At 33.5% G+C, this 1,153,433-nt stretch overlaps 4 pseudogenes; 2 read left to right on the top strand and 2 right to left on the bottom strand.

Annotated features, from left to right (window-relative positions):
- Positions 1-631,414: 631,414 nt before the first annotated feature.
- LOC100720188 (N-acylneuraminate-9-phosphatase-like) lies at positions 631,415-632,162 on the bottom strand (annotated as a pseudogene).
- Positions 632,163-763,246: 131,084 nt separating this feature from the next.
- On the top strand, positions 763,247-764,355 carry LOC111753810 (RAD51-associated protein 1-like; annotated as a pseudogene).
- Positions 764,356-868,016: 103,661 nt separating this feature from the next.
- Positions 868,017-870,139, top strand: LOC100720744 (BCL2/adenovirus E1B 19 kDa protein-interacting protein 3-like; annotated as a pseudogene).
- Positions 870,140-928,869: 58,730 nt separating this feature from the next.
- On the bottom strand, positions 928,870-933,026 carry LOC106025198 (elongation factor 1-alpha 1-like; annotated as a pseudogene).
- Positions 933,027-1,153,433: the final 220,407 nt, after the last annotated feature.

Genomic DNA, 1,153,433 nt, shown 5'->3' with positions numbered 1-1,153,433 from the left:
GCAACTCTTTCCTTGTACACAAAAACATGGGATATTTTTCGGCCACCAAACTGTAACACATCCAGCCCTTCTTTTTATGCTTCCTGTGATGGTCTCAAGACTGTACTTAGACCTCTAAAGACGGATGAATCAAAATTAACTCTTCTCCTTGAGTTGTGGATGTTGAGTGTTGTGGCTTGATGACAGAAAAGCAGCCATGACAGGTTTTGGTACTAGAAAAGTGGGTCATTTTGCTGTGACTAGTTGACCATGTGATTTAGAAACTTTTGGAACTGGTTCACTTTTGGAACCAGTGGAGCTTGTTTGGAGATAATGAGTAGAAAAACCCTAGAATGAGGGAAGCTGAGATTGATGGGAGAGTCAGAATCCCACAAAGCTTACAGAAATACAGATAGTAAATGCCAGACTCAGGAGGTATCAGTAAGGAACAAGGACTTCATTAGCTGTAGTACAGATTCCATGTGTATTATGCTGATGCAGAAAAAAATTTGTCTACATTTTGCTCTGATCCTAAGACTTTGCAGGAGAGAGAGAGTAGATGACTAATTAATCTGGTGGAGTAAATTTCAAGGCAGGTCAAAATTTATGATGCAATGTGGGTACACTGATGAATTTTAACCAGACTTAGAATGAGTATCAGGAGTAAAAAAAAAAAAAAAAAAGTTGAAAAGTTTTCATGTTTGTCAGGAAATAGAACCATCAAAGTTAGAGTACAGAAGAGCATGGTTGAAAAAGAAACTAAGTAGTTTGCATCAGGATAATAGGAAAGATGTGTTGAAGTCATTTCAATATTAAATAAGAACCTATCCTTCATTGACTTCTAGGAGTAACCAGGGTAGGAGTAAACTCCTTTTTTCCAGAGTTTGCCTTGAAAAAGTGTGCCTGAACACTCAGGTGCAGGAGATCCACCTAGAGAATTGATTCCTTTGGGTTCAGTTGTGTTCCAGTACTTAGTCATCCAGGTACTCAGAGGCCTCTTTATCTATGGTCTAAGAAGGCCTAGCTTTTGCTCAAACTGGTAGCAGACTTTAATGTCATCCTCATGATGCTGGTTTTAAGAAAATATAGAGTTTTAAGAACATACAGGATGCAAAAGTTATGGGGGTCTTCTACCAAGATTTCAGAAGGGCTGGGAGGAGATCAGGCAGGTGTCCCTGAAAGGGCAGTGAGTGAAGTTATGAGAGTTAAGCCAAAAATGCAGTGGAGACCCCAGGAAGTTAGAGAAACAAAGATAGAGAAATGTCTAAGAAAAGCGTCAGGCAGTGAGCAAAGCCAGTCCCAGAGAGACACCAAAAGTGTGTCAGGCCCAACCTGAGAGTGGCCCGAGAGAGACCTGAGAGACCCCATCTCTCCCCCTGTAAACAATGGGAAACAATATGTCACCCTGGTAAACAAGAAGTTAACACAATAAAGACATTTAGGACTAGAACTAAAATCTTCTTAGTGCTGAATTCTGTCCACTCCATAAACAGTGTGGCTTTGACTTCAAACTTATCATCTGGACTCTTTGAAATTCCTATTCCAATCTGAAATTCCTATATATACTCAGTTTCCCTTCCAGATAGCTGCTGGTATCACTCCCATCTAAGCTTGCATAAAGGTAGAGAAATAAAATCTGATTTTTCCTTAGCCTTGGTCCCCAGGTACTCCCTCAAGCCTCCATTTACCTAGCAGCTAGCAGTGCCATAGGTGGAGGACCACACAAGCTCACTGGAGTTTACGTTTCACCACCACCGTGTGCTCCAGGTGTTGCACATGGAGCTGCATGATTCAATGTTTGCTCTGCTGAGTTTCAGTCTTGGTTTGGGCCCATCACATTTATCCTTTTATATTTCCCTTTTGGAATGGGAATGTTTATACTGGGCCATTGTATATTATCATGTTTAACTTTCCAATATTTACACGGTCGTATAGCTAAGAACTTGCCTTGAACGTCTGAGAGGAGACTTTGGACTTGTTCTTTATAGCAATGCTTGAATTTTAAAACTATAGTGGCTCTCACAGAGGGATTATATGCATTTGCATGAAGAGATGCACATGAATATTTTGAATGCCTGGGGTAGAATGTTATGCTTTAAACCTAGAATGATTCCCCAAACGTGCATGAGCTCAGAGTGGGGCTTTTGGAGGGTGATTGGTTGTTGGGGAGGTTGTGCTTGTTGAATTTAACCACTGATGAGTTCATTGGCTCTGTATGCCTTTGGGAAGGGAGGCCTGGTCAGAAGAGATTGGTCACAGTGTGGGTGAAGGATTTAAAAGAGTGTATCTGTCTCCCTAGTTCCTCCTTTGTCATCTGCTTCCTTTTCGCTATAATGTGAGTATCCTTCTTTTACCTAGATCATTTGAACACATCTTTCTGCCTTTAGTACAGAAAAATATGGACTAAAAAGTCTAAAAGCCATAAAGCAAAACTCCCCTCCTCCTTTTACTTCTGGGTGTTGGCTACTCCTTTTACAGAGATGCAAAAGGAAAGTGCTTAGCACAATAATCTGATAAGAATTTCTATGAGACTAAATGTTGTGGTAAAGATGCAAATGTAGTTCAGAGGAAAGATTCTTTTGTCATTAGGGTCTTCAGTCATTATTTTTTAAGCCTGCAATTGACTGGGTGAGATTCCCTACTGTAAAAAGACTAATTTGCTTTACTGAAATTCTGATTTAAAGATCAATAATATCTAAAAATGCTTTCATAACTGAAAGGGTTTTGGTCCAGACAGGACACTGTAGCCAGGAAAGCCTCAACTGGAAGCAGGAGCCCTTATCTCCCCCGCCCTAGAAATTTACCTGTAACGCCATCTTCCCGCCCCTGGGAACTTAGCTATGGCGCCAAACCTAGGACTAATGGCCTACCTATGCATCCCTAATGCCCCCCTTAGGTTCCACCCCAAACCAAGGCTACTTACATACCCCCACGCCACGTGTCCACGGGCGAGATTGCCGGACACCAGCAGTGGGAGGTGCCGGCCATCTCTCACCATGTTCTCAGAATAAAAGCCACTTTTTGTTTTATACTTCTCATCTTTTGGAAATATTTTTCATCTTTTAGAAATAATCCTATCAATAACAACAAAATCTAGAGTTTTGTTTGATTAAGAGAAACTGGACACCATAACTAAGCCATGTTTTTGGGGTATTACATAAAATTAAACATAACATGTGCTAGGTCGTGTATGTGGTGTGTGTGCACATGTGTGTGTGTATTTCTGTATCTTAGTGAATATAGTGTTTTGACTTGAGAATCTAATGCAATTTCACAAATTTAATCTTATCCTCATTTAATCTTATTTCTTTCAAATAAAAATAATAATATTTTATATATATATATATATATATATATATATCACAAATGATTGTTAATGTTATATATTGATTTTGCTGGACCATGTTGCCCTGATACGCAACCAAATACCTTTCAGGTGTTGATGTGCATGATTTTCAATAGCAGTAACTTTTATATGAGTAAACGTTTTGGGGACTCATAGAGCTGAGGATCTGAATAGAACCAAAGACTGACTTTCCATATGCAAGAGGGAGCTACATATATGCCCCCAGTCCACATGTTCCACAGAGAGATCGCTGACCCCGGGGGAGATGCCATCCCAGGGTGTCGGGGCGCTCTCTCCGTATTCTTAAAATAAAGGTCATTTATATTTCATACTTCTTATCTTTTCAGCCTCCCGCCCTCCCACAGTTTTATCACATAACACATTTCAATTCCTGTTTTACACCTTTTCTCCACTGTTTTTTATTTCTTCCAGAATCAGATTCACTTGTCTTATAATTTTAATTAAAGTTTCACTTTATTATCGTCTCTTTCTCTCTCTCTCTCTCTCTCTCTCTCTCTCTCTCTCTCTCTCTCTGCATGTGTCTTTTTAGACAGTATCTCACTATCTAATTCAGCCTGGCTTTGAACTATCAAGTCCAGGCTGGACTTGTTACTCACACTCAACAGTGATCCACGGGCTTCAACTTCCTGGGATTACAGACCTTTACCATTGTTTCTTCAATTTTAGTTAGTTTTATTTTTACATTACTTATGCTTTCCTAAACAGAAAAAAAAAATTTAGTACATAATTTGTTTTTCTCAAACTCATTCTCTTTCTTCGATTGCAAAAATAGACTAGACACTGTCTAGGATGCTAATACGTGTTTGTACAATGAAAATTCAACAGACATGATATATTAAGTTGAAAAATTTTATCTTCATATAACAAGACTGTGACAAATTTTTGTGTGATTTCACAGTTTTACTAATCATTCATTTTATTGCTTCTCTTTGTGTTTCAGAAGATGGTTTTTAACCAAGTTCTAATACTGAGAACACTATTCAAAATAGTTTCAAATCTTTAAGAGACAATTGATGAATCTAATAGAGACATATAAGGTCATTGTACTAATCATCTATGTATATATACTTTTAGAATTAGAGAAAAAGACTGCACCAAACATTTCATGTGCTTTTTCTGTTGAACATAAGTAAATTGGGGGCTGGCGATTTAGCTTAGCAGCGTAAGCGTCTGCCTTGAAAGCGCGCAGTCGTGAGTTTGATCCCTGGTACCAAAAAAAAAGAAGAAGAAGTAAATTAAGACTGTATCTTTTTGTTTATTTCATAACATGATGCTGTGAAGTCGAGTAAAGTTTTTATTCTTTGTTTAGAGTGGTTTTAGTCTGTATTGTATATTTAATTTCAATATGTATTAAGGTATGAACAGCTATTTTGAAGAGAACAAGTGGCATTACAGTAGCCATTGTTGATTTTCCTATTGTCTGCTTTTGAAGGTCTGAAATGCTTTCATTCTTCTGGTTTGATCAGCTTTATACTATCTGGTTTTGTTTGAATTCATTGTGTGTGAATGTATAGATATCTATTTAGAAGAAAACGACTTATTATAGTATCCCATGATGATCTCCTGTTGCTTTCCTTTGAAATCCTGTGTCACTTGCACTGTTTTCTTCAATCTTCTTTGTTCTGTTTTGTTTTACCCTCTTTAAAACAAAAAAGATAATAATAACTTAAAAAAAACTATATATTTAGCTTTAGTTTGTTGTGATGGTGCATGCCTGTAATCCCAGCACTCAAGAGGTTGAGGCAATAGGATTGCTATAAGTTTGAGGCCAACGTGGGCTACAAAGTGAGTTCAAGGCCAACCTGAACTGGATAGTGGAACCCTATCTCAAAGAAACAAATATATATATTTCTATTTATATACACATATATATTTCCAAATTTGTATTTCCTGAAATAGTATACAATTTAGAAGGGTATATGAGAATCAAGTTAAATATAATATTGATGGGGATGTGAAAAATAGGTTGCATAGGATCAAATAAGATAAATATTTTCCCCAAATTTTTGAATATTAATTTCAAAGACATAAAAATGTATATTCTATACTTATTACATATGAAAAACCCCCACATTTTCAAATGCATCATCTACCTAAAACAAGCTTAGAAAACTTTGATGGCTAAAAGCAAAAGAAAAAAAAAAAGAAATAGTTTGTATGAAGTAGGGCTAATCCATCATTGATGTAACCCACAATATTGTATATTAAATCAAACTTATTCAAAGTCACATCTCTAACTTCCTTTGCCTTTTTAATTTTTTATATTTTTGTATTTTTGATGGAGGTCTCACTGTATAGTCCAGCCTGGCCTTGAACTCACCACAGTGCTCCTGAGTTGTGGACTACAGGTGTCACAGGTATAGCCTCATCTGGCTCCTGTTACTGATTTTAAACAAAGCTTACACCATCAGGATGGGTGACTTAAATTTAACTATTTCACTTCACTGAAACTTAATGTCTCAGTTACAAATAGTGAAATAATGAACTCATCAGATACTTAAGAAAAAAAGTGATAAAAATATTTAGGTTTTTTATGTTTGATGTACTATCTGCCAAATCATACCTTACATGATTGTTATAATTTTTTTAGTAGTTAAAGTGAATGTACTGAGATTTTCCAAAGACTTTTGAGAAAAACTATTTTAATCTTAACTTTTAATATGCTGACTCTGTAACTCATTAGGTATATACTGCACATTTTGTTCCACATACAGACATACAGATATATATATACATGTTTATATACATACCAATGGATTCTTTTCAGGAGATTACAGCATTTTTCTAGGTGGATTAAGCTGAGAATTACCTAATACACACACAGGAATCAACAAGCAGACAACCTATCTCTATTTAAAATAATATATGCAATTCAATGTCAGTATTTAGAGAATGGAGAAAGATAATGTAAAACCTTCAAATTGAATATGAGAAGATATAACTAAAGTAATAAAAAGTGTGAAGTAAGAAAGAGTGCTCTATAATTTTTATTGTCCGCATGTCCAAATAAATTATGACTATGTTTGGATATAACATTATCTTCCTATTGTTTCTATAACAAATTATCCAGCGTGATGGTTTGAAATAATGCAAACTGGCACTTTCCAAGTTTGGTTGCTATAAGTCCTACAGAGATCTGACTGTGGTAAAGTAAGTCTCCTCAGGGTTATATTGCTTTTATACCTCCTGGACCATGATCTATTTCCCCACTTTTCCCTCTGGTTAGAGTCTACAAACATTTATCTCCCATGAGATTCAATGTTGAAATTTGAGATTTTCTTTTAGGCCGATTTCTAGGACACTGGTACTTTCTAGTTTTTTATTTAACCACTAAAACCCCACATGATTATTTTGACGCTTAATTTATAAACTTATTTTAAGTTTAACTGATTAGAAACCTTAATCCCATCTTCAACCTGAACGCCTTCTTCCATGTAACATGTGTATTCACAGATTCCAGTGTCAGATTATGAGTATGTTTAGGAGACCGTTATTCTGCTAAAAACAGACATTTTACAAATAATCATAGCTAATTAATAAAATTCTCATGGTAAAAAGGAAATCTATAGTGAAAAGAGGGAAAATATATAATGCTGAATGAAGACTGAAAAATGCTAAGAACTAGAGAAAGCAAACCTCCCTTATAAGCTCCTTTCTTCAAACATGTATGACGTCTATATATCTGAGAGATAGCTCAGAGACAGATACATTTGATCATTTCTATAAAATTAGAATATAAATCTTTGTGGGGTTCTAAAAAACAGTGTAATATATGAGCATGGCACTCCAACATTTGAAAATATACCTGATTGGCTATAATAAAAGGAATAATTCTTAAATAAAAATCACTCTTTTTAAATTGATCTGATTTATAAACTTTTTATAAGCTCTGTAAAATGATTCTATAGAATAAGTTCCAAAATTTGCATGCTTTATATACTTTTAAGATATCCAAAGAATTATAAATGATAGGAAATATAAGACTGTTTTTGCATTCCTTAACAATCTCTTTAAATTTCTAGTACTACATAAAACATAATTCTATATTCCAAGCTCAGAACTCTGAGATTAGAAGTGTATATGTTTCCTTTCTGTAGTATTGTTTTAAGTACATCATTTAAGCTTCAATTATGCATGAAATTATATTGAATTTCTTACTACATGCAAAGGAGAAATGCTTTCATGATTCATTCTTTCCTTAGGAAACATTTTTAAAGCTGTATTGCTCATATGGATCATCAACTAAAGTGCATGAGAAGTTAAATTGATGGAAAGAAAGCACTAATTAGGGAGATTTTCCCCAAAAATGTACTTGTGAAATGCCCCTTATTGTCAATCACAAGGAGATAACTTTCTACCAAATATTCTTAGGTAAGAATACACAACTTGTTTTGCTTTTCCAATTAGAAAATCAAATTTTTTCCTCCATCTTGTTAATAAGATGCACTATATCCTATATTCAAAACTCTCATGTGTATAACGAGTTTGTCTGTTGAGCTGCTCAGATGATATTTATACAATAAAGTTTACTTTTGAAAAGGATATCTTGAAATACCTTGTTTCATGCCAGTTTTATATTCTCCAAGCTGCATCTTTTCTCTTATTGTATTTCTATTGGATTTTAGCCAAGACTTGAGATTATTGTTGTAAATGTAGCTTGTTTGAGTCTTTGTATGTATATTTAAGTCACTGTGATTGAAGTCATGCTGCAATATAGACCCCACAGGTATTCTTACTGATCAACACTGCAGCATGCTAATTTAGGTTATGACTTACTAAATATTTAAGGAGTTCACCATTCTGCGGTGGCAAAATGTAAAATCATTCTGAATATTATAAAATAAATCAATGAGTATCATTATTCTTGCTTTCTGGAAGAAAAGAGAACAACAATGTACACTAAAAATGCATAATTTAAATATACTTAACAAGTAACTCAAAATTTATGTAAAAAGAAAATATAAAATTTACATCAACAAAAATAAATTTCTCTTTGCAACAGACAGCAAAACTACTACCTGTAATCTATATGAACTGCTTTGCGTGTTGCATAATGACTCAAAAACATTGCGGACTCGAAAATAGCGTGGCATTCACTTTTGCTTTGGTATTATTTAGTTTATATGAAATACATTATAGATGGAAAAATTTACTTGGAATGGGAATTGACCACCATTACAGAAAACTTATTTTCTGTAAGTCTATTTTCTAAAGTCAAATTTACTTTATTTATTACAAATTTGTTCCATGCACAAGCAATGTTATATCATTTTACCTGGTGTCAGGTACCAGTTTGGTAGGTAACATGACACCAAAAAGTTGTAGAGATATTTTACCTTAGTTTCCCCTAACTCAACAACATATGGTTAACAAACTGAATGTCTTTACAGTAGATTTTTAAAAAGAAAAGAGCTTTTAAAATTGACAGTGTGGTCTTTTCAGCTCCAACATATAATAAATTTAAAAATTATAACTCCCATACTTACTACAACTAAAAGCCTGAAAACTTGAAAGCCAATAATTTTTAAAAATTATGCTCTAAGAAAGATAACTGAATTTGCAAGGAAGAATATCATACCAAAATCTAGAGAAGAATTCAGATATTTAAATCATGATCTGCTTCCTTTGTGCACAACTGTCAGAACTGTGAACAGGATTACACAAACATACAAAAAGCAATTTTTGCAAATTCTTGGAGAAAGTTTGGACTACTCTGAGAATAAGAAACTCTACAGTCTGCAATCATAGGATGCCTCACAGTTTCATCATTTGCTTTTTCTGCAGGAATCTGACCATGATCTTAAGCTTAGCAGATCAAGCCTCTGGCAACAGAGGAGAGAAATAAGTGAATAAATCTAGCCACCACATTTTTTGCAGAAATGTTTGTTTGAAGAAAATATTATTTTCATCCCAATTCTTTATAAGCTGTCTGTCATAATTAAAGGTTGTGGAAACTACAGCAGAAAAAACATTGTTAGTCACAAAGCAGTGGCACTGGCCCACTAGCTGGTATTAATTGGAAGATTGCAAACACTTGTCTTCTCATGTACGCCAATACCAACAGGGCTCCCAAATAATGACATGGACTGTAGCTAAAAGTACTGTAAAACTGAGGCTTTCTTTGTGTAAAAACAATTTGTGAACTTGGACTCAAGAGACGACACAAAACAAGGCCACTGAAGGAATCTGAAGCCACTGGGACTCAGAACATTATAATACATGAAATAAAACTAAATTCTTATGAATTCTCATAACAGATGAATAGTCTACTCTATTTTTGTCATCCCTACCAGATCTAACTTTGTAAAAAAACAAAACAAAACAAAACAAGGTCCAAAAGAGAGTCCAAAACAAAAGCAAAGTAGAAGTCCAAAGAGGCAGAACACACAACAAAACTGGTCTCAGGCAGGACACAGATTTGGTAGGGTGACCAGAGAGAATTTTAAGTATGTTAGACCTCCCAAGAAGAAAGCACGACATGCAGGAACAGATGTATAGTTTAAGGAGAGAAATGACAATTTAAGAAAGAATCAAAGGAAAATACTAGAAAACAAGCACTGAAGAGAGAGAAAACTTGTCTTTGATGGCTGTCTGGGTAACTTCAGAGAGCTAAGGATAGCGTCAGTGAGCCTTAAGATAGTGCCGTACAAACTTGTGAAGCTGAAATGAAAAGTAAATAGGTACAAAGAAAGAGCAACATGACAGAATGACCACCAACCCTGGGAAAATTGCAAAAGATGTGATGTATGGGTTCTTTTAATACCAGCAGTTCATGAGAGAGGAAGTGGAGGTAAGAAATAGTTTAATTTTCTTTTCCTCTCTTTTGTACCATGACTGTTACACATTTTGGGTTTCATTGCTCCCACGGTTCTTATTACTTTTTTGGAAGAGAGTAAAACCAAATGTGACATAACAGAACAGAATCGGTCAAGTCAAAAGGGTGGACATAATAGATAATGTAAAAACATAATACAAGGTGATCAACAGCTCCAAACTATATAACTGCATGTATATTTAAGTGTATAAGATAGAAAATGATATCACAGAGTTTTATTGGATCAATGAACAGAACTGTTTGCAGTATCATTGATGGAATGTCCACTTTACAAGCTTTAATTTTGTGACTTGAACAATTATTTCTAAGATGACAATATGTACTCCATTAACTAGTGATTTCCTACTGTTCACTTTTTTTCTGTAAATCTGTATAACTTGTACCCTTTCCCTGATTTTTTTTTCTTTTCTCCTTAAATAAAATTAAAAAAAAAACAATAAAAAAAAAGAAATAGTTTAATTTACAATGGCCAAAAGCCACTGATGTCAAGGTTGACACCAAACCACTGATGGAATTTCAGAGGAAACCAAGAATACTTAAAAGAAAAACATCACTGCTAGTTGAAATCATATTTAAACTATGAATAACCAAAAAAAAAAAAAGAGAAAATAGTTGGATAATGAATATATTTACATTAACACAGATCCAAACAATACCAGAAAAGGTGTACTTTAAAAGAAAGTCATTGAAATAAATAGTGACATTCTATAATGCAAATATTGTAAATTCTCCAGGAAGTTATACCAATTCATAATCAGCATCTATGTACCAAAACAACGTCAAAATACTTGAGGCAAAAATTGAGAAAACTACAAGGATAACAGAATATTATAGAGCTATATAATCACTACTTCAGCACTTCCTATATTTCAGATCTCACATGCACAAAATCAACCAGACAGTTAATAGTAATCCCCCTAACATTACGGAGATCTACACAATATATTATTTCACAGCAACATTCTTCTCAAATATGCATGAACATCCACCAAGATGTAACTTATTTGGAGAATAACATCTTAACAAATTTGAAAGAGTAAAATTTGTGTAAAGCATGCTCATAGCAATATTATTATCTGAAAGTCAAAAAAAGAAACATTGCTGAAAAGTTTCCAATATTTTGGAATTTAAGAAAAAGAACTCAAAATAAATCATTATTTTAAAGAAAGGTCTAAAATATTATTTTAAACCATGTTTAGATAAAATAGTAACCTAAAAGACTGTGTGTTTCAGTGACGACAGTACTTAATGGGAAATTTATAGTATTTAATGCATGCATTAAAATTTTTTAAAAATCTAAAATCATTAGTCTAGGCTTCCAAGCTAAGTTACTAGAGAAAAACAGAAATTTAAGGCAAAAACAAATGTACTACAACAAAATAATAGAAATACAATGTAAGTCAGAATTCAAAAAATTGTAAGCAGAAAAATAATGTCAAATATTGACAAAATCTAAAATTATTGGTTTTGAATCATCATAAAATCATTAATCACACAAACCAAGCATCCTAACAAAATAAGAAATAAAACAAAAAGTGCAGTATTAGAAAATAATGAACAGAAATTGCAAATAATACCTTAAACAGTAAAGTGATTAATAAAGTGATATAAAATAATGTTACAAAAATGTTATCCTAAAATTGATAAATAGAATGGAACAACTCTCGAAGGACACAAACCACAAAAACACAAACAAAGATAGTTCTGTATTTAATAAAGAAATAGAACCTATCATTAATAGACTTCCAAAAATGTGATAAAAAGTTCCCATAGTTTCTCTGATAAATTCATTTAAAGAAAACAAAAAGCAATTCTCCATGATCTCCTCTACAAAATAAAAGAAGAAAGCACTCTTTCCAATTATTTTTATAGGAACAGCATTTTTCAAATATCATAACTTCAACAAGATTGTACAAATATGGAAAATTATAAAGCAATCTTTCTGGTAAACATAGACTTCAAATCTCCTGAAAAATATAAACTGAATGAATTAAAAGTACATAAAATAATGATATTACAAACATGAGATACTCTAGATATGCAAGGTGGATTTAACACTCAGTATCTATCAGTCCAATCAAACATATGTCCAAATTAAAGAAAAATCTACTGATCATAGTAGTAGATAAGTAAAAAGCCATTTGAAAAATTGAACACCCATTTGTGATCAATATTTTTTACAAGCTAAAAAATAAGGAACTTAATCAGCATACTGAAGGACAATCATAAAAACTGCTATAGCTACTTCATAGGTAATTGTGAGAAAATACACTTTCTTGATACCAGGAATAAGCCAAGGCTGTTAAATCTCATCATTTTTATTTAGTATTTTAATGAAATTCTTAGAAAGCTCACTGGAAAATAAAATAAAAATCAATTGATTTAATAAATAAGAAGCAAAACTGAAGATTATGGTTGCCTACATAAAGAATAAAAATATAATAAAATTTTTTATAAAAATTAAGACACCTCAAAACACAAAAGTAGTACCCAAAACAGTTACTTTGCTACATGGTAGCAATAAACAAATTAGAAATTGTAGAAAATATTTCACCTAAAATATCATTACATACTTAGATGTTAATTTTAAAAATTGTGTGTCAGATATATATATGTGAAATGCTATGAAACACTGATGATTTTTTAAGATACAAATCATAACATTCTATTTAAAGACTCAAAACTGTTAAAATGCCAATCATATCCAATTGGTGCCAATGTCTTGACATAGATTTTGCAGTTTTTACAAATAATAACATACAATGCTGAAATAAATGGCAAATGAGAAAATATGAATTTTTCTACGTGAGAAAAAGATTTATTTTTCTTGTTTGGTCAAAATTTTGTAAATGCCATACCAAGAGTGAAATTCATGAAGAAAAAATCAACAGAGTGAATTTTATTAAGATTAAATACCCTGCTGTGTAAAAGGAATCACTAAGAAAATAGAAAAAAAAAAGCTGTAACGTGAAAGAAAACATTACAAAATATATGTCAAATAAAGAGATTATATTATGACATTCAAATATTATACAGAAAATCCCCAAATAATAAAACAATCAGCCTAATCAAATGCATTGTAAAATATGTTAGTAATAGAGGTTACAGAGTATTTGGTCAGTGATGACACCTTATCGTATTTTCACAATAAAACTGTAAACCTAAAACTTCTCTAAAATTTTTGAAATTTAATTAATAATATGAACCATTAACTATTGAACTCTTACCTTATTTGTGGCTAAGTTGGAGGTGTTTCAACAGCAAAGGTGGATTAGGCACTTCAAGTCACCAATGCTTAATTATGCCAAGATGATTGAACAGCATCTTCATCATCTTTAAGCCATAGTTTCACTTCCGACAGACGTGGGTTATGCAATAACAGCTAGTCAGTAAAATACACTCAACTGTCACTGTACATATCACTAAACATTCTGAAGAATGGAGTGAGTTGACCAGTAAGAGATCAAATTCCAAACATATATTACTCAATAAAACATGTTTAATTTTAAGAATCCCAGCTGCTGACTATAATGTACAAATACAAGAGTATTCCAAGAATTAAAATTCTGAAGAAAATTAGTCAGAAAATGCACTTAATAAAATTTCTAAAATGAATAAATAAGTATCTTTCACGTGATGTAATAATTTGGCAATACTACTCACAAATTATTTGGATAACTTTAATGAAAAAAAGACAAAAATTATGTTTCAAATTATTTTCTCTTTATTAGCACATTTTTTAATTGGATAGGGAAAGACTATACAAGAAAAATTGGGAGGCTCTTTGGACTCCTCTAGAAAAGCTATTGGTACAGTGATGATATCACTATCAGGAAAGGGAAAGACAGAAGAGGAGAGAAGAAGGTCCATCATTTGGCATTCTAATTAATACAAAGAAGCATAACCAGATGATGAGATTAAGGAATCAGTTTCCTTGTCTGTTTCTTGACAGACAGAAAGTTACACTACTGGGTCATAACTTGTTCTACTGAAGTGAAGTTTTGCTTTGGACTTAACGAGATTGTTCCAGAGGGAAATTTAAGGGAATCTTTACATTGTGACCAAATGTTTATTAGCCATGATAATAGCTGATATTTGAGATCATTTGTTTTCTATGAAGAGGAAAAAAATATACAGTGCATTTAACTGGTTGCCTGATGTTCCTTTTTGGCAATAATTACTACACAATTGTGAAGGGAAATTGGTCATTCACAAACTATAATGACGTATCTTAATCTAGTAATAACTAACAAATGTTCTCTATTAGATGTGTAATTGGCAGTAATCTATATCAAAGCACAGGCTCAGAAGCAACACTGAAGGACAAAATTCTCATTTCCTAAATATATAATGTTATATAGCCAGATAATTCTAATTATGGAACTATGCATTCTTCCATAACAACATTAACATGCACTTCTTTATAACGTTCACATTTGTATTCAACTACATGGAAACATTAAAGTTTTGGTGCGATGAAATTCTTGTCATTTACAAGGTTAAAGATATGTATTGCTTCATATCTCAAAAAGATGTGAAGTTTAATGGTATTTTTTGTTTTCAATGTTGTATCTTTAAATCAATGGAACATAATTAGGAGTTCCTGAATATTAAGCCCATCACCTACTAAAAATCTGGTGTAATTAACAGAGATGCTGTTACAAATCAGCATTATAACTAGCTCCGTGGACATGTTAGGAAACTGTTACATCAATGAGAAATGTATTTAGGAACAGGAAAGTCAGTAGGGAAGATCTCTTTTGGTCACCATTGTACTCATCACTAGTCAATTTGTTCAAATCAGTGAATCTAATATGCAATTGGTGACCATAGCACTAGATGTTTTGTTACAAGTAGTTTTTATTTTCACTAAATTTAAAAATAGCAGAAGGAAAATTTGTTTTTATTTTTGTGTTTTAAACTCTCTATGTAAATAAGAAATTATTATATAGGCCTGTAAATATATTTCAGATAAGGCTAAAATTTCTTCTGACCACCATCTCTGGTAAGATGCTCCCCCGAACTTTTCACAAAACAATTACTATTACCAGTTTGATGTCTGTTTTCAGACTTCTTGCTAAACTGTATTCATACAAACACTCAGACACACAAACACACACACACACACACACACACACACACACACACACACACACATGCAAGTCCAAAACACTTTAAACACTTTCTAGAGTGTCTTGTGTCCTTATTTGTATGTATAACTTTAGAAAGTGATTGTAAAGTGTGTGTGTGTAACATGATATGCAAATTTTTTTCTGATTATACATCCTGTACAAAGAAAGATCCATGAACAAAATTCTTTTGTGAAAATGTGATAACTATATAATTTACAGTAGTTATGACAGCAGAAATTTAGAAATAGTGTACAATTAGAAGAATGTCTCACATATTCAGCTACTTATGATTATATCCATATTCTAAAATACTGTATAGGGATTAATAATACTTGGTAATTATTCAACTAAACAGTTTTTTGCATATAGAGTGACATAAAGATATTCAAGTTATATTTTTGAAGACAGCAATTCTTGTATTCTATACTTTTCTTTATAGATGTAAATTTTATTAAGGGATTTCTATGTGTGATATGCAGTGACTATGGAATAGGACATGAGACTAGATAAGCACATGCTTAATAATTTTCTTCAGGGGTTTTAGACCGTGTCTGTTGTTTATTCTTCAAATGATTATTCTGTAGAAGTTTTAATCATACCAGGGGTATGGTTTTGTATTTCTTTAAAAATAATAAATGTAATGTGTATTTGTTAAAAATTAAAAATTAAAATTATGTGAAAATGAATCATATAACAGAAATATTTTACTATCAAAACAAGACAAAAATTCTATATGATCAAACAATTGAAGCCCCACACCACATTCTGATGCTAGTACTAGAAAAATATATAGTGATAAAATGAAATATAGACAATAGGTATTCAGACACAAGGCTCATGAGATTTTACAAATCAAATTGAAAGCTTTCAAAGGTATGACATAAATTGTATGCATATTAAATACGCTGAGATTGGAATCATATATATAGTTAATAAAATGTTAATATCTATATACACTTGAAATTTAACATATGACTTCTGGATCTCAAAATTATTTTTTAATTTTAGCTAAAATGTATTCAATTCTCTTCACTGAAATAGAAGATTCAGCACTGAGTCAAAGAAGCCTTCGTATGATAGTTCAATCACTACAGTGAGATACTATTAACCAGAAATAGAGTTGGATTTGTAAAATTACCTGCCAATGTAAGTGCAAATTTTGGTTTCAACTTGTCAAGTTTTTGTTGCTTAATATTTGGATTGATTTTAGAATAAGAGCAACCTGTGAATCTAGGTGATATTTCAATAAATTCTCTTAAGAAGTATTCAGAATACATGTGAGGATCCTGTGTACCTCACATAAGGTGTCTTAGTATAGTAATCACCTGAACAATTACAAAGCTTAAAGGGTAATTTTGAACAATAACAATTCATGATAATGCTCATTCATATATTTCTACCTAAAATCTTAGAAAAACTATTAAGGGGTTGAAATAATGCTTAAAACTCCCAAATAGGTCATTGTTTTCATTATAATGCACTAATATACTTTAAATATGTTTAACAGTCATAAATATTTTCCTTTTAACTCATTTTGTAATACATTATAGAATAGAAGCTATTTCTGTTTCTACTTTTCCTTTTAATGTTATATAGCAACATTTTCCTTACTATTATTTTTACATAAGTGACTTCAATTTAGTTAATAGGTTCATTTAGTAATGTATTTATATGTAATTTATGCATACTATTTTATATCTCTAGTTGTCTAGGACAAGCATTAAAATTCCATATTAGTAGATAAATATGTAATATATTTAATTTTTAATAATAAAATTAATATTCTAGGCCATTGTTTAAAATAAACCAGATACTTAATAAGAAATCTCCAGTCATATGAAGACAATCTGGAAACAAACAAAAAAAAATAAGCCTTAGAAAAACACGAATATATAACAGCATGATAAAGAGCTTCTGTAAAATCTATAATTACCATGATAATTATGGCAAAAGATTAAATGTGACTTCCAGAGAATTGGAATTTTGCAAGATTTATTACTCGTGTTTGAACCTTTTGCTAGTGGTTCTAGCTCAATTCAATAAATAATATACAGTTATTCAGTTTGGGAAGAAATTAGCAACTTCATTTGCAGATATTTTAGATTTTAGAAAAATTTAAAAGTAATTGACATATGTAAATGTACACATTTCAAAATTTTTACACTCATCTCAAACTAATCATTGAAAATGGAAAGGTTTCAGAAGGCATTCATATTTTGGAATAGGAAAACATTATTTTCAAGATGATACTTCTCAAATTTCTCTGCAAATCAGTACATTCTCTGTAAAGCGTCTAATCATATTTCTGCATAAGTTGTCAAACTCATTCAGAAAGACATATGTCAAATCAAATGCCATAGTGTACCCCAATTTTTTTAAATGAATGTCAAAAGTTAGGGTTCTACCATGGTTCAATTTCAAAATCTAAAAAGAAGCTACTTCAATAAGACACACATTGATGCCACATGATAGGTGCATAGGTCAGTAGTACAAAATTAAAGATTCAGAACTTCCTCAACACAGCTGGTGATAGTTGCTGATGGTTCCAAGATAATCTGATAGAAAAACTATGATTTTTCCCCCCAAATTTCCCAGGATCATTCTATACTCAAATGTAAAGAAGTGAACTTAGACCTCTATTTTCACTGACCATATATGACAATTAATTAAAATGGATCATAAAATTAGGTGCAAAATTCAAAAGTATACAGAAGTTAAGAATAAAAATATTTGTTCCAACAGTTTTGAATACATTGCCAAAGTCCAGTCTAGAAAATAAAAATAAGATATACTGTCCTACCCAATATTAAAAGATTTTGAACTTCAAGAGACACTAACAAGAAAAAGAAACTACAATTCAGATTCTGTGAACAAATATTTTGAATATTATCTGTTTGATAAAAAGCTTGTATTGACAATCTATGAAGAATTCTTGCAACTGGATAGGGAGCCAGTCCAATTATTGGCAAAACAACTATCTAGACATTGAAGAAGATAAACACATGAGGACATATCATGAGTCATTTGGTAAACTCAAATTAAAACCACAATGAGATGTAATTTCTTACCCCATGGACTCATTATAACCAAAAAGATAGACAACAGCAAATATTGATAATGATGTAAGGAAGTAGAACGCCTCATACATTACTGCTATGAATATTAAACAATGCAGGACTTTGAACAAATTTGCCAGTTCCTATAAAAGTTATTCATGAATTTAAAAAGAATTTCATTCCTTGATATCTTCCGAAAAGGAAGAAAAAATACACAAATGAATAAGAATATATGAATGCTTGCAAAATAATAATTAATTTAGCTCTACTCAGCCAAAAGCTGGAGAAGACCCAAATGTTCCTTTATTAGTTAATAGACTATAATTGGTTGATTACTATAACCAATAAAGGACTACTATTCAGCAATAAAAATGAAAGTATACTGAAATATACTTCATGAATGAATCTCGAAGAAAATATGCCAAGTACGGAGATAACTTTTGAATACACCCCTAACACATACACTGAATTTATTAGAGTCACTCTGCAAGCATCTACTATTCCCAAGAAGACCAGATGTCAAGTTAGTAAGTTTCTGTGATGATTTTTCTGTTCCTCAAATCTTTTTCAGTCCCCTTTGCAATCCAGGGACAAAAAAAGACTAATGAAAAGGACTGGAGGAGTAGGAGATCTGAATGATTAAAATGTAGAAGAGAGGACCTTCGCCCCTGCTAAGACCATTTGGAGGAATTGGTGTATCATTTTACAGGGAGATTTAACTGTAAATGAGTTAAACTATGTGGAACTGGCCTGACCAACTACTTAGCTGAAGTTTTGTAAACATTTGATTCCTGACATGAGAGAGATCATCAGTATGAATGATAGACTCTAGACCTCCTGGTATGTACTGAAATGCATGTCCTCATATGTGGACTCTCACACCCATAATTGATTGTATCTAGAGATGAGGCCTTTAAGGAGTTAACTGCAGTTAAATGAACTTATAAAGATGAGGCAGGCCATTATCCTGTAGGACTACGGACATGATAAGAGGAAGAGGCTGAGTGGCAGTCAGGCACAGTGGGATTTCCTTGGGGAACACAAGGAGAAGGTGGCTCCCTGCAGTCCTGAGTGCAGGTCTTCAGTAGCAAGTGAATCTGCCCATACCAGGATTTTGGACTTCCTGCTTCCATAACAATGAGCTAATAAATTTTTGTCATTTCAGCTCTCCAATCTGTGGGATTTGGGTATTACAGCTTGAAAAAATTATACACTCTCTAACACTGAACAAAATTTTTTTTTTTTTAGTTTATTAGTACAATGCATAAGGCTTAAGTTCTTCGTGGGATTTGTTACATGTATCACACCTGCTCGTTCCTTTTTCCATCCCATTCCTTTCCCTCATCCCCTGCCCAACTCCACAGGAGGAATGTAAGCATGTAATATCTGAGATAATTCTAAATAACCCATGTGGTCCCTTTTCATTGATTTTTCTAAATGCAAATAAGAATTGCCTTCCTTTAAAATGTTTCCATACTTATTTTGCCTACTTTATTGTTACTTTGTTGTTTTGAATTTTGCCTGTCTCTTTACTATCAGCTATATTCCCATGCCAGTTCCTTCTTACCTTTCTCCTGCTTTCCTCCACCATCTAATCTGGTTTGCTACATTATCAAGATATGTCACACTGATATTTTCACTGCATTTTCATACTGTGTCATGGCTTGATTTGAAAAACTGGAGAGGTTTTATCAGAATTGGATACTAGGCACTATTTTATGTTATTCTTTGCTGAGGAACAAACTAATGTTTTAATATTTCATTTCCTTCTTTAATTTACCTAGAGGGAAGCTCTGATCTTTCAGTGGCAGCCCTCACTTAGGGTCTGAATCACATAGATGTATTTGATCATTGCTCACATTGTATCCCCAAATAATTTGATTTATATTTAAAACAGTTAATATTGTAGAAAATTCCCACCCTTCCAAGGCTTGAAGTATTTATTCTTTTCCTTATCAATAAAAGATGGTGATTCTATTATTTATGACCACAGCAGTGGCACTGATAGCACCAGTCTGTGCTCCTTCCCCAGGGCATGCCTTAGCTGTCTGCTCTCTAGATCTTACTGAAGGCCCTCCTGTTCACCTGTGCTCCGTATTTAGAATCTTTGCCTTCTGACCTCGTGGATTCCACGTTCTTAGATTTAGCTTAAACCTATCTTGTTTTACCACAGGTTTCTCTTAACTGCTTTTCATGACAAAGTTTATGAGAAGAAGCATATCTTACAATTGAATATTTTGAGAGTTTATGTACTTTGCTTTCATTTATAGAAAATTATGAATATGCAGTTTTAAAATGCTCCCTTAATTATTTGAAGCACTGATCCAACTCTTTTTGAGCTTCAGAATACCAATTAGAAAGTTCATTCCCATTTTCAGTTTTTTGCCGGTGATTTGTTTTTTTTTTTTTTCCTCTGTCTCTGTCTCTCTGTCTCTCTGTCTGTATCTCTGTGTCTCTGCTTCTCTCTCTCTCTCTCTCTCTCTCTCTCTCTCTCTCTCTCTCTCTCTCTGAACAATGACTTACTATGTAGTTTATGCTAGTCTTGAAATTACTATCTAGACCAGTTTGACCTCAAACTTTTGGCGATGCTCCTGCCTCAGCCTCCTGAGTGCTAGGATTGCAAGTATGTGCTACCATGCCTGGTCATACTTTTATGATGTTCTGATTCTTCAGAAACTAATTCCACAAGTACTTACCCAGAGGGAGTTTCTTCCCCTAATTTATTATTTCTATAATTCATCGATTTTCTCAGTATGAAAACACACATATTTATTAATGCCAGCTGAGCTTCTTAGTTTCTTGATTTGTTTTATTCCCCCTTCCAATACAATGTTCTTCCTTCTCAGTGTATCTCACCTCAGGTTTTATACATTCTGACAGTAATAGATTGCAAGATTGATCTGCATCCATCATGTCTCATAATTTCTTAGTGCTGTTCACACTTATGCTCCAAATTCAACTCACTACCCTGTAAGCTAATTACCTTTCTTGTTATTTCACTCAATATATTAAAGAAATTAGAAAAACAAAATGAGTTTCTCCTACAAAACACTTCCTCTGGTTTTACTCATCTCCTGGCCTGTGCTATTGTCATCTCACCTGTGACAGTGGTGAACACTTTGTACTCATCCCAAGGTCATGACTTCAGGCCTGAAGTCACCTCACCATCGCTCTTTCGGACCACAGTGAACGTGTCACTGAATGCTCCCTCCCAGGCTGAAGGTATCTTTGTGCAGTGGCTGGACGTCTTAATGGCTGCTATTCCTTATCTGTGTCTCTGTCTGGGGTTTCCCCCTGCTAAAAAGTGCAGTCATGCCCAAAAGTGTGTTGCCTTTCCAGTGTGATACTAAAGGGGGGTTCAAACAATTGTGAAACATCATAAATTCAGAGATCTCCCTCACTGGACTAGCTTTGGTTCAAAATCATCTCACTCCCTGTGCCACTGAAAAGATACACTACAAAGTTTTCAAGATTCACTTGAAAATTGAGGACCCAATCTAATTAAGTTTTAAACTGATTAAAAATTGCAACATAAGAACAATATAAATTTAAAATGTCACCATTTTAAAATCTCAGTTCTCTGTAGTCCTACAGTTTGAAACCTGTCCATAGACTTAATCCAAACAAAACAAAACAAAACACTTCTCAATAAATTCCCGGGATTAAATCTATGATTTAGTGTTTATTTTTCAGAAAAACAGATATATTCAAGAACATCGGGCCAATATTCCTTTGTGTTCGCTTCTGTGTATTGTTTCTTCTTTTTATTGCTTTGTTCTCTCCAGTAAATAAAGAAGTTATTTTTCTGTTCCTAAAAACTGAACAATCCAAATTTATCAAAACAGATTATGATACACATGTCCTCTCTCATACTTTCTAAAATTATGTTTTTTCCTGTCAATGAAAAAAGGTATTTTCAAGGTAACCAATATTTTCAAAGATGGAAAATCCAATAGCAATTGTATTTTGGTTTTCCTTGACTTAGCAGTGACATTCGTTGTGCCTGATCAGCCTCTTTTCACTGAAATGCTATTTTTTTTTCTTATTTTCAAGACCACTTTCAAATTGTTTCTCTTAAAATTCTGAGCACTTATTTGTTAGATTCCTTTCATGGCTCTTTGTATGGTTCTCGCCTCAGTGTTGAATGCCTTAAGCTTCTGTCTTAGATTTCTTTTATATTTAATTCTTTCTTTCAGTGAACACTCAATTCTACAAATGAAGTAACATTCATAATATAAAAAGTCTCTAACTGAAATCTATAGCAAAAACAACTCCTTTGATTCTTATTGCTGTTATTGTTTAGATTATGCTGTCTTCCTAATTGGTTGATAAATATTTATACAAATAACAATAAATTTTCTTTCCTTTCAAAATTTATGACTATTGTCACTACTGTTATGTAATTTTATACTCAGATACAATGCCATTAAATATGAAACTTGATAATCTACAGATCATATGATGAGCTCTCTCTAGAAACACTCTCCTTTAAATCCCTAGAAATTATTGACTGAATTTTTTATGTTTTTACAAGGAGACTCTCACACAACAAGAGAAGAGACATCAGTTAGATGGGAAAGTGGAGACGATGGAGTATCTATCAGTAAGGAGGGTGTAGAAAAACCACTATACCTAAAAATTCTGTTGGGCTTTTTCATCCGTGTTGGTGTAGTGACAGAGCTAACCTGCAGCCTTATCAGAATATCTTCAGGATTCCCCAGATCATGGAGAGATAAATAATGGTGTAAGAATTTGCTAAACCCATTTCTGATTCACTTCTTTATCTTGTTAGAGATTTTCACTATTTTGCAAGAGACACAATACTCATTTTCCTAGTTCTCCAAACTATACAGATATCTAATTGTAGTTTAGAAATAGCTTCTGTGTGGTGAACCAATCTAAGTGTGTTTTCTATTACAGTGACATCTGTGGGTCACAAGCAAATGGCAGCAAATGACAGTAGGGTGACTTTATGGTGTGTGTGTGGTGTGTGTGTGTGTGTGTGTGTGTGTGTGTGTGTGTGTAAGAAGTGCTATTAATTCTTTTTACCTTGTTGTTTATGTACTCCTGGCAAAATTTTTGGCAGACTAGGAGTTTCATCATCTGACTGCTTTGTTCATTGCTTAGGGGATGTTTGATTTCATGAAAGTTGGTTTACATATGAAAAAATGTGCATATATACACTACAGAATATTTTAAACTAATGCAATCTCATTTGTTGGGGCCGTGTTGAATCTGTATAACCATTTTGGGAGTATTTTAACAACATTGGTTCTGCCTATGCAGGAGCACAGAGAGTCTCCATTCTCTGATGTCCTCTTCAATCTCCTTTTCAGCGTACTGTAGATTGCTTTGTAGAGGTCCTTACCTTACTTGATTCCTGAGTGGTGCTTTCATTGTTTTTTTTTTTTTTTCTTCTTCATTTTCATTTAATATATTTTTAATTTACATAGATTCAAAAATAATATATTCCTACTCACCTGGTATTCCAATAGATCAATGAAAATTAAAACATCTATGGTATAAAAAATATCTAAAATTAAGTAACAGGACAAATGAACAAAACCAAATGAAAAAGAAGTTTGCATGGGGTAGTATGTTTGCATCTACTTAAACTAAGTGTGCAAAATACATTACATTTTTTTCAGCTTTTATATGAACTATTTGAGAAACCCCTGGCATATTTCTAAGATCAGAAATGCCGGGGCTGGGGATTTAGCTCAGCGGCATAAGCGCCTGCCTTGCAAGCAGGCAGTTGTGAGTTGGATCCCTGGTACCGATAAAAACGAAAAAGACAAAAAAAAAAAAAAAAAAAAAAAAAAAAAGAAATGCCCAAAATGTATGTAAGAAGCTTCTGCAAAGAAAAATAATTTATTAGGAGAAAGAATAAAATCCCAAAAGAGAAATAGTAAAATCGTCAGCAAAATCTACTGAGAGCCACCACAAGAAAAATGGTTTTAAAGTACACTGGATAAAAGAAGGCCTTGCAGTTTGAGGACGCTGGAATAGGAATTTGAGATCAGACTATTCAGAACTGAAGTATATATATCCAAACAATTTGAAACATATGTTTTCTTTACATTTGGCTTTTCTCTTTATTTTTATGTTTTTCGATCACAAATTTTAGCATAACAGATACCATAAATAAAGAAATACATCACTTAAAGCTTGACTTGGCTTTTGTGAATAGAAATATTCCATGTCAAGGGTGCTACGATTCAAAGGGATAAGGAGAGCAAACTGACTTCTACACGCACTTGTGCTTTTTCATTACTGGCTCAGTAAGAGGGTGTAAAGACAGAATCTGAAGGAATATGAGTTAAGTGGAGTTTCCAGGAACTGAACTGAAAGGAATCTCCCTAGGAGACGCTGGAGCCACAGGGAAGATGCTCTTTCTGCCTCTCTGCAGGACCTCTGCCTGGTTTCTAACACTCAATTGTGGGGATGTCACAATGCCGCAAAGGATTGCATGAGAAGCGAATCTTCTCTCCATATTGTTATCTGCCATTGTGTGAAAGGCGGGATCTGTGTAGAGAGCCTGGCTTAGAAGAGTATGTGAGCACCCTGGGAGCCTACCTGTTTCATTTGTGTGGTAAAGGGGCTGATGTTCAAATGCGGGTGAGCTCTGTAATCCAGTGGGATTGATGTGTTAGCTGTGTTCCCAGTTTCTCACCTAAAAACAATACGTTCCTCATTTCATGTGCTTATAAGTGTTAAATTGGTACACTTTTATTACAGTAAACCATATTGTTCCTTCTCTAAGTATAACATTTATACTATTAGAACAGTGTATAGCAAAAGAACAAAACAATTTATACTTAATAAAAGGTAGAAAATTGTTAACCTGGAGAAAATACTACTTCTCTTTAGACAAAGTATTGCTCCTAAATTATTGTTTCATTCAAAATGATGTTTCCTTATTTGATATCTGTCACTTTTCACTCTCTTCAAACGCCATAATTCACTTTATTGCCAAAATATTGCATTTTAATAGTAGTTTGCCACAGCTATTTACATACTCAATTGCGAGAAAAGTTCAGGTAAAATTATAATACAGCTCTGGCATGGACTTAAATGCAGAGTTAGCTGGGATGCTGTCCATTCTGTATGAGATGGAATTTGCATTTTACTATTTAACTCTGATGGTAGACTCAAGGAGAACATTGTTTATTTCTGTATCCCACGCACGTGCACATTTGATGAGTCATTTTCTTTGGTCATCATGTACTGTCCATGTACTCCTGGAGCATGTTTTGCTCCAATCACAGGAATTGGGCCTGTGAATTATTCTGCAGAATGAAAAGTTTTCCTTCACATTTATGTTTGTTCGAGGTTCATACAACTTATTCTTACTTCTTACAGTGTCTCCACAATGACATCATGTTCTTCCAAATTTTCCAACTAATCGATTTTCTTCAAATCTACTTTTATTCTATCTGCACCCCTCGCGGGTAGTGAAGTGAATATTGTATTTCTTTTTGCAACACTACAACTATTCAGGGCCAGTCATTCACTGAACATAAAAGAGACTACCTCCTCCAGGCAATACACATTATCTTTAAAAGAGCTTTGCATTAAAAGAATGAAGAGAATCAAAATCTGAAATTGTGGCATGTTGGAGTAGATGGTCTCATAACACTTCACAGATATAAAATGTCTGTGTGCTAACAATCATGGTGAACACGGATTTTAAGGGGGAGCCATTTTCAAACTTAGCTAGAGAATCATCACTCTCTGTCCCATCTGGGTCTATCAACCCATCCCTTCAGGAGGAAAATAAAATGAAAGCATTTGCCTCTTATCGCTTTGTGCCTTAGCAGACTGATGATTCCCCTGAATGACCAGTGGGGCATTCTGTGTTCTCCTCAGAGAACTGTCTGTAATACTGTAAAATTCTTTTTCTGCCTTAATCTGTTTCTGTCTCACCATATCTTACCCTGAGTTTCAAACACTTTACCACACACAGATCTAAATATCATTTGAACATATATGTATTTAGATGGGCATCTGTAGAATATGATATTAAATAATAAATATAATTATAATATTTTTTTATAAGACAGTGGAAATTGGTTGCCTTTTCTTCGAGATAAATCAGGAAAATCTGGTAGAATCAAGGGGGTAGAATGAGTTTTTCTAATGTCACTGACTACTGTATTACTTTTTCTGGTGTGTATGAGGTACAATGAATGGTAAGACATTTGTAATGATCCATGCAATTGTATTCTTCACAATAACAGATTAAATTTCATTGTCTAAATTTGCAAAAGAAATACTTACAGATACAGAGTAATTATTGTTTGTATCTAGATATCCCCCAAAGCCTTATGCACTCTATTTGAGATTTTGAGAGGTGGCTGGGTCATGACTGTATGGTGCTGGATGAGAGTGTGTGGCACTGGGATTAAGGGAATGTGATAACTACAGTAGCTTAGCACAAATCTAGGTGTGGATAATGGGGAGTTCCACTCTGGATGTGGGTGGAACCAACCCCAAAGGTATGAAATAAAAGGGAAAGGGAGGTTTGCAGCTTGCTGCTGGTGGCTTTCTGCCTGTCCATGAGTTGTTTCTCCTCTGCTTTGCCACCCTGCTTTGGAACAGCTAATTTTGCACTCAAAAGAGCTGAAATAAACCTTCCTTCATTCAACATTATGTGTCAGATATTTTGCCCCAACCTTAAGAAAAGTAATGAAAACAGAAGTATAATGAAAAAAGTCACAAGCAAAACTTGATAACCAGTAAGCTTCCATTGATTTCATCAAATTGACTCTGCAGGTCCCATCTGACTCTACTAGTGATGTATAACTGTCTATGTGTTTCCTCATTCTCAAATATGTCTTTTATTATTAAGAAATTACTAACAATAAAAACAAATGTCATTATGAAACTACATCTGTTCTTCTAATGCAGCTTAAATTATAGTGAAAATCTGCTGTATTAAATTGGATAACAGTGATAATGCCAATTATACATTTTTAAGGAACAAGATATGATTAGTTGATACTAATATTCTGTAATTACTAATTCATTGACAGCTTTGCACTAAAATTTAAGAAAAGTAATATCTATGCAGTAATTCCCTAAGCTTCTTGTGTCTTAAAATGGTGAGCCACTAGGCAGCAGTTAAATGCTAAGAGCTGTAATACTCTAAAAAATCACTTTCATCCGTGTTGATGAAGAAGACAGACATATATTACCAAAAAGAGAATCCTGATATGTCAGGCATATTTTTATAAAGCCACGTTTGTTTTACTTGTATCTTGTTTGCTTTAGAATACATCTATTTAAAAATACATTTACTTTACTTCCATATGTAATGCTAAATTTTGTATGAGATGCTAATTATCTGGGCTTCCCTGTTATGCCTTTGCTTTATTTTTAAACTATTTCAGTTCACAGCTGTGAATAATTTAATATGCATTTCCATAATCAGGATATGAAGCAGTTCTATCAACAGCAAAAATTCCCGTTTCACCGTTATTTAATTTCTCTACCAGTTTCCAATCCCTAGAAATGTTTCACCTGCTCAGTTCCTCTAGTTCAGGGATGGTGAACCTTTTAGAACTTACAGTGTTAAACACAGCTGGTTGCAGCAAATGTACTATCAGCTCACCACCACTGTTCTGGTTTATTCCATCCAAAATTCCATGTAAACAAACCAAACTATACTGCAGCCTGTTGACTCTCACTTTTAAGATTCAGTATCATGCAATGTATTTTATTAGGCCATATATTGGCACTCCACGGTGTCTATGTCCCTGGAAACTATGGGTATGTTACATGGTAAAAGCAATTCTATATTCAGAGTTAATATTGCCTGTCACCTATTTTAAAATAGTGAAACTATCCTAAGTTATTGAAGTGATCTGAATGTCAAAGTGGCCCTTTAAAAACTGAAGAAGAAGCAGAACCATTGGAAAGTTCTGGTTGAAGAGACAGGTGAGAGTCAAATCATAAGAAGAATTGTTTGAATTTTCTGTCCCCTGCACAAAGCTGATGACGGATCACAGGCTGCAGGCATACTAGACAAGTGCCATTCTATTGAGCTACATCCCCAGCACAGTTTGGTGGATTTGATTGTGGGAGTCTCAGACTGAAGGGTTTTTTTCAAAGCTGAGAAAAGCTTTTAACTGAGAAACAACAAGGTAAAGGGAACCTTGGTCCTATAATGGGAAATTAATTTTACCAACACTCTAAATCAGGGCAATAAATTAACTAAGGCCTTCAGAAAAAAAAAATCAGCTCTACTAACATGTTGATTTATACTCATCGTGAAATATATGACAACACACATGAAACCATATTTTCTTGTAGATATATAAAAACATATTATCATAAATATTTTAAGGGACTGTATTAGTCACTTTTCATCACTGGACCCAAATACCTGATGGCTTCAATTTCAAAGACAGCAGATTTAATTGGGCTGACAGTTTTAGAGGTTTTAGTATGTGTTTGTATGGCTCCAAGGCAGGAAAAGGGTGGGATAGCTTAAAGACACTCACCTCATGGCTTCTGGGAAGCAGGGAATTAGGAAAGAGCCGGAGTGGAAGGGTGCAGATATCAGATAAAATCACTAAGATCACCTCCACCTTTTACCCAGATACATCTGGAAGTATGTCTAATTAATGATGGTTAGGTTTACCTGACAAAGATGAATTTCAACCCAATTTGCTATAAACATGAGAAAACAGATGCAAGATTATTTCATGTTTGTCATTAGTTCTTTTTTTATTGCTGAGTAATATTATATTATATTCATGTTATAAATTTTGCTTATATCTTCACAATTTGAAAGGAATATTTTAATTCCTTTCCTGTTGGAGATTGTTAACAATGTTATAATAAAAATTTTTGTGGGTTTCATGTGAGTTAAGCATATTTAAGTTAATTTAATAATATAATTGTGGGGGTTTATGACAAGTTATAACTTGATATTATATGAACCTGAAAAATTTATATGATTCCAAAATTGCTCCAAAATAATTTATCATTGCCTGCTCTTATTAGAAACACATGAAAGTTCTAGTTATATATTATTCCAGGTTTTACTTAACAGTTTTTTTTTAATCTTTTAACTGTTCTAACAGAAGTGCTATGGTATTTCATAATGATTTGTATTTGTATTTCTCTGATGAACAATGGTTTTGGATATATTGGCATGTATTTAATTGTTATATCTCCCTTAATGAACTATTTCTTATTGTTTCTTTTGTTTTTCCATTTTAGAAATTTGGGGAACTGTTTTAAACATTGCCATTTAAAACTCCAGGTCTGGGATTTGGTTCCAGCATAAGAGAGCTTGCCTCATATGTGTGAGACCCTTGGTTTGATCCTCAGTGCTGAGAAACAAAAGTAAATGAGAAAAGAATAAATATTTATATATTCTGGATGGAAACAAGATATAAGAAAAACAGAAAGACAGACAAATAGAGACATATGGACATATATGTATTTCAACCTACTATGTGGTTTCAAATATTTTCCTAAGTATTTAGCTCTTTTTGTTTTTTTCATTCTCTTGACAATGAATTTTAAAGAAGAGTTTTAGGTCTTGATAGAGTAAAATGTAATTATTTCCATTCTGTAAAGTTCTTTACTTTTGGTGCGATATCTAAGATTTTACCCAATCAACCTGATGTGTATGTATCAGTGTGTTTTCTTCAAAAAGTCTTACAGTGTTACGTAGCTGCTACTGAGCACCACTCATCAGGAAGGCAGGCTTGCAGCATGTCATAATGTGCCCTCCTGCATACAGACACCAGATTTATACTTTGTGGCCAAGTTAGTGCAACAAAAGACAAAAAAGAAGACTTTTCCTGGACTCCTTCCAAAAGTGGCAAGAAGAATGGTATAAATGTTTTTCAAGTGAGGAGAGTAATTTATTTAAGAGTTAAGTAGTCACCAAATTTTTTCAATCACACTTCATAAGCCTACGGTCAATTTTTAGTTAAGTTTTAATATGAGTCAGGATATGGATAAATATTTTTAATGTAGAATTACAATTATACCACAAGAATTTGCTGTCACACTGCCTTTTTGTTGTTGTTGATTTGACTACATTTCAGAAGTTAATTGCTCTTCTATGTATGGGGGAGGTCTATTTAAATCTGAATTGAGTTTTATTGATTAATGTCTGTCTTTTTACTAATACCAGGCTGTCTTGATTACTATGGATTTCTTCTTCCACTTTAAAATTATTTTGAATTGTGTAGCTTTTTTGATATTTCATGTAAATTATATAATTACTATAACTGATTAATTTCTATCAAAATTGTCCTGTGATAGTATTTTGTGTTTCATCGATATCATATGCCTTATTAGGACTCTATATTTTTGTTTATCCTGTTTTTCAGTCTATAAAGGTGGTAAACAGTTTGTCTCTTGATTTCTTAAAGTCTCTGCTTTCTTGTATCAGTATTTTGAAAATTTCAGTATAATATTCTTGCAAATATTAATTCATTATATGCTCTGTGCTATTTCAAATACTCTTTGTTACTAATGGTTTGTGTGTATATATGAATACAATTGATTTTTGCTTATTGACTTCACAATTTTAGTAATGTGTTCCCATTTGGCAGATTTCTAGGCTTTCTGTGCATAAGCAAACAAATCTTCTTTACTGTTAGTTGCATTTCTTTATTTGAAAAAAAGTTTCATGTATGAACCATTATCATAGTTCATTCTGATGTTTCACATGCATGCTCAAAGAATGACTGCTAAAAGTGACCACATTCAGACCCGTGGCTCTGTCTATTCCAATCTCTTCTCTTTGTTATTCTTTCTTGTGAGTCATAGTTATGTTTCTATCTTCAATTCCTGCCTCATTTTTTCCCTCAGAGAAACCACCGGTCCCTCTCCATGACAGCCCTCTCACCAAACATTCAGTTGGAATCAATCATGAGGTTTTTCAGGGTTTTCTTATCTAATTACCAAATGCCTAAAACTTTCATCTATATGGTGTTTAATGGTATTTTTGGTGATTTAAAGATGATTGGTAAATATAACTTCTATTTTGTCCCAAAGTAGCTGTAGTATTTCCCACCTTTTATATTTTTACTACGAAATATTATCAGATACAGTGGAAAATGAATGATAAAGCAAATGCATGTTTACTGCTGTCACACCTCAGAACTTCAACACATTTCTCAGGGTAGCGCACACTCGGGATACATGGAAGGACATGGTGAAGCAGGAGACAAAGCTCCGTCCTCAACACTGCAATATGGTATTGCAGGGATCAAAATAGAAGGCTGAAAGGGTGTGGCTTTAATTAGGTTCTCTTACAAAATGTGCCTGGGATTTAAACCAGAGAGCTAGTTCTTTATTTGGGAGTCTGATGGGGAAGGGAAAGAATCATGTACGTGAAACACAGGAGGAAGAAAATCCATATTGAGACTCTATATAATTCTTAGAGTCACTATGGCAAGGGATTGGAAGCTGGAGAATTAGTAAACCAAGTCATTTTTCTACTCACAGCCAACTTTCCTCCTAGAGCACTATTTTTCTATTTCAAAATTTCAGCGTTGTTCTTTAGATGTTAAAGAAAAAATGAGCCAGAAAGTAGAGAGACACTGCAAAAGGCCCTGAAACTGGAATGTGGGGCAGAGAGTTCAGAGGTCTATACAACACCTGCGCTGAAATCATAGTGACTTGAGCAGTATGACACAGGACAGAGAAAGTATGTCCTAGAAGCCTGAATGTCATTCAGGGCTACAAAAACTCAGGGTAGATAAAAGGTCAGGTGGGACAATTAAAACTGCTTTGGGCACTGTGGGTTAGTTCCAACTTCCTGACAGTGTGCTGGGAGACTTGAAGACAAAGGTGGGGAGCCAGCAGAAAAGCAGGTTAATGGACTTTCCCCTATGCTCTTCAGTGACACGGAAAGCTGGAACACAAGGGAGAGGACCACACACACTGCACTTTGCTTCTGTAGAACTGAGGTCAGACTCAAAGTAAGAAATAGAATGCTCCCCTGGGTGCTCAGCCACTTCAACAAAGAGACAGCGAAATATCAAATAACCTACATAACTGGACAAAAGTCAGGTTTTCTTTCAACTGAACTTTTATATCAACAAACGACAAAAGGCAGTGGTTCCAGGATAGAAAATTTTAAGGAGTAGGGGGTTTTATTTTCCCCCCAAACTCTGTCATTTAGCTTTCTTGTACCAGGAGCACACAAACACTGAGTTTGTGTTAAAGACCCACTGGCAAATGAATGATACAAGTAGTACATATTCAAATGGCTATTTTATTTTACAAAAATAACACAAACATTTAGAGTATAATAGGCAATATAATTAATATGAGTCAGCTTCTAGATTATAGGGGCAAATCAAAATTAAGAGAAGTGTTAAGAGGTTTGATGGTGAAGTAAAAGTAGATCATAGAAATGAAAAATGAATACAGATGTGAGACACACAAATAATGGAAATTAATATACAAAGATAGACATTCTATGGTTGAAAAGGGGATGATGAAATATAGAACATGAAATTTAGACATTAAACCCAATGTAAGAGTTATAAGGTTGGCATATACATTACAGAGGTGGAAGTAAATTACTGAAAATCATACGAGCATTCAATCATTTTTTTTATTAATATGATGAGATTCAGCATGGGTTTTTGATAATCATGACACTTCCTTATCCAAGAATTAGTAATCAAAGTCTACAAATAATAATTTTCAGAAGTACAGGAAAAAAATGAGAGAAGAGCATGTAATCGTAGATTTTTAGTATACTGGTATAAGACTTCAAGATATTAAAGAGTTTAAAAATTACTTATATTCATAAATAAAATGATTAATACTTATTAGAAAATAATATTAAGGGCTGGGGATTTAGCTCAGCCACATAAGAACCTGCCTTTCAAGCAGGCAGTCATGAGTTCAATCCCCCGTACCAATAAAAAAAAAATGAAAATAATATTAAGTAACCAAAGTAATTTTTAGATATCAAAGTTTTGAGACAAAAGCTCATCTATAGTTTTACTAGAAATTATATTTTTATCAACCAAAAACTCATGTCTTCTTTTGAATTCTACATGATGAGATCAACTTTCTCAGGGAAACATAAATAAACAAAATATAAGTAGAATAAAGTAAAATAAAAGTGACTGTGCAAAGCAAAAGATATTTATTTGAAGCATAGAAAGCAGTAACGTTTATCTATTATAAGAAAAATCAATGTTTTGTTCTTAAGAATTTTCTCAGGTTAAACGATAAGTCAATGTCAGTTTTTAAAGAACCAATATTTTGATTTTTTTTGTGGCAGACACTTAGCTTGCTTTTAAGATGTGTTATATATTTATATAATTAAACAACCACGAAATATCATTCCTGTTCTGTTGTACTCAAGAGAAGAGGACAGGTACAAACACTCTTGGATTTTGAAATAGAATTTAGATCCAAAATAAAATGATGAATAAAATGCTCTTCTGAAGAAGAAACGGATGCACAAGAAATGAATCACAACTTTATTTAGTTAAAAATAGGCTGCATTAGCCAGGGAAGCCAGGCTTGGGACCCTGGACATCTACCCACAATAAATCTGCTGAAATGATGTGAAAAGCACCATGCAATGTAAGAAAAATTAATAGGTAGTGATAGTAAATATGTGTCCAACATATATTAGCTAATTCAAGTTCAGAATATTAATTGGTGCTCCATATTTTTGAAGGATGTTATTGATTTTGCCTTGCAATTTAAGAGGTTTCCTTGAATGCAAGATAATTTTCATCATGGCATACATAATAAAATATGTTGAAATATTTCTGCTTTCAAAACAATATCTGTGCTTAGTAGCGACTGATGTTTCAATGAACCAAAATGAGACAACTCGAGTCCAATCTCTTTTTTTGATTGCTGGTAATACTCTGATTTTCCAAATATCTCTTTCTCTTTAGGAATGGAGGTATATTTAAATCATTAACCATCTGTGGCCATGCCGACTCCTGCATACTAAGTAGTAGTGGCCCTGATTTAACGTTCTCTTATCTCTCTTTGTGTGATAATTTAGTTATAAATTCTTTCAACATAAGAGACCATGAAAATTCTGAAAGAATTATATTTTTTAAAAACCAGGTGATAGACAAATGTTTAAGTCCAATAAACTTCTTCCAAATGATGTTAACTCTGTCTCCTCTGCTTCTTTCCATCTGGATAATAAGAGCATTTTGAGGGTCATTTAAAATAATACAATGCGTTGGAAAGAGGGCAAGTTCTTTTCCTTTTGGTGATCGAAACACTTTTGTCTCCTTGTGTAAAAATCCACTTAGACAGGCAAGAGGTTTCTTTTTTCCTTTTTGTTTTTATTCTGAGATTTCTGTTGTCCCTCACAGAACAGAATGGTGTCTAGGATTCAAACTTTCAGTAGTTCACAAATTATCTGATGTTAGGCCATGATAATTGTGTCAATTGTATGATGGGTTCTACAAAACACCCTAACTGATAATGTTAAAATATTCTAAACAATTCTGTCTTCATTTTTAAAAGCTGGGTCTACTCCATTTCCGATTAATTTCCACATGATGGCTGTACCCTTACACTCTGCCAATAAATTTAAAGTTGGGTGGGTTCTCTTTCATACTTAACTGTGCCCCCACAGTAATGATCCTGGGATCCTGGTTCTGACCAGGTCTTGAAAATCAACGAACTGCTCTTCTGTATTAGCAGCCTGAATTGATGGAGAAATATTTAGAGCTTTCAGCAATACAAGCAGCCTACTGCAGCATGCATGCCATGGATTCCTCACCGCTGTTCTGTACTGTTGCTTGCCATTATCTGCTTCAAGCAACTTTTGTAAATGTTGCAACTTATAAGAAGCTCAGGATCCTTGTGCAAGCAAGCAGGTGAAACTAATCTGTCTAAAATTTTTATAATATTATATATTTAGATTAGATTGATACTTGAATTGTGGTTTCTAATAAGGAAGACTCTAATCTTCTAACATCAAGGATGCCAGGGTTAGAATTTCTGTCATTTTTAAATGTGTTTTGGCATTATACATTATACATTAGCATGGAACCACAATGAACATTTCCTCATGTTTAAGGCTCTCAAAGTTTGCTCTGTTGAGCAAACACTTTAAATTTCTTTTGATATACAGTACTGAGAGTTTTCAAGCCCCACTAGACTACTGTCCTCTAGCTCCTCCATCAAAACACTTCTAAATATAGGAATATAGGAATTTTGACTCAAGCAGGAAATTTAAATCATGCAAGTCATGGCATGGTAGAGAAAATGCTTATCTGGATCTATGCTAAAAAAAAAAAACATCGATATTGTTCACCTGTTTATTTTCTCTCAAACCATTTTTACACTGACTCATGAGCCTTTCCAGCCTGCTCTGGATAATCTTGTTACATGATTAATAAAACTTTTTGTGTTCTCTCATAATACATGTGTGGATCCACCAGTCCTGGTGTTCCAAACTTTCTCTCTCATTTTTTAAATATGGATAAGAGTTCTTTATCATTATGTTAGGAACAGGTGCTTGCTTTTTATTTTCTCAAGTAAGTCTATTTATGGGCTTTGAGTATTCCTGGGGAATTGGGGCTGTGATGGGTCTGTTTTGGAGGGCCTAAATTTAACCAAGGAAATACTGGTATTTATCACCTTGGATAATTTCAACTGAGACCCAGAGTTGCAATCTTCTTAAAAGTGTGGGTTTTAGAACTGATTTCTTGGTCTTTTTCTGTCAATCTTTCATTTCTTGTACCCTATCTCACTCCAAAACTGATGGAGCACACTTGTAGGTATTTCTGAGTAGTTGTGGAGGCTGTTCCCTTACTCCTTCCTCTATGGTGCTATTTCCTTTCTATTTCTGAAATACCAGGAAGTAAGAAACTCTGTACCTCCTGGTCTTCAGCATGATGTCTCTGCAATGTAGTCAGTTAGTCATGAACTGAAATTGTGACCAAATTAAACCACTCCTCACTTAAATTGTGAATGTTGAGAATTGTGTCTTGGGGATGAGAAAGCTAATATAGAAAATTGATACCAGCAATGGGATTGTTTCTGTGACTGTACCTTACTACCTAGTTTGGCACTATTTGGAAGTGGTTTGGTGTTGAAGTTTGGAAAGCCGTGGATAAGCAGGCTAATAAGAGGCTTCGGAATGCTGTAAACAGAACTGGGTGAGGAGTTCGGTGGACATGGTTCTGATGGGATTGTGGATAAGAAAGGCCTAGTTCATAAATTCTGGTTGAGAATGAGAAATCCTTTGGAAACTGAAGTAGAGGACACATGTGTTACCTACCTACAAGGAATTTGTCAAGAGTTCCTTATCTTTATGTTAGGAATAGGTATTTGCTCTTTATTTCCTCAAGTAAGAATGTGCATAAACCTATTGTCTGATATATTGTTTTTCAAATGTTCTTATAATATGTAGGTTCTCATTGTAAAATTTTTCCTTTGTTGTATAGAATCTAATTAGATTAATAAAGTCTCATATGTCTTTCTTTTTAATGTCATTTTTGATTTTGGTGCTGTATTCAAGGAATCATTACCAACACAATGCCAAGGAACCAAGATCAATTGACTTTTGAAAGGCAACCTTTATGTAAGTTTCCAGTATAGAAACCTGTTTATTTGGACAATATGAATAACTAGGTCAGATTTTTATGATGTTTATGATGATTTTTTAAATTTAATTTTTAACTAAAATTTATTCCAAATATATTAAGTACATTATTGGAAAGCAACTAGTCAAGTCAGAGCAATAACTTTAAAGTATATTTAATTTTATTTGTCTGCCTTCTGAATGAATACAACAATCTAATGACTGTAGGACAGGAAGATAAAAAACCTAAATTAAATGCTAAATGAAATACTAAAAGAAACACACACAAAAACATATGTAATAAATGATAAGGAAAATTAGTACTAAATATATCTGATATCTTAATATATGTTAGTACTAAATATATATAGTTTATTATTATAAACTAGTTTTATAATAGAACTTATCAGAGATAATTGAAGAAGTTATATGTTTGAAAAAGCCTAAAGCATGGAAATCAAAGGAAATAAAATTACTTCAAATTTAAAAATATTAGATGTCAAGACCAATACAGAGTGATGAATTCAGCCTATATTTTTCTAAATAACTGAATGCTGAGTATTTGAGGCATTGTCTCTTTTTATTTCTTCAAAGCAGATGCATCAATTAAACCATTCACAAAAACTGCTCTTTGGTATGCTTGATTTACAAATTTGGAATTCTTAAAGAAAGAAAAGATGAATAAAAATACTTAGGGTTGCAAATTTACATACTGTACTTTCTAAAGATATCTAATTACTTAACTAGTAATGTTCCACTTTAGAACATTTAAATAAAAAATGTCAGTTCCAATAATAGGACAATGAACATGGATAGAAGCAGCAAGCAGCAAAGCACCAGGAGGAAACTTGGAAGTGCGTTGACTTACTGAATCAGTCTGCCTTCTACTCCCTTGACAGATAATACAATATTAGTAGAAAGAAGAAGTTCTGAGGCATCTTGCAATATGGGTCACTAAGATGCCTATGATTATCAAGCTCTTATGAAGAAACAAGCATTCCATACGTATATTTTTATTGCTTGTGGAAGCTGCTCCATTAACTGTCCCAGCTGTTTATATGATTTTTCAAATAAAGGCTATTACCATCCACAGAGACGTGCCATATAGTATAGAAAAAACTATGACTGTCTTTTAAGAATTGATTACTCTTAGATTTTGACTGCAATAGGATAATATGCTTCTTTGTTAGCTAATTACCCAAGCCAAACATTCACCTTCTTTGTAGTACATCAAAATGTGTTTCAAGCAACACTGCTTAAGAAAATATTCTACATTAAAGAAAGCAAGCAAGACCTTCCTACATACAGGCAAGTCAAAGTAAGTGAAAATCTCCTGAAGAATACAAAAAAGCAAGCAATTTTCAAAAAAAAAAAAATAGAAGTTACACAAAATTATACAGGCAAGGACCACTGTACTCAAGACTATTGTAACAGGGGAGAGAGGCAGAAACTGACTCCCAGAGACACAGGACTGTGAAGATTTTACTAACTGGACTGTATGTGGTTGCATAATAACCCTGTTTTACAAAATGCCTTTGCCCAGCATAAAAAGTAAACTTTCTCCTATTTTTGTGATGGAAATAAATTTAGCACTGTGGGAAAAGTCATTCATTGCAGTTTGCCTTCTACTCTCTCAGTGAGGCAGAAAGACAGGAACACTACCTCTTTTAATGTTTATATTTTAAAGAAATGGTTATCAAGTCTTTGAGAAATAGATCTCTTGGGTCTTAAATCTAGCAAGTAGGTTTTAGGAGATGCACGTACATTTGAAAGATGCAGAAAATTTACAGCTACAAATTTTCTTGAATTTTCCTATTTTCTTGAATTTCTGATGTTCATTTTTAAATAGCAAAATTTAGATAATAGAGGCACAGTAAAAAGAAAAACTCAAAACACAAAAAACAATATTCTCACAAATATTCTGAAACAGAGAAAAGTCATCCACATCTGTAGGACCTTGTAGTGGCATGAACCCTCCACTAATGGGGCCAAATTAAAATGTTTAAAAGTCCAATGTCTTTTGTACTGAAGTTTATTATGTAAGATATGAATAATGTCATTTTTTCATCTCAAAGCTATCAAACTAGTTCTCTATCTCTTAGAAGCTTCATTATGCCTGAGCTTAAAATTCTATACATGAAGGATTTTACCCTTTACTTGATCTTTGATAAAACATTTCCAATTGCAAAAATTCATTAAGATCAACAATTTTCACAAAAATTTAATGCACAAATGGGTCACATTTTGCCCAACAGAATATCAGTTCATTTTAAAAATTGTAAATCTAAATCTGAAAACTGTCCTGGAAGCTGACTTGTGATTCAGAGGACTTTGATGTTGCTGAAACTCAGTTGCTCAATCTAGAAACAAAATTAATTATAAGGAGAAAAAGCCACACAAAGTGAAAAATATGTATTCTCTATACAGATTCACTTTGTGGAATTATTTCTCTCTGTATCTTATCAAATCTTGACCTCAAATAAGCCAAGCAATGTCTGACTGAATATTCAAGTCCCAAGAAGTTGAGACACAGGAGTCCTTGTTTGCATACTGGTGAGATATCCAGATCAGAGCCATATCAGACACCCAAATCCCAAATGACCATAGACCATTTCCTTTCACCCATAAAGCACTTATAGGTGCCTTGAACAGGAAATGAAGTTTAAACTCAGAGACGAAAAGGATTCTCAGTAAGGGATAGAGTCACACAGAGGAGATGAGGACTTAAAATCATCCAGAGAGGTTCTGGATTTCAGTGAGAGAAAAAGAGATTTATTAGGCAGAGGTAGAAAGTGAGAGAAAATAGGTAAAAGATTTCAACTGGAACTATAAGAAAATACAGCTATAATTAAAGAGACTCAGACTGGCCCTTGAGCAGATTTTAAAAATAGTTTTGTTCTGTTTTTTCTGATGTGTTGGGTTGAGCTAAGGACTGGTTGATGTTATCTCTGTTCTGGTTTTGCAAGATGATTCTGGAGAAGTCTTTATTGCTTAAACTAAATTTCATGAGACTTGTTTCTGTTTGGGGCAGTCTCATTTTTTTGGAGGCTTCCTTCAAATCCAAGGTGACTGTAAATTTACGAAAGTTAACTAGACACTTTTGGAAACTAACTGGTAGTTGGTCATCCATAAAAATGTCATCTCTTGGCATTCTCAATTTTGAAGGAAGAGGAGATAGGCTGTGTAAACTTAGGACTAATCAACCTGGTATTTCCAGCCTTTACACATATTCCCTAAATGATAAACATGCTGATGTGCAGACCTAAGAGGGATCTGACCCAGAATTGTAAGGTAATAAAGAGATATAAAATGAGGGTCAAACTTTGATCTATTTTTGGTTACCTTTTGGGTACGTACAGGCCCTATCAAATAGTTTATGTGTTTTTAGTGCAATTTTAAGTCCCTGATTGCTTCAAAATAAAACACAAGTAATTTTTTAATAAATAACAGGTCAAGGCCTCAGGAGATTGTCCTTTTTCTCTGTGGTGGTCTCTGACTCTATCAGGCCCAACAGAAGAAGGCAAGTCACCTCCTCCCATAAATCATTGCTTCTCCTGGATGCAACAAAAAGGTTCATGTTTCCTGGGGGAATCTCTGTTCTCCCAGCTGGTTTGTCAAAACTGTTACCTGAATCCAATGTCTGTGCTTGTAGTGATCAAAATTATGGAGTAAGAAGTAGATGAGAATGAATCAGGTTTATTCAAAGCAGATCTTGGAGGAGTCTGAGTTAGAGTTTTTCCCTTCTTCATGCCCCACTAAGACGTGGCTGGCGAGGGAAATCTGACACCCACGTCTCCTTCTCTCCACTGTTGGAACTCAAGCCCAGAGAATTTCAGGGTCCTACACAATAGGGCCCTACAGTAAAGGCACACACAATGGACAGGTGGCACTAGAGGTGCAGAAATATCCCATGCAACATTAGTAGTATGAGCCAACAGGTGTTTTTTAAACTTTTGTTTTGTTTTATTCTACTCATCCTCTTCTCCTCCTTTGTTAACTATCTCACTTTATTTTGTAATACTTTTGTTTGAGTTAACATTGTCTCTTCTCTTTCTGATTCACTTTATAACTTTCAGGCCTTCTCTTCTAATCGTTTTCTCTTGTGTTCTACAATTGCCTCAAAGCTGGATGATTGTGCTGTGCCATCCAACCTTGCTCATTATATTAAATCTCATTCATCTCTCCATCCTACCTCTATTCTCTTGAACCTCTTGGCCCTTACACACAACATAAAGTGACTCTTCTAAGTGGACAGTCAGTACATAAAAGTTCCTGTTATAAATGGATTATATTTTATTTCTGTGGACCTGCATAGTTATCACAGTTTGTCAGCAGCCAGGCTATCTTTGAGTCTATTGTTATTGCCAAGTGAACTACTTTAACAGGATGTCATAATTCTATAACCAGTTTTCCCCTTTGTATGTGAACACTGCAATTGTAAGAGTCATAACCATCATCATAATCCAGTACCAAAGAAATGGGGCCCAAGTCAAATAGATCACAACTCTTCAGTCTTAATGTGCTAGGAAGCTGGGTTCTTGGGGTAAACACGCAGACCAAGAGCTACCTAAATCTATAAGACTTCTGGAGGAACAGATACCTCCTAGGATAGCCTCAATATCAGTAATAAACCTATCTATAATAAGAAATCCACAACCATCAACACAGAAAACAAAATAAAATAGCAAACAATATTTCAAAAAAGCAAAATGCAATCCCAACACCCAACCACCCAGAAGAAGTGCAGAATACAAAGAGATAGAGACCAGAAAAAGGAACTCTCTGAAATGATAGCAGAAATGAAAAAAAAAAAAAAAAAGAAGAGGTCAAAGAAAAATAATAACTAAGGTGCAAAAAGAGATGACTATTAAAGAAAAGACATTAAAGCTGACACAGATAACAAATGGAGGAGCTCAAAATCATAAATGCTAAACTTAGACAAGAAATGGAATCAGTGAAATAGATCCAAACAGAAATGCAGGATAATAGAAACTCCATTGAAAGTATGTGCAGCAGATAACCTGAAGGTGAGTATAGAATAGCAGATTTGGAAGACAGGATTCTGACAGGAAAAGAAAAGTATCTTTATATTCACAAGAGCCCACAAAAAATCAATCCAATATCTACAGAATGAAGTAATGAAGAACAACATGAGACTGATTGGAATCAATGAAACAATGCAAAAACCAATAAGAACTTCTTCACAGAAATAATGGCACAAAAGTTCCTGAACATGGATAAAGAATTTGACATACAAATAAATGGAACATATAGAAATTCAAACAATCACTACCAAAAATAAATCTATGTCAAGACATATAACAATCAAGAGTCCAGAAATTCAGCACAGGAACAAAATATTAAAAGCAGTTAGAGAAAAAAATATCATCTATAAATGAAATCCAATCAGAATCATAGATTTCTCAACAAAAACCACTGAATTTCAGAAAACTTGGAATGAGTTCATTTAAGCCCTAAGGAAAATAATCTTCTACCCAGGTTGGTATATCTTACAAAACTATCTTTGAAAATTAATGGAGAAATTAAATATTTCCATAATAAAGACCAGTTGAAGAAATTTATGATCACTGAACCAGCTTTACAGAATTCTGTGAAGCACTTATTAGAAAAAGATAGCAAGACCACAAAGAGACGAATACCAATAGAAAGAAGGGACCATTTAGAGCAAGTGGTTAAACAGAGGAGAAAGACAAGAAAAAACTAGACTGGTAGAGTGGATCAAGAAGCAAGATCCAACAACATGCTGCATTCAAGAAACACATTTTACCTAGAAAGAAATTCAAAGATGGGAAAAAATTCTCCATGTCACAGGAACTCAGAATAAAAACAGTGGTAGATATTACATTTTCAGACAAATCAAACTTCAATCCAATGGATCAAAAGTGGTAAAGAAGATCACTACATACGTGTTATGGGAAAACTCCAAGAAGCCATAATAGTTATAAATATTTGTGTACCAAACACAGGTTCACTCCAACTCAATAATACAAATATTGACAGACATTTAAAACAAATTAAAAGCTTACAAAATTGTAGTGGAGGACCTTAATACCTTACTCTTACAAATAGATAGACCCACTAGATAAAAAAAAAATCAACAAATATTAGAATTATCAGAATTAAAACAAGCCTATGAACAAATTGTTTTAGTACATGCCTACAGAATATTTCACCCAAAACATCAGGATACACATAAGTATCAAGTGAACACAGGTGTGCTCCAAAATAGACCATCTATTAGCTGACAAAATAGGTTTAAGTAACGGTAGAAAAAACAAAATCATTCCATGCATATGATCTGAGAATAGTGCAATAAACTGGAAATGAATGACAAAGGAAACTACAAAAACTACATAAAGACATGGAAATGAAACAACATTCTTTTGAAAATTAATGGGTCACAGAGAAAATTAAAGATGAAAATAAGTTTATACTTCTTATTAATGTTATTAAATGTAATTACATGTAATTAAATGTAATTAAATGATGATGATACAGCATACTAAAACTTAGGATATGCAATGAAAGCAGTCCTACGAAGGAAATTTACAATGATGAACTCACATATCAGAAAAAAAAAGAACAAGCTCAAATAAACAAACTAATATTTCATCTCAAACTTGCAGAAAAAGATGAATTAAACACAAAACTCATAAAAGAGAGGAAATTATGAAAAGAAGAGCAGAAATTAATGTGATACAGATTAGGGAAATAACACAGAAGCAAAATAATGGAAAAGTTGGTTTTTTGAAAGAATAAATAAAATTGATAATTATTAACCAACTTCATCCAAAAGAAGAAAGATAAAACACAACTACAAGCAACTAGGAATGAAAAGGGGGAAATCAGATTGATTCCCACCGAAATCCAGGAGCTGTTCAATACTACTATAAGGACTTATCTTACAGTAAGATGGAAAACACAGAATAAAGGGCCACATTTCTCAAATACAATCAACTTGCCAAAACTAAATCAAGAAGATATAAAAATTCTAGACAACTTGAAATCAGTCAGTGAAATTGAAAATGCATTAAAAATTTAACCAACAAATAAAAGTGCAGGCTCTCATGAATTCACCGTTGAATTGCACAAGTAATTCAGAGAAGAACAAGTGTCTCTAATGTTGAAACTCTTTAAAGAAACAGAAAGGGAAGCAGTACTTCCAAAATCATTCCTGAAAGGAAGTATTAACCTGACTCCAAAGAAAGCAACCAAAAAAGAAACCTTCAGACCAGTCTCCCTAATGAACATAGATTAAAAAATCATTAATAAGATACAGGCTAACATAATGCACAAATCATCATGAAGATTATGCATCATGAGGAAGTAACATTCATTTGGGGGATCCAGGGATGATTCAACAATATGCAAATCAATAAAGATAATACAGCATATTAATAGAACTAAAGACAAAAATTACATAACCATCTCAATAGATGTGTATGAAAGCATTTGACAAAGTTGAGCACCCATTAGTATTGATAAAAACCTTACAGAAAATTAGAATGTATACCCTTTAACTTGATCTTATAAAAACCATCTGTGAAACCATCAACATTATACCCAATGACCAAAATCTGAACACTTTCACACTAGAATCAATAACAGGACAAGGATGTCTACTATCACCACTTCTATTTGTTATAGTTCTGAAAACACTAGCCAGAGCATTAGACAGAGAAAAAAATAAATAAAAATCACAATGATAGGAAAGGAAGAAGTTAAATTGTCATTATTTGCACACGACATGGTATTCTCCTTAGAAGACCCCAAAAGCTCAACCAAAAGACTTGCAGATTTCATATACAAATTCAATAGTGTAGCAGCAAATTTAATGCAGTCCAAATCAAAATATCATGTGCACATCTCAGAACTAGTAAAAAGATTCCTAAAATTCATTTGGAACCAGAAGGGACCTAGAATAGCAAAAACGATTCCGAGCAACAAAGACAAGTCAGAGGGAATCACAATTCCAGACCTGAAATTATACTATAAAGCTACTGTGATAAAGTCAGCATGGCATTTGAAAAAAAAAAAATGCCTGAGTATCAGCGGAACGGAATAAGGATTCAGACCCAGCCTTAAACACAGTCAACTTATCTTTGACAAAGGCTCCAAGCCTATTCACTGGAAAATGATAGGCTCGTTAATAAATGGTGCTGAAGAAACTGGCTTTCCACATGCCAAAGATTAAAATAGACACATATGTATCCCCATGCACTAAACTGAAGTCAAAATGGATAAAAGATCTAAATGCTAAATTTGAAACACTACATTTACTGGAAGAGAAAATAGGTAGAAACCTCTGAAACTTCATGAACAAAACCCAGACTGTGAGAATCAAGAAATAGAATCTTACCTTATTGAAAAGATTTTGCACAACAAAGGAAATCACCAGCAGAGTGAAAAACAACCCACAGAATGGATAAACATCATGGCCAGTTGTCCCTCAGACAAAAGATTTATATCTTATAAACTTATAAAGAATTAAAGAAAATCAGACCCTCTCCTAATTCAATAAAAAAATGTGCATCTGAGATTAATACACACTTCTTAGATAAAGAAATATAAATGGCAAATAAATATATAAGAAAATGTTTAACATCACTGGTAATTCAAGAGATGCAAATTAAATACAACACTAAAACTACATCTCAGGAATTAAAAGACTGAAATTACCAGAAAGCATGACTGTCGTCAAAAAAATCAAATGACAACAAATGCCAGTGGGGCTCTGGGGAAAAGGAACCCTTCTCCAGTGTTGGTAGGAGTGTAGGCTGGTACAAACACTGGAAATACATGTGGAGATTTTTTAAAGAACAACAACAATAACAACTAAAATTCAAGGTCCCATTCTACCCAGCTATGCCCCTTCTAGGTATCTTGCCAGAAGAATTGAAAACATTGTAGCATAGTAATACATGTGCACCCATATTTATAGCAGCACAATTTGTAACAGCTAAATCTTGGAATCAGTCCAAATGCTCATCAATCAAGGAATGAAAAAAAAAAAAAAAAGACTTTTTTTTTTTTTTTTTTTTTTAATTTAAGGGAGTACTACTCAAGCACGAATTATAACCTGGAGCCTTTCATAAGTAAATGGATACAACTTGAGACCATACTCATAAGTGAAATAAATCAGACCAATACGTATAAATTTTGCATTGCTGAACCAATGTGAAAAACTGAATGAGTAAATAAGATCCAAAGGGAACAATATATATTATGAATTGTGAAGAAACTGTTCAAAAGAAAACATAAACTGTGATGGGAGAAAGGGAAAAGGAAGAAAGAGAAAAAGAAAAAACTATAATTATACACAGATCATTAAGATAGTTAAACAGCTAGTTTCTCTTAATTCTCTCAGTTGAAAAGAAAGATTTGTGCTAAGGTTGTTTGGACAGTATCTCATGCCTCTGTGTTGCATTTTGAGTAACTACGATAAATGCAACAATACACAATGTATTATTTATTGTAACTCTCCTATTAATCTGTTTTAAAATTCTTTTTCATTATTTTTATTTTTTTCTCTTTAAAATTAAAACAAATAAGTAATGAACTTTAAAAAACATTAATAGGAGCCCACATAAAATTAGAATTAAAACTATAAAATTTTCTATAACTGTAACATAGATTGTGCAGTAAAAGATCATTCACTCAAAAAAAAAAAAAAAAAAAACAAAATAAAGCAGACCTTGAAAAACAGAGCAGACTAACTCTTCCAAGTTTACCTGAGGGGATTAAGAGGCAACATGGGGTTTTACTGAGAGTTTTGAAGGTAGGGTAAGGTATACAGGCGGCTGTCTTTTCCTAGTTAGGATGTGCTTCATCAAGACATTGAACTCCTCTTTTCAATCAAATAGTCCCCCGCAAGGCAACTCTATGTCATGTGAGTTGATGACAAAATAAATATTCACCACTGGCCCCTCTAGATGGGACTTCACATTAGTCAAAGGATTAGAGAGAGGCAGTAGGAGAGGGAAGGATCTGAGGGACAATTTGAAGAAAATCCTGTTCCCATCTCAATGTAAATGTTCCCATTGCTGTAGTTCAGTCAGTGATTCTGGTTTCACTAGTGTAATATGAAGACCTTCAGCTCACAAGTGGGCTAGAAAGAAAATTCTGAAAACTTGTGGATGCAGCTGAGAAAACTGCTTAATTAAATACAATTTAGAAGTTGGCAAGACAAACTGGTGTTGTGCTATTTTAACTACATAGAGGGAACTCAGAGCTTAGGTCTCATAACATAACAAGAAGCATACTGATTTCAAGAACAAGATATACAGTTTTGAGGATGCATTAAGTATTTTGTATCACTGCAGAAATATTTTACTCAAACACTGGTTGGCTTGAAATTGATTTGTTATTTGAAGAAAGTATATAAGTTTTGTGTTGCAATTATTTTCTCTCACTGTGGTTTTTCATTTATTATTTCATCCTAAATTCCATTTATTTTTTCTTTTGTGTTTAGTAATTTTGTTTTATCTTTGACTTCCTATTTTACCCAAAGATCATCAAAATATTTTTACTGTTATCTACTAGAAGATTTGTTTCTGATCCATTTTGATTTAATAAATTTGTATTCTTGGTAATTTTCAAAAATCTTCCTTAAATATAGATATGTGATTACTAAAGTATCATTTAATGAAGAAAAGAAATGTATTATCAAGCCAGTATGGTTTTGAAATGTAATTAGAAACAAACACAAACTAGTTAGAATAGAATCCAGAAAGACAATTTCATGTATATAATTTTTTTTCATTTCAGCTACCACTTAAAGATAGTGGATTAGAGAAATGATACTCTTTAATAAACTATTGATATAATAATTATGAAATAACTTGTTAATGTTCTGTTGATATAATAATCAAGTACAAAAATAGAAATAAAAAAAGAAATAAAGAAAAGGAAGGAAGGAAGGAAGGAAGGAAGGAAGGAAGAAAGGAAGGAAGAAAGAAAAAAAGAAAGAAAGAAAGAAAGAGGGAGGGAAAGTTCAAACATGTTATTGAACCAGATATAAAAGTCATTTTGACCTTGTTCATGGACCAACATGCATATTTGGTACACAACTTGAAAGCACAAATATTAAGAAAGGATTCCATGCTCTCGTTCAGTGAAATGTATTTGGACGAGACTTGAAAGCACAGGTTTTAAAAGTTCAATCTGGCATCCCTGAAACAGAAAACTCTGCTTTTTATCAGAGCATTAATAAAATGAAAAAAAAAAAAAAGAGTCAAGACTGGGAAAAGTAATATGTATCTGATAAAGTGCTGGTATCTATGTACAGAATTCCTCACTAGTAAGACAACCATCCAGAAGATATTGAATGAGAGATTTGAATGGTCACTAAAGAAGATGCAAAGATTCAAGTACAGTAAACACACACATACATGGCCTGGATCATTGTGTCACATATTTCCTAAAACTTCCTAAACCTTCCTAAAACAAATCCTGAAAATTCACATTCAATTTTTTTATTATTTATTATTATTATTATTCAATTAAAAATCCATTCCTTTTATTTTTGTCTTTTACTTACTTTTTACTTATGGCATATTTAGAAGTGTGATTGTTAATTTCAAATATTTGGTTATTTTATATAGGGTGCCCTTTAAAAATTTCTAATTTTATACAAGTTTGATCAGAGAGTATGCATAAATGATTTCAGTATTTTGAAACCTAATAACACCTCCTTTGAGATTGAGCATCTAGATAAACCATGCATACACTGGAAAGAATATGTATTTCACACTTCTAATAAATAACTAAACAAATATAAAGTACATAACAAATATAAAATTAGTACACTATGAATTTGAAGGTGACTGAAATTTGATTGTATTTGTTAATCGATTACTATTTTACTAGTTTACCAGCTCTTGGTTTGGGATTGATCAAGTAACATAACCATCACAGTCCATGTATCGATTTCTTCATCTGATGCCACAATGTTTATTTTCAAGTATTCTCAGTCATTGAAATTGAATAGCATTATCTTATTTGATTTTTATCAAGATGAAGTGTCCTTATTTTATTATTTATGTACTCATTGATTCATTCATTTAGCCCTGATGTCTGTATTTTTATAGATACAACTGTTTCTACTTTGTTATTTTTACTAATTGAATTTTCTTTTTATCTCATCAGATATATTCTAAATATTTGTATTTGTTTCATTTGCATTTTACTTTCCACAATATACGTGTGTGACTTCCTTTCTCTTTTAATGTCTCTCACTTAATTGGGGAGTTTGTCCATTTACATTAATTATCATTTAGAAAATTGAGTTTCATCTGTATTCTAGCTTTTGAGTCCTATTTATATTATCACTTTTATATTTTCTTATTTACTGTGCTTTAATAAAAATCATTGACTGCTTTTTCACTATTGATAGTATTGACTTGATGGGATTTTTAATGGCATATCTTTGTATTATATTTTCAGTTACTACTTTTGCTTTACATTTATCATTTGTCTCATTCTTTGTTACTTTATATAGGGTAGTGTTTTCCCTTCAACATCATCTTTTCAATTTGAAATGTCATTCACGCTTATTCTTTGAGGTTTGTTTATTTTTGTCCATTTTTAAATGATGCATTTACATACTCCAGGGTTATGTGTGTTAATTTTTATGTTTATTTCACCTCACTGAACATGTTTCATCTCCTTCCTCTTCCTCCTCTTCTCTTCCTTCTCCTCTCCCTCCTCCTTCTCCTTCATCATGTTTCTTAATATGTTCACAAATTTGCGAAACTTTCAGTCATTATTATTTATACTAATTTTTCTTTGACCCTCCCTTAATATTCTCTACTTCTGTATTTTAAATGCATGTATGTTGGAATGCTTATATATTTTTAACAATTTATGAAGGATTTTGTGTATATTTTTCAGTATTTTACCTAGCCAAATATCATTTTAGATAGTTTCTGTTCAAGTTTATGTGTTCACTGATTTTTGTTTACAGTATTAATAAAGTTTTCAGGATGTTTTGTGAACTATTTTCCTCCTCATGATCTGTTACGTATTCCTTGTATTTTAATTGGTTTTCTTCTTAAAAATACACTTTAATAATTGCATAGATTTTGCTTCATATAAAAGTTAAAAGGGTAGGATGGGATCCCACCCACTCCGTATATGCATTTGCCATTAGGCTGGGGGTCCACAGGGATTAGTAAAACATATTTCTGGCTGTTGGCTACAAACTAAACCCTCTGAAACGGTGAGGTAAGTAAACCTCTCTCTAAGTAGTATCAGTTTCATTTTCTAGTTACAGGAAACATGGACAACACAGGAAATTAGTATTAGAGTAACATAGTCATTTCTATTAGGTCAGAAGTAATGAATTACCAAGTAATTCAGAAGTGTTTGGAATTGTTTTACAGGAACACTTTGGAAATGTTTGTAAATGTGGGCTAGAGAAGTCCTAGACTGTTTTAAACAGAGATTAACTGGAAGTTGTGACTGGATCTCAGAAGACCAGAATGTGTCTCATAGGAATGTGAACCTTAGAGGTCAAAATCATGACCTTTTAGTTATGAAACCGGATTACTGGGAACTGGACTAGAGACCATGAATGTTATATTCTGTCAAAAAATGTGTATAATTTGCCCTGTTCTGAAACTTAATAAAAGGCTGAGATTAAGGGCAGTGGATCAGTTGTTTTGGCTGGAGAAAGGTTGCTTAACATTCATGCTGATGAATGGGTACTGCTAGCTCTTTGTAGAAAGAATTGGAAGCAATAAACAGGACAGGAAAATGTTTAGAACTTTTATTTTGTCCCAAAGCATGTCCCATATTAAGTTCTGACCAAGAGAGTTGTGGTTTCTGAAAAGATTAACATCATTAAAATAATTATGTACTGAATGGATACAAGAAAGATGTTTTGAAAGAATCTTAGGAAATAACAATTCTTCTCTCATCCAGTTTAAAGGGGGGAAAATTGATATTTGAGAGGACAGACCCTGGACCACCTGCTCCAGAAGGGCTATGTAGGAAATTATTTACCCAAGGTTCATGTCATTGTGCCCAACCACATATGAACTCAAAGTTCTCTCTCAATCTATGTTTCAAGGGTATCTTGTTACTGTTTACACTGGAGGCAGACTTTAGCATTCTTCATGTGATTTTACTTGGTAACATTAAACAGTTACGGGGCCATGGAGGTTTCCACCCAGATTTTAAAGTAAAGCCCTGAAAGTGAGGCAAAGTATTTGGAAGCAGGGATATGTAAATCAGTGGGAATGAAGCCATAGGTGCAGTGGAGACCCCAGAAAGTGGGAGATGTCAGGAAAGTGAAATATCTACTGATGAAAGCCACAAGAACAATCCTGTGAAAGAGACTGTCTGGACTTCAACCTTCAAAACCAAGGGGGTTAGCCACTCAAGCCCTTTGAAATTTCTATCTTGACATCATGTGTCCTTTATGTCAGACTTGGAGTTACAGGACTTAAAATTGCCTGGGCTGTGCTTCAGTTTTGCATTTGTTCATTCTTTTCTATCTCATTTTTCTCTTTTGGAATAGGAAAACTTTCTGTGTACCATTTTATCTTGGGAACAAACTACTTGCTTTTCAGTTCTTATAGCTGTTCCTAGCTAATAGTTTGCTTTCAGTACCAGAAGATTTTTTATCTGAACTTTAGGCAAATACTGAAATTATTTAGACATTGGAGAAAGGATTAGTGGATTTTTTGTTGTACACAGTATGGTTGTGTCATGCTAGCTGGAATTAAGAGTGTGTTACAGTGTTTATTTAGAGATTAATTATAACTTAAGGAGATATGTTTGAGTGTCAAGTTGACAAGCGGAATAATGTAACAAGTTCCATCACCTAGTTTTTTTTTGTTTGTTTGTTTTTTTGTTTTTGTTTTTTTGTTTTTTTATTTGGGGGTTACTTAGAAATTACTAAAGGACTCTCTGGCCATGTCTGTTTGGTCCATGCATGCATGACCTTGATGTCCTGTGTCCCCTTCTCCCTGGCATGTAATCCATCTTCTCTGCTTCCTGATCACTGTGAAGTCAGCAGAATTCCTCCCCAACAACTTTGACAAAGTATTTTGGTTTTGTGGTCAATTTACTAAAGTTTGATCTTCAAGATTGTGAGCCAAATAAGCCTTTCCTGTGATAAGCTGGATAGTCAGGTATTGTGTAGAGTAGCTGGGTGATATGTAAAGAAAGCTGACCAACACAGATTCAAACAGCAGAGAACATTTTCATATAGACTTGCACTTAATAAGATGTGTTTTACATAAAATCATGTCTTTTCATGACTTCATAGCTAATTATTTTTTCCTGCTGAACAATATTTTATTGTCTGAATAAATAGTTCTTTTATCCAGTCACTTTTAGAAGGATATTATGGTTGAGTTAAAAATTGAAAATTATGAATAAATCTGTTATAAACATCATATGCATGTACGTATTTGCATTGTAACAGTTTATATCTGAATGTGTTTCCCAAATCTTCAAGTGCTCATAAGGTGAGGCATTCTGGAGGTGACTGGATTAGTCCAATGGTGAATTTATAGCCATATTCATATATACACACTATCTATGCTTTATCGTATGGCCTTTGCTTCTTTGTTATATCACTATATTTATGTGTGTCTTCTTCAGGGTTATTAACTTATTTTGAGGAATTTTATTATTTTGCCTCTAACTTGTACTTATTAATGATTCATTCATTTCTCTCCCATTTTCTGCTGAAATCATTCCATATTTTCTTTGATGTCCATCATTTCCTTGAATTTTGATTATACTCATAACTACTGTTTATAGTCCTGTGTAGCTTACTTGTGGGCCTTTTTGGTTGTTCTAGATTTCTTCATGCTCTTTCACATTAATTTTCCACATTACTAAATTTTTAAATGGGCAGTAACGTGAATACAATTTTGATGAGTTTTCTTACTATTGTCTTTCTTTACAGAGTGTTTAACTTTTTATAGGAAGCAGTTAATCTATTGATAAAAATGGTTGGTTTAGTTGAGGTCTATTCTTAAGCTTTGTTAGCCCATCTCATATATAGTTATTTCTGTGCAGGTTGATAAATGATGGGTTTCTGCAGTGTCACTTATAAATAACCAAGGTGATAAGTAAATTTTCTGATGTTATCCTCTATAATATCCTCTGTCACTGAGCCTTTTACATGGTCTTTTTTTCCTGTCAAAGTACCTAATAGTACTTTAATTTCAGCCCACACAGTTTTGTGAGAGTACTTACAAATGCAAGACAATATCTTTCAGGGTTATGAGACTCTTATTTATAGAGTTTTCTTCTGTCAAGAAACTACTTAACCTGTGGCAGTAAGCAGGTTACACTCTGATTTCAAATTTCAATTCAATAAGAACTTTTATTTTAGTTTGTTCTCAATATCCTTATATCTTATAATACAGAAAATGCCCACACTTAGAATATTGGAGTGAATAGTTTATCTCACTTGCTTTTTACCAAATAAATTGTCACATCCTTGAACAACCAAAGCTTTAAAATATGAGTTGGGTTTTTTATTGGTTATTTAATCTTTTATGATAGGAAGATAAGTACATATAAATCATAACTGAAAGTCAGTATGTTCTATTTTATTTAGTTTTTGCAGTGTACCACAATTTAGGGCAGCCTCTGAAGGAGATGATGAAATAAAATTTATGTGGTAGGGTACATGAAAAAGAGCAAGGTCTCTCTGTTTCCATAGCACACAAAAGCATTGCATTTTGTGAAGCTGTGTTACATTTTTACTGTGACTATGATCTGAAAACTCTTTCTCATTTTTCATATATCACTCTAAGAATAAATGTGTTCAGTGTTCAAATTCACCCTAAAAAGGAGCTACATATAGTGTAATCTGTCATTATGATAACTATTTTCATAAGCGCTATAACATTTTTCTATAAAGCAAAAACTAAAAAAAGGTTCCCCATAAATACGGGTTTGTGTTGTGTTTATATTCTTATGTGCCTGGTCTTGCTGTGGGATTATCCCTTAATTACAAGTTTAGCCTTGGCAGCCACGATGAATAGGAAATCATGTTAAAACTCTAATCTGCAATTTCTCTTGTTCTTCTGCCAGTTGGGGCTGTTCTAATTGGAAAATAAATTTAAAATGCCTTTATGCCAATATCTTGGAATAATTTCTATAAATGCAAAATTTACAAAAAAGATAAGTGATGCCAAACACCCAAAAGAAAATTAAGCAATTCATGTTATGGGAATTTAGAATTCAAATGAGATGATTTGTTTAAGCATTAATTATCTTTTGGTCAAAATGGTATACAGATGGCAGGGGAAATTTGACAAATACCAATAATTTGTGTAGCAATCAAAGAATAACACAATATGAACTCATTTTTTCATATATAACATTTATTTTAATTTTATAACTTTTAGTGTAATATCTGCTATTCACAGTCTACACTTTTTTCAGAGATACATTTGCTGTTGATTCAATTATATGTGCAATTAGATATATCTTAACATGACATTGAAGGTACTGTGGCTGCTGTTTCCTATTCTGGTAATTAAACAGTTTACTTTGGTTACTTGAAATGCATATTGTACATAAGACCAAAACCATGAAAATACAAGTATTCATACAATTATACATAATTTTATTATTTTGGAAAAATTAAAGAACTTTACCCATATTCTTAAACTAAAAATATTTGCTTCCACATTGACCTTGTATTAATGTTACTTCAAAATGACCGTATTTTAAATTTGATGCTCATGAGTCTAAACTGATAAATTCATGTATTTAAAGATGCTTTATGAATCACCACTGCAATAAGAACCAATAAATTGACCACAAGACATTATACATGGATATAGATGATATTACTTTGGCAGAAAATGAAATGTTGCATCTTAAGAAAATTTGAGGAGACAGACAGATTGAGGAGTGTGATTGTATATGTATTCATGTATTGATAGGATTGTATGAAAGTAAAATTTTGATTAGCTTCTTTTGTTGTTTGATAATATCACAAACATTTCATATAAGTTCTTCAAGATAATATTCAAGTCCAATTATTGTTCCAGTAAGTGCAATACTCTCCCAGTTGTTACTGTTTGTCTCTATGTCCCTCCAAAAACCTCATTGTCAAGGGGGCAGGCTTCTAGAATTTGTGATGGGTTCATGATCTAAAGTGGGATTATGGGTATAAGTGCTACACTCACCTTACAGTTGATGGCTTACATACAGTGTAAGTGATAGAAAGTGTCTTCTCTATGCTCTCTTCTCTTTTTCTGTTGTTGTTTTCCCTATCTGCTACAGCATGAACTGTTGCTATCTGCCATGAGCCACTGTATTTTGATGCCAACTGATTGTGAACAGAAACATCCGCAACCTGCGAGCTAAATAAACTTTTTCTTCCTTCATTTGAGGTGTCAGGTATTTTGTTTCTATAATAAAAAGAGTAACGAAAATACAATTTTGTACCAGAGAAGTGGGGTTATTGCTGTGACTGTGTCTGACCATGTGGTTCAAGACTCTTGTGCTTGTGGGAAGAGTTTGGAAAGGCTTGGAGATGTCACCTGAAGAAGTAAAATTGGAGTGCTTCAGGTTGTTATGTATGGGAGATATTTGGAAATAGGATCTTGCTATTCAATTCAGGCTGGCCTTGAACTCACTCTGTAGTCCAGGTTGGCCTTGAAACTGCAGCAATCCTCCTGCCTCTGCCATCTAAGTGCAGGGACTACAGGTGTGTGCCACCATGCCTAGCTAGACTTTATATTAATTAAAATATTATGTAAAAGTAAGGTTTCAAGAATTCAGAACACTGAGTTAGATTTATGAATGTCTCACATTTGTCTTAAACAAACTCCGGCATGTTTTCTTAGTATTTATTATAAGGAAGGTGATGGAAAATTCACTGAAAGTTTGCATGATAAATATGTTATTATTCTGTACACCTAAGGAAACTTTATTGTCTATTTTTCTTTCCAAACTAGCTGGTATTTATTTTTTACATATTAATTTTCCACTAAAATTTTATATCCCTACCTAATACTTACAGAATGATTATTCTAAGAAATATTAAGGCACTTTTTACTTTAGAGATTTTAAATTTATCAAAGCATTCTTTCAATGTTTCTATTAATGGGGACATAATATGAATCTGAATGTAATTCAGTGATTCCATACTTGTTTGTATCACACCTTCTTGCTGTTTTCATCTTTATTGGGTTATCATCAATACTGTATCATAACATTGATACAGAATTGGATACAAAAGTAACCAGTTCAATATGATGAAGTGAATTGTTAATGTCCCAGATTAGACTAGAATAGACTTTTAAATTTTAGTAGTTGATCTGGGAGAAACCAGTGGTCATTTCACAAGAATAATCCAGCAGCTTGTGAAGAGTCTACATGGAAAGGAAATAAAGTCTTCAGCCAACATCAAAAGAGGAACTGAGAACTTCCAACAACAGTGTAAGTGAGTTTTCCCTGTAATTGAATTTTCCAATGCTACTCAAGGCCAATTTTTTTTTTCCACCTGGGAGACAGATGGTTGACAGGAACTTTATGATTCCTCTCATGTTGGTGCACCCAGAGAATGTTCTTCTTGATTTATGACCCTTAGAAATTATATTATATAAAATATTTTATAATGGTAAACTTTAGAAATGTTTGTCATGAGGAATTGTGCAAATTATTCAGGATGACAACATAGTAGTGCTAAATACTTATTTAGCTACTAACTGAATAATATAAAGTTGCTAAAAGAAACATCATGATTAAATGTTTGGATTTTTGTTGGCAAATTCATTCAGCAAAAAGTTGAAACATACGATAATGAAATTCTTTATATTATTTTATTTTTATTTTGGTACCAGGGATCGAACTCCTGTCCTCAAACTTGCCAGGTAAGTACTTATGCTCCCAAGCTAAATCCCCAGCACAAGATAATGAAATTCTAACTAATTGAATTAATCACAAGAGTTTAATCCCAGAAGAAAAGTTCTGAACATATTTTACATAAAATCAATTTATGTTGGATTAGGAAAACACTAACAGAAAAATTCCTACTTTACCAATTTAACTGTTTTGAATTGACAAACTCTGAAAAGTTTTCATAAACGACATTAGTTTATTTTGTCAGGGGAAGTTACCAGATAATTCCTGAATTTTTGGAACAATTATCTTATTAATGATAAATCTGAAAGTCACAATTATTAAAGTGAAAGTTAGAACAAAATTGGCATAATAGCACATTGAAATACATGCTGTTTATTGAGAATACAAAGCAACAACAAACATAAATACCTTAAAAATCTTATAAAAACATGTTTTTATATTTAATTTTCTATTATATTTCATTAGTATTAAACAAAAATAAATTATTTTTTAAATCAGAACAAGGTAGACCTTATGTATACTCTAAGCAAGTTTTTTTGCCTAGTGTATTTTGCTAAATAGTCGCATGATGAAAATAAAAAAACAAGTTAATTAGATATATTTGAAGATAAAAAAGTGATCTTATTCAATAAATAATGATTTGGAAAGTTGTATAGTTTATCTCTTTAAGTTTTATAGTAGCTTTTACTAGAAACAAATTTTAAAACGACTTGTGTTATTAAGTTTATTAAAAGGCTCAAGCCAGGGGATGGGACTTAGCTCAGTGGCATAAGCACCTGCCTTGCAAGCAGGCGGTTATGAGTTCAATCCCCGGTACCGATAAAAGAAAAAAAAAAAAAAAAAAAAAAAAAGCTCAAGCAAAATTAAGATGAGCCAAAATAAAATGCAGGCTTAATTACAACAATTCATGTTGGTTATTAACCAAAGTAGACACACAGTTATACAATTGTCTCTTCTTTTACATTATGAACAGAATGAGAAATGTCAATATACTGCATATGGTTGTGGGGTATTTTGATATATGGATTTAAAATACAGGTGCAATTTTAGAAAATTTATATTCATGCTTAATTTTAAAAACCTGATGATTAAATAGGAAGTTTGTTATATCACTATTATGTTCCTCATTTTGAGTTTTAAAAATCAGCTAACATAATTTTTTAAAGCTGTTTTTGATTTGCACTAAAACTGAGTGGAAAATACAGAGAGTTATCATAATCTGTTCATGTAGAAACATAACCTCTCCCAGTATTAATGTCTTATACTACAGTGATGCATTTGTTACAATTGGTGATTTTTCAGCAACCATATTTTCACTCTAAGTTTAATTTAGTCTATAGTATACATGAGTTTAATTTTGATGTTTAAATTCTCTGAGTTTGACAAACACACTGATATGTATGCAGCACTGACTTGTGTATATTTTCCTATATTTATCCTAGAAAATTTATTTGAGGGGTACCAAAGTAAATGGTCACGTAATTTCTATTTAAGATTATAAAATATACTATTTACATTTCAAATTCAGTTTGTTCATTGCTTGTGTGTAGGGAAGTGATTGATTTTGATGTATTAACCTTTAATCTTTCAACTTAGCTATAACTCAATCAATGATCATGCAATATGAATGGAAATTCATCTTTGATCTGATCTACTGTTTAGCTAACATGGATTACATTTCAAAGAGGAAATCAGCATATCGAGAAAAACTATTATTATGAGAAAGTTGTTTTAGTTTACTAAAGAGTAAAAAATTAGCCAAGAACACTTAATCATTAAGAATGAGATGTTTGCAATAGTTAATGTTTGCATTTTTTCTGATACCTTCCAAAGTTAAACTGCAGTCAAAGATTTGTAAAACTGTGTCAATCTTGCTAACTAAGCACATTTATTGGAATAAAATTTAAAAAGTATTTTAAAATCAGATAAATGGACCGAAACACTGAGTCATATAAAACTGAAAATCTGTTTAACTGGTATTAAATAACAAATGTCCAAAACACAATAATCTAGAAATGATAATTGCCAACCAACTTCTTTTGAAAAATTTTGTTTTTATCCATTGATTTTCATTTGCCTTCTTCTTTTGGGAAATACAAATGATATCTTAGAGAAAATTAGATGTGTTTGAGTATGCACCTTTAAAAACAAATAATAGCAGCAATGGTTTTAGTCTACTAGATTTCTGTTCAAGTTACAGTAAAACACATTTAAATATTATTCATATTATACTTCGCTGATTTATAAATTTATATATTCAAAAAGCCATTTAAGCAAAGCTTTAAAATATTTATTTCATATAAACATTTGGATATTTTTGCTATATTTAAAAATCATCATGCTAGATAAAGTGAACAGTCAAAAGCCTATTGAATCTGTTTTAAAGTAAGCTGTCTTATTCTAAAATTATGTATTTTTGTAAATAATTTTAAATCAAATCTTCAAAATAGATTTAAGCCAAAAATGAGAGTTCTTCTTCCCAAATATACCTGTTTAGTCTTTCAATGTGACACTTGGTTTTATTTTTGCATATATAATAGTTAAGTGGAAGTAGAAATATAGTCACATAAATAAGCAGATAATAAAAAAAGAGAAAGGTAGATCAAATCTTTTCGAATGATCATGTATTACATCTATAGAGATTGTAACATTAGAAGTAAATCCAATTTTTACCTTACTGAATATTACTATTTTATTGAAGGAATGATCATTATTGGAGCCAGTTTCTAAAACCATTATTAAAATACCTATAGGGAATAATTTGAATGATCTAAACCAATCTCCTCAACTGTCCCGTATTTAACATTTAAACAATGTAAAAATAATCCTACTATGAAAAACGCATTATCTTTAGAATACTGTTTTAACATGTTTATCTCAGTTTGTATATTCTTTCAAAACAGAAAACATATATAAGTCAAGGAATTACATTTCCATATTAAATAAAATAGAACTAAAATTTTGATTGCTGTAACACACATGAAATGAAATATATGAAACTGTAATAAATTGAATTGCTATGCCGACCAAGACTAAGCTTACAAACTGCAGGCCTGATAATAGAACACTTCTACCTTTGTGTAAATCTTTCTTTATTGTCTTTGTGTAACTGATGACTTTACAATGTAACTTAGAATATAACAGGACATTTCTTCCTTTGTATATCTCTTGCTTTGTATAACTGATAGCCTTGTGATGTAAGCTGAAATGTTTAAACTCCATCAGTGTACCGTGATGTCACCTAGCCCTCCAATCATATGTGCCAAATCTGCCTTTGTAACTCTCCACTTAAGTTCCCTTTAAAAAACCCAAAACCTCTCCAGATGGGGGACTGTTCTTTGGGAGAGACCAGAGTCAGAAGCCCATGTATGTAATAAACTGCCTCCTTAAACCCTTTGGTGCTATTTCTTCCCATGTTTGGCCTGTTTTCATAGCATTATGATATTTCAGTATAATGAAAATAGAGGTTGACTTTGTTCATGCTAGTGTTATAAGTAAAGGTTTATCAGATTACATTAACTGTTGGATATCTTGTTATATTATCTGACCACAGAATCATAAACACTTTCAGTGAGTGCCTGGTCAATTAATACTTTTGGTGATTTTTATTAGAAAAAGTTTGCTTTAGAAAAAAACTCACCCTTTTAAAAAATGGGCTATTCCTATTTTTGTTTACTGGTGTACAGATACCTATATATATGAATTAAGATAACATAGAAAACACAAAAAATTTTTAGTTAATAAATTTCATGTTTCTAAGCTTTTGTCTTATATTTTCAAATGCAATGCTGTTGAGAGTAGATCTTTATGCTTGGTGTTTCAGAAACGGAATGATATGTACACATAATTAAATTTAACTTGCTTCCATAATTATTACACATGAATCACAAAAACAAAAATTCTGTAAGATCTCAGAAATGAGATCTGGCTCTCACTAGGTAAAAATAAGTGTTTTTTTAAAATTTGCTTTTACAGGGGAGTGTGATCATATTGTATTCATTATTATGTGCCGCACTTATTGCACTCACCATGAATTGTATTCATCTCTGTTGTTACAAATGAGAGAATTTTCATTCCTAAGACTGAATAAAATTTGGATAGACTATACACTACATTTCCTTTTCTTACCTTTGAATTTCTTTTTTAAAGAGGAAAAAAAACCAAAATTTCAAATCATAATTAGAGAGTAACAATGTCTAATACACTGCATCCTGCTGTCTTTAAATTATTTTCTCAGAGTACAAGATACCTGCATTTAATTATCCAACAATATTAGCACAAGTCTTTCTTTTCAATGACCTAAGAGACATTAGTAGTATAACTAGCTTAACATATATGTAGCATCTCACACTAGGAAGAGAGTATGATGTTTACATATTCAATTCTGATTTATTTCATATATGTGTATGGTCTCAAGTTGCTTCCATTTACCTATAAATGACACAATCTATCCTTCTTTACATCTCAGTCATATTCCATTGTATAAAAATACCACATTTGTCATTTGATGGGCATTTAGTTTATTTCCAAGATCTAGTTATTAAAAATTGTGCTGCTATAAATGTGGATGCACATATATTGCTGTGGTGTGATATTTTGAATTCTTCATGAGAGATATCCAGAAGGAAAGAGTTGAATCAAATGGGACCTCTAATTCTAATTTTCTGAGGAATCTTCACACCAATTGCACCAGTATACACTCTCACCAACAGGGAAGAAGGCTTCCTTTTTCCCCACAGTCCTTCCAGCATTTTTATTGGTTGACTTCTTGATAATAGCTATCCTTTTGGGGGTGAGGAGAAATATCAGGGTTGTTTTTATTTGCATCTCCTGAATGACTAGTTATATTGAACATTTTTTTTTCATATTTTGTATTGCTGCTTGTATTCCTTCACCTGAGAAGTATATATTTATCTCAGAATCCCATTCCTGATTGGGTCTTTAAATTTGGCAGTTTTGATTTTTTTGAATTGCTTATATGTTCTCAGTAGTAATCCTTTATCCAAGGAAGAGCTGGCAAGCATTTTTCCCTTACATTGTAGGTTGTCTCTTCATTATGTTGATGGTTTCTATCTTTAGCCAGAGTAGTTAGACAAGAGAAGGAAATAAAAAGAATAAAGATAGAAAAAGAAGTTAAATTATCATTATTTGCAGATAACATGATACTCTACATAGAATACACCAAAAACTCTACTAAAAGATGGTAGGTTTAATTATCAAAATTCAGTAGTGTAGTTGGATATAAAGCCAACACTCAAATATCAATAGCCTTCCTGTACATGAATAACAAACTCACTGAGAAAGAAATCAGAGAAATAACACTTTTCACAATAAAGTGCAAAAAATTAAATACCTAGAAATCAATCTAATGAAAGGTATAAACAGACTTCTACATTGAAAACTATGTACTCTGAAAAAAGAGATTAAAGAGGATATTAGAAAACGCAAAGATATTCCTTGTGCTTGGGTAGGAAAATTCAATATCATGAAAATGACCATATTTCCAAAACTGTTATACAGATTTAATGCAATTCTGATCAAAATTCCAATAGCAGATCTGACAAATCAGAGAAAAATATCTTAAAATTCATCTGGGATCAGAAGAGACCTGGAATAGCAAGGACAATTCTGGGAAACAAAAACAAGACCAAGGGCATTATAATACCCCTATAAAGCTACCATGATTAAAACAGTGTGGTACTAGAAAACAGATTTGAAGATCAATGGAACAGATTAGAGATGCAGAAACAACTATTGACATACTGGACCAAAATATCTTTGACAAGGTGACAAACTTATTCACTGGAATTACGATAGCTTCTTTAATAAATGGTGCTGGAAAAATTGGCTCTGCACATTCTAAAGATTAAAATAGGACCCATATCTTTCACCATACACTGAACTAAATTCTGAATGAATCAAAGATCTAAATATTAAAACAGAAACATTAAATCTATTGGAAGACAGAATAGGTTAAATTCTTGAAGACATTTGTGTAAACAAAGACTTTATCAATAAAACATTGATGGCACAGGAACTGTCACAAAGAATCAACAACTAGGATTGCATCTTATTAAAAAGTTTTTCCTTTTTTTAAACAGACTGACAGACCCTTATCTTGTTTCCATATTTCAGCTCTTGTGAATAGTGTTACAGTAAATCCTGATGCATAGATAACTTTTTGGTGTACTAATTTCAGTTGCTTTGTGCATACAACCAGAAGTAGGGTTGCTGGAATTTTAAAATGTTGAAATCATAGCAATACACAGTAGACTGGTGGTTGTGAGAGACCAGGAAGGGGAGCAGAGGTAAGGAAAATGCAGATGTTGAGAAAAGTATACAAAACTGCAGTTGGGATGAGTAAGTTTCACCAATCTATTGTAGAATGGGCATTAATATCATAAAGCACTCTATTTTTGAGTGATATTCTACATAGTGCCTATTAAAAATATATTTAAGATATGTTCACCAAAATAATACATATGTGTTAGTAATAATTAGTTGTTGATTGGTTTGGTTTGATCATTCTATGACAAATTCATATTGAAATAAAACATTATATCCCATAAATAGATAAAATTATTATTGTCATATGAAAAAGCAAAATGTCTCCAAGACAGCAACCTTTGCCAGGTCTGAAGGTGAAAGCACACTCCTGTTCACTCAAGTAGCTGGCAAATTTTATCTCTTTGTAGTTTTACAAGGTTTACATTTCCTTCTCGGCTAACTGTAGGGGTCTCATCTCAGCTTTAATGGCTCCAATATTACTTCATTCATTGGTCCTTTCCCTTCACTTTGCAAGCCAGTAATTGACTTCCAAGTGGTTTCCAAATCCCTGACTTTTCTGCCTTCCTTTCATACCTTTAAATACTCTTATGTTTATATTTGGCCGACTGGGATAATACAAAATAATCTCTTTACTCTTGGCCCATACTCTTATTTCTATCTTGAAACTACATTTTTACTATTTACTGTAATATATTCATAGGTGTCAGTAATTAGGATGCAGGCATTTTGGAGAACTGTTCTTCCTATCAGAGTAACTGCAATTATTTTGTTTTATTTGTAGACATAATGAACAGTGGCATGACTCTCAATATTCTTGTAATTTGTACTCTAAGGCAAGTTATAATTTCCTTAAAGTAATATCTTTTGACTCCACACAAAATTAGTCTTTATATGATCAAATTACTTTAAGTAACAAAATTTAGTACCCTTTTAGGATGGTCCTCTAGAAAATCTAGAATATTTCTCTTTCATTGTCCATGCCCTTTTTCAGTGTTCGGGAACTCTACTGACTGCTCCTTTTCTGCAGGGCTCCAACAGAGGAGATTTATTTTCTTGCTTTGGTATATAAACTTGTATTCATGGCCTATGGCATGGAAATATTCCATAATTCTGGTCATGACTTTGTTTTTTAAAAATAAAATGGATTCCATCAATGGCATTGATAGAACTTAATTTTTGATTAGAGCATAACATATAGTTATGATACTAACATATTTTAATTTAATTCTTAAGTTCTACAAAATCCACATCTAAATATTTGAAGAAACTATGGAAAATTGATTTTCTCTCTCTATCACATGATTTATCATCTGGCTTCAGTTTTTTTTTTTTTTTATCTACTAAAGAATAGAATTTCCTTAACTCTAGGAGACATGATTCAAGTTGCCCAATGAATGCTGGAAAATATACATAGTACTGATGCTTGTCTACACATAAAACCTGTAATAAACTTCAGCATATAAAGTGTTTATTAAGATATTAACAGCAATAATAATAAAATATGGAACTTAAGAAAGTGTACTGCAACAAAACATTTAACTTTCTTGCTCATATATTGGGGCCATTATTAAATAAAATAAAGAGACTATTTGCATAGCAGGACAGTTGAAATGAAAACCTAGATGACTACTTTCCAAGTTAAGTGGAAACTGGTCATGATGTTGCATGATTGTATTACCAGTGTTTTAGGAGGAACTAGGATTGCAAATTCAAGCCCAGCCTGAAAAATTTAGGTAATTTAAACAATTCAGGGATGCCTTCAATCAAAATAAAAAATTAAATAAACTGGAAATATGAAGGTTCTGGTTTCAATCTCCAATACCTCAAAAATTATCTTCCTGCTTACTTACGTACATTTGCATGCATACATATATTGGAAAAAAAAACATTATTAAGAGGAACTGGTGTTGTTTGATTTTATTGTCTGTGATGGTATGAACAGTTATTTTGAAGAAAATAAGACAATATAATAGCTAGTGCTGATTTAATATCATCTTGTTTTGAAGTCCCATAAAGCTTTCGTTCTTCTGTCTCTATCAGTTTATCATGTTGTATCTTGTTGGATTTTATTATATGTGATAGTATAAACAAATTTTTATAGATGAAGGAGGTAATATAGAAACCATTGTTCGTTTTCTGCTAGTCAGTTCTAAATATTCTGTAATACTTTCATTCACTTGAATGGCTTTACACTGTCATGTTATGTCTGATACTTTGAAGTTATATTCAAATATTTCAAGAAAGAGACACTATGATAGCTACTGTTACGTCGGGTTATCTTGTGGTGAAACACTATGTTGCTTAAATTGTTCTATTCTGATCTGTGTTATGTCCTCTTTTATCTTAATCTTTTAAAAATTTTTTTTAAATAAAAAAGAGTAACTGGTGATAAAAAATATGTTTATGTGCAATCTTTTGGTGCTTTTATGCATAGATTCAAAGGTGATTTTAAGGTATTTGAAAGCATATAGCATGATCTTAAGATTTCTAAAAAAAATTTTGATTAACTGGGCAAAAAGACTAGCAAGACAAAATTAAAACTGTCACAGACCTGATGTTTTAATTTTCTTACATTTAGATCATGATATCTAATTGGAACATTTTTCAAATTTTCTCTCTCAAGACAATAGATATTTCATGGAGTAATTAGAATTGTAATGAATCAGTTTATACCAACACATTTGTTTCCAGACAATGTTTCACGGTGCATAAAACTTCTGTTATCATTTCTGAAGAGTATTTCTTAAGGAACTAGAGGGATGGGAGTACACAATGACTGCAGGTTTTATTCAGTGCATCTCTCATTCATCCTGAATTAGAGCCTAGACACTGGACCTCTTTTGTGAAAGATAGATTGTAGAGTAGTGTCCAGTGCTTAAAACACCAGAGTAAAAGTAATCTGCTGCATGTTAAAATTTTTCTTTATTTCAAATAGGAACAACTAAGTTCAGAAAGGTAAAATCCTTCCTCCAAACTCACATTTTGTGTCTATGGAAGCAATGCTTAAAGCAGATCTCTTGACTACTAATTTGGCATGCTTTGCACACAAACACAGTACTTCATTTTCACCCGCAACTCTCAGGAGTATTTCTTTTGTTTTCATAAGTGATTCCATTAATCCCAGATGATTGACTGTGTGTTCTTAGGGATTTCTAGATTGACTTTCTACCTTTGAAGCACATTAGTTCAGAGAAGCAATATGGTTGATTGATTTCCCCCCTACTAATATTTCAGAATCATTCTTTCATTTTTATACTGACTTTTGTTTTTAAATAATTTGGGAAAAACTAAAATGTCAAATTCATACCTTGACACCATACTTTCTAGAATTTAAATACCTTACAGACAATTATGAAATCTTTCCTCATATTTGATAATAACAAGATGATTACTTCACTAAAAGTTTTTTGGAATTTCACAAAAATATCTCATTCATCTAATGATTGTGAGGTATAGAAAGGAACATAAAGAGATGCAATTTATATGGATATGCTTGCATAGTTTATTGTTGACATTCAGTTATTTCCACTCCATTTACATGATCAAAACACATAATATCATAACAATGGTCCTAAAAGTACCAAAATAAAAAATTCTGCTTAGAAAATAATTATCCTATTATGTTCGTGTTTGTAAAGTCAGAATATTTAACAGGCCTTGGTAATAACATGTAGTCCCATATAGCTTTTCTAGGTAGATGTGGCTCTTTGGAATATTTGGAAATACTGCCTGCTTCTCACCTGCTCTACTCACTTTGCAATGGTTTGATCATTGTATTTCTTTATGCCGTATTGTAATTTCTGCAAGGTGGGGAATTTGTAACATCCATTATTTTCTGGGTTTCTTTTCTGGCTTGTGAAAGTAGGAACATGTTCTATTTTCTAGTCGATAAAAAATTACAAATTTATAGTGCAACAAGAAACTGATAACTCCCTTGAGTTGTGACTTTTCTGTATTATTTGCAGACACAGAAAGGTCACTAGGCTTCCCTCATTTTAGCATTAACTCTTTTCAATGATTTTGCTAGAATTTCTTCTTTGATTGAAGGGAAGATGTCTGTTAAATTTTTTTTAATTTCTAAGATGAATAAAAGAGAGGTTAGTTTCTTTTAAAACATATATGGCATGTCCTTCAGAAAGGGTGTAAATACCGTGGCTAGATGGAATAATTGAACCTGTTGGTTTGGTTAAAATGGTGCTCTCACAAGTATACAGAGAAGTTTGTCTTCTACTTGCGGTGATCCTGTGAATGTGGCATATATATTGTTTGTTTTTAGGGGAGGTCTTTGACTATTAGTATGGAAAAATAACAAAACAAAACTGAACTATTTTCCTTAGCACCTAAGGCCATGTGATTCGTATCTGTGTTTTGCTGATATTTAGTTGTCATTTTGGCAATTTGTATGTATCACCACATCCACCGACTTTACTCATAGATCTCAAACATTCTGCTTTTGTAAACGTACCCATTCACGATTTTTAATTTTCAATATTCTCTTGGAATTTAGAATAATAATGTGATTGATATACATTTATTAAGTGTAAAACCAGTATACAACTATGAAATGTATGGTAATTTAATAATATTTATGTAGGTTAAATATATATCCATATATGTTGAACTCAAACTTAAATCATGTCACATATGTCAACTGCATATGCTTTTATGTAGTTGATGAACAATTGATTTAATACCTCTTTGAACCAATAGTATAGAAAAAATTTAAAATACTCATATATGATATAAATTTAAAACTTTAAAACTCAGTACAATCAATAGCTCCACAAATCAATATATACTATAAATATGATTCAGGTTTACCTTAAGCTATCATTTAAGGATTTTTTTGTACATAAAGAATGTTTGCATTTTGAAATGCACATAGAGCAGAGAATTTTCTTTAGAGGAAAAAGCCAGACATATTTCATTTCTGTTCCATTAGTTAATGCATATTTAAAAATTTTATTATACAGACTTAACTAAAAATAAAAATTATTTTAAATGATGTTTGAAAATTATTAAAATTTCAAAATTGGTATTAGTGCATTTTTATTAATTCACTTCGTGGTTTGGCTTTCATATCCTTGGTTTGTGAATTTGCACTTAGAATTTGTCGTAGGAAGTTCATGCAGACCATGTTAATGGAGACACAGGAAAACCAAGATTTTCAGAATGCAGCTGATCCTTTTGGGATTTTCTAAGTATATATTGGCCTTAAACATTCATTGCTTATTGTTTATGGCTAGTGTCATGCTATAATATCACAGCTGAGTAGATGTGACCAACACCACATGGTCAAAGCCTAAAATACTACTTTGCATTTCTTTGTGAGAAAAGTGTGCTGATCCTTTCTTTATGAGAATATTGTAATTATCCTCATTTTCCACAAGATGAATTAATCTCTGAACATATATATATGTTCTAGGACACAAAGTTTATAAGTTAAAAACTTTATTATGTAAATGTATTTGATTTGAAAATACGCGTAGAGTTTACTACAAAGGGAGAAAGGAAGACAATAGCAAAAATATTTGGTGGACTCAAAGAACACAGAATATTAAAAGTCTGTACAGTTCATTTTGGATGGTCTATGATGCAGATGCAAAAGGCCCAGGAAATGGCAATAAAATAGAAGTTGAGAACAGGCTTCAGATTTAGATCTCTCTTACTAGCTTAATGCATTTGATCTACATGTGTTTTATCAATCTAGTAATATTACAGGAGATAAAGTTGAATCAAACTTCTCTAGATGGTTAATGAAGAGATATTAGCAAGAAAACATTAAAGGACTAGTAGTGTTTGTGGTAAGAAACAGCAAGGGATTTTCCGCAAGAATGAAATATAATAAAAATAAGTATAGAGTGCAGGTTTCTGGCTTAAATGACAGACTGAATATCTTTGCTTCACGCTAAGGTAAATACTGCAATATAAAAAGGAACACAAAAGGAATTCCAGCTTAAAGGCTTTGTGAAAGAAGATCAATTTTCTTTTTGAAAAGTTAGATTTAATTGTCCAATGGTGTTAAAGGAAGTTCTTTTTAGATAACTCAGTAGGAAATTAGAAATACAGAACAGTCATTTCAAAGACTGTGGTTAACTGTGTGTAGAGATATTAAATGTTTATCCATATGGTAGTCATTAGAAGGTCGAAAAATTACCAGGTCACTTTGGTAAGGCATATGAGGTTGCATTTGTTTTGATAGATTAGATGATGGAGTTGCTTCCATTTTTACAGATTAGGCAAATGCTCTGATTGCTAATCTTTTTGATTCTTATTTTATATGTAGATAATTGACATAATATTTTATTTGCAGTTTTTTTCTTGCTTTTATAAAACTATGTAGAGAAGTTACAGTGGTTGAAGGAGTCATGACAGTCTCACATCATTATGAGAACGTCAGAGTGTATTCAAGTGTCAGAGCATTCAAGTGAATGGGAAAGCATAAATAAAAATGTCCATGATGTTCATCAACGAAGAGACTCTAGAAGACTATGAAGAAAGTCAGGATATAGAAGAAGTGTAAAGACCATTGGGAGAAAGCAATACAAAGATGACTTATTAAAAATATAAAGCATGTAAGTCATATCTTACTAATGTTTACTTATAAGTCTTTCTCCAAATTGTGAGATCAAATTTCTCAAATACTTGAGAAATAATTTAGACTTTTGTTTTTATCTCGAGAGTCTGAATCAACAGGTATTTTATAAGTCTTTTAGCCTTACTAAATCCTAACAGATGTGACTGAAATCTGTTGCATGATTTTAACATTAGTTTTCTTTTCTCTACTTCACCAACATGATGTATTAGCTGCTTCAGAACAAAGACAATGCCTTTGGCATTCATATTCTGTTACCATAAACAGTCATTGTGATCACACCAGATGTTTCACTTGATGTACCGAGTGAAAAGATTAACCTCAGAAATTTTACTGTCTTTTTCCAGTAGTTTTGCCTCTGAAGTGTAAATGCATAGAAAAGAGAGAACGATAACATGAAGAGAATTTTTGAATCCCTTATACAAATAATGTTTGTAAAATCTATTTTTCTGTATGTAAAGACTGTATATGAATTGTGAATGAAAAGCAACATGACTAACATTGACAAGCATAGTTTATAAATTCATCAAAATTATTCAGCACACTGAAACACAAACGAGTGATCATATTTATGAAATGGCCCTATTGTATCTCCCCTGTCTTGTTACATTTATGTAGGAAGAGTGATAGTCTGCCTCCTCGGATGCCATTTTGGTTTTTTCAAGTATGTAAGATGACCACTAAGAAAACACTTGTCTACAAACCCTGGCTTTACTTTTCATGATAACTATTTTCTTTTTTCCCAGCCCCAGTCAGTAACTGACTACACCAGGACTACGAGTCTCTATGTCTTTGTCTTCCCTTGGGTCTTTGGTTGCCAGTGGGGAGAGAAAGACAGGCTAATTTGGTTTGAGCAAAGGTGAGGAAGAATAATTGACAAGGGACAGAAAAATTCATATAGAATTTCTTCACTGTTGTGTCAGTGACTACAGGAAGTGGTTTAGTAGAATTTTTTCTTTTGCTTCTGAATTATGTCATGATGTCTTCAAGTTTGACTCACCACAAACTATCAAAGCATCAAACTCCTTCCACAAGGCAAATGCAACTGGTAAGCACTGTTCTTCACTCAGAATTCAGTAAAATCTTGATTTTTCTCCCATCAGACTCCTGAGTGTCTTAAGATCACAGCACAGAAGAAAATAACACTGCTGCTACTTTGCAGGTGGTTCACATCAATCAACAGAAAACATCCTTGCCCAAGGAAGTAATTTTTTTTTCCCCCTCAGCAGTGAACCAGCCCAACCTTTTTATCTTATCCTCTAGTTTCTCTGCTTGGAGTTAAAAGTATTTTTTAAGGGTGGTATTGTGAGGATCATTAGAAAGCTAGTAATCAGCAGGGAATTGTGGCATGTGCCTGCCATGCCAGCCCTGTGGAAGGCAGAGACAGGAGGATCACAGGCCTGAACAACTTAATGACTTAGCAAAACCCTGTCTCAAAATAAAAAGTACTTCAAATATTCCTCAGTGCAAAGGCTCTGGGCTCAAAGCCCAGGGCTAAAATATCAAACCAAGAAACCAAGCATTCACTAATTTGGCAAGTTAAAAAGAATCACGCTGTGTATCAACTCACTTGTGGAGATGATTTATGTTACTCTTTGATATATTAGTGAAACTAAGAATTTTATAGTTTGTCATGATAAGTTTAATTGATAAAAATACATACTTACTAAAGACAAGATGAGTGTCAATATATTTGCTGTATCTTTCATAAGGACCAGTACTAATTATTAAGTTAATCTGACAAAAAGTAGCTAATTCTTATATCTACCCTTTAAAGATTTAAATTTACTTCACATATTTGATAAAGAAGGAAGAACATAAAAATAGGAAATAATAATTATTTCTCTGTAAAACCAAGAAGAACTCCTGGTAAGTCCAATTAAATATATAGTCTGTTCACTTTAAAAAATATTTAGGTTTCTTCCAGTACTCAAGTGTCTGTATTTAATGTTCTCGATTAAACCAATGCGAAGTAAGTAGAATATGTACACATATTTTTTGAAAATTATGCTGTGTTGACAACCTTCTATTTATCAACTTCAGAAAACAGAAACCAATCTTTTCTTAGGATTAAGAGGACATTACTAATGTTTGCAAAGAACCTATGTTGTGAGTCATCTTATACACTTCTGTATTTGAAATATGATTGGAAATTGTTTTCCTTTTAGGGCATTGTTATTTTAAAGCAAAGAAGAGGTAGAAAGCAACATATGACATGCAGTTCTTAAAATGATTCTCAATGTTACTATAATGTCCCTTAGTAGCCTAGAGGAAATGATATTATATAAATCCCATTTGGGAAGATTCATAATACATTTTGGTGCAAGAAGGGCAATCTGACTGCAGTAATACATAATTTGAATGCTCATTTCTAATGCATGAAATTTTAACACCCTTTCCCAATTTTCTTATTTTGCCATATTTTGACACCAAAAGATGTCTGACTATAAATGTAAAGACACATTTGGCATTGCTAGTTTCATTGCTTTTGTTGCCAATTTTCACTAATGTTTTTGGAAATTTAATTGCTAATATTCATTTAAAATCATACTTAAATAAAAATAGAATATATATATATATGTGTGTGTGTATATATATATTGTGTGTGTGCAGAAAAGATGTAAAATTGTTTCAGAATTTGCAAGGTTGTCTATTTTGCAAAAAGCTTACCTCTAATTCTACAGATATTTACATCTGATATAATTCTGATTCAAGCTCTGATGTGGAGAGAATCTGACTCAGTTTGTAACACAGTTTCCTTACCTTCAAATACATGATGAATTTTTCCCACGTATAGTTGCACTTAGACACAGCATTAGAAACAAGACAGTAAAAAAAAAAAAAAAAAAAATTCATGACCAGAATGTATGTAGTTGTATTCAACAGTTTTTGTTCCTTTTCTTTTTCTTCCTTTTTTATCCTAATCTTCTTCCTCCTACTAATTCTCATGGTCATTTTCCCCCTCTTTGTTCACTCTCTTTTTCTTGTGGTCGTGAATCTCCTTAATTTTTATCTTCTTCCTTTTCCAGTAGAAGGAACAAAGAACTGAAGTCTACATAATTTAAAGGCAATGATTAAGGATTTAAGTTTTAAATGACACAAAGCTTAAATGACAGTGACTACATTTTCTAGTAGATCATGGAAGCTCTATTAAGCTTCTAAATCTCTTAACTCCACTCTCTATTCTCAGAGACTGAAGAATTTTAGAGTGCCCTAGATTTCATAGTGACCCTGTTCAGGCCATGTCTTTCAGAACTGGAAAGTAACTTTTAAATTGGAAAGGTTCTTTTCTGCATGTCACCATTCTTATGCAAGCGCTAAACCCTGATTTATTGATCACATGTAGTCACAGACCTTGAAGAAACATAACTATGTTATTTATAATTCTTTAAATGTATTATAAATTTCTTTTGATCATTTATGGTTATCTAATTTACTTACAAAAGTAAAGATCTACTATGACTGATTCTTCATGCAGATGTAGTGAATGCTAAAAAACCATGACAATGGATTTCTGGTTATTTTAATATTTAAATATTCTTAATGAAATTTTTTTGTAATAGTACTCTAGAAAATATTTTTAAAAACCTAGATGGAATTTAAATATTGTAATTATATTTATAGATTTGCATTTGTGAATACACATAAAAATACAAATGCTTATATAATTTCATGGAATTTCACTAATATTATGGATACTACAGGGTTGAGTGTTTCATATAAAACAATATATTAGTGTGATTAGAAATACTGGACCATGCTCAAACTAATTATTTCATATTATAGAGTTTGATCAAGAATATTTATTATCATGCCCATTTTATTAATAATGATTCAGTATTTATTACACATGGTAATTTGTCAAATAATAAAACAAACTTTGTGTTTTATTGTGTTTTAATAAAAATTAAATGTATATAAATATCTTTCCTAAACTGAGCAGGCTGGTAAACTCCTATAATCCCAGCAACTTGGCAGGTTAAGGCATCAGGACTACAAATTTGAAGCCATTCTGGACAAATTAGGAAGACTCTGTCTCAAAATTAAAAAATATATAAAAATATGTATATTAAAATAAGTTTGAAGATGAGGTTCAGCAGTAAAAAAATGGACTTTGTACATCTCCCCATATCATTCATTCATTCATTCATTCATTCATCTTTCTAAGTATTCCAAGTAAACTCACAATACACTATTTTCCCTAAGCACCTTGTTTCAAAACTGTCTTAGGTGTCTATCATACAACAAAAGAAAAGCTATCATGCAACAATTCCATTATGGTGAATTTCTGCCTACTGGCGTGATATGCTAGGAGCTCAATGTTTGAGTAAAGATTAAAACAAACAAGAAAAAATACTTACTTCCTTTTTTGAGTTTGTATTGATATACTGTTTACATTTGCTAGGTTTTATTTTCCATTCCTCAAGACACTGTCTCAAGATTTAATACATTGTTCAGTTTTATGTCTCCAAGAAAGAAATGTTGCTACCACTGTGTCCCTCCATATATATTTGACACTCACATTTGCTCAAATATAAAGTACAGTGAGATTTGCAATGCAATAGCATAAATAACATTAAAGACCTGTTGCTTGAAATTTTTCCACTAACATTTAAATACACTCATTTTTATATATCTGCTCATACTTCCAAATAAATAATGAGTAAGAAATCCACGCTAAAACCTGATTTAGAAAAAAATACTGAGTTACATCATTTCCCAATAGAATTCTTCAGCCAATTACTCCCTGAATCTGATTTTACATAGGAAACAAAATATTTGCCTTTAGTTTAATACAAACATTTCTACCTTTAAAATGTAGTTATAAAGACCTTTTAATTATAGGAAGTATACATAAAAAATAAAGAAGACAAAATATGTTAACTGCATTTAGTGAGTGCTATCAATCTTAATACATTCAATGTTTCTGTAGAATTGTTTTGTCACATTCAAAAGTAGATCACATGTCTCATATTTTTAAATGTGCAGAATCTAAATAAAAAGATAAATGCAATTTCAGAATTACTTCAATAAGTAAACTACAGGAAATGTGCTGCACAGTTTCTAAAGCACAGTTCATTGAGTTAAAACTAGTGAAATTCAATTCTAGGATATATAAATATATAGAGCCAAAGCCAATCAGATGTGTTATATATTATTATTGGTTTTTCCAAATATAGTTAGCTTCAATTATGAATACTTGCTGCATCTATGAAAGTCTGCCAGCAGGGCTCTCCCTTGCATTATAATTTAGAAACAAATGATCTCCTTTTTTATTTTCTTTAAAATAAAATCTTAATCCTGAAATCTCTAACGCAACTAAATATATTGAATTTCCAAAGCAAAATACTAAAACCTACAATCTTTTTCTGGCTCGTGCCATTTCTTTGTGACTAATTCATTTAGCCCTATTCTGGTTTAAAGATTTATATGATTTAGTACTGAAACATATCATTTTGTCTCATTTTAAAAAGAATAAAATTCAAATACGGAATACAAAGCACAAAAAATATCAGTTTTATTAAATGAATGTTGTTGAGAATTATCCCATTATATATTTATCTGTCAGGCAAAATCTTATTTTCATCCTATATTTTACAACTTTGCCTTAAATTTTTGTTTTTGTATTTGACTGTTTTACTTGAAAATCAAGTAATATACTCAATAGTTTATTCATAGCAAAACGATTAGTCACAGTATAGGTTTTTCTGCAATACATAATAATATATAACAGACCAACTGAATTACATAGAATTTTAAAATGGAAATTTTATTTTTATTTATTTAATTTATTGTTATTAGCACATATTTATAGTAAATAATGATTATAGTTATTGCAAAAAGTTGTTGCATGCACATAACACATCTTAATTCTTTTTCCCCTTCCTCTCCATTTTGCTTCTTTCAACTCTTTTTACCCTCCTCATTTGAACAAAAAGTATCTATTTTTAAAGATAGGAATTTAAAATAAGACTGCATAAACTAGCATTTATTTATAGATTTTAAAAAGTGTTTCAAAACACAGCTATGTAGAAAGAAAAAGTTAAATGTTAGAGAAGGAAATACGATCCTAATGAGAGGTTGGAGTTGATTTTTAATTATAAAGCTTAATGTCAGATGGACTTCTTTCAAGATTTTCCAATCATCACTTAATGTCTGAGCATTCACCTAAGTGAATAAATATATGTCCATTAAAATGAGTGCAAAGAGATCACATCCAACTTAGAATTAGAATGATTAAGTAGACCTAATTCATGTGTCCATATTCCTCCAGTCCTGTACAATCAGGAATCAATTTGCTTTCATTCCTCTGTTCTTGTAGATTAGTCAATTTAGCTTTGATATACTTTAATGAAATGCGTACTGTGTGCCGTTAAGATCAATGGGAATCTTGAGGGTTTTTTTTTTTTAATTTACAGAACAGCTGCGATATTGTTTTGCAAAATTTTAAATCTGAACTTTGCCTTCCTTTTCATGTATCAGTTGGTGAATGAGAAAAGAAAGTTTTTTCCTAAAAGACTTTTTTTTGAGGCATTTTGTAGAAATTAGCTCAAAAAGAAGAGATTAGAAGACCTAAAAATTATATTCTAACAGTCTTGAACTTGAGGGATAGGTAAAAAGAGAAAGGAAGAATGATGCATTAAGAAAATGATTTGGAATTAAAGATTTACTTTTAATTTACACCAGAGTGACACCATTTTATACATAAGAGAGCTCAGTTTAGTTACTGGAAGTTACCATAAGGAAGCAGCCCAGTGTTATATCGACATGGTTTATCATATTGCTTATTATGTTATCATAGATTTAGTTTTGAGTTATTATCACATATTACTGATTGAATTATCACATACATCAACTAAAGATACGATTTAAAAATTCAATAAGCTGAATAGTTAGGCAAATTAGAAACCATAAGGCACAGGTAGTTTTATATGGGTATCTAAAGAACTAAGAAAGCATTCTTCAGTGTTTTCAATTCGTAATCATAATTCATTTTAAAAAAAGAGACACATTTGTTTAGTGTAGACCACTCCGTTGAGACAGAAAAATAATGTCATAAGGAAACCAAATAATGGTATATTTAATAGGCACAATTTTGTGCGGCTTGTGTGCCACAGTGAGCTGTTTGTATCTGTAAACGCTCTAAAAGAGTCGCGGTCTGAGGAATTTACAGTTATACGAAATAGCAAATACGCAAAATTTATCCAGTGGAATGCCCAAATTTGCAGGGTTTACATTCCTAGTGCTCCCATGAATTGTGAAAAAACATGAATTTCAGATATGGTCAGAAAAAATGTCCTCAGTTGTCTATTTTTATAATTTAAACCCTAATTATGCTGTATCTCTTGCAGTTATGCAATTTAATTTAATAAAATACTGTCATAATAAAGCTTTAGAAGATGTAAGGCTTTTGATGTTATCTTACTGCTCTGAGGGGTTCAAGAAGAACTAAGCAGAAAGCACTGGAGATGGAAGCAACCTGTGAGGATGCTGAGAAGCTGCTGAATTTGCAAATAGGTAGCAGAGCACTAGCCAATCAGCAGCAAGGAGAAGTGAATAACGATCTAGGATTGGCTACTTGAAGTCTCTAGTAAACCACCTGACAAACAGAAATTGTGGATGATATTTTGTAGTTTCTTTGAAATTGTGGGGCTTTCTACCAACATTTATTAGATTGCAAGGAAAAATCCACAAGCGACTGTAGCCCTGAACTCTGAGCTGCACCTTTGCAAGGACATATTGTAATACTAAAGCAGGTTTCTACAGGAAGAACTATGGTGTTTTGAGGAAGTGTCCTTTAAGTTTTAGGTTATGATCAGGGACCGCAATGTTTTAATAGCCTAAAATAATATTTTATAGGGGCTCGGGATACAGATCAAGGCCTGCCTGACAAGCATGAGGTCGTGACATTCATTCCGGGTTCCAACAATAAATAAATAAATAAATAAATAAATAAATAAATGAATAAATATAATCTGTGGTTAATGTGAGATTTTCTTTTACTATTAGCAGAATGTATTCTGTGATTGGTTCAATTTTGTGAGTTTTACTTTCTTATGAATATTTAAAATTTGGATAAAAGAACTAAAAAGCAAGTGATTTAAGAAAGGGAACTACATAGAAATAGAAACATGGTATTTTAAATACACTCGAGATATCTGTTTTGACAAAAATGATAAAACTATATTTGTTGCAATGCTGTGTTGATGAATAGGTGAAATGCACTTATTGTATTTAAGTGTTACCTGAGAAACAAGTAAGTACCATAAATAATCAACAACTAAATTTTGTTAAATTTATATTTACTGCAATTTCTAGTTAGAGGAATAGCATATGGCAGAGTTATCTTGCTAAATCTGCTATATTTCTCTATTTCTTAAACTTGAAAGATAATTATTTAACTAACTTCATAGCAACACATTATAGTAAGTATTAGTATTAATAAAGGTAGATAATACAGTTACAGGCTTTGTATTTTAAAATATAGAACAATAGAAAAACCCAAAAAATGTACATTAAAATGTAGTTCATCAGAAGTATAGAAGTAAACTAATATCAAACAAAATTTTCAAATATTAAATTCTGATTCCTTTAAAACTTAGCAGGTGGGGATGATTATGCGATAGTGAATCCTTTTTATGTTCTGTTAAATTCAGTTACTACTATTATATATACAATGCTTACATATTTATTATATTTTACTATTATTTAACTTATCAAATTTTATATTAGTTTTAGGTGCATGTAATAACTGGAAATGCTTAATATTTTTCTAATATCTGTAATATTATGACAAAAGAAATTATCTTCAATTTAGGGTTATCATTCACTTTGTGTTTAGAGCTTGAAAACCTTGCAAATGATAAATTTACCATCATCTCTTTTTCATTGATGATTACTTATCACTTTATTTTTTATAACTTTTTAAAAGTTACTTTTAGATGTGATAAATTGTTCTAGAAAATTGTTTGTTGCCTGTATATTTGGCAAGGAATGAAATATTGTAATTAATTTATAACTCATTTGATTAGAAATTTAATTTACCATAGTTAACATGAAATTTTCTTTTACCAGAAATATTCTATTTTTCATATTTCAGTCCTTTTTGTAGAATTTATCTATATTGTTAATCATTTCCAAATATCTGATTTAGCTTTCTTCCTCTTTATTGATATGTTTTTCACTTTCATTAATTTCAAATTATTGATGTCTATAATCTATTGTCTTTAGATTCATTTTCTTTTTCCATTTTAAGATTTTTCTGTTATAGAAAATGTTCTACTTTCAATTACTATTAGATAGCTGATAATACACTCTTTTGTGGCATTGTATACAAATAAAATTGTATTTTCTTTTTTTTTTTTTTTTTTTTTTTTTTTTTGTCTTTTTCGTTTTTATCGGTACCAGGGATTGAACTCGACCGCACACTTGCAAGCCAGGTGCTTATGCCGCTGAGCTAAATACCCAGCCCCAAAATTGTATTTTCTTAAAGTGTATAGTGTTATGCGTTGGTATCACTTCTATATATGAAATGGTAACCAACATCAAAGGTAATGAATATGTCCTTCATATCATATTGTTTTCTTGGGAAGCATTTGGAGGAAATATTTAATATCTATTATCTTGACAAATTTTAAGTATAGAATATATTAACTACAGGTACCATAGTGTATTGTAGATCTCCACAATAATTGTAACTGAAGTTTTATACTTTGATTAACATCTCCCCACTTTTTTCTATTTTCGGAAAGCTTGAAAATATACTTCTATGTGTCTATGAGTTAGACATTTTTAGATCTAACAGAGAAATAGAGTCCAACAGCATGTATATTTTATACTTAAAGCTTGTTTTTTGTTTGACTACAACCATTGTACATGTTACAGACACCTCACATATTATTTTTATATTCAATTTGCATTTTGTATGTTAACTTTATTTAAAAATAGTTATTTACACAACTGTAAAATCATATTACAGTAGAAGTTACTTATATTAAATTAATTACCTTTTCTAGTGAGTTACGTATTTTCATATGTTTTCATATTACTTAATAGGGTTCTTCAACTTCATCTTGAAAAATTCTTTAATATGGTCTTGAGTGCTGATAAACTTTTTCATCTTTTCTTTGGCTATGAAAGTGTATTTTCCATTTATTTCTCAGGAATGTCTTTGGCAAATACTCTTAGTGTCTCTTAGTTCATTAAAAAGAAAAGTTTATGCTAACATTGATTGAAGAAATTTTTATGCCCGTATCTCATACCCTGAGCAACTGATATAAAAATAAAATGTAATGTATTAACTATTATTACCCTCCTATTACTTCATAAAGAAATTTTGTTTTACCTTCTTTCCACAAAATAAAAAATATAGTTTTTTATTGCTATTCTTTTGTAGTTTCATTTATATCATCCTGCTGTCTCTTGGCCTGAAAGGTTTCTGTTAAAAAATCTGCTAATGCCCTTCAGAACTTCTGCATATATAGTGAAACTCTTTTTTCTTGATGAATTGAAATTTTTCAAGTTTTGAGAGTTTGATTGTTTTACTTGGTGAATTTTTGTTTTTACTTAACACTTCATGGAGAAATTTGTTCTTCATGTATCTTGATCTACACTCTCTCTCTTCACTTAGCAAGTATTTTATTATTATTTTTATTAAGTATTTTTCTTGTCTCCTTTTGGATTTTATGAAAGACCTCTCTTTTGATGAGGTCTTGTAAATCTTGTAAGCTTTTTTTACACCTCCAACCTCCTTTAGAAATTTTATGTGATAAATTTTCATTTTCAAAGATCCATTCTTTTGTCAAATGATAATCACTACAGCACTTTTTGTTACATGCATTGTGCCTTTAATCTCAAGTATTTCTTCGTGATTCTGTTTAAAATTTTAATGATTTGCATTACTGCATTGAACCTGTTTTGATTATATACTAGTTTTTAATATCGTTGACTTGTGTCTTGTACCTTCCTGAAATTTCACTTTTATATTTAAATTTTAATTGACTAATAATAATCATGAATTTTTATAAAGGACATTGTGATGCATTAATTTATGTATACACTATAATATATAATGAGTTAATGAAACTAATTAGCACACCTATTATCTTGTGAATTTATTTTCTTGTGTGAGGACACTAATAATATATTTTAACAGTTTAAAATGATTCAGTACATTATCATTAACAGTAGCATCCATGCGGTTTAAAGATTGTTAAAATTTATTCCTCTGTCAGTGGATAAGTGAATAAAGGAATATGTAATACTAGACGGTCTTAAAAAGACTTTGTCATTCCAACAACATGCATAGAAATTTAAAAAAAATATTCTACATGAAATAAGTCAGTATGAGAAAGACAGATGTGATGTCATTCACATGTGGGATTCAAAACAGAGTATCTCATAGTAACATAGAATAGATGGTTTATCAAAAACTCTAAAGGTGAAAAAAATGAATAGGAAGGTACTGAACTTTCTTAACACATTTTTTCTGAATACCTTGTCATGCAATTCATAGACTCTAGTTATTTCACGATGAATTTCTCATGTCTTCTTGTGGAGTGATATGTTTTATTTAACTTTCATTTCTTAAAGTCTTTAATTAATGTTTTGTCTTTGGAACACATCACCTCCTCTAGTCTTTGCTGACCACCTTGCCAATAATCTTAGCTAAATATTCTTAAATGATAGCAAATTTTTTAAATGTCATACATGCTTTACAACTCTTGCTCCTTCTTGGAAAGAATTAATCAGGGATTTTGTTTTTATCTGTCAAACTTGTAAACCCAGACTATATGTTGATAGCTTCTTATTTGTTTTCCTTAAGGTTATGCCCTAAGATAATTTCATGTGCCCTAGGTCAATCACTTTTCCCCACCTTTGCTGCATATGTATTATATTTTTATTAGTATATCCTTATAACGTGAGCTATACAACAATTAGTAGAGCTCACAATCTGTTTTTCCAGCTCTCAGCCTTTTCCAAATACATGATCATGTAGATCATCTCAGAATTCTCTGCAAGGGAAGAGACAGCTAGGTATCTTGGGTAGTATCTCACAGAGCACTTAAAACAATCACACTAACTCTTTTGGAGAAGTTGCCCATGGGATCTCTTTCGTTGCCAAATTATACTGCCCCTATAAGATTTGTGCCAATTCAGATAATCCCATGAGGGCTGCCATGCTACAGTGTTATAAGAACTGCAAAACACGAAATAGTTCTGAGGAGTCAATCACAAAAATGCTAGATATTGAGGTGTGGACATAGAGGAAAAGTAAATTTTAAAAATCTATGACCTAAGTAAAAAGAAAATTACACCAATAATAACAAAATCATACACTTAAAATGAAGACATATTAATTTTCAAATGGATATTTGAAACACTAAAATAATAAATTACCTTCAGATTCATATATAATATTTAATTGCATAGAAACACATTTTAAAAAACAGTGTAAGTAAGTTTAGCCTAAGGATAAAGTACATAAGCTACTTAAAGATCAATAAAAAATTTAAAAATCTAACACTAAACTTAAAAAGAGGCAGCCATAAAATAAAGTAGAAATGAGAAATAATTATGAAAATAAAGATGGGAGAAATTAAATGACACTACTTATCACTCAATATGTACATGCACCTGTAGAAAAGTCACATTTATTCAAAGTAAAATCTCTAAAACAATGAAATTAATTCAACAAGTTCAAAGAAACATTGATTAAAAGAGAAAAGAAGAAACATTTGAGCATAGAGATTACTGGGTTCTTCTGCTGTACATGAGAGTGGTCCTCTCACCACTAACCATGAAAACAAGGAGAAATTAAAATATCTGCCAAATAAGGAGGGAATATCTATTAATCTAAAATTTATATCACTCAAGATAGTTCAAGGGCAATAATATCTTCTACTTTTATACAGAGAAATATTAGGAGGTTACATCTGAGAACAGGAGACAGGGAACTCCTCCCACAGTAAGTGTGATATAAAAAAGTTTCTTTTTAAAGATTAAATATATACTTTGGCTTAATTTATTGATAGAAAAACAAAATTAGTATATTCTGGTTTAAAAGTAGAAAATAAAAAGTTATATCCAATAGAAATATAATAATAGGATTTGGGGATTTACCTCAGTGTCTTAAATGTTTGCCAGGCAAGCAAAAGGTCATGAGTTCAATCCTCGGTACCAGAAAAAGAAAGAAATATGATAATAATTTAATTTACTTTTAAGATTATGTAAGTTCCATTTTAGGCCTGTCAACATGGTGGAAAGTATTATATGTAAGTGGAATATTTAACTTAAGACAAGATTAATTTTAAAAAGTGAAAAGAATAATTTTAATTGAATTAATATAATGTAAATAAGTTGGATTAAACAACAAACACTCCAGTGTAAAAACAATTTCTTTGAAAATATTGAAATAGCAGTAAAGGCCAAGAAACTGTGCTCTAAAAATTTTTAACGTTAAAACAATGTGCATGAGTAGCATTTCAAATAAAGCAAGTGAGGCAAATGGAATGGAAGTGAGGAGAAAGATTGAGATTTTTGATGTCTTCTGCATGGCTTTGAGTCTCATCTAAGCATCAGAATGACTAACAATATGTTGCTTTGCCACAATACATTTTGTGCTGTTCAAGAAGATTTGCTAGTATTACCTTACTCTTGAAATTGATGTATCTCCTTGTTTATATGCTCAATGCTTTCTGCATACATATAAACCTAATGTGATTTCTTAATATTAAATTAAAAGTGAAAATGGCATAAATATAGGTACAAATTTAAAATCATGAAGAAATCAGCAGTAATTTTAAAATCAGAGATTAAATGTTTTCTCATAAAATATAAATTATTAGTGTTAAAGCAACTTTATTATATAGCCATAGATATTAAAATAATTGAATATTTGATTTAGGAATAAAGCTAAAGGATTTAATTTGAATTTTTCAGTAGGTTATTCCAAAATTTAAAATATTCTTATTTCCTATATTGATTTTCTGAGATTAACATTATCTTGACATTATAATATCGTTTTTTCTTTTTTTTTATTTTGAAGAGGGTAAAGTTATACACAACAAAACAGAACAAAGCAGAACATAAGAAAGCAATGTAAGAAACAAATTTCAAAGCAAGACAATCAGAGATCTTCACTATTTATCTTACTGTCTCTTGTTTTCTTCCAAATAGTTGTCCAAATCTTCACATACAGGGAATTCACATGAAACAAAATAGTAGAGAACTGATCTGAACAAGATGAGGAATGTTTTATGTCTTCAAGATCAGACAATAGGGAAGTCAACAATGGCTGTCATAGTGTCTCTCATTCTCTTCAAAATAGCTGTCCATACCTTCATGCATGTTGAAATTAAACAAAACCAAATGGGCTAAAATCACTCTGAACAAAGAATAATAGCATTAAAAAAAGAATAATAGTATTGCTGTATTTAACATCATGGCATTACAGAATCAGCACTGGGTACTGTAGTGTCTCTTTTCCTTTAAAGTAGTTGTTCATTTCATCATGCATTATATGATCAGTTCTCATAAATTGTTTATAAGTTCTATGCATGCATGAGTCTCTACATGTATTTCTATCCTTTCTGTATTGGAGGGGAAAATAAGACAAAGTAAGACAAAACAAAACAAATTCCTATAAAAGCATGAAATGAAAAAGTCATATAAAACCACAGTACAAGGTGATATACAATGGTTACTGTGTTGTTATCTTCAAAAGAATTGTCTATATCATCAGGCATAGTACAATTGAATATAGCAGCATATAACAATATTAATAAAAACAAAACATTGCAGACAGTGTAAATCTTCAAAAACAGATAATAAACCAGAATGGGCATCCTAGTGAATCTTGTCATCTTCAGTGTAGTTGCCTATACACTCAGAATTGATACTATCAATCATAACAGATTTGAATAAAAGCTTTCAATGCAAAACAGCAATCAAACAACTCAGATTCAACTAAGATCAGTCATTATAAAACAGTGTAAGTTATACAGGGCTTTGTTTTAAGTTAATAAGAAATTAAGGATGATTACCATACTATAATCTGCTATTTTCAGGATAGCTGACTGTGCCTTCAAATCTAGTATAAGTAGACAACTTGGAACAGAATATAATCCATCTAAACAGAGAAGTGTGATTAATGTGGGTTTTTAGTCCTAATATACTATTAACAATATCCTCTGCCTTCTTTTTTTAGACTATTCCTACCTTTCACTATCACAGGGTGTATTGATATTTTAGGGTCCTACCAACTCCCTCAGTTTTTACATTATGGGGGGAAATCTGCTATTTACCTGAGTGTTTCCAAACCTTCTCACTCCTGGTGATAAGGAGATCACAACTTGATCTCAAGTTGTATTTCTTTACCTACAAAAGCTTCAAGGTTTTCCTTCATTATAGCAAAGTAGTTCTCTATTGCATGTAAGTATCCTGTCTTTCCAACCAATCTGAAGGTGATGGTTGAGTCGCCCTCTATTTATCTCTGGTTCCCTGTCACATATAGCATTGTTTTTCTCATATTTGATTTTTGGTCCATAAACCTTTTTCAGGTTGATTATATTTCCTATACAGAACATCTCATTGGACCCTACCTCTTGATCTACTCTGTCTGTGTTTCTTTTTTCTTTTCTTTTCTTTCTTTTTTTTTTTTTTTTTTTTTTTTTTTTTAGTGTATCAAGGTCACCTATGTTAAAGATTATAGCCAACCTTCTCTGCCTCATTTCTGCTATGCTATTTTTCTGCCACTGGTTGTCTACTTTTCTCCTTTATTCCACTGTCTGCTCCATTCATTGAGGCCTCTCTGCCATTGTTCCTGATATCCTGGTATTTTTTTCTCTCTCTTAGAACATCCTTCAGTATTCTCTGTAGGGCTGGATTGGTAGTCACAAATTCTCCCAGTTCCTCTTTGTCTTTGAAGCATATTTTTTTCTCCACTAATTTCTAAGGACAGTTTTTCAGGGTACATCAATCTGGGTTGGAGGTTATTTTCATTCAGGGCTTGGAATACTTCACTCCAAGCTCTTCTTGATTTGATGGTCTGTTTTGAGAAGTCTGTTGTGATGTTGATAGGTTTTCCTTTATAGGTGATGTGTTTCCTTTCTCTGATGGCTTTTAGTATTCTGTTCTTATATTGAATTTCTGGGATCTTGATTATTATATATCTGGCTGTAGCTCTGTTTTGGTTGTAGATGGCTGGAGTTTTGTATGCCTCATACATCTGAATACCATTTCCTTTTCCTATGCTTGGGCAGCTTTCCTTAATTGTTTCTGTGAATAGCCTTTGTATTTCCTGTTTTTCCTCCTGATTCTTCATTCAAATTTTTTATTCATAAGTTATAGATCCTCTTGTCATCTTCTAACCTTTGTATTGTTACTGCCTGTTTCCTTGTTATTTTAAAGAGATTTTTCCTTTCATGATCACACACTGCTAATCTGTCTTCAAGGTTTGATAGTCTATCCTTAGTTTCTTTCAAGCAGTTTTGCACCTTTCAATAGAGTTTTAATTTTCTGGTAATGTCTTTGAATCTGCTTCTTGTATTCTAGGTTTTCTTTATATTCTTCATCGAATGTTTCTCTCATTTTTTTTGTGTTCCTCCATTCTCTCATCTGTGTCTTCCAGAGATGTGCTTAGCATTTCTTTTATTAATCTATTTATATCTTGCTTTATTTGATTAAATATTTCACTTTTGAGCTTGACTATGCTTTCCCAGAGATATCTCTTTATGTCCAATGATGCCTTGTTTGATATTGCATCTTTGCTGCCATTAGTCTCTTTTGTATTTACCTATCCTGGATCAATATTCTCAGGGTTGAAGGCTGGGGGCTTTTTCTTATTACAATCTCTTGTTGTGTTTTTGGTTTCTTTCATACAGGTATATAGTGGAGGTCCTAGTCCCTTTTCTTGTTGGTTATGGTTCTTTTGAAGCATGCTGGCTAGGGATTTCTGCCCTCTCCAGTTTGCTGTTGGTCATTGAGGTGCAAGGAGGGGTGGCATATGCTGGCACCTCCCCTCCAGGCCAGTCAACCTGCAAGGGCCTTCACTGTGTTAGTGTGTGCTGCATGTACAGAACTGGTTTGGGATGACTTATTGGTTCCCAGCTGGGGCACGACTCAGGCCAAGCAGATCCCACCAATCTGTTCTTGGAAGGGGGCAACTGACTGAAGTCACTGTAGTTCCTTGTTCCTGCCCGTCTTGCCTAATTCCAACATGTTGCCCAGTTGCTTGCCCTTTTCCCATGATAGAGTCTTATTTTTGCACTCACCATAGATTAACACATGTCTCCATACTGGCTCTGTTTTCTGTTGGGCTTGCCGACCTCTGACTTCAGCACAACTGTGGATTCAGTGGGTCACAGAGGCACAAGTTCAAGTGGCTCTGGCAAGTCGCAGTGGCATGGGTTTATTCAGCTCCAGGGAGAGCGCTGTGGCTGCTAATCTCAGCTGCTCCAATGGTAGCCCTGGGATTGCATGTTTGACCAGCCGTTTTCCCTTTGTTTCTCCTTGACTCAAGAGAATCCATCTCCTCTGTCTGGACCTCTCCAAGATGTTTTATTCTGGCATCTGAGTTGTCTCTCTCAGGGAGCCTCTGTATGCTGCTGTTTTACCAATCTGCCATCTTTGTGAGACTCCTCTTGACATTATAATATTAACAATTAATTTATCTTTGAAAGAGAGATAAGACTATACCTTTTTCAAATAATCACATTACCATTTTTTACTTCAAAACTTTTAATTAGACTTGACACCAGTGATATTAAGACTAATTTGTACTCATAATGAAAATGTATTTGGAGTAAAGATAGAATATAATATTAGAATCATCAAGAACAAGTATTTTTAAGTGAATGAAGAAACTTTCTTTGACAAATAGGATTCTGGTTACTCACATGGGGAATTTGGATTAATCTCATTCTTACCTTATGATTCTCTGGAGGGTACTTACCTATGTGGCTCTTAATGAGTATTTCACATTTATGCTTTGCCTTTTCTCAATTAGACCATCAACTCAAAAAAAGATAAATCACATCAATAATAATTTGATTTTATGAGAAATACAAAATAGAAAATTTCCTGCTCTATAGACAATGCAATTTAAAGAATGGAATTTTGAATTTAAAATATATTTTTCAGATGAACAATATCTATGAATTTACTTGCAAATGGTCAAATTTCCCATATAACTCTGAAGTTTCACCTTTGAAATTTTTTGTGCTCTAAACTATGTTTTTGTGCTCAAATATAACAACTATGAAACTTTTTTCAGTTGATGTTTTTTGTTTTTGTAATTTTAAGCAATTTTGTTTTACTTCACAACCCATAGCCAGTTTCAAACAATTTCATTTAGATTGCTCCTTACTTTCATTGTTACATGCCTTCCAGTTTAACTCAGATGATAAACTTAATGATTATTTCATTAGTGTTTCTTTCCAACCATTAGCACAATGATTAGCAATGAAAACCTTTGAAATTGAATAAAGAGACAGAAAAATCCATATGAGCCCTGGATTTGAAAATCAAACTTTATTATTATGTTTATACTAATTCTACAAATTTCTTTCTCAAGAAACTATTTTTTTCTAAGTAGACAAAAACACTTGATTTCATATTTACATGGTCCAGGGGTCTGAGAGACATGTCAATCAAAGTGTATTGCCTGACTTATCATACACATTTCATTCTCACAAAAGTAAAAATTACAATACGAAGAGATTTCATATCACTCCTTATTAGTCTATGCAAAATTATTGTATTTTGTTTCCCATTTATCCATTCTTAATTATATCAAATTCATGTATTTTTTATCTTGTTTCAAATTTGCTAAAAAAGATTTCAAGTTTGCAGGATCCATGGTTTTCAACTGAGTAAAACAAAACTCCTTGATCCTGTATTAACTTACTATAATAGACCTCTCAATTTGCTCTAATGAAATTGTGTCATTTTTTTCAGTGAAAATATATCCCTTGATAATCTGGCTAGTCTTTGTTCCACAAACATGCTACCATTTTTAAACTTTCATTTTAATTTTTAGAAAAAAGAATGAAATATATGATCAAATTGTTCAACAATTCTAAGGACATAAAAATGACTTCAAAGTTTTATTTAAAGCTTCTTTCATGTCTAAAAAATCATTTTATCTGCAAGCATTGTAATATTGCTCAAATAAAAGTTATTTCTATACCTTAAAAGCAACTTTGAAAATCATAAAAAATATAAAAAGAAAGGAATAGGAAAGAATCATATATTTTGTTAGAGTTAAATATATGCAAACCAGAGTACCCTTGTTTAAAAGTTATATCATAATTATCAATAAGTGTAACAAATAATCAGACTGAATATAAACTCATAGAAGTTTCTAAGTGGTAAACATACATGGGGGAAAAACATGGGGGAAAATAAATCAATATATTTAGAGTAATTTTATTTCTTTGATGGAATAATATATTTTCATGTTTGGTAATTCAGGTTAAGTTTTATTTCTTAAGAAGTAGAAACAATGTTCTAGTTCTTCAGGGGACAGGATGAGCTTCTCTGGTAAGCAGTCCTTCACTTTCATTCCTTCAGGATTATCACAACTCTCCTGCGCTGCACACAGACCATCCTCTTCATGTATTTGTGTGTGTGTGTGTGTGTGTGTGTGTGTGCCCATTAATTGATGACACAATGTTCCTGCAGGCTAACAGTTGTATTTGGATGATGTTGCCAAGGCTGTACAGTAGTATTTGTGTGGCTTAGAATTATCTCATTCTTCTCATCTGTCTCTAAAACTGTGCAAAATAAAACAAATATGAACCTCTTATAATAGTTCGAAAAGCAAGATTGATCCTTGACACAAACAGAGCAAAATAGAAATTCATTGGGTATGTCTAAACTTTTTAGCCTCAATCGAACAATTTTTGAACTTAAACTAGTTACATATTGATTCAAATGTGAAGAAAAGTAATGAAATTTAAAATATAATATTGTTCTGTGAAGACAGCTTTAAACTATTTTCTAAAGAAGCTATTGCAATTATTACAATATTGTAATAATTACAAAGCTTATTACCTGTTTTTATGTTGAAAGCTCTTTAAAAATACAGCAGCATTTAGAACAACACTTTAACATCCTTATTTGAACATCTTTTTGCTGGAATTTATAGTGAAACAAAACAGGAAACTTCAGAGGTCTTGTGTAGAAGCCTTTCCTGTCTTGAGTTCATGTAGCTCATTAACCATCAGTCACTTTCTTAACACCAAAGTTGACAAAGATCGCCTGCAGACATCAGTGTTCACTGTGGGTTCACGCTTACACCAAGTAGAACTGCCTGAGTCCATTCCAACCATCCTTGCCCTAGATCAGAACTGGTCATGGCTTTTGGTGACTATGGCACGTGAACCTCAGGGCAGCTGTTTTTAAACACTTCAGTGTAGCAAAAGAAACAACAAGGAATTATATTCTAATCACTCCCGCTTAAAAACATTTAACAACAAGAATTTAAATTTAAAGTATATATATATATATATATATATATATATATATATATATATATGAATATTAAACATGAAAAAGCAATAATCAACACAAAATCTGTACTTCAGAATACATGTGACACAGGCATAAAAATGGACGAGAAAATAAAGTATGTATTATTAAAGGGACTAAATGTTTTCTATAGCATTTCATCAAGAATCAAACTAACTGAGATCTCTCCAGCATGTAGATAATATTACTTTTTTCTTCCATGTCTACCTGGAAATATTAGAACAGTTTCCTGTGGTCTATGCGTATAATACAGAATAATTTATATTTACAATTGGAGACTTAGGGTTATTTAAAAGTTTAAAATATCCGTTGTCTTTCAGAGTTATGGAAAGAAAATAACATGAAGTTACAATGCAATAGTTAGAAAAACAATTTTCAAGACATTATAGAAAATTTCCAGAGTAGTGCTTAATTTCTGATTATTTACATTGATTCACATGATTGTTCATATTTTGCTTAGTCCACAATATCATATTAATTTAAAAGTCTCAAATATTTCAGACTTGAAGAAATTGACTTCTTTTTATAATATAAGCATGACTTTGACATTTGGGGGAGTCTAAAAGCAATTTCATTTCTAAATATTTCTCTTACATTCATTTCTTTTATCTGTTACTTTTGTTCTTTCCTTGAATTTTTAAATACAGCTTACTTATCTTTTTACTGAAGTATTTTCTAACTGACTAGACATCAATACAGCTAAACTGTCAGTTATGATATGTTTAATATTTTCAAAGTTCTTTGTATAACTTACTCAGTCATCTGAATATTTTCTTAATATGTAGTCAAGGGCATTTTCATATTGCTGAGCCCCACAACTGTATATTTGCAAATAGTGAAAGCTCCTTATGACCTTTGTGAAAATTGTAAAAATGATTACAAATGTCTGAACAGCTAGACAAAACAAACAGCACCAGGTATTCCAAGAGTGTGATAAATAAGCCACGAATATCTGTGCTATGAATGTTTAAATCCACACGAAATTTGTCTTTCTTACAAACAACTAATAATACTAAATAAATAATGATGCTTTTGTGAAACACAGGGATCAAAATTCAAAGAAGTTGCCTCAATAGAATATGATTCATAAAAATGTACAAAGTTTTGATTTGTTTATGATTTCATTCTGGACAGAGTAGTGTAGTATACATTGTTAAGAAGCTTTCAAAGAGATTGTTTTTAAACCACAAAAAATGTGATTTATATATTTTGCACTATTATTCAATTATTTTATGTTTACTTGATTTTGAAAAGTCTCATCTATAGATACAATTTTATGAGCAATGAAGTCTCATTGTATCAGCTAGGATTTTTGATTTCTTGTATTTTTTGCCTTTTATTTTTTCTGTTCTGTGTACACCACTGATTTATAAGCCTTAGTATGTTTGTAAATTAATGAGTAATCTAATATTATTAAATTTTTCTATGCCAGTTTTTAAAATAATTAAGCATAAGTTAATATTTCTTATAGATTATATAATTCATGAAAATAGAAATCAACCTTGAAATTAAGAAATATTTTTTATGTATAATTATTGTTAATGCAGAGGAATTACTTGAATTAAAATTTCAGTATTTTGCAATTGTTGTGTAAAACATGTGTTATATTTCCCACAGGTTCTTATTTTTGGAATGACAGTTGTAGTGCTACTAAACTGCTAAATAGAAAAAAAAATATGTTGTAAGAATAATTGGATATATAGCTTCTTAAACATTGCTTAAAGATATTTTTTAGAAAAACTTATAAAAGCAGTCATAGACTGAGCATTTTAGATCAAACATAAAGATATTATATCTTTTAATTTTATGATATTGTCAAAATAATTATTAATGTTTGCTAATGTATTATGTAACATTTCTTCAACAAATTGCTAAGAAGTAATCATTTATACTTTTATACACATCATAAAACTCAGCCTTAAAGTATGACTCTTAAGTAGAAATAAAATTAAGTAAATGCTGAAATTCAGGTCATCAGATTGCAAACTTTATGCTCTTGACCATACAAGCAGCTGTACATTTGGCAAGTAATATCAGTTCTCACAGACTACATGTCCTTTTTGGCTTTCAACCCATTTTTATGCATAGAGAATGACTTTTCATTGTTCTCTGGTCTTGAAATGTAAATAACATGGAAAAAAATGTTCACACAATTTCCAGTTGTACTTCTCACATAGGGATTGACCTAAGGAAGCCTTTCTATCACATTATGATCAGTCACAGTTGCAAATGCTATTTGGAGTGTCAAAGTGAAAAAGTCTGCTCTTTCTGCTGGTTTCTTTGATAAATTAGCTCTGTATTTTAATTTTTGAAAAGTAAACATGATGGCCTATACTGTCATTCCTATTTAAATATCACCAAAAATATCATGAATGGATATGTTTTCTCATATGATTTAAATCACATTACTTAAAATTAAAATTTATTTTCTGTGTGTTTTATTAGCATATGATTACAATACATGAAATTCAATTTATCTTGAGCAGTCCTAACCATCTTCACTTCTCGTTTTCTTCTGTCCCATTTACTGCCATGCCCAAACTGCCTCACATAGAGAATTTAAAGAATTTCAGCTTTTTAGTTAACTTGACGTGTAAATTTCTTTTATCTATATGAAGGATGGAAGACCTAAAGTTTGAGCAACAGAGAATAAATGAAAAGAAAACATATATGCCTATATTTACTTTTCTTAAAAAACTATTTTCATTTTTTTCATGGAATAAATTTAAAATCTCTACACTGAAAATGCTATTATTATAATGGAACTGGAATTTATGATAAAAAGAACTATTTTAAAGTATTCCAAGTACATGAATTTCAACATTAGTCACCATGAAGGTGTAGGTGATAAATGCGCATGTAGGCAAAAGCACCCCTATGCTGGTTTGCACTGACTGCGATTTGTACATGTGGGTGTTTTCCCACTGAACATACAGCATATTCAGTGAACTTAAATTCTTCTGCTTTATTTAAAGTAAGGCAAAAATTCATTTGAACTTCTAAATAGTGTTGTAAAATATTCTGATAGTGAATGTAAGCTTACATTTAGTTTGTTGCCTTTTCATTTCTTAAGGAGGAAAATAATAGTTGACATTAGTTAACCTATGAAGTGAACCACATGATTTTATTGGTAAATGAAACTGCCTCCCAAATATTTTCATTCCTGTGAAATTGATTCTTCTTTCTGCTTAAAATATTCAATTCTTTGCTATAACTCAGTTGACCCTCTCTCCTGTATACTTCCTGTGCATGGAGTGTGTGGCTATACACTGTGATTTTTTTTCTTTTTCCAGCAGAAAACAGTATACTGTAACAAATATCATATTCGCATCATGATATTTATGCACACTATACTGGATTAAGGATGTTTCAGAATAAAAACATGCCCATTTGGGTTGTAATTCTGTGCTTTTTTTCTAGAACAGTGTTCATTTCCTCCAAATTCTCAATTCTATTAACTTTCTTAACTCTATTAAATTTCTTGGCATATTTTAGTGATGTTTACACACTTACCAAGAGAAGAAACACAAAATTGCTTTTGGACTAAATCAGATTTTCCAACTTCCCAGCATCATTCCACTTTCAGATACATGTTTGTTTACTTCCTCATAAGAGATAGCTGTAGACTTGAGAAAGAGGCAGCTATCTGTTTTGCATGATTTGAGAGGTATCTTGAAAATATCTCATCATTTAATCCACTTTAAACCCACTATACATACACATATCTGAGTTTTTCTATTCTTGTTTTTGTTTTTCGATGTTGGGAATTGAATACGTGGCCTTATTCCTATTAGGAAAGCACTTTGATGTTGAATTATTTCCCCATTCCTTTGCCCCCTTTCCCTTATTTTTGTCTTGAGTTAGAGTCTCTCTGGTTTTCCCAGGCTGGTATAGAGCATTAATCCTCATGCTTCCATCTCCTAAGTAACTGTGATTAAAGGTATGTCTCACCACACATGACCTACTTCTAAGTATTTCTATCTCAAATCTAAAGGAGTATCCTCATCTGACATTTTTTCTTTGCATTAAGATATATAAGGTAACTGTTTTTCTATCAATTATCAGTGCAAAATTTATCAAGAATTTATCAGAAACTTACTAAAACTTGGTAGAGAAGTTTTCTTTCATATCTGCCATATTACTAGCTGACCTAGTCTACAAAAAGTAAGAGTGATCAAAGACAAAAAAAGTTACTGGAAAGATTCATGAGGACACAACACACACACACACACACACACACACACACACACACACACACCTTATACCCCTGCGCTCAGGAGAGCAGAACAAATTGGTAAGAAATATTTCTATAGTAGTTCCAACCCTGGATATCTTTTTTTTAGTTAAAGAGAAAAAAAAAAAAACAGTAAAAGGGTGCAAGTAATACAGAATTTCAAGAAAACAAATATACAGTAACAAATCACTAGTTAATAGATTACATATTGTCATCTTAGAAATAGTTGTTCAAATTACAAAATTAAAGCGTACAAAGTGGACATTCACACAGTGAGATTGCAGACAGTTCTGTTCAATGATCCATCAAAAACTTAGTAATATGGTTTTCTATCTTACACACTTAAATATACATGCTGTTATAAACTTTAGATAACTTTCTTTTCCTCACCTTTTTACAATAACAATTACACATTTTGGGTTTTATATTACCACAGCTCTTATTACTTTTTTTTTTTTGAAGAGAATAAAACCAAATGTGACAAAGCTATGCAGAGTCAGAACAGAAGGATCGACATAGTACATGATGTAAATACAGAATACCAGGTTATCAACAATGGTTACCATTATGTCTCTTGCTATCTTAAAAAGAGTCACATATATCATCAGGTAAAATAGAATTGAACAAAACAGTACAGGACAAAACCAATAAGACCTAAACATTGGAGACCTTACAGGACTTCAAAAGAAGATAATAGTCAAGCCATAATGGGTATCATAGTGAATCTTATTGCCTTCAAAGTAGTTGCCTATGCCCTCAAACTTGATACTGTCAAACAAAACAGAATAGAGTAAAATCAGTCAAAACAAGAGGGAGAGAGCAATACAGGGGTTCAAATCAGGTTAATAAGAAAACAAAAAAGTTACTATAATATATCCCGCTATTTTTAAATTTATTTTCCTTTAATTAGAAAATGATGAAAAAGTAAATTTTTTAAAAAAGGGAAAAAAAAAAGGGGAGATTGAGATAAAAGAGGACATAACAAAAAAACAAAACAGGTCAGAAGAGAACAATTTAAGCCTCATAGTGTTTCACTACCAGATAACCTGACATAATAGTAGTTACCATAGTGTCTCTTTCCTTGAAACCTTTGAGTATAACTTCATATACTATAGCATCAAACATATCAAGACAGTGTGAAACCATTCAACAGAATGAAAGTATTACAGGGTATTTAGAACCAGCTAACAGAAAATGAACAATGGTTTCTATATTATCTTTTTGCCTATAAAAATTTTGTTTATACTATCACATATATTAAAATACAATGAGAAACAACATATTAAAACCAATGGAAACAGACGAACAACAGCTTGATGGGACTTCAAAACAAGATGATATTAAACGGCACTAGCTATTATGATGTCTTGTTTTCTTCAAAATAGCTATTCATACTATCACAGACAATAAAATCAACAACTCAGAATAAAACCATTCCAATTAATGAGCGAAAATATTATATGGCTTCAAACCAATATAATTGGGAATCATGATTACCACATACTTTTATGTATTTTATCATTTCTTACACTAAGGAAACTATTCGGTATTTATACATGTGAGTTTGATTTATTTCACTTATGAGTATGGTCTCAAGCTGTGCCCACTTATTTATAAACATCTCAATGTGATTCTTCTTTATAGCTAAGTAGTACTCCATTGTATAAAAATACTACAACTTTTTTATTCATTCCTCAGTTCATGGACACTTAGGTTTTTTCCAAGATTGATGGTTACAAATTGTGCTGCTATTAAAACTGGGTGCACATATATCACTGTGGTATGATGTTTTCAGATCTCCTGGGAATATGCCTAGAAGTGGAATAGCTGGAATAAATGGGAATTCCAATTCCAGCTTTCTAAGAAATCTCCAGACTGACCACCACAATGGTAGCACCAGTCTACACTCCCACCAACAGTGCAGGAGAGTTCCTTTTTCCCCACAGCCTCTCCAGAATTTGTTGTTGGTTTTCTCGGTCTTGGCCATTCTTTCAGGAGTGAGATGAAATCTCAGTGTGGTTTTAATTTGCATTTCTCTAATGACTAATGATGATAAAAATTTTTTCATGTATTTATTTGCCATTTGTATTTCTTCATCTGAGAATTGTGTATTCATCTCAGATGCCCATTTTTGGTTTGGGTCTTTGAATTTTGGCGGTCTGATTTTTTAAAAAAAAATCTTTATATGTTTTAGACAGAGGTCGTTTGTCTGAGGGGGACAGCTCACTAAGATTTTTTCCCAGTCTGTGAGTTTTCTTTTCACTATGCTGGAGATTTCTTTTGACATGCAGAATCTTTTTAATAAGAGGTGGTCCCAGTTATTGATTCTGGGAAGTATTTCCTGTGCGGTTTGAGTCCTGTTCATCAATTCTCTACCTACTCCTATGTCTTCAAGGCTTTTACCAAACCTTGGATTTCAAAGCTATCAGTTTGTGCAATTTATGAAGTCTTCCATAGACAATTAAACAGAGTTTTTATATATATGAAGTTGAATATTTTCCTAGTTTAGTAATTCACGCTAACACTTTATTTCAAACACTGTCTTTGCTCATATCATAATTGAAGAAATATTAGTGAAGTAGGAAGAGAATGGAGAAATTATCCATTTTTGATCCTGATTATACTGTGATAACCACTACTGAATTTTTTGAAGAGAGGAAATCACAGCCTACATGTGGTAGAAATAAAAGAAAAAAAATAAGAGTTTTCTAACATTTAACTATAAACTTATTGCTTTACTTTAAGGCACTACCAATAGCATCTTCCTTTTAAGTGTCATCATGGGGAGACTCTCATATGTTTCTACTTTTCCACACAGCTGGGGATTATAGAGAAAAGATTTATTTGGACAAAGTTAATTTGACACATGTGATACCACCTGCTGTTTTCACTGTATATTTCTTTGCTCCTTCTGAAATGGCTCTGATGTTATCATCTTGTTTTCAGGTATAGAAGAAAATAACTCCTCCCCTGCTCCACTGTCCTGCATTTGCTCTCCTCTTTGAAAAACACAGAGCTGTAAAAAGATAATTTGCAAAACTGGAATGAAAATCAGAATGTTACATTATTACAATGTTAACAACAGGCCTGCAAGGCAGTCCCTGCTTTTATAGGTTTCTGAGATACAGTGCCCAGGGCATGGCAATGGGCCTCTAGTCCTCACTGAAATCATCATTCCTTGTTTCTCCTTCTTGAAACCTATCTGCATGTCTTCATTAGTCAGTTTATTAAGAAGCTCACTTGTGGAGACCACCTCCAGCTCTGCTTTCCTATGTTGAAACAAATGATCTATTCTCTGGGAGGGTACTGCCAGCTACAACAATGAACTCAACAGCACTTTGTTATAACATCATGTTCTCATAGCTACTGTAATTCTGGAGCAATTAGGAGCTTGCTTTCTAGCAAGCTCCAAAATGCATCTGTTATTGTGAGAGTAATGCACTCCCTTCTATTTGTACTAATTCTATGGCTTAAATATTTGAGGGGATCACATCTGAGGAGTAAACAATGATGCCAAAATATAACCTCTGGAACCTCCGTGAAAGGCTGTCAGCTGTCTAGGTAATGCATAGAGGTGTGTGGTGAGACTCCTCCAAACGAGAGCATGAATGATCACTTTTGACATACGCTTTCTTGGAAACCTGGATGGCCTTGGAAACAGTTCGTTGCTGTGGAGTCTGGAATATTCCTGAATTTGTGGCAAGGGTTTGTTCTCTAGGCTGATGATAGTGTGAGGCAGTAAAATTTAGGAGGTGATCCTAGTGGCAATTCTTGGTCTTTGATGGTTCTTCATGTGTATGGGGAATCCTGGGCTCTTCTTCACATTCTTTTTCTTCCTAGAAATTTGTTTCACCGTTTGTGTCACATGCCACGTGCTTTCGCTTTTTGCCATCTAGCACACCCACCAGAAGCACAAATCTGTGGATCTACCCAATCAGAACCTAAAATTTCTAAACATATGAGCCCCTGAAAACCTTTTATTTTTACAAGTTATCCCAGGTGTTTTGTTTTAGAAGCATTGTGACTAAAGCAAAGTCCAAACAGCTGCGGATTTAAATCATGTACTATGTCCATCCTTTTCTTGTAAATGAACCCGTCTTGTTTGTTTTTTTTTTTTTTTTCTCATTTGGTTTTATTCTTTTCAAAATAAAAAAAAGATATGTGAACTTATTTTCTTAAACACTTATTTACATATTGGCACTGCAGGATGGTCTGGGATCACCTCATGTGTTTTGTGGTCTGATTTTAAAATTACTTATTTCTTTTCTCTGTGGAACCTGGGCTGTAATATAAAGAACTAAGATTTGGGTGCTAGGGTACACTTTTTATTCCATTTATGCTTTCAAATGTAAAGTTCATAAATGAATACTCATGTAGATAGGGAGCTAAACATACTAATAGTTAGATATGTACATGTGTGCATCCAATAACTGGGAACTAATGAAACAGTATAACTTATTATAAGCAAGGATATTCACTTTTCAATATCACAACTATCTGCTCCTCAGTTAGGTTGCTTTCATTATTCAGTTATCTGTTTTGTACACATTTTTCATTTTTGTCTACATTCTTTTCTTTTTTTTATTTAAAGAGAAAAAATGAAAATAAAATTTAAGAAACAAAGCAGTAAAAGGGTTCAAATAATACAGAATTTCAAGAAAAAAAATACAGTAAGATATCACTAGTTAATAGGTTACATATTGTCATCTTTAAAACAGTTGTCCAAATTATAAAATTAAAGCATGTAAAGTGAACATTCATACAATGAGATTACAGACAGTGCCGATCAATGATCCAACAAAAGTTCAGTAATATGGATTTCCATCCTACTCACTCAAACATACATGCAGTTATATCACTTAGACCACTTTCCTTTCCTCTCTTTTTAATAACAATTATGCTTTTTGGGTTTTTTTTTACTCCCACAATTCTTACTATTTTTTTTTTTTTTTTTGGAGAGAATAAAACCTAACGTGGCTAAACAAAACAGAGTCGCTTAGAACAAAACGATGGGCATAGTACATGATGTAAAAATAGAATGTCAGGTGATCTAAAGTGGTTACCATTGTGCCTCTTGCTATTTTTTTTTAAAGTTGCCTATATCATCAGATATAATAGAATTGATCAAAACAACACAGAACAAGACCAATAAAACCCACACTGGAGACCTTACAGGATTTCAAAAGAAGATAATAGTCAAACCATAATGGGCATCATAGTGAATCTCATTGCCTTCAAAGTGGTTGCATATACCCTCAAACTTGATACTATCAAACAAAACAGAATATAGTAAAATCTGACAGAACAAGATGGGGAGAGTAATACCAGGGATCATATCAGGTTAATAGGAAAATGAAAAAGTTACTATAATACATCCCACTATTTTTTAATTTAGTTTTCCCTTAATTGAAAAACAATGTAAGAAAAAAATAGATTAATTTAAAAAAGAGTGGAATTGAGGTAAAAGAGGACATTGTATTAGAACAACACAGGTCAGAACCGAACAATTTAAGCATCATTGTGTTCACTCCCAGATAATTTAACATAATAGTAGTCACCATAGTGCCTCCTTCCTTGAATTATTTGAGTATAACTTCATATACTATAGCATCAAGCATATCAAGACAGTCTGAAGCTATTCAAGAGAATGAAGAAATTACAGGGTATTTAGAACCAGTTAACAAAAAAACGAACAATAGTTTCTATATTATCTCTTTGCCTATAAAAACTTTTGTTTATACTATCGCGTATAGTAGAATATAGTAAGATACCACATTTTTTTCCATATTCTGGGATGCTTGATATTATTGCCTGTGATGAAATGAACAGCTATTTTGAACAAAATAAGTCATCATAATAGCTAGTGCTGATTTCTATCATCTTGTTTTGAAGCCCCACCAAACTATGGCTCTTCTGTCTCCATTGGTTTTATCATGATGTAGCTTGCTGGATTTTATTATATGTGATAGTATAAACAAAAATTGTTATAGGCAAAGAGATAATATAGAAAGCATTGTTCATTTTCTGTTAGCTGGTTCTAAATACGCTACAATGCTTTCATCCACTTGAATGGTTTTACACTGACTGGATATATTTGAAGTTATAGTATATGAAGTTATATTCAAATATTTCAAGGAAAAAGACACTATGGTAACTACTATTAAGTCATGTTATTTGGTGATGAAGCACTAGGTTGCTGAAACTGTCATGCTTGGACCTGTATTGTTATGTTGTTATGTCCTCTTTTATCTCAATCTCTCCTTTATTCATTAAAAAATATTTAGTTATTTTTTATGATTTTTTTAATTAAGGGGAAAAATTAAAAAAATTAGCAGGATATATTATAGTAACATTTTTGATTTTCTATTAACTTGATTTGAAGTCCTGTAATACTCTCACTATCTTGTTTTGACTCATTAGACTCTATTCCGTTCGGTATAATAGTATCAAGTTTGAGGGTATCGGCAACTACTTTAAAGGCAATAAGATTCACTATGATGCCCATTCTGGTTTGACTATTATCTCCTTTGGAAGTCCTGTAATGCTTACAAGTTTTAAGTTTTATTGGTCTTGTTCTCTACTGTTTTGTTCAACTTTATAATACCTAATGAGATAGACAATTCTTTTTAAGGAAGCAAGAGGCATTATGGTAACGATTGTTGATAATCTTGTACTCTGTTTTTACATCATGTGCTATGCCTATCCTTGGTTTTGACTGACAGCTTTGTTATGCCATATTTGACTTTATTCTCTTCTAAAAAAAATAATAAAGAACTAAGGAGTAATAAAACCCAAAATGTGTAAATTTTGTTGTAAAAAAGAGAGGGAAAAAAGTGCTCTACAGGATACAACTGCAAGTGTGTTTAGGGATGTTAAATAAATGACCATATTAATGTTTTTGGTTGGATCATTGAACACCACTGTTTTCAGTCCCACTGTTTGAATGTCCACTTTGTATGCTTTGATACTGTGACTTTGAGCAGCTATCTCTAAGGTGATAATGTGTAATCTGTTAACTGGTGATTTCTTACTGTTTTTTTTTTTTTTTTTTTTTTTTTAGTTCTGTATTACTTGTACCCTTACATCGCTTTTTTTTTTCTCTTCTTCCTTTTAAATAAAATTTAAAAAAACATTGGAAACAGGTGTACAACAGCTTGATGGGACTTCAAATCAAGATGATATTAAATCAGCACTAGCTTTTATGATGTGTTGTTTTCTTCAGAATAGCTATTCGTACTATCCCCGATACTAAAATCGAATAACCCAGGTTAAAACCATTGCAATTAATGAGTGATAACATTATATGGATTCAAACCAATATGATTGGGAATCATGATTACCACATACTTTTATGTATTCTTATCGTTTCTTACACTAGGGAAACTATTTGGTATTTATACACGTGAGTTTGATTCATGTCACTTATGAGTATGGTCTCAAGCTGCATCATTTATTTATAAATATCTCAATGTGATCATTCTTTATATCTGAGTAGTACTCCATTGTATAAAAATACCACAACATTTTTTATCCATTCCTCAGTTGATGGACACTTAGGTTGTTTCCAAAATCTAGCTATTACAAATTGTGCTGCTATAAACATGGGTGCACATATATTCCTGTGGTATGATACATTCTTTTCAATCAATAACTTTTGTTCCTCTTTTAGTTCCTAGTGATGCACTAGAATAATTTTTAAAATATATGTTCTAGAAGTGAGACTGGTTCTGTTTATGTTCAGGAGCCTTTTGTACTTTTGTAGAATTTAATGTGAATTATATTGAACCAGAGGAATCATTGTAGTAATTCATTGTGTTCAGAGAGTCTTTTTTTTAACGTTTTCCCTCTGTTGTCATGACTTTTGTGACTTAGTTTTTGCCATTTTTGTACTGGAGTATGAGTCATTCATTTCCCGACACAGTTGTATTTGGCAGTATATATTTTTAGATAAGTTTGATGTTACTATGTGGTTAAAGTGACTATAAAATAAAACTCACAGAACCTACTCATTCTCTTTTAAAACATTACTGTAAGATACAGTAGCAGCTCTAGATCTGAGATCTTTCTGTTCTAAGGATCCATGACTGATTACTGTATAAACAGGTTATTTAATGATCAACCATGAAGAAAACACATTCTATGCAACTTTAACTTTACCCTACTCTCGAAGGATAACTGCATTGTGACAAGATACTAGAAATCTTAGTCTTAATACTTATATGAAAAAAAGAGTTTACCTAATTCTGCACATTTACTATTGTGTTGCTAAACTCCCTTTCTATGTCTTTCCAGTGTATTTTTGACCAATTGTATCTTGATCAGACTTTTTAGAATGCCTATTGTATATCCTCTACATCTCATCTCATTTCCTGTGAGTTAATTTTAGTATATTCAGTTTTGTTATTGCTTGCATCTAGATATATCTCCAAAATCTCATGTGGTCATATGTGTGGCTTTTCAGATGTGGTTAGATCTAGAGTGTGTGATGATGGGATTAAAGGTGTCTGGTTATGAAACTGCTCTACTGATTGATGGATAATGGAAAGTCCCACCCTGCATGTGAGCACCCACCAGAAGGGCACATACTCTGGATGGAATATAGGGGACAGAAAGAGGCATGCTGCTATTACTTGTCACTTGCTATTTGCTATTACTCCTTTGCTGCTGGCTGCCTCCTGACTTCCCTTTTTTGTCATGATTGTTTCTCCTCTGTGATGTCCCTGTGCCATGCTACCCTGCCTTAGAGCCAGCAGATTATAGACTGAAATCTCTACAAACTGGGATCCAAATAAATCTGTCCTATTTTAACTTTGGGGTGTTGTGTATTTTGTCTCGGTAGTGATAGGCATAACTAAGACTAACTTTATACAGTTTGCATATAAACTTTCATTAATATTCCTTGACATGATTTATATGTTGTTTGTTCTTTCCTGACTCAGATGTCAAAACTAATTTTGAGCTAATTCCATTAGGTGCTGCTTACTTAGAGCAGATTAAAGGGTCTCTACTGACAATTGTTATACAAAGGAGTTTAATAAGGAGGTTTGACAAGCTAACAATCCACTGCCTGAAAACTGCCTTCTTTTTCAATCTGTATGTAGATTTCTGGTCCCTATGAGCCTCCTACTATTAGGTATGTATGTTGATTCATTCTTACAGATTGTATCCTTGCCTCCCATAGTCTTACGAATTGTATGTTAATAAGAATGCATGGATATGTTACATATGATTCAGAAAGCAACAAACAAATATGAAGCCCAGTGAAAGAAAAATCATTTATCTTCAGCTATTTCATTCCAGATACATAAATATTATGAGAATTCAAAGATGGAACTGCTTCTTATTCTAATAGGAACAGAACATCTATCTTGGTTACTTTTCTCATTTCTGAGACAGAGTACCTGCCAACCACAAGTTAAGGGAGAAAAGGGTTGTTTAGCTTGTAGAGTTTTCAGTCCCTGGTCACCTGGCTCCAAGGCAGTGTTCATGGCATAGGAGAATCACAGAGGAGCAGCAATCCTTGGCAATTCAGGGCAGGCAGAAGGCAACCAGAAAGTGAAGCAGAAAAGCAGCTTCTCCCTGTTCCTTTACATTCCATCCAGGCTACCTACATTTTTGGTAGTGCCACCCACAACCAGGTGCATAACTTTAATCTCAGCATCATACGTTTAATTCCAGCATCATATACTCAATCTCAGCATCACTCATCCTAATCCAGCCTCCACCCATGATTTATGACCTAAGAAACTCCCCACTTAGGACTACTTGAGGCTTTGGGTTGTCTAGATTCAAGCCATATAAATGTCTGATTTCTCAGAAATTTTATCTTTCATTTGTTGAATTTGTTCAAAACAGGAAAAGGTAAATATAGCAGAAAATTTTAGGATTCTTTATTATTGTACTATTAATAAAATTACATTTACCATTTATTCTCTCCTCTATCCTTTGAGAAATTTAAATTTCAAACATACTTCAGGATACATTCATCACAAATGAGGGAGAACCTACATCTCATTGAGATAATTGTTTTGTTTGTATTGTTTTATGCACCAGTGTTCTCAAAACATATTTTACGAGTAAAAATGGTAGTGGTATTCTGTCATTTTCATTAGTATCTTCTGATTCAAACTTTTTCCTCCTATTTTAGTCAAACCAATTCATGATCAAGTTTTGCCTTGACTTTCCAGATCCATGTCTCTATGTAAGAATTGCATCCATTATGATTGATTTTTTTTCTATATTCACTTTAAATATTATAACCTGCATTGGTTTTCTCCTAGCTAAATTCCATAACTTAAATTGAATTTTCAGTTATTTCTAGAAGAATTGAAATTTCACAGGAATCATCACTGCTGAGAATGAAATAAAAATTGAAAAAGTTCCTAAAGAAGTATTACAATAGAATACCTTCAAAGAATCTTGAAGTACTGAAAATAATATTACCTTTATCTTTTCAGCATTATGGCTTACAGACCAACATTAGTGTTTAATAAAGTATATCCATAACTCAATATATATCAGTTATATATGGCAGTTAACCTTAGATGAAGTGAATAACTAATAATCTGCTCATATCAGTGTTGAGACACTAACTAAAAGAGAAGTAAAATTTCTAGAGAAACTATCTGGATTCAGGTAACAAAGGTAATGTATATTGAAGAAGCAGAGTACAATATAACATAGGGCAACTGTTTGGTAGTTACAGTTTATGAAAATGTTAAAAGAGTCAGAAAATCTTAATGCAATGGTGTCTCATTAGTAAAGTAGATGATAAATTCATACAAATGCATATAAATGTTGTCATTTGTCACAGTGTTTGTCTTCCTACAGATATTTACCAGTTAGTATTTAGAAATGAACTTCAATATCCCAGGCAGTGATCTAGGAAGAGCAAAATAGGAATATACTAATGTCCTGCACAGGTGCAGGAATCAACATTCAGAAACAGACAAGAACATGTGCAGACTTCTTTATTATAAGTTTGTTGCAAGTACTTGGCCATTGTAATGCTTGTGACATACCAGTAGAAAAACCCAGTGATTATAGTTGGTCTTTCTTGGGCTAGTTCAATGTTCCCATGTAGGTATGATTCACTTCAACTATAAGATGCTATAATCAGCTGAAGAGTGAATTTGTCAATGAGTTGAATTAGGAATTTCCTCCAAGGGCAAATCCTATTCATTGCACTAAAATTCAATAGTCATTGTAAAGTGGAATATCTGCTTTATTTTGATGCACAATACTAATAAAGAAGTCTTTGAGTTTTAACATTTCAGAATGGAGCAGTAATAATCTACTGAAATAAATTGAGATCTGTTTTGCTAAACAAATACAAGATATTAGAATATTTATAAAGTGTTTATGATTAAAGCACTAGCAAGCAAGCATAGTATATAATCTGGAACATTTAAAAGCATTTTTATTAGTACATCATTACAGCGCTTTATAATTGATTTATCATGTAGAGTTAATATATGTACAAAAATCAATACTTTTTCACCTCTGTCCTCCCCTTCCACCTTTCTCCAATTTCTAAATCTTCTTTTCTTTTCCTTTTGCATAAGTTCCCTTGTTTCCTTTTGCCCATTTATTATTTATCTCTTTAATGTATTTGTACTTTCAGTTTCTCATATACAATGTATGTGACATTTAAATCGTGTGCTGCTTGTGATAGCTAACAGGATGACTTGTGTAGAGGGACACTGGAGGCCAGAACACCTGGCCACATGGGCACTCTGGTTTATTCTTGCCTTTTTTCTTTTCTTGTTTTTCTTTTCTTTTTTTTTTTCACTATCTCAATTTATTGGCTGTTATTGGACTTTTTAGGTAATTGATATCTTCTTGGTTCAATTTTGATAATTTTCATCTGTCTAGAAATCTGACATTTTTTCTAAACTTTCTAATTTGCTGAAGCTCAAGTTCATAGGGTAGTTACTAATAGACTTTTAAATTTCATTGCATCCATTGTGCTTTCTTTTCATTTTTAATTTCTAATTGCATTGATATAGATTTTTTATTTCCTTCTTTTGGCAAATTTGGCTAAGGGTTTGCCAATTTTGTTTATTCATTTGAAAAACCAACTTTTCAATTTATTGAGTTTTTGTACATTTTATTTAAATATTATGAAGTTCCATTCTGATTTTTACAGTTTCCTTTCTTTTGCTACCTTTATATTTAGAATGCTCTTGTCTTTGAAGAACCGAAGGTGCATCATGTTATTTATTTCGGTTATTTCTAATTTTCTAATGTGAACATTTAGAGCAATTAATATCTACCAAGATTTCTTTAATTGTGCCCTGTAGACTCAGGTATGTTCTAAAGAATCATCTTCCAGTTTGGAAAGTGTTTATTTTCTTTGTTTTGTTCTTCTGCAATCCACTGATTTTCAGACGTGTGTAATTTAATGAAAAATTATTTGCAAAATCTCTGTGATTTCTTTTGCTATTGATTACTAGTTTCAGTGAATTGTGATTTTGTAATAGGTATGGAACAATTTTATTATTTTGTACTTATTTAAACAGTCAATAGATGATTGTATGTTGTATATTTTGGAGAAAGTTCTTTGTGCTGTCAAAAATGTGTTCAAAGTGGTTCAACTCTCATTTGACTTTGCCGGTATTTGTCTAGTTGCTCTACTTATGAAACTGAAGTGCTGAGGTCCTTCACTATGATTTTGTTGATTTAGATGTGATATTTTGTGTTTGTTTTATGAAGCTGCATACACCAGTACCCAGAGTGTTCATATTTACAATACTTACCACTTCCTGCTGAATTGTGCTAATAATTAATATATGGTTACTTTACCTCTTCAGATCAATTTTACCCTGAAGTCCATTTTGTCTGAGATTAAATTTGCTCTTCCTGCTTGCTCTTGAAGGTTCTAATATATCCAATATTTTTTGCCTTCTTTTGATTTTTTTAGTCTATGGATTTCTTTTCAGATTAGATGTGTAGATTTTTGTTTGATTATTTTCTGATCCAGTCTGCCAGTCTTTCTTCTGTTTGTGGTCTTTGTCAGTCTGTCTTTTGACTGGGGATTTGAAGCTATCTACATTGTTAAGTTCTTACTGAAAATTAAATTTTGTGTAACTTTTTGAGGGAAATATTTTTTACTCAGAAAAAGACATTCCTAAAATATACAAATACTTATCCATGAGAAACAATTTATATATTCTCAGGTACTTTTGTATTTTGAATGCAACTACTACTTTCTTTTCAAAATTTATAATGATCAACTATTCCCACTTACCTTTTATTGGCAAAATTTAAGGTGCTGACAAAAACTTCATAAAGTGATAATTTTAAAACAAGAAGGTTCCTGAGACAAACAGTTTTCTCATTTGTTCTATGTTGTACACTCAATTATAAGAAATTACAATTGAATTGCGGAAAGTATTTAAATGTTTTATCCCTAAAGAATATTCTCAAGGTTTAGAGATTTCTTCCTAGTGGAGAAAGGTCATGACTAGACTTTTCCTTGGAACACAGTTCTGCTATATCAGAGTAAGTTATTGGGATGTGACCTTACATGCTGTATTTGATCCCTGGTTCTTTTCTCTCAGGTGCTGTATTCCTTTCTATTCTCCTCTCAGACATCATGAAATGAGCATCTTTGCTCCTGAATCCCCCTCTATCATGTTATTTCAGCCTTTGTTACAGGTAACCATTGACTCTCCTGACTATCATGTGGCAAATTGAATCACACATTTTTAAGTTTTTTGTGCTAGGTATTTGGCCCAGCAACAGACCAGTTGACATAGACAACTGACATATATACATTTCCATGTAAGAATTTACCAGTTGGAATTTTGCACTGTGTTTCAGCTTTTCAGTCCTCACTGTAAATTGTAGTTCAATAATTGATGCAATTGTTGTTTTTAGTAAAACCCCCCCAGGGATGGAACTATATTATTGTGATCATTTTCTAGCTGACAGCACAATGGCTCACTTATTATAGAGTTTGAATCATTACAGTATCTGTTAGTGCTAATATTTGTTGAAAGAATAAACATATATTAGATATTAAAGGGTAGGAAAAATGGTAAACCCCAATTAAGGACTTACAAAGGAAGTACTTAGGTGTATAAACCAAGTGTCAATTGTAACAGCAAACAATTACAGGGTCTTTCAAGATTAGCAGGCACAGAAGAAAAACGCAGATTCAGTGGAATTGATTGTAGACATAATAAAATTTCAAACTTATAAAATTGTCTCCTTACATATTATAATCATAATTGGAGTGTTATTGTTATCAGATCAGAAGCACAAATGTCAACAGGCAACAGGTGTCTCAGCACCAAAAACAAACTTCGTGGTGGTGGAACTGGGATTCTGAATGTCACGTATTAGGATTTGCAATAAGGGGTAATGGAAGGTGGCTGTGAGACTAGAGAGTCAAAAGGGAATCTGTTCTTTTTCTGGTGGTTACTGGGGTTCTCTCCTCACACTACAGGACCAGTGAGGACCTCTACACTGTAGGCTGTTCACACCTGCAGCAGCTATTGCATTTCTGTAGAAACAGCTGAGTGCAGTAACAAGCTTTTCCAAAATATTCCACATCTGTTTCATGGTGGCCACTTCTGAGAAAGAATCTACCAGTGGCTATCTCCCACCAGACTGTTCCACACATATCGGTTGCAATGGCACTGACTGAAGTGCTACTTCCTCCTCAAGTGTCTGTCTTTAGGCTCTGCAGAGATTCAAGTAAGTTTAGGGCATTCTAAGGGTTATTAATTCCAGCATCCCTAGGTATGATTCCTGTTTCCTCATTCCATTCTGCATTAGTTTCCTGTTTATGTTTTAGGAAATTATGTGTACTTCCAGGAAACATTGTGTACATCAAAAATCTTCTTGTCACAATTCTTGGAGCCTGATTTGACTCTAATTGGTGAAGAAAGAAACATAGATCAAGAAAATAAGTACAGACTGAATATAATTTGATAGAAGCACCTTGGCAACAAAAATAAGAAAGACACACATGGGTGAAAAGAATTGATGCAAGACATAAAGAATAGCTGAGAGTATTGTAGAATGGAAGGGAATTGCTTGTGTAAAGAGAAGGCTTGGGAACAGATGAGAGAAGGAATGAAACTAGTGGCCCCAGAGGCAATAGAAGTTATTTATTCTAGTGGATAAAGAAGATGTGATTAGTGTGAAATAAGATAGTGTTCCTCAGAACATCAGAATCTTCCTTAGAAACAGAGGGAATAAATAGGAGACTTAAGGCAGCTTAATGTGTTACAGAGATTTCAAAAGAGAGGAAAACCCCCCACAGGCACAAAAAGGAGAAAAATTAAGAAGCTTAATTCTCATTAAAGAAGGGTTTGAAGATCTTTCAAGAAGAATACAAAAATTTGAAGAATTAGCAAACAGGTTCTTGGCTATGTAGGTTTTGGTCTTTGTCATTAATAGGATAATTTATAATATTTGGTTTGAATTATAGATCACTTTTGGTCATAAATAGCAAGGGCCCAATTTGATCAAGAAAAATGCTAATAACAATTGTAACATATGTTTTGCATATGTGTGTGTCATAAATGGCTTACACAATTATTATCTAGATACAAAATTAAGTAAGATTACCATCAGCTCTTGAGAACTTAAGATCTAGGGACACTCAATTGCCAGCACAGTTAGAGCAGCAACACGGATATCATCATCCTTAAAGCATAGATGGCTCTTTGCTTATTCTTTTCTCTGACTCTGTCTCCTCCTACTCATTTTCTATAATTTTTTTCTTCACCCATCAGAAATTATGATAAGAACCTGCTAGTTTATATGGCTTGTTTCCACATAGAAGCAACGACTACTTTGATGAAAATACCTATGAAACCTTACTAAAGGGCACCAGTTAGTCTGGAGCTGGACTTCACCAGTCACAAGAGGAGGTTCAGGGACGACCCAGTTTGGGTCAGCATCGCACTAATGGAAATTTAGGAAACTGTCAAATCCTTTTCTTGGGAGCAGTACTAAATTGTAATTGTGTGTAGTAAATAACTACAAGCTTATTATTTAAAAGAACAAATTCATTATTGCATAGTCTCTGTAGGTTAGAAATTTAGCTTTGACATACTTAATCCTACTGGGCTTCAATAATTCATATATATATAAATAAAAATATATACATATATTTATGTGTCACAAGCAATTTCATTCTCCCAATGTTCCAAAGTCTTATCTCATTATATTATAACTTCACATTGTGAATATAAAATTATAAATTCAGTGTGGATTTGGAAAAAATTCATTAAATATATTTTTTATTTACTAAGCATAAATGCTCCCCATCTCTGGATATGTGAAACTCAAGTCCTTAATAGTCTGCCTCTGATAGTCTCAATATTCAGCACACAATAATGGGATGGGCATAATCAAACGCGTTCTAGGAATAAAGAAAATAAATAAGAATAAAGAAAATAAAGAAATAAAAATGATGATTGGTCAGTGTTGGTTTTAAAATCCAGTCAGGTAAAAATAGAATTCATAATTAGGATTCTAGGCCTAAGAGTCATTATGCAACATTTAATTATTACTGTATAACTTTATTTGCCATCTTTTTATTAGCATTTTTGAGTCCAACACTTTAATTTCATCTCAGTTTTTTCTGTCTAAACTAGGATTATTTCTCCCAAAGGAAGATCTTAAGAGCTTTGTGTGCCTTATATAGTTTTCCCTGCGTTTAGTTTCACTAGACAAAGACATATCTATAAAACTTTGATAGATCATTTTTTCTCCCTTTGACTTATTTACTGAGAGAACTGATGGATCTATGTGTATTTAAGCTTCCTCGAAGCCCCTCTCATTCCATTGAGAAGATCTGTGAAGCTTACACTAATTTCTCTAAAAAAGAACATTTTATTATTGAACACTTTGACTTTCTGTCTGTCTGATATTTTAGCAAAAACGCTCTAATGAAACATCATCTATTTTTCTATGCATACTTTCCTACATGTACATCTAAATTTTAGAATCTTTTGCCATTCAGAGACATTGAATATTTTCAAAGTCATTCATCTTTTTCAGTCATCCATTCTTTGTTTTTTTGTTTAACAATTTTTCTTAATTCTTCCCTTCATAATGAAAGTATCAAGAAGAAGATGTAAATGTTAAACACTTTGTTTTGAAAACTGTCCTTAAGTTCATCACTTCAAAGTCTTCCTTGCAACATAAATATACAGCTGTTATGGGTTCTTTCACCAAATGGAAAGAATCTCCCTAACTGTGTATTTCAATACCCCATTCCATACTGCATTTTTAGTCACAGTCCATAGCATCCAAAAAGCCCGATTTCTACTAACAGTATGTTGAAGGCAATTTAAATTTTCTCTAGTAAACTACTAAAAATTATTTTAGCTTCTACTCAATGTCTTATTTCAAAGAGGCTCCCAAATTTTTATATGTGTCAGAAGCACTCCACTTTTAAGTAACAATATACACAGATGTTTTCTTTTGACACTAAAACACACTGCAAAAGTTTTAGAAAATAAACTGGGATTTACAACCAATATTACAAATGTTGATGCTGTAAGAAAATGTATAAGTCTAGCATAAAAATTATTATATCAAAGCTATAAATCAGAAATTAGAGGGATGACATTGGATTATTTTTAAGGCCTCATGAAACCATTAGTAAAATGGTAGCTGGAATTTCTTCTTTTGGTCCTTGAGATCTTCACATAATCTCACTCAAATGAACCTCAGGATTTAGGCCTATGATGTAAGTGATGGTTTGATAATGATCGTACAAAATTCAGGAAAAATTAGGTGATAAGCATAAATGCAACATTTTGTTTAAAATGCTAATTAAGCCTTTTATCCATGCACATGGAGATTGTTTGACTCTCTGTTATTTTTATAATTTTTTGACTTAGAATTAGTTGTAATTTATTACTGGTTGTCAAACTTCAGTTGGTTTTGAGTCTTAATTTATGTTGCATATAATTAAGTGCACGTGTCATTTTGACATTGTAAAAATTACGTTGAATAAGAATAACTTTTAACATTTATTTAGAAAGGGTGGGGGATTTAGCTCAGCGGTATAAACGTCTGCCTTGCAAACTCTCAGTCATGAGTTTGGTCCCGATACAAAAAAAAAAAAAAAAAAAAAATTATCTAGCAAACTCTTAACCAATAGCCGGGTATTTAAAAAAAAAAAAATGTATTCAAAGGAATTAGATAAATTCCTTTATTTATTTAAATGCTTATTACTAGATATATTTTTATTCAAATGGATAATAAAACAGTTGATCCATATACCATAATGCATTATGCTATCAACGTAGAAAGCTTTTTTTTTTTAAATGTTATTTTGAAGATAGAAAAATACAGCAGAACATGACAGAACAAACCCAATTGAGACAATGCAGTTAAATTGGTACAGAATTTCATAGAAGGATATTGGGATGGTAGTAATAGGTACTATGGTATATCTCGTTATCTTCATAATAGTTGTCCAGTTAATTAGGTCCTGCGAGATCAAACCAAAACCAGAACATCATAAAACCAATTGAAAGACAGTACTGAACAGAGCAAAACAAACATAACAAAACAAAACAATGGAAACAACCTTTGCCTTCAAATAGAAGATAGAAGCAAATCCCATGTATTGACTCCATAGGGTCAATCCTCCCAAGAGACGCTGAGACCTCTATTCCCAGTAGTTACGGGGGTAAGCGGGGAGGAAGGTATTTGATTCTCACCCTGCATGCCTGTAGGCTCACTGGAGCCACTGGTTCTCCTCCTGGCCCACACCTGTGTTGCTTACCAAGAGGGCGGGTGAATAAGCTGCCTAAGTTCCACCATGGCCAGATCTCGAGAGTGCTGGTTCTCCACTTAGAAGTTTTTTAAAATGTATTTCTGGATGTAGCAGGTATAAGTGGAAATGTGCATATACAAATATACAAATATAGGTCATAGTGCTTTAAAATATCTGATTTTAATTCTTATTTTTGACTATCTGTAACAGAGTTTACCAGCTGTGCTGCTTTTAGAAGGTTAAGTTTTTCCCTATATTTCAGCTTTTTCTTCTGCAAAAGGAGAATAATAACATCTACAACAGATTTTCATAAATATTACCTTTATCTAGAAGTCATTTGCTAATACCACTCCCATAATAGGCTCATGGGAAGCATTTAAGCAGCTATATAATTATCATAGGTTCATGATTTGAAAGCTGTTCGATTCTATTGACAGTATGGTAAGTTTACCACCTTACAATAACTCAGCTTTAGTCTTTTATAGCTCTGTATTTGAGAAGCCCAATTTAGGTTTCACTGGACTAAGATACAGATGCCAGCAAAATTGTTCCCTTCTACATGCTTGAGAGGAAAATACACTTTTATACTCATTTAAATTGTTGGCAGCTCTGTGTCAAGATGAAGTGCCCATTCTCTCCTGGTGGTCTGCTGGCAGCTTCATGGGTGCCCATGTTTCTTGGTTTGTGGTCTTTTCCTCCATCTTCAATGCCAGCTGCAGCGGGTGGGTATCCTGCAAATTTTGACTTGCTCCTGTCTCTTCTCCACACTTCTCCATGGACTCTCTGCCTTCAGCATCCAGCTTCGGGCTAGTGGGAAACACACTGCATGTTTTAAAGTCTATTAATTTTATGCGCAATGTCCCTTCTGTTGCATGCTCATGAGTTTGTTGGGACTGGATTTTTAGTTATCTTTAAGGATTATTGCAGGGTCTGCTTTAGACATTATTCTGAAAGAGTTCTTGTAGGCCTCTGATCTATGGAATCTGACTTAAAATATCAGTTAAAATAATTTGTCAATTTTTATGTTTTTAAACATACATATTTCACTTACGTTTGCTCATTTTTGCAGAATCAAGCACACAGAATCACCACTTGACAGTGAAAGACAAACACCAAGCAGTGAGCAGTATGTGCAGTAATTAGTATTAGAATACACAAGTATGAACTACATAAGCAGACTCACATATACAGAAATACACACACCTTTCCACATCCACTCTTCTATACTGAAATTAAGCACAGGCTTAACTACAATGTGAAGTGTATGTAACTTTTCAGGCCTCATCCGTGAACTAATATTGTTCTTCCTGAAGAAGGCATGAATTAGGGACTTCTCCTTTTTCTGTGCATCTAATGTTTACCTCTATCTTTTGTTTCCTGGTTCTAAACTTTGAAGCATTTGTCTTAAAGTCTCTACTAAAAATAACCTCCTTTCTATTGCTAATTTCTACCATATTTTTCAATCCGTTTGCTATAGTTTTAAAAATGACAGGTGCTAGGATAAACTCTGCATTACCTGAATTTCTAGGGCTCTTTTAAGATTTCTTTTCTTTTATCTGATCCACAATTCCATTCCATCTTGAAACATAAAGGTGAATATTTCTCTTTCACAATTTTGATAAAACTGCCTGTCACAACTGCCTTGGACCACAAAAGAAAAATTTCATCTTTGTGCTACAATGCCAGGGGTAGCGTTAGAAAGATTGACCTACTTTTGTCAGAAAGAAAACAACATTTGGGCTGAGTCATACCTGGAAAATATTTCCCCAGGTACAGGAAACATGTATTTTTGTCTAATTATTTCATTGCAGAATCAAGCACTCCTGCTTATGGTAACTTTCAGGGTGGGTGTTGCTGTTTAAATTTCCTTGCAGTGTGATACAGTCTGTCGTTCATCACCGTTGTTTGAAAAGTACAATCCCAGAGAAGCATGTGACTTCACTTATAGGCCTAAAATAGCTTCTAATAGTTACAAGGATAAAAAATATGAGATAAATGATTTTTAAAAAAATTAGTATTCGGGGCTGGGGATTTAGCTCAGTGGCATAAGCGCCTACCTTGCAAGCAGGCAGTCGTGAGTTCGATCCCTGGTACCGATAAAAACAAAAAAGACCAAAAAAAAAAAAAAAATTAGTATTCATTCTTTACTAAACACATTTTACTGCTTGAGGAAAGGAATGTGTAAATTCAAGTAAAATCATTTCATTATTGCCTCTTAGCTCTTTGTATGAATATCTGTGTTATTGCCCAATCTCATCATGATAATTTTTATATAGTTCTTTCTACTTACCTATAGCATTGCTATGTTTTTACTGTCTACTACAAGAGATGAGATAGGTGTTGATTTACAGTCTTCTGATTTTCTATCCCATTAAGTTTTGGATAGACTTTTTTATTTTGGGTTTTCCTTTTTACCACTCTTGTTCTTCACTTCCCATTGGGACCAGTGGGATCTTCTAAAGAGAAAATCTGAAAGACCACCACACAACTATTAGGACTATAGATAAATTCAGAAACCTTGTAGGATATAAAGTCAATACCAAAAATTCAGTAAGTTTTTTGTACACTAAGAGTGAATTATATGAAATAAAACTGAACAAAACCACTTCATTTACCATATTTTAAAAATGTACTTAGGAATAAATTTAACTGAGCAAATTTTCCCACAATTAAATTTATTAGAAGTTGAAAGAAATTCAAGAGAATTTAAAGATAGAAATGTGTTAATGAACTCAAATAATCAATGCTGTTAGAATGTTCATTTTACATTTGGATACAATTTGGATTACAGCAGCTACAAAAGACTCATGTTGAAGGCTTGATCATCAAACTGTGGCTCTGTTGGGGAGTGGTTGGGACTTTAGCAGGTGGAACCTTAAGGAAGAAAGTAGGTCTTTGAAGATGTTTCCTTGAAGGTAGTGTTGTAGTTAGGGTTGCAGAGAACAATTAGAATCAGGACATCGAGTTTATAATATTATTTTTATAATGGTCAACGGGAGTTAACACAATAAAATGCAGGAAATCTATCCTCAACACCAAAGACATAGAATATTTAGCCAAGGGCCTAAATCCCACAGCAATGTCCCACATGAGTCCAGATAAAAACCCAGAGCTCATGACAACGCCTCCCATGAGTACAACTGGAGGTCCAGAGCCCACAAGTACTCACACCAGTCTTTTTTACAGATCCGTGCCAGGAAGGCCCAAAGGTCAGCGGTGGAAGCCAGAAAGTCCATGCCAGCGGGGTGAAGGAGCTGTGCTGGTGGGATGAGGGTTCTACGCTGGAACCAAGAAATCACACAACAAAGACCAGGGCTGTCCTGAAAGGCACCACACCCATCCTCAGCAACATGGAGGCCCCGAGCTCCTCCTATGACAAGCACAGTTGGGTACATACCAGGAAGCCAACGTGACGAGTTCATCCTGAAGACCAAGTGGCACACATCTTCCCCTCTGGAGCCAGTAATCAGTGCTCAATGTGAGGACCAGAGCCTCTCTAGGAGCACCAGTGGCCCAAACAGCAACTCATGGGAGAACCCACAATGCCTCAATGCAAAAATGCATTAATGCCTCAATGCCCTCAAAACCTCTCTTCTTTTCTACCTATTTATTCTGATAGCTTTCCTCAGCTGGAGCATCTTCGCTCAATGCCATGCTGACATAATCTAGTTGGCCTTTAGTTGACCACCAGTTCTTAATGCATAACAGGTAGTTTTGGGTTGCTGGGTTACAGTACACTCTCTCTCTCTCTCTCTCTCTCTCTCTCTCTCTCTCTCTCTCTCTCTTTAACTGGCATCACGAGGGGAGCAGACTTCCTTCATCATGCTATGCTGCCACAGCAAAAGGACCAAATCACAAGAGACTGAGTCCTCTGAAAACACACGCTAAAATTCTTCCCTCCTTAAACATTGATTACCTTAGGCATTTTGCCATAGTGATAGAATGCCAACACATAACCCAAAACAATCTACAGTTTCAATGGCATTACCATAAAATACCTGTATAACACTTAATAAAACTAAAAAAAAAATGACTTGAAAGTGTATTACCAAAAAAAAAAAACCAAAGAAACAAAGTATATTACTAAGCTTTAGTAATCAAAACAAGAGAGTATTTACATAAAAATAGACACAGACATCAATAGAATAGACTAGAATGTTTAAAGCCAAACCCACATGTCTAAAGCCAATTGATTTTTGATAGATTCTACAAATATACATTGGAATAAAAACAGTTTTTTCAATAATGACCCTAGGAGGAACAAAAAAAAATAGAAACAAAATGAAAAAAAAAATTTCAAATTATAAATATGAGAGAGTTGAGATCTATATTACATTAGATTTCAGGTTAATAATAATAATAATGATAACCTGATTAAAATGGGCAATAGACCTAGATAGGCAATATTTACAGAAGGCATACAAATGACTAATAGGCATGTTAGAAATTACTCAGTGTTACTAATCATTGTGGAAATGCAAATAAAAACCTGCCTATCATATTGCTTTTTTCAATATACTCACTTGTTAAAAAGAACATCCATTCATCCACTTTGAAATTTCACAACTTCAGATATATTTCTGTGTCTGTAAAGGGCAAGTCTTCCATTTCTTTGTTGTAGCTGTATCTTATTTTTGCTTATAATTGGAGTTGGATACATCTAAGAGTTTGTGATTTTTTCCTTGTCTAGTGCTGGGATTAGGTGGTGAGTGCTACACCTAGAATGGGTAGCCTGCATACAATAAAAGGGAGGAAAAGAGGCTTGTTCTTCCCTTTTGTTCTTGTTACTTTCACTGTCTTCCATGTGGATTGTTTGGCCCTCTGATATTTAGCACCCTACCTTGAAGCTACTGAATAAACCCTTCCCTGTTTGAACTTTATGTGTCAGGTATTTTACCCCAGCAACAAAAGAAAAGCAACTAGGACAGAATTTGGTACTGGATAAGTGGAGTCATTTCTGTGACTGTACCTGATCTTGTGGTTCAAGAGCCTTTGAGAATGTTTTCCGGGAAGAGTTTGTAAAATGTGGGAGATTCCAGCTAAAAGAATAAAACTATGGGGCGGGGTATTTGGCTCAGTGGTCGAACGCTTGCCTAGCAAGCTGGAAGCCCTGGGTTCGGTCCTCAGCACCAAACCTGAAAAACAAAAAATCCATTAAAAAAAAGATAAAAGAATAGAACTAGAACATATTAGGCTGTTCTGCATGGGAGATTCTGTTCAGAGCTCAGAAGACCAGAAGCCTGGGCTGGGGATTTAGCTCAGTGGCATAATGAGCAGGCTCTGGAGCTTTCTGCTAGTAAAAAGAACTGCATTGGCACACATGGCAGTACAGACAGTGTGTGCTATGATTTGGCAAGATCAATGGAAATGTGTATATTGTGCCACTGAATATTGTCTTTAACCTTTTCATTTGTACAGGGACTCATGGCTAACAGCTTGCCTTACATCATAGAGGGTATTTAGGACTTGCAGTTTTTAATCAATACTGAAACTGTTAGGATTTTGGCAGCTCTTAGAGATGGACAAATGCTTTTTGCATAAAGGAATGTATGTGAGTCTTTTGAGGACCAGCGGTGGAATGTTATGGTTTGTGTCTGGATGTTCCCCAAAGCTTAATGCAGTCATGAGAAGAAAGGTTTTCTGGAGATGGCTGAATCTAGAGTTTGTGACTGATTCGTAGTGTAACACTGGCATTAAAAGTGCTGGGATTAAGGGTGAATAATTGTGGGATCTGTCTACTAATTGGATTGGCACGATCCTAATCCCAGTAGATTAGCTGCAATATAAGGACAGCAAAAATCTGTGTTTCCCCATTTTGCTCTTTTTGATTTTGCTGTCTTCTGCTGCCATGAACCATTGTCACATCACCCTGCCTTAGAGTCAGCTGCATAAGGACTGAAAACTCCACAAACTGAGCTAGATAAACCTTTCCCCTTTAACTTTGGGTGCCAAGAATTTTGTCTTAGCAACAAGATAAAAGTAAATAAGACACCAGGCATAGTGGCACACAGCTGGAACTCCAGCACTTGGGATTCTGAGGCAGAAGGATTGCAGTGAGTTTAATACTAGCATTAGCTGTATAGTGAGAATCTGTCTCAAACAAACAAACAAATAAAAAATATCAAAGAAAAGTTATCTAAGGAAAACTAGGGAGTGAGAAGTGCACAAGCCAACTTGAATACAAAACATGCTTTCAATTCATGATCACTAATTTAATTTCTAGAGTGGCGTAGAATCTAAGCCTTTTTTGTGATTCTTTTTGCTTGGGTATAAAATGAGAAATCTTTCAAATGACAAAATTTAGTAAGCTGATACTTGCAATTTTGAGAAAATTTCTAGCCACTTCTGATTATATCTCAGAAAACTCAGACTCTGACAACAGCATATTATTGATCTGACAATTTAATATGTTTTATAAGCTAGTTTTTTCTCTGTGATCTTATAGGCAAATTATTACTAAACATTTAGGGGAAATGAATAGAGTTGCAGTCCAAAATGCTTTATTTATTTACTCATTCGTTCATTCATTATGATACTGAAATCTGTACTCAAGGCCTTTGCACTGACCTGTCTTGAGCATCTTCATTTCTTTTTTTAACTTGATACATTCTATTTGAATCACTAAATTGCCCAGCCTTGCAATACTCTTGACTCTACCTCCATGATGCTGGGATTATATGTTTGCAGTACCAAGCTAAACTATCTCTTTTAATTTTTCCCATTTTTATATTTTAATTTTTAAAAACTGCTTTTTGACTATAACAAAATGTGATATGTATCTTCAAATTTTAGATATTTTCTTGTCTGGTATGAAATATGTATCTGCTGACGACATCCTTTATAATACAACTGGAAGGCCAATCATAGCTCATTCCTAAAACAATAATACATAATCTAGATGAAGCAGCAAAGTTGTATCAACAAAAGAAAATTCTATGATTTTATATTTCTTCTTAAAATAAAAGTAGAAAATACACTCAAGGCTATGGTATATTATTCAAAGAGATTGAACACAAACACAAAGCAAAAATATTAAATTGTTTCCTTTGTACAAAATGAAATACGAAGTTTACTACAAATCTTATATTATTGAGGTTACTTGATTTGGGAGGTTTTATATTTTCCTTTTCTATTGCATTTAAAATGTTCTAATTCAAATACATTACAATGTGTTTATAGTGTATTTTTTTATTAATTTGTAATGCAAAGTATTCATTTTTTGCAATCTTTAGATATTTTGAAAATATGTAAGTATCCTCCAAAAGATTCCACTAGACAAAAATCTAGAAAATATAAAGTAAATGTGAAGTAAAAGAACTTCCCATTAGCTGCTTTATATTAAAAAATTAAATAAACATACAATACTTATTAATAATTTATTATCTTATTAAAACAGATTGAGATGATATAAAAATGCCTAGCAAAGGAACTAGGAAAGAGTTGATGCTTAATTAATGTCCAGTTTTAAATCACATGATAGTACAATAAAATACAGAAACAACTTTAATCACAGTGAAACAGTTTTATATTGAGAAAATGATTGTTTCACCCTGTTCCAGTTTTTACCTCAAGCAAAATAAACTAACCAATAAATCTTTAGTACAATTTAACCGCAAAAGGCCAAAACAAAACAAAACAAAAACAAAAATCAGTTTGTATAATTTGCACCTCCTCAAAGGAAATCCTGCTGATTTAACATATCGATTTGTAGTATATTTCCATGGGTGAATGCTTAAGTAATAAATTATAGAAATGTTTAAAGCTTAAAATGACATTTTAAAGTTTTCTGGAGGTGAGTATGTTGAATAGAACATGGATAAGCCATCATTTATATTCTTCTAATTACAATTTAAATATTCTATGCTACATTGGTAGTTATACATTTTTTCCATTGAAATTCTTTCACTAATTATTAATGGTTCTCCAAAACTGAATTCTGATAGCATTTGTTATCTATACCTTACAGTTCAATAGTTACAGGATCAAAATAGGGACTTGTTTGCATAATGTAGATTTTAAATATTTACATCAATTTATTTTTGTAAAGTTTAAGAAAAATTGCTTGGATAAAAGCATAACATAAAAGTAAATTTTTTGAGTTAAATGATCAGAATTTTTTCAACTATGTAAAGAAATCCCATCTTCCATTTTATGATCAATATCTAAGTTACTTTTTAAATATTTAAGCTAACTTTACATTCACTTATTTATGAACTAAAGTCTTTTTCAGTCAAGAATACATTCCAAGTAACACAATTAAATTATTAAGAAAATTGAAGTTAGAAATTGTGGAAGAAGGGCCTGAGGACAAAGTTCAGTGGTTCAGCATCTGCCTGGCAAATGTGAAGTCCTGAGTGCAGCTCTCCATATCCAATGAAAAAAAAAAAAAATAAAACAAACACACAAGCAAACAAAAAAGAAATTGTGAAAGAAAACTCATTAGAATTCAATGAAAAATAATCATTATTTTATAAGACAGATTATACTCTTCAGTAGTATTGTGACGAAATAAGAGAAAAAACAAATGATATTTTGAAACAAAATGCATTTGTTAAACTAAGAAGTTTATCAAAAAGTTTAGTCAAGATTCATGGACTGGACCGGGGAGAACAAGAAGCCAATAACAAGTCGAGCCCTTCCTGTGAGTTGGTGCCATGTGCAGGCTGCTGAGAGGAGAACCAGGTGCCAGGCCCTAATGGTGCATGGGCAGGGAGACAAGAAGAGCCAAGGCCAACCCTCCCCTCCCCACCACCTGATCTAAAGAAACTCAGGCTGTGATGATAGCTATTTGAGGTAAGATATAACTGAATGCTTGTAGTATTTCGCTCACTTTCCAAGACTGAAGCTGGTGATCTGATCATCTATTCAGAGAATAACAATATGTAATGTGGCACATATGGGGAATATCCTTCTGAAGTTGGTAGCTATTGTTATTTCCTATCATCTTGTTTTTAAGTCCTGTATCATTTTCATTGTTTTGTTTGATTGGGTTTTATTCTGTTTTTGTCTTGTTTTATATTACTATATCTGTTGGCCTGGGCAGCTATTTCAAAGATAACAACATACATTGTGGAAGCCATTTTGGATTTAGCATTATCTTGTTTTGAAGTCCTGGATTGTGTTTACTTTTCATTATTGTTCTGTTCTGTTCTGTGTTGTTTGAATTTTACTGTGTCTGAAAGTATAAGCAGCTATTTTGAAGACAACAGGAGGCATTATGGTAACCATTTTTGATTTTTACTATCTTGTTTGGAAGTCCTGTGTCACTTACACTATTTTGTTTTGTAGTTTCATTCTTTTATTTTGCTTGCTTTATTCTCTTTAAAATAAAAATTACAAACAAAAAGTTTGATAAATTAGCATTTGTAACCACAGATGTACTGAAAATGTGAGAATGTTAACTGTAAATGTAATTGTTTCCTTTAAAATTGATAAAAATATTACAGACTAAAATTATACAAAATTGTTATGATTGGTAAAATTACAAGCACATAACTTTATAAAAAGTATGCTCTGAAATATTTACAGTATTATTTCAAAATTTCCTAAGATATCACAGTCAAAAATATATAGAAAATGGAGCAATAGAAGTGGATTCTTCAGAAAAAAAAGATGAGGGCATTGTTTCCCTTATATCCTCTTCTGAAGAGTAACTAAGGCCTGCCAAAGCAAATAAACAGCTTAACTGTATTTGTTTCTTGTAAGTATTACATAAGCATAATATTTTTTCAATAATACATTTGGTTTTATGAAGTTGATTCTTATTGCTTTTAAAATTAACTTTAACTCATTTATATAGTCCATTCCAACATTATATATAAAGAACAAAAAGAAATAGATTTTATAAGAGCTACAATCATGTGTGATATGTGCTTTTAGTTCACTATATTTATTTATGAGAATGATATCATCTATGAGAATGTTCAAGTTTCGTTTCCACTCTAGGTAAATTTATGAAATTAGTTTATAATTTTTAGAATATCAAAATGTTCTGAATCCAAAATCATAGGCTTTATAATTACTGAGACATGTATTTCTTAATTACAATAAAGTTAAGTAAAAGTTATATTGTTATGGAATCTTATATACTCTATACTTAACTGTATTCTTATAGTTATGTGAATGATACTTTTGATAGTAAAATTTGATTATTAACTTTTTATCAGTTTATATATTACTTTTTAATATACAAATTCCTCTATTAAATTTACTATTACTTTAATAGTAGCATTTTCAAAAATGTTTACATATTATAGGCATTGATATGAAAGTATAAACTGTTTTGTAACTCTAGTAAAATTGTTTTAAATTTTAAAAGTGTTCTATCAAAATATCAGTATAATGTACAGGCATTTCAATAGCATTAAACTTTTCAATTTTGAGATGCATTTAGATTGATCAAAAATGTCAGATGATGTAATGAATTTGAAATGAATAAGAAACTGAGTAATAGAAGATGAATATATTAATGAATATCTGTTTACCAACGCTGAAATAGAAATACACCTAGCTTATTACTATAATTTAATAGATATTAGTAGCAAAATGATGAACATGCAATTCAACCAAGTAAAATTATACTCTTGATTTCTTAAATTGTAGTAATTACTTCTTATCTTGGATCAATAACTGATGAACTAAACATCATAGTATGGTAACAGTGTTAAAAAGTAAAGAAAATGTAAGCAAAGAAAGAATAGTCTAGTAGCATGGCACATACCACTCTAATGTCTTTATTTACATCTCCTTATCCCTAGAAGAATGTAAGGAACAGGTATTTTTCATTTGGCCGATAAGCAGGTGTATCTGCTGGAATCATGCACCATAAAAACCTATAAATTCAATAATACACACTTTTAAGAAAATATAATACAATCATTGTTGATTTAACAAAATACCTAAAAAATTGGAAGTGTTAAAAAAAATCCAGTGTTTAGTTACAGAAGAGGCTACAGAAAAACTATAACTGATTATTACCTCTAGGTGATGGACTCACAAATATTTCCATTTTTCTCTTTTTGACATTGTCTCACTGTTATCTCTACTTCTGTGGTGACTGTGACAAAATTTATGAAAAATATGTGCTTGTTTTTGAGTTAAAAGTCTTTCCTGAGAGGTTACTGAGTATTAGCGAACTGCACAACACAGGAACCATAGAGTTCACATCCTTAGCTAAGTATGGTTGTAGAAAAGAAGTCTTTACCAAACAATGAAATGCAATTAACCTTGTGAAAGAATAATTTAATACTTTTTGAAAGCTAATTAGGAAAATAATTTGCAACTGGAAAATTAATAAACACATATGTCCAAATAAGAGTACAAATGATCTGTCTTTTTGTCTATAAAGCAAATGCTATAAAGTCAGAATTTGAGGAATTTTATTCACTGAAATCAGCAAAATCAAATTAAAATTATATTCATCCACCTGGGTAATTTTATACTGAATATTAATTGTTTCATTTTTCTGAAAAGGATTCTTTCAATGAAATCCATATAACAATGATTATTTTAAAGGTATCTTAGCTATTAGAAGGATAAATTAAAATTATATATGCAAAACATTAGTTAGAAGTACATATGTTAAAGCAGTTTTATTTACCTTTATAAAACAAAAATTAAAAGTTAATACTATTTATTGTAGAATATCTCTTCCTTCTCTGCTTACTGTTATTTTATTGATTTTTTCAATGTAAATAATTCTAGTGTTTTGAATTTCTATTTTAAATCTATATTTTTACCTGTCTTCTTATGATTATTTTAGTGGAATTAAAATGGTTCCTGTGAAGTACAAAGGAACTAAGAGCTACAATCTTAGTTGACTAAAATTGTGGAAGAAAAATTATTCGTAATGTGCTTGTGACTTTTTTGAGATTGTTTCAAAATAAAGTATAGAAAAGGCAATAAAATGCTACAAAGAGTGTGAAAGTGAATTATTGGCAGATTTATTGCACAGAACTAAGCTTGTGTAGCTTTACTGTGATAATAAAAATTAGACCAAAATATTGCCTTGATAACAACATGGAACTGGGTAATGTAAGGTTAAAAAAAAAAAAAAAAGAACAATCAAATAGAAAAAAACACCATAGTCTTCTTTCATAAGGAAGGGAACTTTAGAAAGGTAAGGTTTTTTTTTTTGTTTGTTTGTTTGTTTTTATAAAATGAAGCACTATTTTTTTAAGTGAACAAAATTGTATGGTGTACAACTCTAGCCAGAGGCATGAAACTAAAAGCTTGGCATCAAATTTCATCAGCTATAGAATCATCTCCTTCCAGTTAATAATGTACCTGCTGGGCTCTACAAGTAAACAAGTAAGCTCAGATTTTATTAAGAAATTCTTATTTCTTCTTCTGTGAAACAACAGAAACATTGACTAAACATTGACCTGACATGAATCACTGTGTTTTTTAAAATAAAATAAAAACAACTTAAAAATCTACACTATAAGTTTTGTAAGTTGTATCTGTAAAGGCTACTTCATCTGATGTGATTCTATATCTGTAGAAAACCAGCAAATAAAATCTTTCTGAATCAGATTGAAATGGGGAGCACATTCTATAACATATGAACACTTGGCTTATTTCCTGATTGCAGTAATCAAAATGGTAATTCTTTCATTCTATTCATTCCCATTAGTGATCAAATATTTGAAAATGGAATATATTATCAGACTATAGCATTTTGATTGCATATTATAAAGCGTGTATTTATTTTATGGATACACAACATCATTTCTTTCCTGTTCCAAATACATGAAAACTTGTCAAATTTTTAGTTCCTATCTTAAATATTTGAAAAGAAAATGATTCTGGATTTTAAGGCTAAGGCCCAATTATGACATAATCTCAGTTCACTTTTAGAAATGTTTAAAAAATCAACAGCTTCAGTGTTTTCAATTTGTCTTTCACTTTGATATCTAGGAAGTGGCTGTGAGGGATATATTCAGACAAGTTCCAGATTTCCTTATCATCAGTAGCAACTTTATCATTGAAGATTGTGTCTACCTTTATGCGTAATCCTTGAGTTTATCTTTGGTTTGTGAATCTAGTGCCTTTTCATGCATCTCTACCACCCCACATCCAAGATCATTGCCTAGGCAAATAGCTGGGCTTGGAGAAGAGAAATAATATCAGACTTTGTGACTGCGAGCAACGTTACCTTCCAACTGTGGCTGCTGAGTGCACCTCTGAACAGCTCCCTCATGAACTTCTCCATCTGGCTTTCTATCAGTTCTCAGCTCCATCAGCCTCCATCCGTTCTCAGCTGCTGGGAACTCTATCTTTGATACAGTGTTGGCCTTCTCAGAGTTAGTCTGCTTTATTTAATGAAATACCTTCAGGTAACAAATAGAAATTTCTCAAATGACAGTTTCCAGTAACCTAAGATTGTAGCTGTATTCCCTGTATACTGCAAAACCGGAAAGCCTGACCCTGATTTTATGAATTGTTTTGTGCTCCTCTCTGCTCTTATTCTATCCTCTCACAGTTCCTACTGTCATCTATTTCTGTTTATGTACACTGAGCTTTCACCTAGGGCTACTTTGTATCTCTGACATGTTTTCATCATAATCCTCTAAGGAAACACAAGTTATATTTAAAAACAGTATTTCTTTTAAAATTTTTTGCCCTTGTATGTTTGCAGTACATGATGATTGCTGTCGTCCTGTGGAACTGGTCCATGAACGTAGCACATCTCAATACTCCTCAGCCTCCTGTGTTAGCAGCATCAAATTTAGTTATTTATGTATTCTTATAAAATTAATTATTATACACATAGGGCAGTCACCAGTTTAATAGGCCAAAAAACATGTAAAACACATATGACAGTTATACTAAATCAAGATACACTTTTAGATACATTATCTTTGCTGGGTTAAAATAATTGCTATAGGTAATCTATAAGAGGAAAAACAAGAATCAATCTCTTTTTTTGTAATACAAGGGATATGTAGAATGTCTTTAATCAAAAGGTTGTGTTAAGTAGCCTTATCAAAAATTTCCACATATCTCTACCCTTGATACTATTCTTGAATAACATATCATAAGAATATTCCTGGCTTGCTGCACAGAGGTATCCTGTATGCAAAGCTAGTTGGACTCCCAGTATTTATGTGCTGCTGCTGGCATCCTATTCGGTTGCATGTATCATTCCTTGTTTTGACAGTGTGCCGATGCAGAGTGCAGCCAGCCTGAGGACTGCACTGCATGTGCTGCTCTAGCCCCTGGAGGAGCTGGGTCACTCTATGCTATTGTGCTTGTGCCTCACAGAAGAAGAAATAAAGCAGTAGAGCAGATTGTATAAATTGTAAGCTTTATCCAGGAATTCTTCACAGCAGATTGGAGACTCTATTATATGGGGTCTCCATTTTGAATGGCTTGAGGTCAAGTCCAACTTCAATTCCTGGTGAGACTGAGCTCTGGAAAAGTGTGGCATGTCTTTCATTTCACTCTCCTCTTCTCCTTGGCTGCTTTATCCTGACTGCTATCCCCACTTCAGCAACAGACAAATGGGATGTTATTTCCTCCAAGCAATTCACCTTTAATGAGCAGTTACTAATCCAGGATTAATAACAAGATCTAATATTTAAAATTTTAAATGTGACAAAATTGCCAGTCTAACAACAGAGATACTAACTTCATTGAAAGAAACTAATTGCATATAGATAGGCATAATCAAAGTTAACTTTTTAAAGATAATTTTAAATATGTACCAAAATAAGAATATGAATAATAAGTATCAATCTGGAACATCATGCTAAATTCAATCATTTTATTCAATACTTTTTTTTTTTTTTGAGAGAGGGTTTAACTTTGCAGTTCAGGCTGGCCTTGAATTTACTTTACAGACCAGTCTGGCCCTGAACTATCAGTGATCCTCCTGGCTCAGCCTCCTCAGTCTTGGGATTTCAGGCATTTGCCACCATATCTGGCTTTATTGAATACTTTTTAAATTAATTATTTTGACAAACGCTTAACCTTATCAAAATGATTACCTCATCTCCCAAACTAAATTCCATTTTATAACATGGTTTAAAAATTCATCAAAGTGGCTATCGTTGAAATCAAAGATTTAGAATGTATTAATCTTCTAGAATGTATAGGAATATAAACTCTATGTTGCAGTGACGTGAATTCTGATAAGTTCTGTTTTTGAAAACAGCATGATAACTGAAGGATGAAGAGATCTGACCTCATGTCACTAACTACTTGATGGATATCCACATTAGGCTTACTGACTTTGGACAAGTTATTTTTGCAAAACAAAATTTGAGTTCTAAGAATATAATTATAAAGAGTGTGGATTAAATTAATTGTGACAAGCCACCTTCTAATTTATGACAACTCTAGATTTCCTTCAACCATTTGAGCATTTTGATTAGAAATTATTAAATCTATACAAATGGCTGTAGAATTGATTTCTCAGTCTATTATTTTGTGTCAGATAGCTTTTTGGGGGGAACAATCTCTTAGGCATAGTTGGATGTTTTCAACATTTCTTTTTCCTACCTCCTAGATACCAGCAGTGGTGGAAATCAAAATGTATCAATCAAAAATATACTCAAACGTTACCAAATGTTCCCTAGAAGTTGAATTCCCCTCACTTGAGCCACTTCTGTGGACAGAGAGGGGCATTGTTGATATTAAGGGAGACAATCTCCCTTCAAGCGCTTGCCTCACAAAATATAAGGTTGCCAAAGAAGTTACTGTTTATTTCAGCCAACACAGGAAGAGAAGGCCCTTATCCCTCTCTGAAAAAGGATAGGAGCCTGCCTTTGAAAAGCACCAGCTGCAAAATCAGGTGAGTTCCACATACCAGTGGCACCTGGATATTTGGTAATGACTCCTTGAATCTGCTGAGCCCAGACTCACTTCCCACCCTCTTTCTTCATTTTTCCTTAGAAGAATCAATGGTCTTTGTAAACCTAAAATCAGATTCAGTTTACTCTGGCTCCTTCCAGATCGCAACACTCTATTATAATTACAGTCTGTCTTTACTGTTAACTAGGGTCAGGCTTGGTTTATCTTTCACAGTCAGTATCAAAAGCAAAAAATTGACAATAGCATAATATACAGAGCTTATTTAGAGTTCAACAATTTTACCTGCTCTTGTGTGTGAATAGTTTTTTTTATCTAATTTCATTGTATTTTTGGATCCATGTAATCATTGTAGTCAAGATTTAGAACTCCATTGCCCTATGATCCTCTTGTGGTGGATTGAAAACTGATGGTCAATTTAAACACCAGCTGAACTGAATCAGTGTGGTGCTCAGACGGCCTGCCTGAGGATTGTTGATAGTATAAAAAGAACCAGAGAGGAGGAATTAAGCATTGTGGATTCTCCTAAGTGTTGTTATTGCTTGGTGCTGTTGGTTCTCCTGTTGCCATGGGTCTCCTGGAGGTGCTTGCTGAGCTTTCTTTCCTGATATGACCTTGGCAGTTCTTGTTGTCAAAGGAGCTCTGGATCTTGTTGAGAATGGCTGTGGTTCACTTTGGGGCTGCTCTGTTCCTTATTATACCTCTTCTTGGCTCCAGAGGGGAATATGGTGTGCTGCCCAATCTCCAGGAGAAGCTTGTCATGCTGGCTTCCTGATATGAACTTGGCTGTTCTCATTGCTGAAGGAGCTGGAGACTTTGTTGCTGATGATGGTGTGGTATTTTGTGGGGGAGTCGTGACTCTTACTTTGAGTGTCACTTCCTGGCCCCAGTGCAGAACACTCAGCCTACTGGTACAGATCCTTCATCCTGCTGGCACAGAGTTTCTAGCTGACCTTGGGCCCTTTCCAGTGCAGATCCATGAAACAGACTTGCATAAATCATGGACATGAGCTCTGGGCCTCCAGTTGGACTCGTGGGAGGAACTGTCATGGGCTCTGTGCCTCCAGTGGGCCTTAGGTGCCATGCCCTTGGCCGGATTCTCTAGTTCTTTTGTACATAAACAGATTTCCTGCACTCTTTCTTTTGCATTTGACTCTGAGTGACTATCTTAAAATAATACTATAAATTGTGTGTCCTGCATTGTCTTGTTCTTCGTGCAGTCCATGACTTTAGCTCTTTATAGTTACACTGTGATCCCACATGTCTTCCTGATACATTTCTATAGATCTGTCATTTCAGGAATATCAAATAAATGTGACACACATACACACACAATGGTTTGTCAGCTCACAAACTTAATTTATTCCACGATTTTGGACAAGGTAACTACCTTTGTCTTTTGTGAGAGAAAATAGGCATGGTTATGATTGTCACCCAATATACAGTTTGCAAACAATAGCACAATTTTGAGGCTTCCAGGTGCATTGAAGGAGAGAGGTGGGTTTGAGGCTTCCACATCAGCCTCCCCATTCCCGGCTTCATTTGGAGACCTGCTGAGCTCCCGATAGGTGGGCTGGCCCACACTACCAGCCTAGCCCAGCCTGTTTAGCTGCTGCGCCTGGCCATAGGTCTGCAGAGGAGGAGCTGGGCAGATCTGGGGTGCCCTCACTGGCCTCTCTGCGTGTCTGGAGGACTCTGGATATCTGCGCCCAGACTGCTGGAGTTCCCTTAGGCTTCCAGGTGCAGTGAAGGGGAGAGGTGGGTTTGAGGCTTCCACATCAGCCTCCCCATTCCCAGCTTCACTTGGAGACCTGCTGAGCTCCCCATAGGTGGGCTGGCCCACACTACCAGCCTAGCCCAGCCTGTTTAGCTGCCGCGCCTGGCCATTGGTCTGCAGAGGAGGAGCTGGGCAGATTTGGGGTGCCTGCATCGGCCTCTCCATGTGTCTGGAGGACTGTGGATATCTCTGCAACCAGGGAGGGTCCACAGGTTCCTGAAGCACTGCAGCCTGTGGTGAGTACCCTAACCCGGCTGCGAGTGAAGAACTGTGGAGCTTCCAAGGGGCAGGTGGGTGCACAGTGTCCCTGAGGCCCAGCTGTCTGGAACTGTGGAGTTCTGCGCAGGCAGAGGAGGGCCACTGGTTCTGTAGGCCTAATGGCGCCAGAGTCTCAGTAGCTCCAAACATAGAAGGGGATTTTCAACAGATCCTGAGGAAGCTTTCAAATAACACTTGAAACACAGAAATATAGGAAAATGACAAAACGAAAGACCAAATTACAACCTCAAACCTCCAGCCCATCTCAAGAAAACCTAGGAGCGATGTATATAGAAGAAAATATATCCCATCCACCTCATATATCGGACACAATAGCCACTGAAATTGACAAGCAACTCCAGGAAGCTTTAAAGAAATTCAAACTCGAAATAATCTCCCAGATAAAAGAAGAAATGATAAAAGAAATGAAAGAGATTCTAAATATATCTAAAGAAAACACAGATAAAAAATTGGAGGAACTAAACAAAAAGATAGAATCCCTAGACGAGCAATATAAGAAACAAACACAATACATAATGCAGATGCACAGAGATATACAGGAAATAAAAAACTCCACTGAAAGTTGTAAAAACCGCCTTAATGAAAGTGAAGATAGAATTTCAGACCTTGAAGACAGGATTGCAGCTAGTGAACAGGAAAGGAAAGATCTTTTGAAAATAACAAGGAACCAGGAAACAACATTTCAACAACTGCAAGACGAGGCAAAGAAGAATAACATAAGAATGATAGGGATTAATGAAAGAGAGGGAGACAACATGAAGGATGTCAGGAGGATATTTAGAGAAGTAATAGCTGAAAATTTCCCAAGCATGAGATCAGAAACTGACATCAGGATCAGTGAAGCATATAGAACTCCAAACAGTCATAACCAAAATAAAACTACACCCAGACATATAATAGTCACCATCCCAGAAATCCAACACAAGAATAGATTATTAAAAGCTGTCAGAGAGAAAAGACAAATCACTTATAAAGGAAAACCTATCAGAATCACAGCAGACTTCTCAGCACAAACGATAAAGTCAAGAAGAGCATGGAGTGAAGTATTCCAGATCCTAAAGCAAAATGATTTCCAAACAAGACTGATATATCCTGCAAAACTATCATTCAAAATAGATGGTGAAATACGATACTTCCATGACAAAGAACAGCTGAAGAACTTCATGAACACCAAACCAACCCTGCAAAAAATATTGAAAGACAGTTTAGATACACAAAGGAAAAAACCACTAAGCAAAGCAAATAATTAAACAGAACTGAAAGATAAAGATGCAACAGCAGAGAGATAACATTCCTACAATTAACCAGCATTTAACAGTAATAACCATTAATGTAAATGGTCTCAATGCACCAATCAAAAGAAACAGACTAGCAGAATGGATCAAGAAACAAAATCCAACCATATGCTGTTTACAGGAAACCCATCTAACCCAGAAAGATACTCACAGACTGAAAGTCAAAGGATGGAAAACAATTCTTCATGCAGCAGGAATCCAAAATAAGGCAGGAGTAGCCATTCTGTTTGCAGACAACGTGAACTTTAAACCAACAATGACCATAAAGGACAAAGAAAGTCACTACATACTCGTAAGGGGAAAACTCCAAGAGGAAGAGATAACTATCTTAAATATATACGCACCAAACTCCAGAGCGCCCAGTTATATAAAACAAGTATTAACAGAAATGAAAACTCAAATTATCAGTAACACAATTGTAACAGGAGACCTTAATACACCACTGACACCAAGGGACAGATCAACCAGACAGAAAATGAGCAAAGAAATAACAGAACTGAATCACACCTATGAACAAATGGGTTTGATAGACATATACAGAATGTTCCACCCAACAACATCAGAATACACATTCTTCTCAGCAGTACATGGATCATTTTCTAAAATAGACCATATATTAGCTCACAGAACATATTTAAGCAAATGCAAAAGAGTTGAAATCATCCCTTGCATATTATCGGATCATAGCGCTCTGAAATTAGAAATTAATGACAAAGGATAATGCAAAAATTCCACAAACACATGGAAACTAAATAACACACTCTTGAGTAATCAGTGGGTCACAGAAGAAATTAAAGAAGAAATTAAACAATACCTAAAAGAAAATGAAAATGCAGATACAACTTACCGGAATCTGTGGGATGCAATGAAAGCCGTTCTGAGAGGAAAATTTATTGCACTGAGTTCCCACATCAGGAAAACAGAACGAATACAAATAAATAACTTGATGTTACACCTCAAACAGCTAGAAAAAGAAGAGCAAGTCAAGCCCAAAGCCAAAAGAAGAGAGGAAATTATAAAAATCAGAGCAGAAATCAATGCAATAGAGACTAAGAAAACAATCCAAAGAATCAACGAATCAAAGAGTTGGTTCTTTGAAAGAATAAATAAAATCGATAAGCCCCTAGCCAACCTTATTAAAAAAAGGAAAGAAAAAGCTCAAATTCATGCAATAAGAAATGAAAAAGGAGAAATCACTACAGACCCAATAGAAATACAGAGGATCATCAACACCTATTTCGAAAACCTCTACTCTCAAAAGTTTGATAACACAGAAGAAATAGACAGATTCTTAGAAGCATATGAAGTACCAAAGCTAGATCAAGAGGATATAAAACTGTTGAATAACCCAATCTCTGCTAATGAAATTGAGAATGTAATTGGGTCCTTGCCCACCAAGAAGAGCCCAGGCCCAGATGGATTCACTGCAGAATTCTACAAGAAATATAAAGAAGACCTAATGCCGACACTCCTCAAACTATTCAATGAAATTGAAAGGGAAGCAATCCTTCCTAAGTTATTCCTGGAAGCAAATATTACTCTAGTATCAAAACCTGAGAAAGACCCAACTATAAAAGAGAACTATAGACCGATCTCCCTAATGAACACAGATGCAAAAATCCTCAATAAAATATTGGCAAATAGGATCTAGCAAATCATCAAGAAGATTATACACCATGACCAAGGGGGATTCAACCCAGGAATGCAAGGATGGTTCAACATACGCAAATCAATAAATGTAATCCACCATATCAATAAAGCCAAAAATAAGAATCACATGATCATCTCTATAGATGCAGAAAAAGCCTTCGATAAGGTCCAACACTTATTCATGATAAGAACTTTACAGAAAATTGGAATAAATGGTCTTTACCTCAATATAATAAAGGCCATTTATGACAAAACAACAGCCAGCATCATACTAAATGGCCAAAAATTGAAAGCCTTTACTTTAAAATCGGGTACAAGACAAGGATGTCCTTTATCACCACTCCTATTTAATATAGTACTGGAAGTACTAGCCAGAGCAATTAGGCAAGAAAGAGAAATAAAAGGGGTAAAGATAGGAAAAGAAGAAGTTAAATTATCATTGTTTGCAGATGACATGATACTCTACATAGAAGACCCCCTAAAGTCCATTGAAATACTCTTAGATACAATAAATAAATTCAGTAATTTGGCTGGATACAAAATCAATACTCAGAAATCAATAGCATTCCTATACACGAACAACAAAATTACAGAGAGGGAAATAAGAGAAACTGGACTATTCACGTTAGCAAGCAAAAAAATGAAATATTTAGGAATTACTCTTACAAAAGAAGTGAAAGACTTATACAGTGAAAATTATAATACACTGAAAAAGGAAATTGAAGATGATCTCAGAAAATGGAAAGACATCCCTTGCTCATGGATAGGAAGAACAAACATTGTGAAAATGGCCATTCTCCCAAACCTGTTATACAGATTCAATGCAATCCCAATAGAAATACCATCAACATACCTTATAGATCTAGAGAAATCACTCCTAAATTTCATCTGGAACCAGAAGAGACCTAGAATCGCAAAGGCAATTCTAAGCAGCAAAGACAAAGCAGGAGGCATCACAATCCCTGACTTGAAGTTATACTACAAAGCAACAGTAGTAAAATCAACATGGTATTGGAATCAAAACAGAGCTGAAGATCAGTGGAATAGATTAGAAGATACAACCACAACTACGAACACACTCAACCACCTTATTTTTGATAAAGGAGCCAAGCAGGTTCACTGGAAGAACGACAGTCTCTTTAATAAATGGTGCTGGAAAAATTGGCTCTCCATTTGCCGAAAACTAAAGCTAGACCCATGTCTATCACCATGTACTAAATTAAAATCTAAATGGGTCAAAGATCTGAATATTAAAACAGAAACACTAAATCTATTGGAAGACAAAATAGGTAGAAACCTTGGGGACATAGGAGTAGGTAAAGAATTCATGAACAGGACTCAAACCGCACGGGAAATACTTCCCAGAATCAATAACTGGGACCACTTCTTATTAAAAAGTTTCTGCATGTCAAAAGAAATCTCCAGCATAGTGAAAAGAAAACCCACAAACTGGGAAAAGATTTTAGTGAACTCTCTCTCAGCAAGGGCCTCTTGTCTAAAACATATAAAGAATTAAAGAAACTCAGACCTCCGAAATTCAAAGATCCAATCCAAAAATGGGCATCTGAGATGAATATGCAATTCTCAGATGAAGAAATGCAAATGGCAAATAAATACATGAAAAAATGCTCATCATCATTGGTCATTAGAGAAATGCAAATTAAAACCACACTGAGATACCATCTCACTCCTGAAAGAATGGCCAGGATCAAGAAAACCGACAACAAATGCTGGAGAGGCTGTGGGGAAAAAGGAACTCTCCTGCACTGCTGGTGGGAATGTAGACTGGTACAGCCTTTGTGGAGATCTGTCTGGAGATTTCTCAAAAAGTTGGGACTGGAAATCCCATTTATTCCAGCTATTCCACTTCTAGGCATATTCCCAGAAGAACTGAAAGCATCATACCACAGTGATATATGTGCACCTATGTTTATAGCAGCACAATTTGTAATCGCCAGATCTTGGAAACAACCCAAGTGCCCATCAACTGAGGAATGGATAAAAAAGTTGTGGTATTTCTATACAATGGAGTATTATTCAGCTATAAAGAAGGATCACATTGAGATATTTATCAATAAATGGGCACAGCTTGAGACCATACGCATTAGTGAAATAAATCAATCTCGCATGTGTGAATACCGAATAGTTTCCCTAATGTAAATAATGATTCAAATATATAAAAATATGTTGTAATCATGATTCCCCATTAGGTGGCCTTGAAGCCTTATAAAGTTTTCACTCATTAATTAGAAAGGCTTTATTCTGGGCTTCTTGATATGAAAATATTTGAAGCTAGAGTATATGAAGTTTTATCCAAATATTTCAAGGAAAAAGACACTATGGTAACTACTATTAAGTCAGGTTATAAGGTGGTGAAGTACTAGGTTGTTGAAACAGTCATACTGTGACCTCTATTGTTATATTGTTATGTCCTGTTTTATCTCAATCTCCCCCTTATTGTTTCAAAAAAAATATTTAGTCATTTCTTATGTTTGTCTTAATTAAAGAAAAAATTCAAAAAAATTAGGATATATAAATAGTAACTCTTTTCGATTTCCTATTAACTTGTTTTGAAGTCCTGTAGTACTCCCACGATCTTGTTTTGACTGATTAGACTCTGTTCCATTCTATATGATAGTATCAAGTTTGAAGACATAGGCAACTACTTTGAAGACAATAAGATTCACTAAGATACCCATTCTGGTTTGACTATTGTCTTCTTTGGAAGTCCTGTAATGTTTACAATGCCTAAGTTTTATTGGTCTTGTTCTCTACTGTTTTGTCCAACTTTATAATATCTAATAAGATAGACAATTCTTTTTAAGGAAACAAGGGACAACGTTGATAACCATTGTTGATAAACTTGTACTCTGTTCTACACCATGTGCTATGTCTATCCTTGGTATTGACTGACAGCTTTGTTTTGCCATATTTGACTGTATTCTTCCCCCCCCAAAAAGAAAGTAATAAGCACTAAGGAGTAATAAAATCCAAGATGTGTAAATTTTGTTGTAAAAAAGAGAGGGAAAAAAAAAAAGAAAAAGAGCTCTAACGGATATAACAGCAAGTGTGTTTGGGGGTGTTAAATAGCTGACTTTATCAATGTTTTTGGAACATTGAACACAGCTGTTTGCAGTCTCCCTGTTTGAATGTCCACCTTGTGTTCTTTGATACTGTGATTTGAGGAACTATTTTCAAGAAGATAGTGTGTAATCTACTAGCAGGTGATTTCTTACTGTTATGTTTTTTTGTTTTGTTTTGTTTTGTTTTGTAGTTCTGTATTGCGTGTACCCTTACGCCGCTTTGGTTTGTTTTGTGTTTTTCTCTTTTTCCTCTTAAATTAAAAAAAAAAATAGCACAATTTTGCCAAACACTTTGTTTGCCAACCAAATTCTTCACAAAAACAAGTATTTGTGGACCACAGTACCACTGTATGTGTATATGTATATGTGTGTGTATATATTACATATATTCATGTATATATGTTTTTTGAGATTAATTTTCTTTTTGTTCTATAAAATTCTTTGAGTTTTAACCAAAGATTTTGCTTGTAGAAATAGTTTCACCCTATTTATCACTGAGTTGTGTTCTCCAGTCTGGATAAATCACAGTTTAATCATTAACAGACTGGAAAACTCCTGAATTCTTTTCAGTTTGGGTATGTAATAAAGTAGTCATATGTATTTTTTATGTTGACATAAATATCCTTATCTCTAGGAAAAATGGCCACGAGTATAACTCATGTATGTTGTTTGCATTTTGCTCACTTTTTTGTTGTTTCTTTTGTTTTCTTAATAAACTGTCCAAGATTTTTGCAGAGGTGACTATATTTATTATACTGCCACCATCAATGTAGGAAAAACCTCCAGTTTGTCTGTATCTCTTCTTTTTTTTCTTTTTGATTTTATTTTATTTAAAAGGAAAAAAGAGAAAAAACAAAACAAAACAAAGCAGTGTAAGGATACAAGTAATACAGAACTACAAAAAAACAAAACAAAACAAAACAAAACAAAAAACAGTAAGAAATCACCAGTTAATAGATTACATATTATCATATTAGAGATAGTTGCTCAAGTCACAGTATCAAAGCATACAAAGTGGACATTCAAACAGTGATACTGCAAACAGTTGTGTTCAATGATCCAACCAAAAACATTAATATGGTCAGCTATTTAACAGCCCTAAACACACTTGCTGTTGTATCCTTTAGAGCTCTATTTTCCCTCTCTTTTTTACAACTAAATTTACACATTTTGGGTTTTATTACTCCTTAGTTCTTATTACTTTTTGGGGGGGAGAGAATAAAGTCAAATATGGCAAAACAAAGCTGTCAGTCAAACCCAAGGATAGACATAGTACATGATGTACAAGGTTATCAACAATGGTTAACAATGTCTCTTGTTTCCTTAAAAAGAATTGTCTATCTCATTAGATATTATAAAGTTGAACAAAACAGTAGAGAACAAGACCAATAAAAGTTAAGCATTGTAAACATTATAGGACTTCCAAAGGAGACAATAGTCAAACGAGAATGGGCATCTTAATGAATCTTATTGCCTTCAAAGTAGTTGCCTATACCCTCAAACTTGATACTATCATACAGAATGGAACAGAGTCTAATCAGTCAAAACAAAATAGTGGGAGTATTACAGGACTGCAAAACAAGTTAATAGGAAATCAAAAAAAAGTTACTATTATATATCCTGCTAGTTTTTTAAAATTTTCCCCTTAATTAAAAAAAATAAATAACTAAATAATTTTTTTAATGAATAAGGGAGAGATTGAGATAAAACAGGACATAGCAATATAACAATACAGGTCGAAGCATGACTGTTTCAGCAACCTAGTGCTTCACCACCAAATAACCCGACTTAATAGTAGTTACCATAGTGTCTGTCTTTTTCCTTGAAATATTTGAATAAAACTTCGTATACTATAGTTTCAAATATTTCCATATCAATAAGCCCAGAAGAAAGCCTTTCCAATTAATGAGTGAAAACTTTATAAGGCTTCAAGGCCACATAATGGGGAATCATGATTACCACATATTTTTATATATTTGAATCATTACTAACATTAGGGAAACTATTCAGTATTCACACATGCGAGATTGATTTATTTCACTTATGAGTATGGTCTCAAGCTGCACCCATTTATTGATAAATATCTCAATGTGTTCCTTCTTTATAGCTGAATAATACTCCATTGTATAGAAATACCACTACTTTTTATCCATTCCTCAGTTGATGGACACTTGGGTTGTTTCCAAGATCTGGTGATTACAAAATTTGCTGCTATAAACATAGGTGCACATATATCACTGTGGTATGATGCTTTCAGTTCTTCTGGGAATATGCCTAGAAGTGGAATAGCTGGAATAAATGGGATTTCCAATCCCAGCATTTTGAGAAATCTCCAGACTGACCTCCACAAAGGCTGCACCAGTCTACACTCCCACCAGCAGTGCAGGAGAGTTCCTTTTTCCCCACAGCCTCTCCAGCATTTGTTGTTGGTTTTCTTGATCCTGGCTATTCTTTCAGGAGTGAGATGGTTTCTCAGTGTGGTTTTAATTTGCATTTCTCTAATGACCAATGATGATGAACATTTTTTCATGTATTTATTTGCCATTTGCATTTCTTCATCTGAGAACTGCGTATTCATCTCAGATGCCCATTTTTGGATTGGATCTTTGAATTTTGGGGGTCTGAGTTTTTTTTTTTTTAATTCTTTATATGTTTTACACAAGAGTTCCTTGTATGAGAGAGAGTTCACTAAAATCTTTTCCCAGTTTGTGGGTTTTCTTTTCACTATGCTGGAGATTTCTTTTGACATCCAGAATCTTTTTAAAAAGAGGTGGTCCCAGTTATTGATTCTGGGAAATATTTCCCGTGCAGTTTGAGTCCTGTTCATGAATTCTCTACCTACTCCTATGTCTTCAAAGTTTCTACCCAATTTGTCTTCCAATAGATTTAGTGTTTCTGTTTTACTATTCAGATCTTTGACCCATTTAGATTTTAATTTAGTACATGGTGATAGACATGGGTCTAGCTTTAGTTTTCGGCAAATGGAGAGCCAGTTTTTCTAGCACCATTTATTAAAGAGACTGTCGTTCTTCCAGTGAACCTGCTTGGCTCCTTTATCAAATATAAGGTGGTTGAGTGTGTTTGTAGTTGTGGTTGTATCTTCTAATCTCTTCCATTGATCTTCGGCTCTGTTTTGATTTCAATACCATGTTGATTTTACTACTGTTGCTTTGTAGTATAACTTCAAGTCAGGGATTGTGATGCCTCCTGCTTTGTCTTTGCTGCTTTCTAGGTCTCTTCTGGTTCCAGATGAAATTTAGGAGTGATTTTTCTAGATGTATAAGGTATGTTGATGGTATTTTTATTGGGATTGCATTGAATCTGTATAACAGGTTTGGGAGAATGGCCATTTTCACAATGTTTGTTCTTCCTATCCATGAGCAAGGGATGTCTTTCCATTTTCTGAGATCATCTTCAATTTCCTTTTTCAGTGTATTATAATTTTCACTGTATAAGTCTTTCACTTCTTTCGTAAGAGTAATTCCTAAATATTTCATTTTTTTGCTTGCTAATGTGAATAGTCCAGTTTCTCTTATTTCCCTCTCTGTGATTTTGTTGTTCTTGTATAGGAATGCTATTGATTTCTGAGTATTGATTTTGTATCCAGCCACATTACTGAATTTATTTATTGTATCTAAGAGTCTTTCAATGGAATTTAGGGGGTCTTCTATGTAGAGTATCATGTCATCTGCAAACAATGATAATTTAACTTCTTCTTTTCCTAACTTTACCCCTTTTATTTCTCTCTCTTGCCTAATTGCTCTGGCTAGTACTTCCAGTACTCTATTAAATAGGAGTGGTGATAAAGGACATCCTTGTCTTGTGCCTGATTTTAAAGTAAAGGCTTTCAATTTTTGGCCATTTAGTATGATGCTGGCTGTTGGTTTGTCATAAATGGCCTTTATTATATTGAGGTAAAGACCATTTATTCCAATTTTCTGTAAAGTTCTTATCATGAATAAATGTTGGACCTTATCGAAGGCTTTTTCTGCATCTATAGAAATGATCATGTGTTTCTTATTTTTGGTTTTATTGACATGGTGGATTACATTTATTGATTTACATATGTTGAACCATCCTTGCATTCCTGGGATGAATCCCACTTGGTCATGGTGTATAATCTTCTTGATGATTTGCTACATCCTATTTGCCAATATTTTATTGAGGATTTTTGCATCTGTGTTCATTAGGGAGATCGGTCTATAGTTCTCTTTTTTAGTTGGGTCTTTCTCAGGTTTTGGTACTACAGTAATATTTGCTTCCAGGAATGACTTAGGAAGGATTGCTTCCCTTTCAATTTCATTGAATAGTTTGAGAGGTGTTGGCATTAGGTCTTCTTTGTATTTCTTGTAGAAATCTGCAGTGAATCCATCTGGGCCTGGGGTCTTCGTGGTGGTTAAGGACTTAATTATATTTTCAATTTCATTAGCAGAGATTGGGTTATTCAGCAGTTTTATATCCTCTTGATCTAGCTTTGGTACTTCATATGTTTCTAAGAATCTGTCTATTTCTTCTGTGTTATCAAGCTTTTGAGAGTAGAGGGTTTTCAAAATAGGTGTTGATCATCTTCTGTATTTCTATTGGGTCTGTAGTGATTTCACCTTTTTCATTTCTTATTGCATGAATTTGAGCTTTTTCTTCCCCCTTTTTTTAAATAAGGTTGGCTAGGGGCTTATCAATTTTATTTATTCTTTCAAAGAACCAACTCTTTGATTCATTGATTCTTTGGATTGTTGTCTTAGTCTCTATTGCATTGATTTCTGCTCTGATTTTTATAATTCCCTCTCTTCTTTTGGCTTTGGGCTTGACTTGCTCTTCTTTTTCTACCTGTTTGAGGAGTAGCATCAATTTATTTATTTGTATTCGTTCTGTGTTCCTGATGTGGGAACTCAGTGCCATAAATTTTCCTCTGAGGATGGCTTTTATTGCATCCTACAAATTCCGGTAAGTTGTATCTGCATTTTCATCTTTGTTTAGATATTGTTTAATTTCTTCCTTAATTTATTCTGTGACCCACTGATTACGCAAGAGTGTGTTATTCAGTTTCCATGTGTTTGTGGGATTTTTGCAGTATCTTTTATCATTAATTTCTAATTTTACAGTGCTCTGATCCGATAACATGCAAGGGATGATTTCAACACTTTTGCATTTGTTTAAATATGTTCTGTGAGCTAATATATGTTCTATTTCAGAGAATGATACATGTACTGCTGAGAAGAATGTGTATTTTGATGTTGTTGGGTGGAGCATTCTGTATATGTCTATCAAATCCATTTGTTTGCAGGTGTGATTCAGTTCTGTTATTTCTTTACTCATTTTCTGTCTGGTTGATCTGTCCCTTGGTGTCAATGGCATATTAAGGTCTCCTGTTACAATTGTGTTACTAATAATTTCAGTTTTCATTTCTGTTAATATTTGTTTTATGTAACTGGGTGCTCCAGAGTTTTGTGCATATATATTTAAGATAGTTATCTCTTCCTCTTGGAGTTTTCCCCTTATGAGTATGTAGTGACCTTCTTTATCCTTTATGGTCATTGTTGGTTTAAAGTTCACGTTGTCTGCAAACAGAATGGCTACTCCTGCCTTATTTTGGATTCCTGCTGCATGAAGTATTGTTTTCCATCCTTTGACTTTCAGTCTGTGAGTATCCTTCTGGTTAGATGGCTTTCTTGTAAACAGCATATGGTTGGATTTTGTTTCTTGATCCATTCTGCTAGTCTGTTTCTTTTGATTGGTGCATTGAGACCATTTATATTAATGGTTATTACTGTTAAAGGCTGGTTTATTGTTGACAAGTTATCTCTCTGCTGTTCCATCTTTATCTTTCTGTTCTGTTTAATTATCTGCTTTGCTTAGTGGTTTTTTCCTTTGTGTATCTAAACTGTCTTTCAATATTTTTTGCAGTGTTTGTTTGGTGTTCATGAAGTTCTTCAGCAGTTCTTTGTCATGGAAGTTACGTATTTCACAATCAAATTTGAATGTTAGTTTTGCAGGATACATCAGTCTAGGTTGGAAATCATTTTGCTTTAGGATCTGGAATACTTCACTCCATGCTCTTCTTGACTTTACTGTTTGTGCTGAGAAGTCTGCTGTGATTCTGATGGGATGGTGATTATTATATGTCGGGGTGTAGTTTTATTTTGGTTATAACTATTTGGAGTTCTATATGCTTCACTGAACCTGATGTCAGTTTCTGATCTCATGCTTGGGAAATTTTCAGCTATTACTTCTCTAAATATCCTCTTGACATCCTTTATGTTGTCTCCTTCTTTTTCATTAATCCCTATCATTCTTATGTTATTTTTCTTTGCATTGTCTTGCAGTTGTTGAATTGTTGTTTCCTGATTCCTTGTTATTTTTAAAAGATCTTTCCTTTCCTGTTCACTAGCTGCAATCCTGTCTTCAAGGTCTGAAATTCTATCTTCACTTTCATTAAGGCAGTTTTTACAACTTTCAGTGGAGTTTTTTATTTCCTGTATATCTCTGTGCATCTGCATTATGTATTGTGTTTGTTTCTTATATTGCTCGTCTAGGGATTCTATCTTTTTGTTTAGTTCCTCCAATTTTTTAGCTGTGTTTTCTTTATATATATTCAGATTCTCTTTCATTTGTTTTATCATTTCTTCTTTTACCAGGGTGCTTATTTCGAGTTTGAATTTCTTTAAAGCTTCCTGGAGTTGCTTGTTAATTTCAGTAGCTATTGTGTCCGATATTTGAAGTGAATGGCATATATTTTCTTCTATATACATTGCTCCTAGGGTTTTTTGAGATGGGCTGGAGGTTTGAGGTTGTAATTTGGTCTTTCGTTTTGTCATTGTCCTATATTTCTGTGTTTCAAGTGTTATTTGAAAGCTTCCTCAGGGTCTGTTGGAAATCCCCTTCTATGTTTGCAGCTCCTGAGACTCTGGCACCCCATTACCCCAAGCCACTGGGCCTGCAGAACCAATGGCCCTCCTCTGCCTGTTCAGAACTTGCAGTTCCAGATAAGTTGGGCCTCAGGGACACTGTGCGCCCACTTGCCCATTGGAAGCTCCACAGCTCTCCAAGCGCAGCCAGGATGTGGAGGCGGATGTAGACACCTCAAACCCACCTCTCCACTTCACTGCACCTGCAAGCGTGGAGGGACCCGAACAGTCTGGGCTTTGGGCAGAGTGCACTGAGCACTCACCACAGGCTGCAGGGCCTCTGGAACCTGGGATGCTTCCGCTGAGACATCCTCAGGCCTCCAGACACATGGGGAGTCTGATGCAGGTGCCCCAGATCCACCCAGCCCCTCCTCTGCACACCGATGTCTATGTGTGGAAATCCCAAACAGGCTGAGCTCCAGGGATAGCGTGGGCCTGCCCACTCATTGGAAGCTCCACAGTTCTCCAAGTGCAGCAGGGATGTGGAGGCGGATGTAGACACCTCAAACCCCCCTCTCCACTTCACTGCACCTGGAAGCCTGGAGGGTCCCGAACAGTCTGGGTTTTGGGCAGAGTGCGCTGAGCACTCACTACAGGCCGCGGTGCCTCTGGAATCCTGCGATTCTCCCCTGCTTGCTGAGATATCCACAGTCCTCCAGACACACGGGGAGGCTGATGCAGGTGCCCCATATCCGCCCAGCCCCTCCTCTGCATACTGATGGCAAGGTGCGGTAGTCCCCTGTCTGTATCTTTTCAATGTGTGATGATTTCCACTTTATCACAGATTAATTAGATTCCTCATCCTGAGAGAGGTCACATTAATGGCATATTTGCGAAATATTTTAACCAGAGCTGTTTAAAAGGAAATATTTAATCTTAAAATCTACTTAGTGTATTAAAGCAAAAATGTATTATTCTTCATATTATGTGTATGTACACAAGCAATACACTGACAATATTTGCAGAGCTGCACTAGAAGGAATTAGCCATCATTTGGAAAATTTATAGTAAACATTTTTAGAAACTTTGAATTTGAGATTACCAAGATTAAAACGAATGCTAATGTTGAGTCATGAATTTGATTGGATAGGGGAGCTGCTGTACAACAGCATAGCAAAACATGAATTTGATAATTAGCTGTCTTCATCAATTTTATACTTATTTTGTTAATACTCAAAGTAGATGGTAACTTGTGGAAGCTTTCCAGTCCTACCATTGCTTAAATAATTGAGGTCATCATGTCATAATAAGTAACTGTGTGATATTAATATATAAGTCTATAGTAGCCTGCAATTTTGTTAACTTTTCAGTCCATAGCTGGAGTATGTGGCACGATGTGTAATATTATGTTTGATAACATTATATACATACACTTAATCTATATGCATAGTATTTATATATTTGCATATCCATATGAGTGTTAAGGCATTTTAACTATTTTTTAATTTTTAAGAAAATTTTCATTGGTGTAATTGATATTTTAATGCATGCATCTGTGCAATAGTCAGATCTTTGTAACGTATACACATTATCTCACATCTTTCTCATTTCTTTGCTTTGAGAACATTCAAAGTTCTACTAGCTATTTTAGCTTTCTTTTCTCTCAACAAAAATTGACAAGAAATAGCAAGAACTTGCTAGATGATAGGTATTTTCATAGATACAACAGGTATAGTTTCTCTTTAATTACTGACGCTATAGTATATTTTTAAATGGAGAGTCAGAATGGATGAGTTTGAAATTGGAGGCTTTATTATTTATCCACTGTACTATACTTTCTTTCAGCAGAAAGATAAGGAAAAAGAGAGTTGAAGAATTTAGGCACTAAGCTCTAAGGAGTATTATGCTGAGAAATTTGAGCAACTTTGCACCTCTGTAGGTTGGTTGATGTTTGTTTACTACTCAAATTCATGCACACATAGCATCTTTCCTATGTGTTCTGAAAGTACATCACTTATAGATTTTGTATTTTGTTATTATTTTAGATTTTGGTTATTCATCAGAACTTGCAGTGATAAAATCTATTACTAGAAATTTCTACTTTGAAGCCTTCTGAATCTTAATGCACAAATACAGACTGAATATTTATTCAGTAATTCTTTATTTCTAAATAAATCTATAGTATAGCTTCAGTTCCTATTTGACTTCAGTCTTTCTGATTAAAAATTATATGTTTACATGTACTCTTCTGTGTGAAAATACTGATAGGAATTTCACCATATTTGGTGACTAAGTCAGTTATTATTTTTAATATCGTCAACTTTAGTATTCATCCAAATTAATGTTGGTGTATGATATGTATAAAATAGTTTTTCATGGAATTTACATAAGGGACCATATTTTTCCTTCCTAAATTGGTCTCACTGGTTTTTTTTTTTTGTATATAAAAAAATGAGGGGTCAGAGAAATGTCATAGTCCAAGAAAATGAGATTATTTTAAGAATTATTCTGTCTTTAATACTGTTGGAAACCAATGTAACTAATGTAATACCAGTTAACTTCAATGATGAGATCAAGAAGCCAATTGTATAATGACAGTGTAAAGGATTTTTCAAATTCTTGGAGTCTGCTCCCTGTGCAGCCCTTTCCCTTTGTTGCAAATCAAGGGACTTCCTTTTCTCCTATAAAATACTGCAAAAAGAACGATTATCGTTACTGTGATGTGTTTTATTATATGGGACTGAGCCTGGTCAGAAGATTTTGCCTACTTATTGAAGCTTTCTACTAAAAAAGGAAAGCCCATGTGGCCAGGAACTATGGGCAGGTTTAGAGAATCATAAGTAGCATCTGGGAGCTGAAATAATCTCTAGCAAGTGAAGACAGCTTTCGGTCAACAGACACCAAGAAGCTGCAGTCATCAGTTCACTACAGCCAAGAAATTAATTTATGAGCAATTTCCATGAATGTGGGCTAAGAATCTGCTAGCTAAAACTATGGTCACTGTTTTGTGTGACTCTCATCAGAATGCAGAAGCCAGCCAGAGTCAGGCTAGTGACCTACAGAAATGGTAAAGCAGTAAATATAAGTTTATTAGAACACAACAGAAAACTAATATAGACTCATACTAGTGGCCTGTAGAAATCAAAATACAGTAAATATAAAGTTGTTATTACACAACAAAAAATTTTAGTTATATTATATATACATATATATATATATATATATATATATATATTCAGGTTAAAAGTGAAAAGATAACTTTATAAAATATTGTATATTATATATTTTTCATAACAGGCTTCAATGAAAGAACCAGTGCTTCAAAGAAGAAACCACATGTTTGTTTTTATCAATTTGCTCTCAAATTAGAATCAGGAGTAAGAAGTTTGGGAAAGATAATACATTCCCAGACCCCAGAGAAGTACGTGAATTGGCAAAATGATTCATTAGCTAGTTGACAAATCATTTCTTATTGTTAAAGGTTTTAGTTTCAGAGGCAAGGAAGTTTTAAAATTTCATTTTAAGAAGGGAAATTAAAGTAGGCATTTTTAGGCTGCTGGAATTTTATTAGGAGTTCCCAATTCCAGTGTTCATGATGGCCTGTGAGGTAATATAAACAGATGAAACCCTGTTTTTTTGGAGGCAGTGTTTTATCAGTCTCTATGTAAACAGAGAGTGCTGCTATATGATGTGGGTTGGGGCTCCTCCACTGCAAAAGGCAGCTGCCACTTAATACATGGGTAGAGGTTGCTGTGTAAAATTGTGTCTCATTTTGCTTGGGAATTTCATTTTTTCAGAATAATTCATAAACACGCATTTTGTAAAAGTATACATGATTTGAAAGCACGTTTTAAAAGCAGGAATGAAGGCCAGTTATTTGTAGCTCATTTGTCAGAATTCATTACAGAATAGTAGATGAGACGGAACTAAGGAAAGAGCTAGAGGAAATAAGCCACAAGGTAAACTTCCAATTAGAAAAGAAATGAATCATTTCCTTTTGTTGAGCATAGCAGGTCACATATATTGGTTTGGAGAAGGCAATAGACTGAGAAAATTTATTACTACTATATACAGAAGGATGATATTGAAGCACTAGCAAGCAGTAGAACTCAGCTATTTAGAGGTTGCAGTATATACATTAGGGAAGAAGAAAAGAAAATAAAAACCAATTGTAATAAGGTAGCAGCACCTTTAAAAATATGTTTTTATTTAATAATATATTTAGTACTTTTTCTGCTATGTCATATTAAAAAATGGTTAAATATGGAGAATATAAAGCCAATAAGTTTAGAATCAAATATTTTCCCTAACTCTTATTAACATTGTAATGATAGTGTGGTAGATGTTCAGGTAAAACTGGCCCCAAGAGGTAAATAAAATCTATCAACTCAAATTATCAAATAATTGCTAATGTGAGGAGAGGGATTTACAAGTAAAATCAATGGAGATAGAAATATGAGGCTTATTTTTCAATAGGGAATTTAGGTGTGATTAAGTGTAAATAAATTCACTCAAACATTGCCAAGAAGATTTTGTAGTTATATCCTTTCTTTTAGGTTATCTTTGCCAGCATCTCTTTGAACATATTTTGTTTCCTTTAATTTATCCCTATTATAGAATCATATTTGAAACTATCAAGCATGTACTACAGGTGTAAGATTTTGGACTTTGATCAAAACATTGATTTTGTTGGAAATAATTTGATATTATCTCTGGTCAGGTTGTACACCAATTTGAGTGTGTGTGATAGACAAAGAAAGCTTGTATTTTATCATTGCTCACTGTAAGCCACTATTTTGAAGAATTTGATATGAACTTTTAGGAATACACTAGTAGAAATAGATTTTTGTATTTCAGCCAGCTGGATCTTATTCAGGAATAAATTTCAGATAAGCAGACAATAATCTGGAATATAGTAGTGCAAGGTTCCACAGAAGATATAAGGTTGAGTGTTTTGCAAGTAGGAGAGGTGTTATATGCCAGATGCCTGGTGATTCAGGTTTTAATATAAAATCAGAGAATAATAATATTCCATTAAACCTGAAAATTTCTTTATATTCAAGTGTGGAGAAAATATCCCAATCAGGTCAAATAACCCTAATTTTTTTAAAATCAGAATACAAAATATACTGACAATATAATATGGAGTTTGGTTTCTCAAAGTGAAAAGATACATTCAGTCAACTCAGTGATCAAAAAATAGTTCATATCCCAGGATTCTCACAGCAGTTACAAAGCTCTACCCCAGTTCTAATCCTACTCATCTAATTTATAGTGCCATGATCATTTTGCCTTTTTTAATATTCTTTCTGTCTAAATGGTTTCAGATAACAGTATTTCTGTGTGCAGCAGACAACTACTTTACTGTATGTAGCATTTTCTCTCTATGTTGTTACAATATATTGTACTGTAACTTATACTAAAAATATGTACTATGCCACTATGATCATCACACAGTTCTAATTGTGAACAATGCAATATGTCCTTTGATGAATTACCGCAAGTAATTTTGTTAAGATTTTTGGAACTCATGAAATATCCTAAGGTCATTAACTTTAAGTATCAATTTGGCTGAATTAACTAATACGTGCAGAACTTGGAAAACATTACTCCTGTCTGTGCTTCTAAAGGTTAGTGTGTGGATTAGTGAACTGAGTAGAGAAGACCATTCCTTGTGGACAGCTACCATCCAATTGCTTTGGTATGTATAGAACACTAACAGCAAACAGATAAAAGAGTTTCTACTCTCTCCTGAAGATGGTACCCTCATTTTCAGTTGCCCTTAAGCATCAGACCTCAGAAGCTCTTGGGCTTTGAGAATCCTGGACTTCACCAGTGGATGCCTAGGTTCTCAAGCTTTCCATTTCAGATTCAGTATTACACAAGTGTCTTCGCTGATGACTAACTGGTAAACTTTGAACCCTACTAAAGCATCCCAGGTCTCTTGCTTTCAGGTATTCTGCCATGGGCTCTCAGTATCTCCATAACTGTGTCAGCCAACTCCTATGACAAATTCTGGATGGATAGATAGATACATGTACAATAGTCATTGCCACAGAATTTTTACTATATACATGTTTATTATAAAATAATTTGTATCTTTTTCTTTATAGAACTGTTTTAGAGCTATGTAAGACTCTTGTCATTCTTGGAGTTATTATTTGCCATTTTAACTTTTAAACTGTAGATGTTCTTTTTTATTGTGTTGTGTATTTGTATCATCAGCTGTTACATGTGCCATGTGAGATCACATTTCTCAACCAGAGAGTATAGAGTTCAGAGGCCAGACTCTACATTTTCACTTAGCATTTCCTTTAAGCTGAATTGCATCTGTAATACCGATAAAAATGTGGAGTGCATGATTTTTAAATTTAGTAACAACTTATTTTCTCTTATGGGAGCAATTGTTTACCGGAAAATAAGAGAATTGCAAACTTATGGAAAATTTTCTCCTATAAATCAAATGTTTAAAAATTATTTAACTAAAAAGATACAACTTTTCCTTCAAGAACATAACATCTCTATTCCACAAATTTAGTGTTTGTTTTCAATAAAACTTGATGTACCTTAAGGAATTAAAAACAGCTTTGCAGTGGATGCCATTTACCTGGATGACTTGGATCTCCCTTCAAGAAGAATTTGCCATTCAACCACAAGCAGTAAAGAAAGCTGATGGTTATTTCATGCACCACTGCCGCTATTAAGCCAAAGACACACTTTTTCTAGTCAGTTTCTGACCTGATCACATACATATGCCCAAGTTTAAGTACCTCGAAAAAAATCTTTGCTGCAAAGTTTCATGTGGGATCCCTCAATACTTTTAATCTGCATCATCATTTAGGACTCACCCTGTTCAGTCATGCTTTCCACCTAATCATGCTTCATTCCATTTTTTTCTTCCTTTTTTGTAGTATTAGTCCACCTTTTTCTTTTGTTATTTTATTGAACTATTTTTTCTATCAGCATCAGATGCCCAAAAGATCCATCTGATATTCACATTTGATTTCCCATAAACTTGTGTAAATTGTTGAAAAGATTTAATACTTGTCACTTGAAAAATAACTTAGATCTAACATAAACATGAGCTATGTGGGGAAAGCTAAAAACCAAATAAAGATGGGCAACATTTCTTCTCAATTCCTACTGCTCACTTAATTCTTCTCAATGACGATTAATGGGATAATGTTATACAATGATTAGGAAATCAGTTTAGCTAAATCTGGGTAGTAAATATATTTCACTGTTGATGTTTGAACAAGGAATTAGTATTAGAAAAAGAAAAGGTATCTGGATTTTTAGAAATGACCCCCAATCCTCCCCGCTAGTCTAAGTATCACATGTGACTATGAGAACACCGTAATTATTGGTTCCAGCCTCTTGGAACAAGGGCTTGCAGGTGCTTATTTTCAATATTTCAATTTCCACAATGACTTAGAGATACCAGAGTTCAAGCACTATGTCCTCAAAATCTCTTTTCTTAATTTGGAAATTCTGTTAGTTAAGAGCTAAATCATTATTTATTGTCATGTATTCTCCTATTTAAAAACTGCAGAGTTGAAGTTTGAAATTTAAATTACTAAATATCAAATCCTAAAGACTGAATATGAGTCTAGCTTCTCTGCTACATATGGTAAAAGCACTATATCAATGTTCTGTAGGGAATACTTACTGATAGCTTAGTAATTGGCTAATTCCTTTATAAATTTATAGTTTAAATAGCAATAAAGAAAATGCTAAGATACTTGCAACCCAATGAAAAATGATAATTCTACCTTATATTAAAGAGTACATTCATCCTACAGAGTTATTCAATCACAATATGAAGTTTCTCTGTGTTTCTTCCCCAGGCTCATTTTAGCTTTAGTCTATCTTAACTGCTGTTAAATATGGTATAGTAATTTTTTATCTTTCACCTACTCTCACTTTGTTTGTTAATCTTGGAAAGAAACTCATGAATATATCACACATGGGTAAATCTATTGTATATGCAGCTAACTCCTGACTCAAATATTTGTTCACTTGTAAGATCTTTGTTCTCATAGTGAATTGTCACAGTTTACTTCTAGAATATCTGCCAAAATTTGGGTATGTTCACTTTGGAACTTTTGGAAAAGATACGTCCCTGGGAGTATACCTTAGGGGATGTATTTTGCTCATCATTTGCTTCCTTTTCTGTTTCCTTTTTGCTGCAGTGAGCAGCTTGCTTTCTCCCCAGCCTTCTGCTTTGATGTTTTTGCCTTGGAACCAGAAGACCATAGACCAAATCACTCAAACACTGAGCCAAAGTATAGTTCTCCTCCTCTGTGCTCCACAAAGAGGAAGCTGAGTAATTCAGAAAATTGCTATCAGGAATGGGGTCATTGTTTTAAGCATACTTGACCATACAGTTCAGGAGCTATTGAAATGGCTTGTGGGATAAGTTTGGAAAAGCTTCAAGATGTAAGCTAGAGAAGACATAGAATGCATTATGAAGGAACTCATAACTGGTTTGTCAAATCTGTGTATGAGTCTGCTGACAGAAATGTACAAAATTAAGGGCAGAGCAAGGAAATTTCAGTGATTGCAGTGGCATTTGGACTAGATGGCTTTTGTAGAGTTCTAGGGCAGAAAATTTGTGTGTTAGAGTAAAGCTAAACATATAACGCAGTCACCAAGAAGTTGAACATGCCACAAATTGAAGGTTCCTAACCAAACTTCAAGCACTGAATAGAGTCAGACCAAGAGAGACAACAGAGAGACTGTGTGTGCTGAAACCAGCAAGCCATGCAGGGCTGATCAAGCCCTTTAGCATTTACAACTGGCCCCAGCCTACCCTGGATGCTAGATATGGAGCTACAGAATTTAATGTGTGTCTTGCTGGGTTTTCTGTCATTTTTTGATCTGATTGCTTTGTATTTCCTTATTCTTGTATTTTAAAATAGAAATGTTTACTCTGCCATTATAGTTATTAGAAGTTTTTAACTTTCTTTTTTTATTTCCACAGACATTTAAAATTAAATTTTATTTGAGTCTCATAAGCTATTTTGTACTTGAACTTTCCAATAGTACTAAAAATTGTTAATACTTTGTTGACTATTAGAGTTGAATTAAGTACAACATATATAAGGAGATGGGAATGGGTCATTTGGGTACCAAGACAGAGTGTTATAGTTTATATTTCGAATGTCCTTGTAAAGTCTCATGTATTAAAAGATGGGGTTTTAGGAAGGCAGTTGTATCCCACAGTCTATTCATCAGTGGCTTAATCTACAGTGAGTTCAATGGTTGAGTGTGTTGTTGGGAAGTGGGACCTGTTCAGAAGAGTTGCATCATGGCTGGTATGCCTTTGAAGATATATATATATATATATATATATATATATATATATATATACTCTCTACTTCTGTTATCCCAGGGTGAGCAGTTTTCCTCCACCATCCCCTTCCACCATGATGTTTTTGGAACAGTCAACCATTGGCTAAATCCCTCTGCAACAAATTGAGCCTCTTCTAAGTAGGAACTATCAAATAGTGTGAGCCAGCATAAAAAAGCTCATTAATACAGGATGGAAAAAATAAATCCAACTGTGTGTAAGTATAAAATTTGGTCATATAATGATGAGTGAATAATCCTCTAGCATGGATAGATGTCAAGAATGCAGTATTAGATGGGCATGCTTTATCAGTGCCTTGGAACAGAACATCCAAATTTAGACAAAATTCCTGAGAAGAATTAGACTAAATTTACTGATGAACCTTCAAATACGTTGGAAACTGAATGTCTACCAGTTGACATTATAGTGATTAAAGTCAGTTGGTGACCAGATTTTGAGTTACATATCATGAATATTTAGATTTGAAGTAGGGATATCTGTTCACATTAAACACACACACACACACACACACACACACACACACACACACAATTCTTATAAGTAATAGTGAATAGAGGATTTATATTATTTTAAAATAATTTAATATGCAACAGTTTTATTATGTTAGATAACTTCATTCTTTAGAAATGCTCAAGGAATTTTATAACATGGATATTGTAGACAGTATGAAACCATTTCCTTGGTGATGAATACTAGGAAATTTTACCATTTTTATTATTACAAATAGTATTAGAGATGCTTAGCAACTACTCTTTTTGTTTCTGTAGAAGTAGGTTTACTAGTCAATGAAAATGCACATTTATAATTGTAAGTCATTGGTAGACAGCAGAGAACTGCTTACTTTTCAGGACTTTTTAAAGGATATCAATTTTTAATTCTTTCTAAGTAAAAATCATTGGCATGTAATCTAAGACAAGGTGTACGTGCAAATAATTATTTATAATTTTATTTCAGCTAGTGTGAAAAATAAGGGATTTTTTTATGTGCTAACCCTTCTTTGAAATACTTTTTTTTTTTTGGTCTTTATTCTTGATGTTTAAAACACTAAGATTATAATTTTTGCAATACAAAAATGACAGACACTGTATTCCCAAGAACTATTGCCTTCTTTCCTCTTCTAAGTTTTCATCTTCAAGTGTTTTGTTTCTACGATGTGATTTATCATGCAACTAAACAATATGAAAATTCCGTGCTTGGGGAGAGTTTAAGATCATCACTCCTGGGAGAAAAGATGGCAGATAGATAACAGCAGGCTACAGAGGCTCGCTGAGATAGACAATGTAGATTCCAAAAATAGTACAGTGTGGAGGGTCCCAAACAGAGGGAGATAGATGCTCCCGACCCAGGAACAAACTAAGCAGAGAGAAACCAATTAAATATACAGTCCTGGTGCTACAATTGGAACAGCTAAAGTCTCAGTGCTCCCGCTACAACACTTTAACTCGCCCAGCTGAGACTTACTGAGCTACCTGAAAGCCCGCCTCCACTTCAACTCACGGGAGATGCACTCACACTGAGAACAGGAGTCGGCAAACCAAACAGAGAGCTGAGATGGTGGGGAACCTGCATCAACCTGTGGTGAGTTATGGAAATAAAACCCTTCCATAGAAAAAGGGGCTCCAAAAGATGACACTCTGGGACTGGGCAGACTGGTGAGAACAAGGAGCTGCAGTGACTTTAGTCAGCTGCTCCCTTCTCAAGCAGGATTGGTAGGGAGTGCTTGATCTGGGTCATACCCTGGCCTGAGACCCAATAGGCTAGCCCAAACCAAGTCCCTATGCCTGGCAGCACACCCTAATGCAGTGAAGCCCTCAGCAGGTTGACTGACCTGGAGGAGAGGGCCCAGCATAGGCTGCCCCAGTCTGTACCTCCATAGTACACTGCAGTGGGTGGGAGCACCTAGCCAGCATGCTTCAGACAAACTGTAACCAACAAAGAAAGAAACTGGGGCCTCCTATATACACACATATGGAAGGAACAAAAAAATATAAGAGGAAGCAACAAGAAAGGGTCCCTAGCCCCCAGTCCTGAGAACATTGATCTAGGAAAAGTAAATGCAAAGGAGATTGAGGACGGCAAATATACAATATCAGACATGGCACCAGTGGACATAAAGCGCTATCTTCAGGACCTCATGACGAGTTCAAAAGTGAAGTTTTTAATCCAGTAAAGCAAGATTTAAATAGAATAATAAAAGAAATGCTAAGCATCTCTCAAGGAAAAAGCAGATGGAAGATTGGAGGAACATTAAAAAAGGGGAGAATTGTTTGATGAAGAAAATAGAGAAAACATAGAATACATGAAGCAGGTTCAAAGAGATTAATAGGAAATTTAAAACTCTATTGAAAACTGGCAAAACTGCTTAAAAAGAAACTAAGGATAGGGCTGGGGATTTAGCTCGGTGCCTTAAGCGCCGGTCTGGCAAGCACAAGGTCATGAGTTCAGTCCCCAGCACCAAAAACAAACAAACAAACAAACAAACAAACAAACAAAAAACAGACTATGGATAGAATCCAAACTGGAGGACAGGTTTGCAATGTGAAATTATGAAAGGAAAAATTTCTTTAAAATAACAAGGGAACAAGCAGTAACAATACAAAAGCTAGATGACAAGAGGATCTATAACCTAAGAATAAAGAATGTGAATGAAGAAGCAGGGGTACACACAAAGGCTATTCACAGAAATAATTAAGGAAAACTTTCCAAATATAGGAAATGGAAATGATATTCAGATGTATGAGGCAAAGAGAACTCCAGCCACCTACAACCAAAACAGAACTACACCCAGGCATATAATTATCAAGATCCCAGAAATCCAATACAAGAACAGAATATTAAAAGCTATCAGAGACAAGAAACAGATTACTTACAAGGGAAGCCCATCAGAATCACGGCAAACTTCTCGGCACAAGCCATCAAATAGAGAAGAGTATGGAGTGAAGTAATCAGAGAATATGAAGAACACACTGCAAATGACAATGATTCACTATGATACTCATTTGATTACTACCTGTTTGTGTAGTTCTAGACTACCTACAAAGCTGTATTTCTATTAATACTGTTATGTACTAATATATTCAATTATACTGCATCTAATAATATAGCCAATTATATTGATGATAACAAGAGACAACACAGTAACCATGGTAGAATTCCTGGTACAGCAGTTTTAAGTCTTTTTAGTTTTATGTGTCTATAAGAATATTTTTTGTTCTCTCCTGCTTTGTTCTGTTTCTCCTTCTAATATAGAAAGGATAGAAATACATGTTAAGACTCCCACTTGTGTAAAACCTATAAACAGTTTACGAGAACTAATCTTATGATACATGATGAAATGAACAAATACTTTGAAGGAAAAAAAAGCACTACAGTACCCAATGCTGATTCCAGAGTGTCATGAGGTGAGATGGAGGTTTCTTTACCATAACTATAGGTAATACTACAGCCAAAGAGTAACTTGGTGTTAAGATGAAACCAAGGGCTTGACTCCTCTGACTTCAGTAAATGCAATCAAAAAGTTTTATCAAAAGTAAATCTATGATGCTATCAGATACTTAATTCACTTTTTTGAAAGAAAGTTTTAAATGTGGGTCCCAAAATAATTTCTCTAACAGTAAAAGCTTGCATGTTGTACACTGATGTCATTGTATTCACTTTCAACTATGGCTGCTATATAGAACTTTGTGAGTAGTAGCCAAATATTTGGGATTTGTACTGGAGACTAGCTGCGGAGACAGTGTGGAAGGTACTCTGGATTAACTGAGAGATTCTGACAAGCTGCTGGAGCAGACAACTAGTTATAATTGCAAGGCTGACGTATTGCTCTTTTGAGTAGCTGTGTTTTTAAAAATAGCACCATTTAGAATCAGATCAGAAGGAAAACAAAGTAAAAATAATAATCATTGGCAGTTTCTTGGGGAAGAAATGTATTTAGATATAGAAAGTGGGCAACGGAATAAAGGAGAGAATTCAAGTATGAAAACTATACTTAAACAAAATGTTTCACCTCTTACATTTATAAATCAAAGGCATAATGTCTTTATTCATATTTCATTATATCAAAAAGGAGACAAAGAGTAAACCAGACTCTGCAAAAGAACTGTGGTTCTACAGAAGAACTTACTTCTGTAGAAGCAGATACCATTAACCTTTATCTTTGAGAAGGCAGATTAGGAAAAAAAGCAAGTCAAACTAAAGGCCTGGAGGAAATGACAACCTTGAGGTTATCATTTTACTACTTTTTCAGTCTTTAGTGTCTCCTAGTTAGTCCTTCTTTTGTAGTGGGAATTATTTTATATTCTATCTGATTGAACAATAAGGTTGTATAGATTAAGAATTCGGGTTTGAGGAATACTTAAAACCTTGAAGACTCACAAAATATACAGATAAAAGTAACCTTTTGAAAACTAATAAGAATTGGCTGTCTGATTTTCTGTTTAGACTTTGTTAATGGGAAAAAACAATGAGCCCATGATCAGGGTCCTAATTCTGATACTGAGGAAAGTCAAAGAAAATGAAGAAATTCTGGGGTTTTATAGAAAAAGGTGAACAAGAGCATAATTTCTGAGTCTTATTGTGTTTCTGGAAAAAGAAGGCAGAACAGATCACGTGACAAAACATGGATATTTTGCAATGTTTTGTTTCTGAAACTAAATACAAAACAAACAAAAACAGTTGAGGAAGCACATAGTGCTGGATTATTTTTAGTGTTCATTACTTTAGATGACAACAAATTCTTCATTCAACTGCAAAAGTACCCTTAGCTGTAGTATCTACTGTTTTGTTCAGTATCTAATAAATAAAAACCAAAGAGATAAATGAAAGGTTCTTGCCTTAGTAGAAATTCCAGCGATGGTCTATTATGGCAGAAGGCCAAAGCAGGACTGCCTGCCACTTCCTGCTTCTTCCTCAGCCTTAATTGCAACTCCCCTTCCTGTTTGCACATGAAGAAAACTCCAGTCAGCTCCTCGAGACTCAATACCTGCCCTAAGTGCCACCCCTGATCAGAGGTTATATATAGATCCCATACCCCATATTTCAGTGGAGAAAGCCAGGCCACCAGCAGTCATGGAGTTCTCTCCACTTCCTTGGAGTAAAGAATATTTTTAATTTATATTTTCTCTTTTATTGTTCTGAAAACTGTCGAGAAATTCCTTTTAAAATGCATTTCTGCTGAATATGGTAGCTCATACCTGCAATCCCAGCATTAGGAGGCTGCAACAGGAAGATGGTCATGAATTTAAGGCCAATCTAGGCTACACAGTGAGTTGAAGGCCAGCCTGAACTACATAGTGAGACTCTGTCTCAAAAGATAAATAAATAAATAAATAAACAAAATGCATTCTGAAGAATAATTATGAATAATTCATTTTTATAATTAATTTAATTCTTATAGAATAATTCAATTCTTAAATAAATCTGAGAATTATTTTTTCTTTATCATACAATAACAACTATATAAAACCATTATTACAAATTTACTATACTTACATTTAAATGCACAATTATAGAAGTTATATAGGCTTATATAATGTATAAGTTTATTATTTTCATGGTGTAAAATTGAAATTCTAAATATTAACAGTTGTTTTATTTCAAGACAAGTTTTAGCACAGTCCAAATCTTTTTGTAAGGAAGCATCATATAAGTAGCACATTTGAGTACAAACATGAAAACAAAAACAAGTTATCTTCTTTTGTTTTCTCCTTAGAAACACAGCTCATATTTGTTGAAAATGGCTATTTTCTATAAAGGTCTTTCTTAACATTGTGTCTGTTCATGTAGTAGGAAAAAAGCTATGTGGTTATTGACAAGAATTAGAATATATCAATTACCATGTTAAAGAGTTATGTGGTAAGGAATCAGACAATAAACATCTGAATGATCAAAAGAGAATAATTCCAAAGCCTTATCATATCAATGATACAGCAAATCAATGCTCTAATAAAAATTCCTCACAAATATCAGAGAAATCTTTCTTTTAAATTCTCATCTCTTCAGTAAGACCGAAAATATTGAGTGGAAAAACTTTAGATGACCACAAAGCAACTAACATAGATAATTAGAATTCTTCTCTCAATCCTGCCATTTCAAATCCTTGTACTTTTCTACCTCACTTGCTCAGAGAAAGGCAACAAGTAAATATTTATTCAGAGGAGCTAAGAAACTGATATTTGATTGTCTACTGTACACCAAGTACTGCTGACATGTATTATCCCATTAAATATGGTTTCTATGAAAACATATTGCCCATGGACAGGCTACAAACTGTGGCCTTATGGTGAACACACCAGCTAGGCAATTCTTACAGTGCCAAACTTTGAGAAGCACTGGTTTACAGCATTCTACTTCTAAGGCAAAGTGTCAGAAATATGAAGCAGCCAGCCATGTAACTTGTGAGTTACAGAATGGTCATGGGGACAGATAGGAATAATCATCCATTTTTATCAGCTACTCTTGTATCTTTAATTAGTAAATTGATGTCATTTCTGTTACCAGCTTGCTTCTTATAAACGTCCATTTTACCTGTTCTTGACTCAACAGGCCCATCAGTAATTTGGTCTTTCCACTTACTTCATATTGGGCAATACTTTTAATTCCAGTTTTCACTCTGTGAAATTTATATCCATGACAAGTCATTTCAAACATTTTCTTATTATATTTTAAACACACTTACTTTAGAGTTTTTATTGTACTACATTTTGTTGGGAATCATTGAAGCTGGAAATTGAACATACATTCAGGGTTGTTCCATGAGGACAAAGAAAGCCTCAAAGAGCAAGATAAGGCCACTGCTGAGGATGCCTGGCTACAACTCCAATGAACAAGACAGAGATTGTAGCTGCAGGCATTTCACTCTTATATTGAAAGTCAACCTGGAAACTTCCTCCTAAGATAGTTCTCTTAAGTTAACATCAGCTATTTCTAATTTAACATAGCCTGTTTCTTGGAAAAGTCCTTGAACCACTCCCAAGGTTCTGCTGAGTTTCCTGTAGTTTCTATACTCTAACCCAATCCTTGTTTGAAAACTAAATAAATATGGGCCACCCAGAGACATTCCTTGTCTCAGCCCCCAGAATCTTGAATTCTGCTAAAGGGTTTTGATCCTCCTGGAGCCCTAAAATCATCCTACTTATCTCATTTATTTAAGCCTTCACTGCACACTTGTTTGGGAGATTGGGGATATTGGCCAGGTTTCCAATAACCTTTCATTGGTTAAACTGTTAGATCAGATGTACCAGGATAGCATCTAATGTTGTAAGGGTGTCAGGACAACTTGGCAGTATTGAGAGGGATAGCATAGCTTGTAGAATAAAACACATAGTACTCATCAATGTCAGCTGGACCCAAACTATGTCAGAAGTTACCACTGTTTTTCCTTATTGGATTTCTATTATATGATACACATGACTCTTATATTTTCTAAACTTGCCTCAAACTGTGGTAAATATTGTACCTGTACCTCTCCTGTACTCTTATAGTGCCACTGTTTGGTTGATCATATACATTATAGGCAGTCATTAAGTGATTACCTATCTTATTCTTATGTAAATATACCAATTTAAATAAACTTGTACCCTATACTTTCTCCTCTCATCAAGGTAGAGGGAAAGATTCTCTTTGTCCTTTTCTTCCTAATCTCAAGAGATTGATAGTATTAATTATTTGTGGTTGCCTTCAACTTTTTGTTATTATAGGTCATTAATATTTAGATTTATTTAATGTTGTCTGCTATGAAATTTATCTCAGTAAAGAGTGCTACATGCTACCAAATTGCATAATCCATAGTTACAGCAGTCATTTTGGATATTTGTCCCACGTTCATTCATTTAACAAATATATGATGAGCCCTATGTTTATTTATTCATATAAATATCTATAAAATGTTAGTTCTTTATTTCTAGTTTGTCATCATTCATCCAGTTTTCTGCCCTATCCCTAAATTTAATTTTCTGTCAGCACCTAGAATATGTATTTGTCTTTCCATATACATATGCACATGCTTTATGCATGTGTGTGTGTGTGTGTGTGTGTGTATGTACACAGAGACTTAAATTCAGTACTATCAAACCCAGAATCATGTTTTCATGAAACAAACTATTTCTATAATATTCCATGTCAGCTAATATTTCTGTATTCCAAATGAGTTAATGCTTCGAAACTATCTCAGATCAAAGATTTAATTAGACCTGTTTATCAATCTGGAACTATTCACCTAGTATTTCTATCTCATAAGGTAGCTCATATCTCTATTTAATTTATAATTTATTTTCAATTTATAAGCTCATGATTTCTGGTATCAAAGTTCCAAGTGTTTATATTGTATTAACTGTGAAATTTATGTTACACATGATTACTGTGCTTATCTGCCTTTCACAACTTATAACATTAGAAATTCTATTCACCTGTTAAACTCCAGTAATTCCTTCTGTGAATTTAGTTTCAGATCAAATTTATTCCTTTTCACTTTATATCTTTTCCCTCAATAAAGTACAACGCATTTTAGCCTCTGTATTATCACAATATTTTACAAAGTGTGCTTCATTTAATTATGTTCCTTCCTATGCTAGATTGGAATAGTTTCATTTGAAAGTCTGTTTCTTCTAGTAACACTTTCAAAAGACAGAAACTTATATTTCTTATGTTTTAAGCTCATTTGACTAATACTAAATAAATCATAAAAGAATGAGCAATATAAGACCACAAATAAATCAATTCCTCTTATTTTCTAAAATAGAACTGTCTCTATTCACTCCTTTTTTGAAGAGAGTAAAACAGTTTCCTTTAACAAGATACTGTAGTGGAAAAAATAAAAGTTCAACTAAGTTCCTTGAGGTTTTAAAAGCATTTTCAATCCTAAAACTCATAAAACCCACAAAGATGAAAAAAAAAATAAATCTATGGTATTCGAGACTATAATTGGTACCAAACATTGACCAACAGTGTTTTGCTTAAAATGTATATTGTAAATGTTTCAATCACCCTGGAATAGAAGAAATCAAAGGAGATTATGTCTGGAAATGCTGCTTGTTAAAAAGCACAGTTATACAATTTATTTTTCTTTTTCAACAAAGCAGTGTCAAACTGACGTGTAATAGCACAGCATGGAGACATCTTTGGTGATCAGTTGCACTGAGGGTTACCGGGTCAGAGTTATAAGAGCTTGCGGAGGGCTTTTGCTTCTCCTCAATCTGTTCTGTTAGTGGGAAAGGGTGGAAAGATTACACAGTATAAACAAATTTTATAGAAAAAAGAAACACTTTGTGAGGCAGAATGGCGGAGTACATTTTATTTTATATGTATGAAAAACCACACTGGACCTTTCCATTTAGTTTGTTTTTCCCAGTAGCTCTGACCACTGACCTGTACAAAGCACAGTTTGACAGATGTTATTTCGTGTGCCTTTTCCTCCATTACCTTGTCAATTGCAGTCCGTTCCTACTTCAACCATGCAAATTTTCAGCAGAGGCACAGATTTTTGCATATTTAGAAATGTATTAAAGTGGTCACAGATGGAATAAAAAGTACTACTTCAAACCACTCCAACATTTTATTGAGAGCATTGGTATTGCGGTATTCGTTCTATAGATGAAAATTTTAGATTAATCCTGTTCACACTTTGAAGGCTTTTCCAGATTATTTGATGTAATGTTTTCCAAATCTTTGTGACAGTAAAGGACGCAGCATATTTTCACAAGCATTTAATGATGTAACCCTTTTTTAAGAAACAATTCAAGTCGATGTTCTGCATATTCTAATAGGAAGTGATGTTCTTACAACATACATTACGTTTTGAAAAAATTACAAGCTAAAAACATTCTTTCCATTTTTTTTTTTTTTTTTTGTCTTTTTCATTTTTATCGGTACCAGGGATTGAACTCATGACTACATGCTTGCAAGGCAGGCGCTTATGTTGCTGAGCTAAATCCCCAGCCCCCAGTCTTTCAATTTTTAATACTGCTTACTTACTCCCATTAGTACTTCTAAATTTTCATTTTTATGAAAATAACAAAGGACAAATTTACATGTACAGATATATACAGATATTTTTGTTTGTATCAGTCTTTGTTACTGTTCTTGAACAAACATGTCTTTCTGCACATTTGCCCCCAAAATTCTTGGGATTGATTTTCACACAAATTTCAGGCCAAATATAAACTATGCTTTGCTAAATATTATCAGAAAAATGTGTATGACCTTGTGTCTAATATCATTAGAATATATAAAAAAATAAAATGAGTGCAGGAAATATTAGTACATTTTAAGTTTAACTTAGCACCATTAAGCTAAATGCATCTTTTGTATGATGTCATTTCCTTTCCACAAGAATTCTAAGGTAAGGATATCATTACCTTCATGTCACAGATGAAAAGCCTTAAGAGTGCCTTCGGTTAAGTAATTTGACATTGAGTTCCTAGCAAGCATCAAAACAGGAAGAAAACTGAGTCTAAATTGACCTAAAGCCCACATTCCTTCATAATCAGGGTTTTGTCTCTCATCAGCTATCTCTGTGCAATGTTGTGAGTGAAAAATGTTTTATTTACTGGACCTCGTGGTAAATAAGGTGTCTTAGATATAAAAATGTATGGGAAAAATTCTTAGGAAAAAAATAAAGGAAATCTGCTGCTTGATCCACCATTTTTAGTTTAAGCAAAGTGTTTTCCTTTTGCCTCCATCCTTTGCCTGAGGAGAATTTTCAGTGTATGAGTTGGAGCTAGGATGGAGAAGATATGAACATTGAGTCATCATTCTATGAGATATGGAGCATCCTTTTTACAAAATTAGATGTCAGCCACGGATCATTGCCAAAACCTTGGCAGGTCTCATTCCCCACCCTATCTACTGTGACAGCTGCTGTAGGATACTCACAGAGACTTAAATTTCCCCCGAAGCTTAGAACAGAAGTGACAGATGAGTGGAAGAGACTCACCCCAGGAGTTTAATTGTGATGTTGGTCAATGAACAAGTCCTTCCAAAAAATCAGACCAGCATGAAGAATATACTCTGTACATATTCCCAGTAAAGAGAAGGCAGTGCTTTATCCATGCCATGAGGCTAATTGACTCCCATGCAAATTACTTTCATTGATAATATTTTTTACAGGTTAATGGTATTTTTAAACATAAAAATATAATTTCTCATTGGCCAAGTATGCTAAGCATTCTTAATTATGATATCTTAAAATGAAAAGTTTTCCAACTAGTATTTCCCAAATCTCCATTTTACCTTTCTTTCACTAACAAAACCCTCAAAATACTCCTAAGTCCACTGAGTTTTTCTTCCAGTCTCAATACTTTTTGTTATTTTTCCTCCTACCACTTTTCCAAAACTAGAGCTTTTAAAATCTCAATTCACCAGAGACCCACTAATTAACAAATTCAGTGGCCTCTTCTAAGTCCTTATCCTACTGGTCCTCTCCACAGCAATCAAAATCACAGACCACTTGTTCTGCCTTGAAAAGCTCTTATAACTGGGAGAAGAAAATGAAAGTCTCTTCCCCATAGAGAGATTGGGGAGAAGAATGACTCTTGGCTGAGAATTTAATCAAGTACTTACAAGAAGTAATTTCAAAGCTTCCACCTGGTCTTCGTGTACCAAGGGTAGCAGGTTGTAAGAGATGTATGGTTCAACATTAGCCCATTTTTTATTCCAGGTAGACCTGAAATAGCACATCTGAAATGTGAATGGGGGCGTGAGAAACTGCAGCACTGCATAATAATGAGACCATGCTAGTAGCTTCATTACACTTATGTGAACTCGTGAATTATGAGACAGTTAGGGAAGTGTCAGCTTTTTGTTTAAAGTTGGCACTCTCCTGAAAGCGTTATGCATCTATATGAGTGCATATAAGAAAGACAAACAGAGGCTGACTTAGAAACAGAGATAAACGTACTCAACAGTTAACTGAAAAAAGTGGAATAACCAAGGGTTTGTAATCACATCTGACTTTTGAGAAATAACAGAACATTCAAAATTAGAGTGACCAGAGCAACTCCCTGATTGCATGAAGAATTTCTGCAATAAACAGGCACTCCTACATGTTCTATGCAGGTCTAATGTTATTCTAGTCTGAATTTGACTAGAGTAGTGATATTAAATCTGAGGAATTGACTTCCATAAATTAGATGTAGAAGCAGAAAATGCTGTGCAAAACAGTGTAAAAAACAATGGGAACATCATCAAGTGTTTTCAGTATGTTTTATTTATAGACCTATTTCTCCTTCATCAATTTTTCAACTCTGAATATTAGCATTCTTTCTATTTTCCTTTAACATCACTGAATCTCACAGAGGGACTGTTGCATAATTAGTAAGTGCTTAGTAAATATTTTTTAATAATTGAACTATACATACAGATATGTATGAAAAGTTAATCATGCATTAGATAATATATCAACTAATGAAGTTAATATATAACAAAGCATTAAGTGACAAATTCAGACATAGAAAATTGAGTACACATTGTGTCATTTCTCTAACATCAATAAATAGTAAACTAATGGAAAGATGTTAGAAAAAGAAAAACCATCATGTTGGAGATGAGGAAGATTAAAGAAAGGGAAAAGGAGGATGGGGAGGTAAAAGAGGGTTGAAGGTAAATAAAATTAGCAAGATATCATATTTATAAGTGCCAATTCCCCACAACTGTTATATGTAACTATTCTAGTATGCACAATTGAGATAAAAGTAAAATGCAGTTTGGAAATAATTATTACTACACATACAAAGAATCATTTCATAACCTACTGTAAGTGTTGTAATTCTTTTTGATAACATTGACAGTACAAGGAGAAATAGAGCTAAATTAAGACCTATAAATAACAATAACAAAGAGCCCAAAATTTGTTTTTCCTGTGTTTTGTTTTGTTTTGTTATTCTGTCTAACAGAAAGGACAGATATACATATATAGGCTTATACATGCCCAGATTTCTAAAGAGTTTACAAGACTGGATTTTATTATGTGTGATGGTATCAACAGTTACTTAGAAGAAAATGAGACATTATGGTAGCCACTGCTGATTTCCTATCTTGTTTTGAAGTCCAATAATGCTTTTATTCTTTGTTTTGACTCGTATTGTTCTGTTTTCTACTATTTGATTTCAATATGTGTAAAGATATGGACAGCTATTTTGAAGAGAACAAGAGACATTATGGTAGCCATTGTTGATTTCCCTGCTGTCTGGTTTTGAAGGCCTGTAAGGCTTTCATTCTTTTGTTGTGATCAGTTTTACGCTATTTTTTAAAAATTCATTTTGTGTGAAGATATTGACAACTATTTCCAAGAAAACAAGAGACATTATGGTAGCCACTGTTGATTCCTTGTTGTCTTGTTTTGAAATCCTGCGTCGCGTGCATTGTTTTGTTCTGATCTGAAAGTAAAAAAAGTAAAAAATAAAAATAAACTAACACGTATTAAATGCCTATAAAATTTTACATATGTTTCATGCATTATTTCATGAATTGTGAATAAATACCTCAGGCTTAGGTATTTTAATTCCAGTGAGCGTTTAAAGATTCAATCTAATTGCCAGGGATTTAGCTCAGTGGCATAAGTGCCTGCCTGGCAAGTGAGAGGTCATGAGTTTGATCCTTGGTACCAATAAATAAATAAATAAATAAATAAATAAATAAAGATTCAATCCAAAATTGAATTATGAGTAGCTATTCTCAGGAAACTAAACCACATTTCAATTTCCTTGAAATCACCAGTTCGTTCTAGCTACAGAGCAATGCTGGACAGGTCCCTGACAGCAGTCCTCTTCAAGAAGCAAAGCATTCTCATGCATCATCAGTATTTCTTTAATCTCAGAATGGAAGAGAACTGTTCAGTAACAAGTTTTACTGTTATTGCACAGCCCCAAATCACAAAACTGGAATATCTGTAGGTGTAGTAGAAGACTTATAAGGGGAAGATGCCTAGGATTTGAGCTCAACTATGTGCTACTTTCAAATAAAATTCAGTATTATCAACTTAATACTAAAATTTGCAAAAAGTGCTATACATCTTTAACTAATGTCAGATGTTACCAAAAGATGAAACTCAGGAAACATTAAATAAAATTCAAAATATTCCGAAAGATAATACTACATGAAAAATGATTCCTGTACTTTCATTCCAGGCTTGCCAAGACAAGATTTGCCAGTTTCCTATTTGGTCGTCATTGTGAACTTGAAGATATACATATTCATAAGCGTTATTTTTCATCATAGCACTATAGAACAAAAAATAAAGTATGTACTTTCAGGGACAAAATCAAAGTATATTTTAGTTCTAAAAGGTAATATTAATATTCTTTAAAATTTGTATTGATAACTATTTTACAAAAAAAAAAAACCCTACCAAGTTAAATAGAGCCTTAAAATGATTGCATTAAGTAAAATAAATAAAAAAAAAATGAAATTCAGTATAAATAATGGTGAAGAAAATAAAGCAGTGCAAATTTGCCAAACTATACAGCAGTTGTTTTATACCAAGAATGCCATTGATGCTGTAATTTTGTCTGTCAAGTCCTTGATTGTTTGCCACAAAGAGCTGGTGATTGCCAAATTAGATATGGCCATTTCAGACTTCTTATACTTACATTAAATGAGTAAATAAAAGTATAACCACATAGGAGTAATTAGACTGCTATGATAGACTGTAAAAATATACATGCTGGATGAATAATATGGGTGTTCCTTTCTGCTTATATATCCCATCTGCCTTTGATCTTGCCCATATTCTACATGTACTCAGTCCTCAGCCTTAGGGATAGTAGCAGCAGAGGCCCTAGGCTGAGTTGCTTCTGACTTGGGTTAAACAACTGTGAGCACCTACATGAGACTGGAGGGGAGAAGAGGGTGATCTTTCTGTTCTCCTTTACTTTTGGGTTGTAGTTTTAGGTGGAGCTGTTCCAGCCCCACATCAAGTGCTAGAGAGTTCCTTTGCTACTGGTTCAAGTGTTCCAGGAAAGCTGTAACAATAAAAAAATTTTCTGTTTTTTTTTTTTTTTTCCCCACTTCAGTTCTACAAATAATGGCTTGTTGTAGTCAGAGGTTGTGAAGGGAACAATTTGAATCAGGACACAGAATTTATAACATTACTTATGATAGCCACTCAGAGTTTAACACAAGAAAGTGCAGGAAATCTATTCACAAAACTAACAACCCGGAATATTCAGCCAAGGGTCTGGATCCCACAGCAATGTCCTGCATGAATCCAGATGAAGACCTAAACCCATTACAATACTTCCCATGAGTTCAACTGGAAGTCTAGTGCCTACCAGAAGCACTTATGCCGGTCTGTTTTACAGATCTGCACTAGGAAAGCCCAAATGTCAGCGGTGGAAGCTAGAAAGTCTTTGCCAGCAAGGTGAATAAGCTGTTCTGGTAGGTTGAGGGTTCTATATTGGAGCTGAGAAGTCACACTAATAATAAAGTCCAGGGCTGTCCTGAAAAGCATCACAGTCATCCTTAGCCATGGAGGCCCCGAGCTCCTCTGACAATAAACACAGGCAAGTACATGCCAGAAAGCCAGTGTGTCCTGGAGATTAAGTGGCACATCTTCCCCTCCAGAGCCAGTGAGTGATGCTCATTGTAAGGACTAGAGCTCCTCTAGGAGAACCAATGTCTCAAACAACAACAGGTAGGAGAACCCGCAACGCCTAGCTTCTCCTTCTCCGTATCTTTATTTATGCTGGCAACTTTCCTCAGGTGTACATCTATGCTCAGCACCATACTGATTTAATTCAGCTGGTGTTAAGTTGACCACCAATTTTTAATCCATACCAAACGCTGTCTAACATTGTCAGTACCTGAATGTTTCATTACATATTTTTATTCCTTTAACCCTAACTACGTGAACAACCCTGGCACACTGGATATGCTTTATTTTTATTTATTTTTTTCTGGGACTGTGACAAATCCAAATGTTGCCCTTGTTTTGATGGTATAAGCTTCCTTTTCTAATGCTTATAAATGTATTTTTAGGCTCTGGGTCTCACATCCTTAGCCTGCAGTGGGTGTGTGGTTTTCAAGGACATCCTGTTCAGTTTGTCCTCCTCTTTCCTTTCTGCATCCTCCACTTTAACTGCAGTTTCCTCTAGAGCATATTGCAAGCTTATCTGTTATATTAATCTGTTACTAGATTCGAATGGGTGCAAGTAACTGATAATAGATCTGAGAACTCCCTTTCAGGTAGTATCCTAATATTTTCATTGGGCAGTAAGGTCACTTTGAGAAGAATCCTGCAATTTAAGGAAAAGATCATCTGCAGAGCCAGGTTTAGCATTGATTATTTCATAGTGCAAGGAACTATTGAACACCTATTCTTTTGTGGCAAGGACAGATATGGAAAACTTAAAAACAATTAGTCACCTTAAAGTTTTCTTTAAAGGATATTACATGAAAAATGCAATTGTGATTATAATTCAAGTTAAGTTCTAACCCTAAGTTCCACTTAACTTTTTTTTCTTATTTTTCTCCATCTGCATTAGGTTTTATTTCCCTTGTAGTTTCTTTAATTATGTTGCAACAATTTTTTTTAAGCAGGAAATCGAGATTGATAATGTACACAATAATGAATGCTACTTGATCTTTACTTGATCACCCAAAAATTTAAATTTAATTGTTTGTCACTTGTTTTAAGTTGGTTAGCATATGTTCTAAATCCCTCCTAACATGAAATTTTCAGTTTAGTTTATTTTCAGAACTACTACGTAAATGGAAAAATTTCATAGGCCTGAAATGTATTTGCTTTAGATAAAACTATTAACTTGGTTAATATATCCAGAAATACTAAGGAAATTTAGGGAGTATTGAAATGCTCATTCATTTCAGATGTATCATTAACACAATCTGATGTTTAATTAAGTTTTCAATATTTATGCAATACTGGCATCATGCAGATGCAATAAAAACAAATCTGGGTTTGGAGGGATGAATATATTTTTAAAAGAAAAAAAGAATAGCTATGCAATGCTTTCTTCAGACTTTTAATAGATATTTCATCTTTTAAATTCACATTATTCAATTCCTACAAGGACTTAATATTTTTATGTATGTAATAGCATTTTTCACTATTTCAAAATTAACTCTGAAAGAAAAGAAATATTTATACAAATTGCAAGCTCATATAAAATACTGTTCGTACTAAAATTAATATTTCATGTGCTACCTCAAACATAATTATAAAATATTTTAGCACTTCAACAATATGCCACATTTGTAATTTATTAATATTTGTTTAAATATTAATGTATAATTTTGTATTAATGTATAATTTTTCTCTGTAGAGATAGCATTTTTATATATCACAAGATTTCATTGTTCTTGAAGCATTAGGCTCTTTTTCATTATATAAAATAAACTCAATCATATTTTCACTATCTTTCTTGTATTTCTTTGTTACTCTATTGATCAAGCTGATAATGAAACAGTTAAACAAACACAAGGTTTCTAAGAAGAAGCACTGAAGTGCATGTGATCTAACATAATGTGCTTCACAGAAAGTAGAAATTGGATTAATATTGCTTGCTCATGCTTGAAGCACAGAAAATTGCTCAAAGGCAGATGGATGGAGAGTGAAATTCTAAAAATAAAATTCCCAGTGGAAATGAGGATTTTCACAGTTTAGATTGGTTTCTTCTAGGTTATAAGACTCAGGACTCAGATGAAAATCACACAAGCAGGGCATTTAATAATATTATTAATCATTAGTCTGTCTCTCTGTATAGACATAGATAGACTGATAGAAAGAAGAAAGAAAGAAAGAAAGAAAGAAAGAAAGAAAGAAAGAAAGAAAGAAAGAGAAACGGGGGAAGAGAGAGAAAGGTAAAAGAAATATGTGGATTTGTATGGCAAGTCTGTGTTTCACAGAAGAAGTGAAGAGGGACAGAATTTTGGGAGCCCAAATGTCATAAATACAGTGAAAATGGTGAAGTTAATCAAAGTTAATACTGCCTTTGCTGCAAGGTATAGTTATTTATTCACTTTAACTATAATTTTAATAAACATGCAGCAGACTTTCAAAATTTAATCTACTATTATTTTAATAAAATAGCAATGAGTCCTGGCAAACTTATTTTATTTTAATAAAATCTATTTGGGGAATATATCCTTAACATTTTCTGCTTTATTCTTATTAATTTATGAAATGGTCAGATGTTCAACTTCTACAGTTCTATAAATACCTGCAAATGAATTGACTCAGCTGTACGTAATGTGATATGTTATCACAATTATGAAAACTAGATGAATTCTGTGCAAAAATTTGTTCTAAAAGTTGCCTTGTATGAAGGATTGGAATAAATATAGTAAGTAATCTGATTTAATTTGTTTGTTTTAGTAAAATCATAATTATGTAAAACTAAGATTTGTTGTTAAGCACATGGTATTTGATAATTTAGTTTACATTTAATTTAGCCTACATTTGTAGGCTGTGAAACGTCTAATTATTAAAATATATTTCATATAGATCTTAGTTTAGAAGTGTCTCTTGATAATAATTGCTACTTTTTTAGTAATGACTTACATTAATTGATTTATTTTCTTTATTTAAAAAATGGAAATTGCTTAAAAAATAATATGTCCATTTTTACTAGTCCTGGTTACATTAAGTATGAAATAATTCAACTATTTCTGGATATGTGTTTTATTTTTTAAACTCATTTTGTTATGTTTTTATTTTAAAAAGAAAAAAGTAAAAATAACAATACAACAGTTTTAAAACAGGTTGGTACCAGCCAGTCTTCCTGATAAACTGTGTAAGCCTCATGTGTATCTCCAGAGAATCCACTATCCTGGGGCTTGGGGGAACAATCAGGAAATCAACATCCAGCCTTCCTGGTAGGCTTCCCCAGCCATGAGCATTCCAGGGAAAGGAAAAACAGCACCTCCTGTGAGCACCTCCTACTGGCACCTGGGCTGAGAATCAAACACCCACCATCCATTCTCCAACCTCCTCCTTTCCCCTCCAGTCAGTCCCCCATTAGCAACTGCATGGTTCCTAGGACAGCCTGAGTTGGCAACAACTAAGGTACATAAAACAATGAATGCTTGTATTGTTGGGTTGATTATGCTGATCTGGGGCCAGCATCCCTTGGGAGGATGACAGTATGCAATATGGCAAATATGGGGGATTTTCTTCTATCTTGTCTTTGAAGGCCAATATTTTTTTTCACTGTTTTTCTTTGGTCTGATGAATTGCTTTGCTTTATTCGATATCTCTTTTGATTGGTTTTATACTGTTTTATTTTTGGTTTGATTTTGCTATACCTGATGGAATAGACAACTATTGTGAAAATAACGATATATTGTGCTCGGTGGTGTTTTCCTGGTCCTGCCCTGAAGTTTTGTACCAGTTTTGCTGTATTGTCTTGACTGGCTTTGTTCTGTCTTATTTTAAGAAAAAAAAATATAAAAGGTAAATGGATACAACTTGAGACCATACTTATAAAATAAATCATACTCACACATATTTTAAAAAATCAGGTTGATAGCAGAGTTACAATAATTAACACACTGCATATTGCTGCCTTCATATAGTTACTCAGAGTACAAGATATAATCATTTTAACTTGTCAAAATCGTATTAGCACAAACCTTTCTTTTCAATGAACTAAGAGAAACTAGCTGTATAATTTATCTTAACTACCTTGTGTAGAATGATTTTCCTTCCTCCCTTCTTTCCTTTCCCCTTCCTCCTCAACACATTTTGTTTTTTCTTTTAAACAGTTTCTTCTCACTTCATAATATCTATTGTATATCTGGGACTTGATTTACTCATTCAGTTTCTCACACTAGAGTGACAACATAATGTTTAGATGTATGGGACCAATGTATTTCACTTACAATTATGGTCTTGAATTGCATCCATTTATGTATAAAAGTCTCCAGGTTATCTTTCTTTGTGACTGAGAAGTATTCCATTTTATATATTTAAGAAACGAAAATCATCTTTTTATCAGTTCCTTGGTTGATGAGCATTTTGGTTATTTCCAAGATACTGTTACAAACATGAGTGTACACAAATCACTGTGGTATGATGTTTTTAATTCTTTCAGGAAGATACCCAGAAAGGGAATAGCTGAGTAGAATTGGGCTTGTAACTATATATAGTTTTTTTTTTGATTTTTTGGGGTTTTTTTTTGGTCTTTTTCATTTTTATCGGTACCAGGGATCAAATTCATGACTGCCTGCTTGCAAGGCAGGTGCTTATGCCGCTGAGCTAAATCCCCAGTCCCGTAATTATAGTTTTTAAAGAAATCTTCACACTGAATTCCACAGTAGTTGCACAAGTCTACACTTGCACCAACAGCTGAGAAGGGCTATAATTTATTTTATAATGATTTCATTTCAGTAGACTTTAAATATATGATAAGAACTTTTTCATTCTGCTAGAGATTCTTCTACTATATATGTGAGTCCCTTCAATTTACATGAAGGAGATTACAAAACTGTAAAGGTTGCGTTTTCTTTCACAGTATAAACTTAACTGAATTGAACTATTTGGTTTGTATGAAATCATAAATTTATGGTTTCATAAAGTTAATATAAATCACAAAATGTTGAGATTTTTTTCTTTAGCTCAAAATAAAATGCTCTGGGAGGGCCAAACTCTGATCATCAGTGTGAGAGCTAGGTGAAGACAGGGACTCCTCAATCAGTGCTCCTTCAGTTCTGGATGCACGCAGGACTCCAGTGTTGATGTTTATTTTGCATAATGTTATAACTCGTGCCCCGGTATAAAATCCAAGGAAACAAGAGATGGAAAATTTAGATCGCAAAGGCTTTATTTCCAGGCCTGGTGACAAGTCTCCGGGAGCCAATTTGGAGACTGTGTCCCAGAGACTGAAGGGAGGACTTTACAAAGAGGCTGGAGAAAAAGGGTGGGGGGAGAAACAAAGAAACCTGCAGAGCCATCAAACTTGTTGACCTGCGTCTGGAAACTGTATTGCTGTCCACTTAGCTCTGACAATCTAGGGAGTTCCTGGTGTTTTTCAAATTACTCCCATCCTACAGACTGACATTAGCTTGGAGTGGCACATCTGCAGCAATATTTGGAGAAGAAAGTGGACAGTTAATTATCCCAGGACAGCTCATTTTCGCTAGTGGGTGCAAAGGGGTCAAGAGTTACAAGAAGCTGAAACTTAAGTTTTACAAAGATCTGATATCTAACTCATTTGATGTATACAGAACAAAAGGAAAGCACCGATTGGGGTTTGTGCCATAGTATTTCCCGGTAATTTCTTTGAAGCTAAACAGTTCTTAAAATTGGGGTAGGCTCATTTTATGACAGATCATCACCGGGTTGGGAAGAGGTCACCAGAAACCCAAATTCTTTATGGCCTAGATAGATAGGTGAGGGGAGAGGGAGGCAATAAGGCGCCATACAGAATAGAAAACGGCGGTTATGTGTCAAGGTCAGGGTAAAGGGTTAAACTCATACGCAAATCTTTCTGCACACAAGCAGGTTACTTTAAACAAGTGTAAATTAATGGGCCATTCTAGTTTTCTTTAGCTCTTTAGCGGAGAATAGAGGCGCCTAACAGTGATTAACAACCCTTGTTAGCTTGTTTTAGCACAACGTCTATAGTTTGTAGAGGGCAACAATGGTTAACATATCAATTAGGTGAGATTCTTGCAATTCTTTACAGAGGAGAGTATTGCTCAACATATCAGTTAGGTCACTTAACATATCAGTTAGGGAAAAAGGATAAAAAAAAAACACACACACACACATTTAGTAAGCCATGTTGCAGGTTTGCTAAAATACACTTACAACGAAGCTATTTTCTTAGAGTACAACACATGACAGCTCAGCCACAAATGGGAGAATATCCACCATCCCCCAAGAGCCTTCTCAGGACCTATACATATGCTTACAGAGAAAGTATTTAAAAAGTTATTCTTCATTTTCACAAGTCACAGGGCGGAATACTAATACGGAAAAATGTAAAAGAAAATTGAATGACATTGTGCCATAAATTAGTACATCATAAAACAAACTAAGAAGAATGAATTGTAAAGATTCATGGCCCAATTTTATAGGTAAGAGCACAAAGGAAAGTTATTTGGGTGAAATAGAAATCTCTTAAAACATTTGCCTATCAAAATAAAAGTTTAAACAAATTACTTTCTTCATAGATTAACAAAAATGTAAGTTTTATGATACTAATTTAAGCAGACATAAGGTTAAATAACATGATGTACAGATGGGCTGTTATGAGAGTTAAGGTTTTTTTTTCTAAACTTCAGGTAGAAAATTTTTAATTTATGCTCAACTCTTGCCATTGATCTCTATATGCCAATAAAGCTTCTTGGATCACACTTCTTAAACTACAGTTAAAATATTTGCATGATTTCCTTATTAATTCTAGCATTGGTTGAGCTTGCTAAATCTCCTGAAGAAAGTACTAACAATAAATTAGATCATAGAACCACACTTTTCCTACTGCACATCTCACAGAGAAAGGATAAAAAACTTTTTTACTGAGAATTTTTACTTCTGTTTTTTATGGCAATATCATTTTGCCTTGATTACTATACAGTAGTTTGTAATAAAGTTGTGTAATTTCCATCCTTTGAAATTTATGAAGGCTCTCTTTCCTGAGCTAGCCTATGATCTATCCTGGAGAAAATTTACATGCACACTAGAAGTATGTGTACACTGCTCTTGTTGTGTTCCATGTATGCCTGTAAGGTTTTGTGGGGGTCTGTGATATCTAATCTTCCTGATATTGTTGGGTTTTTGTACAGTTATGCCATCTAGTATTGAAAAGGTATTTTGTAATATCCAACTATCATTCTTGAATGATTTGTTTTCATCTCCTACCCCACATCTAAATTCAGCACTTTGAGTTAAATAAAAGAAAAAAAAAACCAGACAAACAAACAACAACAACAAAAAAACAAAACAAAACAAACAAAACAAAGCCACCAGACTCTGAGAACAGAGGTTTTTGTGAGAAAATACATGTCCAGACGAAATGTTCATTGTTGGGTGCAGAGTCTGCAAGTGATCTCTAAAATAAACGAGATTGCCTTGTGTCAGCAACATTGCTGACTTCTTGCTACTGGGTTGCTGATGTGAGTGAGAAGTGGCTGAGAGAAAACGGCTACAGTTAAACCCCACAGTCCCTGCTATGTCTCTGATGCTGAGTAGCTTTTCTGACAGCTTGTATCCTATAGCACTATCTACTAGGGACTGAAATCAAACACTGTGTTTGTTTACTGAGCACCTTACTCTGAATATTGAAAATTACTATTATGTGTGAGAGGAAAGTTCCTTAATTCTTCAGTGGATTAATGAATCTTACTTCCCTATTTTCTGAGGTCTATGTAAGATATTATTGAAAATTTTTATTCTTAGTAAAAAATGGACATGTCTTTTGAAAATTCTTTTAGTTATTTTACAGAACCAAACACTGAGAATGATAACACTATATTGAGTCACCTTAGTCCATATTAGCTTCAACCTTATATTCCTAAAGCCTCAACATTATCAGACTATATAGTGATAGTTTAATAAAAATTGATTCAAACTAACATGTTTGAAGAAATGTATAAACCAAAATGCAGTTATTACTGTGATGTATGTTGATAACCATACTCTACCGAGAAACTCAAATATTCAAATCATCAATAAATGAAGCTCTTAGTTTTTGGAAAACAGGTCTGTATAGTGATAATGCTGTGGGTTAATAATAGAAATGAAAAGCTGTATCAATTTGAAAAGAATAGCTATATCACTTGCATATGTCAGACATCACGATGATTTTCTTTCCTGTATTATCTCAATCACCCCAGTCTTCACACAATGATTACTGTATCATAATTAGGTGCTCATAATCTACTTGCTGAGGCTTGATCCATCTGTCTTTGTGTCATACACTTCAGTTACTTCCAACTGGCTGCATTGAGCAAGCGCAGACCTATCATGTCATGGAGACATTTCTTTTGAAAAGAGTCGAGTAAGCACCCTGCTCACAATTTTCTCCTCTGTAAAATCCTCATTTTCTATGTTTCTAGACTGTAGTCAAAGCCATCATGATCAAGCAAAGCAAACAATACAGCCCTCCTTGGAAGTTTTGTTTCCCTAGCATGCCATACCCTGCAAAACAGCAGTTCTTCAATCTGTTTACGTATGCAAGCCACTGTCAGGCTGTATTGCTACCACCTAAGGCTAGGTCTTCAGTATTCTTTGAAAAGGTGACTTATCAATCCTTTGATTGACTTCTCGAGCACCTTTGATGCATGAATATGATCTTAATACTATACCAATAATCATCTTTCTCAGTTGCAGATCTTATGATTAAGACCATACTTTAATACTTTAATGTACCTTTCTCCATCCCCACTTTAATTGTGAACACATGACCTGGGATGAAGAACACAAGATTGTCAGAGAATGTGTGTGAAAATATTAGGATAGGAAAGACACCTAAATCTTAATAATAAGTTGAAAAATATTTTGTTGAATGTTTTGATGAATGAATGATTGAAAACACCAAAAAAAAAAAAAAAGAAAAAAAAGAAAAAAAAATAGGTGAATTAGATGGAGAAAGTAACAAATTCAGCCTTCTCCTTGTTTTATGCTATGGCCAAGAGAAAGAATTATGACACAAGCACAATAGTGACTATTGAGATTATTTTTTTTCTTCCTCTTTCTTTTTCTTTTTCTTCTCTTTCATCTTCTTCTCCCTCCTCTTCTTCTTCTTTTCTTCCTTCCCTGTATTTCCAATTTTCTTCAAGAATATAGTGTAAGAAAAAGAAACATAAATTTGATATGAACAACTGTTCCACTTCTGAACCAGAAAGAGTAATAGGGGTAAGATCTTTACTATATGAACCAATGAGGCAAAAAAGAAAATAGGAAGGAAGGAAAGAAGGAAGGAAGGAAGGAAGGAAGGAAGGAAGGAAGGAAGGAAGGAAGAGAGAGAGAGAAGGAGAGAAAGACAAGGGGAAAGAAAGAAGGAAATAAAGAAGAAAAATAAATAAGTAACCGCAGTTTTAAGAAACAAACATCAAACCTCAAAACAAGGTGAGCCCAGGAAATGTGTTTTACAATTTGTCCTGGGCTGAGCCTTGAGAGTTTCCAAGCCACAATATGAAGAAGAGGCAGAAAGCAGACAAAGCCTGCCGGACCCTGAACTGAGTAGGCACAGTTAACCAGAGGTACTGCGGCAGCCAGAATTCATAAAACAGGAATAGAAGAAATCTGCTTAGAGAGAACTCCAGAGTTTCATGGAGATCTGTTCAGTTGTTCAGCAGTTATGATCAGCAAATGCAAGTGAGGAAACTCAACAAAGACTTAGCTATACAGAAAATTAAAGCTGAAACTTTACCAATAACTTAGTTGGTACCACGATGGAGGTGCAGTTTGGTATAAGAAATTTGGTCAAAGGTTCCTCTGTATTGACTATGTATTCTTAATCTATACTCCTTTTCTTCTGGAATTAAGTAAAGATTTTAACAATTGGTTGATAAAACCAGGTAGTGTCATAAAAAAATAGTTTCAAATTTCACTGCTCTAAAAAGCTCATGCTACTACTATCACATGCTTATAAATATCGTAAAATGCATATTCAGTTACTTTCTTGAACAAAAGAAAAGCTTGCTAACTTCCAAATAGTGTAAAGATGAAATATATACCCTTTTCATGGAATTTCCAAACTTTTATAGTATTTCCCATGCTACTCTCTATGTAATACACCAACTTACACAAAATGAACACAATTTAATATAAAATGCTTTTTTATTGATGGTATATTACATGCTCTAAGGAAACAACTGTTCCATGTTTATTTATATTGTCATTTTAGACATATATTCTATGACTCCATAAACATAAAATAATTCATAATGCACCTTTTTTGCCATATAGTTTTTTTTTCATTGTTTGTTCCTGGTTTTCTTTTATCTTCTGTTTTGTGGCACTAGAATGGAGATTGAACCCAGGGCTTCATACTGAGCCAGATTTCCAGCCATTTTTATTTATTTATTTGTAATTTTTTGACAGAATTTTTCTAACTTGCTGAATTGCTGAGGCTTTTAGATCTCTTACCTCAGCTTCCCATCGTGCTGGGGTTTCAAGGAACTCACCATTGCCTAATAATACTGTACAACAGTATTATTAGCAATTAGAAAAAGTGTCATCTTTCTTTTGTTTTCTGTTAAATTAAATACATGTTATAACAAAGAATTCTGTGAATTATTTTAGAAAATTATGAATAAATATTAAACATATAGAAAAAGATAAAGTATTATACTCAAGTTTCAAATTAGACTTTTCTGAAAATTGTAAAGTGCTGTGAACCATGACAAAGTATTAATTTTTTGACAAATATATGCTTTTATGTCAAAATATATATGTGTATTTTAATTCATATATTAAATATGGAATATAAATGTGCATTCTCATTAGGCAGGATAACTCTAAAACCCAAAATATATTTTAAAGAAACTTTCCATTGTGAACAATACTTATGCACATATATGACACACACACATATATGTATATAATCCATGTATATTCATATGCAAAGAAATGTGGTAGAGAAAAATCCTTAATCTCTTTTTTACTATATTTAATATAAAGGTAAATGAGCCCAAGTATTAACATGCATATGACCATTCATTCAGCCCTTTAATAGACACAAGCAAAATATCCTATGTATGCTGGCACACACAGTAAATACTTTAATTGGTACACATAAGTATAACTTAATTCCAAAGAGAAAAATAAGAATAAATTTTAGGCATTAAGTCTACCATTTGAGTGACAAATGATAGCATTAAAAGTTCAAAATTATAATTTCAATAAATATTCATTAAATTTAATATAGGCACTGAAAAATAATGTTCTAGAAATCAGGAAATTTTCTAAGACATAAGACAGCAGTAATCAAAATGAGGACATGGGGGAGAGAGTGAGAGCAAGACAAAAAGCAGGAGGAAGAGGGACGGAGGGAGACGGATGTAGACAGAGAGGGAGAAATAGACAGAGACAGAGGGAAAGAGAGACAGAGATGCAGACAGAGATAGAGCCAGAAACTTGAAAAAGGATTAAATGTAAAGCACTAGAACAGTTGGAAAACTGCATTTCAGTCCATTCACTGTCTTCAGAGAAAAATTATTAGGTGTACTGTTTGTCAACTACTGAAAAGGAGCTAATAAAGGATCTGAAATTATATAGGAGAATTGGATAATATTGATTCTCAACAAATGTATATTAATTTATTTCTTTAATTTTAACATCATATATATTTATGGGGAAAGGATGGTCTTTTTATTCTTAACATATTGCTTAATGTTTAAATTAGTGTAAAGATATCTCCTCAAGTGTTACTTCTGTAAAATTCCTTCCTATAGATTTTAAACATATATAGTACTATAACCATGGGCGCACATGTATAGCTGTGGTATTATGTTTTAACTCTTCTGGGAAAAGAGCTGGAAGAGAAATGGCTGAGTTTAATGAGACTTCTATTTCTAGTGTTTTGAGGAATCTCTATGCTACAGTGGTTGCACTACTCTATACTCATATCAACAGTGGAAAACGTTCATTTTCCCCATAGCACCTCCAGATTTTGTTATTGGTTGATTTCTTGATGGTAGCCATTCTTATTAGAGTGAGATGGAATCTCAGTGTTGTTTTAATTTGCATTCCTTGAGGGACTGGTGATGTGGAACATTTTTTATATATTCATTCATTGTTTGTATGTCTTCATTTGAGAAGTGTGTATTAATCTCAAATGCTCATTTTTGGATTGGGTCTTTGAATATGGGGAGTTTGACTTTTTTCAGTTTTTTTTTTTTTTTTTTTTTTTGGTCTTTTTCCTTTTTATCAGTACCGGGGATCGAACTCACGACTGCCTGCTTTACAAGGCAAGTGCTTATGCCGTTGAGCTAAATCCCCAGCCCCTACTTTTCTTTATATGTTCTACATAGAACTCCTTTGAGAGAAAACTGTCTATATTTTTCTCACTCCGTTGGTTGTCTTTTCACTCTGTTGGTGATTTCTTTCCTTGTGCAAACACAAGAAGATCTTTTAATAAGATTAGATTCTAGTTGTTGATTCCTTGTAGTGTTCCCCAGGCAGTCTAAGTTTTTTCAGGAAGTTTCTGCCTAAAGCTATGTCTTCAAGATTTCTACCTATTTTCTCTTCCAGTATATTCAGTGTTTCTGTTTTCATATTTAGACCTTTGATTCATATTGCCTTTAGTCTAGTTCATGGTGATGAACATGGGTCTAGTTTTAGTTTTCAGCTTGTAGAAAGTCAGTTTTTCCAGAACCATTTATCAAAGATACTATCTTTCTTCCAGTGAACATGTTTAACCCTTTTGTTAAAGATAAGGTGACTGAATGCATTTTGAGTTGTGTCTGCTTCTTCTATTCTGTTCCACCGGGCCTCAGACTTTTTTTTCCAGTACCATGCTGATTTTACCACAGTAGCTTTGTAGAGTAATTTCAAATCAGGAATTGTGATGCCCCTGACTTGCCTTTGTTACCCAGGCTTATTTTTTATATTGTAGGTCTCTTCTTGTTTCAAAGAATTTTAGCAATGTTTTCTTTAGTTCTGTGAGGTATGCTAATGGTATTCTCATTGGAATTGTATTGAATCTGCATAAAAGTTTTGAGAGTATGGCCATTTTCACAATGCTAGTTCTTCCTTTCATGAGGATACTTCTTCATTTTCTGATATCCTCCTGGATCTCCTTTAACAAACAACTGTAATTTTCAAAGTATAGATATTTTACTTCTTCTGTTAAATTGGTTTTTAAATATTTCTCTTTTTGGATGCTGTTGTGAAGGATGTGCTTTCCTTAATTTTTCCCTGCCTGAGTTTATTGTTTGTGTACAGGAATGCTATTGATTTTTTGAATTTTCTTTCTTTTTTGTACCAGGGATCAAACTCATGACCTTATGCTTACCAGGCAGACGCTTATACCACCAAATCCCTGGCCTGCTATTAATTTTCGAGTGTTGAATTTGTATCCAGCCACACTATTGAATTTAGTTATTAAATCCAGACATCTTTTGGTGGAATTTTTGGGATCTTCTATGTGGAATATTATGTCATTTACATATAGGGATAATTTAAATTCTTCCTTTTCTATCCTTATTCATTTTATTTCTTTCTCTTGTCTAATTGTTCTGACTAATGTTTTCAAAATTATATTGAATGTGCTTGGTAATAGTGCATATTCTTGTAGTATTCTTTGTTTTAGAATGAAAGCTTTCAGTTTTTGCACATTTATTATGATATTAGCTGTTGGTTTTTCATAGATAGCTTTGATCTGATTGTGGTAAACCCCATCTATTCTAATTTTCTTTAGGGTGTATTATTATGAATGGGTGTTGGACTTTGTCAAAAACTTTTTCTGCATATAGTGAAATGATAGTGTGTTTTTATCTTTGGCTCTGTTAATATTGTATGTTAACGTTTATTGATTTGCATATGTTGGACCATCCCTGCATCACTGGAATGAATCTTAGTCGATAATGTTATATAATCTTGATGATTTTCTACATTCTATTTGTTAGTATTATATTGAGGATTTTTGCATGGATGTTCATTATGGATATTGATCCATAGTTTTCTTTTTTGGTTGTTTCCTTCTCTGATTTTGGAATCAGGGTAATACTTGACTCCAGGAATGATTTTGGAAGTACTGCTTCCCTTTCACTTTCCTTAAAGAGTTTCAGCATTAGTGGCATTAGTTCTCTAAATTTCTCATAGAATTCAACAATGAATCTGTCAAGACCTGCTTTTTTCTTTGTTGGTAAGTTTGTGGTAACAATAAAATAAAATTTTAATTTCATTGACCTACATCCAGTTACATATATATATATATATATTCATTTTTAATAATTCATATGTGTCTGGAATCTTTCCATAATAGCGAAATTTTGGAAACAACTTAAATATTTGTCAATCAAGAAATTCATAAAGAAGGTATTTTTTTTTTTTTTTTTTTATACAATGCAATACTACTCAGCCATAAAGGAAGATAAACTTGAGACATTTACAGGTAAATGGATGTAATTTGAGACCATACCCATAGGAGAAATAAATGAGACCCACACGTGTAAGTATTGCATTGTCTTCCTGGTGTGAGAAACCAAAGCAGTAAATAAGATCCAAAATGTACAATAGATATTGTGAAATAGGAAGAAACTGTTCAACAGAAAAGAGAAACTGGGGTGGGAGAAAGAAGGAAGGAAAGGAGGGAAAGGGAAAAAAAGCAAGATACCTAATATAGTTATATTACTATTTTCTCTTAGTTCATTGAAAAGAACGGTTTGTGTTAATACAGTGGGTGATTTTTCTTGCCCGTGTCTTAAACTCTAACTCTTTGAAGATAATAATATTCAATACATTAATTATTGTTACTGATTATTTTATTTGGAAATCTTGGGGCTTTTTTCTTTAAAAATGGAAGAAAACTACAGTTACATGCAATACATAGGGTATTGTTTGAAAAAATACTAAATGAAACAAGAGGTAAAGAAATGTACAACTTTAATCTAAATAAATTCACATACAAATTTTAAAACCCATTCTGTGTGAAAAAATTAACATATATAGTGGCTTTAAATCATTGCTTTAAAAGTCACTCCCAGATAAAACCATGGTTAGGGATCCAAACTTCTGAAAATATTGTTATATATGAGCATAAAAAGAACTAAAGCTCATATAGAGAACCCAACTTACAGGAAAAACAAATTCTGAAGAAAGGAAAACAATGAACAAAGGAAGAAATCACACAGCTAATGGAGGAGGAAACCTGAGAAGGGCAACTTAATAACAAGAAATTGCCCCTTTATTTAAAGGCCTAATTTGAAGATATTCCACCTGGAAATTATTCTCGGCCCTCACAAGGGTCAGAAAAAAGAGGAGAATGGGAAACCGCGTTGAATATACAAAACACTAAAACAGAGCACCGTAGGTGATGGTTCAAAGTAAAAAATTGGATCGTTTTCTTGAAGGACCACATTTGTTCTTACTCAGTATTCAAATTTCGTTGTTCTTTTTTTGTTCCTTTCTGTTTTCCTTCTCATTTTCATTTTGTTAAAATTTATTTTTATTGCCACATTGTCGCAGTACACTGATGGTTACGTTGGTCACGGGGAGCCATGGTAGAACGCAGCTTAGGTGGTTTCCCCTCGAGTCCCCTGTGCTCCACCATCTCCTGGTCTCCTCCTCATGCTCTTACCATGCGAGATGCATGGAAGTCTCTAATGACGATTGACTAGCATCACAAGGGTCAGGTGTCACACTGAATTTTAAGGCATAGAAAGAATTATTTTTATGAGCTGCAAACAACTGCCTAGAAAATTGTTTGGGCAGCAGTCCAGTTAGTCTCGAGTTGACAGAAATAGTGTATTTTTCTTTGCTTGGCTTCCTAGCTAACAATACTGTTGAGGTTTCTCTAGAGGGAGGTTTGAGAGAACTGAATCCATTATTAATTGATATATCTCCTTCTTAAAATCGTGAAAGCTGTTGTATAATTATTTTTACCTTTTAACCTTCTAATAATATCAGAAGTTGGATATTGATTCTTTATCTGTTCTTCAGCCTTAGCATATAAACCCCAGCATTTTCAGATTTCATAATTCACTTAAGTAGAAACAAAAAAGGGTAGAGTACCAAAAAACTTATTTCTCAAAGATACATTTCTTACTGGGATCACACTCTGGTTAGCAGTGAGTAAATTCATTCATGTGACTGAATACCAGAAAATTCTGAAAATAATTCTAATTTGTGGTGTAATGGAGTTTGCTTTTCTAAAACCACTATCTGGACAGAGGATTCATAGGAAAAGAAGATGCTAAAGTATTGGCTATCCTCATGGAAGCCAGTGTTTTTGAACAAAACAAAAACATAGTGTAAAAATGTGAATGGTAAACTTTTTCATTTGGCCTACTTTGTATTTAATTTGTTTAGGTGTTGAGAAGGTCTTTCAAATACTAACCACGTGCTTTACCACTGAGCCACATCTCTCAAACTCTTGATTTCGTTCTTTAACCCATAAAGATAGCACCATAATCAGGTCAAGTATAGTACAAAGATGAAGATTTTTATATGTTATCAAGTGTTCTCCATCTCTTCCAGTACTGAAAGATACTGTAATGTCTCGTCCTGTCCAAACTTGAAAGAACTATGTTTCTATATGTGAAATCATCATATCTCAGCTACATTATGAGGAAGGAGGTATAGCTGCTGCTGAAAGATTGATCAGATTCAATTTTTGGATAAAAAGTTAGTACCTTGCATCCTGAACTGAAAGAGAACATATGTGTGATGAATATCTGCAGTATGTTTGTTGTCAGTGATAGAATAAAATGTATCATGTAGTATGCATCATTTTTCAAAAATTTAAAAGCACTTAAAAATAAACTTGAACTGACATTCCTTTTCTTGATAAATAACTGAAGCCAAATAATAAACCTAATAACTTGGCAATGTGTTGAAAATTATGTTTTAAGAATGTGAAAATTAACATGTGCCTGATTTGATTTCAAAAGTTTTTTTTTTTTTTTTTCGTATGAGCTACTTTACTGTGTTAATTATAACTCATAAATTGCCTGGAGATTAAGCATGTTGATAATTCAATAAATACTAAATAGTGCTACTTGCAAAGTCCACATGAAGCTGTGTGGTGACATTGTGTGTTGTATTTAGCTTTGCTTAAGAATTTCTTCCACATAACACTATTTTGACAGAATGCTACCTTCATCAGTCATTTCTAAACCATCTTTGGAAAGGAAAGTCAGGAGAGTTGAAAGATTTTTTTAACTGTTTGTTGAAAACTTCATCACCTTTCCTTTGATGTGTAACATTCTTTTGAGAGGCAAGGGCAACTGTGATGGAGATTGGTGAAGGAGGGTGAAGGAGGGTTTTGAGTGTTGACGCTCTGCAATTTTTTCTTGTATTTTTTGTCAGTAAATACTTGATAAGACCTTCAGAAGCAAAGCTTTTCAATTCATGAATTTTAACAATTATCTCTGTTTAATCAAATTTCATTATTACCTTGTTTAAGAAGAAAATGATAGTAAGCATTTTGCAATTATTGGAATCAATAAACTCACTATGACTCATTTTTATACAGCTAAGAATATGCCTCTATCAGAAAATTTTATTATATTGTCTTCTGGATGATAGTTTATTTCAATGATTAATAATAATAGTAATAGTAATAATAATCTTTTTGATATTTGATCAGATTAAATATTTTAATTAAATATATGAACTTTTCATGAATGAAAATCACACATAACTGAAAAGGGCATTTGTCAATAATCACCTAAAAATATTGAATGTCTTATACATCGATTATAAGACATATTGTTGGGCTATGGAAAGGTTGAAGTAGCATGTTCTGTAAGAAAGTAGATCTATAAAGTCTTTGAATCAATGAAAAAATTATATAGACCTTTATCCCTGGCTCCTGTTAAACAAATATTGCTTTAAACTCTAAAATAACAAACCAAGAGTCAGGTTTGTAGTTAGTAATCAATGGCAATAAAAAAGATATAGGGAAAATAATTCAGGGTGAGTGCCTTAATGCAGAATTTTGAAAGTCAGCTGTTTCCAGTTATTTTATAGACATTACTGTTAATAATGTGTCCTGGATACAGAAAAAAAGTACAAAGTGAAAACTAATCAACTTAATCTAACTTTGAGGCAGGCTATTGCTTCTTGGAAGATGTATTAAAGAACTCCACAACATAGCAACTGAGGAAAACTTGTTTTAGCTAACTTGCAATGGCTTCTAATTAATTTATCTCTCTTTCTTCTTTATGTTTGTATGGATGCATATGAAATGGGTTCAGTTTTTAATTTCCTTGTTGAAAACATGTGATCATTAATACAAGCACTAGAGACAATTTTGGATTATTAAAGGCTGAAGTTGCTTTTGTCACCTCCACTGCAAATTGTTTAACGGAGCACCCACCACCCCTCTTTCTCTTTTTCAACTCCAAGACATTTAATTCCTTGTCCCTGGTCCCACATATCACTGATGGTGCATTTCTGTTTCAGTGCTTTCCGCACTGCACTGTAAGCTGTAACAGTTCCTGTGAGCCTGGGATAAAACATGCAAGTCTGAAATAGATTGCTTATTACAGTTGACATTTCATCTATTGTCCTTCCATAACTTTTGCTTAACATAATGCTGGGCCATTACTATTTTGCAGTATATACTTTTGAAAGAATAAACAGCATAAGTAATGTGGATTTCTAAAAGTACCTTATTGTTGGGAATGTCAGTCCTTTTCCTTTACTTAGATTATCTACTGAAAAAGAACATACAAATCCCTAGTCTAGAATAATTAATTTAAATGCATTTAAGTAAAATTGGTTACAAACCAGTCAAAAAGTACATAAGTTGAAAAACGTTAATGGTCTTACCTGAGAAAAAAGTCAAAATTTGCTGCTTTCCAACTTTTTATTTTGTCTTCTATAAAAATTGTTTTCATGTTTGAAATAATCTTTGCCTACTAAAAGAGTGCAAAGATAATTATTGTTTTAGAAGATTGAAAATTTAAACTTTCATTATTACATCTATTAAAATTCTGTATCACATGATGCCTTAAACTATGTACAATTTTTATGCCAGTTGAAAAGAAATGCAGATGGAAATATTGCAGGTAAATAACTTTTTGGTTGTCAGTAAGGATAAAATATTTTATGGTGCTTTTCTTCAGTTTTCACCTACTTACTTGAATATAATGAAAAAAAAAACCTTACCTTTCTCTATTAAATTGCCTTGTTAACTATATGTAATTAATTGAGATATTTGTGAAATAAATTTTTGTCAATAATATTCCATTCCATCATTAGATTCATGTGTATCAATCATCCATTACCCTGATCACTGTACCCATATGGAAAGTCAGATAAACCTTCCGTTTTGCTTTTATTTTCAAGATATCTTCAGATTTTTAAGGTCCTTCAAATTTTGCATGAATTTAATAGTTTGTCAGCTTCTCCAAAGTTAAGCAGTTATTTTGGTTAGATTTGCATAAAATACACAGCTTATATTTTGAGGAATGAACACTTTAGTAATATTATACCTTCCAATATGAATATTATACATCATTATTTACTTGTCTTCTTTTTCTAGAGTGAGTAATGTCTTGATCTTGCATATTTAAATTTTTTTCCTGGGTAATTATATTATGATACTTATGTTTATTAAACTTTACATTCTACTTATTTTTCACAAATATATAGAAATAGAACATCATTCAGATGCCCAATTTTTCTAAATTTCTCACTTTAACTATTTATTACAGTATTTAAACTTGCAATCCTCTTGCCCAATATTCCCTCAGAGCTTTGTAGTCTTTTTTTTTTTTTTTTCAATCTTAAAACTCTTAAAAAGAAGACTAAATATATGGGTCCCTGGAATGTTAACATTTTGAAGCTCTAGGACCAAATCCAGGAGCCACAAAATCCTAAATAAACACAGCAAAACAATTTTAATAAATGGTTTTGTATTACCATATAAATGGTTTGGTATCACCATTATTATTCCAAGTCTTTCAAATTACTTTTTGTCAGCTAATGTGAAAATTATGTAGTGTAATAGTGAGTTAGAGAACTAGAGGATGTGAACCCCATGAAAGGATCAAAATGTCCTCCATGTCTTTGCTTTGCTTTGCTTTTGTTTGCTTTATTGTGCTTTTGCTGCACTGGGGGTTTAATCTGGAACCTTTGCACTAAAGTACATCTTCAGCTGCTTTTATTTTTTTATTCTGAGACAAAAATCTGCCTTAGTCAATAAATTGCCCAAACTGGAATTGCAGTTTTAAACAGTCTGTTCTGGGCTCCCAGACTGCTGTGATTACAGGTATGTGCCAATCAAACCAAACCATTAGAGATTCTTTTTAGCTAAGAAAGTAATATTGGAAAAAAAAAAAAGCACAATAAATGACTCCTGGGGACCCTATGTCTATTGTGTACATTTCTAATCATAAGTAATAAGGACTTGTTTAAAAAGAGATGCAATGAAAATATCAGTATTGTCTTAGTAACTTTTTACTCACTGCTGAGACAAAATACCTGAAGCCCAAAGTTGGGAAAGGAAAGGTTGATTTCTTACAGTTTTTGGAGGTTTCAGTCCACACTCAATTGGCTCTAAGGCAGGCAGGCATGGCTGGGTCACAGTTCATGGTGGCTGCAAACAGCAAGCAAGAACCAGCAAAGAGCAAGATACACCTTCTTCCTGCCATTATATCACATACTGGCCCCACCCCTATGTGGGTGGAGTACTGACACCATCAATTCAAGCACTAGACAATGAACCAATCACAAATACACAATGCAAACTCATGAGGCCTGGGAGACACAGACATAAACCATGACATTGCACCCCTGGCCCCAGGACTCATGTACATCCTTTATACAATAGACATTTAGTCCACCTCCAAGAATTGCCAAAGTCGTAAGTTTCAGCACTGCTGAACAGTCCAAGTCCCAAGTCTCCTCCAAGATCTATGGCAAACTCTTTAACTGTAACCCCTGCACAAACGAAACAAGGTTAAACATTTTTCAAATGCAAAGGCACAAAATAAACATTACTATTCCAAAAGTTACAAGCAGGGGAATATAAAGCATTGGAAACAAAGTAAATCCAACATCCAGCAGGGCAAACATTAAGTCCCAGAGTTCCATGCTCAGCATCTGAAGTAATCTGGTTGCAAACTCCAAAAGGCTTGGGTGATTCCACCCTAACGGCACTTCCAGTGATTTCAACTCCCACAGCTTTTCTCTTAAATCCTGTTTGCTTTTTGCAGCTTTCCTTGGATCATCCACATTCCTGGTTTTTCCAAACTTCTGGGGTCTCCATTGCATCTTAGGCTTCACCTTTACATCTTCACAAATTGCCCTCCCAGGGGTACATTGCTTGTCCCCCCAGGCCCTTTGCAATCGAGGTGGAAGCCTTCGTACCTTCAGAATTCATGCATTTTCCTTGCACCTAAAATCAGCACTTTGTGGATGCCGCCAAGGTCTGCTGCCAGCTGAAGCAGTAGCCAGGCTTTTCTCTCTCTTGGCTGTAGGGGTCAGGTGCTTGGATCGAAGGACTCTATTTGCATGATTGTGAGAAAAAGCTTCTCTATGTTGCCGCCATTCTGGAACCTCATGTGGCCACTGTCACCATTCTGGAACATGGCGCTCTGAGGCTTCTCCTCTGAGCAAATTCTTTCTCCTTTGCAATGAGGCTGCAAAGGGTGGGGACCCACTTCCTGGGATGCCCCAGGGCCATCTTTCTTATCTCTCTGTTTCCCATCAACAATCAAAATCTCAATTCTTTACAATCCACAGCCTTCCTGGAAATTTCCTTCTGGCCAAACTCACAGCATTGTAACTTATCCTGCTGGGCTCTTTGCTCTTGATTTGAAACATATAGCTGGCTGAAAGCCCCCAACAATAGCCATGCCACAGCCTCAATGTTGGATTGTTTTTTAATTTCCTTTTCAAGACTAATCAGTCCATTGCCCTTTGTCTTAGTCTCAGGCAAAGTCTCTGGGCATGAGCAAAATGCAGACAAACTTTCTGCCAAGCCATAACACACATCATGTGGAGTCCAACAACCAATGCAGTCCTTCTTCACAACAGAAACCTCCCAAGCCTGGTCTTTACCATGAGGCTTTCTATCAGCCTTCTGGTCTCCTGAGCTCTGACCAGTATCTCCTCTACAGAATAGCCTAAGCTGCTCCAGCTCTATGCATCCAGGCAACATGTCCAAACCTTTCCAAATTCTGTCCACAAGCCATTTCCAAAGCCTCTCAAGAAACATGGTCAGGTATAGTCACAACAAATGACCCCACTCCTAGGTACCAAATTTGAGGGAGATTCATTTTTCTTGCTGTGAACTATGCTTGGGTATTTCTCAAGGATAACATTATGTAGTAACTTAGAGCTCAATTTTGCTGCCTTTTCTAGTCTTTATTTGCAGGAAATAAACATACATTTGAAACAGAAGTCTAATTTACAGAAACATATTCCAGTGCCCCTCTCCCATGTGATTAACATATAAGCTCACATTAGTAGTCTTCTTTGGAGATAACTGTACGTGTTAAATGATGAATTTGCTCCAGGTGATTGTAGGTCTTTTTGTTTCAAACAGATACAGACAATGAAACAAGACACATTGTTCTAAAAAAGAAATAACCTAAACTATCCTCTTACCAAAGCCACAGATTGACTGTTCTGATCTATTTCCATTCTTTACCCACTTAAGGCAATTCACTTTCATTTCCCACAAGAGGAGATTTAGAAGTACATCAAAGACAAACTTGAAATTGGGTTAACCCCTTTGTTCTCAGTGTCTGCCACATGACATGAGCCAGCTCTGAAAAGAATGGCTGAGCATGGAACTCTATGTATGACCTGATTTCAGCAAACCCAATTGAAATGCTTGAAGAAATGCATGGTCGTATTTATTCGTTCATTTTATGTGATTTCTTTATGTTTTCTAATTAATCAGTGGAAACTGATTCAATTCTGTACACTAGTTAAGCTCTTAATATACCGACTTATCAGAATTAGAATTTACATACTTTTAACTTCAAAAGAAGCGTTTTTACTTCACTTAATTTGCCTTGCCATCTATATTCAATTTCATTTCAGATTCAGTTAACATGATTGTTCAGAATAAGAAAATTTATTTTTAAGGATTCATTTTTAGTAAAAAAAAAATAGAATAATTCTGTGTAAAATTTTAAATATAAACTAGCCAATTCAACTAAGTAAATAACTTTGAATAAATACGACAAAGAGATAATTGTGAATGATCACATTACCTGTGGTAACAGAGATTCATTCATCCAACAAGTCTCCTTTTACATTTTTTAGTTCCAAACTCAATCCAATTTCACCAATTTGCCTTCTACATGAGACAGATGTTCTATACTACAGATTTAAAAAAAAAATAAGTTTGAAGGTAAATGTGAAAATTTCTGCATTTTCTAGGCGTGGAAAGGTACACAGAATAGCTCAGTGTCACTGGCAGAAGTGGATGCGGAGGAAATGCCTTTCTTACAGCCTTTAATTCTCCCCATTAGAGCTGTGCTCTCCAGTCTCCATATTCCTATAATCAAGAAACTACTACTGTGGCAACAAAAGAAACAAAAAAGTAATTTCATTTTGGCTCACAGCTGACGCCTGTCTGACAAAACACTGATTAATAAAAGAATGTGTAGAAGATTTAACTCGGGTTTTGTGTCACACTGGAAGTTTCAGAAAAGAAGACCCAAAGACTCAGTGAATAGGTACGTTATGCTTAGAGTCAGTGGAGAGTGGACAATCTTGTTGAAGTGTGACTTCAAGTATGGACTTCAAATTCGCATGACTTTTGTAAGCCCTGAGTTCCTTATGATAAGCCTTCGGTGTGTCAGTAACTGGTATTCATTTATGAAATGAATCCTCTTGGATCCAGGTTCTGGAACAAGGCTAGAATTGACATACACATGTTCAGACACATATTTATTACCAGTTGCAGTTTATTGTCCTCTTTATTTGACGATTTTTTTTTTTTTTCAGAGCAGGAAGGGTTATTGTGTCTAGACAAATTCTAACTTACACTGTTTCTATTATAGGAGCAGTGATGCTGTGCTCTTTCTGTGTTTTTTCCTGCTTGAAAGTTCTTGTAAAAATGAAATATCAAACAACATAATCAAGTCAGAAAGAAGAACATTTTTACTAGACTCGTTCTTATTCAAACCCCTCTCCCTCCGTGCCTGCTTCAGGAAATTGGAATTAGTTTTCTTGTTAATTGTATTATAATGGCACTTCATGGCCTACAGAGAGCTTTATGACCACTCTGCAAAATGCCGTAAAATAAAGTCACCAGAGAGGACTCACAAAAGAAGGACTTCACTCACCACTTCCGGGAAGATCATTGTGAAAGATTCCCTTTTGCCTCTGGCCAGGAGCAAAGATTTCCCACGTCTCAAGAAAGCACCCTGATCAGGAATGCAAGGCATAAGGGCCAAGGCTATGATACGGCATGTAAAACTGTTTCCTAAAGTAACTGGCCTCAGAATGAGACTGAGATTCAACTTAACAGGCCAAACTGACTATTTAAACAAATTTAATTTCATTTAATACTTTGAGCTGGGGCAGGTTATTATGAACACTTGAAAAATACCTTAGTATTTATAAACTGAATTAATTTATTGCTGTGCTCTGGGTATTTCAAAAGATGCATGTTTGCCCAAGTTGAGACCATGTATACTTAAGATTGGGACATCCATTTGTATATAAAAGGAAAGAGAATTAAGTAGTGAAATTTAATGCCATGTATAATACTTTTGGAAAAGTAAACTGATATCAAAATATACTTTGTAAAACAAAAATAAGATAAAATGCTAAATCGATGGAATGATGCATAGATAGGTAATAAATTAGATGCACTGCGATGTCGATGGTAGAGTCTTGATGGATATATAGAATGCACCTATGGATACTCTTTCAGCTCTGTTATACATTTTTGAACTTTTCCATAGAATATTTGCAAATAGTACATTCATTTTTTTTTTTTTTTTCCTTTACCGGTACCAGGGATCGAACTCTCGACCGCCTGCTTGCAAGGCAAGTGCTTATGCTGCTGAGCTAAATCCCCAGCCCCAGTACAATCATTTTTAAAAAGAAACTCGAAGCTCAACAAATGCTTTATGGATATTATAAAGTTAGAATTAAGAGCAGAAATAAATAATTCTATTTTCCTAAGTAGCAGTAAGATGAACAGCACAGGAAGGTATTATCAAAAAAGGTAGCATCAAAAGAGAAAAAAGTAGCATCAAAAAAAACTGCCTGTTTCTCTAGTATCCTTTAAAATAACCTTGTTGAAATCGAATATATGATAATACACAGATAAAGATACATCTCATGTCTTCACACAATTGTATCATGAAGATTAATGTTCAAGTTACTATGCAAATACAAATTTGTATTATTCAAATTAAGAACTCCATTTAATAACACTTCAGGAACACACAAATTCAAAGCTTGCATTTTAACACAGATTGGAAGGTCAGAAAGTGAAGTTTTCTCTAATCCCTGGAGTTTCTTTTTTTTTTTTTTTCTTCTATTTTAGGCTGGCATTAATTGCTGATAAGTGGTGGCAATTTATTAGAATCAGACAGTATTGTATCTAACCAGTGGAGCAGAGTAAAGTATTGTTAAGCAAAAACTCTTTGAAATGGTGAACAGTACAAAACAGTACACAGGCAGCACTCAAGTTAATATCCATAAGAAAAAAGGAAGAGACCGGTATGAGGTCTCCAAAATATGTTCCTATAAAAAAAAACAAACAAACAAACAAAAAAAAACATATTGAAGTTAGTTAGCATATCAGAAATTCACCGATGCCTACTGACAGAAGTAAGAACGAGTGCATTTTTGTACTGAGGCATAGCAAGATAACAATACTACACTAAACAGGAACCTAAAATGCATAATTCCTAGGAATGCAATTATGACATTTAGAGTAGCATAGTTTTCCTGGTGCAGGAATAACCATCCAAGTAAAGTTACATCTCCTCTGCAGGATGTTTCCAGTTGAATTTAGTCTTGGAAGAGATTACATTCTTATCTGAAGTTCAGAGTTCACTTTCAAGTTTTCATCGGTTTTGACAGAATTCAATTTCTTTTGACTGTCAGAGAGGTTCATGTAACTGGAAGCTGTTGTTAAGGAGCTGTTCTCATGTAATAAGAGCGAGTCTCAGGTCCTGGCCAGAGCACTTCTTACAACAGGAAGCCACATTTCTCTAAAAGCTGCTGTAGAATATCTCAGTAAGTCTTTATGATGTATGCAGTCTTATAAAATGTAGCATAATCACTGAAATGACAATTTCACTATATTTAGAGATTCTATCAACACTAACAGAGAGTAGTGCACACAGTGAGTATATTGCATCTCAGAAATCTTATGAATCATCATGGATTTCTGCTGAACACAGACAAGGATGTTTTCAACAACACTGATGTTGTATTGATTAGGGAAATCTCACTAAATCACATTCATTCAATTTATCAAAGAAGATGAGTAGTACATGCATAGAATGAAGACATAACACTTAAATGCTGGGTTATCATTGACTCTGATAAAGCAGAGAGGTTGTAAAGTAAATAAGAGAATTAAACTCCAAAGATAAAAATAACATGGTTAAACTGTAGCTCTAGAGTTTTACTATTTCTTCAATATCTGTAGCAGTGTAACAAGGGGTTGGTAAGGAGAAACATATAGTCCAGACACATTCTTCTGATCATAGGAATTGATATATTAAAAACATAATAGGTTCAACAGCCAGAGAAAGGCATGTAATAATCCATTTTTTCCATTCACTTACTAAACATGTTTTCATTGTGTCCATTGCCTGACATCATTTGTGGTCATTCTGTTGCTGTGTGAAAGTAAGAGACAGTTTTCACTTTCCAGGAGATCACTCCCTACTATGAAAATATTGAAGAAGAGAAAAAGATAATGGAGACAGACCCTGGATTTTCTACGAGCATAAAAGAGACATCTAACATAGGAATACTTTTCAGTGAAGGTTTTCTAATAATGGAGACACATGTTCACAGTAAGCACAAAATCACATCAGTACCTTGAGTTAGCAGTAAATTGAACAAATTAAGTTCTGACACAATTAATATTTAATTAGTAATCTATGAAAGAACTTAATGAAAACACAGAAAAATATAATATCTGAAGTTTAATACTTATCAAATATACCTAACAGTAGATTGCAGATGAGAAAAAAAATAAATCAATAAACTTGAAAGAGATTGGCAGGAAATGTCTGATTTGAAGGAAAAAGAAAATCTAATGAAAACAGCAAAAAATGAATGAAGGGTTCAGGAGTTGTCTCAGAGAAGAGGGAGAAATTTACAAACATTCCCAACATTTAAATTTGAAGCTTCAAGATACCTGTTGAAGGAAACTGATTATCAATAAGCATTATAAAAAACAACAAACATTGTACCTAGACAGGTCTTAGCCAGAGGCTGAACATAAAATTTAAAATAAATACATCATGAAAGTCCTGGAAAGGAGATATTTTTAAAAGCCTATGACATATAGAAAAACTATGAAATACATTGTAGTTGACTTCTCATTAGAAATAGGATTAGAAAAAGGTAAGTAGAAAAATCATATTTCAAAAAATTGAAAAAAGCCAAGAAACTTAGAATCCTATATTTAATGAAAACACCTTCCAAATGCAAGCAAATTAAGAGATTTGCAGATAATCAGATGTGGGAAGAGGTGAGGCCGGGAGACATGCTCTGAAATCAATGTTCTGTGACCTGTTCGCCACAAAAGGAAGTAGCCGCAGAGGGAAATGTGAATACACAGTAAATGTGGAGAACACTATTGCCTGAATGTGTCCAGCTGTAAAAGGCTAGTTCTTTTCCTAATTTGTGTAAAAGGTATCTGCGTGGTTAGGATAAAAACTTCATTAAGGATTTTCAACAAGTGGGATGAAACTCCAGAAATGTGTAACAAAATGAATGAATACTGTTTCAAGGTTTCATATATCTTATGTAGGTGTCACAATTTTAACTTTAACTAAAATGTGGTACAATTAAGGGTATAAACTGTACTCTCTAGAAGTGTATTTCTGAACCAGTGGCAAGAAGGGCCGCAATTCCTACAAAAACATATAGCTGTGATCATCTTCTACATTCTTACAGGGTTGGTACATAGTTAATTCTACTATAACTACATGAAACAAATTAATTCATTGTATTCAGTTACTGCTTTAGGTCTTAAGTTATTTTTTCATAAAACATGGTTGAGAAAATCTACATTAAGTCAAAAGCAAAGAATATATCCTACCCTCACCCCATAAAACTTTCCTAAGTAATATCATCCATGTTTACTATTTCACCCAGTATGCATATCTCCCAAATATTTAATACCGATATGTATCTATTTGTAGAAAGTACATTCTATCATGTGTATTTAACTATTTTATACTATTAAATATTCACCTGTATGCATTTCACCTCCAAGTCTACATATTGAAGACATGCATGTGATTTCCTTCTGCAAAGGTCCAAAGATGAGCTTCTTGTCTCAGGCAGTGACAATGTTTCCTGTGTGTTACACAAGCCAGACACCGAGGCAGCACCCTTCTTTCAGCCCTCACCTGTGCTTTATCAGGAATCTCATCCTACCCACACGAGAAAGGCCTAAATCACTTCTGAGTTGCTGAGGAGTTATGTTCCTATCATCTTATGAAGCCATTAGGGCTGCACTGCAGATGCATAAAAATGATAATATAAAAACTCAGTCTATTTGGCACTGGCTTACTAGAAATATGTTCATAACATGTGATATAATTTGGCATACTGCACATATTAAAGTTATCAGGAAAATTCTGCCTGAAACATTTAGATATATTCCTTACTACATGCTGTTTGCAACCCCAAGAAAAGTGGCCTTGTCTTCCTTGAAAAGATGCCAGAAAGAGCATTTTAACGAGGACATACAGTCAGGTTGTTATGTTGTCTTCAATGTACTGTTTTATTGTTGTGTCAGTAAACCTACTTCATCAAGACATTTGAGATCATTTTAATTCCTTGTAAATTTACTTCATCAAACAGCTACAAATTAGTCTTACCTTGGATGAAAAACAATAAACAGCACAGAATGAGGAAATATGCATCTTAAGTCAATGTGTACCATGAGGGGGATATTTCAGTGACATGAAAAAGGACATTTTACATTGAATCAGAAATATTTTAACTTTGTGTATTGTTCAGTTATGTATATTAATGCATAAGAAAGTATAAGTGAGTAATTAATAATTTAGGATTTATGTATAACTAAATATAACTTGATTTTACTCACTACCTACTAATTCCATGAGTTGTAAACCTCTCTACTCTCTTCCCAGTCAGAAAATATTATGGTCCATGTAAAAACTAATTAACAAGAACAAAATGTAAATGGTTATAGGATTGAAAAGACATTAATTATAACAAGTAATACAAGTCCTAGTGGTCACAGATACATCAATTTGTTCATTTCCTATGTTAAAGAGAACAATGTAAGTTTCAGTGTTACATTGTAAATATAAAAGGTCAGTGGCACCTTTTCTTCTCTCTAAGGATAAATTTCTTCTTACAGTAAATTATGGGATTGATCAGAAAATTTTAATCAGATTGGACAAGGAAGACTTATTGATGCCTGAGTGAAGGGTTAAAGAAATTATAACCTGTTGGCAAAATCTTGTGATGCAAAATAAGTGATAAATCTCTAGCTTTTTGAGGAAAATTAAAGTTTGAGAAAGGTTAATCTTCTTGCCAATAAAAAACCTGTTCTCTCATTGTTCTTGTAAGGGATTGGAATGCTGTTGTATGTGGGTTGATAAAGGTGACATCACCACTGAAGTGACTTTGTAGATTAAGTGTCTTTTGCAGAGTCTATAGTGGTAGTAAGTAAGCTAAACAGAGGGACACAGAAATTTTTGTTTGTGGCTTGAGTAAATAAGTACTCAGATGCTGGTTTGGCATTTGCTCCAGCTCTACTCCTCTCAGAGAAGCAGGGAGGAATAATACAAAATTACTGATCTGCTACAGATTGGACAACTGTCACACATGGATGTAAAGCAGTCTGCCTTTCAAAGTGGTTACAATACACTGGCCAAAATCTACCATCACACAGGCTAACTGCATTTCATTGCCAACTTTGTGACAGAGTTTGACTTCACCCTCTGACAAAAAGACATCAAAACCCATTGACAATGCATCCCATGCAACTTCAGCTCTCCATAGAAATTGGAGCAGTGCCCTCCATCAAAATCCAATGAGCACTTCTAAAAGTGACATCCCAAAATGACAACTAAAATCAGGTTATTCAAAAAATAGAAAAACATTATAGACTACTTGCTTTAAGATTCTAGCCCAGAAATAAGAATGTGAGTGGGGTATAGATGGAGTTTCAGACTTAAAGCACCACATTTGATAACATGTATAAAAAAGAGAAAAATCGAGGCTGGGGATTTAGCTCAGCGGCATAAGCGCCTGCCTTGCAAGCGCGCAGCTGAGAGTTTGATCCCTAGTACTGATAAAGAGAGAGAGAGAGAGAGAGAGAGAGAGAGAGAGAGAGAGAGAGAAATTATAAAAGGAATAAAATGATATAATATTTGCTATGTTAAGCATTGTATCAGGATTGTATCAGATGGGAGTTAAGAATGTCAAACTGTGATGCTATTTTGCTAAATGGACTTTTAAGAACTTCAAGTAACTTTTTAAAGTAAAAACATGCATGTGGAAAAAGAAAACTACAAAAGCCCAGTATTCTTGTCATGTACAGCTGTGATTTGCCATATTATTAGTCACATTATTCAGTGCATCTATATGTTAAAATTTCTTCCATACTTAAAGTGCTTTCTAGTTCATCTATCCTTGAGTACTATCTGGATTAATCAACTTGAAAGAAGTTGGAGAAAATGTAATTGTGAAATGAATAGCCTCAGATTATGTGTTATTTTGAACCAAACCATATTTTTACTTAATATTTAGAGTAGAGTCCTACTGTGAGTATTTTATAAATGTGGTTTCTTAAAACTGGATAATAATTTTAGCTGTACAGAGCTGGGTCAGACAGTTCCCTAAAAAGTTTTCCTGGAGTGCACAACATTTAGAGAAAAGCAATTAAGATAGTGATGAACCTGCTGACATGCGAACTATTGTTAGGAAAATCTTCAGAACAATCCTGTATATTGCATCATAATTCTCATACATAGTCTAATTGATTAAATAAACTTATTTTCATGTTACCTTGACTTGGAATTCTTAAGAATGGTGAAATTCATTTACTGGTTAATTAAAACAACTGTTTACTAAGAATCAGCACTTAGGTTGTAATTCTGAAGATTTTCAATATTTTGTATTATTTCTTATTAATTGACATTTTGCAAACATTTGTGTTAAGAGGTAAGGAGAAACATAATCAACAAGGGGCAGAACTTTTAAAAATGAATGGATAACAATGCAATCAGAATGGGACAAGAATCAGTGTGGAGACAGGCCCAGATGCCACCACTGGAACTCTTGTAAAAAAAACACAGAACCTTTGACATACTGAGATTTACTCCTAGGATTGTAGACTTGTTCCTCTCCCTCACCTTAAAAACAACATCAACAAGACTCCAGTATAATAATATAGATTGCAGATGGAAGGTTGGCAAGACACCAGACTCTGCTTGAAAAGAACAATTAGGAAACACAGAGTTAATAGACAAAAGGAAAAAAAGAAGAATTTAAACTCTGGCATTGATAGATAGCTAAAGAAAACTTCAAAACATCCCTCATAATTATATTAATATTAGAAGTCATGCCAAATGCTTACATATCTCAATCCCCATTACACAAAATGTGTCAACTTTTAATGAAAAATTCAAAAGTATGATGACAGACAAGAGAAAACATGATCTGAAGAAAAGAAGAATGAATAAGAAATTACACAGAAATGAAACTATAAAAAAGAATTTATAGTATCTATAATTACTATGGTCATTGATCTAGTGGTAGGTAATGAGAGAAAATGAGTGGTCAAGCAGAAATATCAGAATTTGAAGGAAAAAGTCAATCTTGAAATTCAAAAGTATAGTACAAAAAGTCAGGATACTTTTGAGGATTTCACAGGTGAGTATGATATAGCTGAGGAAAGAATCAATGAATCAGAAAATATCCCAACCTGAAAAATAAAAGGAAAGTAATGCCATTAGTACTCATAATATCAAAGAAATGTGGGGCTATATCAAAAAAGTACTATGCTCATGACTGGAATACAAGAAGAATGAAAAACAGGGAGTCAGAGGCATAGCTTAGCAGCATAGCACCTGCCTAGCAAGCACAAGGTTCTGAGCTTGATTCCCTGTACTGGACAGGAAAAAAAAAGGGGGTGGGGGGAAGGACAGTAGAAAATATATTTCAAAAATAATGAATGAGAACTTTTCCAAATTAACTGTATGTATAAAACCACAGGCCCAGGAAGTTCAGAGAAAAAGAAAAAGAACAAAACTAAAAAATTGCACCCAGTAATGTATTATTCACTCCTCAGAAAACTGAAAACAAATGAAATCTTTAAAGAGGCTGGGGCTTGTGAAGAGGAAACTACTTCAGCATAAGGAAATAGGTGTAACAGTCACAGTAAACTTCTGTCAAAAGCAATCCAAGGCAAGTCACAGTGAGGCTGAATACTTGAAGTGATGGTACAAACAAAACACAAATCGAAAATTTACAAATCTACAAAATTTCCCTTTATAATTTGATCAATAAACACATTCTAAAAGAAAGCCTGATGTAAATTATCATGAGCAGATGTGCCTTACAAAAATGTTACAAACGTTATCTAGACAATAAGAAAAACATGAAGTCAGTAACCCCATTAATGGATTCACCCATTGATAAAGCATGTAGCCTAATGGAGCACTAGTGAGTAGGCCCTATTTGGAAGAAGGGGATCTTTGGAGGCTGACTTTGGAGTCTATATATGGTTCCTTTCCTCTTAGCCTCTTCCGTCAGTTTCTACTAATCAGGCCCCATGACCTGAGCAGCTTTACTTATACTTTCTACAAAGTTTCTTCTTCGTAGAGAGCCAGCTATGCACTGAAACCTCTGCAGTGAGGAGTCAACATAAACAAACCCCTACTATAAGTTTCAGGTATCAGATATCTTGTCCCAGCAGCAAGAAAACCAACACATACAAATAGCACAAATTATATTACATTTATCATTATTCTTAACTGCCCTAAAAGAACATTTATATTAATATTACTAATGTATTTAGTGATTAGTACATACAGATACATTTTACAAGAAGCACAAGAAAAATATTGGGAAGACTTTAAAGAAGATAATGCACTACATTTATTGTGTGAACTGCACATAAAACATCATTTCCAGTGGGATGTGGCTCAGTGGTATAGCACCTGCCTTGTACGTGAAAGGCCCTGGGTTCAATTCCAAAACAAAACAAAACATCACTTCCAAATCTAGTAACACCTTGGTTTGTTTACAAGTAGCAATACAATTTGGTTTGCAAACAGAAGCATTCAGCAGAATTTTGATTCTGTTCACAAACACAGCGTCATGTGGCAAACACAGCCACCGCCATTGTCCCTGCATGATCCTGATCGTGGTTGTCTTCCCCAGAATCATGCAGTGAATTAAATTAATGAACAAAAGTACCACTGCACTGCAGTATGGAGAGTGGAAAAAAAGCAACTTTGCAGTAGAAAAGCCTGATGAACACTATCTCAGCCATGGGAAAATGGTCAGCAACAAGAGAGATAATTCTGGTTGATATTGTGTTTATTCCACATGACATGATGAAGTATCACTTCATCTGTGTGCTTTTCTTCCTTCAAACCCATAACCCCCGTTACAAAGAGAGAAACATATAAGGTTATTTTTAATGTCCCTTATGGGACATTCTTTAACATTCCTTAAGCAGCCATGTTCAAAACTGTCAAGACCATGACAACCAAAAACAGTAAGAGACATTTCATAGCCAAAAAATATCTAAGAAGACTTAAGAAGAAAAGATAATGGCATACCTAAATACTAAAACTAGAACCATGTCTATCAGCATGAACTAAAGTAAAGTCAAAATGGACCAAAGATCTAAATAGTAAAACAGAAACATTACATTCTGGAAGACAAAGTAGGTAAAAATCTTGAAGATATAGGGATAGGCAGATAATGCATGAACAAAAACCAAACTGCTTGGGAAATACTTCACAGAATCAACAAGTGTGATCCTATCTTACTAAACAGTTTTTGAGTGTTCAAAAAATCACCAACAGAGTGAAAAGAAACCCCACAAATTGGGAAAAAATGTTAGCTACCTGTCCCTTAGACAAAAGACTCCTATCTAGAACATATAAAAAATAAAAAAAATCAAATTCCTAAAATTCAAAGACATAAAAATGGGCATCTGAGATGAGTACACCTTTTCAGCTGAAGAAATACAAATGGCGAATAAATATATGAAAATAATGTTCAACATCATTGGTTATCCAAGAAATGCAAAATAAAACAACACTAAGATATCATCTCACTGTACAAAGAATAGCTATTAGCAAGAATTCGACCAATAACAAATGCTGGTGGGACTGTGGGGAAAAAGGAACCCTTCTCCACTGTTGGTGGGAATGTAGACTGGTGCAATCACTGTGGAAAATAGCTCAGAGATTCTTCAAAATACTAAGATTATAGTTTCTATTCAACCCAGTTATTCCACTACTGGGTATTTTCCCAGAAGAATTGAAAGCATAATATCACAGTGGTATATGTGTACCTGTGTTTAGAGTTGCACAATTTGTAACAGCCAGATCTTGGAAACAATCCAAATACCCATCAACTGAGGAATGGATAAAAATAATGTAGTATTTTATTCAATGAGATATTACTGAGACAAACTGGAGGCTTTTATAGGTAAATGAATGTAACTAGAAACCATACTCTGAGGAAACAATATTTCAACAAATAAACTGATAAAAACTAGGACTTCTGAGCCTAGTATTAAGAGGAAAGAGAATGTTGAGGAAATTAATGTTAACAAAGTATTATTTTAGAAGCTCCAGAAGATATATTTGTGCTCATTGGATACTTTACCCCCTAAAAGCTTCATGATTAAACAATGATTTGGACTCACAAAAGGCAATGTGAAAATTCACTAAGATCTCTCATTGAAAATAAAAGTACCCTGTTATGAGACCCACAATGAGAAATTCAAGATTTGTGGAGCTGCAAGCAATTGATATGTGGGAGGGTGTTTCATTATTTATCAAGTGCATTATAAGAATTTGCCCTTTTAAGGTTTTGGTGAAAAATAGTTTGATTTATAGTTAAAAAACAAAAAGCAAGATCAGAAGTAATTTGTGCTTCAACAGTTGGTATTTCACTTAAAGAAAGCTACGTTTTGTTAATCACAATTTTGAATGGGTAAGAATCTGAGATTTGAAGACATTTTAATGTGACTTGTGTGCTTGAGAGTTGTTATAAACAGTTATGAGTATCTAAGACTTCTTTGTGGCTTTTAACTGCATTACATGATTGTGCTTTATAGATACCACTTAGAAAGGAAACATTTGCTTCAATTTTCACAATAATTTAAATACTGGGTTCTGTCAGTAGTTTAAAGTTTTACACTGCATTTATCTCAGTAAAATATGGATTTTTGTATTGAAAATTATGCAGCTTTAATCACATTTTATTGAAGAAGGAGCACATATCATTACAAAAGTAAGTATAGCTAATTCAAATATTGAAGATTCCATATGTGATATTTATTTAACGGTCATTGTTATATTAAAAATAAATTTTAAGTTGGAGAATTTCACTAGGATTTTCAATTAATCAAAGTTAAATATAAACTCAGATCTTAAATACTATAATCTTGTTAAAAATTTAGTAGATAGATTTAAAATCAGACTAGCTACTTCAAAAGATTTGTGAACTATAATTAGTATCAGTATAAAAAATAAAAATAGAGAAAATACCTAGAACATAAGAATTTGAGAGGCCTACAAGAGATAGTGACAAGGTCTAATATTTATGAGAATGCAATTTATGAGAAAAGGTTAGAATTGGGAAAAGATAAAACTTGTAGAAGTTTGACAGAATTTTTTAACATTACTGAATAAGATCACCCCATAATAATCCTTTGAAATTTTAGAGATGATAGATGAAAAAGTAAGCTCCATCTAGGAACATCATGCTACATTGATTAAACATTTTAAAACACTGATTAGGAGGAATTTTCAAATGTGTGTTAGACAGAAATATTATCTTTGAAAGTCAATACTTACAAGGTAATTTTCTAAAGAAACAAGAGTATAGATGACAGTGAAAATGTTACTTTGATGATCAGGAAAGGGTCTTCACATTTGTAAACCTAAATTTAATGAAAATAGTTTTCAAATGTGACATTTAATAAAGGCATATTCACATTAAAAATAAGCTAGGTTGTCTCACTCAGTCCTGTAATAAAAGTCATTTTTGGACATAAAGTAAACCATTCAAAATGATAATATGGAAATGTTAGACTTCCAAGTAGATAAGGGGAAAATGCATGCCAAACTCTAAATAAATGTTGATAGAAAATAAATAAAAATTCACGTCTTGTTTTGGAATTCAAAACACTTGTCATGGTCTTAGTTTCTATATTTCTATAGAATAAGACGTTTGCTTGAGTTATAATCTCTCCTTTTTGGGGGGAGTTGTTTTTTGGGTTTTGTTTGTTTGTTTGTTTGTTTGTTTGTGTTGAGACAGGATCTTGCCATGTAGCTTGGGCAGGTAATGAATTCACTATGTAATGTAGGCTGGCCTCAAACTTGTGGTAATCCTTCAGCCTCAGTGTCCTGAGTCCTGAGATTACACGTGTGTGTCTTTATGCCCAGCTTGAATTATAATCTTTTAACATTTCCTCAGAAATATATACACTTTAGCCATACAAGTAAAAAAACAGGCTTTAGGTAACAACCTTAGAAATTTCACTGTTCAGAACAGAGCGGAGAGTGCTGCAACTTGAAGGGAAAAAGTGTCCTTTGGAACCTGGAAGGGTGGAGAAAAACAGAATCAAGTAGTGAAAATTAAGGATTCATCAGAAAGAACAGTTAATTGTAGAACTGCAAGAAATGCTATCTCAAAGGGCACAATCATCCAAAGACACTGCACTTTATCACATTAGAAAGGTGCCCAGAAATAAAAGCTATAGCGTGCTAACAAAACTCTTAACACTTTCCTGCATATGCCATTTATTTCTGGTCTAGCAAAAGAGCAACCAATAAAAATGAGTAAAAAGACATTGTGGAGTTTACACACCTTTTACAGTAATGAAAAATATATAAACCAACATATTATTAACATTAATACCTTAACAGATAAAATTTGTACCTAAAAGGCTTATTCAAAGAAAAAACCCAGCTCTTTGGCAATCCTTAAAACAAATGATGTGTCAAAACACTTACACAAATAATATTTAAAGTATTTACTCTATATCCGTATCCTATGAAATATTCTATTGAAGACTCACTTATAATACTAATGTTAAGTTATAAATATAAATAATGCCCAATTTTAATCAGTGAGAAATGCATGCTTTAAAAAATCTCTGCCACACCATATAAACACATGAAACATGATAGGAGGGTCTTTATGCCTTACTCTATGAGTGATGAATTTTATTCACATGTCTATAATCCTTAGGTCGGAGAACTGCATTCCTAAAAAAAATACTTCAAGTAGAGAAAACAACAATGAAGCACTGCACTTTGAGTTAAGTCAATAACCTGCAGATTTTACTCTTTAGAACACTGGACAAAGGTAAGCAAGAAAATAATTATGTTGACTGCAGTGACTTATCTTTATTATGGAGAAATTATTTTTGCTTTCATACATGTGATAAGGGAAAGTCTATTCATAGGGCATCTGTTATTACTTCTGAGTCCAAGAGCAAAAAAGTTAAAGAACAATTATAAGAACCAATGTAAGATCACTGAAGTAGATGATTTAGAGATGTAGGTTTAGTTCACCCAAAATCTTATACTACGTTTATCCTTTGAAGGAGAGCTCTCCATATTTTGCCACTTGTTGGATTTTGCCAGAGACTTGAAGACCAGCCAGATCAACAAGACCTAGAAGCCTTCCTCTATCAACAGCCCTTCATGAGGTCTGAATTTTACCTCTATGACTCTTTAGGACTCCACAGATAACATGAGCAGCTAGCTGACTGTTAAGAGAGGACAGTCCTAGAAAAGTGGAGCCTGTCTTCCAGTCTTGTAGTTTCTGATAATCCTGACAGTTTTGCTCTTTTGACTGTATAGCTCTCAGCTTTGGCAACTTTCCTGAAATTGCCTTGAGTTAAGTAATGTGATTGGTTCCTAGGTGAGATATATGCAAAAGCTCCTCTTCCTCTATTCAATGTTCAGTGATGCTGAAATTACTTCTTTGCTCTTTTCGAAGACTCATCAAGACTCACACTGGCCCCAGCTCTCTCCTGGCCCAAGATCAGGCTTCACAATGGAGCAGACAGGGACAGAAACACGGGGCACTGATGGAGAGAGTGCTGAACAGAGACTGGGGGTTCAACAGCCAGGTAACTAAGAACCATATCTACGAAGACACAGAAAAAGTGAGGAATGTGTGAGCTAAGACTCTAAGCCATGCATGTATGCTTTGTTCTTCTGTCTAACTCCATGTAAAAACCACAAAGACATCTTTATTTTAAATTTTAAAGTGACCACCATTGAGAATAAACTCACAACAGAGATTTTGTGTGACTCACTGGTTATATGTAGGTCTGTGATGCTGGCTCTATAGAGGGCTCCATATTGTGACAAAGTAAATGGAAACACTTTACCATTGCTTAATGAGGAATGCATAATGCACATTTTCAAGGTCTTTGGAATGTGAACAAAAAGATAAGGTCTGACTAATTTTTTAATTGCTTCTACAAATTAAATACCAATTTTTTTACTTGGTAAGCTTCCCTCTGAAAAATCATAATTATTTCCTAAAACAATCAGATTCAGTTACACAATTGCCAATTTAATTGCTTTTTGTTTTCTTGAAATTATAAGGATCTTACAAAAAATGACATGACTCTATGTTTTTTTTCATGGATTTTGATAAATTTATCAAACATTAGTGTAATCTGGAAACAATTTATTCCCTCTAAAACAATATTAACTATATAGGTATTAAATGTGCTTTCATGGGGTTTTTTATTGTTTCTGTTTGGTGAATACACACAATATTTCTGTCACATATCCATGACAGTAACTTTTTTCTACCATGATCACAGAAGTGTATCACTGACTTTCAGACATCTGGACAAGTAGGTGGTTATTCTTGGTCTCTGATCCATTTCTCTTTTGATTACCCCATAAAGAATGAAGCAAGATGTCTGATTTCTTTATGATTTCCAGTGATCAGTCCTATACACACAGGAAAAGACATTTTAAGTAAAGAAATCTTTTATGAAATCCTTTAAAAAGGATGTCCTTGATTTAGCACTGATTTTGTAAAACAAATATAAAATCTATTAATTCAAGTGGTATGGTTTTCCTTAAGCCCAGAGCTTAAAATAAAACAATTTTTGTGACCTGTATTCCTCAAGTTATGAGAAATTACCTGTACTGCTTCTTTGAAAGTTCATGTATTCGTTGATAAGGGCTATAGACTACACTTCTGATATAGAAAGAAATGTTTAAAAATGCTTAGAAATGTTTGTTTCAACTGTGACTGCTTATTAATTGGATCATTAAAATTGGCAATAAAGCTTCATAATCAGAGATTTCTAATTTATATAAGTCCAATTTGACATTGCAATAATTTGCATGGGTACAAGAATATATGATGTTAAATTCAAATATGAAATGGGTATCCTAGGCTAACATTTTAAAAACACTTGTGCATTGCAATTTATGAATTTCAAAACATTTCTTAAGATTAAGCAATTTATCTAGAACACACAGGAAAGCAAAATTATTGATGTTGATGTACACAATTATATGCACTTAAAACATTTTAAAAGCTGTCAACTTCTCAGTTCATCACACTTAACAGCAGCCATAAAAATGTTCTTGTTTTGTATATCTTTAATTCTAAAGGCAGGGAAGCATGTTGTTCAGACTCCATAGCATCTGTCACTCACATTAGGGACATAAGTGCTTTTTTTTTCCTATGTAGCATCTTTTCTAGATTGAAGTTTTGTCATAAATCTTGCTCTTTAATAAGTAAATTTATGAGGCTTATAATTGGCAAAGTACATACAACTGTAATATAGAATATGATAACACCCTTTAACACTGATTTCACTTAATCTTTAACCTAACATATTGCAGGTTTTACAGTGGCAGTTCTCACATTGATGCTCCATCTGTTAATGGCAGGAAACAACACTGCTGTCCTCCAGGAAGCTGCCAAAAAGTGTAAATGACTTGATATGCAGCTAACTGTGGAGTTCAGCGACACTCAAAGATGTTCTTCTTTTATTTTTGGTTACGTGAGGATAATTATTGAATATAACAAGAATCTCTGAGGATCAGTTACTCTGTAAGATATTCTAGAAACAGTAATAAATTATATTTGTTACTGGTAATGCATAAAAATCCCTCTAGCATCTCTCAGAGAAATAGCTAGGCATGACAGAACTATTACGTGTATTAGCTCATAATCAGGGAGCTAAGTTAAAGTTGCCAAACGCTTTCCCAGGCCTCACCAGTCAATGAATGCTTTTGGTCACACTACCTTGATTATATTCATTACAAGCTATCCCTGGTCCCTCCAGGGATACCAGCATGTAATAGTGTAATGTCTACATTCAAAAGTGATTTATTTATTGGAAACGTTTTTAAAAAGAGAAAAAGACACTTGCCCAAGGATTAAGTAAGACAGCATTTTTGGATAAACTTTTATTTACAGGTCATACTAACAAGCTTTTGACACCTACTCTGTGTTAGGAATTTTCTGAATGCATATAATATACAATCCAATGTTTTCCTGCCTGCAAGAAGCACACCAATAAGATACTGAGAAAGATACATGTTCAGAGAACTAGAATACAGTCAACTGAACAGAGAAAAAGCCAAGGAGAAATATGCAGAGAAATAATATGGCTGTTCAGTTTAGGAAAAAGAGTGTGAAATTTTTAGCTAAATTAAAGTAAGCAAAAAAAAAATTTGATTTATTTTTTCACTGTTGGATGACACTGAGAAATTTTTGCAATCATGCAATATTATTTTCTTGTCTATAAATAGTAAATGTCTTTATCAAATAATTTCATTGAAAAGATTAAGTGAATCATACTAATGTAAAAATTTCATACATGAAAAAAAAAAAGCTCTTTAAAGTCCAGAAAATTTCACATAAAATATTAAAACTTTACCAAGGGATTGCCAAGACCTTATTTTCAACTACAGTCATATTTAGAAGTATTAACTGGTAAGATATTAAAATGTAAATCTTGGGGGAATGTATTTAAATCATAATAGATGGGAATGTTAGATGGGGGAAGAAGAAATCAGCATTTGTTAATTTCTCTGAAGAAATCACATTTTGGTGGTTTATTCTCAGAGGACCTTACGCCGTTGTCTTCCTTGAAGAAAGCTTCACTACTAGCCTTCCATTTGGACGTGCTCTCCTGGCAGATCTCTGCCTTTTACTCACAGATCCTCTACCTGCCTTTGCAGACTTTCTAGCTTATGTCACTGACCCTTGGATCTCCCTGGTGCAGATTCTTGACAGGAATTTGCACAGGACATTGTCCTCTGCTCCAAACCCTGGACTAGACCAATAGGGTTTCCTGTGTGCAGACAGAAGTTTTGCACTCTTCTGTCTCTGACTACAGTAAGCTTTGATGAGTACACTCTCTTAAAAGTCTTGTCTATTACAAATCCATCTGTTTTTTTGCATCTATGAATTAGATCATGTTTAGTTTGTAGCATTGAATAAGCTTATTTTCCTACTAATCTTACAATAGCAAACGTTACAATGTGCCACATAAAACAACAACTTGACAGTAGAGAAGAATTGCAGGTGAAATTTGAAAGATTTCATTTATGAGTATAAATGAAAGCTGGTTTACTAGGCCAAGTTCACAAATAACAGAAAGTTAAAATACAGATTTCACTTACTCCATTATAAAGGATTAGTGTTATAATAAGTCATGAACTATTATGTCACTTGAATATACCACTTCCAATGTTTTCCTCCTGCTTTGTAATAGCATTATGCATTCCTTTCTATGTAAAATTATTCATTCCTTTGTATTTAACACTTCATTACCTTACCATTTGGGCTTGGCTTGCTTTAACCAGTGAAAACATAAGTGAAAGCTCCACTCTGCTCCAAGGCAACTTTTTAAGAGATCAAGCAATATTTTGCCAATCCCCTGTATTTGTCTGCTTTGCACAAGCAGAACTTCACACAGTTTTATATGTAAGTTATGCATACACCTGCAGTATATGTAAGTTAACAATTTACAAATTTGCATTTGTGGCTCATTTATTCCTTAACATGTCTTTCAACTGTCTTAAGTCTTAGGCAGAAGTATACACAGTTGTATACATTAGGCAGTTATATATACCTTAACCTGGATGTGGGCATGAAAACACCTGAATTAAGTGTGAGTCTTAGGTCCAACTGGTGTCACCAGGATTTGTGGGAATACAGTCACCTAACAACCTGTAAACAGGAAATATATATTTTCTATAAGTCACTATGATAATAAAATACATATACAGAAATAATTTTACTGAACATATCCCAAATTGTCAGTCCTGTTCAGCTATTAAACACTTCTATGCTGAGACCAGAGATTCTGATTTTTCAGGTCCAATAGCTTTAAATGACATCTATTATCAAGGCAGCAACAATATTCAAAATAAACTGAAGATGAAATTGTTACCAATTTCTAACATATATTTGCCAAATTAATCTGGAATGGCAGCATGAAATTTCAGTTTTTAAATATGGATATTGTCTCTTAGGATACAATTAGAGTTGTGTTAGAGTATTTACTATTAACTAGAAACCTATTTAGATTTGTTGTATAGTATTCCTATGTAAAGTGACATAAATTCATTCCCCAAATTCATATTTTGATATCCTAATAGTCTATATCTCAAAATAGGACTGTGTTTCATAATCAGGTCTTGAGCAACCTTTGTGTAGAGAGTTGAAATTCAATGGATTTCAGTGAGGAAACTATTCTGCTACATACAAAACTGCTGAGAAAATAAGATCTTTAAAAGGATATTTAATTAAAGCCATTAAAATGGGCATAAATCTGGCTGTGGTCTTTATAAAATGAGGTAATTAGAAATAAAGATGGGCACATAGCGATATATGTAAAGACATAAGTCTTAGACACCTCTATAAAACCACAAAGTCTCAGTGAAAACTGACCCTCACACCTTGAACTCAGATTGCTAGACTCTGGAATAGTAGTTGTTTGCCACTGCAGCCTTAGAAAAATAGCAAAGAAATATATTTTAAGATTTGAAGTAGAAAAGTACTATAACAAATACTGAAGGTATAGAGGTGGTTTTGCAACTGAATAAGAGAGGCTGGAAGAGTACTCAGGCGTGCATCAGGGAAAACCTGCAGTGTCTACAAGAGAGTTGGTAGAAATAGCAACATGGAAGATAGGTATGATTAATGCTATGATTAATGAAAAAGAAATATGAACACTAATAAGAAAGCTTTATTTTGAAAAATAAATTTTAAACAGAACATGTGCGACATCATGAAAGAATGTTGTTAGAAATATCAGTGTTAATCGGCTTCAGTGTTAATGGAAATCAGAAGGTATTAATTGTGTTTTCTGTAAGATGACAAAAGTTTGGCTTAGTTGATCAGCAGTACATTTTGGGAAGCAGACTTTGTATTAGGTAAACTTGGAGAGGTGCCCAGGGAAATTAAAAAAAAAGTTAAAGATGAAGATGATCTTTATAGTAAAATATTAGAGATGAGACATATTGAAGGACTTGTTAAGAAAAAATGAGCCACAAATGAAAATTTGTAAATTGTTAACTTACATATATTGCAAAATAATGTGTTTGGAGACAATATCAAGTGTGTTGTACTCAGGGGTTGTGCAGAGAACAATTAGAATCAGGACATGGAGTTTACAATATTACTTTTAGGGTGGTCACTCAGAGTTAACACAAGAAATTGCAGGAAATCTATCCACAATACTAAAGATGTAGTAGAGTATTTAGCCAAGGGCCTGAATTCCACAGCAATGTCCCACATGAATCCACAGGAAGACTCAGAGCCCATGACAATGCCTCCCACAAGTCCCACTCGAGGTCCAGAGCCCACAAGAAGGACTCACATCAATCTCTTTTATGGATAGGAAAAGGCCCAATGGTCAGTGGCGGAAGCTAGAAAGTCTGTGGCAGGGGGGTGAAGGAGCTGTGCTGGTGGGATGAGGGTTTTTATGCTGGAATCGAGAAGTCACACTCACAACAAAGACCAAGGCTGTCCTGAAACGCAACACAGCCATCCTCAGTGTCATGGAGGTCCCAAGCTCCTTCAATGACAAGCACAATCCAATACATGCCAGGAAGCCAGTGTAACAAGTTCATCCTGGAGATCAAGTAGCACATGTCTTTCCCTCTGCAACCAGGAGGCAATGCTCAATGTGAGAACCAGAGCTTCTCCAGGAGAACCTAAGGACTCAAACAGCAACATGCAAGAGAACCCAAAATGCTACAATCCCTCAATGCCTCAACACCTAGCTTATCCTTCTCCACATTTCTATTTATGCTGGCAACTTTCCTCAGGTAGGACATCTAAACTCAGCACCATGCAAATGTAAACCAACTGGTGTTAAGTTGACCACCAGTGTGGGAGATAGCACCAGTGACTCCCTTTGAATGCAAAGCAATTACTGTGACTTTGATTATTTGGAGGCTCATTTCCTTCTACTGAAATGTAAAAACCTGGTTAGGGTATTTCTCTCTTCAATTGGCTCTAAGCATTGCAAGTAAGACTAGCCAGGTGCTGGTATGTAATTTATAAAGCCAACACACACTCCTGTTCCTCTCACAGTGTTCTCTGCACAGAATATGTACAGGATATGAGCACACATGAGATGTTAGAGCCAATAGCTCTCCAGGAATGTTGACTGGGTATGAGCCTCAAGAGAAAGAGGCTAGGACTCCCCAGCGCATGAGAGTTTGCATATCAGAAACTGAACCAAACTTGTAAAACTGAATAAAGGGCTACCTGAATTCTGTAAGCCTTTACGATACATTACTGTGGGGTATTTTGAAAATTTGATTTGTGATACTTTGTCATGGTGCCTCTTGCAAACTAATATTCATTTCCTAGTGAATATTTGATTATTGCATTTCCGTTTAATATTTTGGTTATTTTTACCTCTTTGTTTACAAAATATAACTAATTAATCCACTGTTATATAGATCATTTGACAGTAGTGTTTGATTATTGATTTGTTAATGTATATTCTTCTTTGTTTATGGATGTTAAATAATACATCTTGTGTAACTTGAATCTATCAAATTATGATTGACATTTTGAGTTTTTATTCCTTGTCAATTTCCAATCAGATCTTACTATATATATTGCTGAGTTTTAAAGCAAAAATTCCTGTTTGGTAACTATAAATATAACCTATAGTGGTTAAAGAAATGTTTAAATAATTGAAAATCATTCAAATAGTTTAAAAATGTTTATTAATATAAATATTTAAAAATTTATTTGAGTAGACACAAAATTATTAGCAAAATTTAGCTGTTAGTAAACAGTTGGCAATATTTTTTAAATTAAATTAATAACTATTTGATATTTATGCTTTCTTATTATCTGGACTATGCCTTTTATAGATTTAAGGACTCATGGGATAGTTTCTTTGCTGACAATAGAATAATTTATTCATGTTTTACAACCAATACTACTGACGTTTCTAATTTCACTTCAGAAAATACATTATTTTACAGAAAAAATTCTTCTTAGAATCTTGTGAACTTTAGTATGAAAAAATTCACTTTCTAGGAGAGGTACAAAGCTTACATTATAGTTCTTATTTATTTTACTCTGAAATATGTCCTGCTTTTAGTCCTATGTGTTCTTCTTTCTTGATTTTTGTTAATGCTCTACCTGAATGCATTCTCATTTGACATTTTTATTAAGAAACATTTTGAGAGTTGAGCTTTTTCTCTGTATGCATCCAAAACTGTATTTATTTTCTTCTCACAATTGGTGAACATTTTGTTGGACTAGCAAAATGATGGACAAAGAATTTCCTTTGTTTAGAATATAGTAATCATTATCTTATTTTGCCAAACTAATTTTGTGATTAAATATTAAATAATTTTTATTTTTTGTGTAGCATGCAAGATGACACTGTGTGTACTTTCCTTCTGAAACATCACAAGAATACATATTACTAAGAATATTTGTTTTTGAATGCAGGAAGGAATCCACCCTATCCTCAAATGTCAATTTAAACTGTTCCTTTTATCCTTCTTTCAGATTACTTGAAAGAACTTTAAATTATAGCATAACTATATTTTTGTTCTCATTCCACTAAGAAATTTGATTCTGCTGAAAGATTGAGTTATGAGCATTTAGGATATTGTGAGGCTTTTTTTTAGTATCAACTATATTGTTCATACTCTTACTATGATTCTCAGCAAAGGAATGGGTTATCTACTTCCACTGATCTCAGTATTTTTCTGTTACTTTTAACTATTTGATGATGAGGAATTGTCCCCTGCAATGCTTAATGTTCAGAAAGAGTAGACTATTGTTTTCTTGTTTGCAAAGCCTTTGGTTCTTTGCTGAACTCATCTCTCATCTACAATCTTTTTACAAACTAAAATCCTTAAAAATATTTGATGAATACATTAATTTACACTTTCCTTGAATATTTTACCAAATAAAACCTCAAACCAATCACTGTTGTGACCACTTCGCCCCCATCAGACACTTGTCTCTGAAGCAGTGAGCACAGTGCCGGTGCGGGCTGTGGACCAGACCATTCTTGAGTCACTCTATGGTCCCATGCTTATCTTCAACATTTCCCAATTGGGAAACTTTAGCCCATTATCAGCTCTTCACTTATCAGTATTGATAGTTTCTTTCTAGTCCATGGGATTTTGTTGATTGATAGGTAGATCAATACAGATAGACAGACAAACAGATGAGAGATCTGACCAGGATTTTTAAGAAAAACACATAAGTAGTTATTAATATAATTACCATTAGATGCATTGGCAGTGGAAACACGCATAAAGATACATCATGTACAGATACAGATTCACTATGATGAATGTCATGATCATGTATATTTAAATTGTAATAATAAACTTAATAGAAAAGATCCACAAGACAATAATAAGGTTATTTAAAAGGGGGAATAGTTCATATTTCTTCAATTACATGATCCATTGAAGAATTCCAAGGCAACTGGGGAAAAACATTTAATCTGCTGTTATTAATTCAAGTCCCCATTACAAAGAGAAGTAGAGGCAAAGCTATGTCATGAGTGTTGTCCTGATTTTTTTTTAAACAAAAGATGTCAACAGGGTTTTTTTTTCTCTAAACTAAAATCTCGGTATTCAGATTTAAAGGTTGTGTTGGCTTTGCAATACTTAAGTGGGTTGTGGGTTGCAGTTTGGTATGCATTCTCTAAAAGATGCCTCCTCACTAACAGAATAAGTAAAAACTCACTCATTTTTCATGAGTTAGCAAACTAATTTTATGCTTCATCAAAAATATACCATAATCATATTTATATAGTGCCAAATAGTGTAACTTTTACCTTTGTTGATACCAGTTTTTCTTTTCTATTATCAATAGCAGCCTTTATAGACCAGGAGTGAGACTTAAAACTACTAAACGACTTCTTCCTATTGCAGCTGGTAAACCGGTACTATCCAGGCAGAAAATCTTATCTCCTTGGCTCCAGTGATTAACTGACTTGAAAAATAAAGATCTGTTGCATCACTATGGCACCAATGCATAGAATAAGAATGAAGTCTCAATGATTTTAAAGTCTTGAATATTAAATTATTCTGACCTTTACAAGTGAGAAATAAAGTTTAGAGATTTTAATAATAGGTAGTTGACCTACCTAGCATATGGAAAATGTAACTGCTAAAGGAAAAGGCATTGAAAAGTCTGAAGAATCTCAAATAAATATTTATTTTGTTCTTAATGTTATCACTGAATTAATTTCTGTTATGTTTCTAACATATTGTATCTTTTAGCCACTTTAAAATTAGTAACTACCAGATTTTGGAATTTAAGTTAGTTGTTCATAATTTTACTAATGAAGATATTCAAATGATTGGCCATACAACTGTAGCTAGTATTTAATACAAACAGAAATTAGAATCCAGGTCTCTGACCCATCTTACTGCTGCTTGCTTATTTATGGAATGGCCGCCAATGAATTACATTTTACCTAAAGCAATAATTTGCATATAGCCACTAATCAAAAATGTAAAATGCTTCATAATGTTGCACTTAGTAAATTGTGAAATTTTTAACTTATAAATGAATAATTCCTTAAAAAATCAATTGGAAAACATCGAGTTGTTACTTGCATAGAGCAATATTTAATAAATGGCACAATTTTAAAGAGGAGATAATGCAAAACTATGAAAAACTTGTTGACTCTCTAGAAAATTATATATGACAATATATCTGATTCAAAACTTCTTTTTTATCTATTGGCTATTATAAATATTTTTGTATGATGAGTTATACATAAGTCTGAGAAACACATCTTTTCTGTTTTTGTAAAAAGGCAAAATGAAAATATTTTTTTCTTTGGTGTGAGAAATTGAAAGTGTAAGTAAGGACTAAAATGTATTATAGGCATTGTGAAGAAAATGTTCAACAGGAAGAGAAAATAAGGGGGGAGGAAGGAAAAGAAAACAATGAGAAAAGAAGGAAAAAAGGAAACAAAGCTTTTGTAAATCAGGAGGGGAAAGGGTTTAAAGGGATGGCAGAGGAATAGAAAAAAATCAAGTTATATTACACACAGGTACAAATTCCATATGATGAATGTAATCATTATGTTTATGTAAAATGTACCAGTAAATATGATTAATAATAAAAATATAGTATTTAATTTTAAAAAAGAAATGAAAAAAGGGTAAGATCTTACATTTGTTATTTCTAAATGTATTCGTTATTCTTAATGGTATATTTTCCTATAAATTGTAACTAAGATGGTTTGAAATAAAAATGGTTCCCTTATAACAGCAGATATCACTTTTCCTGTGCATTTTAATTATACTTTCCAGTTATTCTGTATGTGTTATTTCACTTAATCTTCCAATTTGCTGTTATTTTCCTTTCATTTTTTTTTTTTTTTAACCAAGGATCAAACTCACCACCTCACGTTTGCTGTGATATTTTAACAGTAATAAATGGTAACTTCCAATTTGCAGAGAGTAAAAGTAAGCAGAGGGAAGTAATTTACCCAACTTGGAAATGGAAACCTGAAATAAAATTAGAAGCCAGGTGAGCATTTTTGATGGATGCCCGAACCCCACCATCTGCATCTTGTTTTTGTAAAAATAAATGAAATAGTTTGAACATGACACTTTCTATTTTGTTGTGGCAATGAATCAAGATTTCTTCATATCAATATAAGGGGGAATCAGTACTTGGGAGGCTGAGGAAGGAGTATCACTATGTGGGGTCAAGGCCAGCCTGAACTACATAGTGTGACCCTGTTTTTTATTTGTTTGTTTGTTTGTTTTTGGTACCTGGGATTGAACTCCTGATCTTGCGCTTGCCATATGAGTGCTTGTAACACTGAGCTAAATCCTGGCCCAGTTTCTTAAAAGAAAAAAGAAAGAAAATAAAAACATAAAACTGACTACACATAAAAGTAACATTTAATCATGTCAAGAAGACTTAAATCCAAATTTTTTGCAGTTCAAATGGTGGTAGAAATGCTTTTTCTAATACTGGGGATTCAAATGTATTTAAAACAATTTTCTAAAAGTAGATGAAGCAAAAATCATTCTCCATGAATTTAATCTTCATACAAACAAAACATTTACCTCAAATATATCTTATTAGATCATTCTTCATGGAAAAAGTTAAAAAATTACCCATGAGAACTTCAATCATAAGATGCAATTAAGTCTGTCTGCTCTGGAGGAATGGTCACAGGTCAAAGTCTCATCCTGTCTTAGCATTGCTGCGATCTTTATGTGAAATCCTTACTTGCAGTGTGAAAAGAGAAAGCTAGATAAAAATTTGAAAACAGTCTTGAGGCAGACAAGCTTCCAGTGCAAAGTTAAAATGAAATGAAACATTTATTTGAGTCGAAAAAACCTACATCTGAGAACTAACAAAAAAATACTCGATTGTTATTATCAAGATTAACCAATGATGAAGTTATGTAGCACTTCATAACTTACAGAACAGTTGTTTATACATTGCCTCATATTATTAAAACTTTTAGAGAGACCAGCCAATCGTATTTCAGCACTGACAATGGTCTTCAAAAAAATTGTCAGGATAGGGCCCGGGATTTAGCTCAGCGGCGTGATTGCCTGCCTTGCAAGCGCAGACTCGTGAGTTCGATCTCCAGTACCAAAAACAAGCACAGAAACAAATAAAAAAAAAACAAAAACAAAAATTAAAAAAAAATTGCCTCGATAGCTATCACCAGCTCAGCATAAATGAAGTACTGGAAGAACTAGGAGGGTCCTGAACCCAAGCAGAGTTAAGAATGTGTGGATTTTCTTCATCAATGCCAATTTTACCCATAGGGATCTTTTATTGGGCAACTTTTGCTTTTGTAAATGTATATTTTGTATGTACCCCATACTCTTTTCTTCAGTTACCATGGTGCTAAGGCAACTGGCTAACCCTGCTGTTACCATGGAAACACGATGGTCTTTTTCTCCTTATTAATTTTGGTACATTCTTCAGATATTTTTTCCACATCTACAGTTATTTTCATAGGACAAATATATAATTCAAAATTCAGCAGATTGTGAGAAATTAGGAAATTTAAACAAAATTTTCAAACTTATAGAACAGCAGAAAAATGATAAATGTGTATATGTATGTAATACATATTTGTACATATGATATCTAAGTTAAAAGTATTAACTTACTTTTTGTACATTCCTTGGAGACAGAATTTTTTTACTTGAAATATCTTCTGAGAAATTATTATGTTTTTTCTTGACACTGCCAAAACAAAATGAACAAAAATATGTTTATTGGCAACACGGAAAAGAAAAAATAACATGCAGTAATTTTTGTGATGTCTATTCTTACAAGAAAGAAAACATTTTAGTCTCTGGGTCAACTCCAAGTATTCATTTAGCACAATAAAGAAGCCAATGAAAAACGAGATTACACTTATTCTCCACACATTATATTTAATGAAAGGAATTTCTGAAAAATACAAAATATTTTAAAATTGCATTATGCTTTTATCCTCACCAGTCCTTGATCTTTGCATCTTTTTCCTCCCTCTCTACACATATTGAAGTAAATGTTCCTTAGGAAAGTTTAATCTTTTGCTACTCCACACAAAATTCTAATTAAAGCTGATGGTAAACAAAAGCAAAGGGAAGGCCTAGGTCAGGGAGATCTCAGCCAATCTGAGTTAAACTGAAGGTATCAGAACAAGGTAGGTCAAGACCCTGTGAAAACTCTAAGTCTCATGTAAATAAAGAAACCAACCTCTTTTGATTTGTTCCAGATTATTTTTTTTTTTCAACCTTCTATTCTGTTTGTATCCTCTCTGTGTACCACAAAGAGTGATCAACAGGTCAGTAGACTTTGTCCTGCCGCCATCTCCTGCAGAGAATTTAGTGTTTGCTGAAAGTTCTTTTATTTCCTCTCTGCAGACACTCGGACTTTATTATAAGAAGAGGGCTTTTCCCAGCTGTATTAGAAAGCATTGTTTTCTCCAAAGTCATGCCTTGGTCAGGTATTTATTGCCCCAGAAGAGACCTTTCCCATGGTAATCGTGCAGCTTTAGTTCTGCTGAGCTGACCAGTCTGAGTTTCATGTATTTTGGTCAGTTATCTCTCTGTTCCCCAGGCTTAAGTGAAACCTGTTTTGGCCCCTCTGCTATAGGAGTTTTAGCCTCTTGACCTTTGCTATAAGGAATGAATTCCAGATTAAGTCCTGAGAAGAAAATGAAGCATTGATTCAGTGACAGTTCCTGAGTAACCACTTAATCCTAGTCAGAGGTTGCCCCTGTCAATCTGCAGATTGGCTGCAAATGTCCACTGTCATGGGGGTACAGCTAAAGTCAAAAATGCCATGGAGGGAGGAGAGAGAGACACTCTTAGACAATCCATAGTACTGATAAAGTTTCAGTGAATCATATTTTTTTCTTTGAATACAAGAAATATATTTATGACATTTATTTCTCATGGACAACTGGACCAAATTGCAAAAAGTAATACACTTTCATGACTACTTCCTTTCTTCCAATTCATCTCATAGCCTGAGGCTTCATGTGTCTTTCTTTCCTTGGTTATTCTTCTTAATATTTAAAGCCTTATTCAACTGCATCTTCTAAATCTTTCCTAATGATTTCTTTAAGGATGGTATATTACCTTTATGGAACATTAGGAAATATTCAATGTGTGTTTAACCCATTGGACAGAACCATTTAGACAGGGGACTGAAAATTGATAAACCTAGTTTGGAATCTATGTCAATAACTGTTCATTAAGATAATGCTTCATGGGAGCACAGTCACAGGTATATAAATGTATTGTTCGTGGCTGTTTTATGCTGTGATAAAAGAATCAAACAGTTGTAAGAGGTCACATGAATTCAAGACCCTAAAAATACTTAATCTAAGGTCTTTGAAAAAAACTCAATGCATTATATAGAGAAATGCAGCATTAAAAATTTTAAGAAAATATACACAGTTCCTATGGAATGTTATGTGACTATGCCTTCTAATTCTTAAAACTGTCACTCATATGACAGTGACTGGAGAATTGTGACAAAAGGGTATCTTAATGAAACCCAGTTTTTCTATGAGTATCTTTTTCCATGAAAATGTAATTTTGCTTTTAATGACTAAAACATGAGAAAACTATTTTACATTTTAATCATTGAGGGGAGGTTCCAGGAATCGAACTCAGGACTTGTGCATGCGAGGCTATCCCAGAGAGCTCTATCCCTAGTCCTACTTTAGATTTTAAAATGAGGTAGTCTGCATCATTGCATTTTATAGTATGATTCCCCTATTTGATTTTATAATTTAGCATAAGTTAAAGAAACAATAAGATTGAACATTATAATTACATTTTTAATGTTTTGAGACTGTCTTTAAGCATAAAAGCTAGTTGCATCAGCAGTGCAACCTAGAGTGATCCTTGTCACTGTAAATGTGATAGAAACATGCAAACTGCTACTGAGGGTTAATACACTCTCAGTATTCTCTCGCTTATAATAATCTGAATGAAAGTCATATTGAATGTATTGAATGTTTATACTAAGTATTATTTATGAAATGAAGTTGACTCAAACATTTTCTTTAAAATATTTCATCTATTGTGGTCTCTTGGCTGGAAAGGATGGTTTTTCTTCAAACCTCTATCTAGCCATCAGGTTTGAGGTTTCAGTAGTAGTACAACAAAATTATTTTTTTTTTCTCTTATTTTGTTCTTCACAATGTTTTTGCACTGGCATAAATGGAAATGTATCTTATTTAATGATTCCATTTGATTTAATTTTAACAATTCCACAGTTTAAATTTCATAACCATCAGCATAGTCTGAATTTTTCAAACACTTTCATCCATCTTTTTTCCCCATTAAAGACATTTTGTAGCAAATTATGTAAATCCAAACATTATATGTGATCATAATCTTTATATTAATCAGATGTTGTGTTTATTTTAAAATTACTGTGATTATTCATGTTTGCAATATTCGTACAATGAATATTGACTCTATGTGCAATGAATATAGTATTAAAATCCATGCAAAATAGTCACAAGCAATATTATAATGTAATGTGCAATTCAGATCAAATGCAAATATACAGCATCAGCTTTTCACTTGCAGGAGTAATCTGACAGTAGCTACAAGCTACTTTACTTTTTGTATTTCACATAGGAAAAAAATCTTCCATTCTATTACTCAAACAACATTTAAAATTCTGAGTAGTAAGCAGTACAATTCATCTTAACAAAACACATATTATGTTACTTTTTCAACATGTCTCTTACTTTAACTACGTCTATTTTTGGCTCTAGTATCTAAAATTTATCCTTAATTTTTGGTAGGTTATTTCTTAACACTTTAGTATAATATTGATCCAAACTATATACATTAGGCAAATAATCAGATCTAAGAACTATATACATTATATCATTAGTGTATACATAAAAATAATCTTTCTTCTCATACTTCTAAAGTAGTAAGTAACTTTAAATATATTATAAAATATTTTAGTATTAATTTTTAAGTGACCTTACTTACAGGCAGATGACACATACCCAGATGTTCAAAAAAGTCTGATTTTGTTAACCTAAGTTTTACACAGGTTAATCATATGGTTTATTAAATCCCACATATTCCTTGTTTTTGTACAAAGCACCTGCTTAGTGCAATGAGCAATTTTTCAATTTTATTTTAAAGAGGTTAAAATTAAACATAACAAAACAGAACATAAGAAAACAATGTAAGATACACAGATTTCAAAGCAAGACAACCAGAGATCTTCATTATCTATCAGATTGTTTCTTGTTTCTTCCAAATAGTTGTCCATATCTTCAAATACAGTGAATTTATACAAAACAACATAGTATTCTACTGATCAGACTAAGATGATGAAGACATTTTAGGTCTTCAAGACCAGACAATAAGGAAGTCAACAATGGCTGCCATATTGTTTCTCATTAAGCAAAACAAAACAGACTAAAATAACTCTAAACAAAGAATAATAGTACTGCTGGATTTCACATCATGGTGCTATGGAATCAGCACTGGGTAACTTAGTGTCTCTTTTTCTTCAAAGTAGTTGTTCATTTCATCATGCATTATATAATCAGTTGTCCTAACTGTTTAGAAGTTCTATGCATGCATGAGTCTCTACATGTATATCTATCCTTTCTGTATTAGAGGGAAAAACAAATTCCTAGAAAAACATGAAATGAAGACATGTAAAACCACAATGCAAGATGCTCTACAATGGTTACTATGATGTCTCTAGTTATCTTCAGTAGAATTGTCTATATCATCAGGTATATTATAATTGAACATAGCTGTACATAACAATATTAATAAAAACAAAACTTTGGAGACATTATAAGACTTCAAAAGCAGGTATTAGTCAAATCAGAGTGAATATCCTAGTGAATCTTGTCATCTTCAGAGTATTTGCCTATACTCTCAGACTTGGTACTATCAATCATAACAGATTCAAATAAAATCAGTCAAGACAAAACAGTGATCTAACAAACCAGATTCAAATAAGATCAGTCATAATAAAACAGTGGGTTATACAGGGCTGTAGATTAACTTAATAGGAAATTAAGGGTGATTACCATAGTATAAATTGCTATTTTGGGGATAGCTGTCTGTGCCCTCAAATCTAGTATAAGTAGACAGACTGGAATAGAATATAATCAAACCAAATAGAGATTAAAATAATGTAGATTTTAAATCTTGATACACTGCATTCCTTTTTTAGTCAATTCCTCCTCTTTCATTTTCACAGGGTGCATTGTACATTTTGGGTCATAACTTCTTCAGTTTTGAGATTGGAGGGGGGCAACCCATTGTTTACCTAAGTGGTTCTGAATTTTTTTTTACTCCTGAGCTTGATCTTACGTTGTATTCTTTTACCTACAAAAGCCTCAAGGTTTTCCTTCCTTGTACAAAAGTGTCATGTCTTTCCAACCTATCTGCAGCTGCTGGATGAGCTGCCCCTACTTCTTTCTGGTTCCCTGTTACATAGAGAATTGTTTTCTCATATTTGACTTTTGGTCCATAAGCCCTCTTTCAAGTTAACTGTATTTCCTATACAGAGCATCTCCTTTTCTACTCTGCCTGTGCTTCTTTTTGTTAGTGTATCAAGGCCATCTATGTTAGGGATTATAGCAAACCTTCTCTGCCTCATTTCTGCTATGTGATTTTTCTGCCACTGGTTGCCTACTTTCCTCCTTCTTTCCACTATTTGCCCCATTGATTGAGTCCTCTCTGCCACTGTTCCTGAAATCCTGGTGCTTTTTTTCTCTCTCTCTCTGTAATGTCCTTCCATATTTTTTGTAGGGTTGGATTGGTGGTCATGAACTCTCCCAGTTCCTTTTTGTCATAGAAGCATCTTGTTTCTCCATTAGTTTTAAGAGACAGTTTTCCAGGGTCCATCAATCTGAGTTCGAGGTTATTTTCTTTCAGGGCTTGGAATACTTTGCTCCAAGCTTTTCTTGATTTGATGCTTTATGTTGAGAATCTGTTGTGATTTTGATGGTTTTTTTTTCATAGGTTATGTGATTCTTTTCTCTGATGGCTTTTAATATTCTATTCTTGTGTTAAATTTCTGGAATCTTGATTATTATATGGCTGGGTGTGGATCTGTTTTGGTTGTAGCTGGCTGGAGTTCTGTATGCCTCATAGATCTGAATATCATTTCTTTTTCCTATGCTTGGGAAGTTTTCTTTATTTATTTCTGTGAATAGCCTTTGTATTTCCTTTGTGTTTACCCCTGCTTCTTCACTCGCATTTTTTATTCTTAAGTTATAGATCCTCTTGTCATCTTATAGTTTTTGTGTTGTTACTGCCTTTTTCCTTGTTATTTTTAAGAGATTTTTTTTTCATGATCACACAATGCAGACCTATCTTCAAATTTTGTTAATCTATCTTTAGTTTCTTTCAGGAAAACTTTCCAGCTTTCAATGGAGTTTTAATTTCCTGCTAATCTCTTTAAATCTTTTTCATGTATTCTATTTTTTAAAAATATTCTTCATCAAAGATTTTTCTCCTTTTTCTATGTTCCTCCTTACTTTCATCTGTGTCTTTCTTGAGAGGTGCTTAGCATTTCTCTTATTATTCTTCTTAGATCTTGCTTAACTTGTATTAGAATTTCAGTTTTGAGTTTGTCTGTAATGTCACCAAGTATGTCTCTATGTCAGCTGATACCATGTCTGATATTGCATGTTTTCTGCCCTCTATCTCTTCTGTATTTATCTCTCCTGGACCCATTTTCCCTGGGTTTGGGGCTGGAAACATTTTCTTATTTCTTCCTCTTGTCATGTTTTTAGTTTCTTACATACAGGTGTATGGTGGAGGTCCCAACTCCTTCCATATTGGTTATGATTCTTGTAAAGAGTGCTGTCTAGGGATTTCTGCCCTCTTCAGTTTGCTGATGGTCATTGAGGTGCAAGCAGGGGTGGTGTAGGTTGGCCTCTACCCTCTGGGCCAGTCAACCAGTTGGGGCCTTCACCTCTTAAGTGTGTGCTGTGCAGATGGAAATGGTTTGGAAAAACTTTGAGGACAATTTCCTCCCTTGCTATTGGGTCCTGGCCAGTGGCATGGCCCAGCCCAAGCAGATCCCACCCATCTGCTCTATGCAGGGAGCAGCCAACTGAGGTCACTGCCATTCCTTGCTCAGGTCGTCTTGCCCAATTCCAATGTGTCATCCAGTTGGTCACCCCCACTCCCGGGAGGACCACATTCTGAGCACTCACTGTGGGTTAGTGTAGGTCTCCATGCCAGCTCTGTTCTGGAGTTGGTTTTGCTAATCCCTGATTTCACCACTACTGCGAGTGTGACCAGCTCCGGTGATAGCACTGTGTCCGCAAATCTGACCAGCTCCAGTCAGTGTGGCTGGCTCCAGCCTTTCATCCACATTTTTCTTTTCTTTCCTTTTGTTCTTTTTTTTTCTCTTTTTTAGTTTCTTCCTGGATCATGAGAATCCATCCCCTTTTGTCCAGTCTTCTCCGTGGTGGTAAATTCCAGCATCTGAGGTCTTCCTCTCACAGAGGTTCCCTACCTTGCTACTTATCCCAATCTGCCATTCTCTGAGTCTCCACAATTTGAATATTATAGCACTACATTTCTTTTTTTTAAATTTTGTTTAAAATTACTATTTTAAACAAAATAAACTGCTATTCTCCTATCTCAAATTCTACAGTTTTGAAATTGGTTTGTTTTGTTTTACTTTCTCACTTTTCTAATGGTTCCTATTGATTCCTTAAATGAAGATATTTCCTAGTTTGGCTATAAAACAACGTATATTGAAGCTCTCCTTATTTTATTATTTGATTATTCTTTATGTATCATCTCCACACCTGAAATATTCCAGGACATATGAATTGGCCTTTCTTGGAAATAATTCTTATTCCCCCCCATGCTATAAGTTATTACAATTGATCAATGTCTTTTCTATTATAAACTTAAGATTTTTTTTATTTTTTTCAACTTTATTTTGTTCATCACAAATATTTAGCAATTTCATTAACACCTAAGTTTATGTGTAACCTCAGAAAATTTTGCATTGCTAGAGTTTGTCAAAACATGTTTTGCTACCTTGGATATATGACAGTGTGAATTTCAGGATTCCTCTTACCATATTTCATTTACACATATTTTATGATATGCCAAGTCTCTACCAAAGGCCCTAAAGTCTCACATGTTGGGAGCCGCAGCCCCGAGCCCGGTCGCCTCACTTGGCGGACGTGAGGCCTGTAGTAAAGAGTGAGGCCTGAGGTAGATTACCCCTCCCATCGAATATGTTAGTTTCCTGCTTACCGCGTAAACAACCCGCTCAACAATATAGTCTGCCTGGCAACTGATGATGTTAGCCAATCAGCTTGCCTTGCTTACTTTAACATGATTGGACACTGTACCCGTATATATACCGGTGCCACCCCTGGGCGGAAGTAGAAGCCAGATAGAAGCCCGGAAGTAGAAGCCCAAAAGGAGCCGCGGAGAGCGGACCGGTAGAGGCTTCGGAGCGAAGCCCGGAAGGAGCCGCGGGGAGCGGACCAGAGGAGGCTTCGGCTGGGAGCGATCCCAGGGCAGGCTGTACGGAGAAAGAAAAATAAAAGGAAAAGGTTGTCCACTGCCAGACTTTGTCGTGTGTCCTTCCTGCCGGCCGGGAGCGGACATCGACACTCACAAATATGTTGAAAAGCACTGAAAGGTAAGCATTGCAGAAACTTAACTTACTGTATGATAACAGTCATACTTTTTAAAGGATAATGTAAAATTATTCATCTCCAAAATTTTCTACTTCCACTTTATTGAATCTCTAATATTGTTTGCTGAATTTTATTGTAAGAATACTTATAAAATCAGTTAGAAAATGTCTTCTAGCAAAATTAATAAAATCATTTAGAAAATGTCTTCTAACAAAATATATAGTATAATACTAAGTAAATAAAGCTATGAGGCATATGACTGGTGGGTCTCATTTATCATGCAGTGAGTATCTTTTCTAAAGAAAAACACATTAATTAGTACAATTATTCAGTGCGTTTCCTCTCTCTCATTATTTTTTATTAATGTAGTTGCCCTAGGATTAAAACATATGGATTATTGGGCACAAAAACATACATATATCAATGCCAAATTTCTGTTTCTGTGTATAATTCTATTGTATTTTTAGAAATGAAAGATTTTATTTGTAAAATAGAAATTAATGTAGCAATTTTTTCAGTGTCATATAGTGAAAGATGATAAAACAGAAACCAATTTTTAACAGTGCTGTTATAGTGTATTTTGAAAAGATTTTTTAAGTATAAAAATGTTTTGATACTGTATTTGTAGGCAGAAATTAAGTTTCAAGAAATACTATTTTTTGTGATTTGGACAATAAATTAAGTTTCAAGAAATACTATTTTTTGTAATTTGGATTATATGGCATAAAAATAGTTTACAACCCAATATATTAGTGATACATTTATTTCTTTGATATATTATGTTTCCATTTGAAAGATTTTTTTGCATGCATTGTCCTTGAATTTATGGATGAAATATTTTTTACTAAGCAATAACATTTATTGTTAGAGCAGATTTTAAAAAATGAGGCAAATGGAAGAAGAAGAGGATTTTTAAAAATAATTAATGTATGTTTTGTTCATGTACCAACTCTCTATGAGGAATGTGATTTTTAAGCACTAAAAACATGTACTAATAAAAAATAAAAATTGAAAATTTTATTAGTGAATAATATTGTCCAACAAATAAACAAGTAAATAAATGGTGAAAATATTCCAGCAAGAAAAAGAGATTTTCAAATTTCAACAGCTATGAGAAAAAAAGATTGAGATTCTTTTCCTTCTCCACAAATATATTAACTAACATATGACACAGACAAACTCTTCTAATAAAAGCATGCATTCATACTAATAGTTAATGGCTTGTTTAACTGAAAAAAATTTGTGAGTCTCTTCTCATTTGCATTATTTTAAGAGGTTACATTTGGTTTTATTTTTATTCATCTCACTTTAAAAATTCAATTGGCGAAGTTATGAAGCACTTAATATTTCTTCCACACAGGTCATCATCATGAAGCACTTCAGGAGGTAAGAAAAGCAATTCATATATTTCTTATACAAACGGGTACTTCTGAGACCTCCCATGGGTACAACCCAGTTAAAATATGTTTAATTTCATCCTCAGGTGGTTTTAGAAGGAAACAATTTCATCTGCACACAGCTACCAAAACCATATCTGCAATTTAAAGATAAATGCACAAAGATGATCTTATATTGCTGTACAAGATCTCATGTGTATTTTAATTTCAGAATCTTAATAGATAAAATAAGCTTTATCCCAAATGCAGTTAACATAATTTAGCTCTATATATTAAGCATCTCTAAATAATATTTAATATTTTGCTTGAACAAGCAACTTAGCACCTGCACATTTGGAAAAACATCACTCTAAATACTCTTTATATGCAATCAACAGTATTACTATGCTCATTGCTACTATTAATAATACACTATGGCTATAGATGAAGCTTACTCTCTTTAGAGTATAATTCATCATTTTATGAGTATTATAGATACATTACATACTTATGCACATTATGTATTATTTATATTTCTTTTCTTAAAGCCTCTACAAAACTTTGGAATCTTATACATAATCATAGTGTTCAGAAGTGTCACTATAACACTATTTGATGCAAAATGGTGTTTATCCATGTTGTGGTCCTCTTGATTCCTTTTCTGGTGCTCAGCTTACTTAGGAGATTTTTAAAGAATTAATTACCTTTTTAAAGTTTCTTTTTTTTTCTCTGTTTTCTAAAATTTGGAGTTTGGATTACAAAGTTGGCCTTTGTAGTATTCTTATCCAATATTTTAATTGTATCTTTTAGGCTTGTAAAATGAACCAGGAAAAGACTTGGAAGACTTCTTCGTTTACTACCCAGAAATTCTCTATATTTGGCTCTCCAGGAATTATCTCAGCTTTAAGTTTGCTTATTTTCAGGACCTCTGATTCATTCTTGGAAACTGTCTTATAATCTCCAAGGCTTACACAAGATCTGGTTTATGAGAAGTAATAATGGGATACGAAAAAGTCATTACCTCTTAAACAGAATTTACAAAGAAATCTATTTTTTCCAGCACTTGAGATTAAACCCAAGGCCATGACACTAAACTATATTCCCAAACTTTTTCTTCTTTCATTTTTACTTTTTGTGACAGATGTCCTTATGCAGTTCAGTCTGAGCTTGTACTCAGAATGTGGTTCAAAGTGTCCTTGAAATCACCATCCTCCTGCCTAAACCTCCTGCATGCTGCATTTTACATATTCACCACCATGCTAGACTTCAGGCTTAACTCTGAATGTTGGTGTTCTACGCATTTGTTTTTGATATTTCTGTACTCAATGCTTAACACATATCCATATGTTTCCTCAGGTTTCTGCTAAACACTTTACAGATTTGTTTCATTTGTGTTAAGATCTGTTCATTTTGGTTGAGCTTTTAGAGGAAGTAGAGATGTAAATCTTACCTTTGTAACTCCTTTTCTATGTATCCTTATTTGACTTGTGCTAAACCATGCATCTGCAATTTCTTGAAAAAATGAAGTGGCACATTCAAGTTTTGTTACTGTTGCTAGTCTTAGAAGCTAATGAGAGTTCAGACTGTTTTTCTGTCATTGCCAATTTACTGCCCTGTTTTGTTTTCAACATCCTTCTGGGCACCTAGGTCCATTCTTTCATGCTGCTCCTGTTATCATCCATTCCTTCAATGTCAAAGCAGGGAAAGGCACTCTGTTTTCATGCATGAAGAACTCCCAATATCAAAAAGTTACTCTTTGACTTTTTGAAGTGTAAGTGAATACTTAACTTGACTGATTATGAAGATCTTACCAGAACTAATGAGTTTTGGAGAAAATCATTGATCATTAATGTAACTTCATTGTTGTAGAAACACACATCTGCTTTTCTCTCTACCAATATTTTGGAGAAAATCATTGATCATTAATGTAACTTCATTGTTGTAGAAACACACATCTGCTTTTCTCTCTACCAATATATTCTAAAAGACAAATTTTGCAAAACTTCTGTTCGATTTTAATGAAGAGTATAACTAGTCAAAACATTACAGCAGATACATATTCTGATCAACCATCAGCATTTAGAATTGGCTACTTTTATGTTTGCTACTTTATTTAGATATACAGCAAAGAAAGTATTGAATTACAAAAAATTTTCTTTTTAACAATTCTGATAATAATTATAAACAGGAACTAACCTCAGGTCAATACAAAGCACTGTGTTGGGCTTCGTAGTGCATCCCACAAATTCAAAATCTTTGCAGTACAATGTAATGAATAAGGTTGAAGAAATTTAGATGTGAGTGTTAGAGCACAAGAAAGAAGGCAGCAGTGACAGGAGATGCTGTATTAGTTACTTTTAATGCTGTTGAGACAAAATACTTGACACTCGAAGTTCAAAAAGCAAAGGTTTAGTTAACTCATAGTCTCTAGAGATTTCATTCCGTAGTTGAGTGGTTCCAAGGCAGGGAGGCACAGTAGAGAGGCATCACGGAGAAGAAACAGTCCATGGCAAAGCAGGGCACAGGACAGCAAAGCAGCAAGCAGGAGTCGCAGAAGCAAGCAGGCTTTTCCTCTCTCCCTTTGTTGTCCATCCAGCCTGTAAACCTATTAATTGGTGCTGTCCACACCCAGGGGAGTTTGCATTAGCTAAACCAACCATTTTGCCAAACCAATCAGCAGGTTAATCCATAACTTTAAACTCAGTATCACATAATCCACTTAATCCACATTCACACAAACTAGATCCAACCACCTCCCCAAAGCCCTGCTGATAAGCATATGAGGATACATGAGGATACAGGGACATCTAGTTACAAGTTGTAGAAGGTTACAATATTTCTTAAAGAATCAAAACCTGAAGTTCAGTAATATCATTATAAGTATATATTTTAATGTATATTAATACAAAAATATATGTGAATGAAAGAAGTATAAATGTCAAGCTGTATCTGTTGAAGATTATAAGTTTCAAAGCAAGATGTAGAAAGTATACCTTTATCTTCTCTAATGTAATAACTAAGAATAAAGGATTTACAGTTTCTTACAAATGACATTTTCTACACTACCTGTCTTGATTTGCACTTTTGAAACAGACTTTCCAGGTCTGCTGTTTGGTGTGGTGTCCTTGCATTTGCTATGTAGTCAAAGTGACCTCAAACTCATCATCGCCCTGGCTCAGCCTCCTGAAAACTGAGATCATAGGTGTGCATCACCATTCCTGCATCTACACAGTTCTTGTAAACCTTCTGACATTAAAATTAATTGGCACATTTTAAAATGAATTATTATTTCTATTCTGAAATGCTTTTGAATCTTTTTAAACCATACCAGACAATTTTAATATGATTAAAAATGAAAGTATCAGGAAGACCTATGTACTTGGATTAATTACATCTAAAGTCTAAAGGCATATGCTCCCACACATGATTCTGTTTAATCAAATATTGGTATTCTAGTGGAGTCAAGAAATTGTTTAATCTGAAATCAGTTAATTGAAACTTTCTTGTACTTAGGATTTTCGAGTCTTAATTTACCTACCTGTAAGAACACCAAAAATATATAAACTGCGATAATGAAGAAAACTAGTTAATTTATAAAAGTAAATAATGAATGAGAATGCAGATTCAAAACAGTATATATTTTTAAATACTTATAAAATGTTCTCTTCTCTGACCCTCAAAATATACACTGATTGGAGGACTGAATGTTCTCCCTCATGTCACAGATTTTCCTTTGATTGTTCGTGCTGTTTTTGTCCTCTCTGTATTTCAATTAGTGAGACTTCATTACATTGTCTTCAAACTGACCTCCCTTCTATTACGCAGTTTCTAGTAGGTTTTAAAACATCATGTAATACATGATTTCAGATATTGTATTTTTCACTCGAGAAGATATGTCTCAATTACTTTTTCATCACTGAAACACAATACCCAACATCTACAATTTAGGAAGGCGAGGTTTACTTTGCTGCTGTTTTCAGTCCTTAGTTGGTTCTTAGATGGGAAGGACCTGAGGCCAGCATCTGGTGGAGGAAAGCAGCGCCCGTGATGGTGGCCAGTAGAGGGCGAAGAGAGAAGCCAGGCTGAGAGAAGCAACCTGAGGCATGGATCCACTGTCAATCTCCAAGAAGCACAGCACCCCCAGGACCCCAGCTGGAAGTAAATGAGAGTTTTAGGGCATATGCTAGATCAACAATCTTTATTTTTGTTTTGCACACTAAAGAAGAACACAATCTAAATTTCAGCTCTCATATTATTCATGTTTTTCCTGAAATTATTGAGTAGGTTTCTAATACCTTTTTAAAATCTCTTTCTGCCAAGTCATTATCTCTTTCATTTTACTCTTTTTTTTTTTTTTTTCAAATGACAGTACTTATAAATCAAAGCTTTTCTGAGATTTTGAGTATTCCATTAGGTTTCTCTTCTCTGGGTTTTAAATATCTGGCAAACCTAATTGAATTCCAGCAGTGATTTAGCTTACAACTGCAACACAGTAGCTTTAATTTTGTAGCCTCATCTGAATCTTCCTTCTTGGTTTATCCGAGGTTTAAAATTTCAAATTTTAGCCTAAGACTCATTATTATGTAAATGCTCAGAGTTTTCCTCACCTGGAGCAATGTAGAATGTAAGCTAAAGACTATGATGTTGGGTTGTACACTAGAACATGCAGGAGCCTCAGAATTAGCTCCATTCTGCTTCAGACAAATGAGACCACCACACTCTTTGTGAGATTTGTGTCCTAGCTCTGTATTTGGAAAGTGACTACATACAAAAGTCAATATGACACAGGTAAGTACGAGGCCATAGTTTGATTCAGGTACAAAAACATAAAAATGGACAAAAAAACTGTGTGAATTTGTGTTACAATTTGTATTTCTTTTCTTTTTCACTTTCTTTTTTTTTTGTTTTGTTTTTTGAGGCAGCTCAGTACATTGTTGTCCCACAATCTCTGAACATAGATATAGTCAATTATTCCTCCACCATAGTAGTGTTCTTACCTGGATCTCTCCTGTTGCACATAGAACTCCGTCATGGATAGACAATGACTCCTTTTACTTATTTTTGAATAAGTTTAACCTTTAAAGACCAACCTACAGCAATGCTTCATTTCACAAATGCTTGTGTTTACAAACAGTTTGTTTCACAATCAGAAACTCTGGTCAAAATTTTGCTTTGGTTCTCAGACTGCTTCAGAAGATGAAGATGAACGTGACCATTTTCCCCAGAACTGTGGAACAAATTAAGCTTGTGAATCAAAGTATTACTGAAATTTTCCTACATTCTTATTAGCAGTATGAGATTAGCTCTATGAAGATTTACCCACAGACTGGGCTGTTTCCCAGATACCCACTTTGTCAGGCCTGGACTTAGACATTTCCCCCAGCACTGAAAGTCTGACCCGTGTCCTGCTTGTTGTCTCAAATTATCTTCCATATCTTTAATAGGCAAATGGATCTAGGAGAAATAAGCTTCAATTATGAACTCAAATTCCTGAATCTCCTAGTATAGTTAAATAAAAATTGAATTTTTGCTTGTTAATGCTGATATTTTCAAATATAATTTTTTTAAAAGTGTAAATCCTCCTGCTGTTTTCAAATAGCTTGATCTAATTTATGTGGCTACTGTCTGCTAATTTTTCCCATATGTTTTCTGTGATAGAAATATGTTGAGCTTTTTCATCCTTAAAATTTTTCATATTTCACAATTTTAGTCTCTGTGCTCATTTGATTATTTCTCAGATCTCTATGCATATTTATTAACATACTGGATAGATAATTAATCTTATATTTTAATGGAAATTTTGACTTGGGAGAATTTTAGATTTATATAAAGTTTTAAAAAACAATGCAGAAAGATATCTTGTAGACTCAATCACTCCCCCCAAAGGTGACATCTTGCAAAATGGTAGATGTTAAAACTGATACAGTGCAGACACAGAACATTTCATCACCACAGAAATTCCTCATTTTGCTTTTTTACAACTAACCCAGCTTTCTCACATCTGTACTTGTCTCTAACCTTTCAAATGTACTAACTTGTTCTTTACTGGAATAAATTTGCCATTTCAAAGATGTTATGTAAACAAATTTCTATAATTTTCTGGAATGTTATGTGCCAGTGCTTTGTCCTTGAGAATACTTCCTACTGTTTTGTGGTGTAAATGGACTGAATACTCTTTACCCATTCACTCACTGATGAAGAATTTGATTATTTCCGGTTTGAATTATTAAGAACCAAAGTGTTATGTATATATGTAGAACAGATCTTATGCAAAATGTATCTTATCTTTGCAGAATGTAAGCTAAAGTGTATGATGCTGGATTGTACAGTAGTTGAATATGTTTTAAGAAATGATCAAAATGCTTCTGGGATACTTGTAGTTCTGAACATTGCCACTAGCAATGAAGTGACACTATTTTTTATTTCCTTATCAGGATGCAAACTTTTCAATAATTTTTAATACAATCACTATTACTTGTATATATGATCATGTTCTGGGGAATTATTTTTGCATTCTCCTAATGGTTAATGATTTTGAGAGCATTTACAAAGGTTTATTTGGCATTTTCATTGAAATACTTCTTCGCAGCATTTTTCTGTTTTCTAATTGGATCTTTCACTTTTTGATTGTTAAATGTTAAAACTGCTTTGTATATTTTAGATTGTGGACCTGTGTAAAATGTATGGCATGAAAATATTTTCTCTCAGTCTGTGCTTATCAGTTCATCTTTCTGTGCTTATCAGTTCATCTTTCCTGGATGTGTCATAAAGAAAGCATTTTTAATTTTATAGAGTATAGCTTATTAACAATTTCTTTTACAATTCATGTTTTTTGGTGCAAAGTCTAAGAAATCTTTTCCTAATGTTAAACCTTCAACTTTTACTTTGATGGTTATATTTGTTTGTTTGATACTTTGTCAGCCTTGTTAAAGATTTTATTTTTTTCTCTTTAATTTGCTTTTGTTCCTTTGTTACATATTTGCTGGATACACTTGTATGGGTCTATATCCTAGTTCATCATATTACATTGAATATGTCTACCAAATGATAACATTTGTTGATCGTTTGTAGTTAAACAAGAGATCTTCACATTAGTTAATGTGATTGCTTCTCCTTTGTTTTATTCCTTTAAAATATTTCAGTCAGTATAGTTTTTTTTATATAAATTTAGTGTAATCTTGTGTATCTGTCCAAAGATTCATCTGTCCATTGAAAGTATATTATTTATTTAATAAATTGACAAATTTATTGAACATATATATCCATCATACTACAGATGCTGAGGATATAAAAACTAGTAAGGAAAAATTTCTGCATGTTAGAGTACATATGCTTTGGGTTTTCTCTGAAGAATGCAAACTTTCAATTTCTGCTCCCTTGAAGAAGTTCTCAAAGTTTCATCCAAAGTTTTATTTAATTTTCAAAGCCACTATGCATTTACTCTTTAATTTCAACCTAAATTACTCCTCATTTCCCTTTCTTAATTTCTCTTTTGTAGTAACTGGCTATGAGGGCAAAAAGTAATTTACAGAAATTCAGAAAATACATTGCTAGCTATTAATATTCTTGGAAGACAGTTTATTGAATACATACAGGTGGACAGAAACATCCAAAATCATTTAGTGTGATTTTCCACGTACAATTAATCCTGCCATTTACTTTTATATTTAAAATACTGAAGGTAAACAAAATTTAATTTCTTAAAACAGAAAATGGTTATTTACCTGAGTGATGATTTTCTCAATAACATTGAATCAGAATCGTTGTTCTTCCTTGAAAATTGAGTTTTGAAAAACTATTTTCTAAGCAATCTTTGGAGGAAAGATTAAGAATAACAATTCTAATATTTAGCAACTCATAGGAAGGATAATAAGAGAATTAATGCTAGGTAAGTAAAGATTGAACACATGGTTAATAATTGGTGATCAATATGTACAACAATTTTTAGATAAACTTAATGCTAGCCTCTTGATTTTTTAAAAATGTTCTTAGATTAGTAAGTAATTAGAAATATTTTCATTTTTGTATGTTTCCACTACATAAAATGTTGGCCTGCTGGTATATGAAGACTACACTATTACTAAAAGAAGTATTTAAAAGACTTTAAATTTAATAGATCATATTTAATTAAAGAAAAAAAATGATTCATGAATTAGGATGTGCCCCCAACCAGTAGAGATAGATAGAGCTTTGCCAGCAATGTATGCAGAAAGTATTTATGGAGAGAAAATGAAAAATAAGCAGAAATAGCTTGATTAACTGCAAGCCAGCATGTGCCTTATGTAGGCGGGGGGGGGGGGTGAAGAGCTTTGTATGGACACAGGGGAATCAGTTAGTAGTCTGCAACTGTCTGAAGCTCAGTGGAAGTGGTTGATTTTTTAATCAGCTATTTTACAAGAGCATACTCTAAAGTGGATTGTGGCTTGTTTAAAAAGTCATTAGACTGTAGTTATCTATATGTAGACTCAAAATACAGAGCAATTTTTATACCAAATATAATTTAACAATGAAAGTTGAAATGTTAAAGGTGATACAAGTATAAGACAACACCTAGATGGCACTTAGCTTCTAACTCTCTAAAATTAAACTAATAATAGAAAGGAGAACCTTGCATATATTTTTTACAATAAGTGTAGGAGAATTTTAAATCACTTAAAACATGAATGATAACTGATCTCCTGTACATAAGCACAACTTCATATCAATGTTTGGAAAATATAATTTTTTTACTCTAACAATCCAGTGGCATGTATGAAATACGAGATCAAAGGGTATTTGTTTTTGTATAGTTTTCTACAATATTGTTTTGTGGAAATATGTGTATGTCCTTCAACCTGCTGAGAAGCTTGTGCTGTGCTGAATAGATATCATCATACATATGGCTGTAACCTCATACATAGAATCTGTAAGATTTAGAGCATCTTCTTAACTGCTTAACTTACTATGAGCTAGTGGCTCAGGTAACAAGGCAATAAATAAAACATCACTTTGGTGTGATCTTTCAAAGGTCACTAAGAATCATCATATTTTAGGAAATACATTATGAAATTCTAGATATTTGAGATGAAAATGATAAGAAAGGAATCAAAGAACATGAGTGAATTGTTAGGTCCCTCTGACTGACCTTACACTAATTAATACAATACATAAAACACGTGGTAACTGATAAAGGGTAAAGGAGATAAAACAGAATTCTGTCCAAGATAAAGTGTATATCAAAAAGTCCAATTAAATGCAGTGATTAAAATTATGATAACAAATTAGTCCTATTTCAAAGCAGATGTGAAAAAGCTAGCATGAATATTTTAAACAGTAACTATGTCCATTACAATGTTTCATTTTGTAGCTATTATAAATTATCACCAAATACATGGTTTAAAATTATACAAATTAATTGTGTTAGAGTTCTGGAGTCCAGAATTCTGAAACGTGTTTCACAAGCTTGCACCCAAGCTGCTGGCAGAGTAGCACTGCCTTTGTAGGCGTTAAGGATAAACTAGACCCCTGAGACACTGTGTAAGTTTGCTTTTGAGTACAATGATTATGGAATGTCAAAGGCAACAGTTTTGAAAAAAGTCACTGTAAAAGTTTCCTTGTATATATAATTTTCTACTAGTTTGGTTTAACTCAGTGACATAATTTGCTAGCATGCATTTGACTGAAAAAATGTCTTCATGTACTAAAATAGAGTAGATAGATCCATGTTTCACCAAAGGCCATGGTCATAAACTTTTAAGTTCAAAGTGGATGCACAGATAAATCTGATATAATGATAGGGTTTTTCTGATTGTAAATATGACACACAATCTCACTTAGTAATGAATCAGAGAATATATGTTTATTGCAATATAAAACATTATATAGAATACACAAAATCACCTATTTGTTAATCTGGAATGCAACTAAGTATCATACATTATGAATTCATTAAAGTATAAAGAGAAATTTGGCTGTTATCCCATAAAAATATGACTTGAGTGCTCTAAAGAACTAACAAAACTGTTCTTTGTTTTCCTATTAAACGCAACACTTTGATATTATAAGCGTCATTTTCTCCTGTTTGACATGTAGAAAAATCTCCTGCTAGTCATGATTCTTAGTATTACTATTTCTCAAATAAATGGTTGGAATATATACAAAATATGCCCATACTGTGAGATACTCAAATGAAATATATTTTCTATATGTAAATATTACTATACAAGATACTCTCAATGTTCATCAATGAAATTTCAACCCAAACTTTTCGATGACAAAATAGATCAGAATTTTTGTAATAAAGGCTGTGCATAAAGACAGTCCTAGAAGCTGTAAGCATAGAAAAGTATGCTCTCTGGTTTCATGTTCAAAGATTGAAAAATGAGCAAAAGTTATATGGATTCAATCACTAGGTCATCTCTGTTCAATTTATTGTAAAAAGTAGGCACTGATAACCTCATCATTTTAGCTTATGTTCTCCTGGGTAAAGGAGAGAAAATACTGTTAGGAAGAAAATACATCAGAGTAAAGGTTAGAGAGCAGATCAGGAGTATTTTATTCTAATGTTGAAATATGAAAGAGAATGTAGAGTCTCGAATTCACTGACAAAGTGATAGTTGAATAAAACTGTGGCCGACACTGTGAGATTTTAGAGGAAAACTATGGCAGGCATCAGCAAAAGCAAAAGTAGGAGTGTGTCTGCCTTCCCTGAGAAACACCAAGGAGAACAGCATGGCTGGAGCTAAGAGAAGAAAACAGGAGAGAGCTTATGTTAAAGCACATCTTGGCCCGCATAGACTATCACACAGCCAAGTACCATACACTGGTGTGCTCAGCATCAAACCTATTTCTCACAATTATAGAGTCTGGCAGTCCAGAGAAATTTGCCAGAAGGGTCCCATTCTGGCATGGGCTCTCTTCTAGGGTGCAAACTGCTGACTTTTCTGGGTTTTGTGCAGTGAAGAGAAAGCAAAGGAACTCAGTGTTTCTCTACATAAAGGCGACTGGTTCACGAGAGCTCGACCCTCGTGACCTACGTACCTCACAAAGAGACTAGTGACATCACACCCAGGGGGTTATTTCAGGTAAACTGTAAACATTTTGGTCCATCGTAAAGTGAGTTTTAAAATACACATACATCATTCTCAGCTGTCCTTCTTACCCTAGTTATTTGGCATCTTTAAAGACTGCTTCCCTGCCTTTCTCTGCAGACATTTTAAATGCCTAAGAAAAAGAAATTGTATTTCATGCATTTCTGTATCTCTGACAGACAGAAGAAAGCTTGATGGAAAATAGAACTCCAAGAAACAGTTGATGAACAAATGGATAAGATGCAGATAGTTATTACCAAAAATTAGATCTAAATAAATTATGTTCCAGTTTTCTTCTCAGCAGCAGTTTATTTGAGAGAGTTGTGTAGTTTATGCAACCTAAATTTAAGTACAGTTTATTATCTCTCTTTGCTCACAGGACTGAAAACTTGAAATTACTTAAACCATTTATTGAAATAGTTCTGAAGAAAAAGGTACAATTAGCTTCTTCCCTAAGGGTTAGTGATTATATTTTGACTTCAAAGTAATTTTTGATGGGATTCATAAAATTAAAGGCCAACTTAAGCAATTCATTGGTAAATGTGCTCCCTTTTTGAAGCTCGTATCTTTTGAAGTTTTATAGGAAAGTAACATGTTGCTTCTTACACTCATTCCAAAATAACAGTTACATAATTTTTTGAGTAAATTTGTTTTGTAAAATATTTTATGACAAATAAAAAAATTAATGTATTATAAACTAAAGTGGAGTTTTACTCTCAACTTTTAGCTGGAAAAACTTTCTAATAATATATTAAATGAGAAAATATATTATCTTGGAATTGCAATAAAGTTATCTTTTCTTATTTTGATGAAATCTCTATTATGCAAAAATACATACAGCATAGACACAGAATTATTTAATAAGGAAAAAAAATGAAACTTTGCCTAGATTTTTTGAATTTAAGTGTTTGCTCTCACACTAAATTTTATTTAAAAATGGGAAAGTTACTTAATAAAAATATGTGTTTATTTCCTCAATGTAAACAAAGAATCCTATTAATGTATTTAGGAATATTGTAGATCATAGTTTTTCTTAAATCTAGTAATGTGTTCTCTAACAGATTTTTCATCAACTTGATCAACTCAAAAACTAATTATATGAACTATAATACCTTAATACATTTACCTATTAAATTTAATTAACTAATTAATTTATTTTTGGTATCGGGAATCAGACTCAGGACCTTATGCTCTGTGCTACTGAGCTGTATCTCTAGCCTTTTACTTAATAATATTTTATATTTTAAGTGATGTAGTTGAGTACTTATGATTATCCAACAAATCAGATAACTTTCTGTGTTTTCTTCTTTTGTATTTTAATAGATCGAGTACAATATTTAGAAATAATACTGTCTATAATAGTTGATAAAGCATTAGTGAAATAAATAAAAATAAAATTTAAAAGCCCATGACAAAAGTTTACAGCATATGAAATTTTTGGTAAATAAGATTCTTGCAAACAAAAACTGGGAGAATGTAAAATAAACAGAAGAGCTGGATGTAGTGGCCCATGCCTGCAATCCCAGCACTGGAAAGTTTAAGGAAGGAGGATTGCTGTATACAGTGAGTCTGAGACCAACCTGAGCTACAGAGTGCGATCCTATGTCAAAAAGGAAAAGAATTGAAAAAGAGAAAAATTTACTTCAAATTACTTTATGAGTTATGTAACATATTTTAAAAATACTTTTATTTTAAAGAGAATAATACCAAGCAAAATAAAGCAGAATAAAGCCAATCAAAATAAAACAGTGTAAGTGATGTAGCACATTTATTATTCAGGCCCTTTGTTTTATTTCTTTTGAGGGTATGAGAAAAAGAATAAAATAAATGAAATGGAAAAAACAGGAGCAGGACAGTTTAAGACAGGAAATTGAGGCAATAACTGCTTGCAAACTTTAGATTAAGATGACCCATAAACACTTCTTATGTTCAGAGGTGGGGCTTGGGGAAAGTGATTAGGTTGTGAGGTGCTGTGAACCCATCTACTAATAACTCCCTAGGTGCATGTGCTGTTTAGGGGCGAGCCTGGTGAGAGCTGGGCACCCTGGGGGCAGGACCCACTAGCACACCTCCTTACCAGGCTCCCTGCTTCTCTAGCTGCTTCCTGGACACCATGCAGTGAACTTCTCTCTGCCATGCCCTTCTGATATCTTGTTTCTGCCTTGGAACAGGCTGCTCTTGGGCTGAAATTGGAAACTTCTCTTCCTTCAAATTATAGGTTGGTGGCCAGCTCAGTGGCACAGCACCTTCCTGGCAAGCAGGAGGTTGTGAATTCGATCTCTGGTACCAATAAATAGATAATATAAATGAATAAATAGATAGATAATTGTAATTTGAAAAACAAAATTTAAAGTAATAAATTATTGGTTGGGTATTCCTAGCAACTAGACAGTAACCAAGGCTGTTGGGTTATATTGCATGAGCAATTATAGGAGTCATGATTGAACTACTCAGTAAATGTTTAATTTTTTAAAAATTGAGACTGTGAAAGAAACATTGCCATTAATCCTCTCAGAATATTTCCCCTTGCTTCAAAGACAATTGCTCCAAAATTTTTGACACTTTTTAAAGGTTAATATTCACATATTTTTATTTTAATTATGTTTATTAGTATGTGTTTGGTTAGTATGGAAACATATCATTTCCATTCTTAGTGGGGACTTGGTACAAGTACATAACACATTTTAATTCCTTTCTTCGTTCCCTTTCTCTTCCCTCTTTCCCCTTTTCCTCTATCTCTTGATCTCCATCTAGTTTGAGAAAGATTTAGCTATTTCCTACTATTTATCTTTGATTCTGTTCTGTTTATATATTGGGTTTCTCATATAAAAGAAACTGTATTCTATTTAAGCCTTTATGTCTGATTTATTGTGCTTAACATTATGGTATCAAGGTGCATTTATTTTCCTACAAATAATTCAAGCTTATCTTTCTTTATGACTGAGTAATAATTCATTGTATGTAAATACCATATTTTCTTTACTCATTCTTCTTTTGACAAACATATAGTCTGTTTCCAAGATTTAGCTGTTATGAATTGAGCTGCTATAAATATAGGTATGCATGTATCACTGTGGTATGATGTATAACATTTCAGGAAAGTTATCTAGAAGAAATAGATGGATAAAATGGAATTTCCAGCTTTTGTGTCCCTGAGGAATCTCCATCCTGATTTCCATAGTGGTTGTAGTAGTTTATATTCTCACCAACAATATAGAAAGAAGTCTTTCTTTTTCCCTACAGCCAACCATCATTTTTATTTGATTTCTTTACTATAGTCATTCTTTCTAAGATAAGATGAAACATATATTGTTTTAATTTACATTTCTTTATGGTCATGCATATTGAACATCTCTTTATGCATTTAATGAACTTTTTTTTTCTTTTCCTGTGAATGTTTCTTCATTCCACTGGACCATTTTAAGATTGGGTCTTTTATTTTGGGGGCCACTTTATAAAGAAGTTCTGGAAAGTCCCATTTTGTGAGTATCATAAAGTACCACTAGAGTGGTGCTGTCATGGCTAATTTAATGTCCTAGGCCGATTCAAAACATTTTCATTTCATGGTCATTTTGACCTTGGGGAAGCATCAGAAGGGGAATAGTGCCCAATCAGATGAATAAAATAGATTGGGTTCTCCTGGAAGAAGGTGTCAAGCTTCTTTCCTGACATGAACTTGGTTGTTCTCATCATCAGAGATGTTCAGGACCTTGACGTTGCTGAGGATGACTGTGGCTCACTTTAGGGAAGCTCTAGTCCTCATGCTGAATGTTGCCTCTTGGTTCCAGAGGGGAAGATGTGTGCTGCTCAGTCTCCAGGAGAAGCTTGTCTTGCTGGCTTCCTGATATGAATTCCACCACTTAGTTCTTTGGAGGAGCTCCAGTCTTCACCTTTGGTTTGGATGTTGTCTCCTGGCTTCCAGCATAGACTCTTTGGCTTCTGCTTTGTATCCTTCAGCCTTCCATCACAGACTCATCAGCCTCATGGTGCTGACTTTCATGGGACACTCCAGTGAACTCCAGATCTTTGGATTGAATCATTTGGCCTCTAGTATGAAGACAATTTGCACGCTTCCTCATCCAAATGTGTGGCTGACTCTCGTAAGTCAATTTTGACATTTCTTATACATTTCTGTATCTTGTGTTGTATCTGTTTCTCTAATAAAACCTTGACTGATACAGAAATTGTTGAGGAAGTGGGGTCATGGCTATGACATTGCCTGGCCATGTGGCTAAAGAGCCTTGGGAATTAATTTGAAAAGGTTTTGAGAGACTGGCCAAAAAAGACAGGCCTTGTGTGTTTTAAATTATATTGTAGACTCTGGTCAGAACCTGGAAAAGCAGAGTACTGATGGAAATGGTACCGGTTATGATGAAGCTCAGGAGGCTTCTATTGAAAAGGATTGCATAGGCTGCTGGATTCCAGGTAGCATATGGTGTTTTGAATTGGTGTTTCAGAATTGGTCTGCATTTTGCTTGTGTTTAGAGATACTGCCTGAGTAGCAGGAAAATTTCATGGCAGTCTACATTTGGGATGGTAGCAGATCACTGTTGAGAGCTTTTGGCCAGATCTATATTGGAAACTAAGAGCAAAGAGCCAACAGAATGATTTGAAACACTTGGCCAAAGAGAGGGCTCGAGTGGAACTGGGAGTTACAAGGGTAAACCAGAAGAACAAACAATGGAAAAACAATCTGAAGTCTTTCATATAAGGGGAAGAGAGTATGTAAATTTCAAGAGACCTCTGTTTCTAAATCTTGCCATGCACCATTAAAAGTTTAATGGGAAGCAAGGTCTTTCTTATGATATGATTTTAATGTCATTTGTAGGTATGTTTGTTATCAGGCTAGTTAAAGCATTCTGTTCTAACCTTAAATTTGGTCATCTTTTGAATATTTTGCTTTTGATGCAGAAATGAGTGCAATGAGAATTGTACATTTGTAATTTCTGTATTATTGTAAATCTGAATACACAAAGGCATGTTAACCTCTCACAAATCTGCCACTAGAAACTATGGTTTAAAGACATATATATGGTGATCAAGTTGACCAGGCCTGGATTGTGGGGGAATGAAAACCGGTTTTCAGCTCAACATCACCTGACACTGAGTGGTGCTGAGTGTGGGGTCCACATGAAGATAATTTCCAACAGAAAGGGAGAGTTGGGGAAGAAGTTGTTGTTTAGTGCGTTTGGTTCACCTGTTGCATTGGGTTCTCCTGGAGGAGCTTGTCAAACTTCTTTCCTGAAATGAACTTGGCTGTTATCATCAGAACAGCTGAGGACCTTGATGTTGCTGAGAATGACTGTAGTTCATTTTGGGGCATTTAATCCTCACATTAAGCATTATTTCCTGGCTCCAGAGGCGAAGATGGTGTGCTGCTCATTCTCCAGGAGGAGCTTTTTGAGCTGGCTTCCCGATGTGAACTTGGCTGTTCTAATCATTGCAGAAGCTCAGGACCTTGTTGTTGCTGAGGATGGCTATGGTACATTTCAGGGGAACCCTGGTTCTTACTTTGAGCATCGCTTCCAGGCTCCAGTGCAGAGCCCTCCACCTGCTGGCACAGAATCTTTATCCCACTGGCATAGACTTTCTAGCTTTCACCCCTCACCTTGAGGCGTTCCCAACACAGATGCATGAAACAGACTTGCATGAGTCATGGTTATGGGCTCTACGCCTCTAATTGGACTTGTGCGAGGCACTACCATGGGTTCTAGATCTCCAGTTGGGCTCCTGCAGGACACTGCCATGGGATTCAGGCCCTCAGCTAGATTCTTTGGATCTTAGTGTGTAGATATATTTCCTGCACTTTTTGTATTTAGCTTTTGGGTGATTATTATACAATACTACTGTAAGTTATGTATCCTTTATCAAATTGTTTCCCTTGCAGTCTTAGATGGTAACCTGTCTTTTAGCAAATATTGGTGAGGTAACTGTACTTCTCAAATCTCCTCAAAAGTTGGAAACCATGTATAATAGAAATGTGGTCTTTGCTATCCCAAATTTAGTTGATTGATGATTTCAGAATGTTATAATGGGGTACTCTGAGTTCTAGGGAGGCACATGAGTGCTTTTAATTCAGATTTGGGAGATATTATGATGTTGCCAATAATTATAAAGCAATTCATTCAGAATGAGGAATGGTATGAATGAACTAAGGAGCTGCCAGTATAAAAACAGTGGGCAAAGTAACTACAGTGCCTGGGCAACTCAAGGTGGTTCATTTGTAATGGTGTGAAATGCATGACAGGAAGGAGAACTACATGAATTTGAAGAGCAAAGCAAAGCAAAAGCCAGACTTGGAAAGGCTTTACAATACATAGAGAAAATTTTTAGTTCAAAGATGCCAAGCAATACAATTCCTGAGAGAATGATTTTTTGCCATTGTACATGGTAGAGATACTACTTAGGTATGTATGAAATTCCTTAGGAGAGAAAAATGGTAGTATGTATGTGTGCTCAAGGAGCATATCCTCTAAAGGTATTGGTTAGATATGGTTGAACAGTGTAGCAGTGTAATGAAAAGTGGTTTGCCCTGTAGCAAGGTACATCAGCGCTGGACATTTACAAATTACTTGGCAAGTAAAATATATTTACAGCCTAAATAAAACAGGAATATTTCATACACAGTATAGAATTCCAGTAGCATATTTTATTAGCAATGAAATAAAATAAGTATTCACAATTTAACTATTCATCTTACACTTTTTAAAGTAATAGTAATTTCTGGTACTATTTCTGAAAAATAATAATCTGTAAGTGTTGTACCTCAATGTAAATTCACCTGAATACTAATGTTTCAAAACAGATAAGAAATAATATTCTAATGTGTATAGTTAATTCAGAATTTTTTTTTACACTTTTTTTTTTCTTTTTTTCTTTTTATCGGTACCGGGGATCGAACTCACGACTGCCTGCTTGCAAGGCAGGTGCTTATGCCACTGAGCTAAATCCCCAGCCCCTAATTTTTTATAAAACTATGTAAAATAAATCCTAATAGTTTCATTATACTAAAAATGTATTAAAACCAGAAATTTTACTTATTTTTATCAAAAATAATCATTATAAGCACCGCATACTGCTTTTCATTATTTCTAACAATTTGCAATCAAGAAAATTCAAGATTTGTATTCCTATTATTTAATATGTTGTTTTGAAGTCATTTAAATAACATCAATATTTTCACTATATATTTAATGCATTCAGTATATAACATAAGCTTTATAATTGAAACTCTTAGAATAACCGAACAAATGATCAGTTGAGTGTTAAAACAAATTTCAAAGATTTCGTGTTATACACTGTGTATTAAAAAAAAAAAAAAACTTCTGAAAATATTATGATATATATCTACTCTGTAATTATTTGAAATATGAATTTTAGTTTCAAGTGGAGACTAAACAACAAGCTTCTAGTAGAATTTTCTTAATTCTGCAGGCTCCTATAGGAAGATTTTAATGTCAGTAACAGTGTCACTGTTTTATTGAATATTTTAAATAAAAATACTCTTTACTCTGAAAGCCCAACATACTCTTTATTAAATGGTTAGATATTTGGATATATTTAAGGATTCATCGCACTGATTTTTTTTTTTTTTATAATTGAAACTATGAAGTGTTGTTCACTTACCTTGACATCTGTCTTCTGTGACCCACTCCGCTGGCAATTTGGGCTGTGCTGAGGATCTTTCAGAAGTGCCGTAGTCCTATCCAGATGGAAGTCAGCTGGAACATTCCAGCTGCAGCTGTGTTCAAACAGACTGTTGACAAGTCCCCTCTGCTACAGACTCCGTAGCATCCTAATGCCTTTGACAGCAGCAGCTGCTCTTGGCTTATAATTTCTTGAAAGATATGCGTCATGTTGTTAAATTGTTTTGGTGTTCAAAATACTTTTAAGAACAGACATTTTAGTTTCTATGCTGATAACTTCCAAAATTTTCTTTTGTTAAACATGTGCATATAATAGCATTCATTTTATAACATTTGATAATTTTAAGTTAATGGAATATGCCAAAAATATCATTGTATCTTCTATGTCAAATTAGAGTGTATGTCTATAGCCTTCACTTAAAATACTTGGTTTCTGAAAATTCAATTCATTTTAAAAGATGACATTGTTCTGGTGTGGAAAAGAGTTCCAAAAATTAAAATACTTATTTCCCAATCATATAATTTTGATGATCAATCTAGTGATACTGAATCTTTCATAACTATCCAGCACCTTGCTAGATGGACAGATACATTAAAGGTTCCACAGTATTTGTAAGTATTGAAGCATGCTATATGTATTTTATCATCTTATTTTGGTTTGAATCGCCATTTTTCTAAATAAGTAACACATCCCTCAGGCTGAGTTCTTTTCCTTTTCATCATGATATATGTTGCAAATGAGTTGATAGGAGCTAACTGTAGATAGCACTTCAACAGTTTAATTTCAGACAAAAAATTGGCAGAATGTGGCTATGGAATTTGACATCAAAACCAAAAAGAGAAGTAAAGAAGTAAAGAGTAAAGGGGTAACCTACCCAAATCTTAAAGAAACAAATGCAGATACACTGGTGCTAACTGTTAAAACATAGATCAGACATAAAAAGAGGAAAGCTGCAGTCTCAAAAGTTGGAATGTATCACGTGAGAGTTGGAACTACGATCAAAGGTGGTCAGCACTGTAAGTGCAGCTAAGCAGACCAGAGCATCAACTTGTCATGTAGCTAACTTCTGCGTAGAAAATCAGTTTCCATTCTGAATACGTGTTTGCCTATCTCGAAATGAAATTATAATATCCTTTATCAAGTTATCTTGTTTGAAAATTAAATATACAGTGAACACAATGGGCAAGAAACAAGAATAAAATTATGGACTATGTAGCCCATATTAATAAAAATAAGAAATTTATAGAATGTAACAGAATAAAGAGTCTTCTATGAATGTCACTGAGAGTTAAACTAAGAAAATGACAAGTTCCTGTGATCAACAACCCCATGAAGAAAATGCTGAATAAACCAGAGCATGACTTATTATACATGCATAATAAACATTTGTGTTATAATTGTTGAATAAATTTATGATTGCCATAAAATACTTTCTAGGAAATAAAACATTATCCTGCTTAAGATCTCTCAGGATTACATCAGAGAATTGGAAGCTTTATAGAGGCTTGATTAATTTTTCTTTGGTGATCCAGATATCCAGATATGTAAACATGTTTTTTTCCTATTGAAAACGAGGGCAGCAAAAGCACCAAATTAAAATGATTATTTACATCTTGTGAGTGATTTTCCAATTATTCATTCTAATATGTACATAGTATATTCACCTTAAATTTTCGGAATTAGAGGAGGTGATACCATATGATTGGAGACACCTATATATGTTGTTCCACTTCAGCACTTTGAAGATAAGAAAGATGCCTTACATGGATGACCTACGGGACATGAGTTTATCATTTTCAAGAGTTAAAATAATCAGAACTAGTATCATTTGGGCTTATAGAAGGTGTAGGTCTTTCAAGTAGACAGAAACGAATATTGGATTTTATATGGAGGAACTGAATAGAAACTACACATTATTTGTGTATGTTTTTGGTATGTTAGAAAATGCATTGGATTATCAGACATTTCATTGGAGTGCTTTCAATTACAAATACTAAAATTCTTCTTTGGGCTACTATTGCAGAATTTTTGGAATCTGACCATCTGGGATCTAAACTTGCTGTCTCTTAGTAGTGAGTATATCATAAATGACTCCCTAGCATCCTGTCTTGAGGCCAATTCTATTCATTCCTACTTTCTGGAGGAAAACCTGCTGTGATGTAGTTGTTTAAAGAAATTTCTAACCTGGTCCCACATGGAAAATGAATTAACCCACAGAATCCACGCAGTCTTATCCCCACATTGGTCATGCCAAATTAACTCTCCTAGCTCTGTCATTCGAAGGAAATGAATCTGGACTTCAGCTTTCACAATTTGTCAGAAAAATGTCAGGTGCAGTTTTGTAGCTGCTCCCTGCTGAAGAGAGGTGGAAATTTTGGTGAGAAAATTGTGTATATTTTGTAACTCTCTTTCTTCCAAATCTATAGCTCTTTAAAGAAAATCTGAACAACATTCTGAAAAGGTTAACATGCTGCTTGTAAAATGGAACTGGTTACATTTTTAGCAACTCCCATTAAATCCTGCTAACATATTACTTTAAAATATACTTCTTGAGCTGGTGTGGTGGTATAAGAGCTCCAGATGGCTGGGGCAGGATGACTGCAAACTGGATCCTAGTCTGGGCAGCTTTGAAACCTAGGGACACTCAAAGATGTAGCACAAACAGCCTGGGTTCAATCTCCATTAGCACTGGAGGGAGAAAAAGAGTAAATAAATTTTAAAAATATAGACTTGTCACCCACTAGTGTGGGGGATGAGGTGTCACTTTGAAGGTCCCAACCCCCTCGGACCTGCAGTAAACAATAGCCCCCGGTATGCGAGACAGAGGCAGGACAGGAATGCCTGTCCTCAGTGAGATCTTCTCACCCTCTTGAAACCATACTGTGTGACCTGGCTCTCAGTTTGATCTGCTTTTAATCTTAAAATCAGTTAATTGCCATCCCATGTATTTGAGGTTGAACAAGGACACAATGCACCTTCAGTTTCCCCTGTCCATATATGTGTTGATATTGTTTTATTTGTTCTATAGATGTGAGTTCATTATCACTACTCTGAGATTTCAAATTTATATCCACTCATAAAATGCTACCCACCATTCATACACCTGTACCTATTTTGTATTTATCAGAGGTGAATTTGTTTGCGTAGTTCTGTTGACTATTATCCTCTTTTGAGGTGCTGTAAGATATACAAAGTTTAGGTTTTATTGGTCTTGTTCTCTACTGTTTTGTTTAGCTTTATAATACCTAAAGAGATAGACAATTCTTCTTAAGAATGCAAGAGGCATTATGGTAACCATTGTTGATAACCTTGTACTCTGTATTTACATCATGTGCTATGTCTATCCTTGGTTTTGACTGACAGCTTTGTTTTATCATGCTTGATTTTATTCTCTTACAAAAAAAAGTAATAAGATCTAAGGGAGCAATAAAGCCCAAAATATGTAAATTTTGTTGTAATAAAGAGAGGGAAAGAAAATTGCCCTGAAGGATACAACAGCAAGGGTGTTTAGGTGTGTTACATAGAAGACGATATTAATATTTTGGATTGGATTACTAAACACAACTGTTTGCAGTCTCACTGTTTGAATGTTTGTTTGTCTGCTTTGATCCTGTGAGCACTGTTTCTAAGATGATAGCAAGTAATCTATTAACTGGTGATACCTTACTGTTTTTTGTTTTTTGCTTTTCTGTAGTTCTGAATTACTTGTACCCTTGCACTGTTTTGTTTTGTTCTGCTTTTTTTCTCTTTTCCCTTTTAAATAAAATATATTTTAAAAATAAATAAATACTTTTTAAAATAAATATCAAATCACAGAGTAAAAAATGTGTGTACTTAGCCATTTTCCTGTGAAAATTAGAAAACGCCTATCATACGATAGTCACTAAAATTATCATTTGGAAGAATGAAGGAGTGATATCACTTGGACCTGACATGGATTTTTAATCAATAATTTTTAAAATGTCCTTGAATAAGTAATTATGGAACCTTGAAAATCTGGAAAGGTATTCGACTCAGGCTTAAAATTGAATCTAAGTAACTTGTTCACTACTGAATTGCCACTTAAAAACATCTATGCAAATGCAGAAAAAGCCAGACAATCTCAAGAACATTGGAAACTGAATTCATAAGCAATTAATAATACCAAAATCTGAGAGGAGTTGACACTAATTAAAAAGCAGATGGAATGAGATCAAGATAAAACCAACCTAGGCATTTGCTTTGGCATACATAGCTTTACTCTGTGAAAGAGGGAACATATTAAATAGGTGTGAAGGTACTTTATGTCCGTCCGACCATCTGTCCTCAGACTAATACCTACTCTGTTTTCTATGTTAGAAAACCTAGCTTTCTTCACAATTTTGTGAGGGAGAGGGCTGATTTTCCACTATAACTAATGCTATATTTAATATTTTATTTCATAACAGTGAATGTAGGATTTTTTAAAATTTTACTTTGAAGGTGGTAAAAATACAACAGAATAAGACAGAACAAAGCCAAGCAAAATAATGCAGTGACAGTGGTACAGAATTTCACAGTAGGATACTGGGATATAGTAGTAGTAGGCGCTGTAGTATATCTTGTTATCTTCACAATAGTTTTCCAGTCCATTAGGTATAGTGAAAGTAAACCAAAAACAGAATATTATAAAACCAATTGCAAGAGAATACTGAGTAGAGCAAAACAACGAAAACAAAACAGTGGAAACAACCTTTGCCTTCAAACAAAAGAGAGAAGGAAGTCCCCCCTATTTGCTATATTGCCTATGGTCATCCTCCCAAGAACGTTCAGACCTCTGTCCCCAGTTGCTAAGTGGGGAAGATGTTTGTCAGCCAGCGCGCTGGTAGACTAATGGGAGCTGCTGATTGGTTCTCTTCCTGGTTCCCACCAGGGACACTTACCAAGAGGGTGGATTAATTGCTTTCTTGTGCAGCCACCTAAGTTCTACCATGGCTGGACCTTGGGGGCCACTGATTTTCCTCCTGGTTGGCACCAGGGGCACTTACCAAGAGGGTGGAAGAATTGTTTTTTTGTGTTTTTGTTTGTTTTGTTTTGTTTTGTTTTTGCCAGTGATGGAACTTGGGACCTCACGCTTGCCAGGGAGGTGCTTATGCTGCTGAGCTAAATCCCTGGCTCTAATTGCATTGTTGTGCAGCTGTCTAAGTTCCACCATGGTTGGATCTCAGGAGAATTGATTAAAATCCAATGCAGTATCGAAATGGATGAATGGAATAAACTGCAATGAGTGTGCAGTGAGGAAATTTTTGAGGAAAGGGTACTATAATTACTTGAAGCAAGAGTATAGAGAATAGTTCAAGTGGGTGAGGAAGTTATGAGCTAACATCTTGTACAAATTATGCATGTGTATGAAAATATTCATGATAGGTATAGAAATAAGACACCAGTAAGGGGCCTGGGGTGTAACTCAGTGGCACATCACCTGCCTGGGAAGCGTGAGGTTGTGAGTTCGATTCCTGGTACCCCAAAACAAAAACACAAACAAAAACAAGAAGACATGAGCAGAACAGTGAATGAAAAATGTTATATGATAAGTATTAGCTCAACATGTAATCAGATCTGATGTCAAGATGGTATGAGACTACAATTTAAGTAATAAACCAGACAATATTCAGCAAGTCATATATTTAAATGTGTAAGTAACTAAATGTAGGAATTTTCTGTGATAAAGGACTTAGTGTGATTTCATTTCCCGTATGCATTTTCTTTCTTATACATATTTGGTAATTGTTATAATTCTGACAGTTATCATTACCCTTCAGTTCACACCATGGATGTATGTTACTTTACAGAATTGGTAATGAAATTTGAAGACATCTAATTAGAAAAGTGTGATACATAAAGTGAAGAGTATATTAATCTATGAAGCCCAGAAGAAACATTTATTTTTAAAAATCAAGTCATTTAGATGCAGTATAAAATTTCAGGAAATTACTATATTGATATCAGTATAAAGATATTTTTTTCTTTGTATGAGTTCAAGAAGCTGTGAATGAGAGATGGCTAAATGAAAGCAGGCTTGTATATAACCTGAGACAGAGCAGAGGCACAGGAAACACGGACCAGGACAACTGTAGTTTTGCAGATAAAATATGTGAAAGCAATGATAATACAGAAGGCAGATGTTAAAAAGTTTCCCAGAATACAGAAGAAAAGAGTAAAGGAACAAACTTCAGCAGCATGAAATTGATAGGTATGAACAGGACACAGGAGCCAGGACATGAAAAAATTATTACTTAGAAAAAGCATAAAGCAATAATAATAATAAATGGAAACTTGTTTATTATTTGAGATGACATAACCTGATATAAAAAAGTAAAATCTGAGTTTCTCAGTTCTCTAAAAACTTGACACATACATTAAAGTATCCATACCTGACCTCCAGAAGATAGCATGAATGGGCACTTTCTGAATTGCTTTCTTTCATGTTGATAAAATAATGCCTACTACATAATATAATCTACTAACCAATAATGAAAGGGCTTTTTATTTTAATTGATTTAAACAAACAATAAATCATCAACTGCTAAGACAACTTTAACTGAATTTTATATTTTAACCTAATGACAAGAAATTTTATTCTAAAGTAAAGGAGAATGTTATCATTTCAAAACCTGAAGAAACATTGGATTATTGGATATCATGCACAATCTTTTCTGTGGGTTACAAACATTGGGCAGTTACAGTGTTACTCCAAAGAATTCTAAATAAGGTAAAATGGATTATATTTTAAGCCTTGGTCACGTAAGTATTTTCCAAGAACATTTAAGGAGTATGGGATTTATATTTATTTTTTATTGGCTCATGTTTGAAGTATATTCTTATTACATTTCTTATGTGTTGATGAATGCACAGAACACATCTCTATTTCATTTTTCATCTTCTTCCCTCACCCTTATCTTTCCTCCCATCTCTTGACCCCCTTCCCATTTGAGAAAGATCTCTCTCTCTGTCTTATCATCTGTCTGTTATTTTGCTCTTTATTTATAAGTTGGTTTTCTCATATAAGGGAAAGTATGCGAAATTTAAGCCTATGGATCTTACTCATTTCGCTTACATTATAGCTTGTACTTGGGAAACAAATTCTAAAAATGGCAGAGAAAAACATGTCTCACTTTGTGATCCCCTACTAATAATTTAAAAATACATCTGTCCTTTTTGTGGCTTTTATAGGTTTTGTGGATTTTTATCAATGAGATGTTATTGAAAACTATGATGAATGATTAAATCTTAAAAATGTATTATTTGTAAAAGATACATTGCCAGTAATGCTGATCAAAATGCTGCCCCTTGCTTGCAGCACACTTTTTGTTTATGTCACCTTCTGAAGCAGATGCATCTTTAAAGCGCTATTGGGGCAGCATCAGTATCTTGAATGGATCCAAATCATTTACTTTCATGATAATTTTGAATTTGGGTAAGAGTGTAAGTCACATGCTGCCAGCCCTGGAGAAAAAGGTAGATGAAGACACAACGTGATTTTTTTGTTATCCTACTTTTCCAGTAGGTATCACTTCATGGTATTATTGTGAGACCTTATATTGACAGTGTCAAAAAGAGGTCTTCCAGAAATGCTTCTGAAAGTGGCAACAGCAATGACAAATACCTGTCTTTGAAACAAGGAGAAAGTGTTGGAAAGAAATTAATGGTTTTGTATCTTCAGTGACATTACATTGTTTAAAATTTAAACTTTCTTTGTATATTTTGATGTTTTATATTTCAAATGGATGAATACTTATATTTGATAGTTTGAATACTAAATACCAAACTTTTACAGTTCATAGAACCTAGAATGAGACAACTTTCTAAACATTTATTACTCTGCTTTCTTATTGTGACAGGGAAAATACCAACAAACTCTTAGATGTGTCAACTTTGTGGCCTCACAACATCTATCAATGAATTTGATAACCAAAGGAGAGCACGAAGAGAGTTTCATTGGAAACAGGAATGGCTTTTGGACTTTCAGGAGGAGTCCTAAATGGAGGGCTGCTATGGCTCATTGTCAAGAGTATTTTAAACAGTAAAATCAAAATGCATATAAAATATGGATTAAACTAAAAACCTGACATGCTATGATTATAATCACTGAGCTAATATTGATCCAATAGGGAAATGAGACTTGTTTCAAAGTACATGGTGAGCATCATTAACTTTACCTGGTCCATAGATTTTAATCATAGAGCAAAGGCTTTCTTGGCAAGTAATGAGAGTATGGATGCAGAGTTTCTGGTCAGCCATCTATGCAGGAAATGTCTATCTGGACTCATTGGACCAAAGGATTCTAATCACAGTATAATCTCCAGCTGATGTTTACTTCTAGGGAAGCTTGCATCTGACTTCCTTAAAGCCTTGATCCCTCACTGACTTCACATTAATTCTGTATAACTTAGCCGTCAATAATATAACCACAGAGGATGATACCTGGTACTCACAATTTAAAAAAGAGATCTGTTTGGCTCGTGGTTTCAGAACTCTTGCTGCACCCATGAACAGCTCCAAAGTAGAAATGAAATGGTGGACTAGCAAAAGCTGTTAACTTCACAATAACCAGGAACCAGCGAGTGAAATGAGGAGCCACAGTGAAAAACACACACTTCCAGATCATTCTCCAGTGACTACTGTAACTGGGCCACTCCTTCTACCCCTGCATTCACCTAAAATTCATTAACAGATTAATCCAATCATGGGTATAGTGTCCTGTTCACCCAATCGTGTTCCAAAAGCCCTGCCTTTGAAAACATAAGAGGTGGGGGCATTTTAGATTTAAATGATCACTTCCTGTCCCTATACCCCAAAGAATTAAGTCCATCTCATTTTACAAAGTGAATTTAGTTCATATCCAACAGTTTCTCCAATCTTAATAATTCAGGCATTGCTAAAAAAAAAAAAAAAAAAAAAAAAAAAAAAAAAAAAAAAAAAAATCATGTCCAAGTTTCCTCTGAGATGCAAAGCAAGTTTTTATCTGTGAGCCTTTGGGAAAGTGAAAAAGGAAGTTACATACTTCTAACATACAACAGCTCAGTGTAAAATTCTCATTTCCAAAAGGAGGAATAGGAGAATAAAAATCTAGCTCTGAAAACTGTAAGGAAAATACTGAATTTTTTCTCTATAAGTCCGTCACCTATGGAGGGATGTCATGGGATAAGAACCCCAGAAGACTTGAGAACTCCTTTGTTTTTAACATTGCTGGTAGCCTTCATAGCCTCTTTCTAGGGTTAGGAGGCTGTATTCACTGCATTCAGCTTTACTTAAGAGATGCTCCACATTCTCAGAATTGCTCACTGATATAATTGTCTCCATTCAAATTTTGGTTTAATTTTCATGGCTTCAAGTATTGGCTGTTGAGAGCACATAACTTAGCCTCCAAGGCTTTGCATTGAAATCTGGTTCTCTCTGAGCTCACAACTCTTGCATTTTTCATTGCTGAAAACCAAGCATCACAAAGATGATGCCATGTTTTGCTACCAGAGAAACAGTAGGTGGCCCCCTTCAGGTCTTGGCTACAGTTGCCTCTGAGTGTCTATGTGGCTGAACCTGGTGATTCTCTTTCCTATACAGCTCTAAATAATCAGGGTGCTCAGGAGCTCTATTAATAAACTAAAGTTTTTCAAAGGGGTCTACATTGGTATAATCCTTAGGCAGTGATGGGTGGGGTCTGGCCATTTCTTTGGATGCCCTATAAGCATTGTAACTGTTGTCGTGATGTACAATACTTGGCTGCTTTTTAATACAAAGTTTTTCAGCAACTGTATTCTTAGCCACAAGTTTGTCCACACTTTATTTCTAGTCAAATTCAACATTTTCACAACTTTGAACTTCACATTTTGATCCTGATTCTCACTATATTTCTGAATGAAATCCATCCAAAATATCCATGCTGCAGCCTGAATGCTGCTTCTCCAGGTTAATTAGTAGCTACATTTAAATTAAACCTCATAAAAAAATCTTCGGACTGTGCAAAATGAGGGCAAATTTATTGTCAGAATGTATCACAAAAAATTTCTACTTCAGTTTCCAATACAGTACATATTATTTATTGAAACCTGATGAGTCTGGTGTTCACCAATTACTTTCTCTCATAATTATTCTTCTCAGCTTCCACACGTATCTCCCACCAAGTATCTCTTTACAACAGTCCAAAGCTTCTTTCACTGACATCTTCAAGTCTTGCTAGTTTCCTGCAACAAACTTGGCAAATACTATTGAACTACATCCTCAGATACATTCACAGCAGCAACCAAACTTCTCAGTTAAAAATTTTTCCAGTATCAGTCAATTTCCTATGGCTAAGACAAATATCTGTCACCCATAGGAGGAAAGGTTTATTTTGGCTTATGGTTTCAGAGGTCTTAGTTCATAACTGTTCAGTCAGTTTTAAGGCTGAGACAGTGCATGGCCGAGAAAGTACTCATCTCATATCCAGGAAGTAGAGAGTGAAAAGCAGAGAAAGGGACAAGAATATAACCTCATACTTCATGTCCTATTGATCCAATCTCCCCATAGCTCACTCAGTCAGGAAGTCATTGATGGATTAATTCCCTAATGAGGTTAATACCTGAATGAGACAATCATCTTGAGAGTTTGGGGGTGACATTTTAGACCTAAGACATAATAATAATAATGTTGCATACAAGGCATTCAATATTTATAACAAAATACTAAAAATGACCTCCTCCAACTTTTGCATATTGCATTAGGAGGGCATGACTTCTGGCGTTGTTGTAATCATCTTGTAATAGGGACAGTAGTAAGAAAAAAGACATTGAGAATGGTGGGACCATATATTGCAAGACATCATGTATTGTTAGATATTATAAGTCCACCGAGTCCAATTAATGTTAAACTAGATTATCTGAGTGTTAACATTTTATAACATCTCTTAGTATAGTTTTATTTTAAGTTATCGTAATTCAGGCTTTCTACTTTTAAATGTAGAGCAATCATAAAGAAATTGACTGATACAAATTACTTAGCCAAATAAAAATGGGAAGGAGAATACAACAAGGGAAACTTTAGGATAAAGCTGGAGATTTTACATAATAGAAATATTTAGCAAAACAAAAACTGTGTGCATGTGTGTATCATATTTATGTGATACATATATATATATATATCATAAATACACAATACACATCGATATGTGTGTGTCAGTAAAATTACCTCATTTTCTATTGATTGAGAAAGTGAAAAGCCAGATTATAGCTAGAATCTCTTGCACAGTGATATAGGTAATATGTTGAAGCTATAAGATACGAGTGTTTGGCTGTAAATATTTTTCCAACTAGGGCTATTTCATTTTACTGTCAGTATTTTACTGTGAGTTCACATGATTTTTATAGTAATTAAAAACTAGATTAAAAATCACTGTTTTCACTTTTATTATAATAGTAAGGCAGAGGATTGCATGTATTATTACATTAAATTTTCACATTACTTAAATTGTACCTACTGAGTAGTACACCCCACTTATTTTTTCTTTTGTGCTCCATTAACCAGTTAAATCTTTTCTTATCAGAAGTGATTTTATCAGTATTATTCTTCACCTGTTAGCCTGTAGTGTCTGGTCTTTGTAGATACATGTGTATGTTTATATATTTAAGTACAGAAGTGAACCATTAAAGAATATTTTCTATTATTTTTAGTTTTCTCAGTGTTTAGATTTTAAATTTAGTACTGTTCATTATGACAGTGTGATATTTATAATTCATTCACTGTAAATTATATTGAAATTAACACTTTATTTTTTAAAAATGTGTATCCTCAGGTAAAGTATTGGCAAAGAAAAATTCAAAGTAATTATAATACTGTGTTCATTCACATCATCTTCATTCTGAGATCTTTTCAGCTCGACATGATATCCTGCAGGATTTGACATCTCAGTGGAGCAAAAGGCTACATTCATATGTAGGATATAGGAAATGAAAGTTTTAATCAATAAATTACACTTCACTCCAGTCACCCACTTTGCAGTTTTAGATGATTTAGATGATAATTTGTAGGTTGGTGTGCATAGCATTATGGTAAAGCAGCAGATAATGACACTAATTGTTATGTGTGGAAGGCAGAAAGAATTTACCACTTGGATTGGGAAGGAAAATCAAACTATATAATGAGCCTCAGTTCAGAGTTTATAGTTGCTTGTTTTCTTCTTGAAGAATTCAAACTGTTCTTCCACACAGGAAAATCAAATTTTAAGTGTTTTCATTTTATATAATTAAAATGTGAAAAGGAACATATTGAAATGGTAAAATGTGGGAAGAATACCAGATCAGAGTGAGAATTTTATCTGTTTACTGCAGATTTTGCTTTGGCATTTTGTAGTATAAATTAGCCAGATTTAAGAAAACTACCAAAATTTAGATCATACTATTCAAGATATGTACAAATATGTATGGTAGTCATAATGAACTTGGTAAAACTTGAATCTCTTGTTCTGATATTACTAAAGGAAAGCAAATGAAAATTTTCTTAAACATAACTTTTAAATAAAATGTCTCAGCTTCCAATTATATTTGGATTAGTAACTTTACTGATACAATAATACTTTATATAGATATACAGATCCTGTTATTGCAATTCTAAAACCTAGGTATCTTTTTGACTATTTCCCACTATAAATTTATTGTTTCCTAAGTGAACTAGAAATGATAATTACAAGAGCTGTCCTGCTTATCAAGTTAATGTAAAATTGGGATACAAAGAAAAATAATACTATTATGATATGAAATTGTTATTATGAGATAAATTGTGTCCCGCTGAAATTTATTTGTTGCATCTCTAAACACAAGCAGGACTGTGCTTGCAGTTTAACCTTTAGGAATAATTAAAGGAGGAGGAGTCATGCAGAGAGCAGTAGATCTGACAGGAAGTTGTCCTTCTAGGGAGAGAAAGAAACTTCTGAAAGCTCTTTCTCAGCACACATATAGGAAAGACCACTAGAGACTTTTCAACAACTTGGGTCTACCCAACCCAGGAAGGGACCTTGCGGGAAATCAATGCTGACAGCATCTTGATCTCTAACTTCTGGCCTCAGGAATTGTAAGAAAATAAATTTTTATTTACGATACCAGATTTCTGATATTTTGTTATGAGATCAATTGCAGACAAAGATAGTTTTTATTAACCTGTCATATTTAGAATACTTGTTATGATAATTGTGTGTATATGTGTGTATATTATATATATATATATATATATATATATATATATATATTATTCTTTCTTCCTTACAAGCTCTTTGGTGTGCTTTCTTTCTGTTATTTTCAATCTCTGTGCTTGAAGGAGAGACTACTACACAGACATAGAATAGTGTTTTCAGATTTTAGGGATAAAAATTATCTATATTACAAATAATTGGGAAACAATTAGATATAAGAACCGCATTTGGGAATCCAGCAACAAAATATCTATATCTCTATGGAGAATTTGTCAGTGAACATTGCTTCATCCATCACAGTTTATGACTCATGTGGCAACAAATATCTATATAGGACTATATATGAAGAAATCTCAGTTCCCATCCTAAGGCATTCTCAGTAAACTCATCCAACAGCAGCTTGAAAGAGTTCCAGATAGCCTTGTAAGCTTTGAAAAGTCAGAGTGATTAAAGAAATAGAAGCATAGACTAAGAGGGACTGGAGCAAAGAAGAGGATATTTAGACCCAAAGATGCCACTGACTTTTGTGCTCTCCTAGCAAATGACAGGTAGACAAACAATGACTAGAAAGGATTTGCCCACTAACCCCTTTCTCTGTAAGGAATCCTATCAATGCGAACCTTAATCCACTCAGATTCACTTTTCCGAAAAGTAAGACAAGTAGGTTTACAATATAAAGAAAAATATGACTCTGGCACAGCTGAGTTTGATGCTTCTAAAGTTGTATGTTTCAAGTGTGAGTTTTTGTGTAACAATGCATTATTTTATGCATTGTTTTATGCAAAAGTAGGGTATGATTGAATATTCTGATATGATTCCTTTTCAGATGTTTTAATATTTTATGTTTTTGCATAGAAGATTTTTTCTTCATTGAATTGGCACTATTTAGATATACATAGTCATGGCTTCACATAAAGAATTTGTTACGGTATGTGATATATCTTGCTTGTTTTTCCCCATTCCTCTCCCTCTCTTCAACTCCTTTTCCCCTCCACTTATACAAAATCTTTGTTTCCATTTTTTCCCCTTCTGTTATCTTTTTCTCTCTTCCTCTTTTCCTGCTCCCCTCTCTGTGGTTCACCTTCCCATTTTAAATATATCTGTCCATTTCCCAACATCTATTTATATTTTGATCCTTATTTACACTTTCAGTTTTTCACAACAGAGAAACAGTGTGATATATAGACATATGTGTCCAATTTATTTCACTTAAGAGGCTCAAGGTACATCCATTTACCTAGAAATATTTCAATTGTATCCTTCTTTATAGTAGAATAGTACTCTAGTATAAAAACATACCATATATTTTCTCTATCCATCCATCTGTTGATGGGCACTTAGGTTGTTTCCAAGATTTAGTTATTACATATTGTGCTGTCGTAAACATGTTGTAAACATGTGTGTGTATACATCACTGTAGTACTATGGTTTTAATACTTTGGGAAGGTTCCAAAAGGTGAGTGACTGGGTCAAGTGGAATCTCTAGTTCTCATTTCTTGAGGAATATTTACACTGGTTTCCACAGTGTTTGTACCAGTCTACACTCCCATCAGCAGTGGTAAAGGGTTGCTTTTTCCCCACTGCCTTGAAGTACTTGTTATTGTTTGATTTCTTGATAATAGCCATTATTTCTGGGGTGAGATGAAATATCAGGGCTCTTTTAATTTGCATCTCTTGAAAGACCAGTGATGCTGAACATTTTTTTCATATGTTTATTTGCTATTTGTACCTTTTCCTCTGAGAAGTGTGTGTTCATTTTGATACCTATTTTGAATTGGGTCTTTAATTTTGGGGCTCTTATTTTTTTTTTGTTCATTGTATATTCTGGATGTTATTTATTTTAGGAATAGCTAGCAAATGTTTTCTCATATTCTGTGGATTATCTCTTAACTCTATTGGTGATTTCTTGTATTGTGCAAAAGCTTTTAAACAAGAAGGGATCTCATTTGTTCATTCTTTGAACTATTTCCTTGTATTAATCTTTTTTTAATAAAGTCTTTGCCTACACCTATATGCATCTTCAAGAGTTTTACTACTCTATCTTCTAGTAGACTTAGCATTTATATTTCAATATTTAGATCTTTAATTCATTTCAATTTTAATTTAATCTATGATGAAAGATGTGGTCTAATTTTAATCTTTAGCGTGTGTAAAACCATTTTTACCAGCAACATTTATTTAAGAGGGTATTTTCCAGTGGAAGTATTTGGCTCCTTTGTCTAAGATAAGTGGCTGACTGTGTTTGGAGTTGTTTGCATTTTCTGATCTGTTCTAGGATCCTCTGGTTTGTTTATTCTTTCCATGCCATGCTGTTTTTATCATGATAGCTTTGTGTTATAATTTCAAGTGAGAAATTATAGCCCTTCCCTTTGCTGCTTTTTCTATTCTAGGTCTCTTCTGGTTCCAAATGAATTTTAGGATTGTTTTCTCTAATTCTGTGAGGTATGCTGTTAGTATTTTGATTGGGATTGAATTAGATCTGTATAGTAATTGTGGAAGTATGGCCATTACTATATTGTTTTTTTTTCTATACAAGAACAAATTCTGCCTTTCCATTGTCTGACATTTTATTTATTCTCTTTTTTCAGAGTAGTTTTCAACCCTCCTATTTAGTATATTTCTAGAAACATTAGTCAGAGCAATTAGATAAGAGGAAGAAAATAAAGCAAAGACAGGAAAAAAAAGGAATTTAAATTATTTGTGGATGACACGATACTCTACATAGAAGACCCCCAAAATTCCACCAAAAAGCTTCTGGATTTAATAACTAAATTCAGGAGCATAGCTGGACACAAAGTTAACTCTCAAAAACAATAGCATTCCTGTTCACAAATATACACACTGAGAAACAAATTAAGGAAGCCACACCAGTTACAATAGCATTGGAAAAAATGTAACAGAAACTAATCTAACAAAGAAGATCAAAGATTTTTATACAAAATTCTTTTACATCTTTTATCATATCACTTGTCATTACCATATCCTGTTCTCCGCTTAGTACTATCATAGTATGTTTTAGTTAGTTCATATTTGAAATTCTTTGTTATGCTTTCTTGGCATTCCAATTTATTTCTAGATTCATTTCAATGAACTGCCATTCTTAGTATTCTGCTAGACAAAAATTTTCAATGTTTACCCTTACCTAATTTTTACATTGTATTGTGTGTCACCTACATCTTACCATTTCATGGTTGACACCATAAAATATTTTATTAATACTGACACAAATCGTTTTCTAATTTCACTGTTGTAATAAAAAGTTTTTGGTAACTGAAACCACAAATCCTATATCTTTAATATTTTTATCTTTGTTTTTCCAACCTGGTTCAATATTTTCTTCTTTCTAAAGACATATTGATTAGCTGTTTATTTAATGTCATTGAGTTAGCCATACCTTCTTCTCTGACTTATCAAGCTTAGCATACGTTTTACTCGGTTTTACGTATGTTCCTTAACATTCTCACACCTGGGTGCACACTGATCTATTATTTTCATGTATTTTCTTGCTTCCTCCTCTTCTAAAAAGGTCAGCTATGAGACTACACTCACTATTCTGTGTTCCTGACCTTTTAGTAGGTGGGTAGCATCCCATTATAAAGATACACAACCCTATGATTAACTAATCCTTCAATAATAAAAAAATTTTCATTATATAAATTTTTATCCAATAAGTTAGTCTGAAAGTTCGTTAAAACAGAAAATTTTATTTTTCATGTAATCCAACATTTACTATTAGGTAAGCTATTCTACATGTGTTTTCTAAGGTTCTGAAATCTCAAGTTCTATTTCTTGGTGTTAATGTTAGCACTATTTCTTGAGGTAGGAATCATGTATTTTTCTTTGCATGCATTTTAAAAACCTCTAATAACACTAGGTGCTGACAGGAACTGTTTTGTAGAAAACATAATTTGATTCTAAATATCTGGTTTTGTGACTTCATTTTTACATTTGCTCTCTGATGTACCTTGAAAAGGCCATTAAGTTTATTTTTATAGCTGCACATATAGCACATGACTGTAATTTCAGTACTCAGGAATCTGAGGCAGGAGGATCATTGCAGGTTTGAGCCTAGTCTGGGCTGCATTGTAAGTTCAAATCTAGGTTGAATTATATAGCAAGACCCTGTCTCAAAAATAAAGTAATAAATATGCCTGTTATTCCCCATCTATAAGAGAAGAACCCTGATGTTTATCTCATAGAAAACCTTGGTGGCAAGGTTATATGATATTTTTGAAAAGCAAATAATTTACTGTACAAATAAAATGTAATTTATGTTACTAGAGTGGGTAATAAAGATTTAATCAATTAGATATACTTTAAATGGAAGTATGGATGAAAAATTATATCATAATATTCATATTCTTAATATTGAAGATTAATCTATGAACAATACAAATATTAACTATTTCTTGAGGTATGTGTTAAGCATAATGGGATATATAGTGATTTTTCCCCAAAAGATTTGTGATTTTTGCATTTATTCATTCAGTCATATCAGCATTATTCCATCCAGTGTGGAATCAAATAACATCAGAAGGTCATGATGCCAAAGACTTCCATTCTACAAAAAATGTATCAGCTATATAAGAGCCTATTATATCATGTTAGACAGTGATTATTTTTGAGAAATATTTTTTCTGTAATGAGTTTATAACATAAAAGTTATAATTCACTGCTCTAATCTGACAACAACATTTCAAAATACTTCATCACGTCAAATGGAAGCACAAACAGTACAGGATGGAAATACTAACACCTTGAAATTTACCTAAGCTTCCCACAGCTCTTCTTTCTAGTTTGTACAGCACATTCCCTTTTGTATATTTTCTGCCCCTCCCCCTCAAAAATCTAACTATGCTACTTGAATCACTTCTGTCCAACCATGTATAGCTTCTTTAAACAGAATCATGTTATTTCTAAGAATTCTTGTTTTAGTTAAGACACAGCTTTCTTTATTTAAATTGAACCTGTCTTCCTGACTTCTAAAATTTCATGTTTCATTTCTTAGATTTAATGTTCAACACTAATGTTAACGCTGATGTTGTTATTGTCACAAATGATTTGATGAGGTCTAAGAAAGTTGAATTGGAGCAGTTTGGGACCAAAGAAACGAAGAAATTCCATGTCCTGCTGCCTTTTTTTAGCCCAGTTTATGATGATGCTTGACATGGAATACCCAGATTCGGGTTTTCCATGTTACAATACTTATAAAATTAAAGATGCATCAAACAATCTCTTTTAAATTTTATCTCTTAAAAAGTGTCTCTTCAAATATTTATTTATTTGGTACCAGGGATAGAACTCATGACTTTGCCCTTGCCAGGCAGGTGCTATGCTGCTGAACTATATCCCTAGCTCCTCAAATTTTTAAAATGTAATTAAACTAGTCAACAGTTTTTACACAATACATTTTGAAAACTGAAGATGGTCTTGTAACCTTCGTGATGAATTGTGCTACAGAATACTGTAATCAAGTGAAAACATCTCCTGTTTCTTTGTAGTCATCTCTCTCCTAAATGTGATCCCTTACATTTCAGTCTGTAGAACTTTTCCTTTGTCAGATTTCATAAAAATTAAATCAAACAGCATAGATGCTTCTGCATCTTCCTTATTTGATTTATCCTCCTGTTCCTGAGATTCATCCATGGTGTTGCAGGAAGGAATAGTGGTCTAAGTCAGTTGAGGCTACTATTTCAAATCACTATGGACTGTCTTAAAAATTATTTCTCATAGTTCTGAAGGTTGAGATGTCTGAGATCAAGGTATCAACACAGGTTCTGGTAAAAGCCTTCATTCTAACTTGCAGGTATCTACCTCATTCTTGTGTCCTCCCAAATGAAGAACAGAGGAAAGGAAAACAAGTTGTCTTGTGTCTCTTATTTTATGGGTACTAAAATCATCAGAACATTAATATGTTTCAGGCTCTTACTCCATGAACCATCACATTGAGGTTTTAGGTTCCAAAAAGGCATTTTGGGAAGACACAAAACAGTACACAGCAGTAGTTGTTCACCATCATTATTATTATTGTTTAGTGATACTCTACTGAATGAATGAATCAGTCTGTGCATTCATCCACTAGTTGGGGAATTGCTCCAGCCTACCACTGGTCTCTTATATGAAGGTTCATATTCCAGTTCAACTCTTGCTTCTAATAGTTTCCCATGATTTTCATGTATGTTGCATCAAATTTTAGTTTTTTTTTCTTCCAGACTAATAGATCAGTTCTTCAAATAATTTTGTTTTTCCACTTTTTTGTGAGACTTTAACAAATTGTTGGTCATGCCTGTGCTTCAACCAATATTTTAATTTGCATGACAGAATCCGATACAATTTTTTTTGCCAGCTATCTTTTTGCCAACTATTTTTTCTAGCCTTTAATTTTTATCATAAGTTAAAATGTAGCTTCAAATTTTTCCTTAGAAATAAAACAGTTTCTATCACTTCTCAGAAACAGAGGTCGTTGGGAATCAATTTTTCTCCTTAGTATCAGCTTACATGTAGCTGGCTAACATTCACTAGAGTTTACCATTTATTTACAAAGCATTAATTATCTCTGTTAACATACATTATATAGAACCACTCACTACTATCCACATGTGCCATCCTTGCAGAGTATTTTACTACTGCTCAGTAAGAAATCTTCAATTGCCATTGCACATTTTTATTGTTACTGTCAGTTCTTTAGTGCCTTTTGGAACATACACCTGTTATTTATACTGGGAGATCCAGTGCCCACCTGCTCTTGCCTATGACATCAGCAATCTCCTAAGCTTCTATTTATTTTCTATTTCTCTTAAGATAATAGAAGCAAGAATAAATATAGGGTATTGTTTGGAATTATATGGAAGGACGGGAGTGACGCCACAGCTCCACTGTTCCTAGCATTACCCTGAAAACTGAGCTTGAAAATATGCTTTCTTATTTTATGGGTAGATTTGATAAATGCTATTTTTGACTCAGAATATGGAAAATTTCACCAGTGAAAGCATCTGCTGTCAAGTTGGATGTTTTTTTTTACATTTTGGATAATGTATAAAGAGGGTTATGCATATTTTCAATTTTCCTTTGCAAAACCAGATGCATAGGTGTGAGTTTTATTGTAGGAATTGTCCACTACATGTACATTTTGAAAATGCTTGGAATGAAGTTGTTCAAAATATCCTATGTTCTCATTGATTTCCTACTGTTCATGCTTTCTATACATGCATTGATATTCAAAATCCCCCACTGATCAAGGCCGAAAATAATCATGTCTCTTAAAATTACCAGCATCTCACCTGTTGTTTCTATTGACTTGTCCCAGCTACTGTAGAATTTGTGAGTGCATTTGAGGTAGAATGGAAGAAATTAAAAACAATAAGGGAAATTGAATTTTAAAATTACACTTTAAAAAACAAAACCAAACCAAGCAAAGCAAACAGACAACATCAAAACTCCAAAAGCTTCAGGGCATAAAATTTACTTATGCCTTTTTTCCTTCAGGAAACTCACTCAAAAAATTTCTAAAGATTTTAGAGAAACAGTAAAAGTGTAATTTGGGCACTAGATCTGTCCTTTCCTGTCACAGCTCATGACCCTGGCATGGCACAAAGGTTGAGATATTACTTTGAGTCAGTATCCAATTCAAACTTCAAGAAGGCCCCAAGGGTCTGCCCTTAAGCAAGACCCCACAACATGAGACAATCTCACAGAGACAGCTCCCACCTGAAGCTTCAGTGGTTTTTTAACTAATAGAACTGCGAAGAAAGGATAAAAAAACAAGAGAGTGATGTCCGGACAAGAATTCATATAGGAACCAGGGGAAGGTCAGTGTTTTCTGTCACATGATTTGATTACCTGATTGACCTTAAGGCCAACCTAAGTGGTAAATCAGAGTACAGGGAGGAGAGAGGTAGTGTTCACTCCTTACAGCAATGGGTTTTGATTCCAACTACACCTGTGCACAGCAATGGGTTTTGATTCTAACTGTGTACCTGTAGGTTTTCTTTTAATCTCAGCCATGCATTCTGGAAAGTTTTGGGTCTGTGGCTCTAAAAGTCCCTTATATTTATTTATTTATTTATTTGATATATTCACCTTCAAATACGTATAAATAGCTTGAATTCTGACATTGTCACCCAAATGTTTAACCCGACAAACAATAGGAACACACCTTCTACCCAGATCACTCATTTTTAAGAAACCTCAAGACCCAATAAATACACTCACTCTGTCATATAATATATATCTCATTTTTTCTTAGCAACATCTCTCCATTCTTGTGAATGTACTAAAATTCCTACCTAATAAACCCTTCATGTGCCTCTTACTGATGTATTCTGAAAACTCCTGCAATGAGAGTGAGGGAACTTCCAAATACTCTTTATTGTTTAGAGTAGGTTAGACAAAGGTCTCCTGTTATAGAAGTCTCCTCAGATCCATTTTAATGAAACACGGAAAAGAAAAAAAAAAACTGAATAATACTAATAGAACCCATGAGGGTAACACTCCTGTTCTGACGGCCTCCTACCTTTTCACCTTCTTTAGGATCATAGCCGCCCTCTCAGTCGTTTTGTCTTTGCTATATGTGAATACTTTGTAACCTATACTTCTGGCTCCAGCTCTCTCCCCTGCTGCGTTCCTCTTTTGATGATATTCAGAAGGAAGTGACAGTAGACAGGGGAATGCTGAGTGAGGGCATAGTTTATGAGAAAGAACAGAAAAGAATCCTGCATAGAGGAGGTACAAGAGGATTCCGAAGAAGCACCTGAATTGGGAAGATTTTATTAAGCACTCTGAGAGTGGACAAAGGAGCCGAGCATGTGCAGCCGAGCAGGTGTCTATTCAGCTATTGTTCCCTGTTTGCCTTGGATTGTAACAGTCTTTTGTCTCCTGCAGCTCTAGCTGTCTTCTAGGCTTTATCTCACTGAACTGTTATTTAACTTAGTCTCTCTTAGTCTCTGTCTGTCTGTCTGTCTGTCTGTCTGTCTGTCTGTCTCTCTTCGTTGTTTTGGTTATTATCCAGTGTGCCAGCTCCAGTAAACTAGTTGATTGTGGTAATCTGATGGATCCTACAATGAACAGAGTGTTTGAAAATGGTCCCAATGAGGCATGGAGCGAGTGTGGCGAAGCCTGACTGGCAAAATGGCCGTGACCTGCAATTTCCTGGGTCACATATTGGGGATGGTTCCCAAAGCCTTGCACATGGAATTCTCATGAGAATTCTAGCACGCTTTTGATAGGATGACTTAGACCGCATGCCAGCAAGGGAAATGTAAAACAGGCAGCCACCACTGAGTGTTTGCTAGCATGTCCCTTCATGCTAGCCCACTCTTTCCAATAGTGTGTATTTCTTCCCATTTTCCCTACTATTGATTGTCTCAAACATGTTCTACCTTTAATGTAAGAATTTGCTACTATTTAAACTTTTCTTAACCAGTTTTTTTTTTTTTTGCTCAGAACAGACAGAACTTAGAAATCATGTCTAGAAGGAGACTCTAGCACCCCAAAACTCAGTAACACCAACTGTTGCCATCAGAATGAGTCACTAAATTGTTGCTGAGACTATGTTTCTCACAGTTTCTTCCAAACAGTGATCAAGCACTTCAGGAACACAATGGAGGCCCTACTCCTGTGAACAGTGGAAAACCACTGATAGCTTGTTTTTACTCTTGGCCTTCTCACTGTCCTGACCACACTATCACCTCTGCAGTGCAGTCTAAAATTTCCTTCCTTTATTCCCACACACAAGAGACGGATTTGCATTATGATCTAATGTCTCTCCCAACTCTCCATGCTCTGTGAAACAGAAAATCTGGCCCCAGTAATCAATACCAGGGCAGGATTTTCACCAGTAATCAATACCAGGGCAGGATTTTAGATACTTCTGTCCATCCTCTGTTACTATCAGAGTCACCAATAGAAGTGCAACAGGGTCAAGCACTGAATGAAACAATGCTGTTTACTTAGAAGAGAGAGAAAGATCAACTTCAGTGGAGCCGTGTGATCCAGGTTAGCGGGTCTCCCAGGCAGGCGAGTAAGGCAGAGCAGTTGTTCTACACACACCTTTGCCATGCTGAAGCAGAAAGACCTTGACCTTTCTCTGAAATATTGGAAGCTGGTGGCATGCCTGAGGGCCATTGATTTACAAGCTTAAACAGAACAAAGAGGCAAGTACTGAGCCTAAAACAGGTAAGAGATTGCCATACAAAGTGATGCACCTGACAGATGTTGGAAAGGGTATTTTTCTCCCTATAAGAAAGTAGTCAGAGTCCAAGTCCCATTTTACGCACTCAAGTGGAAGCTGAAAGACAGGAAATGCATGATATTTTCTCAAAAAGTTTACCTCCATTCTGAGAAATGTTCTTCAATGGATTCCTTGTATTTGACTTCACTGGCTCCTTTGTACTTTGGAATATGTTCTATCTTTGTTACTGTGCATAAAGGAGTCCCAGTTGTGTTTTATGTACAACAACAAAAGGATTTGTACATGACAGTACGGAAATATCAGCAAAGTTTAATTAGGTGACAGTACACTCATTGTGGCCTTGGGCTGGTGGATAAGAAAATGAAACCTGTACTAAATGCATAGAGTTTAGAATTTAAAATGTTGCACCAATTGTAAGGTCTAGTGAACCTATCACTGGCTCTTTCAGAGTGTAAAGGACAACCTGCTTGACAGGGTGTTGAATTATATCAGCTGTGTCTACTGTGCAAGTCTTCATAATTTGCTTTATTATAATTGGATGTATGAGATGCAATCCACAAGCATGAAACTTCAATGAGCTCCAGGAAAGAAGAGTTACTATGGGTTATACCTGAGAACCTGGCATGTATGCATCCTGGTTTAAGGTTTGGAACTTTCCAGGTCAGGCTCAGGTCTTTTGGGATTTTGTGTTTGCCTCTGAGTAGTAGCCCATAGCACAGAGGTCAGAGGGCGCAAAGGTCAGTGGCATTGTCCAGGTTCAGCTGATTGGAGGGAAATGTCATATCTCTAATACTTTGATGTCTGATTTTTTTTTTTTTTTACCCAATTCACATAAGTATTATACAGAATTGTCTGAGAAAATAAGTCAAACTTTTGGAAGTGGGACTAGCCTACTTCCATTCTTGTGGGTAAAGAGTGACACAGAGGCCATCATAAGACAAGCACATTCCTGGGCTCTGAATTTGTTACTCATTAATGGCATGATTTATGTTTTCTTCTGAGATAGGTAGAATCTTTTTTTTTAAGAGAAAAAAAGCAAAGCAGAAAAAAAAAGGATAGGAATAATATATAATTTCAAAAGAAAAAAAAAACAGTAAGAAATTACTAGTTCATAAATTACATATTGTAGTCTTATATGATGGTTTTGCTTCCAAACACCAGGGAAAAGTTGACTTTTTACTTGGTCCTACAGGTACAGAACAAAGCTTGATCTTGTACCAGTCTCTGTGGTATCTTAAAACTTTTGTTCAAACTGTAACTGGCACTGCAAAGTGGAAGTTAAAAGTTAGACTTTTTAACCTGAGGGTATAAACCTAAGTATCCAGTAATGAGATCACTGCTTGAGTCCACATGTAGGCATGTGTCTTGGTTACTTTTTACTTGTTGCTGAGACAAAATACCTGAAGCCCAAATTTGGGAAAGGAAAGGTTTATTTCTTACAATTCTTGGGGGTTTCAGTCCATACTCAGTTGGCTCCAAGGCAGCATGGCACGGCAGGGCCGCAGTTTATGGTAGCTGCAAAGAGCAAGGAGGAAACAGGCAAAAAAAGAACACACCTTCTTCTTGCCATTACATTACATCTTAGCTCCACTCCTTTGTGGGTGTAGCACTGACATCATCAATCCATGCACTAGGCAATGAACCAATCACAAATGCACAATGCAAAAGAATGAGGCCTGTGGGCCATAGACATAAACCATGACATTCTACCCCTGGCCTCCAGGACTCATGTCCATACTTTATACAAAAGACATTTAGTCCACCTCCAAGAGTTGCCAAAGTCCTAACAGTATGAGCATTGCTAAGAAGTCCAAGTCCCAAGTCTCCTACATGATCTATGACAAACTCAAGTGTAACTCCTTATACAAATGAAACAAGTTTAAACATTTCTGAAATGCAAAGGTACAAGATAAACATTACCATTCCAAAAGTTACAAGCAGGGGAATATAAAGCATTGGAAACAAAGCAAGTCCAACATTTAGCAGGTGAAACAATAAATCCTAGAGTTTCATGCTCAGTATTTGAAGCAATCTGGTTGCAAGTTCCAAAAGGCTTGGGTGATTCCACCACCATGGCACTTCCAGGGATATCAGCTCCCGCAGCTTCTCTCTTAAATCGTCTCTGCTCACTTTTTGCAGCTTTCCTTGGATGATCCACATTTCTGGCTTTTCCGAACTTCTGGGGTCTCCATTGCACCTTTGGCTTCACCCTTACATCTTTACAAACTGCCCTCTCAATGGGCACACTGCTTGGCCTCCCAGGCCCATTGATGCAGAACCCTCAGAATTTGTACATTTTCCTTGCACCTAAAATCAGCACCATGTGGATGCTGCCACAGTTTGCTGCCAGCTGGAGAAGTAACTAGGCTTTTCTCTCTCTTGGTTGTAGGGGTCAACTGCTTGGATCATTGGGCTTTGTGAACTTGATTGTGAAGAAAAGCTTCTCTATGTTCCTGCCATTCTGAAACCTCATGTGGCCTCTGTCACCATTCTGGAGCATGATGCTCTGTAGCTTTCTCCTCTGAGCAAATTCTTTCACTTTGCAGTTTTAAGGCTGCAAAGGTTGGGGACCTGCTGCTTCCAGGAATGCCCCAGGGCCATCTTTCTTATTTCTCTGTTTCTTCTCAGCAATTAAAGTCTCAACTCTGTCTTTACAATCCACAGCATTCCTGGAATTTCCCAGCGTTCTTGGAATTCCTGTGAGTACAAACTCACAGTATTGCAAATTATCCTGTTGGGATCTTTGCTCTTGATTTACAGCATAAAGCTAGCTAAAAGCCCCCAACAATAGCCATGCCACAGCCTCAACCTTCTACTGCTTTGAAATTTCCTTTTCCAGATTAATCAGTCTACTGCTTTTAGTCTCAGTCTCAGGCAACCTCTCTGGGCATGAGCAAAATGCAGACAAGCCTGCCAAGCCGTAACACACATCATGGGGAGTTCAACAACCAGTGCTCTTCTTCTTCCCAGCAGAAACCTCCCAAGCCTAGTGTTTACCATCAGGCTTTCTATCAGCTTTGTGGTCTCCTGAGCTGAACAGCCTAAGCTGCTCCAGCTCTATGCATCCAGGCGACATGTCCAAACCTTTCCAAATTTGGCCCACAAGCCATTTCCAAAGCCTCTCAAAAAACATGGTCAAGTATAGTCACAGCAAACGACCCCACTCCTTGGTACCAAATTCTGTCTTAGTTACTTTTTACTCATTGCTGAGACAAAAAACCTGAAGCCCAAAGTTGGGAAATGAAAGATTTATTTCTTACAGTTTCTGGAGGTTTCAGTCCACACTCAGTTGGCTCCAAGGCAGGGTGGCATAGCAGGGCCACTGTTCATGGTGGCTACAAACAGCAAGAAGGAAACAGGCAAAAGAGCAAGAAATAACTTCTTCCTGCCATTACATTGTATGCTGACTCCACCTCTATGTGGGTATATCACTGACATCAGCAATCCAAGCACTAGACAATGAACCAATCACAAATGCACAATGGAAATGCATGAGGTCTGGGGGCCATAAACATAAACCATGACAGAATGTTAATCACTTAGGGAGAGTTTATGTAAATGCTAGCAATAAAGGTTCACTAACACTAAATTTCTGATCTTTCTCTTCTCCCTTTGTCACATCTGAAGTTGTACATGGCACCTCCACACTGCAGCCAACTAGAAATTATAAACTTTGCAGCACTAAGGAACTAAGGATATGAAAGTTAGAAGGGAAAAAAAAAATTTTTTTTTTTGAAAGGAAGCAGAGAAATGGGACAGAAAACTACCCTGTTGTGAGATGGAGAGTAGGGGGGCTGGAGCTAGAAAACTTGAAGGCCTTTTTTCATTATGTGGCAGCAAAGATCCTCCCCCAGAGCTGGTCACAACTTGCTAGCTGATTCAGGCACTAGGAGCCTTAAAACAAGCACTAGTGCCTGGATGTGACTCCTAAGCCAGATTCATTTGGTTTTATTTCTCCTATCAAAACCTTGTCTCTAGAATGTATTGGTTGGTTAAAAGAGACTTATGTACAATGTCAAGTTAGCAATTTAGTAAAGGGATGCATGTACATTTGATCTCTTAATATAGGAAAAGAATACGTGTGTGTGCATGTGTGCATCTAGGTGTGACTATGTATCTTATTTATCAAGTGATTTTTCTGTTCTGTAGTTCCTTCACTATTTTTCTTCTTTGCGTATTACTGGAGGTAAGCTACTGGTCCTTCCAGCAAAGTTTTATCTCCTTCTAGTCAGGATTTTCAAGAAAGCTTACTGAGGCCTTCATCCAATTATTCCTCTCTGTCCCTTTCCATTTATGTTCAAGACTAAAGACAACAAGATAAGAAATTCACGGAGATAATCAGCTAGCAGTGAATGTCCAGAAATCTCAACTCTTCCCTAACCCTAAAGTCACCCTGGATTCCAGCAGAACCTCCACAAGCCTGAGACAGCCCCAAGTGGAAACAATCACTTCATGGAGATCACGTTATGTGATAAGGATTTCTGCCTGAGCTGTCTTGCTAAACCAGAACTGAAATAATGATTGACCAGATTCTATTACAATCCTGGCCCCTTAGAATATGGTCCCTGTCTTTTGTAAAGGGGTCTGTCTGATTGCTTTATCAAAATTCAACTGTTCTTTTTTCTCCAACATGAAGCACCTCCCCTACCTTCTCCCACTTTCTAATGCTTTTAATAACTGTCTGTGCTTTATATTGACATGACCTAAACACCTTTGCACTCTGATGAGTTTAGATACTATCCAGAATGTCTTGAAGCCTTCATCTCCTCTTTACTGGCTTTTCTTTGACACTGTTTGGTGACAGATGGATACCATTTCCACTAGTTCCTGCAGCTTTTGTCTTTTGTCATTCTTGAATCAAAGCCTCATCTAAATTTCTCTGCTATTTTGTATTATTCATTGTTGAAAGACAAAAATTACACTTTTACTCTTTTACACTTCTTTTACTCCTTTACTGTCTCAAAAACAGTTTCTTGTTTTAATTGAAATTTAGTGTGGCAGTCACAAGATCAAAAGTCTGTTAATAATGCCCAAATTTTAATTCCAATATTATAAAATCTTTTAATTATTTGCCTTGTTAATTCAGTTGGAATATATACTAATAAATACTTGATAATTTCCTTGATAATGTTTTGTTTTTAATAAACGAACTTCTTTTAGGATGACATGCTAAAAGGAATTTTTCAAATCTATATACTGAACACTATCAGTTCTTTTTATTTCCTGTATCTTAAGTCTAAATATGCCTGCTAAAGCTTGGTTCTCTGTGGGGTATCCCAGAGAGAAGCATTTAAAGAAAACAAAGATAAAGCAGTATGAGGAACAGAATACTTTGATCATTTATAGTATCAACCCAGATTTTGAGATATAAACAATTACAAAAAATTCAGTGTGACAAGCAAGGAAAATATAAAATAAATATGGGAAAAATAAAATTTTGTATTAATTTAACTTATAATTACTGAATGTGTTCAAAGTGTCACTGTTATTTGAAATGTTCAGTGTACTTTAATGAATAAACTTTGAGATGATCGATTTAAAGTGTTAACCACGCCAATTGATTCCTGTGCCATATATTACTGAGTATACACATTGCTGCACGCTGTGCTCATACAAAACCAATGAAAAAGAGCAGGGCAAAGCAGAGTGTGCTGTGTACATCTGTAATCTCAACACTCTGGGAGGCAAAAGCAGTAAGATCACAAATTCAAGTTATGCTTGGTCTACTTAGTGAGACCCTATTTCAAATTTTCTTTTCCCTAATTCAAATTTTCTTATTTCAATTTGAAGACACAGATATTCCTGCTATCATGATCTACCTGTTTAGTAACTGTTGGATTTCCCAGACATGCTGTTCTGGTTTACAACCAGCTACTTAGACTTACCACCTGTCTTGTGTTTTTGTATAGTGCTGCACATCATGTTTATAGATCCACAATGTCTTTTGCTTTGTTCAGTATACTTTGTTTAGGTAACACTGTGATTTGTGGTGATTGTACTCTACAGTACACAGTGTACTTTTATGTTCCCTTATGTATTACAGTCCTGCATGCCAGTGTCCTGTGAACAAAGCAAAAAGAGCCAGTCACTGACTCAGACATCCCTTGATTGACCAACCAGCAGTAAAAATGAAATGGGGTCATTAAGCAATGAATGTCTGTAAACACCCACATGAAAGCCTTGATAATTTTTATAAGAGATAAGCCAAATTTTTGTCATTCTGCAGTGAATAGAAGAATTTACTAGGTCCATTATAATTATTTATTTGAATTTGATTCATTTCATACATACATCTCTATGTTAAGAAATATTAAAAAAATATAACCATTAAGGGACATTATATCCAGTATCAGTTTTAAAGGTACATTATTTCAAGATAGTTTACATAGTTAGTAGTTTTTTTTCCCAGGCAATAAGAACCAGTTATCCTACATAAACAAGAGCAGTCCACCTGTCAATGTGGTCTAATAGACATTTAGTTCTGTGTGGGCCTTTTAAAAAATCAATTCATGTGAAAATTCACTAAACACACATCCATTCAACACTGTTACTTGTAAATGGCTTTTGCATTATGGCAGGTTATGCTTTCTAGCTTTTCACATTGCATAGCGCATTGAACTGTACTCCAAGTATTTGTTTAACACTGGATCAGACCTATCAGTATTTGTAAGCAAGTAGCAATAATCTATTTTCTGAGTACAATAAGACGATTTGATAGTTAGGATTCACTTTGTGATGAATTTGAAATGTTCATTTAGATTCATCTTTTTGTCTTGAAGGTTTTTATCATGTTTACTCTGAATTGATACTCACATTTCTTAAATTATAGCCTTAGTAAATCTACTTTTGTAGATAGGAAAAAAAATCTCATAATCTTTGTTTTAGGAAGCTAAATTGCCTTTCCAATAACATGTTATTTTACATCTTTGTTCTTTTGTTTCCTTAAATTTTGACTCCTTATAAGAGTAAAATATCTGCTTGCAATGTGGATCAACATTAAGATTGTGTTATGCTCCGAGTAGCTTATAGTTTCTGCCTTTTAAAACAGTGTACATGAAGTTGCACCTTGCATATAGTGATCACCAAATAGTATCTTATTCTAATAAATGCCTGATGTGTACTTCACATTATTTTAGGATCTGGAACTGTATTGTTATAACATTTTTGAAGTATTCCCACAAAAGTTTTGCCTTTTCCTCTCTTCACAATCAAATCTTGATGAGAATTTACTTAGACTTACTTATTTACTTATTATTGTGGTGCTACTTAGAATTTATGTGCTGGTCATTTGACTTCATTTATCTGTTTTCCCTTTTCAATGAGGTTTATACAGTCTTTGGAAAATATAACAGTATATACTTGACAATTCTAATATTTAGATAACTTCTGTCACATATAGGGTTTAACAAATTGTACTAGAAGTCTCTGTGTAATTTTTCACAACTTGTGCTAGAATTTGTATACCAATACAGCACTATAAAAATTGTATTTCCCTTTGCTTATTGATATAAACTATAGATTTTATTCATATTTCAGCATGTTTTTCATTTTAATCCTTTCTATGCTAGGTTTAAACTACAATCCTTTTTGGAATTTAATTTCCATATTTTCTTAGTTTCCTCTAATCTTAGTCCTAATTCTTTAACCATGGCACTTTTGAAATATCATGAATGCTGCCTTAATAAAGTATCACTCAATGCATATTTTCCTGGTTATTTCTTTATTATTAAGCTGACATTGTACATTTTAGAAAGATAATGTGAGAAGTCATATGCTGTCTTTCATCACATTAGACTGGGGCCACATTATGCCATAAATTGGCATCTGTAAGTATATAAATTTACAATTTCCCTTGAAACTTACAAAAAATTTTAAATGAGGATCTTACACGGATATAAATACAATTTTTACTTAAATATTCAGCCCCAATTTTTTAGAATACTGATGTAGATCTTCCTGTAGCAATTATTCCTAGACTTTTTAATGGTACTTTTTTATTTCATTCTACATTTATGAAGCAAAATAGTTGTGTAACGAAGTCTTGTTACTTTTCTTCCTTCTGCTTATCCACCAGTTATTTAATTGTAAGTGTGGATGGAGGTTTTTAGCTAGTTAGCATTTACTATTATGAATTTTTTTATTAACATGGTTTTGGTTGTGTGACACAATAAAGTGCTACAGGATCACATTGCATTTTTCTATTGTGCCCCTGGAGTCAATTAGATCCCTAAGGAATATGCATTACTTTACTGGAGAATAGTTTTTGGGAACCAGAAAATTAGCACTAGGTATGATTTTTGCAACTACAAACCACTGCTTCTAGTCATCACAAAACTAGAAATTGTGTGTGTGTGTGTGTGTGCGCGCGCACGCTTGTGAATGTATCCTCCTGAAGAACATCTGGATTTATGTCTGATTTCTATGTCTGTACAGCATGTAAGTACGCTCACATGCCCACCCTCACATTGTGACTGCACTCCATTAGGATTCTTTTTAACATTCCTTCCATTTGCTCACTTACTTTCTCTTTTTGCAATAGTGTTTCTCTTCTCACCAAACTACATTTTTTTCCAGAACCAAAATATGGATAATGTAGATTCACAACTATTAATATATATCCTTATAAAGAAAACTAACAAAAATTGAAGTAAGTTCTTTTTGTTTTTAGTTTTATAATATTCAGTCCAAAAGTTGTTTTTCCAGTTTTACTCATCAGCTTCTGTCTTCTACGTAACTATATGATTCATCTGTAGTGCAGATGGATTCATTTGTCACAGTCTGTGTATTTTCTACCCTGTATATCTGATGAATGATTATTTAATTTCCACTCAATAAAAATGTGTTCTTGCAGTGTACAGATCTATAGATTTTGAAATAATGCAATGACTTGTGTAAACACAACTGTTATTTCACATGAAAGGGAATATTATCCCTGAAATTACCCCATGGTACAACTTTATAGAAGAACAGTCTTCTCCTTCCCCTAAATCCTGGCAAAAACTTGTATTTCTTTAATTTCTACAGTTTTGCTTTTGTAAATTTAATATAAAGGGATCTGGTAATATATAGTCCAGATTTATGCACTCAAAGAACTAATTTATGATTCTTTCCTGCCCTTGTAACAGTTGGTAAACCAACCATTTTTATTACTGAGCAGCATTCTAGATGTGTCTGTCTCGGGTTCATACGTACATTGCTTTGCTCTTCTCTGGCCTTGCAGGTGTCATTAACTTGAAAAAGTCCTCATAAAAATTTCCTTCAAACATATTGGGCTTCATCCTCACTTTCTTGTTACTTCTCTGTATGGAACTCAAATTTCCACTTTACTGCCCCAGGACTTCTGTGTGGAGTTTTCCTTTTGCTCATACTGCAGATGATCACATCAAATCTCAATTGTATAATCTACAATAAATGTTGTGATTACTGTAATCATTAAATTAATGCATTTTATTAAATAAGGGATCTCTACCATGATACACTATCAAGGCTTTTAAGTGTGTAATTCTAAGAAATTATTGTCATTGAACTAGACAATAATTTTTATAAGTAAGTTTGTGCAATGAATATATACTTCTAATGAAATATTAGGGTTGGAAAATTATTAAAAATAACAATTAAAAAATGAAATGTTACTATTTAGCCAAGAAGAAAGTTTTTCTAGTGTATACTTTAAAATATTAATGTTAGGTCACCTGCTTTTTAATTATATGCAAAATTGGATGGGATTGAATACTCAAAGGTGAAATATTTGGGTTGGTGTAATAATTTAGTACACACAAAATAAATTAATTGACTCACAATTTCTTACCACAACTACTGCTTCTAAAATGATTAATAAATGTACTCAATGCATATAATAAAACACTATTTCACTTAAGTGATAGTTTAAAAGTAACATTAAAGAATTCTAAACTGTATTTCAGTTATTCATGGGTTATCAAATGAAATAATGATTTAAACTATTCTCAGCCATTCTATCAATGTTTATGAATAACATATCTCATTTGGTCTGTGAATTAAATTAATATACTAAACACAATAGACCTAATATTTTATTTTGATTGTTATAAAAGAGTGACACTGACAACTGTCTGCACTTAATAATTCTAAAATTAGTACCTATATAAATTAAGAGGAGGCTCTCCAGCATTTCTCATAAAAACATAAAAATTATAAAAAAAATAGAAAATGATTGTTTCAGAGAGAAATAACACTGTGGAGTAACTTTAAAGCAGTATAATATATATACTTACCTGAAAATATGGCTTTGGGCTTTTTGAAATTTAATTTAAAGTTTTAGGATTAGCATACAGAAATAAATATTTGTAAAGTTGTATGTTTGGAAATATTTTAAGATAATCCAGAAATATTCCCTAAGAAGAATTACCATAATTTTTTTCTAAAAACTTCAGTTCAAGCAAAATTAGAAAAACTTAAATCACATTTTATCTCAAGTCTATCACAACTGAAGTTCTACATTATTACCTCTGGCTTTTCTTTATATTGTATATTAAGAAAAGTGTACAGCCCAGCCAGTGATAAAGAGATTTATATACAAATCCATCAGCTTTTACTCTCAGTCCATACCTTCAAACTATAAAATTTCCTCTTTTATTTATCCAGAGTTAAACCTAATATTTAAAAGTTTCCATTTCTTCTGGTAGGCAGAGGTAAAATTCTAATCTACTTCAATGTATTTTATCTTTTCCTGAAATTTTATCTTAATTTAAGTACAATTTATGTTTCAATGCAATAATTCTGGCTTGAAGTCATTTCTCTAATGGGAAGTTCAACATTGAATCTCTTCTTGGTTTCTGTAGCTACCTATTCATACGGCTCTTATTCTTGTATTATAACCTCCTCTAGAGAATCTATCTGATTTACTATGGTCATGAGAAATTTTCTTCTTTTTCTGTATTAGGAAAAATATTTGTGATTGTTTTCTTTGATTCACTCTGCCCCCATTTGTTCTCCAAGATTTTGTTGACGGCTGGCCTTAGTGACCAGAATTCTGGTACCTTGTCCGTAAACTTGTAATGGTTGATACATTGTGTCATTTTGCAAAGTTTAGATGTTTAAGCAACCCAGCACAGTGCCAGGGTTCTTACTCTGTACACATCCTCAGCCTGTGCCAGAGGAGGGCATGGAGGTGGTGTGAGTCCTGTAACTGCCTTGGAGGGAAGGATGGTAGCTTGCTTACAATATACGGGAGGAAAAGAGACTTGTTCTCCACCTTGTTACCTCTTGCTGCTTTTGCTGTCTTTGCTGCTTTGAAGTGTTGCCCCTGTGCCATGTCACCCTGCCTTGGAGCCAGGTGATTATGGACTGAAACCTCCATAAACAGAGAGAGATTATAAACCACCATGAATACTGTATCTAAAAGTAAACCTTGACTTAGCATAATTATTTACATATCATATATATTCTTTGGCCTATTAGCCTCGTTTTCTATCTGTACATATAACAACTTCATAATGTCTTAAAAGTAAATAAACGAGTCTGATACTGAAAAAATAGAATAGAGTAAAAGAAAGGGGAAAAAAGAATTGAAATGTTTCATGAACATGTACCGATTCTTTACTATGTTATAAAATCATTATGTACTGTAAGCATATCTAATGAACTTAAAAATGAATAAAATAAAATACGTTAATGTTATTCATAATCATTCATGGTGGAAACAAAACCAAATTTATAAATACATATAACCGCCCTGTATTCAAGTCTCAGATTCTGAGAAGCAGAGTCCATCATCCTGTTTTTGGTCTCAGGTAACACCGACCTCCAATTTTCTAGCAAAAATACACCTCATATTAATTTTCTACATTCTCCTCAGGCTCTCAAGTCCTTCGGGTTTGCCTTTTGGGACTATCTCCCACACAACAGTCACAAACCCGTCCTTTTCTCAGACTTTTGGTCACACGCCTTAAAACATTAAAGAAAGATGTTCACCAATGCTCCAGAATTGGCAAGAAGGATGAAGTAAGCTGTGATCATTTAGGGTGTGGGGTGGGTTTTGAAGCAAGTGCATTAACGGCAATGCATTTCATTGATTTTTTTTTCTACTTAAATATTCCCTTTGTAACCCTATATTGTATATTTTTCTAAGAGTTGAGTTGCTTAGAGAAAAATATAATTTCATTAAAGGTCTAGCGGTCAGTAAAATATTTGAGAGAAAAATATCCTGACACTCAGTTCTTTCAGTAACACAATACTTTGTGTGGAGTGGGGGCTTGAACTCAGGGTCTTTGTATTGTGACAATTTCAAACTCTTTGATTTTTTTTTTTTTTATTTATTCTTACTAAGTCACCAAGATGCCCAGATTCGGCTCAAAATTGCAATCTGCTTTCTTAAGGATCACAGAGTTCTAAAATTATAGTCTTGCACCATGGGTCCTTGCTAAGATAATATTCTTGTGTCTAAAAAAAGGGAAATGAAAATTGCAAGAAAGTTATTAACTATTTAAGGTTTTGCCTGGATTACTTTCATCTCCTTGGTGAGACAAAATACCCAACACCCAAAATTAAGGAAGGTAGAATAAGAATATTACTAACATGTACAGGATGTTGCTGAAGAAAAAATTTCTTATTTAGGGTAAATGAGTAGGCACAGTATTATTGGGCTTTCAGTAGACTTTTGTGATTATGTATGATGGTGGCACCTATTAAAAAATATGTCTGCCGTGGATATTTTCCGAGTTCTAGGGTAAAAATATTATTGAAAAAATTTAAAAGCATTTTTAAATGAAAATAGCTCTACTCTGATAAAAAGACTGTGAAGAATCTATGGAATAATTCTACAAATGTCAAGAATGATTCTAAATAGACGATATATTATGTCTGATATGTAAGCAGTAATACAAGAAAAACATAAAATGAAAGACAGATAAATAGGATTCTGTTGCTGTCATATCACATTTTGTTTATGAAACAGAGTTATAAAGAATAATATAAGGCATTTTGTTAGGATAAGTCTTTTTTATGACACGTTTTGTGAAGTATCTGATGAAATTATATTTCTCTATTATGTAACTTAGTGTTTCTTTTAAGATTTAAAATATCTGTTTTTTCTCTTCTTTGAAATATTATCACACTGGAAACAACTTGTTTGAAATTACAAAAGTAAATTTAGCTCTATTGATGTCAAGTGGGTGCCAGAAATTTTGATTCATGTTTTAACTTCCTACCAATGAGAACTCCTATTGTTCTCTATCTCAGCAATAGAAAGAAAGATTTCCCAAACACGGCAGTTGTTTCAGAAATAGCAATCCTTCATACTTTGTTCTTCCATCTTCTATTTACTTCCAAATAAACTTTGCTAAAATACATTGATTTTACTTTTTCTTGAATCAAGCAACGTAGACATATAGTTCCTCTTATTGACATGAGGTTTTAACAATAAAAACTATGTACTAATTATATTTTTATTCTCATAATCAGTCCACTTGCAGGCAACAGGTAGTATTTAATAGAGAAAAAGATTGTTTTAGTCTAAATACTGAAAATTTCATAGCAGCCAGTAGTGATCATTTCTCGTATCTAAAATTCTCATGTTTATTCAAATATATATCATATAAGATAAAAAGAAAAAACACCTGAATCGTATGTTTTTAATTTCAGAAGATTTCTGCTTTGACATAGCACTTTCTTTCTTGCCCTGGTTACTTTTGCGATAACATGAGGTGATAGATTTAAAAGAGAGAGAAAGTAGTGATGGAAATAAATAAATGAGTGGTAGCAGTGGCAAATTTCTGAATGTTAGAAACCAGGTAAAAAAATGAAGGAAGAAGTAAACTAGAGTGTCTTCCTGCCCTGGTACAATTACTGAAAGTCGAATATCGACGTCCTTATCTTGTAGGAAGCAAACTTACGAAAGAAATTTGAGATTAATATGCAGCAAAATGTTGATTTTTTTACTGTGATAAGCAAGTGCACATTCTCTCATAATCAATAGAGCTGGAGATCTGTATTTTCTCATTATAATGAACATATGTAACGAGTGATAATCTCTAAAGCTAAACCACCAAGGTCTTTTAAAGGCACAAGGTCGTGAGTATTGTACAGCATAGACGAAATTTAACAAAAACTTCTGGAGAGACTGATTTTTCATTTGGTGTGTTAATGTGCATACCACCTGCATATAGCAGGAAAATGGATGAAACTTACGACACTAAATTTAAATGAAATAAGTTTAATAGAGAAGGTTAATTATCGCAAGTTTTCTTTTTTATGAGAAACCCAATATATAAATAATTAAAAGAACTCAGAGATGGCAGGAGAAAGTAAGACACATTTCATAGAAGTGAAGGAAGAAGGAAAAGGGGGCATCAGGGAGGAATGATGAGAAGGGTATCAAAATTCAATGTATTTATGAATTTCCCAAAATAAATGTTATTATTATTATCACAAATATTAATTAAACATTCAAAAGCTATATTCATAATTATAGCTGTAGAAACTTTGCCATTAAGGGAATGTTCCAAGCTGATATTTTGTAAATATTTTAAAGGATATATACTTATTATGTGAACTGTGTAGTAATAAGTAAACCCTGTATTGTAGGATTACTATACACAATCAGTTTAAAATTTTTCTGTCCCATTATTATTTTAACTCAGCCCCAATTACAGATAAAAGGGCAATAATTGAATTTTTGTACTTCTTGTTAAACAGCTTTTTAAGATTTTCTTTTCACTTAAATTCCAATATGCATTTGTTATATATTGAGGATTCTGTTTAGTCTTTGCATCATAATTGTAGGATAACATGTTGAAAAGACTGAGTGGAAGAAAGCAACAATGAAAACAAAATTATGTAAATATTATGTTTTGCAATTTCAGCTATTCCTCTGAAGGTTCTGTAATGTTAACTGATATTTTAAAGCTTAAATTATTCTCTTTTCTTGAAAAGGTCATGATAAGAGGAACTATCTCAGAAATGATGGATTATTCTATTATAGTAAACTGTCCTTTTTAAATTTTCAATATGAATTTTAGTAATGTAAGATATTCTTAAAGCTGTTTAAACTAAAATATTATCTGTTAATTCCTTGTATTTCTATATTTTAAGAATTATATTAACAAACATATTTTGTGTTAGTTATCTTACCTCCTACATTATTGAGAATATAATATAATCAGGAATTGACAGTAGCAACCCACTTTCTGCCCTCTATATTCTATTCAGGAATGTGATACTTGGAAGGTGGGGTCTCTTCTCAAACTCTTTCACCTTTTTAATTTTGAGGCTGCCAAGGTAGAGTCTTGCTGGTTCTTGTGATATCCCCATGTCATCTATTCTATGACCATCTTCCTTTTTAGCAAAAAAGTACTGTATTCAATCTTCATAGTCCACAACTTTATTGTAACTTCCTTTCTATCCAAACTTAAAACCTTTTGCATCGTTCCACTGGGCACTTTGCTCTTGGTTTTCGATGAATGTAAATCTTGTTAGAAGACTCAAAGGTAGCATTGTCCCTGCCTTAACATTAGACTGCCTTGAAATTTTTTCAGCAAGATTAATTAATCCTCCACATTTAGTTTCAATCTCAGGCAAACTCTCTGGAGAAGAGCATGTTGGGACAATTTTTTGCCTAGTCACAATATACATCATCTAAAGTACAATACCTATAAGGTCTTTCTTCCCATCAGAAACTTCCTGTGGCAGGTTTTACCAGCGGTTTGTATCAGCATCTGGTTTTCTGAGCTATGATCAGAACCTTCCTTCAAGTACAGTTTAAGACATTCCAAGGCTACTTCTTCAGTCAGTATCTTGAAATCTTTCTGAACTCTTCCCACAAGCAGTTCCAAAGGTCCTTAAACCACATGGTCAGATTCAATGAAAGTAGTGACCCCACTGCTGTTGTATCAAATTATGTTTTAGTCAGTTTTTTCATTGCTGAGACAAAATTCTCAACACCCAAAGTACTGCAGCTCACAGTCTGTAAAGCTTCCAGCTTCCAGCTGGCTGGCTGCAAGGCAGGATCACATGGCATAGTGGCATTGGAGAAGAGAAAAAGTGCATAGTGGGTAGAAGGTAGGGGGACAGCTAAGTAGCAAAGTAATGAGGAAACAGTAAGTGACAGCAACAGTCCTCTTTCTATGCTTTATATTCTATCCAGGCTACCTACCACACTCAGGATGGGGTATCCTTAGTCCTAGCACCCTGAATCCAAAACACCGTGACATCATACATCTCAGTATCACACAGTCTGGGTCTAGCCACCTCTGTAAAACTACACTACATGAGGATTTGGGGGGACAATTAGACACAAGCCATAATTATACATTGATCAGATGAAAAGACAATTAATATAGTGTGGGTAAATTGCCAAACCCTGACTCTTCTTACAGTTGCCTGGACTTGGATCACCTACTAATTCAATCACATCTGTCTTGTGGGATAGCTATAGAGTTCAAAGATTTCATATCTCTATTTGCTCTGATATTCTTAGCACACAGTGGTAGCTTGGACTATCTTAGCAACTATCAAAATGATACATATTCTCAACACACTACTTTAGTTTCCCAATTGAAAAATTTTATATACAAACTATAAGATGATTTGGAGATTATTTCTACTTCATGTGTTTATTATGCTAAGAGAACATATCTGATTAAGTTGGTCTAATTTTTAAATATCATCATTAATGGATACCTAATTTTGCTCTCCTTTGAAGTTAATATAGACAAAATCTCTGTCCTATGGGGTGAGATTATAGGCAGTTGGTTGAAAGTCAAACTAAATTCCCATGAAAGAACTTTACTATTGCTACTGTGCTACTGGGCTGGAAGGAGCCAGGTTTTCATCAATTGCACATATTGTCCCTATTGTTAGAGCAAGTAAATGGTAAGTTACATTTATCAAACTGCATGTCAAAATCCTTGCAGAGATATAACTGATAGCAGAATAAAGGATAAGAGGAAAGGTGAAGCCATTGTTTTTTTAGATTTCTGAAAATGCAGTATAAGTGACAGTAGAAATTTTTGTAGGTAACAAGTTGGCCAGGCTACGATTACAGTGCTAGAGATTTTCCTTCTGAGCATACATTTATGTCTTCAAAATGGTCACACTGTTTTTGTTCAACTGCAGTTAATGATCATCATAACTGCTGATTTTGATCATTAGTAATAACAAATGTGTAATCCTGTACATTTACTTAGAAACTTACATTCGTATAAAGACTTAACAATGGTTTGTTGAATAATAAATTGCATCCATTCATTACCAACCAGTTTTATTGGGGTTTTTTTAGTACCAAGGATGGAACTTAAACCAGTTTTTTATATAATGTTACTATAATAAGTTCATGTTAATCTATTTAATGGTGTGCCAACATCATATAAACATTTCAGAATCCCAATTAACAAGTCTCACTTATCAGTGATTTATTACTTACTGAAATCTTTATTATATTCAAGGAAGTATGAATATACAGGAAGTAAGGTTTTAAAATAAATTTTTTTTGTTTTTTTTTTTTTTGTTTGTTTTTGGTGTTTTTGAAACAGTCTCACGATGTAGTTTAGGTAACCTTGAGCTCACTGTGTAACCAAGCTATTTTCAAACTCATGGAGATCCTGAGGCCAACTGCTGAAAATATGGTGTGCCCCACCACATCTGGCCATATGTTTTTGTAAATATTAATTCAGAGTGATTCTGTCCAACATAAACTTTATTAAAATAATATAGGCAAAGTACTATATACTAAATATTTTATGAAATATATTAGGATACTTTACATATTTCAAAATAACTGGCCATTTTAAATAATTAAATATTTTTAATTTCATAAGAATAAGAAAAAAGTATATAAAAATATTCATAACATTATCCTTAGTTATTTAAACTAGTATTGAACAAACACACACAAAACTATCTTATCTACATACATTATTCCACATATATGTATTACATCACAGCGTAATATATATCACATATATATATATATACAAACTCCATTAAAATACATATACACTTCAGCAGTTGGACATCCTAATAAATGTCTGGAAGCTAAAGGTCATCACTTTGAGCACTTCTTATAATTTTAGAAGCTTAAGATAATTAGTTAATCTCATGATGCCTCATTAAAGATAGAATTAAAATATTAAAATATTCAAGCTTTTCTTTTTCTCTTGTTTCTAGTGGTGTTTTTCCATTTACATAATTTAAAACACCTAGGGAAACTAATCAGAATGCACATGAATGAGGCAAATGTATATAAATTGCTGCATCAGATACCATGTGACCACGGCCATTAAATTTGAACTTTCTTGATTTATTGAGAAATATGGATTTATCATGGTCTATCAGTGATTTAAATTGCAAAATGAAAAACAAATGAGCAGTATTCCTTAAAGTTACCTCCTTTCCATATTTTAAAAGAAATTATATAAAATGGTTATTTACCATAGAATAAGATAATTTTCAAAAAAGTGGACATATACTTGAATCTTTAAGAAGAAATACAAATGATGAAAGGATTTTGAATTTTACCAGAATTAAAAACACTATTATTCACAGAATGTCTCCAGGGACAAGTCATAAAATAGTATTTAGCATATTACTTTTATAAATAAATCACGTGATTTTATTACTGTTTTGTATATACTTTGGAAGTTTTACAAAACTGTAATGTGATGTTGTAATGGTTTGTATTCAGCTGGTCCCGCAAAGCTTCTTACAGACATAGATGAGACATGTGAGAGCTGACTGGATCGTGGAGATGTGATGGCCATCAGTGGATTAGCTCACCAATGAGTTTATAGCTGACTTGCTTTTAGGAGGTATGAACTATAAAGGAGGTAGCCCACTAGGAGTGTGGCCTGTGATTGTTCATCGCTTTCGTATTTCTCTCTCTCTCTCTCTCTCTCTCTCTCTCTCTCTCTCTCTCTCTCTCTCCCTCCCTCCCTCCCTCTCACTCACTCTTTCTCTTGGCCGCGCCATGAGCTGCCTCTCTTTTGTGTCACCCGTCTGCTGTTACCCTGCCTTGCAGCCACCTGACTGTCGACTGAAACATACACAAATTTGTGAATACTGAGTGTTGCGTTTCAGCTATCAGAAGCTAACTAAGACAGATGTGCTAACAGATGTGCAAACATGTTTCAAAATTTCAGGTGAGAGTCTGCTGTAATATAATTATAATTGAGACAGAAGAAACAAAGAAAATTGATGGCTTAGGTGAAGCATTGAAAGCAACCTTTCTAACTTGTGATAAAATTCTGGATGTGAAAGCTAAGAGAAAATGAGTTCTCAAAGATAATGACTAATCTAAATTTAGACATCAATTAGGCAGCATAATTGTAATGAGACAAATTAAAGAGAATGCTTATGGAAGAGATATATCAAAATATTTTTATAAATTAGAAATGAGATAAAATAGAAATAAGATAAATTATATATATATGTATAAATATAAAACATTATTTATTCTAATACCAGCTATAGAACATGTATTATCTAAATTGATTAGACTTTTATCAATAGTTTAAACAATTTAACAGTTGACTCATACTAAGTCATTTATGGGTACCAAAGTATGATACTGCATTGCATTAGCTTAGTGGCTTCATTTATAAAATATGAATTGTATAGAAGTTGTGATACATTTGATATGTAAATTTTCTTTTTCTTTATCTTTGCTATCTTAGACTAAGAAATTTGTGACTTTATAATTTAATTTAAAAATTATATTTAGAATGTATATTTTTCTTCACCTTTTGGTTTTCTGTCCTGTAAATATTTACTTTGAGTTCGTAGCATAAACTTTGTCATTGGTGAATGCATTTGAAATATACGCAGTTGGAAACATCAAAATATTTTCTTTGCAATTTTAGTGTGTCAAACTGTTTTCTAAAATATATTTAGTACTGGTAGAATAATGAAGCTGAGGAAATAATTCCTCCCCATCTGAATTTGGACCAGCATCCAAACGCCATTTTCTTTTCATTGTCCTGAGAGGTAAAGAATAAAGTAATAAAACCCAGAAAATAGTTGATACTCTAGTGGAGAGCACATGTACTCTGGTCTATAGATGTCCTGGCTGGCTTTCAGTCATTTCTACCTATTCAAATCTTATTGAGGGCTCATAAATACGAACAACATCCTTTATATGCAATTAAGTTTAGAGAGAATTCTGGGATGGGACTGCATGTTGACAGCCTCTAAGATTACACAGCATCCTGTCAATTATTTCCTTCACCTAAAGATTTCACCTGAAGATTTAGTGGAAGGCACCTGGGCCAACTGCATACCTTTGTATTCTGAAAGCCTTATATATCTGTGTGCTTGGTGCTGTGTGTATTGATTCTTACTCTCTGTCACCTCACTTTTCAGTTGGTGCCATCTTTTTTGCCTACATGGATTGCCCTGGAGTCATTTCCTGTGATCTTTGATAAATGCTGCTGTTTTAAGATGCTACTGGGTGTAAACTTGTAATCACTCTTCATTGTGCACAAGAGCTTGGAGTCTGTACATCAGTTCTACCATGTGGTAACAAGTGTAGCTTGTTTAAATTTTTTAAGTTTCCTCTTATGGTATGAATCAATATAGAATTAATTTGTGTTTTGTAAAGAATAGTGGTTCAAATTAATTACTTTGGAATATTTTATTAAAAAGTCATTCTTTGTCTATTTTGGGGCAAATTTGTGTAATCCCCATAGGTAAATAATCGTCAGCATATTCTTGCTATTATAATTTTAAAGTAGAACTTGTTTCTAGTCAAATACATAAATTTCATGCTTACAATTTAATGAATTCTGAGCAATCCATCACGTAATAGAAATGAAATACTATCATTTCCACAGAATATTTCAAATCCCACTTTCAGTCAGCATTCCACTAATATTCAGATAATAACAAATTTAATCTTTTCTAGCATTGATTTTTTTCTCCTGGAATTCAGATATGATTTAAATTATTTTCCACTGAAATGTAATATATCATTTTTTTCTCATATATTGACTAATTTTTTCAGGTTTTTTTTTTTTTTTTTTTTTGCACTGAATTTTCTGGTGTCTTGTTTAATGGTAGTTTGAAATTTTTGACAAAATATGTAAAATTCTATTTCTATTTCTTCAAATTAATTTTCCTGCACCTTTGATTCCTTTAACTTTTGTGCTACCATGTCCAGGTTATCTGTTTCTGAATCCGTCATATGTTAGATCCACAGTTTGTCCCGAAGTTACTAAAACTTCATATTTTCAGTTTCTCTACCACGTGTCTATTCATCATTATCTAATCTACCATCAGCTCAATTCAATTCATTTTGAATTTTCATATTATTTTAATCATTTTGGAAATTCTTACTTGGTTCCCCTTTATAGATTTATTTAGTTCTCTGAAATTCACAGTTAGTCACTATTTTTGCTGTTTTCTTTATAATATTGATGACTTTTCTAAGTCAATTTCAATTTATTGCTTATCTCTTAGGTATGTACAGGCATTATTTTCCTATTTCTTCATATGCCTACGGATTTTTGGTTTTTGTTAAATATTGTAGATATTATATATTTGTATCTGAGTGTTACCCCTAAAATGATATTTAATTTTCTTGTTTCAGGTAGTTAATTTATTGAAAGAATGCTTTGTCATGTTAAGGCTGTATTTAGGACTGCTCATGAGAGTTGAAAGTAGACATTACTCCACACCAGCATAGTCCTACAGTCTAATATCTTGTAACTATTTTTGCAGTCTCCAGTGAATAAATGGGATTTTCTGCATGGCATCTCCAGTTTTAACTGTTGAAATGTCAATATCTCTCAGCATATAAACAAATGTATGATATCTTAATAGCATTCCTGAAAAGTTTTATGGACATCAGAATGAGAGATTTTTTTTGTTGTTGCATTTTGTTTCTCTACTTGGAATTCACACTGAATTATATCTCTAACTCTTTCCCATTACTGTGAATTTAGGTTCATGCTAAGTTCTCCAAGCTGGGCCTGAACTTGCCCACCTCCTGCCTCAGCCTTGCAGGGTGGTGGGAGTACAGGTACACACCATAATTCTTTACATGGTTCAACTCATTAGCTCTTAATCCAGGGTAGCATTGATCTCCAAAGGATATTTAACAATGTATTGATGGCACACAGTGGGTGTCATAAAAAACTGGACAGTGCTGCTGGTATCTCACAGCAAGAGAGAAATAATGTGAATTAATATATCTTGAAGTTTTAGCAACTATATGCCTATCTCTTATGTAGATAAAATTTATAACAGTATTTGCACTTGCAATTTTGAGTCACACACACACACAAAAGGAACAATGCACTTTTAAAGTCATATGTTATTTGTATTAATCAAAATTTTACAAATCTACTACCAAGAATCAGTATTAAATACAAAGAAAATGTTTTAGTAAAAAAGAATAACATGTATTTAACCAATAAATATGTAATAATAATGGTTTTTTAATAGCATAAAAATTTTGAATAGATGTAATTTTGATTTTCTAAGTTATAAAACTTTGAGAATAAAGTTATGCTTATCTCCTTGAAACATGATATTTCACACTATGTCAGTGCATATACCAGGGAGTTATGTGGTCATTTTTTCTGCTAAATGCTACCTAATACATAATGGACAAAGCTAGTTATATCTCTTCTATTTTTTAGGACAATATTTTTCAGTAAAAAGGCTGGTTATTGGGAGCATAAGTTTTCATATAGTGCTGAGAAACCTATACCCTTTTAATATGTGATGCTCCTCCAGATGGAATTCTTAGTAAAAGAACTAAACAATGTACTCCTTCGCAAAAGAGTCTATAAACAATGTGTAATGCTGGCTGCTTATCTCAGCTTGAGTCAGTGCCTGTGTCTGGCCAGATGTGCTGCGTGTGGCCATTACACGCACTGCCCACTGAGAGCTCCAAATGTTTTCATTCTTGAAATGTAATAGATTATTTTTAAAGAGACAGAACAAAATGGAAGAACAGTAGTTGCTCGGTGAATTGGAGATGCTTTCTAAGTAGACACACTAAGCCTTGTATTTCCTACCTTTAGTAAACATTTTTCATTTTAGTCAAATGTTTAAAAAATTAAATTGTGAAAAATTCAGTTTAGGTAACTAAAATGCAGTATTTTGCTCACATTTTTATTCTATATTTTATTGCAATTATAGCATGAAATACCTACTTCCTGCATCTTTCATTTATTAAAAATTTATAGATTATTTTCTTATACATTAACCTAATTTTCTTCAAGACCTCTCTGGCTGAATTTATTCAATATAAACAGTCTTAAAGAATTGTATTGATTTGCCAAGACATGCTATGTCCACAAAGACATAGAAGGAGAAAGAGTGTATAGAGAAAAAGAACAGTTTAAAATTTTTTATTAAATCAAGCTTGAATATGATTGATATTCCCAATATATTCCCGTGAATTTTATAGTTCAATATACTGTATTTAAATGAAAAGAAGTGGTACATAATTAGGTCCTATAATATATTTTATTAAAATCCTTATTAAATTTATCATTTAACTGTATATCTGTGCCTTAGGTGGGCAAACAATAATTTTACCATGAATTGATATCAGTTTTCTGTATTTGAAAAGAATTGTATTTCTCTGAAGAATATCTAGTGGAAAACATTATTTATTTTATGTGTATATATGATATATGTAATCCATAAATATATTTTCTCATAAAACTTTGTAATCAGTATATCTCCTAAGGGGAAAAAAATAATGTGGAAATTTCAGTTATTAAAAACAAAGCTATAGGGAATGTTCAGAAAAGAAAAGTATTTCTAACAGAACTGAATGTGTAAAGGAGAAGATTTGCATAGAGAGTTCTGTGTCTGCTCATATACAGTGCTATCCTTGATATAGCTCCAGACTATTTCCTTATCTCTTGACTTCTGAAGGTGCCTGTAACACCTCTTGATCAATAGAACCAGGAAGAAATAAGATTTAACTCTAACATACGAAAGTTAGAAGCTTTGTGGATTCCAATTTGCCTTTCTGGAGTGCAGTCCTAGACATGCTGTGCCCAAGAAGACATACGAGGAGAAAAATAACCTAGCCCACTCCAGGACTTGGAAACTTCCAGGCATTTGAGCGACCATTTGTATCACCAAGTTCCTCTTGATGCACAGTAGAGGTTCTTTCCTGTTAGCAGCAGTTCTAGCTGTCAATTGTCTGGCTTGCACGTGAACAAATAAAAATAGTAATTGTTAAAAAAAAAAAAACTGGCAAGTTTGAGGATGATTTTCATTAAGCAATAGGCGAATGATGAACAGGGTTTTCTGAGGAAGTACTGAATTTGGCAATAATGTGACAAAGTAGAATCACAAAGTACTAAGGCCCCCAAAGAGAGAAAGCTTTCAAGATGCTGTGGGTTGTTTCCTTGAAATTGGAAGTTTTATTTTGTTTTAATGTGGAGCAAAACCAGGCACTGGAAGTGGCTATCATCAGAGTTTGAAAGCCTTTTGTAATTTGAAGGATTTTGAATTTTATAGACAAATAATGGTGCATAATTAGAATATTTAAAGAAGGGTGTGACCTCATTTAATTTTGGATTGACTTCTCTATTAACTAAGCTTAAATACATGCTTTTATAAAAAAGGTTAGTAGTGGGTCAAATATATGTTGTCTAGTAAGAGATGATGGAGAAGTAGAGGATCATAATAGCAGTTTTAGGAGAAAATTTGTAATATTAATCAAGAGATTAGCTCAGTTCATATTAAAGACATTTTATACATGAAATATAATTAAAAATCTAAGTCATATAAAATTGCAGGGATTTTAATTTCAAAAGAATTTATGTAAAAATCCAGTATCTGATTTTTACCCTGTATCTTGGAGAAAATAAAGTAATAAATTTTCAAAAGATAAATAGCAGAACATAATTTTAATTTGTTACTATTTGGAAATATGGCTCATTCATTATAAAATTAATGTAGTATTATATCAAAACTAATAATCTGAAACTCATAATTTCCTGTTCAAATAGTTTATAGACTTGTGGTTCCATGAAGAACAATATTGTAGTATAAAGAAAAAATAAATAAAAGTCCCCAGAAGCAATAACAGAGTAGATATTGAATTTTCTATTATATAGCGCTGTGCAATTTTTCTCTGTAAATAAACAGCTAGAATGGGAGCATAGAAAATGATCATCTTTCTCTTATACCAGTGTAAAATAAAGGATAGGAATACCTTGAAAGACATAGAGAACTGCACTTTATTTATAAATAAATAATGAAGAAACTAAAGTTTGTTTTTGTCATACATATTTGTAATATCCAGCATTAAATATGTATTACTCTTACCTGAAATGGGGAAAGCTGCATACTTTCTTGTACTTTCTGGAATACGTAGTCCTTTCTATGGTCCTGCAGTGAACAGCATCAAGTTATAAAACAGAAATAATTATTCTTGAGGATTTTTCCTTTTGTCTTGAACTTCTTTTAGAAAAGCTTTTCCTGATTGTCTGAATAACCAAAATTTTTCAGTGTGGTTGACATCACTTGTAAGTGTTACTAAATGAACCTTTGAATAAACATCTCAGTTTTCTCCACGTGGCCCTGCTTATATGAAACAATAGAAACACCTCTTTAAAAAAAATGTAAAATGTGCTAATCTTAGTGATGAAGTTAGGCCTAATATTTTTTAAACATAACCAAATATCAGAATATGTTTAAACAACGAATCAGCGCTTCTTTAGCCTAGATTTTTAGGTTGACTACTTGAATTTGACAAGAATTAATTCACACTAAGAAATATTTCTTTTAAAAAATCAAGTTTAAGAGGAAATCTTGCAATACATGCACAGGTATAGGCTACATGTATTGTAATCAGACATGTTTAAAACCCTTGAGACTATGAAAGAGAAAAGTACTGTTTCTTTTACTTCTATAGTGACAACCTCCATGCCAAAGTGACCTTCGACACTGAAGTAGATTTCATAAAACTTGCATTATCTACTTGACTACAGTTTGGTAAGAGTCAGATGCTTTTTTCAATCACTTAGATTGAGAGCTCTCTTCAGAACAATTTCATCCGTCTACTTATATAATGTTCTTTAAGAGACAGAAAGAAATTAATGGTTCCTTCAGAAAACATTTTGATATGGATTATGTCCTGATGATTGAAATTCAAACTATTCAAAATTTTTTGGCAAGAGATTAATAACTGAACACATTATCAGGCATTACCATTTCTTTTAATACTTTCTCACATTACTTGGACATAAATGAAAGTAATAAGTTACAACAATGGCAAAACATTCTTAAAGTTAATGAAGTGAGGGTCACAGAATAAACAATGGACCACTCACCCAGGGGACAACACTGGGATAACAGTAGGAGTGTGGTGTGTGTGTGTGTGTGTGTGTGTGTGTGTGTGTGTGTGTGCCCGTGTGCCTGTGTGCCTATGTGTGTGCCTGTGCCTATGAAGGCATTCACGACAATTTTGACTAAGGTAATTTTTTTAAAGAGAAAAAAAGAAAGGAAAAAAAGCAGTAAGAGGATACAAGTAATACAGAATTTCAAGAAAAAATATACAGTAAGAAATCACTAGTTAATAGATTACATATTGTCATCTTAGAAACAGTTGTCCAAATTACAAAATTAAAGCATACAAAGTGGACATACATACAGTGAGATTGCAGGCAGTTCTGTTCAATGATCCAACAGAAACTCGGTAATATGGTTTTCTATCCTACACACTTAAATATGCATGCAGTTATATCCTTTAGACTACTTTCTTTTCTTCCCTCTTTTACAATAACAATTACACATTTTGTGTTTTATTATTCCCACAGTTGTTATTATTTTTTTTTGAAGAGAATAAAACTAAATGTGACAAAAAAAAGTCAGAACAGAATGATGGGCATAGTACATGATGCAAAAATAGAATACCAGGTGATCAAAAATGGTTACCATTATGCCTCTTGCTATTTTTAAAAAGAGTTGCCTATATCATCAGGTATAATAGAATTGACCAAAACAGTACAGAACAGACCAATAAAACCTACACTGGAGACCTTACAGGACTTCAAAAGAAGATAATAGTCAAACCATAATGGACATCACAGTAAATCTTATTGCCTTCAAAGTGGTTGCTTATAACCTCAAACTTGATATTATCAAACAAAACAAAATATAGTAAAACCAGACAGAACAAGATGGGGAGAGCAATACAGGGGTTGAAATTAGGTTAATAGGAAAACAAAAAAGTTACTATATCTCGCTATTTTTTAAATTTAGTTTTCCCTTAATTAAAAAAATAAGAAAAAATAAATTAATTTTTTAAAAAGGGGAGGGGCGAGGTTGAGATAAAAGAGGACATAGTAACAGAACAATACAGGTCAGAACCGAACAATTTAAGCATCTCACCACCAGATAACCTGACGTAACAGTAGTCACCATAGTGTCTCTTTCCTTGAATTATTTGAGTATAAATTCGTATACTATAGCATCAAACATATCAAGACAGTGTGAAGCCATTCAAGAGAATGAAAGAATTACAGGGTATTTAGAACCTGCTAACAGAAATATATTATCACTTTGCCTATGAAGAATTTTGTTTATAACATTGCATATAGTAAAATATAATAGGATACAACATGTTAAAAACAATGGAAAAAGACAAACAACAGCTTGACAGGACTTCAAAACAAGTTGTTGTTGAATCAGCACTAGCTATTATGATGCCTTGTTTTCTTCAAAATAGCTATTTGTACTATCACAGATACTAAAATCGAACAACTCAGATTGAAACCATTCCAATTAATGAGTGAAAGCTTTATATGGCTTCAAACCAGTATGACTGGGAATCATGGTTACCACATACTTTTATGTATTCTTGTCATTTTTTAAACTAGGGGGACTATTCAGTATTTATACATGCGAGTTTGATTTATTTCACTTATGGGTATGGAATCAAGCTGCGTCCATCTATTTATAAATGTCTCAAAGTGATCCTTCTTTATAGCTGAGTAGTACTCCATTGTATAAAAATACCACAACTTTTTTATCCTTGCCTCAGTCGATGGACACTTAGGTTGTTTCCAAGATCTGGCTATTACAAATTGTGCTGCTATAAACATGGGTGCACATATATCACTGTGGTATAATGCTTTCAGTTCTTCTGGAAATATACCTAGAAGTAGAATAGCTGGGTCAAATGGAGCTTCTAATCCCAGCTTTCTGAGAAATCTCCAGCCTGACCTCCACAACGGTTGCACCAGTCTATACTCCCACCAACAGTGAAGGAGAGTTCCTTTTTCCCCACAGCCTCTTCAGCATTTGTTGTTGGCCGTTTTCTTGATCTTGGTCATTCTTTCAGGAGTGAGATGAAATCTCAGGGTGGTTTTAATATGTATTTCTCTAATGACTAATGATGATGAACATTTTTTCATGTATTTATTTGCCATTTGTATTTCTTCATGTGAGAAGTGTGTATTCATCTCAGAAGCCCATTTTTGGATTGGGTCTTTGAATTTTGGGGTCTGATTTTTTTTTTTTAATTCTTTATATGTCTTAAACAGAATTCCTTTGTCTGAGGGACAGTTCACTAAGATTTTTTCTCAGAATGTGGGTTTTCTTTTCACTATGCTGGAGATTGTTTTGACGTGCAGAAACTTTTTAATAAGAAGTGATCCCAATTATTGACTCCAGGATGTATTTCCCATGCAGTTTGAGTCCTGTTCATGAATTCTCTACCTACTCCTATGTCTTCAAGGTTTTTACCCAATTTGTCTTCCAATAGATTTAGTGTTTCTCTTTTAATATTTAGATCTTTGATCCATTTAGATTTTATTTTAGTACATGGTGATAGGCATGGGTCTAGTTTTAGTTTTCGGCATATGGAGACCCAGTTTTTCCAACACCATTTATTAAGGAGACTGTCGTTCTTCCAGTGAACATGTTTGGCCCCTTTATCAAAGATAAGGTGGTTGAGTGTGTTTGTAGTTTTGGTTGTATCTTCTAATCTATTCCACTGATCTTCAGCTCTGTTTTGGTTCCAGTAGCATGTTATATTTACTAGAGTTGCTTTGTAGTATAACTTCAAGTCAGAGATTGTTATGCCTCTTGCCATGCCCTTGCTTCTTAAAACTGTCCTTGCTATTCTTAGGTCTCTTCTCGCTACAGATGAATATCAGGAGTGATTTCTTGAGATCTATGAGGCATGTTGATAGCATTTTTTATTGGGACTGCATTGAATCTGTATAAAAGTTTTGGGAGAATGGCCATTTCACAATATTTATTCTTCCTATCCATGAGCAAGGGATGTCTTTCCATTTTCTGAGATCATCTTCAATTTCATTTCTCAGTGTGTTATAATTTTCCCTTTATAGGTCTTTCACTTCTTTTGTGAGAGTAATTCCTAAATATTTCATTTTTTTGGTTGCTAGTGTGAAGGGTGTGGCTTCCCTCATTTCTCTCTTTGTGACTTTGTTGTTAGTGTATAGGAATGCTATTGATTTTTGAGTATTGATTTTGTATCCAGCTACATTGCTGAATTTATTTATTATATCTAGGAGTCTTTCAATGGAGTTTTGGGGATCTTCTATGTAGAGTATCATGTCATTTGCAAATAATGATAGCTTAACTTCTTCTTTTCCTATCTTTATGCCTTTTATTTCTTTCTCTTGTCTAATTGTTCGGGTTAGTATTTCCAGTACTATATTTAATAGAATTGGTGACAGGAGACATCCTTGTCTTGTGCCTGATTTTAAAGTAAAGGCCTTCAAATTTTGGCCATTTAGTATGACATTGGCTGTTGGTTTGTCATAGACGGCCTTTATTATATTGAGGTAAAGACCATCTATTCCTATTTTCTGCAAGGTTTTTATCATAAATGAATGTTGGACCTTCTCAAATGCTTTTACTGCATCTATAGAAATGATCATGTGATTCTTACTTTTGGCTCTATTGATATGGTGTATTACATTTATTGATTTACGTACATTGAACCATCTCTGCATGCCTGGGATGAATCCCACTTGGTCATAGTGTATAATCTTCTTGATGATTTGCTGAATCCTATTTGCCAATATTTTATTGATTTTGCATCTGTGTTCATTAGGGAGATTGGTTTGTAGTTCTCTTTTTCAGTTGGGTCCTTCTCAGGTTTTGGTATTAGAGTAAAATTTGCTTGTAGGAATGATTTAGGAAGGATTGCTTCCCTTTCAGTTTCACTGATGTGTTTGAGGAGTGTTGGCATTAGGTCTTCTTTGTATTTCTTGTAGAATTCTGCAGTGAATCCGTCTGGGCCTGGGCTCTTCTTTGTAGGTAAAGTTTTAATTATGTTTTCAATTTCATTAATAGAAATTGGGTTATTCAGCAGTTTTACATCTTCATGACCTAGCTTTGGTACTTCATATGCTTCCAGGAATCTGTCTATTTCCTCTGTGTTATCAAACCTTTGAGAGTATAGTTTTTTGAAATATGATCTTCTGTATTTCTATGGGGTCTGTAGTGATTTCACCTTTTTCATTCCTTATTGCATGAATTTGAGCTTTTTCTTCCCTTTTTAAAATAAGGTTGGCAAGGGGCTTGTTGATTTTATTTATTCTTTCTAAGAACCAACTCTTTAATTCATTGATTTTTTTTTTTTTAGTCTCTATTGCATTGATTTCTGCTCTGATTTTTATAATTTCCTCTCTTCTTTTGGCTTTGGGCCTTAGTTGCTCTTCTTTTTCTAGATGTTTGAGGTGTAACGTCAGGTTATTTATTTGTATTTGTTCTGTTTTCCTGATGTGGGAACTTAGTGCAACAAATTTTCTTCTGAGGACAGCTTTCATTGCATCCCACAGATTCCAGTAAGTTTTATTTGTGTTTTCATTTGTTTGTAGGCATTGTTTAATTTCTTCTTTAATTTCCTCTATGACCCACTGATTACTCAAGAGTGTGCTACTAAGTTTCCGTGTGTTTGTGGGATTTTTGAAGTATATTTTATCATTAATTTATAATTTCATAGCACTGTATGATCCAACAGTATGCAAGGGATAATTTCAACCCTTTTGCATTTGTTTAAATATGTTCTGTGAGTTAATATATGGTCTATGCTAGAGAATGACCCATGTACTGCTGAGAAGAATAATGTGTATTCTGTTGTTGTTGGGTGGAATACTCTGTATATGTCTATCATGTCCATTTGTTTACAGGTGTGAGTCAGTTCTTTTATTTCTTACTGATTTTCTGTCTGGCGGATCTGTCCATTGGTGTCAATGATGTGTTAAGATCTCCTGTTAGAATTTTGTTACTGATAATTTGATTTTTCATTTCTGTTAATACTTGTTTTATATAACTGGGTGCTCTGGAATTCGGTGCATATATATTTAAGATATTTATCTCTTCCACTTGAAGTTTTCCCCTAACCAGGATGTAGTGACCTTCTTTATCCCTTCTCATCATTATTGGCTTCAAGTTCACATTGTCTGCAAACAGAATGGCTACCCTCACTTTTTTGGGGGTTCCTGTTGCATGAAGTATTGTTTTCCATCCTTTTACTTTTAGTCTGTGAGTATCCTTTTGGGTTAGATAGGTTTTTTGTAGACAGCATATGGTTGGATTTTGTTTCTTGATCCATTCTGCCAGTCTGTTTCTTTTATTTGGTTCATTGAGACCATTTACATTAATGGATATAACTGTTATATATTGATTTATTGTTGACATGTTATCTTTCTGCTGTTGCATCTTTATCTTTCAGTTCTGTTTAATTGTCTGCTTTGTTTAGTGGTTTTTTCCTAAATGCATATAGGCTGTCTTTCAGTATTCTCTGCAGGGCTGGCTTGGTGATCATGAAGTTCTTCTGCTGTTCTTTGTCATGGAAGTATCTTATTTATCCATTGATTTTGAAGGACAGTTTTGCAGGGTACATCAGTCTAGGTTGGAAATCATTTTCCTTTAGGTTCTGAAATACTTCACTCCATGCTCTTCTTGACTTTGTTGTTTGTGCTGAGAAGTCTGCTGTGATTCTGATAGGTTTTCCTTTAGGTGATCTGTCTTTTCTCTCTAAGGTAAATTTAAAAAATGATACAGTAAAAAAATAAGCAGGAAAATTAATCAAAATTAAAATCCTTTAAAGTGTGTTTTAGAAAGTGACAATATTGCTCTCCTTAAAATCCACTCCAATCTTAGTCCTCAAATATAATCAATAAATTTTCAATATGTATTCTGAACAAACATTCCTTATTAAGGAAATCATTCTATTGCCCTAAAAGAAAAGGCAGTAGCACACATTATATTTTGTACTCTCAGATACATTCCCTTAATAATTAGTTGGTATGTTGATAACATATGTTTCAGGAAGTATAACAAATATACTTTGGAGATAAAATAAGCATCATTTCAACTTCTCTTTCTTTGTTTTTCATCATTTAATATCACCCGAGACAATAATTAACACTACCATGTTGCCTGTATTCTTTGTGTATTCTATTCCAAAAGTTTTACAAATCTTGATTGTTTGAATTTTTCAATAAAATTTGACTTTTTAAATAGATGTTAATGATGAACTTACCTTACTGAATAAGTGAAATAATACAATGAAAGTAGTTTTTGTTCCAGAATGGCCTTCTGCTATTGAGCTAGGAGACTGGTGCTCTTTGCTCCATCTCTGTTCATATTAACCAAAATCCTAATGGGGTCACATAGATGCACTGTGATTGGGTTACCACAGATACAGGATAACTATTTCACAGCTTGCCAAATTAATTGTTACTATAAAATTCTGTATTCATGTTTAAAAATGCTAAAATTATTTCTCAAATCATTTAGGCTTTATACTATGTGCTGCATACTGAAAGAGTACAAACTATTTCATACAGGTTGTTTATGAATGTTACACTACATAGTTACAAATGTAGAGAACACTCATTATTTTAAGCTATCAAAATACTCAGACATCAATAATCTGGTATATTGCCTTCCATTTATTATTTTTTATTATTGGAAAATATAATGAAATAGTATTTAACCAGAATTTATGTAGTTTATCATTTATCCTGACATGCTAAATATTATACCTAGATTAAGCTGAACTCTTTGAGCTGAATCTTTAGATCTCACTATTCTATCCTTCAATTGTCAATTCATATAGCTTCTTTGTTTTTATTCAAAGAGTTCATTAAGGAATACTGTACTTCATGTTCTAGACTGCCTTTCATTGAACTGTATGAATTAAGGACAAGGAGAAGTGTTTTGTCCAAAACTATTAGTTCTAATGAGTTCACAGAAATTCCATGGATTTTTCTGATACACAATTCTGTTGTTTTCTCATTTTTTTTTGTACCTTGCTATTGTTACTTGCTTATTTTAACTATGCATAATGTCTGCTAACAATGCACACACATATGCACACGTAAGGAATTTATGAACTGCACTCTGTATTGTGAACCTACTTGTAAACAGAGATGTATACAGGCGAATTCATTAAACAGATGTATGTGTTATTTTTCATTTAGAATATCAAAATCTTTCTCTATTATATAATTTGAGCACTCAAAGTTGCTTAACTTATCATCAGAATCTGTAACCCAGTTGACTGTTTTTGACCCATGATACACTATTAAGCCATGAATCATATCCATCACCCTGAAACTTAAGATAATCACAGTGACTAGCAAAGTTTGTATGGACTGGTAATACTACTTGTGTGATCTCAGGTCAACAGTAATTATTCTATTATCAGTATTCTCCACTTCTCACTGGTTTCTGTGTTTAATGCACTATGGAGTATTGATTTACTTTGTATCTTGCAAAATGAATACAAACATTTTAAGTTTATAATTGGCATAAGTAGTATATTTATGAAATTCTCCTTGAAAGTCAGCCATTCAGAGGTCCATCACTTTGTGAACGTGTTCAAACATATCTTAAAGCCTTCTTTTGTCAACATCTAAATCCTTCCTTCTTCCCAGAGAAAGATTCATCTTGGTAGGTTAGTGTGTTGATTGTATAATGACATGAGGAATAAGTTTCTCTAAGGTCATGGTTCATAAAAATGTTCTGTCTGCTGTTGGTTTTTGTTTTAAAAAGGAACATTATCTGACACAAAGAAGTAAAATATGCTTTATACATAGTAAAGAAACCTTTTATAGTCCTTTTAAGAGACAGAAGAGAAATGTTATTGGTCAGAGCAAATGGGAGACTGAGATTAGAAAACACGATGCATAACAAGTAAATTGAACTTCTGCACTGAAGAATCAGTTAGAGTACTATGTTCTTGTTATGGTTTGGGCCCAGATGTCCCCCGGAAGTCTCATGCATTCTTAGATGAAGCTTTGACAGAACTATCTGAATCTAGAGTTTGGATTGATTTGTAGTTCACTGCTGGAATAAAGGTGCTGGGATTCAGGATGTGTATTACTGGATCAGTCCACTGACTAGATTGGCACCACCCTAATGCCTACACTCTGGGCAAGACAAAAGAGTAACAAAGCGATTTCTCCCTCTTCCCCTCCCCTTCCCCTTGCCTTCCAATTACTTTCCCCCTGCTTTCTCCCATTGTCCCTGTCTCTCTAATTCTCACCCCCTCTCCTTCTCCATTTACTCTCTTTCTCTTCTTTCCTCTCTCCCTCCCTCTCCTCCCTTTCTCTCCCCCTTTCTCTCTCGCTCTGTCTCTCTCTCTCTGTCTCTCTCTCCCTCTCTCCTTTCACTCTCTCTTTCTTTCCTTTTGCTGTCTTCTGCCTGCCATGAATTTGTGTCCTCTGTGAAGCGATCCTGCCTTGGAGTTAGCCAGTTATGGATTGAAACTTCTACAAATTGTGAGCTAAGTAAAACATTCCTCCTTTAAATTTGAGTATTAACTATTTTGTCCCAGCAAGGAGAGAAAAGTAACTAAGACAGCTCTACATTACTGTAAGATCTTTTATCATTGTCTCCATAACTAATTTAACAGATGCAACATACAGTAGAAAGAGAAGGAACCCATGTCAGGACTCTGCAGTGCTTACCAGATCCTGACTTTCTCCCAAGGCCTTGCAGTGCACATTGCTCCTGGTCAAAAATTTCACTGCCAGTAAAGCAGTTTTAAAAACCAGTTTGAAAACAGGAAAGTGGGTGCATTTGGCTTTTGTTTCATATTTCTTTTTAGCATTAAGGTTAATTAGTTCTGTAGGACATAATTTGTAGTCTTCTGAAGATTACCTAATTTTCTAAGAGATTGTAATATAAACTTGCTCCACCATCATCACATTTTTCTTCAATTAATAGTAGAATTATTTAATCTTTTTCCATTTATTAACAAGACCAACTTCTCAGTTGTGAAAAACTGTAGGACTGATCTTAGAATTTGAGTTGTTAAATTAAATACTTTTAGATTTCAATGAAATTTTTATAAGATTCATCTGTATCTTGTTTGTTATCAGGGAAAATGTGAATGTGTTGAAAAAGAATACTGTGTACATTATAACCATTTTAATTTTTTTATAATTGTGATATTCTGACAATTATAACATTCATTATACTATTTTCAATACATTATGCATACGTTACTTTGAAAAAATGTAATAGTTATGATTTACATGTTTTAGAAGCTCCATAAGTTCTTACAAATATATCATCTTGTTTAATGTCTATGCAAAAAAATGAGAGATGCATATTATTTTCATTTTCATAGTTTAAAAGGAAAACAGAACAAAAGAACAAGTGACCAAGTAGGTGCTAGAAAGTTCAACACCATTAATCATCAGGGAATTGCAAATCAAAACCACGATGAGATATTGCCTAAAACCCATTTGAATGGCTGGTGTCAATGAAACATAAATTTGCTAAGAAGGATGTCAAAACCAAGATGAGATATTGCCTAAAACCCATTTGAATGGCTGGTGTCAAGAAAACATAAATTTGCTAAGAAGGATGTACAGATGTGGAAATGTGTGCACACTGTTGAATGCAGTATTGATTATTATATATGTTTGGAAAAAGTATGGAGGGCCTTTTACAAAATTCAAAATGTAGGTATTGGATGATCCAGCAGTCATTTACTGGATATGTATCCAAACTCTATGAAAACAGTATGTGCACTCCTGTTTATTTCAGCAAAATTCACAATAGTCAATTGAATCAACATAGGTTTATGTTAAGGAATAGATAGAAACTAGAGTATGTGTACCCTAGAATATTATTCAGGCATAAAGTGAAGGAATTTCTGCCATTTTGATATCTATGAAGCTGGAGGAATTTATGCTAAGAAAAATAATCCAAAAACAAAAGACAAATAATCACATATGTGAAATCTACAAAAGTTGATTTTATAGATTGTATAGCAGAATCATGGTCGACAGGAGAAAGAGGAAGATGAGGATATGGGAAAGACATTTATCAAAGAAAAAAATCTGTTGGGTATCAGGAATAATTTCAAAAGGTCTATGGTAAAATGAGATGAATACAGTTACTATCAATAGGTGATCTTAATATAAATGTCAAGTGGACACAATGTATTTCTACCAAAGAAATAAGGATGAGACGTTATCTAGTTAGATTTGGTGATTTGCATCATTATTATTCAAAATTCCATACACTATTGATAGATAGGATTTAAACTGTTAATTAAAATATATAATTAGTAAAAATGAAAATAAAATTTAAAACTTCCAATCTGGATACTAGATTTTAAAAATTACTGCAAATTTTTATTTCTTAGGCAAAAGGGCAGATGAAATTAAAATATATACTTTCCTATCTAGTATAATTTACTTTTTATTTATCCTACTAAGACTCTACTGAAATTTTTTATCTTTTAATTATATTGTTTTATAAAATTTGGGGAATTTTTAGACTTCATGTTTTCTCTCTTCTTTGTTTGGTTTTTAGTTTGTCACTTCCTTTCCTATAAAAACACTACATTTGTTCCCTTGATATTGTCCAACAGGTCTCTGAGGAACTGACCCTATTTTGAGACATTCCAGGACTCAGTAACTAGATGGAGCATTAATTAATTATTTCTGTATTTAATCTCTGTTTTATTCATTTCATTTTTCCATTAACTTCGCACAGTGACCATATACTTACAGCTGCTTTATTCTATTTATTTAGAATGGATTAGCCCCTCTTGAGGATTATGTGAAGTTTGTGCAAATAACTGGTGGATTTGATATTTGAGAGAATTCATCAGACTACAGAACAAAAGTAAGGCCCTATGTAAATAAGTTATGTTGAGAAGCAAGACAAAGAATATGCAGATCTAGAAGTCAGAGAGATGCATAGATCTCAAAATTCTGACAAGGACCTAGCCCAGTATTTTCCTTTAAAGAAAAATAAAAGTAGAGATTTCTGTCATTACTTGATATCTATTTTGTCATACATTTAAGCCAAACTGATTTAATCATGTAGTGCAGCTACAAGCCATCCAAAAAACGAAACATGTAACAAAACAGAACAAAACAACAAACAAACAAAAAATAGCTTCATGGGATGGTCTGAAGTATTTCATATTTGAAACATTCATCAAAAAACAGATCTCAATATCCCCAGCCAAACACAGAGCTTCTTCCATTTACTTGTAAGTCAGATCAATCATTGGCTCTTTCTACTTAAGTATTTTCAGAATTTTGTGGTGTTTTATTTTTTTTACATCCAAATGGTATCTATTTTATTTAAAGGATCAGAAAAATATGACAAAATAGGAAATGCTATTGAATTTTGTTTCCTCTAAATAGTATCACATCAACCTCATTCTCTTACAGTAGCAAAAATAACTTTCAATACCATTTTAATACAGCTATAATATGATGGCAAACATTCATAACAGTTGCACATAACTTGAAACACTGAAAATCATAAAGAAGAAAATATCACATCAAACAAACATTAACAACATATGTATACAGTACTTGCACAGGTAAACATATGGGCAAAATAGTAGAGGAAATGAAAGCAGGTGAAACCTAAGGGGCCTAAGTAAATATTTTACAGAAATTCATTGAATTACTTATAAATTTATCCCTGTGTTTTAAATTTCTGAAAATTAACTATTGGGACAAAATTTTAGCACTCATTAAAACTGCCATTTTGAAGAAAATATTCATAAGTGTAATGTAAAAAATAAACTTCGAAAATAATGATAATAAATAAACTAAGTGGCCAATTGAAGAAGTAGAAAACATCTGGAAAATATCAAGAAAAAGGAAGACCCAAAATAACAAAGTGATTAATAAGGAGTAAAATAAGTTTCTGCAATATAATAAAATATATATTTTGCTACCTCATATTTATAAGTAGCAATGCACAAAATAAATTTCATAAAATGTTAAGTATCATTATTTTAAAATACTTTATTAGACTGAAAAATATTTCCAGTTATATTTATGAGTTAGAAGTGCAGATTATAAAACTATATAATGTCAAAATGTCTAATTATTGAAATCAGTGAAATAATTAATTGAATTTGCCTATGATATTCTGTTTTACTTCCAGAGTAAGATTAACTTAAAACAAAATTTGGGAATATGAGATAATGATATTTGATTAATCATCACCTAAAATGGTAGAAGAATTAACATTAAAATTTAAAAATATAAAATAATTCTAAGATAAACACTGTCAATGAAGCAAAGCTTTTCAAAGTTTTCATAGTTCAAAAATATAAATAAAAGGTCGAAACTTCTATATTGACAGAACTTTAAACATGAAAATATTTTCTGAAAAGGTGGTAAAAACTGCCTTTATAGTTCTGAGAGTTTACAAGTTAAAGAAAGTTACAGGCACATTAGCACAGTCATTGCTAGGTTGTTAAATGTAAAGCATTTACAAATATCATACCATAATGAACCTAGTCTTCACATAACAAACTGTGTGAAACCCCTATTTGCATTGATATTATTTAATTTTTGAAATTTATAATTAATTTAAAACATAATAAAAGTGCCATCAAATATTTGTAAAGTTAATAGTTCTAAAATATTGCATGAGTAGTGTACATTAAAAATGAACAAAGCTGGGTATGGTGATGCAAGCCTGTGCTCTCAACACTTAGGATGCTGAGGCAGGAGAATCACTCACTGTTAGTTCTAGGTCAGCCTGGGCTACAAAGTGAGTTCAAGGCCAACCTGAACTGCAGAGTGAAATCTTGTCTCAAAAAGGAAAAAAAAAAAAGTAACAAAGTTCTTCCTTCTGATTTTGTAGATGATTATAGAACTTCAGTTTCATAGTCATAAAATATAAATTTTGAAAATGATTACATCTATTACACTAATATCTATAACTTCCTAGTTTATATGAAGTACTGAAAATATTTTCCATGAACAACTGTTTCTATATCGCTAACCTAATTTTTAGAAAAATGTAGCAGTTTAGAATTAAAATGTCTATTTAAATCTTAGGAAAATGCACCATAGCCATATTTCACATCTGTTCCAGTTTTCCAAAGAGAAATATTCTAAGTCTGGATTAAAATCTCAGAATCTTCATAAATTCATAGCTTTCACTTGATAATGAAATAACAAACTAGAGGATTTAGCTGGATATTTTCTGGAATGTGAGATTATTCTTTCTAATATAATTTTTTCTAAGTAAACATTTTAGGCAGTTTACCAGATTTTATAAAGCATTTTAAAATTAGTTAAACAATGAAACTTCCATATTAAACACGCAAAGTTTTCTATTGTTTCATAAAAAAATGTCATGATATACAAAGTTGCAAAGATTACAGAAAGTGAAAACAAAAGACACAGTAACAAGGAGATTAAAATTTCCTGTAAATATTGAAGCATACTTATTGAAATTTCTTTCTTGTTTTAATATGGTACTACATTTGATATCAATAATGACTAGATACAATTTATTTTTTGAATCAATTGAGTAAAACCTACAGTTCATACTTTAACGTATAATAAACCTTAAAAATATAGACATAAACATAAAAATTTACAATGCCCATAAGGTTTTGTATTTATGTTCTTATTACTAAATCAATTATACTTGTTTTAATTGGGAAATAGATCTACCAAAGGAAACGGACAGATTTACCACTTGCAACCTTGACAATTCAAATGCTATTTCAAGCATTATGCAAAGTATTAACAGACAGAAATGAAAAAATTATTGTTTTTAACTCTAAACATTTTCAATTTATAGTTTATGTGATCTAATCCATGTACAAAACAGGTCATACAGACTTTCTCTTGTAAACTAGTTTTCTGGGTTTAGATTTGCTAAATTTTTGAAAATTTAATTTTCAGATAATTTGGACTTTAGTTTTAAAGATTTTGCATTTATTTCATGAGCTAATATTCAATGTGGTAAATAAAATATAGTAAGACATTTGTGTTAACTTTTTGTGCGAACTTTTATAAAGGTGCTATGCTTATATATTTAAATTACTTTTAAAGTATATTTTGTAATTTTAAAATATGAAATCTGAATTTGTACATTGATAATGGTTTATATGTAAAGAGAAATGATTAAGTTGCTGAAAATATTTAGGTCTAAGTTAATTGAAATTAATTAACTCTCAACATTTTTAATATCCTATGTCCTAAGTTCAACCATTATCATTTTTTATGGTTGTCATAATTTTAATCATTAAAGAATTAAGTAATTGTGAGTTTGCCATAATTAATGATTTGATACAAAGTTTCTCTAAAAATACTTAAATACTTAAATTTTTGCCCAAATAAAATTAATCTACATTATTTATGATAACATTTTGTACTTAAAAGTAGAACAAGTACAGATTTTCTAAATCTAAATCATCCTTCAACCACTCAAATGTTTCCTAAACAATCTTTTATTACTAATTCCATGTACTTAAACGTGAAACAATTCCTGTATATTTGAATTTCAATTAAATATTGTCAGATACCTTCAAATAATCATAAATATAAAAAATCAGTTTGATAAATGATCAGAGTCATGTATTTACTGTCATGCATAGATAGGCTACAGTTATTTTTAAGAAGAAAACTTCTGTATATGATTTAGAGTAGAAGAAATTGGAAAATACAAGCAAGGCTGAATTGTCAATAAATCACAGAATAAGCTTAAAGAACATTTTCTAGTTAAAATATGTAGTTAAAATTCTATGAAGTTAGGCCATAACAGTGAAATGAAAGTTGTATTGTTAAGCCAAAATGTATTTGTGCACACGTGATGTGTGTGTGTGTTATTAGGCTTATGTAAAATATTTATTTGACTTTAAATTCTTTTTTTTTTTTTTGCTTAATCTTAGAATGCTTCACCAACTAATTAACACAAACAACTATAGCAGCTTATAGCTGAGTCATAATATGAAGGAGAAGTTTAACTTGGCTTACATTTTCAGAGAATTTAGTTCACGATTATCTGACACTAAGGTAGAATATTATGGTAGAAGGATAAAAATGACTAAAAGAGTTTAGTTCTTGGCTAGAACAGGAAGAATGTACAGTACCTAATGTCCCACCTCTGTGACCCACCCAACACCCTAGAAGTGCTCTCCTCCAGTCCCCTGGGTAGATACCAGAACAACCAAGCTGACACATTCGGGCATAATTATCACTTTGTCTGAGAATCATATATCTTTCTGAGACATATATGAATGGAATTTCATGACTAATAGAGATTATCAGAATATAGTTTAATTTCCTGCAATATTATACATCCTACATCCAACCAGCTCCTAAAATTCCCACCTATAAGCACCACCAATAAGAAGTTTTAAGAAAATGTCTACATACAAGCAACAACTATCACCTTCCAATTTCATACCAATAAAATTGTTTCTTATTTTATTTCCAAATCAATTAATCTTAGTTCATAAACAATGGTGACATTTCCCTAGGTCCTTGTATATTGTTCGTTAATTCATCATGTTTTTTCTGAATAGTTCTCTAAAAACCATTTACATTTATATTTCAAGTCAGATTAGGTATATTAATTTTTGTACCATCACTAAATAGAAAAAAAGATAATTATTGTCAAGTTTACATAAAGAATATAAAAACAAGATATTTTACAACCTTTAACATCACAAACATAAAGAAAATAAATGCAAACATTAACTTAAAATCTTATCCTTACCTCCTTAAAAACAGGTAAGTCTAAGATAACCCTAAAACATGATGGCCAATTTTGGACAAAATATTCTAGCATATTACCCCATCTCTCCAAACCTACTACTCACTACAACTACTACTACTATTCTTACTACTACTAGTACATTGTTTGCATACAGATACACACATATATGCAAAAGATATGTGATGTTTACATATACATGTAGAAATGTCTAGATGATCCAGCAAATTAAATTAACATTGCCTCATTAGAGGAGTGTGGTCAATTGTAGCGCATCTAGATAAAATGCACATGCTATGTTTTTACACATCAGCCTAAACTGAAAGAAAATTGAGCTAGTGTTTACAGTTTATTAGCTTTTCAAAAATTATCAATGATAGAAACATAGTTTTTTTTCATAGTAGCTCATCAAATATATTTATATGTGAAACCCTTTAAGTGACATGCAGTGTTTCTAGATATAAATTTTTTTCAGAATTGCACTTATATGTCTCTCGGTAATCCATCAACACAGAGCTTGGTGGGCTTCTGATAACAGAAGATAAGGCCTCACATTTCTTCATGATTTGGGGAAAGTTTCCTCATTTCCACATGGTATTCCTGAAGACTAGCTTGATGTCATATAGAGCAAGTAATAATTTATACTAATACATGGGCATAAAAACAAATTATGAGTACATTTTAGGACCTGCAGCTGGCTTACAGACAGGTAAATCTTTAAACCAACAGCCACAGATGAGTCTAGCAAGCAGATGGTGAATTTTCTGTTACCTCAAAGCATGATAATGCAGCTGAAAGACGGACTCATCCAAATTCCTTCTAGCGCAGTTGTCTAGATGGCAGATAATCAGACTAGTAGTTAACTATGATCTGCTCCTGTGTGCTTTTCTGAAAGCGCATTGTTCCTCAATCCTTTAACCTAGATTGTGTCAGCAGTTTGCCTCCATCACTTCCTGTAGCCCCCTGGGACACCCTTCATTTAAGCTGTGCACCCAATAAAAGCCAAAGACATGGTATTTGGGTCCTAGTCCTTACTTGGCTTTGATCATCCTGGTGCAACTATATATATTCATATTCTGTGTTTTATTCTGTCATTGTACCCCTGAGCAGGAGATCAGTGGTCCTAGGCCAGGACCCCAATAAGTATCATGTGGTTCTATATGCTGTATCTACTAAATCCTTTGTATTTCTAATTGGACCAGTTGGAAGCTTTACTAGAAGCTATGGCAGGTATTATAACAGTTGGGGGGGTAGGCAGGGACATAGGGTATGATCTGGGTGGCTGATATTCACAGAAATGACCACAGGCTTACTTTGCAGTATGACCTGATGAAGTTGCCTCTTGTGAAACCTTTGCACGCCTTTACTGTGTGTTCCTAGACCCTCTGATATTTTGCTCACCCGCAAAACAAAAACTAAGGCCCTGATTGGTCTTGGTTATACCAATAAGGAAAACAATTATTTTGAAAAATTCATTTATCCCTGTAAGTGTAAGTATCCTTCCAAAAGACTCACGAGAAACTTAGTGGAGTTCTCCCTGCCTTTTAGTGTGCTACCTGGCAGCTTATCCTATCATTTGTGATGCTAAAAATAAAACTTTGCTTTACACTACTTTTATTTCTGATATCCTCATTTTCTGCTGAACCTGACTTCACCAGTCTCTACCAGGGTCTTTTGGCTTTGATCCAGCTTGGCACCAGTTAATTCTCCATCAGAGTGAGGGCAGAAACCTGAAGGCATAATATTGAAAGACACATTCCCTTTTAAGGGCTCGCCCCCTGATGCAACAGTATGACCCTCAATCTGTGATTCTTCAGTTTTCTTAGAACCCAGTACTGCTTCCTGGCTATTTAGCTTCTTACTCTTAGGTTGCAGTGTTTTCTGCCATTGCCAGCTGCATTGTCTCAAGCCCGTTTCTCTCTTTGAGTATTGCTTCTGTCTCCAAGTTTTGTACCCTAGGAAATAACTCAGGGAGATGTGCATCTGTTTTCTGGGCCCACAAAAAGATGGAAGAAGGTTTAGTTTCAAGGCCTGTTTTATATAGCTCACCAAAGTGTGGTGTCTTGTATCTAAACACTTCCCCACTGCCTCACACATTAATAGACAAAGCTTTTGAGAGGTGGGTGGAATTATGGTGTGTGATACAACGATTAAGGTTTCCGATAATGGAAGCCCCACCTTGGGTGTGAGTGGCACCAATGAACAGGCTTATAACCTGATGGAATATAAACAGAGAGATGGCTTGCTTCTGCTGTTTCCTGCTTCTGCCTACTTCCTACCTACCTACCATGAACTGTTTCTACCCTCTGATGCCCCTCCTCTGTGCTAGCCTACCTTGGTGCCACCCAACTATGGTCTGAAACATCTACGAACTATTATCAAAAAAAAAAAAAAAAAAAAAAAAAAAGATTTTCTCCTATAACTTACTTACGTGCATTGCGTATTTTGACTTAGCAATGAGAAAAGTAACTAAGACACTAAGTGTACTTTACATTTCCCATGACAGCAGTGAAGTATTGATAGAAAGGATGTTTTATACTTTCTAATTAAAAAATTAATTTGAAGGGCCAGGGGTTTAACTTAGTAGCATAAGTGTCTACCAGGCAAATGTAAGGTCATGAGTTTGATCCCTGGTACCAAAAAAATTATTATATATATATATTTGCTACTGGGAATTGAACTCAGGACCTTTCACTTGCCAGGCAGGTGTTGAGCTACTGAGCTATATCTCTAGGAAAAATTCATATTGTAAATTGGGCCTTTTGGAAAATTATCTCAAAATGAGTGATAACAGCAAAAGCTTTAGAAAATAAAATGAAGTAACCAAGATAAAAGGCCTGAGATATACAGAGTCAGAGAATTTTTTAAAAGTTTCTGTTTAAAACACTATTTGTTCTTTAAATGAAGTATCAGCATTTAGCTAGCATATCACCTTAGGAAAATTTTTAAATTGTTCATCACATCAAGCTATTGAATTAAGTTTATGGTAATAATTGAAAATATGTAACTATTATTTTCTGTGTGGTCAATTTTAGGACAGTAAATTTTTAGGTACATTTATTACATTTTATTAATATTGGAAGTGACTTTAATCCCAATACCTAAATTTAGCTTTAGTCACTGTGTCAAGTGTTGCTGAGTAGCATCTCTGATGTGAGGTCCTGATAGCCTTTTGCAAGTAGCATGTACCAGTGAAAGAGTCCTACGGATAGGACAATGACACTGATGACTTTTGAAACAAATCACAACGCAGAGTAATAGGAGCAAAATACTCTGTTTCCTTTTGGAAAGCTAGATGTTACAATAATAACAATTTTGCAAATGTTTTAATGTAAATGCTAGACATTCTATCCTAAGAAATCACCATTTGATATTTCAATACATTATTTTTATTTCAGAGTCAAAATATAGTACAAACTATGAAAAGTACTTAAAATCGGTAATTGATTTCTTTAAAATATCACAGTGTGTGATTTTTATTTGTGGAACAAATAAAATATTTATAGATTAGAGATCCTTGTTAAATTGCTGTCATCACTAAATTAACAGCTAAGCAGAAACCGATTTCAGGAAAAAAAATGTAGAACACCTATGTAAAAAGAGATTTTTAAAACAATTTTCATAGTACATGAATTCTATTGATAAGATTGAAGATTTTATTTTAATATATCAAAAGAAAAAACCCATCTATAATTATTTTGTTTTATTCAAACTATATCAATTTAAAATATTTTCTTTAAGTGAACCCACTGACTATTGCACAAAAGAGGATTAACACACATGGCATTCGACCATAGTTATTATTATCATTCACTGTTAAATCAGAATGGAACTTAGAGTTTGAAATCAAGATTCTTGATCAAGATCAAATATAAGCTATTTAGAAAGTTTTATGATTCAGTTAAGCCTATAAGTATGTTTTTTAAGAAACATGCCCAAGTTTGTTAAATTCAAAAGGGACACAACGTATAATTCAACAAATGGATGCAAGGTTTCAGAGATCAGCGCAATACCTAAATGCATACTCTTTGCTAAGTAAAGGAGCAGTGAGGATGTTTTCATGTGGACCAAAGGCTTTCTCCACTAAATCTTGCTCTTACTGGAGCCTCAATGGCACTTACTCTTTGCATAAGACATGTTGTCAAATATGTTTCTCTTACGTTGAACTATTTCACAACTGCTTGTCTATTTCCGTGCATTAGTATACATTTCTTGCAAGTGGAATGTACTATATACCTACAGAAATATTCAAAGCGATGTTATGCTTGTGCATATGGTAAGGGACAAATGTGAGACTCATAGTGCATGCCTTTCCACATTATGAAGAGATTGCTTTCTGTCTGACATACAAAGAGAGTCAGGAATCAGAAGCAGAATGAACTTTTAAAATGTCATTTAAGAATGTATATGAGACTACACTGAAAACACACTAGTCCTTGTCTTTTCAGGCAAATAAGTTGATAAATTTTGTACTGTCAATTTGAATGTCACTAACTCAGTGTCATAATGTCAGTAGTTATTAATGGCCTTTTGTTATTTGAATTTTCATAATTTCTTTTTACTGGTGGATAGTAAACAACAGACTTTACTTTCTAACTCAATTTCTCTTGTTTTTTCTTCAGTGAACACTTTTATAAAAAGTTTTATAAAATGACTCAGAAATCATTTTTAATATAAAGAAGGATTTTACAAACATAAGATTAATTAACCTCTTCAAAATATAACACAGGCACAAATAATTTTCACAAAGGCCAAGACAAGGGAGTATTTGGCATCATATTTAGAGGTGTGAATTAGACAATTTGGTACTAATATCCTCACTAGAATCTGGCTCAGGTTTGAAAATGCCAGCAGGGTTTTTATCCATTTTGCCTGGGTTACTTGCTGTGCTTAAATTCTTTCTCCCAGTAGGAATCTTTAATATTCACAAGGCTAATTCAAATTCTTTAAATTCTAAAACAATGGAATAATGAAATGGTAGAGAATCCTGATGGATGTCACTCACTGCACATGTTCTGTTTTAAAGACACTAGAGAAATAAAAAGTGAATTAATAATATTATTTTTCAAAGGGTGATGACATTATCCTTTCTATGAAAACTTCAAAAGTAGCTCATAATCTATATCTATTTTATTAGAAAAAATAATTTACATTTTTTATTCATTGTCTATTTTTTTTCAAGGTCAAATATGGTTTTAATAATCTTAATTAATTTTGCCAACAATAGATTTTTTTGCTAAATAGTAAGAGTCAAATCCATTTTAAATGACACTGCATGCCTATTATTAAAGAGAAATCCTTCTCAGATAAGGGAGTGAAAGAAAATCCACAGAACAGAACTACAATTAGCAAATCCTTAATCCTTTATACTATGAAGTTGGCCAGAATCTTTGCATCATTTGTGGCTGTTGTAGAGATGCAGAAGGGAAGCAACTATAAATTTGAGTAGACAAGCTTCCATGAAAGCCATGGCTTATATCTTGTATGTTTCCTATGTTTACATAATCTTAGCATATTGTATTATAATTATAAACACAGGAGCAAGTCAGGGAGTAATTGTGTTAGTTCATTCCTCTACCCACTCAATAATTCTTCCAGGATATGATAGTGACTGATTGTTAACAATACTAGACCTAAAATGGAAGTATGATTTAATACAGACCATAAAAGTATTCCAGGCACATAAATTGTCTTTAAAGATTAGATGAATTATGTATCTTTCACTTTAGAGGTCTGTTATATTTACCCTTAATTTCAGAGACCACAAAATTCTACATAGCCGTGATTCATTAACCCAGTATTATACCAAGCCTAATAAATCACCTTAAGTTCAAGTAGGGCCTTGAATAATATGTTTTGTCATTGAACTCTATAAATCATGTTTTGAGTGGAGTGCCTTTAACCTTGTTAACCAAAGGAGGCAAAATAGAGCTACATTTATTTTCAAAATAAAAGTCCTGCATTTTCCCAAGTTACAAGCTTCCTTTCTTTGGAAATCTTTTCAAATATTAGTTTAATATCTTTTTAATTAAATGTAAGAACTGAAACTTTATAGATATTAGAGGGAAAACACTCAGTGCAAATCACAGCTCTGGATGATCATTTACTCAGATTTCCAATAGCAAAAACAACAAAAGCAAACATATGCAAATGAGTATGAAACTAAAATGTTTACACAATCCAAAAGAAGCAAGAGTACAGAGAAAACCTCTATACTGGGACAAAATATTGCAAATATACCTCTGATAAAAGTGCTAATATCTAAAGTATAAAAGGAAGTCAAAAGAGGAACACCTCTATTAGTTGGAAATAGTCAAAGATGGAAGAAGACATACAAAGCTGTGTTGAAAACATATCATGAAGGCTCAATAAAAACTATGTGACAGTAGAAGGTACATTGCCACGAATTCCCCTCAGATTCTCTTTCTCTCTTGAGACACACTTTTCTCATCATTCCTGCCACTCTCTTAAGCAGTTTTGGATATTCTCTTTTGTGAGTGTCTTTAGTTGTCCTGTTTTGGCTGCCTTGACATCCTGAATCCATTCAAGAGATTTGCCTTTCATAGTCATTTTTACTTTGGAGAAGAATCTGGAGTTTTACAGTGCCAGAATCTGGGAGTGAGATGCATGAGGACATACCATATTTTATGAGCCTACCATTCCTTTCAACTATAGTCTGCAGCAGATTCATCATGTTTTTGATCAAGACACCCATGAATGATTATATCCTGTGATGCTTCAGAAAATGGCAGGGATGATGAGAAAAGTGTGCTTAAAGCAAGTGAGTGGTGTTTTGAAGAGGATTAAGTTTAAGGTGTCTTTTATTCTACTCATTTTATTTAAACACTATTGTTTGTTCATCCTTCATCTTTTAAAGACGAGATAAATGGCAAAGAAATAATGGGAAAATGTTCAATATATCTAATCATCAGAAAATTGTAAATTAAAATCACAGTGATATATCACTCCACACCTGTTAAGATCACCATTATTAATGTGAATATTGATAATGAGTGTTGGCCAAGATATACACTCTTGGTGGGAATGTACAACCATTTTGAAAAACCTGTATGGAGTTTTTCCTACTGGAATAACTGTGTGATTTATCAAACTCATTTTTGGGTATAAACCTAAAATAACTGAAATTATTATGTTGAGATACCTGATCTTCCGTATATATTTCAGCATAATTCGCAATAGTCAAATATGGAAGAAACAAAAGTTATCAGTAATGGATAAATGGGAAAAGAAATGCATGCACTGTAGTAAGCCTCAAAGAGGATGAGATTCTGCCATTTGCAATAACATGGATCTCAGTGGAAGATGTTAAGTGAAGTCCTCCACAAAATGGTAAATCATTCAGGATTTCACTGATATGTGGAGTCTGAAAACAAAATATCTCCTATAACAAATAGTTGAAAGGCTTTTACTAGTGACTGTGAGATTTTAAAATGCCAGATAAACTGGAAGGATAAATTTTAGTGCTGTATGCAAATTATAGAGCTAGTCTATTGTATTGGGCTAATTTCTTGTGCCATATGTATACTGATAAAAAATTTAAACATAAAATCACATATAAAATAATGATATCATGAAAACTGCTATCCAGAATGAAATAATGGAAAGCACTGATATTCTGCAAATATATCATACATGTATGTAACTCATATATTTATGAAATATAAAATGATTACTTACCACAACATTCTGCATTCCATTATCCCAAGTAATCTATTTATCTCTTGAGTTTATGTTTATATGAGCCACAAGATCCCAGGACTCTCAGTGCAATCTTTGCACTACTTTTACTAAATTCCATGTAGTTTTGTATACCTTTTTATCCAATTCCACTGTTCTATCCCCTTTACCCTCTGAATATTTCCCACTCTGCTCCTTAGAAATAATGGTTTCTTAACACTTATTTCTTCTAATTTTTCATCCACCTTTTTGTTTTATTTCAAAAAAAACCTGCCTATACTTAGAAGATGTCAGTAATTTTTTCATCCATTACCTACCTCTTTCTGCACCCTCCCTTCATGTGTTGGTCCTCTTCTCATTTGAAAAAGGTCTTTCACCATGTTTCCTAATATCTATCTTTTATTTTGTCCTGTATTTACATTTTTGTTTTCTCATATAAGATAAACCATACACTATGTAAGCCTGTCTGATTTATTTCACTTAGCATTATGGTCTCAAGGTGCGTCTATTTTCCTACAGATGACTCAAGTTTATTCTTCTTTATTACAGAGGATTACTCTATTGCACCTAAATATCCTATTTTCCTTATACATTCATCTGCTGGTGTACATCTGGGTCACTTCCAAGCTTCAGCTATTGTCAATTGTGATACTATAAATATTCATATCCCTGTAATATTGTAATATGATGTCTTTGAAAGGATCTAATTTTTTACTTATTTTTAACACTCAGTGTGTCATATCTTTAGGTGAAGTTAGTAATTCATTTAATTCATTTTAAAGTGCTATGACATTTATGCTCTGTTTTCCACTGATAATCAAGTCATGATTTCCATTTGTCATGATCCTTATTTTCTTGTCTTTCTCTCCAAATAACAACTGCACCAGAATTATAATAGCAAGATTTAAAACATAAAATTCTTGATTTTTTCAATGTAGTTTGTTAGGTTAGATGTCATAGGATGTCACAAGTTAGATGACCTGCACAATGGAAATGTGTTCCCTCATGCTTCTGGAGGCAAGAAGTCTAAGATCAAGGGTACATTGATCCCAGTGCAGTTCCCTGTGAGCAAATTCCCTATTACTGGACTCTCATACTGACTTTTAGGTAGCTTTTTCCCACTTTACCTTGTCTTTCCTCTGTCCTTGCATCCAAATTATCTTTTCTTATATAGAAGTCAGTCATATTACATGAACACACTTACATTAATTATATCATTTTAACCAAATTATCTCTGCAAAAATCTTATTTTCAAACATGGCACATTTTGAAGAATGGAGATTTGGATTTTACCTTTAAATTGTATGAGAGATGCTCATAACATCCTTCTCACTTCTTCTTTCCTATAGCAGAATCTATAGAGTTTTATTTTAGGTATGTAATATTTTGCTCTTCTAATCTTTTAATTTTATCATTACATACAGCTTAAAAACATAGAAATATCTTCATTTTTTAAACATTGCATTTTTCTTATATAGGATCAAATTTTATTCATACTACTTGAAAATTAAAATGGAGATATATTCCTTACTTTAAAGTTTGCCAAATTTGAATTGGGGGTTAGACTATTAATTATGATTGTGATACAGTTATATATAGCTTTTGATAACTGCATTCTTATATTATGAGATTTCTGTATATTAATTTTGTATTTTGTATATTTCATTATATGAATACTGATACTATTTAGTATTTATATTTGTTAAATATTTAACAAAACTTGTGGCTTTTTTCATTTAATTTAATTACTTTTCCTCTAACAACATGTTTCTTTATACTGTGGATCAAATCCCTATTCTTGAGCTATATTCTCAGCCCTAATCTAAATTCTGAATATCAAATTTTAAGTATATTTTAATTTAATTAAATTAATTTTAATTAAAGTTTTCTATGTTTAGTAATATTGTCAAACATTAAAAACCTGTGTTTCAAAATTTGATAAGATTTTGTTATTTATTATGTCATGAATTTTTTTGTTTTCTTTATGCAGGAAACTTTTGGACTAAACTCACTGAACTTATTCATGTTTCAATAAGTTACAACCTCCACAAAATTCTCATGTCCTAATTTCTTTAAGTAAAAACTTTGAATATATTTGTCTAGCAGCATTAATATTAAAATTCCAAGCAGAATCTTTTTTTCTTATCATTGGTTTGGGTAAATTTTTGGCCTGTCGAATCACCGCATCTGTTCTTTGTATTCAAATTCAACGTAGATACCATATTCCTCCGCAGGGGTGCATCTGCCATCTGTCCCTCCCATGAGATGCTGCAAATCATATTCACTGTTGCATCCGAGTGTCTGGATTTCAATTCCGTGAGTTGCCTCTTTGTCACTTTTTTTTCTGGTCCATCATTTCAGGTACATTTTTTCAGGGAAATCAATCAGATTCATAGCTATGTAATTCACCTGTTCTTCATACCTACTATGTACACACTGATCTTTAGTATTTACTTATGTTTTACTTAATTTTATTATCCAATTAGATTACTTAATTTTCAAGTGTTTAGATTTTGTCTCTCTATATGAAGTATTTTATTTGCTGTGATCTCCTCTTTGCTTATCTTGCTTATTTCTTTGTCTCATTTTTATGTATGTGTATATGTAGTATTTATTTACTCATTCATTCACTTAATTATTTGAGACAGGATGTCCTCATGTTATCCAGCCTGGCCTAAACTTGCTTTATTTCTGCCTCAGTCTTTTAAGCATTGGGATTATAGGTACAGGCCATCACATCCAACCAATAACCCCATATTTTGATAGCAATTGTTTTCTTATCATAGTTGTCTTAGTTACTTTTCTCTCATTGCTCAGGCAAAATACCCAACACCCAAAATGAAGGAAGGAAAGGTTTATTTGGCTCACAGTTTGTAGAGATTACAGTCATTGTTAGGTGGCTCCAAGGAAGGGAGGCATAGCACAGGGCCTACAGTGCAAGGCAACAGAAGACAGCCAAAACAAAAAGAACAAAGGGAAGGGGGGCTGCAAGCCTCTTTTCCTCCCTCATATTCTAACAAGACTACGCCCCCACCCATCCAGGGCAGGTGTAGCACTCACGCCATCCTCTTGCCTTCCTGTTGCACAGGCTTCAGGCCACCCCTGCTGAGCCTCTTAGTTAGACTTCTAAATTTCTCCAGTTGACACAAGTACCAACCATTATAATAGTCTTCAGCTGTGTGAAACACTGTTTTAATGATTCATTTTATTGATTCATAACAATACATATAATCATAACTTAATTTACTTTCTATTACAATTTCTGGAAATCATTTATTCGACATATGTTAGTTTGAGACAGTGTCTCACTTTGTAATTCAGGCTGGCCTTGAACTATGTAGCCCAGTCCATGTTGACCTTAAACTCCTGATGCTCCTCCTGCCTCAGCTTCTCAAGTGGTGGGATAGCAGATGTGTACTGTGATGCCCTGCTTGGGAAATTTTCTTTAATTTCCCTTTATTTAATTTGTTTTGCAGTTTTCATTCTATTGTATTATTTTGTTATTGTTACTCTGGTTTCTTTTCTTTCTTTATTCATTCTAAGTTGATATTTACTTAATTTGACTCAGTGTTCAAAGACTGGTGTGAAGGTTCAACCAATGATCCAGACCAGAAAGAATCCCAAGTACACAGCTTTGTATGTCAGAAAATTATTTTAGCAATCAGTTCTCCTCAGACATCAGGAATTGATCCCATCTCTACTCCTTTTTTAATTCTATGAAAGAACTTGTAGTGTGGGTATGTACGGGGGTGTGGTTCTCTCATTGGGTAACATCACAGTGTGCTGCTTTGTAAGTGATTTATCCATTCTCTATAGCCTAAGCAACATTTGTGAGAACAATTTTGTACATTATATCACTCCTCTCTCCCAGTTACTATCACCCTCTCTTAAAGAGCCACTCAGCCTAAGCTATTTTCTATTTTCATTAAATACAGAGCTGGCTTTCCATTTTGTTTTCCCTTTGAATGAGGAGGTAAAAATATCATCTTTATTACAACCTTTTAAAATGGAAAATTTCAAAAATTATATTTATATGGCATCTTGATACAGACACTTTTATAGAGAGCATGAAATGTTAGATATTTCTGTGTGTTTCTTGAATATTAAAAACATTTGTGCATTTGGTAATGTAAGAAATGTTTCCCATTTATATGTATAGAAGTATTATTGTGTTTGCATTTCTATTCATATAGCATGGAAGTTGCATTTTTGTCTGTATTATGTAATGTTTGGGTATAAAGACAGAGTTTAAATCTGAAAAATTTGTTTCTCTTTTCACAAGGAGACTGGACTTTCTATCAGTTGCAAGATATTTTATCTAGAAGACATTTCAACATTCTTTTATGTGTTTAATAAACACCTTTTTATTATTGGACATCAATTCTTTTAAATCTATGCCTTAAGCATTAGCAAAGATCAGAGAAACAATTTAATGATTTGGATATCAATAATTATTAATGATGCATCAAATTTTTAAATGACTATGACTATTGAAAAGTAATTCTCTAAGATTTTCATATATTTTATTAAAAATTTTAATAATTAATGAACAATAACTATTGAAAGTACATTCAGACCTCATGTTAAAACATGAATTTCTTCATAATATGACATCAATAATTTATTCTTATTGAACATCATCAGTATTTAAAATTCATTTTACTGTTCTTTAGGCAATAGCTTGTTTTAAACCAGAGAATGAAAGAAATCTGATGTACATGTATCTAACTATAACTTTCACAGGAATTTTAAAGAACATAAATTCATTGTACATTAAAATATAAATTACATTTTAAATTTTTAATTGCATGTGAGAGATTTCAATGTTTTTTGATATAAAAATTTGTTAATCATTTTATATGAGGTAATAAGTAATGGCATAATATATGAATATAATCAGGTGGTAGGAGTAAAAGACCATACATTGAGCTAAGACTTATGTCTGAAGCTATGTAGTTAACATGTATTCAATATCTCTTTGAAAGGGAACCAATTTCTTTTTGCTAAAACAACAAAAAGAATTTGTAAGGCAAACATAACAAATTTGTTTTTATCTTAGGAAGCTATTTTGAGGACATCAGTATTTACAGTTCTACTTTAGTTCCAGGAAGAGTTTCTAGAATAATCTACCCACGAACAAAGAAGAGCTGTTTGAGTTGGGAAGTTGTGCTTTTAAAAACTTGAAAAAAACAACTTTCCAGAGAATGTTCCTAAATACGACAAAGTGAATATTATACAACTCTGACTCAGTGGTTCTTCATTTTCATTGTGTGCTATGTAAAGCATAAAACAAAAAACAAACAAATCCAAGTGTGAAGATTCTTATCTATGAGTGGCCACAGTCATATGTTTGTAACTTGGGGACTTACTTTACATTTAAGTTATTGTGGTATAAAAGTCTCTCTTTTTTTTTCCTTCTATAATTTGGGAAACAAAATACAAGATTAAATAAATTAACAACAGTAACAACAGTCCTCTGAAACTGGAGAAAGCAGGGCTACTAGAAGTGATGAGAATCTGTCTATACTTCTCTCTTTCCCTCGCTATTCGGGATATGACTCTGTAAATGGAGCTCAGTGTTGAAGGCAGTCTCTTTGCTGCAGAGCATTTGTATATATTTTTGGCAATAATTGTGTCTTTATGTTTAAATGTGTTTATTTGAAGAACACACAATGAAGTCATTTTTTGTTTTCTGTTTTATCTTTATTTATTTATTTATTTATTTTTGTTTAGACGGGATCTCATTGTTTACTTCAGGCTAACTTGGATCTCACTTATGTAGTCCATGTTGGCTTGGAAATCACAGTCATTCTTTTGCCTTAGCCTCCCTCCCAAGTGCTGGGAAGACAGGTGTGTATGACTATGTATAGGCAGAATTTTGTAAAGAGCTAACTAAATTTAAAAAAGAGAAAATTTTGAACTTAATCAGTAGGTATGATAGTGTCAAGCAACTAGTTGATATTATCACAATTTATATTTATTTTGTTTATTTTTTTAATACTGGGGATCGAACTCATGACTGCGTGCTTGCCAGGCACTTAAACATACATGCAGTTATCCATATCTTCAATTATGTTGAGATTAAACAAAGCAGGCTAACATTATTCTGAACAAAGAACAGTACTATTGCTGGGTTACAGATTATGACACTCCAGGATCAGCGCTGGGTACTTTAGTGTCTCTTTTCCTACAAAGTATCTGTTCATTTCATCATGTGTCATAAGATTAGTTCTCATAAACTGTTTTTAGATTCTACACATGCATGAGTCTTAACATGTGTATATTTCACAAATTTTGCCATTGTTGAAAATTTATTAAAAGTCTTTTGGTTAAAATTAAGGAAAATCTAATTCCTAATCCTTTTAGTTTTCAATAACATTTATACAAACTTTTTAAAAATAAAACAAAACAATTTTTTGTCATAAATAGGAAATGAGAGCTTTATCAGAAGCCTTTGATTTACATAGATAGATGTCAGATCTCAACCTTTTATATCTGGGAATTAAATCTAAAATAATTTTTCTTTAAGAATTCAGTTTTCTTGTTACATAACCAAAAGAATGACTGTGACAAAACTTCTGAAAAGTAATATTGGGTGTTTCCTAACACATATTTTTTTATCCTTATTGATGAATCATACTTAGGGAAGTAATACTATAAAAATTCCTATGTAAATATCATTATTATAAAAATTAATAAAGAATTCTGAAGTTATTTAAAATCTCAATATGAGAAAACTCAATACCAAGAAATTGAAGACTTTTTCACAAAAAAGTGAATATTTTACCAAATCCAAAAGAACATAATTTCAAATACATATAAAATATTCACAAACATACTCAGAGGCAAAACAAATTAGACTTGATTTTAAAGATTATGAATCACACAAAATATATTTTGGGACAATACTATAATTAAAGTAGAAATTTAAAATAAAAATGTACGAAGGATATCCCCAAACACTGAACCTACATACGTATAGATAACATGAACACAAAGTCTCAAGAAAATTAAATTGGGTTAGAACCTTTTAGTATTTCACAAATTATGGGATTCATATAAAGCAGTGGTTAGAAGGACACTGACAGTTAATATTAGGAGAGAGACATTAAGTTGCTAATCTAGGATTCTACCCTACAAAAAATAGCAAAAGAAAACAAGCTCTAGATAAAGCAAACAGATAAGTGGAAATAATTTTTAAAAAACAGTAAAAATCAATGAAACAAAATAGTAAAATAATGGAGGAAATTCCAGGAAATGAAGATTCAGCTCTCTGAACATTGGCTAAAATCAAAATATTAGCAATGGTGTCTTTCTGGAGGCTTCTTACTTCTTAGCTTTTAGGAACTGGTTCTGATCCAGAATCCCTTTTCTCAGGCTTCACAATAGCAGCATTAATTCTGCTGCTTTTCTGTTGCTCTAGATTGTACTTGGCCCACTTAGACACTCCAGTAAAATTTCTATTTTTTAAAAATTTCAGAATTTTAAAATCAGTTGATTAACAAATTTAATCTAATCTGAAACTTTATTTTATATTTCTCATGTCATCCACATGCTCACATTTTGTGAGAATTTGGAAAAGTACTTTTTTGGGAGACCATTATTCTGTCTACCACACAAGTGTCATTTTGGTCTGGTAGTTCCATAATGTATATAGAACCTTTAGAGTAGACACACGAATCCCATAATTTCTGAAAACAAAAATTCTGAAAAAGAATTACATGCTACAAAGATAAATTTGATTATATATGTTGGGAGCCGCGGCCGACACTGGTCGCCTTACTTGGCGGACGTAGGGCCTGTGGGTGGGAGCGGAGCCTGAGCTAGATTGCCCCTCCCATCGAGTGAGCCAAGTTGGCGCCTGCTTCCTGCCCCCTGATTGCCCTGGCGACGTAAGCAGCCCGCGCAATAGAATAGTCTGCCTAGCAACAACTGATGTTAGCCAATCAGCCCGCATCGCGCGCTTTGAACTGATTGGCCACTGTTACCCTATAAAAGTAAATGCCTCTCCCGCCACGAGGGAGAAGCACAGAGAGAAAGCACAGAGAGAGATAGAGAAAGTCCACCGGCGAGAAAGGGCTGGTGGCAGAGAGGAGGCCTCGCGGGGCCCACGCGGAGACAAATAAAGGCAAGGTTGCACACCGCCAGACTTTGTCGTGTGTCTTTCCTGCCGGCAGGGAGCGACCCCGACAATATATACATGTAAAGCAAAAATATAATCAACATGTGGAGGGAGAATTGGAATCTAGATGTTAACAAATTAACTGAAAGAGAAATGTACCACAAAGCCACAGTGAGCATAAGAACTGAGAAAAGGAACTGAACTAAATGACTTTGGTCTCTTCAAAAACTGTTTTGACAGAACACTTTAAGGAAAAGTCAGATACAAAACTCAGTGCATTCCTTTCTCACAGAGCTGTGAGCTGGGAGTTAACAATGTACATTATACTCTAGAAAATTAGTAACTCTAACAAGAGTTAAGTTTTTCAAAGTATAAGAAAGAGCAAAGATCAACATGAAGGTTAGAGAGAGCCATGATGTAATGAATGTAATCAGAGATTTCAATATGGACTTATGTTGTCTTTTTTTTTTATTTGTTAGATTTAGAGCTGCTAGCTGGAGAAGTTAAGCACATGGTAAGGTAATAGAGGTGGAAATAAGTAGATAGATTGGAGTAACAAAACATATATACATTTTTCTAATCATTTATTCATTGATAGAGGCTAAAATATGTGACACTCTAGTACCTATTAGTAATGTGCTATGGTTAATCCAACATCACTGTGTTAAGAAATTGTTAGTAGATTTTCAAAGAGGCCTCCTGGGAGTATATTGGGTGGGATGTGGAGCCATGACCGCTGGCATTATAATGATCCCTTGTCCATTTCTCTTTGACACTGTACACCTGCTCTGCTTCTCAGCAGACATGTGCTAAGCAGCTTCGCTCCACCAGGACTTTCCTCTATGACATTTCCACCTTACAACTGGTTGAAGATGGACTTAAGTAATTGAAACCAGGAGCCAAACTAGACCTTTCCTCTAGTAAATTGTGGTTGTCAGATATTGTATCTCAGTGATAGGAAAGCTAACACAAATATTGGTACCAGATAAGTGAGATCATTGCTATGATTGTACCTAACAGTGTGGTTTAGAGTCTTTAGAATGCTTTTATAGAAGAAATTCAGAAAGATTTGCAGAAGTAAGCCCAGAGAAGCCCTAGAATGCTATAAACTGAGTTTGAGTGATGAGCTCAGTAATCCGGGTGCTGTGAGAAATGCAGGCTGTAGAGGCCAAACTGGGGAGTTTTTAGTTGGAAAATATTCCACAATAAATTAGCTTACAGGATATCTGTCTTACATTCTGGAAGAATTTTTTTCTCTATTTTTTCTACATTTTGAATATGTTCTAGAGACTAAGATTAAGGATAACAGACTAATCTGGGGAAGAAATTGTCCAGAAGCCTAATAACCGGGTTCTAGCATGAATAGCTAAATTTGGCAAGATTTATAGTGAAAATCAGGGGTAAACAGAAGAGAAGAAAAATTTAAAGCCTTAAATTTTGACCCAGAAGGAACCATGTGTAATGTTGAGGTCAAAGGAGATGTGGATGCTGAATTATCACCATTACAAACTAAGTCTGTGGTATAAGGGTGAGAAGAAAAATGCTGTAGGACTTCTCAGGAATCAGTAAGTCAGACGTGACAGAAACCTGAAATATCTGCTACGTAAAACTGTGGGCAGAGAGAAGAGCCCCTCCAAGATAAAAGTCATGTGACTTGCAACCTGCAATGCCATACAGAAGGACAGTTTTCAATTTCTTTGTTTCACGTTACCATCGAGTTACCACATTCTGCACATGGAACTATTGCTCTACTGGGTTTCTGTTTTGCTTTTTAGGAATCATTTATATTCCCCATTCTTGCTATTTGGGAATTTGAATCATTACTCTGCATAATTGTCCACTGAAATTCCATAAGTTGTTATTTTATTTGTACAGAAGTTCAAGTGAAGGATTTACTTTCAGTTATATATGAGAGTTGGATGTAAATGCCAGAAAAGGACCAGAGTTGTTGAGATTTGAGGATGTAGATTATTTCTGGTTATATTCTGAATACTTGTATTGTGTTAGGCAAAATTATAAACTATATAGTATTTCTTTGAAGATTTAATGTGGTGTGAGGAGATATTTAGTTGTGTAGTTGACAAAGGATGGATTCTGATTATTAATGCTGATATGTCAAATTCATTTGGATTGATGAATGACTAACATTTCAGTATGCATGTTCCTCGTTATGTATCTGATTGGGGCATGGAGTTGTTGCCTTCGATACTATATATGTTCTGTTTCCCATTCTTCTGTGGCACTGTATCTCTCTTCTGCTTGCTGGCTGCCAGGATTAAGAGACTTACTTCCTACATCCTTCTGCTGTGATGCTTCTACCTGGGAATCATCTGAGAATGAGCTGAATACCCTTATATTACAAACCAAGTGAAGTCTTCTCTCCTTTATGTTGTATGTGTGGGATATTGTGCCTCAGTGTGATAAAGTTGAATAAAAGACAAATTTACTACCAAATAACAGTTTCTATAACTTCTTCATTATGAGAATACAATGATTATTGGAAAAGTGCTTGATTTCAGACTGTGGCAAACTAGAAACTTGTGTTGTCAGAAAATGTTAAATGCAAGTAACACATGTAATAACATGTTAAAAGGATGCAGGAACAAAACTATTTGAATTCCAGTGGCCAAAACTATAATGAAAAATAATTAGGTCACAGAGTAAGTAAACAGGGTACTAGGTTATAGACCCCCCTTCCCACATAATACAGGTATCTGTGACTTTCTAATAAAATAAATTAATAAATGGATAGATAGATGATAGACAGACAGGAAATATTTTCCTTACAAAATTTCCTAGTTGTTAAATGATTAAAGAGTAAAGAAAATACAAAATAACCACGAGAACACCACAGTAATAATTACTGCAGGCAATAAAGACTGATGTCATCTAAAGGGGAAAATGTTTAACAAAAAACATCTCTATACATAAACTGTAAATTTATTTCCTAAAATAGTTTGCTATGGTAAAGAGAAAAAATAGTATTCTCACAGTTGTGAGTCAAGGTAACTATAAGAAAAAAAATAGCAAGTACAAATAGATTAACAAATGGTAAAGTGACTGACTTCTACCCTTTGAAAGAGTTGAGGTGACAAAAAAAGAATAAAGAACTATGGAGTACAGATTTTATATAAAAAATGAAAGATCCCATGTTGGATCTTGCAACAAACATGGAACAGAAATGTCACATTCCCTAAATAAATTCTTCACTTTAATTAATAGCATTGTGTGAATATTGATTTTCTATATTTGCACAAATAGTCTATTATTCCTGTTAAATCTTTTATTAAACTAAATTTAATTTTAAACAATAAGATTTACAACTGCTAAAGTTAATGAAAAGTACACATTTAAGAACTTCATTTAAAAGCTCTCCAGTTTATATCATTTAAGTTTTATTTTTCAAAAAGATATTTGCTCTACTTTTAAGAAATCTAACAAAAGAGAAAAGACTACTTTAAAAATTGTTCTAATGATTGTGTTTTATAGTATTTTAGAAGAGTAGTTCTTATCCTAAAGACACTAGGAGTCTGTAATGGAATGCGTTCATTTTTTTCCGAGCTTCTTTGTAACTATAAACCTATATGGTTAAAATAATTCTTTGGATTCAATGAAGTAGAGACTGAAATTAATAATTGAAACTCAAGGGAAAAGAGAAGACCCCAAGCCCAATGCAGGTGGTTTTAGTGATTTTTTCTGTCACTGTTTTATAAGACATTTAATTTCCTGATCAAGCTTATAATGCCATTCAGCTCAATTTATAACACACATGACAGCCTTCAGGCATACCAAGTCTTGCAGGCTCGCACGAAATTCTCACAAACTCAACCAGGACTGCTGAAGAAATAATATTTGCCTGACATTTTTCCCCTGGTGCTGTTAGTTTTCAATTTAATTGTAGTGTTTCTGTCTAATCTAAATGTGACATCCATGAAATAACACAGGTAACATCAGGATGATGGGGACACTTAGGTCCTTTCACTCAGAACAATTTATTCTTGCACGGCAGCTGCTCTGTCACCCGGGTAGTTTTCAATTGTAGAAAATTTGGCTGTGAGAAAGGAAAGTTTCAATCTGATCTAACTCTGCCTCTCTTAATAACGTGCCTGAAAGTGACAGAACTTTTCAAGTTTGAAGATATATCCATTTTTCAAAATAGTTTTTTTTTTTTTTTCTCCCCATGGTGAATGCTTTAAAACCTTTCTCTGTGGGGGAAGATGCCAACTTTAAAAGTAAAGAAAAAATAATCCTGCATTATTGAAATGCGTCAGTTTCCCAAAGCTTCCCTGTCAGTTCCTAGCATTGTGTGTTGAGAGACAGCCCTGTCTGATGTGTGGCTCATGTTGTCAGGTGGAGGTGATGCAATTGAAAATGCCAATTTGACAGAGACTAGAAAGACATAATCTTATTTCATTTGAAGGAAAGCAAAGTAATATTTAAAGTGGCTTTATCAATTTGGCTTACAGTGAGGCTCAAGCAAGTTATCAGCACTACAAATATGAAATTAATATACTCCTTTACTCAGAACACAATTGCATTTGAACAGATCACATTTCAGAGGAATCATTATGTAGAGATTAATTGTGGAATTTATTTTCTTTTGTCTGCTGAAAAAGTTGCCAAAATGCTCCATAGGTAACAATGCTTGAGAGAGGCAGTCATGTGATAGACACTGATTCTGGGTTTGGTCATAGGGCTTATTTGTCCAATAGCATAATGTCTAGCACAATGAAACTTTCTTTACTTGCTGCTGTTTGGAGCAACCCTGTGAAGATGCCCAATATGTATGATAAAGAGAGACACACTTGATTCTTTTGGTCTGATCAGTAGCCAAGCAAGCTGTAAGCAAGAAGTGCTTAGTGATATGAGACACAGTGGAGTTGCCAGTTACCCCAGTTTGTATCATTAAACTCTACAACTATGGCCATGTGCACGTCCAGGCCATGTGCACTTAAGAAAAATGAGTGACGTACATACCTCTGATTCCGACTCAATAAACATAGAGTGGACTTTTGTAAATCGAATGGCTATGGTAGGAGGTAGTGGAGGGCAATTTACAATGTAATTTCAGAGTGAATTATGATTCTGAGGCTTGTAGAAAAAATGCATAAGGCATGTATTACATTTCATTCATTTTAGGTTAAACAGTCCTTTGAGCCTGAGTTGATACAAAAAGAACATTGGTGTAGACCTAGGAATGATGTCCAAGAGAACAAAATGGTCCTGTTTATTTGGCTTTGTAGGACTGAATGACTTGTGTTACATAATCACGATGCCATTTCATACCATAGAGACTGCTGATATAACTGCAATGTTTTAGATCAATGTCTTCTGTTATTATCCTATTTAAATACATGAAATAATAATGAGAAGGTACCTTTTACAGCTCGATCAAAATATAGTTGTAAAGGAACATTTTTTGTTCAATAAGAATAATATTGAAAATGAATACACATTAATGTTAATAAGTTAGTTTTAATTTTAAATGTGGTATCAGTATTATGGAATTTTAAAAAGCACTATGTTTTTTAAAATGTACAGTAACATGATTTGTTGGCTTGAATTTATCTTAAAATAATCCAACAACCTCCACCTTCACAATGGAGATAGAGAATCCATGACTGAGAGTGGTGATCATTAAAACAAAATTATGGATAAACAGATACAAACTGTGTTACTCTCTTCATATCTTTGTTTTAAAAACATCTACACTATAAAAGTTAAAAATAAGTGGTTTTTCAAAATTTGAATATTAACAGCCTGATGAAATTTGTTTTTCCTCACTTGGAAGTAGAACTCAAAAGAGTACAGTTTTCTGAACAGTGTAAGACCCTAACATTCTTGAAATACTTTGAATTCTTTGGCTCCCAAAAAGATGTATTTCTTCTTAATGGGGCAGGTGGAAGCTCAAGCAATTAAATGGAAAAAAAAAGTAGTGTCACAATTTTTTTTTCTTGATACATTGAATTCAGGCTGGTTATAACTCACTGTCATTTTTCTTTGTCTTTGAAAGATTTCCATTAAGAACACTTGATGTTATTTCATGATATCAAATCAGAATTGATATTTTGCCTTATTATTGTACAACTCTACATCACAGAACCCTTCTCATATCTTTACATGACGAGAATGCAGTGAAGTGTGAAAGAGATCTAGTAAACTGAAAACAATTTTGATGAGAAAAATATATGAAGCAAAATGTTTAAAGAATAGTAACAGTTCTGAACACACTACTAGAATTAAAAACTTACTACGTGGTAGAAATATTCTTGGTTCTAAAAATTTGAGAATGTGAAAAGTGGGTAAACCCTACCATTATGTTTCTATAATGCAACATAGAACAGATATTAAATGTTATATATGCCATGTAGAAATACAAAACAAAGGATTTAGGAGTCCTTAATTATGTGATACTTTATAAAATGACTGAAATTTAGGGACTATAATGTATTGTAAGCTATGTAAAAATTAGAAACTATGTGACTATTTTTACATTTTAAAATCATTTTTTGGCTATAGTTAAGTAGCAGAAAAACATGACATAATTTAAGAAGCTAATACTTTAAGTAAAAAGGTTTTATCAAGCATTATAAACATGCAAACATATATATATCATTTATATATGAGGTTTTATATATTTATGTGATGTAGAAACATTGAAAGCTTTAGTCGTAAGAATCTTAAAATTATATGAAAGCTATAAATATTTGATTCATCAAATTAAATATGAATTTCTTAATTATAGATTAAACTAATCATTGCAGTGGTATCAAAAGATTATAATAACTGGTATAATTTAATTCCAAATATCCACATATTTTTTATAACTGGCTTTCAAAATATGATATAGTGTCTGATATAGGATAGAAAAAATAAAAATAGTAGGAAACAGATAAGTAAAATTGTAATTTTTTAGGTTGTACTTTTTTTTTTAAATCTCACAACTTCAGGATACAAACGTTACTCGAAAGTTTTCACTCTTCCACGGAAAATTCCTAATGGCCTTAAAGAAAGTAAACCTGGCAACTGGAGTATGAACCTGTGCCATCACCGTTAGAGTGCTCTTCCACCAACTCCTGCCCTCCTTCATAAATCTCTCTCCTTTCCACTAATGTCCACTGTCAGGAAGCATGTGATTAAGAGGACAGTGTGTCGCAGCTTCAAACACATATAAATGGTTTGGCTCCAAATGAATAAATCCAACAGACACTAGAATATATATTGTAGATAATCCATTTTAGGGACACCATAAATCCCCATAAATATACCCTGTGTGAAGTGACAATCCCTCTTAAAATCCGGCACTCTGTTTCCTTGAGTGTGTACTGTTCAAATCTTTCCTAGTAAATCCTCTTTTTCTTTGAGTGTACACTCTTAAAATCTTTCTTAGTGTAATCCTTTTCATGCTGCTTACTGACACATCCTGAAAATCATTTTCTTGTGATGGAAGTCAGTGAACCTGCAAGGTACCCAAGGAATTGAACAAATCAAGGTTCCTGTTTGCACTTTGGAAACATCCCTGGACCCTGTCTAATGAAAGTATTATTCATACATTTCAAAAATGTACTACGGACATTCCACCCGGAACGCACCTGATTTCGTCTGATCTCAGAAGCTAAACAGGGTCGGGCCTGGTTAGTACTTGGATGGGAGACCTTTCAAAATATAAATAAGCACATATTTCCATGTTATAATTAGTGATTAGTGCAGGAGAATCCAAGTCTGAACCCAGCCTGGGCTGTTTACTGAGATCTTGTCTCAAAGTAAAACCTTTAAAGATCATGTATATAACTCAATGGTAGTGTGCCTCTGAGTTGAATCATATTACTGTAATTTTAAATAGAATAAAAGGAAATAAAGAGAACTATCCTGTATAGCCTATAAACTTAATAAATCAGTAAAAATATGTAGAAAAATCTAATCTTAGACTATTATGCAGTATCCTAAAATCACACAAAGTACTAAATCTGTGTGTGAGTATCAGGACCCTCAGTGACAATACCCTGGGCCTTGTAGATTGAATGAGTTGGGCATTGGCTGCATGACATCTATCAGCAAACAGAGCTGCCATGCTCAGGTTCAATAGGATGGAGCCAGAGAACTGCAGCCATGCCCACATGCCAAGTTTAGCTACCACTGAGGACAGAAAAGGAGACTAGTGTTCAGAATTCATGGAAAATACATCAAGAATAAAACAGTAAGGACATGGGGGGAGGTGTAATGTAGAACGTGAAAAAAACATTTTTTAACAAAATAATCTTGGGCACTATCCAAAAGCTTGCAAAAAACCAGAAAAGCATATATTGAGGAACAATGGATGGTGAATTTAATAACAGCAAGAGTCTGTAATATTTTACCTTGCTTTATTACCTTGTACCTCACCCCAACTCTAGCCTTAAAACTCATTGGATTCAAATCTTCGTTTTATAAATACTAGCCACTGGAGGGGGCTATCTGAATTTTTAAACGTTTAAAAGCCCCGTGCTCATAGAATTTTACCATTTTGACCACCCTGAATAAATGCCTTCTGAAAAAGTCCAAATTGTAGAAATGGTTTTATTTGAACTGACTCAGAACTCTCACTTGGAATAGGCTCCTCTGAACAGTGTTTTTCAAAATAATAAGAAGCAATTTCTTAACCTTTCAGCTGCTGGAGATTGTGATACTACTAGGTCAAAAGATAAAAGGCCCAACAAGTTAAAAAGCCCATCTGAGAATTACATATCCATAAATGCTTGCAAAAACTCCAGTATATTTCAACATATTGAGAAATCCACACATACACAAATGTGGATGGCAGCAAAAAAAGAAATGAGTAGATCCTTATCTCGCCTTTCTGGCTGACTATCTGCAGGAAAAGAAGGTGAAGGAAAGGCCGGAGTCGTTAACTCTCAAAAAGTAAGGTGTACTTCACACATGCATATTTAGCCTCTGGAAAATGTTGGAAACACCAGTTTACTCAAAGTGTTTAATAAAATTCAGTACAAAAGTTGCCTAACCACAAATGTAACTCAGTACAATTTCAGCAGTCATATATGACAGGTGATATATGGAGATGCTTTCCAGGAATTATTCAAAAAGGACAAGATCTATAGTAGCAACAATAATTGGAACAACACAGAAAAAAAGAACAAATGAAATTAAACCTTGAGGGACACCTTATTTCTGGAGTTGCTCAGGATGATATTTAAAATAGTATTCAACAAAAAGTTATAAACATAGGAAAGCATCATATGACTATGGTAACCAGTGAAAAACCACAGCAATGAAAACTGTTTCCAAGTGATTGTCCTACTAAACATTAAATTAAAAATGAATACATTATCACATAAACAGAAATTTGTCTAGTGAATTAAATGAAAATAAAAGAAATGTTTGCTACAAGATAATTTCATTAAAAAGAAATTTTATAAAAATTCAGATAGCAATTTTAAATTTGAAAGTACACTACTTGAAGTGTGAAATTTATTGCACAGGCTCACAAGCAGATTTAAACTGGCAGAAGAAATAATGTAAACTTGAAGTCAATTGAAATTACATGCAGACATACAAAAATGAAATTAAAATTAAGCGTCTCAGTAACCATTTGGAAAATAATCAAACTGCTAATATGCATAGTGAAACGATAAGAATATGGAGGGGGCAGAAATAAACCTTGAAGAGGTGTTCATAGAGAATTCCCAAATTTGTTGAAAATCAATACAGCTCAAATAGTTAAAACTCAATGAGAAATAATCTACATAAAATGTAGCCTGCTTGTTGAAAGTTACAAATGAAAAATTAAAGACTTTGGGAAAAAATAATTTCATAGGTAAATATAAAATGAAATATAAATCAACTTTTGTTACTCTTTTTGCTTCAAAAGACAATGACATATATCCATAATTATACAACTGCTCCAAAGGGTTTATATTGTGTAAACATGCAATTTGTACAATAATTATGGCACAGGAAAGTGACAGGAGAAATTGTGAAGGTAGTTATATTGCCACAATAGATTTCTAAACCTAAACTGGTTTTAATTCAAATACATTTTAACGTTAAGCTGTTACTTTTAGTATTTAGAATGACAATTATGGGAAATTTACACTTTATATAAACATATGGGTGTCTATATGTCTATATAATTCAGATTATAGATTATACAGATGTATGTGTATATTATACATACACACACGCATAGGACTATAAGAAACATGATCATTAAAATTGTGTTGTTATGTAATATTCTCCTAAGAAGCAAGGCAAAGAGAATACATTTTTGTTCGAAAATTTTATTAGATTGGTTCATATGATCATATAGGTTAAAGACAGCACATTTCCATGCTGCTGTCTATGAACTACAATCCCAGGGAAGCCAGCAATGTTGCTCTAAGGAGGAGGACTTCCTAGAACCAGACATCAATAATGAAGCCACTATGTGAGACTCAAGTTGCCACGGCCCCTGGAGGGATGTTGGTGCATATCTGAATTCAAAGTGTTAAATCTGATGTCCAAGAGTAGAAAAAGCAGAAAACACACTTGGTTAGGGAGGAATGGTGACAAGAGAAAAATGTTTTCCCCTGTGTCTATATGTTCATTCCACGGAAGGTCCCATCCTAAAGATCAGTTAGGCTTACATTCTGATGAATCTTCTTTACTCAATTTGGTGACCCACATGACCCTCTTTTGGAAACATCCCACAGACACATTCAGAGCTGTATTAATTTTCCAAACATCTCATAATCATATCAAGTTGACACCTCAAATTAGCTATCAAAATAGAAAATAGATCCTAAAGACAAAATTGAAAAGGGATAGAAGAATAAAAGAGACATGAGACATAAAGTAGCTTAAAAAGTTTTTGGTAGTGGGAATCAAACTGAGGAGCTGTGCTTGCCAAGCAGGTACTTGTGCCACTGAGCTATATCCGAGGTCCATGAGAAATAGAGAAAACAAATAACTGACATGAATTAACTCTCCTATTTTATTTATCAAATTGAATATAAATATATTACATCTTCCTGTCACATTATCAGATATTTGCAAAATTAACTAAATCATTCATCTATATGTTGTATACAAGAAACAACCTTCCTATCTACAGGTAATATGTTGAAGGTAAGAGTATGGATAATAATATGTCAAATTAATAGTTACAAAAAGCTGTAATGACTATCGCAACATTAGATGCGAAAAGCTTTAAGGAAAATTAAGTGGTTGGGTCAATTTATATATATAGAAGGATCCATCCTTCAAGAAGACAATTATAAACAAAAAACTCTAATACACATAAAATAAAAATTAGCAGAAAAAATTAAAAATTGGAGAAATGTATGATTCTGTCTTTAATAACTTATGCAACAACCAGCATGATCACAAAGGAAACAGAAGACATGAGCACTCTACACCAAAACCTGATAGACTTAACAAATGTGATGGAAATTCAATCCTACAATACCTGTGTGAACACAGTGTTTTCTAATTCATGTTCTATTCATTTTCCAGGATAGGATATTTTAGACCACAAAAGACTTCAACCAATTCAGTTGAATGAAATCACAAATAGTACTGCATATTTAAAGGGTGAATACTATGCATATTTATGGACCTTTAGAAATCAATAATAAAGGCAATAGAGGGGTTGAATAAAATCCTACCAATGAAACAGTGCTTCCAGAAAGAAATCACAAGATAACCAGGAAATATTTTGAAGCAAATAAAATAAAAATACAAATTACAAAACATTCAATACAGCAGAGAAATAAATGCTTAGAGGAAAATTTATTGCTATGAATTCATTAAATGAGTTCTAATTAATTTGTACCTTAATAAGCTAGAAAAAGTAAAAAACGAAGCAATAAGGAGACAAAAAGAAATAAAGATTATTGGGGAAACTAGTTTTAAAACTATCTTAAAAAAGAAAATCTATTTTCAGATCATATATTAAATATGTGATTTTTCATGTGTCTATTATACCTGAGTAAAATGGCAAAATAATTACAAATAAAAAATATAGAGATGACTTCTGGGAAGATGGTGGATTAATAAGCAGCAGAGGATGAGCCTCTCTTGAGAGTTGGTATCCAGATATAGGAATATAGTAATGTGAGGAAGGAAAGGAGGGATGTGTGTTCCCTGGAGCCAGGAAGGGTCTGAAAAACAAGAACTGAAGCCCACAAGGAAAGCAAAGGGGAAAGAAACTTGAATGAGGAAAGAGGTGGTGGGTGGTACCTTCCCCTGAGTCAGGACTCACTGCATGGGATGACTGATTCATACCTGCAGATACACAGTGAGGGTTAGCAACCCCAGAGGCTTACGTGCAGAGATGCAGCAGTGCAGTGGAGCAGTGGACAGCATGGACTGCACTGGATGGTGAGTGGTATGGATTCAGCTGTCCTTTGATATTGGGGTCTGAGGCTAGAACCCAAATCTTCTGAATGATTATACAGTGAAGGCCCAAATGAATGAGACAAGTGGCATGATCTTTAGTACCCCAGGAGAACCAAAATCCTCTTCAGTTTGTAACTCTGGTAGCTGAAAAAGACTATCTCTGGGTAGCCTGTAATTATTCAAAACAAGGAAAGGGTTGAAGTAGAAAACCGGAGCAGATTCTTAGGAGGGGTTCAAGGACCCCTCTGATCATCAGATGATGCTAATTAAGGAGAATTATCCTAGGAGAAAGTCTCCAGGTGGCCTCAAAGGGTATATCTTGCCCTATGAGGTATCTCCTCAGTCTCAGTTCAGCCATGCCTGGGCCATGACACAGCCCTACACATGTATTTAGCTTCTACAGCTCAAACACTTTGGGAGAGTTTGCTTGGCTGGGTGATATTTGGAGAAGGGCCTGTTGAGCTCTGAACTCAGAACAGCTGCTGGCTCCATTGAGCAGCTCCCAACTGAGTTCTAGCCCATAGAAGGTGTGCTGACTGCTGTGGCCTGAGCAGATCTGGTTCCAGCCTCACAGACAGAAAGCAGCCTGAACTTCAGGGTAAATAAACGTACAGACTCTCTGAAATTATCCACCTACTTGCAGGAAAGTAACAGCTGACTTTCTGGATTATTTATCAAACAATTCCATCAGAATCACAGCTAATTTCTCAACACAAACCATCAGGAGAACTTCAAGGCAAGTATTTCATTCTCTAAAAGAAAACAACCTACAACTCAGATTGATGTACACTGCAAAACTGTCTTCCAAAATTGATGGAAAAATAAGATAATTACATATGAAAGAATGCCTAAGAAAACTAATGAACACTCTAAATGTTCTGAAAGATACTAAAAAGAGAAATAACAAGAACTTGAACTCCATGAAGTCCAACAGAATGAATCTCCCAGGCAAGGCAAACAATTAAACAAAGTGGGAAATAGGAGTTAATAACAGGAAAAATAACACAAGGATAATTAAATGTATTATCAGTTATAACCATCAATGCTGATAGTCTCAATTCACTAATCAAGAAAATCAGATTGGCAATATGGGGTATGTCCAAGAATATGCTACATACAACAAGCACGCTTAATTCAAAAATAAATTCATAGGCAGTCAAAGGATGAAAAGCAATACTCCATGTGATAGGAACCCAGATAAAAGTAAGTGTAGCTACTCTATTTGCAGAAAAAGTGTATTCCAAGCCAAGACTCATTAAGAGAAGCAAAGGTCACTACAACCTTATAAAGGGAATAACCCAATAGGAAGAGATAACAATCATATATACCACAAATACCAGAGCACTAAACTATATAAAACAAATATTAGCAGATATACAAAATCTAATAAGCACTAATATAATTATATTGGGGGAGCTCAATACCTCACTGTCACAAATAGACATTTTAACTACACAAAAAAATCACCAATAAAATATTAGAACTGATTCAAGCTTATGAACACATGATTTAGTAGACACCTACCGAGTGTTCCATCCCACAACATCTGAATACGTGTTCTTCTCAGCTGCACACAGGAAGTTCTCCAAAGTAAACCATATACACCTGATGGAACTTGCATAGTAATTGAAATTATTGTATGCCTGTTATCAGATCACAGAGCAATGAAAATGGAAATCAATGGCAAAAGAAACCACAGAACTTGGAAGCACATGGAACTTAAATAATACCCTTCTGAATAATCAATGGGTCAGAAATTAAATTAAAGAAGAAATCAATCTCTACAAGTAAGCAATAATGGCTAAACAACATACCAGAACAGTGTTAGGAGGGACATTTATAGCAGTAAATACCTATATCAGTAAAACGTAAGCTCAAAAAACAATGAACCTGAACTTTCTAGAAAAAGAAGTGGAAGTCAAGCCCAAAGTTTTTATTATGGAGGAAATTACAAAGATCAGAACAGTAATTAAAGCAAAGGATACTAAGGAAACAATAAAAAAGAATCAATGAAATGAAGAGCTGATTCATTGAAAGACTGACTAACTGACAAACCCTTGACAAAAAAAAATAGTCAAACTTGTGCAAATAGGAATAAAAAGTGTGAAATTACAACAGATTCTACAGAAATCCAAAAAATCATCTATATCTACTTTGAGAGCTTGTATGTTAATACAATGGGAAACAGAAAAAATGGACAGATTGCTAAATATATGTGAATTACCAAAGATGAATTAAGATATAAAAGTCTATGTAAACCAATGTCAGTCAATGAAATTGAAGGTGTAATTAAAAACTTATCAACAAAAGCCTAGGTCCTGATTGAGTCACTGCTGAATTTTACAAGAATTTAGAGAAGATTTAATACTACTACCTCTCAAACTTTATAATGAAATTGAAACAGAAGCAATACTTTCAGATTCATTCTTGAAGCAAGCATTAATCTGATGCCAAAACTAAGGAAGGACCCAACTAAGAAAGAATTATGGGTCAGCTTTTGTAACAAACATAGATGTAAAAATTCTCAGTAAGATACTGGCAAGTGGATGCAGCAAATCATCAAGAAAATTATACACAGTGACCAAGAAGGATTCATGCCAGGGATGCAGGAATGGTCCCATATGGGAATCAATTAATGTAATATACCATATCAATGGAGCCATAAACAAAAAGTGCATGATCATCACACTAGAGGCAGAAAAGGCTTTTGGAAACATCTAACACACTTTCATGGTAAAATACTACAAAAGAGTAACAGATCATCTTTATCTCAATCTGATCAAAGCCATATATGACAGACAGTCAATATCACCCTGAATGGAAAATTTTCACCCTAAAATCAAGAACAAGACATAGATATCCACTTTTAGCATTATTATTCTATATAGCTCTGGAAACTAGCTAGAGCAGCTAGACAAGAGAAAAAATAAATGAAATAATGATAGGAAAGGAAGAGGTTAAAATATCATTATACACAGATCATATATTACTCAAAATAGAAGACTCCAAAAAATCCACAAATAAACTGCTAGATTTAATAACAAAATTCAGTAGCAAACCTGGAAACAGTCAGCACTCACAAATTAATAGCCTTCCTATATGTGCATACAAACTCACTGAGAGACAAATAAGGGAAACAACACCTTTCACAATAGCATAAAAACCTAGCAGTTATTCTAATGAAGAAAATAAAAGGCCTCTATACTGAAATTACAGAACTCTGCAAAAGAGGATTGAAGAAGCAATCAGAAAGTAGAAATATATTTCTTGTTATTGTGTGGGAAGAACCAATATCATGAAAATGGCCATACTTCCAAACATGTTTACATATTTAATGTACTTCCCATCAAAATTTCAACAACATATTTCACTGAGCAATAAAGGCAAAGAAGGCAAGGTGCACCACAATCCCAGACTTGAAACTATGCTGCAAAGCTACTGTGATAAAAATAGCATGGTGCTGACCAAAAAAAAAAAAAAAAAAAATGTATATCTAAGGATCAATAGGGTTGATCAGCAAAAGTATAAAAAGCTCAAACTACAGTCATCTTACCTTTGACAAAAGAGCCAAACACCTTCACTGGGAGAAAGCCTTTTTAATAAATGGTGCTGGAAAAACTGGCCATCAACATGGTGAAGATTAAAATGAAACCCATATTTTCCACCTTGTACTACTAAAAGCAAAATGGATCAAAGACTTAACTATTAAAACAGAAACATTAAATCTGCTGGAAGATATGCTGGGTAAAACTCTGGAAGGCACTGGTGCAGGCAGACTTTATGAACAAAACCCCCATTATGCAGGAACTACCACAAGTAGTCAACAATAGAATCTCATCTTATAAACATGTTTTTGCACAGCAAATAAACCACGAAGAAAATAAAGAAACAACCCAAACAACCCAGTATGGGAAATGTATTTTGCCAGCTCTTTTCAGACAAAGCATTACTATCTAGCATATAAAGAACTCAAGAAAAAAAAAAAAAAAAAGAACAGATACTCCAAATTTAAAGACCCAACTAAAAATAGGGATCTGAAATGATAGACACAATTCAGATCAAGAAAGAAAGACGGCAAATAAATACACAAAGAAGTTTCAACATCATCTGTCATTAATGAAGTGCAGATTAATGTTGAAATTCCATCTCACCCTAGAAAGAATGACTATTATCAAAAATTCAACCGATAGTTAACGCTGGCACAGCTGTGGAAAAAAGCAACCCTTCTCCACTGTCGTTAGAAGTGTAGGCTAGGGCAGCCACTGTAGAAATCAGTGTGTAGATTCTTCAAAAAGCTTGGACTAGAGCTTTCCTTCAACCTAACTATTCCCCTTCTTAGTGCCTTTCCAAAAGAATTAAAAACATCATATCAGAGTGCTATATGCACAGCCATGTTTATAGTAGCAGAATTTGGAATTGCCAAATTTTAGAAAGAGCCCAGCCCCTAAACTGGTGAGTGGATGAAGAAGATGTAGATTTTTACATAATGGAGTAACACTTTGCCATAAAGAAGGATAAACTTGAGACATTGCTAGTAATTGGATGCACCTCTAGTGTATACTCTTTTGTGAAATAAATCGGACACACATATATAACTACTACATTGTTTTTCTGGCGTTAGAATCAAAAGTGTAAATAAGGACAAAAACGTATAGTAAGTATTATTAAACAGAAATAAAAATTTTAAATGGGGAGGGGAATAAAAGAAGTGGGAGAGGGAGAGGAAAGAAGGAAAAAGGAAGAAGAATGAGAAAAGGGAAAAATTGAAATAAAGCTTTTGCAACTGGAGATTGCAAGAAGGATTGAATAGAGGGTAGGACAATGAGAAAAAAGAACCAAGTCATCTCAAGTAGAGAAATACATTCTTTATGATAGGTGGAATAATTATATATACCTAAAATGTACCAATAAAATCTGATTGGAAATTGGAAAAAATATTACAAGATGTTCAGATATTGAAGAATTATTATTACAGGTGTTTTGGTGGATTTAACGTTTTTTTTCATCAACCTAAAGTATTTGATAATTTAAATAACAGTGCTTTGATTTTTCTTTCTAAATTACATGTAGAATTCCATTCACCTGTACATACCTGGCTTCAAATTAAGGTTTTTGTCAGAGTTTTACATTTGTTCATGCCTAACATCCATCCAACTTCAATATAATTAAAGATAAAATGTAGGTGGAGAATTGGTTAGCAGAAGATGAGTATCTAGGAGTCTTAATAAATTCTTGGGTGAATAGATAAATATTTACTTAGATAGGAATTTAGGCAGATGGCTAAAAATATGCTTTTGCCTATTTTTGTTTCCACTTCAGTACTTCAGTATCCAACACTAATTCAATGGAAATACATTGTCTATTTCTGTAATATTTAATTTAGTGTTTAAAGATAATAGATGCACATACATACCTCTAAAGATAGTACTTAAATATAATGTATCATTAGTATCCTATGGTAACGGCAAAGATAAATTACAAGGAAAATAAACTTTTATCATTTCAAATACAAAATGAAAATTTCCAAAAATTCTTTCATCTTCTGAAACTTATAGTTGTAAGAAAAACCAATATTCGTATCTGAATCACAAAAAGCTAAAACTTGTACTTCAGAATGAACTATTTTTAAAATAATTTAAAAAGTAAGTACATATTTTCAATAATAAAAGATATATATCTTCTTCACAGTCTAGTGCTAATATTACAGGTGTGCACCACCATATTTAGCTAAAATATAAAGATTTTAAAGTTAATTTTTCTTCAAAATATACCTGACACACTTCTATTCATGTAGTTTTTATTGTTTCCAATCATAACACATACTTTATATAGATATATTCTTTATCTTTCCTTGTTTTGCTACCTTCCACTATTTTGAGTCTAATCAAAGTAGAATATTTTTATTAGTTATATAATTCTTACGGTGCTACTAAATACTAAAGAAATGTGATAAAGGTGCTTCCTTAATATTTAAAGAGGACTGACTTTAAAGGAAGCAGTTTTAATTGTGGACATTTAAAGTTGTATTGTTAGACCACAGTGGAATTTTCATGTACATAGCCCTCATTTATGGGCTCCCCTTTTGGCAATTCCCATTACACATATTTTAGGAGTGGAATATCATTTTTCCTGGTTAAAAAATTCAGGTACAGAGAAACTTATTACGGGGATAATGGAAAAAGAAATACAAATCCATACAGTTTTACATTTTCAGTGAAACTTTGGCTTCGGCTGAGATTGTCACAGTTTGAACGACCAAACATGATAGTCTCAGGTGTCACAATGCAAAAATAATAAGTAAATGCGCAGAGAGACAGACATAAAATCTTCTGTGAGGGACAGGGGACATATCATTATGTCAAATATAAAGTGAATCTCACCATGTAACTGCATTTTTTGTCTCCATAGCCTTGTCATATCCCCCATAGACCCCAACCACCATCACTCACACTGAATTCTTCTCAAGTCAGTACTGTAACTGCTTCTATCAATCTGCTCTTAGAGAGATCTTTCATCTTACCTTCCTCCCTGACCGGTTCTTTTTCACCATTACTCTTAACTCAGAAGATTCCTTGAGGAAAATGAGCTGTCTGTTAAAATAAAATATCTCATTCCTGGCAGATATCTTCAAGAACAGCCAGGCTGAATTACATTAAACAAAGGACAGAGTTTTCTCCTTTCTCTTTGATAGTTTTGAGCAGTTTCTACCACAATATACTACGATATATTGAATACTGAGTGTACTTTTAATTGTTTATGATGGATTACCAACTTTTTTTACTTTCAAAAGGACCCTATGCCTACCTCATATCTTCAAAGCAATGTCATTGAAAATAATAAAATTCATTGTATAATCATAGTGTCATATATTCTTATAAAGAATGAATATTTACAAACATGAATGAAATAATATGATTATTAAATAGAATCAACATATTAAAATTGAAAATTTACGAAATAATATTTTTTCTGTGGTTAAGTCCACTTTTCTGAATCTTTTTAATATAGTGCAAATTTTAGCAGATGATTTCATATGAACTTTCTGCAACACATCATAAAGTTCAAAACAATTCAGTTGAAAAAGAAAGTTAATTTGTCTTTCCTCTTTCAAAAATAAAAGAGACTATTTGAATTACAAAAATATTGAGTTCTATTTAAAATTCTTTTGAAGTTATTACTTATTCTTTAGATTCGCTGGAAACATTCTTAGTTGAATTAACATTTGGCAAAATAACACTCAGATGTATAAATAATTGCAGTTATATTTTGGTTATATGGTTGAATTACTCTTCTTTATTGACTTCCATTCAAAATGTGACCAGGAATTTCTTTAAACTTTTTTATTTTAAGATAAATGTCTAGGCTCAGATTCCCTAGATATTTTGATCTTTCTTTTTTTTTACAAAAAAAGTCCTAAAAGTGTGGAAAGTGACTCATTTTATTTTGTAGTAGAAAAAAATCCTAAGATCTATTTAGTTTTTTGTGTTATTCGGTAGTAAATGATGCCCTCTACAGCCAGTATACTTTGGTTTATTAATTGTTGGGGTAATAGATCCGGTTAAAGCTCCTGTAACTTTTCTTTCATAGAAATTGCAGGTCACTGTGATGCATAGCTAGTCACTATGATTCATATTGCAAGAATTAATCCCCAATTGACAAGCCATTCTGCTTTTGTATTTCCTGCTTGCTTACCCCTTGAAACCTTAGACCACCAGAGAGATTAAGGCCTGATATTTTGCGAATGATCCCGTCAGTGCCCATCAACATAAATAAATCTGTCTATAAATCTAGGGTGTCTTTTCAGTGTTTCTGCTTGCCATTGTAAATCTAGAGGTCTTCAAATTTCCAGTAGGCAATCCATTTCCTTAGTGACTGACTAGTACTACCCACACTATGGCCCTGTCCCACTTAGGTTGTTGCTATTTTGTTGTATGCTGAGCTGGCTTCATGGGAATATGACGCTGAAGTCTCACAGAACCCACACTCGTAAGAACCTACAGATGGTCTATAGCTGTTTTGTCACTATCTTGAAATTATTTGAAAATTAACAAGGAATGTTACTGTTTCTTGTTGCATTTATTCCCATTTATATGTTGCAACTCCCTTACATATGCACGTGTCTGGCAATGTCTCTTATTGCCTCAGTCAAAACATGCTGCTCTAGATAACATTTCAGGGTGTCCCTCACAGCACCCCTTGCCCAAGTACTCTCTCAGCACTGTAAGCAGCATGAATGTGCTATGAGATTTGAGGGTGGCACAGAAGGACCTATTTGGTTCAGTGTTTCCCTTAAAGGATCTACCAGCTCTCCCACTTTGACATTCTGTCTATGAGCAGATTCCAGGCAGTCTTGCAATCTGTTCCTCTATCTTTTTCTCTTGCTTACAGTTTTGCAAGTCTAGGGAAAAAACATGATTTATCTTTCTTCTGTACCATTTCTGCATTTTTATATCTTCATATATCAGCATTAAATTAAAGTTCAATGATATTGTTGATTTTATCTCTTTAGTATACAACACCTAAGGGTTAAAGGTGATTTTTCTCTCTTACTTAGCAGCAATTTTTAGAATACCATGTGACAGTGTTGCATATCAATGTTTTAATTATATGTGAAAGGGTCAAACTGTTTCAAACTATACATATTAATACTTTAGTATCCCAAAAATAACCACTAATATTTTCATCCTTCTACTTTGAAGATAATTTCTACACTATGTTAGAGAGATTGTTTTAACTGAAATGTAAAAGATATTATTTACATTTGACATTTTATACTATCATTATTAAAATGCAGTTAACTATGCATTTCAAATTCTTAAATTCATAGAAATAAAATCATTCAAATATTTAATTTTAAAATCTAAAATAGCTAGTCTATTAAATCATTTTTCCAGTCTTTAGACAAAAAGTCTGCTTCGTCGTGATATAAAATTATCTTCCAAAAATTGTAATCATTAAATAAGTTCTCATGCATTCATTTATAAAAATCAATTTTGCCTTTGAGAGAGACTTTTTAAAAGCAAAATTATTTAAATTTGCTACTTTTGTCTTCTGTTACAAATAATTTGTAATGCTGGTGATTAACCTTTGAGATTCTCACTTTAGACAAACTGCTATTAAAATATGTTGAGTCAATGAAAATCTAACTTGGGATGCAGGAGATACTAGGCCTATCAATCATAAAGGTTGTAAATCAAAGAGTCACAAATTCATTAGAGAAATTATCCCATCCAAATTCATTAGCATTCAAATCTTTAAAATATTTCATATTCAAGTTTATTTTACATTAGTTTTTCTAGTCCAAGAATTTAAAGTTAATACATATATATTAAACTTTGCAAGTCTACGGAAAAAACATGATTTAACTTTTGAATTGGTATTTCAAAAAATAAATTTATTGAAGAAATAGTGACAATAAATCCAAATACTATTTGATCTAGAATTTTGAATTGGTATTTCAAAAAGCATAATTATATATGTGGATATTACATGGGATTTTACATGTAATTATGTAATGATTTTACATGTAATAATTATATATGTGGATATTACATGTATATTCATGATACATTCAGATACAATTATTGTCACAAAGACTTAATGTTGTTTTAATATCCTTTTATATCTGTCATGAAATTTTGTTCTTATGTATTCGATTTTAATAGTTTTCTCTTTATTTTTTAAACTGGTTACATAATGATTAATATTTTAATGCTTGTACATCTGAATTTGCTTTATTTCCCTTTTTCCTAAAATCGTAAGATTGTCTGGGAAGATAATTAAAAATTAAAGGATTATTATTCAAGAATTTTCTGTAAAAAAAAAAGAATTATCCATAAGGGGTGAATGTTATTCTACTATTTTCTATTTTCTAGTTGTGAAAATTAAAAGAAGTAATACTTGTCAGTGGGTCTTTCCTAGACAAGCAGGATATACCTGTGTATATTTAAAATTGCATTCAACTTTAAACTGTTTTGATCATTAATGTCATCATAACTCATCTAGACATATGAACATTTCCTTGTAAAATCCAAGGAACTTAAAGATGTATTCTCTAGCTAATAGATGTTTTCTTCTATTAATAATTATGTTTTTACTAGGCCCAGTCCTTCAGTCTTCTACAAATATTTCTACCTCCTTAATTTTGCCATCAATGAAAAATTGTTTGTTTACTCACACTGCTAGATAATTCATTGAGAAGTTTACCTTTCATCCCTCATAACATAGACTGTGTATATTATTTATAGAATCTAATTGTCAAGGAGTTGGAGAAGAGATGCAGCTCCTATACTTCTCAGCCTCTCTGCTCATTGCTTTATATGTCACTATGCTTTATTATTGAGTTCTTTTTATTAGAGAATATTATAAAATTTTGTGCACATATTTATTACTTTTTAATTTTTAAAAGTCACAAAAACCAATGATTCATTTTGTTGCTGTTGTTACTGAGATTAAAATCAGGGACTTGCCATTGAACTACATTGCCAGTTTTTTATTTAATTTGAAGTTTTCTTTCTAATTTTGAGACATTAAATCTCTATGTGATTCAATCTGATCTCAAATTTTTGACCCCATTGCCTTAGCCTTCAGTGTGCCGGGATTACAGGTTGAACCACCATGACCACATTCAATATTAATTCAATAAAATTTTAAATATCACTCCAGAAAACATCCAATCCAATATTCTTATCATATAAATGACAAGGTGAGATTATTAAGACTATTTCCAGTTAATGGGTTATAGAAAATTATCAAACAAGAAATTTTTGCTCAAACTTTCAGTCTCTCAGAACACCAAATGGAAATACAAAAAATAAATTTATTGAAGAAATAGTGACAATAAATCCAAATACTATTTGATCTAGAATTTTGAATTGGTATTTCAAAAAGCATAATTATATATGTGGATATTACATAGGATTTTTTGATATTTTATGTATGAAAGTTTGTATTATTTATAAATCACCGAAAGTGTGGGCATTATTATAGGAATACTCTGTGTGTGTGTGTGTGTGTGTGCGCGCGCGCGCAAAAGCACATCACAGCCTTTTTAGTGTTTATCACTTCCAACATTATCTGTTTTTCAAAACCAATAAATCTGCCCATTTTACTTTGTCACATTTAAGTTAGGGTGACCATATTTCATTCTTTTAATGTCTCATTTTAAGTCTAACTTCTAAACTTCTCAATCATTCCAATAGTTTCTTCAAAGACTTTTCCAGTTGTCAGCATTTTTGACATTGAAATGTCTCAAATTAAAAACAGCATTTAAAGTGTTTGACTTTACCAGGATTTTTTTCTTCATTGCTTACTTCTCACCTGTCTTAACAATAATAGAATCTTATATAACAGGAAAGTTTCAATGTGTAGATAGCATTACATCATTCGTATAAATGAACTGTTTCTCCACAAAATATGCAATGTAACGCACATTTCTTTCAAAATCATCCTCATGTCTACCATTATGAATGCCTGGAATTTCCCATATTTTAGAGATGTTTTATTGCAATTCATATTTACTGTCAATAAACAGGCAATGTTTAATGCAAATCTTAGTTTTTCAAGTTAAACAAAAGTTTTCTAAAATTAAAAGAGTTTACTTTTGAGGTTTAAAATAATTGTTTCTTCAAAAGCTGAAACTTTCTTTATAAGGAATATTATGACTGCAAATTGAGTCTTCGTGACATTTATGTAGAACCCAATTATTAGCACGTCACTGAACACTTGAATATTTGATGATAATTGGAGGAAACTGAAATAGCTTTGTGTAACTGCTTCAAGAGAATGAAATAAAAGAATTAGCTAGCAAGCAGCTTTGGGAATTTTGGTGAGGAATCACAGAGAGAGACAGAAAGTGATAATTAAGAAAGCTAAGGCCACCTCCTCCTATCACTCTACACACCCCATCGTGGTGTGAAGTGTCTTTGTCTCTGTCCAGCCTGAGTCATTGCCTTCCAGCCCCATTTCATTCATGCATTACCCAATTTATCTGTTTCTAGAATCTATAGACCTGACGCAGATACTCAGAATCCACTGTGGGAAGAACATCAAATTTTTAACTTTAAGTTGTTAAGGGAATTAGAGTATAATGAATAATGGAACTCAAGGACTATGGACCCTGGGAATTTTAGATTTTATGGTGGTGACACATCAGTTAATACCTAATGAGGTGAGACCCTTTTGCCAACCTTGTCAGTCTCCTAGTCCATACTTATATTTTAGTCTTCAATTGCAAGACAAACTAAGCATCAGGCTTCCAGAAACAGATGGGGTGATAGGACCAGTACAACTATGGAAATGTTATTGGGAATGGGACAGTTTGCAGGTGTAACCAAGCTGTTGTGGTACATGAATGAGACTTTGGAACAGATAGAAATATAATGAAAAGGTCTTGGTTTACTCTGCCTAAGAAAGGGCTCTGTCCAGTCTTTTCTTAGTATTTCCTAAGGACCAAGATAGCCTTACAGTTAGTAGGTCAACTATAATAAGCTGTACACAGACAAATTCCTCATGCTCAAGCAGCTGACATACTTGTTCTTCAACTAATTTATGACAATACCCAGACTGTAAATGGGTTTTGGCCACTGTGCAAGCTTCTAAAGATGTAAACAGTTATGGTAAGGCTTGTTAAGATATCAGTTTGGATCTCATGGGTTCTGTTTATCTCAAGCTATGCTGGCTTTGGCAAAGCAAGGTAAAAACAACCATACTAAAAATGTTACATATTTTAATGGTCATAAAATGAGACATCTTCACCAATGATGTATGTTTTCAAGCCAAAGTGTAACTCTGTCACCTCTGACTTGTACTAAATCCAGTCTGGGAAGTAATAAGGCTGAACTGGGTCTTTTCCTGTGACAAAAAAAGGGTAATCATTGGGCTAGACATTGTCTAATTATCACAGAGACAGAACTCTCCTGTCAGGAAAAGGAATGGGCTTCATCCCTGAAGCCCCCAAAATCTAGACATGAACCCAATGAGGAATCCACCTTCCAATCAGATTGCTAATCAAAACCTCAGATTTACCCACTCAATATCCAATAAACAGGCTTGGATTCTGGAGGAACATTGGCCCTCTCACTCACAAGATTAGATCTACCAGCTTCCCAAAAGATAAATTTCAGTGGGGGCAACAAGGCAGTTGCCATTCTTACTAATAATTGGGGGCTTCCACCTCAAAATACTACTGGATTATATAGGGGGGAAAACCTCTCAAGTTTAAAAGGTTTTATTGTCATAGCTAGTATAATTGATAAAGGCTATGGAAATAAGATTAATGTCTTTGTACAGACAACAGACATTTGTGTAATTGGCCTGGAGAATATATTACTCAATTGACATTATTAGCATTGCCCTCCTCTTGTGAATCTTAGTTTTGATGGGGCCCTTGTTTAGGATAAAGAATAGGAGAAACTTCAAATAAAGACATTTATTTCACACAAAGATGGTGGAGGAGCGACCCATGTATTCCATCAATGGAGACCCTTTCAAGGCCTATTATAGATAGGTGTAGATGTTTCTATAATCTCATCTCATTAGTGTCTTGGTTCCTGGTCTGATAAGCCGGATTCTTCATCATCTGTGGGACTCCGGTCACCCTAACAAGTTTTAGAAAGTGAATTTCTCTTAATATATCATGGGCCTGATGGTCAAATCGGCTTATTTCTTCGCTTTGTAGCCTGTACTATAGTAGATTCGTGATGAAGAGATTTATTAAAAGAATGGAAAATGAAACTGACTACTGAATCCCTCTCCACTGTGCAAAAGGTTACGAATAAGATGGGGTATACACAAGGTAAAGGACTGGGAATAAATTATGGAAACTCCAGCCCTTGGGTGTTAAAGTTAAGTGAGACCACACTAGAACTGGGGATCAAAATCCCTTCTCAGTGGGAGCTATTAACGCTTCCTCCTTAAATGTCTCTTCCCTTACAGTGGGACACTGAAACTCTTGTTTGAGTAAATGAATGATCCCTCAAAAAGGAGAAGCTTTTACATCTGTATAAGTTAATACAAGAACAAATTAAACTGGGTCACTGGAGCCATCAGTTACTCTTTGGAACACACCTGTGTTTGTTATTCAAAAAAAAGTCTGATAAGTGAAGACATCAGTAGGTGTCTCTTCCACAAGAGATGAAAACTAGTCCAGCTTTGTTTCCACATTTTGTAGGACAAACCCTGCAGAATGCCAGAGAACAATTCTCTCAAAGTGTGTATCATCCATGACATGGACTGTATTTTATTAAGAACTCTGAAACCCAGTTGTATGACTTGTTTGTCCTGTTGAAAAGGGATGTAAAGGTTTTTGGGTTTTGTGTAGTTCCTGAGGGGAACTGAATTCCAACTCTTATTATTATTTAGGGACTTTATTAACTGAATGTGTAGTGAGACCTCAAAAAAATCAAAATAAGACAAGATCTGCTGTTGACTTTGAATGATTTCCAAAAGTTGTTAGGAGATATTAAGTGGAACCACCCTGAGTTAGCCATCACCACTTAACAATTAAAACGTCTTTATGAAGCCCTATAGAGTGACCCTTAGATTGACTCTCCTTCCTCCTTGATAATGGAAGCCTCTTGGGAGCTACAGCTAGTAGAATCAATGCTACACCAACACCAAATGTATTGTGTTAACATCCAAAATCCTTTGGTCCTGTATGTACTTGACACTCTACATTCTATAGGATTGCTGAGTCAATTCTGTGGTAACCAATTATTCTCCATACAATGGCTGTATCTTCCTAATCAATTGGTAAAATCTTTGCAATTATATACTGAACAAATAGTAAAAATTATAATAAATGGAAGAACCCATTCTACTCAGTTTTCCACTGCTGAGTCCTCTGTAATAGTTTTACCCATGGATTTGACTAAAAACACTAAATTATCACAACAAGCTATGTATTGACAGGTGGCTTTTGCAGGCTTCATTAGACAGACTGACAATCATTTTTCTAATGATCCCTTCCTTCAATTATTTTTCTTAAACATTCTTGCACTTTACTTAGAATAACCCAGTTAAAGTTCATTTCTAATGCACCTACATTTATCAAAGGTGGCTCCTCTAAAGGAAAAGACGTCGCATAGAGTACAGATCTTCAGCATGTCATTTTAAACCCTAATCTTTCAATATAGTGATGAGGAAAACACTATTTTTTATAGAGATGACAGAACAGACTCCTGAGAGTATCACAATCAATTCTGTTTATATTGTGTTTCTCACCCAAATGTTCGAAATTGCTACCATGAAGGCCACTTCAGACGCACCTTTACTTAACCTATTTTAAAGTTTACAGCATATCATTCACAGCAATACTGCCCCTTCTTCATCAGATATATCAGATCACATTCTAATTTACCTGGACCTCTAGCTTATGGTAATTCTCAGGCTGATTCATTAATAGCTTTTGTTTCCTCTTTTGATCTGACTAGACAACAACATGGATATCATCAAAATAGTAAACCTTTAACAAAAGAATTTCAATTGTCATGTTCACAAATTTGCATGTCATTCTCTGGCACCCTACCTGTAAAAAAAGTCCTCACCCAGTACTCACGAAGGTAGCAATTCCAGGAGCTCTGATAAGATTTTTGGCAAATGGATGGTACTCATAGCCCCTCTCTTGGGCGGTTGCAATTTGTTCACATTTCTATTAATAACTGTTCCCATTCAATGTATGATACTTGTCATTCGGGAAAAAAATTAGAATATGTTCAACAACATTGTCTGCTTTTGCAGCCATAGGAGTGCCAAAAACTATAATAGCAGACAATGGTCCTTCTTATACTAGTAAAGCATTATCTTCCTTTTTACAGCTTTTAAATATTAAGCTTCTTACAGGCATTCTATGAAATCCACAAGGCCAGCTTATAGTAGAAAGGGCCCCTTTAACACTCAAATATCAACTAAACAAAAAGGTGAAATACAGCTTCTTCCACTGGCTTAACTAGACCATACCATCTTCACCTTAAGACCATTCCACCTTCACCAGGAACAGAAAACAGCTGAACTGCAGCTGAATTGCATTGACTGTCTGAGCCTGTCTAAACTTCCACATGCTCAAGTGATGGAAAGACATACAGACAGGTAAATGGGAAGGTCCATCATCAGTAATAACCTGGGGATGAGGCTATGATTGCATTTTAACAAGAAATGGATTGCCAGCATGGCTACCATTCACCTAATCCCCTTTTATTTAGAGCACCTGAAATGTAACATAAAACTGACATATCCTGTTTATCAATGAGTTTATTCCAGGCCCAGCCATCCATATAGACAGGAAATATAAGACAATTATTAGTTATACTTCTCATTTTACTTGTCGTCCTTTGTGTATGGAAGATGTTTCAATATGACCTAATTATTGTCCTGCCATTTCATCACAGACCTAGTTGGCCCATACCCCTGAAAACCTTATTCTATCAATGCTGGTTCACATTCTATTTAAATTGTTGGAGAAAAATCATTTCACAATTAAGTTATACGTAGGATTTGTTCAAGGCCTCATGTCTTGACATGCAGACTAGCCACTATTCTCAGAGATAATCTCTTTCTATACCTAAATCTGGCCTGCTTATCCCTTAGACATAGTTAAAATTATTTTAATAGTCTGTCCCATTAGAGAGAACAGTTACTTATGGCTGTTAGAACAGCAGGGAGAAGTCTCTATAGCATATTATTCCAACCAGATAAATTGATTGCCTAGAGCCCATCTTAATAACTGTCTTTGTTTTCATAGGTGTAAAATGCTTTATTCCCTCTGATTGGTATTACTAGAGATATCTGTTAACTGACCTATAAAAAAGTTCTGACAAGTCTATGTATAGTTACAAACATTAAAACTATAAGAGTTATTAAAATTCAAATTAGCCAAATATATTTAAGTACACTTTGATTTTATAGACATATTGTCTTATTATGTGTATTTGTTTCCTTACCTGTCTATTCAATCTGTACACAATTGTTTTATTTGAGCTCAAAGATCAATTTTTGTTTTTGCATTTTTGGATTTTTGACACACTTGTCTGTAAATTAATAGATAGTTTATAGATAAATGTCATCTAAACTGAAGGCACACTTCCCTCTGAGTTGCCAGCTGGTCGAAATGAGGTTAAAATTGGTTCTATTAATCTAATGTATATTATTGTTTATGTACTATGACTCAACAATCTCTGAGTGATCAAAATTATATGTTAAGTGTTATGATCTAGTTTTCATAGATCATAAGAAATTTGGTAAAGTATAATTCAGGCTTGGGGGAACTATTGGACAAGAGTACAACTAATGCAAGTTCATTAGTGAATTGGAAGCCCCTCCATAGTCTTATAAAAGACACTCCAATAAATGTTGTTTAAAATGGATTTTTGTGATATCCTTATATCTGATAAATCTTTTCACAGTATTCCACATTTTCACATTATAGAAGATGTAGGTTCATTGGTTTTTAGAACAGATTTCTGACCCCTTTCTTCTCTCTTCCTCTTCTTCTCTTTCTCCCCATTTCTTTACTTATGTATCCATTTGTCATGATATATATGTCTATATATCTAACATAGCTAAGTGTTTATATCTAGATCTTATTTTCTTGCATCCACTTGATCACTGAGGTCTGAGACCTTTGCTAAACTAAACTCCCATAAAGTTCTCCTATTTTTCAGTTTGTGCTTAATGAAAGTAATTGCTATATTGTATGGTACACAATGTAATAAATATATTTGTTGAGAACTAGAACATAATGCTTTATCTTTTTATACTTTTTCTGTTATAACAATTATATCAATTCCATTTTTATTTTATATATCTATATTAATGGCTATATTTTGGTTTTTATGCTTTTGTAAATCATGCTGTTTTAGGTAAATTTTGCATTCTACTACATGAAGGACAAAAAGTACAAATTATTTTGTGGGGAAAATAGGAAGTATTTATTTGTAGAAGAGGTAAATTCAGCTAAATGTATTAAAATGTTCTTTTTTATATTTCACTTTAAGTTTTATTGCTCTCTTCCTTTTCTGTGTCAACATTTCATTTCTTTTATTCATTCCTTTTAAGTTTGCTTATTTTTTAATATCTAGCAACACATGCATTATTACATTTAGCTGTTAGTAAAAGAAATCTAATTTTGCTAATCATAGAGTAGGAGGGCTCAGAAATAGGGAATTTTCTCAAAAGTAGATATTGTACTGTATTCTTGAGAATGTGTTATGTACATCCTAAATCACAAGAGTGATCTATCCATTTTTCTCTTCATAATATTTAAATATAAATATAAAAAACCACAAAACCTCTTAAAGGTCCAAGAAATATGTTAGGTAAAATTACCTAAAAACCAATTGTTAATTGATTTATACAGCCTATTTTTTCCCTTTTACACCTACATGAAGTTGATAGATTATCATTAAGCTAGGTGTACAGATAAGGATCTCATATAGTTTCTCTCAATAACCATCCTAATCTCCAACAAATATAATAATTTACTGTAATTCGTGCTACGTAATAAAAATGTCTCTAAACTATTTTTACTCATATAGTGATTTAAGTACCTATGAGCTTCAAAACTAGTATGATTTTCCATAGACTATTTGTTATTTTAATTCTTTAATTGAACTCTAAGTCAAATACTTACAGAACTGCCAACTCTTATTGGACAGTACATGTTTTTAACCTGAAAATCATATCTCCAAAACTTTGTATTAAAAATAATTTCATACTAGGATTTTAAAACATCATTTTTATTTCATGCCAAGAACATTTTTGTACATCATACCACAAGAAATTAAGTATTTGTTTTTATCTTTAAACTATCTTTAAGCAAATTGATGCATGAAAACTATATGCAATCTCTACACACAGTAAAAGCTTATAATTTAGCTTAAAAGATGTTGAAAAGATTTATCACTTAACAAAATAGATGAAATCAGTGCAAATTCTGGCAACCCACTATGAGGTAATGCATTCTCAAAAGTTATTAACAGAGGAGTTAAAGTAAAGCATCACTGAGCAGGAATCAGAATCCCAACAGCTTAAAAGTATTTCTTTGAATAATGAACAGCAACAATAAATACAGAACTCATCCAGATCATGATGACATTTTTAACTGTGATCAGAAAGAAGAAAAATGTTATGAATTTTTAAAAAAATTTTCAACTGAGTTTTTGGTTGTAAGTCATATAAGCAAATGTGATTGCTTAAATAGAGTGTGTGTGTTCGTATTTCTTTGAAGAATTAATTTTGATAGCAAAGCAAGAAAGAGGAAAGGATCTATTCTAAAGGCAGACAACACTGGAATGAATAAATGCTAATTCTCACAATGGAAAAAATTCACACAGCCACAGGCGTGCACAAACATAAACACATTTTAAAGGCAAGAGCATCATGCACATTAACAGTAAAAGGTTATGAACTAAGACTGCAGCCAATAAGTTTATGGCTATTTGAGAATTTTAGCTGAGATATGGAATTTCTCCTGTACATCACCCATTCCCAGTCCAGCTCTCTAATTGATCACGAATATGCTTTTTCCACGGCACGACATGAAATTTTCTGCTATAGCTTTTTTTTTTTTTTTAAATCTTTACTACTGGCAATGTAACACTAGAATATGTAATACAATACTATTTTAAAATTCTAATAAGCTCTTCCTAATGCTAACTGAATAAAACAATGCGAATAGAAAAGTAACAATAAAGTTATTGAGAAAGAAACATTATTCTTTTCCCCAAAATGAAGACCTATTTTTCTAGGGCAATATATTCCAATCTACTATCATCTGAAACTTTAATTATTTCTTTCTAATAATCAGTTTTGCTATTTCAAGGCTTTTTCTTTTTCATTATCCAACAATTTGTTTTTTGTAGAAATAAACATGTATTTTTATATTTCTGTAACCCAACAATTTCTCATACTATCTACTAAAGCACTCCATTATTATTCATTTTTAAATTGAATGGTGTTAGTTTTGTAAATATACGTTGTTATATTTTAAAATGTAAATCCTTTTACACAGTTTAAAATAATCAAAAAATCTCTATCTTACATTTTGACCTGAGTTCAAATACACTCACTTCACATTCATGTTTTTATAAAGTGTATTTGTTTTATGGCAGCAATTGGACTGTCATTTATAAAAATATATATAAACACTATGTTTGTTAAATATTTTAATCAGCTTTTATGAACCTCAAAGTTTTTCTTCACAAAATTGATTCTTAAAATTTGATTGATATATATTTACGTAGTCATTTAAATTCATATTTTATACGTCTCTTTCCCCCTATTTTATTGCCAAGTTGATCCTGCTGGTATAAACAAAACAAAAAAAAATATTCCTCTTATAAAAGTTTATTACATGTATCACTGATTATAACATTGACTTAACTCTAACAAAATTACATTAGCAATATAAAGAAGAGATTTCTGGGTTTTAAAATTAGTACAGCTATTTATTTTCTTAGAGGAACATTGTCTTGAAGCCTAAATTAACTATTTCATCACTTAAGTTGTTTTTCAGTGTTAATAAATTGTAACTGCTTAAGTGCTCACATTTAATTTGAAATGTCTACATTTTGAAATAAATATAAATATTCTAATTCTGTGAAAAAAATATTGCTTAAAAATGAATTCACTCCAATTTTTGGATTTCATACACCCACAGAACTTAAATAAAATTGAATAACAATTCAAATCACATTATGTAATTTATTTATATCTTCATATTATAGTTAAGAGATTTTTGAATTTGACTTCCAAATACATTAATATGTGGACTTGTTATAAAGGTCAAGGAACTGTAAGAAATATTTCATAAGTATGATTATGTAAGCATCAATAAAATAATACTTTGAGCTGTTTTCTGCTATTAGCAATAGTACAATTATTTTATAAAGACAAATAAAATACAGATTATGAAAATGAACTAATAACATTGGCTAACATTTTAATGTGTAATATATCTCATAAGCAAGAGACTTGACAGGTACATACAAGCACACTTGTTTTGTATTGTACCAGACTGGAAGGCTGAGAGAGGAGGACTTTAAGCCTACCTCGGGCATTATATCAACTTAACAATATCTGACGTTAAAAACAAAATCATAGCTCAGTGGGAAGGCCTTGGGTTCAACCTCTAGTACCCCACCCCATGAACAAAAAAAATTGACCTACATACATGTGATGGGCAATGGATTCATGCTGCACATAATCCTGCAGAAAATAAAACAAAATGTAAAATACATTTTGGGTTAGATGACAAGGATAAAGTTACTACTTATCTGATAATATCTAATTTTAATATCTCTTTAATGTGTTGTGTCTTTACTGGTCACTATCCCTGAGTAAGTAATGCCATTCAAGCTCACTTTTCTGACAAATATGAACTGGATCAGAATTAGACACACCTGGCTTCTACTTTTGCCCAGGGAGCTGAATACCTGTGTGTCTTTAACTCCACTGACATATACATGTAGTATCTGGCTCTGAGATTTCTAACAGTCAAAAGGGAAATGGTGAGAGCAAACTGCTTAGCACACAGCCTGCCAGAGGTAGTAAATAAGGATTTTGGCCATTACCTCTGGCATCTTGATGAGTCTGGGATATTGATTGGTTGTCTTCAGCTTCTTTCTTGGTTTCCCTTTTTTTGATTCTCAGCAGGGTAGGGAGAAATTGTCAGAACTCTTGAATTCACATTATAGTACAAAGAAAGCAGCAAACAGGACAGAAAACTCAGGAAAAAATCTGTTTCCAGTCCTTTAAAATATACTAGCTGTCTCTGTTCTTTAGGGCCTCTTATCTACTTCTCCCCACTTCGATCATTGCATAAGCTCTTCACATTAATAGAGCAGTTCACCTCAGAGGGATATGTCTGACCAATATTAGGAACAAGGGCTAGAAAAAAGGATTTAAGTCACAGTGCATGGCAACTGGCTAACAGTAAGAAGTCTGAGCACAAAGTCATAGTCAAGAAGGTGAGGGGCTCAGACAGACCACATGAGTTCCTTTTGCCTTGTCACTGACGGTCTCCACTTCAACAGAATCCTGAGAAGTAACCCTTCCTTACTTTACAGCAGGACTTAAGCAGAAGAAATAAATTTCCTCAACCTAAGCAACACGGCTGTTGTTCTTTGTTCTAATACAGATACATCGATAACTTTGTCCCTGTAAGTAAAGTTTTATAACATCCTGTTTCACAACATCCTGTTTTTACTCACAAAGACCACCAGCATATGTTAAATTACAAAACTGTCACATCTTGCCAAACTGTCTTTTTTCCGCTTTCCCACCCCAAATTACATGCCACTCGTAGCCCAAGCCCCTCAGCAACATGTATAAAACCAGAGACCTTTCTTTGTGTGAGGCTCAGTCCTTTGGACCGAAGTCTGAGGGACTGTATACTTACAGTAAATCCTCTTGTTTCTCCTGCGATCTGTTCAATCTGTTGAATTCTGCAACAACTTAATAGTTAGATTTATGTTTTTAAATCTTTTTTATATTAAAGAGAATAAATCAAAATAGAACAGAACAAAGCAGATTAGAGCTGATCAATGAAAGTAGCACAAGATTTCAAAACAAGACAACAGGAAATCAACAGTGGCTACCATAGTATCCTTTGTTTTCTTCAAAATAGTTGATCATAGCTTCACACACAATAAATTAATACAAAGCAAAATAGCATAAAACCAATCAAAACAAAAGAGTGAGACCCTTATGGGCCTTCAAAATCAGACAATAGAAAATCAATAATGCTTACCATAATATCTCTTGCTCTTTTCAAAACAACTGCGCATACTTTCACACGAATTGAAATCAAACAATAGAAAATAGGCTAACACCAATCAAAACCAAGCATGAAAGTTTTAGTAGACTTCAAAATAAGATGATAGGAAATCAGAATAAAATCAATTCTTATAAACTCTTTAGGGGAAGTTCTGGCATAAATAACCCTCTACATGTACACCTATCCTTTTTATATTAGAGAAATAAAAGCAAAAATAAAGTATAAAAGAAGCAAGAAACAAAGGAGACAAATACATACCAATAACAAAGAGCCCCAAACCATAACAACGTAGGCTTTCAAAGCAAGGTGATAGGAACATAACAAATGATTTGCAGTTATCTTCAAAAGTATGACTCAAATTACGAGATAATAGACATGCAAAATTTATTTAATCCTATGAATGTTAATTGTTTTTGTTCCAAAAACCAATACAATTAGGAGTACGATCATCTTAGGAATCATTAAGTATATGTATACAAATTTTTATCTTTTTTCCTTATATCTTCTTCCTTTTCTCCTTTTCCCTATCTGAGTTATCTTTTCCTCTTTGAGCAGTTTCTTACACTTTAACCATATTTATTGTAGATTTTGTATTTTATTTATTGTTTCAGTTTTTTTTTTATACTAGGAAGACAGTATGGTATTTACATAAGTGAGTTTGATTTATCTCACTTGTGAGTATGGTTTCTAGTCACATCCATTTACCTATTAAATTGCAATGTGGTCCTTATTTACAGCTGAGTAGTATTCAGTTTTATAAAAAAAAAAAAAAAAAACACATATTTTTATCTTTCCCTTAGCTGTTGGGCATTTGGATGGTTTCCAAGATTTAGCTATTACAAATTGTGCTGCTATAAAGATGGAAATACCTTAGATTTAAAGTAATGGAAAAATGATTTACTACTTGGAATCTTACATCTTCCAATCATGGGCTCTGTGTGGAAAATGTATACTTACAGACAGAATGACATAAAAAAATTACTGGAGGTGATATCATTTTCTATAGCTATGTGATAGAGATTAAAGCAGATACTGAGGTACTGTTGAACACAATATACCAAAGCATAAAGAGTCTTCAGTAACCACAATTAATTTTTTACTTTACTTCTGGATTTTAATCACCTTATTCAAGATTTTTTTTTTTTTTTTGCTATTTCATCGGTTAAAATAAATTCTGCTTTCTTAGAAAAGCATACAACATGCTTATTGGATACATAATCATGGAAAAATAGCATGAATCATTCTTGCTTGTCTATATTTGTACATCCGAAATAGAAAACAGAGAGAACTATTTCCCTAGGTTGTGTGTGTGTGTTTGTGGTGTGTGAGAGGGGTCTTATTGTTTTGCACAAACATTCTACCTCTTGAGGATGTTTCTCACATCTTGTCTTTTCTGTAATATTATTTTCCCAGACCTTGTCTCACTTTATCCTGGACAGATTCCTTGGGGATTATGATGCCAAAGTCTACTAATACTAAATACTTACTGACCTTTGGTGGATGACAATCTAGAAAACCTATAGGAGTACTTCCCACTGGGTGTACCCTGAATTTCTCTATACATGATGCAGTATTACACTTTCAGCAATACTGAGTGAGGCTGACAGAAGCCAATTTGTCTAATGATTTTGTGTGTGAGATTGGTAGTGCTGAACATTGGAGGTTACATAGGAACTACAATAAACATTCTTTGCTAGATTAACATCACATGATTCAGAAGACTGCATTAAATTCACCAATGGCTGATATATAATTGATTCATTTTAATAGTCAAATCCAATATAGCATTGAATCTTCTGGTCAGCAGCTAGAGTCTCTTACAAATTTCCCACCATTGAGACTAGTATTTTTGAGAATCCCAGGGAAAAGTGACACACAAAATGTAGTTATGGCTATGTATGGTTATGTTTGGTTGCTTTAGGAAGTGACAGCAACTAGCAGAACTGTTTTGTCCTTCAACAAGATGAGAAATAAACTAGACCTATATCTAGAAATAACTGCCATTGGAGGACAGGAAAAGAAATGTGAAGTCTGTGCTAAGGAACCCCTTGGGCAAGGAGTGCTGCCTGATAGTGATAGTGATGATGAATACAGGATAGTGATGATGAAAGCCAATATTCATATGGCCCAAGACATTCATGATATCCAAGGGAAAGAATTATGTTCAAACAGCCAGCATTACATATCTAAATTCAGGATAGACTGCACATTTTTTTCAAGTTGAGATTTAATTCACATTCAAAAAATTTAATCACTTTCAAGTGTAGATCATTAGTATATTCACAAAGTTATTACCGACACCAACTTAACTGTCATATGTGAGAGACTGTTGTCTAAATCCATGCACATTTGCATTCTATGTTTGTTCTATGAGTTTTATAATTTCAGCACTTATATTCAGATTCGAGTTATTTTTCATATATTGTATTACATATTATATGATACATAGTCTTTCATTTTTTATTTTTAAGAGAATACCTAATTTCTTCAAGAATTGTATTTTAACATGAAGAACATTTGTTAAAAAAAGAGAAAGTTATGAAATATTCTCATATATTTTCTTAAAAAATAGAAATATAAGACACAATAAAACAAATAGAAGAAAATAATAAAAATCAGAAAATACAATTTCTTATCAAAATGTAACATCATTTTCATAAAAATTATTAATTACCATTTTTATAAAGTTGTCCCTTTCTGCATTCATTGCTCTTGACATTCTTGTCAAAAAATAATCTGAGTGCTGGTGCCAATTTTTCTGAATTACCATAGCTTTTTGAAAAATGCGTGTTTGCACATGTTTAAGCCCCTTGTATTGCTGTATGGATTTTAGAAACTTTTTATTTATGCAAAAAATATAGAATCTGAGCAAAAATTGCATTGAACATATAGAACAATTTGAAAAGGTTCATCACTAAAAAAGCTAAGTCTTGCAATTCCTGAAATGAGATATGTTTACAAATATTTAGTTCCATTTATTTAATTTTTTTTCATTTTATGCATGTCTTGTACATTGTGCTATATTTTTCTCTTTGAGATTAATATAAATTGCATTTATTTAAAATTTAAATTATGCATTGATAATATATACAAACAAGGCTGGTTTTAAATGTTAGCTTATATACCCCAAACTCCTTCAGTATAATAGCTTTAATAGTATCATTGAATTTTAATGTATTTCTGTATGTAACATCCTGTAATCTGTCAATAGAAATGTTTTTAATTCTTTTTTTCCACTTTGAAAACATTTTAATTTCCTGCCTAATTACTTTGATTAAAATGTCTAGTACTGTGTTGGATAGCAATGATGAAAGCCAATATTCTGCTCTGATCTTAAGAGGAAGCTTTCAATATTCCATAGTTAATAATGTAAGTTTTTCTTTCTCTTAAAGTTACATGTTTACAACTTTAAATTTCTACCTCAGCACTGCTTTTGCAATGTTCCATAACACTGTCTTTTCATTTTCACTCATTTCAAATATTCTAATTTTCATGTTTATTTATTTGATTCATTTTTACTTTAAATAATCTGCTTTCCTTATATTAGTCAATTACTTAAATTGTCTTCTGTAATCATTTTTATTTATCTCATCATGATTAGAAAATATGTTTTATATGATTTTTACTGCTTTACTTCTATTAAGTTTGTCTCTAGGATCTAGAATATGATTTTTCCTAGAAAATGCCTGTTTTCTTTGTATCTTAACACTTTGCCTCAACGATGCATCTAATACTACAAGATTTGAGGTTAATGAATCTTTTCTAGTATTTACTTTTTAATTATGTTAGTTAGCTGAAACTGTAAATTTAAGTAATAATAGTGATTTTTTTTTTTTTACAGATCTGCATACCAAGATCAATGCACCAGCAGAACTGATCCCTGCTCAGGTCACTTGTCCTGGTTTATAAACAAGTGCTAGTTCACTGCGTACCCAAATGGACCTTCCTCTTTTTACAAAGAAGGAACGATATCTAAGTCTCTTTTCTTATAAGAACATCAGATTAGGGGACCACCTGGACAATGTCATTTAACCTTGTTTACCCCTGAAGTGCTCTGTCTCTGAAACCAGTCACTTTCAGGATTCAGACTTCAGTCATTGGACTTCTCTTACTATTTTGGTGATCTAGGTATTTTTCCACCAATCAATTTGTATATTTCTCTTATATATCATATTTTATCAGTGGTTTCCCAAAAATAAATTTAATGTAAAGATTTATAACATTTTTTTAAAATTTGTAATATACTTATTTCAGTGTTGTGCTAAAGGATATTTTATAAGTCAAGCAGTTTATTTTTGTCACATCTTGATCCTGCTGTTTTCATGAATTACACATTTGTACCCTGTTTTGCATCAATATAAGCTTCCAGCTACTACCAATCTCTTCATTTAAAATCAGATAGGGGAAATGAAGTTGAAAATTTGATTATCATAAAATTTGTTTATGATGTATCAACTTCATGGTTTCTTATTTTTATCCCACATAAAGTTTGTTAATCTTGAATGAGATTACTTTCTAAAATTTAAGATTTCAGCTGTCATTTGCTCAAATATTTTTTCTGCTATACTTGAAAAAATAATGTGATTCATATAATGATTATCAACAAGTTTTTGTTATTTTATATATAGTTTTTTTCTCTGCAAGTCAGAATTGGTATTATGACTTACCTATCTTTGAATTTACCAGTACTTTCTATTTCTGGCTCAAAATGGATACTGTGTTATTCTATTAAGTTTTTCATACAAAATGCTATATTTTTAGCTCCAAAATTCCTACTAGTTACATTTGTATTCTCTATTTTGTGATCTTTCTAGAATTTATCTTTGTTGTTTAGGGATTGTTTCTTCTAATATTTAGAAAAAATTTAAAAAGCGAATTTTAAGTCTTAGTCTAGTAAGTCCAAATTCTGGATGTCCTCTGAGAGAGTTTGGATTTTCCCATCATTTCTTTTTGCATGCCAAAATTTTCTGTTTAACTCTCTGCTATTTGAATAACATAATGAACAGGGAACAGTGGCACTGTTCTGTAAATCCAGGATTCTGGGAGAAAGATCACCAAGTCTACATAGTCTGGGCAAACTAGTGATTTAAAGAAATCGTCTGAAGATTTTTTAAAAATAACATTTTTAAAGAACTGGGAACATGGTTAAGTGTAAAGACTCTGGATTCAATCCACAGTGTGGTCATGAATAAATTAGATAATTAGTTATGCAATGGGAGTGAAAATCATGTTCAAATCTAGGATCTAGCGTTGTTTATTATAGTTGGCAAATTCTCTGTCTCTTACTTTCTTTTTTTAATTTTACTTAAGGAAGACTAAACAAAACAGAAAACGGGTAGAAATAATACATACTTTCAAAGAAAAAATAAATAGTAGGAAATCCCTAGTTTATGATTACTTATTATCCTCTTACAAATAGTTGTTCAAGATACAAAAGTGAAACATAAAAAAGTGGGGATTCAAACAGCCAGACTACAAACAGTTCTGCTGAACTATCCAACAAAAACTTAGTAATATGGTTAGCAATCCCATATACTTAAACATACATGTAGTTATCCATATCTGCATTTATGTTGAGATTAAGCAAACCAAAGCAGGCTAAAATTACTCAGAACAAAGAATAATAGTATTGCTGGATTTCACATCATGACATTACAGAACCAGCATTGGGTACTGCAGTGTTTCTTTTTCTTCAAAGTATTTGTTCATTTCATCATGCATTATAAGATCAGTTTTCATAAACTGTTTATAGGTTCAATGTATGCATGAGTCTTAACATGTATTTCTATCCTCTCTATATTAGAGAGAGAAACAAAACAAAGCAAGATAAAATGAAACACATTTGTACAAACACAAGAAAAGAAAAGACATATTAAAACCACTGCACAAAGAGTTTTACAGTGGTTACCATGTTGTCTTCTGTTATCTTCAATAGAATTACCTGTATCATCAGACATAGTATAATTGAATATAGCAGTGCATAACAATATTAATAAAAATACAAATTTGTAGATAGTGTAAAACTTCAAAAACAGGTAATAATCAAACCAGAATGGGCATCATAGTAAATCTCGTCATCTTCAGTGTAGCTGCCTGTTGGGAGCCGCGGGCGACACTGGTCGCCTTACTTGGCGGACGTAGGGCCTGTGGGTGGGAGCGGAGCCTGAGCTAGATTGCCCCTCCCATCGAGTGAGTCAAGTTGGCGCCTGCTTTCTGCCCCCTGATTGTGCTGGCGACTTAAACAACCCGCTCTGTAAGATAGTCTGCCTAGCAACAGCTGATGTTAGCCAGTCAGCCCGCATCGCGCGCTTTGAACTGATTGGCTACTGTTGCCCTATAAAAGTGAATGCCTCTCCCGCCACGAGAGGAAGCACAGAGAGAGATAGAGAAAGTCCACCGGCGAGAAAGGGCTGGTGACAGAGAGGAGGCCTCGCGGGGCCCACGTGGAGACAAATAAAGATGCTGCTTTTATGCCAACAAGTCCGGAATCGTTCGAGACCGATTAAAAAAACTGCAAAAAGACCTAGAAAAGAGAAAAAAAGAACTACAAGACAATCCCTTTTGGGGAGCCTGGAATGGCTTGCTCCCCTATATTTTACCATTGTTAGGTCCCCTGTGCTCCTTGCTTCTGCTCTTACTTATAGGACCATGCTTGCTCCGATGGGTCACATCATTTATTAATGGGCGCCTTGCGGCGGCCCGGCGTCAAGTACGCCTGGTTGCCCATGCGGCCCTGGCAGCAGCCCGTGATGGGCACTATGACCCCCAGGCTTACGCATGGCTCGCTCGACTGGCCTATGACCGGGTCTAGATGTGGCGGGTCTTCCGCACTCCTTCCCTATTGACACTACACAGCAGGGTAGGTGAGTCAATGACGGGTAAGAGCGTGCCTCCCCAGCACGACTCGACCTAAGCCAGGCCCTACCCCATACTGCACGAAAGCCGCTGGATTACTAAAATCTGCCCAGATCTAGATGTCTCTCCGAGGGGATCGCACGGAGGGGCATGAGTGCATGCCTATGTGCATCCAGGTTCCGTCCAGTTCACTCCTGGCCCTGGAAAAAGGACGAGGGTCTCAAGGCCTTGGTGGACCCGGGGACGGCCGACCAGGGTCCAAGCCAAGGGCCTACGGTGGGCCTCAACACAGGGCATAAGCCTCTGCACTCGATCCAGGGCGGGCTGCGATGCATACATTCATTCAAAGTAAATAAAATAGGGGGAGATGTTGGGAGCCGCGGGCGACACTGGTCGCCTTACTTGGCGGACGTAGGGCCTGTGGGTGGGAGCGGAGCCTGAGCTAGATTGCCCCTCCCATCGAGTGAGTCAAGTTGGCGCCTGCTTCCTGCCCCCTGATTGTGCTGGCGACTTAAACAACCCGCTCTGTAAGATAGTCTGCCTAGCAACAGCTGATGTTAGCCAGTCAGCCCGCATCGCGCGCTTTGAACTGATTGGCTACTGTTGCCCTATAAAAGTGAATGCCTCTCCCGCCACGAGAGGAAGCACAGAGAGAGATAGAGAAAGTCCACCAGCGAGAAAGGGCTGGTGACAGAGAGGAGGCCTCGCGGGGCCCACGTGGAGACAAATAAAGGCAAGGTTGCACACCGTCAGAATCTGTCGCGTGTTCTTCCTGCAGGCCGGGAGCGACACCGACAGCTGCCTATACTCTCAGACTTGATACAATCAATCATAACAGTTTTGAATAAAATCTGTCAATACCGAACAGCAATCAAACAAACCAGATTTAACTAAGATCAATCAAGATAAAACAGTATAAAAAGTTATACAGGGCTCCATATTAAGTTAATAGGAAATTAAAGATGATTACTGTGCTATATTCTGTTATTTTGGGGATAGCTGTCTATGTCCTCAGATCTAGTTCAAGTAGACAAACTGGGACAGAGTAAAATCTATTTAAGCAGAGTGGTGCAAGTAAAGTGGGTAAATCTTGAAACACTATTAACAATATCTTCTGCTGTCTTTTAAAGACTATTCCTCCCCTTGCACTCCCTCAGGGTGCACTGTGCATTTTTGGGTCTCACCAACGCCCTCAGTTTTTAGATTGAGGGGGCAACTTTCTATTTACCTAAGTGGTTCCAAACCTTCTCCCTCCTGTACTTGATCTTTAGTTGTATCCCTTTACCTAATAAAGCCTGTCTTTCCAATCTATCCACAAATGTTGTTCGAGTTTCCCCTATTACTCTCTGGTTCCCTGTCACATAGGGCATTATTTTCTTATATTTGATTTTCAGTCCATAAACCATTTTTGAGGTTAATTATATTTCCTATAAAGAGAATCTTGGTGTACACTACCTCCTGATCTATTTTGCTTGTGTTTTTTTTCTTTTTTTTTTGTAGTGTATCAAGGCTGTCTATATTAGAGATTATAGCCAACCTTCTCTGCTTCATTTCTGTTGTGCTCTTTTTCTGCCATTAATTGTCAGCTTTTCTTCTTCATTCCACTTTTGCTCTAATCAATGAGGCCTCTCTTCCACTGTTCTTGAAATACTGGTACTTTCCTCTCTCTCTCTCTAGAATGTCCTTCAGTATTCTCTGTAGAGTTGGATTGGTGGTCACGAATTCCCCCAGTTCCTCTTTGTCTTGGAAGCATCTTGTTTCTCCTTTATTTTCTAGAAATAGCTTTTCAGGGTATGTCAATCTGGGCTGGAGGTTATTCTCTTTCAGGGCTTGGAATACTTTGCTACAATCTCTTCTTGATTTGACGGTCTGTGTCGAGAAGTCTGCCATGATTTTGATGGGTTTTCCTTTATAGGTGATTTATTTTGTTCCTCTGACAGCTTTTCATATTCTGTTCTTATACTGAATTTCTGGGATCTTGATTATTATATGCGTGGGTGTAGGTCTGTTTTGGTTGTAGGTGGATGGAGTTCTATATGTCTCATACTTCTGAATATCATTTCCTTTTCCTATGCTTGGGAAGTTTTCCTTAATTATTTCTGTGAACAGCCTTTGTAGTTCCTTTCTTTGTACCCCTGCTTCTTCATTCAAATTCTTTTTTCTTAAGTTATAGATCCTCTTATCTTCTTATAGCCTTTGTATTGTTACTGCCTGTTTCCTTGTTATTTTTAAGAAATTTTTCCTTTCATGATCCCACATTGCAAACCTGTCTTCCAGTTTGGATAATCTGTCCTTAGTTTCTTTCAAGCAGTTTTGCCTGCTTTCAATGGAGATTTTTATTTCCTGGTAATCTCTTTGAACCTGCTTCATGTGTACTATGTTTTCTTTATATTCTACATCAAAAATTTCTCTCCTTTTCATGTGCTCATTCACTCTCCCATCTATGTCTTCTTGAAAGGTGCTTAGCATTTCTTTTATTAGTCTACTTATATCTTGCTTTACATGGTTAAATATTTCACTTTTGAATTCATCTATGATGTCCTGAAGATATCTCTTTATGTCCACTGGTGCCGTGTCTGATATGGCATGTTTGCTGTCCTTAGTCTCTTTTGTTTACCTCTCCTAGGTCAATTTTCTCAGGATTGGGTGCTGGGGACTTTTTCTAGTTGCTTCCTCTTCTAATAATTTTTGTTTCTTCTATACAGGCATATAGAGGAGGTCCTAGTCCCTTTCCTTATTGGTTAGGGTTCCTCTGAAGCATGCTGGCTAGGTAACCCTGCCCATTCCATTGTTTTAATGAGGTGCAAACAGAGGTGGCATATGCTGGGCCCTCCCCTCCAGCTCAGTCAACCTGCTGAGGCCTCACTGTGTTAGTGTGCACTTCGCTTAGAAAATTGGTTTGGGACAACTTATGGGGTCTCTGCTAGGGGTGTAACCCAGACCAATATACCCCATCAATCTCGCCTGGGAAGGAAACAACTGACCGAAATAACTGCTGTTCCTTGTTCTTGCCAGTCCCGCTTGATTCTAAAATGTTGTCCAATTGGTGCCCCTTTCCCATGGAGGGGTTTTATTCCTGGCACTCACTGCAGGTTGATGCAGGTCCCTTGCCAGCTCTATTCTCCATTAGGGTCTCTGATCTCTGACTTCAGTGGGACTGCAGTGAGTTGAAGCAGTGGGAATTCAGGTGTGCGAAAACATCGAATCTTAACTGCCTCAATACTAGTCCCAGGACTGCATGTTTGACTGGTTCTTTTTGCTTTGGTTTCTTCCTGGGTTGAGAGGATCCATCTCCCTATGGCTGGGACTCCCCATGCTATGTTATTTTGGCATCTGAGTTGTCTGTCTCAGGGATCTTCTGTATTCTGCTCTTATCTATCTGCCTTCTTTACCGGAAGTCTCTGTGTCTTACTTTCCTGAATCATTTTAAGCATTATCATGGCGGTATAAAAATAAATAAATAAATAACCTTAATCACTGAAGTCTCTACTTAGTAAGATAAATGATCTACCTGTAACTGGAGAGAAATTGCCTGTCTGGACTAATATTGCTTTCAGTATGCTTTTAAAGGTGCTTGTGTGTTGTATTGTTCATTTCAGCTCCCATTAAAGACATGCTTCAACACTCAGTTGAAGTGCTCCAGCCCTGTGTTAGAGTTTAATTCCTTTCTGCACAATGCTAACATGTGTTGAGCAGATGTGACATGTCCAGTATATTTCTGGGCTTTCTCAAAAATTTACAAAATCCTGGACTTGGACATGTTTTCTAATCATGAGAATTATTTCAGGACTTCCAAATGCTTTCTTTGTATTTAACTCCTCAGATTTTCCTTGTGATGAGTTCTCTCACTGTACAGTTTGTTCCAGTTTAGTAGCATCCCTGAGGAAATGTTTTTATGCTAGATATGTGAGAATATCAGTGTTGCTTTTGTTTCACAAATTGTGTGAAAAATGAGACAGATAAATCTATCATAGCAATATAATATTTTAAAGTCAATTTTATTTCAAAGAACAATAGAAGAAAAAACTAAAACAAAATTTCAAAACACATCAGAGAGCAACAATCATAAATATATTGCACAATCTCATCACCAAATAATTCACCCAGAGTACAAAAATGTGATTACATTGTCCGAACAAATCTTTCTCTTTGCTGAACTCAAAGAAATCTGTAGTATAACTATTTTTATTTTATTTTATTTTATTTTATTTTATTTTATTTTATTTTATCTGTAACAAGGATCAAACTCATGACTGCATGTTTGCAAGGCAGGCGCTTATGCAGCTGAGCTAAATCCCCAGCTCTGTAGTATAACTATCCTAAAATATTCCAGATCCTAAAGGAAAACGATTTCCAGCCTAGACTGATGCACCTTTCAAAATGGTCCTTCAAAATCGATGGTGAAATAAGATACTTTCATGACAAAGAACAGCTGAAGAACTTCATGATCACCAAGCCAACCCTGCAAAAATATGGAAAGACAGTTTAGATACACGTAGGAAAAAACCACTATGCAAAGTAGATAATTAAACAGAACAGAAAGATAAAGATGCAACAGCAGAAAAATATCATGTCAACATTAAACCAACATATAACAGTTATAACCTTTAATGTAAATGGTCTCAATGTACCAATTAAAAGAAACAGACTGGCAGAATGGATCAAGAAACAAAATCCAACCATATGCTGTCTACAAGAAATGCATCTTACTCAGCAGGATACTCACAGACTGAAAGTCAAAGGATGGAAAACAATACTTCAAGCAACGGAACCCAAAAAAAGCAGGGGTAGCCATTCTATCTGCAGACAATGTGAACTTTAAACCAATAATGATCAAAAGAGACAAAAAAAAGTCACTACATACTTGTTAGGGGTAAACTTCAAGTGGAAGAGATAACTATCTTAAATATATATGCACCGAATTCCAGAGCACCCAGTTATATAAAACAAGTATTAACAGAAATGAAAAATCAAATTATCAGTAACATAATTGTAACAAGAGACCTTAACACACCATTGACAGCAAGGGGCAGATCAACCAGACAGAAAATCAGCAAAGAAATAACAGAACAGAATCACACAGGTGAACAAATGGACTTGATAGACATATACAGAGTATTCAATCCAACAACGTCAGAATACACATTCTTCTCAGCAGTACATGGGTCTTCTCTAAAATAGACCATATATTAGCTCTCAGAACATATTTAAACAAATGCAAAAGAGTTGAAATTATCCCTTGCATGTTATCGGATCATAGTGCTTGGAAATTAGAAATTAATGATAAAAGATACTGCAAAAATCCCACAAGCACATGGAAACTGAATCAAACACTCTTGAGTAATCAGTGGGTCACAGGGGAAATTAAAGAAGAAATTAAACAATACCTACAAGAAAATGAAAATACAAATACAGTTTACCAGAATCTGTGGGATGCAATGAAAGCCGTCCTCAGAGGAAAATTTATTGCATTGAGTTCCCACATCAGAAAAACAGAACAAATACAAATAAATAACCTGAAGCTACACCTCAAACATCTAGAAAAAGAAAAACAAGTTCAGCCCAAAGCCAAAAGAAAAAAGGAAATTATAAAAATCAGAGCAGAAATCAATGCAATATAGCCTAAGAATACAATCCAAAGAATCAATGAATCAAAGAGTTGGTTCTTTGAAAGAATAAATAAAACTGATAAGCCCCTAGCAAACCTTATTTTAAAAAGGGAAGAAAAAGCTCAAATTCATGCAATAAGAATGAAAAAAGGTGAAATCACTGCAGACTCTATAGAAATGCAGAAGATCATTAACATCTATTTTGAAAACCTCTACTCTCAAAGGTTTGACAATATAGAAGAAATAGACAGATTCCTTGAAACATATGAAGTACCAAAGCTAGGTCAAGAGGATGTAAAACTGCTGAATAACCCAGTTTCTATTAATGAAATTGAAAATGTAATTAAGTCCTTACCTACAAAGAAGTGCCCAGGCCCAGATGGATTCACTGCAGAATTCTACAACAAATACAAAGGAGACCTATGCCAACACTCCTCAAACTCTTTAATGAAACAGAAAGGGAATCAATCCTTCCTAAGTCATTCCTAGAAGCAAATTTTAGTCTAGTACCAAAACCTGAGAAGGACCCAACTGAAAAAGAGAACTACAGACCAGTCTCCCTAATGAACACAGATGCAAAAATCCTCAATAAAATATTGGCAAATAGGTTGCAGCAAATCATCAAGAAGAATATACACCATGACCAAGTGGGATTCATCCCAGGCATGCAGGAATGGTTCAATATACATGAATCAATAAACGTAATCCACCATATCAATAAAGCAAAAAGTAAGAATCATATGATCATTTCTATAGATGCAGAAAGAGCTTTCGATGAGGTCCAACATTCATTCATGATAAGAAATTTACAGTAAATTGGAATAGATGGTCTTTACCTCAATATAATGAAGGCCATCTATGACAAAGCAACAGCCAGTATCATACTAAATGGCCAAAAATGGAAGGCCTTTACTTTAAAATCAGGCACAAGACACGGATGTCCTTTATCACCACTCCTATTTAATATAGTACTGGAAATACTAGTCAGAGAAATTAGACAAGAGAGAGATATAAAAGGGGTAAATAGGAAAAGAAGAAGTTATCATTGTTTGCAGATGACATGATACTCTACATAGAAGACCCCCTAAACTCCATTGAAAGACACTTAGATATAATAAATAAATTCAGTAATGTAGCTGGATACAAAATCAGTACTCAAAAATTAATAACATTCCTATATGCTAACAACAAAATTACAGAAAGAGAAATAAGAGAAGCCACACCCTTCACACTAGCAATCAAAAAAATGAAATATTTAGGAATTACTCTTATGAAAGAAGTGAAAGACCTATACAGGGAAAACTACAATACACTGAAAAAAGAAATTGAAGTTGATCTCAGAAAATGGAAAGGCTTCCCTTGCTCATGGATAGGAAGAATAAATATTGTGAAAATGGCCATCCTCTCAAAACTGTTATATAGATTCAATGCAATCCCGATAAAAATACCATCAACATACCTTAGATCTCGAGAAATCACTCCTAAAATTCATCTGGATTGAGAAGAGACCTAGAATAGCAAAGACAGTTCTAAGCAACAAAGGCAAGGCAGGAGGCGTCTCAATCCCTGACTTGAAGTTATACTACAAAGCAAGTGTAGTAAAATCAACATGGTACTGGAATCAAAACAGAGCTGAAGATCAATGGAATAGATTAGAAGATACAACCACAACTACAAACACACTCAAACAACTTATCTTTGATAAAGGAGCGAAAAATATTCACTAGAAGAACCACAGTCTCTTTAATAAATGGTGTTGGAAAAACTGGCTCTCCATATGGAGAAAACTAAAACTAGACCCATGCCTATCACCATGTACTAAATTAAAATCTAAATGGGTCAAAGATCTGAGTATTAAAACAGAAACACTAAATTTATTGGAAGACAAATTGGACAGAAAACTTGAACACATAGGGGTAGGTATTCATGAACAGGACTCAAACTGCATGGAAAATACTTTCCAGAATCAATAACCACTTCTTATTAAAGACCACTTCTTATTAAAAGTTTCTGCATGTCAAAAGAAATCTCCACTATAATGAAAATAAAACCCCAAAACTGGGAAAAATTCTTAGTGAATTGTCCCTCAGACAAAGGACTTCTGTCTAAAACATACAAATAATTTTAAAAAATCAGACCCCCAAAATTCAAAGATCCAGTCCAAAAATGGGCATCTGAGATGAATACACACTTCTCAGATGAAGAAATACAAATGGTAAATAAATACATGAAAAAATGTTCATCATCATTAGTCATTAGTGAAATGCAAATTAAAACCACAACTGAGACTTCATCTCACTCCTGAAAGAACTGTCAGGATCAAGAAAACCATCAACAACAAATGCTGGAGACGCTGTGAGGGAAAAGGAACTCTTCTGCACTATAGGTGGGAGTGTAGACTGGTGCAAATATTGTGGAAGTCAGACTTGAGATTTCTCAAAAATCTGGAATTGAAAGTCCCATTTGTTCCAGCTATTCCACTTCTAGGCATCTTCCTAGAAGAACTGAAAGCATTATACCACAGTGATACATGTGCACCTATGTTTATAGCAGCACAATTTATTATCGCCAGATCTTGAAAACAACCCAAGTGTCCATCAACTGAAGAATGGATAAAAAAATCGTTGTATTTTTATATAACACAGTACTACTCAGCTATAAAGAAGTATCACATTGAGATATTTATAAATAAATGGACGCAGCTTGAGACCATACTCTTAAGAGAAATAAATCAAACTCACATGTATGAATAATGAATAGTTTCCCTATTGTAAGAGATGATTGAAATATATAAAAGTATGTGGTAATCATGATTCCCCATTATGTGGTTTTGAAGCCTTATAACGTTTTCACTCATTCACTGGAACGGCTTTATTCTGGGCTGTTTGATATTATTGCCTGTGATAATATGAACAGCTATTTTGAAGAAAATAAGACATCATAATAGCTAGTGCTGATTTAATATCATCTTGTTTTGAAGTCCCACCAAACTGTTGTTCTTCTGTCTCCATTGGTTTTATCTTATTGTATCTTACTGAATTTTATTATATGTGATAGTATAAAAATTTTATAGGCAAAGAGATAATATAGAAACATGTTTGTTTTCTGTTAGCTGGTTCTAAATACCCTGTAATAATTTCATCCTCTTGAATGGTTTAACACTGTCTTGATATGTTTTATGCTATAGTATAAGAATTTATATTCAAATATTCCAAGGAAAGAGACACTATGGTAACTGCTATTAAGTTGGGTTATCTTGTGATGAAGCACTAGGTGCTGAAATTGTCATACTTTGCCCTGTACTGTTATGTTATTATGTCCTCTTTTATCTCAATCTCCCCATTTTTCATAAAAAAATTGATATTTTTATTATTATTTTTAATTAAGGAAAAATCAAGAAAATATCAGGATATAGTATAATAACTTTTTAAATTTCCTATTAACTTGATTTGAAGCCCTGTATTACTCCCACTGTCTTGTTTTGACTGATTTTACTCTGGTCCGTTCTATTTGATAGTATCAAGTTTGAGGGAATAGGCAACTACTTTGAAGGCAATAAGATTCACTATGATGCCCATTCTGGTTTGACTATTATCTTCCTTTGAAGTCCCGTAATGTTTCAATGTTCAGATTTCAATGGTCTTGTTCTGTAGTTTTGTTCAATTTTATTAAACGTAGTGATATAGGCAATTCTTTTTAAGGAAGCAAGAGGCATTATGGTAACCATTGTTGATGACCTTGTATTCTGTTTTTACATCATGAGCTATGTCTATCCTTTGTTTTGACTGACTGCTTTGTTTTGTCATATTCAGTTTTATTCTCTTCCAAAAAAAGTTATAAGAACTATGGGAGTAATAAAACCCCAAATGTGTAAGTTTTGTTGTAAAAAAGAGAGGAAAAAATAGTGCTGTAAAGAATACAACTGCAAGTGTGTTTAGGTGTGTAAGATAGATGACCATATTTCTACGTTTTTGTTGGATCATTGAACACAACTGTTTGCAGTCTCATTGTTTGAATGTCCATTTTGTATGCTTTAATTCTGTAACTTGAACAACTATTTCTAAGATGACAATATGTAATCTATTAACTAGTGATTTCTTACCGTTTTTTTTTTTGAAATTCTGTATTACTTGTACCCTTATAGTTTTTTTTTTGTTTCCCTTTAAAAAAATTAAGACCAAAAAACAAAAAAGTTCTCATTCCCTGATTGTCTTTCTTGAGACTTTAAAATATAATTGTGTGACTCTGTATATGTTTATATTTGAAATTAAACTTGCTGATAGTTAATCATTGCTATTGGATTTTCTGAGAACAATGATATTTAAGGCTGTCCTCAGAATTAAAAAAGCAGAAACCATTTCCCCTGGATACCTAGAATATGAAAATCCTTAGGCTCACCTATAACCTGAATTGTCTCATTCCCAGTTTCTGAATATTAGTACAGGAATTGACCACTCTCCTTGTGTTTCTAGTAGTATGTAAGGCTATTACCATTTGGGATTCACCTGTCATTATATTATTATTGTATTGCCTTATCATAGGATTTCTCTTTTTCTTAGGATAATCTCAAAAGATTCTCACTTACGTGAATGCCTTGAACATACAAATATCTTACAAATAAAATAGACATAAATAAGGTTTTGAGTGGGCCATTTTTCATGAATCAAAAATCAGTATGATAAATTTTTATATCATACATAGTAAAGACAGGAAGGTTTGCAAAATTATTAAAGGGTACGACATTCGTTTCAGTATTCTCTTAATGTTTTCTTCATTTAAATTGTTTAATTTCATTTAAATTGTTTATTTTAATGGATTTTTTCACCTTTAAATATCAACTGATTTAATTTTCAGGTTACTGTGACTTTCTGTCTTGTAAAATGTATGAAAATAACATTTCTTTTAGTTTTACCTAAAGTTCATTTGTACTGCACACTATATGGCTGAAAATTTTGTGGAGATTAATCTCATAAATTAATTCTGTGTATTGATCAGAGGTTGTATTTACAAGTCATGTGGAATGCTTTTTAATAAAAGTGATCAAATGAGGAGTAAGTTCAAAATTTAATAATGTCTCAGTGTAATAATATCTAAATATAATAATTTCTAACTGTAATTCATTTTATGAAATCTTATAATTTTGAAGCAAAAATTAATATTATACAGGATTTACATAACATTGTATACTCTGAGGTTTAAAAGTTATTATAGGAATGACTATTTTAATCTGTTGAAAGACATTAATATTTAGTAATTTTGGAAATCATTAAAGTACATTTATATATTTCTGTGTAAATTTTGTTGACTAGTGTGAATGCACGTCTGTTTCATAAACCTAATTCAAAAATTGATAATAAAATATCAAATCTTATCAAAGGGTCATTTCTAATCATATTTTTCCCCAAGGATAAAAATGATACTTATACAGGAGAATACTGCTCCATGAACAAAAGTATATTTTTTCTTTTGTTATACTCACACTGGAATAAATAGCCTGTAATTATGTACAACAAAATGTCATTACATAATAGAATTAAAATATTTTATCATTGATTTTCACTGTCAGAGAATGACTTATTTTAAAAGATTTTATATAAAATTCTATTTAAAAGATAATATCATTGCATTTTTTTGTATTTCCCTTATTAATAATAGGGAAGGATTAAATCAAATATAAATTTTTAATATAGTCAAGTAATCACATATAAAATATCAATGATTTGGAGAAATAAACTTTTATCTATTTGTGATTAATTTTTTCTAAAGATTACTATTCTAACCATTTAGAAATCTGTATTTCTTCTTGTATCAATCTGTATTTTAATACCTGCTTTGTTACTTCTTAAACTATTTCAAACTTCTCAAATTAGATTTTCTATTTGTAAAAAATAATCCAAAGGCATTGATGAGTGTTACTTAAGAACATTTTATTAGACATTGGGCAGTTGAAACAAATTAGACTATACATACCCTCATGATTTAGCAGGTAAATTAACATATAAAAAACTAACAAATATGAGAAAAATACTATAATAAAAAGGAAAGAGAAACTTACCATAATAAGGTTGAAGTATTAGAAAAATAAAAGCAAAAGCAATCGATTATGTCTTTAAGAACTTTTGCGTTTTATAATACAGCATCAATTTATCTTATATATCTATAAAGCATATGTGAATAGTAAACATTTATATGTTTTTGCAACTAAAAGTCTGAGTGATATGTTGATTTGATTTACTCTGAAAGTAAGTAATATTTGGTAAACACAAACACTAAATATCTTACAACTAGCTACAAAAGGTGATGTTGAGGTGATGTCACACAAGGTATTTCAGGAATTAGTTTTGAGTCATGAAGGACTACAAGAATGTATCAACCATTTTCTTGATTTTCATCGATGAATTTGTTATATGAATGCTCTTATGTTTAGGAAATATATCTCAAGTATTTGAGAGTAATAAATTTTGAAAGAAAGAAATGAAACTTAAAAATTCATTAGGAAATATATTTTGTGTATATATTTGGGTATGATAAAAACATAAGATAATTTCATTGTATTCTTTTCTCATTTCTTCTTTCCCTTCCTTGGAACAGGGAAGGAAGAGGATTGGAAAAGGGGGGAGCAGAATGGAAACACAAAAACTGAGGAATCAAGATACACCGTGAACAGGTACAAATTCCCTGTAATGAATGTGGTCGGTATGTATACCTAAATTGTACCAATAAACTTAAACAACCTAAAAATTCATAAAATGAGTGTTGCAGTAGAATTTTTTTTAATATCACAGTAAAAGATACATAGCCATTCATCTCTTTCAAAATACTGCCGTTGCCTCAAACTTGATATTCTGTCCTTCTTGCTACTTGGTGAAACATGGAAATCATTTGTCTTCAGTTGCTTTACTGTTGCTGGATTCACCTCCTAAATCCATTCAAAAAGTTTTCCAGTTTCTATCAAAGTCATTACAGTGTGTTCTTACCTCATGCAATCACAGGTTGTGGCTCCATGCAATATTTGGCTCTTCACCAAAGTCAAAATATCTATGAAGCTCAATGCTTTGAATTGATTCAGGACCTGGAGGCAGTCACAGCATCACAACTAAAGACATTAGCAAAGGACAGCTTCCAGAGCTGCTTCAGGAAGTGGCAAGAATGGTCAGGTAGGCGTGTTTGAAGCCAGAGGGAATTTTTGAGAAAGATTAATGACAGTGTGTCTTTTATTCTATTTGTGTTTTTTCTTTTTTGTTTGTTTGTTTGTTTGTTTTTGATACCAGAAATTGAACTCAGGCTCTCTTGCCAGGCAGGTGCCGCTAAGCTATTTCTCTGGCCCCTAAATTTTTCTTAAAAATATTGTCTCTCCATATTTTTATAATTGTCTTATATTTTTAGCGGGCAATTTCCACATAGAGTACATAGGGAAGCTAGCAAAAGGCTGGAAATCCCTGGGTAGGAGATAAGGGTGTAATAATTCATATGCATAATTTCTTCCTCAGGGAATTCTGGTTTTGCTCTTAAAGCCCTTCTGCGATTGGAGGAGACTCAACCGAATTAAAGAGGATAATCCTCCTTCCGTGCAAGCAAATGATTATAGATGCCGATCTTCAGAGCAATGCCTACTGTTTATTTTTGAGGCTCTGTGGCAGGCTGTCCTCCAGTATAAAATCTATGAGTCAAACTGACAGATGTCTTCTGTTTTTCCCTTTGTAATTCTCTTTGTTACAGCATATTTTATATTTCAGACTGCTATTTATCTCACTACATGTTGTACTTTCTGTGGAAGCTGAGGTTGAAACTTTCAAAGCCTGTACTTACAGTACAGATTCAGACACATTGGAATTCTACTGCATAATTACAAAATAAATGAGAGCTTGTAGAGTGCATAAAATAGTGTGTGGATGGCACCTGTATTTCTTTGTAAGTAATTATAATTTTATAATTTTACTTTATATGTGCACAAAGGGATATTGGAATATTGTTAACTTATGTTTGATAGATATTATTTTTTCATGAGTTGCACAAATATTTTGAGTGAGTTGTGCTGAAGTTGTGGTTATGTAATCAAATGGTAAATAACTGATATGGAACAATTGTATAAAATATAAATATGGAAACCAATAGCAACTAAGTTTTGGAAGTCAACATGTAACAATCCTTATGAATGTATTATTTCCATATATATGTTCAACATTTTACATAATCTCTATGAAACAAATAATTTGAAATGCCATTTTCCAGACTTTTATGGGTTGTGTATAATATATTACCTTTTGTTACTTTATAGAGTTAAGTAATTTTGATGTTGCTCAGAAATTTCATGTACTGAGGGTTAAATCAATGTAATCTTAAAATCACAGTCAATATCACTTTTAGGCTTGTTTTATTACATACTTTCTATGTTTCAAAATGTATTAGCCTCTTTACACTAATTAGTTCTAATTTTATACTAAAATTATAAGGTAGTTATTTTTGTTAATTTTGTAGATGAACCAATTGATTGTCACAGAAGGCAATTAGTTTCTTTAATTTCAAATTATTGCCACTGCTGCAGCCAGAAATAAAATGAATGCCCGTGAAACTGTAAATGGTTCAATTTTATGAACACCATATTTTGACTGGTTTTGTTTTTCTTACAAAATCTATTTACTCTATAAGAATCTTACGTAAACTTGGTTATTAATCAGCATATAGCAAGTGTATTATAGAATTATAGAAACCTGAGGAATTAGCAAAGATTCTCATTTTAAAGAACCTGAGACCCACAGTGACTTTACAAATTAGATTAATCAATGTTCCTGGGATAAAATCGTCTCAAATTTCCTGAAAATGTTTCATGAATAAACAAACTGTTCTGAACAATTTAATAAGCTTATTTTATAAGCATTATATTATGTAACAAGCATTTTAATATTAAATAAGCATTACGCTAACCCATAATATAGTTTATATTTCCTGAAAGTAGTGTAGAGTTTGTTATCTATCTATTGTCTCTCAGTTTTAATTCTACCCCGGTATCCTCTATTATGTGATACTGAGAACGATGCTGAGGTACAAAGTGTCTGAGTATTACATTTTCAGAGAAATTTACCAGTTAGTGTCTTTGCAAAGTGTTACTAGGAGATTTGAAAGCAAGGGGAAGGGTTTGTTTGTTTTTAGATCTGTAAGCATTTTCCCCAGCGCCTAGGTTCCTTTGATGTTTTCTTACTTGTGTGTTAAGCATCTGGTGTTCTGAGCTCAATGGCAGACCTCACATGGCCCAGTTCTGCAGCTTCCACAGGCTGCACCCAGGACATGAACTAGGACTCTTTCTCTCCAAGCTCCTAACTTTTGGTAACTTCACTTTGTTCCTTTTGTTGCTAAGTAACTGCTTGCTGCTTTTCTGTCTTTGGCTTGGTTTCTGCTTTCCAATAAAAAGTCTAACTAATTCTCTGTATTTTGGTCATTTAGTGGGAAATTACTTGGGTCATTGAATACTAATATAATATGTAGACCACAAATATTGATTTTTTTAAAAAGTCTGCTGCCTCGTAATTACTTTTCTTTATTAAGAAAGCTTAATAAATAATATGTTTATTTAAATTATATGGTACACGTTTTAATTTTTTTGCTATGCAAAGATGTAGTTACGTCATTCTTCATGAAACAAGACAAACAACACAGCATCGTATAACTACACTTTTACAGATCTCGCCAGGCTACCAATCATGCTGTTTTAAACATTTATCCAACTGCATCACTTCCCAGCTGCCGGCTAATCCATATTATTCCCGAGGTGCCCTTATTGTTCATGCTTTCCTCTTTGACTTGGAATGTGCTTTTTCTTCATCTTCTTGTACTCTTTGACCTTCTCAAGCTCAAGGGAAATTAGCCTGAGGCCTGAACATGAAGCTTCACCTTTGAAACGAAGTTCTTCAAAACTGCAAAGATATTTCATTACCCTTTTCTGCAGAATGGCTGTTTATCTTTAGTTGTGTATATTCTAGTATTTATCATGTTTTTATAAATAGCTTAGAAATGACAGCCAGGCCCATTTTCTCATGTTTTTAACCCTGAAATTTCTTGCCATGTCATCTTATATAATAATTGAATTCAATTGAATGACTGTAATGGCTGCATTACATTGTTGATAGCATTGTAGCTTATTTCATAGCACCAAAAATACCTGCATCCAAAAAATATAACAGTATTTTTATTAAACATAAGAGCATAAATAAATTGACCACTTAAAACCAGTTTTTAAGCAAATAATAGTTTATAGGTTTTGACTAAATCTTCTATTCATTCTATGTATCTTTTTATAAATAAAACAAGATTAAATTGTTCACAAAATACATTGGCATGTTAAAATTTCAATTCTGAATAACTTCAGTACATCAGAAAACTAACATAATATTCAACCATGTGCTCTATGACAACAAACACCTAAGAAAGATTTATAAAAGTATTAATAAAAATGCAAGCAAATAATGAAAAATTTTGGTTTTCACTTTAGTGCTATCAGTACTCTTTCTCAGAATCATAATTCTCACTAAAGCCATTACATATCTTTTTGAGTGCTGGTTTTCTAGCCAGAAAAGTTGCACATAATTCCATGCACTAGGATTGTTTTACCCTAGTTTAACATTTATTAGATTATCAATGCTAAGAAAATTTTATTCTCTCCCTCAAAGGCCGAATTTTCCCAAAGGATATAAACTTAAAAATTACTTTAACTGTGGACCTTTTTTCCTTCTTTCTTTACGTAGATCCCTTACCCATGTTTTCCTTTAAGAAATGCTTACTAAGCTTCTGTTCTGATCTTTATCCATTCTACAGATATTGGTACTTACCAGGTCACAGTAGCACTGATATTACAGTGATAAATTAAAACTACTCTGCCCTTGCATTTTGCTCACACAAGTTGGGGAGCTAGACATTAAACAAAAGGATAAGCAATTAAATATGTAATTTTAATTGTGATAAAGTACTACAAGGAACACAAATAGAGTCCTGATGCAGGGCATTTCTTGATTTCCCCAGTGTCACATTTCAGGTACCAAGAGCAGTGCTTAGCACTGCACAGAGAAACTGTAAATATTTTAATGCCCATGATTTAAAAAAAAAAAAAGTAAGATGCAATTTGGTTTGCAAAACAATATAAAACTAAGTTTCTTCTATTATAAAACAAATTATCCTGCTATGAAGACTAGACAAATATATGAAATTAAAGAACATTCCAAGGAGATCAATTACATCAACATGCAGCAGAATGTGAACATAAGACGTTTTCCAAGAATCAGTTCCACATAAATTAGCCTGTAGATAATGCATCTGGTATTCACAATAGGACAAACTCTTTTTAAATTCAAGAATGTAGAACTGCTTGATCCAAAAATAAGAATATGTAATTTGGAAGTTGGTGGCAGAGAATTTGTAGGGTCGTAAGGAAATTCCTGTGTGTATTTTGACAGACTAGTGTAATATATATAAAAGGGAAAAATAATTTGAAAAAAAATAGAGTGAAACAATAAAACTGAAGGGCAATAAAAGGTTAATTTTTCCATACCATTGCACCTACTAGGTACAGTATTTGCTAAGAAATTAGAAGTGTGCATATGATAAGAAAATAAGCATTTTCAGCTGTAGTCAATGGCATGGTCTATAAAATCATGGGAAGCAAAGTTCTTCCATCAAATACTCTGAAATAAGCATTAAAGGGTAAATATAACTTAAAGAAAATAATCATTCTTTTTATGTTTTCAATATGAGGTAACAATAAATAGCAAAATAAGTAGCTAGACTTATGAAAATAAAATTCGCTGAAGCTCTGTACCTTAACGTCTGCATAAAGATAGAAAACTGAGACTTTCAAAACAACGTATCAATTTTAATGTAGAAGTAAAAAAGATCAATGGAAAACATAAGAGATTAAACAGGCACTGAAGAGCTAAGGAATGTTCTAAACTATATTTAATTTATAGAACTATGCAGCCTATATCTATGTAAATAACAGGCAATATACTATAATTACATCACACAGTGTAAGATATTTATATCCAGTGGTATATATTTTATATCACAAAAGTTTATACCCTTAATGAAAAATAGTGATATTATAAAGTTCTAAATATTAGACAAAGGACACCTCAGCTGTCTAAAGAAAGTATAACTAAGCAAGTGTATCAAGTAAGTATCTCTAAAAATTGTTCTTAGTTATGCAATGTATACAGCAGCAATTGTGTTTCTGCCCTTGAAGAAAATTGCACATAAACAGAAATCAGCTCTATTATGGTATAGAGATATAAAAGTATATCTTACAGTATTATTTTAAAATTTCTTTAATTTTATTGTGTCTTAATATCCCCCAAACAGAAATCTTTAAAGTTAAAATTTATGCTTGATGTTCTAATTTGAAGATCCTGTTCATTCATATTTTATCATGGCATATGTTAAATGCTGATATTGAATTGTGATACTGGAAACTAAAAATGTTTCAAACAGTAAACAAAAAGTGTTGGGTGAAAAATTTAAACCCATATAAGTTTCTGGGTTTTTAAATTTCCTTATCTACAAGATCAATACTACTCTGGAAATTAAATGGAGAATTTTAATATTTTAAATATCATTAAATGTTATTTTAAAAGCACAATATCTAGCTATTCATGAAATAAAGTCCCTGGAATAACAAGTGAACCCAATTAGTCATATTTTGCTGAATCAAAATTTTGCTTGCTTACATATTTCCAGATTTCATCATGCATTATTCATATAAAATTCAGAAAAGTACTCTATTAAATAAAAGTGAAATCTTTGAAATCTACTTAGAAAATAATTACCAAGAAGCCAGAGGAATAGAAAAACATCTCAGGTTGTAAAATGACTCTTCTGTAGATATTCTAGTTCGCTATAATCTCACCTCTATCACACAATGCCATAAAGTGGGTGACTGAAATGGAAATAATTTTTCCTTGTAGTTCTGCAGTTTGGAAAGCAGGGTGCCAACAATATCAAGTTCTTGGTGAAGCCCTCTTTCTGGTTTACAAATAATTGCATTCCTTGTATGTCCTCACATGGCAGAAAAAATTATCTAGTTCTTTGGCTTCTTCTTACAAAGCCACTAATCCTATTCATTAAGGCTCTATTCTTTTTTTTTTTTTTTTTTTTTTTTTTGAAGATTGGTCCTCACTTGTTGTTCAGGCTGGCTTCAAACTCTGTGTAGCCCAGACCGGCCTTGAACTCATGGCAATCTTATTGCCTCAGCCTCCCAAGTGATGGGATTACAAATTTGTGCCACGATGCCTAGACTAATCCATTCCTAAAAAATTTACTATAATGGGGGCTAGGGATATAGCTCAGAAGCATCAGTGCCTGCCTGACAAGTGCAAGGTCTTCAGTTATCAAAAGAATTTTCTATCAAATATTCTACCATCTGATTGGGATTAATGTTTCAATTTATGAGTTCAATGAAGGAGCAATCAAATTACTTCGAAATTTAGAGATGACTAATTATTGGGAGAGTCAATGAATATCAGCTTATTAGATGTATGGATGTCCAGAGTCAGATGTAGCAAACTCCACATAAACTTGGAAGTATATTTTTATTAATATAGTATTAATAACTGTGGGATTAGAACCTCCTTTAATTCTGTTTTTGAAAAAGTAATCGTTTGATCATAGTTTATCTCTGTTGCAAAAGAGACTTTATTGTGCTTTTAAAAGGAAATGATAATACTACCATAAAACAAATTGGAGTACCAGCAATCTCAGAAATATGTGAATATCAAAGTTTCTGAAAATTCTATAAAAATCATTTTGGGCTTTAAACCAAAAATTAAAAAGTATGAAAGTATTATGAAAGGTTTCAGATGTTTTCATCCTTATGATATAGTACATGCTTTCAGAGTTTATTCAGGCTTTGTGTTGGCTGCATATGAAATAATAAAATATATATAAAATGTTTCTGATAGAGAAAAAATGACTTCAATATGTATGTGACTGGCAGTATATTTTTACCACGTTATGGTTTACAGTACATTTCTGACATGTTTATTAAATTCAAATACACGAGAGAGTCAAATGGTCATTAAATAATTAGATGCTTAAATTTGAAGGGTTTGTCATAAGTTATCCTTTTTTCCATAATATTTGATATTATGCTCAAACCTACAAGGCTATACACGCTGACAAGTCTTCCTGGAAATCAGGCACAGAAACAATGCCTAACTCTTGCATAACCATCTTTAATTATTATTGTTTCAAATTTCCCTGAGGTGAAAAAGCAAAATGAAAGAAAATATTTAAAATGTATGCTGCTTCTCTCTGATGTACCAGATATATGTCCTGCAAATAAGGAGCCATGCTGATGTCCTCTAAAATACTTCTTTGCAAGGACTGTCCAGAGGATTAACATGAGGTAAGCAGGACATCTGGAAGGAAATCATAGGCAGCCATCCTGACAAAAATGTATCGCCCAGTCAAAAGATCTGCATGCAGATATTCTATGAACAGATATATCTTCAAGTAAAGAAACTTAAAATGTTTCTTAGGATAGAATTATCTTTGGCCAGATTCCAAGGCTCCAGAGAATCAAAATCAAATCATTATCCAACCAGCCAACTGACCATTTTCCTGCCCTTTAAACAGCCTTTCTAACTACTTTACTCCTTCTTTCCTCAGGGGAGATCATACTCCATAATTAATAAGCAAAAGAAAAAAGGAGGAGAGCTTGGTAGAAAAACTAAAAACTGTCTATTCTAGGTGAATTTCCCACTGCTACCTTCAGTCTGGCATAGGGCCAGCTTGTGAAATTAAGAATTTTCTAAAAACGTTTTGAAGTTCTACTATTACACAGGATAATTATTAATTATACACAATTTTGTGCAATTTTGAAAGTAACTGGAGGGATTTTTGTTGTTAAATTGTGAAACAACTTCTAAAGCCATGAAAATTCTCTCTGAATAATTTTTTTCAGTAGTATGACAAAAAAACATGCTGTTTTCTTTTTTCATACAGAAACCCATTTGCTCTAGCTCTTGATTGATGATATAGTATCAAGCACTGCATAATATTTCTGATACACTGAGATGCAAGCATTGTTTAACTGTCACATATCTCTGAAATAAAGAGTAATATTTAGTACCAGACATTTTATAATTTAAATGAAAATACTGCCAATGTCTAATGTTTACTCTTCTTGGTAGTTATACATAAAATAAAATTGACTGGACTTTCCAAAGCCTAGCAACATTAATATTTTTAAAAGTTCACATTTAGCTAGTTAAATCACCATAGCAATGAATATATATGTAACAGTGTGAATATATACACATAAGAATGACTATATGTACATATATGTACACAATTATCATAAAATTGAGTACATATAAAACATATATACTTATTCACATATATATATACAAATATAGGTATACACTTGCATGCAATGAATATATAAATAGATATATAGACAGAATTATATGCATAGATAGGTAGATAGATAGATAAATGGATAGATAAATGGATAGACTAACCTTGGAAAGACTAAATAATTGGTTTGACCAATATTTCATATATGGCATGTATCGTAGCCAAAATTTGAGCAATGGAAGTACAAACAATCTTGTCTAAACTATGTATTTTGCAACAACCTATTACAATATGAGTCTGGACTGATTAGGCAAGTAGTTCCCAAGAAGTAAGTTTTAATGTTCCTCTGTAATAATTCATTTTTATAAACTTTCCATTAAATAATCATGCAATGTGAATATAGTGGAATTACAAAATTTTTCATAACACACACAAACCCCTTTTTAGCATTCTCTGCTAGAAAGGATGCTAGAACTTTCCCAGAGAAAAATTTTAATCTTTTAGTGCCTTTATATTTTTGCTACTTTGTGTTTGGCCTGAGAGGTTGAAATTTCTTGTTAAATTTGTCATCTTTTTTTTTTTCCTTAGTGTTTTGAAAAACTATGAAACTAGTAAGATTACAAATTACTTATTGCTTACAGTTTAAACTACTAAAAATCTATTATAAATTACTTATTATGCAAACTAACCCTCTTATCTTAATATTATTTTACTAGAACTACTCTGTAGGTGACATTATTAACATTATTTATGTTGTCTTTTCTGAGACTTAACGTATGTAAAGAAATTATGTGTGAAATATTACATACACACCCATAATGGACTAATGTTCCACGAAAGATTTGTACATCTTATTCCTTGCAAATATTTTAACTTCATGTAAAAATAGGGAATTAAAGTTGTAGATAAAATTAGTTTGCTGGACAACTAGTATTCAAAAGGGAAGATTATGATAAGTTATTGTGAGGTCCCAGCATAATTCCATGGGTCTTCATCTGTAGCAGACAAAGCAAAAGAACATGAGAGAAATTACCAGAACCATTAAAAAGAAGAGAAACTCTATGAGAAGAGTTTAACCCCTATTGCTGGCTTTGAAGATGGTAAAGATGGAAGGAATGGTTCAGACAAGATAGATTGGGAATGAATCTCACTTTACACCTTTTAGGTACTCAGATTCTACAACTAGAGTAGTGTTACACTAAATTTGATTTGAGGCTGCCTATGAACTCTTTACTACCAAATTGAAACTTAAATTAGTATGTGAATAACCTGCAACCTAGTTTAAGAATATTCTTTTTTAATAAGAAGCTTATTGAGGGTAATCATAGAAAGTGCACTTTTGCCAATCATAGAATGCCAACTGATCAAATTACACATTCAAGCCAAATGTCTTATCACAGCCTGCCCAAATCATGTGAATACTGAGCTGTAACTGCACTGCACTTCCTCTCCTCTCTCTAATAATTGCCTCTCTATGCTTTGGGCTAGAGTTTTCCATCCTCTTTTGGGTGTTGGCTCATTCATGAATTGTTCTGCCCAGATAAACTCTAATATAGTTTGTTCAAAAAATGTGACTTTTTAAAAAACCATAGCTTAGGAACCTTAGCTTATAGCCTAAAAGGAATTCAATTTTACAACCAATGAAAGGTGAATTCCTGCAACAACAATCTGAGTAAAAACAGAAACCATTTTCTCCTGCAGTCTCCAGGGAACAATAGAACTTTGCCCTTGGTTTTTGTCCAGGGATATTAATGTTGGATTTCTGACCCAAAATAAGAATAAAGTAATAAACTTAAATCAGTTTTAAATCACTAACTTTGTTATTATAAGAGTATAAAATCAATCTAACATCAAATAAATCGAGTGCATTTGGATATTAGAATTGATTCCTTTTGCCTTATTTTGAATACAAGATGAACAAAATAGAAACCAGCTGTCAAAGCAAGTATAAAAATTAATATCATGTGGAATCTGTGCCTAAATTTCATTATAAAAAAATTGTGTGATTATTCTGATTTACAAATCAAGAACATGAAAAGTGAGGCAGAGGGGAGATGATTAATTTTGGATAATTTTTTTGAAGAAACCCTTGATGGACATCCAATACCTCTTTTGTAATGGAGCATGTGCTTCCAGTGAGGGCTTTCAATGAACAGCAAGTAACACTTAATAGATAACCCAACTCTGGGTTTACTTAGTGTACTAGTTTTAGACTCAGGTCAGGGAAAATATTGATCAAGGGGAAAAACAGCATGCTGGGGCCACAGCAGGAAGTAGAGGGAGAGGAATGCAATAGCTAAGACTATGCACAGTCTCCTGTAATTACATCTAGGATATCTCAGAAGCACATACAAAACTTGTGACCAAATATTTACTGAGGATCATTGAAGAAAGGATCTTATATTGTAAAACCATTTCAGGAGTTAAGGTGACTGTCTTTGTCACTTTCTTCATCAGTGGGTCACAAATCAGATACAATTTGGGGGGGAAGAAAAAAAAAAAGAAAGGAAAATTTAATGTGATTCAGAGCTTGTAAAGGTCTCAGCTCCTAGACCCAGTGACTCACTTTTGCAGAGACAGTACTTTGCTTTTTAATGATGAAACTGAAATCCCAGGTCCTGTCTCAGGCTTACAAAGAAAGAAACTACAAATGAAGGAGGTAACATGCAACCATATTTACTTAAATGACATAAAAACAATGAGGTAAAATATATAAAAGCAAGGGAGCAGAGTTCTCACAGGCCAAGCATCTCTAGAGTTTTCTAAAGGGATTTAGAAAGAAGGTTTGCATGTTACACCAGTGTTAAAATACCCACCCTCTATGAGACCAAATACTTTCAGGATGTAATCTATGTAGTGTTCACCCAGTGCCCTTGCAAGGCCCATGTGTCTGTGAGCCAATTTCCTGCCTTGTCATGCTAAGTACGGTCCCTGACAGCTGCAGAACAGCTGGCAGATGTCTTTGTAAGATCCCCAGAGGGTAGCAACTCGGTATACTCCACTTTGAACTTTCCATTCTTTTTGGGGGCTTTTGTCCACACTGCCTAATAGAATCTTAACTCCTATCTTACTAACTCTGATATCAATAGGAAGTTAGTTCATTTTCCAGTAGCCCATTATTGAGCACATGAGGCTTTGGGGTGTATTTTCAATCTGAACTATGAGCAGTGAATCATAGAATAAGAATTATTTAGGGTAGAGACTGGTGAATCATAGATGAGGGAATGTTATGAGGGGAGATATGCATTTCCTGTATTATGAGATAGCAGTGAAAACCCTTTAGCAGTAGGCAATTTCTTAGAGGTGAATTTTTTTAAAATTTCAAAGAAAGAAAAATGATAATTCATCACAGACAGACGCATGTATGTCCAAGAGGGGGCACATTTACGTTTCTCACTTTAAACTGTTGCTGAAAGGCAGAATCAATGAAGCCACTAATTAGACTAAAAAAGTGTCCACACTAGAGGAAAGCACAATTTCAAGTGGAAAACTAGATTTAAGTGGGAGAAAAGCCAAACTGATTCCAAAGTTTTAAAGACTTTACATTATTCAACGTTAGCAGAAGAGAACACTCAGGTAGGAGTGAAGGTTGAAGGATGGAGATTTAAATTATTGTACTGAGGTCATGCTGACAGGTAAATCTCCAGTGGTGTCTATTGTCTTAAACAAAATTCATAGCATTTGCTCTGTGAAATTTAATATGGGAGGATAGATAAAGGTAGGAATTTACTCTCATTGCATTTAAATAATGAAAGGAAAATTAGTTTTGTATTAAAATTAAATCAAAAGTCTTGTTTATTCTGTATTAGATATGTTTATTAAAAGACACATTAACAAAAACAGGAGGCCAAAAGGTGAATAAAACATTTCTGTGGAATGTGCTTCCCCATATATGTACCTCTTTCATTCCACAAGGTTAAGTAATACTATTTCGGATGTGCTGAAGTTTAGCTTTAGTCTCAAATTTAAAATAATATTATATATGTATGTATTTCACTAAAGAGTGCATTCTCAAATTTTGCACATTTTTAAAGGTTATATATACAATAATCTAACTTCTATAAGTTTGTCTTAATATTTTGGTTTTTGGTCATCTAATTCTCTGAATCTGTAGTCCATTATTTTATGTAAAATTATAGTGTTTAACTACCATATCCTATTTAAGACATTCAGTTGTTACTGGAGATTTCAATACTTTCCTATTTTTTTTTCAATTACCAATAAGTCCTTCTATGAATATTCATATATACATCTTATAGGGAAATATAAGTAAATTTCTAATGCCTAGCAAACACTTGTCCATTTTATTAAAATGTAAACAATTTTTAGGGATTTTTTGAAGATGCTGGATCAGTAAGAAACAAAATAAGGAGCCTCTCTGAGAGAACCAGCTCAGATATCATAATAAAACATCCTGGAGAAGACCAGACAAAGGGAGATGGATCCTCTTGACCCAGGAGAAAACTAAAGAGAAAGAAAGAAAGAAAGAAAGAAAGAAAGAAAGAAAGAAAGAAAGAAAGAAAGAAAATTCGATCATGGATGGAAACCTGTAGCCAGACTCGCTCTCCCTGGAGCCAGTCCCACTGAGTGCAGAATTCTACTGGAATCCGGAGACATGTAGTCCTGGTAAAGTTGGGGTTTGGCGAGCCTGAGGGCCTCAGCAGATGGAAATGGTCCTAGAAGGGAGCAGTGGAATGGAGAGCAACATGCAACTTGGAGATCCATACTGGCTCGCAGTGAGTGTATAGAACTCAGTTCTCCCACAGGAGTAGGCAAGGGGGCCAGGTGGCATTTTGGAGTCAACCAGGGTAAACCCAGAATCAGAACTGCAGTGGCTCCAGTCAGCCATTCCTAGCTGAGCAGGTTGGTGAGAATTGCTGGACTATGTCCTGCCTCTGCGTACAATCCAGTAGCAAAGATGAGGGCTCTCTGAAACTATACCTAACTGACCCTGTAGGCACAGCACACATTAACATGGTGAAGACTCCCAGAGCTTGACCAGCTCAGAAGGGAGGGGCCTGCCTGCCCCACTCCTGCTTGTACTTCAGTGTCCATCAGCAGAATAGGGAGGTCAGCAATCTCTAGCCAGCATGCTTCAAAGCAATGGTGGCCAATACAAAAAGTGCCAGAGACCCCTCCACACCTCTGGAGGAAATTAGAAACATGACAAGAGAAAGAAACAAAAGGGAATCTCCAACCCCTAACACAAACATTAGTGGCCCAGAAGAGGTAAACACAGAAGAGGTAGGGAGTTGCACACCTGTGGTGTCTGAAAAAAGCAACATTTGACATAAAGAATTATCTTTGTAACATTATAAAAGAACTCAAAACAGAAAGTCTAATAAGTGAAAGAAGATATAAGAAAAATAATAAAAGAAATGCTAAGTACCTCTCAAGAAGACATAGATGGAAGAATAGAGGGACATAGAAAAAGGAGAGAAGCCCTTAATGAAGAATATAAAACAAATCTATAATACATGAAATAGATTCAGAGAGAATACCAGGAAAATAAAAACCCCATTGGAAGCTGGCAAATCTGCTTGAAAGAAACTAAAGGTAGACTATTAAACCTTGAAGACAGGTTTACAATGTGTGATCATGAAAGGAAAGATCTCTTAAAAATAACAACAACAACAAAAAAAAAAACCAGAAATTAACAATACAAAGGCTAGAAGGTGGCAAGAGGATCTACAACTTAAAAATAAAAAAAAAAAATGTGAGTGAAGAAGCAGGGGTAAACACAAATGAAATTCAAAGCTTATTTGCAGAAAAAAATTAAAACTTCCCAAGCATAAGAAAGGAAATGTTATCTAGATATATGAGTCATACAGAACTCTAGCCAGCTATGACCAAAATAGATCTATACTCAGACATATAATAATCAAGATCCTAGAAATTCAACACAAGAACAGAATATTAAAAACTGTCAGAGAAAAGAAACATATCACCTATAAAGGAAAATCCATAAGTATTATGACAGACTCTCAACACAAACCATGAAATCAAGAAGAGCTTGGAGCAAAATATTCTGAGCCCTGAAAGAAAATAACCTTCAACCCAGATTGATGTACCCTGGAAAACTGTCTTTCAAAATTAATGGAGAAACAAGATGTTTCCATGACACAGAGGAACTGGGGTAGTTTGTGACCACCAATCCAACCCTACAAAAAATTCTGAAGGACATTCTAAAGAGAGAGAAAAAAAGATCATGGTTTTAAGAAGAGTGATAGAGGAGGTTCACTGAATGGGGCAGACAGTGGAATGGATGGGAAAAGTAGACAATCAATAGCAGAAGAATATCATGGCAGAGATGAGGCAGAGAAGTTTGGCCATAATCACTAACATATGTAGCCTTCATACACTAATAAAAAGAAACACAGACAGAGTGGATCAGGAGATAAGGTCCATCAAGATGCTCTATAAAAGAAACATATTTAACCTGAAAGATGGTTTATGGACTGAAAATCAAAGATGAGAAACTGATGCTTTAGGTGACAGGGAACCAGAAAAAAGTGGGGTAGTTTTCCCATCAGCTACAGATTTGTTGGAAAGGCAGAACACTTTTAAATAATGGAGAACTACTCAGCTATAAGGAAGGAAAACATTGAGGCTCTTGTAGGTAAATGGATACAATTTGAGATCAAGCTCAGGGGTAAAAAGGGTTCAACACTACTTAGATAAATAGCGGGTTGCCTCCTGAATCTAAAAACTAAAAGAATTAGTGGGATACTATTGGATTCTGACTTAGATCGCTGATCTCCCAAATGAATGTACAGCAGAGGTTAAATAAAAAGATACAAATTGTATGATTTTTTAAGGCTCGAGGAACGTCAAAACCCTTTAATTAAGCTTGAGACTGAGGTTAAAACAAAAGCTTCTCTGGATCAGACCATTTATATTAGGACCAAGGACAAAAGATGGAGAAACTGAGGAAAGTTCAGGCAATGAGCAGGACCTTGAGGGTCACTTCAAGGACATCTTCAAGTAATGAATGAAATCAAGTTATTAGCACTGTCTTATCATGAAGACATGGTAGAAGTGAGAGTGTAGGAGTAATTTTTGCAGATGTAGTCTCTATCTTGTTAATTGGGGTTGGAGCCAAGTGTCTGAAGCTATAGCTTTATCTTGTCCCTGAGGTGTCTCTGGCCTCACAGGCCACTAAAGGCCTCAGCCAAGACCAGTGGTTCATAGAGGTTCACTTACTATGAATCAGCTCCCATCACCAGACAAGGGGCCTAGGCCTAGGATATACTCACAGATAAACATAGAAAGCCAATTAGTAAAATTAAATCCTGCTCAGAGCTGCTTCATAGTGGTCTCCAACAGTATACAAAATGTACAATGTGCCCTGGGAAAATGAAAGGAGAGAAATTGTCTAAATAAGGAAGGCAGAGAATATTGTTAATCTTTTATCATAATTTGAAACCCATATTGCTTTCATTGCTCTGTTTAGTTTGGTTATATTCTGTTCCAGTTTGTCTACTTGTACTAGATTTGAAGGCATAGACAGCTATTCCAAAGATAGCAGGATATACTATGGTAACCATTTTTAATTTCCTAATAATTCAATGTGAAACCCTGTACTGTTTTCACTGCCTTGTTTCGACTGGTTCTATTTGAATCTGTCCTGTTCAACTGCCATCTTATCTTGACTGATTTTATTTGAATCTGTTATGTTTGATGGCATCAAATCTGAGGATATAGACAACTACTCTGAAGACAATAAGATTCACTATGTTACCCATTCTGGTTTGATTATTACCCTCTTTTGAAGTCCTATAATGTCTCCAAAGTTTTGTTTATTGATTTATTAATTTTGTTCTGTATGGCTATGTTCAATTTTATTATACCTGATGATATGGGCATTTCTATTTAAGATAACAAAAGACAGCATGGTAACCATTGGAGATCACTTGGTATTATGGTTTTAAATTATGTACTATGTCCACCCTTTTGTTTTGAATAACCCCATTTTTTCTCATTTGGTTTTAATCTTTTCAAAATAAAAAATGCAAAAACCCAATTTTCTATGTGTTACCTTCCATAAGATATTTAAATAAACTCCATTTATAATCCAGTATTTAAAATATTTATATATATTAGAACATATAATTTATTTCTTTTCACATTGGTTACTTTTTTCCTTTCTATCATTTGCTAAGTAATAAAAAGCTTTCTTTTACACTACTTAGAGTTTGGACTATTTGTTTCTAATTCTGTTTCCTCAGATTATCTTTGTACATGAAAAATTTAATAATTATGGTGCAACAGCAAACAGAAACACGAAACTGACAAGAAGATTTAGAGGCAGATTTACATCAATGGGTGCGGATCAGGATCATTCCCAAAATGATCTGGAGTGGTCCAGGGCTTATATTGTATAAGCACACAAGAGGTACAGAGGCAGAATGACTTGTTAGTTGGGGGTTGATTTATACAATGTGCATCATAGTGACCAGCTATGTATCACGGTGACCAGCTATTTCTAAGAGACAGGAAGAACCAGATCTGAAACAGGAGCTATTGTCTGAGCAACTAACAAACTGAAATACACTGACCATGGGGGAAGAATTTTCTGCTACATTTTATCCCTCTTTTAGTTTCTCTGGCACATCTTTGCTTGGCATATTACATGTGATCTTTTGAGACATGTGCCAGCTAGAAATAGTAACACAAAGGTTGTCAGTGATCCTAGGTTGGGCTCTAGCCAAGGTGCCTAAGATCATCTTATTGCAGAGTTTCCCCCTCAGTTTCTTATTAGGAAGAGACATAATCTAGGCCTGTATGTTCTGTAACATTACTCTGGCAAGGTAATGAGGAAGTTAATCTGATTTAGGAGAGTATCCATTGTGCCTTTGACACTCATCAAATCTTGGTCAAGTGATTGACTGTTTTATTCTCTTGGGATAACTGTCTATAGTTTAAGGTAAAAAGACAGCCTTCAGGGGGCGTGGAAGCAAGGAATGGAGCAAGCATCCTGAAAAGACACTAAATTGAGGGGAATAGGTATGGAGCAATCCTGTGAATAATGTCTTCAGACTTCAGTTGTGCATGCATTGTCTCTTTAGAGTGAGCCTCAGAGGAGCTAAGTAGATAAATTTTTCAGCAGATCTAAGACTGGATTTCTGAAACTTGTAAAGATAGTTAATATATACCTGAGTTATATATGTGTATAAGAGTATCTAATGTGTATAGCTGGCCTTTTAACTGCTTACAAGCTGCTTTTTTGTGGGTTTATATTTTATTTCTGTGTAATCTATCTAGCATTCACTGTAATACATGAGGGGAGGGTCAATGATACAGATTTGTAAGCCTGAGCTGGCTGCAGGGATATGGGTTTCAGGGCCTTGGCTTGAACTTGCAGAACAAACAGTAGGGGCACATCTGGCTCTTGCCTTCTGAGAATACTGGGTAATGATTTTCTGACTTCAGTTGTTATCTCAGTCAACTGGACCCCTAGAAGTGATTAATGCCTTGGTCAGATTATTTGTATCATTGGTGGCAGATTTTCAAACAGCAGTTTGCAGTGAAGACCACTTCTGCACAAAATAGTATTTTCAAGGTGACCCCAGCATATCTAGGCTGTTGGACTTCATTCCTAGCAGAGATTCTTCCATCCCTAAACAAGGTATACTCATCAACTGTCAGGGAATCTGTTTTTCAAACAGTGCATTGCAGTACATAATGTGACGCCTGGAGAGTTAGGATCTGGGTCTAAGGTAAGCTTGGTAGCTTCTTAGTCAGAAGAACAGTGGTTGTTAGAGAATGGGGGCAAAAGGATGAGAGGAGGAGGCCAAGGTCATTGTGCACTTTCAGGGACTGACACTCTGCTTAAGCATTATTGAACCTCTGAGAGGGTGAGTCCAGGCCAGTTGGCTTCTGAGTCCAGAACTGGGGTCTTTCTATTTAAAGATGAAGAAGGGCTAGCTGACAGGAGCCAACTGAATGTGGAAGAAGGCATGTTTTAGGTTCATGCAGGTGAATCTGAAGGCTGTGGGTGTCAGAAGATGGAGGCAATGTATATGAAGAGAAGTTATAGCAGCATTGGTGTTGGGAGCCGCAGCCCCGAGCCCGGTCGCCTCACTTGGCGGACGTGAGGCCTGTAGTAAAGAGTGAGGCCTGAGGTAGATTACCCCTCCCATCAAATATGTTAGTTTCCTGCTTACCGCGTAAACAACCCGCTCAACAATATAGTCTGCCTGGCAACTGATGATGTTAGCCAATCAGCTTGCCTTGCTTACTTTAACATGATTGGACACTGTACCCGTATATATACCGGTGCCACCCCTGGGCGGAAGTAGAAGCCAGATAGAAGCCCGGAAGTAGAAGCCCAAAAGGAGCCGCGGAGAGCGGACCGGTAGAGGCTTTGGGGCAGACTGAAACACAAAAGGAGCCGCGGGGAGCGGACCAGAGGAGGCTTCAGCTGGGAGAACCCAGGGCAGGCTGTACGGAGAAGGAAAATAAAAAGAAAAGGTTGTCCACTACCAGACTTTGTCGTGTGTCCTTCCTGCCGGCCGGGAGCGGACATCGACATTTGGTGGCCCGTACGGGGACTGATCACCCCCAAGACGTGGAAGTGGACAACGCTCCAGTACAGAGCTGCGAGACAGGTGAGTTGGGGATAAGCCTGGGCTCTGGGTGGCGCGCACCTACAGGGCTTTTAGACTCCCCTCAGGCTCACGCGTAAGTGGCGGATTCCTTGGGCCTCACGCGGTGAGTAACATATTAAAAGATGGGAAACATGTTAGGTAGCAACACTAAGAGCGAGGGTGGTTGTGGAGAAAGCTCTCAAGAGCTTACAAAAGTACGCAGGGTATCTGAGCAGGCCCAGTCAGGGAGCTCCCGAGAGGGGTCCGTCAAGGGGAACAAGGATGCTAAGGAGGAGGACGGGGCTCTAGCCTCGGAGTCGTCTGACTCCGAGGACGAGGAAAAGTTAAATGGCAAGGAGGCCAAAGAGACCAGCTGTCAGGAGCCTAAGTCGCTCAATAAGGAGTCGCAGGGTTCTTTTCCAGCGTTGCCCCGCGAATTGCGCTCTGCTCAACCTGGTCTGCGGAGGAGTAGAGAGCTCCTGAGCGCTCCCCGGCGCGAGAGGGAGGCGAAGCCTTCCGCCCCACCTTGGGGGCCGTTTCCGGAGGCGATTCCTCGCCACGAGGCGGCCGCCTGGGAGCTCCCTCCCCTTTCGCCAGAACAGGAAGTGATGCACGGGCCCCCATTTTCCGCCCAATCACGGCCGCCGTCTTATGCTCCGCCGCCGGCGGGTCGGTATTTTTACAGGCGGCTTTGGCAGGGGGGACGCTTGTCTCATGAGGTACATCCACCTGGGATAGATAGTGGCCCCTACGAGATATTTCCTGTACAAGTAGCTATGGGCCAGGGACGCAATGTATGGGAGCCTTTTGAGATAAAGCAGATTAGAGAACTTAAAAATGCAGTTACAACCTTTGGGCCGACTGCGCCTTACACCATTGCCATGCTGGAGAATCTGTCTTCTGGGCCCCTCACCCCCGCGGACTGGATTCAGCTGGCAAAGGCGTGTCTGCCCTCGGGCAGTTACCTGGATTGGCGAGCCTGGTATGCAGAGTTCTCTGCCGAGCAGGCTGAGAAAAACGCCAATCGAGGAAACCGGGGGTGGAACAAAAAAATGCTTATGGGAGAAGGTCGGCACGCTGATGACCAGACCCAGTTCCCCGGCGCTGTCTATGAGCAAATCAATGCCATAGGACTCCGCGCCTGGAAGCAAGTAAGTGGTGCTGGAACAGCCTCCTTATGTCTTTCAAAAATAATTCAGGGTACCACAGAGCCATTTGTTGACTTTGTGGCCCGAATACAAGATGCTGCCGATAAGATATTTTCTGATCCGGGAGTGGCTCGACCGCTGGTAAGGCAGCTGATTTTCGAACAGTGTACAAAGGAGTGCAAGACAGCGATAGCTCCTCATAAGAACAAGGACCTCAATGCCTGGATTAGGATATACAGAGAGATAGGGGGGCCGCTCTCCAACTCGGGAGTGGCTGCTCTCCTGGCCGCGGCTATACAGCAGAGGGGACCTCGCGGGTTAGAAGGGGAATGTAAGGCTAAAGGGTGTTTTGCCTGTGGGGAGCCAGGACACATTAAACGTCACTGCCCAAACAATGCAGATGCTAGGCCTCGCCCTAGGAATAAAGAACCATATATTTGTGGGCGATACAAAAAGGGATCACACAAAGCTGAGGAGTGTAGGTCGGTCTTTGATGCTCAGGGCAACCGTATTTGTGGACAAGATGCTAGAGAGCCAAAAAACGGCCAGAGGGGGCCCCCTTCACAGACGGGCCCCCGCCCCAGAGACAGGACAGCTCAGGGTGGCAGCCTTCAACAAGGGCCACCCCTGGGTCAGCAGGTGTGGACCTCAGTGTCGCCTCCAGACTTATATGGGTGTTCATCTTGTCATTTGTCACTCAGCACCCTATAATTTTTCCAAAGGTTACTGCCTCTGAGCCATTAGTCCCAGCAACTACAATATACACAGATGGCTCTAAGACGGGGATAGGCGCCTATGTGATCCTAGGCAAGCCCCCGGTTACCATACAATTTGAACCAGATCAGCCTCAGGTGGTGGAACTGCAGATCGTTAAAATGATTCTTGAACGGTTCTCAGAGGCCATTAACATTGTCTCCGATTCTAGGTATGTGGTCAATGCTATGCAAGTGCTTGAGACTGCCGGTTTAATTAGATCCACTTCCACAGTGGCTGGGCTGTTCCTGTCTATCCAGACATTGCTTCAGAACAGACACCATAAGGTCTTCACCACCCACATAAGAGCACATACATCCCTGCCAGGGCCTATGGCACAGGGGAATGCGGCTGCTGACACTGCCACTCGCCCGTTATGGATTTTTACCTTACTAACACCAATCGAGCGAGCCCGTGCCTTCCATGATAAGTTTCATGTCAATGCCAGGACACTAGCAAACCATTTCCATGTTTCTAGAGCAGATGCACGAGATATCGTGCGACTATGTGACTCCTGTGCCACATACAAACCTGCCATACCGATGGGAGTAAACCCTCGAGGTTTGATCCCTGGTGATGTTTGGCAGATGGACATCACACATATACAGGAGTTTGGGACTCTTAAATATGTTCATGTTTCCACAGACACCTGTTCTCGCGTCATATTTGCAACAACAGAAACAGGTGAAAAAGTGTCTAATGTGATCAATCATTGCCTGGCAGCTTGGGCCGCATGGGGCAAACCAAAAATATTAAAAACTGATAATGGACCAGCCTATATAGGCAAAGCTTTCAATGAGTTCTACAAAATGATGGAGGTTCAATTAAAACATGGTATCCCATACAATCCCCAAGGTCAAGGAATCATTGAGAGGGCTCATAGAAGCCTCAAAGAAATTTTACAAAAACAAAAAGGGGGAGTAGGCCAAGGCCTGGCCCCAAAGGCACGATTATCCATGGCACTATTCACACACAATTTTTTAAATTTAAATAATGATAATCGCTCCCCAGCTGTGGAGCACTGCAACCCTTCCCCCAACCATAAAGGGTGGGTGAAGTGGAAAGATGTCCTGACAGGACAATGGATGGGCCCGGATCCGGTAATCAGCTGGAACCGAGGCGCGGTTTGTGTTTTCCCACAGGAATCGGGACGAGAACCACTGTGGATACCGGAGAGACTGACACGGACAACAAAGCCCTCGACTAAAGATCAGACCTGCCCTACTGGAGATCCATCACAGACCAACCAACAAGATGAATAGAAATAGCGGTAGCCCGAAATGGACAAGAAGATCCTCAGGCATATGCATGGCTCGCTCGCCTAGCCTACGACCAAGTCTAGGGACGGTGAGCTTCCCACACTCCTCCTCTAAAAAATTATGATATAGCAGGGTAGGTGAGTCAATGACGGGTAAGAGCGTGCCTCCCCAGCATGACTCGACCTAAGCCAGGCCCTACCCCATCCTGCACGTAAGCCGCTGGACTGTTAGATGCTGCCCAGGTCTAAATTTCTCTCCGAGGGGATTTCTTTACGGAGAGAGAATGAGTGCAAGCTTGTGTGCATCCAGGTTCCGTCCAGTTTGTGCCTGGCCCTAGAAAAAGGACGAGGGCCTCAGGGCCTTGGCAGACCATGGGACGGCCGACCAGGGTCTAAGCCAAGGACCTACGGTGGGCCTACGCATAGGGCATAAGCCTCTGCACCCAGTCCAGGAAGGGCTATGATGCGCACATTCATAAAAAATAAAAAAGGGGGAGATGTTGGGAGCCGCAGCCCCGAGCCCGGTCGCCTCACTTGGCGGACGTGAGGCCTGTAGTAAAGAGTGAGGCCTGAGGTAGATTACCCCTCCCATCAAATATGTTAGTTTCCTGCTTACCGCGTAAACAACCCGCTCAACAATATAGTCTGCCTGGCAACTGATGATGTTAGCCAATCAGCTTGCCTTGCTTACTTTAACATGATTGGACACTGTACCCGTATATATACCGGTGCCACCCCTGGGCGGAAGTAGAAGCCAGATAGAAGCCCGGAAGTAGAAGCCCAAAAGGAGCCGCGGAGAGCGGACCGGTAGAGGCTTTGGGGCAGACTGAAACACAAAAGGAGCCGCGGGGAGCGGACCAGAGGAGGCTTCAGCTGGGAGAACCCAGGGCAGGCTGTACGGAGAAGGAAAATAAAAAGAAAAGGTTGTCCACTACCAGACTTTGTCGTGTGTCCTTCCTGCCGGCCGGGAGCGGACATCGACACATTGGCAGCTTGGAGATCTTGAACTTTACAGGCAGGAGAGATATACTGTTTGATGCATCTGGTGGTTACCTTGGAGCATAGCTTGCTCATCAAGGGGGCATGATTGCTAGCAAGCTGCAGAGGGGAGTCCTTTGTTTGTACTTCTAGAAATGAGTAAAAATTTTAGGATCATGATTATCAGGCATTTCAGACTTATATAGGTGTTATTCTTTCTTCTGGGGAATAATAAGAATCAATATCAATTCTGGAATAGTGGATCCAAGTGTGAAGCAGGCTGATCATGTCCCAGGAGAGTATAGGGCACTAAAACATGTAGAGGAATTCATGTTTGATGGGGTGTCTATCAATTTCACAGGATCTGCTTTGGCTGAATTTCTTTTCACTGGGGGCTCCAGTGGGTCAGTTAAGTAACTTTAGACATATTTATTGAATACTTGCTTCCCTCTCTGAGGTCTACAAGGAAAGAAGTGCAGTACAAAGCTAAGGCTTCATGGCTCTCTGCTATATTACAGTCCCAGTTTGGATATGCTTGGAGGAGGACTGTGTTCACCCAAAAGCATCAGGATCAACCACAGCAATGGGGATTTTTGACATTAACCAGGCTTGCACCCCATCTAAAATATGGTAGCATTCTTCAGTATGACACAGGTGCAGAACCAAGCTAGGAGAGATTTCAGTCCTTATGGCAATTGAGTCGAAGTTAGATGGCCTTTTAACTCAGAATTTTCCCAGTTGAAGAGGTTAATGGGGGAAACTCACAAGTAGGGGCTATGCTGACGATGGCAGGGAGATGCAACATTGGGGTTGCAGTAAGATAGCATGGTTGCTGGCTAGGTCTGAATGCAAGTCTTTAGTTCATACCTGATAGGACAGTTTGTAGAAATACAGGATTGCAGTTATCTGTCTCAGGCTGATACAGGCATCATATTTTCCTTGGGGAACACTCAAAGTTCAAAATGCAAGACTAAACAAGAGGGGGGCTGAAAGATTTAGTGGAAAGGATATGTCTTTCCAGGCTACAAGTTTGTGGCTGGCAGAAAAGGATAAGTAGCAATAGTCCTGCTTTCCCTGATGATAAAAGTTTTTGATAGAGGAACGTTTTGAAAGCAGAGAGTTCTGTACCATTGTCTACCAAGAAAGTCACAAGTTTTCCCCTGACCTTTGCAGAGATTGTGGCCTCTTGGGAGCCCAACTTGGTAGAGCTCAGTCTTTCCTATCTATTCAGGCCCAACAGAGCACAACTCACTTGTCAGTGCTGTCAGTCCAAATTTTTCACAGGCAAAATGTGGAACTGAGAAGGAATTGTTTTCATGATAGGTGTTAGATGATGCCATCTGACCAGGTTAGGAGTGTAAGCACAGGATCTGGAGGGAGGGCCTCTGTGGCTGAATTTTGGCAATGGCTGGCTGGAACCTGTTCAGTTTGTTGGAAGGAAATGAGTTGTGGGTGCAGAGTGAAGCTATATGTTTTGGGAGCATCTGTGGCAGCTGATGAAGGTACCAAAACAGAATTCTAAGAAAGATAGGCCTCTTTTTCCTTTTTTTTCCCTTTGAGATGCAGGAAGTGGTTTGGTTTTATTTTAACTCTGTGAAACCCCCTTTTCCTGCAGTAAGACTGTGGGTTTAAGCTAATTAGTTCGTATTTATTTCCCTATGATGTATGTTGTGGACCCTTGAACAATGGTGCAACAGACAAAGATTGGGTGCTCCTCAGAGAAAGACCATTCAGATGTCCACTTGGCTGGATCCTTTGCAGGGACAGGCACAATACACTTAAGGAGGTGCAAGGCCTCCATTATGCCATACATCCATCACCACAAAACTGCAGATAAGGGCCCAATCAGCCACCATGACCAGTATTTCCCAGTCTTGGTGCACAGATGGAACAGCCTATTGCTTAAACTGTCTGCTCCACTCACTCACTCATTCTTTGAGCAGACACTCAGAGAGTAAATATTCGAACTCCCATTGAGGATAGCATTAACTAAAGGTAGACGGTCAAGCTCTTGTTCTGCTCAAACTGAGCAGGATTGACTAACTTGGGTTCCCCTGGGGGTCTTACCAGAATCAATCAGGTAGGCAGAGAGACAGAAAGATAGACAGACATGTTGCATTCTCCTTCCTTTGGAGTCTCCTATGCTGCTCAGGGAGCTCCCCAGAAAAATGGTCAGAAATCCTTTACATATAAGCTTTGTTTATCACAAGAGACAACCTAAAACTGTATTATCAGTGTAAACTAGATCTGGCAATCCTAGATCACAGGAGTTTAAGAAGGAAACCCAAGCCACTGCCTGAACAGGGTTGGCTGTGCCCTTCCTTACCAAACCAAATCGAGTTGGATGAGGGCCCAGCCACATCTCAGCAATTTGGAATATACTCTCCCAGGACTAAAGTATTAGGCTTTATAATGCATTTTTTCTGTATTTTTTAAAAAAGCCATCCTATTGCTTCTCTAATCTTAAAGATACAGGACACATCCTGGGGTTCTTAAAACTTCCCCTGTGTACTACCTCTTTCTAAATAAAACAAAATGACACTAATAATCACACATGGGGTTCTCTCCCCCAACTCTGGATCCATCTCTAGTTTGGACTCCTTCCTAGAACAGTCTTTCACTCCTCCAAGTTCAAGAGATAGCTACTTAAATCCCTTGAGTGGTGAGCCTTAACTTTTAAAGGACTCTTCATACCAATGTTGATGTTTTGTTACTCCTTTGATTTTTCTGAACCTATTTAATCAATCTCCTTGTTGACTGTTTTCTCTCACCTAGAATCTATTACACTTCACGTGGTCATGCAAATGGAACCTCTTATGGAGAGTCCATTTGACTTCTCTTACAAATTGCTAGACAAGCCCTCTGGAGGATGCAAGTGACTTCCAGTACCTTCTTGCCACCCCTGCACAACACAAAGTACCTGGAGTGATCATTATCCTGTTATAGGCAGCTGAGTTAATTAGAAATATTATAGGCAGTCTGATAGGTCTGGGTCCTCAAAGGATCCAGTGCAGAAGACCAGATGTCTTGCAACCTTGGAGGAGACAGACACCTCTGCTTGGGCTGGATCTCAAGACAAAAGGCAAAACAAATGCAACCATACCTTAAGTATAAATATCAGGAATTGATATTCTAAATAGGTATGGATCCTTGAGAAGTCCAGAAAGAGCCATTAATACCACCCTCTGCAGAAAAAGGCCTGATTCTGTATTCCTTGCTATGTGACTTGCTTCTCCATTGGATCTTGATATAATCAATTTTACTTGAGCAATTACACTTATAATCTTATTGGTTGACCATAGTTCTGTCCCACCTCATACCCAACTGCCTTGTGAGTTTCCATTTTTCCCCCACTTTAAGTCCTCTTTACTTCAGGGTTTTGCTCTATAAAAATCCTTGGAGAAGACGGGGTCGTCAGCAATCCACTCAGAACTCCTTCTGTCTTCCTCTCTCTCAGAGAGAAGCTTTCTTTCTCTCAATAAGTATACACTGCTCTTAACCTCTATTGTTCCTAAAATTCATTTTGATTTTAGAGAACATGAACTTGTACTGGATATCTAATATACTGGGAGCTCCTTTCCCCTATATCAATCCCATTTCTCTAAAGGCAGCTAGGGTCATCTCTTCAATAGGAGTAATTCTTCTATTAGGCAGTATGCATAACACCTCCAAAATTGAGCCAGGAAGTCCAAAATGCAGTCTGATGATTCATTACCTTCTGGCGATCTCACAAAAGTATCTTTCAGGTATCCTGCAGTTGTCAGGGATCTCCATATAACATGACCAAAATGTGATCAAACAGACTATAGGTGCTTAAGGTTGCATGAACCCTGCAAGGGTACTGTGTAAATGATTCACAGATTGGACCCTGAGGCCTATATAGTCCTCTGTGAGTAGGAGATCATATCACCTGCACAATGATCTGAGCTTCTTTCTAAACCATTTAAAAGTGTCTATATGAAGAGCCTTCATTGAAGATGCCTCCTGGCTAGTGGAAGCTCTACATCCTTTCCTTGATATCTTCTAAATAAATTTACTTGTAATCCAATTACTCTGTCTAATTGTTTAGTTGTCATGATGCATCATGACACTGGAATTCTGGCAACACTAGTTTAATAATATGTATGTCTGTATTTTTATCTATTTCTTTATCGGTAGACTTTTTTTCATAGCTGTACAATGTATATGTGTGTATATATGTGAATATACATTAGTATCTATGTATAAAATAAAACTGCCTATGTTATATTAGAATCAAGAATTTAAAGCTCTATTCATATTCTGAAGATTTTCTTCTAGTTAAACTTCAGTCTTACTAAACTTAAAGATGTAGTTTAATTTGCTAAAGCTCTATCTATATTGTGGTTAGGTAAAATATCCTCTGTAGCATATGATTTTTTTCAATTCAGTTAAGATGTAAAAGAATCTGTAAAGACAAATTGAGGAAAATCCAATTTTTCAAAACTTGAGAATAATTCCTCCACTAAAGAAGTTGATGTAAATGAATTGTGATAGTTCTTTAGAAATTTTATAAGACTTTGTAATGCTTAGTGACTACCTTTCAAAAATATCATTGCATATACTCTTTTAAAAATTTTCCATTGATTTTGTATTAGTATTTTAATGATCATTTAATATTCTAGTGCTTATAAATATTTAAGTATTATATCTCTTCTTATTTGAATCCATCATGAAGATTGTTTACTGTGAAGTATATTGTACAAGGTTATTATTCAGTATACAATATGTGCAAAACTATCACTTTAACTGTGTCTTACAAAAGATTATCTAGCAAATATTATTGGCTATTTAAAGTTATATTTTCTTATGTGTACATCTTAGCACTTTCTCGCAAAATTATTTTCTAAAATGGAGCAAAAATTGGTGAACATTTAGACATTCTTTCTTCATTAGTTTTAGCATCCTCTGTCTGCAAGCTTCAGACATTATAGCAATCATTAAAAGAAAAGTGATAAAACAAACCATAAGCCATGGTCTCATTAAAATTAAAATAATTTGCAAAAAGCTTTGCAGTAAAGCTTGATCATTTTATATTTACTATAAATGGCATTTTTATAGAAAATTAAATTATTAAATTTGAGTATGTATTAAAATTGAGGATAATGTCATAGTTATGCAGTCCATTCATTTCTTTTATCTTTAGCCTCTAATCAAAAGAATGGATTTTTCTGTTTCCAGATTCTTGGTACTAATTAAAGTACTATGCTGTTGGGCAGAAATAATGCATATGAGATTAGCAAATAAGTGATTAGTAATTCTTGAATCTCCCTGATAGAAAAATACTTGTTAGTACCATGTACACATTTTATAAAGGGAGAGTGATTTTATCTTGGCAAAAACTTTCATATATCTATAGCTGTATGCATAAATTCAGTAACCACGATAGAGCTCCTGACACAATTCTTGAGAACTACACAGTAACTTGATATTACCACAAACAGGGATATGTTGTTTCAAATTTCTTAAATTCTATTAAGTAATCCATATTTACAAAACTCTCACTTTAAACTACTGGTAAGAATATCTTTAATTAATAAGTTAACTAACATTGCAGTTCTGTATAGATTCTGTAGTATTTCCACCTCCTGAATCCTCTGTCTTTAAAAATTTGTTAATATAGGAAAATCAGAATATCTAGTTTATAGAAATTGTTGCATTCATATTTTGAATGCTGTATTCCTTTATTCATCGAATAAAATAGAGTTTTTATAAAGGAAAAGGAAGTTTATATAGTAAAGGTAAATGTATAAATAAATTAAGAATAGCCATCATAATGTTTATCCACCATAGCACTAATGGATTTTAAGTTACAAAGAACATAATTTACTTATGCAAAAGTATATTATCAAAAAATAACAAGTAATAATATGAGAAATATGATTATTACTATGTTAATTAAAAAGCACTAAAGGAATACACACCACGAAGAAATAGGGCATGTATTAATTCTAACCCTACTCAGAGTTGCACTATTGCAGAACATCGGTACACACATTTCATACCACATGCACAAAAGTACTGTGTTTCAAGCTGGGAATTTGTACCTGTGCAGAATAGCCATCTGTGTGTTTTATAAAGAGTTCAGTGCAAAAGAGTATAGTGCAAATATGGAAGCCAGATCAAACAATTTGCAAACCGTTGTTTTGTTTGTTTGTTTGTTTAAGATTGAATAACATATTTAATTTTACAGTTCAGTTTATTCCTTTGGAAATAAAAATAACATTAGTAAATTATCTATAGTTCTTGTAAAAAATTATTTTTTTAAATGAAGAATATTTATTTGAAGGTGGAGGACATGGGGAAAGAGTGAAACACATCCACTCTGAATTACTAAGGAATATTTGAGAGAGAAATACTCCATAGATTACATAATACATATAAGACATTGGAGTCAGTGTTGTATAAGTGATCTACAGCAACAGTATTTTGTTAGGGCTGAATTTATTGAAATGGTATTAATATAATTATTATTCAGTAACATTTTGCTAGGCAAAAATACTATAAAATAAATCATTATGTTTTGTACAGTGATATCAATTAGTTGGTCTTAATCTTGAGAATGATGATTTTAGACAACCCAACAAATACTGATGAACAAGCTAAAGAAAATCGCATAGAGACATACACGTTATTTTCTTTACTGATATATGGAATATCATACCTATTTTAGCACTGAGAAAACAAACAGATTTTTAAAATGTCATCACCCAATCATGCCTAAACTGTTAAATCAATTGACAGTGTTTCGAAGGAAGTCCAGTAAAACTACAGCTATGTATTCATTACAGCATGCCCAGCTCACTCCAGGGAATCTCAGTTCTCTCTCTGTCTCTCTCTGTCTCTCTCTGTCTCTCTCTGTCTCCCTCTCTGTCTCCCTCTCTGTCTCTCTCTCTGTCTCTCTGTCTCTCTCTCTCTCTCTGTCTCTCTCTCTCTCTCTCTCTCTCTCTCTCTCTCTCTCTCTCTCTCTTTGTACTGGGGATCAAACTCATGACTGCGTGCTTGCCAGGCAGGCGCTTATGCCACTGAGCTAAATCCTTGGCAAACTCAGTTCTCTTTATTGCATAAAAAGATAGAATTGGGAAAAAAATTAATGGTCAGAACTAGTTCAGTAACGTGCAACAATTTAGAAACTAGCAAGCAGAAGGAAAACTAAGAAATGCAAAGGATGGTTAAAAATGCTTTTCACATAAAATGATGTGATTTATTATTAAGAGGACTTAAAGATCTCCAACTAAGCAAGACCTAGTTTGTCTGACAAAATTATATCTTATGTGTCAAAATTATTAGTGACCAAATACCTTGATAACACAACTGGTTAGAACTAAAGGAATGAGAAGAGATATGGAACATTTTTATTCTTCATGAATTTTATTGATTTTATAATATAATTTTATTTTTAATTAGGTTTTTTAGTCTGAGATTTATAATCTTAGTAGCTCAACATAATTCTACTTTTTTGAGAGGAAAACTTGTAGTCTGATTCCAAGGCCTCCATACTAAGTTCCAAGCCTAGTAATCTGTTTTTTATTTTTTTTTAATTTTGAAACATGGTCTTGCTAAATTTCTCAGACTAGATTAACAACATGGATCCTCTACTTCTTTTATAAATCTTTCATATTCTTGTAGCCAAGAAATCTTAAAGAAAGTTAATCGGTAACTATCATTTGTATAGCAATATTATATATCCATGTTTATTAATTTGTTGAACAGTGACTTTACAGAGGATTTTCAAACACTACAAATGTATTGATAAAAACCATTTTCATTTATAAAGTTTACTTCCCACTAAGGGAGGTCAAAAGCAACAACCATCAATATGTGAAATTTACAACACACCTGTATGCTCAGATGAGAAAAGTGAAGAAAGGAAAGGGTATTAGAAAATGTGGAGAAGTGTTGACATAGCATCAGATTTAGAAACTTAACAAAAAAAGAACCATATGAGAAAAACTGTGGTACAAATAGGTGTATGTATGGGGGATGTCACACGCTCAGTTCTGAGTATGTTAAGTTTTGCTGTTTCTTTGATTTTCATTGGGCTTATGAATATATGGCTGATGGGAGAGTTAGCACTTCCGTAAATAAGCAAAATGGATGTACCTTGAGATCATAATGTTAAGTGAAATAAATCAGACACACAAACTTTAGGATCCCATTGTATTTCTTATATGAAATTTATGCACTTAGTGTATAAAGAACAAAATATAAAGTAGAAAATGCGAGTAGGGAGATAGATTTTTCTGCAATGAGAAGTGTCAAGAGATGGGATGAAGGGAGGGAAGGGAGGCAATGGGGAATAAAAAGGGAGCTGTGATGTATCAACTCCACACAAGAAATGTTAAGCATCATGCACTGCAAATAAGTGCTAATAAAATAGAAAAGAAATGAAAAAGGTTGTATTGTATATGTATACAAACCTAAAAAAATCTTTCTGCAAGAAGGGAAAGATAATCTTTTTCCCTTTCCTTTTAAAAAGTATTTTCTATACATACATAGATTTCACATTCTTTCTTTCCTGTGAGAAACCAAAACTGTAAACAAGGACAGGCATGTATAGAAAAAAAATTACAAATATTTTCTTAAAAAATAATAATTACAAATTTATTTCTGGCTCCTTTGATATGTATGGAAATCATCTTAAAAGCTAACGGAGAGCTGCTGATTTTGTAGGGCAAGTGTGTTTAGACCCACAGCCATGAGGCTGTCCAGATTTTGTGAGTATACAAGTACTTTACCGGGTGTCTCACCACAAGTTGCAAAACTAGTTTCTGTCACAAGACTAAAAATTTTGTTTACCTGGTTGATTTTTGGAAAAGCCAATTGGCTGGCAAGATGATCACCACAATTACTAAGTTAATTTAGAATAAACCATGTAAAAAATGTCGTACTGTCAAAACCCTTTAGTTAAATATAAATTTACCTTAAAAACTTTCATGTAGTGGAGTATTTCGGCTTAAATTATACCAAAAGTGACTTTTTTCTATCCTTGTAATCTTTTCAGCATATTACCTATAAAACAAATTGAACTGTGCTTTAGTGCTTATTTGATAATTAAATTGTTTTCTTTTATGGTTCTTATTGAGAGCCTTTCTGAATTGATTGAAAATTTTTATGTAATTCTATTTCCCCACAATATCCAGTGATTTTGCAGAATGACTACTTTTAGCTAAGATCACAGGCAGTTCAGCTCTGTAACGAGATGGAAGGTACAGTGTATAACTGAAGACAAAAACACTTATGCTTCAAGCTCTGTTGTCTGCTTCCTTTCTCTCTGGAGAAAACAAAAAAGGTGGGTAAAGCCATGAGAGTAGGATTATACAGGTGACGGAATATAGCTGTTATTTTGGGGGGTAGAGAAACATAGAGACACCTTCCACTGTGCTACATTTACAGATCTTTTTTTATGTTTTTTGTTGTGAGACAAGGTTTTGCTAAGTTACCTTGTATGGCCTTAAACTTATATTTCTCCTTCCACAAGGGCTGCGCTCCAGCAGCTGGAATAGGAGGATGCACCACCACACCTAGCTGTAACGTAGATCTTTCCTAGGTATCACTACAGCCCAAACATGTGTTGTACAGAATATAAACTAAGAAGCCTCTGCATAAAAGTCATTTTTCCCAACTATCTTAACGCATGCTTGTGTTTGCAACAATTTAATGGAGATTATAACGTTACTGTAAGCAAAATGCTTGTCTCTTTCAAGCTGAAAGAAGAGAGGTTTATTTTGCGAAGCTCACAATCTCAGCCCATGGTTGGCTAGTGCCAAGGCAGAAACAAGATGGCACAAGGGAATGCAGAGGAAACGGTTCTCAACCCGTGGCTGGCAGGAAGCAGAAGCGAAGGTAGGGACCATGAATAAGAATGCACCCAGGCCAAGCCCTGGTGACACATCTCTGAACAGCAAGTCAGTTATGAACACTTCAGTGGGTTAATGCACTGGAGAGTTAGTGACTTCATGGCAGGCCTTTTCTAAAACACACGTACCTTTTGTAGGACATTCTTAGAGTGCTAAGCATGAAAAACAATATATAGAAACCGAGTAAAATCACTGAGATTTTCAAGAAAGGAAAATGATTGTTGAATTTAAATTGATTAAACCTATTTGATAGAAGTATTTCAGTCAGACAAAACATATTACTCACTGTCTAGTAGAGGGCAGACACTAGAAAAAAATTCACACAACAGAACATTCCTCATGTTTTCTGACAGAATATACTATAAATTTACGTGAGCACATTCATAAGTGAACTATTGTCAGAAATGCTAGATGCAGACAAAAATGAAATAAGATCTGATAATGATAAAGCAGGGAAATGGTCCTTAAATCTAATTTTTAGAACAGGCTTGACTATAAAGGTTACCTTTGGATTGAGACTTAGAAGACAGTACCCTTGGCAGATTTCAGGGAATCATATTTCACCTCAAAAGTGGCAATTAAAACAAAAGTAAAATGAGGTAGATACATTTAGACAGATCGATTATCTTCTATAAGTTTATGGAGGATTAGTAGGTACAGAAAGCTGTGACTGGAAAGCTAGGCAGAACCCAGTTCAGACAAAGGGCTTGATAGAATTTTTTCTTCTTTGAAATTAGATTGATTAGATAAGAAATGTAAGTAGAATTTAAAAAAACGTTAAAAATGTAGCATTTGAACATATCAGAATGGCTGTAATATAAAAAACAAACACAGGGAGAGTTCTAGAGTTCTGAATTTTGCCAAAAATTTAATGACCTAAGTGCAGAAGAGCAGCAGACTTACTGTGGACATGGGACTGTAATAAGGGATATTGTCAGTCACTATTAAAGTGACACCTGGAGAGACCTGCAGCTATCAGGAAAGCAGGTTCTGCCTGTAGCACTAAGGGTTTTGATAATGTTGCAAATTAAATGTCTCATTCCTTGCTAGACTAAATGCTTATACTCAAGATTGATTTGATTTATCAGAAATATAGTGATTAAACATTGTTTCTTAGAATTTATAAATTAAAATTCACATTTTATTACTTTTTCCATTTCTAAGCACTTAGGCAAGTGAATGAAAAGAAAGTACAAAGGAACATACACTAGCACAAAATTATAATGATTAAGATAGAAAGCAGAATGAAGCACTTAACCTCTTCAATGACAACAATTAGGAATGGAATTGAAGAATGTTGGCTTAATCATATGTAGGCCATGATGAAAGGGTTTTAACAATGATGTAGAAAGCGCAGTATGATTAAAAGGAGATGTGTAGGCATTGTACTTTTCCCTTGACAGGTTTTTACTGGTTGTATAAGTTTTAATTCAAACACATTTGGGTAGACATTTTGCTTCTCAGTTCTTCTAGATGCATATCCTGAGAAAAATACTAGAATACAAGTAGTTTATTTGAACAATGATCCAGGAAACACAAGAGAATAATAAGGAACGGTTCCAGAGAAGGAAGGAAAACCCACATCCAGGGTATTATCAAACAAGCTGCTGCTGTGAGTAATTGGAACTTAATCTTGCCAGCCAGCTCTGCCAGGCCGACTACAAGCACCTCAGTGTCGTGGCTCCCACCGGACAAGTGCGCTGGAATATTGGTACACAGAATCCCATCCATCAGTGACGGGGGCCACTCGTGGGACGCCTTCATCTTAGCACATCTGGTTCTTTCTCTGTGTGCTGAAAACTGAACTCCAAAGTCAGAAAAAGCCCTCAGGCAGAAAGAACCAAATGCTGGCATTTGGAAGCACAACTCAAAGTGAAGTGCTGGTTGTGAGAAATTAAGGAAAACATTGGCTATATTTTTATTTTAAAACTCAGTGATTCTTACTGTTGATGTACAATGGAGTTAGTTACATGTACTACCTGTGTGGCCATAATAGGTCTTTGATTCCAAAATTTAAGAGTCATGATTATAAATTTCTTCCTATTTTAAATAATGCTAAAAATGGTTTTATAGGAGTTCTGTAAAACAATTGAATTTGTGTTCGATTAGCATATTCATAACAATCTGCATAAAACTGGCTGTGGATAGGTGAGATGTCATGGAATGTTTTTTTGAAAGATGAAAAATAAGTGGTCATAGCAATGTTTAAATTTATTAGATTTTATATCATAAAGGTAGTTTTGTAATTAGCAAGAGATCTCATAGTCTATTTTCCATATTCAAGCCTTTATTCCTATATCAGTAAATTGGAATCATAGGTCTTGCAGAAGGTTAATGGGAGAGATAAAAATTGAATTCAAATTTATTAGTTCTAATTTAGATCATTGATTAACTTGGCGTTTTTGTAAAAGTGTAGACAAGAGTATCCTGCTAATGTCTTATGTTTATTTTAATGCTACCCAATGCATTTCATACAAAAGAAATTGGGTTTAATATTGTATTTATTAAAAGTTTAATAATCAAATTATGGAGAAAAACTAAGTGAGTCAGTGATACATTGACTGTTTATAACATGTGCTGAAAATGTCAACATTTAACTGTTCATTTGCATTAGTCTTAATTGTCAACTTGACTCAGTTAGGAGATTCCTGGAGCTGTGCCTGGGTCATCCAGCAGTGTTCACATTTGACTGTGCGCTGGGGGACAGGAGCAGTGGGTGGTGGGTCCCTGCAGCACACTTCGGAGAGTCTCTCTCTTGTTGGTATTCTTCCCCGTACACTTCTACCAGGCTTCCACAAAGCAGACGGTCTCGCACCACCACAGCCATCCACCGTGATGTTTTTGCTTTGGAGACCGAAAATTATCAACTGAAACCTCTGAAATAGTGTGCAAAAATAAAATATTCCTTCTTTAAGATGTCCACATTAATGTATATATTGGATCTGTAGTACCAGAGATATGAAACTGACTAATGAACCATCTATATCTTTATCATTTATATCTATAAATTTAAAACACATTCATGCTTATAATATTATAAATCTTAGGAATATGGTTCACATATGTAGCATTGGTAGTGGCAAGTAATGATAGAGCCTGGGCCATTCTTACTAGGCCATGTGTTTGCAAATAAATTGCTATATAATGATGATAACCTTCTAAAGATTAAAAAAACTCAGGTTATTTGCTTATAAATTTGTGCTAGTGTACACATTCATGAATATTAAACCTTTTCATGCAGAAATGATAAAGAATACCCACTGCCATGGTGTTTTCAGCTGATTAATTCCAAAAACAGCTTGATAAGGTCATTGAAGTTAAAAGGGTTTGGTTGTAATTTCTGATCTTACTTTTGATCTGAGAAATTTTTTAAAATATACTTTTTTGTATGGTATTCTATGATACTTATTTTGAAGTACACTGCACCTAAAATATAACTAGAAAATGAATTCATTTCAAAGTATCAACTTTAATGTTTCAAAAAGCTTCTGAATTTTAGAATTTGAACAGATTTTAGAAATAATCTTGTTGGAATTTTTCTCATTGCCTGTAAGAAAAATGGTGATCAATTTAAATGCCATGCCCAAGCTGAAATAAATTAGTGACAACTTGACACCAGACCCAGGTATTCACTCTCCAGAGCTAATACCCAATGTTTCATTACTTCATTAAGAGTGGCATGGGATCCAGTCTTCTGAAAATACCCTTAATTATATTTTTCTCCTATGACAGCCAATATTTCTGTATTCCCTGAGCTATACGGTACTGGCGATCCAGCATCGACAGCCCTGATTATAGTCATATTGTAAATGGAGCAGAATATGTTAAATGTTTATTGGGAGCACAGCAGGGATTTAAGCTGTTTGTGGATGTGTGTGCTCTAGATTATAAATAAATCCCTACATAGCACAACATAGCAACATAACAACACTCAGCCCTCCCAGTGACCTTAAATGAAAAGCCCCAGGCATTTCTGCCCAGCCACTTACTCATTCTATTTGATAGCTGATAGAAGGAAAAAGGAAAAACTTCTAGCTGTGTAGTTCACTGAGATGTTATAACTGAGAAGTGGGAAAAGCATAACTAGTGAGAGTGAAATAGCAGTGGATGATCACTGAAAATAACAAGTGAATAATTTTCCTCCAAGAGAATTCGACTAAATGTCAAGCATCTTAATATAAATCGCATATGGAAGCAGTTGTTTCCCAAAGTCAAGTTACTCTCTGAATTTATTTATCATATTTTAAACATATATCATGTAGTTTAGGATTCAATTTTTTTAACTTTTTGTTATTAATTTAGTTTATTCAAGTGCTAGGAAATGACTTTTGCATACTATATATTTAGGGCACACTACAACACTAAAATTCTAAATTCTGTATTTATAATCCTACTTTGTATCATTAGTATGACATTTGTAAATGCATGGTTAAATATAGTTATTTTCAGAAAATGGTACATATTAAAATGGAGTTGTATGTACATGTATTTAGGAAAATATTTTTAAACAACTACCAAACGTTGACATAGCATATCTCATTTGAAATACATTATTAGACATTAACATCAAATACTGGGTCCTTGCTCAATATAAATAATCAGATTGCAGAGTTATATTTGTGAAGAATTTTCCAGTAGCTGCAAGACATACTTTTTAACCTAAAGCTCACTCACCAAATAACCAAGTACATGTGACCGTTTTACATGCACTCTTCTCTCAGCAAACCAAATGCAGCACATGCAAAGGGAATTACACTTTTATCTGTTCAACTCACAGTTCATAATATAATGGAATTGATAAAATATGTGAGAACATTCAATAAAGGAAAACCAAACTGAAATGACCACATTTAATGAAATATTTAAGGCATAGAAAAAATTTTAAAATCTTGTAAGTAACCCAATAAACACTACTTCATAAAGTTAGTTTTTTCTGAAAAGTATATTAATTTTTGTCTAATCATTTATTTACAGTTTCAGTGATGTAACTGTACACCCCAATTCTGAGTATTTTTCACTTTGTGCTTACCACTTGCAGTTGAGCTCTCCACCTATTTCACTGAGCTAACTAGGATTTTATAATGTAAGTTAATACAATGTAATAACTACATGTGACATATCCTTAAATTTAATATGGCTTTGTTAACAGATATTAAAAAAATTAAAAATCAATTTTATTTTTGTTTTCTTTCAAGGTCTCAATGTATGCTAATGATCATCAAATATAATTTTGCCACTTTCCTTGTGGCAATAAACTATAATTTTAGTTTTTTGTATATTTCTTTGTTTTTTTTTCTATTTTTAGTGGGTTTTTTTTTTTTTTTTTTGAAGGAGTACCAGTATTGTACTCATAACCTCATAATTGCCAGGCAGGTGTTTATGCCTCTGGGCTAAATCCCTGGCCCAGAAACTACAATTTTAAATAATTTCTTTCCTATTAAGTAAGTAGTTTTCAAGACCAAGGTTAAAACAAAAGAAGATCACGGATTCTGGAGTAGAAAATAAGTTTTATTTTATAATATTCTTTATATTCAATAGAAGAGTTTAGGTCTTTTTAGTATATTATCCCTCTTCTCTAACCTTGCACATGAGACACCATATAAACACAAAGCATGTAATATTAGAATTGTGCTCATGCTCTTTTAAACTATAAAACTTTCCTAATTCTTCTGGAAAATTATTTTGATATTTACATATGCAGATTACTTTTCTCTCCTTGCTGGACAAAAATACTTGGCACCCCAAATGAAGGAAAGAAAATTTATTTAGCTTACAATTTGTGGAAGCTTCAGTCCATAATCAGTTGGCTAAAAGGCAAGGTGGCATGTAACAGGCCAACACTTAAAGATAGCAGCCAGAAAAAACAGCCAGAGCAAAAGTGGGGGACGATAAAACTCTTCTCTTGCCTCAAATTGTAAGCAGCTACCCCACCCCGCCCTGGGGTGGGTGTAGCACTCACACCACCTCTGTGCCCTTTTCTTTCACATGCTGAAGATATTTACAAATTAAGGATCCTAGTTCTCTGCTGAGTCTCTTAGCTAAATTTCTAAACTTTTCAAATTGATATAATGTATCAACCATAACAATCCACCCCTTGTCAACTTGGAAAGCAGACACATTTCTTTAAATCGGTCTCTATATACAAAGACTTGCTTATTCTTATCATTTCACAACTTAAACATTATATTACAGGTTTAACAGTCCTTAAGAACCAACACTGTCTATCAACATCATATTAGAATCTTAGCATTTTGCCCCTAAATGCCTAAAGACTCATGCACATCTCTAGCTAAAGGCATTTAGTTCATCTGCAAGTTCTAACAGTTTCAGCGCTGTTGAAATTTCAAGTCCCAAGTCTCTGAAATGGAAGGCAAACTCTAATTGCAAACCCCTGTACAAATGAAAACAAAGTTAGACACTACCAACATTCAAAGGCATAAAGTAAATATTACTATCCCAGAGGGATACAGAGGGATAAAAGCAAATCCAAAATCCAGCAAGGCAAACAGTAAGCCCTGTTCCACACCTAGCATCTGAAGCAATCTGCTTGTGAGCTCCAAAGTCTTCAGTGACTCCACCCCTAGAGCAATTGTGGTGGTTATAGCTCCCAGAGATTCTCTCTTGGGCTGGCTTGCTCCTTTATTGTAGATTTCTTTAGATGATCTATACTCCTGCATTTTTCAGCTGATGGAGTCTTAATTGCACCTTTGGCTTCACACTTATAGCTTCGTAGGGCACACTGCCTAGCTCCACCGGCTTTCTGAAATTGGGGCGGAAGGCTTTTCAATCTCAGAACTCTTACATTCTTTGGGCACCTAAAACCAGCACCACATGGATGATGCTGAGGTCTGCTGCCAGCTGGAGCAGTAGCCAAGCTTTCCTCTTTCTTAGTTGTAGGAGTCGAGTGCCTAGATTGCTGGGTACTCAGAATCCAGTTCAAATTTTCTATGCTGCTGTCATTTCAGATCACGGTGCAGTGGCTGTCATTGTGGAACATGAGGATCTGCGGCTTTTGCTTTGAAGCAAAGTCCTTCACTTTTGCAGTTGTAAGGCTGAAAAAGTTTTAGATGTGCTACTTTTTGTGAGGCCTTCAGGGCATCACTTTTATTCTCCAATTCCTTTTAAACAATAGAGATTTCTTCAGCTCTATCTTTGCAGTCCACACTCTTACTAGAGATTTTTTTTTTCCCCTGGCCAAACTCAGTGTTTTAAATCATCCTGTTGGGCTCTTTGCTCTTTATTTGCTATGTAAATTTGGCTAAAGGCCCCCAACTATGGTTATGCCAATGCCTCAACATTCGATTGGTTTGAAACTTTTTTGCCAGATTAATTAGTGTGATGCCCTTATTCTTAGTCTCAGGCAAATTCTCTGGATGGGAGCAAAATGCAGACAAACTTTCTGCCAAGCCATAACACACATCATCTGGACTCCAGCATGAATGCAGTCCTTCCCAGCAGAGACCTCCTAAACCTGGTATTTCTTGGCAGCATTTCTATCAGCCTTCTGGGCTTCTGAGCCCTGACCAGAATCTCTGATACAGAAAAACCTAAGGCATTCCAACTCCGCTTCTCCAGGTGACATTTCTGAACCTTTCCAAACTCTTCCCATAAGCCATTCCCAGGTATAGTTGCAACAATGAGCCCTTTCCACTGGTATCAAATTCTATCTTTATTACTTTTCTCTCATTGCTGAGACAAGACACCTGACACCCAAAATTAGGGAGGGAAATGTTTAGTTAGTTTACAGTTTGAGAAGTTTCAGTCCATAATCGGATGTCTCTATGGCAGGGTGGCATGGCACCCAGGTAATACTTCAAGGCAGAAGTCAGCAAAAGGAATTAGAATAAAAGGGGACAGAAGAGTAAGCCTCTTCTCCTCCCTTATATTGTAAGCGGGCTACCCCCACCAGCCCAGGGCGGCTCCAGCACTCATACAGCCTCTATGCCCTCCTCTTGCACAGGCTGATAATATTTACAAAGTAAGGATCTTGGCTCCCTGCTGAGTATGTTAACTAAGTTTCCAAACTTTTTAAGTTGTTACAATGTATCAAGTATAACAACATGTAAAAATATATTTTATTCCAATTCAAATAAAATCATTTGAATATTTTGTTAGTGAATTTAAAATTAAAGCAATAAAAACATCATTCCTAAAAGATTTTTTAAGTTTTACAATTTTATTAACACATAGTTATCACAATTTTTTTGTGGTATAATAATTCATAATGTATACTTTGGATGTAATTCATTAAATATCATGGCTTATGCTTTTATCTTGAAGAGTTTCCACTATTTGAACCCTATTAATTTCAGTTTTATGTCTCATATTTAAGTCTTTGATCAACCTTAAGTTCACTTTTAAATATGGTGAGAACCCATGGTCTAATTGTATCATTCCCTATATTTATATCTGATTTTCTCAGCACATTTTATTTAAGAGGCTCATATATGTTTCTGGGTCCTTTATTAAAAATCAGTGTGAATACATACATGGATTTATTTCTTGGTTCTGTATTTTATTCTTTGTCTATTTGCCTATATTTAAAGCAGTACCATGTTGATTTGGTCATTGTAACTTTGTAGTATGTTTTAAAGTCAGTTTTTTTTTTTTTTTTTTTTTTTTTTTTGTCTTTTTCATTTTTATCAGTACCAGGGATCGAACACATGACCACCTGCTTGCCAGGCAGGTGCTTATTTTGCTGAGCTAAACCCCCAGTCCCTAAAGTCAGGTTTTTGTCTCTTTCAGCCACTCTTCTTTTTCCTAAAGATTGCTTTATTTGTATCTTTTATGGTTTCATATGAATTTTAGCATTGTCCTCTATTTATGTAAAAATCACTCAACAACTTAGAGGTATATACATATAGCTATATGTATGTTTAAGTGTTCAAGATAAATGACCATACTAAGTTTTTGTTAGTTCATCAAGCAAATAGTTTATGCTGTCATTGTTTGATTGTCTATTCATTATTTATGCTTTGATTTTGTAACTTGATCAACTATTTCTAAGATAACAATATGCAATACATCAATTAGTGATGATTTCTTAATCTTATTTTTAAAAATTCTGTATCATGTTTGCACTTATATCTGTTTTGCTTTTTTAAAATAAGAAGTAAATAAACCACTCATAAGTTTTGATAGACTGCATTAAATCTGTAAATCATTTTGAGTAGTAGCAAAGTATTTTTTCTCCGCCACTTATTGTACTTAATAAAAGAGTAGTTGGTGTTTGTCTTAGTCTCTTTTCCCGTGCTGAGAGAAAAACCTGAAAGCTTCAATTTAAAAGGTTGTAAGTTCATTTTGGCTCATGTGTTTTCACAGGATTCAATTCATAGTCAGCTGGCTCCAAGGCAGGAAGTATTCAGTGTACAGATCTGGCAGAGGATAGCTTCTCAGGTCAGAGTATCTAGGAAACAGAGAAAGAAGGGCGGCCAGGAAGGGGGAAAATCTCTTCCAGGTGGTGCCCCCAGCAATCTGTGCCTTCCGCCAAGTTTCCAATTTCTAACTGCACACTACATTCGATGACAGATAAATGTGTGTAGCAGAGGATTAATCCACTAATGATTATAGCGCTCCTATAATCAAAGCCACCTTCCAAAAGGCAGACCTCTGAGCACAAAAGTCTTTGGAAAAGACATTATGATTTATAAAGCATAAATATGTACCTACTGATATCAGAGAAGTCCTGCAAGTATAGAGTATAAAATTTATGTGAAAAATGAAGATGTCCCAGGCCTTCACTAAGGAAACTGGAGAATTATTAAATTGTCTGCTAGTGATTACCACACGGCTCTTTAAACATAATATGAAAAACATCTTCTGATTATGTTAGCACTTTTATATATTCCCCACTCAATTTAAGTTAAAGTAATTTTTGAAAAACCTTCCATTAAAATTATTTAAGTGATTATTTGTATATATTTTATTTTGACTATCAAATTTAGTGTATTATACCATATGCTAAGGCAGGAATCTTAAAACTTTGAACTCTTCAACATCTGTGTGGTAAATGTTTCCTATGAAGGAAATTTCCAGTTTATCCTACAATATGGGTTTACTCAGTGTGGGGGAAATTTGAATGTCATGACTTTAGAGATACATAGCATTTTCTGTGCTCTCGTTCAGAATTCTTCACTTCCTTGGATAATTTTTAAGTAATTCTGACAGCCTCCACAGCAATGTTTCTAACATGATGTCCTCCCAATTAGCCACCTCTTGAAATTGCTATCTTACTGCTGCATTTATATCCCTGAAGAAATGTCTGCCCCAAAGAACCAGAAGCTCTGAATATTTTTGAGTTGTAATAGTGCAGTGATCTTGTAAATAGATTTCTTCACTTATTACAATTATCACTGAAATCACAGTGAAATCACTGTCATGTCCTGGAGCAATTATAAAAATGTTTTAGAATTTTTATCACGGGTTCACATTTCGCTTCCAATATTCATTGTCCTACACGTGTACTCAATGAGCTCATGAAGCATTATAATTCCCTTTGTGACATTTTACTCAAGTTGGCACCTCTTGCTAGTAAGAATTATTGTGGTAACTAATGAGGTGCCGATTTTACTGAATTTTAGAGACTCGTGGAAAACTAACAAGAGTGTATGGGCATTAATCTCATGAGTGGGTTAAATCATCCATGACTTCATACCCGAATGGGCTGTCAGGAAGTGGTACTTATTTGAAGGAAATGAGTTAGGATTATATGATGTTGGTGATTAAATCTGTTCACCACCCTCTTTAGCTCTGGCTCTTCTCTTCTGGCTCTTTCCCTACATTTTGTTTTCCAGAGGCCGTAAGTTGAGCACTTTCCTCCACCATGTCTTTCTGATGTGATGCTGGTGCTTTGGAGTTGTGGCCTAAATAAACACCTGTAAGTGGTGAGTATTAGATATTTCATGCCAACAATAAGAACAACACAAAGAGAGCTCAGGAAAAACATGGGAACATATTGAATTCCCTAAATTGAAAGGTTTAGTTTAAAGATTTCAGCTAGGCAATATATTCACATACCAAAATAATAAAATATGAATGGCCAGATATGCAGGGCATGTGGTTAACGTCAGAGATTTCAATTCAAGCACCTTATCACTCTGACTGGAAAAATTCATTGAATATTGTTTTTCTTACCTCTGTTGAGTAAATAATCATGCTGTGCCCATGTGGTTAAGGTTGGGATTTAATCAAATTTTTGTCTTGGAATACTTGGTATACATTCCCATGGTACATACAATTAGTGTAAGCTATTGTTTTAAGTTTATTCTTCTCACTGATGCCAGAATCAAGAAGTAACTTTTCATTAGTGTATAAAAAAAAAGGGGGGGGGGAGTTTTGTATATTTAGAATAAGTGAAGGTAAAAGCAACAGCATTAACAAAATAATATCTGACAAAGTAATTTAGAGTGAAAATTATTTTTTTGCCTTAGAAATCAAAAATAATTCCAGATATATCTAAGAGAAGGTGAATGTAAAGGAGAAATTTACTGGAAGTTAACAAGGAAATCAGAAAAAAAAAAAAAGATATTTTTCTTCTGACTTTTAAAATAATCATGACCTAAAAATTACTTCTGGATCATGTGTCAAAAATATTGCATAACTTTCAAATTTTCCAAATTATCTGAAAGTTTTTCAGTTTCAATGAGATCTCATAGTTTTAAATAAATATTGTTTATTGCAGAAATTCATTATTTAAGTTACTTACCTATACTAGTCACGGTTAGAAACAATGTGCCTTTTGTCGAATTAGAATGTTTCAATTTTCTTTGTGTAAACATTGTGAAGGTTGTAGCAGCCATACCAAAAAAAAAAAAAAAAAAAAAAATTGAAATGATGCCAAAAATAAAATTGGTTAAAATTGCTTTCAAAATGCAATTTTTGAGATGATGCATTTAGGAGCAAACGATTAATTCTGTGTAGGATCCTTCCTGTGTAAGTCTTGTTGGTGCAGGGAGTCAGACTTTAGATGAGAAGGGGATCAATGGAAAGGGCAGGTGGGAAGGGGTCAAAGAAGGAAGGTGAATAATAGATTGATTATGTATTATGGATTAAGAACTGGTGGTCACCTTAACTCCAGCTGGATTACATCAGCCTGGTATTGAACGAAGATGCTCCACCTGAGGAAAGTTGCTAGGATAAATATGTGGAGAAGAAGGGCGGTGTTGAGGGGTTGAGGCCTTGTAGCATTGTGGGTTCTCCTACAAGTTGCTCTTTAGCCATTGGTTCTCCTGGAGAAGCTTTGGTCCTCACATTGAGCATTGCTTCCTGGCTGGGGGGGGGGGGGGCATGTGCTGCTTGGTCTCCAGGAGGAATTTGTCATGCTGCTTCCTGGCATGTACCTGACTGTGCTTGTCCTAGGAGGAGCTTGGGACCTCTATGTCGCTGAGCACAGCTGTGGTGCCTTTCATGATAGCCCTGGTCTTTGTTGTGAGTGTGACTTCTCGGCTCCAGTGTAGAATCCTCATCCCATTAGCACAGCTCCTTTATCCTGCTGGCACAGACTTTCTGGCTTCCACCTCCCACCCTTGGGTCTTCCCGACACGGGTCCATAAAAGAGACTGGTGAGTCCTTCTTGCGGGCTCTGGACTTCCAGTTGGACTCATGGGAGGCCTTGTCCTGAGCTCTAGGTTTTTATCTGGCTTCATGTGGACTTTGCTCTGGTGTTTAGGTTCTTGACAAAATAATCTATGTTTTTGGTGTTGCAGATAGATTTCCTGCATTTTCCTGTGTTAACTTCTGGTGATCATTATAAAAATATTATAAACTCCTTGCCCTAATCCTAATTGTTCTCTGTGTACAACCCCAGACCACAACAATGTGCATATATGTGTGTGTATCACTAAACAATGTAACTGCTATGCATTGCAGACATACACTAATGAACAAAGAAAAACAAAGATTCTAAATTCTGCATAGATTATGGCAATTTTCCCATTTCAGGAACTGCACACTTAAACAATATTATGTAGCTATCAATTTATTTTACAAAGAACTGCCATATGAAATTTGCATAATGTTTCCAGAGCCATCTTTCTCAATTACTTCTGGCAAGTGAACCAATCAGATAACAAGGATAGACAGCTCAGCTATAGAAGATGGAAGTGGTTTTACCTTCTCCTATGCCCACATTCTCATCTTAGTGAATGGTATGAGAAAATCTCATATCTTAAACATTACAACGTTAATGATTCGGTCATTTTTAATTCACTTTCATGTTTTGTAAAGTTGTCATCAGTATTACAGCTTTTCAACTAAATTAGTAAATAAAAAGCATTTGAAATACATTTTGAATATTATTCATTTAAATTTAAAATAATTTTTATTCTTTAATAAGGTTATGGAAATGAGCAAAATTGGGAATAGAAAGGAGTAGAGTCTGACATGTCAGAGCTTTTATTTTTTTATCATTTACCCAAAATAATTACATACATTAAATGGTATAGGTGTCAAAATAAGGTTGTTCAATAAAACAAAGAAAATGCAGTAGAGTTTACAGAGTACATAAAGAGTTAAAAATAAGCAACATGAACCTACGGGCAGATGCATACGCACCGTACACATATATACAATTTACTTGAAATCAAGTATGAATTTTAGGAAAATGTGAGGTAAGACTTGTAAATTTTATTGCTAATCTACACGAATATAGCACTAATTTTAATAAGGTTTACAAATAAAGGAACAATGCATCTTTGTTTTTGTTAGTTTAAATTTGTTCAGTGAAAAGAAGAGAGAGATGTTGCTGAGATGACACACACAAATGCTTTTAAAGTGTCACTAATTCGTCTCCACATACAAGCTTTCAACTGAGGACATTTGGTAATGCAAAGAGAACAAGACTATGATTTTACATACACACGTTCTTTATATTCTAATGTGGTGGAGTTGTAAACATGTTTATAAAACACTTCACAACATTTTCATTAATAATTTTAGGGATATTAATTTTAGGGATTTTAATTTTAGCTCTGTGTTTGACTACATAAACAGAAATAAGATAATGATACCAGAAAATCCATTTAAACAGAGAATGATTCTGGAAACTAAAAGTATCAGAAGGAGAAAGACTAGAGAAGACAAGTTTGAATTTCCCTTGCTCTAGTCAGGCACAGAAGTAAACATTTAGCCAGTACCTCAGAGTGATGTAGTATGGTTGCTGGAGCCCATGAGGTTGAGACCAGGTATGAAATATACTGAGAAACGCATTCAAAAGAAACAAAGCACCAGCATGCACTCCCATCAACAACAGAGAATTCCTTTTTCCCCACAGCTCTGCCAGCATTTGTTATTTTTCTTGAGTAAGGTAGAATCTAAGCCTGTGGAAATCAGTGCTGAGATTCCTCAAAATAAATAAATGAACAAACAACAAATAAATAAAACAAGAGGTTCCTTTAGATCTAGCTCTTCCCCTTGGTATCTTACTGATAAAATAGAAAACATCATACCACACAAATATATGCATACCCATTCTTATACAAGCATAGTTTGTTACAGCTAAATCTTAGAAGCAGGCCAAATGCCTATCAACCAACAAATGGATAAAGAAGATGAGGGTTTTTTTTGTTTGTTTGTTTGTTTGTTTGTTTTTTAATACCAGAGAGTACTACTCAATCATGAATAAAGATAAACTTGAGACATTTATAGAGAAGTGGAATCATCTCGAGACCATACTATTAAGTGAAATAAATCGAACACCTTGAGTAAATATTGTATTGTTTCTCTGGTGTGAGAAAGTAAAAGTGTAAATAAGGACCCATGATAGGAAATAAAAAAATAGGAAGAAGATGGTTAATTGAGAAAGGGATCTAAGAAAGGATAGGAACAGAAAAAGAAAAGAGAAACAAGTAAAAGTGGAAGGAAAGCTTTTGTAACTAAAGAGGTAAGGGGGCTGAAGGGAGGGTAAGGGATTGGGGAAAAAAGAGGAATTAAGATATATCATGTACGGGTGCAAAGTCCCTGATGAATGTGAACATGTTTTATATCTAAAACATATCAATAAACTTCATTAAAACTTTAAAAAATAAGAAAATCAAAAAATTAAATTATTTTTGCTGAATTTGATAAAGTTTAGTTTTCTCTTTCATTTTAGTAGAGGTATGCTCTACTTTCATTTAAGAAGACATATGCTCTTCTTAAAAATATTTAATAAAACATATCTCTCTCTCTTCAATGTATCATGGAATTCTATTTTAGTTGTTCTTTATTCACGTTACATTTGTGTCATTTACACTTTCTATAAATTACTGATTTGTCACTCTTCTAAAAAGAAAAAAATATGCAAAAATGACTGGATGTAGATACTAGAAAACATTATTCAAAACCATGAGCTCTATTTATGTTTACTTACAGATACCTTTTAAAGTCAATTTGTTTTCTTTTTTTTTTTTTTTTTTTTTTTTTTTGTCTTTTTCCTTTTTATCTGTACCAGAGATCGAACTCACGACTGCCTGCTTGCAAGGCAGGCGCTTATGCCGCTGAGCTAAATCCCCAGGCCCTAAAGTCAATTTGTTTTCTAAATAAAATGTAAGTGAAACTGGAAAGCAGCACATCACTGTTTGACATAGTCATGCAAACTTACCTTTAAAAATTCACTTTTATAATTAAACACCAGGTAGAATTTTTCAATATAATTAAATTTTCAAAGACTTACAATTTCATAAACCAATTAATATCTGAAAAATAGGAATAATGAAAACTCCATTCATTTAATAATCTTGAAATATAAGAATTCATGATTTCAAAATATGTCACAAATATACAGTAAGTGTGGTACTGGAAGAAGATATGCAGACAAATATACTTCTCAGCTAGACTACAGAGTTGAGAAGTAGATTGAACATAAATGGTACACTGATTTTGAAAATGTGCGAAGATTATGTAATGGATAAATGCTGTTATCTTTAAGTACATGATATTAAGAAAACTGGATATCTGCATTGTAAAGGATTCACTGGACTCTGAAACATGCCCAAAGTCAACCCAAAATACCTAAATACTGAAGTGTAAACCTAAAACTAAAAAAAGCCTTTGGAAGAGAGCATAGAGAAAATTTCTTGACATTGTTCTTGAAAATGATTGATTGACTATGACACATAAAAGAGAAAAAAGAGCAAGTAGAATTTCATCAAACTAAAACGTAGAATGAGAAGTCAACCTATGAAATGAGAAAAAATAATTGCAAAATATATCTGATAAGACATGTGTTTCCAAAATATGTAGCAAGTATCGCCAACTCCAAAGAAAACAGGTTTAAAATCAGGCAAAGACTTTAACTACAATTTTCCAAAGACATAGAAATAATCCACAGAAGTATGAGAACATGATCAATGTCATCAATTAAAGGCACATGCAGCTCATTATAATAAGACATCTCATGCTTGTTGAAATGATTATTTAAAAAAATATTAATGCTGGCATGTATGTAGGGAAATAAAGGCATCATACTTTGTTGTGGAGAATGTAAAATGGTACAATAGCTACATAACAGGTTATAGAGATTCACATCAATATTAAAAATAGACCTATTGCAATGTTCATCAAACTCATTACTGAGCATGTATTTTTAGAAATAGGAAACAAAATCTCAGGCGATATTTGCATGGGAATATACAATGAGCATTAGCCACAAAGCCAAGATAAGCAAGTAATCTCAGTATTTGTGACAGATAAAATGATAGTATAGTACACACATACACTAGAACACTTTTTCTCTAAAAGGAAAAGAAATGCTTCCATTTGCAACTACATGAATGAACTTGGCAGATATTATGCCAAGTGAATTAAACTAGCCAAAAAAGACAGATACTGAATTGTTCAATTTATATGTTATACCAAGTGATCACATTTGTAAAAGAAGAAAATAATACTGGATTGTAGGAGCTACAGTGCAAATTTAAAAGAAGTTCATATTGAACTGGCATAAAGTTTCATTTATGTGAGCAGACTAAATTTTCAAGATGTACTTTGCAATGCAATGTCTACAGTTAAGCAAAGGAGACAACAGAATGAGAACACAATCTATAAAATGAGATAAATAATTGCAAACTCTATCTGTATATTTATAGATATGGTACAGTATAGTATAATACCTTTCAAAAAATTTTAGAAAGTCAGTTTTCAAATTGGGATCCTTCATTGTAAAATTAAAACACAAAAACAAAGGAACTCAGAGAAATTTGAGAGCTGATATGACACCATTTTTCTCAATGGCAATATATTCATGAGTTTTTACATATGTTCAAACTAACTATACATACTAAGTAAATATACAATTAATACCTTAATAAAGTAGCTAAAATTTTCAAATATAAATCAATGTGTATATGCAAATTGACACTTGTCTTTATTTGGAGATGACAAGGTTTAATGGTCAGAGAGAAGACATGGAGCAGGACAGCAGCCAGGACAAAACCAGATGTCAGATGCCTAGGAACCAGCAGCGTGAGCTGTGGGGTGGAGGCTGCATAGCACAAGAGGGAGGAGACACAGATGAAGCAGAGGGAAAGCACACAGTTGAAAATGGAGAGCAAGACAGAAAACCAAATGAACTATTCATATGTCTCAGAGGCAGCAAGCTATTGTAAATCTCTCCTCGTTTTGGTTTACACAGATAATCATCTCTGTTCAACCTAAGTTTTATGTGCATAAATAAAGCTACATCTAGCCCACTCAATAGTAGAATAGAAAATAATATTCTCTCTTGGTTTCAAAAATAATAATTACTACTATAGAAAATTTGTACAGATAGGCAAAAAAGGATTCGTGCTGCTGGAAGCAGATGCAATCTATGGAAACTTTTTACCAAAAGGGTGAAAAATTACAATTATCAGCTTACCTAAGAATAAAAATTTCAAATGTGAAAGTAAGTCACTACAATTTAAAGCACTACAACTTTCTCAAAGATTCATGATAACTGTAAGAACAATTTTATTAATGAAAAACTGAAAAAAGCCATAGGACGTATTTTTCTTAAAACATCAGTGATAAAGTTGATGTCCAATTCATAGGATGGATCTTTTCATAATGTAACTGTATGTAAGGGAAATATATTTTTTCTTTTCTAAAGCATCCTTGATTAAAATGTGTTACACATATTAAGGGAGGGACCCAGATTTAGAAAATTTTCTGCTCAGCCTCACAGATTGACAGTTTAATAATTATGCAAATATTTAGAATTAAAGTTAATTTTCATGAAATTATTACTATATGCCTCTCACTTAGACTATAAAAGTATGAATTATTGCAAATTTTATTTGGGATAATGGCTTATATTCTGGTAGGATATCTATTACTAATTAGCCAGTTTGCAACTAATGGCTCACTGTTGTTTTGTTTGTTACAAACTTTATATCTTTGTTAATGGATATTTGGTGTCTTGCAAAAAGTGTAAATTTTTAAGCAATGAGCTTACATAATAATAACAAATTATACTACATTAAATATACAATCTCACATATTCTCAATATTTATTGTATTTTATTTTTTAATATTTAACTTTTTACATTGTGCAGGGAATGTAGCTCGTACATTCTAGGCAAGTATTCTAAAGCTGAGCTATATTCCTGATGCTCGGTACTTGTTTTAATGCTAGAGATTGTGCCTCAAAATACAGTTTCTGACAAGTTACATTTCATATAATTCTACTCAAAAGAAAATCAGTTCTATTTTAATACTCTGTATGATGCATTGTTTTTGTATACACCATTCAGAACATTTCTTTTTTGAGTAGACATTAGAACTGATCTTCTGCATAAAATTTTATATTTCTGATGACTAGTATAATTTTTCACAGACTAATTTTTGTCTCCATAATTTTGGGATCCATTCTTCTCTGCTTCATCCTCATCTGCTGCCAGGCAGCTTGCCATATTATGTTGATACCATGATCATCTTCAGACCTGCTTCCATGACAATACCAAGTGACTTGGCATGGTGGGCAGATAATTTCTGGAAATTGCGCCTGAGGAAGTGTCTATGATGCACAAAACCATTTCTTTCTCAAAATATAAACTATCCCAGTTCAACTTCTTCTGAGCTGGATCCTGAAATTCCTACAGTCACCTCAACTTCAAGCATCAGAATCAGAGCTGGGATTAAAGAAACAAACAAATGAACAAACAACAACAACAAAAACAAACAAACAAACAAAAAAAAACCATATGTCTGGGTGTGACAATGAGTGGTTTTTTACTGATGCATTTAAATAGCTTTATTTTTTAACAATTATCTTGCTGACGTATTAGCTTGGAATCCCATAAGAAAATATAGACTTGGTAATTTAAACATCAGAAATTTATTTTCTTATAGTTTTAGAAGTTACAGGTCCATGATAAAAATGCCAGCTGGTTTCATTTCTGCTGAGGTCTGTTCTTGGCTTGCAGATCATCACTGCCTCAGTGTTCAAATAATCCTTCTTCAGGGTGCATGGGTGGGAGAGGGAACTCTTCCACATCACATTACAAGGGTGCTGACTCTGTCAGACTAGGGCCAAAACTTTTAAACTTAATTACTTTCTAACTGGCTATGTCTTTAAATAGTCACATTGGTTGGTGGTTAGGAATTAAACATTTGAGCAGAAAGGCACAAGTCAGTGTACTGCTTAATTATATATAAATACTATGTTTTCTTTATTCATTTGAGATATCCTATCTGGTCAATTTTAAGTCTATATTATAAGTTTTAGAGAAATTAAATGAGAAATGCACATTTGAGTGAAAGAAGTATTCTCTTTTCATAAATCATTTGCTCTTATCTACAGAAAACTTAACGAATCTACCAAAAATGTGTTGAAATGTGTGGTGGATACATCAAAGTTTACATATATAAGTTTAATATACACATTAATTTATATTTTATATGTTTATGTTGGGTAATACAAAAATACGGTATTAAGACAACTAACACCTTGTCTACCATTATGCCAATTTCATGTCTTGAAAACCCTCTTTGTACTATTATTTGCTTAGCTTTGAAAATAAATTATTACCATATGTTTAAATGTACCGCTCAGTTTGGTAGTTTAAAACAGAGTTAGATTCCCTCTGAAGTCTGAGAGAAAATCTGTTTCTCACCTCTACTAGCTTGTGGCAGCAGGCATCCCTGCCTTGGGGCTGCTTACATCCAGGTTGGGTACAGGGATACCTTTAAGCTTTCCCCTGTGCATCTACTATTACTTCTGTACTTTCCTCTTGAAGAGTGACTTTGATGGCATTAGAATGTACTCTGATAATGCACAGTAATGTTCTTGTGACAAAATCCTTAACCACTTGTAAAAATCACTCTCAAATTGAGATAAAATGTTCTTGTTATGAAATGATTTGAATATAGAATTGTTTTCAGGGGACTGTTTAACATCACAAATAGTGTATTTAAATAGTACTTAAACCTGAAAAAAATGGCCATTGAAATGATCCCAAATTTTGTATAACTTTTCAGATTGTTTTACTTTTCCAATTTTTTCTAATTTCCCACTAACTATGGATTAAGTATTCTAGTTTTTTCCAAAATGGTTTACTGGAATTTGAATGGGTTTTCCTTATGTCAATACATCACATTAGAATAAATTGATATTTTTGAAAATTTAGACTTCAAATAATCATGATATAGTTCTTTATTTAATTAAGGTTTTAACCACTATTAGAAGTTTTATATTTGCCATTGAAGTGGTATCTCAAATTCTGTCGTGTTTGCCCTTAGGAACTTCATGATTCTTTAGCTATTGTGAATGGTTTTTCTTCTAAATGCAATGATTACAAATAATGTTTTAAATCTAATTATTTCCCTTTCTTGTAACTGCTTTAGGATATTATTTTTTTCTAATTATGTCAGTGTAAATTAAGACAAATTTATATCTTTTAAAGTTAATTTTCTTGGCTTATTACATTGATTATAAATTTCACTATAATATTGCATAAAAATAGAGATGGTACTACTGTTATTTTTATGTCCTGTATTTTGTCTAGTTATACAGAAAAGATCTAGTCAAATAGAATTTATTTCATCATGCCTGATACTTTAATTATCCTGAATATTTGCAATTTAAAACAGTGATGCTACTTATCTTCCTGAAGTTTCCAGTATTAGATCAGGTTCATTACATCTCATCTCTACTCCAAAATGTTTCAACAGGGATGGATCAACAGCTAAGGATTTTCCTCCACTTCTAGGAGTTGATAGAAGCTTTAGGCTAAAATCTCAATAATGGAGCATGCATCCAGGCAACCTACCTATGTTCACACTGAACTGTTAACAACTGGTTTGTTCCAACTGTCTAAAAGAGATAGAGCCATGACACATCTCCATGCCTTTGTGTCACCCAGTATCATTTATTATACCATGGTATTTTGATCATATTTTATTGTTAGAGCCACCCACATTGTTAAAGGAGAAGAAAAGTAGATGATAATTGTGCATAGACCATGACAGTTTTCCTGGAAGTATAATATTAATACAATGTGTCACCGAGGTCTGATAATTTTTAATGTATGTACTCTACATATTGATTTTTATTATACCAAGTCCTCTGTTTCTGTGAGTTCTGGATTCTCTGAATTATACACCAAAATGTTCAAAGAAAAGATACTGAACCTGTGTAAATATTAGACCTTTTTTTCATTATTTTTGACACAATGTTTCAACCATTTAAAATTCTATTGGATTAGATGTTATAAGAAATCTAGCATAGCTATTCCATATATATAGAGTATCTCTGTACCTTTATTCTTTTTGGGTGAAACGGACATAAAAACTGTTGCAATCTGAAGTATATATAATGATATACTTGATGTATAGAATATATAGATTTGTTATATATAGGTTATGTTTCATATTTTTTATATTTTATGCAAAACACTTGAGTTAATATTTGCTAGAGGTGCAGACTGAATAGAAAATGTCTGATAATTATGACAGGATATTTATTAGGTAGCTCACAGGATCAGAGGTGGAGGAATCCACAGTGACCTTCTGTGTGCTGGACAGCCAGAGGGTCCAGTATCAGCTCTCAAGTTGATGGAAACACAGACCAGAAGAAACCACTGGTGCAACACCAGGTCAACGTTGAAGGGCTGGATGTCACTGGAGAGTTGCTGGTCAGAGTTTACAGTGAAAGGCTGAAGAAAATGGTGATGTGGGAACTGATGTCCAAAGACAGCACCTGCATCAGCAAAGGACACAGCCAGTCAAGAAGACGGGTTCTTCAAAACGGACACATATCCTTCTTTCCCTTCATTATTTTTTCCAAGGGATGAGCCTATTTTTTGGGCTGGGCTGGGTCTTCCCTCAAAGATGACTGATCTGAACACCAAACTCCTACAGACACACTCATTTAGCTGTTACTGTTCAGCTGAACATTGCTCCATGTTAGTCAACTTAGTATCATGATTAAAATACACAGCACTCCATGGTAGAGTTTGCTAGCTGTTGTGGTTTGGGGCCAGTTCTCCAGAGCAACTAAGAGTGCCTGTAGTGAACAAGACGGCCAAAAGTACTGAAAGTCAAGTGATACATATCAAGAAGGTATTGCATTGGCAGTGAAGGTGCTCTTGAAGGTGTTTACAAAAAGTAGAAAGTCCGTCATTTCTTTGTATAATTCTTAGGTGAATGCAACAAAAGTACAGTAATGTTTATGACATTTTCACACACAAAAAATAGGATATTAGACTTTCTATATCTAGAGTAGCTATGTTAGACTATATTAAAAATAGCAACAGACTGACATAGGGGAAGAAAAGTGGGTGGTAGGAAAGTAAAGGTTGAAGGACTATATATATATATATATATATATATATATATATATATATTAAAATCTATATTCCTTCTATATATAGTTCCATATATACATAATTATATATATATATATATATATATATATAAATCTCTCTCTCTCTCTCTTTCTCTCTCTCTCTCTCTCTCTCTCTCTATATATATATATATATATATATATATATATATATATATATATATAATTTTTACCACAGGTAACTTTTATAGAGTATGGACAAGATAAGCAAATAATAGTATAATTGAAAGAAAAATTTTTGCCTGTCTTACAATATGGTGAATAGTGCTGAAAAGATATCATTTAAAAAGCTCTGCAGAGATTTAGTACTTCCAGGAGAGCTACAGAAGATGTTACAAAGAAAAGTACATTCGCCTTGTATCCAGGTTTGTTTCCTGAGCTTGCCTCTTTTCAGTTCCTACCTTGTTTACTTCAATCATTTTATAGATGTCATTCATTATAGATTTGTTTTCTCCTCCTTTGAATAGAAAACAGTCTTCAGTTCATCCTCTAATAGCTAACTGGTGGTCAGAACTGATCATGGATTCAGGGACACTGAAACTGAACCAAAACCATAGGCTCAGAAGAAATAGAAAACCAATGTCTTCTTGAAACAGGAGAAGCTTAGTATATGCCTGCTGGCTATTTTTGAAGCAATATGTGTATGTTGTGTTTTTTCACTCATATGCCAATTTATTCTTCAAAAGTTCTTGAATAAAATAAAATTTTAATAAAACAAAAAATTATGTCAAATGCCCTGATATAGGTTTCTATGAATGGGACTTTATTCTATCTTTATTCCATGCATCTTTCATCATTATAGTTTAATTATCAGAGGATAGTTTGCTTACTGGAGTACGTTTAGTTTTTTCAAAAAATTTCATACACTAATACGTACAATGCATTTAAACATGTTGATAAATAAAGTGTTTAAGGGAAAAATCCTATGGTTTAGGCATTGAAACAGCACCAAGTGGAAGTGTGTCTAGTCCAAACTTACTACTTTTATGCTAATTTGAATACATCAAGGACTCATAAATAATAAAAAATAATATTTTTGTAAATTAGAGGATTTGTCTTCCTAAATTTGAAAGCTAATATTGTAACTAAAAATAACAGATCATGAATATCTAACTCCTACAGAGATACTGCTTTATACTCATTTCTGAAAACTGATAATACACTAACATTATTCAACCTACAATCAAGTTGTGAATTGTATAACATGATAGCTCTGTATAAGTTTAAAGATGCGGAATTTACATTGCAACAGTTTCACAAACTTGTCTGTTACTATTCATTTCTATTTAGCCCCCACTTACAGAATCATAATAGTCACAGCAGGAATATTTGAGAAACCACTGCTGAATTTAGCACTTAGTAATTAGGTTATGTCATTAGAGACCGCTAGGGTTCAGTCTGAAATTTAATATACTTCTGAAAGCTCTTGCTGAGAGTACTTCATTTCAATCTCATGGAAAATTCTTTGACAAATAATCTGCCAGTAGCTTTTGAAAAACTGAATGTTAAGAGTTTAAGCTTCAGTTAAATCATAACATTGAATTTTACGGTAGTATTGCTCTCTGTCCTGCATCTTGTGTAATTAATAAAAGAGAAAAAAAAACAAAAACGTTTTTTGCAGAAAGAATTACAGTAGCTTATTTTTGAACCTACTTTTTACTTTACATTTCATGTGACGTGGTAATAAACAGAAATGTTTTTGTTAACTCTAGGACATTGAATAATTTTTATAATTTAATGTTATATAATAAGTCACTAATGTAGATATTATGAATAATAAAAAGATTACATTAATAAGAAATTAATGAAACACAACTCCAGTATTCCAGCATCATACCATATCTGGTCTTTTGCCCCTCCAACCAGTTCCTGTTCCCCTGCTGGACTTCCATGGAAACCATGAGTTAAGCAGATTTATTTTGCCATTTCTTTGCACCATGATATGTTTGCCTTGGTGACTGCTAACCATGTATCAAATTCCCTAAAACTTGAGCTTAATTAAACCTTTCTTCCTTTTAGTAGTCAGTGTTAGTTATTGTGTCCCAGCAATGGGAAATTCATGTAATTCATCTGCATTTGGACCATTATGGTGTTTTCAATTTAATTTTAAACCATAATAAGTAAGACAATGTAATATTGTCATCAAAATCAACACATTGACAAATGGAATGAAATAATTTCAAGAAACAGATCCTTCCTTTTGTGGATGACTATTTTTGAAAAATGTGCTCAGGTAATACAACAGAGGGAGAATAATCTTTTCCACCAATAATACGAGCGCAAGTATATAATGTTATTCAAAATATTATAAAAAATTGAGTTATACATTATGTCATATACACGAATAACTTGCTATTTACTTACTATTTACTATTAACTTACTATCTAACTAATAATTAGATCAGATATTTTAAAAATTTGATATAAAACCAAGTATTTAAAAGTAGGATGGATAGTGTATTCTTAAAATTGTCTATGAAGGTTTTTTTTTTTTTTTTGGTTTTTTTTTTCCTGTTGTACATGGATCCTGAACATAATCACAGCTTAAATCCAACTCAAGTTTGTCATTATTAGGAAGGATTACATGTTTCATATAATTCTGGAATGAACCAGTGAGTCAAGTCTATATATCACTTAATTGTCGTATTTTGTTTAGGTTTCTATCAAAAACAGATCTGAGTAGCCTAATAGAGTAATCTGCGGTGTAAATTGAAAGTTTCTACTTCAAACAAAAAGTGATACACAAATTAGCATGCTTTCCTTCAAATATAATTAATTACTGTTATTTGGGGAGATAATCTAAGTCATGTGTTCTGTTCATAATAAATTAAACTTTTATTAAATCTAGTGTTGTCTGTTTTAACTTGTAAATTCTTATAAAAAGAATAAAATGCTAAAATGTTTCATGGTAACAAGGTCTGTTTTAAATACTGCATGATGACTACCAAAGTTGTGTCCTGTGTAAAGGATACTAAGTTTTTCTATGTGTATTTCCACCCAACAAGCTTCAAAAGTATGCAGATATCACATATTTTCCCTCTACTATGTTGTAAGAAAATTTAATGTTTCTTAGAGATTACCAAATTTGGACCCCCAGATTAGATTAATCTCATAACACAAAGACTATTATCTGAACATAGTAGTCTTTACTCATGGATTCATAAACATACACATATGTAAGTGACAACAATAATGCGAAGTGATTCGGTAAGAGCCCTAAGTGTATATACTGTTGGCTTATTTCAGCAGCGCTAGTATTTCATGCAGTGTCTAATATTAAGTAACAATGTAACTCAACATTAGCCAGTTTCTGGAAGTTATGTAACCCACATCATCATTTTTGTAACTAAAAGTTGTTCAGGTGGCCAGTAAAGTTTTAATTATCTCACTTTCCGAAGGGATTTCTTAGTCTTCGTGCACATTTTAATATATGGTGTCTTTTTTGCTTTGCATACTCAGGAATATATGAAGTAAATTTAAAAAGTACATATAATGTGAAGTCTCACCCTGCTTATACTAGGAGACAATACTTTTAGGCTCAACTGATTTAATTTTATATATGGATTCATAATGTTATTTAAGCATAGAAGGCTACCAGTAGAGGACTACATATTTCAGGACATCAAATGTGGTCAGCACAATTAGAAAGCAGTTATAAAAGAGGCCATTTAGTACTGTAGACAGCAGTTGACAGCCTACTGCGTCCCATTTACCTTAGCTTCAAGTCTTTCCTTAGGTCAGGTTGCTAATGAGACTATTCAGCCCTGGGCCAAAAATGTACAAATAGGACCAGCGAATTGTGGAAACCATTAAAGACTCTCAGCATAGAACGTAGACCCAATGTAGCAAAGACGGCAGTGTGCAGCCAACTACAATATGTATTCTATGAGGGCTGAGATTACCAGTTTTCTCTCTATTAGTCAGTGTTTTACCTCAAGTGTCTAGAAAAATTCCTGGCAAACACCAGGTACTCAATACATATTTGATGAATGCATAAATGTTTTAAAATAGCAAATAGGTAAATAAATAAGTTAATGTACCTAGGGAACATGATTAAACAATTAAGTGGAGACCCAGCTTCCCTTCAAATATTATTTGACACATGGCAGATGTAAGCTGCTGAATAAAAGCAGTATCACCAACAGATGATTTTTATTCATCTAGGAATAAAAAAGCATTTTGCTCTAGACAAAATGCTTTTTGTATTTCCAGGACATAATTTATGAAAAAACTGTCACTAAGGAGTTACTGTCATGTTATAACATGTCATGTCATGTCATGGAATAAAAGCATGATTTTAGGAATTTTGTAGACATAGGTTGAAACTTCAATGCAAGTTGTATGCAGTTTATTTGATAAGATTTCAGCAATATAGAAGATAACTGTTTGAAGCTTAGTTTAACTTATGTGTAATGTACTTAACAGTATGAGGTTTTTTTTTTTATCTTTAAAGTCTAGGTATTTATTCACCTCACCACTGCTTTGATTTGCTGGATACCGAATAAACATAAATAAACATTTTTTTTAAATAAGAATGTTGGGCTCATAATTTTACAAAATTCGTTATTTATGTCTCATTTAGAAGAGTTTGTGAAAGGGTGTGTCATTCATAAATGGTTTTAATTCTCAAATACTATGTTTGAGGACCTCTAACCAACAGTGATGTGAGTCTGAGTAGGGCTGGTTTTTAATGACTCAGATGCTTCAAACACAAACATACCTGATATCTGGTACCTTCAGTAATCTAAAAGAGATATAGAGGCACCTCAAATCATGGCTGTTAACAAACATTACAAATGTGATTTACTGATTTTTATCACAATTACTGTGTAAGCCTGTGGAGCAGAAGAATGTTGTTGAAGAAATTCAGTGTTCACAAACGATATTTTTGTTCAAAATGGAAAAGATTTCTGTTAGTTTATGTCACTTCTTATCAACATAACTTCTTAGTTTTAGGAACATATATCCCTGCTGTATCACAGTTGTATGCTGTATTTATGATGTTAGAAGGTAACATTATATAACATAGCTTCATTGTATTTTTTCTGAAACTGTTGAGACTTCTGGATGTCAATATGATCATTCGTTTCATGCCTTGCCACAAATCACTTTTGGATGAGGATTTAAATGACAAAAATATAATCTTTCAAGTATTTTCTGATTGTGAATAGATATATTAACTCTTTATAGTAGAAAATGTGTTGACACTATTTATTTTAAAACTATCAAAATTTATGAATGGGGATATAGTCTTGCTCCATCTCTGTTTTACACGTATTTATCTTCAGCTGTTCAAGGTAAATCCAAGAAGCAAGGCTTAAATGAAAAGGAGGTGTATATAACATCATGCATATTCTTTGTTCATCTCTTCTCTTCCCTCATTTTTTATAATCAGTAGTTAGATACATTTATTTTCATTTTTCAACCCCATACTACAATGAATATGCCTATATGTCTTTATTTTTGTAGCTATTCCAAAGTGATACACAAATTAGCATGCTTTCCTTCAAATATAATTAATTACTGTTATTTGGGGAGATAATCTAAGCCATGTGTTCTGTTCATAATAAATTAAACTTTTATTAAATCTAGTGTTGTCTGTTTTAACTGCTATAATAAAAATGCCATAAACTGGATGGCCTATAAGTATCAAACATTCATTTCTCTGAGACTTTGAGACCAGGAAGTTGAAGACCAAAATGCCAGCAATGTCAGGGAGGTGCCCATTTCCTCTGAGAAGTAACTTCTAGCCTTATCCTAATGTGGTAGATGAGGAGTGAGGAGCCCTTCAGTCAGACCTCTTATTAAAGCACTACTGACATTTGTGAAGTCTCTGTCCTGATGCTTCTGTCAATTCCCAGTCTTCATCTCATGATAGTATTACATTGGGGATTAGGTTTCAACATATGAAAATAAGCAGAAAACAAATATTCAGATCATAGCTGATATTAAGGGGTTCATAGTTAGAAAAAAAATGTACGTAGCTCTTATGGCTTTTATCTAGATGTCCCCGCAAAGATTCATGTGATCATAGGTGGGGCTTTTCAGAGGTGGCTGGATCTAAAGAGTGTAGGATGCTGGGATAAAGCATGGGATGTTAGGATCTAGAGCCTGTGATTACGAAATTAGCCCACTGATTGGTTTGGCATAGTTCTAGTTGTGGATAGTGGAAAGGCCCACCTGGGTATGAGTGCTACCTGGCCTAGGGATATGTGGCCTGGATAGATTACAAGGGACAGAAAGAAGGCTGCTGCCATTGCTTACTGCTACTTGCCTTCTCCCTGCCAAAAATTGTTTCTCCTCTGTGGTGCCCCTCCCCCCGTCCCACCCTCCAGTGGAGTCAGCTACCCATGGAGTGAACCATGTACAAACTGTGAGCTACAATTAACCTCTCCTCCTTTAACTTTGACTGTTGGCTATCTTCTCTCAGCAAGCAGAAAAGTAGCTAAGACAGTAGATATCATCAGCATACAGAAACTGTACAAGATATTATCAGAAAGGGTATTTGTTTCATCTACAGCGATATGATAAGCTTGCCTGTTAGTGTAAGTATCGAGCTCAATACAGCATATTGGTTTTGTTTTTGTTTGTTCCTGAGTTAGTGCTCTTAGTTTTAAAGTAGAGAATCCATTTCTTTGATGAGTTCTTGCTTCTTCCAAACACCAAGTGTTGTAGTCTGGGGTTGTACACAGAGAACAATTCAGATCAGGACATGGAGTTTATAATATTTTTATAATGGTCACCGGAAGTTAACACAGGAGAATGCAGGAAATCTATCCGCAACACCAACGACATAGATTATTTAGTCAAGAGTCTAAACCCCATGGCAATGTCCCAAATGAGTCCAGATAAAAACCCAGAGCTCAGAACAATGCCTCCACGAGTCCAACTGGAAGTCCAGAGCTCACAAGAAGGACTCACACCAGTCTCTTTTACAGATTCGTGCCGGGAAGACCCAAGGGTCAGCGGTGGAAGCCAGAAAGTCTATGCCAGCAGGATGAAGGAGCTGTGCTAGTGGGATGAGGGTTCTACACTGGAGCCGAGATGTCACACTCACAACAAAGAGCGGGGCTGTCCTGAAAGGAACCACAGCTGTCCTCAGCGACACGGAGGCCCCGAGCTCCTCCGACGACAAGCACAGTCGGGTACGTGCCAGGAAGCAGCGTGACGAGTTCATCCTGGAGACCAGGCAGCACATGTCTTCCCCTCTGGAGCCAGAAAGCAATGCTCGATGTGAAGACCAAAGCTTCTCCAGGAGAACCAACAGCTCAGACAGTAACTCATAGGAGAACCAACAGTGCCTCCATAATGCCTCCATCCCTCTCCACACCTCTCTTCTTCTCCACCTATTTATCCTGGCAACCCTCCTCAGATGGAGCATCTTCTCTCAATACATGCTGATGTAATCCAGCTGGCGTTAAGCTGACCACTAGTTATCGAACCATAACACCAAGTATCCAACAATAGAAATTTGCACTTGCACTTTTTCAATTACAACCACATAAATGTGATCTTAATGCATTGATTTTTTTTTAATTTAAAAGTAAAATTCTGAATACATTTTTGGAAAATTATACAAATCCTCATCTCCATCAAGATTTGTATCTAGGTGGGGCTGTTTCAGAAAATTTTTATTTGATTAGTGGAACTTTTTGTGAATAGTTTTGGAGATAATTTGGATTTTTTCCTCTGGTAACATCTTCCTCTATACTCAGGTAACTAGATGCATATTAGTTGCTAGGAAGCAGCAGGAGAGGAACAGACTTTCCACACATTAGTATCCACAGCAGGATCTGAATCTGGAGTGCTGCTGTCTTCAGCATCTCCATTTCCACCCAGTATCTTCACTTTGGATCACTTCGTATCTGGGCTCTACTTTCTCTTGTTTGAATGTTTTCTATGCATTCCAGCCTGCGACCATGTAGCACTGGTGTCATCAGGGTCTAGCCTGTTGACAAGAATCCTGAAGACATTGAACAGAACTTATGTCTTACCCAATATAAGTATTCTATTCTGCCTTTAAAGGGAAGTTTTGTAATGTCACTAAAAGACGCACTTCAACTCTCCATCCCTTTCTTTCCTATTTTGATTCACTTGTTAGCTATATCTTCTTTATTTGGGTTTTCTATTTTATAAAAGCTTTGTTCTAGAGAAAATGCTACAATCCCCTAATACTGCATAAACGTCATTAAAATACGATGAGTGATGTAAATAATATACATACTCTCTAATTTTAAAATCACAAAATATAACTCACATATATTTCAGGCTAAGGTGGGCAGTATAACTATATTTTTTGTTGAACATGCAGACATTATAGGGTAAAAGAAAACCTTGAGTATGAAGGAAAATTAAGTTTTATTTGATATGTGATAATGTATTCTTAATTTAAGTCTTAAAGTTGCTCTTTTTCTCTACTTAATGTCAATTAAATCTTTGGGACTTTAGAAGGAGAAACTTCAATAATATACATAATTTACAATATAATTATATATATATTTGATTAGGTAAAATGTATTCTTAATGATCATTAAATAAGTGTGTGTTAAATTCATCTGCATCAGAAGCTAAGAATCAATACTATAAAATGTCTTAAAGGTTGTACACTCAACAATTCCCTCTGTAATACTCTGGTACAAAAATCATTATTCTTATCATGTAATAGAGGTAAAGAAACTTACAGCTTAATGCCTCAGCTAATGATATACAGAAAGACAGGTACGGTAAGGGTCAACAATCAGAATTTATTTGGAGATGTCACTTTCAAACTCCTGTTTCACATTGACCTCTGAAAGAAAATCAATTATATAGAGCTTACTGGCTTAGAGAATGTCAATGCAATGCAGTTTAATTCATCATTAAACCTGTACTGTCTATTTTACTAGCTTGCTGTTTACTCTGAATAGCAATGCAGAATAAAAACTACATCTGGAGAATAAGGAAGGTTTATTTATTGTTATGTCTACCAGACATTAGTAATATGCCTACTGAATTGCTTTCCTGTTACACCAAATTCATCTTTCAAAGATTTAGATTTATTGAATAACAGTGAAGCAGAAAGTAGAAGAGATAATAATTCCATTATACCAACTGTAGGTGTATTGTTAAAACTTGTGGAGATTGCACTAAAATAGGTGGGGAAACAAAGTAACTCATAAAGGAGAACAGATTCAAAGGAGCAACTAAAATGATAATTAAATTTTCCAATTTCATAAAATTTACTGACAGGAAAAGTATATATATATATAGTACATGAGCATCATTTTCCTAGTTACTATATACACAAAATCCAGAATTCAATGAAACATTTTATATAAAAGTAATTACAAAACAGATGCAATACAGTCAAACAAAGAATACTAACTTTCTGGTTAAGTATATGAAATTAGTTGTGAAGAGTTGACTTTTATGGAAATGAAATCTTTATGTTAATTGTAATTAGTGAAATGATTTTAAATGTGAACCTAATCCATCTAAAAGTATGGTCAGGAATTTTCACAATTTAATTTGACAATATATTAATTAATCAAATATATTCTGTGGGTTAAAGTGAAATTGCATACGTTAGAAATGAGACATGAGAGTGAAAATGAAGTAGCACCTAACATAAGTTCATGTAATTTACAAATTGAATGAATGCACAGGACGCCATTTATTTATGCTAGGAAATGTCCTTTGGTCCTGCAATCTTGCAGTGTGATGTCCTGAGGAATATGGATGCCATATTTTCTCTAATTCATAACAAAATGGGCATTTTACAGGTAAAAACTCCAGTGTTGCTATCCTTAAACAAGCATTACAAATAAAATTTTCTGTACATCTTTTTTTTTCTGTTCTAACCAATTTATTTGTTTTGATATATTAATATTTAACTGATACATAAACCACAAGCATTAAAAATATGTGAGATTTCAATAATTGTATATGCTACATAATCAGATTAAACTTATTTTTATCTTCAAGTAGTTATCATTCTCTTATGGCAAAAATAACATATATTATAGCTTTTGAGGATATACAATATAAAGTCACCACCTGTAGTTGTCAAGTATTCTTTATTTTTCTCCTATTCTAAACTTGTATTAATATCTTCATTGAGGTCTTGCTTTTTATTTCAAAGATTAGTCTTTGAAAAATAATTGTATACAAGCTATAAATATATTTTAAAATGAATATATAACATGATCATTGTAACTGAGACACAGTTTAAAACACAAATTAATATATCATTGATATGCTTTTTCAAACTATAAAAGATATTTGAAGAAATGGATATTTAGTTTTTATGATAAACCTTTGAATTACAAAGTTGGAGAATGTCTACTATCCATTTGCACACTAGCCTTTTTAGCATTTGTTCTATTCAGAATGAAGTGCAGTAATCCTTAACATGTCACAAGAAACTTTGCCGGTTATTCTTATATTCTTATAATTTAATAGTTTGCCTATTATTTTTATATCATGTAGCCTCAAGATAAACCAAACTTACCTATCTTCAACAAAAACTTTGTACATCTTTTCTTTTCCTGAAGATTCTTTATTAACTCCCACCTACCTCCAATTGCCCATGTTTATTTCACTGAAAGATACAGTTTATCTGACAGTAGTTGACTCACCACTAAAACTTTATTTCCAACACCACGTAGTTTATGAAGTTCTACTGACCTTGCCCACATATTGCTAATGCACCAGAAGAAACTGAAATATGTTTTCAACTGTTTAGTTATGTTAGAATTCCCAAGTAGTACTACCAATATCTGTATGAGAGCACAAGTTTTTTGTTAGTGATGTATACTTTTTTTTTAATTATGGAAAATATAACCAACGAGTATCCCTGTGTCCAAACGCCTCTGTGCATTGTGCATGGTGTGATTTGACCATTGAAGATTTTAGTTTATTTACAAGATCTGGATTCTTCACATTTGTGTTTTATGTATTTATTTCGTAGTCAAGGAGTTTTTTGAATGCGGGGAATGTTTCACAATTAATCTCAGTTAAATGAAAAAGTAAAATATTAAAAATGGGAAACAAAACAATCTCAATGCAAACAACAGTTATTTTCTTTCTGCTAAAAACATTATGTTCTCATGATCTTTAGGATATTTAACACTTAGTTTTCTGGTCTGAAAATAAAAACATAGAAAACAATTTACCTCATAAAATATATGAATATTTAATGCAGCAATATTTTCTAAAGCCCTTTAGAGAGCACACATGGGAGAAATTAAATGAAATCCTTCCTTAATTTATACGAGGGACTATAGTTTATAAATTTGTCTTTTCAAAGTGCTCACACAATTGTTCCTCTGTACAATGTTTCTTTAAAAAAAAAAGCAAAGCAAACAATATATTATCAGTCACAGCTTTCTAAGAAAAAAGCTTGTAGTGCTACAGTTCTACTGCTCCCTTAGGTGAAAAATCTAGGAAATCTTTAAAAGTTGAACATGAGCTATTCCCTGAGCTATCATACATATCATGTATGTACATATTATGTTTTTTAGTGTAGCGTGTTTTTTTACATATGTGAACGTTGTGAGTTTGTCTCATATGTGTTACACAGCAGTTGCTTATATGTATTGTGAGTTTGGAGTAGGTGTGTGTTTGCTGGATGTATGAATTCTTCATGTTTGGTTTTTGTGTTAGTGTTGTGTCAGTGTTGAACCATTTTGCACATGAGAGTATATTACTAAAAATTTTTAAAATATTATAAGTATTATTGCACATTTAAATTACTGTTTTCACTTAAAAATACAATATGGACAATATATTTTCTTCTATTTCAAGACACAGAGCTTAACTGTATTATTTTACCTGATACTTACTAACATTTAATAAATCACTTTACAAATAACATTGCAATCATGACTCCATTCGGTGCCACTTCAAAAACAAACATGTTAAAAGCTGTTTTAACATATTAATGAATTTTAAACTAAGAAAGAGAAATATCTGGGTGTCAGTAATAAAGAAACCTCAAAGACAAAGTTTAGTAGACTAAAAATCAAAGTTACATCATCCCCTGGATGTATTTTGACTGAATAAAGGATCAGAGGATTGAATTTTAAAAATTGTATAAAACGCAGTCAAGGTCTCAAGACTCATGCATAACTTTAACAAAACAGAACACGCATGTGAGCCAAGTCTACCATATTCATGAATGAAGGGCAGCATAACCTTGGTTAATGTGCTCACTTGCTGCAATCATAAAGCATACTTAGAAATTGAGAGCCGTACATAGACCAAAGGAGCAAATTCCGGTATCTGTAAGGAGAAATTTTATTTGTAAGGATTGTTACAATAGAGAAAAAACTAACTTCATGATCTGAGAATACTTCAAAATGAAGTTGAAAATGCCTTCTTTACAAGAAGAGTTAAGCAGGAAAAATGGGAATGTGCTTATGAAGAGTGCAAGTGAGTGTGAACACACAGCATGGATGGAGCTATTTTGAACAGCAAAAGCTCTTCATTGTGCTTGACTGACTCTCAGAACGGATGGTCAGGTAGAGTTTGTCTGAGCATGGGGTCTGCATAAGCCAAGGTTGAACCAAACTTCAAGAAACTGAGAGGAAAAGAGAAGCCCAGTTATTGGGCATGTTAGAGTTTATTGCAACGTTTGATTTATCTCCTGTTGTGTTGAGAGAACCTGTGCCCCTAACACCACTGAGGAAAGGATAGAAGTCTCTATGAATGGGAGGGGTTTTTAGTAGACTGGGCTCTGTGGGTTTGCTGGGCTGGAATGATGAGCTGTTATTTTTTGGGCCATCTTATTAGAGTAAGAGACTTCCAGGAGTATTAGTAATCATGCAACAGAAAACAAGTAGGCTAAGAATATAATAAAAGTATCAATTATTCAGCATTAAAAGGGGGCAAATCCAAAAACGCAAGGCATGAAAAGAAGTGTTTTAGAAATGTGAGAGGTTTTGAAGACTGAGGTACATGGCAGAAGAAGTATGAAAAATAGCGAAGCAATTAATTTTAAATTCTGTGGATTGAAAGCATTTAGTGATGATGTAAAGTACAGAAGACAGTTGTTCTGATGTTGATGTCCCTAGGGAACACAGAATTATGTCCACTGCCAGACAGCTGTAAATGATGACTTGGAATTTTTGCTGTTCTCTTGTGGTGATGTTAATGGTTTTAGTAAGAGCTGTACAGTTCTCTGTATTTTAGCCATAATATGGGAAACAGAGTCAATGAAACAGAGGATTCAATGGCAATAGCACCATGTAGAAAAGCCTCCCATGCTAGATCTAGGGTACTATTGTGATGTGAACGTGTGACAACTCAGATCCTTTAGGGTCTAGCACTGGGGAATGAAGTCTCAGTACTCAGTGACAACCAGTCAAGGGAAAGGAAATGAAAACTGGAAGCATTTCTTTGTAAAGTACAGGCATAATACACGCAGAAGGTCCTGTGTTAACTCTTCAGTAATTTCCCATCAAACAACAAAACAAAGAAACAAAACTAAGCTAAAATAAATACAACCAATTTTATTGTGGTCAATTAACTCAATCTAAACTCCTTGAATGCCTCTGACCATTTTTTATTAAACTGACAGCATTTTAAAATATTACATTGCAGTGTCTTGATTGCTGACAATTATTTCCAGTTATGAAGGAGGATAGATTATGCGCACTTATGTAAATATTTATATTTTCCTGAAAATAAGAATACATAACAAGATATTGCAAATTCAAAAGCAGCCAAGCAGTAATAAAACACTTTAGTTCTGTTGACAAAAAGCATAAACTACTAAATTTTATGTGTTTTCTGTAGCTTAAAGAGAAAAAAAAAAAAAAAACTTTTAAGTACAAGAAATGTAATACTAAAGTATCAAGCTATTTCAAACTTTAATTATGCCTTACAAATTTATTCAGTTCTATGTAATTAATTTGTATTTTACTGAATCTTGGTTTAACAGTATCACATTTGTTGTTTTCTTTTATTCTTTGCTTTTATTTATATTTTACAGTGTCAGGTGTCCTAATAAAGTACTCTGCATGCGGTTGAAGTTGTTTAAAATATTTCATCAGAAGCCTTGTCCAAGAATATGTGGCAGGCATAGTCTTTTTTAGGGGTGTTTAAGGCAATCTTCTTTTTCATGCCCCGGTTTGTAAGTTGTCTTCAAAGTCCTTTCAAGCAAGCATGAGAAATAAAATCTACATGTAGACAACAAAGATATCTAATGAGAATTTGTGATAAAAGTAATGTAATTGGCAAGGTAATTTGATTTTTCTGTGATATGCAAAACAAAACGAAGTTAATCAACATTTTTCAATAAAATATCCCATGCAATTAATTTTGATTGTTAGCTTTTTCTTTTTGTGATGAAATACCGGAGATAATCACTTTGAAGTGGAATACATTATTTTGATGCATGGCTTCAGATGTTTCAGTGCATCATCCTGTGGCCTTGTGATTTTTGTGGCTGTGGCAAAGCAGAAAAGTACATCACAGTGTATGCAAGTGACAGAGGAAGCCTGTTCACTTCATGAAAGAAGTGGCTGGGTTGTGACATTCCTTTCATGTGGAAGTCTCCAGTGAGCTAGCTTCCTCCCATGGGGTATCAAAGCTTAAAGGTTTCACCAGCTCTCAATATAGTAGCTCTGCAGGCTGGCAAACAATCTTTAGTACGTAGGCCTTTGGGACACTTATGCAAACTACAGCATTAATCCAGTTTCCAGCGAAGTTTGGATATTACATCTACTTTATGAACATAAATAAAGAGAATATTTACAGAAAAATCCCTTTCATACTTAATAGTTAATTCCAATGCATAACACATTGTGCATATACCAAATATGTCATTAATAAATTGCTATATATTAATATTTTTTATATTAAGATACTGATTAACTCAAAATTAGGCCATCAGTTCTGCATAGTAATACAACTCTTTGTGATATGAATTTCTGCTTGAAAGCTAATGCAGACTGTACTGGATTTAAGCTAGAAAGACTAAATAGTAACCACGTCAATATTTTAAAAATTATCTGACAATCTATTTGATAATGCATACTTTTAATATCTAGAAAGTATCGAACAAAAAAGCACAGGATTTTGATAAAAACATTATGATGGTAAAAGCATTGGTAAATTTCTGGAAATCTTATATAATGTCTAAAATATTCTTATAAATATGTTATTTACACAAATTTAATTTAAACATATAAGGATCTTGATTTGTGAGGATTCTTAATGAATTTTATAAAATGTCAAGTAAATCTAATTATTTCTTAATGCTCTCTTTTTTACGAGGAGAGTTAGTCCTTCGTGATTTTCAAAGAACCCCATGGAAAAACTCAGAGACAAGTTTATATGTGAAATATATCTTCATTTGAAGAGTTTCTTTTGGAAAGTAATGCTTTTATACTTGATTAAACAGAAAAAGGTCAGTGCAAAACAATACTAGACTAGCAATTTAGCGAAAGTGGGTGTCTTAGTTACTTTCTCATTTCTGAAACAAAACACCCAACACCTACAAGTTACGAGAGGTTTATTTTAACTCACAGTATGTAGAAGCTTCAGTTCATAGTAAGTCATAGTCAGTTTCAGTTCTTAGTTCATTTCATGAGTCTTGAAGCTCATACTCAGTTGGCTCCAAGACAGGAAAGTATGAAAAAGGGAAATAGGGCAGGGGAAATAGTCCATAGCACGGCAGGTGAGAAGCACTGAATCTTCCCTTTTCTTTTCCTTTCTATTCCACCCAAACTACAAATGTTACAGGCAGCTGAGTTAGTTAGAAATACTATAGGCAGTCAGACAGGGTGAGGTCTTCAAAGGAGCCAGTGCAGAAGTTCAGATACTTGCAACCTTGGAGACAGACACCTCCTGCTGTGGGACAGGTCTCACTGGCAAAAGATAAAGCAAACATACCAACATCCTAAGGATTAATAGTCTAAATAGTTCTTTGACACCCTGAGGAAGTCCGGTGTCACCATCCCAACCCACTACAGGAAGACTCACCGTTCTTTAAGCATTCCCCATTTGCTATGTGACTCAATTCCTCATTTGTATCCTGTTTAATCAGTTTTACCGGTAATTAATCTTATTGGCTGACCACAGTTTTATTCCACCTTATGCCCACCTACTGAGTTCCCATTTTCCCCCACCTTGGACCCATCTCACACAGGGATTTTGCTCTATAAATGTCCCTAAAAAAGACAGAGTCCTCCACAACCCACTTGGGGCCCCTTCTGTCTCTCAGACAGAAGCTTTTTTCTCTTAATAAATACATTCTGCTTTTAACCTCCATTGTTCCAAAAATTCATTGTTTGATTTTAGAGAACATTAATTCATGCTGGATATCTAGTAGATTGGAGATTCATTCCCTTTTATTGTAAACCCAAATATCAAGTTCAATCATCCAAGTGTTGCCATCCTCTTTCTAGTTTTCCTCACAATCCTAAAAGTTATATTTGTTATCCCATTTAGGTGCTATTAGAATCCTAGCAAGTTAATTCCAATCTACTGCTATTAATCCAACCCACAGCCAGAGTAAAGACACCAAGACATGTTCCAAGTTAAGGGCAGCCAAGGGGTCATAAGTTCAATCCTCATGAGGACATGCAGACAAAGGCCTCCATCATAGGCCTCTCACAGCATGTATTATTTTGTGAAGAAAAGGAGATGGCTCAGGGATGAGTGATAGTGAGGATGTTGGGTATTACTAAGTAACTTGAGCTGGCTGGCCAGGTGCAAGAATGGCATCTCTATAATTTGCGGAGATAAAAATGTGCAGAAGGATCAATTTACAAACCCAATTAAGGTAGCAGTGAAATTGTTTTGGGGTCTATTGCTTTGGTTTCTGAAATGCTAACTCTTGTGCCCTAGGGAGTCACAGCCTTTAATCTTGAAGCTCATACCCAGTTGACACTCTATTGCTCTAACATCTTGCTTGCTCAATCCTGTATTGTGGAGAACATTATGCAAGGAAACAGGACTGTCTGCTGGCTATAGACTTTAAATATTAACCGCTCAGCTAGCCTTATTTGCAATGCTCAGAGCCAATTGAAGAGAGAAGGAAATACCTTAACCGGCCTTTTACATATCAGTATAAGGAAATGAGTCTCCAAGTAATCAAAGTCACAGTAACCTGTTGTGGATTCAAAGGGAGTCACTGGAGTTGTTTCCCACACCCTTCATCACAAGCATACTGCTTGGTAACACCCACACCTGGGGTGGTCCTTCTGATACAGAGGAATGAAACTCCCAACCTGCTATGTCCAGTATGAGTTTGTGTTCTCCAAAATCAGAGAATGAATTTTAAGAACAACAGAAGTTAGGAGTGGAATATATTTATTGAGAGAAAGAAAGCTTCTGTCTGAGAGAGAGACAGAAGGGGTCCCAAGTGAGTAGCCAGGGACTCTGTCTTTTCTAGGAACTTTTATAGAGTAAAATCATGAGATTAAATGGATCAAAGGTGGGGGAAAATGGGAATCTGCAATGTGGGCATAAGGCAGGACAGAACTGTGGTCAACCAATAAGATTAACTGCTCAGCTAAATTGATTAAATTAGGAGCAAATGGGGAGTGAGTCATGTAGGGGTGTGCTTAACAGCAGTGAGTCTTTAACAGCAGTGAGTCTTCCTATGGGGGGTGGGATGCTGACTCCTGACTTCCTCAGAGTAATAGAGAACTACTGAGATTTTTGATCCCTAGGATGTGGGTGTATTTGCTTTGCCTTTTGTCCTGAGATCTGGTCCCCACCAGGTGATTGTCTCTTCCAAGGCTGCAACCTATCTGAACTTCTGCTCTGGCTCCTGTGAGGGCTCAGTCCTGTCTGACTGTCTGTAATGTTTTTAACTAACTCAGCTGCCTGTAACACTTCCCTCCTCAGTAAGTCCATCATCTATACCCAGAACTATGCTCAATCAATCAGCAAACTAATCTAGTATTAGATTAGTCCAGGTACTCTCCAAAGCCCTAAGTATTAGAGTATAAGACTTGGTGAAGACATTTAGATGTAAGATGTAGCAAGGGGAACAGATGATTTAAAAAATAAATGTAGCAAACTGTTTCCCACATGAAAGCAGGAAGAACTCCTTAAGCCTGTGTTTCAGGACAAATAATGGGAAATAATTTTTCAAAAATAGTATCAAGGAATGATTTTAAGTGCATTAGACAAATGAAAAAAAAATGGTTAGGCAAGGAAATCAACTAAAGCCATTAGGAATTTGAAAATCTGTAGTATCTGAATGATATCCATGGCATCTGTCTGCCTCCCAAGGAAACTTCCACTCCAACCCTTCCATTTAGGAAAGCAGGATCTCTCCCTGAAAGTCATAATAAAAAGGCTATGCTCCCAAACGGGATGACTGACATTTCTCATCTTTCCCACTGCTCCCTGTTGCCAAGGCTAAATTTCCTGTGAACCTGACAGAATTGTACTTACTCACTGTTTCCCTGCACTGATGATGAAATGGAGCCACTAGTTTTATTCTGATACATTGTATCTGGGGACTCCACAGCAAGAGGCAAGCAGAGACCATCCAATTCTAATGTGGGGGTGGCATTCAGGAAGACTCACACTAGCCCTCCACAAAGGTACCATTGCTCAGGGATTTTGCCCTGGAAAAAACAAAGACCTAATCCCTCCTTAAAAACTGACTGTTTTTGCAACAGAGTGTGGAATCATTCAAGAAGAAGGAGACCTTGAAATCACAGAAGGTGTGGGTACAGCAAATAAAGAAAAGTCGATCCATTTATTTAAAATATTCTCTAAAGTATAAACTGGTTAGTTCACCTAAATGGAATAGGGAGAGAGGGAGAGAGAGAGAGAGAGAGAGAGAGAGAGAGAGAGAGAGAGACAGACAGACAGACAGACAGACAAACAGTACAGGACCAGCTGGGAAAGCTCTGCTGTTAGCAGAGCTAAGCTAAAACAGTGACCTCCAGGCGGATCCCTTCAAAGGGCTGGAATTTGAGTAGACTGGTCTGTGAGGTAAGTCTTTTCCTAAGGCAGTATTGAAAACATTGGAGCACATTAAGTGCTGCAATTAGTGGTACTTAAAATCTGGAATGCTCAGGGAAAGTGACAGTCTAACAAACACAGACAAAAGGATTGGCAGGAATTTGTGGAGCGTAGGTGGCAGTGAGAAGACAGCATGATGAAGCTGATTTAACAGAACAAACCCTTCTCTGAAGCACCACAGTGATCGCAGAAGCTTGCAGTGAAGCCAAAATTTAAGAGTCTGTGGGGTGGAGAAAGATCTACCAAACTTTGGAAGTCACTTAAAAATTAGTAATTGTAAGCACTTGGTAACAACCCACAGTTTATACATGAAGGAGTAATCAGGTCCACACCCCAATATTTAAAGATAATAGAATAATATAAAAGAGACTTAAGTCATTTATTATATATACATCCATTTAGAGACATGAAGAAATACAACTGAAATTGGGAAGAGAACATTATGTTTAGTTTCTAACAGAAAGTAAAATGCAAGAAGTTACAAAATAAAACTTGCACTCACTGTAGGTTAAACAATAGTTGAAGAAATAATGAATTGTATTAAAATAATGATCATAGTAAAATCTGATAAAATAATTGCATATATATATATAATATATAACAGGAAAAATATGCTCTCTATAATGTATTAAATTTAATAAAGAAACAGGATATAGAAAACAGTACAAGAGAAAAATGATAGCTCAAGAGTGTTACAGGCAGCTGAGTTAGTTAGTGAAAGGTTCTTGCCGTAGTATAAATTACTGTATAATTATGGTGGTGGTCTAATATGGCTGAAGAGCAAAGCAGGACACTAACAACTTTCTGCTTTTTTTTTTTTCAGCCCTAATTGCAACTCACCTTCTTACTTGTATGCACAGAAATTTCCAATCAGTTCCTCACACATCATCAATATTCACCCCATGCATCATTTCTGATCAGAGTTCATGTAAACCTCTGCCTCTCTGTATCCAGTCAAAGGAGACAGCTCAACCACCATGAGTTGTTTTCTCCTTTCCACATCCTGAATAAACCCATTTGTTTTGTACTGTTTGCTTCTTTATTGCTATAGAATTAACAGAAATGTTGTAGGCAATCAGACAAGGCTAGGTTTTCAAACAAGCCAGAGCAGAAGTTCAGATAGCCTTAAAAGAGATAAACACCTCCTGCTGTGAGCCAGATCTCAAGATAAAAGGCAAAGCAAATACAACCACATCCTCAGGATCAAAAGTCAAAATAGTTCTCTATCACCCTGAGGAAGTCAGGAGTCAGCATCCCACTGCCCTATAGGAAGAGTCACTGCTGTTAAGCATGCCTGTTTACTACAGGACTCACTCCCCTATTTGCTCCTAATTTAATCATCTTTACCAGAGCAATTAATCTTATTGGTTGACCACATTTCTGTCCTACCTGTCTGCCTACATTGCAGATTCCCATTTTCCCCCCACCTTGAACCCATCTAACCTCACAATTTTACTCAAGTCCCTAAAGAAGACAGTCTTTGGCAACCCACTGAGGACCCCTTATGTCTGTTTAAGGCAGAAGCTTTGTTTCTCTCAATAAATGTATTCCACTCTTAATCTCCAATGTTCCTAAAATTTACTCTTTGATTTTAGAGAACACGGACTTGTACCAGACATACAGTAGGCCATGAATTTCATTCCCTTGTATCAAGAGGACAAAATGTAAAAATCCAGTAAATACATGATAACGTGTAAAAGTTAAATTGGGGCTGGGGATTGAGCTCAGTGGCATAAGCGCCTGCCTTGAAAGCAGGCAGTCCTGAGTTCGATCCCCGGTACCGATAAAAAAGAAAAAAGACCAATAAATAAATAAATAAATAAATAAATATAATAGTAAAATAATAAAAATAAAAAAGAAAGAAAGAAAAGTTAAAGTAAACATATTGTAAAAATTGTATGATATTACTCTATTGGAAAAAATGTCAAACTGTCTATGATCATTTGTCAAAATTTAGAGAAAAGGATCATGTCTTGCCTAACCTTGCATAAATTTTAATGAGAATATGATTGTCACCATGTTGGTGTATAGTTTGTCATCACCCATTGAATTAGTATATGTACCTCTTTGCCTTGTCATGTTGAGTTCTAGAAATGTATGTAATAAAAGTGTATTTAGTGCTGGAGATTTAGCTCAGTGGCACTAATACCTGCCTGGCAAACACAAGGTTGTGAGTTTTATTCCTACCAAAAAAAATATATATTTAGTGTTGTAAAAATATATACATTATTTACAAAAGCAAAATATAAGTTGGTCTAAATTCTCTTTGATGAAAAATATTCCAAAAGTCTTTTCTGGATACACATTTAAAATAAATTTTGCATATTCAGGAGTATATTGCAAAATTTATTTGGGTCTTTATATTGCTACTATTTATTATTATAGTGCTGAGTATCAAACCCAGAACCTCAGATATGCCCCAGGTCTATCTGGGACTGTTCAATGTATTATTGGTTTATAACTTGCCTATATACACATTATCTATATACACATATTTCCAAGAAAAAAAATTTAATGAGTTGTACTAATAGGATGATTTTGAAAATATATCTAGACTTGAACACTATTCATTATATTACAATTATTACTTCATTTTTTCAAAGTTGCAAAATGTCTTTTAAGACCTTATACTAATGTTGTATAGATGCATTATGAGCAATAAATGCAAACATTTATTTTATCTGGTCTAATCATAAGACTTAGAGAAGCCAGCTTCATTCTCACACTTTGGGCACTGAATGCTGTTATTTGCAATAATGTACAGATGGCTTATTTTAATGATGAATATGTGAAGTAGAAAGATTCAGTGCCATGTCAAGCCTAGTTGGACGATATTTTGTAAATTAATGCTCTCTATCTTCAAAACTATAGATTCAGCAATGGATTTTTTAAAAGTTAAAAGGGATCATTTTAACCTGGGAAAAGTATCAAGCTTGAAGGAAACTCAAAGCAGAAATTTCCCACATGGTTAAAAGATGATACAACCTTTCCAAATATGATCATTTTTTCCAGTTGGTACAGCTATGCAATAGAAATAGAAAGGATAAATCTATGTTGGTAGGTTACTGGATTAAGGGAGATTTGAAGATTTCATTCATTAGTTTGAGAATGATCAGATTATCAAATAATTAAGCCAGTTTTCCATATTAACATTTGAGTGGTAAATCCTGAAAGATGAAACATCCATTCAAGGACATAGTTTCTTAAGTGCTGTAGATAGGCACAGAGATTTCCCTGCGTGTCAGTATAACTGACAGCAACTGAAAAATGCTTAGTTCCAAAATATCTACTGAAGAGTCTTCAATAACTCATGTAACTACTCATTTGTGGACATCTTGTTTCATAAAATAAGGTTGGCATATTGGTACCCTTCTATATTTAATGGAGAATCTTGAGAAGAAATGGCCATATTGTATGACACTACATAAATTAGCTCATATAAAATATTTAATTGTGAACTCAGCCTGTGTCACATAATACTATCAATAAGAAAAACTGAAAAAAAAATCAGTCTTTTTGTTGCTTACATTCTATAGAATAATATAGATATTGAGTATAAAATTAAATATAAGGGATATTATAAAAATAAGTGAATATTTAAATTAAAAATACGAATCTCTGGAGAAGCCATGTTGTCATTAATATCACTTGGAATAATACCTTCACTTCAGACACATTCATCTCATCTTGCTACTTTCTGGGCAAGTTCTAGATGTCTTCTTTATTGTCTTTGGAAGGAGTGAACAAAACTACAGTGAATATTGCTGCTGAGTGTCATCCAGTAGAAAGACAGCTGTTTAAAAGCATTACACTGTGTCCACATTTACCTGTTCAGCAGGTTTGACAACTTGCGACTTCTGGTTCTTTTCTAAAATCAAATTGACCATGAAGGGTAAATATTTTGAGACAATTCAGTACTTCCAATGATACAATGCAGCTAGAACAGTGTGACTGTATATACTCCCACATACAAAACTGTTTTTGAACCTCTTTGGAAAATGTCAAGAAAGATAGAAAAAGTGTGTTCAAAGCATGGGGAAATATTTTAAAGAAAATTAATGGTGAAATGTTGTTTACTGTATAATTTTTTAAAGATTTAAATATTTATCTTGTATTTCAATCATAGCTTATATACTTACATATAAATAGGGTCCATTTAAATGTGGAATTTTAGTAGAATTTTACTATTAAATTAAATCTTAGATTTTAAAGAAGACTTTGCAAAGTCAACTTCATCTCATTTTTAACTTTTATTTCTAAGTTTGAACATCATGGCTAAGTGGATTAAAATTTGGCAAAACCAATTTTAACACATATAAAATGCTGTCAAATGAGTACTGAGATTTTACTAAAATTTAGAAGTATATTTTGATATGCATTTCATTATAATTATTATATAATTGTGATAAAAACTTGTTTGGAACTCCTTAAATATTACAAATATAACAAATAACTACTGGCTTTGAAAGAAAAAATAATATCCATGACCTAAATATATACATACCAAGTGTAAATATTATGCACAACTTTTGATTTGTTTTCTGGAAAGGGGATTATCGTATTTTCATAGTATCAAGTGCTTTTCCATATACATATGCAAAGAGTTTCTAAAACACTATCTTAAAGTATATCATTTAAATGAATGTGTACTAACTAACCCTTAATTTTTAAAATAATTTAAATGCAACATCATTACAAATTCTCAAACTATATCACTCTGTCTCACAAACTTGTGCATGTATGTGATTGTCAAGAAAATAGCCCGATTTTTTTTTTTTTTTTTAACAGAATGTGCAATAAGCCAGTGCTAAAAATTGTTTTCCTTCTCTGGACATACCAATAACATGCAATATACTTTTTCTAAAAATAAATAAATCTAAACATTATTCTGATCTATTTTAACAGTAACTGAATAACTGAATGCATCATGAGTCTAGGAGTTTAAGGAAAGAACCACATTAATCCCAATCAAGCCTTAGTTAGACTCATAGTACAAACCCTGAAGGACTCTGTGCTCTTAATTACTGCTCTAGTCTATCCAGATATAGAACTCCCCTGATGATGAGCGACTGAAGAAAAATCCATCACTCAGGCATTCATTTATAATCGTTATCAGTGACCTCTCCGTGAACCTAAGTTTAAGAACATGTTAAAGAAAAACTTTGTAAGTGTAAGATTTAAGAAGTCAACTTAATTGAGTAAACATGAAAACATTCAACTCATTGGCATAATAAGCAATTCCTACAAGGAAACTTCTTGATATACCTAATAGAATTATTTTTGTTGTTTTTAAACCAAATATTCTTAACAGAGAATTTTTTTCAGAGCTTATTTTAAAGATAGGTTTAGAAAATATTCAAGTAGGCTTAATTTTTTAAAATTAAAGGTCAATATTTTTAAAAAAGAAATGAGTATTTATAAACATTTCTTGATATTTTTATTGAACATTTTATTTTAAATTCCTTGATACATATTGATGATTTTACTCACTCATTTAAATATGGTTACATTCCCCTTAAGCCAGTGCCTTTGGTATATTTTCTTTCTAGAATCCTTTTAAGTTATGTCAGTCCAGGTATCTCTAAAGTGGTCCAAATTATGAGATTGTAATGGATTTGATATCTGTTAACCCAAACTGCAACATGTTCCAGTTCTCATACTGTCTAAACCAATTTTTTGTCATTCTTCTGTAATGTTATCATTCTTGTACTTTTGCCTATATTGAGCAAAGTGATCGCTCAGTCTTTTAAAATTACCTATCCTGTGTAAAGCATTAAAATGTGGTCATTATTCACAACTGTATGCCCACTCCTCCATTTCTTTTCTTTGCTATTGAGCATAGCAGTTGAATATTATAATCCACCACCACAATCCTAGTCTTCAAAAATAATACAAGTACCAGTGTGTCTTAGTTACATTTTACTCATTGCTGAGACAAAATACCAGAAGCCCAAGTCGGGAAAGGAAAGATTTATTTCTTACAGTTTTTGGAGGTTTCAGTCCATACTCAGCTGGCTCCAAGGCAGGCAAGCATGGCTGGGCCACAGTTCATGGGCTGAAAACAGCAAGCAGGAACCAGCAAAGGGCAAGACATGCCTTCTTCCTGCCATTACATTACATTACATCCTGGCTCCACCCCTAGGCCAGTGTAGCACTCACACCCCCAACCCAAGCAATAGACAAGGAACCAATCACAAATGCACAATGCAAATGCATGAGGCCTGGGGGCCAACAACATACACCATGACACAGTGCTCTGATTAGGAGAAGCTCTCAGACATCATACTTTACCCTATCACAATACTTATTCTTTGTGTTTTTATGAAATAATAGTAGAATTTCTTCAAATTTGATATCTGTTAAAGTGCATTCTAGTCAATTATAAGTCTCAGTTATCTGTTACAATTAATAGTTGATTCTGTTTGATCACTTGATTGAGACACTAACTGCAGTCATATTTCATTGTAAAAATTCACATTTGAGTGTGTTATCAATCAAATTAAGTTACACTCAATTACTTTTCCTTTATTACTTACTATTCTAAATTTAGTCAGCTTTAAATGGGGTCTGCAAATGTGGGTCTTTCTAGTTCAACTTCAATCTTTGCATCTACATTCATTTGTTGCTTTCTACAACGAAGCCGTTTTCATAAAGGCAAACCTTAAAATAGGTCATGTGGAACTGTATAAGAAAACAGTAATCCATTATGGAGAAAAGGGGAGTGGGAGAGTATGAGAGAGAGGGAAAGGGAGGGGATGGAGAGAGTAGGAGAGAGGGCAAGGGGAGAGGGGACAGAGGGCTGATGAATCAACTGAAAAGATTTTCTCAGAAGTAGCTTTGAGGGATAGAAATCCATAGGACTTTGCAAAGCTGTAGTGGCAGAATCAATACTCAGAGTTGTCAGGAAACCTTTCAGTATTGACAGGTCTAGATGTGAGAGCATCAGCATAGACTACTTCAAACTTTATTAGGGGGATTTAAAATGTATACAATTATTCTAGTTTTAGAAGAACAAATGTCTGGTTCTGTAATACCACTTGGCTGGGCAACAAATAAAATTAAACTGCTAAAGATAGGAATGTGGAAGACAAGAATAAAGATGTTAGGTAAGAAGAAGACACATCATACACCAAGTTGCATTTTGGATTATCGATTATCTGTCTATGGTGAGCATGGAATTAAATAACAATAAGCAGTGAATGAGTCTTACATTAATGGACAATTTGTCTAGGGTACTATTTAAATAAAATAACTCACAAGAGAGTAGTACAAATAATATCCCTATAAAGGCTTCATATAGGATGTACCCCCAAAAGTGTTCAGAGGTGAGACTTTAAGAAAGCTGTTTGACTAGGGGCACTGGACTCACTGATGAATGAATTGATAATACTCAGAGTTTGGCGCTGACTAGGTTGTTGGCAGGTGGAGGCTGGTCGGATGGTGTGGCATGGGCTTGTTGGTTATACCTCGCTGCTAGCCTGCTTCCTTCCCTGCTTCCTGACTGCCATAACGTGCAGAGCTCGTCTCAGCCCAAGTACTTCCACTTCATCTTCCGCCTTGGACAGAGAGGCAAACCTCTAAAAATCATCAATAGAAATAAACCACTCTTCTTTTTTGGTGCAGGGGTTGGGTGTTGTACCTTAGTGATAAGAACGTATAAGAGAATATTATAAATATAAATGTTAAAAGTTTCCATGTAAATCAGGATTTCATCCACTGGCAAAGAAGCAAAAAATTGGAAACAGTACCATGTCTTACAAAACAGGAAGATGTTTTCCTCCAGAAAACAGGATAATCTTTAAAAGTAAGAACATTTAAAACCCATCCAAGGGGCCGGCTTAGCTCAGCAGCATAAGCGCCTGCTTGGCAAGCATCAAGTCATGAGTTCGATCCCCGGTACCAAAAAAGAAAAAAAAAAAAAAAAAATCCATCTAAGGTCTAAGGTGACAGAGCAATGTAACAATAGCCTTAAATCTGAAGAAACACAGGAAGAGAAACCCAAAGACTGCTCTGTAGGTGATGAAGGGCCTGGGAAAGACAGTATAATCTTCCATTTCACTCCAGAAATAATGGCTATGATCCAGAAATCAACTAATAACAAATGTTGGCTAGTCTCTTGGGTAGAAAAGAAGCCCTTCTTTGCTGTTTTTAGGAGCATGAACCAGTGCAACCACTGTGGAAATCAGTTATTCTTTAGAAAAACTAGTATTAGAGGTCCCACTCAATCCAACTATTCCTTTTTGGGTATCTTCCCATAATTCAAATCATCATACCATAGAGATACGTGTGTATCATGTTTATAGCAGCACAATTTGTAGTAGCTAAATCTTGGAAACAACTCAAATGTTCATTTACCATGGAATGGATAAAAAAAGGTGTGGAGTCTTTTTTAAAATATAATTGACTACTACTTGTCCATAAAGAATGATAAACTCAAGACATATATACTTAAGTGGGTGCAACTTGAAACTGCACTTCTAAGTGAAATAAATCAGACCCCTGTGTAAACATTGTATTGTCTCACTCTTGTGAGTAGCTGAATCAGGAAATAAGATCCAAGATGTAAAAATGATTTTGTGAACTGGAAAGAAACTGTTTAAAAGAAAAGAGAAACTGATGGAGGAAAAAGGAAAGGCAGGAAGAGAAAAGGGAATATATATAACACTCACACACACACACACACACACACACACACACAAACAATATATAGTTAATATAGTTATACAGCTAGTTTCTCTTAGTTCATTGAAAAAAAAAGGTTTGTGCTAATACTGCACAAATGTAGAAGTTCAATTAAGTTTATGAGTCAGAGTTTTGTTTAAATGTACCAGAGAAAATAAAGGAAAATATTTTTGTTCTGAGATTGTGGCCATTTACAAGCATTTATATAATTTGCTTCAAATTATCAGCAGATAGTAAGGACAACCTCAGGTGTCCTGGGCATCTAGAGATTTTACCATGCCTTGCTTTCCCTGGGGTCAGAAATGAGTCTTTCTCTTTGATCTTGCATTTTCCCAACAGGTTAAAACCAAGAGCCATTCTAACTACTAGAGCAACAACAGAATTAAGAAAAACATTTTTCGAAAGAGATACACATAAAAACTATAAATAAATACTCAGAGTATAAGGTATATTTTCAATATAATAAAAAATTAAAGTTAAAAATATCCTAAGTGAAGGTTGAAATAAGAATATGAAGAGAAAACTCTAATAAACAAAGCTACACCTTTATCATAGGAGCAATAGAGACCAGGGTCATAATCATATTAACTATAACTAAAACACAAACAAACAAAAATATCCCCAAGTACAGGCCTACTACAGACTAGAATAATTCAGTCCCCTGCACTAGTGGTCTAGAAGAGAGAGGAGGGAGTATTTCAAACAATACATATAGTTTTTATAGAGTCAAATGTTTTCCACAATATCTAGCACTGGAAAATATATATAGAATACACACAAAAACACAAAGTATTTAAAAAACAATTGTAAAGGACAAAACCAAAAATAAAGCAGAAAAAAAGATGATAGCAGTGCACAATCACCTTCTAGAAAATTTTAAATAACCACAATTAAAATGTTAAAAGATGTAATGGAAAATTTGGATGGGATAGATACACAGATGGGAAATTTCGGGAGCAAGATGAATCTGTAAAAAGAAGATGAAATGGAAATGCTATAAACAGAAAATACAATAATTCAAATGAAAAACTGTTTTGGCAAGCTCATAAATAAACTCGATATACCTAATATAACTTACCAAACCTAAATAAAAAAAGAAAAAGTGTTTTTCAAAAAATATGAAACAAAGCTATTTAAAACTTCAAATGGTATAATAAACTCTATGGTTGAAAAGATAGAGAAAAATGCTCAATTATCTCATCAGAAAATGGCAGAAAAATACCCAAAATTAGTAAGACATGTAAAAGACATAAGGGAAACAAACAAACAAACAAACAAACAAAAAAAAAAAAAAAAAAAGAGAGAAAAAGCCTTGTCTAATTGGTAAGCGTTAAAAATAATAGATAATCATACAAAGAATGTAAGGGTAGAACTGAAAAGACTAACTTCATACAAAATAAAATGAATAGAAATGAAACATATTTCCTGTCAGAATACACGCAAGACAGAAGATATTGGAGATGACATGTAAAAATCCCGAGTGGATAAAGAAATATGAAACCAAATGACAACAGGAACAACAAAAAACTCCAACTCCTGTCTGTACACAACTAAAACAAGTAATTTACAAGTGTAAAGATAAACTCTTATGTAAAAAAACAAATATTCTTTCCGACAGATCTTCATTATTAATTTTAAAAAAACTTGTTTATGCAAAAATATAATTCCCACTAGAAACCTGATTCTCTACCTATGAACAAATTCTATGGAAATGATTTATTGTATATAAATATATGATGTTTTAATATATTTAATTTCTGTAAAGCATAATTAATTTTCTAAAACAAAGCTATTAGTAATGTATTTTGACTTTATAGTGCATATCATTAAAATAGCTGAAAACAGTAGTTGAAAAAATAAACTGAGAGGGTAAAGTTAGTATTGTATGTTACATGTCTGAATTATATTAAAGCTAGTATATTATTTGAATCTATATGTTCGTTAAATAAGTTATGTATTATAAATATAAAGAAAGTGATAGAATTATGTCAAGTGAAAATGATAATCAAATATTGGAGATGAAATGAATCTCAAGGAGTATTTAGTTTAAAAACTAACAGAAAAACAAGATTAAGAAAATAGCTATGATGATGAAATTGTATTCAATAGTATCGTTATGTCAAATGTAAGTGATTGATGCAGAAACATTTTAAACAAGAGTGTGGTTAGATCAGAAAATTGACATCCAATTTTTTGTTATGTAGAATAAACTGTTTTTTAAGGTTTTTTTTTGGTACTGGAAGTCAAATTTACAACCTCCCATTTGCGATACAGGTGCTTATGCCACCGAGCTAAATGCTCATCCTGAAGAAACTGTTTTTAATTGGAAAGATGGAAGCCTTTAAAATTATGCAAATTACTAGAAAAGATGGTACACAGGTAGGAGTACACATTGGAATCTTTCATAGTCAAATTAACGGCCGTATGTTCAAGAAGGAGAGTAGTGAAAATTGGTACTGGAAATTAAAACAAGAGTTAAGCTGGGTGTAATGAAGCAGGCCTGTAATCGCAGCAATTGGGAGGCTAAGGCAGCAGGACTGCTGCAAGTTCAAGGTCATCTGGGCAACAACATTAATTCAAGACAGCCTCACTATGTAGCGATAGGCTGTCTCAAAAAAATAGTAATTCAAAGCAAGACATTTGTACCAAGATTTATAAAGTGTATTATTCATTATAATTATATTGCAATACAAATATCTATAACAGATGTTAATCAGATAAAAACGTATGCATTTTGCACCCTATAGGGGATGAATATACTTATTGAAAGGATCATTAGCATGAATTTTGGGTATTTACAGTGAAATTAAGAGAGCCTAGACTAAGAATGGCAGTGAAGATGAAAATAAATATATGGAGTACGGTCTTATTTAAAGGGCAAGATCAAGAGGAAAAAGCTGATACACAGCTGGAACCATAGCATAACCATCGCTATATGTTCTTAAATATCCGTAAAGATGTTACACAATAATGCTCTGTCATTGCTTGGAGTATTTCTTGCATAGACTTTATCATTGATACAGATATCTTAAATGACTGAGTGCTTTAAAGTACACTTGAAGGGGCAGAGAAGAGAATACTCACAGTGTATGAAATAAATTTGACTCAGTATAAGTACAGTCTTATAAAATGATCTTAAGATTGAAAAATGTTTGGGAAATCAATGCAGTTTTCATAATTCTATCAAAGGTTAGATCTTTTTTTTTTATTTTAAAGAAGGTCAAATTAAGCATAACAAAACACAACAAAGTAAATCAGAAGAAAACAATGTAAGTGACGCAGATTTCAAAGCAGGATAATAGGATATCTACCATCACTACTGTAATGGCTTTTGTTTTCTTCCAAATGGTTGTCACACACAATGAATAGTTCACACACAATGAATTCATAAAACACAAAATAGTATTAAACTGATCAGAACAGGAATGATGAAGGCATTAAAAGCCTTCAAAACCAGACAATAGGGAAATCAACAATGGCTGCCATAATGTCTCTAGTTCTCTTCAAAATAGCTGTTCCTACCTTCATGTATGCTGAAATTAAACAAAACAAACAAACAACAACAACAACAACAACAACAAAAAACCTAAAACCACTCTAAACAAAGAATAATAGCATTACTGGATTTCACAGCATGGATTTCATTTCAGCAATGGATACTGTAATGTCTCTTTTTCTTCAAAGTAATTGTTCATTTCATTATGCTTTATATAATCGATTCTCATAAACTATTTAGGGGAAGTTCTATGCATATATAAGCCTCTACATGCATACCTATTCTTTCTGCATCACAGTGAAAAACAAACCAACACAAACCAAATTACTAGAAAAACATGAAACAAAAAGACAAATAAATAAAAACCGAAAAGAGCCCAAAACAATGACAATATAAGCCTTCAAAACAAGGTAATAGGAACATAACTAGGGTTGTTATTTTACATAATGTCCTTCAAGAGTTCCTCGGATCATCGGACACTAACATGCAAAATTGTTCCAATCCTATGGATGTTGGCTGTTTTGTTCCAAGAAATTATGCAATTCGTAGCACGATCATCTTAGCTATCTTTTTTCTGAGTTTAGAAACTGAATAAGAAAGAGCAGCCTACTCACAAGAAGCACTATAACAAGTCTATTCACATTTAACGGAGGGGAGGCTGTAGTATAAAGGGGGACTGGAGAGTGTTAAATGCTAATCCAGTCTCCAACCCTGGCAGTGAGTGGTTGTACATTCTTTTCCTCTGTATTTACCTGTAGATTTACAGTGTGCAGTAGCTGTGAATTTAATTAGCAGTAGGAAGAAAAGTAGCAAATGCACTAACAGATGATGTGTCTATGGCAACAATAAAAAGCATCTAATCTTACAATCGGTAAATGCTGCTTACAATTCTCTTTACCACTATGTGAACTATTTAAATACATTTTAATCTAAAAAAATCAGTGTGTAGATGCTTCCAATATGACGCATTTGATGCGTGATTAATTTTTTACTTTGAAATCATGAAGTTTGTAGCCAAGTCAGTTTGAAAATTGATACTTGATATAAAACCCATGCTATCTTAATATTTTAAGAGTTATTAGAGTCTTGATTGAAACAATTGCCTACTGTGAAAATGAGAAAGATTCTTAATTAGCTTTATTGAAGCTTTAGATAGTTATAAATAATGAAAATCTTTTTTCAAAATTTTTGCTAGTTTTTACTATTAGTGTGCATTTAGCAGAAGTAATTATATAGCTATTTCACCCCATAGTTTAATTTTCAAAGTATGTTTTACAGAAATATACTTTGTTAGAAAAATTATGCTTTCAAGATGGAAAATCCCCTCCAATTCAAATGGCAATTAAAGAAAATAGGTCAGGCTGATTCTTTGCCTAAAGGGAGAGGAAGAATCAGTCTGAGTCAAAATATAATGGAATAGGAAGGCATATGACAGAAAGCTAGGCTGAGGCATGTGACATTTGCTCATAAACGTTTCATTAGAAACTTAAAAGTAAATTTATATTGCTTGATCAGTTTTGCATGCCTCTATCTGGCAATCTGAACAACTATTTTGAAGACAATAATATGCAATATTGTTAATTTTGTATTATCTTGTTTTGAAATTCTGAATATTTTTAAAGATTTTTTCTTCAGTTCTCTTTAAAATTAAAAAAAATGAAATTTATCAAAGTTAGAGTTGGGATCCTTTAAAATGTGTTAAAGCTGGAGATTTCATATCACAGAGGTAGTTGCATAATAGGCAAAAGGCAACACATATTTTCTGTTATTCTTTTTCTTTTTTCTGTTAGAATGACAGGACTAAATTGAGTTTGTGTGTACTTTTTTGCCTGGATTGATAATGTGTGTGACAACTGTCATAGCATACAGTCTAGGCTCTGAAGTTTTGCTAAAGAAAAGCCCAGCCCCAGAAATGAAACAGGGACCCTCAGAAGTGGTGTTTAGGGATCTGATGGTATTGGAGTTCAAGGAGGAGTGATGTAACCTCAGTGTCTGTCTGCTGTCAGCATCACCATCACTTTCTTCAGGTACACACTCCTCACATACAGGCAACTGCAGACTTTCAAGGGCTCTGGCCTGGGTCTGAGTCATCCTAATGACATGACTAATTTTGACTATTTTGTTGGTTCTGACCAAACTGCTTTAACCGCATCTGATTGCATTGCTTGCTAAGATCTTCAAATCATGGGCATTTAATTCCATAGCTCTACTGTGTCCACCCACCTAGCAGCCACACTGGGGAACTGAGGCAGAAGAGTCACGCTGTTTTGTTGAGGAATTGAATCTTCTCTATAACCTACTACTTTTCATCTGTGTTAATTAGGCTTTCAGAAGAGGGCTGAGCACAGCACATTAGAAATCCAGCATTATCAAGACTATGGTGTGTGATGATTTTTGTCTAGGTTTTCCCCAAAGCCTATGTATTCATAGGTGGAAATTTTAGGAGTGACTAGCTCCTGAGCATGTGATATACATCAGTGTACTAATCCACTGAGGAATTTGCAGCTAGAAGTGAATTGTGAGGTGAAGGTGGTTGAGGAGGTGAATTGATGGGGGTGTGGGCTGGAATACTGTATTTCTTTCCTGCCTTTCTCTTCACTCTCTGCTTCTTGACTTCCATTCCCCGGTGACCTTCTCCAGGGCTTGTCTGCCATGCTTTGCTGTGTAGGATCCAGCTACAAACTGAAACCTCTACAAAGAGTGAGACAAAATGCATCTCTCCTCCTTTAAATTGTGAGTGTTAAAAATAACTTAATGCCTGTATTACTTGGTTGACTTTGCAGGCCCAAGGGTGTTATATTTGGAGGAAAGCAGTTGGCATTGTAGCAACTGCGGGGGATTTCCTTCTGCCTTGTTTTTAAAATCCAATGTTTTGTTTTGTCTCATTGTTTTGTTTTATTCCTGTATTTGGTAACCTGAGCAATTATTTTGAAGATAACATTATGCAATATAATAACCATTGTTAAAGTCCTATCATCTTTTTTGAAAACCTATATAACTATTGATGTGTTTTGTTATTTTGCTTTTGTTGTTTTTTGATTTGTTGATTCTTGATTTTTCTGTTTTTGTTTTTCTCTTTAAAAAAAAAAAAAAAAAAAAAAAAAAAAAAAAAAAAAAAAAAAAGAATTGTGTCTCAGCACTGTTCAAAGTGACTCAGACCTGATTGTCTCCCTTGTGTTGTAGTTGCAGGAGTACATTCAGCTCTTCCATTCCTTGCTTCTTGTGTTACAACTGCATGTCTACAAATTATTCAGGTCATCTTCCTACTGAAGAATCCAAGTCTTCTTCTGTATCCGACTCTGAGCAATACAATTCAGACACTTTTAATTACAGCTTTCCTGCATTCATAGCATCAATCTGTTATATTTGGTTTTGCTCATAATCAGAGAAATTCTCAATATGTACACATATGTTATAATATCCATATACTGTCAATATACTTACTTATACAAGTATAAGTATACTTATATAAGTATAAGTATACAATATACTTATACTTATAATATCCATATACTGTCAATATATGTCTCTTTTGAGCTTTTCATGCTAATAGAGAACAAATGTTATCTTTGAATTTCAAATAATTTTTAAAATGGATATTTTTTAGGTTTTATTCTGAAATCTTTAGAAGAGCTTCATACAGAACTCTGAATGCTATTTTTTTTAATATCCAGCTAATCTATTATTGAGGAAAATGACATGGGCTAGCAAATTTCAACCTGAGTTGCCTTTAAAAAGGCTGTGTATATTAGCAAACTGTCTGTAAAATCCAGAAAACTCCCACAACAAAAAATTGTCTTTTCAAAATGCTAAAAATGTCAGGAAACCTTGATGTATATCTAACTAACATGTGTAACCTATATCATAATCCTACATGTGGTTTACCTAATTACTGATCCAGGTGACACATTCACAGCTTTATATTTCTAAATATTATTTACTAGTAAATGCCAAAGTACTACCTTAGCAGAACAACAGATGAGACAATGTGCTCAAGACCACATCTCCTGGCCACACTTCCAAATAGTGAAGTAAATTTTAATGACAGACATCATTGCCAGCCTGCAGATGACAGCCTGTGAGGATGGTAAATGCCCCTGAAGAATCACTACACATTTAAAATAGAATATATTTGTTATCTAATTTTTGTGTTTTGTGTTTACAGTAGGTAGAAGATTCTGGGAACTGAGAAGTTGAAAATAAGGCTGTGCTTACACAACCTCACTCCTTGGAACTCATAATGGGACCTTAATTTTCTTCTTTTATTCCCCAGACATTTTGGGTCAGTAATTATAAATCTCGATTTTCAGTTGTAGATATCACCACAAGACAAAAATTCTAAACTTCAATCCTTAGTTTTCACTAGGTTATTTTGCTCTTCTTGTGGATGCAAACTAAAGAGAAAGAAAGATTTTTGTATTAGAATTATTGACTACATGAGAAGTCAGTATAAGTACCAATGGGTATAAAGGACTATATTTAGTACTTACATAATGACTAAGGTATCTTTACATACTTCTATTTTAAGTTTTAACTGTAAACGAACCAATAAAATGATGGCCGAATACCTTGCCAATTAATTGGTAACATAGACTCCTTAAAAATGAAGGTTTATGTTATGCTAGCAAACAGGCAATCTAGGTCAGGAAAAAATAACATCCAGGAGAATAACACTTTTAATGAATTTTCTAGCATGAGATGGAATGAATTCCATTGTAAAGTTGTAAATATAGAAATACCTTATGGAACAGAGGCTGCAGTTCATCCTAACATCTCTTTTCAGTTTCTCTACGAAAATACATTAATTATTATAAAGGGTGGGTTATAGTTGATTCCAGTGTGTCTCATCAATACCATATTTGCTGGATTTGTTCATTCTTCTTTTAGCTACTGTAACAGCTCACAGTTGTCCAGGCTTTTCACAGAACTGCACTGTGGTGACAAGCACTGTGTCATCTATAATGGTATGACTCTATTCCACCAGGGTTTCATTCTCAACCAACAACAGAATCATATGATGCTACAGAAAAAAAAACTATGTCTGTTGCTTCAATTGAGCTGAATTTTATGCTGCAGAATCTAGCTGTCTTAGTTGCTTGCCTGTTGCTGAGACACCATTCCCAGCATGTAAAAATTAAAGGAGGAGACATTTATTTTGGCTCACAGTAAGAGTCCCTTTTTTTTCGGCTCTGTGAAAGAAGTGGCATAGGAAAGGGAAAATGAAAACTGTTCAAGTCATGGCAGCCAGAGAGCAGAGAAGGGGAGAGCCACAGGGATGTATATCTTTCTAGGTCTGTACCGCGAGAACTCTTTTTATCTGACTAGACTCTACCAATTATCAGTAAGTTAATTTAGGTCCCCAGGGCCCAATCAGCTTCCAAAAGCCACATCTCTAAACATACAAGGCTCTTGGAGGACATTTGTATCCAAATCAAGAATCCTTTCTAGATTAGCTCAAATTTGAACCTAAGAGAGTGAATACTCTTGCTAGGCTCTTCTATTTTACTCCATTTTTTTGATCACAAAAAAAAAAAAAAAAAAAAGACTTTTAAAAACTTTACCTGTACTTCAAGATTCCTGACTCAGTCTTTACATCTTATTTACCATAAGATCATGTGAATTCAAATGTGTATAGTAGTTCTTTTTCAATTAACGAGTTAGTCTGAAATGAGCTATCATATGCTTCAACTGTATTAGAATTTTTATTAATTTAAAATAATGATATGTAGATCTAAGTAACATATTTCATAAAGATGACTGTTTTCTTTTAACACTTGTTAAAATGGAAGATATATATGTAGACTGATGAATAGGTAGGTAATAAAAATATATTAATTATATGTATGTAGATGTAGTATATAAAATCACAATTATTCTTAAATGTTTTTGAATAACTTTTGAAATTGATTGAAAATTACTGGAATATAACCTATCCAAATTAGCTACAACAGAATTCTCTTAAAAACTTTACTTTTTTTTTAAATTCTGAAAAAGATTATTGAAAAATATTCAAAACATATTCTGTAATTAATGTTTTATTCAAGCTTTCCAACCTTTTTTATAACTTCTACATTTCAATACCAGAGCTTGCCTGGTCTCATGATTTCATCACTTTGCAGACTGGTAGAAGAGAGTCTTTGTCAGGTATTATCTAGAACTTTTCTTCACCCCCTGGTGACTGTATGTTTCAGCTGTTCATATGGTTACTAGTCTCTCTCTGACCTTCAATTTTAGTGGCCTCCGGTATTTTGTCAGGTAAGTGAGAGCTCCTGCTTATTCAAATCAGGAGTCTCTATCTTTTTGCTATACTTCATGGATTCCATGGTACCTACTATTGGATTCCAAGCCAGGACTATGCCTTTGGACACTATGCCGTTGGGACTTGTAAATTCTATCCCAACCATTACTCTTAGAATGTCTCTCTGGAATGTACTTTCCAAACTGCCCGGGCCCATATGTCACTCTCTGGGGCACACATCACAGCAGGTAAACCAATGAGCCCAGTTGGTCCTGAGACTGGTGATATCTAGACTGAGCACAGAAGGCCAGCTTCTACCCTTGGAGGGATTTGTAGGTCTCCCAAGGTTTCTCCAAAGAGGGTGCAAATAATGCGAGGATCTAATGGCAAAGTTAATCTTTATTCTAATTATGGCTGTATCTAGTTTTATTCATTCGAGTTCTCCTTAAAGTTGCGTTTTTATGGAGGCCTCCCTTTCATCATCTCAGTCTCAGTGCTGTATCTGCCAACCTTGGCGAGTATTCATGAGCATCCAACAATTTCTTTTTGTCTCCTGATTAACTTATTTTGTTGCCTATAATTATTTTCAAATTTTAGCTTTGATTAAGAGGGATTTAGAAAAGTGTTTCCTATTTTCAAAAAATTTTAAAAATATTTTCTTTTTCTTTTTTTTTTTTTTATCTGTACCAGGGATCGAATTCATGACTGTCTGCTTGCAAGGCAGGCACTTATGCCACTGAGCTAAATCCCCAGCCCCTAAAAATATTTTCAAAATGCTTATCTACATTTAAATGTAATAGAGGTGCACAGTGTTCTAATTATAGGTTATATTCTGTATAAATATTTTAGAAAATGTATAGATTTTTATGTATCAAAAAGGAATTAATCTATTTAGAATTATTTATATGAATTATTTTTGTTTATAGATTGCAATGCAATATAATTGCATAAAAAACTGAATAATTTTAATTTATAAAAACTCTGCATGAACTTGTATTTTATATAGTTAACAAGTTGATTTGGTTAACATTAACTTATCGTAATATATTATCTTTATTTTTCCTTTCATTATCCCTTATTTGCTATTTTATTTAAAGGTGAAATTTCTTATAGAAATAAAGAAAATACATTTAAATTGCACATTTCTATTTTCTAACAAAACAAGTAAAGGAATTCACCTTTAAAATGTCAACTAATATTTTATTTTAAACTCAAATGATGTATTGTTATAATAGTGTAAATTTATATTAATTTGTATCTTTCTATTTTGTAGTTTTTACATTAGTTTATATTTACATTCTATTTTTAACAACCTTAAACTTGTATATAGTCAAAAACAAAACCATATGATTTTCTCAAATATTTCTCAATTATAATATTTCTGAAATATTATTATGATTCTATTCTCAACAAGACAAGGGACTTTCTGATGTTCCTTAGTCTATCTTTTGTCTCCTGAGTCCTGGCAATCTGTGCTATATTGTGAATTTTTAGGAACTAAATTGCTTTTAATTTTCTGCCTTACATTACAATTCATTACGTGAAAATTGAGCTCAATGTAATGATAGCAAATTTTCTAGATTTTGTTGTGTTGATCTTCAACCTTTTGAGAGACAGATCTATTTTAGTACCTATCTGTATAGGACTTCCTTCCCACTTTAGTTGTGAGAAAATACATCACCATGATTATTCACTCCTTCTTCATGTAATTCTTGTGCTATCTGTAATTTTTCATTGTTTATTCATGATTTTAATTTTACTCTGCCATTTATCTAGTTTGTAGTTGGAATGATTTTATATAGCGTGTATTTCATCCTAAAATTCATATGTTGGAAAGACAACTTGCAAGGGTGTTAGGAGAGGGGTTTCAGGAGCTGATTAGTTCTTGAAGACAGCAGCTTCAGGACTAGAATTACTATTGCTAGCAAAAGAGCTTTGTTTTCACGTTGCCATGTCCAGTTACATGAGAAAATGGTCATCTATGAGATAAATCAGAGCTCCCCAGACACCAAATCTGCTAGAGATTTCTTCCCTTCAGATCTGTGAGAAATACAACTGAGTTGCTTATATATAAGTCACCCATCCTGACAACAAAAACAGACTAAGGCAAGCATTGCCTAATTTTTTAATTCCTTTCAAAACTTTCTCTCGATCTACATCTTTCAGAATTGTAAATTATTACGATTCGTTGCAAATGGTCCATGAATATAAAAATGTTACGGTTTTAAAATATATACAACTAGTAAAGATACTAGAACAGATTGTCTTTTGATTACTTAGTTCAGACAGGATGGAGTAGTTTACTCCAACTATCTCGACAGTGATTGGAATATTGGAAGCTAAACTGGCAAAGAGGAAAAAAGAGTAGAGTGAAGTTATGCAAATAAGACAAAGGGAAAAGGATAACAGCTACCTGTATAAGTTGAGAAAGAATTGATAATAACTATAAAGACACTTAAGAAGTTGTTCTGAGAAGTACACTTAATAAAACCTATGGAGAGGATAACAGAAAATCATCATTAAAATATTTATTATTCTTCCCTTTTTTAAGGATCAAATCTGTATTTATATTTGCATATAAATATTACAATATGAAGATCATGAATCAGAGTAATAAAATATCTTATTACTGTGTTTGATCCCTGGTTTCAAAAAAAAAAAAATTACTGATTTTCTTAAACTATTACCTACTTTCAAAGTTTAAGTTCTTTTTAAACTTTAAATTATAATTTAATTCCATCTTTATTTTTCCAAAAATAATCCCAAATAATTGTCTTTAGAAATAATAGAGGATTTTGTGCCTTGTGATTAGTACAAGTGCAAATTGTTTTCTAAAGTGCAAAAATATATAGTAAGTACCACAATATAAAGTAATTAGAAGTCTCATGTAATGTTAGCATTAAAATTTAAATAGGTTAAAATGATGACCTATAGTTAATTTGAAAGGCAAGTAGTTGCAGGTAAGCAAACCCTATTGGATGTTTTCCCCTTTCCTCATACAAAGACATTTTCACAGTGGAAACAGCATCTTTGATTTTCATAGCTTTCTGGCTCCCTGCTGTATATCTTCACCTGAAGTAGCATTTTAGAACAATTAGTGACTGTAGAGATGATTATAATGTTAGAAGTGTGGGATTATGACTTTAGCTAAAGAATAAACAGCAGGAGAAGAAAAGCTATTAAGGAGTAAATATTCTATTTCCAGAGAAGTATGGTTTACAATTATAAAGAAATGGTACAGGAAAAACAAAAACAGTTATAAACATTGATAGTTCCCTTTACTATTATTGTTAATCTTTGCTGAAAAGTATTATTAAGTAATTCAACAATAAAATTGAAGGACAATTATAGTATATGGACAAGGTACCATTTTCTTGGGGAAAAATCAAAAACTTCTACAATGACAGAAATGACAAAGATCAAGGAAATAAAACATTGTAAAAGTTTCAAAATATAGATACAACCAATAACATGAATAACCAAACAGTTCATTGCATAACTTAAACAAAAACACTACCAGAATATATCAGAGACTAACCAGATATCAGAAATTTTGAAATTTCCATCTCATTCACCTCACAACCTAAATTAGAGGAACAAGGATTCAGTAGAATCAAGACCCAGATATTGCAAATATTTCTTTGATTATTGTTATTTTTAAAAAAATTGTTGCAACATATGTTTTAAAGAGATAAGTATTAGCATAGACACATTTAAGATACAAGAGAGTCTATTGAGTTGATAGGTAATATTTTTGAAGGATCTACACGTATGTGTCTATAACTCTTTTTATGATTTTCAGTGTATCTGTACAATACCTTCACAGCAATAGCCACACTACTATTAGAATGAGTAGGTTCTACAACCTAATTTATATGTAACACCAACCATGAGAATGATAATCTTTTTGCCTATGTGAACATATTTGGAATTTATTGTAAATGCAATGATAAGACTTCGATGAGTACTGAGCAGATGGAAGATACCATGATTCCAAATCCAGAGCCTAACTACAGGATATTTTAATATCTGTTCACTATGGTGGTTTTAAACAGAGATAGATATATTCACAGAAAAATGACAAAATAAGGATATAGAATGAGAACTTTTATTTTTTATTTATTTTTTGTCTTTTTATGGGTACCAGGGATCGAACTCATGACTGTCTGCTTGCAAAGCAGGCACTTATGCCGCTGAGCTAACGAGAACTTTTATTTAAAACAAACTTTCCAAACATTTCAAGAAAACTCTGTCACAATAGAGAGGTTTTCAATAAACAACTTATTTATAAAATACATTACAAAGAAAATTGGCCAGTATACTCAAATGCACATTTTCTTAGACTTGATTGTTAATTTGATCTTCAAATGATTATTTAAAAATAAATTCAGATATAAGTAATGTAGCTGAATTAAAAGTTTGTATTGATGTTTTCTATAAAATTGATTTATTATAATATTTGGGTGCAGAAATTATATAAATGTGTGTGTGTTTGTCTGTGTATGCAGTATGTATTTTATGGCTGAAACAAAGTATACTGATATCAAGAATGTATTTATTATATCTCAAATCTATCTAATTAATCATTGGCAGTGAAACATTAGACTTAATTTATAAACATAAGGAGGTAATGCAGGCACATTAAAATACATTATGATTTTATGAATTTTCTGTTATTATGTTTCCTAAAGTATTATCTCAAACTCTTTTTTAACAAGCACAATACACATTTTTTGTTTCCCACCTATAATAGAATTATGTACCACTATTACCACTATAATCTTAAAATTCATATTTTAATACATTGAAGTGTTATCCTAATATGAGTTACCATTATAAAAAGCATAACTCTTTGCACTTATACTGAATTCTTTCTCTAAGCATAACAAGAATTTAGGTCATTAAGTAATTGAGAAAAAATGATTAAATTCTTGTAATTTGTGAAGCATTTTATGGTTTCTACTTTACTCTTTGTTGAAGCTATTCTGTATTTATATAGGTAATTTTATATTTTGATAACATGTTTTTATTTAGAATTATTTCTGTTACAATGTCACTATTAACTCATTATATTTATTAACAATAAGATTTTCTGGTAAAGAAATTTATGTTCACTTCTAGTATCTAGTATTTAATATCTATGCTCTTTTTTTAAATTCACAACCATCGCACTAAAATCAGCAACAACATATGTTACAAAGATATTTGGAAATGGACAATATAGAGTGTATAAAAGAGATAGTGTGATCCCTTATAAGATTTGCAGTCCATCTAGGCAGTGTGTTTTCATTAGGAATAGATTGGAAAGAAAGTGGAGCCACTCATTATGAGGAACTCAAAATTGACTACTTTAATAGGACTGTAAATCTTCTCTGAAGTCACAGGATAACCCGGTTTTTGTGCTTGGTCATTTGGCATTAACCCTGTACTCCAGCCTGCCCCACAGAGACTATAATAATCTTCAAAAGATGTTTCCTGTGGTATAATTCAACACGCTGTGCAGTTGTTCCCCACTGAGTTCATCTACAACTTTCATCTTTGCTTTTTGAAATCTTTCACTACAGAAGGTACGCTGAAGGGAAATAACAAAAGTTCTAAGTATTACAGATGACTTATAACCTTTACTTCCAAAGAAAGGTCTTTATGTCTATATTGCTGATGTAGTCCTCATACGTAAGAGGGAGTAAGTAAGAATAAGCTACACACAGTAAATTCAAGAGAGCTGCATTATTTTTTATATTTTTGAAAAAATCTTAGGCCATAGAATAAAGCCATGTACGAGTAACTTGTGAATTATGTTCATACTAAGTGTAATATTTAATGATTATTTAGAACTCAAAGTATTGCAACCACTAACCATAAACCATAGTTTTCTTTTTCTATTCATTTTTCGGACAATAGAATTCACATTTTATGTAAATACTGTATTCCTACTTAATGAGTAGTGCAACAGAGCATTAAGGACTTTCCAAGTGCTTTAAACTGATTTTATAAAATAGAAAAGGAAGATTTCTCTAGTCACTCATGCTAGCAAATATAAGATTTCTTACTGTGTACTCATTGTATAATGGCTCACACTGATACTGAGAAGAAACTATACCAATTAATATATGAATATAGATAATGCATAAAATGGATTGCAGAAGACAAATATATAAATTCAAAGACCCCAGTATAAGAAGCAGAAAGAAGTAAAAAATAAAAACAAAAACTCTAAAACACTTGAAATTAAGACATAGTTCATAGTTGGGGAATAAAAGGACGGACTGAAGGTCACATCCCTTTGCCCAGCTTGTGCTTCAGAATGGATAACACCTGTTTCAGAAGTTGTATTTTTTGAGGTAGGTATTTTCTGAGGTGACCAGAGTTTAATTTCAGAAACACAAGATACTGTTGAAACACCCAAGTGCATATATCTGGGACCATGTTAGATGTGTTGCATGAAGTATGAATGAGTACATAAATGTAGATGCTGTCTACACAGAAAGGATCACTCAAGTTCTGGGGGTGGACACTTGTCCTAAACATAAAGTGGTGTATGTTCCTGGAGATATTCTACTAAATATCAATATTTACATGCTAAAAATCGGTCTTGACTTAATGCATTTAAATTGTGATACCTACGATATCGTAAGTAGCTTCTTTTTGATGTTGAAGGGCTAAATCCTTCTCATTCTAGAATTAAGATATTTATTGAAAAATATGTTTATTAGGAACTTGTAGTGTATGCTTATTGGTTTTTTTTTCTGAGTGCATATTACCATTTAGTAGGCAGTATATTTTCCTTAATTACTGTATTTACTTCCTGTTTTGTCTATAGGAATCTAAGTTAAAAATGGCAGACTTTCTATTCTAAATACTACATCAAAAATGCTTGAAGTGGAGGAGATTAAGGCTATGTTTTAAGCATTTAAGATACCATGTTAGTTGTCAGTGAGCCTAAAAATAATTTCTGAAATCAGAGTCCCATGGCAGTGTAAAAAAATATGTGCTTCAAAACTTTTATTTGCGTGACAGGAAACCACACGGTAGGAAAACAGTAAACGTTGCCAAAAGATAAAAGGTATGTGTGTATGTGTGCACACATACTACTGAACAACAAAAACTTGGTTTTAGAAATTAAAAACCATTGTTAGAAAAACTTTAAAAATTGATTCTAAATGAAAAAAATTCCAGCTTGATAGACTTTGTGGAGATGGAAAGCAGCTCTGGGGTAATATGGGAGGTAAAGAAGAAAATTGGAAATAAAACTGAATTATGATGTAGTATGTATATACACTAATATCTGACAATGTACATGTTTATTATATATTGCAAATATAAACCAATAAATGCTTTTAGAAGCTTAAATATCATGCAACTTCTCTTATATGAGATAAATAATTTGAAGAGAAAATCGAAAGATAGATGATAGGAAACAAAGATCTTTAGGAAAAGGAAAAGCGATCTAGAGGTGCAGGAAGCCTGGGGGAAGGAGAAAGGAAAGGAAAATGAGAATTAAGATGCTTCATGTACATGCACCAACTTCCTGCAATGAGTGTGATCAACATGTACTGCAAATAACTAAGCAAGTATGAGAATGATAAAATTCTGGGTTCATCCCACCTGGCATGGTTCTTTTTGGCATTCCAAAAATTTAACTTGTGAACACAGGGCATACTTTTTTCATAGCCTTGTATAATTTAAGCAAGGATTTGACGGCACTGTCCTCTTTGTGGTCTGAGTATTTCTGTCTTGCTAACCCATTCCCAGACAACCTAGTTCTTTGTGTTATGAAAATTCCTTTCTCCTGCTTCTTTTCTTGCTGAAAACATAGGGAAACAAAGCAAGAAAGTTGTACTCTCTTCAATGAACAAAGGATTAGATATTCACCGGATTTTATAAATGTACACTTATTTATTCATTTGGAAGTAGTTCCATTTAAATATTCTTTCTTTGATGTCAATTGAACTGCTACACAGGTTCAAAGGACATAGTGTCACTCAGCCTGATTCATCAGCGTATTGAGCTCAGGGCATGTAATGAGAAAAGAGAAAGAACACTTTAAATATCCCTCCATATGTAGCTAAAGGCTTGATTATACAACAATGGTGATAAAACTAGACACTAAGAACTGGAAATAATTTATGTCAACAGTACCTTTTTTTAGGCCTAATTATAAGCAATTTCCAACACACTTATGCCAAGCTGGTGTGACACTGCATCTACAGTAAATCTACTTAATTCCACCCAAATCCCTCCATCATCTCCAACTGAATTTTGCAGCTTGTCGTCTTCTTTTATATTCATGCGTAGCTCATTATTTTGTTTATTTCACAATTTTTAGTAATTCAAATAAATATCAATGATCTTATAGTTTTCTTTGGGTTGAAAAAAATTTTCCTCTTTCATGGTACCCATGGACACATTTCTTGCTGTTAAATTACTTTATTGAGCGTTCTTCCTAATCTTAGATCAATGCTCGGTGACCTGGATATAAGTGGTGATGAACTGTGCAGGACACAGCCTGATCTTTGAAGTCACATTGAGTGTATTTGGACTTCTTTGTTACTTATTTCTACATACATAATTTTCTCACTTCCAAAATACAGATTTCTTTTGAGTAGGACACTATTGATAAAACAATGATATAATATATGCAGGGCATTTATAGCACCCAATTTTTAATACATCTGCCAAATGCTTGCAGTCATTACTTTCAGGACACCTACTGCTTATTTAAAAAAATAATACATTGTAAATGTGTCACAAAAAGGAAGTAAATATATAATCAACAATATGATTCAGTGAGAGAAATTTTCAGGTAAACTTTTGCTTACTGTTTCTTTATCCATTCTTTCTAGAAAATACGTTCTTTTATATATATAATTTATATATATAATATATAATATATATATATATATATATATATATATATATATATATATATATAGCTCCTTTAAGTGTATTTTGTTTACGATTAAGATATATTCTTCATTTAGTTTGGTACATTGCGTGAAATTCCTCTACTCTAAGTATATATATATATTTTCTTCAGGAACCTCTTAATATAGAGCTATAATGTTTTCTCCATAATTAACACATGATTTTAAATTAATTTTATTTTTTGATTTCCTGGAAAATCAGTAGGGAACAAAGTGAGAAGTAGATACAGTTAATATTGCTAAGAAATAACCAATAAGGAGACAGAAATTTACACTGCACAGTGGCCCATGGAAAAGTATCTCAATGCGAGTCCCACAAGTGGAATATAAGAACTGGGATAAAAGTAAGAAGGAATTTAAGACTTCATTGTACGGCCCTAGATCAACACATAATTAGAGAATGAATAATTCAATAACATAAAAAAAACAAAGAAAAAATTGTATAGAGTACAAATATATACCATGAATTTATTGATACTTTCATGATCAATATATTCTGCCCAATAGGGGTAAAGCATTATTGAATGCTTACTAAAAGAACGTTAAGATGAAATAGAGTAAGTTATGATACAGAATACAATGATTTATTTTTATCATTGTGTTTATTATTGGTTGTAAAATTACTAACATAAAATGTAGTGAAAGATTTTCACTTAAAGTTGGGTTTATAAATAAGTATAAGTTTATCTTCACAAATAACTGTAAATGAAGATTTATCTAATTACACACTCAAAAATATGAAAATCATAATAAATCTCTAATTTTTTCTTGGACAGAAACTTTTAGACTCTGAAACATATGAAGTATTAAAATATTTCTTATTGAGGAATACTTCATCAGAAGTAAAACAAATTTTGAAAGTTAGAGAACGTAAATATTACTCAATATATAGACAAAGTGATAAATTTGTCATTGAACTCGTCCAAAAATAAAAATTTGCATATGTGTTTATTCTATTTATCTTTATCTTGGTATTTTTATTAATATAACAATTTCATGATAAATTTTTTATTTCTAAATAAAGTTTTAATGATATAATGCACATTAAAATGTCTTATACTAACAGTTTATTACTAAATATTCTTTAAAGTTTCTGTCATTTTTAAAATCAATTTTATCACTTTATCATTATTCACTAAATTTTTGTGTAATATTGTTTATTACTATTTTATCTACATTTCCAACTTTCCATATTTTCTTGGAAAATATTCACTCTTCTAACTCATAACTCTTTTCCTCTTCTATGGATTGAAAGAAGATAACAGAACTAATTTTTAAAAAATATATAACATTAATGCCTTATTCACCTATGTGGCCATAACATAATATACTTAGAAAAATTCCCTTCTAAGATGACAGCTGTATTTTTATCTTTACCAGATGAAATTTTTCTTCAAATGTGTCTCATGTCCTGATATTAAAAACACATATGCACAGACACATATGCAAACATGTTTTTTCAAGTTAGTTTTCCTAATTTACATAACCAACATTAATACCTAAGTACATAAATCATTTTATCTCCTTTTGACAGAAGATACTCTATTTTGCTTTTAAGCTCATGAAACTATCAACTGCATGTAATGCAATGTAATTGTTAGGACTTCAACTATTTCAAGTTGTATTATCCTAAAGAGAGGGGGATGATTGTCTCCTTAGCAAAAATTACAGGTTCTTTCCTGTCTATTTCATGATCTTTCATTGTCCTTTTATCACCGGGGCATTTCAAAAGAGCCATAGCAATCTTTAGCATCTTATTTATGCATCAGCAAAAATAAAATGGTAAAGGTAATTAATAAGTCATCCCCATAACTACACCTTTGCAAGAGGGAAATTTTCACTCAGAGCTTTCCCAGAAATTGTTCTTCAGTTTTCCTGACTAAATTTGAGTATTTTATTGCCCCCAACAAACTCAGGGAATAAAGGGGGTTGTAAGTCCATTTTGGCCAGGTGATAGACTATTATGCCTGTCCAGAGGTTACATTTGTTTTATATATTTGTGTTTCTAACTCCTAAACTTTATATGGGTTTGGCACTTTAAGAAATTTGTCTTTAAATAAATTTATGTCCAGAATTGTTGGATAGTTTTAGATGGAACTAAATTGGATCATCTTCTCCATGTTTTATCAAAAAAGAAACTAGCCTCCTGCTTTTAAACATTAAGAATGATTCACTAAAAACCAAAGAATAAGGAAACCATTTCATCAGCCCTTCTTAGTAATGATCCTGGATCGTTTGTTGTGTAAACTATATCTAACAATTTGAAATTTATTTGCTAGCTTTCCCTTTCAAATTTAGACACTTGACGGCAAAATCTGATTTTTTATGGTCCTTTTTTTATTGTCGCCAGTGTATACACAGAGTTATTTCAAAATGCCAAAGTCTAAGCTTTCATCAGCTGTTTAAAAATTGTTAAAAGTGATATAGTCCACAAAACCGATTTCTTCTGAAAAGCCAATAATTACAGCACATCTGGCATCCTTCCTGCTATCCCTGCCCTGCTGTTCTTCCTAGGTGGAGATTTAGGCTCCAGATGTTGTCGATGCAGTTGGATGGTCACCCACAGTCTATCACCCCAAGGTACAAGAATTCATGCCAAAACTATCTCAAAATTCCTGATGGCAAAAATTTTAGAACAGCAGAACTGCCTTGAAAACAAATGATCAGGTCTTGAACTATCAAAAGCCAGTTTCATGGAAGTCAATATAATTATAGAAATATCTAAACAAGTCATAAATGCTTACTGAGCCTCTGTAAAACACTTAAAGAATATATAAAATTTCTTCCTCATAATGATAGTGTCATATGCAAGACTCCAGATATTCAATAGAAATGTTTTCCTTAAAATAGTTAGAATTTGGGGCCTGGGGATTTAGTTCAGCGGCATAAGCGCCTGCCTTGCAAGCAGGCAGTCTTGAGTTCGATCCCTGGTATCCATAAAAAGGAAAAAGACAAAAAAAATATTTAGTTACAATTTAAAGTTATCTATTAACCAATACAAAAATGACGTATCTCATTGTCTCTCTGAGTTGAGAGTTACTTTTTAAAGAGTGAAATTTTGTGAGGGAAGCTACATTTGTTGAATTACACTTCATGTTCTTTCATAGCTAGAAAAAAATACATAATTTTGTTCCTATAAGGGTGAAAAATAAGTCTTTTAGTTCATTTGCCACTTGTCAAATCCATCAGTGATACATTTTTCTATTCATTTCCCCGAAATCAGTTCTTGAGTCACTCCATTTGTGTCCTAAATTTCCATCTTCCTAGTTTAACTTCCATGCTAAATGCTAACTTTCAGTAGTATGGCCAAACAAAAACAAAAACAAATCATGATTAATATACCAGTCCATTTGGACCAGTGTTACGGAATTTCATAGACTAACAAAAACACATATTAATCACAGTTTTGAATGGTGGCAAGTCCAAAGCATGGAGTTGGAAAATGTTGCATCTCTCAAAGGCTCCTATTCCTAGTACACAGACTGCTGTATTCTGGTGGTGCCTCCCTTGACAGAACATGAAGTGAGCTCCCTGAAGTCTTTTTCTGTATTTATCAACCTCATTCATATATGTAAGGATTCTGCCTGCGTAAACCAAGCATATCACAAAGGACTTAGTTTCCAATATATTCCATAAGCTATTATGCTTCAGTGTATGAATTTGAGGAGATATGTTCAGTTGCCTGCTACAAATGATTAGTGAGGCTAAAAATTAAATGCCTTTCTAACATACTTACATATTGTGACTAACTTCATATTTAATCCACCCAGGTCTCTTTTATTAATTTTCCATAGTAACCATGATGAATTGCCAAAAATTCATGTAACACAAATTAATTTTTAACTCATGTGGAGGGCAAAAGCCCTAAAATGAATTAGTCAGCAGCACTAAGAGCGTGATCCTATTGAAAGCTATAGGGAAGAACCCAGTTCCTTTCCTTTTTCTAGTTTCTATGGTTCCTTGGCTCACAGATTTCCTCTTTCTTCTTTCTTCAAATCCAACACCACATTTTAAAATTTTCCTGTCTTTTTTTCCCTTTCTTTTTCACCTGCACTTTAATTACTACATCTTCAACCTTTAAGCTTTCTTTTTGTAGGAGCCTTGTGATTACACTCAGACCTCATAAGCACAATCATGGACAATCTCCCTATCTCAAGTTCCTTAAACTATATCATATCTATAAAGCCTTTTTCCACGATAGCACATTGTAATTTTGGGATTAAAAGAAGCATGTCTTTGCAATTTTATTATTCAGCCTACCAGTTTCCATATCAGTTATTATCCTAAAATGAATTCATCATTATTACCTCTTACCAGCTGCTATGGTTTACAGCTAGATATACCCAGAAGTTTCATGCACTCATAGGTAGGGTTTTGGATGACTGGGTCATGGGTTGTGATATTTATCAGCAGATTAGTCTTCTGCTAAGTTGACCTCTCTGTGTTTTCTGTTGCTATGTTTTGAGCTGTTTCTTCTCTGTAAAGTCTTTCTCTGCCTTGGAGCCAGCTGACTATGGACTGAAACCTCTACAAACTGTGAGCTAAATAAAACTCTTCATTAATTTGATGGTGGTGGATATTTCTGTGAGGACAAAGTAACTAAAACACCAACTCAATGTCAGCTATCCAGAAATGGACAGGAAGGATGTAAGTAGAAAACAAAGTAAAAAATAAAGTACATGGAGTCAATTTTATATAGTGTAGTTACAGAAAAAATTATTGATTCTTATTGCATTAATTATTCTTCTTAGTTTGATTTTTTCTTAACCACACAGATTTAGATGTAATGAATTACAAAGGCTATACTGCTGGTATTGAAAAAGATTGACTGGCAGAGATAAGAACTAGAAATCAAAAGCTTGATTTATGTTTAGATGTGTTTTGTATTTACTGTAATCATGGATTAATTTTCAGAGGTCAATGACCTCTTCCTTTGGCCATGTTTTCTTTAAGAGTTTTATTCCCAAATTGGACTTAAAAGTAATATAAAACAGAAAAAAATCATAAAAGTTCAACTTTATTTTTATGTAATTGAAAATATTACTCCACTGACCTAAATTAAGAACACATTTGTATATAAGATTCTTCAGGCCCAGGAAATAGGTAAGTGGCCCACCACTTGCCTGGCAAGCAGGAGGTCCGAAATTTGATTATTCCCAGTACCAAAAAAAAAAAAAAAAAAAATTCTTAAAGCAAGTTATTTTGCTTGAGAATAAATATGTGAAAAAGGCTTTATAGACATGATATTATTTACAGACCTTGAGATAGGGAGATTGTCCTTGATTTTTTGTGACTTCTAAGTGTAATCACAAGGCTCCTCCAAAAAGGAAGCTTAAAGGTTGAAGATATGGTAACTGTGTGAAACAGAATAAATATGTGGAATATCTAGTGATCTGTAATATGGCTATAAAGATGTCAAACACTTGCAGATTTTCTTTTCTACTGTCCCAATTTTCTCAACCATTTGTTTGGTCTATTTGTACCCTACTGATTTAACTAAAACATAGAAATCCAATTACACTAAACAATTAGTTATCCTTATATTCTCAAAATATCAGTGAAAATAGTTTAAGATTCTAAGTGCATGTTGAATAGTATATGATTTGAAACAAATTAAGAATATGGAGTGAGACTTTCAAGGAACTGCTAAATTTTCTCCAGATTCAGAATTTATGGAGGTTTTTTCCTCATTGACAGCTATGGATTGGGTTGTAAACATTATCTTAACTTCAATTCATTTTACATTTTACAGCTTTATATATTCTCTTTCAATTTTCTCTTTCATGGATCTATGGTTATATTACTCTGTGTACTTTGGTTAAGAGATAAGTTATAAATATTTAATTAGACTGTGCTTTCTTTCTGATAAATTTGAAGCATAAGCAATCAATCTTTACAGTACATAATGTTAGCAGGAATTAAGTTAGAGTTGTCACTGAGAGTACTATCAGCCCAAATGTATGACAGAACAATGTGCACCTTTTAATAGAATTACTGTAGTTGCTGGCCATCTATAATTTTCAAGCAGTCTTTTGAAAAGACATAAGTTTTCCCTTAATTTAAAAAACTGAGAGAAAATAGGGGGACATATTATAGTGATGTTTTTGTTTTCCTATTAACCTGATTTGAACCCCAGTATTGCTCTCCCCGTTTGTTCTGTCTGATTATTCTATATTCTGTTTTGTTTGATGGTATCAAGTTTGAGGGTATAGGCAACTACTTTGAAGGCAATAAGATATAGTATAATGCCCATTATGGTTTGACTCTTATCTTTTTTTGAAGTCCTGTAAGGTCTCCAGTGTAGGTTTTGTTGGTCTTGTTCTGTACAGTTTTGGTCAATTCTATTGTACCTGATGATATAGGCAACTCAGTTTAAAAATAGCAAGAGGCACAATGGTAACCACTTTTGATCACCTGGTATTCTGTTTTTGCATCATGTACTATACCCTTCCTTCTGTTCTAACTGACTCTGTTTTGGTTAGTCACGTTTGGTTTTATTCTCTTCAGAAAAAGTGATGGGAACTGTGGGAATAATAAAACCCAAAAAGTCTAATTGTTATTGTAAAAAAGAGAGGAAAAGAAGGTGGACTAAGGGATATAACCACAGGTATGTTTGAGTGTGTAGGATGGAAAACCATATTGCTGAGCTTTTGTTGGATCATTGAACAGAATGATACAACATCACTGTATGAATGTCTACTTTATATGCTTTAATTTTATAATTTGGACAACTGTTTCTAGGAAGACAATATGTAACCTATTAACTAGTGATTTCTTACTGTATATTTTTTTCTTGAAATTCTGTATTACTTGTACCCTTTTACTGCTTTGTTTTTTATGTCCTTTTTTCTCTTTCAATTAAAAAAAAGACATAAGCAGATGTCAGACATCTGGAAATTTCAAATGACAGATTGTTTTGAGAGAAATATTTAAAGTTTAAGTAAAAATGGAAGTGTCTGTTTACCTTATGCTATCACATAATTAAAAACAAAATAAGAACTTACCTATTTGTATTCAGTGTTTTATAGATTTCATCATATGCAAGGCACAGAGAAAATGAGTGATTGAAACATGAAAGGAGGAAGAATGATGTGTGATTTCAGTCATGTATATTATCCTAAGATATTATGTTAGTTTCCCTGAAGCTATATTGGTTGAACAGAAAGCAATGATTTAAAATAATTAAAAAGGAATGCAGTGGCATAGAAATATAAGCTTATCTTACACAATAATGTGATGCAAGCTAATATTTGTTAACTGAGTTAAATGCTCTGTGTGGTTTATGTTCTTTAGTACTTTTTATAACCTTAGGACACAGAGCTCTAGTATTTGAATTTCAGAAGGAAGTTTACTAAGGCTCCTTATGTTAATCAACATGTTAATTGTTCTGTACTTAAGTATTGCCACAGATTTGTGATTTGAAAATATTAATTCACTATCAAATGTGTTATGCCAAGGCAAGGAGAATTCAGTCCTATGACCACTGACCCAACCTTTTACAGTTGAATGTAAAAGAAACTCACCACTAATATAACTAATAGTAGTAAGTAATAAGAAAAAAAGCAAAGAAATAATAAGGAATTAAAGGACCAAGACTTGCATTTAATTGGGTTTCTTATTCCATATATGTCACTGTAACAAAATACCTAAGGCAGGGTATTTATAAACAACATAAATTTATTTTCCACAGTTCTGGAGGCAGAGAAAAATCAATATCAAGTTTCAGCCAGATTTAATGTCAGGAGAAGCCATGTTCTCTGCTTCCAAGACAGCACTTTGTCTCTTATGTCCTCCTATGGAACAAGATGAAAGGGAACAAGCACCTAATGCAGTGTGAAGTCTCTTTTGTAAAGGCTTTAAATGGTATTTTCCAGGGAGGATCTTTCATTTCTTAATCACTTCTTTAGGGAACCTTCTCTTACTACTATCACATTAGCAATTACTTTGACACATGTATTTAATACCAAGGCAGGGAAACTAGCAAGTATAAGTCTCATTCAAGAAAAAGCCAAGAGACCAAGGAACTGATTTTAATACTGTAGTGTTTATATACTGTATAGGAAAAGTGTAGACAAGTTTCTAGGTAATGTACAATCTTGTTTGTAGCCTATGGGAGGGAGCTTTAAATTTGATCTCATATAAGATGTTGGATAATAGTGATTAGAGAAGTACCATGGCATAACTGAAATTTTAAATGATCCCTCTGGAAGTTATTGATAGAAATTATTAACAAAAGTAGGGGTAGACTGAGAATAGAAAGAAGGAGACAGATAAAAGATTAATTGTGTAGGAGAAAAATTGTGTTTCTATGAAAAAAAAGTAATAGTGGTCAAAATAAATATTTTGTAAGTATATTAAAATTTTTCTCTACAAATTTTCTGTTGCTTTAATATTGGTGAGAGAAAAATGTAGATGCAAAGCCAAGTTTCGAACTGAAATCTGGAAGACCGTAGTATATAAAAGCTTGCAACAATTATAGAGGTTATAATGGAAAAGCTCACAGCTCTGGATCTAGTGATATTGCCTAAAATATGGTGTAGATAAAGGATAGAGTTAAGGACAAACATCTTTGAATGTTGATGCTTAGGATCAAACAGAGAAGAAGTTAACGTGGTGTGAATAGTGAGTTCAAATGTAACCAAGAAGAAAATGCTTTTAAATATCAAAGAATGCTGAAAACAGAAAGAAAATAAAAACCTTGTGAATCAAGGAAAAAAAAACCTTAAATAAAAGTAAGTCATCAAGCAATCAACATGTATTATCAGATAGGAAAGATCACCATCTATTTTATCCAACATTATTCAATAGGAGCATGTTTGAAGGAGAGTGGAAGGTTTAGAAAGCTACAGTGGGAGAACAATATAATTCACTTCTATTTAGTTGAGAATATATACTTAGTTCTGAAAGATGTATAGATAAACAATCATAAATCATCATTAGTGAGCTAATGAAAAATTTACATTTTCATAACTGAGACACATCAAAAATATAAAGCAGCAACAAAGTAACTTACCTTTCCTTAATATACCACTTAGTGATCCTTAATGTACCAATTACTGATTTTTTACAAGAAATTTCTTTTAAAAAATATAATGAGCAAGATATCCATATGATTACCTGTCAAAGATACGCGATATCTATCAAATATACATAATTTTTAACAGGATTGTTTCAAATGGATGCCACAATGTGGCTCATCATCTATTTTCACTTCTATATCACATAGTGGACATCTCAGCGTAATTGTAATACAGAAATGCATTTGGGTGTGGAAAAAACACTCAAAGGAGCAAAATCAAAGGATTCACAATGGAATCCTTTAGCATATCCATGGGTGGGGCAATTTTGGATAAACATGTACCCCAAAATACTAGAAGAATTCTCAGGTGACAAGCTTTCCCCCAAAATATCATTTCCACTGAACTTGGCAGTACAAGATTTGAAACAGGAATTTTTAGTAAAACATAAAAATTTTCAATTAATTTCATCAAAGTATTTTAATTAGTGATCATTAATCTTTGATTAAACATAAATCTATTTCATTTCTAAACTCAGAAGTTGTTTACAATGAGACAATGCAAAGCTATCACATGCAGTCCATCAAATTTTAACTTTAGTTACTGTATTATTCTACAATTAAAATGAGCCTATTTTGAGTGACATAAAATGTTCACAATTCTAATTGCATTTGTAGGCTTTATTTTATGATTGATATAACTAAGCATTTTTTTTTCAGTCTGGGGTCCCTGTAGTCATCTGTAGAAATTAGTTTTCTTGTAATTTTTCTGATTAAAGTACATATTTTTTCTGCAGATACATGTAGATTTCTTTGATACCATGTCAGGAAAGACACTTCAAATATTATTTGAAGAATGACATTTTAGAATTAGCACATATCAATTTAAGAGAAGTCTATGAAATTGATCAAAATTTTATTTGCTTTTAGGGAAAAATGGAGCAAATGCAATTTTGCATTTGAAAGTCATATTCTTATTTAACTGGAGCACTGCTCTCACTATTTGAAGTTTGATTTGTTATGAAAGTGTCACTCATGTAATTATAAGTAATAAATTTAATAAATATAATAAAAGGAAAATGGATTAAGAAACAGGATTACAAATTATTTTAATGAGACAAAATGGCGGCAATATTCAATTGTATTCATATTTTACTCTGATCACTTCCCTAAATATATTGTTTTATTCCCTAGATTCCCTGGAGCTTTTAAGCATTCCTTTGTATGAAGACTTGGCTCTGTCTCAGTATAAAGGACATATGGGGCAGCAATGAGGAAACTGAGTAACTTACCAACATTCCTCTCTCATAATGGTACAAAGTTTCAACACTAAAAAAAAAAAATCATTTTCCATCCTGCTTTTGATAATTGGCTTGCACATACTGTATTTTGCCTTAGAGTTGGTAACCAATATCAAACAGAATCCTAAATATCCTTTCTAGGGACAGCCTGACTTTTTACATTGTTTCCTTCTTTACAACCAACATGACAATGATGCACCTTAGTAATTAGCCGAGTGAAAAAACACAAGGAAATTATTGCATGACACCCCCTATTGGGTTTTAGGCAAAAGATTCAGCTAATGTTATTTTTTCTACGTTACAACTTTGGAACTTTCTGCCTGAGAGAACTGAGACCTTTATTTCATGTGACATTCTTGAGGTGTATATCTCCAGTATGACTGCTTCAGACCACAAGAGTAATGACTATCTTCTGAGTTGTTTTTGCTCCTCAAAGAGAACTAGAAAAACAACTCAGCACCACTATGTATGTTACCATTCTGACAGATAAACGTTTCTGTCACATCTCCCTTGTGTATGTTCATATTGACTTGACGCAGACCATATTCCCATTTTCTGTATGTCCTGTGATCTGATTCATTACCCAATTTCCCTTTACTGAAAAATTCCAATTACTACCTCTTAAGGTCCCCTACTTTTTTACTGAGACATGCAATCTTTTTCCTTGCCTCACACTTTTTTTTCCCTGAATTTAACATGATTATATCTTGAAGACATGTTTTCTTTGCTTACTGTCTACTCAACCAAAGATTTCCATTGTAAGAGAACCTGCAGTTGCTGAGATGTTTAGCATCACAGTTCTTCCTCTTCCAAACTTACCAGTTCTTAGGCGGACGATCTCACTAATTTAGCAACCTTTTCATTGTTACATAATGAGTTCCAGCTCTTTGCCTTTGCCTTCACATATTATAGATTTAATCTACTCTACCTGGATTCTTTAGCAATTTTCTGTTACACCTTGAAGGTAGAATCAGGCTTCGGATTATCTTTGAAAACATGTCCAATTTCAGTTTAGATTTCTCACTGAGCTTTAGACCAAATCGTTGTCTTCTAGAATCTCATATATGCACATTTTTCTCCAAAACTGATTCTTTACTGTTTCTTTTTCAGTTCTTTTGCTCATCAGAAACCAGCTCTATGTGTTTTTAGCTTTCAAGTGAAGTATCATCTTGAAGTATCATCACAATGGAGCTGTTAGGAAGCCCATTTGATCATTATAATAGAACTCTTTCTGTAAAATCTATTAACTGGTGATTTCTTACTGTTTTTTTTTTTGTAGTCTGTATTACTTGCACCCTTACACCACTTTGTTTTGTTTTGTTTTTTCTCTTTTTCCTTTTAAATAAAATTTTAAAAAATTTCATAAATATTAAAGTAATTTCATTAATGCTAATAAAGTAATTTCAAAAGTAAGAAATTCTTACATTGCTTAGGAGAACTTTATTAAGACCAGTAAAAATTGTACAAATATTCAATTTTTAATCATCAGTATGCTTTATGACACTATAAATACATAATTGGGTTGCTTATTGAAAAATTGTATCTACATTTAACACACATCTTAGATTACTTTTTCCCTAAGTGTTAGTGTGTGGTCAAAAAAAATCAGCCTATGCTTTTCACAGTGGAGAAGATTCACTGATTTTTATCAGCAATTTTCCTTGCCTCCAAGGTACCTGCAACTGGGAAACAACATTTAATTACTAATGGCAAGGCCAGAACCATTCATTCATTCTTCTAGTTGACTCCAGGGGTGAAACTCCTCTTCTACTGCATGATGAACTACAATTTAAAACTGTCCTGCCCATTCCCTCACACTGCTGTTTCCAAGAACCTACTGCCAATTTCTGATACATTGCAGCTTCTAGAGAAACAGAGACTGTATGGTTACAAATCACAATGGGAAAAGCTTGCATTCAGCTGATTTTGTTTTGAAGGTATCGGAGGTTAAATATGTAGATCAGACAAATCTATCTGACATGAAACAAATTTTTACTTTCTATAAACTTTGAAGATACATATTTAAAAATATTCTTCTCTTCATTTGCAAGCCTTAATTTTCATTTTACTTTTCTTTTCTGTTTTATCTTTTCCCTTCATAACTTCCCTCCTTCCTCCTCCCTAATTTCCCTTTCCTTTTGAACAATTTATTCCTATTTCACAATATCTGTTGTACATTTTGGTTCTTATGTACATTTTCAGTATCTCACACCAGAGAGATAATGCAATATTTGCACATTTGGACAATTTATTTCAATTAAGAGTATGGTCTCTAGGTCCATCTACTTAACTACAAATGTCTCAAGTTTATTCTTCTTTATGGCTGTTTAGTATTTCATTGTATGGAAAAAACACATCTTTTTATTAATTCATCAGCTGAAAGTCATTTGTGCTATTTTTAAGATTTAACTATTACAAACTTCATTGCTATAAACATAGGTACACTTGTATTGGTGTAGTTTGATGCTTTTTAAATCTTTTAGGAAATTACCAAAAAGGAAATAGCTGTGTCAAATGAGACCCATTGTTCTAGATTTTTGAGGAATATCCATGCAGGTTTCCACAGTGGCTGAATCAGTCTAAATACCTACCAACAGTGGAGAAAGTTTTCTTTTTTCCCACATCCCTTCCATTAATTGTTTTCGGTCATGATACTAGCCTTTTTTTCTGGAATGAGATGGAAGCTCACCATTGTTTTAATTTGCATCTCTCAAATAACCAGTGATGCTGAATATTTTTTTAATATTTATTTTCCATTAACAACCCTAAAATTCATTTGGAAACAGAAGCAAACTAGAATACAAAAATCTGTTCTAAGTGGCTGGGAATTTAGCTCAGTAGTGAAAGCACCTGCCTGACAAATGTAAGGTCATTAGTTCAATCCTTAGAACAACAACAACCAAAAAAATTCCAGACAACAAAGGCAAAGCTGGAACCATCAAAATCCTTGACTTGAAAATACACTCTAAAGTTACAGTGATAAAAGCAGCGTAGTAGTAACAAAATAAATCAAGAAAAGACCAAATGATCTACCAAACAGATTAGAAGATGCAGAAACAAATCCATATACACTCAGCCACTTTATCTTTTTCAAAGGAATCAAATACATTTACTGGAAAGAAGCCTCTGTAGTAAATGGTTTTGGAGAAACTAGCTTTCCACATGCCAAAGACTAAGACCAGATCCATGTGTATCATCATGCACCAAACTACAACTGAAATGGATCAAATATCTCAATATTAAATCAGAAGCTCCAAATCTACTGGGAGAGAAAGTATGTTGAACTCTTAAATACATAGTTGTGGACAAAAACTTCATGACTGCATGGAAAATACTACAAAGAACCAAAAACTGGCATTTAATTGAATTAAAAAGCTTTTGTCTAGCAAAAATATCATTAACTGAGTGAAAAGGCAACACATAGAGTGGGGAAAGGTTTAGGCAGTTGTTCTGCAGCTAAATGGCTCACATTTAGAACATATAAATAATTCAAAAATAAATGAAAAATAATAATAGAACATATAAATAATTGAACATATAAAAAATTGAAAAAAATTGAAAAAAATTGGGGACCCCTCCCCAATTTAAAGACCAAACCCAAAGATGAGCATCCAAGATGAATACATGTATCAAAACATTTTTTATTCTTGTTTTTAAAAAGCTCTTTTGAAGAGAAACGTGGGTGAATAAAAGAGGTTGCTCATTCAGAACTGCTCAGAGAAATTTAACTGAAAACAGGTAATTGGAAGAAAGGAAAGAAACATACATGCTGAAAAAGTCAATTTGAAATAAGAGACTCATAGATCAAGTAAAAACATCAATAAAGGACTTAATTAAATGGACAGCCAGCTCACCCATCCACCAGTGAGTCACTGGATCAGAATGATTTCCCACCATAACTGGAATCTTAAAAGAAAGAAAAATTAAAAATATACTAAAATTAATGCGGCTAAATCAAGCTGCATGGGATAGACTTAGAATATAAGGTCACCTGAGGTCTGCATTTCTTCAAACAGGATGCTACAGGAGTAAACTCTGCCAAAAGGAAGGGGAGAGTGATTGCTCCCTCTCTGACAACTAGCCAGGTTTCCTTTACTCTCTTTTTTGCTTTTCTTTTCTTCCCTTTCCTTTTGTGCTCCAGAGTGCTAACTGGAAATCCTTGAGGCAAGATTAGAGACTACAAGCATGCATAGTAAATGGACAGTTGAGCCATCCCCTATGATCTGTTGTTAGAGAGGCAGGGGAAATTAAACAGCCTTGCATCTTGAGGTTGTGCAGCTCAGGGCTGTCCCTATGCACTTGGGAGGGGGAGCAGAAAGACACCCCACAGAATCCACCCTCCCCTTCTTGCCCAAGGAAATTACAGACCCCAGTGTGACTTGTAAAACTTGTAAAGGAACAAAGGGGAAGTTAATAACCCACCTCAGGAGGGGAGTAAGAATTGGGACTAAGTAGTCAGGGACAGCAAAAGCATGCACAGAGAACCAGACCATACAATAGCATTGCATTCTAACAAATGACGTAAGATACACAGACTTTGCAATAGAAGAGAAACTCAAAAGGTAGTGAAGGGACGTAAGAAGCCAGTGGAGCATAATAGGACTTGGAAAACCCCATTTCCCTTGAAACAGCACAACAACAAGAGAGAGATGCTGAAAGGAATAGGGTAAAGAGTGATGCACAGACAGTAGTGGCTGAAGTCTCTGTTCCCAGGCCACCACATACAGAGGCCAAAATCATTCTCAAATCTAGCGCAAACTTCTCTTCAGTTTGGCAATGTTATCTAGTAGTTTTGAACTCTTGACTGACAGAGCATTTTTTGTATTGCATTTCATTGTACTGTATTGTATTGTAGTTTTTCTCTTTTTTCATTTTCCTTTTAATGTCCTTTACCTATGTATTTGTTCTAACTTATTCTTCTTTTCCCCTTTCTTCAATTTCCCTATCTAGACTTAGTCATATTTTCATATGAGAGATTAGTCTCTTTAAGTTTTTGGTCAGCATCAATAATCCCTTCTTTACTCTTAGATTTTTTTTTTTAAAGTGCTTTTGAGAAGGGCAGTGCTGGGGATTGAACCCAATTTCTCACATCTACAGGATAAGTGGCCTTCCACTGATCTATATCATCAGCCCTAAAAATTATTTGTTGACTTTTGTTTAAGATGGATACTTCCCAACAGTGCTTGATCCAAACACATGTATGTCCATGATGCATCTTGAATCTGCACGCGTGAATATTTCCTGGGCAAATATTTGCCTTGTTCTAAAACAAGAGCTAAAAATTTCACACACAATGTAATGAAGGCGTCAGGTCAATCTAGCATTAAATCCCTGCTGTATGAAAAGTTTAAGAGTTTTGATTTATTTGATGTATACTGAAAAGTTGCATGTTAGTTCAACTAAGGCAAGATGAACCTAAGAAATAGGTATCCCAGAAATAAACCTGACCCAGAAATACAATTTAAAATGGGCTTATATTTCATGTAATCCTACATTTTAATATCCAGAGTTCTGGGAAATTGCTATGGAATAGTTAACATTTTTGCTGACCTTTTTTTCTTTTTTTTCCTTCCTTCCTTCCTTCCTTCCTTCCTTCCTTTCTTTCTTTCTTTCTTTCTTTCTTTCTTTCTTTCTTTCTTTCTTTCTTTCTTTGTATTTATTTTTTGTCTTTTTGAGGCAGGATTTCACTGTGTAGTTCAGGCTGTCCTTAATATCTCAGTGATCCACTTGTCTCAGCCTCAAAATGTGCTGATATTATAAGCATGAGCCATGATGTCTGGTAGTTTTCTCTGACTGCTAAATATTTCATTTTTTTCTCTCTGAACTGAAATTTTCATATAAGCTTTCTTCAGAGCTTCAAGTGTTGCTGCTTTTTTCTTTTAATTATATGCAATCTCTTAAAAAGTTCAGTGTTTTATACAAAAAATAGTATAGTACTTTTGAAAAAGCAATTAGCATAATTACTTCTAAATAGTAAGAATATTTCAAAATAAAAATATATTAAACATTATAGGATTTTTAATTTATCATGACAAGAATAGATTTTATATATGAACCAGGTTAACAGACTTTATTAACAACTACTTTAGTAAGTTATTCTTGACATTAACACATCTATTCATGACATAAATTCATAATTCGATGTTTTTCAATTTCTCCTTTTTACAATTATATATGATGTTAATAACAAAATATGGAAGTTCCCTCAGTTTCATATATTCATCAATTTAAATAATACAATAACTATATCACTACAAAATTCTTATCTGTACTACATTTTGCTCATTTTAGGCATGCTATCTTTACCAGAAATTTAAAAAATAGAAGTATTGGCTACAGAAAAAAATCTGTGCAGAACCAGTAGAATAAAAGGAGAGTTATATAGAAAGAATCCACAATCACAACACGGCTTTGATGTGTCAGAGGTTCAAAGACGCACTGAGTCTGCTGGAACCCACAAGCTGAAAAATCTGTCATTATGTGGAGCTACTAGACTCAATACCTATACAGCTAGAGATTGCTGCAACTGCAATTACCCTCTACAGACTTTGCTAGTGAAAGAAACATGAAAGGAAACACATGATCCTCACATTCCCCCTCCTTCCAATCTCACATAAATGGGTCCCTTAGACATAAATTTATTGGAGGCAAATTATAGAGCAATGAAGGGTGTGCGTGAATCTGAGATCAAAGAAAATATGAGTGGTTAATATGACTCTTGTTTCCTTATTTTATCACTAAACTACAGTTAAAATTAGCAATAACCTTATTCAGTTGCCTTTCTCATATTCATTTTTCCTATTTTTATATTCACTTGTTTCTCAGCTCTTCGGGACTAAGTACCTGATTGTGTGTGTCATAAGGTCAGTGGTTTATGCCTTCTACCACTACTCAAACATTGCTTCAGGCAAAAATCTTCAGTAGCCCTACTTATATTGGGTTACTATAATTTTTATTAACTTTGTTAATAATATTGATACAATGGGACAGAGCAAGTACCCTCTGAGTTCTTGTATAGTAATACAGTCACAATGTTAAAAAAAATTAATTAGACAAGCAAAACTTTACAATTTCTCTCTCTTCCTCTCTGTCTTCCACCCTCTCTCTCTTTTTCGTTTCTTCTCTTTCTTGTTGTATATTAGTTCCATAGCATAATAAGACCATTGATTAACAGTCAATCTAAGCATCTAGAATAATGACAGTGTTGTAGAATTCTTTGTCAAACCAGAGATTGTACAAGGAAAACGCAAACTAAGAATACCTTAATCAATAACACTGAAATAGGAGTGAAAGGACAGAATTTGGTGTGAACTCAATTTCCCTAGACAAAGAATAAGAGTAAAAGAGTAAGAGACTAAAGAGTAAGTAAGACTTGATATGGGTGGATTTTAGGTGATTTGTGATTGCTAATTGCTTTACTTAAAAAGAAAGTAAACTTTCTGATGTAACTGGAAGATAAGCAGAGAGAGAGAGAGAGAGAGAGAGAGAGAGAGAGAGAGAGAGAGAGAGAGAGAGAATGGTAGTTTTTGCAGTCTAGAGAAAATGCCTGCTCCTGCCCTTTTATAAAAACTGTTCCTACACTTCCAGAAAAACAAAGATTCTCTTGTTAATTACAATTCAAAATAATGGCTCCCAGGGACTAGAAAGACATTGCTAGGGTGTAAAACAGAGAAAAGGCAAAGTATGAAAGATTTCTATGTCCAAAAGGTGGGAAAATGTCTAGACTCACAGATTTTCTAAAGTAATGCTTTAAGGAAGGGAAGCTCTCAGTCTAGAAGGGGTAAGGTGGCATATGAAGTTTAGAATGAGAAACAGAAGGAAAGGTCTTGGTCTCTTCAGGTGGAATTATTTTTGCTTTTTGCTTTAAAGTGAAGATCCCACAGCAGGAAACCCAATGTTCATGTGTCTCATCCATCTATTCTTTGGTGTTAACTGTACACTCTGGCCTGAAAGGACTGAATCATCTGCTGGTGACTTCTACCAAAGCTGCATACTAAAGGACAACACAGAGACCTTGAGAATGACCCCTGTGCTGGCCTTGCTACCCACTAGTCAGTGTGAGAACCAGCCACTGCCCTGTAAAGTTGGACTCAATTTATCATTTCATTGGAAACTCAGTGGTTACAATTCCCACCTATACAGAGGGATTCTAGAAGCCATTTTGAGCTGTTTAAAGGACTATGTTATCTCCTTATTAACAAAGTTCTCAGTATTGGTGAAGGAAGTGACTTCTGGGTATTGTTAAAGGATTTAGCTAATAGATAAAAATTATCCATGCAACATCCCTCATTTTGTTCTTTTTTTCTAGAAACACAACATATTGTTATTTTCTTAGGACATATACAAATATGTTTTTGTCACCTAGGAAATTTTACATTCTTTGTAGATACTAAAGAAAAGCAAATAGAATGGGGATGTAATCCAGTTGGTAGAGACTGCCTACCACATGCAAGGCCCTAAATTCAATCCACAGAACTTTGAAAAAAAGCCATGTAAAACTATAAAACAGGTATAGATATTTTTATTAATATATTTTAATAATATATCCAAAGTATTGCTACTTCAATATATAATTAATGCAATATTCTATATGTAAATATGTAATGCATATTTACTTTGTTATTTTACATTTGTTTTGTAGCAGCACTTCAAAATCCATTCTACACTTGAAATACATCTCGATTTGAACTAGCCACATTTCATTTGATTCATAGCCAAATTTGCCAGATGAACACTCTCCTGATAGAACAATTGTTGGATATCCTTGGATAATTCTGGTAACACCATGTATGATGAATATACTAGAATTGAGTATGTTTTAGAAACATAATGTAAAGATATTCTTAGATATAGCATTTTAAACATGGTGCACATTCCCCATATTTAGCTTAGCAAACTCAAAAATTACCCCTGATTAAAGATAAGAATTTGAAAACATTAACCAATTTTTGCCATTCCAGGTTTAAGTTTTTAGCTGGTGCTTTGAGATAGGCTGAGATTTCAGTAAAAACTACAGATCAAGAGTACAAGAGTGGTTGGAATGAAGAAAGTTGACAGGTTCTTTAAAAATAACCACTTAAATTGAGGTCTTAATGGATTTCCAATTAATGCAGGACATATTTCATCAGACAATGAAGGAGTAAATGTCTCTTTTAACTGAAAAGCCTCAGCTGAATTTTGAGATTATGGTCTTCAAAATAATTTAAATTCATTCAAATGTCATTCAACTATCAGGTCCTATTCTTCCCAATGAATAATTTTGACAAGAGAAATCTAATAAGTCTGTAAATTCAGTCTACATCATAATTCATCATCCACTAGTAACGAAGTATTGTGTGGTTTTAGCAACAAGCTTCTCTGGCCATTATTGAAACTTACAAACTCTGTATGCTTTTAGGATACAACTGGAAAATTTTGTTGTATTTTTCCTTCAATCTTTAATACTGTGAATTCCAATGATTCCACTCTACAAGGCTAGTTTTTCACAAGATTAGCACATATGTTACCTTAGCCCATACTTGTCCTTCTTATGAGTTTAGCAGGCATTTTATTCCAGAAAAATACAAATAATGATTTACATAACAGATTTCACACTAAATGCGTCAGACTAATACAATCCGAGTCTCAAATGTTAGTTCATCCTCACTGTCTTTATATCTCAAGTAGATAAGTTAATCAATCTTGAAACCACCTCCTTTGAAGGCTAGCAATTTGCATCCAAATCTAGTATACATCATTGTACCACTAAACTTTCAGCTGCGATGGAAGCTCTTCAAACAAAAGATAAAAGAATATGAACTAGGAACTTTTTGGACTTCTCAAGAGAGAAATCAAAACAAATTTCACATAGCAAAATATGATTTTTAAGTTAAATATCCATTGATAGTCCTGCTTTTCTGGTTTTATATTATTATGAATACATTATCATTTTTAATATGTATAATAATTGTTTTGAACACCTTCAGTGTTCCATGAATCTTGAGATCAGAGGTTCTTCTATTATTCTACCCATCACATGCAATCTCTCAAAATGATTACTGTAACAATGAACTTTGTCAAAAATGACATTATACATGGGGCATTGTAGCAAGGCAGTTGAAAGTCAAATGCCTGTTATGGATTAGAGCATAATTGGACATTTTAGTGATTGAGTTAAGTCTTTCTCTCTTACTGCAAACCTCATATTTCAACCATTATAAATAATAGTGTCTCAAAATTTACAACAACCAACTCTTTTTATTTTCTGTAGTAATGATAGAAGCCAGGACTGCACTGCATGTTAGGTAAATCCTCCACAGTTAGTAAATGCCTCCACAGCAGGCATTCATTAATTTTATTTTATTTTTACATAGTATTTCACTGAGCTGGCCAGTTTGGTCTCAAACCTGTAGTCATCTTACCTCAGCTTCTTCGTTAATTGGGATTAAACACACACAACACTATGTCCAAACAACACTAATATATCTGACAAAATTTTATCTAATGTCCAATACTTAGCAAGCTGATATAAAAGTCTAATTTTTGTCCCTTCTGGTGTTATGTAAAGGGGAACCTATGAAGAAAAATAAAGTTCTGAATGATGCATTAGTGTTCTGACAGAGCTGACTCATTTTTTACTGGTAAACATCAGCAAATATTGTAGATGACATGTAAAGAAATTTGTAATAGTTAATTATTTGCCTATACACAATGACAAGAAAAATTACTATACTGAGGAAAATTGATTATATTTTCTTTCAAGAAAAAAATTTTCAAGAATAAGATTATATTTCTATTTAGTAACAGTTTAAAACTGTAAAATCTATGTACAGAAAAGAACAAATAATATTTATAACCAACATCTCAATGCTATTATGTACAATTTGAAGTCAAGTGAATGCCATGCGGGTTGAGAGATTACTGACAACTCTGAAAGCTTCCTTTTGCCTCCTGACAATCACAGCCACTTGAACATTCTTCACAGTAGCCTTGTGATGATTTCTAATTGTATGCATGTATTTTGACTAATTTTACACTTTATGTAAATGAATAACAGCATATATGTAAATGAATAACAGCAACTTTTTATCAGTCACAGGTTTAAAAAAAATATCACACATGGTGACTTGTAATTTTACATTCTTGTGTCTTTTGAAGAATGAAGTCCTAATATACATTCCTTTGAAACTGGTTCCGTTAGTCAAATTTTATGTTGGGTACAATTTAGATGTGTATGTGGTTTTCTTTAATGTATATCATTTTACCTTATTATTTAGCAACTTTAAGGATGTTGGTTATCCGAGTTGTTTTAAGCTTCGGGCAATTTTACATTCCATGATAATCAGCATTCATAGCTTTTAATTAAGGATTATACACATTACCATGGGATATATAGATTCATTGATTGATTTTTTATTGCATAAGTTAGCCAGAACTTTTATTAATTTTACCAAATAGTGCATTTTGATTCTCATCAGCAATATTAGAGACATCATGCAGGTCAGTATCTGCACTACATTTAGTATTGTAAGAATTAACCTTATGCTATTCAAGTGAATGTGTGGCAGTGTTGCTTCTGACCCTGAATTCACACAATTGTTAGTCTAAAAAGATATACACACCTGTTTTGGATACATATCTCTTCAAATTGTTGGCCAGTTTTTAACTAAGTTATTCATCTTCATTGATTTAGAAACAAATTTTATATATTCAGAAGGTTGTAATTGAGAAGTCTCAAGAATTTAAAGTGCAACAATTATAAGATCTTAATTCAAAGTCCTTCATACGAACACCTGCATGTGTAGCCATGTTTTACTTTGAAGATTTATAATGGATATCTGTCTTTTTTATCAGTCACAGGTTTTACAAAATTATCACACATGGTGACTTGTAATTTTACATTCTTGTGTCTTTTGAAGAATGAAGTCCTAATATAGTACATTTTTCAGTTACATTATTACTTCTGTGAGAAAATAAATGTGGCATCTAAAGAACAGCTTTTATGAATGACTTCCTTAGTAATTATTCTGCCTTTGATACTTCCACTTTATGAAAGAAAGTTATCTACTAACTGCCCAAAGTGGTTTAGTTTCTTGCCTATAATTGAGAATTCTAAAAGCTCAAGTTGCAACACTTATAAAATTTATATTGAAATGAAAGTCCTTCAGAGGAACACTTATATTTAGCAATCTTCTTTTATTTTGAAAATTATAGTTCAGATCTTGGTCACTGGAGTTAAATTTATGTTTCAAAAATCTCTCACATTGAAGAGAAATGTGTTCACATAGCAACAGTGTTATCTATTTTGTTTATTGTTCTAACCTGATGCCACTGCACACTTTAGGTGCTGACTGGTATTGATCTAGTTTATTCGTTTTTGTAAGCTGGGAAATATGCATTGCTCAGTTTCACAGGGGACTAGACCCTATCAAACACTACTTTCAACATTTTTAACATGTCCATATGGCATTTTGAAAAGTTTGTTCTATTTAAGGTTACTTCTCAGAAAATGATGCTTTCTCTTTTCTTATAGACTCAAAATCTTTATTGTAATGTTATAAAATATATGTCCTTAGTTTTTTGTTTTGCAAAAAACAGATAATAAATGATTTTTTTCTCATTCTACTAATTCAGGTCTTACTATGCATTTTATTTCTTTCCTGAGCATTTTACGTTACTTATTGAAATATAATATTATAAGGAGAGATATGTTGGTTGAGTGAATATGTGTGTGTGTGTGTGTGTGTGTGTGTGTGTGTGTGTGTTAGCCCTAGAAGTTAACTCTAAGGCTGGACTCTGACCCATAAGTTATCTATTTCACAGAGTCTCACAATATAGTCAGATAATGAAAACACATTGCACAGTTTCCTTCTAGAAAAAAATTCCTAATAGCTCAGTCTCTGAAAATAGCTAATATTATGGCATTAAGCAGATTAATAACTGAGAATATAAAATACAGAAACATGTAAAGCAAAAGATTACTAAGTATAGCATAAGTGTTTCATGCCTTGCTAAGATTCTCAATTTGTATATAAAGTCAATATCAGATATATGAACCTTTAAAATAAACTGAACAAAAAATTGACTAAGAAACAAAAAAAAAATTATTTGGACAAGTCACACTTGTAACACAAGAGAGAAAGATTCTTTAGGAAAGGAAGAGGCTTCTAGTCTGTTTGACTCTTTGGCTAGATACAGTACTAGAATGCTCTCTCCTAACAAAAACTGTAGGTCTCAACACTTAGAAAGCCAGTTGTAGTAAGTTGTGACCAGGTGAGCTTAGGATATGTGTCAGAGAATGCGCAGCTGGCCCAGGGACAGAAGTCCATCCTGAAGTGAACGTGACTGGACGCTCCTGTCTTTCAGCCTAGAATTTCAAGGCATTTCACACCTGGCTTTCTCTGTTTGATTGAAACTTTTTGCAAATGTTTAAAATTGATTACAAATGAGGAAAAAGATCATTGGACTATATTATATATTTTGATAGTAATCTTCCATTAAATATCAATTTTACAAGTTTCACTGATAGCAGGCAACTTATTAATGTTGCACAATTATATCAAATGAAACTTTTGTATTTGAATAGCATCTTATAAAGCTAAAATCCCACATGTCCTACCACTACTATTTTCTATGCCTATATCAGTGACCCTGAACCTAATGATATTTGATTAGTTTGTGAGAAAGCCAAGAATTCTGCAGTGGGTGTAGTCTGTAGTATCTTCCATTTTTACAATACCCTTCTGAAAAACATGTAAGTATTTTCTTCATTTATTATTATTGTTTTGGGAGAGTAAGTATAAAAATTATGTCAACCTGCTTAAAGCTAAGTGTGATGTAAGGACACAGCAGAGACTGGCCATAAATTTCCCTTCTAAATAAATTCTGTATCCTAAGTTCTAAATTAAAGTAACATTGTAAATAGTTTCATGGTAGGACTGGATAACAGAAATGTAAAACTTATACTCTTTAATACTTGATTTCTTCCTCTTTTTCTAAGGCAGAGGCCTTGCTGTGTAGTTCAAGCTGGCCTTGAACTTACAGCCATCCTTCTATCTTGGCCTCTCAAGTGCTGGGTTTACAGGTATGCACCACTATGCCTGGGTAATATTTGATACCATGGGGTAACTAATGTAGAATATGAAATTTTGTGTGTTCCAGTGAATTGATAATGAAGCATTATCTGCTATGGTTTGATAAAGTGTCCCCCAAAAGGCTCCATATGAAAAGGGCTAGTCTGTGATACTATATGAAAGGTAAGAAGATTTTAAGAGATGGAGCCTGCCTGGAAGTCTTCCGGAAGCAGGTGAATGGCCTTGAGAGTGATACAGGGACCCTTGACCATCCTCTTTTCTTTTCCTAGCTGATGTAAGGACACATGTAACCTTTCCATTAAGGTTGTCCCATCACAACCCCAAAAGCAAAACTCCAATACTATGAACCAAAATAAATCTCTTTTGAAGTTGATTATTTCTGATATTTTGTTACAGAAATACAACCCTGATAAACACAGTCTATTCACATAACTGATAAAAAAATGAATAATCCTGGAAATTAACTTCATTATAGATAAAACCATGACTTTTCCAAGATATATTCATCTTTCAACTCATTGAGCTAAAAATTAGCACATGTAGCAGGTAAGATATTAAGATGGCCCCTGGGAGCTTCACCCTGAGATACTACATTTGGGATTATGTTGCATAACAATTAAATGATGCCTTTAAAAGCAGTTTTCCCTAGCTAATAACAGATGACATCAGGCAAGCTGGAATTGTGAGAACGATTCAAGACAGAACCCACCTGCCAGTCTATACAGACAAGTACCAGAAATCTAGTCACATGGGACTGGATTATTTGTGTGATGTAAGTGAACCTGCTAAATTGGACAGTTTTTCAGTTTTAGTGATGCTTAGACAGAGAATCCACGAGGGTGCCAAATTTATAACCTAAAAAACTTAATTCTGCTACAGATGCTAAATTTATGGTAGTCTATTGCATAACAATGAAAGTGTAGCAAATATCTAAAATCTGAGATTGTTTTTGGAAGTAACCAAAAGCACCTAAACAGAATTAAATAAAGATTTGATTTAAGAAAATTTAAGTCTATCCAGATTTAAATTAGTAGACAATTTCCAGAAATGTGGTGCAGGAAAAAAAGTCACAAATATTACTTACTATACAAACTGAAACCACTAAAGATCAAAAGATCAAGAGTGTGCCTGAGATTTTTTTCACTAGAAAAGACAGCATCCAAGAAAGTTAAGACATTGTCTTTCATAATTCCTGAAGATTTAAAAGAATAAAGAAGGTACTGTTTGAGAAATATCCAATAGTTTTTACAAATAAAATAAAAAGAAATAAAATCCATACAAAACTTGTAAGAGTCTTCTGAAAGATATAATCACAAGTGAAGCCAGCTTGTTCTAAAAGATCTGATAAATATAAATGAAAGGTGGTTTTCATTCCCTTTTCCTAGTTAGCTTATAGAAAATGGGGAGTACAAGTTCCTATCTTGGCTATAGCAGATTTTCCCTTATAATGACTTAAAATAACTTTTTTTGACTCTTACAGACATCAGAGGCTCTAACTTTCAGGTATAAACATGGATCAGACACACACACATACACACACACACACATATATATATATATATATATATATATATATATACATATATACATAACTACATAACTTTTGGAGATATATATATATATATATATATATATATATATATATATATCAACTTTCCATTGCCTGGATTTTTGACATATAGCTCTCCCTCACCTTTGATGCCAGCAGGATAAACTCTTCTAATGTCTCCACATCGCTACTTCTTTCCTTCTGGAATTATACTATCTTGCCTCTGATTGTTGTAGCTGGAGAATTACACTGAACTTATCTATATCATTTATGTAGAAAATCTTTGACACTCATGCCATAGCAGGCTGTTCATATCACTGAAAGCTCTAAAAGTTTCATTACCATTGGCATAGGATAATGTCTAAATCAAAATGTTTCAAATTAAGTAAAATTTGCAGAGTTCTTTTTTCACATACGATAAAAATGTTAGTGTTTTTTAAAATCTAAAACATACACATGTGTGATATGGGCAATATTTTTCTGCTTACAACAATTTCTTAAAGTGTTCTTAAAGTTTTCCCTCTGTTCATCTCCTCCAACCCTCAAATCACTCAAAAGTCTCCAATAATTAGGTCAAATGCCAAAAATTCTATTATAGTATCATTTTAGTATAACTTCAAATCAGGGACTGTGATGCCTCCTGCCTTGCCTTTGTGGCTTAGAATTGCCTTTGTTATATTAGAAATCTTCTGGTAGCAGATGAATTTTAGGTATGATTTCTCTAGATCTGTGAGGTATGCTAGTGGTAATTCATATGTTTCTAGGAATCTGTCCATTTCTTCTGTGTTATCAACGCATGAGAGTAGAGGTTTTCAAAATGGTATCGATGATGTTATGTATTTCCACAGAGTCTATAGTGACTTCACCTTTTTTGTTCCTTATTGAATAAATTTGAGGGTTTTTTCCTTTATTGAACAAGATTGGCTAGGGGCTTATCAATTTTATTTATTGTTTCAAAGAACCAGCTCTTTGATTCATTGATTCTTTGGATTGTTTTCTTAGTCTCTATTTCATTGATTTCTGCCATGATTTTCATAATTTCCTCCCTCTTTTGCCTCTGAGCTTGACTTGTTCTTTTTTCTCTAGATGTTTGAGGTGTAGCATCAGGTTGTTTATTTGTATTCATTCTGTTTTCCCGCTGTGGGAATTCACCACAATAAATTTTCTTATCAGGACTGCTTTCATTGCATCCCGCAGGTTCTGGTAAGATGTATTTGTATTTTTGTTTGCTTGTAGATATTGTTTAATTTCTTATTTAATTTCATCTGTGACTGACTCACTGATTGCTCAAGAATGTATTGTTCAAGTCCTATGTGTTTGTAAGTTTGCAGTTTCTTTTATCATTAATTTCTAGTTTCACGGTGCTATGCTCTGATAACTTGCACGAGACAATTTCAATACATTTAAATTCACTTAAGCATGTTCTATGGGCTAGTATATGGTCTATTTTAGAGAATGTTCCATGTGCTGCTGATGAAAATGTATATTATGATGTTTTTGGGTGGAACTTTCTATATACATCCACCAAGTCCATTTGTTGACAGATGTGATTCAATTCTGTCATTTCTTGGCTGATTTTCTGTCTAGTTGATCTGTCCCTTTGTGTCAATGACATGTTAAGGTCTCCTGTTGTAATTATGTTATTGCTTATTTGATTTTTCATTTCTGTTAATGTTTGTTTTGTTATAGCTGCATGATCCCAAATAAGATATATATATATATATATATATATATATATATATATATATAATTGTTATCTCTTGCTCTTGAAGTTTTCCCCTAACTAGTATGTAGTGACCTTTTTTATCTCTTTAGATAATTCCTGATTTCAAGTTCATATTGTCTGAAAACAGATGAGCTACCCCTGCTTTTTTGGGCTATCCTGTTTCTTGGAGTATTGTTTTCCATCCTTTGACTTTCAGTCTATACGTTTCCTTTTGGATTAGATGGGTTTCTTGTATACAGCATGTGGTTGGATGTTGTTTCTTGATAGATTGTGCCCATTTGTTTCTTTTAATTGGTGAATTGAGGCGATTAATGGTTATAACTGATATATATTGGTTTACTTTTGACATGTTATCTTTCTGATATTGATTTTTTACCTTTCCACTCTGTTTAACTGTCTCCCTTGATTTGTGTTTTTTTTTTTTTTTCCTATGTCCATCTAGAATGTTTTACAGTATTCTTTTTCAGGTTTGGTTAGGTGGTCATGAAGTTCTTCAGCTGTTCTTTGTTGTTCAAGTACCTTATTTCTCCATCAATTTTGAAGGACAGTTTTCAGAGTCTGGGTTTGAAGTCCTTTTCCTTCAGGATCTGAAATACTTCACTCTATGGTCTTCTTGATATCATTGTTTGTGTTGAGAAGTCTGCTGTGATTCTCATAGGCTTTCATTTATACATGATCTGTCTCTTCTCTCTAATAGCTTTCTTATGTTGGATTTCTGGGATGTTGATTATTATATGTCTGGGTGTAGTTTTATTTTGATTATGGTTATTTGAATTTTTACTTGCCTTACTGATCTGTATGTTGGTATCAATCCTCATGTTTGGGAAATTTTCAGCTATTTCTTTTGTAAATAGCCTATTGATTTCACTTGTGTTGTCACCTTCTTTTTCATTTATACCTGTCAATCTTACGTTGTTCTTCTTTGCATTACCTTGCAGCTGTTGAATTGTTATTTCTAGATTCTTTGTTAATTTTAAAAGGTCTTTCTTTTCCTGTTCACTAGATGAAAATTTGTCTTTGAGGTCTGAAATTCTATCTTCACATTTGCTGAAGCAGTTTTGCCAACTTTTGATGAAATTTTTGATTTCCTGTATATCTCTTTGAATCTGTTTCATGCATTCTGTTTGTTTCTTATATTGTTCATTCATTGTTTTCATCTTTTTGCACTGTTCCTCTAAGTTTTCACTTATGTCTTCTTTATATGTGTTCAGCATTTCTTTGATTGTATTTATCACTTCTTCTTTTACCAGGGAGATTATTTCTGATTTGAGTCCTCTTTTAGCTTCCCAGAGTTGTTTCTTTATTTCAGTTGTTATCATTTTAGGAATTTAAGGTGTATGGCTTACCTTTTCTTCTGTGTCCATTTCTTCTAGGCTTCCTTGGATTGGGCTGGAAGCTTGATATTGCATTTTGCTCTTTTGTTTTGTCATTTTCCTATATTTATGGGTATCAAGTGATGTTTCAAAGCCTCCCCCTGTGCACTGGGAGTCACCTGGCCCACTTTTAGCTCCCAGGACAGATTGTAGGCAACTGCTAGCTTCTTGGAGGTCACTGCACGTGGCCCAGTTAGGCCCATGGGACCTCTGTGCATCCTCTGGTGTTTTAGGTTACATTAGAATATACAACTACAACTAAAAACACACTCAGCCTACTTATCTTTTATAAAGTAGCCAAAAATGTCCATTGGAAGAAAGAAAGTCACTTTAATAAATGGTGCTGGAAAAACTGGCTCTCCATATGCCAAAGACTAAAACTAGACCCATGATTATCACCATGTGCTAAACTAAACTCTAAATGGATCAATTATTTAAATATTAAAACAGAAACACTAAATCTGTTGGAAGACAAAGTAGGTAGAAATCTTGAAGACATAAGGGTAGGCAGAGAATTCATGAACAAGAATAAAACCACACATCAAATCTGCTTCACAGAATCAATACCTGCAATCACATCATATTAAAGTTTTTGAACTTCGAAAAAATCTCCAGCATAGTGAAAAAAACACGCACAAAAAAATCGAAAAAAATCATAGTGAATAGTCCTTTAGACACAGTTCTGTCTAGAACACATAAAGAATTTAAAAAGTCAGATCCCCCAAATTCAAAGACACATTCCAATAATTGCTATCTGAGATGAATACACAGTTCTCAGATGAAGAAATTCAAATAGCAAATAAATACATGAAAAAATATTCAGCTTCACTGTCATTAGAGAAATGTAAATTAAAACCAAACTGAGATTACATGTCACTCCACAAAGAATGACCACGATAAAGAAAACTACCAACAACAAATGCTAGAGAGGCTATAAGGTAAAAGGCAATATTTTGCACTCGTGGTGGGCGTGTAGACTGGTATAACCACTGTGGAGGTCAGTCTGGAGATTCCTCAAAAAGTTGAGATTGAAAGTCCCATTTGGCACAGCTATTCCACTTCTGGTAATATTCCCAGAAGAACTGAAAACACCATACCATAGTGACATATGTGCAGCCATGTTTATACCAGTATACTTTGTAATAGCCAGATCTTGAAAACAATTTAAATGCCCATCAACCGAGGAATGGATAAAAAAGATGTGATATTTTTATTACAATGAATACTACCTAACAATGAAGAATGATCACACTGAGATATTTATAAGCAAATGGATGCAACTCAAGACCATACTCATAAATGAAATAAATCAAACTTACATGTGTAAATGCCATAAAGTCTTCCTAGTTTAAGAAATGGTAAGAGTACAAAAGATACAAGAAATTCAATAAATACCATGAAAGGATAAGAATCTGCTTAAAGGGGAAAAATAATATTTCAAGGAAAATGAGGAAAAAGAAAAAAGAAGGGAAAAGAAAAAAATCTAAAATTACATAAACACACGAGATAGCTAAGATGACTGTGCTACAAATTCTATAAGTTCTTGGAACAAAATAGTTAGCATTCATAGGATTGGAACAACTGTGCATATTATTGTATGGTGATCGGAGGAACTCTTGAAGATCATTATGTAAAGTAACAACCTCAGTTATGCTCCTCCCACCTTGTTTTGAAGGCCTATATTGTCAGTGTTCTGAGATCTTTGCTATTGCTATTTATTCATATTTTTGTTTCTTATTTTTCTGGGAATTTGTTTTGTTTTGTTTTTCCATCTAACATGAAAGGATAGCTATACATGTAGATACTCATAGATGTGTAGAATTTCTCCTAAACAGTTTATGAGAATCAGTTATATAATGCATGATGAAATGAACAGCTACTTTGAAGAAAAAGAGACACTAACGTACCCAGTGCTGATTACATAGCATCATGCTGTGAAATCCAGCAATACTATTACTGTTAGTCAGAGTGAGTTTAGTCTTTTCTGTATTGTTTAATTTCACCATACATGAAGGTATAGAGAGTTATTTTGAAGAGAACAAGAGACACTGTGGCAGGAAATCAACATATTGTCTGGTTTTGAAGGCATGAAGTGCCTCCATCATTCTGTTCTGATCAGTTTAATACTATTTTGTTTGTATAAATTCATTATGTATAAAGATATGGACAAATATTTAGAAGAAAACAAGAGATATGATAGACAGTGATGATCTCCTGTTGTCTTGCTATAAAATCTGTGTCTTATATTGTTTTCTTCTGAACTTCTTTGTTCTATTTTGTTGTTTAGTTTTACCCTATTTAAAATAAAATTAAAAAAAAATTCAAAATACCAAAAATTCGGTCTATGTTTTGTCAGCTTAGTACTCCCAAATCTTATCATCCAAATCGTCAAATATGGCTGAATTTTGGACTATAATTTACTCATCCTGAGACACAATCCCCCCCATATATCTGTAAATCAAGCCATATTTTGTTCCAAAACTGTAGAGAGATACATGTGTACAGCAACAGTTACAAATACATACATTCATTCAAAGTGGGAAATAAAAGAAAAGTCACTAATTTTGAGCAATTTAGAAACCCAGCCAGGAAGTCTCAATGTCTGCGAATAATGTCCTGTGCCTCTTGAGCTTACATCTCCATCTCACAGATACCTTTTCTTTTCTTTGAAGGACAGTTTCTTTCCTGATGAGTATTTTGATGAGGTGATTTTCTGCCTGTAGAATTTTGGGAATACAACAGCCATCTTTTGTGCCATGTTAGCTCTGTGCCTTTTAGTCCCATTTTTCGGTGCTGCAGGTAGTATAATACTCTCAAGAACCTTGTGGGCCTGCCTTGTGTGTGGATACATCATATGGATTTGCTGGATTACAGAAGACTACTCCACAGATCTTTCTTAAAGAGTCCCACTCCCTACAGGTGTCCTCTGATGAGATGTCTGAGACAATCATGAATCAAACAACTAATCTTGTCAAAAAGCCCTCCGTGTGATAGAAATGCTCTCACCTTTTCATCCTTCTGAGATCATCATAAAAGCTGCCCAATTAGAGATTCTCTTTTTTCTCTGAAGAACACTTTAGTGACAGTGGATATATAACCCACTAGGTTGACCACCACCCAAATCAGCAAGGCCTGAATCATTTAACTGTTAACAGGGTAGCAATTTTTCCTAAACTCTTCTTTTCTTGCTCACATTGTTTTAGGAAGAGCTTGAATTGTATAATCAAGAGCCTATAGACCAATGAAAAACGAGAACCAGAGATGTGAAACTAAGAACCCTGAGGTCAGAAATGAGGGTCTGAAGAGAGTCTACATCACAGAGTTAAGAGTCAGTGAACAATTATTTACAGTCCTTGGTACCTATTAAAAATGCTGATTTAATTTTTGAATGAAAATAAAGCAAATTTTATAACAAACAATAGGAGAATAATGATAACAAGTATATTGTATATCATTATCTTCAAAAAGTTACATAGAGTAAAATTATTTTGGCTTATTTTTAATTTTTAACTTTGAACTGAAGCTTTTAACTGAGAGAGTGAGATCCTGCAATTCTCTGAGAAAGGCCAAATGTATTTTATACATGCAAGGAATATGACTTATGGAAAGCAAAAGATGCAATGTTTATTGCAGATAGAATTTTAAAAGGGCCTAAGGACTTTCACCTCATGGAGTTATTTCCATTTTTATACCACTTTTAATGAAAGAAAAAGAGGGAGAATATTGCACAAGTGTACTTACCTAATCACAACTTATTGTGTGAAATCAGTTTTTCTGAAGGATGGCAGAAGTAGCTGTAGATATGAGAAGCATGAAGCCGAAACTGTTTACAAATAGGAAGGACAGTACAAGAAGGAATCCAAGAAAATGTGCAAGAGACGATGCAGTGTTGACAACAATGATTCAGGAGCTTTACTCATGATTATAAGAAATGGTATTTAGTCAGCCGCATGAATGAACTAGGAAGGTGATTCTTTCAATATTTAGAAAAGACTCCATTTTTATACTACCACTGGCTTTATATTTCTTATAACCCAAAGAAAAAACTGAAACAGCTAAACACCATTCTGACAAAAAGAACTGGAAGAAAAAAAAAATAGGGTATTATTTAAAACCACTTTATGATAAATTTTTACGCAGACATTGAAAACCAATAAGTGGGCAATAAACCATTTGACTGAATGACTTTAGGATGAAATGGCTGTGTAGCATTCCCTCTGAATTATATGCATAAGTAACAGTTTGTAAATTATTAATGAGTATGGAAAATTCGTTCCCCAAATTTTTGTAGTGTCTTTAATTTAGTATCCAGCATTTCACTGTTTATCTTGTATTGAGAGAAGACAAGATGACACTTAAGAGGGGAGAGATATTTAATATTAATTGCTCAGATACTGGTAATTTCTAAAAGATAGCTACTCATCATTGTGAGGTGATACATATTTAATTCGGATAAATAAAATTTAATTTTATTTCATTAATACTATAAAAAACAAGGAAAAAGTGAGTTCTTAAGGTATTTGTGAGATGATACTGTTGTGCTTATTTGGACAGATAAAATTCATGACTATAAAACAGAGATTTTTGAGATAATGGGTGAAGTTGTACTGGCATAACCTAATATGTGCTAATGCAATTAAATTGCATGCCACATCATTTATGACAGAAGCTAGACATCAGTAATTCTGGGCATAAACTTCAACATAAAATAATTCAAAGTTTTCCATATACACTTTAAGTTAATTTATTTTAGGGCTATGAGTTAATCATAATTGTCATTAAAAGAGAAAATGATTTAAAATATGGAAATATTATATTAAATGTAATAACTACAACAAACTTTGATGAATCTTTGAGATTCATATCACTAGAGCAAAATTTCAATGACAAAATATTCTTGAAATTATCTAATGGTAACATTTTATTATTAATTTAAATATATATTAGAAATATAAAGATTTTTAGAAGTTGCCTTTTGGATAAGTTATCAAAATAATCTTATTTTAATGATTAAGCCTTAACTACTATGTTTGTTTAGAATATAATACCTATACTGTTAAAGTAGATTACATGTTCCAGTTTTAAAGCAATACAGATAAATAATTTGTAGCATTAGATTACAATGTGAGAAAGTCATTAAAAGCAGATATTTGTGTTCTTTAATCAACCTGATTTTATAATAAAATATGAACTTTAGTTTCTATACAACAATCAACATCTTCATACAAAGAATTCTATACAAAAAGTTGTAATGACACACTTAATGGATTTAATATATTTGAATAAATTAGTAATTTTTCGACAAAATCGGCAAAGACCTTGTCAATTGAATTTGTCCTGTAAAAACAACCCTTTTAGAATAAATTATATTTTAAGTTACATCATGATTATTTCACCAACAATTCTACTTCTGATTATCTATCAAAATAAATCCATGGTTAAACCAAATGTTAACGTGCAAAAATGTTGCAATGTATAAAAAATCAAATTTTATAATCAAAATAATTCCTACTAAAACACATTAATAATTAGACTTACTTCAAGGTATTTTGTAAAAGAAAGCATATCTAAAATGCCTGGGAGAATAATTTATAGTATCATAATAATATTATGGTTTCTTTAAAATTTCAAATACATCATAATAGTTTACTTATTAGTGACAACCAGTTAGCTATTTCATGCTTGGGTAAATGGCCAGGTATATTTTTACATCACAGTCCCCTTTGTATGTCTCTCTGTCTCCAGCTTTCTGTCTTCTTCCCTTTTTCATTGTCACTATTTCTCTTTTTCTCTCAATATGACTCACAATTTATGTAGCTTACCCTGTTCATATGTATAAAGTTTGTATAAAAATGTTCTGTGAGCTGTACCTGGTTTAAAGGAAGTCAGAAAATAAGGACAAATAATAACATCGTCATCTAGTAACTAATAATCAAACACTAATATTCTTCACATTTTGAATATATTTACCATGAAGTCTATCACATATGTTGCCAGTACTGGGTGTTCTTAATCTTCATGTACAGTGTGCCTATTTGTTTTAGTGCTAATAATTGTTTTCTCATTGAAGACTTTCAGTGAACTACTGTGTCCATATAACATAAAAATACTTTAAATATTTTATTGTCAGGAATAAGTCTTATTTATATCTTGGGTATTTATTTTTAATATTAAATGAAAATAAATGAGAAAATTGAAGATGACAGAATACAAGGATGTTTATATAATGTTATTACTATGAACAGCAATTATGCACTATGGTATTATTATAAATATATGAATCTTTTTCATATTCTCAATTAATATTTAGGATAATATCATAACTGCAAAAAGAATTTAAATTCTCTCATTCTTATATATAAATAACTTTAGCCTTTAAAATCAAGATTCATAATATATGGAAGGTTAACTATGTCATAACTGAAACTATCACATTTATTTTTTCCAAATAACAATGTATTCATAAATACTTTAAATATGTAAATTAATGTATTAAATACAAAATATTGTGTAATTATCTACAAGTTCAAGAAGTCCTAGCAGATACCAAACCTCCACACAGATGTATCCGTCTCAAATTTGATGACAGAATGGCTTTCAAGTTGTTAATACTTATCTTCAAGTGATTGTTTTTCTTCAGCTGTGTATCAGAGATCATGGCTGTAAACATCTGTTTTACCTCAACTGTTATTCAGAAATTCCATTGTTTATATATTTGGTTGTTATTTACTGCAAGATTTGGCTGTGTGCATGTTGAAAGAACTGGTGGAACCACAGGAGGAAGCACACTTTTGTAGAAATAGATAAGCTAGCTCTATATCCCGCTTCAGACAGGTACCTGGTGTTTATCCCTTACTCTTTGGGGCAGCCCACCATTTCAGTGCCTTTGCTGGAATCAGACTGAGAGGCCCACAGTAGGGAGCCAATATGCTTCACTATTCTGATGCCACTGAAGACCATTCCTACCTGAGTATGTCAGTCCCACAGATTTGGCTGCTGTTACAGGATTGATCAAATGCAAAACAAACCAAAACAAAAACAAAAACAAAAACAAAAAAAACTTGAAATAAAGTAAAATGGCAATCCTTTATTTGATTCAACAAACAGCATTCGACTTTCTTTATACTTTTTAACCTGTCATCTTAGCTCTTCTTAGTTTCATGTGTGATTTTCTACTCAGCATTCTAAGACTGGGTCTCATATTTCATTAGTAGTATATGCATTTTCACATTTTTGGCTTTGAGAAGTATAGATTTAATTAAGAAAATCATTTCCTACAATGTTAATATCTATCTATCTACCTATCATTTACGTATGTAAGAAGAATGTCATAAAAATATAAAAATAGAAGGAAAAATATCTCATAGCAATGCGAATAGTATTGAACATTAAAATAAATAGACAACGAATAATGATTTGGCTGTTTTGAATGGGGCAATGTCTAAGGCCTCTCTGAGTAAGTAACTTTTAATAGATTATCCGCATGCCCAAAAGAAACCAGTTATTTGAAAAAAGGGGAGTAATATTCTCTAGAAAAATGGATTTAAATACTGAAAACAAGCTAAAATCGTCAAGTATTGTGATTTGAATATATTTTTCTTTTCCAAAATTCATTTTGGCAATATTAATTCCAAATGTAACAGAACTGGGAGATCTGCTCCTTTTTAAATGAGTTGTAAATATTGAGTGATCTGACCTTTGGTGATTCATAGAGTCATGATGGTTTCACAATCATGAATGGGATTAGGTCTCTTAATTAACAGACTTGACTAAAATAACTCACCCATTCTCACATGCTCACAGGGAAAACAAAGTAGTTCTCTTTTGCAAAAGCTGCAGTCTTCACATTATCATCTAGAATGCAAAGAACAAGCTTATATTAGATGCCAAACTGCTAATTCAGAAAAATTGGAAATAAATATTTGTTCTTTATCAATTACCTCCTTTCTCAGGTACTCTATTACAGAAGCACAAAGAAACATTAAAAACCAAACTTTTATCATGACATTGTACATGGACAAGGTGATTTGGAGATACTGGCTAGTCTAAAAACCATAAGCTTAATACAAACACGTGAAAAATCCTGGCTTACTTTAAACAGGGACATTACTTACTCAAAAATTTCCACTCTTGTATAATAGAAGAAATAATGATATAATCCAATATTAGATTATAAGAAGACTTTTTCTTTTGGTTTGTGAAGAAGAATTTTCATAGGATAGAGGATGGTCCTTGGATAAGAGCTGAGACAGTAATTACAGATGTTAATCCAGTATCTAGAAAAAATTAGAAAGTGTTGTAGTCAGGGATTACAAGGAGAGCATGACAATACAGGACACATAATTTATAGTATTCTTTATAATGGTGACCCAAGGAGTCAAGTACCAATAAAGGGCAGGAAATCTGTTTACACAAACTAAGGACCTAGAGAATCCAGCCTAGGTTCTGGAGCTCATGAGAACATCCTGCATAAATTCAGATGAAGACCTAGAGCCCATGACAATGCCTCCCCCAAGTTCAGCTGGAGGCCTCCAGCTTACGGCAATGACTCATGCAATTCTGTTTCACAGAGCTGCACTGGGAAAGCCCCAAGGCCAGTGGTGGAAGCTAGAAAGTCTGTGCCCGCAGGATGAAGGATCTGTTTCAGTAGGCTGAAACTTTTGTACTGGAACCAGGAAGCAATGCTCAAAGTAAGAACCAGAGCTGCCTGAAAAGTACTACAGCCAACCTCTGTGACAAGGAGCTCAAAACTCCACTGACAATGACAATAGCTAAATTCATATGAGAAAGCCAGCATGACAAACTTCTCCAGAGATTGAGTAGCACACCATCATCCCCTCCAGAGCCAGGATGCTCAACATAAAAACCAGAGCTCCTCCAAAGTAAACCACAGCCATTCTCAGCAACAACAAGGTTCCAAGCTCCTCTGACAATGAGAATTGCCAAGTTCATATCAAGAAAGAAGCTCAACAAGCTCCTCAAAGAGAACCAATGGCAACAGGAGAACCCACTGCAACAGGCGAACCAGTAGCACCACATTATTCTCTCCAATTCTCCTTTGTACGTGGGCAATCATGTTTAGCAACACACTGATTCAGTTCAGCTGGTCTTACATCAGTGACCAACCCAACACAGAAAATAATCATGGAAGTACTCCATAACTCAGACCATCAGATGAAACTATAGATTTGCCTTGTGACTGATTGCCATGCCATGAGATCCCACAATCCACAGGCACACAGGAAGCTGCGTCTGGAAGCTAAGATATATAAGCTAGGAAACAATCATTGTTAGAAGATAGAGTTTTATGAAATTAATTTGATATAGAATAATACTGTTAACAAGTCTTTTAGATATAATTCATTAATATTGAGATAATATAGTGTACATAAATGTGGTGTAAATGTATTTCTTTATCTAAATGGAAATTATGAAAAGAGCAATACCCTGTCTATAGCTAACATATCAAGACTTCTACACTTCTCATTAGTCAGAAAGTATTGATTGATCAACAAATTTAATGCCCCTGATTAAAAGACATCGGTTTATAAATCAGAGCCTTCCTCTTCTAGAAAACATGTAATTATTTCAATAAAATTTAAAAACAATTATTAAATCAGGTGTTCAGTGAAAAAAATTTATTATTTGTTTCATGCAAAACCTTTATAATTAAGGATGAAATGGTATTAGAATGTAGAAACCAAAAAGGAAAAGTGTAAAAATACTGGAGACAGTTGATAGCAGTTTAGGAAGGGGAATTATATAGAAGTGAGTTGAATATTGATAGTACAATATTAATTATTTATGATTACAGTTACTGCTTTAAAATGGCATTAAATCTTCTAGAGTCAATGATTTGTGTAAATGATATCTTTTAGGATTTCAAAATGTATTCCCATGAGGAGGTTTTCAAGCCAGAAATTCAACAAAATCTCAATCCTATAGTTACATTAAATAAAACAAATGAAAACAAGTAAAGCTTAGCAATTTATTTCCCATCATATCTCCTCTAAACTAGTATGTAATACATTTCACTTCAGGCTACTCATATATATCAAGTATTCAATATCCACATGTGTTATGGTTACCATACTTCAAATATTTTACCATTTATGCGTATTTCTTAATTTACACAGACATTAACTTTTGTGACTGAGTTGTTGTTGCAAACAGGTGTGTAAATAAAATATAAATTTGTTACAAGCAATTGAATACATTAAAATTATTTTAAAATAACTTCTGTTAGAAGGTTGCATATAACCCACTTGGGTAATACTTTAAGAATTCTGTTTCCAATAATTGTGTAAATCACATGATTAAAGTTCAAAGAGTAATTAATAGTAACATTAGTCAGAAGTTGAATATTTAAGGGTAGTTCAAAAACTAATTCAATAGGGATCATCAAGCTCACATAAACTAAATTCACCTTTGATAGAAATTTTTAAAATACATCAGTTATACCTAACTTGGAAAGGCTCATTAAATGTGACATTTTTGATTAAGAATACCAGTTTTATAAATATCTGAGTGATTTTAGCCTTTGTTTCCTGAGTTATATAATCTTTTTAAAAAGTTAAACAGTATTTTAGGATTTGCTTGGGTGAGCTAAATTATTGATACATTGACTGAATTTCACTATCATTTTCTGAATATTATACATTTTGACAGAATTTTATTAATATTTCTTTATCTCTATTAAAAGCTCACATATTACAGATACACACAGGTGCAAGAACACATGAAAACTCTTACTCCATGATTTCAAATAAAAAGATGTTCATGACCTTCTTGAACCTTTGCTCATTCAAACTTGATGTCATGGGGCTGGGGATTTAGCTCAGCGGCATAAGCACCTGCCTTACAAGCAGGCGGTCGTGAATTCAATCCCTGGTACCGATAAAAAGTTAAAAAAAAAAAAAAAAAAAAGAGCAAACGAACTTGATCTCATAGAAAGTGTGGAGGAAATACAAGGGAAAGCTTGCCCCGTGGATGCTAAACTGTAGATATAGATAAGAAACAGTAGTTTTGGTAGCTTGTTGAAAGCCAGAGGTTCTATGGATGGCAATTGTGTACCTTATATCTCAAAAAAGCTAGAAAAAGGGATTTTGAATGTTTTTGCAAAACATTAAATTTTTTCCCTACAATTTTAGTTATCTTTAAATATAAAAAAAGTACTGCTCAGTTAGATTTTATTCTATACAGATTCTAATCCATTTCAAATCAGTATTGCTCCATGGTCCATAGCTCCTATGCGGTTGAATTATCCTTCAAAGTAGTCTCTGTAGCTTCCTTCAGAAGCATTTTAAATTATGTAGGAGCTGTTTCAATTATGCAGAACATACCAGGAATGTTGTCTGAAACCAATCTTATAATATTATTAAATGAAAAACTTTTCTGTTTCATCAGTTTTCATTCTACATTCATCTATTAAATTACTTAACTTACATCTTGATTCGCAATGTCACTCATATACAATGTAGCTAATCCTTGAAATGTGCAGTATAATCATTCATACCTGATGCAAATATATCTGGACAGTTTGTTATACTTGTAGCTGAGCTTATTGAGCATAAATTATGTGTATAATGTGATATGAATCTCTATTTAAACTTCAAGATATAAAATATCTGATATAAAATATAAGATTTAAAATATAAAGACAAACCAACAAAATACGTGATATAAAATATAAGATATAAAAATATGAGAAGGCCAGAGGTTTAGCTTAGCAGCTCAATTGCCTAACTGATAATAAGCATGAGGCTGTGAATTCAATGCCAGGTACAGAGAGAGAAAGAGAGAGAGAGAGAGAGAGAGAGAGAGAGAGAGAGAGAGAAAGAGAGAGAGAGAGAGAGAGCGCTTCAGATAATTGTCATGTTTTCTGACGAAGTATTTTTTCTTTTAAAAACTAAGATGGTATCAATATTTGTGGTTTACAGCTCACAGAGATTTTTCATTGTGTGTTATATATGATCTATAGTTAGGAAATATGGCTCCATGGTAGAGGACTAAGCCAGCATGAGCAGAGCCCTGGGTTCCATCCGCACGACACAAATATCTGTAATTTTTATTAATAATTGTTAATAATTGTTGATAATTGTCTGTGTAGAAATTTTTGTCTGATATAATTTCACTTGGCTATATTTGCTCTTGTTGTTTGTCCCTTTTTGATCTTCTCTAAAATATATTCTAAGATTCCAGTGTTCTGAAATGTTTGCCCTCTCTTTTATCCTAGAAGTTTCATAGTTTCAAGTCTGCCTTTCAAATTTAATTCTTTTTCAATTAATTTTCATTCAAAGTAAATCATAATTGTAATACATGAAAAGACAAATACATTCCTAGATATTCACCTAATTAATTTGAAATTTAAGTTAACAAAATGATGCACATGAATGTTTATTTGCAGCTAGCAAAAGCAAGTAAACCACAATACATGGTCTACTGATATGAACACAAATGATTCAGCAATGAAAACAAATGACTTGTCCATCCATGATAAAAGATGCCCGAAGGAATAATAAATTAATTTTTTTTTAATCTAATATGGGTCATAGGAGCATGACCTTAGAGATTTTATTTGGACTATAACCCTTTCTGTTTTTTTTTTTTTTTGTTTTTTTTTTTTTTCCTTGTCTGCTTCCCAAATACCATGAGTTAACATTTATTCTACCATGCTTTTCTCATTGAAGTTTCTATCTTGGAACAAGTGGACCATGGACTAAAATCTTTGAAAATATAAATAAAAATACACCTTTTCACCTTCAAATTGTGGGTATCAGTTATTTTGTTCCACTGACAGGAAAGCAATTAACAAACTAATGAAGGAAAAGCATTACTCATAGAAAATAATTTTGTTATTTTAAAATAATAAATGATAATATAAAGTAAAATAAGTAATTTACTTATCAATATGAATAAATATTCAAATCAGATTTATTCAAATTGGATTTTGTTATCCCTTCTAAAAATTGCATGTGAATAAAAGTAAAAAAAAAAAATGCTAAACAATGTCTTCTCTTTGTCTATCATTCTTAGAAAATTATTTAGGAAAATCTAGAAAATTTAAGAATGCTCTTTTCATTCATCCTTTATAATGTAATAGATTTCCAAATCATATGTAATATAGAGAATTCTATATTACAACAAAACTACAGTTTTGTTGCCAGGGTGCAAAAATTTCATCTACCTTGGGAATCTTTGCTAGTTTTCAGGGTGGTGTGGTGTTCTAGGTCAACAAGAATCCTGGAAAAGCCATTTCCCTGCAGTCCACAGTTATGTAGGACAAAGATTTTTAGTAAGGCACAATAACCTTTAACACTTTTTAAATTTTAGCTTAAACAGAATTTTTGGTAAATCTTCTTTACAATTTCCTTTTTTCTTAATGTGAGGTAAAATGGGGACTTGTAGATGCATAAACTATGAAAATAAAAAAGAATAAACTAGTAAGATTCCTGCCAGAAATGGAAGGTAAGGACTTGAAGCAATACATTTGCATGTTTCATTTAATCTTTCAGGGTACATCTCTTAAATGCTATGCAGTCTTGAACAATTACTTTGAAGATAAAAACCATGCAATATATTATCCATTGTTAATCTATTTTTTGTTTTGAAATTATGTATCATAGTTTTCATCATAATTTTAAAATTTAAAAATGTTTTACAATCTTTTGTCTAATTGTTTTAAAACAACATATTTTTAAAACTCAAATGTATTTTTAAGAAACAAAAATTATTTCATAGGTATGTCTTACTAACTTATACATGAATGCCTCTTTTCAAAATTGTATCATATGGAGGATGTAAGAATTCACTTTAGGGGCTGGGGATTTAGCTTAGCGACATAAGCGCCTGCCTTGCAAGCAGGCAGTCGTGAGTTTGATCCCTGGTACCGATAAAAATGAAAAAGACCAAAGGAAAAAAAAAAAAAAAGAATCACTTTATTATGACTCTAATCAAATATGGAAACTATGATTACTATGTTAATAATATTATGCTAAGCTCAAATATATAATTATATATAATAAAAAAGGTCATCACATTTCATTTTAAGGACAAAAATAGGCTAAATATTCACATCCCAATTGTCTTTTTTCTTTTATAAATTAATTACACATATGGGCACATTTTAGGGAAGCATAATGATCACATTCATCATAGAGAATTTGTACCTGTACATAACACAACTGGATTAATTTTGATCTTCTATTGGTTTCTTAATTTTTAGGAAATAAAATATGTAACTAGAGATAGAAATAAGAATGTTGTATTGCCTTCCAGAGTATCAGAGAATACAGTACTTAATCATTTCCAACTTTTTATATCATAAATTAATGCAATAATTTTTTCAACATAAACGTCAAAATAAAATTTCAGTGTGATGTGTTCTAGGTCATCAGGAATCCTGGATAAGCCATTTCCCTGCAGTCCACAGTTATGTAGGACAAAGATTTTTAGAAAGGCACAATAACCTTTAACACTTTTTAAATTTAGATTAAACAGAATTTTTATAAATTATAAGTAAGAATTATTTGCATTTGATCAGAATTTCCTGTTTCCATATTTTTATTGATCAGAAATATGATGTGGTTAATAAAAAGACACGCATTTTATAATTTTGGAGATCATAGTTGGCTTTTGTCTTCGTTACTTTATGCTCATCGCTGAGACAAAATACCTGATGCCCAAGTTGGGAAAGGAAAGGTTTCTTCCTTTTTTTTTTTTTTTTTTTTTTTCCCGGTACCAGGGATCGAACTCACAACTGTCTGCTTTCAAGGCAGGCGCTTATGCCGCTGAGCTAAATCCCCAGCCCCAGGAAAGGTTTATTTCTTCAGCTTTTGGAGGTTTCAGTCCACACTCAGTTGGCTCCAAGACAGGCAGGCATGGCTGGGCTGCAGTTCATGGCAGCCGCAAACAGCAACTAGCAAACAGGAGCTAGCAAAGAGAGAGACACACCTTCTTCCTGCCATTACATCACATCCTGGCTCCATCCCTATGTGGGTGGAGCACTGACACCATCAATCCAAGCACTATACAATGAACCATCACAAATGAGCAATGCAAACTCATGAGGCCTGGGGGACACAAACATAAACCATGACAGCTTTATTTAAAGGCAACAATCATGTTATGAAAGGCAAATAGCTAGCTGCCTTTCAGCAGAGCCTATTAACCTGTTCCCAATGTTTCAATGGCTTTTGCATAATGTATCTGATTTGGATTTGAGTTGTCTCCTTTGAACTGACTTTTTGGGGGCCACAACATGATGATGCTTTATAGAAATTAAAGTTTGAAACCCCTAATATGAGTAGCATTGTTTTCAAGGCTCTACTTTAGTTTATATGCATACAAAACACTTATCCCATGCTTCCAACCTACAGTTCACTTACACTATTTTTCAAGTACAGCAGTGTCTCCTACAATCTACATCTTAGAACAAAGGGCTATAGTTATTTCCATGCTACAAGTTGTTGTTAGATACAAATAAATGAAGCCTGAAATGTACATTCTCAAAATATTAAAAATACTTATATTTTATAAAATTATGTTCAATATATAACATATTAATTGCATGGTAAGGTGAAATTTATATAGTAAGTGGCATTTAGGATAATATCTTGGCAATATTCCTTTTAAAATGAAAGATAGCAAATCATAAAATCAGAATTTTTATCCTCTAATCTGAAACTACCATTCCATGCATACTAATTAGTCAACAAGTCACTAGTGGTTGAACAATTATTGGGCATCTTACAAGCAACATCTATTCACTTTTGATAGACTCGGAACAAAATGCAATTTGTGTCTTCAGAGAGCTCAGATAATAGGTTAACAGCCAGATATTATAACAGTTTGAGATATATAAATAATACTAACATTATAGGTAAATATAGAAAGTATATTGAGATAAAAACTATAATAACACATCTTCATAGAGATCATAATTTCTTAATTAAATTTTCAGCATAAATAGAAGGTCCTAGTCTGAACATGTAAAATGAATCCTGGTTAAATAGCAACAATAAGTGTACAAAGAGACATAAAATTTCATGATTCCTTGGGGAAACAATTAACATTTTGATAATGCAAGAACAGAAGAGTATATATAAAATTTAATGGCACTGGACAAGAAGCAACAAAGTAAGAGCTAAGGTAGTGTCACACTATGTGACCACAGCTGTGAACAGGATGAGAAAAATTACTCAGGGACAATTTTTTAGGTCAGACCCAGAAAGACCCCCAAGGGGCTAACTCAGCCTAAAAGGGATTCAGGGAAACAGCTAAGACTTCTGCAGTTATTTATTTGGAACTCAAGGACATGAGACCAAAGACGTACAGGGAAAGTTTTTGCAACTTATTGTATAGGACTTTGGGTCAGGGGATATGTCCAGAATGTGTTGGTTTGTTATTTGACACATGTTAACTTAGTTTAACCAATCTTATCAGTGCAGAGAGGACACAACCAAAATAAACAACTCTGGAAATTACACTGACTTTAATTCTGCTGATGTTTGTCCTGTAGATTCTGCTTTAAACTCTAACCCATACATTCACTTCATCTCTAGGTAAGTACTTTCAATTACTCCTTTGGTCAGAATCTCCACATTGAGGAATGGTGAGAGACAAATACTTTAGTTTTAGTTAGTTTTTCATTCCACATTACTTCAAATCATACAGAATTATTTTAGGGAATAATGGTATTTTAAAACCTGGCTGTTTAATTATTGCATCTTTGTACAAGTCAACAGGGAGAGCCTGACATTGGCTGGTCTAAATCTTTTCAGGTGCCTGGATCTGTCATAAAATAGGATTTTTAATGTCTAGGTATCAATTAAATTGTTCAATTGGACATTTGTCTATATGTGCTAAATAAAAGAGAATAAATGATCAAAGGAGATTGATGGAAATGAAGACTTCAAGAAATTCTTTGAGTAATATATTTCAGAGCAATGCTTATTAGAATCTTGTGGAAGAATAAATCCTTACATCTCCCTAGTCACAAAAAACTGAAGCAAAGAAGACCAAGCTACAATAGCCAGAATATGCACCATGGGTGATTTGGTTCACAGATAAACAAATTAGGTTAGTTAATGTTACTAGTTAGAAATTAGGGATGGACTCAACATGGCTGAATAGAGGAGGAACCACTTTGGAGCTACTCTGAGAAAATCAGCCTAAAATGCAGCTAAATGGAGTAAAGGGAGGGATATTTGGCTTGATTCCAAAATGAATCTGAAATAAAAAAAAACTTATAGATCAAACACAGCATATACCTTGGACATAATAAATTGGCAATCTAGGCCACAAGTCTATAGGAGGCAAGCAGAGGAGGATTGAAATACTGAGAAGTTTAAAAAATATATATAGACTAAGATAGTATAGCTAATTAAAGCCACAAAGGACAGACAAGGGATATCAGCCCCCTGCCTCTTTTGTCTTACTGTGAAGGGTATTACAGTCTGGCAGAAACTTTCAGTAGTGCACACAGTGGGTGGTAACCAGGGAATTGTACCCTCCCAGTGAGGCTATCAGATTGGTGGCTTTTTTTTTTTTTTTTTTTTTTTTTTTTTTTTTTTTTTTTTTTTTTACTTTTTCTGTGTACCAGAATGGTTAACTGGAACTTCAAGGTATGATAGGGTTAGAGATTTCAATGATAATGGCAGTCAAGATAGTGAATGGAACAGCAGATTCTTCTTTCCCCACATCAATGACTTAAGAGAAGGATAACAATGTGGACATTAAGCTGCCTTAGGCTGCAGCACAGCAACAAGTGTGAAATTAACACTCACAATTTGGGAGAGGAGATCAAAATGGGATCAAAAAAACCAGCTCTGGAAGAATTCAAGACTTGGCAACTAGCCTGCTAGAGAAATTCAGGTGACTGATCCTCACGCTCTACTAAGAGACCAGCCAACAGCCCAGGAAGAATCTTGGACTCCACAACTGGCCCCACCAGAAGAATACAGGTGACCAACCCCTCCCCCTACACTGTGGGAATAGCAAACATCTTGGGAAGAATCCAGGACAAAATGGGTCTTGCCAGAGGAATGTAGCTAAGAGACTCCTCCCCCACATTAGTGGGACCAGGCCACTGGTGGAATGCCATCAGCACAGTAGGACCCCCAACTATGGCGTACATGATGAACAAGTGAGACTAGCAACATGGAAAATTCCAAAATATGAGCCAATATCAGGAGTCTGGCCAAGAGTCCTGATTGTCTGTTTTCAGGGAATGGCAAGAAAAATAAAAACAGAGACAAGTATAGTGTTGTATCAATGGCTGGGAAGTCAATGTTGCCAGATTGGCCCATCTCCACTCATAAAGCAGTCACTATTTAATAGGTGTACACAGTGATAGGTGGGGCTAGCAAGGAATTAAATTTGGCAGAAGATTCAAACCAAATAAGGTGTAGATGACTGTATGCCGAAAAGGATGTTGTCCATGAGTATAATCCTGGGATGATTCAAGAGGGCATAGATGATCATGTGCTAGGAAGAGTCAATGGCTAATCTCAAATGGGAAGTATTGATAATTCCAAGCTTCCATTTCATCATCTCTTAGGAAAATAGATAAAATTAGGGCTTGTGAATTAGTGGTCCTCAACAAGCCAACATGTGATAAATTAGGTGAACTAGTATTGTGCTTAGGGACAAAAACACAAGGAATAGAAGCAGGGGAGTGGGGCCAACCCGTTTTTAAATTTTTAAAGTTTTATTTTATCTAACTTTATTTTCTTTTTGTCTGTCTTTTCCTTTTCTTTTCATTTATTCCTTTTTTTCTCTTCTTCCCCCCTCTCACCTATTTCTGAACTACTGGGGAGAACTCCAGCCACAGAAAACTAATGGTATTCCTCAAACCTAGAAACCAAGTTTAGATAATCCCTCAAACATTCCTGTGTTCTTCCTTTCCACTCTCTTCTCTAGTTTCCCAAAACTTTTGTGGTCATCTTTTGTCCTACACCCTTAATTTTACATCATTTTCAGTTATCTTTGTTTTATGGACTATCTTCCCTAAGTTTCCTAACATAGAGTAAAACCTCTCTATGGGAAACACTTTGCTTGTGAATTCCTAATTTATTATTGGTTCTGTTGTATAACAAAGACTTTGCTCTTAAAGTCTAAAGTACAAAAGCAGTAGTTATCGCCTTTGTCAGTTTCTAAATTGTGCTTGATACTATTGTTATTGCTAGTCACACTACTTTAGCTAGGATGTTATATCTGTTGTAATTAGTTTTTCTTCCTTCTGGAACAATACTGGGAATATCTCTGATAATAACTTTACCACAGCCCTATACCAATGGGCTGGGAACTCATGCAACAAATACTAATATCCCCCTCTTAATTAATTGGGAAGGTAGGATTTGAGAACAGACATGAACCATGAACCTCCTACACACAGAAGACTTCCTGGAAGAACAGATTTTTTCCTAGAAAGGACTAGATACTACAGATATGGCTACGGACCATAAAAACTCAAAAGAACCATAAAAAATATAATTTTATAGAAAATGACAACACAAAGAACAAAATACAATTTCAAACCTCCATCCCCCTCAGAACAATTCCAAAACACATTGACACAGAATAAATTGAAAAAGACACACGCCTGAAATTACTGAAATGATAGCAACTAAAGAGAAGAAAAAAATCCATGAGGTTATATAGGAAATTGGATGAGAAATAATCTCTCAGGTAAAAATAGAAATGAAAGCAATAATGGAGAAATTTCTCAGTGTATCTACAGAAGACATAGATTTAAAAAAGAAAACCATAGGAAAATGATGGAAATATTGATTGTACAATATAAGAAGGAAATCAAATGCATAAAATTGATTCAAAGATATCCAGGAAACTGATGTTAGACTTTCAGACCTTGAAGACAAGATCACATCTACCAATTACAAAAGGAAAGATCTCTTAAAAATAATAAGGAATCAGAAAACAATAATTCAAGATGATGGTAAGCAAAAATGTAGGCGGACAGGTGCCAATGAAAAAGAAGGAGTCAACAAAATGCCAAAAATATCCACCCCCAAACAAACAAAATCTCCTCATAGAAGTAACAACAGAAAATTTCAAAACAATGGAAAAATAATCTGACATACAGATAAGTGAGGCATATAGAAATCCAAACAGCCATAATCAAAATAAAACTCACATAGTACTCAAGATCACAAAAATTCAGCACAAAAACAGAATATTAAATCTGTTTGAGAAAATAAACATCACCAATAAAGAAAAGCTCATCATTATTTGGCCAACTTTTAACAAAAATTTTGCAGAGAGGCCTCTATGCATGTGTAAACTTATCTATCATAGAAATTTACAAGCATCAGTGCAGAAAAATAAATTAAAATTAAAAAGTACAAAATTGATAAGAAGCACAGACATTCAGGGGATGAGATAGAGGGCAGGTCAAATGTGACCTACCTGAACTTAGTGAAATGATTGTAACAGAAGAGAAATGACAACAGTAACAACAACATTATCAACAACAAACAATAGTTGAATGATGTGATAGACAAAATTACATTTGAAATAATCTCAGACTAAAAAGAAGAGATGATGATCGAAGGAAGGATTGACCCAGTCAATGAAGAGTAGACACAGATAAAAAAAACAAAAACAAAAACAACAAAAAAAAAACAAAAACAAAAACAAAAAAAAAAACAGTAAAAGATCTTAGGACATGATAGAAATAATTAATTCCCAACATAAGAAAGAAACAGAATCCATGAAAGATATTGAAATAAATGTCCAGATGATTAAAAATTCCATTGAATGTATACTAAGCCAATTGAACTGAGATGAGGATATAATATCAAATCTGGAGGACAAACTGTGGTTAGCAACCATAAAAAGAAAGATTTCTTAAAAATACCCCAGGTTCATGAAAAGTCAATCAAATATCTGTAAGATGATTCAAAGAAGAACAACATAAGCTATATCAAAGTCAATGAGAAAGCAGGAGACTGTATAAGCCATTAAAAATAAAACATGCTCACACAAGTAATTGCAGAAAACTTCTTGAACAGGGAAAAAGAAATTGAAAAACAAATAAATGAGGCAAATGGAACTCCAATTAGCCATGACCAAAATAAATCTCTATCAAGATATAACATAAATTAGATTCTAGGAAAAAAAACCCAGAATATTTAAAGTTGTTAGAGAAAAGAAACAAATCATCTATGAAGAAACACTCAATCAAAATTATAGCAGACTTTGCAACACAAACCTTTAAATTATGGAGAGCTTGGAATGAGGTATTTTAGGTCCTATAGAACAAACTCCAACCAAGATTGATGTTCTTGAAACTTTCTTTCAAAATTAATTGAAATACAATATTTCAATGACAAGTAACAACTAAAGAAATGCATGACTACCAGCTCTACAAAATGTTCTGAAGGAACCTTTGAAAAGACATAATGAAGATCACAATCTCAGGTATACTAACATAGAGAATCTACCAGACAAAATACACAATAATTGAAGTGGAATGACCAGAAACCAGCAACAGAAAAATAGTATATCAATGGTAACAATACTTACTGGTTGTAATCATCAATATAAATGGATTGAAATCTGAATTCAAAAGAAAAATTTGGCATAGTGGATCAAGAAATAAGATCCAACAGTATGCTGCCTAAAACAACACATTTAATTAAAAAAGAAATTCACAGACTGAAAATCAAAGGATGTAAAAGTATACTTCATGAAACCAGAACTCAGAAAAAAGCAAGAATTAGCTTTTCTTTTTGTAGACAAGCAAATTTAACTCAAGACTGATTAAAAGACACTTCTTAAGGGAAAATTCTAAGGAGAAAGGATAACAATTCTAAATACATATTCACCAAATAGCAGCACATCCATTTGATTTAGACATTTGTTATATAAAATATTATTGGACCTGAAAGATCAAATTAACATTAATACAATTGAAACAGGAGATCATAATATGCCATTGTCAAAAATAGATCAAATAAGAAGAAATACAACAAAGAAATACCAAGCCTGTGAAGAAAAATCAAACCTGTGAAAAAATGGACTTAGATGTCTACTGAGTAATCCACCCATAAATTTAGAATATGTATTCTTCACAGTTGCAAATGGGACACTTTCAAAAATAGATTACACACAAGCTTATAGAGCATACTTAAGTAAATGCAAAGGAATTGAAGTTCTCCCATGCACATTTTCAGTTCATAGTGCAAAGAAATGGAAAAAACAATGAAAAAAGAAGCTACAAAAACGCATTAACTCATGAAAATTCAACATTATTCCTCTGAACAATCAACAGGTCAAAGATGACATCAAAGAAGAAGGCAAGCAGTATCAACAATTAAATGAAATCTCAATATAGCACATTGAATTTCATGGAACGCAATGAATATAGAGGAGGAAAAATTATAGCAAACAATTCTCAAATCAAGAAAACATATCATGCTCAAATGATAAATACCAAAGTTCTGTAACAAGATGAATAAATCAGTTGCAATGTTCATATGAGGGAGGAAGCTATGAAGATCAGAGCAGAAATGAATGAAATAGACTAAGAAAATAATACAGAGACTCAGATTAAATAGTTCTTTGAAACATAAATTAGACTGATAAACCTTTAGTCAACCTTATAAAAAAGAGAAAAGACTCAATTTCATACAATTAAGAATCACTAGGTCAAACTAAAAATGGATCCTGCAGAAATTCTTAAGATCTCTATACCTACTTCAAGAACCTTTATTCTAATAAGATGGAAATCACAGAAAAAAAGGAAAGTTTCCTAGATATATATGGTTTACCAAAGCTGATTCAAAAAGATTTATAAATTCTAAATAATAGTCAATATAATTAAAAAGTTACCCACAAATAAAAGCCCAGATCCTGAGCTATTCACTGTGGAATTGTACAAGAAATTTAGAGATCTAATTTCATCACTCCTCAAACTCTCCCATAAAATTGAAAGGAAAGCAATACAGAAGAAAAAATAATAGAAGGATCAAATCAAAAAAAGAAAACTACAGCCCACTTTTCCTAATGAATATAGACACAAAAATTCTCAATAAGATCCAGGCAAACAAAGTGCAGCAAATCATCAAGAGGGTATACACCATGACCAAATGATGTTCATCCCAGGGATGCAAGGATGGTCCAACCTACACAAATCAATAAGTGTAATACACTATGTTAACAGAACCAAAAACAAACATCACATGATCACTTCAAGAGACAGAGAAAAGCCACTTGAGAAAGTACAACCCCTATTTGTGATAAAAGCTCTACAGAAAATTGAAAAGAAATAAAATAGATTTTGTCTTTTTTTTTTTTTTTTTTCCTTCAGTGCCAGGGATCGAACTCATGACAGCCTGTTTGCAAGCCAGGTGCTTATGCCACTGAGCTAAATCTCCAGCCCCAAATAGATATTATCTTAATCTGATAAAAGCAATCTATGATAAACCAAGAGTTCATATCATCCTAAACCATCAAAATCTGAAAGCTTTCATTCTAAAATCAGGAACAAGACAAGGATGCCCATCATCACCACTTCTATTCAATATAGTTCTGGAAACATTAGCAAGAGCAATTAGATAAGAAAAAAGAAATGAAGATAGAAAAAGAATAGGTAATAATTAATAATTAATTAATAATTACCATTTGTAGCTAACATTATACTCTAAACAGAAGATCCCCCAAACCAACAAAAGACCACTAGATTTAAGAACCTAATTCAGTTGCATAAATGAATGCAAAGTCAAAACTCAAAATTCAATAGAATTCTTATACAAAAACAATAAATTCACTAAGAAATTAAGTTAGGTAAATCATATACTTCATCATAGCATTCAAAAAGTGAAGCACACAGAAATCAGTATAATAAAGGAAGCAAAATTCTGTACACTGAAATCTACAGTATGCTGAAAAATGGAGTCAAAAAGGATATCAGAAAATGGAAAGATATTCCTTGCTCTTAGGTAGGAAGAACAAAAAGAGAAAATAGGCATGCTCTCAAAACTGCAGATTTAAATCAATCCAAATGAAATACCATTAACATATCTCACAAAACTAAAGAACACATTCCTAAAGTTCATTTGGTATGAGAAAAGACCTATAAAAGCAAAAAAAAAAACAATTCTTAGCAGCAGAGGGAATGTGCTATCACAATCCATACCGTGTAATTATCCATACCTTGTAATTATACTACAAATGTACTGTGATAAAAATCACCATGTTGTTTTTTAAAAATCATAGATCTGAGGATTAGGGGAACAGTGTATAAGAGGTGAACACATCGCTAAACACATTCAGCAAATTGTCTTTGACAAAGGGTTCAAACATATTCACTGTAAAAAAGATAACCTTTTAATATATAGTGCTTGAAAACCTCGCTTTCCACATACCAAAGAAATTAGAAATTACCAAATTAGAACCATGTCTTTCCATATATACTAAATGAAAACTAAAACAGATCAAATATCTAAATATCAAAACAGAAAAACTAAGTCTGCTGAAAGGTAGAATAGGTGCAAGTCGTGAAGACATACGTACATGCAAAGACTTTATGAACCAAACCCAGACTTCCAGGAAAACATTACAAAAACTCAAAATCTGGGATCTCATCTTATTAAAATGCTTTGTACCAAAAAGTAAATCATCAACAGAGACACAAGCCAACCACTGAGTGGCAAAAATATTTTGTCACTTGCTTCTTAGACAAGGGATCAATATCTAGAACCTATAAAGAACTCAAAACATTAGTCCCCCAAACTTAAAGACATAATCCAAAAATGTGCACTTTAAATCAATATACACTTCTCAAATGACGATGTGCAATAAGCAAACACATATATAAATAAATGTCCAACATCACTTGTCATTTGAGAGATGCAAATTAAAACAATGTTGAGCTTTCACATCACTCCATAAAGAATGCCTATTATTGAGAAATCAGCCCATAACAAATGTCACCAAGACTGTGAGGAAAAAGGCACTCAACTCCACAATCAGGAGTAGCCTGGTTGCAACCACTATGGAAATCAGTGTAGAGATTTCCCAAAATTAAAACTAGTGGTTCCATTTGATCCAGCTATTCCTCTATTTGGTATGTTTCCAAAAGAATTAAAAACAACATACTACAGCAATGTATGCATGTCTATGTTTATAGTGGTACAGTTTGTAACAGCTAAATTTAGAAATGGCCCAAACATTCATATGTTGATGAATGGATAAAGAAAAAAATATTTTATATGCATTAGAGTAACATTCAGCCATAAAGAAGGATACTCTTGGGACACTTCTAGGTAAATGAATGGACCTTGAGATTATACTCATTTTTTTAAGTTTTCTTCTTTTTTTATCTAAAAGTAAAAAGAGAAAAAAAGCAGAACAACAACAACAAAAAAAAAACCAGTGAAAGGGTACAAGTAATGCAGAACTACAAAAACAACAACAACAACAACAAAAACCAAAACAGTAGGCTATCACCAGTTAATAGATTACATACTATCATCTTAGAAATGGTGTTTCAGGTCACAGGATCAAAGCATACAAAGTGGACATTCAAACAGTGAGACTGCAAATAGTTGTGTTCAGTAATCCAATCAAAAATATTAATATGGTCATCTATTTAACACACCTAAACACCCTTGCTGTTGTATACTTTAGGGCACTTTTTCCCCCTCTTTTTATTACAACAAAATTTACACATTTTGTGCTTTATTGCTCCCTTAGATCTTATTACTTTTTTTTTTGTAAGAGAATAAAATCAAGCATGATAAAACAAAGCTGTCAGTCAAAACCAAGGATAGACATAGCACATGATGTAAAAACAGAGTATAAGGTTATCACCAATGGTTACCATAATGCCTCTTGCTTCCTTAGGAAGAATTGTCTATCTCATCAGCTATTATGAAGTTGAACAAAACGGTAGAGAACAAGAAAATAAAACCTAAACATTGTAAATCTTACAGAACCTCAAAAGAGGATAATAGTCAAACCACAATGGGCATCATAATGAATCTTATTGCCTTCAAAGTAGTTGCCTATACTCTGATACTTGATACTTTCATACAGAGCAAAATAGTTTAAATCAGTCAAAACAAGGTAACGGGCTATTACAGGACTTCAAGTTAACAGGAGAACAAAAAAGTTACTATAATATATCCTGCTAGGGTTTTTTTTCCCCCTTAGTTTAAAAAAGAAATTAAAAAAAATTTTTTTTAATGAATAAGGGAGAGGTTGAGATAAAAGGGGGAATAACAACATAATTCAGGTTAAAGCATGACACTTTCAGCAACCTAGTGCTTCACCACCAAATAACCCGACTTAATAGTAGTTACCATAGTGTCTTTTTCCTTGAAATATTTGAATATAACTTCATATGCCATAGCATCAAACATTTGAAGACAGTGTAACACAATTCAAGTGGATGAAAGCATTGTAGAGTATTTAGAACCAGCATTGAACAGTGGTCTATATTGTCTCTTTGCCTATAACAATTTTTGTTTATACTACCACATATGGTAAAATCCAGCAAGATACAACATGATATAATCAATGGAGACAGAAGAGCCATAGTTTGGTGTGGCTTCAAAACAAGATGTTATTAAATCAGCACTAGTTATTATGATGTCTTGTTTTCTTCAAAGTAGCTGTTCATTGCATCACAGACCATAATATCAAATAGCCCAAAATAAAGCCATTCCAATTGATGATTGAAAACTTTATAAGGCTTCAAGGCCACATAATGGGGAATCATGGTTACCACATACTTTTATATATTTGAATCATTTCTTAAACTAAGGAAACTATTCGGTGTTCACAGATGCGAGTTTGATTTATTTCACTTATGAGTATGGTTTCAAGCTGCACCCATTTATTGATAAATACCTCAATGTGATCCTTCTTTATAGCTGAATAGTACGCCATTGTATAGAAATACCACAACTTTTTTATCCATTTCTCAGTTGATGGACACTTGGGTTGTTTCCAAGATCTGGCGATTACAAATTTTGCTGCTATAAACATAGGTGAATGTATATCACGGTGGTATGATGCTTTCAGTTCTTCTGGGGAGATGCCTAGAGGTGGAATAGCTGGAACAAATGGGACTTCCAAACTCAGCTTTTTGAGAAATCTCCAGACTGACCTCCACAAAGGTTGTACCAGTCTACACTCCGACCAAAGGTTTAGGAGAGTTCCTTTTTCCCCACAGCCTCTCCAGCACTTGTTGGTTTTCTTGATCCTGGCCATTCTTTCAGGAGTGAAATGGAATCTCAGTGTGGTTTTAATTTGTATTTCCCTACTGACCAGTGATGATGAACATTTTTTCATGTATTTATTTGCCATTTGTATTTCTTCCTCTGAGAAGTGTGTATTTATCTCAGATGCACATTTTTGGATTGGGTCTTTGAATTTTGGGGGTCTGAGTTTTTTAATTCTTTATATGTTTTAGACAAAAGTCCCTTGTCTGAGGGGGAGTTCACTAAGATCTTTTCCCTGTTTGTGGGTTTTCTTTTCACTATGCTGAAGATATATATATATATATATATTTTTTTTTTTTTGACTTACAGAAACTTTTTAACAGGAGGTGGTCCCAGTTATTGATTCTGGGACGTATTTCCCATGCAGTTTGAGGCCTGTTCATGAATTCTCTACCTACCCCTATGTCTTCAAGGTTTCTACCTAATTTGTCTTCCAATAGATTTAGTGTTTCTGTTTTAATATACAGATCTTTGATCCATTTAGATTTTAATTTAGTACATGGTGATAGGCTTGTGTCGAGTTTTAGTTTTCAGCAAATGGAGAGCCAGTTTTTCCAACACCATTTATTAAAAAGACTGTCATTTTTCCAGTGAACCTGCTTGGCTCCTTTATCAAAGATAAGGTGGTTGAGTGTGTTTGTAGTTGTGGTTGTATCTTCTAATCTATTCCATTGATCCTCTGCTCTGTTTTGATCCCAGTACCATGTAGATTTTACTACTCTTGCTTTGTAGTATAACTTCAAGTCAGGGATTGTTATGCCTCCTGCCTTGCCTTTGCTGCTTAGAATTGCCTTTGATATTCTAGGTCTCTTCTGGTTCCCGATGAATTTTAGGAGTGATTTCTCTAGATCTATAAGGTATGTTGATGGTATTTTTATTGGGATTGCATTGAATCTGTATAACAGTTTTGGGAGAATGGCCATTTTCACAATGTTTGTTCTTCCTATCCATGAGCAAGGGATGTCTTTCCATTTTCTGAGATCATCTTAAATTTCTTTTTTCAGTGTATTATAATTTTCCCTGTGTAGGTCTTTCACTTCTTCCATAAGAGTAATTCCTAAATATTTTATTTTTTTGCTTGCTAGTGTGAAGAGTGTGGCTTCTCTTATTTCTCTCTCTGCAATTTTGTTGTTAATGTATAAGAATGCTATTGATCAGAGAGGGAAATAAGAGAAACTGGACTATTCACATTAGCAAGCAAAAAAATGAAATATTTAGGAATTACTCTTATGAAAGAAGTGAAAGACTTATACAGTGAAAACTATAATACACTGAAAAAGGAAATTGAAGATGATCTCAGAAAATGGAAAGACATCCCTTGCTCATGGATAGGAAGAACAAACATTGTGAAGATGGCCATTCTCCCAAAACTCTTATACAGATTCAATGCAATCCCAATAGAAATACCATCAACATACCTTATAGATCTAGAGAAATCACTCCTAAATTTCATCTGGAACCAGAAGAGACCTAGAATCGCAAAGGCAATTCTAAGCAGCAAAGGCAAAGCAGGAGGCATCACAATCCCTGACTTGAAATTATACTACAAAGCAACAGTAGTAAAATCAACATGGTATTGGAATCAAAACAGAGGCGAAGATCAATGGAATAGATTAGAAGATACAACCACAACTACAAACACACTCAACCACCTTATCTTTGATAAAGGAGCCAAGCAGGTTCACTGGAAGAACGACAGTCTCTTTAATAAATGGTGCTGGAAAAACTGGCTCTCCATTTGCCGAAAACTAAAGCTAGACCCATGTCTATCACCATGTACTAAATTAAAATCTAAATGGGTCAAAGATCTGAATATTAAAACAGAAACACTAAATCTATTGGAAGACAAAGTGGGTAGAAACCTTGGAGACATAGGAGTAGGTAGAGAATTCATGAACAGGACTCAAACCGCACGGGAAACACTTCCCAGAATCAATAACTGGGACCACATCTTATTAAAAAGTTTCTGCATGTCAAAAGAAATCTCCAGCATAGTGAAAAGAAAACCCACAAACTGGGAAAAGATTTTAGTGAACTCTCTCTCAGACAAGGGACTCTTGTCTAAAACATATAAAGAATTAAAAAAACTCAGACCTCCAAAATTCAAAGATCCAATCCAAAAATGGGCATCTGAGATGAATACGCAATTCTCAGATGAAGAAATGCAAATGGCAAATAAATATATGGAAACATGCTCATCATCATTGGTCATCAGAGAAATGCAAATTAAAACCACACTGAGATTCCATCTCACTCCTGAAAGAATGGCCAGGATCAAGAAAACCAACAACAACAAATGCTGGAGAGGATGTGGGGAAAAAGGAACTCTCCTGCACTGTTGGTGGGAGTGTAGACTGGTACAGCCTTTGTGGAGGTCTGTCTGGAGGTTTCTCAAAAAGTTGGGATTGGAAATCCCATTTATTCCAGCTATTCCACTTCTAGGCATATTCCCAGAAGAACTGAAAGCATCATACCACAGTGATTTATGTGCACCTATGTTTATAGCAGCACAATTTGTAATCGCCAGATCTTGGAAACAACCCAAGTGTCCATCAACTGAGGAATGGATAAAAAAGTTGTGGTATTTCTATACAATGGAATATTATTCAGCTATAAAGAAGGATCACATTGAGATATTTATCAATAAATGGGCGCAGCTTGAGACCATACTCATAAGTGAAATAAATCAATCTCGCATGTGTGAATACCGAATAGTTTCCCTAATGTAAGTAATGATTCAAATATATGAAAATATGTGGCAATCATGATTCCCCATTATGTGGCCTTGAAGCCTTATAAAATTTTCACTTATTAATTAGAAAGGCTTTATTCCGGGCTTCTTGATATGGAAATATTTGAAGCTATAGTATATGAAGTTTTATCCAAATATCTCAAGGAAAAAGACAGACACTATGGTAACTATTATTCTTTAAAAAAATTATTTAGTTATTTCTTATGTTTATTTTAATTAAGGGAAAAATTTAAAAAATTAGGATATATAATAGTAACTCTTTTCGATTTCCTATTAACTTGTTTTGTAGTCCTGTAATGCTCCCACGATCTTGTTTTGACTGATTAGACTCTGTTCCATTCTGTGGGATAGTATCAGGTCCGAGGGTATAGGCAACTACTTTGAAGGCAGTAAGATTCACTAAGATGCCCATTCTGGTTTGACTATTGTCTCCTTTGGAAGTCCTGTAATGTTTACAATGTCTAAGTTTTATTGGTCTTGTTCTCTACTGTTTTGTCCAACTTTATAATATCTAATGAGATAGACAAATCTTTTTAAGGAAACAAGAGACAACGTTGATAACTATTGTTAATAACCGTATACTCTGTTCTACATCATGTGCTAAGTCTATCCTTGGTTTTCACTGACAGCTTTGTTCTGCCATATTTGACTTTATTTCCCCCCCCCCAAAAAGTAATAAGAACTAAGGAGTAATAAAATCTAAAATGTGTAAATTTTGTTGTAAAAAGAGAGGAAGGGGAAAAAAGAGCTCTAACGGATATAACAGCAAGTGTGTATAGGGATGTTGAATAGCTGACTATATTAATGTTTTTGGATCATTGAACACAGCTGTTTGTAGTCTCTCTGTTTGAATGTCTACTTTGTATTCTTTGATACTGTGATTTGAGCAACTATTTCTAAGATGATAATATGTAATCTATTAACAGGTGATTTCTTACTGTTATGCTTTTTTTTGTAGTTCTGTATTATATGTAACCTTACACTGCTTTGTTTTGTTTTGTGTTTTTCTCTTTTTCCTCTTAAATAAAAAAAAAAAAGAATGCTATTGATTTCTGAGTATTGCTTCTGTATCCAGCTACATTACTGAATTTATTTATTATATCTAATTTCTTTCAGTGGAGTTTAGGGGGTCTTCTATGTAGAGTATCATGTCATGTGCAAATAATGATAATTTAACTTCCTCTTTTCCTATCTTTACCCATTTTATTTTTCTCTCCTGTCTAATTGCTCTGGCTAGTACTTCCATTACTATATTAAATAGGAGAAGTGATAAAGGACATCTTTGACTTGTGTCTGATTTTAAAGTAAAGGCTTTCAATTTTTGGCCATTTAGTATAATACTGGCTGTTGGTTTGTTATAGACGGCCTTCATTATATTGAGGTAAAGATCATCTATTCCAATTTTCTGTAAAGTTTTTATCATGAATGAATGTTGGACCTTATCGAAAGCCTTTTCTGCATCTATGGAAATAATCATGTGATACTTACTTTTGGCTTTATTAATATGGTGGATTACATTTATTGATTTACATATGTTGAACCATCCCTGCATGCCTGGGATGAATCCCACTTGGTCATGGTGTATAATCTTCTTGATGATTTGGTGCATCCTATTTGCCAATATTTTATTGAGGATTTTTGCATCTGTGTTCATTAGGGAGATTGGTTTGTAGTTCTCTTTTTCAGTTGGGTCTTTCTCAGGTTTTGGTACTAGAGTAATATTTGCTTTCAGGAATGACTTAGGAAAGATTGCTTCCCTTTCAATTTCATTGAAGAGTTTGAGGAGTGTTGGTATTAGGCCTTCTTTGTATTTCTTGTAGAATTCTGCAGTGAATCCATCTGGGCCTGGGCTCTACTTTGTAAGTAAGGAATAAATTACATGTTCAATTTCATTGATAGAGATTGGGTTATTCAGCAGTTTTACATCCTCTTTATCTAGCTTTGGTACTTCATGTGTTTCTAAGAATCTGTCTATTTCTTCTGTGTTATCAAACCTTTGAGAGTAGAAGTTTTCAAAATATGTGTTGATGAGCTTCTGTATTTCTATTGAGGCTGTAGTGTCTTCACCTTTTTCACTTCTTATTGCATGAATTTGAGCTCTTTCTTCCCTTTTTTAAGTAAGGTTGGCTGGGGGCTTGTCAGTTTTATTTATTCTTTCAAACAACCTTTTTGATTCATTGATTCTTTGGATTGTTTTCTTAATTTCTATTGCATTGATTTCTGCTCTGATTTTTATAATTTCCTCTCTTCTTTTGGCTTTGGGCTTGACTTGCTCTTCTTTTTCTAGCTGTTTGAGGTGTAGCATCAAGTTATTTATTTGTATTCGTTCTGTTTTCCTGATGTGGGAACTCAGTGCAATAAATTTTCCTCTCAGGACGGCTTTCATTGCATCCCACAGATTCCGGTAAGTTGTATGTGTATTTTCATTTGTTTGTAGGTATTGCTTAATTTCTTTTTTAATTTCTTCTGTGACCCACTGGTTACTCAAGAGTGTGTTATTCAGTTTCCATCTGTTTGTGGGATTTTTGCAGTATCTTTTATCATTAATTACTAATTTCATAGTGCTATGGTCCAATAGCATGCAAGGGATAATTTCAACTCTTTTGCATTTATTTAAATATGTTCTATGAGTTAATATATGGTCTATTTTAGAGAATGACCCAATTAATGCTGAGCAGAATGTATATTCTGTTGTTGGGTGTAATACTCTGTATATGTCTATTAAGTTCGTTTGTTCACAGGTTCAATTCAGTTCTTTTATTTCTTTGTTGATTTTCTGTTTAGTTGATCTGTCCATTGGTGTCAATGGTGTGTTAAGATCTCCTGTTAGAACTATGTTACTGCTGATTTGGTTTTTCATTTCTGTTAGTTCTTGTTTTATATAACTGGGTGCTCTGGAGTTTGGTGCATATATATTTAAGATAGTTATCTCTTCCTCTTGGAGTTTTCCCCTAACCTGTATGTAGTGACCTTCTTTATCCATTCTGATCATTATTGGCTTGAAATTGACTTTGTCTGCAAACAGAATAGCTACCCCCGCTTTTTTTTTTTTTTTTTTTGGTTCCTGTTGCATGACATATTGTTTTCCATCTTTTAACTCTCAGTCTGTGAGTGTCCTTTTGGGTTAGATGGTTTCTTGTAGGCAGCGTGTGGTTGGATTTTGTTTCTTGATCCATTCTGCCAGTCTGTTTCTTCTACTTGGTGTATTGAGTACATTTACATTAATAATTAAGAGCTGTTATACATTTGTTTATTGTTGACATATTATCTTTCTGCTGTTGCATGTTTATCTTTCTGCTCTGTTTAATTGTCTTCTTTGTTTAGTGGTTTTTACCTAAATGTATCTAGGCTGTCTTTCTCTATTCTTTGCAGGGTTAGCTTGGTGATCATGAAGTTTTTGAGCTGATCTTTGTCATGGAAGTATCTTATTTCTCCATCGAATTTGAAGGAAAGTTTTGCAGGGTACATCAGCCTAGGTTGGAAATCATTTTCCTTTAGGTTCTGAAATACTTCACTCCATGCTCTTCTTGACTTTGTTGTTTGTGCTGAGAAGTCTGCTGTGATTCTGATAGATTTTCCTTTTAGGTCATCTGTCTTTTCTCTCTGACAGCCTTAATATTCTATTCTTTTGTTCAATTTCTGGGACAGTCATTACTATATGTCTGGTGTAGATTTATTTTGCTTATGACTATTTGGAGTTCTATATGAATCATTGATCTTGATATCAGTTTCCAATCTTATGTTTGGTAAATTTTCAGCTGTTACTTCTCTACATATCCTCTTGACATCCTTTATATTGTCCACTTCTTTTTCATTTATCCCTATCAACCTTATGTTGTTTCTCTTTGTGTCATCCTGTAGGTGTTGAATTGTTATTGCCTGATTTCTTGTTATCTTTAAAAGATCTTTTCTTTCCTGTTCACTTGTTGCAATCTTGTCTTCGGGGTCTGAGATTCTATCTTCACATTCATTGAAGTGGTTTTTACAACTTTCAATGGAGTTTTTGATTTCCTGTATATCTCTTTGCATCTGTTTTATGTATTCTGTTTGTTTCTTATATTGTTCATCCAGGGATTCTATCCTTTTGTTTAGTTCCTCTAATTTTTTAACTGCATCTTGTTTAACTATGTTTAGCATCTGCTTCATTTCTTTTATCATTTCTTCTTTTATCTGAGAGATTATTTCTAGTTTGAATTACTTTAAGGCTTCCCATACTTGTTTCTTTATTTCAGTTACCATTATTTCAGGTATTTCAGTTATGTGGCATGTGTTTTCTTCTATGCACATGGCTCCTAGGCTTTCTTGCGATGGGCTGCATGTTTGAGATTGCATTTTGGTCTTTTGTTTTGGAACTTCAAGTGTTGTTCCAGGTGTGGGAGAGAGTTCTGCCAGCCTGGGATGGCGTTCCCTGTGATGGCCCCACTCACTGGACCCACAGGGAACCACGGCCTGGTCCTCAGGCCAGGAAGAGTGTCCCCTCAGGTTGGGTGGGATTCCCACCCCCCTCTGCTCCTCTCACAGGTCTGTTCGGTCGGGAACTGGCCCGGTCTCCAGCTCACAAGAATGTTCCCACAGGCTGGGTGGAACTCCCAGCTTCCACTTCTACAGTCACTGATCTGGCCTGGTCCCCATTCTGGTGGGGAACCGGCCTGGTCCCCAGGTCAGGGAGAATATTCCTGCAGGCTGGGCGGGACTCTCAGCCACTGCTGCTACAGTCTCTGATCTGGCCTGGTCCCCAACTCTTTTTTTTTTTTTTTTTTTTTTTTTTTTTATTGTAAAGAGAATAAAACAAAAGAGAACAGAACAAAGCAAATCAGAACAGAGAAATGCAAGCAACACAGCACTTCACAACAAGACAACCAGTTATCAATAGTAACTACCATAATGTCTCTTTTCCTTTGAAATAATTGAGCATACCTTCTCATATAATAATATCAAACAACAAAATACTAAAAAGCATTCAAGAGAGCGAAAGCATTACAGGACTTCAAAACCAAATAAGAGGAAATGAACAATGGTTACTATAATATCTCGTTTTCCTTAAAAATTTTTTTTACATCATCACACATTATAAAATCAAATAAAACACAATGTGATAGAACCAATCAAAACAGAACAAAAGTATGGTAGGACTTCCATACAAGATGATAGTAAATCAGCAATGGATACCATAATGTCTGGTTTTCTTCACAAAAGCTGTTCATATAATCACACATATTAAAATCAAATAAACAGAGTAAAACCAATCAAACAAATGAATGAAAGCATTATAAGACTTCAAAGCAATATAATAGGAAATCATGATTATCATAGTTTATTCAAAATAGCTGCCCCACCATCTGACAGCATAAAACAATGTGAGAGTTCAAGGTAAGACTGTAAGAAACTAACAGTAGTTTCCACTTCCCTCTCAGGTATTTCCTCCCCTTTGCTCTTACATTGACTATTTTGCTTTTGGAGCCCATTAACTTCTTCTGTTTCTTATGCTAGGGTTCATGCATATGAGTTCAAATTGTTTTGGTCATGAACATGATTTCCATTTGCATCCATTTACCTACTGAAGCCTTGAGATTATTCTATTTAGTAGCTGGGTAGCTTTCCACTGCATGAAAATGCCACATCTTTCTTATCCATTCTGCAGTAGATGGGCAAATTACTCTTGCTTTTATTTATTTATTTAGTCCCCTGTCATATGGAACAATTATTTTCTCTCCTTTGATTTTGAGTGTATGAATTTTCTTTCCAGTTTTATTTTTATAGTATATGTATGAATCTTGTTTTTGATCCACTCTCCCTGAGTTTCTTTTTATTGCTGATCAGAGGGATTCCACATTAATGGTTACAATCAGCATATATTGGTTTGCCTCTGTCCTACTAACTTCCTGTTGTTGGCCCTCCACTTTTCCCCTTCATTCAATTTCCTGTCTTGTTTGGCAGTCTTTGTCTGCTGCTGTTACTGGAACCATGGTGATCTTTATCTTTCCCTAGAATATTCTTTAGCACTGTCTGTAGAGTTGGTGTGGTAGTCATGGATTCCTTCAGTTATTCTTTATCATGGAACTATCTTATTTTTCCATAAATTTTGAAAGATAGTTGTTCTGGGTGGACCAATCAGGTTATAAGTTTTGTTTTGTTTTGTTTAGAGTTTGAGACATGTCAATCCGAACTCTTCTTGACTTGATGGTTTATCGTGACAAGTCTGCTGTGATTCTGATTGGTTTTCCTTTATAGGTGATCTGTCTATTTTTTCTAACAGCTTTTAGTATTTTGTTCCTGTGCAGAAATTCTTGGATTTTGATTATTATATGTCTGGGTGTAGATATACTTTGGTTATGCCTAGTTGGAATCCTATATGTCTCACTTATCTGCATGCCAGAACCATTTCCCATGTTTGGGAAGTTTTCTTCTATCACTTTTTAAAATATACTTTTTAATTTCATTTGTGTTGACCCCTGCTTCTTCACCTATATCTATCACTCTTAAGTTATGCTTCTTAGAATCATCTTGCAGCCATTGGGTTGTTATTTCCTGATTCTATGTTATTTTTAAGAGATCTTTTATTTCACAATCACTAGCTGCAATCCTGTCTTCAAGGTCTGAAAGTCTATCTTCAGTCCCTTTCAAGTGGTTTTGCCAGCTTTCAATTGAATTTTTAGTTTCCTGTCCCTCTCTTTGAATCCGTTTCATGCATTGGGGTTGCTTTCTATATTCATTCAAGGTTTACATCATTTTCCTATGCTCCTCTTTATTGTCTCTATCTTCTATAGACCTGTGGAGCAATTCTTTCAGTATGTTTGTGTTTTCTTTTTTTACCTGAGAAATTATTTCTGGTATGACTGTTTATACAATCTCATAAAGTTCCTTTAACAATCTCATAAAGTTTCCTTACTTCAGTTGCTGTACCCCAGAGATTTCAAGTGTGTGACTTCTGTTTTCTTCCATGACTCTATCTCCCAGACTTATTCTGTGTGGGCTAGAGGTCTGAGTTTGCCTTATGCTCCTTCATCTTGACATTCTCCTGGGTTCCTCTCAGCAAGCTGGTTTTGGGGCCCATGGATTTCACACGTTGGCTGCCCCTAGACAGTGTGGTGGGATGGGACAAGCACCTGAGTTCCTCTAATTCCAGATTTACAGGGAGGTAGGGGGTGTGGAGTGGGCTTCTCAGGAGCTATGCAGCTACATTGAAGCCTTGCTGACCATCAGGAGTGCATGTAGGTGGGGCTTCTTCTCTTAGCCTGTCTACACTGGTACACCCCCAATGATGGCAGCCACACAGAGGTGTTTTTCTGATTCTTCTAGTGGATGATGTCTGTCTGAGGGAACCAAGGGCCTCAAATGGTGGCATATGGATGCACAGGTCTGTGTGTCCCTGCTCCTGTTGGCTACCTACAGGAAGGAGCCTTCAGGTGACAGCTTCCTAAAAGTGAAGGTGGATCTGCTGGTTCTCTCTGTCCCCACTGGCTGCCAATAGGATGTGGCTTTTCAGTCATGATGCATAGCAGGCAGAGGTGGATCTGTCTGTCTCCTTCAGCCCATGCTGGGCTTGCAGAGTAAAGCGACTTCTGGTGGCAGTGTGCTGCAGATAGATTTGGTTCTTCTGGCTCTCTCTGCCCACACTGAGCACATGGAGGGAAGGTCATTCTGGTGATGGCACTAAGGCAGAGGCAGATAGCTTGGTTCTCTCTGTCACTCTGGGCATGTGGAGGAAAGAGTCTTCAGCGGTCATGCTCAGCAGGCAGAGGCCCAGACCGTACTCTTAAGTGATACAAATTGGATATGCATGTGTAAATGTCACACTGTTTCACTGGTGTGAAAAACCAAAAGTATAAAGGAAGACCAGAATATATAAAGGCACTTTGAAATAGGAAGATAATTCTCAATTGAGAAGGAGAACCAGGAAAGAGAGAAGGGGAAATAAATGAGTACAAAAGAAAAAAGTTAGAACAATGATTAGAAAGTACAATAAAATATAGGGAAAGGTAATGAGTTTCAGTTTGAAAGGTGAGACAAACATCACCATACTATTATTATTTGATCCTAGATACTTTTGGGTCATGTGAAGGTCTTTTATTGCCAGAGAATATTTTAGAGTTATTTTAAGGCTGTTCATTAAATTGAATGCTCTAAATCCTGATATCAAGGCACATCCCTTCAGCTGGGAGGCTGACACAGGAGTATTGCAAATTATGGATCAAACTTGGGAAATTTACAACTTGTGAACTTGCCCTAAAATAAAAAATGAGTGCTGTAGCTTAGTGCAAACATCTTGGGCTTAATCTCAGTACAGTGATCATTAATTAATTGATACCTATCTATATATCTGTCTACCTGCCTATATATGAGTTAGATAAGCATGGCTTCTGCTTTGTCAATTTTATCATTTTAAAATGTTTAATGTCCTATAATTAAGCATGGTAACCTAATATATGTCAAGCAATTGCCTTAAGAGTAAAGCAATGCATTTTAAGTCTGGATTTATAAGAACTAGAGGATATTTCCATTAAAACTAAAGAATTTTAATATAAAATTCTCAATGATTTCTAATAGCAGAATATAAGAATCGTATATCCTAGCCTATGGGAGTGATTCTTATCACAATGAATACTTACTATGCAAAATGCATTATTTACAATGAAATATGGCATCTGATATTCTAGGGAAATCTTTTTGCATCAAGCCATCTTATATATTAGTTTGCCAAATATGATATTTCACTGATAACTTTAAGGTTGTTGGTCTTGAACCAAAACAAATGGTCCTTGTGAGAACACTTATAAAGTGCTATACATTCTTGATTTGCCTGAAAACATATTAGAACACTGCAAAAAATAAAGTATTTTTACTTTCTAGGGTTGTGACTGACAACATGTCATGGTTGACAGGTCAATTCTGATACAGCTATATATCTGACCATCTAGACATTACGTAGGGCATAGAGATCAATCTTCTCCTACAAATGTTGATGGAATATGTCATAAACTAAGATGACACAATAAAATTGTGACCTTGTTTTTATCAAGTAAATGACTCTTAAAGTTTAATAACTTGAATCCGTTTCATAGTATTAACTATTAAATATATGCTTCTATAGTATTGGTAAAATTATATGAAAATATTTAAATAAACTGGGGTGAAAAATGCTGAAAACAAATGTGGCTTTCCAAGGGCAAAAATATTTACAGGACACTATGTATATATATATATATATATATATATATATATATATATATATATATACTATATATTAATATTTACTGCACAGTATAACAGTTATAATAGTGTTTCAGTGAATTTTTAATTTTTTAGATAGTCAACAAGTTAAACAGTCACATGGCAATAAAATTGCATTCCAAGACATTATCCATTGGAATTAAAAGCACAATTTAGGTGCTTTATTTTTCTTTCTTTTCTTCTTATAATTTTCAGAAATCAGCACTGCATTGACTTCTTATTAAATAACAATCTCAAATACTTATGTTCTAATAATTACAGAAAATATTCAATACTTTTCCAAATCTACACTGAATCTGTGCACCTTTTTACATGTCAGTAAAATACTGATATTGCCAGTAGTGTTACCATATCTTTTATGTGAATTGCTCATAGATATAGTCTATGGGTACATGAAGTACCCTTATATGAAATCTATCTATAGGATCACAAATTAAGTGAGACTTAATTTCTTATAAATTCAGACTACTTGCTAAGTATGCAAAGATAATCAGTTTTCATAAATGGTAGCTACTATTTAATAGAAATATTTTAAAATTCTCAATGATAAAAATTAAACAAAAGTACCAATTAAAAGTAATTTGGTATTTTAATGGTCTCTCAAGCAGAAAATATGTTGACATAAAAATGTCAGAGAAGTATATATTAAGAAGCAACAAATTAAATAAAGTTAGAAAAAGTATAATTTAATTAAAGTAGAATTTAATAAAAAATTTAATTTTACTTTATTTCTATGATAATTTAAGTAGTAAAAAAAAAAGAAAATTGTATTTGTTTACTAATGCCCACAAACGATACTTTTTGACTTGAGAACAAAATTAAATATTCATTATAGTTGCTTTTGATATCATATATATGTGTAATATTATACTATGTTTTGGTACCACGGATCAAACTCATGACCTCACACTTGCCAGGCAGGCACTTGTCTCCTGAGCAAAATCTCCAGCCCGAATATCTTAGATTTTAAGATACTGCAAAGGAAAAAAAAATCACACTTTGTTTTTAGGAAAGAATATATTTAAATATATATGATTCTCAAGACTCATTTTCAAATATCTCAGATAAATTTTATGTTACTCAAGACTGAAAATATCAAGAGACTTTTTAAAAGGTCCTGAAATTTTGAAAGTTGAATTGTTTATGAAGAAAGATGCAAAAAGAAAAACTGTACTCATAATAATAGTGATGTGCATATATCACTGTGGTATGATGCTTTTTATTCTTTTACGATGATATATAGAAGCACAATTGTAACAACCAATTATTGTAAACAATGCAAATATCCATCAACATATGAATAGATAAAAAAGGTTTGCTTTTCTGTACAGTGGAGTAGCATTGGACCATAAAGAAGGAAACTCAAAGCACTTACAACTAAATGGAAGGACCTTGAAACCATACTCTTAAGTGAAATAAATCAGACACATGGGAATATCACAGTGTATGTTTGGTGTGAAAAGCTGAATGTGAAGCTAAGAATCATATATAATCGATATTGTGAAGTAGGAAGAAATTGTTGAAAAAGAAAGGAGAATCGGGAGGAAGAAAGTGAAAAAAAATGAAAAAAGAGTACAACATTAGAACAAATCTTTGTAAGTAAGGAGGGCTAAATTATACGGGTTAAAAGAAGGGGAGACAAATGGAAAATAAAGAGGAACTAATATATCAAGTTCAGGCACAAGTTCCCTATGATGAATGTGATACCAATAAAGCTAAACAAAAACAAAATTACAGTAATGTGCAAGAAAGAAATTAGCTATCTAAATAAATGCACTTATGGACTTGCATGGAATATCTGAGGTAACGAACAACTGTGTCAAGTCCCTCACCTAAGGTTAACATTTTAAAAAGAGATTAAATTTCATTACTTTTCTTCTACTTGCACAAAATATAGAAAAAATTTCTTTACTATTACTTTTAGAATTCTAGTATAGAAACATAGAACATGAAATCCATATCCATCAATAATTGTCTAATTGGATACTGCTAAAATGTTTCAACTTGCTTGCTAAATGACTTTTATATTACATGTCTATTTCATCCAAATTTAAAAATGAGTTTAAAAACCCACTCATACTTCTTTACACTGTTGCTTCTATGCCCTGTTAAATGCTAGTTCTTCTTTTTTTATAACTGCAGTACTGATTTCACCACACCTTTCTATTCGTTGACATGGCCTAATGGTCCCAAGATGTGAAACAAAATGCAAAAATATCATTTGTTTCATTTGTTCACATTTTACTTTGATAAAGCAGATGTCAGAATGCTCACTGAGCATTCCTCACAATGTCAACTTTTCAAATATCCTTTGTGTTCATTTTTCTTTGTAAGAGCACATGCATTCTTGCGGTATATATTGATTATGCTGATTGAGGAAATCATCACATTTCTATGACATGTATTAACTAATTACCTCTGCCCCTACCTTTCATCTGTGTTCCTTTAGTCCTTGGTCCTCTTCCCATTTGCAAAACCTCTATTTCCATTTATTTTCAATTTTTCAAATCTACCTTCCCTTTTCCGTTCCCTCCCTTTATCTCTTGTTGTTTCTCATTTGAAAAAAAAAAAATCTACCTACTTTCCTACTATTTATGTTTTGTTCTTTATGTATATTGAGTTACTGATGTAAGGGAACACATTTGATTTTGTTCAGTTAAAATTATAGAGTCAAGGTGCTTCCACTTATACACAAGTATCTCAAATTTAATTTTTATATGGTAGAGTAAGTAGTATTCTATGATGCGTAACTATCACTTTTTCTTTTATTTTCTTTGTTTCTTTCCTTTCCTGTCCCGTCCTTTCTTTTGCTTTTTCTTTTCTTTTCTCTATCTCTGTCTGTTTCTGTCTCTGTCTCTGTCCCTCTCTCTCTGTCTCTCCTGTCTGTCTGTCTGTCTCTCTCTCTCTCTCTCTCTCTCTCTCTCTCTCTCTTTCATTTTATTGTCTGTTTTTGAGACAGGGTCTCACCAAGCAATTTAGGCTGGCTTGGGCTCACTTTGTAAGTCAGGCTGTCTCAAACTTGCAGATGATTCTCTTGCCTCACCCTCCCAAGTGCTTGGATTTCAGGAATTTGCCACCGTAGTTGGATTTTCATATTTTCTCTATATATTCATCTGCTAATGTGTGTAATAGATCATTTTTAAGATTTAGCAGTTATGAACTGTGCTGTTATTGTTTAATCTTTCATACTCCAGGTTTTTATCTTTTTTCACATAAACTAGTGTTATAGTTTGTGTTTTCCTGGCCTCCCCAAGCCTTATACAATCATGGACATGGCTGATTCTAGCTTTTGTTACTGGTTTGTTGTTTAGCCCTGGGATTGGGCGATGTGAGTGCTGCACCCATACAGGGCCAGGGCCAACATACAGTGTAACAGCTGGAAGAAGGTGTGCCTTCCTTCTTTTGCTTTGTTTGTGCCTGCTGTTTGTGGTTCCCTCAATGGCCTCCCCACCATGCCATCCTGCCTTGGAGCCAGCTGAGTATAGACTGTAACCCCCAAAACAGTAAGAAAAAAACCTTCCCTTGTTTCAATGTGGGTGTCAGTTTTTTGTCTCAACAAAGAGAGAAAAGTAACTGACACACCTAGTTTAATAAGAAATTTTCAGAAGATAATTTACATCACTTCTCGCCACCTACTTTGCACTTGCCTGTTTTTCTATTCTTAAAGTCTAGTTTGACCTGTTATAAAACATTGCTTACGCTTTTTTTTCTACTGCAGTGACAAAACATGCAACTTTGATTCTGTTTTCATGTATCTCTTTCAAAATATCTTTCTGCACAGATAATTTCTATCATCAATTACCTCTTTCTCTGTCTCTACCTCGTTCTCTTCTAGAGACTCTTTTGGCCATTTATCATATGACAGTTTTCATCAACTCTAGTAGAGAAATAGATAGACTTCAAAAATGATCATAAGATAAGCATCATGCTTCAGTTTATATCAATTCATTTACTCAATATATTTGTATAACAGCAAAATATAGAGAAGACACCTTGATATATTACTACAAGTTAAAGACAAATATTCATGCAGATTTTGTGAAATACTTACATTAAAGTAGAAATCCTACAATTTATAAGAAAAGAATGCAGTTAATATGACAAACATTCATCTGAATTATAACATGCAGGTAATTTCATATTATTTGATTTTTGAAATGCTGTATGTTTATTTCGATTGATTTTTTTCTAGTTAAAATTTAAAATAATAGTAGTATCAGTACTTCAAAAGAGCTAATTATCAGGAAGCGCTCATGCTCAACCAGGTACAATTTTTTTCTTTATCTGGCCTTCTTGAAATTTCAAAAAAGAAATGAATGGTGAAGAGACTTCTGAAAAATTCAAAGAATCTCATAAGCACAGGTACAAAAATACTGCAAATATCATATAAATATTTAATGTTATATTGAGAAAACATATAAGCAATTTTTTGTTGTTTGGGCAACTGAATTCTAAAATAATTCTAATATATTTCCATAAGTAAGGATTGGAAATTTATTTCCTGTTCATTTTTATTAAAACAAAACAAAATTCAGAAACTCTGCTATCAGCATATTGTATGCTATGATACATTGCATATTGAAAATGTGAATCAAAATTCTGATACCTGGATCACATAACTTTAACTTTTTTAACAGAAATACTTTCTCTACAGCATATTCTATTCATTTACTTCCTCTACTCTTGTCACCAAACAGCTGACATTAACAGCTCATTCACCAATGTGCACCATCCTGCCAATTCTAGACTACTTCTTTTATTCAACATTGTGCAGCTACTTTATTTTTATTTTTCAAACTAAAAATAAAATAAAGTAAAAATGACACAGAGTTGTATAATAGGTTAAAGTGAAATTAACAGTGATTAATATATTGCATATGGTTGCGTTCAAAGTAGTTGCTCAGATTATAAGATACAAGCATGCAAAATTAATCAACCAATATAAGCACAAACATCTTTTCAATGTGCTAAAATAAATTAGAAGCATAATTATTTCAGCTATCATTCTTTCTATAAACATATGTACATTTAATTAATTAATTAATTAATTTTCTTTTTGAGACAGGATCTTGCTATTGTAGTTTGGGTTGGTCATTTCCCACTTTGCAGCCCAGACTGATCTCAAACTTGCAATGATCTTCGAGCTACAGTCTCCCTAATGCTGGAATTACAGGCATGCACCACCACATTGGGCAATTTTCTTTTCTTTGCCTTCATTTCTCATTTATATCTCATTTGTTCTTTCCTTTTGAGCAGTTTCTTTCCTTTTCTCAATATCTATTGCTGATTTTACATTGTATTTATTCTTTTCATTTCTTACACTAGGGAGACAAGGCAATGCTTACATATGATTCTGATTTATTTCACTTATGAGTATGGTTTAGAGTTGCATCTAGTTACCTATAAAAGCCTCAAGTTTATCAATTTTTATAACTGAGTACTATTGTATTACACAAAAATACCACAAGTTTTTTTATCCATTCCTCAGTTGATGGACACTTAGGTTGTTTCCAAGATCTGGCTATTACCATTTGAGGTGCTATAAACATGGGTGTATATATATCACAGTAGTATTGCTTTTTAATTCTTTGGGAAAATACGGGTACCTTTGAGACACTACATAATTTCTTTTGTCTTAAATACTGCTATTGTCTTCCACAATACTACTCTCTTTTAATATCCTTCAATATACTATGCCTGGTTTCTCTTTGTAACTTTTCTTTTCTTTCTTCCCTCCTTACCCCAGTAAAGCAGATAACCTGTCTCCAGTTATTTTCATGGTTTTATCTGTCAGCACTTTTTCTCTGCCTTTGAACTTACAATTCTATGATTTAGTATCTTGAATTTCACCTTAAATTTTGGAGTTTTTCCACTCACAATTGATTCTTGTCAATCATAGGTAAAAGTGTTAAGAGTTGTAATGTACTCAGTCTCTCAGACCTAAACGCTAAAAGTCTACTGGACTCTTCTACAGCATTATGTTCTTCCAGTTATTTATTCATTTAAATATTTCTTCAATAAATATCTAGATTTCACCATCTTGTAGAATCCCACTTTCTTTATCCCATTTAGCCTTCAACATTTCTGTGTCAACTTGCTAATAGCTTTCTAACTGATCTTAGAACTTTCCAATTGCTGTTGAATTATTTTAAAGCTTGTGTGATCAGTATAAATTTATTCAGAGCATAAATATTACCCAGCATAAAACTAATTAGTGATTCAATATTATTCATAAGGTAGGGTATAAAATCTGTCTCATCCTGCATGATTTTTACTTGTCCTTGACTCATTTTATGAAACTGATTCTCTATTTTTGTTATCCAACTATAGAATAGTTCCTACAATATTCCAATTTGTTGCACAAATTTCCAACATTATTTTACTGATTTTCTCTATTTGAAAAACTCTGAACTCATAAATTCTGATAGCATATTCCTTCTTATCATTTAACCATGTGTTTTAGCACAATATATTTATGAAATAGTGTTAAGTATGATATAGAAATAAAATTATACAGGGAAGAGGAAAATAAAACTTAGATAAAATATGAATCCTATTTTAATTACTGTATCACAAATTAGGTGACATTTATACCTGTTCTTTTACTGAAGCATTATATTTTCAATTCTGTTACTAGTCTATTGAAATGTTTTGCTCCACTGTATTTTTTTACTCTGTAGTTTCTATTTGTTTCTTTGTTTTAATTTTTCCACTCTTACTGTTCTTCTTTCTTGCTTGCTTCACTCCTTCCATTTTTTTTTTTGTTTGTTTTGTAGTGTTGGAAATTGAACTCAAGTATTGCTTGACTACAAAAACTGAGATACCTCTTAGTTAAATGTCTAGAGCCTCTATCCCTTTATTTGTATTTTCTATGTGGCTGATCATCATTCTTTTTGTTTGTTTGTTTGTTTGTTTTTACATTGTAGACATAATACTATTTAGCTCTTTAAGCAACTTCGTAATCGCTTCCCAATAACTGCCTTATAACTGTCCATCCTGTCAGAATTCCTGGCCCTTTTTAACCAGCTTCTCCTTTGACACTATTATCTTCAATTGATAATCATCATTGAAAATTACATTTGACCATGCCTGTATCTTGTACTCAGAATGACTCCTATGAAGATATTGATACACAGTATACTAATTGTTGTAACTCTCCTACTGATCAGTTTTGAAACTGTTTTATTATTATTGTAGCATTTTTTTCTTTTTAAAATAATAAAAGAAAGACAATTACATTTGATGTCTTTGATTCAGGTTCTTTGTTCTCAAAAAGATGCCTTGAATTTTTGTGCTTTTATGTGATCATTCTTGTTCTTTCTTTTTCAACTATATTTGCAGTTTAAGCAAAATACATGAAATTTACACCTGAGGCTCTCTATAGCTGACCTTGAGCACAGATTTTCCCACTTTGATCATGTGCTCAATCTTTATGAATATTCTAAATATTTTTTAAAATATTGTTTTACATATGAGTATGTGCGTGACAGTGAAAAATATATCATTGGTACATCAGCATTTATGTGAAGTGTTATTAAATAACATTACATGGTTATGTATAGAAAGTAATACTACTAATGCAGTACATTATCCATAAAATCTCATGCATGGTATATACATTGGTATTTTTAATGTGGAATATTCATATAACTGGAAATAGCACAAAATAAATTCAATTTAGCTAAACATTTTTCACCAAACCTCCCTTGTTTTTTAATTATATACTTTTTCAATTTTGTAGTTATTTATAAACAAATTTTTATAAAATTTTCACAACTATTTTATTGTTATTCATTTACATGTGCTTTCAATGTATTCATGTACGTTAATACTTATCACAAATAGAAAAGAAGATATCACACTTCAGTTTCCAGCTTTTTAAAGTCCCAGGACACTTTTTTATTGTTTATATATATCTTTTTATCGCCTCATATTAGGTAGTTCAGTAAAATTAAAGAATAAATTCAGATACTTTCTCTAGATAAGTTTGATGCAACTATTTATAAATCTCCATGTACTTATCTCTAAAGGAAACCCCATTGACATTAAGCGTGAATAATTTATTTTCTGATAAAAATTAAGAGTAGTAACAAACATACTGAGCCTTTACTATATGTCATGAGCTCTTAAAATGGCTTAATTATCTACATGCATCTTCACAGGATCATCAGATAGTACAGACTATTGCCATATGTTGAAGAATAACAGAAATGAAAAGGTAAGTAGGTGTTGGCTAGTAAAACAGAGTAGGGAGCCAGACCAAGGCAATATGTCTCAATAGCCAAATGTATTACCAAATTTTTTCAATTCCTCTTTGCTTTCTTACAGTTATATTTTCTAAATATCTTTTTTTTTCACAATAACCTATTGCATCTGTAATTCAGTCCTTTGCATTTTGCTGTTATGAAAATACTTATATTGATACAAAGCATCCATGACTCAACTATTTACAATGTAGGCTATAAAAGAAAATCAATTTTACTTTAATGTGTATTACATTGTCATTTAAATATGAAAATTCAGTAAAGCAATACTTTTTGCTCTTAATGTTAGTCTGTATTCCTTCTGTGGGAGATAACTCCAGTGACTCCCTTTGAATTCAAAACAAGTGATTTTGATTACTTGGAGACTCATTCCTGTATACTGATATGTAAAAGGCTGGTTAGGGTATTTCCTTCATACTTCAGTTGAGTCTCAGCATTGCAAGTAAAGCTAGCCAAGGTGCTAATGTGCAAAGACTATAGCCATCAGACATCCTGTTTTCTCCCATGGTGCTCTGCACAGTACAGGATTGAGCTCTTGAGATGTTAGAGCAAATAGCTCAGGGAATGTCAACTGGGAACCAGCCACAAGACAAGAGGCTATGACTCCTCAGGACACAAGAGTTTACATATCAGAAACCGAAGCGATAGCCCCAAAAAACAATTCTACTACTACCTTAATTGCATTACATAAATTGATCCTTCTACATATCTTTATCTCTGTAAATTGCAGAGATTCCATTCTTGCACCTGGCCAGCCAGCTCAGGTTACTCAGTAATCCCAGATATCCTCACTATCACTCCTCCCTGAACTACACCCCTTTCTATTTTTATTTATCTATTTATTTTATCATTACCGGGGATTGAAATCACGATCATGCACTTGCAAGGCAAGCATTTATGCCGCGGAGCTAAATCCCCAGCCAAGCCACCCCTCTTTTTTCACAAGATAATAAATACTGGGAAAGGCCTAGGATCCAGGCCTTTGTCCACATGTCCTCACAAGGACTGGACTTAGAACCCTTTGGCTGCCCTTAATTTGGAACATGTCTTGGTGTCTACTCTCACCATGGGTTGGATTGGTGAAGATAGATTGAAATTAACTTGCTAGGATTCCAATAACATCTCAATGGGATTACAAATATAACTTTTGTATTGTAAGGAAAACTAGAAAGAGGTTTACAATATTTGTATGACTGAACTCGATATTTGGTTTTACAATACCTTCAAAGTGAAAAATACATATTAGAATAATTTGTCTACCTAATTAATAATCAGAAAATATAAAATCTAAAATTGAATGAAATAATACTCTATAGCCACCAGATTATTAAATAATAATTCTAATCTATTCCCTGTAGAATTCCATTTCTTCTCCAATACACTCGGCACTATAGAAATCGGGTATTTTTACACCCATAGAAATGAGTTGGATGGTTTAGGGTAGAAAGTTTGAGGGGTTTCTTTCTTTCTTTCTTTTTTTTTTTTTTTTTTTTTTTTTTTTTTTTTTTTATCCAGGGATTGAAGTCATGACCACGTGCTTGTAACGCAGGTGTTTATGCTGCTAAGCTAATTCCCTGCCTGATTACCCAGTTCTGACTGATGCAGGCTCCCATAAAGGTTTTCTTCACAAGACTTTATTCTGAGTTTCTGATTTTAGGTTTTTTAGGTTTCATGCATTCACATGCACGAGGGAAAGAGTCGTACAGATCACCACAGGTGTGTGTGTGTGTGTGTGCTTAGGCAGCAAGGTTGCTGGGTTGTTGGACTGGAATGGGGATAATTATATCTAGTTTGGACTATAAGATGTGAGTTTTTCCATCATCTTAGGGTCTGTAATTTTTAATAGAAACGTATCCTACTAGAAATACAAGGTATTCCTTTCAACAGTTGGGACATAAGTCATCCTTATCAAAATTTCCTTTATATTTTAACATATTTTTCAACAAAATTGTGACTGTGAGAGCATCAGATTCAACGTCTTCACAAGATTTTGTACCTATACTTTAACATAAGAAATTCCTGAGGAAAAAGAATGTATCCCTTTTATGCATATGAACATTCTTTGAAACTCTCTTGAATGTCATTATGAATATGTACAACCAATTGTAAGCTTATTATGCAGTGCAAAATGGCATCTCTATATCAATAGAATATCACAAAAGCATCTTCCGAAAAGTATGATTATATTTCTCTTACAAACCTAAAATACTTTAAGTGGGACTCTAATTATCTTACAAACGTGAAATAACTTAAAACTCTAAGTCTCAAAAATAATTTACAATGCAATGGTAGCTTTACCTACTTACCCAGGACATCTAAAATTAACTATGTGAAGAAAGCAACAAATTCTCTGGGAACTGCAGACTTTCCAGGAAGATGAACTCTAAGTAATTTAGTGGACAATAGAACATAATTTTAAAATTAAATTACAAATTAAAATTAAACATAGCACCATGATCTAAAGATAAGTCAATCAAAATGTAAAAATATTTACACAGCAATTTCAGAATAAAGAGAGAAATAAAAGAAAAACTAAATAAATTTGCATACTTTAAAATTCAGTATTTTTAGGATATTCAACTCCAGAAACTGACCTAGAGAATCAATATTAATTTCCTCATATCACCAAGTTTATGGAAAAATTAAGATGTGAATTTAAAAATCTACAAAGAATTTCAAATGATTTTTCCTACAGACATTTTTAAAAATTCTTAGGTAAGTGAAACTTTTCTGATTTCTTTTTTTTTTTTTTTAATTTTTTGTTTTAAAGAGATTAAAAGAGGACAAAACAAAACAGATCAGAACAGAACAATTTGAGCAACACAGTATTTCACCACAAGACAACACGATATAACAGTAGCTATCATAATGTTTCTTTCTTTGAAATAGTTGAGCATACCTGCATATACAATAGTATCAAACATAACAAAACAGTAGAAAACCATTCCAAAGAATGAAACTATTACAGGGCATTCAGAACAAATAACAGAAAACAAACAATGCCTACTATATTATCTCACTGTCCATAAAAAAATTTGTTTACAATACAAATAATAAAATTCAATAAGATAAAGCATGATAGAACTAATGGAAATAGAAGAAAAAAGTATGGTAGAATTTCAAAGCCAGATGATATTAGATCAGCATTGGCTATTATATCTTGTTATCTTCAAAATAGCTGTTCATACCATCACACAATAAAATCAGACAAAACAAAAAAACCATTCCAACTTACGAATGAAAACATTATAAGGCTTCAAAACAATGTAATAGGGAATCATGATCACCACAAACTCTTATGTACTCTTACCATTTCTTACACTAGGGAGACTACACAGTATTTATACATGTGAGTTTGATATATTTCACATATGAGTATGGTTTCAAGGTACATCCATTTATTTACAAATATCTCAATGTGATCATTCTTTATAGCTGAGTAGTACTCCATTGTATAAAAATACCACAACTTTTTTTAATCCATTCCTCAGTTGATGGACACTTAGGTTGTTTCCAAGATCTTGGATATTACAAATTGTGCTGCTATACATGGCTGCACATATATCCCTGTATTATGGTGTTTTCAGTTCTTCTGGGAATATGGCCAGAAGTGGAATAGCTGGATCAAATGGGTCTCCAATCCCAGCTTTTTGAGAAATCTCAAGACTGACCTCCACAATGGCTGCACTAGTCTACACTTCCACCAGCAGTGCAAGAGAGTTTCTTTTCCCCGATAGCACCTCCAACATTTGTTTATGGTAGTTTTCTTGACCCTACCCATTCTTTGTGGAGTGAAATGGAATATCAGAGTTGTTTCAATTTGCATTTATCTAATGACTAATTATGATGAACAGTTTTTCATATATTTATTTGCCATTTATTTGCCATCTGAGAACAGTGTATTCATCTCAGATGCCCATTTTTGGATTGGTTCTTAAATTGCAGGTGTCTGATTTTTTTTTTTTAATTCTTCATAAGTTTTAGACAGAAGTCCTTTGTCTGAGGGACAGTTCAATAAGATTTTTTCCCAGTTTGTGGCTTTTCTTTTCACTATGCTGGAGATTTTATTTTGACATGCAGAAACATTTTAATACAATGTGATCCAAGTTATTGATTCTGGGAAGTATTCCCCATGTGTTTTGATTCCTTTTCATGAATTCTCTACCTACCCCTATTTCTTCAAGATTTTTATCTAATTTGTCTTCCAACAGATTTAGTGTTTCTGTTTTAGTATTTAGATATTTGATCCACTTAGGTTTTTAGTACATGGTGATAGGCATGGGTCTAGTTTTAGTTTTCTGCATATGTAGAACCAGTTTTTCCAACACCATTCATTAAGGAGACTTTCATTCTTCCAGTGAACCTGTTGGGCTCCTTTATCAAAGATAAGGTGGTTGAATGTGTTTGTAGTTGTGGTTGTATCTTCTAATCTATTCCATTGATCTTTGGCTCTGTTTTGATTCCAGTACCCTGTTGATTTTACTACTGTTGCTTTGTAGTATAACTTCAAGTCAAGGATTGTGATGCATCCTGCTTTGTCTTTCCTGCTTAGAATTGCCTTTGCTATTCTAGGTCTCTTCTGGTTCCAGATGAATTTTAGGAGTGATTTCTATAGGTCTATGAGATATGTTCATGGCATTTTCCTTGGGATTGCATTGAATCTGTATAATAGTTTTGGTTTAATGGCCATTTTAACAAAATTTATTCTTCCTATCCATGAGCAAGGGATGTATTTCCATTTTCTGAGATCCTCTTCTACTCCTTTTTCAGAGTATTACAACTTTCCATGTATAGATCTTTTACTTATTTCATGAGATTAATTACTAAGTATTTCAGTTTTTGGACGCTAGTGTGAAGCTTCACTTATTTTACTCTCAGTGATTTTGTTGTTAGTGTATAGGAATGCTATTGATTTCTGAGTATTGATTTTTGTATCCAGCTATATTACTGAATTTATTTATTATATCTAGGAGTCTTTCAATGGAGTTTTGGGGTCTTCGATGTAGAGTATCATGTCATGTGCAAATAATGATAATTTAACTTCCTCTTTTCCTATCTTTACCCCTTTTTTTCTCTCTCGTGTGTCTAATTGCTCTAGCTAGTACTTCCAGTACTATGTTGATTAGGAGTGGTGATAAGAGACATCCTTGTCTTGTGTCTGATTTTAAGGTAAAGGCCTTAAGTTTTTGACCTTTTAATATGATGTTGACTGTTGATTTGTCATAGATGGCCTTTATCATATTGAGGTAAAGACCATCTATTCCAATTTTCTGTAAGGTTCTTATCATGAATGAGTGTGGGACCTTATCAAAAGTTTTTACTGCATCTATAGAAATGCTCACGTGATTCTACTTTTGGCTTTATTGATATGGTGGATTACATTTATTGATTCACATATGTTGAACCATCCCTGCATCCCTGGGATGAATCCCACTTGGTCATGGTATGTAATCTTCTTGATGATTTTCTGCATCCTGTTTGCCAATATTTTATATGTATTATGTATTATATTTTTGCTTCTGTGTTTATTAGGGAGATTGGCCTGTAGTTCATTTTTTTAGTTGTATCTTTCTCAGGTTTTGGTATTAGAGTAATATGTGCTTCCAGGAATGACTTAGGAAGAATTGCTTGTCTTTCAATTTCACTGAAGATTTTGAGTAGTGTTGACATTGTCTTCTTTGTATTTCTTGTAGAATTCCACAGTGTATCCGTCTTGGCCTGCGCTCTTTTTTGTAGGTAAGGACTTAATTACAGTTTCAATTTCATTAATAGAAATTGGGTTACTCTGTAGTTTTACATCTTGTTGATCCAGCTTTTTTACTTCAACTCTTTCTAGGAATCTCTCCATTTCTCCCTGTTATTGAACTTATGCGAGTAGTTTTCAAAATAGTTGTTGATGATCTTCTGTATTTCTACAGTCTGTAGTGATTTCTCCTTTTTCAATTCCTTATTGCATGAATTTGAACTTTTTCTTACCTTTTTTAAAAATAAGTTTGGCCTGGGGATTATCAATTTTATTTATTCTTTCAAAGAACCAAGCCTTTGATTCATTGATTCTTTGAATTGTTTTCTTAGTCTCTACTGAGTTAATTTCTGCTCTAATTTTTTATAATTTCCTCCCTTCTTTTGGCTTTGGGCTTGATCTGCTCTTCTTTTTCTAGATGTTTGAGTTGTAGCATCAGGTTGTTTATTTGTATTTGTTCTGTTTTCCTGATGTGGGAACTCAGTGCAATAAATTTTCCTCTGAGGACAGCTTTCATTGCATCCCTTAGATTCCAGTAAGTTCATTCACTTGTAGGTATTGTTTAAATTCTTCTTTAATTTCTCTGTGACCCACTGATTGCTACAGAGTGTATTATTAAATTTCAATGTGTTTCTGGGGTTTTTGTAGTTTCTTTTATCATTAATTTTTAGTTTCACGATGCTATGATCTGATAACATGCATGGAATAATTTCAACTCTTTTGCATTTACTTAAATATATTCTTTGGGCTAGTATATGGTCTATGTTAGAGAATGTCTCATGTTCTGCTGAAAAGAGTATGTGTTCTGATGTTGGATGGAACATTCTGTATATGTCTATCAAGTCCATTTGTTTATAGGTGTGATTCAGTTCTGTTATTTCTTTGCAGATTTTTTTGTCTGGTTGATCTGTTCCCTTGATGTCAGTGGTGTGTTAAGGTCTCCGTTAGAGTTGTGTTATTGCTTATTTGATTTTTCATTCCTGTTAACACTTTCTTTGTACAGTTGGGTGTTCTGGAATGTGGTGCATATGTATTTAATTGTTAATTCTTCCTCTTGAAGTTTTCCCCTGAATAGTATGTAGTGATCTTCTTTTTCTTTTTGGATCATTCTTGGTTTGAAGTTTACATTGTCTCCATACAGAATAGCTACCCCCACTCTTTTGGGGGGTTATTGTTGCATGAAGTATTGTTTTCCATCCTTTGACTTTCAGCCTAAGAGTTTCCTTTTGGGGTAGATGGGTTTCTTGTGGACAGCATATGGTTGGATGTTGTTTCTTGATCCATTCTCCCAATTTTTTTTAATTGGTGAATTGAGACCATTTACATTAATGGTTATAAGTGTTATATATTGATTTATTGTTGACATGTTATCTTTCTGCTGTTACATCTTTATCTTTCCATTCTGTTTAATTGTCTGTCTTCCTTTGTAGTTTTTTCCTATGTGTATCTAGACTGTCTTTCATTATTCTTTGCAAGTTTGGTTTGGTGATCATGAAGTTTTTCAGTTGTTCTTTGTCATGGAAGTATTTTATTTCTTCTTCCATTTTTAAGGATTGTTTTCCAGGGTACACTAGTCTAGGGTGGAAATCATTTTCATTTAGGATTTTTCATTTAGGATCTTGAAATACTTCACTCCATGCTCTTCTTGATTTCATTGTTTGTGTTGAGAAGTCTGCTATGGTTCTGTTAGGTTTTCCTTTATAGCTGACCTGTCTTTTGTCTCTGACAGCTTTTAATATTCTATTCTTATGTTGGATTTCTGGGATGTGATTATTATATGTCTGGGTGTAGTTTCATTTTGGTTATGGCTATTTTCAGTTCTATATGCTCCACTAATCCTAATGTCAGTTTCCATTCTAAAGTTTGGGAAATTTTCAGCTATTGCTTCTGCCAATATCCTCTTGATATCACTTGTGTTGTCCCCTTCTTTTTCATTTATCCCAATCAATCTTATGTTGTTTTTCTTTACATCATCTTGCAGCTGTTGAATTGTTATATCCTGATTCCTTTTTATTTTTTAAAAACCTTTCCTTTCCTGTTCACTAGCTGCAATATTGTCTTCAAGGTCTAAAATTCTATCTTCACTTTCACTGAGGCAGTTTTGTCAACTTTCAATGGAATTTTTGATTTCCTGTATATTTCTTTGACTCTGCTTCATGTATTCTGTTTTTTTTTTTTTCTTATATTGTTCATCCAGGGATTCTATCTTTTTGTCTTGTTTCTCTAAGTTTTTAACTGTTTCTTCTTTAGATATGTTCAGCATCTGTTCCTAAAACCTTACTTTTATCATTTGTTCTTTTACCTGAGAGATTATTTCTACTTTGAATTCCTTTAAAGCTTCCTAGAGTTGCTTCTTTATTTCAGTTGCTATTATTTCAGGCATTTCAGGTGTATGCACATATTTTCTTCTATGTCCATGGCTCCTAGGCTTTCACGAGATGGTCTGGAGGTTTGAGATTGCATTTTAGTTTTTTATTTTGTCATTTTGCTATATTTCTGTGTTTAAATGATATTCCAAAGCTTCTACTGGCTGTATTGGCAATCATCTCCTATGCCCTTCACTCATGGGACTGAATGAAGGTTGCTGAGTGTGGTCCAGTCAGGCCCATAGGACCTCCTTTGCTACCTCCAGTGTTTCAGGAAGCTGGGTGAGCACCTACCCACTGTGGATGATAGTCCAACACTCTCTCCAGGCTAGTCCAATGCTCTGGAACTCACTTCATGTGCCCTCAGGATCCCTGATTGAATAAGGTCACTGGGTGGTCTAGTCAGGCTGCAAAACCTATCAAGCCTAGTCTAGTGTGGCTGGAAGCTAGGCAGGTTTTTGATCACTGGGAATAATGATCTTAAACTTTCCCCAGACCCCTGCCAGTGTGCCAGAATTCACCTCTGGTAGCCCAGGTCCCCAGATTGAGAGAAGGTCACTGGGTGTGGCCCAGGCTGGCCTGAAACCTGCAGAGCTCAGTCTAGTGTGGCTGGAAGTTGGGTTAGTCCTTCACCTCTTGGAGTGATGATCTTGAACTCTCCCAGGGCCTAGCTGATATGCAGAAATTCAACACTGGCAGCCCAAATCTCCTGATTGAGAGAAGGTCATTTGGCATGGCCCAGTCAGGCTGGAAACCTGAGGAGCCCAGTCTAGTGTGACTAGAAGCTGAGATGGTCCTTAACTACTGGGAGTGGTGATCTTAAATTCCTCTGATTTCTTGAAAGGTAAATGACATATTAAGTAGCAATAATCTGGACAATATTTAACGTGAGAATTCAAAAAAAATTAAAGTATTAAGGCAATAAACCTAAGAAAATATGCTCCATAATATTTTTAACTAAAGATATACAAATTTAAAACCTCTAAAGGCACTATTTCAAAAACAATACAGAAATAAATCTTTTTAAATAATAAAAATTTCTAAAATTTTTTGAGTATGAAAAGCAGCTGAATCTCACATTTCTTGTGGCTGGAATAAGAAATGATGAAATTGTTTTGCATTTATGCTCTGCAATTTCTTGTAAAATTAAGACTATGTGTATCATATAACCCAGAAACTCTCTTAAACAAAAAAATTGAAAATCTATGAAAGAATATTTATAACAGCCTTGGTCTAAATAGCTAAATACTTGAAACAGACAAGATGTCTTTTAACATCAATGAAGAACAAACGTTGGCATGTTTGGATGGTGAAATGATATTTAGCAATAAAAATGTAGAAACTACTCATGCATATTTTCTTGAAAGTACAGCATTGGGGCAAAACTCTCCTTATACTAACATGACAAATTTTACACATGTATCAAAGCATCACGTAACCCATAAGTATCTACATGTTTTGTTACATTTGAAATAAATTCAAATAGGTGAAAAAAAAAATAATGGGATTAGGTAGGCAAAATCATTGATTCAAAAGGGGCATAAAGTAAATTTATGAATTGATGACAATACTCCAATACATGTTGTCATGAGAGAAATTGAATAGAAACATAAATAGGCAATACTTATCAAAGTAAATGCATATGCTCCATACATTGAGGACACAAACTTAAGTTTTTATCTTTTTCATTTTCCTTTTCTTTTTTGCTTCTTTATATCTCCCTCTAAGTCTCTTGTTGAGAGACACAGACATTTCTTTGTATGTTCATTTTTTTTCTGTTTTGTATATTACAGAACACACATGAGAGAAAAATTAATTTGGTAAAATTATGCAATACAGGAAATATTGTTAAAGTGTATAGATTGCTTTAAAAACTGAAAACAGAGCGGTACAAATTTAAACACATGTGCATTTAATTAGTGAGGCATGTATCCTGCAGAAAACATGCACACATAGAATAGTAACACTGTTTATGAGCATTTGGAGTGATGTTATTGATAGTGAAAAAACTAACATAACTGTCAATAGAAACATAGACATGAAATATGTCAAAAATGGAATCATTTATTGCATAAAATATATGAATTATAACAAAATGAAAAAAGTTGAAATGACACATCTATATTAAAAACCCATAAAATTTTTCATAAATTTGAAAATGTTTATAGTACAGCTTTAAAACAATGAAAGATAAAAATTGTATTCTGTAGTATGCAGATTTTATGTGAAAACATAAAGAAGAATAAATATAAATTCAATTTTATGATTATGAAGAAGGATTAAATGACATATAGTGCACAAATGCCAGGATCTTAATAGTGTAACTGTTCAGCTGAGTATTGTTTTCATGGCGGTTCCTTTTGTTATTAGCCCTTCAAAAATATATATATATATATATATATATATATATATATATATAACATTTTCTCTTGTATGCACATTTTGTGATGCAAATATACTTGAATTTGTCATTAACTAAAATGTAACATAATATTTTTGTAACTTCATTGAAAATGGGAGAGTTAAGTACTCATTTTGTTACAGATTGTGAGCAAATTTAAGTGGACAGAATTAATAAATGAAATTTTAAAAATGATTACGAATGAGAAGTTGTACATTTAGATTAAAGAATTTAAAAGACAATACATTTTAGTTTATATATTTCATGCAAACTGTGTTGGCATAATGCCAGATGTGGTGGTGTACACCTGTAAGTCCAGTACTCAAGAGACTGAGACAAGAGGAATGCCACAAGTTCAAGGTGAGTTTGGGGAATGCAGTGGGTTCAAGCCTAGCATGAACTACACAGCAAGACACTTCTCAAACAAATCAAACAAAACCAAACCAAACCAAAACAAAACAAAACAGAACAAAACAAAATAATGCAAAACAAAATGCTCATAACAGCTGCATTAATTAAATGACACCTCTGACAAAGCAATTTCATTGCAATTCTTTTGATGCTTCCATCTTTTCTGACATGCAGCTTTTCTGAGGGCACTGACACAAATTCTATTTTTCCGTCTTTTATGGTTTAAGGCTTATTAGTTAGGTTAGGTATAATGAATATTGCCAGGCTTATAAATAATAAAATACATTTGATTACATATTGAGAAAAATAGGCCTTACTAAAAATAAAAATTTGTTCATTGCAATCACTTGTTTCATTTTTTAATATATCAGTCGAACAAAAGACATGATCATTTTGACAACAATTCTTTTTTTAACTTTTTATCAGTACCAGGGATCGAATTCACGACTGCCTGCCTGCTTTCAAGGCAGGTGCTTATGCCGCTTAGATAAATCCCTAGCCCCTTGACAACAATTCTGATAAATTAACCAATTTAAAATCTTTTAGTTAGATTGTTAATTTATATAGCAATTTTTATTAATTCTAATAAAATTAGAGAAGTAATATTAAGGGAGAAAGTTTGTTGAGTTACTGGAATTTCACTGCTTTATTGTGTTTTATTTTACTTTTATATTGTAGTGTTTATTTGAAAGAAATTGTCCACTGTATATTAATGAACACTGGCAAAAGAACTCTGAATTCACAGAACTAAAAGGAGGCCAAATATCAAAGGGATATCAAATTAGATGGCAGCTCCTTCTTGCCATTTCTGACGACTTCCAAATCCTTTCAGCTCTAAAGTGGTGGAGATCAAAGAATTCTCATCTGGGCTTCTGACATGTAAGTGTGATCTCTTTAAACACTGCACTAATCCAGGGAAGGAATACATAGTGCAATAATCTATGTTCCTATATTCAGTAATTTTTGGTAGGAGGTCCTTGCTCATTCAAGTTGCATCATTGAGCAGTTTACAGTGATGTACATCATTGCTTATTAATATCACATCTTTGAAAGGAAAGGATGATAGTTTGTGGCAGTTCATTTGTAGACTTACCTTCACATCTTTTGGTCGCATTATTTTCTCATTCAATATAATCCGAAATTAATAACTATACTAATATTACTGTTCTTAGCATTATATATTTGTTGGAATATATTTTACCATTTACGATAATTTTTATTCATTTTAAAATATTGTTTGCCTAAATTCCATGTTGACTCAATGACGAATTCTAGTCTATTTTGACCATAGATTTTCCAAATGTGAATCATTATTAACAATTTATTATTCACTTGACTTTACTCAATTTCTGTTGTCTTTCAAATACTGCATGTGAATTTCACATTTTCTGGGTTCTTATACTTTTGGTATCTCCTGCCCCCCATTTATGAAAGGGAAATAGGCTGGATGCTAATTGTATCTGGGACAAGTTTTGGAAATCAAAATTCTGATATTTCTCCTCATCCATATGTAAATATTGTACAGAAATTAGAAACATGTTATTAGGTCATTTGATAAAAACTTTTTTTGCAATTTTAAGATATTTTTATAACATGTAAAACGTATGCATATAAATTTATTTTCAAAACATAAAATTCTCATTTGCTTTTTCTTGAAATACAGCAATAAACTGTCTTTAAACAAGACAGGCTTTCATCATCTTGGAAACACTTTTTTGTATTAGTGGCTTCTGAATTAATTTCTCTGTGATTACTCAATTTGGTTTTTAAAATTGTATGTGATACTATTGTGCTTTCTGTCTCATAACTCATCTCAAATCTGTCTTTCAGACAGTCATTTTCTACCTGCATTTGGAGGGAGGTTTTCTGCATAATTGCACTTCAAAATTTCTTTCTGTACTGATTTTTCAGCTTATATCCTGGGTTTTAATTTTGCTGCTGATTTTCTTGTTCTCTTGAATGTGCCTCTGCTTACCATTTTTCAATTTTCCCTTATTGGCTTTCATTCTTATGTATCTTTCCTATAAATGATTTAGTCTTATTTCATAACAGTTAAGCTATCTTTAATGTTATTAAATATATTAAATTTTCTTCTAAAATTATCATCCAGTTGTTGTTATAGCAAATTAATTCTAGAAACCAGGACGTTTTCATTTACTGATGGTTACTATGCTGTGACCATTCAGTTTACTCATGCTCATCTATGAATATATCTTTCCTTGCCCCATGTTTCAGTTAAGATTTCAGAAAGATTTTTCTTGGCCTCATTATCTAGAAAATACACTTATTACTTGAAAATATCCTGGCCCAGCATCCAAATTTGAATTTTTTTTGTACTCCTGAGTGGTATTTTTTGCTTAGCATCTTACAATATCTTCCTCTTACCTAGGTGTTAAATCTCTTCTTATTATATGCCTTCTAGTCAGTTACAAACATAAAGATATATTTTACAATACACATATCACCATGTCTTATTAGTGGGTTGGGGGAAAATTACTTGGCCCTGATATAAGTAATGGACAGAGGAAAAACAACACTTAAATTTATTTTTAAAGAAGACAATTATCTTCTTTTAAAGTCCTGTAATGTCTCCAGTGCTTTGGTTTTATTCTTTACTGTTTTGTTCAATTTTATTATAACTGGCAATTCTTCTTAAAATAGCAAGAAGCAGTATGGTAACAATTGTTGATCACCTTGTATTTTGTTTTTACAATTATCTATTATGTCCATCCTTTTGATTTGACTGACTTTGTTCTGACATGTCGCATTTGGTTTTACTCTCTTCAAAAAAAGTAATAAGAACTGTGGGAGTATAAAACCCAAAATGTGTAATTGTCATTGTACAAAAGAAAAGAAAAGAAAAGAAAAGAAAAGAAAAGAAAAGAAAGTGCTCTAAAGGATAGAACTGCATATATGTTTAAGTGTATAAGATAGATAACCATATTATTGAGTTTTTTTGGATCATTGAACAAAACTGTTTCCAGTCTCACTGTTTGAATGTCCACTTTATATGCTACAATTTTTAACTTGAACAACTATTTCTAAGATGAGATTATGTAATCTATTAACTAATGATTTCTTACTGTTTATTTTTTAAATTTTCTATTACTTGTACCCTTTTTCTGTTGTTTTCTTTTTCTCCCTAAATAAAAAAAAAGAACCTGTATTACCCATTAAATTTATTTTTTGAAAAGATCACTATGAAACAAAATAAAAACTGATTCAATTCTACTTAGTTTAAATGTTCAATTTTTTAGGTGAGGATAAAAGATTTGTAGTTTGAAGACTCTGGTTTCAGGCTACTAGTTTAGAATTAGCTTTCAAAAAGTACTTATTTAATTTTAAACCATATCATTTAGCTGGTTTGTTGATTTCTTCTTTACTGATATCCACTGAGAGTAGCCAATAGTTTGACTTAATCCAAGTTTTTCATATTATTTTTTCTTAATTAAAAAAATGCAACTGATCATACAGATTAAAAGGTATCATTTTGAAAGATTTGGACACACACATAGCATCCTTGATTATGTTCTTTCCATTACTCCTCTTCCCCCATCCCACAACATAGTTTTTCATGGTTTTGTGAGTGTTTCAATGTGTAAAGAGCACTGCAGTCACAGTAGTGCTCCAATTGCAGCCATTTCCCTCATTTCTTACACATTTACACGCTCACTAAAGTATACTATGTTGCAACTTCTCATCACACTATTTTAATGAAGGTATGTATATAATTTCCCAAAGAGTTCTAATTGGGAAGGTAGCTACAACCTTTTATAATACTTTTAACATTTTAACCTACACTTTAGAAAAAATTAAGTGCATCCAAAATTAATAAATCATGTTCTAAAACTAACAAATGGTTTCTTCTCCTTTTTGTTTGGACTGTCTTGCTTCCATTGCTACAATTGTCTGTTTAATCAAAGTTTATTGTTCCATCTCTTAAATCCTATAATCCATAAGAATATACACAGTGTATTATGTGGTTCCAATTACTCATCTGTCTTGAATTTAAGAAAATCAAATATTGTACCAGAGAAAGAAAATGACTTCATTATTACGCCTACCCATCTAACACCATTAATGTTTATAAAAAGAATTGCATTGCTAATTAATTGCTTGAGTTCTTCATTCCTAATTTAAAATGACTTATAAAAACAATCATATGTAGTTCCCAAAGATATGGACATGTAAAATAGATGAAAGCTTAGAGGTTATATTTTCAGTTATTTTTCTAGTTTCTTTTATCTGTTCTTATCCTGTTTTAAGCAATAATTGTAATTTTTGTTAATTCTGCAACTGTCTTTAGGATGTTTCTGAAATATTGTTCTGTATTTTAGGAGTTTGAATTCATGTTTGCATCATAGCCACTTAACATTCTATTAGGTTTTAAGGTTCTCAATTTTAAAATCACTGGTTTTAATAAATAAAGAAGTTCATTTTTCTTTCATTATTAGGTAAGCAAATAAATACCAATTGAATTCAATTTGAGTGGTTCCTGTTGTTATATTGTTGGAAAGTTATTACAAGTGTTTTATTGAGTATAAATTTAGCTCTTTGAGTTTTAAGAAGTAGAAAATTAAATGAAGTAAAAAAAAAACTTAATACTATGTTCCTTAGTAAGATTTCAGTACAGGTAATGACTTTTATCTCATTAGAAACTCTGAAGTTTCAAGTTCACTCTAGAACAGTTGAATGTTTATATATCTTTTTCTTTCATCTATGCATCCATCTATGTGTCTTTTTATGGTAAGATTGTAATTGTTCCCCCCAGTGGTATTTTATAATTAAGCAATTAGGAAGGCAGATTATTTCATTGAGAGGTCCTTGCTTATACGTTTTGCTTCAGCTTGTATTACAGTTTTCTTAGTTTCAGTTATTTATTCGCGGTCCCTTATTGCCCTGTCCTAGGATCACAGAAACATTTTGAGTTTGTTACATGCAGTAAAACTAAAGCCTGACTCTCTGTGGTTGTTAGCAAGAAAGATAAACTGGGTTAGACTTTTCATTCAAACCATAAATGATTTGTGATTCATTATCTAAATTTAAATATCTAAAATACTAAAAGTAATTATGAGATTTTTTTCAAAGGAGAACATCACATGATTTAGGTTAATATTGCATTAAAGGCAAAAGTACATAGAAGTTATTAGAATTTGCATTTAATGTTGAATAGAAGAAGTTTAGGGACACATTAAGGCATTAATTGGGGTTTGTGGATATGGCTCAGTGACAAGTACAAGGTCATGAGTTTGATTCCCAGTACTAAAAATTTTATGCAGATGTGTATATGTATAATTTGAAAACAGAAAGAAAAAAGGAAACAACGGATCAATAAAAAAGTTTGTTTTGTTGTCTTGTTTTGATCTGTTTTTCCCTATAATACAGAAAGGATAGGTATACATATAGAGATTCACACATGTGTAGAACTTATAATAGTTTACGAGAATAGAATATATAATGCACGATGTAATGAACAGATACTCTGAAGAAGAGACAATAAGACACCCAGTGCTAATTCTGTAGTGTTATGATATAAAATCTAGCAATACTATAATTCTCTGTTCAGAGTGATGTTAGTCTATATTCTTTTGTTTAATTTCAACATACGTAAAGATATGGATAGCTATTTCAAAGAAAATGAGAGACAGTATGACAGTCGTTGTTGAATTCCCTATTGTCTGGTCTTGAAGACCTAAAATGCCTTCATCATTCTGTTCTGATCAGTTTAGTACTATATTGTTCAGTACGTATTCACTATGTGTGATGATATGGACAACTATTTGGAAGAAAAAAGAGACAATATGATAGAGATGGACGATCTCCTGTGGTCTTGTTTTGAATTCTGTGTTTCTTCAATTGTTTTATTATGATCTGTTTTGTTCTGTTTATTTTTACTCTCTTTGAAATTAAAAAAATTAAAGTTATAATCAAGTCATTCACTTATTTTTTTTAATTTTTATATTCTGGTGTTGAGTTGTAGGGGCTTTATGAATTTTGAATACCTACCCTTCAATAGATGTGTGGTTGGTAGGGTTTTTTTCTAAAATGCTCTTTTATTTTCTTGATTGCTTTCTTTTACCATTTTATGTAGTAACATTTGTTCATTTCCTTTTTAGCCTTAACTCTTTGGTGTAATATCTGAAAAAAATGCATCATCAAAACTGTATCAAGGAAAATTTTCCCTGTGTTCTTGTGTATGTTTTACACTTTCATGTTTAATTTTCTTTTATTCACTGTGAGCCTATTCTTGTATGTAGTATATAATAAGGTCTAATTTTCTTATTTTGCAGGTGGTAATCTTATTTTCTTAGTTCCATTTATTAAAAGACTCTTCATTCCCTATTATGTCCTCCTCATGTCCTTACTGAAATTTGTTAGAGGATATAGGTTTTGATTTGTTTCTCTGGTCTCCTTTTTATTCCATTTGTTTACAGCTTCAAAATTTATGTTAATATATATTGTTTTTAACTATGATTATGTTATAATTTAAAATCTGGAAGTGTGATATTCGTAACTTTGCTGTTCTTTCTTAGAAATACATTGGCTATTCAGATTGTTTTATTTATTTATTTTTTATTTCTTTAAAGAACAGCACTAGGATTTTGCTAGGGGATGAAGTTAAAGAAGAGTATTCTGTGTTTGTGGATTGAAAGAATTAATAATATTCTTTGGGAGAATATAACAATGAAGTAGAATAAATATTAGACAACCATAACAGCTTTTTATGAAGTTGCATGCTGTAGTTAGTTATCTTCCTCATACCTTATATTAATGTTTGTAGGCAAAACTCCCAGTTCTCATCTTCAGAGATTGCTACTGCAAAGAGGAACTGATCACTCCGTTTTTATATTTCAAGGAAGCACTTGTAGTACTGAGATATAACTACCATAAGTTCAATTGGTTTCCTTTCTTTGACCAAATGGTTAAAAAAAACTCACTATTTTTAAAATACAAACAAGTCTTGATCAACAGCATTTGTCAACAGCTTTGACAGTATTTATATTTCTTATAACTCATAAGTACCAAATTATAAATGTTTTCCTCCTTAATTCTCTTGTTAGAAAATGATACGTAAATTTTGTAGGGGAATCTTCAAGTTAGCCCCAAATTCTCTACTAGAAGAAAATCACAATTGGAATTCTAGAAAAAATATCAAATGTATGCCATATTTTTATATGATCTAACTCCAATGAATGAGTTTGTACTGATTTTAGTTAGTAGTAAATATGTGAATGATGATATTTAGAATACATATGTCTAAAGAAATTCTGTGAAAGTAAAAATTATTTTCATAGTTTTATACATAATGTTATAAATTTTGAAACTATTTGTACTGGACAAATGTGGCTTACATACATAAACATGTATTCCAGTGGAGTCTGTAAGAAGCCCCTTTTTTATTTATGAGGCTTAAAAACCTAATTTGTCATAAACCTGATACTTATATTTTGATGTATATTAAACAGAATGCTTATTATACCAGATAGAGTACATGTTAATTATTCAGACTGTGCAACTAAAGTGTGGACTTTATTAGTTGGCAATCATTTATTGTTTGGCTATAAAGGTACAGTTTAATCACTGTTTCAGCATTTTTCCCATTTCTGATTACTTAAAAGGAAAAAGAGCATAATGTGTTATGTATTCCAGTCACACTTCTTTGCTGACATGATCCATTTATTTTCAATAATTCACCTCTGTTGTGTCACTCACACAAATTGTTATTCATACTCGTGCTTACTTGACATTCATTAGGCTTTGTCCTCTTCTTGGTCAGAGATGGTGGAAAGAAAACTAGTTGTAAATAAACGAGGCGCTGGCATGAATATACAAACAAGATTCTGGACAAAAGTGCTGTGTGCCTGAAAATGTCTGAGCGAAGTTTTTACACAAAGAGTTGAGAATGAGTGAGGAATCAAAAGAAAGACTTGAACTGTTTGACATGGTGTGAAAAATTAACCTGTGAAATAGCTGACCATAGGGACAGAGACAAATGGTGCTCTCTGAAGTGCTGCGTAGCACAGGCATCCTTTTCTTTAAAGTTTTCCCACTACTGTATTGGCCATCTCTTCACATCTTGTCATGGAGAAGTGAGAACACATGCTTCTCTAGCATGGAAAAGACTCAACGTCTCCGCTGGTCTAGGGTAAGACCTCGGAGATAGAGGTGATGAACACCTTTTATACTTTTGATGTTCATTTCCTTAATGACATTTATCAAATGATGATTATGGTACTGCATAATCAGAAAGGTAATACTAACTTTCAGTTAGTAATTATATATTCTTATGAGTAAACTGGTTTCATTATGAAAAGTAATGAAATAATATGGAAGACAGCATTGAAATGATTCTTACAATCAATAATGAACGTAATATCATTCACTCAAAATTATTTAGCCCTGTGAAGCAATTATCTAGATGAGAACTTTACTTTCATTATTTCATTAAAATGTCAAACATCTTTATGAATAGGATATTATTATTATATACTTCAGAGACAAATAACTGGAGTCAAGGTAACATAGCAATTAAGAGATGAGAGCAGTTTTCAATATATTTTGTCTGATATCAGAGACCAATTTAATAATCTGATTGTATCACTGCTTTCATAGATTTTTTAAAATGACACAATTATTTTTTATTTCCTCTAATAAGAAAATAATAAAATGAAAAATGTTCTATGAATTACCTGGAAATAATTATATTTCGTGAAGTCCTAACACTGTAATATATTTCATAATATATTAACTGGAAAATATTTAAATGCTTGTTTATGAAGTATATTTTTATCAACCAATTGAATTTACATGTATATAATATTAATAAGGTTTATAGGATATTTTCAAAATTTTAGTATCTATTCTGCCTGTATCTTATGCCTTCTTAAGATGAATTACTTTTCAAAAGCAAAAATTTTCAAAATTTTTTCATCATCTAAATTTTCACAAACTTTGATAACATTTTTACTTAGTATTTAAATTGACACAATCAGATTACTCTTCTGATAAGTTTATTTGTAATGCCTTTTAACTAATTTGCCTGATAAAATACAAGTGATTAAACTGGAATAAATATATACATTGTCCTTATTTTAACAACATGAAAGGGAAAGATACATGTACATACTACACACAGGTGCATGCATACAAACACATAAAGATCTAGGAAATATCTCTGTAAACAACCTATTTCTGATCATTAAGTTAGTATTAATACTATGGAATATTCTTTAAGGATTCAAAGAGAAAGCAATGATAAATTTGTCTTCAAAAGAAAAAATCTAATTTGAAAAGTATATTTTCAAAAAAATCTTCAAAAGAAAAAATCTAATTTGAAAAGTATATTTTAAATTTTGTGTAGAGCATTCTAATGGAAGAGAAAGGCAAAAAGTAAGATTTCCATTGAAATGTACAACATAGGTCTATAGACTCAATAACAGCCGAGGCAGTGGTACAGCAGATGTACTATTAGATGATCATTCACATGCCCAAAATTATTTATAAAATTTGGGTGAAATTTATGCAAGAAAGGGTATCAGATGACCCTTGTGGTCTCTATGAAAGCAGTTTGTAATGTTTTAAGCTATATATATAAATCAGTGATTAGGATCATATTTCTGAAAGAATGGAAGAAAAAGAAGGAAGAGGGAAGAGGGACAAAAAATGTTAGTGATACAATTGTGTCATTTAATTGTGAAATTAAATGGCCATGTGATTGTAAAAAAAACTCACTGTTAATAAAAATGTATATGCTTATATATTAGATTTAATGCCTGACAGAAAGTAGTTATTAAAAGCGAAATTGCTTTGTTTGTGCCCAGAGTGTGACAATTGCTATATTCTGGGAAGGGTTTGTTTAATTTAATAATGTAATGTGAGTAAACTTGGACAGTAGAAAAGATACAAGAGGCCTCTATTGTAAAATTGATTATTAAATAAATTAATCAATTGATTATTAAATAAATAAATTAGCTATACACAGGTAATAGTGATTAGTTGATCATGAGGTATTTACTATTTTTGTTTACTACTTTGTCTACACTTATTGAATTTTTGAGTTACAAAGTTTATATATAACAAGCAAAATCTATACTCTACAACTGTACACTTATTAAGCTAAATTGTTGGACTTAATCCTAAATTTGTCAGTTGTACTTATTTGCCTTGGCAATTAAGATAAGAATTCTAAAACCGCTCCTTTAAAGAAAATGACCACAACAGAGAAGATCTCTGCACACTTTTTTTCTGAAAGTGGATTTTAATGCATTGGCTTTTGGTGGCTACTAAGCCCATTCAGCACTCAACCTCCTTTATCTTTATTGCTTGATTTCTTTGCTCAATACTGGAAGATAGATGGGAGAAAAGGGCTAAAATTAAGCAATACACTGAGGAAATTTCTGCAGAATGGAATTTGTTTTTGTTGCATGGTAACGACTTCAGTGGCAAAGACTATTGATTACCTAGTTGTGATAGCTTTTAATTAAATTCTGTATTAAAACACCTCAAAGGGAAACTGATCACTGGTGAAGTAGTACATTTTCTATGATTCTAATAAAATTGTGCACAGTCTTTTAATTCTGTATTCTTAATTGGATCTCCAGAGACAGTATACTCCTTCACCAAAATATGAGTCCACATCCTCACAGTTGACAGCAGAAATATCCATAGAGCTCCAAACATGTCATCATCCTTTTGGAATTTAAAATAATAAATATAGCTTACCTCATGGCAATTTTGTCAACTACTTCTAATTTCCTCAGGGAGACTACTGTGTCCTTCTTATTTAAAACCTAATTTCACCTCAGATTTTGAAATCATTTATTGGTTAAATACTTTCTTATAGAATGGGTAACATTCTTAGTATTCTACACAGTATATTTAGCTATTTTTTGTATTGTTTATTGTACATTGACAGGTATGCTTTTGTTTGCTCTATTCTTTTCTAAATTCATAGCATCTAGGAAGATGCCCAGCAAACATGAAATAAATATTCACTGACAGATTAGTTTTTATAGTAATGCATTTAATATGTTTATTTTATACTTTAGCATAAATTTGCAAATAACTACCTGATCTTAATTTACTGATTGCTGCTCAGACAAGTAAACTAATATGACCTCTTAATTTATTTGCCACAGCTGAGTGTTTCACATTCAAAATTAATGTCACATTCAACACTTCTAAGATAGTGAGATTGCTATATACTTTTATAGTAGACATAATTCGACCTATAATTGGGGTTTGTCATTCAAATCCAAAGGGTCAGTTGTTCTTTTTTTTAGTGCTGTTGTTCTTGTACCACATTCACACGTGCTAGCTCCCCACTCATCTACATACCTCTACTGTCACTTATTCTTTCTGAGAGAGAAAGTCCAAGTGTGCTAATAATTTATAATAGACTGTCCTCTTCATTCTTGCTCAGTAATTCCCTCTGCGTTACAACTGCATTGGATCTTATTCTGAGAATGGAAAGGTAAATTTGAATTTGACACTTGATCTAAAATTTAGTTATGTTGCCAGAACATCAGGGTAATATTTGGCACAGAATGTGACCAGAGAAGATATATTACTAAATTAAAACCTATGTTGAAAACAGTGACAAAGAAGCACTTCTTATGCTCAAAATCAATAATTTTTTTACTTAGCGCAAAACCTAGAGTACAAACAAAAAGGTAGAAACTCATTTTGCATGAAACAAAAATAAACATATTCTAGAAAACATATAGTGTAAATGAGATTTTATGTCTGAACTGAGCTTTCTGGGTTTTACTTAAGTAGACATTGATTTGTATATAATATGGCCATCATGATGCTGTACATAGATCAAGAAATTCTCAAATTATGTTTTCAATAACTATATATATTTACCCAGAAAAGTATTCTGACATTTGAATACTAACATAAATCAATCACATAAAACATGAAAAAGCTTTGTTTGATCTCTTATTTTTTCAACTAAGAAAGAAATCACACTGTTTTAACACTTTCTATCATTATTTTTCAATTGTTAAATTACTTGGTTTTCCTTTCCATTCTTCTTTTCCATGTCACTGTTCTCAAGTCAGATTTTCATGCTGTGCTTCTCACTTTAACTCTTGAAAATTCTTGCCAATGTCAGCCGTTTTTTATGCTCTAATTCATGCTTTAGAGCTCCACTTCCAGATTGATCTCCTTAAAACACATCTCTGACAAAAATTTCCTAAACCAATTAAGTTAAAAACAAAACAAACAAACAAAAAAACGCAAGAAAAATCTACAGAGTATTTCAAAATGTGATCTAAACCACTTTCCAGTAATAGTGTCCATTCAATGTTTATAACCATTGTGGGGAAAAAAAATGTTTCATGCTTCTCTTTCTTCACACATTTTCTCCAATAATTACACCTGCTTGACACAGTATATCCTATATATTTTCATTTGTTAAAATCTTTCCTTCTTTTCAGAGTAAGATCAAGTAAAAATAACTATTTAATGCTCACAGGAATGTAAAGATTCCATCAAGACCTCCCGTGCACTAACCTACATCTTTAAATCAATGTAAATTATCACTGTAACAAATCAACACACTGGCTTCTACAAGTATCATTTTACATGCAGGTTATACTGAAATGTGGTGTCACAAACTTTTATTCTAGGATGTTCCTAAACTGATCATCATTTCCACTGCTTCTTTTCAAAGAACTGTTTGTTTTCAACACTTAATTTGCTAAACATTCAAAAGATACATCTTATCATTTACATATGATAGACCTCAGTATGCCTAACCACACAGAGGTTATCTTCAGACAAAAAAGTGAGCCATATTTTTAATTTTGCATAATGAAATTGACATATCAAAGATTTAGTTAATAGTTGGCAACATACCTTGTAGCATGCATATTCATAAATAATGATAAATGAATAAAATATATACACCTTTATGATGACAGTGACACTTGAAGATAGTTTCATGATGGATCATGATCTCAAAATCCTTTTCTTTTTCAAATCATGGGAACTATTAAAATACAGAAGTTTAAAATAATTTGCCATAATAGTTGGAAAGAAGGAAATGATAATCATACATTTCCACTTGAGGAAATGAGACTGAAGTCAATATATAAGATTCACTTGAGCAGTTGAGGGAAAATCAAGGGTAGATATGGGTGTTTCTTGGAAAGGTTCATGTGCTTAGGGAGTATAGGAAAAAATTACAAGATGTCTTGGTTATTTTTCTTGTTGTCTCAAACTCACAAAATACCTGAAACACAAAAATAAAGGAAGAAAAGTTTATTTAGCTCACAGTTTTTAGAGGTTTCAGTCCAAACTCATTTGTTTTCAAGGCAAAGTGACACACAGCAGACCGGCAGCCCAAAGTAGAAACAGTTCATATCACCAAGAAGGAAACAAAACAGGCAAGGGACCTGCACTGTTTCCTTCTGCCCTTTTTATACTGTATCTAGGCCACTGAGATTAAGGTGGTGTCAAAACAATCAGTGAGATGATCTAGTAGTCACACACTGTTAATCTCAACATCATACTCTCCAGACTCAGTCATCTTTGAAGTAGATGACAACTAAACACAGAGCCATAATATTCCACCCCTAACCCTCCCAAAGACACATGCATATTTCTTTGTGCAAAAGACATCTCTAAGAGTTGCCAAAGTCTTGTTTAAGCATTGCTGAAAACCCAAACCCAAGTCCAAAATCTCCTCTGAGTTTTAGGGTAAACTCTTAGCTGTGAGTCTTTCTACAAATCAAAAAAGAGTTAAACACTTTCAACATTCAACCTTCAGTGGCCCAGGATAGATATTTCCATTCCAAAAGGGAAAAACAGATGATACAAAGGATTGGGATGAAAGCAAGTCCAAAATTCAATAGGGCAAACAATAAGTCCTATAGCTCCTTCTCCCACATCTGAGGCAATTTGTGGCAAGATATGTACTCCCAAAGGAATTAGTGACTCTACTCATTTGGTACTAGCAGTGGTTGTATTTCCAATGGCTTTTCTCTTGGGATGGCTCTGCTCCTCTTTTACAGTTTTCCAAAGAAAATCTAGGTTCCTGGCTTTTTCAAACTTCTGTATTCTCCACTGAACCTTTGGTTTCATGTTCTTAGCTTCATACACACTCCCTTTAGAGGGGTACACTGACAGATCTCTCAGGTCTTCTTCTGGAGTCTGGATGGAAGTCATTCAGATCCTACCACTCTTACATTCTGCATAAGCCAGCACCATGTGGATGGTGCCAAGGTCTGCTGCCAGCTGGAGCAGTAGCTGGGCTCCTTTTCTCTTGGCTGTGGGGGTCAACTGCTTTTGAAGCAAATCCTAAACAATAAACTTCTTCAGCATGCATCATTCTGGAACATGATGCTCTGGGGCTCTCTTGTCAAAGCAAAATCTTTCACCTCTGAAATTCTAAGACTGAAAAATTTGCAGTCCTGTTGGTTCTTGTGATGTCCTCCAGGTATCTTCCTGTTGTCTTCTGAAATACTTATTTCCTAATAGCATTTTCCTAATGCTATTTTCCTAATAGCATTTTTAGTAACCAATTTCTCTCTTGTTCTATCTTTGCAGGCTGTAACTTTACTGGAGCTTCCTTTCTGGTCAAATTCACAAAATTCACATGAGTTTTGACTCATTCTTCTGGGCTCTTTGGTTTGATTCTCAACCTAAATCGTGCTTAAAGCACTGAACAGTACCCATGCCACTGCCTCAACATTAAACTGCCTTGAAATTTCTTATACAAGATTAATCAGTCTGATGTCACTAATCTTAGCTTCATAAAAGTCTATGGACATGAACCAAATGAAGAGAAACTTTCTGCCTAGTTTTAACATGTCCTGTTTGGAATGTAACAACAATGCAGTCTTTCTTCCTAGCAGAAACCTCCTGAGCCTGGTCTTTACCTGCAGGATATCTGTCAATTTCTGATCTTCTGAGCTCTGTGTAAGGTCTACTACAAAACAGCCTGAGGTGTTCCAACTTGGCTTTTCCAGGAGTCATCTCTGAACCTTTGTGCATTCTTCCTCCTAAGCCATTTCCTCTCTGACCACATGGTCATCTTTTGTCACAGCAATAATATCACTTCTCTGGTAACAATTTCTTAGTAATGTTCTCTCATTGCTAAAACAAAATACTGAATACCCAAAGTTAAAGAGAGAGAGGTTTATCTAGCTCACAGTTGATGGAGGTTTCATTCCATAACCACCTGGCTCCAAGGCAAGGTAGCATGACAGAGGGTCAACAGTTCAAGGTGGGAGAAGATAGTAAAAACAATAAGAGCAAAGAGGGAAAGAGAAATCCTCTTTTCTCCCTTACATTGCATGTAGGCTACCTGTCCTCGAGTGGGTGTAGCAATCGCATCACCTCTGCGACCTACTTATACACAGGCTCAGGTTGTTTACAATATGAAGACCCTGATCCCCTGCTGAATCACTTAGACTTCTAAACTTCTCAAGTTGACAGAATTAACAACAGCCTAGAATGATAAGGGCATGTCCTATATACCTTAGGATGTAGAATTGCTGGGTTACTTAGTTAAGTTTCTAGGCTTCTTAAGTTGGATCAAGCATTAAAATGTACCAAAGTCTATCTTAGTTATTTTTCTCATGCTGAGACAAAATATATGACACCCAAAGTTAAAGGTGGTAGGATTTAGTTGGCACACAGTTTGTATGGTTTTTAGCCCATATTTGGCTGGTTCAAAGGCAAGGTGATATGGTAGACAAACATTACAGAGGAAAAACAGAAGAAGGTAGCAATGCAAGCTAAGGACCTGGGCAGCTTTTTTCTGCCCTTTTCAGACTCTGTCTGGGCTACTAGGATTCGGATGGTTCCAAGTCATGAGAGGAATGACTTTCAGACACACATCCTTTTCCCAGCATCACACTCTAGATTCAGTCACCTCTGAAAAAGTCCCATCTATGGCCCCATGAGGCTTTGGAGGGACATCTGGACAGAAGCCATAACACAAAGGGAGTAGAAGTGTAGGGAATCTGGATGAAGGTGAGGACGTGAAGACAGGCAATATTTCCAGTGAAAATTTTGATAAAGAATAGTTATTATGAGTGATTTATAATTTGATAACCAAAGAAAAGAAGGAATCATTGTGACATTTTTGAGAAAGGTATACAAGGCTGTAGTGTGATAGAAATGAGCTTCCTGTAACTTGAGAATTCTCTCTTTTGGTTAAAATCAGTGATAAAAAAGAAATTGAAAGGAAGACCCTGGAGAGTTTACTCCTGCCCATGTCTTCACATCCTTAGAAAATACCTTTAAGATTTTTTTTAAAGAATATTCTATGTGATCATTTCCAGGTAATAAAATTTAAAAATATATTTTCTATACTTCTCCTGTACTTGAGGTTTCTTTAAATGTGGTATTCTACTCCTAATCAGAAAGTTGTTATCAATTAGATGATAGGGAAAGGAATAAAATTTAGACACAGAGTAAGTGAAAGGTGAAATGAGATGAATCTAAATTGATTAAATGCATGTGTTTCAAGGAGGATTTTTCAAGCAGAAAACCAAGAGAATATCTACTCCACTCTCTTTTTATATATGAACATGTTTATTATTCTAAATACGAAATTCTTTGTGTTTTTCTCAGGATTTACGGTGAGAATAATTTGTCACATTATTGTTACAAAATTTCTAACAATATAATTTCACAAACTATTCTAATATTTTGACTGAAGTATGAGAGTACAGATCTAAAAATTAATCCAATTTAAAACAAAAACTTGTTGAAGCCTCTTTATATATTTAACAGTTTGTACCTTACAGATGCGAAAATCACAAATAACATTAATCACACCAAGTAGCTATTGAATGACTCTTTCAAATGAAAATAACATGCGTAATTTTTAGGTTAAGAATTATAATATTTTCAATGAAATATCTATATTGTTAATGTGCCTTAATTTAACATAGAAATTTTGATTCATGCGTTTTATAATATGTAAATATGCATATATAGTATATAATGTATCAATGGTATATATTCTTTATAGGTGTTAAGCTATTTAATCATCAAAATGACACTAGGAGTTGAATTTAATTTTCATATAAAGAGACTGACTCAGCGATTTTTCAAAGTAGTTCAGTTGGTATGTATTAGCAGTCATATTAAAAGCTAGGCAAATGGATCAAAGTCAATATATTACACTATATAAGTCAATATATTACACTTCTTATTTTGTATTAAGTGCTGATAGACTTGCTATGGCTATAATGAAAAACTGTTTGGTTTTGGCTCCAAACAATCGTATGCAATATTTCAGACAATGCACAAATATGAACAACTTTCATAGGAGAGTTCTAAAAAATATATAAATGAAATGTTAATAATTACCAAATCTGAGTGACTCTTTTCTTTGCGCTTGTTGTTGTGGTGCTCCTGGGAACTGAATACAGGCTTTGACACAGAGATATAACTATAGATATTTTACTGTTATTATTTTTCAGTCTTGTTATGTCACTACATTGATTTGGCTGGGCTCCACTTACTATTCTTCCTGCCTCTGCCTTCCAGAGTGCTGGGATTGCAGGTCTCCTGCACTGCACCTGATTTCTGGGTGAACTTTACAGAGTGAATAGAATATTTCACACATGAAGATGCATTGTTTCATTTCCACTGCATGTCAGAATATTGATGTCCATTGCTTATTCTGAAAATTTTATTACTGGTGAGATTTACATTGAGATAGTGAGAGAGAATAAATAAAATTTAGAAATAACAATGATAGTGCAATATAGCTTGGACAAATACATACCAATTTTTATGAAAATAAAAAGACTTTTTTCCACACGAAGCAGGGGCTATGTTTTGTTACTGAAATAAAATTGATAACCTCATACAATTTTGAATATTAGATGCCAGGGCCTTTTTCCACAGTGTAACACTGCCAAACCATAGAGAGAAGGAATCCAGAGGAGTAAGACAGAGGTATGTAGAAACTAGAAATAAGGGTCCTATGTCAATAGTGCTTGTGTTGAATAGAGTATAAACTGAGGATTCTTACACCATTCATATTCATTTTTATTTCTTTCCTCTATGATCCTTACTTTTTCAACACTAATACTTAGATTTCTCTGATAAATGCTTTAATCATAAACATTAAGAAAAATAACAGGGAGCTTATCTCAGATTGTTTCACATAATAAGCGCCCAGTATTACAAGCTGTAATTGATTATTTGAAGTAAAACATGGGCAAAACTGATCACTATCATTATCTTGAAGCATTACTATCATGGATTGGATCTTTTAAAGGCAAAAACACAGACAGCAATAAGAATTCCCTAAGATTATTAATGGTCCCATTTTATGGTTTTCACCACCTCATCTTCAGCCTAATATTCAGCCTCAATCTGCTTGTGGTGGTCCAGGCGTCCTTGGCTCAATCACTTTAACAATTTGTTCATTTTCTCAGAGGCATTTCAAATGCTCTTTTGCCTGATGTAATGTGTCTGAGTCTCACTTCGAGCTTTAGTTATAAATCATTTTTTCAATGAACTTTGGATGATAACTGTCTATCATAAACCTTCCTTTCCAACTATCTATTACATCATCCTTTTTATTTCTAGAATAAAATTTATCGAATGTAATAACTTACTGATTACTTTCAACTTGAAAAAAATAAAAGCCTCTCAGAGTTACGAGTTTTGAATCAGTCTTTACTATGAGTGCCTCCAAAGACTGTGAAAGAAAAAACTTAGACATTTGTACAATTCACCCAATTTACTATTAGACTTATGAAGCAAGCGTTTGACAAGATTTCTTCTGGAGGTTTTAATCTTGAAATCGCTGAAACCTATTACTTTATCAAAATGGTAGAAATGCCTATTCAACTTGTGTAGAAGTAATATACAACACACACATTCTACAACCTGTTTTTGAGTAATTTCAGAATTGTCTTTAATACACAAAAATTGAAAAGTAATTAAACATGAACTTAGGAGTTCTTAATTCCTAAAATATACATATACTCTTGTCTGTTATATTCAAATAAATTATTGACAAATGGACTTTTGTAATATTGGTTATTTTAGATACTGAACTTAAGCATCAGATTTTAAATTTGGGCTATACAGAGTAGCCTAGTCTTGTTAAAAACTATTAAATTTGCATCAGGAAATAGATGTGAATATGACACACAGTAGACTTAGAAAGAACCAGTTTAATATCAAAATTTAAAAAGTTCTCTGGAAAATATACAATAAGTTTTCATTCAGCAATGGGTTATGTTTCACTTATCAAAATGAATGCATGTAAGGTAAAAGATTCTTACCAAAGAGTAACATGAGCTAGGCAATGAAATGTGACAAGATTGCTACCACAAGTAATAATTTCCAAATAAAAGTATTTAGTACACAGCAGTTTACTATGAGGTGATTACAATGTCATAGTTTAGTATACAGTGATGATAAAATGACATTAATTTTGAAATAACTATACTGGCTTCCTAGTAAAATTCACTTTTCCTCCAATATCTGATAAGTATTATTTTTGACTGATTTCTAGGTAAACAATTTCAGAATTCAAAATGCAACAATAGTCACTACCTTCTCATTTATAAGGAAGCTCTTTATAAAACCCATACTACTAAGTTTGACTTCGAATGATTTAATCTATTGCTTTGTGGGTCGTGTGTGTGTGTGTGTGTGTGTGTGTGTGTGTGTGTGTGTGTAGGAGAGGTGAATAACAAATCATCATTTTTCTTTACTTAAAATAATTGACTCTCCAGGTAGATGTAATCTGAAGGTTATGAAGGCAAGGGGAAAAGGTAATGAAATTCTTCCTGACATGTACAGAAACTAGAATTCCTACATCAATATGGATTTATTAGAAGATACAACAACAGAGAATGCTATGAAGTGAGCATGAAAGGCCCCAATGCATGGTGCAGTGCAAACAGCTCTGGCAGACTTCTCCCATTAGCAAACTTTGACCTTCAAGTTTAATGCTTAAAACTCACAAGTGATCATGTCCAAAGTGCTAAAAATGATACCACGTTTTTTTGTTTTGTTTTTGTTGTTGTTTTTGTTTTTTGTTTGTTTTGCTTTTTGAGACAGAGTCTCACTATGCAAATCTGATTGGGCTGGACATCATTATGCACCACAGACTGGCCTTGAACTCCTGGCCATTCTCCTTCCTCAGCCTCTGAAGTGCAGGCACTATATGCATGTACCACCACACCCAGATACAACACATTGCTTTTGACAGTAAGATATTGGCACATTTAAATACTATTATCATTTTTAGGCATTTTTTCTTTGAATCAAATGAATTTTCTAAATGACAAATTACATTTTGGTGAATGTTTAATAACTGACCTTGAAACAATTTGAAGTTAGCATCGTTTATATCCATGTTCTTAGGAATATTAAGAAGATATTGAAGATATCAGTACGCATCTACTAAGTTCATAAAGCAATAGTGTTGTCTATATTATCACTTCCATATCTTATTGGAATTTTTATAGATTAAGGAAAGCTTATTTTGTTGCACTTTTAAAACTTCCTTTTAAAGTTCCCTAACCAGACATATTGTTCATCTACTGCAGGAAGGACTCTTCTTGCTCTTTTTCTATAATGTAGAAGACCACAGGGGAGGAGCAAATGCTACACTGAATCATTTCAGTGATTCATCTAGGTTATTTGATCAAAAATTTCAACTCAAAGGAGCTCTTTCTATTTTGTATTTTTTTCCGTGTCTGTTTTTCTGGGATAAGTTTGTGGCACTGGCTTAACCTTGAAGGGGGAAAGGGATAGATTTGTGAAAAAAGAAGTAGCTTCTGTCAACTTGGAATGGAACAGGAAGGCCATGTTTTCCCTGAGACCAAGATGTGCACCTCAGACCACCCTTAGAGAGATCATCAGACTTCTAAATCAATGTATCTTGAAACCATCAATATACATGGAGCATAAGATGGCTACTGATAAGATCTAATGATCTAAATGATCTCTTTTTAATCCCTACCTAATATAATTTATTTAATGGACAGAATATAACAAGAATGAGGGAATACTATATCCATGATTAGATTACTATTGACTGAATTATTTGTTGTTCGCCAAATCTTTATGAAGAAAATTTAAAAAAAATATTGCTAGCAGTATGTTACTAATAACTTGTAGAATATATGATGCCTATGTGAATCTAGAATAATGTCTTCTTGACTTGCAATCTGAATCACTGGATGATTTTTTGTGTTTTATTAAAGATGAGAAATGTAGAGTATAACAATTATAGATAATTTTTAATGACTTTAAAGTTATTAATTTTGATATTATTGCTTGTATGGAAATAAATTTACCAAAAATTAGGTGGATATTTGAATAAGACTAAATATCACTATTGAACTAAAACATTTTGAGATTCAAATAGAAGAGTAAATAAATAGTTGATGGTAAAGAACAATGGATTTATGTAGATATTCAAAAATACCTTTTTAAAAAAAGAGTAATGAAAATCAAAAATTTAAGAATGATTCAAGTTATAGATTCTTTTACCTTTCAAAAATTATTGCTAAACCTAGTTCTTGAGTGTCTGAAAATTATTTATATATATATATATATATATATATATATATATGCCCTAAATTACCTGTTTTTGTAATGTTTTGTCTCAAATTGATTTAGCCACAATTTTTTTTTTCAAAATTCAATCAGCAAACATTCAATATAGTGTGACAACATTACTAGTTTGGAACAGAATATCAGCTACTTAACATATAAGACTGACCATATCAGTGTGGCAGAAACGTCTAAGAAGAAAAAGATTAAATACATCTATTGAGTTTGAAAGTATAAAACAATATACCTTTCTTTCACTAGAAAGTTTTTCCAAAAGAGAAAAGCAAAATTTATTATTATGTAAGACTAAGAAATTAACCAGAAGTTCGCAAATCAGAAGGATTTCTACGAACCCACAATTCAGTATGAGTTTAAATTTATTTTGGCCAAGGTAGTTAAAGTCTCTTAGGATTTTTATAACAGGAAAGTTTGAACTTTTAAAAAAATATGAATAAAGAATCACAAAGAATAAAAACAGTAAACACCTAACATAAAGAAATAGTAAGAAAAATGTAGAGGATACATCAGATAACAATGAAACAATATTCCACAGAGCAAATGAAATATTGTTTATAGAGTCATTAGCCAAAGGCCTTGCATTGACCAAGAATTCCATTCATTGAATCTGAAGGAAAACCATTGAGTACAGTTTGGAATGTGGAAAAATAACATTTGTTTTGAAACAAAGGGTAAATTCATAAATGTTATACAATTAGTTTAATTTATTACACAAAACATGTATGAATGTAATACACTCAACATATGGTTAGTATCACAAGCGTGAATTTGGTAAGTGTGATAAATTTAAGTAGAGTGTGGCATAGTGGCTCATACTTGTAATCCCAGCACTTAGGAGGGTAAGGTAAATGCATCGTTGCAAGTTCAAGACCAGCTTGGGCTACAAAGTGAGCACAAAGTCAGCCTGAACTGCAGTAAAAGACCTTGTCTCAAAACTAAATAAATAAATAAAATAAAGAAAGAAAGAAAAAAAAAAAAGAAAAGTAGGTGGTTAAAAATTAGCTTACATTTTTAAATGCAAGAATCTATTTTAAATCTGGTTTACCTGAGTTGTAGCAGAAGGAATTCTCCAGCCTCCTTTTCTCAGTCAGTGAGTGTGAAAAGCTGTGTGTCCATAAATACCTGTGAAAAGACAAAAAAGCGTGTAAGGATACCAGTAAAAACTTTCAATCTTCATCTGTTGATAAGTAAAGAACTTATTGACAATTATTTGACTTTAGTGGAAGTGTATTTGTCAGCACTAACTCAAATTAACCAATCTCATTTTGAAGTCAAGATACTTCAAATCAAGATCTAAATTTGCTACCTTCATGTGAGTCAGTTATATGTGTATGAATATATACTTATTATCCATAAAAATGAATGTGTTGTTACCCCATGGGGACTTATCAGAAAAACATTAAGACTATTGTACTCTTTTACTTTTATTCTCTTTTACTATTATACTCTTTTACTCAAGCAATACTTGATATAGCTATTCAAGTATTGCAAAAAACTGCTTAGGGTCAAGATTTAGAAATGGCAACTACATATGTGTCAAATGCAAACATGGATACAATGTAAAAGAATTGTTTTTAAGGTTTTAGCTATCAGCCAACCAAGGAAAATGATGCCCAAGAAAGAAGAAACGAAGGAGAAAAGCAATGACACTAATGAACTTCCCTCAGAGAGTAACCAGGCCACTGCTAAAGTGTGAGAATCCCACGAGCAATCCCCAAGGATCCCTGAATTGAACAGTGCATGGAGACCTGAGGAGGAAAGGTAAGCTAAATTCCTCAGGGAAGAGCATCAGTAAGGGAAGAAGTGTACAGCAGGAAAACAGGAAAAAGGGAGACCCCAAAAAGGTCTTCAGAATTTTAAGGATAACAGCAATCAGCACATACCCAACCGGTGAGAATAAACTACCAAAAGTGAGTCAACTATGATTTTGTGTTTTGTATTAAGGTTGAACATGGCTCTTACAGATAGAGTAACAATATAAGCTGTGAGTACTGAAAGAACCAGCATAATAACGCAGTAAGGATGTATAGAGAACAGGAAATAAGGAAATAAGGAAAACATAATATGTAATATTATCTTATGCTAATATTAATACAATATTAATACCTCAACTGTTTACTAACATAAAATATAAAGGATCAGGCACACCCATTCCTTTTTTTTTTTTTTTTGGATCAATTTTAAAAATGACAAAGATTTGAAACAAAATATTTTCAAAACAACCAATATCCAAAAATTAACAATAATGCTCTCTGTAAAAAAAAATGTTTCAAAGTTATACTGCTTCATAAAAGAAGCAAGACAAAATCTTGTTAATATGGCTTAGATCTAAGATGTTCACAAGATGAGTCGCGATTATGGAATATAACTGTACCCATCAATGGGTTTGTACACTAATGAACTGAGTAAGGTGGGACTGGTGGCACATGGAATAGTAATGAGTGTCTTACGAGGACACATTCTTTCTCTTGGCCCTCCCTTCTCTCTCTGCTTCTTGAATGCCAGAAGTTGAGCATCTTTTCCTCCTTCATGCTGACTTCCATCTTACTGAAGATTTGGGACAAGTTAAACTTTAAGGCAACCGTAAGCCAAACCAAACCTCTCTCTATTTATGCAGTGGGGGGGGGGATTTATTATAGTCCAGTGATAGGAAAGTGCTTAAGACAGATTTTGGTACCAGGAGTTAAGAAAATCTTCTGACTGTACCTGAAAATATGGCTTAGAATCCATTAGACTGAGTACAATGGAGTAGTTTAGAAAGAGATGGAGATACAAGTTAGAGAAGTCCTACAAAGTATAAGCAGAAATTGATGGACAAGTTTATAAGTGCTCAAGGACAGAATGCTGAAAGAAATAGAGACAATAAATCCTGGGCTCATGCAATTTCACATAGAAACCAAAACTCCATTGACATTTGAACTATATACTATGTGTGTTATGCTCTTACAGAAAATGTGTCTTATTTTGACCATGTCCTCAGACTTCTTCAGAAAATAAGATTAAAAGAACAATTATTCTGGCATATAAATTTTTAAAGCAACCCAGTATTTAGGTTGTCATATCTATACTGTCATATGCTTTATCCACATCTAGATGAAAAGCAGGAGTAAGAGTCAAACGGAAATTTTTCCAATTTTGTCAGAAAGCATGTACCTGCAAAGCCGGCATCATGGAGCATAGGGTTGCTGAAAAGATAGCACGGAAAAGAAGCCAAGAACTTTGTGTAGGACAATAGGTTATCTCAGGAGTCTAAAAGATTCAGTCATTCAAAGCCACTAGAAAGCTCTCATTTGAGAAGAAAGCCCCAGCCAGGTTTGGTGCTGCACACTTGTAATCCCAGCATGCTAGAGGCTGAGAGAGGTGGATAATTGCAATTTTGAGACCAGCCTGGGCTATAAAGTGAGCCAAAAGCCAGCCTGATTGGCATAGTCAGACCATGTCTCAAACACACACACACACACACACACACACACACACACACACACACACACACACAAAGTGAAAGAAGCCCCAACATCTAAGAAGGACCATCTAGGAAGGTGACTGTGAACTTTTTAAGACTGAGTGCCAATCTGCAATCCAGAACCCACCTTTTGTCACAGAGGTCTGAAAGCAATTAAAGCTGAAAACTGAGAAGCAATTAAAACTGAAAACTCATACATAAACAACTTTTGTTTTAAAAGAACACAGAAGAACACGAGTGCAGTAATAGGTTTGCTGCCCCTGAGCTAGGTAATTGGTTCTCTAGGATTCCTCTCACAACAGTTTGCTTTTCAGGCAATTAGGAGCCTCTTCCGTTATGGCCTGTGCAGCACAAATTGATGGTAACTCCATGGTGCTTGTTTTACAGGCATACTGAGTGCAAATCTCTAAGGTCAAAGAGTCTCCCATTCAAACTTCAAAGGCAGGCTTGAGAGGTCAGGCAATGTGCTTCTGAGAGGTTAGAAAATAAGTTCAAGAATGCAGCATACAGAGAAGCTGTAGGAAGTGAGAAACGCCAGGAAGGTGGAGCATCTTCCCAGAAAAGCAGCAATCCAAGAGGAATCATTCAAGAGAAAAGCCACGAGGCTGCAGTTGGCACAACATAGGATGGGACTTCTCATTCTCTCTCGGGAGCTCACATGGACAAACAACCTATTCCTGGTGCTAGACGTGGAATCACAGGATTTATTTTTAAATCTTGCTGTGTTACAATTCTCTTCTATCCTATTTCTCCCTTTTGGAAGTTAAATGTTTAACCTGTACCATTTTACCTTAGAAATATGTATCTTCCTTTTTGATTTTTGCAGGGGCTCACAACTAAGGGTTATCTCGCTTCTCAGAGAAGGCTTTAGACAGACTTTTCAGGACTGATGAAATGTTAGGACTTTGGTGACTCATAGAGATGATTGAGTAAATTTTTCACAAATAGATTCTCATGAGTCTTTTAGTGACTAAAATCAGAATCTTATGGTTTAGATTTAGAACATCTACCTAAAGGTTCAAGTGCTGAGAAGCAGGACTTCCTGCAGGTGGTTGGAACATGAGCGCACTATACTCACCAGTGAATTCATCCATAGATGAGTTCATATCTGAATGTGCTGTTGGTATTTGGTACTAGAAGGATTATGGGGAAGGATATATTTTGAGTACCTTATTTTTTTTTTTCATGCCTCGTCTCTCTACTATTCTATTTTGGCACTGGGTGAACAATGGGCTGAAAATGTTAGCCAAAATAAATCTCATCAATCATCATGTCAGTGTCAAGTATCATGTCGTGTTCCAGTATTAGAAAAGTAAGTAAGACCCTGGTAGTCTGATTGACCAGGAGAAAGATGGTGAAATCTGGGGAAGCCAAGGCCTGGAGCGCTCACTACTTAGAACATGGAAAGATAGAGCTTCACATTGACATGTGGAACTCTAGAGATCTCCCACTGAATACCCAGCTAAATACTGATCATCACCAGGATGTCTGAAATCCATGTAAGGCTGTGATGCAAACCTCCAAAGGACTAGAAGAAAAGATATACATGCTGAAACACAGCTGCAAATATTACCTGTTTCCACCAGCCAGATTGAAAAAAAAACAAATCATAATTTATGGGTTATTGGGAAGAGTATTCAGCCCTCACAGATAATTAGCTTCAGACTCTGCACTGCTCCTGCAACACATGGTAAATAATAAAAGTAATATTGAGGTGAACCTGTTCTTCAATAATTAAACTTTTCTCAGAGAAAAATTAAGGATTAAAGATTTCTCATTTAAACTGATACAAATGAGAAGACAGTCAAACAACGTCTCTAAATTATGGAAATTTAAAAAAAAAAAACTGTCAACCTAGAATTTTATAAGTAGTAAAATGACTTTTCCAAATAAAATTGGAACAAAAAAACCCTGAAAACTCAATGAAATAGTCACCATAAGAACCAGCAAAAGGGGAGTCATTTTTCTATACATTACTCTTCAGATACCAAATGTGAAGGTTTTCAGCACTAAGCTATCCTCTGGCTCTCTTCAGACACCAGTTGTGTGCCTAACTACCCAAGGCTGTCGCTAAACTGTGCCCGTTTTGCAGATCTCAATGGGAAACAGTAAACTTCAAAGTTACTCAGCCTTCCGTTTTTCTCGGCTACATTAAGCAGAGGCTCTGACCTCCTTTTGAGTTTTGGTGATTTTCTAGCACTGTTTAAAAAATTCAAGAAGATACTTTTTTTTTCTTTACTGACTTAGTATAATAAATGTGGCTCAGGAATACTCAAATACAAGATATTCATAAGGCAAGAGAGACAAGGTGCTGAGAAGTTTAGAGTTTCTATACAGTCTTGTGCCATGTTAACCATAAAATGTCTTAAGTTTATAAGCATCTGAAATGTATTTTAACGGTGCTGAATGAAAAGAATTTTAAGTTCAAGGCACCAACAAATTGGTATGCATGACATGGGGTGTTTTCCTTGCTGTGCAGAAGCTTTTTCGTTTGATGTAACTTCACCTGCCTATTTTGACTTTCGTTTTCTGTGCTCTTGGTATTTCATATATTTTGAGTAAATTCTTTGTATATGGTTGTAACGTGTTAAATTTCATTTTTCTGTATGTGAATAACCAAATTTTAGAGGATAATTCAATGGTAAAACATTCCTTTCCTTTACGCCTCTTTGGCACCCTGTTGAAGATCTGTTACTAAAAGTTTAAGAATATGTGTCTGGCATCTTCAATCTGCTACACTGCACTGTATGTCTGCCCATTCTACTGTCTTCTAGCTGTTTGGCAATATATTTACAGGAAAAATAATGCCCCCATGATTGTTTATGCTCAAGATTGACTTGGTTATGTTGTGGTAATACAAGAATTTATGAATTGTTTTTCCTTTTTCTGCAATGAATACAAAGGGAGTTTAATAGGTATTTCAACAAAAGTATACATTATTTTAAGTGATATGGGCATTTTAACAATATTTATTCCTCTAATACATGAATATAATGCTTGCAAATTTTCCCATGAGTTTGTAATTTTCTGTACCACGACCTTGTGATGTTTTAGGGGACAAACGTTGTGGTTTTGTTTATTCTTAAGAATTTTATGATTTCTGATGCTATTGTATATGAACAGTTTGCATATTTTTTAAGACAGAACTGCTACTTCCATTTGTATGTTGGTTTTATGTCCTTCTGCTTAAATTCCTTTACTATTTGTAACTTTATTTATTTATTGGTACCTGGGGTCAAATTCACAACCTTGCACTTGCCAAGCAGGCACTTATACCACTGAGCTAAATTCTCTTTATAACTGTTTTATTAAAATGCATTTAAGCATTTTTACACCTAAAACCATGTTATCTGCAAACACAGATAACTTACTCTTTCTCTAACTTTAACTTAGTATTCTTTTATATCTGACTAGTATTCCAATATCATATCTAATAAAACAGAAAAGTTAGAGCCTATCTGTATTAAATTTTAATACCTTTTCCATTGTTTAGAGTGGCAAATTAAAAGGGTATACTAGAGGGAGAAATAAAACAAAGCAAGACAAAACAAAACATATTTCTATAAACACATGAAATGAAAAAGACATAAAACCATTGTACAAGGAGTTCTGCAATGTTACTGTATTGTTTCTTGTTATCTTCAAAAGAACTGTCTATATCATCAGACATAGTATAATTGAATATAACATTATATAAAAATATTAATAAAAACAAAACTTTGTAAATAGTGTAAAACTTCAAAAAGGTAATAATTAAACCAGAATGCGTAGCGTAATGAATTTTGTCATCTTCAGTGTAGTTGCCTCTACTCTCAGACTTGATACTATCAATCATATCAGTTTTGAATAAAATCTGTCGATACCAAACAGCAATCAAACAAACCAGATTTAACTAAGATCAGTCCTGATGAAGCAGTAAAAGTTATATAGGGCTCCAGATTAAGTTAATAGGATATTAAATATGATTACTGTGCTATATCCTGATATTTTGGGGATAGTTGTCTTGTGCCCTCAGATCTAGTGCAAATAGACAAACTAGGACAGAATAAAGTCTGTCTGAGCAAAGTGGTGCAAGCAATGTGGATTTTAATTCCTGATATGCTATTAACAATACCCTTTACCTTATTTTTAAAGACTATTCCTTCCTATTTCACTCCCCCAGGAGGTACTGTGCTTTTGGGTCTCACCAACACTCTCAGGTTTAGATTGCAGGGACAACCTGCCATTTACTTAAGTGGTTCTGAACCTTCTCCCTCCTGGACTTGACCTCTAGTTGTATTCTTTTCTGAAAAAGAATACAAAAGAATACAAAAAGAATACAAAACCTTTTATAAATACAAAAGTTGTATACTTTTATGAAACTACTTATATCTTGCTTTATCTACAAATACTGGTCGAATTGCCCCTATTATCCTCTGGTTCCCTGTCACATAGAGCATTGTTTTCTCATATCTGATTTTCAGTCCATAAACACTTTTGCAGGTTAATTGTATTTCCTATAAAGAGCATCTCTGTGGACTCTCCCTCCTGATATACTCTGCCTATTTTTCTCTCTTTTTTGTTTTTCTTTCTCTCTCTCTTTTTTTTTAGTGTATCAAGGCCATCTATATTAGAGATTATAGCCAACCTTCTTTGCCTCATTTCTGTTGTGCTCTTTGTCTGCCATTAGTTGTCTGCTTTTCTTCTTCACTCTACTTTCTACTCCATTCATTGAGGCAACTTTGCCACTTTTCTTGGAATCCTGGTACTTTTCTCTCTCTCTAGAATGTTCTTCAGTATTCTCTGTAGAGTTGGATTGGTGGTTGAGAATTCCCCAGTTCATCTTTGTCTTGAAAGCATCTTGTTTCTCCATTAATTTCACAGGCAATTTTTCAGGGTACGTCAATCTCGGCTGGAGGTTATTTTCTTTCAAGACTTGGAATACTTTGCTCCAAGCTCTTCTTGATTTGATGGTCTGTGTTGAGAAGTCTGCCATGATTTTGATGGGTTTTTCTTTATAGGTGATCCATTTCTTTTCTCTTATGGCTTTTAATATTCTGTTCTTATGTTGAATTTATGGGATCTTGATTATTATATGCCTGGGTGTATCTCTGTTTTGGTTTTAGGTGGCTGGAGTTCTGTATGCCTCATACATCTGAATATCATTTCCTTTTCGTATGCTTGGGAAGTTTTCCTTAATTATTTCTGTGAATAGCCTTTGTGGTTCCTTTGTTTTTACTCTTGCTTCTTCATGCACATTCTTTATTCTTAAATTATAGATCCTCTTGCCATCTTCTAGCCTTTGTATTGTTGCTGCTGTTTCTTTTTTATTTTTAAGAAATTTTTCCTTTCATGATCCCACATTGCAAAACTATCTTCCAGTTTGAATAGTTTATCCTCAGTTTCTTTCAAGTGTTTTTGCCAGCTTTGAATGGAAATTTTTATTTCCTGGTAATCTCTTTGAACGTGTTTCATGTATTCTATGTTTTCTTTATATTTTTCATCAAACATTTATCTCCTTTTTTTGTGCTCTTCCATTCTTCCATCTGTGTCTTTCTGAGAGGTGCTTAACATTTCTTTTATGAAACTACTTATATCTTGCTTTACTTGGTTAAATATTTCACTTTTGAACTCATCTATGAGGTCCTGAAGATATCTATGTCCACTGATGCCATGTCTGATATTGCATGTTTGCTGTCCTCAATCTCTTTTGTATTTACCTCTCCTGGATCAATGTTCTCAGGGCTGGGGACTGAGGACTTTTTCTTGTTGCTTCCTCTTCTATTTTTTTTTTTTTAATTTTTTATTTTTCCATACAGTCCCTTTCTTTGTTGGTTATAGTTCTTCTGAAGCATGCTGGTTAGGTGATCCTGCCCATTGCCACTGAGGTGCAAACAGGGGCAGCATATGTTGGCTCTTCCTCCCGGGTCAGTCAACCTGCTGAGGCCTTCACTGAGTTAGTGTGTGCCACGCATAGGAAATTTTTGGGACAACTTATTGGGTCTCAGCCAGGGGCGTGACCCAGGCCAAGCATATCACACCAGTCTCATCTGGGAAGGGAACAACTGACTGAAGTCACTGCTTCTCCTTATTCTTGCCAGTTCTGTCCAATTCCAAAATGTCATCTTGTTGGTGTCCCTTTTCCATGAAAGGGTTTTATTCCCTACACTCACCTCAGGTCAATGTAGTCCCTTGCCGGCTCTGTTCTCCGTTGTGCTCATCAACCTCTGACTTCAGTGCAACTGCAGTTCCAGTGAGTCGAAGCGGCAGCAATTTGGCACACAAGAGCACAGAATCTTAGCTGCCTCAATTCTAGCCCCAGGACTGCATGTTTAACTGGTTCTTTTTGCTTTAGTTTGTCCCTGGGCCTAGAGGATTCATCTCACTCTATCCAGAGCTCCCAACATTTCAGGATCTAAGTTGTCTGTCTCAGGGAGCCTCTGTATTCTGCTCTTATCTATCCACCACCTTTACCGGAAGGCTGTTTCTGCATCTTCTAATCTCTTCTACTGATCCTGAAGTCTGAGTTTTTAAATTTTTTCCAACACTATGCTGTTTCTATCACAGAAGCTCTGTTGTATAATTTAGAGTCAAGAATTGCAATGCCCCCTGCTTTGCCTTTGTTTCCAATAATTGCTTTTCTAGTCTAGGTCTCTTTCAGTTCCAAAAGAATTTTAGAAATTTATTTTCTAATTCTATAATCCTGACAGTCTGTCTCATTTCAGAGTGTCTGGTATCAATTCTTCAACCAGTAACAAATGCTGGTAAGACTGTGGGAAAAAGGAATCTTTCTCCATTGTTGGTAGGAGTATAGACTGGTGCAAAGCTCAGCGAAATCAGTGTGTAAAAGATTCCTTAAAAATTAGGACTAGAGGTTCTATTTGGCCCAGCTATCTCCATTTTTGCAATCTTCCAAAAATACGCTCTTTAAATGAGTGAAATCAGATGTACGTGTGTAATATCACATTGTTTCTTTGGTGTGAGAAACTAAAACTGTGAAAAAGGTAAGGACCACAATGAATAATAAATTTTGTGAAATAAGAAGAAAATGTCCAAATGGAAAGTGGCAAACATAGGAGGATGGGGAAAGGGAAAAAGGGAAAATAATTAAAAAAGATAAAATGGAAGCAAAGTTTTTTGTAAATAAGAGCAAGAGGGACACAATGGAGGGGAAAAGAATGATGACAGAATAAGAATCAGGGTATCTCATGTATGGGTACAAGATCCATATGATGAATGTGATTGTTAGTTGTATCTAAACTGTACCAATAAACGTAAGTTTCCCCTTCCTCTTTTTTTGTGGAAAATCTTCTTAGATTTTAGTGTTTATAACAGTTCTCCTTGAAATATTTGATACTAGATGCTGCAAAGACTTATGATCAGGGAACTTTTTGTTGGGACTTTTTGCTGGTTCAATCTTTTTTGTTATTGATGGGTTCAAGTTTATCATTTGTTCTTCATCTACTGTTTATTGTATGGCTCTAGAAATCTACACATTTAGAAGTTTTAAAAAAATTTTGACACTAAGTTATTGCTAACATTTCTAGATCCTTTTTACTTAAGATCATCCATGGTAATGCTTCTTATCTCACCATTTATTTTACTGATTTACATTGTCTACCTTTTTGCGTAATCTAGCTAAGGTTCGCCAATTTTAAGTTTTCATTAACTTTTCAAAAAACTTTTTATCTATGAACTCTTATCTTTGTTCTTATATGACATAGTATGCTCTGACCTTTCTGCTTAACTTATTCTAATTTTAGGCTTACTTTTTTTCATTTTCTAGTCCTTCTAGTATCAAGTTTGATGATAATATATATGAAATATTACTTCTTTCTTAATGATATTATTTATTGCTGTTGAATATGTGCCTTGACCCTGCATTTGTGTAATATTTAAACACATTTTCTTAAGGTACACTTTCATTTTCATTTATCTCAAGACTTTTTAAAATTTCCTTTGGATTTTCTCTGTCTACAAATGTTTGTGCTACATTGTGTTGCTTAGTGTTACTGTCAATTTCCTCAATGCTGAAACCAAATGCTTGACACTGGCTCTAAAAGATGAAAAATCTATTCGGACTCACCGTTTCAATCTTACATTTTTCTCTAGTGCAAATTGGGGAAGGGATGATAAGAGAAGAGTTCCAGCGGACAGGGCAGTCTCGCTTCTGTGGCTTTACTGCTTGCATTTCAGATTGCTTTCCCCTTGGTCTGACTTCTCTGTGTTTCCTCTCAGTAGCTTTCTTTGGTGGATGTCCTATCTTTTTTGTATTTCCAACTTTATGATGTGTCCATTATAACCTTTGTTTCATGGTTACAGCTTTATGCATCACAGCCTCATAGGCTCCTGGTAGTGACTCTGACCCTGGCATACATTTTTTTCCCTGTCTCCCCAGTCTTCTTATGGAACCTACATGGATGCTTCTCCAGTAGAAGCAAATGTAGTCAAGCCCACTTGGGCCACCATAGTTGCCTTGCCCTTTGACTAGATGGATGAATCTGGTGAAACTTTTCACTTAGTGGTTCTGAGTGAGTAGAGCACTCCAGGACTATTTGCTCAAAGTAAAGCTTTTCACAGTAATTACACCTTTATGCCCTGAAGGCTGCAATGTGTGAAGTCTTGCTCATTTTTGAGATGCCCCAATGGCATCTTTCATCTTATCCAGGTCAAGTTAAAAATACATGATTTCTTTTTAAAGCACTATTCTCTTCAGTGACCATACCTTTTTTGATCTCAACATTTCATGTGTTTCTTAGCTGACCAAACTCTAAGGTTTTCGTATCTTTCTGTTTTCTTTCATCCTCCTGAGTCTCACTAGTAGAAATATGAGTAAAAGCAGGCAGCTATACCTATGCTAAATCCTGAACATCGGAATGCTTTGACATTGCTCCCATCAAATCAAGCAGCCTATCACTTTAGGTTCGGCCTCACAAAAGCTTTCAGGTATAGAAATAATTGTGGATGAATTCCTTTTCAGAATGTAATGTACATGGTCTTATGTCCAGTTCTCATTGAAGATCTCATTGCCATCTGAAACTTCATGTGCTTGGTCTTTATTGCTGCTTGCCTCTCAGTATTCTAGTCTCCTGAGCTTGCACCAAAATTATTCTGGAATTCATCAAACATATTCATAGCTGTTCAAATTTTTCTTCCCGAAAATCATTTCCAAAGGGTTCCAATCTATATGGCCAGGTACAGTCACAGGGACAAACCCAATTATGAGTGCCAATTTCTGTATTTGTAGAATATCTCAAAGCTGGAACAAAGTTTTGGACACACGCAACTTAAAAGGGAAGTTTAATTTGATTCATAGTTTCAGAGGTTTCAGTCCATGGACAGTCGGAGCAAAAGCGGAAAATTTAAGGAGGGAGGGTATGCTGGAGGAAAGCTGTTCAACTCAAGGAGTGCGAAAAATGGTAAACAGGGGAAGAGCATGAGAGAGGAATGGCCTTGCACCAGATATGAGCAAAAGCATGCCTCGAGGACCCAGACAGATACATTCAGAAGCGTACTTAAATTGTCACCCAGGCATCATTCCAGCCAAGAAAGTTGAAAGTAAAGATTGATTAGCACTTTTATGTATATTTAATTTTGAGTTTTCTTAGTCTTTTAACAGTTTAATTTCTAATTTCTTTCTGTCATGGTTATGTTTTCAATCATCTTAAATTTGTAAAAATTTATTATTATCTATCTTGGAGAACATCTGAACTTCACCTAAGATTACATAGTCTTCTGATTTTGTGTGAAATGTTTTGTATATTTTCATTTGCTTCCTTTTATTTTCATTGTTGTTCAAGTTTGCTGTTGGATTATTGATGTCTTGTGTCAGTATTCTATCCATTGAAATCTACTGAATCTATCCATTCTATCTATTGAAAGGGTATTAAAATTGCCTTCTATTATTTATTGCTGTCAATTTATTCTTTCAGAAATGTCAGTATATGCCTTTAATACTCAGGTAAACTCATTTCAATGCATATATTTTGCAATTGTTTTATTTTCTAGATTCATTTGTCCTCCTATTATTATATAGTGATTTTCTGTAACTTTTTTATTTCAATATACTTGGTCTAAGTGTAAACATTTGCTTCCTTGTTTACCTAGTAGCCACTTTCATGGAATACCTTTTCCCATGAAAAATCCAAATATCTAAATATTTCAAAGAAATATCCAAAAGACATATCTTTGATGACAATGTAAATTTCTCACAAAGAGCATAGAGCTGAATTTTAGTTTTTTGTTATATCTGTTCATCTAAAATGCTGTTTTGATTGGGAAGTTTACTCCATTATCAATCAAAGAAATCATCTGCTTTTAAAGTAATGCTCTTTACATTAATTTTCAAATGAAAGACAATGTAGATTTTTTGTGCGTATCAAATTTTTATTTTTTATTATTTTCAAATTTGACAATTGTCTCATATAAGCTCCATTATCTCTTTGGTCTTATTTTTATTTAAGTATTTTACTACTACAGATATTTTGGTTTCAAATAAAATTTTCTATTTTCTTCAATATTAAAGTATGATTTATTTTGTCCAATATTCTTACTCATTCTCACCCTTAATTAATTAATTCTTCATAAATTTTAAGGCGTTGGCTCTGTTTCCATGTTTTCAGTGAGGCTATTTCTTTTTTTTTTTTTTTTTTTTTTTTTAATTTAAGAGGAAAAAGAGAAAAACACAAAACAAACCAAAGCGGTGTAAGGGTACACGTAATACAGAACTACAAAACAAAACAAACAAAAAAAAAACAAACAAACAACAACAAAAAAAAAACATAACAGTAAGAAATCACCTGTTAGTATATTACATATTATCATCTTGAAAATAGTTCCTCAAATCACAGTATCAAAGAATACAAGGTGGACATTCAAACAGGTAGACTGCAAACAGCTGTGTTCAATGATCCAAAAGCATTGATACAGTCAGCTATTTAACACCCCTAAACACACTTGCTGTTATATCCGTTAGAGCTCTTTTTCTTTTGTCTTTTTTTTTTCCCTCTCTTTTTTACAACAAAATTTACACATTTTGGATTTTATTACTCCTTAGTGCTTATTACTTTTTATGGGGGGGGAGATAATACAGTCAAATATGGCAAAACAAAGCTGTCAGTCAATACCAAGGATAGACATAGCACATGGTGTAGAACAGAGTACAAGTTTATCAACAATGGTTATCAACGTTGTCCCTTGTTTCCTTAAAAAGAATTGTCTATCTCATTAGATATTATAAAGTTGGACAAAACAGTAGAGAACAAGACCAATAAAACTTAGGCATTGTAAACATTACAGGACTTCCAAAGAAGACAATAGTCAAACCAGAATGGGTATCTTAGTGAATCTTATTGTCTTCAAAGTAGTTGCCTATGTCTTCAAACTTGATACTACCATATAGAATGGAACAGAGTCTAATCAGTCAAAACAAGATTGTGGGAGTACTACAGGACTTCAAAACAAGTTAATAGGAAATCAAAAAGAGTTACTATTTATATATCCTAATTTTTTGAATTTTTTCTTTAATTAAGACAAACATAAGAAATGACTAAATAATTTTTTTAAAACAATAAGGGGGAGATTGAGATAAAACAGGACATAACAATATAACAATAGAGGTCCCAGGGGCTGGGGATTTAGCTCAGCGGCATAAGCACCTGCTTTGCAAGCAGGCAGTCATGAGTTCGATCCCTGGTACCGATAAAAACAAACAAAACAAAACAAAACAAAACAAAACAAAACAAAACAAAACAAAACAAAACAAAACAATAGAGGTCCCAGCATGACTGTTTCAACAACCTAGTACTTCACCACCATATAACCTGACTTAATAGTAGTTACCATAGTGTCTTTTTCCTTGAAATATTTGGATAAAACTTCATATACTCTAGCTTCAAATATTTTCAAATCAAGAAGCCCAGAATAAAGCCTTTCTAATTAATGCGTGAAAACTTTATAAGGCTCCAAGGCCACCTAATGGGGAATCATGATTACCACATATTTCTATATATTGGAATCATTACTTACATTAGGGAAACTATTCGGTATTCACACATGCGAGATTGATTTATTTCACTTATGAGTATGGTCTCAAGCTGCGCCCATTTATTGATAAATATCTCAATGTGATTCTTCTTTATAGCTGAATAATACTCCATTGTATAGAAATACCACAACATTTTTATCCATTCCTCAGTTGATGGACACTTGGGTTGTTTCCAAGATCTGGCGATTACAAATTGTGCTGCTATAAACATAGGTGCACATATATCACTGTGGTATGATGCTTTCAGTTCTTCTGGGAATATGCCTAGAAGTGGAATAGCTGGAATAAATGGGATTTCCAGTCCCAACTTTTTGAGAAATCTCCAGACAGATCTCCACAAAGGCTGTACCAGTCTACACTACCACCAGCAGTGCAGGAGAGTTCCTTTTTCCCCACAGCCTCTCCAGCATTTGTTGTCGGTTTTCTTGATCCTGGCCATTCTTTCAGGAGTGAGATGGTATCTCAGTGTGGTTTTAATTTGCATTTCTCTAATGACCAATGATGATGAGCATTTTTTCATGTATTTATTTGCCATTTGCATTTCTTCATCTGAGAATTGCATATTCATCTCAGATGCCCATTTTTGGATTGGATCTTTGAATTTCGGAGGTCTGAGTTTCTTTAATTCTTTATATGTTTTAGACAAGAGGCCCTTGTCTGAGAGAGAGTTCACTAAAATCTTTTCCCAGTTTGTGGGTTTTCTTTTCACTATGCTGGAGATTTCTTTTGACATGCAGAAACTTTTTAATAAGAAGTGGTCCCAGTTATTGATTCTGGGAAGTATTTCCCGTGCGGTTTGAGTCCTGTTCATGAATTCTTTACCTACTCCTATGTCTCCAAGGTTTCTACCTAATTTGTCTTCCAATAGATTTAGTGTTTCTGTTTTAATATTCAGATCTTTGACCCATTTAGATATTTAGTACATGGTGATAGACATGGGTCTAGCTTTAGTTTTCGACAAATGGAGAGCCAGTTTTTCCAGCACCATTTATTAAAGAGACTGTCGTTCTTCCAGTGAACCTGCTTGGCTCCTTTATCAAAGATAAGGTGGTTGAGTGTGTTCGTAGTTGTGGTTGTATCTTCTAATCTATTCCACTGATCTTCGGCTCTGTTTTGATTCCAATACCATGTTGATTTTACTACTGTTGCTTTGTAGTATAACTTCAAGTCAGGGATTGTGATGCCTCCTGCTTTGTCTTTGCTGCTTAGAATTGCCTTTGCGATTCTAGGTCTCTTCTGGTTCCAGATGAAATTTAGGAGTGATTTCTCTAGATCTATAAGGTATGTTGATGGAATTTCTATTGGGATTGCATTGAATCTGTATAACAGTTTTGGGAGAATGGCCATTTTCACAATGTTTGTTCTTCCTATCCATGAGCAAGGGATGTCTTTCCATTTTCTGAGATCATCTTCAATTTCCTTTTTCAGTGTATTATAATTTTCACTGTATAAGTCTTTCACTTCTTTCGTAAGAGTAATTCCTAAATATTTCATTTTTTTGCTTGCTAATGTGAATAGTCCAGTTTCTCTTATTTCCCTCTCTGTAATTTTGTTGTTCGTGTATAGGAATGCTATTGATTTCTGAGTATTGATTTTGATTCCAGCCACATTACTGAATTTATTTATTGAATCTAAGTGTATTTCATTGCAGTTTAGGGGGTCTTCTATGTAGAGTATCATGTCATCTGCAAACAATGATAATTTAACTTCTTCTTTTCCTATCTTTACCCCTTTTATTTCTCTTTCTTGCCTAATTGCTCTGGCTAGTACTTCCAGTACTATATTAAATAGGATTGGTGATAAAGGACATCCTTGTCTTGTGCCCAATTTTAAAGTAAAGGCTTTCAATTTTTGGCCATTTAGTATGATGCTGGCTGTTGGTTTGTCATAATGGCCTTTATTATATTGAGGTAAAGACCATTTATTCCAATTTTCTGTAAAGTTCTTATCATGAATAAGTGTTGGACCTTATCGAAGGCTTTTTCTGCATCTATAGAAATGATCATGTGATTCTTATTTTTGGCTTTATTGATATGGTGGATTACATTTATTGATTTGCATATGTTGAACCATCCTTGCATTCCTGGGATGAATCCCACTTGGTCATGTTGTATAATCTTCTTGATGATTTGCTGGATGCTATTTGCCAATATTTTATTGAGGATTTTTGCATCTGTGTTCATTAGGGAGATCGGTCTATAGTTCTCTTTTATAGTTGGGTCTTTCTCAGGTTTTGGTACTAGAGTAATATTTGCTTCCAGGAATGACTTAGGAAGGATTGCTTCCCTTTCAATTTCATTGAATAGTTTGAGGAGTGTCGGCATTAGGTCTTCTTTATATTTCTTGTAGAATTCTGCAGTGAATCCATCTGGGCCTGGGCTCTTCTTGGTGGGTAAGGCCTTAATTACATTTTCAAGTTCATTAGCAGAGATTAGGTTATTCAACAGTTTTATATCCTCTTGATCTAGCTTTGGTACTTCATATGCTTCTAAGGATCTGTCTATTTCTTCTGTGTTATCAAACTTTTGAGAGTAGAGGTTTTCGAAATAGGTGTTGATGATCCTCTGTATTTCTATTGGGTCTGTAGTGATTTCTCCTTTTTCATTTCTTATTGCATGAATTTGAGCTTTTTCTTCCCTTTTTTTAATAAGGTTGGCTAGGGGCTTATCGATTTTATTTATTCTTTCAAAGAACCAACTCTTTGATTCGTTGATTCTTTGGATTGTTTTCTTAGTCTCTATTGCATTGATTTCTGCTCTGATTTTTATAATTTCCTCTCTTCTTTTGGCTTTGGGCTTGATCTGCTCTTCTTTTTCTAGATGTTTGAGTTGTAGCATCAGGTTGTTTATTTGTATTCGTCCTGTTTTCCTGATGTGGGAACTCAGTGCAATAAATTTTCCTCTCAGAACGGCTTTCATTGCATCCCACAGATTCCGGTAAGTTGTATCTGCATTTTCATTTTCTTTTAGGTATTGTTTAATTTCTTCTTTAATTTCTTCTGTGACCCACTGATTACTCAAGAGTGTGTTATTTAGTTTCCATGTGTTTGTGGAATCTTTGGTCATTAATTTCTAATTTCAGAGCGCTATGATCCGATAATATGCAAGGGATGATTTCAACTTTTTTGCATTTGCTTAAATATGTTCTGTGAGCTAATATATGGTCTATTTTAGAAAATGATCCATGTACTGCTGAGAAGAATGTGTATTCTGATGTTGTTGGGTGGAACATTCTGTATATGTCTATCAAACCCATTTTTTCACAGGTGTGATTCAGTTCTGTTATTTCTTTGCTCATTTTCTGTCTGGTTGATCTGTCCCTTGGTGTCAGTGGTGTATTAAGGTCTCCTGTTACAATTGTGTTACTGATAATTTGAGTTTTCATTTCTGTTAATAATTGTTTTATATAACTGGGTGCTCTGGAGTTTGGTGCGTATATATTTAAGATGGTTATCTCTTCCTCTTGGAGTTTTCCCCTTACGAGTATGTAGTGACCTTCTTTGTCCTTTATGGTCATTGTTGGTTTAAAGTTCACGTTGTCTGCAAACAGAATGGCTACTCCTGCCTTTTTTTGGATTCCTGCTGCATGAAGAATTGTTTTCCATCCTTTGATTTTCAGTCTGTGAGTATCTTTCTGGGTTAGATGGGTTTCCTGTAAACAGCATATGGTTGGATTTTGTTTCTTGATCCATTCTGCTAGTCTGTTTCTTTTGATTGGTGCATTGAGACCATTTACATTAATGGTTATTACTGTTAAATGCTGGTTAATTGTAGGAATGTTATCTCTCTGCTGTTGCATCTTTATCTTTCGGTTCTGTTTAATTATTTGCTTTGCTTAGTGGTTTTTTCCTTTGTGTATCTAAACTGTCTTTCAATATTTTTTGCAGGGTTGGTTTGGTGTTCATGAAGTTCTTCAGCTGTTCTTTGTCATGGAAGTATCGTATTGCACCATCTATTTTGAATGATAGTTTTGCAGGATATATCAGTCTTGGTTGGAAATCATTTTGCTTTAGGATCTGGAATACTTCACTCCATGCTCTTCTTGACTTTATCGTTTGTGCTGAGAAGTCTGCTGTGATTCTGATAGGTTTTCCTTTATAAGTGATTTGTCTTTTCTCTCTGACAGCTTTTAATAATCTATTCTTGTGTTGGATTTCTGGGATGGTGATTATTATATGTCTGGGTGTAGTTTTATTTTGGTTATGAGTGTTTGGAGTTCTATATGCTTCACTGATCTTGATGTCAGTTTCTGATCTCATGCTTGGGAAATTTTCAGCTATTATTTCTCTAAATATCCTCCTGACATCCTTCATGTTGTCTCCCTCTCTTTCATTAATCCCTATCATTCTTATGTTATTCTTCTTTGCATCGTCTTGCAGTTGTTGAATTGTTGTTTCCTGGTTCCTTGTTATTTTCAAAAGATCTTTCCTTTCCTGTTCACTAGCTGCAATCCTGTCTTCAAGGTCTGAAATTCTATCTTCACTTTCATTAAGGCGGTTTTTACAACTTTCAGTGGAGTTTTTTATTTCCTGTATGTCTCTGTGCATCTGCATTATGTATTCTGTTTGTTTCTTATATTGCTCGTCTAGGGATTCTATCTTTTTGTTTAGTTCCTCCAATTTTTTATCTGTGTTTTCTTTAGATATATTTAGAATCTCTTTCATTTCTTTTATCATTTCTTCTTTTATCTGGGAGATTATTTCGAGTTTGAATTTCTTTAAAGCTTCCTGGAGTTGCTTGTCAATTTCAGTGGCTATTATGTCCGATATATGAGGTGGATGGGATATATTTTCTTCTATATACATTGCTCCTAGGGTTTCTTGAGATGGGCTGGAGGTTTGAGGTTGTAATTTGGTCTTTCGTTTTGTCATTTTCCTATATTTCTGTGTTTCAAGTGTTATTTGAAAGCTTCCTCAGGATCTGTTGAAAATCCCCTTCTATGTTTGGAGCTACTGAGACTCTGGCACCGCGCTACCCCAAGTCATTGGGCCTACAGAACCAGTGTCTCTCCTCTGCCTGCTCAGAACTCCACAGTTCCAGACAAGCTGGGCCTCAGGGACACTGTGCGCCCACCTGCCCCTTGGAAGCTCCACAGTTCTTCAATCGCAGCCGGGTTAGGGTACTCACCACAGGCCGCAGTGCTTCAGGAACATGTGGACCCTCCCTGGTTGCAGAGATATCCAGAGTCCTCCAGACATGCAGAGAGGCTGGTGAGGGCACCCCAGATCTGCCCAGCTCCTCCTCTGCAGACCTGTGGCCAGGCGCGGCAGCTAAACAGGCTGGGCTAGGCTGGTAGTGTGGGCCAGCCCACCTATCGGGAGCTCAGCAGGTCTCCAAGTGAAGGAGGAATGGGGAGGCTGATGTGGAAGCCTCAAACCCACCTCTCCCCTTCACTGCACCTGGAAGTCTGGGGGAACTCCAGCAGTCTGGGCGGAGATATCCAGAGTCCTCCAGACACGCAGAGAGGCCGGTGAGGGCCTTGTGAGGCTATTTCTTAGGTCTCTGTGTAGCGCATACTGCCTGAGTTGTGGTATGGGTTCTCAACAGCATTTTGTGTTTTCTTTTTCTTAACTATGCAGTGTTTTCATGTTAGTTTCTTAAGTTATGTATCTTACAGCACATGCAGTTTCAAAATACAAATAGATGCCAAGCAGAATACTTAAGGTGATAGTATTTGAGGGTGTACAATTATTCTTTCTCCAAAGCCTAGACAGGCCTGAGCTTTGCATTGCCGTGTACTTGCCAGCAATGATTGATTTATTCTATTCAGAGTCCTTGAAGACAGCTGAAGAGTAAGCTTCAAGTCTCAAAGTCCTGGGGACTTATCTTGGATCTTTCATAATCATTAATACTAAGGCTCTCACCACTATGAGATCCAATGACTGCCCTTCTAGCACTGTTCCAGGATCAGTTTTCATGTTTGTGAAATTTTATTTCTCACCTCTTGATATCTTTTGGTTTCTGTAAGCTCTGTTTTGCCTAAATTTTTCTCTAATATACTTACTACATACGGCAATTTAACTAGAAAAAAAAAACATAGCACATTCTCGGGGAATTTTTTTCAGAAACAGAAGTAAGAATATTTAAATTTCTCTGCATTTAGTTTCTGTAGAGATGCTGTACATGAATTCCGGTGTGATAAACAGCTGAAGTCACTTTTTCCTGCTTAGTATTACAAAGTACTGAGCTACTTGGCTCTCCTAACTTGGTATTTAGACCTCATGTTTCTGTTTTGCATTTTTCTGACAGGTTTGTTAGCATGTTTGCCGTACGTACTGTTTGCTTTCCTTTCGCCGAGTTGGTTCTATAGCAACTTCACTCCTTTCTCGTCCTCTTTCTTTCCCTCTCTTGTGACTCCTTCCCTCCCTCTCTTGTTCTGCTTACCACTGAGAAAGATCTACCTCCCTACTTCCTACTATCTATCTTCAATTTTGTTCTTTTTATTTTGAATTTCTTATAGAAGAGAACCAAGGCCCTATTTAAACTTTTATGTCTGATATCTTTTAATTAACCTTATGATCTCAAGGTATATACATTTTCCTACATTTCAAAATTTTAGTGAATTTATTTCTTCCAGAAATAACAGCTGATAGTAAATATAGAATGTGGTTAATACACAAGTCCTAATTTTTCAATGTAATATTTACAATATTATATATAACATGCACACACACATATAATGCTTTTAAGAACCTATTTATTGTCAGTCTTACAAGATAATCTAAAGCGAACATATTTTTGCTCTGATGATTCACATTGCATTTGTTTCTATCAGATGTGCTGTTTCCCTCCCTCTGAGATGAGAAATAAATTTTGGTTTTTTTATACAAAGATTTTTCCATTTAAAAACAAACAGATTGATCCATGCCTTATCAAAATGAAAGTGTGACCCAGATTGTGAGAGATGAGCTCCCTCCGTATACGGAAGTGCAGGACTCCTCAATGGCTCCCATCAGGCAGTTTGGATCACAATCTTCAGTTTGTGCAACTGACTTACATGATAAATTTGTATATAAACCTATAATTTGGTTGTTAATTATTCAACATATTCCTGTAAAATTCAAAATGCTGAATCTTGCTTGTACAGAATGGCTTTCAATAAAATATGTGATGGCTATTTGATTTTAGCTATGATGCTTAAATTACTTTGGGCTAGAGATTGTCAGCAATAGGTTGAAATCCATGAAAAACGCATGTCTCTTTCCATGTCTGATGGATTGGATAACTTTTTTGATCCATTGTGATATAGGAATGGACATATATTTGATAGAGACCACTTGGAATTATTTCTGTTTCATGTTAGTCTATGTAAAATATTTTGAAATTTATAAGGTCATGTTACTGGTTAGCATGCCAGGAAACCTTCTGGTCAAAACTAAATCAGTTCAAAGTCCAATTTACAGAAAATAAGACTTAACCTCCTAAAGTGTTGGTTTTGTACTTACTAATTAGGCTTTGATGTAAATTGGTTATTATAGTTTAGTCTCTGCTTTCTACTTTTATCTTTATGTCATAAATTTGGTGCTTCCTTAATGTTCTCCACAACTTTTCAAGTTTGTTTTGACTCTGGGGCAATTGATGGTTTTATTTTCCTTTTGCTGATTCACTTGAGGATGACAAATTGATTTTATAGTGTTCCCGAATATAGCAAACTACAGGACACCAGACATGTATTGCCTCTAGTGAAATTCCAAGAACAATATTATACACTGAAATACCTTTGCTAATGAAAAGCTATCACTACTTTATTTTTTACTTTACAGTTTTCTGTGTTTTTATACTTTTAAATAACTGTGATTTTTACTTTATATCAGTTTCATCAATTCAACATCTTCAGTTTCATCTACTAAGGTGTGAGTCAATATTTTCCCCTCTTTTGGAGGCAGAAATAAAGTTTTCTGGAGATACCATTATATCCAATTAAGAATTTGGGTGTCTTAACCTAAACCTTCTTTGATTTTCCCCATAAATAAATACAATGCACAAAACATCTATAAAATATTGTTTACATCAAAAAACGCTATAGGTAATACAAACTTACAACTAAATTCTTTAACATTTCTTCCAGTTACAATGGAGATTAAGTTTTTAGCTGAATTATTCTACTGTTTTCTTAAGTCTACAAATTTTAGAGAATAGGTGGATTGTAAAGCCTAAACATTGCCCTTTTGATCTCTGAGTAGAACAGCTGTAGGCTGATAATTGTAGAAAGTAAATAAAGTGACAACCTTTTCACTGTAAAATTTCACATATTACGCTACAAATAGTATTTGGAGAAATGTAGCCCTTTTGAAATAAAACACTACACTTTGAAAAATTATTTGTACTAGTTTTTGAGAAAACATTTATATCTGCATACATTATAAAAAGGAAGTGATTTACTTTACATCCTGATGATGTCTTATTGTGGAGGTCAATGAAGACTTGGTCAACGTTGTGAACTTAGAGTGGTCCTCTGCAGTTTTGTTAGAAGTACACAAATGAAACAACACAACCTCATATTTTGAGAGACATTCTATTTATGCTTCACTTTGTTAATAAGTCTGTGGCTATTCTTACATTACCTAGGAGAATATTAGGAAAATATTCAATTAATTGAGATGTATACTTATCTGCTTTTCAAGTTACGTTGTTAGATTTCTTTTATATCCAGAGAATTATTTGTAGGAGAAAGGAAGAAAGGGGGAAGGAGAGAGAGAGAGAGAGAAAGAGAGAGAGAGAGAGTCAACTTTTACATGATTTGGAAAATAGCTCATGGGTTCTTGTATTACTTTCCTTTTAGTGTTGGACATAATATTTAGGTTATCAATATTCCAGTGTACAGTGACCTTATCACTTATTTAGTCAGACTATTGAATCTTAAAATACAGTGTTACTAAATATTGGGTTGTGTATCCATTTTTGCAATTACGATAATTCCTTCCTTTTCATTTTGATCTCATAGCAATGTCAACAACAAGGTAAATGTCAGTAACTTCTCATTATTTTCCTAAGAAACAAAAGTTTGTTGATTTATTTCTGAGCCATATAAAGGACTATAGTGTGATATGAATGAAGTTAGGGTCTAGGAAGTCAGTGTATCATCACAAAAGAGCATAAAAATTACAGTTAGAACTTCCACTTAATGTGTCAACTCATATATATGGTATAATATTTCTCTAACATTTATATCTCTGTCTCTCTGTCTCTCTCTGTCTCTTTCTGTCTCTCTCTGTCTCTCTCTGTCTCTCTGTCTCTCTCTCTCTCTCTCTCTCTATATATATATATATATATATGTATACCAATGTCTAGATAGATAGTAAATATCAGGAATAGTTTGAGTTCTTATAATCCACCTCTACGCTTTAGTAGCGGCCTTACTACCAATTATCATATTGAGTATACTCAAAGTTGGCATTATGATAGACTTATAGTACTCATTTGTTATAATTTAGAAAATATAGACATTTTGTGTAATTCACTAAACAGAGCCAAGCTACACACTGAGGAAAATTATGGACACTATTTTTTAGTAATATTGCTCTAGAGTCTTGTCATTTTTTAGAAGAAGTCAAGCCACATTCAGATATTCAACCAAACCAATCAAAACAAACAAACAAACTAGCAAAAAACAACGCAAACAAATGAACAACAGGTACAAAAAAACACCTTTAGTAATCTCTGCAATTTTAGAATAAATCTATTCCTTGAGAAGCAGAGATTCTAAAATCAAAATGTGCATCATAACTAAATATAATTTAAAGTTTGTGTTTAGTGTGGAGAGAAGCATATAAAAGAATACTTCCTGAGGCATCTGTATGCTTCCTTTCATGTGTTTCACTAACTAAAACTCCACAATGCAGAAGCCAGGGAGGACTTGCAGATTGCCCCTCCTTTTTCTGCCTTGAAACCAGGCTCTTCAATTTCTCTGCAGGGTCCTCCCGATTATCAGCTCATGACCTCCTTGCGCTTGGTAGGCAGCTACTAAACTAAATCCTTGGCCCTTATTAAACAATTGATGGTCAGTTGCATATTTTTATGATGATATTTAATATCAAATTATTCTATATTACATGTTAAAGTTTTAGAATCTATATTAGTTGATTTTTAAAGAACACAATCTTCACTATTTTAAAAATTCAAACTACAATTATCTGCTGGACCCTATAAGTCCACATTCATTCATAAATATATGAATGGATTAAGATAAAAATATAGTAAAAACAAGGACAAGAGAGTGAAGGATTGCACCAATTACTGTATCCATGTAGCTACAGACATGATCATTTTTAGACTTCCTAGTTATTTAGAAAAGCAGTCATAAAATTTGCTATGCTACTAAATAAATAATGACATAGAACACATTGAATCCAGTTTTTGAAGTCTACTTATTGCCATCTTTGCATTTAATAATTTATATCAAATGAAAATTATCTGTATATAGAAACATATCCACTTGCCAATGTTACTTATCTCTGGGGGACATAATTAAGGATAATTTTGTCTCAAAATTTTCTTTTCCCAGTGCCAATGCTAATATATGAATCAATTTATTTTCGCTTAGTGGACATATTAGATAGAAATGAATTTATAGTCTAATAAGAGAACTTTCCTCTCCATAACTTCTTTCTGCAAAATGAAGAACATTAACTGGGTGATATGCAAGGATTTAGTTTAGTATTACTTCTACAAATGAAAACCAAATAAGGATTTACTAAGTTAAGGATAAGTAAATAAATTTACAAGATAGAAATTTAGCTGTGAAAATCGTATTTAAATACTTCTTAAAGCCATGGAGAATATTTATAGTGCAACAATAAATTAAAATGTATAATTCAGCATAAATGTATCCTCATCTCTTATGGTTAGTATACGGTAGATACTTATTTATGCCTGTACTCATCTAAAATCATTTGATCAACTGTTTTTCTAGTTGATGATACAGCAGTTATATAAGCTGTTAACAATATTTTGCACATATTGGAAATTCTTCATACCAGTGGCTAGAGGGGAATCATTAAATTATTTAATTAGAAGGTATAATCTCTCCTTAAATTTTGATTCTTATGCATATTTAAAATTGGCACTGAAGCTATAACCTTACTTATTCATGAATATTTGTTAAGCATGACAGATTTTCTGGGTTCTAAGAATGTGACAAGAAATATGTAAATATGTTATGGGTTTTGCTCTCATTATTTTTCCTTTTTCATTGCAACTTTTGTTCATAAGACTATATCAAAGTCTAAATTTAAATAGCCTTTTTAGATTTTGATTATATGAATTAAAAGTGTCAATTAATAAATTATTGCTATTTCTGGATATTTGTTTTGTAATTTATCTTTATGCAATTTTTAAAAAATGCATATGAGGTATACATTGCTACCTTGATAGTAGAGTTTTTAATCAAAATCAGATATAATTTTATATGTTCCTCTATTACAAAAATTTACATGAAAACTGAGGATTTCCATGGAATTCCTACGAAATTCATTGTAAGTTTTTGCTAAGTGTATTAATCCCCATACCAACTTAACATTTTTCAGAGGGGGCAAAAATCACACAGCCTGAGAGGAATGTATTTTCCTTAATCCTCTTACTTTAATACTCATAGAAGCTCTTCTATCTGGAACTTTTATCTAGTTTTGAGCATTATGGATTTTGTCTCTAACTTTCTCTTTGGGGTTTTAATGCAAATTTCATGTTTTGTTTTATGCTTCCAATTGTGAGCACTGATCAGAAATAATATCTCTCAAGTATATTAATTCTTAAAATATAAAAACTTAGATTTTATTGATTCAATAAAGAATGATACTTTGAAAGTATCTTGAGTAGTTATGAACTTAGTTGTTTAAGAAATGTCTTAACATTGATCTGATTTTCAGTAGGGAAATTTAAGAACTTAAATTTAGTTTTCAACCCATGGACTAAAATATGCAATGAATATAAAATGCTCCAAATTTTTCAGTCATATTCTATATCTCCTGGACCACACAAAATTATAATCATGAAAAAATACATTTATTAAAATTAAGAGATCATGGGTACTGAGGCCACAAAAACTTAAATAATTTGTATTTACTAAAAAATGATGATGTAGTATTAGATTTTTTTATATTAGTTTTCGTTTTAGTGTGTTGAATGTTCTCATTCTTTCTGAGTACTTCTTAGATGTTATTTAAAATAAAAAAATATATATTGTGTGGTACATAAATAACTCAATCATATTTTTGCTGAATCATTTGTTTGCAAATGACAGACCCTAATCTCAAACAGCCACAGAACAACAAAACAAGAACCAAATAAAGATTTGAAAAACAAAATGTAATCGATTACAATGTTGTTAGTGATTAAGGTTTCTTGTTGTACTCATAAATGACACAAATATCATTTTTCCACTGACGATACGATTATTAAAAACAAAACAAGGAAAGGGCTGGTACTTATTGGGGTTTCAAGAAAAGAAGAAGCAGCAGTTTCTCAATCTGCTTCTCAGTGATACTTTGTTTTATTTTATTCTATCTTCCCTACATTATCGTTGCTCTCATTTTCCTTTCTCTATGTAAAATAAATGGCATGGGTTAATTTCACACCTTTTTCATGAACACTGGGACAGGAATTTCTTTTTCTATCTTGAGTTAGAAACCAAATCTTTCAGGACTGTGACAGCTTTCCTAAGTCAGTCCCATATTCAGCCTTGGATAATGGACCTCATCATGTAAGCATTAATACTACCCATTACACTCTCAAATATGTCTAGTTTGAACAATACATTGTAAGGTCATTCTTCATATTTATCATGTACTTGGCTAGAAAAAAAATTCTTAGCAAAGACGTGTTCTGCTAACAGCTCCAAGTGTCTACTATGATAACGTAACAGGCAAATGTTAAGTACCTACTTTACTCAGTGTAAAAGTTCCTTTTGACTTTTCTGTATATTGGGATGAATAGCCTGTATTTTACTTTGTAGATTCTCTTAATTAACATCATTCACCTTATCTCACATTGCATATCACAGAGAACTTCAGAGAGCACTGAAAAATTCAAATGTCAGGGAGTAGCAGACCTTCTAGGCTGATTAATGAGGGATGCCAGATACCACAGAACTTTATTTTTTGCAATGTTGCTGCCATTCTTCAATATAAATTAGCACAGGAAATTAAGTTACCTGACTTATATCCTGCTGCAGTTTATTGGGCCAATGAATAAGGAAAGAAAAAAAAAAAAAAAAAAAAACAGCAAGAGATCATAAAGACCAGGAAAGTTATTTGCTTAAGTGAAAATGGAATTTAAAAAATAAAGCTTTAATAGTGTCATTTTAAAACATTACAATGATATACTTGCTTAAGAGTTCCTGCGATGGGACGAGAATACGGTAAAGACTCTTTTTTTTCCAGCTATCAGTCCCTGTCAGTAATTTCCTCCCCCTCTACAATTTCCATTTGTTTTCTACAAAAAGGATGTAGCAGTTACAGCCTAGGTGTCTCTGAATAGCGTGAATGTGCAGCAATGCAATAAAGAGCTGTTTAAAATGATCAGTAACTGTAGTTTGTTTAACAATTCTGATGGCTGAAAATGAAGCAACAAAACCCTTTTAACAAAACAGATAGATACGATTTCTTACATTAATAGGCCTACCCTGAGCTGCTACAGGCTAATTTCAAAAGTGTCTAAAAGGCACTTGGTAATATGCAGTAGTTATAGATTAAAATTGCCTGTATCCTACTACCATAATGAACAAGACAGTGAATAAAGGATGTAATATGAGAAATTATTTCCAAGGTAGCAAATAGATTTTTATTCTAAGTTACAACTCCTGAGAGAATCTTTCTAGTGGGGTAAAGTGACATTTTACATGAGTAAAACTAGACCACATGGGAGGAGTTACACCATGGTGGTGGAAAGACTGGGTGTCTATAGCTTGTCCAAGTGCTGGGAACTGCCCCCTTTCTATAATTCACTAAAGAATTCTCCACAGTACATAAAATAAAACATCTGTGGTGACTTGCAAAATGGCTGCAAACCCACCCCATCTTTGTACACATCTGCATTGTGGCTTTGTATTTCCTCTTATTCAAGGAGCAGAAAAACATGCCTGCCTGCCCTTCAACTGGTTTGGCAAATGGAACTTCATCAAGCATAGCATCAGCATCTATTGGAAAAACGCTGTGTGTTGTGGCTTTTCACCTTCTGTTGAGCATGGATGTCTCTATCCCACCATCCACATTAGACTAGACTGGTATACTAAGAGATGAGAATTGGCACGTAAAATAAACACGCATCACTCTGACAGTTTCTAACTACCAGATAAACATGAAGTCTTCCTTTAGGAAATGAGAGTCAACAAAGTTCAGAATACAGAGCTAACCAGTGATTGCTATCTGAAGCCAATAAACTGGAAGTATGTGTCAAGTATGAAAACTCACTTAATAACATTTCTTATTAAATTATGGATAGGCCGTATGCATGCTGTATTATGATGCACAACAAATCATTGTTGACCTTTCAAATCTCTTCAGAGAATAGACATGTACATTTGTGCACTGATTGATAAATTCAACATTAAAGAGAACTCAATTTTTGCATGTATTTTTGGACATATTAAAAAAGATCTTTGAAACAGCAGGTTATTCACTAGCCAGGCTATTATCTGCACCCTGTAGCACATAAGACATTAATCTGGTTAAAAGTGGAATTTATAAGTATTTGCCTACAGGAGCCTAATTCCTATTTTCCTATCGTCAAAAAATAAGCAATCGTTAATCAGCATACAACACATAAAATATTGCTAATGCAACGGCTCAATTGAATTAAGTTTATATATTATAATTGTTTTATTTAATTGCTTCATATTATAAATTCAAATAATAGGGTTATTGTGAAACTCATTGGAGATGACCTAGAAAAAAATGTTATTGTACTTTATTACATATTCTCTTGGCATATATTTTTCAACAATGTAGGTAAATGACCCATGATAAACTTTTAGCAAATTAGTGAAAAGAGGATTGACTTGAACTATCCATGTCTCCAGAAAATAAATGAAATGTGATTTTCAAAATAGATTTCAACATTGCAATATACATACATTGATTATTAATCTACCATGAGACTTGAAATTTACAAAGGACTGGATTAAAATCCATCATGATCTTTTCAATATAATTTATGGAAGTCTTTCAGATAAAAGTCTGCTTTTCTGTAGAAAGGAACAACAAAGAAACACAGAGAAATAGCAAATGTGTCTGTGAAAGTTTTCAAAAGCAAAAATAAGCCTTGGTCTAAGACAAAGACCTTTCTTCTATAATGGCAGAAGTATTATTACAATGTGAAGATGAATGAGTGAATCTGCCTTGATGTGCTTAAGGTGTGATAAAGAAGCACATCATCACTCATACCAAAGTTTCTGTAACATACTAAAATAATGCCAGCAACTCCAATTTGATTTTACATGCAGCATGTACATGGTAAGGAGTAATATGTTTTAGATAGTATATCACCTAAGGAAATGTGACATATATAGATACATATATATATATATATATATATATATATATATTAATATATAGTGATGCTATATTAATATATTAATATAAATATATATTAGTGAAATGTTATAGACTTTATCATTTAAAATTAATAAATATACTTTTAATTATGCCAAAAATGTATTCTAAGTTTTCTGTCATTTATATCAAAGATACCAAGTGGAAAGATTTGGAGAGATGAAAGACAGAGGGAGGGAGAGAGAGAGGCAGGAAAAGACTATGACAAAGATTTTGATTGTCTTCAATTATCCCCTAGAAATGAGTAAATGTCAGATTTGCAAACGCTTCATGTTTCCACGTATGTGTGAAGTTACAGCTTCCTATGGCAACCATTACGCACCGTGGCGACAGGAGTCCGCCTTGGCACACTGCTCTAAGTGGCATCCCCGGGTTCACTTTTCCCTTTTCTTTTTAATTTACTATATAAGGAATTTACGATGATTATCAACCTGGAATTTCAATGATCAATTTTACTGTTTAGTGTAGAAAGTCTGTGAGTGTATCTACCTGGAGAGATTCTTCAATTCTGGCAATTTTAAGGAGTTGCATTTATCTGCATGTTTAAATGTTTCACACATAGTCCTAGTAAGATTTTTAAAAAAATGTATTGGTTCATAAAACATAAAATGAATAAGGGCTATCAAAAGATTTATCATTAGTGTCTTGTTTCACTTGTGCAAATGATCTGTACAGAAATCTAAGTCCTCTGAAACTCTTAGGATAAATTGCTAGAAGTCAAATGCTGGCTTCAGGAGAGAGGGAAGGAGCTGATAATGGTTCTTTGATTTTGTCTAAGAGTTGCTTTCACAGGATGTTTACTGGGAGTCTGAATCCAATGCTGCAAGTGGTTGTGTCTCTTGGGAGACATTCTTAGTATAAGGAATGTTAAAGTTATCAGAATCTTGCATCTGTCTTCCCCTGAGAAGGAACAGTAGCAAAGCTAGATGTCTACTTAAAATAAGAAATAGCTTTAGGGAAACCTTCAGGGAGAGGTGATCTTTGGGGGCAAAACAATTTTGCTGTTATAGATTGATTTTTACCTTTGTTTTAACTTAAGAGTTTAAGTTTCCAAAAGGGAGCTGAAACTGTTTTAAGCCTTTAGGATAACTTCACTGTATTTTGTTTAAGTGTGATGGCTTTCAGCTGTTAATTTTTAAAAGGACTAGAAAACTAACAAAGTAAATTTTATAGTAATTACAAAGCTATCCTTAGTTTTCCAAATTTTACTGTTAGAATTGCAGCATATAAAGCCAGTACATGCTAATGTAAAATTATAAATAAGTCCCTTTTTGTGTTATCCATAAAGATTTATAATTCAACAAATACAGTGTAGCCAGGACTACTGTGTGGTACAACATTTAGAAAGGCATGGCTCAGAAGATCACAGGAGACTCAGTAAGTTGTGTTACAGCAGGTAACATTGCTAAAGATCTCTGTCTCCAGATTCTACCAGTGTGGGTAAAATACAGTATTTCGTCTCTGGTTTGTGTGACACTGAGTGGTTTACCTCCTGTCATCAACTTTATTTTCCTTGCTTGGAATTAGATGACAATATACATACTAGAATCATGCTGTGGAAAATAAATGAGATAATTTGTATCAAGTAGTTAGCTTGGGTGGCACACACAAACGCTCATTGAGGCTAATTAGCATTATCATTGTTGTTACTATTATTGCTTCTACAATACTAGATTATGTAAGGGAAAAAGCCTGTATGTTAGGAATGAATTGAAGACTGCTTCATGAGATTTAAAGGAAGCCCGATCATTAGGCTACATGAAGCAAACAGCCACATTAACCCTACATCTAGCCATGCAAGTAACTCTTCCATTCGATGTTGTTTTTAAAAGATTGTTCTTTTTTTTAAAAAAAACAAAACACATTTTTAGAATGATTTCAGAAATTTTGCACATCTATTTATTTATACCCTATTTACCTATTTTCATTCTCTCATGGACACTCTAAGAATAAAGAGGAAATTTAAGTGTGTGATTGACACTTTATACAGAACGCACATTAATGACCTAAGGCATAGATATTTGGATAGAAAGACAAAGAAAATGAGAGGACCTAAATGAAGATATAGGAAGAATAAAACTCTAGCGAGTGAAAGAAAATGCAAGAGGATAACTGCTGCATCAGGATTGTCACCAAAGTCACACAAAATTAAGTAGGGAGTGCAAAGGGCACATAGTAGAAGATAAAGGCACACACACGTGTGTAGATGTGTGAAGGAGTAGTATGATTGTTGAATATTATATTTATGCTGTCAAACATCAAGAATCAAGTAAAGTTTTTGAGTAGAGCCCTTGGTAACCTGGGAAGCTGCAGTAATGAATTTGACTCGAAGGAGTGCCACTGGTGGTTTACCTTTCAACAAATTTTGTGCAACAAGGTGAAGAGACAATAGGAGTGAGAAGCTAAAAGAGACAGGGAAAAGGATGCAGAAGAAACACAAGTGCCAGATGGCAGCTGAGGCCACAGCAGTGGTAAAGCTTGCAGGTGCAGAGGTGAAGATTATGTTTACTGATGTAAAAAACTCTGAAAGCAGAGAAAATTCCAAGGTAAGAGAAGTAAGCATTCATTTGTTGCTTTTAGTTGTTGCTATGAACAGAGACTATTTTACTCACTGAATATCACTGCATTGTTCTTGGTATACAAAATAGCATTTTAACAAACAGGGTAAAGGATGTGAGGCTATATTCTATAATGTTGAAGGTGAGTAACAAACTACAAACTACTCAGGTTGATTCTACCATGAGTCCAAATATTTATTAGCAGATGATAACATGCTATTTAAAAAATATAGATTAATTTTAGACTCTCTGACCTCATTTTTGTGTAAAACAGCATGTGAGTTTATATAATAAAATCTTGGATACAAATTCTGGAGTTAAAGGTAGATGAGTAATCACACAAATGAATTTTTAGTAAGCAGTCTCATTTCCGAAGAGGAAAATAAAAGCTAGCTGCCAGTTTGTTGGCCAAAGTTATGGACTCTGACTCTTTTCAGTACTAGAATTCATATACTCTTAAGCATGTAGCATGCACAGCACTAATTTTATAACACAGAAATATTCTAAGATCCAGTATATTTCTCAAAACAGCTTCCTTTGGCCTTGAACACACATAATTTAATGAATAGGCTTGCTGCACAACACTGACCCTACGTCACATGGAAGGTTGTGGTGTGGAATTTTCTTAGGAAGATTTTCAAATTGGCAAAAATATGAAATATGAAACAACAGGTATGTAATCGACTAGGTTCAGTGTTTCTAAGACATAGTTAACCAGAGTTGCAAAGAGCAACATGTAGACAAGGAAATAATAATAGATACAATAAAAGAAATGTCAAGACGCCTTATACAGTCTGAATAAGGGCATAAGCAGATTATTAGTACTTGAATAACTGCTGTTCTATTTATGTTTCAAACAACAGTAGCACAAGTTTTAAATTTATAATGTCAGGTTTCCTTTTGCTTTTGAGAGCTTGCAATAATACTGTCCTATGCAAGATATTCTTTTGAAGCCAGGAATTAGAGAAGATTTTTACCATCAGAGTCAGACAGCAGAGGACATTTTATTGTAGTAACCTGAATCACCCTTTAAACTCCCATATATTTCCTTAGTTTCTCACAGTCACTACACATTGTTCCACATGACACTTCAACACTTAGATCTACATGCTTTTAATTCTGTGTTTTCTGTGACGCTTCCCATGCACATGTAAAAATATAAATACAGCATACATGCTTTGTGTTGTTTATCTGCTTTGTGTAAATGCAAACCTCGGACTCACCAGAAGAATCTAAGCAGGGTGGGAAGCATTTTACTTTCCCTATACTCAGTGCACCATTAACTGTTAAGAATATTTAGGGATGAAGTCAATTTGTTTTATAATAACCAAACTATCTACTAAAACTACGGATCTGATACAGTTACAACAATGTTAGTACTGGGAAACAAACTACTTTGAACTAAAATAAAACAGATTATTTCTCAAATAAAAGACTATTTTACACAATTGTCAGCTGTCTTCAAGTGTCAACAATATGTAAGAGAATTGCTAGAAAATAGGTGGGGAAGAGAGGCTGGGAATGGGAGATGAAGAGAGTTTTGATCATTATTTTTCTAGGTGCATGTTTATAGTGCTGTGTGACTGCATTTGCCACTGGTACATGTGCAGACATTCCTCCGGCATTTTTAGTTCATGATGATATTCCTCCTAGAGGTGTGGTGCATCTACCCACCATGTCTCAGTTCTCCCTCTATAAAACCTCCTTTCTCTCCTGCACCTTGCCTTCTTTCCATCTTTCATTTCCCTTCGCATTTGCCAAAGATTCCTGTTTCCTACCGTCTGTTATTAGTACTGTTGCATTTTATTGATATTATGAGGTTCTCACATAAGAGAATCTATATGATATTTAAGCTTCTCTGTCTCACTTATCTCACTTAACATTATGATCACAAGATGCATCCATTTTGCTACTCAGGTTTATTCTTCTTTATGGCTGGATAGTACTCCCTGTATATAAATATCATATTTTCTTTTTTTCTTTTTTTTTTTTTTTTTTGGTTTTTCATAGCAAAACTTAAATTTTATTAGTTTTATGATATGAGTTATTTTACTCAGTAAAGAGAACAAATTGGCTGGGGTTCACGGTTATGCTGCATTGAAGAAAGCAGTTCTCCTCTTGAGGACTCATGGGAAGAAAAGGACTTTTGGTAACCTTTTGGCTTGCATTTATCAACAGCAAAGATAAATATTTCCATAAGAGGTACAACTACAAGAAATCTATAAGCCTATTCTAAAAAGTTGTGAAAGTGTCACAGAGAGGAAGCACATGTTGATTTAACAACTGGTTTTTTAATCCCAACAATCTATTCATCATGTAAATACTACAGAAAAATCGCTTCCTTCAAAAAAGATCATGCAGAAGCATTAGATTAGTAGTAGAAAACAAAACACATACCCAAAGTAGAGAAAATTATGGTTTATGTTTAAAAATAATTTTATTATGAAATACATGGATTTGCCATCATTTAGTATTTATTTCATATTAATCAGATCCAATTGCTCTGATAAATCTCTACTATAAATGTTTTAGAATATCTATTTTTTAAATCTGTTTTTAAGCCATACAAACTGTACTTGCATAACCAGGCGTAAGCTATTCTGCTTTGTACCATGAAGTGCCAAAGTACTAAAAGATTAAAAATACAATTTTAAAAATATTCAGTTACAGACCAAAACAATGATGTATTTCCTCAAAATTTTTGAATTGCAGCCCTAGAAGTAACCTGTATTAACATAATCTGGATTTTTGGATATAAATATAAGCCAATGATTGTAATGAGCAATTGGATTGCAAAGACCCTCACAAACTGACCGTTAAATCATAAATCAAATTATTTCTAGAACCTGGACCATAACAGATGAAATGACTTCTTAGTTTCAACCCTGGAAATAGACTCTAAAATTTGAAATTTTGCCTTTTGATGTGTTTTAAACGGGCAAACTGACTTTACAATCGATACTCTGTAAGAGAGCAGTATCTTTAGCACGGAAGAAACTATATAATGTGGAATGGGAGGTGTTAGCAGCAGGATTCCACTCTTGTTTATCCAGACAGTAGCTTTGAGCCCTGCATTGAGACCCCTTTGTATATCAGTTTCTAATGTGTCACCAACCATCATGCAGTCCCAAGGCTGCACTCCAAGGAGATCACAACAATGATAAAATGTGGAAAGTGCTGGTTTCTCCTCTTTCTGCTCTCTACCTACAACAATAGCGTCAAACGTAGGCCTTACAGGCACAAGCATCAATCTTTTCCCACTGTGTCTGTCTGTCACCATTTGTTAACAAGAGTTAACCTCCATGTGGAGCTCCTTCTGAAGTTCTGTGAGCATGGCTTTAACATCTTCTGCTAGCGTCCTGTGCTGTAGACCTGTAGATTTCCACAAGCATTCCTTAGCCAATCTCCTGCTGGCCTGACCACCTTTTGTTTCCTGGATTGCTTCTTCTCAGTGGGAAGTCCTCAGGTCTGTAATGCACATACTGTAGTAAGGATGAAAGCTTTCTTTGCTGAGTTTAAATTAAACTTTATCACAGATGATTTCAGCTTCTCCTTTATAATGGTATTTTGATTGTAACAGCTTTATTACCTCTATCATGCCCTGTGGCGTGTCCCAGCTGTGTCCATTAGTGTCTTGTCCAGGTGGAAGAACATGGCCCTCACGCGGGTCAGCCTCATGGCCCAGACTCCTGGGAATGACCTGCTGCACCACTTGCCAGGCGCCAGGAGCCCACGGGCAGAGGATGTGGTCAACCAGCGAGATCACTGGGCCCAGCCTGGCCTGAGCCTCAGCAACCATGGCTGCTCTGGGAACTCCCCTCTATCACATTTTCTTTACCCAATTTACTGTTGCTTCCAAGACTTAGCTATTAGGAATTAAGCTGCTAAAACCATGGATATATACCTTCTCCACACATATGTTTAATTCTTTCAGCAGATACCTCATAAAAGATTGTGTGTGTGAAAGGAATTTCTATTTTTAGTTTTTTGAAGAATCTCCATGGTGTTTTCTATGGTGGTTGTACCACCCACAAAAAATTAAGAAGAGTTCCTTTACCCCTCTCAACCATTCTAACAGTGGTTATTTGATTTCTTGAATGAAGTCATTTTTCTGGAGTGAGATGGAGTCTCAGTTATGTTTTAATTTGCATTTTCCAATGGTAATAATGTTAATCATTTTCATGTATTTATCGGCCATTTGTATTTCTTAATCTGAGAAGTTTCCATACATTTCACTTGCCCATTTTTTGATTGTGTCTAATTTTGAAGGGTCTAATATTTTGAGTTATTTAAATAGTCTAGATGTTAGTTCTTTGTCTGACATATAGCTAGCAAAATTATTTTCCCACTTTCTACTTTGTCACTTCATACTATTGCTGATTTCCTTTGCTGTGTAAAAGCTTTTTAAATGAATATGGTGTCATTTATTGATGTTTGGTATTATTTCTCATCCAATTAGGTTCGTTCAGAAAGCAGTTGGATACATGCTTGTGTGTTTGAGTTTACTTGTTTCATCTTCCAGAAAATTGTTTCCATTTTCCTATTGAGACCTTTGATCCATTTTTACTTTAGTTAGGTATATGATGAAAGATGTGGATCTATATTTGATTCTTAGCACCATTTTATAAAGAGGCTATTTTTCTATCAGTGAAAGGAGTTGGTGCCTATGTCAAAGAAAAGGTAGTTAAATATATGTGGAATTGTTTCTGAATCTTCTGTTCTGTTTAACTGATCCACAAATTTTTTTTCTTGCATTTCTTTTCTTTTTTTTCTGTTCTTTTCTTTCATTTTTTTGTTTCTTTCTTTGTTTCTTTTTCTTTCTTTCTTTCTTTCTTTCTTTCTTTCTTTCTTTCTTTCTTTCTTTCTTGTCAGTCCCATGCTGTTTAGCACTGTAGATTTGTAAAATAACTTTAAAAGTGTGGGATCCTAATGCCTCCTGCCTTACCCTTTTGTTTAGAATAGTTTTCACTATTCTGTCTTTTTTGTTTGTTTGTTTGTTCCATGGGAATTACAGATTGTTTTTGCTATATCTGTGAAGAATGTTATTGGTATTTTGAGATGATAAATCTCAAATAGTTTTAGAATAAAGCCATTTTGACTGTAATAGTACTGCTTATCCAGGAAAAGAGGCTATTTTTCTATTTTGTAATACCCACTTCAATCTTGTTTTTTAGAGTACTGGAGTGTTCATTAGATAGGTCTTTTGTTTCCTTGGTTAAGTTTATTTCTAAAAATTTCATTTTACTTGATGCTATTATGAAAGATATTTTCTCCCTAATTTCTCTCTCTGAGAGTTTGTTTTTGGTGTACAGACATGATACTGACTTTAGAGTGTTTATTTTGTATCGTGCTATGCTACTACCATGCTTTGCCATTAATTCTAGTTGTATTTTGGTGGAATTTTATGTAGTGGCTCATACCATACTGATGATTTAATTTCTATCTTTCCTTTGGTATATCTTTTATTTCTTTCTATTATCTGATTGCTTTGGCTAATATTTCAAAATTATATTGAACAACAGTGGTGGTAGCAGACACCCTTGCCTTCTTGATTTTAGAAACCAAGTTTTCAGTTTGATTCTATTTAATGGAATGTTGGCTATCGGTTTTATCATATTGAGATGAAACTTTCTAAACCGATTCTTATCTGAATTTTTTCATGAAGGGATATAAAAAATGGATTTAATATATTTTAGATTCCATAACTAACTAGATGTGGGTAGGTTCTGGGGAGTTGCTGGGTGAAGTAAATTAGAAGGAAGTTGTGCACCTGTAGACTGTGGTCTACATTTCCTAAGCTTGAGGTTTCAAAAAATTTGATGAGAGCACTTACGAATTCCCTTTAGACCTTTTCCTCTACCTGTTAGAGTCTGGAGCCCACACACACAACCAGAATTTGAGTGGTAGTGAAACTAAACATAATTTACTTACATTTCCATTACAGCTTTGATTCTCCATGAATGGGCTTTGCCACCTTTGCTTGTTCTCACAAAAACCAAAGCCTTCTTCATTACCAGTCATGTATGAAAGCTAACTGGTTCATTGGGAAGAAGTCCCATTCATTGTCACATTTGAGCACTTTACAAAATCCATGGGAACAAAAGAACAAATACCTCTATCTATCCACTGGAAGTTATCACCTTTGGCTCTATCTGATTGGACCCCTCAAAAGTGTAAACATCACTTCAGTATAATTAACTTTGCTTAGTGTGTATTTTGCTTGTGATACAATAGAAAACTTGCTAGAAACTACTTTCTGACTCTGAGCTTCTTCTTCTTCTCCTTCTTCTCACAAATCCTTCTGGTAGTATTCAAGAATTGAAGCACTAATATAACGCAGGTCACCATGAACCTTATTATATCTTGAAGTTCTGTGAATAATATATAAAACTTCACATTCATCTTTTAACTGTTAGTTAAAATTTGACTGAAAACAGATGAGTGTGTCAAAATTGGCCCAGAAATTTATTCCTCAAAAATTTTCTTATAAATAAAATGTGAGTAAAACTCATGGCCAAAGGGTTAGCTATGATAATTCAACTGTCTACAATAAGTAGTCAGAATAAAAAGCTTTAAAATACTGTGAAATGGTAATGTGTTGGTATATAGTATTTTCACTCTTATTTTTATTCCTCTTCATTACTGTATTTCTTAGGTTTTCAGATTAAATAATCAGTAAATTCCAACAGATACCTGAAGGTCAGTTCTGAAGATCTCTTAGATTCCATGCAATGCAGGAAGCATATTACAGGTGTGTCAGATTACAATCCTCATAAAATTCTACAAGATTATTTTTTATCAATATTCACTTATAGATACAAGTATTGTGACATGAAAAGATTAAATGGCTTTCATTATTTTCAGGTAGTATCTATTTTGGATATAATCATCAAAACTTACTTTAAAAAACTATTGCCCACTTATAAATATATAAATATTTTAAAATAAATGCAAAGTCTTTGTACCAGTGCTGCAAAAGATTACAGGAAAGTCACAGTATTATCTGGGAGTGTGTTAGAAAGAAAGTATAGTTTTTCAGACAAGAAAAAATAAAAGATTAGACCGGGCAGTAGTAGCCACTGTGAAAATAAATTTAAGAGCTATTTATGATGTAGATAAATGGAGCTGTTATCATTGCATATAATGTTTATCTACTGTTGAAGAGGAATCCCCTGGCATTTGTACAGTTATCAGTAATAAGTAGAAATAACCTCAAGTGACACACAACTAAAACATTTAAAACCACAAGAAAAGAGCTTTTAAATATCAGGGATCTATAGTTTAAGATCACAGAAACTTTTTTGTGAATGCATGTTTGTATGGGACAGCAATTTTATTTTTTTGTATGTATATAATGTATCATGGGACAGAAAAATCTTTTGATTTTTTTCATGAAAAATTTTTAGTACGTTCTTGAGTACCAAAACTATTGTTAAAGAGCTGGTTGTTTTCAATCTCTGTCTACCTGTCTGGCTCTCTGTCACACATACATATACCATAATTTGTGGTACAGATTCTCTTTTTTTAAGTCATAACAAATTTTATGTCATTAATAGTCCAAATAGAAAAAGAAATTGCTGTCATTTGGAAATTAAAGAATATATCCTAGCTATGTTTAGCCGTTTGGTTGTATTTTAAATATTAAATTGATAAAAATTGTATTTTCATGTGTTGTACATATAGAACAGGAAGATTATCTATGTATGTTTTTTGAATAATGATTTTCCATGGCTATATTTCTAGCCCAAAGACAAATGTACTATTCCTGAAAACCTACTTGATATTCTATTATATTATTTTATTCAGTTGAAATACAAGTAGTTTTACTTGAATGCTTTTTTAGAATATATATGTATATGTATATATATATATATATATATATATATATAATCACTTTAAATTCCAAACAATTCATTATTTTGCATATTTTTATTTTCTTTTGGATACGGGAGTCAAACTCACGACTTTGCATTTGCCAAGCAGGCACTTACATCGCTGAGCTAAACCCCCGGTCCTTTATTTTGTGGAATTCTTTTATACACAAATATTTCAAGATATCAAACTATGTGTACAGATTTGCAACCAGGCAAGACAAAAATGTAGCTTAATTATCTAAAATTACTTTTGATAGATTTCTGAAATTAGTGAGTCAAACAAATGACTGTTTATAGAAGTTTTGAAGCCACAGATACACATTTGAGTAACTTAATCATCCTTATCCAGCCAAAACATTTAAAATTTCATTTGAAGAGGAAATATTATTGTAAAAATGCTTCTGTTTGAGTTTAGCAAACATTTGGGAAACTGAAAATTTTTACATTTAAATCAATAATTTTTGAAATACTTTAATATGAAAATTATGATTAAGTGTTTCCCTATAGCTAAATAAGAACAGATGCATGTGATGAATATAGCAAAAACAAGAACAAATGGTTTACCACATGTATCACATCTTAATTCATCTCTTGTTATGTAAGACAATTACATAGGAAGCATATTATACTTAAGTGATTTTTTTACAATTTTCCAGTTCTCTAAAAGTAGAAACAAGATGGCATTTGCAATCTACATTACAGAAACACACTGCATTTTTAAAATTACTGTTGGAATGTACCAACTTTTCCTGTTAGAATACACACAAATAATGAATGCTTAATTTTTTAAAGTAGTAATTCTAGGCCTTCTATTAATTAAAGAAAGTGCCAAATAAAATAAATACTATGGAGAACTTTTTTTTGCAAGCCAAATATAAAATATCTCACCTCTCACTAGGAACCTAAATAATTTCATGTATTATCTTATCATCTGTTTTTATTAACATGTTTTACACTTATTGATTTTGCCACACGTTCTATTGGAATACATTGTTTCATACATGTGAAAAACAAATCTGGATGCAAGATAAACTTGCTTTTAAATATGAAGACATCACAGAATTAAGGCATTTATTGGCTGAGGTAGGAGTATCAGGCATCTGTATAGAAATACAAATACCAAACAGTTCTCAATGTATGAGTATCATGAGCAATTTAAATTTGGATTATCTAAAGTGATAGATCAACTAAATAAGTCTTTCATTTTCCATTTGATTTTTATTGTGCTTACAGTCTTAAATCAATATTCATGACAACTCTGGATAATTTTGATCAATATCACTCTATAGACATTTTGTCAGGTACTTTAACTTGCTTTTTAGTATTTATGTTAAAAAAACTAGTATTACTTTTCAATACAGTCAAGTAACACTTTTATAATTACATGAATGTGTATAACCTAGGATACACGTATATTTGTTTTGTCTTTGTATGAAATTCATTGTCATCTTGTTGGCTAGGCTAGAGTCACAATAATTAAACCATTTAACAGATCATGTATTTTTGACATTAATGAGCCTATGTTTAAAATGCTGATCATGTAGATAAGTTTAATAGTCTCCCACTAGTATAGATGTGCTGATACTATGCTTCTTATTCCATTCTGATTTCTACACATCTCTTTGCATGTCTATTTGTGTAATTGCATTAGAGTCCCTGCCGGTGGGTAAGTCAATGTAGATGCTAGAGGGGGAGTGGGGATGAGAAGAGACAAGAGATGTGAAGAATTCTGATCAAGTCTCGTTTATTCAAAAAATGAGTAATGAATATATAGGGTATTGGGGGAGGAGGGAGTTGGGTTCTAAGATGTCAGCAGGTAACTAAGCAACAGTGGCAAGACCAAGGGTTATAGGATAATTAAAATTTCCCACCCATGGGCTCATAAGGTGGGCTGATTAACATAATCCCAAATGGGCCAAACAGGCTAGGCTAGGAGCAAAGCTTAACTACCAAACTGAATTCCTAGAGGTGGTTAAGGTGGCTGCTGTTGGCAGATATAAGGTGGCAGCCAATTACAGGGCTTCCCAAACATTAGTTCTTAAATATAAATAAATGAATATATAAAATGTACATGTAAAGAAACATGCAAAAATATGAGACAAATAGATCAGTAGATGAACATACTAAGTATATTTATGACAAAGTAATTCTAATTCTTTTTCTAAAAGTAGTACAAATTTGGTTTCCTTTGAAATATAAAAACTTGGCTAAGACAAAATTATTACAAGCCTGGATAGCTTAATGAGATCCTATCACAAAAAAAAAAAAAAAAAAAAAAAAAAAAAAAGAATTGTGCATATATCTCTGTTGTAGAACAACACATGAGCTCGGTCCCAAATACTGAAAGAAAAAAAGAAAAGAATAAGAAGAGCCAAAGTGTAAACAGCTGAATAATAAAGATCCATAATTTACTTGGGTGGTCATAAAGAGTGACTCCATGTATTATAAAATAAGATTGTAACTTAAATTTTCAACACAAATTCCAGGCTTAATTTTTTTGGTAATATCAGACATTGTTTGGAAATGTATTTACTTGTTATTTCATTTGAAGATTACTATAAGAATTAAAGTTATGCTAAGTACTTAGGCACAAGGCTGATGATTCAGATTAAAAAGCAATCAAAAGCAATAATTAAATTATCTACTTAAGATTACTTCTTTCTGTACAGACATTTCTTTAAGAGTTCTTTGCATAATGATAACTTTTCTCCTACAGGAACATTTTTAATTATAGATAAGGTATGCAAATGTATTTGTACGCCAGTAAGGTCTATTACTTGAAAATAATGTTATTCTTGTATCATTTTGTTTAAGAATATAGAATGTCACTAATTTGGCATTCACTTTAAGGTACAGAAGTGAGCAATTAGTAATGACAACTTGCTATATGAAGCATAATTACAAAGTCACCCAGCTAGCTAGCATTTTTAATGTTTGCATAATGCTTTCTTGAATTTACAGTATAATGGGACTTGGAACATAATTAAGATAAGACCAAGCACATCTTTCTGTTTATGTACACACAATGAAACAAACAAACAAAAAACCTAAAAAGTAATATTGGTTGTAGATTTTAAAAATTCTTCATTTAGAAAATTTTATAATATAGCTACATTTATAAAAGTATATTTTAAGATAAAGTGTTATATCTATTATGTCTTCTACACTCATGACAAAGTTAAACATGAAGCAAAGGAAAATAGATTCTTCTGAGATGTAAAAATTAGTCATTTGTGTAAATGATTTAATTATCCAAATTAAAATCAAGTTACAGGGGTTTTGAAAGCTGTCTAATATCAGAAAATTTGGTAGGACTCTGATACATATTATCTAATTAAATCGTAGAATTTTTCCATAACCAAGAATGCAAATAACATGACAATGGGAAAGAAAATAATTATGTTTTTTACTCATCAAATATTTATTGGGCCCTGCAAGGCACTGAGCTCCTTACTATGCATTTTATAGTTAGACTCAGAGATAATTACAGCTGAAGTATCAGTAGGAAGGAATGTTGTATTGACAAAAGGGAGGACATATGAAGTGTACTGGAAAAACAGAGGCAATCCATGTAACTAGGAGTTGAACAGATGAAGGGGAATCAAAGAGGAATTAGCAGGAGAATTTGTCTTACAGCTAAAATAGAGATTCTGAGTTTTTAAAAATTTTTTCTTTTTTGTTTTTGACAGCAGGAGACACTCTACAAGTCAAAATGAAAAGAGAAAAAGAAATAAGCACAAAAGAAAATATAAAACATGGGATATGATGTAAAAAGTTTTCTAAAGTTTGTAAAAGAACACACATTTCATATTGCATACTGTACTTTGAGTTTTGCACTTCTCTCAAACTAAGAAATAGTCATTGGAATTGAAATTGTGAAGAATAAATAAAAAAATTGAATCCACTTCCTATCAGGACCTATGATATTTTTGTCATCAAGAGTTTATCTACTCTCGTGACTAAACAATACCCAGGAAAGCCTTTATAGTAATATGGCCCCTGCTGTATACAGGGAGCCTTACTCAGAAAGGTACTAACATGAATTAGTGTCTGTTGTCAGTGTATACAAATATTTAATATCTTTAAGTAGGTGTCCTATGCTTTCATTTAGTACTAGACTATGCAGGCTGGGTTCCTGACATTAATTTTCTTAGGGGAGGTATAGCCTTCTTTCTGTTGAGTGAACCTTGACTTATCTTTCTTAAATACTTAGCATAGTTTTATTCGCCTCAGGTAAAGATTCATAGCATTATCGAGCTGAGTTATGCTAACAAAAATAAGACCTTAAAAACAAGATCTTAAGATGACTATTTAAAAATTCCTATTTTATTATTTTGAGAATTTTGAGTTTTCTCAACTGAAGGAAAAACTAAGAAGATATGAAGTTTGGAATTAATACAATCAATACAGTATGTATTAGACTTACTTATTTTTTCAGTTTCTCTCCAATCCAATGTGTATTATATCCTTTCTAGATTAACCATGTTTTACTAAGAACCTGTGCATAAATAGTGTGCTTCACCTGCTTGGCATCTATTTAATACTTGTCTTTACTAGACAGAAAATAACAGGCTTACTGATTAGTGTCATGACAATATAAAAGAAAAGAAGCTTTCCTTCAATGAAAGAATATCATCTATCTTTTTTAAACAAATGATATCTGTCATTCTTGAAGACAAATCCTTTAAGTACTTCTATGTTATGCTGGAATTTATCATATTTCATTCATATTTTTACAGATAAGATTAATGTAGTGAGGTATACCTGAAAAGAAATTTGGGTTTGAAACTGAAAGTGGAAATTGTGTATTGTAGAATTCATATTATTCAAATAGATTTCCATATTTTATTAAATCATAGTATATGAGAGTTGCAAGACCCACCATTATTTAATGTAACTCTAATTTTAAAATGGTACTTATTAAAACTAAATAACTTTAAGTCTGAAAAAGGTACATATTAGAATCAATGAAATATTGACCACAGAAAAATTTTTCCAGTAAATATTCCTTCTGGAAATATGTATGTTTCTTATTATGCAGCTAAACATTAGAGGTTTCCTGATATCAATTACTGTTAGTCCAGCCACTGAACAATTATATTTTCTTGCAGCTGTATTTACATTTTTCTACTTAATTATGAGTTAGAGCATTTTTAAACACATTCAGTAGTTTTTCTAGTTTCCTTTACTAAAAATTACATATTTTCTTCTGTAAATTTTTATTGACCTGTTTATTATCTTCCTATTTTGTTGAGATTTTTTTGCAGTTTGGATATTTTTAACTTATAAAATAATTATTTTATATAAATAATTATTCTCATTTTTTTTAACTTTTAGCCTCTGGGGGAAAATAAATTATTCATATAGATTGTTTCCAGTTTTGTATATGAACAACCTTACTTCACATACAATGAAACAATTAGTGCATTTCAATAGTTAAAAACAATCACAAATACAGATGCAGGTAGCTGAGACAAAAACATATCCCAATAATCACTATGACTAGCATATTATCCCTGGAGATGTAAAATGTATTTTGGAAGATTGTACATTTTCCAGGAAAGAGAAGAAGGATGCTAAGTCCCTGGCCCATTATAAATACTGCCTTTGTTTTCCCAACTTTCATGGTACCTTAAAGAGCTGCTACTTATGTACTACATTGTCTAGGGCACTATCAAGCCCTCACAGTTCTGCTAGTAGATTTCAGCTTCCATACAGCTTTTTCCTGTGGGTTTTTATTTCCTTCTTAAGTTGCCCATGAGAACAGCATTAATGCTTGCAGTATTTTTAATACTTCCCGATCTGTTTGAATCTTCAGTCCTTCCCTGTTTTTGTCCTCAGCTGCACTATAGTATTTTCTATGCCTCACAGCATCTCTACATCTGTACACCACGTTAGCATGCATGGCGTGATGCAAGTATATGATTGATGTCGGAATTTTGATAATTTATTGCAGTAAAACTTTCATGTTTTTATGACATGTAGTCTAACATGATGAGTGATTTTACCTAATGCTGTGCAACAAGAAGGCGGGTTCATGGTAACATGATGTGTCCTCATCCACTTAATTCACCTTGCGACTTCCACCTCTGCTCAAAAGACCAGGAAAAATAGTTTAGGAACACATCCAAGGCAGCTAGGACAGAGCACACTTAACAGCTAGGACAGAGACAGGCATTAACAGAGGAGGACATCCAAAATTGCTTCTGAAAGTTTGCAAGTATGATAGAATCAGTGTGCTTGAAATGACAGTAGGCATTTTGAAGGAGATTGTTGGCAATGTGTTTTTTACAATAATGAATGTTTTTAATTTAATTATTTGCTAACTATTTCAATCACATATTATAAATTCTTAATGGCCTCATTCTTTTAGAGTAATGCCAAAGCAGCTGATTTTAACTATGTTTATCCAGAATGGAGGTTTCAGGAAAACAAGGAAACTAAAGATGTATTAGCAAATCAAAAAGATTGGTATAATTTTAACATCAGAAATACATAATTTAAATTACATGACTGAATTTGTAATGTGGATTTGCAGGTGGGTTACAGGCTACCGAACTATGAATAAGCTACACATGTAAGCTAGACAGATCAATGCTCAAACGTACACATACACAAACATCCTCTATGTTACTGGTCCATATAATAAATCACTATATATCTAGTAGCTTAAATATATTGCCATATATTTACAGAAGAGAGAATTCTAACATTTTCACTACATTAAAGTTATGGTTTCAAAATGGCTAATTCCTTCACTGAATGAAGAATTACTTACCTAAGTTTTTGGAGCTTTTGTTGTTTTGTTTTTGGAATCTGCTTCATACCTTGCCTATTTGCTATACCTTGTTCCCCCACTAAACTCTTACATCTATGGTCACATCTATTATCACAAATGCTGATATGTTGCATCCCTTTCATGAAGTTCCTTGTGATAAGAGCAAGACTATCCATACAAGCCAGAGTAATTTCTTCATCTCAAGATCTATAATAACATTACCAGATTCCTTTTACCATGCAAGGTAACTTTCACATGTTCCTGGAGTGAAAAAAAAAAAATAAAGGACATTTTTGTGAGAGCATTTGAGTATGAAACATCAGTACTTCACATGAAAATTTTAATTAGGCTAATCTAAACATTTAATATTTTTATAGATTCTTCTTACATAAGTATCAGTTGATGGAAGCAAATTGTTCATGTAAACACCTAATAATCATCCTATATTTCTTTTTCCTTACATCCAGTGACTTTTTTTTTTTTTTTTTTTTCCCGAAATGGAGTCTGGTCAAGGCACTTCTCTTGCTACCAGAAAACATTCAGAGATCTGAATTGGGATTGTGCAATAGATTTCTGTTGTTTATAGTACAAAAATTAAATGCATAAAATTGGTTGGCAAGGCCCATCCTGTATTGCACAAACTATAACAGCAGTTACTTGAGGGCTGGTGTGATTAAACTCAGGGTTCCTACTGCACTGAAAGTTCTTCAGTGCAGAAACCATACCTCCTTTGGCTCACTATTGAATTCTCAATGACTCGCACAACAGGAACAAAACATGCTCAATTTGTCCGATAAAGGATTAAAGTGATTTTGGAATCTTATGTTCTCAATACTCTTTCCTTTTTGCATTTACACTTATACAAACACACATACAAAGACACAGAGAGAGAATTTCACAGACAGAACTAATTATTGGGTTGCAACTAATTAAGCATACTTACCATACTTTTGTTATCCACTATTTCAGATGATTCTACAATACGTGCTCATAAACTTCTGTATTGCTGAATAAGTGAGCAATTACGTTTGAACTTACAGATGCTGAATTAGTTGTTCTTACTTTACTCTGTGTGGGTGTTTTCCTCTGAATAGTATTTAAAGAAAATTTGATGACACTGACATAGTTACAGAGAATTAAATGTAGAATTTTTAAGCCTGCATTAGATTTCCTTTGCTGCCATAAAAAAAGATTGTAGACTTACTATCGCTAAATCACTCACTTTACAATTGTATAAACCTGTAGTGCATAAGTCTAGGATAAATTAAATTTCTTCTCTGAATTTCACAAAGCCAGGATGAAGGTGGGCTACCACCAGATGTCTATGAAATACACGTGTCCCCAGAGCCATTCAGGTCAGTGGCCAGCCTAAGTTATTTGCAGTTGTTATTTGCAGGACCAAGTTTCTTGATATAGGAAGACTGGGCTCTGCTCACAGAGCTGCGTACTTTCCTAGTCAGCCTAGACACAGCCATCTTTACCAACAGCAATTTTTCCTTTTAGTTTCATCACTCCTGAGTCGCTATTTTTTAGGTGTCCAGTGTGCATATGTCTTTTATTTCCTTTTCTGCTTTTTAAAGGCATTTGTGAGCATAGTGAATCCATGCAGGCAACAGGAAATAATCTATTTATTTTTTAGTCTCTTATCAATTACCATCTGCAAAGTCACTTCATAATGGTATTTAAATTAGACTTGGATCAAATAACAGAAGAAAACTGATCAACGTGTAGGTGGCATCTTTACATTTCTGCCTGCCACATTATTTTTGAAAGAGGAAGAAATTCTACCTTTACAAAAAAATAAAGTGGCACGGAGAAATTTTTGAAATCCTTGGGAGACTGTCTATGGAAATCAGGCAAAGACTGGAGACTATAGAAAGGACCTAAGAATTTTGTTAGATACTGAGAAATTTTACATCTTCCTTCTGTAGTCTTTGTGTTTTAAATTAATTTTCTTCCTTTCTTGTTGCCTTTTAGGAATTTGTAGTAAACTGGCTTGAATTAAAATTTTCTCCATGTTTTATTTGTATACTAATACAGATGAAAAATTGAGGCCACACCACCCTTGTCCACTGCAGGCGTTAGGAAAAAAAACAAAACAAAACAAAAACAAAAACAAAAAACGTAGCCAGCTGGGTCACTCTGGCCAGGAGTTTGTGAGGAAAGATGCAAGCAGATTGTGTGCCCAAAGCCACAGGAACAAAGTGAAGGCTGATCTGGCAGTGTCATCATGGAGAATTATTCAACAACAAGAATTAATGCATTAAATATTAAATTACCTTAAAACAAAAGATGAAAGCTCTATTACTGATTCCTTGGCAACACTATTGTATAGATGACCCATAGCAACACCAAGGTTGCTGGACTTTTGTAGAGGTGAAAGGTTTTAGATTGCATGATGGAGTGAACATTACTTTCAAAGTATGTTCTGAAATGTGATATTCTTATGTGGAAAGAGTAAAAACTATTGTCATTTTCTTTTACATCACTTTGGAATTTATAAACTCACTGTAAATATTTATAATAACTTACATTAAGAGAAACCGTAATAAAGTGAATTAATATTTAAATAGCATAAAGGTTTTTTTTTTATTTTTGCATTAGTGGTAGCGTGTATTTTACTTTCAGTTTTTTTTAACCTTATGTTTTCATTCAGCAACCAGAATACCTTGAGTTTTTAAAATGTGCTCCATTCTGCGATGTATAAATGAATGATGTAGTCTGAAGCTTTGATAAAGTCAGCCTGTCACAAAAAGATGAGAAAAAATTCAATTCACTGAATACAGAAAGTGTTACAAAATAGAGAAGCTTCTGAAAGCCAGTATGAAAATATAAGTTTTAAAGTGTGAAGTAACCACCCAGTAGTTGGACTGACTTGAGGAGAGATTTATTTTATAGATCCACTCTTGAAGGGTAATTTAATCTCTATGCTATAAGGGCTATATCATTCTGCCATAAGATAATTCAGTCGATCAATGAGAAAATAAATTTGTCTTAGGTGCTTTTTAATTTGTATTACTATTTCAACTAATCAGGAACATTTCCTTCTATAAGGACAACTTTTGAGGGTTCAAATTCTTTTGTCTGATGTGGATAGAGCTTAATTATTTTGCCACACAAATTCTCATCTCTTTTGGCCTGATTAAATATTTTTCTGATAAACAATATCAATAAAAGCATTGATTACTGTGTAAATGTGGCTGTTATACAAAAGAACATATTGTTTCTTGCTACTGTAACATACAACAATGAATAGTCTAGAAGAAAATAATGGTTTTTATGTGAATACCTGCCATGGCCCTTCCAACCATATTGAAATTCTATCCCTTTCCATTTGAAAAATACTGGAGAAGCAACTGCTGATACAGAATATGAAATATGCTCCCAGGCCTAAGTGGATGTCTTAAATTTTATTGAAAATCCCAGGACATCTCAGAATGGAGTTAAACTGCTCTGCAAAATGGCTATCATGTTTATTTCCTCATTTATCACCTTACCATTTTCTCAAATGAAGTACAGGAGAAATGCAGTAAAATATTAGAAATAAAATATTAACATGAATTAAAAAAATCGCTCCTATTTATGGTCCTGAAAATGAGTTACCATGATATAGCTTTTGTGATTCTGTAACCAGCTATAAGGTTTAAGGTGTTTTGAGGCTCTGTGCATGTCCATATGTGTGTTTCTCCAGTAGTAATTTCTAATTCTCATTTTTCTAGTTATTTTAAGGGATTAAATATAAAAAGATGAGAAGAAATACTATTTAATAATTTTGAGGAGAACATGTAAGAATTGTATATAATGTAACATACTACTTCAACTTTCCTTACATTATATTATGAAACTTATGTCATCGATTAAAAATTTAAAGATCATCTCAAAACATTTCCCTGTAAGCAAAATAGTAAAATATACAGACATTTCATTCATTGACTTTTGTTTGTTTGGTTGTTTGATATCAGGAATCAAACTCGTGACTACACTTGCCAGGCAGGTGCTGTGCTGCTGAGCTGTAACCCTGGCCTTCACACTGATTATTTTTGAAGCATATATTTATAATCAGATTCAATAAGTATGACCAGTTGTTCACAGTGAAATTCTTAGATATCACATAAAGTTAGTGCTGATACTTTATGAGCGCTGTTAAGCCTGTATTGATCCATGATAAAACTTATAAAACTCAAATGATACCTGAATTGTTTCACTACAAACTGAAGCTGATTTTATTACATAAGTATAAAGCAGAGCCACATTTCATGAGAAATGAAACCAAAACTAACATTAATTTGTATGGCATTCATGATGGTAGTTTGGACTGAATATTTTTAAAAATGAATTGATCAGGAAAATTACATGAATTTTCCTACTGTTAAATACTTGAGAGTATGATTTAAGGCATTTTGACTTGTAGGTGGGATATAATTCCCCTAGTCCATGCCTTCCCCTTAGGTCAACAAGAGTCTTGTAGGTCTTTTACCTACAAGACTGCTATTGAAACATGTAAAAAAGAAAGTTCTAAATTCAATTCCAGCCATTTCTTTTAACACTATAAACAAACTTTTCCTTCAGCCATGATTATTCTTGTACTGAGAATGTTATGCTTTTCTGGCTGGTCTTTAATCAAGTAATTAGCAGTATCTTCATACCTGAAATAGTCTCTTCTCAAGTGCTTGTGTTTTAAATGTTTTCTTTTCTCATTATCTTCAGCGAAGCAGACTAACAGTTTCTATCACATTTATATTGTTCCTCAAAATCTTCGCCAGATAAGAGTGTTGAGCAATAACCATCACTGCATTTTCACCTTCATCGTAGTTAATTACTTTTAATGTTGTCAGGTAAATCACATTCTTAATGGCCACATTCCCTGTAGGTGTCATGCACATAGAGGCTATGATGGAAAGGGGGGAAAACAACATGGAGTATGTCCTAGTTACTTGTTACTCGTCGCTGAGACAAAATACCTGGTGCCCAAAGTTGGGAAAACAAAGGTTTATTTCTTACAGTTTTTGGAGGTTTCAGTCCATACTCAGTTGGCTCCAAGGCAGGGTGGCATGGCAGGGCCGCAGTTCATGGCAGCTGCAAACAGCAAGGCAGAAACCAGCAAGAGAGACACACCTTCCTCCTGCCATTACCTTACATCCTGGCTCCACCCCTATGTGGATGTAGCACTGACACCATCAATCCAAGCACTAGACAATGAACCGATCACAGATGTGTAATGTGAAGGCATGAGGCATGGGGACCACGGACATAAACCATGACAGGGTATCAGTCAGCGCTCATTAGAGAAACAGATTTAATGAATGATATGTAAAGCTTACAATAGCCACCCACAGAGTCTGTATGGAAGAAAAACACCATAAATAGATGAAGTGTGGAGATGTGTAAGGCAGAAGCTGGTCATTGTCCTAGATATATCAGTGTCGTTGACTAAATTGTTTACAAGTTGCATATTTGGTATAATAGAATTTCTGCAAGCTACCTTGATTTGTGATATATGCTGTATATGGTTTGCATAATTATAATCACTGTCAGCAATAATATAAGGGTCAAAAATAAATATGAATTATGCATGAAGTAGAGTATTATTTGAAAGTGGACTAGGGTTAGTGATGATGACTGTATTTTGAAGATTCCTGAGCACAAAATTTAAAAAAAAATTAGAATTGAAATACACCTGACATACTAAAGCAGAAGAGAAAATAGAAAAATATAAAGTGCTCACTAAATATAACTTACCATGAGATTTCATATTAGTATACTGGTGAAACAACATCAGTATAAATTTGTCAAAGATATAGCATCTCAAATAATCATTACTGTTCCTACCGTCATCTAGTTTCTCATTTTCTAAGAGTTTGGTAGTTTGGGGATTTATACTTAGATCTATGAATGTTACCTATGGAAGTAAAATTATAATATATGTCATTTTAGGTTCATAAAATATAAAATACCGTTGAGATGTTTTGATAATTGGGAGGGTATGCATGCATTGGGCCACACAATTTATGAGAAAGAACTACACCTTTCGTTCAGTTTTCCTGTAAACCCAAAACTGAGTTAAATATCCATTTCAAACAGGTGTTTTATAAACATATCATAATCATACATTATTACTGTTCCAAGGAATTTAAATTTTGCTAAATAGGTCTATAATTGTTTCTCAAAACCATACATTAACTGTATATTATTGAGCATGACTTTAAAAAAAAAAACAGTGTTTGAACATGAGCTGAATATTCTAAAGTATAGATAACCAGGGTGTGGAATGATCCAAATAACATAGAACAGTTATTGAATTTATAAGTGAAGATATTCAGTAATATTCTGACTTTCACCCTAATAAAAGGTGGAATCTATGTCAGTTCCCTCAGGCTAATCTGTGATTGTAACAGACAAGAGAGTGTGGCGCAGTACTATACCTGTGCTGCATGCAAACGTTAGAGTTCTTATAGGTTTTTTTTTTAATCTTGAATATTTGAGCCACTAAGTGATATGTACAGCCCCTGTAAAACAATCATCCATAAAGAAGGTCCATGCAAGCCATGTTCATTGGTTTTGCAGAGATCGAAAATGAAAGCCTTAGGCAGTGCTGTGGCACACAGCTCTAATCTCAGCTGCTTTGGAGGCTTGAGAAGAGAATCACAAGTTCAAAGCAATTTTATCAAGACTCTGCTTCAAAAAAAAAATAATAAAGGCAGGAAGGAAAGAAGTGTAGGGAAGGGAGGAAAAGAGAAAGAACATGAGGGTACCAGTGTTGTCATCAGATGTTCTACCTTAGAGGAATGTGTCCCTTCTCAAATGAGAAACAAGAATTATGACAGGGAGACATAAAAAGGTTAATGTGCCTATTTAGATAGCTGACCCACAGTTACGCATATAGTGGTGATAGACTGCTTTAAGTCATTCTGTTTGGAATGATTTATAGATACGTGAGATAGTTATCAAACAGATATATGAAAATATAATAAGCCATAGTGATTATTTTATGTTTCTAATAACTTTATGATATATTCATTATCCCTGAAATGAAGTGATTAACCTAAACTTGGTAGACAATATTTATATCTAAATGTATAAACTAGAATGCAATTATACTAGATATCAACAGTAAATCTTTTTACAATATAAATTGAAGGTTTCTTTAATAAGCTGTTAAAAACAATTGCTTTAACTCATGCCAGCTGATGATTAATAACTTATATACATGGAAGGAAAAGCATTTCATTCATTCTGTTACTGTTCATTTCAAAAATTCTACGTTTTACAGTTTTCAGTTTTAACTATGGCATGGAGTGTCCAATGAACATAACTTGTCATGATTTAAACATTACACAGTTGAAATTAGACAAACGATTTCATAAATACACTAACTGTTTGCAGGGTAAAAAAACTAAGCAGAACTATATTTTAAAATAATAGATATTTTCTGTGAATTCATCACAGATAATTTGAGATGTAAAACCTTAGACAAAGTCATTCGTGAAGAAACACAAAGGCACTCTACCATTGGATTATAATATCTTTCAGGCAACAAAGCATATTTGACAGAAGTGACAGGAGGACAGTGTAACTGAAAAGTAGCGAAATAGAAAAAAGTGTTAATAGACTAGGCTAAAGGAAAACAAAGACTCAGAATGTGAAGTGTCTTAATATTGATGCTATAGGATGATGGAAAAGATACTAAATATTTTAAGAAGTGATCTATATTCAGTGTGATGATCAGACTTACAATGAGGAGGCTATGAGACAATATGGCAGGTTATAAAGGACAATGACATGTAATTTGGTAATAGAAGTAAAAATGAAAATAAATGAATGGATTTGAGATATACTTTGGAGGTAGAAGTGTCAAGATACAGGGCAAGATGCATGCAAGATGCAGGACAAGAGCTATCAAGCAAAGATTACTGAATTGTGAAACTGGGCTATTGCTGATACTATAACTCAGGTGCAACAGAAAGAGATATGGGAGGTAAAAATAGCAAATGCTGTATGCAGAGCTTGTGCTTAAAATCTATTATTGTGTACACGTATAAATTCTCCCACAATAAAGGTAAACATGATGTACTGCAAACATGTATTAATTAAAACTAAAACCACAAATTTCTAAGCATAAATGTAAATGAACATGTCAAAAAGATCAGGAGAGAGGCTCAGAACAGAATTCTGAGCACTGCCACACCCGTAAGTGAGATTAGGAGAATTCGTTAAAGGAGAAAGAACACAAAGAGAATTAGGAGGATTACTTTATGGAAGAGAAGTAAAATCAGAAACTGTTTCAAAAGCAGAATAAGGGTCAATTATACAGAAAGGAACTAGTTAGAGAATCAAAGGATATATACTGGCTATTAGCTACATGCTTTTGGGTGAGGAACATAGAAAAAATTATTACCTTAATAAAGACAGAATATACAAATGAAATGGACATTTACATTATAATAATTTAATTAGAAAAATAAAACTAAATTAATTTAATCTGAAAATATAGCCCTGGAAAACAAATCTAGGAAAATCCTTGCTGGATAATTCAAAAGATAAGAAAAAGCACTTGAAATACAATAATAAATATTGATAGTCAAATAAGGACTTCTGAATTATTAAAGATGCTTGTGTACTATGTTTTTATCTTTTACCCTCATTGTAAACTTAAGATAATTTATAAATTTTAATAATTTAAAACTTCTTAAAATTCCAGTGTCAAAGAATTAGGAATAACTTTTTCTTGCAAAACATGGGGTCTTAGCTTAATTCACATTAACGATCAAGAAATAAAAACATATATATATATATATATATATATATATATATATGATTATTATATTACTTTTAAAATGCATTTTCATTTCAACCTTAGATACATACAATTCATCATTGTCAGCATTTAGAATACCATCTCTGATCTTACCAGTCTCAATTTATGCATTTATTCACTCATTCTATTTTACATGTTGCAATTCACTGTTTACATTGGCCCTTTTATACTGCAATATTCAATTCCACTTGATAAAATGTATTTTAGATGTGCATATTTTTTTAAAAGTGTGTAGGTTTGGTTATATATTTTAATAAAGTGCCAATGTGATATATACATACATGAATTTTTACATACTTTCACATGAAGACTCATAATTAAAAAAATTATAGGAGATCTAGCTGCCACTTCTGTCACTGCACTAGCCATCAGTGCTGACCTGTGTGATCTTCCTGGCTGGAGCAGGGCTCCTCTCCACAGCTGCATGTGTGTCCCTTCGAAGCTGCACTCACTTGAAAAGAACAATGTTCCCTGATAGAAAAGGACCACTCTGTATAGGGGTTTTCAAGGAGTTGCCTTCCTTAGTCAAAACCTCCAAAGAAGAAATCAAGAGTCATATTTTAAGTTTTATTTTTATTATTAACTGCTGACCTCCTATTGATGTATTATATCCTAATGTCAAAGCATGCACTGGTGTATATCTACCAAATGGTACTTATACATTAACACTACTGATGAGTGATTCCCTGTTTCTACAGTTACACAACCAACAGATAAAACAATGGTTAACACTCTACTAAATAGTCCTATGGATACTTGTTTAAGAATTTATTTTACATGTGTAATTAGCAAATTTTTGCATAGATATAGAATAAATGTATTTCATCTAATTTTTGTATCATTTTAATTTGCAGGATGTCAGCATGAGCTTTTATTGATTTCAACAGCTAATGAAGTCATAAATATGTATTATAAATAGGAAATTTCATTACAAAATGTTGTAATTTTTGTGCCATTCAGGTGCATTACAGGTTCAGTTATTTATATACAACATTCTTTTTCTTGATAATGAGAAAAATATGAATATTCAAACTATATTTTAACAAGTGCCAGTAAGGATAACATTTCAAGCATTTAAAAGCTGCACATTCTGCTGAAGATTATTGCAATTAGAGTTAAAGAAGTGGGTGGAGTTAGAGTGTAACTTATTTGTAGAGCATAAGGTCAGTGTGCATGAGGAAAAGGGTTCAATCTCCACCAGCAGATTAAAAAACATAAATTTGGCTGAGTAAGATATTTCATTTCTCCTATCCTAGTGCTTGGGAGGCTGAGGCAGGATGATTGCTAAGATTTCAAGTTCTGCTTAGGCTACATAGTGATTCCAAGGTCAGTCTTTAGTATATAACAAGATCCTCTTTCAAAAAATCAATTCATTAATTAAAAAAAATAAAATTGAGTTCTTGAGCCACTACAGCATTGAATATTTTAAATAAATAATATTTTAATTGAAAACTCATAACCTCTTATATTCGTGGGGCACATTTGTAATCAACCTCTTTCTTGAGAACTAAAAGATATTAGTTCCAGGACCTACAGATACCAAATCCTAGAGAACCTCACATATTTCATATAAAATATCACAGTGTCTACAAACAACCCAAGCATATTTTCTTTAATACAGTTTGTATCCTGAATGGAACACTAAAGTCCATGCATTAAGTGTTTGGTCCTTGGGTTTTTGCTAATGGAAGGTAAGTAAAAGTCTTTAAGCAATATGACAAATTAGTCAAGGACTCAAAACTCCAAATACTGTACCCTAACAAACCTTACCTCTTCATCTGTTGATTACTTCAGGTAACTTTTTGCAGTAACAAAAAGTTGCCTAATGCATTCCCCTGTGCTTTAAAACATCCCTAAATTCCTTTAACAATTAATACATTTTAGATTTTTGTAAGAAATTTTTATACCATATTGTTTGAGGAAGAATGACAATAAAAAGTCTTTATATGGACAGTGCACATGCAATTATATTTTTCAAGAATTTTTAATCCATCGGTTGATTCAGTTTATGAATACAAACTCCACTGACTGACTTTAAAATGAGGAATGATTAAGGTTGCCTTCACCTTATATATCATTGTTTGTAATTACTTGATACATAGTATTTGAAATTTTCTCTCTTTGATTATGAGATACACAATATTTCACTCTTAATTTTACTCACCACACTGTGCAAATGGACCATGGAGATAGTGGTAAACAATAAAACAAAACTTTAAAACAACTGTTTCATTGTTCATGATTGTGAGTTACCTGCTGGTCAGATGTGAATAGAATTGTGTCTGATTTTCCTTATGGATCAGATAAGCAAACATGCTAAATCTGTTTATTTGTGTTTCACCGGCTTGAGCTTGAGCTGTTTGGAGTCTGAACTAGGGTGTCCTTCGTTGGGACAAATGGGCTTTTCTACAAGTGTTCTTATTTGTGTATAGATTTAGGTTCATTTCTTTGAGACACATAAATGCCTCACAAGTAAAATACATACATAACGCAAGAAATCTGGAGTTTTTAAAATCAAAAGTTTTACTTTTTACATCAAACACATTCTATATATAAGCTAAAGGAAGTAACAAGACCAATTCATACTCAAATGATGGGAAAAATGTTTTAATTTTTAAAAGTAGAGCCTAAAGAATCAGGTTGTTGAAATATTGGATATAGTGGTAAATTTAGCATGAATTTTATAAAGCAAACAACAAGCAACATCCTATCATTTTGATTTTTAATGAATCTGGAGGACTTGCCTCCCATGTTAAAGATTTATTCCTTAACTGGCTATTATTGTGAGGTGGTGGGAACTTTCAGGAGTGGGGGCTAATGGGAAATGTTAGGTCCATGAGGTCTCTTTTACATAGATGGGGAAATACCTGTCCATCATTTTTTCTCTGTTTTTTGTTTGTTTATTTTCCAACTGTAAGGTGAACATACGTTTTTCTTCATACACTCCCCAAACTCTATTTGCTGTCTTGCTAAAGATCCAAAAAGAATCAGGCCAACTAATCATGGATTAAAATCTCTAAAACTGTGATCTCAAATACAGCTTCTATATAAATTGTATTAGGGATATTGCTAACAATATAAAACTAAGAAAATATACAGTTATTATCCTTCATTTGGTGAATGTCCTTGTTCAGGCTGCTCCAGCGGTGTATACATGGATGACTTACAAAAACTTTAATTTAAGTTTAAGGAGTTCTAGTGTTCCCCTGATGAACTTCTTGTGAGGGATTGGTCCCTGATTTTAGATTACCAACTTCTCTCCTTTCCTAACTTAACACATAGAAGAGATAAGCAAAGATCTTGGGGTTTTATGAGGGCATAAATCCCATTTGTGCAGGTTCTGCTTGCGTGGTCTCGTTAATCCTACTTGTCTCCTAAGGGCCTCAACTCCTGAAACAAAGCAAACAATAGGATTTGAACACATGAACTTTAAAGAAGGAGAAACAAATATTTAACCTGTAACATTAGAACAGAAAGCCATTAGAGATCCTAAACATAACAATAATATTCATGAGAAGAAAGGAAAGTGAAAAATGAAAACAGGCACTGGGAATTTGAACAAAAAACTCTAGCTGGTAATGTGACATGAATTCTAAAATTATAGATATTTGCTTTTATGAATTGGGTGCATTTAGATTTATTTCTGCTATATCCTGAAAACCTGTTAAAGTCTAACTTCCTTCAAAAACATGAGAAAATTATGTATTTAAATATTTGATGAAAATCAGTGCTAAATCTACAATCAAATTAAAGCTAGAAGTAACATTTTTTTCCACTTTCACCATCAGTGTACATTTTAAAATCCATATTCTTGTTAACCTTGCTCCTTTTTTGCTGTGCTTTAACAATGATGTGTGTTTTGTCTTTTTCCTCTTTTATAATTTTGGATGATCCACTAGATCCATATCTACTCTATGTGAATCTTTGGCAAGACAACTAAATGATGTAATAGAATATATAAATATTGTGATAGATGTAATAGAATATATGTAATTAATCACTGGAACTGGGGAATTATCCATGGATAATAGCTTTATAAGAATCTATAGTTTATTTTAAACAGAAAAATGTATGATTATAATCTTTCAGTATTTCTCAAAAGCTAACAAAATTAGCCCAAGTATTAGAAGTGCAATTAACTAGACATCTGTTGGAAACAGCAGAACAGAATACAATCTGTTTCAAATACTTTTTGCATAATGTGGCTGACAGTTCAATAAAGCAAACAAGGGCAATAAGATTAGTACTTTATTGACAATTGAGTATGAATAATTGATACTTGTGAACACATGCAATTCAGATAATCAATCTTAACCATGAATAGTTATCTAAAGAGTTTTAAATAAAATGGAAGTAGAGTATTATGTTTAGAAAATTTAATAATTCTCTAATAGACCCCAAAATTATTTATATGTTATATAATAGGAAGAAGTTGAACGAAAAAAATCCATGTTATTATTAAAAATAATTTAAAATAGTACAGGAATAATTTCTTTTCATATATAGGTAAATGCTATATAATATATATGTGTACACTGCAGGAAATTTATATGTGCATGTTTATGCATGTGCTCTGTGTATTTGGATACACAAATATTCATAAATATATAAAATATATATTTACCACATATTTAATTTATGAGTCACTGTGTTGAAAAATAGAAGTAGAATATCTTATTTTGATCATGTTTAATATACAGTAATGCCTCTGTTCACAAATGATTCCTTTTACAAACTGGTTGTTTTTCAAAGGTAGACATAGGGCAACATTTCATTTCCTCTGGTGAACTTTATATTGGGCGACAAACACAACCAGAGCCATCTTTCCCACACAAACACAGTCTTCTCTGAAATTATAAAACAAATCGGTTGGTAAACTGAGGTACCACTGTATTAAATATTTTATGATATATTTATTTTATGTTAATTTTCTTATGAAGTCAATGCAAGAGTGTTTTACAAATGAACCATTTCAATGAGACGCTTGTAATGGAGTTAAGGAAAGGAATCTTATCTGACATTGAGATTCTGAATTTTCAAATGCCAAATATCTTTTATATTTGGAAAATTTCATTTGATTTACCACTAGTTATATTTTTTGTATTTCATAGTTTTCTTAGTACTCTTTGCCTCTTGTCTTTGAGCTAAGAGTCTAAAAATTCGGAAATGAAAGTACAGTAAGATAAGCACTTGCCCAGACCCTCTCCTGGCTCTTCCGTGTCTGCGGAATAACTGATTTTCAGGGGCACTGCAGACCGTCAATCCATAATGACATGCTGGTGCCTTTTATCAGTGCGACACCTCTATACCACAAAAATGCACTGGTGCCTTTTTTCTCCTATCATCATTCTGGCTTTAAAAGTTCAGAATCTGCAAAAATATGTGTGAGTAAATTTACTTGTACTAAAATTTACAACTCATACATTGTACATGGAATATATATGTACTAAGATTTATATGGAACACATATCGTAAGACAAGAAAATTACTACATCAAAAGAATATAAAATAGGTTATTAATCAAGCAGATACTGTATCTACAGAAATTTAAAATTTAGCAGAAACCATATAAATAAGATATGCTACAGTAAACAAACAGAGATATAGAAATAATAAAATATAAAGCTATAACAGCTTTTCAAAAATCATGGTATATTTACAATACATATGTACAAGTTTCAGACCAACCACATTTATGGAATAAACATTGTGAGTAAAAGAGATAGAAACAAAGCCAATAAAAATGTATATTTTATAAGATAATATGTTAATATTATTAATAAGAGGAAGGTGACAACAAACATTAAAAGGAATGGAAGGGTTTTTTTTGTTTGTTTGTTTGTTTGTTTTTTGTTTTTTTTTTTGTCTTTTCTTTTTTATTGGTACCAGGGATCGAACTCATGACTGCCTGCTTGCAAAGCAGGTGCTTATGCTGCTGAGCTAAATCCCCAGCCCCAAAAGAATGGAAGTTTTAAAAAGCCAATCTTTCCTCAGTGTAGCTCATGTGTGTCATGCAGTTATCTATAGAAATGACCATTCTGCCAGAGTTAAGAGCAACTCAGCTACAAAAATCCAGAGCTGACAGTTGCTTGACAATCCCCAACACGCCCTATCTGTATCTAAAGTGCAAATGTGAAGATGAGAAGAATGAGGTCAAGTGGCCGCTGTCAGTGGGGTTCTGTGTACCTTGCAACCAAAACTCACAAGACGAGCTTACATCTGGGTAATGCAAAAACTATTGGAGGAGGTTCTTAAGCCGTAGTGTTTTATGGCTTAAATTTAACAGTGTAATTGCAGTAAAGATAGAGACCATAAAATTTAACTACCACATGTTTAGCTAATCATTAGTTCATTTACATGAGTGGAACCATCACCACAGTCCAGTATAAGGATGTTTCCCATCACCCCAAAATATATCCAAATGCTGATTTTCCACTTTGACAAAATCTCCTTCAAAAACATTACTGAAATGTTGTTCTCTATAATCTCATATATTTTTAGAAATTGTCACAGAAATCATGTTATGTAATATAAGTCCTTTGTGTCTGACTGGTTTCTTAGCATAATGTTCTCAATATTTTCCCATTTCATTTTTTGTATTGTCTGATGTTATTCTGATGTTTATATTGTCTGATGTTAGAACAATCAGATAAACAGATAGAAATGTCTTAAGGTACCTGTCTTACATTCAATGTTTAAAAGTTTTCTATTTAATATCTAGGGGGTTATGGACAGATTACAGGGCTAAGTGATGCCCTTGCTGTCTGACCTTAGTAGCTGGTTCTAACCTTTCAATATATGTTTCCATGACAACAGCGTGTTTTCATTTCTTCCAGTCTTATGTCTTGAATCTCATATCCATCAGGGATGATGTGTTTTCTCTGTCTTTCTATGAATTCAGATTTCTGATTTAAAAATTGTAAGGAGTATAATTGAATCATATCAATGTAAAAGGAAGACTTATCCTTTTCCTAAATTTCCTTTCATTTCATGAATGTCATATGTTTACTACTTCACAAAAAGAAAAATATTTAAGATGTCCTACTCTACCATAGCCATGAAACAATAGTACTTTGCTACATACTTATATTAGCTAAAGTGGTTTCCAATATGGTTTGCTATTTTAATAACAGTTATATGTTATATTCCACAGTTGGCCCACGTTCAATGAAATATATTTTATTATCTGTATTATTGGCCTGCCATTCTCCATCACTTAAATTTTCTATCTCAAAATGAATTTTATAGACTAAATGTATTTTCAAGATATTGAAACGTTCTATGTTAAAATAATTTTTGATGTAGCATTATTATACAGATCATAAAATGTCAGTAACAGTCTGAAATAAGGATGCTCACCACTTGATTTATTTATACATTTTAAAATTCAATTAAAGCAGATATAGAAAGAGTGATAGATTTAGTGAGTTAATAACAAGTGTGACCGTGCATAAAGAAAACAGTGTACCTAAGGATTGCAACAGAATCTAATTTAGTGTGAAATGCTTGCTGCTAACCGCTTTGAAGTCTTACCATGATTGTTCCTGTCTGCCCACATCTAGGTATCCTAGAAAAATGGTGCTCATTCCTTTGTTTTAGTAAAATATTCAAGCTCACAATCTTTCGCTTTCCAGCAGAAACCTTATGACCTGCCCAGTTCTTAGTGAGAATTAAAAATAAATCAAATCAAAACAAAACAAAATCTAAGCGAGTTCCTCTGTCCTATTCTCTCAAGTCATTTTCAGGGCAATGTGGGCGACCTGCTCTGCTTGTTTTTTTATGTAAGTAGCAAAGTGTTTATACTTCCCTGCCATGTGTCTGGCATCACCATTTTCAACTTATTGAAAAATTTGAGTGGGAATGTCCTGCTTTTGTGGAGTATCCACAAAACAAGAATTTGTGAAAATTAGGAAATATCTCACTGAGAGGAATATATGTGTGATTACCTTTGAGGTTTGCCATGTACTTGCTTATTGTGTACATATAACAAAGTAATTTTGCAAATAACACTGAAACATAGGAGACCTATCCCCCTGTTTTTCATTACTATGTCCCAACATTGGAGACTGGATAAAATTATATAGGAAACAGGTTTTCTTAGCTCATGGTTCTAAAGATACAAATTTGAGAGGTTGCATCTAGGTATGGCTGGGTGGATGTCACAGTCCTGATATACTGCAGGTAATAATACCTTACAAGATGACTTACATATGTGTTCCTGTGGAATCTCCTCTTACAGAAACCAGTGTTCAGCCATAGGTAACCTATCCTGCTCACATTGTCTAATCCTAATGACCCGGAAAGGGCCCCACATCTAACACTGTAATTCGATAAAACTTCTGCTTTGTTATTCTGTCACAATAGAATAAAAAGTAACAGGAATCTTTAGGGAATGTACTCACCTCATAGCACCAGACTACCATGTTTAAAAATATATCTGTCATTGACTGTTGGATTTTACATTATGCCACGATGTCAAACAGAACCATAAATCATTAACTAAAATGCAGAGTGTAGGAGAGACATTGATAGTGATTAAAGCACAAACAGATTTTTGTCTCTGTAAATATAAGCAATATATGTAAATAAAGCCTTCCTTTTGGACAATCTTTTAATGTTTTCACATTTATTTTTTTTTATTTCCGCCGTTTACTTCACCAAGCTAAATATAGGTCAGCCTTTAAAAAAGTAAATTAATTTGACATTACTAATCTGGTATATTTTAGAACATTGAAAAAAATCATAATTTAGAAAAAGTAATTTCATAATCCAATTATTACAGATTATTTCACAGAAGCAATTATTTCCACAACCACAAAAGAATAATTCAATATTCCAGAACCTGAAAGTGATTAAGAAAGTTCAGATATTTGATGGTTAAATGCATTTATAATTCAAGTAAATTTCTGAGAATGAGAAAAGAACAAATACCACAGTATTACTTGATTATTTAGTTATTCAGCATTTTTGTCTAGTATGATATATCAGTGTTTTCCTGTGAATTGTATATAAAATGAAGCTTAAAACATATTTGAATAAGATCAGAAGAAAATATGAAGCCAATAAAAAGTCTTACATTTTATTGTGTTTTTGAGAGAATGAACCAACGGGTTAAGTGGAATTTCTAATTTTAGTTTTGTTAGAAATCTCCAGATGATTTCCCAGTAACAGTGAAGCAAACTTCCTTTTCCTCCACAGCACCCACAGCATTTGCTCTTAAGACTTGAATAATAGCCATTCTTAATGGAATAAGAATTCTTAGTTTGTTTTGATTTGCATTTCCCAAAGATGAGGAACATTTTAATATGATTTATTGACATTTGTTCTTCTTTTGAGAAGTGTCTTTCATTTCATTTGTCCATTTTTTAATAAGGTGATTTGTTTTGGGGAGTCTAATATTTTTAGTTCTGTTTTTACCCTAAATTTAAGTCCTTTAACGATTGAGCAGCTGACAATATTTTCATTATGTAAGTTGTCATTTTTATATTCAGTGTCCTTTGTTTTGCATTAGACAGAAAATTTTCTATTAGTGTATTGTTAGAGTTAGACCCTCTGAAGTTAAGAAAGTCTTTGCCAATGCCTATGTGTGCAAATGATTTATGTGTTTTATTTTCCAGCAGATTCAGTATTTTAATCTTTTTATCTAGGTATCTGCACAATTTCAATCTTACTTTAGTGCAGAATGCATGATATAGGTGTAAGTATGTTCTTCTGTATGTGAATATCCAGTTGCGCAAGCACCATTAGTTACAGGGACTATGATCCCTCCAGTGTGTTTTGTCTCGCTCATCAATGACCAGATTGTCACAGGTATGCAGCGCTGTTTCTATGCCTTCAGTTCGATTTTCATTAGTCAGATTGCCACTTTTTTGTAAGTTATTTCTTAATCTTTCCAGTATAACTTGAAACCTGTACCTCTGTGTCCATCACCTAAGACAAGTTAAGGTGAAATATGAACCTGAAAGGGATTGGGTGGATCCATCCCAATGCATAGGTAATTGTATCACTCATAGTGTACATCCTATGGATCCACTCATGCTGCTCATGGTGATATTTCTAACAGTGTCTTCTTGGACTGATTTTGCCCGTTCCTTATGAAATTTTTTTAGATGTTCCACATTCCCAGCTTCTCCAAATTTTGGAGGCCCCCACTGTACCTTAAAGTTTCACTCACAGGTTCACATACATCTCAAGGGTATGCTGGACAGCCTTCCAGGCTTTCTGAAATTTGTGTGAAAGTTCACCTTTCCCTAAAACTCCTGGATTGTGCACGCTTGTAAATACAGTACCATGTTGATGACAGACACCCAAGTCTGCTGCCAGCTCAAACATTAGCAAGTCCCTTAGAATTATAGGTATAGAATCTTCTGATAGACTTGATAGCTGAGCATTATAATCTAAAATTTTGGAAAGTATTTCCCTGTGAATCAGTTCCCAAAATGGCCTTTCTGGAGTGCAGGTCCCTGAGATCTTTCCTCAAAATCATCTTTTATATTTGTAATCATGAACCCAAAAAGATAATGTTTCGCTTAGTCCTCTAATTCTCTCAAGCCATATTTCTATTGTTCTTTTTTAAACTACTGGGAATACTTTTAATGGAGTTTTTTTGTTTGTTTTCAGCAACCATGCATTCTGCTGACCCAATATTAGAGACCTTTTCTTTCTGGGAAAAATGATTTTTTTTTTTTCAAATGGGTTGTTTGCATCTCAATCTCAATATAGAGATTTTTTTCTTGTTTCATGAACTTAATTCTTTTCATGTTTTTGGAAATGATGGCCATTTTTGTGTTTCTGTAGGAAAGATGGCCACGTTCATGTTGATCGCAGAGTTTGCAAACAAAAACAATATGTTGCCAAATGCTTTCATTTGCAAACCCAATTGTTTGCAAACAAAAGCATTCAAGAACTAAGGTACTACTATCAACCTCATTAAAACTGGCAAGTAGTACTCATACTACAGCCTGAAACTTAGGCTGTCTTAAAATTTCTCTTGCTAGATTTATTAGCCCACTGTCCATAATATGTCTTCCACAAAAATTTCAGAATATAAGCAAATAAATTTGCTGCCAGAATATATTTCAAATGGCCTGGAGTCCAACTGCCAATAGACTTTTGTTTTGAACTAAAATATGCTGAGCTTCAGTTTTACTAATTGCATTTCTATTAGCATATTGATCTTCTGAGGCCCAATAAGAATTTCCTACCAAACTCATCTCACAGCCCACTGGGGCTGCTTCCCAAGTTCAATATTCAAACTTTTCCAAATTCTCTCTGCAAAACATTTCCAAAAGTATGTTAAACACATGATCGAGTACAGACTCAGTGATGAATTTATTTCTGTGGTATTAATATCTGCATCTGTCATTGTTCATTAGATGCACATATACTGCATACAAAAGATTCAGTAAGAAGGATCAGAAGAACTACCTGTGTGTCACAGATGGGAAAATGTGGAAATGGCAATTTGTGTATTAGACACTCAGAGGATTCACTGCAAAGTTCAAGTCCCAGAGCCCACTGGAAAATGGTATGTGAGTGCTTGTCAGAAACCAAAAGGCTCTGCATTAAAACACTCGTGAGTTTGTTTTACAAGCCTGAAAAAACTACAGAGGAATATCCAAAGGCAACGTTGAAGCCTGGGGTTCTTCTGAAATAGGAAAATGGAAGACTTTCTGCTTCTTCCTATTTTATTTTACCCAGGCTACAGCCTATTTTTGGTACCACTCACATGTAGGTTGCATCTTCCCTTCTCAATTTGTAATCTATATGTCAGTCATTACCAGACACAAAAAACAGTACTGCATGAATATGCTAGGTGTTTTTTCCCTCATTCAAATTGGCAACCAAATTACTTATCAAAGTGGTGGTATAGTCCCTTGTTATGATTGTGTTGCTGTCTAGATATCTTTTAGGTCAAGAAGTTTTAGTTTTAAGAAGATGAGTATACTACTGTACAGTGCAGAAATATATAAATTGGTATATCTTTCTGCTGAATTGCTCCTTTAACCAATATGCAGTAACCTTCCTTGTCTAATCATTAAAAAATAAATGGACAGCCTATCTTGACTGAGGGAAATACCGTTTTTGGGTTTCTTTGAAAATACAACCTCTTCCATGCATTTTAAGCAAATATAAGATTCTATTTTTTTATGAGGATCATCTAAGAATAACTAATCTAAATTACTAAAAATAAGAATTATACATAAAGAATATTCATTTTTTAATTTTTATTCTAGTAATTTAAAATGCATTTAAAAATACCCTCTGTCAACCAGGTATGTGGCAAGCTAGAAGTGTGAAGACACAGTTGCGGTAAAGACCCAGAAAGTAGGAGATAAGAAAGTGCAGTATCTTTGGAAAGCCACAAGGAGTAAGCAGAGCCAGGGAGAGGTAATGAAACTATAACCGTGAATAACATCAGAGGAGTGGTGCTACCCAAGCCCTCTCAAGGCCCCACCGCTTGCCCTGTATGCACAACATGGAGGTACAGGATTTAATGTTTTCCCTGATTGGGATTGGTCTTCCTTTGGTATTATTGGTTTCTATTGTGTTTGTTCCTCCTTTTAGAAATGAAAATGTTTATTCTGTGCCATCATAAGTTGGCAGCATTTAACTGCTTTTTTTATTTTATAGAATCTCATAGCTTAGAGTTTCATTTTAATCACAAAAAACACTTTGGACTTGGATTTTTCAGTAGGGCAGAAACATTGGCAACTCCTAGAGATGGAGTACATGTATTTTGCCTAAAGACATGTGTGGGTATTTTCATGGCCAGAAGCAGAATGTTATGGTTTATATCTGGATAACCCTCATGAGACTCATGTACTGATAGACGGATTTTTTGGAAGGTTATTGTATTACTGGGTTTTATTGCTGACTTGCTGTTAAAAGATGGGAGTTTTTGTTGTGGTTGGAAATATTTATCTTTCTTCCCAGGCCCACCCTCACTGCCTGCTTCCCAGCCACTCTCCCATCAGCATCATTTCCTCTTCCATGCCCCTCTAACATGCTACTTTGCCTTGAAGCCAGCCAACTATGGACTCAAAACTCTATGAACTATGAGCTAACATAATCTTTTCCTTTAAATTATTAGATGTTGGGTTTTGAGTCCCAGTAAGAAGTGAGACATCCGTGTAATACATTTGCTCACTTACCTGCAAGATAATTTTCATGGCTGGGGATTTACTCAATGGCACAAACATCTGCTTGCCAAGTGCAAGGTCGAGTTCAATCCCTAGTACAAATAAAATCACTTGCATGCCTTTCTGCCCTCAACCACAGTTGGGAAATCTCTAGTTGAGAGAAACACAATCAGTTCTCAGACTTTTTCACCAACACATGAACAGAGTTTGTTCTCTTCTACATCACCTTCTGTTTCTTATCTCTTCAATTACATATGAGCAAATATTTATATGTAATAATATTTCCTCAATTTTGAAGAAATGAAATAAATGAGGCTTATTAGTTCCATTTGTCTCATGAGAAATAGCCTAATTTCTTTTAAATTCCTTAACCATCTCCTTAAAAAAAACCATCCAAAAATGTCTCTAAACATTGTCTCAAGGGCAGGAATGCAGTTCTCTGTCAGAGCAATTGCCTAATAGTTGCCTATGGGTTCTATCACCAACAATGATTGCAGGAAAAATTTTTAAAAAATATTAAGTGTTATTCTTTTCTTTTTTTTAAAACTGTATGCACTCTGCTGTCTATAAAATCAGAGGGTTTTTCTTTTTCCCTTTTTAAAAAATTTTATTTAAAGAAAAAAATACTATAAGGGCTCAGGTAATACGTAATTTCAAAAACAACAGTAAGAAATCACTAGTTAATAAATTACATATTGTCATCTTAGAAATAGATGTTTAAGTTACAGGATTAAAGCATCCAAAGTGGACATTTAAACAGTGAGAGTGCAAACAGTTGTGTTCAATGATCCAACAAAATCTTAGTAATATAGTCATCTCTCTTACACACCTAAATACACTTGCAGTTATATCCCATAGAGCACTTTATTTTCCTCTCTTTTTACAATAACATTTACACATTTTGGGTTTTATTACTCTCATAGTTCTTATTACTTTTTTTAGGAAGAGAATAAAACCAAATATGACAAAACAAAGCAGTCAGTAAAAACAAAGGATGGGCATAGTACATGATGAAAAACAGAATACAAGATAATCAATAATAGTTACCATAATGCCTCTTGCTATCTTAAAAAGAATTTCCTATGTCATTAGGTATAATAAAATTGAACAAAACAGTACAGAACAGGACCAATGAAACCTAAACAGTGGAGACATTACAGCACTTGAAAAGAAGATAATAGTCAAACCAGAATGGGTGTCATAGTGAATCTTATTACCTTCAATTTGTTGCCTATACCCTCAAACATGATACTATCAAACAGAACAGAACAGAGTAAAATCAGTCAAAACAAGATGGTGGGAGCAATACAGGGCTTCAAATCAACTTAATAGGAATTTAAAAATGTTACTATAATATATCCTCCTAATTTTTAAAATTTTCCCTTAATTAAAAAATAAAGAATAAATAAACAAACAAAAGTTTTTTTTTAAAGGGGGAGATTGAGATAAAATAGGACATAACAACATAACAATACAGGTCAAGGCAGAACAATTCAAGCAACCTAGTGTTTCACCACAAGATAACCCGACTTAATAGTAGTTACCATAGTGTTTCTTTCCTTGAAATATTTGAGTATAACTTCGTGTACTATAGCATCAAATATATTGAGACAGTGTGAAACCATTAAAGAGGATGAAAATATTACAGGGTGTGCAGAACTAGCTAACGGAAAATGAACAATGGTTTCTATATTCTCTCTTTGCCTATAAAAATTTTGTTTATACAATCAAATATAATCCAGTGAGATACAACATGATAAAACCAATGGAGACAGAAGAACAACAGTTTGGTAAGACTTCAAAACAAGATGATATTAAATAAGCACTAGCTATTATGATGTCTCGGTTTTTTTTTTAAATAACTGTTCATATCATTACAGACAATAATATCAAACAGCCCAGAATAAAACCATTCCAATTAATGAGTGAAAACTTTATAAGGCTTCAAAGCCACATAATGGGAATAATGATTACCACATACTTTTATGTATTTGAACCATTTCTTACAATAGGGGAACTATTCTGTATTCATACATGTGAGTTTGATTTATTTCACTTATGAGTATGGTCTCAAGCTGCGTCCATTTATTTATAAATATCTCAATGTGACCCTTCTTTATAGCTGAGTAGTGCTCCATTGTACAAAAATACCACAACTTTTTTATCCATTCTTCAGTTGATGGACAATTGCTTTGTTTTCAAGATCTGGCGATTACAAATTGTGCTTCTATAAACAGGGGTGCACATATATCACTGTAGTATGAGGCTTTCGGTTCTTCTAGGAATATGCCTAGAAGTTGAATAGCTGGAACAAATGGGACTTCCAATCCCAAGTTTTTGAGAAATCTCCAGACAGACCTCCACAATGGTCGCACCAGTCTATACTCCCACCAACAGTGCTGGAGAGTTCCTTTTTCAGCACAGCCTCTCCAGCATTTGTTGTTGATGGCTTTTTTTGATCCTGGCCATTCTTTCAGGAGTGAAATGAAATCTCAATGCAGTTTTAATTTGCATTTCTTTAATGACTAATGATGATGAACATGTTTTTTCATGTATTTATTTGCCATTTGTGTTTCTTCATCTGAAAATTGTGTATTATCTCAGAATGCCCATTATTAGATTGGATCTTTGAATTTTGAGGGTCTGATTTTTTTTTTAAATTCTTTATATGTTTTAGACAAAAGTCCTTTGTCTGAGGGGGGGTTTCACTAAGATTTTTTCTCAGTTTGTGGGTTTCTTTTCACTATGCTAGATATTACTTTTGACATGCAGAATCTTTTTAATAAGACTTGGTCCCAGTTATTGATTCTGGGAAGTATTCCCTGTGCAGTTTCACTTCTGTTCATGAATTCTCTACCTACCACTATGTCTCAAGTTTCCTGCATAATTTGTCTTCCAGTAGATTTAGTGTTTCTGTTTTAATATTCGGATCTTTGATCCATTTAGATTTTAATTTAGTACAAGGTGATAGGCATGGGTCTAGTTTTAGTTTTTGGCATATGGAGAGCCAGTTTTTCCAACACCATTTATTAAAGAGACTGTCGTTCTTCCAGTGAAACTGTTTGGCTCCTTTATCAAAGATAAGGTGGTTGAGTGTGTTTGTAGTTGTGGTTGTATCTTCTAATCTATTCCATTGATCTTCGGCTCTTTTTGGATTCCAATACCATGTTGATTTTACTACTGTTGCTTTGTAGTATAACTTCAAGTCAGGGATTGTGATGCCTTCTGCCTTGCCTTTGCTGCTTAGAACTATCTTTGCTATTCTAGGTCTCTTCTCATTCCAGATGAATTTTAGAAGTGAGTTCTCAACATCTATGAGGTATGTTGGTGTTATTTTTATTGGGATTGCATTGAATCTGTATAAGAGTTTTGGGAGAATGGCCATTTCCCAATATTTATTCTTCCTATTCATAAGCAAGGGATGTCTTTCCATTTTCTGAGATTTTCAATTTCTTTTTTCAGTGTATTATAATTTTCCCTGTATAGGTCTTTCACTTCTTTCATGAGAGAAATTCCTAAATATTTCATTTTTTTTCTTTGGTTGCTAGTGTGAAAGGTGTGGCTTCTCTTGTTTCTCTCTCTGTGATTTTGTTGTTAATTATAGGAATGCTATTGATTTTTGAGTATTGATTTTGTATCTAACTACAATACTAAATTTATTCATTATATGTAAGAGTCTTTCAATGGAGTTTTTGGGGTCTTCTATGTAGAGTATCATGTCATCTGCAAAGAATGACAAGTTAATTATCTTTGCCTCTTTAATTTCTCTCTCTTGTCTAATTGCTCTTGCTAGTATTTCCTGTACTATATTAAATAGGCATGGTGATAAAGGACATCTGTGTCTTGTGCCTGATTTTAAAGTAAAGGCCTTCAATTTTTGGCCTTTTAGTATGATACTGGCTGTTGGTTTGTCATAGATGGCCTTTATTATATTGAGGTAAAGCCCTATATTCCAATTTTCTGTAAATTTCTTATCATGAATGAATGCTGAATCTTATCAAAAGTTTTTTCTGCATCTATAGAAATGATCATGTGATTCTCGCTTTTGGCTTTATTGGTAAGGTACATTACATTTATTGATTTAAATATGTTGAATCATCCCTGAATGCCTGGGATGAATCCCACTTGGTCATGGTGTATAATCTTCTTCATGATTTGCTGCATCCTATTTGCCAATATTTTACTGAGGATATTTGCATCTGTTTTCATTAGGGAGATTGGCTTGTAGTTCTCTTTTTTAGTTGTGTCTTTCTCCAGTTTTGGTACCTGAGTAATATTTCCTTAGAGGAGTGACTTAGGAAGGATTGCTTCCCTTTCAATTTCATTGAGGAGTTTGAGGAGTGTTGGCATTTAGTCTTTGTATTTCTTGTAGAATTCTGCAGTGAATCCATCTGGGCCTGGACTCTTCTTTATAGGTAATAACTTAATTACATTTTCAATTTCATTAATAGAAATTGGGTTATTCATCAGTTTTACATCTTCTTGATCTAGCTTTGGTATTTCATATGTTTCTAGGAATCTGTTTATTTCTTCTGTGTTATCAAACCTTTGTGAGTACAGGTTTTCAAAATAGGTGTTGATGATCTTCTGTATTTCTATAGAGTCTGTAGTGATTTCACCTTTTTCATTTCTTATTGCATGAATTTGAGCTTTTTCTTCCCTTTTTAAAATAAGGTTGGCTCTGGGGTTATCAATTTTATTTATTCTTTCAAAAAACCTACTCTGATACACTGAATCTTTGGATTGTTTCTTCGTCTCTATTGCATTGATTTCTGCTCTGATTTTTAATAATAATAATTTCCTCTCTTTTTGGCTTTCAGCTTGACTTGCTCTTCAATTTCTAGATATTTGAGGTGTAACATCAGGTTATTTATTTGTATTCATTCTGTTTTCTTCATATGGGAACTCAGTGCAATAAATTTTCCTCTTAGGGTGGCTTTCATTGCATTCCACAGATTCCAGTAAGATGTATTTGTATTTTCATTTGCTTGTAAGCATTGTTTAGTTTCTTCTTTCATTTCCCCTGTGATTACTCAAGAGTGTACTATTCAGTTTCCATGTGTTTGTGGGGATTTTGCAGTGTCTTTTATCATTAATTTCTAATGTGAAAGTGCTATTATCTGATAACTTGCAAGGGATAATTACAAGTATTTTGCATTTATTTAAATATGTTATGTGAGCTAATATACGGTCTGTTTTAGAGAATGATCTATGTACTGCTGAGAAGAATGTGTATTGTGATGTTGTTGGATGGAACACTCTGTATATATCTATCAAGTCCATTTGTTCACAGATGTGATAAAGTTCTCTTATTTCTTTGCTGATTTTCTGTCTGGTTGATCTATCCCTTAGTGTTAATGGTGTGTTAAGGTCTCCTGCTATAATTGTGTTACTCATTATTTGATTTTGCATTTCTGTTAATACTTGTTTTATATAACTGGGTGCTCTGGAATTTAGTGAATATATATTTAAGATAGTTATCTTTTCCTCTTGAATTTTTCCCCTAACAAGTATGTAGTGATCTTCATTATCTCTTCTGATCATTATTGATTTGAAGTTCACATCGTTTGCAAGCAGAATGGCTGCTCCTGCTGTTTTTTGGGTTACTGTTGCATGAAGTGTTGTTTTCCATACTTTGACTTTCAGTCTGTGAGTATCCTTTTGGGTTAGATGGGTTTCTTGTAGATAGCATGTGATTGGATGTTGTCTCTTGATCCATTCTGCCAGTCTGTTTCTTTTCATTGGTGCACCAAAACCTTTTACATTTATGGTTATAACTGTTATATGTTGGTTTATTTTTGACATGTTATCTTTCTGCTGTTGCATCTTTATCTTTCTGCTCTGTTTAATTGTCTGTTTTGCTCAATGGTTTTTTCCTAAGTGTATCTAAATTGTCTTTCAATATTCTTTTCAGGGTTGACTTGGTAATCATGAAGTTCTTCACCTGTTCTTTGTCTTGGAAGTATCTTATTTCTCCATCAATTTTGAAGGACAGTTTTGAAGGATACATCAGTCTAGGTTGGAAATCATTTTCCTTTAAGATCTGGAATACTTTACTCCATGCTCTTCTTGACTTCATTGTTTGTGCTGAGAAGTCTGCTGTGATTCTGATAGGTTTTTCCATTAATAAATGATCTGTCTTCTCTCTCTGACAGCTTTTAATGCTCTATTCTTATGTTGGATTTCTGTGATGGTGATTATTATATGTCTGGGTGTAGTTTTGTTTTGGTTATGACTATTTGGATTTCTATATGCTTCACTGATCCTAATGTCGTTTCCGATCTTATGTTTGGGAAATTTTCAGCTATTTCTTCTCTAAATATTCTCTTGACATCTTCCATGTTGTTCCCTTCCTTTTCATTAATCCCTATCAATCTTATGTTGTTTTTTTTTTTTTTTTTTGGTCATCTTACAGTTATTGAATTTTTATTTCCTGATTCCTTGTTATTTTTAAAAGATATTTCCTTTCCTGTTAACTAGCTGCAATCTTGTCTTCAAGGTCTGAATTTCTGTCTTCACTTTCATTGAGTCAGTTTTTACAACTTTCAATGGAATTATTAATTTCCTGTATATCTCTGTGCATCTGCTTTATGTATTCTGTTTGTTTCTTACATCGATCATCCAAGGACTCTATCTTTTTGTTTAGTTCCTAATTTTTTAACTGTAACTTCTTTAGATACATTCAGCATCTCCTTCATTTCTTTTATCGTTTCTTATTTTATCTGGGATATTATTTCTAGTTTGAATTCCTTTAAAACTTTCCCGGAGTTACTTCATTATTTCTGTTGCTATTATGTCCAGTGTTTCAGGTGTATGGCATATATTTTCTTCTATGTACATTGCTCCTAGGGTTTCTTTGGATGGTCTGGATGTTTGAGATTGTAATTTTGTCTTTTGTTTTGTCATTTTCCTATATTTCTGTGTTTCCAGTGTTTCAAGTGTTATTCCAAGGCTTCCCCAGGGTCTGTTGAAAATCCTCTTCTATGCCCTCAGCTCCTGGGACTCTGCCACCCAGTTCCCCAGATTGATAGAGGGTCACTGGGGGTGGAGCAGGCCAGCTCAAGCCAAGCCTCGGGAACTGATGGTGCCCACTTGCTAGCTTAGAACTCCAGAGTCTGCCAAGCACAGCCAGGAGCAGGGAGGCCGATGCAGGTGCTGTGGAACTGCCGCACTAATTCAGTGCTGGGTCCAAATGAGCTGAACTCAGGGAAAATTGCACAGGGCACTTACACGAGGCCAGTGGGCCTCTGGAACCGATGCTGCCTGTCTGCTTGCTTAGAACTTCATAGTCCACCAAGCACAGCAGGCACCAAGGAGGCTGAAGCAGGTGCTCAGGACCCGCTGCACTCTCTTTTTCTATTTTTATTAGTACACATGTGTAGTACATGTTTCCATTCTTTGTGGATAATGGTCATATGTTTTTAATATATCTTGGGAGGTTTTTTTGTTGTTGTTGTTTTGTTTCTGTTGTACCTGGAATAAAACTCACAGCATCACACCTACCACACTGGCACTCTGCCACTGATTTATATTCCCAGCCCTATATCGTACACCTTAATTCCTTTTTCCTTCCACTTTCCCTCCCCTCCCTAAGTCATCACATGATTTCCTTCCTTTTTTGTACATATCTGCAGCAGTAATAGTTATGTTTCTTGTGTGGAGTTGGTGCATGTACCTGATACATCTTAATTGCTTCATTTATTTCCTGTCTCTCTCCTTCATGTCCCTTTTTTATCTCTCGATTCTCTTCCCTCTATGAAAGATCTGTCTCTAATCTGTCTTTTATTTTCTAATAATCTGTCTTTTATTTTGCTATTTATTTATACTTACGTTTTCTCATAGAAGAGAACCTATGTGTGTTTTATTTAGTTCTCTTATTATTAGAGTCTCAAGTTGCACCCATTTTTCTACATGTGACTCCAGTGTACCTTTTTTATGGTAGAGTAGTACATTATTGTGTATTAATACCACATTTCTTTATTCTCATCTGTTACAGGAAGTGTATCATTGTTTCCGTGATTTAGCTATAATGAATTTTGCTGATATAAACATAAGTATACATGTATTATGATGTCTTTAACTCTTTCAGGAAAGTACTGAAAATGGGAATATCTGGTTTAAATTGAATTTCTATATTTAAATTTTTGAGGAATCTCTAGCAAGTTAAGTGTTTCTGTTTTAGCATTTAGTTCTTTGATCCATTTTGATTTTAGTTTATTTTAGATTTACCTTCTTACCAACAATGATTATGCCTTTTTCCCAATAGCCTCACCAAAATTTATTACTTCATATATTGATGAAGGTCATTCTTTCCAAGGTAAAGTGCAATGTCAGGGATTTTTTTAAAATTTTTTCTCTTTTTTTAAAAATTAAGTTTATTATTGCAACTTGAAGATGCATAATGATCACATTCTCCAAAGGAATGTAGTCATCACATATTCTGGTTCCTTTTTTGGTTCAGTCTCAGTGATGTTTTAACTTGGATCTCTCTATTCACTAGTGGTGCTGCGTAAATTTTCATGTGTTTACTGGCCATTTTTACTTCTTCCACGAAACATTTATTAATTTTGTTTGTCCAATTTTGTATGGATCTTTAATTTTGGAGATCTGCTTTTTTGAGTTCTTTATATATATTTTTGATATGAGTCTTCCATCTGAGAAATTACTGTCAATTTTTGTTTCTCTATAATTTAAGTCATCTTTTCACTCTATTGGTTGTTTATTTGGCTATGCACAAGGTTTTCAGTTTGATATGATCCTAATTGTTGAGTCTTAAGATGACTTTCTATGCAACCAGGGCTCTGCTCATAATGTCCTTGCTTGTGCCTATCGCTTAAGAGTTATGTTGATCTTGTCTTCTAACAGGTTAAGTGTTTCTGTTCTAACATTTACTTCTTTGACCCATTTCAATGTTAGTTTAGTACATGGTGAGAGAAAATATTTGCATGTAGTTGAGATTGTGTCTGCATTTTCTATTATTTTTTATTGATCCTCACATCTAGTTTTGCGCTGGTACCATTCTGCTTTAAAATAGATTTGAAATTTAACTTCAGATTTACAACAGTGATGCTCACTATTTTGCTATTTTACCCAGAATTTTTTAAACTATTCTAGGTCTATTTTGGTTTCATACAAATTTTACATTTGCTTTCTCCAGTTCTGTGAAGAATTTTTCTGGTATTTTGACTGGGAGTGTATTACATCTAGAATATAAAAAATGCAAATGTAATCAACAGTGTATGAGAAAGAGGAGAAAAAAGGAAAATATAGTGATCTAAATGGGGAGTAGAACAAAATAAATAGTGATAGAGAAGAGTTGCCAAAAGGAACAAACAGAGTTAAATAGGAGATAAATGCAAAATAAAAAGGAAAAGAATAAAGTTTGGAAGGGAAAAAGCAAAGAAGAGAAATAAACTAGGAAAAAAGAAAATGTAGGGAGAGAAAAAACCACAATCTTCAAAACCTCAAAGATGGAAGGATAAATACAATACAAAATAGAGAAATCCAAAAAAAATTGAGTCAAAGATAAAAATTCCTATGTTATTAGCTGAGTATTTCCTTCCCAACATCTTCAGGAAACCTCTGTTTTCCAGGGCTAGCTTTAGGATCTGTGGGTCTCCATATACCCTTCTTGCACTCAGTCCCTGCTCTGTGCATTAGCCCTCAGACTGTGGGTGCCATCAAGTCAAGACCTATCCTTTGTCCTGTTGGCAAATGGTGAACATAATCAGCATTCTGTTAATTGATGGATGTAGGGTACAGAACAAGATTTTCACTGGGATGTTGAACTTAATGTTTTTAGTTTTATGTTCTGGCCGCTCTCTCCTCTCCCCATAGGTTATCCTCACCCATGATTGACACAAGTAGTCTTTGCCTCTACTGCTCATACAAGCAGATTCTGCTCCTTTGATGCCTGGTGGCTTTCTCTCCCAGGGGGTGGGTGTCACTCTTATAGGGTGAGTCATCCCCTTAATGTGGGGTCTTTTCTGCTGCATCTAACTTGTCACATCAGCACCATTGAAAGTCATGGTGTTTTGGTTTTCCACTAGCCTCACCTGTCCATCTGCCTAATCATTCCTTTATTTAAATTCCCAAATGCTCAGTTGTAGCTTTCTCTTTTTTCCCCTATATATACTATACATTTGTGTTTGCATCTAGACTACACACTACCGACATACGTATTTATATAACCTCAAGTTATGAACTATTTCTTCAACTTCAAGCTCATATGCCACTTCACATTTTAATTAACACACATATTTGCTTGCATCCAATAAGTTACCTTTATACATGAAGACAAGTATTTCATCTACACTCAAACTTGTTTCATCTACATTCTTCTCTCTGCAAATAATTCTTTCCAAAACTCTTGATTTTATCCATTTGATGCTATTAAAAGTTATCAAGAATTATCCTCCTCAGAATATTTGCTCTTGTTCTATGTCTGTCTGGAATAATTTTTCTTCAATATCCCACATACTCCCACATATTCATAAGGCCATTTTCAAATAACAAAGAGGCTTTCCTTTTTATTTACTGTAAAAATAAAATCATTCCTCCTTTTGACCTCATACTGCAATATACTTCTTCATATAAATAATCATTAAATATTTCCTTCAAAGATACAAGAAGTAATAAAATGTACCTGTCTCTGATTACATTAAAATTTACATTTTTTAACAATTTTAACTTATTGTTCTTCAAGCATTATTCTTAAAAATTTTAAATAATTAAAAAGTGGAAAAATCAAATTTTTGACAATCTGATAAAAATTTATTACACTTTTAAAATATGCATAAAACAGTCAATTTTTCTTTGAATAAATACATAATTGACTAGAAGTTTTTGACGAAATAGTGAAACATGAAGTAGAAAGTTATTAGAAGCCAAAATGGAAAAAACATATTATTCTGTACTCATCATTTTGAATGACTATGTTCAATTCTTCTTTTCTAAAATAGAAATATTTAAACAAAAAGGTAGTTCAATATCTGGTTTCAATTATGAAAGAAAAATGGGGAATTTGAACGGACCTATATGGGCTTCATAGTATGATATAGTTCACCTTGTAAAATTGATAACTTTCCATTCCTTTCTTGATGCCAATCAGATATGGGAGAATGAGTATAAAATATGCTTTTATTTCATCATTTTTAATTTTAACTGACTATTTAGAATAGACTCGGTGATATCTATTTAATACACTTGCTGCAGGGAACAAAGACATGGAGAGTCATTTAGGTAGATACAGAGATTGTTGCTTGTGGTTTTTGACTAATGTGTTACAGGAAAATCAAAAAACAAAAGCTTCTGTATAGGAAGTGCAATTCTTGGCACACAAAAAGAGCTGCTTCACAGATGTACAGCATGAAAGTGAAGACCACAGGGAGAATGTGCAATCCTCAAGTTTCTGACAGACAGAATAAATTTCTGTCGTCTTTAAGGGTAGGAAGAAAGCAGTATTTTTGTCACATTTTCAATGTCACAGCCTCAGGCAACTCATGTCAATAAGTATGCCAGATGAGCAGCCATGATGGTCACTGTGGAAGAACACCAACAGAAGGGGTCATTGATAAGCAGAAACACAAAGAGACAAAGTCAGCCATCAGACAACACAGAATTTGTCCTGCGAAGCACAGTAGAACCCTGGTGAAAATGGCCAGGGCACAGGATAGCATAGGAGGAAGGAAATGTATGTGGCTTGGGAAAGTTGGGCATCACATTTGGTATCCCAGTGGTAATAAAAGTCAATAGGCTCTGAAATGTTGTTGATGTTTATTTGCCCGATATGATATTTTGATGGAAAGTATGGAATATTATAGAGAAAAATAGAGATTAATAAATGACTACATCTCTTGATTTGCTTATTCTTCTAAATTCAACACTAGTACCAAATATGTACTCACAAATTCTTCCAAAACTTTCAAATATCTACTGGATGTTCCTAGTGCTGAAAACAAGATATGTAATTCATTGAGATTTCAGAGGGAATAGAAAGAGTAGAAGTAAAACTGACTTGAAAAAGGATAAAAAATGTGCCTTGAGAAAAATGTCAATAATGACAAAAGTTATGAATACATTTTAAATGTAAGGCTACAGAATAGAAACTAGAGTTACTTTGGGAAGAATAAGACATATTTTTAATGTTTTTTGTTTGTTTTTGTTTTTTTTTTCTTTTTTTTTTTAGTTTTGACTCTACCTGTGGAGTACAAATTAAAATCCTTTTTCAGCAAGCCTGTATTTCTTCCCCAAAATAATTCACAAAGTATGATCAAGCAGAGAGTCCCAAATGTAACCTTAAAATATCAGTTTGAAAATTCTTTGCCAATATTGATAGCAAAGAAAATAAAATTTCTAAAAAAGTCTGACCACTGTGAGGAAATCATTGACAATAAGTCAGAGGCTGTGATACGAGTCTACAAGGAATAAGCAAAGGCTTCAGAATAAATAAAAATGTGATAGAGGTATGAACAATTCTTCTCTGTTTTCTTAGCTTGGTATTGAAAAAAGTAATTCCTACAGATAAAATGAGCGAAGCCCTGCAATGTGAAAGAGAATGAATGCCATTATTTGGAAATGGCATTGACTTTCCCTCTTAGGCATTGAAGCTACTTCTCTGGGCTGAAGGAAAAAGAGAAATTAAGAGAAGCATGGATGTTTGTTATTTTAGTGGAGCTGTTGTTTTTCTGAAGAAATCACAACGTAGGTAGGGAAAAGTGGCAAAACTTACTGCCATGAGAAATTGAGACAAGAAGAGAAGCAGCAAAACATGGTAAGAGAATTACTGCTTCTCAATATAAAAAGAATGAGTTTTTAAATTCAAATTTTTGTTTAAGTCCCTATATCTTTATTCTCTTAATATTATATTTTGAGATTACATCAAATGTCTAAGTAACAGATGGAATATCAAATTTTTCAAACAAGTGGACAGGTTTAAAATGGAAATTACATTGATGTTGAATATTTGTATTATTCTGAACTCAGGAACAAACGTACATTTAATAGTTAGCAAGTTTCTTGATGCTAAATGTACAAACATGAAGGATTGAAAGAACATTCTATCACACTCTGCATGGAAAGTGTTTTCTAATACAAAGGATGTCTAAAATACTTAATTTTAAAATATTTGGATACATATTTTATATCCAATTTCAAATGTACTATCTCTCCACACATTTATCTAACATTATTGGTTTTCTTTGGATCAATGTGTCCCAGAGTGTTAATTGTTCATGGCTTCATTTCCAAAGCATGGAACTGTGGGATGTAGTGGAGGTTATGAGAGCTGGATCCTGGTTGGACATGTTCCGGTCACATGGGGAAAATCTCAAAGAGGTGATATTGGAATCCTGCTCCTTTCCTGTCTTTAGTACTGGCCTTATAGAGAGAAAGTGACCTCCAGCAGAAGCTTGGATAATGATATGCACTTCCCACTGGAAAGAAAGTAGTGGGTCAAGTGACTGTGCCCTGCAATGTCTACATTATAAGTCAGAAATACATCTTTCATATTTTGAAGTTTATTGTATCAAAAATTTTGTTAAAATATATAATATAATACAAACTAATGTATGTATATTGTCCTTTAATAGAATTAGTTAATTCCTTAAAGAATACCAATTAGAACCATAGCCTAGTGCCCATTGCTTCAATGAGTTCATGTAATTATCTTTAAAAGCTTTCATATGAACAAATACACAAATAAACTACATTTGGTATAGGATGAGTGTTGTAAATAGAATAATATCACTTACTACTATTTTAAAAATCCCTAGGTGGGCTTTCTAGAAGCAATCAGCAGAAAAACTTTCTTTCAAGAAGTGATACTTAATTGTGAATTAGATGCCAACTAAGTTGAGCAGGGAGAGGATTGCTGAAAAACATTTTAGTAATGTTTGCAGGGAGGTTGACAGTATTTCGTACATGGAATTTTTGGCATCAAGAAACTTGTTAACTCCCCAAATTAAGGATAGTTGAGAAGATACGCAGTTACCCACATTCTAAAATTTTCAACCATTTGCTAAGGCATAATCTTTGCAGAGGTCATTCCACTAGAATAGAAGTTAAATATGCCTTCATCAGTACAATGTTAACTCATGAAATAACTTTAAACTGATGTGCCCAGTAGAGCAACTACTGATAAGGTGACTTCTCCCACTTGAAACCTATGATCACATTTGGTAAAACCAATGCCTGTGGGTACTGACATCGTTGAGCTATACAATACACACAGGAGGAGCTAAATATGTGAATGAAGGTTATATATATTCTCTTAAGATTTTACTTCATGATACTGCAGTAAGTTAAGGGAATTTTAACTACTAAAATATTGGTATATTTTAGTGATAAATCAAAAATACAACTATAAAATAAAAATATATGACTATAAAAAAGTATGAGAGGCAAGAACAAGTAGAAAGAGAAATACTTCCAACTTAAGATTGCTGACTCAAATTCCAGCACTCAGGAGCCTGAGTCAGTAAGATCAACCTGAGCTACATGATGATATGAAAGCAAACAACAAATAGATGGCTGATTCAATGTATAGATGAGAAAGAAAGAGAGAGAGATACTAAACTCTCTATTACATACAGATAGCTAGTGAAGTGGAGTGAAATAGATTAACTACTCAAAGGTGAACTGGATCTGAATGGTATGCTTGAAAATTCAGATGGGTTGCTGTGGAGATACAAACCTGACAACAGATATTAGAATAAACTCCTTGAAATAGAGATCAAAGTTACACAAGCAATTATTATAAATTATAGTCTTTACAGTCACAGAATAAAAATAATCAAAAGTTTCCTTGAGAGAAAGTGACATTGCTTTTTGATAATAATAAGGTATTTTGGAGAAAGAAACATTCTTAGAAGCATTCATATTAGCAGTGATTAATAGCAAGAGATGGTTTCAACTGACAGGGAGAACAACACAAGGATAAATATAGACTCAAATTTATCGAAGTCCACAATGCTGTGAACTATGGTTGGTAACACTCCAATTTAACTGAAATGAATGCCATAATTAGGGGACATTTGATGCAGAACACTGAAATGGCGGTTTGAAGACACAATGAATCTTGTCTTGAATGCAGAAGTGCTTCATTTTTAATTAATTTAGTAAGCTATAGAAGAACAAATGATGGTTATTGAGAAGAGCATGAACAGAACTTTAGTTTAGATTAAGTAGGCAGCTGTGAGAAGTCTCTTTTGAATATTTGATAATAATGTTTCACTGTTTGTAATTAGCTATCTTTGTTGAAAGAGTATCATGTTCACTTTAAGAAACTTTCTCTTGCTGAAAAGCCCTTTCAAGAAATAAAAATAAATATGTGGAAATAGTGCACTGATTTTGTTTTGAAATTATATTCTTATCATGGATTTGTTATTTAAGAAAAGACAAATAAAGGAAATAAAAATGTTCCACATTAGATGAAGAGTTTGGAAAACATGGCATTACAAACTAGTGAAATGCTAAGCATAGTTACTACCTGTATAAAATCATAGTCCTTATTAACAAGTAGAGTCAGTATCTTATAAGCTGCTATTCATAAGATATGCAACAATGGTAAGTAATCATATTTAGAAAGCATATTTACTCCGTGACTGGCTACTAGTTACAGAATATTTTTATTTAAGAGAAGGTTAGGCACAAACACACCTCATTGGCTATAAACTGTTTTTTGAGAAGTTTCACGGGGAAATTGCCTTTTTTAAAGAATGGGAAACTATTAGCCTTAATGGAAAATAAATATTATTTTATCATTTGAGTATCTTGTACTCATTGAAGCTAAATAAAAACAGATATGTACAGATTAAAATTAAATCATATTTCTATAATTTACAGCTATTTCATACAAGAAATCTATTTCACTTTATTATACAAATTTGATTTTATGTTTCTTACTAGAAAGTTATGACTTCTTTTAACAGGCAATATATTTGTCATGAAGAGTAATGTATTTCCTTAGTTTTATACTTATAAAAACACTGAACAGCCACTCTTCCAATCTATCGGTGAAGAAGTGACCATTTCAGAGATTAGAAAGCTTTGTCCAAGAAAGTATGTGAGTTTTAAAGCATAAAGTACTTTTAGATTGACCAGTCTATATTGCACTGATTTTAAATATCGTGAAGTTAAACTGCAAAATACTTAAAAGTATGACACAATATCATATCAGTTAACAAAATGTAAAATGTAATCTACTTACACCAATTTTAATTGTTAAACATTTTCTTCTATGTAAAGCAAGATACAGTGTATCATTGTTTCCAAATTCATTACTTCTCTCATTTACCCTTCTATTAATTCATACAGTCAGTTTCACCACTGAAGGAAGTAGAAGGCCTTGTGTCATTAAGTTTCTCTGGGTATTGCAGCATATGGATGGATGAACACCATCTGGTGTAATATCCTGGACAGAAAACTTCTCTGGCAGATCATTTCTGGAGTATTGGCTGTTGCATTAAATGGCATTAAACTAGGCTATATTTAAAACACCCGATCATGTAGTACCGTATCATTACATAGCATCACATTTGCCTTATTAAAATACACTAATGTGTAACACTGGGAGGCAATGGCCACACAACACATTAGTCAAAAGTAGGTCAACTCAGTTATTTCCATCATATTCCAGGAAATATCTATTAAAATCATTGTTGCTTTTCATTAGATTCCAAATATCATTACTATCAATGACATGGATCAGAGAAAAATTTCTGCATAAGATTACTCTTCCGAACAATAGGAAGTCAAACAACATAATGATAATTTCCTTAAGAGAATAATTTCCACCAAGGTGTTTCCAGACAACTTCATCTTTGAAACCATGAAGTTCACACATCCCCATTACATATATATATATATATATATATATATATATATAGTCTCATTACACATACACATGAAGTTATATATTTACATTTAGTAATAGATTTAGTCTAAAAGAATAGGGAGATTGTTACGTATGAAATTATTTTATACAAGAAAAGCACAGAATTATAGTCTCTCAGTAACTCCAGACACTTCTCACTTTGCTTTTTACCATATTAACTGAAAGTCATGAAAACTGGAATTTGGTCTTTGCTCCTGCATGGTTTCATGGAGACACATTACTATTATCTACTGCTTATAACTCAACAGGTGAACTTTTTTTTTAATTTAAAGAACTTGCTTATCCAAGATGAACAAATTTCTGAGAAATAAATTTCTGTGAGCCAATGTTGCACACTAACGCCTATAGACAGACCCTTATCCAAGAATACTGTATAATAGCCTGAGTGATTAAATTTCTGCATTTATTTCTGTCAGCGTATCTGTATAATTGTCTTTACTTGCCTGGTAATTTTAATTTTATTCCTCTATCTCTTGATCCTTCTATATAGCAGTATCACATATTAGAAGTTCTTTAAATTATGATTTATTTTTTTGCTTTTCAATCCTAGAATACTTTTAGATATTTTAATCAAGATATTCTGGGTTTAGTTGCAACACTTACTTTGAATATGATTTGCCTAAAATAACTGTAAATATTCATCTTGCTACAGTGTCACACATCATTGTGACTATATTTCATAAATACAGAGATTAAAAGTTATCAGTAATTCAAATAGATGTACAAATAATTATTTACAAATACATTATGATCTCATTTATTTAATGTCAACAAAAATTGTTGCGTGTTTCAATCTAATATTGTTTTCCTAAAATCTGTAAAATAAAACTTGACCACTTTATTTTCAGCATGCTTCTTCCAGTTATTTTGCATATTTTTGTGGTAATGCAATCTGGATTTTTAAAAATTCATTAAATCAATATAATGCCACTTTTGTGGTCTCAATCTTAGTCTATCATATTCTTTTCATTCTGACATATACTCTATCTTATAAAAATACTTATGATTACATAAGCAGGCAACAGTCAATGGCATGGGGGTCTTGGGTTTGCCCATTTTTGTTTGGGAGAGGCTGTGGAAACTATGGGGTTGTGCTCATGAGTTCTGGAGAAAAGTTTGCTTTCAGCCAGAATTGAAATAATTAAATCAGATAGAAGTTTGCAACTCAGAAGAGGAAAGACAAACTAGGCATGTTATGTGCCAAATATATTACAGAATGAAGAGAAGAGGTGAGTTTTCATTAAAATATAATAGAAAATAAGTGAAATGTGTGTGTAAATGTGCATGGATAATTTGTGTGTGTGTGTGTGTGTGTGTGTGTGTGTGTGCAAGAAAGGTAGAAAGAGACAGGGACAGAAACAAAGACAGAGTTCAAATTCTAAATCTTTGTAATATAGAATGTTGGTCCAGAAATAATATCCCACTACTATGTCCAACATGTAGTGATTCAAATAAAACAAAGTGTTTCTTTTGTAGAAATTCTTGTCTATACCCCACTTTGAAACTCTCACTTGAGTGAAATAAATGATAGATGTAGTTCTGAATTTAACGCTTCATCCCCAGTACTTTACATTAATTTTTAAATTATTTCCAATAGAACTATTGATTTATTTTACTTGTTCTTCAGGTGTTAAATCTGAAATCAAGGGCAAATGCCAACCATTAAGGATAAGAAAGGAATAGCATTGTAGCAGATATGATTGTAATTATTATCATCACTAATATTTTCAAAATTTCAAAAAAATCTCTCTTTTAATGTACTCAAATTCAACACTAAAATGGTTTATTATTTTTCATTTATAAAATTGTGAAATTTTTTGCAAAATAATAATCAAGATTTGTTGGTTTAAGTGATAACAGGTACTTATAAAATTATTGCAAAAATTATTTTGCGTTCAAATCTATGTAATTTAGCAGAAGTTAGACTAATGAAAACTCAAAAATAAACTTCCAGTTTCTTATGTTAAACTTTACTTCCGTACACGGATGCTGTAGATGTATGCTGTATGCTGAGGAAACAAAAGAAGCATGCAATTATTCTAGGAAATAACTTTAGTTTGCAGCTATTCAAATTTCAAGTGTAAATGATGTAGTTCCTTTATAAATTAGATTTGGTATTTAATAAATTATTATTGACGTGTTAATAATCAATGTTACAAATATTGAATGGCACAGAAGGATTTTGTAATGTTTTGAAAACCTTGGTGGATCCCACCTGGGCTCATTTTTAAGCAAAATGATTGCATATATACTTTAATGTTATTTTAATAGGAGTTGAACTTGAAGATATCCCTGATCAATAAGAACTACGATGACTCAAAAAGAGTTGCTTATGGTTTCATGCTTTCCAAAAGTCATCATTAAAATTGCATAATTTTTATAATGAAACATTTATTTTTAAAATGTTTTTTGAAAATATCCTATGAAAGTAGGATTTTGTGTGTTTTAATAAAACATAAACAGTACATTTTCTCATACTAAGACTGCACTATTCCCTGATTAAAGTATTCTTTTCTCATTTAAGAATCATATTGATAAGAATGTTTAGCATATATATCTTACCAACTTTCAGATATTAATTCTGAATGGAGAATTTGTATATTAGTACATATGTTCCTTGTTTGTAAAAATTAAACCTTAATGCAAAAACTTTTTATCCCAAATGACTGACAAATTGCCAGCTCTGTGATGTTACTATCCGAGTTTCATTTCTTGAACTCTAAAATTAGGGATTTTGAGAAGATAATCTCTAGAATTTCTATTGCTGGCCTCTGAAGTTAGGCAGCAGGAGCAAGAGAATTTCCCACATTTGACCATTTTAAATAGTGCTCTGTCTATAAGCATCTTACTGCTCAGATCCTTCCTGGCAGGGTTCTTTTCTCTGTGGGACACACTCCAGATGTTAGACTTCTCTGTAATATGAGGTTGTATTTATGTGAAAAAACAACATATGGGATAGACAATATTATTTTTCAAGACAGAAAGAACACTAAAATCAATGATACAGAATTTAAAAACAAGAGTAGAAGAGTAACAATGGCTAACACATTATTGTATTGTTATATTCAAGTTGTTGCTCATATTAAAATGAATAGGCATGAAAAATTGATCAATGTAGGCACAAACATTTACTTTTAATGAATTATCAGAAATGAGTAATATAACACACACACACACACACACACACACACACACACACACATATATATATATATATATTGTACTGTGGATGGAACTCACAACCATGTGCTTGCAAGGCAGGCGCTTATGCTGTTGAGCTAAATCTCTGGCTATATTTTTCCCTTTTCCCTTCCTTCTTTTCTTCTTTCCCCCACCCCAGTTGCTCCTTACTGCTGAACACAGACTTGTCATTTCACAATATCTATTGTACATTTTGGATTTCATTTATTTTTTCCACTTCTTACACTTATGATAGCATACAATGCTTACATATCTGAGTCTAATTGATTTTACTTATAAATATTGTCTGAAGTTTTATCCATTTACCTATAAAAGTCCAAGTTTTTCTTTCTTTATCACTAAATACTGTCCCATTGAATAAAAATACCACATAATTTTTATTCATTCCTCAGCTGATGGGCATTTTGGTTGTTTCTAAGTTTTATCTGTTACAAATTGTGCTGCTATAAACATGAGTACACATACATCTTTGTGGCATGCTTTGAATTCGTCTAGGAATATACCAAGAAGGGAAATAGCTGAGTCAAATGGGACCTCTAATCCCAGGTTTTGAGGAACCTCCACACTGATTTCCACAGTGATTATACCAGTCTACACTCCCAACAACAGTGGAGAAGGGTTTCTTTTGCCTAATCGCACCACTAACATTTGTTATTGATTAATTTCTTGATGATAGCAATTGTTTCTGAGATGATATGGAATCTCAGTGTCACTTTAATTTGTATCTCTCAAATCACCAATAATGGTGAAGATTTTTTTCATGTTTTTATTTGCCATTTATATTTTGTCATCTGAGAAGTGTGTATACATCTCAGATGCCCATTTTTGGATGGGGTTTTGAATGTGAGGGGTCTGATTTTTTTCCAATTCTTTGTATGTTCTAGATAGAAATCCTTTGTGTGAAGGACAGTTGGTTCCAATTTTTCCCACTCTGTGGGCAGATATTCCACTCCATTGGTGCTTTCTTTTGATGTGATATCTAAATTTTTTTTTAAAAGATAAAATCCAAACTGTAGAATCTTTTAAGTAGCTGCCAAGCAGTCTGGATTTTGTTTCTGAAGCCTCTGCCTACCCATAAGTCTTCAAAATTTATGCCTACTTTCCTTTCCAGTATATTTAATGTTTATGTTTAAATATTAATATTTTTGTTCTACTTTGATTTCAGTTTACTATATGGTGATAGACATGGTTCAAGTTTTATTCTTTGGCATTCAGAAGGCGAGTGTTTTTGGCACCGTTTATTAAAGAGGCTTTCTTCCAGAGAACATGTTTGGCCCCTTTTCAAAAATAAGATTATTGGGTGTATTTGTAGTTGTTGCTGCATCTTCTAATTTGTTTCACTGGTCCTCAGGTATCCTCAAAACAGTTTTTTTTCTAACAACATGATGATTTTATCACAGTAGTTTTGCAGTATAATTTCAATTCAGAGATGGTGATGCCTGTTGCTTACCTTAAATGCCCAGGATTGCTTTTGCAATTCTAGGTCTCTTCCGGTTCTAAATGAATTTCAGGAAAGATTTCTCTAGTTCTGTGAGGTATGCTAATGGATGTTGATCATGATTTCATTAAATATGTAACAGTTTTGTGAATGTGGCCATTTTCACTCTGTTGATTTTTCCCTATTAACAAGGGACATCTTTCTGCATACTGACTCCACTTCAGTCTCCTTTTTCAGAATACAGTAATTTTCAGTGTATAGCTTCTTTTGTTAGCTTGGTTCCTAAGTATTTCATTTTTTGGATGCAATTGTGAAGAGTGTGGACTTCCAACATGTTCTTTCAGTGAGTTTGATATTTGTGTATAGAAATTTTATTTATTTTTGGGTGTTGATTTTGTATCCAATGACACTGCTGAATTTGGTTATTAAATTTAGAAGTCTTTTGGTAAAGATTTTTGGGGTCTTCCATGTACAGTTTCATATCATTGATGGATAATAATTTAAGTTCTTCCTTTCCTATCCTTATTACTGTTACTTTTGTCTAATTGCTTTAGCTAATATTTCCAGAATTATATTGAATAGGAGTGGTGGTAGTTGACATCCTCATGCTGTTCCTGATTTTACAATGAAAGCTTTCAGTTTTTGTCGATTTACTATGATGTTGGCTGTTGGTCTGTCATAGATGGCTTTTGTCAGATTGAGATATAGACCATCTATTCTGAATATTTGTGTTTTTCTTATCATGACTGAGTGTTGAACTTTATCAAAAGATTTTTCTGCATCTATTGACATAGCCACATGATTTTTGTCTTCGGTTCTGTTGATATAGTGTGTTACATTTATTGGTCTGCATGTATTGCAACATCCCTGCATACTTGGAATGACTCCCACTTATTCATGGTGTATAATCTTCTTGAAATTAGGGCATTCTGTTTGCTGGTGTCTTGTTGAGGATTTTTGCAGCTATGTTTATTAAGGAGATTGTCTTGTGGTTCTCTTTTTTGGCTGGGTATCTGGTTTTGGTTTGATGGTAATACTTGCCTTCCCAGTAATGAGTTAGGGAATATTACTTCCTTTTCGATTTCATTAAAGAGGAATATTGGAGTTAAGTCTTCTCTAAATTTCTTGTAGCGTTCAATCATGAACCCATCAGAACCTGTACTTTCCTTTGTTGGTAAATTTTAAATTACATTTTTATATCATCTTTACTCAGCTTTGGTAATTCATACATATCTTGGAATGTGTCCATTTCTTCTGTGTTTTTCATCCTATGATAGTAAAGTTTTTCAAAGTAGATGACTATGATCTTAATTTCCATAGGATTTGTAGTGATTTTACCCTTTTCATTCCTCAATGCATAAATTTGAGTCTTTCCTTTCCTTTTTATAATAAGATTGGCTAAGGGTTTCTGAATTTTACATATTCTTTCATAAAAACAAACTCTTTGATTTATTAATTTTTGTTTTGTTTTTTTTACCCTCCATTGCATTAATTTCCGCCCTGATCTTTATAATTTCCCCCTTTATATAGATTTTAGTCTTCTCTTGCTATTCCTTTTGTAGAAGCTAGAGGTGTAACAGTAGGGTTTTGTTGTTGTTGTTGTTGTTTGTTTGTTTATACTTTTTCTCCTTTCCTGATTTAACAATTCACCACTATAACTTTCTCTCTTAGGACTGCTTTCATTGTGTTCCATAAATTTTAGTTTATTGTATTTGCATTCTTTTTTAGTAGATATTTTAAATTTTTACTTTTCTTTCATGACCTATTGTTTATTTAGAGTGTATTATTTAATTTCCATTTGTTTATGGAGTTTTTGCAGTTTCTTTTGCCATTAATTTTCAGTTTCATTGAACTATGATCAGCGATATGCATGGGATGATTTCAATTCCTTTGCATTTACCTAAGCATGTTCTGTGGGATAATATATGATCTATTTTATGTAATATCCTATGTGCAACTGAGAGGAATGTGTATTCTGAAGATGTTATTGAAAAACTGAAAACATCTACTAGGTACTCTTGTTCATAAATTTGTTCAGTTCTGATATTTCTTTGTTGATTTTTTGTGTATTTGATTTACCTTTTTTGTGATGCTGCTTATTTTATTTTTTAACGTTTAGTAATAAATCTATTAAATAGCTGGTTTCCTTTGTATTTGGTGCATATACATTTATGATTTTTTGTCTCTTCATCCTGAAGTTTTCTTGTAACATTTCTTGATCATTCTTGGTTTGAAATTCACATTGTCTGCAAACAATAGCTACTTCTGCTTTGCCTCCCATTTTTATGGCATTTGTTCTGTCTCCAGCTTTCTTATTGGTCCCCATCAATATTATGGTTTTTTAAAAATCTATTTCATCTCATAGCTATTGGATTAATTTTTATGGTCTCATTATTTTTAAGATATGTTGCTTTTCATGATCAGTAGCTGCAATTCTGTCACCCAGGTTTAAAATTCTGTCCTGTGTTTCACCCATTCCATTGCGTATAATTCCAGTGGAGGTCCTAATGTCTTGTATTTCTGTTTGGATTACCTCACAGATTCCATTTCTTTCCTAATTTTTTTTTCCTATGTTGTTTGGGTATTTGTTGTTTCCATCATTTTTCTAAGCTCATCTATTCTTTTAAATGTGTCTTCTGTGATATCTTTAAATTCAAGCATCATTTCTTTTTGTATCTGACAGATTATTTTCTTTATAGCTTTCCCACTTTTTTTTTTAACTCATATTGCTAATATTTCAGAAACGTTCCAGTCTTTGTCTTCCAGTGTGATCTTATCTCATTTTTAGGCTTGTCTTGATGGACTGGCTATGTGGGGTTACATTTTTCTTTTACTTCTTGCCATTTTCTGTTTTCACTTTTTAAATATTTTATTTTGTTTTCTGTGTTGCTGTTTGCCCCTTTCACGTGATATATAGCTTTATCACTAGTGCTGAGGTTTCCTGAGGAGGTGTGTGCTCTTCAGAGATGTCCTCTACATGTAGGTGATTCCTTTTAGTTAACCCCAAGGACCTACTTCCCAATTTGTAAAGGATCATTCAGTTCTTTGGCACTGGGCTGCGCTGATAGTAATGACCACATACAGTCACAGTGCTGTCATACGAGGGAAAAATTGATTATTACATGTATGAAATTCTTGCCAAAATATCTTCAAGTGCAGCTTAACTACTGACAAACAGTGGTAACCATTAACGTCCGACCTGCAACCATAGGAATAAACTCTAAAGTTATGTAACAAAATCAAACATATAACATGTATTTGCATACAGCTATTTTCTCCTCAGTGGATTGATTTTTACCCTTCTGAGGGAAACAGGATGGGGTAAGATGGATAAAGACAGGAAAAAGTGATGAATGAATTAAAATATAGTTAGTGTCAAGGCTGGAAGTCAAAGGACAATTATTTGTGTTTTGGGGAAGTGGAGAACACAAAGGGGAAAGAATAAAATAGTATGTGAAGGGCAGAAAGGAAAGAGGCAATACTGACTTGCTTAAACGTTTAAATTCAGTAAGCAGTTTAGGAAAGAGAAAAAGTATCAATAGAATAAAACAAAAAAGAAAGGTAAGAAAACTAAACAGTGGAAACAAGAAGGATAAAAGGAAAAGAAAGAACGAAAGGAAAAAAAAAACAGAAAAGAAACAAAAGCCTCCAAACAAAAATAACCACAACATACAATACCAAATAAGACAGCATCCAACTAGATAGGAAGCAGGTAGTCAGACAACAAGGGAGAATAAAAGTAATAAAATAGCTCTGGTGTTCACAGTCCTGTGCCAGTGTCCAGGTTGGGTCACAGGAATGTGCTGGGGTCCGGGTTGCCCTGTTGTAGGTGGCTCTCCAGACACTGCCAAACTGCTGGTCTCCCAACTACTCTGCCCTCCAGTGTGGTCTGTACTCCCACTCACTGTGTGGACTGTCCTGGACTCCGGGCAGCCTCTGACTCACATTGTTACTGTGGCTTTAGGTTTTTATTTTTCCCCCACTAGACAGGCTTGTGCATCTTGTGCACTGTCCCTGGCCTTCCTCTGGTCTCCCTGAGCTCCATCAATGGAAGAACCAGGAGCCCATCTCAGACCCGCTTCCTGTCAATGTCTTGGACAGACAAAGTGGATCATACAATATGCTTTCATTACTAGTGATAGGCAATATTTAATACATTTTAGACTTCTCTCTCTAAAAAAAAAAATATATATATATATATATATATATGCCTATGGCTATACCTATTTATATCTATCTATCTATCTATCTATCTATCTATCTGTATGTATGTATTTAAATGAGTTTTTTTTTTGTTTCCTTACATAGATGCTGGTAGCTCTTTTCCTATTCCTATTTCCTATTCCTACTCAGAGTACTGCAGAATTGCATTAGTGATTTTTATATGTCAAATGAGTCACAAGTTTGAATACATTTTTTATCATTTTATATTTTGCCCAAAGTTTTTGGAACCGTGAACACATATTCTTCACTTTCATTTGAGAACTTAAGAATAGTTTCTTTCAAGCAATTATCATGGAATTAAAAGATTGTGATGCAATTTAAAACCAATTGATTACAGCTAGATTTTTACAAAGAGTAAAATGGAATGTCCAGAGGCTGAAAGAGAGAGATGCTGTTCAAGATACACAAAAGTTTCATTTAGACAAGAGGAATAATTAAGTGTCTAAGCTGATGGATATTTTATTGAGTTTGACCTAGTCACTGGAGAGTATTTACTTATAACATCACTTTGTGCTCCATAAATACAGATAATGGAAATTCATCACTACTATTTTGTAATATTTAATTTTACCCTCTTTAAAATAAAAAAAGAAATTTATCACTACTGAATGAAAAATAAGGGTATAACTCTACAAGTTGTCATTATTTGCTTAAAGTTCAAAACTATTAACTTCTTTCCCTGGAAATAAGATGTTGCTGTAAAATAATCAGCCTTGAAAGCTAGAGATTGAAATGCCATCCCCAATCAGCCTATATTTACCTACCTGATGTCACTATTCACTTGTTCAGTGACCACTAGACAATGAATACAAGATTCTTGTGGTTGGAATTTTTAATATCCAGTGTTTAAGGGTGATTATCTTATAACCAGGTCATATTTTTGGGAAAACGTAAGTGGAATATTTTGGATATAAAATGAATTTTGCTCACATGATTTCTAGTATACCTTGGAGAAGCATGTTCTGCCAGGCCACATACACACACAATGAAGTTAGAAAGTGATTGTAGTAGCTTGCACTTTAAGGTAGATATAAAACTATGTACGTTTGTAAGAAAAGAAATCATCAGTCAGAACTAGAATATGAAGTAAGATACAGTCTGAGACACTACCAATTGCAGAATTTGAAACTTTCTGGAAAGTGAGGTGGTAGCAAAATCCTTGGGAACAGAGGAAAATCAAAGATAGCTACACAACCATGTATGAACAGTTAAAATTCCTCTGCTTTGGAGGGGTTACAGCTGACCAATAGCTAGGACAGAGTAGAGAAAATAAAGAGAAAAGGGGAAGGGGCTGGGGGTTTAGCTCAGCGGCATAAGCACCTGCCTTGCAAGCAGGCGGCCGTGAGTTTGAGTTTGATCCCCGGTACCGATAAAAATGAGAAAGACCAAAAAAAAAAAAAAAAAAAAAAAAGGGGGGGGGATAAAGGGAAGTGGAGAGAGAACACAAAAGATAACTAATATCCAATGGAAAATGTGGCCCAAGAAGGACACTCAGCTAATTGGTTCTGGTTCCTGAGAGCAGGGCTTTCTGTAGAACCAGCATCTTTTGAACGTTTGTTTTAATAACGTAAACTTCTGTGGTTCGTCTCTTGCTGCACATATACTTTCAATGAATGATCTGGGAACAAAATAAAAGAAAAGATGCCTGTTCTGTGTCTAGACAAGAAAGAGGCTAAAGGGCAAGTATGAGAATACTTGGCTATCATTTATGAATAAGCAGGAAACTGAGAGCTAGAGATTTTCTAAGCACCCAGGCATCTTGAGAAGAGGCTCACCACTATCTAGGCACATAAATTTGGAAAATTATTTGTGAGTATTGAATTATTTTTAATAGCAGCCATCTCATGTTCATCTTTGTAATTTTGATCTCTTCCCTTTAATATCTTTTTGCTTTCTTTCCACTTTGCTCTCTCCTTCTGGACCTTCAAAGTGTAGCTCAAATAACACAGCTCTGATTGACTCCTGCTGGTTGGGACATATTTCATGTGATTAAAAAATGATTGTTATATTTAAATTTTAGGTAGAAGAAATATTAGCAGTTAAAATACAGAACTGGTTTATAATAAAGGTCTAGACAAAAATATTGATAAGGAATTATTTTATATAAAGGTGATAGAAGAAATTATTGAATTAAAAAATTTCAAAGAAAAAACAGTATCAGGAAATAACCAGAGCAGAAGTCAATGTTGAAATGAATATTCTAAGACAAACACATACTAAATCATGAAAATATAAATTATGTGGAGTACATATTTTTCACTGTGCAGTATAGTATCAACACTTTGAAAATTAAGACATGATAAACAGAGAAAGTCCATCATTATTTTAAAAAAATGCTTTCATCTGTCAGGATAATAGACAAACAATATGCGTTATTTCAACTGGGATGTAACAACATTATCTTCACATAATTTTATTAATGACCACAAAAAGTACAGGAACAATCATAATAGAAAACCAGGAGCATTACTAAAAGAAGAGGAATTTATTATTCCTTGATGCATCAACAGAGATAAAATTATTTAAATTTTTTTGAACCATGTTTTCCAAAGTGTATTATTTGTGGGAAAAACAATGGAGATTAAATCTAGATATTATTCTCACTTTTTACTGCAGCTGTAAATGTGTAGATGTGATATTTGTCTTGATTATTTAATTAGCACAGATTTTAATGTCACTTTAAATAACACACCTTTTATTTTTCATTCAGATCTCCAATTGTTTTATGTTAGTTTTTCAATATATATGTATATAAATAGAATTTACCCCTAGACATGTAGCAAAAACAATGCACTGTCGTGCTGTGTGTATAGTACACACTATGTTGTCATGGCTAGCAGTGTTATATATTCTACTTTCAAATGCTGTGATTTGTATTTTGAAATACTAGCATATCTATGTCAAGAAATAAATATTTCTTATATGTGAATGTCATTTAATTCCAAAAGCCATGATTGTTTTCTTTATTTTATACAGCCATAACTTTATTAATTTGAAGAATGTACTATATTAGAAGCTATTCCATTTGATGAGTCATTATTTGCCAACATAAATTTTCCAAGAATAAATTGCCTCTTATAAGCACAGTGTGATTCTTGATGGTGTTATTTGTAACTATAGTAAACAAGATGATTTTAAACTGCAAGTATAGCAAGAATATTACTTCATGTATTATAATAATTATGTAACATTATCAAAAATATAAATACTCAATTTTCTCAACAAATGTCAGGTAGATTAAACAACTGATCCTAGTAACTGTTCTAATAAGTGTTTTGTACTAATATAATAAACAATTATTTTTAATATTGGATTATACTGAAATTTGAATAGATTTTGGGTATAATACCAATAAGATTTTTAATATTCATATGTAATGTTTTATTTCCCAATATAAACAGCTTTGATAAATGCTAGTAGGATAAAATACAAAATTCTGTACTAACTCACTTTATGAATCAACTGTGCTAATAAATCAGTTTGTAAAGTAAACATGATACAACACTTATTTTATGTTATGATAAAAACGTTTTAAAAAATGATGCACAAATTTATATGATAGGATAAAAATGTAAACCAACCAAATGAGAGATCTTTTAATATTTTAACTTTAAGGAAACACTTGCTGTGAAATAGCTATGCGGCTTTCACATTTGCGAATTTCCCTTCAGATATGAGGTCAAATAAGAAAACACAAGGGATGAGTAAGTTTAAAATTGGATTGAAATGAAGGCCACGTTGCCATGAGCCCTGCTGAACTCGCTCTCCCCTGCTTCAGGTGCACTGCTCACTGTCACCGTTTCCCGAAGTAGCTTTGCACATCCTGTTTCACGAGCCTTTAGCTGTGCGGTGTTGGGTGCTTCTGCTCAAAATCTTGACCTTTTGCAGTCATTCTGACTTTGGGCTTACCCACAAGTTTCATGGGCCCACATGCAGTGAAGAGGCTGGATAGAGAGGTATAATGATGCTTTTGCAGCACGTCTTTCCTTTGGGTGGGACCAGGCAACATAATTCACTGACTCTTCTTCATGTTTGTTTTATTAGTACATGTTTGTAACTCACGCAGTTTACAATCATCTTGCTGAGTGGTTACATGTTCATATCACAGTTTTTAATATATTTCCCTTCCCATGCCTTCTCCCTCTCCCCTACTCCTCACCTTTCTCATTGGTACTGTTTCTCTTAGCACATATTCTGGTTTATAAGACTTACATTGAATAGGGTTATTAGACTTCTGTATGTGGCATATCTCCATTCCTTTCATTTCTCCTTCCCTTCCTGCTTACCCCTCTCCTCGGACCATTCCCCTATTGTCTGAAATCTGTTCCCTTGTCACTTTCTATCCAACTTTTTTCATTTGCTTTGTACTTTATCTTATTCAAATGAAGGACATTATGCAGTATTTGAGTTTGTATTTCTGATTTATTTCACTGAACATTATGTTTTCTATGTGCATCCATTTTCCAAAAGTGGCTCATTGTTATTCTTCATCGCTGAATAGCATTCCATTATATATAAGTCTGCATTTTGGGCTTTCAGTCATCAGTTGAATGCTATATAGGCCACTCCCAGGATCTACCTATTACGAATTGTGGTGCTATGAACATTGGTATGCACATATCACTGTAGTATGATAACTTAAGCTCTGTGGAATATATACTTAGTGTAAGTAGTCATATGGAACTTCTGATTTCATCCTTTGAGAAGACTCCATACTGATTTTCATAGTTTTTGTACTAGTTTGCATTCTCAGCCACATCAGGTAGGAGAGTCCCTGTTGTGCTACAGCCATCCCAGAATTTTTTGTTTGTTTTCCTAATAATTGCCACTCTTTCCAGAGTAAGATGCAATCTTAGTTTTGTTTTAATTTGCACTTCTTTAATGGACAGAGAGGCTGACCACTCTTCATACATTTGTTGGCCATTTGTCTTTCTCTGTCTGTGAAGTGGACGTTCATTTCTCTATGCCATTTCTTTTTATTTATTTATTTAAAGAGAATAAAGAAAGGAAATAAAAAAAAACAAAGCAGTAACAGGGTACAAATAATACAGAATTTCAAGAAAAAAATATACAGTAAGAAATCACTAGTTAATAGGTTACATATTGTCATCTTAGAAACAGTTGTCCAAATTATAAAATTAAAGCATATCAAGTGGACATTCATACAGTGAGATTGCAGAGAGTTCCATTCAACGATCCAACAAAAGCTCAGAAATATGGTTTGCCATCCTACACACTCAAACATATATGCAGTTATATCCCTTAGACCACCTTCCTTTCCTCTCTTTTTTAGAATGACAATTACACCTTTTGGGTTTTTTACTCCCACAGTTCTTATTACTTTTTTTGAAGAGAATAAAACCTAACGTGACTAAACAGAACAGAGTTGGTTAGAATAGAAGGATGGAGTACATGATGCAAAAATAGAATACCAGGTGATCAAAAATGGTTCCCATTGTGCCTCTTGCTATTTTTTAAAAAGAGTTGCCTATATCATCAAGTATAATAGAATTGATCAAAACAGTACAGAACAAGACCAATAAAACCTACACTGGAGACCTTACGACTGCAAAAGAAGTTAGTAGTCAAACCATATTGGACATCATAGTAAATCTTATTGCCTTCAAAATGGTTGCCTAGACCCTCAAACTTGATACTATCAAACAAAATAGAATATAGTAGGCTGGGTTTTAGTTTAGATGCTTTAATTTTTTTGAGAGCACATATATTCTAGATTTTAGTTCTCTGTGTAGAACAATAGCTACTGTTGAGTAGCTGAGGAAAAAAAACCCCTTTTTTTCTCATTCTGTAGGCTGTCTCTTTACTCTCCTGATTGGACTTTTTGCTGTACAGAAGCTTTTTAGTCTGATACAATTCAATTTGTTCATTCTTGCTGGCATTTCCTGTGTGACTAAAATTCTGCCAGAAAATGCTTTCCTACTCCTATGTCTAAAATTGTTTTATCTATTTTGCCTCCAAGAGATTTAAGGTTTCTGTTTTAATGTTTAGATCATTGATCCATTTCGATTCTAAGTGAGTATACTAGAGAAAGGGTACAGTTTCATTCTACTGCAAACAGATACAAGTTTCCTCAGAACCACTGTTGAATAAGCTGCCTTTCCTTCAATATATGCTTTTAGATCCTTGTTAAAATGAAATAGTTGAATATGTCTGTCAAGATTTCCGTATCATTTCTATTCCATTGATCCATGTGGCTGTTTTTGTTTCAGGGCCATGCTGTTTTTATCATTTTTGCTTTGTAGTATAGCTTCTTGTCTAATAATGCTATGCCATTTGCTTTGTCTTAATACTCAAAATAACTTTAATTCTTTGGAGTTTCTTCTGATTCCACATGAATTTTAGACTTGTTTTCTCTAGATCTTATAAAATTTGCTCTTGGTATTTTGAGTGAGACTGCACTGAATCTGTATAACACTTTTGGAAGTATGAACATTTGACAATATTTGTTCTTCCTATCTAGGAGCAAATATTATCTTTCTTTTGCTGATGTACTCTTCAATCTCCTTCAGAGCACTATAGTTCTCTTAGAGGCCTTTTGATCCGACCCGCAGATCAGTCCGTGGGCCTTCACCTGGAGAGGGGACAGAGATGGGGGCTGGGTAAGAGAAAAGAGAGATGGAGGCTTGGTGGGATTCCATTCAAACGTCGTTTATTTTTAAAATGGCTACAACTTATATAGGGTGGAGGCAGGCCAATGGGGCAGGAAGAGGGCACAGAGTGTTATCTGATAGGTCATTGTCACATCCAGATATATGACGTAAGCAGGAGAGGATTATGGGTACTGTAGGCAGACATGAGGATCATGGGAAATGTAGGCTGAGCAGGAAGTTGCTAACATCGTGCACATTGTAGGCAAAGGGAGGATTAATGGGAAATGTAGGCTGACACACAAAATGCCCTCAGGTGGGAGGGGCAGGGCAGCAGCTGCCATTCTGAGCGGCTCCCTACAGCCTTTCATGTTTTTGGTTAGGTTAAGTCCTAAGCATTTTATTTTTCTTGAAGTAACTATTTATGTTATTGTTTTTTATAATTTTCTTCTGAACCCATTCCTTGTTGGTATACACAAATGCTAATGATTTTTTGTATGTTGATCTTATATCTTGCTACTTTGCTGAAGTTGGTTATAATTGCTAAGATTTTCCTTGTGGAATTTTTTGGGTCATACCTGCAAATCATCATGTCACCTGGAGATGATGATAATTTAAGTTCCTGAACTCCTAAATGCATTCCATTTTCATCTTTGTTTTGCTTAATTGCTCTGATTAATATTTCAAGTACTATGTTGAATGTCAGAGCTGATAGTGGACATCCTTGTCTTGTTCCTGAAATTCAGGTTAATGCTTTTAGTTTTTCATGATTTAGTATGATGCTGGTAATTGGCATAGCATAGACAGCTTTTATGATATTCAGATGTGGTCCTGCTATATCTGTTTTCTTTAGGACATTTTATCGTGAAGAAGGGTTGGCTTTTCTTTTAAGCCTTTTCTGCATCTATTGACCTGATCATGTGGCTTTTGACCTCACTCTTATTTTCATGATGTATTCATTAATAGATTTTTTAATATGTTGAATCATTCTTGTGTTTCCGGGATGAACCTACTTGATCATGGTATATCAGCATTTGGTTAAACAGCTGCATTATATTTGTTATTATCTTATTGAGGATTTTTGAATCTAAGTTCATTAAAAATAGTGATTTACAGTTCTCCAATTTTACTTGGTTCTTAGTTTTGGGATCCGAGTGATAGTGGCTTTTATGCATGACTTTGCAAGCATCCCTTTCAATATCTTTAAACAGCTTGAGGAGTATTGATGACATAATATTCTTTAGAGTTTTGCAGAATTTGGCCTTGTATTCATCAGGCCCTGGTCTTTTTTAGTTGGTAGTCCTTAATACTGAGTCAACGTCATTCCTTGTGTTTGACTTGTTCAGTGTATTTATGTGTTCCTGTATTAGTATTTTTAGCTCATATGTGTGAAAACTCTGTCAATTTCTCAAAATATTAGATGTTTTTCAAGAGCTTCATGTTTCTAGAGGGAAGGCTTTTGGGTGACTATTGGGGGTGTTATGCCTGACTCACCCTGGGAGGTGAGGCCCAATTAGAGATTAATTTCTCGGGGTATGACCTGGAAGATGCCCTCCCGGCTCCTCCCTCTTCTCTCTGCTTCATGGCTATACGAACTGCTTTCCATTCAGTGATAAACCCAAAGGGATAAAAGGGACCAATATCAGGCTTAGAATAAAGACTTGGGCCCTTTTTCAAGAGTAGTAAAAACAGCCTCTGGGTGCCTATGACCAGAAAGTAGTTTTCAAGCATCTTTGTGGTTTGAAGCTGATCGGTGGCACTTCTGACATCTACCTCTCTGCAGCCTACAGGGTCACTCTATGTTCAGGCTTTTATCCTGACCCTAATTGCCCCATTAGCAGTTGGGCCACTTCCTAACAAGTCCAGTAGCCAGTCACTGAGATGTTGACATTCAGGAGTGTAGTGATGGGTCTCTACCCGCTAAAATAGCTCCTGATTCAATGGTGCCACAGTTCTGGGCCTTGTCATACCTCAGGATCTCTCTTCTTGCAATAATTATGATAAAATCACCCTCACTTTGCACTGGTGTTCTGTTTTGATTCTACTTTTTCTTTCTGAAAGAGATACAGAGCCAGAGAGCAAGAGAGCCAGGGAGCAAGAGAGCCAGAGAGCCAGAGAGAGAGAGAGAGAGAGAGAGAGAGAGAGAGAGAGAGAGAGAGAGTTAAAGGGTAAGTCTGGGTTCCCTAAACCCCAGACCCACTGGACCAGGGCACATGTGCTTCAGTTGGCTGGTTGTGTCATTCAGAGTGAGGTTTTTCATCTCTTCTAGCAAACGCCCTGCCTACGTTGGAGCAGGCTGACCACAGACTGAATTGTAAGCCAAAGCAACATGCCCTTCCCTTATGTTATGGTACAGTATTGTGTCTGAGCAGGTAACCATGACTAGGAGAACAGGACCTAGCTGTTTTTTGAGCCTAACCAGTTCTGTGCCTGGTAAACTCTGGTTAGGACAGCTATCCAAAGTCTCTTATTTAATAGTAGACTGACTTGTTACTTACTAAAATGTTTGATGTTTGCTCAAACACCGTAGGACTCTAGATCAAACTCCTTCAGTTACTGCACAACTCACTGTGCTTGCAGAGCCCGTCCGTGCCCCTCTGGTCACCCTTCAGAATGTGACGGCAGAGTTGCCAGTATACGTGTCCTGAAACTCTGATGCCTGTTCTTTCTGGTGAACCATTCTTGCATCAGACCCAAGGTTTTCACAAGAATGTATAGAATTGTACCCGTTTCACATATTAGCTTGCAAGTGGGATAAAATATGTTTCTGTGATGCTTGATAGAATTGACCTCTTGCTTATTATTTTATGAAAATGTAATTTAAATAGACAGTACAAATCGAAGTGAACTTTGTTGGAATATTCTAATTCCAATTTAAAGCACATTTTAAATCCTCCTTTATGGGTAGCTAACACCTCACCAGCAGTGCTTAGCGCAAAATCACACTCAGTTTCCAGTTTGGCAGAACTTTTCTCCTTGCTCCTTGTTATTTCCTTCACCGCCCTTTGTAGGTTTTTTTTTTGTTTTGTTTTGTTTTTTTTTTTTTTTTCATTTCTCACAAATCTCTGAGCTCTTAAGACATTTTGTTGGCAAATATGATAAAATTTATTTTTAGGTGGTCCTTATGAGATGACATCTCTCTACTATCTTATGCTATTAAATTCCATTTGTCTTTATATTTGAACATGTATTCTAAAAATGTCTTAACCACTAACATATTCCTACTGGAAATTCTGTGTGCACACGCTGTAGAGCATAGATTTTGGACCGGTGTCTGATCTGCACCATTGTATTCTCTACATTATTAAACGTGTATGGGCTGTCTTTCTTCCTCAACACCTAAGCAAAGCATATTAGTTAAGTAACTTACCTGAGTTTAGTTAACACCTTGGAGACCTAGAATTCAAACGAGGACAGTCATTTGAGTATTTATGAAGATGTGTGCACCTAAGTAGTGATAAATTAAAAAAAGTAAGTCCAAGGTCCATGCCCGTATCTTTAGTACTCCTATCAGAGTGCCACTCTAATTAGGAAGAGTGAAATTGGAGAACCCCTTCTGAATATATCAAATTCCCCCTATCATGCCACCAACTGCAAATATATTCCGAAAACATTCCTCAAAGTTGTATTTATGTTTATTTTTTTTCCTATGAAAGAACAGAGCATTTCTTTGAATATCATAGAAGGTTGTACTGAACAATTTTTGACAAATTATTGATGCTGGAATTCAATATTTATCTTGAATTTTTTAGTTATCTCAGAATAACATCTCAATTTATCCCTTGGATTTAATTTCTTCTTTGAAAATTTGAGATTATAATGTGTCTTTGTAGCATAACTTTAAGCTTTAAATTACAGTATTTTTAATGTGGCAGAGTACAAGCATTTAATAAATATATTTATTTCCTTTCATTTCAGAATATATCATGGATTGTTCTTTAATCTCCAACATCTGCTTCAGTTTCACACATCACCAATCTTTGTTGCATAAAATGCAAAAAATGGTTTATATTTATTAATTATTACAAGGAACATCGAATTAAATCCAAGATTTTTCAATTTTAGTAAATTTCAAAGTGAATTATCTGAGGCTGATGATATATTTGATAAGTGATGTCTCCTGTTTAATTCTCTATTTTTATAAATAAATCATTCTTAGTAGTATATAGCCCACTTAATATTTCAATATATGAAATTTAATTAATATAAATAATTTATTTTTCAATTAAAAATCTTTTTTCTAAGAAAATACATAATGTAAATGATGAATATACTTTTGAATTATATGCTTTTTTATTCACTTTTACTAAGCAATTCTTTAAGAATAAAACTCTAAGTACCTTTTAGAATAAATCTGTGTCTCACTTTAGCCTCAGTATTATCTTCTGAAATGAAGCTCTCAACCTAGGCTGATGAATTGAATGGATTTTAGTGCTGAACTGTTCAAAATGTAAGAAGAAATTTATGTTGAATCCATTGTGATTTTAGTATAGAAATGTAAATTGGAGTTCTACACTGCCTAAGTTCTAGGGAGTCATGGAGGATTTGAAACCAAGAAAATTAGTAATTCCATCCTCATGCTGTGTTTGTTCTTTTCCAGTAATTTTTACACTTTCCAACACTGCCTATGCCTTGAAGAGAGTGTTGGTCTGGTGATTATGAGAAGCAGAAGAGACCATGAAGCCCTCTGTGACCAGCAAGTTTATTATGGTCTTATTTTTGCTAAATATTATCTATGTCTCATTACATAGAAGATAAGAACTTGTTATTTTAAGTTTCTAAAAAAACTTCTTATATGATTAGGAATAATTGTGTTCAAAAACTATAAACAGAAGATGAAATAGCCATGCTGTTTCCTTTCCTTTCTTGAAGAAATTGTTGCGATAAATGTTAGCCCTGTCCAAAGTGGCAACATGATAAACTTACTGGTAATGTTCTCTGATGTTACTCGTGGCAGAAAAAACTGGTGCCAAGAGGAGAGAGGCATTTTGGTGACCTTAGCATGGCATTTAACTTTCAGTTCTACCCAGATCACCTTGATTTTCTGCCACTTGGAGGCACTCATATCACAGAAGAGAATTTCTATGGTTGGAATTTGTCTTCTGGAGAGCATTTAATGTTAGGATAGAGGCTCAAACCATATCTGCAAAAGAGCAAGGAACTTGTGGACTTGAATCAGTGATTTTGAATAGAAACTTGCTTTACAAGAGTCATGTCAATGTGTCCTAAAAACAAGTACAACTGAAGATCCCAAATGCTTTGGGTTAAGAGAATCCTAACCAAGTTCTTTATCCAGAAAGGCAGAAGCCAAGGACTGGAATCAAGAGACTCGTGCTAAACTGTTATATGGTGGGTCCTACAGAATCTCAAGCTTAGTGTGATTCTGTCAACTGGGAGGAAGAGCAGCGTGGGTTTAAATGCAAATACAATACAAAAAAATTAAGAGGTTGCAAACCACATAGTTTCAGGGACTTTAACAAGTGAATGAAGAATTAAAATTTGTGAGCATCTGTAGAGGATGAAAGGTGCAGAACCTTTTTGTTTGGTTGTCTGGATGCAAATGGGAGAGAAAAGTTACAAGAAATATTCTTATTCTGAAGTTTGTGATCTTCAAAATAAAACCAAATTGTTAATATGAAAAAAAAAAAAAAAACTAAACACAAAGGTATAATCTTATCCGAAATTAAATTACAATTGTGGAAATTGTGGAAGTTTTGGCATTATTTCTAGAGCTTTCTGTGTTATAATAGATAACATTACTTTTAATATGTTATTCTTTATATGAAACAACAAATCAATAATACACTAAGATGTACTTGCTTTTTCATTGGAACATTTTATTAAAATTAATGTGCTACACCCATACATGTATACTAAAGTTCTTTTATCTCTTGACTGTGTGTAACTCAATTTGCCTCCTTGAAAATAATTTTAACAATAGTCCATCTTAGCATGCTTTCAAGGATTCCTAACATCCTGGAAGTTTTGAATTCTGTGATTTCTAAGCCAAGCAAAACAAAAAACAAAGAGGAACACCCAGAAATTACATTTTTAATGGAAATGAATTGTATCCCATCTAAATGAAACATAATAAAAAATATTGTTCCTCAATGTTTAAAGTAGTGATTTCCTTTGTTATCTTTCTGCTGAAAAAAAAAGACTTTACCAATTGTGCAGTTTGATGAAAGGTGATTTTTTTTAAAAGTCAAAAATAAATGAATTGGAGTGCTTAGTCAGAACTGCAACAGCTGTGTTTTATGTCTACAAGCACAGATGTTATGTGTTTCCAGATGGAAACAAGGTTGTCAGTCGGCAGTTTCCTCAAGAAAAATTTTATAATGCTCAGTAGTTAGAAACCAGCTTCATAGTTTTACTGTGATGCTAGTCCTGAAAAATTCTATAGTTCCTAAAACATGTGTCTAGTGTAGGATTCATTTCATTGTATCTATTTAGTTTAAATATTTTAAACAATCTGTTTATTTCTTTATGTTGCATATAAAACACAGGCAAGGATGCTTGCAGCAGTGTCTCAATTAAGGTTGATACTTTTAAAATCTTGAATATTATTAGCTAACTTGTATCTGTAAACTCTTAAAAGAATAGCAAACATAATGATCAAAATTTAAAAAATGATATGCATGTTTTTAGGAAGAGTCACACTTTCTGGCAGCTCGTTTTTCTTTTAAGAGTAGGAGTATGCAGTACCTATGACAGTTTTACTCTGTTCCTTGCATTGAGTTACTTTTTATGAAATTCTATGTTACTTGTATCTAGATATAGCAAATTTATTCAGAGTAATAGCATGGAATCACTTTTTCTGCTCTGAATTTAGTGAAAAGAATAAATGAAACCTAGTGTGGTAGGCAGAATCCTGCAGTAGTTGGCATGATTTCCAGCATTCAACACTTGACACAGTTATTTATCAAATGTTTATCTAAGTGTCACTGTGAAAGCATTTTGCAAATATAATTAAATCGCTGGATCATTTGATTAAAAAGTGGGGAGATTATCTTCCCTGAGTTTGACTAACATCAGGTAAGCCCTTAAGAGATACAAGTCTCTTCCTGGTGACAAGGATTCTTCAAAGCCTGAATTGTACTTGAGGCAGGCCAGAATCTCTATTGCTGACTTAAAAAAAGGTCAGGAAATAGAGACTTCCAGGTGCTCAGAGAGACCCTTGCTGGCCACCACCAAGGAAAGCAGGACCTTGAAGATACTTTATCTTGCCACACTCATCAAAGCTTTGATAGGAATCCCAATCTTGAAATCAGAACCCAGCCCTTACAACACCTTGCAGGAACTAGGCAAGAAAACAGGATGACATTTTTATTTTAGCGACTGTGAGGTAAACAGGTGCTGTTTTAAGTCTCTACATGGATAGTAATTGTTGTATGGCAAGAGAAAATAAATACAGAAAAAAATTTTAAAATCTGCTGACATTTTTATGCAGGTGAATTTCCCAAACCAAATGTTGAGTAATTCCCAAATTTTGAAATTATAAGCTTGTATTTAGATATGTTTGAGGTTTCAATCTAGAAATTTGTTGACTAATCCTGTAATTACGTATTGCTACATAGTAGTTACTAGAAGCTACCCTGTCTTCCAACCATGGAAGCGACAGCAACAGAGAGGCTGAGTGTTCTCCAACATGAACATTCTCTGAGTTATTTCTTGGCTTTCCAGTACTAATGGGAAGTGTGCTAATTAAAATTTTTAAAAAATGAGCAAATGAACTAAAACCATGATCTCCTTGGTCTTCATACAGCACTTGGCTGTTAAGAGAATGCAGTCTTAGTAGAATTTCCACATTAGCTGCCTTTGATTATGTGAGAAAATAAGCATGAACACATTACATACAGAAAACCTTACTAAGAAGATATTTTTAAACTTTTTATACTTCTGATATGAAGTTATTGAGAGATAATGTCCTTAGACATGTGACATAAAAAAGTTGGACGGGAAGATCCTCTATTTGCACATGTAATAAGAAACAGACTCATGGAAGGCTGAGGCAGGAGAACAGCAATTATGAGCCCAACCTGAACAGGACTCTGAGTTAATTAATTACTATTGCCAATAAACAAACAAATAAATAAGTGGAGAGAAAGAGGGAGAGAAACAGAGAGGAAGGTAGGAAGGAAAAGGTATAATATTAAAATGTAAATAAGGTAACTATTAAAATATTTTTTGTATCTCATATTACCAAAATCTAAGCATGGCCTTGGAAAAGTTTAAAGTCCAAAATTTGGACTTAAACTACATTTCATAGAAAATAATTTTGGTAATAGGAAAAAAATAGTTTAAGTCTTTAACATATAAGAACAAAAGACATCTCATGTTCTATAATAGAAATCTCTCAGAATTGTACCATGTCCACCTTAAATAGCTACATGCAGAAAATGTAACCATGAAATGGATTCCGTGCTTTCTCTAATCATTAATTAGAGGAGAAAAAATATTTTCCCTTACATTTTGAAGTAGAAAGAGGGCAGCAGAAGATGGAATAAATGAAAGAGAAGTACAGGATGGATTTGTATTAAGAGCACTGCTCTTGAAAAGTACACTTTACTAAACACACCACTTTCTGAACCAAACGAACTTGTACACTATTCACATTGTAAAAATAAAAAGGGAGAGATGAGAAATCACGTTTGTGGGAAGACAAACTAACTACAAGGAATCTGTAGTGCATCTGCCGATAAGGAGCCACAGTTATTTTTTATTTTTATTATTTTTTGCTTGATGGCTTTTAAACACAGACATATCTATGCATACATGTATATGTTTGTGTGCGTTATTGTGTGTGATTTTTCTTATATTTCATTTTAATATGGAACTTGTTTTTAATCTGCCCTGGATATAAACATATGACAAACTGGAAACTTATTCATTCTCCACAATTATACTAAGTTTAATTAGTGTGGAACACATTACATGAAGCCACTATTGTAAATCTAGAGCCCCCACCAACATCTCTCATGTAGAGGCTTGCTCCATTGGAATGTAACTGAATTATCCTAGAAAGAAAATCAGAAAAGACTGATGCAGAAAGAATCTCAAAGACATTCAGTTTCCTTGTTCTATTCAACCTCAGTTTCACCTTTGCTCTTCCTAGACTCGTGGACCTATAAATCTCATTTTGAACCTGAGCTAGTTTGCATTGACTTTCTGTCATTATCACCGGAGACTACTCGTTATTACAGAGCACTTGGTACCGTAATTGGAAACTGTGCTCATAGCTCTATAGACCTCCATGTAAAATGTGTGTGTGAGCGCATGAGTGCACATATGTGTGTATGAGACATGAGGTATTAAAAGAGAATCTTTTTAACAGCCCCAATGCACAAGGAGCAGGGAAAAATATTTCTGGTCCCGAGAACCAATTACTAATTTCAATCATTCACCTAATAAAGTTTTTCACAGTAGGTAAAATATTGTTCTTGAAACTAAAGCCATATTTAACATGAATTCTAACTATTGAACTATTTCCTCACATAGGTAGGCACTAAGTTGTGATGTATTATCTCAATGTTGTTTAAGCACATATGTTTTCTGTTAGAACTACAGTAGTGTAGGTTACAGTATTTATACTATACAGTTCTGACATTGTCTTGCATTAAAATTTAGTCTGCATTAAAATTTAGAAGCTTAACACTTCCAAAGATCTTTCTGGAATATACGGGGCCTAAGCTGACCAAAGGGAAATACGAATAATGAAAATATACACTCTTTCTCAGGTGACAAGGAATCTCATGCTGTTTTGATTTGCATCTCTCTGATGACCAGTGATTCTGAGCATTTTTCCATGTGTTTATTTGCCATTTGTATTTCTTCACCTGAGAGGTATGTTTTTATTGCAGATGCTCATTTTTGGACAAGGTCTTTGAATGTGGCCAGGTAGGTGTGTAACTGGTACAATCACTGTACCAGTGGTACACACAAAATCATTGTGGAGATTCCAAAAAGCTAGAACTGGGGTCACATTCAACCCACTTATTCTCCTTCTGGGTACTTCCCAGAAGAATTAAAAGTGTCATACCACAGAGTCATATGTGCACCCAAGTTTACAGTAGCATGACTTGTAATAGCTAAATCTTTGAAAGAATTCAAACTCCCTTCAACTAAGCAAGGGATAGAAAATATTTTTTTTTCTTTCTTCTTCTATTTATTTATTTATTTCTTTATTTATTTATTTATTTTTGGTACCAATACTCACAACCATGCGCTTGCAAGGCAGGTGCTTAAGCTGCTGAGCTAAATCCCCAGCCCCGTATGTTTTTGTTTTTGTTTTTGTTTTTTTTTTAATAATGGAGTTCTACTTAAGAAGACTGGTAGATGACATTTTATAGGTAAATGGATGCAACTCAAGACCATACTCGCAAGTGAATAAATCACACCAATATATGTAAATATTGTATTGTCTCACTGAGAAACTGAGTGAATAAATAAGATCCACAATGTACAATAGATATTATAATTGGAAAGAACCGATTGAAAAGAAAAGATAAACTGTAATAAGGGAAATTAGAAAGGAAGGAAGGGAAAAATATGTATTTACACATAAGATAGTTATACAGCTAATTTTTCCTTAGTTCCTTGAAAAGAAAGATCTGTGCTAATGTTGTTAGATTACCTATCATACGTGTATCTTGTTCTCTGAGTAACTACTACAAAGACAACCACATGCAGTGTGCTATTTATTGTGTTAGCACCTTTTGAAACTCTATTCTGTTGTTATTATTATTTTTTCATTTTTAAAATAAAGAAAAAATAAAAAATTACACTATCTTCAAGTCAAAACTGTTCATTTTTAGAAGTTCCATTTTATTAATACGTTTGTTTAATAATATCCACTACAGGGCTTAAAAACCTCATAATAAACTCTCCAAACTTTTGTTTAACAAAAATTATAGATTGAGATTTGACAGACTACAACATCCTCAGAGGTAATGGCTGAAAAGTTTTCACAACTGAACAAAGACATGACTGTGAAAATGTGCAAAAAATGCCCAGAGTGTTCAGCCATGACTTGTCTTAGAACAACAAAAGTACTACCATAGGAAGATATAATGTATACCATATGGCATTTAATTATAATAAATACAAATGCAATATCGAGAGCTATGTAAATGGCCTTATACATCTGGGAAATCTGCCATCTTTATTAAAAATTTATTATTTTGAAGGCAGTGAAATACAACAGAACACAATTGAGACAGTGCAGTGAAATTGGTACAGAACTTCACAGCACATTACTGGGATAACAGTAATAGGTGCCTTAATATATCTTGTTATCTTCACAATAGTTGTTCTTTCAATAAGGTAGAGCAAAATCAAACAAACACAGAATATTGTAGAACTTATCAAAGCAGAATACTGAATAGATCAATATAATTAATCAGAACAAAGCAAAACAGTGATAACATTATTGCCTTCAAAGAGATGGTAGAAGGAACCCCCCCCCCATTTTCTATATTGCATATAGTTATCCTCCCAAGAGATGTTCAGATTTCTGACTCCCATTTGCTAATGGGGTGGTGGATGGGATATTTGATTCTCAGCCCACCTGTGGGTAGGCTCATGGCTGCTTAATGGGGAGGCGGGCTGGTTGCTTGGTTTCCAAGCACCTTAAGTTCCAACGTGGCGTGGACCTTGGGAAATGCTGGCTGGTTCTCCCCCTGGGGCAGCCACCACTTGCCTGGGCCATGGCTGCTTATGAGGGAGGCAGGCTCGAAATCTGCCATCTTAAAGCCATGCATACATCTATTCCTCGGATTTTGTTGTCTTTGCGCAATTTACCTTCTTCTAGACTTCTTTAATTGGTCTGGGTGGTTACATTTTTGTTAACTATAATTGCATTTCCTACTCTACAGCAGGAGTGATCTAGTTGTCTCACAAATATAAGGGAGCTTGTTCCTATGATGCAGCAAATCCTTGGGCAAACAATGAATGAACCTTACATGCTAGACCCTGCATCTCTGTCTACATGCAAGCTCTTATTAAACTTACATTTTAGTTTTATCCAAGACATATGGCTTCTTGTAACCTAGAATCCGTGGATTTTCATCTCTTGCCTTTTGAAGTTCTATAGCACATGTAGATACACATGTACAGATTTACACACAGAGAGCAGTCTGCTGATACTTAGCTATGATGCTCATTTTAGGGAGAGAGGGACTGTCTCTCTTTGTGCTGACACTGCTATATGAAAGTCACTTTCATAGCATTTATGAAATGTAGCACTGCTCATATTCTTTCTATTTCCTAACCTGAAAGCCTCTTTGGAGAAGGAATTTGCCCTATATTATTATGTATCAATATTCTGCATATTAAAACATTCAAAAAATCATGTATGGCACACACAAACAATTGAACATGTAAGATACATCTGTGTATTGCAGTTTTATCATATCTTATCCTCCAATCAACTTTAAAAGAATAATGCAAATGATAAGAGGAAAACGTATAGATCAAAGTTCTTTTAATTTTTGTCAATGCTTTCACAAATAAAATACTAAATATTAGCAAATATTTTAATATTTGAGTCTCCGGTTATTGACATGCAAATACATATGTCCAAAGATATCTCAGTTACTATTTTTGAGTCTTAAATATGAAACTTATATCATAGTTCCTTTTATATTGCTTGATAAATCATACAGACAAATACATACCTTTGTCCCTTGTTGTGTAAAATGTATGCGAGCTGTATCTCTCTATCATCCAAAAGAAATGAAACTTGGAAAAGGAATGTTGTGGTGATACAGAAGGGCATTTCTAGCATAGCCTATCACAATAGATCAACTTTACATTCCTCCACAATATTTTTATTCTATCATATATTGGTTTAAGAAACATAAAGTAATATATTACAAATATTGTTCATCAAAAACCATCAGTTTTGTCTAAAGAATTGTATTGTGTGCAGTGAGTTTATCAGGTATTCCCTTACCTCCTTTGACAGCAAAGCCCTAGTCTCATTTAGGGGCAAGGAGTGTCGGATAGCAGAGATATGTCTTGATCAATCTCAGTCAGTCTTTGCAAAGCTACTCTTCTCAATCAGATACTAATCTGTGGGCGTTTTACCATAGCGGAACTGGCTATTCCAATATAAAAGAGATTCAACAGGGAGCAGGAAATTATGTGCTTTCTGATGCACAGGCATCATGGGAACTAATTTCAGAAGCCCACACTTTCATCTCCTCTGTGACCATGACTAAAGATGTGATACTAGGAGCTGTGGCAGCATTCACATGATCAAAACATAGCAAAAAAAAAAAAAAAAAATCAAATATCTGAATAAGTACAGGATGATTAGTTCCTTGACTACTTTCTGAAATCAGAGTATCCAACCTAGAAGCACTTAACTGTGGGGCTCTTGTGACACTAGTTCCTGTTCTATTAATCTATTTTCTTGTCTTATGATGAAAGCTTCCCCCAAATCCAGTGCAACAAGAGGGAAAACCGTAAAGTTGAAAATGAGTGAGTTGCAGTACCGCCTAGAAGAGATAAAATGAACTGTAAACTATAAAGCCTTTTAAAATAGTGGGAATTTTTAAATTAAATTTCAAATTACTTAGAGTTACATATTTATGTAAATACATTGAGTACATACTATGTTTGCTTTATGGTTTGTTTTCAGTTTATTTTCATAGTGTTTGCTTGTTTCTCTTAAAAGATGAATTCTTGGAGTTTTGTGAAACCAGAAATGTTTAAAGAAATAATATTTTATTAATCTTATTTTTCCATTTTTGTTTTCACTTCATGTGAACTGTGATTAATTTCTCAGGGATAGCTTTGGTGACTGGCTGACACACTGGAGCTTTGAAAGACACTTCTGACATTTAAATCTCTGGCAACTCCATCAATCACATGTTTGGGCTTTTCTAATTACTTTAAAATATATATTTAAAAGAAAAGAATAAAATTATTTCATCCTATGAATAAATAGCATAAGAGGGCCCACCAGGCTTCATTTTTAATGGCATGTAATTAAGAAAATGACATAAAGTAACTCAAAAAAATTAATCACAAGAAATACAGAGACCTGTTTTTAAATTAAAGCAATTGGTCTATTAGTTTTCAGGTATTTCTTAGGGGGCCATGGCTCCTGAAAAAAGTTATTCATGGAAACTATGTTTTACTGTATGTTAGAGTATCATGTAATAAAGATGAAACATAAAGACAAGTAAACATTTTGGATACAGATTCCAAAAAATCTGAAAAAAACTGATAATACTAAAGCATTAATATTTCTGAAAATAATTTAAAACTGCATGAAACTTGCTTCGGCATAATTTCAACACCTTTTAAAGTGACACAATCAAAGGGCATCATTATTTCAGATTAAATATATTTTAAGGATTTTTATCTTCATTGCAGTGAATGCCATTGAAGTTTTATTGTACAGGATTGAAATACCTGGTTTAAAGTTAGATTTTGGCACTGCAAATTCTCCTGAGAGAACATTGATCAAGTAATGTTTTCCACTTTCTTTTTGATATGCTGTGTTATCAAAGAAACAGTCTATTCATATGGGTACTCTTAAAATGTAGACTGTTTTTGGGCATGCATCCTTGATCATGAAAAGTTATTCTGTTTGATGCTATAGTATACGAAGTTATACTCAAATATTTCAAGGAAAGATACACTATGGTAACTTCTGTTAAATCAGTTTATCTGGTGGTGAAAAACTATGATGCTTAAATTGTTCTGTTCTGACCTGTGTTGTTCTGTTGTTATGTGATCTTTTATCCAATCTATCTTTTTTTTCATTTTTTAAAAAAATTAATTTATTTTTTATTTTTTTAATTAAGGGAAAAATAAATTTAAAATAACGGGATATATTATAATAATTTTTTTCCTATCAACCTGATTTGTTTTGTTTTGTTTTGCTTTTTTTTACACATTTTGGATTTTATTACTCCTTAGTGCTTATTACTTTTTTAAGGGGGGGGGGAGAATACAGTCAAATATGGCAAAACAAAGCTGTAAGTCAATACCAAGGATAGACATAGCACATGGTGTAGAACAGAGTACAAGTTTATCAACAATGGTTATCAACGTTGTCCCTTGTTTCCTTAAAAAGAATTGTCTATCTCATTAGATATTATAAAGTTGGACAAAACAGTAGAGAACAAGACCAATAAAACTTAGGCATTGTAAACATTACAGGACTTCCAAAGAAGACAATAGTCAAACCAGAATGGGTATTTTAGTGAATCTTATTGTCTTCAAAGTAGTTGCCTATGTCTTCAAACTTGATACTATCATATAGAATGGAACAGAGTCTAATCAGTCAAAACAAGATCGTGGGAGTACTACAGGACTTCAAAACAAGTTAATAGGAAATCAAAAAGAGTTATTATTTATATATCCTAATTTTTTGAATTTTTTTTTAATTAAGACAAACATAAGAAATGACTAAATAATTTTTTTAAAACAATAAGGGGGAGATTGAGATAAAACAGGACATAACAATATAACAATAGAGGTCACAGCATGACTGTTTCAACAACCTAGTACTTCACCACCATATAACCCGACTTAATAGTAGTTACCATAGTGTCTGTCTTTTTCCTTGAAATATTTGGATAAAACTTCATATACTCTAGCTTCAAATATTTTCATATCAAGAAGCCCAGAATAAAGCCTTTCTAATTAATGAGTGAAAACTTTATAAGGCTTCAAGGCCACCTAATGGGGAATCATGATTACCACATATTTTTATATATTTGAATCATTACTTACATTAGGGAAACTATTCGGTATTCACACATGCGAGATTGATTTATTTCACTTATGAGTATGGTCTCAAGCTGCGCCCATTTATTGATAAATATCTCAATGTGATCCTTCTTTATAGCTGAATAATACTCCATTGTATAGAAATACCACAACTTTTTTATCCATTCCTCAGTTGATGGACACTTGGGTTGTTTCCAAGATCTGGCGATTACAAATTGTGCTGCTATAAACATAGGTGCACATATATCACTGTGGTATGATGCTTTCAGTTCTTCTGGGAATATGCCTAGAAGTGGAATAGCTGGAATAAATGGGATTTCCAGTCCCAACTTTTTGAGAAATCTCCAGACAGATCTCCACAAAGGCTGTACCAGTCTACACTCCCACCAGCAGTGCAGGAGAGTTCCTTTTTCCCCACAGCCTCTCCAGCATTTGTTTTTGTTGGTTTTCTTGATCCTGGCCATTCTTTCAGGAGCGAGATGGTATCTCAGTGTGGTTTTAATTTGCATTTCTCTAATGACCAATGATGATGAGCATTTTTTCATGTATTTATTTGCCATTTGCATTTCTTCATCTGAGAAGTGTGTATTCATCTCAGATGCCCATTTTTGGATTGTATCTTTGAATTTTGGAGGTCTGAGTTTTTTAATTCTTTATATGTTTTAGACAAGAGGCCCTTGTCTGAGAGAGAGTTCACTAAAATCTTTTCCCAGTTTGTGGGTTTTCTTTTCACTATGCTGGAGATTTCTTTTGACATGCAGAAACTTTTTAATAAGAAGTGGTCCCAGTTATTGATTCTGGGAAGTATTTCCCGTGCGGTTTGAGTCCTGTTCATGAATTCTTTACCTACTCCTATGTCTCCAAGGTTTCTACCTAATTTGTCTTCCAATAGATTTAGTGTTTCTGTTTTAATATTCAGATCTTTGACCCATTTAGATTTTAATTTAGTACATGGTGATAGATATGGGTCTAGCTTTAGTTTTCGGCAAATGGAGAGCCAGTTTTTCCAGCACCATTTATTAAAGAGACTGTCGTTCTTCCAGTGAACCTGTTTGGCTCCTTTATCAAAGATAAGGTGGTTGAGTGTGTTCGTAGTTGTGGTTGTATCTTCTAATCTATTCCATTGATCTTTGGCTCTGTTTTGATTCCAATACCATGTTGATTTTACTACTGTTGCTTTGTAGTATAACTTCAAGTCAGGGATTGTGATGCCTCCTGCTTTGTCTTTGCTGCTTAGAATTGCTTTGCGATTCTAGGTCTCTTCTGGTTCCAGATGAAATTTAGGAGTGATTTCTATAGATCTATAAGGTATGTTGATGGTATTTCTATTGGGATTGCATTGAATCTGTATAACAGTTTTGGGAGAGTGGCCATTTTCACAATGTTTGTTCTTCCTATCCATGAGCAAGGAATGTCTTTCCATTTTCTGAGATCATCTTCAATTTCCTTTTTCAGTGTATTATAATTTTCACTGTATAAGTCTTTCACTACTTTCGTAAGAGTAATTCCTAAATATTTCATTTTTTGCTTGCTAATGTGAATAGTCCAGTTTCTCTTATTTCCCTCTCTGTGATTTTGTTGTTCGTGTATAGGAATGCTATTGATTTCTGAGTATTGATTTTGTATCCAGCCACATTACTGAGTTTATTTATTGTATCTAAGAGTCTTTCAATGGAGTTTAGGGGGTCTTCTATGTAGATTATCATGTCATCTGCAAACAATGATAATTTAACTTCTTCTTTTCCTATCTTTACCCCTTTTATTTCTCTTTCTTGCCTAATTGCTCTGGCTAGTACTTCCAGTACTATATTAAATAGGAGTGGTGATAAAGGACATCCTTGTCTTGTGCCCGATTTTAAAGTAAAGGCTGTCAATTTTTGGCCATTTAGTATGATGCTGGCTGTTGGTTTGTCATAAATGCCCTTTATTATATTGAGGTAAAGACCATTTATTCCAATTTTCTGTAAAGTTCTTATCATGAATAAGTGTTGGACCTTATCGAAGGCTTTTTCTGCATCTATAGAAATGATCATGTGATTCTTATTTTTGGCTTTATTGATATGGTGGATTACATTTATTGATTTGCGTATGTTGAACCATCCTTGCATTCCTGGGATGAATCCCACTTGGTCATGGTGTATAATCTTCTTGATGATTTGCTGGATGCTATTTGCCAATATTTTATTGAGGATTTTTGCATCTGTGTTCATTAGGGAGATCGGTCTATAGTTCTCTTTTATAGTTGGGTCTTTCTCAGGTTTTGGTACTAGAGTAATATTTGCTTCCAGGAATGACTTAGGAAGGATTGCTTCCCTTTCAATTTCATTGACTAGTTTGAGGAGTGTCGGCATTAGGTCTTCTTTATATTTCTTGTAGAATTCTGCAGTGAATCCATCTGGGCCTGGGCTCTTCTTGGTGGGTAAGGACTTAATTACATTTTCAATTTCATTAGCAGAGATTGGGTTATTCAACAGATTTATATCCTCTTGATCTAACTTTGTTACTTCATATGCTTCTAAGAATCTGTCTATTTCTTCTGTGTTATCAAACTTTTGAGAGTAGAGGTTTTCGAAATAGGTGTTGATGATCCTCTGTATTTCTATTGGGTCTGTATTGATTTCTCCTTTTTCATTTCTTATTGCATGAATTTGAGCTTTTTCTACCCGTTTTTTAATAAGCTTGGCTAGGGGCTTATCGATTTTATTTATTCTTTCAAAGAACCAACTCTTTGATTCCTTGATTCTTTGGATTGTTTTCTTAGTCTCTATTGCATTGATTTCTGCTCTGATTTTTATAATTTCCTCTCTACTTTTGGCTTTGGGCTTGACTTGCTCTTCTTTTTCTAGCTGTTTGAGGTGTAGCATCAAGTTATTTATTTGTATTCCTTCTGTTTTCCTGATGTGGGAACTCTGCAATAAATTTTCCTCTCAGAACGGCTTTCATTGCATCCCACAGATTCCGGTAAGTTGTATTTCTGCATTTTCATTTTCTTTTAGGTATTGTTTAATTTCTTCTTTAATTTCTTCTGTGACCCACTGATTACTCAAGCGTGTTTTATTTAGTTTCCATGTGTTTGCAGAATTTTTGCAGTATCTTTTATCATTAATTTCTAATTTCAGAGCGCTATGATCCGATAATATGCAAGGGATGATTTCAACTCTTTTGCATTTGCTTAAATACGTTCTGTGAGCTAATATGTGGTCTATTTTAGAAAATGATCCATGTACTGCTGAGAAGAATGTGTATTCTGATGTTGTTGGGTGGAACATTCTGTATATGTCTATCAAACCCATTTGTTCACAGGTGTGATTCAGTTCTGTTATTTCTTTGCTCATTTTCTGTCTGGTTGATCTGTCCCTTGGTGTCAGTGCTGTATTAAGGTCTCCTATTACAATTGTGTTACTGATAATTTGAGTTTTCATTTCTGTTAATAAATGTTTTATATAACTGGGTGCTCTGGAGTTTGGTGCGTATATATTTAAGATAGTTATCTCGTCCTCTTGGAGTTTTCCCCTTACGAGTATGTAGTGAGCTTCTTTGTCCTTTATGGTCATTTTTGGTTTAAAGTTCACATTGTCTGCAAACACAATGGCTACTCCTGCCTTTTTTTGGATTCCTGCTGCATGAAGAATTGTTTTCCATCCTTTGACTTTCAGTCTGTGAGTATCCTTCTGGGTTAGATGGGTTTCCTGTAAACAGCATATGGTTGGATTTTGTTTCTTGATCCATTCTGCTAGTCTGTTTCTTTTGATTGGTGAATTGAGACCATTTACATTAATGGTTATTACTGTTAAATGCTGGTTAATTGTAGGAATGTTATCTCTCTGCTGTTGCATCTTTATCTTTCTGTTCTGTTTAAATATTTGCTTTGCTTAGTGCTTTTTTCCTTTGTGTATCTAAACTGTCTTTCAATATTTTTTGCAGGGTCGGTTTGGTGTTCATGAAGTTCTTCAGCTGTTCTTTGTCATGGAAGTATCGTATTGCACCATCTATTTTGAATGATAGTTTTGCAGGATATATCAGTCTTGGTTGGAAATCATTTTGCTTTAGGATCTGGAATACTTAACTCCATGCTCTTCTTGACTTTATCGTTTGTGCTGAGAAGTCTGCTGTCATTCTGATAGGTTTTCCTTTATAAGTGATCTGTCTTTTCTCTCTGACAGCTTTTAATAATCTATTCTTGTGGTGGATTTCTGGGATGGTGATTATTATATGTCTGGGTGTAGTTTTATTTTGGTTATAACTGTTTGGAGTTCTATATGCTTCACTGATCCTGATGTCAGTTTCTGATCTCATGCTTGGGAAATTTTCAGCTATTACTTCTCTAAATATCCTCCTGACATCCTTCATGTTGTCTCCCTCTCTTTCATTAATCCCTATCATTCTTATGTTATTCTTCTTTGCTTCGTCTTGCAGTTGTTGAATTGTTGTCTCCTGATTCCTTGTTATTCAAAAATATCTTTCCTTTCCTGTTCACTAGCTGCAATCCTGTCTTCAAGGTCTGAAATTCTATCTTCACTTTCATTAAGGCGGTTTTTACAACTTTCAGTGGAGTTTTTTATTTCCTGTATATCTCTGTGCATCTGCATTATGTATTCTGTTTGTTTCATATATTGCCCGTCTAGGGATTCTATCTTTTTGTTTAGTTCCTCCAATTTTTTATCTGTGTTTTCTTTAGATATATTTAGAATCTCTTTCATTTCTTTTATCATTTCTTCTTTTATCTGGGAGATTATTTCGAGTTTGAATTTCTTTAAAGCTTCCTGGAGTTGCTTGTGAATTTCAGTGGCTATTGTGTCCAATATATGGGGTGGATGGGATATATTTTCTTCTATATACATCGCTCCTAGGGTTTCTTGAGATGGGCTGGAGGTTTGAGGTTGTAATTTGGTCTTTCGTTTTGTCATTTTCCTATATTTCTGTGTTTCAAGTGTTATTTGAAAGCTTCCTCAGAATCTGTTGAAAATCCCCTTCTATGTTTGGAGCTACTGAGACTCTGGCACCACGCTACCCCAAGCCATTGGGCCTACAGAACCAGTGGCCCTCCTCTGCCTGCTCAGAACTCCGCAGTTCCAGACAAGCTGGGCCTCAGGGACACTGTGCGCCCACCTGCCCCTTGGAAGCTCCACAGTTCTTCAATCGCAGCTGGGTTAGGGTACTCACCACAGGCCGCAGTGCCTCAGGAACCTCTGGACCCTCCCTGGTTGCAGAGATATCCAGAGTCCTCCAGACACATGGAGAGGCCGATGCAGGCACCCCAAATCTGCCCAGCTCCTCTTCTGCAGACCAATGGCCAGGCACGGCAGCTAAACAGGCTGGGCTAGGCTGATAGTGTGGGCCTGCCCACCTGTCAGGAGCTCAGCAATTCTCCAAGTGTAACCAGAATGGGGAGGCTGATGTGGAAGCCTCAAACTCACCTCTCCCCTTCACTGCACCTGGAAGTCTGGGGGAACTCCAGCAGTCTGGGCGGAGATATCCAGAGTCCTCCAGACACGCAGAGAGGCCGGTGAGGGCACCCCAGATCTGCCCAGCTCCTGCTCTGCAGACCTATGGCCAGGCGCGGCAGCTAAACAGGCTGGGCTATGCTGATAGTGTGGGCCAGCCCACCTATCGGGAGCTCAGCAGTTCTCCAAGTGAAGCCGGAATGGGGAGGCTGATGTGGAAGCCTCAAACCCACCTCTCCCCTTCGCTGCACCTGGAAGCCTGGGGGAACTCCAGCAGTCTGGGCGGAGATATTCAGAGTCCTCCAGACATGCAGAGAGGCCGGTGAGGGCACCCCAGATCTGCCCAGCTCCTCCTCTGCAGACCTATGGCCAGGCGCGGCAGCTATCAACCTGATTTGAACCCCTGTATTGCTCTCCCCATCTTGTTTTGACTTATTTTACTCTGTTCTGTTTTTTTTTGATAGTATCAAGGTTGAGGATATAGGCATCGACTTTCTAGGCAATAAGATTTACTATGATGTCCATTATGTTTTGACTATTATCTTCTTTTCAAGTCCTGTAAGGTCTCCAATGTTTAGGTTTTATTGGTTTTGTTCTGTACTGTTTTGTTCAATTCTATTATACCTGATGATATAGGCAACTCTTTTTCAGATAGCAAGAGGCATAATGGTAACCATTGCTGATCACCTGGTTTTCTGTTTTTACATCATGTACTATGTCCATCCTTCTGTTCTAACTGACTCTGTTTTCCTTTGTCACATTTGGTTTTTCTCTTCGAGAAAAAGTAAATAAGGACTGTGGGAGTAATAAAACCCAAAATGTGTAATTGTTAATGTAAAAAAGAGAGGAAAAGAAAGTGACCTGAAGGATATAACTGCATGTGTATTTAAGTGTGTAAGACAGAAAACCAAATTACTAAGTTTTTGTTGGGTCATTGAACAGAACTGTTTGCAGTCTCACTGTTTGTCCACTTTGTATGCTTTAATTTTGTAATTTGAACAACTGTTTCTAAGATGACAATATGTAATCTATTAACTAGCGATTTCTTACTGTATATTTTTTTCTTGAAATTCTGTATTACTTGTACCCTTTTACTGTTTTGCTTTCTCTTTAAATAAAAAAAGAAAAGTTAAATGAATTAAACCAGAGGAAAAAAAATGAGTAAACCATAACTGACTGATTAACAGAATGATGTCTGTAACATATGAGCAAGGAACTAAAAGCACACTGACTTGAGCTCATTATTTAAACCCATGAAAAGATTTCTTTTAATTTCTTAAATGGATTAATCTGATAATTTACTTCTTCTGAACAACAAAAATGACTAAAATTACACTGTTCTAAGACTTTGTTTAAATAACTCCATTTACAAATCTTTTGCAATATTCTTTAGCTGAATTATTTTATATTACAAAATTAGAATCTCTTTCATTTCTTTTATCATCTCTTCTTTTATCTGGGAGATTATTTCGAGTTTGAATTTCTTTAAAGCTTCCTGGAGTTGCTTGTGAATTTCAGTGGCTATTGTGTCCAATATATGGGGTGGATGGGATATATTTTCTTCTATATACATCGCTCCTAGGGTTTCTTGAGATGGGCTGGAGGTTTGAGGTTGTAATTTGGTCTTTCGTTTTGTCATTTTCCTATATTTCTGTGTTTCAAGTGTTATTTGAAAGCTTCCTCAGAATCTGTTGAAAATCCCCTTCTATGTTTGGAGCTACTGAGACTCTGGCACCACGCTACCCCAAGCCATTGGGCCTACAGAACCAATGGCCCTCCTCTGCCTGCTCAGAACTCCGCAGTTCCAGACAAGCTGGGCCTCAGGGACACTGTGCGCCCACCTTTTGCAATATTCTTTAGCTGAATTATTTTATATTACAAAATTACTTTGAAATCTCTATAATGTAACATGTATTTTAAAATGTACTTAATTTGCTCTTCTAATATTATTCTAGCAATTTTCTTTCTCTGGTCTGTTCTCTCTCATTTCTTTTGCAAATTCTGAGTCCAATAAGTTCCACAATTAGTTATTATTTCATGAGCTTTGTTACAGTATAAAGCCAAATGTGTGTAGATGAACTGCTGTCCTCAACACAGAAAATAAATTAACTTCAAGCCAAAGTCATTCCAAAGATTACAATGTGATATCCCTGAAGAGGATAAGAGGCAGCAGAGATATCAAGTCTTCCTTGACTTCAGACATTAACTGGAACTCCTGGTGTCAGCCAAGAAGACATAAGAAGTCATCACAGAGTTGATTGCATATTCAAATATGACCAAAGACTGTCTCTTTAAGCCATCTACAGTTATGTAACTTCCTTGCATAGCATTTAAAGTCTAAATTCATAGGGTAAGGTTAATCCTTCCATTATTGCCTCCACAAATATCACAGTGTATCTTTAGTATATAAGGAACACACAGATCTTTGGAGATAAATGATCAAGCAGCCATACTTCATGAAAGCATTGCAAGTATGGCCTTTTTCTGTATCTCTATATTTCTTAGATATAATACTATTGGTAAAATTACTGGTTTTACTACCGGTAAAATTACTATTCTAAAAGTTGTTTTTCTATGGAAGTTAATGACCTCCATAGAACTCCAAGCTTTTTGTATTTTTGTTTTAATTATATTTATCCTACTGTCTTGTGTAGAGTACATGTTCAGAGAAAATTCATTTTTAAAGTTAAAAATTGCTCATCCCTGGTTCAGAGAGCAGGATATGTCACCGTAAGTTGCTATTTCAAGATTTCTCCTCATTACATTTGCTAGTTATTATTTTTGTGTTAAATATTATTTTAAATGTAATTCAATTTATTGTTTATTATTACACATTTGTAATACACAATGATCTTATTCCTTGTCGGAATGTAGTACATGTGTATGACTTATCTTAATTGTTTTCTTAGGCTCTTTCTTTCCCCTCCTTCTCCCTTATCTCCATTTCCTTGTCCCCTTCTAATTTTTGTAATACCAACTCCCTATTTTTTGTTATCTATCTTTATTTTGATCTTTGTTTAATTTTGGGTTTATCATATAAGTGAAAGCATGCGATGTTTAATCTTAAAAAAATTATTTTAAACACACTTCTAAAATCGCTGCATATATAAGTTTTTAAATATGCTGTATATAGTACTGTAAGCAATTTTCTAAATAAGATTTAACTCTCCTCTTTAATTGAAAAAAAAAATTGTACCTCAAATTCATGGAGAGAATTTTGATGGCCAAGACTTCAGATCAGGCACACTGGCCCAGAACTGAACCCCCAATCCGTGAAGACATTGTTCTACTAAGATACTTTGCTGTCATTGAAACTCAAAATACCCTGCTCTCATCATCAAGATCTCTACTAACACTCTGCCAGTATAGCAGTGACAAGGGCATTTTCCAAATCTGTACAGTTTCTTTTTCAAAAGACCTTATCAGTTCTCAGACCCTTGCATCACAGCTCCTATTTCTCACACAGAATGGGAATTTTGTGTGAACGAAAAATCACACCATATCTCCTATAGGATGACTCCATCCCTTAAATGAATGCCTAATTAATGAATACACCTATCATGGGAGCATCATTTAATCATTTAATACAGATGGAGGAGGAGACTAGGAATTAGAGCACGTACTGACAAAAAGAATAAATATTTACCTTGCCTAGATGCTTATATGTTTTCAGCTATTCCTGTTTTCTCATTTAACTGTTGAACCTAAAAAATGAGCTCCAGGTACTTATGTGCATTAGATACAGGAACTCACTATATTAGGACTTTTTTTTATTAAGACTTTTACAATTATAAACTAACTTTTATATTATTTTATTATTTTAAAATAATGCCAGTAAAATGTTTATTTTATGAGTCATTGTTCCCAATAGTGCTCATTTATGTTGAACTTCTTAAATATAAAGTATATAAAATAAAAAAATTTGATTTATGAAATATCTAAATGTTAATTCAGTTCTATTCAAGCTTAATGACTGAAATAAATCTATGTCATGCAATAATGGCTATATTTCATATTAATTGGATAAATGAAATAGAGAACTACTATTTGAATGTTTGCTACTAAATTTCTCACACAGTCTTAATGGTTATAAATTGTTACATATGTCATAAACCATTCAATATCAAATCATCAAATAGCAGTAGTATTGCAATGGATTCACAGCCAGTAGCAAGAAATGTGTGTTTTTGAGCAAGTTGAGTCTAGGTAGATATACAAAGACAAGCTTTAGGATCTAAAGTAAAAATCTCAAAGCTACTGAAAATATATTTTGTATGTGGTATCAAATTAATGATGCACATGTTTAAGTAAATAAGTTAATTACCAAATAAATGTGGTATTTTTTACTACTTATTTTCATAGAAGTACAGTTTCAGCTGATGTTCCAGAATATCAGTCAGGGACTTATTTTCAAAGTCCTTTCTGTTGATAAAACACTAAATTTTGTTGTTTTTCATTTCCTTGTTGGTTTTAATGACTATTGAAAATTGAAGTTTCAGTGGTTCTGTGAAACGTTATCTCTAAAGATTTATATGAATAGTAATTTAAATGAATTTTTACTAAGTTTGGCAAATTGAATTTTAATCAAAGTTAAGAAAGGAAAATAGCATGATGCTTTAAAAGAAACATATGTGATAGTTGGGTCAGAAGAAACAACACGAACCTTAGAATTGTCTTCTCTGCAAATGCTTCTGTTCTACTAGGGCTTTCTTATAGATATTTTCTAGCATCTTGCATAACTAACTGTGTTACTATGCATTTGTTTAATAGTCGTCTTTTGCAGAAAGCTATGGACTGCTACCATTTAAGACAATGTTATTGTTTCGATCTGACATATCTCCCAAGTCCCTATTTGCTAAAACTTTAAGGCTGGCTTGTTGTGCTATTTGGGAGTAATGAAATCTTTAGAAAGTGGGACTTGTAAAAGTAGATCATTGGGAGTGTTTCTTTGAAAGAAATATTATATTTCTTTTCTGTCTCTGTCCTGGATGTTATGGGGCGAGCAGTATTGGTGAATCATATTCTTCACCAGGACATACTACCTCAGCACAGGTCCGTGACTGTGGACTGAAATGTCTAAAGCCATGAACCAAAATAAACCTTTTCTTATGCAAGCTGGTTTTCTCAGTTGTTTTGTTATAACAATAGAAAACTGACTAACAAAGTCATGGATTACAATTTTTTTTATTTATTGCTCTATTCCTGGAACCTAGTGTTGTGGTTACACATATATTTAATGAATGTACAGGTGAGTGTGTGTGTGTATGTGTGTGTGTGTGTGTGTGTGTGTGTGTGTGTGTGTGTGTGTGTGTGTGTTTCTGTACTGGACTAAAAAATCCTTTCTAAATCCCCAAGACATATCATTATGGAGGAAGGGGAAGATGTGTTTGTGCAGTCTATGACTACCTTCAAATGTTAATTAATTGGCCTCTAAAAGCAGAATCTATTTTTCTTTCCATTGAATTCTCCCAAAAACTTGTTTACCTTTTGAAAAAAATAAAAGATTTAAAAACTATGATATTTCCTAAATGTCAACCAGTGTAGCACTTACACACGCACGCACACACACACACAAGTCAAAAATTTTACTATGTATGAGGAACACAGTAATTTTAATATCTTAAAGGCAAATCTTAATAAAGATAATTAAAATTACTTATTTACATATCAATTATAGAAACCATGTTCATGAAGTTCATGCTCATGAATGTAAAATTCAGAAGGTATTTAAGGCATTAAAATTCTAGCTTCTATTCAGGTTTCACTGTGATAAGTTTAAGCTGTAATATTATTAGAATTAATATGGCATTATGTTTTTGACTTGCAGATAATGCCATTGTAAACATCAAGGTCATCATAATGACAAATGTTAGAAAAGGTAACAAAATTTGTTAGTGCAAAAATTGCCTTTGGATTTCAGGACATCAGTGAAACCTGCCAAATGGCTTGTTTTTCATTTAAAGTATATTTAACATTATGTCAGGCAATATAGTTAGTAAATAGATTTTTTTAAAAATAATGCATATCTTATATAATTATTCTATGTAACAAATACTGTGGAATTTGAAAAAAAATTGTCTTTAAGCTTTGATTACCAAGTTATGTTAATCAATCATATTTTCCAAGTTTTTAGAGGTTTTAATATGATATCATCCCAGGTATGCTTATAAGGACCCGTAATAGGAGATTGTAAAGACAATATGAGGCACATTATAGAAACAAACAAACAGGGGCTAGGGATTTAGCTCAGCGGCATAGGAACCTGCTTGGCAGTGCAAGGTCGTGAGTTCGATCCCTGGTTCCACAGGGGAAAAAAAAAGAAAGAAAGAAATCAATAGATTCAAAGAAATATGGAGTTGCCTAGGGTCACATGTATAAATACCTATCTGAAAACCATTCTGTTTTTTTCCTGTTATAACATGTTCAAAAACATTTTGAAAGATTTTCCATGTTAGATTAAATGAAAATATTAATATCCTGGAGTCATTTAGACAAATTTGAAAATTCATTCACTTTATTATATACATTAAAGCAATGAATATCAAATGACTACAGTGGACCAATTTTTTGTGTGACCTTGAGCTGATCTTTTTCTATTCCACTGTCACCTGTATTTCTCCTGAATAATTTTCACATTATGCTGTGATGAAGCATCCCTAGATAAAGAAGACTGGAAGCCTGACATTTCTTCCTTTGCCTTCTATACAAAGGATGTCCTTTAATGCTTTATGCTAGAGATTCCTGTTTTTCCATCTCATAAAACTTCAGGGACGATTGCTTTCCTGATTCCTCAGCTGAAGCACAAACAGCACACACATTCCCTTTTTGATCCTTAGATTTTGTAAGTAATGTAACCCTTTCTTGTAACTAGCTGTGTATCACCAGGGATCATACTCATGACCTTGTGATTGTCAGGCAGGCGCTTATGCCACTGAGCTAAATCCCTGGTCATAACTAGGTGTGAAAGGTAAATGGTCTCTTGTACCAGACTCAGGCAGGTAGTCATAGTTAATCTGCTCTGCACCTACCATTTCCCTGGCCATGTGTGACAGAAATCTCCACTCATACAAGAGTCGATAGGCTAGAGTTTCAAAGATGTTTGCATTTGTTGTGAGATATTACTTGAGTTCTAAACAGTAAACAATTCATGAGTCAGAACACTGAAGGACAATTGAATTGGAAAACACTGGACACTTCTCAAAATGCAAAATCTATTTCAAATCACCTCTCTTGCTCTGTAGAATAAAACAGAGACATGAAATATTTGATGAAGGATATTCTATGTTCTACTCTCATTTATATATGTTTTATGAATGCATTATGAAACAGACAATAGTCAAAATTTTTCATTTTTATTGCTCATTTTCTTCGTAATTTTTTCCAGGTAGATATAGTATGTTTTTGAACTATACCTCATTATTTTCTTTCTTTCTTAGACTATCCTTTTAACGAACACAACTTCTTCCTGATAACTCAAAATATACAATAACATCATATTATTTGATAAGAGACCAAAATAATTTTGTGTCATATTATTTGATGATATTATATAGAATTCATATAAAATATACTTATTTATGAAAAGTTTTGCTCAGATTTGGAATTCAAAAACATATTCTGCAATCATAAATTAAAACAAGACTCACAAAATATCTGTTCCACCACCAAAAAAAATAATTGCCTCTGCTGAAAATAATAAGACACTAATGTTTTTAAAAACTGTATTATTCTTGCTAATGCAAGCTGACTAAAGCATTTCAGACAGCATTCATAGGTGCTCAGTCATTTATGTGCTCCCTATTGAGTATTCAAAGACAATTTTCTGAAATCCTCCTGTATGTTTTAGTCTTTCTAACACAGCTGACCCTTTGGAAAACAACTCTTTCTATCTACATGTGAAGAACACTGAAGAGTTCCTTCGGTGATTTAAATTGCTTTTAGCAGGTCAGGTCATCTTATTTAATAGTTTCACGCTACTTTATTCAGCTTTCAATTTGTGGAAGCACACAAAATGTTTTCATTCCAATTTTCATCAGTGGACCTTAATATTATGTGTATGGCTTAAAAAAATCACTTCTGATGTGTTTCTTTTTCATGTATTTTACCATTCCATCTTACTGCTTTTTAAATTAAATCTTCTCTAACATTTTTCAATATTTGGGTTTTAAATATGGTTGATGGAGAGAAAAAATAAATCTTGTCCTTTGTTCTATATGATTTGATATCCTGTAGATATGTTTAGTATTCAATAACTGCTGTTTGTGTAACAACATACATGAAAAATGTTCAGGGTATAATTTGGAATCACTCTTAAATTTTGAAGACATTAGTTACCTTCCCTCATGCAGACACTGCTTTCTGAACTTTACCTCACCACTGATGCTTACATGCATTTGAGAGATGTCTATTATTTTAGGCTGTAAAATACTGGAAGGTTTCTGGGATTTCCTTTAGGAGGTGACTTCGACTTGACATGAATGTAGAACTCTAGAATGTTTCAAATGAACACCGCTCTGTTAAGTAACATTTTCTGAATCTCTCATTTTGGAGATTATGTAGACCTGGACCCAACACCCTGCTTACTTTCTACTCCCTATTTTCATTAGTGCTTCCTGTCTCCCAGGCATAAATTGATTAGGATAAAAGATTCTGTAACTAAAGATGTGCTTTAAATTACATTAAAAAACAAAGTGATTCAACAATGACAAGAAAATAATCATAAATCACTGATAACAATTTTATATAAACTGTGACTTTTAAAATCTTTCTAATTTGAACAATACTTTATATTCTTTTAATAAAGAATATTTTATCTAGCTTGTATTAGAAAGATTCAGCATATCTCTAGCACGCATAATCTTTATTATTGTTGTTATTATGGGTATTAAAGATTTAATGTTTTTGACATTAAACAATAAGACACAAAGCAATTAAGAAAGATCAGAGATCTTCCAAAAACCCTCTAAACCTCCACATCTCAGTTAATCCTTGATAGGAGACTCACAAATGATCAAAGGCTCCACCAGAGTGGTAAATTTGATACATTTGATGAATCTACACTGACATATCATAATTGTTACAGTTTATATGAGACTTAACTTTTGGTATTGCACACGGTGTAAATTTGGAAAAGCATAATAGTATGCATTCTTGGCTATTGTACCAAGCAGAATAGTTTCACAAACCTATCAATCCTTTCTGTTTCACTTACTCATCCTTTATCACCACCCCAACCATTGGCAGCCGCAGACATTTTTTTTTTTTTTTGCTGTAATATGGCTTTAAAAAAATCGGAAAAGAGGAAAGAAATCAATCACCAAAATTTCAAAACAAACTCTCCTTAGGCAATAGGTTGAAAATAAATTCTACAATAAAAACATTGTTGGAAATTGTTATTGACATTTCTATTGCTTTAAAAATAGTTTCTAACATTCTACCAGGTATATCTGGAAAATCAGATCTTATATGATGACCAAAAATAAAATAACTATAATATAACACGCTAATGTAGAAATTGGACTTGGGGAAAAGGTGGCATTTGCATAAAGATGTGTGGGAAAGAAGGTCATCTAAAGCTGACAGAGCAGCCTGTGAGAATAATATTGGCTAGAGAAAGGGCTAGTGAAGAAGGATGAGATGTTTAACAGGAAATCAGCTCAGCCTTAGGAAAAAGACACTCCTTTCGTGAAAGAACAAAAGCACTCGTGACACTTGTTGGAGAATGGCAAGGCTGCTGCAGGGTGCTTTGGCAGTAGGGCAGCAAGAACTGGTCCTCTTCCCAAAGTAGCATGGACAACTGGACACTAATGACCAAGGCCAGGTCAGGTGTCAGGGGTTAGAAAATTACTCCACTTCACCTACACAGACTGAAGGGGCAAGATTTATTTTGGCTCATTGTTTCAGAACCTTCAGTCCATGTTTGGCTAATTCTTTTGCTACCAGTCTGAGGTGAAAGAACATCATGGGCAAAGGCGTGGCGCCTCAAAGATGTTCACCACATGGTGTCCCGGAAAAGTCAAAGAGCAAAACCTGCAAAGACACAGAGGCTCTGAACACTGTGGTTTTCCAGGCTGAGCCCACAATGACATATTTTCTCTGAACGGACCCCAATTCATAACAGCCCCTCTACCTACAAACTCATCAGTGGGTTAATCCATTGATGAAACTGGCACCCATGATCTAATTGCCATTCAAAAGCCTTCTCTCTACATATATGCAGTTGCATAAGAGCGTTTTGGTACAAACATAAAGGCAGTGTGCTTACTTAACTGTCCAATGAAAAGATTAACTTGGAAACCAAAAACTCAGGGCTTACTATAGAAGGGAATTCAGGGAAGCTTTATGAGAATTTGATCAAAGAGAGTATGAATCTCTGTCAGTATTCAGAAGGAGTAGTGAGAAAAGAGTTTTCTCTTGAAAAATTAAGGACTACATATGTAATCTCCTTAGCGCCACATTCTTTTGAAAAATTAGAATCCCTATACTTATCTAATCTCTTTTCTCTGCCTGTTTTTCACTAGAAAATCTGTTACCGGGTTTCCTCTAACAATAGGTTTTAGAAATTGTATTATTTGAGAGCAAGATGCCCTATAAAGAGTCTAATAAAAAAAAGTAATTTTTGAAACAGCTTGGAGATAGATCTGGAGTTGTGTAAAAGAGAATTTATAAAGCAGATTTGTCATGAACAGAGGCGAGGTGACTGCACCTAGCTTACAAACTCTACCCTGATTGAAGTCTTCATGTAGACAATGAGAAATCTTAAAAGCTATCTTTTAATCTTTCTACATTTCTGGTCATTTTTTCCTTAGAAATAATCAAGTTATTATTATTACTAAAAATATTTCCTAGATTATTTCAACATATAAACTCAGCAATAACTTCCTGTTCAACTTATTTTCAAGAGGTATAAGGATACAAAACTTGTCCTGGACGTTCTCATTTACCTTCATCGAAGGTCCCTTGGTACAAATAAGTTGTACAACATTGGATTAAAAAATCAGGAATAAGTGAAGGGATATCTTATTTTGAAAGGCTATAGCAATAGAGTAAAAATGTCTGAATATAAAATTCATAAGAAATTAATAGGGCAAAGAGGTTTTTTTTTTTTTTTTTTTCTTTTGTACAGCAGAATAATCAAAGCTGGAGTAAAACAGGTATGGGAAAATGAAATGAAAGTGTTTCAGTAATTAAAAACTACACCATAAAGTGCTTTGTTTTTGAAGGTAATGTGCTCATAGGCCTCAGGAGAAAAATAGAAATTTAGCCAAATTCTGATAGAAATTTTCCTCTAATTGATTTTGTGGGAGCAAACAATTCAGTTAATAATTTGTGAAGCAATAAATGGGAAGTGGTAAGTTTTGTCACACCCTGTCACAAGTAAGCAAAGTAATCATTTGTCAGTCTTATGTAAGTCTCTTTAAAACTTTAAAAAAGAGAAATCTTTTTTAGCAAAGCATTTTCCAAACCATTTAAGTGAGGTAGGAGTGATATTCATTAGCCATGATTGTTTTTCAGGACACCAGGGCTCAGATAAATTTGAACAGCGACAATAACTATACATACGAGTATAAATCAATGAAAAATATACATCAGAAACCTGCATTTTAATTTAGGATACAGCTAGAAACTTCATCAAGGTTGAACTGTTATTTCATCTAAATCCATAAATATAAAATGGGTTTCTATTTATCTTTATTTCCTGTAAGTATGAAGTCAAATTTTTAAAGCAAAATTGTAGACAATAATCCTAAAGATATCAAAAATTCCTTTTTCATATGCCAGACAAACTAAATTTCTTTTAAAATGCAAGTTATAGTTTATGAGGCTTTATTTCTACTTTGTGCCTTACTTAGCATGCAGCATCCTTTAAGAGATTTTAAGTATTTATTTTTATTGATTTATGCTCACCATGGCGTTTTCATTCCACAATTCCTAATGACATAAAGTTTAACTAAAAGCAAGCATTTACTGTATTGCCAGCAAAGGAAACTCTTTGTCCTGTTGCTAGCTTTCCTTGGCAGAATTAATATGGAAACTTTTCTGAAGTGTTCCAGTAATTGAGGCTGATTAAGGTTACTATGTAAGTGCCACTTAACTACGACAAATGTCTAACCCGCCTTTTTATTAACAGCACCCCATCTTTCTTTCTAGTACTCTGCAGTCCCTGAAATTAATTGGCAACATACAAAGTATGCTTGGCTCCCACCAGGAAAGTGGGCATTACAAAGAAGAAAGATACTCATATTACCTCTAAAATCTTAACCATGCCTACCTTTATTATTTCATGTATATTATTCAGGTACTGTAAAGTTTAATTGAAAAACATAGTGGCATACTTAATTTATATTCTTTGTATGCAGGAGCAAATATATCTAGAACAGCTTGGATTTATTTTCTTATTAATGAGCCAATATAACACAAACTAAAGTTTTCTTAAAGAATATTTCAGTTTCATGTTTCATGCTTCCGATTTGTATATTAGGTCATGGTCCGAATACTCAGGATTTTCAAATATAAAAGAGAAAAGAAAAGGCAATGTGTTAGAGGTAGGAAGCACAGAAGGGGAACAAAGTCCAGGGTTGGCAGCACAGGTGACATGGTCTAGAGAAAATGGAAGGGATGTTGGTGACTCAGTTATGTGAGGCTTTCAATGCATGTACTCATGGAAGTTCTTATTAAGAAAAATACTACACTAGTTCTGAAAGAAAAGATTGTTAAAAGAAAGAAGTTACAATCAATTGCAAATTTAAGTAAGAAGATGACACACATGTTAAATTCCAGTAAAGTAACATACATTACTGAGAATTTTATATTTTCTAAATAAATAAATTTATGCATATGTATAACATTTAAAATTAACCACCAGATGCATCAGAATAGTAATTTTCTTTATATTTTTAGTCATAAATTCACTCACCCAAAGTAAAAAAGTGTTACGGTAGGTTTCTCACAGATAGCTCTGTCTTTAGTGAGATTTTTCTAAAATTTCTTTTCATTTATAATTGAGAGTTAGGAAAATGTCTGTCTTGTTTTCAGAACATTTTAGTTCTTGTGCCATCAGAGTTGTTAAGGTTGCATTTGCTTAAGGAGAAATCATTTATGAAGTTTGTTTTCTAGCATCTCCCTGTCTAAGGTACCAACGTGCAAAGAACCTGATGCAAGACTTTGATATGAATGATTGAGGACGGAGTGAGTGTGGGGAAAGAGTATGAGTAATAAGATACCTAATGAGAGATATAGAAGATAATGTTCGTCTTCGTAAGTAACCAAAGAGTAGTTTGCTTTTTAGTTCAGAGACATGTAAGTCTAGGGGAGTGTTCTGAGTCAAGGGTACAAAATTTAATTTAACATTTTCACATTGCTTGTGGTTAGAAAAGCCATGAGTGGAGATCAGTCTTAATGACAGACACTTAACTTGTACAAGGGATAGAATCATAAGCATTTCAACACGTTTTGAAAATACAGAGCAGACAGTGTTTTTTAAACAATAATCTTTTATTAGATAAAAATAGTACTCATATATTTCTTTTACCTCATTTATGGAGGTCATATGTATACAATTATTTTTTATTTTTTTATTTTTTTGTCTTTTTCCTTTTTATCAGTACTGGGGATTGAACTCACGACTGCCTGCTTGCAAGGCAGGTGCTTATGCTGCTGAGCTAAACCTCCAGCCCCTACAATTATTGATTCAATTCCTTGATCAGAATATATATTGGTAATGGAAACCTACAACAGTTTAATTGCAAGGACAATAAGCTGTTTTGGTTTGTGTCTATATCCCCTCAAAGCTTCATGTGGTCATAGGTGAGGCTTTTCAGAAGCTGCTGATCTAGAGTGTGTGACACTGGGAATGATCATGGTGTATGTTAGGATTAAGGGTCTGGGTACCACCCGTCCTAAGAGTGGATCATCTGGATAAGACGTAAGGGACAGGAAGAGGCTTGTCACTTGTCACTTATTTGCTTTTTATGTCTTCTAACTGCCATAAGCATTCTCCTTTGTGATGCCCCTTTGCTATGCCATCCTGCCTTGGAACCAGCCAACTATGAACTAAAACCTGTGGCGCACAATAAACCTGTCCTTTTCAACTTTGTGTGCTGGGCATTTCATCTTAGCAATGATAAAAAAAACCTAAGACATATTTTACATAGAATTCTGAATACCTGGTATTTAAATAAGAAAACTATAACATTCATAGATATAAATTTTTGAGTGTAAAAATATTTTTGTATTCATCCTGAAGATTTTAAAATAATTATCCATGTTAAAATAATTATTTTTCTGTTCAGATCTATTAAATTATGAAATTATTTATCTGGGGATTAATTATATATCATTCCACCCTTCTCAGATTTTTAGCATATTTAGTAGCACAAAGCAAATGCTTAACAAATATGTTAAAATAAGGAGCGATGCAGTCATTCAATCCATCAAAAAGATAAAAAATAATATCAGAAAATAGATAATTGTCAGTCAGAAAACAGTTAAAATACCTACTAGGAAAATGGGGGAGTATGCCGCTGTGAAGGAGAGTAACATCAATTTCTTAGTAAACGGAAAAAATTCTCAAGTTCCCCAGTTATTAATGCTGCTGAAGTTATTTATAGATGACAGAGACCTCTAGAGCAGAAAGCTTAACAAAAGAATCTTCCCTTACTCATTATCACTCATGGAATCTCTTATTCCATAGCTATCAATAGTATTCAAAGTCTAAGAAGTTGGGGATGGAGGGCTACAGATATAGCCAAGCCCCACAGGGTCTGCCTGGCAACCCCAAAGTCATGAGCCCGAGTTCGGATACAAACAAACAAAAAAAAATTCAGTACAATGGGTTCAATCATCACCCACTGGAAGAAACCAAAACAAGAAGAGAAAAGTAAAAATAAAACTAAAAATAAAAAAAAATGAAGAGGAAGAAAGTAAGACCAAAAAAAGTAAAGAAAAGAAAAAGACATGGGATACACAAAGAAAACAAAAACCAAATTGCATTACTGTCTAGAGATTTTTGGGATTAATAGTGCCTAGCACTATCTTCAGTTAGATTTCTCTCTGTATGGATTCTGGTCCTGCCTCCAACAAATAACTTGATAATTGCTGTTGGTCCTATGGAAGAAACAATTTCTATCAAATGTCTTTTGCTATATGTTGGATTTCCCAGACAAGTGAATCTTGGAGGCACTGAAAAAAATCATCGGTAAAAAGTTTTTTTTTTTCTTTTTATTTAATAACTTGTAAATAAAGCTCACATTGCAAATTGCACAATATAGAGAGAATGTTTTCCAGAAAAAAAAAAAAACTCTTAAAAAATTTAGTGCTCCACTCAGTATTTGTTTGCATAAATAGTTGTATAGCAATTTAACACATAGTGCTTCTTATCATCTATGCCATTTTAGTATTTTGTTTTTAATGACACTTCCTAACTTTGGAGTGAGGACACTTTAAATGTATGCCTGTAAGTCAAACCAATGCTTCATTACAAGGGATATTTCTATCTCAAAATTCTGATAATATATGTGCTGTATCATCATAGTGGTATCAGAGTAATGATTTATTGAATACTGTATCAAAGCTATGATAGACAAAATTATTTTTACAAATTGCAGTTTTATTTTACTGTGGTTAATAAATTATTGCTCAGAAAATAATAAAATTATTATTAGATGACCTCAATTTTTACTTAATTCAGAATAAATTACATAAGACTACTACATTTGCTATTGTAGATATAATGCTCTTCTGTGGAATGCAAGTATTTTCTACAAATAGTAACATTCTCAGTAGAGTAACTTTAAAGTATAAGTGAAAGTCTTCTGATGGCATTCCATCTATACACCCCAAATTCGGCTGTCATTTTGAATCAAAATCTGATTGTGTGACTATTTGGGGAAAAGATTTAAGCAGAAAAATATTTATATTAATTATTAAGTTAGGATGCCGAAATTAGAGATATCATGACAAAGGCTCATCTGTAGATAATGACAGTGTTGGGTATGATGAAAAACGTGAGTGACTGAAACATGAGAGTGAGTGAGAATGTAATCATACATGTGGTCAAGGAATTGAGACCCTAGATTATTGCAGAACCCTGGACAGAAATTAAAATCACAATATTGTCAGGCTTAATGTTTGAGATAATAACTAAAGCTACAATTCATGAAATAAAAAAATATTTCTGGAAAAAAATAAATGACTTTAACTAGAACTAATAAAGTATAGATCAGCCTAAGTTTACAAAATTCAAACTCCAAGTACTTGGTGAGGCATATGCAATAGGAATAGTCTGAGAACATAAATAAAGGTTTAAGAAGACAGTGAGTCACTCTCAGGATAGGAAGTTGTAAGTGAGAAAACATCTAAAGGCAGGAAGAGCTACAGGAAAACAGCATCCCAGCAACAAGTGCATTTTGGTTTTAAAAAATGAAGTGAAATTCAGAGATTTGGTTTTGATTATGCCTGCTATAAATTCCAGAGGGCACAGTGAAAAGTTTTCAAAAGTGATTGGAGTAGAAAAATTGATTGGGAAAATTTAAATCTAACTAATGAATATTTCTATTTTATTGATCATTGACATCAAGAAATTAATGTTAATAATGGTGCTAGTGACAGCTATTATGTTAACAGTTGGAAGGAACCATGCTCACACACAGTAATTCAATGTTTGTAGTCCCATTTGCTTCTGCAGCGATCAATACACATAAAGAACTTATTTTTTGAGGAAAAGAGTTCTTAAGATGTGTTTCAATTCGAAAGAGAAGCAAATTTAAATATATAACACTTAATTTACTTGGTGTTTTGCATCAAATTTAGATATGTCAACTGATTTAAACCATCAACTGAATGTTCTAGTAATGATGAAATAAATTTTAATTGAGTATTCCATCGACTTCATTGTTTGGGGATATTTTGTACATAAACTTATTTTTTAAGCAGAACCTTGTTGATGTTCAGAGTCTCTGGAAACACAGCCTGAGGAAAAACTTTCATGTTAAAACTCCATGGTAGCCAATAGTCCCTTGGAAACAAAAACACAAGGTCAAAAGAAAAATATCTGTAACAAACATAAAAAGGTACATCAAAATGTTTTCTTAATTTGTATTTGTTTTTTAATGAATACAAGTGCTCTCTTGATTTTAAAAGGCATATAGAGACCAGTGGGAAAACTGTATCTCAGGACTTTCTATCTGAAAGGAAAAGGGAATTTCTAATAACTGCGTTTTTTCAGTAGAGAACAATCGGGCACTAACTCTGCTATATTCAGATTACATGGGCTTCCTCCTCCTTGGTTCAGTAAGGGACAAAGCACAGAATTTGGGGGGGGGCGTTTATTTGTTTGTTTCATGTTACTTACATAAATATGATTTCTTGATGGGCAGCTTCAGTGAAGGCAGCAACAGCAACTATTTTTAGACCCTGGAATTATGAGAATTATGGGTAATGCCACTTAGGCAAGACAAGGCAGTGTGTGTCCAAGCCCTTAGGTAAGGCATACTCTGCGTGAAACATAGCTTGTCTTTATCCACTCTCATCCTGTCAAAATATGTATGTGTTACACAGGAGTGAGAGTTCTTCCTTTCTTTCCAAAGTAGTTTGTTATGAATTTAATCTTTTAAAAAAGAAAAGGCTGGGCAAGATTTATAGCTCAGTGGCACAAGTGCCTGCCTGGCAAGCGCAAAGTCCAGAGTTTCATTCCTGGTGAAAAATTTTTTAAAAAGCCAAGTTAACTTACTGAGAGATTAAAAGTAAACAGCAGATGAAACTATAATCCTTGCTAAGAGTCAGGCACCCAAAGTTACTCATCACCTCTGGACCCTGCCCATATTTCATTTGGAATGATTCCACCTTCATTACATTCGGAAAATGCTTGTTGTCATTGTGGGTTTGACAATCCCTCAGCGGATAAAAGCATCAAAACATATCCTAAAGCGCTACCTGGGTTCTGAAAATAGTCTTTGCTGCTTTTTATTTTTTATAAGCTGTGTTAAACCCAAAGGGAATTTAAAGTTATTTTCTGAAGCAAGTACAGTAATTCCTTTCTTTGAATGCTGGCCCTCGAGGTGCAAGAATTCAAAGTGATATGGCAGCATGTGTAGCTTCCATTTCAGTGAAATTCTTATGATTTCTTTAATAAGGACAGTTTCTAAAGAGGAATAAATTTCTCTGTCCTATCATGCATAAAGTTATGGAGATGAGAAGCAAATGTCTCACAAGGAAATCACTGGGAATGAGAGCTCAATGGGTTAGTCACTCTTTGTTTCCCAGACCTAGAGAATTTATAAACATGAATATCCTTCAGTCACTGCTCAGTGCTGGGATACTGGAGTGCATACTGTGTCTGTGTTTTCCGGGCCACTAGTCTGTTTTACTATGAAATGAGTACCTTGATTTGTTTCCAATTTATAACTGATACTGTCTTGGTTACTTTTCTCTCTTGATTGGGACACAATACCCAACACTCAAAATGAAGGAAGGAATGCTTTATTTAGCTTACAGTTTCTGGAGGTTTCAGTCCATAATCAGCTGGCATCAAGGCAAGGTGGCATAGCACTGGGGAACACCTTAAGGCAGCACCAAACAAAAGCAGCTAGAGCAAAACAGGAGACAGAACAAGCCTCTTTTCCTTGTTTATATTGTACATACGCCACCCTCCTTTCCAGGGTCACAAAATCTCTGTGCCTCCTTTTGCACAGGATAGAATATTTCCAAAGTAAGGATCGTGGCTCCCTGCTGAATCACTCAGTTGAACTTCTAAAATTCTCAAACTGACACAGTGTATCAACAGTAACAGATATTAAAATGAATCATGAAGCATTGTACAATTAGTCATGTTGGAGGCATAGTTCACAAGAAAAACAAATTCTATCTAGAATGTATATATATATGCACTTTGCTAAGGAAAATTACCGTCCCCACCAAAGCTGAAGAAGTCCATTTTAATAAATGATGGTGAGTTTGTGGCTGATTTATTTAAAGAATGATGATAAGCTCTTTGCTCTTTACTGAAAAAAATATGGTTTTTCTACAGTTGATTTAGCCACATGGCCTTTAGTGGGAAGGAACTGACCCTGCAGGGTCCACACAGAGCTTCCATCCCTTGTTATGCCCATGTCTACCACAAGGCCATTCTGCCAAAAATAGCAGTTTGCTACAGAGAAGACACACTTAATGTTCACAAGATGTCACCCTGGCCCATGTACATGATAAAGACACTGTCAGCAAAGAGTGCAACTCTCATGGCTTCTGTTTTTGGCTAGCTTCAATCATTGCTTGTAGGGTTCTTCAGAAGATATTCAAGGTCCTGGCATGTCCAAATTTCTGAGGTCTGTACTGCTGTTTCGACTTCAGACTCATATCTATCCGTGTTCCTTTCAGAAGAACACTGTCTGCCCTCCATGTTTTCCTTTGAAATCTGGTTAGTATCCTCCATGTCTGCACAACTTTGCAACCTCCTGACTCAAAAACCAGCAACATACGGATAATGCCAACATCTACTGCCTATAGGATCAATAGCTGGACCCCTGTTCATTGGTTTGTGCAACCTCAGAATACCCAGATCTCTAAGCTAAGGGATACACTTCCTTATATTGACATGAAACAATAGGGTTTCCTAAGAATCTTTTTTTTTAAAGTGAAGTCTTTCAAAGTTTATCCTTTTGCACTCTTGAGCCATATATTGATGGGGTACGACCAGTTCTTGAGATTATTTCAAGACACTTTTCCTATTGTCATTGTGCATAGTATTTTGTTTCTTTTTATGGCATTAATCATTTCATCATTCAACATACTCTACTTGTCCCCGACTTTACATTTCCTCTCTTACAAATGCAAATTTCTTACCTTTTCATTTTGCTCCTTATTTTTCATTTTGCTCCTTATTTTTCCCTAGAAATATATGTGTCATATTGTTCTAACCTGAAATTTTGTCTATCACATTCATGATTCTGCCACCTTGAAATTCAGCTTCACTCATAGTCTTAAGGAGTGCACAAAGCATAAACAAATTATTTTCCTGAAGTAGATATGCATGACCTCTAGTACAGTTTCCAACAGACACTTGCTACCAAATGGAATCTTTTGAATCCAACATTTACTGTCCATGTTCCAATGAGCATTCTGGTTTTCTGAGCATCAACTGATATCACACATTATTCCCCACTTATTACATTCTAAGATTTCTCAAGCCTGGATCTACAAGTATTTCCAAATTCTTCTCACAACCAGTTTCGAGGTCTTCTGACTCACATAGTCAGTTATAATCCTAGCAATAACACATCAAGTTCTACTTTGCTTCCAATTGTCCATTCATATGAGCCACATTCACACTGTGACCAAGCATATGATACACAGAATTTAAAGGACGACTTATTTTGGTTTATAAATTCTGAATGTTCATTCCATATATGGTCAGCTGAGTCCAAGCCAGAAATGGCTTGGCAAAGGCACAGCAGAGGAAGATTTCTTAACCCACAGGAGTGAAAAAGCAGAGAGAGAGAGGGGGAGAGAGAGAGAGGGAGAGAGAGAGAGAGAGAGAGAGAGAGAGAGAGAGAGAGACAGAGAGAGAAAGAGCAAGAGACAGAGACAGACAGAGACAGAGACAGAGACAGAGACAGAAAGGTACAGAGATAGGCAGAGACAGAGACAGAGTCAGAGAGTCTAAAGATTAAGAGTAACCTTTCCAGGTCACGTCAGAGTGAAATACATCTTCATATCCGGATTCACTTTCTAATATCACAGTCAGCTGTAAACTAGTCAGTGGATTCCTCCATGGATGTGTATAATGCTCCCACAACTCAACCATTTTGAGAAAACCCACCTCTGTGCACGTGAGACTTTAGGTGGATGTTTTAAGTCTAAGGCTTAACAGTGTGCTTATAAAAAGCTCACGTTATTTCAAGTATTCATAGTCTTGTGAAGACTCAGTGTAGTTTGATAAGGACATTGTTAGTTAGTAAAGATTTTACATAGGGTTACAGATCCTCTGCAAATGAAAAGTAAGACTAGCAATCAAAGGAAAAGGGAAAGAAGGAAATGTAATTAAGGTGTTTAATGAGCATGTCCCAAATTCCCACAATGAGTATAAGTATTAGGTACAAAAATATGTACTGATAAATGTGAACAATAAAATCAAAATGTGATTTTAAATTTTTGTGTTGCTGTTTTTAAGAAAGAGCAAATAATATATGAGATCTATTTTCATGTCACAGTTTTAAGTGAATGATACAGTATTATATGGTATTATTAATTATATAATGTTGTATAGTTAATTCAACTTCTATACCAGACTTTTATATCTTTTGAAGTATTTTCTCATTCGTGCTTCCCCTAATCCCTGACAATCACTATTCTACTTTCTGCTACTTGAGTTTGACAACTTTAGATAAACCACATATGTGAAATCATCCAGTATTTTTTCTTTTGTGACTGGATTATTTCCCTTAACATTATGTTGTCTAAGTTCATCCACGATGTCATATAGACAAGACTCCTTTCTTTTATAAGGATCAATAAAAATACTTTGTGATTGTAGACTAGAATTTCCTTTTTCCTCATCCACTGATGAGTTTTTACTTTGCTTCCACAACATGGCTACTATGTATAATGCTACCATGAGTTTGGTACAAAGTAAGTCTTCGCATCCTTATCTCCATAATTTTGAGTAAGCACATAGAAAGTATAATTGATAATTCTATTTTAATCTTTAAGGGATAAGCATACTATTTTCCTTTTATGTTGATGACAGTGTAGGAGTTTATTTCTTTCAAATTCTAACCAAATATTATTTAGGTTTTTTGCTTTCTGTTGTCATTATTTGACAGTGGCCATCCTAATAGGTTTTTGATATCATCCCATTTTGGTTATGTTTTACATCTTCCTGATTATTATTGATTACACATCTTTTTATTTATGACATTTATTTCTCCAAAATTCTCACCAACTGCTTTTTAGGTACTTTTGTTTGTTTTCTGTTGCCATTGTTCTAATAGTGGTTATCCTAACAAATCTTAGATATTATTCTATTCTGGTTACAATTTACATTTTCCTATCTACTTTTCTTTTTATGCATCTTTTTATAAACATCTTAGCTTTTAAGAAACATTCACTCCAATATTTGCTAGGTTTTTCTCAGTTACTTATTATTAGCTATTGAATTGTAGAAGTTCCATGTATACTTCAGACATTAAAACCTTGTTACCACATGACTTGCAAAAATATTTATTCACATTTTATGTTGCCCTTTCTCTATGGTGATTGTTTCTTTCATATACAGAAACTTTTATGTTACTTTATTTGTCTTTTTTGGTTTTGTTGGTTATTCTTTTGGTGATATATATATATATATTTTTTTTTCCAAGACCAGTAATTGCCATATAATTGTCCCCTATATTTTCTTAGAGAGCTTGACAATTTCAAACCTTAAAATTTGTTCTTCCATATGTTTGAGTTGAGTTTTATGTGTACAATAAGAGTTCAGTTTTATTATTCTGCTTATGGATATTTAGCTTTCCAGTCACTGTACAAAGTGCTTATCCATTCTGTTTTATGTAGTCTCAAAACTCTTGTGCAGATCAGTTGATCATACTCTGTCTCAATGGTATACACATGTTTGTCTTTGGGCTGGGGTCAGACTCTTTCAATAGTTTTGTAATAAGGCTTGAAATCAGGAAGTGTACAAACTCCAATTTTATTATGCCTTAAAGTTGTTCTTCATGGTGGGCATTTGCTATGATTCCTTATAAGTTTTGGGCCTATTTTTCTGTCTCCACGAAATATCATATTATTGAAGCAAACCTATAGATAATTGATATCATGGACATTTTAATAATATGAAGTCTTCTAACACATGAATATAGTTTTGAATAGCCTTTGTATTCTTGCACCAATGTTTTCCAGTTTTTAGTATTTAAGGTAAATGAGTTTCTTAAGTGTTAAATGGATTGGATTAAGAGAATCCTAGGAAGGTGACTGAATCATGGGTCCACTCTACTAATCTATGAATTTATTCACTGTTATTCATACCTAAATATGCTGTTAAAATGTGGAGCTTGGTTTGAGGTGGTGAATCACTGGGTGTGTTCTTTTGGAGGAAATATTTTCCATGTCACCAACAGACACTTTGGTCATTCACTGCATTTCCAGGTTTCCACAGAATGAGTATTTTTCCCTATATCCTTCTCTTAATGCGTCTGACTTTGACTCATTTGACAATGGACTGAAACTTTTGAAAACCAAACGTCAAATACACACCTACCTTTAAATTGTGGTTTTTATGTATTTTGTTTCAATAATGGGAAATCTGACTGATATACAATATTTTGTCCTTTTTTGGAAAATTCTGAACTATCTTCATTTTTAATTCTATCATTTTTTTATTTCTCTTTCAGATAATTTGTCATATAGAAATATAGCTGATTTTTACATTAATATGCTGTACTGCAACTTCAGTGAATGTATTATTGCTAGAAGTCCTGCTGGGGAATTTAGTAGCCTTTTTATAAGGTCATATCGTCTGCAAAAAATATAATCTGCTTCATCCTTTCTGGTCTGGATGTAATTTCTTTTCTTTTCTTGCCTGTTTGGTTTGCTAACCCTTCCAATACTACGTTGAATAGAATGGTTAAAAATTGGCAGTTCTACAGTCCTCCCAGTCATAAAGGAAAGGCTTTGTTTTTTACCACTGAATACAATATAGAGATGAATATTTCACATACACTCTACTTCTATTATGTTGAATCATTTGTATTCGTAGTTTATTGAATGTTTTCATAATGAATGTTAGTTGAGTTCAATTGCATTTCCTATATCTATTAAAATGAACATCTAGTATTTTTATTTAATTTTGTTAATACAGTTATTCTGTATCAACAGAATTTATTTTCATATTATGAAGCATTTTTGCATATCAGGGGCAGAAATAATATCACTTTGGTATTGGTGTATAGTTTATTAAATGCATCATCAGATTGCTTTACTAGTATTTTGTCGAAGATCTTCATTTTTCTGTGCATGAGAGATATTCGTCTTTCATTTAATTCTGTTGTAGCGGCATTGTCTGGTTTTTTGTCTGAGAGAAATGTACAATTCATAAAATGAATTTAAATGCATTTACTCTTCCTTAGTTTGTTGGAAGAATTTAAATAGTGTTAGAATTGATTTTTATTTAAATGTTGAACAGAATCCATCAGTGAATGCATTTACTTCTACATTTTTCTTTGTCATGACTACAGGGTTACTGAGTCAAACTCCTTATTAGTTATAATTGTTTGAATTTCTTATTTCTCTATAACTTAAACTTACTAGGTTGTACAGTTTTAGGAATTTGCCAATTTTTTAGTGTATCTAGTTTTTGACGTATAACAAGATTGTTATACATCAATCTTGTACAATTGTTATACATCATCAAGATGTATAACAAGAAATTTTTATCACTTTAAGAAGTATGCATTTTCAGTTCACAGAAATCTCTGACACTTTGAGTTTAGGTAAATCAATTATTTCAAATGCAACTTTAGAAACCAGATTTGAGTTCAGCTTCTTTTGTTTTAGTGGTCAATGCCGTACCTCTGTGTTATGATCATTGTGGGTTTAATGTTGTCGAACTAGTATTTCTGATATTTATAGAGCTTGAACTATAAATGTAAGAAAGAGTAAAATAAAGCAATATTTTATTGAATGTATATATTTGGTTAATATAAAATACTTCTATAAAGAATTTTTGTCAATCGAGTCACTTAAATTTTCTTTTCCAAAATAATCTGATGAAGCTTCTCCAATTTCTTTCATTGAATTTTTAAAGAATCATACATTATATAATCATGAATTTATTGATACAACTCCATAAGGTTTTCAAGTCTTGTGAAAATTCATTTGCAAATCATTCTTAAACTCAAAATTTCCTTCCCGTCTGTGCATCTGAAGTAGACACTGTTTTTGTTTTTTGCTAATATCTGCAAACTTTTCTTTGGATTTCAGTGTTGAAATATATTCAAGGGCAAGTATTTTTTTAGAATATCTCAATTATAGGTTGTTTTCTACAAAATTCTCTTACTTTAATGAAAATGTTTAAAGAGAGTATGACCTATATCCTTTTCTCCTTCATCATTTCTCCAGAGTGCCTTAATTTGCTCAAAATGTGCTCTTTTTACACCTTTACTGCCCACTCACATGGAGAACTGATGATCTCTGTGTATAGCTTAATTTTAATTTACATTTTGCATCAGACATAATTGGTCATTTTATTATGCTTTATATTTCTTACTAAGGAATATATTTCTTAAATTATTGCTCCATGAATACTAAGAATAGGTGAGCTAATATTGCTACTTCCAAAATACTAATTTTGTTCTTGTCACTCAATTTTACCTGTCCTTTTGCTTAATTTCTTATGTGTGCTCTTTCAAAGATTTTGAAAAAAGTATATACTCAATCAAACCTTCAATACTTGTGAAAGAATAGTCAAAGTTTTATTGGCTGTCTTTCTCTGATTAGAGACACAAATTCTAAAGGTACCATTTTTTGACTGAAGAAACGTCTTCTGAGATCCATGAAACTTGAGTGTATGAGACTGTGAAATTTAAATTGAAAGTACTCTGACTGTTATATGTCTACCTTGGAATATTTCTTTCATATTAACCCCTTTGTTTTTTTTAAAGCTTAGAAAAATGGATCTTTTCATCTAAGAACTCATTTTTAAACAAAACTATGTTATTAAATATGATTTTCCAACAATAATAATGAAATTAGTCACAAGAAGTACCAAAAAATAGCATTTATGTATTGCAATTTTTTTTAACTGCAACTCAGGGTGAGGAATTTATCTTAGTGGCATAAGCACCTGCTTGGCAAGCATAAGATCATGAGCTCAATCCCTGGTATCAAAAAAATCAAAGTAACAACAGCAAAATGCAACTCAGAACTTATATTTAACTATGTGTTACTGAAAAGGAAATAATTAGCATTTTTTACTTGATGTCAAAAAGAAATTTCCCATTCTGTTTGCAGTTTAGGTAGACACTTTAAAAAAAAATAAATGTGTTACTGTCTTTGGCATTTAAAAAGTAGCGTTGCCTTTAGGATATTTTTGACACAAATGTTGCCTTATTAGAAAAGAGATCATTAATGTTGTTCTTAACACTAAATAGAATAAATGAGAATGACAGATTTTCAGTTATGTTTATTTGCTTTGTAATTCTCTGCTAAATAACATTAGAGTTTCAATTTCAGATGTTGAAAATAGTTCTGAGTGTTATGATGGTTTGTAACTATACGTCCCCCAAAACCCTCATGCTGTCATGGGGGTCATATTTTCAGAGGTAGCGGAGTCTAAAGTGTGTGATTGATTCACTGTGCAGTGCTGGAATTAAACGTTCCAGGATTCATCGTAAGTGACAGCTGAATCAGTCCACTGATCAGATTTATACTGCCCTAATCACATTAGACTGAATAAAATGTAAGGGGCAAAAAAGAGGCTTGTGTCTTTCCTCACTCTCCTCCCTTGTTGCTTTTGGTGCCTTTCACCACCATGAACTGCTGCCCATTTGCCATGTGCCACTCTGCCTTGGAGCAGATTATTGACTGCAATCTCTACAAAATGTGAGAAAAAAAAAAAAAAAACACAATTTCCTCCTTTAACTTTGGATGTTGGGTATTTTACCTCAGCAAGGAGAGAAAAGTAACTAAGAAAATAAAGATTTAGTAACTTTTTAAAAAGAGATATTATGGAAGCATTATAAGACATGTTTTTCTCTAACAGCTTTTAATAGTCTGCTCTTGTGCTGAATTTGTGGAATTCTGTTTTACTCCTTGATGTAGGTTTATTTTTGTCATGACTAATTGGAATTTTATATGCCTCACCAATATGAACGTCAAATGATTTTCCATGCTTGGGACATGTTCTGCTATTACAACTGTGAACACGTTTTTCATGTGTGTGCTGACTAGTGCTTGTTCATCAACTGCAATAGATCTTATGTTGTTCTTCTTTGCATCATCTTACAGTTGTTGGATTGCTTTTTAATGGTCCCTTGATGTTATTAATTACAATCCTGTCTTCGGTTTGGTAGTCTATCTTCATTCTCTTTCATTCATTTGCACAATTTCACTTAAAATTTTAATTTCCTGGATATCTATTTAAATCTGTTCATGGATTCCATTACTTTCCTATGGTAATGGGAGTGGATGCTGGTGCGACAACTTTGGAAATCCGTGTGTATAGTCATCAAACACTATTACTGGAGGACCTCTTTGACCAAGCTATTCCACTCTTTCTGTCTTCATAAAACAATTACAAGCATCAAACCACAAGGATATAGGTGTACTCGTGTTTATAGTTGCACAGTTTATAATAATTAAAACTTAAAAACACCCCAAATGACTTTCAAACAATTAATGCATAAAAAGATGTGGGTATTTTTTTATAAAGTACTACTCAGTCAAAAAAAGATAAACTAGAGAGTTTATAGCTAAACAGACAGACCATACTCCCAAGTGCAACAAATCAGATACACATGTAAAACACTGCCCTGTCTTTCTGATGTGAGAAACTCACAGAGTAAATAAGAACCAAATAGTAGATATAGCACAATAGGAATAAATTGATCAAAAGGAAATGAGAACTGGGAAGGAGGGAAAAATGAGAAAGAAGGATAAAACAGAAAAGAAGAACTTTTGCAATTGTCATTGATATATGTGAGAATGTGATTTTTTTACTTTGTGTGTGTGTGTGTGTGTGTGTGTGTGTGTGTGTGTGTGTTTGAGATAGGGTCTCACTATGCAATTCAGGCTCATCTTGAACTTACTTTGTAGCCATTATGGATTAAACAGTCATAGTCAAGTTAATACCAATGGAATTAAATCACTATAGCGCTGAGCGTAAATGTTCCACCTGAGGAAAGTTGCCAGCATATGTAGAGACATGGAGAAGGAGAAAGCAGGCATTGAGGGGTTGAGGCACTGAAACATTGTGGGTTCCCCTATGTTTTGCTGTTTGAACCATTGGTTCTCCTGGAGGAGCTCTGGTCCTTACATGGAGCATCACTTCCTGACTCCAGAGGAGAAGCTGTGTGCCACTTAACCTCTAGGCTGAACTCATCAAGCTGGCTTCCTGGCATGTACTAGACTCTGCATTCATCAGAGGAGTTCAAGGCCTCTGTGTCGCTCAGAATGATTATGGTACTTTCCAGGGCAGCCCTGATCTTTTTTTGAGTGTGACTTCTCAGTGCCAGTGTAAAACCCTCAACCTATCAGCACAGCTCCTTCACCCCCCTGGCATAGATTTTCTAGCTTCTATCGCTGACCTTTGGGCCTTTACAGCAAGCATCTATAAAAAAGACTGGCGTGAGTCCTTGTCATGGGCTCTAGTCCTCCATTTGGACTTGTGAGAGGCATTTTCATGATCTCTGGGTCTTCATCTGGACTCATGCAGGACATTGCTGCAGGCCCTTCGTTGAATATTTATGCCTTTATGTTGTGGATAGATTTCCTGTATTTCCTTGTGTTAACTCTGGCTGACCATCATAAAAATAATATAAACTCCATGTCCTGATTCTAATTGTTCTCCTCACAACCCTTGACTACAACGGTAGACCAGGTTGGCCTCGAACTCACAGCGATCCTCCTACCTCAGACTCTAAAGTGCTAGAATTACAGGCTTTTGCCTCCACACCAGGCTTGGTGTGTTTAAATATATATATGCATATATATGTATATATACGTACATGCATATATATGCATATATATACATATATATGAAATTCAGTAGAAGTTTGATTTATTTTAGTAACAATTCTTAATTTCAAGGAGTATTGATCTGTATAATAACCCAGTAAAACTTTCCCTGATTTGATCAGTATCTTTTGTTATTTTTATATTATTATGAAATAATTTTTGAGTTTTAATTTGAAACATAAAATATGTATTTTCATATATCGCTTGATATTTTGAATTATATATTTACAGTGTGGAACAAATATATTTAGTTAATTATTCTATGCATTGTCATTTTCTGGGGAGAGCCATTTTTTTGGTATACACTAATCATTTTAGAAATAGCGTTGTTAAAAAGAGTCACGAGATTCAACTTTTAGCATCTGCATTACTTATCAGTTATACAATGTATTACTTTAATTATAGTTGCTGCACTGCACAACAGATCTTTTGAACTTATTCCTCTTATCTAAATTTTGTCTTTTGAACAACTGTTCCAAAAGTCTTCCCACCAAGTACCTCAGTAAGTACTACACTGTTGCAAATCTACATAGGATATGAACTTTTTAAAATTTTTATATTTGAATAATACTGTTTGTTGTTTGTCTTCTGGTCCTGTTTTATTTTAGTTATCATCATATCTTTCAGGTTAACCCATGTAAATCTTATGTAATTTCCCAGGGTTTTTTTTAGCTCGATAGTGCAATAAAAGAAGATAAAAAATGGGTTTTTGGCATAATGATTTGGTATCTTTTGAGTAAAGACCCAATAATTGAATTGATGAATCATATGGTGGTTCAATTTTTAATTTTTGAGAAATCATATGATGTTTTTCATAAAGAATATACTAATTTTCATTTTGGCAGTATATAAGAGTTCCCTTTTCTCCAAATGTTCACCACAACTTGATTTCCATTGTCATTTTTATATGGCTTGTATGTACATGTTTCTTCAAAGACTAACATGGGCGTAGATAGGCTTTTCAAAGGCGTTTACATCTAAAGTGTATGATATTGGGATTAAGGATATGATGCTGGAATTCAGTGTGTTTCACACTCTGTGAGAGGTACCCACCTGGAGAGGTTGTGGCCCTAATGGGATATACCAGACAGAAAGAAGGTTTGCTGCTCCATGTTGCTGCTACTTGATTCTTTGCTGCCTGAACTAAATAGTCCTTTTTCCATGGGCTATTCATCCTCTGAAATGCCCCTCTGCTGTGACAGTCTACCTTAGAACCAGCTGACTATGAACCAAAACTTTGACAAACTGTAACCCAAAATAAATATTTCCTCTTTTCACTTGTGGGTGATGGATGTTTTGTCTCAGCAATGAGAAATTTAAGTAAGGGAACCATCATGAAAATGAATACTGTGGTATATCAGATTGAATTTTTGTATTTATTTACTCTTCCCTAGAGTTAGTAAAGTTAAAATTTTTTCATTCAACTATTTACCATTTGTATCTTCTTCTGAGAAATGTCTGTTCACATTAATTGACGATTTTTAATCTTTTTTGCTAATGAGCTTTCACATGTATATACACATGTAATATTGTATATAGTAGTAAACTCATATATATAATTATGTGTATATACATGTATTATTCTATATAGTGTTCTATATTATTCTATATATATATTCTATATAATTATATATGATATACTATTCATATATAATTTGAAAATATTTTCTTTCATTCTGTAGGCTGCTTCTTTATTTTGCTGATTCTTGCTATAAAGCACTTTTTATTTTGATGTAGTATAATTTATCTGTTGTTGCTTTCTTTTACTATGATTTTGAGCTTGTACTCAAAAAATTATTTCCTAGATAAATATCCTGGATATTTCCATGTTCTCTTAATGTAATTTCATAGTTCAAAGATCTATCATTGGGTTTCAATCCATTTATTTGATTTTGTTTATGGCATTAGGTAAGAGTAGATTTTTGTTCTTATGAGTTTATGTATCCAGTTTTCCCAAAATCACACAAAAACAAACTTTTTTATTCCCCATTGTGTGTCCTTGACATGTTTGTTGAAACACAAGTAAATCAATTGATAAGTGAAATTTTTTCTGGTCTTTCTATTCCTTTCCATTGATTTGCATGTCTCTTCTTATAGTATTGTCTATTGTCATTATGTAATATATTATGAAGACAAATAATGTGATATACCTACCTTTATTTTTTTATCATTCTATTTTTACCAATTCATGTAAATAGGATATAATTCATTTATTTAATTTTTTCCCTTATTTGTTTGGTTTTAAGGATTTTCAGTGTAGATACATTTGGTTAAGTTTATTTTTAGAATTAAGAATTTAAAAGGATTTAAAATGTTTTCAGATAATTTGTTCTTACTACATATAATTGCTATTAATTATGGTATGTTGATGTTACAACCTGTGATTTTACTGACTTAGTTTAATTACTTGTGATTTTTTTAAGGTTTCTATCTATAACCTCTTGCCTGCACATTTTTCTGTATATCAGATCATGCTATCTTCAAGTCAAAACAATTTACTCTCTTACTTTTTAAATTGGAGATTTCTGCTTCATGTAGAATCTATTAACACTGAGAGCTAAATTAAATCGTTCCACCCTTAAATTGCGACTGGCAGGTATTTTGTCTTAGTGTCAGAAAAGCTGACAAATACACCTAAGTAACAGCTTAGTTTCTTTCTATCTCTCTAGTTTTAACTTTATAACTGGTTTCACATGGATAAAACTATATGAGATGATCTTTTGTGTTCAACTACTGTCATCACATTTCTGGGATTAAGTTATATATGTTGTTTCCTCTGCCACTAGCTTTTATTTATTTATTTTTGAATAGTATTCTCTTGACATAGACATCAGCATTTATTTTGTCTTTTTGAGATATGGTCTCACTATCAAGTTCATGATGGCCTTGAGCTCACTTTGTAGCCCAGGCTGGTCTCAAAGATGCAAAAATCCTCCTGTCTTACCCTTGTAAGTACACACATCACATTTCAAGTTGAAGGTGTTTGTGTATCTTCCAGTTCATGTATTGTATGAATTGTAATGCATCGTGTACAGCTATATGAAGTATTTTGTGGACATATATATCAATGTCCCTTATTTCCATACCTAGGGCTGAGAGTTGATTAACTCTCCTGGACAATAATATAGAATGTATATTACATGTTTTCTTTAATGAAAAAGTTTTGACAAACTATTGTGTAGCCAGTTTTTATTAAAATGAGACAGCTAAATTTATAAACGGGAAACCTCATAGAAAAAAGGGCATGGAAGAGCAAAGTTGCTTATTTCATGATGACAAGGATGCACAGCAGAACAATGACATAAAGGAACAGAGAAAGTACATACGTATCCAAATGCAAGTCTCCATGACATACCCAGACACATGAAAAGGTGTGTTCCAATAACCCCTCAAGGAGATCTGAAGGCCTACCTCAAACTGATATTCCACCCTAACTGCTACATTCTATTGGTTGTCAGCTATCTATTCAAACAAATCACTACAATATTTGATTTCCAAACAGAGACAATAATAAGTTGAAATTTAACAGTGTGTATTTTTTTACATCGATTTCTTAGGGCACTTTTTTTAAAATTCTGTATTATTTCTAACCTTTTTTCTGGTTTGCTTTTATTCTAAATAAAAAAAGTTGAAGAAAATATGTGAAATTTCATTGAAATGAGCACACAATACACACACACACACACACAGAGAGAGAGAGAGAGAGAGAGAGAGAGAGAGAGAGAGAGAGAGAGAAATCAGTAAAACAGTTCAATATGCTTTGGAGTTCCCTAGGAGAGTTTTAGGCTATCCACAAGTTAAGATTATTTTTCATGTTACCCATGGGATAGTATTTGTTTTTTATTTTGTTGACACTGTACAATTTTGAGAATTCAAGGTGGATAAAACTGCTTATGTCTTGATATGAATGAAGGAATTATTCCAATGCTGGATTAGTAGTTGTAATATTGCATGCTATTATGAACTCACAGGGTGGGGAAATGAAGAATCAGTTTTATTTAAGACCATGAGTGTCTTAACAGTGAATTTATTCTTTTGCTACATCTCAATTTTATTACAGTGCCTTAAGAAATCAATGTAAAAAATAAACACAAATATGTATTATGAAGTTTATTTGGGTGTTGGACTGTTGTGAAAATGCATTTGGTGAGGCCAACACTGCAAGAAAATGGAGACTTTTCGTTACCAATTATGAAATTCAATATTTGGGAGAAATTATAATTTGATAAGAAAGATTCCCACCACTGTAACCTTAAAAACCTCACATTTAAGACTTTTCTAATGACATCACAAAAAAGGTCAAATAATGAAATATCTCAATTTTAGAACATTTCTGTTGGTCAGTTAATGTATTTCAAGTGTTCAATTTATGAACATAGAAGATCTCTTGTAGAGAGAAAGATATTCTCAAAGTTTGTGATAGCTAAATTTTCGTTGTATAAATTGATATAAAAATTTATTACTATATTGCCAATTATTCAATATAAATTTAAAAGTTAAATTTTCACCTGTTAAGTTTTGGTTTAGTAACCAAATATATATCTACAATTATCTGGAGCTCATAACAATATTCTACTTTAAAACTTTATCATTCTTGAGACATCTTTTTCATATACTTCAATCAAAATAGCACACTGATAACTAAAGGGATAAAAACCTAGCTCCCATTCTTTTGACAGATATAAAAAATTCTCAAAAATATAGAACAATTTTGGTTTTCTCTTTAGTTTCTAGTTTTATTTTTGGATGGGATTTTTAGAATATTATATTTTAAAGAGAATAAAACTAAAGAAACAAAAACAATAAAAAAACACAATAAATCCAATCAGAATAGAAAAATAAAAGCAACATAGGACTTCCATATAGGATAAATGAAAATCAGAAATGGTTACCATTATGTCTTTTGTTTTCTTGAAAATAGCTATCCATACTATCAGACACAATAAAATCTAAGAAAATAAAACAAATCAAAACAAAACAATGAAAACACTACAGAACTTCAAAACCAGATAATAGGAAATCAACAATGGCTACTGTAATATATTTTGCTATCTTCAAAATAGCTGCCCATGCCATCAGACACAGTAAAATCAAACAAACAAGGCAGAATAAAATCAAACCAAAAAAACTGAAAGTGACACATGACTTCAAAACAAGATGACAGGAAATTAACAATGGTCATTGCCTTCCCTTTTTTTGACATTTCCTCCACTTTTCTGACATTTCACAATACCTTTTGCACATTTTGGATCCTATCATCTCCTTCAGTTTTTAATACTAAGGAAATAATATGATCTTCACACATATGAATCTGAGCATAATCTCCAATTGCACTCATTTATCTAAAAGTGCCTGGAGACCATCCTCCTTTACAGATGAGCAATTTTCCATTGTATAAAAACACTGTATCTTTCCCGTCCATTTCGCAATTGATGGGCAACCTACCCTTGCTTTTTTTTTTTCTGGTTTTCTGTCACATGAAACAATTGTTTTCTCTCCTTTACTTCTGGTCTATGAATTTCCTTTCCAGTTAAGAGTTTCATGTATGCACCATATTGATAGATCTTGTTTTGTGATCCACTCTCCCTGTGTCTCTTTTTATTGGTGAATTGAGGCCATCTACATTAACGGCTACAACCATCATGCAATGGCTTATCTCTACCATGCTATCCTCCTGCTGTTGTTCCATGCCCTCTTACCCTTTCATTCAGTTGTCTTCCCTGTTTGTTGACTTCCCTGTCTGTTGTTCCTGGAACCATAGTCAGCTTTATCTCTCTCTCTAGAATATCCTTCAGCACTCTTTGTAGGATTGGTTTGTAGTCATGAATTCCTTCAGCTGTTCTTTATCATGGAAGTATCTTATTTTTTCATCAGTGTTGAAATTTAGCTTTACAGGGTACATCAATCTGGGTTGGAAGTTGTTGTTGTTGTTGTTGTTTTTCAGAATTTGAAACATTTCACTCCAAACTCTTCTTGACTTGTTATTTTATGTTAAGAAATCTGCCGTGGTTCTGATGGATTTCCTTTGTAGATGATCTGTTTATTTCCTCTAACAGCCTTTAATATTCTGTTCTTGTTTGAATTTCTAGGATCTTGATTATTGTATGTCTGAATTAAGATTTATTTTAGTTATGGCTAGTTGGATTTCTATGTGCCTCGCTTATTTGTATGCCAGGTCTTTTTCCCTTTGGGGGAAGTTTTCTGCACAGTGCTTCTGTAAATAATGTTTTTATGTCATTCGTGTTGACCTCTGCTCTCTCACAGACACATATCAGTCTTAAACTATTATTCTTTGCATTGTCTTCCAGTGGATGAATTGTTATTTTTTGATTCCTTCCTATTTTTAAGATACCTTTCCTTTAATGATGATTAGCTGCAATTGTGTCTTGAAGGTCAGAAAGTCTAACTTCAGTATCTTTCATGTGGTTTTCCCAGCTGTTTATGCAGCTTATTATTTCCTGGTTATCTTTTTTAATGTTTCATGCATTGTAATTCCTTCCTATATTGTTTAAAGTTTCCATCATTTTCTATACTCTTCTCTTTTATCTATATCTTCTTTAGATATGCTCAGCTATTTTTTCATTTATGAATGTGATTTCTTGTTTTACCTGAGACATTATTTTTTATTTGATTACTTTTTAGCAACATGAAATTATTTCTTAATTTCAGCTGTTATCCTTTAAGACATTTCAGGCATGTGATCTCCGACCTCTTCTATGTCTGTATCTCCCAGACTTGTTCTGTGAGGACTGGAGGTCTGAGATAGCCTTCTGCTCCTTTGTCTTGACATTCCCCCAGGTTCCTCCTGACAAGCCAGTTGTGAGGTTCCAGGTACTTCTCACATTGGCTTTCATTTTGCAGTGACAGGGATTGGAACAGGCTTCTTCAGACCTGTTAGTATACTGATGCTCCTCAAAGGGCCTCATTTTGAGTTTTGAAATGTAGTTATTTTCTTTAAAATGTATTTTTATATGACCTGAAATATGGTTTTAAAATTTTAATTGAATAAAATATTTTTAAAATTGTAGATTTATTTTAGGATAGTAAACATACATATAGATAAATTCACATATCAAACATGTTTAAAATTGTTAGTATTATCACTGCTAAAACCAAATATTTAATAATTATTTATATATAAATTAAAATGTATAGTTTTTATTTTCATATTTCACTCTTGGTTGATATTATTCAAACGGGGTGTTTCCTAAAGAAATCAAATCTTTCAAAATTTCTGACTATAGAGTTAGATGTGAAGGAGTAATATCATCTTTAGAAGTTGGCATTTGTGTAGTATGGACACATTGCAAAATAAGCCTTTGTGGATCCTTATGAGGAAATAAGAATTTCTAAGTCCACATGTACATAATTATGATTAATCTAAATTTGATAAATAAAACTTTGATACATAAGCATGTATGCAAACATACTATAATTATTCAAGAACATAACTCTGTGAATGAGTGCATAGTGATACATCGTAATCTGCATGCAGCAATGTAAACAGGAAAATAAGAAAATGGTCCCCTAAGTGTATTTTTGAGCATTATGCTGAATCCAAAATCAGTAAAAGACTCAACCAAAAAGAAAGAAAGAAAGAAAGAAAGAAAGAAAGAAAGAAAGAAAGAAAGAGAAATATAGAATAATCTCAGTAATGAACACAAATGCAAAAGTCCTCAGTAAGATACTGACAAAGAGATTGCAGCAGAACATCAAAAAGATCATATATCAACATACATAAATCCATGAATGCAACACATCAGACAAACAAAAGCGAAGATGTAAATCACATGATCAGATCAATAGATACAGAAAAACTTTGACAAAATCCAATTCATCAACGATAAAATCTTAAGAAAATAGAAATAGAAGGTCTTTATCTCAATCTGATCAAAGCCATCTATGACAAACCAAAGACCAATATCATACAAATCATACTGAGTGTGTGAAAATTAGGAAGAGCCAATAGGAATGGTTTGAGTGTTTTAAAACTATTCTCTTTACTTTGATATTTGCAGATGATTTACTTACATGAAAAGTAAACATTAATTAAGTAGAACTAAGTCCAGGCAGAGTTGCCTACCTTTAGGTTACGATGCAAAACAACAAGGTAGAAAATATTGTTTCAAGTAAATTACAGAAACACCTGACTATCTCTAATCCCCTAAAACAACTGCAAGAGAAATACTTAATTTCACCAACAAAGCTTATTTTTAGAAACAATTGTGGCTTTACAAATGGTGAAAATATATATGCTTTTATAATACAAATATATAAATAAAATAACATTAGGAAGAACTAAGCTTAGATTTTTTGAAACTAACAATTTTAAATGATAGTACAATTTCAAGCATCAAATCGATTTTAAGAGAAAATCATACCAGATTAAATTTGAAATGAAAACAGTGTTGAAACTGAAAATGCTGACAATTTCACAAGAGGGACAAAAAAAGAGAGAAAATGTGCACACCAGCTACTGACTTATAGCACCTAGGAATCTCGCCTGGAACACACTGCCATTCCTTAATGAGGACCTGGATCCACTGCCTGGAAATTCTATGTCAGTTTCTAGCTCTCATTTGTATTCTGTCTTTCTTTCATGTTCTAAATCTTTCTTCCTTTATTAACAAAGTTTTTATTAATACTAATTTGTGTTAGCCTAATTTTAGCCTCGCTCTTCCATAGTTTGTAATGGGTACAAAGCACACTTTTTTTTTTTTTTTAATCAGGTTTGCCATTCTTCAGCTCAATTCTATGTATTTTCTTTAAAAGTTTTGGCAAATTTCTATTTTCCCCATTATAGTCTACTCCCATAGATAAAATTATTCACACAAATCAATTCAAATAAGCTCTTTAATATCTTAGAACTCTTGAAAATTTCTACATTGACATGATACATGTAAACATTGCTGAAATCTTACTAATTTGTAGAGCTGATCCATAAATTCCATGTTCATCACCTTTAGTTCCATCCCCTTGAGAAAGTCTTGCACTCTATCTGTACTCCAAATAGAGTTGTGTTTTCCAGTTTTAACTTCTTTACCTTTAAACTAAATTTTTATGCTACAGACTTGATATCATTTGATATCTTTATTTAGAAAACTTCTTGTTCTCTGGGAAGATGGTTTTAGATACCCATTCTGTATAACAATTCCATATAGCAATTAACACTTCATTATTGATTTCAGCCTCAACTCTTACTGTAGGAAATAAATTGTAGTAGGTACTCTCCATAACTTGTCCTAAGTGAATTATGCATGATTACTTCAAACACTGTGCTACTGCAAGCTGCTTCTTTCTCCAGCCTTCAGCGATGCTCTAGACACTGTCATTCAAGTGCATACCAACTGCACTGAAAGTTCTTTCCACATTCCAGTCGGTTTGATGTCTCATTGCAATGTCATTTCCACATGTTTTATATTATTGGTGTAGAAAAATTGCAATTCATTCAGTTGTCGCAAAGCACATTTTCTTAAAACCTAGGGATTCAAAACAACTATTTTACTTTGGTCACAATTTCTTAATAAACATTCAAAAATGATTACTTCATGACTTATTTGTGATTTAAATATTATCAATGTCAATATTTAATTAGCTAGAGGGCTGCATTAGGTTTCTAGAGCTTACATGATTAATTACCACAAACACAGTGTCCTAAAACAACAAACATATATATTCTGGCAGTTTCTGGGAAACACAAGTCCAAACGCAAAAGTGTCATCAGGAACATGTTTTTGAAAGATCTAGGGAAAAATTTATGGTTTCCTTTTAGATGTAGGTATCTCTCTGTAGTACTTAAATGTCCCTGAGCTAGAAAAAATACTTTTGATTTCTGCTTCCTTCTTCATACGACATTCTTTTGCTCTTTTCTTCTTATAAGAATTCCGACCCAAAGGTGGTAGCAAACGCCTACAATTTTATCAGTTTGGGAGTCGAAGGCAAGAGGATCAAAAGTTCCAGTTAACTAGAGTGACTTAGCACATGTTTGAGAAAAGAAGAAGAAGAAGGTACATAAATAAATAAATAGCTTAAAAGATGTAGCTTATTATGAAGGTCTCAATTTTCAAGTCCTAATACTGTCTACCATAAACAATAGTAATAATAATTAAATGAAAGAAAAAAGAAAAGAAAAGAGTGGAGGCACAAAAAACCCTAAATAAGATTAGTTCACCATGACATCTATAGTTAATTATAATTAAAATCTCTTATTCTCAAAGTGAGCTCACATTCTAGAGTTCCAGGTAGACATGAAATTTAAAGTGATATTATCCAACCCATTAAAATGATCCTCTTGTGAGAAGCTTCTTCATTGACGTATCTGACCTTTCAGTCTCTTCATTGTATATTTTATTTCATAGGATTCTATTATATTTTTGAAGTTTACAATTTACTATTGACCTCTGATTGGCACACTTCTTACAAGTCAGCTGTTCAAAGACAGAATTTTAATTCATTATTTTCTTAAACACTAGGAAGAGCATCTATACACATTCAGAAAACACTGATGACTGCTTGCAAGAATATAAAAAATTTATGGCCATTTGAGTTTATCATAACACTTAGCAGTAAGCAAATTGTGCAACATAATGTATTTAGACTCATCAATGACTTATTCCTGCTCTAAATTGCTTACCCTGATTTAATCATGCTTCTAGGAAATAATGTCTACATTAGAGAATTACATCACAACTCTCCAAAATAAAATTATTTCAAAGCCTCATTATCCCTCTTGAATGAAAACTGTCAACCAAGAATAAATGTAAAATAAAGACATATTCAAAAAAACAAGCTGAAAAATATTTCCACCAGAAAAAATATGATTAAAGAAAAGCATTGAAATTTGTTCTTCAAGAACAAACAAGGAGGATACCAGATAGAACATAAGAAAGAGCAAAAAACAGAGCAATGGAATGTTTGGCAATGTGGGTGATGTGAGCAAACAGTGACTTTGAAAATTGATTTTCTGTCTTATGGGGAGGTATGCATGTGCACGTGTGTCTGAGATTTTCACTCATAGTCATGGAAGATTAATGTGAGATGTGGGAAATTATATTAAACAACTAATTTCCAATCTGAAGAGCAAGGACTACAAAGACAACTCTGGTTCCTCAAAGAAAGGATAGCAGATATCAAATCTATCAATAAGTCAGATTTTTACAGGGATCTGTTAGTTCCTTGATAGGAGTACAGAACCTTGCCTAGGGAAAGGACAAAGATCTCACTGAAGTAAGGAGACAAAAATTGAGGTTTAGGATACTAAGATTAGTGGAATTTGTGTGGCATGACATCAGAGAAGATGGGATCTGTGCAAACAAGGGGCTTAAAACTAGTATGTGTTGCCAGGGATGGAGCAGGCGTGTAACTCCAGATCTTGAGATACTGAGAGTTTGAAACTGGCCTGGACTACATAGCTTAACCCTGTCTCAAAAATAAAGCAAAACAAAACAAAAATCTGCATGTGATTTTTTTTTGCTTTTTTTTTTTTATTCAAACATTAAATTTAAAATACTCTAGATGAGACTCAAGGTCAAATTAAACTACCAGGGAAAGAAAAGACATCAAGGAATAGAAAATTCAGAAATGATACAAGTTTACTTAGAATTCAGAAACTATAGGAATTCAACAACAACAACAAAAAAAAAAAAAGCACATAAGGGAAATACGGTTGAAGAATTTGTACATTCAGTAAACGGCACAGATACATTTGACAAAACTACTCCAGTTTACGGTTAAATGATTCTCAAGGGATGCATGGACATCTTCATTATTTATTCTATCTAAAAGCAAGCTGCTCAGTGGGGCATGGTAGTGCACGCCTGAACTAATCCCAGAACTTGGGTGGCTGAGGCCGGAAGATCTCTGCAAGTTCAAGAACAACCTGGGTTACAAAGTGAGCTCAAGGCCATGCTCAACTACATAGCAAGAACTTGTCTCAGAAAGACAAAAACAGTGGCTTGAGCAAGCAGGAGGTAACCCAGGAATAGAACAAGCCAGCTAGCATCTCCCGAGACCTGCGCCATGCTGGATCTTAGGGCACTGAGCAACAAAGCAGACCACTCACCTCCTTGGTAAGCAGAGGTAGCTCGAGTGAGTGGCAGGTGACCCAGGAAATAGAAGCAGCCAGCCAGCATCTCCGAGATCAGTGCCATGTTGAAACTTAGGGTGCTGGTCAACACAGCAACCTGCTCACCTCCTTGGTAGACAGCCATGAGCCTACAGGTGCTCAGGCTAAGGATCAAACATCCCTTCCCTCATTAGCAAATGAGAACCAGAGGTCTGAGCATCTCTTGGGAGGGCGACCGTACACAATATAGCAAAATGGGGGATTTCCTTCTACCATCTCTTTGAAGGCAAATATTATTATCACTGTTTTGCTTTGTTTTGATTAATTGTATTGCTCTACTCAATACTCTGTTTTGATAGGTTTTATGATGTTCTGGATTTGGTTTGTCTTTCCTATACCTGATTGAAAAGACAACTATTGTGAAGATAATAAGATATACTATGTTACCTATTACTGTTATTCCAGTAACCTGTATAGAACCAATTTTACTGCATTGTCTCAATTGGCTTTATTGTGTCTTGGTCTGTTGCATTTTACTAACCTAAATTTTTTTTTTTTTAAAAATGCATGAGCAAAGTTAAAAACATGCTAGGAAGGATTTAGACACAAAATATATATGCATCACTTCCTCATAATAAAAGCATTCAATATGTATCAAAACATGTACTAATAAAAATTAAATAATAATTTAAAAAAGCTACAAAACAGTCAAATAATCCACAGGAAATTAATTAATCAAAGAAAAATTTAAGCATGCTAATAAAAAATGAATAAAATTGAGACCTTCAACAGTCTACTGTTCATATGTCCAGCAACCAACATTTATTTTTGTAACTCCAAAACAGTAATTTGTTATGAGAAAAAACAAGTCCATATAGAAATACTTAGAAATGACAGTGAAAATGGAATTAACAACAATGAATTTAAAGTGTTCCTGACAGGATTATTTCCAAAAGATGAGAAGTATAAAACAAAAGATTCTTTTATTCTGAGAACACAGAGAGAGAGAGGATCAGCAACCCGGACCGACCGCTAGAGTCTGGCTTTCTGGGCTTTCTCTGGGGCGGACACGTGGGAGTTGGGAGTATGTAAGAAGCCTCGGTTTGGGGTGGAAACTAAGGGGGCATCAGGGATGCACGGGTAGCCCATGGTCCTAGGTTTGGCGGCATAGGTAAGTTCCCAGGGGCCGGGAAGATGACATCACAGGTAAATTCCTAGGGGCGGGGGAGATAGGAGCTTCCTGGTTCTGGTTGAGGCTTTTCTAGCTACAGAGTCCTGTCTGGGCCAAAACCCTTTCAATTCCAATGTCTTATACTAAATATATTCAATAATACAAAAGCAAAGTAAAAGAATATTAATGAAAGTTGAAAATTATATTTGAAAATAACAAAATTAAAATGCTGGAACAAAAAAATATAGTAGCAGAATTTATAAACTCTTGGCAAGAACTTAAGTACCTACTAAATAAACCCTGAATATAAAAGCATAATAAATTTGAGAAAAAGTTGGAAAATATCAAAGTGAATAAGAATGAGAAAAATTATTGGACAAAAGAAATATTGAAGTACATGATAACAACAGCATCCATACTTGAAGAAGAAGTTATCATTTGACATTAAATGTAGGATTGCTAGAAAGCAAATCTATGGAAAGAGAAAGATGAACACTCAATTCTGGGTTTGCAAGTCTTTCAAACATGTTATAAACCTAGAGACTTCAAACAGAAAGCATGTTTTTTGTTTTTTGTTTTGTTTTTTTTTTTCTATTTTTGTGACACAGAGTTCTGGCATGTGCTGCAGTCATGTGAAGGTATGATTATGTGGACTCTGTTCCTTTCTTGGGTCTCAGATGACATTGCTGCTCATTCTGGTGGTCGGAAGAACTATTTCCTTGTGGTTACAGAATGAAAGGCCACTATATTCCTGGTTGGTATGGATGTTCACTCTGTTTCTAGAGGCTGCTCCACCACTGGAACCAAAGACTTCTTGCATTTACATAACCAGTGAAAGTGAACACAGAGTTTTCTCACTGCTTCCTTCTGACTCCTGTTCTGTTACAGCTTTTCTCTGCTCCAACTGGAAAAGTGTCTCCAATACCAGACTTCTGCAATTAGAAGGAGGCAATCCAAAATAATTTCACTTTGCCTTGACTTTAGTTACATCAGGAAAATTTCTTTTATCATATAAATCAACACGGACACTGATTCTGGGGTCTAGAGTTTGGGTATATCTGAAGGACCTGCATATATTTTCTGCTGTATTAGGGAAATCAGTCTATATCTGCTGCTTCTGCATCCACAGATTAAATCAATCACAAATCAAATATATGAAAAATTATAAAGATATACTTTGTAGAAAGTATATAGAAAATATACACATCTTAGAATGTCATTATTCCTTTAAATATAATATATTACTTAATTGTATAGCATTTTCATAGTGTTAAATATTATAAGAAATTGAGCGATAATTTAAAGTATATTAATAGAATTCACTTGGTCTAGAATTCCCACTACTGGGATACAGCCAATGGAGAAGAAATCAATGTATCAAAAAGATTTTTATCCCCATGTTCATTGTAGCATTATTCACAACAACCAAGAGATGAAAATAACCTAAGTGTTCATCAGGTGATGAATGGAAAAAATGTTACATGTACAGGAATGAGACTGGAGATCGTTATATTAAATGAAACAAAGCAAGCATAGGAAGGCAAGTACTGCACTGCTTCATTCCTATGTTGAATCTAAAGATCTCAACCTTGTAGAAGTTGAAAATATATAGACGGTTACCAGGGCTGAGGAGAGTTGCTGGGCCGAAGGGATGGAGAAGGATTTATCATAAAGAACTGTCTCCTTGAGGTAAGTGGAAGGAGTTCCGAGAGCTATTTTGCAACAGGATGACCATAGGTAATAATAATGTGCTTACATCTTTTACAAAATATAAGACAAAGGATTTTGGATAGTTTCCAATAAAGAAATGATACACATTTGAAGAGATAAGTATTTGGCTATATTTTAATGTTACAAATTGTAATACTTGTATTGAAATAATACATATTATTGCATAAACCTGAACACTTTTGTAAATCAACATAAAGTATATAAAAGAGTATATTTAGAATGCAAGTAAACATTATACATTTATATAAAGGAAACGGAATATTCTTAGATTTAGTATCTGTGAAGGGCCCTGGAACAATTACCCCACAGATAACAGGGGACAACTGCAATAAAATATAACAATAAAAATAAGTGAAGTATATAGCTTCAGAATTCATGAAAGAAAAACAGAAAAAAATTAAGAGTTAGGTAAACAGACAAACATATGTGGAGATATCTTCATTTTTAAAATGTTACACTTAATGAAGACAGATGTATACAATACTCATGCAAATGGTTGTGATGGTTTTCAAGTACACTTTACAGACTTGTAATTTTCAAGTACACTTAATGATATAAACAAAGTTAATTTATCCAAAAAATTGGAAAAACAAAACAGACTCATTACACTGGAAATCTCAAGTAATCATAAATTAAATAACAAATTTTCAAATAGCCTATGAATTGATGGAATTGTGAATAAAATGAAAATGTAACTTAAATAATAAGAGCAAACACATGAAAATTTGTAGGGGTGAAGAAAAAGCCTTGAAATTGTACTTTTTAATGATTATACTAGAAAAGGAAAAAGCAATGACTTAAATAATTACCTACTTATTTTTAAGAACACAGATATGAACACAGAATTGAAAACACCACTGGTGTAGACAAGACCCAGAGAGGTTCAGATTCACATTCTTGAAGGGGACCATGGTGCAACCTGTGAGAAATAAGGAAACAGTGAGTTACTCACAGTTTGAGGACTTTGACAGTGATGATGATTTTATTTCTGTAAATGTACCTTTAATCAATAAATCTAGAACAACAACAAAAGAGTTAAAACAAGACAAACCAAAATTTAACTCGAAAACCATCCAGGAAAAAGACATCCTGCTGCAAGAGAAAACCTCTAAAAAAGAAAAAGAAAAAAAAAAAAAAAAAAAAAAGGATGGCCTCAGATGAAATGATCTTCCAGAGAGGCTTAGAAGTTGCTCTAGCTTTATCAGTGAAGAAGCATCCCTTAGTCACCAATGATGTGCAGAAATCTCAAGATAAAAGCATTGAAAAACATGGCAAGAGCAAAACAGAACCAATGACTGGGTCTCTGCATTTATCTAATTGCAGAGTAGCTGGTGATTATAGAGGAAGGCAATGCCCACGGTGCTCAAGGAAAAAGAGAAGCACCTAAGCCTGCAGTGCAGCAGAGGAAGATGCTTTCGGAAGGCAGTGATGGTGCTAGTGCCACACACCGAGCCAGCAGATGCAGCTGGTGAAGATTCTCCCATCCAAGTACTAACCAGGCCCGACCCTGCTTAGCTCCCGAGATCAGATGAGATCATGCACGTTCAGGGTGGTATGGCCGTAGACAACATCTGGTGAAGATTCTGAAAATGATCATGATTTTGATGAGAGTGAAGATAATGAGGTAGACTTCACTATGAGAAAAAGACAAGTAAAAGAAAGTAAAAAGAAAGAAGTGAAGGTAAAATCCTCAGTAGAAAACACAGAAAACTATTCTAAATCCAAATGTAATGCTTGTGATTGCAGTAGACTCTTTTCCAGCTACAATCAAATCAGAATCTCCGTCCTCATCAAAGGAGATTTCTTTTTCAGAGGCCCCTAGGAAACCATTACAGATATGTAGTTCTTCAGTTGAAAGCAGGAGACCAAAGTGGGTCCCACCAGCAGCATTTGGAAGTAGTAGCAATGACAGCAACTCTCTGGTAGGCATGACTAAGTCCCCAAATCATACTCTCTGCCTTGGTTTACCCAGATTAGCACGAGTGAAACCTCTCTGTCCAAATGCCACTGGCAGCTGAGTGTGGTAATAAAGACATGTTTGACAGAATCAGTTTTGCAGGCATGTTTATCACTGATTTGTATTCATAGAGTGGGAATTGTAATATAGAGGAATCCTTCAACATGTCATAGAAATGATCTTTAAGATTATGAGTCTCTGAAATGCTCTTTAGGACTTTGGGAGAGGTTTATTTATAAATGATCTTCTCATGTCATTATTTCCAAAGAACATACTTGTTTTCTTATGTATCACGAGTCATTGTCAGTAGTCAGTGGCAGTTTAGCAGTTTCATGGGGAGAAATCCATGTTTTCTGTTTGCGTGATGCTCCTGCCTAGCTCTGTCTAGTTCACGACCATTGTTGTTTCCTCCAGGAGACGTTTCTGAAATCCTGTAAGTGATTTAAGCTATATTGTCAGTTTTATTGCAAGAATGTTTTGTATTTTGTCCAAACTTTACAGGAGAAATTAGAACTATTTTACATATCAAAATGGTTACCATACTATGGAATATAGCCCTTATTTGAAAATAGATGGTCTAATAGAGTTTAATGACAAATTCTTCACTGTCAAAAATCTTAAATAAAAGAAAGCTTCAAAAAAAAGATGGAAATAGATGAGCATATTTCACCTAGTTCACTGAAAGGAAGGCAACAATAATAATTGCAGTAGAAATTAATTGAATAGGCAAATGAAAAAGAAGTTAATTGTTGAAAAAAACAACTCAATTGATAACCTTCTTGCTAGACTAACCAATGAAGAAAGAAGAAATGAACTGTTTTTAAGAAACTGATATTGTAACAGGAAAAATTAGTTATGCTGAATACCCTTTTATTAGAACAATTTGAGTTAATATTAAAAATCATAAGCAAAATGAAACAAAAATTTCTAAAAGATCTAGACTTATATTTTACTGAGCTTGTATAAATTTAACCTGATATTATTTTCTTAGTCCAACATAATTTTAATACGTGATAAATAGCACTGTTTCTATCATTACCAGAACACAAATTAAAAGATTTCATGGTATAATTTGCCCATAAAAACTGCAAAATATGACACATGTATTCTAGAAATAACTTGAAGAAATAGGGTAACTTTAATAAGAAAGATTTATACTTGAGATAAAAAGCCTAATTTTAAACATTTGAAAATTAAAAACTCATTAGAGATTAAAAAAAAGATCTCCACATTATCTCCAAGAAACAGAAAAAGCTATTTGAAAAACTGAGAACTCATTAATGATTTAAAAACAATAAAAATAACAAAACTCTAAAATATAAACTCTCAGATATAAAAAGGAAAATTCATCGAACTGAAAAGGCTATTGATAAAATAAATCTAGAGGCAATTTCATAGTTAGCTGTAAAACATTTTAAAAATGAAGAAAAATGAGTCTATAAGAAAACTAAAAGAAAACAGAAACAATATAAAGCTGTTATGACTGGAATAATCATTTTTCAAACATGTAAATTAAAATAAAACAATGTAATCATTATTTTCACTTTTAATATTCAGTCTTACTATGAATCAGAGATTTTACTGCATTTATATACACATTTGAGACAGCTGCTGCCTTCTGCATTTTCCTATGTGAACTCTTAAAACTTACGCACGTAAGGAGATCAATGTACTGAAGAACAGAGTGGAGAATGCAGGAATAACCTCATGCACATTTAACTATTCAGTCTTTGACAAAAGAGTCAATACCATGCGTAACACGATGATAGCCTCTTTAATATATTGTAGTGCTGGGAAAACTACCAATCCACTTGCAAAAGAGCGAATCTAGTTCCATGTGTTTCACCAAATACTAAATTGAAGTAAAAATGGATCAAAGCACTAACAAAAACACTTAATGTTCGATCAGATAAGATACACATAACTCTTGAAGTCATAGGCATGGGCAAAGATTTTCTGAACAGAACCCAGGAAATAATATAAAGGATAAATAGTATAGAGAATAAACAAAGAATCATATCAAGTTAAAAAGATTTTGTATAGCAAAAGAAAGAATGAACAAAATAGAAAGATAATCTGCGGAATGAGAAAAAAAATCTTGCCTACTATTCTTCACATAAAACTAATATCTAGAATACATTAATAACTGAAGAAAAAATTAAATCATCTAAAATAAAAGGCCCAAACAAAAAAAATGGGCAAGCGAAATGAATGGACATTTAGCAACACAAGAAGTACAAAGTGTCAGTAAATGAATGCAGAAATGCTCAACATTGCTGGCCATTAGAGAAATGCAAACTAAACACTCGAAGATTCCTGCTTATCCCAGAAACAATGACTATCATTTAAAAATCAAGTAAAACAAATGCTGACAAGGCTGTGGAGAAAAACGAACATGTCCACCTTGTTGGTGGAATTATAAACTAGTACAAGCACTGTGAAGATAACTGGATATTTCCCAAAAAACTAGAACTAGAAATACAGTTTGAGTCAATCATTCCCCCTTGAAAACATCTTTCCAAAAGAATTAAAGATGTCTTATTGTAGTGATCCATGGATATCAATGCTTATTGCAGCACAATTCATATAGCTAAATTTTAGAAGCAGCCCGTAAACACACCAGCAGATGTAAAAGTAAAGTGTACTATCTACAAAATCTTGAGTAGTACTGTGCCATAAGCAAAGATAACTTGAGTCATTTGCAGGGAGATGAATGCCCCTTGAGGATATAATGTTGTGTGAAATAAATTAGAGACACAAGTTGAAATATTGCATGGTTTCTCTTATATAAGAAACTCAAATCGGATAGATAGTGAAACAAAAGATAGATAATGGGAAATAAAGAAATAATTTTTTCTCAAAAGAGAAGGGAATTGAGAATTGGAAGGAGGATGGAGGGAACAGATGAAAAGTGATGGGAGAAAGGAATTAAAAGGCATTTTGTACATGCAACAACTCAACACAAGGCAAGTAGACATTGGGCACTGAAAGCCTGGAGTAACAAAGTAATACAGAAAAGAATCTGTGTCCAATACAGGATATTAATTCCTTTATAACCAAGCCACACAAAGGAATTCAGAAGTTCCAACAAATGTGTCTGATTTCCATTTTTTTTGGCTAATAGTTGCTTCTGCCTTGCAGGTTGGATTTTGGTTGTTTAGAATTTGTGTTTCTCTGTATATTTTCCAGTTTGGGTGGGAGAAAAAAAGAATCATAGACTGGCTTGCATACATACAATCAAAAGTTATTTCTCTGAATTTTTTTAGGCCAGGAATCTGAGATTTGGGCCCTGTGCTAGCATGATTCATTTCTAGTGAGAACCGTATTTAAAGCTGAGGAGTGTGGACTTCACTTTTTAACTTTCTATGGTTAAAAGAGGTATAAGGGGTCTCTAGGGTCACTTTTACAGGCATTAATCTCATTCATAAAGGCTCTACTCTTGCCACCTATTTACCTCTTAAATGCAATTTGCTTTGTGATTCATATTTCAGCATTCACATTTTAGGGAATCACAGCCACTTATAACACTATAGAGTCATCATGGAGTTTTATAATTAGATAGTCATAAAGTATAGTCTTAACGAATTGAAATTTGAAATCATTTTTACCACTTTGAGTTTCCTTATAATAATGAAACAGAACATAAATTAGTTTTATTTACTGGTTTGACAACTGATCTTACTAGTAAAGTTGATACAGTTTTTTAAATTGAGGAATAGAATTTCATGGCTCTTACAAATAAACAAATAGTATGATTTATTATTTTTCTCATTGTTTGAAATTTGGGTGAGATTTTTCGTGATTCTTGCTTTTAAACATTTATACTGTTGCTTAAATTTCTGATTCACTGTCAAAATCCCTTACTCATTAAATTGCTGGAAACATTGCTGACTAAAAATCTTTATAAACCTTGGAAGTTAGGTTTGCCCTGAAGACATCTTTTATGTAGAAGGTAAGCACAATACCTCAACCAGTGCAATTCGCTCCCCATTTTATTACATATGCAGATTTGCTTAATGTATTGCTAAATAACAAGTTGCACTTTCAAGATTATGAAATAAGAATTTTTTGACTTACACATCAAAGATCTCAATTAGAAGGTGTTTGCAATATGAGGATTTTTAGTGCTTACATAAATAGCACTTTTAAGATGGATTGGCCTATCACTCAATGGAAAACGGAAAGATATCATCAAGGGTAAGACTATTTCTTTCTTTCAAAATTTGTATCCATGGTTATTCCCCTCAGGCTTGATACTGTATATTCAAACATAGCTGTCAAAATATCATACATCTTTTTTTCACATCAGATAAAAGAGAAAGTTATGTGATCAATTAAATATGCTTTTATATTTCAATTTTTCATAGATATTTTTATGCATACCATTTTAAGAAACATCCATAATTATCTAAATTGGATTATACATACCACATTTTATAAATGAATACATTGAAGAAAGAAAAAGTTGGCTGAGACAGTGAAAGAGTTAGTATTTGCAATCAAGTTTTGATAAGAAAACTGATGTATACTGCAGTAAAATTATATAAAATATTAGGTGACCATTGATGTCTTAAGTATAGTATACAATAAGGTGAGAGTAATTTGGTAGGGATATAATAGCAGACATTGAGCAATAAAACTAGAATATATGTGATATTATGGAAAAATTAAGTTGAATGAAGGAAGAAATACAGTACAAAGATATTTTCTTCTTAGTTGTGAAGTACAATACTTTTTTTTTATAAAATCATTGATTCTTATGCTTGTACTGGAGAATAAGAATTTATTTTCATTTCCTGTTTCAAAGCTTTGATGTTTGAAGTTCTGGAATCTGTCACTGTGTGCTTTTTATGTCTTTGTTATAATTCAGTGCCATGAATGATGGCAGAAATGTTAGGTAGTACTTATCACCTCACAAGAACTGTAATCACTATGTACTGTAAACATGCACTAATAAATGTTAATAAATGAATACATACAAACATGCATTCATACATACATGCATACCAAGACCAGTCTCAGAATAAATCCAAAATTTATTCATAAGTGGGAGTGGGTCAGGTAACAGTGGTTGGGTATGGAATCCAGAAAAGCAATTTAGGACCCAGACTAAAAATAAAAATAAAATATGGAGGCAGGAGGAATGAAGTGCATCATTCAGTGGGCAGATTGTGTTGCAGTTTGGAGCTACGATGTCCCACAAAGGTTCATGTGCTGAAGAGTCAGTCTACAGCTTGCGGCCCTCTTGGGAGTTGGTTGCACCTCTAAAAATGGGGCATAGTGGAAAAAAGTTTGATTGCTGCAGTTGTGACCTTGAATGGGTCATTCGAACCCTGTTCTTTTGTTCTTTCCATTCACTACCATGAATGGAAAAGACCTCCTTTGTCACATGTCTCCTGCTTTATGCTCTATCTCAACAAAAGACCAAAAGCAATGCTGCCAACCAAGCATGAATTGAGACCTCTGTAACTGTGAGTCTAAACATAAATGTTTTCTGTTTTTAAATTGATTGTCTCAGTTATTTTGTCACAGTCATGAAATGCATTGGAAACACAAATAGAGATAACGGAACAGTAAGAATGAGTGGTCAGGATCCTTCATTGGTTCTCTAAGGATTTTACTTTCTTCTCAACTAGCCCATCCCGATGCTCCATAAAAACAAAATAATATTGCAATATTTAAAGCTACAAGTGACATAATACACATAATACAGGTGGCATAAGACATTGCTAACAAAATTTGGAACATTGTTCTTGGTGACTTCTTATTTTTTCTCCCTTCAATTGCTTGAGTACCTGCTCCTTTTGCCTTATTGGAATTGTTGTATCGCCTTCAGACTTTCTCTACTGATGCCAATCCAGGAATCCTGTAAGAATCACTTGGGTAAACACTGCTTTCCATGTATGCCTAGAGTCAGGTAATCGGTGCCTGTTTCTTTGTCCTGGAACACCACAGGCATCATCTGTCACAATAGCCCCTATTTTTCTACAAATGATTTATACTCCAGAAATGATTTATATTTCAAGTACCCCAGTGGTATGTGTCCATTTGGTTGAGACAAAGATTTACTTTCCCATCTCTGTTCTGCATCACAACCATAATAGATTTATTCAAAGTGAAGTTCTGCATTCACAACACAAGGTACAGTGGGGAACTGATTTCTAGTGGAAGCCCCATCTCTTTCTATTGTCATACTCCCATGGCCATTCGAACCCCTACATACATTTATCTACTGTTTGTTAGCATGAGATAAACATATAGAATCTTACATAACATATATTTCTAGTGAATTTTATACAGAGTGGAAAGAGACTAGAAGATACTAGCTGAGAGTATGGAGCCTACACCCACATCATTTTCTCTGTCGAGTCTGGGAATTTGGGAATTTTTATCTCTTTATACATCATTTTCCATGTTTGTAGCACAAGAATAAAAGCAGTGCATATTTCATCAGATACTCAAGAAGATTAAATATGTTGGTCTTTATATAGTGCTTAAAAGCATATGGTCACTCCTACACAAGTATCCTCTTGAATGAGTAAAATAAAATGACAAAAATTTTCCAATAACAAAAACGTCTCTGGTGTCTGGTTTAGTTACAATAGTATACTGCAACTTTTAGAAATGCTGAAGAAAATTGGACAGTTTTTTAGATTTCATTTTTGAAAATAATAATCATGGACAATATCTAAAGAGTGTAGAATACAGTCTCTGGGTAAAGCAGTAGGAGGTTCATAGAATAAAATATTAGTCACTTTTTTTCATAAGATTTGAAAAAAGGAAGATTGGTTATACTTGGGTTTTGGGTCAGCAAGCCCTGTGCCATTTAAGATGAGAATCAAAGTGATGGAACAAGTTAGTCTTCTTAGAGACATTGTGTTACAGTTCAGTTTGGTAGTAGTTCTTTCTATTGATGATACAAAGGAATCTGCAGACTAGAACTTATTAGACAGGTACTGTGTGGTAGATATATTGAATCAAAATTGAAAAAGTCTGGTAAAGAATCTTTAATAAAATATCCAGGTGATTCTCAGGAATGGATATGTTCTTTCTGCTTTTAAAGAAGGGCTGCTGTTTATTGCACTATTCATTATTTTTGGTCTATTAGAAAATAATAAATGTTGCATCCAGTTATCAGCTTATGCTGTAGGGAATTCAGAAAAATATGTGGGATTTTATTAAGTACCACAGAAGCAAGCAGAGGATCATGTGCTTTCAGTTGGAGAAATTGAATTAGTAGCAGAGATGAAGGATGAAGGAAGGAGGAAGGGAGACTGACAGAGACTTAGAAAGACAGGGACAGAGATATCTTCAGAGAGGACTTCTGTATCTGTGTTTTCTGACAAGAAGACATAAAATTTGAAAGCATCATTAAGACTAAAGTACAATGTGAAAGGCTTTTTATTAATTTATATGGCTAAAAATCTTTGAAAACTCTCACAAATTGCTAGCTAAGAATCTATTGCTAGGGAAGAAATTATTTCTTATAAGTGTAACACCTGAAGTTTAGACATTTATGACTTTCTCATGGTAGAAAACAAAGTCTGTCTCTCAGAAATAGAGATGAAACCTGTCACTTAAATAACCACCTATCAATTATCTATCCTGTCTATCATCTATCTATCTTTTTGCCTGTCATCTATAACATCTGCTCCTGTCTTGACACAGCTGAATAGCATATTCTTATTTCCATCTTGCCTTTTTTTCATTCGTCTTTCACAGTGCAACCAAAACAATCTTTCCATGTTCTTTGTCCCTTTTCTCATGTATTGAAAACCAGTAGATTACATAAGGTATTTATAAGATTCTGACAATTGTTCATTCTTGTAGTTTATCAGTCCCCTACTTTATCCTTAAAGATTGTTATAAAGCCTTACTGTACTACCTCAAGTTCCCAAAGCTGCATATTCTCCTTCAATACTAGATCTTTAAAGATTATATCTTGTGCTTGCAAAAAAAAATCTACAATTTAGGACAAACCAGCTTCATCTTATAAAAACCATTGTCAAAGGAAGAGTGGATAATTTTTATTTTTCTGTATGTTTTCACTGGACTTGCATTTAAATATATCACACTATATTATAGTTTAAATGCCTGTACTTTAATAATAGTAAGAGCAACATCTGCTTTTAGTATATTTACAAGTCTCTAGTGTGCAAATCAATGCCTCGCTGGAAGAATCTGCCCAGTAAGGGAAAAAATGAATAAACATTATATTATACACTTAGGTATGTTGTCCAAGTTCAAATAACAGTAGTTCTGAAGATAACAGATTTCAGGACAAGCACTGATGAAACAATGAGTAAAGAGCTGTCTACAAAGCCATTTCTATTCAGTTCATGACAGAGTTTGCTCTACTTTTATTAATGTCATTTAGGTCTTTCTTGTCCATGTTTATAGTTTCTTCTTAATCCCAATAATTTATTCTAGTACATCTAGTTTTTTTTTATTTCCATACTCTTACAATTTTTACTTTTTAAAATATATTCCTCCAAAACAGTTTGACCATAACTATGCTATTAAATCCTTGCTAATATCAGACAAACTTGCCTCAACTTTGCATATGTGCCCTTTTGGTTTTCCGATAGTAAGAGTCCCAAAACATTCATCTCTCCATCATGAAATGATTCACCTCTCAGGGAGCGTACCATCTCTACTTTGATCCTTCCTGATTTTCTTTTAAGCCACTATCTCCTTCCTGCTTAAAGTGCCACAGTTCTATATAAAGAATCAGCATGATTTGTGTGTAGAACTCATTTCCAGAGTTTGCTTTGAGTGTAGACCCACAACTGTAATTGATATTGCAGTTATTTTTCCAAAGACTCTATCACGTCATCCCAATATAACAGATAAGTGTTTATGTGCATACCACATAACAATTGATTAACAATTGAATGAATAACAATTAGACACATGAAATTAAAATTTTTGTTTAGAGTGTAGCCATATAATAAAAACACTAATAACAATTGAACAATTGAATAACAATTGATTATGCATTTGTAATGGAACTCATAAACTGCAGTTTTATAAACTGAATGTTTTTGAAGTCACCTATAACACTTAGAATTTACAAATTGCCCACATTCAGTATAATTTCAATATATAGTAGTACTTTAGTAATCATCTTTAATCAATTCCCAGGAGGTATAATAAGTAGCTAACTTATAAATATCAAAGAAATTGTATTAGGCGGAAAATGTAATGAGTAATCAGGCAATTGACACCTAAAACTTTTGGCTTGATCATCAAGTATTGTTGTAGTCAGGGGCTGTACACAGAGAACAATTCAGATCAGGACATGGAGTTCATAACATTTTTATAATGGTCACCAGAAGTTAACACAGGAGAATGCAGGAAATCTATCCGCAACACCAACGACATAGACATTTTAGTCAAGAGTCTAAACCCCATGGCAATGTCCCACATGAGTCCAGATAAAAACCCAGAGCTCAGGACAACGCCTCCATGAGTCCAACTGGAAGTCCAGAGCCCACAAGAAAGACTCACACCAGTCTCTTTTACGGCTTCTTGCCGGGAAGACCCAAGGGTCAGTGGTGGAAGCCAGAAAGTCTATGCCAGCAGGATGAAGGAGCTGTGCTAGTGGGATGAGGGTTCTACGCTGGAGCCAAGAAGTCACACTCACAACAAAGAGCGGGGCTGTCCTGAAAGGCACCACAGCTGTCCTCAGCGACACGGAGGCCCTGAGCTCCTCCGAAGACAAGCACAGTCGGGTATGTGCCAGGAAGCAGCATGACGAGTTCATCCTGGAGACCAGGCAGCACATGTCTTCCCCTCCCGGAGCCAGGAAGCAATGCGCGATGTGAAGACCAAAGCTTCTCCAGGAGAACCAACAGCTCAGACAGCAACTCATAGGAGAACCCATAATGCCTCCTTAACAACTTAATCCCTCTCCACACCTCTCTTCTTCTCCACCTATTTATCCTGACAACTCTCCTCAGGTGGAGCATCTTCTCTCAATGCATGCTGATGTAATCCAGCTGGCATTAAGATGACCACCAGTTTTCAAACCATAACAAATATCAAAAAAAAAAGTACTGCGGCAAAATTTTTATAGGAGAGTGCACTAAATTCTAAATTTCAGAAGTTTCAAAGTAGTTGGTTACCAAGGTATGGCTCTTTAACTTATGCTTATCTCACATTGTAGATCTAAATATCTTGTGCAAATATCTTGTGTGTTCAGAGATGTCAACTGGACAGAGGATTGGGGAACCAGAGATGTGACTTGAATAAGTATATTTTTGTCTCTATCTGCTCCCTTTGCTGTATGCTTAATGATGAGCAAGCTTTCCTCTGAATGGTGAACCAGCTAACCATGGACTGAAGCCACTGAAACAGGAGCCCACTGAAACTGGAAGCCTAAATAATTTTCTTTTGAATTGCAAATGTCAATTACTTGTCAGCAATGGAAAAGATCAAGATAGACAGCTAACTAGATATATAGATCATATGTAGATATAGATACATAAATAAATTTTCTCATTATAATTAAAAAATATAAAAATGTTCACTGTTCAGTGAATAGCATGGCATCACCTCATCCAACACAGATTTAAAAATCAACTTTATCATGTAATAGCTCTGTCATATAAAGTATTTTATCACCAATAGATTCTTCTATGAAATTATCACATGAGCAAATTATTCTAAAGATTGAAATAGCAGTGTATGACAAGTTATTACCTCACATGACTATTCTCATCAGCACTACTGTAAATGTGAGTTGTATGAAGGTGTAACTGCTCAATGTCTTAGTACAATATTTTATTACAAGATGTATTCAGTGTATGCTGATATCTTAATAATATATGCATGTATGATACACAATTTCTATATAGTTTTTCAATGCTAATTATAGCACTTGAGTTTAAAATACCCAATTATTTTTAACATATTTATTTTTCATTTTTTAACCACTATATGGCTTTCTGAATTTACTCAGATAACTCTTGGTTTAGAAAAGACTGGAACTCAGGTCCATCTGATATCTATACCTGCACTAATAATAAGTGTTAAATGCTAAGATATTAATAATGAAACATAAAAAAAACTAGAAAAAGATTAAGAAAAGAAAGAGAAATATAAAAAAGGTAGATCTCATGCACTGGAAATTTAATGCATTAGATGTATTATAGGATTAGCTTTTCATTGTTTCTTTATTCTATATAACTCTTAATGTGCACTGGTACATATGCTTCTGGAAGAGCATGAAGTAATTTTTCATTTCTAAAGGCAATTAACAATTGCTAAGTAGGTCTCTTATCTTCCAGTACAATTTCATCTTAATATGCTTTTAAATGAGATTTTTATGGTGTTAGACATACAAGTTAGAGTGAAAACACACTAAGCAAAGTAATGTCATTGTGTACTATAGACTCTATTTTGTAATCCAGTTACTTGATAGGCTGATGGAGAAGGATCATAGATTCAAACAAAGCCTGATTAACCCAGTGAGCCTTTGTTTCAAAATAAAACTTTAAAAGGGAAGGACATGTATCAGAGTTGTAGAATACTTGTCCACCATGCATGAGCCCTTAATTTGATTTCCAGCTTCAAAAACAAAAGAAGTGAAATATACAGTGTTTCATGTTGTCTTTGTTTATTTACAAGATAATTTTACAAAACAACAAATCTTGATATTGCAGTATGTGAGTTTAACTGAAACATGAAAATATTTTCTGATGAAGAAAAATAATTTAATTTAAAATAACATGTATTTGTATCTTATGTTTCATCAGAAGTTATAATTTAAAACTATTTCAAAGAAAATATTTACAGATAACAATAAATTATTCAATTCATGAGTGCTAAAAGAAAATATATCCCCAAATAGTAGACATTAAGTGAAGTTTACTGAAAGTTATTTCTGCTTATTTCCTTAACTCCAATATGAAAGTGATTTTTAATTTATTGTAAAGATTTAATCTTTGTTAAGTCATGTTACCTGTCAAGAGTTTTGAGTTCTTGTATTATATAGAGAAAATCCTTAGTTAATAAAAGTTTAATACAATTTAAGCTTCCCAAGACTATTAATCTCATACGCATAATGTATCAAAAGTACATGTCACTGTTAGATACTCAAAGGTAATCTGTAGACATTCAGTGACACTAATGAATGCAAATCTCTATAGGCACAAAAAGTAACGCAAAAATCAGGTAAAATATATTACAATCCCAGATGTCTAAAGTTTATCTTCACAGAGCAATGTCTGTGCAGCTGAAACTGCTGACTTAAATGAACTGACTTAAACTGACTTAAATGAACATAACGCCTAGGCAGTTGCTTCTAATAATGAATGGCAATAATGTAGCCAGATAAAATAGAAATTCACAGCCAATGCAAATATTTCACAGATTTTCTTTTTGATAATTGTATAATGTGCTTAACAATAAACTGGTTTTTAAGCTCAAATTTGTTGGCCAAGACAAAAAATGAAATATGATAAATTATACTGAATACTGTCAAATAAAAATAAATTATAACCATTTTAAATAAGATAATTATTTTCTCATCAATACTTAATTTAAAAATATTTACTTCTTTTATAAGACATTTTCTTTAAAGATACAAGGTGTTTATCATATGAATAAATTGATAGAACTATTCTTAAAAGTTTTGCATATATTCTACAAAGCACCTCTGTATAGATGCCTACAGGTATACAAACAGACTCATGAAATTAAAATTGTTCTTTACAGTGTAGTCACATAAAAAAAATCACTAACACTCATTCCTAATAATATATTTGTAACCCTTGATAATATATTACTTAAAAATATTGAGATGGTGATTACTGACCGGAATTTTTCAATTTAAAGTTCTGGAGCTTTCATGAAGTAGAAATTACTTCATAAAAGTAATTTAGTAAAACAAACAAACAAACAAAAAAAGACTTTAATTTGTCTCATTACTAAACGTGAAAATGTTTAAGTATAGTTGCAATAATAACAGTTTGATATTTGCAGCTTATTGGCAAAACTAAGGCAATTTCAGATTACTAATAATTTGTAAATCCTGTGTGTATTTTCTACAATGTGTATTTTTAGAAAGAAACCTGACACAGGTGAGTGTTGAGGAAAGGAAAGGAAAAGCAAAAACAATGAAAGAAGAAAGTGAAAAAAGGAAAGAGGAAATGAATAAGGAAAAAGGAAGGAAAGAAGAAAGAGAAGAAGGATAGGAGAAGGAAAAGTATGAAGGAAGGGAGGGAAAAAAGGGAAGAAAAGAAGGAAAGAAAGCACTGAGAGAAAGAATGAAGGATGGAGAGGAAGGGAGAGAATTTTAATGTTGATAAGTAGCTTGGTTTAAAAACAAAATATGAACTCTAGTTTGAATGCTAAGGAACATTAAATTATGTGACCTGGCAAAGAAACAATCACTGAATGAATTCTGTTTAAAATAACTTATGCTTAAAGGGGAAAGTTTTAAGAGATTACCTGAATAGATAAATAAATGCCAGATAAAATGGCACATGTCTGGAATTGCAGCTATACAGGAAGATGAAATGGGAGGATTTCAAGTTTAAGCAGGCTTGGCCAATTTAGGAAGATATTAGTTTAAAATAAAAACAACAGAAAAGCTGGAGATATGGCTCAGTGGTAGAGTATTTGCCTATTTATGATGATTCTTTATAACAAGTTTAAATTTCAGAAGTAAATAATAAACATGGAAACTTTGACCTTTAAATTGCTTGTAGATATTGAAATATTACAGTAATCCTCTCCTCTCTGTGCAGGATATACTCCAAGATCCCTATTAGATCTCAGAAATGATAGAAAATACAGAAACTTATGCTAAATTCTTTCTTATATGTCTCTTTGTTGCAATTTTTATAAATTAGAATAGCAAGAGATTAAATTCATATCTTAATCAACCTTATTTGAATATAGCTTCTGAACTATCACAGGTCAGGGACCATATACAGTGTGGATACATTGGACCAAGTGACAATTTGTCTCCTAGGAGGATGGAACAGGATGGCAGTATGCTTCCTCATGCCACTATGAAGGGCAACTGAAAACATGAGTTCATTATTTCTGTGATTTTCCATTAATGTTTTTGGACTGCAGTTTACCACTGGTAAAGGAAATTGAAGAAAGTGAAATAAAAATCCAGGAAGTACTCTGGCACTTTGCTTAGGACTATTCTAGCAAAGATACACAAGCAGAGTGACTTGGCATGCAGGTTGACTTGGTACTAATTCCTAAGGTAGCATGTGCCCTGGTTACCAGCAATAGTGGATGGCCGGAACACTTCCCCAGTGTATACTAAGGAGACATTAGCTTAGAGTTTATATACTAGACTAGAATTTTTACATATATTTGCATATATTTTAAGGTATAAAATCTAATTGTGCATGTATATGTAAGGAAAAAAATGTCTGCAAATTTTACATTCTGCATTCAACTTTCATTAATGGTTTTCTAATTATTGTCATCAATATTGTTTTTCCACACAATATAATCCAGACATAGAAAATGTTGCTGAAGTAGCGTTTTGTGAAAGACTGCCTCGTTTATTTTTGTCAGGATGTCTTTCCAAGACACTGACCTCTCCTCACATTCTATAAATTAGGATGCTGGCACAATCTCATTTCTAAAATCACCTTTTCATCTTGTTCTCAATAGACTCAAATGTATCTCAAGCATATGCACCGTCTGCTTAAGGTACAGGAAGGCTCTGACAAATTGATATTCATGTCTTAATGATGATCCTGAGCAATATGTGATCAGACTCTTACTGCTTTAAAATGTCTTTCATCTCTTCTGTGGGATTTAGCCAATTCTCCTGTCTTGAGTTTTATCTGTGCAGTATGTAATCGAGCACATTTTTACAAAAAATCAATAACAAAATATATAGTTTCATCTTTGGGTATGTGCCCTTAGTTTCCACTAAGAGCTCAGTCATTTATTTGAAGAACTATTAAATGTTAAGTATTATTCGTATAGTAACTATTTGTTTTATTAATGCTCAGACATTGCCAGGATTCTGTTTAGCACCTTTTGCATAAAATTATTTGCTAGTCCAATCAAATTTGCAGTGAGAAGTAGCATGCATTAGTACCAATTCCTAAAAAGGGAGCACATGCCAGGTTACCAATTGTAGGGAAGGCCCTAACACTTCCCCCATACTAAATTCCTTAAGCTTGGCAGGGACTTTGTACAAATACAGGTGCCATCGATCCACAAAGGGTTTTTGATTGGCAGGAGCTCAAAGCAGACTTAGCCACCGTATCAGCTACATATTTACAACTTGCAATCTTGGGTTTAATTCAGAGACACAGAACTCTTTCTGTCTCTATCTCTGTCTTACACACACACACACACACACACACACACACACACACAAACGTGCGTGTGCCAATCAGAGTAATTACTACTTTCATATAGGTAACAGCAAATCAACAGAAGCCCAGGATTCATGTAAGCCAGTAGCTCCAGGTATAGAAAGGTAAGCTCCAGTCTTCACCTGTCTCACTTCAAATGGCAATCCCATGGATATGATTCACTCCTTCCACAGAGACATTAAAATATGAAAAAAATATCAGAAAGTTAAACAGGAATTCTGCTCTCATTTAAAATGTACAAAGTTGTAGCAGACCACTATTCATGTGAGATTAACAACTTTTTTGTCCTTGTGGGTAATCTGATGAGAAAACTTACGAAAATTGTGTTTCTGAAAGAAATGCTTAGGCAACTAAACCAGGAGAAAAATTCAGTTCAGGATAGCCAAAGCAGCTAAGTTTAAAATGACCAAAATACTGGATATAAGAATGTAGAGATGTAAGTATGCATATAAGGGTCTTTATATTCTTCTTCAGAGAATTTTACAGATTAAAATCAAGAGTTTTAGGAAATGGCTAAACAGTTTAAAAAGTTTAAGATGGTTTAAGATTTCGCTATTGATGGGTGTTATATTTTGATTTCAAGTAACAATTGCACTAATTACAATAATTAATATATTACTTTGTTGCATATATATTCATGCAACAATACTGTCTCACATCATTTAAGATTTTCCTTATGTATAAATTGACTGACAATTCTCTCGAGGATGACACTTATTTTCACTCCTGTGCTTTAATTTTAATAGCAGTTAACATTAACATACTATATATTCTGCATAGCTTTTATGTTATTTATTTCTATAAATCATACTAATTGTGTTGAGATATGTAGTCCCCAGCAAAATATATGTTTTTCCTGGTAGGTGTGTATAATAGAAACTCTGCCATAGGTGTTGGCAGCACCAATTGATGGGCATGTGGCCTGGGATAGAATATAAAAGTACAAAAAAAAAAAAAAAATAGAAAGAAAGAAAGCTGCTGATGCTGCTACTCTCTGCCACACCATGAACTGATTCTCCTGTGCAAAGATCCTTTCCCAAGTGACCCTGCCTTGGAGACAGATGAGTACAGAATTACAAAATGTGTGCCAAAGGGGTGGGGATTTATCTCAGTGGCATAAACGCCTGCCTGGCAAATGCAAGGTGATGAGTTTGATCCCTGGCACACAAATAAAAATTAAAATTAAAATTAAAATTTAAAAAAAAAAAAACCAGCCTAAATAAACCTTTCTCCTTGTAACTCTGGGTGATAGATACTTTGTTTCAGCAATGAGAAAATTAACAGAATGTTAATATTATTACAGATGAAATTAGTTAACAGGTAATTTTGGAGCATGGTATAAATCTAGTATGATTTGGTATGATTTTCTTATAAGAAGGCAAGAAAAGACAATGGGTAATATCTGGTAAAGATGGATGCAGAGACTTGGGTTATGCTGTCATGAATCAAAGAATGCTAAGGGTAACAGACTACCAAGTGGACACTAGAAGAAAGGCATGGGGCATAATTTACCTGTAAGGCAAAAACAAAAACAAAAAAACAAAACAAAACAAAAAAAAAACAGATCTTGTCAAGACCTTGATTACAAATATCTGTCCTCAAAATCATCAGACTCGACAAATGTAAAATAAATGTATCAAGGTAAAATTGAGAATGATATTATGACCAAATTAAGTTGCATGCCCCTCTGATCATTTCATCCATGGAAATTTTTCTGGTTGCTCAAATGAAAGATTAACCTGGAGAAGCAGAGATGACTGTCAGAAATCTGTCATCAACAGATTTAAAACCAGAAGATGGACCATGTGGATTCTACTAAATCTTTAAGGAATATCCTTAACAATGTGTTCCAAACACATCCAAAAAACAAAAACAAAACAAAACAAAAATTAAAAAAAAGAAGTGAAGGGAACGCATAAGTCACTCTAAAGGCCAGTGTTCCCTTAAAATAGATTAATACAAGAAAGGTAAATTCAAAGTACTACCACTTTAGAATATATAAACAACAGTTTTCATCAAATGCTAGCAAATCAAATCAACCAGGATTCTAAAAGGATTACACACTTTGACCAAATAATATTTTTGGTCAAATTCAAGAAATTCAAGAATCATTCAACATACAGAAATCAATGAAATTCAATATATAACATTATTTATCACACAATTAGTAGAATGAGGGAAAAGTACCTGATTATCTTAACATAGAAAAGACACTTGAAAAATTCCTGCATTTCACTATGAAAACATTCCAAACACTATGAATAGATAAGACCTACCTCAGCATTAGAAAGACCATTTATGAAAACCACAAAGCTATCACCAGATTCAGTTGTGAAACTATATTTTTTTTATATATCAGGAACATGATAAACAGGCTTTCTTTTACCTTGATATTCAGCTTTGTACTTAATGTTTCAAGTGCAGTGATGTGACAACAGAAATGAAATGTACCTGAAATGTAAAAGAGGAACTTTTATAAAAAAATCCATTCATAAATGACATGTTCTTGTAAAAAAGAAAGTGAAAAGAATACACAACAATGGTATAGAAGCCAGTAAATAAATTAACTAAAAGGACAAGGACACAAAAAGTGATGGTGTTGCCACTTGTCAGTGATTAACAGACTTAAATGGAAATTAAGGAACCAGTTCCATTTACAATAGCATCTAAAAGAACACATACTTAGAAGTGAATTTAAGCAAAAAGGTAAGTGTCACTACAGATAACAGTGTGAAAGATTGGTGATGAAAATTAAAGACCAAATTAAATAACAGACATATGATGCTAGTAGATGAGAGGATGTCATTTGGTTAAAATATCAAAATTACCCAAAGAAAACAACATAGTGCCCTATTAACATTTCACTAGCTTTTTAAGGTTTTTTTACAGAAACATTTTTAAAATAGAGAAAGTTACAAATAACTTGAACACGCACAATGATTTGAAAAAATATTGATAATTACATTTCTCAATTATAAAGCTTGCTTCATATGACAAGAGTCATATGAAGCAAAGTAAAAAGCAAGTCATATGAAACAAAGATAAAGGTAGCCTATGAATATATGTACCAGTCCTTGGAATCAAAGTGATAGTAGAGAAATAAATCCCTGCATCTCTAGTCAGTCAAGTGTTTTTGAGAACAGGCTCAAAGAAAGGAGAATTTATTCTATAAATGATAGTAGAGCAAATGAGGCACTGAAACCATAAAACTCAAAGAAAGCTGCATTGATAAGGGCTTGTGACTTTGAATATGCAAGTAAGACTTTAACCAGAACATCAAAGCATGAATGACAACAACTACAACTGTCAGACAAGTTGAACATAATTAAAATTAAAAATTTTTTGTCCATCAAAAAGTACTATTGAGAAACTGAAAAGGCAATGTACAGAATAGGAGTTATTGCTAAAAATCATACATCTGATGAAAGTTTGATATCCAGAATAAGTAAACCATAGCATTGGAGACCATAAACATGAGGTAAAATAAGAATAGTAATAGTAGTAGTAGTAATAATAATAATAATAATAATAATAATAATGGGAAAGGGAGTTTAGAGAGGAAGAGCAGTAAAAGGAATTAAGACATGCTATACACATGTACCATCTACCTAAGATGAATGTAATACTCATGTATTACAAACATGTAATGGTAAAATAAAGTTTTAAAATGCCTTACTATTTGCCAACATAATGACAATTAAATCTTTAAAATCAGCAAAGTCTACAACAGATATTTCTTCAAACAAGATATGCATATACACAATTAGGGTATAAAATGATGATTGACATCATCATCATTAGGAAAATCTAATTCAAAATCTTAATGAATTAACTTCATATCTACTTTAAAGCATTAATGAAACCAACAAAAAATTTGACCAGTACGTCAGAGATGTCACAGTGTCACAAGTGCTAGCCAGAAGGTCAGAAAATTACAACCATTTTACTTTGTTTATAGGAATAAATAGGTGGAGTTAATGAAGAAAAGAGGTATCAGATATCTCTTAAAGTTAAGAGAAAATTATCACATGATGCATGAGTTTCAGTCTTAGGCATGGACTCCATAAAACAAAATAATCATACAAAAAATACTTTTACAGTAATGTTCATCATTACACTGTTCACAATAGACAATAGCATATAGAAATCACCCAACCACTTCTGACAAGATGAACTGATAAATGTGATGTGGCATAAACATGCAATCGGTAATTTTCCAATCATAATATGGCAAAAATTTCTGCTATATGTTACAATATGCCTGACCCTGAAAATTTATAAACTCCATGTGAAATAAATCTAACTCAAAAAGAAAAATGTTGTGTGATTGCACTTTTGTGAAATATAAAATACAGGAAATTTAATAAAGATGAAAAATAAATTGGAAAATACCAGGCAAAAGAGGGAGGTAGACTGAGGCAGTGTATCTTAAAGATACCTGAAAAACAGCAAGTACAGGAAACCCACTCTGATCTTTGTTTTCTTACAACAGGGCAGATATTTGCAAGTAGGGAAGAGGTAGGGAAGAAGAAGCTCATCAAGTGCACAATGTTTTTGCTTGACAAGAGGACTAAGTCCTGGTGTTCTGTGACTGAACAAGCTGAATGTAATTAGCAGTAGTGCATTACGTGTCTCAAAACTGTAAGGTGAGAGGAAGCTGAAAGTGCTCCTGGTAAATAAATGATGAAAGTTTAGAGAGACGGATATGCTAATTACTCTGAATTGATTAGTACCCAATGTGTACATGAATCAAAAGATAACACATTTTACCTTTAGAGATGAGCGAGAAGCTGCATGGTAGAGGATCTTATGGGAAAGGTGGATGTGGAGATACTGTGATGTTCTTACAAACCTTTCTGTTGGGTTCCTTTCCTCTACTTTTTTCATTCAATTATGGTCACAGGTGGCAAAGACACTTACAGGGGAGAGCTCCCAGAACTACTTGAGAAAGTGGCAAAAATAATGGAACAAATGTGTGTGAAGGGATGAGGAATATTTTGAGGGAGATTAATGAAAATGTGTCTTTTCCTGAAATATTTTTTCTGAATTTAAAGATTCAACGTACGTTTGATCACCCTTTGCAGCTACAAGCATTGTCAGGTGAAACGAAGCGGAACATATATATATATATTTTTTTTTTTTTCCTATAAAAGGAAGATTTATTCCTATTTAAAGGTGCCCTCTGTCTGTTAAAGATAAGAATGTGAATTGAGGTTAAAGGAACTCCCTCTGAATCAACTTTGTTAGCTAATGTTTATTTTCCTAATGACTTCTCCACACAGGAAACTACCAAACCGCATTCATTGGGGTTGTGATGTTCTCAAAATTTATTTATTTTTGTCCAAATTAGAAAGTAAATGCTATACTTGTTGTCTTTGGATCTTCATTTCCTTATGATAATGTTTATATTCAGTGAATTTGTATTCAAAGCTTACCCTATTGATTTGTCCTGCATCAAGGAGAGTCTCAGGTAGAGCACAAAACAATGAAAGGAAAAAAAAAAAAAAAAAGGTAAACAGGAGTATTGAGAGCACAGTGGAAGGATTTTGCAGATATTTGTGTCTTTTGAAACACATTCTTGTTTTTAAGAATTTTGATTTCACCTCGTGTTGGCTTTCTTCAAGATAGTCCATCTTGCTTTATTCAGGGTGTAATTTTATCTTGATTTTTCCTCTTCTACTCAGCTGTAGTCACTTTCTCATTGTCTTCACTTTTACATTTTTAAATTTTTTTTTTATTTAAAGAGAAAACAAAATAGTAAAAGGGTACAAGTAATACAGAATTTCAAAAAAATAAACAGAAATCACTAGTTAACAGATTACATATTGTCATCTTGAAATAGTTGTTCAAGTTACAAAATTAAAGCATACAAAGTGGACATTCAAACAGTGAGATTGCAAACTGTTGTGTTCAATGATCCAACAAAAGCTTAGTAATATGGTTTTCTACCTTACACACTTAAATATACATGCAGTTATATCCTTTAGAACACTTTCTTTTCCTCTCTTATTTACAATAACAATTACACATTTGGGGTTTTATTACTCCCACGGTTCTTATTACTTTTTTTTGAAGAGAATAAAACCAAATGTGACAAAGAAAATGGAGTTAGTCAAAACCAAAGGATGGACATAGTACATGATGTGCAAACAGAATACCAAGTGGTCAACAATGGTTAACATAATGCCTCTTGCTACCTTAAAAAGAGTTGCCTATATCATCAGGTATAATAAAATTGAACAGAACAGTACAGGACAGACCAATAAAACCTAAACACTGGAGACCTTGCAGGACTTCAAAAGAAGATTATTTTAAGAATGTGGAGAGAGACTCCATGACCCTCCAGGGTCTGGCATTTTCTCCACCAGACACATGGTTTGGGGGCATATTTGTAGCTTAATTTTGGGGTGGTGCCTAAGGGGCATTAGTGATGCACAGGTAGCCCATTGGTATTCCGCTATAGGTAAATTGCCTAGGGCCAGGAAGATGACCTCAAGATAGAGCCCCTTGGTTCCACCTCCAAGGCTTCACATGCTACAGTGTCCCATCTGGGGCAAAATCCTTTCATTCCCATCTTTTGATTATTAGGAAAAAGGGCAAAGATTTTCTTTCTTTTACTGTTTCCTGCTGAAAGGGGATGCTTTACTAGAATTTAGGAGTGTTTGACAGGATGACGGTTGATGCCCATGTAGAAGCTGGTGCTAGGTGTTTTAACCAGGACAACTTTATCACTGGTGAATGCCCGTGTATTAGACTGGTAAAACAAAGGGACAAGGTGTTATGAGGAGGTGGGCCACTATCATATTTAAGGACCCAGGTGAGGTAGAAGGAAATGTGCCTTTGATTTAGATATGTCAATAGTCAAACCAGAATGGGCATCAAGAGTGAATCTTATTGCCTTCAAAGTAGTTGCCTATACCCTCAAACTTGATACTATCAGACAAAACAGAATAGATTAAAATCAGTCAATACAAGATGGTGAGAGCAATACAGGGGTTCCAATCAGGTTAATAGGAAAACAAAAAAGTTGCTATAATATATCCTGCTATTTTTTCATTTATTTTTCCCTTAATTAAAAAAATATTTTTTTAAAAAGGGGAGATTGAGATAAAAGACATAAAAACATAATAACACAGGCCAGAACAGAACAATTTAAGCAATATAGTGTTTCACCACTAGATAACCTGACATAATAGTAGTTACCATAGTGTCTCTTTCCTTGAAATATTTTATTACAGGTAAACTTTTGCACTGCTTAAAAAATTGTTATTTCTATAAACAGGATTTTATGTGTTTGTGTGAACGTCCTTATACTGTGATAAAGAATGCACACTTGCAGCAAACTGTATGGTAGAAAGTTAGGAATGTGTAAATAGCCAATTCTTGTAGCCCAAAATTGAGCCCCCCAACTTGGGGTAAAAAATTGGGGCAAGACATGATTTTTCAAAAGCAGCGCTGATTTATTTATCCTGGGCCCAGCGACACAGTGCTGTTGGAGTTTGCAAAAGCTGTGAGTCTCACTCAAAGCTTTTTCAAACTTTTGTAGAAAGAGCAATTAGGAAGTGAGTGGCTTAAGGGCTTGGACCTGGAAATGAGAAAATCCTTGATCCACTAAGGAATGAGGAAGACCTTTGTTTCCCTTTGCAGAGGACAGAGAGGTCTCACAGGAATTTACAATCCTTTGTCAACTAATTTTAACACTTAATTTTAGATAACATCTGTCCTTTGCAGAGGGCAGCAATGGTTCACATATCAATTAGGTCAGTTTTCCAGGAATTTACAGTCCTTTGCAAAGGGGAGCAATGATTAACATATCAATTAGGTCACCCAGGAAGATGGCCCATATAGAACAGTATGTCAGTGCAACAGGTAATTTGGTCATATAACTTGAGCATTGGCAAACATAACACAAACATTTTGCTCATTTTGTTAGTGTGTAACCCCAATAATACCCTTATATAGCAAACTACATGCTTATTAAGTTTGCCTCTCAGTAGTGAAAGTATGTATAATTTTCCTTTCTTCCTTGTTAATTTTTTGTGTTTTATGTTTTAATAGACATTAAATGCTTCCAAGATATATGTCTTATCTACCTTTCTTATTGTGAGACAAAATACCTGGCACCCAGAGTTAAAGGAGGAAAGGTTTACTGTATCTCACAGTTTGGAGAGACTTCAGTTCATAGCTGACTGGTTGCAAGGCAGGATGATATGGTAGTTGGGTGTCACAGAGCAGAACTGCGGAAGGCAGCGAGCAGCAGATGACAAGGAACCCCAGCAGCTCGCTTTCTCTCCAGACTACATCCTGAGTGGGTCTTTCTTTCATCCACGGCCAGAACTATTCCCAACCCGTCAGTTGACTCATTAGTAATCACACACCCTTGACCCAGGAATCACACACCCTAGATCCAGCCTCGGAAAAGGCACACCTATCACTGCATGGTACTTAGGAAGAATGCAAGACGCAAGCCACAGCGCAAGATCCTATGATGTGGTATTCTGTTCTTACAGGAACATGTTCAAGAGCAGAGTTCAACATCAAGGTCAGAAAGAGTTTCAGAAAAAATGTTGTAAATGACATCAGTGTTCAAATGCCTGAGATCAAGATGTGTTTAAACAGCTAATTTAAATCTTAGCATAAGTGGGTGAACACACAATGGTTTTGAGAGTAAAGTTTCCTTAAGTGGCATCAAGTTATGCAAATCACTAAAGCTGCGCTTAAAATAAAATTATCCTAAGGGAATATAGCGAAGTCACATAATTTACATTTTTAAGCTGCTCATTCATATTTTTGAGTATTGAATTCAAAGTTGTAAGAAGCAGAGATGCTAGATTAAAACTCTTATAAATATAGAATATATATTATGTGAGCCTCTCTAAGAATGGTAGCAGTGAAAACAGACTTTTAAAGACAAGATATATTTTAAAGCAGATTTTGGAAAAAAGGAAAATGGAGAAATTATGAAATATTTTTGTATTTATTTTGTAGGAAGAAACAAATGGTGGTATTTTGAAATGGGAAAGACATGGAGGATGTTCTTCTGCAAAAATATACTAACATTTTGCACAGTATATCTGTTCTTTTCCATACATTCAAGTGGAGGTGATGAGAAGGCAGCAAAAATTTGATTTTAGAGTTCAGAGAAGCTACAATTAGATTAACTTAGTTACAATCAGATTAACTTAGTCCATGTTTTACTTTCAGTGAAGTGCAGTATCTCAAAGTCATGGATACATTAAGCCATTGTATCTTAGGAACCAGATATTTTACTGCAAGTATTAAGAAACAAACAAATTATAATTAAATTAAATCAGGTTCTTTTTTCTCTAAAATTAGTTTCCTATCTTCTAAGTAGTTTGTTCTAAAAAATTTAATAAATTAATGTATGTACAATAATTTTGAAAAATGTTAAACTTTATATAAATAGGATTGTTTCCTAATTAAAATAATGTAACAATATGAGGGTAAGAAAATGACTTATAGAAACCTACATCAGAAAAACAAATTAAATTCTTCATATTTGTGGCATTCAACTAAGTTGTGATTTAATGTATGATTCTATCACTACTTTTGTAATATTAGCATGAATTAATCAGTTTATCCAAATAAACAAGTCTTTGGTTGCTTAATTGTCTAAGACTAATATTTTTTTCAATTTTTAATGTTTATGTGTTTGGGGTACACAGTGATTATATAATCAATGTTAATGACAATATTTCATCCTAACCTTTGTCATTACCAATCATAGTATTATTGATGAATTAATAATAATCCTCTCATATCTCAAGCTCCAGATTTCTCAAATTTTAGCCTTCTTCCTCAATTCCTTGACCATATTTTAACATCTATCAATTTACTTTTCAATTCTAAGACCTTGTTTCTATCTCTGTCTTTCTCATCTTTATTCCTTTCCAAAGTTTCTTACTGTACATATTTTTCATTATTGGTTCCAACATTGTTACTTATGAAACAGTTGACTGTCTGCCTACTGATAAGCAAATATGTCTGGGATAAATTAACTGTATAAATCTTCTTTTAAGCCCTTTTTGTTTCTCTTCTACCCCTGTCTTCTCTGCCCTCCTTTTTTCTCATCTCTTTTCTTTTATTAACTAGTTTTTTTCTTGCTTTCAATTTATGAACACGTTCACTTTTACACTATTAGTATTGCATTTCAAATATTTCCAGTACCTTTAAGCTCTTCCAATTAGCAATAGGTTTGCCACTTATTTCATTTAGAAGACAGAAGCTGAGTACTACTTTGTCATCATCATCATCTCTATTAACCTTCTTATAATATACAAAAATATTTGAAATTTTGTCCATCTGTGTACCTCTATAAAGATTTATCCCTCATGCAAACAATGACCTATTATTATTGTATTTAACTAATGCCAAACCATCTGCAGCTTTACTGGATTTTCTTCAGTTTCAAACAACAAGAATTGGAGTAATTATTTATTTTTCTAATGAATCAGTATTTTGTATTATTTAACAATCTATTGTATCACAAACTTACTATATTGTATGACACCTCAAAAAGAAGTTTAACCTTTAGTCATCGCTGCCATCTGATATGTTCTGTGTTTCTACACTTTATCATAGATAAAAAAAAGTAATCTGGCTCCCAAAGCAGTTTATGTCTATACTTACAAACCTTTTTAAATTCACTCTGATTAATTATTCCTTTCTACTACAATCATGTTCACTTTTAACTTTGTCATTACCAAATGTAATCACTCACCAGTCTTTCATGCGTGGATCACTTCCTAAAGCACTGTGTTCACAGAACACCAATGTCTGGTTTTACCACAGACACCCTAGCCAAGCTTTATAAAGTTTCCTTTCCTCACTTCTCATTCTCATAAAAATATGAATTTTTCCACAGCCTAAGAAATACTTCACAGAATTATTTTTCTATTTATAGTTACTTACTGGATGACAGCATTTACTTCCATGGTTTAGTACCCAATACTAGGGAACCTACGAAATTAATCTCTAGCCTAATATCTTTCCTAAATATACACCATTAGATTTGCTTCAAAACATGACATCTCCATATGGAAATTTATAAGTGTTACATATTAAGAATATCAAGATGGAACTCATATTTAACATTCTGCATGTGCAGGGCCAAAAAATATATATTTGTAGTATCTTTTTAATTCAGTATAGTAAGTTTTGATACTATTTTTTAAGTTGCAGAATATAATCTGACATTCCTTTATTCAGTTTAGGGAGCATCTACAATCTAATTCTGGACCCCATGCTCTCCAGGTAGGCACTGCTTCCCTGAGCAAAATTGCTGGCTAAGTTGCAGAAATAAAATTATTGAAGTTTCTCAATATTTCTTTACTTTTTAATATTTACATTTACTTTATTTTTAATTTCCTTCACCACTACCTAAAAATCTAGATAGTTGAAATCTAATGACTTCATCACCTCTATAGCATTTAGCAATGAACAAAATTAGGCCTGAATAATCTAAGACATTTCAGCTAGAATTTATATTTTTGCCCTTGTCTCTTGAAATCTGTATTCCCACTAACAATCAATAAATCTGATTCCATCTCTTGAACTAAAAAATATATTGATTTTCTACTATACTCAAAATAAAATTAAAATTGCATATAAAGTCTACACAGCTTTACAAATCTAACTCTCAGATTATTGTTTAAATATTTTATCCTTAAGTTATAACCAAAGGTGTGTAATCCATTGTTCTACTTTGTTTTTTGCCTAGAAAATCCATGTTAATACTTGTACATAAAAGGGATATCCATCAATACAGAAACAACAATCACAATTTGCTCTGGTTTCTGTCCAGTTGTCACTTCTTCAGAGAAACCCATCCTGAATGGCTCACATAGAATCTTCTTTGCGGCCTCTCTTGTGCTGCTTTATGTGTTATCATTTGTACTTACTGACAGTTTTAAAAATTTGTTTATTGTATATTTCCATGAATAAAACATAAACTCTGCAAAGGCAAAGAATGTCTTGTCCTTGGTTTATCACCAGTATCTGCAAAAAAGTTTGGTAAATGTTTAGCATGCATCTGTATTTCTTGTAGCATATCATAACTAGTATCTTTTTTCCCATTAAATATTCATTTAAAGCCAAAGGAAAAATTAGGCTTATATTATATATTTTAAAAGATTAAGGAATAATGTCTTATTTTAAATACCTACCTTTATATTAATGGAAAATTTCTAGCTTTTCATAAGGTTAAAGAGAGTATTGTTAGGCTGGTGACATAGCCCAGTGGTGCAGTACTTGCCTGGCAAGCATAAGGTCCTGAGTCCAATTCTTGGAAGAGAGACAGAGACAGAGACAGAAAGAGAGTGTCAGTATGGATTGTAACACAAGTCAAAATTGTAAGACTCTATTAAAAGTAAAGAGATAAAAACAACTAGTGTAAGAGTCTTCTGAATAACAAAATACAGAAAAGGCATAAATCACCGATTCAAGGACAATTTATTCAGTTTCAGACTCCCATGTTTCAGACACTGTTCTAAGTGATAGAAATACCTCAGACATCACATCACACAGCAAATAGCCCCATGGATCTTGTGTACTGTTGGAAGGAGACAAACAACAACTCTTTTAAAATTAATGTATCTGCATTTTTACAAAGTATAGAGCTATGGCAAAAAATTAAGCAAAGGGTGGAGATGGATTTTGTTGAGTGAGTTGACAGGGCATGTTAAGTGACCATTTTAAAGAAGACAATGTTAATGAAGTGCGAGCTAGCCTGCTTGCTATCTTGTACATATTTTCATATTTTATATAATTTTCATGCTGTTACTAATTATCAAGTTTTATTTCATATACTATGGCTCAGGGAATCAGATCAGATGACTAGTTCACAGTATTCTGTTTCAACATCGGAGAGCAAGACTTAACAATCATTTTTTTTTTAAATTCAAAGCCACTCTGAGATCAGATTTTTGTCTATGAAATATTTAGTGATAAGGTAAAATAATTTATGTTAAAAGTTTTGCACTGTTGAAACCTTGCAAGTTATTCATACAATGGCATAGTTCGACTTTTTATTTTAACCAAACATCTTTCTTCACTGAGTTCGGTTAAAGGAAACTTTACGAAGTGTACATATTGATCATTTAAGCAATAATAAAACTTTACTTTTATTTTACACTTGCCAAATCAGTATTTTCTAAATGCCCTACATTCATTATCTAAAATTACCTTTTAATGTATTATGAGAAGTAATATATTTTCTTGGATATCCTACATTTATTCATATACTGTTACATTCTCTGAATTTTAATATATAGAGATCTTAATGAGAAGCATCATCAGATTTAATTATTTGACTTTATCAATCATCAAATAAGGATTGTATTTTATGCTTATTTTTCTATTATTAAACAAAAAGATGACAATTAAATTTCAAAATGCAATATAGTAGGTTGGTTGATTTTCTAAAGGCATCATTAGAGTATTTTACTTAAATTCCAAGAAATCAAATTTAAATTGGAAGAAAGGATAAGTCACAGAACTTGCTGGCTTTAAGCCACCTGACATAATCAGCTTCACTCAAATGGTAAATCACAATGGCCATGAGTAGACAACTAAACTAAAATTAGTAAATTAATTATTATAAAGTGATTTATCTCCCCTTTAAATGAACACCTTAGAAATATCTAGAAAAATTCATTTCTGTTATATCCATTTGCCTTACATCTTGGCAGTAAAAAAATAATATTTCCTTGGTAAGTTAACTGAATATTTTCTATTTTTGCAACAGTGACCTAAACATGTATTGTTTGACAACTGTTATGCTGAGATAACAGATCAATGTCACTGACAAATCATTTGCTTCAAAGCAGATTGCACTAGATTTCTACTAAATTATCTTATGAGAAGGTCTTGTATAACTGCATTTATTATTTAAATTCTAAATCCCTTTGCTCAAAGTATTTTCAATGATTTTGATTTTTCTAGCAAGTATGTCATAAGCACAGTATCATGTGTAACTTAACTATTAGCACAGTATCATGTGTAACTTTGTAGGAGAGTAATTCATAGCACACATTGTTAATGGTTGATGTAATAACTGGTTATACTGAGGTTTGAAAATGTAATCTCTGTGGATTTTGTTTCGCTTTGTTGTAGATCTCTTTAGTAAGAGCCATTTATTTCTGAAACTAGACAAATCTTCCACTGGAGCTTCAAGGTAGTTGGGTGTGGTTTTTTTCCATCAAGTTTCATAAAGACTGTAACTTACTCAATGCAAGTCACAGAGGACACAACTACAAATTACTTGTGAATGATGATTTCGGTAAAGCATCAGTATGATCCATCTACTCTTGCTACCATTTTGTTACCTTTTAGTAGACCCTCTCACTATATCTTCGTAAAAACACAAGGAAGGAAATTATTTGGTGATATGGAGAGATTTTTATATTGCAATATTTTTTATAAGCTATGCAATAGGACAGATTTAGAAGCTAACCCATTAACAACAGGCATTTAAGATAATAAAAGGAAGGATTGAAGATGGAACCAAAATCATAACTGAACTACTACAAATAATTGGTGTAACAGTTTAAACTGCTATTCAGTGTGGCATTTGCAGCAAGTTTGTTTTAATAATTTAATAACTCAAAAGAAAACTCATAACTATTTCATCCAATCTCTGCTTATAGATATTCTTACATTACACATGGTGAAATATACATTGATACATTATAATGAATAGTTCTACAGTAATTAATTCCTATAAATTTCTAAAGACAGAATTATTAATATGAATGGTATATTTTAACTTAATTTTATAGCACATAGTAACATCAGTGTTGAATAAAAGTTACCCAAATTCATAAGAATACCAAAATACTTTCAGTAGGAAAAGTATTATATATAAAATAGAAAATTCATAATGAATTCAATAATTCTTCTACCTATGATTTATATATTGTGATGCATTAAATTTTCCCAATAATATCTTTATGTCTTAAGTTAGATCAGAATGTACTTTTTGAGGATGTGATTTTTCAAAATATAAAAATATCCAGAACTACAGAATACTTAGATTATATGATTTAATTGAACATGAATTCTCTTGTAGTTGTAATTATCAACTAAATAATTTAACTGAACACTACCACTTACCAGTTGTCTGACCTTAGGTAAGCTTCTTTGTTACTAGCTTACCATTAGTACATTCATCTACTAAATTACAGCCATTATATAACTTTTTTCTTCTTCATACTTTAATTATTAATGTAAGTGATACACAGTTAACAAATTATAGTTATTATTTTCAATATTCACAAATATTTTCCAATGTATTTGTTATTTTATAATAATTTTTTTGTTTTTTATCTTAATTGTATTTATTTCTATGTATATGATTTTCATGTATTAATTAGCTGCTAAATTATGTTACATTTCACAAAAAGTAATTACAGTATTAGTGTCAGAGACCAAATAATTTGTGTTAATATTCACACTGAAATCTGTGTTCCCTTAAATAATTCTATGTTTATTTCTTATGATCAAAGAATATGCTACCACTCTTTTAATGCTGTTGAAGTAACTGACCGCTCTCTTGCCATAAGAAGAGAAAGCACAATCCATAATGTCATGAGTTTGGGTTTTCTATAATAATTTATTTATTTACTGTGCTAAGATGATTGGATCCCCTGAAGTATTTCTTTACTGCAATTAATTTTCTATTTCATTTATCACTTTCCATATTTTCATATCACCAAAGAGTTTGCATTTTAAAATGTTGAATGTAAAGATATGGCAAGATGGCAGAATCTAAGTACTCAGCACTTCTCTACTCCTCCAAGGGATAGAACCAATGCAACAAACAGCATAGCAGATTTATAATTTCCTCTAACTGTTTGTGAGGCTATGAGAGAACACTGGAACCAAAGAAATTCAGAGATGGAAGAAAATAGCACAGCCAGATCCGCAGAGTCCTACATCTCTGTAATTCATGGTAATTTTAAAATATTATTGTGTGGTGAAGAAGCCTCATAAGAAAAGGCTTACTTTCAAAGAATTTTTGTTTGGAAACTAACTCTGAAGCCAACCCACTGAGATTTCTGTACTGGGGGGGAGGGGCATAGGTCACAATATGGAGAGCAATTGTATGACACTGGTCTCTGGAACTGGGATATCAAAGAATATCCTCCATGAGACTACCGAAAGTAACAGAACTCATGTGTGTACTTGTGATGAAGATGGCAAGATATATGGTGGTGTAATTTGAGGTTTGCATAGGTTGTCAACCCACAATTCTGGTGTTTCATTGCACTCTGTCTTTGGAAGCATCTAAAGATCAACCTTTGTAGGATTTATGCCACCTCCAAGGTATATAGCCTCAGAAGAAACTGGTACATTTTCAGATCAGCATAATACGTGTTTGTCTGCCCTTGCCAGGGTTCGTGAATGTCTTGACAAGGAGCAATAAATATATATATATATGCATATATTTAACTTTTTATTTTTCTTCATTGATAGGAAATAAACTCATGGCTTTCACACTTAGATACATCTTCAGTTTAATTTAATTTAATTTAATTTAATTTAACTTAACTTAATTTAATTTAATTTAAACACTGTCTCTCTAAATTGCTGTGTTGTCTAGGGTGAGCCGTAACTGAAATACTCCTACTTCAGCTTTTCAAAGTTCTCAGATTATAGGTGTGTACCACCAAGTTAGATTCCTTACATTTTCTTTCTTTATTAAATTTTACAATTTTTATGTTTCTTCAATATTGTTTTTTTTCTGTTTTGTCTTTTTCTTCTTTCTTTCTCAGTTTTGAGAATCAAATTTGAGCCCTCTTACATATTAAGAAGATACTGTTTTTCTGAGCTAATGATAGCCCAAATGAGAGGAATTCTGTTGAGCTATATAAATGACCTAAGCCGACTTTATTCTTGGTACACATTTCTACTAATAATAATGACATAAAATAATGGACACAATAATGGAATTTCTATCAATAATAATGGACTTTAAATCTCCCAACTATTTATTCCTCCCCAGGCAGCAATAACTGGAAGGAAACTGGTCTGAATTCTTGCTTGTGGAAAAGCTTTCCCTGAGTTACATCAGAGAGGAAAAGCACAGTGCTTTATGACACTGTCACTACATGGGTCTCTACCTTGTCAGACTGTGTAGAACTAAAGTGAGTCTTACATATGAGGAGCTATGACTTCATCCCTCATCTCTCTCCATGAAGTACCTTGATATGCACTAGGCTCCAATTAGAGGACAAGAGTTTCATGTTCTTCACTGTGACTGGAGCACACAGCATCAGAATAAGTATGAGTAACAGACAACTTCAATGGTCATTGTTAAAGTTTCTATGACCTGATAACAGCTACCCACACATTCTGTGTATTACATACCCTTTTGCCTATATGACATCTACCTAATGTGCTTGTACATCCCCAAACTTGCAAGATCTTAACAGATGTAGGGTCTACCTAACTTGGAAACATTATGCACTCTGAGAAGATTCATGATTTACAATCAAATAAGCTGCAGGAAGATTATACTATGCTGTCTCTTACAGTTTGTGCTTGGATGATCCCCCAATAATGGAGGTGGAGGAGTCTATCATATGCGATTGGTTCATTGTCTAGCACTGGGAATGGTGGTGTGAGTGCTACACATGCCTAATGGCAGGGTGCTGGCATACAACATAATGGGGGGAAAGAAGCATGTTTCCCCTTTTTACCCTTTTGCGTTTGTCGCTTCTGGTATTTGCGACAGCTTATGATGATGTTTCACCTAGGCATGGCCACCCTACCTTGGAAGCAGCTGACTATGAACTGAAATCTTCATAGACTGTGAGCTAAATGAACCTTTCCTTCCTTTAGTATGGGTGTCAAGTATTTTGTCTCAGCAATGAAAGAAAACTAACTAAGACAAAATCTGGTACCAGTGGAGTGGGATCGTTGCTGTCATGTACCTGAACATCTGGTGCAAAATCCTTTGGGAGTGGCTTTTGGTAAGAGTATGAAAAGGTTTAGAGACATTGCCTGAAGGAGTAATGCTAGAACACCTAAGGCTGCTCTGCATGGGAGATTCTGGTCAGAGCTCAGAAGTTCAGAAATCCCATAAAGACCAGATTCAGGAGATTTCATCTGGGAAGAACTGCAGTGGCTGTGGACTCCAGAGAATGCATATTATGCTTTAGCAGAAAGTTTTTCTACATTTTGCTTGTGTCCAGGGACTTTGCCTGAGATTTAGATTAGTACAGCAGATTAATTAGTCTGGTAGAAGTAACTTTTGGGAAGTCAAATGTTGATGTAGTGGCATAGCTATTGTTAGGGTTTTTAGGAAAATTTGTGTTGCAAATCAAGAGGAAAGAGTGAAGGATGATTATTTAAAACATGAATTCAACCAGAAAGGAACCTGCATTAAAACCATGGCCTGTAAAAATAGAACTGAGATCTTTATTGCTGAGAAGGAACAGAGAAATTAAAAAGATGGCCTGAGGATATCATAAGAAGCAGCGAGTATCCACACTTTGCAGTCTCAAAACTACAAAACTGAAAGGCTTTGCTTTGAAGAGAAAGACACAGAGGGCTATGTTCCATGTGGTGGAGGCCACATGAGGTTCCAAAATGGCAGCAGCAGCACCAGGTTCTAGAATGGTGGCAATATAGAGAAGGTTTTCCTCAAAATAAGGTTCAGAGTTCTCAGTAATCCAAGCACTTGACTCCTACAGCCAAGAGAGAGGAAATCCTGGCTGCTGCTACAGCTGGCCATGGACCTTAGCTGAATCCACATGGTGCTGATTTTAAACACATGCAGAATGCAAGAGTTCTGAGGTTAGTAAGGCTTCCACCCCAATTTCAAAGGCCTGGGACCTCAAGTAGTTTGCCTTTGAGAGGGCAATGTGAGAAGTTTTGAATGTAAACCCAAAGGTGGTTCATTGGCTAGTGCTACGATTGGTGGCAATAGTGCTGCACCCACTCAGGAGTGGGTAACTGACATTCAATATAAGAGAGGGAAAGAGGCATGCTTTTCTCCTTTTGACCTTTTAGCTCTTTTCGCTTGTGTCCCCCATGCTGGTTGCCCCTTGGCAATGCCACTTGACCTTTGAGCCATCTGATTATAGACTGAAACCTCCAAAAACTTTAAGATAAGTAAACCTTTCCTTCTTTCATTTTGAGAGGTGAGTATCATGTTCCATCAAAAAGAGAAATTCTGTTTAGCTATATACATGACCCAAATGGAAATTACCTTCACATTACACAATAAACTGATTCTCAACATCACATAGAAAAATAAGTCACATACCAAGGTGTCTGTCACATAAAAGCATAACAATTGTATTTACCAACACATGAATAAATCTTAACATAGAGGTACATGAAATATTAGATGAAAAATACTCAGATTCTATGACACATGCTAATGTTCATAACTCTCTGATAAGATACTGAATACTTTAAAATGGAGTAATTCTAGGTATAGGAATTCCAGAAACTAAGTTTTATAAAGCTCCATGAAATGTAGCAAAATTCAAATAAACTAGATTTCTTTCACACAGACAACACCAGATGTAAATGAGAATCTGTAAGCAAATTTTTTAAAAAAAGGAGTTTCAAATAAAATATTGGGAATCAAAATATCAATTCATCATATAAAACTAAACCTTAGGTTAAAGTTCAATAAAAAACAAAAGTGGAACAAAAAAATTCATAATTTAAAAGCAACTCATGCAAAATGTTACAACCAGAACCATAAAAATAAGATAGAATGCAATGAACATAAAAGACCTCTAAGATACCTTTATAGTTTTGTCTAAATGTCCCCATATAGCAGTTGTGGGAGTGCTTTTTAAAGGTAGCTGAATTTAGAGTTTAGAATTCATTCATTATCTAGTGCTAGGATTATGGTTTTGAGTGCCTATATACAGTATAAATGTGGTAAGCCTATATACAATATAAGGGACAGAAAAGATCTTTTCTCCCTCTTCTCCCCTTTTGTCCGTTTTTGTTCTTGTGGATTGTGCTGTCTAACACTGTCATGAACTGTTTCCCTCAACCATCACCACCTTGACTTGGTACCAGCTTTCATAGATTTAAGCCTCTATAAACTGCAAGATAAATAAACTTTCCTTTTGTTAAATTTAGTGTTAGGTAGTTGTCTCAGCAGTGAGAGAATAGAAACTAAGATAGAATTTGGTACTAAGGGTGAGGTCATTGCTATAACCATATACCTGACCATGTGATTCAAGTGTCTTTAGAAATAGCTTGTGGGAAGCATTTGGAAAGTTTTAGAGATAGTTCCTAAAAAATCCATGCCTGAAGGAGTAGTGCTAGAACACCTAAGGCTGCTCTGCATGGGAGATTCTGGTCAGAGCTGAGAAGTTCAGAAATCCCATAAAGACCAGATTCAGGAGATTTCATCTGGGAAGAACAGCAGTGGCTGTGGACTCCAGAGAATGCGTATTATGCTTTGGCAGAAAGTTTTTCTACATTTTGCTTGTGCATTAGGTCCCTCTGGTTAGAGCTCAGAAGACCAGAAGTCTGATAGAATTCCTGCTTGTAATGTCCAGACTGGGAGGTTTCTGCTGGAAAGAAGGATTGCATTGGTTGTTGGGCTACAGATGATATGTGTTATAGTTTAACAAAAGGGCTTTCTACATTTTTATCACATCTAAAGACTTTGCTGAGACTAAGATCAAGGTGGCAGACTAATTAAACTAGCAAAAAAAATGACAAAGTAGTCAATGCTGAGGCAGGGACATGGCTATTGTTGGAGGTGTTTACCTAGATTTACACTGAGATTCAAGATGAAAGAGCTTAGAAGCACGATTTAGAATGTGAGTTTAGCCACAATGGAGGCACTAGAAATACTATGGAATGTAGAAAAAGATTTGAGGAGGTCTTGATTTCTGTAAAGGAACAAGAGAATACAAAAGATTGCCTTAGGGCATCAGAAGAAGCAGCAAGTCTCTACCCTTTGCAGTTTTCAAAATCACAAAGAATGCATTTTTCTTTGAGGAGAAAGTCACAGTGTGCTGTCTTCCAGAATAAAGGCAGCTATACTATATTCCAGAATGGCAGTGGCAACTGCACTGGGTTACAAAATGACAGCAGCCACACCAGTTTCCAGAATGGAATTAGCACAGAGATTTTTTTTTTTTTTTTTTAGAATTAGATTCAGGCACTCAAATCCTACAGCCAAGAAAAAGGGATCTACAGCTCCAGCTGGCAGCAGAGTGTAGCAGTACCCACATGGCACCAGATTTAGGCAAATGTAAAAATAGAAGTTTTCTAATGACAAAAATGTTTTCAGCCAGATTTCAGAAAAATATCTGAGAGACCAGACAATGTACTCATGAGAAGGCAATATATGAAGCTGTGTGGGTGAAGCCAAAGGCACGGTGGACTTCAGAATTGTGAAGAAACTAAAAACAGGGATCAAATGAAAAAGCCTGAAGGAGGGAGTAAACAGGATCCAAGAAAGAAGCCATGGAAGGTACAACCACTGGTAGCGTCATAAGGGTGGAGCCATGCAAACTCCTTGGAGCTCACAACTACTCACAGATTGCTTCAAATGTTCCAGATGATACTAAAGACTTAATATCTGTCCTGTTTGATGTTGCCTTGCTTTGGTCCCATTTGTTTATATTCCTCTATTTGAAACTTTCAGATTGGAAACATCAAATTTGTGCTACTGAATATTGAAATTGTTTAACTTTCTTTTCATTCATGCAGAGGTTTGAAGATAAGAGTTTGTCTTGAAATTTTCAGATATGGTGAGACAGGACTTTGGAAACTCTTGGAGATGGGCTAAATGACTTTTGCAAAAAGGAATGTGCATGAGTCTTTGGGAGGTCAAGAACCCAATGTTTGTATCTGGATGTCCACCCAAAGCCTCATGCAGTCATGGAGGGATACTTTTTGGAGGCCATTGAATCTAGAGTTTGTGACTGATTCTTTGTCTAGTGCTGGGATTATGAGTGTGAGTGTTACACCTACCCTAGGAAGGGTAGCCTACATCCAATATAAGAGACAGAAATAGTCATCTCTCACTGTCCTTCTCTGTTGCCTCTCTTGTTTTTGTTACTTGTGCTTTGGACTCAGTTCATTATGGATGTAAACCTCCACAAACTGTGAACTACATATACTGTTCATTCCCTAATTTGAGTATTGTGTGTTTTGTCTCAGCAAGGAGATAAAAGTAACTGACAGATACACTTAAAATATGAAAAGAGACACATTATGGTAGCCATTGTTGATTTTTTATTGTCCTGTTTTGAAGTTTGTATCACTTGCATTGTTTAATTGAGTTGCTTTATTCTGTTTTATTCTCTGTAAAACTAAAAAAAAAAACAAACTTTAAAACAGTCATATATCTAGCCATACATATAACCAAGGAAGGAGATCCTAGGTTGAAGGAATACAAATATACACCCTAAAAACAATCATGACACCCAGATTGATAGCATAAAGAGGGGTCCAGATTAATAACATAAAAGAGTGGAAAGAATAAGGGACTTTCTTTTCTGACAGAAGAGATTTCACAGAGAGATGGAAAAAGAATTGGAAGAGATAAAATGATATAACACAGCACAGTGCTTCTTACGACTATATTCCACTCCAAAATCTGAAAATGACATTTGCCATTCCCAGTGAAACAGTTTTTTGTGTATCAGTCATACTGACTATATTAGATTTGTCCACTGATACTTGTCATGGTTTATGTCAGTGGCCCCCAAGCCTCATGCAATTATGGACTAGACTAAATCTACCATTTGTGACTGGTTGTTTGTCTAGCACTCAGATTGCTGGTGTGAGAGTTTTACTTGCCTAGGGCTAGAGACTGTGTAGTGGCAGGAAGAAGTTATGTCTTGCTTTTGCTGTTTGCAGTGGCCATGACGGGCTGCCCTGCCATGCCATGCTGCTTTGGAACCAACTGAGTATGGACTGAAACCTCCAAAACTGTAAGAAATAAACCTTTCCTTACCTAACTTTGGGCATCAGGTATTTTGTCTCAACCATGAGTAAAAAGTAACTAACTGTTCAATATTTTCACTACCAATTTTCTTCTCATGAAATTTTGAAAACTAAAGTTCATTCTCAGACATTCACCCTAAAGTTTGGGTTATGATTTAGATTGTTCCTAGGAAATAAGTTCATGTAAAATTTGAAAGATATATGGAGGATTTTGTTCTTCCTCAAGAGAGAGTAGAGATTGCCATTGTTTTACGCAAAAGAAAGCCTGCATATTTTAATGTGTAAGAAGCTTTGTGGATTTAGAACAATGCCCTGGTTTAATAATACTTATAATACATAATACTCATAGCATGACTGAATGAAGAGAGTTTGGAGAAATGTTTGGATTGTAAGAGCACTAACTTCATCAATATGGATAATATATGATAATTTCATAGCCAAAAGGGTTATTACTACGTATGACCTAGTTGCAGGAAGTGTATATCAGAACATATCTAGTTCCTAGCCTCTTATTCTTGAGCTCTCTTCTTTATCCTTCTATTTCCTAGCTGCCATGGTTTGAGCAGTTTTCATCCACCATGCCTTCCTATCATATTGCTTTTGTCCCAGAATCATCCAAATATGAACTGAGTTCTCTGAAATTGTGAGCCAAAATAAACTCTTTAGGTATATGACAGTCATTTGTTGCAGCAATAAGAAGGTTAACCTCTATCAATAGCTATAAACTTATCAAGATTTTTCTGCATTTTTTCTGCTCTGTGTGGTGGTAACAGCTGTCCGTTAATGTGCAGATTGTAACAATAGCTGCACTGGCATGAACTTGAAGCCTCGTGGCAGATTATTGACTCCAAAATTAGGTATTGCAGTACACAGTCTGCTTGGAAATGGTGCAGTGGTTTTTGATTCAAGCATTAAAACTATATTCGCATCTTAAAAATGCATCTCTAACTCAAAATTCCTCCACAAATTATGTCTTGCTTTGCCCGGTGCGTGCTTATGGTTGAAAATGATTGTAATACTACTTATATTTTCCTAGTTTAGGAGAATAAGCAATGAATTTTTTTATGAAACCTACATCAACACATTTAAACTTTATATACCTTTGATTACAATTATGATTGAATGTGAAATAACTTGCCACTTTCACTGTTTTATACATATTTTTGTAAAAGATTTCTATAAACAGTTGGAAAGGATTTGATAAACATGTGTCCTATAAAAAGAAAATATATTAAATATGGCAATGCTTTATTAATTTTTAAAAAGGACATTTTGTTTTATAAAGTATCATAAAAATGTTATAATAATTTTAGTTCAAGACCATGTCCAAAATGGATTCAAAAACCTCACATTTATTTTGAAATGTAGAATTTAAGAAACAGAAACCTAGAATATAAAGAAGTTTATAAAATTAATTTTAATAAATGCAGTCAGAAAGAAATGATTTTATAGCATTTTCAATTTTACATAGCTATATTGCATTACATTTAAATTTGCAGAAGAAAAATTACTTGCACAAAAAAGATTCTGAGTCAAATGACAAGGAGAAGAAAACTGTAAGCATATAGCACCACTTATGTTATTAATCTGAATGACAGGTGGACGAAAAAGAATAACAATAGATGCTGACAGTGCATAGTGTGGACCATGAATTAATTTGCTTTGACAATGACACCTTTTGAAGAACACTTGCTGGCCACAACCCATAACATTTTCCCCAGAGTATAAAATACATCTATAACAGAAGCATTGCTTATTATATAGAGAAATACAAGATCATGTTAGAGAATATTTATCTCTTCTTTATATTTGGTGGTATATGTGACACGTTTAATACAGAAAGGGCACCTTCCAATTTCTTATTTTTCTACTCTCTAGGATTTAAAACATTTAGTTATAGTGATCCCAAGAGAAGCAATCTCATCTAAGAAAGTTTCATCTAAAAAAAAAAAATGGTTCTAACAGTGCTTTATATTTGTCAAACATCTACCTTTAAACAATTGCACAAGGAGAGGAAATTCTTTGTATTTCTTAAATAAGACACGACTAAGTAAATAAGTATACTAAATTTAAGGAGATGTGTGCATCTTTAATAAAATTAAAGTGATATGATAAATTGGAGAAACCAATCAGTTATATTTGTCATTTTTGTGGGTATGTTCAGCTTGCAACCCTGAGCCAATTTGCTACCTTTTAAAAAAATGTTTCAATGATAAGTATAAAAGTTTGTTATTTATATGCATCAAATATATTACATAATTTATATGTGGCCCAGGACAATTCCTCTTTAACCCCGCGCAGATAAGTCAAAAGTTTGAACAAACCTACAAGGTTAAGTTTGGTTCCACTCCCCATCAGTTTTTATGTATCTGGCAACAAATTTGAGGCAAATATTAATCTGCTATATCCTGTTACATGGTCATAAATTCGGATGCAGAAAGGAGTCCTAGCCCAGTTATTTGAATGCTGCAATATTTTTGAGAGGTATTTTCTATGTGCTATTAGCAAAAGACCTCCTTTGTCTCCAGCTCTGCCTAAGAATAACATTCTCCTAACAAAAGCATTTTGCTTCTCAATTGCAATAGTTACTAGCAAGGTTACTGAAATGGCCCAGGTATCAAAAAATGCAATATATTACTTCAGCCTCAGAATAACACCAGCTAATGAAATACAATATTGATTTAAGGTAAAATTTGCCACCCACAATGACCTTCATTTACTGAGTTTCCTTTTCCTTTGTTCTCAACAGAACAAAAAGAAAAAAAAGGGGGGGGGGGAGGAACAAGTTTGAATGTAGTTTTCCAAACATTTTCACATAGTCTTAAGAATTCTTTCAAAAATATCTTCTGGGGAGTGTGGACATCTAAACTTACATCTAAACTTACTCGTGTGAGGTTTAGATGTGAGAATAATCCTTTGAGGCGGATGAGTGTGAGGTGGGCATTAGGGAATGTGTTCTAAAGTTGGTAATTAAGGAAAAGGAAGTATTAAAAAAAAACTTGCAAATTTACAGAGATCCATAGGATTCAAAGATCTGTATCACAGCCAGAAAATAGAAAATCTTTGTTGATTTTAAAGTCAGAAAATTTAAAATTTGTATCTTTTCTATGGAAATTTGTGTTATATGACATACACATGTGTGTATACATAGATATATAGTATAGTATATATAGGTAAATATAGACATATAGGTAAAGGTTGAAAAAGAGATATTGTTTCTGACTAAATATGATTATTTTGCCACATTTTATCATTAAAATCATTTTAAAAATTCATTTTCACTATAAATATTAAATGTAGCCTTTAAAGCTTTTTTGTGTATTTGTTTATTTTGATACATTGTTTGGATAATCCAATCATTCCCAACACAATGGTGTTATTGAAAAATTACCAAGTGTAGTATGTCACAGTGAATGTGAAGCTCTTCAATAGAAATAGAAAATTTGAACATATTAGAACACTGCTAATAAAATAATCTAAGCCTTAGAATCATTACCTATAAAACAGGATTATTTTAATCTTACTTACCTTGCTGAGTAGCTTTGAGGATTAAGCAGGATATTGTGTCCAATTTACCACCTGGCACAAATAAAGCACCCAACATATTATGATCAGTATTATAACTAATAAAGCTGCAAGAAAATAGTGGAATCCCCTGGCATCCAAATGCACTAAGCACACCTTGGTTTGGTTGCCTGTCTAATTCCAAGCTCATTTTTTTGAGAATTACACTGAATATGACAGAAATTCCCTTACTAGTTTCTTGTACAAATAAAGTAGGAATAGAGACAATTTAAAAGTAGAAACTAAGTGTTTCCTGTGATTGTGATTGCTTTTTCCCCTATTAAAAAAAGACGTGAAAATGGGTCTGAAAACACAGTAACTGTTATTGGGAGTATAGGGTAAAAAATAATGTGAATTGGGAAAGAAAAAGACTAAGTGTACGATCATGAATTAGGTAAATTTTTATTTAAACATATAACATGTAAAATACACATATTTAAATACCAACAAAGCATTTGCATAATTTTGCATCTGGCTCCATGTGTATGAGCCAGATTTAAATATTATAATCACATGCAACAAAATTTCAAAACTTACTTTTTGTATATTTATATGGAATTAAGCCAATTCAGAAGTTCCTATAAATCTGATAATTAGTAAATTCTTTTACAATATTAATTTTAACAGAACACAAATGCCATTAGAAATCATTACAAGAAAATTTAGTGTATTTAAACTTTGATAGATATTTGAATCTTAAATCTAATATATATTTGAGACAAATTTTGTAGAAAAAATAGGTTTGGTTGCTGGTTATTGCAAGATAGATGGAGAAGCATTTGAGAACCTAATTTTTCTGGTACAAAATATGTTCCACATTTTAAAAAGTATACAATCAATAGATTATGAGAGGTCTTCACACAGTCTTTAAGTGTATTTATTTATTTCTTGCATATATATTTATGTATGGAGACAGACAGACAGACTGATAGGGACAGAAACATAAAATAAGAGAAATTAGTTTTTAATTTTTTTTCAGGAAATACAACTTTAATTTGACATGGTGGAAATGGAGTGAATCTGCACCATGTATATCTGTTATATAACTATTATAAATAGCATTAGCATACTTGATACCTAAGTATCACTTTTGATAAGAAAATATAATTGTCACACTTATCATGTCATACATAAGTACACTTTGCCTCAAAATACTGAGAAAATATGAATTAGCAATAATGACTTCAAAACACTATCAATATGCAAAATCTATGTTAAATTATTAATTAATTTTAGTACATAATATAAACTCCACATATGAAATGAAAACAAAAACTATAGACAAACAAGACAAAATGATTTACAAAGATAACAGTATTTAGTAAGAAGGTACAAGCGACTTAATTTTTCAAAAGCGATGATGAAGAATGTCACAAAGTACATAAAAATTAAGCATAAATGTTGAAGGCATGATGCATTTATAGTAATTTAAAATATTGAAAAAACAAACTTTTCACACTTAAGAAAAGCATGGTAAGATCTACAGAGAAAACTTCACTCAAAGGGTCTTTAATATAGTGACACATTTTATAGGGAAATTTGGTATTGATCAATCTTCAAATGAGCATGTTTTACTTAAATTTATTAGATGAATGTTATTACTAATATGTCTTCATTTAAAGTACAAAGATAGGGGCTGGGATTAGCTCAGCAGCATAAGAACCTGCCTTGCAAGCAGTTGGTCTTGAGTTCAATCTCCAGTACCGATAAGAAAAAAAAAAAAAAAAAAAAAAAAAACAGTACGAAGATATTCTTTGCAGATTATAAAATATAAAAGCAAATAAAGCATCCTTTAAAGGGACCTTGCTTCCATAGAAATGGCATATTAATAGTCTTGTTATTTTTCTCATTGTTGAGAAAAAATGCTTGGCATTCAAACTTAAAATGGAAAAGTTCATGTAGTTTACAGTTTGTAGAGCTCAGTGCATAATTGGTTGGTAACAAGGCAGGATAGCTTTTCAGAGAACAGTTCATGGTTGGAAAAAGACATCAAACGCAACAAGAGAGCAGTAACACAAGCCTTTTTCTGTCCCGTATATTACATCCAATCTACTGGGATTAGGTTAGTGTCAATCCAATCAGCATACCCTTCCAGCAATCATGCACTCTTAAACTCAACATTGCATCAGTCATACACTCTAGATTTAGCCACCTCCAAAACAGAATCCTATGACAACATGAGTCTTTGGGGAACATTTAGACACAAAGTGTAACACTGTATGACTTATTCCCCCAAAGATTCATGCACATCCCTTCATGCAAAAGGCGGTCCATCTCCAAGAGTCCCCAAAACCTAACATTTTCAGTGTTACTGAGAGTTCCAAGTCAAAAGTCTCCTCTGATATGTAGGCAAACTCAGCTGTGAGTTTCTTACAAACAAAAAGAAAGTTAAACACTTCCAATATCAATGGCACAAGACAGACATTCCTATTCCAATAGTTACAAACAGGGGGATACAAAGGCCTGAGACCAAAATGAGTCCAAACTCTAGCAAAACATTATGTTTTATAATTCCATGTGCATCATCTAAGACAGTGTGTGTTAAGATGTGACCTGCAAACGGCATGGGTGGCTCTGACTGTATGGTATTTTGGTGATTATAGCTCACATGACTTCTTCCTTGGGCCCGCTCTTCTCCTGTTCTGGAGTTTTCCACAGATGATCCACATTTCTGGCTTCTCCAAAATTGTGTTGTTTCCACTACACCTTTGGCTTCACAATTGCAGCTTTACAAACTGCTTTCTCAGAGTCACAGGCCTTCTGGAATCTGAGGGGAAGTCTTCCTGATCCCACAACTCTTTCTTTCTGCATGCACCAAATACCAGCACCATGTAAATAATGCCAAGGTCTACTGCCAGCAAGAGCTGTATCCAGGCTTCCCTCTTCTTTGGTTGTAGGAGTTGAGTGTCTAGAATGCCAAACACTCTGAATTCAATTTCAAGATTATCAGCATTCTGGAAATTTAGGAAGACTTTCCCAAAATAAAATATAAAATGATCCAGAAGAAGCCTAGTGATACAGTCCTCACATTCAGTCTCCAATTAAAAAAAAATAAGGTATAGAAGTGAAGTGCAAGGCACAAACATGTGATGTGATGAAATGTAATTCATAGTATATAAATTAAAGAGTGGCTATTCCTCAAGTCATTTTTGTGGTAATTGATGAAAACATGAATTATTAAATATGCATATATACTTATATGGTTGAGTCCACTAACATGATACATACATATAAGTAAAATTACTGAAAAGTATCCTACTCTATCATACCTTTTAATGTATAAGCATATACAAAGAATTTCTATAACGTAAGTTTCCTATACATGAAGGTAATATTTAGTGAATTTCATTATTATGACTGAAAGAATCTTGCTCTAGGCTGGACAGTGGAGCTGGTAGGTTGATTGTATGAGACTCCTGCATACTTAATTAAATTCTACAGATACCTTCTACTGTAGAACAGATCCCAAAACAGAAGGCAAAACTTGGCCCTCAAACCCCCCAGGGAGACCTTAATATGGTTTTTGGTGTCTTTAACAACAGAGATATCAGTGACACTTGGACTCTGAGCCAGGTAAACTGACACAAGGTGGAGCTGCCTGGGCCCCCCCATGGACCATGCCTCAAATGCAGCAGAAGGACACTGGGCAAGAGAGTGCCCCATCCTGGTGTTCCTTTGAGATCTTACCCCAGGGCTACTGGACTGTCCTAGCCACCAGAGAGTGGGTAAGCCATCCTAACTCTATCCCTCACAGGAAATGCCAGCACTGCCAGGTTCATCTCTGACAGATCTGCTTAAACTTGCTGCTGAAGACTGATGGGGCTCAGGGCCAACAACAGCCCCCATTAAGGTATCCTTCTCAGAGTCCCAAGTCCCACTAAAAGTCTCAGGTAAGACATTCTCTATACTTGTGGACATAGATGCCATGTATAAGGCTCTTCCTGAGCTTTCAGGCCACTATATGAAGTCCTCAGTCTCTATAGGGGTATTGATGGCCAACTTATACCATTTACAAACAGGACCTATTTCATACAAGTTCCTGACTACTTCTTCCCAATCCACCCAGTGATGCCAAACTCTTATACCTTGCTCTTTCATATCCTTTCCTCCACCACCCATTTTACTGTTCTAAATCTTTAAAATGTCTTTTTATTCCTTTGTGTTTATACAGACTGACCCAGACATTCTGAGGTCTCAACAGCTTACACCTGTTAGTGCTAGTAAACCTCTCCTCAGGGATATATATCACCCCCTTCCTTTCCTACCCATCAGTTTCGAGGACACACCCCTGGTCAGGACTGGCGGATAGATTTTACACTCCTGCCCTGCCACAAAACTCTCAAATATCTTCTCACCTTTGTTTATACTTTTTCAGGATGGGTAGAAGCCTTTCCCACAATCAGGTAAACTGATGATGTAGTTACCAAAGTCATATTAAAAAAAAATCATCCCAAGGTTAGGTCTCCCTCAGAATATTCAGTCAGATAATCGTCTAACCTTTATTTCTCAGATCACTCCACAGGTATCCTCAAGCTTACACATCACCTGGCACCTACACATCCCATACCATCCACAATCCTCAGGAAAAGTAGAAAAGGCAAATGGCCTCATAGAGAAACACCTTACAAAGCTCACTTTAGAACTACATCAAGCTTGGCCTCAACTTTTGCCCTTAACCTTAGCCAAGCTCAGGGCACTTCACAGGGCTCCTACCTTCTTAAGTCCTTTTGAACTTATGTATGGCAGGCCATCCTTACTCTACAATTTTCCTACTCCCCAAAATCTCCCTCCCCTTGCTGACTATGTCCCAGTCCTCTCCTTCCTCCAACACTTGTTATGACAAAATGCTGATCTCTGCCTTCCACAACCCTCTGGAGAGGCCAAACCAGATCCTCCCATATCCCCAGGAGATCTAACTTATCTCAAATGTTCTAAGTCCACAGGACTACAACCAAGGTGGGTGACCCCTATCTGGTCTCCTTGACAACCCCTACAGTGATCAAAGTTGCTGGACTCCCATCCTGGTTTCACATCACTAAGGCTAAGAGGTGCCCTCCCAGCCCTAAATCTGATCATTCTGAGTGGTCATCTCATCTTCTGTCATCCACCCATCTCTGTTTCATGAAGGCCTCACAGCCACAGTTCTCAGACTAAGTCATGTTTTGTTATCCAATTTGGTTCCTAATTTCTTACATTCTATTAATGATCATTTTTATAGCAGGACTCTTAACAGTATTTCCTAAAGACTCCCACATCATGCATAGGATCATCTTCATAATGTTCTATGTGACAAATGTCTTAGTTCTTCCTACCCTCAGCTATTTGTTAAACATAACATCCTTGAAGGCCTAGTTTCTTACCTTTCCTCTATGCTGGTAAAGCCGCGGCCTTCCCCACACCTCTATTTTTTCCAGTTCAACTCCTGAACCAGAGACAAGTCTTACCTACCTACTCTCTTTACTTTTACCCTTTCAGATGGGGGAATAATCACGTCTCATAACTTCACCCCTCCTAACCTCACACTTATTTTTTAGAATTCTACCTCACTGTGACAATGATTCTACCTCAACACGGTCTTGATACAATGACATACCCAAATCAAAGTCACCTTTCCTTCTATTTCACCTAGGTCCTTAAATATGATAGTGGCTCCTCATAACACCTTGTCTTTTTGTTTTTCCAGTCTAACATAGGGGCATTTATCAGTGATAAAGTTGTCCTGGCTAAAACATCTGGCACCAGCTTCTACATGGGCATCAACAATCATCCTGTCGACTCTCCTAAACCCCAGTACAGTGTCCTATTCCAGCAGGAATCAATAAAAGAAATAAATCTTTGCCCTTTTTCCTAATAATCAAAAGACAGGAATGAAAGAATCTTGCCCTAGGCTGGACACTGTAGCTGGCAGGAGGCTGGGAGGCAGAACCAGGGGGCTCTATCTTGAGGTCAACTTTTCCTGCCTCTAGGCAATTTACCTGTGGCAGAAAATGAATACCAATGTGCTACCTGTGCATCACTAATGGCTCTTAGGCACCACCCCTAGCCTAAGCTACATGTATGCCTCCACACCACGTGTCTGCCAGTGAGAATGCCAGCTCCTGGAGACAATGCCAGACCCCAGAGGGTTGGGGGGGTCTCTCCCCACATTCTTAAAATAAAAGTCCTTTATATTTCATAATTCTTATCTTTTCAGCCATGTCAGAGTTCTATGAATGACTGGACAGCAATCACTAATAATTTATATCACAATATTCTCCATTTAAATAAGAGTAATTGAGAAAGACTGAAAATCTTCATTTTGAAATATTTCTAATTTCTAAACTTATAATTTGGATAACATTGAGACCAATTATTTATAATTTATCATGGATTTCTAAACAAAATTTAAAAGTAATGTCACTTTGAATCTCTTTTTAAGAAAATTCAAGCACATTAGAAAACCAATTATATCTAAATTGTTCATAGAATGTGGAAGCTTAAAAACATCAGTGATATAAATTTGTCTCTGAATATCTGCCACTTTATTAATGAATAACTTTCAGTCCAAAGAGTACATTCTCAAAGAATTCATTAATGTCAAAAACAGATTTTGAGCATTGCCATGTTAGAAACAATCAGTTTTTAAAAATTAGTGCCTTATAGATTCTTTAATAACAACTTTCAGTTGAATTTGGCTCTAATTAGTAAAAAGGTTAAACATTAGAAAAATGCTCTACATACAATTCACCAAAACCTACATGGATGTCAAGTATACAATGCTATTATAAGTGTCAAAATTCACAATATTCAATTTTGGATACAGTTTTACAATTTTAAAATTGACTAATTCTTAACTGGATAATTAAGCTAATATATTTGAAAATAAAGTTTATATTTCATACTCACATGTATATTTTATTCTTCAGAATTTAATACTAAATACATTTAATACATCTTCTAATAGTGTGCCATTTTACCTTATCTATGTACTAAATGGTTTATGGTATGCAAAATAAATATGTTTATAGTAAAAAACATACTTATATGAAACATATTTTTAAAATTATTTTCACTGAATATATCTACTTTGTTGTTTTAGTAAAATATTTATATGTTTAAAAATTCTAACAGGGCCAGGGATACAACTCAGTGGCACAAATGCCTATCTGACAAGGGCAAGACCCTAAGTTCGATTCCTAGTACCAAAAACAAAATTTTTAGCAACTTATTTGTTACATAGTAAACTTGTTATTTTAAACCATATATTAAATATGTTATTAATATTTATTTATTTGTAGTTTACATTATTATTACAAAGGTTTTCCTATTTTTAATCTTTATTATCTTACATTTTTCAGTGAAAATGGTATTCCCTATAGTAAAACACTTTTCATCTTGCTATAGATATTACCACAAAATTGAAGAAATTTCTCTTACTTTTTCAAAAATACCATGAATTTCAAAGTTTAAAACTTACATGACTTCTAGCAAACCACAAGGCCTAACTGAACTTCATTGTCAACTTTGTAATATAAAAAGCATAATTACATACAGTTAAGAAAAGAGTAGTTCTAGTACACTATCAGTCTCTATTCTTTTTGTTATTGTTTGTAAGACCCATGTTAGGTGAAATATTCAATTCCCAGGCCACAGTTTCTGTCATGGTTTATGGCAGTTAAGCCTCAAGCAATTATGCATTTGTGATTGGTTCATTGTCTAGCACTTGGATTGGTGATGTGAGTACTAAACCTGCCTAGGGGTGGGGCCACGATATGATGCAATGACAGGAAGAAGGTGTGTCTTTCTCTCATGCCATTTTCTGCCTTGCTGTTTGCAGCTGCCATGAGCTGCAGCCCTGCCATGCCACCCTGCCTTGGAGCCAACTTAGTATGGACTGAAACCTCCAGAGAGGTAAGAAATAAACCTTCCTTCCCTAACTTTGGGCATCAGATATTTTGCATCAGCGATGAGTTAAATGTAACTAAGACAGTTTCTTTCACTTTTCTCTTATACTTTCTAGAACTATCTTTTCTCAGTTTTCACTCCACTCATCACTTCCTTTTTATTACTATACCCTCTTATAATTACAGGTAGCAAACTTCTTTCCCTCTGATCATCTCATTTTAGAACTCCAACCACTCACTCACTCAAATTTTTAGTCCATTGATCTAAGAATTTAACTATTCATCAACTTTTGATGAATTCTCAGAGCTTAAATTTGGTAGTAATTTATTGAAATAATTATTTTGCATATGCAGCAACATCTTTGCCTCATCTTAGTTTCTCAGATTTGTGGGGTAGAATCACCACTTCACTGAAGTTCAAATTCACCTAATCCATACCTTCAACATCAAAAGTGAATATGACTAAGACAGACTTGAAATAAAGGATTGCCAATTCAAATGAGCCATAACTGGCTCTCTTATTCCTTCCTGCTTGCCCAGATAACATTCTCAAACTTTTCTCATATAAAATTCACATTTTTTTTCCTATTCTGTGCCCTGAAATGGATGACTTAATACTTGTCCATTATGAAAGCTGATGACATTTGGCAGAGGTCTCACTTTTTTTTTTTCACATCTTATAATTCTCTATATTTACTGGACCCACAAGAACTATTTACTTATTAAACTTTGTTTAAAAAACTCTTAAATTTGCCTTATACATTAGCTATACCTCATATTTTAGAGTAACTATTTTCAACCCAATGGACTGGGGAGTTAAGCAGGCAAAAATGGTTTTATTGAAAACTTTTGTAATAAAGAAGTGATCATAACTTAGTCTGAGCTTAACTGTACAGAAACAACTTCAGAGATTTTGTGATTTGAAAAAGTCACAGGGCACGGGTATTTTCTAGTTGGCTTCTCCGAAAGAGAAAGTAAACTTTCTCACATCTTCATAACAGGCATTAATTTCCAAGTCAGAACAAGGTGTCCACTGCCTTTGACTTCTCAGCCGTCCACAGAGATGGAGATGGGGCCATTTCTTTTTTCACAGTATCTTCATATTTCCAAGCAATTGCACTAAAGTCTTTGATAAAGACAGTCTTCAGTTGAAAACTTGGAAAAATCTTTTAAAAATATTTACATTTTTCAGGGACAAAGAACAAATCTGCAAACTTCCCAAAGCAGATGCTATAAGGAAAGGAAGTTAGAGTTAGGAAGAATTTAGGAAGAAGTAGAAATCATGAAATGAGGGGGAAATCTGTCTTTTTTTAGTCTACTGAAGGATAATGTTAAGATCATTTCAGTCACGTTCTCTCTACTTTGCTGTCCTCATCAGTGTTATCTAAATAATGGGGATGATGCTGAGGAGAGAAATTTTTTACTGACTCGGTGACTGCGTGGGCAGATATTCCTTGGCTTGTCACAGTATAGCTACAATCTCTGTCTTCATCTGTTCCTTATCAGTCTTTGTATGTTCCATCTGTTATTTACTGTAATTCCATCCAAGATCTTACCCAGTATCATTAATGTAGACATCATCTAAATTCTGAAAATTTGCAAATGAATATCTTTAAATTAAAACTTTCTTTTGGGTCATGTATATTACCTGCATAACTTCACAATCCCTATGTTGTTACAAATACTTAGAAAATGTATTTATGGTTTATTTCTTTAAAACAGTGAAATTAAATTAAGCTAAAGTCTTTTATATGTTGTGATATTAAAGAAGAATTTTGTATGCTTCATGCTCCAGGATCCCAACATTTCCTGTGTTGTCACATGTCCCAAAAGGCTAATTAAGGGGACCGACAATAATGAAGTTCAAGAAAGGTGCTTTAATGAGTATGGACCAATGAAGAGAATCTAGATCTGTCTTCAGTGAGTTGACAGAAAAATTGATGTTTTCTGGAAAATAGTAAGGAAGAGGAAGATTACTATGTTGCATAGATGGCAGGGTAGGTTATTTTGTATATTTGGCAGGGAAGTTTATTTTGATCAAGCTATAGTTGAGTATTATAACTCAGGAGTGGTTCGGGTAAGATTCTAGGAAAACCAGCGTTGCTTGAAGCTTTAATTTTGTTTCCATCAAGGTGATTACTTCTACTTAGAGGAGCAGGCTCAGTTCCAGTTATTGGGAGGCTACTTCTGTTTTTCAGGTAACCTCATGATGGTATATTAATGTGTGACAGTTAGTTCTTAGCATGTGTTTTATTGGAGGTTCTCTATTTCCTGTAATCAGAGAGGACTTCATGTTTTAGAACAACAACTAGATAAAAAGGACCACCTAGACTCTCCTTGAAAGAAGAGCAATTATATCCATTTTGGCTAAAACTCACCTTATTTCCATTTATTGATATGTACCAGGAAGGCTAGAACTTTTCTCTCTCCCATCAATTGGTTTTAAGCAACACAAATCACTATAGCCAAGGTACTGATGTGTAATCTTTGAACAAGGCAATAGATCAGTGTTGACCCACCCTGTAGCTCAAAAAAACATCTGTGTGCTGATTGGGAGGGAGAACCATGCTCCTCACTTTTGTCTGAGAATCACCCATACGAAGGCTATGACTTCCCAGAGCATAAAAGTGCGTACATCAGAGCTGAAGCAATGACCCTAAAACACAAGATATTAGCTAGAACTGTGTTACACAGATTACTCTTTCTGCATGTCTTTCTTTCTGCATGTTGATTTCAAGTAACTCCTACCTAATTCAGCCCACAGCACTCATGTACTTCCCAATGCAACTAGATTCACTCATCCACGAGCCACTCCTCTCTTCATGAACAAATAAAATACGAGTCTAGCACCTGGTTATTTTTTCTGTGTTGCCCTGAAAATTTGTAAACACATCCTGTTCCCAACAGTCTGCTCTAAGACTTGCTTGCTTAGAAACCGATGACCAGAACTTTACACATTTTTAGGCATGCATGTTCACCACTTCTGTTCTTTCTAATCTATAAAAATCCCTATCTAACTGCAGTTTGGTTGGTGACAATTTGGAAAGATCTCCTATCAGCCTGCCAGCATAGTAAATGAGTGCCTTCCTAGTCTTTGGTCCTGCGCATCTTCCTTTCAGTTTGGTACAGGTTCTTCAACATTGTTATGCAATGAGGGGTGAAAAATTGTGGTACGCAGAATATTTCCTAATCAAGCACTTTCTAATGTGATGACTCTTGGATTACTTACTACTGGAGTCTTTGTGTAAAATAGCTATAATGTCATCATTTGAAACTTAAAACTCTTTATTAATTTTATATAGTATTTATCTTACTTATTTTGCTATGGAGTGGTTGTTATTTAAAACGCAGCCTGGAATAGCTATGAATGATTCAAAGATAATTAAGAGAACAATTCAAATTGAAGGTTTTATTAAATTTCGTTTAATGAAATGATCTAATACATAAATCTAAGATATAAATGATCTAAGAGATAACATTTACATGTATGTGTGATGTGTCTATATGTGCATTTTTTTGTGAAGGTGAGAGTTGGTGTATTATTTGTCTGTCTGTCTGTCTGTCTTTAACTATATAGTTCATTTCCCTGAACAAAAAATTGAGACAAGTATTAAAAAAAGAGAAGGAATGCCACTTATCAATGCAAAGTACTTAATTTTCTGTTAGGGTCATAGTTTAGGAGGCTCTTGAGATTCCCAGGAGATTAAAAAATCTGTTGAGGCAAAATGCCAAAGATTTGTGAAAATATCAGTGCCAACAGAGAATGCAGATCAAAACTACTCAGTGGATATTTTCTTACTGCCAGTTGCCAAGAATTTAACATAATTTAACAGAGACTATTTAACCTGATAAAAATAGGAAAGTACCAGTTGATTTCTAATGCATCTGGTGACAAATAACACCACAGTGTATTACAGGTGTCATTCAGTGCTGTGTTTCCTAGACCTCATTTTAATTGATATTTTGAGCTACTATAGTACAGCAAAGTGCATTGAAAAGGAAAGAGAAATAAGAAGGAGAAAGAGAGGCAGAGGACTTTGATGAATAATGTGAATAAGATGAGTTTATTTTTTGATAGTACATGAAGAAACTATTTTATTATGTTAATGGGATCAGTAGTAAATTCAGCATTTTAGGTGAATATTAACTAATTTCTAACTAGCACTTCTCCTATTTTTGTTTATTTGTTTGTTTTATTGTTAATTCCCAGCAATTTAGTTTCAATTCCTATTTGCCTTTTGAATGCAGATACACTTTTTACAAAAGGCTTTTTCAATTTCTTCCCAGATAATGACTTAAAAATCTCAATTCTGTAGAGTGCATTACCTTTTAAAATTCAACTCATAGTTCTTTCATCTTGTTTTTCTCATAGTACATCTTTCACTATTTATGAGCATTTTATTTTGTAGTTTTAAAAGTACTTACAGAATTAATGTTGTGATCATGTTGTGACTTTTTTAAAGGTGACGTCAACATATTCCAATTTATTATAGTTTCTACAATGCTTTCTCTATTATATTTGAGCAAAAAATCATTGTAAGAACTGTGTTTCTCATTACGTCTGTGCATAGGTGTAATTTTTGGTGAGGGTAGGGTTGCTAACTGATTTTCCTTCAATTTTGTATTTCATTAATCATTAATCTGAAAAACTAATATTAAAAGTATTTTAATTATTATAATGAAAGAATTTAGAGAACAGCTTCATTTATGTTTAACATTGGGTTTTTGAAATTATATTGTAGGTCTTCTTAATATGCATATGTTTCATCGACATAAATTTTATTTCCATTGTAACCTATCACAAAATAGTAAGAAACTGTGAAATGCAACCATCCAAAAAAGACTTTCAACCCTTTGATGAGATACACAGTTTTTACAATAGTTTGTATTATAGACAAACATATTTAGTACATAAGAATATAAAATATTGGAAACATTGAAAAATATATTTACTTGAAGTAAAATAAATAGCTTTAGAAGACACTGAAGTTGTCTATCAAAAACTTATTTTTTCATTGTTTCCCTAGGGAAAAAAGTCACGTTTTTGTTTTTGACTTGGTGCACCTCCAGAATCAGCTCAGTGGGTTCACCATTTTGCAGCAGCTGTGATCCTCATATAGTGTGTAGCCTGGTGTTCTCAAAGCAGTATGAAAGGCAAGATACAATATGGTTGATGTGTCAGTGGATCCTTTAATTCAACTGCCATGTTAGCATTGCTCATTCTAGGCTCTGATCCCTCAGCCCCTCTTCATGGTCTCCCCTATTTGGCTTTGGCTTTCTTCAGCACTCATTACACATGCCTGGCATCTCCCATTTCCTAGGGTTTCCTAGCACTTTCAACTTCACTGTTACAGCTTCATGTATGCCTTCTAAAAGATACCTGGACATCTAGGCCTTCTAAAATCTAGAGAGAATCCTAGATGACCCCATCATTCTTGCATTCAGCATGCCTGTTAAACCAACACTAAGGAGCCAATGTCAGGGTCTGCTGTCAGCTTGAATTGTCACCATGGCTTCAGGTCTGGGCTGCCCTGGACTCTGAATCTCTGAATGGGTGAAAATGATGAAATGAATTTTTGATAACCAATTCCTTAAGTGCCCCTTCTTGAGAAGGAAGTGCAGGAGCTCTTTTCTCAAATGAAAAATTTATAGATTTTCATCTGTAAGCCTGAAAGTTTGATGTCTTGCTACTTTCTGAGATGCTCTCATTGCACTTTTTCCAATGTCCTGATGTAGAGCACTTGGGTTTGTTTTAATGATAATCCTTTCAGAAATCATGTCCTTTATACTTTCCACTCAAGTGAGACTATAACCATTTGACATTTTATTGCTCCTGATTTTCACTTTAGGTCTGACTAAAAGCAGCTAGAAGTAGGCATGCTAACTTCTTAAAAATTGAGCTGCTTTAAAAATTCCATCTCTAGATTATTTAGTCCGTCAAACACAATCTTATTCTCCCTTTCATGAAGTCTCTGGGTATGGACAAAATGAAGACAAACTTTCTGTTATTGTAACACACGCGGTCTCTAAAACAACAACCAGTGGAATTTGTCCTCTTAACAGAAACCTAAGGCTGTCCTTCCCTGTTTGCATTTCTTGTCCTCTGAGCTCTAACTAGAGTTTCCTATCACCATGCCAGTTTACAACATTCCAGGGCTTTTCTGGTTTGCAATATCCAACACTTTGCAAATATATCCTCTGAACCATTTTTCAAAAGTTTCTGAACCCCACTGTGTGGATTATATAGCAATGCCATTGATGCAATTTTATCATACCAAAATTCTGCTTTAGTCACTTTCTCATCGAGACAAAATAACCAATACTTACACTGTAAAAGAGAAGTTTAGTTTTCTTCATGATTTCAGTTCATAATATTTTGCTCTAAAGCAGAAAACAGATTGAGATTGTAGCATGGTGGTAGAAAAGGTGTTCAGTCCATGGTGGCCAGGAAACAGAATGAATGGAGGAGATGAGATGGGAGATACATCCCTCCAGGTCACACCTACAGTGACTCACCTCTTTCAAACAGATCCTATCTCCTAACAGGAAATTTCATTATGAACATATGGTTGGATTAATCTACTGATGATTAAAATGCTTCCATAATCCAGTCACCTCCAGAAACACATAATTTTACAGATATTGTGATATAATATAATATGTTGCTTGCCACAACAGAATAATGCTTCCATGAATATTATCAGTAAGTAGGGGTCACATTTCCCCCTAATTTATAGATTACAGATTAATCATGATTAGTATCATAAAAGGGACTGCTACTCTTTAAAAAATAATGTGATTACATGAAATAAATATAAAAGTTCTATCGAAGTTGGTAAGGTGAACTGTTGTAACTCACACGTATAATGAAATATTTTATTATTATATCCAACTGGAAAGTTACTAATTGGAAATCCATTTATGTTGAAATGCTTGCCTATATAAAGTGCAAATAATATTCTTGAGGTTGCAAATTCTGAACATTTCTTTAGATGGTTTTCTTCTTAAAATGTAACCATGTGTATTTATAGTGACATAAGTTTTCAAAATAATAAGTAAGTGAGTAACAGCCTTTAAAAGCTGTCAGATCTGTTTGAAAATAGAAAAAACAGATACAAATGAAAAATTATCAATAAAATGAAGAAGTTTGAATGTTATGGATAACAAAAAAAAAGAGAAGAGAAGATAAATTCAACTATAGTAAACACAGACGAGAAAACTTATTTCCCTCAGTATTATTACATTCTATATTTAATTTTATCTACATACTATTTATGTGTTTTTCATGTGTTTAATAAAGGAAATATCAAAAAAGAAAATAAAATATTTAAATATATTTTATATATATATATATTAATATTCCAGGAATATGTTAAAATTTCCAGCAGATCATTTAATAATAACAAACAACAGTTATTCATAAGAAAAATATTTCCAAGTAGTACATTTAAATAAATATGTTCCTGGTATGCAGATAACCACTTCTGGAGTAAAAGGCTGAGTTAATATTTGTGTAATGTCAACCTGAGACATAAATAAATATATAATACATGATGATATTTTTTGATAAAGGATTTTATTAGATTGTGAAAAAATTCTATTTGTTTAAATTAAAATATTTTGTTGTGACTTTCCTGGGACAGTGAGCTTCTAGAGTCAGAGAACAGCATGTTGTGTATGACCTTGAGAAAGTTAATTAAATCTCAAAGTTTTTATGTTGAAGTCTTAACTTCCAGTATTTTAAAATGAAATTGCAATTGCAAAGAGATAATGAAGTTAAAATTTTCATTAGAATTTGTTTTACCCCATACGACTGTAACCTCCTAAGACAAAGACATGCATGGAGAGAAAGCCATGTTGGATGAAAACCACAGCATAAGACAGACGTCTACAAGATGGCAAAGAAGGATCCAACAGAAAAGAAATCAATCTCATGCACATCTTGACCTCAGATCTCAAGTACTGGGACTATAGGATATAAATGCCTCTTTTTAAACTACTCCATTGTTGGTACTTTGTAATGGCAACCTTGGCTAAATAAAAATAGCCTTTTATCAATATAGCTTTAAAAAACCAAGATATAGGACATTTCGGTTAAGTTGGAAATTTCCTTTATCTTTGTCTCTAATCACTTAAATTTTTATTCTAGATGTTAAACAAAGCTAAGAAAACATTACACATTTTCTCCAATGTGCTCATCTGCTAACTTTCACAAAATTAATAAACACTATTGCATTTAAGGAAACAATTATTCAATTGATGATCATCATGTTTATTCATTCATAAAGACTCATTCATAAAAACATAAAAGTATGTTCAATCTAACCTATATTGATTAATTTTGGTGAAAATCTGGAACTTGAATTCAAACATAAATTTATATGATTCTCATAAAATAAAGATGTTTTTAAAAAGAGGCATATGGTACTCCCATTTCTTATGCACACGATTTATTTTCCTGAATTCTTTATGTTCATCTTTTTATATAGTTTTACTTAACATGTTTATGTAATAATATCATTTTATTGTTTTTAGCTAAAATAATCTTTTATGATTATCATTCTATGTTTTACAAATTAATTTCAATAACATGTACATCATCAGATCTTTAAATACAAAGCATTTTATGCTATATTTGTTATTACACAATATTACTGAAATTTTTGTAAATTCTATATTTTTCAATAATGATGTATAGAATGAGAAATATATAGAGATTCAAACTAATCTTTGCATTACTAAGCAAAATAATCCATGCTTATCTTAGTCTATTTATTTCTAGGTACTAAGAACTTTTACTGTTATGTATATTTAGTTACATGTTTTCCAGCCTTAAGATTCAAATTAATCTTTAATATTTCCCATCATGGATATGCTTATTTTGCAGTTAAAAGAAGATACATTTAGAAGGAATGATAAATTATTCATTTAAATTAAGATGTTTTCTTCATTTTTCTTAGTTTAATGATCACAGAACAACTATAGAACACAGTGAATTAGTGGTAAACAATGGCTTTGTCAGTATTAAAATTAGACTTGAGTTTGATTTTAAAATAAATATTTGAAAACATATTAGTAGCAGCAAGATTGCACCAAAGTGAAGGATAACAATGTGATAGATTCATATAAGATTGTTACTGATAGCTCAATGAGAGCACAGATGGATACCCACATATAATATCTCAAAAATTTTAAACTTATATCTCAAACTTAAAAATCATTAAATAAACTATATTATAATTATATACCATGAAAACATATTGTAGAAAGAGACAAGTTATCTTAGAAACTAGATTTAAAGCTAGTTCCACTATTAATGAAAGTATGCAAAATAACAAAAATTACCTAACTGAATTACTCTTGTACCTGGATATTCCATTGTTCAACAGCAATATTTGTTTTTTAAAGTAATATTTGAATAAAAAGTTTGGCTCTATTTTTTTTTATTTTAGAGAAAAAACAAACCTGTTAAAACCCAGATATTTCCCTAATTTTATTTTGTCTAAAATAATGGTTGCAAGCGTTTATGTATTCTGTATATCTAAATATTACTCAATTATGTATCTTTATTTTCTGATATGTTTCATAAACATATGTAGCAAACCACCTTAGAACAGTGCTTCCTGATATTATTAAGGATTTGGATTTCCTAAGGGTTTACTTCTCGTTTTCTACTTCAACCAACTAGACTTTGTGTCATACAAAAGGAATTGAGGTTTGGGAGAATGCACACAAAAATAATGAAACTTTAGTTTTCATTAGCATGAGTCGTAAAATGTATGATCTTTGTTTCAACAGAATGAATGAAATGTTGACCAGTTAAAAGATAAGCAAATATACGGCATAAAATTTATCATACTTCAGTGGTAGGCAAAAATGCTGTGAAATCTTAGATAATAATATGAAAAATATTTTGAGATTCTAAAATAATAAAATAGAAAATTAACTGTCTCCATTTTTTAAAATTTATCAAAATGTTATTAATAATTCAATGTATCTTGCCATTTTGGCAAGATATGACAAAATGAACAGTATGTTATCTAATAGCTACATTCACAAATAAATAAAATAAATCTAAATCAAATATTAAAATTTTAACTGCTTTCAAATTTGCTAAATGACTATTAAATCAAAAGTACCAATAAAAATTCTAAATAATAAATTTAAGTTAAAGTAACTGAATACTTGATAGTTCATATATGTCCCATATATACATTGGATGTTGAAATGTACATTGTGTTGAGAATGATGGATTATTAACGTATTTGTAAGAGACTAAATGCTTTTTCCATAGTGGCCAAATGCGTCACTATTTCTTTAGAGTGTGGCCCTTACTGAACCCTATCAGGAGAACTACAAACTCAACAATATTTTATTTATAGCTGTAAAAAATCACCATATATATATATATATATATATATATATATATATGGAGAGAGAGAGAGAGAGAGAGAGAGAGAGAGAGAGAGAGAGAAATTAGAGATAAAGGCACAGAGCTACGTGTATGTAATACAGCTAAATTTAGGTGTGTATAGAGATGTGTTTACCAGATTTCACAATACATTATTGTGAAAAATGTGTTAGTTTCCATTGCTAGAGGGAAAGGTCAGTGATAGTTCTTATTCACCTGCAATGGTCAGTATTCTACATTCACTGTCTTTCCCTAGTGATACCTTAGCTGTTCTTTCTACTGAAATGTAGTCCAAAAGGCCTCATACTCCCTGGATATTCAAAATTATACTGTCATGATAAAATTGTATGAAAAATGTATCAGCTAATTTTCAATATTTGGTAAATAAAATATATTCCAAATGCGGAGAAACAGCTCTACAAACCCTTTGGAGGTTGTCATGAACATAGTTTTGTTGTTGGCCTATAGATCTGGTCATGCTAGTTCATCACAGGAAAGAATTTTATGTATCTTTTATGACTTACTAGAAAGAAAGTGGAGCTTGACTCGTCTTTTCTGGAAAAGTAGATTTCATATTTAGCAATGTATCTATTTCCTTTTTGCTGGGAAACACACTCAATATTGTTAGTTTTGAGTGAGACTATAAAAATTAGGCTAAGAATACAGTCCAAGCAGAAAATTCCCATGTGAACAGTATGGTAGCTAAGATATTGAATATTTTTTATTTCGTAGATGTGGATGTTAATTATATATATTGGTGTAGGTAGCAGAGTATTGTTTTGGTATATACACAGCCATCTCTGATAGAAAACTGCAATGTTATCCATAGGATATTGAAAGACTATATTCTCTCCAGTAGAACATTTTTCACAAAGAGCTTTTGGAGTGTTGGTGAGCCTTGATATAAGTGAAACACCTGAAATAGAATATCAATAACCACATGATCAGAAGTCTGTCTCACTAGCTACAATCTGTCAGAGCCAAAACTTCATAAGATAGGCACAGCCCACATAATAAATCATAATTTTGAGTGTGACATGTCTTACTTTTGACAAGAAAAATTATGAAGAAAACAGACTGAGTGAGTAGGAGGCCTCAATGAAATGTCATTTACTTCTAGTGTATTTGCACTTCCTCAGCTCACACTTTTGACTGTAAGAAGGAGGCCACTTTGTCCTGACTGTAGAGAGGAAAAGCAGTCTTTTTTTATGGGCTATTTGTGGATAATCCCTAAAAATAAACTGTTTTTGAATTACAGCCTCCTCTTAGAAGTAGATAATAAAGGAATAAGAAAGGAAAATCCTATTGGAGTATACAATTTGCCATCTATTCTATGTGAATAAAGAAATAGTCCACAAAATGCACATAGCAAATGCTGGGTAGAAGGAAGTGAATTTTCTGTTTTATCAGAAACTTGAAAAGGGAAAGCCTAGAAAACTGGCAGCAAGTATGTTTGAGAATTAGCAGTGTTGTACTTAATGAAAGGATACAAAATATAAAGACCACTGTCCCCTATGCTAGCACACATTAAAGAATACTCATCATTGAAAGGACAATATCCAACTCAGCGGGCAGAACAATGTGGACAAGTGAAATGGGCCAGTCCTGGCTGGCAAAATGGGCAAAATTTAGATGTAGCCATGATGAATGTGTGTAGTATGCAAGCTAATAATCAACCCAAGATCATGGGTCACTACTCATACAGATCAACAAATTACAGCTGCAGTAGGGTAAACAATCTGTCAGGATAAAATTCATGCTGAAAAGAATAAAAAGAAATGTGTGCTGATTCTTCAGTATAGAAGCACCATGTGGGTAAGTCTAAATGCAGTAACTTGTTCACCATTGACTAAGCATTACTTCATCTGTTCTGCCATGGGAATGAATGGTCTTGCGTATACCTGGCATGCAATTCTGGATATGGTTTTACTTACATTGCCCACATTTCCACAGGCAGCACAGCTATCTAAAGAATCACAGATTGTTTGACCTGCTAAGGTAAGATGTAATAGTATTGCAAAGAATCAAAGCCCATGTAAAAGCAAAGAAACATAGCTACTGGTCAGAACTTATCACATACTGTACCATATAGAATCTGCTAGAATGAAAGAGTAATTTACTTTGAAAGGTAAAACTTTAGCACCAATTTTCAGACAATGCTTTGCAAGGATGGAGTGTCATTCTTTAGGAAGCATCATATGGCAGTAACCCAGTCTGATTATTTAGCCCTATGTCATCCCTAGGAGGAAAATATCATTCCTATTAACTTGATTTGAAACCCTGTATAGCCCTCACCATCTTGCTTTGACTGATTTACCTCTATTCTGCTTTGCTTGATAGTACCAAGTTTGAAAGTATAGGCAACAACTGTAAAGATAATAAAATTCATTATGACGCCCATTCCGGTTGACTTTTATCTTCTTTTAAAGTCCTGTAATGTCTCCAATGTTTTGGTTTTATTCTTTACTGTTTTGTTCAATTTTATTATAACTGATGATATAGGCAATTCTTTTTAAGACAGCAAGAGGCTGTATGGTAACCATTGTTGATCACTTAGTATTTTGTTTTTACATTATCTATTATGTCAATCCTTTTAATTTGACTGACTCTGTTCTGTTATGTCACATTTGGTTTTACTCTCTTCAAAAAAAAAGTAACAAGAACTGTAGGCGTAATAAAATCCAAAATGTGTAATTGTCATTGTACCAAAAAAAAAAAAGGACAAGAAAGTGCTCTAAAGAATATAACTGCATATATATTTAAGTGTATAAGATAAATAACCATATTACTGAGTTTCGTTGGATCACTGAACAAAACTGTTTCCAGTCTCACTGTTTGAAAGTCCACTTTATATGCTTGAATTTTGTAACTTGAACAACTATTTCTAAGATAACAATATGTAATCTATTAACTAGTGATTTCCTATTGTTTCTTTTTACTGAAATTCTGTATAACTTGTACCCTTTTTCTGTTTTTTTTTCCTTTTTCTCCTTAAATAAAAAAAGTCAAATAAAAAAAATATAATGGCCTACGCTCTGTATACTCTGAATTTTTGAGAGTTTGTGCTTTCCATTGATAGAAATCTAGATGATAGAAGTTGGAATTTTTAGTTCTAGAGAGAACAGGAATTTCTGTAAGAGGATATAATTAAGCAATGACTGCCACTTAGTGATGTTCATTCCATTATTTTAAGAGGTCAACAGGAAGGAAAGGAGTTATAATCTTAGTAGATGAGATTGACTTGAAGGAGGGAGGATGTTGTTTTAAAATAAGAAGAGAATATTTAATTAGCAAAATACTCTCAAGGTTCAGCCGCGTGACCTCCTATGACAGGATTCTCTTTGTTTCAGGCTTAGTTGTATGCCATCTCAGGTTCCCTACACCATATTTTCTTACCCATTCACCCATTCAGATTGTATCTCAGGCCTGGTGTTAGTAATGCTGCAATAGACAAAAAAGGACAAATGCCTTTTGAGATCGCAATTTCGTTTCTTCTAGGTAATTATCCATCAGTGAGATTTGTGGACCATAAAATGTTTCATTTTTTCCTTTATTATTAACTATAGTATTAGAGTGCTTACTACAGAACCTACATTATACTAATGGAATTAAACCAGTCATAGAAGGATAAATACTGTATGACTTCACTTATATGAGATTTTTTAAATTGTCAAACTAACAGAAGTAGAGAATAGAATGTTGGTTTCCAGGTACTTACCGTGGAGCAAAGTAGAAAAATTTATAGAGCAGACACACATTTTCACATATGCAAAATAATTAAGTTCAAGATATCTTTCTTTAGTATCTGTAGTTAACAATGCTATGTCATACACATAAAAATCTTGCTAAAAAGTAGATCACATAAGAATTGTTATTTTCAATAATGAAAAAAAGAACATGGGAAATCAATAAATAGAAATAAATGAAAGAGGTGAAGATTATCTTTGACATTTAGGTGATTTTCTGTGGTGCTCTTAGTATTACTTTGTTCTATTTTGATAGCAAATTTACCTCTGTAGCATTAATAGGACATTAGGAGTATACATCCCTGTAGGGTGAGGGTCTGTGCCTCTCCAGTTGACAAGCCTCAGGAATGGCAATAGATCTAAGTTTCCTCAGGAAAAGAGAGCTTCTATGCTGCAAGAGCTCTTAGCAGAATATTTATATGAGGAATGCACAGTAATGCAATACAGTGGGTAGACTGTGTTTCCCAACATGATCTAAGTCCCACTCTTGAATGCTCAGGCATTTTGCTCTCCTGATGCTGGGAGTATTGGCAAATGCGAGTTTAGCCATGATCTTGAGGATTTCACATTGGTTAGCCTGACTAGATAGCCTTCTTATCCCAGTTTATCCTATCAGTCACTCTACAGCAGTTTTCATTCAAAGATGATGCCTGAGCTCACTGTACAACAATTACAAAAGGCCATATCGATCTCACAGCTCTTCATGAGACTGACCAGTGTTATTTCTGGTGTGACCACACTGCAACACAAATCCTCCCTTTGAGCAACCTTGATACCCACTCTCTAATAAACTACCTGTGCACCAATTGGTTTTTCAGAGACTTTTTCTGAAAATGCTGATCTAAAACTACTAAGTTTATATAAAACTAATTTGTCATACTCTTGGTTAGTTTCAATTCAGAAGTCTTATTATACATACTCCTGCAGTAAATTGTCAGTGTGGCATCTTTCTCTGCAAAATAATTTTATGAGAAAAAGGTACCATGCACATTGCCTTTAGATCTAGTACTAATTATATGAAATTTATTCTATATCTCTCTTGCATAGTTCATGAATAGCTTGTCTTCAAAGATTTGGTAGATTTTAATCTCACCTTTTCTTTAACTATTCAATTTAAATTCAATTTATAAACCCAAAGTATAATTGAAGATATTGATCAACATGGAGGATATTTTTATTTGCCTTTTTTCTGATAAGAAACAGACTGAATATGATACACTCAATCCTATGCTGAGTAATAATTTCACTCATAGTTGTTCACAGTTTGATCTACTAGGATATAGGGGAAATTATTTTTCAGGGTACTTATCAGTGTGTAATTATACTTTTAAGCAAAGCAAAATAATTTTGTATAAAAAATAAAGAGAATTTATTTAAAGTATATTACAAAAATATGTATAAACATATATATGTGTATGTGTTTAATTTACTTATCAATTAATAACTGCAAAAGAAGATCAAATGATGTTTTTCTGATTTGTATGTTATATGATCAGTCACGCTTGCCTAAATTTGCCTCTATAACTCTAAAGAAAATAAAGAATATATATAAATAAATGAACTTAAAATTTACAGTTCTCATCTAACTTTATTTAGACAACAGGCTGAATTGCTCTAAATCCCAGTTTATACATCCATGTCTAAAACAATTAATAAATGAACTGAACTTTCCTTCACTCATTTCTTTGAATGAAATTAAATCTATATTGTAAGAATATGAATCGATTATATGTTAGTCAACCTTATGCCTAATTTTGAGAGGTATTGTAGCCCTGTGTATCTTCTGGGCATGCCTTTTCATCAATTTGGTTTTGTGAGTTTTTCAGGTTTCTCATGCTTAGAAAGGATAGACCGTGACTTACATTTGAGTCCATTTGATGATGCTTGCAGGGGTATCTTAGTTAATGAAATTAATTTATTGTACAACTCTGGAAAAGGTGGTCACATTTGTATTTGTACAGGGAAGATGGTCACAGTCATGTTGTTTGCAAAGTCATTCATGAAACAAGATCCCACTGTAAAATCCGAGGTTCACATTTTCTTTCAACTTTACTCCATTTTTTCTTGCCATAACATATTGCTGTCAAATTGCTTGGAACTAATCTGATTTTCTGTCCCTTAAAAGTGACCGAGTCTTTTTGTCTATGTGGCCAGATAATTTATTTATTGTACTTTTTCTTTATAGTACAACAATTTTAATAAGTTTATCTCAGAGTTTTGTATTTTGCACCATGTCTTCAGTCCAGTAATAGGCACTTTGAAAAATAGGTCTATTGTACTTTCTTAATTTAATTTGGTTTTGGAATATGACATGCAGTTGTCTTATTACTTTGCTTTGATTATCAGTTTGTGAGCTGCTATATCTTCCAAATTTAAAAGCATTCCTCAAAGGAGTATATCTCTTTTTAATCACTTTTGAAATTAAAAAATATTCTTTATACATCCCTTTATTTTTCACCTGTTATTGTCCTAAGCCTACAATAACAAACACCACACACTGAGTAGCTTAAACAATCGAGATATTTTTTCCTATAGTTCTGGAAGCTGGGCATTGCAGATCAAGGTGACAACATGTTTGGTTTCCACTCAATGTTGCTCTGCTGAGCTTGCGTTTGGCATTTTTGCTGCTGTCCTCTAGGGCCCTGCACTCTGTCTGCCTCCCTGCCCTACATTCTCTTTTTCTCATCACTTTCACCCAGTGTTACTGAATGTAAATTGCATCCTACCATATGGCTTGATTTAGCCTTGATGATCTTTCAAGAGTCTACTTATGGTTTACATCTAAACTGTGCCCCAGAAATCTTATGTGTTCCAAGTTGGGGGTTCTGGAAAGTGATCAGATCTCGGGGATGCCCGGCTCATCAGTGGATTAACCCACTGATGAATTTATAGCTGCTTGTACTGTCAGGAAGTAAAGCTTATTTTGAAAAGGTGGGTCCTGCGATATCTCACCCTCCAGCTCTTTCTTTTAAGTCTATTTCCTGGGTCCTAACAAATAGAGCAACTTTTTTCTACTAGGTCATTTTGTTATACTGTTCCTGCCTTGGAGTCAGCCAACCATGGGTTGAGCTCTGAAAATGTGAGCCAAATAAACACATCCTACTTAAATTATAGGTGTCAAGAATCTTTTCCCAGCCCGGCCCAGCAAACTCTCTTCTTCTCCTGGGGGCAAGGCTCTGGCTTCCCGTAGGACGAGTCCATGAAGGGCAGGGAACCCCACCCCAGTCTGGAGAACTCTTTTCTTTGTCTGGGGCCAGGATCTGGCTTCCTGTCGGGTTGAGTGGGTCCAGAGGAGGCGAGGAGCCCCATCCCAGCCAAGCAGAGCTCTCTTCTTTGCCTGGGGACCAGGTCCATACTTCCTGTCAAGATCAGTGAGTAAGGAGGTGGCAGGGAATTCCATCCCAGCCTGGCTGACCTCTCTCTCTCTCACTTGGAACAACACTTGAAGCTTGAAAATATAGGAAAATGACAAAAAAAAAAAAAAAAAAAAAAAAAAAACCCACCAAAATGCAGTCTCAAACATCCAGCCCATCCCAAGAAAGGCTAGGAGCCATGAGCATAGAAGAAAATACATGTCACATAACTGAAATACCTGAAATAATAGTAACTGAAATAAAGAAGCTACTCTGGGAAGCCTTAAAGGAGAGAGGAAATTATAAAAATCAGAGCAGAAATCAACACAATAGAGACTAAGAAAGCAATCCAAAGCATCAACGTATCAAAAAGTTGGTTCTTTTAAAGAATAAATAAAATCGATAAGCCCCTAGCCAACCTTATTTAAAAAAGGGGAGAAAAGGCTCAAATTCATGCAATAAGGAATGAAAGAGGAGAAATCATTACAGACCCTATAGAAATACAGAAAATCATCAACACCTATTTCGAAAACCTCTACTCTCAAAGGTTTGATAACACAGAGGAAATGGATAGATTCCTAGAAGCATACTAAGTACCAAAGCTAGGTCATGAAAATGTAAAATTACTGAATAACCCAATTTCTATTAATGAAATAAAAAGTGTAATTAAATCCTTACCTACAAAGAAGAGCCCAGGCCTAGACGGATTCACTGCAGAATTCTACAAGAAATACAAAGAAGACCTAATGCCAACACTCGTCAAACTCTTCAATGAAACTGAAAAGGAAGCAATCCTTCCTAAATCGTTCCTAGAAGCAAATATTACTCTAGTACCAAAACCTGAAAAGGACCCAAATGAAAAAGAGAATTACAGACCAATCTCCCTAATGAACACAGATGCCAAAATCCTCAATAAAATATGGGCAAATAGGATGCAGCAAATCATTAAGAAGATCATACACCCCGAACAAGTGGGATTCATCCCAGGCACGCAGGGATGGTTCAACATACGTAAATCAATAAATGTAATACACCATATCAATAGAACCAAAAGTAAGAACCACATGATCATTTAATAGATGCAGAAAAAGCTTTTGACAAGGTCCAACATTCACTCATTATAAGAACCTTGCAGAAAATTGGAATAGATGGTCTTTACCTCAATATAATAAAGGCCGTCTATGACAAACCAACAGCCAATATCATACTAAATGGCCAAAAATTAAAGGCCTTTACCGTTAAAATCAGGCACAAGACAAGGATGTCCCTTATCACCACTCCTACTTAATATAGTGCTGGAAATACTAGCCAGAGCAATTAGACAAGAGAGAGAAATAAAAGGGGTAAAGATAGGAAAAGAAGAAGTTAAGCTATAATTATTTGCAGATGACATGATATTCTATATAGAAGATCCCCAAAATTCCATTGAAAGACTGCTACATAAAATAAATAAATTCAGCAATGTAGCTGGATATAAAATCAATACTCAAAAATCAATAGCATTCCTATACACTAACAACAAAGTCACAGAGAGAAATAAGAGAAGCCACACCCTTCACACTAGCAACCAAAAAAATGAAATATCTAGGAAATACTCTTAGGAAAGTGAAAAACCTGTACAAGGAAAATTATAATACATTGAAAAATTAAATTGAAGATGATCTCAGAAAATGGAAAGACATCCCTTGCTCATGGATAGGAAGAATAAATATTGTGAAAATGGCCATTCTCCCAAAACTTTTATACAGATTCAATGCAATTTCAATACAAATACCATCAACATACCTGACAGAACTCGAGAAATCACTCCTAAAATTCATCTGGAGTGAGAAGAGAACTAGAATAGCAAGGACAGTTCTAAGCAGCAAAGGCAATGCAGGAGGCATCACAATCCCTGACTTGAAGTTATACTACAAAGCAACCGTAATAAACACATCATGGTACTGGAACCAAAATAGAGCTGAAGATCAGTGGAATAGATTAGGAGATACAACCACAACTACAAACACACCCAACCACCTTATCTTCAATAAAGGGGCCAAACATGTTGACAGGGAGAACGACAGTCTCTTTAATAAATGGTGTTGGAAAAACTAGCTCTCCATATGCCAAAAACTAAAACTAGACCCATGCCTATCACCATGTACTAAAATAAAATGTAAATGGATCAAAGATCTAAATATTAAAACAGAAACACTAATTCTATTGGAAGACAAATTTGGTAAAAACCTTGAAGATATAGCAGTAGGTAGAGAATTCATGATTAGGACTCAAACTGCATGGGAAATACTTCTCAGAATCAATAACTGGGATCACCTCTTATTAAAAAGTTTCTGCATGTCAAAAGAAATTTCCAGCATAGTGAAAAGAAAATCCACAAACTGAGAAAAAATCTTAGTGAACTGCCCCTCAAACAAACGACTTCTGTCTAAAACATATGAAGAATTTTAAAAAATCAGACCCCCAAAATTCAAAGACCCAATCCAAAAGTGGGCATCTGAGATGAACAAACAATTCTCTGATGAAAAAATACAAATGGCAAATAAATATATGAAAAATGTTCAAAATCATTACTCATTAGAGAAATGAAAATTAAAACCACACTGAGATTTCATCTTACTTCTAAAAGAATGGCCAAGATCAAGAAAATCACCAACAATAAATGCTGGAGAGGCTATAGGGAAAAAGGAACTTCCTGCACTGTTGGTGGTAGTGTAGACTAGTGCAACCATTGTGGAGGTCAGTCTGGAGATTACTCAGAAAACTGGGACTGGAAGCCCCATTTGACTCAGCTATACCACTTCCAGGCATATTTCCAGAAGAACTGAAAGCATCATAACACAGTAATATATGTGCATCCCTGTTCATAGCAGCACAATTTGTAATAGCAGATCTTGGAAACAGCCTAAGTGTCCATCAACTGAAGAATGGATAATAGTGTTGTGGTATTTTTATACAATGGAGTACTACTCAGCTATCAAGAATGATCACTTTGAGACATTTATAAATAAATGGACGCAGCTTGAGACCATACTCATAAGTGAAATAAATCAAACTCACATGTATAAATACTAGTTTCCCTAGTGTAAGAAATGATTGAAATACATAAAAGTATGTGGTAATCATGATTCCCAATCATATTGGTTTGAAGCCATATAATGTTTTTACTCTTTAACCACAATGATTTTAACCTGGGTTGTTCGATTTTAGTATCTATGATAGTACAAACAGTTATTTTGAAGAAAACAATGAAATATAAAAGCTAGTGCTAATTTAATATAATCTTGTTTTGAAGTCCCATCAAGCTGTGCTATATCTGTTTCCACTGGTTTTAACATGTTGTATCTTAGTATATTTCACTATATGCTATAGTATAAACAAAATTCTTTGTAGGCAAAGAGATAATAAAAAAACCTTTGTTCATATTCTATTAGCTGGTTCTAAATACCTTATAATTCTTGCATCCTCTTGAATGGCTTCATACTGTCTTGATATGCTTGATGTTATAGCATACAAAGTTACACTCAAATAATTCAAGGAAAGAGGCACTATGGCAACTCCTATTATGTTAGATTATCTGGTGGTGAAACACAATGATGCTTGAATGGTCCAGTTCTGCCCTGCGTTGTTCTGTTACAATGTCCTCTCATCTCAATCTCCCCCCTTTTTAAAAAATTAGTCTATTTCCTCTCATTTTTTTTAATTATGAGAAAACTAAATTTAAAATAGTGGGACATATTAGAGTAACTTTCTTGGTTTTCCTATTAAACTGATTTGAATCCCAGTATTGCTCTCCCTCCCCATCTTGTTCTGCATGATTATTCTATATTCTATTTTATTTGATAGTATCAAGTTTGAGGGTATAGGCAACCACTTTCAAGGCAATAAGATATACTATGATGCCCATTATGGTTTGACTATTATCCTTTTATTTTTATTTTTTTTTGAAGCCCTGCAAGGTTTCAGTGTAGGTTTTTGAGTCCTGCAAGGTCTTCAGTGTACTCAATTTAAAAATAGCAAGAGGCACAATGGTACCCACTTTTGATCACCTGGTATTCTATTTTTGCATCATGTGCTTTGCCCACCCTTCTGTTCTGACTCTGTTTTGCTTAGTCACATTTGGTTTTATTCTCTTCAAAAAAAGTAATAAGAACCATAGGAGGAATAAAACCCAAAAATTCTAATTGTTACTGTACAAAATAGAGGAAAGGAAGGTGGACTAAGGGATATAACTGCAGGTATGTTTGAGTGTGTAGGATGGAAAAACATATTACTGAGCTTCTGTTGTATCATTGAACAGAACTGTCTCCAATTTCACTGAATGTCCACTTTATATGCTTTAATTTTGTAATTTGGACAACTGTTCCCGGGAAGATAATATATAACCTACTAACTGGTGATTTCTTACTGTATATTTTTTTTCTTGAAATACTGTATTATTTCTACCCTTTAAAAAAAAAAGAATCTTTTCCCAGAGAGGGGAAAGTGATTAGCACACGTTTCATCTTCAAAGACAGTCATATTGAGGTTTATAGATTCAATAATTAAAATTTTGAGGATTCAATTGAGTTCACAACAGACAGTGTTTAAAATGCCTGTATATTCTTGTGCTATTGCTGCTATATACTTGTTATCTGAAAACTTTCCCTGGTAAAATTGATTCTTTTTTTTTTTTCTTGAGCAAACAGGTTATATTTATATTTTTTCATATTGACTGTACATTTTACTTTCGAGCTTTACTGATTTTTGGTGTGTTTTTTTATTGCTTGTATCATTTAGTAATGTTGTTTATCTTAGTTGTCTTCTAAATTGTTGTTGTATTATTTTATCATGTACAGTAATGCCTTGTTTTGCTAACACTTTTGTCATGAGTTTCTATAATGAAGCGTCTGATAAAATTTTGTGAACTCCTCATTTGGTGACAAACCATCTTACATATGACTTGCTGTCATCTTGATCTGGAGAATGATTTCCTCAGAATTCTGGAACAAATCAAGTTCATGAACCAAGGTACCATTGTATTCATTTTCTTAAATTATACCCTTTTCTCTTAAATATCACTGAATAGATTTCATGGCTAAACTCTTCAGTTTCTTTGTTTAAGTTCATTGAACTATTTGATGCTCTTCACATGTATTTTCTGTTAATGGCTGTAAAAGACAGGACACCTTTAAGTTACATACTAGTTGAGTCAGCTCTGGCCATGTTTTTACAGAGTGATATTGCTAATGCTTTCAAATATTGACTCCTCCACTCTAATTGTCATCTACATTGGAGACATTCTCTCTTTTATCCTTGACTGCCTATGTCTTTTCCTGTACTAATCCTCAAGGTTTTCTCCCACTACGGGACTCACTTCTGATTTTGCATACTTCTAAGATGACTGTAGCTACTAACTGCTTCGCTGACACTTAGAAATCTCCATTTGGTTTTTCAAGTATTACTTCCATTTTTATCTGCAGGGTACAGAGTAGCTAGTGATTGCTGTATTTCCTGATTCACCTACCCAACAGAATCCTTTTTCTTTACTCCTATTGCTACAGCTTATTGAACTTCTATGTTCACTAACTCTCTCCACCCAGCAATGGCAGTGGTTTAGTTCCCTGGGCATCATCATCACCATCGTCATTACTGTTTATTTGTGTGATATTCTACTACCCCATTTGGTGTTTTGTTTTTTCTTTTTTCAAATTTGTCTCGTTTATCTTTGAGACGATTAGAGCAGAATATTATACTTTGAAAATGTGTTATTATTTTAATAGTTACTACATTCCACTCTGTGTATGTAGAAGATGTGTCCACTGTTCTTCTCAACACACCTCCACTCAGATAGGTTTCTTCCTCACTGTAGGATTCCTGACCTCCTTCCTTTTCTTAAGACATTTACTTTCGAAATTTACACTTGTTCATTCTAGCCAAGCCCCTTTGTAAATCTCTTCTTAGCCTCCAGATTTGGAATTTAAGATTATCTTCCTGAAGAAATGTTTAAATATAACAGTAAAAAAGAGATCTTATTGGTTACTCTGTGTGTGTGTTTTTTATGTGTCTTTGTGTGTGTGTGTACGTACATGCACTCCTGTGTAGTAATTTACATTGAATAACACCGTAAGCAGTCATAAGAGGCCTAATACACTGAGTAATTCTAGTGTGCTCTTGAATTTTTCTACCACCTCACTCCAGCACTATGTTCCTGTATATTCCTTTAGGGACACTGAGTTCTCTTTTTTCCCTATTGTAGTAGATTTTTTTTCTCTACTGTGATAATCTTCAATAAAGTTACCTTTATCTGCTTAACTCTGCCAAAATATGTCTTTGACATAACTAGTTATAATTCATTCATTATATCACAATGATCAAAGTTTCATGTTTGTTCACTCTTCATATTTTTGTTTAGTATTGCTTTCTTATAAATACTAGGCAGATTGTTGTACATTAGCAGGTCTGAGGGGTAAAGGTCAGTGAGAAAAAAAATGAAGAAATGAGGACTGTTTCTATAATGCATTTATAATCATTTGTTTGGTTTCAGTCTTAAAGTGATCCCATGGAGCACTACAGCATTTTAAGGTTAAATGTTGTGCACATTCCTTTTAATGCCTGGCCTCCTGGCCATCTATTTCCAAAATAAGGAATAAAGCACTTCTGAGTGTCATGACTTACTGCATCCAATAATATCATAAAGTAGGGTATTATTTTAAGATCTTCTCTCATTGGTTTGAGAACAGATTTAGAAGAAAATTTCTTCTTTGGTAAATTTTCATCCTAAATTCCTGATATGGCCAATGCCCACGCAGGAACAATAACCATCTGAAAATAATGAAAGTGACATTTTGGCGATATCCACATTCAAAGTAACCTCTAAAAACAATGTTCATAAGCATTGTAATCACCATAGATCGCTGAAACCTAGGAGTACTTCTTTTGTGAATAAAGGGCAACCAAAGTCACACTTTGGACAATGACTTTGTCACACTGAAAGCTTCCTTGCTGGAAAATATGGTTCTCTATGTGCTTCACAATAACTTCTCTCTATACTTCTGCATGGCTACCTATTTGTCTTGACTGAAGTATTTCATCAATGGTACAAAAAGTCAAGACACAAAAAATGAGTAGTCAATTTCTAGTGGTGTCAGCATCCCTCTTACTGGTGACATTTAAAACATGCCCTCTGGTAGAAGATAAACCTTCTTTGAGGCAAAAGTGGGAATGTTGATTCAGAGATATGTTCCTTCAAAATTGGTGTTGACATTAAAAAATTATTTTCCTAACTTCCATGCACAGTGTTGGTGCACTCCAATATATTTTATTAATATTTTCTGTATTGTATCCTTATATGAGGGAAATTCATGTAATATTCCATAAATTATTATATAAAGTTATATTTGTACATTCCAAATTAGGTTACACTGAGTATTTCTTTTAAATATTTTCTCAATTTCTTATAACAGATTTTTTTTTACCAAATTTTAAATTCTTTTCTATATGTAACATATAGAGAACAGTCTTTTGTTTTCACTGCAAAATCATTCCTTATGTTGCTTTTTAGATTTAGTTTGGTACTGTCTTACTCTATTATTTTTAAAATATAGTAAGTCCAGCCCACTTTGTTTTGTTATAACTTCTTAAAGGGATTTAACCTTAAGATGTTATAAAATCTAAAGAAGTGGTAGAAACTTCCAATTCAGTTTTTATGCTCTGCATTTGAAATATAATTTTCAAAAATGATAATTAGCAAGAATAAATCCACAACAAAAATTCTATTCATGGAAGGATATGAATCTTGAATGCATTTCCATTAAGTTGGCCATACTTGTTATATCAAGTAGAAAAAAAAAAATTAACCAGTGTCATTGAATTTAGAACTCTTCAGTATTTTCCTTAATGTAGCTCTTTTTGTGTTCATTGTGCAGAGGAAGAAGTGTGACATATCAATTGCTCAGTACCTGCTGTTACTTGTGATTAAGAGACAGACACTGTTCAAAGGAAATTGTCTTGTAATTACTACAAAAAGCAGGTAATCAACACAAGTATTGTCTTGTTGTATTTTAAGGTTAGAGAGAACAAAATTAAACCAAAATCTTTATTTGAACATCACAACTCATTTAACATAAAATCTTCTCATGGAGTGTTTCCCACCCATGGTGATGTTTTCTAGCAATGTTAGCTGTCCCTGTGCTTTTGAGAAATTAACTCGACCTTTTAAGACATTACATTACTTAAAAAAAATAGCCTCAATAAATATAGGGAAATCTTTAGTGCTTAATAACAATCTCTGGATTACTGTTAATGAGCAATCAGCATATTAATAGAGGCATCATCTTCAATATAAAATTTTTAATATTTCTTTCATTTTCTTGGATTGCTCAAATTTTTGTGGACATTCTTAAATCTTAAAAAATGCTAAAAATAAAAATCAGTCACATTTGCTAAAAATTAAGAATAGACCCTTTGAGAAATATGTACATTTTTTATAAATATAGGTTAGCAAGATGAATCTCTGAGGAAAAATAACTAGAGGATTTCTTGTCTTTTTGGTGAATTCTAAATGTTTACTGAGTGATATGAAGCATCCACATAATGCATTTTCCTGTTAATATGGGAAATTTGGGCAGAAATTGTGTCATCTATCAAAACTAAGAAGAGACTGTTTGCTTACATTTGCACTGAAATAGATGGACATATTAGTGAGTTCAATACATGCCCTCAATACTTTTAAAACATCATTTTTGTCATTAAAATTCTAGGATTGTGCGCACAAAGAGAGTTCTTTTTCTGTAAGTCAGAACAATGAAGAGAAGAAGGAAAGTCAATAATTGCAATGCTGTTTGGTAAGACTATAATGAAAGAATACTACAGAAGGCTCTAATTGAATAGATTAGTAATTAAAGATTCTACCTAGAAGAATCATCACCGGCTTCAGGGTAAAAATTCTACCTTAGATTTAGAAGAACACTTAAAGAATTAGCTTGATCTCACAGTTCCTATGCTTGATCCTTACATTCCATATTTAGGGCTAAAATATGAAATGAGGTTCTGTTTAGACAAGAAAAATAATTATGCATAGACTTTATTTAGGTCTCAGTTCATATCTGCTACAGAATTTGCAGAACACTATCACCTAGAGAAGCAAATACTCATGCTAATTTACATACATGCACATACCATTCATGGAGAGTTTTGCCAAGCCATATTTATTTATCATTCACCTGAGTGCCAGAAGTTGCTGACAACATGGAATAAACATGTGGATTTCTACTGTTTATCCAAAATGAAGTGATATGTCTGCTCTTTGTTTTCACTTGCCAGCAAGTATTTTATGAGTTCTTTTCTAAGGATGATCACATATTTATTTTTCTACTGCAAATGAGGGAGAGAATCTTCATATTTTTCACACTGTAGGGTGAGTGATAGACATTATGGCAATACTGGAATATTATCAAAAGCAATATTGAAAGATGAAAATATTTATACGAGTAAAGCTTAAGAATGTTTAAATTCACTAAAATATTGTATATTTGGTACGCTCAACTGATTGAAAATTTCTACAAGTTAAAAATTTCTTGGACTCTCTGAAGATGTACACATTGATTAAAATTTTAGCTTACACACTCTCTTATGTTGCTCCCCTTGAAGTCAGCACACTATGATCTGAACTCCCTGAAAACTGAGCCAAATATTGTTATGAATATTTAAATTTTAAATAGGAATACTATCAAATATTAGTAACACTTTTGATTTTATTTATTTATTTATTTATTTTAGTCATCAGGATTCATTCCCAAGGTTTAAGAAATGAGTAATAACACAGAATATAGGTTGTGAATAACCTTTGGACAAATTTTGCTGCAGATGCTTGAAAATCTTAGAGAAATTTAGTGAGAGTATCCGCGCTTATCCATTTTTTTATTTACTAGAGTTTCAACTAGTAATTTCTTGAATACATAAATTGCCAGATGGTTTTATGAGTACTTACATATTTCACAATGATTTCACAGAATTCTAAAGTCTTTTAAATATATTTGCAACTAGCATACGGAATATTAGGATTAGAATTTTTACTGATGAATCACTGAATCATGAATCATCAAGCAACATGCTACATGGCCTCCTCTACTACAAATTGTGTATGTATTCACATGATATCAATTATATTAAAAAGTATTTTCTAAACAAATATTTATTTATTTGTTAGATTTTTAGCTAGGTATGGCTTCCTTTTTAAACTATACCTGAATGAAAATATACAAATTCTTATATGATCTTGCTACTACAATACTTGGCTAAAAAGCAGTTTGTATAGGTAAATGAAACTAGAACTGAAAATTTTGGAGGTAAAATCTAATGTTTAACAAATAAATCTAAACTGTTACATATCACAGATAGATGAGTTGACATACAAAAAAATTAAAAAGAAAAATATGCTATAATGCATTGTGGATTACTTAAAATAAGTTTAGAGAATTACTAGTTGACTAATTTTGATCCAAAAATTTATAGTTCCCAGAAAAGGTAGCTTAAAAGTTTGAAGAGATGCTATTTTGATAAATATTTAAATTCAATGAATGAGCTTTAAGGCCAGTGTGCAACTGTCATACAGTAATACGATTATGCATAATGATGCAGTATACATTTCAAAATATTTGAATAAATAAATCGAAAAATTTTACTATAAATAAATTATAAAAGTTTGAAGAGACAGATACTTTTAATTAAAACACTACGCAGTGGGTACATGTCTTAAAATATCACATTATCCTTCTAGTATATATAAAATTTATATTATTTTAAACTACCTAAAATATATTTCGGTAATATATTTTTGAAAGCTAACTGAAGAGGAAGAATTTGCTTGGTCCAAAAACACTTTTGAATCAAAATTTTACAGAGTACAAAATTCCAAATAGATGCATTAAAAAAGTCCTTGGAAAATCAAGAACATCATTGTTTTTTCAAAGAAGTGAAGATTTAAAGATATCACAATTTCAAGTATGTTCAACTTATATTTTATGATATTTCATATAGAAATTCACTCAAAAAGATCATATATGATAAATTCTTTGTATTGTTTTCAGACTTGCTCAGTTTTTAAAAAAGACTATGTCTGTTTCTTTTTTCTTTCTTTGCTTCGTTTTTTATAGAAAAAATAAATATTTTATAATGTTCAAAATCTGTAAGTCTGACTTGTTAAATTTTTTATATTAATACATCAATACATAGCACTTGAAACTAAGTAGCAATAAAATTAAGACTAATCTATTTAAAATAAGACACATCTATTTTCCATCAAATGTTAATATCAAAATATTTCTAAAAAAATTGCAAAAGAACCAGAAATGTCTAAGAAGTTAGTTAATTTCAGAGATAAGTCAACCACTGAAATATAAATTATATAAGCCAAAAGTTTGCACCTTAACCAAAATTATTAAACTAAAGAAACTAAGGATTGACTTTTTTTGTATAGATAAAATCTTTGCATTCTACCATTTCTGCTATTCATGTGTGAATGATTCGATTAAGGACTTAAAATAATTAAAGGGAGATGATCTTTTTGACTATAATAAGCATTCTCTACTCAAGATTTTCCCCAATTAGTAAACTCCGACTTTAGGGAGTGGCATGTAAAACTGCAAAATTATTATCCAGTTTAAGTTGAATATCACGCATTTGAAATGAGCAAACTGGAATTAATGAGGTCATGAGGTCTAAATGAAATATAAAATTTACTTTTAAAACTGAATACTGGAAAAACTGCTGCTAAGCCATATTTCCCTTTTGACCTCTCTCTGAAACAAGCACTTACAATGAAGAATAGATAATTTTAAAAAAGGCTATAAGTTACAGAGCAGTTTCATTTCACACACACACACACACACACACACACACACACACACACACCCAAAAAAAAGTGAGTAGAGGATACACAGAATTCTTATACCCTCAAACACACGGCCTACTTCAAAGAAATGCACTCTTAGTATCTGTTGACCAAGAGTTATTCACCATCACCCACATTCCAGAGTTCATAAGTCAGGATTGTTCATTCTAAAATTTCTGAGCTATGTGAATTGATATGTATCGATAATTGCAGTATCTTATAGGGGAATTTTAATACCTTAGAATTCTCTTCTTTACTAACTTATTCATCCTTATCCCCTACCACAGTTATTGGCCTTTTTCCATAGTTTTACCATTTACAAAATGTCGTATTCTTGGAATGATATGTAATTCCCAGCCTATCCAGATTGACTTCTTTCAGTTACTAGCATGCATTTAAGTTTCACTCATGTTATTTCATGGTGAACTGGTACATTTCTTAAGGCTAAATAGTACTGTATTTCCTGGAGTTACCAGAATTTATTTCTCTCCACATACAGACAGTGCTTTAGTTGTTTTCAATCTTTAGCAATTATTAATGAAGTTAGGGGCATGGGGATTTAGCTCAGTGACATAAGCACCTGCCTTGCAAGCAGGTGGTCGTGAGTTCGATCCCTGATACTGATAAAAAGAGAGAAAAAAAGTGTAAAAAAAATTATTAATGAAGTTAATCTGAGTGCAGTTTTAATGTGAAAATTAACTTTAATAGATTAGCAAGAAACATGAATATTTCTTTTTTAAAAAAATGTGTTTAGTTTTGCACAAAAACTTAAAATGGTCTTCTAGAATGGCTGTATCATTTTGTATACTATTGGCAACATTTGAAAGAGTGCTAGTTGCTTCACATACTTTTTAGTTTTTTGAAATTTGGTCTTTATAATAGATGTGCAGTGCTGTATTGGTTTTGTTTTAGTTTGCACTTCCTGTATGACATAGGATATGGAGAATGTTTACATGGGTATATTTTTTCTTAATATTGTTTTAATTATCCTTTGAGCATTTTGAATAGCAATCCTTTATTAAATATGTCTTTTATAAGTAGTTTCTCTCATTCTTTAGCAAACAGAAAGACAAATCTAGAAACTAGTGTTCAAACCCTGCACAAAGCTAATACATTACATTTCACAACATCAAACTGCTTGAACTGATTAAGTGTACCAAGATACTCTGAGGAGTTTGAGAACACAAGCTCTTTTTGGGGTCAACTACTTTTATGTTTTGCAAGCTGTATGATTAACGGATTTGCCTTTCTATGGTAATTTATGGATTTTTTAAGGTACCGAAATGTCTTTGATGTGAGGCCCAGGTAACTGGAAATTTTATTCTAAAGGGGAATTAAAATAGAGACTGAGTTAAAGAAATTACTTGATCATCTTCAGCCCTTATAGCAGGTGTTTTAATTGAAGTCATTTTGTCTTAATCAGGATGAAAAATTACTTCAATTCAGTGCTCCAGAAAGCTGTTACCAATAGTGAGGGCAATGTGACACAAATAAATTTTATCATCTGTTCTTAACTATTAAATTTCCTTTGTTTCCTTCTTTACTTCCTTACGCTTTCTCCTTATAAAAATATTAGAAAGGAGAGAATTCTTCATTTAATGAATTGGAATTTATTTTCCTCTACTGTTGATAGCAGAACCATTTAGCATCTGTAGCTCCACCCACCTATAAACAATACATCCAGCTATAGCTTTCTCACTAGCACTGTTAACACTGGTGTCTCACAGTCACCGAAGTGCACAACTACTTTCATAGTGTATATGTTCAAACTGGAAACAATGAGGAAGACGAATAACAAGCCAATCAGTGTGCTAAAGAGTAACAGGGGTTAGATGTAAAATGGAGAATTGCTTAGAGAATGTAAGGGTAAAAGCACGGTGCAGTACCCATGTGCATAAGAATGTAAAAATTAGAAAAGCAACACTGTGAAATGACACTGGAGTGCAGACTTGGAGAAAGAGCTTTCATTTGAATGAGAAAGGAAAACAAGTGCCAAATCCCTGCTGTACACAGCCTGAGAAATTCGGGGAACAGTCAGGGGGCCACTGTGACTGCAGAGGGAAAGCAAGAAAACAGTGTGAGATAACCACAGATAGCGTTTTGTTTCTCCTGCCTGTTTTCCTAGAATTATGTCGTTGAATTATTTCAGCAGTCTTTTTGTATATAGGTATTAATATTATATTGCTATAACCATTTTATACAAGTGGAGATGGAATCAAAAAGTGATATGATTTCCTTAACACCTTATCATTAGTAAATTGCAGCATTCCCCCTGAGATCTAGGTGTTTAGCATACAAATTTATTACAAATTCTGTTGCAGCACAGATGCCATTTTATAACTAAAGAAACAGCTAACATCTAAAATGGAAACCATTCTGCTTCAGGGCATCCCTGGCACCCAGCTCAAAAGAGCACATGGACCATGCATGCCAGTAAAATCACTATCTCAGCAGCTTAAATCACGCTGGGCTTCTTATTTGTCATTGTGCTTACCAGTGCCAGTGTTGTGCTTAATATGTATTTCAATAAGCTAGAGAAAAATTTGTTCTGTGTATGAAGTGTATTCTTAAAAATATATTTAAAAAATGGAGTAAAATGCTTGTCAAACTGGAGATGTTCTTTTCAAAGAGAAATTTGAGTCACAGTATGGGTTAACTACAGAATTAAAAATTACCATCAACTCTGTTCACAAATCTTTCGATTTGTGTTTAAATCAAAGCAGATAAACCACAACACCAAGTGTGATTTTTCTGGGTGATAGAAATTTATACCTTTTGTACCTTTAATATTTTACAAGTTTGTTCAGATGAATTAAAACATCTTTATGGTTCTTTCTCAGCAATCAATAATGTTAGAATTATTTTTATTATCTTTATATTTCTCCTTCAGAGAATATATAATCTTAATTTTCTTTTGATTTAGAATAAGTAGGAAAAGTCTTCCAGAATTGTCTCTATGTAACAATTTACTGCAGATAAATATGTAAATGACCAATATAATAAATCTTGGCAAATGCTATATAGAGTGGTCTTTGTAAAAAATAACTTAAAAAAATAGAGCAATATCAGATTATTAGAACATTTTGCCAATTTCATTTGAGTTGGAGCTCATATTACAAAATTAAATTTCCTTTGCTTACAAATTGCTTTTTAGCCCTCAGGAAAATGACTTCTACTATTGAGCAGTCACGTGAAGGATCCAGATACATTTTTCATGTGTTTTAAAGTCTTATTTAAATGAGATGTTTCAAAACATTTACCCTAATTTGTGGAAGAGACATAGACTTTTTCCATTCATGTGCAAAGAAAAAGACTAAATGTCCATTTTATAAACTATAGCAGAGTATTAAACAAAATTAAAGCAATTTTAAGATTATCAACAGAAATAGCCTACACAAAACAAGAAGGTATAAACTGTTTGCCTGCATACAACACCATAGTTTCAATATTTTATTTAGGTATGGAGCAGCCAGGGAGAGTTTCAGGATATCAATAAATGATGTCCAGAATTCATGTAAAGTTCAAGAATTGCATCTAGTTTGAGTTACTTTTCACAAATTTTGATCCCAACTGGTTAAGAAACATAGTGAGAACTAGACTAATTTTATGTTAGAGATTGCTATGGTTGATACATTGTGTCAGCTTGAGAAGTTTAGAAGTTTAGCCAAATACTCAGCAGCTTGCCAGCATTCTTACTTTGTAAATATCCTCATCCTGTGCAAGCGGAAGGCAAACAGATTTGGTTAGTGCTACACCCACCCTAGGAGCTTGGGTAACCTGCATACACTGTAAGGGTAGATAGGGTCTTGCTCTTCTCCCTTTTTTGCTCTGGTTGCTGCCTTGAAGTGTTGCCCCAGTGCCATGCCACCATACCTTGCAGCCAACTGATTATGGATTGAAAATCTCCACAAACAGTGAGCTAAGTAAACCTTTATTTCCTTAATTATAGGTGTTGGGTATTTTGTTCCAACAATGAGAGAAAAATAATCAAGACAATTTAAATTATGGAATCAACAAAACTCTTTTGTTTTTGTGAGCTTTCATTGGCTATTCTGTATTGTTGTAAACTTATAAAATAATGAAGCTTGATACTATTTTCATGATAAAATATTTTAAATTTTTTAACTACTAAAAATGTAAAATATGTTTTAAAATAATACATAAATTAGGGTACTTAAATTCCAAATAACATGAAAATATTTCTTACCTTTGGTTTTAGTACTTACAGTTATTGTTTGAATTTTTCTCTTTTTGAAATCTGGTTCTCTTAAATCACAATTTAGAAGGCATTTTTTTCTGTGACATTCTAACTGATTATCTCAGATTGGGCACAATGCCATTTCTACATATTCCTTAACTATCTGTGTTGTAGGTATCTTAGTTACTTTTCTCTTAGACAAAATACTAGGTTCTCAACTTAAGGAACAAAAGTTTTATTTAGTTCACAGTTTGTGGAGTTTTCATTCTGTTGTCAGCAGGCTCCAAAGTAGGATCACATGGCAGGGGGACAACAGTTCATAGTGGCAATAGACAGCAAAAGCAACAAGAGAAAAATTGGGATGGACAGAGAGCAAGTCTTTTCCTTCATTATGTTGTGTGTAAGCCACCCACCCTAGGATGGGTCCTTTACACTCACATTATTTCTGTGACCTCCTTTTGCACCAACTGAGGATGTTTACTATTTGAGAAATCCGGCATCCTGCTGAGTCACTTCCTTAAACTTGTTAACTTTCCAAACTGACAATGAATCACTTATTACAACACCCTGGAGTGTAAATAGCTGCCCTTGTGCATGTCCTCTATGCCCAAAGATGTAGATCTATTGAGTTACTGCTAAAGCTTCTATCAACCATTACAGTAGCACATGTCAGTGAAATTACTGATTTGAGAGCATGTCCCCATTTTTCTCATTTGGCCACTGATATTTTTATGTCTTCCTTATTTCAAGATAAACTCTACACTGAAGAAGAATCTTTAATATACAATAGATATTAATTGTAAAAATCTGCTGATCAAATAACATATTTAAAAGTATAATAACTTGGGAGATATTTTAATGTAATAGAGTTATAAAACCTATAGTAGATTTGACATTATAATGTGTCAATGGTATTGGAACATGTTATGTAGTACCCTGCACCATACACAATATTTATGTAAAATAATGCTGCTCTAAATGAAAGAGGGCTACAGTTTTTTGCCTGTAAGATAAATATGGACAGTGATTTATTCAGCATGAAATAGTTCTATTTCCTTAAAAGTAATTAAAAACTATTTAAGAGTATAAATAGCAAGTATTCCTTCTATATATCTAAAATTTAAATGTGTGATAAAATATGTATTTTTATGTAAATATTATTACATAATATTATCTATGATTTAATACAGTTTTTTAAAGCATGTGGTAAATAATGGCATGAATCTATTATTTCTAACATTTGAATGCTTAATATTATTCAGTGTATAATCTATGTTTTTCAGACCTACAATTTGTCAAAAGGTACACTGGAATATTTTGTTATTAAATTTTGTAATAATAGGCTTAATTTTTCAAAACGGGAGTTAAATGAGTGAGGCAGTTGGTCTAAGCGGTCTCCTTTTTCCAGATGATGTATTTTAAGGCAAAGTATATTTCATATCCTATTACACTTTTCATCATAATGGAGACACAAAATGTGATTACAAACAGTAAATTAGCTGATATTCCCAAGGACTCAGAGGGCTTGTGGTTTATACCCTTCCTTGATTCCCAATCAGATTTCCTTCAGGTACCTTGTTTTAGTATTTGAAGAGAGTCTCCTTCCAAGGACCATAAAAGAAAAAAATAATATTAGTGTTTTGTAGCTAATTTTAAAAAGAAAATACCACTACTTCATACCAGCTAACCTAAGCGTGAAAGAACTCCTATGTCTGTCAGACTTGACTGCAGCACTGCAAATATTCATGCTACTGTTCAAATGGTAATGGGCAGGGTACACCAAGGAGACAGGAATAGCCCAAATCTAGGAATATGAGACTTCACTTCTGTGAAATGATTTGATCAATTTAACACTATGTTAAATAACTTATGGCTTAGAGCTCAAAACAGAGAGTGTACAAAGGAAGAGTACACCAGGTCTGTGCAAAGGTTTGTGTATGGAACGCCACTCAAAAGCTCATGTGTTCAAGGTTGATTCCAAATGCAACAGTGTTCAGTGATGTGACCTGGAGAAGTGATTGCGTCTGGATCAACAGGACAGTAGCATTATTAGTGAAACAATTAATTCATGAGTTTATAGCTGAATGGGTGAAGTGCAGTGGGAAGAAATGAGTTTAAGGTTTAGAACAGACAGGCTTTGAAGTGGATGCCATCTCTTCCTCCTCCTCTTCCACCTACACCTGCTTTTCTTCTTCTACTTCCTCCTCTTTTCTGTTTCTGTTTATCTATCTCTCTCTGCTTCTCTGTCTGTTTCTCTCTGTCTCTCTCATCTTCTCTTCCTTTCCTCATTTCTCTCTGCTACAGAGACACTATGAAGTGAGCCACTTTGCTCCACAGCACCATTCTGTCATTATTTTCTTCCTTACAGAATCAACAGAGCCAAAGACCGTGGAATAAAATCTCTACGATTGTGAACCAAAATAAATCTTTTTCAATTAAGTTATTATTCTCAGGTATTTTGTCACAATGGTGGAAAGCTACTAGTACAACATGCCAGTACAAGACATTTGGTAAGTGAAATAGTGATACAATTCTATATATGGTGGCTTTAATACATTTGACATGCTGGTTTTACTTTAAATAACTGGACCTAAAAATTTTCTCATCTGTATAATTAACCACATCAGCTGTGAGCCAACAGAGTTGAAGTCAATATCCTAAAATTGAGCACATTTTCTAAGGGGGGAAAAAAAACCTACTTAAGTCCACTTAAGACCTAATCAAGCGATATTCTCTTCAATTGGAGGAAAATGTCATTTCCTAAGTGAAATGTTTATATTAATAACACAAAGTTTATCTTTTTTTATAGTATCAGGGATTGAATTTAGGACTTCGTGCTTGCTAGGTAGGTGCTATACTACTGAGCTATATCCTGGCCAAACATTAATATCAGAGTGTAAACAATTTTTTGTGGATTTCTGTTTTTAGTTCCGAATCTATGGTACAATCAATTCTGTGTTTTGCCTAACTATTTGTTCAGGTATCAAGTGAGCATATCTTTGGGATCATAAACTATATTATATCATGCTATGGATGGGACTCTTCTCTGAAATACACTATTATTCTGCCTTATACATTAGACATGTAAGCTTGCATATTATTGTTAGTCTAGAAAACTATATACTCATAAAATATGATATCCAGTAGTTAAAATGTGATGCAAAAATAGTGAATAAATTTATGTTATTCTATTTGAGTTTTTATAAAGTGAGAGAAAATTGACTTCAACTGTGTCGTGAACAGGTTTTTCCGGGCAGAAAAAATGTTGAATTAAGATTGTTATATCACAACTAAAACTGGCACTGTTATTTAGGATGATGAAGCTACAGATTATAATTTCTGCCATACAATTGGATTTCTAGGAAATGATTTTATTCAATTTAACATTAGACATAATATCTGAGATCCTCAGATTTGTTCTTTAATTTGCTAATAAGAGAAAGAGAAAATAGTTTTCCTTGCTCTGCTTTTATATTTTGAGAAACATAAAATGCATTTTGTTGTGGTATTCAAATATCAAAATATCTGTCTCAAGATATATATTTTAAGAAGTATTGCATTTTTAATTGACCTAACCTTTAATCAAAATCTACTTAATTCCCCACCTAAACATTGTATTCTGTTTTTCTCTTTCTCCTTTCTTTGGTTTCATTTTTCTCTTTTCCTTTCATTCTCTCTTTTCTTCCTTCCTTTTTCCTCATTCCCTTGCTATATTTCTTTCTTATCTCACTTCCCCATCCTCTCACTCTCTTCCTTTCTTTTTTTGCTTGTTTTCTGACTAAGTTTATAAATATGTCTCCTCTCCCTTCTTGTCACCTAAGTTCTTCAATTTTTATTAAATTACAATGTTACAAAAAATTGAAGGCAATTTTCACATTCTTAAAATCATCTCGTTATATAAAATTCTTTGACAAATTCAGAATTTTTAAGGAAAATGTCTTGACACAAATATTTATAAACTTCCTTAGCAATATCAGTGCAATCAACTATAAGAACTTTAATAAAAATAGCACAAATTTACAAATATTCATTTTTAGATACTAGTTAAATATTAGAAGGGCTTTTCTTCAAAAAGACTGGAAGTCTATTTATAGTTGGGCATTATATAGGTTGCTTTTCTGAGTTGCAGTGGAAGAGTAAGGGAACAATTTTACAAAATAGACAGTGGCGTAGTGATATGGTAAATATGTGCACCGATTTTGTGTGTATTTAGCTCAATGGATTGCACTTTTCTGAATTCACCTCATCTTTTGCAAGCAAACCCAAAATTTGCATTATGTTCAAATTAACCTCTAATGTGACAAGCATTTTTTAACAAGTTCAGGTTTTTAAAATAAGCATTGGAAATGAAAAAAAAGTAGTATGTTTTTGTGTTCAGAAAATAATTTAAAATGACTAAGATATCCCTTAAGTTCCCTAACAGACTATTTAAGGGGACAATTCATTTATCGTTTAAACTATATCTCTATATCCTTTTGTATTTGAGAACAAGACACTTTTTAGAAAATGTTTTTGAATTTCTTTTACTGGGAACCACAATTTAATGTCTAATGAAATTCACATTTAATAATGCCTGGAATGACTGAGCATACTTTTGTTTCACTTTAATAGAAATAATAAATATTTAGTGTTTGAAGTTGTTATTTCACATTGCATGCAAATATATATATATATATATATAATCACTTGCAACCAATCAATATGTAGTATTTTAATTTGTTGTTAATCAATAAACTAAAATAAAAGCATTTGAAAGTAACGAATGGAAAATGTAGAATGATATATAATAAGAACTATGAAATTTTAGGTATTACAGTACATTAGAAACCGCTCCGAATGAAAGGATTACATGAATTCCAAATTGCTTCATTTTAGTTATTTAAGAACTTTGGTCCAACGGTATGTTTTATACTCTTGTCTGACCTCTTTTGGCTCATTTTCATTCTACTGATATTCCCCAATAAGGCTTGTGCTGCATGTATCCCAAATTCTCATTTGTGTCACTTCCTCAGAATGGATGTCTGTTTAAAGGGGGGAAAAAAAAAAAACCTCTTAATCTATGCACAACACCAAGTCAAAGTTCACTTTATCTACAAAGTCTTCACTGACAGAGGGCTCCGGGGAGTTTATTTTGTTCTAACTTATTATCGTACTTCCAGAAAATCTGTAGTTATCTTTTCTCTCTATTTTCTAGGCACTACTGAAATTTGGTTTGGTGTTTGCTATTTCTATGTTTTTCTCTTGTCCTTATTTTACATGAAAATTAAACTGTGAAGGTTCTTTATTATTTTTCTTGAACAGAAATCATTTAGTTTAAGTTCCAATTAGAATTTTTTTCTAATCACATGAATTTACATACCAACTAAATTCCTCTCTGAAAAGTTCTTTTAATGAACTTGAATTTTATTTAAATAACATGAGTTATAGAACTTCTATTCTACTAATCATTGTAAAGCTGGCAAATTTTCATTAGGAATTATTTTAACATAATTGACTTTTCTGAAATAATGTAAGGGTATATAGAAAATTGTTAATGTTGCACTGATATTTTTAATTTTAAAGAACTTAATTGTTACTAACATTATTGAATAAATTGGTTTGAGAAATAATTAAAAAGCAAGAATATTAACTGTTTCATTACCAACAAATTATAGTACTTCATTCTGAGAATCAAAAACTGTCAAATATCAGGTAGCAGAATGGGAAAATTCATAGTCCTGTTGTTTCATCAGTGTATTAGCTATAATGAATTCTGATGCACACATTTCTGCTCTCTGATCAGAAATAATGGAAATAATTATTAAACACGATTGTTCATCTTCTTTTTATGTTAGTTTGACTCACTAAATCTAAAATATTGCAAATATACACATATATGTAAATTGTGCTCTTAGGCAACATCTCTGGACATTTTCATGAGTTTAAAGACATTTTATGATTTGGGAATGCATTCATCAATGAAAGCATCACGTTTTAATATACCTTAGGATTTCAAGACGTGTTCATTGTTTGTCTTTCTAAGTACTCAGTTTCTTTCAGAGTCCCTGACAAGTCAAATAGACCTGCTGTTCTTTATGCAGGAGAGTGTGTAAGCATGGCTTTTGTTGTTTCAGTTGCTGGAGATAAATGGAGGGAAAGTTTAATTTTTGAAAGCTTTGTTGAGGTTTATGTTTTATTTGATAATGACAGCATTTTAGTTTCATAGAAAGGAAATGTATAGCACTGTACATCCTTTAAAAAATGAAATTATTTTTGCCTTCTTCATCCTAAAGCAGCCAGGAAAGGCAACTAAATTCCTAAAGTTAGATCAGTAATTCTTAAAGGTGGTATGGCACCAGCTTTCAAATTCTCAGCTTTTAACTTTGGAATAATGTGTATTTTTTATGTACTGAAATTGTTCCTACCTGGTAATTTTTATTGATATTTATTTATGTAGTAAAAGCTGGTTTCTCTTTTTGTGTTGGAGTGTTATAAAGGCATGTTTTTGTCAGTGATCATAGTTTATAGAGTGTCAGCAATCAGGCTACATAATTTGGTTTATGTAAAGCTAGCAGGACACCACAAATATAGAGATTCAATGTGCAATTTTTGATGATGTTATGTTGATGGCTAATGTCTTTTTTATTATCTGTGCAGTACAATAATTTGTTATGGCTTTAATCTCTCAGCACAACAAAACAAATTTAACAGGAAGCCATATGGAATATTCATGTATCCTTAACATGAAAATTTGATAGATTTATACCATAAAAGCAAAATTTCACAAATTAACTCCAAAGTTTAAAAATAACAAATCAATACATAAAACTAACAGCATACTGAAAAATAAATGTACTTGTAAAACCTAAGCTTTATGTTTTGTGCTATATTTATTAGCAGAGTGTCTCAATTCACTGAAAATCTGTTGTGATTAAATAGTAGGTGAAAGAAATTACCAGCATGTAATTAACTTTTTCAAATAAACCCGATGAGGAGTAAAGTAACTACAGAGTAATACATTTGTACACTGTCATTAAAAAGAATAGTGCAATAAATCTTACAAAAGTTGCTAAAAGATTTGAGTAAAATTATATTTGTGAATATAGTGAGACATGGGTAAATTTCAGTTCTAAGTCTCTTAGGCACAGTATAGTTTTACAAGAAAGACTTTTCGTTCAGCATTTAAAAATTTGTTACACAAATAAACACGTGAAATACTTCGTTTTCAAAATTAGCCATAATTATATTATCAGTGAAATGGAATATTATTCTGAATTAGTATAAAAATTACTTCATCAGTTGGAAGAACAAACGAGAATGTGGTTTCTCCAAACATCTAACATCATACTCAAGATAATATCCATCATTTTACACTGCAAATACAACTGTTTGCTTCTCCTCATAACTGACATGAATATAATTTTTGAAGTACATTTTTTGCATCCAGACATTAATCTCTGAGAGGGAAATGATATGAATATAATTTTTATAATATTTAAAATACATTTTAGAGCATGATACTACATTTTTGAAAACTTATTGAAGACAATTTTGTTTTCATAAAACACATGAAAACAAAATTGTCTTCAATAAGTAATGTCTGGATGTAAAAAGTATACTTTCATAAATTAGAAAAAAATGTTTTTCCTTCTGAATAGATGCAACTCTTCACGTGGAGAGCCCACAGAACAAACAATACTTTTGGCAGAGGAAAGTGAAGTGGGAATTCTGACTTGCAGAGCAGAGCACAAGCTTGGTACCATCTCTTCCACTTGGTTGAGTATCTCTGCATGTTCACATGGATACACAAGGGGTCTTCCCCTGAGAATCTCTAGTGAAGTATTGGCATGAAAAATTCACACATGCTCACGAGGACCCTGCTTAGCACAGGTTACATTTCTCCCTTAGAGCCTTCTTTTTCTAACTCTATGAATATTTTAAAAGCGAAACCTAGTAATAATGTCATAAAATGGTTACTAAATGTTAGCTCATTTGGCCAAACATTTTATCCATGTTAAACCTAATATCCGTTTTCTGACAAGTACCTTTTCACTTACAGAATAATTCCTTTTATGGGAGCAATACCTGTAAACTGAGAAAATGCGTTTTGTTTCCTTTTATTTCATTTACTGAATATTTTTTAAGCACAAGTGCTCGCACTGCCTATGAAGATCTTTACATGAAGTGAACTGGAGGTCAGAATGTGTTCAGTAATTGATTTTTCATTATAAATATAACCTATATTATTTTTCATTATAAATATAACCTATATTAGCCATCAAATGTGTGAACCTTCTTAGTGGGACTCCCAGAGGAAAGACTCCCAGAGTAACAAAATTGTTCATCCAGAAAATCTGTAAGTTTCCTTTTCTCAGGCCACTTGCTCTCAAAGAAAGATTATTATTCACTTCGATCAAAGCAAACTAAGAAAACAAATTTTTCCATGGATTTTGCCTTACTTTATTCTATAAAACCCTTTGCTTATCAGAAAAGGGCCACCTCATATAGCAGATGTGTACTCTCATTTCCAAATTACCAGACTTAGAATTCCATGACTTTATATAGTCCTCACTGAAAAAATTTAATTCAATTTTACTCCAAAATGTTTCCCCTTAGCTTCAATTTTTCCATCAGTCTATTTATTCCTTTTTTAAATATTCTAAAAACTGCCTGTCCCTTTTATCCTATCTCCTCTGGAAATTACTTGGAAAATGCTGTCCTATAGCTACATGTGATGATGTAGACATTAGTCTGGAAATATTTACAATATTTACAAAAGGCTTTCAGTTTTGAGGTTTCATGGTACACTGTTTCTCATGTTTAACAGCAAAAAGCAATAAAAACATCCTCCATAATAAACGTGTTTGTTTGCGTTATTCTTCCTAAATCACACCTCCTTCTTTGGATTATTTCAGATTTATGGGAGAGAAAAAAACTCCATTTTCAATTCTTTTTTGCTCTCAGTACCATATATAAAATACACTTAACTGTAATGCTGGTGTGCAAAGTCACACTTAATTTTTATATAATTTGTTTAGAATTTTTATAATAAAATCTCATTTTTGAAATGTTGCTCTTGGTAGATTTCTGATACCAGTCTCCAAGTCTTTTTTTTATACATAGTGTGACTTTCTAGTCTCTGTAACATATTGTTTTAAGATTATTCACCTTTAAACAATTTCTGTGCTAATCTCAGTGTGTTATAGCCTTAGATTCATACTATGTTCTCTCAAGTAACTCAGGACGGAGTCCATAGTAATAAATGTTGAAAAATTCCTCATTTCTGCCTTCACAAAGAATAAGCATTGTCACATAATAAGTTTAATAAAAGTATAATGTAGGAATTTTGCTCTTATTGGTTAATATTTGAAATTATCAATAAGTATCATTTGCAACAACTACTAATTTATATACCATTAGGACTGTATGTTTATGATACTGACTGTAAACTTTTATACAAGGATTACATTTCTTTGATTTTTAATCAGTGTTTGTCTTTCTTCCCAGTTATATTGGCGGTGGCTAATTTTAATTCTCATGTTAAAAATAAACTGTGCATTTTAAAAGAGAAATGCTTAGTGTTTGAAATGTTGGTCACTCACCCCAAGGTACTCATTTATTTTCTGCCTCTGCAGATTACTGAATTGGCTAATTACCTACAAAACACAGAGTCAAGAATTCATTCCTGTTAAAAGCTGATAATGTCTAAGTAGGAATAAGTGTTTATCTGCAACATGTTTTTGTAAAACCAAAATGCCCTGTATGTGTCTTTTCATAACAAATAAGAGGAGAGAATCAAAATCCTAACAAAAGCTCCTGGTGGCAATGTGATTTCTTTCTGTTCATAAGTGGCCTTGAACATGACAGCATGGATTAACAGTCACTAACGTAGATGTGTATTGTAGTTGAAATTAAAAAGAACTGGATCCTGAATATAAGAATGTAAAAGTTGGTCATTACCTGAATGGGGCATTATTTTCTGGTTCAAAAATATTCGTGAAAAAATTTATTCTTATTCCTAAGTAAGGCTTCATTTTTCTTTGCTTCAAATAAAAGACAAAAGAAAAAAAAAAAAACTCTTGTTTTCCAATTGCAATTTTGCCAAAATATTAATAATAACATAATGTATACCCACTTGGAAAAGTGGATAACATATTGCTTAATCAGTTAATTATATTTAATTTGATATGTTTCTCTTGTCTAAGTCAATATTTTTATAAAGTTGAGGTTCAGACTTATTCAGAAAGGCAACTTATAGAGTATATTTTAAGAACCATAAGGATTTAGTCATACTCTGCAGCTAAGTGTTTTTAAGCAAGGTAGGGAAGTGAACTCGTAGTCTGACATATAGCTTGTGAAGAGAGACACTAAAAAACATATGGATGTCTTCATGAGCTTCATAGCTTCATGTTATAACTATTAAGCATTTATGGTATCAGAACTTTATATTTTAAATAAAATTTAATAAATATTTCTAGGTATTATAGATTAATAGATATACACATGAACAAAATTTAAAAATCAAGTAAACATAATGTTACTCTATTTATAATCATTAGTGTATTCTTTCATTTTTAATGAATGAAGAGGCTCCCATATAAAGCACCCATATCCTTTATTTTAGGTACAGGGAAATAACATGATATAATGCAAAGTAATATAATTATAATATAAAATATTACAATGGATGATCATATTATATAATGTGATCCAGAGTTGGGTTATTATGAAACTAGAGTTTAAAGGAGAAAAATTTTGAATTCAGATTGAATTCTTTGAAACCAGACTCAAAGAAGAAGTGAATTAAACAAAACTCATGTATAATTCAGGCACGGTAAGATGAAATATTTTAGATATGATTTTGAAAGACAGAATTTGTAAACAATGGAAATTATCACTTTTAAAAGCATACATACAACCATATATATATTGCTCTGAAATTCTTTGCACTTAATTAAAAACAAAACAAAATGAAATTTATACTGTATGACCTCACAGGTTACTACACTCCATAACATCTACTGTATTATTTTCTGCCCAACTAGAAAAGCTTCATATCCCTGTGGAAGGAAACTCTTTAGGATCTCAGTCAAATGCATACTGGACTGCTGGTAATGGGTCAGTAAAAATACCTGACTCCATACACAGATATGCATGGAGCCTGGCAGATGCCCATAGCATGCAATGGCACACAGAAACAGAAACCACACTCAGAATCTGCAGGAAGATTCATTTTACATGGACAGGCCCTGATTGGGATCACTACCAAAATATCAGGCTCCAATCACTGGTGATCTGCAGTTTATACGGGATAAGTGAAGAGGAAGTAGAAAGGCAGAATGGCTTGTCAGTTGGAGATTGGTTTATGTGATGTGCATTGTAGTGATGAGCTATACATCACAGTGACCAACTGTTTCTAAGAGACAAAGCAACCAGAGATGGAACAGAAACCATTAGTTGAGTAATTAACAAAGTTAGTTGCTGAAATATACTGGCTGGGGGGCAATTTTCTGTTATAATTGCACACAGAAAAGCACAGTATTTAGTATTACATGGATACCTATAAACATACCTATAACAATTTCAAGCTTTCCTCTTAATGTATAATATCGCAATGTCATGTCTTCATGTGACTTTCAAATTATTAAGCACTGTGCCTTGCATTTAGTATTTTGAAACAAAGTATTATATAAAGATAGTGCTTCAATTGAAGTTAACTTTGGCTCTCATATATAAGCAAGTTCAATAAAAAGTATTTCAAAATTCTTCTGTAGAGAAAATCAAGTGCATATTGAGGATTTAATTTTTGTTTTTTTAATTTACCACTTCCAAAATAAACAATATTAAAAACTACCTATAGCTTCTTTTTTTTTTTTTTTTTTTTGGTTGTTGTTTCTTTCGTTTTTGCCAATCATTGAATTCAGTGTGGGAACCTAAATCGTTATCCAGAGAGAAAAAAGCCATCAATTTTTATAAAATATATCCTGTGGAAATATTACTGCCTACGATCCTGGGACCACATAACCTTGCTAAGATATGTCTCAGTAACATTAAAGAAAACAAAAATGTCAGGACTACTGTGAGAAATATTGCCTTTTCCGACATAGAATTATTAATCAGGAAGCAATGAACCTTACCAAATAAGTTTTGATGCTACACTTCTGATTGGGAGCATATTTGTCATTGTATTTGTACAATTAGCAAAATATTCTTACTTATTGTTAAAGAAATATAATAACAAGTAGAGTTTTGGAAAGACGATAATGATTTCTCAGGGAAAATGTTGTATAGTGTTGGCAAAAATGAAAGAAAGGACAAAAATGTGCCTTGAAAAAGAACACGTCTTGCCATCTTTTATAGTAGCTTTCTTTAATGACTTTAATCTCAATTTCCAAGCCTGTGAAAATCATGAGTTTTGAAAGGCTGAGAATCATCAGTAGAACATCAACCACTGACATAGTTTATCGCTTTATGACAAAACAAATGTGTTTTATTTGGTATATGGAGCCTCCTTGTTGAAGAGGTTATCTATCAAATCTGGAGCTAAGGACGTCCACACTGATGTACAACATATTTGATAAATGAAGTTCCTATTTCCTAGCTATGGAGAAGCTTAGCCTACAGGGAGAAAAAAAGAGAAGCTGAATTGCTCTATGTTGCTTGTGAACTTGCTACATTCAGCATTGTCTAATGCATCTGGGCCACATATGACACTGAGTTCTTCTTTGAGGAATTAACTTCTACAATTTATCTGATTCTCTCATGCTTCCACTTTCTTTCAATATGTGGATACAAACAGGCTTGTTTTGAAGGCAATTTCACTGACAAAGACAATGATAAGTCTCTTATAATCTAAAAATAGTTTGCAATAAAAGATAAATTGGAGGATTACTTTCTCTGAATCAGTCAATTATTTGGAATGAGGAGCAATTAAGAAAGTTGACAAGTAGAGTTTTAAAGCCAGACGTGTGGAGCACAAGGCATGTTGTCATCTCAAAGATATGCTACAGATCAAACCCATTGAACATTTATTATAAATGTGTATCAAAAACAATAAATACAAGTACATGCAATGATTCTTCTTGAAGGTTCCTCTTAAACCTTTTGTGGTGATATGCATGGAGTGTGGGCAAAGAATATCCTTTCCGAGCTGCGTTTGCCACCCAGTCTCTTCTTATCTTTCAGTTCCAGCAGCACCTATGCAAGAACGGTGGTTTGTTTCATTTCGTTTATTTATTTTTACTGTTCTGTTTTCTCTTAATCTTGGTGAAACCACCAGATCTCTTCAGCAGTTTTTATTTCCTTACATTCAAGTGTAAGCATAGAAAACGTGGGAGGACATATTTTTGTGAATATTCCTTATCATTTACTGGGCTTGCATGGATCTGCGATATTTTGCTGTGGTATGAAAAATTGGAAATCGCCATGTGCTAATTTAGAATCTACTTTGTTCACATCGTGTTTTCTTGATCTACAAAATCCATTCAGTTTTTACAATAGACCATACTATCCGCAGGTAGTTTGCATGTACTGTGTTACCTGCAGGTATTTGTAGGGAAATCATCAATATAAACATCTGAAAGACTGAAGTTTCACATGTTTTCCAAGCCACCTCAAAATAAAATAAGAAGCAATCATGCTTTATCCAGTTTTTTATCATTAGATTAACAACTAATGTCATTTCAGTAAGTAAATGTAACCTCTGGTAATTTTAGATAATTTTGAATATTGCAGAATTTAAATTATGTAATCTCTCTGTAGTAATCTGCACACATATACTTTTCTGTAGGTAATTTTAGATAATTTTGAATATTGCAGAATTTAAATTATGTAATCTCTCTGTAGTAATCTGCACACATATACTTTTCTGATTTATTCTGTATAATGATACACGATTAGTATGTCCTGAGTGCTTTAAGATAACTATATTAAATAATAATATTTTTAAAAACTTTTAAATAATTGACTCATATAAAATAAACTTTAAAAAAACAATCACAACTGAAAAACACTGAAGAATCATTCTGGGGCTTTGCAAATAGTATATGTAACTAGCACTATATCATAAGAATAAAAAGGACTAAACTAAAAGTCGGTGTCATTGAAAAATTATAAAAGCTACAGATATTCAGATCAGTCTCTTTGTCTTTTACATGTAGGGACAAATCAACTAACCAAAAAGAGGAGCTGCCTCCTCCTGTCTAGATACTTCTTATTAGACAGAACAAACTGGCTTTTACTTCATAGGAATGTACCAAAGTTTTAACTGGGGGAACTGGCACCTTATAATTCAAAGCATTCAATCGTACTGTATTGTAATTTTTTACTTCAAATTCTTACATGAAATTGCAAGTTCATTATAACCTATCCCATGAATAGGTGACACAATCTTCTTAATTTACATTAGAAACATCATCTGAATTTGTAAAAAGAACATAATCATATTAGCATTTACATTAATCACTGCTTTATATTAATAAATACAAATATATTTAATCCCATCAAATTTTACAGTGGCTTATTAGTATAATAAATCAATTTCTTTAGAAGAATTCCATGAATTGGAATTAGCAAGTGGTAATGCAATTTCTTTTGCCCCAGCTGAGGATATCTAAGTTCATACCAAATTCTAAATAGTTTTTATTAGATCTTAAAATTTAATTAGATTTTGAATTCTTGGATCTGAAAAGATTGTACTCTTTCTTGCTCTTCTTTCATATGTTTTCTCTTTTCCTACTTCTTTTTCATTCTCTCAACATGATACACTATTAATTTATCTTCTTCCTCAACACTTGCATCTATTATAAAATTAAACGAAGATAAGCCAAACAAACCAAACTTGCTAAGTAACTGTAAAATTCAGTATATTCCAAGACTCCTCTAATAAATTATACAGCATAGTAAGCATCTATAAATTTGCTCTCGATAGTTCCTTTTCTCCAAGGAAAAGGAAACAGTAACTTTAGGCCCCATGGCAATTCTAGACAAAAAAATAAAACAAGACACTTGCAAGTTGCAGTTTGATCTTACTCCAAACTAAGGAAGAGATACATTTATCACTACTCAGGTACTTTTTTGAAGTGAAATTCTGCAAACCTGATTTATAGTTCTCTTATTATGTAATCTTAAACTTAATTTTTTTTGTTGTTGCTGTTTTTTTAACTTTTTTTTTTTTTTTTTTTTTTTTTTTTTTTTTTTTTAAATCAGTACCGGGGATTGAACTCACGACTGCCTGCTTGCAAAACCTGTGCTTATGCCACTGAGCTAAATCCCCAGCCTAAACTTAATTTTTTTAAAAAGAAGACAACAAAACATTGTCACTCCTTCTACCAAGGTCACACAGAAATGTGGTATGTTAATTAGTTCTCTATTTAAATGTTTTACCCTGAGGATGCAAGTTGTGAATCAGGAGAAACACCAAGAAAACTCATTAGGAGTTCTGCCTTATTATGAATTATGTTGATGTTTATAAGACGTATTAGTGGAATTCAGAACCAAAACATTGCCTTTATTTTAACTTAAGGGTCTAGAATGCTTGTATTTTGAACTTACTGACAAGTATACTTAGCCAATAAATGAAATTAGATTTCTAGCTCACATTAAGTTTGTATTTAAAGTGAGTAAATTGTTAAGCTTTCTTTGTGTATCTTTGGCATATTTATTTTTTTCCTCTTTTTATTTTTGCTTTGTTGAGAGTCAGGTTCCAAGAAATATATACATCCTTAAATACATTTCCTTCCTCAGAGCACTGGAAAAACATTGCATTTTAAACAGGAATTTCATACTATAACTTGGAAGATCAAAACAAGGAAATATATATATATATATATATATATATATATATATATATATGGAGTATTCTGAGTGAAAAATGTTGAATTCATCATAATTCTGTGCAACCTATTAGGCTAGTAATCAGCTGATTTCTCAGGTAAGATGAACCTACTAAACAGTTATAAGATGCATAAGAATATAATTGTTTTCTGTTTTATTCAAGCCAACTTGTTTCTTTGAAATTTAGTGTTTTATTACATCTATAGTATTTCAAACTACACCAATTCCTTTGAAGAGTTAGTTGGTTTTGTAGTATATGTATGCTGCTGTAGCAGAAAAAATACAGGTTGAATAAGCTATAAATAAATTTATTTTCTCATAATTGCAGAGTCTAGAAAGTTCAAGATCACGCAACGTCAGGTTCAACATCTGATGATACTCACTGTCTTCCAAAAAGAGCAATGTTTATTGTTGAAACACTCTCCTTGCATGGTTAAAGTAAATAGATAAACAGACCTTTAAGTAACTTCTAATCACTTCTATAAGGTGCCACTCCATATAGGAAGGCAAAGCCCTCACTATGATGCACTTCTCAAAAACTTGCATTTCTTGCTTTTTATTTTTTATTTTCTGTTGTACAGCAAGAACATCACATATGCTAGGCTGCATTTCTCCACTGAGTTATTTCCCCACCCTAAGTCTTACCTCTTAAAACTACCCATTGAAAATTCTGTTTTGGCCCCCTGAGCAGCCAGGCCTCTGAGAAGACTTTGAGTCGGCGTTCTACACTTTCTCCATTGCCCCCTGGAGTCTAGTGCCTGTAAGAAGAGTATAAGAGGCCTTTAGCAGACAGACGAATCGGAGCTCCAAGACCCAGAACATCAGCTGCCCGGGGCACAGGTGTACATACACCTTTGAAGACTGGAGTAATCAGTGAGAACAGCAGTGTGGAAGCACCTGAAACAGCAGCGAGGAGCCAGCAGCTGGGCTCTGAAAACTGGACTAACACAAGACCAATTCCAGCCAAATGCCAAGATCAACTTCATACCATGAACATTTCTGGAATCTAACACAGACAGTATCACAGAACTATAAACAAGAGAGGTATTTCACTACTTTTATTCTCCTTTGTTTGGCTGATTGGCTATCCCTTTTGTTTCTGATTGGATGTCATCTTGTTAGTTTTGTATTCTGATGCTATTTTGGTATTGAAGATTTTTTTTTTTCTCTCTCTTTGCTTACTTAGGTCAACTTTTTCTTTTTTCTCTTGGTTTCTTCATTTGTCCTCTTTCGCTTCCTTCCTTTTTTGTCACTGTTTCTTAACTTTCTTTATCCTTTTCTTCTACTAATCCTCTCTTTTCCTTCACCTCCTTCTTGAATTTAAAATTTAAAATGAGTAATCATTATCCCTGCCTCTTCTCAATGTTCCTTGACATTCTACTTCATTCTTTCCCTACTGTGCCCTGCATTTTCCCTAAACTTGGGTGAGCATCCTTTGACCTTCAGCCTTGAGGTCTGACGTCATTCAACATTTTAGCACATCTTCTACCCAACTTACAACCCCACAATTTCCAGAAGGATAAAGTCATTCTGCTGAGAGGAAATATACTATATACAAGTGCACATTTTATGTTGATTTTGCTATAAAACTTTAAATTTTATTCTGTGGACAGATGTAGCAGATTAATTGTTACTGAAGTGTGCGAGTAGATAAGCTGCCCTTGAAGTTACTATTATTACTAACTGTGCTTCTTTAGCCAGGATGCCATATGTGTTATAAACAGTTTTTCTCCCCTGTGTGATAAAACTGATTGTATGGGATCATAATCATGACCACAACCCAGTACCAAAGGACTAGGGGCTGAGCCAAATAGTAATCTTGAATCCTAACAAACTGGGGAGTTAGGTCCTTGAAATGTCTATAAAAAAAAAAAAAAACACATCGAGAGCACATGCATGAAGAACAGATTTCTCTGAGGGAAGCCTCACTATTTGTGATAAATCTATATATCATAATAAGTTGGCAAGCATTAACACAGAAAACCAAATAAAAACGGAAATGCCAAGACTCAAAGGCAAAATGCAACCAAGATGCCCACCCCACTGAGGAAAAGCCTGGAATTGAATGAGATAGATGAAATTGGAAGTCAAACACTGAAACTTTCTGAAATGACAACAACAGAAGTGAAGAAACAAGAGGAAAAAGTTATACTGAGAATAATATCTCAGGTACAAATGGAAATGATGCTGAAAGTCAAAGCTATGAGAGAAGACACAGATAAAAGAATAGGTGAACTTAGAAAAGTGATGGAAACAAAAATTTCTCAATATTGGGGAAAAAAGATAATCCATGAAATAGATCCAAACAGGAATACAAGAGATTAAAACCTCCATTGAAATTATATGTAACAGATATGTAAGGCAAGGATGCTTTCAGATCTTGAAGATAGAATTGCAACTAGTGATCATGGAAAGAAAGATATCTTTCTTTCAATAGCAAGAGATATGAAAAATAAATTCAAAAGCTATAAGATGAAGCAAGAAAGAATAACTAAGATTGATTGGGATTAGTGAGATAGATGGAAACAGAAAAAGTGACATAAAACCCCCCAAAACTCTTAAGTAATGGAATAAAGTTTTCAAAGCTTGCTTAAAAAATTTGACACACAAATAAATGAATCATGTAGACCTGCAAGCAACCATGACCATAATAAAACTATACCAAGAGACACACTAATCAAGATTCCAGAAATTCAGCAAAACTACCAAATATTAAGAGCAAATAGAGAATAAAAAAGATAAGCTATAAAGGAAAGCCCTTCAGAATCATAGAACACATCTCAAAGCAACTGTTCAAGTCAAAAAGAGCTTTGAGTTAAGTATTTCATGTCCTGAAAGAAGCTTCCAACCAGATTGATATACCCTGAAAAAATTATCTTTCAAAATTAATGGAGAAATAATGTACTTCCACGACAAAGAGCAAATGAAAAAATTTATGACCACCAAACCAACTCTACAAGAAAACTACAAGATATTTTAGTCAGAGATAAATATGATCACAATTCCAAGAATAACATTGGAAAGAAAACATCGGGCAAGGCAAGCAATTAAAGAGAAGGGAAAAGCAGAAAATGGACAGCATGAAAATAACATGAAAAATATAAGCCAGTACATACTGGTTATAACAATCAATGCAAATGGCTTCAATTCACTAATCAAAAGAAACAGGCTGACAGAATGGGTCAAGAAATAAGATCCAAAAACTTACTATATTCAAGAAACACATTTAACTAAAAAAAAAAAAAAAAGAGTCATAACCTAAAAGTCAAAGTATGAAAAAAATCTTTCATGCAGCAGGAACCCAGAGAAAAACAGAGGTAGCTATTCTGTTTGCAGACACTGTGAACAAGAATGTTCAGAAGACATAAATAAGGTCACTATGTACTTGTTTAGGGAAAACTTTAAGAGAATCAGGTAACAATCATAAATATGTATGTACCTAAAACGGAGCACATAACTATAAATATAAGTATTAATAGACATGTAATATCAAATATGCAATAACACAGTTTTAATGGGTGATATGCAATAGTACCCTATTGTCCCAGAGATAAATCAAGTAGACAAAAAATTAGTGAAGCAATATCAGAACACATTTAAACATCTGAACATTTGGAATTAGTAGATATTTTCAGAATATTCCACATGACCAGAATACACATTTTTCTCAGCTGCACATGAGATGCTTTCTAAAAAAGACCATTTATTAGCTCAAAGAGCATGCTTAAGATTTATGAAAGACAAAACACTCCTAAAATTCATCTGGAAGCAGAAGAACCAAGAATAACAAAGGCAAACGGGGGCAACAAAAGTGAAACCGAAGAAGGCATCACAATACATGATTTAAAATTATACTATGAAACTACTGTGATAAAATCAGGAACATACTAGCAAATAAACAGACTTGAGGACCAGAGTACCGAAAGATGCATATGCAACTTCAAATGTATTTGGCCACTTTATCTTTGACAAAGGGTCAAACAGACTCACTGAAAGAAAGTTTCGTTAATAGCTGTTGCTGGAAAAACTGACTCTATATATGTCAAAGAGTAAAATTAGATCCTTATCTATCATCATGCAGTAAATCAAAGTCAAAATGAATCTAATATCTAAATATTAAAACAGAAGCTAACTCAACTGGAAGAGAAAGTAGGTAGAAATCTTGAAGACATATGATTAGGCAGAGACTTCATAGACAAAACCCTAATAGCACAGGAAGCACTTCAAAAAATGAACAATATAAATCTCATCATACTAAAATTTTTGCACATCAAGTGAAATCACCATGAGTAAAAAGACAACCCATAGAGTGGGAAAAATTTTAGGCAACTGTCTCTCAGACAAAAGACATATGTAGAACATAAAAGAACTGAGAAACCTCAGATCCTTCAAATTCAAAGACCCAGTAGAAAAATGGACAGCTGAGACAAATACACACTTCTCAGATGAAGGAGCACAAATAGCACATAAATATACGAAGAAATATTCAACACAATTGGTCATTTGAGAGAAATAAATTAAAACAACACTGAGATTCTGTCTCACCCCAGAAAGAATGGCTGTCATCAAGAAATCAGTCAATAACAATGTTAGTGGGGCTATAAGGAAAAATGAACTCCTCTCTGCTGTTGGGGGGAATGTAGATTGGTGAATCCATTATGGGGATTCCTCAGAAAAACTAAGAGTGGGGTTCCCATTTACCCAGCTATTCCTCTTCTGTATGTCATCACAGAAGTTTTTTTTTTTTTTGTTTTTGTTTTTTTTTTTTTTTTTTTTTTTTTGGTTGTTGTTGTTGTTGTTTTGTTTTGTTTTATCAGTACTGGGGATAGAACTCAGGACCGCCTGCTTTCAAGGCAGGTGCTTATGCCACTGAGCTAAATCCCCAGCCCCCATCATAGAAGTTTTTAAAATGTATACCACAACAATTTTTGTGCAGTGATGCTTACTGCACGCAGTTTTTTTTTTTTTTTTGTTGTTGTTGTTGTTGTTTTATACATATACAATGGATTGCTTCTCAGCAATATAGAAGGATGAACTGGAGAATTTTTAGGTAAATGTATGCAATTTGAGACCACACTTATAACTTAAATGCATAAGAGTTGTGTGTGGTGTCTTATTGTCTCCCTAAGCAAAAAGAGTAATTAAGATCCAAATTTACAATAGATCTAGTGAAATGTGAGAAACTGTTAGAAAAGATGGAGAAAAAGAGAAAAGAAGAAATGAAAAAGGAATAATAAAATGGATAAATAAATATATATAATAAAATAATTAAGACAAGTATGCTACTAAGTTCTATTAGTAGACTAAAAGTAAATGTTTGTGCCTATATTATTTGATCAATTTTCATCCCCATATCTTGTCATATGAGCAATTACTTTGAAGACAACACTATACAATGTACTGTTGTTGCTCTCCTACAATTTCATTTTGATATTTTGTACTTTTCTTTTTCTTTAAAATAAAAAAGAAATGAAACGAAAATTCTGTAGCAACACAGGAATTTTGCAGTACATTCAGCCCATAGCATAGATCGAGATTCAAATTCTTTCTCTTCTGGGATTAAACTATCATCACAAAGTGAGTAGACGAGGTGCACAAACACAAATCAAACATTTAAGCTTAGTAAAGAAAATAATGTGTATTTTACTTATTTTGTTTTATATCATCACATATGTATTTTGCACGTATTGACTTCCCTGTAACAGATTGACGTGTATTTCTGTGTTAAAAATATGCTAATGCTTGCTAATTATCAGGGACATTCACAGTGTAAATTTAAAAAACTGAGACTGTAAATTACTTCCATATATTTTGTTTTCAAATTGTTTCCAGTATGTATGCAGGCTAACAATTCTGAAACCAGTTTCTTTATTCAGTCAAATAATTATCAGGTCATGGAAAAATTTCCGCTTTCTCACTTTCATTAAGTAACAGGAAGCAGCTGAAAGGCACAAAGGAGATTCACATATAAATGGAATAGTGTTGAGACATCATTATAAACTCATGTTTAAGTTAATGTAGACACAGGGGGTTATGTAGAGAATACTTGTAGAACTGTAAGTATATTTTGGGTACCATATTCTCATCTATCTTCTTGCTCTTTTTCCATGCCAGCTGAGAGAACCAGGAGAATCCGCAGGGCTCCTGGGTGGAACTGCACTTCAGAGATTATGCGAGTGGGAGCAGTGCTCCAGCCTGAGTTTCTGTTTACAATGGTGACATGGATAAAATACTGTTGGTTGCCCAGCGAGAATCTGGACAGAGTAATTTCAAGGGTTCTCACTGTGACCGCCCACCTCGCTCACAGTCACCACAAGGTATTAATAGACCTTTGGAAACAGGTGCACATAGCATCAGAAAAAAGAACAGCTCTCAGTCCGAGGAGGACTCCATCAAGACAAGGAACGAAATTGCAAACATCTTGAAGGAAATACTCAAGTTGGATACAGGATTGATCAAGTTGGCCAGAAAATATCCCCTCTGAGGGGCTCCTCTTTAATCTCCTGCAGCGCACAGCTACTCTCAGTGTGACAAACGTGAGTGATTAAGAAACAAGGCATTTTCTCGCCAGAATTTCTGAAGGTTTCTTCCATCTCGGCTGCTGTCTATCACCCAGCCATTGGATTTGAGGTCTACACTGGAAGTCATCTGACAACTGCCACCAGCACTTTTCGGTGAAGAATTGGATCCAACTTGGCTGACATGGTGGGGATTTGTATCTGAGATTGTGACAGCCAGCTGGAAGGGCTTTCATCATTGGGTGGCTGCACCATTTATATATTCTGTACCTGCTGCGTTTCTGATTACTAAACTTAAAGAACAGACACTAAAATCATGCTGATCTCTAATTATACCTGTGGGATCAATTAATAAGCATGGAAGACTAACATCTACTATAAGAATTTAGTAGTAAATTTGCTTTGGATATTAGATATAAATAGTATAAATAATTTTAATACGCAAGTCATGATGTATGTAGTATTTAAAAAGCCCTGACCTTAATTCAGTTAAAATACTTTATTGCAAAGAATGGATAACATTGATATTAAAGTCACCACACTGCCATGTAAGATGGCACATGTGTATAGTTCCAGAACTTGTGAGGCTGGACAAGGTTGTCATGGGTTGATGGCCAGCCTGAGCTGCATAGTGAGATCCTGTGGCAAAACACTGCACAAAACATTGAAGAGTTTACCCAAAAGAAAATATCATCTCCAGGAGCGGGGAGTTTAGCTCAGTGGCGTAAGCGCCTGCCTTGCAAGCAGGGAGTTGTGAGTTCGATACCTGGTACCAATAAAAACGAGAAGGACCAAAAAAAAAAAAAAAAAAAAAAAAATCATCTCCTTACAATCATAGTATTGTAGAATGTTTAATTTAGAAGGATGCAGATTGTCTATAAGAACCATTTAACCATATAAATTGTCTTAATAATCTATTGTTTTTCCAGTGAGCACTCTGGGTGGTCAGTTTTGTTCTTTTATTACTTGTTTTTGGTTTTTTGATGAAGGCACCAATTAGTATCTTTTACTCTTTATTACTCTGGATTGTTGGTTTTAATCTTACTGTTGTGCTCAATTAATGTGTGCTCTTAAAATTAGCTTTACTGCAAGAAAATCTAAGTCTACTTTAGAAGACTAGAAAAAAATATTGCCTAATCCTTTGGATATTATTGTAATTATATGGTGCTAAAAATCAAACAATCTCAAAAGTCATTGATTAAACCAGACCTGTTCCCCACTATGCCATTCTTTATCTTTTCTACAGCATGGTTTTTAGAAAGGTTGCATCTTTGATGCACTGTGTATGCTAATACTCTATTGTTTCAACTTCAATCCTTAATTTAGGTTTGTTAAAATAAATGTAGCATCGTTACTTTAAAAATAAATAAAGTTTAGGTTAAATGCAAATGTGACATGTTTTGTCTGTTTGCATTTTGGGTGAATATTAAAGCAAATAGCTGAGATTGGACTTTGTTTTAGTATAATAGCAAAGTTGATTTTTGTGGAAAACATTTCCAGGATATTGAGAATGTATCATTACTTAAAGACATACAAATTTAGTAAATATGCAGTGAATTTAGTGAGTGCTTTAATGAAAACAGCAAGTCAATTACATTAGAGTCACAGTATGTTTACATCTGATGCTATCCATTAAGAAAACAAAAAATGACAATAAAATGCTCAAAGCTAATAATGAAATGTCAAGATAATTAAAATACTGTATTAAATAAGGGAGAAACAATAAATTTATTTCAAATAATTTTAAAATTGAGAAATACAATTTTTTGTACAAGTAAACACTGGATGGGACACGAAGTTTGTCTTCAAAACAGCCATAAAAATAAAGAGTGGAATAATTTTGTAAATAGAGGGAGCTTATTTTGATAAAACAAGGGCAAGTAGTAGGTGGTTGGGAAAATAAGAACAAAGAGCTGGGCGTGGTTGTACAGGCCTGTAATCACAGCGCTCTGGGGGCGAAGACAGGAGAATCACTGTAAGTTGGAGACCAGTCTGGAAGACATAGTGAAACCCAGTAAAAAACAAAACAAATGAACAAACAAAACAGAGCTGAATACCTAGGAACACATTTGCTATTTGTTAGAAAACAATAAAATAAATAAGAAGCATCATCATGACTTTCATGATACTAATAACATTATAACAATTTATTTATTTGTCTATCATTTTGTCTTTTTGAAGTGAGGACTCGCTACGCAGATCAAGGTGGCCCTGAACTCACTTTTTATTCTGGGCTGACCTTAAAGTCACAAAGATCCTCTTGTCTCAGCTCCCAAGTGCTGAGACTACAGGCATACACGATCACACTGGCTCTGAGTTTAATACCACTATTGAATTCATGTTTCAAACACTTAAAAACACTTAAATACTTTATCAGAAATGCAAGACACAAAAGCAGAACATTTCTTTAAAAATTAAAAGAAATAAAGCTTGTTCTCCATTTCAAGATGTCACTAGTGACATTTAAGTATGATGTATGTACTAGAATTAAATAAGTAATGCTAAATTTACTAGCATTAAGTAATAAAAATGTATTCAATATAGTATTCATAATTGTATAGTACAACATACATACAGGCATATATATATGTATATGCACATATAATATGCTTCCATATCTCTTTGTGTGTAACTGTGTATCTTCAGTCACACTGTCACTGATGCCTTGATATCTTGAATTGATTCAAAATAATTTACTTTTTATGGTAATATTGACTTTGAGAAAGAATCAAATTACATAGCTACTCATCAGGTGAGTAAAGTAAATGAAAGAAGAAAGTGATTTTTCATATCCTTGTTTTCTCTTGAATGATAGTTGGTAGAAGGAGTCACTGAGTTTTTGGTCACATAGTGTAAACACATTTGAAAAATACGACCTTCAGCACTGCTTCAGATATTGAAATATGTAATGGGATAGGAATGTTAAAGGTATGTGGAGGTGTGTATTGAGAGAAGTTAAAGGACAATGTGTTTTGTTGCAATATTTTAAAAATTAAACATTTAGCATATATTTCAGACATACATGTTAAATGTACCATATTATTTTCTGTAAATATATAGAGAACAAAACTTAGAAGCAGTAAAATAGTTGGGAGGGGTTCTATAGTTATCATAGCTGCCTGTCCTTCCTGAACACTTGATCTTAACTTAGCTACATCGTTCTGTTTCTTTGATTCTCCAAAGAAGTGAAATATAAGCTAGGTAACTAAAAGCTTTCCTCTTGGTGCAAAGACATCTGATAAAAAATTGCATATGATGCATGAAAACACAAATGCCTGACAGCTGCTGTACCTTTGGTTCTTCAGCTGATGGTTCTTTTTATTGCGTCTTTTCACATATGGAAGCCTCATATTTGTGTTCATGAAGACCACGGCCATAAGCTTCTGGCAAACATTTCCTGAATATCTCTATAATGCTCTAGGAAACTATGTGAATAAATATTAATTTTTAACAATATGTAATTAAGATATAGATAATAGATATATTTTTATTAAAAGCCTAATTTCACCATAATTGGTGGGTTGTTATATTATTATATTCCAATATTCACTATGTTTATACAAAAGTATTTTATGAAGTTCCTAACATATTTGTGATACATAGTTATGCCATGAGAAGTGTTTACTTAAATATGTACATATTTTCATTTTGAGTATATTTAAAAGACCCTTTTATTTTAAAAGATCAAGTTGAAATAAAGTATTATGTAGACAATGTCATTTATGAGATAAAATCTAGTTCTAAAATTCTGTTTTTATACTTATTTTTCATATAAACACAGGCACATAATTCTAAATAGTATCATGTATATAATGTCATTGAAAACAAAAGATGTATTCCTTAAAGTTGATACATATGCCAAAATTACTATTGATTTTTTTACCTTTACACTATTATTTCTGGGATATTGATTTTACCAGAGGTGTTTGAGTGTAACGTTATATGGGAGGACATTTGGCATCTACCTCTAGAGGATATAGTAAATGTATTTGTTTAAATACAACATTATAGAAATAAAATGAATGTGAATTTGAAGCCTTACAAATTTCCAAAATATTAAGCATTTTTAAAATTAAAAGAATCTAATTTTGCCATAGTTTTATAATCAAAATGCTAAAATAAAAATAAGGATACAAATGAAAACTGTTGAAAAATTTAAAATTTCTCTTTATAATTCATAGAAATAATTTGGCGACTAATGATTTAACATAAAATTGTTATCATACTAGTTCATTAGTTTGTTAAAAAAGACTCAGGTTTGTAATGGAGGATTAATACCTTGATCCATTAATTTAAAATTATTCATTTGTTCAGATTTAATATGTATTTGAGACTTAATTATAAACAGGATAATGAAGTTTAAAACAATTTATAATACAATTTAAGTCCCATAAGAAATCTGTCATTAACCCATATATGTGTATAGAAATTATTTTTATATGAAAAATAACACTACTATGCAGGATAATTGCAGACATTTTATACTTTTTATACTTTACAGTCTAATTTTTATTGAATAATAATACTCAACATGTTTTTTAACTTTGAAGAGAAAAATGGCAAACAACCACAATGAAGCAGTTTCAAAACAGATACTAGGATACTTACAATGATTAATACATTATTTATTATTTTCTTTATAGTAGTTACCCAGAATATAAAATAAAGAAATGATGTCTTGTCCAAATAATATTAGCACAAAACTTTCTTTTCAATGAACTGAGAAGGACAAGCTGTATAACTATCTTAACTATCTTGTGTATACATACATGTTTGTTTCTATTTTCCTTTCTTCCTTTTCCTTTTCCCCACCACAGTTGCCTTTTCTTTTGAACAGTTCATTTCCATTTTGCAATAACTTTTGTACACTGTGGATCTTACTCATTCAGTTTCTCTCACTAGTGATACAATACAATGTTTATAACTATGGGTCTGATTAATGTCATTAATCAGTATGGTTTTGACTTGCCCCTATTTACCTATAAAAGTCTCCAGTTTATCCTTCTTTATATCAGACTAGTACTCTGTTGTTTAAAAAAATCTTTTTCATTCATTCCACTCTTGATGACTATTTGAGTTGTTTCCAAAGTTTAGCTATTACAAATTGTACTGCTATAAACATGGGTGCACAAAAATCACCATGGTACTGTTTTTAATTCTTCTGGGAAGATGCCCAGAAGGGGAATAATAAGGTTGAATGAGACCTGTGATTCAAGTTTTTTATGGAATTTCCACACTGATTTCCATATTAGTTGCACCAGGCTCCAGTCTAACAGTATAGCAAGATTCTTTCTCCACAGCCCATCCAGCATTTGGTATCAGTTAATTTCATGATGGTAGCCATTGCTACTGAGGTGAGATGGAATCTCAGTGTTGCATTAATTTGCATGTCTCAAAGGACCTGTGATCTTGAATATTTTCCCCTGTATTTATTTACCATTTGTATTGCTTCCTCTAAGAAGTATGTATATATCTCAGATGCCCAGTTTTTTATTGGGTTTTTGAAGTTGAGGGGTTTAACTTTTCTTAATTCTTTATATGTTCTAGATGTAAGTCCTTTGTCTGAAGGACAGTTGCCTAAATTTTTTTTCCATTCTGTGGGTTGTCTTCACTAGGTTTGTGATTTCTTATGCTATGAAAAAGGTTTTAATAAGGTAAGATTCCCTTTGTTGTCTCTTTGCTATTTCTCCCTTGAAGTACTGGTTTTGTTCATGATGTATCTGTCTACACCAGTATCTTTGAGATGTCAACCTATTTTCTCTTCCAGGAAATTTAGTGTTACTATTTTAATATTTAAATATTTGGTGAAATTTGACTTTAGTGAATGGTAATAGACACATGTATAGTTTTAGTCTTCAACATGTGGAGAGGCAGTTTTTCTACACCATTTATTAAAGACACTATTTTTCTTCCAGTGACAATGTTTGACTCCTTCACAAAGACAAAGTGACAATGTGTTTGGCAATGCATCTACATCTTCTGTTCTTTCCATTGATCAACAAAACTGTGTCTTTTTTGACACATACTAAACTGACTTTATCCCACTAGCTTCATAGAATAATTTTAGGTCTGAAATTGTGATGTTCCCTGACATGCATTTGTTATCCAGAACTGCTTTTTGTATTCTAGCTCTTTTTTGGTTCCAAATAAATTTAAGGATGTTTTCCCTGATGAAATATACTAATGGTGTTTTGATTGTGATTGCATTAAATCTGTGTTACAGTCTTGGGAGAATGGTCTTCTTCAATACATTGGTACTTCTTATCCATGAATGGAGGATGTTTCCATTTTCTGACATTCTCTTCAATATCCTTCATGAGGGTACTATAATTTTCACTGTACAGATCTTTTATAACCATTTTTTAGATTGATTCATAAGCATTGATTCTTTAAAATGGTATTGTGAATGGCTGACTTTGTATCCAGCTATGCTGCTGAAGTTGGTTAGACTTTAACAGTCTTTTGATGGTGTTTTTGGCGTCTTCTATGTAGAATATCATATTGTCTCAAGTAATGAAAGCATAATTTATTCCTTTGCTGTCCTTATGCTTTATTGTTTTCTTATATAATTTCCTTGCCTGTTTTGAGAACTAAATTGAATAGGCGTGGTCATAATATACTTGTGTTGTTCCTGGTATTAGAGTGAAAGCTTTCATTTTTTTGACCATGTAATATCATGTTAACTGTTGGTTCATCAATAAATGGCTGAAGAAAAGAACACCTGTTCCAATTCTCTGTAAAATTTTTATCATGAATGTGTAGTGGACTTTGTCAAATGCTTTTTTTTTCTTGCATCTTTTGAGCTGATCATGTGATATTTGTCTTTAGTTCTGTTAATATAGTGTAATGCAATTATTAATTTGTGCATGTTGAAATATCCCTGCATCCTTGGAGTGAATTCTACTTGGTCATGGTGTAAAAACTTCTTGATGATTTTCTGTATTCTATTTGGCATTATTCATCAAGGTTGTTTTGCATTTATGTTCATTAAGGTTATTGATCCGTCATTTTCATTTTGTTTGCAGTCTTCCTTGGTTTTTGAATCAAGGTAATGCTTGTTTCCAAGAATGATTCTCGAAGAACTTCCCTTTCAATTTCTTTAAAGAGATACTGCAGTAGAGGCATTAGTTCTTCACTGAATTTCTTGTAGAATTCAACAGTGAATTTGTCAGGTCTTGGATTTTACTTTTTTGGTGAAATTTTAATTTTATTTTCAATTTCCTTAGCTGACGTCAGGTTCAATTTTTTATAACTTCTTGGTATAAAATTTAATTATAACAATTTAATTGTGTAGAAAGCTATCCATGTCTTCTGTGTTTTCCATCTCATTAAAATATAAGTTCTCATTGTAAGTATTTTGGTCTCCTTGTTTTTGTGGGGTCCCTTGTGTGTTCCTACTTTTCATTCATTATTGCTTGAATTTGTGTTATTAATTTCTGGTTTTTTATAAGATTGGCAAATTATTTATCAATTTGACTTATTCTTTCAAAAAACAAATTTTTATTCACTCTTTGTATTGTTTTCTTAGTCTCTATTGCATTTAATATCTGCTATTATCTTTATAATTTCTTCATTTACATGAGCTTTGGGTTTGATTCATTGTTCTTTTTCTACAAGTTTGAGGTTCAAAATTAGGTTGTTTATTTGAACTCATTCTTTTTATCTAACATGTGGGTTCATAATCACAAATGCCCTTCATAGTAATAATTCACTGCATCCAATAAATATTAATATATTGTATCACCATTATTGTTTAATTGTGTATACTATTTAATTTCATCTTTAATTCCTTTGTGATTCATTGATTGTTCTAAGAGGGTTAACTTCCATGTGTTTATATAGTTTTTCTGATTTTCTTTCTCAATGATTTCTAATTTCACTGTGCTGTGGTGAGATAGTATGCATGGGATGATTTCAATTCCTCTATATTTACTTAAACATATTTTTTCAGCTAATATATGGTCTGTTTTGGAGAATGTCCCATATGCATCTGAGAAGAATGTGTATTATGTTTTAGAGTGGAATACTCTGTAGGCATTTATCAGGTCGATTTGTTCACAGGCTTGGCTTACTTCTAGTATCTCTTTGTTGATTCTTTGTCTATTTGATCTATTGCTTTGTGAGAAGTGTGTATTAAAATACCCCAGTACAATTGCTTTAGTATTTATTTGTCTTTCCATGTTTGTTAATATTTGTTTTATAGGGCCAGGGATGTAGCTTAACAGCATAAGTGCCTGCCTGGCAAGCCCTAGGTCACAAGTTCAATCAACAGAACAACAACAAAAAAATTCTTTTATATAGTTGGGTGAATATGTGTTGGTGCATAAATATTTATGATCATTACCTCTGCTTCTTGGAGTTTGCCCATAGCAAGTATATAGTAACCTTTATCTCTTGATCAGTTTGGCTTAAAATTTTCATTGTATGCAAATAAAATAGCTCATCATGCTTTTTTCTGGGTTTCTGTAGTGTGGGAAACTGTTTTTCCATTCTTTGATTTTTAATCTATGGATTTATTTTTGAGTTAAATGTGTTTCTTGAACACGAGTTAAATGTGTTTCTTGAACACAGAATACTGTTGGATCTTGCTTCTCAATCCATTCATTCTGCCTATTTCTTTTGAATGGTGAACTGAGATAATTTCTAATATGCTCTTCAGAGCATTCTGTAGAATTTTTTTTTGGTGATCATAAATTTCTTCAGTTATTCTTTTTCATGGAAGTATCTCAATTCGCCATCGAATTTGAAAGATACTTTTGCAGAATATATCCTTCTAGGTTGAAGATTGCTTTACTGTAGGACCTAAAATACCTCGACCCAAGCCCTCCATGATTTGAAGGATTGTGTTGAGCAGCTAACTGTGATTCTTAAGAGCGTCGTTTATAGGTGATATGCTTGTTTTCTCTATCTACTTTTAATATTTTGTTCTTATGCTGAATTTCTGGACTCTTGACTATCATATGCCTTGGTGTAGAGTCGTTTTGGTTATGGTTATTTGGCATTCTATCTGCTTCGTTTACTTATATGTCACATTGTTTATATTTAAGAAGTTTTCTGTCATTATTTATGTGAAGAGGTTTTTAATGGCATTTGTGGCATCTCCAACTCTCTCACTGATTCCAATTAATATTATGCTGTTCTTTTTTGCTTCATCTTGTAACTGTTGGATTGATTTTTCATGGTCTTTTGTAAGTTTTAAAGTATGTTTTTCTGTCACTAGTCTCTTTCCTGTCTTCTAGATCTGATATTAGGTCCTCACTTTAATTCAGTCTACTGCATATGCTTTCAGTGGAGTCCTAATTTCCTGAATTTCTCTTGGGATCTGATTCAATTCCATTTCTTGTCTGTATTTGGCATCCATGGTTTCCATCATTTTCCTGAGCTCCTCTATTTGTTCACCTGTACCTATTTTAATAACTTTTATTTTTGATAGTCTTTTTTATTTGTACCTTAGAAATTATTTTCCTATGTACTCTTCCATTTGTTTTTCATTTCTGCTACTATAATTTCAGAGAGTTTCATTTGTTGGCTTCAATTTTTCTCTATCCCTTTGTTCTCTAGAATTGTCCTGGTTAGGCAGGCATTTGGGATTTCATCTTGCTTCTTTGTCTTTTTGTTTTCTATTTTCTGTTTTATTTTTTTTTTATATTGATGCTTGTGGATTTCTTATGTTAGATAGTCTTATCACTGGTGTCCAGAATTTCACAAGAAGTGTCTCATTCTCCAGATATCTTCTAGTGTATGTAGTCTTTCACTAGAATTTATAGTCTATTTTTTATTTGAAAAAATAACCAGAAAAACAAAAAGAGACAAATAAAAACAACAACCCCAAATGATAACAATACAGGCTTTCAAAACAAGATGATAAAGAATTTAACAATGGTTGCTATATTGTACACTGCTATCTTCAAAAAAGTTGCTTAGATTACCTGATATAGACACGCAAAATTGATCTAGTCTAATAAATATTAACTATTCTTTTCCAAGAACTAATAGAATTAGTAGTATTGTGATCTTACCTATCTTATGTTTACACACACACATACACACACACTGACACACACACACTGATACACACACACACACACACACACACACACACAAATTTAGGTGTTATCCAATACTTAGGGTTCATTTCTTTGTCACTGGACTATCGTGATGGCTGTGATGCCTTATAATCACAGTATTCTTATTCTTATCTCCAGTAATGCCATTCTGGGTCAATAGAGGAAGGAATAATCAAACTCTCACTACCCCTGCCAGTTGTGCCATTCCAGGGCAGTAGAGGAAGGGAGAAGTATGAACTCAACTCCCTTCACCAACTGTCCTTTCCTGGGACAATGGAGACAGAAAGCAGCATGAACTCAGCTCTTCTCCCCAGAGTGCCATCTGCAGGCAATGGAATAAAGGAGGAGAGTGGACTTATATTCCTCTCACCAGCACCACCTTCCCAGAACAATGGAGTCATGCTCAACTTTTGACTTGTCAAAAATACCTGATATAGATGCGGATTTACTTCGTTGCTGTTACAATGTCTCTGTTCTTCAAGAAAGATGGTGAATGTTTGTCTCAGTTAACAGAGCCTTAGGAATCCTTGTTTTAAAACAATACATAATTAACAGATCATATTGAAACCTATAACTATTTCATATAGTTTTATTATTTATAGAAAAATATACAATTATGAGTTGAAGGTGAACCTGAGAAACATTAGCTTCACATATAGATAGTGGTAGGGTGGTGTTAGACTACAGCAAACAAGATTTCCTTGCAATTGTAGTGCTACTAATTCCATTATTATGGTCAGCAAGTAATTGCTACTGCCACGCAGTGATTATGAACATATATTCAAAGGAGATAGGAGTAAAAACAAAAGCAAAAATATTCAGATGTGACTACACTTCTTCTCTGTAATTACAGTTAAGTCCCTGACTTACAAACATTTTTTTTTTTCCATTCAGTCATTACCTTCCAATACCTAATATTACATTGGGTATATCCTTGTAATACCCCTAGACTATCAATGTTTTTGTTTTCATCTTTCTACTTCCTCTTGGGTCATGAGCTTCTAAAAAAGGAAGCTTGCTTCATCCATCATCCCCAATAGACAGCATCACACCTAAAATACTGCATGTTTCTCATTTGTCACCTGGACATGAATCAAAATCTTGCCTAATTCCTCGGCAACCAAAAGGTTACAATCTTCAAATGTGTTTTTGTACCCTAAAAGCTAACTTTAAAGATATTCAAATTATTCAATAAAAGAAAACAACATTTAATTATTTAGTAGAAGTAGGATATTTCATTAGTGTGGTAAGTTAACAGTAGCCAAACTAATTCTTTAAAGTTTAGCGACATTTACTTAAAATGGGAGAGAAACTGACTTATATATCATTAAAAAATTTCATTATATAAAATATCTTCCTACTTGAGTGAAATAAAGCCATTATTATCCCAATGCAACTACCTTTCCTTAAAGACACACTGTTATGACATAAGATTATCTTCTATGTTTAGTTTCAGATTTTAAAAGATTATTTTACTGTTTATTATGCAAAAAATGTTAGTAAGAAAGGAAATAGGAATATAATTCAAAAATACTTTGGTTTTTATTTTAGTATAAATTCTTTAAAATTACTTTATTACTTTATTTGACTATGCACATATGAATTTTAAATTTAAAACTATATTTTGAGTGCTCACCAGCCTTTAAAATAAATTTATAATGTTGAATTTATTTACAATTACAGTTTATTATAAAAATAAATATGAATAACTTCCAGAAATGTTCAGGGGAAAATGAAATATATATATATATATATATATATATATATATATATATATATATAAAACCTATCTATATATCTATGTATAGAAAAATAAATCAGTGAGTAAATACATATGAAAGATTTGTCTGATAGCATACATAAATACATTTTAATAATAGTAATAGAATATTACTCCATAATGACAATGATATCAGTAAAGTAGATGGATTTTAAAGTTCCTCTTTTTTTCCACTTATTGGCTTTTGCAGCTGTACTAATGAGGAGACAAGGAAATATATATCAAGTGGCTTCATAGTAATTTAGATATTTACTTCAAAACAAATTTTTGTCACAACAGTAGTTTTGTATTTATATCTTGATCCTAATTATACTCCTTCCAAATATTCTTGGTGCTAAGTAGCTTTAATTGCATTCTTTCTAAGGAACACACTGTTTTTTTTTTTTTTTTGTTTGTTTTTTTTTGTATTTCATCCCATGTCTTCATTCTATGTCCTACTGAAAATTTTATGACTATCAGAGTCATGTAAAAATAATTGAAAGTAATTTGAGGAAGAGTTGGTATGCTTAGGTTTATGTAAAGCTCATTAAGTCAAATGCTCTCTGTTCCTTTTTGGGTTGTTTAAAATCTTTTGACGTGGACTTTATCCAGGTGTTAGCTATTCTGGCTCCATTGTTATTTCAGAGCTGCTAGCCACGGCCATATGATAACAGTTGTGAAATGTTTTGCACACTTTCCATTAAGTCAGTAATCAGTTTAATTTTGGAAAGTAAGCATACATTTCTTAGCCAAAAAGTTTCAACTACTCTAATAATTTACAAAAATTTGAAAAGACAAATAGCTTCAAAGCCTTTCATTTTCCTCTTTGCTTTATTTCTGTTCATTTGGCTATTGATTTTGATAGAATTTTTTTTTGCATTTTACAACACTGGAGATCATATCCATAGCACTACACAAACTAAGCACATGCTGTATATTGAACAAAATGCTCTGTTGAACATTGGTTGTGAAAGTATTAAAAATGAAGTGGATGAAAAGTTGTACTCATTTCTTTCAGGAAATCATTACAGATTAATTTTTGAAAGCATAGCAAATAACACTTATCATCTATAGCACATTATCAGAAATGAATATGAGCAATAAATAAATTTGATATGCTAGAAAAATACTGGATACATAGTCTTTTGGGTTAAGTTTAATCCAAAAACACAATAAAAGAAAACAGAAGTAACTAAGCAGAATGATCACAACTTAAGGTTCAAATTATGATAATTATCTAAATATTTTAAGAAAATCATTATGGTTCCTTAGAATTTTTGAAATAAATGCGCAAACAATTTAATTTATTTTAATTTCAGTTTTGCAGATTTAACATACCATATTGAAAGAAAACATTCCTCAAATTGGCCAGAGATCAATGGTTCTCAATATAAGTGTATGTCTTTAAACTTATTTGAAAGCCTTATTTGTAAACTTGAGAGTATTACTAAAATGTACAAACCAACATTATAATGAGAAAGGTGTATGATAATAGTCCACTAAAATATTACCAACACATTGTTATTAGGTTGGGGAAATAAAACACAGAGTACAACAGTAAGACTGCAGATAGGAATAAAGACTGAAGAACATCACTTTTATATCCATTTTTACTGTAAGTGTATTTCTCATTGTTGATAATTTGAGATTAACAGAACACTGGAGTAAATCTTTTTTAAAGTAACTTCAAAGTAAATTTACAATTTTTCATTGTTAATTTTCTCTAAGAAAACAAGCAAAGAAGAATCCCTTTCTTTCCCTGTACTTGCTAGCATTTGGTGCTTTTTGTGTTCTTGAACCCCATTCTGGGTAGGAGAGTGGGGTAGGATGGTATCTGAGAGGCAAAGATTTGAGGAAAAAGCAGCCTTCTATATTGTTGAAGTAAATGTACATTTTTATAATCACTATGAAATCAATATGGAGAGTTTTCAAAGAATTTAAACTAGAAATTTCACTTGTACCTCTCCTGAGAATATACCTGAAGGAGTCAAAGTCACTATACTATGGTGGTAAACATCCATATTTATAGCAGCACAACAGGTGAGCTCTGTAATAATGTCAATGCCTATTAACACACTGACATAAACTCTGTAGTGCACCAATCAGGCCCACAACCTCCCAAATGAATGGAGGGTGAGGCTTAAAGAAGAGATAAGTGGTATTACTTTAGGGCTCCAATAGGACCAAAACACTCTAGCAGAATTCAAGATTCTCTCGAGCCTGAGACAAATAATTCTCTGGGTGGCCCATATTTATTTACTTTCAAACAAACGAAGGGGTTATTGAGCAGAGACTGAGCAGGACATTTGGAGTGGATTCAAAGACTTCTCAAAGTAGTAAATTATGCTAGTTAGAACTGTCTTATCTCCAAGTTTACATTCGCCACAGGAGTGAGACATTACAGCTACAGTCTCCATTTAGTTAACTGGGGTTGGAGCCAGGTGTCCTCAGCTGCGGCTATGTCTTGTCCTTTGATGTGTCACAGCATCACAGGTGACTTCAAGCCTCAGTTGGGACCAGTCATTCGTAAAGGTTCACTTACTAAGGATCTGCTACTCATCTTCTGACAAGGGGCTTAGGCCTGGAATGGACTGAAAAGTAAACATAGAAAGCCAATTAATTTTAAACCTTGCTCAGAACCACTTCATAGTGGTCTCCATCAATCCCCTTTCTTGTTTCACCAAGACTTGGCCTCTGCTGGGCCTTCTGAACAAATCCTTCTGGCCTAGGACTCTTGTGGCAAGGACTTCAGTTTATCATTAAATTGTTTTGGTGGTGATGAGGGTGCTCAATGGATACTGATAGATGTGAAATCTTATACTGTCTCTTTTATTTTATAATGAGAACTAAGAAATGGAACTTTTGAAGTTAGATTTTTTTTTTTTGTCCCTTTAGAGTTAAGTGTCTTCCTAAAATTTCCTTAGACCTGCGGCAGTAGAATTTATCCTCAAATCCATATCTGCATGGAGTCTGTCAGTCTGTAAATCTTGCCCGTGTCAGCTATGAATTATTTCACCAATGAACCCTCTGAATCTCCAGAAATGTAATACAATCACCGTCACCACCTATTTATGTGCACATGCTGGCTTCCTGAAGGGCATCCTGCATTCTTTGTTTAGCCTCTCACTGTACAGGTAAATAAAACTTATTTAAAAATAAAATTCTTATTTTTTGTTTAAAGTCAATTTCTTTTCACTATACTTAGCAAGTGAAAGCATTTTGTAATGGTTGATTATAATGTCAATTCAATGTGCTAAGCTCTCTTCATATGCTAGTGAAACATTACTTCTGTGAGTGTTCCTGAAGGTTTTTCTTCAAGAGATTACCATTTAAACAGGTAACTGAATAAAGACTCCTCTTGGTAATGAGAACTTTTCCATTCAATCCCTTGAAGAACTAAATAAAACAAAAAAGCTAAAGAAAGGGTAAATCCATTCTTTGCTTGAATAGAGGCCTGCACCTTCTTGGCCTATAAACACTCACCAAATTACGCTACTGAATTTTCTTAAACCTTCAGCTTGCTAATGGCAGATTATGATTGGGAAACTTCTCCACAGTTGTGTGACCCCATGTTTACTAGTCATCTTATGTTTAGCTAGACAGAGATGTAGCTGCAGATGGAGATGGAGAGAGAGGTAGAGACAGTGACAGAGACTGAGACAGAGATAGAGAGCCAGGGTCAGAGCCTGAGTCTATTTCTACTCACTGGGAGAATCCTAAAAATCATTGCCTGATCATTGTTTTAATGCTTATAACTCCCTAACTTACTTATTTTTGTATAATTTCAATGGCTTTTGACAATTCCTAGAACAAATCTGCTGCATTCTTCCTTTATTTCAAAGGCTTTGCATTTATTCTTCACTCTCTGCCAAGCATTTTCCACTGCCATCTGGCACTGTTGGCCCTAGCATCCTGCAGGTCTTCACCGAAACATCACTCATATTGAAGACCCATCTTCTTAATTATTTAATTGTATGTCTCATAATGGCATTCTTTTATAGCAACTCAGTTTTCCTTATTTACTGTCATCTATTTTATTTTGTTCATATTTCCCTGCACAAAAGTGTAATTCCACCATGTTGGTAATCTTATTTGTCATTCACTGTATTATTAAAAAAATATGGAATTGGTACGCACGTAATACAGGAAAAAACATGAGAGGAAGAAAAGTTACTTTCTTTTCACTTTACACTATATTTTATACTACAAAATATGTGTATCCTTAATGTATAAAGGAGAGATAAGTTATTAAGAAAGAAGTAATAAAAATAAGTTTACTCTGGGCCACAACTTCAGAGGCAGATTAAAAAATTATTAACAAATATAAACAGCAAATAAATAGATTTCTTTATCCTATATGTGTGCAACAGATCTCTTTCATTGGAAAATATGACCTAATACTAATTGAAAATGACACTGTACATTTGCTACATCACAAGCTTTAATCGAACTTTTTGACTAGCAGATTTATGCAGATGCTAGGAATAAATTATATTACAAAGGTCCCCAAAATTTATGACAAATATACAAGCATATTCTTAAGCATATTCCTTTTCTGTAGTTTTCATTTTACCTCTAAATTTATCTTCATACTACTTGAAAACTACTTGCTGGTCAACAAATATTGATTATTAAAAGTAAATACATGAAATGCAATAGACACAAACTTGATTGCATTATTCTCCCATTTAATAATTTTCAACAAGTTGCCAGTGAGTAATGTTCAAATTCTTCAGACAGTATTGAGGGTTTTTTAATATTTAAACTCCTATTGGATTTCAAAACACATTCTGCTGCTTTATTTCTGTTTATTTCACAAAGAGTGTTTGTGTCATAAACATTCTCCACTGTTTCCATTTTCAAGCTTTCTTCTCATGCTTTAAGATTCAGCACAAGTTTAGCCCTGATTTTTACAATCCTACTGTAACCGCTCAAGTGATTCGGGTATTTCTTCCCCTGATCCCTCTATTACATTTTGAATTCTACTCTGCTGATTATCCTAGCTCTTTCTTGTATTTATATGTATATTCATCTTTGCTATACTTTACACTATTTGAAAAGAGAAATCATTTTTTTCTCCTCCTCACATAATACTTAGATACGTGTGCATTGTACAGCAGGTTTCTGAGTCTCAAACTATCAAATTGGTTTGAATTCAGAGCTAGGTTTAGTTATAATAGATGAGCTAGTGCAGCTAAGAAGTTGACATATAGGAGGTACATTCCCTCCGTGTTCAACATTTTCTTCATTTCAAACCCCAATCAGCTTCAGAAAGCCCTAGCTATTTTGGTAGTTTTCCTCCTCCTGATTTTTAATCTATCTGCTGTCCCAAGAAGAATAACTTGCAGCACACCCCATCGTGGCAGTCCCGCTAGGTCCACTTCCTTTGCCGAGCTCTCTATCAGGCCCCAACCGCCACCCTTGGCCGGAAAACCTCACGCTCTCTGTTTAGCTCTAAATCCTTCCACATACTCTAATTGGTTTCATTTGCAGGCAGTGATGATTTTGTAAAAAATCTACAACTTCTGAAACAAGAATTGCATCATTTTTATGGCTTGATAAGTTACGCAATGTGTGCCTTATTCTTGTATGTAGGTGCTAAATCTACATGTATTTTAAGATGTCAATTTTTAAATATGATGTCTGTATCATAAATTTTTTGTTGCAAAGATAACAAGTCAATAAAAATGAAGGATGCTTTGAAACATTATGAAAAATAAATTCAAATTAGTTGAAAGCAAAATTAAAAGATTATTTACAGGGCATAGATCGAAAGTCTACCTCAAATGTTTGAGGCAAAGTAATGTTTGAAGTGTTGGTAAAGTTATAATTGATTATTATGTTGATTTACGAATAAGGATAACAAATATTTATGAAATGATATTTTCAAATTATATGCAAATAACACCTAAACACTCTGGTTAATGATAAAGCTTAATATACTGCTATGACCAAACATATTAAGGATTTCTGACTTCTAATAACAATATTAAAAAAACGCTTATGATGCATACACTTAAAAAAACTGGAACATGAAGGGCAATTTTCCTAAACTCATGAAGTATAGTACTCTTGTTGATGATTTTTTATAATTTAATAATTTCTTTAGGAACTATTTTACTAAGTTTTTGCTTGAAATTTGCTATGATTAATGTAAAATTTTAAAAGACTATTACAATGTCCTTGAATTTAAGGGAATTTTCTTAAATATAAAACATTTAATTATCCTGGTTAGATATAAATAATATTAAAATTAATACAATAAAGCCTGATCTTATATTTAGCTTTTCCATAGAAAGCTGTTTGCCATATAAAAGCTGCATTTTAATTGGAGTAGTTACAAAAAAGGGCTCCTTATTTTCAAGAATATGTCTCTGTGTTTCATTTAGTTAGAAAGGAATGATTTCCCTTGAAAGGATATACAGTACAAATCATTAAGAATATCTCAAATTATAGCATATAACACGGACATTACCAGAATTCCTTTTCCTTATTTCTGTTTTTGTCTATTTTATTCAGTAGAAATTGGTTTTATTTAATTGAAATAAAACTGAATAGCAAATAAATAATATTATAAAAAAGGAAGTAGTAACACAAATTTTTCTCATTGTTGATGCTTGCTCCCAGATATGCAATCAGTTGTAGAATTTTTTTTTTTAAATATTATTCTACTAAAGACCTGGGAATGACAGTTATCCAGATTATAAAGATATCTATGATACTCCTCATGTTTGATGACTTCATATTTATTATGATGAATGTAGAGATTAACTGAAACATCAGTATTTCAGTTTAGCTCAAATGATGAAACCAATAGATCACAATAATATTTGCTATACTTTGGAGAGAAGACTAATTATGAAAATCATGTTTTTGAAGTACTGTTACCATTTACAATAACTGATGGAAGGACAAGGTTACCAAATGAGTTTTACTTTTCATGATTTACAAGAGCAAAGTTTATAAAGATTACATAAAAGAATATTTTGATATAAAATGAATTCACAGAATTGAAATGTATATAAATATTCTTTTATAATGTACATTTCAGAGATGTCAGAATTTTCAGAAAACAACTACAAAATTTACAATGCTTTTCCTTTTCAAAAAGGGTATCAAAATACATAGTAAATTTTAAAATTAAAAACAGTAAAAGACATTTTACCTTTGATTCACTTCTAAGTGCCCCTTTTATCAAACACTTTGCGTTGTTCATGATAGTTTCTGAAACATTTCAGAACCTCCTTTCTTGTGAATAGCTTTAAACGCTGTGATTTTAAAAAAAAATCAATGAATGGTGATATGGTTCTCTAAACTGGGGAGCTGAATCAAAAAATAAATAAATAAATTCATTGATGAATCCTGACTACTCTTCAATGGTGTCATATCAATATTAGGATCTTAGTTTTGTGCAGTATGCCATGATGTTGTAAGTTGTGATTAGGGGAACAAAGTGAAAAATATATGGGAACTCCCTGACCTAGTTTTGTAACATTCTACAACATAATCTACAATAGTTAAAATAATAATACTAGGGACAAGATCTTTAATAATGCTGAACAGTATCATCACACTGCATCCCACAAAGCCTGACCATAGTGTACCACCACACCCACCATGACTTCCAAAGTGCTTTGTCCTCTGCAGCACAGAGCTAATCTCCCTTTGCGCTCTCTCTCTCTCTCTCTTTCTCTCTCTCTCTCTCTCTCTCTCTCTCTCTCTCTCTCTCTGTCTCTCTCTCTGTCTCTGTCTCTCTCTCTCTCTCTGTCTCTCTCTCTCTCTCTGTCTCTCTCTCTCTCTCTCTCTCTCTCTCTCTCTCTCTCTCTCTCTCTCTCTGTAGCTTTCTCTACTCTAATTACAGAAACCTACTTGCTATTCTATCCAGGCTGGGCATTTTTCAAATTACTTTTTTGAACAGAAGTAATCTACTGAACACCTCTTAAAGATAATATCAGAATATTTCCTTCCTTATCTTTGCCTGATTTTAATACTGTTTTAATTGACAACGTCTTAAAAACAAATAGTTCAATTTGAAATCTGTTGGATCTTTCAGTATGTCGATATTAACCCTTCCTAACATCTGATTTGTACAGAAAACTTAAATTACAGTCAACTGCATAAACTATTTGAATTATAGATGCCCTTGCCTTGTGATGAAATTATATCTCTATAAACCCATTGAAGCCAAAACTGTTGAATAAAAACAAATAAATACACCTGTAAAATGAGATAATACAGTTGTAGTTTATTACTTTATCCTCTTAATAGTCTGGTTGACTAGGTACAGCTGTTGGCTACCACTGATCAGCATTGGAAATGGCCATTATACACCATATATTTAGCCATAAAAATTCAAATATAAATACCATTTATACTGAACGTACACGCTTTGACACCATCAACAAGTTGACATGTCATAAAATAGAAAAGGGGCTTTCTGTGTCATATATGTTTGATTGTCGTTTACAAATATGATCAGAACATGATGAAACCAATTATGTGTGACTTTTGTAACAGCATTAAAATACCTACTCCCACAGGTTATTTAAGATGAATAAGTTTTATAAATAAAAGCTAACAGTCTACTACAGACTTTTTATTTTATAGATGAAATAATATGAAATAGATGGTAGAAGATATTTTTGTGGCAAGGACAGATAATATAACACTGGCAAACTGTGAGAATCCCAAGGCTTATGTTCAAGTTCATAATATGTCAGGCCAGTTTGTTAGTCACAGATTCTCTCCCTTTCATAGAAACAATATATTCATTGTGAAGATTAAATACTTATTATGCAAACTTCCGATTTTGGGGATTTGACAAAAAAGTAAAAGACATTGTCACTTTTAACAAAGTAAGAACTAATTTGTGACAGATACATTTTTATTGCAATAAAGGCTTATAAACACTTAACCAAGCACAGAACTTTTACTAAACTAAGGTGTTCCTTTTTGTTAGTATTGCTTATGTGTACACATGAATATTACAAATGGTAAAACTGATAATAATAATAGGCTGAAGGCTTCATACTTTTTATTGATTGAACACAGAAGCAATGCTTGGTTCTTTCAAACATTAATAACTTCTTATATTACACATTAAAATCTCATCACATGAATTTATTATTTAAAACTCCAGTAAATTTAATGTTATCTCTAAAGTAACTATTATAGAGACTAAATGGATTTCTTAATAGGGTAGAGTATGAATGGTTACAGAGTACTAATTAAAATGGAGGTTTTGAGAAGCAGCCAAAGAGTGAAAAATTATTCAAGCAATGATGTTATTTAAAAAATAATGAAAAGAAGCTTTATTCAAAACATTAAAAGAAAATGTTGAAATCATACATTTCATTTCTTCAATATAATATTTTCCATGCATATTAAAATCTATTGTTCCCTTCTAAGTGTATGTTCAATTTCATGTTTTTATTTTACATGTTATTTAACTTATCTTGTTTTATAATTAGATTATATGAACTTTTCAGGAAATATAAGAATATACCTGTGAAACTAGTTTTATTTATGCCAGTGGGATTTACTTGTTAGTTTTACTTATAAGTCTTTCATTGCATTCACATTTAGTCTGAATATTAAATTTCTTATATGTAGAGAGTTACCATTATGGTTTGGAACTGGAATGTGTCCCAAAACATTTGCTTGTTCTGAAACGGGGATTCTGAGAAGGGATGGATAATAAGGCCTCTATACTCATCAGTGAAGTAATCATTCGTAGCTAAATGTATGTTCTTTGGTGAGCCTGGTGAGAAGTTACATAACACTGGTGGCATGACCTTGAAGGGTGTAACTCTCTCCCTTGCTCCTCACTTTTCTCTCTGCTTCCTGGTCACCATGATCCAAACAACATTTTTCTGTCTGGTCATTCTAAGATGTTTCTACCTTGTAATAAATTGACCAAGGATTGAAAAATTGACCAAAAGTAAAGCTTTCCTCTTTTGACTTTTGAGGGTTGAGTATTTTATCTGAGTGATAAAGTTAATAATACATACTTTGGATAGAAATGGAATTGCATCTTTGGTAACTATATGATTCAGAAGCCTTTGGAAGTGACTTATGGGAGAAGTTTGAAGGTGCTGGCTAGAGAAATCGTAAAATACTGTAAGCAGTGTAAGCAACAACTGATGAGGTTCTGATGAGTGCTCATAAAACCATAATGCTAATATAAATGCAGACAACAAAGTTCAGACTCAGAAGGTTTCAGTTGTGTTTAAAGAATCCATCAGTAGTTGAGTGTGAGACCATGTGAGTTACAATTTGGCAAACAATTGTTTTCATCCCCTTAGATTTTGCAGACAACCATGATTAAAAGTGGCAAACTAATGCCTCTGGCAGAGGAAATTTCATGACAAACTAATGTTTTGACTATGACATGGGTAATGCTGGTAACCCTTTCTTTTAGTTATGTTAATAGTGATAATTGTAAAAATTTCATTTGTCAAGCCTGGATTTTGACTAGAAAGAAAATACCTGTAAAATTAGTGCAAAGTAGAATATGAATGTTGAAAAAATTAAAAAGTAGATACTTTATCTTAGGACAATAATAAAATGGCTTGAAGGCATCTCAGGAAACAGGAAGTTCCCATATTTCACTTGATCAGTGATGTGAAAGGTAAAAATAAACCCCTTAGCAAGATTTACTGTTGGAAGAGATCCCCAGGGTATCCTGCTTAAAAAGTTCCAACCAGGAAATTGATTCCCCAGGATTTGATTCACAACACTCAGCCATCTATGAAAGCATAGACTTCTGCATCCATGATGCAAAGGGCTCAGGTTGTACTCAAGCTGGCAGCAAACATTCAGTCAACCATGTCATATTGATTTTAATGTCATGCAGAATACAAGAGTCAAGGAGGTCTCCACCCAAATTTCTGAAGCCCTAGCATACCACAGAGTATTCCCCTGAGGTGGTAATGTGCGAAACTGTTAAAGTGAAGTAAAAAGTACAACAAGGATTCCACATACTTGGAGAAGTGATGAATAGGGAATGTCTATTGAGTAAAGCCATAGGCAGGTGCAAAGCCTCCACAAAGGAGACCATGAAAGCTGCGACTGGCAATGTCATAGGCGAGGGGTTGTCCGAACACTCTGAATTTTGTATCATTCCAGACCTTGCTATGTGTGCCGGATGTGGAACTACATGATTTAATGTTTGCAATTGTTTTGGGGCTCGCAGCAGAATGTTTTTCTTGAGTTTCAAAGGAGTCTTGGGTATTGGAATTTTCAGTAAAGGTGGAACTGTTAAGACTTTGACAACACTTAGATTTGGACTGATTGGACTGTGCACATAAAAGGGTTATATAGAGTTGGGGCTTTGGCAGGTAATTGGCTTATGAAGTGACACTGTGCTTCTACCTACATTAATCTACTAAATGTTAAGGAGCGAGGACTTGTCTCAGGGTCACTGAAGGAAGCACCTGAAAAGGAATGACTCATTCCTTTGCTGATCCCCTCTGACTCTCCTTCATGAGTACAGTAATGTCAGCAACTTTCCCTGTGGCCCATCATTTACCTTTGAATCAGTTGATTAGTTATGAAAATATGAGCCAAAATATATATGTACCTCTCCTCCTTGAAGCTATGAGTGTTAGGCATCATATCTCAGCAATCGAAAAGCTAAGACATGGTTGTTCAAATTAGGAGTGAACACGGGGAGGAGAAAGAAGGGAAATGTGAAAAACATGAGAAAAGAAGTTAAACATGGAAACAAAGCTTTTATAAGTGAGGTGGGGAGGAGAGGCTGAGGACAAGTAGGGGATAGGGAATAAAAAACAAGTTATATCATTCACAGATGCAAATTATTATCTATGATGAATGTGATCAATATGCATATCTATGAAGTACCAAGGATACCTGACTGAAAAAATATGATTCAATAATGTTTAAAATTAATTATATATTTGATGTCTCAAATAAAAGATCTTCCAATGTTTTTATTTATTTTAGTTAATCCATTTCATCCACATTACTAGGTACTTACTGCTTTTAAGTTTCATTATTAGATAACAATTTCCTCCATATTCTTTACTAAGATTTGGCTGTGGGGAAAGCATGCAAATGATTTTCAAAGAGCTGAAGTAGAAAATGAAATGGATCATAGAACTTCAGGAGTGGCTGCTCTGAAGACCAGAAGTGATAATGGTATTCTTATGGACTGATATTAAGAACACTCCATTTCCAGGACCTTGGAAGTCCCAATATGCTCAATATGCCTTATTTTTAACTCACAACACTGACATCTCTAATGTTCTGATAGTATACTTTACTCCTTATTTTCTGTGAACTAAATTTTTATTTCTTCGGTATGCTTCAAAAATATGTCTGCTTTATTGCATCAGATTTCCCAAGACTTCAATTCAATTAATCCAAAATTATTAACCTATCTGTATTATAAAAATAAGCTATTTATTAATATTTAAATGTCATTATAAAATTTAAGGATTACAGTAAATTACTGTTTGGGTTTTTATACTAAACTAATATTTTAAAGTTTTATGCTATATATTTTATGTATATTAAATTACTTTTGGTGAAGGTTAAAATTGTTTTAGATATATAAGTACAAATAATAGTTTTATATATATAACTACTTGATAATTATTACTTCTTAAAATCAAATAGAAGAATTTGTCATGAATTTTGCTGTAAAATACATTTAAAATCACCTATCAATCAAACACTTTATTAATAAATACAATGGCTTAGAAGACTATATTTGTAAAATATAAGCTATTTTTATAAAATTGTGACAGTTTAGATACCTTTAAAATTGAAATAAATATGTATTTTATTGTATAGTTTTACATCTGGTGATTTATTTAAAACCACATCAAATATATGAAATTTTCTTGATAAAAGATATCTACTATCATGAAATATCCTCCCGTATTTTAAAAAACCCAGGACAATAGAGCTGCATAATATTCCAGCCAATATTTATTTATATTTTTTTGGCCTTCTGATATTATGTATGATGGATTTTCCCTCTCCAAGTCACTGAAATCTTCACAGCAACAGATAGGAAGAAATTCTAATATTAATATATTGCCTCTGAATAGGCAGAATGACCTAATCACTTACAATTTCAAAGTATAATGCCATAACTGGCACAAAAAATTATCTCAGTAAACTGCATCCAATAAAAAGATAAAGAAATGAATGGCAGGGAATAAGCTCAAATTTAAATCTGAATAAAAATTAAATGATTCATTAAGAAAGGCACTTGAGCTTCAGTTTCATTAAAGGAAATAATCAGTTTGTATCTAGTCCATCTAGGAATAAAATCAAATCACATTTCTAAACACTATATTTCTTTTTGGAACAAGATGTTTCATTCTATCTTTTCTACTTCTTGTCTTAGCTCTGGAATCAATTCTTTCACCAAAAAAGCACTAATGTGATGTAGGAAAGAATGAAATTTTAGAAGACGAGATTGGCTTACTAGATTTATAATTTATCAGAGTTCAAAGTTTAGAAAGAAGTTCTATAAGGGGTGTAAATTAATTTTCATAGGAAATGCGCAGAATATATGGTAATTTTTATTATTAAATCTTATTGTAATATGCACTTCATACTGTACATAATATTGAAAAATATCATGAAATATAAAATAATCAATTTTATGTGATATTTTCAGGGATATGATATATTAGGTAAATAAATTATTAAAAAAATTTAAAGCTGTAGTTCCTCTTGCATATAAACATATATATAGCATTGTTTATTTAAATTAGCCCTTTTTCATTATTAGAAATTATATATATATATATATATATATATATATATATATCCAGAACACAAGATATAGGAAAGGAGAAATGAAATGTTTAGTACGTCCTAATTAGAATATATTTTCACATTTATTAATGGTTTACTGTGTATTTAAATTTAATAAAACATTAAAATTACTTTGAAAAAATGCATTGCATTGTGTAATATTATTTAGATATAAAATAGCTATAAGAAAACGTAAATCCGTGAATATAAAAGCATTCTTTTTTTATTTGAAACAATTATTTGTGTAATTATTTTCCTTCTTTTTCTTGCATAAGTGTCAGTGAATATATGTTTTTGAAACCTTTATAAATTTACAATTTAAAATATACGTTTCACTTCTGCTTAAGTTTGTCTGCATGACTTGTATAAAAATAGATCTCTGCCAGAAGCCACTATAAAGGCTGACAGCAAAGACTGTTTGAAGTCATCAGAGTGAAGCTAAGTCAACCAAACCTTTATGAGGTCAGTCTTCCAGAGGCGAGAGAGAAAGAAAGAAGCTCTCGGAGGCAGTCCACTTTGATGTTTTTCCCCTTGGCTCAAATGAAGATCCTTTTCATTGAACAAGAAAGAAGCCAGAACCCCTGGCTCAGAGCATGTAGCCATCTCCACTGACTGCAGAAGATGGAGCAGCCAGTCTGGACAGCAATCCAGAATATGAGCGTCTGAGTGCCAATAAAGAAGAAGAAATCTCAGAGCAAGTCTGAACGCAATTGGACCATTTCCCTCATGAGCATTTGTCATTTTCTGAACTGAACATTTATCTGATTGAGAAAAGCCAAAAAAACTGGCAACAGCTGCAATGATATTAAAAAAAAAAAGCATAATTTTTAGGTACTTCACAGTTTTAAAAAGACACATTGTTTACAAAAGTTATTTATTATCATCTGTGCATAAAAACATTAGAAAAACATCTGCTACTTTGACATGAAAGTACATAAGGGTGACAGAATTGTATCAAAAGCAACCTAGACAAAACTGACTTTCACAAAGATTGAATTCTAGCCTTGAAACATAACAATCTCTTACAAACTGAGGATGATGGATATTCTTTAATTGATAGTTATAAAATATCAAGTTACATGGGATAAAAATATCAATAATTCATAAATTTTTAAAGAATATATAACAGTCATTTATCAGTTGCCAGGTAAGCAAGCATCATAAAACTCAAACTACTTTGGATATAACAATACACAGTATAGTAACCAGTGTTAATCTCCTATTATTTTGCTCTGAAACATTTTAAAACAAAAACAGATTTTCAGTTAAAATAGAAAGAACGATTATAAATAGAAGAGATCCACACATCATTCAGGTAACAGTCCTTGGGTCAAATAGATGACATAACTAAAGTCATATAAGTTACTCTACTTCTGCAGTATTTTAATGAAATCAACATAACTTACATTAGAAAAATAAAACAAAATTTATCTTATTAAATCTTTGCCAGAAACATAGGATAGATGTCATTAATTTTTGAATATTAGGCAAAAATATTCTAAACAAAATATTGCACAGAGATTTTAGGCATATTTTGCTATAGCCTCTCTGAAAATATACTTGGTATTATCAGTCTTACTTAAATGTCTGAATAATCTATAAAACAATAAATTCTACTTCATTGTGTAACAGAAAGGCATTGATATTTATGACAAAATAACTGTATAACTGTGTTTATTGTAACACTTTTTATAGCCAAGTGCTGAGAACAATTCAGTAGTAAATTACTTCCAACTTAGCTATAAAACACATTTCTATAGCAATTTCCTTTATTGTGTGACATGGAAGTGCTTTCTAATACTGAGCTGTATCCACTTCTTCCCTCTGGACATTCAGATGTCCTAATTACTAATTTTAGTATTGTCATAAAAGCATAACAACAGAATGCTTTCATGGCTGAGTTTAAAGGAGGTCTGATGAATAACTTTCAGTCTACCTAGCTCTTACATCAACACTACTACTACTATTGCTAATAACAATGATAAAATCTTCAGGAATCAGCTGCTTTTTTTTTTTTTTTTTTTTTGTTCTTGAGTGACAGGCACATGGGATGGTTCTAGAATAAATCTTAATTTCAACTTCATGCAAACACAAGCCATTTGTTCCCATTTCAGCCAAACTGTAGACACAGAAATGTGGTATAAATGTTTATTATTGGAAGACTTTGAGTTTTGTGGGTTTTTTTTCTTATCCATAAGAAGAAAAAAATCATAATTTATATTTTATATAAATTATAAAATAATTTATAATAATAAGAATAAAATATCCACCAATAACTAAATGTGTACGTGAACTGTGACATGCTCAGTTAATAGAATAATATGTAGTTCACCATGGATAGACCTTATAACTCTAGCATAAAGAAATGGAATGTGTGCTTTAAAAACATTGGAGAAATCAAGAAATAAAAAATAGTAGAGAAAAGCAACTCTAAGTTTCATCATTCAGAAAAAAAAAAAAAAACCCCTTAAAACACCCTTGTCTTCTCTGTATCTAGGTGTACAAGTATACATTGCATAAACAGGGCATGAATTGTCCAAAGAAGTTGTAACATGTTATTTTAAAAATGTAATACATTCTTATTATTTCAAAATGAACTACATTAAATTCTATTTAAATTTGACAGTTGAGGAAGAAAGAATGTGTAAACCTGTCAAAGACAACTGCACTCAAGGTAATCTCTTAGCTATGAACTCCTAAAATATCAAAGAACAAATTCCACATTTTGTAAATGGAAGTGCAGAACTGGTTCTGTGTACACATTACTGTTCTGAGAGAGAAATGTAGGCATATAATAGAGATGAGACCAAGACCAAATCCTACCCGAGCTGATATTAAAACATGACTTCTACATACAGTATCTAGGGAAACTGGCAGAATAATTGGAGTACCAGGGGACTCATGCAACTTAAAATTACTGCCTTGATGAATGTAGCCCAATTAGCCATGCTCTTGGTCTGGCTGTACTCGATGGTTAGAGGTTTCCTTGTTGTCTCCAACTTACTGAAATCTCCAGTGCATTTCAGCTTTCATCACTGAGTTTAAGAAACCTTTCTCTTAGAGTCTGCCCCATGTAATTTCAACCCTGCCACACAACTCCTGTCCTTCCAAAGTCCCTTTGAATTCTCAATGGAAATCCTCAAGCTTCTACAACTCTTATGTTTGCATGACTTCAAACCCGGCCAGGATGGATGATGCCAAGTAAGTCAGCAGTAGGAGGAGTCACTGGTGCTGCTGGGATCATTGCTGCAGTACATTTGAGTATCTAGATGGTCAAATAGATAAAATAGTTACTAGGAAACTGTTTCCTAGGTAACTCTGAAGTAACATAGCAACTGAACTCTATTTTCAAAGTGAAGTTTTCAAACATGTTTATACTTTTGTGTTTTTTTGTACTGGGGATCAAACCTTTCACTTGTCAAGCAAGCGCTATGCCACTGAGCTAAATCCCAGGCCCATGTTATGCTTTTATACTCTTGAGTCTACAATAAGTGGGATCTGGTCAATTCCTGAAATGGTCTTCAGGCACATTCCTTTGGTCTCAACACAAACAACTATTTCTTTTTAATGGTACTAGTTCATTTAACAATCACACCTTCCTTGGCCTCAAATTTCTTTCTGTTTCTTTTCTGCCAAACTGAAAAATTTCCAACTATAATGCTCTGGATTTTGATCCCAAATCTCACTGTAAGTCTGGCTAATGAAAGACAATAGTAGCCATAATACATCCTGAAAGTTGCACTGCTTTAAAATTCCCTTTATTAGATAAAATGAATCTATCGCCTTTATATAGTCTCTCACAAAATCTCAGAGTATGAACAAAATACAGACAAGTTTATTACCAGAATATAACACAAATGTTCCTACTTCAGGTCCTAATAGTGATCTCATTTCTGCCTGAAATATCACGAGCCAGATTTACTCACTACATTGAGATCAGCATTCTGGGTTCACACCAGAATTTCCACTGAGCTCTCCTTAGAGCATCCCAGGGTTTCCCCACATCATTTCTCCAACTTTTCCAAAAATATCCTGCAAACAATTTCCAAGGCTCTAAATCACATGATCAGATGATAGTTCTATTTCCTGATACCAAGGTTTTCTGCTATTCAGACTTTCTGAGTTGTGACCAAAGCAATTTAAAGAAGGAAAATGGACTTTTGACTCACAATTTCTGAGATTTCAGTTCGTGATCAATTGACTTCATTGTTTTTAGACATGTGGCAGAGGAAAGCTATTTACTACATGTACAACAGCAAGAAAAGAGACAGAGCCCATCATGGTGATCTTTCTGTTTATTTCATTGTTTCACCTCGGACCCAGCCTTTTGGATGGTGTGATAGGAATTCACAGTCTTCTCTTCAGTTTTCTGCCTCAGATACTTATTTTCTTTAGAAAATTTCACACAGAAACATCCAGAATTATACAATCCACTTGTGTGAATGTTGAAAATTAACCATCACTGTGATAATTAACTGACTGTCTGTTTAAGTATGAAGCACTGAACTAAATTGACTTAGCGTAATTCTGGGTGTGTAAGACTCATCCTAGGATGGATAGTTGCCAGAATGTTATAAAACAAATGTAAAAGGAAAGCCTGCTTTTGTTTTTTGGAGGTGCTCCAGTCTTTGTCTTCACCTTGAATGTCATCTCCTAGCTTCCAGTGTACTCTACTGTCTCCATCTCAGACCCTTTAGCCTCCTGATATTTACTCATACAGGACAATAGACTGAACTCCAGGCCTTTAGCTTGATTTTTCAGGTCTTTGTCATTCAGACAGAACTTTTGCAGTCTTCCACACCTGACTCCATGGGTGACCACTGTAGGCCAATCTTATAAATTTTTGTGTATCTGCATAATTTGCATTAAATATGTTTCCCTGGTAAGCACTGATTGGTGTAGATTTTGATACTGGAAGTGGCTCTTGGAAAAAAGAGTTGTAAAGATGAAATTCTTAAATGGCTTTAGAGATTCCTAGAGTTGTTTCTCTAAACTAATGAGAATAAAAGTCCATGGTCTTTCCTTCTGATACTTTGAGGAATATTGATATGGCTTGGTGAAAACTGTTTAAAGTGATTTCTCAATGTAGGTTCTTTTGATTACCCTAATTCACCTCATGTGTAAAGTCAGGAATTTAGCAATTTCATATAGGAAACATTTTTCATTTTTTTGCACAATGGGAAATTCTGCCAAATGTCTCAGGTTGTTTTGTTTTAGCATCTCTGGACAACTCGGTGAAGAAAAACAATGAATTTAAAACACCCATAGGAAATTTAAGACTTCCGACTGTGTGGTCAAATTTATAAACGAAAAAGATGAGCTCAAAGATTCAAATTTTCAGATCCACATACACATAAAAATTTTGAAGGTTTCTGGATGTATCCTAAAAGAACTTTTTCTCCACAGGGGAAAGGTTGCAAAACCTAAATATTGCTTGAATGATAAAAGTAAGTCATATGTCTAGTGTGTGGATCAGGCAGTTTGTTGATATGAACCCATTAAGCAGGGACTCTGAATTTGATGTTACAGCTCATAGAATAAAGCAAGGTGTTAATGGCTTATTTGGCTGGTTGGCAGAAGTATGATACATTCTGTGATTTACTAGAGATGAGGGGATTCAGAGGTTCAGGAAAATGGGTTGTGGGAGGGGATTTGTCCTGTCAAACCTAACCTGCTATACAGAGATGATCTGGCAAATGCACCCTTCAGTAATTCCTTTAGAAATAGATTTCCGAGTATAGAACAAGGGTCCCTGCAAACTCCTGTCATTGCTTTTATCAGTATGCCAGTCTCCTTGTGGTGATCCCCACTACCCTATCAGGAAAATTGATTATAGTGGGTTTCATTGGATCCTGAAGTGGCTGTGGTCAAGGGGCAGCTCTTTGTTGCCAAAGGCAGGGTACACATATTTACCATAGCGAACAGAAAAAGCAAAACATGTATCAAAATGGGTTGACCAGTGTAGACTTTGACACTGACTGATGAGCCATGATGTTCCTAAAAGTGAAATAAACTGAAAACCTGTACATGTTTTACTAGGTTTATGTAACTGGAAACTTTTAATGGAAAATGAACAGAAACTCATTTCAAATAACATTAACAAGGAATCATGACCCCTCAACCAGGGGCTCCAAATGTCATTTTGGTCCTCTAGTAATAGGGGCATTTGTAGGTCAAAAGTTCAGTGGTGGCTTAGCAAAGGTCTGAAACACAGTGGTCTAGTAGGTCTTCAAATTCATCCTGCAGTCATTTTGTTTGTTCCAGAGTGCATAATTAGGACAAATGTACTTAGCATTTTGCAGAATTCTCATATTGGTTCTTACTTTGTTGTGTGAGGGGTAATATAATTGGAAAGGCTAAGTGAAAGTCATGAGATTTTTATCTGCCTATTAAAATAATAAACTATTATTAGATTTTTATCTGCCTATTAAATAATAATAAAAACAGTGTAACATCCCTGAAGGGATTGCGATGATTAATACCACTATCAAGGACTTGAAGCATGGAGGGGTAGTGGTTCCCCAACATAACTCCATTTAATTCTCCCATTTAATTCACCTGTCAAGAGGACAGATGGAGCCTGGAGAATGATGGCAGGTTACTGGAAAATGAATCCAATGGTGTTGTGGTGTGTTTAAATGTTCCCCCCATGCCTTATGGAGTCATGGAGGAGGCTGAGTCTACAATTTGTCATTGGTTCCTTGTCTATTGTTGGAATTGGGGATGTTGGAGCTGCAGAGATGGTGAACCAGGATACAATGTAAGGGAGGAAGGAAGAGTGACTTTCCCTCTCTTGCCCTTTGGCTCTTGTTACTTGCAGACCCCATGAGCAGTTGCCCATCATCAATGCAACCCTGCCTTGAATCCAGTGGAGTATGGACTAAAATAGCCAAACAACTGTGAGCTAAATAAACCTTTCCTTGCTTCACTTGGGTATCAGGTAGTCTGCCTCAACAATTTTGGATTTGATTTAAATCGCTATATCAGATATAGTTTCCTTGCTTCAGCAGATTAACATATACCCTGGTATGTGGTATGCAGCTATTGATTTGAAAAAAATGCCTTCTTCCCTTATTCTAGATATCTATCCATAAGCCCCAGATACCTATCCGTAAGCCCCATCAGAAACAGTTTGCATTCATCTGGCAAGGCCAACAATACACTTTCACTATCCTACTCAGGGGTCCTACATGCTTGCTAGACAGGTGCTAACACCTCAACACTATATTTATTAACTCTCCATCCTTGTACCACAACTTAGTTAGCAGGCATCTTAATTGCCTTTCTCTCCCACAAGATGTTATATTGGTCTATTGCACTGATAATTTTATGCAACTAGACCAAATGAGCAGGAGCTAGCAACCACTTTATAATTGTTAATAAAGCATTTGAGAGCAACAGGATGGGAAATGAATTCAAACAAATTTCAAGATACCTCTACTTCAGTGAGTTTTTTAAGTCTCCAGTGGTGTTGATCACATAGAAATATCCTTCTTATGGTGAAAGATAAATTGTTCCATCTGGCTCCCCTCACAACAGGAAAAGAGGCACAGCACCTAGTGGGTAACTGGCCCACTTACCAAGTGACTTGGAATGCTGTTTGTTTAGAGCAGTTCCTAGAACAATAAAAGGCTCTGAAACTGGTCTGGTCTGTATTCAGGCTGCTTTGCCACTGTGACCCGATGGTCCAGTACTCGAAGTGGCAGTGGCAGTTAGAGATGATCTTAAATTCTCTGACAAGTCCCCATAGATGAACTGCAGTAAAAACCTTCAGAATTTTGGAACAAGTCTCTACCATCATCTGCAGGTAATTATTTGCCTTTTGAAAAATAGCTCTTGGCCTAATTCTGGGCCTTAATGGAAACTGAATGCTTAACCATGAGACCAGGTTGCTATGTGGTCTGAGTTGACTGTCATGACCTTGGTATTATCTGACACATTTGGATATGCATAGCAACAATCTGTCATTAAATGGAAATTGTATATATGTGATCAAATAAGAGCAGGTCCAGAGAGTACATGTAAATTATATGAAGAAATTGCCCGTATGTCTATCATTCCTACCTCTGTTATATTGCTTCTCATTCCCTGCGTGTACCTTTAGTACCTCAGGGGTATGCTATATGATCAGCTGTCAAAAGAAGAGAGGGTAAGGGCTTGGCTTATGGATGGGGCTTCTCATTATACAAGCGCCATATATAAATGGATAACTGCAGAATGAAATCCCCTTTCTAGGACCTGTCTGAAGGACAGTGGTGAAGGAAATCTTCACAGTGGGAAGAACTTCAGACATTACACCTGGTAGTATATTTGTCTGGAAAGATCAATGGCCAGCTATGTGACCATATAGTGAATTATGAGATGTGGCCAATGATCTGTCTGAATTATTAGGAACTTGGAAGGAAAATGACTGGAAAACTGTGACAAAGATTTTTGGAGAAGAGATATATAGATCGATCTCTCTCTCTCTATGGCTAAAGATGAAGAAATAGTTGTATACTATGAAAATAGTCACCAAAATGTTCCTTCAGAAGAATATAACTTTAATAATCAAATGAATAATATGATCTGTTCTGTAGATAGTTGTCACTGTCTTTCTCCAGTCACACTTGCCATTGATGAATGGGCTCACTAACTGAGTCGGTGTGGTGACAGCAATAGAGGGAATGCACATGCTCAGCAGCATGGACTCCCCACCGACCAAGGCAGATCTTTCCAGAGACAATGTATGCCAGAAGCAAACACCAACACTGAGTCCACAATATGTCACCAATTCCTAGGGTAGTCATCCTTGAATTTGGTGGCAGGTTATTTTGGACCACTTTTATTTTTGAAAGGACTAAAGGACTGTACTTTTTCTTTACTAGTGTAGACACATTCTGGATATGAATTTACCTTCCCTGCACATAATGCTTCTGCTAAAAATAACATCAGTGGACTCACAGAATATCTTGTCCACATCCATGGAATTCTGCACAGCCTTGCCTCTGACCAAGGAATGCATTTCATAGCCAGAGAAGTGAGTCAGTGGGTATATGCTCATGGAAGTCAATGATTTTATAATGTTCTTCACTATCTAGAAGCAGCTAGATTGATAGAAAGGTTGAAGATGCAGATTGAGTGCCAGCTTGCTGGCATTAGCTTGCAAATCTGGGGAAAGAGACATTAAAAGGCTGTGTATGCTTTGAATCAGTGTCAGTGTATGGTAACATGTGTCCTACAGCTAGGATTCACAGGTCCAGTAATAGAAAGTTAGAAGGAAGAATCGTACCATTACCTCCAGTGAACTACTAGCAAAATTTTGATTCCTGCTCCTATGCACTTATGCTCTCTGGGTTAGATGTCTTAGTTGCAGAAGGGAAAGGCTTGTACCAGGAAGCAAACCAGTGATACAATTGAACTGGAGGCTAAGACTCCCCTTGGTCATTTTGGGTTAATGCTTCTAAGGAAATAAGCTAAAAAGTGAGTTACAGTTTTTGCAAGAATGATTTGCCCTGATGATCAAAGGGAAATTGGACTTTTACTGCATAATGCAAAGAAAAACGTAATTGGAGTGTGGGAGACCTCATAGGGTGCCCCCTAATATTTTACATGCTCTGGTATTAAAGTCAATTGAAAACTGCAACACAATCCAGGCAAAATAACAAATGTTCCAGTACTTCCAGGAATGAAGCAATGGGTCACGCTGCCAGAGAAACGACCAAGTTCTGCTGAGGTACTTGTAAAGCTCAATGAGGTGCATAAGGTATAGTAGAACAAAATAGATAATAAATATCAGCCATGACTCCGTGATTAGCTACAGAAGCAAGGACTATGATTGTAATGTGATTGAAAAGTGATTATAAAATGTGATATACTTCCAATGTAGTATAAAGTTGACAATCTTAAAACTGTTTCTTAAGTATAGGTATACCATGTTAGACATTATGAAATTGTGCTTGTTTCTCGAGGATATGGTTTAGGAGAATGGAATGCATCTGGTTGTCACACTGACAAGGTGTGGATTGGAGTGGTTAACTGAACGTGTCAGTTAGCGTTAAGAAACACCCAAGTAAATTTACTGAGCATAGTTGTGGGGATGGAAGATTCAAGCTAAGGAAGATTGTTGCTGGATTACTAAACAATGGAAATAGAGAAGGAAGGAATACTTTTGTTTATTTGGAGAAACTCTAGTTTATGTCTTCTCCTTGGACATCATCTCCAGGCTTCTAGTACACTCATTGTTTCTAGAGCAGATCCTTCAGCCTTCACCCTTTGGTCTACTGATAAGGATTTACACAAATTGTTCACTGAAATCCAGGCCACTGAGTAGATCATTCTGGTCTTCAGTGCTCAGATGACTCTATGTGCTCTTCCACACCTGATTCTGAGGGCAGTCACCATTAGCCAATCTTGTATATTCTTACATACTTGTATATCCAGCATTGTATCTGTTTCTCTAGTAAGCACTGGGTGACACAATCACAGTTCCTTTTTCTTTTGTCATTTTTAATATTTCTAAGTATATGAGTTCACAAAGTTGGTGGTAATCTTTCAAAATATCTGTGTTTTATTCATTTTATTTTCTAGAAAACCAAAACAATTTTAGCTGATATAGTCCTATAATTCCTGTGTGTGTCCAAAATGTTAGAAAATGCTTAATATCTATACATTCTATATGATATTTTCTGCTTATTTAGTCAGTTATTAAGAAGGCAAAGTTTTCTAGATGCCCCCTCCCATCCCCAAAACCTCACGCAGTCACAGTTGGGTTTTTTGGAGGTAATTAGATCCAGAGTGTGTGATACTTAGATAAGGGTGCGATACTGGTGTTGATTCATAGCATGATGCAAAAAAATCATTTGAAAGCTGGAAAAGTTTCAGCTTGATCCAGGAGCTGCCCATGGTGGTCCATCAGTAAAAGAATATGGTACTTGAACTCTTAATTTCCTAGAAGCTGGGTTCTCATTGTTGCATTTGACAAATGCTACATGCTACAAGTTAGCATGTGACTGCCATTGTGTTTGGTATCCATGATGTAGATGATTTCTGCATCCTTGTTTAAGAAATTCACTTGGACATTATTTGCTTATTAATACAAACTAATGCTTCACTATTATTTCTGAGTAATTTTCTCCTGGTTGATAGATACATAGTCTAGTAATTTTTGAGCAATTATATTCCAATACTATATAGTAATATTGAATGTAGAAGTGAGATTGCCTAATTTAAGATATATTTTTTCTTACAGAATAGAATAGAAATGTTGTGATTCTGAATGCATTGTGGGATTATCTAACAGAATTTGAAAATAGAATGAGTCTGAGATAAAAAAAATATAAGAATAAAGGATGAGATACAGTATTTTGTCTAAGTAAAAAAAAACACATCTAGCAGAATATTATAGATACTTCAAATTATTGTTAGTATGAAATGTTTAATTATCATCAGGTATAAGCATAATACAACTTTTAAATAAAGCATGCAATATTAATTACTTCTAATATGATAGTTTATGGTGCATTATTTTGTAATAAAATTAATGTAAAGTAAAAAAATTGAGTTTTCTCTGTAGTGGGTTTCTAAATTAATTTATTATTTTTTATTCATCAATTTTCTTTCTTTCAATGAAATACAAATGATGTAGCCACTCAGTATTTCAATACATACATTCATATATACCTGTTCATCATTAGAATGATAGTATCAGTATGTATTAGTACGTTCTCCCAATACACTTACTCCTTGATTTGTAAATTACATGCAAAAATGCACACTTCTTCTGTCTACCTTTTCAGTATATTAGAAAAGGTTGCCAAACACGCATACTTTTATTATAAAAATGACACTTTGTTTCATCCCTGATTCACAGTTTCTAGTCAAACACATGTTTTGATTTTACCAAAGGACAAGAAAACTGTACCTTTATTCTTTTTAGAAAGAAATAATTTTTGAATAGCTATGATAATAAATGGCCTCTGGGAAAGGAGAAAAACACAACAGAATTTCATTAAGCACAAAGAAAATGACAAAAGCAGCTGAAACCACCTTGTGACTACAAACTGAGTTTGTCTTTACTAAACTCAATACAATGAGAAGCCACTTTTACATTTTGACATGGACTGCCAAGGCTTGGATTGAGAAAATGGATTGAGATACAAAGTATATGATAAAAAAATAAACCCAAACTTCTGAAATCATTGCATATTTATTATTCTGTCCTGAAGTAAAAATTAATTTAGACTATAATTATTCTGTACCACATTAATATATTGTTTGAAGTATGAAAACATTTTATAATATTTTACCATAGCAGAATTCTAGGCTTAAGAAAAACTGAGAATGAAAGGAATATTCACTAGACCATGTAACTAGAATGAAGAGATATTTCATCCAGTAAAATCTGCATCACTAGCATCAGTTATAAGAATATAAGCTAAACTTTGTTAAATTCACTATATTCCTTTGCTTATACAGATTATTCATATACAAAGACTTCTTAATGGCTAGGACAAATTTAAAGAGGTGACACTACCAGCATCTAGTTTAAATATGTTGTCATTACTTCTATTTTTATTTATATTATGAAAACACATTTATAATGTTTAGCACAGAATTATGCAGAATGGAAGGTATTGAAATACAAGCAAACAAAATTACTGAATTTGTGCTCAAAATTATTTCCAGTGCCAGTGGAGGTACTTAAAAGACTTTGCCTGATAATTTACACTTTAAAATTTTTCCTACCTCAAGTTTTAATTTTTTTCTATATGTTACCACTCTTGTTGACTGCATCATTTCTGTTTTTAGAAATGGCAACTCAACTCAAAATATGGCAACTCAAAATATACTCCTGATTGATATTGATACAGTTCAACCAAATTAATTTATAAATGCAGATTAAAAATACAAGTATATTTGTTTTCTTAAAGTGACTTTCCTAACAATATGAGGAATTGTTAAATCCAATTTATATTGTGTTTATTCCAGTGAATTTGCCATATTACACAGCTCACAAAGACATATGGCTCCAAACAAAAGTTTTAATCCCAGGCTTGAGGTTCTACCTGCACATTAAGTGCTTCAAAAAATTCTCTCTCTCTCTCTCTCTCTCTCTCTCTCTCTCTCTGTCTCTCTCTCTCTCTCTCTCTCTCTCCTCTCCCTGTCTCTCCTCTCTCTTTCTCTCTCCAATTTACAGTTCACTCACATATTACTGATTATCACATCTGAATTTGCTTTTTCTTTTGCCTTGTACTAGATTATTTACTGCTTGCCTACTGTACTCATTGAGTGTGTATAACCAATGACACTTCAGTTATCACCTACTTTGTGAAAATGTTTAGTAATTCTTTGTGCTAAATCAGGACTTTATGTACTAGAATAACACCTAAATCATACTTTATTTTATTGTTTTATGATATTTATTATTGTCCCTTCTCCACTGGGTTCTTTGTAATACTCTCACATTAAAAACAAGCTTCTCAACAGATATATTATCATGTTAGTTATGAAAATAATATTTTCATATAGAACAATAGAGAAGAAACTAGAAGCAGTCAAACTTTCAAGTTATTTTCCCCAATGATGCTTTCAGTAAATATTTTTCTTGTTTGCTTTGTTGTTCTGCTTCAAGTAGACAGTTTAACCTGCAACACTGAACCAATTCACTGCTGGTTCATATCTAGATTCGCTCAAGAGTAATGTCCTGTCTTTTCTTATCACTACCATTAGCAGCACACAAGTTATTATTAGCCTTATCACCCATTGTTATGATAAACGAAGCAAAAAACTATTCAACCAAAACAGCTTTCTTTAGAGAGTAATAGCTTCTTTATCTACCAGAAACAAGACTCTTGACTTTAGCTAGTAGGGACTGAAATTTTATTCTAACCACCATCAGATCATGCACAAGTGTTCCCTGAGTTGTTTTTGCAAACTTTCAAATTCTGTTAGGGAAACTTTTTTGTAAAATAAATGCTACTATTATACATATTTAATATTTTGGTCAAATCTTAATCTTTCCAAAACATTTAAGATATACCAGATGGGCTTTCTCTTTTTGTTCATTTGTTAATTTCATAGATTATATCAAAAGTTTTGAAGTGAAATTAGTTGAAAATAAATGGCATTTGGATGAAAGTCATTAATCAAAAATGACACTTTATGTTTCATGGATGCCCTGGAAGGGAACAAGTAAGTTTACACTAATTATTGCTCTAGGATTTAGAATTGTCAATAGGGACAACCAAATCAAACATTCAGGAGAACTTGCCTGTGAGAATCCCTAATTATTTTACTCATTTGTTTTTAAAATTGCAAAACAAAACCTTTACAAACTTTTTTTCCCCCTAAGAATTGGAAAAGAGATTTTTTGAATCAAAACAGGGATGAGTCAAATTTATGCAGAAAAGAAAAAAAAAGTATCTGCTAAATTGTAAATTGGTAGAAAACAGGATAATAGATATTCTTGTAAAGGGAGCAGTTATCGCTCCATACTCTAAAGACAGATAAGCAGAAGTTTGCAGGTAGCTGAAATATTAACTACAATAAAGTTAGGTTAGAAAAATTTAAATGGGAAGAAATATGAACTAAAATAAAACACCAAGGAACACAGAAACACTACAAAAATGTTCTATTAGGAACATTAAGATGATTTAAAAATAAGAATTATAAAATAATTTATGAAAAGAATATATCAGAATAATTGAAACTAATTTTAAGACCAAACTGTTATCTCCTGTTGGTTGTGATTCAAAATTTTCCTACTGTTTTATCAGAATGTACATTATAATTGAGCTAAATTCCATTGTTTAGCAGATCATGATGTGGCTTTTAAAATTTGTGCTTCTAAGTCATATGAACATGCGTGTGAACACATAGCTAGATCACTTACAAGGTTGGAAATGGTATTGTTTTTCTAGATCACTTACTAGGTTGGTAAGTCAGTTTCTTTGGTGTATATAAGTTATCTCATCTATATTATTACTGTAAAATTTAAATACATATGAATCTCTTGTCCTAATAAATATTACAGTATTATATTTAAGATACCGACACTATATTAGGAAAGAAAAAGTATGTGGGCCTGCAGAACAGAATAACTGCAGAAACAATGCCAAGCACTTTCAACTAACTGATCTTTGTCAGGGAAGCCAAAGACATACATATGGTGCTGAAGATTGAATATGCACATCAGAGGATTGAACGTAGACTTGTATCTCAGCATTTTCCAAATTAAAATCAAAATAGATCTAATATCTAAATGAAAACAGAAACATTTAATCTGCTGAAAATAGTTAAATTTTTTGAAGACTTAGGCATGGGCAAGCACATCCTGAATAAAACTCCAAATGCATAAGAAATAATAATACCAAGAATCACCAGATGGGATCATAACACACTAACAACTTCTGCATACCAACAGAAATTATGAAGAGAGTGAAGAGACAAAATGTAGAATGGAAAATATTTTGCCAGTTTATTCCTTGGATTGAAGATTAATATTTAGAATATATACCAAACTCAAAAAAAAAGTAGACCACTAGAATAAAAGACCCGATGAAAACAGTGAACAAGTGAAGTGAGTAAACACTTCTCAGAAGTACAAACAGCAAGAGAAACACTAAAACAAAGCTGTGCAGTACAACAGAAATGCAAATTAAGCCACCACTGAGATTCAACCATAGTCCAAGCAGAATGGCTATCAGCAAGAAGTCAAATGATAAGAAATGGTGGGAAGGCTGGGGGAAATGTACCCCTGTGTACTGCCACTGTGCAACTCAATATGGAAATTTTTCAGAAAACCAAAACTCCAGATGCCATTTGACACAGCTATTGTCCTTCTAAATATATTCCCAAAAGACATAAAGCGTCAGACTAATGCCTGAATGCCCATGTGTATAGAAGAGCAACATGTAATAGCTAGATCTTGAAAGCATCTTATCAATAAAGGAATGGTTAAAGTAAATGTGATGTTTATACACTACACAGTACTACTCTGAAGTGACGTGACACCATAATTTTAAATGAAATAAACTACACACAAAATTTTAATGTTGTGCGGTTTTTCTATATGAGAAACCCAATGCATAAACAATTAAAGAAAAAAAATAAACAGTAGAAAACAGGAAAAAAGGAGACAGTTCTTTTGTGAAAAGCAGTGGAACCAACACATGAAAGGAAAAAGAGAGAAAAGGAAGGATAGAAAAAAAAAACAAAAAACAAAAAACAATTCATGTACCAACTCCTTACAAGAATTGTAATCACCCTGCCTCAATCTCCCAAGGGCTGGGGTTACAGGTGTGTGCCAGAATGTGGAAATCTTTTATGCTTAGTAGAGAAAAAATTGTTTCAATTGTTGAGTAATAAAATTTATTCTTCAAAATTTGGTTATACTTAATTAGCCATTATACTTAGAAAAGAAAGTATTTCATAAGTACTAAACTTTAAATACTTTTAAATGTCTTAAAATTCATTCTAACAATTAGAATTACTTGAATTATTTTCATATAAAGTATAAGCTTCCAAATTGTATTTCTTAAAAAAAAATTAAAAGTGACTAGCCATGTACAAAGGCCATGTACAGGTAGAAGTGTTTTTTATTTCATTGTATGATCTTTCAATGTTAGAATTAAGCATTTTAAATATGATTTTTAATAGCCTCCATGAGGTTGTTGATTTTGGAAAATGACACAAATTTTCACCAAAAATACAGATTATATCTGTTTTGTGTCTGTGTTTCAGAAGAAAAGTATCTTGGTATACAGAACACTAAATGAAAAAGTCTCTTCGTATACAGAACACTAAATGAAGCAATGTAAAATATCAACATATATCTACCTTTAATAAATATAAATGAATAAGTCATTATTTTGTGGATGATTTATTTAATGGATAAAAGTTTGGTAATCAAATGAGAATTTTTTTTAATTTTAATTTTTTTAATTTTTAAAACCAAGAAATGAACAAAAGGATACTTGGTAAATTCTTTCATTGACATTGAATTGTAAGTGAAAAATGTTTCAGTGTTTTGCTTTCCTGTACAGACAAACTTTTCCTGGCAATAGATACTTATAAAAAACAATGTAACACATGAGTCATTTTATAAAAGTCATAAAGTAATAAACATTATCCTCAAGTTTATATTTGCAGAACATGTATAAAATTGACATACTTTATAATGAATTTCATCAATTGAAATGAATATTACATGGAATTGTAGCCATGCCAACAGATTGCTATGGGGATCTTGAGTGTGTTAAAGCAAATACAGAGTTTGGGAGATTTAATTTGATAGAACTGTAAAAGTCAAAAATAAAGAAAGTCTAAAAATATCCCTTATATGAAATCTTATCATCTCATGTTCTTAGGTATTTTTAAGGAGATTGACAACATTCTAATACTACTTTATGGGCTCCTATAGGCTGATTATATTTAGTACACCATACCAATGGCAAAATAGATATAAGGAGATTAATCCTAACAGTTGTGACTCATAATTTTTCCACCCAAGCCGTGGACCAATGTCTTTAAAGTTCCTGGCTCATCACTTTCAGGATGGAACTGCTTGTCAATGTATGCACGCTTTCTGCTATTGCCAAACCATGGTTTGGCCCTTGTAAATTCTTTCTTTGTTGTCTCACCAAGAAATCAAAAAAGTTCCATTTGACCTTGTACAATAGTGCACCAATATAAGTTAAATTTAACAAGAAAATTAATTTTAAAAACTCTTTTTTAAAGATTATATATCATCTTTTACATTATTTGTTGTAGTTTTGTATATACTTAAATTTTTTCTGAACTTTAAATGCAATTAATTTCAGTAGTGAGTCATGGCTATTTTGTGATTGGTCAGTACCAGTTATAGACATCTCAAGATGTAATGTCTTGAACATAGAAAAATCTTTATTAATTTTTTTTCTTTTTGTGCTGGGGATTGAACTCAGGACCTTTTGCTTCTCAGGCAGGCACCTGGGCCTGTTGAACTAAATCCCTGGCCCCCTAGATTAATTGACCATTGTTTAAAATAAATACAACTTTGAAAATAAAATGTATGTCAGATAAAATTATAACACACAAATAATATCTGTAATATCTGTAAATGTACACATATCTGGCTTTTTTAGGCGGGTACCTCTTAAAACCTTTTAAAGGTTATACTATGCTCAGTTTTATAAAAGCTCTATAATGCATGCATTTATTTGCTGTCACTTTCATTTATACAATATTTCCCTGTATATTTATATACTTCTGTTAATATTTAAACAATGATGGTGAGAAATCTGATTGTTACAGAGCAATTGGATATCTTAAAATTAAGGCACTTATTTACATCTTATATTCATTATATTCATAATAACAAAATGATACTGAAATATGTTACATTTTTCTACAACTATGTAAGTATTATTTAATTTTAAAAATTGGCCATCAGGAATAGAAAATATATTCATTTTTAATATATATAGGCTCCACTGTAAATTGTAATTCAGCTATTGTATGTACTTACATGTTATAAATAAGTTTATATTATTTTTATATTATTTTACACTATTTTTTATTGAGCACATATTTTTTATAATAAACTCTGGCTTAATTAATTCAATATTTATAAGACAAAAGGTATATTATTGAGTGGATCAACCGCCTATGTTTTTTAATTAAAATGAGGTATGGGCTTATTCATTGTTTTTTATATGTATTTTAAAAACTATAACAATTACTTATGTAAGTATATATTGGGAAGAGTTTATACTTACAGAATAACAGTGTATGTTTTCAGAATATGGCAAATAATGATCATATTTTTGTTCATGTTTCTCATTGGGAAATATAAGAATACTTTAACCAATAAATGTTTTAAATTTAATCATTCTTTTAAATTCAACTTATCAAATGTATGTTTTATATAGTTAAGTTAAATGTTCTATCCATTGGCTTTTTCTAAATTGAATATGCCCAGGAAAGTCAAATGGAGAAGGAAGTAAGCATTCATAATTTTAAATGAGTAAAAAAGTATAAAACAAAAGCAATTGTAATAAATACTTGGCATACCATATAAATAGGAAGAAAGCCTTCTGAAGTGATATTTAAATGAGTAATGAGTTTTTATATGATGCTACATACTGCTCTATGGGTATTGACTTTGTTTATCTTCCAGTTATTCCCCACACAATGATCTTTTCATTTGGATGCTTTCACAGGAACCATCAGGGAATCTCTGTAAGCACAAAGAGACTAAAGCTTTTTCACAGAGAGAAAAATGTGTGAACAGTTTCATGCTTCAGGTTCCTGTTAGCAAAACTCATACTGAGGCTGGGAAATTAGTCCTTTTTCTAGTTCCATGGCAATGTGCCATGTTATATTTTCACATTTGGCTACATGACTTTGGAGGATCTGAGACAGTTGGCTGAAGTTCTTGTTCATGCTTAATAACATGGCATGTTTGTTGGTGATTGTGCAGAACAGTGCATAATAATCTTATGCAGATTAACCAACTCAAGAGTGGCCTTCCATAGATGCCAGTCTCTGAAATTTTCTCTTTGTGAGAAAATCGAAGGCCAAGGGAAATGTTTACCTGGCATATTTGTGATTCTTCCAGCCTAGACAACTCAGGGCTGCTGGACTGCAGCATATCTTGCTTCAAAGACCTGCAGAAATTTGTTATTGTTATTATTTTTTTCTCTTCTTTCTTTCCAAAATTTGTGCTTTCTTCTATATGTATGTGCACCTCCAAGTGCAAAACTTGGCCAAAACTTTAAAATATGTACTGAGATAAACTTTGATTTGCAGATGAAGTGTGGACCAATGCATGTGTATCTCACTCGTGTTGACAAAGCTGGAGAAGGAAAAGCAAATGGAGGGCCTTTCATCTACATCTTTCATCTATATCAATATTCTGTTTTAAAGATTATAACTTTGAAGATCAAGAAAGTTTTTGATAAAAAAGACGTAAATTCAAGTCTCGGTTTTTTACATAATTTTTTTCATGATCCAATTCTCTTTTTGAGGATATAAACTTTTCCCCAGGAAATAAATCCTAGTTAGCTTGTTCCAGGTATAAATTTCCTAGCAGCCTTTGCATTGCCACTCTGCCAAAAATCTCATGTTTCATATTCATAACTCATCCTTTATCCAATCACAGGAAACAAATATGTAAAAAATAGCCTGTCTAGAAGAAAACAATAGGATTGCATTAATATAGATGTGGTTGAAAGTTCATTAAATATATTGACATATAATAAAACAAAGGTAAGAACTAAAATTTCCTTTGAAATAAGTACATTTTTAAAAATAGAGGGTTTTTTTCCCTTACCTTGGAAACCAGAACTCTATGTTTAAAGGTTAAATCAAATCCTACTAGTAATTGATTGCTTTAGTACAAATGAGACTGGTTAAGTTTTTGACAGCTAATTGTTCATTTTATTTTTGTATTCACATGCTTTTGTTAAAAGAATTTGCCTATCTCTGCTTGTTTCAATAGAAAAAAGGGAAGTAAACCGAAGCTTACCTAAGTTCGCTGACTTTACTTGCAGACGTTTCTTAGCCATTAACAATCTGCAGCACTGAAGTAAGTTAGCACCATACCATGCATGACTCTATCAATTTATTCTCTTCTAAGTTCACAAGATGAATTTGAAATATACATTGGGAAATTAGTCGACAAAAGTCTAACTCTGACATATTCAGATCTTTGTTTGGTATTTACTAGGTTTTATTTATTTGTTGTATTATGCTCTCATATATTATTTTCCACTTGACATTTCATTTTGTAAAAAAAAGTCTTGCTTTTGTATTCTCTTGTAACATTGGAAAATAATTCTTTAAGGAAACTACTTTTTACATATTTGAAGTAGACTTAGTGGACAGAGACTTCATATGAAACTATTTCAATTGATGACTTACCTGCTATTTTGAAAATTGTATTTTACATGAACAGTATTCCTTAATTTATATTCCAAATGCATTGCATATTATGAGTAAAAGTTATTTTATCAGTCAGTGCTCTCTAGGGAAAGATATTTTATATGAAATATGTAAATATATAAGGATTTACAAGATAGGCTTCTAGTGGCTACACACAGAGTCAGGTGTAGAAGAGGTAAGGGCTGTCCCATTTGGAGAGCCAAAGAATTCAGTCAAAAGCCAAAGACTTGAAGCTCCCGGTAGCATGTCACTCAAGTCTGCACCAGGAGAGAGAAGGATTGGCACTAAAAGACTGAAGAGTCGGGGGTGTAGTCCCAGAGACTACAACCAAGGTGAAGGTGCAGCCTAGAGCACCTCCAAAGAAGCAGAGGCCAGCCTTGCCTCATTATCTCCCTTTTGTTCTATGTAGTGACCAGCCTATTGGTTGGTGCCACTCACAAGCAGGAAGCCTCTTGTATGTTCAGTAAATTCCTACATTAATCCGATGAGTTGGGTATTTCTTACTAACTTGACACAATCAGTTAACTATCACATTATTTTTAAGTGGAAGTTCAAGCACTAATAGCTATAGTTTATAGGTGCTTAGCCAAGGAACACAAATCTGTGATCGGCTCCATTCTGGAGATAAGGGAAATCATCAAGCTGTGGGTTTGCCTTTCTTGGAAGAAAACTGTAATTAAACTCCAATAAAAACATATTCACATATTAAAATTGGTTAACACACATATATAAACATATCGCATTACATTACCATGAGACATCTATGTTTGTAAATAATTACAAAAATATAAGAGATTCTCATTTAACCCAGTGTATACTCACAATGTTTAATGTCAGTACACGTAAATTTCTTTCAGTTCTTAAAGTAATAGATATGATATTAAGCAATATCTGTTTCTTTTCCTCTATAATAGAGCAGAATTGGTCTAGTCAACTCTAATAAAATTTTGGTGAAATCTTTCCAAAATGAATCATATTGAATATATTTTCTCCATCTATTATTATTTAATTGAATATATATATACTTTCATTAAATAGTGTAAGTCTGTGACTCTTAACATTTTAAAATTTATAAATGCTCATTTGTATGAGTTAACCTAAGCAGTAATAAAATATCAAGGACTAAATTCCTTCATGCTCATTTCAAAATTCTAAATGCAGCTATTCTGGTAATTTCAAATCACCAGTGGTGTTAATTTTATATCACACTGTGACATGATGCATCCTCTAGAAACTGTGTAAGTGTATGTATAACTCTCCATGTTAAATAGTCTCAGCTTCTTCACTTTGAGAGCTTCTGAAGGTATTATTTATCATTCTATTTCTCTATCACTCTATCAGCTCTTATTTTTCATTGCTGTTAGCGTGATGTCACATTATAAATTACCCTGTTCACATTTTATCTACATGTTCTTGAAAAGCATACCTATGTTCGTTAAAAATCAATATATTTTCTTATTTATGGACTTGTGACTGTAATTCATATATCTATTAGAGGGTGAAGACAGCATATAAGGCCTACATTAAAGAATATTTAATTTGGATAAATACTCCATTAAACATCAGCTACAAGGCATCATATATAACAGTGAAATAATTTTTTTCAGTGATGGCAGTGAGGATATGTGGGTTATATTGTTATCAATATATTGTTATCATGAATACTAGGTTTAAAATTTTTAGCGTGCCTGAGGTCCTTGATCTGATCTGCAAAGAGACGTGAGGGGAATGCAGGGTATAGAAAGTAAACCAAATTCTATTTCTTCTTCACGGAAGGTTTTACTTCTTTGAAACAGTTTATTCACCTCAGCATTGACTTCAAATAAATTTATCTTTTTCTAAGATTGAGATATTCCAGAGATAGAGATAAAATTTGATAAAGTAATCATCAAAATATTTTTAGAAAAGAGAGAGACAGAGAGTGAAGGAGTGGGACAGAGAGTCTAAGATTATCTGTTGCAGAGTTAGGAAATAAATTTAGCAGATAGCATCCTACAATTTATATGATTTATAGCATTTTAAATATGTGTAATATCACAATATTATAAATACAATTATTTATAGTGTTTATATAAGACACCAGAAATAATAAAGAGAAAACTCTAAAGACATAAAATAAAACATTGAAATTGAAGTAATCTAAAGAATAAAAATTTTAAAAAGAATAAAAGTATACTATATATATTTTGTGTAGAACAGAAACTTAAAAAAAAATTTTTTTAAGAAGACTTGTAGACCTGAACAACAATGATCTTGGGAAAGTGTTACTTTGATATATTTGAAGAGAAGAAATTAGACAGCAAAAGAAATAGAGATAAATATTTAGGAACAGAGGAAGTAGAATTAATATTTGAAGAGGCAAAGCAAATGGCTGAGCCCATTAAGTGTAGAGATGGGACCCTTGAGATGCACAGAAATGCATCTTGAGTGCCAGGTACAGGCACTGCTCAGGGGAACACTTCCAAAATTGAGTCCGTGAGGTTTTCAGTCATGAATAAGCTTCACAGAAGTTCAAATAAAAATGAAAATCCAGTCTGTGATGAGTATGGGACAAGTTACACACAAAAGGGATTCTTACTGAACCAATTTTCAGTTAACTGACTTTAAAAGCAATATGTAATGTATCACTTTAAAATAACTTCAGAATAGAAGATAGAAACAAACAATCTCCCAAAAATTAATAAAATACAGCAATGTGAGAAACACAAACTTTAAATTAAAGCATAGGAGGCAAAACTTAACCCAATAAGCATACTGGAAGGGGCTAAGTAAAAATCTGAGAAAGTGAAAGATATATATTGAGGAAATCAATACAAACTTATAAAATATGTTTTGGAGAAATTGCAAATAAATGTTTCCAAAGAAAGATTAGATGTAATTTAAGTAGGTTTAACAATGATTTTTTTTTTTTTTTTTTTTTTTTTGCTTATTTAAGACAGGGTCTTGATGTATAGTTCAAGCTGACCTTGAAGTCACTTGTAGCCAGGCTGGCTTTGAACTCATGGCAATCCTTCTGCCTCAGACAACCAAGCTCTGGGATTACAACTATGTACAACCATACCTAGCAACAAAATGATATTTGAAAGAGTAGTAACTAATAGTTTCAAAAAAAGATAAATATCTAGAAAGCCATTATTGCACTAAAACTAGATACTATCAATGAGTACAAACTGATTTAAAAGACCCACGGTGTGATTACAGCAGTTTGCTAAAATCTCAGAATGATTAAAAGTATATTCTATACAAACCCATAAAACTCTTACAAAGAGATTTTTAAATGTGTGCTTCTCTGATATTCTCCCTCTGACCACACGTTTTTAGAACTTCTCTCAGCAGTAAGAAAGAGAGAAAGGAGGAGAGAGTGAGAGAAATTATCTCCAGATATAACTGTGAGTGTGGCCCTTAGAGAATGGAATGAATCTCAGTAAAATCTAGGAGAGATCTTCAAAAGCCTTGAGACTATTGTTTCTAGAGAAGAGTTGCAAGAAAAATTTGCTTCTGTTTAACACACATACGTAAAATTTGCCATTATTGTATATAGTACATAAATATATTATTTTCTACTATTTATTTTTGAGACAGGGACTTGTTAAGTAGCCCAGGCTGGCTAGCAATCTAATCTTCCTGTTGCAGCCTCTGGCATTTCTAGGACTACAGGCATAAACCACTCTGCTTTACCACACTCTGTGAATTTTGACAAATACACACAGTTTTACAAACATTAACAAATGAAAATTAAAATATTTTAATCATTCTCAAAATTCATCCATTTATTTACTTTGTCATTACTTTTTCAACTAGCAGCAATCTTAACTAGTTAGCTATTTTAGGACACTACGTATTGCTATCTTTTATAGAATAAAAAAGAAATAGAATAAAATAAAAAGGAAAAAATAAAATTATATTTTGTTATTAGCATATGTGAAAAATTCATGTATTTTTTGCTTTAGTAATTTCCTTTAGCTTTCTAAGTAATTAATAATGTTATTAATATTATACTGTATGAATACATATGTAGATAAAATTAATAAATTAATAAGATTAAGAAATCATAAGCAAACGTTAAATAAATTAAAAGAGATAACCTTGCCTAGGGCCAACTTAATATCCTGAAGTCTGTAAAACTAAATCCAGAGGTGAAATCTTTTAGTCCAAATTGTATTACTTTAAGGAAGAAAATACACTTTAATTCTACAGATGTAACAAGATACATTCTCCCAACAAAGTAAAGGGTCTCAGAAAGAAATCTTTCCATCTCTAAATGTTTCATGGAGAATTCACCTGATGATATGTAGACTTGGGACACAGAAACTGTGAGATGTTGAATGATTTTCTCACCCATTCTGTGTCAAATTTACAACACCATATGATAAACATGTATAGACTTTGATAAGAAGACCATTTATATTTCTCTGATTGTCCATGTTGAATACATTCAAAATTATTTACACCTTATTTAGATTAACTAGATATATCCTGTATGTTAGGTATGAATAGATATGAAATGTATACATATATGAAATATTTACAAATTCCCAATTATTTTCTCTTTGTTCTGTGATATATGATAGGATAATCATATATTAAAATCATACTATAAATTCAACTCAGACAGTATGACATTAGATGAATAATTTCAGATCTGAAATTTACTAAGAATTTTCTAAAAATTGCAATAATTAATTATACTAGTGCAAAGACACAAGTAAACTTTACCCATGAAAAAGCACTGCCAGGCACAAAAAATTTCAGGCAATTTCAAAAACAATTTCAAAGTTAAGATACGTTTAGATGATGTTTTAAGAAATGAATAAAAGTAAGATTAGCACTTCAATTCATTTATATTATGAAGCAAATCTTAAGTATGATTTTTTAAATAGTGGAAACATTAAAGGAAAAGACAATTAACTGATCAGTTATATCTTTATATACAAAATAGAAACAAGCTAAATTTTTATATAAATGCACACCATTGAATATAATTACTGTGTTAAGACAACTGGAAAATCTCGAGATAATTCCATCTGGGTGTTATATATTGATGTAAACTCATCTGTTAACCTAATTTCCAAATCATACTGGGTCACAGTCTTTTATAAATAGTTTACATCTTTAAAATTGGAAATTTAATGTTGTTTAAAACTGTGTATTAGTTTCTGATTGTTTTTATAACACATTATCCCAGTTTTTGCATATTAAGCAATGAACACTTTATCTTATAGCTCTGAGTGTGAGAACTGACCACAGGTCTTAATGAACTATAATAAAGGCTATGGGCAGGTTGTATTCCTTTCTGAAGGCTCCAGAGAGAATCTAGTTTTTGGCTCATTAATAAAATACAATTCCTAGCATTTGGAGGACTTTTTCCTGTCTTTTAGCTGAGGATTGTTCCTAGTTTCCATAGACAACTCACATAGCTATTTTTCAATCCCAGCAATGGTGGTCAGAGTCACAGGGTCAACCACTTTGAATCTATCCTTCTCTTTTCTTTGTGTATGTCTGACATTTTTCCATTCTGTTACTCCTAAGAGATTACCTCAATTACCTTGTTTCAATCCAATTTATTCAGGATAATATCCCTGTTTTAAGACCAATGATCTAATTCTATCTCCATGTTTTCCTCATATAACATGTTCACATTTTCTTAGGATTACCACATGGGCATCATTAGTGGGTATCCTATAATCCAATACAGGCTGCTGCATTGACATTCAATTCATTGAGTAAACACGGCAGATATATCATACAGACACAGAGACGAGCCTTTCAAGACCTTATATAATTTGGTCTCCTAGCAGTCTCCTAATGTGTCTATCACCTCATGGTAGATGTTTTTCCTTGTGACTTATTCCAAAACAGCAGATATGTTTGTAACTCAGTGTCATTATACTTAAATTTTTCTTGACCTATTATATTTTCTTCATCGTTATACAAATAGTGTATCTTATGTATGATAAAGACCTTATTAAGAATATTTTCCCTTTAAATCTAAAAAAATCACTTTTATTCACTATAAAATAATCCATCTTATTATCTTTACATTTATGCTTTCTAATATTATCTAGCAAACCGAGAATATATGCAGAATAAAAGCATTGATTTCACAGAAAACTGTGAATTACAATGGATACAATTTTTAAATTGTATGCAATCTAAAAGATTATTGGTATTTTTCTAGGGGACTGGAATGAAAGAGAGTTTCATAGAAAAATCAATCTGTATAACAAGAAAAGCCTAGACTAAAAAATGTTATATCAGCAATGCACTGAAGTTAAATGCAAAGTGAACTAAGAACCCTAATGTAGTTATATTACAAAACATAAATCCCTAACCAGGAGTCTGGTTTCAACTTACTTGCAAACTCCATATATTTCCCTATGTAGTGCTACCATGTAAGTAGAGCCAGTAAAACGTCTCCAAGGACAATTTATTTTTACTTTTTGTAATTTGATATTATAATGTCAGTTCAATATATTAGACATAAAATTCTGATATTATAGGATATTATTTCCACTTAAAAACCGCTGCAAATTTTTCTTTGACTTGAAAAAGTGGTAGGTGTGATGTAAGTCAAACTTCTATCCCCATGTTGAAGGTTAGGGGTAAAATTTCCTGCCTCAGTGGCTCCCACGAGTACTTTGTTTCTCACACTAAGCCCATTGAACACTGAAGAGTTTGTTTAAAGTGTGTGTATATGGATATTGAGAAAAAATGTTGAGTTCCATGAAAAGAAAAAGTAAATACTAGCCACATGTTATTAATTTTATTATCATTAATGAAAAAACATGACAAAATAAATTAGAATTAATAGTACAATAAATATAATTTTAGCAAGTGTCAACAAAATTGTTTTTAAGTTAGCTTCACTTTTATTTAAAAATATCTAATTTGCTCAAATATCTAATTTGCTCAATATTTTATTTGTCACACTGAATAAACAAAATATTTTCTGATAATTAAAATTTCACTTGAAATCCTCATTAAGTGATTTACAATATATTATGTAAATATAGATGTGCTAACCTGTATTTATTAGTTTTTCTGAAGCAAGTTAAGAATGTCTTAGTGTAATGACTGAACATTATTTACCAAAGTCTTCATTTTGAATAGCAATACTCCAGTTATATTGATTTGTACTCATATTTATTTGGGAAAGGAGCCATTTTTCAGACTTTAAATCACATCAGCATTCATTTATTTTACTCCAGCCTAATGCATAAACAGGGTTTCATGTTGTACTTATAACTAATGATCTGAGGCAGAATATTGGAAATACAATATTATCATTTTAATAAAAATGTTGACTTTGAGTAACATTTTAACTTGGTGTATTAGTATTTTGTCACTGTGACAAATTGTCTGAGGAAACCAACTCGGAGAGACAACTTGAATTTTAGCTCATGTTTTCAGAACCTTCAATCCAAGGTTGGCTGGCATCATTGCTTTGGTGTGGAGATAAAGCATAATATGGTGGTAGAAGCTTGTGTTCCAACAGACAGCTCACATGATGGTGGCAGAGTGGGTAAAGAGTATGGGGGAGTGCTTGGGGCAAGACGTATTCTTCCAATACCTGCACCCCAGATTCCACTCCCTCACACCTGATGTAACTCATTCCACTGGGCCCTTCCTCCTAACAGCCTGACAGCTATGAACTCAGGACCTTCATGATCTAATCATCTTCCAAATGCCCCACCACCAGTCACGTGAGCCTTTTGGAGGACATTTATTCAAACCATATTACACAAAAATAATGGGTATTTAGAAGTTTGAGATTTGCTTAAAAATGCAATCAATAATGTGTGCAAATATTTAACATTAGGAAGGTCAGATTTCATCTCACAACAAATTATAGAACCTCTTTTCACTTCTTTTAAGACATGAAATATTTCAGGCATTTAAAATTATTTATGATCAGGTATTCATGACCGCATTTCTAGCAAATGCTCCATTTGCACAATCCCATATTTCATAATTGAACAAGGACACCTCAACTATAACCCCACTACTGGCAAAGGGAACAAATTGTTTTGGTGTTCAATGTTTTTCCGTGACATTTTGAAAATGATGTTTTAAGTACTACACAATTTTTTCTTTCTGACTTCAGAAAACAAAACAAACAAACAAAAACAAACCCTCCTGGTCTGAATTCTCTATATATTTTCCTCAAAAATTGTATTTTTTAAAGTAACCATTCTCAATTGCTCTGTTTATTTTACTACATTACATTCATGCTCTGCTATGAATTTTAGCTTCTACTGTGTTCTTGCTTTATTGGTTTTTTAACTTGTTCCAAATTCTCATTTTTATATAACTTCTTAAAACCCATTTAGATTTCCCTTTTTATGCTCTTTAAGCACAGGGAGATACAAGAAGAAAGATTCTCACTCTGTCATCCAAACAGTATCCTATTCCTCTGGATCTTCCCAATAAATCTTCTGCTTCCTATAATTAGAAGGTTAATTTATAAACTCTCTCCTTCAACTCAAGATGAACAATGTATTCATTCATAGAAATCCAGATAGGAAAAATAATCTGTATTCCATACTCCATGCCATTCCTCAAAATACCATTCCTAATTCCTAAATGATTTCTTTTTTTAATTATACACTCATAGAGAGTTATTCGTGTGATTTTGTCATCACTGAAACAATTGTAAAAGTATAGTACAAGAAAAGAAGGACAAAAATAAAACCTTAGAAAATTCCCCTAAGTGAAAATTATTTTCATTTGCTGATTCTTTTATATCATAAATCTTTTATGCAGGTACAAGTAACTTTTCCAAAGTCTAATAATGTGATAATGTCATCATCCTAGAAACTTACAGAATGCATACTGTAAGTTTGTATAATGCATGATGTATGCATGTGTTACAAATCTTCCATTTTAATTCAATATATCATGTATGTGCATTGTAGATAATATATTCCCCCCAAAAGTTATTTGGAAGTGTTCTTGCTGTTTAAGTATCGAGAGCATTTAAAAAACCCATACTCTAAGATCAGATTCTCTCCTGCATATGTTTTTTCTGTGAGCCTTACAAAATTTACAAGCTGTGTTTTATTCTCTACATCAGCATAGGTGTCAGGGCTGATATATGTAGTAATTTGTAGAGTAGCAGAGCAAACACTGATGAGCTGACAGGTGTTAGATATGTGCTATCATTTTAAAGATTCTGTTTGCATCCTATTAAATTCACATTTCTGCTTTAGCAAGATATATGTCTGTAAGTACAGGAATGAGAAATAAAATTGATGTAATGAGAAACATAAGTCTGTGTACCCTGTGGGTAGCATTGCAGAGATGGATAAGATTGATTTAAAAAATAATTCAGAAAATGTGAGCCTATAATCAGCAATGCCATAGTTGCAAATTTTGATTTCAGGATATATATATATATATATATATATATATATATATATATTAGATCATAGTGTATATTATTTTTCTTACTTGAAACCACAGCCACAGGTATATCATTTGCTGCAAGAATTCTTTGTGAATTGAGTGGGATGTGACAGTATTCAAAGAAACTTCAATTTATTAAGGAGCAATCCCCCCTCTGATTACTTTAGCTGGTGTTCTAGCACATACTCTGTCTCTCTTTCAGGTATTGGTAAGAGACACACTACCTATTATGGTAAATGATGTCTTTTCTTCTCTCTCTGTATCCTAGGTCTTCAAAATGTTCATGATCATCTCTGTGGTGATTATTTGTTGAGAATCCTTCGTAATTTGCCTTTGAGAATGTAGAGTTCAAATATGCTCATGATATCTCTCAGATTTATACATTTATTCTTACAGTTATTAGATTAATACAGTCTTGGCTTATCAAGCACTCAGAGCGCTAACATTGTATTTTAGGATTCTTCACTGAGTATAAATCAAACTTATGAATAAAAAATAAAAATGAGAAACAAATTTTGAGTCTTACTTCACTGAGCTAGGAAGGGACTTCTTCATGATGGAGTATAAACACTATTGTTTGTACTTTGTTAGTATATATATGTGTGTGTGTGTGTGTGTGTGTGTGTGTGTGTAATTTTTTTTGTTGATCTTTTTCCTTTTTGTCGGTACCGGGGATCGAACTCATAACTGCCTTCTTGCTTATGCCCCTGAGCTAAATCCCTAGCCCCAGTTTTAATATATTTCTAAACAACCTTTATTTTAATATTACTGATTGGTTTCAAGTATTTGTGGATTTTCATGAACTTTTATCTTCAAATTTATTGATAAACATGACTATAGTTTATTTAGTTAGTAGGTATCTTACAGGTTGTTTAAAGAGCAATAATTAACTACATATTAATTTTCATTCCTTCATATACTCCTTTGGATCAAGGATCATCAAAGTAAGATATGTGAGTCAAATATATAGCCACACATTATTATCCTATTCTACTACATTTACTTATTACTATTGTCAGTTTAGAAGGCCAGGTAGTTGCACTTCAAAAATATTCAATGTCTTCACATATTTGATTCTCTACTTTCCAATCTCTTCTGATGCTTTTATAGATCTGCTCCACTACATACCCACTGACTTCAAATATTTTGATTCCCACTCTTGCCCTAGGAGCACAACGGAATATTGGAATTTTCTCTTCCACTGGAGATAGGGGTGGTGTACCTTCCTTTCCAAATGACTATCCCTTCCTTATTGATAACCATACCCTTTAGAATATGCCTGCCCTCTGATCACGTCCTATCCCCATCAAACTGTATTAATTTTTTACTCATGTTACTTATTTTTGTCAGGGTCTAAATGCAAACAATTGCAATTTGCATATATGTTTTTTCCTTGTTATATAAGTACATGCATCATTTTCTTCATCTCATCTCTTAGTTCACAAATCTGAAATATGCACTACCTAATGCTTTATAGAAAAAACTCATTCCCCTCTATAAACCTTAGCTAGACCATGAGCTTCTTTGCAGTAGAGAGATCTTTGTTTTAATGTTATTTCCCCAGCATAAACCCATATAATGAATAGGAGTCAGTACAAAATTAATGTCATTAATTGGATAGATGTTGGAGAGGTATTTCATTTCTATCACTCTGATTTAATGTCTAATAACCAAGTTTTTCCTTGTTCTTATTCTTTACCTAACACTTGTTTACTCAAGTTTCAGTCAACTTAACCTTTTCTGCAAAGCATTCATAGCTAGTTCTAATCAATAGTTATCTCATTAATAGGCATAAATACTTTTGCTTAATGTTAATTTGACATTCAGTTACATATTTGATTGTATAGCTGAAATATTTTCTTGCATTATAAACTATTAAACTATTCATTGCTTTTTTGCAAACCATCATATGCAATGTCTCATGAGAACTAAATTTTGTTGCAATTACTCATGCTGTATAATACATGATGTGCTATTATTCTTGATGTAAATGTTTACAAAATTCAGAATTTAATGATTTCAGTGATGAAGGAATTTCCTTTACCCATGGAAAATTAAAGTTCAACAGAACAAAATGTCATTATCATTCAGAAGTGTTTTTTAATGTATATGAACTTCAGTGATCCTCAGAAAAAGTAAGAATGCACCACACTAAAACTGATAAGTATTAAATAAATTAATTCATAGTACCTGTATGAAAAATATACTTTATAGGTAAATATAGACAATTCATAAATTCAGCATCTAACAATTTATTAATGGTTAAGAGCTAAAAGAAATCAAAAAGTAATATTACGATTTCTCAATACAAAATAATATGGATTTTTTATGATTTTTATATTAAGTTACTTGCATTATTTTCATTTTATACCATCTGATGAGAAATGTAGGCACCTGTAAATTTTTTAATTGATTGGTAATTCATAAGCATACCTTTGTGAAAAGTAGCAAAATAAATTTGTAAAGACATTCTTTCTGTCACATTCATATCTGAAATACAACTGAGAATCTGATGTATAAGAACAGATCTTTTTTTTTTTTTTTTTTTGGTCTTTTTTGTTTTTATCGGTACCAGGGATCGAACTCACGACTACCTGCTTGCAAGGCAGGCGCTTATGCCACTGAGCTAAATCCCCAGCCCCATAAGAACAGATCTTAATACGAAAATGCCCACTTACAAAAAGTGTTTTTCAAAATGACAGGTATGTTTTGATCTCTATTTTTCTCAATAAACTTTGTTTTGTAATATAATGTTTTGTAATATAAAAACTAATAAATTAAAAACACACACACACAAATCATCTAAAAATATTCTCTTTTCCTTCTAAAGGTTTTACGATTCACTGTTATCATTAACCTGTTTTTCACTATTAAACTTAAATAGCTAATTGGGAGAAACGCATCTGAGACCTATTTTCCACAATTGATTAAGACCAGGATGGCAGGTGTTATTAGTAGTATTCATGTAGCCTTCTGAGCTTTCTGGGCAGACTTGGTGACCTTGCTAACTCTAGCAGCCTTCCTATCCACTGCTTTGATGACATCCACGGCAAGAGTCTGTTTCATATTGCGATCAGCAAAATGACCCAGAGGTACATAGTCAGAGAAGCTCTCAGCACACATGGGCTTGGCTGGAACCACATCAACAATCTCAGCATCACCAGATTTTAAAAATTTGGACCCATCTTCCAGCTTCTTACCAGACCGGCAATCAGTCTTTTATTTGAGCTCAGCAAACTTGCAAGCCCTGTGAGCTATGTGACAATCCAGTACTGGGGCATAGCCAGCACTTATGTGGCTGGGATGGTTCAGGATGATCACCTGAGCAGTCAAACAAGCTGCTTTCACTGGTGGGTCATTTTTGCTGTCTCCAGCAACACTGCCACCACAAACATCTTTGACAGAAACGTCCTTGACGTTGAAGCCCACATTGTCCCCAAGAAGAGCTTAACTCAAAGCTTCATGGTGCATTTCAATAGACTTTACTTCAGTTGTTACACGGACTGCAGCAAAGGTGACCACCATGCCAGGTTTGAGAACACCTGTGTCTACTCAGCCCACAGGGGCGGTACTAATATCACCAATTTTGTAGATATTCTGGAGGGGCAGCCATAGAGGCTTGTCAATTGGGTGAGTGGGTAGAAGGATGCAATCCAAAGCTTCAAACAGTGTGGTTCCACAGGCGTTGCTATGTTTATGAGTGACTTCATCCCTTGAACCAAAGCATATAAGCACTTGGCTCTAGCATGTTGTCACCATTTGAACCAGAGATGGTCATGAAAGCTCCTAGGCCAGGGTTGTAGCTGATCTTCTTGGTGTGGGTGCTGACTTCCATACCAATTTCCTCATAGCTCTTTGGGCTCTAGGCTGGCTCAGTGGAATCCTTTCTGATACTGACAGTTGTTTCACACCCAGTATGAAACAGCCACAGGGGAATGTTCATGGGTCTACCCATTATGGAGATACCAGCTTTGAATTCACCAGCACAAGCAGCAACAATCGGGACAGCACAGTCAGCCTGAGATGTACCTGTAATCATGTTTTTTATAAACTCTCTGTGTCGGGGCTGGGGATTTAGCTCAGTGGCATAAGCGCCTGCCTTGCAAGCAGGCAGTCGTGAGTTCGATCCCCGGTACCGATAAAAAGGGAAAAAGACAAAAAAAAAAAAAAAGAAAACAAATAAACTCTCTGTGTCCAGGGGCATCAAGGATAGTCACATAATACTTGCTGGTCTCAAATTTCCCCAGGAAGATGTCAATGTTGACACCATGCTTATGCTCAGCTTTCAGTTTATCCAAGACCCAGGCATATTTAAAGGAACCCTTCTCCATCTCAGCAGCCTTTTTTTCAGTTTTTACAGTGGTTCTTTTTGTCAATGAGAACACATTTGTAGATCAGATGGCCAGTAGTGGTGGACTTGCCAGACTTCCTGTGTCCAATGGTGATGTTATTGATGTGAGTTTTTTTCCTTTTCCATGTTGCCTTTGATTTAGTGGTGATTTTCACTACACTTGTGCTCTTGCGGCAAGTCTGTTGTGAAAAAGCTTGACTGTTGATTTTTACTCCTACACAAAAGGAGATATTACAAGAATACTCTGTTGTGGCGACAATTTCAATGTATAGGATGACACTCTAATACTCATGTAAACTGTAGCTCTTCAGGAAAAACAAAAGTCAAATTAATTGCATTCAGATATTCAGATAAAGGTGATATAAAATTTGAATACAAATTCTCTGAAAAGTCATTTAAAAATATAAAATACTTTCAACTTCATACTATTTAATAGGAATCAGCATGTTTTCAATTAATAAATCCATAGATTCATTTAGAATTTCCAGAGTCATATATACTGTGTATCTTTGGATAAAATGTATAGGAAGTAAAATCTAAATTCTTATGTATTTTCCCTGAGTTGGAAAAAATAGTATTGGGCATATATTTGTATATCTCCATTTTTAGATAACATTTTGATTCAAATATCTTTGAGAGTACTTGATTCAAAAATTTGAAAATTACATATATTTAAATTAATATGACTTCATTGTAATGCAGCCCTACCGACAAATTACATAGAAATACACTGTTCAATTGTAGTCAATGTTATAATTAAGGTCCTCTCTAGAAAAACAGAATATCACACATGGTTTGCTAACACTGAGAGCAAAAATATATGTACAAAATTTCAAAAACTGCAAAAATCCAACAATATAGCCTTCTAACTAATATTTTCAGCTCATTTTAAAACGTCAATATAAACATTATCTCTACAAATCGTTGAGTACTGAAAAAGGAAACAGAAATCATTAATAAATTTAACAAAACAAATGCAATGTCTGTACCACGAAACAGTAAAAAATCATACTGAACTATATCCCAACACCATTTTTATAGATAGATAGATAGATAGATAGATAGATAGATAGATAAATAGAGAGACACATAGAGGAAGCATCTTCAGTAAGTTGCTATGTTGCCCAGGCTAGGCTCCAACTGATGATCCTCCAGCTTCAGCCTCCCAAAATACAGGGATTAGAGAAATGGGACCCCACTTCCAGCAGAAAATACAAAACACAAACTGCATTTTGACATAAACCCTCTGTGGCTACTTCCCTGACATCGTAATGTCACTGTGCTCATTGTTTTAAATGCAGGGAATCTATAATCTGTATTGTAAATAGTGATTTCAATGCAAGCACAAGCCACAAATGAGTGCAGTGAACCAAAAGCAATAAAAATTCTAAAAAGTAAGAATCGAGTGACAGTAAGAATATTATCAGTCTCCAACTAAGTGAAGAGGAGCATAGGAAAAGCATACAAGATTTAGAAGGAAAATTTGAGATTGTAAATCAAGATTCTACAACTTGAGCAACTTAATGTTTCCAGAAAGTATTTAACTCTTGCATAATATAAACAAAAATCAGAGGCTGCAGATATATCAGGAAGATCAAGTAAGTCCTCAAAATCCATTGGGGGCCCAGAGCTCTGCAAGCAAAGTAGCGTTTCACAAGTTTAGTCCCAGTCTAAGGCCCAGGTTTGTGGGAGCAGCTCTATCTAGAGAAGTACCCCACCTGCCAGCCCAGTACCCGGTGGCACCAGAGTCAATGATTAGCTTCAATACAGGAAATCCATGTGTTTCTGGAACATTTCCGCATGCAAACCATGGTAAGATATTTTTTCTAGGCGAGAGAAATAGCGGAGGGAACTGTTGATTGTCCACGTCTCCTGAGTATATAGAGAAGCAGGCAGAAATGCTATGGACAGGAAGAAAACAAAAGCGAAGCAGGACTCATTTCATTGGTCTAGTAGGATATGATGACAGTGTTTGTCATAAAAGTGTTCAGGAAACAGTCAAATATATCATCAAAGTTAAACAAGGATTAGGACTTTTGACAAATGAGAAAAAACATGACTTTGGAGGCATGAGCAGAGAGATGTAAAGAAGAGAAGAAAAATGCAGTCATGAAGCATTATATTGAATTGTATTGAGTTACTCGAGATATATACACATGTATATACACATATACACGCATATATCAGCAGTGTACAGGTATATAAGTACATATTTCAAGGAAAGATGTGTGAACGTGTATCAGTGAATACTCATGTACATCAAACATACATATTTTGGGTTGCAAAATACGTTTGCTAAGGAAAATACAGCAAAAGTAGCAGTGAGACCTGGGTACCAGAATGTGTTTCTGTTTAATGATACTGTTCCTAATGTATTTATTACTTAGTAATTATTAATTAAAATGCATTTTTCAGTATATTGAGAGAAGAGAGAGAGGGAGAAAGAGACACACACACACACACACACGGGGGGGGGAGAGAGAGAGAGAGAGAGAGAGAGAGAGAGAGAAAGAGAGAGAGAGAGAGAGAGACTTAGTCAGTCCTGATCAGGATTCACAGTGTCTCTTTTATCAGTACTTCTTTTCCTCACTCCCCGCCTGTCTATTTGTTCCTGTTGAGTTGCACCATCTCAGACATCAGCAGAACCGCACGGGTGGAGAACATTCATGTCTCACCAGCAGGAAACCACCTTACGTGGCTTCCCACTGTGCTTCACTGTGTTTTCAGTGCTCTTCAGGCTCCTTGCTTGCAACCATCTCCTTTTCATGTAACTCTGACTTTATATCATTCTTCTCCCATCCGTGAGTCAGTTCAACTCTTTCAAGGGTTCCTTTGATATCAGTAGAAGGACTGCAAGAGAAAGCCACCTAGGGCTAGTCCTTTATGTCTGTTCAACCACTAATAAAGAACTTAGCATGACTCGTATATGCATAGTTACGGTTACAAAATAAATGCCCTAAAATGAATCAGATAAGTGCGAGGTACATTGATGTGTCATTTTATCTCCGGACACTTTTAACTGCAATTCTTATTTCAATATTTTTGTAATATATTTTTGGCTTCTTCCTACATTTTAAAAAGTATGTAACAGAACAGGAAAAAACAAAACGACTATCTCCATAGAGCTGTTTCATGAAAGGTTTCTGCATTACGTTGTTTGAACTTTATTTCCTATACTTCTGCTAATCTAGCTGGCTTTGATAAGTGTCCGGACCCCCCACCAAGTGTACCACATGTACACGACAGATAAACATGAGTGTCTCTAGAGCAGGTGTTCCTGTGGCCATTACTCTTCTTCTTTACGGGAAGGATATTTTAAAATTTCAGCTATCCCACTATCAAATTTTCTACAGCTTTACTTAGCTTTTAAATGTTTAATTTTGACAAGTCATACAATTCCTTATTTCTCAATTTTCTCATGTGTTAAGTGGGAATGCTAATAATAACAACAATCTACAAGGTGAACATTATCTGATAATTTATTTTAGTATTTTGCTGTTAAATTCTGACACATAATAACAGGTCAATAAACATAGTTTATTATACATACTACCACTTTGTCTTTTGCCTGTGCTGTTTTTGTCTCTCTTATCTTCTCAATTCCCATTTTAGTTATTGTTTCTCCTTATACCCACATGCTAGATTTTTACACCCTCTAATCAGAAAGCATTAAAATAACTTTCTGCCTTCTTTCTAGCTCTAAGAATTACTTATTAATAATTCTGAGGACATTTCAACATGTATAAATCCCTTGAAAACTTTCTTATAAACTAAAATTTTCTAAATATTTTGAATTCACTTCAAAATAAGCTTATCAATATATCAAAATATATACAAAAATAATCATATTTTATTTTTTCTTATACTTACAAAATAAAAATCCATTAATAAATTTTAACATAAATAAAATAATTGCATATAGAATGTTTAAGTATGAAAATAGAAAACTATTGATCCATCCTAAGTTTATTAACTGTAACAAGGACTCTAAGATGAATTCTACACTGTAGCAAGTCCCAGCATCCAAAACAAAGACAATAAAAATGATCTCTGCTTCTGGTTCTGATTTTTAGATTGACAGGAAACTGGAAGAAATTTTGGTGCCAAATGTGATTCCAGAAATCTGAAACTTAAACTAGTTATAGTCAATGAATTGTTTATAGGTTCTTTGGCTTAGTTTCTGTAATCTGATTCTCTTTGTAATATTATTGACTTCATTCATTAAGTGCCTCTGAGTGCACTGCGAACAATGAACATCTGAAGTCAGAGGTTTAAATTCCAGTATAATTTACAAGGGATAGGAAACTGTCTAAGACTGTCAAAAATAAATCCTTATCTCTAACAGCTGCATTCCTATGATTTTTATAAATCAAAGAAAATATTCAATCCTATAGTTAGCTGAATTATAGTACAAGCAAAATTCTCAAATTATTAAAATTGTTGCATCAACTGGAATAAATCTGAGATGGAGGAATATGAGCATTTTCTACTATATGTTAAGATCATAAATTCAAAATCCTACATAGTCTTCTGTACTAGTGGAGAGAGCCTTTCTATTCCCACTTTGCAAGGTTTTCTCCTTTACTTTAAGAACCTACAATGTTCTCACTGAAATGGTTTACGTTAAAGGGATTATTTGTCTTCTTTAGGACCTGATCCTGATTTCCCCATTAATTCAATATCTTAGAGACAAAGAACTGTAATCCACAACAAAACATTACATTCCTTTGGCAGAGTACATCTACCAAAGCCCAGAGAACACACGAGGCATCATGTGGAAGAAATAAATTTGCAATGTTAAATTTATATGTACTGAGACAGGAAGCTTGAATGAGTTAATTTTTATTTATTTACTGGGAATCAACAGTTTGTTCTGTGAGGGGCTAAATTTTGTTACTGCAAAATCTCAATCAAATACATTGTAGTTTAAGCGAAACTGCTATGCTGACACTTTCTCACAGTGTTGTGGAAGGAGGGTTTCCAGTGGTCTAGGGATATTATTTTATCAGGTTGGATTTATCACACAAATTTCTTCACTTTGTCTCCTAGGAAGTCAAATAAGAGAGAAATCCAATCACTTGAAAAGAGTAGGATTTGTAGTGCAAAATCATTAAAGTAAGCATCTATCCTTGACCATGGATTCTGTTTTGGCTTATATCTAGATGTCCCCTAAAGCCACATGCACTCATGGTGGGTTTTTTTGGGAGGTGATAAGATCATGGGTGTATAATAACTAGATCACGGGTGTTATGCTGGACTAGTTCACTGGTCAGATTAGCATAGTTCTGGGTGTGGATAACAGAAAGCCCCCCACTGTGTGTGGATGGTACCAAGCCATATGCCAATACCCTGCATAGAATAAAAGGGAAGGGAGATTCACTGCTGGCTCCTTCCTGCCTGCCCTACGATGCACTGTTTCCCCTGTGCCATGCCTCTCAGCCACACTGTCCTGCCTTGGAGCCAAACAGCTCTGAACTGAAATGCTGCAAACTCTGATCCCAAATTAACTTTTCTCCTTTTCGATGCTGGGTATTATGTCCCAGGGACGTGAAAGTAATAAGAAAGTTCCAAAATTTAGCCTATCTGAGCTAAGTGATATAAAAATAAAGTGAATATCGCTACTGTAATAGAACTACTAATCAAAACAGTTATCAGGATATTCTCTGACCTTTGAGATCTGATTGGTTAAAATTGATAAAGATCTTGTTAATAAATATTTCTGTAACAGAGATGAATGCTCCTATGACAGTCTTGATTAACATGTAAAGTTTTCTAGGTTCAGTGAATAAAAATATTTTAACACACCTTATTGGAGAGTCATGCTCCCTCTGTCCATACCCTAGTTAACAGATTCGCCAGCTCCTTAAATAACTAAAAGGCTGTCTCTACTATATAAAACATTTGGATTTGACTTACATAAGGTTTTGACATATGCATGGTTCTAAATAATCTGCAGGTGATTCTGGCATCATCAAACATTTGTATTGCTAATATTCTCTTAGTCATCCCCAAGGGACTCACAGCCATTTGCTATAGAGAAGGGTAAATCAGTATACTTTGAGGTAATAACTGAAAACTGACCCTGAACTAACACTAATCACTGAATATTTAAAATGGTGTTGTTGTTTATAAGTCAAAGAAGGATCTAGTGTGAACACTCTAGTGTTTCCCAAATCTATCTCAGAGCTAACCCATTGTTTCCCCAAGATTGTCTGTCAGGTATTTCCCTCTTCTGCACTGCAGGCTTGGGTATGGTAATATAAGCATATTTGGATAGATGTACTTAGATATAGGTAATTAGACACTGGCATCTTTTTAACATTGTTCTTTGAGCCATGGAAAGGGCTCTATGGTTCCTTATGAAAGTGTAGCTCAAATAGAAACCACTACAACTCTGGAAACATCTTGAATAGTAAATCAAAAGCAATTATCTATTATTTGATGATTTGAAGAAATCATTGCCAGCATGGACTTGAAAGATGCAGGTGTAATGATTCCTACTGTATTTCTGTTCAAGTCATCTATTTAACTTGGGAAGAAATATAGATTTTGGAGACTCATGATGGCTTATTTTAAATGTAAGGTTTTATCTGATTGTATCTGCCTTTCCAGAAGTGATTGGACTGCCAGATCAAATCAGCCCATCCAGTGAAACCGGTGTGTGAGTACTATTTTTTCAATCAGATTTTATTGGTGCATTTTAAAATAAATAATGATCACATTTCTCATAGAGAATTTGTATCTCTACATGGTACAACATGTTTCTGATTTTCCCATTTCCATATGTACTCTCCAACCTCCTCTTTCCTCATTTACAAAAGTTTTGTTTCCATTTTTCCTTCTGTTCTTAATTTTTTTTTTTCCTTTTCCCTTCTTCCCTTCCTCCCCTCCCCATTAGAACACTTTCTTCCTATTTCACAATAATATGTGTACATTTTGGTTCTTATTTACCCTTTTGGTTCCTCACTCCAGTGAAACAATGTGGTATTTACATTTGCATCCTATTTATTTCACTTAAGAGTATGATCTCAAGGTTCATATATTTAGAAATATCTTGCACATATCCTTCTTTGTAGTAGTTTATTTGTAGTACTCTATTGTATGAAGAAACATGTCTTTATCCGTTCACCAGTTAGTATGCATTTAGATTGTATCTAAGATTTGGGTATTACAAACTGTTCCCCTATAAATGTGGATGTGCATATATTAATGTGTTATGTTGTTTTCAGTTCTTTTGGGAAGATACCAAGAACTGGGTGAGTTAGTCAAGTAGGACATCTAGTCCTAATTTTCTGAGGCACCTCCACATTAATTTCCATAGTGGTTGCATCAGTCTATACTCCCAATGGTAGTGGAAAATTGTTCCTTTTTACACACAGGCCTTCTAGTATTTATTATTGGATGATCTCTTGATTGTTGCCATTTTGTTGGAATTGAGATAGAATCTCAATGTCTTTTTATAATTTGTATCTTTGGAGTGATCAGTGATGTTAAACATTTTTTCATATATTTACTTAGTCTTCAGTAAATATCATTTTCATATATTTATTCGTTGTTTGTACTTCATGTGAGAATTCAAATATTCATGTATTCATTTTGAATATTTAACTTGAGATTGGTTCTTGAAATTTGAAGAGTCTGATTTTGTTGAGCTCTTTATGTAAGCTAGAAAATAATACTTTATTGAGGAACACCTGGGAAAATATTTTTCTCACACTATGGGTTGTCTCTTCACTCTGTGGTTCCTTTTGTTATGCAAAACCTTTTGTAATAAGGTGAAATCCCAGTTGTTGATTCTTTGTGGTATTTCCTGGTGATAGAAGTTTCGTTCATATAGATTTTTTCCTACTCCTGTGTCTTCAAGAATTCTACCTGCTCTGTTTTACAGTAGATTTAATGTTTCTGTTTTTAATATTTGATGATCTTTGATCCATTTCAATTTTAGTTTACTACATGGTAGTAAATATGAGTCCAGTTTCAGTCATTGGGATGTGGAAGTTCAATTTTTATTAAAGAGATTGTGTTTCTCCAGTGAAAGTACTTAGCCCCTGTGTCAAAGATAAGGTGTCAGAATATGGAATTTTTCTTCAATTTCTAATATGAACCATTGATCTTTATTTTTGTTTTGTTTTGGTATGTTTGGTTTTTGCCAGTACCATGATAATTGCATCAGAGTAGCTTTATATTATAATTTAAAGTCAAGAACTATAATACCCTCTGCCATGCCTTTGTTATCCAGAATTGCTTCTGCTATACTAGGTCTCATTGTTCTAAATAAATTTCAGAATTTTTTTCTCTAATTCTGTGAGATATACTGTTGGAATTTTGATCATAATGGCATGATCAGAATAATCTTTTTTTTATTCTACCTAATAGTAGTGACTATCAGAAACAGATGTAGTTCAAGCCACCCCCAAATTATTCATTTTTTAAAAAGTGCAGCTCTGTCAATTGCCTATCATTGTTAAAGTCAAAGAAATGGCTATAGTTAAGTCATGACAAAGCTTTTCAAACTTTTAATGATGAAAATATTCCACTACAGGAAGCATGGCATAAGTTTACCACCACTATTACAGACTGCATTTGTATTACAGGGGTCAACACAATTTTCCCATGATGTGGGTAAAGTTGTATGAATCAGTAAAAACAAGTATTGTAGGCATGTTTGAGAGGGTGTATAAAATAAACTTCACAAAATTTCAGCAATATCATCTAAATTTCCAACTGTCCAGGGCATGTAGATATGTGTCTTCTGTGGGAAACTCTTTCACCCAGCCATCCTTTCAGTTAGACATAATTCATATGAATTTGCTTTGGACTTTCAAAGTAACATGTATTTCTTTTAGGTATGCTGTTTTGTCTAAAACAAATATTTCCTTATTTGTGTGGATTAGAGAAGAAAAAGGTTTTCTAAAAGCCTAAGTAGTTATGAAATTTGCTCTGCCACTAAGTCCTTATGACTAGGCAGATCTGATCATACTTAATAGAGAAGTATGCTGTGGGGGTTTTAATAGCCTTTTATTAATGAATCATAGCATTATCATAGCATTCTAAAATTTTTATTAAAGCCATTCTCTCCTTTCTAGGAAATATATTACAATTGAAAGATAATTTTGACCTACTACAAATTTTATTAGAACTGGAATGTGGGCCAGTTTGCTTCCATGCAACCGAAGTTCCTTTTGTAATCCAACAATGGATTGCTGGGTCAAAGTCATGCACAACAAAACTCTATAATCAAATGAAACAATTATAAATTCTATGGATTCACCACACTGTGAGGACTGAAGTAAACTGTGGAGCAAAAGATCTGTGGAGTAAAGATCTGTGGTTTTTATTCCTGTTCAATTTACCTTTCTCTCCACTTTCCCATAAGGATCATGAAAAATACATTTACTGACTGAAATAACTGCATTTGGGTTTGACTTATACATAGTTCTGAATAATATGCTAGCATCACCAAAAAGTAGTAATTGGCGGCACTATAGCCTGGCTCCAAAGGTAGCTCTTAACAATGGCAGTAATTAGATATCCTGTTGGTAGTGGATTTGAACCAAATGAAACTGCTTGTTCATTTGTATGGAAGAAGAGATTAGCAGATATGCAGATATGTATTAATACATGAACTGTGACATGTAGTTTGACTCATCAAAGACTTGAAATAACAATTCTCAAAAATTAGTAGCAAAGATTTCTGAATAGGTATACAGTATATAAAGATGCCTGTGACACATGTATGTGTTTACTGAAGGAGAATTTAATAATTACTAGACTAAGTTCACTTGTTCTGTGAATTCAGAATATTTTACCTCAGTGACTTTATCCATGTCCAATAATATAGGGACACTGGTGAAACTGCAGATGGTGAAAACAATAGAAATCGACCATAATGTAAGTTACAAGTGTCCACACTCACCAAAACAGATACGGCTTCAACCCACTACTGAGTATCCCATCTGGTAAAATCAGGGATAAAAATTGTTAGCTGATTTCTGTAGGGTTACCACATGATAAATGGTAGAAGGCTGTATATTTGACCAGTCCCATCAAAACTTTCTTCAAATCAAACTAGAACAGTTTTATTCATTAAAATGGAAAACGAATTTTCTCCCTTTCCTGAATGCTTCAGGTGAAATGACTATTTATGGGCACAGTAATTTATCTCCTATCATGGTTTTAGGTACAGTATTACTTCGGATGATACAACATTACTTACAGGAAATGGTTTGTGGAAATTAACTCATACTCATGATATTCACTGGTTTTGTCACCTTTTACATCATCCCAAAGCAGATTTTCTAGTAGAATCTTGAAATTGGCCTTTGAAAACTAGGTTTAAGTTACAAACTGATAGCTGATATCAGTAGCTTGGGAAATTGAGTCAACAATGCCCAAGATTGGTTGCATGGTTCTTTCTCTCCTACCTAGAATTCATAGATATGAATTCAAGTCAAGAGAAAACAGTTGAATGGTCTTTTATTATTATTACTCTTAATAATCAACTTAAAAATTGTTGATTTTCTATCTCTGAAACTTTTGACCCTGTGGTGTAGTTTTCTTACTCCCATAATATTTGAGGCTGCTACCTTGACAATTTGGTTTGTGTATGTCAATGAATCAACTAGTAAAAAAAGGAGATATTCTACGGACAATTTATCCTGACATTTTAAGTAGTCTCAGAATTACTACCACGTACTAAAGGTAAGGATTTGTATGACTACCTTGTAGTTCTCCTTGGGGACTACTTAATGCTCCTTATCCTGTAATTTAAGTAAATAGAAAGTACAATTCTCAGTTAATTAGAATGTGGCTCTTTTCTAGTGATTAGGTCTGTGGCCATCTCAGGCATGGAATTAGTCAGTTGACTTCGAAAAAGAAAAGATATGAGAAGTGGGTAATTGTGTTTAGTAGTCATAAATATTAGTATGAGTGAACTTGCCAGAACAAAACATCAATATTCATTAATAGCTCTTCTATTCTGATGAGTATATTTTTGCTTATGTAAGAATGAGAATTACCCTGTCTTTTCTTTCCTCTACCAATAGCAATAAGTTACTTCAATGCTTGTCAAATTTGCATCTCATTATTTAATTTGTAAACAGAGTGATAATGAAAAAGATAATTAATGAACAACCCAAAGTAGAAAAAAAGTTGATTTTCTTCACTCTGGAAAAAGTAAACTTGTTTTCAGTTGCACATAGAATGTTTACATCATGAATGTTGGAAACAGAATTTCATTATATCTTAATTTAGACATTTCCTACAATTTAAGGATCCCTCAGTGGGTGCAGAGTTCATTTATTTACTTTTCTAGGAGAGGTCGGTACTGGGGATCACACTCATGACCTCACACGTGCCAGGCAGCATCTAAGCCACTGAGCTAAATCTCCAGCCCTGGGTGCTGAGTATATGACAGTTATACTTTGGTGGCTTTGCTGGACATTTCTTGTCTCTGCCAAACTGTTTCCTAAAATTTTCTTTCCTATGTATTTCTACTTGAGGAAACTCAAGAGTGATATTTTGAATGAGATTTGGGAGGTGAAAATGCAGCAAAATTCACATTAATTTTATTGTCAGAAGGTAGGTAAAATGTATCAGTCACTATTTCAGCTCTTGCATGTTGGTACACATCTGCTAGCGCCCCCTCCCCCAGGCAGGGTGCCGCATCTCTTTTCTTCACCATTTGAGCTTGAAGTACATTTAGGTTCATGATGAAAATTTGAACTTTTCCACATTTTCCTGCACTACAGATTGCTTGAGCTGTTTTGCTAAGGGAATTTTACTCAAAGGAAGCATGAAAACTGACTCTATGAATCTGTCTGTGAAAAAAAAATATGACTTAAATTCCATGACTGTAAAAATGTGCAAACATTATGTTGAAAAAGGACAGTCAATCCTGGATTGACTGTCAAATAAAGTTCAAAAGATTTAAAATCAACTTTGATAACATTTTGAAATACATATTGAACATTTTATGAAAAGTAGTTAATTAAAGTCATTCTCAATGAAAAATCCAAATATTTAAAGACATTGTTAAAATTTTCTAGGAATTGCACAGGCACTAATTAAAACACAAGAGGCATAAAAATTACTTCTGTGTTTAACTGTTTTAAATGTTTAAAGACAAATAAACACTACAGGACACATATTTAGCTCAGTTGCACAAGTGCCTGCTTGGCAAGCACAAGGTCCTGAGTTTAATCCCTGGTTAAACAAACAAACAAACAACAACAACAAAACATCCTATTTTCCTTATCTAGTTATAAAAACTTCATACCTTCATCAATAAAACAGACTATGCCTTATTGCTTCTCTTTCTAGTACAATGACATGAGCACAAATTTGGAATTTCCACTTTTTCTTACAATTTTTAATGAAGATATATTGTGTTAATTTCACATGTTCATCTCTTCCATATCACTAATTTCATTGAATATTAAAACATGAGGCTGTTTCATTACAAATGGCTTTACAGCATTAGCTTGGTTATGTCAAATATCTGTTATTACAGTAAAAATAAACATGTTTTGTTTGTTAAATTAGCATATACAGAGATAAAATTCAGTTACAAAGAATAAAGAAATGTGTAATAATTATACTACTCTTAAGACCAAACTCCAGGAAACTAAAATTGTATTATATTAAACCTCAAGATAGCATTTGTGATCGTTTTATTGTTGCTAAAATATTTTACTTGTCGTGTATTTAAAAAGAATGATAGTAGTATTCTAGAGGATCTGCTCTCGACTGTGCATTCTTTCAGGCAAATAATTGTTTTCAAATATTTCTGTTTAAAATTGTGTGTGAAATAATACTGTCATGTATATCTTATTTGAATTAGAATATTAACTTTACTCTTCACACAATAGCTTATCATATCCAATGTGATATAAGACAAATCCTTCAAGAACACATTCATGCAGCTGTTGTAAAACTTATATTGCATTAATATATTTTGGAATAAGACTAAGGTTAAGTTTTTTTCACCTGGAAAAGCAACAGTATCATTTTACAATTCACACATTTCAAAATATCACTGATATATGTCAAAAGAACATTAACAACAAAATATTGCCTACTATTTACATAATGTTAATCCATAATTCTATTTAGTATTATTAAATTCCCAGACTCTAGGAAATACACTACACAGAAAAGTTACACTTGATCTTAGTTCTTCATAAAAAGATTCTATTTTTATGTACATTTAACCTATTTTAAATACATAAGTATTTCTCAAACTCATGTATATGAATGTATAACTAACCTATTTAGACATACAGAATTTATTACTTTTACTTACTATTTATAATGGAAGAGTCTTAAAATTTCATTCTATTTCAGAAATATTTTAGGGTCACACTTTTTGTAATTAAGATAGAGATAAACATGGATGATAATCTAAAATTATTCTTTGAGACCATCTAAAGAGTCTAAGTATGTATTATCTGTTAATTTAATCATCAATTATGTAGAACTAGGTTTTTCTGTTTGCAAATATCTATTTAGAAACTATAAAGATAAGACATCTTGATTTTAATAAAATACGTATGGAAACAAAAATAAATAACTCTTCTCTTTCATTTACCACAAATTCAAGTTTTCATTATCATCTTATGGGAAATATAGTATTAGTGTTTCTTCATTTATATTACAAAAAGAGTTTAACAGCCTAGGGATGTGGCTCAGTAACAGAATGTTTATTTTGCACATAGCTATGAGACTAAAAGCTAAAACAAAACAAAAGCAAAATTAAGATTTCAAGAAGATAACCAATTTGCCCTTCTAGTACATAATGGAGTGAATAGGCAAGTACAGCCAGGCATTCAAAGTATTTATAGTGTAAACTGTTAGTGTTTTAATTCTCTCTAATCTATAAGTCACATGTAGTTGACAAAAATATTACAAACATTTGTTTTTTTCTTAGCCCACATATTTACCATATCCGGCAATCTAGGGTTCCATGGAGAGGTCTGATACAGGGCAATACGAAGTACAGTGCAGTATGAGACATTGCAGAGAACCCCACAATGAGGATCTACCATAGTGGAACCCTTGCCGCAGATATGAAACTCCACTGTGTGAGAACATAAGCATGGGCTGACCCAGGGAAGCCACACATATGGAGCTGCCCAAGTGCTTGGAAGTCCAAAACACATCGCTCCCAACTCTGTTTGGGAATCAGAATATACTACTATAGATTCAAGGAAGGTTATCCTGGAATCTTCAGATTTAGTGTAAATTTTTGTTGGGTTTTAGACTTACACAGTGCCCACTGTACCTTTTAGTTTGTCTGTTTTCCTTTTTGGAATGGGAGTATCAAGCCTGCATAGTTTGGGAGCAGATAATTTAGTTATCTTTGCAGGTTCAGTGCTAGAGTAAGTTTGTCTCAGCTATTAATTTAGTTTGAATCTGAAATGTTCCAGTAAAGATTATTGTGCTGTACACTTGGTCCAGGGGCTACAATGTTTAGAAGTTTAAACACTCTTTGCAAGTTTAACTATGAAAACTTTGAGATCATCAAGCAAATTAAGTTTCTGATGATTGAGTTCATTCAAGGGGCTTTTGGGGAGGTGGACTGACTCTACCTGGATGAAGCAAGTAACAGGGGTAGCTTTGAAGGGTACATCTCTCCCTCTGCCCTGTTCTCTGCTGGCTGAATGCCCCGTAGTTTTCCTAGGTCTCATTTTCTATCATGTTTCTGCCTCACCACATACCTGAAGTACATGAGCTACTTGACTATGGACCAAAAACTGAAACTGAGCCAAAGAGAGTCTCCTTCTTTAATTTTATTTTCTTATATTTTGTCATAGCAAAAGAAAGTTGACTAATCCAGAGGTGCTTTAAGTCTCATTTGAATCTGATACAAATGTAATTCCAGGCTTATTCCTGGAATAAACTAAGACTTCCAGGGTAGTAGACCAACATGAATGCATTTTGCATGTGATAAGGGCATACAGGTGCTGAGGATGGAATGTAATCTCTTGCATCTGTTCCTCAAAGTTTACATATTGGAAGCTTGGTCTTTCATGCAGCAGGGCTCGGCTGATATGAAGGAATTAATTTATGTCTGGGTTAATATATTATTGCCAGATGTCTTTTCCATAATGTGAATATTCTGTATAGGTCTGTTTTATCATGTGTTGTTTTCTGCCATGTGATAATGCATGAAAGACCCTCACTAGATGCTAGGCAGATGGCATCACCAATCTTTTAATCTTACCACTTTTCAGAGGTATGAGATAAGCATGCTTCTATTTTTTTACTCATCACCTAGTGTCAGACATTCTGTCATAGCAACAGAAATTCTGCTAGTAAATGTTGAAAATATCACTTGAATTTCTACCCTTTCCTGTCTGTGTCTTTTATGATCCTCTCCATTTGATTATAGATGAGGACAGTGAATAAGATGCAATATTTCTCCAATGATTATGGTGTATTGCAGAAAGAAATATTTATTTATTATTTTTAGGCAAGGTCTCACTATACAGTGCGGGCTGGCCTTGAACTTGCTTTGGCTTGGGTGGTCTGCTGCCTCCCAAGTGCTGGAATTGCAGATAGACATGTGCCACCGCACCTGGTTGAAGGAAGAAGTTGAAGGGATTTTCAGATGTAATGCAAGTCCAAAGCTAGTTGATTTTGAGTGAACCTTATTTAGACATTCTAAAGACCTTTACAAAGGGTATGAAATTTTCCTAAGGAGAAAGGCACTTCATTACCGGCACTGACAAAGCAAACAGTACATCAACTATGAAGCAGGGTATTCTCTAGGAACTGCAGCCCAGGAGATGAATTTGGCTGACAGCCCCAGATAGCTGCAGGAGGATCTTCTCCCAGTCAAGCCTCCAAGTGAGAATAAAGTCAGGTTGATGTCGTGATGTCAGCCTCCCTCCCAAGAACTAGAACAGAGCACAGCGCTCAAGTTCAAGTTCTCTGGTGGAGCTGTGCTCAGTGTTTGACCAGTGGAGACTGTGATACAATGTGTGAATGTTGTTTTAAACCATTCAGAATTTTAGTTTGCTCAGGATCAAAAAACTAATACAAGAGTCCTAATTTTAGGAGATTTTTTCAAGGTCAGAATAGATTTCCTTCTCTTTGTGTTTTCTGTGTTATGGAGACAAGTGTTGTCTGCAAGGAAAGCACAGACTACTAGCACCAGCTACTAGCCAAGGTAGTAATCTGAAAACACCAGCTTGATGAATCCTTGTAGAGTCAGAGAAATTGCGGTTTGCTTGATGGGGGAAAGACTGCCTCATTCTGTTGGATAATTGAGTTCAAGCAATGCTTTTTCTCTGAGAGACAAGGAAAATAAGTGCCAGGTAGGTCAATGTCCAGAAAAACAGAAGTGAATGCTTGAGAGATTTGCGGATAACCCAGCTCTCTACATTTCTTTCTCCCCGTGTCTCCCTTTATCAGCTGTGACTCATACTGTTTCTTCACCAAATAAGATGATCTCAGTTATGCAGGTATTCAGGACTATTTGTTGTACAGGACAGATTTATTTCCTTTGCTTTGCTTTTGATTTCTTTATATGTATTGAGAATAAGCAATTTTCCCCCAAAGGAGGGAGGTACTATGAGGGTGAACCAGCATATTTTAGCATCCTGCATAGAAGAGTTATCCTTAGGGCCACTAAGTTCAGTCATCACTATGACTCTGTAACTTAGACTATTGATTATCTTTTAATCCCATTTTTCTCATGATTTCTTGGAACACTTTTCTCCATGTATCATCTTTGTTAAGCGATAATCCAAATACATCATTAACTTTTGTGTGCAAGAGGTTAGCGATTTATATTAAGGTGAATATCTCAGCTTTTATCCTTACAGTACAAGGACATTCACATCTAAAAAAATTGTTTTTTTCAATAACAGAACAGCACGGGGCTGGGGATTTAGCTCAGTGGCATAAGCGCCTTCCTTGCAAGTGTGCGGTCTTGAGTTCGATCCCTGGTACCGATAAAAACAAAAAAGACGAAAAAAAAAAAAAACCAGAACAGCAAAAAAAAAAATTATAAATAAAATTGTGTAAACTTTTAAATTAAATAACTGGTTGAAAAAATAATGAATGTGTTTTGACACCCATTTTCATATTTTAAAACATACTAATTATGTTACAGGTTACTTGTGGTTTTTCATATTTAATTTGTACATGTGTTTGAAAGATGACAAAAACTGTCAAGTTCAAAGAATAGATACTTTAATATACCTATAATATTTGCAAAGCAAAGTTATTAAAATGTCATTATATTGTCATTTTCCCACATGAACCACTCATTTTTCTACTATTATATTTTCCCATCCCATGTTTAACAGAAGTTATGTGAAGTAAGATTTATATACAATCATTTAAAGCAAAAAAGAGAAGCTTATTCTAACTGGCATCACTAGATGTTCTATGTCAGATAAAATCATCATCTAATGCTTTACTAAATATAGAGTATATAAGTGATTTAATCACTTCTCCTGGAAAGTATTTCTTCAATGTGGAGCATAAAAGAAATGCAGAAAACTCAAAGATCCATGTGTCATAATTTCAGTTAGTAAACATTCATTTATATTAATTAAAAGTAAATATAACTTTATAGCACTTAATATAATTTGTTCTTGTTCTTTTGTATTACTGTATTATTATTTTTTGTATAGTACTCAAATTTTCTTTATTTTTAATCATGTATGTTAGTTTTTCTCATGTTTAGCTTATATATATATATATATATATATATATATTTCTCATGTTTAGATATTTATGTGTATATCCCTAAATATAAACATATACATCTCTATTTAAAATACCTTCCATATCTTTTCTTTGGTTTATGTTGAGACACTTAACCTGTAGAATACTGTTGGGACAAAATGTGGAGCACTAATTTAAAAACTGCATATTTTAAGAATATGGCAATTATGTAATGATACTTTTAGACAAATACAGAAAATTATGCTAAGGTGATTAAAATATTAATTATTTTGTGGAACTTGTAAAAATGCACTGTTGTGTGCAGAATGTATAGTTTCGGAGTTGAGGCCTTCAAATCTGTTCACACCCCAGGGAGGCTATTGTTACTGGTCTCTCCTCCAGTTTTTGTTAAACTAAATGACCCATGTTTTAGTTTATTCTTAACAAGCTGCAACTTACCTGAGGCGGGCTCATGAACAATAATATAGAATCCAAACAGCCAAAATGATAAATTTGAAATTTAATAAGTTGAGCTCAGGACCACTAATACGCACAACACCCTGTTTCAGAGTCCAAACAAGTGGTCCTGAACTGGAAAGTTACTGAGCTTCTAAAATAGAGAACCACAAAAAGATATTCTGTTGGAAACAATTTAACTACAATTTTACATTAATTTTTGGTTGACATTTGTATCCTGCTTCTTTTGTTGAGCCTGCTAATTTTTCTCTTGTGGGTAGAGTCCATTCTGCTTTTCTCATAGGATTGCACTCTGAGTAATTTTCCATTTTCTTGAGTCAAATGCAGGGCACTAGTCATATGCAGGACTCAAGAGGGCATCAGTTATGCCAAGTATAGGAATCAAATCCTTGATTCCTGGTCATCTTTCTAAAAGACATCTTCCTTGTCTACATTTTGCATATCCTTGTTTTGGAGCATAAAACCATTAATTTAATAGACTGAACTTGTCTTTCGCTACAATGCATTAAACAGTAGTAATGGCCAGAAGAAGGAAAATGAGGGGTCCTGCCAGAGCTGAGAAAAAGGTGGTCAGCCATGGGGTGGTGGGAACAAATTTTTGTGACAACTCTGTTGACGATGTCTCTAATTTTCTCTATCAGCTAGCACTTTTTGAGCTGCCTAAGACTGTCCCTAACAACTCCTGAATGGTTGTTGTACAAGTAGCAAGATTCATCAAGGTTGGGTACAGACCTCCCTGTTTTAAGAATAGGAGGTCTAGATCTCACCAGATCTGAAGGACCATCTCAGCTAGGGAGTTTGGAGACTTTTCCAAGTGATTAACATTAACATAATGTTAAGTGATTAACATTATGTTCAAGTATACCCAGATCACAGTTTATTTCTCTGCTTAGTATCTGATAATTTTGGTCTCCCATTATGAGGGCTGTAGTTTCTAGTGTTGTGGAACCAGCTATTCCTAATACCAAAAAGACAGGAATTAGGACCCGGGGATCTCTCTTTTTTTGTGAGATTGGGTGACCCCATATATTTCCTTCCTCCTTTCCCAGAATATCAGTATACTTGTGGAAGAACATGAGTTAAAATACAGTTTAGGGTTAGGTCCAGTGAAGACAACCAGAGGAGCGCAAGGGGAAAGGCCATTAGTAGAGGCACACCAAATTCCCAGTGGGGAGACTAAATGTTGGTTGACGGGGTAAGAGACATTTTGTGCATATACAGTTGAATTACAATTGATTTGAAATGGGGAGCCCTTCAAGAGGCAATTTACAGACTGAATACAATGTCTAGATCTCTGAATGTTTTGCAAAATGAGGGACTTAGGTCCCTGTCCTAACCAACATGATAAACCAGAATCAAGATTTGAGGGATTTACAACACTGGTTCGATGGTTGCTCCCAACAGTTGCATTTGCAGCAAGTCCCATGTAATAGGGGGACTCAGAATTTAAGCACAGCCAACAGTCTAGAGTAATGCTGGGGGATGAACTATTAAGTAATTTAAACATCAGTTCCAGAGATTGAAAGACAGAGTTCTCAGGTTGTAACTGCTGGGGCATGAAGAGGTCATTTAGGGACAGATGAGGAAAAAAGGGAATTCATGGCAGAGGTAACCGCTCAAGTGGGAAATATCTTTGGTGGCAGGGAAAGACCACTGAGGGGGCTATAGCTTTTGAATGGATCAGGGTATTTCCTGTTTTTTTCTAGAAGGTAAAGAACAAAACAGAATCCCACCCAGTGACACAGAGGTGAATGCCCCAAGTTTTTCCTCCATTCCAAGAAGAATCTCCCAATTCCTTCAACCAAAATAAAATGTAGCCCTTATGGGAGTCATACCAAGCAGACAGATAAGGGTCATTATCTGACCAGGGGCCTACAGTTTCACAACACCAAGCTGTTTGGTGGCAATAATAATAGTGGTACTGGTTTGACCCTGAAACAGTGGAACATCCATTCACTTTAGAGATTGCAGGACACAATAGAAGGGAATATTTGGGTCTGACAAGAAAAATCCAGCTGGAATCCAGGGGGTGGGAGCAAGACCAGTGCATTCAGGGGCTTTTGTGTCAGCCCTCCCCATGATCAAACAGAGGGTGATGTTAAGGAGGGGATTCCCAAGAGGCTAGAGGTAGAGGTAGAGGCTAGAATCACTCCCTCTGAAGTTCTATTCATAACCCACCTATAAGCTACAGGGCAATAGTTTTTCATGAGAATGGGTGGAATAAGGAAGATTATACTTATAAACAAACTTAGGATTCATACCTTGGAGCTTAATCTTTAAAGGGTCAGAAGACTTTTTGATAGTACACTTAGCTGGATCTCTTGGTCTATAGGCTTGAAGTGGGAGTGTTGAATACAATGGCTCTTTCCAGCAATCTTGATGGCCCTAGTAGTATGTAAGATGACTGATTAGGGTCTTTACCAGTGGGCACCTATATGTGGGCTGTCTCCTGATGTAGATTTGCCAGGAGGTCATCAGGTCTTTCAGGAATTGTCTGATGGCCCCAGAACAAGCGGTGGGTCCAGTGCAGGAAGGGCTGGAGTGCCTGTAAGGAAGTAACAAGTTCCCCATTAGTGACAGCAGCCAACTTATAATCTTGGACATAAGGAACCAAAGGTGCTGGTCAGCAGCAGTACATGGCCTGAAAAGGAGTAATGCCCTGGAGGTAGGGGGTGCATCTCACACTCAAAAAGAAGGAGACTTACCCTGTTTCTGCCAGTCTCAAGAAGAAGTTTTGAAATAGTTTGAGAACTTTCTTGCATTTCATTTCAAATAAAATTGCGTGGCTTGTGTAAAGTTGTATGCTTCTTTCTCCTTTGGTATGCCTTAAAGTTTGAGGAAAAAAAAAAAAAAATCTTTGAGGTACTACCGAAGAGCACAGAACAGTATCCTTGTCCTGTAAACAATGTTCTGATCAAAAATGATAGGCTCCGTTTCCTTTTGCTTAACTCTTTAGGAGCAGAACCTACTACAAATTTGATAAAATGAAGACAATTGTAAGCCTAGATCTTCTGGTTGGCTGTGATTGATCCGGAGTTTCTTTCTTGTGTCTGGAATGTGGATAAAGCAAAGTTTTTATTGATTGATTGATTGATTGATTGATTTTTTAACTAAGAGTTGCTCTGGCTTGTAATTTGGTCTCTGAAACATGGAGTTGAAAAGGGTGAAATTCCACACCCTGCCTCCCTTGGGGAAGCAATACTGCCTTTGACAGGGATTGTAAGGAATACTAGTAATTTTTCTCCATCTCCCACCTAGAAGCTAGCTTTTATCACATTGAGCTGAGGAAATGGGACCATGAATGAAGGACCACAGGCTCACTGTTCTTACTGAGGTTTAGTAGGATGTGTTAATAAATTAAGCATCATTTGAGTACAACTTTAGGGTACTTTCCAAAGAATTCAAATAATTATTGGCTGTGTGTTTCTGTGCATGTGTAAAAGTATGTGTGTGTGTGTGTATACATGCATTTTTCTAACTTCCTTAACTTTACTGTTATGTTACCAGAGAGGGTCAACTAAATTTCTCAAACCACAATTCTGGAAATCATCTATATCAAGGTTTTTTTTTTTTTTTTTTTTTTTTGAAAATACATTTTAAAATGAACTTCAGACTCTAGGACTTAAAAGAATGGGAAATGGACAGAGCAGAGATAAAATTTCCAGAGATTAAATGCAGCCATGTTTTTAAAAAGCTAGTCCTCAGACTTTATAGAAACACTCAGATATGCTGAAAATTATTTAAAAAAAGATACTGATAGCTGGGCATTATGGTGCATGCTTTTAATTCTAGCTCTCAGGTGCCTAAAGCAGGATGACTATTGCAAGTTTAAGACCAGCTGGGGCTACAAAGTGAGCTCAAGTCAAGCCTGAATTGCATAGCAAGACCCTGTTTCAAAGAAGAAGACAAAATAGATACTGAAGAACCTGTGGGGTTTATAGTTTGGTATGAGGAGAAGAGAGGTACATACTAGTTTTGTAGGTAGGTAATAATGTTTATGTTGTTAGCATAGTAGATTAGCAGTTTCTAAGGTAAGATATTAATAGATCCTGCAATAGCTGAAATGATAAACACTTTATTTTAATTAAATAGTAATTTACTATATTAGACACAAATAGTAAATTACTATTTATAAACATAATAGTGGTTTGCTATATACAGACACAAACAGTTCTATGACTGTCTGATGGCCCTGAGAAATAGCCTTCTGGAAAGCAAATTGAGAATTTTAATAAAATTTAATGCTTAGGAAAAAGAGGGTTTGGATTTAAGTTTCAAACAGATTTTCTCTTCATCATTTGAATTAAATCCCTAGTGGAAAATATTTCATTCATATATATATATATATATATATATATATATATATATGTATACTTTTTTTTGTTCAACATGTGTGAATGAGTGGGGCTCACATGAACTGAAGAATTCACTTAAGCAAAACTAAAAAGTCTGTTTCTCCTTCTTAAATTTATTAAATCCAGGCTCTGCTAGTTCCCAGTTGGAAAGCTTCCAGCAAGGTCCATAGGGAGCTAGCAAAGAGGACTCCTGCTTTAGATCAGACTCAGACTCTGTGAACTGGTATTAGGTGAGAAAGTAAAGAAGATACTCAGTCACTCTTGTAAAGATCCCATGGGAATGAGTCAGTGCCATCAGTGCCTTCTCCCCGGCACTCACAGGAAAGGCATTCATAAATTGCATATGCACACATGACTGCAGAATGTGGTTAAATGTTAACATGACTGTTGAGAACAGTGCAAATGTTCTCAATAATAAATAACCCGTTAACACTCATTTTGCTCTGACCCTCTGGTGCGAAGAGTGAAGACATTTCCACTGACAAAAATCTAACAACTGTATTGGAGCCTTATGAAAAGAGAGCAAATAAAATGCCAGTTTGTTTGCTGTGCTGTCACTGTTTTCTTTCCTTGGTGCAGTTGCTGACAGTCAAAATTGAAAACATGCTGAGTCGCCTCAGCACCTGATGTTCTGCAGATACTGCGTGTCAGCGGCAGAGATGCTGTGACAGGTTAGGAGATCCTGGTGAGGGAAATAGAAGGATATGAAAACATCTCAGCCCGGGATCACTTGTCTAATGTCAGGGAAATTGAGAGAAGTCTCTACTAGGCTGCACATCTCTCCTCTTAGGCAGCGTGGTTTCAGGATCCCTGTCAAATGCCTGCTGCCTCATGGAGCATGAAACTACCCCAAAATCAGGAAAGGAATTGGATTTCTAGTACATTAGGCTAATATGGAGGGGCTTTTCTCTTGGTAAAATTTTCTGTAAAACACTAACCACAGGGGAAATGTATGGAAATGAATGACTCTGTATACAGTATTTGTTAAGCACAAAGTAGATACATCTTTTCATTAGAGTTTACTTATAAAGTAAAGCACAACAACATTTGTACTACTGTTATGTATATTAAAAAAATGTTCCCAAGCTTGGAGAATGTGACAACACAACACAAAAGAGATTTATTTGGCTCTTACTTGCCAGTGGGTTCAGTTCAAATTTGGCTGGCTGAAATTCAAGGCAGACACAAATGGCAGGAGAGCACGGCAGAGGGTATCTGTTCATTTTATGAAAGCCAGGAAGCACAATGAAAAGAAAGGAGCCAAGGACAATAATATACTCAAGTGACCCACTTCCAAACAGGACCACCTCTTAAGAGCAGACTCAGCTGCTGCTCTAATCAATGGCTGGATCCACCAGTGATTATAGGGTTCCCATGATCCAATCATTTCCTGACTGTATGAGGCTCTAGGGAGAATTTTTAGATTTAAGAGCAACCATGCTTTCTAAAATGTTGCGGGTGCTTTTTTCCTAATGAAATGGCAAACTTTTCACATCTGCTTTTTTCTTTGATGTTTGTTCTATATCTGAGTAATTGCAACCAGCAGTATTAATGGCACAGCCTAAACATTGGGCTATTTTGAAATTTCAACTGTCAAATTAATTAGGCTGTGGCCTTTAATCTTAGTCTCCCACAAGTCTCAGAATGTGGGCAAAATGAATACAAACTATCCATTAGAGTATAGTACGCCTGACCTCTAGTTCAATTGTCAAGGGCATATTTGTTCCTAGGTAAAATTGAGTCTGGCTTTTTCTGTCTGCGTGCCATCATTTTGGTCTTCTTAATTCCAGCCAGAATTTTGCATCCAGTTTGACTTACTATATTTCAGGATCCCTCTAATCAGCATCTCCAAAGCTTCTGAAATACCTCCTGCAAATCTATTGCAAGGCTTCTAAATCACACAATCAGATACTGTCATACCCAAGTATAGTAACCCGCTTCTCCCATACCCGAATCTGTTTTGGTTACTTTTCTCTTGCTGTAATTTAATAGTCAAAACCTTTGATCTAAAGGAGAAATTTTTAATTTGAGTGGTGTTTTTAGTTTATGATCAGCAGGAACAAAGAAGATACCAGAAGAGTATGACAAAGGAAAAAATAAAAAGAAAAGCAAGTTCAACTCATGGCCTCCAGGCAGCAGACAGAGTGGAGGTACTAGGGACAAGAATCCTCTCTTTTAGGTCACACACCAATGACCTGGTCCTTCTAAACAGTCCTTATGCTTAATGTGAAATGTTTAGGGACATTTTGCTAAACCGTAGTACTAATGTTTTCAGCAACAATGCTCTCCAAGGCCCTAACTTTTCCAGTACTTTTTTCGATGAAACCAGCAATATTTTAAATTATTTAGTTCTTTTTCTTGTTCTTGATATACATCATAGGTCTGAATAAAAAGACTCAGAAGGAATTTTGCCAGAGCCTGACTGTTTCCTATACCAGATTAAATCGCCCACCACCTTTAGTCTCATTCCCTCACAAATTCTCAACACAAGAACAAAAGGAGTACAAATTGTCTCCCAAGATGTGACACCCTGGGCTTCTCATCACACTGCCAGTGTAGTCTTTGATCCTAATGTAAATTTTCTGTATTTTCTTTTCTCTGCATCTCTATTAGCATTCTAGGTTTTCTAGACTCCGATTACAATCTTCCATCAATCTCTGTTGACTGTTTTCAGTATTCTAAGTCTTATCAAGACAGCGTCTCCAATGTTTTTCAAATACCCTGTGCAAACCAGATTCAAATGCTTTAAACTATACGGTGAGGCATGGTCTCAGGAAAAGCCCCACTTCTTTGCTTCTAATTTTCTGCATCAATCACCCCCATTATTGGGATAAAATACTCAATACTCACGATTTCAGGGAAGAGATTAAATCCGTTCATAGTTTTCAGTGAGTTCATTCTGGCTCCCAGGTAGAAACACATGCTGGAAAGAAATAACAGGAAAACTCCTTATCCCATGGCCCTGAGGAAGTGATGTGGGGAACATTTGGAACAAGAATATGTCCTTCCTTATCCCATTCCCCGGGATGCATATCCAACAATACACCAATCCCTAAAGTACAGTCAACTGTGAAATTCATCTAATGATTACAGAGCCACAAGATCCAATCACTGTGTAAACATTTAAGACTTGTAGACGAGGGTGATTTTGGTACTAAACCATAACACTGATTTGCTTAACCAAATGGTGATTTGTTAAAATTTTAATTAAATCAATGTCAAAGTATAATAAACTTAATAACAGTAATAAGGTCTGATTATGTGTTTCTCATGGAAGAAATAAAAAATCTTGGGAGGGAAGTAATAGAAAACCTAGTTTTATAGCATGATTTCTCAGGTCTTTCCTGACAGAAGTACCAAAATCTGTTTTAATTCTATTCACTACTTTTTCCTAAGTATTTACCCATTCCATATACACTGGTAATTTCAACATTTAAGTTACTCATCAAATAGAAAGACTTTTGCACAGTTTTTTTAAAGGAATAGTTTATGACTCAACTTTGAGAGGAGCTATGTGAATGTCAAATATCAGTTGTAACAATTTTGTTGATATTAAAAATAGTTTGAGAACGCTTGGTTAGGCTATACTCTGCATAACAAAAATGTGAAACATTTCTTCCTTCATCAGAGAAGGATTCCTCATCTCTGATTTTCTTTTTCAATCACATCCATTGCTGACTATATATTTCTCAATTTGAACAGAGCCATGAGAAATACAAGATAAAACCACAGGGAAGTATGAGATCTAGTGCTGACAAGTATTTTTGTACATTACAATAAATATTAGCAATTATTAAATTGCTAATAAATAATTAAGGCATAAATAAGAACATTGATTCAACTTTTAATTTTTCTTGATACTTATTTCTTTGAAATAAGATATTTCATATAGAAAACACTATTCAAATATGTCCCTATATTTCTGTATTGTTTTATGGCTCAATCTTTTCATCTAATTTTTCTACTAGAACTTCTGTAAGACTTGAATCTGATTATTAGCAATTTACCTGGTATCCAGTTAGATTATATATATACATATAAATGTATATAAAATGTGTCCTTTTCTTACTTGTCAGTAATAACTGAAATAATCTCTATATCAAAGCAAAAATATAGTAATTTGTAAAAATGTAGCATTATTTTACAAAATGTCATATAAATGTTGGAATGGTTTCCTGTAATATACATGAGGAACTGTATATGCATTATAAATATCAAAAATGGTTCATGAATCAGTTGTAAGGCAGTTTTCCTTGTCTATTTTAGTTGAAGATGAAGATATTTTATAATGTTGAAATTTAAATATATTGAGTACTTCAACTTCTAAAATACCTTTTAAAATCAACTGATTAAATGTGTTGAGTGGCCGGGCATACAGGAGTGTCACTGTGAATTTGAGGCCACCTTGGACTACATAACTGAGTTCAAGGCCAGCCTGAACCGCAGAGTGAGACCTTGTAGCTCAATAAATATAGAAACTGATTGCTTTGCCAAAATCCACTTCTATGAACACAAGGAAGAAAATGTAGTGCAGTGTAGCAGTGACATTGAACCAAAGGCATAAACCTGGTGATAAACACAGCAAAGTGAAGCTTTCCAGAGTCACTTTATAAGCAGCAGGAACGTGTTGTTTTACTGAGTTTGAGTATTTGGTGTGCTTGGTAGGTACCAGGATTTGGCATACTTTGCCTACTCTAAGGAAAGAGCACCACAGAACTTTAAATCTTGCCTCCTCACAATTGTGAAGGATGGCATTGTTGACATTAATCCAAATATTTTAGACAAAAAATTACAAATGACCCATTTTCCTGTAAATTGATCACTTAACCTCTAAGTTTTTGGGTTTTACTTGATCCATCACATTGTATTCACTTCATCATTGAATTGCAACAGTTTTTACATCAATTTATGACCTCTTCAGAAAGTATGTATTAAAGAAGCACTGTCCCTTTATTAATTTCTGTTTTATAAAGATGAATATATAGTGATGTCATGGATTCATGAATTATGTGCATGATGAGAAAGGCAAATAATAGTAGGAGTATAATGATGAAATTTACGTTTAAAAAGAAAAAATATTTTACCTACATTCACCGACCTTCAGATATATACACTTTATCATAGAATAAGGAGGACTAGGAATATGTAGTATCACAAAGGGTTAATAGAGCAGTATAATAAAGATACTTGGGTCACAGTAATTAATTGTAATAGCCTTCATTTTTGTGTTGTTACTGAATTTTGAATTTTGCTTGTAATATTTTACTGCAGTCAATTTCCATCTTTTCATTATTAAGAAAGTTGAGGTAATAAGATGACATACATCCATGAAATCTATAGATCTGCCACGTTTTGACCCAGATTCAGAGAAAATAAATGCACTCCACCATAAATATATAGGCTGGCTCCTGGACAGCAGAAGAGCATAAACCCATTTCTTAGCACATAAGAGAGAACAATGTTCTCAAATCATTAAGCTTAAGCACACTGACAAATCAGAGCAAGATGCTGAGGAGTGCATTTAGCCTGGGCGCTGCAAAGATGTTGCAAATGAACAAATGATGCTGGATTTGTGCATGATAAACACTCAGCCCATTTTCTTGATTTTTCACTGATATTTCCTAGAATATCTGTCAGAATAAAACACAAGCTTTATCTCCCATTCTAATCATTAGAAAAGGGGTAGGTGAGACAGTGCAGTAAGAGCTTTAGAATTACACATATTCTATAGTTTTTTTAAAAAAATTATATATGTATTGCATAATGATGACTCTTTTTTTTTTTTTTTTAAACCGGAAATCAACCTCAGGACCTCACATTTATCAGTCAGTCTCTGTCATGCTGAGCTACATTCCCAGCCTCTCTTAACTCTTTGTCAGGGCCATTTATAACTCCAACAATGAACACTTGCCATTATTTATATCATTATACAAATGAGGATTCAAATTCACTCAAGCAATCAACTTATTAATTGTGTCCTTTTGTAGTGTAGGTCCTGTTCAGTATTAATTTCTAGGCAGTACTAAGTCATCTCTGCCTTGCTCTTGTTGTGTCAAAATACTTCCTTCCATCTTTACATCATTCCCTTCTTCTGATTTCCAATTCTCTATTCCTCCCTCAGTAAGTTTTGCAAAGCATATGTTCCCATACATTCCTATGCAGCAATCCTCCAGAGAAGAGGAGCAGTGTGCTGCCGACTTACAGCAGATGGAGAACCCCAGGTTCCCCACATGGCTTTCCACAACACCAGTGCCACAATGGGAATTCTGTTTCTCACATCGTCTCCACAGAAGTGGCAGTGGGTCCTTCTGTTTGGAACAATAGTGAAAGTCTTCATTGTTCCCTGGAATTCTCATACAAGTCCAGATGGGAGGAAAAATAGAATGACTTCATTATTTTAGATGATGGTGCAAATCCAGGCTGCCTATGCTTTCCCATGACATCATGCTCACTCAACTTTGTGGCGGTCAGGAAAGATGACCATCCTACCTTCCAACATGGTCTCTCTGAAATCAGCAGAACAGGGAAATTGGAGTGCTCACTTGCTGATCAAAATTACAATTTTTCAGTGGTACTTAGCAGTAATACAGAGTGCATTACCTAAGATTTCTCTCTGTTATTCACCTTCTGTATCCCTGGCCTTTTGTCTAGAGAGTTTTTCATATTGAGTCATTTCTGTATTTGTTGATGCTTTTCAGTTTTCATGTCTGGCATATATGAGTTGCACCAGCAAGTTTACTTGTCTGTCCTAGTTTGAGTCATAGATTCTGTAGCTTGTTTTTACACCATTTTACGACTGTTTTACATTTAGTGCCTAGTACAATATTTTAGTTGAACTTGGAGAAAATAACTTAGTCAAGAGCATGTTAACTTCATCATTGTGGAAGCAAAAACTTCAGCAGTACAGTAGATTTTTTAAGGCCCTAAATTAGGGTGAGTATGTAACATGTAGGACTTCATTCTCTACCTTAAAGTAGTTGGATTTTATGAGAAATGAAATGAGAGTCCAAGAATACTTCCTGACATTCTCTTTAGCACTATGGTAGACACAGTGATTAAAAGGAGCAGTAAAATTATCTCCTTTGGAAGTCCTGTAATGTTTACAATGTTTAAGTTTTATTGGTCTTGTTCTCTACTGTTTTGTTCAAGTTTATAATACCTAATGAGATAGACAATTCTTTTTAAGGAAGCAAGAGGCATTATGGTAACCATTGTTAATAACCTTGTACTCTGTTTTTACATCATGTGCTATGTCTATCCTTGGTTTTGACTGACAGCTTTGTTTTGCCATATTTGACTTTATTTTCTTCAAAAAAAAAAGTCATAAGAACTAAGGAGTAATAAAACCCCAAAATGTGTAAATTTTGTTGTAAAAAAGAGAGGGAAAAAAAGTGCTCTAAAGGATACAACTGCAATTGTTTAGGGGTGTTAAATAGCTGACCATATTAATGTTTTTGGCTGGATGATTGAACACAACTGTTTGCAGTCTCTCTGTTTGAATGTCCACTTTGTATGCTTTGATCCTGTGATTTGAGCAACTATCTCTAAGATGATAATGTGTAATCTATTAACTGGTGATTTCTTACTGTTTTTTTTTTTTTTTTTTTGTAGTTCTGTATTACTTGTACCCTTACACCGCTTTGTTTTGTTTTGTTTTTTTCTCTTTTTCCTTTTAAATAAAATTTAAAAAAAAGAAAGGAGCAGTACATACATAAAAATTTTATGTGTGATATACATATATATTTATGTATCATACTAATGAAAATTCCATGCAGAACATTATATTTTATCTACATATGGATATGATTTAGCATATTTGAAAGGAGGAAGTTAATTAGGACAAGCTATGGAGGTAAGTTTTTAAAAAGTAGGCCCAGGAAGTGTCATAGGAAAAACCAAAACATGAATAATACAGGATCTAAGAAAAGACGCAGACAAACGACAGTGAGATTTTGAAGGGAACAGACCACACTGAATATCAGAGTGCAGGTGAGAGAGAGGGAGAGACACTCAGTCATGACAAATGAGAAATAAAATTTCATGATTTGAAGATTGAAATATCTGCATTTGAGTTTGGTAATATGGAAATCGATGTTCACATAAGAAACAAATGGTTTTGATTGATGATCTTCTGCAGTGTATTCATAGACAAGATTGAGGGGTGGCCAGAAGATGTCAAGTCCACTCTCTAAAATATCACATGGAGAGAGCCTAGCCATAGGATCAGAGACAAAATGAATGATGCTTTTCTAAGAGAGTCAAACTCATTTTTAGATTGGTGTAATATATATTTGCTGACAGAAATGACATAGTACAGAAAGAGTTTAAAATGCATGAAAGAAAGCATACACTGAAGGTGTTAAATGTGGTAGATAGTAGAAAAAAATATCTCAAGAGCGAAGATACATGCCTTTAGCAAAAGAAAAAAAAAAAAACACTGGTTTATTATGAGAGAATTTGGGAAAGATAATACAGGGATGTAGGTATATATTTAATGATAGATATACTGATATATGTCATTTTCTCTGTGTTTTATGAAGATAGCTCATTTTCCGAAAACAGCAAAAGTGCAAGTGTGAGATAAACCATAAAGACATATTCTTATGGCATTATTAAATGGACAAAGTAAGACGCTCAGACATCTCACAGATTTTGGGAAAAGTTACTGATCATGATTTATTAGCTTTGTACTAGGAGCTTTTATTAAAGCTGAGGATTTAGCTCAGCGGAATAAGCACCTTGCAAGCAGGCGGTCGTGACTTCGATCCTTGGTACCAATAAAAATGAAAAAGACCAAAAAAATAAAAAGTGTTACTTATTGAGATTTTTCACATCATTTCTTAAATAAATGTGGTCAAATGGAGTTGCATTGTTATGTCTGTAAAAGAAATGATTAAATATAAAATATTTGACTATGATTTTTGTAAATTACTTTTTGGGTTGATATTGTTTCAGCCTCTGGGTGGTGGTACACACAGAATCAATAAATATATAATAGGCAACTTTTAGTTATAAATCAGTTTTAATGGTTTTCTAACATTAGTGTGTGGATCCTTATGCTCATAAAGCCACACTGCCATAAAGATGTTCTTCTCAGCCAAAGAAGTAGTTATATATAAGAATACATAAATACATGAATAAACTACTTTTAACAGAAAAAGCATGTTGTCTTAAGATTTCTTGACCAATTATGGCACATGTTTGTAAATCCCTGAATGAAGATTTGTGTTTTTCAACAGACTTTCCATTCCAATAAGAACAGCTGGTAAAATTAAGGTCTTGTCCTAAATTTCAATTAGAATCCATTGGTGTAAAGCTATTTTCAGGATCATTACTTGGCTATAGAAGGAATTCTGTTTAGTTAGAAATACATTTTTACTCTGCTAATGTTCAAATCATAGATAGATATCATTGTGGTTTTTAAAAAATGAGTTTATATTGAGAATATTATATAGAAAATAGTTTCCTTATTAATTTCATTCATATACTTTTGTAGCTTATTTCTTAATTTCAGCCACATAATAAAAAAACTTTAGTGGTGTTGTCAATTAAAATATAAACTCGCTTTACATTTTATTGTTTGTTACTTATTTAAAAATTATAAGTGGGAGCGTTTTTTTTCTAAGAACGGACTTCATTTAGATGCATAAAGGATTTCCTAAATGTAAAAACCTGGTAGTCATGTGGCTTAACTCTATATAGTCATCAGAGAGCATAACAGTTAGAAAACATACAATATGTGAGTCCAGTGCAACAGAAAATATTGACAGACCTAAACTAGCATGTTTTAAGCTTTTAATATTTTTTTCCTAAAATTACAGTATTCTTTTTTACATTTTTCACAATGACTATATTGATGCACATTCTTATGGTACGCATTCATACCATGGTTGGAAGGTGATAGGAAAAGAAATCCTTTCTTGATCTAAAATTAAAACTTAATATGCAAACAATTTTGAGGTTTTAGGCAATGATGGCCATATCATTTTCTTCTGTCCATGATTGAAGCTGAATAATAAAAAGGAAGAATAGCTGAAAATGAAAATAATGCTTCATAATCATATGAATACTTGAAAAATATGGCTATTGGTTGTGGTTATCTACAAGTTATAATAATATCACAATCACTGTTACCCATCTTTTGTGGCTATAACATGTAAAATAAGGCATGGCGCTGCAGAATTGTTTTCAGAAGACGCATCCAAAAAAGAACTAGCAGGAGCCGAGCACCAATTTTCTGTTCATCTAACCACAGTCATCTGCCAACATATTTTTGCTCGAGTCCAGAAAAGTTGTAAAACAATGCTCACAATAATGAGCTAATAGAAGCTTCTCTCCACACAAAAGGAAACACTGAACAGAAATATCCCAGACAAATAAACCAGACACTGTGAGATGCAAAGGTTTTGTTAATTAAGTGCACTTAGATTTCAGCAATATTTTCAGTTATACTGCAGTAAAGTGAACATGGCGGTAATGTCAATACTATGGAAGCCTAAAGTCTATGCATCTAGATTCTGGAAAACTATAAAATAAGTTATCAACAGTTAAGGAAATAACACATACCATACCTACTTATACACACATACACCTACAATTTTCCTTATTTCCAATTTTTACCAATCATAGATTTTATTTTACATACAGTAGAAAGTAAGCCATTGTTAATAACCTGCAAATACAAATAAGCAATATATTAATAATATCAATAAGCAACATTTAGAATAAAAATGAGTACTAAATAACCAGCATTATTATTTTAAGTTGAAATATATAAACTATGTTATATATAGATTCTAAAATAAATTGCAAAAAAATTGGAGCATACAGTGTCACTTGAATCATCAAATCTCCAAAAGTATTTTTTAAATTTTTGATCATTTCATTAACTAGAGATCAATCTGAAGATAATTTGTGTCTAGATTTTTTCTAGATCCTATCACCATTCTTATAGTATTCTTTCTTTAGATATAAGTGTTATGAATTGCAGAGGTTTGATAATATCCTTAGGGATTAAATTCTTAAATATGTTTTCATGTAATATGTTTAAAAATTCAAATAAAAATATACTAGATTGATAGGTGACAATTTATTCCAAATATAACTTTAAAATATATTAGAACATTTTATGTTATTATGAGTGCATACTTTTCATTTCCCATATGAATTAGAATCACAAAATTCTAGTAAGACTGAGTGTATTTTCTTCCTCATTTATCATGACCATGGACTTAGACCAGTCTCTCATCTTCAGGATGAATATCTTGACAGCTAACAGAATTTCCTGTGTTCTTCCATTTTTCTATCAGCTATACTTTTGCTAAATGTAATCTTTCTAAAAGTGTTCTGAGATCAATTCATGTCCATATTTGAAAATCTTCAAATACGTTCATTATAACATTTATTTTGAGCTTTACACATAGGTTTTTAAAATATATGATTTCATTTTTACTATTTAATCTATTTTGCTATACTTTGATATAACAATTTGTGTATATTATACCATATGGTGTTCTTCTTGAATGTTCTTTTGATTTTTTTTTCTTTTTCATGTCCCATCACAAATGCAATTATGATTTGTGCCTTGATAACCCCCCAAAGCTACACGCATTCACAGCTGTGGTTTTCCAGGCTGGCTGGATCTAGAGTACATGATAATGGAATTAAGTGTTTATGATATTAAGTTAGCCCACTGAATAGAATTAGCATAGTTCTGGGTGGCACTGCCCAAAATGCTGGTAGCCTGGGTGAAATAAAACAGAAAGGCTTGCTGCCTTCTGCCTGCCACACCATGAACTGTTTCTTCTCTGTGATACCCCTCTGCCATTCCATCCTGCCTTGAAGCCAGCTGTCAACTGAAATCATTACATGCTGAAACCAAATAAACCTTCCATCTTTTAAGTTTGGGTGCTGGGTATCTTGTTTTAGCAATGAGAAAAGTAACTAAGACAGATGCCTAGTTAAATGTTTATTATTCTATGAGGGATTATTTAAGCATACCACTATCTGGAAAAGCTGAAAATGGTCATCCAGCACAGGCTAGTGTAATTTACTTCCCATCCCTTACACACTGCTGGCTTCCAGCACAGGGCTAACTTCATCATTTTGCATCTGAAATTTACTACAGGATTTGTCTCCCTTCTCTATACTTAAAATCTCCAAGGACATGGATAAGCTACTGCTTATACTTGTATTCTAAGGGAGTAGTAGCTGTGTTGGGCATGTATACTATATGCACTATTTTTTTCTAATGAAGAAAACAAACATATTTCCATTTTTATCAACTTATGTTACACTGGGTTTGTCACTTTGTATAACTTATTCCATCACTTTTAAATCTCCACGGGCTTTTGCAGGTGAAATTGTTGCTTGTTAAATAAGAATTAGGGTGCATTTATTATATTTTGAAGTACATTTATTATAAATAAGTTATGTAACACTGATGATTTTCAAAATTAAATTTGTTTTTAAATCTACCAGCTTTGTCTTCATTGTGAAGGAATGTAACATATATCTTTTCCTTTCTAGATATATATATATATAATTATAAGGTAAGAAATCTAATATTTTATTACTATTTACTCTGAAATTTATTATTTATGAACATTTATCAATTTTTTCAAAAGTTGGCTGAAGTCAAAGACCAAAATTAAAACCAAAAATGTCTAATCCACCTAAAAAATTTAATGTATATTTTTATCATAGTAAAAATATACATTAAATGCAACAAACATAATAGTATTTGAAGATAAAAGATACATTACACATGTTTGACAATTGTTTTCTTCAATGCGTCCCTTGAAACTCTGGCTTTATACTTAAACAAACTAGTTATCACTTTTTAAAAGTAGTGTTAGCTAGTTTTCACTGAGGATTTGTTCAGTGTCTGGATCAAGTAGTATGTTTTGCTGTTATTGTTGATTATTATTTTTCATTTAATCACACAGAAATAAATTTGCAAAACATTTTGCACATTTTAATATTTCAAAATTTAAAACTTGTAAAACAATTAGAAAATATATACTTTATTAATAGATTATGAAGTTCAATTAAGTGTATCTGATATAATTTTCATCAACCTATGTTGGATGAATATAGGTCTGCATGAACACTAAACTCTGTATTTTATTCATCAAATAGTTATTCCTACAGAATATCTATTGCTGCTTGATAAATGGTAGCCACTAAGCAAGTACCACTTGAAATGCAATGAATTTGTCTATAGAAATGAACTTTTATTTCACTTAATGTTTAAAATTTCAACCTAAATTTCAATAGTCACTTTTTTCCTATTACTGTTCTATCAAATTTCATCATTAAACTTGATTGAAATGATTCATATCATTTATACGTACATGTATAAATGGGCATATAATGCTAGAAGTTACTTTTCTATGTTCAAATAATTTGGCACCCAAATTCTTTAGAATCATTTATTTGAAAATATGGAATTATTCATTTATTTTTATTATTGTTACTGGTACTCAAATGAACATGAGTTATTAGGCAAAGGTCTCCATCGTAACCCTACAATTGAGTTTTTGAGCAATGAAATGTCTACTAGGGATCATACAGTCGTGGGAATACTTAGTGATGCAACTGGAAGCTGACTTGTAGCCAAGTGAATATTTAAGTGCATTGCCATACGCTTTGAATTTCAATTGTTAGACATCAAACAACTCGAAAGTTGTTTTGAGAAAATATAGCCCATTCACCTTTTGTATGTCTGCAACAAACATGACCAGCAAGTTGACATTTCTTCTCTTCCCCTTCCTGATACACTTCTCTTACTACTTATACAAGTTGTCACCTCTGCGATCTGGAAGTAAAACTGAAGTATATTTATTTACTGGAAGTAAAATTGAAGTGTATCTTTACTGTATGTTTGAAGATTATAACGCAGATCTTCGCAACTTCAAACAAAATGTATCTTACTGTCTAAGTAGAGCCAAACACAAGAACTTTATGAAGATGAGTAAACAAAATTACTTTCAGCTTTATGAACATACATTACAAACTAGGAACAGCTAGTTCAGAATGAAGTCAATATGAGAACTCTAAATAAAGTGTGTATTACCATCTCCTAAAATGAATGAAGATAGAAGAAAATACATAGATGGAAAAACCAACATAAATCATGAAATAAAATAAGAACTGGAACAAATTACAGGTATCTTCAACATAAGTTCAAATCCATACAACATAAAAGAATTATAAGTTTTAACTTCTAACTTTATAGTAGCATCATCCACAGTTTGGATCTTAAATGTCTCCCAAAGAAATGTGTGTTAAAGTCCTGGTTCTTGACAAGGTGCTATTAGTAGATAACGGAACTATTAGAAGGAGGTGAGCCAAACCTGTAAAAGTGAACATAAGAGCCTGGTCTTTTTCTTTTTCCCTTCTGACTTCCCAGCCACAGTGAGCTCAACAAGTCTTCTCCATGTGTTTTGATGAAGAGCCTTATTTTAAGCTCAAAAATAATGTGAGCAACTGGTCATGTATGGAAGTCATTAATCTGTGAGCCAAAATAATCACTTCCATCTCACATATTTTTTTAATCACAGATATTTGTCACAGTGATGGAAATCTGATTTACACAATGCCACCATTCAAAAAACACAAGGCAGAAAAATGAGAGGGCCATGACGTCTTCTGTGTCCAGACTGTACTTACAATATCAAGATTTACTTTATAAAATGGACTTACTCTGAAAACATATAACATTCAAAAGTGAAAAGGAAGCTTACTGATGCAGACTTTTCAGTTCTGATTTTCCTCTGGCAAGAAAAATTCTCAGGAAAAGTAGAAGAAATAATGACAAGGAAAGGCAGAAGACTTTCAGCAGAGTATGGCCTGCACTGCCCTTTCCCTTCCCATTTTTATTAGCACCTATTTGTGTTGTTGTTTCATTGTTTTGAACATCTGTGATGGTGTAAGCTGATGAACACAAGCCATTATCTCATCTTTGAGGGTAACACACTGGATAAAGACCTCTGGGAAGTGGGAATTTGAATAAACATGTGGACTTCAATCTGGAACTGTTAAATACAAAACCATGTAGTGTCACAGCAGAGTAACCCATATATGCACACATTGGGATGGACTGATATTGAACAAGATATGATGCTGGTTAGTGTGAATATTCAAACATGAGACATAAAAGTATAACACAACAGTTTTTAATGTAAAAATATAGTTAAAATATATAACTATATATATATTTTTAACTATAAATATATTTAAAAGCAGAAACAGTGAAACAAACACATTTATAAGGTGTATTCACAAATTCAGTGAATGTTTAGATTTAAAATAAATACATTAAAGAGACATTATCTTGATTCTTCTGAATATATTTCTCTTCACACACATATATTTATGCCCCATTGTGAAGCAAATTATAGCTTATTTTTAGCACAGTTTTTGTCAAATACAAGCATTATGCGGTGCCCATTTTATTCAACAGAGAAGGCAACTTGTAACTCCTGGTTCTACCCTAAGGTCAAAATCGCCATAAAGCTCAATATTTTGAATTGATCCAGCATGTGGAAGCAAACATAACTGAACAATTAAAAACACTCATGAGAAATGACGTCAAGCAGTGCTTCTGAAAGAGGCAAGAAGGATGCCACAAAGTGTGTTTGCAGTTAGTGGTAATATTTTGGGGGGAATTGATGGCAATATGTCTTTTGCTGTAATCAATTTTTTAAATTTCAGCATTGACCATCTTTTGAGATTGTCCATGTGTATAAAAAGATGTATTGACCAGTGTAGGAGACAAATCCACAGGTCTTCAGCCTCAACCATAGAATGAGCTGAATAATTGGTCCCTGTGAAACAGGAGTTTCATAGCCATCACAGCAGTTAGACAACACAACGGGAAAAAAAAAAAAAAAAAAAAAGTATAGTTAGAAATGAAAAGAGAAAGCGAACACACATGACACTCTTTCAAGGAGACTAAATTTGTGATGTGCAGTGCTGACTCAGTGAAGCAAGCAAGAGCCTACATTGTTTAGAAGAAAAGGTAATAGAAACTTTAATGTAAGATATTAATGGGGAGGAGACATAATAAAGAAACAGAGGGTGAAAACTAATTTTATTTTAAAAGGGCAAGCAAATGGTGCAGAAAGAATAGTTTCATTAAGGTGAAAACTTCCAATGGAAAGACTAATAAGAATATAGGTGAACATGAACTTCCATATTATTGACAAGATATAGTTTTCTTAAACTAAGCTTATGCAAAGTATAAGTTTACACTTAGTATAAACTAAGTATTATACAAATGGATGTTAAAAACAATGAATATTATGCATGGTCTAAACATTTTATTTAGAGATTTACCTACTTTTATTACATTAAAGTACACATCTCCACAACAAACAAAAATTCTTGTGGACAGTATCCAAAATTTCAATAGCTGAATTACAGAATAAAAGAAAAATATAAGAAAAAGCTATTTGACAAATGGCAAATAAATACATGAAAAAATGTTCATCATCTTTGGTCATTAGGGAAATGCAAATTAAAACCACACTGAGATTCCATCTCACTCCTGAAAGAATGGCTAGGATCAAGAAAAGCAACAACAAGTGCTGGAGAAGCTGTAGGGAAAAAAGAACTCTTCTGCACTGTTGGTGGGAGTGTAGACTGGTACAACCTTTGTGGAGGTCAGTCTGGAGATTTCTCAAAAAACTGGGATTGGAAGTCCCATTTGTTCCAGCTATTCCACTTCTAGGCATATTCCTAGAAGAACTGAAAGCATCATACCACAGTGATATATGCGCACCTATGTTTGTAGTAGCACAATGTGTAATCGTCAGATTTGGAAACAACCCAAATGTCCATCAACTGAGGAATGGATAAAAAGTTATGGTATTTCTATACAATGGAGTAATACTCAGCTATAAAGAAGGATTACATTGAGATATTTATCAATAAATAGGTGCAGCTTGAAACCATACTCATAAGTGAAATAAATCAAACTCACATCTGTGAACACCGAATAGTTTCCCTAGTGTAGGAAATGATTCAAATATATAAAAGTATGTGGTAACCATGATTCCATATTATGTGGCCTTGAAGCCTGATAAAGTTTTCACTCATTAATTGGAATGGCTTTATTCTGGGCTGTTTGATATTATGTCCTGTGATGCAATGAACAGTTATTTTGAAGAAAACAAGACATCATAATAGCTAGGACTGATTTAATACCATCTTGTTTTAAAGCCTGACCAAACTATGGCTCTTCTGTCTCCATTGGTTTTATCATGTAGTATCTTTCTGGATTTTATCATATGTGATAGTATAAACAAAAATTTTTATAGGCAAAGAGACAATATAGAATCATTGTTCATTTTTCTGTTAGCTGGTTCAAAATACTCTACAAATGTTTTCATCCACTTGAATGGTGTTACACTGTCTTGATATGTTTGATGCTATAGCATATGAAGTTATATTCAAATATTTCAAGGAAAAAGACACTATGGTAGCTACTATTAAGTTGGGTTATTTGATGGTGAAGCATAGTTTGCTGAAACTGTCATGCTTTGACCTATATTGTTATATTGTTAAGCCCTCTTTTATCTCAACCTCTCCCTTATTCATTAAGAAATTATTTAATTTGTTTTCTTTCTTAAACTAAGGGGAAAAAAACTAGCAGGATATATTATAGTAACCTTTTTGATTTCCTATTAACTTGATTTGAAGTCCTGTAATACTCTCACTATCTTGTTTTGACCGATTAGCCTCTGTTTCACTCTGTATGATAGTATTAAGTATCAGAGTATAGGCAACTACTCTGAAGGCAATAAGATTCACTTGATGCCCATTCTGGTTTGACCATTATCTTCTTTTGAAGTTCTGTAAGGTTTACAATGTTTAGGTTTTATTGGGCTTGTTCTCTACTGTTTTCTTCAACTTTATAATACCTAATGAGATAGACAATTATTTTTAAGGAAGCAAGAGGCATTATGGTAACCATTGTTGATAAACTTGTACTCTGTTTTTACATCATGTGCTATGTCTATCCTTGGTTTTGACTGACAGCTTTGTTTTAGCATGTTTGATTTTATTCTCTTACAAAAAAGTAATAAGATCTATGGGAGCAATAAAAACCTCAAATGTGTAAATTTTGTTATAATAAAGAGAGGGAAAAAAAGTGCCCAAAAGGATACAACAGCAAGTGTGTTTAGGTGTGTCAAATAGATGACCATATTAATATTTTTGATTGGATCGTTGAACACAACTATTTGCAGTCTCACTATTTGAATGTTCACTTTGTATGCTTTGATCCTGTGACCTGAATCACCATTTCAAAGATGATAGTGTGTAATCTATTAACTGGTGATATCTTACTGTTTTTTTTTTCTTTTTGTAGTTCTGTATTACTTGTACCCTTACACTGTTTTGTTTAGTTCTGTTTTTTTCCTCTTTTTCCTTTTAAATAAAAAAAAGAAAAAGTATTTTGAATATATTTCAATTATTGAGTAATACAATTATTATATTAGGATATGCATTTCATTTTTAGAGAAGTGTAAATATGTAAAGAACACTATTCTAGTTGGAAATATGCATCTATGACACAAATTATCTTAAAATAAATAAAACTGAAATCATTAGCTTTATTCAAAATTAGCATCGGTTTTACAATTTTAAATAAAGGTATGTACTTTTGGCTAACTTTATGTTCTTACTTGATTTCAGATAACATTGAGATAATGTTTCATTAACTTCTTTCAGTTGTTGCACACAAGTCTGTTTCATAGAAATGTGATATATTCACCTATCAATGAGTCAAAAACATTTTATTAATGACATCTTGCAACTGCTAAATTTTTAACAGAGCTTCACATTTTCATTGAGAATGTGGCTTTGTAAATTACATGATAAATCTTGGCATCAGATTTTGACCTTTTATAATCGTTTGATTTATATTCTCTCTCTCCTACTCTTTTCCTTTTTTTCCTTCTCCAACATTTTTAATGCTATAATTCTCATAATTAGTTTTAGAGAAGATTTAACACCACAGAAAGTGTAGCAAATAACGAGATTAATGCCAACATATGTACAAACCTGTTACGTTTAAATGATATCATATTCCAGTAAAATTAACTAGAAATGAATTTGTCAGTGTAACTAGAAATGAATAAAAAATATAAGAAAAGGTTTTACTGTGAATATTTCATCACTTTGTTATATTTATCCCCTATCTTCAAATAGCTGGAAGGAAATTCTCCTCCCTGTAAGCCAGAAAGGTCATAACAGAGAAATGGTTAAAAATCTGAATGGGTCCAAGACAATTAAAGCAGACATAAGGAAAAGGTGACATTTATGCACAAGGGAGTACTGCATGCTTCACAGGAAAGATACACTTGAGTCATTCATAGGTAAATGGTTGTAACCTGAGATCACCATGTTAAGTGAGTAACTCACACAAAAGCTTAAATAATGCATGATTTTTCTTATATGTGAAACACAAAATAAATGTATTTTATAATTTTTCAACAAGAAACATTTAATTTAAAATGGTTTAAGCAAGTTCTTAAATTGTGGCTCTGTTCCACTGCTTGCTTTATGAATGTCAACCCTTAAGGGGAGCGGCATAGCCACCTTCCTCTTAGCAACAAATTAGAGGAAACTTTCTCAGTCAGTAACCTCCATGATCATTCTGTCATTACACAGTGGTAAAGAAGCCAAAATACTGTCCAGTCGCAATGGAAAAGCAATCACTATTGAAAGTCCTGGAACTTGGTGTTGGGTGATTCTCAATAAATGAGTCTTTGTTCCTCTCTTTGGGCAGGAAATATCTTAGAATGGATTTTATTCTGAGCATCAAATTCATAACTATCATTTTACTGTCCTTTCCTCATTTGTCTGCTCTCTTTTAAAGGATTATCATGAAGCTCACCTACAGTATGAATCTTTGAGAAAACACTCTATTTCATAATACTAGGACTAAAATGAGCTAATAAATTTGTGTATATTAGGATCAGTCTAACTCCCTAAAACTATTTTCTTTGATTCTTAATAATATATCAGTGACTCTGTCATTTTTCCAAAATTTAAATATCAATGTAGGGGCAGAACAATTAATGTTTTTTTCAGCACAAAAACGTACCTTATGATCAAGCCCTAACTTAAACCTGTGTTGTCCAAATTCAGAGCTTTCATATCAATGTGTTCAAGCATTTCTTATACACAAAAATACACATCTTCGGGCTCAAACGTTTTGTTAGTATCAATTGTAAGACACTATTCCTTATATTTTGTCCTTATGTAAATCTAAACTAAATGTAGAATTCTTAAGAGAAAACAAAGAAGTCTATCATGTACTGAGTCCTTTGGTGTGATACACACTCTCAGTTACTTTTGCATGCATCACCACCCTTTTTAATCTTCAAAACAAACTTTGGAGTTATGCATTACACACTGTTTTTAACAAAGCATAAAAAGGTTAATTGAAATTATCTATTGAAAAGCCCAGAGTGCTCTTCAAAACAGAGTGATGGAAACCCTTTCATTTAGTGGAAAGATACACTAAATAGCTACAAAGACAAAGAGGATTTTTCAAAAAAAAAAAAAAAAAGCTGACATTTTAAAATTAAAAACAGTCTTTGATTAGGGAGTTTTACAAGTAAAAATTGTCTTTTCAGATTCACAGTGGGTAACTAATTCAATGTTGTTTTTGATGTTTTTAGTAAAATAAGAGCAGGTTCCCCAAGTCTGTCAATTGTTTGCAAATGAGGAAGGAACTAAAATTTTCTTTAAAATAATCAAATAGTTGTAATTATTAATCTCAGGACACTACGTACTTAATGATTATGTTTAAACATATTCCTTATTTTGAAACATTTACTTATAAAATATCCCATATTTTCCTATATCTATGCCACAATTATTATGAATATGTTGACAAATTTTCTCTTATTCCTAAAATACTTTAGAGACGCATATATATGTTTCTGTATGTGTCAGTATGTATCAATATTTGGATTTCTCTGGCTTCTAAACCTGATACAGTCAAATCTTGGATTAGGACTAACTTTGTCTGTGTTTCTCAAGACAAGCAAACATTTCTAAGAAATTTAAACTTGATAAAAATGTAATGGAGTGATGCCTTGCAATAAGAGTAATACATCACACTTTAGAACACAGGGTCACAACTGGTTTCAATCTCTCTATCTCTCTCTCATCTCTCTCTTTCTCTTGGTTTGATATAAAAGTGCTTTTGACTAAGAGCAGAACAATTTATTCTCAGAAACCAAAGATTTACTAAATATTAGTCCTGGAATGGGGTGGAATGAAAGTATTTGTAATTTTAAAACTTATATTTACTATGTTCATCTCTCCACTTGTGATGGTTCTAGAGCAATTCTTTTAGAATTTGATTCTTTCATTCATGTATTTAGATTCATAAATTCTTTGCTCTTGTCTCTTCCATAATTCATTTCTTCAATAAAGTGTTGCTATATTGGATAAATGTTAGAAAATGTGTACACTTTGAAAATAAAGGGAATTAATGTTATGTTGGATTTTAAAACTTACAATATATGACTCAAAATGTAATAATTAAAAAATAAGATTGACTACATGAGTGTGAATACTTTTGTTTCTTAATATATTTATAAATCTTTTCTGCTTATCATATGCTATGATTTCAAAATATTTGGTAGCCACCAAGCAGCCCCAATTTCATCAAAAGAAAAAATTAGAAAAATAAAAATAAAAGTTCATACCATTTTAAATGCACTTCCCATATGATGATGAAAATTTATACTGTAGGACAAGATTATTTATAGTCTTTGATTCATGAGAGATTGAATTACATACAGAGTTTTTAAAACATTTGAAGGAATCAATTTTCTTTTAACTGATATATCATTTTCTATTTAATTCATAATGTTCATGTAATTAATGTTTACTAAAAATATTTACCTCAATTCTTGAGGAATTTTCAACTTACTCAAAAGTCACTAAGTCCTAAATCCTTACTTAATTTATGTAACTGTCTCTCTCTCTCTGTCTCTCTGTCTCTCTCCCTCTGTCTCTCTTTCTCTGTCTCTCTCTTTCAATCATTAATGACAGCCTTTTCACATTGTGCTTTAATAATTGAGTCATATGTAAGGGAATAAATAATAGGTAAACTTTTTCTGCTTAATCTAAAAAGCTCTGCTTTAGCAAAGTATAGTATATATGGCATTGATAAGGGTTTATTTCAGTTTTTAATGAGAGACTGTAGTGTTTAATAGAATTATTTCTCTCACACAGAGGGGAGCAGAGACAGATTTCTCCACTTATTACCTCTATTCTCAGAATCACTTAGGGCTGCTTCAAATTCACAATCCTTTAAACAGCAGGAGGAAATAGGAGGAGAAATATCACACATTTTCCTTGCCTTGGACATTCCTGAAAGTTGGATTCATTATTTAATTAAGTTTTGATCGGCTGGTGTTAAATTAAGCATTAATACTATCTGTAAAATGAACGAATCATGATCCATTACTTTCCCTTGTCTAATGCCAAGGTTCGGTGGCACATTTTGATTGACTCATTTCAACCTCAAAGCCAGATGGAATGATGCATACTAATGAATAAAATTGTTGCGAGAAATGTAGGTACTACTGACTCTAAGCCTGTAGCAATTAGGACATTATTTTATGTTATTAATAAGACATTTTCTAATTATGTGATGGACTATGTCATAAGCTATAAAACGTTGCTTAATAGTTATCTCCTTCTTCACTAGGCTACTATATCTGGAAGTCTTCATTTTTAAAAAATGGGGAATTTCAATAATAATTTTAATGGATTAAAAGTTATTATACTTTACATTTATGCAATTTACAAATTGTGTAAATATTTATTTTTAAAATGAGATCTTGCCATCTATTTAATCCCCCAAAAAGATTGATTATACTTTGATTTAAACATATTAGAATAGATAAATCAGTACAACTGATTTGTAGACAAACCAATAAAAATGGTATAATAATTCATAGCATTTTCCTACCATACTTTCTGGTTTCTCCGCAGTTACTCTTGATTTTATCATGCATTTGTAGTCAAATTGACTAATGCAAGCAGATGTAAAACATGGCAGCTTAATGCACAAGCACAGGAAATTAGAATCCCAGCTCATATACAAAATCATTTAATATGAGTATTTACCTCAAAATAAAGTCTTGTTACTTTGTATTAATCAATTGTTTTAAAGTATATTATTTTCTTTTTCTGTGTAAATTTTCATTAGTTCTCCAAACTGTAATTTTTATCTTGTCATTTTCTGAAGTAAATAAAACAAAATGACAAACATAATGGAAAATGAAAATTTAACAATGCAGTTCATTTACTTAATATATTGAGTACTGTATTAGTCAGGGTTTTACTAGAGAGAACAGATATAACATGACATATACAGATGTAAAAGAAACAACAAGATTGGCTTACGACACTCAGCCACAGAGTCCAATGAGGAAGCATGCAAAAGGTGCATATGCACTGGAGGCCAAAGGATTCAATCCAAGGTCTGGAGTTCACCCTAGTGTTTTGTGCAAGTCCACACCAGCTGATGGGTCTGTCACAGAAGGCCAAAGGCTCTGTGATGAAAGGCTGAAGAGTCTATGCTAGAAAACTGAAGAATCTATACTGGAAGCCAGGAGACCACCTCCAAACCAAAGGTGAGGACTGGAGCTTCTCCCAAGAATGAAATGCATTCCTCCTTCCAGGTGAGGAGCCACCCTAGGGTGGATCATCTACACCCTTGGGTGTAGAGTTACCAAACCAATTAGTTAAACTTATAAATGTCTCAAGTTGACACAATCAATCAACCACTATAGGCACAGACTAATTTCTTTACAGTTTTAATTATATCATATATATAAATGTTAATAAGCTTTAATTAAATATTAATCCTACCTTCTAGTGTGATAAGTTATATTCTACCTGAGATAATTTGCTTCTGGACTCTGTATGATATGATTTCTGTGGTAGTTCTGTTTTGAGAAAGATTTTTGTATTACAGAATTTATCACTGCAAACTCAAAGACCTACAGTTTATTCCTGCTGTTATTCCATGCTCCATTTCTGGGATAAGTATTAGCTCCCACATACCTAATATTTAGCAGCCTGTAGTGGGTATTCAACAGAATCCATATGCTCTCTCTTTTTATCTTGGCAGAGAATTCTATTTGCAATTATGTTTCACCAGGCCATGAAATAATAAATGTTATATGAAACATTCAGTCCAATTCTTTTAGAAAGTTTTACTCTCTCCCAAATTTTCTTCCTTTCTTGGAACAGAAGAATATGAGAATAAGGTCATTATCATTTACAGAGTCATAGACAAGAAGAAGCTCTGTAGCTAAATGACTCATGGGGAAGATCGACCAGCTATGCTGCAATAGAATTATCAAAGTAGTCGAAATCACAGTTTCACCATGATTACTCCTTATACTCCTTATACTACTTAGATCTGTTTGGTATTTCACTCTTTTGCTCTTCTAGTACATAGCCACATTTATTCTCCTCAATGTTAAAGTTACTTAAAAACTCCAAAGCATGATATCCATTCAAATTGGACCAAATTTTTTCTGATATCAAAATATATGTTTAAAGTAATTGATAAAAATATATGCTGTAAAATGACTTATTAATTAGCATATATATTTAAATTTCAAATACCTACATTAATGTATTAATTTAACATGATTTTGGTTTTAACTTTTTTCAAAATATTTAAAATGTAAAAAGCCAAATGAATATTTAACGGATAATGTATATGTTAGGGTAAGACAGAGAATCATAGAACCATACAAGTGTTAAAAATTATCCTGCTACATTTTAAGCAATCTTAATTTAAAATATATAAAGAATGTAAGATAGTACCATTAATTTCTAGTAGACATTATTTATCATTCTCAGGAGAAATTTGTTTAGATTTTATTCTGCATTGTCATAAGACATACGTGCTGTGAAATCCTTGACTGACTACCTGTCTTCCCTAAGGAACTATTCAAATTTATCATAGATATGATGCCTTTTTTCCCTTCTATCTGTTAGCATGAGGACAACTGGGATGTCCATTCAAGTATTCAATTTAAAAGACCTCACAGAATTAAAGCAACCATAAACCTGTCAGTTGTGGAAAAAACTAATATATACATAAAGATCAAATATAGACTCCGGGAGAACATGGCGGACAGACAACAGCAACTACCGAAGGCTCTCTGAAAGTCTCGGCTCAGAGGCCAGGAATGATGCGGACTAAGGAGACACGAACCAGTAGAGATATGCTCTGCTGACTCAGGAACGAACTGGGCTGAGAGAAACCAACTTAGAATACAGTCCTGGTGCTAAAATAGGAACAGAAAAGACTCGGTGTAGAGGCTCGACCCCGCGCCATTGGAAACCGCGATTTGGGTTTCCCACCGCCCGGCGGCTGGCTGCCTCCACAAGCGGCTCGGCAAGGAGAGAGGCACCAAGCTCTGGGAACGGGAGTCTGCGAACGGAGTCGAAAACAGGACGGACAAGGAGGCGTACACGAAAACTGACTGGTGGCAAGGTGAGTGAGAAACTGACTCCCTACCGCAGTTTGACTCCAGCGGAGGTCTTTCTGGGCTCAGGCAGTCCTGTAAGAGCAGGGCGCAGTGGCAACTCCAGCCACACATTCCCCTCTTGGACAGGATTGGTGAAAAGTGCCTGGCCTGCGTGACGCTGCTGCCGGACTCCCTAGGCTGGCCTAACCCAGATCCCAGAGCCTCACGGTGGCCCGGAGGAGCGACTGACTCCCGCGTAGGCTGCCTCCTCCGCAACTCCCTGGTGCGCAGCGGTGGGCAGGAACAACTAGCCAGCGCAATTTGATCAGGCTGTGGCTGACAGGCAGGGAAGCCGGGCCTCCTACGTAAGCTTGCATTTTATAAGGAACAGAAAATATGGGGAAGGGAAGCAACAAAAAAGGCTCCTCGGCCCCCAATACTGAGAAACAGGCAATAGTGGACACCACACCAATATACATTAAGCGCCATATAGAGAGCCTCATAGACCAATTCAGGAATGAAGTTATCAATGACCTGAAGCTAGAAGTATGCAGAATAGTTAGAGAAATGCTAAGCACCACCCAGGAAAAAACAGATGGTGGAATGGAAGAACAGAAAAAGAGGGGAGAATTGCTTGATGGAGAAAACAGAGAAAGCATTGAGTATGTGAAGCAGGTCCAAAGGGACTATCAAGAAATTAAGAAGTCTATCCAAGACTGGCATAACATCTTGAAAGAAACTAAGGACAGACTATCTGAACTGGAGGGCAGACTTGAAATATGGGAGGATGAAATGAAAAACTTCTTAAAAATAACAAAGAAACAAACAGCAATAATACAAAGACAAGAAGATGATAAGACGAGCCATAACTTAAGGATTAAGAACATAAAAGAAGAAGTAGGGACACAAACAAGTGAACTACAAAAGCTACTCACAGAAATAATCCAGGAGAATTTTCCTAATTTAGCAAATGGTAAAGATACTCAGATGTATGAGGCGTACAGGACCCCAGCTACCTACAACCCTAACAGAGAAACACCCAGGCATATAATAATAAAAATTCCAGAAATTCAATACAAGAACAGAATATTAAAAGCTGTAAGAGACAAGAAACAGATCACTTACAAGGGAACACCCATCAGAATTACAGCAGATTTCTCTTCACAAACCATCAAATCATGAAGAGCGTGGGGGGAAATAATTCAAGCTTTGAAAGATAATAATCTCCAGCCAAGATGGAGATATCCTGCACAACTGTCCCTGGAAATTGATGGAAAAACGAGGTGCTTCCAGGATAAAGAGGAACTGGGGGAATTTGCAACCACCAATTCAACCCTACAGAAAGTATTGCAGGATATTCTAAAAAAAGAAAAATACAAAGAATCCAGAAATAGTGGCGGGGAGGCCACAACGAATGGAGCAGAGAACAAAATGAAGAAGACAAACTGACAGCTACTGATAGAAAAAGAGCTCAACAGAAATGAGACAGAGAAGATTGGATGATAGGAACAGCTATTTTGGAGAAAATGACATCTTAATAGGTAATGCTGATTTAGTACCATCTTGTTTTGAAGTCTCATCTAGCTTTTGTTCTTCCGTCTCCAATGGTCTAAACAGGTTGTATCTTATTGGATTTTGTTATGTACGATAGTATAAGCAAAAACCTTTTAAAGACAAGGAGATTATACAGAGACCATTGTTCATTTTCTGTTAGTCGATTCTAAATACTCTATAATGCTGTCATTCTCTTAAATTGTTTTACATTGTTTTGATATACTTAATGCTACAGTATATGAAGTTGTACTCAAGGACTTCAGGGAGGGAGTCAATATGGTAACTATTTTTGGGTCGGAAATATGTGGTGGTGAAACACTATTCTGCTTAAATGGTTATGTTTTGATCTGCCCTGTTTCGCTGTTATGCCCTCTTTTTTCTCAATCTCCACTCCATTATTTACTTTTTTATTTTTATCCATTTAATTAAAGGGAAAAATATAGCAGGATATAATATAGTAACCCACTTTGACTTTCTATTATCTCATTTTGAAGCCCTGTATTACTCTTACCATCTTGTTTTTGACTGAGGTTCCTCTATTCTGTTTTGCTGGATAGTATCAGGTTCGAAAGTTTAGGCATCAGCTGAGAAGATAATGAGATTCATTATAACGCCCATTCTCGTTGACTTTTATCTACTTTTGAAGACCTACAATATCTCCAATGTTTTGGTTTTGTCGGTTTTATTCTTTACGGTTTTGTTCAATTGTATTACAACTAATGATATAGGCAATTCTATTAGAAATAGCGGGAGGCATTATGGTAACCATTGTTGATCACCTTGTATTATGTTTTTATATTATCTATTATATCCACCCTTTTGACTTGACCGATTCTGTTCTGTTATGTCACATTTGGTTTTACTCTCTTCCAAAAAAGCAATAAGAACCGTGGGAGCAATGAAACCCAAAATGTGTAATAGTCACTGTACAAAAGAGAGGAAAAGAAAGTGCTCTAAACTATATAACTGCATGTATATTTAAATGTATAAGATAGAAAATGATATCACAGAGTTTTATTGGATCATTGAACAGAACTGTTTTGCAGTATCATTGTTGGAATGTCCACTCTACAAGCTTTAATTTTGTGATTTGAACAATTATTTCTAAGATGGCAATATGTAATCCATTAACTAGTGATTTCCTACTGCACATTTTTTTCTTCTGTAAATCTGTATAACTTGTACCCCTTCACTGTTTTTTTTCTTTCTTTTCTTTTCTCCTTAAATAAAAATTAAAAAAAAAGATCAAATATAGACCGAAAATATTTTCATAACCCAGAGATTACTTTCTCTGATCAAAGCTATTTTGTAATTTCTCCAAAATGAGTGTGTATCTGAGAATTCACATTTAATTTTCTGTAGAATAGAATGATATTCAGGATCTTGGTCTCCTGGAGGAACAGAAGAAATTCTAGTATAATATCATTTTTCAATATTTTCAAAGCTTTCCTGACTACATCTTCCATCCTTTCTGTTCCTTAGCTCTTACATCATTTGAGGAAGAATTGTGTCACATTCACCCATGTAAGCATGTTAAGTGTATGGAAGACAGAAACATGTAAACTGAAAAATTTTAACTATAATTTTTATAGGAATCTTCCATGGACTCACATTAAGGATTTCGAATTGATCTGGATCATTAAACTCCAGTGAAATTAGGTGGGTCACATTAGAGTGCCATCAAAATTAAACTATGATATTAATGGACATTTGCTGTGGAAAATTCTTTTTAAGAATCATATTTGTTTAGTATAATGTTGTAATTTTGTATAATATTGTATTTTATTTGTTTAGTATAATATTGTAATTTTGTATAATGTGTAATTGTATAATATTTGTATTAAATTCTGCAGGTTAGGCTAAGAAGAAATTCATAATGCCCGGGATAAGGTCATGAAGATAGTATAGTTTGTAAATTTGACCTAAAAATATACTTTTTCTCTAAGCATGTGTACTTCATAAGTTTATGAAACAATCTTTCTCCTTATATCCATAATAATCTCATAAATAGAGTTTATCCTGCTTTAGTTATCTTATATCTGGAATGTGATTTCAACTGTCTTCCTCAGTTAATAAATGCATAAAATCCAAAACTATTGAGACATGCCCCAAACCACATGTTAAATACACTTCAGCAAGATTAGGAACAAATTGAATAATTTTAAAGTGATTGAGATTTCATCTCAAATATGTACTATCAACTGAAATTTTTAATACAGTAAAGACACCCATATGTAATAGAAAATATACCATACTGAAAACTGAATTCCTAGCAAAATACATAGTGACTAATTGTCATATGACAGCACCGGTACAGGTGTGAAGCCTGTACAGGAATGAAGCAAAATACATAGTGAGTAATTGTCATATGACAGCACAGGTATGAAGAGACCATAAATACTATTAGCTCTTCTTTGATAAAACTAGACAGGATATTTAAAACAAAATCTAATTTCTGATTGCTTGATTTTGTGTGTTTGAAAGGAGAATTAAAGCGGAATCTTCTTGGTCTTTGTGCTCAGGGAAATGCACATGTAAGAAGCCCATGTCTTCCTGTGTGACTAGGGATTTAATGTTTCTTTTACTCACGATGTTTGGACCAACACGACCTCGGAGCATAAGATGCACATGGCTATCAGCAGGGATCACCAGTGGAGGTCAGTTGGGCGATACAGAGCCAAAAGGCAGTAGAGAAATCCCTCTAATGTTTTTCTGTGCAGGGACAGGCTCTGTGGCTCATTATTTTAGTTGATTTGCCCTAAGGTTTAATAGTGCAGTAATTTCTCAGTCTGTATTGCCAACGTGTTTCACTTACACAAAAATATATGCCACTGCAGGTTCAGGCTGCTCAAATATGAGAACGGAAAAGCTCCGGGAGTCGGTGTTGTACTGCTGATAGGCAAGTGTTTCTTCAGTGCAACCCAGTGGGGTTCATAGTCTTGACAGCGCAGGTTAAAGAAATCAGAGTGTAAAAAACAGCTGCAGAACTTCCTCTGCTATCCATGTGTGTTCCCTGATCAGTGAATTTAAACATGTGTAAATCAAACTTAATTATAGGTAAAATTAAAATTGATATAATCTGAAATGCAATACTATATTAAATTTTCAAATAAGATAACAGGACATTAAGAATTTTGTCCTACAGAAATATTAACTTATGTTTTAAGTAAATATCCCATAGGCTGCATTGGTATCTGTTTTGATATTCATGTTGGAATACTAAAATGTCTATGTGCATATGTAGATTTTAAATAATATTTTATGCCAAGTACTCAGTTTATTAGAAAAATATCGGCACCTTTTCATAGGCATCAATTGTTTCAAATTATATGTAAATCATTTTTCACTTTCTCCAAATTTTTAGACCTTTTTTTTGTTTGTTACCAGGGATCGACTCCTGACTTTTCGCTCTGCCAGGCAGGCATTGTGCTGCTGAGTATAACCCCTGTAGATTCTAGAGTTCTTATGCCTTTTTATGAAGCTTTGTAACAGGAATATCACTTGTAATTTGTTTAAATTCGGAGCAAGAAATTCCATCTTATTCAACTATTAAACAGTCACTCTGTAGTGTACAACTGAAAGAAAGTTAGACTTTAACTGTCATAGATGTTAGCAGCCAGAATTCATCTCTGGGAAGGATCCCACAGTGACTCATTCACAGCTGGTAGGCCCAGTGTCTGAGGCTCCTGTACATCTCTGAGAACAAGGAACCAGGTGGGACCTGACATCCTCCACTTTGCTTTACTTGTATCTATGTGCTTGATCTTTTCTACAAATTTAATTCGGCTTGATCTTGTTCCTGAGAAACCTGAAATAATCATTTATAAAAGAGACAACTGCAGTGCACTGCTGCAGGTTGTCTCATGGTAATAACTAAAACTTATCTTTCTCTTATTAGATCATCTATTTTAGATTTCTCTCAAACTTTCCTAGCACTTAAACAACTCCCCATGGAATGCCTCTGGGAGACCTCAGGCACACATCATGAAGACTAAAGGCTTTTGACTACTTTTGTCTCTTCATGCGATGGCTACTGTGTCTGTGTATAAATGTATAGTTAAAATCGAGTTCCTGATAGCATCATGATTCCACACTTAACCTGATGGTCTCTTATCAGGTGACTACAATGATCATAGCTCGAAGGTAATAAGTAATTGTAACATACCTCCCAGGAAAATCAACCTAACTTTGAGAAGTACAAAGTGTACAAGTATAATGCCTCAAGATTTTGGAATGGGAGGGTACTATTTGCCAAAGGGTCACTAGAAGGATATCAAGTAATCAAGCTTTTTCTTACTTTGATCTTATTGATTTCTAAAACTATGTTTAGGATTTAAACATGATAGTAGCAAAACTGAATTCTAAGTTTGGCAAATATTTTCAGCCAAGTTCGAGAATCTAATAAAAGTCAGGGACGTCTTAAGACTCAGAACTGGCATAACCTTTTAAGTTCATCTAGCTCAGGAAATGAAGTATTACTCTGCATCTGTCTGTGCATCAAATAATTATTGCCCATTACTGTCCGCATAGAGAAAAGCAAGAAATAAATTTCTTAGAATGTCTGAAGAGATCATTATAACACCCTCTGTATTAGGGATATTTAAGTGTGAGTTTATTTTCAGTTCCATATTGATATGAAATTTGCTTCCTTATAACATTTTTAATTGTGCTAGGGTTTAGCTCAGAGTCACAAGCACCAGCCTAGCAAGTGTGAGGTCATGAGTTTGATCCCTGGTACCAATAAATAAATACATAAAATTTTTAAATTGTAATTTTATACATTGACATCCTTTTCTAAAAATGCTGGAAGGAAATACAAATTTTCCCAAGGATAAACAAATGCAAAACAATTCTACATCTTACTTTGCCACCATTTAAATGTCTTTATATGTATTTTAACTATATATATATATTCAAACTTGAAGTAGAAAATTTTGTATTCTGCAAGTAATCAGTGAGAGAAAATACAGAGCAGAAGTGTCTGTTCACTAATCAGATAAAAATGGAGGAGTTTTAATGATGGTTTCTACCAGAATTCACTTGCATTGTCATTTGCTTAAAAAATTCATGCTATACCACCAATTTCAAATGTGTCATTTTTTTTCCTATGAGAGAGATATTAGTAAAATACTTTATTACCATACATATTATGGTTAGATTTCACATAAAAAAAACCAGTTCTTAAAGGAGAATGAAACTTCTGATATTAGATCAGAATTCAAAATAATTGGTTATATATAATCTCTTTCATGGGGATCACTATATGTTTGACTTAATTTAATATCACTATCATTTATTTTATTTTTATACAATTGATGGAATCTATATTATCAACCTCTCCTTTTAAAGTATAATAGAAGAGAACTATAAATATTATATACACTGCAGTTGGTGGTGCATGCCTGTAATCCTAGCAGTAGGAAGCTGAGACAAGAGAATCATTGAGAGTTGGAAGCCAGCCAGGGCTACAAAATGAATTCAAGGCCAGCCTGAAATGCATAGTGAAACCCTGTCTCAATACACGCACACACACACACACACACACACACACACACACACACACGCGCGCACACACACATATACACACACGCACACACACACACGCACGCACACGCACACACACACATATGTGTATACATACATAGTTCTTGAAAACTATCTCAACAGTTATAACTTTACAACTTCTGAATAATTTTGAAATGCACTGTGCCAGAGACCTAGGAGTACACTGCTCAGTTTTCTGTCTTGCAGGAAGAAGCCTCTGGGTAGAGCGGAAATTGTTGACATTCATAGCAGTGGCACATACAGAATTCATTGCAATCCTCATGGCAGTGCTGAGTGCCAGCTCTGTCCTTGAGCTCTTCCAGGTCAACAACTGGAGATAGGGGAGTTAATAACTCTTAATTCTTCCTGTTCGATGCAGGACTCTTCTAATAAGTAATCTCTATTTGCCGTCGGTCTGTGAGGCTGACTACAGTTTCTACACAGTAATGTAAGGCACTGCACAACTTATCAATCCTTCCCTCTTTCTCTTCACAAGAGTCAGATCCAAATAATCCTTCTTCTCACTTTATGTAACCAAAATCCCGCATTGTATTCCAAAAACTTCCCCTTTTATCTGTCTTGGTACCTGGAAGTTTCTCAGAAATTCTCTATAGATACATGGACTCATGTCCTAATTTACATCTAAAGATAAACACAGAACAGTTTCTAACAGTTTATTTGAGTACACAGCAACTCATGAATTAGATATATCGTAGCTGGACGCAGTTAATGGACTCTACCTAGAGAACACAAGGACAAATTTTACAGGACACAAACAGAAACATACAATTTGCTTACAGTGGTATAAGTCCTGTTTTTATTTGGTGCATTTTATTGCATAGTTCCTAGTTATATAATTGTAGTTATGTGACAGCTTCAGATTGGCTGGTCTTAAATTTCATTTTCCCCTAATATTGGTGTGTACAAGAAATAGCTCATGTTTACTATTGTTTATGTTTGCAATTCCAGCAAGTTAAAATGACTTGGGAGACCGCACTATTTGTCTTTTCAGGCATTTTTCAGTTTTGGGCTCCGTTTTAAATTACTTTAGTACTTTAAAAGATTTTTTTTTTAAATTGTGAAAAATCTTCAGTGGTTTCAGATGAATGATAGCCAACACATAAGTTATCCTTATATGCGAGACTGAGGAAGAAAGCAAAATCAGGTCCAAAAAGGGCTGGAAGTAGAACTTGTTAACAATAATAAGATCAATTAGCATTTTAAAAAGCCAATGTTGTAAGTCAGTTTCTTACTTGCATATTGTCTGGCTTATGCATATAAAGTTGGATGAATACTCTGAAATTAGCTTCATAATTAGAGTTATTGTCTTGGAAGCTGCAGAATTAATTTCCATACATGAGAAAGAACTAGAGCAGTCTTAAGTAACATTTGACTTTCATGATCATAAAAAAACTCTTCCAAAATTATATCTCAGTATATAAATTAATACAAAACACGTCTAGCTTCATTTTCCTTTCAATTATCACCATCAATAAAGACATTTAAAAGCACAATTCTCTGCTAGGAAAGCAGTAATTTTTTGCTCAATCTGAAAACCAAGAATCAAAAAATATTTCAAAAACTATGAACAAGAGAAAAGAAAAAGAAATGGAGTAAATAAAAGAAATCGCACTGAAAATTTGAGGCAAGATAACTTATATGCTTTTGTACCTCAAAGTATGTACTTACATAAAATTAATATTATGTATTATATATTTATCTTACCATAAATTAATATTGATATAATAAATCCATAACTAGTATCTTCAGAAAGACGTTATCACAATTTATATGATAAGATAGCACATCCATTAGCCCTGACAAGATTCCTTTAAAGAAAAAGATAATACTAATGTACAATAAAAACAAACCAAACACATAACACATCACAAAACCAAAACTTGACTCCAAAACACAATTATTCCAAATTGCTAGAATCTTTTGTTAATATAAATTCTGAAATGGTTTCCAGATCAGCTTAAGCCTGCTTTGATTAAAAACCTGGTGTAAAGGTAAAATTAGTGATGTTTAATCCTTAGCCAACTCCTTAGAAAAATTTAATATGGTGACTCCCAACCTATAAAGACCAAAAAAAAAGGTTGTCTAGATGATAAAAGAGTTTCATATGTGCTTTTCCTAGTTTACATGGTCTCTAAAAACCGCATAATGAAATAACTTAAGTAATGCAGAAAACTCAGATTATTTGAAAAGTTGCATTGGTTGGAAAACAGTTCTTTGAATTAAACAGGGAATGGATAACTCTAAAATTAAAAATATTCACTTTAAATTCAACAATAATTAATTAAAAATATGAAAAAGTATTGAGAACATTGATCTCATGGAAGCATGAGGTGAATGTTATGTTGCAGAATGACTAAATCATAGGCTAGAGCCCAAACTCAGCTTTGAGTCATGTTTCTTGGAGAACGTCAGATAATAAAGTTGAGCACTCATTAAAAAGGTTCCAACCTGTCCTCTCTGGAGTTCTGAATTGCTACCCAGAAATGATGATATTTGCCACTTTTCTTTCAAAAGGAAATGTCTAGGGTGGTACATCATATTGATCTCACATTCAGTTCTGACTTTCCTTTCCCTGAGACAAAATTCATCACACACTTCTCTAATGACCCATGTCCAAGCTGGCTTCAGCTCCTGACAGCACAACTGGCCACTAAGTTCATCAATAAATGCATCCACTGATGACCATGGCACCCATGTGATCCAGTGAACTTCCAAATACATGAAACACTAGTGGACATTTTAGATCTAAACCATGACATTTTGGCCCTGAATCTTAAAAGTTTCTATCTATTTCATTATGCTAAATGCATTTACTTTGACACTAAGAGCCTTCACGGTCCACAGTCTTAATAGTTCTAGCATTGCTGAAAAGTCGAAGTCCAAAGTTTCCTCTGAGATTCAAAGAGAATTCTTAATTGTGAGTCCCTGCACAAATAAAGACATTAGGTTGGAATAGGGCAAGCATTCTCATCCTAAAGTGCAGAAACTTCAGAATAGAATTGAACCAAATCTAGACCAAAATTCAGCAGGGTAAACATTAAACCATGTATCCCCAGGTCCCGCACCCAGGGGCAGGTTTTGGTGAGATACAAACCCTAAGGATTTGCGCAGTCCAGTCCCTGTGGCATTGCCAGTTGCAGCTTAAAAGACCATCATGTGGGCTTGCTGTTTACCGCCTGTGCCTTCCTCAACAGAGACTCCACATTCCTTTCCTCTCTAATTTTCTAGGTTTCCACTGAGCTTTGGCTTCACTCTCAGAGCTTCATGAAGTGCCCTCTCATGGGCACCTTGCCAGTTCTTTCAAGTCTTACTTTGCTTACTGGGTTAAAGCATCTCTGACACTAAAACCATTGAATTCTCCATGCTTGAAAAACCAGCAACACATGGATGATGCCAAATCTGCAGCCAGCAAAAGCTGGCCCTCTTGTTAACACAACTTAAACAAATAACTGCATGGCAGAACACCGTGAAAGAATCCTGGGGAATCAATTTCCTAGGCTATATTTCTGGGGCAGAAGAGGGCTCCCTTCTCAAATGCACCTTTAAGAATATAATGAGTAGGGCCCTGCTGACTCCTGAGATGTCTTCAAATTGCTTTTCTTAACATTTTGATGCAAATTATTTGACTTCATTTTAATGCTATTTCAGGAATCATGTTTTTCATGACTCCAAATTTGCAAATATTTTCTTTCTGGACAAAGTCTAGGTTTATTAAATCATTTGACTTGATTTTTTACCTCTGATTCTCACTGTTAGTCTAGCTATAAGAAGTTAGCAATATCCATGTTGCTGTGAAAATTCCTTCACAAGATCCCCTGCAATATTCCAAAACCTTCAAACTCACACTTCTGAAATGTCTAAGAACGTGGACAAAAGGTAGACATGCATTTTCCAGAATGTGGTACACAAGGCCTGAATGAATCACACATTCTGAATGCCAATGTAGCTCTTGATCCTTACTTACTCCATCTGAGCCTGGTTTTTATTATCTGAAATTTTATTGGCACTATGATTCTTTGAGTAGGAATACCTAGTCAGTTCTGCTTGCAGCAATCTACGGATTCACTAACTAGCATCTGCAAAACTTTTTAAGCTTCTCTCACAATCAGTTCTAAAGGTTTTGAGTCACATGATTATGAATAGTCACAGGAACAACCTTGTATCTGTGGCACCAAAATCTGGCTTAATCCCTTTCCCAACACTAGAATGAAGTAAATAAGAAGAGGTGTATTTGACACAAGAGTCTAGTTAAATCAGTTCTAAATCAGCTGGCTCTAAACAGAAAGGTATAAAGGAAGAACATATTGGAGGAACAAATCTCTGGAGAAGTCAGAGATAAGAATGTACTCTTAAAATTACACTAATCTATCTCAAACTAGACCCACTGATTGTACCTTGCCCTCTGATCCAATCACCTTCCAAAAGCATGGTGTTTAGTGAGGATGTTTACGATATAAGCAATAACACCACTGCTGTATATAAAGAGCAACAGCAGTCAACACTTTGACTGTATGACAAATTAGGAGAAATAGCATTCGGGGAGCAATTCCCAGAATATTACACTCAAGAACTGATATGCATCCTGATTCTGTAATTCAGTTGGAGAATCCTTATTCTCAGATCTGAGACTGATGATATTACAGGTAAGATTCTTTGGATCTTGGAAAGAACTGAGTGATTTAAGAATGAGGGAGAGCTGGAAATGTACCCATTGGTAGAATGTGTGAGTCCCTGGGTTCTGTCACAGCATGGAAAAGAAAAATTCTTAGTTGACTATGGTGTCATATGCCTGTAATCCTAGCAGTTGGGAAACTGAGACAGGAGAGGGCTATGAGTTAAAGGCCAGCCTGAGCTATAAACTGAGTTCAATACCAGTCTTAATAAGATAATAAAACCCTGCTTCAAAAAGACAAAAAAAAAAAAAAAAAAAAAGAATGAGGGATAAATGGAATATATAGTTAGAAATTGAGCTGTTTTTAAAATACATTTAATATATTATTTGATGTTTGCCTCTGTCTCTATTTAGTAGAAAAATATGTATTTTTTTTTCTTAAGTGGCATGGATTATTCAAATCATTTTCTTTTGGCATGCCACTATAAATATTTCAGTAATTTCTAAAGTGAAAAATTTCATACTCACATTTTCTGAGACTCAATGAAATAAAGGATACATATTTTAAAAAGATTCATGAATATTTTATAATCCATTGATGTAATGTGAATGTGGTAAAAATGGCATATGTGAATCTGATCCAAATATAACACTAAAATGAACCTCTGTATGAGGCAAATAGTGCAGTTCTCCTGAATATATCAATATATCTTTTAGACATAGCAGGACAATTCCAGTAGCTTAAGTAAATAGGAGATGAACAGGCAATCCCTGTAAAATGCAGAAGTAGGAATTTGTTCATATTTTGAAATGTAATAGTTTAAAAAACTTTTCCTTTGGATAAATTAATTATGTTTCATCTTTATAATTAACAAGGTAAAACAGGAAGAAATCAGAATATGCTATAATTATGCTATTTGCTTGATCAATTTTCACTTAATTTAATAGAGTTTAAATATTTACATTTATAGTCTAATAGAAATAAAATATGAATAAATAAAGTAAAAGTTATCTAACCAAATGGGTTAGATAACTAATGATTCATAGGATGGCATGACTGTCATTTTGCATATTATTTACATCATATTTTCTTACAAAAATATAACAAATTATAATTCAGTAGTGTTGACAATTTATCTCTTGATCATATTTTATGAGTCCTCATATTTACATCTGGAGACACCATAAACATATTTTCTATAAAGTGTATAATACCTGCACTCGCAAAAAATAATCTACTTGTTTATTTCACAAGCTTCCAATTCTGACAAAGATTCTATTTAAACCAGGACCGTTTTTGGTCTTTTGAATTATATAAAAATAGAATGAAATGAGCAAAACTGTATAAAGGTCCATTTTATGTGTTAATGTTCCTAAAAGGGAACTGAGTTCTCCAGTTTGATTGTTTCCTTTCATGTGGAGAAAGAATACTCCAGAGAAATAAAAAGATTTCTAGCACAAAGCAAGCAGCGTGAGTCCATTCAACTGACCACAGGACGCTGCTACCTCTCTGCTGGATTAAAACTTCAAACCCATTAAACAGGCTGGGAGCATTATAACTTCCCAAGTCAAAAGTTCAATAGGGAGTGTTGGAGGATGCTTCCTGCCTTGAATTTTTCGCAATTCCTAGATGCAGTCGTCATCTCTTAGGGCACAGTGTCCAGAAACTGCTGTGATTCTCTTCCACGGCTGTTCAGAGAAGAACCTATTTGCTCCATTAACTGGTGAAGCAACAGCAATGCTTAGGGGAAAATAACAAATGAGTGAATAAATAGTGCTTTGAAATCTAAAGTGATAAATTGTGATTGTGAAACCAGAAATAGTATGTTGAGGAAATTGTACGTGCTGTTGTTGCCTTTTGTCTCTTGCGTTTCCTGTTGATTTTAGGCAGTTGTGAGGTGAGGCAAAACAAATTAGTCACATTTTGTGACTGACAGTTTTTTCTCTTGTCATGTAGCAAGTTGGAAGAAATAACTAGGTAGTTCTTCCTAATTTTTCCAGTGATGTATCTAGCAAGTATTATTTCCAATTCAATAATCTTTGAAAGTCCTGTATTATAATGATCACATTATCTGAATAATCACTACATGAATGATAGTTTAGGAAAAACAATTTTTATCTGATGATGTTTCCAAACACAGCTATCAATTTTATATATATATATATATATATATATATATATATGTAATTTTTGTAGATGCATGTGAATGTTTTATATGTCTATTCAATTAAAATAATGATTCTTAATTGCTGCTAACATTACTAGGTATTCTCTGAATATCCAATAGATCAATAGATGAATTATTTAAGCAACTTAATATTATCTTTTTTTTTTTTTTTTTTTTTTTTTTAAGAATAGCTCTCTACATTGTGTATGTGTTGGTTACTTTCATCTCATTGCTAGGGCAAAATATCTGACTCCCAAAATTAGGGAAAGAAGCTCACAATTACTTATTTAGCTCACGGTTTGTGAAAGTTGCTGGCCATAATCAGCTGGCTCCAAAGCAAAGATGTGGGGCAGAGAGGCAACAGTTCATGGGCAGCAGATACCAAAAGCAACAAGAGCAAAAGGGACAAAAGAGAGGAGCAAGCCGCTTTCCCTCCCTTATATTGTATGCAGGCTGCCCTCTCCAGCACAGCTGCAGCACTCACACAACCAATTCTAGCAATATACAATGAACCAGTCACCTTGGGAAAGTCTACACCCCAGGACCACATAAGGCTTTGGGGGGACATCAGACATAAACTGTAACAATATGAATAGACATATTTTAATGAATATTTATCACTAGTTCTAAAGCTAATTTCTGCTCTGATTTTTATAACAAAATAAATTCAAAATTTATAAGCTTATTAAAGTATTTTTGTCATTTTCAGTTTTATTGTGATTAATATATATTATATATTTATATATGCTTGCAATATGCAATGTAAGTATACTGTCTTATCCATGTTTAATTCTATTCTTAACTGTTACAATTTCAAGACATTCCGACCAATATGTATGGATTTTTGGAAAAGCATCTTGTCTCCTTTTGTTGTCCTTAATGCAAACAATGACTAACTAACACAGAACATTAAGCTAATAAAATGCTCATAAAAAATCTTTGAAACAAAGTGTTAGATGACTACTTAAAAATGTAGGTCTTTGAATTTTACAATTAGATTAAAATTAAGCTTTTTTCAAGGTGCATATATAAGCAATAAATCTTGGCATTAATTTAATTAATTCATAATTTTAGAATCACTAATTAAAAATAAGATTATTTTTTCTCTCTTATCATTTTGTTTTGTTTTGTTTTGCTTTGGTACTAGGAATTCAACTCAGGACCTTGCATTTGCCAGGCAGATGCTATACCACTGAGCTATATCCCCAGTCCTTCTTTTATCTTTCAAAGCACTTTCCAGGCATAAAGAAATTCAGCCTTTCATTTTTATTTTATAAAACATAAATTTCAAAACTAATGAACTATTATATATACCATCGTTCCTTTTTTTTTTCATTTTAGGACAAGTTCCCATCTCTTCTCAGCCTTGGCTTTAAACAAGTTCTTGCTATGCTACCCATGTTGATCTCCATCTCACAGTGATCTTTCTGCCACAGCCTCGCAAGTACAGGGATTACTGGTGTGTGCCACCACAGTTGGCTCAGTTTTACTTTCAAGGATCACTTAAAATGAAATTTGCATAAGTGCCTGCCTGGCAAGTGGTAGGTCATAAATTCAATACCCTGTACCAAAAAAAAAAAAAAAAAAAAAAAAAAAAAGAAATTTGCAGATTCACTTCTCACCACTGTTATGTATATATTCTTCAGTTCCATACCTTTAACTTTGTATTAATTGGATAGCCATAATTTATGCTCTTCATGTAAAGTAAAACTGATGACCAAGATGTGAAAACACTTCAAAAAAATTGTGTTGTTCCAGGAGTTTACATAAGTTACACATGAAAATTGCTCCACTTTAAAAATTATTAGTCATTTCCCCAAAGCATTAACATTAAGGTATGATGATATTTGCGTTTTCACACACTGGTTCCCTGATCCTCCAGGGAAGTGTGCTCAGCAGCTGCCAGATTCCCCCCTTTAATTTGTATTTTTTAAGTGTAACTTTCTTTTTTTTTTTTTTTTTTTTTTTTTTTTTTTTGTCATTTCTTTTTTATCGGTACCAGGGATCGAAGTCACCACTACCTGCTTGCAAAACAGGCGCTTATGCCGCTGAGTTAAATCCTCAGCCATTAATATGTATATTTTAACCCAGGACTTATCCGACTCCTCCTTCTCCACCCTTCTGGGTCATTTTCTCTGGTTTGTTGATCATACATTTTCCTTTATTAAATATACATATTTAATAAAATATATTTACTATAATATCTGTTTATAACTAAATGCATATGTCTAATATATTTAACATAATATGTAAATATATGTAATTTAATACCTCCTAATGAAGGACATTGATACGGGACTGTTTTTTGAATATTGATTAAATATTTTTATTTTCCTCTTTACTTGATTTATGTATATACTTGGCAAAGATTGCTACGTGGCAAACTAGAAATTTGCAATGTTAAGCCATTTTCTAGCTTACAGTGTTAATTTTTCCATTCTGACTTTGGTATTTTAGTTACAAGCACTGCATTCCTCCTTGATTACCATGTCCTGATCTTCCAAGTTTCATTGAGTATCCTAAGGCTGTTTGTCTGCCCAGACTTTGGCATAGAGTAAAACTCTATTGACTCCTTTGCTCCTTGACGACAGCTGGATGCTCATCTTTACATCAAGGAGCTCGGAAGCCCTAAGAGAAAAACTGGCTCACCTGTCCTCTCTTCTGTTTCCTTTGTTTTTGTGGTGTCTGTCTCTAATATTCTTTCACAGTGGATCTCCGAACTTTCAGTAGATATGCACATTTGTTAAAATACTTCAAATTACAGTTGCTTTTTGCAAGAAGTTTAGGTTGGTAAATGCTGCCCCAGAAAATCCCTAGACAATGAGGTTATATTGAAACAGAGCTGACAAAATCAAATCTATGCTGATTCAAAATAAGGTTCAAAGAACATTATTCAAGTCCAATGAACCTGTCTCTATATTGATCATATACAAATGTATTCTTGTCATTTTTCCCTACATATTACAGTATAACAACAAATTTTATAGGATTTGCTATATTAGATATGATTAATAAAATACAAAAATGATATAAAATATGTGAAGCATGGGAGTCTGATAATACACCATTTATATAAGGTACTTGAACAAGTCTGGATTTTGGACCCTGTGTCCAGTAGATGTCTCTATCGTATGACTGCACCTCACATAATACACCTGGGGCCTCTTGCTGATGAACTCACTATAGATTGAAAATATAAGTAAAAAGCATTTAATAAAAATAGATAATAGCAAGTAAGGAGGTAGATGTTTCCCAAATAGCAAGGGGACCAAGACATGAGATAGGAAAGAGGAAAGGGATAGAAATAAGAAAAAGGAATTAAGATGTACATGTACTAATTCCAAGCAATGATTATAAACATTATGGACTGAAAACATGTATAAAAAATGTATTTATACACCTAGTGTACCAAACATCATGGCTTAGCAACACAGTACAGATGATCTGCCAATTGCAATATTTAATGTACAGTTTTTGACTTCACCATGTTGAAAAGCTACATATATTCAATGTAAATGATATTTTGAATTTGGAATTTTGATCATTTCCCAGACACATGATATACTGGGAAACTAAGAATTCTGTCTGTAAGTGGACAGATGCTTCATTTGTGCATTGCAGAGATTTGTTACCACTGTGTTCTAGCCACTGACTGTAGCTGCTGCCTACCTGAAAAAGTGCTATCTGGCAATCTCTAACAATAGAAAGACTGTGGTTTTTGCTAAACACTTACCACTTTGCACAAATATCAAGTTTAAAATCTCAAGTGGATTTTTTGTGTTTTAAAATTTGTTAATTTGGAGCTAGAAGCAAATTTACAGAACAGAACACAAGATATTCAAATATATCAATGTATATCCTAATATAAACAGAAAGTTAACCTGAAAAACATTAGTATAATAAAGTTATGAAAGATATGTTAGTAACTACCTTACTCTTCACAGTTCTTAGTCAACATAAGGATCAAGTGTCAATCAAGGTTATATTGATAAATTATTATTTTTTGCAGTCAACTGTAGACAAAAATGCAAATTAGTATGCTGATGTTACATAAAAGCCTGCCCGAACTCAAAAATATAATGATGACTGAAATCAAAGCCATCTTCAAGTTGCTTTCACTCAAATTATATAAGGTCAAATATAGCCGCAAATTCCTGATACAAGAAGTCATACTATTTGAACTATATTGAATACTATTACTAACGTCTGATAATTCATCAAAAAGAACAGTTTGCACTTTCATTGTGTGATGGTTTGATCATTTTTCCATGCCTATGTCTTGTAATCTGAACAACTACTTTGAAGATAACAACATGCAAAATGTTAATCAGTATTAATCTCCTATTAATTTGTTTTGAAATTCTGTATCATTCATTTATTTTTTTCCTTGTTTCAAAATAAAAGAAGAAGATCTCATCAGACATAAGAACAGTCATTATCTCTTCAGGCTTAATGAACAGCTGTGGAGCTGGACTTCTGTTCTTTTGAAAATGCTATCTTTCCTAGCCTGACACAGAGCACACATCTGTAGTCTACACATTGGGAGGTTGAAGCAGGACACCTGCATATTCAATTTCAGTCTGGGTAAATTAGAGACTTACCAAGCAGACTCAAAAAAAAAAAAAAAAGAAAGAAAAAAGAAAAGAGCCGGGCATGTAAGTCTTTGGGAAGGGTTTGTTTCCAACTCTACTACTACAAAAAAGAGTAAATGAGTAAATGAAAGAAAGAAAGGAAAAATTAGAATGTATCCTTCCTGAGCTATGGCTGTTTATATGAAATATTTACAAAGTTCTAAGTTGTACAGACAATTTACTTGTACATTCTTTGGTTCATATATTACTGTAATCAAATTATCATGCATGTTTATATATAATGCAATGAAAATGCTCACAGACAAAACCATATCAATGACTATCATCATGGATGAAAAATTTTGCTTTGATATGCACTTCGCAGCTTCCTAAAAGTGAATTTTGAAATACTGTATTTTATGATAGATGTTATTCAAGCATGCCTTCTAAGTCTGTGGAAAATATCTCTAGTGCCTTGTTTGTTATATGGTAGGAATTCAAAATAAACTTATTTGCATTATGTAAGGTTCTTTACCTTTACCTTTACACTATATATATATATATATCTGTAGAGAGGGGGGAGGGAGAGAGAGAGAAATGGAGAGAGAAAGAGAGAAAGAGTGTGTGTATATGAGATCTTGGAATCTAACTACTAATTATACCAATGTGTCAATATGTTCTATTTCCACAATGACCCAAACTCATAAATTGAGTAGCTCTGGGAATGTGAAAGACACTCAAACTATCTGAAACAACTTCTCTGTATTTCAATACTTAATATTATTTTGAGCATGGGAAAATATATTTTTTAATGTTCTGTGTGTGCTCAACTACATGCACACATACATACACCTAATGTATGCATAGACAGACAGATACACATACATTTATGAATATTTCTCTAAATAGAAGTAAATGCCCATTGAAGAGACACAACAGCTTATTTTTGCATTGTTTCTGCTTTTCCAGAGCTTGCTGGCCAAATAAGTGGAACACGCTGTTTGCAGAGGTCCGTTCATTCACAGGGAGAGTGCTTTCCAGTTGATGTGTTACATTGCTTTTCTGCACACAATTTAAACCCTGAAATCTTGTAGCTTTCAAAGGACAACCTAAGGTAGATTATGTCTTCAGCAGTTAGTCTGCCAATTTCTGTTTTTTTTTTTTCCAGAGGATAAGAGATAAGAGATAGGGTGAGAGCCAGGGGAAATCTTCAAAGAAATGTAAAGAGACCCAGGGAAAAGGAAAGAGAGTGAAAAACAGAGATCAGAGGGAAAATATTCTTGTTATGCATCAGCTGTTTCTTGAGTGGGTAAGTATGTTTCCAACTTCAAATCCTGTGTTGAATCAAATACTCTTCCTTCCCAGAGCTCTGTTTCTTGCTGCTGATACTGTGGTTTCACACTCCGGTTCCTGCTGAGTGAGGTTTGTATTTTTATAAGGTCTGATTATAAAATGAATGACCTTAAAACCAGTGCTACCAAGGGATGACTGCTAATGGCTTTTGTCTGAAACATAGTGGTAGTAAGATAAATAGATTCACTCAACACTGTGTTTATACCTTTCTCTATTTCATTTTGCATCTTATTGACGAAATTGAATTAAATTGTTAAGATTCACAGTAAATTATTTGGTATTGAGATTTTTCTATTCCTACATGTTATAAGACCTAAAATTTCAGAAGCATAATATTTTTCAGACCTAGTAGAAATATGTTTAAAAGCATTTCAAAAATGTGAAATTACTGTTTCTTTCTTACATTGCTCAGATAAAATAGTTTAAAGTTCCATATTGTTGGTGTACTTGTGCATTTAAGCCTCTCTCTTATTTCTCTGACAACACCATATATCTAGGGAATATAGCTGCTAAGATGCTAATTTAAATAATTCACAGACTAAAGAAAATATTAAAAATAGGATGTTCCATTGGGTGGATGGGGTTTATGAAAGGTAATGAATGTAGTTTGTGTTAATTTAATGAGTAAATGTAATATATCCACATATACAACTATCTCTTCAATATTGTCATTAAGAACTCTTTCATTTTTTCTGTTTGGCTTTTTAAACTACAATAATATTTTTCACACACTCTTTAGTTTTAAACTGTAGAAACTTCCAAGTCCTTTTAAGTTACTGCTGAGATAAACTATATAAGAAAAGAACATTTTCTTTTATCATGTTTATTATGTAAAATCTCTACAAACTGATCTTACTAGTATTGCTAAATTAAAATAGTAATAATTTTATTTTAAAACAAAAAATAAAATTTCAAAATATGATAATTAAAGGGTAAGAATTGTTAATACCTTGCATATTGCTATCTTTAAATTATTCAGAATACAAAGATACCTACATTCAGTTGTCCAAAAACTATTAGCACGAACGATTCTGTTCAATGACCTAAGAGAAATTATTAGTGTAACTGTCTTAACTGATATATAAATAAATTTGTAATATATATATATATATATATATATATATATATATATATATATACTTTCAGCTTCTCATACTAGGGATAAAATACAATGTTTACACATGTGAGTCTGATTTATTTCACTTATGAATATGGTCTCTGGTTCCATGCATTTACCCATAAAGGTTTCAAGTTTATCCTTCATGGCTATTACCCTATTGTATAAAAATACCATTTTTTTTTTATCCATTCTTCTGTTCGTGAGTATTTAAGGTGATTCCAATTCTGAGCAATAAAAGCAAGACAGGAGCATCACAAGTCTGACTTCAAATTGTACTGGTAAAGTATTGTGATAAAAACAGTTTGGCATTGGCAAAACAAATAAAAAATAAACCCTAAGTTCAATGGAACAGATCAGAAGATGCATAAAAGACTCCAGACATACTAAATCACCCTGTCTTTGACAAAAGTGCCAATATACATACTGAAAGAAAGATAGCCTCTTTAATAAATGGTGATGGAAAAACTGGCTCTGCACATGCACATAATTAAAATTGGACCCATATCTTTCACCATGCACTAAATTAAATTTGGAATGGATCAAATATCTAAATATTAAAACAGAAATATTAAATCTTTGGAAGATTGTGTTACAGGCAGCTGAGTTAGAAATATTAAAAGCAGTCACACTGGGGCAGGGCCCTCAAAGGAGCCAGAGCATAAGTTCAGATACCTTGCAGCCTTGGAAGAGACAATCATTTCCTGCTCTGGGCCAGATCTCAGGACAAATGGCCAAGCAAATACAATGACATTCTAAAAATCCACAGTCCAAATAGTTCTCTATCACCCAGAGGAAGTCAGAAATCAGCATCCAATCCCCTAGAAGCGTCACTGCTGTTAAGCATACCCACTTACTATGTGAATCGCTCCCCCATTTGCTCCTAATGTAGTTAATTTTACATAAACTATTAATCTTATTGGTTGATCACAGTTGTGTCCTACCTTACGTACATCTTGCAAATTCCCATTTTTCCCACCTTTCGGCCATTTAACCTCAAGATTTTACACTATAAATATCCCTAGAAAAGACAGAGTCCCTGACAACCCGCTCAAGACACCTTCTGTCTCTCCGAAGCTTTCTTGCTCTCAATAAATATATTCTACTCTTAACCTCCATTGTTCCTAAAATCCATTCTTCAATTTTAGAGACCATGGGCTTTTACCACACATAGTAGGTCGAGAGTTTCATTCCCCTATGTCAATAAAATAGTAAAACCTTTGAAGACATTGGTGTAGGCCAAGACTTTTGTATACAAAGCCCCAAATGCACAGGAACTATTACAAAGAGTCAACAACTGGGATCTTATCTTATTAAAAACATTTGCACAGCAAGACAAACCGCCAGTACAGTGAAAAGATACCCCACAGTGTAGAAAAAATGCTTGCCAGCAGTTCCTTAAGGATTACTATTGAGAAGATAGAAAGAACCTAAAAATATCAGACCTTCCAAATTCAAAAACCCAGTTAAAAAATGGGCATCTGGGATACATATGTACTTCTTAGATGAAGGTATACAAACAGCAAATAAACATTCGAAAAAAATGTTCAACATCACTGGTCATTTGACAGATGAAAAGTATAACACTGAGTTTCTACCTGTCACTGAAAACAATGGCTATTGTCAAGAAAGCAACCGATATGGGTCAGGGATATAGCTTTGCAGCATATCACCTGTGTGGCAAGTGCAAGATCGTGAGTTTGATTTCCAGTACAAAAGAGAGAGAGAGAGAGAGAGAGAGAGAGAGAGACAGAGAGAGAGAGACAGAGAGAGAGAGAGAGAGAGACAGAGAGAGAGAGAGAGAATGAAACTAACCGATAACAAATACTGAGGGGGCTGTGGGGAAAAGAGAGCCCTTCTCTACTGTTGGTGGGAGTATAGACTGGTACAACCACTCTGGAAATCAGTGTGATGATTCCTCAAAAATTTATGATTCCAGGTGCCATTTGACCCAGCTATTGCCCGAGTATGTTCCCAGATGAACTAAAGACATCATACGACAGCAATATATGTACACTCATGCTTATAGCAGCACAATTTGTAATACCTATATCTTGAAAACAATAATCCTAGTTAATCTTAGAAATATTAATATATCTTGGAAACATTAATCCTAAAATATTAATCTTAATAGCCATGCTTAATTTTTAGTCTTATCAAAGATATTTGCATATTGATATCTGTTGGGAGCCGCGGCCGAGCCCGGTCGCCTTACTTGGCGGACGTGAGGCCTGTAAGAAAGAGCAAAGCCTGAGCTAGATTACCCCTCCCATCGAGTGTGCTAAGATGGTGCTTATCTCCTGCTTCCTGCTTGGTAAACAACCCGCCCTGTAAGATAGTCTGCCTAGCAACAACTGATGTTAGCCAATCAGCCCGCATCGCGCGCTTTGAACTGATTGGCCACTGTTACCCTATAAAAGTGAGTGCCTCTCCCGCCACGAGAGAAGAAGCACAGAAGGAGCCGCGGAGAGCGGACCGGTAGAGGCTTCGGGACAGACTGTAGAGAAGAAGCACGGAAGGAGCCGCGGAGAGCGGACTGGTAGAGGCTTCGGGACAGACTGTAGAGAAGAAGCACGGAAGGAGCCACGGAGAGCGGACCGATAGAGGCTTTGGGACAGACTGTAGAGAAGAAGCACGGAAGGAGCCGCGGAGAGCGGACCGGTAGAGGCTTCGGGGCAGACTGTATAAGGAGAGAATAAAGAAAAGCCTGACCACCGCCAGATATTGTTGCGTGTTCTTCCTGCTGGCCGGGAGCGACACCGACATCTGGTGGCCCGTACGGGGACTGATCAACCCCGAGACGCGGCGGTGGACTGCATTCTCCAGTACGGTGCTGCAGGACAGGTGAGTAGAGGATAAACCTGGGCCCTTGGTGGCACGCACCTACAGGGTTTGTAGACTCCTCTCAGGCTCACACGTAAGTGGCGGATTCCTTGGGCCTCACGCGGTGAGTAACATATTAAAAAAAAAAAAAAAATGGGAAACATGCCAAGTAGCGGCACTAAGAGTGAGGGTAGTTACGGGGGGAGCTCTCAAGAACTTGTAGAAGTACGCGAGGTGTTTGAACAGGCACAGTCAAGGAGCTCCCGAGAGGGGTCCGTCAAGGAGGACAAAGGTACAGAAGAGGAAAACAGGGCTCAAGCCTCGGAGTCGTCAGACTCCGAGGAAGAGGGAGACTTGAATGACGGGGAGGCCAGAAGGGCCGACTGCCGGGAGGCTAAGCCAAGTGATAGGGAGGCACACGGCTCTTTCGCCGCGTTGCGCCGAGAACTGCGCTCCGCTCAACTAGGCTTACGGAAAAGCAGAGAGCTTCTGAGCCCCCCCTGGCAGGGGAGGGAGACAGAACCTTCCGCTCCGCCCTGGAATTCGTTCCCGGAAGCGGTCCCTTGCCACGAGGCCGCCGCCTGGGACTTCCCCCCTCTTCAGCCAGTACAGGAAGTAATGCCTAGGCCGCCATTTTCTACCCAACCGCGGCCGCCATCTTATGATGCTCCGCCGCCGGCGGGACGTTATTTCCACAGACAGCTGTGGCGTGGGGGTCATGTGTCTAATGAAGACCACCCGTTCCCAGGGATAGAGAGCGGCCCCTATGGGATATATCCTGTACAAATGGCCCTAGGCCAGGGACGTAATGTGTGGGAACCCTTTGAAATAAAACAGATTAGAGAACTTAAAAGCGCTGTTACGACCTTCGGACCTACTGCACCGTATACCATTGCCATGCTGGAGAACCTGTCTTCCGGGCCCCTTACCCCCGCGGATTGGGTCCAGTTGGCAAAAGCCTGCCTGCCCTCGGGTAGTTACCTAGACTGACAAGCCTGGTACGTGGAGTTCTCCGCCGAACAGGCTGAGAGAAATGCCAGCCGGGGAAACCGGGGATGGAATAAGGATATGCTTATGGGAGAAGGCCAACACGCAGATGATCAGACCCAGTTCCCCGGCGCTGTTTATGAACAAATTAATGCCATAGGGCTTCGCGCCTGGAAGCAGGTAAGTGGTGCTGGAACAGCCTCCCTATGTCTTTCAAAAATAGTTCAAGGCACCACGGAGCCATTCGTTGACTTTGTGGCCAGGATGCAGGATGCTGCCGATAAAATATTTTCCGACCAGGATGTGGCTCGTCCGCTCATCGCATACGCATGGCTCGCTCGCATGGCCTACGACCTCATTTTAAAAGTGACAGGCTTCCCACATTCTCCTCCCTAGACAACAACATGTAGCAGGGTGGGTGAGTCAATGACGGGTAAGAGCGTGCCTCCCCAGCATGACTCGACCTAAGCCAGGCCCTACCCCACATCGCACGAAAGCCGCTGGATTGCTAGATTCTGCCCAGAGTCTAGATGCCTCTCCGAGGGGATCACACGGAGTGGCATGAGTGCATGCCTATGTGCATCCAGGTTCCGTCCAGTTCGTTCCTGGCCCTGGAAAAAAGGACGAGGGCCTCAAGGCCTTGGTGGACCCTGGGACGGCCGCCCGGGTTCCAACCCAAAGGCCTGCGGTGGGCCTCAGATACAGGGCGTAGGCCTCTATGCTCGATCCAGGACGGGCTGCGATGCGGGCTGATTGGCTAACATCAGTTGTTGCTAGGCAGACTACCTTACAGGGCGGGTTGTTTACCAAGCAGGAAGCAGGAGATAAGCGCCATCTTAGCACACTCGATGGGAGGGGTAATCTAGCTCAGGCTTTGCTCTTTCTTACAGGCCTCACGTCCGCCAAGTAAGGCGACCGGGCTCGGCCGTGGCTCCCAACAGATATCTATGTATTGTCATCTTCAAGACTTTCATGATTTGTCTTTCTACACTTTATTCTCTGTAGTTGCATGTCATGCCTCCTAGTTTCTATCCTATGGGAAGCTTAGTTAGATAGAAATTAATGTACAGTCGGAGAGAGTCTTGGTTATGAAGGAACTCAGCAAAAAAATAAAGACTTTAAAACTGGCTGGAGGTGTATCTGAAGATGATAAAGAGTAACCTGACATTCCACTACCTGGCCCAGTAAGTCCAGATAGACATCAATGGCCCAGGTGGGTGACTAGAATATCTCAACTATCCCTTTCCTAAAAAGCTTTTCAACTCTCCATGTATCCTTGCTGTGTGACATGCTGAAGCAATATTATCTAAGTAGCTATACTGTAATCCTATAGGTGGCTTGTGGCATGTAGTATGTAATACCCACGTTGGAACTGTGGCATTAATTACCTCTGACATAGGGCCTTGTTTACCACCCTAGTTGGAAGCCCTCCTGGCAGTCCAGGAGCTGCTCTTCTCTCCTTACTTCTGTGGAACTCTCCTAACTTCTTCCTTTGGTTTATAACTTCATTCTTCAAAGATGTGGGACCATGAACTCTGCACGTGTGACAGCTGATGAAATGAGAGTTGTACTTCTTCTATGTAATCTGAATCCATTGTAAAATATTTCATCATTTCCTATTTCTTCACCCACTTAAACATGGCATAATTTCAGTTTTAATCACCTAATGGATTTCCCCAACTTTAACTAATGAGTTGGTTCAAGTATATCCACTCATGTAATAAAATCACAAAATATTTCAATTTAATATTTCTATTTATCTTAATTACTGCATTGTTTCTATTCAATTCATACAATATACAAATACATGTGAGAAAATTCTTCTTGCAAATCTTGATTATTCAATCACATATTTATCAGAAGTTTTACTGACATTTCATTTGTGTGACAAGTAGGTTCATCTAGTAGACTACGTTTTCCAACATTGTTTTCTTTCATGATTTTTATGGCTGTTTTTGGCTGGAAATTTTAGGAAAACCATTATGTTTTTGGCTGTTTTTAGCTATCAATTTTAAGAAAATCGTTATATTTTTAGCATCATGTTTTCCAAATTTTTAAAATAGTAAATCTACCTATTTGTTTGAAACCTTTATATTCTTCTAAATGAAGTTGCATATATTTACTTTGGAGAACTTGCTCAGTTTTCATTTTATATATATATATATATATATATATATATATATATATATATATTAGGAATTCGTATTTCTCTGAGAATATTTTTTGCTTTTTACTTTTTTCTTATTACAATAATGGCTATATCAACTTTAGATAGTTGGATATATACTATTTTGTGATTTATCAATGAAACTTCCAGTGCACTTCTATTTAAGATCTACCTCCTATAGCCAGAAATACTTTAATTTAGTATGACAATCTTTGCCTCTTCAGTTAATATTTAATGCTTATCATTGATTTGCATTTTTGATGTCAACAATCAAATATATTATAGAATGTTACTTCATGTCTTTTTGTTATATGCATTTTTATTTCATTATTATCTTCTTTCAATTATATTACTTTTTCAATATAGTCTTCCATAGTTTCTTTGTATAGCAGTTATTTAATGATTATTATCAACTTTGCTTTACTTACTAAAATGTAATTGGAATCAAATTGTAATTTTGCCAGTTGTCTAAGATTTCAAATCTACTCTAGCATTTTTTTCTCCAAATTGTGCACTGTTCTGATGTTTTTCGATGTATCTTCTAATTAAAAATGTTTAAGAGTTATTTTGTTTTTCATTTTTAATGTTTTATGCATTTTTAACATAAACTCAGATTTTGTACATTTCATTTGTCTTAGTCTTAAATCTATGATTTTATGTTATTATTTTCCTTCTAATTGAAACAATCCTTTATTTTCTTTAATATAAATCTACTGAAAACATTTATTTTTGTCTGAAAATGTCTTTTTATTTCTTACTTTTGAAACATTTTCTCAATATATTGCACTGTAAGTTAATAATTATTTTCTTTTACAATTATAAAGTTTTAGCTAACTTCCAATTTCTCTTGTTCCCGTTAAAAGACCATATCAGATTCTTAATTAGCTGATTCTACTTATACCACTTCTGTGTGAAGACAATATTTTTTTTATATTTGTTGAATCTTAATTATTTACTCTCTCTTTTTCTATGATAATCATTCTCCTTGCCAAAAATGAAATTTTTGTTTACTGTCCACTTCATATTTATAGTGAGTTTTGACTTAATATCTTTAGAATGGTTTAGAAAATCTTCAGATGCTTGATTTCCAAATTTTATTTTTGCACTACTGTATCTCATAGTGATGATAAAATTATATATTTGTTAGATTTAAAGGTAGTGTTAATGGTTTTGAAGATAGAGGCTTTGTTATGGGTACTTCCTGTGAATTTGTTTTCTAAATCACTAATTAAATTTCTGTCTAGGTAAACTCTTTTCCACTTATCTTTTTTCTTCACTGGAATTTTCTTCATTTCTTCATGTTTATTATATTTTCCAATTGCAACATTTTTCTAACATTTGATTATAATTTATAATCATTTTCAAAATACTTCTGACTTTTGATTCGTTGAATCTTTTAATTACAATGCAATCCAAGTATATCTTCAAAAGTTTAATTTTTTAACTTTTATTTTTTCTCAGATCTTACTCAGTTATGCTTATTTTTAACAAGTATAAAATACTCACTGTGGGCCAAAGATTTAGCTCAGCAGCACAAGTGCCTGCCTTGCAAGCATGAGGTTGTGAATTTGATCCCCGGTACAAAACAAAGAAAAACAAAACAAACAAACAAATTATACACACACACACACACACACACACACACAGACACACAGACACACACACACACACACACACACACACACACACACACTATGATTTATTCTATAGCTAACTTGAGACTGAACGATACTATAGTGCTCATGGAAGGGTTTACTTTACTTTGCACCAGCAAGTTGACTATGCATGGTTCACTTTAAACCAATAAATAATGGATCAATTTTTGGCTAGGATATTTACACTTTATCTTATTATTAGGCCATCCTCTTCCTGGCTAAACTCATGAATGTGCAGGGCATGATGATACAGTGTTATAATCTCAGCACTCTGGAGGCTAAACCAGGAAGATCACCACGAGGTCAAGGCCAGCCTGGGATACAGAGGTGAGTTAAAGGACAGTCTGCACTACATTTCTAGACAATGGCTCAAAATAAACCAATAAATAAATAAGCAAATAAATGAACTCATAGGTGAACACCAACTCTTCTCTTTCTTGAATTCTGTGAAATTATCTTGGTAACTGTTGGTTTTATTTTTTTGTGTGTTTTAAATCTCCTGAGCTTTCTAAAGCTAATAAAATCTAGCTCAATGTATATGCCAGGAATTTTAAAATATGTCTTACCATAGAGTAAAAAAATGCAACAGTGTTTCAGCTTCTTCCTCTTTGCTATACTTTCACTCCTCAATCTGAGCAGTACAAATTCTGTTTTGATATCCTTCCAATCCCATTTTAAAAACTGCACATGCACAAACACACACACATGCACACACACTCATTTTGGTCATGCTAACCTATTGTTTTCAGCTGGGGATAGTTTCCAATACAACAGAGTACAGTTGTGAAAAATCAAAACCTTAGTATTAGTTCTTATTTTGTTACTCCAATGGGTTGTTTTTGGTTAATTTTCATTAAAGTTTAATATGTTTAATTTACTTGTAAAAATATTTTTTGCATCACTAGCTGATCTCAGAATTCTTTGAAAGAGCTGGAGAGGGCTATGCATCTTTTCTAGTGTGATTTTGGAACTTTCACAGTATTTTACTGCTGTACTTTTATAGTATGCAATTAATCTGCAACAATTTTCAGGTTTATTTATAAATTGTGGGTTCCTATTGCTGGAAATAGTTAACATAGTTAATAACTAAAAGTCATCATGCAATGAGGTTTTGTTTTTTCTTGAGTTTCAACTGAGACACTTTGCTTCCTTGGTTTCTTTCAGAGATGCTGATAGGTTTTATAATTCCTCCAAAGGGAGGATAGAGTTGTCTAAGTTTCTCAGTTGTTTTAAGGGCCTCGCTTTCTACTACTCACAGGAATCTTCAGCATATTAACATAGAGCTGTGATCAGAGATGTACAAGTTCATACAGTTTGAACTTAGGTTAGGTTTCATAGTTTTGGCTTTGACAGCCTGATTCCTGATCCATGACACCTGTTTAGACTCCACCACCTGTGAAATTAAAAATTAACTGAGAAAACTCTCTTATCAAGAATTAATTTGTTCTAGTAACAAGAAAACATTTAAAGGGCCGAGACTGTTGCTCAATGGTAAAGCACATAGTAAGCCTAGGAACCTGGTTCAATCCACGACATGGGTAAAAAACAATTGAAGCAATTTTTAAAAAGTTAATTGTGATGCTAAAATACAAAGGGTATTTTCATATAGAATTTTTTTATGTTCTCTAACTATGCTATGTATGTCTTTTACCTTTGTATGTTTTGAAATATTATGTTTTCTCAGTTTTAAATACTATTTGTTATGGTTAATATATTGTGTCAACTTGAGAAGTTTAGATGTTTAACTGAGAGAGTCATCAGGGAGCCAGGGTTCTTACATTGTAATTGTCTTCATCCTGGGCAAGAGGAGAGCATAGAGATTTTGTGAATGCTACACTGGCCCCCAGGGGAGGTGTGGCCTGCATATAATGTTAGGGAGGAAAAGAGACTCACTCTGCCCTCCTTTTGCTCTGGCTGCTTTTGCTGTCTGCTGCCTTGAACTGTTGCCCCTGTGCCATGCCACCCTGTCTTGAAGCCAGCCAATTATTGACTGAACCCTCCCAAAACCATAAGCTAAATAAATGTTTTCTTCACTAACTTAGATCTTCAGGTATTTTATCTCTGCAATGAGAGAAAAGTAACCAAGACACTATGGCTTTCTGAATAAACATTCTCTCCTTAATATATACTTCAATATTTGAAACTTATTCAGATTTTTCCTTATTAATGTATAAATATATTAGATTTAAAGTATTAAACAAAAGAAATGTTTAGCATCATTTATGCTTATGTACTGCTACTCTCCTTTTACATCTATATGTTTCTCACTGCAGCATGATCTCAGGATATTACGTTTCTATATCAAAGCTTGTACTAATGCTTCGCAAATTTCTTTCCCAGAATGCCTCTAACATATGTTATTCCCTGTGCATATCCAAGTAAGCACAGCTTTCCTCAATTGTGAAATAACGCCAAACTCAAAAACCATGCCTTTCTGTCACAGACTGCTCCTTGCAGAAATGGTTCTCTCATTTGAATTAACATGCTAGCCACTCAGTACAAGATGAGAAACATGATAAAGTACGTGTCCCTGAACCACTAATTCAATATGCTTCACTAGTAAAACATTGTTGCTCTATCTAGTATCAGGCAAGCTTGATCTCATTCCAGTGTTGTACCCTTATCACCAATATAATCAGCTCCTCCTAGTACTACTTTACCCAACAGGCCTATAAATATATGTGTGATTTCTGGCCTATTCTAGATCAACTATGATTGCTCTGTAAAAATTTCCTCACAAATATCAGTGCCTTTTTTAAAAACTCTCTCTTCTGCAAATACAACAAAATGTTACCTGTGTAACTCATATAATTTATTTAAGCCAGGATTTGAAATTCTTCAATTAAATATTTCTGGTTAACTGGTCATGTATGATCAGGGAGAATGGAGGAGACTGAATAATGCTAACCAAGTAACAGTACGGTTTAAACAGATATTTATATTTAAAAATTCATAGCTCCTTGTAGTTTTCTAGATATAAAACTTAGATATCTGAGATATGTTAATAATTATTTTGATGTTTACTGAATTTTGTGTTTAGTTTCAATTTTTCTACTTTAATGCATAACAACATGTTATATACTCACACAGATAGAAGTTATGCAAAAATAGAAAAACCATTTTAAACAAAGACATTCAGTCAGCTAGATTTATAGCAATTTAAAATGTTTGTCATTATTCTGGAGATCTTGTTATCTTGCATTTTTGTAGTGTGATGCTAAGATTACATTGCTTCAAGTAGGTTTATCAAAGGGCTGGAAACCCAAATAATATCAGTAATTCATCATTTTTAATCAGCTTCTTGTACTGTGTTGACTTTAGTTGACTGCAGACTGACTGTACATGCAGTATCTTATTTCTTTTACAAGTTGAAAAACTACTTAGCAAAAACAGGTTTTCACTTGCTGAAAATGTTGGTTTAATTTATACTATAAAGCAAAGCCTATTTGGTGAAAGGTGGATCATTTAATTTTCCTGTAAAGACTAGTGAAAACCTGAATTTACTGGCACCATATATGTAAATTCTTTCCCGTGATGTATGGATTGTACCCTGACAGCTGGCTGGATGGCTGCCATAGACCCAACACAGCTACCCTAGCAACACCTTCCCTGCTGGTCTTTAGGCAAGACCACTCAATATTAATAGCTCAACATTTCCACAAATCCATATTTGATTTCCTGGCTCATAAGCCCAGCTGGTTGTTAAAAGTTGAAATAAATCATTTTGCCTAAATTAACAACATTCTTGACAATCTGTTTTATGATATTTACCTTTGAATCCCACTATGCCTTATAAATTGGAGACGGTTGATTTACTCTGTCAGAGGAAGGGAGGGAAGGCAGCGATAGGGAGATAACTCACTTGTTCCAAGTACAGGAGCATTTCTATTCAAACCTCCAAGATGATTCCACCAGACATATTTTTTGTAGTTCTTATTTACTTGGTGACTTATCCAAGGATTTCTGATGTCTTGCATGCTTAATTGTATGCACTGATATAAATCTCAGAGTAAAAATATCTCTATAAGAAGGGCAATCAATTAAATATTCTTGCAAATAGCCAAAGCGGAAAGGTTTTGAAAATGCTATCCTTGTCAGAGAGCAAATGATGCTAAAATTAATTAATGGCTTTACAGCAAAAATCAAATCCAGAATACTGCCAGGAAAATAAAACTTAAAAAGTAGCTGAGTAAACTTATAAAATATTTTCTTAAATATTTCAGGATGATCAGAATTGGAGTCATATGGTCTGGAATAGTAGCAAAGCAGCAAGCTTGACAAGGATTTATGTAGCAGAGAGTTGTAGGCTTGGGTTTTATATAATGGAAGGAATCCCAAAAATAATACCCAAGAGACTCAGTGATACAAAGATAATTCTAGTGTGATCTGAGAAATAACAACATAGAAAAAAGAGAGTTCCTTAAACTACTTCAAATCTATGGGCAAAAAACAAGCCTGTCTCATCATTAAATTGTGGAAGCAGATAATTTGCATCAGTTTTACAGGCACATATCAAAAATTCTGCACTTCATGTGTTGTTATTCTGTGCCTCACTCACATCTTGGTCTAAAATAGATGGCAAGATTATGAACTTAGTACTAACTTCATTAGAGTTAGTACTCTAATGAAAAGAGGCTTTTGAAGAACTGAAGCAGACACGTGCATAACACACATTTGGGAGGACTGCAAATCATTGTGGGCCACCTGGAGGACTAGCATAGGCCCCACAGAAGAAGAAGAGAGCATGCATGGACTCTAATGAATAGGAGTTAATGATTCCAGACTCCTACTCATGGTTGTGTGTAATCTCATTCCCTCGAGATCTGACTGGATTCGTTAGCTGGTTTTAACAAAAGGAATAAAAGATGGCTGTGACTATTAAGATCACTCCACCTGAAGACTGAACTTAATTCTTGGAAACTGTTGTAGTCACTCTGCTTGGCAATGGAACAAAATAGCATATAACTTAAAGGAGGAAAGGTTTATTTTGATACAGGGTTATCAGAGGATTCAGTTCGTACTTTTCTGGCCCCAAGTCAAGAAGGGCATGGCAGGTGATGTGGAAGAGAAAAACTGCCCGTGTCATGATGGCAGGGTAACAAGAATATAAGGTGATAACTGGGACAATGACATACCCTGCCTGGTCACCCACTACCTGCTTCTTCCATAAGACCCCCACCTCCTAACAAGATATTTCGCTAAGAACTCTTCAGTGGATAAACACAGCACATCCATGATCCATTCACATTCCAAAAACTCCACCTTTGAACATACAAGGCTCTTGGGGGATATTCTAGATGGCAACCATAACAGGAACTTTGCTATTTTTCTGGAATAACATGTGAAGCCAATTTCCACATCAAAGGCATCTCTGTGAAGAGAGTAATGTGAAACACACAGAACCAATCCCAGCCACTTCTGTGAGTGTGGAAAGCGCATCCAATCCCTCTTAGTCAAATCTTCAGAAGAGACCACGTGACTGACTGATTGTAGGCTTACGAAGACCATTGTGTGTACCTGGGCCTGCAAAAAATATCACTCCAGCAAGAATAAAACAAAGGCACAACTAATGTTTTCCTAATAGAAACTAAGTCTTCTTCCATTAGTGTTTGCAGTGCATAGATCATGGATCCAAAATAAGTGAGAAGAAAAATGCAAAAATCCAAATCTATTCTGCCTCTCCTTGGCCATTGATACAAAATTTTGAATTTGTCCTCAGAATAATCAAAGAGGTTCTTTATTAAGATAGATGTGGTTGTTTTTAAAATATCACTTTTATATAATGAAACTACCATACAGGAAAAAGGTAGGAGCTATTCTTACCATCTTCGAATTAGGCTGTGTTTCCTATAAAACATTTCAGTGTTGGTGAAAGCACACACTTTGTGTGTGTGTGTGTGTGTGTGTGTGTGTGTGTGTGTGTGCGTGTGTGTTTGTGTGTGGCTTAGAAAAGTGAGACCATTGACTTGGGATTTTCAATAGTTCAGTTTTAGGTATTCTGAAAGAAGGATATTTTGGTGAGTATAAGAAACATGATGAGGCAAACAAAGAAATTAACTCCCCAAACAGAATTTTCATTTTGAGTTACTAAGACATACTAAGATATAACTAACTGATTGCTGTAACTCATAGTTTCAAAAGGAATTGGAGTTCAAACTGTCTGCAGCCACTTCTGGAAATATTTCCAGATAGAATATGAGGATTATTTTATTACTTCTGTCATTTAAAATTACTGACTTATTTTTATAAGGTTATCTTATCTGAAGTTAGTTTCTGCTATGTGCAAATCTAGTGTCATCAAAGTTAAGAAATATTCAAGTTATGTTTCAATGTAATTCAGGTCACATTGATGGGGTTTACTGAGTTTCCTTTATATTGTTAATTTGCATTCCCCCAGCAGTTATTGTATTTCAAATTTTAAAATTCTTTGAGAATCCGTTAACTTAAAATTATCCAGTCTTTGGAGATACTTGTTCCACCTCGACCTAAATGAATACAAACAAGCATTTTAAATAATCTTCGTAATAAAACCCAGTTTATTAAACCATCAAGTGAAATACATTTTATATGTGCCATTATGTCAAAAGATTCATGAAATGATACATTTTTAATGCCAAAAATAATCTCTGCTGTTATGTCCCTACTTGGTTTCAACTTGGTTGGTCAGATTTCACTGTAGTTACTTCAGTAATAATGGAGTTAAATGACAATTTGCTAATTTTATTTAAATCAATAGCAGCAGTAAAGTGTCATTTCTTTAGAGTGTCTCAAAATCTCGAAAAGACAATGAGCTTTTAAATAGATATTTGTTTTGGTAGTCATGTGTATATTTTTCCTGCTCTGATTATCCTGACTGTAAAATGCATGAAACATAACACTATGCTTCTTTCTTGGTAAAACAGATTGGAATTTCATTGCTTTTTTATATTTCACTCATTAAATAGTGTTCCTTTTGGCTTCCCAATTAAAGATAAGATCTAGAACAAAAGCATACTAAATTGTACAGGAAAGGTTTTAATTCACTGAGATAGATGGACTTATTATCTGTGATAAACCTAACACATGTCAAGCTGTTTCTCCTCTATGAGGCTAGACAATATCTGAAGAAAAATATTTCAAAAATGCACATTTGAATATAAGCCTGTAACTTCATTAAACTTTGTGGTTTTGATGATATATGCTTTTCATAACTGATGAGCATTGCCTTCCTTAAAAATTTATATCAGGTCTGATCTTAATGACACATTAAGGGATATTTAAATATTAGTTCATTTACATATTATTTGAATGCAATTTTTATGGTCTTTTATTTTTAACAGTATTATTTTTTAAATTCATTCAAGGAGAATAAGTAGTGATTTGCTAATTTCTTTGAAAGAATAACTTTGTTGATTAAATGGTAGAAATTGTCCACCCCTCTCATCCCAGTGAGAAAAATCTTTTTTAAATTTGAATATTATCTCACTAGGCCAGTTTTTTTAAGATAGTGAATTGCATCCATCCATATGCTTAGGACAGCTATACAGGGGTATTTCTCAGATTGAATTTACACTGAGAAATAAGCACTGACCATATTGGATTTTTGTGAAAGTCATGATGCAGCTCAGATGAACACTATATGGTACTACTATTTTTTTCCCTGAGTCAGCCTCTATTGAAATTTCTACAGGCTGTTTCACTGGCCTTGCTACAGAACTTGGCAGGGGTTACAGCTAGCAGCCTGCAGCAGCTGAAGTCATTTCTCTTTGACAGAATCCATAAAGCCAAACACAGTAATAACTTCTGTGATGGAATTTTAGTGGTGAAGCTCTTTGTCTTGTTACCATTGCCATTTGCACTCAAACTGGGCCTTCACCTGTGGGGAATGATTATGACACTCTGTGGTCTCTGTTCCACCTGTGAACTCTGATCAACTGGAGAGTGGCAATTTTTCCTCAAAATGGATTTCATGCTGGGCAAAGCATGCTGTCAGAGAATGTTCTCATTCTCTAAGGAGCTCTCTGGGTTGCAGCAGTGGCCTTCTAAAGTAACAAGAGGCAAACCCATAAATTACTAGAATCTGTTTTGTTCTCTAACCTTTAGCATAGAGGGTTGTAAAGTATCATCTAGTGACCACCTACAACTTCAAGCTAACATGCAAGAGAGGAACAAAATATGATATTGCATCTTGAACTCTTTCCCTCTTAGCTGATTTTATTTTAGCTTTATTTAGGTTCTTCTCACAAATGCACGAGAGATAAAGTTTAGCAAAAAACTGAATTTTTTTTTATTGTGAACTGAATTTGTTTTCCAGAAATGCCTGTGATACTTTTAACTCAGAAACATAAGTTCTTAAATTAGATTAGACTACCATACATTTGACTAAGAAAGCAACCTAAGTGTAAAATAAAAGTAAACACCAAAGCGTTATATACCTTTAAGGAAAGTACATCCGAGTTTACAATGCTTTAATTTTATGAATTAGGTATTACATGACTGCAAAGCCCAAGAACAGTTTTTAATGTATGGATCAGGCAATGCTAACACAGATGATGAAAAAAATAAAATCATTAATATAAAATATGATTTACTTTTGATAGAATTACATTAAATTTTGTATATTATTGAAATATATATAATAGATCATATCTAATTATATATATGCTCTTGATCACTATAAAATAAATTTGAATTAATTTAAAATGAAATACAGTTAAAATTAATATTGAGGGAAAATCCAATAAGAAGACCTTGAATCTGCAACATTTTGTCTTTTGAAATTATAAATATTGACTTATTTGAAAGTTGTGCAGCATATACAAAAATAGAATCTATTTTATGCCATTGGCAATGTAATCATAGATAGGATATAATAATATGAAACCTAAGTGATTAATTAATTACGTAAGTAGTAGATAAAACTTCTGACTGCAATAAAGTTGATCAGTATGATAACTGAGCATTGGCTTGGTTATATTCTATTTATAAAGTTTCTTGAAAAAGAGAATGGTTAATATATTACATAAACACAAAACATTTTATTATGTATCACATAATTTTAGCAGGTAAACAAAGTTGAAATTTCATGTTAAACTGAAACATTTGAATGATTCAATCCAAGTCTTAGCAGGCAGCCGAGGGACTGTGATATAAATGTTTTTAATTTTAATTGCTTCTTTAGTAAGGTGAAACATGGTGATTATATTTTCACCAAGAAGTCTTTATCTGGATCTGGAATTTTTTCATTTTTAAGTGCAGAATTATCAATTTTAAATAATTAAAATTAAATATTATGAGCTAAAGTCATGCTTATTGCTGATTTTAACCATTAATTCCTGTGCCATTGGAGTCTGTTCAAGAGGTCTTTGCCTGTGTCTATGGTCTCAGCATTTTTTATTGTATCTTTTTGGTAGTGTCAAAGTTTTGTGCCCATATTTAAACATTTCACCCACTTTCAATTAACTTTTAGCAGGTGAGAGATAGTTTCAACCTTCTCCAGGTGGATATGTGGCATTAGTAGCATCCATGTCTTTCTTCAACATAGTTTGTATTCTTCTACAGAGAATCAGATGGCTACAGCTGCATAAATTTGTTTTGTGTCCTCTATTTTATTCTATTCATCCACACTCCTACTTTTGTCCCAGTATAATGTCATTTTGGTTACTATCGCTTTGTACTACAATTTGAAACCAGGTATCCTGATGTTTCCAGCTTTGCTTTTGTTGCTTAGAATTGTTTTTTCTGCTCTGGGCCTTTTGTGTTTCCATATGAATTTTAGAAAGGTTCTGTTTTCTTGGTTCTGTAAAGACTGATTGGTATTTTAATGCAGATCATAGTTTGCTTTTGGAAGTGGGAAGAATGTCTACTCTCTCTGTTCCTATTCAATATAGTTTTTATAATTTTAGTTGAAGCAATGAAGAAGAGGAAAACAATAAACATATATAAACAAGAAAGAAGAAAATCAAATTAGTCTTCTTTGTAGATGATACGATCTTATATGTGGAAGATTCTAAAAATTCCACCCAATGTTTTTAAGAATTGATGATTTCAGCACAGCAGCAGTATCTAAAATTAACATTAAAATCAATAACTTTTCTTCATGTCAATAAAGGAGGTAAGAAAGTGTTGTAGTCAGGGGTTGTACACAGAGAACAATTCAGGTCAGGATATGGAGTTTATAATATTTTTATAATGGTCACTGAAAGTTAACACAGGAAAATGCAGGAAATCTATCCGCAACACCAACGACATAGATTATTTAAGTCAAGAGCCTAAACCCCACGGCAGTGTCCCACATGAGTCCAGATAAAAACCCAGAGCTCAGAACAACGCCTCCATGAGTCCAACTGGAAGTCCAGAGCCCACAAGAAGGACTCACGCCAGTCTCTTTTACGGATTCCTGCCAGGAAGACCCAAGGGTCAGCGGTGGAAGCCAGAAAGTCTATGCCAGCAGGATGAAGGAGCTGTGCTAGTGGGATGAGGGTTCTACACTGGAGCTGAGAAGTCACACTCACAACAAAGAGTGAGGCTGTCCTGAAAGGAACCACAGCTGTCCTCAGCGACATGGAGGCCCCGAGCTCCTCCGGCGACAAGCACAGTCAGGTACGTGCCAGGAAGCAGCGTGATGAATTCATCCTGGAGACCAGGCAGCACATGTCTTCCCCTCCGGAGCCAGGAAGCAATGCTCGATGTGAAGACCAAAGCTTCTCCAGAACCAACAGCTCAGACAGCAACTTGTAGGAGAACCAACAATGCCTCCATAAAGCCTCAATCCCTCTCCACACCTCTCTTCTTCCCCACCTATTTATCTTGGCAACCCTTCTCAGGTGGAGCATCTTCTCTCAGTGCATGCTGATGTAATCCAGCTGGCGTTAAGTTGACCACTAGTTATCAAACCATAACAGAAAGATACCAGAGAAAACAATTCTATTTAAAATAACTGCAAAAAAGCCAGAGAAATGGAAGACCGCTGCAATGTAAGTTTCAAAATAGTGAAGAAATAAATTGAGGATGTCAGATGAAAAGACTTCTCATATTCTTGTCCTTTTGGTTTGCTTGTTTTTTAATTATTGATCTCCAATGTTGTTTGCATAGAACAAAAGTGCTTTTTGAGTTTATTCAATTAATTCCAGAGGGTTTTGTATTTTTGTTTTCTTTTATATTTTCTCTACATATATACATTGGAGATTTTTTAAAAAAATTAATGAATCACAAGTTTTCATTCTAGTACAGTTTAAAACTTATTCTTATAAATTCTTGCACATGTGTGCTTTTATACTGAACTCCTGTTTGTAAGACTTTTATATGACAATGCTCTTGTCACTGTACTACAGTATGGTATCTTTCATAGGTTTTGTCCTAGTGGGAAGAGGAAATGTGTTTTGTTTCTTTCATGTCACTGTGTCACTGCTACTTTCTTCAGGTCCCTTTCATTTCTCAGGTTTTTATGGTTTCTCTTCTTTCCTCCTAGTCATCATTGCCCTAGGAATGTTTCCTTAAATTACTTTTAGCAGTTCTCTTTACTCTGTTAGGTCTGTCCTCTTTTTCAGTATTCTTTACTAAAAAGAAAAACAAAAACAAAAACTGCCTTTTTTTTCGCCATGTTCTCATGTGGGTTTATTTTCTACGTAAGGATAATTGTACCTCAGTTATGGGCACTCCGCTGCCTTGTTTTCTATCCCTCATTGTTTCCATAACCTCAGTTGTTCAACAGGAAATTTGGTGCAAGAGCTTGAGAAATACAGCTGGTAGAAAATGATCTGTAATCTTCTGCCTAATGAATTTTGAGATTTTCTTTTTATCTGCTTACACTGATGTATGAATTTTTGTGGTATATGAGAAGAGATAAAAATGTGCTAACATTTAAATTTAAAAAACATCACTGAAAGGCATATTGTTGTAATTCATACTTTTTATTGTTTTATACAATGAGACACTGTACTGTGTAATTCATATTCACACATCATACATTATATATTAATTTTATTACTTTTGTTTTTTGTTTAGCTTGAGTATTACATTTAAAAAATAGAAATATAATTATATTGAGGATACTTGCTATAAAATGGTATATAATATCTAAATGACAGTTAAAATGACACAAATCGTCATGATACTGGGGTATAAAACAAAATACAGTAACAGGAATAAAAGCAAAATGGCAGTAATCAACAAATATACTATTATTTACTTTTTTTCAAAATTACATGTTTTAAAGGACAGTGTTTACTAAAGACATGATCATTTTACCGGAAATATTTAACTAAAATTTCTGAGAAACATGAATAAATTTTATTAACTGATCTTACTGAGTGTTGTAACCCCAATCTGGTCTAACATATTGTGTGGTAATTGACAGAACTGTGGGAGGGGGGAGGACCGGCGGTGCCTGAAAAGATAAGAAGTATAAAATATAAATAACCTTTATTTTGGGAATGCTGGGAGAGACACCCCCGCCCCCCTGGGGCATGGTATCTCCACCCCAGGGCCAGCGATCTCTCCGTGGAACACATGGAGTGAGGCACATAAGTAGCCTCAGCTTGGGGTGGAACCTAAGGGGGCATTAGGGATGCACAGGTAACCCATTGGTCTTAGTTTGGCACCAGAGGCAATTCCTAAGGGTGGGGGAGATAGGAGCTCCTTGGCTTTACCGGCTACAGTATCCAGCCTGGGCCAAAACCCTTTCATATCCCATCTTATGATTATTATGAAAAGGGGCGAAGATTTTTCTCTTTAACTACTTCCTGCTGGCTGAGGGCGCAGTCCTGGGGTTTAGGGGAGTTGACAGGATGATGGTTGATGTCTAGGTAGAAGCTGGTGTCAAGTGTCTTAGCAAGGACAACTTCACTGGTGAATACACGTATGTTAGACTAAAACAAAGAGACAAGATGTTATGAGGAGACATCGCACTGTCATATTTAAGGACCCAAGTGAGGTAGAAGGCAAGGTGCCTTTGATTTAGACATGTCATTCTATCAGGATGACTTTGAGATAGGATCATTTTCACAGTAAGGCAGAATTCTGAAAATTAAATGTAGGATTAGGAGGAGTGAAGTTATGAGATGTGCTTACTCCCTCATCTGAAAGCATAAAAGTTAAAAGGTAGGTCAGTAAGGCTTGTCTCTGGTATATATGATGTTGGAGTCTATAGGCAATACTGTTAAAGAGTCCTGCTGTAAAAATGATCATTAATAGAATGTAAGAAATTAGAAACCAAAGTGGATAACAAAACATGACAATCTGTGAGTCTTAAGGCAGAGATGAGTACGACAAGGATGGTTAGATCTAGGGCCTGTGTGATGTGAAACCAAGGATAGCAGTCTAGCAACTTTGATTGCTGTTGAGGTTACCAAGAATATCAGGTATGGGTCACTGTGACCTGGTTGTACTTCTTGGAATGGTTTGTTGTAACAGAACTTTACCAAGTATATCAGCAGTTTCCCTGGTTGTGAGAAAGGCTTTTATGTATCCTGAAAAAGTATAAACAAAGTGAGAAGACAAAATGTATCTGTCAGCCTATATAAAAGGGAATAAATGCATTTTAAGATTTAGGACTCGGACCTGCACAAAATAGGCCCTGCTTGTAGATGACATAGGTTGACCTTTAATACTCCATCAGACATTGAAGATTTATTAAAGGAGCTTGAAAACTCAGTAAGAACTCTGTATATATGGCCTCTATGTCCACGAATATAGAGAATGTCTTACCTTGAGAGTTTTAATGTGACCTGGACTCTGAGACAGACACCCACAAAGGCAGCTATTGTTGGCCCTTAGCCCCTCTCAGTCTTCGACAGCAATTTTTGTCAGTGATGAATCTGGCAGTGTCCTGTGAGGGCTAGAAGTTAGGATGGCCCACCCACTCTCTGGTGGCCAGGACAGCCCAGCAGCCATGGAGTAAGGTCTCAAAGAACGCCAGGATGAGGCATTTTCTTGTCTAATGTCTTCTGCTGCATTTGAGCGTGGCCCATGGTGGGGGGGGGGCAGGTAGCTCTACCTTGTGTAGATTTGTCTGTCTCAGAACTGCAAGTTTTATTTAAAATATGAAAAACCATATCAAGGTCTCTGTGGAGCTTGAAGGTCAAGTTTGCCTTGTTGCTTGAGATCTGGACTACAGTAAAAGGTATCTGTAGAATTAAGTAAGTCTATAGGAGCTTAATATTGGCATTTCAGATTAGAAAGCAGGCTTTATCTGGATGTTATACCACTTTTTATAGGGTGCCACATGGAATTAACAAAAAAGGCTTTAATGGAAACATTTTGTAGTAAAGGTTTATCAATCTTATGAATAAATGTATTAATGTAGTATATACTCTCAAGTTATTATAACCTAATTGTTAAACAGGAGATTGGCGACAACACAGTACAGTAGATGCAATGAATTTAACAGAGAACATTAGTGGTGGTGGACAACATTAGAATTTTAAACAAAATCCTCGTCTTGGAACAGAGCCAGTGATTTCCAGCAAAAAGGAATTGACAAATATCTCTTAATTTTAGTGTTTAAAACAGGAGATTAGTCTAGACTTTAATTGATAAGCAAGGCTGGTAAAATTATCAGGTGGCCACAAACCTTGAATAAATGGTAGAAAATTGTAAGAAAAGTAGACTCTCTTGAGTGGAACTGAATTGTAAGAAAAAATATGTTTGAGCGGAGCCGCGAGATGTTGTAAACATGCAGTGTCTAAAGCAGTTTGGAACTCTGAGATAGCCAGACCTTGCCTGTAGAGAGACCATAGTTGCGCTTGGGCGGGGCTGAGATTATCTGTCATTTAGCGAGTAGGTGGAACATGAAGAGTGGGCGGGGTGAGTGTTGAGACACAGTGCACAGGGGCGAGTTGAGATGGAACCCATAGAGTGGGCGAGGCGAGCTCTGGGACACAGTACGCAGGGAAGGGCTCAGATTGCACTCAGAAATGGCAATGATGGTGCTGGGAAGGTGCAGGGAAATATGTAATTTAGCTGTGATGGCGGGAGTGTGGGGTGGTGCCAGCCGCAATGGTGGGCAGGCTCAAGCTGGCTGTGGTGGCAAGCCCACGGCTCAGGGGCTGGCCCGCCGGCGATGAAGCCAGCAGTGCATGGTGCAAAGGGCAGCAGTGGTGGGGCCGGGCTGAAGCAGTGGCAGTAGCAGTGGTGGTGGAGGCGGTCATGGCAGTGGGGCTGGGAGATGTGCCACAGCCTTTAGCCAAGTGTGGCTCTGTTCTCAGAGGCGTGTGGCCAGCAGCTGGTAAGCCGTAACCCGCAGGAGCCGTGGGAGCCACACGTACTTGCGGGACATGCAGCCCAGGACGTGGCACCAAAATCTGAACCTGTGGTGTGGACAGTCCCACTCGTATCTCTCAGTGACAGAATGGGGCGGCATGGCATGGAATGGGTTGGATGTGGAGCTGAGTTGCCACGTGAAACTGTTTGTGGGGCACGCAGAAACGTCAATCCCGTGTGGACCTGAAGCGCCACATGGAAGTGGAGATACTGCACAGAATTGGAGTGCGGTGTGAGGGCTAAAAAGCTGTTTAAAATCTTTTGTGTATCTCAACATTGATTGGTCTCATTTTTTAATCTTGGTGGCAGGGGATGGGTTGGTGCACACAGGAGACAAAGGGATGCTGGCAGCGCAGTTGGGGGGGGAGGGTTAGCTGGGAGGAAAGGAGGCACTGAGAAAACTCTGAAAATCTGCAAGGGAAGACACTGTTATCTCTTTAAGTGTGGGGAGGGGGAGGGATCCTGGAGGAGAAAAGGGACAGGGATGCTGGCGGGAAGGGAAAGGGCACATTCCCAAAACAAAGATAGAGAGTTTTGTAAGCTTGTCTGCAGTGTGATAAGCCATAAATAGGTATGGTTTCTGGGGGGGGGGGCAGGAAGTGGTCCCCAAGATAAAATCTGGTGTGGGGTCTAGCCCATGGGGCGACAATCAGATCAGGCAACGGACCGTGATCTGTCAGGATTAGAGTCGTCACACTGCACCCCAGACCTATGGGTTGGCTATATGGCTCCAAACTCTTAATAATTGGCCGTCATCAATATTAAAAGTGGACTTTGCATGGGCTGAGTAACCGCTCTGCCGTGAGAACTTAAAAAGCTCTAAAGTGAGGGTCTCTCAGTGTGGGCTGTCCAGAGTGGACATCGGCTTGCCCAGAAAGGCCTTGATTTGGGCTGTCTAAAAGACGTGAAAGTGTCACGAACCCACGCAAAGGGCGGAGAAAATCCACGTGAGCCTGGCTTGGTGGCTGTCTCTGGGGAGTTGCTCACCTGTGGTAAATTGGTGGGTGTTGTTTGTGAACCAGCAGCCAAGCTTACAGTTCCTGAGTGTAGAAGTGAGGAATTAACGCAGGATGCAGTCTGATTGGTCCTGAACAGCAGGGGACTCAAAACTGGGAACCAGCCCCAGGAGTGTCTCACCTGCTGTTCCCGGTCAGGGAACCATCTGATAGAACTGTGGGGAGAAGACCGGGTAGGGGGGCAGCTGAAAAGATAAGAAGTATGAAATATAAATAACCTTTATTTTGGGAATGTGGAGAGAGATACCCCACAACCCCCTGGGGCATGCCATCTCCACCCTGGGGCCGGTGATCTCTCTGTGGAACACATGGAGTGAGGCACATAAGTAGCCTCAGCTTGGGGTGGAACCTAAGGGGGCATTAGGGATGCACAGGTAGCCCATTGGTCTTAGTTTGGCACCAGAGGCAATTCCTAAGGGTGGGGGAGATAGGAGCTCCTTGGCTTTACCAGCTACAATATCTGGCCTGGACCAAAACCCTTTCAGTAATCACAAGTGTTCACAATGGTAGCTATTTTGGCTTTGTGCCTTATATTTCACCTCTAATGTTTCACACTCATAATGAGTCTCTCTTTTAGTCTCAAAATGTAAATGTTATTTGCACTTGTCTCGGATCTGTTTCATATTTTACAGCAGTTTCAGAGAACTGTGCTTAAGATTTAATCACTTATTTGAGTATGGGAGGAGACAGGTGTTTTGAAAGTTGTAAAGCATATAAAATAGAGCTGATTCTGGACTGTGTGTGAGCATATTTTAACTTTTATGCTTTCATCAGACAACAGTTTTGTTCTAATCTATCACAGGATACAATCAGACACTGGAAATGTTATTCACCTTGCTTCAAATCACAAAATATTCTTGGTCCTTGCCATGACCAAATGTATGAATAGTCCTAGATAATAAGCAAATTATTGTTGTTTAGTTTATGACTGATTGGACAGCCACAGAAAATAAGTTAAATGTAGTGTGTGATTTTAATATTCTTTTCCCTTTCTAAGTTTTAATCTTAAAATTATAAATTTTTTGAAATTTATCAATTTATCAATTTTTATCAAAATATCACATAATGATTATCTTATCTCTTGATTCCTTAGTAATCACATTATATATCATATTGTTACATAGTAGTTCTTTAGCAATGACTCCCCAGGCAAAAGTACTAGAGGTCTTTCTTGCCTTCAACACAGAATTGAATTAGACAAAACAATAACATTACCATATTGTTTATTTGAACACTGTGGGGTAAATGGTTATGGAAGAAACCAGCTCTGCAGGGTCAACTCAGTTGAACAAAGAGAAAACAAAAATGAAAAGTGAAAGTGAAAGTACATGGTGCCTCTGAGAACCACCTTGTGTGCCATTTTACAAACCCCTGCACAATAGATGCTTTCAGTCTTCTGCTGTGGTTCTTCAGTTATACCACCCATATGCCCTGTGAGAAGTCCCACACACAGGGTCTTTGCTTGGCCCTGGGATTTTGTAATTTACAGGTACTGCTCCTCTCCCCAGCCAGCTTTGCTGTGCCTTATCTTCAGTATCTCAATACTATGGAATACATTAGAAAAACAATTTTATACATTTTATTTCATAGACATTTTCTGAATATTTAAATTTACTTGTTTTCAAAATTACATGTGCTTTCAGAGATATACATAATGAAGTTCTTTTTTATAAATGTCAAAAATAGCAATAACTTCTTAAATTGAGAGTTATAGAGAGTCTAAGCAATCTGAGCAATGTCAAATCTAGTGTTTGTGCAAATGTACAAATGTGACCTATTATGTAAAAAAAATGAAGACACATGAGAGATCATAGTGCTTAGTATTCATACAATAATAAGGAAAAATAAGGGGCTGGGGATTTAGCTCAGCGGCATAAGTGCCTGCCTTGCAAGCCTGTGGTCATGAGTTTGATCCCTGGTACCGGTAAAAAAAAAAAAAAAAAAAAAAAAAAAAAACACGAAAGATAGAAATTTGTTTATGCACTCTTCTTCCCACTTTGGGGGGGTGGATAAATAAATTAAGTTCACAACATTAGAACTCAACCCAGTAAGCATCCTGCTGTGGTGAAATTTTCTCCACAACAGACCTCCCAGGCCCTGCTCCTGTCCCCAGGCCAGTGCTGCAGACAGTTCCTGAATTGCCTTAGCCAGTTCCTAAGAAACAACTTCAACCACTCCTCTCTCATCACTGGAAGCAGAAGAGGAAGCAAAATGCCTCACACTACAACGCCGGGTGTTTTGCCTTGGAAATTACAGTCAGCCATATCTTAATGAGATATATGATCAAAAAGAAGACCAAGAAGCAGAACTCACAAAACCTGTAGCCTTTCTTTGGCACTAGAGAGAGAAGTACAGAATGGTACAACAGATTTGAGTATTACTCTCCATCACTGCCAGCTGTGATGTAGTCTAGGCATGCGTGAACTGTGCATGTCCTTGTGCTATAAGACTGAGGCTTCTGCTGACCCCTCCCCCACAAGCTTGCCTTCAGACAGAGCTTCTGAAATACCCTCGGTTTCTGGTAGAGCCATATAGTTCCATCAATATCAGTTTTTATTTCAACCTGTGGCTGTTTTCAGTGGCACTGGGACATGACTTTGCTTCATCATTACATGTTAGGCAGTAGACAGCAGTGTGGACCTCGGTCCTACTTCATTACTATGCTGGTCAGGGCAGGCATTGCCTTCATGGGTCACAGAGTATTGTGTTGGTTGCAAAGGAAATGACACAGAAACTTGAGGTTGATCTACCCGTATTGATTATACCTAAAACTGCAGAATTTCACCATGTGTGATCACAGTTATGGGACTCTCAACGAAGCATTTTGGCATATTCATACTTGATAGATAGGATTAGAAGGACATAACATAGATTATTTCAAAACTCACAGTAAGAGCTACTGAGGAGATTGTGTGTGTGTGTGTGTGTGTGTGCATGTGTGTGTTTGTGAGACTCTTACTCTTGTTGCTGAAATATAAATTAATATAGATATTATGAAATTGGAATGAAACTTCCAGGGAAAAATAAAAGTATAGCTATTATTGGACCCATTTAGACCACCCTACAAATTATTCATGAAAAACTTATCGCTAACATGATATGAAAATATCTGCATACTCATGTGTATTTAGGAATAATTTATGATAACTCATCTATGGAAACAATTTAGGTGGTGTCTCAACAATAGATAAAGAATATCTGGTGAATACAGACAATGCAATGTAACCATACAAGAAATGAAGATACAGTATTTTCAGGAAAAGGAGATGCAATGGAGATCATAATGGAAACTGAACATATAAATAATCTCGGAAAATCAAATATTGCATGGGTTCTCTCAGATTAGTAATCTAGAAAAACCTAATAAGTATTTTCAAATTAGAGATGAAATAAAGTTAGAGGAGGGAGACAACATGAAAGATATCGAGGAGTAGAGAAAGAGGAAAAGTTGAATGAAGGACAGATCCTCAAAATATGCTATATGTGTAGAGGGATATGTTGACACTGTTTTGTATAGCATATATGAAATAATAGATGAGCAAAACCCACAAATAGGTAATTATATGATAATATAGGACTCAAGAACAAATTATAAATATATATACACATCATCATAGCATATATATAACAGCATATATATATACCATATATATATATCATAACACATATATATCATAGCATATATATTTATAATGATAGCATATATATGTATATATATATATATATATATATATATATATAAAGAATTATTAGTAAAACTACAGGAATAAATGGACAACAACACAATAATAGAAAGTGACATTAACTATCCACTTTCAAGCATAGACAGGTCATCCTTTAGAAAATCAGCAGAGAAATATGGGAGACAAATTGCACCCTAGACCAAATGGACTTCTAGGCAACATTCTATTTGATATTTGGAAACCCTGCCCTCTTCCTATCAACATATTTAATATTCATCATAAAGATCAAAACATGTCATATAATAAATCTCAGCAACTTAAGATAATTAAAATTATATTGAATATTTTTCCAACATGACTGCAATTGATCTAGAAATAAATAATGAGAAAAATTTGAATATTATACAAACATATAAAAGTTAAACAATTTATTCTTAAACATTCTATAGATATAAAAAATAAAGGAGAAGAAACCTGAAAGGTTGTTCTAAAACATGGAAATGGAAAACAGGATAACAAAAACTAAAACAAAACAAAAGCAGTTGTAAAATAGTTTAAAGCCATCAATGACACCATTAAAATGGAAAAGATATGAAATAAAAAACTTATCACTATATATAATATCTAGAAAAACACAAACAAAATGAATTTAAAATTAATAGGTGGAAATAAAAAAGAACAAAGGAAAGATAGAGACTAAAATTCAAAAATAAAGACAAAAATCAGAATCTGGTTCATCAAATAAATAAACAAAATTCACAATTCTTTCCTAATCTTAAAAATGAAAGAAGAGTTAAGAAAATAATATTAGACATGAAAATAAAGTGACAGCATAAAAATACAAAAGATAATTAAGATCATTGTAATAATACACTATGAAATTTGTCCTCAAAATATGAATAGAATTCTAGACAAGTATACTTTATAAATATTAAATCAAGAAATAGAACATATGTACATAGTGACCATGAGTAATCAGAATGAATCAGTAATAAAAAGTCATCCATCAAAGAACAGTCCACGATCAGATGATTTCACCACTGAGTTCTGCCAAACACTAAACATTTAATTTCAAAACAATGCCAAATCTTCCTGAATTAGTTCCAAAAAACTGAAGATGAAAAAAAAATCTTCCAAACTCCTTCTATGAAGTCTGCATTATCCTAATATGAATACTAGAGAAAAACACAACAAAAAATACAGCATACCTTGCAAAATAAAGGTGCAAAATTTCTCAAAAACAGAAAAAGAATTAAACTGGATATTGGAAAGGTTATTTATCATTGGTTCACAAAATGTATTTTATGTTTAATACATCTATTGGATGAAAACTGAATGAGAAAAGAGCTTTCGGCCAGGAGCTAACATCATACTGAATAAGAACAAAACCTAGAAAAATACTACAAGTTTTCTCTAAAATCAGGAAAAATTAACATGCTTAAATTTATGCTTTTTTTTTCAACTGGAAGTCTTTATCAGCACAATCAAGGGAAAAATAAAAGGTAGAAAAATTAGAAGGGAACAAATAAAATTGTCAATGCTTAGACATCTTACACACAGAAAACATGATTATATATATATATATAAAACTCTAAAGATTCCATAAAAATCTGTTACAACAGATAAATGAGTTAGAAAATTTGCAAGATATAAAAAAATCAACCTAAGTCATGGGTGGCATTAATATACAACATATTATCTGAAATATAAATCAAAAAGTATTCCTGTTTACTTGATAAAATTATGACATATAGGAAGACATTCAAACAAAAGAATGAAAGATCACTATAATAAAAATTACAAAACATTGATGACACACATTATAGAAAATACATAAAAAATCAAAAAGATTCTGTGTTCTTGAATTGGAAGAGTTGATATTGCTGCAATGTCTATTCCCTTCAAAGAAATATGTGGATTTCAAATATTATACCTATCAAAATGTCAGTGACTTCCATGGAATTAGAAAAAAATTACATATACAGAAAAACAAAATTTCCTAAATGACAAATTAGTCCTGAGCAAGAGGAAAAAAGTAGGGATATTAACCTGATATCAAAATACCCTAAAGTACAAATGGGATCGTATGAAATTAAATAGCTGCCTCACAGCAAAGTATACAATCTACAGAGTAAAGGAAAAGTCTACAGAGTGGGAAAAACTTGCCATCTATTCTTCAGACAGAGGATTACTATCTGGTCTAGATCTTAAAACAATTTGGCCCTCAAAAGAAAAAAATCCAATCTAAAATGAGCAAATGAAAAGAGCATCAGATTATCAGAAATATAAATGGTTGATCAACACCAAAAACTGTTCAACATTTCTTACCTTTAGAGAAATGCAAATTAAAATAGACCTGAGATTTTGTTTAAACTCTAGAACTAATGGATTTCATCAAAAAGTCAAATAATATAAAATGTTGATGAGTCTGCAGAGAAAAAGAAATCTTTCTTCATTGTTAGTTGAAATGTAAATTAGCTCAACCACTTTTGAAATCAGAGTGGATATTCCTTGAAAAACTGAAATTAGTAATACTATTCCACTTATCTCATTCTCTTTCAGGCATCTTCTTTAAAGAGCTAAAGACCTTGCATTAATGTCTTATGCAAATCCATGCATACCCATGTTTATGACAGCCCAATTTATAGTAGACAAATCTTGAATTATATGTCTGCCAACACATTGGTAGAAAAAGAAAGTGTTGCATTTAGATACAGTGTCAAACTATTCTTCATAAAAAAGTATTAATTTGAGGCATTTGCATTAACCAATATTTTTACTATTTATTTTGATTTAATGTTTTATACATCATCACTAAGCAATAGCTAATAATTTGTGAATCCAAAATGATCTCATAAGCAAGTGAATAAATGAGGAAGAAGTTTGTAAACATAGAAGAAATTATGCTATTAAGATTACTTAAAATCTGTTAAATTTACTGAAGCAAAAATGAAGGAAAATAAGAAATTTACATAGTACAAAGTATCACATTGCAAAATTTTTATTAGTTAAAAGGGCAGTGATTTTGCAGAAGATGTATGGTACAGGCATGATCCTAAAAGAATAAATTACCGTGCCTCATCTTATATAAAACTAACACTATGTGACCACTGATCAAAGCTCATTATTCTAACAGCCTTTGTTTCAGAAGCATGTAGCAGAGATATAGTGACAAAAACATTATTAAAAATATTAAAAATACATATATTTCAATATCAAAAATACATATATATTTTTGAATCACAGTTGAAAAATATTTTTAAAATACTGATACTTTAAATCATATAAATGTCAAAAAAGTATGAAATGACATTAAGGAAAAGTGTCTGGTTACTGTTTCAGACTGAGACTAAAGAGGCATGTTATTCAAATTCTATGTAGGACTTGAAATTGACTTTAGAAGTGAAATAAAATTATAATTAAAGTTATTTTTCAGGCACTAAAATGCAAAATTCTTATAATTTTGCATGTTCTTTAACTTTCATAGAACATTATGTATACAATGAAAGAGTTTTGGCCCAGACCGGCCACTATAGTGGGAAAAGCCTCAGGTGGAACCAAAGAGTTCCATCTCCCTCACCCCTAGGAATTTACCTCTGGCACCAAAAGAATACCAAAGGGCTACCTGTGCATCCCTAATGCCCCCTCAGGCTCCACCCCAAACCTAAGCTACATATATGCCTCCACTCCACGAGTTCCATGGAGTGATCACTGACCCCAGGGGGAAGATGGCACGCCCCAGGGAATCGGGTGTCTCTCCCCGCATTCTCAAAATAAAGGTCATTTATATTTCATACTTCTTATCTTTTCAACTGCTGCTGGTCCCCCACAGTTCTATCACACAAAATGATTAATTAGTGTTTATAGATAAGTTTTACTAATGATAGTGATATCTATAAACATTGAAAATTAACACAATTATGATAATTTAATACTTTTCTAAAATCTTATTTTAAATGTCCATTTTATCATGGTTTATGAATCATAAATTACACTATCTGAACAGTGAAACTATGGTGAGAATATCTGATGAGTATTACTCTTAATTTCAGGTATGTTCACTTGAAAGACCTGTGAATAGATTTAAAGGAACTATAACCTCCTGGGATTTATTTGCAAAATTGTACACATATGTACCTTCTTCTGTGGAGCTCTTTTGCTATTTATATTAGAGTGTCAAAGGGCCTTCAGTTCCATAATGTGTTTGAAATTAGTTTAAATTCTTTCACAGTGTGCTGTGTTACGTTTTTTATTTTAACTTTCTATGTCAATAGAAACTTCACAAACAGTGTTCAGTACAATAAATCCCTTAGGTATTACACATCGAGGAGTGTTTACATGCATTGCTATTTTGTTTCTTTTATCTCTGAGATTTGTCCATGGACCATTATGTTATAGGAAGCTGATTATGGAACATTAGGGGCAGTCAGACAGGGTAGGCCCTTCAGGGAGCCAGCCAGAGGACCAGAGGTCTTGTGACCTTGGAGGAGAATGACAACTCTAGCTGTGGGCCACATATGAAGACAAAAAGGCAAAACAAATGCAATCACACCTTAAATTGTGAGCAATGATATTCTAAATTGGTATGGATCACCTTGAGGAAGCCAGGAGCCACTATCCCAACCCCTTCAGGAAGAGTCACTGTTCTTTAAGCATACCTGCTTGCTACAAGACTCACTTCAGATTTTGTCCCTGATTTGAGACTTGGTCGATTTTACCTGAACAATTAATCTTATTGGTTAACCATAGTTCAGTCCCACCTTATGCTCACCTTGCAAGCTCCCATGTTTTCTCCACCTTGGACTCACCTCACTTTATTGTTTTACTCTATAAAAGTCACTGGAAAGGTCATTTGCAACCCATTCAGGCCCCTTCTGTCTCTGAGCCAGGAGTTTTCTTCCTCTCAATAAATATATTCTGTTCTTAGCCTCCATTACTCATCAAATTCATTCTTCAATTTAAAGAACACAAAGTCATAACTGACCTAAGTAGGTTGGAAATTTCTTTAACCTGTGTCAACTTGTTCCTTGATCACTCACTTAGGATTGATAAAATTCTCTATAAATATAGAAAACATGCTTTTCAAGTAATATTCTCAACCAGGCTTTAAACATTTACCATATATATATACATATATATATATATATATATATATATATATATATATAGTAAAGCAGCACTTCATAAATTGTCATTCCAATCCCACTGAATAATAATTGAAAGGGTTTTGGCCCAGACAGGACACTGTCACCAGGAAAGCCTCAACTGGAAGCAGGAAGCCCCTATCTCCCCCGCCCCTAGGAAGTTACCTGTGACGCCATCTTCCCGCCCCTGGAAATTTACATATGGTGCCAAACCTAGGGCCAATGGACTACCTGTGCATCCCTAATGCCCGCCTTAGGTTCCACCCCAAACCGAGGCTATTTACATACCCCCATGCCACGTGTCCGCCAGAGAGATCACCGGTCACCAGCGGTGGGGGATGCCAGTCATCTCTCTCCTTGTTCTTAGAATAAAGGCCACTTTTATTTTATACTTCTCATCTTTTGGAAATATTTTTCATCTTTTGGAAATAATCCTAGCAATAATACCTTTAAAACATAGAAGAGGCTTGTTCAATGACTTTAATGATAGAACTGTGGGGGACTGGTGGTGGCTGAAAAAATAAGAAGTATGAAATATAAATGACCTTTATTTTTAGAATGCAGGGAGAGACACCCCTGATCCCCTGGGGCATGGTATCTCCCCCCAGGGTCGGCGATCTCTTCATGGAACACGTGGAGAGGAGGCATATATGTAGCCTAGGTTTGGGGTGGGAACTAAGGGGGCATTAGGGATGCACAGGTAGCCCATTGGTCTTTGTTTGGTGCCATAGGTAAATTTCTAGGGGTGGGGGAGATAGAACTCCTTGGTTCTGCCTGAGGCTTTACTGGCTACAGTGTCCTGTCTGGGCCAAAACTCTTTCATTAATATTATTCCAAAATGCAGATTTATTAGCAAGAAAAGCAGTTCTTGAATTTTCTTCTCTACATTTAAATTAAAACACAAGATCTATAAATTTGGCTTATTTTTAACTGATTGATTATTCTGTCTTTTTATCTGCATACATTTTTTCTTCATATTTCTTTCTTTCTATATCCAATTAATAAAACTCTTTCATGTCCCATCTTATGATTATTATTATTAAAAGGGCAAAAATTTCTTTCTTTAACTGATTCCTGCTGGAAGAGGGCACTATACTGGGGTCTAGGGGAGTCAACGGGATGACATTGATGCTCAGGTAGAAGCTGGTGCCAGGTGCTTTAGTCAGAACAATTTCACTGGTGAATGCATGTATGTTAGACTGGAAAAAAAAAGAGACAAGATTTGTTATGAGGAGGCATGGCACTGTCATATTTAAGGACCCAGTTGAGGCAAAAGGAAAGGTGCCTTTGATTTAGACACGTCATTATATCAGGACCATGTTGAGGTAGAATCATTGTCATGGTGAGGTAGAATTCTGAAAAATAAGTTAGGAGGTTAGGAGGAGTGAAGTTATGAGAGGTGATTACTCCCCCATCTGAAAGTGTAAAAGTTAAGATGGTAGGTAGGTAAGGCTTGTCTCTGGTATGCATGAGGTTGAAGTCTTTAGGAAATACTGTTAAGAGTCCTGCTGTAAAAAGAATAAGAAATTAGAAACCAAAATGGATAACAAAACATGACAGCCTGAGAGTCGTGGCTGTGAGGCCTAGGTGAAATTGAGATGGGTGGGCGACAGATGATGAGATGACCACTCAAGAATGATCAGATTTAGGGCTGGGAGGGCACCACTTAGCCTGAGTGATGTGAAACCAGGATGGCAGTCTAGCAACTTTGATCACTCTTGAGGTTGCCAAGAATATCAGGTATGGGTTGCTGTAACGTGGTTGTAGTCCTTCGAATGATTTGCTGTAATAGGAATTTAGTAAGTATATCAGCAGTTTCTCTGGTTGTGGAAAGACTTTTATGTTTCCTGAAAAAGTATAAACAAAGTGAGAAGACAAATTTATCTGCCAATCTTGACCAGGGTTGTCTGAGAAATTGGTGAATAGGAAAGGAAGAGGGTACTATGTATCCCTGAGTAGAGGTTTACTAGTGATAACAGGTGTAAGCTTTTGAGACATCGGTGTCTGGGTCAGCTTGTATAAACATAACAGAATAAAAAGCACTTTTAAGATTTAGGACTATACAGTGAGTGGTGGAGGGAAGATTTGGCACCACTGGGTGGATTGGGAAGAAGCAGACTGGAACCTGCACGAAATAGGCCCTGTTTGTAAATGGCATAGGTTGACCCTCAATACCCACTAGAGTTTGAGGATTTAATACAGCAGCCTGAAAACTCAGGAAGAACTCTGTACATATGGCCTCTATGTCCACAAGTATAGAGAATGTTTTACCTGAGACTTTTAGTGGGACTTGGACTCTGAGAGGGACACCCATAAAGGGCGCTATTATTGGCCCTGAGCCCCATCAGTTTTCAGCAGAAAGTTTAAGCAGATCTGTTGGTGATGAATCTGGTAGTGTTGGCATTTCCTGTGAAGGCTGGAAGTTAGGATGGCTTACCCACTCTCTGGTGGCTAGGATAGTCAGTAGCCTTGCAGTAAGGTCTCAAAGAACGCCAGGATGGGGCACTCTCTTGCCCAGTGTCTTCTGCTGCATTTGAGGCATGGTGCATGGTGGGGTCCAGGCAGTTACACCTTTTGTCAGTTTACTTGTCTCAGAACTCCAAGTGTCATAAGTGTTATTGTTATCTCTGTTGTTGAAAACATGAAAAGCCATATTAAGGTCTCTATGAGGTTTGAAGGTCAAATTTTGCCTTTTTGTTTGGGATCTGGACTACAGTAGAAGGTATCTGTAGAATTAAGTAAGCATGCAGGAGTCAACAGGGTATTTATAATTTTAGTAATGACTTCCTATAGGGAGGACAGGTCCAGAGAATTTTAGGAACTGACATGTTATGTCATATATATAAGTATCTCTTTATGTTATTAAAATGTCTAATGCCATCTGATTTTAGAGGATGGCCTGTTTCATTAATTTTCATCTTTTCATTTAGGAGAAAAATCAGCTATGGTTTTATTTAATATCAGTTGAATATAATTAATTATGGTTCGGTGAAGGGCTGAGCTAGGGCAGACAGATAGGCTGGAAAAAGGTTTAAGTTTGGCTTCTGCCGCAGTGCCAGTTTTGTTGTTTTGCATGCATCATACAACCCTTGTCTTGGAAAAGAGCTGGTGGTTCCCAGCAAAAGGAATGTATAATTATTTTTTTAATTTTAGTTGTTAAACATTTAGATTGTATATCTGTAAGTGTATATCTGGATCTAAAAGAGAACATTTGTCATGGCTGGAACACAAAAAAGGCAGTGGAAACTTTATATCTGGAAACACGAATAAAGCATCAGATCACAATTGTCTGCTGCACCTGTCTTGGCGCTGGCAGACAGAGCTGTACCCTGTCCTTGGGGGCAGGGGCTGGGATCTCTCTGGCATGCAGTGCATAGGTGGAACATGCAGAGTGGGTTGGGTGCTTAGGGAAGGCGGGGCACCAGGGTGGAGAGGGCGCACCCAGAGTGAAGGTGGGGTGAGCAATGGGACATAGCACCCAGGGTGAGCTGGGACATATGGAAATGTGCACAGGGTGGTGGTGGCAGCACACAGCAGCCAGAGCTGGGAGGTAGAGTTGGGACACCTTGTGAAGCTGGGGCTGCCCCTGGAGGCATGGCCGGTAGCCAACTGGCGCGGAGCTGAGCCACCATTTCGAGGAACCGCTTGCGGAATGTGTGGATTAGGGTAAGGTGTTAAAGCCAAACCTGTGTGGACCAGGAGTGGGGCATGAGAGCTGAGATATCGCGAGGAGTTGGGGGGCAGCATGAAAGCCTAAAGCAGTAGTATCTTCCAACACGGTTTGGGCTGGAGTGCACTTGAGAGGTTAAAATAGCCACGCATATCTCTCAACACTGTTTGGGCACACCTCTCCCATCTTGGCGGGGAATGGGTCGACAGGGCAGCTTGAGGAAACAAAGGGATGCTGAGAAAGCTCTGAAAGGCTGTAAGAAAGATGCTATTATCTCTTTAAGTGTGGGTAGGGGGAGGGATCCTGGAGGAATGGGAAAGGACACACATTCCCAAAACAAAGGCTTAAAGATAGAGAGTTTTGTAAACTTGTTGTCAGTGTGATAAGCTATAAATAGGTATGGTTTTTTTGGGGGGGAGGGAACAGGAAGTGGTCCCCAAGATAAAATCTGGTGTGGAGTCTAGCCCACAGAGTTATAGCCAGATGAGACAACAGACCATGGTCTACTAAGTTTCAAGTCATCACGTTTTACTATAGACAGATTGGTATTTTATGGTTCCAAAGCTTCGTAAAAATTGGCCATCAACAATATATAGGAGTGAATTTCTCATGGATTTAGTAACAACTCTTCCCATGAAAACTTAAAAAGCTCTGAAGGACATGAGAGTCTCTCAGTGTGGGCTGGCCCAGGAATACTCTGCCTTGGGCTATCCAAACCCAAAGGACATGAGAGTCTCTGAGTGTGGACATAGATTGGCCCAAAGAGACCCTGCCTTGGGCTATCTAAGGACAGGAACTCACAGAAAGGGGAGAAAACCTGCCTGGAGCCTGGCCCAGTGGCAATCTCTGGAGGTTTGCTCACCTGTGGTAAATTGGGTCAGTGTTGTTTGTGAACTACAGCAACAATTTTATGGCTCCCGAGTGTACAAGTGAGGAATTAATGCAGGATGCAGTCCTGTCCTGGTCCTGAACAGCAGAGGACTCCAACTAGGTAAGCCCCAAGAGTCTCTCATCTGCTGTTCCTGATCAGGGAATGATATAATAGAACTGTGGGGGACCAGAGGAGGCTGAAAAGATAAGAAGTATGAAATATAAATGACCTTTATTTTGAGAATGCGGGGAGAGACACCCCCTGATTCCCTGGGGCATGGCATCTCCACCCGGGGTCGGCAATCTCTCCATGGAACACGTGGAGTGGAGGCATATATGTAGCTTAGGTTTGGGGTGGAGCCTGAGGGGGCATTAGGGATGCACAGGTAGCCCTTTTGTATTCTTTAGGTGCCAGAGGTAAATTCCTAGGGGTGGGGGAGATGGAACTCCTTGGTTCCACCTGAAGCTTTTCCCGCCACAGTGTCCTGTCTGGGCCAAAACTCTTTCATTAATTTATTCCAAAATTCATATTTATTAGCAAGAAAAGCAGTTCTTGAATTTTCTTCTCTACATTTAAATCAAAACACAAGATCTATAAATTTGGCTTATTTTTAACTGATTGACTATTCTGTCTTTTATCTGCATACATTTTTTCTTCATATTTCTTTCTATATCCAATTAATAAATTAAAATGGTTCCACAAATACTCATCCAACTAGATTGCTTTGTTATTATATTTTTCAAACTTTCCATTAAAATATTTATCATAATGAAAACAGTATACTGATGGAGACCACTAAGAAGTCACTCTGAGCAGGATTTAAAATTAGTCAGTTGGATTTCTATATTTATTTTTGAGTCTGTTTCAAGCCAAGGTACCCCCCCCCCCCCAATCTGGGAAAGAGCTGTGGATTCATAGTAAGTGAACCTCTGAGAATCACTGGTCTCCGCTTAGGCCTACAGTGCCCTGTGATGCCCTGATGTCTCACAAGACAAAACAAGGCCACAGCTGAGGATACTTGGCTCCCACCCCAATTAACTAGATAAGGACTTCAGCTGCAGGTATCTCATTCCTGCAGTGAAGGTCAACCTGGTGATAAAATAACTCTCCTAAATTAACATAATTTATTACTTGGCGAAGTGCTTCCATGGATTTTCAAGATCCTGCTGTTTCCCATGATTTCAACTCTAAGCTCTTCCCTGTTTGAAAACCTAATAAAAATATGAGCCACCTGGAGAAGTTCCTTATCTTAGCCCCCGGAAAATCTCAGATTCTGCTAGAGGGCTTTTATCCTCCTGGAGCCCTAAAAACCATATCACTTGTCTCTTTCATTTAAACCTTCACTGCCTATTATTTTGGGTGGATGCAGGCCTGATCATTCCATGATTGTACACAGTTATATGCTGCTACTAAATTTGAATACCACAAGTCCCTTATAAGCTCAATTCTTTTTATCCATTAAATGATATTAGGAAATGTGCTGTATTGTTACTTACAATGTCTTATAAGTTGGCACATAGCACAACTGATTTCAAAATAATCAAAAATATTTTTGTGCTACACCAATTAATATTTCATCAGACAAAATGGTAAGCAATGTTAATATTACTAAGTGGAGGAATACAGAATCTTTTTCTATGTTGTATCCCTTTCTCTTTCATTCTTCTTTTATCTATTATTTATTTATAGAAAATTATTACTGATATTTCCAAGATACACATGGTGCTAAGTAATAGCTCAGTCAGTTTCAGATTGAGGGAGATAGCCAAGGAAACTAAATATTGATTTAACTTTTGCCACTTTTTGTTATAACAGTTTAGCCTCTAGCTTAGTACAGGAGCACTTCATATTTATAAGTTGAAGAGCTGCCAAATGTAGACAAGCTTTCTCAGTTTTGCCAAATATCAGTAGGTAGTAGAGTGGCTTTGAACATAGTTTGGCTAAAAATTCATGTTCTACAACATCATGAGATACTGTCCTTTATATAATGCCTATAAAGATAGCCAAAATTATTCACAAAACAGAGTTGTCTCATTTTTGAGATCTAAATGTGATATATGGAAAGAAAAAGTCAGCGCTTTTGTATTGAACTTTTAATGGATGCTTCACTTAATACTGTCCTTAGTATCACCCTCTTTGCTTCATATCTTAGAAATCCAATTCTGAGTTACAGAGAGTTGCTGAGTGACTTTTCTCTGGTAGAACTTTTAATATCTATGTTCATTTCTTAAATTCTGTAGTAGAACCTAAAACCCAGAACAGTATCCAAGAATTTGTGAACCCTGGTAATGTAGAGAAGCTTGCTTTAACCTGAGGAGAGAATGAAAATGTGGAAAACTAAGTACAGGTTAGGTTTGCAATGAATTATTTATTTTCCTCCCTACTGCATTAATTACCTAAGAACCACCTCACCTCACTGTTAGCTCAGTGTCTAGAGATATATTCATTCTGGCACAAAGTTTAAGGGAATATAAAATGTCAGTAATTAAAACAAACCTCTCTAAGGATGGGGTTAGCAATTGTTTGCATTCAGGAGATGACTCAGGCAGACACAGATCTGTTATGAAGGACTGATTGTCAGTACAGATTCTGTCTTTATCTGTGAGTAACCCTCCAATAAACCTATCCTTTCCTGTTAAAATCTTAATTAACATTATTTCTCAGAAGTTATGCCTGGGCATTTTCTTTGGTTCGTTGGCAATCCACTGCAGTATCCCAGCAAGCCTAGACTGTGAATGAGACACTTGCCCACATGAAGTTGTTTGTCAAATTTCAAATTTCAAGATAGGAGAAGTGCTGAAATAGACACAAAAGCAGTGCATATTTGAAGGGTGTAAAGTGTGAGAAGAGAATGTTGCAAGACTTTAGAGGACTGTTTAAAAAGTGCATAGAATTGCTTGTACTCTAATAATGATTACTTAAACCTGATCATATGCATTGATAACTAAGGGACTCATTGAATTAGGAGTGGACATCTCACTATGTGTGTCTGCAAGGCAGAGAGACCTTCATAAGTGTGCAGCATGCAGAACTGCAAACAGCTTGAACTTAGAACAACCCTGTGCTTAGAGGTCTGTGGTTGCCTTGACATTCTCAGTTGAATAAGAGGTGCCACATGTCATTTCGCCAAGAACATTACAAATTGTGTCATTGTGCACAGAGTTGGGATGTGGTAAATGTGTGTGAAGTTATAATGAGGAATTTTTCTAATGTGCATGAAATATTTGGTAAAAAGGAGAAATAGAAGATTTGATTGAAATGCAACTTGAGAAGGTGTGAAAATTTAAAACTGACTTATTTTTGTATTACTTTTAAAATTAATTTTTTTTATTTAGAGGAAAAAAGCAAAACAGTAAAAAAGGCAGAAATAATACCGAATTTCAAAGAAATAACAGTAAAAAATCACTAGTTGATAAATTATATGTTATCTTATAAGTAATTGTTCAAGTTACAAAATCAAAGTAAAAAAATGAACAGACAGTCAAACAATGACAGCACAAACTATTTTATTTGATGAACAGACAAAACTTAATAGTGTGGTTATCTGTCTTGCACACCTATACATACATAGTTATATGTGTTATGTCTACAAGTTATTCTTTCATTTTGAGCCCTTTCTTTTCATTATTACAATATCCATTTTACATTTTGGACCTTATTACTCTTTCAGTGTTTTATTATTATTATTTATTTTTTACCTAGATGTCTCTCATCCACCTTATTCACTAGATCTGTCTGGAACTTCCCAAATTCATAGTGACTGTAAACATTTTGAACTGATTCAAGCCACGGAGGTTACAAGAGCAGGAGTAAAAGCACTGTGAAAGGACACTACAGTATTGCTTCACAAAGTGACCAGTGGTGACTGTGTTTGAGTGAGGGTGACTACGTTGAGGGGAATTAATAGCAATGGTCTTTTTCTGTGATAAATTTTTAACATTTAAACATTAACTATGTATTTCCATCACACCACGCAAAGTTTTATTCTTTAAGGTTTGAGAAGATTATTAAATAGTGAGCAAAAAGGACGCATTTGGTACATATTTAATGCAAATAAATTATGCCATAGAAAACTGTAAGATAAAGGGTTCCATCACAGCTACTGCTGCTACATGATGACGATATCCTAGTGTGATACGATTTCCTGATTTTCACAACTATCCTAAAGTTAGATAGTACTATTATCTCCATTGTAAAAATATATAAAATGAAGAGAAAACTTTAAACTCTTTCAGTCCTATGGAGGCACTAAGTACAAGAGTTAAGGTTTAAACCAAGAAAGTCGAACTTGGGAGCTTCATGGTCAAGACCTATTATCACTCTGAGTCTGATTTAAGTGCTGCGCAGGGGTAGAGTTTTCTAACTTTAAACTGTTATTGAGTCATCACCTTTTGGTAAATGAATAACTACAAATTGTGGGGTTTTATTATTGAATAATTAATTTTACTCCATAGGACCATCGGCAAATTTGGAAATAAGTGGATGTATTATTAAATAGAAATATAATTGAAATCATTGTACATATATATATATATATATATATATATATATATATATATATTTATGCCATAGATTGCCATACGTATTCATAAAAGTTTTGCATATAGTCATGTACACAAAGGTATTAGGCAGGTTATTTTGGAAATGGCTTGTTAGTTTTAATACTTGTTCTATTTTCATTTTTTTAATTATTTTTATTGTGGCTAAAGTATGTTATTTAATTGTTTTATTTGCTCTAATAAAAGATTGCTTTAAATGTCAGTGAATTTTACTTAAGCCTGGGACGCAGCTCAGTGCTGAAGTACTTGCCTTACATATTCAAAGCCTTGGGTTAAATCGGCAGTACAAGATGATAAAGAAATGAACAAAAAACAAAACCAAGAAAGTAAATATTTTCCTCTCAAAAAGAACTAATTAAGTCTAGTTAGAGGTACAGCTCAAAGATAGAAAACTTGTGTGAATGTGTGAAATTTTGGATTTGATCTCCAGCACCATACACAGAACAATAAAAAACAAAACAAAACAAAACCAACCATTTTTTAAATTACAAAGAAACAGAAATAATAAGTGATATTTCAAATTTTAATATGAAAACTTAGAAAGCTAAAGTTTAATAGGATGGTATTTTAGAACTTCCAAGATTTTAGAATTGGATATAAAAATAATAATTAATAAGTGCAAACATTTGTCGTTAAAATAATAACAGCTCTATAGTATGCTCACTTTTCCTGCATGAGCAGGTGTTTTTTCTAAATATCAGTAGTGGAATAATTAAATTATTATAACAGAAGAAGTTATTTCAATTCTCTCTGCGTTTTCGTGTATGCATGTGTGTTTTTGCGCATGTGTAGGAGGCAGTATTTGTTTTGAAGTTTTATGAACAGGTAATAGAAGTAATACCGCATGATAATGATTACTTGCTGCTGCATAATTTCCCACAATACGAATCAGAAGTCAGGCTATACAATAAAACTGATTACAAAATACAGTTAAACAATTAGTTATATAATACAATTATTTAAACTACACATTGATAATTATTTCAATGTTTCTGCTATGAAAGTTATTTGTACCCAGTTTTTGGCTAATTTTACTATCACTTGATGGCACTGAATTGAAGATATAACTAGTTAAAAAAAAACTTTGAACTATTTTTAGAAACAGCCATTTATAAATATCTTTTTGTCAAAGTCTAATTTTGTTATCATTATCATACTTCCACATTTACTTGTGAAAATACTCTGCCTTTTGATATCATATTCCTCTCCTAATACCTACTATTTATATCTTTTATCTGTCCACTTCATTTGCCATTTTCTGTACCTTAAAGAGTGTCATTAATAGATACTATATTGTCAGATCTAAATATTTTATCCTCATAACATGCAAATTTCATTCTAATGGTATGGACTATTAAGAGTGGATGTAGTCATTCATATGGGTGGGTATTGATATATTTAATTTTTATTATTTTTCTACTCTTTGATTTTCATTTTAAATACTTCTTTTTGCATGCCATTGGGTATTATACAATTATATTTTGGAGGTTTTTTTGACATTTATAATTACTTTTTAGGTGTACATCTTTCCATTTTTTTAATGCTAGATTCATACTAAAGTCATTGAAAATACAATCTAATTGGAGTTAATAATGGATAACTTTAAAAAATGTAGTGAATTTAAAAAGTATATAAAATATATGTCTATAGTTGTACATACACATACATATAAACATTTTCTAATACTTTGCATTACTTTAATTGGGAAAAATTTGCTTTGCCTATATTAATTTATTTTCACAAGTAATATTTTTAAAGTAATGTAACTATTTTAATAAGTAATATAATCTTAAAATTTTTCAAATAAAATTTAGTATACTGACTTTAATTCATACAATTTGGGGTGCCAATTTCTCATATTAGTCCTGTATTTTTAAACATTTCTTTTATGTACATTTTTTTTATTTTATGATATGTAAATTATTTCTATTGCTTCAGAATTCTACTTTTTGGAGTACTTTATTCATTATCTTTATGTACATAAATAAATTATAATTTTATAGCGTAGCATCACTGTAACATTGAATATACGAGTATGCTTTTTTAAAAGTGGCTTGCTGATGGCATTGTTTTACACACAATTGTACAACAACAGTTGATAATACTTTCTTGACTAATGTTTTCTGTGTTCTTTACTGAGAGTAAAAAGCAAAACACTAATGAAGAAAAATTTTCTGGAGTATTTAGCTTTCAATACAGTTGAAATTATGGACAAAAATAATATAATTAATTTTGATATGAAGAAAGGTATGTTATAAAAGAAGGTATGTAATTATACTGAATAACTAATTATATTTCATAAAATATTTTGTGAGGAGATAACAATGAATGAATAAAATATCTGTGCAAGTATTACTATCATGTTCCGCTTAATGAGCTCTCAATAGAGAGACTTCTTCCTAAATATCTTCTGGTGTTAGTGTTTACTGAAATCCTAGACTGCAATAGGTTCAGTTCTTTAACTAATTCATTGTTTTCAGAGATTATTAAAGTAAGTATAAGAATGTTTTATGTAGTATATTCAAGAAAATTTGAGAAAACTAATTCTTAATGTAGATAAAACACATTATATTTAATTTATTAATTTTAAAAATTATTTTTATTTGAGTTCTTTAAAAACAATATACTATGTGAACTAAAATAGTGTTCATTACCATAGCATTAAGAGCTACCAGTACCAACATAAAAAAATGTACATTTTATTATGCTGAATTATCTGGTCTCTGATACTTTGTTTTTATTTATGATTTGGAACTGAGCTTTTGTTATTTCTATTTGCTTATCATTGTTCATTTTCTACTGATGCCTGTGTCGAAGTATATTAAACAAAACTGTCATATGAGATAGACACAAAATCAACAAATAAACTCAGTAGATTTCCTTATCACTGAGAATGAACCATTGAGAAAGGATTTAGAAAAATATAATCCCATTCACAATAGTTTAAAAATTAAAAATAAAATACTCAGTTTAAATGAGGAGGAGAAAGACCTCTTTTAATACATATTGAAAAGTTTAACAGAACATTGATTAAAAAATCAGAAAATATTAGAAATAGAAAGAAAAACTTTATTCATAAATCAACAGAACTAATATTGTTAAAATAACCATACAACTAAAAGTGATCTATAGAATCAAAATGATACCAATTAAAATACCCAAAACATAATTCACAAAACTAGAGAAAATGATACCAAATTCTCATGGAGGCACAGAAGGCCCACAGTAGCCAAAATATTTCTGAGCAAAAACAACAATGCTGGATGCATCACTGCACCTGATTTCAAGTTATAATACAAGGCTTTAGTGATAAGCACAACACAGTACTGCCATGAAAACAGACATAGAGACCAATGGAGAGGAAAACATCTCGGTTCAGTTTGTAAGTCATACATGCATAGTAATTTATCTATTGCTTCAAGATTTTCTAACACCTTGGAATGTAAGTTTTTAAAATTGCTTTTAATGCCTTCTGAATTTAAGTGCTGCCTGCTGTAATTTTGAATTTTTTTCGCTAACTTTATATTTTTTACTCTTCTTTCTGTTTAGTAAGTTTGGTTAAAGGTTTATAAATTTTGTTAGTCTTTCTGAGAACAAATAATTGAATTCATTGATAATATCACTTTTTTAAGTCCTTATTTAAATTATTTTTGCTCTTTTATTTATCATTTAATTATTTATTTCCACTGGCTGTGAACTATTTTTTTTTTCTTGTCTTTCTATGTCTTTGAGATGCACCATTAGGTTATTTATTTGGAATTGCTCTGTTTTTCTAAGGTAAATACTCATAACTATAAAAAGTACTTTCATTGTATCCAACAGATTTTGGTATGTTCTGTTTCTATTATTGTTAAATGCTAGAAAATTTTAATTTATGGCCCAATTTTTACAATAACACATGGATCGTTCAAAATTGCATTTATCAATCATCACGTTTGTGTAGTTTTTGTCATTTCTTTGGGTGATGACTTCTAGTTTCATTCCACTGTGACCTAATGGGTACATATTATTCCATCTTTTTTATTTATTGACTTGCTTTATGACATAAAATACAGTTTATTTCAGAAAATGTGTAGTTAACTGCTGAAAAGAGTCAATGTTCAGCTTTTGTTAGATGAAACACTATAGATATCAGATAGGTTCTTAAAAAAATAATGTAACTTAACTCTGATATTTCTTTGTTGGTCTGTTTGTCTGTTAGATCTATTTATTTGAGTGAGTGGTGTTAAGGTTTAGTCTTCTGCATTGACCCACTTGCTCTTGACTAATCTGTTAAATATTTACTTATTTTTTTTTTTAATTACTGAGTGGTTTAGTACATCCATTTGGTTTCAAGCCCTGATATTCTTTCCTATGATTCTTCTAGCCTAATGTCAAAAATTTGAATTGGAAATTTTTTAAATTTGCATTTTTTTTCTCCAGGATGTCTCTTCTTTCTATTTTTCGGAACCTTATTTTTTAAAACTGAAGTGGTCTCTTTTATCCTGCTCTGTTTTCCTTACTTCATAAAGATGCGTTTGTATATTTGTTTAGCTCATTGATAGCTTTAGTAATTGATTCACTTAACTTCTAACTTATGTCCTCTTCAATCTAACAGATTGTTTTAAATATCATGTTTTTAAAAAATTCTCTGAAATTTCATTCAGCTAAATATCTATGTTCAGTTTGGAGGGAGTTATACATCGTTTAGGCATTCTTTTGCATTGTTTTATAATGATAACTTTATGTGTTGGGGTTAGAGGATCAATTGGAATGAATATCTGTGCATTATTTGCATATGACTTTCCCTATATAATATGACCAGGCTGCTATCTTGTTTTTCGACAGTGCACATTTGGTTTGGTCCAGGTGCTGGTTTTGATCTCTAGCACAGATTTCAGAGAAAAACTGTCAATAAAGTCAATGACTAAAAATCAAGCTTTATAACATACAATTAAGAACTTATTTCAAGTATCTCTACTATTTTGCTAACACAGGTACAGAAAAAAAGAATAACATAAAACATGTCAGAATAAATATGCTAATAATATTCAGATTAATATGAATGTATGTCAGGAACCAGAAACAACAGTCAGACTGAAGACGTATGAGACTAGAAGTAAAGAAATCAGAAGAATGAAGGGAATACAAATTGACTGTGAAAAAAGAGAAGGAAGATTAATTATAATTAATGAACTGTAGGCAAAATAAAATTGGATAGAGTCATAACTTGGTATTCTAAAATTCTGAAACTTCTTAAACATGAGACTCAATGGATTTTGAGCTGGATATTTTGTCCCAATTATTGTGGTTTGTTTTAAATTAGCTGTGTAAGCTAAAACTTGCTAGTGGTGATTGCCTCATGATTTCCCGCAAAACATGGGCTTTCACATTACGACTCTCATAACTCTGTGCACAACATTTCGTGGTTTTAGCTTCAGTTTTCCATGCCTGGCTGGGGAGGCATTTATCATGGCTCTAGAAATACAAACATAATAATTACCATGTGACAGAGCTCAAAGTCGCCTGTCCCAAGCTAGCTCTTAAAGAGGGCTCCTTCTTCCTCCCCAAGGAGATATATGGTGGCTGCTGCATTTGATATTAAAAAAACAAAAACAAAAACAAAAACAAAACCCTGGGATTCCTTGCTTCCACCCAGGCATCAAAGATAATTCTTAACATGGTTCCCATCCTATCAGTAATGCTGCCTCCTACACAGTCTGTGGAGTCTCTGGCATGGTGTTCTGTCCTTGAAATGTCTAAAACACTAGAAATGCAGGGGATTACCTCTTGTTAGAACTCAGATTTTCCTACATCATGCTGTATCTGTCTAGTACTGATGTCTTCCTTTCTGTGAGCATGCTGAGATACTTATTTCAGTGTGTGTGTGCATGTGTGTGTGTGTGTGTGTGTGTGTGTGTGTGTGTGTGTGTGTGTCTGTGTGTGTGTATTTGACGGATGTTTTTGTTCCACATACTTAAATTCAGTGCATAGCTGTTTGGTTACTTCTCATATTATTATTCTAAATAGCAATATTTTGGGAATTACCTGTTCACTGGCTTGGTCAAGTTGCATTCCTGCTATTTCTTACCTTCTTATTTCTTAATGTACTCACTGATTAAGATGATTATACCAAAACGGTTTATGAGTGGTAATATATTTAGTCTGCGATGAACCAGATTACAACTGGAAAAAATACCTTAAGACTGTATTGTACAGGCTCTGTGTTGGACATGCGTGGAGTTTATAGCCAAGGGAGGCAAATAAACATTTAAAAACTTTTTCTTCCTGCTTTCTTGCTGTCTTGCTTTCATTCTGTTTTCAACTGCATGAAATCTAAAATTCTATTGATTATTAATATGGCTTGAAATTCAGAGGAGGCCATTCTGGATCATTATTTTTTATGATGAGATGTAAGACATTTATGGAGGTGGCTCGTGACCTGTTACGACCAAGTCACAAATCATCTTATCCTGCTAAAACCGCTCTCATAGAAATATGAGGTATGGGGTAAAGTTCAATGATACAATTATTGAAGTTGCATAGGCAAGTACTAGTTAGCTTGATAGACATATTTAAATAATTTATGTTTGTAAAAAGTCAGTTGCACTTCAGGTACTATGGAATATGCCAAGGATCTATGGAAATTATCAAGAAACATAAAACAATGCACCAAGTGAAGGACAACTAAAGAGAGTACCCAGAATAGGAATGCAACAGCATTAGATGATTTAGAATAATCCTGAGAATAGAATACAAAGGTAAATGTTGTTACCAATATAATAAGTACTGGAGAGACAGGTATGAAAAGACCGCTTTAAAAATATGCATGTAAAGTTAATTAAATATTTTTGAATACTTCAAGATATAATGTACATTGAATATCGCTCTAGAAATGAAAGAATTTAGGTTAAAATATGTAGCTGTTATTTGTACACTTTTGGTACATTTATCCTTTTCAAATGTTCTCTGAATGAAAATAATGTGAGATGTGGGTTGTTAAGATATTGTAGAAATGACAAATTGAGGCTTTTAGTGATCAAAAATGCAAGAGTAGCAAAAAATATATTAGTCTTCTAAGATATTTTCCTAAAATAATTGATTTGGTGCTGAATTTTTATAAAGTAAATGCATCAATTGTTTACATCAGCTTTGGCTGGGTTTCCTGATGTTAATTTATAGAGAAAGGAAATGTTAGTTTCTACTGTATAAACACAAAATGAGTCTGATTCAGAATTAGTCACTTTGTTTTAGTAGCATATTTTTTGAATAGGCATTGACAGTGATAATATAACATGCCTCTTGACTCTTTTTCAGATTTGTCTTGTGGATTTTAATACCATACAGTGACACTGCTGATGACTACCTAATTTACTGAGAAAATTTCTAAGAAAATAATGCATTTTTTCTTGATCTTTCAGAGGCCATCAACTCATAGCAAATCTAATGTTACTTACACCTGAAGTAAAAAGAGAAGGTCCTCTAATGTATGTCTTTCTTTTTTTTAATTTTGTCGAGTAGTGGATTTATAAATGTCCTAGGATGATTTTAGTTTTTGTTATTCATGGATGGTAAAATATGATGAAAAACTATTTTAGTAACATATCATGATCAGAAACAGAGAGGATTTAGGAAAAATAATATAATATTAGTCATTGCTTTGTGATTCTCCTCTCCAAGTTTTAGATTGAAAAAAAAAATAAATAAAACTTGTGGCCTGTACAATTGGCTAGAAGTCACCACATTAACCTATCCTGATTAAGATTGTTTGTCTGCCCCAAATGCTTTTACCTCTACCTCTCAATAATAAAACTTATGAGCAGCAGCTGAAATTAGTTTTATTTCAGAGCTAAACAGTGTGAAGGAAATGAACATGTTCAATTAACAATTCACATACAGATCCTTAGACATATAGCTATGCTTTTATCCTCAGTATCACAAGATTTCATAGCAGAGAATTATTTTGCTAAAATTTATCTGTAACTTCAAAAGCAGTACTTGTAGTAATGCAATGGATATTCCTGATCATGTGTTGAGCAGAAAAAATTTGAGTTACCTAAAATGCGTGAATCTTATGTGTCACTGGCATACTGTGTATGCCCTCTCGAGGCACTTCAAAACTACCCAGCATGCATGCACATAACAACACACACACACACACACACACACACACACACACACACACACATATATATATTCACAGCAACATTGAGGATAATTTTTTTCTCCAAAAACTCATTATTTGAATAATAAATATGTATAACAAGTATGTTTAAATGTAATAGAATAGTTGGAGCAGTAAAATATGCTCACAATCCCAGGTACTCAGAAGACTGAGCCAAATAGGATTGCAAGATTGTTTCCAGCTTGGACAACTTAGTGAGACCCTGCCTAATAAGAAGACAAAAATGACCGGGGGTGTCACTCAGTGTGAAGGTCCTAGGCTCTTTATTCAAGACAGTGAAATAGAGAAAAAGTAACAGAAGACAGCTGTGATAGATCAACAAACCTTTGCTATATCCACATCAATTGTTCTCTGGTATACTTGGTCATATTGTAGGATGAATTTCAAACACTTTTATTATTAATTTAGCCCAAGATATAAAACTGAATATTTACATCATTTGTATTCTATTTAACAGATGTATAAGCCTAGTGTCTTCATAATAAATATATTTTCTTATAAAAACTTTATTCTATATTTTACAAGATAAATACATCTCAATTTGATGCAAATAAGATACTTTTTGTTGTTCATGGCTCCTGTTGATGTGGTACTATTCACTAAACATTTGTTTTTTCTCCAATGGCTGTTAAACATCCACTTGTTATAAATTTAAATTCTGTATATTTGGGCTTGTTACTGATCTTATGTTATATCGTGTAGGCCTGTTTTCCTTCAGAGTACTTCTGGAAACATGATGTCTTAATAAAAGAGTGATTTAATGAGGCTTGTTTGCCAGTACTTTTATCACTCCTTCTTAATGTTCTTGTGTTTAATTTTCCAGAACTTTGAATTTCCAAACAAGTTTTGTAATCACTGTGTCAATTGTCACGTATATAAAAAGTACTGAGATTTTAAACCTATGGCCTGTGTGTTATTTGCTTTTCTTTTAAGACAAAACACGTTAATGTATGAGGTTTTTTTTTTTTTTTTTTTTTTTTTTTTTTTAACTAAAACCTCAGTATTCACATTTCTTGCAGGTTTGGCATTATGTAATAAACAAGTTCTCTTTGGGAGGCAGTTTGTGCATGATGCTGAAAAGGTTTATCATCCTTGTTCTGAATTGTAAATAATATCTAGTCTGGAAACCCATGATTGTTTACCGCTTTCAGTAATTCTTTAATGTTTTACATCTAGTAGTCTCATACAGTTTAGATTTATTTCCATATGTTTCATAATTTTTACTGCCAGTATAATTATGTGCTTTTTATGATGTACAGCGAATTTTAGATTTTGAAGTCAATTCAGTAATCTTGTAGACATTTCTTTAAATACCGTTTTCTATGTACAAAATCACTTTGCTTATAAAAAGAATTTTGTATAAATACATTTACACATTTAAATTGTGTAAATACATTCATCAATCAAATTGATGACTCACTTATTTAAGAATTACTTGTCATTTTTAAAGATAAAGAATATTTTTTGTTAAAGAATATGCTCCTTTTTAGTTAAAATATTCATGGATTCTGCGGAATAGCTTCATTTTTTATATACTTAAATACAGGAAGAGTAACCTATCAGGAAAACTCTCAGCTGTTGAAGTCAATTAATATTAATTATCATTATTCAAAATTCAAAAACTACAAATACTTTTCCCAGTCTATTTAAATTTTCTAAAATATAGCACTATTCTAAAACCATAAAGTAATGTTTTACTTGATTGCGTTCTTGTTTATGCTTTACACTAATGGATCCCCATGTTGTGATATGTGAAATTCTGGGTCTTCTTTTTTCACAATATATTCCTACAACTCATCAAAATGATACCTAAAATATTTGACTATGTTCATTCATGTAGGGCCAACTTGTTCTGTATTCCCACCTTGATCTTAAATTATATCTTTGAGTTATATATTATTATTATCTCTTAGAATTCCTACAAGTGGAGTTTGGGTTGGGTTGGTTTGATTTGGTTTGGTTTTACATTGGGAATGTAAGTCATTATAATATGGTCAGTCAAAGAAACTTCACTAATCAGACATGAACCTAATGTGCTATTTTCTAGAACAATAAATAGACAAAATATCAAAATCAGAAGTTTGAAAATTGTAAATCTACTGATTTTTTAAAAAATGCATTCTTATATTGTGTTATTTGGTTAATAGAAAGATAACGTGAATCTTGGAGAATAACTAGATGATTTTAAGTGTAACCAGGTGCTCTCCCTGAATAAATTTACACCTGTACAGTCTTTTTTCTAGTACAAACCAATACAGCTTCTGAAAAACGGAAACTATTGTGAAAGCAATTAAAAATTACTAACAGCATACATTAACAGAAATTCTTTCCATTTGATGACAATTGCAGTAAAATTTCATCATTTTTAATGAAAACCAGAATTTAAAGGTGTTCTTTCATGTGTTATTGTATAGCAACTCTGAAACTTTCGTCAGTATGATGTTTCATCTGCTACACAGCTGAAATTAGTGTACTTGGAATTAGTTGCAATTTACATAAATTTTAAGATATCTGATTTTCAGAGCATAAGAAAAATAATATTTTAAGGTGTAGTAGTTCTTTTAATTTCTTTTGTGTCAGAGATATGGGAAAGCATTAAGATTGAACTTAAATAACAGACAAATTCTTTTAATTCATATTCCTTTCTATTGTGAAATAGCTAAAATAAGAATATCATAATATAGACCCCCAAGACTATTAAAGAAAATTATGTGTAGTTCTCACAGATTGACATGTTAGAGAAATTCAACCTAACTTGCTAGAATTTATTAGGTATTCAATGCTTGATCAAGTGAGCAATTGGCCTGAGATGTCCATAGCAAACACCTTAAGTCATATGATATGATCCACATTGTAAGCTATAGAGCAGGGTCATCAAACCCTCATTAACTGTAACCTTATGTGTTAGCTACTGTCTCCTGCTATTTTGTCCCTGTTCGTCCTTATATCTCATTGAGGCAGTTCCTCAAGCCAGATATATTCACATTTCTTTTACTTGCATTCAGCAAAATATTCTACTTTTTATTCAAACAAAGAGATGCAACTCATCATGAGGATAGTACAAATATTATTGGGGGTTGTGAAATTTCACATTGGTTAGTACATGTGTTTGTCCATTTTGAACACAAATAAAAATAGTCAAAGAGAGGGATATACCTCCATTAACGTGACAGTTTATCAATGTCATTTGACTGAAAGAGTCAATATCTCTCACTTTGATGAAATTATAGACAATTGTCTGTCTCTGTCTCTAGAATCCTTAAAAAGTCCAGATGTTCTCTTTACTTTTCCCAGTAGATTTTCTTTAGAAAATGTGTAATTAAAAGTTTTGTCTCGGGCGCTGGGGATTTAGCTCAGCGGCACAAGTGCCTGCCTTGTAAGCAGGCAGTCGTAAGTTCGATCCCTGGTACCGATAAAAAGGAAAAGGACCAAAAAAAAAAAAAAAAAAAAAGTTTTGCCTCTACCTTTTGGTGATGCTTAGTCTTTTTAAAAGTTCAATTTATAGTACAAAATTTAGTACCCTCTCAAAGTCTGTGGACCACGCCCATGAAATTAGTCAATAAGGAAAATAGTGGTCTTATCATCTAGACTGTAGGAGAACATCTTCAATAGTTCCTTCCTTCAAGTTGTAGAAATACTACACATCAAGAAAATAATACAGAACATAATAAATTGTTGCTTTTGTTTCTAGTAAACTGATTAGCAAATATGATTTTCTTATGCTCTCCACTATTTAACAGCTATCTTATCACTTACTTTAGCCCTATTGAGATCAGACTGCTTTCTGGCTTCTCTGACTTACTGAAAAATCTTTGAATCAAACTCTAAAAATGCTTAGTGGGAAATTATTATTGGTTCTTATTTTTATTGGTGGTAACTTTCCAGAGATATGAACCCTTTCTCGGACACTGGGATATAGGAAAAAAGACAGTATACAAGATGTAAATGATAAATCTTTGCAATAAACACAATGTAAGTATTTTTCATAGAAATGAACATGTGTTTACCATTGCCCCAAAAAGAGAGAAACACAGTTAATGGCTCATGGTATCTTGCCAGGAGAAATAGTTATCCCTCTCTCTAGTTCAATTAAAGTTGTTTGCTGGTTCCACATACCATATTTTTGCATAACACTTTCCCCAGAGAAATATCTATGAACTTTTTATTGTTTTGCTTTGTTTTTCAAAGATTCTCAGTTATATGGCTGATCTCCAGTGTTCCACGAGGTCCCCCACAGAGTGGAGTCTTACAAATACCTTATCACCTTGATAGATTTAGAAGAAATGTAGAGTGATGGAAAAAGAGAAATAGAGCCTAAAAGGTATCGGAAAGGAGCCTAATCTATTGCAAATTAAGGCAGAAGCAGAAATAATCTTTTCTGTGTTGAAAGTAGCCATAATGCAAGTAACAAATGAACTAAAAGGAACATTAACACATAAAGTATTCATTCACTTAATTTGTGTTTATGCAAACCTTCTCTCCTGCTGTTTGTTTTATTCATGCCACAAACTCTTTACCAGTAATATGAGGTACTATTTTACAATGTTGAATTTAATGTTTGCTGCTAGGTATTCAAATTATGATTGATATATTTCTAATCTAATAACTGCTTTGGTTTGGTTGTTTATTGCTCTGCAAAAGTTTATATATTAAAAGCTTGCTTCCCAGTGAGTCTGTGTTGCACTAGTAGAATCATTAGAGAGTGGGCCTAGCATTGGAGAATTAGATGATGAAAGCTGCTCAGCCATGTGTGAATTAATGGTGGCTTGCAGGAGTGGATCTAATAGCACAGGACTGGATTTGTTCTCTGGAGAGCTGATTGTGGTAACATGAAGAAATACCTACATGCCTGTCACTCTCTGCACGTTCCTGATGTGACTGGTAGTCTTTGTGTTTCTTTTTGCCATTGTGATACAGTCAACTGTGCAGAGCAGTCCTTCAGCACAGTGATCTTTGGCCCTCCCAGCCCCTAGGATTGTTACACAAATGGACTCTTTCATTTGCAAAGTAGCCAGTCTCAGGTATTTTGTTATAACAATGTAAAATGACTTATAGGTAGAAACTTTACATTTATCTTGTACATCTCTTTAATTAGAATTGAACAAAATGTTCTCCAGATAAAAATGATTTATAGGTCCTCATGAAATGCCATCATCTTCCTGCAAAGCACAACTTGCAGAATCCTTTATGTAATTGTTGAACTGTTTCTTCATTATGTCATTGAAAAGCAAAAGCATGGTAACCATGAAACACTTATATTATGGCAATTTATGATACATATTTATATGGAATATTAATTAAGTGAATAAAAAATGGATTGATGAGATAGATACAGGTATAAGACTATAGATACAATATAATGCAAAAGTAGTGTGTGCGCACATATGCCTTATCAGAAAAAAAACAAAATATATACTTGTGTACAAAAATATTTACAATGTAATATGAAATGTTTATATTATGTTTATATATGTATATAATATTTATTTAATATGTATTTATTTAAATTTTGCACGCTGTAAAACAGAAGTGGATAGATAGCCATTATCCCAAATTACAACATGCCTCCATTTTGTGCTCCTACCTATTACACATTAAATATTCATTCAGCATTTTGGAGAATATTGTTAAAGGTGAACATTAGAGAAGAAATTAACATCAAAATGAACAGACATTTCACAAAACTTTGCTTATCATTCAAGTTGTATTTTGTTTTCATTATAAAATCTATACTAGAAGCATTCAGCAGCAACTCAGAGACAACATAATCACATACAAAATCACTGGCTGTTAACCATATGATCCTCTTACTCCCTGCATACATAATAGTCTTCCCCACTTTGTAAACATAATCATTAATCAGCATGCATCTCCTAAATTACCTGTTTACTCTAGTGACTATTGAGATACAGAGCGCACATTCCATTAAGGTGACCCTAAGTCCTTATAGCAGAAGAAGGAAAATCAGTGTGAGATGGCACAAGAGGGAACTGATGAATGCTAGTCTAGACACCCTGGGACATCAGCATCACGATGCTACTTATTAGATAGACCCCAGGACATCAATAATGACTCTAATAATAGTCCTGACCTATATAGAGCTTTGTCTTTTCAAAGGTAACATGAATACATTATGCAAAGAATGACTTGCTTCACGTTTGATTAACACCACTGACATATCTTGAAAAATTAATCTCTGATTGCTGTTTTTTCTTTAACTATTTATTCTCTAACTGTTCCAAAGCATGCTGAGGTGTCAGATCTAAGACTCAAAAGAAAAAAAAAAAAAAAAAAAAAATATATATATATATATATATATATATGCCAATTGAAGTTCAGAGAGATAAATATTTGTATATTTGTAGAATGACCCTGATTCTGTAAATGTTTGCAGAAAGGAGTGATTTGAAGAACGACTCTAAATACAGGGAAAATATCTGGAGGTTTTCAAAGCTGCAGGGAGTTGATTTGTAGTAGTGCTATTTTCTTTTCTTTTGTTCCACCATCTCCCTTTGGTCAGACTCCTGTTTGGGTCCCCATTTACTATTTCTCGGTGAGCCACAGGCATTCTCTACAAGTGGTGCTTAGGAGCCACGTGAATGAGACTGCTGTTCTGAGGGAAAACCACATGTTTCCTGTGGGTTAGAAAGGAAAATAATGAAGGGAAGCATGAGATGATTTGAAAAAGTTTGTGCAATAATTTAAAATGATTGATGTAATCTGTCACCTATTATTATCAAGAAAAAGTGTATAAATATTCAAAAGTAGGTATACCAAAGAGAAAGCAGTCATTTACACAAAGGACATTCTTAAAAAACTTAAAGAGCATTTTGTACAACTTAAAGTGGGAAGGAAGACAAAAATCAAATATACTATTTCTAAGAAATATGAAGCATTCTGATCTCTGAATTAAAAACGCTAACTGTGGTTTCTGGAAGCTAAAACTAAAAGGTTAAGCATATGTAGGATCTCAAATGAAAAGACGTAGGAAACAGAGGTGATGTCTACTATGTACAGTTAAGTTATATCAAATTCATATCATGAGAAAAAGATTGAATATAACATTGATAAATACGGCAACTCACACTCACAAACTATATATATATATATATATATATATATATATATATGAAATCATATGGTAGCAACATTTTTCTTAAAGCTGGAAATAGATGAAAAATAAATGAAAATAAGAGATTCAAGTTAATCTCACACAGTTAGACAAGAATCAACTGGGCAAATACAAAAGATGATAAAAATTAAAAATATAATGAATCTAAGAAAGATGAAAATCTAAGAGGCTATATGTATGTGTGTAAGCATAGATGTATGCATATTCATAAAAATGTGTGTGGAGTGTGTACACTATAATTATCATAAGATAAAAATGTTATAATATAAATGTAATAATACACATAATGTCTAATATAACTCACTGTAATTGAAATCATTAATTATTTCAGAAATAACATATAATAATCTATTTCAAAGTTTAGAACCAAGTCAGGCACGGTGGTGCACCCCTGTAATTCCAGCAGTCGGGTGGCTGAGGCAAGAAATTTGCTGGAAGTTCGAGGCCAGCATGGGCAACAAAGCAAGTTCAAGACCAGCCTGAATGGCATAGTGAAACCATGTCTCAAAAATAGAAAGAAAATGAATAAATAAAATAAAATAAAATAAATGCTTCTAAACAGCTCTTGTATTATGACAAGAGAGAAGCATAAGCGTATAGAAGAGTAATAAAGAAAAACTGCTGAACTCTTGAGATGAAAGTACAGTACTGTTTAAAGAAAATCTTATACCATCTTGGTCATGGCAATCAAAAGAACTAAAAATCTGGTAGTGTAAATATTCAACTTAGGTTTTGGAGAAAAATCACAAATTCATTGAATAACAAATAACAAAATTATAAATATAAATATGTAGGTAAATTAATGAATTAGGAAAGAGAAAATGCTGTGGGAGCTAATTGAAAACTAAAAACCCACATGATTTGAAAATAAAAAATAATCTAGATAAATCATAGTTAAATTGGGATACTAACTCACCAATAAATGAGTTAAACAGATGAACAAAAATTGAATATATCATTTTAAAATATAAACCATTATTTTTACCAGTTCTACTAATATTGAGATTGTGGTTTCACTATCATTTAATGTATTAGGCAATAGTATATTATTTATTGAGTTTTTATATTAGAATAAAACTTGTAGTGTCTTCAGAGAGTAGTGGAACTTCCAAAGTAAATGCTCATTTATAGTCTTCAGATGGATAGAGTGTTAATTCTTTTGCAATATGATTGGTTCAGTTTTAATAATTAGATTTTAAAAAAGGACCTCTAAACCCTACAATGACTTAACATTTTACATTGGAGCACATTTTCTTTTTGTAATATAACAATTATGTCATAAAATTGGATTCAATTTTTAAAAAAATTAGGTGTTTCATGGATTATGATAAAAATATCTAAAACCAAGAACTTGCAAAACTATTAAAGTCTCATTCCTTCAAGAGCATAGTTAAGGGGATAGTATGTTTTCCACCATACTGCTTCTTCTTTTCTGTGGTGGTGCTGATTACAGGTTTGGAAGATGTTTTAAAATGCCATTTCTAGTCTTGGGAAACAATCATATACTTAGGTGGTGGAGAAATCTTTCGTTAAATTGTTTCTCTGATTAAAGATAATGATTTGCTTACTATTTTTTTCTATATAATACTTACTGGAATCAGACAATCTGTAAAGATTATGACCCAGCAGTTTGTATTTTACTTCCTCCTGGACTTTGGTGGTTAACCCTGTGAAAATATGTGGTTTAAGTAACTTGTTAAACAATCTAGAATATTAATTGGATTCTGTGATCAATGCACACATTAAGACAGATTCAAGTATGTATCAAAATAGCACTAAAGATGAAGTGCCAGTTGGCAGAAGGCTGAATGACATTCAAAATTTGTCAAAATTAAGTAAAAACAGGCGTCCTATCAGCAAGCCTTGCCATCTTTGGCATTTGTCTATGGACTCATGCAGCACTGTCATTTTCTAAGTGTTATGTAAAATGTGCTTCCAAATGTTAAAATAATTATAAAAGTCCCCATGAATAACTGTGTATTAGATTAAATTGGAATGCATCTCTGGTGGTAGCGCATCACTTACTGATGGCCTAAGAAATGTGGTGAGATGTATAATAGCTGGGTGCACTGAACTGCTGCAAAATACTCCCCAAGAATAAGGCTATCTTCGGACAAGAACTGTTTGCTATCGACAAATAAGCAGTTTTGATCACTACAGAGGCAAAATACTAGGTAACTATACTCAAAATTATACCTTGCCAATGTTCAGTAATCACTAATATCTTTAAGAATTTTAAAGTATCCACTCTTAATCATGTCTTCTATATTTATGTAGTTTCTTTTAAATTGTTAGTTTTTAGAAGAGGTCATGTTTCGCTAAAACAAGGCCTCAAATAATAAACAGTGTAAAATATGGCATGGTGAGAACTCTCCCTATCCATGTTTCTTTCTATGCTTTATGTGTTCACTCAGCCCTCTAGGGACTAAAATTTAAGTTTTGCTCAAGCTATCTAGTGTTCTAATAACAACGTAGAACATACAATATTTTAGAAGATTCCTTATGTAAGAGGTGTTGGGTTCAGTAATAGTATACTTAAAAATAGCAAGGTCCTGGATCTACTTCTCACCACCAGAAAGGAAGAAGGGAAATGATTCTTAAATGTAATCTTTGTCATTTTTTTATGTGCATGTGACTCTTGCAAGGATTGTCAGAATACATAATAATGTATAAACATAATTGTGAATGTGCATCGGTATAAACATGGCATAATTTTTAGAAAGCATAAAATAAAAAGTAAAATTCAGTTTTAACTAATACATTTTAAAATTTCGTACATTGATATTTATGCACTTTTTCATTCTCAAAAATTATCTTTCACTATATTTATCTTTCTACAACTTCACAAACAGAATGTGATTTTAGCTCTTGCTTACCTGCTTAATCATATAAATGAAAATGAGTTTGCTTTATGATTTGAATTGAGAACTTGGTCATATATTTACTGCAATTTATATATTTTAAGAATTACCTATTGTCTTATTGCACATTTTATTAATAAGATATATGTTGTTATTGGCATATAAAAGTCATTTTTATTCAGAAATTAAATTTTTTATATACATTTCAGTTATCTTTTTAATTTTGCTATTGATTACTTTTCTTAAAAATACTATAGAGGTTTTAACTTTATGCAATTAAATATATGAATATTTTTGTTTCTCTTTTAGAAATGATTAATAAACTTGTTCACTACAATTTCACAGTATAATAAACAGGTTTGAAATTTCTGATTTTCTATTTTAATATTTTTGTTTCTTTGTAAATTTTGATTGAGAAATAATTTGGATTATCACTGACATAGATTTACTGTTTAATAGACTGCAATATGTATTTGTGTCAAGTTTTGGAATTTAAAATCAATTTCAAAATGCTGTTCTATTAATTTATTAGTATTAGAAAGTAATAAATTGAGCACAGGTGCCAAACTTTGCTCTACTGATTTGGAGTACTTTAAAAACTGAATTTGCTTATTTTTCCTTAATTTGAATTACCCATAAATTTTCTGAATTGAATTATTATTTATATGTAGGACATTGTTAACGAACAAATTATTTTCTATCAGTTTTTACTTTTTATGAGTATGTTTGCTTTTTATAATTATCATATTCATTCTTTGGAGCTGGTACATATACATAATACACTGTAATTCTTTTTTATCCCCTTTCTCTCCCCTCCCCTATTCCATCTCTTGAACTTTTTTAAATTTGAGAAAGGTGTAACTCCCTATTTCCTATTATCTATCTTTTATCTTGCTCTTTGCTTATATTTAGGGTTTCTAATATAAGAAAAACTATGCAATATTTAAGTTTGTGTGTCTGATATATTTCACTTAATACAGTCTCAAGGCACATTTATTTTTCTACAAATGACTTGAGTTTATCATGCTTCATGGTAGAGTAGTGTACTCCGCTGTGTGGAAATACCACATTCTCTTTATGCATTCATGTGTTGATGGTTGTGCAGGCCAATTCCAAGACTAAGGTACTATGAACTGTATTGGTATAAACATAGGTATGCACGTTTCACTGCAATATGTTGTCTTGAGCTCATTTGAGAAGATGCTTAGAAGGAGAAAAACTGGGCAAAATCAATTTTTGGGGAAACTCCACGTTAATTTCCATAAAGGCTGTACTGGTTCACAGTTCCACCAAATGGGTACCAGAATGCCTTTTTCTCTGCTGTCTTCCCAGGATTTTGTATTATTGGGTTTCTTGATGATGGCTGTTCCTTCTGAAGTAAAATGCAATCTCACTGTTGCTTTGTTATATTTAAATCTAGAGTATTTTACTTTTTATTATAAGGCGTATTTTAAAAATATTTTCTTAAGTTTAGTTGAAAGATTAATAATACAAATGTAAAAATTTTTAAACTTCTCTAATGTATTTATTTATGCTAAAAATTTTAAGTGCTATTCTTGAATTTGATACATAAAATAATATTTTTCGCAGTGTTGATAAATGCTTATACATATTGAGATTAGTAATGGATTCTTAGCTACTCATACTTGTCATTCATTCCATTAGTTAACAATCTATAGTCTGTCGTTAACAATGTCCTTTTTTCATGAAGTTATTGAGGGCTAATATAATACTTGTTTGTTACAATGATACTAGTTTTATATATATATATATATATATATATATATATATATACATACATTATAAGTTTTACCGTGAAAGTAAATTTATATGTACTTATTGGAGTTATATATACATTTATGATCACATGTGTATGCAAACATATACATGTGCATCGTGCTAATAAATATTTACTGCTTTCAGTTCAAAATCTTTATGGTTTGATTATGCATTATTCTAATTATTGCCCAAGATTTACTAAATTTTTATGGAGAAAATCTGTCCTGAGTTGATATAAAGTTAAAATGCCAGATTTCTTCCATAATAATTTGTTATTGAGCAATAATCAGAATTTCTTTCTTTTTTTTAAATTTTTATTTTAAAGAAAATAAAACCAAGCAAAACAAACAAAACAGAAGAAAGCCAATCAAAACAAACCAGTGTAAGTGACTCAAGACTTCAAAAATAGGATATCAAAGTGATTGCCATAATCCCTCTTGCTATCTTCATAATAGTTGCAAGTACCTCCAGCCCTAGTAAAATCAAACAATACAGAACAGAATAGAACCAATAAAAACAAAACAATGAATGCAATTAAGACTTCAAAACAAGATAATAATAAATTCAAAATGGCTGCCATAATATATCTTATCTTTGAAATAGCTGCCCATGCCTTTGGATATAATAAAAATCAAATAAGACAAAACAATGAAACTCAACCAAACAAAACAATGAAAATATAAAATTTCTAAACCAGAATTAGTAACTATTCATACTCATGTAATTACATATTTTCTATTTTTTTTTTCAGTGCTGATTACAAATCCAGATAGATTCACGTTCCAGGGAAGTGCTCTGCCACTAATCTACAATCCTAGGCTCATTTCTAATATTTAATCATTGCTAATTTGGAAAACAGATTCTATATACAGTCATTTTATGTTTATTAGGGTATTGTTTATAAATATGTAAGTGTTGAGGTATTTATTAAACTGTGGTCTCATTGTAATAATCTTTGTGAGGGTTTAGGACTATAACTCCACTTCTCAATTTTCCTCATTCTCTTTCTTCTTTTGAGTGATAGACTATTCTCTTCACCACTCTCTTTTCCTGAGGCCTACGAATCTTTTTTGCTGTTATTTTACTGGGGATCGAACTCATGACCTCATGCTAGTCAGGTAGGGTACTAAGCTATATCCCTGGCAGGCCTAAGGGTCTTTAGGTACAAGCTCTCTTTCGAATTATGAGAATCATTAAAAGCCAGTGAATCCTTTTTTTTCTGTCTGTGGTATTGAATATTCTAGCAAAACCATATATTTTTGTAATCATAAATTTTGAATTAGCCAAAAGATGTTAAAACACTCAAAACATCTGGTAGAAATGAAAAATTACTGTATTACTTCCAGTATTGTTTTTAAATGTGAGCTTTAATATTGTAAATAAAGTGCATGATTCTGTTGATACTGTTTAAATACACTAATTCTAGAAATTCAAATACTTAAAACACAGGGAGAAAAAATCTTTATATTAAGATTTCTAACCCATCAAGAGTACAGAACACAAATTATGTATCTGTTTTTAGAAATTGTCCTAGGCTGAAATGTAACTTATTTGTTGTGACCTATGTTACAAATTTATCTTTTCCTAGTTAGTTTTCTCTTTACTTTTCTTATGATCTCATTTTTCATGATTTCATAATGCATATCAAATTTATCTAAAGTTCCTTTTACTGCTTCTGGATTCTGATTTCTATTTCCTCTACTGGAGATCGATCTCATCGACTTCCAGTAGTTATCCAGTCCTTTTTATTTTTAAAAATTTTTTTGTTTATTTTGAAGCAGGGCCTCATTTTATCATTAATTTCATTTTATCATTAATTCCAGTCCTTCTATTTCAGCCTCTCAGAGTGTTGGAATTAGCTGTGCATTCAGTCTGTCAAAATATTGTTTTCTCCATTTTTAGATATAGGGGTTTGTAAAATTGATCGCAAGTCTTTTTGTATGAGGAAAGGTGACTCATGGAAGTAGAGGCCAAAAATTGCACAGTGAAGAGTATCCACTTCCTGTTATCAGAATCCAAACAGTTCCAGATTAAACTGGTTTGTGGGTATGGGATGCATTGTCAGTTGCTGTGGAGACCAACTGCAGCCACAAGGGTGAGTCCATCTGGCACCAGCCCATCCTTTACCAACCTAGCATGTCTAATAGAACAACAGGCCAAATAAGATCGGAGTAAGTCAGGTTTGGTAAATGATTATTGTGTTACTAAGATTTGAGGTCAACTGATGTATAGCAATATAGTATCAATAATAATATCACATTATCACCAATACAATGCAACTCCTCCGTTTCATCCTTCTCTTTCTTTTCCTTTTCTCTTACTCTCTTTTCCCCTCTCCTTGCCTGCCCCCTTTTCTTTTGTATTTAACTGTGATACATTTATTCCTGTTACCTTTTATCCTGAAGTCCACGGCTATGTTACACCAGTTGTTTAAGAATCCATTATTAATCCACTGAACCCTTGCTATGCAAACTTTCTTTGACTACACATGGACAATTGGTAAATTTTCTGTATTATTCCTTTGTGTCCCACTAGCTGCTATGTCTATTTTTGTGCCAGAGTCATGCCCATGTAAATTATAAAGCTTTACAATGTTTTAATATGTGATAGAAGTAATTCTCCTTCTCACTTTAACGTTATGTTTCTGCTATTATTTTGTGTTTAAAATATGCTTCCTAATAAGATTAACAAGGTTCATAAAGTTTTCGATATTTAACTTGGTAGCATTAAATTATAGATTGCTTCAGGGAGAATTAATATCTTGCAAGTCTTTATATTCAAGAAAATGAACTTTCAATTATTGCTTAAGTCTCATGTTATATAGATATCAGGTTAATTTTGTAATTAACCTTAAGTTATATATATTTCTGTTCTGTATTATTTAAATATATTGGTCCATCTTCACCATTTCTATAGGCTAAGTACACACAGAATAAAAAAAGTCCATATTTTTAGAAAAGTGAAATTATAATAATGAATATGAAAAGTAAAATTAAGAACTCATATGCAATAATATTTATATTATATAATGGTGACAGTGTCATCTATTTTTGGACATCAAAAGCAATGAATAGTGCTTTTGGAGAAAAATTTTACATTTTTTATGTTTCAAATGACATAGAACCCTCTTTTTACAGAATATAATATTTTCTTAAGTTTCTCTGTCCTCAACTGTGTTTATAATCATTACTCTGTGCTCTTATAGAGAAGAAGCTATTAGACAGAATGAATGGCTTTGCTATAATGGTTGAGAATATATATTCTGCTCTAGTAAGCTTCGATACAAACACTTTCATTCCACACCAGATGGTATAGACTCAGCCCCATGACAGTAATTATAGATGCATTTTGTACCATTATGGGTAAGCAAACAAGTATTATACAATACATTTGTGACAAAACAGAAGCATTTCTTTGCTAATGTGTCAACTATTACACGCAGAGCTCATTGCCACTAACAATAAAATTTTGGATTGATAGGAGTCTGTAATGTGACAACGCACACGGTAATTCCACTACTCGTTAATCATGGTAATGATAGAACAGAGTAATTCGAAGTTGACTTCTCTCTAATAACGTTTCTGAAGTTTTTTCCTTTCACTGTATTCGCATGCCTAATAGAAAGATATGCAGCTATATTTTCCCCATCATTTCTACTAACTACAAGTTAGATCTAAAAAACAATAAGCAGCTACCTAAGAGGATATTTTGGGCTTCGTTTTATACAATCAGAGTTTTTTGAAATGTATTAAAAAATCTTAAATAATAGTGCTTGGAAAAAGTATCTCTTGTACTCTGAACAATTACAAAGACAATACACAATGTATCAACTAAGGTAACATTTGAACTAGCCTGTTTTGAAATTCAGTTTATTGTTATCTTTATTTATTTTTTTACTTTAAAATAAAATAGCTTAAGGAAGTCATCCATATATGAGAATATATTTTAAATAAGCAATGGCTATCCTTTTTTCATAAAAATTGAAATATTTAAATGTTAATACAACTTAATATTGTACTGTTTATTGATCATTAGTAACATAGATGTATTATTTCTCTTATAGAACTTTCAATTTAGTGAGATGAATTGTAAAATGTGTTCTTGTAGTAATTATAAAATACTAGTTTTAGTTTCAATAAGTTAAAATGGATTTCCTTAAACTTTTACATGTTGAGCATTTACAATACAAATACTTCGAATTTTATTTTTATGAAAGTCATAAGTTTTCAGAATCAAAAATTGAAATTTACAGTATAAGTAAGAAAATGAAGGAACATAGTAAAAAGAAAATGGACAAGACCTTGTGCTGGGTAGTACCTGTTAAAATATTAAATGTTGATTTCATAATTAAATTGTTTTATTATTTTCCTTTGCTTACAATAGTACTTTATGGGATGAAGTGTAAAAGAAGTTTATTTTTTATTAAAATTTTGTAGTTAAAACATGTGAGGCTACTGGAAACTAAAAACTTTCTCAGAGAAAAATCATAAACACACAGTCTGACAGTCTTGTCTCAAAATTAATGTTGTATTAAACCCACATATTACATCCACTAGTAATTTGTAGACTAAAACAATTACAGAATAAGAACTCAAAACACTACCAATGTGCATTTTTCTTAGTTTAATTACAGCCCATATTGCAGGACTGTACATATATTTATTGTTTGGGGTGGTTGGATTCTAATCCAGGAGTTGTCTGATTGCTGCAGTGTTCCTAACAACGCAAGAAGCAGTGCCATTCACCAATTGAGATGAAGCAGAGCAAAGCGTAAAATAGACACTCAAGAGTTATGCACAATGAATAATGAGATAGCAGAAGATTTTTGGGGGATAACTGCAGGTCAAACTTGAGATTCCAAAGTACATGAGAGATAAAATGTTACTTTTGTAGCTATAAACTACCCTCAAAATGATTATGGTTATGTAATAATATACAACTAAGTTCCACTGCATAGATTTGCCTATTTGTGAATCATAAATCAGAGTGAACAGAGAAAGGGAGTTGAGGACAGGTGAATCGCAGGAATAAAACAGAATGCCTGGAGGATTTCACCTCCAAGAAAGTGTGAGGCTGGGAATTGAGGCTAGAGATCGAAAATGAAGTGGAGAGAATTGACGTATCTTAAATGTTCATAAACTAAAAGATTGTTGGTGTGAGAAATCTGAAAATAATAGGGACAGTGGCCAACAGTTCAATTCTGAAATTATGGCTATGAAAAATGTGCTTTCATTGAAATCGTCAAGTTGTTCTTATGTTCATGACCAGGAGAGAATGAAGAGCAAGGTCGTGGGAACAGAGCTCCCTGTGAATTCCAGGCATTACTTTCTAATAAATTTATTGCTGAAAAAACATTTAACTTCATCATTATTCCCAAAGAGAAATGGTAATTAAAAAAAAAATTGTCTTCTTTCCATGTCATTATATGTTAAAATTATGTCAAGAAGAAAAGGCCAGTGTTATTTCAAATAAATAAGACACACTAAGTAAATATTTCCTTTTCAGGAAGTGTGAAATAATCAAAGTGAATTTTAAAATGATATAAACCATATTTATGTGGTTCAAATATTTCTTTGGCACATGTTATTTTTATTGTTAAAATACAGCAAAGCTTCCCCCCAGAATGTCATGGAGTAATCTGTTCTATAAAATGCAAAGCTTGTCATATTTTTAAACAATTTAAATAGATGCCACTTAAATGAAAAATATCAGACACCAGGGTACTAAGTCTATCTCTCTCTAGATTTCAAGTATATTAACTTATATATTTTCTATTTTTTTCATTAAATTTCAAGGAGAGATAGAAAGTTAGATACAAAAATGATAAATTATGGAAAAGATTTTAGATCTTTGATAGATGTGATAAAGCAATCAAGTGATGCAATTCATTGCACTGATCTTTGTGAACTTGATCTTACTTCGCTCACTTCTGCAGAGGTTTCTTTCAGTGCCTTGTCCATAGACTCATGATACAGCACTGTTTTCTGCACCAATACTAAGAGTTCCTGCTTCTAAGGCAGTCATTTTTTCACTGAAAAACCTCAACCATAGGGATGTACGCAGTTTGAGCAGAGATTGGGTCAAAGTGCTTGAGGTTAATGTCCAGGGAAAGTACTCAGCTAATGATGGAAAGAAATTGATCAAAAAAATAATTGAAAATGTTTGCTTTCTGATAGATAAAAAGCTGGATGGTGTTCTGTAAAATTCCCTATTGGGTTCAATAATACTGAGTGCTCTATCTCACAGTGGTCATTTCATTACATATATTTATGGTTTTTCTTTCATTTTTCACCTCTCACTGCCCCATTGCTTCCTGTTTAATAGGCTAATTGAATTTGTTCCTGTTTTAAGGCATGTGTTTGGGAATTATCAAGCCATGTAACATATATATATATATATATATATATATATATATATATATACTCTCATCCATATTATCAACACCTTCAAACCCTACTCTTAAACTCCAACATGTATTTGTTTTTCACTCAAAGTTTACCTTACTCTTTTTATTTAGTCTTCATTTTTTGTGTAACAAAAATCTTTGGAAATGTGATTTTCATTTGATTATTTTCTTCTACTCTGTTAACTCTACTTCATTCAAACTTTTTTTTCATACCAATTATTATGGTTTGTTCAAAAATGTTCTGCAAAGGCTTATGGGTTCAGAGCGGGAGCCTTAGGACAGTGTTGAGATCATGGAGTTGCTCTCCCAGCTGAATGTGCCTGGAAGAGGTGAGGTCCATTGGAGAAAGTAGGTCATAGGGAACGTTAGCATGATTCTCCTAAGCCTCTGTCTGATGCTCTGACTCTTTCTTGCTCTTTCTGCTTCCTGCCTTCAATGAGGTGAGCAGCGATCCTCCTCCATGTCCTTCTCCCTTGATGCTTCTGCCTTGGAGCTAGTGGTACATGGACTGAAATCTCTGGATCAAGAGTATTCTCTTTCTTTTTTAGTTTGTGTGCATCAGGTGTTTTATCCCTAAAGCTCAAGCCCAGATCCTTTTTAAAATTTTTCATTTCAGTGATGATTCTCTAAATAATTTTCATTTCATCCTGTTATCATTGTCATCTATGCATGCCTGATACAGTTCGTCTGTCTCAGCTTCTGTTCTCATGGCTGAAACATTACCAGAGAGACACAATTTGAAGGAGAAGGGGTTCACTTTGAACTACACTCTTCAGTCCATGGTCATCTAGCTACAAAATGGAAACAGTATGGTGAAAAATTCTGCTCAGTTCCCCGCAGCCAAAAAGCACAGAGCAAAGAAAGGATTGGAGAAGAGGTTCTTGAGGTCACTTGCCAGTGACCTACCTGTTTTGACCAGGCTCTACCACTTGACAGTACCCTCATACACTGAACTCAGTCACTAGAAAATACAGAAACTCTGTGATCCAACCACACTACAAAAGCTCTGGTATAAGAAGCAGGAGTATTTGGGAAGATTGCATATCTAAATCATAACATTAACCTCCAAGTTTTCCAAAACATAAAAAAAAAAAAAATTAACATTATCTGTTACTTATTCATAATGTTTATTTTTTTTGGCCACACTATAGAACATATGTGAATCAATGACCTGTATATACTAAAATCAGTTTATCTTACTGATATATCTCTAAAACAGTGCCTTTGACAGGAAAGGCACTTGATTTATAGTTTATTGAAGTTATTGAACAAAGCAATTAATGAGTATTAGTTATTTGCATATATATATACATACACACACACACACACACACATATATATATATATATATATATATATATATATATACATATAATGAGTAAAAGAATTTCCATAAATCATTTTTTTAAAAATATTTACTTCCATTGCTTTTTTTATTGTTGAAGCCTCAAGGCTTAGAAAACTGTTTGATGGACACATTGGAAGTAATCAAAAAAGTATATTTAATTACCCATAATCACTGGATTTCATTATTAAAACTTTATCAAGTCAAAGCTTAATTATTTGAATATATGATCTGAAATACATCTCAGAATTTTTCATTGTCATGTTTTAATTAAAATGTTTTTCCTTCTCATACTTTCCCACCTCATTATATTGCTAAATTAGATGAAACGAAGGTATCATCTCAGAATCAGCTATTGTTTGAATCATATCAGGATTATCAAAGGGGCTTTGGATTAGTGGCCTATTAATAAGTAATTATTGAATAGAAATCTGATTATTTATAATTATTAGAAATGTAATCATTGCTTTTCAAACTTTTATCTACCACAGCTTCTCAGAAAAGTAGATATATAAATGATGCTATCTGATATAAAGATAAAATGTATTTGGGCAGTTTCATATAATGAATGTACCAGACATTTTGAAATGGGTGCAGGAATTTTTCACCTAAATATTATCTTAGAAAAATACCATTTCTTTTTATTTTCTCTTTCTTCTTTTTCTTATTTACTTGAATAACAAAATAGGTGTAGTTTAAAATATGGAACACTAGTGTTGTAGTCAGGAGTTGTACACAAAGAAAAATTAGGATCAAGACATGGAGTTTATAATATTATTTTTATAATGGTCACCGGGAGTTAACACAGGAAAATGCAGGAAATCTATCCACAACACCAAAGAGATACAGTATTTAGTCAAGAGTCTAAATCCCACAGCAATGTCTTACATGAGTCCAGATAAAAACCCAGAGCTCAGGACAATGCCTCCCACGAGTCCAACTGGAGGTTCAGAGCCCACAAGAAGGACTCACACAAGTCTCTTTTATGGATTCATGCTGGGAAGACCGAAGAGTCAGTGGTGGAAGCCAGAAAGTCCATGCCAGCAGGATGAAGGAACTGTGCTAGTGGGATGAGGGTTCTACGCTGGAGCCAGAAGTCACACTCACAACAAAGACCAGGGCTATGCTGAAAGGCACCAAGCCATCCTCAGCAAAACAGAGACCCTGAGCTCCTCCGACAAGCAGAGTCAAGGACATGCCAAGAAGCAGTGTGACAAGTTCATCCTAGACCAAGCAGCACACATCTTCCCCTCCAGAACCAGAAAACAATGCTCAATGTGACGACTAAAGCTTCTCCAGGAGAACCAAAGGCTCAAACAGCAAAATGTAGGAGAACCCACAATGCTACAATGCCTCAACACCTCAACCCTTAACACTTCCCTTCTTCTCCACCTATTTATCCTGGCAACTTTCCTCAGGTGGAGCACCTTTGCTCATTGACATGCTGATGTAATCCAACGGCATTAAATTGACCACCAGTTGTTAACCCATAACAACTAGTTCAATATGTTGATTTGTTTAAAGTGTTTTTTGACTTTTAAGTCATCCAAGCCAACTTAAACACATATGTGTGATGGCTTGGCTTTGCGATTTTCTACTCTTGTTGTAGCAGTCCAAGAAAATGGCAGCCTATTAATCATTTCATTTTTCTGATTTTCCAGACATTTGATATGATTAAAAAGTGTCTACAGTCTCCTACTATATTTAATAATTAAGTCAACAACTCTATTTTCCACAACCTTACTTCCATCCTTTTATAGACATTTGATAAAAGGTGACAAGATAACGCTTTCCTGTAGGCTTTTAATTAAGCGGTGACCATATTTTCCTTGTGTTATATTACAATGTATTTTGAGTTTAACAAAGGCCTGTCTACATATATTCCTGATTCATTTTCATTCTAAAATGCCAAAGAGAAACAAAACAAAAGAAACATTTAGGGTACAGACCACGAAAAAAATCAGAATTTTCAAATATTGGACATGTTATTACATCAAATATGTATTATTAACAGAGCAAGTATATAATTATCAGAAATAAAAGTCATATATGCTAATCATAAATCTGGTAAGGAATTTATACTCAGAATATATAGAAATCTAACTAATAAACAACAAAAAGCCTCATTTAAAAATGTTTCAAATGACTTGTACATAAGTTTCTCTAAAGAAGATATTCTAATGGCCAATAATAAGAAAAAATTACTAAAAGTCATTAATCACTAGAGAAATACAAAAGCTGCAATGGCATGACACCCCACTGGATCAAGATGGCTATTAGCATAATAGAAAATACAATAGTGATGCAGATATAGTGAAAGTGAAGCACATTTTTGGTAGAAATGTACAGCTATAGAGACACTATGGGAAACAGTGTGGTTGATTCCTCAAGAAACTAGAAAATTGAGATAACATATGAGTCTGAAAATTAATTAATAGGCATTAAACTAAGAAAATAATTGAAAACAAGGTTTTTAGATATTTTTATAGCCATGTTTATAGACACATTCTTATGGAAAACAATGAAGTACTCATCAATGCATGAATAAATAAGCAAAATATGGCATACACATGATGAAAATATGACTCACTTTAAAAAAAGATATATGCCACAACAGGGATGAATGCGGAAGATATTACTGTAAATGAAATAAACCAGTAATAATGGAAAAACTCTCTATAATGTATTTAAATTTTGTAGAAGATGCAATGATAGAAAAAGAAGGTGGAATAAAATTGTTCAGAGCTCAGGAATTTGAAGCAGTGGAGGATTATTGTGTTACTGTGACAGAAAATGAATTTTTCCCTATGAAGTTCCACACAAACATATGATGGAATAGTTGCACAGCACTCTGAATCGATGTAATGGGACTTAAGATGATTAAGATGTTAAAATTTAATTTATGCATAATTTACTATAAGAAATATAAATTTTAAAAGTTAAACTGAAAATATTCATTGCAGACAAGTGGTTTTATTCTGTTGCTTAAAATATAGGTAAACAGGGTTCCAGAGGCTAGGCGTCATGATGTAAGTTCCCTGTGCACTTTCCCCTGAGTCCAACTAGTTTGGGATCCTCATTCAGCACTGAGAGGGAACTTTGTGGCTTCCCAGTGCACAAAACCAGCGTGGCGGGTCCTGGGCAGGCCTGGGGTGGTCTCCCTGCTCCTGGTTATGCCTAGAGGACTCTGGAGTTCTGGGTGAGTGGGTGCCATCAGTTCCAGGGGCTGGGCTTGGGCCGACCTGCCCCACCCCCAGAGACTTTCTCTCAATCCAGGAAACTGGGTGGCCAGAGTCCCAGGTACTGAGGGCATAGAAGAGGATCCCCAAAAGACCCTGGGGAAGCCTTTGAATAATACTTGAAACACAGAAGTATAGGAAAATGACAAAACAAAAACCAAATTACAATCTCAAACCTCCAGCCCATCCAAAGAAACCTTAGGAGCAATGTACATACAAGAAAATATATGCCATAAACCTGAAATATCAGACATAATAACAACTAAAATAAAGAAGCAACTCTGGAATGCTTTAAAGGAATTCAAATTAGAAATTATCTCCCAGGTAAAAGAAGAAATGATAAAAGAAATGAAGGAGATACTGAACATATCTAAAGAAGACAGAGTTAAAAAAATTGGAGGAACTAAACAAAAAGATAGAATCCCTGCATTAGCAATATAAGAAACTAAAAGAATACATAAAGCAGATATACAGAGATACACAGGAAATAAAAAATTCCATTGAAAGCAGTAAAAACTGCTTCAATGAAAGTGAAGATAGAATTTCAGACCTCGAAGACAAAATTGCAGCTAGTGAATAGGAAAGGAAAGATCTTTTAAAAATAATAAGGAATCAGGAAATAACAATTCAACAAATGTAGGATGACACAAACAAAACAACATAAGATTGACAGGGATTAATGAAAAAGAAGGGAACAACATAAAGGATTTCAAGAAAACATTTAGAGAAGTAATAGCTGAAAATTTTCCGAACATGAGATCAGAAACTGACATCAGGATCAGTGAAACATATAGAACTCAAAATAGTCATAACCAAAACAAAACTACACCCAGATATATAATAATCACCATTTCAGAAATCCAACATAAGAATAGAATATTAAGAGCTGTCAGAGAGAAAAGACAGATCACCTATAAAGGAAAACCTATAAGAAGCACTGCAGATTTCTCAGCACAAACAGTAAAGTCAAGAAGAGCATGGAGTGAAGCATTCCAAATCCTAAAGGAAAATGATTTCTAACCTAGAATGATGTACCCTGAAAAACGGTCTTTCAAAACAATGGAGAAATAAGATGCTTCCATGACAAAGAACACCTGAAGAACTTCATGATTGCCAAGCCAACCCTGCAAAGAATACTGAAAGACAGTTTAGTTACACTTAGGAAAAAACCACTAAGCAAAGCAGACAGTTACACAGAACAGAAAGATAAAGATGCCATAGCAGAAAGATAACATGTCAACAATAAACCAACATATAACACTTATAACAATTAAAGTAAATGGTCTCAATGCACCAATTAAAAGAAACAGACTGGCAGAATAGATCAAGAAATAACATCCAGCCATATGCTATCTATAAGAAACCCATCTGACCCAAAAGAATACTTACAGACTGAAAGTCAAAGTATGGAAAACAATACTTCATGCAATAGGAATGACCCCCCCCCCACAGAAAAAAGGGAGTAGCCATTTTGTTTGCAGACAATGTGAACTTCAAACCAATAATGATCAGAAGAGATAAGGAAGGTCACTACATACTTGTTAGGGGAAAACTTCAAGAGGAAGAGATAACTATCTTAAATATATATGCACCAAATTCCAGAGCACCCACTTATATAAAAAAAAAGTATGAAAAAAAATGAAAAACCAAATTTTCAGTAACACAATTGTAACAGAAGACCTTAACACACCATTGACACCAAGAGGCAGATCAACCAGACATAAAATAAGCAAAGAATTGACAGAATTGAATCACACCTATAAACAAATGGACTTGATAGACATATACAGAGTGTTCCTTCTGACAGCATCAGAATACACATTCTTCTCAGCAGTACATGGGTCATTCTCTAAAATAGACCACATATTAGCTCACAGAACATATTTAAATAAATGCAAAAGAGTTGAAATTATCCATTGCAAGTTATTGGATCATAGCGCTATGAAATTAGAAATTAATGATAAAAGATACTGTAAATATCCCACAAACACATGGAAACTGAATAACACACTCTTGAGTAATCAGTGAGTCATATGGGAAATTAAATTAATAGTAAAGGACCTCTCTCTTGTTTCCCACAAGCAAACAAAAATGCAAATACAACTTACCGGAATGTGTCGGATGCAATGAATTACGTCCTTAAGGAAAATTTATTGAACTGAGTTCCCACATCAGGGAAACAGAACAAATACAAATAAATAATATGATGTTACACCTCAAACATCTAGAAAAAGAAGAGCATGTAAAGCACAAAGCCAAAAGAAGAGAGGAGAGAGGAAATTGTAAAAATCAGAGCAGAAATCAATGTAATAGGGACCAAGAAAACAATCCAAATAACCAATGTATCAAAGAATTTGTTCTTTGAAGGAATAAATAATATCGATAAGCCCCTACCCAACCTTATTTTAAAAAGGGAAGAAACAGCTCAAATTCATGCAATAAGAAATGAAAAAGGTGAAATCACTACAGACTCTACAGAAATGCAGAAGATCATCAACACCTATTTTGAAAACCTCTATTCTCAAAGATTTGATAACACAGAAGAAATAGATTCCTAGAAACATATGAAGTACCAAAGCTAGGTCAAGAAGATGTAAAACTGCTGCATAACCCAATCTCTATTAATGAAATTGAAAATGTAATAAAGTCATTATCTACAAAGAAGAGCCCAGGCCCAGACAGATTCGCTGCAGAATTCTACATGAAATTCAAAGAAGCCTTGATGCCGACACTCCTCAAAATCTTCAATGAAATTGAAACGGAAGCAATCCTACTAAGTCATCCTGCAAGCAAATATTACTCTAGTACCAAAACCTGAGAAAGGCCCAACAAAAAAAGAGAACTACATAGCAATCTCCCTAATGAACACAGACACAAAAATACTCAGTAAAATATTGGCAAAAAGGATGCAGCATATCATCAAGAAGATTATACACCATGACCAAGTGGGATTCATACCAGGCATGCAGGGATGGTTCAACTTACATAAATAAATAATTGTAATCCACCATATCAATAAACCCAAAATTAAAAATCACATGATCATTTATATAGATGCAGGAAAAGCCTTTGATAAGGTCCAACATTCATTCATGAAAAGAACTTTACAGAAAGTTGGAATAGATCGTCTTTACCTCGATATAGTAAAGGCCATCTATGACCAACCAACAGCCAGCATCAAACTAAATTGCCAAAAATGAAGACCTTTACTTTAAAATCAGGTACAAGGATGTCCCTAATCACCACCATACACTACTGGAAATACTACCCAGAGCAATCAGAAAAGAGAGAGAAATAAAAGGGGTAAGGATAAGAAAAGAAGAATTTAAATTATCATTGTTTGCAGATGAAATGATACTTTACATAGAAGACCCCCAAAACTCCATTGAAAGACTCTTAGATATAGTAAATAAATTCAGGAATGTAGCTCGATAAAAATCAATACTCAAATATCAATAGAATTTTTATACACGAACAACAAAAATCACTGAAAGAGAAATAAGAGAAGCCACACCCTTCACACTAGCAACCAAAAAATGAAATATTAAGGAATATTCTCACGAAAGAAATAACAGTCCTATACAGGGAAAATTATAATTCCCTGAAGAAAGAAATTGAAGACAATATCAGAAAATTGAAAGATATCCTTTGCTCATGGATAGGAAGAATAAATATTGTGAAAATGGCCATTCTCCCAAAACTGCTATACAGATTCAATGCAATCCCAATAAAAATGTCATCAGCATACCTCATAGATCTTGAGAAATCAATCCTAACATTCATCTGGAGCGAGAAGAGACCTAGAGTAGCAAAGTCAGTTCTAAGCAACAAAGGCAAGGCAGGAGGCATCACAATCCATGACTTGAAGTTATACTGCAAAACAACTGTATTAAAATCCACATGGTACTGGAATCAAAACAGAGCCAAAGATCAATTGAACAGATTAGAAGGTACAACCACAACTACAAACACTTTCAACCACCTTTTCTTTGATAAAGGGACCAAACATGTTCACTGGAAGAAGGTCAGTCTCTTTTATAAATGGTGTTGGAAAAACTGGCTCTCCATATGCTGAAAACTAAAACTAGACCCATGCTAAATGGATCAAAGATCTGAATATTAAAACAGAAACACTAAATCAATTGGAAGACAAATTGAGTAAAAGCCTTGAAGACATAGTTGTAGGTAGAGAATTCAGGAACAGAACTCAAACTGCACAGGAAATACTTTCCCAAATCATTAACTGGGATCACCTCTTATTAAAAAGCTTTTGCACATCAAAAGAAATCTCCAGCATAGTAAAAAGAAAACCCACAAACTGGGAAAAACCTGTCCCTCAGACAAAGGACCTCTGTCTAATACTCATAAAGAATTAAAAAAAAAAAATCAGACCCCCAAAATTCAAAGATCCAATCCAAAAATGGACATCTGAGATGAGTCCACATTTCTCAGATGAAGAAATGCAAATGAAAAATAAATACATGAAAAAATGTTCATCATCATTACTCATTAGAGAAATGCAAATTAAAATCTCACTGAGATTCCATCTCACTCCTGAAAGAATGTTCAGTGTCAAGAAAACCACCAACAGCAAATGCTGGAGAGGCTGTGGGGGGGGGAAAGGGACTCTCCTGCTCTTTGGTGGGACTGTAGACTGGTGCAATCATTTTCGAGGTCATTCTGGAGATCTCTCAAAAAGCTTGCATTGGAAGTCCCATTTGTTCTAGCTATTCCACTTCTAGGCATATTCCCAGAAGAACTGAGAGCATCATACTACAGTGATATATGTGCACCCATGTTTATAGCTGAATAGTTTGTAATTGCCAGACCTTGGAAACAACCAAAGTGTCCATCAACTGAGGAATGGATAAAAAAGTTGTGGTATTGGGACAGGAGAGATCATTGTCAATAGATAACAGCAGCTATGGAGGCTCTCTGAGATAGCCAGCTTAGAATCCAGGTATGGTACAGTGTGGGGAGTCCTAAGCAGGGGGAGATATACCGTGCCAATCCAGGAACAAACTAAGCTGAGAGAAACCAATTGGAAATGCAATCCCGGTGCTATGACTGGAACAGATAAAATCTCAGCACAGAAGCTGAAACCCATGCCTCTGGAAACAGCAATTTGAATTCCCTGCTGCCACTGCTGCATCTGAATCAGCACAGCAGGGATAGAGATGCAAAAGCTCTGAGAACAGGAATCAGTGAACGGAGTTAAGAGTGGGACTGGCAGGAAGCCCTGCATTGACCTGCGGTGAGTGAGAGGAACCGGGACTCCTCCTTAGATAAGGAGGCTCCAACAGAGAACATTCTGGGACTGGGCAGACTAACCGGAAAAGGGCACTCGAGTGACTTCAGTCACATATTCCCCTCTCAAGCGGGATTGGTGGGGAGTGCCTGACCTGGGTGACACCATGGACTAAGACCCAGTAGGCTAGCCCAAACTAGGTCCCTGTGCTTGGCGGTGCACCCTAGCAGTGAAGCCTTCAGTAGGTTGACCTGAAGGGGTGGGCGCAGCAGAGGCTGCCTGGGTCTGTGTCTCCCTAGTACATTGCAGTGGGCAGGAACACCTAGCTGTCGTGATTCAAACAAACTGTAACTGACAAAGAAATAAACGGCCTCCTATATATGCCTTTAGAGAGGCATATATAGGAGGCCGTTTGTGAGAAGAGGAGGCAACAAGAAAGGGTCCTCGGTCCTCAAACCTGAGAACACTGATCCAGGAAAGGTAAATGCAAAGGAGAATGAGGAGCGAAAACATGCAATATCAGACACAGCACCAATAGACATAAAGCAATATCTCCAGAGCCTCATAGGTGAGTTCAAAAGTGAAGTATTTAACGAAGTAAAGCAAGATATAAGTAGAATAGTTAGAGAAATGCTAAGCACCACCCAAGAAAAACAGATAGTGGAATGGAAGAACAGAAAAAAAAAAAAAAAAAAGGAAGAACTGTTTGATGGAGAAAATAGAGAAAACATAGAATACCTGAAGCAGGTTCAATGAGATTACCAGGACACTAAAAACTCTATTGAAAGCTGGCATAACAGCTTGAAAGAAATTAAGGATAAAGTATCTGAACTGAAGGACAGATTTGTAATGTGGGAGCATGAAATGAAAAACTTCTTAAAAATAACAAGGAAACAAACAGCAATAATACAAAGGCTATAAAATGATAAGAGGATCTATAACTTAAAAATTAAGAACATAAAGGCAGAAGTAGGGACACAAACAAATGAACTACAAAGGCTATTCACAGAAATAATCCAGGGAAATTTTCCTAATTTAGTAAAAGGTAAAGATCCTTAGATGTATGAAGCATACAGAACCCCAGTCATCTACAACCCAAAAAGAACTACACCCAGGCATATAATAATCAAAATTCCTGAGAAATCCAGTATAAGAACAGAATATTAAAAGCCATCAGAGACTAGAAACAGATCACTTACAAAGGAACACTCATCAGAATTACAGCAGACTTCTCAGCACAAACCATCAAATCACGAAGAGCATGGGGCAAAATAATTCAAGCTTTAAAAGATAATAACCTCCAGCCAAGATTGATATATCCTGCACAACTGTCCCTAAAAATTAATGGAGAAACAAAGTGCTTCCAGGATAAAGAGGAACTAGGGGAATTGCAACCACCAATTCAATTCTACAGAGAATACTGCAGGACATTCTAAAAGAGAAAAATAACAAGATTCCAAAAACAGTAACAGAGACGCCACAATGAATGGAGCAGAAAGTGAAATGAAGAAGACAAACTGACAAACAATGATGGAAAAGAGCTCAACAGAAATGAGACAGAGAAGTTTGGACATAATTTCTAATATAGATGGCCTAGATACACTAACTTCAGGGAAAAAATAGAGAATAACAGGCAGAGTGGATGAAGAGATAGGGTCCACCAAGATGCTCTTTATAGGAAATATAATTATCCTGAAGAAGGTTATATGGACCAAAATCAAACATGAGAAAATGGAACACTTTGTGATAGGGAACCAGAGAGTAACAGGGATAACTAGACCAGTATAGATGGATAGGTTGAACAGACAGGCTTTAAGATATAGCTAATAGTGTATCAGGAATTAAAACCCCTACTACTCACACCACTCTGCTTTGCTGGGACTCGTTCTGTCATAGTTTGTATACAATAATTGGATCTGAGGGGCACGGACAGCTGTCCATAGCATAGGGGACATTTTTAATTCCCTATTAACTCAATCAGGATCCATGTATGACTTATACTGTTATATCATGACTGATCTTAGTTAAATCTGACATGCTTGATTGCTGCTTGTTATTGACAGATTTTATTCAAAACCTGTAAGGTTGATGGCAACAAGTTGAGGAGTACAGACAACTATACTGAAAATGACAATGATTCACTAAAGATACATTCTGATTTGATTACTACCTGTTTTTGTAGCTCTATACTATCTATAAAGTTCTATTTCTGCTAATTCTGTTATGTATTAATATGCTCAATTATACTTTATCTGATGATATGGCCAATTCTGTTGATAATAACAAGAAACAACACAGTGACCAGGATAGAACTTCTCATAGATCAGATTTATATGTCTTTTTAGTTTTATATGTCCATAGGAAAAAGTTTAGTTCTGCCTTGCTTTGTTATGTTTTTCCCTCTAACATAGAAAGGATAGAAATACATGTTAAGACCCAAGCTTATGTAAAACCTATAAACATTTATGAGCACTGATCTGATGACACCTGATGAAATAAACAAAAACTTTGAAAGAAAGAAAATGGTACTGCAGTACCCAATCCTGATTCCAGAGTGTTATGATGTGAACTCCAGCAATATTATTAATCTTTGTTCAGAAGGATTTTAATCTAATATGCTTTGTTAGGTCTCAAAATAAATGAAGATATGGATAAACACGTACATGTCTAAGTGTATAAGATTGATAGCTATAATAACTAGTTTTTGTTGGATAGTTGAACAGAACTGCTTGAGGTCTCCCTGGTTGAAATCCCATTTATATGTTCCACTTGTGTACCTTCAACAACTATTTATAGGGGGACAATATGTATACATCAGCTAGTGATTTATTACTATTTCTTTTCTTTGAAAGTATGTACTATTACTGCCTGTTTTCTATCTTGTTTTGTCTTTCTTTAAATTAAAAAAAATTGTGGTATTTTTATACAATGGAGTACACTCAGCTATAAAGAAGGATCACATTGAGATATTTATAAATAAATGGGTACAGCTTGAGACCATACTCATAAGTGAAATAAATCAAACTCACATGTATGAATACCGAATAGTTTCCCTAGTGTAAGAAATGATATAAATACATAAAAGTATGTGGTAATCATTATTCCCCATTATGTTGCTTGAAGCCTTATAATGTTTTCATTCATTAAATGGAATGGTTTTATTCTGGGCTGTTTGATTTTATTGTTTGTGATGGTATGATTAGCTATTTTGAAGAAAACAAGACATCATAATAGCTAGTGCTGATTTAATATCATATTGTTTTGAAGTCCCATCAAATTGTTTTTCTTCTGTCTCCATTGATTTTATCACATTATATCTTACTGGATTTTATTATATGTGATACTATAAACAAAATTTTTTTATAGGCAAAGAGATAATATAGCAACCATTGTTCATTTTCTGTTAGCTGGTTCTAAATACCTTGTAATACTTTCAGCCTCTTGAATGGTTTTACACTGTTTTGATATGTTTGATGCTATAGTATATGAAGTTATACTCAAATATTTCAAGGAAAGAGATACTTTGGTGACTATTATTAAGTCGGGTTATCTTGTGGTGAAACATTATGCTGCTTAAATTGTTCCATTCTGACCTGTATTGTTATGCTGTTATGTTCTCTTTTATCTCAGTCTCCCCCCTTTTTAAAATTTTATTTTTTAATTAAGGAATTTTTTTTTAAAAATTAGCAGGATATATTATGGTAACTTTTTAAAATTTCTTATTAACTCTATTTGAAGCTCCATATTACTCTCACCATCTTGTTTTGACTGATTTTACTCTATTTTGTTCTGTTTGATATTATCAGTTTTGAAGGTATAGGCAACTACTTTGAAGGCAATAAGATTCACTATGATGCCCACTCTGGTTTGAATATTATCTTCTTTTGAAGCTCAGTAATGTCTCCAATGTTAGGTTTTATTTATTTTGTTCTATAATGTTTATTTCAATTTTATTATACCTGATGATATAGGCAATTCTTTTTAAGGTAGCAAGGGGCATTATGGTAACCATTATTATTTCCTTGTATTCTGTTTTTACATTCTCTACTATGTCCATCCTTTGTTTTGACTGATTCTCCTTTGTTTTTTTCACATTTGGTTTTATTCTCTTCCAAAAAAAAGCAATAAGAACTGTGGGAGTAATAAAACCCAAAATGTATAAATATTATTGTAAAAAAGAGAGGAAAAGAAAATGCTCTAAATGACACATTTGCAAGTGTGTTTAGGTGTCTAAGATAGATGACCATATTACTAAGTTTTTGTTGAATCATTGAACACAACTGTTTGTAGTCTCACTGTTTGAATGTCCACTTTGTATGCTTAATTTTGTAACTTGATCAACTATTTCTAAGATGACAATATGTAATCTGTTTACTAGTGATTTCTTACTGTTTATTTTTTTGAAATTCTGTATTACTTGTACACTTTTACTGTTTTGTTTCCTTTTAATAAAATAAAAAAAAATATATCTGAAATCTATCTATCTATCTATCTATCTATCTATCTATCTATCTATCTAATATATATCTAAGGAAAGTATTAGACAACGGTTTGAGTTACTGAGGAAGCAACATTTAAAACAAACCTTGTTAACACAGAAGTATTTTATGTTGCTTATAATCCATGCCCAGTGCAGAAAGGTGCAAAGGAGCTAGGGTTTATAACATAACTCACACTTGAATTGGTCTTCCTCCCTTAGACTGGTGTTGATCATAGCAGTATGGGAATGCATGGCATCTACTCCGTATCTACACACCACGTGGGGATACAAAGCCTCTACTCACAATTCAGTGCTCATAGTGATTTAGCCAAGACATAAATCAAGGTGCCTGGCATACACTGGGTTATAAATTGAATGTTTGTGAGATTCACTGTCCATGTTGCACTGGAACTGAAGTCTTCTTTACAATAGATTCTGTCTTTTCAAAATACTATGTTATCAATGAAGTATGGTCAGTCACCTGAAAGCACTAAAAATGTCTCAGAATTATATAACATTCATAGCTATGGTCTTACCATTACTAAATTTGAAGTAAGTATTAAATTGTTTTAGTAAAAGTTTTGAATCAAGAAAATAAAATTTCTCCATTCTTTGAAGTACTATATTTATGAATAGTGATAGTTCAGATATGTTTTTACTCAGTTTCCCGTAATGTTTATTATCCAAATAATCTGAAGCCAATCTGAAATTCTGAATCTGAAATTTTAATAATAATTTAAAAGTTATTTGTGAAATTTATACATTATGTATTGTATGTTGCATACATGTATGTATGTGCATGTAATTCTTTCTTGGCATTTAAAATCTATACAATACCTTTCTTAGTATTTAGTTGAATTTTGTATTTTAGCTAAATACATAGCTTTACTTTGGTTGGTAAAATTATTTACTTATAGTCTAAACTATTGCAGCACCTTCACAAGGTTATAATGTTTGTGGTGACAACATTTATAATCTACTTTCTTGGCACTTTTTTGGAATACAGTGCATCTTTTATTAATTGAAGTCATCATGTTTTTTACAATGTAACTCTTAAATTTATTTCTTCCCTCTAAGATAAATTTTGTGTCATTTGGCCAACTCTCAATTCCCAGGTAGCTTCAGCATGTATTAACCACCATGTTTCTTTCAACTCCGTAAATTATAGTTCAATGTATGTTAGAATATTGCATTTTTGAAATTTTAAGTCTGCAAACCACATGTAATATTACCCACATAAAATAAGCAGAGTGTATGAAAATTTCAATAGAATACTGTTCAACATTATTCAATGAAATGAAATTGAGTTTAATCTATAATCTTTAAAATTTTAATAACTGTGAATAACAGATATAAAATGATCTGAATGAATATGAGGTATTATGGTAATAGCCTGATAATAATGTTTACAGATGTTATAAATAGATTTTTATCATCACTGTCATTATTTAAAACAAAGGGAAAAGACAGGAGGTCAGGAAAAACAGGGAAAGGGAAAAAAGGAAAAGAGAGAACATTTTGATAGGTAGATGTAAAGTCACTTTGTGATTTACCTTCCTCCATTATGGAACTCAGAGATAGGTAACATCATTACTTTTCTGGCTTTTATGTAGAACTGAGTCAATACAGAACTGCACACAGAACAAAATAATTAAATGGCATTTGGAAATAGAATAATTACCACATTAATATCAGTCCTCAAAATGGATATGGTGCAAGACTTTAACAAATTTACCTATTGAATATCTTTTGTATTAAACTAATTTTAATGGTGGTTATGCATAGTTAACTTCACTCATCTGTGGTTATATTAATGAATAGAACGTGTTTGAGTAATGCTTTCATACACACAGGATTTGAGGAGTGAAACTTTTTCTCCTAATCTATGTCTAGATTCAAAATCATAAACTATCACAATAATCATACCATCCCATAATATGAAAGGTCACGAGTTAGCTATTATTACAACCAATCTCTTTCCTCAGTAATGATCCATTAGTTCAAGAAATGTTTATTGCACTCTGTGTAGCATGCTCTATAAATACTCCACAGAGTATAACAAATAAGGATTGTTACATCCTGCCAAATAAATAAATGTGCCATCTGCTTTGAGAAACCTGTTTTTTCATGCTTACAAAAATGAAATTTTTTTCAAGCTATACAATGCCTCTATGGGAAACTGGAACATTGCTACCTGATGGCCAATTATCTTGTCCATTTGTTGCCATCCCACAAGTGATTACACAGCACATATATGCCAGGCACTGTGTGGAGGACAAGAAATGTAAAAACTGAAAGCACATTGCCCACATTCTCTTCCCAAGAAAACTTACTATTTCAATTTGCCCCAAATAGTAAAAACTGTATTTGTATCATGAAGATAATTACATAATGCAGTGAACCTACTGCAAATAAGATAGCTTACATCGATAAAGTCGATGAAAAAAACACCAACAAATTTCATAATGACTCCACTGGACTAAGTATAAGACTTATAAACAACATAAGCTGCAGATTTATCAGGAAATGTATTATCTACTGAATTTTTGGACAGAACAGATCTTGGAAAGCTTTCAGACAGGAAAGAATTACTTTTTGTATTTCAAAAATAAATGAAAGAGAATTAAATGGAATTGCATGAGACAAAAGGAAGATACTAAAACTCTTTCCGTGCAAGGGGTCATCTACTGGGAAATTTTGTTTTGCAAAAGAGAAAGGATATTGAATTATCCTCAGGATTATACTTTAATTAAAATGTTCTTGATATCAACATCTGAAATAGGATGAAATACAAAGTAATAAAATATATTAGTTGAACATGTATAACAGTGAGCTGCTATGAAATACTCTGTTGTATAGTAAATTGTTTTGTATATGGGTCTGTAACTACTCAAGTGAATTGTGATTTGAAGACTAAAATTGAGGTATACATACAGTAGTTGAATAAATCATCTGCTATAGGTATAAAAGCAATTGAGGTATGAACAGTGTATGCTTTCTCCACTTGCAATTTTCAAGTTTGTGGAGAAACAATTGACATATAGTGAACTGCATATTTTGAAGTATAATATTAGCATATTTTGCGTATGTTTTACATTATCATACTTGCATCACTGAAATTACTACCATTTTAAAGACAAAGGCATTTGTGGAACCACAAATGATTGTTTCCCTGGTAACCCTTGCTACCTGCTTCTTCTGTACTTACCTCTCCACTATCAGGTAACTGCCAATTTGCTGACCTTCATTAGAGAGTCTTGTAATTTTGCTAGTGTTTATGAACACTGAACTCAGCAGGATTCAATTATTTTTCTCTAGCTTTTTTTCACTCAGTTTAATAATTTGAATTTCATCTGTTATATCTTGTATCAATAATTTTTTTACTGATGACTAGTATTCTTTTTAATAAATGTAATATATTTTGTTTACTCAAGTGCTGGCTACTCTAGTATGGGTCTATTTTAAATAGCCTTCAAATAAATATTGATGCACAAATATTTTCAAAGGTATGATTTTCATTCTCTTTTATAAATTCTCAAAAATAGGATCGGCTAGTAGTTATGTTTTATTTGCAGCACTAAACTAGACAAATGAAACAAAAAGGTATATGACTAATATAAAATGCACATTTCAGTGGAGTCCACAATAACTTAATAGGTCAACATATATAAACAAATTAATTTTAGCAAAGTTTTGAAATCAATTTTTACGAATAGAATAGTATTTACAACAAATATTTCTCCACAAATTGGATAACATTTTTTAAAAACATGTTTTATATTTTATGTATTGTAGTGGAAAAATGGATATTAAATCTAAATGTAAAACTTAAAATTATTAAACTCTCCAAAATAATACCAAAAAATAAAAAGTAAAAACAAACAAACAAACAAACAAAAACAAAACAAACAAACAAATAAAAAAACTAGGGTGGCTTTGAGATTCAAAGCTTTTCTTTTAACTACAATGGAATAAACATAATCTTTAAAAGGACTGATGAATTTATTTCATCAAATTAAAATTTTCTTATCTTTTAAAGACAATATAAATTCTTAAGAAAGTTTGGGAATGAAAACAACAAAGAAACTTGGCTTGGTGGCTAATGCCTGTAATCCCAGCACTCCAGAGTTTGAGGCAGGAGGATCTTTGCCAGTTCAAGACAAGCTTGGGCTACAAATCGAGATCAAGGCCAGCCTGAACTGCATAGCAAGACCCTGTGTCAAAAAGACAAAAAAACAAAAACCAAACAAACAAACAAACAAAAAAACAAAATGAAAACAACAAAGAAAGGTATTTGTGATTCATATACATGATATGGGAAATTCATGCAAAATATATATGCATTCTTAAAAAGTAATAAAAATACAAATTTTGAACATATGGTTCAGTAAGGATGTATGCATGACCAAAAATTTCAAGAAAACTATGCCCAAAACAATTGGCTGTTAAAGAACATTAAACTACAACATGATATTACTTTATACTTTTTAAATGGATGGAATTATAAAAGAGGAGTAGTAATGTTAGGACATTCATTAGTCCATTAGTCTACTTATTTATCATAATAAATACTAACGACTTTGTGACTTAAATAACAGAGACTGATCTTTTATACCTCTGAAAACTGAAAATTCAAAGTCAGAATTGAAGACTCAGGTTGCAGAAAGGAAACTGTTCCTGGCTTGTTCACGGCTGCAATCTTGTTAGTCTTCTGCAGCTATTTCTCTGTGGTCAGCACTCTAGTGTCCTTTCTTACCCTGTCTCCTTTCTTACCGGTAGTAATATATTTGACCCTCACTCTTAAGAATACACAAAACCTGCATTAATTATATGAATACCTCTTCCTCAAATACAGGCACACTGAGGGTCATTGCTGCTACATATGTGCATTGCGGAGACAAAATGTAGCCCATTAGAGGATGTCTGGTTTATAGGAACATGTCAGAAAAAATGAGTTGAAAACAAAAAGTCCAACAATGTGATTAATATTGAAATGTGTAACAACTCTTTATAAAATCTTACTTGGGTTTCTCTTTCCCAAAGACAAATTTGAAAATAAGTCCATGGAAGAGAAATTACATTTTTTTCTGGAAGATTTTCACACTTTATTTAATCCACGTTGCATATTTGTATCAATCATTGTGTCAAGTGAGTCAATATTATAGTTATAAAGAAAACTATATTTGAGCACATAAGTCTGCAGAGGGAAGTGGAATATATAGTAGTTAGCATCATGTATAAATACTACTGAAAAAAATAAATTTTATGTTCATAGAAATTTGCCTTTCAAGTTCCACTAGATTATTAGATAGTTTGAAATCCAATAAGGTATTTGGTAGTGCAATTCTAACAAACAACAATAAGAAAAGCAATATATTTATTTACTATAACTCTAAAAGAAAGCAATACATATTAAAAAAAAGAAAATAGATGTTAATGTTTAAACAGAATTGATGCTATCTTTAGAAATGACAGTACAGACAGATAAATTACTTAATCAAGGGAGAAGATTTCTTTCTTTGTTTTTTCTCTTTTTTTATTTTTAATACAAAACAACAGCAAAAAAAGAATAAAAATGATGACACAGAATTTCCAAACAAAATAATAAAAATTAATGCTAATTAATATATTGCATATTATTATCTTCAAAAAAGTTCAGATTATAAGATTTAGGCATTAAAAAAGCAATCAAACAATTAAAACACAACTGTCCTTTTTGATGAACTAACAGATCAGTAGTATCATTATCTATCATCTTTATATAAATATATATGTAATCTTTTCCATTCTTATATTTAGTGACTCTGTTGCGAAGTCTGTAAAACTGATAAGTTCTATATTTAAATTTCACACCAACTGTGTCTTTTCATGAATTTATTTGGCTTTAAATTCTTATAATTCCATAGAAAGGTGATGTAATTGTTGTTTTAAGAAATAGTAGAGTATAATATTTTATTTAAGTTAAGATGAATTCTAAGAAAGTATATATTTGTATATTGGACATGTACATCTATTAAATTAACATATATATGTATATATATAGAGAGAGAGATTATAAATAACAAAATTATAACTTTTAAAATATGAGAAATTGGCAATAGTTCTGCCAATTGTAACTCATTTATTGAGGTAAATTTGTTGACAGCAGAAATTTGCTTGTTTTACTCAGTTTTGCATTGAATTGTGTTTTATTTCATATTTCATTCTATATAGTAACATTTAGGATATTTTTGGAAGAACTTTTAGACTTTCATTGATTAATATAACTTTTATTATACTTAGGCATATTTCAATCCATTTCTATTTAGTAATCTATGTCAAATTAACAATGTTCTGCAAATATCATTTACTATTCTCACCATTATTCTTATTGGAATAGTGATTTTTGTTGAGAACTATGCATTATTAATGGGACAATAGCTTCATATACCCAAACTCACAATCTATATTGCTTAAATCACTTTCAATTTCTATCTAGTAAAAAAAAAATTACACTATAATATATCATCATTTACCAGGTTTCCTCTATAAAAATATAAATCTTATGCAAGTTTCTCATGTTCATGCCAATAAAAATATGTTTGAAAAAGACAGGCCATGCATCACAATTTTCATGACTATTTTATGCTTCTGGTATTTTGATTCAACATGAAAATGAAAAGGTCTATTGAAGGCATGTGGGAGGGAAACATAAGCATGGCAAGAGAAGCAATAAATGTTGAAAATGATAGAACATACTATAATGTTCTAATTTTATTCACATGATAATTAAAAACTCATAAAAATGCAGAGTATAAAAGCGATAATTATAGAGCTGTGTTTTAAAGGATGTGCAAGGGCTTGGATGTAGCTCAGCAGCACAGCACTTGCCTGACAAGTGCAAGGTTGTGAGTTTGATTCCTGGTATCAACAAAATGAAACACAACAAAACGAAAAACAAAAATGCCCACATATTCTAGGACGAGCCAAAAAAAAATACCGCTTTCAAAGTACTTACTATTTTTATGCATGTTTTAACACTGATAAAAATAATTTTTGATCTCAGAACATATTGCTAAAGTTACATGTATATTTTTCTGAAACTTTAATGAAATTACAAGAAATGACAGTAGAAAACTGTGTTTCAACAGTATATCATATATTACATGTGACAGGCAGCAAATTATTCGAGACATTTTAAATGATCACATAAAATCCCCACAAATGTATACATCAGGAAAAGAAAAAGTCCTGTAAGTATTTTAATATTAAATTTATTGAGGCATCATGAGATTAATACAAGTTAAATTTGGCATCTACAGTTTGGCTCAAAGTGGAGGCTATTTTCTTTGAGATATTAGCGCTCTAATATCTTTGAGATATTTGCGCTCTTTTTTTTTTTTGTAGACTGTCTCATCTCTCTCTCTTTCTCTTTCTCTTTTTCTTTTTCTCTTTCTCTTTCTCTTTCTCTTTCTCTTTCTCTTTCTCTTTCTCTTTTTCTTTCTCTTTTTCTTTCTCTTTCTCTTTCTCTTTCTTTGCTTCTTTTTTTCTCTCTCTCTCTCTCTGTCTTTCTTCCTCCTCCCTCCCCTCTGTCTTTTTGAAAAAAGGTCTTGCTATACAGTTCAGGCTAGTCTTGAATTCACTTTGTGGTCCAGGCTGGCCTTGAACTCACAATGATCCTCCTGCCTCAGCCTCCTGAGTGCTGGGATTACAGATGATTGCCGCCATGCCCCGCTTATTGCTCCATTTTTATGTAGTTAAAATGTACATAAAATAAGTAGCACATACACACATATTACTGAAAGAAATTAAATTTCATATATTTTATAACATTTCTCAACCAAACAAGATAATTCCTGGGAATTTTCACTACTAGTTGTGTAGATTTCTGAGATAAATGGCAAAAATCAATTCAGCTGACTTGGAGTGAATTGATAACACCTAAAGTAAAAAAAAAAAACAAAAACAAAAACTAATGTATTAATAAAATCTGATTAAAAACAATATTGTTCAGAAGCTTTCTGTAATTTGCAGCTGTATGTACAATAGCAGTTGAGAACTACATATATCGTAGGTCACTAGTGAAATGTATGGACTTTCAAGAGTAAATAGAATAACAATAGCAAATGGGAATTGCAAACTGCTGTCTTTAAATGTTAAATGTCATATTGGATAATTTGACAAACATGCCCAGATACATTTTCCAAGAGAAAAATAAGAAAGTCAAATATATTTGGTTTAGAAATTCAAGGTTTATTTTTATCATTTGAAAACAAATACTTCTATAAACAAAATAGAAATGACTCTCATCTATTCACATATGTATTTATATATATATATATATATATATATATATATGTAAAGCCTATAATATTGAATTTTTATATACCTGAAATTATTTATAGTAGAAAATTTTGTGCATAAGAAAAAAGGCTATATGCCCAAGATATTGGTAACTTCAAGATTACTCATATGAATATTTGAAAGTTAGAAAATTAATTGTTCCACATTAGGATAAAAAGACTTTATATACTAGATATAGCCCTGGGTATCCATGAACATCAAATAAAGAACTTCACATACCAAAGAATATTCACAAATATAACTAGAGATTAATAAACTGAAGTTTCACTAGTACACAGTTAATATCATTGTTCAAGCACACAGTGCAATGCTATGCTATGATGAAATTAAAAGTACATGTTAAAGTATGGATAAACCCGGAAAAAATTAAGAAAAATAAATAATACACTGGGGAAATATATTTTGATTTTATTTATATAATATTACCAGTAAAAGAAAGCAGATTAGTGGCTGTCTCTATCTTTGGTGTGAACAAGAGATGCTAGAAGCTATCAAGAAGGCACTTTGGGAGATGATGGGATGTTATAGAACTGCATTGTGCTGGTGTTTTATATATCTGTGTGTTATCCAATCATCATTCATCTCATATGAATGAAATCAACAGTTTATAAATTATGACTCATTAAAGCTGTTAAAAAATCCCAAAATCATATCTTAATCTTTTGCCTATTATCAAGAATAAAGCTAAGACTAGAGTATAAAAGTGCTAAAAAATGTTTGGAAACATAATTGGCATTTTACAGTTGAACAGATCAGTGTCACATATCTTACTATTTTAAAATATGCTATATATTCAAAAATATAACATTTGATTAGTTGGTATCTTAGTTTCCTAAAGTCTGCTGTAACAAAAAACTAAACTTGGAGTGTTGAAACAAGAGACATTTGTTCTTTAACAGTTTTGGTGGTTAAAATTTCCAGTCAGCCAATCATGATTATGATTGTTATGTATATCTAAATTATACTAATAAACTTAATAATAATAAAAAAGTTGCAATCAAGATGTTAGCAGGGTCATTCTTTCCTTGTAGTCTCTCATGAAGTCTTTTTGTCTTCTAGGTTATGAGAGCTCTATCATTCTTTGTTTCGTGGCATCTTTACTCAAGTTTATGATATATTCATATGATCTGTTTCGTTCATTTCTGTCTGTGTCTTCTTATACTAAGAAAGTTATTGGATAGAGGGCACTAAATGATCTCACTTTAACTAATGAAGTCTGCAAAGCCTTATTTCTAAGTGAAGTTGCATTGTGAATGTCTAGTTAGACATAGATTTCACAGAGTCTCTGTTCACTTTATGATTCTCCTTGTAACAGTATCAACTCCTAAATAAAAGAATATTATTTTAAATGCCCCACAAAAGTATTCAATAATTTTTGTACAAATATTATAAATGTATGCTTTGACTATTTTCATAACATGATTTCTTGCAGTTGTTTCAACTGTGACCAAGGTCTGAGTTATTTAATTATTTTTCAGTATGTATTTGCATTCTGCAAGAGATATTTACCTGGTCAAAAATAAGATTCAGAAAGAATGCCAAGGATCAATGCCAACACATTAAATAATTGACTTGTTTTGTTTTCTGACCAAAGAGTTTAATTTTCTCAGCAACTTGAGCCAATTTATCTCTGCTGAGAGCCACAGCCTCACATTCTGCTTTAGAAAAGCATTTCTCACCAGTTCCACAGGAAATTAATAGACATGCTGTGAATAATAGGTTCTTTAATTAAATATAGTCAGAGAAAAACTGAGTTCAACAAGGCAGGTTTCTTTATTGTCAAACTTCAAATAACTTTTAATTTGCTAAGTTTAGGATACTCCTATGGTAAGATCAGTTATTTGGTGTTTTTCAAACTTACTTGAAAATAAACTCTTGTTTGATGCATTTCTACAGACATCTTTGGAAAGCTCTCTGCTTGTATCATTACCCAGGAAGGAGACTCAGATATCACTGTGGAAAAGGCCACTCCAAGCTTATGATCCACATGGAGGAAGTGATCTCTTTCCTTCCTTCTAAATTTAAAATTCCATTGTATTCCCAGTAAGTGATCTTTGGATTTCGACCTCCAATCAAATGCTGAAAATTTAGTCTTCCTAAACTACTAACAACTGCCTTGAATTTTTCAATTTTGCAAACTAAACAGTATTACACCTTAAACACCAAATGGTACTTTCTCAATATCTGAATGCAGACTTTCCTAGTATGGTGTTAGGTTTCTTGACATTGTCATCTTGAATTGCACCCTGCATAGCAGCTGATTCTGCTACAGGTTCCTCAGTCAGTCAATTGCAAATTCTATCAGCACATGCTAGATCTTTCCGTGGACCTTATTACCAGCTCATATGTTTCAGTTCCAGATTTTAAATTCAAATATTCAATTCTTCCTCACTGCATGCCTTGGAGGGACTTCACCACCTCACCCAGCTCATTTCTCCTCCACATGTTTTAATAACGACATACATTTTTTCACCATCACCCATATTAAATGATTTTTAAGTGAATTGGATATAAAAATATGATGATAGCTTCACACTTTGCCCAAAGTAAATGATTTATTCCTTCAGTAAACATAACTCACACTATTATTATGTGTCTCTAGGAGTTGGAAATTCAATTATAAAACAGTAGTTACAAAATACCCCAACAGTTACACAATTTCATTTTGTTGGAGTAGAAATATAACAATCAGGACAAATACGGTGCATTTATCAGTGACAAGTTGTAAGGAAAGTAAATTGTCCCAGTAAAAGAGATGTAATTAGCTAGAAAAGAGGCCACACTTTCAGGATGAGTAGAGGGCTACTTTTCATAAGAAGATAACTTTATATGAGAACCTGAGGAAGATAAGGGTAGCTTTTATTTTGATGACAATCATCACAAAGAAAAGAGATAAATCCTCAGGAGGGACTTGCCATACAAAGAACATCTAGAAAATTCTCTGTGATTCATCAACCTGAAAGTTGATAAAAATAAAACACTGAAATGTTTTCGGAGGAAAAAATGTTTTACTTAAAAATGAAAAATAGAAGCAAAACCAAATTACACTACAAAAGATTTATTTATATCATCTTTCCTTATTCCTAAAATTCTGCCAAAATCTTTAGACAGCAGATAATTTTCAAATCAATCATTTCCAAAATGATTGAAATTCATCTCACATCTTACATTTATATTGTCTAAATGATGAGTTTTGCAAGGAAGATTTTTCTGAGCTCTGTCTGCTCATGCCTTCCTTGGACTGTCTCATCTCCAAGAGAACAGGAGCCTCAATATCTGGACAGTGCAATTAGTTAGCAGAGGTCTATTAGCCATGTACAATCAGTCCTCCGAGGGCCAGGTAAAGTGGCACTGGGTGGCACATTCAACGAGGCAAGGCAGATTAAGGGACAATTGCTTTGTAATAGTCGGAGACTGGGGTGTCGCACTGGTTTCATTGGTGTTGCGGTCCACTGACTGCAGTTGTTTCTCTTGCTTTCAGCGGACATGAGGACCGAGTGGGCATAGGCGGTTGAGCTGGTCAGGGCAGAGCTGGATGCGGAGTTCTTCCTACCAAGAAAGGAAGATTTGAGCCTTGAACTGTGACACTCAAAGAGTTCAAAGGCAGCACAGGTGATTTGGGGCTTTATAGTGTAGCGATTCTCTGTTCTATTTGTCACCAATTTTTCTGACCTGTCCAAACTCACAGATCTGATTGTAATATTTGTAAAAGCATGATTGTTTGCACTATAATTACTTATGAATAAAGCTTCTAGCCATTTCTCTTTATGTTTCTTTATATGTAGTTTTTTCTTCAAAATTACTACTCTAGTTCTAATGAAACAAGATACTTTTGTGATTAGACTCAGACATTTTTTCATATTATCTTCACTATCTTTAATACTTATTCATCTTCTGAATACTTTATATCTGGCCTCTAAAGTTCTTTCTTTTTTTTTTTTTTCTTTTCATTCATTATTTCAGTGACTGCATCTTTGTTTCTATTAGCAAAGGCTGCCATTCTTACATTCTCTCTCTACTCCTCACAGTTTTTCTCGTTTGTACCAGATATTTACAGCTTCTTGTCTCATAGACTTCTCAAAACAGCATTAATAGAAGCGAAATTATCTTCCTTTTTTTCCCCCCTGATGTGATTTTTCCCCCAATCACCTTGTGATTTTTCAGGCCTGAAAAGCAATTACAAATGCCTTTCTGGGTCAGTCTCCCAGGGAAAGCTACCCTTTCTTCCCAGATATGTACACCACCAGTGCATCTTAGTCTCTAAAGGATCTTCCATTAAAATCCCAGGCTGCTTCGGTCATTGTTGTCTTCTGTTTGCATTTTAAGTTCGGAGACCTCCCTTGCTAAGCGTCCCTGGATGAAACCTGAGATGGATGTCTTCTTCCAATGCTCCAGTTGAAGCCTGCTGAGGAAGGAAATTGTCCTGCTCTGCTTGGTACCCAGGACATTTTCTCCCCTCTCTCCCCTCAAACCCAGAGTCCAGGAGTTAAAATTGTAAGAAGCTATGGTTTGGGCCTTTTCAACAGAGATGACTCACTATGTATCCTGATCCACTTGACAGTCCTCTGGGGTACAATTCTGGAAGGGGACATACAACAGGGGGACAGAGTTTTTTCTGGCTATACTTCTTGTTTATGTGCTAGAAGCACAGTAAGTGATTACAGCTTACCCTTTTCAGTTGAGTTTTTGTTTTCTATGCTGCTCTGACCTATTAGCTCAACTCTTACTTTGACTGAACACCTCACACTTACCTGTATGCAGTAATTTACTGTATTCTATGCACTACCACATATATTCATTCCTGTAATTACACCACAAATGAATCTGACTTTTCAAATGATTACTACCTGCTACCAAATTGTTAAAGTTTTGTCCAGTTTGATTTATGTACTATTAATTTTTTTTCCTCTTAAGTGCTTCTAACAATTTAATTTTAGACTTCATTTTCATTTTTAATGCTCTGAGAAGAGATATTAACAATAGCCTGGATTATCCACAACCTTCTTTTCTCTATTATACTCTAATAATAGTGATAAAGTTCAGAGTACAAAACCCACCAAACATTTTTTTTTTTTCCACCAAACATGCTGACGACTTCCCACATCATTACTGTTGGGTAGTTTTGATTTATCACTACAGTTCATGTACTCTTTCCAGTTTCATAACTTACCAGTCCCTTCTACTTATTCTCCAGAGGACTAAGGATTTCCCATAGCCATAATGTATTTTTGCAATTTAATATTGATTTGATTGTACTTCAGTGAGTACAGTCATGCTGCCCTTTTTGGAGTGCTCATGAACCTCTTTACCCTAAAGAAATCCTCTCATTAATCAAATCCAGGAAGCAAACTTGCATTTCTCTTGTGTAAAACAAACCAGTGTACTCAGCAACACAGAGACTCTTGGTGCGAAGTGGAGTTTTCTGACAGAGGAGCTGCAAGATCTTCCTAGGCATGCATTGCCCAGGAAAAAAGGTGAGATTAGAGAGGATCCCAGTGGCTACCAGAATAGAAGGAACAAGGAAAATAGATTCTTCCTGTAAGTCACTGGAGGAAATGAATCCTGCCAACTTCTCATTTTCTGCCTGGTAACATGGATTTTAAAGTTCTTTCTTTGAACTGTGTGAGACCATATTTCTGTTCTTTGAAGCCACTACATAGATGGAAATTTGCTATAATGGTAAAAGGAAAATAATAGTGACTTTTTAGGGAAATTAGGCAATTTGCTTGTTTTCTTTCAGCCAACAAAGCTTAGTGAACTTTCCATCTTTAAATGATTTAAAAATAAAATAAAGCATTATTTCCTGTGACTTGTGAAACTTGTAGGAATTTTATATTCATTCGTCCTCATGTGAGGTTTATTGGAACAAGTAGAGGGTCACTGATAAAATCTCTCTCTCTTCTGCTCTATATCAGAATTTTGTAGTCAGTAAAGATAATCTTGTAAAGCTGAAAATATGTACCCTTGGGTCCTTTATAGGAAAAGGTTACTATCCCCACATTTAATTATGTTATAATTACCCATGCTTATGTCTGTATCTTACAATAAATTTTTAATTAGTTGAGTACTAGAAATTTACATATAGGCCAAGTTAAACAAATCTTCAGAGAATCAGTAAATTACATGTTTTACTGCTACTGAGTTGCAAAGAATCGTATTCCAACTGCTCAAATACTAAAATAATTATTCACTACCTTGTCATAACTTTTCTAATTCAAGACCTTTTCACTTTAATTTTTTCCTAAATTATAAAGGACTTAAAAATGAATTATTTGGTCCATGTTCCCTTGTTTCATAATACTGAATGGGATCAAAATGGGTACAGTTTGAAATTTCCAAAAGTAGCATGTTAGTAATGATAAAATGAGTGAAAACAAAACAATAAATCTGAGTGAAAATACAGTATAAAGAAAGTGACATTTTCATGTAAGAGATCTTCAATCTTCCAAATAATGTTTGAGAACCAAAATTCAACAAAATAATGACCTTTAAGCTTGAATTGAGAGTAAAATATTTATATTTTATACGTGGTAGATACATGCTTAAAAATCATAAATTATTACCCAATATACACTACAATGATTTAATCAACTATAGAAGAGTTCAAAGTTTATATTCTTTTACATGCATGTTTTATAGCTAATTGACTTTTACTAAATGACAAACTTGTAATTAGTAGTTACTGAAGCACACATTCTCAAAGGTCATGAAACCCTAGAGAATGCTGAGTGTGAAAACTTTCTCATAAGATATAGTTACTTCTGAAGTCAGCACAAAATCAAGCTTTGTTCTTTATCAACTTATGAAGTTGAAAGGTTATGCTAATGCAAAATGGATATTCATTTTTATAAAAGACTTCTAAAGACGAAAAAAGTCAAACATTGCTTCATGGAAAAAACAATGAGGAATTTGGAAACTTTAGATTAATAATATCTTACAAGTGTCTAAGCTTAAAATTAACATTAAAGTATTGAACATGGAGAACTATAAAATTGATTTAATTCATTTGCTCATGGAATGAAGCAGCCTTTTCAAAATTCCACACGGGCAATGTGTGGAGCCCTCAATGTCTCTTACACTGTAGAGATTTATTTCTTTTATTTTAACCAATAATACAAAATTTTATTTCAGGCAAAATATACTATATTTGAATTTGTAAAATAGAGTAGGGATCTTTTTCCCTTGAAAATCATACTTTTTGGGGATTATCAATTTATATTTTCACAATCAGTGAAAAATCAGCTAAGGAGTACATGAAACATAATATTCAGCCTCCTAACTGAAGCCTTAATTTATTTTATAGAGCGAATTTTCTTATATCTACCATATTCTGTTAATACAAGAACTAAAGTTAATGATTTACTCTTTCTGCAAAATTGTGAGACAAAAAACAAAATGTGAGATGTCATTTAATGAATATAAAATTAAAATGAGGTTATTTACTCTTGGTCATGGAGATGTACGAAGAATTTCATTTCAGTTCGGTTGTCTCTTACAAGATTTTTGAACAAAAGTGATTATTTGATTATTATATACATTTATATAAGTATGTACACAATATATGCATGAACATATAGGCATATATTTCACAATTATGTGTGTATATATTATATATATATAAATATATATAATATATTATTATATAATTATAACAGATATTTAAAGATGCAGGCAATATTATATATATAATTCCTATATACCTTTATGGTTTATACATATATATATATATATATATATATATAATTTTATGCATAGCATATTTTTTATATCACATTTATTTCATGCTTCCTTAATTTATTGTAGAATATTTCCAAATGATTTCAATGAGGCAGCACATAGGATAGTAAAAATAAATGCCTCTTGAACACAGGCTCACTTGGTAATCAAATTTTATTTCAAAATTGTATGATTTTGTACAAATTGTTTCACCAAAATGTTTTTTTAAAGTTTTAAAGGATACAATGAGTAGTGTCTAATATTTAAATTTTTCTATATTTAATTTATTTCTATGTAACTCTTCAGATAAAACTTTTTGCAAATATGAGCTCTGTTGTGTCTGTTAAAACATAGCACCAAAGTTAGCCACGAGGACATATAAACTGATTGTGTTACTGGTCCTAAAAATATGAAACAAATAAAAAAATTAATAACATTACTTATGTTGTAAATATATTGCCTTTATTGACCATAAAAGCATTAAAATGAAGAAAACCAAGAGTGTGGCATCATTCCAATTTAATATATAAAACATTTTGTCCAGAGAACATATTCAGATTGTAACCTAGGTGCTCTGGAAATGGCACCCTTCCCGCTAACAATAGTTTACAACATACAATGTAAATAATATAGAGAAATACACTAATCCACAGTCAGCATAAACTTTTTTGTATAGTTATAACCACATTGAGGAATGATTTCAGAAAGAATTACACATCTTCCAACAAAGAATATGCTAACTATAAAATAATTAATCTGAACTTCCGTGAGATCTTCAGTTCTTTTGTGTGTCCTAATGATCATGTTATAGTTGTAGCATGTAATACATAGATTCTATATTTCTGTCTTAATTCTTGCTGTAGTTTTTTGCAGGAAAGCAACATCTTGGCAAAAACTAAACCTTAATTTAGTCTTCTGTTAGGCCTATAACAGTAGCCAGAGGAAAAAAAAGCAGCTGCAAATGTTCTCTTGGGATAGTTACTTCTACCTTTAACTTATTCCAGACAGAAAGTCCACAATGCAGGCAATAGAAAAAGACTTATGACCGATAGTAATATCAACATCTCCACAATATAACAATTATCTATGGATTAACAGATTTGATCTTTATTGTTGGGAAGGCAACAGATATTTAAAGATGTTGCATAAAAACCTTACAAATAGCAAAAAATTAATGCTCTATGCTAAAGCTATAAGATTTAAAGTGTATTATTATATTATTTGATATGTTTGTAAAAAGCACTTTACCCCAACTGATAAATATTTTAAAATATGGTTTATAGAAGTCATTTTTGGAACTGAAATTGTTTGACTTAACCACTTGAAATATAATTTAATTCTCATTATCCCAACTATTTCTTTTCTCTTGGATCTATTCTGATATAAAAATTATGTTGTAAAATCCCTGAAGAAAAGTATCTAATTGCTTGTCTCCTTGTTCTACAATTAAAACCACCTTCCACTGAACTGAGACATACCTGCAAGCAATGAATATTATCCGGAGATTTGGGTAATTAACCTACAACTGTAGCTATTAAAAGGGTTTCAGCAATTGTCCTTTTAAAATATTTCCAACTGATTGCAATTTACTTAAATTAAAAAAATGTCCTATTTTAGCATTTCAAGAAAGGAATGCTCTTACAAAAGCTGTACTGATTTGACTTTTCAAAATATTTATTGTATTATTTTATGAAAGTCCTTTTGCAATGAAGTAGCGTTTAAGGGTCAGAGGGATTTCTCTACAACTGTAGTGATCATCAGTGTCCTTTAGCCAAAGACTACCATGAATGTAGCTGTATTTCAACAAATTAGATTACTCCTGCAGTGAGGATGATGGCTTACATAGTGAACTGATGTAGAGCAAATGTATAGTATTAAAGTCTGCTACTGGTACAATAACCATAAGAAATTGTAGTTTTGCTCTAGATTGAATAATGTCAGAAGGTAGCGACCATTTTATTTATTGGGTTAAAAAGAAATAGCTGTCACCAGCTTTGAGGGATAAAGAAAAGATTATTATGTTATGGGTTGCAGAGAAGCATAGCTTTTGTTTGTACTTAGGCAAATTTGCACATTGGCCTTGCTTTGTCTTATTTTATCAAGGTCTTAGAGTTTGTTGGAGGTCAGTATTCTGTGAGATTATTTCATATCACTGAAAAATAACATAGCCTATCCATGAATCATAGGTTATTTTCTGAATCTAACAATTCTTTGTTTTCTGTTTCATTAAAGAGATTGCAAGGATGATTATTAAGAAAGTATCTACAAGTGTAGCTATATATAATGATAAAAATTAAAATACTGACTAATGGACAATTCATTAGACTGCTTTAAAAAATCAACAGCTCATGTCTTGTTTTTCGTATAATGTTACTTGAAAACTGTACCTGAGATAAATGAGTAAGTGACGACTATGACTTGAATTCAATTTTCCTAAAAGCAAAGACAGAAATCAAAGTAAAATATTATATATTCTCATTAGGTAAAATGAATACATGCCATTTTACTGATTATCTTCTCTTTCTGTGCAGAGCTGTGCACTATCTTTTTTCACTCTTCTTCATATTCTGAATGCAGGCTGAAATGATGCTCTTTATCTTCAAAGCTAGAGCTGCCAATGGGATCTCCCAAAAGTGAGATGGCAGACTGAGGCCAGTGTATTTTTTCACCACTATCTTCTCCACACTCTGCATCTGGCCAAAGGAAACAGCTTTGGGCTGGCGTCCTTCCCCACCTAGCTGTTTCCAGTAATTGCTCCCATGTTTGTTTCCTTTTACTATTGACTGTGACCACATCCATTTTTATCACTCTATGACTATGACACTAACCTTTGTCATTTTCCTATTCCTTCCACCTTTCTACTTAGTTAATTAAACTCCCCTCAAATATTCTGTTGTAGATTGTTCTGAAAAAGAAGTGACAGTGTAAGATGAGCATGACCAGTAGTTGCTGAAGGTCATACAAGCATAATGCTACTTTGTCAGAGATTGACATATATATCCACATTGTGGTTTGTGACAAAAAAGGACATTTTTGGCAGTTAATGAAAATAGTCAGAAAGCAAGAAAAAATATAGGCTAGGTATAACAGAAATTGATGCAAGAAATGATAGCAGGATATCACATAGAGAATAGTGCAAAAGATTAAAACACTAACTTTTACTTTTATTTCATAATGTATTTCTAAATTCATATATTCAACACATTATGTATTTGGGTTTTGTTGGCAATAGTCATATTTTGTCAGCAGAAAGCTCAAGAAGTTTAATCAGAAGTATTCCAATTTGGTACAGCCCACAAGTGCAGGTTTTCATTTACTTCAAACATTTTTTTTTATAAATTCATATCTAGAATTAAAATATTTGAGAAAGTTGTCATTTACTGTAGGAATTGTACTCATAGTCCTGGCAAGACAAAATTAAGTGACATTAAACTAAGGAATAACATTATCTGTTTCAAAAACAAAAATTTATTTTAAGAACACCCAAATGCGATGATTGAACAGGTGCAGCTACAGAAGGTGCATTTCATAATCTAAAAACCACGCTTTTTCCTCTAAATCTAATGACTATTCTACAGTAATGTAGCTCATTTCTCTAAGTTTACTTTCACGTGGATGCAAAGTGGAGTGGTGACACTAATGTGTTGAGCTCATTATTGGAAGAGTCTGGAAAATAGTATTATTTCTTTTTCATTATCAGAATGTCAATGAGAAAAGTGATAATAAGTGCTTTGAAATTGACATGTAATTCATGAAAGCTTAGTGAAATTTTCAAATCTATTTTGTCAAAGTAGAAAAATCTTCATTATTAGAAATATATATGAAGTCAACAATCTATATATATATATAATATATATTAAATAAATATATATATATTATATATATAATATATATTAAATAAATATATATATATATATTATATATATATACATATAATTCTTTCTTGCCAGAATAAATTTACTTTAATATACATTGAGGCTTTAACAAATATAACATGAAAGTAGGTTATTATTCAGTTAATAAACTCATGAAGCAGAAATGTATTTGGAATTAGTTGTAAACTAGCCATAATCCTTATTTGTCTCATCTATATGTTTAAATAGAAACTGAATTACTGAGGTAGAAATATGCATATAATTCATATATTGTATATAAAGATTATTAATAACACACATGATACATGCAAAATTTGTGTATAAAAATTAAAGCACAAAAGCTGATGTTAATCAGGAAATTCTATTTCAGGAGGAGTAGCTGGCATGAGACTAACACACAGCTGAAAAGAACTACAAATAGTAAATAAAATATTTAAAAATCACCGAAGGCATATATAAAACAACAAAGACTGCCAGAACTTGAAGGTCAAAATTCAGCAGGACAGAGCACTGCAGTGAGGTGAGCCCTGCATTCACTGGTGTTCTTTTCCTTTAAATCTGTTAGGTGATTTAGACAACAGGCACAGGGGCAAATAGATTAGCACATTCTGTATTTGCAGCAGTTCCTCACCACGAAAACAATAACTAGAATTTATTGCTTTTAAAGGGCTAAGAATATGCTTCTAAACAATTAAGAATGCAGGGCAATATCCTATGAAAAAAGAAAACCACAGAGAAATAACCCATAGTTTCTGAATACTGTATTTCTGTAAGATATTTTGCAACTTTTACATTATCTAAACGCAGGTAATGACTCAGGGAAAGAAATCATAAAATACAGCTGCTAAGACATGACAGAGCTAAGCAAAGATTCAGTAGTCTCACAGGACATGGAAACAAATAAGAGTTGTAGGGCCCCTCAAGAGAAGCAGCCTTTGCAGACTTTCCAGGATTTCTTTGAAGTGAATTCAAATAGTTGAACTTTGGTGTTAAAAACAAACCAGCTATGCTCCACTGTTAACTGGATCAAACACACTTTTCTTGTTTTCCATAAAATGGTAGAAAAAAGGTAAATACTCATTTAAAAATAATGCCTTAAAAACACTGAGGAATGTTTCAGGCATAACTTTAGAAAATTTCAGTAAAACGAAAGCATAACAACAAAGGGGACCAAAATGAAAAAGAGTCACAAGAAATGAATAAGGTAATAATCCTTACACAGGACTAATGGAGGTATTATATTAAAATGCTGTGATTTTTATATTCAAGAATACTGACAAATGGAAGACTTCAAAGAAATGAAAATTAAACAAATTACGAGGGAATTTTAGAACCACATCATTTAATTCTCAGAAATAACTTAATGATTTATTTCAAAATAGACACATTGGAAAAATAGATGTACTTAAAATATATTAAAGTCACTTGCTGCATCTGAAGTAGTTTTGAAATATACAATAATGCTTCAAATACACACAATTTATGATTTTGAGATATATTCAAATTTATAAGGGGAGAAGAAAGATCAAATCAGAAAAAAATAGTTGACAAAATCAGTTACATAATGGTTTTATAGCTGGTAAATGCAAGGGTAAAGATACAGAAATATGATTGAAAACTAAAATGAAGAACACACATGCACAGAAAACACATACACACAAACTGGACACACACGAATAAAAATAGACTAAAACTTCTTCACTGAAAACAAAAATGAAGGCATATTAACAACAAATGGAAGATGAATTATCTTTAAAAAATACAAATCAATACTCAAAAATCAATAGCATTCTTATACACTAATAACAAAATCACTGAGAAATCAGAGAAGACACACACTTCACACTAGCATCCAAAGAAATGAAATATTTAGGAATTATTCTCACGAAAGAAGTAAAAGATCCATACAGGGAAAGTTATAATACCCTGAAAAAGAAATCGAAGAGGATCTCAGAAAATGGAAAGACATCCCTTGTTAGTGGATAGAAGAATAAATATTGTGAAAATGGCCATTTTCCCAAAACTGTTAAACAGATTCAATGCAATCCCAATGAAAATACCATCATCATGTGTCATAGATCTAGAGAAATCACTCCTAAAATTCATCTGGAACTAGAAGAGACCTAACATAGCAAAGGCAATTCTAAGCAGCAAAGGCAAGGCAGGAGGCATCACAATCCATGACTTGAAGTCATACTACAAAGCAATTGTAGTAAAATCAATATGATGCTGGAATCAAAACAGAGCCGAAGATCAATGGAATAGATTAGATGATACAACCACAACTACAAACACACTCAGCCACCTTATCTTTGATAAAGGGGACAATGTTCACTGGACTAATGACAGTCTCTTTATTAAATGGTGCTGGAAAAACTGGCTCTCTATATGCTGAAAACAAAAACTAGACCATGCACTAAAGAAAAACCTAATAGATCAAAGATCTGAATATTAAAGCAGAAACACTAAATCTGTTAAAGAACAAATTGGGTAGAAACCTTAATGACATAGGGGTAGGTAGAGAATTCATGAACACGGGAAAAACTTCCCAGAATCAATGCCTGGGATCACGTCTTACTAAAAAGTTTCTGCCTATGAAAAGAAATCTCCAGCATAGTGAAAAGAAAAAACCCACAAACTGTGAAAAAATCTTAGTGAACTGTCCCTCAGTCAAAAGATTTCTGTCTAAAACTTATAAAGAAGTGAAAAAAATCAGACCCCCAAAATTCAAAGATCCAATCCAAAAATGGGCATCTGAGATGAATACACACTTCTCAGATGAAAAAATACAAATGGTGAATAAATAAATGAAAAAATGTTCATCATTAGTCATTAGAGATATACAAATTAAAACCATACTGAGATTCCATCTCACTCCTGAAAAAGGGCCAGAATCAAGAAAAATACCAACAACAAATGCTGGAGAGGCTGTGGGGAAAATGGAACTCTCCTGCACTGTTAGTGGGAGTATAGACTGGTGCAACCATTGTGGAGGTCAGTTTGGAGATTTCTCAGAGGTGGGATTGAAGTCCTATTTGGCCCAGCTATTCTTCTTCTAGGTATATTCCCAGAAAACCTGAAAATATCACACCACAGTGATATATGTGCACCCATGTTTATAGCAGCACAATTTGTAATAGGCAGATCTTGGAAACAACCTAAGTGTCCATCAATTGAGGAATGGATAAAAAAGTTGTAGTATTTTTATACAATGGAGTACTACTCAGCTATAAAGAATGATCACATTGAGATATTTATAAATAATTGGATGCAACTTGAGACCATACTCATAAGCGAAATAAATCAAACTCACAAGTATAAATACTATATTGCCTCCCTAGGGAAAGGAATGGTAAGAGTACATAAAAGTTTATGGTAATCGTGATTCTCCATTACATTGCTTTGAAGCCTTATAATGCTTCCATTCATTAGTTGGAATGGTTTTATCCTGTGTTGTTTGATTTTATTATCTGTGATGATAGGAATAGCTATTTTGAAGAAACAAGACATTACAATAGCCAGTGCTGATTTAATATCACTTTTTGAAGTCCTACCTATGATAGGACTTTTTGAAGTACTACCATACTTTTTTTCTTCTGTTTCCTTTGGTTCTATCATGTAGTATCTTACTGGATTTTATTATGTGTGGAGGTATAAACAAAATTTTTTTGGACAATGAGATAATATAGTCATCATTGTTCATTTTCTGTTATTTGATTCTGAGTGCCGTGTAATACGTTTATTCTCTTTAAAGGTTTATACTATTTTGTTATGTTTGATACCATTGTGTATAAAGTTATACTCAACTATTGCAAGGAAAGAGACATTATGAAAGCTGCTATTATATTGGATTCCCCTGTGGTGAAATACTGTGCTGCTGAAATTGTTCTGTTTTGATCTGCTTTGTTATGTCCTCTTTTATCTTAGTCTCTTAAAAAATATAAAAAATATAATGTTTCTTTAAATGTAAAAAATAAAATAAAGACTTAATAATAAGATTGACTGCTAATCTCCAAACAGGAATAATGAAGCAAAAAAAAAGTTAAAATTCACATTGAAATTGTTTCAAGAATATAATTTTCAGAAGTAAAATTTTATACTGTAAATTTCCTCCAAAGAAGAAAGTAAACAGTGAGTTTCAGATAACAAAAAAAGAAAGAAAGAATCACCTGAGGCTTGTGTCAAACAAAGATATTTAAAATATGTTTTCCATGTATAAAGACAGTAATATTATATAGAAACACGGTAAAAGCAGAAAGGAAAAACAAAAGAGTAGAGATGAAAAGTACAGGCATAAATGTAAAATACTGAGAGCAAGAAGGATGGTTAATGTGATAGCTCTTCCCCAAATACACAAGGCCTTGCATTCCATTGCTGTTGAAATCCACAATACTATAGTATAGTAAAATTTGTATTCATACTGGCAAAACAAATGATTGTATGTTTATCAGTAGATTAATACACATATGAATAATAGTGCTGTATTTCAAAGGATAAATATGTAAAGAAATAAAATATTTAAGACAAAGTTTAGAAGTGAAGAAAATAAGAAGGGATGCACGTGTAGGTAAAACATTACAAAGTAATTTAAACTTTGTGAAACTAATCATGAAGTCAAGACTATTACAGAATATAGGATAAACCTTAAATACAAATTAAAATTTTAATTAACAAATAAATACAGGAAAAGGACCATGTTTGCTGTATATCATATTTCATCATTATTACTCTCTTAAATGATAAATAGTCAGGATATCATAAAACAAGATAAATGGTACATTTAAACCAAAAACGTATTACTTTCATACAATATAAGTAGGCTAGATATAGCAATTAAAAACAAACACTCCCAGAATATGTGAACAATAAAATAAATATCTAATCATTCAGTGACCGCATAAAAGTCCACGAGTCTCAGAAAAATAGTCTAAAGGCAAAGAATGATTTTATATATATATATATACTGACAAAAATGAAGCTGCTATAGCTATAACAGTTTCAAAGAACATATACCTCCAAAAAGAAGCATTTTCTAATATTTAAAAAACTTAAAAAATCCAGATACTCCAATCCTTTTACTATCTTGATACTAAAAATCTTTAAGATGCAAACTGGAGAACAATTTAACAGAAACATGAAGAATTTAACAGAAACTTGTTAAATGTAGCTTAGGTTTTTAATGCAGCTATCTCATTAACTGTAAAATTAAGCACACAAAAGAAAACTATAAATATCCACAAGTTATAGTACAAACTGAGCATGCTTAAGCTAAATGGCACTTATAAAATACAGCATTCATATGTGTAAAGATTGTCTCCCTGCTGTAAAAAAAACTAAAAGAGTAAAAGAGCTGAAACGTACAATAGATATTGTGAAAGTGAAAGGAAAAGAAACTGGTCAAAAAGAAAGAACAACCGGGATAAGGGGAAGAAGGACAAAAATAAAAGAAGGGAAAATTGTGTGTGTATGCGTGTGTGTGTGTGTGTGTGTGTGTGTGTGTGTGTGTGTGTGTGAATGTGGGAGCACAGGCAGGTAGTTATATTACTAATATTTTCTAATTCATCAAAAAGAATGATTTGCACTTTCACTGTTTGACTGTCTGATCATTTTTCTAATGCCAGTATTTTGTATCCTGAATGACTACTTTGAAGATATCAGTCTACAATATATTAACCACGGTTAATCTCCTATTATTTTGCTTTCAAATTCTGTATTGAAAATGATAATATTCTTTTTCATTTTAAAATTAAAAAAATCATTTAATATTCTTCCAAAATTTAAGTTAACAAATAAAATGCAGTAGGCCATATATGATTTAAAAAAGAATTGAATTCACAATGTGGTTTTTAGACCTGGCAAGCAGGGATCATTGGAGATTTTGGTCAAAGGCTACCAAGGTTCATTTCAAGGTTCACATTCAAAAGTGGAGTCAGGGGCAACCCTCTCAGGACCCCTTCTGTCTCTCTCAGACTGAAGTTTTCTTCCTCTCAATAAATATATTCTGCTTTTAAAAATTAAAAAAAAAAATGGAGTTGGAGCCTGGAGAAGCAATTGGTTCCTGAGGGTCCTAACCTCAGCCAAGGAATACACCAATGGCAACAATGGGCTTTTAGGAAGGGTAGTCCCACTGGAAGAAGCAGGACACTGGGCGCATGGCTTTAACTGGTATCCTGTGTCTTACCTCTGAACCCACCTCAATCTCTACTTTTTGGTCATCATTAAATGAGTGTATTTTCTTTCTTTTCAATGCGTTTTTCCTGATGGCCTGCCTCACCACTGGCTTCGAAGTTGTTGGTTCAAACATTCATGTACAAGATCTCTAAAATTTTGAACTAAAAAATACCTTTCTTCACCTAAATTGACTTTCTTAGATATTTTGTCACAGTGATTCTACCATAAACAATATTTATTTTTAAATGACATCTTAATTTGAGAAAAAATAAGAAAATTAACAACATGATTAACAAAACAAAGAATAACTGTCCAGAACAATTTACCAAATGAGATACAAGAAGACATTCAAAATCATGTTATTAAGAAACTGAAATTTAAAACTTCAATGAGAGACCACTACATATTTATGAGAATGATTATACTCCAAAGAACATCCAAATATTAGCAAGGATGTGGAGAAGCAGAAACTCATTTGGTGATGAAAATTGTGAGCACAAGCAGCTTGTTTAGCTGTTTGTTCTTTCTTAAAAACTAAATATACTTTTGCCATACCATCTGGGAATCATCCCTTTTAATATTTGCCCAAACAAATGAAAAACTTGCCCACTCATACCATTTCTTTTCATAATTATCAAAAGTTAAAAGCAACCCAGATGTCTTTCAGCAGGTGAGTGAAAAAGTTTTAATTGTGGGAGTCACATACAATACAATATGAAAGTTTTTTGAAAATGAGCTACCAAACCATGGAAAGACAGGTGAGAAACTTAAACATTTATTTTAAACAAAAAAGGTAATCTGAAAAGAGTATATACTGTGTGATTCCACGTAGGTGACAGAACTTTGGAGACAGTGAAATATCAGTGGATTCCAGTATTAAGTTGCTGGGTGAATGAATTTATGGCAAGCAATATGATCTGTTACGGCTGAGACTCTATAGTGTGACACTGTAATGGTGGACATATCAACGCATATTTGTCAAAACAAAATCTTTAACAGCAGGGGGGAATCTTAGTATAAGCCATGGAATTTGGGTGATAATCTTGAGTCAAGCTAAGTTCATTGAATTTTACAAATAGAATATGATGGTTTAGGGAGTCTGAAGTAATAGAGATTGTGCCCCTTTGAGGACAGCTTGTATACGAGTGCTCTGTGTACTTTCCGTTCAGGTATGTCTGCTACAGCCCCCCCCCCCCAAAGTATGAAGTCTTTTATACTATTGCTTGGTTGTAGATTTTGAGGTCAGGTAGTGTAATTCATTCTGATTTATTCATTTTGATAATGATTATTTTTAATTATAGTCGGTGTTTCTTATATCTCCATACAAATGTTTTTTCTTTATCTATGAACAATAGTTGCGTTTTGATAGAAATTACATCAAACCTATGGACCATTTTGGTGTTTTTCATTAATTAAGGTTGATTGTATTTTCTGTTTTTTTTTTAATTTTATTTAAAAGGAAAAAGAGAAAAAACAAAACAAAACAAAGCCGTGTAATTGTACAAGTAATACAGAACTACAAAAAAAAAAAAAAGTAAGAAATCACCAGTTAATAGATTATCTATTATCATCTTAGAGATAGTTGCTCAAGTCACAGTATCAAAGCATACAAAGTGGACATTCAAACAGTGAGACTGCAAACAGTTGTGTTCAATGATCCAACCAAAAACATTAATATGGTCAGCTATTTAACATCCCTAAATACACTTGCTGTTGTATCCTTTAGAGCACTTTTTTCTCTTCTCTTTTTTACAACAAAATTTACACATTTTGGGTTTTATTACTCCTTAGTTCTTATTACTTTTTTGTGGGGGGAGAGAATAAAGTCAAATATGGCAAAACAAAGCTGTCCGTCAAAACCAAGGATAGACATAGCACATGATGTAAAAACAGAGTACAAGGTTATCAACAGTGGTTACCATAATGTCTCTTGTTTCCTTAAAAAGAATTGTCTATCTCATTAGGTATTATAAAGTTGAGCAAAACAGTAGAGAACAAGACCAATAAAACTTAAGCATTTTAAACATTACAGGACTTCCAAAGGAGACAATAGTCAAACCAGAATGGGCATCTTAGTAAATCTTATTGCCTTCAAAGTAGTTGCCTATACCCTCAAACTTGATACTATCATACAGAATGGAACAGAGTCTAATCAGTCAAAACAAGATAGTGGGAGTATTACAGGACTTCAAAACAAGTTAACAGGAAATCAAAAAAAGCATTTTCTGTTTTTTCTTGTACAGCAATTTTTTAAAAAAAATATCAGTTAAGAGGAAAAGCAGAACAAACATCTTTCTGCTTCTAATGATGCTTTACAGATGTATCTTTCTGCTTCTAATGATGCTTTACAGATGTATTAAAAACATTTAAGCTTATACTTAACTCGTTTACCAGAATAAATCACCTCATGAGATGTAGCTACAAAACACATTTATACTTAAGTTTTCTTTTGGATCACACAATCCCTAATTGATATATTTAAATTCATTCTAATGACAGAAAAAAATATATTGGTAGCGGATTAAAAATTACTATCATATTTTTGTCTTATTTGAGGATGATTTTTTATCAGTTTCTTCCTTTCTCTTCTTCCATTTCTTTCTTTCTTTTCTTTTACTTTTTTCTTTCTTCTTAAATTGAATATGCTACAAATATATACTTCCCTTTGCAATGCTTAATAAATGTTGATGAGAGTGCTGAAAAAACCTTTACATTGTTATGGCATTCACATTATAATACTTCCTTTGTTGGTAAACATGTTCTAGGAAAATTTGATTTTCAAACCTTATGATTTTGAATTCATTTTAATTATTCAAAACATATCAAATATATTTTTAGTATAAATTTCTCCACGTATAAGATTATAATTACAAGCAAGTCATTATACATACAGTATACTTAAGTAAGTAATCCAGAATATCTTGCAAAGTGTTGCATCTTAATGTTATGCTTATTCCATAGAATAGGTTAAAGGAAGATTCATTGTGTTTGAAAAGAAACTTTCTTTTTGGCCACATGTTTGTCCCTGAAAATTTGACCTTTCCAATACTCTTAAAGGGGAGAACATTATTTGATCAACATATCTCTGCACAGATTTCAGAGTCTATGAAGTTTCTGTTAGAGGAAAAATAAAGAAAATGCTCTTTGGAAGAGACATCAAGGCAACTGACAAAGTTTTTAGTCTCCCGTTCTCTTATGCTTTGAGGATAGACCTTTACCTAGATTGGCTTGTTTCCTTATTTGCAAGTGTGTCGTTTAAAAAAAAAAAATGTTCTATATGTGAAAACAGAATTTTACTTGGTAAGTGGTGTAAGAAAGGTTAATTCCACCAATGGTCTGGCTAGAAAGAGTCTGACGAGGGTTCAATATGGGTTCAAACCCCTGGAAATCACACAGTCCACTCTACACGTACTTTCATATGTCACAGGAAAGGCAGTCTGGCACAAAACTATGTCTTCACTAAGTCCTACAGTTTAACACAGCAAACATAAATTTTCCTCTTTTACTTCCAATGGGCAAAGTTTTTCAATGCCTCTAGGTAATATTCATGAATGAGAAAAGAAAATAAGAATTAGATGAATCCCATAATAAATTGCTTAGACAAGATTGTATTGCATTTTAGGTTTTAATTTCTCTGATTCAGTGTTCAATCTTAGCCAAAGTAAAGGCAGTCTACACAGTGAGCATTTTGGTCAAGCTTTTCTTAAGAAGAAATGAGAAATGAATGTGTAGTAGCCTGGGAAACTGAAAGTAAATCATCATTTGTTTACATAGATAAATTAAATATATCTTGGAAATAGAATAGGTTTGGATTCACATCACACTAACAAGGCAGGAAAATAGCACACACACACACACACACACACACACACACACACACACACATACACACACTACATTATCTCAAACATTTTTCTTATTTCTTGGTCCACATAAAATTTGTCCTTACAGTAAATGGTAGCCTATTTAGTGTGGAAAGAGATTATGTCTAAAAAGAATGCACATACCATAATTAATAAATACTTTTTGCTTAAAAATTGTAACTATCTTTTGAGTCTTCAGTGTGTGGTGATATTTTGCTGGGGGAGGATCTTGCCTTCAGAGAAACTAATTAATCAGAGTAATGATTACTAAGTTGGAGAGGTATGGGGATTTTTTTCAGGCAGACAATAATGAAGAATGCTGTTAGTGAGTCTTCACAGCAGGACAGATTTCTCCATAGCGTGAGATGATATTGGACCACACATTATTCACAATAGGCTGTCTTTCAAAATTGGACTGAGCCCGTCAACGTCCTACTGCTGCCTTGAGTTTATGTAATGTTATAATGTTTTATTATTTCAACAATGATCATAATATCTTTAACAAGAGTAGTTTCCATCTTATGATGCTACTTTCTTTGTTCATTTATAAGAAAAATTCCTTAGCAATTCAAGCTTTACCATTATATATTGTAGCAATTCTGTAATAGCTTCAAGCTCCATTTCTACTTCTAGATCTCATCCTATTTCTACATCTGCAGGTCAGGCATTTCCTCAATTGAAGTCTTGCTCTGCTCAATCACTCTTTACACTCAGAAAAAATACTTTAAAACTCCTCTAAGGCTGACATTTTGACCTCTGCCTATGAATCACACATATTCTTAGTGACATCAAGAATGTTGAATCCCAAAATTTTCCAACTTGCGTTGCTCAAATCCATCAGAAGAATCTCATTTTTGTCTCCTATTCACTCACAAACTGTATTCCTAAATAATAAGGCTTGAAAGTAGAAATTATTTCTTGATTCATGGGCTAAAGTAGGAATATTTTGTTAACACTCATGAAGTTAATATAGTAAAACTCCATTGGAGGGTTCTCAGGTGACTAGTTAGATTATCACTGAACAATAAATGTTGTAACTGTTAATCATCCTACACCAATTTGAATAGACTAAGAAATAGCTACAGATGAGAAAAGGGGAGTTCTACGTGTGTCTGTGTGACTGATATTAGCCAGTGAGCTGAGGAAGGAAGGCTCAGTTGTTGGTGGCACCAAAAATAGGCTAGTTTTCTGGATGGAATAACAAGAGAAAAAGGAAGTGTCCCTGCTTTTAAGAACTGTAGTCTTCCTGAGTGGATCAGTCCTTTGCTGTTGTTGACTTTGGACTTCAGTCTCTCAGTCTCCAAATTCCTCATTCTTTGAGTTTCTACTCAAGCTAAAAACCCTCCTTTAAAATTCCAAGCCTTCATCCTTGAACTAGTGCTAATTCCTGGATCCCACTTGATCTGAGACTTTCAGTCTGTTAGCTGAGCAACTTTTGGATTCTCTGGGTTGCTAGCACACAAATGGCCACTGTGAACTCACTCCTCCATTTCTGTAAGCTACCTCATAAATCCCATTGTGTAATTATTACATTGTCTAGTGATTCTCTTTCCCTAGAGAGCCCTACTTACTACAAGGTGAATACCATTTCTTGTGTATTTGTTTGCTTTAAGGTGCATATATCAACAGTGGGTTTAAAATACCCACTAACGATGATTATAAAGAGATGTGCTATGTAATAGGATTTGTAGTGTCATATGTAGAACATATTCAGAGTAAAGCTAATGGTGTTTTAAAATAATTTTTCAGGACTGTCAATGCAGAACTGGCTGCATTAACCCCTAACAAGAGAATCAACCTGTCCTTCAAGACTCTCTGTACACAGCTGTTGAACTCTTCATTCTAGTCTTGAACTTCCTAGATTGCATCTTTTTTCCAACATAAGTCTGTTTCATTTACAGTGTGAATTTGCTGTGTATCATAGCTTCCTGGATCAATTGCTTGAGCTAGATCTCCAAGGTTAACTTCTTTTTTTTAATTTTTTTTAAGGTTAACTTCTTATATACTTTGTATCACCACTTGCTGTTTCATCATGTATAGTGTGGAGACAATTTTTATTTTAATTTAACATAGCATTGTCTTCAGGCTTCCAACTTGTTTCTAAAACTTTGCATCTCTGACTTCATAAATATTTTTAAAAAATAGAACTGTCCTTGAAGTAAGCACTGACATAATAGAGTGTTTTGAATGTTTTGATCTTATGTTGATATCACTAAGTCACCGAATCAGTTACCACTGTTTTTCTTTCTTTTCATTTGCTGGTTCATTTGAGTAGCACTTCTTATTTCCAAAAACTAGTACTTTATATTCACATCTTGGATGTTAGATTTATGGGTCTAGATTTTGACCCATCTCATTTCTCAATATGTCTTTGTCACTAAACTTTGTCATTTTTGGCCTTTGATTTAAAGTAAGAGACCTCTGACTCTCTTCAGAGGAAACTCAAAGGTGATCATGGGATTGTTAACTGCTATAGTTTCAAAACATTGTATCCAAGTGCATAAGAATGATGAAAAGAGGAAGAAAGCTAGGACTATTGCTAACTAATCAGGATCTTCATAACAGGTATTAAGTGCAACATTATGTGAGAAATGTTTATTCATTTGGAATAGAAAAACTGAAGACAATTGATTTCAGATCATTTTAATAGATACAATAATAAATAAAAACTTTGAAATACTTTGAGAATTACAAAAATACGATAGAGAGTACGCTCATGTTATTGAGAAGTTAGCAATAGAGTTTCTCTATGGAAAAAAATTACCACAAATCTTCCATTTGCCCAAAATATAACTCACAATCTGTACTTCCAGTACAGTAAAGCAAGTGAAATAAAATGAAGTATATCTGTACTGCATCTTCTCCATTCACTGGATGTTGTTAAGAATAGTAGCTAATTATTGATCTAAAGTAAACAACTTTACAATTTATACAGATTTGAACAACATTCATTTAAAACCAGTAATCAGTATTTTTCTACATGTATCAGCAGGATTTTTCTCGGAGGTGCAGGCATACATTGATTACAAATATTAAAGATTTCCCTGGACTCATGAATATGAATTAGTTTCCTTTCATTTTAATTAAAATTTGATAGCATGAATCTTATGTTTTCCCTCTCCATTGGAAAATACACAAGTAAACAGCAGAAAAATCTATTTAAAATATTTTCTTGAATGTTTATGTTGCATCCATATTTCTCTGAAATCTCCCAACCAAGACCAGAGAGCTGCAAAATCTATGGTTGGCCTCTAGCAATAGCTAATTTCTTCAGCAAGATACACTTAGACTTTCATATTTCAGCTGCTCAGATATACAATTGTGTGACATCCAGCTTTGTTAAGCAAAATATAAGTGAATTTGATAAAACTGCTACCATTCTCTGTCTCATTATAATTTATATTACTGGTGAAATCAAAGCAAATATATTGTATTTACCGTATGTATTAATTGGATTACAGACAGTCTTTTATAATTGGACTTTTTTTAGTTCAAAATAATTTCACACTTGTTTATTGTTTTCAGGAATAATCTTTGGAAAATCATATAGCATTTGTTTATTTTAAAAAATTTATAACCTAAACTTGATAATATAGACATAATTATCAGTGTGACTGGGAAATAGCAAAAAGCATCTTGCCTATATTTTTACTCTGTTTAAATATAACATACATACATAATATTCTGTGTGATACACAGGGAGTCTTAAGTTGTGCCCTGAGGCTTTTGTAGTTGAAAACAGGGACTTGTACTTGTGGTCCTCATCCTGCTTTACCTTCCCTCCTGAGTAGTAGGTCTCAAAAGCATGGACCACAGTATGGCATGCTCATAAAATCTGAAGACTAAGCAATAGTGTATTTTTAAATAAATATTTACCATACTATATTGATATTTGAATCAAATACACTCATTAATATATACTTAAATATTCATTCCCACATCCATAAAAGCAAGTTATTTCTATAATGAGTTTTTATATACAATACTGTGTTAGAAGTGTATGTTTGGACTAAGACTGTAAAACTGTGTGTGGGAAAGTGTACCAGTTTGAGCAGTGAAGGTGAAATGCAATGAAACCAACCATAGAGGGCCCGGGAAATTAAGTCCGTTGTGTAAGAGCCTGCCTGGCAAGCGCAAGATTGTGAGTTACAACCCTGGTATCAAATAAATAAATAAATAAATAAATAAATAAATAAATAAAAGCCGCAGAGTTTCATGGACTCAGGCAGTAAAAGCACTTTTTAAAAGTGTATTTATTACGATAGTACTCGATTCATTCTTTGTGAGAATTAGCTAATTTTAAAGTCAAAAGGGAAAACAGTTAAACAGAAGAAGAATACACAAATAATTCCATGGAATTAGTGTTTTCAGTTAAGACTTGGTTAAGCAGAAGTGTTGTGCTCTTGAATTATATTTTAATTACATACAATTTTATTACTATTTTTTCAATATAAGATCAAGACGCCTCTTACTAAGACAATTCTAAAAATTAGGAATAATGCATGGTTGTCTTTAAAATGGTGAATTAATTGAATTGATTTGTAGCAGAAAGCATTCCATATGCCTTTCTCTTAGCTAAGAGGTGGGCAAATAATGAAGTCAACGCTCAGGAAGCATCTGGTCTAAGTGTCATCCTGTAATTCAGATGTTTTATCTCATGAAGTTAGAGATTAGGAAATTGCAAGATGATTAAATGTGTTATATGCCATTTTGCTCATCATAAATACAGTATCCTTCAGTACATGTTGACATAATTTAAAACAGAGGAGGCAACCTAGAAATCAATACAAATATAAATCTCTGTGTGTACTGTATGTGCACATTGTCAAAAGTTATCAAATTACCTAAAAGAAAATAATTATTTGTACTTTGGAGAGCAAAGCTGTTTATTTTTTCTCAAGGTAAAGTGAGTGGTAACAGTGTTGGTGAGTTTGGCAAAGTGAGTACAGCCAGAAATAACAGCAGTCTCTTCTACTGTGTCAGACTGAACATTGAACCATGTACACAGCAGATGCTTTATAGACAGCGTGTCAGTTAGTGTTTTATTAGAGAAATGGATATAATTCAGGATATATAAATATATAAGAAATTACAAGTTTGGCTTACAATGGTCAGCCACAGGATCGGATGAAAAATTGTGCAGAAGGTGTCTTTTTCCTGCAGATTGAAGGTTTGATTTCCACATGTGGAGTTCACTGCAGTTGTTATGCAAGATCATACCAGGAGGCTGATGGGTCTGCGCCGGAAGCCAGGAGATGATGTCCAACTCAAGACGAAGACTGGAGCTTTTTTGAACAGAAGCCAATCTGTCCTTCCTCATCTCCCTTTTGTACCATCCAAGTGGCCAACTGCCCAAGGGGTGACTTCTTTGCTGTAGGTGTAGGCTTGCTGCACTAATTTAGCTATGCTTCTAAACTCCTCAAATTAACACTATCAATCAGCAATTACAGGTAGATAGGTGATAGATAGATAGATAGATAGATAGATAGATAGATAGATAGATAGATCTATATGATTACTTGGCTGTATTTTGCACTTTTGCTGTGAAGCGCTGACACTATTTGTTTTCCATTTCATATTAGTATCACCTGAGGTGCATTTCAGTCCCTCTTTTCTTCTTTCCATTCGCCATCCTCTGATCCTTTCCTCTCTTCTCTGTTTCTATTTCTGTGTCTGTGTCTGTGTCTGTGTCTGTGTCTGTGTCTGTGTCTGTGCCTGTGCCTGTGCCTGTGCCTGTGCCTGTGCCTGTGTCTGTGTTTGTGTCTGTGTCGATCTCTCTGTCTCTCTGTCTCTCTCTCTCTCTCTCTCTCTCTCTCACACACACACACACACACACACACACACACACACACACACTTTCTTCTCTCTTTACTTTGTGGAAAGGTCTTACTAAGTCACCCATCCTGGGCTCCTATTTGTGATACTCCAGCCTCCGCCATTCAGAATGCTGGATCATAGGTATGGCCATCACATGCCTTTCATTTTTCCTTTTAAGCATAAATATGATTAAGTGGAAGGATTTCTAGCTATGTTATCAGCATTTTCTTATTAAAAATATGAAATTTAAATATAAACTGATCAATCTTAAGGATTATCATAGTTAATGGTGTGGAAATAACTTTGATGAAGAGTTTTACTCATACTTCACAAACAAGAAGACAAAATTCATAAAGTAAACAAGTTTCTCTAAATTTCAGACATTTATAAGGCTCTAAATCAATATTTGACTCCAGGTTTATGGAACATTAAATGATAGAAAAGCCCCCAAAATATATAGGTTTCCATTCTTGTCCAAGACAATGGCACAGAGGATTTAAGATGGCCTGAACAGAGAGCACATGTCTGAAATCTCACAAAATCTCTAGCTAGTTACTTTGGACATAGATTTCAGCAAACTTATATACTAACATTTCCTTTAACGTAAATGAAAATGCAAACACCATGAAAGCTAAAAGATTGTGTAGGATGGAAAAATCTAATATAAATATCACGTGGACATTTAAAACATCTATTAATTGTACTTACTCTGCACATCCAAATAGTTCAGGGATAATTTTTTTGAATATTGCTATTAATATACTTGAGTAGAAAAATTAGTATTGAGAATTTTGTGCTTGTTCTGAAATGTACATTAGATATCTCACTTTTAAAAAATGTTTTGGATATCATGTCTGACTCAAATAATTCTTTCTAAAAGATTCTTAGACATCTTTACAATGTGGGAACTTGGGAGAAAGTAGTATCTATCATATGGAATTTTCAAGGGAATTAAAATAATGTAGGTTAATTACTGAGTTCAATACTGCCTCTTAATAATCACTCAGTCCATATGAGTTATCATTAATATCCCCCTGGTTTAAAGTCACAAATGACTTGTACAGAAAACTATGTTATTCTAAATAACTTGAAATTCTTAGCTGACCCAGATCATTGCTCTACTTCTAGTTTTTAGCATATAGCTGGGCTATGTCCACAAAAAATAATATATGATAAAAAACGAAGATTTCTGTAGATAGAATTTTTATGAGGTGTCCAAATTCATTAAGAACATGAAGGTTCTAGGGCTATACGATCTATGACTTTTTTGGGGCATGTGAGTGCATAAATAAATCATCAAGCACAAATCTGAAAATATAAAATTCAAATACAAGACCATTGATTATGAGAGTATGTGAAATATAAGAAGATTTAAAATAAATCATACCAATATGTTGTATATGTGAAGAAAACCAATCTCACTCTGAGGACTGAGTCCATTTGTGATGGATGGCCTCTAAGGTCTCTAATGATGTTTGCCTCCAGGAATGTGTGCACCAGGATTGTTCCTTCTTCTTGAATGTAGGCTCCATTTAAGTGTTTCTTTTCATAAATAAAATTTGGCAGAAGTCAGGTTCAAGAGTTGGCTGCGAAAGAAATGGCTTTCATCTTGTGGTTGCTGTGCTGTGACCTATGCTAACGAGATGCTTACGTGGAAAATACTCAAATGTATGACACACTGAAAGTCTTTATCGGCCAACACACATGGAATTAATGTCTGCCAGGTCCCTTATTTTGAGATACTTTGAGATGAGATTTCATTCTGGTCAAAATCTTGACAGTCACCTCTGAGAGACCCTGAACCAAAGGAATTCAGAGAAGCAATGGCTGAAATCTTGACCCACAAAAACAGCCAGTGAATGTTTGCTGTTTTGAGCCACTAAAATTTGAAATATTTTTTCTAATGAAAATTAAGCACTTTAATATAGATCCAATGCTGAATAACTTCTGTTATAAAATATGAGTATAATTAAAATAGGAGGGTGGCTGGACATGCTACCACATAATAAAACAGACTGAGTGAAGTACAAGCAACAGAAAATTTAAGCATTCTAATATTTTTATGTATGTTAAAGCAAAGTAAAATGTTATCTATATTTCTTAAATTATAAAATAAAAATAGAAGTACATGATCTATCATAATATTGCAAATTTTTTTGTTGTTGTTTTTTTGTCTTTTTCCTTTTTATCGGTACCAGGGATCAAATTCACGACTGCCTGCTTGCAAGACAGGTGCTTATGCCGCTGAGCTAAACCTCTGGCCCCTGATATTGCAAATTTAATATGCAATAAAACTTGAATACTCTCTAATCATAGGTAATAAGATGTATTAGAGGCAGATAATCTAGTGAGCATTTTTTACATTGTAATATTTTTAATCTTTTAGATTCACTAAACTATTTAATACATACATTTCTAAAAGATACCTGATATTATTATCTCCATTTTTAAAATAAGAAAATAGTAAAAAAAATCACTATACAATAAAATTAAGTGGTATAATTATTTTAAAAATCCTCCAAAGTTTATTAGACAAAGACAAAATAATGTGGATTACCAAATCAAGATTTTAAAAAGAAAACATAAAAGTGGAAATTAAGAATGATAAAAAATATTAAGTACTTTTTCAGACTACAAATAAGAATCAGGTTGAATTAACTGGAACACTGTAAGATTTCTATTTTCTCTGCCTGGAATTATACCCAACTTTCATTCACAGCAATATTCATTCTTTTACTGGCTGACATACAACTCAAACACTTTTCAAACACCAAAATCAGTGTCTTTATATTGTCTATTTCCCTTCTTTGAATTTTTTGAGCTTATTAATTTACTTTAGATGTATTCTTCATTTATTGGTCAGTATCCTTGAAAAGTTGATAATTATCTTCATGTAATAGTCTGTGAAACCATCTATAAATTGTTTTAGTTATTTTTACTCTTTTACTTTGTTCTTGGTGTTTGTCTCAGAAGTGACTACATGCAAGAATCTTGAAAGAAATCATGATGAACTAATTTAGGTCAGGCAATTATGAATTATTTGCAGGATAGTGAGTCATTATCAAAAAGTGACATTTAAAATTTTAATTCTACGTAAACAAAAAATTCAGAGTAAAGGTATACAAGAAGTAAATCAATTTCTTTATTACCCTCATTGTTAGTAGTAAGAACTAGTGCATGCATTTAAAATTAGTTAATTTCTCATTTTTTATGTTGAGAAAAAAGCCTGTTGTCAGAATGTCTGAGTCATAAATGTATCATATAATTATTTAAGGAAAATTTCAGCAGATCATTAATAGTAGAACAACAGATGACTAACAATTAGCTCACAAAAATACTATACAAAATGAGGTGATTTAGATCCAAAATGGGATGATTTCTCTAAGAAATGTTCTTCTTTGAATTATATTTTTATGCAAACGTATTTTTGTAGTAGTAATATAATTATTAACTTGGGGAACTATCACATCAGTTTCCCTTTCTTTCAGAGGAACCGAATGTAGACAAGCTTAGTTTGATAAATAGAAAACTAATGTAGATGAGATCTAGAGATAATTTAAAGAAAGGAGCACATAATAGAAAGGAATCACAATACTTTGAGAAATAATATGATCCCAATACAGGTAAATTGACCTTCCTTTGAAAATGTGTTAAAGTTACAAAAGAAAATAATATAGTGTATAATTCATATGTATGATATATGTATATATCTTTATATTTGTCACATCTTTTTATTATGTTGATCTTTTTCAATCCTTGTTCACATAACTGAATCTTATTATTCTTTCTAGTTTACACATTGATTAAAGACAATCACTTATAGCTAAAATGTTGCAATTCAGCATTTTCTTAAAACAATCAAAGAAGGTTCTGTACCTTTCTCATAGAATAGATTTACCATTACTATTAAACAGTGTTACCACCTTTAAAAACAAAATAATTTAATTTCAAATGTCTAGTTGTTTTCATGCCAGTGCTATTTTCATTTAATTTTATATTTGAAGGTACACAGTATAAATTTCTGGAAGAAACTTGAATACGCCTCCATTAAATACTTTTTCATTTAATTCAAAAGTGAAATTGAGAATAGCTCCTCAGAATAATTATAAAAGAGTTTTTTCCTATAATATTTTTATAAAAGAAAGCAACAGAGTAATACTCTGTTTATTCTCGTTACCAAAATAATATAATCTCTCATTGAACTACAAACTTTAAGTAGCAAATTCATTTAAATTTAACTAAATAAAAAAGAAACAAATTAATATCAACAATCTAATTAGAATAAATTTTGCAAAATTATAAAAATGAGAATTATGAAATAAAATACTAAACTAGTTATGAGATATATTTACTTAGTATAGAGTTTGGCCTAGAAAAAGACAATGGAAGCTTTCAAGAGACGTTTCTTCTTAACTCTTGGCAATCAGTAAGTATCTCAGATGCATAGTGGATGAAGAAGATTTCTGCATTATTGGTGAATCTGCTTGAGAAGTAAGCCAGATAGAAGACTAAAACATGCAGTAATTTTTAAACAGAGTTAAACCCAGTGAAATTGGGAAACAAATTCTTTCATTGTGTCGATTAGAAAACTGAGAGTGACAGAAATCAAATGACTTGATCAAAGGCACAGGGAACACATCCAGCAACATCTAAATTCCAAGTTCCCAATTATGTGAGTAAAGAAGTTATGAAAAAGAGAAGGTTGTAAAAATTTGACAAAGTTTTGGTCTGTGATAGTGGGATGAAAACATTGAAAGAGAATATAAAACGATAAAATATGAAACACAAAATTAGATTACATAGTTTCACATATAGTAGTTCAGTGATGTATATAACATTAGATACAAAGACCAAAGTCTAGTAGAAAACAAATAGTTTTGATTATGGAAGTATTGCTTTAAAATCTTGTCTAAGCATAGATTTAATTAATGCATTGAAAAACAAGATAACCAACTATGCTGTGAAATAAATATCGAAACATACTAGCTTTATTTGATATTAGATATGAGGAAAGCCATTTCATTGGTTTATGTAAAACATTCTTTTATTCATTTGGGAATGTTATGGATCTCTGAAATGTCTCAAACAGAGAAAAATAACAACACTGAAATCAGTCCCCAGGGACCTGGGATGTCAGAATCTAATCCAGTGAGTGGATGATTACCAAGAAAAATAAGTTAAAATATAATGGGTAAAGAAGAGTGGAACATTGAGAAGTAACTTCTCCAGAAGTTGAGGGAATATTTTCTCAGAAAATACTGAGTGCTTTTCGGTTATTTTTTAAATTTTTGTCTAAAAAATTTTATTGGTACGTTTCAACAAATAATAATTACCTTCCTGATGGGGCAGTAGTACAAGGCAAGCAGAAACTTGGAAGCAACACCCAGGATTTGGAGGAAGATTTATTTTACATCAGCAGGCACTGATTGGGGTCATTCCTAAAATGTCAGGTCTCAGGGCTCAGAGAGGAAGATTATTAAGGGATTGCGAAGGGGAAGTAAAGAGGAAGAGTACAGGGCTCTCTTTCATTGATTCTTATAATATGCATCATAGTGAATAGTTATGTATCCCAGTGATCAGCTGTTTCTAGGAGACAGAAGCAACCAGAACTGCCACAGGAACTATTAGCTAGCCAACTGAATTATACTGGCTTGTGAGAGCATTTCCTGTTACAGAAGGTGTACATGACACATTTTAATTCTTGATTTCATTTCCTTCACTTTCCTTTCTTTCCCTTCTTCAGACTTTGAATATCATTAATATGAAGCATCAACAACAAATAATTTTACCTGATTTGTTTTGGAAAAAAAGATCAAAGATGAAGAGGAGGCAAATTATGTAAATTATGGATGCAATTTTGTTTGTATTGACTTGGATTAGTTGGATTGTATTACATGGATGATTTGAAGAAACTTTAGACACACCTTCTAAGTGGAAACACCAATCATATTATAGGCCATGTATGTAACTTTGATAGAGTGACTTACACTGAGGAGGACATGGGTCTCTCAGTCCCTGGGCTCACATAGCCCAGAGACTCCTGCAGTCCTAAGCCTGAGTCTCTGAGCAATCTATTCAGGTAAACAAGTTCTCACATCACTAAATTACGTGGTATTCTCTTACATACCTACATTGTAAGAAAAATATTTTTGCTTGGATGGATGGCTGAAAACAAAGATGATTAAACTTAACATTAAGTGGGCTTATTTGAGGTAGTTAGGTGGGCCCATATAGGATAGTTTAGCAAACTGTTAATATTTCTTGTAATCTTTTTCTACAGCTAAAAGGCAGTTGCCTATGCAAATATTAGTTGGGGACAATCGAATAACAGGCTAAAAAATTAAAAATAGTCACCAAAACCCAGGAAAAGATGCCACTTCTCAGCAGTAACTCTAAAGAGCATTTTGGAAGGGACATTTACCTACCCAACATCTCTTGTAGAGTTTGTGACATTGTGTAACACCCAAGAGAAGTGTACCTGCCTTATTACTTAAAAAACAAAACAAAACAAAACAAAAAAAATTGATGACAGGTTATCAACAGTAGAGGGGGGAGAATTTCTTAGGCTTTTGAACCAATATATCTTGGAAAGTTCTAGGTGATACCTTTCCATTCCCATTGCTCATTTTTGCTGATAGATAGAACTTTAGGAGCAATCTCTAGCTTAGTAATTTCACTGAGAATTCTACAGTACTACAAAGAAACAAATGAAAGATTCAGGATGGAAAACTATGTATGAGAAGTAAAATCTATGGCTAATTCTTTTCATCATGCATCATTTTATAATTAGAACAAAAATCTCAGCTGTAGGCATTCACTGAGTATCATGCTTATTTAATAATATTGTTTCAATTTAGTATTTGGAAATTATAATTGACTTGTATCCTTGGTAACCCATTGATATTCTGATTTACCGAATGGTTTTTTCTTTCTTTGTAAAGAGAATAAAATGAAACAGAGCAAAACAATACAGAACAAAGCAGAGCATGGCAAAACAATGCAAGTAAACAAAGGATTTCAGAAAGAGGCAGCAGAAAATCAACACTGGCTACCATAATGTCTCTTGTGTTCTTTGAAATAATTTTCCGTATCTTCAAACATAATAATTTAATAAAAATCAAAATAGTATAAAAGTGATCAAAACACAGAATGAGAGCCCAAAGGGCTTTCAATGCCAGATACTAGGAAATCAATAATGGCTACCTTAATGTTGTTTTCTTCAAATAGCCTACCATATCTTCATATATATTGAAATCAAATAATTGAAAACAGACTAAAACCAATCAAAAACAAGAGTGAAAGCATTGTTGGTTTTTGAATAAAAATGACAAGAAATTATCAGTGGTTACCATGGTGTCTCATTTTCTTCAGTGTTGTTGTCCATATTATCACATATAATAAAACCAATTCTTTTAAATCATTTAGGTGAAGTTCTAGGCATTTATAAGCCTATATATTTATACATCTATCCTTTCTGTATTAAAAGGAAAAACAAAACAACAAATAAATAACTATAACCAAAAGCTCAAAACAATAACAGTGAGGGTTTCAAAACAAGATGGAAGGAGCATTAAAATGTTAATTATTTAATGTATTTATCTTCAAAAGTCTTGTCAGATTACCAGATACAGTCACGCAAAATTGATCCAATCCATCGCTGGCGATTTAGCTCAGTGGCATAAGCGCCTGCCTTGCAAGCAGACAGTTATGAGTTTGATCCCCCGTACCGGTAAAAAGGAAAAAGACCAAAAAAAAAAAAAAAAAAAAAAAAAAAAAAAAATCTAATCCTTAGATCTCTTACAGATCTCTTACAGTTTCTTAAATTATGGAGAAAATACAGTATTTACACATGTGAGATTGATTCATTTCAGTTGAGTATGGCCTCAAATTATGTCGATTTACTTATATAAATCTGAATACGGTCTTTATAGCTGAATAGTATTCCATTGTATAAAAATACCACATATTTTTTATCCATTCCTCAGGTAGTGGGCATTTGTTTTGTTTCCAGGATTAAACTATTACAAATTGTGCTGCTGTAAACACATGTGAACATATATTACTGTGATATGATGTTTTCAGTTCTTCTGGGAATATGCTGTGAAGTGGAATAGCGGGGTCAAATGGGACCTCTAATCCCAGCTTTTTGAGAACCGACACACTGATTTCCCCAGCAGAATGCTACAGCTGATTTGCACTAGTCTACACTTCCAACAGTTTTCAAGAGTTTCTTTTTCCCCACAACCTCTCCAGGATTTGTTATTGGTGGTTTTCTTTATCCTGGCCATTCTTTCTGGAGTGAGATGGAATCTCAGTGTTGTTTTAATTTGCATTTCTCTAATGGCCAATGATAAACATTTTTTCATGTATTAATTTTCCATTTATATTTCTTCATCTGGGAATTGTATATTCATCTCAGATGTCCATTTTTGTACTGGGTCTTTGAATTTTGGGGCCTGATATTTTTTTAAATTTTTACATGTTCTATATATTTTTAAAATTTTTACATGAGGGGTAGTTGACTAAGATTATTATTCCCAATTTGTGGGTTTTCTTTTCACTCTGTTGGAGATTTCTTTTGACATGCAAAAACATTTAATAAGATGATATCCCAGTTGCTGATTCTGGGAAGTATTTACCATGAAGTTGATTTTTATTCATGAATTCGCTGTGGACCACTGTCTTCACGATTTCTACCTACTTTGTCTTCCAGAAGATTTAATGTTTCTGTTTTTATATTTAGATCTTTGATGCATTTTGACTTTAGTGCATGGTGATAGGCATGATTGACCAGTGAGCTCCAGTATATGCCTTCACATTTAATTACAGCTTTATATTAAAGATCTCTATGTAAGCATAATTCTTCTCCACCACTCTTGCTAAAGAAAAACAGGTCATGTTTAGCAAGATGAAGCTTTTTGGCCCATAAGGAAAACACCGGACTGTGATACTCAAGCAAATAAGCTAAGTAAAACTAGGTTTATTGAAAAAATTTAAAATATATAAATAAATGTTAAAATCCCAAACTACAATTTAAATAACTTGTTTTGTCTTTTTGTTAGCAGAAAGATCAAATAAGTTTTGAATTTATTTACTTTAATAAATTTAAAAAGTGAATGTGTCCTGTATCTTGCAGTTTTCCATCAGCTCATAATCTTCAAAATGTGTTTTAACATGCTTTGTAATTGTGCTTGTAGACAGAGACATTAAGGTGCCTAATGATAGGTGGCCCACAGATAGTGTCATCAGTTTTCTCTTGGTTTTTTATGTGCCAGCCGCCTGCTTGTACATTTTGGAAAGTGAAAGTAAAGGCATAACACTAGGAAAAAAACAAATACAAAAACTGAGTATTCTTCTTGAGTTCATTAAGGCATATTAACTACCGATTAAAGAAACAAAAACTAATTTTTTTAAAGCAGCTTTTTGATAAGCACCCATTTTGCTATGTGGTAATTATCTGTTCTAGGTAGCAGCAGTGTAGGAATAGTAAGAATGGTATTCAATAAAAAATTTTGTGCACACCTTAGATTTAGAAAAGACAGTTTCAGGTTAAATGAGTTATATGCTTAATTTAGCTGTAGGATTTGTGCTAAAAAGTGCAAGACAAAAAAAATGTGGAAGGAATCAAGGAAAAACGAAAGAGGCAAAGAGAAAAGGAAATGGTAAGGAAACAAAGAAGTTCTTAGGGTCGCACATGACATTTAATTTAATGACCATCTATTGTGGAATGAAATGACTTGGGGAGGTTAATGAATCTGAACTTTAATTCATTTCAATCTCTGTGTTTTTCAGGGTGTCACACTGTCACTGTCCTGAGTGAGATTCCAATATTTAGAAATATAGTTGGAGTTATTTTGTACATGTCCCCTAACCACAAGCCGGCTCATAGTGGATTTGGCTAAGAAGCTATCATCTATGTTAATTCAGGGAAAAGGAAAAAATGCCCATGACAGACTTGCTGTAAGGTAGTTCTGAGTGTACTTTAAGCCTTATTTAGTGAAATACTAAGGAGTGATTTTGATTATAAGAATTTTTTTCTAAGCAGAAGACATTAGATCTTAATTACTGGGTACATAACCTGCAGTCTCTCATCTGGTATCACAAAGGTTCTAAAATATACATTTATAAGGCTTGAGTGACAGTTATTTATTAGCAAAACATCAATTAGTTTTCATTCTACATCAATGATTTGTTCATTAATATCTTTTTCATGGTTTACCATTTTCATGCCTGTTTTTTAAGTAGGTTGCTGTTACTCAGTAGGATTCCTGTACTGACTTCTGAATTGGTCCTCTCATTGTATTCTTGTTACTGTACTCAACACTGACACCAACATAACATTTAACAGCAATGTGTGCTTGTTGCAGCTAGCAATTCTTTATTTTGTCCACTTTGCTCTTATGATTATGACTTGTAAGTCATTGCTGACATTTCTGAAGCGTATATATATATATATATATATATGTGTGTGTGTGTGTGTGTGTGTGTGTGTGTTTAATATTAAAATAAATATAAGTAGTGCTGAGTGCTGTATCTGGACCTTGTCTTTAAATATGTGTAAGAAGTATATTTTATCTCTAGAAATTATTTTTCTCAAGTGAAATTATAACATGAATCATTAAGTGCATACATTTTTGCTTACTGAACAATAAATCTACTTTTTTCTCTGACCATCTGTAGCAGCTGCACTTCATCTATTTCTAAATATTTTTAAAAGTCTACTTTTTCACTTCTTCAGAAAATTGTAAAAGACTGTTGTCCACTCAGCTCCTTTCCAAACTCTTAATATTTTCCATACAATAACTATATTATTTCCTCTATTATATACCTAGAATTGCAGTTAGTAGTCTTCCACAGATGTCTTATTTGAATATAATCTTTTTATATCATAATTTACTCACTATATATTGTTTTTTGACTGCTAGACATAAAACTGAAAATTAATCAGTGTCTGTAATTTAGCAAAATGATCCAAAAACCAAAGCACTAACATTCTTCAAATTTAGCTTCTTAATTTTATACAAATTATTTCTAGAGTGGTCAAATACAATTAATGTCTTTGAAAATTTAGCTTAAATGCACGATATTTATTATCTTCAAAACATCTTCCTCCAAACCTATATGTTCTTTTGTATCAACCTCATTATTTGTTCATGTTTCTGTTAATATATACTCTTGAGAAATAAAAATTATCTGAAGGACACATGTACAAGGTGATGTAGGAATATAAGGTATAACATTAAATTTATTGCACAGAAATAGATTGAAGAAAATTAAAAACTAGTTTCCAAATTTAAGTAGTATAAAATATTGTTTAAATATTACTAACAAGCACACATGTCACCTTTCTGTGTTCCTGATTAGTACTTAAACACACGGGATCTGAAATGAGGCAAAGTGAGGCCATGGCCCATGACTAGTCTTCTTATGCTGCCTTGATTGGTACAAAAGAAATTCTGAATTTTGATTGAAGATTATGAGTATGAAGGGCAGCAGGACACACCAAGGTTGGGTATTTTAGGTATGTATTTTTTAGAGTTCAGAGTCATTTGAACCAACCTGAACTTCTATAAAATAATGATTTTTTCCCCTCCAAAATCAAGACATTTTTTCTTTTGAAGTCATTCCAGCAATTCATAATAAACTTATGTAATAGAAATTTTATTGATAGCCATTGAGGCTTATGGCATACATTTAATTTTAAACTTGGTGGCTGACACTTCCAATATTATGAAAGGTGTGAAGTTCTCCTGACAATGCCTCTTATGAGTCCAACTGGAGGTCTAGAGCCCACAAGAAGGACTCACAGCAGTCTGTTTTATGGATCCACACTGGAAAGGCCCTAAGATCAGTGTGGAAGCTGGAAAGTCTATGCCAAGGGAGTTAAGGAGCTGTGCTCATAGGTAGAGTGTTCTACACTGGAGCCCAGAAGTCACACTCAAAATGAGGACCAGGGCTGCCCTGAAAAATCACCACAGCCATCCTCAGTGAAACAGTGCTCCTGAGCTCCTCCGACTATAAGAACAATCAAGTAAATGCCAGAAAGCTAGTGTGACAAGTTAATCCTGAGATTAAACAGCACACATATTCCCCTTTGGAGCCAGGGGGTGTTGCTCGATGTAAGGACCAGAGCTCCCCCAAAGTGAACCACAGCCACATTCACCAACAAGGTACCGATCTCCTCCAATCATAATGATTGAATTCACACTGGAGAGGCTAGTCACGTGGAGTTTCTCCAGGAGAACCAATGGCTCAAACAGCAACACTTAGTTAGAGAGACCTACAATGTCTTACTTTTCTTCTACAAGTCTCAGTTTATGCTATCAACTTTCCCCAGGTGGACCATATACTCAACACCATGCTGTTTTAATTCAGGTGGTGTTAAGGTTTAATCCATAATACATACCAACTATAAAATCTTATGTCTTTTACTACTTCAACTATTCAAATAACAATCATGTAAGTCTATTAAGTCTATATTTTAGATTGCAGGTATACACTATATATCTAAGACTGTATTAAACATAAAAGATATTTGACTGTTAAGTAAGTTTCAGAGTAAGTATTTTTCAAGGTCAAGTATCATAAAATAGAAACTTCATCATATTGTAAGTCAACCAATTAAATGTGAGCTTTTAGAAATCTTAAGTTAGTAAAAGATTTTATCTGTTCATCACTTCAAGTTATCCTAAATTTAATGATTTGTATAAACATTACTCATTTAAGGTCTTGCAACAATTGGTTTAAAAAATATACTGCTGTAGTTAGTAGCTATGATTTACCTTGTCTGCTAATGATCTAATTCTAATATTTTCAAGAGTTACTAAACAACCTAGTTATTTCTGTCAAATACTAATAGCTAAATGTTATTATTGTTCTGTATAACCTTGGTTTAAATTAAGTACTTAAAGTGTGGTTTCTTTAAAAAATACTTTTTTAAAGAAAATACTTAAAAGTTTTACAAAGCAAGATATTGGACTTTTCCCTTTCCAAGTGTGCTATATGTTTTCTTTTATAGATTTACCATGTTCATACACACACACACACACACACACACACACACACACACACACATATATATATATATATATATATATATATATATATATTATCTCCTTGGAAAACAAATATGAATAATAATATGATGTTTAAAACTACTGGTAATCCATATATGAAGCAGCATATTTTGTAGTAATCTGAAAGTTACATTTTTCTTATAAATTAATCATATATCCTAAGAGTGTATTCTTGGATATAGCATTTCTAATTAGAAATATATGGTTCTAAGGTTTTTTTTTAATTAACTTGAAATTTATTACAAAGGGATATGTTAAAATCTTAATGTTGAAATGATAAGGTTTAAAATACTGATCTTTTCTTAACAATTCATGACTAAGATAGGAGTTTTACTTTGTAAAAACAACTTCTTTTATTTTCTACTATGTTCAATTAGGCTTGATTAGAAAAATGAAGGTTAGCTAACTGTTTAAAGTGTTGGCCTACAGTTTGGATTACATAAACCTTTAATATATGTGATATGGCTTATTCTTAGAAATGTAATTGTCCTGGTACAATGCAGAGAGTCATGGTTGTTGTTTTCGTATGCTGTAAAAGTAAACATTTTGCTAAATTATTAATCCATAATATATACCAGATATAAAACCTTGTTTCTTTTACTTCTTCAACTATTTAAATACCTGGAAAAAGATATATTCCTGTGGTCAGTAAAAGGTAATCTTGCTGAAAAAAGGTATTTTCTTAGTGAAACAGACATTAATTCTTACACAGTATTTACAAAAATTTTATAGTCCTACTGTGTTTACTTATGGAAGTTGAAAGGTGGTATGAAACTGTATTTCTTAAACTTGGCATTTGCAAAAGACAGACTTATTCCTACATGGTAATTCACTTAAGTTTATAAGAAAAACAGACATAAGTACGTGGATAATGCACACTTATGGAAGAACAAATCCCTTTTCACAAAAATATCCACTTGCTTTAAATGACGTGGTCCCTACATTTTTCGTTTCAAATGTAGTTTACATATTATATGTAGATATAGTTTGATCTATAAATCTAAAAATGAGAAAAAAGGAAAAAACAGTAAATAAAAAAAACAATTATGTAAGACAAATGCAAGGAAGGTATTTTTTAAAATATTAAAACATTAAACAATTTTAAAGTTTTTTGCATGGTGAGGAAAGTTATGTTTTTAATATAAAGATAAAGACAAATTTGCAAAGCTAATCTATTTTGCAAAACATTTTTGAGGGGTGGAATTTGTAAAAGCTCTATGCATGATAAGATTGGTTATAATTTACAAATTTTATAATATTGATATAAAACAAAATTCTATATTTAAAAACATACAATGAATCTTGCTAAAAAAAGATGTCTAAGAATTCATGAAAATACATTTTCATGAATTACCTGGGCACTTTTAGGTAAATTCATAAAAACTGGCCAAGAAAACCCCAAGTTATTTGTCTCACTAACGTTTTTATTTTTTTTTCTGCCACTGGACTTTTGATTACATAGAAAACTGCGTTCTTTTTTTTTTTTTTGTGGTCTTTTTCATTTTTATAAGTACCAGGGATCAAACTCACAACTGCCTGCTTGCAAGGCAGGTGCTTATACCACTGAGCTAAATCCCCAGCCCTCAAAACTGAGTTCTAATAGAATCATCTGCTTAAAAATCATTGTATAACTGATTTAAAAAACTACCTCTTATATTACCTTAGTATATTAGATATACTGTAATTCTGAAGATAGGTATGTACGTATCTGAGGAATGAATACACTTTGTAAAATTTGTACAACTAAAGATATGTAAGTTTAATACATGCACCAATAAACACTCCATCTACAATAATATACATTACATGTAGACCTTAAAAGTATAAAATGTGAAGTAAAATTTAACATTTCTATTGTTTTACAATAACATTGGGAAGGGAAAATAAAAAATCTTTCCATTTAAAACTTGATCTTCTATTGGCTTTAACAAAGTGAACATCTTTGTTATAGTTTAAAGGAAATACACTTGTACATCCAGTATTAAATCATTTGTCAATAATATCATGAAATTATGATTGGTCAAAATCATCATCATTAATTCTACTTTCCAAGCTTACAATAGATTAAAAACTATTCTCTAATATTTTTGCCAGGACTGTTAAATTTTATGTATCTGTTATGTGTAAAAACCACATGATTATTAATGTATTGTTTAGGCATAAATTCTAAAGTTTGCCTTAAAGTTAAAAAGAAAGTTGATATATAAAACTTTCATGTAAACTGTAATTATATTTATTATGTATTGAGTCCAGTTGTATTTTTCAGTGTACAAGTAGTTAGAAGTATAAATCTTTAGAAAAATATTTTGGTATAATAGTCCACCCACCCTGCAAAACTAACTTGTCTGAAATGTTTAAAATTATTTAGATTGTGCTCCTAACTGTATTAAGATAATTAGATATATCCAAACATGCTGCATTCTATAATTAATCACCAAAATGTATACCTGTAAACAAATACATACTAATTAATGTACCATAACCCTGAAAAATCTAGTCATTTTTATGTTTTATATATTTTTTAGTTATTTAGATAAATTATTTTTTCCTTCTTATTGTGTTCATTTTAAATTTTCCTTGTAAAACTTTTACATTATGGTAGATTAACACTTGTCAAGAGTGTGAATTCTAGCAGACAACCTGAAGTGGTACTGTAAGATGATAGGCCATTCAATAAAGGCTAGATGGAGTTGACACTAACCCTGAGAATCCAGGTAAAGTTATACAAGGATTAAGATCTACTAATCATTCTTTCTGTGTGGTAAAACTGTTCTTCAGTGTGTTCAATAGTTGACATTTGAAAATGAAGTTAAAGTGTTAAGAAGGAAGCCAATATTTTGGCTCTTTCCCTTCATGACAAATCAAGACCCAAGACACAGTGAGAGTCTACTAAAGGAGTCCTGCTACTCTGGTGAGTCAAACTCTTGAGCAAGGGATTATTGGATTCCATAGAAAAAGTTTAACCAAAGTGCATTATGTTAATAGGGGGAATCATTGAAAGGTGAAATGTTCTTATTCTTCCAAGGAAACTTATGTGGTCAGGCATGACTCTGGCCAGTGTTAGTAGGTAACATAACTGGTAAACATCTGAAGGAATCAACAGGTTGTTTACAGAGCCCAAAAAGTTAATCTGGAGAAGTGTTAACCCTGAGACTTTGAAAGGGCTTATTTGTGAAAAATAGTAAATTTTGATTATTATTTGCTCTCAAATAATCAAAGAGAAATGTGTAATCAAAGTGCTATAATAGTTAAATACACTACAATGAAGAAGTGATCTTAGTCAGTTACTCCTAAAGATTGAGGAGGCCAAAGTCTCCCTGAAGAGCATGACTTAGTCATAGCATAGTCAGGGACCTCCATAGGGAGAGAGAATGGAGAATCTTGAGTCATTTCTTACAAATCCTTGAAAGCATGATTTGTTTATGAGACAGTAAGGGACATAAGAACCATCTTTATGATGAACCTTGACTCTTCACCTTGGAAGACAGATGTATATGCCAATAAATAACAGAAAGATAACAAAGCTTAACCATTTTCTTACCTTAAAAGTTTGGGTCCAATCTCTTCTCAGCTCTACATATAGTCATGTAAATCATTTAGGGGGTATTTGTTTAAAAATTGGCTTAAAAAGTGTATTAGCCCTGGATTTACAAAATCTTACTCTCTTCAATTTTGAAGATATTAGGTTGGAGCACTTCTAAAGACATCCTCCTATTTTGTATACTATAAAATTGTTTAACTCACACATGTTTAGGATCAAATAAAATGTAGTTATGGGCCAATGCTTTGTGTTTCAAGTGACATGATAGTTGCTGAATAGCTCATCAATATCTATTATGGCTTGGGTTTTGCTGTAAAAAGTTACCATTTATGGTTTAATTTTTGTGGAAATTTCTCTGTGATTCTTGTCTTCATGGTGCATTGTTGACATCGCCAGTACTATTTTCCTTTCTCTTGACATATAAAAAGTCTATTTTATGTCTTTTTGAGGCTTAAAGCTTATAATACCTAAGTCCGTATTTGAAACTTATGTTTCATTGGAAATTTCTGCTTTGTTCTTGTGTATAGTTCTAATGTACATTACTTGACATTTTGAATAAAAGCTATCAAATAAATAGTGATAGCAGATTATTATCAGTTCATTTTCTCTCTTTGCAGGTGGTTTTTAAGTCAAACCTCAAGCAATTTTGAAGCAAACCAAATCTTCTCAGTGTCTTGTGGTCTAATAAGCTTCAAGTTGCACCCACCAATTCTACATAAGTCTTTTACATTACTGCAATTACTATGACAAAGCCCTGCTCAGTATAGCAGATCTATGAATCCTTTAGTAAACACCTTGATAACAAAGTGTCAAAATTAATGTATTTTTGAACAGCACTATGGATGCATACAAAGCATCTTGTTTGTATTTCATCATTTGTGGGTTTCATAACATCTTATAGCATATCACCTATTAAAACAATTCCAACATTGACTCTTACTGCTGACATTTCATTCAGTGTTTACCTCTGCCAAGAGTCTAATTATATTTTCAGACCAAGTTCCAACTTTGGAAAGTGGGGGAATCTGTAACAATTTTATTTCATTTTGACTTTTCAGAATATGTACTCAACATTGCTGTTTTTCATTGTACGAGTAAGAAGGTCTTCATTCTCTGCATCAGTTTATTCTTCCTCAGTTTTACTGTCACATTACCTTTGGCTCCAATGGCTAACATCAAAGTCATTATTGTCATCATTGATGCTTGAGTCACCTGAGGACTCATTTTTTTGATGATGACTCATTTTTTTGATGATGGCTTTCTTTTAACCTTTGCCCAGAATTGTCTGATTTTTCTTGAGTCATTGCACTGAATTAGGATAAATCTATAAGAAAAATCAAAACAAAACATATTTTGAAACAAATCCTAAATACAGAAAAATTTAACAGTGAGCATTTCATGTGTAAGACTCATTTGTTGCTGCTTTTGGAGTTCCTGTACATGCCTTGTCTTTTATCTGTCAAGAGGGTGAATGTGCAGATGGGCTCTCATTTTCACCAGATACAGCTACTGTGAGACACAGCTAGCTCCCATAATGGTAACATTCATGTTCATATTTCAAAAATAGAAAACTGTATTTTACTTCCCATGATTCCTAGGGATATATACATGGAGCATTACATAGGTAAAAATCTCAGCTTGACACCTTTGAACACTTGTACACAGGCTTGCCATTCATCATACCGAGTGGATGAGTACAAAGATTGCTTTCTGTATCTTCTGGGTGTGGTTGCCGAAATGCACAGCCAGCTACCATCATGCTACAGAACTTTCATGTAAAAAATGTACCAAATGGGTATATTTTCCCAACTGTGATATCTCAGGTTTAGACTGGATATAAAATGACCTGAGACTTCAGTTATACACAAAAATATGTTATTTTCCTGAAATAGTTTCATATTCACAAGTAGCTGCTTCATTAGCACAATAATAATATAAAGAATGCTATCAACTTTTTTTATTTAAAAAAAAACATTAAGATAAAAGATGACATAACAACACAGGTCAGAACAGAATTTAAGCAACATAGTGTTTCACCACAAGACAATCTGACATAACAATGGCTACTATAGTGTCTCTTTCTTTGAAATATTTGAGTATACATTGACATACTATAGTACCAAACATAAAAAGACAGTGTAAACCATTCAAGAGAATGAAACTATTACAGGGTATTCAGAACCAAGTAACAGAGAATGAAAAATGGTTACTATATTATCTTCTTGTCTATAAAAATTTTTGCTTAAACTATCACATGTAATAAAATCCAATAAGATACAACATGTTAAAACTGCAGGAGACAGAAGAACAAAAGCTTTCTTCTATGTACATAGCTCATAAGGTTTCTTGGGATGGGTTGGAGGCTTGAGATTGTATTTTGGTGTTTTGTTCTGTCATTTTCCTATACTTCTGTGTTTCAAGCGTTATTCCAAGTCTTGCTCTGGACCTGTTGGAAATCCTCTTCTATGCTCTCAGCTTCTGGGACTCTGGCTGCCTAGTTCCCTGGATTGAGAGAGGGTCACTGGGGTTGGGCAAGCAGGCTCAAGCCCTGCTGAGTGGGCCCAGTGTGGCAGGAAACCACAAAGTTCCCTTGCTGAGAGGGAGCAATGGTTCTTAACTCCTTTCTGGGGCTTTGGATGATGCGGGAACACTCACCCCAGGCCACCCAGTCTCAGAGCTGAGGGCGCAGGCAGGCAGGCCCAGATCCCTGGAGCTGACTGAGCCTGGCTGCCAGAAAGTTGGTACCCACAGGCCCAAGCCCTATTGAGCTGGTTCAGTGCAATAGGAAGCTATAAAGTTCCCTTGCTGGTGGGATCTAAGATCTTAAATTCCTACCTGGGGCTTGGGATGGTGAGTGGACACTCACCCCAGGACGCCCAGTCTCCAGAGTTGAGGGCACAAGCAAGCAGGCCCAGATCCTTGGAGCTGGCCGAGAATGCTATCAACTTTTTAATAACTACAGCTGTATCAGTCTTATTGCCCAAGGCTATAGGTTTCACAAACTGTAGAGATATTTTGGCAGGAATATGTAGCAGTGTAGTGTTTGATGGCTTCAGAGGAAATTTTATCTAAAGTTCAATTCATTTTAATGCATTTAAAATACATTCAAATGGGTCCATATTACCAGTAAAATCATAAAACATTCACCATACCTAATTATGACAGTTTCACGAATACAAACCAATTCATAAAATATTTAAAGTACAAAGAACAACTGAACATTATTTTAGGGAACAAAATTGCAGTATATATCTGATATATAATGGGTACATAGAAAATAATTGAAATTTTCTTAGTATAATTTTAAGATAATGACATATAATATGTATCTGAAAAATTTTTAAAAATTCATATAATAATTGAAAATTATAATTGGCTTATTCTATAATTGTCTTAATAAAATTAATATTTAGAATTAACAGAGAAACACTTAAAAAATAACTGGTCTCAGTCTCAGTTCAACACTGGAAAATAGCACAGTGCTTGAAATCAATTCTGTGTCTTTATTAAAAAGATTTTATTTGGTTTTAATTAAATATTGAAGTACTGCATTATTGCAAGAACCACATCTGTCTACGTATATTTCTGTGAGTTTATTATATAAGAATCATATATTTTGTAGAAAAATATGAGAACTTCTAAAAAGCATATGTATTTATGAAGTAGGTAAACACAAAATATAATTTTATTATGGTTAACATGTCACATAAAAATTAAACATTATATAGCTTAGTAATACATGGAATTTTGATTGATAATGTGACTCTTTTATTTTAAGATTATTATAGATTCACATGCATTTGTAAGAAAGTAATACAGAAGCAGAAGCCATGCACAGGTTTTCTTCTTTGATAAGAAAAATCAAGAGGCTGAATACCATTCATTACAGTCTTCTAAAGATTTCACCAGCTTTGCATGTGCTTAAGTGGTGTGTGTGTGTGTGTGTGTGTGTGTGTGTCCTGAACTTCATGCAGTTTGATCACATGCATGAACCTCAGGGTTAATGCCTAGAGCAGATTCTTCCTGAAGATATCATTTGTGAACCTTTTGTAGCTCAGTCATCTCTGTTTTCTTCCGAATTTCTTGCTATGGATGAAACTGTTTTGTACCTCTGTGTTTTAACTATTTTGTGAATGTAATATAGATGCAACAATAGTAAATGCAACATGCTTTCATTAAATATATTTTAAACCAACAAAAAATTCACATTGTAGTTGAGCAACATGTTATATTTTTGTACATTAAATATTATATAATGTGTAAGTCAGTTTAAACCTATCTATCTTCTCCAACATTTATCATTCCTTAATGATGAAAACATTCATGATTACTTTCATACAGCTTGCTAAAATGTGTGGTACATCACTGTTATCCACAGTCTCCTCACTGCTATAATCTTTTGAGTGTTTTATGACCCCTGAAAAAAATGTATTGTGCCATTTAGTAGAATGTTTTGCATCGGGCAAAAGGATCCTGTTTTTGCTTATGTTATCCACTTTTTCCTACTGTAGCATAGAGGCATAAATTTAAGTTTCTGTTTTGTTCTTTTCTCGCCATGAGAAGTAGATGGAGTTCAAATATCTTTTAACCTCATATATTATATGAGTTTTTGTGAATCATTTAATTTATATATTGGACAATATCCAGATGTTCTGGGATGGAGGAGATTGTAGACTAAGAGTAGGGTTATTTGGTTCAGCTTAGTTGGGATATTTTTTATTATTAAGTTTATTGATATATGTTAGGCACAAGTAACGATATTCATATCTTAGAGAATTTTGCCTGTACATGATGTAATTTGCTTTTTTTCACCATTCTCATATATTCCCTTATATCCCACGTACCCACCTTATTTACAAAAGCTTTTTTCCAGTTTTTCTCTTAATTTGTTTCTACTTTCCTCCTCCCTTTCCCATTTGAATATTTTCTCTTTATTTCACAGTATCTATTATACATTTTGGTTCCTATTTACACTCTCCATTACTTAAATTTGTTTGTTTGTTTGGGTTTTTTTGTTTGTTTGTTTGATTTTTGATGCTGCATTTGGGAGGAAGTTTGTGTTCCTATTGCAGGCCAAGGCTGCAGTATGGAATGTGAGTGGTATTCTGTCTGCTCCTGAATCTCCTTGCTCTGGGTTCAGTCTTCTTGATGCCATGAGGTGTAGACTCAGCATACTTTTGGGGATTGCTAAGAATTTGACAGTGTAGAGTGAGCTGGCATGGGACAGAAGCATCACATTTCTTCCTCAGGAAGATTATCTGCTTTTACAAAGCAAATGAGTGGGTTTAAGATACATTTCAAGTTCAGCCCCATTAGACCCAATAAGAGATGATCATTATGTTAGTGATACACCAGTATTGTCAAACTAGCCATGAAGAAAATCCTTCATCTTTCCTGTGCCTGTTGGTTCTAAGCTGCAGTTCTCTGTAACACCCTAGTTACCACCTTAGGATATGTGGGAGATAATAAAGAAATGTAGAAAGTTTGCCACTGTTTCCTTCCTGAAGCTCTTATGTCCTTGGGAAGTTTGTTTTCTTTCTACTGTCCCAATCTCTCGCTTGTTTATTATGTTGTGCATAGTGCTTTTTCCTCGTAAAGTAGGGTCACTCAGGAAAAATGGATGAATCTAGTTTGGCTGGAACTGGTTGTATACAAATTAAATTATGATGTTTGAATTGAGTAACTTTTAAACTTTAAAAGTAAATGACAAAATATTTACTTTGAATAATTGATGTCAATTTATTTTATAAACGCTGCAATATGACAATGTGTATATTTTGAAAAATGAAATAAATTCTTTCAAAATTGAAACCTTTCAGTTCTGATACTTTTCTGAGCTTTGCCTAAGTAGTTACATTAAAATGGGATTTTGAGAATATTAATTAGGCCATTTTCTTCATTAATATTCTTGACATCAGTTCCTGCTGGGTTCCATGATTACTTTTCCACATTTAAATATTAAATAAGAGAACTGATAAGGCATATACAATAGTTTATAGATTTTCCATGTTTTCCTAAGGTGAGATATTTTATAGTGTAGGTATATTAATACTACAAAGAGAATGTAGTATGATTCATTTTAATATTTAAAGCTATTAAAGAATTATAATGATTAACAGTTTCATAGTCTCAGTATTTCCAACATTATTTCAAATTTTAGATTAAACAGTTCTAAAATTATGTCCATTTTGCTTCCCTTTACACTTAAAATTCAATAAGTTTCAAAAATATTTGTGATTTAGAATGCACTGCTTCAACTCCTTCCAGGTTATTCCTAGTTATTCCTATGAGGCGAAAACATATCCAATAATTAGTAAAAATAAAATGCAGTCAAACAGCGTAGTTATTATATGTTTATCTTTGGTATGAAATCAATTTGTATTCTGGGAAAATACTAAATATTAAATTATGTATCAGAATAATGATTTCACTTTAATATAATAAATGTTACAAAATATAGGATATTACTGTATTCTTATATTTAAAAACAGCACTCAAATTAATTATCTTAGACAATTTCTTTTTTTATTAGTGAATGTAAGAGTATGCATGCATGAATAGATAAGTTCTATTATTAATAGTTATAAATTGATACAATGGAAATATAAACAGATTACTGATTTGTCTTCTATTAATTATCTCAAGTGATTATATTAAAAACTCACATAAGAAGCTTTTAAATTGAGTTCTAACAGAATTGCATTGTTCACTTCAGTCTTATACGTCATTAGCATGGTTTCACTAAATGAAGCTCTTAACCTTAAGACTTTTAATGGGAAAAAAAGGAAAAAGTGAACAAATTAACAGCCCTAATTATGAGGCATAAGAAATAAGGTAATAGCAACAACTGCCATTCTCCTTTCTTGGCCCATAACTGGGCCTAAAGTAGAATATTTGTAGGTCTGCTGCTTGTTATAAAGAAAAAAAAGCCTCGGCCAGCAAGGGATATGGCAGTGAGGACTGTTTCATGGATCATGTCTGAACTTTCAGTCTTTATTTTCTGTGCTATAAACATAGTTAAACATAGAGCTTTTCCGGAGTGTTAGAGAATAATTAAACAATATGTGCACTTGTGTGTTCCATCATTGTGCAATAGTTCATAACCCTCTCAAGTAAGTATAGTGTACATAAATTCCTCCATGAGAGAAAGGCTTAAATTCTACAGAACCCCATCCCTAGTGTTATTGAAATTTCTATGAAGGACTTTTCTTTCTTCTTACCCTGCAGAGAGTTCTGATTCTTTTTTGTATTATTACATCCACTCTGTATTATTTGAGGTAAGGTATGGTTTTTCTTAATTCCATTCTAGGCAGCAAATTATGAACAAACCTTGGCCACTACAGAAATTAGTTATATTCTTGAAATAGGTACATTTGAAATTTGAAAATGCATATTTTGGTTTTTTAGATATAAAATAGCCATAAGCACTACGTGATATGGAGTACTCTACGTATATGCTAAATTTCACACCTTTTGTATTCTTTCAAAATATTATCTTAGGAAAGAATTAAAAATATATAGACAATTTTAATAAATATTTCACTGAAATTCAATTATATACCATTTAAAAATAGAATTAAGACATGCTTATAACTCTTAGCTGTGAAAAATATTTTTAAAATACTAAATGCTTAATTACATTTCACAAGTATAAAGAAATTCAACACACTAAAATACATTCTGTATAAGCACTTTTCCATCTCTTCATAGGCACAATGCTTGTTTGCTTTTATACTGATCTTTAATTTTTTTTCTTTTTAGTAAGGGTGATTAATGTGTTAATAAATATCATTTTAGAAGTACTTATATTTAACTCATTTTAAATTGCATTTAAATTAAAACTTACTCTATATTAATGAATTATGAGTCAAAATCATAAATTTAATTTCCTGCTGGAAATGACTTTAGTACTTATTGATATTTTTAATGAACTAAGTTGCATTAATATTTTGTTCAAAACAAATACATCCTAGTTTTCTCAATTGCATGACTGTACATAATGATGTTGTGAAAGGACTTCAGTCTTGTTGCGAGCTTATCCACTGATGGATAGGTACCCTCTCACAACAAATGGCGTGGAAATAAATTTTTCATAAAACTTTATTGTGAAAGCACATGATTAAGAAACTAATACATCAGACGTTATTGTGCAACTTCTTGTGAAAGTTCATGATTTATTAAGCAATGCTCAGGAGTGTATTGAGTGTCCTATTGTCATATTTCATGATTTACTGAGTAATACAGAAGAGCTTATCATGTAACTTGATACTACACCTCTGATTTACTGTGAATTGGTTGTTCCAATCTGTGTCTACAATGTGAAGAGTTTATGCAATGTTCCTAATTATAGACTAGGCTCATCACTCACTTCACTTTTAAGACAAAAGATAATGCCTCTAAGATGCTTTGACTCTGTCTTTTGAAACAGAAAAGTATTTCCTCAGAATGATCATTTATCTAAATCTCTGAAAGTATTCATGCTTGTAATTCATCCCTAAAAAGACAAAAAGTTATTTGTACTTTTTAATATAATGTAGTATCATAACATATTTATTGATGACATTACTTTTAGAAGACTGAACTTGTGATTTTCCAAAAATGATGAAGTTCTATTCCCGAAAAAGTTAAAAGTTTCTAATTGTTTTAATCCTGCATTGCATAACTTTGTCTATATGTTTCAGTTAACATTAGTCATAGCCATAAGGGATAAAATTTATATTTCTACAGTAAACGACATTGGAACTTTACAAATCTCCAATAGAATTTATATACTTCAGTACTGTGCATGTGTCTGCTGTATAAAGAAAGAATAAAACATAAAATGACATTCTGATTTTATTTTTTATGTTTACCCCTTTTGTCAAAATCATTTTAATTTTTAAAAATTTTACATAAGCTTAGTGGATGCTAATTTTAATACCAAACATAATTTATGACTTGGATGTTTAATTTCATTCATCTGAACTTGACCAAAAGGCTTATTTTATATATTCTGTGCATATATTTCATGTAAAACAAATGTGAATTGTATCAATTTTTAAAATTTCCATGCACAAATACAATATAGTGTCATGCAATGGCTCTTGCATGTACCGTGCATTACTGGGAAATATTTTTCTTGCAATATTTGGGATCGAATTTAGGGAGCAAAAAGCTGTATCTCTAGACTTCCCAGTTCATACAAAACAAAAGAACCCCTTCTGGTGTCTCACTGAATTGGCCAGTTTGGCCTCAAATTAGTAATTATCCTTTCTCAAGTTACAGAAAACATAGAATTACACATTAATTACCATGTCTGACTGGAGAATTATTTTTAAATATTAATAAGACTTCCAGGAGAAAGTAAAATAGTTATCTACAATAGCAAGTAAAGAGAAAGGGCTGAGAGACTGGAATCAGCTTTGAGGAAATATTGTATAGTTAAAAAAAGCAAGTGAACAGGAAAAGAAGAATAGAGCTAATCACAGAATTACACAGTAGAGTATCTTCACCACCATAAACTTAGGAAAAAGCTGTGTCCATTTTTTACTCTCTGTTACATTACCTGGTTGCTTTTCGGACAGTAGACAACTTGGTACAAAGTTCAAAAACCTGTCAAAATTGTAGCTGTTTGGCAGATACATTTTGAAAAATAATCACATACATAAAATAGTATTAGTAATAACACTGTTAGTAATAACTAATGAAATATCTTCTGTCAAAATGCATTCAGCAAAGAAAATCCATAAGATGTAGACAGTTTAATAAGCAACAGTGTTGAAATCATGTAGATAGAAAACATACAGGAAATCGTTAAAATATAAGAAAAATGAATATAGTAAAGAAAGAAAACACAACCTATGTTTCTATTAAAACTTGAAGATATCTCACTAGACCTCCAAAAGATTGAAATTCAAAGTAGACTGTGAGAATAATGCACTTTAAGGTGCATGTTACCTATCACAGCAATCAATAAATAATATTACTAGGAAAAAGAATAAAATGCTAACAGCATAATTTTGATCCCTTATGAATTCCTAATGTACTCCTGGTTATAAACTCCAATATGATGACAAATGTTATGGTCATTTCTGCAACAAGTGTTTATCAGATTTAGTTGGAATACACAGAAATTTTATCCAAATTTCTTTTGTACTTGATTAACCAATTAAGGAAATTCCCCTTTTCAGAGTGCAAGGTGTACCGTACATATTCTCTCTCTCTCCTCTCTGCTCTCTCTAACTCTCTCTCTCTCTCTCTCTCTCTCTCTCTCTCTCTCTCTCTCTCTCTCTCCCTCTCTCTATCCATCTATCTCTCTCTCTGTTTCATGCATTTTCACATAGTCACAGAAATTTTATTAGATGGAAGCATTTAAACTTTCAGCTTTGATATTTGAAAAACACAACCCTAATTGAGCAAGGCTGGGTGGGCAGTAATTTACTATTTCTCTATTCCACATAGAGAAGAAAACTTAAAATGAGTTGCTATGCAAATGTATCTTTTCATAAATTTTGATTTCAAGTTATTATCTCATCTTTCACTGAATGTTAAAATCATCTAAATCACATACAAAGATGGAAATATTTTGTAAAAGGTGTATTTGTGCTCTGAAGGCTAAACACTTTAAATCATCATAAAATATAATTGTTATAGGACAGAGTCTGTCCTGGCCCTACTGAATAGCTTATCTTACTGTAGCAGATCCAATATGGGTCATGTGAAAGAAAATCCAACTTAATCTCAATAGGTAATTCATCCTTTGTGCTTTTAGCACCAGTATATAGCTGACACACTGCCAATTATAGAAAAATGAGTTTCAATATAGGTCGAATCATGCAATTTTTTAACTAAAGCTTTCAGTCATTGTTGCTTTTTAAATTTCAAATTATTGTGAGTATACAAGTGGGCTCTGTAGTACTCTGTTCATAATGAAAATGAAGGTGTCTTTGGACTCATATACTCAATATTACACAATCAGGTTATTGAAAAATTAATGCCATGTTTGCAATGAAAACATGATGAAATAAACAAATTTCTTGTTTTTCTTTGAAATATGTACAGTGCTTTATTTTATGCTTTTTATATGTGCATTATTTCCCCTTATAAGGGAGAAACCAAGTAAGACTTTAAAACTTGCAGTTTTGTTATTCATACCTTAATAGATTGTGTATTGAAATGTGTATCATTTTTTATGAAAAGAAATAATATTCTTTTCAGCAGAAATGTATTATGTTAGTCTGACTATAGAACATGTTTGACTTCCTATGAGAATCTTTTTCACCAACTTTTGGACCCTTTCTAAGGAAGTCAAAAAGAAATAAGAGTTTATCACATTTTAATGTCTTTTTGAACTCTAGCATTGCTGAAGTACTCAGAAATCTGTAAATCCATAAGCAATTTTGTGGGCCTTTTTAGAGTGTTGCTAGGTAATTAATTATTCCCTAGCAATAAACTTTCACTGTAATGGCAAATACTTATTTTATTAACTTTATCACATGGAGGATAAAATATTAACCTATACTAGATAGGATATTTAGGTTTACATTTTACTAAAATTCTGTAGAACAGTGTAGGTACCTTGTAAAGAAGTTAACTGAATATAGATGAAAAAAAATACTTAAATCAGTAAAATAACCACAGCATATTTAAAATTTTGCTTCTGTTTCTTTTAATTATCATTTTATTTTACATTATAGTTCAAGATAAATAATAGACTAAATCAGTGTGGAATTTGCTTTTAAGACTATGTCTCAGTTATATAATACAACATATGGAACAAACGCGATTACAATCATGAAATTGTACCCATTAGTAACACTCTTTGTCTTTGGGATATGACTAATCTAATCCCACTCAAGACATGATATCAAGATATAAAATACATTGCCCATAGCTAAGTGGATAGATGTAGGGATGCAGCATTTTGACACTGAAGTGGAGATAAAATACGTAGACACAGCTAAATGATTTGCTGTTTCACCCTCTGACCTAAGTTTTTTCCTACCTATGTTTGCACTACAGTGGCATTAGGAATTACTCCTAATGTGTCTGTCCTTTCATTCTGAACACTTTTCTGGAATATGAGTAAACAACCAACTAAATGATACATAGCCAAATAAATATTGTGATGAATAAATGATATATGCTCTCTACACTAGCCTTGATTGTCAAATATTTCTATCTAAATTTTACAAATTAACCAAAATTAAAACTTTTTCCCATTTAGGTTCACAATAAATGCCAGTGCAAGTTACAGTGCTTTATATAGTTCAGGCTTAGTACTGTAACTCTTTTTGTTTGAAAATACGTCTTTTTCTTTTGTTTTGGGTGTTTTTGGTACCAGGAATTGAACTCAAGACCTTGCACTTGCCAAGCAGGCACTTATGCAACTGAGCTAAATTCATGGTCCTATTGAAAACACTTCTTTTTAATGTCATAGTTTTTGAAAACATAGTGAACAAGTAAAAATGGTTAATTATGTAGAAATACTAGTATGACCCTCAGTTTTGTAAAGAATATCTATATCTGCATCTGTGTCTTTGTCTGTATCTGTATCTGTAACTACATCAAGCTATGTCAACCTATACAAGTCATATAAATAATCCTATTGGATATTATAGAAAACTGTACATAAAGGTAAAATTCCATGTGATGAAAACCAATTTATTCTGTAATAGAAACTTTCTAAAATACATATAACAAGTCCTAAATGGTTGTGTTTATATTGCACATTAATATCATGTTTATATTATTTCAATTACTCCTGACCTTGATATTCTTTAAAATCTTTTCCTTTTTAAAAATTGTATTTAAAGAGAAAAGCAAGAAAAACAGAAAAAGGGTAGAAATAATTCAGAATTTCAAAAAAAAATAAACAGTAAGAAATCACTAGTTAATAGATTACATATTGTCGTCTTAGAAATAGTCGTTCAAATTACAAAATTAAAGCATACAAAGTGGACATTCAAACAGTGAGACTGCAAACAGTTCTGTTCAAATATCCAAAACTCAGTAATATGTTTATCAATCCTACACACTTAAACATACATGTAATTATATCCTTTAGAGCATTTTCTTTTCCTCTGTCTTTTATAATAGCAAATACACATTTTGGGTGTTAATTTACCATTCTTACTACTTTTTACACTAGAGATTTAATGTGATATTCATAAATATGATTCTCATTTATGTCATTTATGAGACTAGTCTCAAGTTGCCTCCATTTACTTATGAAGGCCTCGAGATCATATCTTTTTTATAGGTGAGTAACATTCCATTGTATAATAAAATCCTTTCATTTAATAGCACTATTTCAGGGTTTATCTAACATATGAATGTTGAGAAGTGGAGTTTGGTAATTCTTGAGTCATTCAAGAATGAATACACACATTTGATAATTTCTAAGAGCTGGCAATTTTAAGCCTTCTGAAATTGAAGTAAGAACCATGAAATCATACATAAGATAATACAAATTTGTATGAAATGTATTTATTGAATTTTTAATAATTTCAATATTTTGGGCTACAGACATAGCTCAGCAGTGCATTGCCTTCCTGGCAAGCACAAAGCCCTGAGTTCAGTTCCTGTACCAAAAAAACAACAAACAACATACAAAAAAAGACCAAATAAAAAGTCCCTTTAAAAAAACCTGTAAAAATAATTTCAATATTTTATAAATCTATAATATATGGGTTTGAATACAGTTTTGTATCACAGAAAGCACAAATTTTATTTTAGTTTTTAAAGTAATTTTTATAAATTATTTATTGATAGCTAATACAATAACTGCTGTTTAAATTTCTCCCTTTTCATGTTCTAATTCCTCAAATCACCCTGTACTTCCATTTTGGACTTTCTGCTACTTCATGTTGACCATTTATTTTTAAGCCCAGTCAATTTTCTATGGAAGTAAGGTTAGCAATGTAGAAATCACAAGGTTTTAATGAGATTTACCATATTCAATTATCATTAAAGCTTTCAAACTTTACACTTTTACCTTTTGATATTCACAGCCTTCTGAACAATAAATGTTGACTTTTTTACCCAAAATCATTAAGATATTTTATGTAATTTGTTGGTATTATCACATGACAGACTACTTCTAAATTTTAATGGTGTCTATTATATATTATTTTAGTTTTATTGCTTACTTAGTTTTATTGAAATAAAGAATTAAAGTGGTAATTTATCAAGAAGTATACTATTGTAATTGAAATGAAAATGTGCAATAGCCAAGAATAATGATAATTCACTTTCAATATAATGTTAAATTTTATAAATTCCAAAAATAAATTGTAGAATACCAAAGGTCACTTTCTAATGTTTCTTTAAAATTAAGTTTAATTTGTCACCTTAAGGTTTGGTAATTAATATGATATTATGAATCATAAGTAATAATATTTTTACTTTGCAAATATACTCATGAAGCCAGTATGTATAAAATATGAAATTATATCAAATCATGTGTATAATTTAAGTTTTTGTGAGACAGTCTCACTAGCCTATGCGGGCCTCAAAATCATTGTGGTCTTGAGAAACTTCTCAAGTGATGGGATTATAGGTGTTAACAAACACACCCAGCTAGCTGCATAATCTAAGTAACTGTGTCAATTAGATAAAAATACAGATTATCTAATAATGTCCAAGTGTGGCATCTATATATATTTTAATTTATTTTAAACATGAGTTACACAATAATTTGAATAACTTTCTTTAAAATTTGAGCAAAATTTATTTCACACACATGCCAATAATATGCAATAGTCTTTCATATAATTTTAATTTATTTTGAGAATTTTATGTTTTTTATGACCATTAATAATTGTCATTATTGTTATGATTAATTTTTTGGTACTTAGAATTGAACTCATGACTTCACATCTGCCTGTCATAAATAATTTTCCTTAAGAATTTCATTATCGACTTGGAGGTCTGCTGAGCTTCCGACGGGTGGGCGGGCCTACACTATCCCCCAAGCCCAGCCGCGCCTAGCCATCAGTGTGCAGAGGAGGAGCTGGTTGGATCCGGAGTGCCTGCATCAGCCCTTTCCTTTGTCTTGAGGACTGTGAATATCTCTGCAAGCAGGGAGGGATCACAGGTTCCTGAGGCACCTCGGCCTGGGGTGAGTGCTCAGCACACTCTGCCCAAATCTCAGACTGTTCCAGGCCCCCCAGGCTTCTGGGTGCAGTGAAGTGGAGCAGTGGGTTAGAGGCCACTACATCCGCCTCCCCATCCCGGCTGCACTTGGAGGTCTGCTGAGCTTCTGATGGGTGGGCGGGTCCACACTATTCCCTGAGCCCAGCCTGTTATGCTGCCGCGCCTAGCCATCTGTGTGCAAAGGAGGAGCTGTGCAGATCCGGAGTTACTGCATCAGCCCCTTCCTTTGTCTGGAGGACTGTGAATATCTCTGTAAGCAGGGAGGGATCCCAGGTTCCTGAGGCACCTCGGCCTGTGATCCTGAGGAAGATTTTAACACTTGAAACACAGAAATATAGGAAAATGACAAAACGAAAGACCAAATTACAACCTCAAACCTCCAGCATATCACAAGAAACCCTAGGAGGAATGTATTTAGAAGAAAATATATCCCATCCACCTCATATATCGGACACAATAGCTACTGAAATTGACAAGCAACTCCAGGAAGCTTTAAAGAAATTCAAACTCGAAATAATCTCCCAGATAAAAGAAGAAATGATAAAAGAAATGAAAGAGATTCTAAATATATCTAAAGAAAACACAGATAAAAAATTGGAGGAACTAAACAAAAAGATATAATCCCTAGACGAGCAATATAAGAAACAAACAGAATACATAATGCAGATGCACAGAGATATACAGGAAATAAAAAACTCCACTGAAAGTTGTAAAAACCACCTTAATGAAAGTGAAGATAGAATTTCAGACCTTGAAGACAGGATTGCAGCTAGTGAACAGGAAAGGAAAGATCTTTTAAAAATAACAAGGAATCAGGAAACAACAATTCAACAACTGAAAGACGATGCAAAGAAGAATAACATAAGAATGATAGGGATTAATGAAAAAGAAGGAGACAACATAAAGGATATCAAGAGGATATTTAGAGAAGTAATAGCTGAAAATTTCCCAAGCATGAGATCAGAAACTGACATCAGGATCAGTGAAGCATATAGAACTCCAAATAGTCATAACCAAAATAAAACTACACCCAGACATATAATAATCACCATCCCAGAAATCCAACACAAGAATAGATTATTAAAAGCTGTCAGAGAGAAAAGACAGATCACTTATAAAGGAAAACCTATCAGAATCACAGCAGACTTCTCATCACAAACAATAAAGTCAAGAAGAGCATGGAGTGAAGTATTCCTAAAGCAAAATGATTTCCAACCTAGACTGATATATCCTGCAAAACTATCATTCAAAATAGATGGTGAAATACGATACTTCCAGGACAAAGAACAGCTGAAGAACTTCATGAACACCAAACCAACCCTGTAAAAAATATTGAAAGTCAGTTTAGATACACAAAGGAAAAAACCACTAAGCAAAGCAAATAATTAAGCAGAACAGAAAGATAAAGATGCAACAGCAGAGAGATAAGATTCCTACAATTAACCAGCATTTAACAGTAATAACCATTAATGTAAATGGTCTCAATGCACCAATCAAAAGAAACAGACTAGCAGAATGGATCAAGAAACAAAATCCAACCATATGCTGTTTACAGGAAACCCATCTAACCCAGAAGGATATTCACAGACTGAAAGTCAAAGGATGGAAAACAATTCTTCATGCAGCAGGAATCCAAAAAAAGGCAGGACTAGCCATTCTGTTTGCAGACAACGTGAACTTTAAACCAACAATGACAATAAAGGACAAAGAAGGTCACTACATACTCATAAGGGGAAAACTCCAAGAGGAAGAGATAACTATCTTAAATATATATGCACCAAACTCCAGAGCACCCAGTTATATAAAACAATTATTAACAGAAATGAAAACTCAAATTATCAGTAACACAATTGTAACAGGAGACCTTAATACGCCATTGACACCAAGGGATAGATCAACCAGACAGAAAATGAGCAAAGAAATAACAGAACTGAATCATACCTGTGAACAATTGGGTTTGATAGACATATACAGAATGCTCCACCCAACAACAGAAGAATACGCATTCTTCTCAGCAGTACATGGATCATTTTCTAAAATAGACCATATATTAGCTCACAGAACATACTTAAACAAGTGCAAAAGAGCTGAAATCATCCCTTGCATGTTATCGGATCATAGCGCTCTGAAATTAGAAATTAATGATAAAAGATACTGCAAAAATCCCGCAAACACATGGAATCTGAATAACACACTCTTGAGTAATCAGTGGGTCACAGAAGAAATTAAACAATACCTAAAAGAAAATGAAAATGCAGATACAACTTACCGGAATCTGTGGGATGCAATGAAAGCCGTCCTGAGAGGAAAATTTATTGCACTGAGTTACCACATCAGGAAAACAGAACGAATACAAATAAATAACTTGATGCTACACCTCAAACAGCTAGAAAAAGAAGAGCAAGTCAAGCCCAAAGCCAAAAGAAGAGAGGAAATTATAAAAATCAGAGCAGAAATCAATGCAATAGAGACTAAGAAAACAATCCAAATAATTAAGGAATCAAAGAGTTGGTTCTTTGAAAGAATAAATAAAATCGATAAGCACCTAGCCAACCTTATTAAAAAAAGGGAAGAAAAAGCTCAAATTCATGCAATAAGAAATGAAAAAGGAGAAATCACTACAGACCCAATAGAAATACAGAAGATCATCAAAACCTATTTCGAAAGCCTCTACTCTCAAAAGTTTGATAACACAGGAGAAATAGACAGATTCTTAGAAGCATATGAAGTGCCAAAGCTAGATAAAGAGGATGTAAAACTGTTGAACAACCCAATCTCTGTTAATGAAATTGAAAATGTAATTAATTCCTTACCCACCAAGAAGAGCCCAGGCCCAGATGGATTCACTGCAGAATTCTACAAGAAATACAAAGAAGACCTAATGCCGACACTCCTCAAACTATTCAATGAAATTGAAAGGGAAGCAATCCTTCCTAAGTCATTCCTGGAAGCAAATATTACTCTAGTCCAAAACCTGAGAAAGACCCAACTAAAAAAGAGAACTATAGACCGATCTCCCTAATGAACACAGATGCAAAAATTCTCAATAAAATATTGGCAAATAGGATCCAGCAAATCATCAAGAAGATTATACACCATGACCAAGTGGGATTCATCCCAGGAATGCAAGGATGGTTCAACATACGCAAATCAATTAATGTAATCCACCATATCAATAAAGCCAAAAATAAGAATTACATGATCATTTCTATAGATGCAGAAAAAGCCTTCGATAAGGTCCAACATTTATTCATGATAAAAACTTTACAGAAAATTGGAATAGATGGTCTTTACCTCAATATAATAAAGGCCATTTATTACAAGCCAACAGCCAGCATCATACTAAATGGCCAAAAATTGAAAGCCTTTACTTTAAAATCGGGCACAAGACAAGGATGTCCTTTATCACCACTCCTATTTAATATAGTACTGGAAGTACTAGCCAGAGCAATTAGGCAAGAAAGAGAAATAAAAGGGGTAAAGATAGGAAAAGAAGAAGTTAAGTTATCATTGTTTGCAGATGATGTGATACTCTACATAGAAGACCCCCTAAACTCCATTGAAAGACTCTTAGATACAATAAATAAATTCAGTAATGTGGCCGGATACAAAATCAATACTCAGAAATCAATAGCATTCCTATACACAAACAACAAAATCACAGAGAGGGAAATAAGAGAAACTGGACTATTCACATTAGCATGCAAAAAAAATGAAATATTTAGGAATTACTCTTACAAAAGAAGTGAAAGACTTATACAGTGAAAATTATAATACACTGAAAAAGGAAATTGAAGATGATCTCAGAAAATGGAAAGACATCCCTTGCTCATGGACAGGAAGAACAAACATTGTGAAGATGGACATTCTCCCAAAACTCTTATACAGATTCAATGCAATCCCAACAGAAATACCATCAACATACCTTATAGATCTAAAGAAATCACTCCTAAATTTCATCTGGAACCAGAAGAGACCTAGAATCGCAAAGGCAATTCTAAGCAGCAAAGATAAAGCAGGAGGCATCACAATCCCTGACTTGAAGTTATACTACAAAGCAACAGTAGTAAAATCAACATGGTATTGGAATCAAAACAGAGCTGAAGATCAATGGAATAGATTAGAAGATACAACCACAACTACAAGCACACTCAACCACCTTATCTTTGATAAAGGAGCCAAGCA

The sequence above is a fragment of the Cavia porcellus genome, unplaced genomic scaffold (assembly GCF_034190915.1).
Source record: "Cavia porcellus strain 051 isolate PalLab524CR breed Dunkin Hartley unplaced genomic scaffold, mCavPor4.1 scaffold_4, whole genome shotgun sequence".
NCBI classification, from domain to species: domain Eukaryota; kingdom Metazoa; phylum Chordata; class Mammalia; order Rodentia; family Caviidae; genus Cavia; species Cavia porcellus.
Note: the sequence above shows the minus strand (reverse complement) of the source record. Positions and strands in the feature narration are given on the sequence as shown.